General features: G+C 46.1%; 3 protein-coding genes and 1 long non-coding RNA gene across 12 annotated transcripts in view; 1 reads left to right on the top strand and 3 right to left on the bottom strand.

Moving 5' to 3' along the window:
* Positions 1-100,867, bottom strand: part of PLA2G6 (phospholipase A2 group VI) — a 593,695-nt gene extending 492,828 nt beyond the window's left edge. Inside the window, exons 1-3 of one of the 6 annotated variants that reach the window (XM_078683798.1) lie at positions 100,193-100,404; positions 73,662-73,767; positions 68,134-68,220 (exon numbers count right to left, since the gene is read on the bottom strand). The gene's annotated coding sequence lies outside the window, so the exon portion shown is untranslated. Of the gene's footprint in view, positions 1-68,133; positions 68,221-73,661; positions 73,768-100,168; positions 100,405-100,746 lie in introns of those variants that run through there. The other 5 variants (XM_078683792.1, XM_078683803.1, XM_078683778.1 and 2 more) reach the window with 5 other exon arrangements.
* Positions 100,868-101,103: 236 nt separating this feature from the next.
* On the top strand, positions 101,104-113,633 carry MAFF (MAF bZIP transcription factor F). The gene is made up of 3 exons (XM_078683713.1): positions 101,104-101,240; positions 107,726-107,789; positions 111,251-113,633. Exons 2-3 carry the CDS (start codon positions 107,754-107,756, stop codon positions 111,677-111,679), a joined length of 465 nt encoding a protein of 154 aa, XP_078539839.1. The 5' UTR covers positions 101,104-101,240; positions 107,726-107,753; the 3' UTR covers positions 111,680-113,633.
* A 46,087-nt stretch (positions 113,634-159,720) lies between these two features.
* Positions 159,721-175,395, bottom strand: LOC144772989 (uncharacterized). Its single transcript, XR_013599893.1, has 3 exons — positions 175,260-175,395; positions 164,663-164,762; positions 159,721-160,656 (listed from the first exon to the last, which is right to left on the bottom strand). It is a non-coding gene; the product is annotated as an uncharacterized LOC144772989 (long non-coding RNA).
* Positions 175,396-386,793: 211,398 nt separating this feature from the next.
* Positions 386,794-893,502, bottom strand: TMEM184B (transmembrane protein 184B). Of its 4 annotated transcripts, none has more exons than XM_078683706.1 (9): positions 893,391-893,502; positions 721,962-722,204; positions 613,435-613,600; positions 608,285-608,375; positions 607,183-607,258; positions 535,517-535,608; positions 488,321-488,490; positions 482,753-482,947; positions 386,794-398,391 (listed from the first exon to the last, which is right to left on the bottom strand). In XM_078683706.1, the coding sequence occupies exons 2-9, from the start codon at positions 722,190-722,192 to the stop codon at positions 398,171-398,173; spliced, it is 1,242 nt and encodes a 413-aa protein (XP_078539832.1). In that variant the 5' UTR covers positions 722,193-722,204; positions 893,391-893,502; the 3' UTR covers positions 386,794-398,170. The 4 variants fall into 4 exon arrangements, with proteins under 4 accessions (XP_078539832.1, XP_078539824.1, XP_078539823.1 ...); XM_078683698.1 differs by lacking the exon at positions 893,391-893,502 and adding an exon at positions 774,184-774,311; XM_078683697.1 differs by lacking the exon at positions 893,391-893,502 and adding an exon at positions 774,132-774,238.
* Between the last annotated feature and the right edge of the window lie 48,998 nt (positions 893,503-942,500).

Genomic DNA, 942,500 nt, shown 5'->3' with positions numbered 1-942,500 from the left:
TACACACACACACACATATATATATATATATATACACATAATGAATTTGAATTTTACTTCAAACATGAGTTGTACTGAGGTGGAATTCTTGGACACAAAGGTTTATGTAGAAAATGGTGAATTACATACAACATTGCATAGAAAACCTACAGCAGGTAACTCAACGTTACATGCTTCTAGTGCCCACCCCAGACACCTAATTGACAGTATTCCCTACGGTGAGCTTCTTAGAATAAAACGCATATGTAGTGATGAGAAACAACAAACTATATGTATGCAAGAAGCTGTGGAAAGATTCCGTAGGAGAGGTTACACGGCAAAAACTCTACAAAGGGCTTTGGACAAAGCCAACAGTAGATCTAGGGTATCACTATTACCTAATGTAGAAGAAAATGCCTTGCAAGAAAATGAAAATACCTCTAAGATACCCAGGCTGATACTAACCTACAATAACCAGCACCGTCAAATTCGCTCAATAATTAATCAAAATTGGGCGATAGTGCAGACAGATGCAGTCATAACATCGGAATTGCCTCAAAAACCCACAATAACCTTTCGGAGAGGCATTTCGATGAGAAATAAAATAGCCAAAAGCATCCCAGACCTGGGTACCAAGAAGAAGAGCAGTCTTTGGTTACCAGAAAAACAGGGTTTCTTTAAATGCTCATCCTGCCGGGCATGTAAATTTGGAATAACTACCAAAAAGTACACCACACCTTTCAGCCCGAGGGAGTTCAAAATTCAGGGATGCTATGACTGCAAGACGGAATATGCAGTTTATATTCTGACGTGTACCTGCGGGCTCAGATATGTGGGTAGCACCAAGCAGCAGGTACACGTCAGAATTTTGCAACATCTCCGTGCTATCGTGAACAACGACAGTACATATCCTGTTGCAAGACACTTTAAGGCAGTCCACCAAAACAACTTGGCAGATTTAAAATATTTTGTCATCGGAGCAGTGAATGAGAATCCGTGTGGTGGTAACAGAGAAAAAAGCCTTAGACAGCTGGAATCCAAATTTATTGTAGAACTAGATAGTAGACAGCCCAATGGTTTGAATAATACAGAGGATTTACACCATTTCCTCTAAGACAACATCTATCTATATATATTTTTTGAGGTTAGGACATGACCGTTTAAGTTTTTCTCAGACCCTTAGGTTTCTGAAAACTAGTCTGAAAACCATACTGCGGCCCTAGTTACGTTTCCACACTCTTTTCTAAAAAATACTTTTTCAATTTTGGTTTTAGTCTTTCACGTTATAAGTATAATTACTTTTATCTTATAAATTTTAAAAAAATCTCACAAAGCTTGTAAATATTAAGTTTTTCTTTTTCCCTTTTAAAAAGGAAACAACACTATTATGGAATGGGAAAATATCACTGTAATTTTTGCACTTTTACCGAAAAAAATACTATTATGCTGCTATAAAACATTATATGCACTTTATTTGTAAGTTTGCACATGAGCTCTATTTTGCACAACTCTCCATGTTGCCTAGATCAACATGGATGAAGTTAGGTCCTTACTATCTGGGAATTCATTCCGGTATTTGTGTATAACCATAAAATTGAGGTATCAATATTTTATAATATATTTCTATTTTTATTTTGTATATAGAATGCATATTTATTTTTATATATATATAGATATATTTTTTCAAATTATATGAGGGAAATATTTTGTATATATATATTTTTATATGCTGTAGATACACTCATGAAAAATTATGGAGCTATACGAATAAGTGACCTTGACTGCAAATTAGGATATGTTCTGTGTCAAGATATCAAATATATCGGTGCGTCATGTTTTATTTACTATTTTTTATGACTGAGCATTTATGCTGTTAGGTTGTTGTGACATGAAATACAACTATATTGGGTAAATTGGTTTTAGAGCAAAGAAACTACAAAACCCAGCATACATTGGTATATAGTATTTTTTCTATGTTTAACACTGAGATGAGGTGAAAGCATCACGCCAAAAATGTATAAAAATAAAAAGCGGACCATTTGTTTGTTACATTGAGAAAGAATACGGAGGTATTCGAAACGCGTCTGGCTATAATTGGATAATAAAGACCTGCTGATCCACAAAAATTGGAGTCTGTAATCCGTTCCTTTGGTTTTGTCCCGGCTGGGCTCTGCAGAAGGGAAACGGAGATATTTCTATATATATATATATATATATATACACACACACACACCACGTCTCACAGCTGCAGCCCACCCTTTGCAGGGACCGTGACTTCACGAGGGAGCGTCTTGCACTGTTGGGATGCACCGGGGTTACGGCTGCGTCATGTTGGGGGGGGTGAACGGTCCAGGACAGCCGCTTGCCCACCTGTGAGATCTTGGCGCTAGAAGAGAAAACAGGCAGTCACCGCCCATTGGGCAGTACATTACGCTGATTGACTGCCTTACTGGAGACTCGGACTTCCGAGTTTTGAGACACTCCCTAGCACCTGCAGAGTACTTCATCCAATCGTAGTTGGGGTGACCTGATTTAAAGGTGGACATTTGAGAGCAATCACGATTGAAAGGCATTTGAGGAAGTTTAACGTCGAAACGAGTCATGCCCTGAAAGCCCATTAAAGCGAGCGGGACCTGTTACCTGTGTGGCTTGTTCTTCTTCTTTTGGAGGGAACGTGGTGTTTGGATATATACACACACATATATATACATATATATATATATATATATATATATATATATATATATATATATATATATATATATACATATACACACACACACATATATATACACACACACATATATATATACACACACACACATTACCTACTGGCGGTCGCCAGTAGGTATATATAGTTAGGATTTTTTCTCTATGGGATTTTTGAAAATTCTATGTCTAAAAACGTTGGCGTTTGTGGACGGAATTGGCTGCAATTTTCAGGAAAATGGAACATTTTGTTTCTGAGCAGCCCCTGAAAATTTGGGGGGGTTCGTCAAGGGGGGCCGAGAAAAAAGGGGGGTCCCAAAACGCGTTTTTCCAATGTTAATTTCCTTAGGGCGGTTGGACTCACTTTTAGCTCGAACGGCTGAATGGATTTCCACGAAACTTGGCAAAATTGTAGTGACTGGTAGCCCGATGTGCCTTTGCTAGGTCTCAATATATGTGCTGCAGTGGATTTTGAGAAATTAACGTTCAAAAAAAGATATATATCTGTGACAGCGCTCCGCTTCGCGTACTTTTCGCGTTACGGAGCTTTGCGAAGCGAAGCTGATTGGCTCTCCGGTGTCTGTAAACATTCCAAACAGTACGGAGCGGCCGCCATCTTGTCTCTCGGTAGGATCGAGAGACAAGAGGAGGCCAAAGCGAAGGGGCAAATTACCATAAGGGGGCATAGTAGATCCTCCCTGACCCCATAGGTTTGATGTGGAGGCTTTAAAAGGGCTCCGCGGGGCCAAAAAAAAAAAAAAAAAACGTTTTTTTTGGTGGGGTGCGCCCGGTTAGCGTAACGGGAAGCGGACTGGGGAGCGTACTACAAGGAAACAAGAATGATTGACTTTTAACTTATTGTATGTTTATAGACTTTTTTTTCTTTTTTTTCTGCTGAGTGACGTCTCGGCCTATCTCCACGGGTTGCAGTCCCTACCATCTAAGCGTTTAAGCCCAGGGGGACCGGTAGTGTGGGAGAGATAACGTCCGTTAACGTTCGATTCGAAGGAAATCAGGAAGTGTTGAAAAACATTGTCTGCGCCATCTTGCCTTTTTTCAAATGCCACACTTTTGTCGTGCACGGCAGCCATTTTAGATGCCTTGACCAGACCCACTATCTGCACGCTGTCGAACCTTAGCATGGCTCCCCACCCTCGCAAGCATCTCCCCCAGGCACTGGTCACCCCCGCTCTCTGTCTTATGCATGGGCAATAAACCTCCCCCCATCTGCGCTGCTCTTCCCTGAGAATCACACCCTGTGCCCGCCCGACACCTCCCTTTCGCCCTATTCACTACCGCACCCTCTGACACTCCTCTTCCTCTGTGTCCGATTGTCCAGGCCGGTCCCAGGCTATCAGGTAGCCCTGAAGATGTAGTTTATGGCCCCAGCTGTAAAGAATCACCCCTCTTCAAAGGAGTTACAGTAGATCAAGGCCCCCACCCGATGAGATCCGTCACACCACACGCGTTCCTACTATCTGAAAACCATCCTGTATTGTGATTGGGGAGGGGACCGAGCCTGAAGCGGAAGATTCCAGGGATGCCTCTTTGTACATCAAAGTTTTTACAATTATGTGTCACATTAAAAATATATAGCACTCCAACAAAGTAGTAGGATTATAAAACTTTAATAACTTATAAATATATACAACGCATCAAAAACAGTAAAAACATTTAAACATTTTTAGGAAAAAAGAAGGAACAATGGTCAGTAGCGGTCGGTTGTGCGAATAGTCCCAAGGCAGCACAACGTCCTGAGTTCTGGATGGCACCCAGGTGATGTTGCCTGGGTGCCGCACTGGTTTTGGGTATCCTACAATGCTGCTCCGAATAACGGCGTGGGGCGTCCCGGGGGTGGCTCGTCAGTAGCGGTCTGTTGTGCGAATAGTCCCAAGGCAGCAGAACGCGCTGAGATGTGGATGGCACCCAGGTGATGTCAAGTAAGTTGCAGCACTGGTTTTGGTATCCTACAATGCTGCTCCGAATAACGGCGTGGGGCGCCCCGGGGGGGGGGGGGGTGAGGCGGCGTGAACGGGCCTCCCCAGGTGGAGGCTCGTCTGCTGTAGTGGGGCGCCCCTTTACCGTTTCAGTTGCCATTCCGCCCGCTTGTGGTACACTGTGTCAAAATCCGCCATTCAGCTGAGTTGCACCCACTCTTGCGGTGCAGCGATAGGCGGCTGCCACAGGACTCTCAAAATGGCGGTAGGCTCTTTCCTTTTTGGGCCTGGTCCACTGAAATGGCCCTGGGACACCTTGGAAATCGGACGCTTGTCTGCTAGGTCTTGGACCCCATTCTCGAAAGCGTCCCCTCAGCCTTGAGGATTCTACAAAAGTCTTGGGGGCCCCCGACTCCTGCAGCCATCCGGTGGGGAGCGGCTGCCATGATTGCTCGCGGAATGACCACGACGGAGCCACGAGATGGTGGTGCTCTCATGCGGACGCCAGCTTCAGTCTGAAACATCCAGAAACAAGGTGGGGCTTTCATCGTTTGGAAAAAAAAAAAAGTTTTCATCCAATGAAAAGTGTTATTTTTAGGTCATATGATCAAGCCTTCCATCATTAGGAAACCAAAAGTAAAATGAACCAATGAAAAGTTTTATAAACAAGTCACATGACCTGTTATGCGGCATAGGGTATAAAAAGCGTAGAAAATCCGTTGGCACGTGAGGCGGCGTCAGTAGCGGACCGATGTGCGAATAGGCCGAAGGCAGCACAACGCGCCAAGATCCGGATGGCACCGAGGTGGTGTCTAGCAAGTTGCCGCACTGGTGTGGCCATCCTACAATGCTGAAAGTCGGCGTGGGGCGCCCCGTTGGCCTGTGAGGTGGCGTCAGTAGCGGACCGATGTGCGAATAGGGCCAAAGGCAGCGCAACGCGCCAAGATCCGGATGGCACCGAGGTGGTGTCTAGCAAGTTGCCGCACTGGTGTGGCCATCCTACAATGCTGCGCCGAAAGTCGGCGTGGGGCGCTCCGTTGGCCTGTGAGTTCGCGTCAGTCAGTGGGGGTTGTTTGAGGATCTGACTGCATTGGAAAGCAATGTGATGCTGTGCGTCGCCCCCAAGATGAAGGTTCCTCGGCTGCAGTGGGGCGCCCCTTGGTGTTTCACTCGCTATGCAGCTGAGTTGCGTGCGCACTTGCGGCGAATAGGCCGAAGGCAGCACAACAATATTTTCTGAATAGAAGACACCACAAGGCGCTGAGATTCGGTTGGCACCGAGGTGGTGTCTAGCAAGTTGCCGCACTGGTGTGGCCATCCTACAATCCTGCTCCGAATAACGGCGTGGGGTGCCCGAAGGGGGGGGGGGGGGAGGCGGCGTGAACGGGCCTTCCCAGGTGGAGGCTCGTCTGCTGTAGTGGGGCGCCCCTTTACCGTTTCAGTTGCCATTCAGCTGAGTTTCGGCCGCTCTTGATGCTACAGCGACAGGCGGCTGCAACAGGACTCTCAAAATGGCGGCCTGTTCTTTGGATTTGGGCCTGGTCCACTAAAATGGCCCTGGTACACCTTAGAACTCGGACGCTCGAATTTTTTTTCCTTTCCTCTACATGCAAAAAAGGTAAATGCCCGGTACGTTACCTGCCTCATCTGCCACGTTGTACTCTCCAGAGGAACCGAAAAAAAATATAGTTATGGTAACTATACCATGCATCGTCATATGGAGAGGTGGCACCGATTAATTATAGTGCTGCACAAAAGAGAGATTTGGAGGAGAACCCCCGACCTGCCAGTACATTCACCAAAGAAGTGGCACTGACAACATCAGAGGCAAGGGAAACGGTCCCAAATATTTAGAAGAACTTTGGAAAGATTAAAATGACATGTTTAGATTGTGGCAAATTAATTTCATGTGGACAGATGAGTGTTACTCTAATAAATACAGCATATGAACATCATCATAGTCGATGGTTGGTAGAGACATTTTGACTATATCCTGGACCTGCCCGTCCTCGCCCAAAATGGCGCCGGAATAAATGGGACTCGTAACTCCTTGTTGTGTACTGGTTGCAGAACCTTGAAATCACGAGATACGTATGCAGTTTTGAAGCACATGGCGGGCGGGGACGAGAATTGATTGAATATTTCGACATCCCTATTGATATTAAGTTCTGATGTGTTATTGATTACTGTACTATTGAAAGTTCGAATTAACGTCACCCATGGTACTTGCCCGCAAATGTATATCTAGATAATTTTATTGTAACTGGCTCTGTCGTATTTTAATTATAAAATGTACGTCCACCGATTCCGCAACTGTTAGACACCTTAGTTCTTGCAACCTAATGGCCCGTCCGTTACGTTCCTCTACAGTGTAAATGTCTACTCATCATATACGATTACAGTTTGCTCCGTGGCCGGCCCACGTGGTTATAGGCCCGTATTTGTATACTGACATTTTCACAATAAAGGTTTTTAAAAGAAAACATGGTAGTAGTATTTACATTGGTAAAGTTTTTAATAATAGTCACTGTTTTAGAATCAGTAAAAGGCAAGTGAAATAAAGAAGTCCAATTACATGAAGGGTAAAAGGTATAATACGCAGGAACGCAGTAAAGATAAATGGTCAAGGGCTGTTGTGTTTCTACTTCTGCAACATAAAGTGATCGATAAGAATCTCATATTCAGGCGTATCGGCGACTAAGACAGCAGGCCGAGCCTCTTTTGCTCAACGGCTCCGTCATGGGACGAAGAAACGCCCTTTTTCTCGAAAAAGGAATATATTTTACTTGCAGGATAGTTGTAAATTTTCCGGGAAAGTACATTAGCCTGGAACATTATAACATGTTTAAGAAAAAATAATGTTCGAAAGTAATAAAAAGCGTAATTTTTATGTCATATGACCAAGCCTTTCATCATTAGAATAAGAAAAGTAAAATGAACCAATGAAAAGTTTTATTAACAAGTCACATGACCTGTTATGCTTACGTTACGCGCTGCGCGCCGCGCCCCGGATCGCTTCCGGGAAGCTGCGCTTCGCGCACCGGAGCACTTCCGGATGCGCTAACGCGGCGCGTCATATGACGCATTACGCGACAACGCAGGTCCAGAATATAGTCAAAATGTCTCCAACAACCAGCGGTCGGAACACAACCCCTTTCAGCAGGCTAAATAGTTCTGTTAAATGACAACAGAAGGGACAGGCAACAAGAACCATCAGTCAAAGAGGGGAGGGCAAGTTCTTCTCTACCGGGTCACGTTGGGGCGCTACCGGAACTGATCGAATTGGTAGTCTACAGTGTTTCTGGATGTTTCAGACTGAAGCTGGCGTTAGCATGAGAGCACCACCATTTCGTAGCTCCGTCGTGGCCATTCCACGAGCAATCATGCTAGCCGCTCCCCACCAGAAGCCTGCGGGAGTCGGGGGCCCCCAAGACTTTTGTAGAATCTTCAAGGCTGAGGGGACGCTTTCGAGAATGGAGCCCAAGCTCTAGCAGACAAGCGTCCGAGTTCCAAGGTGTCGCAGGCCCATTTTAGTGGACCACGCCCAAATCTGAAGAGCCGGCCGCCATTTTGAGAGTCCTGTGGCAGCCGCCTATCGCTGCACCGCAAGAGCGGGAGCAACTCAAGTACATGGTGAGCGAGACGCTGTAGTCGAAAGAGCGGGCGGTAAACAGCTGAATAGCGGAAGAGGCACAGTGTAGCAAAAGCGGGCGGAATGGCAACTGAAACGGTAAAGGGGCGCCCCACTACAGCGTGTCTTTAGGTGAAACGGATTGTGGGACAAGGTCAAGAATGGAAGAGTCACCAAAAGGCAAAAAGTTCCGCTTGACCCCGGGAGCCGGCCACCTATGTAGGGGGCGATCTCAGACTTGCGGAGGGGGCCGGAGCCAAGCGCCCCCTCCGAGTCCGCGCCATGACACCGTCCCTCGGGGGCCTCCGTCAAGCGGTTCAGGGTGGCACCGCATCACATTGTTTTCAAATGCAGTCACGTCCTCAAACAGCCCCCACTTACATTGAGAATAGTGAAGCTGTAGCAAGTGCAAATAGGCTTCAGACAGTGTTACAAGCACTCCTCAAAACTTTGAACTATCAGAGTGCATGAGTTTCATGCTCGATCGATTGAGCTAGCCGGATCGGGCAACAAAAAGTATAAAATAGTTATGTAAATAGTTATTTAATAAAATGTTTTACCCTGTTACTTTGCTGGTGTGTTGTATATATTTGTAATATTTGCATAGAGTTTATCGTTATTTTGGGCGGGGTGGGTGGCGGAGCCGAGCTGTCTTGCAGCCATCATGGTGTGGAGCTCAGTTCATCTCACTAGTTTCGTATTTCTCATGAGGGGTTGTTCCTAATGTTTCTATTTTAGCGAGGTCAAAAAGAGATCCCATTAGTGGCCTACTGATTTTGCTCGATTCCTTTTGTTTTTTTTACACGATTTTTCACTATCTGCAAAGACTAAACAGAGTATTGCGACTCTGTGCTTGTTTGTAAATAGAGAATGAACCAAAGAGAAACAATTCTAAAACAGTAAATGCTTGGATAACAATCAATCAAATGGAGAGAGAAGCAGGCACGACGGATTACAACGGGGGCAAAGGCCTGCGTTAACTACCCTTCACTATCTGCAAAGAGAGAGTACTCCTAATAGAAATGAGGGGGAGGGGGGGGCAGCATTCAAAGCAGATCAGTGTGCATAAACACGAAAATGTTTTTACTTACCACGTACTTGACATTCGACAGCTTATGATATTTGCTATTAAAAAACCATTGAAATTCACTGAAAAAACCATAGGTTAGAGACCATATATAGTTAGGAATTAGCATTTAAAAAACCTTGAAAATTCACTGAAAAAACCATAGGTTATAGACCATATATAGTTAGGGATTAGCATTTAAAAAACCTTATTTTACTCACACAAAACCATTGAAATTCCATATATAGTTAGTTGCACTAACTATATATCGCGCACCCGCAATCCACTGCTGATGATGTCACATATTACATCATTCATGACATGGTCAGTGACATCACTGATGACATCACTGATGACATCTCAAATGACATCACTGATGACATCTCAAATGACATCTCATTTGACATCAATGACCACATCACTGATGATATCATTCATGTGACAATACAATGCATCTCCTCACACTTTAATATAACCTCTGTTACACCCAGTGTTAAATACAGAGTATAATTTTTGAAACCATTGACACACCAATACTAGTTACTACATACGCACTCAGTGATTCCTATGTTTACACACACATTCACTCATTCACCCATACAATCATTCATACATACAATCACTCATCTTTACAACACTATCATATGCACTCATACACCTATACAGACTCTCACACTCTGTCACTCATCCATGGAGTTACTCACACACCTAGTCAGTCCTGTAAAGAATCAATCACACTTCCATTTTCTAATCTATACAGTTAAACATAGAGCACCTTACATTTTGAAACATATACTAACACATACTTACTCTCTTATACAATCATTGATACAAGTACACATTGATCTGCACAGAGTCACACACCTCCCAGCCAGCCACACACACACTCAGTCTCCCATACAAATACTTGGGCAATCAATAACCCATATAGTTACTCATATAGCTACTGATCAACACATGCAGCAGTTTACAGAACAACAGACATAATGATGCACAAATTAAGACAGTTTAGTCACTAACCCATGCACTCAGTGAGACACATTTAATCACTCACTCATACATTCAGTCATGCACCTACTAAATCCTTCGTCCAGACACTTATACATCTACTCATTCTTCAATATGTAAGACATATTTTAACTTTACAGAAACATACAGTCACTGGATGTTGTCATCAGTGATGTCATCAGTGATGTCATTTGAGATGTCATCAGTGATGTCATCAGTGATGTCACTGACCATGTCATGAATTATGTAATATGTGACATCATCAGCAGTGGATTGCTGGTGCGCGATATATAGTTAGTGCAACTAACTATATATGGAATTTCAATGGTTTTGTGTGAGTAAAATAAGGTTTTTTAAATGCTAATCCCTAACTATATATGGTCTATAACCTATGGTTTTTTCAGTGAATATATATATATACACACACACACATATATATACACACACACACATATATATACACACACATATATTTATATATATATATATGCAAAATAGCCAACAAAGGAATGTATGGGGCACCCGCGTGGTTTGAGCTGAATTTATTGTGAGCAGGTTGACGCGCTTCGGCTTTCGCCTTTTTCAATACTTGCTTGCACATCATTACATTGGATGCTCCTGTTAAAAGAGGAAACACAGCAATTAGGCGGGCACTGTTGCTGTCCTTATTCAAATACATTTCCTGCAGCAGACATCTTATAGTGGTAAATATCCATGACTTTAAATGGTTCTACCCCTGTTCTCTCGTCAATTGCCATTAATTTAATTTTTATCGATAATCATTGATTAAAACTTTGGCAGAGGAACAGGTAGGTACAATTTCATTATCCCCACATAGATGGCTGCATTTGCTCAGTCCTCGCTCCGATGTCTCCCACATTGGATTGCTGCTAAGCCTCAGAGGAAGTCAGAGTTAGTCCACATGAAGCTCAGTGCTGAATCAATATTCCCCTCACCATAGCCGCACTAATATATATTTTAGCTACACATCCATATGGGTGGGTCACTACGCCATACACTCTACAGTTCAAGAACTGCTGATACATATTGGTGGAATATGTGCTTACTTGACTTTGATGTGGAGGTTTTTGCCATTGCATATTTCCAAAACAACAAACCCACCTTCCTGTAATGTGGCCAAACTCAAGGCGGGTTCTTCTGAGAAGCATGAGGGTGGTCTCACTTATAGATGGATAAAATATCCAACAAAGGACTGTACGGGGCACTTGCAGAGTTTGAGCTGAATTTATTGTGAGCAAGTAGACGCGTTTTGGCTTACGCCTTTTTCAATATTTGCTTTCACATTCTTGTCATATGGGTAAAGTAATATATATGGAACATTCTTGATGTGTCCCTCAACCAACATGATACACATCTGAGACATAGCCCCCTTTTCTAATCCTTGCTGTAGCCCTGGCATAAAGCACCTGCTTCCACTGAAACATTTGGCTGCGAAATCTGAACTTTTACAAAACCTTGATCGTGTAGAGCTAATTACCAGAAACAAATGCCTTTTCCAGATCTAAAGTAAGATAAGCTGATCTTGGCCAACGGCTAGGGACCTCGTCAATTATGCTGAAAAATCTTTAAATGATTTTAAGGATATGCTGGCCAGGGATAAACCCATTTTGATCAATATCAATATGGACTAACCCAGGAGAGTAGACAAATGTCTATTAGCCAACAGATTACTGTGTATTCTATATTCAGTGTTTGATTCAATATATAGGTGAGATCTTCCCTGTTTAGAGATTGAGATAATAATAGCCTAGGTCATTGAGGGAGATAAGCAGCCTTCCTGCCTTAGTTGTTTCAAACAGTGCAACCAATTTGAGGATTAGCTGCCCTGCATAGTTTTCATTTGTATACCTAAATAGATTATTTTTACCTTAGAAAAATAATCTGCCAGTTTTGTCGCTCTTTCTTGATACACATTCCAGTTGAGGGCGGACCTTGCCTGGCAGTTTGGACTGGACAGTTCCTATAGGAGCAGGGCTAAGACTGATTTGCATAAGGCTTGGTCCAAACTATGGTGGCCTGGTGGGCAAAAGAATATGGACTGGGATGCTGCCACAAGCGATTGTCAGAGATTAATTCAAACATCCCAACCATCACCTTGTTGTTGTTGTTGCTACAAAGGGTACCCAGGCCACACCCATATCATAGCACCTATAACATCCTGAAAAAGTAGTGGAGAAGACTCCTACTGTGCTGTAACTTGTCATTGTAGATTACTACCATAGCAAAAAAAGTCTTCCTCCCCCCTTCAGTGGTCCTTACTGCATAGGGCACGTTTTCACATGCAAACAGAGTATAATCCTACCCAAAACACTGACCTTAAACCCACTTCTCTAATTCCTTGACTGATGCTTCAGAGCCTAAAGGTAAGCACAAGCAGCAAGTTTGTCTCACTGTGTCAGAAATATTACATTATCAAAATCCGTATCCAGGTGTCTCTGATAGGATTTGATGACTTTCCAACATGTGAATTGGCTCCACTGCCAGGGGCCACGAGAACTTCTTTGTGGAAATGAATATATAATAGGGCAGTTATTTAATGGGTCCCGGTCCAGTTAGGTCCCTATGCCTTTGTCGTCAACCCCTCTCTGCAACTCCTCTGCTAGAGCCTGTAAGACACTGTTATCAAACGGCTGGCTCTTTAGTCTGAGTCACAGGCAGTGCCGCAGGAGCCCAGTGATAGATGATTTACCCTTATTTATCATACTGATAGCGCTTGTAAATCCTGGGCAAGGTGAAAAACAGTTGAGGGCCTCCATACACGACCCAGTCGACAGCCAGCCTACCTCAACCAGTGCCATCCACCACCTCTTCAGATTTCACTCACCACCTCCTCCGGTGGGTTTGTTATAAGTCTGTGTTCAGAGACATTGGAAAGTGGCCTACTAGTACTGATGCCAAAGTATTTTACTGGTGCTTCCAATGAGGCTGGATTGATTTTGAAGTGACATCTTGGATGCATAGCCCAGAGAGATGTTTATGGCACAAACCAGAGGCGACACTTCTTGTTCTGGACCATGGCGAAGAGATCAAGAAAGCCCAATCTGAAGAAGTGTAGCTCATCTTGTGGGCCTCCAATGAGAGGCTGCTCAGAGCATCCACCCTTAAGAAGAGGAAGCCTGCTAGGTGTGCAGCCATAGGGAAAATCCCCTATAGGTGCATCTATCTCCACAAGCACATCACCTCACCAACTGGGTCCATAATCCCACACCACCCAGTCGGTTGACATAAAGGCCATTGATGGTGTGAGACAGGATGCACAAGGTCATTAGACCCAACAGGTGTAGAGATCAGTGTCTGAATCAAATGTTGGAATCCTCTTGCGAATATCCACTACTGTCAGTGGAGGTAGAAAGGCTTTCATGCAGATTGTGTCCAACACCAGCCCTCTAAATGTCGTATGTCGGCCTTTACGTGGAAGGGAGTACAAGAGGATATCTGGGTTTTGACAGCAAAGTCCAATTTGTGGAAAAGGGTTACAGAGTGCTGAAGATTTTCCTTGACCAGCGCCAGAGACTCTATATTTATTAGTCAGTAGTCCAAGTATGGAACTACATGGATTCCTGACCTCCCCAGTGAAACCACTACAACTAACAGCTCTTTTGAGAAAACACCACGTGGTGTGAGGAGTCTAATAGGGCGCACCATAAGCTGATAGTGTTGGGACCCTGCAGTGAAACTCATATAATATCCACAGTGGGGATGACTGGAAGATGAAAATAGGCGCCCTAGCCATCTAGGAGCTCAATCTAATCTCCTACATTGAGGGCTAGCTGAATCTGGTTCAGGACAACATCTTGAACTTGTCCTGCTAAATGAAGGAAGCGAAGGTCATAGATGGGGCTCAGACCGCCATTCTCTTTGGAGATCAAGAAGTAATAGAAGTAAAACCCCATGCCACACCTTCAAGGCCCATCTATTCAGCAGGGCATGATCTTCAGCCTCCAGAATTGGGGCATGTGCAGCAGAGCATGTCCTCATATAAGGAGGGCAGTCCAGGGGGAGGGACATTAAGCATAGGGTGTGGCTTTTAGGACTGAACACGGTTGTACATGTCCGACCAACAATCCCTCTGCTCAATTGCAAGCTGCACATACCCACTCACCTTCACAGACTTGCTAACGGAGAAGAGGTGGCATCAGAAGACTGCAGGAGCAGGGAAGAGCACCTTGTGGAATGTGGCTATTGAGGGGGTTGGTAGTCCTCACAGCAAGGGGCTGCAAGTAGCTCTTACCGAATGCAAGAAACTGGAAGCTGCTGGCAGGTAAACTCTACATTTAGAGTGCAGGTTTAATTTATCATTTATTTTATTTATGATTACGGAACTCTTACGAGGTCCACATAAAAGATAAACAAGGTATACATTCAAACAAATCCCAAATAAAATACATAAGAGAAGTACAAAATATGATATAGCAAACATCAGATGAGCAAAATTACCCGAAATCTCTAATGATACCACCTTAATACAAATTCAAAAAACATTTAAAAAAATTATATAATTTGAAACAAAACACTTCATTAGGGGGATTAATCATAGCAAAAATAAAATCGGAGGCAGATAAGATATTCAATTGCAGGCAGATAGATCTTAGCCATTTATGCCTAAATGACATTAGGGCCGGGCAAACAAACACTACATGCAGTAAATCTTGAGTTTTTACGTGACATAAGTCACAAGCCGCGGAAGAGCCATACAATCTGGATAGAAGTGATTTCAAAGGTAGTAAATCCTGTCTTACTAAAAATATAAGACGCTTCACACCAGGAGGTATATTCCATTGAACATAGGGTTGAGCTTTCCTCATCAGGCAAGAGTCAGTAGCTGGATTAGTGCCCTTTTTCAAAATTCGAAGCTCTCTATCCAGTCTAAACCCCAGTTCCCACGAAGTATATTTCAATAGGGTTTTTAACTGATATGGCGATAAAGAGAATAAGGTAGCTTCATCCAATTGTAGTTGACTCACCGCATATCTAAAAATTTTTATAATTAGAGAATGGTCATTGAGGTGACCCAGCAACTCATTTTTTATTAAATGTCTCATCGTGCCTGGCTCACTCTTTGCTAAGCAAAATACCCAGCGCACTATCCCCGCTAAACCTTGAACCCAGCTACTTCGTAAGCCGAATTCCTGTCTAAGAGCAGCTGTAGAGCTAGCTGTATTGACAGATAAAAGGCTACGCAAAATTTTCCCTTCCGTGGAGTTTAAAAAACTCCAACTTTTTATGTCAGTTAACTCTAAACCATAGAGTAAAGAGGCCGGGATTTTAGCTCGATATACATCTAGTAATATCGAGAGATGTCTTTTGCCTGTGGCCTTATATAGGGATATCAAACTCTTGCCCTGCACAATAGCTTTCCGGATGTTATTGGCTATATGGGCTTTTTCACATAAATTGCTCATGACAATTTTACCTAGAAAGGTATAGGACTTCACAACTTCCAATTTTTGACCCCCCACTGTCCATGAAAAATTCACAAATTTAGGTCTCTTCCTACCAGACATACACATCACTTTACTCTTAATGATGTTTATCAGTAGATGATGTTTTTCAGCAAACTTATGTAAGGCTTGCAAACGATTATTCAGCCCATTAGGCGTTAGGTCAAGTACTAAAATGTCATCGGCATACATCAGGCACACAATTGGGGAGCCCCCTAGGGATGGGGCAATACCTGTACTATCAGAGAGAACCTTAGGTAAGTCCGCTATATAAAGGGAAAATAGCAGAGGAGCCAATAGGCAACCCTGCTTTAACCCATTCGCTGTGGGAATAATTCTGGATAGTCCTCTTTCCCCACCCATCAACACTCTGCACCAAGTGTCAGAGTGCAGGGCGTGAACTAATTTAATAAGAAAAGGAGGCATCCCTAAATCACATAGCTTTCCCCACAGTAGTGTTCTATCCACTTTGTCAAAAGCCATGGAGAAGTCGATGAATGCTCCATAAACTCGACCTCCACGGATTTTAACATATTTCTCCGATATAACCTGGAGTGCAGTCAAATTATCCAGGGTACCATGCTTTTGTCTGAAGCCTGTTTGTTCAAAGGGCAAAATTAAAGCCCTTGCCACCCAATCGTTAATAAGTTTAAGGAGACATTTTGAAAAGACCTTGCCTATGGCATCTAGTAAGGCGATTTGTCTGTAATTTTGAGGAAGAGCTCTGTTCCCTTTTTTGAATAACGGAATCAAAATTCTCCCCTTCCAAGATAAAGGGACAGAGCCGCTAGAAAAGCAGTACCGAAACACTGGAAAAAGAATTTTGCTCCATAATTTACTCTGCTGTTTTAAAACAGAGATAGGAACCTCATCCGGCCCCATCGCGCCAGAAGAGCGCATACCTTTAATGGCTAATTCAATGTCTTTTTCAGACGGGGGGTCAAATGGAATAGAGGACACAATATAAGGGGTAATGTTCCGTTGCAAGTCATTACTGCTGTATAAACGCTCAATATAGTGGACCCAGATCTGCTCGTCTATAGCAATTGGCGTGGAACAAGCTCTAGTGCCACAACCTTTGCCTATCAGGGACCAGAATAATCTGGCTTGGCCCTTAAAGGATGACTCCCGGAATTTAATCCATAAGGAGTCCGCCTTATCTCTTTTCAATCTAGCCTTCAACCTTGATCTCCTTCTTTTTAACAAAGTTAGTAAATGATGCCTTTCCTGATTAAAGGATAAATATTGTCCCCTTATTAATGTATTTATTTCAGTATTTAATTTCCGAAGAGATTCAGGAAATATTCTTAAATTTTTACTGGTAGGGATTTTCCTTGCTATTGTGGTTACCAAATTTAGAAAATCTACAAAACTTAGGAACTCCCTCCCCTCCCATTGGGACAGATTCTCACTGGTAGATGTTAAGATTCTCAACAACCCAACACAAGCCCGGGAGTTCCAATAGCATCTCCCAGAATTGGCACTAAAATTCACCAAGTCGGAGTCTAGGTGCCAGGGGTCAGCCAGAGGAGGCCTAAGAGCAGCTGTAATAATCAGAATCTTATGGTCACTTAAATCAGAGTCAACGACCGAGACATCCTTCATAAAAGAGAAGGAACAGTCTGACACTACATAATCGATTATTGACTCTCCATTTATTGATTTATGTGTAAAAGCTGCAGGAATGTCAGAGGGAAGTCCACCGTTTATTATTAGACAGTCCGCCTTAGAAAGACCTTCCAAATTATTTTTCCTATCTTATTGGTTTTAATATTCATTGGGAACTGAGCTTGGGGGATTTGGAGAGATTCTTCCCTAAGTTTATTTCTAAATAGGTCAAGGCCACAATTAGAGATCTTACAATTAAGGTCCCCTAGTAACAATATATATGGGGCAGGAGAGGCATCCATAAGTTTAGCCAAAAAGGAGAAGAGTAACTTTAAACCCTCATTAAATTGAGTATCCGGGGGAATGTAGATATTAATTAAAATAAGCAATTTATTAGGGCAGTCTATAAACAGATTTTTCAAAGTTAATGCCTGAAACAATTTATTCGACTCTAAATAATAAGTAAAATTCCAGTTAATTTTATTAGTGAGTAAGAAGGCAATTCCACCCTTTGCATGGCCTCTCCTAGAGGGAACTGCACTGCCATCAAAAACTAGATAATCTTTTTTCAACAGTACCCAGGTTTCTTGCAGACAAATTATGTCGTCTTCTAAACAAAATAGAGATGACAATTTTTCCTGGGCATTCTTAAGACCAGCAATGTTCCAGGAAATTATTTTCAGGTCTTTGTTAAAAACTTGGATGGGGTTTAAGAGAGGAGGGGGGTTTACTAGAAAGAACGCCAGGCAGCCAACTCCATTTGAAGTTATCGTCCGACAAGACTTGTTTGGGAGGAGAGGGATTTTTATACAAGACTTGGCGTTCATTTTTTGATACCCATATTTTTAAATCCTCAGTTTTAGCTGAGGACCAAACAGAGGAATTCGAATTAACACCATAAGATTGTCATTCAAATCTTTCATAAAGTGAGGAGACACATCTATCCCTCTAATTTGCAATTCCTCTGCCCAGTGAATGATATGGTTCAAAACTAATTTAGAATGGAACCTGACCCTTGCAGTTTTCCCTGAATTGGAATTCAACAAGAGTACTGAAGCCAAGTCCGCAGTCTGAACTAGTTTTAAACTTTCAATCTCACTAAAACATTTAAGAAGAGCCGATCTGTTTAAGATAAGATCCGTATCAAAAAGAGGAACAAAATCTAAAAAAACAGTATCTACATTTACTTTCTCCCGTTTAGACATACAAATAGGAGGTACATTTAAGGGTGAGTCCTGAAATGGCCCAGCTAGGGGGTCAAGAACAAGTGATTGCGCCTTTACTGGTAATGAAGGTTCTATGGGACGAAATTGATTCTTACATCCCACAGAATCGACAACACCAGAAGGATTAGCCTCAGAGGGAGGATCAATTATATCATCGGATTGAATAAAAGACGATTCACTTAAGCCGGACTGTTCTACCTGAGCCTCCAGATTATTTTCAAACACAAGCTTCCTCTGTCTTTTCTTAGAGAACCTTCGAATAAGTTTCCTTTTTTTTAATCTATTCTTTTTATGCTTATTAGTCACTATTTTTTCATCATTAGTAGGGGGATCTTTGCAAGCTACTTCATCTTTTTCAGTGTGGATATTAAATATAGGAAATACGGGAGGTACTTCCAAATTTTGCGTTTCGATAGGGACCGTAGAAGATACTATCTCTTCATCCAAGATGGCAATACAATTTCCCCCAGCAGAAGCAACATTGTTAATATTAGGCATTGCTGGAATTGAAGCAAGCATGTTTATTATCCGACCATCAGAAATGGGAGGAATGAGAGGTTGCGCCATTTGTACTGGATCCAACGTCTCCATTTCATTAGAAGGCCTTTTAGTTTCCCTCGGATGTAAAAAGGTTCTATCGGGCTCAGGATCTTTCCCAGAAACTTGACCACCTTGGTTAAGTAAAAGCACTCTTAGGATATGAGTTACAGTATCCAAGACGCAATCAGACCCACCCACAAATTTTTCCAACAAACGCAGAATTGACGATAATAAAGACTCCAGAGAAAATAAGGATTTGGAGATCACATTATCGTCAATGATGGAAGGGCACGCAGGAGCACTATTCAAATTAGTGCCCGAACAGGAGGTAAGATTTAACTGAGGTAAAGTAAAATCAGATTTATTTGAAGGAGTAATGTTATGGGGATGAAGGCTAGAAGTTAAAGGGACTTCATTAGAATTTGTTTTAATCATACAATCGGCAGGACTAACTTCCAAATACTTTTTAAGGGGCACTGGATCAATATCTGGTAAAGTAAAATCACCCACCGGGATTACTGGGGTGGAGGATAGGTCAGGAGCAATCAAAGACTGCTCTGTAATCAAATGCGGTGATTTAGGCAAAAAAGAAACAATCGTTTTTGAGGAAACATTACAAGTATTTGAAGTAAGAAATTCAGAAACCACAGGAGGAGTAAATATTTGCCTATGCAAAGCTGTTAAGGCCGGAGCCAGCTCCTTCACTGACTCAGAGGGATAGTTACCATGATGGAACAAGGCAGGAACTTCCATCAGATTGCTCTTATCCTTAGTGAGGGAAAGTCAAGAGTCAAAAAAGTCAATTTCAGATAAAAATTAAGGGGACAGGGCCCAGCCCGGCCTCCTTCGGCCCCGGACGGCCACAGACGGTCCCGCCCTTGTCCCGGGCTTCTCCCGGGCGCTCCCGCGCTGCGGAAGTGCTGTGCGTGGTTTATAGGAGTCTAAAGGTGAGAGGCGTGTCTGACAGGGAGAGCGGCCCAGGTGACTCGGGCGGGTCAGCAACAGGGACTCCTGGAACTCGGAGTCCAGCAACCAACACGCTCGCAGCCCTGCAGCACCTATCGCCCAGCACAGTTTTTACAGAGTCCTTCTCCTCAGCGCACTCCAAACAACAAGCGCCGCGGAGCGGGTCCTGCCAGAGGTAGCGCTTTAAGGAAATGGGCGTTCAAGAGTTTCAATGCGCCAGGAAGCTTCACAGGCAACAGGCAGGTTCCAGCAGGCAAGTACAATTAAAAGAATAAATCCCACGAAGGCAGCAAATCCGGGTTATAACCGTGACACAGGGGGCGTGGCTGACAGGGAGAGCGGCCCAGGTGACTCGGGCGGGTCAGCAACAGGGACTCCTGGAACTCGGAGTCCAGCAACCAACACGCTCGCAGCCCTGCAGCACCTATCGCCCAGCACAGTTTTTACAGAGTCCTTCTCCTCAGCGCACTCCAAACAACAAGCGCCGCGAAGCGGGACCCGCGGAGCGGGTCCTTCGAGAGGTAGCGCTTTAAGGAAATGGGCGTTCAAGAGTTTCAATGCGCCAGGAAGCTTCACAGGCAACTGGCAGGTTCCAACAGGCAAGTACAATTAAAAGAATCAGGTTATTTTGGTGGTGCCCTGTCCCCTGTATGTGTGTGTGTGTGTGTGTGTATTTCTATATACACCCACACACACATATATATATATATATATATATATATATATATATACACACACACACATATATACACATACATTCACACACACACACACACATATATATACACACACACACATATATATACACATACATTCACACACACACATATATATATATATACACACACACACACACACATATATATACACACACACATATATACACGCACACACATATATACACACACACATATACATAGAGGGGGCAGCGGAGTTTCAGTGATGGAGTGAATATTGGCAGTAAAAACATCGTGGGGTCCTGTAATATGCCGCAAAAAACTATTCATTCCCCCCGTGTTACCTACCTGGAAGAAACACAGCTTTCTGGGACTGGTAGTTCGCCTGCTGAAGATGACCGGCAGCAGGTGAGCAAAAGCACATGCTTAGGGGCGGAGCGGACCACAACCAATCGGCTAGTGGCTGGACACTTAAACCCACGCTGGTGCTTGCAACTCCGAGACATTGTTGGCGCTGAAGAAGGCTTAGGAAGCCGAAATGCATTCGCCATTTGCACTGTGCTCAATAAAGTTGCCTCCATGAGTTCCCCAATTGTGGTCTCTACTTCTTTTTCGAGGAGTTTGTTCCATGTAATTTCAGCGCATGTGCCAGAGGCGCGCTCCAGGGGCCCCCGCATCTTCAAGTTGGCCTCGTTTTGCTGGTATCTGCTGCTGCGGATTTTCGACGTTTCCAGGGGACTGGATTGACTGAGGCCCACCTTCGAGCTCGGGAAGAGATAAAGCGGTGTTGGAGTGTTGCACTCTACGTTGGGCGAGCTGCACTGCCAGACTTGCCCCCGCCAATTGGACTCCTAATTTTTGGCGGTTGTTGCGGTCTGGGGACCAGAGGGGGCAGCGGAGTTTCAGTGATGGAGTGAATATTGGCAGTAAAAACATCGTGGGGTCCTGAAATATGCCGCAAAAAACTATTCATTTCCCCCGTGTTACCTACCTGGAAGAAACACAGCTTTCTCGGACTGGTAGTTCGCCTGCTGAAGATGACCGGCAGCAGGTGAGCAAAAGCACATGCTTAGGGGCGGAGCGGACCACAACCAATCGGCTAGTGGCTGAACACTTAAACCCACGCTGGTGCTTGCAACTCCGAGACATTGTTGGTGCTGAAGAAGGCTTAGGAAGCCGAAATGCATTCGCCATTTGCACTGTGCTCAATAAAGTTGCCTCCATGAGTTCCCCAATTGTGGTCTCTACTTCTTTTTCGAGGAGTTCTTTCCATATATATATACATACACGCACACACACACATTAGGGAAAGGCCTATAAAACGGCATATCCTCAGAAGAGCAGTGTCTGAGACAACATATTAAGATTTCTTCTGTTGATCTGACTTGATGCTTGCTTTCTTGCCCTAACGGTTTAGTTCTTAGGGCGTTGTACTGATCATGTTCCAGTTCCTACCTTGCTCGGCTTCATCCATAGGGAGTTCCCTTGGTTGTTGCTCCTCCCTGTTTTGTACCCCTTTCGTGTCTCCTCGGATTATACTCATCCCCTCCTGATCCGATGAAGATATCCTGGGGTGATAAAGGGGTGAAAAGAGATGTTCCCTCTGCATCCGTTCCCTTGTACATTGTTCCTAAGATTCTCTAGGGGGACTGATCACCATTTTCTGGATGTTCCTGCTACGGATTCAGATTATCAACAGTAGTGCAGGCCTGGTAGTGGGAGGGGGGGATTATTAAGAACACAGACTTGCATCATACCATGAGATATTTTACTGATTATCGCCCATGCCTTACTTCAGCTCCCTTGGTATCACTGCTATCTGTTTCCCAAACCCTTTAGAGAGCCTGTTGCCATCTGATATGATATGCTGATGAGCAGTGTTCCCATAAGAGTGTAAGAGAGCGTCTCTTTGGAGCCACACCATATTGTATGTCGGTCTACAGCTGGCAGAACTGGGCAGTAGCCTTAGCAGATCAGCTGGATGGCCCAGCAATCCGTCAATATCATCTTCTCACCAGAAGATGGTGGCTTAAGATGGGGAGGGGGAGGAGGGAGGGTCAGAGAGTTCTGAGGCAGCAGAGCCAGCGAAAGATGACGAGGACTGGATCTGCTGCTGTTTTACGTGATGGTATCCCCAAGATCTGCCCCGAAACGAACAGTACATCCGACTGGCTGTCAAAGTTGGTGCTACTAAGAGGGTGGAGTCCTGGAACTTCTTTGAAATTTTCTGTACTACTGATGGAACTTCATTGCTGTACATTTTAGGTCAAGGGAGCAAGCGTCAGCTCTCCTATTCTTTAAGCGTTCCATAGAGGAGTTGAGCTGTTCAGTGAATAGGTGTTTGCCATCACAAAGCATGTACAGGACTGTAACTCGGATGTCGCCAAATAAGCCTGTGGGTGACAGCTGTGTCCATGGATCGAACCACGGGGTTAGCGAAGTCCAGGCTTTATGTAAGAGACCTGTTTAGAAGCATACAATTGATCTTTGTAGAAGTCTGAGAAGGTTTTTTTTCATGTGGTCTGAAAGACTGATAACAGTCAGCGTTGCCAGTTTCATGATCAGTGACTAACAGGAGAGTGAGTACAATACTCTAAATTCAAACACAGTGAGTTTATTCCGGGGAACGAAATTGTATTGTATTGTATAGCAACAAATGCTGGGAGAGGACCTTCAATATTGGTGTTGCTTTGGGAAAGGCTTTGCATCTCTGGAGGATACACTATGTATCAACAACTCATTGCAAACTACATTTCCCATGAACTCTGAACTCCGGCTTGCTTTATAAAAGGCGGTGGCCATTTGAAGTTGGAGAGTTTACATTTTCTCATGGTTCAGAGTCTTTGTAAGGCAATCCAGATAGGTTGTTGCTGCAGCAAGGACCTTAGCGCCAGTTAAAAACTTCGGACATTGTTTTTCTTTTATAGTTTATAGTCTTTTCATAGTTTAAATACTGATTTTGAACCTCCATGGAAGAGTATTGACTATATTTTTATAAAGCATTATTGGATTACATTTCACATTGGAAAATGGAAACGATCCCCAATCACTTGAAAAGAGTGCTGAAACATACACTCTGCACATATTGTACTCAAGGTAGTGGTGGGTGTTAACGTGGTTAGGTGGTATCAATGCGAGCTAAATAATTCTGATCAATGTTTGTAATATTACAGTTTTACAAAGAGACAACCTTGAATGTAGATCAGCACAATGAGAGTGCTACGACAGCCTGCATGACTCTTGCATGATTTAATTATAAAAGGCCATTTGCCTATTCTTACACATGCAAACCTTTCATTGCTGCTAGGCATGCCTTTGTAATGTTTTCTCTAAGGCTAGTTATGACCTTTACATTAGTTGCTCATCTTTAACCACGAAAATCCATGTGAAGTTAACATGTGCAATATCCCAACCACCTTCACTTTCAGTTCTGTCTTGTGTGTGCTATTTCGCACTGTGCTCCTCAACACGCGTGGTCAACATGTTCAGATCCTAACTGGACCCCTTCGCCACGACCTAACTAAATATAGGTCTTCCCTCAGCTACCGAAACGCTAATCATGGTACTTAACTAAGTGACCCGTTTACATGGTTTACCCAAATTGATCCTGTCTGACTGAAGACCTCCGTTTTCCTCTAAAACCTGATAAGCATGGTGTTTATCCCCTAAAATTCGACCCCAACTTTCCACCAGCTTTCATCCTGAAATCATCGCTCAGACTGTGTGCATCAACCAAGAGTTGCACATTTTTTGTGGTGCTATGTCCAATACATGCATGACTCCTGTTTTTTAATTTTTTTAATTCTTTTTAATAAACAGTTGCTCAATACACATTACAAAATACATTCTTTTTAAAGAATATAGTATTTTGTTATGGAGAGGTACAACATCCGTACAATTTCAAGAAGTAATAGGCTTAGCACAGTTTGCATAAGTGTAATTGTATATACATACAAGTATTCGCTTCATCAATCACCATTCAGACCTTAAATATCCCCGTCCCACCCAACCTCCTGGAGTCGCCTTTATGTTACCCTGTACTCGCCCCAATTGTCCTAAACTTTTTCAAATTTTTTAGGGCTCTGCCTGCTGGCACCAATCCATGTTGTTTTCCCAATCCTGAACGCATGGGGGTCCAACTGCAACTCATGCCTTTGCGATGTTTCTTTTTGCTCCTCCAGCCACCAACATTAGCATAGCTCTTGAGTATTTGAACCAAGTCTCCTCCCCCATTATGCAAAGTAGACGCCATCTGGCCTTTATTGGGGCTACAAGACCCATTACTTTGGCCATAATCTGTACCACCCATCCCAAGTTCTGCTGGATTACAGGACATTCTCAGCGGATATGGAAAAATGAACCCACAATACCGCATCCCCTAGCATAGAGGGCCATATCGTACCAGCCCAGGCGATGTAATAGGGATCTAGAGCGCATGATACCTAGGTTGATCCGCTATAGGAAGCAGAGTTCACCTATAATAATGTACACCATGACTCTCTCCAAATGTCACCGTTCTATGCTTGTTATAGTTTCAGCCCTCAAAACCTGCTCTTATTTCAACCTGTTTCTCAAGTGGAGATCCCTAGTGTGGCTCAGCAACTTCAACGCATTCTTCACTTGGCTTGTGTCATCTGCTGTAATCTTGCAAAGGCTCATTACAAGAGGATGGGTGATCAGAAATGGTGACCGGGCGCTTGTTATTGTCCAGGTGGCCTTGTATGGCTGTCCACCAAACATCTCACCTTTAAACATCGTACCTGTTTTCAACAACAGTTCTTTGGTTCTTTTGAAGTACTCTCTCAAGTCAACCCTGCCACCTTCAAATTGAAACTGCCATGGTCCATTAGAATTCATCTGGATTTCCACGTCTCCCTGCTCAAACCAGCCTTGGGCCGCACAAAGTCTTGCCCTCCTCCTGCCTTGATCTGGAATAATTTTTGAGTATGAGGTCCTGGCTATCTGAGGTATGCAACTGTGCCAAGTGAAATCGTGGTAGCTCTTCGGTATTCTCCTGGAAAGGTTACAGCCCGAAGACTCCTCATGGGAGCCTGCCGTGGCTCTCCAAGCTCCTGTTCTCCTTTGCCGTTTTCATGTTCTACATCGCCTCCGTTGAACTCTCCCTCTTCAGGTATGATGGTCTTTTTGGGGTGGGGGGGGGGGGGGGTCGTGTTAAGGCAGCCCCTGCTTGCTTGCGTGATTTCTTTACAAATGGCCATTTACCCCTATCTACACATAAGAAGGGCATGCATAGCAGCAATGAAAGGTTTGCAGCTATGCATGCCCTTCTTATGTTTCCTCTGGAACTATGCATCTCCTTTACAGTAGTTGCTCATCTTTTACTATGATAAGCCATGTGAAGATAACCTGTGCAATATCCTGACCACCTCCACTTTCAGTCATGTTGCTTTCGGTCTTATGTGTGCTATTCTGAGCTGTGCTCCTCAACATGCGTGGTCAACATGTCCGCAAACTAACTTGACCCCTCTGCAATCACCTTACTAAATATAGGTCGATGTGCTGCTTAAACATTCACTCACAGTAAAAGCTCCATTCCCCTTCTGCATGGGTCATAAGTACTGTTTGAATATTGGGACGGATCAGGGGCTAACCTGTATTCTTGTTTCCAGCTTTCTTACATTCGCGAGTACTCACAACACCGAGTTCTTGTAAGAGGTCCTTTATGTCTCGATCGCCATCTTAGATTTGATGCGCCTATATTAGGCAGTCAATCCCAGAGGATTATGCCACTTATTCATGCAGCAGACCTAGTGCGGCACCCATAGACTCATTGAGTGGCCTGATAGGTGTTGGGATTCATCCTTTGGATTTGAGAGGATTCCCACAGCGAGCGGCGGTGGTGTTCCAACTCAGGTGTATGGATCGGATGATCAGGACTTCAGAATGTCGGTAAGGTTGAATATTCTCCCATGGCTGTCGGGACAGTGAATCCTAAAGTAATTATTCAAAACTCAAGCCAAAGAAATGCCTCAAGCTAGCGAAGGTCTGTGATAACAAGGACTCCGCTATTCTGCAGTGAAATGTGAAAGCTGTTGCTAAATCAAATCGGATTTAGAACTTTTGTTTAACTAAATTATTTACTTGACAAAAGACTATCAAAGGCTTGCCCTAAGAGTCACAGAAATACGCAAGGTGCAAGCTAATGTTTCCTTTCCACGTCTCCCTCCCCAAAGTACATTCACCAAATCCTTCCCCACTATCTGGCCACTCCGGACTTCTGTATCAATGAAACTCCGAGTCGGTGCTGCCTGAAGGTGAGCTTCGTGAGGTACAGCTCCTGAGGAACCAGGTTGTGACAGAAAATGTACACACAAGCTAAGAGGTATTTCCTTTGTAAAAGAGGAGAGTGTTCTCATGTTCAAGGTTGAATAACAGTGTCCATATACATATTATTTATGTTCCTATTTTCAGGAATAAAAGTGTTTCACTTCCACACAAAGAGCCTGTAACATAGAGATATCATTTCCACAGAAAGTGAATAGATAATTTATTGTAGTGATCAAGTACTGAATATATTCATTGCATCTTTAGATATCCACTATGACCCAAGGATGTCAGTTCCCAGGACAGTGACAAGTCAGATTGGCGATATCCAGTGTCTCTGTTTTCTCCCTTATTCCATTTCCATTTTCCCAGGTCAACAGTTAACATATTGCTACTGTGTTTGTTTGAATGTGGATACAGTAAAGTGTGGAAACATTAATTGATCCCGTAGGTTCCAAACTAAAAGGTTAGTGCTTTCTGACCTCCAGTCTCCATAAGGTGTGGCCATAGTAATCCAGGAGACATATGCTTTCACCATGCAGATGGAAGGCTGCGGGAACAAAAAATATTTACATCCCATAGAGTTAATTTTATAGACTAGCTGTAAGGTTTTAATTGTTTTCAATTTCGAGGAAGAAGCTTGAGCTGCAAAACTTTCTGGTGAACAGTGTGACAATGAGGACTTTGGGTCACCAAGGGAAGACTGTCATTTGGCTGATTGTGAACAGGTTGGACTTAGAATGGCTTTTCCTGAGCAGAGAGATAAGTCTCAAGAAATACCTCTGTTAGATTTGAGAGTCTCTCGTTGGCACAGGTAGGTACTTGTGACAAATAGGGACCCTCTAGTCAGGGAAAGGGGATTACACACCTAAAATAACCCCTGCTCACCCTCTAGGTTGCATTGGGCGAGCAGTCAAGGCTCATTTCAGAGGCGCTGTAAGTTAAGCAGTTGTGATCACATACAGTAACCCAGTAACAACACTACAAATGGATACCACACAGGTTTTATATAAAAAATAAGTAGACTTTATATAGAGTTACCACAAGACCATAAACGACAAAAATACACACTATGATTACTTTAAGATGGTAGATTAAGCTGAGTTCAGTTCAGTTCAGTTCTTAGATGCGACACTCTGCGTCAATGTACCTTACGTTGCGTTGCGCTTCCACGACAAGCAATGTCGCAGCGATGGGAAATGCGGCAAAGTTCAGATACAAAGAAATAAAGACGTGAAGATCTTCCAGATGTGGCACGCTTCTCGGGGATGCGAGAAGTTCTCGGTCTGATGCATGGACTACAGCGGCGACATCCAAGATGTGACGGCAGCAGCTCCAGCGGCGACGCTCTTCTCCCACGATTCGTGAAGCTTCCGCTCGATGCAACAACTACAGCGGCGACATTCAAGATGCGACGGCAGCAGCTCTGATGCGGCGAGCTTCTCGGGGATGCGAGGTGCTCTTGGACGATGCGGTGCAATGCGACAGTTCCAGCGGCGAAACCCTCCGGCTTCGGAGTTGCGACGGCAGGCACAGCGACGGGGACACGCTCCGACCTCGTTGCGAGATTCTTCTCCCGATGCGGTGCAGTGTGACAGCTCCAGCGGCGACACCCTCCTTCGGAGTTGCGACGGCATCAGCAGCGATGGCGACACGCTTCCTCTTCGTTGCGGCACGCTTCTCTTCGATGTGGTGCAGTGCGACAGTTCCAGCGGCGACACCCTCCTTTCTCCGGAGTTGCGACGGCAGGCACAGCGCCACGCTTCTTCTCGTTGAGTCACGCTTCCAGCTCCTTGCGACACACAGTTCCTCAGAAGACCCAAAACAGCAGCAGGCACTTCCAAAAGGACTCTGGGGAGCTGGGGGGTGAAGTCTGTTGTCCCTGAGACTTCAGCAGGAGGCAAGCACTTTTCCACTTGGAGACAAGTTGAAAGTAAAGTACACAAAGTTCCTTTCTTCTTCCTTTGGCAGTAAGGCAACCACTGCAGGCCAATCCCCCAAGCAGCACTTCAGCTTGGGAATAGTCTCTCCTCAGTTTCTTCAGGTTCCTCTCCTCAGTAAAGGTTTCTTCTTGTAGTCCAAAGTGATCTAATTTAATGGGATCAGGGTCCCAATATTTATACCCAGAAATCCTTTGTTCTCTGAGGGGAGAGGGGCCTTTGCCCAGTCCAAACCAGTTCTGAAGCACTCTGTTTACCAGACTACTCCTTTCCTTTCACAGTGCAGGGCATGCACACCAGACACCCCACAGGAGGTGGAGCCAGCATTGTGGAAGGCAAGTACAGTCCTGGAGCACTTTGTTTACAGGACTCCTTCTCTTCTTTCAGTGTGCAGGGCAGAGACATCAGCCGCTCCCCAGGGGGTGGAGCCAGCATTGTGGAAGGCAGGCACAGACCTATTCAAGGTTCAGGTGAACTCCTCCCTCCCATCTGGATGCAGGTCTCTCTATTCGCCACTGGGTGACTCAGCCTGTCTCCTGGAATTCCCCAGCCCTGTCACTCACAAAAACCAGACATAGGAATACACAAACTAGCAGAGGCAGATATGAATGGTTAGACAAGCAAATACCTACTTTCTAAAAGTGGTATTTGCAAACACAGAATATTAAAATAAACTTCACTAAAAGCTGTATTTTATTATTCTGAGTTCAGGCATACTAAACTCTAATTTCTACCATGTTCTCTGAGCCCGTTAGGATTATAAAATGTAACAATGCTAACAGCCCATCCTGGCCTATGGAGAATAGGTAGCCTTGCAATAGTGAAAAACGAAAATGGCTGTAATTCACTATTAGGACATGCCACACACATCAGGGCTTGTCCTACCTTATACTTACAATGCACCCTGCCCTTGGGCCTACCATAGGGGTGACTGATATGAAGAAAAGGGAAGGTTTAGGGACTGGGAAGTGGGTGCACTTGCCCAGTCAGCATGACAGTACCAGACTGCACGCAGGCTCTGCAATGGCAGACCTTAGACACATTTTACAAGGCTGCTTCTGTGGGTGGCACAACCAGTGCTGCAGGCCCACCAGCAGTATTTGGATTACACGCCCTGGCACACTCAGTGCACTAGACTAGGGTCTGACAAGTAAACCAAAGTAGCCAAACATGGAATCACTAATCCATACATCAATTTACAATAGGGAGCACTTGCACTGTGGCACTGAATAGCAGTGGCACAGTGCCCAAAGCATCTAACACAGCAAAAACACATGAGGCAACAGCAAAAATGGAAGGGAGACCCAGGCCAATGGTGCCAGGTCTAACAACCTCACAAAAGGGAACCAGAGGCTCCACAATTGTGGAGGAGGCCAGCTCTATCCAAAAGTTACATTTTGTTTCAGCAAAGGATTCTGACAGTTCCAGTGCTTTTGTTGCTTTTCATACCACTGAAGTGAAGAAAAACGTATTCGGAATGAGGACCGGAGGAGAAGAGATAGCCCTTTCTTGAGAAGTTCACAGATCACTTGCATTCTCTAAATCAAGATATAGTCCAACAACAGTGTTGTAAGGAAGGAGGAAGTCATCAGCCTACCAAATATCTTCTGCTTGGCCATGGTCCTTATCAGGCATGGTAAGGCATCAGAGTTGAACTCATACAGCTCTTCCATCCAGCCAAATCACTAATACTTGGAAAAGATTTCATCAAGAATTCATCATCAAAATGGCTTCAATTTCTCCTTTGCTGCTTTGATGATGTCACTCAACTTTGAAGGATGCACCGAAGTTGGCGATGTAGGTAGCATCGACTGATCAGGACTGTGCCTTGGAGGATACTGATTTCCTGGAAGGCTTCAGAAGCTGAAGACGCCAGAGCCATCAAACCTGCAGTAGGAGTGGCTCAGAGGGTACCAGAGCCATCCTAAACAAATCCAGCCTGTGCAGGTTCTTCCAATGGAGTCAGAAATTCTGGTTTCATCTTTTCAAATGTCTGGATCCTCTACGATCATGAGGAAGAGTACGTCCTTGGGAAATGGCATAAATACTTTAAACATTCCTAGGAGCAGGACTGCTTCCCCAAAAAAGAAGCAGATTAATTTTACCCCGCACACGTTTTATGTTTTTATGTGGGAAGATTGTTTGGGAGATCATTAATTGTCAGGAGACTTCCAGGTGGCAAAGGAATGCTTCAGAGGGTGCCTTTGGTCGAAAATAGCTCGCCCTTAAATTCGTTGACGGCCTTTGGGTGCATTAAAGATGAGGATTGGCAAGCTCGGAGGTCATGACAGGATTTTAGATACAAGTAGATGCCATGTCGGTCTAACGAGGAAATCTTCTTGAAACATTTGAGGCAGGATTTACACTCTGAAATCGTGGGAGGAGACATTTGACCAATCCTCTGTCAAAAAGTTTAGGAATTTCTTCTGTACACACAGAGCTCCAGACTGTGATGTTGAAGTGTAGAAAGACAAGAACCGACAGCTATCCACAGGTTAGTATCTTAGATCGTCCATTGTTGCCACATTCAGCAGGCAGAGTGCAGATGAAGCTGCTCCTAACACCACTGTGCGATGCTGGTGAGTTACTGCTGGGAAAACGTTTCTGGATCTAGCCTCGCACCTGGAGGATATTTATAGGGCTAGGAATCGGCTGGAAGATTTGTCCATTTTAAATAAGGGCATTAAATTTGGAAATAGAGACATAGTGTGTGAAAGATGGACAGCGAGAGCCAGAAGTGGTGAAGCCGGGGTCCCAAAAAGGGGTAACGAAGGTAAGAAAGGAGGACACTACAGATCAGAAGTGAACAGACCAATGGAAATTGATTGGATATTATATATACATACACACACACACACACATACCCCAGGAGAAGTGAAAAAATGGGTCCGTGGGAAAAGAAAAGGAACAGTGGGTCTTACAGTGTAACACCAAAGGGTAGAACGAGGGATACTAGACTCAAAATAGGGACACTGATGGCCAGAAAGAGGGTCAATGGGGCTAGAAAGGGGAAATGAAAAGGGAAGCATTGAGGAATATGAAGAGGAATATGAAGAGGAAAAATGAGAGCCAAATAGTGAGTCTGGATAAGGATGCTACCTTTTGTTTGTGCTAGGCCCTAACATTGCAAAATTAGGCTATCTCCAGACACAGACATAATATAAGCCCTCATAAAACTACAGTTCCCTCCGATCCGAAATAACACAAAGGTCCCCATGGTACATCGCTCTGGCCCAAAAATAATAAAGGCCCCAAAGGCGCATTTGTTCCCTCTGACCTGAACATATGAGCCCTCTGAGGTGGAAGAGGAACCCATGCAGTCGCAAAGTGCAACATGATTTAAAAAACTAACACTAAGGGTTCAAAAGAGGTACACCGGGGGCGTGGTCTCGCTGCTGATGAGGTGAGACGCGCGCTTTGGGAGCTCCGGTCGCCTGCTACCATTTCTAGCGATTTTTAGCAGAGCTGAGGCCCGAGCGCGCTCACCTTTGGAGGGGATTCAGTGGAGACGAAGGCGGAGTACCCCCCAGAAGTGCTGGCGGTGTCGAACCTGAGCGGATTGAGGTGCAGTGTCCGAGCTGTCTGGGCCTCCCCCTAGGGCTGCGGCAGCCGCCATTTTGTCGACTCTGGGCCGGTGCCTGTTGGGCCCCGTGCGGGCGCTGCCCTGGTCGTCCTGAGCCCTCCTACGAGTGTCGATGCCCTGGCGGGGGGCTCCCGAGTGGCCCCCACGACGTTGAAGGGGCTGGTGGTGCGGGGAGCTGTCTAGTAAGCTCTCCGGGATATCGGCCGCCATCTTCCAGTGGAGGAGCTGGTGGGATGACGGCGCCGAGTACATGAAAGCGGCGGCGAGCGAGGCGGTGAGTGTCGCGGCCGGGGGCTGTGCCTTTGCTCTGAGACTGCCCTGGTGCAGGGGGGGGGGGGTAAGCGACCCCAGGGCCGCCATGTGGGAGTGAGAAGCGGCTGTCGGTTTGGTCCGCCCTGCCCTGGCCCCTGAGCCCGCTAACCCTCATTTGGCCATTGAGTGGGTCCCCTGGAAGACCGCCAATGGCGACGCCACACGGGGGTGCAAAGCGACCACCTGCTAGACCTGCTCAGCCTCAGCCTCTGCGCCCGCTAGCCATCATCTTGCCACCTGCACGAGGGGTCCCCCTGGAAGACCACCGGGGGGGGCGCCTGGCTGGCTCGCCCTGCCCCGCCCCTGCTGACCTCCATCTTGCGCTGCCTGTGCGGGGGGGGCCTGGACGACCACTGGCGACGACGTTCCTGCGGACGCCCTTGTGCCCTGCAATACTGATAATTTCAACTGCGGTGGGCTTGACCCTGCTCCTCCCGTGTGTACCTGGGCTCTACACATGCCGGTGGGGGGGGGGGGGGGGGGGGGGGGGGGGGGGGGGGAGACTGTGACCCTTGCTCCTGAAGTTGTTTGCCCCTCCTGGAACCCCCAGGATAACGTTGTGGGGGGCCTCGTTGAAGTCTATGCTAGACCCCTTGTACTGGGCTACTCCCACAACCCCCCAAGAGGCTACCCTTCTGTTCCAGCTCTGTGGGCCCCGTGTACCGCTGCAGGAGGGTGCAGCCTTATGCGGATGGTGCGGATCTTGCTGGAGCCTTAGTGCTGACCCTGTGACAACGTGGGAGCTGCGCCCCCCCATGGGGATGGACATACTGTGGTGTCTGTGCGATCGACTTTGAAGTGCGCACATATTGTGGTGAGCGACCCCCAGGTGCCCTCTTATAGTTGTTCTGGGTGCATGAGAGCTTTTGGCACCTCAGTGGCCCTTGGAAGAGGGGGCCTCTATCCTCGCTTGGATCGCGTCTTGCGCCCACATAGCGGAGGAGGTATCCCACAGTCCGACCCATCCCAGACCCTGGTGGCTGCAGGACTTGCACTGTTGAAACAGAACGCTAATCTTTTTACGTCTGGTCGGTTCCCAGCAGTTATACTATGACACGTACCCACCGTGGCAAGGACGCCCCTGCGCCACCTTTTAAGGATACCTCGGTTGCAGCACTGTGGGGTAAGACGGGCGCGTCTACCCCGGCAGAGAAGGCCTCGCAGCCTGGGGGGCCTTGCAGCCAGTGACGCAAGTGTCGCAACCAGCGGCAGAAGCATTCATGGCCTCCTTCATGACGGAGCTGAAGTCCGAAATTGGCTCCTTGCGCACGGAGGTCCACTCCTTCTCCTGCGTACGGGAGCTCCTGAGGGACGACGTGGATCTGGGCGAACGTGTGGATGGAATGGAGAAGACGGTTGATGCCCGCACGGAGGATCAGGAACAACTTTGGCAGCGCTTAGCCGCCATGGAAGATCAACACATAGAATTACAGCTGAAGCAGGAGGACCTGGAAAATCGAAGTCGCCAGAACAACCTCCGTATCCGAGGCGTTCCTCTTGGGGCAGAGGGGAAGGACATATTGACCTATGTGGCGCAGCTTCTCCATGAAGTTTGGGGGGATGACGACGCCTCTCCGACGGCTTTGGACCGGGCACACCATGTTGCCAGGCCCGCGGGCAGGTCGGGTCTCCTCCCGGACATACTAACCAGGGTCCACTTTTTCACAGAGAAGGAAGCCATTCTCCGTGCGGCAAAGGCCAAGCCGGACCTCAAATATGATGGACATAAAATACAGATCTTTCAGGATTTGGCGCCTAACACCCTCCGACGCCGCGATTTTCGGCCCATAACTGACAAACTGCGAAGCCTTAACATCTCCTATCAATGGGGTCATCCGTTCGCCATTATCTTCCAATGGGAATCAAAGAGCAGAGTGATACGGTCCTACCAGGAAGCAGCTCAACTATTAAGACTGCCCACCTCTCGGCCTACTAGCCCATCTTACCCCCCGCCTGCTGCGCGGGTGCCGGCTAAACCCTCTTGGTCCACTGTACGCAGGAGCAGACGCTCACCACGCTTGGATGAACATGCATCTTCGCAGGCTAAAAACAACATCATTGAGCATATCAGATCCTTGGAGGGGGACAGATCTGATAGGGGCCCGGGTTCCCCAGGACCTAGCTGAACAGTCTAAGACCCCATAACCCTCTCTGCGACTTCTCCTTGGACTGCTCTTACTGTACACTGTTGCGTTCTGGTCACGATCCCAACTCCCGTGCTTGGCAGTGTAGCTGGTGCCGGAGCTCCTTACTCGAAAAGACTTGAGAGCAGCAAACGATCTACCCCCCACTGTTCCTGGTGGAGTGACGTCTCTGGGTTCCTCCAAACCCTAGGGTGCAGGATGACCCACGATCGGAACAGACTGCTGTGGCCCATTGGCCGATGTTGATAGTTCTTTTTTTTCTCTTCTTTCCTACTTTTTTTTCTGATCTTCTATCTTCCCCTATTACTTCTTCTGGGGAGTGGTAGGTGGATGATCGGTAGGCTGCTGGCGGTGTCGGTGCAGGGGGGGGGGGGGGCGGGGGGAGTCCCACTCTACTACCCTCTTTCTGTGCCTGGTTATGTCTATTTGGGTGGTACAGTGACCTCGTCAGCGACCTGCGGTGTTAATGGCTCTTCCTGACCCTTTAAAGATCCTTTCCCTCAATGTTAAGGGACTTAACTCCCCCAATAAAAGACGGCAAGTGTGGCGCCACATCTTACTGCACAGCCCAGACATTATTTTCCTTCAGGAAACCCATCTGCTTAAGGAAGATAGCCTGCTCATGGCACACCCTAAATACCCCCTTCAGTTCTGGGCAGCTGCGGACACCAAAACGGCAGGAGTGGCTATCTTCTGCAGAAGGGGCATCAGGCAGGGGATCCCAAAGACCTTCGGTAGCACAGGTGGGCGTTTCATCAGTGCGGGGGTGGTAGTTGGCAAACGACTGCTCACGCTGTGTAATGTTTATGCGCCAAACCAGATGCAAGACTTCTACCTCCGGACGCTACTTAGGGAACAGGTGCCGCAGGGCGACCCCTCTTTGATTGTGGGAGGGGATTTCAACCTGGTGTGGGACCCTGCGTTGAACCGTAGTGAAGCCTCCTCGAACGGATCAGGTGCCACGTCTTCCGCACTTCGTAAACAGATAACGGACCTTGGTCTTATAGACTCTAGGCGTTATCATTCTCCCGAGGTGCGTGACTATTCGTACTACTCGCATGCTCACCGCTCGTACTCGCATATCGACTATTTATTTATCTCACACGCCCTCATAAGGGATACGTTAGCAGCAGCTTTGTCGGACATCTCGATCTCTGATCATGCACACGTCGAGCTTCTCCTGCAGGACCCGGCCGCTGGCCCTGCCCACCAGACGCGGTGGACCTTGCCGCCACATAGTCTGCGGGATCCGGCTACTGTGGAGTCTATACGGACTGCCATTGACTCTTATTTTGCGAGCAACGATCTCCCCGAGACCCCATTCCCAGTGGTGTGGGATGCCTTTAAGGCGACGATCCGAGGCCACATCACGTCTCTGGCGATTGCTCGTTCTCGGAAAGTCCGCAAACTCGAAGATAGCCTCTCCGCGGATATCAAGAAGTTGGAGATACAAGATCGGGAGCGCTCGAGGGGCGCTAGGTGGCGCACTTGCAAATGGCCGCCTGTGTGTGAGGCTCTCGCCGCCCGGCGGCATTAATCCTTCCAATAGTCTTTCTTTTGGCACCCCGGGGGCATTTACGGTCGACAATTGGTTGATATGCCGCTCCGACACCTGCTGGCCGAATATCCGGGCGATCGTCTGGATACTGCGCCTGCACGACGCTGAAGAACTTTGGCCGGGGGAGACCCGTGGAGCTGCCTTCGGTGGACGCCGGCTGTGTGCTCTACGCCGGTCCGCGGCTTCCCACGAGGCTGGGGGTCGCAGCGGAGGAGGGACGCTAAGCTCGGGGCCTTCCCTGACCAAGGGAGCTGTCTATGTGGCTGCGGCGACCCGGACGGCACCGGTGGCCCCCGTGCACGGGGGGGGGGGGGTGATACCACTGCCTGCAGACATCGGGGCTGGCGGTAAGCAGGGGGGCCCAACTGGCTGATTGACAGCACTTGGATATTACTCCCCCCCCTGCTCCCCCCCTCAGCCTTCTCCTCCCCCCCTCCTCGCTGCGGACTACAGCACTGCCCAGCCCAGAGATAGGCACCACAATACAGCGGCAAAATCATAAAATAAACAGAGAAAAAAAAAGAAACAGAACCAACTCGTATCACTACACTACGCTGTCTGGCTGGGGGAGGGACAACGTGGATAAGGCCATGGCTTACAACCTAACCTGTTAACTGGCCTGTATATCACCTTGCGGATCGGCATAATTACTGTGCACTGAACTGCTTGCCTGCTAAGCAGGGGGCGCAATCCACTGCCAGTGCCACTGCCAGCATCATTCCACTTGGAGAGCAATAGACAGGGGTGTCACTGCCCGACATGGTCCAAACTCAGCAGCCCCATCATCGGCCTTGAGGCCTCGCATGGCTTGGCTGCCCCCAGAGCGTGGCGGGGCTGGTACCTTGTGAGCGGGAAGCTGCGATACAACACAAGCACGCTCGCGGTGGCGCGACATCAGGTTGCTCCATTAGATTGTTGGCGGGAGGTGGCCCCACGGAATAGCTGGCACCCAACCACCCACTTTCATTGTCAAGCGCACAGCTGCCCCCCTGCTCTTGCGGGAGGAGACGTTCCGGCCTCTTTGCTCAGCTAGCACCCCTAGGTGCGGCTGCGCCGCTAATCTCGGAGCCATCATGGGCAAGACCGACGTGAGGCAGCCAAAACTCAGCCTCGAAGCCAATAAGAGACAGACTCGCACGGGACAAGATCCTCGGGAACAGGCGAGCAGCAGTGGGCCACAAGGAGAAGCAGCCGAACAACCCACGGTTACACACCCGTTTTCGTTGCTGTCCAGCACAGCAGGGGAAACTACCAAGCAGTGATGTGGTTAATATATTCTGTTTTTGTAATGATCTAATCATTAGATGTATTTGTATAACCTTGTTTTTCCTCTTCCTTGCAACGGTCTTTCATGTAAATTTTGTACCGTATGCTAAATACTAAATTCCTCATGTAAAGCGCTCTGATACCTCCGGGTCTAGCAGCGCTATATAAAACTCTTAAAATAATTTTTTTTTTTTTTTAAACAGGACATACTGCGAGAAGTTCGGCAGGGATTTGCCACAATAGCGGACAAGGTGGACAGGATGTCGTCACGGATGGATGCCATTGTCTACAAAATAGATTTGCATGAGGAGAGGATTAAGGAAACCGAAAGGCGTATCTCGGATTCGGAAGACGCGACTGCCAGACACACCTCGCAGCTCTCTCGAATGGATAACTTGTTGAGAATTATTGCAACCAAAAATGAGGATTTGGAAGCGAGAAGTAGACGCAACAACGTACGAATTTTAGGGATCCCAGAGACGACCAACACAGGCCGCATGGAGGACTGTGTTGGAAAAATGTTGCTAGCGGCGATTGGGTCGGACGCTTTCTCCAACCAATTTATTGTCGAACGGGCGCACAGATCGCTGGGCCCTAGGCCCAAACCAGGGGCCACACCGAGACCCATCATTGCTAGGCTCCTAAATTACAGGGACCGAGATGTAGCACTGAAAGCGGCACGCAGCAAACAATCCCTTTCCTATGATGGTAACTCCTTTATTATATATCCTGACTTTACACCTATGGTCCAGGAGGAATGATGGAAGTTTCTAGATGTCAAAGCGAAACTACGTAAAGCACAAATTGACTATGCACTCCTTTATCCGGCACCACTGAGGATCACGCACCAAGGAAGGCAGAGCTTTTTCACTAAACCACAACAGGTGGAAGAGTTCCTTAAAAACCTTTGCCGCTTCAACAGTCCTGGCAATGACGAAGAGGACTCCCGATGATTGCCGCTGGCAGAACTGGACGGAGCAGAGTAGTAAATGTTTATTTGACTGTTGGTGTCTTGGAACTGATTGATGTAACCGTGAGTAGCAACATACATGCTGGGGAAATGAACCAAAAGGACATATGTGGCCACTAATTGCTGTACCCCGGGGAGCTAAATGCTGACTCGCCGGGCCCCCTACATGCTCGATGGCGCTGCAACCATGTTTGCGAGTGCCTTGGGGGCAAGGGGTTGTTGTGTAGCCACCTAGATATGACCCCCATAGGGAATTACCCCGGGCTACCTTGCCACATACCTGTGGCAGGAGCTGCTTTTTGTTGTTCTTGCTTAGATGAAAGTTTGGGGGGGGGGGGTGGGAATGTAATGCTGGCATGTTGGGGTTACTTCTGTGGGAGGGGTGGGTGGGTTGGGGGGACGAACGGATGTTTTGTGCACTATTGACACACAGTTTGACGATAAGAGATTGCAAATTTCATTTGAGAGTCATTGGAGAACTGAGCATACCGCGCAGGCCGATGTGCTGCGCATTGCACGAAAGACTACGACGCTATACACATAGCTTACCATTGTTTGTAAAATATTTTTATGGCTACTGCCATGGGAACACAACTGAATATTATCACGTGGAACGTCCGGGGGCTGGGAGACCCTAGAAAGAAACAGCAGGTGTTAGGGTATTTAGACAGACACCACACGCATATAGCAATGTTGCAGGAAACCCACTTCTCACCTCAAAGGGTTAACACTTTTGCATCAAGATGGGCTGCACACAGTATTTTCTCCTCCTACTCCAGCTATGCAAGGGGGACAGCCATATTAATCAAGAAACAGGTGCCCTTCCATTTGGTTAGGTCAGCCAGTGATGATCAAGGAAGGTACTGCATGGCATGGGGGCATTGTTCGGAATCGGTCACATTAGTGTGTTGTTATGGGCCCAATGTAGATGCCCCGGATTTTTTTTATTCCTTATGGGAAGCAGCGAGAAACGTGGGATCGAACCACATTATCTGGGGTGGAGATTTTAACGTTACTTATACCCCAGCCCTGTACAGATCACATACTGTCCTGCACCATCATACTAGAGCGAGTAGTTTACTCAGTGATATTATCACAGATAATCACCTATTAGATGCATGGAGGCACATACACCCTTTGCAACGAGAAGGGACACACTTTACAGCATATGCAGCCACTTGGGCGCGATTAGACTATTGAATTGTCTCCCGGGGGCTTGGACCGGCAATCTGTTCAGTGCAGCATTTAGCTAGGACATACTCTGATCATACTCCTGTCAGGCTCGCGTTCTCTTCGGCGGAATTCAGCCCACCCCGTAGCGCTTGGCGACTTAACACACGCATGCTACCAGACACCGTTTTTCAGGACGAATTGCGGGAAGAAGTGCAAGATATTTTCACACGCAATAAAGGGTCAGTGCAGACTGTAGAGACAATTTGGGAAGCCTTCAAGGTTACGATAGGGGGATTCTGCATAGCTAAAGGATCGGGCGTACTCAAGGACATTATCAATACACTTTCTAGACTAGAGCGAGAGATGAAGATCTTAGAGGAGACACTGGCGCACGCGCCAACTAGAGATACGCAGGAGAAGTTCAGGACCAAACTTACTGAATACATGGAGGAGGCGCAAAGGGAAACACACTTTAAGGGCAAACATAGGCAGACTCGACGTTATGGGGAGGGGGAGCGCCCTGGCAAGACTTTAGCGGATACAATCCGTAAACCGCGCTACTCCAACTATGTGGTGGAACTGGAGAGGCCGGACGGAACGCGCTGTTGTGACACTGCCAGTATACTTCAGGACTTTACTAACCATTACGAAACCCTGTATACCACCTCCGGGACACGAAATTTGGATTTGGAGGACTATTTGGGGGATGTGGCCCTGGGTTGGCTGAGTGACGTACATCGAGAATTTCTAAGTGCACCGTTCAAACTAGATGAAGTTCGCGCTGCCATAATGGGCCTACAATCCAGGAAGGCCACAGGAATGGATGGCATCCCTGTAGAATTTTATAAAACCTATATAGATATCATGGCCCCAATCCTTTGGGAGGTCTACGAAGAGTCTCTAGAAGTCGGCTCATTTCCTCCTACTATGAGAGAAGCCCTCATTATTTCATTATTGAAACCAGACAAACCGGCCTACCTCTGCGGGTCATATCGACCGCTCTCCCTAATTAATTGCGATGTTAAAATACTAGCGAAGCTAATAGCAAACAGATTGAGCCTCTTGCTAGAACATCTAATCCTACCGGACCAATCTGGGTTTGTTCCTGGCAGAGCTACCTCCCATAACATGAGGACTTTTTTTACACTATTACATAATGTGGCCCCTGAATTGCCCATGGCGGCAATATTTTTGGACGCCACTAAGGCTTTTGATTCCGTTGAATGGAATTATATTTTTGGGATAATGCTCCGCATGGGGTTTCCGCCACTTTTTCTGTCCTGGATACGCCTCTTGTACCATCAACCGGGAGCTACGGTGCTGATCAATGGACGCCTGTCCCAGAGATTTTCGATTACTAGAGAGACGCGACAGGGGTGCCCTCTATCCCCATTGTTATTTGCCCTGGCGACGAAGCCGTTGGCAGCGCGATTGCGCCAACACCACAATACCATGGCTCTGCAATGCAACATGAGACAAATCTTGATCTCTATGTATGATGACGATATCATCCTTTATGTGCGAGACCCACAGAATAACCTGAATACACTTCTTAGGGAATTCATCGTTTTCGGCCGCCTATCAGGTGTCCAAATAAACTGGGGGAAATCTTGTCCTTTCCTAATGACGTCCTCAGTAGTGCGCTGTCCTTTGGACTACCCTTTAGAGTGGTGTGAGGATGAATTACGTAATTATGGGGTTGGCATTACCAGGAATAAAGAAGAACTCATGAGGCTTAACTACGGGGTAGCACTGACCCGCATAACTGAAAGGGTGAATCGTTGGATAATGCTTCCGCTCTCTATGGCAGGTAGGGCATCACTGATAAAGATGGTGATCCTCCCCCAGCTGTTATATTTGTTTTTAAATATCCCATATTATCCGGGGAGACATTTTTTAAAATCCCTTAGATCTGAACTGACTCGATTAGTATGGGGGGGGGCAAACAAGCCAGGCTGAAATGGGCTGTCCTCACCAGGCCCTATGCTGCGGGTGGGTTTGGTATGCCAGAATTTGAACTTTATTACATTAGCGCGCAAGCACACTATTTATATTTTTGGATTCGACAGCCTAAGTATATGCCACAACTAGCAGCTGAACATTGGCTTGTGCACCCGATACCGATAGATGGCGCCTTATATAGGACCTTGAATGCCCGAGAACGCACACAGACCACTGTAAACGCCACGATTACGGCATGGCGGTGTATTGCGCACCTCTTTGAGACCCCGATAATGTATTCACCGCTGCTCCCACTGGTGTATCATCCAGACATGCCCCTTTTGCAGGAAACACTCTTTCACAGGTTACAGGAACGCACTTCCATTGAAACCTGGGGAAGTCTATATGAGAATGGACAATTTCGCACTGCGGATAGTATGTTTCAAGAAGCACAACGCACTCCACTAGATGTTTTTTTATACCTACGCCTTAAGCAAGGGATTAGATCACTGCATGCAGGGTATCCAGATGAGCCTCCGATATTTACACCGTTACAGACACTTTTACAACAACCGTCACCTAAATGGCTCATATCTCTAGTTTATCGAACAATACAAAATCAGCCCTATGTTGAGAGTTCCCCGTCTCGCTCCAAATGGGGAGCAGAACTGGGAATTGAATTAACAGAGGAACAATGGGAATACTGTTGCTCACAAACTGAGCGAATATCGGCCAGTAGCAGGCTACGGATCATACACTACAAATACCTACACAGACTGTACCACACTCCGGTTAGCATGCACAAACACCATCTCCGAGACACAGATATGTGCAATAGATGTCACACAGCACAAGCTGATTTTTTACATTTGGCCTGGAATTGCCCCGCAGTACACGAATATTGGGGACATGTCTTTACTGCTCTCGACCAGATGATTGATGGGCATATGGATGCTTCACCACTAATTGCTCTGTTGAGCTATGTTAAACATGTACCACTGGTTTATCGCCAATACACAGCTCTTGCATTATTGCTGGCTAAAAGACGGGTAGCCTGTAGATGGAGCAGGGGGAGGGCGCCTAAATTTAAGGATTGGCTAAACGATATGATATACTGTCAGGAGCAATCTGCCATTTATGCAGAGCTATTGCCTAGTGCGTCCAGGCCCAGAGAAATATGGGCACCATTAACATCTTATTTATTGTCAAGGCCCCAGGCACAGGATCATTAATAAGGCTGTATGCGGATTACTTTGTGTTGCTATTGTTTTTCAACATCCACTAAGTTCATGGCACTGGAGACATTGCTTGATGATATTGTTTTTTTCAATGAAGATGACATTGTACAATGGGTTGGTGTGATCCCAGAACGTGCTCTCCGGCGTTCCTTTATGTTTTCCAGGTCCCACTGACATTATGCATATCAGACTGCGATGCCTGGTATGGTGTGCGGTGCTGCAAAGTGAGCCGGGACTACATGCTCCGAACCTATACTCCATTATAAACATTCTTGACTCTTATTGTTGTTGTTTCATAACACACAATGCAGGAAGTTGTAGCATTATTATTCACTGATACGCGGCCGGCCCGAAGTGGTTGTAGGCGGCTTGCTGTGTTAAATCACGATGGCTATGCAAGATTACTGTTTAAAGCCTAACAACAATACTGAAGCGCTTCCGGCCACGAGATGGTTGTAGGCACTGAGCTGTGTTCAATTGTAAACTACTAATAAAGGTTTTTTTGAAAACTTAAAAATTTTTTTAAAAAAATTAAAAAAAAAAAAAAGATCGGGAGCGCTCATCCCTCACAACCCAGCGGAAACGTGCAAATCTTAGGGGTCAACTCCGATGTCTGCGAACTAACAAAGCTGAATGTTCCTTGCTGGCCCTGAAGCAACAGTATTTCGAGGGTGGGGGGGACAAAGTGGGTCGGTTGTTAGCGCAGCGCCTGCGGGTCCGGGCAGCAAAAGCACATATTGCGAACATTCTGTTACCCGATGGAGGGAGGGCCACTGCGGAGCGAGCGAAATGCGAGGCCTTTAGGGCTTACTACACTGCCCTTTACGAAGCGGACACGCCCTCTCAAGCCCATATCGATGAGGTACTGAACCACTGCCCTTGGACCCCAATACATCCACAGCATGCTACACAACTGGAGGGCCCTCTTTTGGCGGAGGAACTGACCACGGCATTGAAAGACTTACCCCTTGGTAAACGCCGGGCCCGGATGGCTTGCCGGTAGCCTTTTATCGTATGTTTATATCACAGCTCCAACCCTACTTGTAGCCTTTTATCGTATGTTTAGATCACAGCTCCAACCCTACTTGTTGCGACTATATAATTCTTTCTCGGACACGGAGGGGCCATCGCCTTCTATGGGCATGGCAGAGATAGCTCTTATCCCCAAGCCGGGTATGGACCCCACCCTATGTGCCTCTTACCGCCCCATAGCATTATTAAACACAGATCTCAAACTTTATATCAAAATGTTAGCCAAACGCCCGGATCCCCACATGCCTGGCCTTGTGGAGCCAGATCAGGTCGGCTTCATCCGCAACAGACGGGGGGCGGATAACGTGCGAAGAATTGCCCATCTGGTGGGAAAAGCACACCATTGGAATATACTGGCTTGCCTTCCATCGCTTGACGTGGAGAAGGCCCTTGACCGGGTGGACTGGGGTTTTCTTTGCACGGTCCTGCACAAGGTCGGTCTGGGGCACAACATGATTTCTAGGATTATGGCACCTTATCTTTCCACACAAGCGCGGGTCCGTGTTAACGGGCAGCTCACGGCTCCCTTCTCTATCCACAGGGGCACTCGGCAGGGCTGCCCCCTGTCGCCTCTGCCCTTGCCCTGGTTGTTGAGATCCTGGCGGAGATGATTAGGCAAAGTAAGTACCCACATGGCCGCGGCCTTGGAGGTTGCCAGAACAAAGTAGCATTATTCGCGGATTATCTCATCCTCACTTTGTCGCGCCCACATACCTCTCTTCCGGCGCTCCACGCCCTCCTGCAGATCTTTGAAAGGGCGTCCGGCCTTAAAATTAACCATGATATATCTTGGGTTTTAAACCTCACGATCCCGAAAGAGGAACTTCCAGTCTTGGAAGCACTGACACCATGTGGTGGACTGCGGACCATATTCGTTATCTAGGCCTCCAGCTGACCCCCTCCTTGGACACGTGGTCTCAGGTAAATTGGCGTGAATGCAAGAAAACTGTTCAGGAGGACCTGAGACGGTGAAAGCCACTGACTATCTCATGGCTTGGCAGGCTTAATGCTGTTAAAATATCTATACTACCAAAAATGTTGTACTTGTTTCAATGTCTCCCCACCCCCATACCACAACAACAGATACTGGACCTCCAAAAAGAGATTACCAAGTTTATCTGGAGCGGCCGTCGACCACGGTTCTCCCACAAGATCCTCAAGTTTCCCAGAGATAGAGGTGGGCTGGCATGCCCTAATCTCTTGGACTACTACTGGGCCTCACATCTTCATATTGTCTCGGAATGGACAACCACTGAAAGCGAAAAGGTATGGTTCCATATGGATCGGATGGTAACGGGACGTACTATCTGGGATCTTACATGGCTCCATCCGGCGGCACGTTCCAGCCGTGCGTACATGGCAGTGCCTACCAAAACGGTACTTGATATATGGAACCAAATAGCTGTCCGTAAGGGGTTGACGACTTTCCCCTCACCGCATACCCCCATAGCAGACAACCCGCTCTTCCACCAGCCTGCCACACACAAGCATTTGCTAAATGGTTGCAGGGAGGGTGCAGAGTGATTGGAGACATGTTTGAGGGGGGACTTTTGAAGACGTTCGCCCAGTGCAGGGAAGAATTTCGTCTCCCGCCAGAAGCGAGTCTACAATATGCCTAGTTGCGGCACTGGGTATCGTTGCGTATTTTTTGCAGCCGGCTACCCGACCCTACACCCCCTTTGAACGACTGGTCCGCTCCTTCGACGATTCGAAGGGACTCATATCCCAAACATACCAGATCCTTCAGCACCCACCCACACTGACGGTACACCCGTATCAACGTCAATGGCACCTAGCGTCGGGAACGGAAATCACACCTGGGCAGTGGAATAGTCTATGGCGAGACATTCCTAGGGTCTATCGTAGCATCCCACAGAGGGAAAATGCATACAAAATAATGACACAATGGTATTATACGCCTATCCGGCTACACTATATGTTCCCTGCTACGTCCCCCTGTGTTGGAGATGTTCAAATGCATCTGGCGACTTCATTCACAGCTGGTGGGCCTGCCCGCTCCTGACCCTGCTTTGGAAGGAAGTCCTTAGTCATATCAAGGAGGTATTGGGGTTCCCCCTGCCTGAATCCATAGCCACGATCCTCCTGGGCATCAAACCGGATACCTTGAAAGCACTTATGAGCAGCAATTGGACTATAGCTCCACATATGCTTGGGGCGGCTAAGCAACTCATTGCACTCTATTGGAAGAAGCCAGAGGCTCCTCCGATTGCTGCTTGGTTTGTACGATTGTGGCACGTTCTAACTATGGAGCTTTTCAATGTGCGCCTGCAATTGCGAGAAACTCGTTTTAATGCTGTGTGGCCCCCCCTGGTTCAATATCTCTGTAAAATAGAACATGTGCGATATTTACCTGTCAAGCTTAGAGCGCTGCGACACTTTGAAGATGCCCTGCTCCCGCCACAGCCTCATAAGCTTATTCCATGGTCGGTTCGCCCATAGTCACCCACCGCTCTGCGTGCTCGCGACATCCCCCACTGCACCTCCGGTTACCCACTGCTGCGCGTCACCTCTGGTCTGTTCACTCGTGTGCCCAGGTAGCTGTTGCTGTTTCACTTCTTCTCTTTCCCCATTTCTCCCCGCTTTGTTTCTGCCTGTATTTCACTATCCACTTTGTAGGGGCTTCTCGCTCCCGTTAATAACGTTACTGTTCTTTTTTTAATGGGTCCTGAAATGTTACACAAGCTGCAATTATTGACATATATACTAGTGTACACAGTTGGCCCATCATGGGTAGAAGGCGACATGCTCTTTCAACATTAGTTTCCTGTTGCCTGAGCTTGCAATGAGAAACATTTGCAATTGACGCGTCCGGCCCTACATGGGTTGTAGGCTTATCGCTGTGTAAGCAGAGACCTGAATTGTATTATTTCTTTTTCTTTACTTTCTGTTTTTATTGAAAATAAAAGAGATTTCAAACAAAAAAAAAAGAGGTACACCAAGGGTTCGAAAGGGAGATATATATATATATATGTATACAAACCTAGGAAAACTGAAGGATAGAAAGAAGGACACTTGGGCTAGGAAGAGGGACACAGAGACAAAAATAGGGACTCTAAGGGTTACAATGGGGGGAGGGGAGGGGGGGGACACCCCAGTTTGGAGAGAGGGAGAGAGAGAGAGAGAAAGGGGAAGAGGGGGAGAGAGGGAGAGAGAGAGAGAGAAAGGGGAAGAGGGGGAGAGAGAGAGCATGACAGACAGACACATTTAGGATAAGAAACAGAGACAACAAGGCTGGAAAGAGAAACATTGGGGTGGGAAAGAGGGGCACTATTAAAAAAAGAAGAAGGATATAGGGAGAGAAAGAGGAATAATGGGGGTCAGAAAATGCCCCATGTTGCTCTATTTATTCATTAACAGTTTTATATAGGATCGCTCTAGTAAAAAATAAAGTACACTTTAATTAATAAGAATCATATACAGTTAACCGAAAACCACTGAAAAAACAGGATTGTTACCAAGGAACTAAAAAGAAGTTGTAGGTTGAAGGGAATTCAGTATATTTGCCATACTGTCATGTAGTGACGTGCAGTTGAGGAAATAGGTTGAAAGATATAGAGCTCTACTTTAAAAGCATTTTACAATGGTGTGTTTTAGTCGCCTTCTCACATGCAGATCAATCGATTAGGTTTTCCAACTCAAGAATTAGTCCCAGAGACTGGCTGCAGTACTACTGAAAGGCGGTTTCATGGCTTGGGAACACATGAATCTGGAACTCTTGAGAAGCCACAACAGCCAGTAGGTTGTGTAAATAAGGCAGACTGTTCCAAAAGACAACTTTCTACACAAGGCAGTTCATTGTGAAGTGTTGCTTGTTTGATGGAAGCTATTCTTCTTTACCTAACGTTTAAATGCATCAACATAGAGAGAAAACGGACAAAATATGAGAGACACTAGCATCTGGGGGACAGACCATAAGCTGACAGGCGATTTATGTTGGATGGTTAGTATCAAGATACCACCAGAGATGGGGCTTTTCTGAGAAATATGTGTGTGTATATATATATATATATATATATATATATATATATATATATATATATATATATATATATATATATATATATATATATATATATAATTATTTTTTTTCTATAGCGTGAACCTAGCCAAAAAGGAGCAGAGCACTGTACATGGTTAAAAACAAAAAGTCAACGAGTAAGGGGAGAGGAAGCGGAGCTGTAGACAGTTAATGAATTGTGTTTTAGTGTTCTTTAAAGAGGGAAGTCTTCAACTCTTTCTTAAACTGGAGCAGTGTTGGGGTGATCCAAAAGAATAAGGGGATGTTGATCTAGTTCCTGGGTATATAGATGGAAAGGACCTGCTGTGTTATATTTACACTTCTTAGTCTGCAGTCTGATGATGTCCTGGCTGTGGGTATGCCATGAACAACCAGAGATACTGAGCTTGTATGCAAAATAAGTGCAGGAGTTGGTCATGAAATCATTGTAAATAATGCAGCTAGTTTTGAAGATGGCCTAGGGTGGCATGTCAAGCCAATGGAATTCCATCAGGATAGGGAAGCTGTGATATTTCTTCAGGCCCTGGATGAGACGTGCTGGGGTGTGTAGGTTGCCCCTAAGGGGTGCCAGTGTGGAGTATGCAAGGCAATGGAGTAGGGCATTGCAACCATTCATATGCAAGATTAAGAGGTCTTGAATAGCAGTTTTGAAGTTGCTTTCTGGATGAAATGGCTTAACTTTCTACAGGAGAGTGAGCGCTGGTATTGAGCGGTCTTTGTTGTTTTGTTTTTGGGCAGTGTGTTCTTGGAGGGAGAGACTGGTGACAAAGGCGAATCTAAGTGACTTAGCATTCAATTAAAGTTGGGGTTCGAAACAGTCAAGGTTCATGTCATTGCGCCAGGTTTGTACTGTATCTCTTTAATGTGTTTGGACATCTGAAGCAGAGGAGGCGTTCAAGTAGAGTTGCATCTCATCAGCATATTGGTGAATCTTGGTGCTGTTAATTGTGTGTAGAGCACCATGCAGCTCCATGTAAAGGGTGACAATGACAGGAGAACCTGGTGAACTCCACTAGTGATAGGGATCTTTTGTGAGCTGAAGGTGATCAGATAAACAAACTAGAGTTGGTTGGAAAGGTGGGAGGAAAGAAATGTGAAAAAATAGGAACAAAAACATTACTGACCTTGATCCCCAACACTGGGCCTCATGAACACCCTATGCATGTTATGTTAGGCTATGTTACCATTATTTGTAGAGTACGCTTCTTCACCATTTGTCCTGTAGTACTTTTGAACCTGTGAACCTTTTACAGCTCTGGGATTCTCATTAACAGGGGTCAGTCAGATCTGGTGCTATTGTGTTTGATTAGAGCATTGATACTCAAAGTAGGGCACGGGGCCATACGCAACCCTCCTTGCCTTTATATGCGGCCCCACTGGTCTACAGCAGCACTGGACTGCTGTTTACTCGACTCAGCCCTAACAATAAAAGATGTTATTTAATGGTTAATTTGTGTTAAAGAAAGGAAGTAACTAGGGAGCCCTGCACCGCTCAGCTTTAAATACACCAGAGGAACCCTTCTAGAGGCACCTCAAAGTTGGGAGTCAGCAGGATAAGAGACACATCATGAAGAAGGAAGAACAGGCGAGAAGACGTCAGTCAAGGAACAGGCAAAGATGGGTTTGCGTCCAGTGGGAGTCAAGGAGCGGACAGAATCCCTGATGATAGGGATTGTTGACCAGACACTCATGTCTCAAGGGGCATGAAGTAAGTGTTTTGGTGAGAGGTTTGCCACTGGATTCAAGCTACCCTGGCTGATTAGCCAGAAACCGGTCCCAGGATGCTTGTTTCCGGTCCAGGGAAGACATGGCTTGGCAGTTCGGGCTAGGCTGTTCCCATGAGGCACAGGGTCAGACTGATTTGCATATGGCCATGTCTGAACTGGGGTGGCGGAGTGAGCTAAAGAATAATGATAGATTAAACCAGATCAGTTGACTGGGGGTGAGTGCTTGCAATGTTCAACACTCCGTCCATCATCCCCTTTGGTTTTGCTTTGTTCGCCCTAAGTTGGCAGGGTATGCCCAGACGTGGGTCCCTTGCTCACTTTGCCACTGGATTCAAGCTAGCCTGGCTGATGGCGGATGATTAGCCAGAAACAGGTCCCAGGATGCATGTTTCTGGTCCAGGGAAGACATGGCTTGGCAGTTCGGGCTGGACTGTTCCCATGAGGCACAGGGTCAGACTGATTTGCATATGGCCATGTCTGAACTGGGGTGGCGGAGTGAGCTAAAGAATGATGATGGATTAAACCAGATCAGTTGACTGGGGGTGAGTGCTTGCAATGTTTAACACTCCGTCCATCATCCCCTTTGGTTTTGCTTTGTTCGCCCTAAGTTGGCAGGGTATGCCCAGACGTGGGTCCCTTGCTCACTTTGCCACTGGATTCAAGCTAGCCTGGCTGATGACGGCGGATTAGCCAGAAACCAGTCCCACGATGCTTGTTTCCAGTCCAGGGAAGACATGGCTTGGCAGTTCGGGCTGGACTGTTCCCATGATGCTCAGGGTCAGACGGATTTGCATATGGCCATGTCTGAACTGGGGTAGCAGAGTGAGCTAAAGAATGATGATGGATTAAACCAGATCAGTTGACTGGGGGTTAGTGCGTGCAATGTTCAACACTCCGTCCATCATCCCCTTTGGTGTTGCTTAGTATGTGGGAAGTTCATTTGCTATGTATCCCAGACTGACACTCAGGGTCTGTATGAGTGAAGCATGCAACAGGAACTGTCCCGGAGGGAGTCCATCCTCCTCAACCAGGGTACCACAGGCTAAAGTGTACCATCTCAGTAAAGGTCGCCCACTGACTGAACGCCAGACACCTACCATTCTGTGAGTTTCGCTCTAGTGGGGAATATGTTATCTCGTGGTGTACCAAGTATCGTCAGCGCTGGGGCATATGGGATATGCAGTGTGCGATATGTAGGCACCGCCTGTAGCAGCGGTAGGCAACTTGAACTAGCATAGGTTGTGGCAATGAGGGCCAAGTGCATGAGTAAAAAAGTTGCAATAAAACAGATTTCCTCCAGGCTGGTAGTATTGTGGCTGTCTCTGGTAAGTACAATGCAGCAAGCCAATGTGCCACCCACTGGACTGCAAGCCTGCCGTGATCTGTCGGTTGATATAATTTTGCTAGTGCCACCCGGCATCGGAGTTTCTTCCAGATAAATTCCTGCGTCACCCCCTCAAACAATGAAAAAAATTATGCAACGACATATAGGGGCAAGTTTGCAAAAAATAATACAAAGCAAATACCTCATAATCATTGCATTTCTTTAAGGGTTTGGCCAGAAAAAATAACAAACATAACATATATACATATTACAAACTAATTCTGTTGCAATATCATAGCATATACAGGATGGAATGATCCTCACCTCCGCTGATAGAATTGTTTAGAAATAACATTTCTTAAATGTTGACTCCTTCCACCAATGCGCACTTTTCTTGATTTCTTTTAATCTCATCCTTGCCAGTAAAGATTTAGAGGCCATAGCTCCTCTGACAGAATGGACAGTACACTGCTACATGAGTCCGCGCAGAGGAGAGTACTCATTTGACCCAACAAGCTTTAATAGCTGTGGATACTGGGTAAAAAGGTTTCACAAATGATATAGTTGTTGAGCCCCCTGGACCTGAATTCTCACATTCTCTCCTCATACTCATTCAAGCAGCATACCAGGCATAGTTTAGGACTGTCTGGGAAGGACCGGTAGGAAATCGTTCTTGCAGATGTCCTTGTCCTTTTGCTATAATTAAGGCACACCATCGGGGTAAATATTTTGGTCTCCAGATCTACAGCTTTAAAATTTGACAGTGATAACTGCTCTCTGAAGAGATCTGGGTCTGAAGGCCCAAACTCCAACAACGTAAGGACTATGGATAATTCCCACAAATAGGAATAACTTTGTCTGTCATCCCTATGCCCCTCAGCAATTTTCATATCAACTGGAATTCACCTACAAGTGTACTGGCCACTGGAGTATGACTGGTGGAAATCGCAAATCTTCAAGAGCCCACAATCCTATAACTCATCCTGACTCTCCATCTCTGCCACATAATTAGCAATGTGTACTATATCTAATCCCAAAGGATTCAGCTGCCAGACTAAAGGTTCAACTGCAGGGATGTCTGGAAGTCAATGCTGTTCTGTCACCCCCACCTTATTCTCTAAGGAGGCCAAGAAGCCACTCCCAATAATATGGCAGAAAGGGAGTTGGGAAAGACGCACGTCATTGTGTATCACACTCTCTTTGCCTTGGTATGGAGTCACCTCATGCGTTTCAAGTTCTGAAGAGAATAAGCAAACAAGATATACTACATAGTCTTTTTAACTGTGAATTATCTGCTACTATCTGTGTACGATATGCCTTTTATAGTTGGGTAACCCTCTTCAGCTAAGTATCCTTGAAAATACAAATGGTGTGCCTGCAACATATAATATGAAATATCCGTCTAAAGTCTAACTCTTCTGCGGTGTGATGATACAGGCCCGCAGATTCGAATCCCTCAACCACCTTGAATAAAATCAAATGCAGTTTATAATCGGTCAAGAAACCCAAATCAAGTGCATGGCTCAAAGTCTTTAGAACGAATGGAAGATTGCCACTCCACAGACAAAACTTTAACTTTAATTCAGTAGATTCAGTCATGAAACAATACCGCCATTAAAGAAATACTTAAGTCCATACAAAATGAAATGGCGGAAAATAATCAGTTCCACTGAAGAATTACAGCCAATTCCATAAAGAGAATTTCCCAGAGATTATCACAGCACAATTCAATCTTAACCCTGAGTGAGATACCATCAGACAAAAATGGCCACTGGGAAGCAAGGTTCTCCAGGACAAGCTCTTAGATATACTGGAGCTCAAAAATGGCTGCCATATCCATGAACACATTTGTTGTAATTTGGACTGGGGCCTTCAATATGTGGATACCATCATGGTTTGGGAAGGATACTCCAGACACTCACCATTTCAGCGTCCATCTTCCATAGAATGTTACTCTACATTCAATGTTAAATATGAGAAGTCAATATTCAAGATATACATGATCTGAATGACTAAATGTAAGGGAACATAAATGTACCTAATGCCTATGTCCAATATAATAGTGGTTGCCCCCCCCCCCCATTACGAATCGTCTCCTACTTGGACCACAAGTAATGCATACTGTATTGATGTTCCTGATGCCAGGCCCTGTTACAGACACTAAAAAGATCATCCGTTCAAGGCAGATTGAGATTGCCTTTTCTGGTAGCAACCCAGGCCTGTTAAATGTAGAAGATAGACTCTGATGAAAGTCATGTGACTTTCCATCATTCCATCTGGAGACTCTCCAGATCATTAGATGGAGTTGACCTGCTGCTAGATCAATCAATCAATCAAAGCATTTGTATAGCGCGCTACTCACCCGGAGGCTCTCAAGGCACTTGGGGGAGGGGGGTCCGCTACTGTTTGAACAGCCAGGTCTTGAGTTGCTTCCTGAAGGAGAGGTGGTCTTGGGTCAGGCGGAGGTGGATGGGTAGGGAGTTCCACGTCTTGGCAGCCAGGTAGGAGAAGGATCTTCCTCACGTTGTGGCTCTTCGGATGCGGGGAACGGCGGCGAGGGCGTGGTTGGTCGATCGTAGCTGGCAGGTGGGAGTGTAGAAGGTCAGGCGGTCGTTGAGGTATCTGGGGCCTTGGTTGTGGAGAGCTTTGTGTGCGTGGGTGAGGAGTCGGAACGTGATTCTCTTGCTGACGGGGAGCCAGTGCAGGTCTCTCAGGTGTCCGGCGATGTGGCTGTGTCGGGGGATGTCCAGGATGAGACGTGTTGAGGCGTTCTGGATGCGTTGGAGTCTTTTCTGAAGTTTGGCTGTGGTTCCGGCGTAGAGGGAGTTGCCGTAGTCCAGTCGGCTGGTGACGAGGGCCTGGGTGATCGTCTTCCTGGTTTCGGTGGGGATCCACCGGAAGATCTTGCGCAGCATGCGTAGGATGTTGAAGCATGACGAGGAGACGGCGTTGACTTGTCTGGTCATTGAGAGGGAGGAGTCCAGGATGAAGCCCAGGTTGCGTGCGTGGTACGTTGGTTTGGGTGCGTTGCCCAGGGCAGGGGGCCACCAGGAGTCGTCCCAGGCGGAGGGTGATGATCCTAGGATGAGGACCTCCGTCTTATCTGAGTTCAGTTTCAGGCGGCTGTTCCTCATCCACTCGGCTACGTCCTTCATCCCTTCATGTAGGTTGGTTCTGGCGGTTGTGGGGTTGTTGGTGAGGGAGAGGATCAGCTGGGTGTCGTCGGCGTAGGAGATGATGTTGAGGTTGTGTTGGCGTGCGATGGCTGCGAGGGGGCTCATGTAGACGTTGAAGAGGGTGGGGCTGAGTGATGATCCTTGTGGTACGCCGCAGATGACTTCGGTGGCCTCGGATCTGAACGGGGGGAGGCAGACTCTCTGGGTTCTTCCGGCGAGGAAGGAGATGATCCACTCCAGTGCCTTCTCTTGGATTCCGACGTTGTTCAGGCGTTGCACTAGGGTGCGGTGGCAGACCGTGTCGAACGCTGCGGAGAGGTCCAGGAAGATGAGGGCCGCTGTTTCCCCGTTGTCGAGCATGGCTCGGATGTTGTCGGTGGCTGCGATGAGGGCGGTCTCGGTGCTGTGGTTGGCCCGGAAGCCGGACTGCGAGTGGTCGAGGGATCCATTTGTCTCGAGGAAGGCGGCCAGCTGTCTGTTGACGGTCTTCTCGATGACTTTGGCAGGAGAAGGAAGGAGCGAGATGGGGCGGTAGTTTTTGAGGTCGGTGGGGTCCGCTGACGGTTTCTTCAGTGGGGCGCTGAGTTCGGCGTGCTTCCAGCTCTCTGGGAAGGTGGCGGTGTCGAAGGAGGTGTTGATGATGTCCCGGAGGTGGGGTGCGATGACGGCGTCGGCCTTGTTGAAGACGTGGTGAGGGCAGGGGTCGGTTGGTGATCCTGAGTGGATGGAGTTCATCGTGCGGATGGTGTCTTCGGTGTTGATCGGGGTCCAGGCTCGGAGGGTGGTGGTGGGGGGGGGGGCGTTGGTACAGTCGAAGGGTGCGTTGGCTGTGTGCTGAAACTGTTGTGTATGTCTGCGATCTTGCTGTGGAAGAACGAGGCGAGCGAGTTGCAGAGGTCTTGCGAGGGAGTGATGTCGTTGTTTCCGGCGCTGGGGTTCGAGAGCTCTTTGACGATGATGAAGAGTTCCTTGCTGTTGTGGGCGTTGTTGTCCAGTCGTTCCTTGAATGCGGTTTTCTTGGTGGTGTGGATCAGCTGGTGGTGTTTTCGGGTGGCGTGCTTGAGGGTGGTCATGTTGTCTGCAGTCGGGTCTCTGCACCATGATTTCTCGAGGGCCCGGCAGTTCTTCTTGGATCTCTTTAGTTCGTCGGGGGTCTTCAATGGGGCGAGGTCGTCTGCGCAGTTGGTGATCCATCTTGTGAGGTTGTTGGCGGCTTGGTTGGGGTTCGTTGAGCTGGCGGGAGGGTTCTGGCTCAGGGATGTGGTCAGTTGGTCGGTGGTGATCTTGTTCCAGCTTCTGCGGGGAAACTGTTGCGGGTGGTGGTGAGTGGTGGTCCTACTGAAGCTGAAGTGGACGCAGCTGTGGTCAGGAGAAGACGGGGTCAAGCGTGTGGCCGGCGTAGTGTGTGGGGGTGGTCACCAGTTGCTTGAGTCCGAGGTTGGCGAGGTTGTCCAGCAGGGTGGTGGTGTTGCGGTAGTTGTTGTTCTCTAGGTGGAAGTTGAGGTCCCCAAGGAGGATGTAGTCAGCCGAGGGGAGGGTGTGCGGGCTGATGAAGTCGGCGATGTCTTCGCTGAATTGTGTGCGTGGTCCTGGGGGTCTGTAGATGAGGGTGCCTCTGAGGGTGGTCTTGGGGTCGGTGTGTATCTGGAAGTGCAGGTGTTCGGCGGCTGTGAAGGTGTCGTCGGAGTTGGTTGTGATGCGGATGGTGTTCTTGTGGACGATGGTGATGCCTCCGACGGTCTGGTTGACCTGGTCCCTTCGGGTGATCTTGTATCCGTCCGGGATGGCGATGGCGATGTCGGGCGCTGAGGAGGCGTTCATCCAGGTTTCCGTGAGGAAAGCGACGTCAGGTGATGTGGAGTCGAGCAGGTTCCATAGTTCCACGGCGTGTCTGTGGACGGAGCGGGTGTTGAGCAGGATGCACTTCAGGTGGTTGCTGCTGGTGCTCGGCTTGGCGGGTGCGGTGCAGGTCTGGAGGCAGGAGAACTTGCAGGATTGGCAGGCGAAGGGTCCGTGGGTGCGTCCTGGGGTGGCACGGTGGCAGCCGGGGATTCGGCCGGTGTTGAGTGCGTTGAGGGTGGCGGTGTCGTAAGTCAGGTGGGTTGGCAGCTGCGGGGGCCAGGGGGCCTGGCGCTGGGCGCGGAAGGGCGCAGACGGGCTTGCCTTTGGCGCGCCTTCGGCGCACCCGCTGCGCGCGTGTGCGCGTGCGGGCGTGCGGACTCTGCCATAAATGGCAAGTGGGCGGGGGGCGGAGCGAGGGAGGAGCAGCTGGGAGGTGGGAGCGGGGTGGCGAATGGGAGAGGGACCAGGTGGAGAGGGGGCGGGCCGCGGGGGAGCAGCAGCAGGGAGCGGGGAGCGGGGAACGGCGGCTAAAGCGCTAGGGGGTCAGCAAAACAAACAAAGGCAGGGGGATAACAGCGGACAATCAGGGGCACAGCACGAGATGAAGGTATGCTTGACTTTTTGAAGTCTTCAAGAGTTGGGAGTACTGGGTAAACACACTGGTTGGGCCACTGTCAGTTACAGTAAGATCGGAAATCAAACCTGAGATCTCCATAGTTAAGTGATCAAGTACAACCCTGCTCTGTGGCGCCGCCATTGGGTTTCAAGCTTGGGATCATAACAAACGGTGGAAAGGCATAATGAAGATGTCCAGACCACTGCTGTAGGAATACATCCCTGGACAACACTTCTGGATCCAAATGTCTGCGGAAGAATTTAGGAACCTGGTGATTAAAGCATGGTGCAAAAAGATCAACTTTGCATAAGCTCCAAAGCACCACGAGACTTACAAATAGTTTTTTATCCAACTTTGCGATATTGGAGTCCTCCAAATACCTGGGGTTCAGGTTGACTAAAGATGTTTTTTCCTGGAAGATACTCAGCAATTATCAATGTGTGGTCCACCAAGCAGAAGTGCCAGATATTTTGGCATAGTCAGCAAGTACCTTCAACCTTGTCCTGTCTAGTTGGGTATGAAATGGATGATGAAATGCGGTTTATTTTCAATAGGACACCACAGTTTATCATGTCCTTGGTCAGGCACTTGATCACAAAAATATCATGTAAAGAGCTTGAAACAACTCTCATCCTCTGCCCATTTTTCATCCCTAGTAAACGTTCCATATCTCGCACACCAACCAAACTTGCTGGCATACGATTACTTGATGAGGATCCAAAGATTGTCCTGACATTTCATGCTTCTAAGTCAGAAAGCCACCACAGTAGCTCCTGACTCTGCTCCATCGAAGAAAATTACCAAGTCTGTGCATCAGAGACCTCTCCTTAGGTGAAGGATCTTCAACCTCTAAAGGGCTCTGTAATGGAGGCTGCCCAGGAAGATTGCCTGTATAGAGGCATGACAGAGAAATGCCAGTCAAGAGCCAAGCTTTTTTGAATTTCTTTCTTGATTGCCTTGATTTTAGCGTTTGTAAGACAGAACGAGCGGGTCTATCTTACATCACAGGAACTCCAACAGTCTCGACAAGGCTAGACTCAATTTTGAACCATAAATTATAAATACCAAACTCTACAATAGATTTATTGCTGAGATCAGACACTGAAAAAGAGTATTTAGTCAAATGACGTGATGATCAGGTTGTCTAGGTAAATGTTAAAAAGAATCGTAGTCCATGAATGGTCTCATGAGTTTGGTGAAGCATCAATGGATGGACAACAGCCCTAAAGGGAAGGTTTGTTAAATTGTTTTTGTGTCCACTTCAGTAAAATGGAAGGCATGTCAGGCGAGGAAAGAATAGAGGAACAGTTTACCTTTTTAATGTGAACAACACAACATTAACTTCCTTTGCATTACCTCTGCATGCAGATGAAGTGTATGTCTCATCCACCACACTGGAGGGAAAAATCCTTCTGGAGTTATATGACAAAATACAGATGCCACAAATATTGCCCAAAATATCAAAAACACAAATGTCACCTTCATATATCCTGTCTGTAAAGGCAAAAATATTGACAAACAAATAGACCACAATATCATCAAAAAATGTCTAAGTATATTGAATTTTAACTAGTATACACTATATTAACTTTCAAGCTTTAGTAAGTCAAAAAATATTACATTTTTTAAAACTATACTTATATAAAAAAATACATGAAAAGGTATATCTTACAAGCATAAAGTAAAAATATTAATGTTAACATAATGCAAAATAAACATCATATTTAATTATATCAAACACTAGATAATAAAAATAAATATAAACTAATAAAAAAAGAATGTACAGTACACCAACTTAAAATGAAAACAAATAAAATGAAAAGGAAGAAATACATATTAAAGCAACTTAAAAGAATCAAATAAAATAATTAGACTTGGGGAGTTTAAATTCACTACACCAGTGATTCCCAAACTGTGGGTTGCAAGACACATTTTGGTGGGTCGTGAAAGTCTAAGCCATTAACAGAGATTCATTTACATTCTGTGTTTATCTTGTCGCATTTGTTGAGCTTTAATGACAAATCAAATGTCAGGCTGTGTCTTCTTACAAACTACTGCTTATGTTTTTTAACACAGGGATAACGGTTTATAAAATCCTCTAACTTTCCAGTCAGAGAAAGAAAAGTAATGTTCAGTTTGCCCACAAAGCAAAGATATAGCACTCAGAAGTGTGATGGAAACAAAGATTTTAATAAGATCCAAACAAATCAAGACACTTCGTCTTGGTGATGCACAAATGATAAAATATTCACTGAAACCAGATTTCCACACATTATATTCTGCATGCAATATAGTTTGATCAGTAAAACTGTATGTCTGTGCAAATTCAGTGGCCATTTCAATGTCAAATGTGGGGTCTGTAAATGACAGTGAGCTACCACATGATGCTCAAGTTAAATTTTAAAAAAATGCCCTCCTCATGTCCATTAAAGCTAGGTGGGTCGCAAATGTTCGCCTTGCTACATGGTTGGTCTTGGTCCTAAAACGTTTGGGAACTACTGCACTTCACCCACTCCAATCTAAACAACAGTAGGAAAATTATGGACTTTGACGGGTTTATATTTAGTTGTCCCACTCCAATGTTAGGAAATGTAGGGAAAGTTTTGGACTTTGGAATGGTTAGATTTATTGTTTCCACTCCTACATAATTAAGAGTAGGGAAAGCATTGGATGAAGTATACTATTCCTACTCCAGTTTGGAAAGTGTTGGACTTTGGAGGAGTCAGATTTACTGTTTACACTCCAATCTGATCAACGGTATGGAAAGTGTGGCACTTTGGAGGGGTAAAATTTACTATTCTGTTCCCACTTCAAAATTAACAAAAGCAAGGAAAGTCTTGGATTTTCGAGAGGTCAGATTTACTGTTCTCACTCCAACGTTAGCAAAAATAGGGAAAGTGTTGAACCTTGGAGGGGTTAAATTTACTATTCCCACGTAAATCTAAACAATGGTACGGGAAAGTGTTAGACTTTGAAGGATTCAGATTCACTATTCCCACTCCAACATAAGCAAAAGTAGGGAACATACACAAAAACACCAGCGCACATCATGTATAATAACTTTTCTCAAATCACAATCTTGTGCGAACACTCTTTTCCAGTCCAAGAAAGTCACGTGGTGTAGAAAGTTCCGATTTTATTTCTTTTTTAACAAACACAATGCTCCAAAGCAAAAGTAGGGAACATGTCAGACTTTGTAGGAGTTACATTTACAATTCCCACAACAACATAAATAAAAGGAAAATGTTGGACTTTAGAGGGGTCAGAAATACTAGTCGCACTCCTGATTTTTGTACATAAAACATTTAAATATAGATTAAAAAAAATACATTTGAAAGAATATATTTATCAAATATAGAACAAAAACAACTACATTTAAAAAATAAAAGTTTTATATTACAAATAATTAAAAAATAAACTATTTTAAATTAAACATTTTCCTCTCTATTACCCTAAAAACAAGCAATTAAAATGAAAAAACTATATAAAAATGATGAAATAAAACAAATACAATCCAAACATTAATACATATAAAATAAACAACATTTATCAAAACTGATCAGCCAATGAAAAATAATTACAACCAAATATTTAAAATCACAATCAATTAAATTACGTAATTATTGATTAACAATGATCACACAAATGTATTTACAAATTAAAAGCAATACATTATTCACATTTTAGAAAATGTTCCAATCTAATTTCCAACAAACCCAACAACCAACTACTAAATTAACGATTTCTAATTACATTTAAAACTATAATTCACATAAAATCTTACACACAATACTAAAACAAACACTAATGATTTATAATACTAAAATAGCTAATATTTGTCAAACAAATGTAAAAAATAATTTATACAACCATATTAAAGAAAAAATATTATACACCACTACATTAAAAAAAAACTTTATTAAATACCTAAAAAAGATATTTTTACCTTCTTTTTTAACATCATTTAACATAGGGAAGAAACGCGTTACTTACCTGTAACAGCAGTTATCCAGTATTGGTGTCTTTCATAGATTCACATGCCTGAATCATTCCCCGTTGTCGAGACGGAAGCCTCCGGTATATAGAAAAGTAATGTCCTATAGACATACATAGAGAAAAATAGGCCTAAGGGCCTCACCTTAGTGGCCTATCCTTGTCCTTATGTAAAAAGGACCAAACTCTTAGAGCCAGGCAATCAGCTATCACCTCCCTCTAGAACCTTCCTGACAGGAGCCTCAGTCTCTCAGATTTTCGTACGCACTAAGCTAGGTAGGCGTAATATAGTTAGAGAGAACGTGAGTCCTTCCAGGGGAGGCGGGAGGGTTGCATGTGAATCTATGAAAGAGACCAATACTGGATAACTGCTGTTACAGGTAAGTAACGCGTTTCTTATCCAGTATTAGGGGTGTCTTTCATAGATTCACATGCCTGAATCAGAGTAGTCAGCAATATATTATGCACATTTCCGATGTAAGCATGCTATATATACAGTTTAGATAATACATCCATTATCTTGTAACCCTGAAACATTAGCATACATCAATATATCATAACAGTAAGAAATGTGCATACCAGGATGGCGGGATGTTGGAAGGCTCACCTCACTGGAATAGATGTCGAAGCACCGCCTGGCCCACTGCTGCATCCTGCATTAGCTCAGCATCCAGGCAGTAGTGTCTGGAGAAGGTGTGCGGTGACTTCCACGTCGCCGCTCTACATAGGCCAGAACGGGGCAATTAGGATCAGGGTACAAGGCTCCGCCTTCATCTTCCGGAGAACCCTGGGAATCATCGGGAATGGTGGAAAAGCGTACGCAAATACGCTGAACCAACCGATGGAAAGCGCATTCCCGAGTGACCTTGGTTGGGGACGCCAGCTTGCGTAGCTTGGGCATTTGGCGTTCTCCTTGGTGGCAAACAGGTCGATTCCTGGGACTCCCCATTGTGAGAATATGTGGTCCAGTGTATTCTCGTCGAGTTCCCATTCGTGGGAGAGGGACTTCTGCCTGCTGAGGGCGTCCGCAATGGTGTTGTCCTTGCCCGGGACATAGTCCGCTTTGAGCGTGATCCCATGGAGTACCAGCTAGTTCCAGACCTTCTGCGATTCGCGTGAAAGGGTGAGCGAACGCGTTCCTCCCTGTTTGTTGAGATAGTGCATCGTCGTGGTGTTGTCCGTTCTGACGAGCACCTGGGAGTTCTGGATGCGTGGTAAAAAGGCTTGTAGTGCCAGATACACAGCCCTCAGTTCTAGAAGGTTTATATGGAGTTGCTTCTCCTGATGTGTCCATTTGCCGCTTATTCGGAGGTCCTGGAGAACAGCTCCCCAGCCTTCCAGGGATGCACCCGTGGTAATCCCCAGAGGTGTTGCTGGAAGGAGGAATGGCAGTCCTATACACAGATTCTTGTGAATTTTCCACCATTCCAGGCTCTTGGACATTTGAGGTGTTATCTTCACTATGTCCTCGAAAGAACCTGTACTCTGTGTCCATTGGTTTGTGAGGGCCTCTTGCAATGGGCGCATCCTGAGTCTGCAGTGCGGAATGAGAAGCATACAAGAAGACATCATTCCTAGGAGTGATTTGTAAGTTCGAACTCCTAGAGACTTCCTTGATGCCACAGCCGTGGCCAGGGATATTATCTTGTTTTTTCTTTCCTTTGAAGGGAATGCTCTTGCGCATTCTGTGTTCAAGACCGCCCCAAGGAAGGTGATGTTCTGTGTTGGGGTCATGCAGGATTTCTCGAGATTGAGAGTCAATCCTAGATGCAGAAAGAGATTGGTGCAGGCGTTTGAGGATTCGGTCACGCCTGCAGCTGAGGGTGCTTTTACCAGCCAGTCGTCGAGGTAGGGGAAGACCTGGTGACCCATTTGGCGCAGGAAAGCTGCCACAGGTGAAAGGCACTTGGTGAAAATCCGCGGAGCGGATTTGAGGCCAAACGGTAGGACCTTGAATTGGTAGTGGTGTCCCGCCACCTCGAACCTTAGGAATTTTCTGTGCCCCTGGAGTATCGGGATGTGGTAGTAGGCATCCTGGAGATCCAAAGATGTCATAAAATCTTCTTTTTTTAGTATGCCAAGTATTTCTTGGATCGTCACCATCCTGAACGACTAACTCTTCAGGAAAGAGTTGAGGGCTCTGAGGTCTAGAATGGGCCTCCACTTTTTCTCCTTCTTGCGTATAAGAAAGAAGCGGGAATAGAATCCCCGTCCTCTTTGAGAAGATGGAACTCTTTCGATCGCCCCTTTCTTTATCATCGCAGATATTTCCTGGAGCAACAGTCGTAGATGTTTGTGCGGCAGCCTGCGTGGAGGTGTTGCAGGTGGGATGGAGGTAAATTCCAGGGAATGGCCAAATTGTATTAACTGGAGTACCCACCGATCTGTGGTGATGAGATGCCAATTGTTTAGAAAATGGGACAATTTTCCTCCAATTTTTAATGAGGGATATAGTTGCTGGACTGGCTGGAGTAATTGGTCACTGGCGTCCGCCCGTGCCTCTCCTCTAGTTTTTGCCTTTAAAGTTTGATCTTCCGTAAGAAGTCTGACGACCTTGTTGCTGCTTTTGTTGGTACTGGGATCTATTCGGATAGGAATACGAGGACCTATTTTGATAGGATCCCCTGTAGGAGGACTGGCCCCTGGATGTGTTACCCCGAAAGGACTGGTTCCTTGCCTGTAAAGTACCAAGTGCTCTAGCCGTATCAGTGTCTTCTTTAATTGTCTGGAGCGCCTCGTCAATTTTGGCTCCGAAAAGGTGTTGGCCGTCGAAGGGCATGTCCAGCACCTTCGTCTGCACCTCTGGTCTGAAGGATGTTGCCTTAAGCCATCCCTGACGGCGTAGGACTGCCGCCCCAGCTAGTTGACGAAAGCCCATCATGGCTGCATCTATGGCACAATCAATGATCTCAGCTGCCGAGGTTTGTCCCTCCGTAAGGAGTGCCTTGACCTCCTCCTGAACTGTATCTGGCAGTTCCGCTATATATGGGACTATATCTTCCCAAAGTTGGCGGTTATAACGCCCCAACAGGGCTATGGAGTTGGCCACCTTGATGGTCATGGCGGAAGTCGTTGTAAACCGTTTACCGATTGTGTCCAACTTCCTTCCTTCCTTGTCCGGTGGAGCTGACAGAGGAGAGGAAGGGTTGCGAGAATTCTATTGGGCCGCCTGGGTTACAACAGAGTCCGGTTTCGGGTGCCCATTAAAGCAAGTTGCCGCTGTGGTTGGAGCCTTATATTTCTTATCCAGGCGTGGAACCACCGCAGGTAGAGAGGCCGGCGTCATCATTAGTTTCTTTTCTTGGTCCCAGAGAAAGTCTATGATTGGGATAGACTTCGTTATCCTCTTTGTTTGTTCCTTAAAGTCATATAAGAAACACTCGGTCTCAGTCGATTCCATCTCCATATGAAATCGCTTCGCTGCTCTTTCTACTAATTTATGGAAACCGCCAATGTCCACTGGCGGTGAATCTGCCTGGCGCGGTTGGGGTGAAGCTGGGGAAGATGCCACATAGTCTTCGTCCACGTCGTGATCTGACTGGTCCTCCTGGACTTCCCCCTCTTCCACTTCCTCAGCCTCCTCATCTGATGATTCGATCACCTGAGGTGGCGTTTTCTCATGGCGGGCCTGGGGAGCTGGCCTTGACTGTTTTGGTGCTGCCGCCGGTGCATTTGTTGCAGGCGACGGGCCCCCCTCCTCATTTGCCTGTGATTCAGGGAAACGCTGTTTGTAGTCCTGGATCAGGTATTTAAGGTCATTCACAATGGAAACGGGAAGGCATACCATCGGCGTGACCTCCGTATGGACCTGAGCTTGGAAAGAGTGTTCCTCGTAGATCACCTCATCCTGTTCCTCGTCTGTGCTCTGACATTTCACGTTAAGGTCCGAAATGGAAGTAGCTTGCTCCAGGAGTTCTTCCTCAGATTCTTCACTCTGGAGAATCTCCGTGGGCAAATGACTTTGCACCTTACTGGGTGATGTCGTTTCAGGTGTAATCTTTTTCTTGGTCAATTTGACCGACACAGGACCTTTTGCAGGGGCCCCTGTCGTCGTCCCTGTTGCCGTCGACGGTGGTAGGGTCCAAGACGACGATTCTATCAGCCTGGATTTCTTCCACGGCTCCGGAATGACTAACTCCGACGACGATTCTCCCGTCGACGGTACCCTCGTCGACGGGCTGATCTTCGACGACGGTACTTCCGTAGACGAGACTTTCTTCGTCGACGATGCCTTCGTCGACGATGCGCTCGTCGACGCTGTGGTCGTCCACGATTCCTTTGTCGACGAGTCCCTCGTCGACGATTCCTTCGTCGTCGATGTCTTCGTCGTCGACACCTTCGGCGTCATCCCTCCCGTCGACTATGAATTCTTCATCGCCGATGTCGGCGTCGGCGGGGCAATCTTCGTCGTCGACGAGGTCTTGGACGTCGACTTCAACAGAATTACCGATGGAATAGGCTTACCCGCAGACGACGATGAAGGAGTGGTCGTCGTCGACGAGAAAACCGACGACGTTGTCGTCGTCGACACAGTCGTCGTCGCTGTGGAGATGGAAACTGGCGCCACAATTCTCTTTTGCGACGAGGAGGATGCTGTAAGCTTGCTGGACGACTGCGTAGGCTTCTTAAAAGCCTGAGAGTCCTTGTCAGACACTGAAGATTTCGTCGATCTCGCCTCTGAAGATTTCTTTTGTACCTTCATAGGAGGAGTGTCTGAGGGGTCAGGGGACTCCACCCTTGGCCTCTTCTGGGAGACTTCTGAAGTCATTGAAAAACTTCCTTCTGAGGAGACCACATCTTCCCTGTTTTTAAGCCTGTCCAGCCAGATGAGCAGGCGACCTTCTCTGTCTCTCAAGGTTTTGTTAGGGAAAGACCTACATATCTTACAGTCCTTAGGTATGTGGTCAGGATAAAGGCAATATAAGCATAGGGCATGATAGTCTTCCACATGGAGCCTTTTCTTCCCACATGAAGAGCAGGCCCTGAAGAGGGCTTTCTTCTGGGATTCAGACATGCCAGCAATTTCAAAGAAATAAATCACTTAATCCTCTGAAGTAATCCTGTATGAGATGTTTGGAGAAAGAACTCACTTTGAAAAGTGAATAAGTTGGTTTTGAAAAGATCCTGAGGAGAACTCAGGTTGGAGACTCCCTAGCACAACGTGCGGTAGAAAATCTGAGAGACTGAGGCTCCTGTCAGGAAGGTTCTAGAGGGAGGTGATAGCTGATTGGCTGGCTCTAAGAGTTTGGTCCTTTTTACATAAGGACAAGGATAGGCCACTAAGGTGAGGCCCTTAGGCCTATTTTTCTCTATGTATGTCTATAGGACATTACTTTTCTATATACCGGAGGCTCCCGTCTCGACGACGGGGAATGATTCAGGCATGTGAATCTATGAAAGACACCCCTAATACTGGATAATACTACATTTAAATGTTAATGTTATATTGAGTTGTCAGCAATATGAAACTGTATCAATATAATGATGTACTGTTCTATATGATAGAAATTAATTTTTCCAAACTTGTTACAAAATAGGAATGTGAACAGCTCTTCTTAAACAATATTTTAGCTTTATCCCCACTGTATATTAAATACATATTTGGCTACTTTAGATATAAAACAAATGCGTATTTGGTATAATTTTTTGCAGTGTTTTCATGCTTGATGCATTGATGTATTAGTCCATTGCTAGATGCCCACAATTTAATCACAAATTCTTGCTCAAGTCATGTTTTAAAGATTTAGTGTACCTTCCCTGCTCTTGGCAAGTTACCCATATGCAAGGAACCCCCTTGTTTTCTAATATAGTCTTACCTTTTTATATTCTGTCCCAGAATATGTTTAACATCACAATATTTTTGACATATTTGTATGCAGTATTTTGTCAAAATGGCCCTTCTATTGCTTGCACAAGAAAGATTTTCTTTTTTTACTTTTTAATAACCTTGTATGTGAGGTCCGGTCCTCTTGTCTTGACATGATCACCAGGCCTGGTCTAATTTGTTCTTATGGTCTGCTTTGAATGTACTCTACCAACGAGATTCTTCCAATTATTCATGTTCTATTTTTGGGGGTACAATATAGCGGGATCCCCCCTGCGTCGTGGCAGGGCTTGGACATGGTAGTATTTCCAAAAAAAGGCAAACCACTAGAACTACCCTCTTCATATCATCCGATTTCGCTTATGATTTCGGGAGCCAAATTATATTCGAAGATAATCGCCAATCGTCTACAAAAGATTATAGTGGCGCTGATATCACCCTGGCAAAATGTCTTTGTCCCTGGTAGGGAGACCACACTAAACGGGTCATTGCACTACTCGATATAGCAGAAGTAGAAGATAGAGAGCTGGCTGTGTTACTCCTAGATACGGAAAAAGTATTTGACCGGGTATCTTGGCACTACTTATGGAGTACGTTGGTAGAGATAGGGCTGGGGTCAGGTTATCTCAGAGCTATCCAAGCTATATACTAAACCATATGCGCAGCTACAAATAATGGGTAATACTTCAGGGAGGATCGAGATTGCTAGAGGGACGTGGCAAGGCTGCCTCTGCTCCTCCATATTATTTGCCTTTTATCGCAATCCATTTATTAACCAAATCTTGAATACCCAAGCAATAAAACCCATAATCCCTAAAGGCTATGAAACCAAGATTCTTGCATATGCGGATGACAAAGCAATAGTTACTCCAGATCCACAGAGGGCAATTAGAGAAAGAGAAAGTATGGCAGAGGAGTTTGGTAGGAAATCTGGATAGAAGTTAAACAGCAGTAAAACTCAAATCATATGCTCTTTCCAGTGCCAGGCACAAGATCCGCGCAAATGTGACATACTTAGGAATTAATATAACATCCAGCACAGACAGCCTTTGTGCGGTAAATATTGATCCAATTATGGGTAAAATAAATGGGGAACTTAAGCGGTTGGACAAACTACATCTCATAATAGGCAGATTTAACATAATAAAAATGAAATATTTCCCGAAGATATTACATTTACTCCATGCAATACCTTTGGAACTAGCAGAAATTAAAATAAATAAAGTCAATACCCTGTTTACCAATTTTATTTGGGGTTATCAGAAGACTTGCCGTGCATTGCAATATCTAACACTACCAAGAGAGCGCGGTGGGTGGGGAGCCCCCAATATTTAATTGTACTATTGGGCCACTGCCCTCCATCAGATGGGTTTCTTACTCATACCAGAGCAGAGATGAGGTCCTCTTCTTAAAACAGTTGGAACCAAGCTATAATAAACAAGCATTTGCAATGCAATAGGTCTCGCATTAGGAAAGTTTGAGCTATTGGTCTTGTAAATGACCATTTTTTTTAATTTATGTGTTGGTTTTGAAAATAGCTAAATTAATAGCTTTGTCCTTTACAATGCCAATAGTTTTGCAAAAGTGACACCTATAACCTGGGGTTGCGCTGAGTGATGCTGTGGTGGTGCTGAGTGGTGCTGTGGTGAGGCTGAGTGATGCTGTGGTGGTGCTGAGTGTTGCTGTGGTGGTGCTGAGTGATAATGTGGTGGTGCTGAGTGATAATGTGGTGGTGCTGAGTGGTGCTGTGGTGGTGCTGAGTGGTGCTGTGGTGGTGCTGAGTGATGCTGTGGTGGTGCTGAGTGGTGCTGTGGTGGTGCTGAGTGATGCTGTGGTGGTGCCGAGTGGTGCTGTGGTGGTGCCGAGTGGTGCTGTGGGGGTGCCGAGTGATAATGTGGGGGTGCCGAGTGATAATGTGGTGGTGCTGAGTGATAATGTGGTGGTGCTGAGTGATGCTGGGGTAGCGCTGAGTGATGATGTGGAGATGCTGAGTGCAGGGATGTGGAATTCCTATAGCCCGACGCCCGGGACATATTGTTTGAGGTCAAGGGCTACACATTTTCATGTATATTTTGTCCTTGGGACAAGTAGGCCCAACCCCCTACAGCACAAACCCTTTGACTGCCAGTTTACAGCACCACATTATGGATCAGGGAAAGGCGTTGCCTGCAGTTAATGTAATATTTGTGTCCATGTGTTAACGCTGTTCAAACTCGTATTTATGGTTCATTAATGCAAAACTTTTATTGTTGGGGTGACCAATCTAAGTACATGTTGTAAGCTCAGAATGCACTACTGACAGTGGTTCCAGTATAAAAACATGTACACACATTTTCAATGTTTAGCAATATGAGGCTATGTATAATGCTCCCAGAACGCTCTCTGATTAGATGCAAATATTTGCAGAAGATTGAAATAAAGACTGATGATTCTTTGCTTTCAAAATAAAATGCTCACAAAAAAATGCAAAAACCTTTGGCTAAACGACTGTAAAATTTTAGATACCATTTCTTTGCAGCATCATTTAGTAAAATGTGGTGTTTGCTAGTATTTCCAAAAATATTCAGAATGGAAAATTAGTGTAACGAGTTTTAATAAGATTATGAGAAACATAAAAATAAACAAGCACTGGTAAAGCCAGTAGGTCTGAAATTGTTGGTCATCCTTTTGGTTTTGCCAATGCATGACTTGTTTTGATGGGGGAGCTGGCAGACACTCTCCATTATAACAAAAATTGGCAAAAGAAAAAAAAAATTTGGGTCTCAATAAGCACACATTGCCACAGTAGTTACTGGCACTGAGCAAAACGACTGTTTCGATATGCTTCTTGTAAAAGAACTGAATGCTGTCACTCACAGATAAACTAGCCGATAGACAGGGAGAGACAGAATTTTAATAAACACAAATGGTCACGTCAACGCCAGACCTAATTAGGGGCCCAATTATTAAATAAAGTCTCAAATGTGCGTCCAGTTCCTTGCATTAAATGCAGATATACAGCTTTCATGAATTCATAAGACTTTACAGAAGTAGGCTTAAACATAGTACTCCTAGAAAATACTTGTGAACTGCATTGTATCATGAGTAAATATGCAGGTGTAGATTTGGTCATGCAAAAATCTGAGTATTTGCAAGTTCCCTTTCCCTTCAACCACTTTTTTCCCCAACCCTTGAAGAAGTTTTATTTCTGCCATTGCCAGGAGTAAACTTCCTTTCAAGGTATGGGAAAAGATTAGAGAAGATCTGGTGAAAACCATTAAAACATAAGTTAGTAGGTTTGCACAGACTCTAAATGGCATTTCAACCCTGAAACTATTGCTTACCATTACCTTCAGCCCCAGTATGTAGATCTGCGGAAACGTGGCAACATAAGGGAATTGCTAGTATTCAACACCTACTATGGAAGGAGCCCTGGCATAATCCGAGAGGCTGTTTCAGCGCTCTTATATAATGATAGCTGCCATAATTTGTCGCTTCATTACATGGCACAAAAGAGACAAGTGGATTTTGTTACAGGACAAGTAGATTTATGAAGCAACCTGCCCCATGGACAAGTAGATATTTTATTAAATTCCACACCCCTGTGAGTGGGACTGTGGTGGTGCTGAGTGGTGCTGTGGTGGTGCTGAGTGGTGCTGTGGTGGTGCTGGGGTGGTGCTGGGGTGGTGCTGGGGTGGCGCTGAGTGATGCTGGGGTGGTGCTGTGGTGGTTCTGAGTGATGCTGTGGTGGTGCTGAATGATGCTGGGGTGGCGATGAGTGATGCTGGGGTGGCGATGAGTGATGCTGGGGTGGCGATGAGTGATGCTGGGGTGGCGCTGAGTGATGCTGGGGTGGCGCTGAGTGATGCTGGGGTGGCGCTGAGTGATGCTGGGGTAGCGCTGAGTGATGCTGGGGTGGCGCTGAGTGATGCTGGGGTGGCGCTAAGTGATGCTGGGGTGGCGCTAAGTGATGCTGGGGTGGCGCTAAGTGATGCTGGGGTGGCGCTGAGTGATGCTGGGGTGGTGCTGAGTGGTGCTGAATGATGCAAGGGGGCTGGATGCGTCCTTGATAATTCCAGTAAGGTGAGGGGTAGGGAACTGGGCGACTCCCCCTCCAGATGCGCAGACTTGAAACACACATTAAGTGAAGTGCAAACAGCAGCCTGTACGGCTGTGCAGGGCCCCAGCCAGTGTGATAGAGGGGGGGGCGGGGGGGTGCAGAGTGAGTACATAGCAGCAGCTCCTCCCCTGGAAGCAGTGCGCAGTCACCTACATCACCACCTTATTATAGCTGTATGCCGATGTCAAGTATTTGCTGTCCATCACAACCGACTGCAGCGCCTCTGGATAGTATTGTGAGGGGGGAGGGGGCGGTGAGGGAACTGAACTCAGCACTGGGCTCTTCCTATGTTGGCAGAAGCGCTCGACCTTATAAAAATGAAGGGCTGAGTAGGCCCTGGTTTGGCACGCCGAACGGGGTAGTAGTGTACTATAATACACCGCACACGTACTGGCTCCGGACCACTACTGCTTCACTCTGAGGATGGCCGGACTGCGAAAGCGCTCAACCTTATAAAAAAAACGAAGGGCTAAGTAGGCCCTGTTTTGTGACGCCCCACGGACTAGTAGTGTACTATAATACACCACCCACATACTGGCTCCGGACCACTTCTGTTAATTAATAGAGTAACAATTATTGGGCTGAATAGGCCCTGTTTTCGGACGCACCACGGACCAGTAGGGTAGTATAATACACCACCCACGTCCTGGCTCCGGATCACTACTGCTGCAGTTTGTGAGAAAGCCCAGACTGCGGAAGCACTTCGAATTGTAGAAAGTGCTGGATTGGTAGAAACATATGTTAAAATACGCCTAACGCCTACGGTGCTCTGTTCGCCCTGTGTGCCAGTGAAAAACGTTTAGTACAGTAGGCGCAAATTTGAAACACGAAAGCTCACCATTAAGGCACCACGCACTGCACTTTAATGGTATGGGTCCGGAAAATTCCCCTTTTAATTTACGTAAACTGCACCACGGCCAGGAAGAAATAACTACGTAATAAAAAATTCAAATGTACATAATGTAAAACCTTAACTTACACTTCGCAGTGAGTGGTGCTTTTAAATGGCGGTAGGCTGCATAAAAAACATACAACAAATTTTCCGGTTCCTAACATAGCAAGCTCTTCGCATTGCTGTGGGGAGGGGGGAGGAGAAATGCGAGACACGGCCTGGCGGCCGTGAAAGTGAAGCCGGCCGTGGGCAGTAAATAATTAGGGGAGGAGAAATGCCTGAGGCAAAGCGGCCGGGAAAGGATCCCTTTGATGTGGCCGTGAAAGCAATTAGGGGGGAGGAGAATTGAGGCCAGCACGCACTGCGCACGCTGGGGAAGCCTGTGATTGCTTTGATGTGGGGAAATGCGCGTGCTTGTCTTCACGTGAACTGTTGAAAATCCGGCCCTTGGTTTGAGCACCTATTTTGGCCACTAAAATTCTCCCCTATCCATTCCTGTGGAATGGGATAGGCTCGACCTAAAAAACATACTTTAAGTGTATTAAAGAGTCATGGAAAGTATGGAAAAAAGTAAATAAATTCTTTAAACATCTCCAGATATAATAAATTTACTTTACTATGGCGGTCGGATCTACTACTGCAAATTTTATATGATGGTATGGCTAGATCCTGGGAACGGAGGCAGATCTATTTTACAACAGTAACTACTCGACATTTCCTGAACTTGCACAGAGGTTCAGTCTTAATAACAACTCTTATTTTAAGTATATGCAGATACAGAGCTGTATAAGAAGTCTACTTCAGGGTTCTGTTAATTTGGCAGAAATTCTAGTACTGGGAATTATGAAATGCCAGGATAATAAGATTAGAGATTATTATCATGAATTAATAAAGACTCTCCCAGATGATGGATAAAACTGAAGCAAAATGGGTAGAAAAAATGGGCGATGGGGGGATTGATTTGGACATGGCACTTGAATTAGGGATTAAGATCTATCTCTTGGCCAACCTAAAAGCTCAACTGAACATTATAAAACCTTGTATAATTTTTACTATACACCAGCTAAGCTTTTCGGTTGGGGGAAGAGGGAGTAGGATAAATGTCCGAGATGTCCAAGCGGACCAGCTCATATGATCCATATGTTCTTTTCTTGTACGAAACTGGCATCTCTAAAAAGAGAACTAGAGGATCTCTGGCTACAGACATTGAAGAAAGAAAGAAAGATTACCTCAGCTATGATGATACTAGGATATGATGGTAGGGCAATCCTCGATATATCACCTAGAGACTTTGTTTTTATAACACTGGCTGTAGCACGTCTACTGATAGCCACTGCATGGAAAGATAGGGAACCCCGTCATACCACCAATGGCTGCACCGGTTTTGAATATCAGAATTCATGAAACGTCCCTATATAAATGTTAAGGACGGAAAGCACGGTTGAAGGAAATTAAGATTTGGGAGCCCTTGTTGTTATGGCTGAATAACATTGGAGGGTAGGAAAGAGCTATTCAATATCTAAATTCAAATATGTATATATATGTAATTATGAATTGTTTATGGTAAAATATCCTATTGTGACCATTGCTTAAAATTACAAAGACAATGTAACAGTATAAATTTTGTGTATTTTTATATATACTGATTTTCAATAAAAACAAAAAAAATAAAGAATGTACTCTACCAATGAGGATTAAGGGCATTATCCTTGAAGGCAGGTCAGACCATTGATTATAGACAGCACGGTCTTTACTGGGGCCCACCGATCACATGGCCTGCGCCCTGCCCTCTCCAATCTACTCCAATCTAAAAAGGGAATGCTGCTCGTTGTCAGCCATCTTACCCGAAGCTTCCTGGCTCCTCCTACTTTTCCTTACCCTTCACTCCCTATCGCCGATAATCTCATCTTCCCGGAGGAATGCTTTAGTCCACCATGCCCCACCACACCTTCCTGCAGTCAGCAATGCCCAGTCGCAGAGACTGCTGAAAATGGAATCAAGAGCCCATGTTTAGAGTGCTTTTGCCACACTTGCAAGGTTTTCTTTGAGGCTCCCAAGCAGCAGCAGCCCACCTCACCTTCGGCCTCATTCTCCTCTATTTGCCACAATACTTTTGACTAGAAATGGGTGACAGGTTGGTACACATATGTAAATTCAGCCCCCTGCATGCTTCTTTAGTATTGAAACCTAATGCGTTTCCTGGACCAGCAGAAGAAACGCTCTTTGACTAGTCAAGCTGCAAACGATGCATATTCCAGCTCAAAAGACAAACTGATGTCTTTGCAGTGAAAGTACTGATGAATACGTTTAAATTTGGGAAAACATGTTGCAGTACTATATATGTCTAATTGTGAATCAGTATACATTTAGAGATGTGTGTACTAGTAGGCCGATGAGTTAGGACAACTCTTCAGGAACATGTGAGTATGCACCTCTTCTGTGCCAAGGATGTGACATTCTGAACCAGTCTACGCAACCTTTTACAAAGCTATGGGCAGCTTTTATTCTCTCACAACTCTGCAGGACGGTGCTTGACTGTAAAATGGCGGCCTTCATAGAACCCAAGGAAATGGTTAGCAAACAAAATCAAGATCTTCTGAGGCACTGGGGGAACCCAGTGATTTTTAGAGACCCTGCACTACAGGTAGATCTTTAATCATAGTGGTAGAGTACACCAGTTCAATGAGCATGAGGAAGCAGGTATACTACGTCATTGGAGGCTGTTAAAGCAGTCATTAGGGGTAGATGCTTAGCACATCTGGCAGGACCAAATAATCCCTAATGAAAAAGGACCTTCAACAAGCTCACCGCTCATCAATGTTCCCTCTAATTTATTTCCTCTGTTTGCGGCAGTGGAGGGTCTCTGTGCGCTGCAACCATGGCTATGTGCGCCAGGAACCAAACCTCGCGGGTCTGCGGCGCCAAATGCCACTCGTTTTTGGTGCCCTCCTGCCCTCTGTCCCACTCGTTTTTGGCGCCCTTCTGCCCTCTGTCACACTCGTTTTTGGCACCCTTCTGCCCTCTGTCCCACTCGTTTTGGTGCCCTCTTGCCCCAACATTTTTCTGTATTCTGTAAATTTACAGAAACAAAGAGATGAAAAAAAACAAAAGGGAGAGATAAAGGAAAGCAAAAAAACCAAAAGAAATGTCATAAAGGAGAAAGCAGGAACCTCTAAGAGTGATAAGGGGCAGGGAGAAACTGGGAGTGTAAAGAGGCATGAGGTGGATTTAAGATTATGCGGACCTGCTATTCGGTACAACGACCTTTAATTGCACTGGCAGCAGGATTTTTAGCAGAGCTTTGGGCACCGGCACTCATTCTCTTACAAATCAAGCATTGAACGACCCATTGAATTATTGACAATTCTGTCAAACACTATCACCTTTACTGTCAAACGTTGTCACCCTTCCCTTAGTCTGTAGTACCCTCTCTATGAAACATACCAATAGCACCACATTCATCAGGCTGTGTTGCTGCTCTTTCCTCCCTAGATTCTTGCTTTTTAGGTGTGATGCTGTAGCAAACCTCGCTGAAAGGAGCAGGTAGTCCAAACAAGTGGGTTACCAGTCACCTACACTGCCTTGTCCTCTCTTCCTCTTGTGCTGCTTTATTTCTGGATCTGAATCCGTATGCACCACACAACTCAGGCTCATGAGCTACTTCTACCACAGACAGACCTGTGAATTACCTACACCTGTCAATTCCAACACTTGTAACAAAACTGGCTATGGCAATTACCAATTCGGCCCACCCCGATCACCATATTGACCCGTTTGCAATTGCTGTGCCTCCGATTGCCCTGTTATCACATGAGCTCTGATAAAATCTACTGATTTTACTTTTGCCTCTCTCCTGCGCTGATAGTAATCCACAGCAGTCACAATATTCAGAGACATGTTGCCTTGTTGAAAGGCACAAAAGCGTAGACACTTTCCAAACACAGCGTGTGCTAAAGTACACGCTGTGTTTGGAAAGTGTCTACGCTTTTGTTAGTAAAGCGCGAGTGTTGTATCCTACCCATTCCACCCCCCTGCACCCATGCGCATGGTACCTTCCTTTCCCCTGCGCGTGACCCTTCCCAGCTTCTCCCCTTCCCATTGGTTCCCCCACATTCCATTCCTTGCCCCTGCTGATTCCGTTGACACCAACTGTCACATTGATGTTCCGTTCACCCACGCATCACCACTGTGTGGGGCTGTGATAATAAATCCTACTTCACACGATTCCTGTCTGCAGACTACTTTGTAACAGTGGCGACGAGGTCAGCAGAGGAACTACAGCCTCACACTGTGGTACAGCTGATGGATTTTCACCTTGCTGCATCCGGTAATTCTGCGATTCTTTGAGGCAAACCTTCTTACCTGAGGAATTCCTTGCCTTCCCTTCGTGGCTAACGAAGACGTGAACCGCACAGCTGCCCTGGGTGAAGTGGCTGCGTACCTTCTTCCGAGATTTGAGTATCTCGCAACAACCGGCTGCTGCGCCACACGGAGGTAGGATCTCTGCAGTATTTGGGGGATTCCCCTTCGTGTGTGCCTTCTTCGCGCGTCGACGCTCCTTCCTGGTTGAGCTGTCCTTGACGCGTTCTGATTCCTGTCAGTGGCACTGTTCTTTCCTGGCGCTTTCACAACGGAAATTCCTGTCAGCTGTTTTCGCGCCTGTGATTCATCGCATCTGCGCATGCCTGGTGACGCGTGACGTCACTGAAACGCAGCGCTGGGTGCCATTTTAAAAAAATAAAAAAAAAAAACTCTCGTTTTCTTCAAGCTAGTGTTCGAACCTAGCCCAAGCTTCGTGTGACTTTGTCAGCTATACTAAAGTTAAAGGAGGGTCACAAACAACGAGCCTAGCACGTGTCTATGTAATTATATAAAAAAGTGCCATACACTGCGAGCAGCACGTCATTTAGCCTTATCTGTTGATTGAAGGTTCACTTATCACAAGAACTGTGTACAAAGTGTCATTGAAATCCTCGCAGTGTATATCTTTAGCCTTTAATCAGTCAACCGTCATGTGCGCTCTCAGTTCCTTGAATCTTTCACAACCTCAAGCATTTCTACCTCTTAAAGGTGCACCGTGCATGCCTTGGAAAGAGTGGAAAGAGTATTTTGTCAATTACATAGAGACTGTTGAGGATGATGATTTCACTGCTGAAAAGAAGAAAAAGGTACTTTTGTACTGTTTGGGTCCTGGTGGTCTTAAGACCTACAATAACATTGAGAAGAAAGTGAGAACAGGTGATGATGTTTATCAACATGCCCTAAGTGATCTCGACGATCACTTCTCGCCCATTGTTTGTGTTGCTGTTGATCGATACAAGTTCTCAAGAAGGAAGCAGGGAAAAGATGAGAGCGTGGAGGATTATGTGGCTGCTCTGAATAACCTGGCCCTGACCTGCAGATTTGGGGCGCTGCAAGAAGAGTTTGTACGTGATCAAATCATAATGCATGCGAGCAACCCCAACATCCAGGATAAACTCTGGGTCAATGGCGAAGCTTCCTTGAAGGAGGTTGTTGCTCTTGTCAAGAAGGCTGAACTTACTGGCAGATGTGCCAAAGCGGTAATTGATGAACCAGCAGAAATAAAAGCCATTAGATCCTCCAAATACAAACAGAAAGGAAACAAAAAAGAAACAAGTCATGATCATCACAAGAGAAGTGAGTCTACCAGATCGAGATATAGCAGTGATAGACGCATGAATACAAGAGACAATGATTTTCCTGATCTCAAATGCTATCGCTGTGGGTCTCCAACTCATCTTGCCGATTCAAAAAAGTGCCCAGCTCTACATCAAAAGTGCTTGTCTTGCGGTATGACTGGACACATCGCTAAGGTCTGCAACAAGAAAATGTACAGACAAAGCAGACAGGTACGGCAAATTCAGGAAGAGAGCGATTCCACCGAAGAGGACTCGGAGTACTCTGACTCCGACAATGTCAGCTATGTGTTCTCAATTGAATACGACGTGTTAGAAGTCACGCCCACAAAGAGAAAAAAACCCATGTGTGATGTCAGTTTGGGAGGGGTGACAGTCAACCTGATGGCAGACTCTGGGTCACCCTTCACGATCATCAACGAAAATATTTGGAAGCAATTCACGGATAAAATAGGTTCAAATCTAGAAAAACCCAGAGTTATTGCTAGAAGCTACACTGGAAACAACATCGAATTCCTAGGAACACGTGATCTGGAATTTGAATTTAAAAATCGAAGAGCATTTTGCCGACTGTATGTTGCGAAAAAAGGCCCCTCTGTCCTTGGCTGGAGTGACCAAGCTGATCTAGGTATCATGCTCGATCCCAATAGTGATGATCCTGTCTTGTCCATAAATGACTCCTGTAAACTGTCTATACAAAAAGACTTTCCCGAAGTATTCTCAGGTAAAGTTGGTCTGCTTAACAGTTTCGAACACAAAATTGAACTAAAGGACTCAGCTGTTCCTTGCATTCACAAGGTAAGACATCTACCAGTATCGGTGAGAAGTGATGTACAAGCAGAACTCGACAAGCTTGTTAAGGATGGCATTATAGAAGCAGTGGAATCGGCGGAGTGGGTTTCCCCCTTGGTTGTTGTCAAACGTCCCAACGGGAAAATCAGACTCTGCATCGATCTCAGGGACCTAAATAAGAACATTATTGTTGACCAATATCCCCTACCACGTATTTGTGAAATGTTCAGTGCCACCAATGATATGTGTGTATTTTCCATAATTGACTTAAAATCTGCATATCACCAAATTCCCCTGCATGCAGACAGTAAAAAATTCACCACCTTTATCTCACCCTTTGGTTGCTTTCGTTTTACTAGGGTACCTTTTGGATTAGCCTCTGCCGCAGCACTTTTCCAAAGGGTCATGACATCCATTCTGGAAGGTGTTGATGGTATCAGGTTTTTCCAGGACGATATCCTGGTCATGGGCAGCAACCAATCGGAACATGACACACGCCTTAGACAAGTGTTTAGCAAACTGAAAATGCATGGTTTGACAGTGGAATTAGACAAATGTAAAATTTCACAGGACAAAGTGGTTTACCTTGGGCACACTATCAGCTGTGATGGGATCAAACCCAAACAGGGTCTAGTGGATGCCATCCTCAATGCCCCATGTCCCTCAAGCAAAGAGGATGTAAGAGCTTTTCTCGGCTTGACGGAGTATTACTCAAAATTTATAAGGAACTTCTCTGAAAAAACCTACAGCATAAGACAACTATTGAAAAACAAAACCAAATTTGTCTGGTCATCGGACTGTCAGAACACTTTTGTTGCCATCAAAAAAGAAATCAGCGAGGCGCCTTTTCTCAAAGGTTTTGACCCCAAAGCAGACATTTACCTCACCACAGACGCAAGCAACAAAGGTATTGGAGCTGTGCTAGCACAGAAGAACTCATCTAACCAAGAGTGGGTAGTAGCCTTTGCCTCCAGGTCGCTCACCTCTGCGGAGGAAAAGTATTCTGTCATAGAACGCGAGATGCTGGCTTGTTCGTGGGCGCTCAATTACTTCAGAGCTTATGTGTGGGGTTACAAAATCCATCTCCGCACAGACCACAAACCGTTAATTAAGATTCTGACAGCCTCAGGTCTACAAAACGCTTCACCAAGACTCAGCAAAATGTCGATCAAGCTGCTGGATTACAACTACTCGGCAGAATATTGGCCAGGAGTGAAAAACAAAATCGCGGACTTCCTCAGCAGATTACCTCTGCCTCACATGGAAAGCATAGTCGAAGATGAGGAGAAGGTTGCTCTACTTTTCAACACGGACCTGGATGGAATATCAGCGGAAGAATGGGATCAACACATGTCACGCGACTCCACTCTGCAAATGGTATGCCAATTCATCAACTCTGCATGGCCCGACAAGCGCAACCTACAGGACAATGTTAAAGTGTATTGGGAAACCAGGAATGAACTCAGTTTGGAAAACGGCGTGTTGTACAGAATGGGGAAAGCCATAGCCCCTGCCACGCTCAGAGACAAAATCCTAAGTTTGTGTCACGTTGGCCACCTAGGCATCACCAAAACCAAGCAGCGTGTCAGAGCAAGTTATTGGTGGCCGGGTATTGACAGGCAAATCGAAGTCCTGGTCAGGAACTGTTTGGAATGCTGTGACTCAGACAAAACTCTCAAAACGTCAAAAGTCAGTCTCTCTCCGATTCAACCCCCGCAAATGGCTTGGGAGAAATTGGGTTTGGACATCGTGGGGCCTGTAGAAGGACATGATGGAGCAATCAAGTACATCTTGGTGGCAATAGATCACTTCTCCAAGTGGCCAGAAATTAAGATCGTAGAAGAAATTGACAGTTTCAAATGTATAGACTTCTTGGACAAGCTCTTTCTCAGTGAAGGTTTACCAAAATCCGTCCTCACCGATAATGGCCGGCAATTCTGTTCCGAAGCATTCAAGTCGTTCCTTGCTAGGAACTGCATCACCCATCACACCACGTCAATTTATCACCCTGAAGGAAATGGCCTCACTGAACGCTTTAACCGTGTCTTGAAAGGACACATTCAACTATCCAGAAATGCAAACTTAAATTGGGAAGAGGAAATATACAAACTCATCTGGGCATTCAGAATTGCTCCCTGTGCAAGCACTCGCACTGCACCATTCATTCTCATGAGAAGCAGACAGCCCATGAGCGTCGATCTAGGATGGATGTCGGAATCAAAACAAATTGAATGGTCACCTGAAAACATAAGGAAAAACATCATCAAGGCACAGAAGTACTACAAAGAATGGTATGATTCTAGACACAGTGCAAAAGATCATTCATTCAAGGTTGGCGATCTTGTTAAAGTTCGTTTAGAAAAAAAAGTAAAGAAAGGAGAAAGTAGATTTACCGCCCCACTTCACATTGATGAACTGTTTAACAATGCGGCAAGACTCAGTGATGGGAAAGTCTGGCACATGAGCAGACTGGCGAACTATCATCCCAGTGACAAGGCCCAGAGTCACCAGCAGCATGTTACCGTTAGCAATGACTTGTGGGTAGATGTTGATAGATCTAGTACTGATGAGAATAATAGGTCTAGAAACCACAGCACACGTGACCTCCAACCCGACTCGGACTCTGATGATGGCCATTCTACAGATCGGTCTGCAGGTGCCCATCCCAGCACTTCGACTTGTAATCGGAGTTGTCAGGATGACCCTCATTCGGATTCTGAAGTGGTGTCTGATGGTCACAGATTCAGTGGTAGGTTCGGCAGATCTGACTTTGACTCTCATTCGGACACTGAATGTGCACCACACGTACCAGCGACCTCTGGAAGGTTTGGTAGGACCATCCGCAGACCTAAACGTCTGGATGATTACGAATGTGACTAATTACCCAACTGTTTATGCACCTCCTGTTTATGTGTCACCGCTTCCCGTGGCACTGTTGCCAAAACTTTATAGAGAGGAAGATGTGTTGTATCCTACCCATTCCACCCCCCTGCACCCATGCGCATGGTACCTTCCTTTCCCCTGCGCGTGACCCTTCCCAGCTTCTCCCCTTCCCATTGGTTCCCCCACATTCCATTCCTTGCCCCTGCTGATTCCGTTGACACCAACTGTCACATTGATGTTCCGTTCACCCACGCATCACCACTGTGTGGGGCTGTGATAATAAATCCTACTTCACACGATTCCTGTCTGCAGACTACTTTGTAACAGCGAGGCAGACTGGCATTTTGTTTAAGTATTGCTGTTAATCGGAGCCCGTGAATGGGCTCAGATTATGAGCAATACTTAAACAAAAGGCCACAGTCTGCCATGCCCCCACACAGCGGTAAGCCCGCAAGCGCCACCATCGCACCAGCCCCCACCCCCTTACTTGAACTCCTCACGCCCGCTCCGCCGCCACACGGAAAAGTGCCTTTCTGATCGCGCAGCTCGCTTTTTAAAAGCGGCGGGCGGCGCGACTCTCTAGGGACGTCCTGTGTGCGCGCTCCACGCTAGGTGGTGCGCGCTGACGTCAGGGGAGGTGCGCGCGCGCGGCCTAGAGGGAACACTGCTCATAACTCCTCATGCCTTTACAGAGCAACAAATAAAAATTTATTTCTGCATGCAGTACCCCTGCCTCTGTATATGTCCATTGCTGGGGCTCTAATGTCACCCATCTCTCCCAATTGAAACAGAAGAAATAGCCACAAACTCTTTCCATTATCCCATCACAAGTACTCCTTCTTGGATTCTGATAGGAATCTCTGAGGTGCGCAAGGCTCTCTTTTCTGCTGACCTAGTTCGCCTGAACCAAGTATCCCCGCCCTAATTATGGCAAAGTTCCACTCTGATTGTACTTCACTTGTGAAACACTTCTCCAAATCCAGAGTCAATGCATTTAGGATACCTGTCCTCCGACTCTCTCAAAATAGTTGTTGAAAAACTTTAAACACAAAATCCTGAGAGAAACTCTATTCACAGACCAATACTACTGCATTCTGACATAAACCCTCAAAACCAACCACCTCCTCTTCACGCACAACAATCTATGGTCCAGCCCTTTACCAAAGTATCTACATGTCTCCTCATTGACAAATATTTACTTTGGAAATAAACTTAAATGTGTATCACTCCATTGCCTGAAAGGTAACCTTCAATTTACTTCTTTAACAATGGATGAATCATGTTCCAAGCAAATTGCATGATCTTGGCCATGGCCGACCATCTCTTTCCTAGTCTTGGACCTCTCTCCTCTGACTCACGGTCATCCCGTCTGGTCAGTACCAAACAAACTCTGCTCATACTCTCGTCAGTCCCTACTCCAGGCAGTCTGATACCCAAATCACTTCACCCCGACTCCTTCACTCCCCAGCCTTCTTTCCCTAATAACCACCCCCTTCTACCTGATCTCATCCCCCCAACCCTTACTCCTGCTCCCCCATCAAAAGACCGTCATCATCTTACCTTCACCCAATAACTTGTCCTTCTCGTCCCCCATCTTATTCCAGATGTACCTCCAAACATTTGTCCACCCATCACTTTCCTCCTCCCCTCACCCCATATCCCACTTGCTGGGTCATATTCATTGACCCCCCTGGCCTGGATCTCTCCAAATCTCTACCAACCTCCCTCCTCCCACTCTTAGACACCTATTCGGTCTTCTTTCCCAAGAATCTTACATTTCTCAAACATGTCTAGGTATAATCGAGCCAACCCCCTGCATCCCTTAGCCCACACTGCGACACCTTCCACCCAACTACTAGATAATAAATAGACAACCCGCTGACCCCGTACTCCCTCTCCCTCATCTACCCTACTCCTGTCAGTAGCTACCCACTCCTGATACATCACAACCCCTCCCACACGCTCCACCTTCCATAATGGGCTCTTCCTCACTTTCCCTACCATCTGGTACATTGGAAACACAAGCCTAACTTTATACCGGACTTGAAAGTCAATAGCAGCAGTCAAGATAAAGATAAACTACACATCCCAAAATGCCAAGAGACAAGCTGGCGAATGGGAGAACACAGTGTCATTAGAACATTAACCAATCTCATAAGTGAGCCAAGTATGACATCCAACTTGACTGTAAACAGCTCTCTTTTCTTGCTGCTCGAGGTCATGATCAGTACTTTCTGTTACGCATTCCTTCATAGTATTTCATAGTATTTACTTGTATTGTTTTCTAAACAGTAGGTGTTTTGTGGGGCTTTTGGCTTAATACTGGCCGTTTTCAACAGTCCTTAGCTGACTGACTTCTTTTGGGGAGTTTGAATCCAGCGCATCGTGCAGGCTCAGCGGTCGTTTCTGCTATGCTGTTTCCGCCTGTAATAGCCTGCTTTTACCGTGCTTCATTGCACAGCTGCACCGATGCCTTCTCACTGCAAACAGCCTTTCCCCCTCTTGGGGCATGGTTTTCTCCTTCAGGACTTCGTTTGTTTGATAAGTACACGCGCCGGCATCGGGGTTTCATGCCCTTCCCACAATATTTAACCCTTTTTCTCCTGTTTTTCTGCAGTTTTTCCTGTTATCATCCTAATGGAGATAGTTCGTTCTCCCCTTTCTAATATGCATAATGAGGAAGGGGAGGCCTTCAAAAATGATTTGAATATGTTTATTTATTCCTCTGGGGGCAGGCAGTGGAGGGCTCCATGAAAAGATTTTCAAAAATTCTATGTTAAGCATTATTTCCAAACTTTACACGCCCATTCTGCGGAGGATAGCAGAAAGAGAAAATCTGTACCTCTTGCCAATTAAAACAAATAAGGGCCAGGATTATGTTTCACATAAAAAGCGGTGAGGTTTCCTCACACCAGGCTGAGGATAAAGTTCCTCACAGGCCTCCTTCTAAGGGATGGGTCTCTAAAGCTTTTGCTAAGTGCAAAGTTAAATCTAAAAACATTGCGGGGGTACCATAACAAATTGTGATTTCTCACATATTAGACACTGATAACGATATGGGTGATGCAGACGACCTTGTTGATGCTTTTGGTGCTGATTATTCTTCCTCCTCGCCTCCATCTACAAAATCGAGGTTTAGCTCTTTCATTTCCAAGCAGGTTCTGGATGCTGAAGGTTCTTCTATGTTTGAGCCTTCCCTAATATGCCATCCTAATTCTACAGAGTGGTTTCCCACCTCCCATGTCGGAGAATACATCTCCTCTAGACTTCGCCTTCCTCTGGACAAATCCACCAGATCCAAGTTGAAATCTGAATGTCCTATACCTTCCCTCTCCTCCAATAGTACTTCTACCCCCTCTATTGATCAGCCTTTACTGACATTCTTTTCAAAATCTGGCAAAGGCTCTCGAAAGGGTGTAGACAAGCTTTTAAATGTCGTGGGGCCTTTGGCCCGAATTTCTGGCATGGCAGAGTCTACCAGGTTGGACAGTCTGGACATAGATCCGCCAGACCTCTTGTAATGGGTCCAAATTGGAGCCAATTCGGCCATAACCCACAAACATCGCAAAGGACTTCTTTTCAAACTAGACCCTAAGTTAGCTAACTTGGCTTCTTTGGACCCTGGCATCAAGACTGACGGTCTTCTCTTAGGTGACTGTTTCGTAAAAGACTTGAGTAATTATGCAAACCTATGTTTGCTTCCATTGATAAAGCACAACAATCAATGAAGAAGGTGTTTTCCCAATGGGTTTTTACCCAGGCCAGTAGAGGCAGGAGCCACTTTACTGGCCATCCCTACCGAAATCAAGGCTCCAGAGGACCATATAATTCCAACTACAACAACCAGGAATTCAAAACACATTCCTATCCTCAAAGAGATAGTGGCTACAGAGGACATGGTCAAAAGACCTACAGAAATAATACCGAGCAAGGTGAGTCCTGCTTCTGGTCCTCCTCCTGTAGGGAGTCGTCTAAAGTTGTTTCTTTCAAAGTGGCAAACTCTAACTGCAGATCCCTTGATTCTCAATTCCATCCAAGGTTATCTTATAGAATTTTACACTCCACCTTTCCAAACGGTCTTTTCTCCTCCTCTAGTCTTCTCCAAAGACAGATCAGATCTTATATCCCTAGAAATTCAATCCCCTTTACAAAAACAAGCAATCCATGACCTGGGGAAAACATGGCGGCCGCAGGCTAGTGCGGTCCGTGCGTCTCTCTCACCCGCATCCACCCCATACGCTCTGTGCCGGTAATCGGATTTGGAAGGGCGGATGGAAGAGGTCTGATTATCCCAGGAGACTCGGAGTCTTAGTGTGCGGCGATTTTACGGTCCCAGAGCTGGCGTCATCATAACCCCGACTTCAGCGGCTGAGAGGACACAGAGAAGCCGATGTGTGTGGAGCCGGTCACAGCCCGAGGCACCGCCTCCCCGCCTTTCTTCCTAGGTGGAAGTTAGCAGCCGTGGAGCTGCGGCGAGGCCGCAGGGCGGTTGCTCGCGGGCTCCTTGGAGGGCGGACGACCACAGAAGGAGCGGAGGAAAAAAAAGGCCCTGGAACCCCGTTCAAAATCCAAAGGTGGGCAATCTGTAACTGTGTGTTGTGAAGGGGAAGGAGCCCCAGTGGATAATCCTGCGGTAGTGGTGGAAGGTGGAAGTAAGGGAAAGGAAAAGGGGAAGGTGGAGGTGCAGGGGAGGGGCACGACCCCCAAGTTGACTCAAGGCACTCCGAGAAGGTTGGCATCAAAGGGCAAAGGCAAAGACAAAGGGCGGGGAAAGGACACGAAAGGTAGTGCCCAACACAGGAGCCCTAGTGGAGAGCGGGGTAAAAGCGAGTCAGCCCAGGAGTTAAACCTAGAGGGGGGCATCGAGACCCACCCTGGTTCAGATGCGGATAGCGTAGGGGATGAAGCCTGGTGCAAAGTGTCTAATAAAAAGAAAAGGGGCAAAGGCAAACTTTTACAAGGCAGGGCAGCTCGTATTACCCCGTCCCTTCACTCTTACTTTAAAGTGCTGCCGCAAGTATTGGAAATAAGCCCGGCTCCCCTTGGTGGTCTGGTGGACGCAAACAGGGTAAATTCAGTGCCTACAGCCCATACATTACATTTAGACCCTCTCTTGCCTCTCTCCATGTCCTCTCCTGTACTTTCCCCCCCTGTACTTTCCCCCTTCTTACAAGTCTGCCTAACTCTGCCCAGGATATGGAGCCTACCAGCCTCACGGATACAGCAGACAACGGTGGGCCACCGGAGGATACAGAGGGGCCTACGATTAGCAAGGGGGTGTCAGGAGAGCCCGGGGCGAGCAAGGGGCCACTGGTTCTCTTGAAGCTCTTTTGACAGCTATGAGGGAAGAAATAAGATGTGATTTTGCGGTTTCAAAGGCGAATCAGAATGATATTAGATCTGCGTGCGAAACCCTCGAGAAGAAGGTAGATGGATTGTTCGAGAGAACGGAGGAGTTGGAGGGATCAGTGGGGGCGTTAAAAGCAAATTTGGAAGTAGCGGCAACCAAGATTCAAACTCTACATAAGGAAGGGGATGTCTTGAAAGAGAGGGTCGAATCTTTGGAGAATTATTCAAGGAGGAACAATCTTCGGCTTCTAAAAGTCCCGGAGGGGAAAGAGGGGGGAGATATTAGAATCTTTGTGGCCATGTTATTGAAAGATTCCCTAAACTTAGATGAGGCAACCGAGCTATTGGTCAATGACATTCAGAGGGTACATAGAGACCCCTTCTGCCTCAATCCAGGTAGAACCAAACCCAGGAAGATACTCGTGAAGATACTCGTGAAGATACTCGTGAACTTCTTGTTTGCTTAAACCTCAGAGAACTGAATGAGTTTAAAGCGCTGGGATGCCTCCGGGTAGCCATGTGCTATACAAATGCGTAATTCATTCATTCATTCTTACGTACACTTTGAAGGAAAAAAAATTGAACTTGCCGTTGAAGTTTAAATCACTTAAGGCTACAGAATTTTCCTTTGAAGTTAGATCAGATCTCTCCAAAACCACCTTAGACCGTCAGTGGGAACTGGGGCAGAGAATGGATAAGTTTAGGTGGCTGGGGCCATGGTCCAGATGAGGTTCCCTGCTTTTTTGAGGGTTATGTGCAAAAATAAAATTTACAATATCCGTTTACCCCTCGAGGCAGACGAGTTACTTGGGAAGTTGGAAGATGGTTAGATAGGCAAAGTCAAACTATGGTATCGATCCCTGCTCATGATAGTAAACTAGTAATTCCTCTCCTGTTTCTGTGAACAATAATCTAACAAACTTAAAAAAAAAAAAAAAAAAAAAAAAAAAGTTTTTGGGGGGGAATAAACGGGAATCAAAGAGTGCGTAGGAGAACATAGTTAAATAAAGTATAGAAGGGGAAAAAGAAAATGGGAAAAAGGGGAAAAGAAAAGGGAAAAAAAAATACATATACATAAATAACTAATAGCACTGGAGTTTTTAGGTAATGGCACAAGAAGCGTTCACTTCTGGGGGCTTTATATGGTAATTTTTCTACTATTGATTGAAGTGGTTAGTTGGCACTTAGGGAAGTATCATATAAAGAGGGGTGAGATGGAAGGGGTAGAGGGAAGACGCAAAGATGGCCGTTCATCGGGCCATTGAGAGTAAGGGAGGGTTTTCCAGGGGGGGGAGGGGTACAGGGGGGAGGGGGTAAAAATGATAAAATTCCTCAGGAGTCAGTCCTCGTAATTGGGAACTTAGTGATGGATTGCTTTAGTCCGTACTACCAGAAAGATCTTAGGCAGCGGGTGTCTTTTGAAACGTGGGGCTTTCAAGGCAGGAGACGGGGGGGTTGAGATGAGGAAATCAGGATGACCTCCTTAATGTTTTTATCCTGGAATGTTAATGGCCTGTATGTAAGGAGCAGAAGGAATAGGATATTACAGTACCTGAGAGACTCTCCCGCGCAGGTCATTGTCATTCAGGAGTCTCATCTACTTAAAGTAGAGGTTCACGATATGCTGAAGAATCAGAGATGGGTCGATAAGGTTATCTGTACTGACCAAAATGCAAATATAAGAGGGATCCTGATGATTTTAAAAAAAACAAGCTAATGCTCAAATTCTTGATTACAAAGAGGATCATGGTGGGAGATGGCTCATAGTAAAAACCCTTAATAAAGGAGGTGACATATATTATAGTGGGTTACTATGGTCCTAACCAAGATGATCCATCTTATCTAAAAGCAATTTATAACCAGCTGATTGATTCCCATGACCCTATTATATGGGTAGGGGACTTTAATATAGTCCTTAATCCTAAATTGGATAAGCCGCCTAAATCAAGAGCCCATACGCTATCTAAATCAAGGCAAGCCCTGGTGGCTATAATGGATTTGCTGGGGCTTGCTGATGTTTGGAGGGAAAGGTCCGGAAATAGGCTGGGGGTCTCTTATCAAAATTTTTAATTTAAGCATAAGTCAAGGATTGACTATGCTTTCTTTAGTTACTCCTTGAAGGACTCGTTGAGGGAGCTGGACTATCTTCCCTCACACCTGTCCGATCATTCAGCTATCATGTTTAGTTTAAAAAAAGATAAAAAGATGGTAGCTCCCTCTTGGTCTTTTGACCGTACGATCTTACTAGAGGAGAAAGAGAAAGGGTTCCTGTTAGAGCAGGTTAAGTCCTTTTTGGATGTAAATTTGGGATCCGCATCCATAGCAATAGTATGGGACACCCTGAAAGCGTATTTGAGGGGGTGTATAACAAATTGAGCCACACACAGACGGAGGGTCTACAGGGAGTCAATCAAGAATCTTGAGCAAGAACTTCTCCTCTTAGAGCAAAAGTCTGGTCCTGCCATGGCCTCAGCAGAAGATCTAGGAAAGCAGGTTGAGCTGAGAAACCAGCTGGAGAAAATATTACAGGAAAGGGTGGCTAAAAGATGGGAGGCGAGTAAGATCTCGAATTTCGAATTTGGGGAAGCTGCAGGGAAGATGCTGGCCTGGAAAATAAAATCAGACCAAGCTAAGAAGCATATCAGAGAAATCAAATTAGAAAGAGATATGGCTTCTAGAACCTCGAACAAGGAGATAGGGGAGGCTTTCCACAAATGTTTTCAAACTATCTATAAGGAGGAAATCAGGAATGATCCAGAGGCCAGGGAGGAGTGGCTAGATAGGGTTCCCTTACCAACTTTATCAAAAGCTAAGAGGGGACATTTGGAGAAAGAAATATCAGAAGAGGAGGTGGGGGAGGCCATTGGTCATATAACGCAAGGTAAATCGGCAGGCCCGTGTGGCCTACCCGGAGAACTGTATCGGGTGTTAAGTTTAGTCATAGTCCCACCAATGACGGCCCTCTTTAATAGCATCTTATTGAGAGGTGAGTCTCCCCCCGAATGATGGAGTGATGCAACGATCGTTCTGATCCCCAAGCCTGGTAAGGATCCGACGGAATGTGGCTCTTATCGCCCGATTTCGCTCCAGGATAACGACTATAAGATCTTTACGTCTATCATAGCATCTAGACTGGGTGGCAAAACCGGTTCGATAATTCACCGGGATCAGAAAGGGTTCATAAAAGGACGCCAGTTGGTAGATCACACCCATGAATTGGTGGGAGCAATAGATTTTGCCACCATCTTTGAGCTCCCACTGGCTACCCTCACCCTGGACGCCACCAAGGCCTTTGATAGGGTCAATTGGCCCTATCTGGCCGCGATAATGAAGAAATTTGGGTTGGGAGAGCTGTTTTGTCGGGTTGTTGATCTTCTTTATAGGAACCCACGGGCCAGATTGTTGGTAAATGGGACCTTAACTGACCCCTTTACAATTACTAGAGGTACCAGGCAGGACTGCCCGCTCTCCCCACTCTTGTTTAATTTGTATATAGAAGTGTTTGCACACATTCTTAGAGAAGATCAAGATATTCCTTCATTTGTTTTTAGGGGGTGGGAGAAACGGGTGGCCCTTTTTGCAGACGACATCCTTATCTATACGTCTGACCCGGATAGATCATTCCCTATAGTAATTAAGAGGGCAGAGGAATTCGGGTTGATTTCGGGCTACGAAATCAATGCCACTAAAACGGAAATCATGACGTGGAACATCCCTAATTCTCACCCAACCACGACCTCTTCTATGAGATACTTGGGAATACGGATTACCCAAGACATCGGGAATATTGTTCAGACTAATTTAGATCGAGTCTCCAAGGAGTGTCGGAAGCTTTTAAAATCTTGGGCCTTTCTTCCACTGTCTTTACTTGGAAGAACTAATCTGGTCAAGATGTCTATTTTGCCAAAGTTTACTTTTATTTTTAGTACCATCCCCTTGACATTTGACCCGATAAAGCTGGATAAATTCCAGCGGGAGATTAATTCTTTTGTCTGGAATTACAAGGGATCTAGGCTGGCCTGGAAAAAGTTGAGGAGAAGGGAGGGCTTGCACTGCCAGATTTGTTGTATTATGCATGGGCATTTCAGCTGACATACTCCAGGATGCTATTGAAAACACCTTCGGTATCATCTATGGGAGTAATGTACAAGGCCATATTAGTAGGGGCAGAACTCCCCCCTGATGGATTTCTATTTAAATATGGGGACCAGAAATTCTTTAAAAAAGTTAGATTAAAGACTTTACAGTCGGCTGCAATTTCTTGGTCGCAGATAAGGAAGAAGATAGGGCTCTCCTATTTTTCTAACTTTGCCCCATTGTGGGATTCCCCGGGGCAGCCACTATGTTTGCAGGATAGTCTTGCAACTCCCTTAAAAGAGGCTGGGATCACTAGATGGGGGGAGATATTGGTTGAAGGGAAGTTACTAGAGTGAGAAGGGTTATGGGACAGGGTGGGCCCAACCTTATCTAGATTTAAATATATTCAGCTAGATAGTTGGGGCCGAGCCATGGCTAGGAAGGGAGTCCAGTTGGGGATGCCCAATAATCTAGAACAACAGTTGGTCGAAAGGTTAGAAGGTGGTAAAGAGGTGGCCACTTGGTACTGGAATATAGTTGAGGCGGTAGAAGGGGAATTTATTCTGCCAGATGAGCTTTGGGAAGCAGAAATAGATACGCAATGTGAGGACTTATCGATAAGATCCTTTACTCTACTGTATAAGTCAGTCAAACCAGCTTGGCTGAGACGCAACCATTTGTTCACAGTCCATCGTGCCTACCTCTCCCCTCTTAGGCTCTCAAAATTCCAGCCAGGAAAGAAGTGCAACAAATGCAACCTTTTGGAAGCATCGGACATACATATGTTTAAGGATTGTCCCGCTATTACACTCTTTTGGAAGGAAGTAAAAGCCTAGTTGGAATCTATGCTGAATATAACATTGACCATTTCCCTCCAACTAATAATTTTTGGGCTAGAGGATAGGGTAATTGGCCAAGCCAAAACTTTCCTCTTTTATGCAGTCTTGCTGGCAAGACGTCAAATATGCAAATTTTGGGTAGAGGCTACTGCCCCTACACACGCAGGTTGGCTAACATCATTATATGAAACTTCTAAGGTTGACTTGGCTAGAACGTGTAGTAAAAGAAATCTTTCTTTTTGGGACCTACTGGTCAAATGGACATAGGAGTTCCGTTTTTTCCCCCCCCCCCGGGTCCTATGATTATGCCTACTATACTCCATGGACCTTGGGTCAGTGGCTTCTTCAGTAATTAATGTTTTGGTCCCTCAGGTGGAAATACCTTGTTGGAGTAATAATGGGTTCTCTCCTTCTCCTCCCTTTTCCAGCGTTATAGGTTGTCTCCCGCTGCTAAGATAATCGTGTCTGGGTAAGTGAGGACTTAAGAGTACGGTTTACCTCACAGGGTAGGACACGCATGGTGGTTGGCACCTAGTTATGGATGGAGGATATGGCAAATGGGGACAAAAAAAAAAAAAACAAGCAATCCATATCTTCCGTCTAGATCATTCTGGGTTTCGCAGTTAAACATTTTCTGGAACGAAAAAAGAACACAAAGATGCACCAGTCATCAATCTGTTTGTGGTATATCGACATTTCAAAATGGAAACCATCATTCATCTCAGAGACTCTTTCCGACAGCACGATTGGATGGTCAGGTTAGACATACAAGATACTTATCTTACGATTCCCATTCATCATTAGCACGAACCAGTTTCGCTCTCTTCCTTTCAGTCGATCTTCAGCACCTAGGTGCTGTACAAAGATTATGAAACCAATAGTAAACTACCTAAGATCTCTGGGGGCTAGGCTCATAATTTACTTGGACGACATCTTCCTCATGAGTCAGTACAGTCAAACTCTCTTATCCCATCTGCATCTCACTCCTTCTCTTCTCTCAGATCTGGATTTCCTTTTTAATACCGAAAAGTCTCATTCCCACTCAACAAATCACATTTCTGGGTTTTCTCATAAATTCTTACACCGCTCCTCTCCATCTCCCTCAGTCAAAGGTCTCTGCAATAAAATCCAAGCCTTTTCATGTACTCCGCAGGACCCAAATCTCTCTCAGATCCCTAGCATGGATAGTAGGCTTATTGTCCTCTTCCATCCAGGCAATCATTCCGGGTCCCCTTCATTACCGAGCCCTTCAACTTCTCAAAATCAGCTATTTGCCTCTAGGGCTACCCTAGTCAGATCTTCTTTCTATCGACCCAGAATCTCATCTAGAACTACAGTGGTGGATGGACCATTTAGACTCCTGGAATGGCAGAACCGTCTTTGCATCAGTCCCCGATCTTCTGTTAGAATAAGATGCAAGTCGAACGGGCTGGGGAGCCCGCTGTGGTGCAATCTTGACTGGAGGTACATGGTTTCCCACGGAGTCCAAATTGCATACAAACTGTTCAGAGATGCTTGCAGGTTCCTTTGCAATCAAAAGCCTAGCAAAGGGCAGTATCCATTGTTCAATCCTTCTTCCTATGGACAATGTTTCTGCGGTCTGCTACATAACCATCTAGGTGGAACCAGTTCCAAGCCCCTTGCAGAATTAGCGAAAAGTCTTTGGGAATTCTGTCTTCTCAACAAAATTTCACTCAAAGCAGAGTATCTTTCAGGCAATCTCAAATTCATTGCAGACTGGCATTCTTGTTAGACTTCAGCGTTTGGAAGCTTTATTCGTTAGTCTTTCAAAAGCAGGGTCCTTTTCATATCAACCAGTGTGCCTCTTGTCTCAATACCCAACTTCATCTCTTCTTCAGTTGGCGTCCGGATCCGTTAGCTCTGGCGACGGATGCTTTCCCTCAGAATTGGTCTCCAAACCTCAATTATGCTTTCTCTCCTTTTCTAATGATCAACAGGGTTTTAGCTCAAGTCAGGCGCCAACTAGCTTCTATAATAATAGTGGTTCCTTTTTGGCAATCTAAAGTATGGTTTCTAGCTCTGCTGGAATTGGCAGTGGATTTCCTGGTTCTCCTTTCTTCCTTCCACGATCTCCTCTTAGATCTGCTGGGTCACCCTCACAACTTAGTTCTCGACAACACTAATTCTTTCAGTACAGACAATGTCGGGGCTAGCCACGCAAGCCTCGGAAATTCGTGAGAAGCTTCAGACTTCATTAACAGAGCTTGGGCTCCAGGGACAGCAAAAGCTTACAAGTCCACTTGGGCTTTATGGTCAAGCTGGTGTGTGGGAAAACATCTTGATCCCTTTTCAGCACATGCAACTTACATTGTTCATTTCCTGGCAGCGGAAGTTAGCGCAGGAAGGACTTACAGATCAATCAATCTTTCCAGATCTGCTTTCTCTCAACCATGACATCATAAATGGCAAACCAGTCGGAGAGCCTTCGCTCGTACGCCGTCTTTTGAAGGGATTAAGATTTTCCAAACCTCCTGTACTAGAGTACACCAGATCATGGGATGTCAATTTGGTTTTGAATTTGTTTATTATTTGGCCTTATGATTCTACTCTTTCTTTGAAAATGCTTTCTGCCAAACTTACTATGTTAGGTTTATATTAAATGTGTTTCTGGTGTTCAAGCGCTAGATGTCTCTTCGCGCCAATATAACCCTTCTGGTGTGATGTTTTATGTTAAAACTAATATAAATTCAGTTTGTTACCCTTATTTCCCTTCTCAGCCCAAACTTTGGGTGGGTCAGGACCCTTGCTGGTATTGATGTTTCTGGCTTTGGAGCTCATTCTTCCAGGGTGCCACGGCTTGGAGGATGTTAGAAATGGGGTAGCGCGGTGCGGAGCGGGTAGGGCAAACTCCAGAGGAAATGTGTAAAGCACCCACGCAGCACACACAGGTGACACACAAGGCACACTACAAAAAGAGACTCCACACCAGGTTAGGTGAAAAACAGTATATGTATTGTAGAATGAACACATCAAAATATAATCACAGTTGCATACACAATGTGCCAACCGGCACTGGGTAGCAATTTACACAGGGGACTATTTATAGGGCAGCGCCAATCGGGCCGCTGCCGGAACCATCACAAGGTATAAAGATAAATGTAAGACCGACAGGATTAAATGTGCCCCAGCCAGTACTTACTAGTAAAATAATGAGGGCAGCAATACTGCGGTAACATCAGCCACATGAGTTCAGGCAGGAACATGTGAGCATCATTTCACATCCGCATAAAACTTAGCAACAATGCCCTAAGCATAAAAGCATTAGCATTAACACAGTAGCCTAAACCAAGTGGACCTACACAGGAAGCTTTGGGCATAAACACATTAGGTCAGGCGTCAATGCAGATTAGTCGGCAAAAATCATTAGCAGGAACATGAAGCCCATAACGTCGCATGAAAGCATTAAACATGCACAGTAGCATCATCATATGCACTAGACGTCCTTGTGAGCATAAACATGAAGCCTAAAATGAACACATCTGGTCAGATATAGAACATGTTATGCAGTACGTCAACATAAGTCCATGAGGCCTAAGATCAGCACAGCAACCCTGAGGGGAAAAGCATTAGGCATGAATACACATCATCATGGCATGACAATAGGCCCTAAACATTTGCAGGAGACGTCGTTAGTAGCTTAAAAGCAAGGCCACACATTAAGCATACCATTCCTTAGCATGTTTCCTGTTTGCAGGAGGCCTGGAGTGAAAACATCAGGTGTGGAAAAAACATCATAGCAGTAAGCATGCATCAACACCTTATGCCTACCGTAACAGTGGACCTGAAAACGTGAACAATACAATAGGCATCAAACCAGCCATGTAGGCCTTAGGGGGGGAAGCATTAGGCCTGAAAAGAAAACATTCTTGCAGGCCAGGAGGCCTCACCTTAGGCATAAAGACGTTATCAGGCCTAGGGGAAAAACATTATCATTACCATAGAGCATTAGACCGGAACATCTGTAAAAGGACAGACCTGTGAACATCTCATTAAACATGCACATTAGCAGTGGTATAATCATAAGCATTGATGCAACATCGCATTTGCATAAATCCCTTTAGCATGGGGCATAATCAATAGGCAGAAAACCAACAGTATAAGCCTTGGGGGAAAAACAACCTTAGGTTTTGAAACACATTACGCATAGCATTAGCCTGCAGCCACCTTGTGCAGTAAAACAGATGAGGCATGAATGCAATATCATTAGGGTAAAGACACATTAGGCATACATCATGGCATTAGGCATCATCAAATACAATAGGCACCAATCCTGGAGTATAAACACCTTAGGCATGAATCTTTAAGGTTACATTAGGCATCAGTAGGGCCTTTCTCATTAGCATAAGAGCATGAACATCATGGCAGGATTACTCTGCGCGTAGAAATGCATTAGGCCCCAAGTCAGAAGGGCGAACCTCATACATGCACACACGTTGCAAAGATTGTCACGACTCCCTGGAAGTAGCTGTCTCTCAGGTGGGCAGTATAGATCAAGTGCTCTCCTCATGCAGGAGTAAAGTTGCAGCGCTAAGTCCAGGAATGCAGGACTAAGAGTCCTGGGGCTGGAAAACAGTTGTAGCACTTGACGAGACGCTAGACAGCAAGCAGAGCACAGTCAATGCAAATATAGCACTCTGGCAGCACAGTGATGCAGGACCCACGCACATTCTTCTCCTGGGCACGGGCTGGAGGCGGCGCTCACGAGGCGCTAGATGGCTCACAGTCCCAGGGTCCCCCAGAATAAAGTAGAGCTCTGGCAGCACAGCGCTGCAGGCATCAGCTGTCAGGATCTAGAGCGAGCACGCCTGTCTAAAGACTTCAATTCCCATGAATCTTAGGCATAGAACTACATTACCCATGTGTCCCGGCGGAATGGGTGATATGCTGGGCAGAGCCCGGTGCTCGGGGCTCGTTATTCCGTGGTTGTTGTCAGGGCTGCTGTCCTGAGTTTTCTAGCGTTTCCCACTGTTCCTTGCCCGGTCGGAGGATCGTGGTGTTCTGAGCTCAGAGGAAGACGCCTTCGGGTAAAAAGAGCAAGCGCTGTTTAGCGCGTGTGTTTATTTGTTCCTTCTGTGTACATTTGACTTTCGTGTGTTACCTGAGAGTCCATCTGCCTCGCGGCTGCGAGGAGTTACGAAACACTTGAATCATATTTATGTTTCGGGCGCTTGGCGTCTAAGTACTTGGATTATTCCTTCGAGGAGTTATTTTGTTCTTCTTGGTGTGGCGGAATGCAGGGGGTGGAGTCACATACCTCCGCATCACCGTCATCAATACATGACGAGTACTTGATTTTTCAGTTCTTCAGAGGATTACAAATACCAAAGCGGAGGGTAGTAGTGATTTCAACTACGCCTTGCCGTATTTGGGTTCTTTCATTTTGACTGGAGAAACATTGTGTTGCAAAGAAGCATTTGCATATTTACAAAGGAATTGATCATTAGCATCCTGCGCTATTGCGCTTTATGTTTTCTTACGGATTCCCCTTTTTAGAGCATCAGTTGCAGAGAGAAGTGGGTAGGTGTTAGCGAGAACACTTATTTCAGAAGGGAGAGTTTAATTCCATGTGTTAACCTGTTGTTCTTGTGTTTGTACAGAATACATGGGAAGTCAGAAGACTCAGTGGGAAGGGCTGGTGCAAGTCGTTCTTACAGGTGATTCATGTGTAGTGTTGAGTAGTGAGAATGTAATGAGAGTAGGGTTTATTTTTGACTTGTATTAACCTTTGTATGTTCTTTATTTCAGCTTCTGTTCTCTTGCTGCCCCTTCCCTCCTTTTCTCTTTTCATTTGGGTTTTTCCCCTTTTTGGGGTTTTTTCCCTCACCGTATCGTCTGAACACCCTGTGAATTACATTCGGGGTGTTCGGAGGGTCCGGAGGTGGAGCATTGTTACTGCATGAGGATCCTGCGGAGTGCAAGCTTGACATCAGCTCCTCACCTCCTTGAAGTACAGGCCACCAAATAAAGCGCTTTTACAGCACAGCGCTGCAGGCGTCAGTCCTCCTCTGGCAACCAAGAAAATAGTGCCTTCAAGGCGCTAGGGAGCTGGTGAGGATCTCGAGTCCCACACAAGACAGTAGTGCCCACGAGGCGCAAGGGAGCTGGTGAGGATCCTGAGTCCCACACAAGACAGTAGTGCCCACGAGGAGCTAGATCCCAGGAATGCCGTCAGGGTCCCACAGAATCAAGCTGCAGCAAAAATGCGGGGAATTGCATATATAGTGCTTTAGCAGCACAGAGCTGTATTTACAATAACCAGCTCTCCCTGGCAGCACGCGCAGCAGGTCCCACCAAATAAAGCTGCAGCCCTCACAAGGCGCTAGGGGGCTGGCGACGATCCAGAGTCCCACACAAGGAAGTAGTGCCCACACTCCTCACCTTCTTGGAATACAGGCAGTCAAAGTATAGCACTCACGAGGCGCTAGGGCAGCAGCGCAGGCAGGCAAGATCAGCAGACAGTGGGCACTCATCAGTACAGGACAGCAGCTCCTAGAAGAAGTTATCTCCCATAAAGTGGCATTCCTCCTGACAAAGCAGACTTCACTCCAGCAAAGGCTCTCACTGGCCCTGTGGACAGCAGAGGGTCACAGATGGGCTCAGGGGCCAGCACACAGGCCCTTGTGGTGGTACCTCCTAGGAGAGTGTCCCCTCTCAATCAAGTCCACGTTCAGTTTGAGCACATGGCATCTCTACTGCTCTACATATACACCCCTCCTCCCAACTACCAGAAAGGGCTGGAAGCTTCTAGAAGGCTCCTGGCAGTTCCCAATTGTCCCTGTGGGGAGGTGTAGAGCACCCTGCCACTTCAAACACTAGCCCGCCAGGCCACCGCAGGCAGGCGGCACAAGCAGACAGAAATGGCGTCCATTTTAAAAGTAACATTTCTACCATGGTGAAAATAAATGTGCGAACACCATTGCACAGCATTTAACGTTGCAAGGTCAGACACACCAAACATGACATGTTTATTTTATTTCACTAAGGAGTTATCCATAAGGGGAAAGCGAAACAATTCAGGAAAAAAGGGCCAAGTCCAACAGAGGACATTCTGAGATCGGCCAACAGGTCCAATGATAAAGTGTTTTGTATGTTTTATTGTAAACCTATTATCACTGCTTCTTCATTAGTTGTTGATATGCTTTAAACAAGCATAATAGGGGCCTCCATTCTTGACATAAAATGTAGATTTTCTTAGTAGTTTATGAAGGAAAGTCTTAATTTTATTTAAGACACAGAGGCGAGTATTATCCCACCTATATCAGTTTAACATGTGTTTTTCTCCTCCCTGACAGTGGCCGCAGCGTTGCCACCTACTGCCTCCTGATAGGTCTTCAGCCAAAGGACGTCTCTGCAATTTATTTGCCTTATTCATCGCCACATGGATGTGGGTCTTCAACCTTTGTGTCTGCACAAGGATTCCGGTTTATTGAACTTTGCCAGAATCACGCTATGTTGACTTTAACTTGTTTTATTGTTTTTTCTATTTTCCCTTTGTTTTCTGGACGTACCCAACTCCTCGCACACGAAAAGAGGGCTATTCACAGTCATGTTGGATGTTCTACTTGTTCACTCGTGATTGGTTAAGGTTCTAATGACACTGCGTTCTCCAATTTGCCAGCTTGTCGCTTGGCATTTTGGGACGTGTAGTTTATCTTTATCTTGACTGCTGCAATTAAATTTAAGCAAGATTAGAAAGCATAATACTCTCCTCCGTATCTTTAATAATATTAAGTTTTTCCTTCATAAAGTCCACATAAAGCGCACAATCACCCGTAAGGGTCTCTAGGCGCTGGGGGCCGTCGGGAATATTAAGCGAGCTATTGCCCAGAGTCACATGGTGCTGGGCTAACCTGCCGCCGGAGCCGGGGATCGAACCGTGGTCCCCAGATTCCAGCGTCAGTCGCCCTGGCCGCGGCGCCACACCTCTACCCTAATCATAAATTACTAGGACAATCTACATTGTGGTAAATAGCGATGGGCGAGCTATTGAAAGCTAGAGCCAGGCTCGAGCATGAAGCCTGGTTCTGGCTCAGCCCGTAGTCCTGTTGGAACCGAGAGACATAATAAACCGAGCTTTCATGTGGCTTTTGCCTCTCTCCCTCTACCAGGGATGTGGTGTTATGGCCAGAAATGCTGAATATGGAACTCAGGAATCAGGTTTGAGTCTGTGTCAGCTCCACATCATGTGATTCTAGGCAAATCACTTACTCACCACATGCCTATAAACAATGCATGTGACTTTGTGTAATGTAACTGGTGCTCATGTAAAGTGCTCCAATACCTTTTGGTCAAGTTTATGCAATATTTTAAAAACTGCAGAAGAATACACCAAGAGGTCAAAACAAAGTCTTAACATATAAGAAAAGCCAAATAGATACTCATTTACTGGCTGATTTGTACATTGTGAAACCAGAAGTCCTGGATAAATCACAGCTTCCGCACTTAAATTGTGTGATCTTAGCAAAATATTTTTTCTCCAAAACTCTTTTTCATTAGCGTGTAGGAAAGCGTTTAGGAATATGTGAGTTCAGACTATCAATTGTAGAAAATTATCACTTTTAATAAGTGCTTCTCGGCGAAGGGCTATAATGTGCCCTATTAGGGCATTTACCATTCTATGTTAAAGAAATACACTTTTTTGTAACTTTGAGGAGACTACCATATTTATGTGGTTTGTTGCATCCCCCTATTAATGTGTAGGCTTTCCCCCGCTCTTAACGGTGAATGCGTCCGTTGTATTGTTATTCTGGGTCCGCTGTGTTAAAACCCAGTAAAGAGCTTCTGTTCTTACCTCGTCGGTGGTTACTTCGTTAGCAGCCGAACTGGGGAACCAAGAGCACTTACTCCTGATGAGTTAACAGCTCGTGCGTGGAGGCTCTGTATTTCGAAATCCATAGAAGTTCTCACAGCGTCCTTTGGACGCATTTCAGGTAGTGCCTAGAGAACATTTGTGCTTGGTTAAGGTAGGCGCACCCATTCACTTTTTAGGCCCCACCTCTCTATTGTCAGCCCACGGCATCGTTTTATGACCCTGCCCCGTAGTTCCACCTCCTCTGACACATGGGAACATTTTCTTAGAATGACAGCTCTGTAAACAATATGGATTATCAAAAAAACGGACAAAGCAGCCTGGCGAACACTTATCTCAACTGCAGTCAGGAATGGAAAGAAAGGGAAAAACAGCGACGGGGAGCAATATTACTGATTGAGAGACTGTTTATTAAATGGTTATGTCACATGACTAGTAATTATAGTGACGTGTTTTCATATAACATGTCGTTTCTTATTGGTTTGATATGAGCTGCTGGGAAATAAAGTGCCAGAAAGAGAAGGGACAGTCATTACCTCCGGTCCTGTCGCAAAAGATTAAATTAGCCCTCCTGGATCCTACAAAGCCTCTGCTTACATACTCGCGTTGCTAATAACAAACATGGCTGCGGCGAATCACGAAGCGACCTCTTTCATAGCGCACATGCCCTTCACAAACATGGTTTATCCTCGTCACTAGTTATTCGCGACCAGCCCTTTTCAAAGATGGCCGCAGCAATGCATTTCGTCGAATCACAGCTCAGGCCCTACCCCTATTGAAGATGACAACGGTTCACCCCGCCCTTCTGTTGCTGGTCACATGTCCAGCCTGCGCCTCTCCCATTGGCCGGCGGTGACGTCAGACCATGACTCTGTTTTTATGAATGGAAGGAATCTCTCTGAGGGAGTGAGTAATTCCAGGAAACTAACCCGCCGCTCACAACTCAGCACATTCCGGAAGCATAACAACAGAGCGGGCCTCACCCCCAGAGAGCGGGGTGCGCGGGAGCCTACACCCGATCCTTAACCCGGTAAGAGAAAGCACGCAGTACTCACCGTGGTGACACTTGTATTATCTATTTGGTTTACAGAGCTAGGGGTGGTCTGTGGGGTCCGCTGGGGCCCAGAGATGACCCAGATCTTGGACCTCTCTCCTCGTAGGCCGCTGACATGGGGAGGTGGGCCGGGCGAGTGGGGGATGAGGGAACTGGCCTCGACCTTTCCACTGGTGGCTCCCACTTTGCCCTGACGTAGGTGAGAACGGACGCCGAGCCCTTTAAGGGTTTCAGGAGGTCGGTTTCGAGGCACGTGGTGCGGCCTGGGTGTGCCCGGGTTAGTGGTGGTAGGAGGCTCGGTGGTACGCCACCCAGCTGACAGCATCCATCTGCCACAATAGTGGAGTTCAGGAAACCGCTGCTGGTCCGCGCGACAGGTCCTGTAAGAGCGCCATGAGGAAGAGTAAACGTCAATGTATGCTGGTAAAACTGTCTCCAGCAGCGATACGGCATCAGCATGTATGCATAATCAGTATAGGTAAAGCTCCAGTGACCTGGACAAGCGCAAAGGGGCACCTGCGCGGATGTTATTAAATACGCAAAGATACATTTTGGAGACATTGTAGGGCCTGAGAGTCAACTGACGATCATGTGGTTGGAAATATATTCTGTTATTTTGTACTTTAGCAGTGCTCACGTGGACTTCATGAGTTACAACATTGGCTGAAACTTAAACAACAGTTCTGAGAATGCAAGGGTACAGCTGGAGATCTGCTAGGCTGTGTGTCAAGTACATTTAACTCCAAACGTACCAGCAAACCAATATGTTGTAGTATTCTGTGCTTCTGCATAATTCACTAGAAGTCAAAGCTAAAATTAAAAAAACAGGCTGGGCACAAGGTTCAGTTGGCTAGAGTAAAGCTGGGGGCCGGGAATGGGCTGAACGTCAGAGTGAGCTCACCTGAACAAAAACGTTATGTTCTCTTATTGTTTGTATAGGGACAGGCCTGTCGTATGAAATTGATAATTTAAAAGGGCCTCTCGACCTAGGTCAGGGAACATTCCAGATTTAGCAGAAATACAGGTAGAGAGCAAGTCTCCACATAGAAAGCAAACTAGTGATGAATGGAATGTATGGTGGCTTTGTAGAGTGCTGCTTGTCATAGGTGAGGGTATCCAGGTGCTTAGTAGGTGAATGTAGGTGTATTGTGAGGCTGGACCTGAGTACAGGCGTTCTCTGTGGTTCCAAGAAGACTAATTGGGGGAAAAACAGGCCTTGAGCTTTTTGCATAATTCAAGAAGTGAGGAAGAGGCCCTGATGTGTTGGCGGCGGTCTTTCCAGGATTTGTGGATACGAGTTGTAGGCGAGTGATGCTGAGCAAAGTTGTCTGGTTGGTTAGTGGAAGTGAAGCCATGATTGAGTGATGGGGTCCCGTTTTGTGTAGTGACTCGAACGCATGAGTGAGAAGTGTGAACTGGAAGTGCCTCTGGATGGGGAGCGAGTCGAGCTTTTTGGGCAGTGGTGTTGTACGGATTAGGCGTGGGAGGTCGAGGACGAGTCAATGGCGGCGTTTTGGATGGGTTGGGATGCCGGAATCACAAACATTACTAATAAAACCTGCTCAGCCAACTGTGCGATACGTAATAATCTCAGGAGGGTACTCAACAAGCAACTTTTAAGGTACTTATCACGTTTGTTGTAATCTCCAGCCGAGGGCTTTGAACTACAGCACCACTCAAAACAGAGGCAGCGTCTCATGGGGGAACTCTACTCTGTTTTTTGTTTGTTTTGTTTTTTAAGGCTTGGTTGTTTGATTACAAGGAAACACTTATTTTACGTTTTAAACAGGAAGTGTTGACTTATAACAAATGTGGCTGTTTATAGTTCACGCCTGTCCTCTATTTAGATGGAAATTTGCCAAACGTAAGAAAAACGCCGACATATTTTATACAAAAATGTGAAGACAGAGTTACTATTCGAGAAAAACTTTAAACTTAACGGTTAAATGCCCCTTCGAGTGACAAGATACAACTTAAGGTGAGCTGCGGCTCCTTTTTGAAGTGCCAACAGTTTCAGGGTCTCCTCAGAGCACTTTAGGTGGATTTTGGTGCTGAAAGGAGAGCTCCGGGCCTGAAGTCTTCCCTGGCAGAGGACCTTCCTTGCCCATCCTATAGGGGGCATAGCATCGAGGCGTTAAGAATCTGATCATTGAACCTTTGGCCTCTCTGCTGAGACTCCCCACAGTGAAAGAGTATCCATATGTCATGCAATGGGCAGGGATATTTGAGGCTTGATTTAGATTAGAACTCATTCATGTAGATTTGGGGGTTACCGGGATAATGCTAGTCCAGATATGGGTTCCCTGTGGGTTTTTTAAGCACGATTTGTTGCTGAAACTGTTATGGTCAGTGCTTGATAACCTGTAGTCTGAGAGACACGCAGCATCGACGAGACATTACTAACTTCTTCACCCCTCCCGCTAACCTTGGGGTCAGAACTTAATGATCAATTACATGTGACGATTAACGTGGAGAAAATGACTACAGAAAATATGTTGAACCTTAGGGCACGTACTTTTGAGCGAGCGTAGCAAGGTAGCAGTAGGGTTAAAGGTCTGCAAGTTATGCTGATCTCTGAAGCACGTACATGCACTCAGAGAGCGTTCTTGGCGGGAGTGGAACCTTTGACCTGCAGACTAAAGCCATATTTTTGCAACGGCAAGCTGAGCTACCTTATTGCAATTACAATGAATTCACATACAAAGGCACATCTCCGCAGTACACACATTCATCTTAGTTAGTGGTAAGTGCTGTTTTACTATGTTTGGAACCCGTAAAGTGAAGGCCTCGTAATTATCTCTACTGCTAGCCCCTTGATGGATATGCAGCAGTTAGACGAACCCCCTGAGCCATTTCACCAGTTGGAGCACGCCCACTCCTGTGTAACCCGTTTTACTAGTTGATCAAATGCGATAAATGTAACCCCCCCCCCCATGAGACGGCCAGGATTTCCTAGTTCAATGCGTGCATTCAACTGTCTGCTCGTGTTTATTTTAGGAATATGATCGTCTGCATACAGGCCCTTTCAAAGTTGAGTGCAGCTAGTGATTCCTGGGCAGCGTCTCTGCATTTTATGCAAATCCGGAATTCTAGCGACTTGTTGAGGCTTTCCTGGTGAGCAGACTTCCCTCGGTGGAGTGACAGGGCACTTGACACAGTAAAGGGGAAGTGTCGCCCAACGGTTTTATTTTCGGTAAAAAGCTTACCAAAGTGACTGCAGGTATCTTAGTTTAAAAATACGTATTCGTATACCATTTTTTTGATTTTTTTTTTTTTTAAAGCAAGGTTCCATTTTGGCTGTCGTGACCCTTTCCCGACTAAGTGTGACCTCAGTCGGTCTCTGGTTGAACCAGTGATGCCCCTCGGAAGGGTGGGGCAGGTCACTTACAGTCTCAACTGGAGGTGGCCTTGTCTTCTTATTAACCTCCGTCTATTACAGGGACTTGAACCTCAACTCATGGTACTAGTAATGTTGACCCCTGCGCCGCTGTGATGTTTTAGACCCTGGTCAACCAATTCCGCCGCTGCCTATATGGCCCGTTCATCTGAACTCATTCCGTCCTTATGTGCAGGCCTCACCCTAACCTTATACTCGCCAATCAACTCGCCGTCACTTAAAGGGCGTCACCTTCTTGGAATCTTCGCCCCGGCGTGGCCTACCTACACTCTGCTGCTGTTATTGCATGCCAAGATGTATACATTGCACCTCTCAGCCTCTACAGAGCGAGAACATCTTGCTCCAAAAAAGAGAAAAGTCTTGCTCCAGGGGTCTCCAACCTATTCTGTAGCAAGACCTACTTTTATTAAATGAAAATCATCGTGAGCTATTAATAACTTTGTCACAGTGACCCCATCATATAGGATTACTTTAGGGGCCACGTTATGCAGGCTTACCAACAGTGATCCATTCCATGCATCAAGAGGGTTGCCAGCAGTACTGTAAAAAAAAAAGTGTCAATTTGGAACGCTTTTACATAGCTAATACATAACCGGCATAGCTGCAATGCCTGATCATCAACGTAAAACTGTCAGTAATATGTCTCCCAATCGCCCCACGATTTATCACTCCAACATCGGCTTTAAATATATTTTGGAACGCCAACCATTTACTCCAGCTGTCAGCTTATGAGTTCTGAAAATACACACATTTTTGTCTCAAATACACGTTTTTATTTTGGTTTCCACATATTCACCCAACCAAAAGCTTCAAATTGAGTAGGCTGGGCAACACACAGGAGAGCTACTTACAGATAGCTGGAGAGCTACCAGTAGGTCACAAGCTACTCGGAGAAGCCTACCCACGATCCTATGTTCTTGTGGAAGCAAGTCTCTGGAAATGTCAGGTTACATAGGAGCAGGAAGCTGTTGGTGAAATGCGTGATGGCTGCAGATCTAGGGCAGTGATAGTCAAAGTGCGGCCCTCCTAACATTTACATGTGCCAGCCTGGTCAACAGCAGCACTTGGATGCTGTTTACTCAACAATAACATACACAATGTTAAATTAACGGACAATAATTTATTTAAAGCTTAATTGAAGCTAATTGAAGCTAAAAAAAGGAAGTAACTAGGATTTCCTGCATGGCTAAATGTTGGAAATCCCTCAATTTGTAGACACTTGCAGCAAAAGTGTAAAAATATGATAGTCTTTTCAAAATTGAAAAAGTGCTTTTCATTAACACGCAGAACAGTTTCACCTTAGTACATCAGATTATATCAGTGCAATGATAACTGTTTTATTAACGTGATCATTTTCAAACCTGAATTTTTAAACATTCATTCTTTTGCTCCACCTAGTCAGCAATGCAAATAGAGAGCTAAGAGGCATGTCAGTTATGTTAGCTTTGGTTTCCATTATACATGAACTTTATCGTTTATTAAATCAAACACAGAAGGTTTTGTAACCTATCTGGAAGTCATGTATGTGATAATGAAGAAAAAGGAAGTAAAGGGCAATACAACAATTGCCTAGGATCACACAATTTGGTTAAGTCGAGAAACCAAGATTATTCCTAACATTATGGTTTTACATTGTGCAATTCAGACAATAGGAGCCTCACTTACAATATTTTGACACATGGCAGGACAACAAGCCCTCCTCCTGCTGCGCTGCTGTGTGTCAAAAGAGGTAAAGAATGCACTGTATCTACAAGATCCAGCGCATCCCTGTCCTTTTCCCCTGTGCTGCCGCACAATGGGCCGCCATGCGCCACTGCAGGCACCCGTGCGCCATGGTGCAAGGGTGTTTGCATTGTAGGGGCGATCGTTTTTGTGCAGGAAGGTGTCCCTTCCTGCACAAACACGATCACAAGAGGTGTTTTCCTCTTTCTATGTGTGCTGCAGAATGCAGCACCCATAGAAAAAGGAGAAATAAAGGTATTTCTCCTCATTGTGACCCCCTTACGCCTCCCCGGGGAGCCGTAGGAATCTGATGTATACCCAGGTTTACAAAACCATGTAAATGTGGGAATGCATCAGGTTTCAAGGATATTGCATGGGAACACCCTCAGCAACACCCATGAAACAACCAATTCATGCAGAGTTATGCTTGAACGGGCCCCTATTTACAAGGCTATGAAAAGCCGCGCAGGGTGCCTTTACATGTTTTTGTACTTATGGGCAGGCACACAGCACCGCTGATGCATCAAAAAAACAGTGGCACTCCGGCGGCGCAGTGGGTTTGTAAGTAAACCCGTTGATGTATAGGCTTTGCCTTCCCCTACACCCACCTTGCCTCAGCCCCCCTCACGCTCCTTTTTCCCCCCCCTCCACTTCCTGACCTCCACCTTGCTGCCATGAATGCAGCCCTTGGTCACATCACAGACAAACTTTGTGGCCCCTTAGAATCCGTTTGCAAGTACCCATGATCTAGGGAGTACATGTATGGCTTGTTCATAACCGGTCCAGGCTCTTAAAAGTCCTCCTTGACTATTGTGTGTGCTTTTTTATTTTGTCTGATTTAAAAAGAAAAAAAATGTAAGTACATTTCATTTAACCAGAAGATGGATCTTTCAGGTTCACCCCCAAAGGTGTGTGTGCTTGGCTTAGGCTGCCTTGTTAGCTGGAGATCACCAAAGACTAGTAGCCAGGTACATTTTTTTTTCTCCAGTTTCTGGTCTGAGGAGAGGGTGCCCTACCTAAACTGGCATGCTACCTATAGGATGCCACTTATGCTGAAGGACCACAATAGAAAGTTGAAACTTAAAATAAAGGTGGAATGTCAGCTAAGGAGGACCTGATGATAAGACCACAATCAATCAATCCAAAGTGACCTTTTCAGGGAGCATCATTTTGTTTTTAGCAAAATTGCAAAACCGAACAAAATCGGCCGGGTCTCAGTTTGCCAGGAATGAGACCAATCGACTCCTATATGGAAACATAACACCGTGTCAGGGTGATGTGGCATTTGTTGAAAAGTAAGGCTTTTCGTGTAGCAGTAATTATGTTTTTCTATTATTTGCAGGAGCAACAACCAAGGTAAAGGGAAGGCCATGTCCTCAGACGGAATATCTTCAAAAGCGCTAAAGGTGAGGAACTATCCATCTGCACACAAACAGGTTTCAAGTTTCTTAGCTCCATGCTTGAGTAAATCAACCAGTCCAAGTTTTTGCGCTGTATTGTGGGATTTGTAGTTATGCTTATAACATTACAAAATCAAGACTGCATGTATCCGAATGAAAGGACATTCTTTGATTGAATGGGCTACTTGTGCGTGGGCCTGGGAAACTGGAGAGCTCAGAGAGAGACTTAAGTTGCTGGTAAAGCTTTGAGTGAGGAGCTGCAGGAAAATGATCATGGGATATGAGGCAAACTCTGAGTGAGGAGCTCCAGGAAAATAATCATGGGATATGAGGCAAACTCTGGGGCAGGCAGCTTCTTTGAAAAGGTCACATTTTAAGTTTATAATGTTTCTAAAACTTGGTTTGGATGGGAAAACAGTTAAGCATTGTGCAGGTTCATTCTCGTCTACAGCGCACAGAGTGCAGATGTGAGAGATTCCCTTTCATGACCTTCCAAACACATAACCCTGGAAAGATCACATTCCCCTAAGTCGCCACCCACTGAGGGAGTTCATAGTTGGATCAACTCAAGTCCCAGGGGCATAGCGGGTATGTGTAAGGCACAATGCTGAAAAGGGAGGCTCAGGGGAGTGACCACCACCTCTGCTAGGTACCAAGGAACATAATAAGATGGCACCACCTCAGTATTGAACTCCAATAACAAGCTCTGCCAATCTATTCCTGGCATTCATTTTTTCCCCTTGGGTGATGTGTCTTAGACCCAAAAAGACAGTCAAAGAGTGTTTGGGGAAACTACCAGCCTGCACACCAACCCTGCGAAATCCGTGCTTTTTCCAGTATGCGGCAACCAGGGACGAGGCACCTGGGTGTCCCAGCTGTCGCACGCGACGGAGGGTATTAAGTATTTGGGCATTTTCATATCACCATGCCCCAAGATCTCATGGGCAAATAATATTAATCCATTGATCACGAGTCTAAATAGTGAAACAACAATATGGTCCTCCCTTCCACTGTCACTGTATGGGTGAACAGCCATTTTTCAGATGGTGTTCCTCCCGAATTCTATACGGACTACAAAAGTCTGTAATCCTGGTTTGAGCAAGTAAATGCCATACAAAATAAATTTCTCTCGAACGGAGGGGCGATCAGGGTTGCACTCCACACCTACGTACATTCTACGTACGGTGGGGGTATTGCAGCAGCAGATATATATATGCCTATTATGTGGCTTCTCATATATTAATAATAAATGAATAGTGGTATAACTCCCCCACCGACCCAGCTTTTGTGATAGAACACGCAGCAATGGAGGGAGTTCCCCTTCTCCAGCTACTCTATAGCACCAAACCCCTAGATTTCTTTTCTTCCCCATGGCGGATAGAGTAGGATACAGCTTTGGCGTAACACGGTCCAACAGATGGGATGGTGCGGGACCCTAACCCAAACAACTCCATTGTAGCGAGGCACATACCTCCACCCGGTGGCGGTTTTGGAGGGATTCCACGGGTGGGACTTGGTGGGGATATCGACCCTGGGTGATGTGATGCAGGACACTACATAGAAATACTTTAACAATTACAGGTAGAGTTCCAACTACATGGGACACAATTTTACAAATACCTCCAATTCCGCCATGCTTTGACCCCCTTGATTCATGCCTTAGAGATCCTTCCATAGTTTCACCCTCTTGAGGGCTGCCTACTGATGGGGGATTTGGCCCTACATAAAATCAGGCAAATATACCAAACATTGACCACTCACAAACGGACAACGCTTGATAAGACGCGACGAGCGTGGCAAGATGATATTCCTGACCTGACAGATGACGACTGGGCAGAAACCATTGCCAGCCCCCGAGGCACTGCGGTTTCCACATGATATCGCCTTATACAGTTCAAGTATCTACACCACGCATACTACACATGCGTCCGACTCTGGAAGGTGGGTGTTATCCAGTCCCCTACATGTTTACGAAGTAAGAGGGAGGATGGGACATTTTGCATACTGTTTGGAGCTGCAATGCGTAACAGCCCTTTTGGCGCAGAGTATCATCATGCTTAAGCAAGGTATTATCATGGAAACTCCCACTCGACCCACGACTTTTACTCTTACACAGTACAGACGACATTGGGGAAAATAAATACAAACAACATTTGCTGTTCTTAGCCCTCACTATCGCGAAGCTCAATATTGCCCAGATGTTGAAATGGACTTCTCCCCCGACTATAGGCAAATGGAAGACCGAACTAGACAGATGTATGGGTGCAGAAATTGCAGTGTTTCCAGCCCGCAACTGCCCTAAAAAACATAAGGAAATTTGGACCCTACGGGCGACGTATCGTGGGATAGATCTCTCCCCCCCCCCCACACACAATCCTCAGACCCCTGGTAGGAACCACTACCTATGCATATATTTACTGAACGGACCGTTCCATATTATGTGACAGACCGTCTCTCTGCGAATGTATCATATGTAGAATTACCGAAATCTAGTTCAGCCTGCATTTTGTTAAGGTTATGTAACCTGCATGTTTCGCAGGCATTGCAATAGTTCAGAAAGGTCGGTACTCCCTGCTGTATCTTATTTCTTACAGGTCTTTGTAGGGCTGCAGCCCAAAATTCAATGGAACAACTGAATAAAATTTGTTGCTAAAAAAAAGACAGTCAAGACTGTCAACAAAGGACCGGTGTAAACCAGTAATGGATGTTGTATCTGTCATGGGTGTCAAACAGTACCTGAATTATTTGGCGGCTTGTCCCAGAGATCTAAATGATGGTGAACAGCTATGCACTCTTGGTGGCTATTAAATAAGTTTAGCACAGACAAGCACAGGAGCCCTCCTTATTTCTAGTCACTCACAAAATGAAAATAATACTGCAAACCAACTGGTTTGTGCCACTTAAACAGACTTGAAACACACTGTGTTCATGCCCATCACATTACATTGGATGGTGCACCTTGACAAACTTTAAGCATAAACTCAAGCCATACCAGCTCTGCATTAACCCCTCGCACCTTGCCTTTAGCGACTGTGATTCATCCGTGCCAGGTCACCAATTTAGGCAAAAGCACAGCTATTTGTGCATCTCAAAGTGAACAGGCTATAGAAGGAAAAGCCTGTAGGCAGAGAGCTGTGCTTGAGTGGAGGTGGACAAAAGCACAGCCAGCTCCCCAACTCAGATTTGGCATGGCAAAACAGACCATCGCTTTAAACAAGCTTATAGTCGAAGGGTCTCCTAGATAGACTGTTATAAGTTGAAGCTGCATGAGGTTTAAGGCTGAACCACCAGGGGGTCATCACCCTTAAATATGACTTTTCTTCCTAACCACATCATGCCTTCAGGGACCATTCTCACTAATCTCCCCCCCCTCTTCCTTCTTGTCCCCCAAACCCATTGTTTGAATGGCTGTCTTGAGACACCCACCACCTGATTTGAATTTCATGGTCTTTTGTCTCCTACAACAGGTGAAGAGAGAGATGGGGGAGAACACCCCGGTGCTCTCGGACGACGAGCTGATGGGCATGACGGTGCGGGAACTAAACCACCACCTTCGTGGCCTGTCCAAGGACGAGGTGGCGCGACTGAAGCAGCGGCGCCGCACTCTCAAGAACCGGGGCTACGCAGCCAGCTGCCGGGTGAAGCGGGTCTCGCAGAAGGAGGAGCTGGAGAAGCAGAAGACAGACTTGCAGCAGGAGGTGCAGAAACTGGCCCGCGAGAACAACACCATGCGCAGTGAACTTGACGCCTTGCGTGCCAAGTACGACGCCCTGCAGACCTTCGCGCGCACCGTGGCACATGGCCCCGTCGCCCCAGCCAAGGTGGCTGCCACCAGCGTCATCACCATTGTCAAGTCAGCCAACGGCGTTTCCTCCAATCCAGGGGCCTACTCCTAGTTTTGGTGCGGTGCTGGTTGGCGGACGGATGTCATGTTCGTGTTCCGTCCATGTGCTGGACATTGGGATGCCTCCTACTCACCAGGGCCGGGCACAGAGCCCAACAGCTGCCACTGTTAAAAGGCCAAGAAGTGCCTCAAAGCCCTGCACTGAGGGAAAGTATCCAATCCGCGAGGCATAGGGAGGAGAAAGTTGATTACATAGCCTCCTATGCGGCAAGGATCATCTCTGCCTCAGAAGTGGGGCTTAACCAGCGATTCATGGTGGCATGGGGATTCCCCTACCCACCCTCATCTGTGATTCTTTCCTTTTCTGCTGCTGCACACCCATCCAAACTTGATTCAAATTCTTTATCCCAGGACAACATTTTGTTGGATGCCGCAGAGATGGTGGCCGTCTTAAGATGGAGGTAATCGTGCCTAAGGCCACCACTCAACTCATAAAAGAACCCACCCTTGTTAGTTGAACCATGTGTTGTAGGGCAGAGGCTTGTATGTAGTCCTAGAAACGTAAGAGCATGAGGAAAGCTGGGTGAAGGAGAATGTAGGAGGAATTGATAGGAGCGCTAGACGATTCAAAGGGCCAATGAAGAGCATAGTGTGCTTTGGTGAAGCGTTACTAGTAGAAGAGAAGGACTGAAGAGCATGAGGCTGGATTATGGGGCCAGATGTATCAAAGGGTTTTGCCCATTCTGTGTCTATGGGAAAATGTGTTCATGCATATGGCCCATAGAGTATACGTTTTGGGTCGTAAATAATAGGAAGCTAAAAACACGAGGGTGGAAAGAGAAAGTGGTAGAGAGATAGAGGAAGGAGTTAAATATAGGCCAGATGGTGAAACACAAGAGCAATGATGGGAAGAGCAAGAGGTAAAGCGTGGAGAAAAAAGAAGGGAGGAAAAAGACCTGGACGGTGAAGAAGTGGAACATAAAGAAATGTAGGGAAGCAGAGAGAGGGAGAAAACTATAGGAAGAGACTTAAAGGCTGCAATTACAAAGTGAGCAAGGAAGTGCTAGAAGGCTTTGGGAATGTGAACAATTGGTGTGGTCAAGAGGTCCTCCAGTTCTGAAGTACACAATGATTGTAATATATACAGTTTTATCAATCCTGTATATCTGAACCTCTTATTGAACGAATACGATTGGGAAATTCCACCCATTTCCCCAACAAAATCTTCAAGCGTGACTTGGTGAATATACCCCAGTGAAAACATTCATTCCCCCAGCAGATAAAGATTGTCCTGGAATAAAGGATTCAGCTCCTGTTCAATTAGTCAAGAAGTGATGCCAGTGAGACCGTGGAATTGTACTATCATGTCACTTCCATCTTCATAGCCCTGGACCACGCTCCCGTGAGAGGAGGGGGTTTATATTTATGATTATCTAGTAATATATTTTACAGAGAATATCTCTCCATCTGGGGGTAAATGGGAGGGGAGCGAAAAGCAGAGGTGGACTGGCCTATTGGGGAATTGTCAGACCAGAGGAATAATTCATCTGTCTGAACCTAGAAGATTTTTGTAACCTACAGTAAATTTGCTGCATGAGGCTGTGAGATCCTTGTAACCTGGAGCATAGCTTTGCTGTAAACCTGGCTGATCAGGTTATTAGGAGGGATAACTCTGCTGGTCACGTCCTTAACCTGTAGGACATGGTGATCTACAGGATAGTTCTTCTATCTAAACTTCTTAAATGGCTGCCTCTGCCTCTCTGTAGCTCACCCTCCCAAGTTGTCTCATTATTTATTGTACATATATAAATTATTTACAACCTTGAGGTTCTTCTATCGATACTGGTACAGCTACTGTTTTATTTTGTTATATGCGAATAGCCTTATCACCTGTTGTGGTTTATATCAAATGTATTTATTTTCAGAGTCCTGTGACCGTTCTGATGCCCCTTCTCCCTTTGTATTTTATATATTTCTTCAATAAAATTCAAAATGTTTCATGTAAATATGGTGCTTTTTTCTAACCTACTAACATGAAATAGCAAAGGAGCATTGTTTGTAATGTATGCCTCGCCCCTATCTCATCCACAAGCTTTTTTCCCCTCTGAGCCAGTGTAAAACAAAAAAAAATTGTTTTTGCGAGACTTTTCCCCAATTGCACACTCCTTGCTTAACCCCTTGGGCAATTCCGACGCAGCGCTAGGGGGGAGGGGGGCCGCGCAGCGCTCCCATGCTCGTGACGGAACCGCTCCGTCACGAGCTGTGGGCGCGCTGTGCTTGTGACGGAGCGGTTTCGTCACGGCCCCGCCCGCTCAATGGACTGCGCCGCGCAGGCGCGAAATCAGCGGCGCGCCGAGCGGGCCGTGACTGAACCAATCCGTCACCAGCACAGCGCGACCGAGGCTGTTGACGGAGTGGTTCCGTCACCAGCATGGGAGGGGTTAAATAACGGATTAAGAAAGGCTGATTGTCAGCTTTTAATAATAATCGTCTGCATTCCCTTACAAGTTACCAAGGTACATTTTATTTAGGAAATTATTAGGGTTCGTTTCTTTTGAAAAATGCTGGCCCACTGTCTGTTTCTCTGCATTTACAGGCCAACAAACTGGAGAATCTATGATTGCCACAATTATCTAGTTGAAATGGGGTCCTAGTTGGTGTCATTTTAACGGTTTGAGGGGCCCTGGGCACAACATATTTTAGGGGCCTTTGTACAGAACAACTTTACATTTTATTACTCATTTTCTGCTAATTGAAGCCCTCATCATGCTTAAAAATACTAAATTATATGTTAAACTGTAATAGGATCACACAAAAACGGCTCTAAAATGTCTTGTCTGGGACCACTAAAGTCCTTAAATGACACCAGTTAGAGGGACCAAAAGTGAGATGTAGGGAGAGAGATTTAGATAGAGACCTAGTATAGACAGAGGTCAAATAGAAAGTTCATTTCCCCGGGGGAGGGGGGGGTCTTGGGCAATCGCCCATTTTGTCCACGCGTGTTAATGTCTCTGCTCCTGGTTGCTTTTGCCAGATTTTGGGGAAACGCAATGGAATGCACAATGGCAAAAAAACCTTGCATGTAGATTCCAATACAGTTTTCAGAGTGGCACCTCTATTTTGGCAATTATATATATATTTATACTTTGAGTGGTCCTGTTGCCCACTAAGTCAATCTCAAGATTTAGTTAATGTGGGAGGGGAGTGGGCAGATTGCAGTGGTGTCTCCTTTCGGTTTAAGCGGCTGTTGTAGACAAAAAAGTCACCATAATATGCCCCACTCCAAGCCAGATTAAATGAAAGATCTTCAAGATTTGGAGACCCACACTTCTATATCCACAGCCGCTTAGAGTTCCGCCCAGAACATGCGATGGAATGTCCATCAACCACAGCCCTGGTTCTTCTTGATGCTGTGTGTCGGCTGTCGCTATCACACTTGTTTACCACCACAAACAGTTTGAGCATACACAGGTGGAATTCAGTATTAAAGGAAATGTATTAAATTTCACACTGTGTCCACCAAGTACATCTAGGAAGCTAAAGTTTTTCCTAGACTTGGGATCCGATGTTGGGTCTCTTAGGGGTCTGCTTTTTAACACTTATTATTATTATTATTATTATTATTATTGCTTCTTGTAGAGCGCTTGGCTACTCTGAAGATTTTCCCAGCGCTGGACCAAGGTAGGATGAATCAAGACCACATATTAGAACAACCAGGGCTTCAAGATCTCGTGGAACACATTGAGGGAGGTCCAACTTTGCAAAGATTCCGGAAGGTCATTCCATAACTTTGGGCCTAGGGATGTGAAGGAACGCCCTTCCATAATCACCAGGCAGATCCTAGGCACTTTGCAGAAAGACTGGTTGAGTAAAGAAGGCGTGCACAGGCTGGTTGTGCGCCACCAGATCTTGAATGTTTCGTGGGCCTGTGCCAGATCTAGCCTTGTGCATGTAGCACACGGCTTTAAACCGTATTCTCTTATCCATGGCCAGCCAGTGCAGTTCGCAGAGCAGAATCGACAGACACACATTTCAGAAGGCGATAGAGTAGCCTGGTCGCGTCTTTCTGGACTACTTATAGGCACCGGATGGCTGCTGTATCTGCTCCTAGACATAAGATGTTTCCATAGTCCATTCTTGAAAGAATCAAGGCTTGTATCCAGGTTTTATGGACTGACGGAAACATGCCAATAGTTTTGTGGGTTATTTTTCTCCCCTGCTTCAGCACAGCGAAGCATGTGGCAGCTACTGTGGCTTCATGGATAGCCAAGAAGAGACATTGGGCAGCAGCTGGCTGAACCCCCCCCCCCCCCCCCACTTGAGCCATTCCTACATCCGTTCAAACGGGAAACTTTTAATCAGTGCCTCATACTGGAACTATAAATCTTGAAGGGAACACGATTTTGTGATTTTTCCCATTTGAAAGCTCATTCGAATCCTCACGCCACATCGAGCAATCCTCTACAGGCAAGGACTTGTACGAGCTGAAATCTAATCCAGATTAGGCTATACCAACTCATTTAACAGTGGTCTTCCACAAACAAGGATTTGCAAGAATGCCACGACTCCAAAACCAACTGTTAACAAGTTTTTCAGAATCTGACACTGTTGCCCACCTACTATGCCAGCTCAAATGCTTGTAAATCAAGTTGAAAGACACAGTGTAAAATTATGGTAATTGCTGACTAATGCATGGGCCATGTCCGAACGATGTCCACAGGCAATAAAGGGAAAAACGTGCAGAGGAGATCCCTTAAGTTAGCTGTGTTATTACCCACGCAACAGCTCACACATAGGAAAGCAGGCACACATAAGCTCTCCTTCCTGGGTGCTTCTGCTGGGAACAGTTGATAGTTAAGGGAACCCAATAAACCCTTGGAGGCTTGGGCAGTACTGTAAATAGTGAAAGAGGCCTACAAGGGATTTTGTTTGACAGAATATTCAAATAATTCAGGAGTAAATCATAGGGTTTGTCCAAACAGAACAAACACCTGAGTGTCTAAAGACAACAAATAGCAAAAAATCAATTGAATAACACACGGGAGAACCTAGTAGTTTTGAAGCGATATATCTTATTTGATATATTTTTGATGCAAAAAAGGAGTAAAAATATATAGAGGAATAAAATCATTCAGCAGAAAATCATGTAAGGAAGTAAAAAATCAAATAATCCTAACAATACATGATTGTACATCTATTCCAAATCAATTTGAAAGCAACAGATCTTTCAGTGAGAAAAAATAATGCTGCAGGATGTAGAAATCCTGTGAAAATAGAAGAAGTCGACGTTTCGGTCTGTTCTGCTTAAGTCTTTCAGACCATCTTCAGGACGAAAGATAATTTGTAGCTGACAGTAATGCTCTCTTATATATGGGAGAAAGAAATCCAAAACTGGATCTGTGATATTTTGCATCAAAAATATATAAAATAAGATATATTGCTTCAAAACTACTAGGTACTCCCGTGTGTTGTTCATTTGATTTTTTTGCTATTTGTTGTCTTTACACACTCAGGTGTTTCTTCTGTTTGGACTAACCCTATGATTTACTCCTGAATTATTTGAATATTCTGTCAAACAAAATCCCTTGTAGGCCTCTTTCACTATTTACTCTACTGGGAACAAGCAACCCTTAAGCTCACGTCTGGATTAGCTCTCTCCGCCTGCCTTTGCAAGATCTAGAACTAAGCTAATTTTTAGGTCTCGAGTTATAGCCCGATCTTTTCTTTTGGATTAAAAAACATTTATATGATGTGAGCTTTCACTCTGCCCTCTTTATCCATTGATCTGCATTAGTGTCATTCAGATTTGCCATCATAGCACCCTGCAAGGGACAGGGAGTCAACCCACTTCAGCTATTGGGTTACCTGACTCTGACAACATTCTGCTCTTTCACTGTGTGCACATCTGCATTATAACTAGTCTCCTTCAGTGCTGTGAACTACATGTGCAATCTGTTTTGGCCTTTAGACAGTACTTGTTTTACTTATGCACCCCCAACACTGCTACTCGTGTGTTACGTGTCCATATACAAGAAGAACCACTCTGAAAATACGCATTTGCAAAGTCAACAGGTCTGTAGCCAATGCCAGACCTGTTGGCCTTGCCAATGCTTGTTTTACCTCGGCTCTTGGTTCTAGTTCTGCCTAGATCCTCTTATGTTTGCTATATTGTGCACTGCGATATCTGACTGTTCCAGATCATCTGGTGCTGCCTCTCAAATAAGTGACAGACTTATTTAATTTTCCTCCCATGGAGTTACATGATGAAAATGATGTTTAAAACTTAATTTTGCATTCCTTTTTAAATCTAGTTAGGCATTTACTTTAGTAATTGGCCATGACACAGAATTATTAGCCCTTGAAGTTTCTGTTGACTCTAAATTCATTCTTGTCAACCTGCCAGCTAAGCAGCTTGCCAATGTAAAGTCTATATAAAGTCCCTTTCAGTGAGCGGGCTTATTAAAAGATTCAGATTAACCCTGAAATGATGGAATGACTGTGAAAGGGTTAACTGCTGGATCACTAGCAATCAAGACAAAATCATCACAAAGTTTTGATAAACGTGGGTCCTTCGATCCTACTGTGTGCTGAAGGAGACGCAAGAAAGAATTTCAGCTGAACTGGCAGCCGCTGCTTAAATTTTCCAGTGTTGGTGCTCAGTCTGTGGCGATGTCATACTGCAGTAAAAGTGGGTGGTCACTTTGGATGTCATTGGTTGCTCGAGGGCTTCAAAGCAAATCACAGTATTTTACTTTAAAGTCCTGAAGTGTGTTGTGATCATATGATACAAGCCTAGAGCTATCTTGCTTCTGTATCACCAAGAGATTTGATGACCAGAACCCTGTGCCCGAGGGTTCCTACAGACCGCCCCTGTCTTGGTTATTGGTCTATTATAGGCAATAACAGTAGGTTAGGACCAAAGGGATTTTATGAGACCAAGCTCTGACAAATTCCCTAGATACATTTAACAACAGATATGTCAGAGGGTCTGAAAAAAGAACTCAAAAAATGCACGCCATGTAATCCAAATATTCATTAAGCATGTGTGTAACAATCTAAGGTCATGCCTATAATGGTCAACCAAGGATGCCCATCAGTCACCACACGGAACCGCCCTTCATCATTTGGGTTTCCAAACAAGACCAGAATCAGGATAACCACTATACTTACACAGTGAAGGGTCCAGATGTATGTAAAGGTACCCTTAACCGGTCAGATAGGTTTTGTTATGGTCTTGTTACTCAATTAAGAGGATCTTAGCACACATGATATATGGGGGACTGATGTTGCAGTGCACAAAAATAAGTGTGAAAAAATAATAATCAGAAGGAGTGTGATTAAAATAGGATGAGAGGGTACTAATAACTTTATTCGGGTGCTACCCAAACCTCCAATGTTAAAAAGTAGTTAGTGACAGTCACTATAGTATGGACTGCCTAGATGTTTTAAATGGTCAACATGTTTCAGCAATTAGTGACACAATTGTCATTGCTTTCTTCAGGACCGTGTCTAGTAATGGCTACTGCAAACAATAGTGATAAAAGAAACCAAAATTTGTGCTAAAAATCAGAACAGATACAGACATCACCTGAAATCTCTAGGTGTCCGCATCGTTTCTTTTGCTCTTCCAAGTCGTGTGAAACTACTACAAGGAAATAAACACATGAAAATGGAAAATAGAGAACAGAAGACATAGCGTGCAAAGTTTTGTTCGAAATTTAAAGGTGTTTTTAAAGTCAAGTGACCATATTGTGTATCACTGGCACTATGTTCGTGCATATGTCTCAATATTGGCTCTGATTTAGGAAATAACAAAGGAGATAAATGAACAGGACTCTGTTATCCAACTCCATTGAATTTTTTTTTGAATTCAAACATTATTTCAATGGAGTTGGATAACAGAGTCCTGTTCATTTATCTCCTTTGTTATATAGCGGTGCTTCCCCTGTTCCTGAGCCGTGGCCAGGTGGGGTGAGGTGAGGTGTTGACCTCTTACAAGTACGGTAAGATGGTTTCTATGTACCAGATTGGTATTTCCTAAATCAGAGCCAATATTGAGACATATGCACGAACATAGTGCCAGTGATACACAATATGGTCACTTGACATTAAAAACACCTTTACATTTCGAATTGAACTTTGCACGCTATGTCTTCTGTTCTCTATTTTCCATTTTCATGTGTTTATTTCCTTGTAGTAGTTTCACACGACTTGGAAGAGCAAAAGAAACGATGCGGACACCTAGAGATTTCAGGTGATGTCTGTATCTGTTCTGATTTTGAGCACAAATTTGGGTTTCTTTTATCACTATTGTTTGCAGTAGCCATTACTAGACACGGTCCTGAAGAAAGCAATGACAATTGTGTCACTAATTGCTGAAACATGTTGACCATTTAAAACATCTAGGCAGTCCATACTATAGTGACTGTCAGTAACTACTTTTTAACATTGGAGGTTTGGGTAGCACCCGAATAAAGTTATTAGTACCCTCTCATCCTATTTTAATCACACTCCTTCTGATTATTATTTTTTCACACTTATTTGTGTGCACTGCAACATCAGTCCCCCATATATCATGTGTGCTAAGATCCTCTTAATTGAGTAACAAGACCATAACAAAACCTATCTGACCGGTTATGGGTACCTTTACATACATCTGGACCCTTCACTGTGTAAGTATAGTGGTTATCCTGATTCTGGTCTTGTTTGGAATCCCAAATGATGAAGGGCGGTTCCGTGTGGTGACTGATGGGCATCCTTGGTTGACCATTATAGGCATGACCTTAGATTGTTACACACATGCTTAATGAACATTTGGATTACATGGCGTGCATTTTTTGAGTTCTTTTTCAGACCCTCTGACATATCTGTTGTTAAATATTGGTCTATTATGACACCCTCCTTCAGAGACACGAGTGTTCTTGGAAGTGAAATGTTATTGGAGTGGGCTGTATAGACACTACTTCGAGTAGTGTCCCAGAGGACGATACTCGGTGCTAAGCCTTTCCTGTGCACCATCGTTTCCTGGCGACTAGTTCTGAATAACTTTACAGTTGCAAAATGTTTCAAAATCCAACTTCTGCATTGCACAGCTGATACAAATACTTGCACCTTGACTTTATGTTTACATGGCCCACCTGAGAGACTGGTTCAACGTTCCCCCGTTGATCTAGGGAAGGCCGGCCTCATCAGTGGCTTTAAAATGTCGTTCTATTTGGAACGTTTGCTGCACTGCAGAATCCCTAGGCTACCATCTACCGCTCAGACAATCTAGCCTCATTTAACGCTGCTAAGCTTAACATCTGAGATCACTGTTTCTAGACCTCCCAGAGATCCGCAGTTGAGGAAATCAAAGAACCCATTAGTTCATGCCAATGCAGCAAACAAACAACCCATCAACAGCATTCAGCCAGTCCTTTTCCTTGGAGCCGCGCTCCAAGGTTGTCCAAGGTCATTGATTTCCATTCGTTCAGCACCTTTAGCTTGCCTCTGCTTGAGGGATTTTGCGGTATATCAGCAACAAAGGGTAAGGCACACTTTTTTAACATGGCCCAACTATTTCCCTTAGGCTGACCACATTAATATGCTGTTATCTCACTCAAGCGAGTGACACTGGAAACTCCCAATTGAATTGGCCATTGTGGGAACGTTTTCAGGTATCCTAGGACAGACCGTGGTTACTGGGCTCGGATTGTGTCAGGGCCTTTTACCACTGGTGGCCTGTGGCTTAACATTACCAGTGAGCTCAACATATGAACCTCTGTACCAAAGTCAAACAGCACAAGCCTTACTCAGATAGATGGTGTGAGATTAGAGACTCAAGAACTCGACAAACCATCCAACATTGATCTATAAATCAATGTATTGCCAATGCAGGATTTAAGAAGAAAAAACACACTTTACTTTTATACATAAGACAATACTGTGCATAATTATAAGAAGACACTAAGTGGCACACTGGTTTCCATGTAATAGTTACTGTAATTCTGGGGAAAAGCTTAGGCTGTTCCAATAGGATGTGTATTAAGTGGTAACCTTCAGCCTAAATTGCACTCCTGTTGTCTGAAGTTTGCCTCCCACTGTCGTGAGGCAAACCAGGACTACAGCTGCCTGTGCTTTTCGGGTCCTATGGGTGAAAGAAGCTTGCATCACTGCAACCCAAGAAATAAGTTTCCTGTGCATAGAAGCCTGCACTGGAGCTGAAACCTACACTGTGGACTGTTGTGTGTGAGGGAAGCTTGCGCTGCTGAAGCTTAGTGATGGGAGGGAACTCGGGTGCGTGTGGCACTTGCAATTTTGCTGCCTTTGCTGTACCTGTTGTGTGTGGGAAGTTGGTATTTCTGTTCCTCATACTCCGGGCCAATGGAATTATGTGGCAGATGAGTACCGAATTATGCGGCAGTTTAATAAATTATCCAGCACTATGCAGCACTTTTATAAAAAAAAATAACATTACTTCCTTTTTAGGCTTCGGCTACCGTCCCACTGCGTAAGCAGTGGGTGGGCGGAGCCGAAATCTTTTGTTAGTAGTATGGGGGCCTGAACACGCCCCTCTTCTCCATTGGCTGGCCTCGTAAATGCTGGCCAGCCATTGGAGGAGAGGAGCGTCACTGTGTTCAGGGCCCGCCTTGACGCGATTCGGAGGCGTTTCTGGGTCTTTTTTTAAGTCCCGCCCTCTCCTCTTCCCATTGGCTGGAATTTTACCTTCCAGCCAATGGGAAGGGGAGAGCACGCCCCCGAATCCCTACAGGACGCTGTACCGCGAGGACGAGAGGGGAAAGAAGCAAGTTTGGAAAGCCGTCGCAGAAGGGAGAAAGCAGGAACTTGCACTATATATAGGGGTGGGGGTGACTCATGGAAAAAGACTAACGCAGGATATGTATTGAATTCTGTGCGCTGACGTTTACCACTCGCAGCAGGTATTTGAGCAGAACTTTTATCACCTGCACTCATTCTATTACAAATTAAGCACTGCGGTCTTTTCGAAATACACGTCTGTAACATATACGCTGGAGCGTATTTACACACTCCTCCGTAGGTACGCTACTCTGCATTAAGTTTTACGATCCTCTTCATTTACGATCCTCTTCATTAAACACTGATCACGTGATGACTCCGCTCCAATCCCTCCGCCCGGTGTCGGCTCCACCATTCACCCGCAGGTGCCTGCGGTACCTCGGCCAGGCTCCCCGCCACCAATTACCGTTTTCTTCTTCCTCCGGTTCTGCAGGCGGCTCCCCACCAGGTCGGTGTAGAGGACGGGCTTGAGATTCCTGGAGCGCAGGGGCCACCCGTAGCAGGAGGTCTCCATGCCTCGGTAATTCCGGCCGTAGCGCACCGAGCACATGGAGCGGGAGCGCAGGCGCCCGGCCCCGCTGATGTTCACCCCGATCATCTTCTCTCGCTGGCAGAGGGCTCTGCTGGTGCCCCTGTCCTCTCCCGGGGGGTGGCTTCCCTATCTACAGCTGGCAGGTAGAGGAGGTGACGCTGCCAGGGCAGTGAGCCAGGCGCCCACCAACTTCCCAAGCCCGCGCTCCCAGGGGCCACGCGCTCCCGCCCTGGTCACTGCTGACAGGACCCCGGAGCCGCGCGCATGACTGGGAGCCTCGCGTGCCCTGACAGGATCCTCTGCTGCGGATGAGGGCCAGCTGCGACCTCGCCACGGAGTGAGTCAGGCTCACAGCGATGACGGGGCTGGCAGGAGGATCCCAACTACCCTCGACTTCCGCCAGCCAATGGCGAGCACATCCACCGAGAGGCACTTGGTATTCAGAGCAGCGAGGGGGCCGTGTGGGAGCGAGGGAACGACGCGCGCGGTAATGCAGCAAAAGGAGAGCACGGGGGAGGGAGTGGGATACGAGAGGAGGGACACATATCCGAGGGGGTTGTAAGATGAGGGGAGGGGTATGAGAGGAGTGGGTTACAGGAGGGAGATACGCGAGGTGAGGTACACGCACACACAGGTGTATGAGTGTGTAAAATACATTTGTATTTACGTAGCGCCAATGCCAATATATATGCCCCAATAAAACATGTTTCTGCATTAAGTGTATCATTAAACGAAGTCACACAATTTATTACCGCGCAACCAATATAAATACATTTGATTTCAATTGTTGTGGGAGAGGATCATATGACCCACTCAAGGCTTTGGCTGGTGTGACGTATGGGTTCCTCCTCTCGCAATCAACAAATACATCAATAGCATATTTTCAGCGGAGCATTTATTTTGTATTCAGTGCCTGATGAAATTATTAGACTAATATTGTAAGTGTGATATATATATATATATATACACATATATATACACACACACACGTACAATGAATAGTTGAAAATAGGTGAATTTAATGGTGATAACTTGTTCTGTCTTTTTCTTCCTCCGTTTTTCCCGTTCGTGTGCCGCTCCCCTAAAATGAACGTCGGTAGGCGCACCTGCTATCACTTACTCAAATTAAGCAAGTACAGCAGTGGGAGAGTTGTCAGCAGTAAATGTTTCTCCCAGTCGTCCTCTGACCTGTAATAGATATTGGCTGTTTAGGTAAGGCTGCAAGTGCTTATGAGACAGTATTTGTTGTTTTGGGTTATTAAGTATAGATTCCGATCGGACTAGCCAGTCCGCTCACAAAAGAGGCTCGCGCACGTTCTGCTTCCCGCCTGTGCAAGACTACCTGCCATTCTCGGGTTCGGTGCCTCCATTTATCCTGGGTGCAGAGAGTATGGCGGCGCTACTGCTTCCTTAAAGTGACATTCATTGTGTAAAAGCAAACGATGAAGGATACAGATTCTGTCTTGCCCCGCCAATCAGTCTAGATATTGTGGGCATCGGTGAGAGTTCACCATTGAAGTTATTTATGTCCTGATATGCATTTATTTATGTAGTGCATCATACATGCAATTAACCTAATTCTAAGCACTTTTGGTTTTGGGCTGAAGCAAAGAGAGATGAGTTAATTCACCTACATCACCTAGCAACAAGGTTTTGGTCAAGTGCCATTATTTGCCCCTATTTCGCCTGGGTCGAAAGTTGACAGGTAAGCCACTACACCACATTCAACATTGAGTTACTGTGTGTACATGTGTGGGTGTATAGAATGGAAATAGGTGAATAACTGGAGACAGGTGTGGTTGTGCATGTTGAAAATTATGTTGTGGGCCATTTACAAACCAATAAAGTTTGGAGTGCAAGTAGTAGTCTATGTGTAACAAGATACAGTCTTGAACCCACCCGATGTGGGTTATAAAGGCTTGTTACATAGTACGTTGTGTGTTAAAGCCAATGTGTGTTGTGAAAAAACTGTGAGAAACGACAAAGCTTCTGTTTACAATATATTATCCACCAGTTGGTGTCTGGGCACATAAAATGTCTGTCTGTGTGTGTTGCTCTGTCTGTGTGTGTTGCTCAGTCTGTGTGTGTTGTCCAGTCTGTGTGTGTTGCTCTGTCTGTGTGTGTGTTGCTCTGTCTGTGTGTGTGTTGCTCTGTCTGTGTGTGTGTTGCTCTGTCTGTGTGTGTTGCTCTGTCTGTGTGTGTTGCTCTGTCTCTGTGTGTAGCTCTGTCTGTGTGTGGCTCTGTGTGTGTGTTTGTGCTCTGTGTGTGTGTGTGTAAATGCAATAGGTCTCGCATTTGTGAGAGATTAAGCTATTGGCATTGTAAATGACAGTGCCATTTATTTATCTGCTTGCAAAACCAACACATAAATACAAAATTTGTCATTTACAATGCCATAAGCTCAAACTTTTACAAAGGCGAAACCGTTGCATTGTAAATGCTTGTTTGTAAGTGTTACACATGGAAATGCAGTCTGGGTGAAGGTTTCACCTCATTAGTACCAGTTTAACGACCGAATAAGAAATAAGCAAATTAAAAACGTTCAGTTAATCTTTGGGAAGGGCCTTCAACTGTACGCAAACACATTACCATATTTTTAGTAACCTTTGATTAGTTTGAGCTAGAGACAGAGTATTAGTTTTTGTTAAAATCTGCAGATTATGCTAAAGAGGATTGATTAGGTGACAAATGCAACAAATTCCTAATTATGCGGAGAAAGCCTTGGCCGCAGAATTGTATAATTCCAGCAGCCCTGCTCATACTGCCCCTGTAATGTTTATACGTGAAGCTTGAACTGCTCGTAGTGGTTCAGAGAAGCTGGCACTGCCTTCATCTCTGATGTAACCGTGGTTTGTGTCTGGTGGATGTTTCCATTGCTTTGTGTAGCCCATGATGTATGTGTATTATTTATGAGGGAGGCTTGCACTTCTAATGTCTGGGCTCCACATGTTGTGTGTGTGTGTGGGAGAAGCTTGCACAGTTGCGTCTAGAGGTGTATTGATTCTCTGTCAGAGTAAAGCTGGCACTGCCCCTTTCAGTACTCTGACAATGAGTCCTCTAGTCAGCATTACACAGCACTACCATAAAACTGTAGTCGGAACTGAAATCAAAAGGACTTTCTTAATGTACTATTTCTGGAAGGGATTTCACAAAGAGGAAGTGTGCATCTGGCTCACGCTTCCTTTCCACTATGGACTGATGTAACCCAAGATGCCAGGAAACCTTCTCTTGAAGGGCACCCCTTCATCCCTGATGAACTGTGCCAGGTGGGTGTCACTCAAAGAGAAGTGAGACCAAGTGACTCAGTCTAATAATCCATGTTCTGGGAGTATGGCCTAGGAAGATGGCAGCTTGCCTGCTTTAGTTAAGAGTGCCGAGGTCCATGAACACCCCGGCAAAACCCTGCTCAATCACCTGCAGTAACAAGCATTGGTGATGACAATAGGTCTGGCTTTAAACAAATGTTGTATGGTAATGTGAAGCATTACGAGTAAATAGCATGGGAAGGCATATGCATTTGACTGGAGGAAAACCATAGTTTAGGCTCTGGATATTTGTCGCTGAGAATTTGGCAATGTTCTTTTCCTGGATATGGCAGATTACCTGTTTACAAGATTACAAGTGGTCCAAAATGCCACATCCACGCTGATTTGCAGGGTCAACAGATTTGCTCAGCATCAGCTTGCCCGATGGCCTAACACTGGGTTCCAGTTCGAAAAAGAGCAACTTTCAAATTATTTTGCCATACCCACAAGGCTATGTATAATACAGGACCTGAGATTTTACAGGCCACAGTAAAATTTTATAGGCCGGCTCGGAATTTGAGATCTTGCAACCAGGCAGGTTCACTTGAATAAGGAAAGCCAGAACAGGCGGATAATCACTCTCATACCTGGCAGCACTCCAGTTTAATTCTCTTTGCCTTACTGAGGATCATTTTCAATTCAGGAAGACATTGAAAACCTGGTTGTTTTCAGCTTAGGGTTCCTCTGAGGTGGGAGGCTTGTTGCAGGGTTTCACCTGGTTGAAAGGAGAGAGCTTTACAGCGGTGTGATACCCCTTAGGGGGTGAGTAATGGGCTCTACAAAAAACTCTTCAATAGTAAATAAATGAGAGGAAGTAAAGAACTGTAGAATGATGTTGGTGTAGGTTAAAAGATCAGGTTACAGCCGTACTGTCAAGCCAGACCTAAAAACCCATGTAGTTTAATGATTGCCCTCCTACCAGAGAAAAACAACATAACTTATTTAGTTATTAAAGATACTTTAATAGCATTACAATGTAATGTGTATGCCCCTGAAAGTTCAAGCTCAGGAAGCTGGTTAAATAAACGAATTATAGCTGTGTGGAGAGCAAGTCCTTTTTTCTTTTGAGTGGAAGCACACAACTTCTGCCCAATCAAAACATGTACTCCTGCCTCCCAACATTTGGTTGGTGCTAAAACCACTCTCTAGTAATGCTCACATAATTGTCTGGCAACAGCTGCGTTGTCCAGCTAGACCATAGGAATGCTGAGAAGGGCACTTCCAATGGCAAAAGATTAAGCTGAAATGGAACAAGTGGAGCAGAAGGTTGTACAGGCTGGGTCTGGCTTGGGAGTGTGAAGGGCAGTTGGACCTGCTGTGGTGCCAGCCTGTGTCTTGGCAGTCTGAAAGTTGTTGAATTGGCCCAGGGGTCAGTTGTATGCAGTTTTTGTGCCAGGCAGGAGAAGAGTCGGGTCCGCTCTGATGATTGTATTGGTGAGGAAGCAGTGGAATACAGACGCCTCAGTAGGGGTGGGCTGAGGGGTTCACTGACAAAATATCGCCTCTGAAAATATTGCTATACCAAAATATTGTGACAAATATCATTGTCAATAATATCGTCATCCTCTACTTATAATGGTAAGTACAAAAATGTAGAGAAAAAATATCAGTCATTAATATCGTATAAAATATAGTTATATACATTTACATGGTAAATATGAAATATATTAAATACTAACAATATTCTAATAAAAAAGAATAGATTGAGGTCCTCATGTGGATGTCGGTCAGAAAGCCTCTGACTCGACCAACATCCATGGTTTAACTCTGACCACCTTATTACAAAGAAGGCGGTCAGAGTTTAAACAGGCCACTCTCTCCGACTGGCTTCCGACGGGCTCAAGGAGCCCAAAGGACTAGTCGGAAATCGATCATAATCCCTAATGGACGGCGTTTTTGTCATCAAGATTATGATGTCGGTTTCTGACAGGCTTTCCATTTCGTGCTTTCCGTCATGTAAAGCCTGTGGGAAAGCGACTTTGAGGGCACCTAGCAGGGCTCCACTCCTTCCGCGGCCTCCGGATGTGGGCCGGGGTGCCCCTCTGTAAATCCCTGCAGCTTGTGCCTGACAATGTGAGATGCCTGCCACACGGCACGTAGATTTACACTAACTCCCACTTCTCTATGGGAACATGTGCTACAGCCGGTTTCCGAATGCCGCACAAGCTCCTACAGGAAAATGAGAGTTTGTGACCGCATCATGTGCAGTTGCATCGTAATTGTGGTTTCAGACCGCCGACCCGAGGTCAGTCCGTTCTAAAACCGCAGAGATGTCGGTCGGAGGCAACTCCGACTGATATATTAATCAGGCCCTTAATATTTCTTTAAACAAATATTACAATTAAACTATTTTTTTAAAAGTTAAACATACATATATAATATATTTACATATATCTAGTTAAACTGTTAAACTAATTTTAATGTATATTATAATTTCATAATTTTTTTAAATTATGTATTATATATATATATATAGACAAAATAAATGTGTTAAAAAAACAAGCCATTTCAATTAAAATAAAAAAGGACAGCATAAATAATTTACGAAAAATATTTCACATTAAAAATATTAATTATTATAAATATAATTTTAAATAAACAAAAACAATCATATAAATTGTAACAATATAAAATAAATTATACAATTTTACATTTAATACATATACTATTCCTACTGCACCTTATACAAAAGTAGACAAAGTTTTGAACTCAGGAGGGATAACATTTGCTAGTCCCACTTCACGCAATGCAACAGTAGTAAAACTGTTACATCACACAGGGGCAAAATTTACTGTTCCCACTACAGTCAGTGCAAAAGGGTAATTGTTAAATTGCGGAGGGGTACATTTGACTATTTCCACTACGCTCAGTGCAACAATAAGGAAAGTGTTACATTGCGGAGGGATAAAATATACTATTCCCACTCCACTCAGTGTAACAGTACAAAAACTGTTGGACAGAGGAGGGGTACAATTTTCAATTCCCACTCAATTCACTACAACAGTAGGGTAAAGTGCTGGATTGTGGAGAGGTAAAATATACTATTCCGACTCCAGTCAGCGCAACACTAGGGAAAGTGTTGGATTGCAGAGCGGTAACATTTCCAATGCGCACTCCATTCAATTGGATTGCAGAAATGTACTATTTCCACTCAAGTCAGTGCAACATTAGATATAAACTAATTCCATTCAACATAATAAAAGAATTTCAAAAACATAGTACACGGGGACGTATCTTTGACCTTCAAGCCCACACAGAGGACCTGGAAAACAGGTCATGCAGGAATAATAATCGCATTCCATCTGGAGCAGAAGGATCGGACATCACCTCCTTTGTGAAAGACCTCTTCAGAACCAACTTGGAGCCTGACTGGGAGGTGGACATCAAACTGGAGAGAACCCACAGGTTGGGTCCCAAACGCCCACCCAAAGTCCCACCGCCGACATCCTCACATGTGTGCAAGACTTTCCTCTGAAAGAGCTTATACTTCAGCGAACAAGAGACAAGCACCCCTTCTAATTCCAAGGCTTTCAACCCATTATATACCAATATCTCGCAGACACAACTCTTCAGGAGCGTAAAGCATCCGCGCCATCACCACACACCTCCGGGCAGCAGGGGTATGCTACTCATGAGGTCACCCCTTTCTCATAATCTTCCTTCGCAAACGGAAAACACACCACCTTCGATAAGTGGAGGAAGCACGCTGCATGCTTGGGCTGAAGGAGGATTTACCCAACCCCGCAGGAAATGGGAGAAAAGACTTGGATGGGTCAAACAGCCAGAGGAAGAGAAGCCCTGGAGCCTCTACAGCTGAGCACCATCTGGGTCCAGAGACAATAGCCAGGGAAAAGCAAGCAGTCATAGACTCGGTTTCTGGAAAGCCTTTGCGACCATGATTTGGTCTGGGCGGTCCCTCGCAGACACCAATTTCCTACATTGCTGTCCCCCCTTTTTTTCTCCCTTCCACTATCCCTCCCTTTCTTGGCTCTAGCCCCACTGTGTTGCCCTATTCTCCGGGCGGGTGGGCGCAGCCACAAACCCCAACTCAGGAACACACTATTGACTTACTGGAAATAGACATTGACCGACATCATCAAGTTTGATTAGATCATTTTCTTGCCATGAGTTTAGGCGTTTCACAGTTTTTTCTTATAGTTCAACCTGGGCACAACTTAGACAACATTGTGACACCCCCACCTACCAGAGCACAGCACATCACATACCTCACAAACCTGCTCCTTCTGACACATCGCAATAGCCCAAACACAGATCTACACCCTCCTATACAGTGGCAGACAAACTGATAGTCCTCACACTGAACGATAAGGGACTTAACCATTCCCTAAAAAGAAGGGCTATCCTATTATATTTGGTGAACTCCAGAGCACATATCTGCTTATTGCAAGAAACACATCTCCTCCCTGGTGACGAGCGCAGACTTCGCTCCAAACACTTCCTCTACCAATACGTCTAATCGCTTATGAATAACAAAGTGGCAGTGGCCATCCTAATCTCTAGACACTTTAAGGGTAAAGTACTACTTAAAGAGGCGTAATTGAGAGGGACGATCCTGGCCCTTTCGTTGCAAGTCGGCTCCAGACTACTCACGTTAGCTACTGTATACTCACCTAATGAAGGACAAGAACCATTCCTGAGACAGGCGGTGACAGAGATTACGGGGACTTCCAATCACTTAGTCCTGGGCGGGGGGACCTAAACCTTGTCTGGAACAACAAACTAGATAGGTCCTCTCAGAGACACGGCCAGACGAGTGCCCTGACCAAAGAGAGCTTAGGCTGGTTAAAAGACATAGGATCACCAACGTCTGGAGGACCACCCATGCACAAACCAGAGATTACACATATTATTCATTTGCGCATAAAACCTATGCCAGGCTTGACTATCTCCTGGGCCCGCACAAAATGAGGTACAAGAAGTGGTTATTGAACCTCGATCCCTCTCACACCACTCAGCTGTAGCTGTCACGATAGACATCCCTATACATAGCCCTAACCACAGAATGTGGCGACTAAGGGGCAGTCTCTTGCACAGAACGGAGAAGGTACCTCAAATCAATAGAGCCATTGAAAACTATCTAGCCATTAATGATAGGCCAGACATGGCCAACTCCACCAAGTGGGAGGCACTGAAGGCTGTGGTTAGAGGGGAAATGATCGCCCTGTCATCGACTGAAAATAACGAGCGTATGGACAAAAGAGAACGCCTTTCCCTCCAAGTGACAGAACTCGAACGCATCCATAAACGCACTGGGGCTCCAAGAGTCTGGAGGCAACTAGAAGCTGTCAGAACCTAACTAGCTGGACTCAACACAGATAGGGCAGAGAACACCACGCTCCGCTTAAAACAGCGCTTTTATATCGGAGGTGACAGAGCAGGGTGCCTCTTGGCCAATAGGCTGAGGTTCCAACGGCAAGAGCACCAGATCCGGGAGGTGCTCGACCCCGAGGGTCAGGTGCAGACTGATGACCCCCCACATTGCAGAAACATTTCGGGATTACTATCAGAAGCTGTATGCGGCTCAGAACTTCTCTCTTGGTGATATAACATCCTATATACGAGATGCACACACTTCTACTCTAAATCAAGACCAGAGAGACAGCCTAGACAGCCCCATCAGATTAGAGGAGGTTGTCTCCTGTGTATCCCGCCTAAAGCTTTCCATATCTCCAGGCCCGGATGGCTTCCCCGCCATCTTCTAAAACACCTTTTGCCAAATCTTAGCCCCACTCCTCACCTGCTTCTTCAATGCCCTAGGTGACTCAACAACCCTCCCCTCTTCTATGAAGATGGCTTCCATCGTAGTAATTCCCAAACTAGGGTAGGAGAGAACCCAATGCTCCTCTTACAGACCAATCTCCCTTTTAAATGTCGACTTAAAGATTTTCATTGGAATCCTAGCAGCCCTCCTCAACCCCCTACTGCCAGGTCTGATCAACCCAGGCCATGCAGGTTTTATCTCACAGTGCCAATGCAGCACCAACACACGCAGGGTCCTCCATCTAATACATAAAGCTCAAAGACACAATCAAGAATTTATGCTCTTATCAGTGGAAGCTGAGAAAGTGCTCGACAGGGTACACTGGCCCTACCTTGAAGCCACCTTGGAACATTTTAGTATAAGCGAGAGAGTTAGGAAATTGATCTCCAGCTCCTATGACAACCCTACAGCAACAATTCGGGTAAATGGCCACTCGTCAACCCCATTCACAAAGTCCATCAATTTATTTTTGGTTAATTCTCCTTTTTGGCTTGCTTCTTGGGTGGGGCTCTCACATGCGTGTCACTGGCCTACGTACGTTTCGGTGAAACCCGATTTGTATCACCTTCATCAGGACCAAGAAAGTACATATTCCATCTTTGAAATGGTTTGGGGGTCTATCTGTAATAATACAATATTGTGCATGAGAACATATACTATGCTGTATTTATTGAAGACACAGTACTTTAAAACATAAATTAATTATGCCTCCATCGGTGTGTTATGTTGTTAAAAAGACAGACGTCACTCTTGAATCACCAAATCCCGTGTTAGAAAAAATGATGAAATTTGTGAAAGAATTTAGTATAAAGAGAAGTATGTGAGCTCCCAAGTGATGGGCGAGTCACAGCCAATCCTATTGGTGAAAACAATTAGAAAGAAGTGATGTGATAGAGAATACCTACACCAGGTTGAGTATAGAACAATAACTAGAACTATTCTTTGACTTACATTTATCACAAGCGACTTTCAAGTGTATTGATTCCTCTGCGGTATGGGGCAGTCCAAGCAACTAATAGGTGAAAAGATGATAAGATGATTCTGTTGATAAGGACAGAGATTATTGGGATTAGTTTCTATAGTAGTTATTTATATAGCACTATCCTCAGAGACAAAGGGCCAGATGTAGGTGTCAAAATACCGGTCGGAATTGGCCGAAAATACCGATTTTCGGCCGTTTCCGACCGGTATTTTGACATTGGTATGTAGGGGCACTGAAAACATACAGATTCGGTAATTTTACCAAATCGGTAATGTTACCAAATCGGTAAAATTACTGATCGGTAAAATTACCGAATCTGTATTTTCCTATGTAGGTAGCACTTCTAACAGTGCTACAGTGCCTTTAGAATTCGTTATTTACCATGTAATGCAATTGCATGGTAAATAACGAATTCTTGTGTACATGCACATCTGTGCATGTACACCTGTGCCATGTGGCACACAAACATGCCCTAAGGGCATGTATGTGTGCCACATGGCGCACAAGCCAGTTACAGGGGTGCAACAGGGTGTCAAAGTAACACCCTGTCCCCCTTGTAAATTCGGTATTTTTACCGATTCGGCAATTACCGAATCGGTAACTGCCATTGAATTCTATGGGCTTCAAGGCCCATAGGAATCAATGGCAAATACCGATTCTGTAATTACAGAATCGGTAAATACCGAATCATACCGATTCGGTATTCGTTACCGAATTTCTACCTACATTTGAATTACCGATTCATGAATACCGAATCGGTAAAATTCGGTATTTATGAATCAGTAATTCACATTTACCTACATCTAGGCCTAGGTACTAGATGTGCCAGCTTACCCTTGAAGGATAACATCTTCTCTATAAGGCAAGAGTCTGTGATGCCACAATAGGGGAGCTTCAAACAATGCTGGTCATCCTTATGGTGGTGTTTTGAAGCCTCTGTTTGCTGCCTGTAATGTAGGATTTGGTAAAAAAAATGATTGGGTATATTATTGCCTAGAATCCTTAAGAGACAATAATGCCCACATGGATCTTACCTAATGTAAAACGTGGCTAGGAATCTGCAAAAATGAGCAATGTGCAAAGATATACTGTTACTAACACTGACTGTGTAGGAAAATATATAGTGTCTATAACAATATTTAACACATTGGCAAGATGATGGTGCCAAACAGTCATATGGCACCCTTGTTTAATGTAAGGGTTTCTACATGTTGTTCTTGTTGGTCTCGTGTCACAAAGTTAACGGTCTAAATGGCTGTCATCTGGTTTATGCTGGGTTTAGCGTATGTCACTCCATCCTACATCTTAGTCTTTTATGTTTAAAAAGATTATCCAAGTAGCTTAGTGGGTTTACAGGATAGCATGACGGGACTCAAGTATGGTTAAAGCAATGTCCCACATATGTGAAGGCCCCGATGTGGATGCCGATTGTTATGCCAGGATTAAACCTGGTCCACAGAATAGTTGCAAGTAAATTTGAGAATGTTATCAGCCAGATTCAACCAGGATATAAAATCCAGGAGATCCAGTTCTGAGCCTGTCCAGATAAAGAAGATATCTTCTGTGAATCTGTGCCATTGTGCTACATGATCATAGAAAGGAGCTGCCTCATTAAAAATATGTTTTCGTTCGAACTCCTCCATGAATATGTGCACTATACTGGGGGCACAAGATGCCCCCATGCTGGTCCCCTTAATCTGATGATATAGACTCTGTTTAAACTCAAAGTAGTTGTGTTGTAACACAATATTGAGGCACTCTAAAATGAAAGTATCAGGCCTATCCCCAGGAACTCTAGCCAAGAGCGCTGCCACTGACTCAATGGCTAGGTCCTGAGGGATGTTGGTGTAGAGCGATTTAATGTCAAGGGTGACAAGAAGCTGCAAATCATGATTAAAGGGCGCATGCTCAAATGTGGATATCATATGACCAGTATCCTTGATATATGATGCTTATTGGGTGGTAAGAGGGCATAAGAAGGCATCAACATTTTGAGACAGTGGTTCTGTGTATGAATTTATGGAGGAAACTATTGGTCTGAGAGGTGGGTCCAGGACATTCTTGTGCGTTTTAGGTACACCGTAAAGGGCTGGTGTCACTGTGTTGGGTTTGACAAGGAAATCCAGTTCCTTCTGGCAAATATAGCCATCAGCAAAGGCTTTAGTGACAGTGGTGTCTATCAAAGTTTTTAGTTGTACACGGGCCCTCATATTTGACTGTTTGTAATAATCTGACTTTTGGAGCATGGTATTGAATGTATCAGTGTACTTGACCATATCCATTATTACAATCCCCCCCTCTTTATCACATGGTTTAATTGTGATATGCGGGTTGCTTTGTAATGTCTTTAGGGCATTTCTTTCTGAAATGGTCAGGTTAAGTTGTGATTTAGGAATAAACTTGGTAATTTTCTCTATTTCCTTAATCACAGTTCTTTCGAAGATGCAAACCTCAGGTTCCACCATTTCTAGAGTTGGCGTAAAGGTGGAGGGGGGTTTGCATCCAGAATAATTTACGTCTTGTTCATTAGATTCGATTGTTGCAAAGTATTTTTTCAATCTCACTTTGCAGAAAGAGGAGAACATGTCCTGATTCAAACTAAAGCGATTCAATTGTGTACTAGGGACAAAGGAAAGTCCTCTGCTCAATACTTTCACTTCCTCTGTGGATAGTACATGTTGTGAAAGGTTGAAAATAGTTATCTGGTCATTCTGTTCTTGGGATACTTCTACGACCTCCAATATTGATGGTTCCTTGTCCGCATATATGGCTGCGGATGTGGAGGGTCTATCGGTTGGTAGAAATTCCTTTCTGTCCTCAGAAATCTGGCTGTGGCTCTGTCTCTGCCTCTCGACAAAAAAGGCGAATGTGATTGGGCTCTAGGGTACTGTTCTGAGAACTGACCTCTCTGGTTCCTTTCATTATAGTTTGAGCTTTCTCCTCCTCCTAATCCGTCATAGTCTGAGTCTGAGGAGTTGGTGTCTGAAAAGGTAAGTGTCTTCCCACGTCTGCTGGGTCGCTGATTGTATTGACCTTTCTCTGATGGACCTTCTTGGTAGTAGTTACTCACTAAATACGGATATATTTTTTCCTGTGAGAACCATCTCATATCCTTTTTAAGTTTGTCTGATTTTTTCTTTATGAGATATTCATCAAATTCCTGAATCTCCTGGTTGATGCTTTGTAGTTTTTCTTTGGCATCATCCAAGGCTGGGCTAGCTTTGAGTTTATCTTCCAAGTCAAGAATTTCTTGGTTTAGGAGTACTATCATTTCATGTACAGTCTCCACAATGAGTAGCATCCAATCCCTGGAGCATCGGTTAGCTATCAGTGACCAACGCTCCAGGAATTTTCGCACCTCTACAAAGAGAGCCGGCACGTTTCTCACTCACTCTTAGTCCAGATGGTATTACTCCTGCCTTTAGATACTCAAGCATAAAAAAAGGCATGAGATTCCATCCGTTTGGCCTTTTTTTTTTTTAGATTTAGCAATTTCATCCATTCACTATTGTTGTTATTTGTAGTGCTTAAGATAGTGTTACTACTATCTGCTATTTGGCCTATCATTGGTACAAAGTCATCATCAGAGAAGCCGAAGGTTTTAAGGCCTTCCATTGTAGAGAGAGGAAGGAACCGAAATGAGAAGAAAAAGAACCTGTGTGTGTACAGCACAAATAGAAATAAATAAGAACAAGCATTTACAATGCAATAGGTTTCGCATTGACGTGAGTTTGAGCTATTGACATTGCAAATAACAATGCCTTTTTAAAAAAAACATAAATAAAAGGCATTGTTATTTACAATGTCAATAGCTCAGACTTGTGTCAATGCGAGACCTATTGCATTGCAAATGCTTGTTTTCATTGGAGTCTAAATGAGCATCTTAATCTGTAGCTGCACAATTATTCTGACCTAATTTGCTTGAGTGGGGGTGGGGCAGGTGGCAGTCTGCTCTCTGGGGAACCACAACCAGGTGTGTTCTGTGCTGGAACAGAGGCACGTCAGCTGCTGCCCCGATAATTCACAGGGACATAGTTATCCGTGTAGCAGGTGCAGTGATGCCGGGGCAGACTGTAGAAAGAGCCACAGTCACCGTAAAAAGGTACCTGTTGCAGGAAGTGGAGTGAGGCGCTGCTTCCAACTTCCGGTCACACATTTCTCCGGCCCCTGTACGCCCGCCCCCCACCCTGGGGCACCCAAGGGCCGTGCGGGGTGTTATGGTGCCTCTTGAAAGGTTGTTTTATATCTTACAAATATGCCTATTTTTTTTTTACATAACCGCGTTATTGTAAATATAAAAAAACTAATCAGAGGAGCCCTCGCATCAAAATCTCCCAGAACCATTTGTGGAAAAATAGATGCCCGTGATGCCTTCACCTGTGGTATTCTCCTTTGAATCGCTAAACTCGCCCCATTTAACGTAAAAGAAATACGGGAGCACAAACCTACATCAAAGCAGGAGGGGGGGGTCAGATTGACATGGTGTTCATCTAACAATGTGTCCACTGTATGGTCAGGTGAAGTGTAATAAATGAGTAAAATGACAACTCAACGTGCGCCGAAAAAGTCTGCATTCTTTCAAACCCAAGAAGGCAGCACCTGGCTGTGAGCCAAGAAAAAATGGAAAACAAACAGATTTAAAGAGAAAAAAATGTGAGGGGAGGTGCTGAAACTCAGCGCACAATACCGGTCTCATGGAGGGGCAGAGATTAGGCCGGTTGGTTTCGGACTGTAGTTTTGGGGTCCCACGGAGATGAGGTTGGCACAGTGGATAGCGGGCGAGGCCCGGCTGCTGCCAAGCAGCCTGGGGTAGAAAGGGGCCTGGGCACCGGGAGAGACGAGGCCACGGGTCGTGCCAAGGGCACCCAGTATCCGCGGGGAAGAAGCGTGAACTTATTTTGCGGCTTCTGACTGTTGCAGTGCTCCAGATTTACTACCGGATTTCTAGAGTATGACGGGAGTTCAGGAGCGCAACTAAAGCAAAGCACTATATGTGCATTGGGTTCGTGGGGGGGGATTTCTTCATACATGACTAATATGTAACACCGAATCACTACATCTATCTATCATTTCGATAAACTATATTTATCTGACAGGATCGCAGCTCTCAGCGCACTGTGAACACCAGGTCACTTTTACCAATATAAAGCGGAACTTTTAGCCAACTCGATAGTACTTTATTAGCTGTGAAGGATGAAAGACTGAACCTACCCCGCCCGGATTCCAACCAGTGGTCGGTCATACGCAAAGACAGATGCCCCACATTAGACTAATGCCCCACCTAGCAATATGTCCCTAAGTGACCTGTGTGCTATACTGCTCGCTCGGGGAACTCTTCAAGAAGCAGGGACAATGCTGCGTAATTGCTCTGCAGCTAATCATGTGCCGGTTGGCGGCAGTACAGCCAATGTCAAGGTTAGGCCGCGAAACCGAAATCACGGTTGTAGAGCAGGAGACGCCGTCGCCGTGCGCGTGCACGTTGGCTGTCCCTGCGCAAGCTATGATGAGAAGACACGCCGAGCCGAGGTAGGGGATGTGTGTGTGTAAGTGCCGGGGGACCGGGGGGTCTGTATGTATGTGTGTGTGTGCATGCGCGGCTGCGGAGGGGGGGTTCTCTATGTATGTGTGTGTGTGTGTATGCGCGGCGGCGGGTCCTCTATATGTGTGTGTGCGTGCGTGTGTGCATGTGCGGCGGGGTTGGGGGGTTCTCTATGTGTGTGTGTGTGTGTGTGTATGCGCGGCGGCGGGGGGGTCTGTATGTGTGTGTGTGCGTGCGTGTGAGTCTGCTTCCAAGGAGCCATGGGAGACAGGAAGCGCTTGTGACCTGATCCGTTTACGCGCGCGTGCACATCACTTGTCTCCTGTCTCCCTTGACTCCTTGAAAGCAGAAACGATTACAATAGAGTCTCGCAGCGACGTTCGCTTCGCGATCGGTTCGCAGTGCGAAACCTAAAAACTGAAAAAACTGTGACGGAAGATATTTAAAAAAATAAATAAATCTAAAGCTGAAACAGAAAGCACATGAAGAAATCGAGTAAAAGGTGTGGGAGAACTGTGTAATACCGACATTATTATTTAAAACAAAAGAGGGACCACTATTCTACAAACGAATACGGACAATTTAACACCTTTTCACCGACCAGCACCTGCCCCTCTGAATTTGTTTGGTAAAATGTTAGCAACAGGCCGGTGTCTTTTTCTGAGAAAGGTAGCACTTCTACCTTGGAGCGAGTCGGGTAAACGACCATACACAACCACACAAACATACAGGCGATCCCCAAGCCTGGGACGGTCACAGGCACTTTTTTTTCCATTCAGCCCAGGCTGGGGCGCAGTTTCGAGTTTCTCGCCTCTCGCTGAACCTGGGCAGCCTGCTAGGGTTTCCATGCCTCGGAGCAGCCCTTGGGAGAGGCCGCGGAGCAGCCGCACGGCGACCTCCCTGCACTCCAGCAGCGGCGTGCCTTGGTTTACAAGGAGGAGAGTCACTGCTGGCGACGGACCAGCTCTCGCAGAACTGTTCGCTTAAACCAGAATGCAGACACTGTATATATTGTCTGCACTCTAACCGATTTTTGTCAGGAGCCAATTGCCAAACAGTGATATCAAAAACCTTTCCGACGCGCTCTCATGCTTTAGCAGTCTCTTCATTTTCGGTTACTCTTTCCCCTCGTCGGTGCACTTGCAGCTATCCCAGTCATTTTAATTTAGTTATGCTAGTTTGACGGAAATACGCACAATCTTTCCAGCTTTCAGCCTTGGTATTGAAGTCTGAAGCCGCCAGCGACGCATCTACGCCATGACGTACCCCCTGACTGTTATTCTACGTTAGTGTCCCAGCGGCCGACATGTCATGAACCGCGTCGTTACGTCATGACGTGCCTCGCTGGCAGTTAGTCTAAGTCAAGGCGTGTCACGAGCACCTTATATTCCCGTTGATTAATATATTATATGCTCCTGGCTTCATTTGAAATCCCTTTTAACGACTTGTTTTAGGCCGCGACTTCGCAGTTGGGACTCTAGCGTATGGCGCAACTACTTAATGTTCACTGGGAATAGCACAAGACCTCAACTGACTCCGAATACGCTCACGCTGTGCCACCAAGAAGGTAGGTAACAACAGTAATGTTTAGTCATTTCTGTTCTGTTTAATTCACTATATTTTTCACTCGGCAGCCATTCAGCCAGAGCTGATATTGGAAACAAAGTCTCCGGGAACTCATTAGGGTTTTCACCTGGACTGTTTTCTACGGGCACCATCGGTATTTTAATGTCCCGGCAATCGGCCGGTTCTCTATGTGTGTGTGTGCGTGCGTGTGTGTATGCGTGGCGGCGGCGGGGTTGGGGGGGGTTCTCTATGTGTGTGTGTGTGAGTGTGTGTATGCGCGGCGGCGGGGGGGTCTTTATGTGTGTGTGTGCATGCGTGTGAGTCTGCTTCCAAGGAGCCATGGGAGACAGGAAGCGCGCGTGACCTGATCCGTTTACGCGCGCGTGCACATCACTTGTATCCTGTCTCCCTTGACTCCTTGCAAGCATAAACGATTACAATAGAGTCTCGCAGCGAGGAGAGTTTTAAGTGACGTCTATTTAACAACTGGACCGAGGCAGCAATTATTACGTAATAGCGGAAAACCTCCACAAAGGTATCCCCCTGTTACTTTAAGGCCTAAGAGGTGGGGAACAACAATTAAATATAAATGGAACAACCTCTTATCTGGCCTTTCTTATTTTCAACGAGGTAACAACTCTAATCATTACATTTCCTCTCGGCATAGAGTCTCAACACACAGATAAACTTTCTTTTTAGTTTTGTTTATTTATCAACAAATATTTTTTATATATTTTTATATCTTTATTCATTCTTTTTACACTCTTTATTAAATTCGATTATATATATATATATATATATATATATATATATATATATATATATATATATATATATATATATATATGTATATTACCTACTGGCGATAGCCAGTAGGTATATATAGTTAGGATTGTTTTCCATAGGGAAATCGCAACATTCTATTGGGAATAACTTTGGCGCCGGTTGAGGAATCTTCCTGAAATTTTCCTTAACTTTGCCTCGCGGCGCTCCAGTCCTTCCCTGAAAGTTTGGGGGGGATTTGTCAAGCGGGGGCCGAGATAAAAGGGGGGGTCCCAAAACGTGTTTTCCCCCATGTTAATTTCCATAGGGCGGTTGGACTCACTTTTAGCCCGAACGGCTGAATGGTTTTCCACCAAACTTGGCAAAATTGTAGGGACTGGTGGCCCGATGTGCCTTTGCTATGTCTCAAGATATGTGCTCCAGTGGTTTTTACGAAAATTAACTTTGAAAAAATATATATAGGGCTACATTGGGCTATATATATATGTTAGAGCCCAAATGTAGCCCAATGTAGCCCAAAGATGGCCACCAGAGACAAAAAAAAACAAATGTAGCCCAAATATCAGCCAGATGTAGCCCAACTATAGCCCAATGACAGAATGTCCCAGAGTGTTCTAAAGAACAACTAGAGCGCTAACAGTCTTACTTATGACAAAAGTATGGCACACCTGAAGTCATCTTGATTGGAATAAAGTGTTAACACTTAAAACATTTAATTTGCAAAGGAACAAAATGAGGGGGTTCATTTTGCCATAGAAATTATGATTAGTGCTGAAGAAAGAAACATTAGGGCACATTTTGAGTGACTTCTCAAATCCTCTTCTATTTCATTAAAGAAATTCTGACATGCAGACTGAAACATGCACTTTGAATACCAGCAGCAGACTTCTCTAGTGAGCAGTAGCTTTACTACAGTGATCTAATGAGCAACTAGAGTGCTAACATTCAGAATTTATGGCAAATGTGTGACACAGAAATCACAGTGTCGGTTACCTTTACGCTTTATGGGTGGTGGAGATATCATTAGTTTTTATATATCAACCCTCTACTTACTTCGGGACCCTCGTACAGCTGTTTATTGTGACTGTTTCCCTTTCGTTGACAATATGCTTAAAGAGTGCTGGGGAATATTTTCTTTGTTTCCCTCTTGTCTTAACCAACTCTGCAAGACTGTTACCGGGGTTCCACCTAATAGCAGCGAAAAAATATATATAGAGATCTTTGTATACAGTAATTTTATTAGAAGTCTTTTAATTATTCATAGACTTGAGTTTTATATATAGCTGGTATCATCTCTATACCAATCAAGATACTAATTTTAATACAGTGGTGGTTTTATGAACATGCCTACCGGGAATTGCACCATGTTTGAGAAAAACCGGGACCAGACATTAATTGCTGCAATCGTCACGGTTATTTTTTAATATGGATCTAAAGTCATGTTGTCAATCTTAGGTTTATTAGGCGTTATATCCAGACTGCGGTAATGTTATGAACCTACCAACTCGGGATTGTATCGTATTTAAAGAAAAAACCGAGTTGAAAAGCAAGCCAAGACCGGGCGCAGTTAATGATTGCAGTCTTAAGGCTCTGTTTATATGAAGATAACACGCATATACGTGAGCAGACGGCTGTTCGGCAAAGTTTCCGAAAGCTCGGAACACAGTAACAAGAATAAAGCTACCGGAAAACCCTTGATTGTACAGCCTCTTACCTACAACGGCTTCTTCCTCACATGGGCGCGTCCTCTCCTGATCCCGTCAGCTAGTGTTGTGCTTTACGGCAAATCGTGCACTTTATACTCTACACTCCTAGGTATTAATTGAATAGATGACAATTACCCACACTTAATTGTTTTTAGACGCAAAATCAGGTCCGCCATATTTGTAGTTTTTTAATAGGCCGGAACCACTATTTTTCTAATGGTTTCGCATGATTATATAAACTACTATACATGGTTCTAGGGATTCCGAGACACACTTATCTCGGAGGCTCTTTTAAATGTAATTGTTTTCGTGTAACAACTACTCGTGTTTATTACTATTTGCTCGGGTCTTGCCACTATGCTTATTATTAGTAGATCTTAATTATGTCCGCCATTATTGTAGTTCTGCGTGGATCGTTTTTTGTAGTTTACTGTTATTATCAAAACGAATATAAGTAACGAGCCTTAGTTTATGGGGCATATATCTTTGAAACCCTATTTATCATAATTAATTGCGCAATTCAGGTTTGCTCGATGGAAATACTTGGCTATGACTGGGTTTCTTAAATCATGTATATCGATGGTCGTTGTTCATCTTTACCTAGCAATCATACTAACACAAACCTTTTTTATCATAAATACATATCAATTATACTGGAGATACAGCCACATCATTATAGTCCATAACCCATTGTTTTAACTTATATCCCTTGATATGCTCATAAATTGATATGCCGCATCTGTTACATCGAAAGGCTAGTGCTATAGGACAATAATCATGTTCGTTTCTTGCAAAAATATGCACTCAATTTTACATATAATGTATTTCCGTGATACAATTACTTCCTCAAATGTCATTGGGCTAAATTTTACATATAATATATTTCCGTGATACAATTACATCCTCAAATGTCATTGGGCATCGTGCAGGTGTTGAGCAATCCTCGTCAAATGTATCCAATGTACAGGGAAAGACTATATTAATCCGAGGGTCAATGTGTGACTAAAATTATCATCTGTATGGGGTCGCCTTCATCCATATGCTATATTTGGGGTCGCCCTCACCTTTGTTTTAGTAAAAGGAAAGGTGAAAAAAATTGTGATGGGACCAAAAATTATTCTTCATTTCCACAAAGATCCCAGCTATGTCTGCATGATGCTCAATGGCTTACAATTTCTTAAAACTGATATTCTAGACATCTTTTAGTCTTAGCCTCTACCTTATATCTATCTACAGAGTGTCATTTCATTATCACTCTTGTTTGTTATTAAATACAGCATTTAGTTATACCCGGAACTCATCAGGTCACTGGGTCACTGTACAGGCTTACTACCTTACCATTCTTTCCCATTCCTCTCTACCATTTAATCCCAGATAGTAGCTTTTAAACTTGGACATGAAAAATTGTTCTCTTTGTTTCCTTCTCTTATCTGTATCACCTCCTCTAGCTGATGGTTTAATTTTTTCGAGAATGAACCTTTTAAGGTCATCCTCTTTATGTTTTTCAGCCATCCAATGCTCAACCAGCGGAGCATTTTTTTGTGATTTTTTAAGGCCGATCGATGTTCTATTAGGCGTAGCCTCATTTCACGTCCTGTCTCTCCTATGTAACATTTTTGACATGGACAGACAAGTAGATATACTACATTACTGGTCCTGCAGTTCACATGGTCATTCATCCACTGTGAGATACCATTGATTTCAATTTTGTCTGTTTTTATCATGTTCTTGCAATGTGAACAAGTTCCACATGGCAAGTTCCCTCTAATGGGGTTATTCCCGGTTATACTCATTTGATACCCCTTGTTGGGTTCTCTGAATGTTTTAACCAAATGGTTTCTGATGGTTTTGTTCCGTCTATATGCATATATTGGCTTTTCCAGTTTAGCCTTTCCAGGTTTATTCAATAAACCCCAGTGTTTGTGGAGAAGTGTGGCTCAGGGGTTAGAGGCAGCAGACCCGGAAGCTGAGATCGGTCCTGGACCAGGGTTCAATTCCCGCCTCGGCGGGTCTTGGGCTAAAAATTCCACGGACTCGATAATTCTCGCCCCGGTGCCTCCTCGACTCACGGGGTCACACTCTGCGACTCTGGGCAATAGCTTGCTTAATCTCCACAACGGCCCCTCGCGGCGGGATGCCTGACTTTCACCTTGTGGATACCCTGCTATCTCACAGGGGAATACCAGGAAGGGTTCCCTAAGCAAGCGCCGGGAAACCCACTGCGGGTAGCTGTGCGCTATATAAGCTCAACTACATTTACATTTACATTTGTTGATCAAATTTTTTACTTTATAACTAAATCTGTTGTATTCAGAAACCATCACTAGGTCAGGTTTTGGTTTGTTGATGTTATCTTTGGGCTCAAACAGGGAGTCACGGTTAAAATATTTCGCACGTTTATATGCTTCCCTTATTAGCCTTTTTGGGTAACCACGCTGGGTGAGTTTTTGTTTCAAAATCTCAGCGTGAACCTCAAATGTGCGCCTATCTGTACAATTGCGTCTTATTCTGAGGAACTGGCTAAATGGAATTCCATCTCGTTGGCTCTTTGGGTGGAAACTTGTATGGTGTAACAAAGTATTTCTATCAGATGGTTTCACATACAATTCCACCATCAACTTTCCTACACTCTTTTTAATCTTTATATCAAGGAAATCAACTGAATCCTGGCTCTTATTGCCACTAAATTTTAAGTTTGGATCACCACAGTTTAACCATTCTAGGAAAATGTTAAGTTCGTCTTCGGAGCCTTCCCATATAAAGAAAACGTCGTCGATATATCTCGACCAATGTTTCACGTTTTCAAAAAAGGGAGAGATTTCGTTGTGAATGTGCCGGTCTTCAAACTTCCCGACATACAGGCAAGCCAGGCTGGGAGCACATGTGGCTCCCATACTGGTGCCCTTAGTTTGACAGTAGTAATCTTTGTTGAAAAGAAAGATGTTATTTCTTAGGATAATTTCAATACAATCAATGATGAATGTATTGTGTTCAGTCAGATCCCCATTTTCATCACTCAGGATCTCTTCCATCATTCTAACTGTGTCCTGTTGTGGTATGTTTGTATATAGGGATTCTATATCCAAACATACAAGCCACTGATTTTCCTTATTAAACTCTAATCCCTCTATTTTGGATATCATATCTGTGGTGTCTTTAACATATGATTTTAAAGTAGCCACTAATGGTTGTATAAAGTGGTCTACATACTTGCTTAAGGGTTCAGTTAGGGAATCTATTCCTGAAACTATAGGCCTCATCGGAGGGTCCCTCCTGTTTTTATGCACCTTTGGGAGCCCATAGAGGGCCGGTATCCTTGGGTGATTATTAATGAGGAATCTGTATTCTTCATCGTTAATGATATTATCCTCTTTGGCTTGAGTGACCCGGTCTTTCACTTTCTTTTTAAGCCCTTCCCATTCTACAGAGCTAGATCTTTTATAATGCAGAGTGTTGTCTAACAGTACCTGCATTCGGTTATTGTAATCCTCAGTGGCAAGGATTACGATACTTCCCCCTTTGTCTCCTGGCTTTACTGTTATCTCTTCACATTTGGCCAAATTTCTTAATGCTTCTCGTTCACCTTTGCTCACATTATTTTCTGTCCAAACCTTACTGTCAAGTAGTTTCTCTAGCCCACTTGTTACAACTTTCTCAAAGGTGTCAACTTCAGGACCAACCATGTTTACATTTGGTGTCCAAGTTGACAGAGGTTTTAACCCTGATTTATTGTCATTAGGTCTCGTTTCCTTACCCTCAAAAATGTTTTTAATCCTTATTTTCCTGAACAAATCCCTGACATCTCTTTCTATGGAGAATCTGCACCCAGGTGTACTCGGGGCAAATCCCAGTCCCTTCTCTAATACTTTGATTTCATCTCCAGTCAATATTTTGTCAGAAAGATTAATGATTGGGGCTTTGAGGTCGGGCATTACAGATCCCAATCTTTGTGGCTCCGTGTCCTCTTGTATGGCCTCCTCAGTATCCCTTCTCTCTGGAAGTTCCCTGGACGGCCCCGCCCTCGTGTCCTGAAGCCTCTGGATTGTCTCCGCTGTTGTACTAAAAAAGGCTGATATTCTCTACTTTGTCCTGCTTCTTCCTCTCTTTACATTTGACGAGGATTGCTCTCACCTGCACGATGCCCAATGACATTTGAGGATGTAATTGTATCACGGAAATATATTATATGTAAAATTTAGCCCAATGACATTTGAGGAAGTAATTGTATCACGGAAATACATTATATGTAAAATTGAGTGCATATTTTTGCAAGAAACGAACATGATTATTGTCCTATAGCACTAGCCTTTCGATGTAACAGATGCGGCATATCAATTGATGAGCATATCAAGGGATATAAGTTAAAACAATGGGTTATGGACTATAATGATGTGGCTGTATCTCCAGTATAATTGATATGTATTTATGATAAAAAAGGTTTGTGTTAGTATGATTGTTAGGTAAAGATGAACAACGACCATCGATATACATGATTTAAGAAACCCAGTCATAACCAAGTATTTCCATCGAGCAAACCTGAATTGCGCAATTAATTATGATAAATAGGGTTTCAAAGATATATGCCCCATACACTAAGGCTCGTTACTTATATTCGTTTTGATAATAACAGTAAACTACAAAAAACAATCCACGCAGAACTACAATAATGGCGGACATAATTAAGATCTACTAATAATAAGCATAGTGGCAAGACCCGAGCAAATAGTAATAAACACGAGTAGTTGTTACACGAAAACAATTACATTTAAAAGAGCTTCCGAGATAAGTGTGTCTCGGAATCCCTAGAACCACGTATAGTAGTTTATATAATCATGCGAAACCATTTGAAAAATAGTGGTTCCGGCCTATTAAAAAACTACAAATATGGCGGACCTGATTTTGCGTCTAAAAACAATTAAGTGTGGGTAATTGTCAATTATTCAATTAATACCTAGGAGTGTAGAGTATAAAATGCACGATTTGCCGTAAAGCACAACACTAGCTGACGGGATCAGGAGAGGACGCGCCCATGTGAGGAAGAAGCCGTTGTAGGTAAGAGGCTGTACAATCGAGGGTTTTCCGGTAGCTTTATTCTTGTTACTGTGTTCCGAGCTTTCGGAAACTTTGCCGAACAGCCGTCTGCTCACGTATATGCATGTTATCTTCATATGAACAGAGCCTTAAGACTGCAATCATTAACTGCGCCCGGTCTTGGCTTGCTTTTCAACTCGTTTTTTTCTTTAAATACGATACAATCCCGAGTTGGTAGGTTCATAACATTACCGCAGTCTGGATATAACGCCTAATAAACCTAAGATTGACAACATGACTTTAGATCCATATTAAAAAATAACCGTGACGATTGCAGCAATTAATGTCTGGTCCCGGTTTTTCTCAAACATGGTGCAATTCCCGGTAGGCATGTTCATAAAACCACCACTGTATTAAAATTAGTATCTTGATTGGTATAGAGATGATACCAGCTATATATAAAACTCAAGTCTATGAATAATTAAAAGACTTCTAATAAAATTACTGTATACAAAGATCTCTATATATATTTTTTCGCTGCTATTAGGTGGAACCCCGGTAACAGTCTTGCAGAGTTGGTTAAGACAAGAGGGAAACAAAGAAAATATTCCCCAGCACTCTTTAAGCATATTGTCAACGAAAGGGAAACAGTCACAATAAACAGCTGTACGAGGGTCCCGAAGTAAGTAGAGGGTTGATATATAAAAACTAATGATATCTCCACCACCCATAAAGCGTAAAGGTAACCGACACTGTGATTTCTATCTCATCTTCTAAATCTAATAGATCTCTGAGGCGTTGCCAGAACCACATACCGGCTCAAAATAACTTAAAAGGAAAGAATAAACACATAAGAGTAGCAGATGATTCACTGCATATCTTATTGAGAAGTAAGTGACATTGTTTTAAACTTACGCTCATAAACTGTAAGCCTCCTGTTAATTCACAGTAAATATCAGTGATAATTTATTTACTCACTCTAAACAGATTGATGTCATTTGAGATGTCATCAGTGATGTCATCAGTGATGTCACTGACCATGTCATGAATGATGTAATATGTGACATGATCAGCAGTGGATTGCGGGTGCGCGATATATAGTTAGTGCAACTAACTATATATGCGAATTTCAATGGTTTTGTGTGAGTAAAATAAGGTTTTGTAAATGCTAATTCCTAACTATATATGGTCTATAACCTATGGTGTTTTTCAGTGAATTTTCAAGGTTTTGTAAATGCTAATTCCTAACTATATATGGTCTATAACCTATGGTTTTTTCAGTGAATTTCAATGGTTTTTTAATAGCAAATATCAAAAGCTGTAAAATGTATTCTTTTAAAGGAAAAATATATTTTATATGTATTTAATATAATTTTTTTATGTATATAAATTTTTTGAGGGAACGAATTTATCAACTATCATGCTGAAGAAGTGTGTGGGGAAAAAAACAAAGAGGAGGACTAAGAGGAAAGAACAATCAGTTCAAAAATACAATTGCTTTAAAGCATGAAGTGCTTTTCCACACATTTACATTTAAATAACCCATATTAGAACATACAAAATATCTACAGAGGAGACGGTGTACATTGAATTTTAGACTCTTCATTGGTACCTACATGTTGGTACTTACATCACCCACACAACACAACAGCTCTATTCAGAGCTACCCTACCTCAAAGCACTCTAAAATATTATTTTAATATTTCCCTTGGTTTTCCCCTTGTTACGCTTTCCGGAACGCTACCCGGTGCGCGGACCGGGCGCTAACCGTGCAAAAATTTGAAAAAAAAGGTTTTTTTTTTTACATATATGGGCCTCCTCAGCCACCCTCAGAAAACCTAGGGGGTCAGGATATGTCTCCCGTGCCCCCTTATACCCATTCCCAACATTGTTTATCCTCCATCTTGTGACTAAATTCGTCCGAAACACAAGATGGCGGACTCCCGTTACGCTACCGGTGAGCTACCCGGTTCGCGTACCGGATAGCGCTTCCACCGCGAAAAATCGAAAAAAAATGTATTTTATTTTTTTGCCCCGCGGGGCCCTTTAATAGCCCCCACATCAATCCTAGGGGGTCAGGAGGGGTCTACCTTGCCCCCTTTCATTAATTTCCGCCTTTGTTTATTTCCACCTCTTGTCTCTCGATCCTACCGAGAGACAAGATGGCGGCCGCTCCGGACTGTTTAGAATGTTGACAGTCACCGGAGAGCCAATCGGCTTCTCCTCGCGAAGTTCCGTTACGCGTCTGGTACGCGAACCGGGGCGCTAACCGGGACGCTGTCACAGATGTATATTTTTTTTGAACGTTAATTTCTCAAAATCCACTGGAGCACATATCTTGAGACCTAGCAAAGGCACATCGGGCAAACAGTCTCTACAATTTTGCCAAGTTTTATAGAAATCCATTCAGCCGTTCGAGCTAAAAGTGAGTCCAACCGCCCTATGGAAAACTCAATGTTAAAAACACGTTTTGGGACCCCCCTTTTTTCTCGGCCCCCGCTTGACGAAACCCCCCCAAACTTTCAGGGGACGCTCAGAAACAAAATGTGCCATTTTCCTGAAAATTTCAGCCAATTCCGTCCATCAACGCCAAAGTTATTCAACATAGAATTTTCAGAAATCCCTATTCAAAAAAATCCTAACTATATATACCTACTGGCGACTGCCAGTAGGTAATATACACATACATATATATAAATGCATATGCATATATATGCATATATATATGTGTATATGTGTGCGTGTAGAGAGAGGTAGAGAGGTAGAGGTGTAGAGGTAGAGAGGTAGATGGCCACCAGAGACAAAAGAGCCTGTGCTTAAAAACTCTGTTAGCAAAGCAGGCATTTGAGATTTAAAAAACTTTTAATATATAAAAACGTTATCCGCTAATAGAATTAGCATTTAAAAAACCTTTGAAATTCACTGAAAAAACCATAGGTTTCAGGCCTTATATAGTTAGGAATTAGCATTTAAAAAGACCTTGCAAATTCACTGAAAAACACATATGTTTCAGGCCTTATATAGTTAGGAATTAGCATTTAAACAACCTTTGAAATTCACTGAAAAAACTATAGGTTTCAGGCCTTATATAGTTAGGAATTAGCATTTAAAAAACCTTGCAAATTCACTGAAAAAACCATAGGTTTCAGGCCTTATATAGTTAGGAATTAGCATTTAAAAAACCTTTGAAATTCACTGAAAAAACCATAGGTTTCAGGAGTTATATAGCTAGGAATTAGCTTTTAAAAAACCTTTGAAATTCACTCAAAAAACTAAGTTTTAGTGGTGTTATAGTTAGCTGGACATTTTACTCATACAAAACCATTGAAATTGCTCCTATATAGTTAGTTGTACTAACTATATTTCGCGCACCCGCAATCCACTGCTGATGATGTCACATATTAGATCATTCATGACATGGTCAGTGACATCACTGATGACATCTCAAATGACATCACTGATGATATATAGTTTTTTGAGTGAATTTCAAAGGTTTTTTAAAAGCTAATTCCTAACTATATAACTCCTGAAACCTATGGTTTTTTCAGTGAATATATATATATCTATATATATATAGAGATATGAATGGGCAAATGCGCAAGCGCTTTAGTGAGGGCACACCGCAGCACCTTGACCCTCCGGTTTAGTGTGGCTCCCTGGCGGTGTTTGGAGGCTCCCTCTTGTTTCAAAAGAATGTCCGACGCGTTTCGGGGCCAAAAACCCGCCCCTTCTTCATGGACTTTGAAAGGAGAACATCACACTCAACTTGCACTCTCCAAATTTATTAGTTTGAAAAGGGACATTGAAATCAGAGAGGAGACGTCAATCTACTCAAGATTTGAACGAACTACCCAACATGTAAAGACTACATTTACCAGAAGTCTTGGTGTCTGAAACTCCACCCACTTAGGGCGGTCGACGCCCTTTTCAAACGAATAAATTTGGAGAGTGCAAGTTGAGTGTGATGTTCTCCTTTCAAAGTCCATGAAGAAGGGGCGGGTTTTTGGCCCCGAAACGCGTCGGACATTCTTTTGAAACAAGAGGGAGCCTCCAAACACCGCCAGGGAGCCACACTAAACCGGAGGGTCCAGGTGCTGCGGTGTGCCCTCACTAAGGCGCTTGCGCATTTGCTCATTCATGTTGTCACGGCTTGCCATGGTCGGGGTGAGGAGCTCCGCTCCAGAAGCGGAACATGTATCCATGCTTTCGGAGCCTGAAGCGATGTCGAATTTCATCGCCTGTCAGCACAGCATCTTCACGAATAAAGAGCGATGTTTGAAGCCACCCTCGCTTCCTACTAAAGGATTTTAAAGACATTGAAATCAGAGAGGAGACGTCAATCTACTCAAGATTTGAACGAACTACCCAACATGTAAAGACTACATTTACCAGAAGTCTTGGTGTCTGAAACTCCACCCACTTAGGGCGGTCGACGCCCTTTTCAAACGAATAAATTTGGAGAGTGCAAGTTGAGTGTGATGTTCTCCTTTCAAAGTCCATGAAGAAGGGGCGGGTTTTTGGCCCCGAAACGCGTCGGACATTCTTTTGAAACAAGAGGGAGCCTCCAAACACCGCCAGGGAGCCACACTAAACCGGAGGGTCAAGGTGCTGCGGTGTGCCCTCACTAAAGTGCTTGCGTATTTGCTCATTTATATATATTTATATATATATATATATTATGCCACCGATGGAGGCATAATTAATTTATGTTTTAAAGTACTGTGTCTTCAATAAATACAGCATAGTATATGTTCTCATGCACAATATTGTATTATTACAGATAGACCCCAAACAATTTCAAAGATGGAATATGTACTTTCTTGGTCCCGATAAAGGTGATACAAATCGGGTTTCACCGAGACGTACGTAGGCCAGTGACACGCATCTGAGAGCCCCACCCAAGAACCAAGCCAGAAGAATGAACCAAAAATAAATTGACGGACTTGTGTTTTGTTGTTAAGCTGTGGAACCTATGGATAAAATACAAACCGAATTAGCGAGTAGGACGCTTGATCAGATGTGTTTTTATTGTGAATTTGTTTGTGTGGTATGACAGTGGGTATGTATGGGTAGAATGAAAGAATGATGAGTAAAAAAAAATGTCTTGGGGGTCACTAGAAATATATAGTATTGTCTAGAAGAGTCAAAGATTGTCTCTTTTCTAATCAAAACAGTAATGTAATTTCATTTTATGTACAAAAATGTTTGCTTATATAACCGAATTTAAAAAAGAGTGTGAAAAGAATAAATAAAGAGATAAAAATATCTAAAAAATATTTTGGGATAAATAAACAAAACTAAAAAGAAAGTTTATCTGTGTGTTGAGACTCTATGCTGAGAAGAAATGTAATGATTAGAGTTGTTACCATGTTGAAAATAAGAAAGGCCAGATAAGAGGTTGTTCCATTTATATCTTTTTGTTGAACCTACGATAATACCCTATAAACTCCAAGAAGGAATGTATGTCTCGTTTGGCGGTAGGATTGCTTCTACTTTATTAATTTGGGGTTTTACGATACCTTCCTGAATAGAGTAACCCAATTACTGTATCGTGTTTGTGACTACAAGGGACGTCATTGAGTTTATTGTGAGGCCCGCTGCTTGGATCGCAGAAAAAACAGCTGTTAGATGTTCTGGATATTCCCCCCCCCCCGGTTGAGCTGTAAACAAAAATGTCATCAAGATATGCGGCAGCATACGCACTGTGGGGTTTTAGGATTTTTTCCATTAATCGTTGAAAGGTTGCCAGTGCCCCGTGTAACCCAAAGGGGAGTACCCGGAAGTGGTAGAGACCGGAGGAGGTTGCAAACGCTGTTTTTTCTCTGGCTTGAGGGGTTAAGGGGATTTGCCAATACCCCTTAGTGAGAATGAGGGTTGACATATACCTGGCTTTTCCTAGCCTCTCAATTAGTTCATTGATCCGAGGCATGGGGTATGTGTCAAACTTAGTGATGGCGGAGGAGGAGCTACGCAAGCAACCAAGATGGCCGCATAAGCTCCCGGCTCCGTCGACCTCCGTCGCTGGCGGACTTATCCTGAACTTTATCCTGACCTCCCGCCAGACTCCTGTGTGTCTGAATCGTTGCTGAGCCCGTGGGGGCAATCCCGGAAGTTTTTATCACCTTTCTTGACAAAGTTACACCGTCTTTCATTTTCGGGCCTACTCCAGTGTTTGAGCCGGGGCCTCGAGTGCTGACCCAGCCGGGTTTCAGTTGAACAACATCGGCAGCGGGTACCCGGCGGAGTCCGGTCTCATCGGAGTGGAACATATTCTCGATCCTGGTGGTGGTCTTGGTCCCGGCGAATACTAGATGACGGCTACGAGACGTGGTTGCCGCGGTGGGTGGGGGGCCAGGTCCTGGGACCCTGCTGCAGCCTCGGGGTCCGCGGGTGGGGCCCCAGCTCTCGGCAGCGGTGTAAAGAGTGCCAAGCCTATGAGTCGCCAGTCGCTTCAGTCTACTCCGTGCCTTTTGGTTTCCCCGGAGTAGCCGGCCTCCGGGGCTGAAGATCTGCTTTATTATCGCTCACGCGGAGATGGATTGGACGCCGTGTGGACCGACCCTGGGGACCGTAATGGCCGCCATCGGGGCTCTTCGCCTGAAAATGGAGACTGCTCTCCACAATTTGGCTGCAAGTATCGAGACTGTTTGTTTGAGACCGGACTCCAGCCTTTTGTCAGACCTGCAACATACGATGACCCCCGCGAAGCTTGCTCTACCTCGGGAGGAGGACCCCGAACATAATCAGACACTGGAGCCAATTGTATCCACACAACTACAACGGTACGTTACCGGAACCCCCGAACAACTGGCAAGATCGGCAAAGTTATCGCCCGCACAGGACTCACTTCTTTCTTCTCTTTTGGATACCTCCGCTGATACCTTTTGGACTGACTTTCGTGTCTCTGACAGACTTCGAGACTTAACCTTTTTGACCCTTCCAGGCTATATTGATCTCCTTTTTCATCAACACTTTGACTCTTTTGCTACTATATTGGTCCTATTGGATGGGGTGTGTACAATGGCATGTACGGGCCAGGGCTGAATTTGACTGTTTGACTTCGGTACAGTGACTTTCTTTTGGCTCTGCTGGGTTGTATCTGTGGGAGTGAGGGCCAGATGGGATTCTGATTGTCTGGGTTTGGTGTAATGGTTGTGTTCGACAAGGGATTTGCTGCCTCTGCGGTGCCGGGGACTGGGCGGGACGGTCCTCTCTCTGTCAGTGGCTCCCCTATCGGTTTGCTTATTAGTCTGCTATGATTCGCTTAATACCACGGTAGGGGACGTCTGCCTTTGGCGGGGGGGAGGGGAGTCCGGGAGCCCGTATCGTTTTGTAACATGTCTCCTCCTCCATCTTTTCCCTTCCTTGGGGTGTAGTTTAGGGGGCGACAGGCACGCTGCTAGTGGGGTTAGGTCGTAGCCATCTGCAGGAGTGCAGGGCGGGGGGTTGTGGGGGGGGGGGTGTTTATTTTTCCTTTATTTTGTTCTATGACCTGTCTATTCCCTTTTCCCCCTTTTTCACAAGCGATGTGGCATATTCTCCTGAGCCTTTTGTTTTTCGTATCTGGGTGTCGAGTGTTCAATCTATATATCCTGTCTCCTTGGTGGGCGGGTTCTGATAACTTTGGCCTACGGTTATCTGTATTGTATATTTTGCCCTAGTTCTAAGCTGGTATTGATATTTCTCAGATGCCTATAACTGTAGTGTATTTCCTTGACTTCTTTGCCCGTTCACTACTGTAACTTGTTTCGCCAAATGACACCCGATATGTACATTTTTACTCTTGTGTTATAATCAATAAATATATATATATATAAAAAAAGAACTTAGTGATGGCATTCACCTGCCTAAAGTCTATGCAGAAACGTAAACTGCTGTCAGGTTTTGGCACAAGCACCACCTGAGAACACCAATTATTCCGGGAGGGTTCGATGATTTAAGACTGTAACATTGCATATACCTCCTTTTCTACCGCTTCCCTACGAGCGGCCGGGATGCGGTATGGTTTTTGTTTCATGATTTTCTCTTCTAAGGATACTATGTCGTTTTGTACCGTGTTAGTGAGTCCTGGGAAGTAGAAAAAAGACCCGGGAAGGACTCTAGTAATGCCAGTAATTGGGACCTCTGGGCAGGTGTCATGATATCCCCAGTGGGTACCATCTCTTCTGGGGATTCTTGAATAGGTGGTAAGGGCATCTCTAATCGTTTGTCAGTACATACAAGATGAATAAGAGTTCTTTCTGTCTGTTGTGGCAGGGGCTCCTCTCATTTTGTTTTAGAAGATTCACATGATAAATTTGTTTTCCCCCAATACGACGTGGTAGTAGGACGCTATAAGTAACCAGGGCCACCTTCCTTTCTATGATATAGGGGCCCTGCCATTGGGTGAGCTGATTATGTTCGGTAGATGACTATTCCGATCATAATATTTTTTTTATACCCCTTGGGCTTCTTCCATATGGTCGTGTAGTAGACCCCATATTTGGGTTAACATGGTTTTAAGGACTGAGAATAACGCAACAGGGGGTTTCCTGCTTTGTCCTCCCCCTCCCAATGTCCTGCCGCCATGTCCAATAGAGTTTGGGGTTTTCTTCCGAACACCAATTCAAAAGGGGAGAAAACAGTGGACCTTTGCTCATGTGATCGTATGGCAAAAAGGACGAAGGGTAACTTTAGGTCTCAATCCCTTCCTCTTTCTGAGATGATCTTGCGGCGCATATTTGTAATGGTCTTGTTATAGAGTTCCACAAGGCCATCTGTTTGGGGATGGTATACTGATGTTCTGATCCTGTCCACACCCAGTACGGCACACATTTATGCCATAAGACGTGACACTTGATCTGTTAGGATTTCGTATGGGAATCCCACTCTTGAAAAAAAAGATATGGCCTGGGCGATGGTAGGGCTGGTCATACTGAACAGGGGAAAAGTCTCAGGGTATTGACTGGCGTAATCACATATGACCAATATATACCGGTGTCCTCTAGCGGAGGGATGGAATGGTCCGATGAGATCATCCCCACTCGTTTGAATGGGATGTCAATTATGGGTAACGGTTGAAGGAAGCTTTCTTTACTCAAGAAAAACTACTATTAACAAAGGCTTTCCGGGAAAAGTTTAAAGACTTAGTGTGAATATACTCCCCAACAATATATGACTCAACAACACAAATATCCACAGGTCTAGAACAAGATAGGACAAATGGAGCTGCCAAATGGAACACTCTGAATCCTTTACCTCAAAGAAAGGAAAGAGAAAAAAGAAAATGTATTTTAAACAACTGGATTCCCATCAGTCACCAAATGGTGACATATTTCATCATCTGGGTCTCCTCATCAAAATCACATTAGTGACACTCAAGGCTACCCCTTCGCTGAGAGAAAAGGGGAGATCAGGGATGTTATAACTAATCCAAAACAAATGCTCATTAGACCTCTCCATGTGAATGATAAATTATGTAGGAATCATGATTGCAGTGCAGTGACAAGTAAAAGTGTGTGAATTAAAATTGACCACTGGGAAGCAAAATTATTTATTCACGCTTCCCAACAATCAAATATTAAAAACAGTGCAAAAAGACAGCCTGAAATTAATAACTGTCTAGATGGACAAGGTCAACATGTTTCAGCAATATGGATAGATCATCCTATACCTTTGTCAGGACCAATGATGTTGCTTCTGCAAGTGAATATAGTATGTGTATGGAAAAAAGAATTATTTTACATAAACTAAAATCACATGTGTAAAGGGATGGAACTGATACAACCTCTTTACCTGTGGTTAAGGATAACAATTCCTCTTGAAAATGACGATTTCTGTGACACAGAAAATTATTATTTGAAAATATATTCAATTTATACCAGAAAGATCCAATTAAAAACTGCTCCAAATGTGATTTTTATCCTTAGGGCCAATCAATTCTATTGTGCCCATTCTATATACAGCTTAAGTATGTATAATTTTTGCTTACCCGTCTTTTGAGAGGATAAGACCTCGCCTCACCTGGCCACGGCTCAGGACGTAGGAGGCACCGCACTATAAAAAGTGAGAAAGAAGAAAGAAAAAAACCACATATGTGTAACTTAACAATGGGTCTACCACCTTTCTCCCAAATGTATGCAACTTCTCACTGTCAATCCACCAAGTCAGCACTATCAATACACTCATACGGGGTCACAACCTCCTACCAATTGTGGCATCCATGTCCTTCTAATGAAACAAACCAGCGACCATTTCTTTATATTACTATAATCATATGGCTCTTAAAGGTCGGCAGTCATTAGTTGGCGATCATCTGCAAAGTTATAAGGAATTTTGCTTCCTGTCCTGATGGACTAACAGCTAGATTCATGAAAGGAAATTGCGCTCGCAATAGCTGCGAATTCGCTATTCCGCTCGCAATTTGAAGGGAAGGAATTCAAGAAACCCAAACAACCAAAATAGCGAATTCGCAATTTAAAAATAGCGAATTCGCTATTAAAGGAGGATGGGCATTTGCGAATCGGAAATTACGAGGACCCATGGATTCTGTGAATTTAATAGCGAATTCGCAATTATGCCATTCATGAAAATACGCTAAAAGCGAAAAACGTGAAAATCGCTATTTGCGACGCGCAATTTAAGAAGAACTCAAATCAGGTGGTAACCAGTACTGAATTTTTTTTTTTTCAAAAAACAGTTAGGTCACTCCCAACAGGTGCAGGGCTGATCAAACACATTTAAGGACATGCAGCTGGAGCCTGGTGATTCCCACAATGCCTGGACTTTACATGCTGGTGAGGCGGCGTAGGCTGCAGCGAGCTGCACGCAACAGACGGAGGATACAGGATCGGATATTCCGCCAGCGGGTCACCCTTCTGGGCCAAACCAGGGAGCAAATCTATGCCAAGTACCGCCTGAGTGGGGCCATGATAATCAAGCTCATCCGGGACCTAGACCCCTGATGCAGCACCCTACAAGGAGGACCAATGCTGTGCCCACACATGTGCAGGTATTGTGCTGCCTGCACCTCCTGGCCTCCGGAAGCTTCCAGGGGATGGTCGCTGTTGCAGGGGGGATATCCCAGCCCACCATGTGCCGCTGCCTAAGGAGTTTCCTGGAGGCAATGCTGACCCGGCTACACCACTATATATCATTCCCCACCAGCCAACAGGACCTCAATGATACAAAGCTGCAATTTTACAATGTAGCCCAATTCCCACACGTCATTGGATGTATTGACTGTACGCACGTCCATATTTGCCCACCTGCTGAGATGGAGTACATGTACTGCAACCGGAAATTCTACCCCTCCCTCAACATCCAGATGGTTTGCAATGCCAAAACAATAATCACAGACATTGTGGCACAGTACCCAGGGAGCACACATGACTCCTTCATCTTCAGGCACAGCGGCATCCACACACGACTGGCCAGGGGAGACTTTGGGGAAGGACACCTACTGGGTAAGTACACATGCCCCAAATGTGTACGTTGTGATCATGTAGCTGCGCAGAACAGGCACTCACTCTCTGCTCCTTACATACAGGTGACAGCAGCTATGCTCTCCGTGAGTACCTCCTCACCCCAAACCTCAACCCTGCAACTCCACAACAACGGCGATTTAATGCATCACACATTCGCACAAGGAACTGTATTGAGAGGACATTTGGCCTGTTGAAAAGCAGGTTCCGCATACTGCACAAGACAGGTGGGGCCATGAAATACGATCCTGAGGTCTGCTGCCGTATCGTGGCCGTGTGTGCCATCCTTCACAACATTGCTACCAAGCGCAGGATCCCTGTTGACCTCTCTGGCAGTGAGTCAGAAGGGGACAATCGGCCACCTGCACATGTGTGTCACGCACGCGGGGAGAACCCAGCAGAAGGACACAGGCCCCGCATCCAAATCTGCATGAACTATTTCTAGGGCACCCACTCCCCACACCCATAACTCAACTCATGCATGACGACATTAATAATGACATGAGGCACTTTACGTTATTCAGAATTTTAGTTACTGTTACTGCACAATAAACATGGCATTCTGAAAAGTGTGAAAAGATTGACATATTGCGTCATATGTCCAGGTTAGTCTGTATGGCATGCTTGTTGCGTCAGCATGTGGCCTCATTGCAATGCACAACAGTTCAGTGGCGTTTCCGGGTAGTTGCCCCTGACCTCCTCTCAACGTCCTCCTCCAGATTGTTCCGTGCGGCAGCAGAGGGCCTGCTGCTGCGGCGGCGTGCTACAACCGGTGGTATGGACTGGCTGCTGTGGCTTGATGTTGCCTCACTGTTGTCGTCTGCCCCCCCCCGCCTGGCCATGGCCAGTGGCCTGCATGCCCTGCATGGCTGTTGCTATGTTCTCCAGGGCTGTTGCGACGTCCTGGCAGCACTGCACCATTTGGCCCTGCATGGCCAGGGAGCGTCGCGAGAGCTGGGAGGTGGCGTTCCCAAAAATGTGATGTGACCGCGTGTACGCCGACAGGCGGGTCAATAGTTGGCGGTGTCTGCGGCGATTGACATTCCGCTGCCTGGACATTGCCTGAGTGTTGGCCTCCACAGCTGCTGTCATATGTGCCACATTATGTGCCGTCTTGTCCAGTTGGAGGTGGATGGCGGCTAGGTGTCGGGCCTGGGTCTGGTGCACACTCAGCATCCTGCGCTCAATAGAGAGCCCACCTGCTCGCACAATTCTGCCCCTGCCAGCGCGGGATGTGTTGGTGCGCGGCTCCCTGACCAGACCGCTCGTCTGGCTCCTCACAGCCGCAGGGCGGCGGGTTTGTTGGCGACCTGCTGCTGGTGTTGCAGGCCCCACTGGTGGCTGTGTGCCTCGTGGTGCTACAGCAGCGCCTGTTGTCACAGGGGTGGCACGAGCCACAGGGGCGGGTGGTGTGATGACTGCTGTTGTGGCAGGTTGCCCTGATGGTCCGGGCTGTGGGGTATGATGTGTATCCCCCTCCGTGTCCTCCGTGTTCTCCTCTATCACCAGGGCCTCGCTGTCTGAGCTGGGGACATCAGCGCCACCTGTGATGTAAAGTGGACATTGATTAGTGACATGTTCAGTACACAGGTAGGCTTGCTACATGCATGCAGTCTACCATTCCCTGTCTCGCTGCAGGATTGACTCTCACTGGACATGTCAGGCTCTATGGTACAGGATGGTAATTGTGGGCAGACTACATGTCCCACAATGCAATAGCGCTATGGAGCTGTACTTTGGCTGCATGATTGGGGTTTGTTATGGGATGCACTGGAGTCATGGACGATGTTAGGGGACAGGGGGTTGCAGTCGCATGGCACTTACCTGGTGTGTCTTGGGTGGATCGGGAGGAGTCAAGCTGGGTCACACCCACGCAGGCCTGTGGGTTGATGGTCTCCTCCACTTGGTCTTCCAGTGGGGTGTTCGGTGGGACAGTGGGCTCCCCTCTACCTGTCGCTAATTGCTCCCCCAGCCTCTCAGCAATATTTTCTTTTGCCCGCCCTCTTAAGTCATACCAGTGCTTTTTGAGCTCGTCCACCGAGCGCTGGGTCACCCCCGCGGCATTCACTTTGGCGCAAATGCGCAGCCATATGCGCCGTTTGTCCGCCTCTGGTACCCTTTGGGAGTCACTGCCAAATAGGCGGTTGTGATCCTTGGAAACACCTTCAATTAGGTGTTCGAACTCCTGCTCCGAAAACTTTATTTTGCGCTTTCTCCCACTGGTGGAAGGTGCTGCTTCATCCTGTGCCATGCTTGCCACTGTGCTGTCTCCTGCTGTAGTCCTGTGGGAATGCTGGAGGGGAGCTCTGCAACTGCTGCCTGTACTTCAGCCTCTCACTGCTGAATGAGGGTGGGAGCTGCCTACTTCCTGGTTGTGATGTCATCACTGTGCTCAGGATGCGACTTCCTGTTTTTGCGATCTCGCAGTTAGCGAGATCGCTATTTGCAATATCGGTAATAGCGATTTCGCAATTTCAACAGGGGTATCTGCGGAATCTGCGATTTTTTACCGATTTCTGGCTTCTCGCAATCGGCGATTGCGACCGCTTGTGAATCGCATTTTTAAATCGGAAAACTTCATGAATGCCGTTCTGCGAATTCTAAATTGCGATTCGCATTTACTCGCAATTTGAAATTCGCAGAATTGGACATTGATGAATCTATCTATAAGTGATCAGGAAGGGTGTCTGCATCTCCAGATATTACTACTAAATTTACAACTGCTTAACCATCTGTTTCGTCATGGCAGAGTCACGATCTTTCAAAATCTTTCAAAAACACCGGCAGGCTCAGCTTCAGCATAAATGTGCATCGTATATGAGCCCAAAAAGCACCCCAAGTCATAGCATGCAGAGATTGCACTTGCCCATAAAGTTTAAAATGCACAAGACTGACCGATCTGGCGCCAGCAAATTCTTTCTTTACAAAAGCAGTCTATATGAATAAACTCAAAGCAGTTCATATAACCTCTCACATTGTGGTGGCTGCCTACCTGTCCGTCGGTACCTCTGGCGGTTCCAAGAGCTGTCGGGTAGGTAACCGCTCCGGTACGGCGCCATCTTTCATAGTATTTCCTGCATTACCCGTCATAGCACGTCGCCTATGAAGCATGTCTATTGCGTCTGACACGTGACTCCTAATACTAAGGGAGACTTGGGAAATGTAGTGATATCTACCGAACTCGCAATGACAGTGTATGCCGTTTAGCGGCATCGTTCAGAGATAATCTGATATAGTAATCTCGCCCAACTATTGCGAATGTAATTAATCTCGCACACATTGTGCAGTGACTAAAAAAGTGTGCCATCCCATATTGACTACATGCTGTAACGCACGCCGCAATATCAGTATATTACATGTGCCGGCAAAGTTCCAGGGTGTAAACATCGCCATTGAACTAACAAGCTATTATTATTAGTCCTGCACATTCAACTGGATGTTAATAAATGTATTACCAAATTATAACTTAGTTCTTATGACCAGTGAAATCATAATAATGAATAATCTGTGAGTGTCATTGCAAGCCTACCTGGAGACCCGTCTTCTTGTGTGCCTGTCACTCAACATCACACAACTTGCGTGAGGCAGGTGTATATCAAACAAGGCAAACCAGGAAGTCTAGTTGTGCAATTGTAAGCCATGTTTCAGGTAGACCCCCTCTTACATCAAACTGCCCCAGACTTACATGTACGTACACTTATGTTCCATGCTTACCTCCTGATAGTAGACTACTCATGGGTTGCCTCTAGAGTTGAGAGATTGCTCTATAAGGAAGAGCACTCATAATATTGTCCAAGGTATGACATCATTCAGCCTACTTTTGTCGCTCTGTAATCTAAACACCCATTTTTGTTCTCTATCAGTAAAAATCTTGACATCTGTGATGTGTCCCGGAATCAATGGTTGCTCTAGAACTGTCCATGTTAAGTCATCAGGACTGTGTTTCATTTCTAAGAAATGACTCGTTAATCTCGTTGATTGTTTCCTGCACCTCACAGTACTTTTGTGCTCTAAAATTCTCAATTTCACTTTACGGGTAGTAATGCCCATGTATTTTAAGGCACAAGGGCAAGTAATCATATAGATTAACTTCTCGCTGTTACAGTTAGTGAACTTCCACTGTATCCAAGGCCTATCTGTACCTATATCCACACTTTTAGTGATTTGTGTTTAGGGGCAAGCAGCGCAAGAGCCACAAGGGTAGTGACCCTGAACTGCCGGTAGATCCCACAGGGTACCTAATGCTGGAGCTGGTTTGGTGCTTGGTCTTGTATGTACCAAACGATCGCGAAGATTGGTACTCCCTTTAAAGGCAAATAAAGGAGAGGGTATACCTTCATTGCATTCAGATGGTGTTGCCACAATGAGTAAATCCGAAAAGGCTAGTTTTTCTTGCCGGATTCCACAGTAAATTAAAAAGAAATCCGTGGCCACCTGAGGCAAGATCTTATCCTCTCAAAAGACGGGTAAGCTGAAATTATACATACTAAAGCTGTATATAGGATGGGGACAATAGAATTGATTGGCCCTAGGGATAAACATCACATTTGGAGCAGTTTTAATTGGATCTTTCTGGTATAAATTGAATATATTTTCATATAATAATTTTCTGTGTTACAGAAATCGCCATTTTCAAGAGGAATTGTTATCCTTAACCACAGGCAAAGAGGTTGGATTAGTTCCATCTCTTTAAACATGAGATTTTTGTTTATGTAAACATTTTCTTTTTCATACACATACTATATTCACTTGTAATCGCAACATCATTGGTCCTGACAAAGGCATAGGATGATCTATCCATATTGCTGAAACATGTTGACCTTTTCCATCTAGACAGGTATTAATTTCAGGCTGTCTTCTTGCACTGTTTTTAAAATTTGATTGTTGGGAAGCGTGAATAAATAATTTTGCTTCCCAGTGGTTAATTTTAATTCACAGACTTTCACTTGTCACTGCACTGTAATCATGATTCCTACATAATTTATCATTCACATCGATAGGTCTAACTAGCGTTTGTTTTGGATTAGTTACAACATCCCTGAGCTCTCCTTTTCTCTCAGCGAAGTGGTAGCCTTGAGTGTCACTAATGTGATTTTGAGGAGGAGACCCAGATGATGAAATATGTCACCATTTGGTGACTGATGGGTATCCAGTTGTTTAAAATAAATGTTCTTTTTTCTCTTTCCTTTCTTTGAGTTATAGGAATCAGAGTGATCCATTTGGAAGCTCCATTTGTCTTATCTTGTTCTAGACCTGTGGATATTTGTGTTGTTAAGCTTTCTTTACTCCCCCTGGGTTTACATATTGGCAGCGCACACAGGAGGCACAGTGTCTTGCTACGTTACTATATACCCCCGGCCAGTAGAATTTTTCTAATAAGTACTTTAAGGTGTTTTCCTTACCATAGGGCCCTCATCCTATCTGATTGTGGGCTAACTGTAGGACATGTTCGGGAAAGGGAGTGGGGACAAGCAACTGTGTGGTGTTTTGCGAACCCCCTTTCATGTCCCTGTATAACAACCCCTTTTTTATTAGGAAATACGGTCCTACCTCTTCTGGTTCCTGTTCTTGAACTTGTTCCAGGCACTTGTAAGAGAGCTGTCTTCCCGTTGTGCTGTTCGGAAGCTAAGTGGCGCTGTTCTGTCCGGGTCTGTGAGGGAGAGAGGAAAAGCAGGGTGTGACTGTTGTGACTGGGTGAAACCTCTCTTATCTCTGCGTTTTTCTTGTCTGCTCTTTTTCTCTTTGGTTCTCATAGTTTCTATCTCACTCCCACTAAAAGGTGCTTCTTGCAACCATGTCATCGAATTCCCCTTTGTGTTGTCCAGGTATTGTTCGAATCTTGGGTGATTGGTTGCTATTATGATGGCCTCTGGAAGGAAGGGTATCACACCCACCTTTCTTAGGTGGGGGTCAGTGTCTACATCCAACAGGACTTCCGCCACTGGATATGCTTTTGTGTACGTACCCGTGAACACAGGTAACGTTCATGTGTTCTTTCTCCCTCAACTGGGTTGAGAAACCAAAGCATGATCCACTACAGTGACATGACATCCAGTGTCCAGCAGTGCCTGTTGTTTTTTGCTGTTAAGGAGGACTTCCTTCCTATACTGATAGGGGCCCTTCCCTGTCACATATATCCGACCCCTGGAGTACCCCATCTCCATGGGTTCTACTGTGGTGTTACGATGAGGACATTGTCTCGCTATATATCCCCATTCTGCGCAGTGATAACACTGAGGTCCTTGCCCGCTTGGACCTGGGGTAGGAAAAGGAGGTCTGGGTCCCGGGCGGGGAGTTACTGTAGCCCTGATTTCAGGTCAGGTAGCATTTCTCGGGGAAGGGCTCTATGGGGGTCGTGAGGTGACAGCTCTGAAATCAGGAGATCTATGAAAAGGACAGGCTACGAATCAAATGGGTTTATAGCAACATATGAAAGATTATCACTAAAATATCACTTGACTAGTACTTCCTTTTTTAAATATCTCCAAGTTCGGGATTTTTTAACCCGAAAGCATATACAACTAGTCCCTAATCCTTTAGTTGAGGCTATCCGATCTCGGAAAAAAAATGGTTTTCTATATAATATATTAATGGATTATAGACTTGATGATTTACAGAAGCATAATATATACTGGCAGGCTCAGCTGGGGGAACCTGATCTGTTAATAGAGAATGCGATTTTGTTGTCCAAAGAAGCTTTTCTATCTGCTAACTTAAAGGCTCAATTCTTTAAGACTGTATTTAGATTATATTACACTCCAGAGCGGATGATTAAATGGGGCACACAATATGATAGTAAATGCTTCCAATGTGGGAGTGATAGTGCTGACAGTATCCATATATTTTTTAGTTGTATAGAAAAGTTTCTTACTATGATTACTCATACTACTGTGAAGATTTCCCCTGCACTTATGTTATTAGGTATAGGGCAAAATGTGGACATTGGAACTGCTTTATTTAAATACAGGTATTTTTTATTTGTCGCTATGACTGCAGCTCGTTTGTGCATCGCATCAGATTGGTTACAAGAGGAACCTCCAGCTTTTGAATTCTGGCGAGCTAAATTATACAATCTTTATGAATTAGAATGGAGTCTTTATGCTTTAAAAGGGGTTAAAAAACGGAGACTTGGCATGTTAATTTGGGGTGTAATTAATGAACATTTAGAGTTGTGATATATTGAACTGTTACTAGTATATACTGTGTTAATTTTAATCATATGATTTGTTAAATATTTGTTTTGCTTGTGTTGTGGACTTGTTCCTACTGTGGAATAAAAAAGAAAAAAAAAAAAAGAAAAGGGCAGGCTAACTCCACAGCCGTCATAGGGGTCAAGTTGGAGTGTTGTTTTACCCACAACCAGGTGTTAGAGGGTAGAGCATCTAGGAATTGTTCCAAATATACTTTTTCAGTAACATCTTCCACCGTTGATGTATGAGGGGTTAGCCACCTGTTACCCAGATCTCTAATCCTAAAATGAAGGGCACAGGAATTTATCCCTGCAGTCCATTTTTCTTTACAAAATCCGACTCTATAGTGTTCCTGTTCGCAACCCAGACATTTAAAAATAGCCTTCTTTATGTCTTCATATATTGTGTTACCATCTGGGTTGGTGGCCTGATAGGCCGCCTGTAGTTCCCCTGATAAGAGGGGGCCGATGTATTGCCCCCACCTTTCTTGGGGCCAGTCGGCAGTGGTGGCCACGTGATCAAAGTTAATAAAGAAATTGTTAGGATCGTCTCCATCCTAAAATTTCTGTAGCACGGTTCCTAGGACGTTGGGACATACTCTTGTACTCACAATGATGTCTGTGAGACGTAAAATAGCGGTGTCCTGCACCTGCTGGTTGGTGGTGAGCAGGTTGGCTTGCTCCTTCAGGGCCCCTTGTAGGGCCTTCTGATCCCTTTGTGCTGTTGCGGCTTGTTGTTCTAGCACCAGGTGCAGGTGCCCCTGCCCCTCGGCTAGTTGGGTTATAATGCTTTCCATGGACATGGGTTGTGTCATTGTTCGACACGTAGATATGTGCCAGGGAATCCCACTTCCGACACCAAATTTGTGGGCATGCTGCTGGGTTCCGGCCTGGAAGGTGACACAGAACACGAGGAAAGGTGGATTTAAAGGGTTTTATTGATCCTTTTCTTTCCCTTCTTTATCTTTTGTTTGAAAGTACGCTCAAAATAAAGTAAAGACAACCAAAAGAAAATATATATTGAGGTCCTCCACTGTTCCTCCCGGTTCCTTCTTTCGTGCTTCGGGTCTTTTCACAGTGGGGGCTCTGGGTGTTTTTCTTGCTTTCTCTCAGGTCCAGGTTGCGGCAAAAGAAGAAAATGATAAATGGGGTTACCACCAGGCTTGACTGACTATTTTTATTATGCGTGCCACCACCACCAGACACTGTGAAGTAAAGAGGGGGGGGGAGGGAGGGGATTCCGCTGTGTTTCTACCAAAGAAAATAAACACACGTGACTCATCTCCCCGTGCTTCTCCACCAAAACGATCTCCCTTCCGGTACTTGCCTTCAGCCACGACCCGTGTCCAGGGTCGTGGCTTTGGGACCTGGGGCGTTCTCTCCCTACTTCGGGCCGCCGGGCTCTAGCGCAGTGCATACAGCGTGCTCTTGTGCTTCGGGTCTTCTGCATCCTTCCTCGTTGTTCTCGCATCGTTTCTCGCGCCTCTCCGTTGTCTCAGTCTCCGCACTTCTCTCTCCGATGTACTCCACACCCAGGGGCGGCTGGTGACTTTTGAATGTAGTGGAGCGTAAACGTTGGGGCTGAGTGTTACATTGGAACCAAGCAAAGCAAGCAAGCCCGATCAAGTCAAGTCAAATCCACTTTATTCGATTAATTAAAATCATAAAAGTATGCTATACAAAAATGCAACAAATAAAAACATTTAGAAAGATTAAAATTACACAATTGTATACAAAATAAGTTTCCATAAAAAGCTCAAAATAGTGTACCTATTACATTTAAGGCCATATTTCCCAGGTACAAGGATTTGTTTAAAAGGAAATAGCTTACAGCATTACACATCCAGTCCAGACCTCCTTAATCTAACAGCTGCTGCCAAGAAACTGGCCACACAGTACATAGTTTCCTGCGTTTCCATCATTTGGAGGAATAATAGGGCAGGTTTGTGTTGTTTAAAGTTCCACTTTTTCAATAATGGTGTAATGAACCGTTTCCGAGGCACAGAAAACAACCTGCAGAAAAGCAGAAAATGTACAGTATTCTGGGGAGAAAGATCGTCACATTTACAGGGGGGATTGACCTCCGGCCTACCCCACTTTTTCACATCCCATAATACCATAAATATTTGATTGACTCGAAATTTCGTCAGTAGCCATCTGTGAAAACAGTTTGTTACAACCGATAAGTAGGGAGCCAGCCTTAAAGACGTGGTAACCAGTACATGGGCCCTTACTGAAGGTTTACATAGCTCAACCGCCTCTCGCTCGGCTTCACGAAGCCTGAAGAAGTTAGTCTTGACCCACACTAGATCAGCTTTACACAGAGAATCTGGTCTAGAAAAAATCTCTGGGCGCCCAAGCTTCTCAGCCAGGCTCTTAATGTAGGACAGCCACTGAATTTCCCTCACATGATCTAATTTAAGACAATCCATTATAATTGTTCGGTTTAGGGAAAGTTGCGGATTCAGCCAGATCTTAATCCAGAGCATGATAGGTGCTAATTTAATTATATCTGTAATGTACCCCAAACCCAACTCCAGATGGATGGAATAGGTGGCTGTAGACGATGGAAGACCAAGAAGAGACCGCAGAAACTTGTTCTCCTCAATTTGAATGCGGTCAGAATTAATAAACCCCCAGATTGCTGCACTGTACCTTGCAATTGAAACCGTCTTGGCTTTATAAATTGCTAGGATAGCCTCGGTTGGTTTCCCCCCTAGTCTTTTGGCAAACCCCAATACTGCAGCCGATGAGCTTCTCACGGCATTAGATTTTGTAGTAAGCTGGGGGGTCCAACTACTCCTATCATCAAATAAAACTCCCAAATAAGTAAATACCTTTACTCTGCTAATGACCTCGGTACCACAGTAAAAAGTCTTAGCATTGTTTCTTGAACTCCCCATAGACATTATGTGGGATTTCCCGGTATTAATCAACAAGTCAAGACTATTCATAAAATTACCGAAGGATTCAAGCAGTCTCTGTAGTCCAATTGGGGTTCTAGCCAGTAAAACCGCATCGTCGGCGTAGAGGAGCACCGGAATTGGCGTTCCCCCCATGCGCGGAATATCCTGCGTGACTGCCGTCAGGTCAGTCTCCAACGAGTTCACGTACAACGTGAACAACATTGGGGCTAAGATGCAGCCTTGGCGCACCCCCCTACTGGACTTAAAACTTGCTGTGCATTTCCCCTCTGTTGTTAACCTGATAGAAGCATTCAAATCCCTATGCAGTTCTGCCAAAAAGTACACCAGCGAACGATCGAGGCCCATCTTAAGCAGCACGGTCCACAGCCTAGATCTATTAACTAGATCAAAGGCTGTGGACAGGTCCATAAAACCCAAGAAGATAGAGCCCCTTTTAGCCCTCGTGTATTTGGCTATAATTAGATTAAGGTTGAGACATTGGTCCTCTGTACTTCTCCCGCCCTAAAACCATATTGGACATCAGTTAATATGTTATTCTCCGAGGCCCAGGATGTTATTCTGGCCAAGACCACCTTCCCTAGGATTTTAATAGAGGAGTCTAACAGTGAAATAGGCCTATAACATCTCGGGTCTCCCCTCTGCCCTTTTTTGAACACAGGGATTATGATCGATCTGGACCAGGATTTGGGGAACCCTACGGTTGCAGAGGCATTAAAGACTTTAGTCAAAATTTCGGCCCAGTACTCCGGATTGGCCTTGTACATGTCGGAGGGAACCCCATCCGGACCTGGTGCCTTATGCCCAGCCGTACTCTCAATTGCTTTAACCATTTCGGCTGTCTCAACCTTACTGGGGCCACAATGGGAACAGGGGCTACCAGGGTTTCCAGCTCCAAATGACTACCATATATTTTCTCAAAATGACTAAGCCAGTCTGTTTCAGAGATGTTTAATTCTAAGACTGAGTTTTGGTCTTTAGAGAACAGTGGAGTATTGATAATTGACCAGAACTTGGCGCTGTCTTTTAAGGTAGCTTTGTCCATGAGCTCGACCCAGGCTTCGTGTTTTAACTCCCTTTTTCGCTCCTGTATTACCTTCGCATACTCCCTTCTAAGCTGGGATACCAGAACTTTATTTCTCGGGCGAACATTAAGGGCCTTTTTTAGAATATTATGGGCTTTACTGCATTTATGGTCAAACCATCCCATTGCCGGTCTATTTGTTGCTACTCGACAGTTCAATGTAAGTTCCTGGGACACTTTAGAGCAAATGGCCTCGTACGATGTTATTACTACCTCCCCCTTAGAGAGAGGATTTACACAGGTATTTAGTTCCTGTGCAGCCTTAGATGTTATAGTTAGGAAGAAGTCAGCGGGGACGATTTTACCCCATTTGAGCCTTCTCCCCTGGTCTTTAGCTTTGACCGACATAACCGCCTGAGGCGGGGCAGAAATGTTTAGTAGCGAAAACCCATCAACTAGCTCCATCACCACAGGGTTATGGTCACTTAAAGGCATCTGTATAACATTATAAAAAATTACGTACTTTAAAAGTCCTAATGATAAAAAGATATAATCAATGATCGTTTGACAGTCCCTACCAGTGTAAGTAGCAACCCGGGTATTGCTATCGAAAAACTCAGCTTCAAACAAATCATTACTGGACAGTAGATTTTCAAGAGCCACCCCCTTCTGGCTGTGTTCAAAATGCTGGGGGGATATACTATCCGGACCATCTAGATCAGTTAGGTCACAGTTTAAACAAAGATGTACATTAAAATCACCCATCAAAATTAGATGACAAAAAGTGGTTTGCTTTTCTTTATAATAGGTTAAAAAATCATTTAGCCATAGTAAATGCTCATCTGTAGAGGCCCCTTGCTGTGAATTATAACAGTTCACTAGGATTATTTTAATGTTATTAACCAAGGTTACCTTCACGATGAGAATATTATGTGAAACACAGTCAACCTTTACAATTTTACCCCTGACGTTCACCGAGACCAGCAACACAAGTCCACCTCTACTTCTTCCAGCCGTCGAACTCAAAGCAGGGACAAAAAAAGAAGTAAAGCCATCCACCCAAAAATCAGAATCCTCATGCCAGGTCTACTGTAGTGCAACAATATCATATTGTTTAATAACATTAAGCCAGTTGGGGTCTTCTCTCTTAGAACGCAACCCAGCGATGTTCCAGCTTAACAGCCTGACTTTGTCCCCCAATACACGGTTCACTTTTATGGGGATAGCACTACCCCTCCTTTGTGAAGATACAGGAGCCAAGGGGGTCGGATCACCAGTTGCCTCACTACCCAGACCTGCCCAGGCCTCCTGTCAATCCCAGAAATCCAGGCCGGATAAAGCATCAAAACTATTATGAGTTGCAATATTTAGACCGAGATTTGTGCCCCACCTATTATTCATGTTATTGTCCCTTTCTAGACCAGGGGTTTTAGGGTAAGTAACATTTTCTTGTTCACCATAAAATAATTTTAGGGTGAGTGGGACAATAGTACCGCTTCTTCGTTGGGGCGGGAGTAAGTTTTCAAGGACATTAGGCAAAACTGCCAGGTTTGAGAAAGTCACTGCCACACAGTCCCCTTTAAACTTTTTGGGGCGGCTCCCTATCCACGAGACCCTTTTCGCTGACTTAATCTCTCTCGCCAGTTGCTGTCTCCCTCCTGGGGCTAACTTCATGTTACCTGTTAACCAATGTAAAGCCTTGCTCGACAAGGATGCGGGTGGCTCTGCCAGGCCGCATTCTAAAAGTGGAACATTAGCCAGCACCAGTACCACCGGCGAGGCTTCAACAATAAATTGAAGAGGGTCTGTTACTTGATTTTGATCAGGGGGAATATTAACTGTTAACATGGCGTCATCCTTGTCAGCTAACTGATTAACAATATCCATCGGGGCTTAAGCAGGGGGGTTGGTTATTATCGGTACACCCCCTACACCTCCCACTCCCATTGTGTTCTCCCCTGAATGGACTAATCTGTTTGCGACAAGAGTGGTTATATTTTCCACCTCCCCCACGACCTTAGATTGTAAGCCTTCCAGTTTTTTAATCTCGGCATTCAGTTTGTCGATTTTTGCCACCAGAGGTTTAATTATAACTTTAATCTTGCTTTCGAACACCTCTGCAATCTTATTGAGCAGTTTCTCGTCCATAGAGTACTTTATATTATCCTCGGCATGGTCAGTGATTTTTGCCTTTGATGTGCCGGGAGTGGTAGCCCTTTTCCTCCTTACGCTGGACCGCAACCCTCCTCGCTTTGGCTGTTTTTTCGCACAGGTTCGTACCGGCCGAGACACCTCATCTGGGGAAGAAAGTTCCTCTTCAGTAACTCGCGTCTGAACCCCATGATCAGACTCAATGTCACTCTCGGGATCAGTTACGAGAAGTATATCGGGAACAACCACAGAATTTGTTTCAAGATCCTTATTAACAGATTCATAAAAGGAAATAAGAGGAGCATCTGTGCCTATTGCCTGTGGTAAAGTGTCTACCAGGGAGGGTGGTGAAGATGGTCTTAAGCGTTCGAGATCGGGAGATTGACTCAGACCCAGAGATTCTCTCCTTTGATCATTTATCTTCTTCACTGTTTGTACCAGATAGTTATCAATAGTGTTAGAAGTAGCAACAACAGCGACAGCTTTCTTCGGCATCCTGAGATTTTACCCAGTAACCCTCTTTAACCATGTAGTTATATCTCACAGGATAAGGCAATACTCAACAAGTAAAAGTCTTACTAGTGGGTGAGGTCTTAACGTCCCAGTGGCAGAGTGACTGGTCCTGTCCGATCGCGTCCAGTCGCGGACTGTCGCAGACTGTCCCGCCCTTGTCCCGGGCTTAGCCCGGGCGCTCCCGTGCGCGACTCGCGGGGCGAGAGGCACTCCTCCCTCTTAAGGGACGCTCTGCTGATGACACGTTGGTCGCGCCACACCCGCCGGGGCAGCTGGGAAGTGTAGTCCCTGCGGCGGTGGTGGCTTGCTGCGACTTCGGAGGCCGTTCCCCTCACGGCGGCGTTCAGACTACTGCGGCGGCAATCACTGGGAGCTTTAATGAGCCGTTCCCCTCACGGCAGCACCCGCGGGCAAAACAGGTAGGTTTGACAAGCGTTCTCAGCGCTCGCTCGGTGCTCCTCCCTCTTAAGGGACGCTCCGCTGATGACACGGTCGCGCCACACCCGCCGGGGCAGCTGGGAAGTGTAGTCCCTGCGGCGGTGATGGCTTGCTGCGACTTCGGAGGCCGTTCCCCTCACGGCGGCGTTCAGACTACTGCGGCGGCAATCACTGGGAGCTTTAATGAGCCGTTCCCCTCACGGCAGCACCCGCGGGCAAAACAGGTAGGTTTGACAAGCCCGATCAACAAAAGGGGATTCGGGGGTTGTCCCCTCTGTGAAAATGTTTAAAAAGAGTGCACTTTAATACAAAATTATTTTACATGCAATTAGACATGGGGTCACAAATTTAAAAAAGTTCTAGCAACTGCCTCCTTAAACTGGCCAACTTGCGTGCACAACTGTACCTTTTATAATGTGTATATGTAATTGTGATTGTGTGTATGTGTAGGTTGCATTGTCGCTTCTTTTACTGAGACAATTCTGTGACCATTCTGTGTGTGTGTGAACCTTGCACTGCTGTGGCAGCACTGTACATGTAGTCTGTATGAAGCATGAGCTGCTGTACTGTACCTGCTATGTGTGTGTAAAGCTTGTGCTGCTGTTGCCTGACTGTACATAGTAAGCACATATCTATCGCTTTGGGCCTGACTCGGATATTTGGATCCATTTCACAAGGGAGCAAATGCCGCAGCTCCACTTTTAAAGGAGCGAGCAATGTGCAGCGAGGGCCTGGGGTGTCTATGTCTATTCCAATAAAGGGAATCCCACATTCAAAAGAGCATAACTCCTTCGCTGTCAACCATTTTCGTGACTCTCCCACTGTAGACACCAGCAGCCGAAAGGCTGTCTGAAGGAGGCACTGCCTGCAACAGCTCCAGCATAGAAATGAAAAAGGCACACGCGCTTTAAAATTGACCTGAGAAGTGTTACAATGCGTTGTTTTGGCAGTGCACAGTTACTTGAGGAACTGCACAAGTGCCAATCATAGCGCACAGGCGAAGTAGTTCACAGTAGCTCGTGGTAGTGCACAGTGGTGTACAATGCCCAGATGCCAGTAGAAAAGAGTTACTTATTGTAGTGTCCAAATGTGGCAGTGCACAGTACACAGTTACTTAGAGTAGTGCAAAGTTGGGGCAGGGTACAGTTGGACTGGTGCACATCTGTAGTAGTGCACAGTCAAAGTAATAGACATAGACATTACATTTCGAAACGTCCAAGATGTGGTAACACACCGTTACTTGTGGTAGTGCACCTTCCTCGAGCACTGTCACTCGCACAGTGCACTGCTGCAGTGGCACTTTGTTAGAATAGTGTGCAGCCGTGGTCATGCACAGTTGGACTAGAACTTACTTGTGTTAATCCTCTGGTGCAATACTGTCACACAGTTACTCGTGGAGGTTTGCTTAATTACTAGTGTACAGTTGCTTAAAGAAGTGATAACTTTCACTGGCATGGACTAGTGCACAACGATGTCAGTGCACAGTTGCAGTCACACTGAATTTTGGTAGTGAACAGTTGGAGCTGTGGACGCTTGCTTTTGGGAGTGCTCAAAAGTGAAGGTGCATGTTAAGTTGTGGTAGGCAGTGCACCGGTTTTGCAGCACACTAACAATTGTTCAAAGCTAGTGAACAGTTGGAGAGGTAGAACATTGGAATAGTGTGTTTTTGTGGTAGTACGGTGTTTGAATAGTGCAGAGTTGTAGTGGTGCACAGCTGTGGGGGCACACTGTGGGAATCGTAGCACATTTGTGGTAGTGCAAAGTTTGAATAATAAAGAGTTGTTGGTAGTACACAATCGGGGCAGAGGACCTTTCCTTGTGACAGTGCAGTAGAGGCTCGCTGCCGGGGGGAGGGTGTGGAATCGCGCGGGGAGTGCGAGGGAATTAATTATGGAAAGGAAAATGTACCCCCTGCTTACAGCCGGTCCGCACCACCTCTGGTGCTCCCCTTGGAGCATTCACTAACGGCCCCCCGGAGTGGACTGGCAGTATCTCTCAGCCAATCCTGGCAATGCCAGCAGCATCAGGATTGGCTTTGGGGCACAGGTTTCTCTTTGCCCGCAGCACGCCCATTAGGAGACCGAGGGGCTCCTAATGGCATGCGCAATTAAGTGAAAACACAAATGCGCATGAGTGGGCATGGGTAAAAATGTCGCCCTCCGGCCCCACTCATGCTGGCCCTGGTGACAATCATGTCAGTCAAACATGACGCCAGACCGCCCACCCCTTCAGACTCTGAAGGGGTGGGCGGTCCGACGTCATGCTGACTGACATGATTGTCAGTGAGTTCTCCCTCGGCGTCTTTGAACTTGAGTAACCTGCTTAGTTTACTCAAGTTCAAAGACGCCGAGGGAGCTGCGGGGGGGGGGGGGGGGGCTACGCCCCCACACCCCAATGGACCTACCACGCCTGTCCACACTTCCTTTTTCCCGCTCGAAGCCTTTTCTTCCGTCTGCTCATGATGACGTCAGCTGCTCCTCCTCGGATCCTGCTTCGACCACTAGACCGCTCGAGTCTCTTACTATGCGTCGCGCGTCCCATCCGTCCTCCGGCCACTTCTGGTCTGTCTTGCCGCTGTACTTCTCACAGTGCCATTGGGGTTAGTTGTGACACAACATGGGGAAACAAGCATTGGCAAATAGGTCTCGCCTATGAGAGCTATTGGCTTTGGCAATAGTTTGTAGCCATGATGTACAGCAGTGCTGGTGCTTTACAGTGTGGCTTTAACTAATTTAAAAAAGCGCTATAACACAACCAGGGTTAATATGCTTTTTCTTTTTAAGGGTCATTAGCGCTGGATGCATCATAGTCCTTTTTAAAACATTATTAAAAGCCATGCTGATTAGTAGCCACGCTGCTATATGGCATGGCTACAAATTATTGCCAAAGTTGGAAATGGCCATGCTGTCCAACATGAACGAAAGGCAATGGTAGAGCCATTAGTCTCAAAGGTGAAACATGTTGGCTTCGACAATGCTTCATAGGTCTCGTCACAACACCCCTGGGGCTTTGAATAAATCATTTAATCTCCCTATGCGTGAAAAAGAATGATATTTGGCAACAGATCCTATTGCATAAAGAAAGCAATTGCACACGTCTTACTGAAAATACATTTGGAAGCAGATAACATCTGTTGTCAAAATAAACATCAATTTCAAAGGAGAAAAGGTGCGTGTGCCACAGTTAAACATAGCTACAAATGGAAATAGGTTTCATAAATACGACACGGAAGATGACAAAATAAAAGTAGTACCTCAATCACAGTGCGATCAGTGGAAGGACAGCAATCAGTACTTGGTCCATGCTCAGCTGAAAGAAGAGAAAGAGAAGCCCTCACGTGCGGGCCTATTTGAAGGTGAGCTGCAAGCCCCTTGTTGTATAGAATATTTCTCACAAGCGAGAGAGAATGCTCTAGCAGGAGAGACCTAAAAAGGTGTTTAGATACCCATCTTTGCCAATACATGCCTATGACATGTGAAGGGAAATATAAGCACTAGGGCACAGTTGAGGTGTAAAAAAGTATGTCGAAGGGAGTATAAATGTGAACGTGGGTGTAGGACAATTCTATGGGCAGTGACCTAATATTCTTCACTTGGGTGATTTAATCATTATGCAACAAGACATAGATTGCATACTTAGAGAATAAGTCGTGGGCTAAAGATAGTAATCTTAAAGGACAGCTAGGTGGCCCACGTAGAGTCAAATAGTGTTGAGCCATTTATGTAGAAGGCATTGTCAATATACACTACCAGTGATGAGAAGTGTAATGGTGATGCACGTATTTTTGTATGCTGTGTGCAGTGACCACGAGTGCCTTTCAATGATACATAATCGATATGGATAACATGTCCCAAGCAGGGACACTTTTTCGAAACAAGCATTGGCATAGCCAATACGTCTCGCCTTTGGGACCTTATAAGTGTTGAGTTATCCAGCACAATATCCTTGGTGCAACAACATCAAGTGTTTATGTAGTATAATGACTGTAGCATTTATGGAAGAAAATTAGGTTTACAGTGAATAAACAAAAATAAAATACAAGTTACGTCAAACAACAGCTAGTATAAAATGACAGTAAAGCCAAAGGCCCTTGGGTGAATTTTGGAAGGTGGTCCAGAAATCTAGATCTCAAAAAGTAAACCAGTGATCAGACGCTTTCAGTGCACCCAGGGTTGTAAGTGGGTTGAAAAAGCTGGAGTTAGGATCTCTTAAAAGGGCGTGGCCGATGTAAATTAAAGGCGTGGCTTAAAGAACAGTAAGCAAAAAATCTGTGCTTAGCACAGATGCCGCCCAACCGGTCAGCATCTTGCTGTTACTGCATTCAGATATATAATACAATAAGTAACATTTCAACTGCAAGAAGCCAGGACTGTTGGCTTTGTCAATGGTTTTTAGTTGCATAAGCTAAATAACCAACAGCTATGGTTTCGTTGTACATAACATTCAAAATGCTTCAGTGCTGAAATGATGAGAATGTGAAAGAACTAGAACAAGTCTCTTTGACGTTACCTCAGGGGCATTGAAGGGTGGTACTGCTGCAGAGTTGTTGTTTTTTCCACCCTGAGAACCAGAGAGAACTAGAACTGCCGGTGCTGAGCATCTGCAGGACCCGGCACACTTAAAGCCCTGAGTGCAATCAAGTAATCACATGAGTGCGGTCGACCATAGAAAAGTTTAAAGTCACCAGTGAGGCTGGTATTGGCCTTACACGTGCGACTTTTATGAAGCGCAGAAACAGGCTCATGATTGGATGTTAAAATAAAAGCCTGCAGGATTGGGATACACACAATTTGAAAAGCTTTCAGTTTACATGGCGAGCGATGCTGAATGGAATCACGGTGCTTCTACTGCTACTAGGTGATGGCGTGTATGGGAAATCCTTACTGTTGCGAGCGACGTGAGAGAAGTTTTAGCACCCCGAGCGGAACACCCATAATTTCATACTAGACGCAAGCGCTTAGGTAAAGGGAAATCCATAAGTTGTCCAACCCGCTTAGTTTTATTTTAGTTACTTTAAAGCTACAATGTAACCATAACTATCGTAATACGGGGGTACATTATTAAATGCATTAAACATTTGTATTTTCAATGTATAGCTGTATTAAGACTGCTTGTAGTTGTCTAACATAATAAAAAATAAAAAAGCTGAAAAGGGAACTAGTGTTAAGGCATTCACAAAACTAGAGGCCAGAAAGGCTCTTGTTAACAAGCACCCATGTGGTGCGCGCCGTGATAATTAAAAACAGATGTCGGAACAGATGGCCCATGCATGTAACCGCAAGTGTTAGGCCATGGGCAGATACAGGCACACGCCTTTGACCAATTGCGTTTTGTCTTTCTCAGAAAGACACACGCATAGGCCAACAAAAAAAAATAGCCACAAGCACGAGCTTGTGAAAACTGCTGGTCAGCTCCAAGAGGCCGTATCCTTAGAGCAGCGCATGCGCGCTGGCTCTAAGGCTCGACCTAAAAAATAAACCTGACATTGATACTTACTATTGTTATACAAATTTTTCTACAGGTCAAAATGGCTATGGAGTAGTTTCTTACCTATAACTCCAGTTCAGTAGTAGGGGTATCTCTGTTATAGTCATAATCTAGGGAATAGTCCCGCCCATGTGCGGGGACCCCGGAGCAATAAAAAATAATCTCTTAAGATGTCTTCTGTGTAGTCCTGCATAGACACTTAAGAGAAAATCAAAGACAAATAATGCAGCTTATAACTACAAGGCTACACTGGCCAGCACTTCAACTTAAAGTGAAAAGGATAGCCAAATAAAATCTAATTTTACATATATTATCAAGTTTCACTCATAGAGAAACTTCCCTTCACCAAAATCCTTGAAATGATAGAGAGGAAGGGTTGGACAGACAAGCCACCATAGGCTGCCGTTATGTGTCTGGAAAAGGGATACCGTGCCTTTAAGGAACTCTCCAGAGACCCTCGGTATCCCAGGATGCACAGCCAAAGTCCTTTTACTTTCAGTTCTTTTTGACGGTGTATAAAGCAAGGCCTGTAGCATTCAGTACATTATCATTTTCTCCACCGGGGAGGAGGGGGGCGCTTATGACTATAACAGAGATACCCCTACTACAGAACTGGAGTTACAGGTAAGAAACTACTTCTGTAGTAGGGGATCTCTTTGTATAGTCATAATCTAGTGAATAGAATGGCAAGCTCATCCCAACAAACCAATCCGGCGGTGGAGGAAAAAAACAACACCATTACTGTGCAAACAGATTTCTCAACGAAGCCTGCCCGACCTGAGCATCTGCTCTGGCATCAGAGTCCAGACAGTAGTGTTTAGCAAAGGAATGGACCGACTTCTAAGTGGCAGCCTTACAGCAATCTGCAATGGGAACATTACGTAGCAAAACCGTTGTAGCTGCTTTGCCCCTGGTAGAATGAGCCTTAGGCTTACCCCCTAAGGTCTTGTTAGCTTTCTGATAACATAAATGAATACAGGACACAATCCACCTCGAGATAGACTGTTTAGAGGTGGCAAGACCAGTCCTGACCGACCCATAATTGACAAACAATTGGTCTGACGTACTAATGTCCTTGGTCTTATCCAAGTAGAATTTCAACACCCTTCTGACATCCAGGGAATCAAGAGACCTTTACGCTGGAGTGGAAGGATTTTGGAAAAACTTAGGTAAAGTTATAGTCTGATTGACATGAAAATCAGAAATCACCTTAGGAAGGAGCTTAGGGTGAGTACGCATCACAACCTTAGCAGCATGAAATACAGTATAAGGTTCTTGGCAACACGGGGGCGCTTGGTGGCGCCAGACCAAGATGGCCGCACTGGTGTGAGGCTCCCGCCGGATCGAGCACCTTTCCCCATCCTTCCATGATCCTGACCGGTGTTATCCGTTCAAACATCGCTCCATTGTGACCGGGACACGGAGCTGCGCTCAGCGATACCTCTATTGCCGGGAGGATCCAGCCGGCTGCGGAGATATCGGCCGTCGTACTCGGGGCGGGCTGCTGCCTTGGAGGGGATGCTTCCTGACGCCGGCCCATCTCGCCGGGACAGACCGAGGCTTCGCGGCCTCTTCGTAGCACCCGGAGAAGGCCTTCCCCACCGGGACCTCTGGGGCACCTGAGAGGCCGGAAACACCGCCGACGTTGGAGCGACCCTAGCTGTTGCTGCCAGAGGTGAGAGACACCGGCGGATTGAAGCTCCCTGGCGCTGCGGGCACCCTCGGCCGCGATTGCACCCTAGAGGGCCGGACTTCAGGAACGGACTGGGGCCCGCCATTTTGGTGACTGCGCCGGGATCTCTGTTTGCGGGGGGAATCTGGCAATTATAACGTCAGCTGCAACGCCACAACACCTACCACAAAGCCACAATTACTCGCCCGGCTGGGGTAGCTGCCTTCCCCTTTTTGCTGCCCCCTGGAGGGCCTCAGCACTGCTGCGGCCCACTCCGTCCATCATTGCGCCGGCCACGTCCCCCCGATCTCCCTGCAGTGGGTCATTAAGGGGAGGCTTCCCCCCCCTTGGAGCGGAGCGACATCCCAGCTGAGAGCTCGTGTCTGTGGGCTAGCTGCCGAGCTCCTGCATCTCACCCTGCTGAAGTAGTGGCACGAGTCAGCACAGAGCCTAGACAGCTGACAGCCATTGCGTGGGACTTTGGTCCGCAATGTACCTGCTTCCCGCGTATTGAGCCCGGCTCGCCAATTGAGGAGGTGGTGCGCCTTGCAATCTACGCGGACCAGTTGACTGCGGCTTGCATTCCCCCTCCCTAAGGCGGTAAATTTACAGAGGGGTATATGCAGAGGGGCCCGATAGCCCATCCTAACGTACAGAGCGGCTGAGACGAAAAGGCACCCTCCCTGTACAGGCTACACCTGCTAACGGCCGTCTTCCTTGTTTACTGGTTACTCTCTGGGGCCTGCCCCGCAGCGAAACTTGGAGATCTCCTAGCTGCCTCTGCTCCCCCTATCACTACATACTCTGCTGACACACTCCTGTGGTTCTTTGCAGCTCCTCTGACTTTGGATGAGGGAGATTGGGCCGTGGCCTTGCACACAATTTGTTTCACCCATCGCCGGATCCGCCTGAAACACACGAGGTTACCCCAGGAAGCCCTGGGTCCCTACCTACTCGGCTCGGTGGGTGACCTTGGACCTTCAGCGCACGCCCTCTCCCTCCTCCTAGACGTGGAAACGCATCCCGTTCAGTCATAAAGTGATAGCCCGGAGCCCCCATTCACCTGGAGCTTGAGCCGTCTGACGGTCTTCAACCAACGCCCCGATTTCCCGCTCAGCCTGCATCAGCCCCCCTTCTGCCTGAACCCTCCTGAGAGCTGGCGGCCACTTCTTCTACTGCGTCGCGGACGCCTAGGCGAGAAATGGGCCGCAGCGATGCCAAGCAGTCAAAAATCCCATTTGAATCCAAGAAAACTTCAAAAATGACGCCGGAGGGGGAGGGCAGCCCTACCACCTCGGCCCCTCAGGAGGAAGACTGGAAAACGCTCTTGTTAGGAATGAAGCAAAGTCTGTCAACAATAGACTCCAAAATCGACACAATAAACACTTGCATGGACAGTGTTGTGGCAAAGCTGGAGCATCATGACACTCGCATTAAAGAGGCCGAAGACAGGATTTCGGAACTGGAAGACGGAGCTACCTCTGCCAACAGACAAGTCACTCAAATGGACAGGCTGCTTAAAATAATTGCGGACAAGAATGAGGACTTGGAAGCGAGATCCCGCCGTAATAATGTCCGTATTTTAGGCCTTTCGGAATCCACCAACACAGGGAAGGTGGAGATCTTTGTTGAAAACCTGGTAGTGGAACTGTTTGGGAAAGAATCCTTCTCCTCACACCTCATCGTTGAGAGAGCTCCCAGGTCTTTGGCCGCTCGCCCTCCTCCCGGAGCCCAACCACGTCCCATCATTGCGTGTTTTCTAAACTACAGAGACCGAGACGCGGTGTTGAGACGGGCGAGAGAACTGGGGACTGTGAACTATGGCAACACAACTCTATCCTTTTTCCCCGATTTCACCCCTTCGGTCCAAGAAGCCAGACGCAAATTTGCAGGAGTTAAAAAAGAAACTTCAGGCACAGGAGATCCCATATGCCATGCTATATCCGGCAAAACTAAAAATCTCTCATCAGGGCAAGCACCATTTTTTTCAAACTCCGCAGCAGGTGGAAGATTTCCTAAAGCAATGCCGGAAAGAACAGAACAGGGAAGAGGCAGCACGTCGGCGCTCCAGGTCACAATCACCATTGTCCCAACAGGACTAATCTGATGTACTGTTATGCTGACCTTCTGGTCAAAGCAGTCCCTGGTCACTGATTATGCGGAGACTGATACCTATGTGTACTGGTGAGATGCTTGTTCTGCTTTATGCTTTACTGGTCTATAGTATAACTAAGTGCTTGATCACCCACCTCCGTCCCGCAATAGACGACCGGGGTAAGCCTGGTTGACTGTGGGTGTAAGTAGGGAGGTGGTTGGCAGGTCTGGTGCCCCTAGTTTCTGGCCCCCTATGGGTGAACCCCTAAAATCCCCTCCCCTCCTTAGGGCGGGGCCATATGTAGTACTCTCTTTGGTTTTGGTTTTGTTTTGGTTCTGGGTGGGTGGGTGGAGACCATGTACCCGGCCAGTTGGGGTTGCCGGTGTGGGTGGGATGACACTCCGATCTCATGCAGTAGCTACTGAAGCATCAGTAATGCATGTTCGGAACTGGTCTAACGGGGGATTACGGGGTGGAACTGTTGTCTCTGTGAAGTTGATTGTATTATGATCTGTGATGATGCACCTGCATGCTACATGACTTTTTATTTGTTTGAATGGGTGACGTAGCGGGCTCGCAGCCGACACAGCAGTTTCGGCTGGTCTCATGGAATATTCGCGCAAGAAGAGACAGATTCTGGGTTACCTGGACAGGCAGGGGGTGTCAATTGCCATGCTTCAAGAAACACACTTAAGGCCAGATGGTTCCCCCCTATTTGGGCCTCATGCAAGGTGTTCTCCTCTTATTCAAACTATGCCAGAGGGGTGACAATCGTGGTCAGGCGAGGGATGCGTTTTATACCTGCTGGGACCGAAGTAGATTCAGGTGGTAGATATTGCATGGTCTGGGGGAAACTATACTCGCATACAGTCCTCTTCGCCTGCTATTATGGCCCCAATACTGATGACACAACTGCACTCCTTACGATGTGGGGTAAAATTCAAACATTGGGCATAGGCCATGTCATATTGGGGGGAGACTTCAATACAGCATTGGAGCCATTGGAGCCATTCCTGGACAGGTCTCACCCCCTGGCGCTGCACTACACTCATGCACAACGTACATTATCGACTATTGTTGAGGAACACCACTACATTGACGCCTGGCGGCACATACACCCCTCCCTCAAACAAGGTACACATCATTCTGCAGTGCACTCCACATGGGCGCGGATTGATTACGTGTTCCTATCGGCTGGCCTCGGGACTTGGCTGGTTGACGCCCTACACCTTGCCAAGACGTTTTCGGATCATTCGCCAGTTTTCCTAACACTACGCATACCCATTGATGCCTCCCCTTATTTAAGCTGGTGCCTAAATCCCGCACACCTCACTGATTCGGTCTTCAAGGCACAACTTGAACATGACATGCAGGACCTCTTTGAGCGTAACGTGGGGTCAGTGTCGAATCTCACGATGGTATGGGAGGCCTTTAAGGTCACGCTCAGGGGGCGGTGTCCTCAAGTCACTTCACGGTGAATTGCGCAAGTTAGAAACTGAGCTCCGAGACCTTGAACGGGGCATGACTCAAGACACACGGGGGCATACATCTAAGGCTCTACTCAGGGAAAAGCTGAATGAGTATGCGGAAGTGGCGGACAAGAAATGTAAGTTCCTAGGGAAACCGTACACTGCGCGCATTTATGGCGAGGGAGATAGGCCCGGTAGGGCGCTTGCTTCTGCTATCAGATCCCCAAGATATAATAACTATGTCGCGACCCTAATGGACTAACATCAGGCCCCGCAGAGGGACCTCAACGAACAACTCCGCATTCTCACTAATCATTACGCCACACTATACACCTCCCAAAGATGATCGATGCCTATCAACTTACAGTTGTATCTCGACGACACTGCTTTTGCGTGGATTGGCCCATCCCAGCAGAAATTTTTACATCATGAACTCGAGCTGGACGAAATAAAAGACGCTATCATGTCTATGAAGTCGGGCAAATCACCTGGGTCTGATGGGTTGCCAATTGACTTTTATAAGGCCTATATCCACCTACTCGCTCCAATACTGAAGCAAGTTTACTATTCGGCCATTGAAGAGGGGTCCTTACCGGTCACTATGTGGGAAGCCCTTATAACATCCCTGTTGAAACCAGGCAAACCTCCAGAACACTGCGACTCTTATAGACCTCTTTCATTATTAAATACCGATGTGAAAATATTGGCAAAAGTACTCGCGACACGCCTTAACCTATTGATGGAACGACTGGTCCTGCCTGACCAGGCGGGATTTGTCCCCAATAGAGCAACGTCACATAACCTGCGCACCCTTCAGGCTGTACTGCAGGACATTCACCCTCGATGCGAGGCTGCTGCAGTTTTCCTAGACGCCACAAAGGCGTTCGATTCCCTTGAATGGGACTACCTTCTGTCCCTTCTGGAACGGATTGGGATCCCCTTTAGCTTTCTCGATTGGATCCGACTGCTATATTGCAAGCCGCAGTCCTGTTAAACGGCTCCCGTTCTGCCCCATTTCAGATCCATAGGGGTACCCGGCAGGGGTGCCCGCTCTCCCCAGTCCTCTTCGCGATCGCCATTGAGCCCCTGGCGGCCAAACTCCGACAACATCACAATCACCGCTCTCTAATATACCCGGAACGCCAGCTGCTCATTGCATTATATGCGGATGACATGACCTTATATGTACACAAACCGCAAGATAACCTTAACCCTCTGTTGCGCGAGATCACCAGATTCGGGGCCATATCTGGAATACAGATAAACTGGTCAAAATCGGCATTATTCCCATTGACTGACAAAACCTTGCGTTTCCCTCTGGATTACCCCCTAATGTGGGAGACAGACGAAATAAAATACTTGGGCATCACAGTGACCAGGAACCGTGAAGCGTTCATTAGGGCTAATTATGGTACTGTCCTTGATAAACTGACCGACACCATCACTAAGTGGATCCATCTCCCACTGTTAATGGCAGGGCGCATCTCCCTGATTAAGATGGTGGTTCTCCCCAAGCTCCTATATCTTTTCACTAATATACCGTACAGTCCAGGCTCATACTTCTTCCGCGCCCTCAATTCCCAACTATCACGGCTCATTTGGGGCGACAAGCAGGCCAGGATCAGTCTGAAGACACTCATGTTGCCCTATCGCCAAGGTGGATTTGATGTTCCAAACTTTCAACGATATTATGACTGTGCCCAGGGCCATTTTGTTGTGTACTGGTTGCATCCTCCTCCCTTTATGGCTCACTTGGCGGTGGAGGACGGCTATATGAGGCCCACCCACCCATCGGGTTATTTGTACGCTCCAGCTCGGGTTGTGGACCGTGATCCAACCACGGTAGACTGTACAGTGCAGGCTTGGAATCGCATTGCTGATCATATGGGAGTCAAGTTCCTATATTCACCATGTATGCCCCTAGCACATGACCCCAGACTGAGTGTCACCTGTGAGGAGATTGGCCGTCAAATGCTCACGAAACATGCGATCCGTACATGGGGCGATCTATACCTCCAGGGGCAATTTCGCACATCAGCTCAATTCTTTGGGGATAATACCCCCTCAGTGATGGATACGTTCCTTTATATTCGGCTTCGACAGAATGTCAGAACGGTCACACCCAGTTTCCCTGATGAGCCGGATACTATGGCACCCCTACACGCCCTCCTACAAACTGACGCCCCGAAACCAGTAGTCTCCATGCTATATAAACAAGCGCAGGCCCCCCCGTCTCCCCCGTCACAGAGAGCGCGACGCGACTGGGACGGAGATCTAGACGCACCATTGTCGGACGAGCAATGGGAAGAAAGCTGCTTACATACCAATGCTGTGACAGGCAATACACGTCTTAGACTGGTTCACTTTAAATTTTTACACCGACTCTACTATACCCCTGCTAAACTGTTGCGCTTTGGACTTAGGGACAATGACAGCTGTTTACGATGCAGTAGCGAAGGTGCTGACTTCCTCCACCTGGCGTGGATGTGCCCTGATGTAGCAGCATATTGGGATGAGATATTTAAGGCACTGTCTGACATGATCGGGGTAGACATTGTACCATGTCCTAAAATTGCCCTGCTGGGCCAGTCGAATCCAGCGATAAAAGCACATAGGAAATTTTTCGCGCTAGGCCTCCTATTGGCTAAACGCCATGTTGCGTGTCGATGGAGCCGGGGGCGAGCGCCTAAATTCAAGATATGGTTGGACACGATGTCTACATGGCAGGAGCAACTGCACACCTATGCCGAACTTCTGCCACAGAAGTCACGTCCTAAAGACCTGTGGGATCCCCTCACTACATACCTTCTTCGTGAGCAGGGCGAGGATATGTCAGAGGCGGGAAGTAACAGAGAAGCAAGCTAAGCTAACCCGTTCACCATACACAAGCCTATACCAGGATCCCGGCTGGCGGGGACTAATAGACTCCCCTCCCTATGCATCATTCCACTCTAAGTCAGTCTGCATGATGGGCCCTGGGGCGGATAACTAGGGGCACAGTGCTATACTTGATATTGCAAGAGACAGGAACACATACCGTACCAGCAGCGGCCACCCGGCTGATAGATTGAGTGCCGTTCATCCCCATCACCCGATAGTTTACGCACTATACTAGAATGTCATATGTAGCACAGCATCTACAGGATGTCATATACTGTTGTATTCACAGATCGGATCATAGACTACTCCCCTCTCCCCTCCCATGTCAGCCTGAAATGCTAATTGGGCGCAGAGTACCATTATCCCCGACGCGGGTCACTTGTCGATACAGATGGTGCCGCTCTGCAGCTCTACACCTCCAGATACTTCATGCCACATACTAAGTATGGTGGGAACTCATGGGAGGGAACGAGTTCCGTGGGTTTTTTCAGTTCGTTATAAAAGATAAAAGGAACCTAAAGTATATACTGTTTGATTATACCTTGCTAAATTACTTGCTAGAGAATGCATCCTTAAGCAGCTTACATTGACTTTACATCGCGGCCGGCCCACCTGGGTTGTAGGTGACATGCTGTGTTAAATAACTGTAATTTCACCCTGCTAGATGTAAATGCACGCATGACCCTGGCTGAGATAGCTGCCGGCCTGCGGGCGCAGGTTGTAGGCATGAAGCTGTGTACTCTTTATTTTGTCACTAATAAAGGTTTTCAAAAACAAAAAAACAAAAAGGTTCTTGGCAACACAATGCCTGAATTTCACTCACCCTGCGGGCCGATGTAATGGCCACAATGAAAGCCGCCTTCCATGACAAGTGCTGTAGTGAAGCCTTATGAATAGGTTCAAAAGGTTCCTTCATCAACCTGGACACCACCACATTCAGCTCCCATGAAGGCGAAGGACGCCGAACGGGAGGAAACACCTTCTTCAATCCTTCCAAAAAATCTTTAATCACAGGAATCTGGAAGAAGGATGTCTGTGAAGGACATTTCCTACAAGCAGTTTAATGCTGCAAGGTGGACCTTAATAGAATGAAAATTAAGGCCAGATTGAGCCAAATGCAAAAGGTATGGAAGTATGACATCTTCCTTGCAGGTCGTCGGATCATAGTTCTTGGACGTGCACCAGATGCAGAACCTCTTCCACTTGTAGGCATAGTTATTCCTAGTGGAAGGTCGCTTAGCCTCCTTGAGTATATCCATGCAATCGTCAGGCAGATTCAGGTGTTCATTTTGCACTATCTCAGGAGCCATGCCGCCAAACTCAACGATGAGAGGTTGGGGTGCACCATCTGCCCCCCGAACTTCGTGAGCAGGTCCGGCCGACACGGCAGTCGCAGGTGGGGTAGGAGAGACCTGTGAAGCAGGTCCGTGAACCACCACTGTCGAGGCCACTCCGGAGTAATGAGGATCATCCGTGCTCTGGACTGAGACAGCTTGAAGAGTATCGCCGGAATCAGGGGAATGGGTGGAAAAGCGTTCAGAAAGCTGTTCGACCAGCTGATCCATAGTGCGATCCCCAGAGTCCCCAGTTGGTAAAACCTGGAGGCGAAGTCTCGGCATTTTCTGTTTTCGGCGGTGGCGAACAGATCTATGTCTGGAATGCCCCACCTGTCAAAGATGTTTCCTAGCACCTCGTCATTTACAACCCACTCGTGGTTTTCATGCACCAGCCTGCTGAGTGCGTCCGCCTGAGCATTCTGCACACCTGGCAGATGGGTAGCCGTTATCGTCAGTCCTCAGTCCTCTGGCTAGCAGGCAGTGCCAGATCGCCTGCGCTTATTGTGACAGTGTGCGCTATCTCGAGCCCCCCTGCTTGTTGAGGTAATAAATTGTGGTCGTATTGTCCGTTTGTACAAGCAAGGAGTTGGTCTGGAAGGACGGATGAAAGGCCTTCAGTGCCCAGTGACCAGCTCTGAGTTCCAGGAAATTGATGTGATACGTGGATTCCGCCGGGGACCACGTTCCCTGGATCTGTAGATGGTCTGGATGCGCTCCTCAGCCGTGGAGAGAAGCATCCGTGACGATAGTCTGAATGGGAATGTCCTTGTGGAATGGAACCCCTTTGAGGAGATTCTCTCCTGAGCACCACCATCTCAGGGACTGTTGAGCGTGAAGGGACAGCCGGATCCTGTCGTCCCAGCCCCCCCGCTTCTGGTCCCACTGATTCTCCAGACATTCCTGCAACGGCCTAATGTGGAGGCGTGCGTGTGGCGTGAGGAATATGCAAGAGGCCATCGACCCCAGTAGAGAAGACACCGTCCTCACTGTCGTAGATGGAACAGCTATGAGAGCCTGAGCCTTCCTAAGGATCGATAAGCGTAGTTCCTCCGAAGGAGACATGCTTGCTGAAATAGTATTGATGGAGGCTCCCAAGTACTGTAGGCACTGGACAGGAGTCGGAACAGACTTGGACATATTTATGTGCAACCCCAGCTGGTTCAACAGAACGGCCGTCCTGTTGAAGTGCAATTGCGCTTCCTGGAAGGTGGAAGCTTTGATCAACCAGTCGTCCAGGTACGGGTAGACAAACACCTTGTTCTTTCTCAGGTGCGCTGCCACCACTGCCATGCATTTTGAAAAAGTCCTGGGTGCAGATCAGTCCAAACTGTAGTACGTATACTGATAGTGATTAGTGCCGACTAGAAAGCGCAGGAACTTCCATGTGCCTATTGCACGGAACACCGGAAGTACGCATCCTGTAGATCTATTGCGCAAAGCCAGTCTCCTCTTTGCAGCTGAGGATAAATCTGGTGCAAAGACAGCATGCAAAACTTTTCCCTGCAAATCCATTTGTTTACTTGTCGCAAATCCAGAATGGGCCTGAACTCGTTCTTTTCCTTTTTGCGCACCAGGAAGAACCGTGAGTAAAGACCCTTTCCCCTTTGAGACAAAGGGACGTCTTCTATCGCCCTTTTTCTTAACAGGGTATCGGCCTCCGCTTGGAGCTCACGCAGCTGGAACTGCGAGCGAACGGGTGGAATTGCTGGAGGAGGGCTGACAAAACGAAGACTGTATCCATTGCAAACAATACTCAGTACCCACTTGTCCTGAGTAATTTTCCTCCACTCTGCCAGGTAATTTTGTATGCTTCCCTCCACCGGAGCAGGTAACGGACGAGGGGGAAGTAGCACCTCAGGGCTTAGACCCAGCCGGGCCCTTGTTCGCCAAGGAGGACTGCTGGCCGCCTGTGCCCCTCTGATGCTTTTGGAAAGGCTGTCGCTGGTACTGCTGCTGGCCAACTTGACGACCTTGCCCTTGTTTCTGGGAACCATACCTCCTCTGGAATGGACGGTAGGACTTCTGTTGTTCCTTTGGTTTCTCCAAACCAACGGCCTTCAATGTCTCTACTTCTGCCTTCATGCGGGCCATCTCCTCATCCGCATGCGTCCCGAAGAGAGTCGATCCAGAGAACGGCAAATTTCCGCCTCCAGTTTGAGAGAGGTAAGGCGCAACCAGGAATGGCGTCTTAAATTAATGCCATGGCAATAACCATGAGCCGCCAGGAGAGAGGCGTCCGCCGCAGAGCTGATGACTTGATTGGAGACCATCATGCCCTCGTTCAATATCTCCTGGAAGTCTTCCCTCCTATCCCTCGAGAGGAGCTCAATAAACTGTTGTAGAGACTCCCACAAGGCGCGGACATAGCGAACCAAGAGTGCCGTGGCACTCGCCGCTTTCATTGAGGTGGCAGCCACACCGCAAATCTTTCGTCCAGCAGAGTCCATCTGACGGCTCTCCTTGTCCGGAGGCACCGTAGAAGACGGAGCAGTAGCATGCTGCTTCTTGGCTGCTGTCACGATGACAGAATCCGGTACAGGATCTGACTTCAGGAACACCGGATCAGAATCATTGGTCAGAAACAGCTTCATGGACGGGTCCTCCAGTCCTGGCACCAAGGGCAACAACGGGCAAGAGAGATGCCGTTTGTGCAAAGTCTCAAAGATCACAGAGGTAGATGGTGTGGGTACCGTCAACGTGATCCTTAACTTCGCTGCCCCCCTCAGCAGCACTTCCTGAAATGTCACAATGCCGTCCACAGGTGACACTCTCGTAGGAGGGGAATCCGATAACGTTGGAGAATACCTCCGGTCACTCGAGGAGCCCGTGTAACGGGACCGCCACCTGTCCCTCCGATTGCAATGACGGGACCTTGTGGAGGAGCGGTGTCTACTGCGAGTGCGATCCCTTCCTCTAGACCTTGATCTAGATCTGTTGGGCCTCGTCGGAGCCGCCGGTTTTGGAGGAGGTGGAAGCGTAGGAGTCGTAGCCAGAACCTCAGGCCGATGTTGTGGAGGCGGGGAGACGGTGGGAGAGGAGGCAGGGGTGGTGTAGGAGGTGGTGGAAGTGGAGGAGGAGAATTGTTGCTGGAGGAGGAGGAAGCTGCAGAGGAGGCATCCTCGGAGGCAGTGGCGTAGGCATCCTGGGCCTAGAAGGTGAGTAGGTCCGTGAATACTCCGTTTCCGATGACCTCACCACTTTCCTCTTCTTCTGAGCAGGCCTCAAAGAAGATGTTCTGGAGGCAGATCTCTTCGCGGCCGAGCGCCGGCGCTGCCGCGACCGGGAACTCGCCGATGAAGACGACAGACTGACCACTGAGACAGGGGACACCTCCTTTGTCCTGAGCTGTTGCCAGGTGGGGTGAGGTTTTTCCTCCATACTCTTGAGGTAAGGCTTGATGGATTTCTTTAAGCCTACTTTGAGGGCTCATCTGATAGCTATTTTTAGCTACATAGATTACTAAAGACAAATAATATCCAAGACTCTAGTATGTACCTCTTGTATCTCTTATAGATTTCCCAAGAAGCCCGAGGAATGTTGACTGTGAGAAGATTGGTTCTCAGGGTGTCCTTTACGTTGTTTATTGTTTGAGTTTACATCACTTTACTTTGCAGTAGCATTTAGCATCGATTAGGTCCTGACGAAAGCACTAGGTGCAGTTTTACCTTGGAGTGCTGAAACATGTTGACCGATGATTACTAGCGTACGGCTATCTATTGAAACTGTCCTATTGCACTGTTTTTAACTTTTGTTCGTATCAGACATGAATAAAGTTGGAGTCTGATTACGCTTCAATTTTAGAATTCACATCACATCTTTGCACTGCACTTTTCTCTCCCATACACTCGACAAATTAAACTTGCTCACATTTGTACCCATTACTTTGAAAACATCATTGGGCACCTCCATCACTAGGGTGGAGTGTTAGCTCTGTCAAAGGAGACCCAGATGATGAAGCATGTCACCTGGAATGGTGAGTGATGGGAATCCATACACATTTTGTGTATTTTTGTAGAGTCTTGGTTAGTTCAGTTATTCTTTGTTCGTTTGCCTTTAGACCTCGGGGTATATATTGTGTATTGACGAGTCATGAATGTTGTCAAACTTCTACTGTCTTCATGCAATACGACCTGATGATAGGCCGATGTTAGGTCGACAACTGAAAAAAACTTCATGCCCTTAGTGAGAGAAATCAATTCATTAATCTTAGGCAAGGGAAATCTCTCAACGATAATATTCTCATTGAAAGACCTCAAATCAATACAGAGCCGAACCTTGCAGTTGGCCTTGCGGGCCATGACCAAAGGCGCAATCCAACTTGAGGCTTCAACCTCTTCAATAATGCCATCATCTAACAGGCGTTTGAGTTCTGCATTGACCTCCTCTCTAACAGCCCAAGGAATGTTCCGGGATTTATGAACCACGGGTTTTGCATCATTTTAAAGAATTATTTTATGGACAAACCCATTCAATTCACCCGCTTTCTTTGAAAACACTTCTGGAAATTCTATTTCTAATTCATGGTGGTAATCCCTACCAGGATTCAAAACTGTAACCTGTTCAACTCCATTGGGATTAAGAATAATACTTAAACTTCTTTGATCAATCCACCCCAAAACTGGAGGACCATCCAAAGCCACATACAATTTCCCCATAGACGATCTCCCTTTAAATTCAAACTCCAGTTCTCTATAACCAACAAGATCAATCTTCTCCCCTATGAAACTCTCCGGGGAAATGTCAGGAGGAAGTAGGTTAGACCCCAACACTTTGACAAAATATTTTTTCCCAGAGTGCCTTATCAATAATTGTGTATGGAGACCCAGAATCAGCTACAATCAACGTCTCAACACCTCCAATCGTCATTGCACAAACAGGTTTTGATTTGTAATTGATGTCAAGGGCACCAACAACATCCCAAAACACATTTCACATTTACATTTTTGCTAGGCATATCATCACACGAAGAAACAGATGAGGAATCACTATAATCCTCCTTAACAAAAGTAACCTTCTTCTTAAAAATATTTCGTCTACACGCTTTGGTGAAATGACCAACGAGACCGCAATGAAGACATTTTTGTTTTCTACCAGGGCAGTTTTTAAAATTAGCTAAGTGACTTTTACTGCCACATCTAAAGCATTTAAACTCTTTAACAATATTATCCTTGGAAACAGGAATTGAAGCAGACTTAGATTTAGATTTAGAATTAACTTTACCTACAGTAGATTTTTCCCCATCTGTAGGAGCTTCTGCAATCGCCTTAGCACATTTGTTAGTAATCTCAGCTTTTTTAACTAAGGCAATCACATCAGCTAATGCAGATTCACCATGTACCCAAAGACTTTCCTGTACATGTTCATTATTTACATACATAATTATTTGATCGCGGATCAGTTCTTCCTCCAGTGATCCAAATCTACAGGACAAAGCTAATTTCTTTAAGTCAGATTCAAAATCCTCAATGGACTCTTGCTTCCCTTGTTTCCTTCCAAAGAACTTATGACGATCAATTGCAATACAAACAGAGGTTGAATAATACTTGTCTAAATCTTCCAAAGCGTGAGTAAATACATCTGGATCATCAGCAGGATACGCTTTTTTGTTCATAGAATTATAAACCTTTAACCCTTGTGGACCAAGAGAATGAAGTAAAATGTTCTTCTTCCTTTGTGTTAAATCCTCTTCACCATCCTCCAAAGCGTCAATGTAATTTAAAGAATATTCCTTCCATTCCAACCATTTAATGGGAGGCTCACCTTTACTCAATAAAAATGACTGTGGAGGCGTTAGTGAAAATGTCTGAGCAGCACACATATCTTAAATAAAATTAAATACTCAAACTACAAAATAAAAATATATATATATAATGCTGCCAAACAAAGTACCTACGCAGAATAGCGTGTCACCGAAGAGTCAAAACAATAGATGTGACACGCTAGTGCAGAGATGGTTCGAGCGGTGTGCGTGTCACCGAAAGATTAAAAGAACCAAGGATGACACACTAAAGACAAGGCTCCGTGTTAAGTAGCACAGGGTGCTCCAAGTGGTGTGCGTATCACCGAAGGGTTAATGCAGCAGGAAATGACACGCTCACAATACAATGACGTTCCACGCTCCAAGTGGTGTGATACGCGCTAGAGCGAAAGCTTGAATCACCATGGAAACATAAAAGAAACTCCGCAATGATGAAATCCTCCTTCAAAATGGCCGCACGTAAACGTAGTTACGTCTTGAAGGTAACAACGCGTCACAACGCGCCGCACAATTCCATTCGTTACGATCTTCAGAAGCGCGTCACTGCACAGAATCGTGAAGCACACAGGATTCTTAGCTCCACAAGGTACGTTAAAGAATACAGTTTCAAATGCCGCAGTGGGTCGAAATTTATCCAAAATTCAATAAAAATATAAAGTTCCCAAAAGTACAGTGTTGGCCAAGGCAATTAATCGTAGAAGCTACTCACATTTGATTTTCGACTCGAAAATATCCCATAGAATGAATTTCCTCCCGTCGAAAACAAATCAATATTTTTTTGATTCCTTAAAAATTACGAAATCCTCTGTAGAAGAGTTCTTCCCGTCGTCACCAATTTTGTTAGGTATTCTCATGAACCATTCAGGTTAGAATAAAAGGTTTATTTAAGATAATGCCAAAAGGCCAACACCGAAGCATCAGAACAGCTGCTGCAACGATCCGGCTACAGTTACAACTAACTCCTGATGACATATGGAATTCCCATGTGTCATCTAAGGAACATCCATATGTCATCAGGCAGCTCGTGACATTTAAAGTGAAATACAAACACAACAGCTGGACTAATCCCTAGATTATGACTATACACAGAGATCCCCAACTACAGAACTTTTGGATACAACAGGCAAAGTGTACCCCCTCTTTCTTCTGCCATCACACAACCCTTTGAATTGACTGACTGACTGATAGGGGGCGGGTGATAGGGAGTAGTAGAGGGTCGTTATCTTCGTTGTGACGAATCCCCGGACCCTTATGGGCATTTTGTGAGAAGGCAGAAACATGTTCCACATAGCCTAGATGCCTACATTGAACAGTCCATTTAGCATATAGTTTTAGCCGCCATGTGATAGGCAGGGGGTAATTTTTTTTAAATCAACTGTAGCATTTTCCACTCCCCTAATAATTTTCAAGTTGGTCCTCCTTCTCAACATTAGGCTTAAAGAGCCCACCGTGCATAACTTGATGTCACTACGAGGAAGAGGCCCAGTGATGAATCCGGTCACCTTGTTGAGTGAGGGTTTCTGTTCTTTTTAGGAAAAAGACCCTTACATTCGGTTTTCCCTTTGTCTTCAATCTGGTGTCACTTCCCTGAACAGGGGGCACCAGTGTAATTGTATATCTTGCAACAGGTATTGCAGTGAGAAATCAGTAAGTAGGGCGGATATACCCTGACACATACTGGAAATGATCCTTTCGCGCGCCTTAAATTTGTGATAGCAGATTTACATTGACTCATACCAACAATTTAGTTTAATGGTGGCTTGTTGTGCCATATAGTTAACGCACAAAAGAAGCTAAAAGGATTGCTTTTCAGGAAGTAAAAAATATGTCTAGTTATGCAATAGCGGGCCGGTTCCTGGAAACTTCCCAACCCCGCTATGACTTAGAGAATTTCATTTAGTTCTTAAAAACAACAACGGTGCTTTTCACAAAATCCAACAAGACATTTTTAAAGGGAAAATACCCTTTTAGAACCAGTTCCAAAACTACAATCTGCTCAGGCAGCCCATCTTCAGATGCCACAGAAAAGACTAATGTAATTCAGTTTCAAGCACAGTGTGGTCAGACAAACAACCTGAGTACATACAAAATGCCGCGAGTCCCAGGTGCCACTAGAACTAACATGCTTTGATTACATTGTGCGTTCCACTTTAGAAAAATACTTATTTTTCTACAGAAAGATAAATGCCCTCCAAATTGACGTCCACAAGGGGTCTGATGGAATGTGACTGCTGAGTGTAATCCAAGGAAGAGCTTGCATTCTTTCACCGACAAGCACCCACCAGTGCAACATATACACATATGTGTATATATATATATATATATATATATATTCACTGAAAAAACCATAGGTTATAGACCATATATAGTTAGGAATTAGCATTTACAAAACCTTATTTTACTCACACAAAACCCTTGAAATTCCATATATAGTTAGTTGCACTAACTATATATCGCGCACCCGCAATCCACTGCTGATGATGTCACATATTACATCATTCATGACATGGTCAGTGACATCACTGATGACATCACTGATGACATCTCAAATGACATCACTGATGACATCACTGATGACAACATCCAGTGACTGTATGTTTCTGTAAAGTTAAAATATGTCTTACATATTGAAGAATGAGTGGATGTATAAGTGTCTGGATGAAGGATTTAGTAGGTGCATGACTGACTGTATAAGTGAGTGATTAAATGTGTCTCACTGAGTGCATGGGTTAGTGACAAAACTGTTTTAAATTGTGCATCATTGTGTCTGTTGTTCTGTAATCTGATGCATGTGTTGATCATTAGCTATATGACTAACTATATGGGTTATTGATTGGTTGCCCAAGTATTTGTATGGGAGACTGAGTGTGTGTGTGGGTGTCTGGGAGGTGTATGACTCTGTGCATAGATGTGTGAGCAGTTGATTCACTAGATGTATGGGTTCAAAAGTGCATGTGGAAACAGCTGTATGGGCGGTTGACTGTGTGCATGAGTGTATTGGTGAGTGAATGGATATCTCAGTGCTACATGTCAAAGTAAGTACATATGTAAAACACAGTACATGTGAGAGTTGACATATATAAATAACTGTGCATAAGAGCCAGTGAATGTGTGAGTGGCTGTATGGATTATTGTGAACTTGTATCAGGGATTGTATAACAGAGTAAATATGTGTTATTATATGTTTCAATAAGTAAGGTGTGTATAACTATATAGTTGAGGAAATGGAGGTGTGATTGATTCTTTGCAAGACTGACTAGGTGTGTGAGTAACTCCATGGATGAGTGACAGTCTGTGAGTGTCTGTTTACACTGAGTGTATCTAAGGTTATATTAGAGTCTGAAGAGGTTCATCGTATCATCACATGAATGATGTCATCAGTGATGTGATCAGTAATGTCAAATGAGATGTCATCAGTGATGTCATCAGTGATGTCATTTGAGATGTCATCAGTGATGTCATCAGTGATGTCACTGACCATGTCATGAATGATGTAATATGTGACATCATCAGCAGTGGATTGCGGGTGCGCGATATATAGTTAGTGCAACTAACTATATATGGAATTTCAATGGTTTTGTGTGAGTAAAATAAGGTTTTGTAAATGCTAATTCCTAACTATATATGGTCTATAACCTATGGTTTTTTCAGTGAATTTTCAAGGTTTTGTAAATGCTAATTCCTAACTATATATGGTCTATAACCTATGGTTTTTTCAGTGAATTTCATAGGTTTTTTAATAGCAAATCTTTATAGTTTTAAAAAATAATAAATTTTAAATCGAATTTTATATTGTATAATTATGTCATTTTTTTTTTAATTCTTTTCGGTGCGCTCCCGGGGCGCGGACCGGTGAACGCACGGGTAAGCGCAATCTTGCGGCGCGCCCCGGGGCGCGTACTGATGAGCGTCCCGATAGCGCTATTGCCGCGAACAAAAACAACATCGTGACGTATTGCGTAGCCGCCACGCCTTGCGTCATAAGACACGTATTGCGTAGCCGCGAGATGCGTCTTACGACGCACCGCATAAGCGCACCCGGAAGCGCATACGATCGCGCAACGTAAACGCCCTGATGCGCTTACGAAACACGCCCCGGGACGCGCCCCGGGGCGCATAGCGTAAGCGCGTCAAACCATGTGACTTTAAAATAACACTTTTCATTGGTTCAGAACTTTTTTTTTCTCCAAATTGTGTGAAACCCACCCATTTCTCTCACTATTGCTTTGTACTTGGAGAGAGCAAGAGCTGTTCTGTGTACTGTGTTCATCTCCTACTTTTCTGATCTACAGCAATGGCTGCAAGAGAGTCATCCAGCAGTGATTCCGACGGATTTTTAGATGAGGACCCTCCTCAGCAGAAGAAAAAAGACCATTTCATCTGGAAATTCTATGACATCCCTGAAGGACAAAAAAAAGTCAACGCTCCAAAAGTAACCTGCAAAATATGTGGTAGTACTTTATCCAGAGGCAATCCTCTGAAAAAATATAGTTTTGGGAATGCCAATTTAATCAGGCATGTCAAAAGAAGACACCCTAACAACTTTGCCAGGGAGAGTGTCAGAGAGCTGGCACGGAATTTACCCACAGATGGCGGCAGCACCTCCACTGGTGGAGCAACACCTTCGGGACCACCCCGTGGAAGAATGGTCCCTAACATTCAGCCGGTGTTTGCAGGCATCAAATTTCTGTGCACGGAGTGTGACGAACTGCTCTGCTATGGGGAGCAGAGTGTTGAACTCATTGCCATAAAGAAACAGCAACACCGCTGCCCTGCCAGTCCCTAAATTTTCACTTTTTTTGCTCCTGTTGAGCAGTTTTGGAATCCCTGTTTTTGTTTTTCCCCTGACAAAAATCCCCAAAAAATATAAAATCGTTTTAAAAAGTCTAAAAAAATATAAAACAAAAAAAACAAAAAAAAGTTCTTTTCAGAACTACCTCCAATTTATAAAAAAATGCTATTTTAAAAAAAAAAAAGTCTGTCATTTTTTATCTCCATGGTACGCTCCCCCGTACGCTCCCCGGTGCGCGTACCGGGCGCTCCCCCCGCGAAAATTGAATTGGTTTTTTTTTTTTTTTTTACCCGCGGGACCCTTTTATGGCCCCCACATCAAAACTAGGGGGTCAGGGGGGTGTACCCTGCCCCCTTTTGCTCATTTTCCCCTTTGATTTTTGCCACCTCTTGTGTCTCAATCCTACCGCGACACAAGATGGCGGCCGCTGCGGACTGTTTCGAATGTTTACAGACACCCGAGAACCAATCAGCTTGCCGTGCGCAAGTCGCGTGGCGCGCCCGGAGCGCTCCCCGGTACGGGCACCTGGGCGCGGCTCTAGATATATATCTTTTTTTAAACCTAATTTACTCAAAATTCACAGGAGCACATATCTTGAGACCTAGCAAAGGCACATCGGGCAAACAATATGTACAATTTTGCCAAGTTTCGTGGAAATCCATTCAGCCGTTCGAGCTAAAAGTGAGTCCAACCGCCCTATGGAAAAATGAATGGGAAAAACGCGTTTTGGGACCCCCCTTTTTTCTCGGCCCCCCCTTGACAAAACCCCCCCAATTTTTCAGGGGCTGCTCAGAAACAAAATGTTCCATTTTCCTGAAAATTTCAGCCAATTCCGTCCACAAACGCCAAAGTTATTAGACATAGAATTTTCAAAAATCCCATTGAGAAAAAATCCTAACTATATATACCTACTGGCGACCGCCAGTAGGTAATATATACACACACACACACATATATATATATATATATATATATATATATACACATATATCACAAAATATGTTTTCTACAACATATACGTTTTGCTGTGGGGTGTTTTTCCTCTGTTAGATAGTTAGGGTGGCATCATTACTGCCATGAACATTTGCCCCTAGAAGATGTTTCAGAATTTTTATATTAAGGTGAGATGTTACATATACGGTGAATACAATGCTTAGTTTGAGTCGGTGGTTGCAGGTGGGGCCCCATAAGACTCATCTTTTTAAGGGGCAATGTTCAGTAAGAGAGAGAAAGACACAAAGGGAGGAAAAGAAGAGAAAGAGAGAAAAACAGTGACAACGGGAAAAAGCAGGGCTGGAAACGAACCCGCAAGAGTGGAAATAAAGGGCAGTGAGTGAATCGCAGTGAAAGAAATAATCATGAGGTGAAAACAAGACTACCTAGGCTTGGTGTTCGGCTGTCCCGACATTTGTTAGCGCTGGCTGCAAGCGTCTGGGAAAAACTTTTGGGCATAAGTACATATTACTTTACAAGCTAAGCATAGGACAAATACCCTGATAGGTTCCCCTTTTGTTTAATCTTCCTGCCTGTTTTATAATATGAAGAAAAGCCTTCAGTTGGGAAGTCTCCAATTGCCCACGTCCCCTGCAAGCAAAATACACCAAAGCTAGTGATAAAATCCTTTGAAAGAACTTCATGCAAAATAACCTGATAACCCCGTTGTTCCAAGAGCTCATTTGTACCTTTTAACCGATCAAATATATTCTGGGGCTGGCGGAGACCGACTGCAGAGGAGTACTCAGAGCTTGGGTCTTTAACCGGTGTATGTACTAGTGAATTCCAAAGTGAGTTTTTTGCCATCAATGCTAGGTAGTGCTTAATTTGAGCTGGTGGTTGCCGGTGGGGGCCACTGGGCCTCGTCTTTAGGGACCTCCTCTTATTTTTCTGCATAAGATATTTACCGAGAGCAAGAGAGAGAAAAACACAAAGTGGAAAAACGGAGGAAGAGAAAGACTGAAAAACTCTCACAAATGGAGAAAACGGGAACCTACGAGAGTGAGTTAAAGGGTGCAAAAGTGAGATTAAGGGGCAGGGATGGTCTGGTCTGGTAGTGGATTAAAGAAGCATGACGTGGATTCAAGACTATGCAGCCCTGATATTCGGCGCATCAACATTTAATAGCACCGCAGGGAGCTTCTGAGCAGAGTTTTGGGCACCAGCACTCATTCTTTAACAAAGTAAGCACGGTGCTAGGCATGATGCGTGTGCGGCGCCTTTCCAGCGTACTATTCTATTCTATTCTATTCTATTCTTTATTTGGTAAAGCGCAAAACAGCTGCCCCAGCAATGAGGCGTCCCGGCGCTAATGAAGTCACAGACCTGACCAGAGGCGTAGAGGAGAGGGAAGTTACGGGGCAGGGAATAGGTGAGTTTTAGTAGCTTTCCGGAAGGCAGACAAGCTCTCTAAGGAGCGAATGTTAAGGGGTAGTTCGTTCCATAACTTGGCTCCCAAAACCCTAAAGGAGCGGCCGCCCATGCGGCAGAGTTTTGTGCGAGGAACACATAAAAGATGTTGATTTGACGATCGCAGAGTGCGCGATGGGACATAAGGGGTGAGGAGGGGCGGAGCAGTGTAGGACTGTCCAATTTAAGGATTTTAAAAGTCATGATTAGGGTTTTGAATTTAATTCTAGCGTCAACAGGTAGCCAATGTAGTTTGCGAATGGTAGCTCTGGCTGAGCATCTACGTGGAAGGCCGACCAGGGCTCTCGCCGCGGAGTTTTGAACACGTTGCAGCCGTGCTATCTCTCCTTTGTTAGCACCTAAAAGGAGAACATTGGCGTAGTCAAGACGCGAGAGGATGGTTGCTTGTATAATAAGCTGGCGGATTTTAGCATCAAAAAAGCCCAGTATATGGCTGAGATTTCTCAGCAAGCCGATGCACGTGCCGGCGACTTTTTTGGTGTGGGTCTGATAGTTAAGTGAGGCATCCATCCACACTCCTAGATTTTTAACTAGGGATTTGGGAGGTGGTATGGTGCCCAAGGAAGACGGCCACCAGTGCTCATTCCAATGGCTGGTGTTCTTACCAAGGAGTAGCACTTCTGTTTTGCCAGCATTAAGCTGTAAACAGTTGTCCGTCAACCATTGGGCAACTGCCGTGAGACCATTTTTAAATCTAGAAGCCGAGATGGACGGGCCTTCCGTAAGAGTAATGGCCAACTGTGTGTCGTCGGCGTACGACACCAGTGTCAGACCCCACTCTTTAGCCACTGTTGCAAGAGGTTGCACATAAAGATTAAAAAGAGATGGGCTCAACGCAGAGCCCTGCGGAACTCCCTGTGCAATTGGATGAGATTTCGATAGAAAAGGGGGTGCTGAGACCCGGAAGGATCTGTCTTTAAGGAAAGAATGGAACCACCTTAGAGCCAGGCCAGATACTCCGAATGTCTCCAGACGATCAAGAAGGATGTCATGAGACACCGTGTCAAAGGCCGCGCTGAGATCAAGAAGAATCAGCGCAGCGCTTTGACCGGCATCTAGGACCGTCCGGAGATACTCGGTAGTGGCCAAAAGAGCAGACTCCGTACTATGGCCCGGTCTGAACCCATTTTGGGATGGGTCCAGGATGTTATTCTGGACCATATGTTGGGACAGTACACTATTAACATGGGCTTCAGCAAGTTTAGCCAGCCATGGAAGCAGCGAGATCGGTCGGAAGTTTTCCGGTTTGGTAGGATCTAGGGAGGGTTTCTTGATGATAGGTGAAACCCAAGCTTGCTTCCATGCAGATGGTACTGTGGCTGAAGAGAAGGAGAGATTGAGAACAGAGGCCAGGGAAGGTAGGAAGAAGTCAAGAGACTCCAGAAATTGTGCCGGACGCATGGGGTCTGAAGGGGAACCAGTTTTAATTTTACGACACATTTTGATGAGGTTGTCAACGGATATTGCTGGAATGTTGGTCATAATTGTGCCGTAAGGGTGGAGGTTAGTGCAGTTGACACGATTAGGGGAGTGTTGTGGGAAGGAGCTGTAGATCTTTTGTACTTTAGCGACGAAAAACGTGGCAAGCTCCTCACATTGTTGGGCAGTGGAGATATTGGGGGAGGGGGATTTACAGCTCTGGAGTTCTTTGACAAGCTTAAAGATTTCTTTGGCGGGAGTGGCACTCGAGTTGATTTTTTCAGCATAGAAGGCGGTTCGTGCTCCACGGATGGCTTTGTGGTACAATTTTTGTTTAGCTAGATAATTACTTTTGTCTTCGTTGTTGTATTCTTTTCTCCATAGACGCTCCGCTCTTTTACAGTCTTTGCGCATGGCTTTAAGGATGTCATTATACCAAGGGTTAGTCGGTGTACTACGTCCTTTCGTCCACTTCGCTGGTATGAGAGTATCAAGTCCTCCCGTGATCCAGCTATGGAATCTACTGTAGACTGAGTCAATGTCTGAGTTATTCTCAAGATGGATTTCCCCAAGAGTGGCCTGAAGATCACTAGTGGAAAGTTTGTGCCATGGTCTTTTAAGCCGTTGGACTGGTGCGTTTTTGTATGTAATTTTATTGATTAAAATATTCAATTTAATGAGGTGATGATCAGTCCATCCCATTGGAAGGGGCACCTCAGTTTTAGCCTCTTCGATGTTAGTGAATACTGGGTCTAAGGTGTGACCAGCTAAATGCGTAGAAGTGTGGATCAGGGGGTAGAGTTGCAAGGCGGAGAGGTCAGCGAGAAGACTTTCGATCGTAGGGTCATTAGGTAGATCAAAATGAAGATTGAGGTCACCTAATATGGTAAAGTTCGCTGTTTTAGTCACTAACGAGTTAGCTGTCTCAAGAAGAGCTTCAATGAATTTTGAGGCAGGTCCTGGAGGACGATAAATATAGAGACCTTACATAGTGAAGTTAGGGTTAATATTGATTTTGAAGTAAGCACATTCACAGTTAGTAAGTTCTTCTTTGGTGAATGTGCAAGTATAGATTTTCTTGTAGATGACAGCAATGCCTCCACCTCTCCCATCTCTATTCAGATTAAGCATATGGTATTCATCTGGAAGCGTAAGATTAGGTATGACAGAGATGTCATCACGTAACCAGGTTTCACAGAGGAACAGAATATCCGGGTTTTCATCCAGTAAGAGGGTGTTAACTTCGGAATAGTGTTTGGAGAGTGACCTAACATTGAGATGCAGGACCGTAATAGGGATAATTATAGGCGAGTTCTGGAGTTGTCGGATGCGGTGGGGGGTAGCAGTAGTAAAGTTACAGCTATTACATTTGAGGCATGTTTGACCAAGCGTACCTGTTAGGTGGACACAGGGACTTACCAGGTTATATGCAAGTAGTTGTTCCCTGTCATAGTGACGGGGTACTGATGATGTCCGGCCAGGGGGACTGGCGAGAGGCGATGACTTGGCGAGGATGGGCGAAGACGGGCTTGCCTTAGGCGCGCCTTCGGCGCGCCCGCTGCGCCCGTCCGCTGCGCGTCCGGTGAAAGCACATGTTTTATGGGGGCTAAGAGAGGCGGGGGCGTGGCCTTGAAGTGGGCGTGGCCTCGCTGCACGCCGTCAATGGCGGCAGAGTTTGAGTAAATACAGCCTCTGTGACAGCGCTAGCTCCGCTGCACAGAACGCTCGAGCTAAAGGTGCCAGCAAACAAAGTAGGTGTGCTATAATTTTAAAAGCAGCAAGTTATCAGTGACACAAAGGTTAAAAAAAAGGTAAATCTGTCTCCCGGCTTCTATGCCTCAGGAGGGAAAGTGACTCATGCACACAGCGCTCGCATTCAGCGCTTATATACACAGGGCGGGGGCGTGGCCTTGAAGTGGGCGTGGCCTCGCTGCACGCCGTCAATGGCGGCAGAGTTTGAGTAAATACAGCCTCTGTGACAGCGCTAGCTCCGCTGCACAGAACGCTCGAGCTAAAGGTGCCAGCAAACAAAGTAGGTGTGCTATAATTTTAAAAGCAGCAAGTTATCAGTGACACAAAGGTTAAAAAAAAGGTAAATCTGTCTCCCGGCTTCTATGCCTCAGGAGGGAAAGTGACTCATGCACACAGCGCTCGCATTCAGCGCTTATATACACAGGGCGGGGGGCGTGGCCTCGCTGCACGCCGTCAATGGCGGCAGAGTTTGAGTAAATACAGCCTCTGTGACAGCGCTAGCTCCGCTGCACAGAACGCTCAAGCTAAAGGTGCCAGTAAACAAAGTAGGTGTGCTATAATTTTAAAAGCAGCAAGTTATCAGTGACACAAAGGTTAAAAAAAAGGTAAATCTGTCTCCCGGCTTCTATGCCTCAGGAGGGAAAGTGACTCATGCACACAGCGCTCGCATTCAGCGCTTATATACACAGGGCGGGGGGCGTGGCCTTGAAGTGGGCGTGGCCTCGCTGCACGCCGTCAATGGCGGCAGAGTTTGAGTAAATACAGCCTCTGTGACAGCGCTAGCTCCGCTGCACAGAACGCTCGAGCTAAAGGTGCCAGCAAACAAAGTAGGTGTGCTATAATTTTAAAAGCAGCAAGTTATCAGTGACACAAAGGTTAAAAAAAAGGTAAATCTGTCTCCCGGCTTCTATGCCTCAGGAGGGAAAGTGACTCATGCACACAGCGCTCGCATTCAGCGCTTATATACACAGGGCGGGGGCGTGGCCTTGAAGTGGGCGTGGTCTCGCTGCACGCCGTCAATGGCGGCAGAGTTTGAGTAAATACAGCCTCTGTGACAGCGCTAGCTCCGCTGCACAGAACGCTCGAGCTAAAGGTGCCAGCAAACAAAGTAGGTGTGCTATAATTTTAAAAGCAGCAAGTTATCAGTGACACAAAGGTTAAAAAAAGGTAAATCTGTCTCCCGGCTTCTATGCCTCAGGAGGGAAAGTGACTCATCTCATCTCTTGATTTAGTGTGTTGTACCCTATAGACTACTCAAGACCGTTCGCAGCTCTTAGCTGGCTTTATCTCTTCTTGGAAGACTTTTCAGAGATTTTTACTGGTTCGCTAGGAGCACTCGTTTACCTATTTAGATGACCCCGTTCTCCAAAACTCATTTATAGATGGACTATAAGGCCGGAGTCTCTGCTTTGTCAACGTACCCGCAGTTGCTTCCCTTACATCTTAATGTGATGAAGGTCTAAAGGAGATGTACTCAATATCTTTTGAGGCTTTGTCTTCAAATTCCTGATTTTTTGTTATTAACCTCAGTATGTTTCCTCTACTTAGGGTGTCAACGATACCCCCAGAAATGTATATTGGGGTGGGGGAATAAATATTCTATCAAGCATGTTGCTCTTGCGGCACTCTTCTGGGTGGAGGCAAGTCGACCTCCAGGCTGACTTGCGGTTCAGCCCTATCTGTAGCGCTGGACGGTGTCAAACGTGGAGCACACCAACTCAGGAGCATGCTTAACCTTCCACCCTTAGTCACATAAGGACTCTGCTAACTTCATCGCAGGCCTTGATTAATGTATTGTCCGCTCCATTCCCATTGCCTTTACCTCATCATTGAATCATTTAGGAGCAGACAAAGAGCTTATACACATCATCTCACTGCTTAATTTCCGACCCTCGTGCTGCAACTCACACACCCAGGCTTAGGCAAACTTATCAGGGCTGAGAAATAAATCCCCATTTGCTTCATTTTTTGGAACTTTACCTAGCTTCAGGATCCCCTCAGTGTCTTTTACTTTAAGTGAATTTTGACAGATTCACATTCTAATATTTGAGATCTTATGATGACTGGCCGATTGGAACGCTCGTATTCTCCTTTCCTACATCGATCTCTTAAGAAGAATTGTTCAGGCTTACGATGGTCACCCGTTCCCCTTTGGGCTTATTCAACCCGAACACCTGCTTCTATATTCTATTGACTTGATGCAGGATTAAATGTCGATGCGGCACAGGAAGGTGCAATTGCCTAACTGATAATATTTTTTGCAAATGTTGAAGATAGAGTGCAACATGGAAGCCCTGGGGTGCGTTACTAGCAACAAAGATCTTTGATTCTGATATCTCAAACTTCTGTTTAATTTAATTTTTTTGCTTTTTACGATTCTTTTTTAAGATCCATGTTCCAGCAGGATGTGCGAAAGATATGTTTATTTTTTCAATAAACTTGTATGGCAAGTTAACTGACATTGTTTTATTCTGAGGTTGGGGAGAAGTAAATGCCCTATTTACCTAGGCTGTGGGTTTTTTAATATTCATGGCTATTAATTGATTGACTGACTTTCGAATTCGTTATCCTTAGTTGATTTAACTGATAACTGTCCCGCTCCTATTATCAAAGAAGTAACCTTTGTTTCCAGTTCCACTAAATTCGCCAATTCAGTTTCTGCCCAAGGGTAACCACCATTAACTACATGCCATTTTCACTGAAAGTGTTTGTGAGAAGTTGACCTGATATATAGTGCTCACTATTCTAGTGATCACTTTGTATCATACCAAACAACTCTTATTGATGATTGGTTGTAAGTCAACCGTATCAGACCAGCTATCCTAGTAGCGTGGACAAGAGCAGTCTTTAGGCTAAACTCTAGAGGGCGTGTTAAGCCAGCTGTTTTACCATCACATATACCCCTTGAACACCAAGTGAAAGGACACCACACAAGTTGTTATAAAAATATAGGATATTTATTAATAACAAGTCTACCCTGAACTCTTTATGAGTCAGGGAGCTAAGCACAATACAAAACTCTTACGAAAATACTATAAGTTGCACAATTTACACAAATGCCCGAGGGGCACGAAAAACCATATACTTTAAAAGTGGAATGCGAAATACTAGCAGGTAAGTAACAAGATCCAGAGGCTTCAGGATCGCTAGGACTACACTACTGAACCTTAAGATTACGAGCAGGAGGCCTAGGGAGATTGGGTGCAGAGTGTGCACTCTCACGCGGGATGCGGGAAGAAGTCTATGGATGCTAGCGTTTCTAAAGTTACTGTTTCCGGACGAATCCGACTAGGTAGACTCAAAACGAAAAAGGATCTGGACACTAGGAGAGTGAACCTGTGCTGGAGCACCGAAATGCTCGAGTTACCTAGCCCAGGGGCTGCGGCTGCATAGGGTTCAAATGACGTCGGGGATCCTCGTTGAAGTCTATGGAGCCTGAAAGAAGAAGTTGCTGGCAGGCGACCAGTGAAGAAGTTCGGTGTGATCCAAGGCTGGATCAGTGAAGGAGACGACCTGAAAGCAGAGGGGACTTAGTTCTTAATCACTAGCCAGTGATTATGTGGGCACCAGGATGGCACCGGATGAAGTCACCTCGACCAGGTGAGTGGGCGACGCTGGATTCTGCAGTCACACGGACCAGGAGGCGTTGTCGGCGTCCAGGCTGGAGGTGCGAGCTGTCCCACGAAGCTGTCTGCTGTCGGCGATGCTGGACTCAGGATTTGAGCAACAAACCTTGACAAAGGCAAGGCCACGCAGTGGAGTCAAAATGGCGTCTGGAGTGGACCAGGAGGGTCCAGGGCACTTCTTGGTGGACAAGAAGCAAGGGCCAGTCTAGGGGACCTAGACCAGCGGTGAAAACGTCGTGGTACGTCGTCAAGAGGGTCACTAGCCAACGGGCAAGTGACCGGACAACGTGGCAAGCAGCAAGGAAGCAGAAGGGCCCCACGCAGACCTCGTGGATGCTGGGGGGCTGGACTTCGGTGCTGGAGCTGCTTAGGGTTAGGGCTTCTCAAACCCCAGTGCACTTACTCGAGGGTCTCTCGGGGGTCGTGCTGGTGAAGCGTCGTGCAGGTCTTGGAGATGGCCGGTCCCACGGGTCTCGTCACACCCACGAATCTCAGCTGGGCTGATGATGCAGGTAGAGGTCAGAGATGGCAGGGAATCCGGGTCTCGTCGAGCTGGGCAGTCTTGATCCGGAGGATGGACGTGCAGCAAACCGCAAGCGCTTCGATGGTGCCTGCTGGTGCAGGGTGGCTACTCCTTAGCCACAAGGGAGAGTCTTCAAAGAGGGACAAGAGTTCCTTTCGTGGAAAGTAGTTCAAGTTTCAAGATGATCTAATTTGGGAAGGGGGCCTGCTCCTACCTTTATCCAAAGAAAAGGGGGTGGCACGCGACTAGGTCCTGCCCTATGGGTGGGACCAGGAGGGGAGTGGTTACACCCCTCTCCTTTGTCCGGTCTCTCCCCAGCTCAGGGGCTGGTGTGCCCCAGGAACTGGTTTGAGCCGGCCTATGCACAGTGAGCACCGGGCTGCCACTTGTAGTCACCTTCCTTTCAGCCCTGCCTACCTGGGATACACAAAATCCTGTCTGGGATGGTGCTAGCACCGCCCCTGACAGGAAACCCTTTGTCCCGGCCTCCGTTGCTGGAAGGACTCCCAGCAGCAGGAGGGCAGACTTGTGTCTCGGTGGCAGCATCCATTTTGTGGAGCTGAGGCTGTGTCTGACTTTAACCGGGGTTCACAGTTACATACATGTCGTGTCCCTCTAGAAGGGTGGAATGGTAACCCCGTCGCCAGAATTGGCGAGGGGTTAGTATTCCAATTCGTATGACACCTTACTCGACATGTTTTGATAATGCTATACCAAAGTTAGCATTTAACCGCGAGGATTATAATGCACTTAAGAGTATATGGTATAGCGTTATCATGGAACAGCTATTTGGACTTGGTTCCGCAAGCTGCAGATGGGCTCAGCTCATGCCAGAGCACCATCTCACATAATTCCAAGCACTCTGCCTTCAGGATTGATAAGGCCTGCCATAGGAGTGACTGATAGGAGTATATGTGTCCATTTTAGGGTTAGATATAGGTATACTATATCTAAAGCAAAGGGTGATTACACCACCTTGCCCCAGCTGTCGTGCAGCCAGTCGTGTCTGTTTGGGTGGCCAGTCAGGGGTGGCATAATACATGCTTCAGCCCCTGGTAGGCCCTGGGTACACCTATGCCCTGGATACCTAGGGTATACTGTACAGGGACTGATAAGGTGGCCCAGTACCAATTGGTAAAATGCACCTAAGGTACATGGTTGTAATTTAGAGAGAGAACAGCTAGGCTGTGGGTCTGATTAGCAGGCCCACAGCCAGGGAATGTCGTAAATCAGTGAAGCAAAAAGCAAAAATCTGGGGTGGCCATGGGATTGCAGACCCCACTCTCCTACAGTGTTGACTTAGGTGGTGGGATCTTTGCTGTGCTTAGCATTTTTTTTAGATAATCAGCAATGGTGTTTAACATATCCAGTAACAATCAAATATTGCTGAAGATGCACAGCTTTCAATTGACGTCTAGGCTTCACTTCAACCCCAGGCCACTAGCGTATTAAGGTGTCCAAGCTTCTGATTGACAGTTAGAGCATATGATGCTTATAATTTAACAGGTATATCTATACCTCGAACTTGTCAGCGTGCTCCCAAAGAGCTTTTTCTACTACACTTACTGTGGTTTTGGAATCTTCACTCTCATTTTCATGGATCTAAGTCATTGTTATCCAAATCAATGAATTTATGGTATTCATCTTATTAAATCAGGTTAATTCACCTTTAACGTTACATTTGCAATTCTCCCAATAGATAGGCGTCTTTCTCAAAGGTTGGATTTAAGTGGGATTAGAATCAATGATGTCATTATCCATAGCATATGCAGGAGCTCTATAAGTTATAGCAGAAGATATTTTTTAAAAACCCTCAGTGCTTTCACTTGCTCTTCTTAACTGATAGGATCTTTCATGGAGCAAACCATTTTTCATTCTTTACTCCCCACTTTCCCGTCAAGCAAAATACTTCAACAATGCCTGCTGTGTGTTCGCATTCTAAACTTTTCCCACAATCTGGAAGGCCAGGAGGCATGATAGTGACCCATTTTGCCTATGTTGCGACTGCCACACCAGCTGCTGGCCATGATCTGTATTGGTTACAGCAGTGGTTACTTTATAAAAAAACAATAAGTGCTGGGGCTCTCATTAGGATGCAGCTTGCACCAGCCCATTTCTCCTGTTAGCACCACCTAAAACAGAACCAACTGCTAACCATGAAAGTGGTGAGAGGATGTGAGGTAATGGCCAGAACTGGCAACCTCAGAGCTAGGGATCTAGGTTTGAGTTTCGGTGTTGGCTGAACAGTCTGTGATTCTGGCCAAATCACTTAATCTACCCATGCCTACTAAAAATAAATGGGTCTGGTTTGGGCTATAAGTACAGGTACTGATGATTAAGTGCTGGTGCTGAGCACCAGAAAACAACGGCTCAAATTAAGCACTGGGTTAGAGCCAGACTTCTTTCTTCCAGCGGGCTCATACTGTGTAGTCATCAGCACCCTATTAATTGAGCTCAAATGCAGCATTGGAATACAATAGGAGTGAATGCACTGTGTTAAAGTGTCTGGTGCAGTTTTAAAGAGCTGGCAGGCAGGGCTTTTAATTATAAGACTTTTGTTGGAGAAATGCCTTCACTGAGGATTCTCAAGGGATGGACAGTAAGAAACTCAGATAGAAGAACAAGTTACTTACCTTCAGTGGCGGATACTCCTAATTGCAGATTCCCAACATTTCAATTACCTTAGGCACCAGACTGGATTTGTAAACTGTCCCAGCAATTGCTCCAGCGCACTGATTGGTGGCTCCATCATATTCTGTGGTGGCTTCTTTGCATCACTGGAAGTGACAGTGCAGAGTCAAATATAAGCACCACCTCTGCGTGTTGACATCAGTTTAAAATAAAGCATTCTGCACCCTTAAATATGTAGAGTCAGTGACAGATTGAGTAGTATGACAGCACGCTAAATCTAACATGGCAGCTTATTAACACCTAAAATCCACTCCACACAATGGGGAGGAAGAAGGACAATGCAGACTCTGCAGTTAGATAGCGTATCCACCAGAAAGAGCGTGATCAAAGGTAGGTAACTTGTTCTTTTGATGGATACTTCTGACTGCAATTTACTCACTTTCTGAATCCATGCCAAAGCAGTACCCTCCAAACAGTGGTGGGTCGAGGAGTGGACTTTAAAACCAGGAAATCCTGCAGGTCATAGCAGGCTAAATAGACTTCCATACAGTTCTAAGAGTTGATGCAGTAGTACCTGGTGAAGGTGTGAACAGACTCCAATGTAGCAGCCTGGAAGATGTCCAGCACAAGAACACCCTTAACTAAGGTTGTACTGGCAGCATTGGCTCAGGTGGAATGAGCTTGAAGGACGTCATGGTGATCCTTCTTGGCTAAGGCATAGCACATCTACATACAGAGGACTATCCATCTGGGCATGGTTCACTTCTGGACCCCCCTTCCACTCTTTGCACTAGTGAATCATTCAAAGTGTTGGTTGGCCTTCTACTGCTCCTTAGCCTTCTCTATATAGAAACTAAGCCTCTGCTAGGGCCCAGTGGATGAAGCCTCTCCTTAGAAGAATGCAATGGAGCAAAGAAAGTAGGGAGCGTGATGGACTGCCCCACATTGAACAAGACACAACTTTCAGCAGAAAGAAAACCCAGGTTTGAAGTACCAACTTGTCCTTGAAGAAGTTGGTATACAGTGGTTGTACCAACAGTGCCTGAAGTTCACTGACATGGCACTTAAATGTAATTGCAATGAGGAAAACAGTCTTAAGGGTTAGCAACCGCAGAAAACAACGTCAACGACTCAAAAGGTGTGCACATCAAGAAAGTGGAAGCAGATTATGGTTCCACTGCAGCGTAATAAAAAGCAGAGGAAGAAACATATGAAACCCTTTTAAAAAACACATCACAAATGGGGGCTGAACAAGCAAACAAAGAAAGGCCAAGAGGGCTAACAAGTAATCTTTACGTGTACCCATGGCAATACCTTAGCAGGCCAAACACACAGCAAATAAAAGTACATCAGAAAGCTTCCCCAGAAGTGCATCGACCAGATGGTCCGTGCATCTGATCATTAACTTTGTCCAGCGGCCAGAATAAATAAAATTGATGAAAGAGCAGCAAGCAGCCTAGATTATATTCAGCAATGCTATCAGTGAATCAAAACCACTGCATTGGTTCTGCTCAATATCCACACATGGAGGTGCAAGTTACTGGAAGTTGTATTCTGAACTTTGTCATGTTGTTGGGACACTAGGTTCTTCTGAAGTGGAGCAGAATACAAATGCTCAAGCTCAGCAGCTGGGGCTGTCAGAATAAGGTGGCTTACGTGCCCTCCTTTCTTCAGGACTCGCAAAAGTAGCTGCAGAGGGAGAAAGGCATGCCGGAAATCAGAATCCCACTGAATGCAGAATGCATCAAGAACCTCAAAGTGGGAACTCTAGAGCTCCAAGGTGAAATACTGAGTGACTGTTCTTGGTGGTTGCAAAAATGGCCTGTCCAAAGTACACCCTTCCGAGGAAGAGACCTTGAACCACCTGTGGATCCAGATGCCACCCGTGGTTGGCCAGATGATAACGCTGAGCTCTTCAGCTGGAGTTGAAGGACTCAGTTAAGTGACTGGCAGTCAAGACTTTGGAACTGCTTTTTTTCGCATATCCATGGAGCAGTCCTAAAGGGGAGAAGATGTGGACTAATGGCCAGAGCTGCTGACTTTAGAACTGGCAAGACAGGTTTGAATTCCAGCCATGGCTCCATAGTATGTAATTCTGGGAAAATCGCCAAATCTACCCATGCCTTCAAAAGAAAAAAAGTCTAATGTGATCTGGTGCCCTTGTACAACTCTATTAAACTGCAAACTCAATAAAAAAATATGTGATACCAAGCGTCCTTTTTGTTACAGCACCACAAAGAGGTTGTGCTGCCAGTCAGGACATGGGCAGCCTCGCCTTTCATGGAAAGCCTTGAGGGGAAACCAAATGGCAAGTAACTCCAAGGGATTGACGCTGTTCCAATAGAGAGCAGAGGTTTCTGTTCTTCACCTCACCAAGGCGCCCGCCCCAAACCAAAAATGATGTATACATCACTATAGTCGGCACATGGTGGGGCAAGGAAAAGGCCTTATTCAACTATGTTGGCATCCTTAAGCTACCAGTGACGGGCCTTGGCCGCCTCTTCTGAGACACAGGTAGTATTTGGGAAGCATAATGTCTGATAGGCATTGACCCACTGGTCTGAGGTGTTTGCACACCAGCTAGGCAAACAGAAACCCACCTGCCCCTCAATGGCGGCTGTAGTTGACTCCCAGAGGGGCAGGGAGAGAAGCTTGGCAGCAGCTGCTGCAAGTGAAGAGGAAAAGGAGGATTGACATTGCTTTTGGCATGGCCTCTGCACCTATCATTTCCCTTAGAGCTATGAAAGGGCTGAACAGACTGCTTAACAGGTTGCCATCTGGTAGTGAGCAAGACCCCATAAGTAACCTCTAAACGTCCTAGTATTGTTGGAGCAAATGGTGGGCTGAAGACAGTAAACCCAAAGACAGGACGGAAACAAAGCTGTTTTTGAATCGTTCTAAATGCTGAATCTGCCCTGTCCCCAATCAGACTGGAACAGTCCAATGGAATATCAAATAAGGGATGATTACATGTCCCCTATAAAGCGCATAGTGCACATCCGGGTATGCCAGTAAAACAGCGCACTAAAACCCATTGCAAGGGTAACAGCCTGTGTGTTTGGGCCGGCACACAAAATGTAAGGGGTACCTTCTTGACCATCTTTGACTGTGTGAGTAAAGGTATTTTGGTACTCCTCGGGGAGGGTGTTCAAGATCTGGACTGGAATCCATGGAGAAGGCCTATAGCATAGCATTAGGTAAACTTACTGGCAGTGCCAAGAATGACTTAGACCAGGCCTCATCAAAGCCTCTGCCACGCATTCATTGAAGGGCAGCAATTGTTCAGGAGTTGGAGGACCAGGCTGCACAATTTCTGTAAACACACTGGCTTTATTCCTTATAGTGGGTAATTGCAACTCTAGCATGTCTGAAGCTCCACGAACCATCAAAGTGAAAGAGAGACGTCAGGAGGGGAATCAATGGTCACTACAATTCAGTTTCAGGAAAGGTGTCAAGACCACTAGCATTTTGTAGGTCTAACTGGAAAGTATCATCAGTGTAGGGATGGGAAGCAAGTTATCTACCTCTTGAATTTGAATTTTGAATTTAAAAGCATTTATTAAGCGCATGTATACCTAGCGGTTTCTTGGCGCTGAGGATGTAATTGAACCCAGTAAAAGGGGTGCTGAAGGTTAAAACGGAAAAGCCTTCAGGAAAAGATACGTTTTGAGCGCCTTGCGGAAGTCAGAGTATAAGGGTATAGATCTGATGGTGGGGGGTAAGGGAGTTCCAGAAAGTGGGGCCCAGTACAGCAAATGTCATCCCTCCCATCCTTTTCTTCCTGAAACGTGGTACAGAAAGGAGAGACTGGGTGGAGGAGCGGAGTTCTCTGATCGGAGTGTAATTTTTGATTTCAGAATTTAGAAAAGCTGGTGCAGTTCCAGCTCGGGCCTGAAACGTGGTGCAGCCAAGTTTGAAAAGGGCCCGCTCTCTAATGGGCAACCAATGCAAGTCCTTTAATAAAGGGGGGCGTGGTGCAGTTTAGGGAGGCCATGAATGAGGCGGGCGGCTTGGTTCTGGGCCAGCAGAAGGCGTTGAACGGCATACGCCGGGACACTATTATACAGGATGTTACCGTAGTCTAGGCGAGATAACACCATTGCCATCAAAATAAGTTTTAAAGCAGAGGGAGAAAAGAATCTGGAAATTTTCCTGATAGTACGAAGGGTAAAAAAACAAGATGATACCACCAGGCTGATCTGGGAGTGCAGGGGAAGTTGTTGGTTCAGCATGATCCTAAGGGTTTTAACTGAGTGAGAGGGTAGGGGGGGCACCAAGTGAGGGGGGCCAAAAAATGGGGGTCCAGGGACTGGATGTGCCACCTGTAAGAACCACCTCAGTTTTGTCTGGATTAAGTTTAAGGTGGTTGAAATTCATCCAGTCCCTGATGAAAATCATAACCGATTGAAAATTGTGGATGGACTCAGGGGAGGGGGAAAGGTTGAAAATCAACTGGAGGTCATCTGCATAGTTGAAGACTGTGACCTCCAGTTGCTGTAAAGCAAAAATAAGGGGGAAGATATACAAGTTAAATAAAAGGGGGGAAAGGGAGGAGCCCTGAGGGACGCCACACTGCACCTTTCGTGGAGGGGCAGAGAAATCTGCTAGATGAACAGCCTGGGTACAGTCTTTCAAAAAAGAAGTGAGCCAAGCCAGAGGGGGCCCCCTGATGCCCGCTGCCTCGACACGGGTGAGAAGAATGGAATGGTCAACTGTGTTGAAGGCAGCGGACAAATCAAGGAGGACCAGGGCTTGAGGCTGATTGGCATCCATCCCCTCCCTGAGTCTGTCCAGGAGAGAGACCACAACCCTCTTGGTGGAGTGGAGAGGGCGAAAGCCGGCCTGACAGGAGGCCAGACAGCCGCTGTCCTCGACAAAAGAGCCGAGGACCGTGGTGAGGGATCGGCACCAGGCACAGGCACCTCTTCCTTGTCATCTTCATCTTGAGAGCAAGTTGAATGACCTGTAAAGTGTAAGAATCAGAAGCAAAGAGCCTTTATCCATTTGTAACTCTGCCATCAATGCAGGGGCAGTGTACAAGAGTCTTCCAGTACCTAAGGGCTTGGCTTAGGTAATCTCATGGCCTGATATCAGTTGAGATCTAGCCAAATTAGGCTCTAAATCTGAAACGTGTTGGTTCTGGAAGTGGTACGTCTGGAGCGGAGGTCAGTACCAAATACGCATGGCCATCTGCAAGGGAGTGGAGGCATGGCTCCGATTTGGAGCCAGACAGGGGCCCAATGGGGTCAGTCAGTGCTAGTTCAGGACCCACCTGTGAAAGTCCAACTGGGGTCTTGGCGGATCTATGGGGTTCAAGGGTGCTCGGGGGAAATAATCAGAAAACAGCAACAGCTTTGCCTCTTTTCTACCTGCTGTGGAGTCAAAGGTGGCCCTGTAAACTCGGGATGTACTGGCTCCAGCTGGAAATGGGGTCTGAGTTGGACAACTGACATGGAGTTGGGCCTTATTGTGCCATCTGTTCTTAGCATGTGGGCACAGCTACAAAGCTGGGATGTCCAGAGTATATCCACTGATTGAGGGTCTGGTGTCATCTTACAGAGATCCTTCTGCAGCGGGAAGTCCATGACCTTTCTTACATGGCTTAAAGGTAGGAGGCAGATGTCAGTTATAGACCTGTATGGCTTATGCCTTTGGTGTCGCGGAGCCAAACATGATCTAGAGTCATGCGACACGTGCTCCCTGATGCAGCCAAAGAAGGTTATTAGGGAGTGAGAGGTGAAACTGTATGTTGCTGAACACAAGAAACAAGGACAGTTAGGCTTCAGGTCTCAGGCTTGCCCCCGCTGCAAGTCCCATACTGGTCCAGATAACTATCTTTGGGTAAGTCCAATATGAAGACGAAAGGCAAGCTTATGCACAGTACAAGGATTCCAGACAAGTCGAAGTGTCATCCTACCCAGATCCTTCTGCAAAGGGAAACCCATGCTTTCTCTGACATCACTGAGAACCTCTTTTCAAAAGGGGTAATTGATTTTCATGGCCACCAAGTATAAAGTAGGGATCCTCCTTTTATTCACATCTCCAGCAGATGCCCTACGTGCCCTTGTGCAGGCACGCTGTATGAGGTACCAACTAAATATCAACTTGTGCCTGGATTCATGAAAGGGATACACTGTGAAATCAGCTGGACATCCTGATATAATTGTTTGCATTGCTAGGGTTTAATTGACCTTCCTATTTCCTTCGCTCATGTGTTCCGATAAGCATTGTGGTTGATCTGTCCTCCCACTTGCAAGAAACTATAAAGTATGAAATAAAGTCCCGGCAATGGTATCATGACATACATTTCGTGAAGGTGGTAGGAGGTTGTGGGGCCACTAATTTGTTTGGGAGTAGATGTCCCAATGCCTTCATTGGAGGTATTGTAACTCATCTGACTCTACCAGAGCAAAGTCTTGTTTACACTGTGAAAAGGACTTGCTAAAAACTATCCCCCAGTGTCATACATTCTATTTGCCTCTTCTTAAAGGCCTTCTTTCTCTACTGGAGTGAACTGATCATTAAAATGAAAGGGAATCGATGGCGAAAGAAGCACAGCAATGCCGAATTTGGATGTCACCCTGTGTCAAGTACAGTGGTGCTTGTTATCTGAATTATGTAGACATTTCTCTGCCTGGAGGTCTTCCATAGCCAGGGAAGGGCCCACACCGGCCTACCTGCAACTTGAATCCATATACATCTAACTGCAGTTTCCTAAACTTCCGAATTCCCCCAGTTGCCAGACTAGATCTGTAAATTTTTCCCTCGCTTGCTCTTGAACACCAATATCTGGTGCATTTGGCTATATAGCTCTTAAATCTCGCCTTCGGTAGTGACGGTTCTGAGCTGAATAGAAGTGCCATCCTTGTGCACTGATGTCAGGGTTTTTTATGAACCCTTCAAGCTCTGCATCTGAACTTTTATCAGTTCTTTACCAAATCCCTAAATCAGAAAGTCCTGGTTGAAATATCTCCCAAAGACCACAGTCTCCAAACTGTGCAGATCCTGCTCCAAGCAGAGGTCAGTTACAGACCTGCAAGGAAGGGTGGGTTATAGGATGTTACCATATTAACCCATTCGGCGCTGATGACGAGCTCAGCTTGTCACAGTTGTGCCGCTTGCACGCTGATGACGAGCTGAGCTCGTCATCTAACGCGGCTTTTTGAAAAAAGCCGCGTGGCGCGAAAATCGCCTCAGCGCGCATGCGGTTAAGACATTTCCCTGCTCGAGGTGTGTTAATACTACTCTCATTGACACTTATCCGGGTGATTTTGCTCTCTGTCAATACCATTTGCATGCACACTTAGCAGGGCCTGATGAAAAAATAAACTTTTTTCAGAGCAATCATAGGGAGTGGGACTTGAACTTCATGGAGTCACCCTTCTGTGGGTATTCCAAACCCATCTGTATTCTGGTAAGATGATTCATAATTATCCATTATAAAATAATGGGGTAACCCATGGCAAGCCAATGGACCTGGGTATAATGTGATGTAAATAAGGTGGTCCTAATGGCAATGCCTATAGTCAAAAGGTGATACAAAAGGGGATGATGGATGGAGCGTTTGAGCAAATTAAAAACTCACCCCCCGTCAACTGATCTGGGTTTAATCCATCACCATTCTTTAGCTCACTCAGCCACCCCAGTTCAGACATGGCCATATGCAAATCAGTCTGACCCTGTGCCTCATGGGAACAGTCCAGCCCGAACTGCCAAGCCATGCCTTCCCTGGACTGGAAACAAGCATCCTGGGACCGGTTTCGGATTCATAATCCTCATCAGCCAGGCTATCTTGAATCCAGTGGCCAAGTGAGCAAGGGACTCACGTCTGAGCATACCCTGCCACACTTAGGGCGAACAAAGCGATACAAAAGGGGATGATGGACGGAGCGTTTGAGCAAATCAAACACTCACCCCCAGTCATTTGATCTGGGTTTAATCCATCACCATTCTTTAGCTCACTCTGCTACCCCAGTTCAGATATGGCCATGTGCAAATCAGTCTGACCTTGTGCCTCATGGGAACAGTCCAGCCCGAACTGCCAAGCCATGTCTTCCCTGGACCGGAAACATGCATCCTGGGACCCGTTTCTGGCTAATCAGCCGTCATCAGCCAGGCTAGCTTGAATATTGTCAAAAGGTAGCAGAACGAAATTATATAATACCTCCAATCAAATAAATTGATTCTTATGTGAGAGAGACAAATATATACCAGATAAAAAAACAGCACTTTCTTAAAGGGAAAAGTATTCACATGTAATGTTTGTTCTTCAGAACAAATCAATAATACATACATATATTTAAAAAAATATTTTAAAGGTTGCTCAAAAAATAGTCCATAGAAAGGTGTACATAAGAGTGCTCATGTGCAAAGCGAAAAGAGAAGATTGAAACCATCAAAGAAAATAAACCATGTTTAACTTCTTAACATGAACACTGACTGATGTAGCTTAAAAATAAAGACCAGTGTGGGAGGCCTGTTTGGAAAACAATTTTTCTTTCTTAAAGTCCATACTAGGGGAGATAAAGGTAATTGAGTTTGGATTCACCATCCAAGGTGGGCTAACAAGTCAATCCACGCCAAAAGGTTGAGGAGGTCGATGTTTCGACCTGACGTATACATAGAGGGTGGATTAAAACCTCAGCATGCGGGTCTTCATCAGGACAGAATGAACAAGATAAGGCAACTTAAATAAAATGAAAAAATCAATTAGGAAGGGTTGGTTGTAATCCCAAGCCCTCTCTGGTAAAGGGGCTCTCCCAGGAACAACAACAGCCAATACTGACCTGTGGTTGGGTGTAACAATGGGGTTCCAAATAGGATGTGCACAGACCCTCGTGGGGCCAATGATCTTTAATTCCACATTCCCATGAAAGGTCAGTTTATAGTGTAAAAAACAACACATTGATATAATGAATCTTAGTGGTATCAATGCATATTCAAATAACCAATCACATGGGGAGTTGACAAACTTACCACAGCAGTGGTGAAATCCCACAGAAATTGCTTGCCCCAGGTATCTCCGTGGACAAATAAAAGAAAACGGTCCTGTTAATCATATTTTCAAGATGCAAAAGAGGAACACAAATACAAGAGAATCACGGCGGTCATCTGTAAAAAAAAAACCAATTTACGTGTTAACCATCGCTGTGTCATATGCTAAGGCCTGGAAAATGAGCGAGCTGGAAGGGAAATCTGCTTACCTAAGGGGTAGCCTCTGCTGGCAGCGCATCGCCCAAGAGTTCGGGCGCGCGAAAAACACCAAGGCAGATGTAGCAGACTCCAACGTGATGTGCACGTTGTGCCAATCTCACGTCAAGCGGCCTGCTCACAAGATGGCCGTGACGCACACTAGTCAGCATCTGGAGTGAGACAACCTCAAGTGTGCGGTCTTGCATGCTCGGTAATAAATGATGAGGGTAGCAGGACAAAAGAAAAGAAGAAAGTGCACAGATGCAAAATATTGGAAAAGCAAAACTTTACAAACCAGAATCCATCATACATCATTATGACTGTTTTGCACGACATGTATAAGTGACTTGTTCATGTAGACCATAAGAAAATACTGCTTTGCCTATACCAGTGGTGACATGATTTATACAAATGACATACCTATACAAATAAGTACATGTACATAACTAATATATACATACACCAAAATATATACAAGTTTTACATATTTACAAGAAACATTGTCAACTTGATATATTAATGCAAGAGAGTTGTATGGAAACATAGCAAGAGGGAAAATGTTCTTCCTGTTTCAGAGGACTGTATGAGATATGCAAGCCACATGCAGGCATACCTCCAACAGATGGGAGATATATGTAAAAATCTCAAAGTGATAATATGTACAAGAGAACTGTGGATTCTACAGTCATTGATGGAAATACAGTAGGAGAGCTGTCGATTATTCAGACATTGGTGAGAATAGAAACCTGCCTCAAGATTTCCTCGTATTTATTCAACCCATTGTCACAGTATCAAGATTATCATTCCACTTACACTTCTGTAGACTTAACGTGTTTATAAAATCCCCCCCCTCGCAGGATGCACACTGACCTTTTCTATAACAAACCACTTCAGACTCTGCAGGGCGTACAAGTGCTCTACCAATGGTGCCCCCTGGACTTTGCATCTAATGCTACTACAATGTTGTAGTATGCATGCTTTTACCTTTTGTGTAGTTTGCCCAACGTACCTAAATTCACAGGGGCACAGTATAGCGTACACCACAATTGGTGTGATTCTTGATTGTAAGTGTATAGTTATTATGTGTAAAGGTCTTGGTTTCTGTCGTCAAGGAACAGGTTTTTTTAGCACCCATATTTGAAATTTCCTTTGATTTTGGGTATCTGCCATAATGTCAAAAGGTTGGTCTTGGACGGACTCATGAGGAGTGATCTAACAACATGATCCCGCACACTCTAACTTCTCTTGAAAGCATGCATGGGCAAGTCAGTGGTGTCGACCTTATCGGCCACCAAAGGCAGTGGCGTTTGATGATTTTCTTGATCTTGTTGCTCCGTGTGCAGAATGGAGTCACATTTATCAGCCTCTCCTGTGCAGACAATGAGCACTGTTTAGGTTCTAGAAGGACTTCTTTGGGGAAAACCATGCACTTATTTGAGCTTTCCTCAACAAGCTCCTGTGGTATCCTCTGTCTAATAGACGGATGATAAATTCATCCGATTCCCTGAAGAAATCGTTTTTTTTTTTGTACAGTTCCTCCGCAGTCTGAGGAAATGTCCTAACCATAATTTGTCAGTTAGGTTCCTGGTTTGATGGCTCGAATAGCATAACAAAGTATTCCTCTCACAGTTTTTACTATATAGCGTAGTTCGGAGATGCCCCTCTTCTTCTTTGATAATGTCAAGAAAGTTGATATTATTACTATATTCAAGTGAGAACTGGATGTCGCTAGATCTCTTGTTTAGCCAATCATGAAAGGTATTGAGGTCCAAAACACACAAAGAGGGTTGAGGCAATGATGCTGCACCTGTCACTTATGGTAATTCGGCAATGTGATAATGCTGCAAACAAACCAGGAAGTGCACCCCTCTCCACTTCCTATTGAGGTAATCCCAAAAAACAATCACAAAAACATGGAATCAGCACCCATCAATTATACGTCTATTTAGAGTTCATTAAACATTAGTTGTTCATGATGATCTGAAGAATATGCCATGTCGAATTTTTCTTATGATCTCAAAAATTCCTTTATTGATGAACATATAAAGTTGCTAAAATCCACTATTCAAAATTCATTTAGCTAACGCGTTTTGTCTCAAAAGAAACTTCTTCAGGGCTAAAAAGAAACATATATACACACCACTTAAAATCTGTACATATATACAAACAGACATAACTCTATTTGTTATTTACATACGGACTGAATTGTTGAAGAGTTAGCGAATCAGAAATACTGCAGAATTGTTCTAATAAAGTAGTCATAACAGTGAATCATAAAATGACAAGTTATTTTAAATTTTTGTGAAAATAAGTAGATTAGAAAGGAAGGTGAAAGCACTCAACATACACCATTTTACTCAAGAATTCATGACAAAACATACTGCAGAATTAGAAGCATAATTTGTTATCATATAGTAACAGCGAAAGTCTCAAAATAGACATAGTATCTTTAGAGTCACTTAGAGTGCACAGTTATCACACCGCTACATTTATATTATGACATATCTCAAAATTGTGAACACGTATTATGTTCGTATTCTAGTAACAGAGAAAAGTTCTAAGACACAAAAAGGTATAGTGTCCTGGCAGTCATCTGTAGAAAAAGAGAGCAAAATGGAGGTCCTGTTCAGTGCCTGACCAGATCATTAGTATGTTGCTGATGTAGCGCTTTCATAGTCCAATCTTACTCTTCAATGGATTATCATCACCTAAAATGTGGCACATTTCATAATGATCCATATACAGAATGGCCAGGGCTGGGGCGAACCCAGCCCCCATGGCCACCCCTTCGGTCTGGAGATAGTAATCCCCCGGAAAGAAGAAAACATTCTTAGTCATAGTAATCTCCAAGAGATGGACTATGAATTCAATGGGGACCTGAAAAGGCCTCTGTCTTCTTTCCAGAACGCTGATCACATCCAGGGCAACCCTCTGGGGGAAACTTGTATAGAGTGACGTAATGTCCGTGGTAACGGAGGAAAGTGGATTTAAAAATACCTTAGTTCCTGTGTTTAGTGTTTTTATTATGCAGGAACAGGGTAACGTTAAAGGTAAGCTTGGTGCATGTGTGGATGTGTTAGTGGTCCACAGCACCTAGTATACGGTTGTGTGGTTGGTCGACATGTTTTGGCCCACTATTGCCACTAACGACACAGGAACTGAGGAAATTTTAAATCCACCTTCCTATTACACTACACATCTTGTCACTCACGACTGTCTAAAACCAGAAGGTTTCCCTCCAATCGACTGTTCTTTGCCTGTAAAACTGGAAACTCAGGCGAGCAAGACCCAATGATGATGCGATTCACCTAATGAACAGGGAGGAAACCAACATATACCACACAAGGAACTAGTGTGAACGAGGGTCTTTTTTTAAAGAAAACCTTTAAGACCCTGAAACAAAGACGTGATTCATTTCCTCTGATTGATAAGATTAACTTCATGAAAGTCGAATGAATTTCTGCTTCTTTCTCCCTCTTCAAGTAAGTTGAATATTTGAGCAGCACACAGCTGTGGGAGTTTACAAATAAGAAGAACAAAGGCATACTGACAGCCAAGAGAAAATATATCAAGTAGAGGTCAACATAAATAAATAAATATTACTGACGATTACACCTTTTTCAAAGATCACATGCCAATCTCTTCGAATTACACCATCGCCCTCAATGGATTAAAATAAAATCGATTCCTTAATTATGACAGATCCCCACTATCTCCACTACAGTGGACCCAGCATTAGAACTGGACTATTACCTCCAAAACATTCACTAAACAACACATAACAAGATAACAGAGAACCAAGGATTGAGCTACACAGATGATGAGATCAACACTAGCCTCTCAGGCCCATCTCTATTACAAGAGAGGGAACTTACTCAAACATTAGCCCAAACTAATGAATTGCTAGACCTAACCAATAGTAAAAAAGAACATATAAAAACAGTTATCCATGGATTCATTATGACAGAATACTTTCGAACCAATGCAGCACCAAAAGGACTATGGTTCCAAAATGTCCCTAGGATCTTTTTACAGGATATTCTATTCAGAAAAGATTGGGCCGCCATATCCTGGAGATGTACAAGGGACTATCTAATACTGATTATAAAAACTGCTACCAGGTTATCCGAAGCGTTAACCATAAAAATCTAAGTATATGAAGCCAAACTAAAAACCACAGTGCAAATTTCTGTCTTTAAAAAAAGACTAGAAGAAATAAATACAAATCAAAATACTTAAACTAGGCAAAGACCTTAAGCGCTTCTCACAAGAGGAAATATACTCTTATATTAAGGAGGACTACATCCCACCTGCAGAACAAAGTGATAATGAGTCCTTAGGAGGCAATTGATCAGACAATACAAATTGGAGTAGCAGTGATGATACTAGACAACAACGACAACGCAGAGGATGAGTCAGACGCAATATGCGAAGATGGAACACGGAATGGAGAACACCTAAATTTGGAGAACACCAACTACCAATGTTTCAACCTTTTGCACCTCAATTCTCAGGATGGATAAACCCTTATATACAAGGACAACCATTAAAAGCACTCTCAACAATAAGGCCTCCTATCTTAGGGCGAGGCCAGAATCCACGCGGAAGCAGGAGAAAAGGAGTGAGCTGGTATGAGACAGATCAAAAGGTCCTAACCAGGAGCATGTCCAAAGAACAAATACAACCAGCACGGCTAATCGCTACCAGTTAATCTCACAAACCACATACTAACTGAGGACCAACACAAACTGCTCATAAAACGATTAGGATTTGTACCTATCCCATCTTTTGATCATTTCAAACTCCACTACAAATTTGCAGAATTCTGTAGAAAATCAAACTTAAAGCCTTTTTCAAAGATAAAATCAATGATCCAACAGATGGCGAAGCAAATCTGAGGCTGAAATCCACCTTCTGCCCACCGATCAACTCAATACCAGTAGAAATACTGGCCTTCGAACAAGCCTTATTCAAAGAAGTAGAGTCCACTAAAGAAAAAAAACAAGAAACCATACATGAACATGACTAAGAAGGAGCAACAAGCCTTTGATGAACTAAAAAGAAAAGAATGCCTAATAATAAAGCCGGGGGAAGAATAGTACTCTTATTATTAGAAAATTACCATATTCCGTGCACGTATTTACTATCTGATGGGAGATACTATAGAATTCTCACTAAGGACCAACACCACGACTAAAACAAACCATTGTCATTATGGTGGAAGAAGCCAAAACTAATTTCTGGCTCTCAAAAAATGAAGCGGACTACCCGAGGACAAAATATCCAAGGACACCCTATTTCAATTCCTTAACCAAAATCCTTAAGACTAGAACACGTCCCCCAGGACGCCCAATAGTCTCAGGAACAAGCTCTGTACTCGAACCTCTGTTCCAATTTGTGGACCACTACAACCGCGGCCACTGCAGGTAAGATTGGTAGGGCGGTGGAGCCAGGTGAGGGGGGATCTCGAAAGACGACCATGCTCGAAAATGAAAAAAAGAATTCTCCCTTGCGGTTGTCTCTCGAAATCCTCCCCTCACCTGGCCCAACCACTCTTACCTGCAGCAGCTGCGGCTGGACCACTATCTCAGACCATTAGTCCAGAACACACCAACAAACCTTTAAGATAACTCTGGACCTTCTGAACCACCTAAATTACCTAACATATCAACCAGGAACAACATGCCTTGTACGATTGGACATTAAAAGCCTATATACAAGCTTACCTCAAGAAGCAACTCTACAATTCATTGAAGAAGTTCTCTTTAAACAAGAGTGGACAAATAACACCCACAGACACCTCATCCTAGAATGCTATTGACTAGCCCTAACAGAAACTGTATTTGAGTATGAAGGAACACTGTACTGTGTATACTGTGTATATGGGATACCTATGGGGAGTACGTTCGCCCCAAGTCTGGCAGGATTTTGACAGCACCTTCGAGGAAACACACATCCTATGTAATACTAATCAGTTCAAGACGAAGATCCTATTTTGGAAAAGGTACATAGATGATGTGCTAATGATCTGGCATGGAACACCAGACACACTACCTGAATGGATCAACTCACGTGATGATTTTCTACAATTCACCTATACCACAAATGAGAAGACACTTGATTTCCTAGATATAACCAGCTATGAAGAAAATAACAACTTATGAACCAAAGCGTTCTATAAACCAACTGCTAAAAACAGCTTCCATCCCCAACCACTAAGAGAAAATCTCCCATACAGTCAATTCTTATGGTTAAGGCGGTACTCTAACAACATAGAAGACTACAAAGAACAAGCTAAAGACCTTAGCGACAATAACAACCTGTGCCCAAGTAAGCAACGGACGTGCCAATGAAAATGCTACTACAAGAGTCGCCCTTAAGAAACATGACAAAACCACAAAATCCCATAAGACAAACAACCTAAGAACGAGACGCAAGATCACACAACAAAATCGGAGCATTATCAATGGTCATTTGTTACACACGTTCGTCCACGAGTAATTTAGACTGGGAGTATCACCACCTTAGGGGGAATGTGTGAACTAACTACCAAACTACATGCATCAAATAAGTAGACTATCTTAAACGAATTAATTCTGTCGACACGGACAACTTCATAAAATGATTTCTTCAGAAATTTTTAGTTTTTCAGAGACCAACATGGTTTAGAACTCTTGCATGTCTCCTAATTCCAGTTCCAGGTTACACTACTAAAGGCCTTCGATTCCGGCCCCCATTCATTTCCGGGGAACGGAGTGCAGCAGCGGCAGCACTGACACGCAGGAGCGGCACCCAAGGGTCGCAAAACCTCCCTCTCTTCCGTGAAGGAGCCACAAAAGTCTCCTAATTAAGGTAATTTCTCGACTCCCAGCTCGATGAAGATCACGCGATGCAATACACAATCCCACATGCATAACATCAACTTGGCATCCTTAACAAACACTCATAATGATGCCACTGATAGGCGATTATTAAACACATGGCTCCACGTGCAAGCACAGCCATTCTCGTGACCCCGCAACGCTGATAACAGTCTATGTACTATCTTAACTGAAAAGCACCATCACTCAGCGTTTTAAACAAAACCGCCCACTGACATTTAAGAAATACAAAGCGCTCTGTGTACCTTCAAACTATCCATGTCTCCGCGCGACGCAATCATTTTGTAGATAGATAACGACCACACTTTAAGAACACAAAGTAGCTTTATAAAGACACCAAAATGATAGCACCATAACTATGCCGTTTCCATTGGAGCCCCTTCCTAGACGAGTGGCTATAGAAGTGCATAATTAGGGGTCCAGACTCCTCCAACTGGCCCACATATCAATATTACCCAACAGGGTGACTTTGACCACATTCGCCTGGACCACATAATTAACAGATTGAAAGGTTATATATATCGATTCGAAAGCTCAGTCAAGTTATCTAAACATTGGGTGGGACAGTATGCACTTTGTTTTTATTTAATTAACTATATATTGTATTTTGCTGTTGTCTCTGTCTTTCTAAGTTATAGGCGAAGTCTGCACCTAGAACAATCACGTCACACACTGAACGAATGAGCTTTGTGACGAAGAGGGGTAAGTGACTCGACTTACTCCCACAGAGTGACCTAAAAGAAATCGTTCCTACACCGGTCCTGAAGACGGCCCTCCCTGACCTGTTAGGGCAATAGCGGGCCGAAAAAGGCAACCTCACACTAGGTGCTGTGGCCCAATAACACATCCACACAAGCACTAAGCTTACTTTTAATGCTAACCCATTCCTGCATAATAAAAACACTAAACACAGGAACTGAAGTAATTTTAAATCCACTTTCCTATTACACTACACATCTTGTCACACACGACTGTCGAAAACCAGATGGTCTCCCTCCAAATGGAGGACTGTTCATCGCCTGAAGAACTGGAAACTCAGGCGATCAAGACCCAATGATGATGCAATTCACCTAATAAACAGGGCGGAGAACCAACATTTTCTGCACCAGGAACTAGTGTGAATGAGTTTTTTTTAAGGAAACCTTTAAGACCCTGGAACAAAGACACGCAATTCATTCCCAGAATGCTTTCTGGCCAGATATTCTGCCAACAGGACAATGCCCTGCAAGATTGCCTTGCATAGGATTTTGTCTAGCCATAAATATAGGGAGTGCACGTGCACGCCTGGGGTGATAGGAGTATTCCTTGGGGGGGGGGGGGGGGGGAGCTTGAAGCCGCCATGCATCCACTAAGCCTCATTGTGTCATCCAGTCCCTTCACAGTCTTATGTGGGGTGGATTGGGCAAGGGAGTGTGTGATCTGTCCAGAAGTGTGCTGGATACACGATTAAAATCTCCTCCCACCTTCAGGGGGTAGTGAGTGATTTTAGCCAGTAGCATGGCCAGGGTGTCTAGAAAAGAGCACTGGTCTACATTAGGATCATATATATTAAGTAATGCAATATCGTTCCTGAAGTAACGAGAGTGAGCGATTAGGTTCAGGAGTGAAGATTTATTCAGCATAAGAAGGACAGCTTAAACACTCACCAGCAGGAGTCACCTATCGAACCAACCGTCTTCTCATGCTCCCGTATCAACCCTCGATCGTTCTAACCATGACGGCCTCAACATTCTACATGACATACTTAAGAACACTACAGTTCCCATACAGCTGCCCTGTCAAGAGTACATATTGTCCTTCTCGGTCCACTGCCTCCATGTGAGGGGCAAAGGCGATCCCCGGTCGCATCCATACTAATGCAGAGTTTAAGCAATACAGTTTGCCTTTCCATCCTTTTTGTGGTACCTGGCCCTCCACCCTAGATAAGTGTGTCTCCTGTAGGAAGGATACCTGAGCCTTCCATCGCTTAAGAAATGCCTGTACATTGTATCTCTTACTGGGGGAGCTAAGGCCCCGCACATTTCATGTTAAGACTCTTGTAGACATCATCATGCAAATCTTGAATCACCCTACAAACCCTCAACCCCACTATTATCCTCCTCAAAGCTACTAATACGATTGCTCTTCCCTGTAATGTAGGGCAAAAACAAACCAGAATTAATTAGAATATCCCAACCTCCCTCTCACATGACTGATAAGCCAAAACACTATGTCCAAACATATAGAATGGTTCTTTGTGAGGCATCAAGGGTCAAGATTAATCCATGAACAGTGCGGAAAAGGCCTTCTGTCCCCCGTGCTGAGAGGTTCAACTTCAAGTTCATTCCAAAATAAGTCCTCCAGTGCTCGATTCCCAGGTACTCCAGTGTGCAGGCCCATATAGCCACCACCTCCTCCCCAGCACCTTCATGTACCTGTCTGTTTATAGTTTCTGGACTTGGTCCAGACTTCATACCTATAAGTTATCTGCTTGGCATGGGGGCAGGGTTGGATCCTGCTGTTTGATTCCATTCGAGGTTCCTGACCCACTGGCACTCTCTTCAGAGTGCGAGCCATGTTCCAAGGCCAGCAGCTCAATGTAGTTTTTGTATTAATGGGTCTCTTCCGCGATCACCTGTTCTCGAGCCCTACCTTCTTGCTCCTCCAAAGGGCAGTTTTGGGCATGTCAGTTTCACCATCTCCTTGTCTTCTTGCGCTCCCTGATGTTGTCTGCCGTCCAGGTGTGTGTCAGCACCTATAGTGTTTAGCCAGCTCAATGCCTTCTCAGGGGTGTGGAAGAAATGTGTTGAATCCCCCTCCACTACCTTAGCTTTGTCGGAAACAGGAGAGCATATCTCAGGCCCACGTTGCGTAGCTTGCGTTTCACCAGCGAGTAGGAGGAGCGATGCTTTTGAACTGTCGTCATATAATATGAAAATGCAGCAACTATTGAGCCCTCCACCTGCCAGGGTTCTTTAGTACGGAAAAACAGCAGAATCAATTCCATGTCTTTGTACTTTAATGACCCAGCAATAATTGGTCGTGGGACTGCCCCCGGCAGTCGCGGTCGTCCTGGGATGTGATGTGCTCATTCAATGGAAAAGAACCTGGGGGGTCCGCCAGCCATTAACTTCTCCGTCAGTCAGTTCTCAAGGAACAACTTCACATTAGGGACCTCTGCTCATTATAAGCAGTCAAATATTATTGCTCCTGGAGCAGCCTCCATCTTCTTCCGTCCTCTCCTGTAGTAGTTTCATGTCCAGCATGAGTTGCTGCAATTGATCTTGTATCGCATGTACATTTGGTCGGAGCGCCGAGAGTGATGATTCAGCGTCCTCCACCCTCTCTGGCAGCTTCTTGTGGTGGGCACGGAGTAAGGACAATTCTATTGCAACAGTATAGACTTTTGACTTTTTTATGTAGTTTTAGTCTCCTGTATGGTCAGCAGAATCCAGTCAAATTAGATGAATGTTTCTCCAAAGCCAACTCCAAATGACCTAGCACTCCCCTGCCTTCTGTCTGGGGCAGAGCGGCATCCCAGTTATCGCGGGAAGTGTTGGGCATAATTTTCGCCAGTTCAGATTTTACCATCATCTCCCAGGTGCCTTCTCATGTTCCAGCCACTGAAACCAGGCACCGCTGTGTACTACATGTGGACCCACTCTTGAGCCAAGGCAGGCCTCCTGCATAGTCTGAGTGCGGGAAGGTGGGGTGGCTCTAGAGCTCTGCGCCTCCACTCAGGGCTTCTCCCCTCCTCCATAAAGCAGAGCGAGCTCCCGGGCAAGCTAACCTTCGGTTATGTCCCGGGCTGTGGTGTTGGGGACCCTCCTGATCGCAGTGCGGAAGCCCCCCTTACTTTATGAAGACCCTAAAGTGCAATTCGTAGTCCTTTTCCCAGGCATCAGGCAAACCTCCTCCCCAGATTGGCAGCAACTACTATGCAGCGCCAACAGGCCCCAAACTGTTGGGCCCAGTCTCCATTCGCGTTGATTGCAGGGTCACCAAAGGAGTGCTGGGCCCCTCCTCTTCTTGCGCTTGGAGTGTGCTCCAGCACAATGAAGACCCGGCTTCACTGACCCTCACCCAAACTTGAGCCCAGGCCCCATCCCCGAACGCAGTGCTCCACGCGCAGTGTCAACTCGAACCACTGGTGTCTCTGTCATGCAGATGTTGCGCTCCCCGGTGCCACCGAGTGCCTCTCGCGGTTTTGTGCTGGGCCGCATGCTTCCGCCTGACTCTTCTGCAGCCGCTACGGCAGCCAGGGCCCGAGGCGAGTTTGTAACCCAGGCTCCCCTCCGCTGCAGGTCCCCGACCCGGCGACGTGGCTCCAGGGAGTGGTGGGTGATGCAGGCTTTTACTGGGCCGCTCTCTGAGCCCCGAGACACACGTCCGTTCAGGCCTCATCTTGCCCCGCCATTTTGTTTTAGACAGTCACGTAATACAAATATATTTCGGCGTTGTTTTGTCTATTGCAATGCTTTCCTATGCCAGAGAAGGTATACAATGTTATTTATGCTTAGAGATTGCATGGTCTGCTTCACTAAAATCTCATTTTGTTTAGTGCTTCAAATATTTAAATTGATCATTTTAAATTAGCAGGATTATATAGGGAAGCTGTAATCAAAAGAAAAGGCAACAGGGATCAGAGATTACGTGGGATGGAGCCCAGCATAAATGATTATTATTATTTTTATTAAACGAGGGTCTTAATACCAAAGAAGGTTTGTATTATTTTTTTAAATAATTATGTCTCTCTCCTACATTGTTTTTAAAAATCTCTATTTGAATAGGGATTCGATTTTTTTAACGATTTATTGTGCTTCGTATAGCCTTTTGAGATGGAATTCTGTATAAAAACAATGCATTAATGTATTCTAAATATTGGGCCACTATGTGTCTCGTATTTTTTCACTGAAATATGGCACTCTCTTCCCCGCTGCCTAACGTTGGCGCAGAAATTAGCTGCTGTGCGCCACGGAGACACCTTTGTGCCATAGTGCAAGGGTGTCTCCGTGAGTCAAGCATAGGTTTTGTACAGGAAGGATATCCTTCCAGTACAATATACTATGTTGAGACTAATTTTAAACATTTTCCCACTTTGGATGTTGTCTGTACAGTGCAGCACACAAGTGAAATTGGAAAATAAAGGAGAAAAAAAAAAGCATTCCTCTTTCATAGCGCCTGGTTGAAAGGTGCGCTATTTTCTGATACTAAACTCTGTCTTTAGTAAATTGGGTTTAGCGTCAGAAACCTTGGGTGGTTGCAAGGGAACGCCCATGCACCACCCATGGTAAGCCCCCGTGGCGCTAAGTAATGAAAACTAGCGCATATGTTATTTTCACATTATTTCCAGCGCTAAACAAGTTAAAGGCTGAAAAGAAAATCAGACAAAAGGATTTTGTGCTGATTTGCATCACTTTTGTGACGCAAAGTGTGAAATATTAGTAAATCTGCCCCTATGTATCTTGTACTTCTAATGCAACTCCAATCCAGGTTTTACTTGTGCTTTGATCATCTATTATAGGTATTTGACGAGTTTAAATACTGGGAATTCAAAATGGCCATTGTAATCTTCCTTTGAGAAAGGCTGGAGAGCCAGCCGAAATGAGTCGGTTGATATGTAGTATATTTGCACTACAACTTACAGTACCACCATACACTTTTGCTGTAGCCTTGGGATTTTTTCAACATGGTTTTTTGAACATTAAGAACTGCATTGACTATATAAGTACATCAAATACGAGCTCAGATTGATATTTATGAGATGGAAAAAAAGGCATCATCATAATGAGAAATACATGCACTGGATTTGTGTTTTCGCTGCCCTGGTGTTGATATTGTTCCACCGTGATGTTCCCGATATGTGTAGCAAGTAGATGATTATACACCTCTGATGTTTGTTGTGGCCGCTGTTATCACTTTTTTCTGAAGGACTTCAAACATCTGTAAGGTAAAGGTCGGATGTTTCCCTTAGGGTACCTCTGTGCCAGTAAGCCTTGCCTCAGGTAAGATAGAAAGCCGAACCTCCAAAAACATACTATTGGACCTTGAGGTACTTTTATCTGGGACCTTAAGGTCAGTTTATCTTAAAAATCATAACTGATATTCACATGTATTAATAGGAAGGAAACTAGATACTTACCCGTAACAATGACGTGAAACCATTCTAGAGTCACGCAATGTACTTTATTATGCCACTAGTTGTAGGTTTCAGAAATATTCTTTAAAAAAAAACGTGTTTGTTATTGACCCCAGGCTGATCCTGTATGTCATCAAACCTAAGCTCACGATGCCACAGTATGTAATCACCATCTTTAGATTTGTTTTCACCTAAGTTGGAGTAGTCCATGTGCTGTCTACATTTTTTGTGTTTCAAATGTACACTGTACTTACTATTCTACATTTATGGGATGGCAAGAGGGTTGCTACAAAACTATTGTTACAAATAACTAGGGCCCACATGTACTAATGCATCTTCCTATAGACACAGAAAGGGAAAACCCCTTAGATTCTTTGTAGATTCACAATTCACATAATGAAAATTGATCATATAGTATTCTCCTTGAATCCCTTATCATAAGCTGACTTGAAACAATTGACGGATAACCAAGTTTGCACTCGAGCAGATACATCATGAATACTGTCACTCTCATCAGAGAGCTGCTTGCAATCCGGACCACATTTACACCAAAAGACAATTGGTTTCCATTTTGCTACATAACACAATTGTGTTGCGACTGTTTGTGCTTCTTTTAAGATAGACAAACAAGTTGGTTTCCTTTGATAATGTTTTTTTTCTGATGGATACAGTTGTTCCCTACAGATTCCTTGAGTGATCCCCTTCCATGGGAGCTAGGCAGGATCCAGACATTTTTCCACAGCTTATACAACACCAATGCCAGATGGCACTCAACTACGTCAAGTCTTGTGTGCCTGAAGTGGCAGAAAGAACAACCCGGGCCGGGGGCACATATACATATGCAGGATGAATGAAGAGAGGCTATCAAGACAAGTGCCAGCCAAACAGTGATAGTTGAGCATTGGCCAAGTTATGTAACAGCCGTGCACTTCAAAGGGAAGGGACCATTGTGGGGGGAGGATGGGGCACGAGGGGCATCCGCAGGTTCAGGATTGGACTGGGACAGAAAATAGGCCCAGGCATCACAATAAAATTTGACCCCTGTTAGCGAATTAACTAGTCAAAAAAGTGGCCCATGTTTGCAAGTTGGGGCATTTTTGACCTTGTTAAAATAGGCTGTATAAGTGTTTTGCAAGGTATGGAAGGCAAAGCATTTGAGCTTGCTGCACGTAATGTTTGTTTTAATATAAAGGAAATCAATAACACAAACCGGCCCATAAAACCATAAAACATGCCCACAAACAGCCCAAAAACCGGAACACACACTGACCTGTCAGACCAGCCTTTCAAGCACTGCCTGATTGCCCTACAAGACTGTGTGCGGGTTCGAATATCACACCGCCAAGCCTTGGAACTTCCTGCCCTCCTTCATTTCCAATGCGGACTCTTACCTAGTTTTCAAAAAACATCTGAAAACCTGGCTCTTTACATATAAGTGGCTATTGATGCACTTTCGTCTCTGCGTCCTGCTTGTGCCTGCTTCGCGCTTTGACACCCTAGGAAATAAGTGCGCTTTATAAATCTCATCCTATCCTACCTCTGTATGTAAAGAGGGTTGGCGGAGTCCTACCTACATATGGGGAAGCAACAATAACAGCTGTAGGGTCATGAAGTGAAATTCAGCCACAACCCTGGGGCAGTAAGGGGATAGAGACAACAGCAAATGTAATCTGAGATCCTTTAAAGCTATTTTAGTGGTCACGACTTGGAACACCTTTTACAGGCAACAAGAAAATCTCTGATTTCATGTTGATGTCTTGCATTTGCTAGCAGAAGTGAGTGTTTTAAACTGATGGATATGGCTTTATTATCAGACTTACGAAAAGGAGTGTGTGCCCAGCATGGAAACATTTTAAGGGAGAGATGAATGTGCAGAGTTATAGGCACGAGCAATGCCAGCTTGGGGCATTCATCTGGATCACTAGAGTTGACTTTAGCCTTATTAATTGTAAATCTGCTTAAAACGTTCATGCTGGTCAGAAAGCAATGTTTTTCTTAAAGGATGTTTCTCCTTCAACCCAAGTAAGAGTGTCATGTATAAAGTGGCAGCCTAGCTACAAGCGCTGTACACCAGCAAGGTTTACAAACAGGGTGTAAGAGGGGCAAGGTAGTGGCACACTGGGGAAGGGACCCATAGGAGAATTTACAGTGGCCAAGGAGAGGCTTGAGAGAATGGGGTGCAAAAGTAAGCGTTCTAACCATGCCTACTGTAGTAGGGTTGCACAAGAGGTATGGCAGAACATGGGGAGTGAGATGGCGGCCGCGCTGAAACACTGCTGTCAACGGGCAATCACTGGCAGGTCTGTCCCGGCCTGCAAGCATCACTGCCTGCATCCTACAGGCTCCACTGCACAGCCCGGCCAGAAGATGCTCTCTGGCTCAGCCTGGCAGCCACTGAGGAGGCTCATCCGGCAGTACAGCAGAGCCCAGCAGAGCACTGGACTCATGAGTGCAATTATGAGGGAGTTGTCATGGCTTGGTTTTACTCGTGAGAAAGTGTCACTATCAGTGCCACACATTTGGCAGCTGAACGTGACTCATAAGTACACGGGAACCATGGAAATGCCTCAAGTCCGCAATCTGGAAACTTGCCAGCTATGACACGAAAAAAGCATCTCAAACAGCTGACCCGCCCAAAAAAGTTAGGATCAAATTCATGTTCCATTTTGGCACATGGAAGGGGATTAGAGGAAACTTATTTTGTAGACCTTTCAAAACACAAACAAGGATCAGTATTTGATACAATGAACCCCAACTAGGCAAAACGAAACGTACCGAAATAACGGTTAAATAACCTTTTACTCTGTTACCATGCAAACATTTAGCAACATGAGAAATCACACAAAGATACTTCAAAGTATAGGATGTGCACAACCTGTTTTTTATCTATGATTGTCCGTGCCTCCTGGGTATCACTCTCCTCCTGGAGTGTACATGAATGATCTACTGGTCGCAGGACTATTACCCCATAGTCCTCTCACCCAGGGCACCAGGAAATGGCTGATACTTCAGCTAATGAACTTCAAACGTGATTCTGTGTTGCTTTCAAAAATAGTTCAATCAAATTTATTCATCATCACTTTTCTATATATTCATGTTGTATTCACATATATATTCTTTTCTTCAAAACAGTTTTTTACTTGTTCCCAATTTTATCAATTCCAATGCATTTCGGTGCCCTCAGCACCTTCATCAGGGAAACCTAGTAGTCGGGAACTGGCGCCAGTTCCCGGTAGAAGTACAAGCACCTTTGACCCCGACGTCAGGAAAATCACAGCGGAGTTCGCGTAAGCGTTTTTGAGTTGAGAGCAACGACTACTAGGTTTCCCTGATGAAGGTGCTGAGGGCACCGAAATGCATTGGAATTGATAAAATTGGGAACAAGTAAAAAACAGTTTTGAAGAAAAGAATATATATGTGAATACAACATGAATATATAGAAAAGTGATGATGAATACATTTGATTGAACTATTTTTGAAAGCAACACAGAATCACGTTTGAAGTTCATTAGCTGAAGTATCAGCCATTTCCTGGTGCCCTGGGTGAGAGGACTATGGGGTAATAGTCCTGCGACCAGTAGATAAATCACACAAAGATGTCACCTCACTCTGAAGCAGCCAGATCGAGATTTTCTCCTGACACCAGAACAGACTGACCACCTACTAGAGTACACCACTCTGGTCGGATAACCAGCAGCCTAGAAGACCCACAAAACCTCCTCTAGAAGATCACAGGGACCTAAACAGCTTTGTTCAAATTCCGAGTAAGAAGACTTAGATTATGGAGACTAAAATGTAGAATCGTGGCCCCCTTCTGAAATTAAAGGCCCCCCATAACAAACCTCTGAAATGGAAGACACCTACAGGAACAATAGTGGTCCGAATAGCAAGGCCTTCGGTCCCCTTCAGTCACAATCAAAACCACATGAGCCCGATGTACGACAATTTTGAATGGCCCTTTCCAGACGGGGGACCAGTGGGAAAGCATGTTGAAGAGGAGGCTCCCAGTCCATCATCAGAGCAACCCCTGACGAATCTCAGGAGAAATTTACGGGTGTAGCACAGAAGGCACATCTTCTTGAACAAGGTTGCAAAGACGTCTCTCGAGTGGGAATCCACATCTTTAAAATACCTGAAGCAATGCATCCTAATGAATCTGCGACTTGTGACGACTGTTAACTAAAAACACCTTTCGCAGGAAACCAGCTGTCACATTGCCCTTCTCCACTAGATGAACTGCTTCCAGACCAGTTCCTGTTTTTAGCCCACAGTCAAATTCCATCATCTCCCGACACAGGCGATGGGACCCTTTTTATTCACGCATGTTCAAATAATGCATATTACACCTATTGCCCTTCAAGACTCAAACCTCGCTCTTCCCGATCACCGAAAGGAAGGAAGGCCTGAAGGCTAAATTGCATTGCTCTCAACTGTAGAAGACTGATGTGCAACCTCTTTTGCTGAACTTTCCACAAAGCACTATATGACAGGGGCCATGACTGGAACACTACCCATGAAGAGAGACATCCGAAACCAGAGACAAGGGAGATTTAGGCCTTTGAAGAGGTGACTCCTTGACCAAATCTTTCAAACAAGTCCACCACTGAACATCCTGAAACAGCCTTCCGTCTAACAGAATGTTGTCACTGAACAGGCCCTAAAATGGATTCCATTGCAAGCAGCAATCCCAATACAGTGACCTCCTTGGCAAACATGCATGAGGAACCAAGAAGTAAATTACGGGTAGCCATAAGACATTGAAGCCGTGGTAGACTTTGTGCCAACTAAGATCAGACTTTCTTGATCTCCGACGCCATTGCCACAATGTTGGCAAGTATATTCTGTGAAGGGAAAGCCTTCATTACACCCTATTCCAACATTGCTCTTAAAAATTGACCTCACTAGAAACGAACCAGGTAGAATTTTATGTAACTAATAGAGACCCCCCACGTCTTATTGTATTTGATAGGTTGTTCAACAAAAACACCTGAAGATTTGCCTTTAGTAACCATTTGTATACTTGAGAATACAGATAGACTACTTTCTGATGAAGGTGGGCCACCAACACCACTATTACCTTCTTAAGTACCTGAGCAGCTGAACACAGCTTGAATGGTAGAACTTCAAAATACAAATGACGATTCCCCAAAAGCTTTCTGTGGCAGCAAGCAAGAGGAATAGGGACATATGAATTCTGCGGGTCCAACAAGACTAACCAATCCTGATCTCGAAGAGTAGACAGGTTATGTTGCAAGTTATCCATAAAACATCTCCTTCTCTTGATAAATCTCAGATCTAAATTTGGCTTTAAACCGCCTCTCTTTTTTTGGGAACAAGAGGTATCAAGAGTAACAACACTGCCACTCTGTAAACTCGGGACAACTTGAAAGACATCTCTCGCCAATAGCTCTTCCACTTCCTTCACCAAGATTTTAGAGTGGGGGGAAAAAGAAAAAATGATCAGGAATAGAAAGGGGTTTACTCTTGAATTGTAAGAATAACCTCTAACAATAATATGTAAGACACAACATTCTTTGGCAATTGCTCAATGAAATGCTGCAGTGCAAACAAGTCGAACAGGCTTTGCAGGTGGGGTTGAAGAGGAAGATAAGACAGGTCCCTGCTGATGACCTTTCGCTGAACCTCTGCTTATAAAGACTAAAATAGGTTGCTCTTGAAGCATATCCTGCATTTGTGATTGGCCTACCTGGTGATGATAATACCCCCTGAATTTCTCCAACTGGTGATGGAATGACTTAGCAGAAGACAGGAGGTCTAGAGCTGTAGCTGTTGTCATACTTGCTTCACTTTCTGCAAATAGGAATTGCCTTTTTTTCCAAATAACCATAGACCGTCAAATGGCATGTCAAGTGGTTGAGGTTATACATCTTCAGAAAACTGTTCTGTGGATCCCTGAATGGCAATGAAAAACCATTGCACAACCTAAAGAACATGCAACCAAATCAACAGTGTCTATTCCAGCTTGCATCGAATGCATATGGACATCTACACCATCCTTTAAGGCCCGGAAATGACTTCTTCCTATCTACAGGAGGCTAGGTGCCATTAGCGCTGCCATATCACAAACAACATTATTGTACTTAGACAGCAAACAACCTGTGTTTGAAGGCTTCAAGTCTCTTAAACAAGAGGAACCAGGAGCTTTTTAACCAGGTCCTGCACACGTACTCCTACGTCGTAAATATGAAGAAAACGCCAGTATGCAGTTCCTAAGTGTGTGGGAGTGATCAGGTCTGATAAGAAGTGCCCTCACACACCCCGGAAGATGTCATGCTTCATCATTGGGCCTGCTCCTCGTCGGGCTGGCGCCGCAATGCCTGACGGGCATTCGCAAAGGAGCTCTTTGGCAGAGATCTTTTGTTGGTGAAGCCGTTGGGTGTGTGGGGGTTTGTGGACGGGGTAGTGTCGTGAGTGTGCAGTGTAGTTTAAAATAGGTCTAAGGCTGCCCTTTTCAAAAGTTTTATTCCTAGGATGCACTAGCCTATATAAAAACTAAGAGCCCTGTCTGGAAATGATGGTGCTACAGGGTCTGTGTAGTGCATGGGGGTCGACAAGTTTCTTGCCTAAAGAAGCCCCTAACGGGTCTGGTGGCAATTCATCAGGACCTTGATATATAAAGGAGAGTTTACTCTCAACTCTTGCACTACCGCTAGGCTGGTTCTTGGTGTTGTATGGTGGGGTAGTAACGAGCCCTGCTGTTGAGTCCCAGGTCACACCTAATGCATTGTGTCCCAAAAAATCTAACCTCAAAAATTCTTTGTCGCTAGTGGAACTGGTAGGCTCATTCCAGACTGCAGAAGTTTTAACCACTAGACTTTCTGGGACAGGATCTGAAGCCAAATATTCAGAGCAGTCCTATACTTCCTAGTAACCACCTTTGGAACAGCCGGATTAGATTGCAGCTAATCCCAAGACTATGACAATCGCTGCATCAAGGTCTCAATAAGTGGTGAGATACTATGAGAACGCAGTTTATCCGACAAATGTTACGTAAATAGGGGCTATATTTGCTTCACAGTATGCAGATCAGTACATAGACATTCAACAGCCTTCTACACAACAGAAGAAGGCTGTAAGTGTTCTACTGAAACAGGGCCTTCCGGAACTGTGAATTCAACTTCTAGTGTCATAGTACTGCCTTCTGCAGATCTGCAAGCAAAAGAGTGTTCGAATCAGAAGGAGTGAGCAAATTAAAATCCTCACAGTTATCATTTTTTTTCCCAGTGAGAAAAGGTCATCTCAGTTGAGTTACAATCTGCCAGAAAAATTTCACACATTCTATTAGACTCTTTAGCTGTAATTTTTGGAATGCTAGGGTGAGAAGTCTATTTTAAATAATATTAAGTCTTAACATTAGTAAAAAAAAAAGCTGATTAATTGAAATCTTACAATAACATTGACAAACAATCACAAAAAGATAATCAGATACAACGGGAAAATTAAATACATAAAAGATTTACATGTTCATAAATTAAACTGTTACTAATAAAAATTACTATGTTTTAAATTAGGCCTATAAAATTCAAAGTGATCAGAAAAACATTAGTCATAACACAAAAAAAGTAATTGATAAACTACTAACTCAAACCCCAAGAATTAATCATACCCCATTCACAAAGCTGTTCTCTAGTCAAATAGGTTTGAAGAGAGTGACAGCGTAGATATAAAGGAACATTTAATGACTCTTCTTTACTACTGTATAACAAGGCTGCATCTATAAATTTGACTAAATATGAAGACTTTAGTATATCTTCACCACACAGCGTATTATTCACAAAGGTATACTTACACGTGAGTAAATCTACCCATGTAAATCTACTCTTACACTTTTGAGTTACTTTAGGATATTCAACATTTAGGAGTGTAATGTTGCTCAAAAGTCTAGATTTACGTCTATACCCCATGAAAAAGAAGCCAAATTTAAGAGCGTAAAGTTATTATTGCCAAAAAGGAGCAGCACAAACACATGGCTAACCACTGATTCTGAAAAACCCTCCCATAGAAAATAATGGACGCAGGGACTTACAATAGAACCCCATAGGAAATAAGGCAACAATAAATAAACTTATTTCGACTTTTTAACTATTTCTAACATCATCATAAAATAGTTTAATAACTTTAATTTAAAAATAAATAACTTTAATTAGTCAAAAAGTAATTAATTTACATTAATTCCATATGCAACTTTTTGTAATTTTTAAAACAAATATAAACATTTTACGTTTTGGGGATTTTTATTAATACATTTTTAGAAAATTACTTAAATTAATAATTAATTTTTTAATAGTTACTAGTGCTGCAGCATTTTTAAAAATATGTATTCTAGATTTAAAATAAATACAAAAAAATTACACTAATATTTCACACAAAAATATTTTTCTAATTTGTTTCTAGTTTAATAAACTTTTTTCTCCCTGTACATTACCACAGGGAGATCTCTCCCTATGGCCATGTTCAAGTACGGGGAGAAAAAAAACAGTAGTGAGAGGCCCACCGCAAGGCCATAGTCAGTAGAAGGAATTAGCTTTGCATTAATTACTGTAAGTAAAGGCTTAATTGATCATACGGATCAAAGATGTCAGCGTAGATCACATAGATTTCCTTAATCTTTAGTGAGGCAATGTGTTTGCTCATTGCCCTGGCCATTAATCCACACTTGTAGGTAGATGTATTTCTTGAATTTCTCAACTGGGACTTTACCAGTATATAATTTCTTAACTTTATACATTTTGTCACGAAAAAACATAACTGCTGATTTCTTAAGTTAATAAGTATATTGACAAGGGGGGGCGTGGCCTGACAGAGGAAAATGGCTGCTTGAGCTTTGTCTCCTTAGTGCCACATTTACACCTTAGAAATGAACTAAACACACCATCCGCATTCCTGAGCACCGTAATGTGAGTGGGAAGCGCCTCAAGTATAGAAATGCTCTTGGGCGCCTATATCCCGATGGAAAACCGAGCCCTAACAACGAGCTGCATGCGGTCTCCAACATGGCCTCTATCGCAATGCTTCGAGGCCAGACTTAAGAATCCGACATAATCCTACCAGCCACAGCGAGCCTGATGTAGTGGGTCAGCGGTCCTGTGTTCCCGCCTGTGAGCTGGATATGAGGTGCACGGCGTGGCCCATGGAGTTAAATAAAAGGGGAGGAACCGCACATGGTTCATCTCCCGGACGATACTCCATGTGTGTGTCGTCATTTCCATTATCCCACATTGCCACCAGCCCCCGCGGCTACCTCGATAGCCCACAGCCGTGGGCAGCAACTCAACACTGGCGACAAGGGGAGCCGTGATTCACGCCACCCATAACCTGCCCCTGGCTCCACGTGGTGGGCGATGCCTCTGTTACCTGCTGCGAGTGACCTTGGCTGGCCTCCGGTGCCGCGCACTGCAAGGAGTAGTGCTGCTGGAAGGCCTGACACAGGCGGTGAGTGTGGCCGCCTCGCCCGCATCGGAACGCGCGTCAGCATACCGCGGCCTCAAGGTGATGCCCTCCACGCCCCTGCAGCCAATGAGGGCCATATCGTCAGGTCCATTGAGAGAAGAGAGGAACAGAAATAACCAAGACAGAGGGGGACAATAAAGAAAAAAAAATCGGTTAATTACAGAAGAGAAAGACACACCATACCAAAGGAAGAAAAAGAAGGGAGGTGAAGCAGAGGCTCAATAAAAGAGAAGAAGAAAAAAAAACAAAGACATAGCAGATGACAACCAGGCACAGCCCCAGCAGAGAGCACCAGTACAACATGCCCTCACTGGGGTGCTACCACCATCCAGTGAACTAGAAGACCCGGCGACATTTACCCCTCGATGGAAGATGTGGATCGAAAGACTAAACCATTATTTCGTCCCCACAAGGGAAACCGATGGAGGGGTGAAAAGGTCACTACTCCTCCACTTCGCTGGAAATGAAATCTTCAAATTGTTGAAACATCTGCCAAACACCGGCATTGCCACGGATTTTGACGCTGCAGTCACGGCACTAAATGATCACTTTCACCCCTAACTCAACCCAGATTTCTAAATGTCCAAACTGCCAGGCGCGCCGATGGGAAGGGGAATTGATCGACGCATTCTATGCCTGGCTGTGTGAGTTAGCCAGCACATGCACGGCTGATGATCAGCAGAAGGAAATTTGGGCTCAGTTCATTCAATGGTGCCAGGACAAGACACTGAGGGGCCTTATTCTATGCCAGCCGGAGATCACTCTAGAGAACATACTCATACTAGCACTGACCCATGACCTGTTCGCAGCTCGAGCCAATGAGATGAACCAGGCCCTCACAAAGATCTATGACAAGTCAGGGAACAACAAGTTAGAGTGAGCTGATGCTCTCCGCTCAGACACGGAAGGAAACATCCAAGAAGCCGATCTCCGAGGTGTCCAAGCCAAGGTTCGGGTAGTGTGGGCGCGAGGCACACGCGGCCAACAAATGCCCTGCACAGGGCAAGGCCTGTGATAACTGCGGGATCCCCAACCACTTCGCATCTGTATGCAGAAAAAGAAACCGAGGAAGAGACACCAGAGGACCGCCCTCAAGAGCTGTGCGACAGCTGTCCATCACAGACTCAGCACCGCAAGAAGAAGCCCAAGGGGCCAATCGACGGTACCAGGGACCGGACGATTCCTCCAATGACGAAGACGAAGTGGAGACTTACATTATCTCATTCACATGAGAACTCAAGCTCCGCCGAAGTCCACAACTGACATGTGTGGTCAGAATTGCTGTTGCAGAAGTGAGAGCGATCATCGACAAGGGAACCTCAGAGAACGTGATGGGCCTCCAGCAGTATCGCTGTCTCCAGCCCAGGCCACCGATCACACCATCCCGGACCAATATTTTTGCCTGTGGTAGCCAGTCCCCACTGCCGCTCAAAGAATAAATATCAGTACCAGTGAGGTCCGAAGAACACGAGGTCATGACCACGATCCATATCATAGATCGGGAGACTGATACACTGATCAGGAGTGACACTGCTGAGGACTTAGGCCTGGTGTCGTTTTCCAAGAGTGTCCGAGCACACCAGATTGATGATGTACTGGACCAGTTTCCCAAGCTCTTCCAAGGGCTGGGGCGCCTCAAGTGTGCTCCCATCAAGTTACATATTCACAAGACGGTCACTCCCATGGCGCTACGACGCCGACGGATCCCGTTCCACCTGAGGCCCCTAGTGGAAAAAGAACTTGAAAAGCTGGAGCAGAAAGGGGTGATTGAAAATGTCTCAGGGCCAACGCCGTGGGTGTCACCGATGGTTATCGCAGAGAAGTCCAAACAGCCGGGGTCAATATGCTTGTGCATTGATATGAGACTGCCCAATCGTGCCATCAAGCGAGAGCACCACATCACGCCCACCATGGACGACATAATTGCGAAGTCAATGGATCCAAGTTTTTCTCCAAGTTGGATCTTAACCCCGGGTAACACCAGCTGCCCTTGGTGGAAGAGAGCAGGTACATTACAACGTTCAGCACCCATCTGGGGCTTTGGCGGTACAAACAACTACATTTTGGGATATCCTCGGCAGCAGAGGTGTTCCAGGACACCATCCGCGAATTGCTCTCCGGCCTACCCGGAGTCATCAACGTCTGTGGCGATATCTTGATCCACTCCGCCCACCTCAGCCAACCACCACAGATATATGAGAAATGCCCTGCACCGCCTCAGTGAGCACGATGTGACACTACATCGGGAGAAGTGCTTATTCTTCCAACCCTCACTGGAGTTCTTTGGGTACACTTTCAATCATGAGGGCATCCAAGTGGACCTGCGGTAGTCCCAGGCAATCAGAAATGCGCTGACTCCACCACAACTACCGCAGTGCGAAGCTTCCTTGGCATGGCCACCTACCGCGGGAGGTTCATCCCCGACCTATCAGCCCGTGCCGAGCCACTGCGAGCTCTCGCGAAAGCTGACGCCAAGTGGACCTGTGGACAATGCGAAGAAGAGGCATTTCACAATATCATGGACGCCTTCCTGGGAGAAGTCATGCTGGCATACTTCGACCCGGCAAAGCGCACTGAACTACTGGTGGACGCCAGCCCGGTAGGGCTAGGAGTAGTGCTGGCCCAGGAACAGGAGCTGGGGCTATGGGCGGCCCTATCATTTGCCAGCAAGTCACTGACCCCCACGGAAGGCAGGTACGCTCAAATCGAGCGAGAAGCACTCGCCATTAAGTGGGCTTGCAACCACTTCCATTTGAACCCGTCGTAACCGATCATCATCCGCTAGTTCTCCTCTTCAAGGGTTCCGCCCCTCACTCGCCTCTGCAGCTCAAACAGTGGGATATCCAACTCCAGCCTTACCAGATGGAACTGGTCTACCAATCGGGGAAGAAAAACCCAGCAGACATCCTATCCCGACACCCTTCACAAGGAGTGGAGGCCGATAACATAGAAGGGTCTGAGCAACACATCCAAAGGATTTTGATCACAGCGTGCCCCCAGGCAATGACGATTGATGACATCAAGAAAGCAGCCGAACAGGACTCAATATATAATAGAACTCTCTAAGGTATCCAGAAAGGATCATGGAAGAACTACCTCCAACAAGGGAACGCATGGGGAAGAGCTGACCAAGATATGGAGGGTGAGGAGCGAGCTGAGCGCCACTGAGGACGGAGTACTCCTGCTAGGCTCACACCTAGTGATCCCCCAAGCGCTAAGGCAACAGGCCACCCAACTGGCCCACGGCGGTCTCCAGGGCACCACCAAGGTGAAGGCCAGTATGAGGGAAAAAGTCTGGTTCCCAGAGCTCAAAACAATGTAGAGGACCTGGTACCTCAATGCCATTCCTGCTAAATGACTAGTATGCCAGAACGTCCTGCCCCGGTTCTCACCGAATCAGCCTGCACCGACCCGTGGTCGAAAGTGAGTTTGGAATTTGGGAGTTTCCCCGGAGGGAGACACACGCTTGTCCTAGTGGACGCTCATTCTAAGTACCCCATTGTGGAAACCACCCCCTCGACTGCCTTCACCCATGTGGCACCCATCCTGGAGAAGGTATTTGCTGTGAGAAGTTGGCCTGGCATATGCTGTCCACTATTCTAGTGGGCACTTTGCATCAGGCAAAACGACCCTTAATGATGGTAGGTTTAAAGACAAACTACATAGAAAGCTATCCTAGTGGTAGCTGTGGAGAGCAACTTTCAGGCTAAGTCTTGAAGGAATGTAAAGCAGCTTGTTTTACTAGTCTATAATCTTGTGGATGACCAAATGAAAGGAGAACCACACCAGGTATATATATATAAAATATATGTATTTAATCTAAACACATCCCTCTAGTCTCTTTATGAGGCTAGAGGCAAAAGTACACACAGTAAACTTATTTAGCATACAGTAAATTAGCACAGTATACGTTTAGCCCTAGGGGCGTCACAAACCATATACTGAGAAAGTGGTATAAGTACCACTACAGTCATAGAGACAAGGCCTAGCGCCTGTAGAACCGCTGGGGCAACCAGGAACCCACCAAGGTAGTGACACAGGAGACCCCGGGGGACGCGTGCAGTGTCTAAACACAGCCGCGTATCACCATTGACTTCTATGGAGAAAGTTGCGATTAGTAATTTAAAGATTAGGGACACTTAGGAGTGGACTAGGAGCGAACCCTTTCAGAACTAAACAGTTCGGGAGTCAAGACCCATGGGAGCACCAGAGTACTCGTGTTACCTCACCCAGGGAAGCCGGGTGCATAGGTGTCTTTTCATGTCGGGTTTCGTTGTCGTTTCCTATGGCGAGCTGCGAAGAAGTGCTTCACGAGACCAAGAGGAAAGTGTCCGGATGGATCCAAAGGTGGATCAGAGATCTGAAGAACCTGAAAGCAGAGGGGACAGTGTCTGGGTCACTTGCCAGTGACCAGGGAGGCAATAAGAAGATGCCCACCGATGTCGGGTGATTTCAGGTGCAGAAGGTGAAGCTTGACTCTTCAGCCACGAGGACCAGGAGGCGTAGACGACAACCAGGAGCTGGATTAGAGTTGTCCTACATCGGATGTCGAGATCTGCGAAGTCGGCATCAGGATTGGGCCCAACAAGCCTTGGCAACAGCAACCCATGCAGAATGCAAAGATTGGCTTCGGAGCAGACCAGCAAGGTCTGAGGGACTCAACCTTTCGAGTGGAGTCAGGGCACATCTGGAGCAACCAGGGAAGCCCAAGAAACAAAAGAGTTACCTTCATGGAGACCCACCAGTCGACGGGCCAGGGATCGCGAAGGGGTCTCGAGCAGAAATGCTAGATGCGGGCCCACGGAACACTCGTGGAGTGTAGGCACACAATCTTCTATGCAGATGGTGCTCAGGGCTTGGACTATGAGTAGCCCAATGCACAATTTCGGGAAAGCTCGGGAAGTAGATGCACTAGCAAATGTGCACCGTGTCCAGGAGTTCCAGTCCCACGTCTCTCGTGATGGCTGCGGGTCTCAGCTTTGCTGTGATCTCGTGTCGGCCTCGGAGATGTCTGGAAGTCCATGTCCTTTGTCGCAAATCCTTCTGGATCCGGCAGGAGCCTTGGAAATGCAGACCGTCAACATGCTTCTTTGGTGCCTGTTTGAACAGGGGAGGACCCAGGGTGGGGGTGGTTACACCCCTTCTCCTTTGTCCAGCTGAGTGCCCCCGCAACCGGTTTGAACTAGGGTATGCACAGGGACACCAAGTGCATACCCGGGGACACCAAGTGCATACTCCACCAAGGAGGGGGGGTAGGATTCCAAAGTGTTTGACACCCAACACAACATTCCAAAGTTAGCATTTACAGCGAGGTTATAAAGCAGTTAAGAGTATATGGTAGGGCTGTATCATGGAACAGCTACAGAAAAGTGATTCCGAAAGCTGCAGAGGGGCTCAGCTCATGTTTGGGCACCCTCTCACACAAAAGCAAGCACTCTGCCTTCAAGATTGTCAAGGCCTGCCTTAGGATTGACTTATAGGTTTATATGTGTCTGTCATTAAAGGTAGATATAGGTAACCTATATCTTAGTAAGGGGTGAATGCACCACCTTACCCAGGCTGCAGTAGTAGACCTGTGGTGCCATTTGGAAGGCTTCCCAGGGGTGGCATAATACATGCTTCAGTCCCTGGTAGGCCTCTGGGGTACCTATGCCCTTGGTACCTAAGGAACCATATACTAGGGACTCACAAGGGTAACCCAGTAACCAATCTGGAGTGTACCTAAAGTACATGCAATCTACTTAGAGAGGAAGCAGCTAGGCTGGGGTCCTGAATAGCAGGACCCCAGCCAGACTAAAGTCAAAAAACAGTGAAACACCAGCAAAAAGTGGGGGTAACCATAGTAAGCAGATCCTACTCTCCTACATTTGCGACGTTTGGTTTCGCCACTGAGATTCGTAGCGACAATGGACCGCCGTTCCACGGAGCTGTATTTGCCACCTTTCTCTACCAGCGGGGAATCCATCACCGGCAGATCACACCTCAGTGGCCCAAAGCCAACAGGGATGTGGAACGGTTCATAAGGACATTAAACAAAATGCTACGCATTGCCACTGCAGAACAAGCAGACCCAGAAGAGCACCTCAACTCATTGCTTCGGGAGTACAGGAGTACTCTGCACTGCACAACACTCCAAACACCTTGGGCGCTCATGTTCAATGGCCTGCGGAGAGATCTATTTCCTACGTGTCCGGGTTGGAGACCCCCACCTCACAACATCCAACATACTCAGGCAAGACGGTAACGGCGGAATGACCAAGCCAGCGCCAAGCTCCATCCCACAGCAAGGTCCCTCTAGCCAGGAGCAACTGTAATACTCAAGGACCACCGACCTTGCTTTGTACCCCGGGCGATCTTAACCTTCCCCGACTTCTTCCCCATCAGCTGTATTTTTGCGTATGATTGAGCATACATGGCTCTAAGGGCAGTTAAAAAATGTGAACCAAAACCGTTTGACCTTAGGTTCTGCCAGGTTTGCCCACTCCACCTGGTAAAACGCTTTTTGAGTGTCCAACAGTATCAATGACATCTGTTGCCCCGAGAGCGCCGCAATATTAAATAATGATATTACCCTTTAAATATGGTCTGTCGTTCCTCTACCCGGAATGAAGCCATGTTGCCACAGGCTTACTAGAGAGTCAATTATCTTTGATAACCTGAGTGCTAGAATCAGTATTTATCAAAGAAATTGGCCTACAAGAGGCTGGATCTTCCGCCTTTCCCTTCTTCAAAAATATAACTATATTAGTCTCCTGCCAGGATTTTGGTGGAATTCCTTTCTGTTGTACTGCTAAAAACAAGCCTAGCAAAAGAGGAGCTAATTCTCTATGCAGAGCTTTATAAATCTCCATTGATATTCCATCAGGGCCTACCGCCTTCCCTGAAGCCATCAACAGCAGTGCCTCATTGACCTCCTCCATTGTAATGTCTATTTCTAGTTCCTGAATCAGTGGAGGTAATCCTTCCAAGCCTGCATTCCCTGGTATTGGAGCGCTCAGCCTAGAGTTATAAAGATCTTGGTAAAAACCCGCAAATATTTTAAAAATCTCTTGAGGTTCAGTAGCAATTTAACTGTCCTTCCCTTTTAACCTTGTAATACTGTTTGCGGCTACCCTTTGTCTTATACGAAGTCCCAGATGTTTCCCCGTAATTTCTTCATATTCATAATTATCTCGCCAGCAGGTTTGAAACCTTTCAGCTGCTTTTTTGTGAAACACCCCATTTATTTCCGCCTTAGTTCTAATTACTTTTAATTCAAGATTCGATTGCAGCTGGATCTGTTTTTACGCGATACCGGTCATATGTTTTTCCTCATACCTACTCAGCTCCTTCATAAGTACAAGTATTCCCTCTCGTTGTTTTTTTTAATGGAACCCCACAAAGCTAATTATCTCCCCACTAAGCCCTGCCTTAAATGCCTTAAATGCCTCCCATACATTTCCCCTTGAAATACTGTACCTATTGATGTCATAGAACTGAGTAGTCCAAACCCTAATATGATCAACAAAGCCTTCAGTAGCTAATTGCTTCCTATCGAAGGTCCATTTTACGGCAGCTTTTACACACCCCAGGCCTTCTATATCCAATATACCAAGTGGTTATGGTCCGAAAGGACCTTAGGTAGCTTCCTGATCTGTGCTCCTTTGTGCACTATATATAGACCCGCTGATTAGATCATTATTAAACGACCAGGCAATCAAGCCTGTAGTGGTCAGGGGTTATAGCACTAAGGTCTTAGCCTACGCTGATGACATTGCAGTAGTTACCCCTGACCCACAGACAGCCATAGGGAGGATTGAAATTCTGGCCCGGGAGATTGGGAAGCAGACGGGTTATGGGTTAAATGCCGACAAAACAAAAATTGTCTGTTCTAAGTCTGCCACCTGGCAAGATTCTCGGAGGACGGAGGCAGCCACGTATTTAGGGATAACCATTGCAGCAGATGTCTGGACAATCTGGAATTTTAAAGCAAACCCTCTCATTAGAAAAATAGGGACTGATTTAAAGAGAATGGATAACCTGCATTTATCCATTATTGGAAGGGCAAATGTCAAAGATGACAATGTTTCCTAAAATGTTATATTTATTACTTACACTGGAACCCCCAAACTTTTTTTTTTTTTTAAATGGAGGGGATATTTTCGCAGTTTATTTGGGGATACATGAAAGTCAGGAGAGCTCTGAAATTAATGACCCAGCACAAGATCGAGGGGGGGATGGCTGTTCCCAATCTCCTATATTATTACTGGGCTATTATGCTCCAGCAAATGACCATCTTATTCAGACCTAGATCGATAATACCAGCAGTTCAGGACAGGGAGATACCGCTCTCCATTTGTGAATTAGCGATGGGCGACTCAGCACCAGGGGTAGTACTGAGACTACTGGAGGGGAGCTACTATAAGAAAACTAGTTTTAAACCCCCTCAGAGCAGCCAGGAATGTATGGCAGAAATCTAGTAAATTGTTAAAAATTCAGAAAATCCAGGTCTATCTGTCATTAAGGCGTTCATCAATTTTTTTCAGCTCCACTGTATGACAAAATTGGTAGGAATTTGGAGCAGGCGGGAATTAATTGTATTGGCGATATTGTTAATTCTAATGGACTTATGCCATTGGAAGAGATCCAGGAACGATTTGGGGTAGATCCCCGATCTGTATTTAAGTACATACAAATTAGGGAGGCAATCAAATCAATTACCTCACAACTTACTAATCTGGCCCGATTCCCGCCTAGTTTATAAACAGCCTCGAGTGAAGGAAATATACTCAATGCTGGTGGAGGCTAACACCGATTATATAGTTAGAACAGAAAGTGGGTGGGCAGTTAAATTGGGTAATCAGGATGTGGATCTATGCAGATCCTTAGAATTGTCAAAAAAGATTTTCTTATCTGCCAATCTTAAGGCTCAACATTTTAAAACAGTTTTTAGACTTTACTTCACACCAGCTAAACTGTGTGCATGGGGGAAAAGGGAGACCAATAAATGCCTAAGATGTGGACAAGGTCCTGCAGATATGGTCCACATGTTCGACGAATGTTGCAAATTAAGCACAGTGAAGCAAGGGATTGAAACATTTCTGTGTAAGGATATGGGGCGAATGGTCCCACTGACTTCAACTTTAATATTATTTGGTTGTGACGAGACCTTACAGCTCGAACTGTCCCAAGTTTACTTTTGTTTTATGGCAACAGCAACTCTACGTATAATGATTGCTTCAAAGTGGAAGGATGAAGATCCTCCGACATACCAAGCTTGGTACACCAGACTCTTCCATGTATTCAACTTAGAGATGGCATTATATAAATGTAAGAAAAGTAGGGCTAGGAAAAAGGGGTTACAAATCTGGGGCCCCTTGGTGGAGCAGCAAGGATAAAAGGAAAGTGTATGCCTCTAAGGGTAAAAGAAAGTATATGTATTTCTTGCTATTATGATTTTGGATCAATTATGATTTTTTGTTTCTGATGCTGCTGTTTTATGTTGCTTGTCTATTTTCTAAGTCATTGTAACTTTCCTGAGGAATAAATAAATATTTTTTTTTTTAAAAAGGACCGCCGACCTGGCGGAAAGTTTCAAACCACTCATGAGGTTGGACAGTAGTGACCAACAGTGGCACCATGGTGACCGCCCGGCGTGGGAGTGAAGAAATTTCTCACAACATTTTATGGTTCAAAGAGGTCCCGTCTGTCTCAGCTGAGCAGGGCTCCCGGATTCCTCCAGACCCTGACAGGAGTACCCCCTGTCCGGAGAGCGGACGCACCGGGAACCAGGATCCAACTTAGACACCGGTGGCCCCCCAAAGCTTGCCACCAACCATGCCTCAGCGGGGCAAACTACCTCTCCGAAGCCAGCCCCATTGCTACAGCCTCAGACCAAACCCCTAGCCCAATCAGCTTCTCCACGGTTTTGCCTGCTGACTTTCCTAGACTGCAGTCGAATTTGAATTTGAATTTAAAAACATTTATAGAGCGCTCATATACTAAACAGTTTCTTGGTGCTGGGAGCAACAGTGGTAAAAACAAGCAGACAGAGGGACGTGGCTAACCAGTAAACGCTTGCTGGAACAGAAGGGTTTTTAAAGCCCTGCGGTATTCCATATAAGACGATAGAAGTCTTATTGAAGGGGGAAGGGCATTCCAAAAGGTGGGGGCCAGAACTGAAAATTTCTGACCACCAGCTCTTTTCTTTTTAATGGTACTTACCAATGGTACTTACTGAACTTCAGAGACAGCTGTCAAAAGACGAATTAGGGAAGGGATGTAGTGGGTTGGCGGTCCTGTGTTACGGACTGTGAGCCGGATACGGCATCCGTGGACAAGGCGTGGCCCACAGGGTTAAATAAAAGGAGAAGAAACGCATGTGGTTCATTTTCTGACTGATACTACAGGTGTGTGTTTCGTCATTCCCATTATTCAGCATTGCCACCAACTCCCGCCACTACCTTGAAAGCCCACGACCGTGGGCCACAACTCAACACCTATGACTATCCGCCCTCTATTACGGTTGTGAAGTGAGTGACGATTTGTCTACCCGATTACTGCAGCGCGGCTCACGGCCTCGCAGCATGCTACTAATGATTAAGGTGGCCGTTAATGCTCCGTAACCAAGCTACCTCTACTACTACAGAAGTGGTGTCTCTACCCCTGCAGGCCTGTCGTGCACTAAAGAGAATCTAAAATGCCTCCAATCTGCTCCCGCTATCTTACCAATGCGGCAAGCTACGACCCTGGTCCAACTAAGATGAATAGACTTAGCTACTCTGCTAAACAATTACTCGAGTACCGCCTAACTTCTTCTGCTAACTGTACCACGATTAACCTAGATGAAGCCCCCTATATGTGCTTACACTGCAGGTTCACTTATACTAGTGTTATACACACTGATTATAGCATTTGAGCCCAAGTTAAATATAATGAATTAGGGACTCACATTCACATGGATCTACAGGAAAATACCACGCTCAAAAACACACCTGTATTGAATAAGGAGTTTACTTTCTATGCATTAATTGCCGCTCACTCCCGAAACACAAAGCTGATATTTTTGACCTTCTAGTTAATAATCAGGTAGATGCTGTCTTTCTTACAGAGACCTGGCTACACGATAGCTCAGGTCCTGATGTAGCTGTAGCACTTCCAGCAAATTATTCCATCGTCAGAAAGGACAGGAAACTAAAGATAGGTGGGGGCATTGCAATTACTTATAAAAGGCCGTACGAATGTAAATTTGAGGACCCACCTACCACTGATTGTGAAGCCTCATTATTTAAAATCAAACTTACACCCAAGTTCACCTTTTCGGGTATACTAGTTTATCATCATGCTTCCCTGAATTATTAACCCCCTATTTTTTTAATGCCGCCAATTTTACTATTCTGGGTGATCTGAATCTCCACCTAGATGACCCTGCATGTACTAAAAGCGCTGCATTCATTGCCGATCTTAAAGCAATGAATATCAAACTCCATAATTCGGGTTTGACTCATGCAGCAGGTCTCCTGCTCGACCCTGTCTTTTCAGACCTACCCTATATCTGCTGCAATCCAGCTCTCCCCTTTTGTAGGTCGGATCATTTTGCTGTTATCTTACTGATGAAAGCCGTTCCTTGCCCCTCGGCAGCCTTGATGGGACTTAAATCCAAAGTCAGAAATTGGGCAGAGCTCGATGTTAGAGCTTTAAACAATTCTTTAGCCAACAGCACACCAGCTATCAAACTGATGGCAATTGCGGATCTTGGGGCTATCCAAAGCGGGATACTACAATCAGTAGATACCTGTCTTCCTCTATCCAACAACCGGTTTAACAATCATAGGTCACCAGCCCCCTAGTTTACTGAGAGGCCCAAGAATGAAAAAGCCAGATGTAAAACTCTAGAAAGACAATGGAGAAAACACTATATGCCCGATGCAAACTGGTCTATAAAAAAGCCATAAGGGACTACCATACTCTTTGCAGAACAGCTCGAACTGAGTATGTTTCTCTCAAAATATCTCAAGCTCAGAAATGCTCTAAGACCCTGTTCAAGGTGGTTAAAGAACTATCCAGATCGGAAAGTCAGACTTCTCCTCTTGTCCTAAACAAAATGCAATGTGAAGATCTGGCCCACTACTTTGTGAGCAAAGTCGAAAAAATATATTCTGCACTGTCCTGCAACAATCTGTTAAACACTTCACACCCGGCCGCTACCACCCTGAATGCAACGAGTGCCACAGCGTTGGAGATTCTTTTTTTTTTTTTTTTTTTTAATAAAAACCTTTATTTAGCAAAAAAGAAAATACAATTACAAGCCTACAACCCTCTGGGCCGGCCAGTGACATATCAGAAAAGCAGTATAGCATTACACAGCTCATCAGCCGACAACCAAGGGTCCGGCAGCAATGGTGCACGATATTGGTCAAATCTATAACGATAAGATATGGAAAGGTTTCATTTTTTTTTTAAAACAAGCAAACAAAAATATCTAAGAAAAAGAGGAAAACAAGGCTGCATCCTAAATTGTTGTGTCTGTTCCATACGATACGGGGAGAGGCAATCAAAGACAATATGGAAAAGCAGGAGAACCTCCAGGAGATAAAGGAGGGGGTGGGGAAAGGGGGACCCAGAGCCAGAAACATATCAATAATGTGATACAGGGGGGAGCCGAAACGTATAGTCAAGGGGAACAAGTAGTGTCAGGGGGATCAATGAAGGGGGGATCACATATCTCCCCACGGTATGAGTTCCATTGGTCCCATATCCTACCCCATTTTTTGGGCCTGCCACGGGAGACATAAACAATCTTCTCTCTGAACATGCACCAGTCCATATTTTCTAGCGTTGGAGATTCATAGGAAATACTAAATCCATCAACAAACTGGAAGCGTGGTCCCTCTTGGAAGAGAGCTCTTTTACCAGCTCCTGGCAAGCATTAACTCTGGCTCCCCTTGTGACTTACTTCCTATCTCAGTGCTGAAACAGCTTGAGTCTCCTAAACTTGTGCTAATTATGGATCTCCTCAACACCTCCTTACAGGAGGGCGTAGTCCTCCAGAATGGAAACATGCCATGGTACTCCTTCTTGTAAAGAAGACCAATGCGAATCCCACTGAGCCATCCAATTTTCGCCCTATTTTACTGCTCCCAGCTTTTTCTAAAATTCTTGAAAAACATGTGAACTCCCAGTTATCCTCTTTTATTGAGTCCCAGAACTTCCTGCACATTTCTCAATCGGGCTTTAGAACTGGGTTCTCCACTGAATCTACTCTGCTAGGAGTCACCGAAATGCTGCGACACCGACTTGATCTTGGTGACACGGTGGCCCTTATTTTATTGGACCCGAGTGCCGCATTCGATACAGTGTCTCACACTATATTGCTGAGAGCTTTGCAATCCTTGGGTCTTGAGGTCTTAGCCCTTCAATGGCTCCACTCTTTTCTCACTAGCTGTGCATTCCAGGTTTTCTCCTCCACGGCCAGCTCTAAATCCCATCTGTCCCCTTACGGAGTGCCACAAGGCTCTGTGTTGAGCCCTTTGTTGTTTAATGTTTCCATTTGCCCACTGGCAGATGTTGCCGAAGAGTCTGGGTTGTCCCTATTTTCCTTTGCTGATGATACGCAGATAATCTACTCTGTTTCCTCATCTAAAGAATCTGAATCATCGGCTCTCCAGTTCGGTTTAAGAAAAATTGTGTCTTGGATGCAAAACAACCTACTCAAACTTAACGGAGGGAAAAAGTGAAGTTATGATTCTAGGGAAGCAACAAGATTTCTGGGGGCCCCGACACTGGCCCCCTGAAATGGGTGCCCTACCTCGGCCTGTATTATCATCGACGACCACTTGTCACTGAAACAACATGTCACTAAGGGGGCGTCAACCTGTTTCACAAATGGTTAAAGAAAATTCTCTGGATGCTACCCCTTTCCACTCGGGGAACAGTAGTCCAGGCCCTTGTCACATCCAGGCTAGACTAAGGCAATGTTCTCTATTTGGGCTTCAATAAAGCTGTGAAACAAAGACTGCAGGTGGTGCAAAATGCGGCTGCCAGGCTGCTCTGCCATGTTCCTAAGACTGCACCTATCTCTGGCTTCCTTCGTGATCTTCATCGGCTAAAGGTGGAGAATCGTATCAGATTCAAAGCCTTGAGCTATATGTTCAAAATCAAAACTGGTCTAGCTCCTCAATATCTTCAATCTTTAGCTCAACCCTATCTACCCTCATGCCCCCTGCGCTCCGTTGTACAGTCTAAGTTTACTGTCCCCAGAATCAAACTTATGCGAATGCGTAGTCGGTCCTTCTCTTACTTAGGACCATCCCTATGGCACTCTTTCCCCATGTCATTACGAAAAGAAACTGTTTATGAGAGATTTCGCAAATGTTTGAAAACATGGCTGTTCAATCTGTAATGTTTTGTTTTCCTTTTCTTTTTTCCACCTACCAGGCTGGCACCGGGGAATCTCTTGGGGTAGCTGTGTGCCCTATAAATCTAAAATAACATAACAAGCAAAATTCTTCTTTACGCGCATTTACTGGTAACACGTTTGGTAGTGCTCAACACTGTCACGTTATACAAATATCAAAGGAGCTGCACTCCCACCATTGCAGGATCATGCCACAATTGCCATAATTGACCCAATTTAGCTGAATAACGACAGAGAAATAGACCGTCTGTCGCAGATACTCTGATCGCTCCTGTTTGCCCTGCTTGTCAACGCGGTGAGGCAGCAGAAAAAAAACACCTGTTGCAGAAGCTCTGACGCTCCAGTCTGCTCCGTTGGTCCTGTGTGTCAACGCGGCGAGGACACGGACGAAACCTCATTCGACCTATTTCCACCTAAGGCGTCCAAAGTACCAAAAAGAAGTTTTCCTGGCTTTCCATAATCAGAGGGCAGTGAGTGACATCAGCCCTTGTTTCGTGCTCTGCCTATTCGGTGAACTCAGCTCCTACTAAACATTGTGCACTCAAATAACCCACCAAAAGCCAGTCTGGAGCCTGTTTAGTGCCTGTGCACTGCCCACCCAGGACTCATTCAGTGCCTTGAAGTACCATGCAAGGGTCTGTGTTCTTATGATTAAATACAGCACTGCAACCACCACTGACCTGCCTACACCATATACCAAGGCTGCACATGTCCTATTACACTTGCAATGTCAGTTTGGCTATAACTGCTCAAGCAGGATTAAGAGACTTGTGAAGACCTCACCGCTGGTGTACGGAATGCTCTATTTACCTATGATTATATAGAAACAACTAAAACCACTGGAGTGGTTAAGACGTCAAGATGGCTGAAAAAGGCTCATAATTTGCTACGAAAAGGACAAAGTTGGAGCCCCAACACCAGAATCACCCATGAAAAGCAGAATGGAACTAAAAGAGACAATGAACACCATCTTTAAAAAAACTCGGACGTCCTACAACTTACCCAAACTACAAAAGTGAGCGTGGACATCATGCAGCAGGATGTGGCAGGCATGCGATCTGACATCAAACAAATATCTGACAAGCTTCCTGCATCTGAACAACTCATTAGTAATCTTGAAGATAAATCTCTCTGTAAAGTAGACCTCAGTATACTGCACAAAACCTCAACAACGATGCAAGGCGCCATCGCCAAACTTTAAGACCGAAACAGGAGGGGCAACATAAGACTCTTTGGTTGTCCCGAAAACTGCGAAAGATAACAAGGCTCATGCATTGCCTTTCTGGAAGACCTGATCCCTCCGAGTACCAACATTATCTTTGATAAACGTTTTGAACTTGAAAGAGCGCACCGTATCCCTGCACGACAAAATAATCGTGCTGCATTGACTGGTCAGCACGTGAAGCTGATACTGGAATTCATACGTAAACACAAATACATTACTAAGAAGGTCACTGGATCACCATCTCACAAGACTACTCCAACCCTACTGTCCAAACAAGGAAAGGCTTTCTCTCCCTCTCAGATCTAGACTGTGGACCATGAATATTCCCTTTTCCTTTTCAGGTATTGCCAGGTTTTGCATTACCTACAAAGGCACATCACATCTGTTTCATGACCACTGAGACCTGGCTTGCTTCCTGAATAACATTCCAGAGGCTGAGATGGACACACCCGCTTCTATCACAAGGACGTTGTAAAGTATTTACACCTTTTATACTGTGTTATTATTTTACACCCTGCACAGACAGCTGTTTAATTTATCTGGTGATTTGGGATGCTTCCATTCACTGCGCTCAAGTATAGTCTGACTCTGCTTGCAAATCATAAGTTATGAGGCTATGATAACTGGTATCAATTCTCTCTCTCACTCTCTCTCTGTGTCGCCAAAAGCTCGAACTTTACTCCCTTCACGTGCAGACTTCATACTTGTAAGATACTAAACTGATCTGCTTGGCTTTATTTAGCCCATGTTTACTGATAATGGTCACGTTTTGCCAACTGTTGGACTAGCGGGTCCGCTTACCAATTCAAAACTTATTACTCACTCGCACTGCTTGAGCCAACGGATCCATTCACCTGTTCTAAAACTACTACTTGCCTCACATGCTTGATATATTAAAGTTACTTACCTACTCTCATACTTCTAATTATACACTCACTCTGGAATTCTTTTGTTGCAACTCATTTGCGTTTGGGCTTATTTGCATAATGACAAATAGACATTGTGGCGCCCGGGGTCTTCTCCTTTGGGTCTCAAGTGATTCATCTTTTAGGTTGGGGGGGGGAGGTTGGAAATGGATGGGTTTTGGAATTAGTGAGCACTGATTTTTTTGCCTTATTGTGTTTTGTCTTATTTCTATTCTTTCCCCTTCATTTAATTACCTCACTATCCATCAATCACATGTGAGGGTCTCAAGGTACTGTGGGGGGAAGGGGGGGGGGGGCTTCAGCTCCAGTTCAGTCAAAGAGCCAGGTCTTGAGGGTCTTTCTGAAGGTGTGCAGAGTAGGGGAGAGTCTGATGTGGGCTGGGAGCTTGTTCCAGGCTTTGGCCGCAATGTAGGAGAAGGCTCTTTCCCCGCTCTGGTTCTGTGGATGCGCTGGGACTATTTCGTTGAGGTATTTGGGTCCGGTGTTGTGGAGGGATTTGTAGGCGTGGGTGAGTGGCTTGAAGGTTACTCTCTTCTCGACTGGGACCCAGTGGAGGTTTTGCAGGTGCTGGGTGATGTGCTCATGTCGTGGGGTGCCGAGCACAAGTCTGGCTGTGGTGTTCTGGATGGTCTGGAGTTTGCGTAGCAGGGATTTGTTAATTCCAGTGTAGAGAGGGTACCCGTAGTCCAGTCTGCTTGTCACAAGTGCGTGGATGACGGTCTTGCTGGCTTCGGGGGGATACAACTTTGGTCTTCTCCAAGTTGAGATTCAGACAGCTGCTGCTCATCCAAGCTGCAATGCCTTGCATTCCTTCTAGGAAGCCAATTCTGGTGGTTTCGAGGTCTTTTGTGAGGGAGAGGATGAACGGGGTGTCGTCGGCATAGGATGCAATGCTCAGTCCAGGCTGTCTGACGATGGCGGCGAGGGGGGCCATGTATATGTTGAAGAGCGTGGGACTGAGCGATGATCCATGGGGTACTCCGCAGTTGATCTCTGTGAATTCGAAGAGGATAGGCAGTAGACTGACCTTTTGGGTTCTGCTGGCGAGGAAGGAGCAGAGCCAGTTGTGGGCGGTTCCCTGTATTCCGGCATCATGGAGTCTGGCTGTGAGATTGCGGTGGAAGAGGGTTTGAAAGCTGCAGAGAGGTCGAGTAGGATGAGGGCTAAGGTGTAGCCTTGGTCGAGGAGCGTGCGGATGTCATCTGTGGCGGCGAGGAGGGCAGTCTCTGTGCTGTGGTTACTGCAGAATCCGAGTTTGGAGGAGACGAGGATGGCGTACTCTTCTATGAAGTTTGTCAGTTGGGCATTGACGAACTTCTTGGAGACTTTGGCTGAGAAGGGAAGGCGTGAGATGGATGGATAGTTCTTCAGGTCCGTCGGGTCTGAAGAGGGTTTCTTGAGGAGGGGCTTGACTTCTGCGCATTTCCAGTCATCGGGGAAAGTGCCAGATTCGAAGGAGGCGTTGATGGTGCGTCGTAGCTTGGGGGCTATGGCGGCGGCTCTGTGGAAGATGTACGGCATGCAGGGGTCCATGGGGGCTCCTGAGTGAGTGCTCTTCATGGTCGTGGTGGTATCTTCGGTGGTGACCGGGGTCCAGCGGTGATGGTGGGCTGTCTGTCGTAGCTGTAGGGAAGGGTGGTTTCCGGACTCTGCTCGCTGAAGTTGTCATAGGGGGCCTTGATTTTCAGGTGGAAGTAGGAGACGAGCTTGTTGCAGAGGTCCTGGGAGGGAGTGATGTCAGTGGCTTCGCTTTGGGTTTGGTGAAATGCTGGATAATGTTGAAGAGTTCAATCGAGTTGCTGGAGTTGGTGAGGATTTTGTTTCGGATGAAGGTCTTCTTGGTGTATCTTATGCTTTGGTGATATTCCGTCATGGCGTTCTTGTAGGTGGTCATGTTTCTTGGAGGTCGGTGGTAAACCAGGTTTGCTTTGTCTGTAGGTAGTGCGGAGGTATGCGAGCTTGTCTGTGCAGTTGGTGATCCAGCAGTGCAGTTCCTTGGCTGCAGCGTTGGTGTCTGTCGCGGCGGGAGGGGGGTTGTGGATGAGGGTGTAGTCGAGGTGCTCCTCTGTGACCATGCTCCAGTTCCTTCACGGAGGGTGGGGTGTGGGTTTGAGAGCAGAGGTGGTGTTGAAAGAGAATTGTAGGCAGTGATGGTCTGTCCTTAGGGGCTGCGTGGTGTGGCTGAAGGGGATGTTGTTCCCAGTTGCGAAGATGGGGTTGAGGGTGTGTCCAGCCTTGTGGGTAAGGGTGGCAACAAACTGATTCAGTCCGATGTTGACGAGGTTGTCCAGGAGGGCGGTGGAGTCAGGGATGCTGAGGTTGTCGAGGTGAAAGCTCAGGTCACCGATGAGTATGTAGTCCATGGAGGCGATGGGGCGGGGTAGGATGAGGTCAACAATGGTAGTGGCCAACGAAGCGCGAGGCCCGGGGGGGGTCTGTAGGTGAGGGTGCCGCGCAGTGTGGATATAGGGCTAGTATGGATATGGAAATGAAGGTTTTTGGTGGTGGCAGAGGAAACACTCGTGGAGGAGGTGGAGCGTCGGAGGGAGCTCTTGTGTGTGATGGCGAGTCCTCCTCCTGGGCGGCTGGGGGCGGTCCTTCCTCTGGATCTTGCAGCCATCAGGAATGGCGGTGGCAATGTCGGGGTCGGAGGAGGCGTTGGTCCAGGTTTCTGTGAAGAAGGCGACGTCTGGCGAGAGGGTATCGAGGAGGTCCCAGACCTCTACAGCGTGTCTGTGCAGGGAGCGCATGTTGAGGAGGATGCATTTCAAGGTTTCGGTGGTGTTGGCGTCTGGTGTGGTGTCTGTGGGGTGCGGAGGGTGGTGAATGTCTGGCGGCAGTGACAGCAGGAGAACTGGCCGTGGGTGGTGTTCGGCGTGGACAACTGGCAGTTGACGTTCCTTCGGGGTTCAGTGCAAGGAGGGCAGCTGAGTCGTAGCGGTGGGGGGGTTGAGATTCAGGGTCTGGCGCTGGTCACAGACAGGCGCAGACGGGTTTGCCTTTGGAGTGCCTTTGGAAGCGGCTGCCATTAAATAGGGAAGGGGGAGGGAAGCGGAGGCGGGAGCGGGAACCAGCTGGGGGAGGAGACGGGGGGCAGCAGTGGCTGGAAAGGGCGCGTGCGGGCACAGAGGACAGCAAGAATAGCAACAGACAGGCAAAAATAAAGCAGAATACGAGGTGACAATAACAAGGCACAGTACAGAAAATACAGAAAAAGACAGACAGGAGACAGAAACGGAAACAAACACAGAGACAGACAGCGGGCTTCGAATCTACGAGTGGAGCTGAGGTGGGGGCAGCGGCAGCGGCACAACAGCGGAGCTGCTGAGAGTGAGAGCAGGTCTCTGACCACACCATGTTCAGGATGGTCTTGTTTTGCACGAGTCACAGTCACATTCACCAGGACCAGTAGAAGTTGGATACAATTTAACTTCAACATGTACAGTCCACTCATGCAGAGCAGTGGGATGTCCCGGAGTACTCCTGTCTTCCACCACCATATAATCACACATATGTCGAAGTGTGAATCTCTACAAATCCTCTCACTCAACACAAAAGAGTTGAATCACCCCTTCAAAAGGAGGATAATCATCATATACAATTACAAATTCAGATGTGATATACTTCTACTACAAGCATTTAAGTTCTGTACCTTAGACAGCTCCTTTACCGCCCTATGGTTCTCAGAAGTCATAGGCTCACCCACACACAAAGAAAAATGGGGTTCTCACCATCATTACTTAACAAGCAAAGATCACCCTATTGGACACACTTGCTGACCAAAACAGGCGGTGAATACTCAAACTATCAAAATCTGATAAAGAATTCTATTTGCTGAACATCTATGTGCCCAATATTAATGACATACATTTTTGGATTCACATCAATGAACTGATTGCAGAACTCCCTACTGATAATAGGAGTCGACTTCAACTTCCCACTTGATCCCACCATGAACTGTATTTCGAGAGCCAAAATTAGCTCATCCTCATCCCACAAATTACTCCCAAAAATTATTTTCTAACTTCTCGCTTGTAGAAACATGACACATTCAGAATCCAGACACTAAAGATTATAGGTTTTACTCCCCACTACATCAATCACTCTCCAGAATTGATTACATATTAGTATCCCACAACTTGGCGAGAACGATCTTGAACTCGTCCATCTAACCCAGACTGAGCTCAGACCATTCAGCCATTTTGGCTTCATTGGATTGGGCCCCAACTACTCCAAATGAAAACTTAACTCTGACATTTTACAAGATGGCACCCATTTGGAGACGATCTGCCAGTCTATTAAAAATTACGTCATCAAAACCCCCTCCAATGACTGTTCTCCTCAGACACAATAGGACACTTTCAAGGCTACTATTACAAGGGCAATAATAGGAATCAGCACCCAAATTAACGAAGCTGTAAAGAAACAGATGGGAAATTTGGAAGCCGGGATTAAACATTTAGGATTCAGACCTCACTCCGAGAAAGACACATTTCTTTTAGACACCTTAAACTGGAAAAAATATGAATTTAACAAACTTCTAAGCACGAGGGTGGAACAATGGGTGACCAAATTTAACTCAATAAAGTTATGTGCTGCTAACACTGCTGGGATAAGAAAATAAGTTCACATGCTTGTATCATTCCCTGTCGTCAAAGTGCAAGTCTGATGGTACTATAATAAAGCAATATGTATCACTACACTAGATAGAATGGCAATAAACCACAAGATTTTTTTTTAAAGGACCAAACCACAAACTGTTGCCAATCAGGGAACATCACCCTCTATAATACTCCCAAGAGAGGCTGAATGCCTCAGATTTTTGAGGACAGGTGTAATATTCTAACATTAGAAAACCAGGGGTAGGAGGCTGGGATGCATGCCAATCAATGAAAGATACCAATACTGGAGAACTACAGTTACTGGTAAATATCTAATTTTCTTCTCCAGTATTTGATCTTTCTTAGATTCACATACTTGCATCAGAAGAGTAAGAAGTAAACCTAGTGAAGAACAATAGTATCATACATAGCTGACAGAGGGAAAGGAAGGTATGAAAGGCTCACCCTATTGAAACAGATGTCGCAACACTGCCTGTACCAAAGCCGCATCAGACTTATTAGACTCATCAAGGCAATAATGATTCGTAAAGGTGTGGCTGCTGGACCATGTTGCTGCTCAACAGATGTGCTGGATGGGCACATCAGCAAAAAGAGCTGTAGAGGTGGAGACAGCTCTGGTGGAGTGCGCTTTGACCTTATCTCGCAATAGCTTTCCTGCTTACATGTGACACAATTGGATAGTGGATGCAATCCATCTCGCAATTGTCTGCTTGGAAACTGGGAGACCGTTTCTGATACCACCATATGCTGGAAACAACGGATCCACTTTGCGGTTATGATGGGACCTGTATAAATAAAATCTTAGACATCCTTTGATGGGTAATGTGGTCGGCTCTTTCCTAGGGTATTCTTGGCTTTACACCCACATACATGCTAGGTACACTTTGGTAGGGTTTGTATTGAAGGAGTACGCTTGATTACCATCATGTATATATGGGCCTGCATATATTCCTTGCTTTAGCAGCATGGTAAAATTCTAAATTTTATTTACTCTGTTGGTGCTTGTAATCTTATACATCTGTTTCTGTCTAATGATTGTTGCAGCAATCATGTTTTATACTAGAATGACGCTGGTTTAATAAATGTTTATTGAAAACAACCCCATAGTTTCCTCTGTGCATCTCTCTGAGATTAAGTGAGCACGATTGACTGAGCGAAAAGTACTATACTGTTTCCACGATCCCTGAAGGATCGAGGGTTGTAATGTTCGATAGTTGCCAGAAACTATTAGCTCCTTGGTAAGGTTAGAGGGCTTATGGTGGCACTGTGAGCTAGCTGGTCTAAAGGCTAACAAATACTTTTGGGGTGTCGGGAATTGGGCTGGGCACCAATCCCTTAGTTTATGCTGTCTAAACTCGCAGATCCTGTGTATTTTTAGGAACTACACGACAGTCTAAAGAGTGTATAGATTTTTCTGCAACTGTTTGAGGATTTGGGAAGAATGTCTGTAGAATCACTGCCTTATTCAAGTGGAAGTCTGAAGGGACCCTGAGGGTAAATGTAGGATTGGTCTGAAGCATTACAATGTCTGACTTGAATTGAGAAAGGTTCCTTAATGGTAAATGCCTAGATGTCACTGACTCTTTAGGCAGATGTGAGTGCCACGAGAAGTGCTGTTTTCCAAGTAAGGTACTTCAATTCTGCTTTGTGAATGGCCTCAGATCGTTTTTTCATGAGCTGTCCAAGCAATACATTCAAGCACCATGATGGCGGAGGTCTTCTTACTGGAGGAAGTGTCCTGGATAGGCCCCTTGAGGAATTGTTATACAATTCAACCAGACCATAAAGAAGGTGCATTACAGGATCATCTAAACCTGGAAATTGCTGCCAGGTGCAAACTGATGGAAGAATGAGTTAGCTGGATCTTGCCAGGTGAAGTAGATATGGGAGAATTGGCTCCAGTGGTGATGTGATAGGGTGGACCTTAGATCCAGCACACCGAAGGCAGAAACATTTCCATTTGCGTTTATAAGTTCTGTTTGTGGTGTCCGCCCTTGCTTGGCAAGGATTTCCCTGCAGTCTGAAGAAATGTCAAACATGGCAAACTCACTTAACTCGGGAGCCAGGCCTATAAATGTATCAATGTTAGATTGGGATGACTAACCTGGCCCTGGATCATGGTCAGCAGCGTTGGTATCAGTTTGAGGTGAACGTCAGGTTCCTCCAACAGGAGAAGGATCTTCATGAACCAGAACTGTTTGGGCACTTGGGAGCAAATAGTAGAAGTTGGCATGGCTCTCTCTTGAGCACACTTGAGACCAATGGAATCGGCAGGAAAGTGAAAGCATAGATTCCTGACAATTTAATCAAAAACAAACTCCCCACAACCCCTCTTGGAGATGCCAACTTGCAAGAATGGGCATTTTGTATTCTCCTTCATAGAAAACAGGTCTAAGTTCGACTTGCCCCAACGGTGGAACAGGAATTCCAGAATGTGTTGGTTGAGCTCCCACTCACGGCAAGAGATACTGGTCCTGCTTAGCGAGTCTGCACGGATATTTGAAACTCCTAGCACATGTTCTGCTTCGAGTGTTATCTGATGTTGAAGAGACCAGTCCCTGATGTCTTGCGCTTGAAGAGACGGTGAAGGTGTTCTCCCTGCTTGTTGAGATAAAACTTGTTGGTGGAGCCTGTGTATGAGCACTGATGACTGTGCTATCTGTGGGGAAAAAAAACTTCAATGCGAAGGCGATAGCCTTGAGCTCGAGAAGAGTCATGTGCATCTTTGTTTTGGCTGGACTCCATTTGCTGCTTATTTGTAAGTCTGGGAGGTGAGCACCCTATCCTTCCAGGGAGGCATCCGTTGTTATGACATACCTGGGAATTTGTGCCAGATCCGGTAGATCTCTGGACTTGATGTTCGTGTCCACCAAGTCATGGCTTTCCTCATTGCTGGAGTTATTTTAATGAGGTCGTCGAAGGACTCTTGTGTCTGAAGCCATTGTTTGTCCAATTCCTCTTGAAGGGGGCGGATTTGTAGTCGCCAGTTCAGAATAAGAGGTATGCAAGAAGAAATCATTCCAAGGAACAATTTGTTGATCCTTACAGAAATTGACTTTTTTGTGGACAGTCTGTGAGCTAGTTGTCAAATCTTCATTTGCCTGTGTTGGGAGGGAAAGGCTTTGTTTTGTACAGTGTCAAGGAATGCTCCCAAGAATGTCAACATTGTTGTGGGATTTAAGTGAGATTTGTGATGGTTGACTGTGAGATCTAGTCTGGTGAACAATGAGAGGCATGTGGACATAGCTATTGCTGATCGCTGATGTGTTGGAGCTTTTAAGAGCCAATCGTCCAAGTAAGGAAAGACTTGGACTCCCTTCTGTCTGAGATGGGCTGCCACTGGGGCCAGCAACTTGGTGAAAATGTCTGGTGCTGATTTTAGCCCGAATGGAAGGACTTTGAATTGGTAGGGGGGTGCGAGCTATCTTGAAGTGCAGGGATTTTGAGTGTCTTGGGTGGATCGGACGTCAAAATAAACATCTTGGAGATCCCATGCCATCATATGATCGCCTTTGTTGAAAAGGTGTAGTAGATCTTAGAGCGTCATCATGCTGAAAGATTGTATCTTTCGAAATGTGTCTAACTTCCACAGGTCAAGGATAGGATGCCATTCTCCTGAGGTTTTCCTGATGAGAAAGAAACAAGAGTAGAAACCCAATCCTTTCTGTAGTTTTGGAGTCACTCCTATCGTTCCCTTCTTCAGCATGATGGATATCTAACTCCGGAGTTGTTTTAAGTGGGGGGGGGGGGTCGGAGGGGGGGTCCAGTTGGTGGGGTGTTTGGGAGTTTTGGGACAAACTTGAAGGTGTTCCCTCAGGAGATCACATCAAGCACCCACTTGTCGGATGTTATCTTGGACCACTGATGAAGAGGATATGAAATTGGACCTCAAATACAGGTTGGTGAAGAATGAGGGATAGTGGGCACTAAGCTGTTACTGTTTCCTATTAGAATCACTACAAGGGGTAGATAACTTTCCTCTGGTTGAATGTTTATATGCAGCCACTGTTGGTTGTCTAAATTGTTGCAGTTGTGATTACTAGGGAAGGTACTGTGTCTGGCCCGACTGATATTGTTGTCTGTAGGGTTGATAACCACTTCTAAAGGAGTAAGCTCCTCTGCCTCTGCCTTCCCTGAAAGGACTGCTTTCAAAATTGTAGAGTCCCCAGGCACTTTGCTGTATCCATGTCAGCCTTGATGGACTGAAGTGCATCATCCACGTGTTTGCCAAACAGTGGTTCGCCGTCAAAGGGGATCTCTGGATGGAAGGAAGTGGATTTTAACCATCCTTGTCTGCGGAGAACAGCCGATCCTGCAAATTGCCCAAATCCAGTAGAAGAGACATCAATGGCGCAGGCCATTATCTCTGCTGATATCCTTTCACCATCTTGCAGAATTTTACAAGCTTTCAGTTTGGCTTCTTCTGATACCAAAACAAACAAGATGATGGATGGAATGTTGCACAATGGCAAAACATTCACCCCCAGTCACAGATCTGGGTTTAATCCATCGTTATATTGCTCACCAAGCCACCCCAGTTCAGACATGGCCATATGCAAATCAGTCTTGGCCCTGTGCCTCATGGGAACAGTCCAGACCGAACTGCCAAGCCATGTCTTTCCTGGACCGGAATCAAGCATCCTAGGACCGGTTTCTGGCTATCAGCTGTCTTCAGCCAGGATAGCTTGACTCCAGTGGCGTAGTGAGCAAGGGACCCACGTCTGGGCATACCCTTCCAACATAGGGTGAACAGCAAAGCAAACAAGATGATGGACAAAATTTTGCACAATGGCAAAACATCCACCCCCAGTCACAGATCTGGGTTTAATTTATTTATTTATTTTATTTTTTTTGTTGAAGTTTTCTATAGCGCTGGCCAGACCCGTGGGTATCGGAGCGCTTTACATTGGCAGTAACAAGTGTGAAAAGGCACAGTAAAAATATATATATATATATATATATATATATTTTTTGCAGGATTCATACAAGTTCAGTGTCTAACAAAGTGTTTCTTCCGCCTGAGGGGCGGTTGTGAGGTAGTGATTTTGAGGTAGTCCTGGTTCTCGGATGTGCAGTAGAGGTAGAGTTCGGGAACGCAAGGTTGAGGTAGAGTGTTTTTAGCCGGTTCTTGAATTCGGGAAAGGACGTGGTGGTTCTGATGTCCACTGGGATGCAGTTCCAGATTTTTGGGGCGTTGCCAGCAAAAGAGCGGCAGGCAGTTTTTTGTTTCCTCGTCTTCAGGGGGATCAGTAGTAGGGAGTTTGAACTTCTGAGGTTTCTGGATTGGCCCGCTTTCTTGAGCTTGGAGGCTAGATATTCCGGTTTCCCTGTGTGTAGGGCTTTGTGTGTAAGGCAGGCCGTTCTGAATTTTGCGCGCATTTCCACTGGTAGCCACTTAAGATCTTTGAGTGCGGGGGAAATGTGGTCAAATTTCGTAGCGCCTGAGACCGTTCTGGCTGCTGCATTGAGGGTGATTTTCAGTGGCGCTAGGTGGGATATGGCTGTGCCGGTTAGGGTTGCGATCCCGTAGTCCAGTCTGGACAGGACCAGTGCTTGGGTGGCTTGTTGGAGATCCTTTTGTGGGATGTGTGGTTTGATTTTGTTGAGTAGCTTCAGGTTGAGGAAGGCGCTTTTCGCGGAGTTCTTGATGTGGTTAGACATAGTTAGTTTTTGATCCAGTGTGATTCCAAGAGATTTTACTGAGTTGGACAGGGTGAGATTTCCTTCGAGGGCGTCAATGGCCTTCACCCATTCAGTTATTTGGGGGTTGTCATCTTTATTGGAGATGAGGAGGATCTCTGTTTTTCCTTGATTGAGTTTAAGGTGATTCGTCCCTAACCAGTCATGGATTTCTTTTAGTGTGTTATTGAGTCTTAGAATGTCATTGTAGGAGGTGGTTTCTATGTAGATCTGTGTGTCGTCCGCGTATAGATGGAAAGGGATGTTGGCTTTCTTCAAAATGATGGTGAGGGGAACCATGTAAATGTTGAACAGAAGAGGGGAAAGAACAGATCCTTGGGGGACCCCTCTGGTCACGGGGAGAGGATCGGATGTGAAGGATTTAATTTTTACTCTTTGGAAGCGGTTCTGAAAGAAGGAGTCAAACCATTTCAGGACCACGTCATCCGCACCTACTCGTTCTCTGAGGGCCTTGATGAGGAGCCTATGGTCAACCGTGTCAAACGCTGCTGACAGGTCAAGGAGGATGAGTAGGCAGCATTGATCCGAGTCAAGGGAGTTGCGGATGTCATCTACTATGTTCAGGATTGCGCTTTCGGTGCTGTAGCCTTTTCTGAAGCCTGATTGGTTTTGGTCTAGGAGGTTTATGTTGTCGACTTGGGTGTTGAGTTGGCGAAGTACGCATTTTTTCAAGATTTTGGCTAGGAAGGGGAGACTTGAGACTGGTCTGAAATTGTTTAGGTCGTTGGAGTCTAGACCTGGTTTCTTCAGGAGGGGAGTGACCTGGCCACTTTAAGGCAGTCCGGAACGATGCCAGTTTTTAGGGAGCTGTTGATGATTTTACACCAGAGTGGAGCAAGGGAGAGTTTGAGGTCTTTTGCCATTTGGGCGGGGATGGGATCAAGGTTATGCGAGGAGGGTTTGGAGGTTGAGATTAGATTGCGGATCTCGGCTTCGTGGATTGGGATGAAAGAGGACCAGGCAGAGGAGGGGGAGTCTCCAGAGGTGGTTATTGTTGAGGTTGTGTTGATGATGCTGATCAGAACTGGGCTGATGTCTAGGGATAGTTTGATCTTGGATATTTTTTCGTTGAAGAAGGAGACGAAGTTGTCACATAGGGTTTTGGAGGGTTGGGCGTGGACACTGGATGGTTTGGAGGTTTGTTTTTTGATGATGTCAAAGAGTTCTCTTGGTCTGTTTTTTGCCTTTGCTAGTGCATTGCAGAAGAAGTTTGTTTTTTCATTGTTGATGTGATTTTTGTACCTTCTTCTCATTTCTCCGAGTTCCTCCCGACGGCCAGAAGAGGGGTTCTTTCTCCATTGACGTTCTGTGGCTCTAAGGAGTCTTCTCTCTTCGTTGATGTCCTTGTTAAACCAGGTTCTTGAAGGGATGTTCCTGGATTTTTTTTGTTTTAGGGGTGCCAGTTGGTCTAGGATGGCGGACGTGGTGGAGTTGTAGTGAGTGATGAGTTCGGTAGTTGAGAGGCCTTCCGTGTGGATCGTTAGGGAGGAGGCAACTCTTTCTTCTAGTTCTTTAGGGTTTATTTGTGCTAGATTCCTAGACCACGTGCTGGGGACTGCGATTTTGGGATGTGACTGGATCTGGAGTGTGAGGTGGAATAGGATTAGGTGGTGGTCGGACCAGTCTACCGGGAGGATGTGTTCCATGGAGATTGCATCGTTCCTGGCGATGATGGCGTCCAGGGTTGCCCCTTTTTTGTGGGTCTCTTTTGTGCAGTGTTGGGATAGGTTGTTCGCTTGCAGAAGTTCGTTTAAGGATTTTATTGTGGCATTGTTCTTGTTGTTCCAATGGAGATTAAGATCCCCTAAAATGATAGAGCTGGATTCTCTAAGGGAGCAATTGGCGATTAGGTTTGAAAGATGTTCTGTAAATATGGTGTTGTTACCGGGGGGGTGGTATATTAGGTGGCATTGTAACAGGTTGTTGTCCATGGTTTTGATGTTGGTTGTAAGGCATTCGAAGGAGTTGTAGTTGAAGGAGTCGCATTTGACCACTGCATAGCTGTTTTTGTGGATAACTGCCACGCCTCCGCCTTTTTTATGGTCCTTCCTGTCTTTCTGGATGATGGAATAGCCTGGCGGTACAAGCATATCTAGGATGGGTAAGGAGGAGTCGTCTAGCCAGGTCTCGGTGATGAATGCTAGGTCTATGTTGTGATTGAGGATGGTCTCTGCTAGCTCCGTCGAGTGTTTGGTTGCGGATCTGCAGTTAATAAGCATGCAGTTGGTCTGGGGGGATTCTCTTATTCTGGGTTCGGTGGGGATGGTGATGAGGGCGATCGGGGGTCCAGGGGGTTTGCGTAGGGGATGCTCATTTCTAAGGCTGGTGACTACCTGTATGGAGGACTGGGAGGGGAGGGAGGAGGTAGTTGTGAAGGAGGCGGCTAGTTCGAGCGCCTCTTCTGTGGTCAAGTCTTTTGCCGCTCTGTTAGGTCTCCAGGTCTGTGACGGTGGGAGGTGGAGTGAGATGGTGTGGGGTGTTGAGTTAATTGATCTAGATGAAGCGTATATGTCGGAGGTTGCGGGTTGGTGTTTAGGGTTGTGGGGGGTCGCAAGGTTGGTTAGGATAAGGTTCAGGCCTTGAATAATCGTGTTGATTTGATTTTTGATGTGGGTGAGGCGGTCATCTTGGATTTCCTGTGAGGGGGTGAGTTGTTTTTCGGATATGATGTGGTTATGTTGGGTTTTGGGGCCCTTCATAGTCTCCGATTGGGTTGGGAAGCCTGCTTGCTTTAGGGGCTGGGGTGGTGGGGAGCTGTGGTTGGGTTGCTTAGGGCGGTTATTCATGGGGGGGGAGGACTTTGTTGGGTGTGGGGGGGCTTAGGTTTAACCTTATATTGCGCTGGGGGGGTATTCTGCCCCGGGGGTGTTCCTGGGGGGTGGGTCGTGGTCTTGGGCAGGGCTGTGTCTTTGTTTACAAAATTTTTTAAAAGGGGTGAGGGATGCATGGCGGTGACTGTGTGCCTTGGGGGTGGAGTGGATTGGTTGGGCAGCATGATGGGCTGGTGTGCTTGGTATGGGTCGGGGGTAGTAGGGTTTGCGAGTAGAGAAGGGAATAGGCGGTCAAAGGCCTCTAGATTGGTGTTGTTGGCTTGGATCAGGACTGTGCCATTGGAGTATATAGTCACTGAGGTGATCCCATGGTTGGGTATGAGGAAGGAGAGCTTGCAGCTATAAGTTTAATCCAGCGTTATTTTGCTCACCAAGCCACCCCAGTTCAGACATGGCCATATGCAAATCAGTCATGGTCCTTGGTCCTTGGATGCTTGTTTCCAGTCCAGGGGCGACCTGGCTTGGCAGTTCGGGCTGGACTGTTCCCATGGGGCACAGGGTCAAGACTGATTTGCATATGGCTGGGTTCAAACTGGAATGGCATGGTGAGCAAAAAAACGATGGATATAGGCCCAGATCTCTGTACTGGGGTGAATGTATGACATTGTTCTGAATTCTGTCCATCAACTGTTGTTTTTGCATTCGTCACCCCGAGTGGGACGGGTATGTTCAGACGTGAGCCCCGTGCTCTCCATGCCACTGGAATCAAGCTATCCAGGCTGATGAGGGCTGAAAGCCTGAAACCGGTCATTGGATGCTTGTTTCCAGTCCAGGGAGGACCTGGCTTGGCAGTTCGGGCTGGACTGTTCCCATGGGGCACAGGGTCAAGACTGATTTGCATATGGCTGGGTTTAAACTGGAATGGCATGGTGAGCAAAAAACGATGGATTTAGGCCCCGATCTCTGTACTGGGGTGAATGTATGACATTGTTCTCCATTCTGTCCATCAACTGTTGTTTTTGCATATGTCACCCCGAGTGGGACGGGTGTGCTCAGACGTGAGACCCGTGCTCTCCATGCCACTGGAATCAAGCTATCCAGGCTGATGAGTGCTGAAAGCCCAAAACCAGTCCTTGGATGCTTGTTTCCAGTCTAGGGAGGACCTGGCTTGGCAGTTCGGGCTGGACTGTTCCCATGGGGCACAGGGTCAAGACTGATTTGCATACGGCTGGGTTCAAACTGGAATGGCATGGTGAGCAAAAAAACGATGGCTTTAGGCCCAGATCTCTGTACTGGGGTGAATGTATGACATTGTACTGCATTCTGTCCATCAACTGTTGTTTTTGCATTCTTCTGATCGCAAGCCGATGTAAGTGGAAATATCCGACACATTTGCCGGTCATAATGGCCTAAGATAGACAGGGAGTTTGCCACTCTAACCGTTGTGGCTGCCATGGAGGAGAACCTCTTCCCGGTACTGTCGAGCATACGACCATTCCAGTCTGGAGGAGTATAAATTGGGTTAGACGGGTTCTTAGCGCAACGGTGTGCCGCTTGGGATACCACAGAGTATGGTTTTGGCTGACTAATCAGACAAGTTGGAGTGTCATTGGGTGCTTTGTACTTTTTGTCCAATCTTGAGATGACTGCTGAAAGTGTAGCCGGGTTCTTTATGGCTTTAAGACCTTCTTGCCAAATATAATCAATCAATAATAGGGATAGCTCTCACAGATTTTGAGGTAGGTTCTTTAAAAGCATAGAGGAAACAATCCGCTTGTTTGGTAAGGAGTGGAAGTTCAAATCGTTTGGCTTCTCTCTCCATTAAATTATGAAAGCCGCCAATGTTCTCTGGCGGAGATTCTACTGGTGCAGCTGCTGTTGGGGATGGAGTTGGGATGGCATATTTGTCCACTCATTGGAAACTGACGTACTGTACTGTCTCTTATTTCACCCTCTTCCCTGTCTTCATCCGTAGAAGTAACATCGTCAGCTAGGGGGCCAGCCAAGGTATCCGCTAACGTTGGTAGAAGGGTGACAGGTGCATCAAGCAGAGGGAGCAGTGTTGGGGTTTGGAAAAATGGCACTGGCTTTGGTCCTTGTGCATAAGAGTCGCAGATGCAGATGGTGCAAACCTGCTGCATTAGTCCTGGAGCATAATTTGCAAATTGCTCACCAGAGACATAGGCATTTGAATGGAAGGTTCTTGTTGGTCTTGCATTAAATACTTGTCTTGGTATTGCTCTGAGTGTTCTCTCACAGAGAAATAGTGCTCCTCATGATACTGCTCGTCATCATCCTCGAAGTCTTGGCATTTGATATGCAGTTGGGATGGGCTACGAGCCACCCCAAAGGAACCTTCATCATCGGAGTTGTCTTCCTCATCTAAGAGGTGTGCAAGTGGGTAGGGCAACACCTTACTTAGAGAGGTGTGGGGGCTGAAGAATTGTGTCTGCAGGAGATTTATCCCCTACAGAGATTAAAAACAATGGCAGAAATGCCAGTTTTACAGCAGTCTTTGCTGTTGATGTAGTTGACTGATCCATAGTTGATGGTCTCCTCGCCGACGGTATAATCGTTGACGGTATTATCGTCTATTGGAATTAACCTTTTCCGAGGCAATCTTTTCATTTTTTGAGGAAGAAGGAAGGTCTTCATGCCTCTTTGGGTGCCCATAAGTAGTAAGTTTAGACTTTATGGCCTTTGAAAATGGCTCTGAGGAGACTTTTGCTTCGATATGTCTCTCGTGAGGGAAGTTGAAATCCGTTAAGCCTGATCACTTTCCTCCTCAGATAAAGAGAACTCCTTAGTTTTAGCTTTTGAAGCCACAGTAAACGTCTACCTTCCCTGTCTTTTAATGTCTTCTGAGAAAAGATGCGACAGACTTTGTAGTCTCTCAACCTATTTGAATTTGGAATTTGTAGAGCAAGTTATAACCAAGGGTATCAAATGCTAGCAGTAATGAAAGAAGCAATAACGTGCAGGAAACATCCACCAGTCATCACCAAAGGAAGAAATGACAGGTTTTGAGTTTCTTATGGAAAACTGTGTGGGAGGTGATATTAGCAATGTTGGGCGGTAGCGCAATCCACAACTTGGCTGCAGCTACGGAAAAGGTTCTTCCTCCCCTTCTGGCTTGCCTAAATCTTGGAATATTCACCTTCCTATGAGAAGACGATCTCAACAGTCTATTAGGAATGTATCATTGGAAAGATGATCTTAGGACAAGTGGGCCCTGCAAGTACTGGGCAGAGTGAACCAGACACAAAGCTTTAAACGTCAGGAGCTTCCTAATCAGCATCCAATGAAGAGACCGAAGCCCCAGATAGAGGCAATATATCCATTTCTTATGTGGGTCATCCGACTGGAGCCTATTTTTCCCCACAAGTGTCACAGGACCTGAATATTCCTTTTTTGGAGATTTGGGACATTCTGTCCAGTCAGAATATGTAGGCAGTAGAATTAGACAATAGTCTGGAAGAAAATTCTTGTGAAGAGCGGAGAGAAAGATAGCAAAATGAGCAGAGCTCAAGGAGACTCATCACAAGACGTGCAGTTGAAAATCTGAGTGATTCAGCCTTTCTAGGGAGTATTCTAGAAGGTGCTGTCGCCGTTTGGTCACAGATAGGCTATAAAACCTATGGTTCATTGCCATTCTATCTGTTGTAGTGATACATATTGCTTTATTATAGTACCGTGGGACTCCCACTTTGATGACGTTGAATGATTCAAGCATGTGACTATGAAAGATCCAATATTGGGTGAATCCTAGCCTGCTACTTAAAATGTAGACAAAATAGCCCACAAAGGACTCCTATCAGAAACAAAGAGGGTAATTAACATTTAGTTCCTCATAAAATATATAGTGCCAGATGCACAAAAGAACCATTTTGTGATTTCCTAATTGCGAATTTTTATGATTCACAATTAGGGAATCGCAAAATGGGAAGCATGTTGGCCGGGCGGATAGAAATAGCGATTCAGTAACAAGTCACTTCACAAAATAGAGTATCACAATTTGCGATTCTCTATTTGATAGTAAATTGCAAATGTGGTCCTTAATTAGCGACTGCGGTCACAAATTGCAACTTGCATTAAAATAAATGCATTTTCTGCTTCCTGGGTCATTGCAGGGACCCCAGGAGAGCAAGCACAGTAGGGAGGTGAGAACTGCTGCACAACACTAGTGAGCTGAGGACTGCTACAAGCAGAATCATTTTTGCCAGGAATGTCTAGCCAACAGATAAAAAAGGAGGCAAGCACAAGGAAGTGCAAATTGAAGTTCTCTGAAAAATAACTGGAGATACTGACAGAGGAGTGCTCCGATAACCATATGCAGCTGTTTGGATGTACAACCTACAGCCTCGCACCAAAAGAGCACGTGGCCAACCGCCTGAGTGAGTCCTCGGCAACAGGAGGTGGTCCATCAATTGTACCGACCCCCACAACACTGGAGGCAATGGTGGAGACAACCCTGAAGCGAGAAGTAGTCGTTGGACTTGGCAGCCTTGACATGTCAGCAGCTGCATCCTTGCAAGTTAAGTGTACCCCTGTGTCACTGTATGGTAAATGTATGTGAACCAAAATCTGAGGCAGGCAGATCAGTATGGCACCATTCCATAGCAAAAGTAGTCCTTGTGGCGCATCATGGGAGTTGTAGTCAAATAATTCGAAAGTGCACTCAGTGTAAGACATTTATTCAATATAACGTGACAACTCAAATGGGATACCAAAACAATGAAATTAATAGTGTGTTCATTCTTATAATAGATGCATCTGATGAAGAACTAGATTGTCCAACTGGTGAAGGAGACGAACAGGCCCCAATGGATGAGGAAGGAACAGTACTGGGGATAGTGCTCTCACGCCACATCATGCTCACTCCAGTGGTGAGTCATTTTCCACACAGCCAGCATTATGTGATGAGGAGGAGCCCATCCAGTTGTCCAACACCATCCAGGCATGAGTTATCAGCCCCCCAACACCAGCATACTGCAGTGCGTGCCGATAGGCACTGTGATAGACCTCATGTGCATGTGCCTTCTGTTGTCCAGCCAAGGGCAGAACAGGAAGCAATGTTTGGTGATCTTGAGGCATCCATGCTGCATATTCCGCTCCTGCAGCACAAATAAAAGTGGTGGACCGTAAACTGAACAACATTCAGCATGCTATGTCACTGTGATTCAGTACAGTGGCCACTAAAATGGACAGGCTAACTGATGTCACTGGAAAACTATGCACACAGTTGGCAGAGGACCGTAGCAACAGGTGGCACAGAGAGAAGGAATAATGTGTGTTCGGGTTCCTCAACAAAGTCCATTGGGCATCTTGCACATGTCACCTTAGCCTTATACAAGCGCACTGTGACACTGCAGGCCAAAATGGGGCACTTCAGTGGGTATGTGGCAAGGGGCCTTGGCCAGGTGACCACTGCAGTGGAGCCATTAAAAATATTGTGCAACCATGTTGATATGATCATGACTGACCTTGCAAAGTAATGTGTGGCAATGTTGTCCCAGTGCTGCATCCTCTCCGTTGCTCTGCTATCCTATGTTGGCAAATGAACTGGGGGTGCGGGTTGTTCATCTTTATATTCAGAATCCGACACAGTAATTTGTAGGCCTCTGCTGCATGCAATGTTGTGTAGAACGTCACAGGTTGCTACCTACCATCTTACAGGCAATCTCTGGCGCATATTGCAGGGCAACACCACTTTTGTGCAGGCAGCGAAACCTGGATTTCAGAATGCCGAATGAGCGCTCTATCACAGTTCTGGTGCACCGATGTGTTGTGCCTCCTCTCATTCTGGAAGGTGGGCAAGAGGGAGAGTGAGGATCCATGGGCATAGGGCGTACGCACTGTCACCTGAAAAATATAGATTTGTGTAAGGCAGCATACTTAGTGTGTATATTGTGCAACTACATTAACATTTGAACATGTATTTTCAATGCCTAAAAGATATCCATCATTAAACTCCCCAGTTTCAAGTCGTCTGTAAAGGCAGCTGTGCCTAAACATGTAGGAATCATGGGTGGTTCCAGGAAATGTTGACACAATATCAGTGATGATGTTTTGGCCATTGCATACAACCTGAATGTTCAGTGAATGCGTATTTTTCCGGTTCCTAAATCGGTATTCAATATGGGATGGTGGACATATGGCTACGTGTCCCATCTATTGTCAGGTTCACTCCACGGGATCCAGTCGCTGCAATTATGGTTCCACCTCCAAATGTCACCAACACCCTGAAGTGTAAGCACAGGGTGTTCGAGCCATTAGGCGAGGGAGAAAAATAACAAACTAAAATAAAAAATGTGGGATGGGTAAGGGTAGGGTCAGCAGGGAAAGGATGCCTGTAACAAAAAACAAGACAGGCATCAGATAGGTGCTTGTTTACATGAACTACTACTCTCATGTATTCTCACTAATAAATCACGAAACATAAACAAGTACCTGAGCAGAAAGAAAACCCGACCTGGGATAGGAGAGTATTACAGCCCTTCTGCCACACTCTGTGAGGAAGGCCTAAGGAGCACATAGATATACTGTTAACAAAAACAACCCTGTCATACCACACACACACTCGTTATACTGAGGCACACATCCCACCATTCATAACATACCACAGATGAGCCAGAGGACCCAATGTACAAGGGATGTCCAATGTATCCAAGGAAGGAGGAAAGGTCCAACTCAAAGTAAAAGAGAGAGACGGTAGTGTGTAGGAAGCAAAAACTACAACACTCCGCTCAATAAAGAATGAACACACAGTAAATGTTTGGGTTATGCCACACAGCAAATCGTAGTTGCGACCACCACAGAATTCTGCTAACAATAACCCCCCCAGAAAGAGAACACACAAATAAAGACTGGGTGACCTGTAGTTGCCTCACTACATGCCCAGCTCTTTCTTGTCTTTGTAAGTACACAGATAGATAACGGAGACGCGTAGTTGCCTCACTACCGCGCCCCGCTATTTTAGTTCCACAATAGACTCCGGGTTTACGGTAACACGTGGTTTAGACCGCCACCGTGTTCCGCCACACCCAACGTAACCAGGAATACCAACAAAGCTTATCTCCGAGAGTAAACAGACTCCGTTCTACTCCCCGGTCTTTACCACAGAAAAGTAAACAGATGACCGCAAGAGCGGCCGGAATGCCAGCACGGCAATACCTGTCATGAGCAGAGGCTCGTCACCAGCCGAGACAGGAGCACAGGAGGTCTCCAACCGCAGAGAGGAACAGGGGAGATCAGAAGTCTCGAAGGAGGCGCGCAGAGCAGCCGCTCCCACGCCAGACGCCAACAGGACCAGAATAACGCGCACACAGATGCGCGTCAGCGTTGATGAAATACTTCCTGCGCGACCCCGCCTGCTCATGGGAATTGTAGTTCCTGAGCTTTGGCAGGCGCGAGTGCGCTACGGGATCTGACATCTATAGACCCTATTACATGGGGAAGATTGGCTATCTGGTAGAAATTCATTTTAGTGCTTTATATTTGCTACGCATTCCTGGGCAGGTATATGTAGCGGTTGATGTAGATGAGCATGGCATCTAGGAATCTCCTGAAGAAACGAGAAAGCACACTTTGAGACATCCCTCCTGCTACACCTTTCACATCCTGGTAACTTCCACTTTAGCTAAATACGGGACAAAGAGCCTAAGGCTAGGGACAGCGGACTTAAATGTAAGGGGCCTATTACAGCCCGGTCCGGCTTTGACATATTATTACGATTTCTTAAAAATATTTCGGGGGATATACGGATTCCCATTTTTGTAGGGGCCTATGACAGCCTGGTCAGGCTTTGACATATTGTTGCGATTTCGTGAAAATATTTTGGGGGATAGACGGATTTCCTGGCACTTAATCGTGGGTCAGATGACTGCTCCTTTGGGATGACCATATCACTAACAATGTATTGTGATGTCAGCCAATATCACTGAAGAAACAAATAAGAAATACAATTAGGGCATCGGGATTTGTTTTGTCCTAGCATTTGTAGCAAGTTCATTGGTAGCTGCATTTGAACCTAACTTCCTGGACTTTCCCTGTCCAACAAATGAAGGTTCTATGGGCAATATATCCAAAACACTGTTGGATTTGGATGCCACAACCAAGTCCTGTATTAGTCTAAGAAGGGATATGGTCGGTTATCACTACGACTATTGAAACAATTTCTGCGAGCCTTGAGGAAGTCACTGGATGTGACGAAACACGTGTCGGCTGTTGTTCGTGCATACTGATCAGGACCGTGTAGTACAACGATATCTGTCAATATCTTTGTACCTATAATTGTTTTGAAATAGGGGTATACACAGTCCTGACAGAAATTGTTATAAGTATAATAAGAATACTTGCATAAATTAAAAGGAAATAAACTTTTGTACAAACTCATCTCTGTTGTATGCCTCTAAAACATTGAATCTCGAGTTGTATGACACTAACTTATCAAGGTTATACACTGTTATATATTTTACACTTAGAGTGCCGAGGTATATTAATGCTGTAACATATCTCACAGACACTGGATCTGATCCCTGTATATCTGTGCAGCCAAGGTAGTAGGGCACACTTTACCCTTAGTGGCACAGGTAAAATCTTGCCAACTGTCAGATATACACAGAAGCTTTTACCATACATTTGGTTGCCCAGTTTACTTGTACAACTTTTGAGGTGCAACCCCCAGATACACTACTACCAATTCTCAAATTGTAAAAAACGTCCACTGGCTAATAGGTGTAATGAGCACAACACCAGCACATGGGTGGGGATGGCATTGCTGCGCAGAGTACTGCTTTATAAATGTGGCCATAATAGCTCAATAATATCCAGGATGACTGTGCTATTTTACGTCTGGCCACTAATGTTTACTTCCATAGGACACTGTGTGACGAAAATACTTCTGTTAACTCCTCGGACAGCCCATCATACTTCAACAAACTTATTCTGCCCAAACTCGCTACCTAACACTAGGCCCTACTAAATCAGACCATTATGGACCTAGAACTACAATCAGCCATCAAATCCCTCAAAGGTAGGAAAGCCTCTGGGCCAGATGGCCTATTATTCAATTCTATAAATCTTTCACAGAAGAGCCACGAAAGCCCCTACTGAACCTTTTTTATGATTATGCGGAAACCAGTCACATTGGGGGGGAGGGGACTACAGCCAAAGCAACCATAGCCCTAATACCCAAGGAAGGCAAAGATCATACCTATCTCAAATACTGTAGGCCAATATCTCTCATCAACTTAGGTTGCAAATTCTATGCAAAAATTCTGGCTAAATGTATTTAGAGCACTATTACCACTCCTGATAAACCCATATCAAGCCGGCTTCCTCAAAGGTAGACTCTCCAATGCCAATATCAAATTGATAGGCCACGATTTACACGTTTTATAGATTTCCAAAACCAAAAACCTCACCAGTAGTTGCTATAGCATTCGATGCTGAAAAAGCATTCAATAAAGTTGCATGGCCTTTCTTGAAGGCCACGATGTTCTCTTTCAATCTGGGCGACTCGTTTATAATGACGGTAATGGCTCTATACTCAAATCCCAGTGCTAAAATCAGGTCCAATTGTATCTTATCTGATTCTTTTCCACATAAACAAGTAACAAGGCAGGGCTGCCCCCTATCCCCCTCCCTTTTACTGTTAGACATAGAACCACTTGTACTATTCAACAAACATAACAATCCCATTGGTTTTAATATTAACGGTCGATCTTTCAAAACAGCGGCCTATGCTGACGACATTCTAATAATAACAGTAAACAGAAATTGCTATCCCAGAAATAATAGCCAAAATAGAACAATACTCTGTGGATTCGGGCTATACCCTTAATAAAGATAAATATGCAGTACGACCACTGAATATTATCTGTACCAAAGTGTTTTTGTCTCGTTTGGGCTTAACGTGGCAACCCAAATTTCTTATATATCTGTGTCTTGAAGTCAATTAGAATCTCGCTGAATCTATCCGACAAGGAATCCCTGGTGGTCAAAAAAGTTCAAAAATTCCTAAAAGGATGGTCACCAAAATTTCTGACTTGGTGCAGTAAACTTGAATCCATAAAAATGGTTATCACTCCAATTGTTAATTACTTGAATTGATATAAGGAAATTGGCAGCCTACAGAAAACCTTGCTTTGAAACTATATATGCTGTTTGGTTACACTTGGTTTTTGCAAAATGTAATATGAATTACTTTTTATGTATTGTATATATTTTATCATTGTAATCATGTACTTTTATGATTCGTAAGAATCGAATAAAGTTTATAGAATGAATTAATTATTTATTAAATATGTCCCCCATCCTCTGCTCGGATGAATTCTTCAACAACAAACTTCCTTCTTAACAAATTAATTTGAAACTCCAAAAACCTTGCATCTCACTAAAGAAACGTTGCTTACCAGAACACCTAGACAGGGCCAACCTTGCAGACTTCAGAAAATGCCAACTTTCCTTTCTGGCTGTCCAAGGTGCGAAATGGCTTGGCAATACCCCGAGTTTATACCTCCATGGCTCTCTACTGAACGATTGCTAGTAGGCAACCTCCCGTTGATGTCTCTCCTAACCATCCACAAAGACCCCCCCTATTTTGATAACATAATTCTGAAACATACTAGAAATGTCCTACTACATCTTGACCATCGCTTTTCAAATGTGAAAATAAAACACTAAGCCTCAATTTGGTTCAATAAGGATGTCAAACATGACCCCAGCATACCCATAGGAAACTCGTGGGGGTCAAAGGGAATCTCCTTGGTGGGTGACCTTTGTTCCAAACAAAACCCCCTATTGTTCTACGACATTAATTAAACATACAACATTGCTCCATCAGAGTTTATGAGTTCCTTTAAATTTAAGTAGTCATCTCCAAATACACAGCCTTTCCCTTTAGATCTGTTTTGCTCCCACTATCCCTAACACTACTCAAAAGGGACAGGCATGTGGCCTCTAAGATAAATGCTAAGCTTAGACTCATGACTACCTCGCTATGTGACACCACTCAACAGAAATGGTATAAGGGCTGGTCCCAGGATGGCCTACACAAACCAGCCGACATTGACTGGCCAAAACTACGAGCTTACCCATTCACCAAGAAAATAACACCAAATCTCGTCTAGACCAAACTACATATTTTACATAGATCATTATGGACTCTGCACTGCCTAGCCAAACTAGGTCTCATTGACAAAGATACTTGCTGGAGCTATAAGTAAGCAAATGCGGATCTTTGCCACATGATTTTTTGAATGTCCTCAATTACATGACTAAAGTTCACAAAATCATTGATATCTTTCAGATTAATTTCCATAGGGACTTTTCGTTCTCCATATGCTACACTTTTAGCACTTCACATATAATGGGCCTACAACAAGACGGTCTACTCCTAATAGATTTAATGTTTACCCCAGCTCATAAAATCATTCTCTCCTCTTGGAAATCACTGGGGAATGCCTCCATACAAACATGGTGGGAATGGCTGGAATACATTAGGGGCGCACACTCTAGTCTCAATACCCAGTACCCCTGTATTTCAGCCAATAAGGCCCTATGGAATGGCCTGGAATTCATCAATTCCCCTTGAGACAATTTGACTGTCTTCTCCCTAGCCAGTTCCCCAGTTCCATATTGCTTTGGTCTACACTCCAAATTTCCCTGTCTCCTAACACAGTCTTGCTAACTTGCCTTCCAGGTCTTGACAGGCCTCCTTCACCTTTCACTGGACATTCCCCACCTCCCATTATCCTGTCCGCTTTCCTCTCTTGATTTACTTTTGCCCTTCTCTCTTTTCTATTCTTCCTTTACTTTTCCACAACACGGAAGAGCACAAAGTTATTGCTATTGTACTCAGTTTTTGAATAAATGTCTCCTAGCCCTGGTTCTACCCATTTGTAAAATTGATACAAACACACTGTGTAAACTGTACTTAGCTCATCTATGTATGCCAACCGATTGTTTTGCCTTAACCCCTTCCACGCTCATGACGAGCTGGGCTCGTCATGAGGTAGCCTCCTCGCACGCTCATGACGAGCCCAGCTCGTCATGTAACATGCGCTTTACAAATTCTCAGTGTGCGAGCGGAATTCCGCCCGCACGCATGCGGTTAAAATCCTCAATAAAAACTTTTGAAATAAAAAAAGTATTGACAATATTATAATTATTTAATGCTAACAAGACTTCTGCAAACCAGCTGTTGTATGATTCACAATAATGGTATCATATGCATATTGCAGAGTCCAAAGGTGGACATTACCCAGCCTAGACAGACTACATCCCTCCACTGTAAAAGCTTCTGAGAGATCTGATGTGTATAAGTTTAAACGCTGTCAGGCCAACAGACATCCTTGTTAATGACCTTATTTATCATGATCTTCCTTGTCGTATCACCATTGTTGGCCAGTTTAACTTAAACTCACCCGAATGTTCTAATAGAATGATCGCTTGGCTCGCATTAATGGGGAAGGGATCGCCGTTTTAGATAATTTGGACCGTATTATGGTATGATTCACCGTGTCAAAGGCAATATGGTAAACGGTAAATCAAGCTGAATACTTTTTTTTGGTTAGTAGTGATTTATAAATCAACAGTGAGGATACAAATATGTTGCCTGTCACTTTGCTATCACCTCTACTAAGCCCTGATCTGTAATTCATTAAATAATATTTTCACATCAAACAGGGCAATCATTCTATAATGTAATATTTGAATAGGATCTCCCCTTTTATATCTTGGGTGGAGGATGTAGTCATGACATGAGTAAGGAACAAACTGGAGCTAAAAGATGTCCAAAAGTAAGGTTTAGCTTTAAAAATGTTGAGTGCCCAAACTATTTATAAATAGCCAAATTCTATTTGGGCAATCAGATCTACAGATTTCTGTAATTTTACCCACCGTCCATCTGTGTGGGCCTTCCGTGCTTCCCAGAGCAGACCTTTGTATAATTTATTTAAAGTTTTGACTTTTAGTACAAAAAGTTTAAACTGTTGGCTTCTCAGACTTCTCTTTAGGGTTCTGCTCTGCTCTATTAAATTATTGTTGAACTAAACCCTTCACAGTTGGACCCAGCACAAAGGATGCAGTCTACAAGACGTAGTACCTCTAAGCTCAAGTTGAATTTTGTGGGGTGACCACTGTAACATATAATATTTGCACTGGCCTTGGAGCCACTCGTAGGCCTGCTTGGACTCGGAGGCCCAGAAAGGAGAATACTGACTAATGGTACCTGTGACATTATCTCTTCATATGCAAATGAAGCACTTCTTTACTTGTGACTCATGCAGCAGGACATTCCCCCAGTGATGTCAGGATTGGAGGAGTTTGGAGATGTTTCTGGGCTGAGGTTCATAGAACCAAAAAGAGCCGGTTCCCACTTCAAAGTCTGAAAGCCATTGAATGAGAAGGGATGGCGGAAATAGGTCTGGAATGGAAACACAATACATTTAAACACCTGGGAATTAATGTCTACACCACCGAACCACCGATAATGATCTAATACAGGGGAATCTGTCTACGGTGGTGGCCAACACTAGGCGATCAGCACAGTTCTGGAAGACCCTTCTCTCCCCAATGGGCAGAGTGGCAGTCGCTAAAATGCTGGTGCTGCCCAAGTTACTGTGCCATTTCTCTGTGCCCCCAGTGAGACTCCCTAAGGCTTTCTTCAAGGAACGGAGTTGTGTACTGATCGACTTAATATGGGGGACTGGCAAGAAAAAGGTGGTCCTGCCTAAGTTGTACAACCCACTGGATAAAGGCGGGATAGGGGGCCCTCTTTACGAGCTATTCTATGCTACAACTCAACTACAGTGGCCTGTGAAATGATAACCTCAGTCCAAAGTAGGCGGGGTAGTGCAAGAGCTCAAGGACCACCAGCTACTTCATTGGCTAATTGACCTGCGGGACAATGAAACTCACAAATTGGCAAAACTCTGTTGGCACTGATATGTGCTCTCCGGGAAACCCTCTCGACCATACTCCTCTAAATTATCATTATGGGTACTTACAGACTTTTATAAAAGAACTATTCGCCATCACATGAATAGCTGGACGGAATGTGGGATGGTCACATTGGGGGATATGTATGTACATAATTTGCTGCTATCTTTTAAGGAGATTAATGATAACTGTGGGGTTGGCCCGGTGCCCTTCTTGATGTACAATGCGCTGATACATGTAATCAAACAGAGTTGGAGGACGGACCAGACAGAGCTGCAGCCATTTGAAATTCTGGGGCTTCTGTTTGAACATGGTGGGGACAGGAAAGCAGTAACCCTGGTGTACTATGCGTTGCAGATGGGGGTGGGTAAAGGGGCATCCTGTCTTGAGAGACAGGTGGTAAACCATCATAGGGCGAAAGCTCACAGATAGGTAGTGGGAGATCACCTTAGAATAGGTTAAATCAGTGTCCAGGAACCCAAGACTTAAGTACACCCAGTTCAACCAAACGCCGACTGTACCCCTAATGAGGTGTGCCTGGGCGACCTCCGCAAGTGGTCTACAGCAGAGGTGGATGCTTGGGACAACTACACGCCCAGGCCCTCAGGCATATGGGACACATACCCAACTGCTTTAACATCTAAATCGGACGACTCACTTGGAGCGGGGCGCGGGTTGACCAGACCAACAAGCACTTGTGAGTTTCCAAAGACAATGTAGAAGACATCCCAGGAAACACAACGCGCCCATCATATAGACTGGTAGCAGATACACACCGCGTCATATGCCGGGGCCGACTCTCGCCGCAGGGACTCTAGGGGTAAGCTCATCAGCTGGGTGGGATGTCGGTCTACAGTAGGCCTGTCATGGGCAGTCGTCGTCCTACATGAAAACATTAGGGCAGAATGAAAACAGTATGCATGGAGGAGAGTGAAACATGATTGCGCACCAAAAGACAATCAGTTTGAGGTTTATGTTGTTTTAATTGTAAAGTTTTAAGTTGCTTATATGATATTTCAGCTTTGTATCTCTGAGCTTTACAAGCTACTCTTACATGAATTACATGCGAATAACGGTAAATCACAAGGCCGTGACTGAATAATGTAAGACGCCCAATGCGCACCTACTGCCAGGGAATCAGACCCTTGATCGTGTACAAAACGAAAGTTGATGTATCATTGCCTAATTTACCGGTTTGACCTAATGGAGTGTTTTTTTATGAAAATCAATAAAGAGATATTATTAACAAGCATTTACAATGCAATGGTCTCGGCATTCTTAAAGTTAGAGCTATTGGCACTGCTCATGACATTATTTTTATTTATGTTTTTGTTTTTAAAACATAAATAAATGTCATTGTCATTTACAATAGCAGGGCAGGACAGCAAGCACAAGCAACGAGGGGGCAGGACAGCAAGCACAAGCAACGAGGGGGCAGGACAGCAAGCACAAGCAACGAGGGGGCAGGGGCAGGAGAGCAAGCACAAGCAACGAGGGGGCAGGGGCAGGAGCACAAGCAACGAGGGGGCAGGAGAGCAAGCACAAGCAACGAGGGAGCAGGGTCAGGAGAGCAAGCACAACCAGCGGGGGGCAGGAGAGCAAGCACAACCAGCGAGGGGGGGCAGGAGAGCAAGCACAAGCAACGAGGGGGGGGCAGGAGAGCAAGCACAAGCAACGAGGGGCAGCAGGAGAGCAAGCACAAGCAACGAGGGGGGGCAGGACAGCAAGCACAAGCAACGAGGGGGCAGGACACCAAGCACAAGCAACGAGGGGGCAGGACAGCAAGCACAACCAGCGAGGGGGGGGACAGGAGAGCAAGCACAACCAGCGAGGGGGGGGGCAGAAGAGCAAGCACAACCAGCGAGGGGGGCAGGAGAGCAAGCACAAGCAACGAGGGGGGGAAGGACAGCTAGCACAAGCAACGAGGGGGCAGGACAGCAAGCACAAGCAACGAGGGGGCAGGACAGCAAGCACAAGCAACGAGGGGGCAGGGGCAGGAGAGCAAGCACAAGCAACGAGGGGGCAGGGGCAGGAGAGCAAGCACAACCAGCGGGGGGGCAGGAGAGCAAGCACAACCAGCGAGGGGGGGATAGGAGAGCAAGCACAACCAGCAAGGGGGGGGGCAGGAGAGCAAGCACAACCAGCGAGGGGGGCAGGAGAGCAAGCACAAGCAACGAGGGGGGGCAGGAGAGCAAGCACAAGCAACGAGGGGGGGCAGGAGAGCAAGCACAAGCAACGAGGGGGCAGGACAGCAAGCACAAGCAATGAGGGGGCAGGACAGCAAGCACAAGCAACGAGGGGGGCAGGAGAGCGAGCACAAGCAACGAGGGGGCAGGACAGCAAGCACAAGCAACGAGGGGGCAGGAGAGTAAGCACAACCAACGAGGGGGCAGGATAGCAAGCACAACCAACGAGAGGGGGCAGGAGAGCAAGCACAACCAACGAGGGGGGAGCAGGAGAGCAAGCACAACCAACGAGGGGGGGGAGCAGGAGAGAAAGCACAACCAACGAGGGAGGGAGCAGGAGAGCAAGCACAACGAACGAGGGGGGGCAGGACAGCAAGCACAACAAGCTCTACGGTCCTCCCATAAATGTGTGTGGTGCTGGTGTTGCATCAATTTCCGAATCCTAACCTTTTGGGCACAACATTTTGAGAGGCGTTACCAATTGCACCCCTTTGCCTTGCACAGTGTGCTTAGTAAGTCTGGGCTGCAATGGTGGAAACGTTTCCCACCACCAGGAAGCGCGGACAGGGAAAAGGACAACGAAACTAGGGAGACAGCTAGAAAACACATGCATTCTCGTAGAGTGCTTAAAGAAAAAGTAGCACCCTAAAAGGTTGCAGTGGAAGGACGTAAGAAATGTCCCAAGCTCCAGATCTTTTTACATTGATGAGAAAGACTGGGGGGAGCGCTCACGGAATAAGCCCATAAAGGGAAGCCTCAGAGAGACCTATTCACCACAAACTATTTATCCTATTTTGATTTGAGAAAATTCCGCATTACCCATTAATAGATTAATTAAGTAAAATGATAACAGTATTATTAGCATGCGGGTGTAAGTGCATGACAAGCTGAGCATTATCCGCATAGGCAATAAAGCCTATTTCCAAATTAACTAATAACAAAAGGATAAGCCAGAGCATAGGGTGGCAGAGACCGCTTAACAGACACGTCATTGAAAAACGACAAACTAACACAGATCCTAAGACAGCAAGATAAGGCCACTAGATACAGGGGCATATCTTTGTGTGACAAGTTTGTAACAACAAGGTAGTTAAAGTGGGCGCAGAATCAGAAAGGTTAAGCTCCGGTGTGCTAAGTTTGGGTATGGTATGTTATGGTGCTTTGGCTATGCTGTTTGTTTCTTTTTTATTTCCTCGTTTGGTGCATCTGCACACACTAAATACATATAAGTTACCCGATTTTACTATTGCCAAAGGCATTGACAATTTCCATTCCTAATAAAATAACAAGGTATTTTATGGCCTCCTGAAGGTTATTACATGAGGCAATGGGAACACTGCGAGGGTCAAGGAGTCTGCTTTAGCCCCTCACCGCGAGGAAGCACCGCCCTTGCTTGAACTTATCACAACTGAGGAGGATGGCCACTGTTTCCCGCTTTGAACCTGCCGAAAAACACCCACCGTTGTCTCTCCTGGAACCTGTGGCTCTGATGTGAAGTCACAAAGCCCCGAAACCAACCTAGCACATTCCTGAGGTTCATGCCTGAGTACCTCATCCAGTCCATGTTTTGTGTTTGCATTCTGGGACTCGTAGTCCTGTTGATCACATTGCAAATGCAGGACTGCATAGAACAGTATTACAATAAAAAGACTTGATTGGATGAGCTGCTCACGCGGACACATGAGCCCTGGCTGACTGAGAGTCCACACTACAAGTACCCCTTGAACAGACACACGTTTACAATCTACCAGAAAGTGATAAATTGCAACAGAGTGCCCCATGAAATGGATGCAAAAAACACAGAATGTTCAAGTTTCTCAGGTTCACACATGAGTAGCTCATCGAGGCCGTATTTTAACATTGCATTCTGGGATTTGTCGTCCTGATGCTATTGGGTTGTAAACGCCAGCACTGGATGAGAAACACACAGGTCATGGTCTGGAGTCACAGGGCTTGGAATCCTTGTTTACTGCCTACTGGTCAGAATTTCAAGGTTCCAGTCTCGTCCATACAGTTAATTTTCCCAATGTCCTTCATGGAGTGGGTGGACAATCCCTGCCCCTTTACAGTTCATTAATCTCTCTGATTGGACCTCTCCAGGTCCATTTTCCTTCAGTTTGTTTGCCTTGGCATTCTCAGAGTGACTAGGGTGACTGCAGACAATAGCACTGGGGTGAGAATCAAGGGGTAGCACAGCAAGCACAAGCAACGAGGGGGCAGGACAGCAAGCACAACGAACGAGGGGGGGCAGGAGAGCAAGCACAACGAACGAGGGGGGGCAGGAGAGCAAGAACAACGAACGAGGAGGGGGGTTCAGGACAGCAGGCACAACGAACAAGGGGGCAGGGGCAGGACAGCAAGCACAACGAACGACACATACTCACCGGAGGACTCAGCAGCTTCTCGACTTCTTCCGGCGGAGGTCGGGCAGAAATGGCGTCAGGAAAGCGGCGCCATTTTCGCATTCGGGCGTGTTTTTTGCGGTTGAGTGACGGATAGGGGCAGGACAGCAAGCACAACGAACGAGGGAGCAGGACAGCAAGCACAACGAACGAGGGGGCAGGGGCAGGACAGCAAGCACAACGAACGAGGAGGGGGGGTCAGGACAGCAAGCACAATGAACGAGGGGGGCAGGACAGCAAGCACAACGAACGAGGAGGGGGGTTCAGGACAGCAGGCACAACGAACAAGGGGGCAGGGGCAGGACAGCAAGCACAACGAACGACACATACTCACCGGAGGACTCAGCAGCTTCTCGACTTCTTCCGGCGGAGGTCGGGCAGAAATGGCGTCAGGAAAGCGGCGCCATTTTCGCATTCGGGCGTGTTTTTTGCGGTTGAGTGACGGATGACGTCACAGACTTAAAAACTGCAAAAAACATGCCCCCGAATCCGAAAAAGACGGGGCTTGAACGGAGTGACTCCCCTCTCCTCCAATGGCTGGCCTCCGTTTAGGAAGCCAGCCAATGGAGAAGAGGGGCGGGTTCAAGCCCCCCATACAGTTGATTATATTAAATCTCGGCTGCGTGAACACTGCTGCGCAGTGTAACGCTAGGCCAAGACCTAAAAAGGATGCATTTGATAATTTGCTCCCAAGCAATACTGCACTCATTAGAAACCTCACTCTTCATAAAAACGACTGAAATCAAAGCGTGGCACTCAGCTACCTCCGCCCTTCTCGTTAACATCCCTGTTAAAGCTTCAGACCAAATTAATGTGTTTTAAGTGCTGACAGTCAGAAGCTTTGCCCATCATAGTAAGATACCTATGACTGGGTGGAAAGTTTGCAAATGCATACATTGACGGTCACTGAATATTTTTCAAAAATAGAGCAGTGTTTAAATGTTCAATAGAAACCGAGGTGCAGTCTAATTCCGCATTTTGATGTTTAGAAAAATGTGTGCAATTCACAGGACTGCCATTGGAAAAGATACAATTGAATGAATGTAAATTAAAGAATACAAACATCTTAGCACCTTTGGCCTCTAGTCCCATGCTGGAGCTGTCCATGACCCTTGTACAGTGGACTATGACATTGTGTTGTCCCAAAGAACAAGTTACCTACCTTCGGTTTGCCTGCTTGGTCCTGCGGGACTTTCTGGTTTGAGTCCATTCACAGACTCACCTCCCAATAGGTACTGCTTTGGTATCTATTCAAAAGGTGAGGAATCTGCAGCTAGAAATTTCTCTATCAAAAGAACAAGGTACTTACTTTGGGTAACGCTCTTTCTGGTAGAGATTATCTAGCCGTAGATTCCTCACTGATCCTCCCCATTCTGTGAATAGGCTCTATCCATTAATAAGATCCCAAGTCTAGGAATCTGCACACTGGTCACAACCAATTTGCTCTTGGAGATCCGCGTCTGGGGAAGCAGATAGCCTCAAAAGCAACAGACATCAGCGCTCAGGGGTGGTACCTATATAGGCTTTGCATGTCCTTTCTAAAGGATAACAGTGTCGATATGGAGCCATACAGTGGCATCTGATGGCGTGCCTAGGTACTGCTGAAAAGTTTCCAGCTGCAGTCTGACGCTTGGGGAATATTCAAAATGTGAGAAATCTGCAAAGGCTCTATCAGAATAGTGGAAATAGTGAAAGTCCTTCCCCAGCTCCTTATAAGAGATTTTTAGCATTTTCATCAGCAAAGACCCAAGTGGTAGCAATATGGAAATGCCCATTCAGCATTTCAAAGACAACTTGTTAGGTGCTGTAAGGCTACCCCTTTGTCACAATAACTTTTTTAATGTGAGCATGGCACCTTGCTCCTCGTTTCTTTGAAACTAGGATACTCTTTGCAGGCCAGTGATCCTCTGAAGTACATAACCACAGACTGGTGCAAAGATGGGCATAAAACTGTGGAACGTTTGCAACAAAATGGGGCAATAGATGAATGTCAAATGGCTCCAGTTCAATACCTTTCTCTTTCAAATTAAAGAAGAGAAGATGCTCTGTACAGTGCAGTGTAAAGCTCATCTGTAACAGATTTGAGGCTTTTGCCACAATCTTCGTGGTGTATTAAAAAAAGAGGAATGCCTGTATTGTGGTTCGGTATATAATTAAATTTGCGTCTTATAATAAGGGGTATTAACATTTTCTCCAAAGAGGGGATGGTGGGAGAGTCGGTGTTGAATCTTCAGGTAGATAGAATATTCATCAGAAGGAAAACCTTACTTCTTCTGTAAGCCTCTTTATAGGGTATAGTGCTGTAGATTCATAAGCTCTGCATATTCCGATCTAGCTTTGAGCGTGCAAACATTTTCTAATTGTTTTAGTTCGATAAAGTCTTTTGAGTCTCTAAGTATGGTGACTTCACTCTTAGTTGGCAATGCACATTGGTACTGGCTTAATTGTTAAAGATTGTGGCTGCAGCTATACATGCTCTGCAGGACTGTAAAACAGTGCTCCCTTAAAGCGGTGGCCAGACAGTGGGTGGTCCAGATGCTTGAAACAAAGTCCTTAGAATCATTAAACTAACTCTAGCTTGTTGGCCAGGCTAGGACAGTAGTCTTTAGTGAATCTGTGTGGAGTGGATCATGTAGCTACTTTGAAGATGTCAGCTATTGGAATGTTAGAGGAAAGCCATTGTGGCTCCCTTCGTATGGGTAGAATGTAGCCTGGGCCTAGCAGGTAAAGTTCTCTTGGATTTGAGGTAGCAGGTTTGGATACCCTTGACAATCCACTTGGCTATACTTGTTTTTTGTGGAAAGCCGTGGTTCTTTTAATATAGTACACAATAGTGTTTTACATCCCGGTTGTAAAGTGTCCTTTCTGCTACAGAGTCTGGTTGAGGGAAAAAGACAAGGAGTTCGATAGTTTGATTGAGGTGGAAGGGGGATAAGTAGGACTTTGGGGTTTGTCCTAAGAACATCTCGGTTGTAATGGGCCTGAAAGAAAGGCTCTTTCAGGGTGAAGACCTGTGTCACACTAACACATCTTTGGGATGTGATAGTAATAAGGAAAATGAACTTCCAAGAAAGAAACACTAAGGGGCATTTATGTAGCAATTTATAGGAGGGCCAATAAACCTAGTAAGAACTACATTATGGTTCTAGAAATGGGCAGAAGGAAATCTAGGTGGGATGATCTATTTGAGTCCCTAAAAAAAAGCCTTGATGATTAGGATCCTAAACAAAGACGAGCGTCCCTATTTTGCATGTAGGCTGCAATGGTAGCTGAAGGCGTATGGAGGTGTAAGCTAAATTTGACTTCTGTAAGTGAAAGAGGTAACTGACAATATCCTGAAATGCAACTTTGCAAGGGTTTCAAGCAATTTGAAATGCAATAGTGGACAAACATTTTCCACTTGGCAGCATAACAGGCATGCATAGTCGGGCTGCATGCTTCGTTGAGAAGTTCCATGCATTTTTTAGGGATATTGAGATAACCAAACTCTAGGACCTTAGGGTCCGTGTGTCTGATCTTGCCTTGATCCTGTGTGAGGTTTGGCCTGTTGGGAAGCTACTCATGGGGAGCAACATATGGAGAAGGGTTCAGAACCAGGGTTGTCTGGCCCATGTTGAGAGAGAGAGATTTTCCAAAGCTTCCTGCCCACATATAGGAGTGGGACAGGAGGAGGAAAGGAACAGGCAAAGATTTCTGGCTACTTTGTCTATAGACCATTTCCCATGGACTGAGGGTGAGGAAACCTGAAGGTGAAGTTTTGGCACTTAGTGTTGTGCGCAGTGGCAAAGAGGTCGGCCTTAGGGACCCTTAATGAGGGAACTAGTACTTGTGGGTGGAGTTCTCACTCGTAGACTTGTTACTGCATCCTGCTGAGCAGTCTGCAATGCAAAGCCATTGTCCACTTATAGGAGGTACAATATATCTGATGGTGAATTACCCAATGTCAAATACTCTGCACTAGAGTACTGGTAACTGCAGGTAGTGTGTGCCACCCTCCTTCTGTAGGTAATACATTGCTGTCATATTGTCCATATTTTCAAGGACAACTTTGTGTTGCATGACCTGAAGGAAGCCTTGGGAGCTAGATGGATGGCTAAAAGCTTTAGGCGATTGATGTGTAGGCCCTGCTGATGTGGTAACCATAAGCCCTGAACTGTAAGATCTTGGAGAGGTGCTCCAAAACCTGAAAGTGAGGTGTATGTGGTGATGGTCACCTGACGACAGGGTCCAAAAAGGCCAGTCCTGCAACAGGTTGTTACAGGTTCTTCCACTGAAGGGAGTAATAGGTTCTTGCCCGTATCAACACTAGATCTTCTCAGTGGCCCTCCACCTACAACCATTGTACTGACAGGTAATGCTGGACAGGACGCATGTGCAGTCCAACAAGAGGGACTATGGCTATGCAGGAAGACATCATCCCTAAGAGTTGGATTACTATTCCGTTAGGTGATGATGTGGCTGAAAAAGAGGCAGTAACTCTTGAAAAGCGTTTACTCTGGGCTGGCTAGGGCAAACATTGTTCATAACTGACTTGAGAGTAGGCCCTACAAAGTGCTGAATCTCCAGGGGCTAGAGACAGGATTTGGTGCAATTCATGGTAAATCCCAACCTGTGGAGAAGGGAGAGGTGGTCTGAGTGCTCACCAGGCAGTGGTCCTAGCCTCCACTCCTTAAAAGCCAATCATGAAGAATGGCAACATGTGCCCCCCTCTGAGATGGGCAGCCCCACAGCTAGGCATCTGGTGAACACCACGGGATCTGTAATGACTCTGAACGGCAAAACCTTGAAGTACTAATGTTGACCACCTAACCCAAATTATAGGTAGCAGAGCAGTGCTGAGCCCGATGGATGGCTATGTGAATGTAGGTGTTCTTCAGATCAAGAGCAGTCAAAGTCACATTATTATTATTATTATTTATATGGCGCACAAATAATCCTTAAAGGGATCTCTCGGCGCCCGAGGTCCTGCAGTAGCAGAAGGACATCCTGTACGGTAGTCATATATATAAGTGTTTTGACAGGATGTACTTGTTGAGGGGCCTGAGATCCAGTATGGTTCTAAGAGGCGTGTCTTTTATTGAGATGAAAAAGTATAAGGAGTACACCCTCTTGCAGTGGTGGTGAGGTGGAACTGACTTTATGGCACCCTTTAGGATGAGTGGCTGACCCACCCCTTGAAGAAGGTGGTGATGTTTGGGCTGAGGGAGTGTTTAAGGGGTGAGATGTTTGGTGGGTTCAAGTTAAGCTCAAGGAAATTCCCATGCTCTAAGGTTGACAGAACCTACCAATCAGGGGTGGTCTCTTCCCAGTAACGAACAAAGCTCTGGAGTCTCCCCCAAATAGGTGTGGTGTGATCAGGGGGTTGAGAGGCAAGTCACTGTTTAGGGGCAGAGTCCCCATTGGGAGAGAGTGCCTCTGCCATTGGAGTTTCTCCAGAAGGAAACCTGTGTTTAACCTCTGTCTTCCTGTTTGGTGGTAGGCCCGCTGCTGGCGCCGATAAGACTGGGAATGGTTGGGGATGGTCTTGGAAGTACCTCTACCCTGCTGCCTCTTAAAGAAGTCCCTGGCTTAGGGTGTCTCAAGGGCACCCATGGTTTTAGCCATGTCTGTGTCCTTAATTCTATGTAGCATCTCATCAACTTGTGACCTGAAAAGGCATTTCCCATCGAATAGCAAGTTGATGAGATGCGGATGGATTTCTGGCTTGAAGCCAGAAATGCGCAGCTAGGAGTGGTGGAGTAAAATAATGGAGGCATTCATCCCTCTAGCCTAAATATGGGCTGCATCCATAGTAGATAGTGGGACTAAAGATTAGTTTACCCCCACCACTATCTTTTCACCTCTTTTCCTATGCTCTGGGGGTGGGGAGGTGCTGGAGCAGGTCACCCAGCTTGTCTTACTGTGCTCCATCGTATCAATACAGTAAGCCCACAGAATTAGCAATGTGCTAGTTGGTTGCAGCACTTCTCGCTAACATCTTAACCCACAGCATCAACTCACTTACTTTCTTTATACGGAGTGGGGCGGAACCCTGGGCTTGGGCAGCTACGGCTAAGGTGGCTACTACTAATTGCAGTTGGTGGCAACAACGAAGGAGTCCAGAGGGTACATGCTCCCTACTGTACAAAGGGCTGGTGGGAGAAGGTTTATAATTCTTCTCTTTTCTGGGTGCGACAACCTGGGATTTCACTGGCTCCTTGAACATCTCTGGGGTAGCCTTGATCATTTCCTTTACCATGGAAAGAAACTGGAGCAAACGCTTTATCCTAGACCAAGGCGTATCTCTACCAAAAAGTCGTCAACCTCAGGAGTGGTGTGCATGTTTACCTTATGGTAGGCTGCTGCACACTGAATGACCCCATGGTAGTCGGTAGTGTTGTCTGGGGGGGGAGGTAGGGGAGAAGCCTTGACTGGTGCATGTTTCGAGGTCAGGGCCCCCTGGGACTCTACATCTTTGTCTTTCCAGGGGTTGTCAGTGGGATGTTGGTAGAGAGGGCATGATCGTCTTCTGTAGGGGATTAGGGAGTGGAACTACCTTCGTCTTAAAAGGACTGTGGTACCCCTAAGCGGTGCTAGGAGGGGACATTGGTGGTGGAGGAGGTCTGGATGGGGGTGGAAATAAGCGCCTTCTTGGACATAGGGGCCGAAAGTTCTGAAGAATGATTTGGCCCATGAGTATTCTCGAAGAGCTTGCATTACTTGAGCACCATTGCAACAGGTAAGGTATACATCTTACCCATCTGGGGATGGACAACATTAGTCTTTTGCCGCTGGTTGTGCTGGAGTTTCTTGAGGATAGACCTCTCAGTCTTTGGAGTCAGCTGTTGAGGCCAACAATTTTCAGCACCCGCAACTGTTGAACATTGAGAGGCCTTTGGTTTCGAATTGGGTTTGTGTGCTTCAGTGCCAAGGTTTTTGCTTCAGACTCGAAGGCCAACGGGGGTCAGAAGACTTGGCTGGATCCTGTCTCTGCTCCAATGCCATGCCTCTATGACAACTGAAGCACAAGGGCAGCGGCGCACTTTGAGGTAGTAGTGGCTTATGCACAGGGCTAGATCGCACACCCAGTGGGCCAGCAATTGGCCACGGGTGTGGCATTTTGTGAGTTTTGGCACGCAGGCCTGCGCTGAGGGAGGTGGACGGAATGCCTTCATCCTCCTCCTATATCTACATGAGTTTGGGCTCTGAGGAGTTGAGGTCTGAGCCGCAAATCTCCTGGCTGGGTTGATGGGCCTGCCAAACCTGCATCCTCCTCTTCCCCAGTGCAGAGGGTGTCAGCTTCGCTGAATATTTCTGGCATTTAATGGAAGGGTTGCTGCATCTTGAGATGGGCCCAGCATTGGTCTACCTGCTATTGTAGGGTCATTTTGCACCTGCAGGCGAAGCAGGAGGCACAGAGGGTGTTGTCGTGCTCCAGAGAAAAGCCACAAGTTTAAGACCAATGGTCAGTCCAGAGATGTTTTGCAAGGCACTGATTCGTTGATTATGGCAGGCACCTTCCATTGTGAACTGAGCTAATGGAAGAGTGTTTCACAGCCATGCCTGTAAACAGTTGCTCATCTACGTACAGCAGACGACCTCAGCTGTTTTTGCAGAGGCAAACCGAGGCACCTCTACGTTACGAATCATGTGTATTGATTTCACATGTGCAACATCGGTTGTTGACAGGGTCACCATCTGCCATTCACCAGGAGCTTAATCGAACGATGACGTTATAATTTGTTTTCTTCTTCCTACGTCCTGAAGAGGCCTGAATAGCTTGGCCAAAATGCGTCAACCATTTGGAATGGAGGAGTCAAATTAAGGATTACATTGTGCATGTGACTTGAATACACGCCATATATGTTTGAGGGCACTGTTTTCTCGGGCGTATACCGATAGTGGACTACCTTCCATATGGACTGCCATGGACTATTGAATATTGCAGCCATATATATTTAAAAAGTGATTCTATATGGAAGAGAAAATCTTTATGTATATTACATATGGTTTTTTGTTTTTTAGTTTTTCTGAATTAGTTCCTACACATTACTTTGTTTATACAAGCTGCAAGACACTGAGGGCATTTATTGAAGGGCATCCATTCTGCCATCCCTTATGCCTTTTCATTCTCATTCCCATTACGGAAGGGAAGGAGCCCCGAGCGGTTAGGTCACCCCAAGAGTCAGGGATCGGGACTTCGGTGACAATCTCCAAAGCACCTAGTGGGAGAAGAAGGAATTACTGACAGGTGTTTTCCAATGACGCGATAGGAATGTTGAAGGCATTGAACCAAGGAGCTACATCAAAATACATCTGAACTGGATGGCGGAAAAATAAAATTTTTACAATGGAGCCTATGCCCTTATGCATTGCAAACTAAGGGTGCAGTCACCATACCTCAAAAGATTTCTTCAAACAAAAACAAGATGCAAACGTCCAAACCAAACACTAAATTGCAGGAGCATACAGAACATCCATATCTACAGCCACACATGGTACAAACAGATTGTTACCAAAGTAAACCAAGTTTCTGTTGATGGATACATGTACTTGCAGATTCCTCACCTTTAAAAAGATTCCCAAGCAATTACCTGAAAAAAGATCTGGAGAAAGATTAGACTAGGAAATCTTGGCAAACAGACTGGGCAAATTGACAGTCTCTTATCCTTCGGAATCTAAACAATGTTTTTCAAAGGTGTGGAGAGAGAGGACCACTTAGGTCGCCACAGGCACCCCTCTAGCTAAAGCTGCTGTGGAAGATTTGGCTCTGGTAAAATTGTGGTCAAACTCCATCAGGGGGTTCTCTCTTAGCCAATCCCTAACCAATTTTAAATCAAAGGATTATCTATGTAGCGGTTGCCAGTTTCTGAACCGCTATACCTTTTTTACAACTACTATAACCAATGAAGAGCTAATCGTCCGATCTAATGCCTTTTTCTGCGGTTGATGTAGGAATTAACCGTTGTTTTAGGCATGTGTGGTCTTTCTTCTTCTTTACAAAGATGTGGAGGCGGATAGAATGTTGGTAATTTTATGGACAGACCAAGATGAAATGGGCGCCACTTATGACAGGAAAGCACCCTTAGTTCACGGCACGAACTTGCCAAACAAGAAGCACATGATTGGGTTTGGTAAGTACAAAAGGCTTGAAGCACATCAACATGATGAGCTGAAGTAATAGCAAACAAGAAAGGAGGGAGGGAGCTAAAAGGTCCTCATATTGCACTTCTCAATCGCCACACATGTAGGTTTAGGCCCTGAAGATTAGGGTGCCACTTCTGCCTCCCGACTGAGACAACAGTTCTTCTCCAAATAGGAGATAAAAATTAACTGCAATAGTGATGTGTTTTAGGTCTGCCAACCACCCCTTCTCAGCTAGTCTGAGGCAATGAGAATGACTTAGGCCTGGTCTTGGTGAATATTCCTCAGAACCAGAGTGTAGGAAAGTAGGATCTGCTTTTATGGGTCCCCCACTTTTTGCTTGCTGTAATACTGTTTCTAACTAGTCTGACTGGAATCCTGTTAAACAGGACCCCAGTCACTGTGCTTTCTCCCCTGAATTGGTATGGTAAGTCCTTGGGTACATCTCCGATTGGACACTGGTGTATACTTAAAAGCCCCTAGTATATGGTACTAAGTTACCCAGGGCATAGGTACACCAGGGGTCCCCCATGGGCTGAAGCATGTATTATGGCACCCATGAGAGACCACTCAATTTGTAACTACAGGCCAGACATTGCAGCCTGTGTAAGCTGGTGCTAGCACCACTTACGAGAGACATAGGTTTCCCTATATCTAAGGTCACTGCACTTAAAACCTATAATTCACCCCTAAAGCAGGCATTTCAATCCTGAAGGCAGGGTGCTCAGTTCTAAGTGTGAGGGCACCCCTGCATGAGCAGGACACCCCTACATAGTCCAAGCTCCCAGGCTGCAAGTGAGACGGCCATATAACATATAGAGAGGCACCGCATCATTACGCGATAACCATCTCAAAACTGGCAGTAATGAACCCTATCGTGTTTGTTACCAAACATGTTGTAATCATACCCCCACACAGTAAAAACGATGTGTGGGTATGATTCCATGCACTGTAAAGTTCCTCCAGGAGGCCCTGAGTGCTCCAGGAACCAGTCTTCTTGACCCTGACAACACAGCATGGCTGCCTTCGACCAGAGACATGATTCTGCCCTCCTGCTGCTGAGCCAAGCTGAAGCAGGGTAAGGCAGAACCATAGGTATCCTGTCACAGGGAGGCGTGACCACCTCCCACACATGGTTTAGTGTATTGGGGCCGGGTGGGAGCGCTTGCTAGCACCACTCAGTCTGCTTGAGGGTCACACTTGGTGCCCACCTTGCATAGCCCAGTTCGAGCCGTTGGCTCACGCTCTGGCGCAAAACTGGACAAAGGACATGGGAGTATCCTCCCGACTGTCCGACCCCTCCCCTGGGAGGGAACCCAGAATCGTCCCAACCCTTTCCTTAGGGTACTTAAGGGCTTACCTGAGGGTGGGTCCATAGATTCATCAAGGGACAAGATTAATTTCAGACACCACTTCTTCAACCGTCTGGGTCACTCTGGACTTCACTCTGGGCATCAAGGCTACAACAGGGAAGACTCCTGCTGCTCCTGATCTCTTTCGCCCTGTTCGTCTGCTGCAACGTCCATGCCTGTGCACCATATAGGAACCTTCCAAGGCCTGTGGGCATCCAAGACACCTGAAGGAATCTCCCTTTAAGTGAAGCAGTCACTTCCCTGCATCTGCCGGCACCGCAACTGAGCTGACGGGTCTGCTGATCCTGGGCACCCACGGACTCCGAAAGGCTCAGCAACACAGATGGTGGTTCTTCACATCCCTCGAGGCCTGCCCTGTCCTCTCACCAAGTTTGAGGCAAGTATCCCTCGTCGGGCTGCAGGAACTGAACCCCTGTGCACTTCATCGACTTGCAGTTGCAAAGTCTTGTTGGCCTCCTTACACCTAGATCTTCGGGCAGGGTGTAGCCCAAACCTCAAGCATCTCCACTGACCAAGATCTTCCTCCTCACCACATCATTTGCACCGTGGGCCTGCATCCTTGGAGAGCTGCTCGAGGTCCTCTTGCGACTTCTGTGCCTCCGGCATGTTAGTCTTCTTTGGGGTCATCTTTGAATTCTTTGGGCTCCCCTGATTACTAAGGGCCTGCCCTGACTCCCCTGCTTGTAGTGAGTCACCTGGACCTTGCTGGTCCCGACACTGCACCATCTTGGCTTTCCACGTTGTTTGCAGTTGCCAAGGCTTGTTGGTGCTGCTGACGGACACCTACCCATTCAACTCTCGACATCCGACAAGGGACAACTCGTGAACGGCTCCTGGTCTTCCACAGCACCGCCTGTTCCGGACACCTGCAGCTCCAAAGTCACCGTCATCTCTCCTTCAGCACTCTACTTCAGTGGGCATTCTTCTTCCGTGCCTCCTGGTCACTCCTGAATGGTATAGACTCTGTCCCCTCTGCTTGCAGGTACTTCTGGACTTGCATCCACCTTTGGGCTCCACCAGACACTTCCACCTTCTCCAGCAGCGGCATCTTCCTGAAGTCCTCCATTGAGTTCAACTGCAGTTTCCGACACCACTTCACACCTATGCACCCGGCTTCCCTGGTGTAGGTATCCTGGTTCCTAGGGTATCCACGGGTGGGGTGGTTCTCCAACCTTCTGTCTTCCACTGTGTTTCTTCCAGTTCACTAGGAAGGGCCCTTCTTTAAAATTGCAACCGCGACTTACCCATTGACTTGCATTGATCCTGCTGTTATCTTCCCACTCTGCACACGGCCTCCATAGGGCTCCTGGTTACCTAACTCTGGTGATTCCCTGAGTCCACAGCACTTCTAGGTCTTCTGGGTAGAGTCATGACGAGTCATGGTTTGCATTTCACTATTTTAGTATATGGTTTCATCTCCCCCTGGTGACCACTGTGTATTACATGCTTCTTACCTGTTTCTACTGAAAAAGTATTGTGTGCATTATGTATATCTCCAGTTAGAAGATATCTGTATGTTTTAGTGAGTGTCTTATAATAAATACATATTTTTATAAATACACTGTGTGGTTTTTTTCACTTAATCTATACCTATAAGATTATGTTCTGGTAAAACAAGCTGCTTTACACTCCTTCTAGATTAAGCCTGAAGGCTGCTCTCCACAGCTACCACTTAGCAACCTTTCTAAGGTTGTTTAAGACCACTAAAATCACCATAAGGGCTGTCTGGATTGGTGCAAGGTTCCAACTTTCATAAGTGTACACCATATACCAAGCCGGCTTCTCACCCAGAGGAATTAACGGTATGCAAGAAAACAAATAATGAAGTAGAAATTTCCAAGTCTACCGAAACAGGTCCCACAAGGATCACTGCAACAGATAGCATAGAATTTTAGGCAATGAGCGTTGATCCAAGTTCTGAATAGGTCCACCTGAGGTATGCCCCAAAGAGGGAAAAGATCTTGGACTACTGCTTGGACAAGATGCCTTGTGGTCAGCATGATGACGTTCACTGAGGCTGTCGGCTCGGGGTTTATGGAACCTGCCACGTGATTGTATCTACACTGCCTGTGGCTGGTAGCCAACCAGGTCAAAGACTCAGGGCTTCTAGACAGAGAGCCTGAGATCCCACTACCATCCAGTTTGTGTACAAGTACCACATTGGGGTCACGTTGTCGGTTGAAATCTGGATCGACAGTCCTTGAATGAAGGGGAGAAGAGTATTGAACATCAACAATATAGGTCATAAGCCCAGCAGATTGATGGATAAAGTCTGCTATTCTGGAGGCCTCTGATCTCCAGATCCGCACCCCACCCAACGGTGGAAGCATTCATTACTACTGTGGTTAATGCTGAAGTGAGACAGAAGGGTCTCCCTCAAATCAGGCTGTCCTTTTTTCTCCACCAGCTCAACTCTACTGCTGTGTCCCTGGGAACAACAGTAATAGACCCGTCCCTAATGCTGGACCTACTGCCTGTGGAGGTATCACTGAAGACCCCTCGTGTAAGCATGGTTGTGTGACCAAGAGGATGAATGAAGCCAACAAACCAAGCAAAAGTGGGACCTTCAGGACTGGTACTTGAGCTCCTGGTTCAAACATTGGAAGTATGCCCCGAATGTCTCGGATAATCTGTGGAGGAGAAAAGGCTCAAAGAATGGTATCTAGTACTGCCCAAATGAACACAAGGCATTGAGGGGCTTTGGGAGAGATTTGGCATGTTGATAAAAAAAATCGGGAAGCAGGGAAGCTGTTGAAAGGAAATGGAGAATGGTAAGACACCAACTTGGGTGAACTAGCTTTGAAAAGCCGGTTGCCCAGATTATGCAGTAGATTGCGCCCCGCATGCTGAGATGTGGCACTACTACAGCCATCACCTTTGTGAAGATTCAAGGTGATAAGGTCTACTCAAAAGTAAGTACTAAAATCTGGTAATGGATAGAGCTCACTGCACATTACAAGTACTTTGTGTAGGCCTGCCAGATCGGAATGTGAAAACATGCATACTACAGGTCTATCAACACAATCCAGTCTTCTGAGTTTAGTGCCAATAAAACCTGAGCCAATGACAGCATACTGAACTTGTCCTTTCTTAGGAACCCATTCAATAATGTGAGGTTTGAGGATCATACAATGAGCGTCGAATCACGAAATACAGAGAATAGCACATCTGCCCAATTTCTAGCTCTGAAACTACCTCTACTGACCCTTTCTGCAGCAGGACTGCCTCTTCCTCCTGTAGGATCTGCTGATGTTCTTCTGAATAGTGGGAAGGAAGAGGGGGACTACAGGGTAGGTGCCAGCAGATGGGTAAGTTATACCCTTTTTCTACAACGTGAAGGACATAGTAGTCCAAAGTAATGGTCTTTTAGGCCTGCAGAAAAAGGGGCACCTTTCTTCCGATCAGTATGACGTGCTCTTTCACAGTCAAAGTAATGCGGTTTCTCTGAAGATGCTGAAAAAGAAGCAGATTGTAGTTGCTTGACACACCCTTTTCCTTGTTCTCTGTACTGGCAAACAAAAGGATTTTGATACATGTGCTGGTAATGGGGTTGTTGACTTTTTGGGGAAAATCCCACAGCATAGGAATGAGGTTTCAGGGATAAAAGAAAAGAGCCAGAAGATTGGAGACCTAAATCTTTGGCTGTGGCTCTGCCTTCTTTAAATCGTCCCAAGGAAGCATTTGCTTTTTGGCCAAATAGATATTCCCTCTTCACGGACAAGTCGATTAAGGTATTTTGAACGTCAGTGGAGAACCCCGTAGATCTGAGCCAAGAATGTCTCCGTAGGGTGGGAGATGGATTCTTGGCTCTAGCTACAGAGTAAGCAGTGTCTAAACCAGCTTTTAGAATATATTTAGAAGCATCTTGTCCATTCTTAGTTGGACCGGGACCAGCCAAAGCTGCCATATTCCAGAGGGCATGTGTATAAAAGCTTACGAGACATCCAGCATTCATGGATCACAGAGTGAGACTTTCCACTGAAAAGGATTTGTTACCCACCCACAGTCTCCTGAGGTTTCGATTCAGTATGCGGTAGTGGAGTTGAAAATGAACTGAGGTTGACGTGAGATGCAGTAACTCTGGATCACTAAGCTTTCTGGGGTGGTAAGTAATAATAAAGCAGGATCACCAGGTACAGGCCCACACTTGCAGGTGATTGTTCTAGGACTAACTGGGGCAGTTGACAATTTTAACTGTGGCTCCTTTAATGTTTCCATCATGCTTCATTAAATGGAAGCAATGGTTCACTGGTGGAGGGACCATCTGGAGCACATCTATCGATATATTAGTATGGTAGTCTACTGTTAGTAAAGGTAGCTTAAGAACCACTACAGCTTTTGGGATGGAGAATCGATCAGTAGTGTTTGCAGCACCAAAACTGACACCATGGCGAGTCTCTGCGCCAAGACATGAATGGCTGTAATTGGTGATGTACCAGCAGGAACCAGAATTGGAGGAAAACCCAGCATGGTAGTGGTGGCAGTAGACAAAAAGACCCACTGATCTACCTCATGGTCCAACCAGAGTACTAGAGAGAACTGCCACTCCTGAAAATGTCCAACATGGCTCACATTTCATTTGATTTGATTTTGTGGTTTTGATTCAAATCAAATCAAATCAAAATCAAATCAAATCAATCAAATCAAAACATGGCTCACATGAAGACAGACTGATCCGCTACCGGCACTGGGTACTCCAGATAGATGGGTACTCACACCAACTGAGGCAGAGAAGGTGATGGTGGAGGTGAAGTCGACTGTGTTAGATCCAGGGTTACCGGAGATGGTACCAGAGAAATCGCCACAAATTCTGGCTCTGAGGTGGGTATAGCTGGAGAAGACTTACCTGTCCTTTTCGCTCGAGGAGGACAAGTGAAATATTTATGCCACTAATGATGTTATTTGAGGACTGGTGGAGGGTGACTATTTTTAGAGGGATCTTGATCACTGTCCTGACCTTGTTTGACATCAACCTCTATGGCTTTCTTCAGAACAAGCCATAATGAGTTTGGCTTGACGTTCCTTGATGGCCTCAGGGTGCACCTGTCAGCAAAAACTAAGACATCACAGATATTCATTGTGAGGGTCCATGATAGGCATATGACCAACACAAAGATGACCGGGCTTAAAGTCCAATCATTGTGATGGCGACATGACCCTACTGCACTAAAGAGTACAAAACTTGAATTGTGAGAAATATCACACAAGAGAACAAAGCTCTGAATCGCTTTGATAGGCGTGGAAAAAAAGCAGAACGGTTGGCACTCTGGTCTTGAGGCTTTACAACTCAGAAGATATCACCGCGAAAGCATGTCGGACCTTTGCCACAGAGCCGATGCCATATGTTAATTTTATGGATCTAGTCGTGATGTTCAAGGGTGAGGAATCTGCAAGTAGAAGTTACCATCAGAAAACATCGATCACCTCCGATAGGAGAATGAAACCTCCCAACAGATCATCGTACCAACCCTCCCTCGCAGTCCATTGATTCACCCATGAAATAAGTGGGCTTGATGGGAACACAGAGTGGGCCCTATGTCCTCCTCAAGCAGAAGGGTACCCCTAGAAAATCAGGTTGTGGGAAGTAAATGGTGCACAAGGGAGGACACTTTCTGTTAAGGACGGTGGCAAAGAGGTCAATGCAAAAATATTTCCTAGTTAAGAAACGTTCGTCCATCTACCTCAAACACAACATTTGTTGTCTTCCAAGGACAGATTACTCCGGGTACCCACCCTCACATTCAAGAAGCCAGCCTAGTGTGTTGTCACTGGAAAAACATGTGCCAGAGCCTACTGCCACAAGCAGAGTCTCCCAGCACACAGCCCTGGGTCCCTTTCCCCTTTGCATGTTCATGCATTGGACAGCAGAAGTGTTAGCCAAGATGACTTTCACAAAATGGCACAATGTAGGGAAGAAATACATTTAACGCTAGAGAGTCTGCCAGCAGCTTGAGCCTTGCTGCGTCATTTCCCCAAGAGACCACCACAGTTCAAATAAAGAAGCATCAGTCACCACTATGGCCAGCATCTGGAGAAGGGAGGAGGACAGAAAGGGGGGTCCACTCTGTGACTGGAGGGACACATTCATATGTCAAGTTCAGCATGGAGTGTACTGAAGATCTTCAGAAAAGCTGAAAGGCTTCCCTGATAATGCAACTATTGCTACATGAGGCACCAATGAAGAGACCTCAGCCTTCAACGGGATATATGGGGGCACCAAACTCAAAAGACATACGACTTTAAGCCTTGAGTCCAAAACAGCAGGCTCATATCCCAAATGTCACATACTCTCCGAGATGGAAAACCCTTATTCAGATTGTACAAAGGATCATGTCAACTAACAGCAGATTTTAGAGTGAGGCGCGGCTTCTGCCGATTAATCAAATACCACACATTATGGTGCACAGCCAATGTGCAGGTCAAGTGGTCTGAAACGATCGTCCAAGTACAGAAACATGTGTACACAATCTTCTGATGGTGGGTGCCATCAACTAGGTGAAAACTAGCAGCAAGACTGCAGGCAGCACTACGAATTTATACAGGTGGGATCTCACAGTGATGTTAAGCGAAACCTTGGGGCTGTGATGTCAACATTGATGTCCTAATAGTCCAGGCACATCATCCAATCCTGTACAATTAGGGCTGGTAGAACACGACTTCGACACATCTTGGAATTGTCTTGTCAAACAAAATGGCTCAGGAATCCTCAATTCAAGAATGAGCCTAAGGACCCAATCTTTCTTGGGAACCCGGAAATAGAGGGAATACAATACCACATCTTTCACTGGAAGCATCTGCAGACATTCCATCAATTCAACCCTTCAGGGGAGACATCTCCGACTGCCTTCTCTGGATGAGCAAAGGCCAATAACGCAAAGCGGGCTCAGACAGCATGTTTCAGATCCTTTAACGATAATGCAATCCCATAAAAACAGGGAGCCTAGGACGAGATCTGTGAATCAAAGATTACTATCATTTACGCTTCTTCTTCAGTAATGCAAAGCACTGACTGGTAGGAACTTGTACAAAATGCGTTTCTGTCTTGCAGCACACAAGTCCTAAAAACAGAAGTGGGCGGCAGGGGGAATTAACCAAGTTAGTCAGTATGCAAGGGACATCTTGGCAAATGACATCATGGTGCGTGGCATAGGAATCTTAACACCTCAGACATATGGATAGCAGGTCTATCAAAAGTACACTTGAGCACATTACAAGATTTAAAAAGTGAGATTTTGCTTTGGAGTGGTGTCAAAAAAGTGACGCAACACCGACAAAATCTGGACCTCAACTTTTTTTATTTTTTATATGGAATACACATAATAATTCACAGTACCCGCCATGCTAACCTTTTCACATCTCATCAGCTAGAAAGTGTACTCCGCATGGCAGGCGATGGGATTTTTTTATTTTTAAAAATTCTTTATTATCATTTCAAGTAGTAGAACAGTGTACATCTCATTGCAGTACTTATTTCTAGCACAGTAAAGAAGGCTTCTACACTTGTCTGTACATTGGGCATTTCAAGTAACAGGACAAGGTAAATCTTAGTGCAATACTTATAACCAACACAATAAAATGGCCATCAGCTTCTATCGACACATCAGTAATAAATTACACTTTTGTCTATCCCAAATGAACGGGTTACTTACCTTCCGTAACAATGTATCTGGCAGAGACACAGTCTAGCCGCAGATTCTTTAACTTAGACTATCCTCCAAGCATCAATCTGGATCCAGAAAATCTTCAGCAGCACCTCTGCGCACCAGGAGCCGGCGCCGCATGGCTCCGCCCTGACGACGTCCATGGATGTGACAAGCAGCAAGTGAAACAAATGTTACGATCAATAACAAGCAGTCTGCAACAATAGGATTGTTATGGTAAGGTTCCATAGGGCTGTAACAACATGTCTGCCATGCCAACGGACCACACTGTTGCAACAGAAAAACGTGCAACGGCACGTCCTTGGCTGCTACATAGTCAAAAAGACTAAAACTCATGGAGAAAGGCAGCGGGGGAGAAAGGGGGGCAGAAACATGAGCAATCACCACCTTGGAAGGGATCAGGGTGCAGGAGCATGGATAGAAAAGGGGGCCACCACCCCACCACAGGACTGGGTGGAGAAGCCACAGACAATACAGAATAGGACATCCGGACCTGGAACGGATGTGAAGAAGGGTAACACATGGACATCCGGGCTGGGAATGGATGCGAAGAAGGGTAACACAAGGAAAGACAGAGACCACTGGCAGACCACCCATTTGGTACGAACCCAACCTGAAAGGTCCTCGCAGAGTGGGGAGGATGGGTGGGCGTTAAGGAATATGCGGCTAGACTGTGTCTCTACCAGATACATCGTTACCGAAGGTAAGTAACTCGTTCATCTGATAGAGACATCTAGCCACAGATTCCTTAACTTAGAATAGATACCAAAGCCATACCCCATAGGAGGAGGTCTGTGATTGAACCCACCAAGTTCTACAGGAACTGGTCCGTCCATAACGACACATGAAAACAGGCGGGGAACAGCAGTGCCAGCAGGGCTGACACCAGACCCATCAACCCTGAAAAAAGGGGACATGAGGGGTGAACAAGGAAAGGCAATGGCACTACAGTCCGTATAGGACAAACTGAAACTTGAAGCTAAAAATACTACTGGAATCGGGAGAGGTCAAGAATAGACAGTGATCAAGGGATGCGGGTATTCAGGAGAAGGGGAAATATTGTAGTAGAGTGGCAGGGCATAGTACTCGGAGGAAGAGGCAGGGTATTGGACTAAGACATGGACGTAGCAACAGCTGCAGTTCATAAGAGTACGGTTGATGTTTGTTAAATAACAACGAAAACAAAACAGTGACTCGAGCAATTAAACAGTTAAAAGATCATTCATTTGCTAAATCATTTTAAACAAGTCGTTGTAGACACTACTTCCAGGGTTAGCGAACTAGCTCAGTCGTTGATTAGTATTTATAAATTCTATACCTCAGCAATATGGCTATCTTTTTGACAAGCACCTTCTGGTCTATCCTTTTCGAGTGCCCGGGCTAGTTGTTTATGTTTTCAACGGGAAATACAACCTGGCCCCAAGTGGAGCTTTAGACGATGGACGGAAGAAGGATTGAACTACCTGGCACTGAAGGGCAGCGAAAGGAGTCATGGCCATGTACACCGCAGGTGGAGACATTGGTGCGTGAGAAGTAACAATTGAAAGCAAGCCTGGGGTTGTTTATCCTTCAAAACAGCAGGGTAGGTGAGGCTACCTGTCTTACAGGGGTCGGAGGAGCAGGATTTGACAGTCTGGTTGCTTTGCCATGATGATGAGGCAGGGAGGGTTGTTTTACTATAAAGAAGAGATAGACTTGCTATACATATATAGAATAATAATAATAAATAATAATAATAAACAAACTTATAAAGCGCATGGCTACACTAACTAGTGTGTCCCCGCGCTGCGGCAAAAGAACCAGTTCCAGGCAGTAAGGTAAGAGCAGAAGGGATCAAACAGGAGGATTAACAGATGGAAAAAGCCAAGTCTTAAGCTTTCTCCGGAAAATAATCTCTGAAGATTCCAGCCAGAGCCCAATCGGGAGTTTATTCCAATGTGTGGCAGCTAAAAAGTGGAAGGAGCAACCTCCCATCCCAGCTCTTCTGATGGTCGGAATGCTTACCTGGTCTGTCCCACTTGAACATACGGGGTAAGAAGGTCATGCAGATAGGAGGGCCCCTTCCTCTGAAGGATGCAGTGGCTGACACACATAGCTTTAACCCCTTGGCCGCTGCTGTAATTCTGCCGCGGCGCTGGGGGGGAAGGGGGTCGAGCGGTGCCGCCATGCTTGTGACGGAACCACTCCGTCACGAGCCACGGGCGCTGTGCTCATGACGGAGTGGTTCCGTCACGGGTCCGCCCACTCACTAATTCGCCCGCACAGGCGGTGAATCAGTGCCGCGTGGGCAGAGCGGCCGCGGCGTGACGGAACCACTCCGTCATTAGCGCAGCGCGCCCGTGGCTCGTGACGGAGTGGTTCCGTCACTAGCACGGAAGGAGCTAAAAAGAATTTGTTCCCTTACCAGGAGCCAATGAAGAGAAGCTAGGGCCTTATTGGATGAGGCTCTCTTTGGGAGCATTAAAACGAGACGAGCTGCAGCATTCTGAATGCATTGGAGTCTCTGTACACATTTAGTATTTGCTCCTAGGTAGAGAACATTTCCATAGTCCAGGTGTGATGTCACTAGAGCGGGGACCATCGTTTTCCTCGCTGAGACAGGGAGTACATCTAAGGTCTTCCGGAGTCTTCGCAGGACCCCGAAACAACTTCCCACCACCCGCCTGGTGTGCGTTTCAAAGGATAGTTTGGTATCCAGCCACATCCCTTGGTTTTTTACCTGATCCCTAGGGGGAGGGGTTGGTCCCAACGTCTGAGGCCACCATACAGAGGACCAGATCGAGGGTGCCTTACCTATCACTAGAACCTCTGTTTTATTGCTATTGAGTTTAAGGCAGTTATAAGCCACCCAGAACGGCAGTTCTTGTAGGCATGTTGAAAAATTGATGGCTGCCTTATCAGAATCTTGAGTTGTCACCACTAGTTGTGTGTCATCAGCTTATGACACGTACTATATGAACAAGAGTCCTAGTAGTGACATGACACAACACTGACACCAAACTTACCTATAATCTCTGCCAGGGGGTAATGTAGAGATTAAAGAGGGTGGGGCTGAGTATGGAGCCCTGAGGGACCCCTCGGTCCAGCTTGACGCTTTTGGAGTAGAAGGGTTCCTGCGACACCTGGAAACTACGGTCATGTAAGAAGGACCTTAACCATACCTCCTTCCCTGAGGCGCTGAAGTAGCGTATGATGGGCAACAGTGTCAAATGCGGCACTGAGGTATAATAGGAAAAGACTAGAGCAATCATCTGTCCCTCATCTACATGTCTACGAATGATTTCTGTAGATAAAAGCAGTGCAGATTCGGTAGAGTATGTGGCACGGAAACCCGATTGAGTAGGGTGAAGTAGGTTATGTTTATTAATGTGAGCTGTCAATTGGGTGTGGACCACCTTCTCTGCTAATTTAGCAAAGTAAGGCAGCAGTGAAATGGGGCGTAGATTTTTCAGTTGGCTCATGCTAATGTTCGGTTTCTTTTTTAGGGGAATGACGATCGCCTCTTTCCATCTTTTTGGGACAGTTCCAGAGGTAAACGAGAGCTCAAGAAGGTGTCTGATATAAGGCTCTAATACATCTAGACACCCTCTTAAGACCTTAGGGGTGGCCGGATCTCTAGGTGAACCTGATTTAATGCTTAAGGCTACATCTTTAAGTATGTCACCAATGGGGGCTACAAATTCACAGAGGCATTCCGCCTCTGATATATTGAATGTGAGAATAAATTAACAATGAAATGGGTAATGAGCAATTAAAAAATATTTCGTGGACGTATTGTTATTACAATAGTGCCATCTATTGGCCAGTCACGAGGTGTTGCTCGTTGTTTAGCTTTCGTAGTTCAGGAAGTCATGCTTTAGGCAGTAGTTGTTTAGTCATACATCCATACATAGGACAGATGTGCTCAGTACTGTGATTCACTATTGCACATTCACATGTATGTGTTCACTTACTTTGATATATTTTGCTCACTTGGGTAGGTACTCAATATGCTCCTCTTCAGCGAAGCAAGCAGGACACTGGCAGTTGCTCTCAACACCATGTCTGGGGTACTAAGCGCTATATAAATGCAATGTCATTCAATTTCACAAAAAAAATGGAATTGCAATTCTAAGTGTGTACCTGTCCTATACGTTCCTTCAGTGCTTCCAGGCATACATTTCCTTCAATACGTGTTACTTTTTTTTTTCACAACAAATTTTTTATTGATTTTATCGATCAGGGTACGCAGAAATGCAGTCCTTCACAGTCAGGAGAATCCTGCCACAATGTTAAGCATACAGGAGCAAAATGCAAGCCCAATCAGAAACAGCCCCACCCGTCTCCCCACCACCCAGCATCCCCCAACGAACCCACTACCCACCCCTTATCCCTCCCTAACCCCGTGCACGTGATTATCGCCAGTCACCAGTAAACGTTCGTATCCAGTAAGAGAGCCAGCGTCTCCTCAGGCCCGCTGCCCGTCCGTCGAATCTGTTTCTCCGTCATCCGGTTCCACCGGGGGATCCAATGGCAAACCCCTATATTCCGCCCACCTCTTCCAGATCTTGAAATTTTTACGGGGGCACCCTCTTGCTTCAAACACCGGGCGCTCCAACCCCATGCAATAATCAATCCCTGCCTTCCAAGCACTTAACGGGGAGCCCGCTCACTCTTCCACGCCTGCGCCAAGTCCCGCTTGGCAACGACAAGGCCCAGCAGCAACAGATGACGCTTGTAAATGTTTCCCCCAACACCCTCCAGAATGTGGAGAAGGGCCAGACGATGAGTTTGGGGAAGATCCCATCCCAGTACCTCCGACAGACAGCTCCATACACCCCGCCAGAACCGGGACAGACCAGTACAGGACCACACAGTATGCAGCAGCGTACCCGGTTCAGCACCACATCGCAAACACTCCGGGGACCCAATCAAGCTCACCTTCCCCAATGGCTCTCGCGTATAGTAGGCCCTATGTAGATATTTGAACTGAATCAGTCGCAGGCGCACCGCTATAGCTGCACCCCGCGGGGACTCCAGAGCCTCCCTCCAATCATCCTCATCTAGTGGGCCAATGTCCCGCTCCCAAGCCTCCTTCAGTTTAAGGAGGGAGGAGGAGCAGTAAGTGACCAACGTTTGGTATATGCGGGACACTTTCTTATCGCCCAGGTCTCCCATAAAAACCTTCGCCTCTAGAGGGCTGAACTCCGTCAGCGACTCCAAGCCCACCAAACTAGGTCCAAGCGCATGGCGAAGCTGAAGATATTTAAAAAATTGGGTGTTGGGCATATGATACTCAACTCTGAGCTTGTGAAATGCCTTGAGTGTCGTGCCGGACACAACATGTCCTAGCGATGAGATCCCAATTGAATCCCATCCGTCAAACCCCGACAGCGTGGCCAGTGCGGGGAGTTGCCCATTATGCCACAGTGGGGTCTCGGCCGTCAGTCTGCCCCACCAACCCATGCGGCGCAGCGCTTGTCGCCATATCGTAAATACCACCTGTGTGGCACGGGGCAGCCGCCGCCACAGTCCGGCCGAGTAGAGAATTGTATGCAAAGTGTGGCCTCCCATCAGCAGGTGCTCCAAGGCGTATGCTGGGTCCCCTCTATCTCCGTACCACCATTCGTTTAGGACTAACAAGTGGGAGGCCTGGTAGTAGGACAGCACGTCCGATGTCACAAGCCCGCCACAGTAAGTGGACAGAAAACACGTACGCAGCGCCACTCTGGCGGCGCCCCCAGCCCATAAGAAGCGTCCTAATGCCGAGTTAACCTGCCGAAACCACTGGGGTGCAATCGGATGTGGGTGATTCTGTAGCTGGTATAAAAGGCGCGGAAGTGCAATCATCTTGAATATCGCAGACCTGCCAGAGATAGTAAGGGGCATCCGCGCCCACGTTTTAAGGTCCGACTGAACTTTATCCCAGACCGGCATCACATTTCGCTCCCAAGAAATCGACGCAGATTCGGACAAGAACACACCCAGGTACAACAGGCCTCCAACCGCCACCTTCAGGGCCGACGCCCAGTGGCCCGCTCGCGCTCCATCACCCAATACCCATAGGGTGGACTTACGCGGGTTAAGGTACAGACCCGAGACTTCTCCGAAGATGCACATAATTTCTAATACCCGCGGGCCGGACCTATCCAGGTCTGTAAGGAAGAATAGGACGTCGTCCGCATACAGCGCAATCCTATCAGTGCGTCCCCCGTCCCATCTGAAACCTTGCAACTGCGCATCAATGCGCACCCAGGAGGCAAGGGGTTCCATAGCTAGCGCAAACAGGTAAGGGGACAGTGGGCAGCCCTGACGGGTCCCCCGTCCGATTGGAAACCGCGCGGAAACAGCACCGAGACCCGCACAGCTGCCGTGATGTCAGTGTAGAGCAGCCGAACATATGAGATAAAGACTGGGCCCAGATTAAGGTGAGGCAGGAGCGCAAACAAGGAGGCCCAACTCACAGAGTCGAACGCCCTATCTATATCTGCTAGCAACAGGGCCGCCCGCTCACCCGTGGCCCCCATCGCATCTATGGCTGTCTGTGCCCGTCTAACATTGTGTCACGTTGCCCTGTGCGGCATAAAGCCTGCCTGGTCCGGATGAACCAGATCCGCTACATAGGGAAGAAGCCGGTTCGCCAGCACTTTTGCCAGTAGTTTAGCCTCTATGTTAAGCAGCGATATGGGGCGATACGAGTCGTGCTTAGCAGGCGGCCTACCCGGTTTCTGGAACACCACCACCTCAGCATGTCGTCAATCAGCGGGCAACCGACCCGACTCGCGTGCAGCCTCCAGGACCGCCCTGTAGTGAGTCCCCAGTTGGAGCTGGAACTTCTTGTAGAATTCGCACGGGAAGCCACTCGGCCCGGGCGCCTTTCCCGTGTTGAGTTGCGCCAGTGCGTCTCCCAACTCCTCCCCCGTAATAGGAAGGTCCAAGATCACCCGCGCCTCGTCAGAGACAGCCCTCGGAGGCAGGTCAGCAATAAACTTGTCCGCTGCTTCGGCTGGGAGGCAGTCCTGCGGCGCATAAAGTTCCGCGTAGTATCGCGCGAAGCTAGCCGCCAGTTCTACCGGATCCGTCATAGTAACTCCAGCATCATCCGTGAGTCCAGGCAGCGTAATCGGCTGCATGGTATTCTGACACAGTCGATGGAGCATAGTGCACGACTTGTCCCCCCACTTGATAAATCCTACTGCGGGTGGCGAGCCATGCCTGTCGAGCTTCATCAAGCAATACATATGCATAGGTCTGTTGCGCCTGCAGGAGTAACCGCACAGCTTCGCCACCTCCCTCCCCGTGGCACTGCCTCTCGAGGACCCCTATACGCGCCGCCGCTGCAACTATGGCCTCCCTGCGTCGACGGCGAGCCGCCGCGCACCACGCTATGTCCACCCCACGAAGCGTGGGCTTCATAGCTTCCCAAGCTAATGACACCTCCGTGTCCCCGCCGAGGTTTTCCTGCCAATAGTGGGCTATCGCCCCCCTCATATGATGGACATAGTCAGCTTGCTGGAGATGCCATGGGGACATTCGCCACCGGAACGGTTGCCTCCGCCTGCACAATTCAACAACTACAGCCACTGGGGAGTGGTCGGACAACCCACGAGGCAGAATGGCCGCCCCCTGCACTCTGATCAGGTACCCACTGGGCACAAACACACAATCCAGCCGTGAAAAGGAGCCATGCACTGTCGAAACATACGTATACTCTCTGGCCTCAGCATGCAGATGTCGCCAAGCATCAACCCAGCCCAGGCCATCCACCATCGCACGCAATCGAGAGGGGGCGGCCACCGCAGGCGCCCCCCGTAACCGATGGCGGTCCATAGTTGCATCTAGCACGTCATTCCAATCTCCACCAAGCACAGCCAGGGACTCCGGGACCTCTGCCCATACCGCAAACAGCCGTTCAGCCAGAGACCATTGCAGAGGGGGAGGGGCATAGACACTCCCAAACACGACCGGCTCCGTACCCACCATTCCCTTCACAACAACATACCTGCCCTGCGGGTCAAACCAGAGTCTCTCATGCACATACGCAAGTCGTCTATGGATCAAGATGGCGACCCCTCTAGAGCTCCTCGAAAAGCCGGCATGGAAAACCTGGTGGTAGCCAAATCTTTGCAGGCAAAGTGCTTTCGTCCCCATCATATGTGTTTCTTGCAAGAGCAGTACATCCGCCCCCTCCCTCTTTGCCCCTCGCAGAACGGCACCCCTCTTTATTTTATCCAGCATTCCCCCGACATTCCAGCTCAATATGCGCATAGACACCCCATGGGGCCCTGGAGGCAGTGCATCAACCATGATCCCAGGGAACACAAAGCAAAAGCACCCAACAGCAGGCCCGAATACATAGCACCAGCTCTAGCTCAGCATGAAAATCACGTGCACAACTAACTAAACACCCCCCACTACCCCCACCCGCACCCCCCCCGGAACACCCCCCTGAACTTCCCATCCCTCAACCCCCGCCCCCCGCCCCTATACCTCATAGAACACAGAAGTATCTGTCGCGGCATGGGCGACCTCGGGCCCAAAACAGAGCGCCCAAAGCCAACCATACCAATGGATCCCAACTACCCACTCAACCCATAGGAACCCTCCCCTTACCAAACCCGCCTATGAAGGAGGGATGAAGCCCCTAAACTATAGCACCCCGAACCCCACCCCGCAGCCCCATATCATCCCCAACATGTATAGCGAACAGTGTCAAAGTGTCCAGTTCCAAAATTAGTTGAGCAGCAGGACATACTAATCAGCCACACACTGCCAAGATCTACCACAGCAATAGGTCACCTTACACTCCAACTACCTTCAATTGTCCTTGTTAGATTGGTCCGAGTCTGTAGGTACTTCATCTCTCGCCCCAGCGTGAGAAGAGGAGCGGTGCAGTGACCTAGAACTCCTGTGTCTCTTTCCCCGGATACGTTGGTCAGCCCGCTCTGGTGAGGAGCTCCTGGATGGACCCGGGTTCAGGCCCGGTTGAGCATGCGGCCGAACCCTCACCGTCTCATCCGTCCACTTGAAGACGTCCTCTGGGGTGTCAAAGAAGTGGGTCCGCGATTGGAAAATCACTCGAAGGCGGGCCGGATAGAGCAGCGAATACTGGAGCTTCAGGCAGCGCAGCTTCGCTTTGGCCGCTATGTAGGAGTGTCGTTGCTGCTGCACCATCTTCGTATAATCCGGGAAGATCATGATTTTCTGATTGTCGAACATGACAGTGTCTTTCGCCCTCGCCTCCCGTAAGATGGTGTCCCTGTCGTGAAAGTTCAAGATCCGTGCAATCACCGGTCTGGGCCACTCACCTGTAGGCGGTTTCCGCGTCAGGGCTCTATGGGCGCGCTCTATCACAAAGCAGCGTGACAGCGCGTCAGGGGGTAACCACGTCTCCAACCACTGGGACAAGAAGCCTTCCATATCCCCCTTCTCGCAGCCCTCGGGAAATCCCACGAAGCGGAGGTTATTCTTGCGCGCCCGCCCTTCGGCATCTTCCACCCGTAGCGCCAGGCCCCTCTGAATCTTCTCCATCGCGGCCACTTTCTGTTTCAGGGTCCCCACATCATCCTCTACCGTCGAAAGCCTGGATTCCGCCTCCGTGATGCGGGTCACCGCGTTGCGAAGGTCTTGGCGCAGCAAGGTCACATCCGCCCCAACCGCACCTATCTTGGCGTCGAGCATGTCTCTGGATTGGGTGATCGCCGCCATAAGCGCCGCATTGTCCGGTCCCGCACTCTGGCTCCCCCCCGATGCACCGGCACCTCCATTTGGCCCAGTGAATTTGTCTATGGGCCCCTGTTTGGCGGGTCCACTGCCCCCTCCGCCCCTGGTCATGTTGCAGGCTGTATGTGGTCCGCCGTGCCAACGTTCGTCTATTGGCCTCGAGGCAGCCCGCACACCGCAGGGGTCCCGACACACCACAGCCCAGGGACCTCGCCCGCTGGCCGTCGCCGCTCCCGTCGTCCACACACACTGGGGCCAGAGGGACTTACGAATCGTGATGCAGCACCCCAGCCACTGTCTCCAGGCTCACGCAGGACCCAGGGTCCACACCAGTAGGAGCTTCCAGCTGGACATTAGGCAAGGATTCCAGTCCGAGTACCAGTGTCGCCGCCAAGACCGCAGGCAGGACCGCCCACTCCGCTGTCCGTGTCGGCCCCGGGCAACACTACTCGCAGCCAGGGAACACGAAAATCGAGGCCCCGGTCTCAGGGCCGCCGCACAGGCCAACGCCGCCCCCTGGCGTCTGTATCACCCGGGCTGCTACTCAGGGAGCAGGGGGGGCACAGCGGGGCACCCACCCTCCGCTCAGGTGCCCTTTCGATTGTTCGGGGCGGCGCCAGCAGCCAAGGCCGGAGACCAGCACCGGAGCCGCCCATCCGGACGCCACCAAAAGTCTGTTTTGGCTCTGTGGTTATACTAAATAAACAGCCACCTATGTTATATGACATCTCTTTATAAATGTAATAACTGCACTTTCACAATTGCTTTATTAGCCTTCCTGCTTCCCAAATTTGCTAGAAAATGCACCATTTGTCCACTCTTTTTTTAAAAATGTTCTCAGTCGGAGAACCCGAACCCCTCTGTAGGTTATTCTGGCTCACTTGCTACGCTCGCTCGCTGCGGTGCAGTATGACAAAAATGTTACGCCTCACCACTTTCAAATGGCACCAGCCGCCACTGGGACAGAATGTCACCCACCAACAGACAGACAACCCTTGCCCATAAGGAAATATAAATACCTGAGGAGAAAGAGACAACCCAGACAGTGTGGACTGTAGAAGCCACACTACGCATAAACAAAGCACCTGAAATGCAGCATTGACATCACACATGCGTCGGCAGAAGACACGGAATGTATCACGAGGAAGGTATACTGATCAACCATGCACAGAAGCACGAAACTGAAAGGAGACTGGCAGAAGTCGGATCCTCACCCAAGACTCGCTCCCGACCCAAGACCCCCTCTCATAAGAAAAGAGGGAGAGATAGAAAGAGAGAAAAGTGGTGCCCAATCTAGGGCAAGATAACCCTGGATACACCACAACCATAGATGTGGACCTTCTTGCAGTGTTACATGAAAACTTATGTACATGGATGTATGTGTATATATATATATATATATATATATATATATATATATATATATATATACACATACATAGAAAGTTTTTATTATTTGTGAAAAAGTGCAAGGGATACTCGAAGAGCATGTCTAGATTAAAAACAGTAGCCCACACAATAGGTAACAAAAGGACTGTCGCGAATCATAGCTAGGCATGACCCATGCCATAAGATAGAATGCATATACACACAGTCAAATACAGGAAAAACCCGGTACAGACATAGTATAAATGACCAAGAGCCACCCGAAACAAGAGGGTAATATAGCAGAGGCCATGATCAGAGGAACCTGACCCATTGTCTGTCAAAAAAGGGGGACGTGCCCCGGAAGAGAGGGACGGAAACAATGGCCCACGATGCAACTGGCGTAGAACCCACCGCCAAGAAGGACAAGCCGTGGCGTACTTCGGGCTAGCAGGCATTCGGTGCGTGCATCCGTACCCAGTACATATGCACAGACAGAGCCAAAACGTAATCAGAACAGAAACTGCAGTAGAACAGAAATACACTTGCCGGAATAGACCAGCCAACCCAGACAATAAAGGGGGGGGTGGAGGAAATACAGGGAAATGGTTGAAAGACCTTCAAGACAGGAAAATGCCAGACGAACCAGTCGTGGCGGAAATTCCACAAGACAAAGTCTGCAGTCACTTAGGCAGAACAGAACTACGAACCACTGTGAAATACGAACACCTAGGCTCCCAGAAGGAGACACGTTACCCCTGTGGATTCCCTACCAGGGAAGAATTACGAACACAGGAGGCAGAGCATGAAGAGGCGAAACCATATCGCCATAGCTCATCGCATGGATAATAGATCAAATTCCATGGACTATAGGAAATCACCCCAAAGGGGAAGAAGAAGAATGATCCAAGAAGGACCTCACGAGGATACTCAAAGGATCTACATGAACCCGGATAACCTGGAACATTGCACAGACACATCCAGTGGAGAAGTAGAACGGCTATACGATAGTCAACGAATACTCCACAAAGGGTAGGTCGCATCCCATAAAAAAGCAAGGGAGCACCTCGAGACTAGCTCGAAGGCAGAGGAGTCGAAAATGATTGCCCAAAACAGCTGCCCAGCTGTAGCAGCAGTCTGGGAAATAAAAACTTGAACCCAGACATGGAAAACAGAGATATGACAGTAACAATACTGCAGCCAAAGCAACAACAAGCATTTACAATGCAATAGGTCTCGCTTTAGGAAAGTTTGAGGTATTGTTATTGTAAATGACAAATTTTGTATTTATGTGTTGGTTTTGAAAATAGCGAAATTAATAGCTTTGTCATTTACAATGCCAATAGTTATAACTTTCGCAAATGTGACACCTATAGCATTTGTAATGCAATATGTGTTGTATTTACGTGACTTGGATGTATTGATATTAGAAATAACAATGGCTTTTAATTTTTTTAAATAATTAATACTTAAATAAAAGTTATTGTAATTTAGAATGGCAATAGCTGAAACCTTTGTAAATAACTTTTGTGAAGATTATGCTCAGTGTATTTTATTGTGACGAAAATCCAAGAACAGAAGTGAAATATTAACATCTTTTTGTGACATTTGTAATAAAGCTTGAAACATTGGGAGAACATATTTGAACCAGTTGTTGTTGAATGGTTGCACAGATTGGTGCTGTGGTGGCGCTGAGTGATGTTGTGGTGGCGACAAGTGATGCTGTGGCATTCAGTGATGCTGTGGTAGCGCATAGTGATGTTGTGGTGCCCCTTAGTGATGCTGTGGTGGTGCTGAGTGATACTGTGGTGATGCGATAGATAGAGTGAGGTAGAGGTTGGAACCCAAGCTCAAGCAATATCTTTGGATAACATTGTTTTATCCACTGATATCAGTTTAATCCCAGAAGTACTATACCCTCCATCCACGTTCAGTAACCGAGTTGGTAGATTGGTGACCAAGGGGCCTCGGTCAAGCACGAGGAGTGGGTTGGCGGGCTCGAATGAGGGTCTTAAAGTGTAGTCCTGGAATACAGCGGGTCTCGCAGCTAAATTAGATCTCCCGGAGTGGTGTGCTTTTGTAGACCTCAATGGGATCTGCCTCTTCCAGGAGACTTGGGCTGTCAACCCTGTCCAGAGAATGGGGTATGTTACATTCCACGAGCCAGCCATCAAGGGCCCAAAAGGTAGACCTTCGGGGGGGCTTGTGTATTTGGGTAGGGATTCACCTTGGACTCACGGTGAAAAGAGTCGATACCAACTGTCCTGACTTAACTTGTATCCTACTGACCCACAAAAAAATTCCAAAATTGGCACTTATCAACATCTACTCTCGGCCAGTACGGTATGCTGGAATTTCCCAAACTTTGGATTCTTTGACATCCCTTTTGAATTCATTTTCGGGTGATGTTGTTTTTATGATCGGTGGAGATTATAACTGTCATTATGAACCTCTTAATGGTGTCCCACCGATTACTACCGAAGAAGATGATATTTGGTTTGTTCCACCCCCAAACACATACCCAGCAAAGGGATGGTTCCCGCTTGTACTACAAATGATGTCTCTCACCTACTTGTACTCTGTAAGGGCTTGTAATGGGTGCTTTCAGGGTGATAACCCAGGGCAAACAACTTACAGGGGACTGGGCCACGCTTCGGTAATTGATTATTTTTTAGTCAATATAGAATTGTGGCAGAAAGTCCTAGATTTTAGTGTTGCTCAGCGCACGGAAAGTGATCACAATCCTCTGATTATTCAAATGGACTTCTGTATGTATGAAGCAGAACAAGGCCCTGAAAGCTCCCCAAGAAGGGATATCAGAGTAGTAGAAGGAGGGAGGTGCATTCGATGGACTACCATCAAACAATCTAGAGAAAATATGGCAAAACTGTACAAGAGTATAATCCCATTACTAGAAAAGGCAAGTAGTGTCCAAGAAAATTCTCCTGAGAGAGGTGCTGGAGAGGATTTGGGAAGAATCCATCAGAAACTGGTTGTAACATTGGCGGATTTGTTTCATAATTCAAGGCCCATTAAGCCCAAAATTTTGGGTGCTGGAAACCCCTGGTTTAACAGGGGCTGCAGGGAAGCAAAGCGTATTCTGCTTGTGGCTCTTAAACAAGGCAACAGGTTATGCGTTGCTGAAGCAAGGCTTGCGTATAAAAAAATATTTTTAATGCAAAATCGGAGTGGGAAGCAGAACGTTAGCAGGCTATTAAGTCTGCCATCGCTGCAAAGGATTTGAGGACCTTCTGGAATTTAGTACATACTGGGAAACCAGAGGGTAAGACTACCATTGATTTCAATATTTCTGAGGAAGTATGGCGCTCATATTTTAAAGAACTGTATTCAAACTCACTAATTGAGGCAAGTGAACTCCCAGTAAGCCTCTTAACCCCAGACCCCACGTGGTGCATACCACCTTGCCCAACAGTAGAGGTTCAAATGGCTTTAACTAAGCTTCAACTGAACAAAGCGCCTGGTTTAGACAGGATTTCTGGCGATCTCTATAGAGATGAACTGGTGGTGTGGGTAACCTACCTTTCATCATTATTTAATGCAATTCTCCAGGGGTTGCCAGTCCCCTGCACGTGGATGGGGCAGAGATTATTCCCATCCATAAAAAGGGATCACCGCTGGAACCAGCAAATTACAGGCCCATAAGCCTTATTGATGTGTCTCAGAAAATCTATGCAAGGGTCCTATTACAACGACTACAGGACTGGATTAGTGATAATATTATTCTGACCTCGCTACAAGCGGGACTCAGGGCCAGAACCTCAACAATAGACCAACTATTCAGGCTCCAGGTACTCCACTGGAAGCATGTTGTTTTGAAAGGGGGTAGCTTATACCGAACCTTCGTGGACCTGAAATCAGCATTTGACGTGGTGGACCGAAACCAGCTATGGAGCATATTGCTGGCCATGGGGGCTCCACCATACCTATGCTATCATTTTAAACGACTCCATGAAGGGACGTTCGCAAGAGTAAGATATGGCAAGAATGGTCAACTGACGGCCCCGTTTCCGGTTGTGAAGGGGGTTAGGCAGGGTTGTGTTCTTGCCCCGACCCTCTTTTCCCTCTTCCTTAATGGGCTGATAGAAGATCTCCTTGCCATTAAGGATATAGACTCTCCAAAACTGGCCTCTCAAAGATTTCCTGCACTTATGTTTGCGGACGACACCCTGTTGCTCTCAAAGTCAGCTATGGGTATGCAGCGGGTGTTAAACCAGTTTACCCAGTTTTGCAAAAAAAGGAACCTAGTGGTTAAGATCAATAAAACTAAGTATATGGTCTTTAATGCCAGCACTATCAATTGCCCCCACCCGATGATGGAAGGCAGATCCCTGGAAAGGGTACCCATTTTTGATTATTTGGGTTTATCTCTGAATGATAAAATGGGGTGGGCCCCCCAGAAAGCTAAGGCCAATTTAAAACTAAGACAGGCCGTGGGGGGAATTTTAAAAGTCCCAAAAAATTGTGTTTTAAAAATTGTAAGCCCTCCGCTTGAAATATATAAAGTCCAAGCAAGGTCGGCTTCCCTATACGGGGCGGAATTATGGGGACACACATCATCAAATGACCTAACAATCACTGAAAATAACTTTATTAGGCAAATTATGACTCTGCCAAGAAACACACCATTAGTGCCGCTGAGGATGGACCTAAATATTCATCCAATTGTGGATGCCATCGCTTCTCGCCCTCTCCTTTACTGGCGGAGGTTGTGGAGTACCCCTGAGCATGTTAGCTATAGGGAAGAATTAAAGGTGGTAATGGCATCTTTAGGGGCAGGCAGCATTCCTTGGTTATCATTTGTAAGGCACTCTCTTACTCTGATTGGCATGGAGAACCTTTGGACTAATCCAGAGGTATCTTGTCCAGCCATTTCTAAGGAAATTCTGGCAAATATGATAAAAGAGCATAACCTAATGAAAGTCTTCCGCTCTGTAAATACTTCTAGCCTAACGTATGGTTTCTTGGACTTTAAGTCGCAATATAAATTTGAACAGGTAATAGATTCTATTCAACCTACATTAGCGAAGAAGTTGTACCTCCAATTTAGATATGGAACCTTACCTTTACATGCAATCACAGATAGGTGGGCGGGAGGTTCTACTCGCCCTTGCCCTGGATGCCCAAGAGAGGAGGAAACTGTCCTTCATGTCATCCTCTTCTGTGCGGCATATAAAGAATTAGACAGAAATGGATTATCCAACTCTGCAATAATTTGGGCATCAGGAATTATATCGTCTTTTTTAGGATCTTAAAGACAGATACTGACTAGGTATATGTGGCTGCTTTAGCAAAGTTCCTGTTCTCTATGTGGACAATTCGTAGGAATTTGCTTAATAAAGTCTAGAGTTCTACCACCCATAATAGGGCTAAGCCCCGGAGCTACAATTTATCTTTTTCATGAGGAGGTGATGTGCCATGCTTATGCGATATGTAGTTTAGAGGGAAGTTTTTATTGTTTTAAACTGTTATATTTAACTTAAATCTTTTATTTTTTTAATTTCTTACCCATGACGATGAATTTTAATGATGATGAAACTGTACTGATAACAAAAACTAATGTATATTATCCTCTCATATTGTAATAATTTGAAATTGTAAATTTCGTAAATGAATGTGCTTTTATAGTTATATCAAACCGCAATAAAGTTACTGAACTGAACTGATAGAGTGAGTGCGATAGATAGATAGAGGGAGGGCGATAGATAGAGTGAGGGTGATAGATAGAGAGGGCGATAGATAGAGTGAGGGCGATAGATAGATAGATTGATAGAGTGAGGGGCGATAAGAGTGAGGGCAATAGATAGATAGAGTGAGGGCGATAGATAGAGTGAGGGCGATAGATTGATGGATAGATAGAGTGAGGGCGATAGATAGAGGGCGATTGATAGAGAGCGATAGATAGAGTGAGGGCGATAGATAGATAGAGTGAGGGCGATAGATAGATAGAGTGAGGGCGATAGATAGATAGAGTGAGGGCGATAGATAGATAGAGTGAGGGCGATAGATAGATAGAGTGAGGGCGATAGATAGAGTGAGGGCGATAGATAGAGTGAGGGCGATAGATAGAGTGAGGGCGATAGATAGAGTGAGGGTGATAGATAGAGTGAGGGCGATAGATAGAGTGAGGGCGATAGATAGATAGAGTGAGGGGCGATAGAGTGAGGGCAATAGATAGATAGTGTGAGGGCGATAGATTGATGGATAGATAGATAGTGTGAGGGCGATAGATAGAGTGAGGGCGATAGATAGATTGATAGAGTGAGGGGCGATAGAGTGAGGGCAATAAATAGATAGAGTGAGGGCGATGGATAGATAGATAGATTGTGGTAAATAAAATATTACCCTGGCATAATTTCTAGGCATTAACAATTAGCATGTATCAAATGAGAGGCAGAGAGTCCGTGGTGTCCAAGTTAAAAGGGCTTTATTCCAATAACTCGAGTTAAGGGAGAATCTGTTCCATCACCACTGAGGTTCAGGAAGGGTCTTCTAAAATTATTTACAGAGAACAACACATATATACATTTTTCCTTGTACATAGGGAGGAGCGCTCCAGGCAGAGCATGAAAGAAAGAGATAAGAGCATGTGGGCGTGCATGAGGGTGTACACTTGATGAGTCACAGGTGGGTGATAGGTGGGTGGCTACATAGAGGAGGAGTTACATGGCAGGCTGGAACTTTGCCCTACTTGTGCACGCAATTTGAGCATGACGTGCAATTGACGTGTAACTGGGAGGAGAGCTGACTTTCAGTCTAGTAGAGAGATCTTTAGTGTCAAGGCGACCAGCACGTCTGGTACTAACTGATATCTTAAGTCAGGGGATGTTTTATCTGAAGCAAAGACTGCTCATCGCTAAGAATCAGAAAAAGCATATATTTCTTCGTGCATTGCATGGGGGCTGTGAGCTTTCAATGGATGCAAGCACTGTGATTTACTTCAATGGAGACAGAGAGGCGAGGCCCTATCTTCCGCGGACGGGTTCTGTTTACCTTCCTCACTGGGCAGGAATGTGACTCTGTACAGCAGGCAGATAACTGTTATTCATAATACTATCTTGGCAACCCTTGCTGGGCTTCTTTCAGCTGAGCTAGAAGTATGCGAGGTCAGAGATACGTAACTGCAGCTTAATTCAGAAAGTGGCTCAGACTGAACCACAAAAAGGATTCATCGTGCTTTATTTAAAAGTGCACAATGCAAATACATGGGCCTTAAATGCTAACTTAATATTTCTTACATGGGAGACTTGAAGACTGGCATCCTAATGCAGGACGCGATTGCAGAGGCCTTGTGATTCAGGCCACTGAGAGAAATATGCATGGGTGACATGCACACATATGTAACATAGGGTACACGTAGGGGGCATCTTGGTCAGGCAAAATTTCATTTTCCTCATTCCCTCCTTGTCCCCTACGTAACCCTTTAGGATACATCTATATTCATGAGACCGTATAGTTGATCATACAGCATCATTTGTTCGTCCTTAACACTTTGTATACTTGGATGTGGAACACATGCAGTTGCACACAGGCCGCAAATGGCCGGGCCACACTGCAGACAGAGACAGCAACCAAATATCATAAGTAGGATCATTCCTAGGAAGGACAACACTTTCCATCCCCAAGCAGATATCACACCCCAGAGCCAACTGGACCAAGTCCATGTGCCTGGGTCTTGATGTATGCCATGAGCAATCTTGTGGAGCCTTGTTATCGCTGCATACACAGATGGCGCGTTATTTGGGATGAAAACGCAACAACTAGATCGGATCACGCTACATGCTCCGCCCCTATCCGCCAAGATGACGTCTAGAACGAGGCGTTTTTGAAGAACAACAAGTCTCATAGCAGACTGTTCCTGGGTCAAGTTCGCCAGGGCAGATGCAGTCACATTCACTACTGCTTCAAGAGTCCTTGTTAACTTGCGTATCAGCTTACTGTTTTGGACAGGACCTGTGAAGAAAAAGAATCCTTTGTTGAAATCTGTATATTGCTCCCAAGCTGTTTCAGTCTGATCAATCCCTGAGGCATCTGTCTCTCTCCTTACTCTAACATGTTCTAGTCGTGAATCTCTATGATAATGGGATGGGGCCAAGAATACAGGTGGCAATAAGAATGCTATATAACAAGTCCCACCCCAGTCTAAGGGCAGATGTACATAGGCTGTCTGACCGCAAATGAAATAGGTATGGCGTGATGTTTTGAAAGAAGAAAGTCCTTCATCATTAAACTCTACTACAACTTTACACTCGCTGTGTCCCATATGTACTGAACCTTTCTTTCTAACACATAAATCACCTTTTGCTGGTAGAACTGAAATAAACGGTGGACCTGTATTTTGCTTGGGCTGAACATTTAACATTATAAAATTAACGGATGCATTTCCCTGCTTGTACTCTTCATTCTCTAGATCGGTTCCCTTCCTTTGAGGAAATCCGTCTTTGTCTGGAAAACATGCTTCATTCATTACTTTATTCAGGTTTCCATATATCCAGCCACCTGGATAAGCTATGTACTTTCTATCTATTGAGGTCATTAAGGCAAACCATGCTCCACATGAACCATTGTGTGAGAATGGTAGAGGATAGAAGGGCAGAACTCCCTTCGCCTTTTGATAAGGTGGCAGTTGGCCACATACCCAGCAATCAGTCGCATTGCTGGTCTGGTGAGAATCGTGTAACATTTGAATAAAAGTATTGTTACGCAATGCAAGTCGATATGACAATTCATGAGGTGGCAGTTCACTAAATGTATGCTCTACAGTGTTATTAAGGGAAGAGTGTATATGTGAGGAAATAGGAAAGAAAACATGTAGTAATAAACTGACACAGATTATAACAATGCACAGAATATACATCTACTGTGTAATAACTTGCAGTATTTTGCTTTCATCTTGCTCTTCTTACTATTCTCGTATGTGATCTTATACATGTCAGAAATCTAGTCTAACCGATTCACCACCGAGTGGACTTAAACAATTAAACTACGTCTGACTTACTAGATCTTAACTTAGACCTATACTCCTGCTGTGGAGTCTTTTCTAGTAAAGGCGGCGCAGGCGGCGCAAGCGGCGCAAGCGGCGCAAAGTCTGTATTGTCTTTTACTGGAGTACCAGATTGTCCAAAGTGTCTTCTACAATGCTGAGCGTGAAGCCATCCTTTGCGTCCCTCCACTTTTATTGCGGTCCTCGTGGTCAGTAGCACCAACTTCGGCGTCTTCCAACGTGGCTCAAGGGGGCTTGAACGATCAAAGTTCCGCACAAAAACGAAATCACCAGGGACTATGGCATGTTCCTTGACCTGGGTGTTGTCAGGGAAGGCGGCAGCAACCTGTGAACGACAAGAGAGTAGTGCAGACATCAAGGAAGCCAGGTAATCTGTCAGCATGTTACTGTCAACATCAGTTATTCTTTTTGGCATAGGCGTACCCCACATATTTGGCGGTCTACCGAAGACTACTTCATACGGGGATAGGCCTGTTCTGGAATGAGCTACCATGCGCATGTAAAAGAGGGCAACCGGTAAAGCTACCATCCAATCCACGCCTTTTTCTGCACATATCTTAGCAAGTTTTGTTTTGATTGTCTGATTATGTCTTTCTACAAGGCCTGCTGCTTCAGGGTGTCGTACACAATGGAACTTCCAATTATATCCTAACAGAAGAGACACTTGTTTCATTAATTCAGAGAAAAATGGCTGACCATTGTCTGAGTAGATGAAAGAATTCGCGCACCAATTGTCTGGCAGTTGTCACAGCAGTATAATCTGGAACTGGATATGCTTCTGTCCATCTAGATAGTGCACACACAACTACCAAGACATACTAGTAACCTCTACATCTGTTCATTTGGATATAATCCATCTGGAGGACCTCAAAAGGGTGGTCAGGAGGATGAAATCCGCCTTGTTCCACCGGAATGCCTTTACCTGGATTGATCTGGCAACAGATCATACATGTTCGTACTTTCTGTAAGCTGTCTATCATTGCCTTTTCTCCCAAGTGTGCTGGACTATGTGCTGTGTTTATGATTACTTGTACCATAGAATCTGGAAAAAACCATGTGCCGTTTCCCTTAGTCATCCAACCTTGTTCAGTCTGGACCCCTCCTTGTTCAGTCCATTTCTTTATTTCATCTGTAGTGGCATGTGTCTGTATGTCGAGTACATCTTGAGTGGGATCCCTGACTGTCATACATGTTGTCAGTAATGGTACCTCTGACCTTGTCGTGTCTGTTGGTGTCTGGGCTGTCTGGGCTGTAAGTTTAGCTGTTCGGTCTGCCAGGTCATTACCCTGGGAAATGGTGTCTGTAACTTTGGTGTGAGCTTTGCATTTCAGGATAGAAATGGCTGTAGGTAAATGTATTGCTTCTAACAAGGCTTGAATGAGCTGGCCGTGCTGGATCTTGGTCCCATGGGAGGTCAAGAAACCTCTCTCCCTCCAAAGTACCCCGAAATCATGAACTACGCCAAAAGCATATTGTGAGTCAGTATAAATGTTCACTCTTAAGTGCTTAGCTCTTATGCAGGCTTGTGTCAGAGCGATGAGCTCTGCTGCTTGTGCTGATAGTGTGTCTATTTTCTGTGTCTCTATGACTTTAGTAGCAGTGGTCACAGCATATGCTGCTACCAATTCTCCTGCACTCGTACTCATGCATGATCCATCTACATAGAGTGTTAGGTCAGGGTCTGGAAGTGCAATATCTGTCAGGTCTTGTCTTGGTTTCTGTTACAACCAGTTGGTTCAATCCATACACCCCCGTTCTCTGATGCATGTTGGTATTGCCCACAGTGAAGCTTATGTTAGAATGTTGATAAGAATCTCCAGTGAGGAGAGTGGATGACCAAATAAAGAAGTCATTATCTAAACCTGTGTCCTACTCCTTCTGTACTTCTTTACTTCCAACACTGGCGACGGACCTGCGCAGGGGGCAGTTTTGGCCATCTCCCCTTTGAGTGCTCTCTCCCCACGGAAGCGCTCCCTACTGAGGATTTGAAGACAGTGAATTCATTTTTGCGTGGCATTGTAACAGCCAAAAGAAGAGCATTTATGAGGGAAGCGCTGAAAACCACGACAGTTGGCACCTCAAAGGACTTACTTGGAGGAGAAGATATCCGTTTATCGTGTCTGGTGCCTGAGGGAATCTTCTGGTCTCTGCCCCTGTTATGAAGAGAGTCCGTTTGTGGCTTCCGTTGATCCTTGTCCGGGCAGCTGTCTATGGCTGGTGAGTGAATCTCTCTGCCCCGCGCCACGCATAGGCTGCAGCCTGTTGACATTCCTGTCAGGTCTGGCGAGAGCGTGTGGGGAGCTGTGCCGAAGTGGTAGCGTCCCAGCTCCGCAGTTAACCTGTGGAATTGACCGTGGCCCCGCTGCTGACCTGTGAATTTATCGGGGCCCGTCCGAGTTAAGCTGTCAGTGTTCCGGCAGGGTGTGTGAGGAGCTGCGCCGAGGGGGTAGTGTCTTTGCCCCGCAGCGCCTCAGTGAATGTAACCCGCCTCTTTCCTGAGTGAGGAAAGCAGTGTTCCAGCCTCGAAACCGTCCAGTAACTCTCACCGCCAGAGTAGTATTCCAGCTGTCAGTGTTCCGGCAGGGTGTGTGAGGAGCTGCGCCGAGGGGGTAGTGTCTTTGCCCCGCAGCGCCTCAGTGAATGTAACCCGCCTTTTTCCTGAGGGAAGCAGTGTTCCAGCCTCGCAGCAGTCAAGTAACACTCTCCGCCTGATTAGTGTCTCAACCCCTCGGCGGTTTTCAGTGTTTCATCTGACAATTCCAGTCAGTTTCAGCCGACTTTTTTTTTTCCTGGTTATTACAGAGTGTTTCTTGGCCCTGTCTCTAGCTGTTTTCTTTGCCTGAAAAAGAGATAACGTATTAAGGGCCCGTTTTTACAAGTGGTCCATTATTTCTATTTTTCCCCTTCAGTTCTATACTGCGTGTTCAGACTGGATGCCTCAGAACTGGGACAGGAAGGAGAGTCTACGTGGAATTGTTTTACAGTAAGAGCTCACTGGAAGTATTTGACATTGGAAGTTTGCTCTTTATTGGACATATATTTTATTTGCAGGTCTTGTTATTGTGCTATTTACTGCCTTTTTAGGTAATTATAGGGGGCTGGTTTATATCCACGTGTTTTTCCAGAAGTGTATTCCAACATAGGTATTTGATTGTAGTTAACTGTCTTATCACCATGGCAGCTGCAAGCATGAATCAACCTCCTCCCTTTTTAAATGACATAGGAGAACCTGAGATAAGCTGGAAGGAATGGGTGAAACTTTTTGAGTCCTACCTCATAGCTATTGGGGGGCAAAGGTTCAACTCTATTAGGAAACAACATATATTACTCCACAATCTGGGTGTGCAAGGGCGTAAAGTATATGAGAATTTACCTGTACCTGAGCAGGATGCTAATGCAGTGGGAGAAGTTGATGTGTTTGTGCAGACTATGGAGAAATTAGAGAAACATTTTGGGGATAGAATCAATGTAGTCCTGGAGCGTCATAAATTCTTTAAAAGATGTCAAGGGAAGCAAGAGTCAGTACAAAATTATATTGCAGTTTTGTGGGGATTGACCCAATTATGCGAATTTGGGGATCTCACTGACTCCTTAATAAGAGACCAATTGGTGAGATGTACTAATAATCCACGCATCCAAGAGAAGTTATTAGCTAAGAATCCAGGGTTGAAGGAAGCTGTTGAAATAGCTAAGTCAGTGGAACATACTGCAAGATGTGTCAAAGAAATGAGACCTGAAAGAGAAGTAGTAGCTACCATAAGTGATACTGAAGAGAGTTTAGATGTTTACAAAATAAGGTATAAAGAAAATGTGAATACAAAATTAGAGCACAGAGAAAAAGGCCCTAAGTGTTACCGGTGCGGTAGTAACAACCATTTTGCCACCTATTTCCAGTGCCCTGCCAGGTATGTCACTTGCAAGAAATGCAATAGAAGAGGGCACTTTGCCAGGGTGTGCCGTGATGGCGAGTTACACTCAAAAGAAAATGAAAGAGGAACGGAAAGAAGTACAAATAGAGAAGTAAAATGTATTGAACAGAAAATGGAGAAGTTTATTTTGCAACTAAAGGATATTGATGACACTGTAAATTTCATTTACCCTAAATGTGATGTATTAATTGATGATCAATGCATTGAAATGTTTGCTGATTCTTGTTCTCCTTTCACCTTGATTAATAAGGATGATTATGTTTCCATGGAGGGTAATAAGATGACTGACCTTAAGAACCCTGATATTTCCCCTTCAGGTTACAATAAGGGCAATATACCCATGCTAGGAATGAAGGAGGTGCGGATTCAATTTAAAGACAGGAAAACTTATGGGACAGTATATGTAGTCAAATCTGGTTCTAATCTGTTGGGGTGGGTTCACCAGAAAGAGTTGGGAATCATTTTAGACCCCAATAGTCCAGAACAGGTCTTGCTTACTGCAAATTTTCCAGGAAGTGAAAAGATTTGTGATGAGTTCTATCCACTTTTCAAAGAGGAGCTAGGTTGTCTGCACAACTTTCAGCATAGGATCAAGCTAAAATCTAACGCCAAACCTGTGGTGCATGGTCTGCGCACTGTACCTCTCAAATTGAGAGAACCACTAGAAAATGAGTTGCGCAAGCTGTGTGATTTGGATATAATTCAGCCAGTGAGTTGTTCTGAGTGGTTGGCCCCTATTGTCCTTGCGGCCAAATCCAATGGGGAAGGGATCCGCCTCTGTGTGGATTTGCGCAGCTTAAATGACTGTATCTGGGTGGAGAGATATCCTTTGCCAGTTATAAATGAGATGCTAAGTACCATGGCCCCTGCTAAATATTTCAGTGTTATTGATTTGTCCATGGCGTACCACCAGATAGAATTACATCCGGAATCTAGGCCACTCACGGCATTTATTACGCCGTTCGGAGCTTTCATGTTTAAAAGAATGCCGTTTGGGCTGGCATCAGCAGCAGCCATTTTCCAAAGAGCCATGCAGAAGATCCTTGAAGGAGTAGAGCACACCATGTGCTTCCAAGATGACATTTTAGTTTATGGTAAAGACTCTGAAGAACATGATAGTGTACTAAGGCAGGTGTTCAGAAAACTCATGGATGCAGGGCTTACGGTAAAAAAAGAAAAGTGCAGGATCAAGGTGAAACAAGTTGAATACTTGGGTCATTCCATTACTGAACAAGGTTTCAGACCAAAAGGGAGTTTAATTCGTGCTGTGAAGGAAGCTCCGAGTCCACGAAATAAAGAAGAACTTAAATCCTTCTTAGGGCTTATGGAATACATGTCGAAGTATGTGGACAATTTTTCAACAAAGTGTGAACCAATGAGGGAAATGTTAAAAAAAAACAAGGATTTTGTCTGGAGTGAAGAACAAGAGGCTGTAGCTAACGCATTAAAGGAAGATCTAGTCAACTCACCAGCACTTGGTACTTTTGACCCTACAAAAAAAACCATTCTTGCAACAGATGCATCAAACTATGGGTTGGGTGCCACTTTAGTGCAGAAGGGTGGAAGTGAAGAAAAAGTGATTGCCTATGCGTCCAGGAGCCTTTCTTCCCCGGAGAAGAACTATTCGGTAATTGAACGAGAAGCCCTGGCATGTTTTTGGGCAGTCAGACATTTAAAAAATTTTCTATGGGGGATGAGGTTCACTATACGAACGGATCACAAGCCTCTTATATATGTATTTTCTGTGAGAGGCCTGGAAAACTGTACCCCACGTATCAGCAGGTGGATTCTTGGATTAGAACACTATAATTTCAAGGTTGAACATGTGCCAGGCAAAGAGAATACTATTGCGGATTTCCTTTCGAGATCACCACTGCCTGAGGAAGAAGGACCTGAGGAGGCTCTAGACAGCCCTATAATGATGACGAATTTTCCTGCCATCACAGAGAAAGAGTGGGAAGACAATGTGAGAAATGACAAAGAACTCAAGGTGTTAATGGAGCAGATTAAAGGCGGATGGCCGAATAAGAAAAGAGATGTGGGTGAGGAACTGGAAGAATTCTGGGAAGTACGGAACGAATTAAGTATCATTGGAGGAAAAGTGTACCGAAATAACAGAATAATTCCACCCAGGGAATTGCGGAAGAGAGTCATCGACTTGGCGCACGAAGGCCACCTTGGGCGTAGTGCCACCAAAGCTAGAGTGAGAATGAATTTCTGGTTTCCCAAAATGGACAGCATGGTTGAGGAAGCCGTGAAAGAATGTGGAGCTTGTGCCAAGAGTGACAAGTCAAAAACTATACACAAAGCGCCTCTTTCTCCAGTAGATGTCCCGATCAAGCCTTGGATCAAATTGGCTTTAGACATCATTGGCCCTATGCAAATGTTAGGTGTACACAAAAAATTCATGTTGGTTTTGGTTGACTACACCTCTCACTGGGTGAAACAAAAATTTGTGCACAACGTCAACACCAGAACAGTAGTACAATTCTTGAAAGAAGTGTTTTGTGAAGAAGGGTTGCCTTCCACATTAGTTACTGACAATGGGGTGCAATTCACCTCTGAGGAAATGCAGAGTTTTCTAGAGATCTCTGGAATTAAACACGAGACCACTGCTCTCTACTGTCCCAAAGCTAATGGTATGGTGGAGAGAGCTAACAGGGTCATCAAAGAGAATATCCAGTTAGCTGTGGTCAATGGACAAGATGTTGATAATTGTTTAAGAGAATGTCTGTGGGCTTATCACACGGCGCCCAATAAAATTACTGGGGTCTCTCCTTTCGTGTCTTTACGTGGAAGGGAGCCTAGTACCAAGTTTAATCCCTGTTGGTTAAAAGGGGGTGATGTCAAGGAGGTAGATTGGGAGGAGGCAGGTGAGAAAGTCAAACAACATCAAGCTATATACAAACAGTGGTACGATAAAAAACATGGTGTGAAGTCTCAAAAGTGGGAAGTGGGGGACATGGCGCAAGCCAGAAGGAACACCAAGTTAGGATCTGACATCAGCAAGTTCTATTCCCCCAGTAAAATTGTCAAAGTGTTAAAAAATGTTGTACAGTTTGAAAATGGTCAATGGTGGAGTTTTGACCACATTGTAAAAGTGCAGCCATAACCTTTTCCTTGCAGGAACATTCAGTATATTTTTGGGAGCTCTTATGTTGTTAGTAGTTCCTGTCCACATACCTTGTCGATACTCATTATAAGGAAGGGAGATGTGTTACAACCAGTTGGTTCAATCCATACACCCCCGTTCTCTGATGCATGTTGGTATTGCCCACAGTGAAGCTTATGTTAGAATGTTGATAAGAATCTCCAGTGAGGAGAGTGGATGACCAAATAAAGAAGTCATTATCTAAACCTGTGTCCTACTCCTTCTGTACTTCTTTACTTCCAACAGTTTCGTCACTATATTCATTACTTCCACACAGTCATGTGGTGGTGCATTTACTGTACTTGAGGGCAAAAGTGTTGCAGGATTCAGAATATTACAACGTCTGATCTCTATGTGTGGTTGAAATAATGTCAGTTCATATCCTGTCAGTCTTGCTACAGTCAAATGTTGTGTCTGTGTCCTGTTTAAGAGAACTTCCACTGCATGTGGTACACTAAAACATGTGGTCGCTAAAACTGGCGCTTGACATAATGCTCTTTTTAATTCCTCAAATGCCAAGGTATGTTCTTGTGTCCAAGGGAGGACAGTCGAAGTGGCTGCCTCCTGTGTTGTCAATTGTATGAGTGGTTTGGCTAGATAGGCATACTGGGGAATCCATTGCCTACATGCAAGCATGCTCTTATCTGAAGTCAATGAAGCTTTCAGTGCTGGCTGTAAGGAAGAGCAACTTGACCCCCACCTTGTATAAACAATTTCTCTGCGGCTCATCAAGTTTTTTTTCTCTACACTGCCTTCCCCATCATCGTGATGTCACCCACAGGGCTGTCAGTTTATATCAACAAATGTCCGCGGAAAAGAATTGGAGTATGGCCAATGATAACAAGACAGGCACTGCTCGGTGCTTCAAGAGGGAACAGCCCTCCCTTTACAAAATATCTTTCCCCGGGAGCCAGGCCTCAAGGTCGAAAAACACATTCTCTGTAATTCAAAACATATCTGTACCCAGGCCAGACAGCTAACCAACATTCTCTAACTTAACTGAAGCAAATTTAAAACGTGATAAAAAGCATCCTAAAATCAGTAATTAATAAGGACATATATATTTATTTTTTGTAACCTAGACACATGCTAGCATTTAAAAATAATTATATCATAAAATATTGTTACTAGCTGCAAAGAAAAAAAGAAACAGAACAACATGACATGGAAACACATACGTTTTACTTTTTGAAAATAACACGTGAAAACTCCATAATTTTGCATTGCAGAACCAAGATTTTCATAATTAAGTGTGCAAGCTCTTCTATTCTACCTATTAAAAGGGCCAGATTCATCATTTTTCAAAGAACCATGTTTTCTAATTGATGTTAAAAAAAAAACATGTTGTCTAATTGAGTGGATTAACTGTCACACGCTATTCTAAAGGGCAGCTTGCATTGGGAAATAATAATGTATATTTTGTAGAACAAATTTTAATTTAAAAAAACAACACACGGTTGCATTACACAAGCACATTCTATGATGGGTCTGTTTTATATTACCTTCTCAACCGTGAAAACATTAAAGCACCCTCCGTGCAAACCCTTATCTCAATCCGACTGGTTTATTTACAGCTTACCGACCTCTGAGTCAAAACACATTAAATCAAGTGTTCCAAGGCAAACCTACACACATACACGGACGCATTTGAAATAGAATGTTAAATGAACACTTCTTTACTCTCCATGCAAGATGTTACCATTCAGTCAGCAAACTGACATAGGCAGACCCTGCAACCAATGAAAAAATTAAATCAAACCATCATTAATCTAAAACACTCACTGACTTTTAGTGTCAGCTCACATAACCATGCATGTGAGCTACACAGCCATGAAATCGTGCCAAAACGCACTTCCAAACTACGCCAAAAAGACACCTTTCCCTCCACCAATTTCCTTCAAACTACTTTGCCGCAAAACTAGACACTCCCAAGTTTCAGCCGATCCCGCAGACTCAGTTAAGAACTACTTAGCACACCACGAAATCTCGGCCTAAAAGCACGCACAAATCAAAACAGCTCCATTTTCCAAAAATACACATTAGCCAAACACACCCTTCCGCCCAAGCCAAAAATCCCCAAAATTCAGCACACCTGGCCATCCACCTCCTCTACCGCTGATCCAACCCCCGGGCCCCTAGCGCACCTGGAACACCCCCAAAATAATTTCTCAATTTTCAGAAAAACGCCCATTGGATAACATGGCAAATCGCACCTCCGCACAAAACATGCTTTGTCCACCACTTCCACAGCTCAGATCCTTTTCAAATTTGGCATCACAGTAGTCCAAGCGATTCCCTAAATCCTCATCAAAAAGCAACCAAATCCATCCACTGGAACGGGTACGAAGTTCCGCTCAAAAACACGCCCCCCCCGCAAACACCAAAAACGGCCATAAATCGGCCAAATCTCGACCAAAAACGCCAAAACCCCTCAACACTTTGTTAAACAGCATGTTAAAACAAATACTGCCTTCTCAATACAAGATATTAACTCTTTGGCAGCTGAAGCACAATCATTCCCCAATGACTGCAGTACATGGGAAAGTCATGAACTCATCTCTCCACGTTATCACATAACACGTACGCACATCTTCAAAACATTTTCTCCAAGCACTTGAAAGAGATCCAGCTCTCTCCTGCCTAACGTAATGATAACAAGCTCTGCACAAACCATAACCACATGGCGCTATTCACAAGCCATATTCACAAGAAACTCAACAAGTTATAATAATGACATGCTCTTCATAAACCATATTTACAAAGAGCTATTTACAAGGAACTACACAGTAAACTTATATATATGGGGACTCTTCTAGATAGGAGGAAATAAAAGCCTCTGATGCTGTCGGCTTTGTTTCTACATACTCTAAAGGGTACAGGTGGTGGCGTTCGCGACCTACGGGGTGTTTCTGAGGTGGTCACTCTAGCTAGTTCTTCTGAGAGGACGGGATAAATACCAGTAACGACGGCATTTCTTTCTCTATCAACCTGTTCTGTTTTGACCCGTTCCCCCTCCTCCCGCAATTCTTTTTCTTTGGCTTTTTCCTCTGCTTGTTTAGTTCTCTCTGCTTTATTGAATTCTTTCTCTGTTCTCCTGTGTGACTCTTTGCGCCATAACTCGATGGCATCTTTCTGAGAGGGTCTTGATTTCTTTTTCCATAGCGCTTCCTCTACTCCCATAATGCATTCTGAATCCCATGTTCCTGAGATAGGCCATCTATACTTTTCCTCCAGGTCCTTTGTATAGTCTACCCATAAATCTAAAAACAAGATGGCGTCTAATCCATGCTTATTATACATATAATGACCAGGTGTGTCTCTAGGTGGGATGTTAACTGACTCTTCTAGTATACCTTTTCTGGTCCCTATCTGACGCAATTTTGAAAACAGTGGCATGTTGAAACCAACACAATGGAAATACAATACACAAAAATAGACTGAAACAATCAACAATCATTCACACTAAAACATCATAACATTAAAACAAACATTACCTAAACCAATACAGAGAACTAAACATGTACTTGAAATACTATATGCACTGGAATACAGTACAACCATACCGGTCTCAAAAATGAGACACGTCTTTACCGTGCCCACGTTTACCATGGACCCGTCTTGACCGTGCTCGTGTGAACGAACCCGTCTTTACCGTTTTCACGAATAACGTGAACCCGTCTTTACCGTTTCCACGAATAACGTGGACCCGTCTTGACCGTGTTCATATAAAATGAACCCGTCTTGAAACTTTATGCATTCCCCACATTGGTACTCACCGGGAAGCAAAACTTGAAACTTGAAGGCCTCGGACTTCTACGCATCTACGTCTACGTCTACGTCTACGCATGCGCCTCGGAACGGGTGGACCTCTGGAAACCTCGGACCTTGCTCTCTCACGGGTTGGGCTCTGGTTGGGATGATCCGCGATCCTCACCGCCTCGTGTGGACGCCTGGTCGCAGTCCGTCTCCTCCGTGGGCCTGAGGGAGTAAGCAGGAAATCCCGCTGCGTGCACTTCGGAGTCCGTCACGGCTGTAGAAGGGGGCAAAAGCTGGACCTACGTCGCCGGCGCGTGGGGAAAGGGATAGTCCCTGTTCGGGCGCCAAATTAATGTGGTAAATAAAATATTACCCTGGCATAATTTCTAGGCATTAACAATTAGCATGTATCAAATGAGAGGCAGAGAGTCCGTGGTGTCCAAGTTAAAAGGGCTTTATTCCAATAACTCGAGTTAAGGGAGAATCTGTTCCATCACCACTGAGGTTCAGGAAGGGTCTTCTAAAATTATTTACAGAGAACAACACATATATACATTTTTCCTTGTACATAGGGAGGAGCGCTCCAGGCAGAGCATGAAAGAAAGAGATAAGAGCATGTGGGCGTGCATGAGGGTGTACACTTGATGAGTCACAGGGGGGTGATAGGTGGGTGGCTACATAGAGGAGGAGTTACATGGCAGGCTGGAACTTTGCCCTACTTGTGCACGCAATTTGAGCATGACGTGCAATTGACGTGTAACTGGGAGGAGAGCTGACTTTCAGTCTAGTAGAGAGATCTTTAGTGTCAAGGCGACCAGCACGTCTGGTACTAACTGATATCTTAAGTCAGGGGATGTTTTATCTGAAGCAAAGGCTGCTCATCGCTAAGAATCAGAAAAAGCATATATTTCTTCGTGCATTGCATGGGGGCTGTGAGCTTTCAATGGATGCAAGCACTGTGATTTACTTCAATGGAGACAGAGAGGCGAGGCCCTATCTTCCGCGGACGGGTTCTGGTTACCTTCCTCACTGGGCAGGAATGTGACTCTGTACAGCAGGCAGATAACTGTTATTCATAATACTATCTTGGCAACCCTTGCTGGGCTTCTTTCAGCTGAGCTAGAAGTATGCGAGGTCAGAGATACGTAACTGCAGCTTAATTCAGAAAGTGGCTCAGACTGAACCACAAAAAGGATTCATCGTGCTTTATTTAAAAGTGCACAATGCAAATACATGGGCCTTAAATGCTAACTTAATATTTCTTACATGGGAGACTTGAAGACTGGCATCCTAATGCAGGACGTGATTGCAGAGGCCTTGTGATTCAGGCCACTGAGAGAAATATGCATGGGTGACATGCACACATATGTAACATAGGGTACACGTAGGGGGCATCTTGGTCAGGCAAAATTTCATTTTCCTCAGATAGATAGTGTGAGGGCGATAGAGTGAGGGCGATAGATAGATAGATAGACTGAGGGCGACAGATAGATAGAGTGAGGGCAACAGATAGAGTGAGGGAGATAGATAAATAGAGTGAGGGCGATAGATAGATAGAGTGAGGCCGATAGATAGAGTGATGGTGATAAGAGTGAGGGTATTGTGTGTGTGTGGTTGTGGTGTGGTGTGTGGGGTTGTGTGTTTGGGGGGGTGTGTGTGTGTGGTTGTGTGTGTGTGGGTTCTGTGTGTGTTGTGTGTGTGTGTGGGTTGTGTGTGTGTGGGGTTGTGTGTGTGGAGTTGTGTGTGTGTTTATGTGTGTGTGTGTGGGGTTGTGGGTGTGGGGTTGTGGGTGTGGGGGGGTCGTGTGTATGGGGGTTGTGCGTGTGGGGGGGTTGTGTGTGTGTGGGGGGGTTGTGTGTGTGTGGGGGGGTTGTGTGTTTGTAGGGGCGTTGTGTGTGGGGGATTGTGTGTGTGGTGTTGTGTGTGTGTGTGTTTGGTTATGTGTGAGACCTGGGATACCTACTGGCCAAAAGATAAATTGTGCGGAAATGGGGAAATACTGACAGACCAAGAGTGTACGGCTGGGCCAAGGAAATGTATAGGTGTCGAGCCCTGGAAAAACTGGTGTACAAAGGCTGGGGATGCCCCAGTAATTTGTGAAGATATGGGATGTCTGGGGCACGGTGGAATACCAGTGAACGCAGCTGAGGGGCATGCAGACCAAGAAGGGATGGGGGGGCCAACACGCACATGACCGAAGATGTGTGCTGGGGGAAGATAGTGCACAGTTAGTGCCAGACAGGCAGGGGGTGTTAATTAAGTCCCTTGTGAGGAAGAGCCTGTTGAGGTCACTTAGTGTGGCATCCCACAGGGAGGGAAGAAAACACAGGAACATTATTGATTGCAATTAACCCCCTCCCCCATTCTGCATGTCTCCTCCCCAATCTCTCCCTGCCCCCTGTGGCTTCTGCTTCACAAAGGAAGAAAGACAAAAGCAAGAGTGTGGGAGGGGGCAAGGGGTGCGCTTTACAGATGGGTGCAGTAAAGGGTGAGCGCCCGGAATAAGTGAACGAGAAGGGAATCAGATGAGAAAGTGGGGACACAGGAGGGGCACAAAAAACAGAACTAGAACATGGGATTTAAAGTGTGAAACGGTATAAAATAAAGGTAGTAAGCAAACTGATAAACAGACATAGAACGAAATAGAATGAGAGAATGGATGAAGTCAGGTGAAGAGAAATATAAATAGTTGGAGAGAAGCACAGAGGAAGAAAAAATGTCAAGAGAAGTAGAGACGGAGGAAGGAACAGAAGGGGATCGACTGAAAACGAGAACGCTACGAGCAAAACAGTTGAAATAAATATCTTAAAAGAAATGTAAATCACAGTGCGACTATACACATACCAAATAGAACGACGGGCAGGAGGGGTGTGGGGGGATGGAGACGGCGCACATGAGTGAGGGCGCAGGACATGGCTGATGGAAACATCTATTATATCAAGTAAAACCTCCAACAAAAGTTTTATGAAAATGTGCAAAGGGATGTATTGATTAAGTGTCATGCAGAGGGTTGATAATCATAGAAGACATTATAAATTAAGTGTAGTCCATAATACCCATGTACAATGTTGAACATTCACTTGTAAATTTCCTTTCATAGTAGGCCAATTTGGCGTTCAGTGAAATTTCTGTTTGCAGAGAACTTCAACAAAGCCTTGCTGTGTTGTTGTGAATGCATGTAGCCTGTGATGTAATGTATTTACCAGAGCTTGCACCCCCCCTTCCACTCCCCCTCCTGCACACGCTAAGCCTGCTTGCCTACTGGAATGGGATAAAATCGGGAAATCAGAGAGAAATAGTATAAAGCATGTCTATATCGATTTAGAACGGTATAGTGATAACTTTTATGCTTCACCGGATGGAAGACAATTACTAAAATGCCTTTACAACCTAGAAGGTAGTAACTAGGGCAGGGAGGCTCGAGAGGCAGAGGTTCATGGGAGAGAAAAGACACAGCATAGATGCACAGGAGACAGGTGGAAGAAAGAGATGCACAGGTGATGGATGGAATAGAAACACGGGAGACAGAGACAGATCGATGAAGGAAAGAGAAATAGAGTGAGGGCGATCGATAGATAGAGTGATGGCGATAGATCGAGTGCGATAGATAGACAGATAGAGTGAGGGCGATAGATAGATAGACAGATAGATAAAGTATTTATATGTTGCATTGAGTAGAGTAAGTATGAAGTGTGTAATTATATAGCACTGAGTGGTATTATGTGGAGTACATTTACGTTGCCTTGAGAAGAGTGTAATTATGTGGCACTGAGGGGTATTTGGAGTGTATGTTGAATTGAGTGCTGTGTAATTATGTGGTGTGTAATTATGTGGCACTGAGTGGTAATATGGGGAGTGTATGTTGTATTCAGTAGAGTGTCATTTTATGGCGTGTAATTATGTGTCACTGAGTGGTATTTGGAGTGCATGTTGCATTGAGTGCAGTGTAATTATGTAGCATATAATTATGTGGCACTGAGTGGTATTATGGGAAGGGTATGTTGTATTCAGTAGAGTGTAATTGTGTGGCGTGTAATTATGTGGCACCGAGTGTTATTATTTGGAGTCTATGTTGCATTGAGTGCAGTGTAATTATGTAGCATATAATTATGTGGCACTGTGTGGTATTGTGTGTTGCATTCAGTAGAGTGTAATTATGTGGCACTGAGTGGTATCCTATCAGTATTTATCCATATTTGTTTTGTGAATAAATGAAGTTGTAATTTGTATATTTCTGCACTTATTTATTCAATGAATGTGCACTTATACTTTGCTGCATGCCGGGTTTAGCTTCTTACAAAGCCCAAAAAAATAGCACCCACATGAAAATATTAGCATAGGTTTATATTAAAGCATGCACACATTTAAGGAAATCACATACTTTTTTTTTTTTTTTAAACTCCCCCATGCTGCAAACCGAATAGCTAATGACATAGAATTAGTGAATGACAGCATAGGAGTCAATCAAAAGATACACAATTTCCTGTATTTTTCCACTTTAAAAAAAAAAATACAGATAGGAAACACAATGATTTCTGTCAGTATTTTACGGTAAAAATCAGTAAAAACGGAAAACTGGGAGCCTTTTGCATAACGATGCGAACCGTGATAGCGGTGCAAAAGTGAAAGTGGAAATGCGTGTCGAGCTATATGCCATCGAGCTTTTTAGCGTGTTGTTCAAGCTGTCATTAGCGTCTGCTGTTAATATCCTCATTCAAGTTGGCGGCCTTTTTAACCTGTTTCAACGGAGTGCTTCCACAAATGTCTTCCAACTAAAGTACGGTAAAACTTCCATCTCAGTAAGGGAACACAGCCCGTTCCAAGATGGCCCCATTTGGCAAGACTGGCGGCTGTGACCTGGGCGTTGAAACGGTCACTGAGCGAGAGAACAGGCATCTGAATAGTGCTTTCGGGATGATTTGCTGAGCGCGTCCCACCTGTGCAGCTAGGTTCGAGTCATGGACGTATTCTCTGTGTATGAAGGAATTTTCTTGTAGTTTTACAACTTGATGGAAACCGGAACCTTTGTTTCCGGAGGATTGTTATGTGAGTAGCACTGCTTCCTGTCCAAGCAACCACATGTGTTCGGACGGGAGTAGGCAACCGTTTTGAGTGCTCATTAAGGAATAAAAGTCTACTGTTGTGAGTAAGCGGTGACTATTTGGAACACCTTGTTGGTGCCATGGCAAAACAAGCTCTCTGCATTGCGTGGCGGGGGGGGGGGAGCGGTATGGGTGCTTGTTCACGAGAGCGAGGCCAGCAAGTTCGGGAGCGCATTCCTTTGAAGTCTGATGGGGACATCAAAGGAAGGGTGGGAGGGAACGAGCGGACCTGCAGAGCGCATGAATGGGAAGAGCGGCAGCCTTTGAAGTGTGATTGGGGGGGAGCGGCAGCCTTTGAAGTCTGATGCGAGGCACAGACAAATGGTGGTGTGTGACGTGGCTGGCCTCGTGCACGTGCCTGTCTCACATGAACTGTGTCTAATCCGCTGTTTTGGTAGACTGTTCCTTTGCCCTTACTATAATCGCATTGGCAGGCGAGACCTAAAAAGTCCTCAACCAGGGACTAGAACAAAACTATTCACGGAAACCCAGACATGAAACGCTGGACCGCTGAGTCCACATGGCTACCAAAAAGGGGAGCCCCATTAAAGGGCAAATCTTGGAGACGCTCTTGAACATTGTCAGGAAAACTGCCGTCCCGTAGCCAAGCATGATGATGCAAAGCGATGGACCTGACCATCGCCCGTCCCACAGAATCAGTAGTGTCCATGGTGGAACGGATTGAGAACTGAATCAGCTCACAACCATCTTGGAGCACCTGGGATAGTTGAGCTCGAGGACCGACTGGAAGGGATGGAAGGAGATGCTCTACCAAATCCCAGAGGGTGAAAGTAGCCCAAGCAAACATGCAAGATGTGTTTAAGGACCGTAGCCCGAGCTCGCAGATACAAATATGTGTCGACCACATGACTCCAACCAGTGAGACTCCCTTGTGGGTGGACCATTAGAAATAATGGGGTGACCCTGTAAACCTCAGAACCTAGGCGGGTAATTGGACAAACAATAATGGTTCTGTTGGGAGGGGGAAAAAAAGTGTACTTAAACAAGGTATTTCAACCTGTAATCAAACTCGTGTGTCCCTAGCGGGGTACAGACGTAGTAGTATAAATCATTAAACACTGACCCCAAATGACTGAGAAAGTAAATCTTTAGTAAAACACTTTCTCAATACTTTTAGATTCAAATTTGTTTTATTAATTTCAAGATCAAAAACAGGCAATATACTACAATGAAAGGGCATTATACATATCCAGCGGTTGAGACAGATATACATGTCTTCACTGTAAATCAAAATGGAAGCAAGATACATGTGCCAATTCGTAGGTGGGATGCAAAACCTGTAGGTGTTAAGCCTGATAGGGAAACAAAACTTCAAAAACTGAAACCAGAAAGCCCCCCCCATCCAACCCCCACCCACCCCAACCAGTGTGCCATACCAGTAAGACAGTCACGGAGGTGCACAAATGCCGTTCATCGCTCTCTTTCATAGGATCACGTGGGGTCCTGTGGAGACTCCGTGAGGCGCAACAAGCGGAGATATCTAGGGCAGGTGATTTTGTTGAATTCATTTGAGAGGAGGGACAGTAATGGTAGCCAGACCTTCCGGAACGTGGCTGTGGACTGTGTAAGTGTAGCTTGAATACGCTCCATGCCCAGTGTAAACCAGATTTTATGTAGCCATCCCGTGTGAGTGGGCCTAGCGGTTGTTCCCCATAGTGACAAAATATGTTGTGATGCAGCTTGCATGGCGATCCCCATCTGGCGCCCTCGGATTGATTTCAGGGGGAAAGTAAGTGCATTGGGAAGGCCTAAGATGGTGTAGGCATGGAATCTCGGGATTTCAGTGTCAAATATGCTGTCTATGTCGTCTAGGACCGCCTTCCAGTAGTCCCCAACTTCCCGGCATTCCCAGAGGAGGTGAGTCATGGTGCCCCGCTCTCCGCACCCTCTCCAGCAAAGCGCGCTGCGAGTGGGGTTCCCTTTGTTGAGCCGGGCGGGAGTGAGATGCCAAAAGAGGGCCAGTTTCACTGCTGCTTCCCTTCCTGCGGTGTTGCGTGTGGTGTGGGAAGCCCTGTAGTAAATGTAGCTCCATTCCCGGTTTGTCAAGGTCCTCGCTAACTCCGCTTCCCAGCGTCTCTGTTCCGCCGCTCTGCCTTGTGTAGCGGGTGGTGTGAGCATTTTGTAAAGTTCTGATATGAGATGTCTGTCCGAGTCTTTTGTCACCAGCCACCTCTCGAACTCTGTCATGTGTCTGCCAACCAGGGGAGCGCGGTCTGGATGCGGGAGCCAGTGCCGGATCTGGAAGTATTGGAAAAGATGGGGGGAGACAACATCGTATCCCTGCGATATGTCAGAGAAGGGAATGAAGCCCTGCAGATCAAAAAGGTGGCCGGCGGATTGGCAATTTGCGCCGCGCCACTGTGGGAAGGCGCGAGGGTCATTGCCCGGAGGGAACTCAGGGTTGTCTAGAAGGAGAGTGAGCGGGGAGAAAAAGGTCGTCAGGCCCCTCTTAACGGCAACCGCATCCCAGATTCGCATGACGGTGCGGGTGATGGGAGACCTCTGGAGGTACCGCGGCCTGTTGTGTCGGAGGAGGAACGGAACCTTTCATAGGTATGTCTGGTCCATCGCTCTATCTTGAAACAACCACCGTTTTTCAGATTCTGGTCTGTACCACTCCACCAGGTAGCGGAGTTGGATGGCCTGGAAGTATTGCAGGAGGTTGGAGATCCCAAGACCCCCCTCATCTGTGCCCCGATATGCCAGTTGTTTATGTAATCGCGGTCTTTCCCCCCCCAGATGTAATGGTCTGTAGGCTTGCGATAGTGCCAGCCGGGGGTAGTACTAAAATGGTTTGAAAGATGTACAAAATTTTAGGCAGGGTCGACATCTTCACCGCCGCAACTCGCCCGAACAGGGAGAGAGGCTATTTGCACCACCGTGCGAAGTCGGCTCGAACCGGGGATGTAAGAGTTGCGTTGTTGAGGGCAACCGTCGAGTCTATGGAGGAGGTGAGGGTGATACCCAAATATGGGAGTTGTGTAGCTGTCTGTAGGCCTCCGCCATATGCCGGTACGCCTGCAGGGGAGTGAGCATTTCTGCCCAGAGGCAGTATCGGGGATTTCCCCCTGTTTATTTTGAAGCCGGATATGTCTCCGAAGGATTCTATTTCCTCCATAAAGGCAGGATTCGAGTGTTCCGGACGGTCAAGAGCAGCTATGATGTCGTCGGTGTACAAGCCGATCGTGTGGGGTTCCCCGCCGAACATAATGCCGTGGATGTGGGGGTTATCGCGGATCTTTTGCGCTAGCGGCTCTACATATAAAGCGAATAGGAGAGGTGAGAGTGGGCACCCCTGACTCGTACCGTGTTGGATCTCGAAGGGTCTCAAGCGTAAGCCACCCAGGCGAACTCGAGCTTGAGGGCGGTGATAACAACTCGCGATCCAAGATTGAAAGCGGTCCCCTAGCCGAAAGCGCGTCAGGACCCGTTGCAGGAAGGTCCAGTCCACCCGGTCAACCGCTTTTTCAGCGTCAATGGCCAGCAGAGCTGAGTCTGATTGTTGAAAGTGGGCCTTGTCGACAAGGTGGGGTATCCGTTTGGTGTGATCACTGCATTGTCGGTTTGGGACAAAGCCCGACTGGTCGTGTTCCAAAATTCCAGGCAGGTATGAACCAAGACGTGTGGATAGGATGCCTGTAAAAAGCTTCAGGTCCAAGTTGAGGAGGAAGATGGGGCGAAACGCCGAGCAGAGTGTGGGCTCTTTGCCAGGTTTGGGCAACACCACAATTTTGGCTTCTAACATATCCGGAGGGATGGAACCCGGGCCGCTGAAGGAATTGAAGAACCGGGTAAGAATAGGGGCCAGCAGCTGTCTGAAAGTTTTATAGAAACCGGCTGAGAAGCCGTCTGGTCCAGGGGACTTAAGAGGGCGGAGGCGAGATATAGCTGCCTTCACCTCGTCTATACGGATGGGAGCCTCCAGGGCGTCCGCACCCTCTGAGGAAAGCGCGGTGATCCCCGCAGTCTCTAAGTATGTGTCGATGTCCCTGCCCGAGATCGTGTCGGCGCGGTATAATGAGGCGTAGAAGTCCCTAAACGCCTCTGCGACCTGTGCCTCCCCTCAATGTCAACGCCGTTCTCATCTTTAAGACCTGATATCTTTGATGTCTTTGCCGTCAGCGCGCTGGCAAGTAAGCGTCTGGTCCTGTTCCCTCCGACATAGTAAGTGTGGCGGAGGCGGAGAGCAGCAAATTCTGCCCTGTCCGTGTCTAGGCTGGCCAATTGGGCCCTGGCCGCTTTCAATTGCTTCCACAACCGTGGAGCCCCGGTATGGCTATGAACCCTCTCAAGTTCAGAAACCTGGGCAGTGAGGTCCTTTCGTTTCGCCTTACGGGCCTTGGCTTCTGCAGCTGCGATCGCAATGAGTTCGCCACGGGCCACTGATTTCAGGGCCCCCCACAGGGCTGAGGCCGGCATATCGGGCCTATAATTAACGGTTAGGTAGTCAGTGATGCACTTATGAAGTTGCTTGGTGACCTCAGGGCACTGCAGGAGGGTTTCGCACAGCCGCCATGTCCCAGGGGGAAGGCTAAGTTTGGGAATCGTGAGCAGTAACTCAACTGCGTCATGGTCGGAGAGAGCCGCCGGTGTAATACAGACGGCTGTAAGGCTAGGGACTAGATCAGAGGAACCGAGGAAGTGGTCTAACCTAGCATAAGTGCGGTGCACGTGTGAGTAATAGGTGAACTGGGACGTCCCTGGGTGTTTGGTTCTCCAGAGGTCTACCAGGCCCTGTTCGTTAGCCAAGCCTGGCTCGCAGTGGAGAGGGCGCCTGTGTCCCCATACCTATATCTAGACCTGTCCATGTTAGTGTACATAATCAGGTTAAGGTCCCCCCCAAGAAGTAAGAGAGATAGGGGATTGGAGTGTCTCCAAAATGGCGCTCTTCAGAAAGGGTTCTTGCCCTGTATTCGGAGAGTATAGGGAACCAATTGTCAGATGCCGTCCACCTATCGAGAAGCTATAGGCGAGGAGCCTACCTTTGATCTCCCCCAGTTTGTCCCCCACCCGCCCCTGAAAATGCCTAGACACCAGAATGGCCAGCCCTGCCCTATTCACCGGGAGCGAGGAGAAATACTGCTGGGGGAAGGCGCGGGAGCACATCCTATGCCAATCCTTCGCCAGGAGATGGGTCTCTTGGACTAAACAAATCTCGGCCCCTGAGTTTTCCAGGTATGAGAGCACCGCCCTCCGCCTAATGGGATTATTCAGGCCCTTCACATTAAGGGTCAATACCTTCAGAGCTGAGTCAGCCATCTAAGGACAAGTGGGTGAGAGGCCTTGTACGCGGGCGACAGCACCGTACTGCAAGACGTACATGGAAGGTGATGAATCTATCTCTTGAAGCCCCCCTTGGCACACTGATTCCCTCCCCAGCCCCCCCCACCGCCCCAGTCCCTCCCCCAAAACCCCCAGTCCCTCCCCCAAAACCCCCAGCCCCTCAATTCCCCAGCCTAACCCCAACCATTCTCCCACCGACCCCCCTCCCTTCCCGGCCCGACCCCAGCTACCCCCAACTTCCAAACTTCCCTTACCCCCTCCACCCTCCCCCCCTCCTCCCTCCCCCCCTCCTCCCTCCCCGGTCCCAACTTCGAACCCCCAACTAACGATCATTATCCCAGGCCTATGCAATCTCAGTCCAGGCCTGTGGTAAAGTTACGAGTTAAGTGAGTGTGTGGCAGTGGCGACCCCATTGCCCCCCTCCCCGTCCTGCCCCCCCAGCTCAATGCTAAGATGGTGCGCATTGGTTCCCCCATATGCGCTGCATCAAGTCCCATTTTTCGTGTCTTTGGAGACCTCCTGTATCACCGCTGCCTGTTCTTGAGCCATAGTCTTGGGGTCCGGCCTAAGGCCGCCTCTGGGTGAGCGCCGGCGTCCCACACGTTGCCAGCCGTCCCCTGACATCCGCGGGGATCTCGTCTGGGAATGCTGCGTAGATGGACCATCTTCCGTTGCGTCCCCCCATTGGCAATGTCCAACAGTTCACACGTTTCCCGTAGGGACCGGAGCTGTTGGAGGGCCCCCTTCCATTTGAAAATGAGCCTGAATGGGTGGCCCCAGGAGTACGGGATTTCATTGTCTCGCAGGAAAGTTGTGGCCACCTTGAACGCCTTTCTATTTTGTAATGTGATCGCCGAAAAGTCTTGGAATAACCCCACTGAGTGTCCCTGGAATTGGAGGGGTCGCTTCTGGCACGCCACTTTCAAAATACGTTCCTTTAAGGGGTAGTCAGGCAGGAAAGCCAAGATGTCGGGTGGAGGAGCCGGTGCCCGGCGCGCCAGGCCCACTCTGTGTGCCCTATCTATACGGATCTCGAAATCCTCAGGCTCACCCAGTATTTCCCGAAACAATCGTTGCAGGTAGGTCATAACACTGTCCCCTTCCGATTTGGGTGGCACGCCCCGGACCCGTATGTTATTACGTCGGGAGCGGTTCTCGAGGTCCTCAGCGTGTGCCTGCAGGTCTGTCTGTTGTTCATGGAGCCTGATAATCTCCTGTTGTAAGAATTCAACCTCTTCGCTCCTAGCGTGCTCAGTGTCTTCTATCGCCGCTACGCCCTCTCCGAGGCCGTCAACATCGCGACGCAGCTCTCTGTGTACTCCCGCCATATCCTGCTTGAGGGTTTGGAAGTCTTCTCTGAGGGAGTTGAACAGGGACTCCATGAAAGCTTTTGTGATAGGGGCCTCTCCCCCTTCTCTTTGGGGGGATCCGTCGGTGCTGACTTTTCGGGGCTCTTTTCTCCTTTTGGGGCGCCTTTAGCCAGCATTTTGGGGATGGTGCGGCCCCCTCTGCGGTTCGCGGTTGACATGATGCACAGCGCGTGTGGTCCCAGCGCGCCCGCCGCGTCGGCCTCCTCTTCCAGCGGGCCCACTATCGAGAGCAGGCCCGAGCCGGAATCTATGTGCTCAGGGGAGGAGGGCAAGTCGTCACCAATGCTGGACACTTGTGTGGGCTGAGTTCTCACCGCTGTTTTGCCGCTGCGCTGAAGTCACAGTTCTGGTGGGCCCCCCCAGGTTCCCCACCGGGGGCTCGATTAGTGCCCCCCGAGCCTTCGGCCCTCACCGGTCTGGTGTTGCTCTCCTCACCTGCACAGGGGGCCTTGTGTGCTACGGCGCAGCCTGTGCCTCCAAAGTGTCCCCAGGGCCTACCCCTGACTCTACGCTCGCCAGGACGCTGGAAGGCACCTTCTCCGGCCCCCGCAGCACGCTGGAGGACAGCGTCTGACAGGCCACGTCGGGCCCACACCGGGGGCTCGATTATTGCCCCCGAGCTTTCGGCGCTGGTGCAACTCTCTTCCCCCACGCAGGGGCTCCTTGTGCTGCGGCGTGGCCAGTGCTCTTAAGGTGTCCCCGGAATCAGCCACTGACTCTGCGCCTGCCTGGGCGCGGTACGGCTCGCTCCCTGGCCTCCCCGCAGTGCACCGGAGGACCGCGCCTGATAGGCCCCACGCCGAGGGCTTGAGTGAATGCCCCCCGAGCTCCAGACCCAGATCAGCCCAGCGGTGCACTCCTCACCTCCTTGGGGGACTCTGTGGGCCGCGGCTTGGCCGGTTGCCGCTCTCTCCGTCCCCTGAGGCGCTGGGGGGCCCGTCTGTCGGGTTCCGTGTAGGCCCAGACCGGGGCCTTGGGTACTTCTCCCCCGGCCGGCTCAGTCGCTCCCCGCCGCAGGCCTCCTGCTGACGGGCTCTTGGTTCACCTTCCGCGTCTCTTCCCCCGTAGTAGCGGGTTGGTGTCCTTTGCGGTGCTGTTCCGCGGCATGTGTTGGCCTGCCGCAGGGGATCAAGCCTCTCGCGATCACTCGGCGGACCCGGCCGCCATGTTCTCACTCCCCGGTCCGGGGACAGCGCTCTCAGTTGCCAAAGGGCTTGGGCGTTTCACGTTCTTGTGCCCAGCCACACCGAGGCAGCCACCGTGTGCCCCCCAAAAGCAGTCAGCAATCGAGGCGGTTGGGGGGTTAAATGAGTTATAAAAAGGGCGCTAATGGGGGTTTGGGACGAGGAGCCTCTCGAACAGACAACTCCTCAGTCGCCATCTTGGCCACGCCCCCTTTCTCAATACTTTTGACTTTATCAAGCATTGATTGTGCTGTCCACAATACAAAAAGACATATATGGTGCTATACAACATGAAGTGTGAAAGACTAATACAGGTTTTACAAAAACACAAATACATACAACTTACAAATATTTAGGGGTATCAACTGTCAAAACAATAGTCATTTAGGCAAAATGTATTCTTTTGTTCCTATCAGACTTTGTACAGTTAGATCTATAGTATGGTACGTTGACGTTTCAACCCTGTTGGTGATGCGCTGACTATGTGCATCTGGGGCGGGTCTTCATCAGGACTGGGAAAGGGATGGACAGCCTAGGGATAAGAATGACTGAATGTCAGGGCTTTCCATGGGTCAGTGAGGGATCGAAATTAGTTTTTGGGGACACTGATCGTGTGCTCACCTTGATTCTATTTCTTCTGTTGTAATCCTTCAGGTGCCTGTCAGCCGACTAGGCACAATGGATGTGGTTGGCTCACTGCGCCTAAAAATGATTTACAATGAACCTTAGTATCTACGTCACCGGTGATAATGAGGTGGTGCTGTCTGTGTTAGCATTTTGAACATACCTGGACTGTGTGCACTGGGTTCTTCAACCACAGTCGGTAGCCGAATACATTGGCTGCTGCCTAAAATAGTAATGGGTTGGATTTCAAATTCATTGGATGACAATGGGGGCGCTACATGCAGAGCGACGCTTCAATCAAGATGTGGGAAAAAGACATAAGACAAGAAACTAACGTACCCATACGTCAGTGAAGAGTACTATATCCAAGACTCCCAGGGATACTATACACACCGCCACAAGCAGTCAAATAGAAGATTTGCTACATTCTCAAACTCTTCATTCGGAAGTGGACAGGAAAGTGACTCCGAAGGGGCCAGCACCAGCTCAGACCTGAGAGGATACCAACAGGGTTCGAACTACCAACAACCAAGAGGCTACATCACGGGGGCACCACCTCAAGGAGGCCAACAATACCAGGACTCTTTTGGACCCCAACAGAATTCAACTTCTTTTTTAGGGGATCCTGCATGGAACAACAGGGACCCCAATTGGAGCCGCCCACAGAGATGGAACAGAGGAGCAGGCAATCGCCGAGGGAATACCAGGGTCAGATTCCAAGCACATCCACCGCAGAACCACGGGGAAATCAGTACCAGGCGACAGACCTACCGTTGGTTAATGCAAACATGACTAATAGAGGACACATAATGACCACAGGATCAGGGGAAAATCAATACCTCACTGTAGAACCACTGGCAATATCATCCAGTTCAATAGAAAGAATGAACGTTGTCACCATCCCACACATGGTAACATGGATCAAGCGAACATCACATCAAACAAAGATCCCATATTGAACATTTCTGATTACGTCCTCAGTCCAGCAGAACATGATATCCTGGCAAAAGGAATATCAGTTGTACCAACAGTTCCTCCAAATTCATTCAACATCAAACTAGAACTCCAACAGTTTTTCAGGAAGATTAGGTTGAAATATTTTTTTGCTAAGAAAGAAGATTATACAAGGAAAGCCTCAGCCACAGAATTTCGTCCCACTTCTACCTTCAACCCGGGTAGCTATCTAATGAATGAAAGGATATTAGCATATGAAAAAGTGGTCATGACAGAAGTAATGAATAACCTACAAAAAATGAAGTACATAAAGAATAACATCACGAAGGAAGAGAGAGGGGCGTTACTCTCACTAAAAAACAACAAATCCATTGTCATAAAGAACGCTGACAAAGGGGGTGCAGTGGTCATCCAGAATAGAGAAGATTATGTCTCAGAGATCACACAACTTGGATGTGAAAACAGCTATATCCGCACACCAGGAGACCCAACAGGGAAATTGCTAAACTCATAAATGCTCTGACTAAACAAGGATTGGAAGAAGGATTCCTCTCAGAGTCGGAATTCAAGTTCCTGAATAATGAAACACCTAGAATTCCTACAATATATACGATCCCAAAGTTACATAAGAACCTACAAAGACCACCTGGGAGACCCATAGTCTCGGGCTGTGGTTCCATCCTGGAACCAGTAAATCAATTCCTGGATGACGTAAAAATTTCCAGATCCAGTCTGACGCCTGGGAATATTCTAAGGTAAGGAATCTAATACTAACCTGTTTCTTTCAAAAACATTATTACAATATAACTCATATCACCCCAGAAACCTGAGGGACAATTTGCCATACGGACAATTTCTGCGACTCCGAAAAAACTGCTCAAGAAGAAAAGACTATTTCAATGAAAGTGACCAACTGATCATCAAGCTAAGGGACAGGGGATATCCCAAGGGACTTCTCAACAGGGCCAGAAAAAGAGCGTGGTACAGACCAAGAGAAACACTACTGGAAATACAACCAAGAGACACCAAAATGGACAGGTTGATATGTGTTACTACATTCAATACCAAAATCCATGAAATCAACAACATCATTAAGAAGTACTGGGGTTTGGTAGGGCCCGAGATTGGTGTAACAGAGGCTCCCATGTTCGCTTTTAAAAGGGCGAAAAACGTTAAGGACCACGTCGTTTCCTCTTTCCTAGACTCATTGCCTGCTCCAGACACACGGTCACAACTGGGTCTCCCACTTGTCACAGGACATCAAAAATGTGGTAATTGCAAAGCCTGAAAATATGCAATAACGGAGAACAAAATCATACACCGAGGAAAAACCTACACTCTGAACCATTTCACAAATTGTAACAGCCAAAACGTGATTTATGCAATAAGATGCCCATGCCAATACATCTATATAGGCCAGACCACTCAGAAAATTAAGAGCAGAATTCTACAGCATCTAAGCAGAATCAAGTGCAAGGTACAAGGGGCGCCATTAGTGGAACATTACAGCTCACTAGGACACACACCAGATGAGATTGAATGGACTGTGCTTGAAAAGGTCATCCTTCACAAAAGAGGAGGCAACATCATCAACCAACTTAATTTCAAAGAATGTCGGTGGATAACCACCACGGAAACTACCACTCATGGTCCCAACGAGCAGGAAGAGACATATGTTCAGATGAGCAGACTATAACAATTGCAATGTAATGATGTGACCCTAGTTTCATCTCCAAGTACAATGACACCAGAGGCTCTAATGATATCGCTAGTAACAAGACTATTGAACCTTGATCTCCCTACTAGATCTAGACCATCGGTCATATTTCACAGCACCTAGACATCAGATCACACGGTTACCAGTTGAACAACACCAGTATGCTTTCTACCCCACAATAGGCATACAGATACGCACAGTTATTTATGTATAACGATACAAGGTTTAATGATGTCCTGCCCAAACACATCTTAGACCCGAGGCCATTTCCGAAACATGAGTAATTGTAACAGGGACTATTGTGATTTAATTATGTGTTTTCACGTAATATTGGGCATGTTGTTCAGCATGTAAGCCATTGCTAATTGACTACAGTAAGATAATTGCTACTAACACACTTGTTGTCACCGATTCAAGGACTATAGTGATGTTTTTTCACATATTATTCAGCATGTTTTCCAGCACGTAAGCCATTATTAATTGACTCCAGTAGGATAATTGCATCCAACATACTTGTTGTCACCGATACATGAATGCAATCAATTTGTTGTAACTGTAATTAACGCATTAATGGTGTTCTGCCAAAACATATCTTAGATCCGAGACACAATGTACAGGTGTTGGATCGGAGGGCACATCAGGATCATATGGCAGGCCCAGTTTTGAGGTTCTTACCATCTTGTATGTTGCTCTACGACCTTACACCTAGAATTTTTGAATCAACACAACCTAATATTACTTTTAGACGATTATGGTAAGGAATATTTTATGTACGTAGCACATTTTATATTATTTAACACACTGTCTTTTTCTTTATATGAGTTTCCTTGAATATTTTATGTACGTAGCACATTTTATATTATTTAACACACTGTCTTTTTCTTTATATGAGTTTATATGATATGTAATATATCTGAGAGGATTTTATTTCATACTCATATTGTATATTTGTATTGTGGTTTTATGGTCTAATATTTTAAATCGAATAAAGATGATGATGACTAGCCCTTGAGCCCTAAGATGTAGAGACAGACAGGCAGGGTCATCTAGGGCCAGGTGATGACGATGACTATTCAGACCCCGCACATTCCAGGTCAGCAATTTGTACTTAGACCCCAGGCTGGCCATAGCAATCTCAGGCTAGTGACCAATTTCTTCTCAGATGCAAGAACGACCCGCAACCCAGCCCAAAGTGACATAGGAGGTTGAAAGCTTCCCTTTTAAACAAGCACCCCCCTCTTGTCCCTCGCACCGGCAGAATCAACTGAACCCCCCCTGACTCAACTAACAGCCAAAGGGGTACCAAAGCCTACCCCAATATCCCTCCCCTCACTTATCTTAACCAAAGTGCTGGGAAGGCACCAAGTGTAGCAACTGTCCAAGGTACCAAAACCCTCATGAGTCGCAAGCCCCAATATGGCACTTAGCGGTGGTCTAGCCCTCTGTCTCCTGCATACAAGAAGTACATTATATACAATTATTTTGTCCATTAATATAGTTTCAGACCCCAATAAAAGGAGGGCAAAACAAGTGTCTTTGTCAGCTAACATAGCCTCAAAAAGTAAGCCAATCAATGACTTATCTGTCTGGTTAGCAAGAATGCGAATTTTTTTTTAATGAAAGGCATAGCAGTAGGCAAGTAAGTCTGGAAGTGCCAATCCTCCAACCACTAGCTTTCTCCTCAATTTCTTCCAAGCTAACCTCGGGCCTTTTGACGCCCAAATAAAACGTACTTTTTATCCCAGGAGTTTAGCTATATCTTCCTTCCAAAAGACTAGCGGAATAGTATTGAAAAGGAAGGTAATCTTTGGAAGGATAAACATTTTTATAAGGTTTACCCGACCATAGATATTTAAAGGTAGGTACGCCCATTTTAACATTAGCCCCGCTATTTTCTGACTAACTTTCCTCCAGTTCGTTTTTGTAATATCCTCCATATTTTGTGTAATTAAAACCCCAAGATACCGTATTTGTGTTTTTGCCCCATGACACGGCAAACCCTGGTTCCATTCCATTATCTCAGTTTTTCCTGTATTCACTTTATACCCAGAGATCTGGCCAAAATGCTACGCTTTCCTTATCAGATTGGGGATTGCGTCTTGTGGATTACTTGTAAACAGCATCAAATCGTCTGCATATAATGCTCATTTAACTTCAAAATCGTATGATTTAAAAGGAAGAATGGAGGTGTCTGCTCTTATCAAGTTGGCTAGTGGCTCTATATACAAATTGAAAAAAAGTGGGGACAGGGATTAACCCTGTCTTGTCCCTCTAACAATGTTGAACCAATCTAACAACTCCCCATTTACCAACACTTTAGCCTAAGGGCCATAATACAGATTTTGCACCGCCCTTACCATGTTCTGCAGGAAGCCAAAACTAAGCAGAGACTCCCAAAGGTAAGTCCAATACACCTGGTCAAAGGCTTTGGCTGCATCCACAGCTAGTATGGTTAGGAGTAAATTCCGAGCCTCCGCCATGTCTACCGCCCCCATCAACTGAAATGTTAATTCATTAAGCTGTCTCCCTGGTATAAAGCCTCTTTGATTGGGATGAATAACCTCTTTTATGACCGGCTACGCGAGATGCTATAACTCCGGAAAAGATCTTGTAATCCGTATTCAATAGGGATATCGGTCTGTACAAACGTGAGATGCTATAACTCCGGAAAAGATCTTGTAATCCGTATTCAATAGGGATATCGGTCTGTACAAATCAGCTTTCTGTGGATCTTTGTTTGGTTTTAAAAATAAAGTTACTGTGGCCTCTGACCAAGACCTGGGGACCCTTTCCCCACCGATGTATATCAGATTAAATAAAACTTTTAGAACTGGAATTATTATATCTATAAAACAAAGAAAAACCTCGGCAGGAAGACCATCTGGCCCGGCTGCTTTTCCCTTTACCATTTTCCTACACTGGGCTCTTATCTCTTCGTCCGTGATTTCTCCCCCTAGGGTTTTCTGTTGTTTGTTACTTAACTGTGGGAGTGTTGTCAATCCTAGCCACTCTGGACATTCCGCAAAGTCGACTGCATTTCCTTTCTAAATATGGAGACCCTAAGTTTTTTAAAAGGGTGCGGTTTAAGATCTTGATGTCTGCATTGAATACGTGGATGTATGTGAGGAAAATACTGAGGGTTCCATATTTCACGTCGTGGGCTCCGATTTGGGACTCACCGGGTACCCCAGAATGTCTGAGGGATTAACTTAGTCAGCCCCTGAAATCCAGGGTTATCTGTTATTGGGCAAACCTTAAGGAGGGCCTAAATGTAATGAGCTGGGAAGCTTTAAATAACCTGACCAAGGGACAGCTAACGAGGTTTAAATATTACCAATTGAGCTCCTGGTGGGTGACACAAGATTGGGCTGAGGAAGAGGAGTCAAAATTCGATCAGGTGATGAGAACCGACCAGTGGAAAAAGGACCTTTCTTTTTGGTATTGGGTTTTCCTGGAAACGGATGTGAAGATTGAAACTGAAATCTCAAAATTGTAGGGTAAAGAGTTTGGTGATGGAGATCTGAAGCAAATGTGGTGCGATTCATATGGTATCTTACGAACAGTAGTAAAACCAGCAGCACTTAAACGTAACGATCTATTTACCACCTATAGAGTTTATTGGTCACCAGTGAAGCTGTCTAAGGTTTCCAGTAATACATATAACTGCCTAAGATATATGCTTGGAGCTGCAGTGTATTTACTCATGTTATGCCCCAAAATAATATCTTACTGGAATTCAGTCTGTGACTTTATAGGAGAAACTAGTGGGTTATAGATTAAAGCAAGCCCTCACCGAATTTTCTTTGGGATGAATTCGGAGGAAGAAATACAGACCACCGCGGTCAGCTCAAAGTTTTTGTTCTATGTAATCCTATTAGTAAGGCGTGAGATCTGTAGACTATGGAATTCGGAAAGTCCTCCGTGTTTTACCTTAGAAACATCATATAAACAAGTGAGTCCGACATGGCATGCAATCCAAGAAGCAAAGAAAAAATCTGAGCTCTGTTGGTAAGGTGGAGAGAGAATACATTGTGTGTCCTATGATTAAGCCAATATTGCTGTTGGCCATGGTATCTCCTTTTTCTTTTCCGGTGGTGTCAGTATGTACAGGAGATGGAAGTGGAAGCAGCAGTTTACTTGTGGGACACTACTCTTTCTTCTCTTTGGTTACTGGTCTGGTTTCCCCCTGCAAGGCCTAGAGGGATCAGAGTACATCCTAGCAAGAAAGTTGGCAGAATGAGGACAAATAAAAAAGAAAAAAAAAGTGTCTCTGTCAGTGGGGGGTTTCGCCTCCTTTGTAAAGATGTTACCTGGCATCTGGTATAAAACTCCGCCGAGCATCTGTCTTTATTCACCCCATCTCAGTATCTGGGACAAGGTGCAGCTGTGTGAAGGAGTTCTGTCTCTCTAGGAGCATAGCTGCAGACTGCAGGAGGCCATATGGGCAAACCAGTATACGTTCTCCTCTCACCTCTTCCGCGGGTCTAGGCTGTTGATTCTTTGCCAAATGGCGCACCCCAGAGCATCTTTGTTCTCGCCATTTAGAAGTCTGTTGATCTCGACTCGGGCCCAGAGTCTCCAACCAATCTACAGGTGTACCCTTTCATCATACTGGACGGGGAGTTTGGCTGGGAACATCAAAATGTATTTTTATTATGTTCCCACATCTGTCTCTTAACTGATAACTTTTTTTCCTGAGGTCCTGGACCCTCTGTGAGGAGTCTGGAAATATAAGTATTTGTTTGTCCTCGTAGTGCGATGGGCACGGACATGTTGAAGGAATACATCACGGTCTCTGTAGTTAAACATGCGGCCTATAAGTGCTCTAGGTGGTGCACCAGAGCTCGGTACTGCCACTAGTGCTCTATGTGCTCGCTCAGTTGAAACGAACTTGGAGACACATTACGGTTTAAGTGGATTAACAATTCAATTTTCAATAGAGTTACACAGAGGGGCACTCCACACACTCAGGGAACTCAAGGAGGCGAAAGTTATTCCTTCTTGAGCATCCCTCTGCATCTTTCACATGGTCCTTCATTTGCTTCGCACTGCATTTGAGACTCTCCACTGTGGCCTGGAGCTCTCTGATGTCCTTCTGGAAGGCAATGCCTTCCTCTTCAGTAGTTGTGAACTTTTAGCCACTGCAGAGGTCTGATCTGAAGTGATTTATGTCCATGAACATCATGTCCATTTTAGTCTCTAGTGTCATGATAGAACCCTCTATAGCTGCCAGGATCTCTGTTGTGCCCATTTGAACACTAGGCTCCAGGCTTGTCCTATCTCCTGGGGCCCGGTCAAGGTACTGTATAATGTACAATTTTATTAGATTGCGCAGCTTTCGGCCCTTTGTCTTTCACCATTGTGGAGACAAAGTAGGAAGCCTGTGCGACAGGGAGTTAGTCCACAAGCCCCAGCCGTCAATCTTATATTGCACATTCACAGGAAGCCCTGATATGTCCTGCTGCCACCAGATCACACTTCGCCACCAGCAGCGTATGTAGTGGATATCGCCTCTTGGCATTAGATCAGTAGTGTCCAGGGCACATCCCCATCAGCTCAACAGTGCCCCTACAGAACGCGGTCAGTGTCCTTTTCATATGCCGGCATCCAGCCTATCTGGCCCTTCCACTATCGGTTATTAATGGTGGTATCCCCTCGTGTGGGCTACTGCTAAGCCTTTACCATAGCAGTTTTCTTTATCGATTCCTTAGTTAGCTTTAGAAGTAGCAGGCCCCCACTCTATGCCCTTTTTACTATCTATAAGCAAGCTCATGCAATCAGTTCTCCTGTCTGTGGCGTTTATTTGGTCTAAATTCATAAGTCAGTGAATGTATGGGACACCATTCACTCACCAGGTCGCACAGGCCGGCGTCCATGAACACTGCTCCGATTGGGGCTATCTACTGGTAGTGGGGCACGCTGCCAATAGATTCATTCAAGCACCCACTTCATCTCCCTGGGCATGGCCCCTGCCGCCTCTCAGGACTCGGGGCACAACTATTTAGATTATCTGGCCCGCTGTCCGGCCCACCTGGCATTGCCCACAGGGCCAACAACATTCAGATGCGCTCGCCAGAGAAGCACCTGAGTGGAACTCAGGACACCAAAGGCTCACTGCCTCCTCCCGGTCTTAACCGGGCCGCCACTGTCTTCAAGTGCTCATGGTCTCCAGACTCCGCACCCCTGCCAACCCTCATGACCACTGTCGAATCCTCTGGGCAAGGGCAGTCGATGCGAATACCGCCCACCTCCAGCAGCACATTTTCCCTGTTTCAGCCTGTGCAGAGTTCGCCCAGCTTTGCCCCGGTGCCTGGTGGCGCGCACCTGTCATGCATATCTGGATCACCTCTAAGCCCCACAACATCCTATGGCCCAGGGGGATTCAGGTCACTCAGAAGTGCAGTGGAACCCATGTGTTCATGCTAGTGCTGTGGACGCCACCAGTGTTTAGCTGTACATGAGATCGCCATCACCAACAGTTTGTGTCTCTAACATGGGTTCCTCATCAGCTGTCCCCCCGCGGCTTAGTGGTTTATGGGCTGATCTGCAGAGCCATCCACTGTATCCCGCCGTTGGATTGCAGGCAACACAGCTCCTGGGTCACACCGTCTCCCATGATGCGCTATGCTGCTTTTCAGACTGGCTGCTCCAGGAGCATTTCTGTGCCCCACGCAGCAGACAGGAGCTCGTTTTTGGCCCGGATGGTGGTTCTGGGGCACAGGGGTATTTCTGCCCTCCTTTGTAGGGTCTAGATATAATAGATGTGGTAGGATTCAACAGGATTATGCCCTACTTGATAGGAGCTGCGGCAGGGCACGTTTAATCGGCCATCTTGGTAGGCCAAGTTCCATCTGGGCCTCAACGTATACTTAATTTCTTTTCTTTAACTCTGCCACAAAGAAATTGGCCGCAAAAAGAAATATGGCAGTACATTTGTTCTGCTTGACTGATTGGTTGTAAAGTCAGCATTTTCAAATACCTTATGGGGTTAAGGAACCTGCTGCAGAGATCTTTTTGTGCCAAGTAAATCTCGGAATAATGGTAAGATAACTCTGGAAGTTAACATTTGCTGGAGAGATCTGTGTTTTTTCTAGCCCCAGTTCTTAATCATAGAGGGTTAACGTGTATATTGCAAAGCACATCATGCAACATACAGATTACATTTTTATTTTATGTAGCTAGTTAAGTGGGTTGCTGCTTTTAACAGATAGATCCTTTTGTTACTTGCAGTTCATAAATTGTAATCCTAATATAGGACAGTGAGCTATGAAGTGCATGTGACTCCTGCTATTAGTATCCTTTATTCCCACATATAAAGAAGGTATTGTGGGATGACCTAAAACTGCTGTTATTTACCCCAGTAATATTCAACACCGAAGTACAGTCGCTTTTCCCCACTAGAATACTTCCAATACTGTTCACACACAGGTCTGCTTGTGCTCTGGTAACAGCTATAACAGGAGAACCATTTCCTTTGGTTGTTCGAGTATTTGGGAAAACATAGCGCATGGAGGATTTTCCTCAGAGATACTCCTCCATTTCCCATACAGTTCCTTCAGCCTGTGGATCTCCTTCCTCATCAGGATAACACACCTTATTTAGCTGAAAATGTAGACTCCCTACATCCGCACCAGTAATGTTAGCAACTTCAGATGCCCATAACAAGGCAAACCAAGCCTGACAAGAACCATTGTGTGAAAACGGCAGAGGAATGAAAGGTGTTCCTCCCTTTTTCTGATGAGTTGGCATCATTCCACACACCCAACAGTTAGTAAGGTACGTAGTATTATGGGTTTGGGGCAACATCTGAATGAAGGTATTATTGAGGTAGGAAATTATGTGCTGCTGCTCATGACAGGGAAGGGAGAAGTAATGGTGCTCAATGGGGACAAGAGTAGTGACAGCTAGTAAATTTCGAGCAGGAGTTACTTTCTCTATAACCCATGTTATTGTAGCAATGATGACAACAATGCAAGTGAACCCGACAATAAACATGGACTTTCTGTCACAAACTTTCGCAGCAGTCGAGGTCTTCTCCCTAGGCATGTTTATCTCGACGTCGAACAACAATGCAGATGGAGCTCTAACGTCCTGGGCAGCCGTTGGTTTCTTCACTGAGAGTTAAGACGGGTGTCACTAAGAAAAAGATCCCCCCCCCCCCCTTCGGCCCAGTTTTTCACTAACCCAGGACGGTTGCTCAACCAGTCTTTTCAGCAATGCAGTTTCTCTCCAGAGTCGCAGCTGATATCGAGATGCACCAGGGGTCGTATGGTCCAGGAAGACTTCCTCAGGTTCTTCAGGTGATATAGCTTGGCCTCCCTCTGTGTCCAGGATGCCTCGATGGTGGGTGAGTGCAGCTAGCTCCACCAGGGCAGATGGCACTCTCTTGGAGTGAATCAAATTTTTCCTATTGGTCACTCGGACTGCAGCTCTGGTCGCCAAGAGCACCTGCTCAGGGCTGTGCCACCTAGGTTCCAGGCTATTCAACCTCTGAAAGACTTTGACTATCACTTGTTCGCCGGGCCATAGATTATGGCCATCACCTTGCGACCTGAAGAGCTTCTCAAACCTGTTGATGAATAGAAAGCAAGCTGTAAGTCAACTGTGACAGGTAGTCACTCATCAAGTGACAACGTACATCATGTATAGAGTGTGGCTTAGGAATCCCCCAAATATTCATTGGCCTCCCAAATACCACCTCATAAGGTGTGAGGCCACACTGTGTATGTGGCACCGATCTAATAGATAGCAATGCCAAAGGCAGTGCACCAGGCCATTTCAGAGATATGTAAGCCGGTATTAGTTTGAGAGTAGAATTGTATCGTTCCACTAGCCCTCCTGATTGTGGGTGAAAAGCATCATGGAACTTCTGCCGAATCTGGGGAAAAACTCATTTAGAAGCACCTTTGCTGTAGTAAGAGCTGTATTATCTTTCGTAGCATATGCCTTGATCCATTTACTAAAGGCACATACCACTACTAGGACATACTACAGGTTATTACAGCGTTCAAGCTGGATGTAATCCATTTGCAGAACCTCAAAAGGTGCAGTTGGTGTGGCAAACCCTCCTGTTGGAGTTCGTGTTCCCTTTCCAAGGTTATACTGAAAACAGATCAGACAAGACTGGACTATCTTTTTAGCTGTGCCAGCAATTTCAGGATGGTCCCAAACTTGCGTAAGCAACTTCACTATTGAGGATGCACCAACATGTGCCGGCCCATGTGCCATATGAATCATAGGGTGTAAATAGGCTGTGGGCAATCTCCATTTGGTCATGTCTTTATTTCTCCAACAGCCCTCATCATCCAATGTTCCCTCCTTAGACCATTGCTCTAATTCTTCAGCAGAGGCAGATCGCTGCATGTCCAGCACTTCTTGCCTGGCATCATGCCAACATTCAGCCTGTGACTTAACTACGTACATAGATGTAGTACTTCGCTGCATTGCAGTCTCATGGGCTGTGTGATCTGCGAAGGCATTGACCTGTCCTATTTTATCAGTCATTTTTTCGTGTGCACTGCACTTAACAATCGCTATTTTCCTAGGATATGTCAGGGCAGTAAGGAGATTATGTACTAATCCCCCATGCAATATTTGCGTCCCATGTGATGTAAGAAAGCCTCTTTCCTTCCAGAGTAGCCCAAAATCCTGAGCCACTCCAAAGGCATATCGGCTATCAGTGTAGATGTTAAAGACAAGTCAGTGCTAAGCTCACACGCCCTCGTTAATGCTATCAACTCAGCTCGAATTCCACAGAAGTCAGCTCAGGCAGCTGTCTCAACTACCGTCTGAAGTGTTGTAATTGCATATGCAGCTGATGTTGTGCCATCTGGCAGTTTCAAACAGGACCCATCAACCCATAATTCCCCATCAAAATTTGAAAGGGGCATATCTTGCAGGTCAACACAACCCCTTGTCTGTTCCTCAGTAAGGAATATACAGTCATGGGACTCTTGTGACTGGGACCGAGTAGCTGGGAATGGCAATAGAGTAGCCGGATTAAGAGTCGAACATCTTTTCAAAGTGATATGAGGGGCCAAAAGTGTCAATTCATATCCTGTCAAACAAGCACTAGTTAAATGCTGCGTTTTGGTTTGGTTCAAAAGGGCATCAACTGCATGGGACACTAACACAAGCAATTTATGTGACAAGACTATCCCCTCACTCTGACGTATGGACACAGCTGCCGCTGCCACAGAGCGAAAACAACCAGGTAACGCATGAGCGACTGGATCGAGGACAGCTGAAAAATATACACAAGGACGCTGTTTATCACTGTGTGTCTGGGTTAAAACCGAGAGCACAACTGTCCCTCTCGTGTACATAGTGTGAAGGCCTTAGTGTAGTCTGGAGTGCCTAATACTGGTGCAGAACATACAGCTTGACGCAACTGTTGGAAAGCATTCTGGCATTCATTAGTCCATGGGAGGGGCATTGGAGTGTCTTTAGTCAAAAGGGCCAATAAGGGTTTAACAATGTGAGAAAAGCTAGGGGTTCACTACCTACAGAAAGAAGTAAGGTCAATCAATGCACGAACACAATTCTGAGTATGGGGCACAGGCGTGTCTAAAATAGCTTGAATGCGGTCTGGTGTGAGTGTACATCCCTCCTTAGACAGGAGGTGACCTAAATAGGTAACCTGGTTTCTACAATATTGCAATTTCTTCCTAGAAACCTTGTGATGGTGAGATGCAAAAAAGGAAAGCAATGACAGTGTTCCTTCTTCACACTGTTCAGGGGTATCAGCAGCCAACAAGATGTAATCGACATATTGTATGAGAGCCACCCCTTTTGACCCAGGGAAAGAATCAAGCTGTCTTTTCAATGCTTGGTTGTAAATGCTAGGACTCTCCGTATACACCTGAGGAGCTCTTCAAAATCTGAAGGATTGATTATTCAAAGTGAAGCCGAACAAATAACGGCAATCAGGATCAATAGGTATTGAGAAGAAAGCGTTCTTAAAATCAGTCACACTGAAAGTAGTTGCAGTCAGAGGATCCATAGTAAGGAGTGTTGTGATGTCAGAGACTACTGGATATTGGGGCACTACAATCTTATTAACCTCTCGCAAGTCAATGATAAACCTGTATATTTTAGTATCAGTGTCTTTTTTCAAAATTGGAAGGATAGGACTATTGCAGATGTTGTAAGGGACTTCTTCCACAACCCCTACTTCAATCGGATATTCAACAATATGTATTAGTGCCTCTTCAACTTCTCGAGATATTTTATATTGAGGGAATCGTGGTAATGAAGCACCTTCCTTTACTTGAACGTGAACTGGTGGGATAACCCTTTGCCCCACATCGGTATCTGATGTGGCCTATAAAGTACTAGGTATTGATGCCAAAGCAATATCTTCTTTAAGGAGACAAGACCTCTCAGCCATAGGACAGTTGTCATTTAAAATAACACGCACACCTTCTGGGGGGAACAACGTATTGTAGTATGAAAATGTTTGAGAATATCGAGACCCACAATATTATCCGGTGTTAGGGGAAAGCAAGAATGGACATGCGGCAGTGAATTTGTCAACATGAAATACAAGTGGTTATGACAGCAGGCTAAGAAAAGGTGTCCCATCAAATCCTATCGATGTTATTGATAAGCCAGACAGGGGAGCCCTAGGAACCAATTGTTTAGACAGAGCGCTACGAGTAGCTCCTGTATCAACCAGAAACCGATCAGGAGAACCCAAGACATTTGCATCTACATAGGGGCCCTTCTGATCTGCTGGGATTTCAACTGTTTTTTTACCTCACCATAGACATTCCTATGCATAATTAGAATCCTTCAAATCATCGGTTGAATAATCAGACTTTTGATATGGATTTCACCTGTCAAAAGTATTAGAAGAATTTTGAGTATGCTCTACTGCCTCAAACCTAGTGCAATTATCCATACCTCCCCTAGTTCCTGAGTTCCCTGGGCGGCTTCTCATTTGTACTCTGCCACGCTGATACTGCTGACCTCGCAAAAGTGGGCACTCAAAACGCCAATGTCCTTAAAATAAGCACACTGATCGGAAGACAAAGTAGCTCGAGGGAAAGAGGGTGCACCAGGACGAAACATCACACATCCGCCTCTACCACACCTCTATAAGATGGACCATAAAGCTGAGCTAACATCACATTTGTTTTTAAATCCTTAGCCTTTTTATCCTCCTTGCCTTTTTCTTCCAATTACTGTCGTTCATAATACTGGGCCATAGTTAAAATGGAAACTGGAGAAGACGTAGTCCATGAACTCTCGCTGGCCTTTAGGCGACTAGCTATTCCTGGCAACATGTTCGCGACAAATTCGTCAACGAACAGATGCTTGCCCGTGTCATCTGTCAATGACTGCCCACTAAAATCATGGAATGTCTCCGTATAAAGAAATCAGAAACCGACTAATCCGCTTTCTGCTTACAAGACGCTAACATAGTCCAATCTATCTTTTTAGAAGGTATACAAGTTTTCAGCTTAGTTATTATAGCCTTTGGGAGGTCTAATATCTCTTGTTGCGGTTTCTGTGCAGGTTCCCTTTCTACATCTTTTCTCTCTATTTCTGCCCAAAGGTCCCCAAAATCTGTACGATCATCTACTTTACGAATGAATCTCCACATATCCGGGGGTAAGATAAGCCCAAAAAACATGTCAATATAAGGCAAAGTCATAGGCGCTAGACTAATAGTTCCTTCGACTTCTTCATAAAAAGCAGCCGGATTTTTCCGCGAATCAGGCAAAGCAGCTTTAAGAACCATGACATCCGTTCTACTCCAAGGATTATAGAGCCAATTATAAACAAAATATCCCTTCGCATCAGCTGAATCTTTATTGTCACTTCTTACCGCACCCCTAGGAGGGACATATAAAGGCGCAGCTTCACGCATTGGTTTCCCATGAACTACATTATCCTTATCTGTCCCTGGAACTTCCTCCTGCGGAACGGTGTCTGAGCTGTTTTTTCAGCTGCAGCAGCGGACTTTTTCTCCTCTCACAAATGCAACTCATCAGTTCGTAGTTTAACCACACATCTAATAAATCGGCCACCTGGGAAGGGAGAAAAAGACTGTCACTTAATTGTTTATGATCAGTTTTTATATCAACAGGCTCTAAGTCTTTGGAATGTTTCCTGAAATTTGCATTTACTTCTCCAGTAAACGACTATATAATATAACTGCTCTGACTCCGGCCATTTCTGAACATTTGCTATAATGTCTGGAGCAGAGGTGTTACCACAAGCTGCTTTACGAGTAGCAGATCTGAGAGACCTCACTGTCAGCGGACAAAAAGTAGCGAGTGTCGTTTAGCGTCTAATTCTGTCCCTTTCGACCTGAGGGAGATTGATCATCATCAGAATCATCCTTGGGGGCAGAGGGAAAAGTATATGGAGGCGGAGATCGATCTAATAGAATTGGCTCATCCTGTGGTTTATTTAAGTAGAGGATAAAGGGGGCGCCGGACAGGGTATTGGCCATTTACCTGTAGATGACGCTCTCTATCCTCTTTCTCTTTTATTTCCTTAATTTCTTTATTTTTCATTTCCTGCGCTGTCAGATAAATATTTTTGCGCTGTTCTTTTTCTGCTAAAGCTTGCTCTTTCCTCACTCTCTTGCGTTTCTTTCGCCCACATTCGTAAACAGTCAAACATATCTTGTCTAGTTTTACGCTTAAAAACACATTGTTCCACATACTGAATCTTTCTAAGATCAAATGACCCATTTATTGGCCATCGCAAATCAGGATCCCTGTTGGTGTATTTAATCCACAGTGCACTATACATTATGGAAGAAATACCATTTTTAATGTACATATATTCCTATTTGGTATCCCCTCAGGGGGAGCCGGCTGACTTCGTTCTAAATCCATGTTGGTAACTCAAGAAAGAAACACAACCTTCGAAGCATGCTTGAAACAGCATGTCAAAAATATAAAATATATTATAACACAAATAGTACTTATCGCAAATACAGTACCATTCAAGAATCCACAATTTAGAGAAAAATCTCCACATTGCCTGCCTATATAAATTGCAATTTATATATTAATCCAAACTAAACCAGCATCTTGGCCAAGGAAACCTAAAACAAAAAGTGTCGCTTTTAGCGACCTTACCAAGCAAAAGTTTCCAGCCTCCAACTGCCAAGCTCTGAATCGACCTAATGGTCACTGTAAGACGAACGCCAAAGGGATCTCAGTCGGAGACCAGCACCTCCTGGAGGGTCAAAACGGAAAAGCACTTCGGTCTGCTAAGACAAAGGTCTTCTCACGCAGTGTACATCCTTAGCGAGATTCCAAACCTCCATTGAGACCACTCCGTCGGGCATCCGAGTCGCTGATGAGCCCCACGTGACGGGCACCAATTTGTGGGGGTGAGCATTTTCAGAGGCTCACCGGTGCAGGAGTTCACCCTTTGCGCACTGGTCCTTTAGACTGACAAAATAGAGATTGGCACCGAAGCTGTGATATTAAAGAAATATTTTATTAACACTCATGAGTGGAACTGCATCAATACATGTCCCTCAGGCAATGTATGAGGCAGTACATGGAGTACAGAAACCATGGTGCTTATCTACTGCGATAGTTGCAGTGTAAGCATGGAGGTTCAAAAAGAGGCAGTATAAGGGTACACACAAATAGCTAGTCACATATAAGGATACATGAGAATACCTTAGTTACAGAACTGCTGACATCAGTTAAAATAGCCTGACAGTTAAGTCTGCAACAGGTGCATTCTAGCAGCTACAGGCTTTTCTGAACATGCGCAGTGCTCAGGCTCAGTGCTGAAGGAGTAAACCATAGATGATGAGTCAGGAGAAATAGAGAAGCAGGCAACAGCGAAGACGGGGAAGCACATGGCAAACACATGGCTAACTGAAATGGATGCCACAAACAAAATGGCTTCAGCTCATGCTAACCGTGATCTCTGCCAAGTTTCCACAATACCAACCCCGGAGGTGGGTCTGGGAACCAAGTTCACACCAGTAAGTCCTGGAGAACAGAACGGCCAAAAAAGCCGTACTTGGCTGTCCAGACAGGAGTGTTTAGTGAACGTGTGCAGAGATGCCCACGTAGCTACCTGACAGATGTCATTGAGGGGGACTCGTCGTCCCAAAGCAGTAGTAGCTGCTGTCGCCCTGGTGGATTGGGCACGCAGCCCCACTGGAGGCTCTTCTTTGCCAAGGAATAGCAAGCCTTAATGCACAAAATGACCTTCCTAGAAATGGTCCATTTGTGCACGGCTCGACCTTTCTTAGCGCCCACGTAGCCCCCAAAGAGCCGGTCATCCACCTGTAATTGTTTGGTGCGATCCAAAGAAAAGGAAAGCGCCTGTTTTGGATCCAGACGGTGGTGCCCCTTCTTTTGAAGGATGCGGAAAGAAGTTGGGCAAAGTGATGGTTTGGCCAATGTGGAAAGAAGTAACCACCTTGGGAAGGAAGGTTTGGTTCTTAGTACAACCTTGTCCGGATCAACAGAAAGGAATGGAGTTTTTGAAGAAGCAGTCTGGAGCTCACTCACCCTGCGAGCAGAGGTGATGGCAACCAGAAAAGCAGTCTTTAAGGTAAGAAGTCTGAGAGGGCAGTTATGAAGTGGCTCAAAGGGAGAGCACATAAGGTAAGTCAGGACCAAGTTCAAGTCCCACCGAGGCATTACAAAGGGAATAGGAGGAAAAAGATGAGCAATGCCCTTGAGGAAGCGATTTACAACAGGGGACTTGAAAGAGAAGGCTGATCAGGAAGCCTAAGAAAGGTTGAAATGGCTGAGAGGTAGCCCTTAAGAGTGCCCAGAGCAGAGCCCTGCTGGGCCAAAGAAAGAAGGAACAAGAGAACCTCAGAAAGAGGAGCAGAAAGGGAATCCACAGCCTTTGCTGCGCACCATGCCACAAATGCATTCCATCTACAGGCGTATAACGTGTTAGTGGAGGGACGCCTGGCTGACAAGATAACACCACAGACTTCGGGAGGCAGGTCAAATAACATCAACTGCCGCCGCTCAATCTCCACGCAAGGAGGTGGAGGCTGGACAGGTTCGGGTGGAGGGCGGCTGCGACAGAAGATCCTCCCGAAGAGGCAGTCTGATCGGAGAATCGATGGCCATGTTTAGCAGCTCGTGATACCAGACTCTTCGTGCCCAATCCGGAGCCACAAGAATGACTTGGGCCCGGTCACGCTTGATCTTTTTCAGCACTCTGGGCAGAAGTGGTATAGGCGGAAAGGCATATAGAAGACCGCAACTCCACTCACGACGAAAAGCGTAGCCTAGCCAGTGAAGCCTTGGAAATTCCAAAGCGCAGAACTGCTGACATTGCGCGTTCTCTTCAGTGGTGAATAGATCTAACAAAGCCTCTCTCCACTGTTGAAGGATACCCTGAACCAAATATGAGTGAAGACGCCATTCGTGATCCACCATGCACCTGCGGCTGAGTTCGTCCGCCTAGGCGTTCAGCGAACCTGCCAGGTGTTGAACCACCAGGGATATGCCCTGACGTTCCATCCATGCTTAGAGGCGGAGGGCCTCTTGACATAGGGTCCACGACCCCACCCTGCCTTGTTTGTTGCAGTACCACATGGAGGTGGTGTTGTCCTTGAACACCTGCACTACTCTTACCCGGACAGAGGGAAGGAATGCTTTGAGTGCAAGACGAATGGCCCGAAGATCCAGAAGGTTGATGTGGAGCCCGGATTCCGCCGGGGACCAGAGGCTTCTGATCTCCACCTCCCCCATGTGGCCGCTCCACACTAGAAGTAATGCATCGGTCACCACTGTAAACTCTGGTTGGGGAAGGGAGAGGGATCTGCCGCCGACCCAATCCTGGTTCGTTAGCCACCACTGCCATTGGTTTGTAGTGCCCTGCGAGATCTGGACGCAATCAGACAGGTTCCCCTGATCTTGTGCCTACTGGAACTTAAGGTCCCATTGCAGAGCCCGCATATGACATCTGGCATGGTCCACCAGCAGGATGCAGGAGGCCATCAGGTCCAGTAGCCTGAGGGTCATTCTGACCGAAACCCGGGATAGAGGCTGAAAGATCGGAATCATAGCCCGAATATCCCGGACTCGCTGCTCAGGAGGATAGACCCGAAACTGCGTTGTGTCCAGAACCGCTCCGATGATGAGGAGCTTCTGAGAAGGAGTCAGGTGTGACTTCGGAACGTTGATGGAGAACCCCAGCCAATTCAGGAGGTCAGCCGTACTCTGGAGGTGGGAGACGGCAGCCTGGGACAAGCCCACTCATCGAGATAGGGGAAGACTGAAACCCCCGATCTGCGCAGATGAACTGAGACCACTGCCATCACTTTCATGAACACCCGAGGGGCGCTGGCAAGGCCAAAGGGGAGCACGGAACACTGAAAATGTACGTGCTCTACCGTGAACAGTAGGTAACGGCTGTTGGCCCGCAAGACGGGGATGTGAAAATAAGCGTCCTGCAAGTCCAAAGCGACCATCCATTCTCCAGGGTAGAGGGAAGACAGGACCTGAGCTAAGATCAACATTTTGAACTTCTCCTTCGGGAGGAAGCGGTTGACAGTCCTGAGAACCAAGATAGGACGCAGGCCTTTGCCCTTCTTGGGTACCAGAAAGTAGGTGGAGTAGCAACCACGACCTACTTCTGGGGCAGGAACTCGTTTGATGGCTCCCTTGGCCAAGAGAGCCGTAACTCCCTGATGGGGAAGGGTCAGATGATCCTCCGACATGTGATGGAGCTGAGGTGGCATGGGTAGAGGGGTAGTCTTGAAGGAGAAGGAGTAGCCCCTCCGGACTATTTGCAAAACCCACCTGTCCGATGTGATGGAGCACCAGTGGGGGAGGTGATGGAGAATCCTGCCACCCACTGAGATTGGTGGCCCTGAAAGGTCAAACTAGGAGGATTTGGAGGCGGTTGCATAGGGGACTGTGGTGGACTGGCCCGCCTGCTGGCCCCCAGAACCCCGGCGGTGGTTCCCACATCCCCAGCCGCGCAGGGGCTGAACAGCTTGCGCCGGCCTGAGGCTCTGGGCGGAACATGGCGGGGTACCCCTTCCGTAGCCATGACAGGGGCAAAAGGCAGACTGCGCCGGGTGGGTGGAGAGGACCAAGGACTTGGCCGTAGCCCAAAAGTCCTTAAAGCGCTCTAGCGCGTTGTCTGCCTTGTTGCCTAACAGGCGACGTCCATCAAAATGCATGTCCAGAAGAGTGGATAGGACATCCCCTGAAAAACCAGTCAACCTTAGCCAGGGGTAGCGTTTAAGGGCTACCGACGTGGAAATCATCCTGCCTAGCGAGTCAGAGGTATCCAGTCTATAGCGAATGGTAAACTTTGCTGCGACCCTCCCTCTGGCAACTGCATGGGAGAGTATGGCCCTGGCCTCCTCAGGGCCATACTTGCGCCACCGTGTCCCACACGCAGTTGGTGTAATGGCCCAACACACATGTGGTGTTTACCGTCCCATGCCAGAGGAAGAAAACATCTTCCCAAGATGGTCCATCTTTTTGGATTCCCTATCCGGTGGTGCGTTAGGGAATACCCTTTTGGATGTGGAGGCTTGAACCACCAAGCTCGCAGGGGTGAGGTGTTGGGAGAGGAAAGTGGGGTCACCCGGACCCGGTAAGTGGCATCGGGCAATCATGCTTTTCACATGATCCCCTGTGTTGGGCCTGGACCAGGTGCCCAAAAGGATGTCAGTGAGAGCGTCATTAAACAGTAGCAGGGGCTCTGAAGAGCTCGCTGCCGGTTGAAGCACCTGTCAGGAGGTTAGTCCGAACTGCCACCCTAGGTAGCTCGAGGTTGAGAGCCTCCGCCACCCTACGAAACACCATGGCGTAAGACGCTCCTTCCTGCATAGCCACGGTAGGAGGAGGCAACATGCCACGGTCTGGTGAGGTATCAAGACCACTGGCTTCCCCCAGTTCCTCTCTCCAGTGCGGTTCGTAACCTAGCATACGGTCAAAGGGTCACCAGACCCCTCCCAGGGTTCCCAATCTGGTCTCAACGATGCAGGGTAGAAGAGGGGCACAAAAGTACCCGTCGACGCTGGTCCGGCTCTGTGTCTACATCGGGGTGGAAGCCGGGGTCGACGCTGGCTGGGGACACAACCAGGGTTGGCTGCGGATTGTGGTGCTGGTGGAATCGGCGCCGGGGGAGGTGTAATCAGGTCGACCGTCCCCGATCGGGATCCAGGCCTGGATCCAAGGGGGCCCTGCAGTGCTGGGACCCAAGCCGCTGGCGTCAAAGGGCCAGGGCCCCCAGACGAGTATGTTAGGCCCGAAGGCTGGGGTCGCTCCAGAACCTGGGAAGGGAGGGAAACTCTGAGTCGAACTTTGGTGCTCTGCACGCGGAGCCGCCGGAGGGGCACCACCCTCATCCCTTGTCCCGTCGGCCGCCCGACAGGGAGAAGTCCAAAAGAGACGGTGCTTCTTCGACTTTCTCTTGTGCTTCGACTTTCCTGAGGAGTGCGAAGACTTTGAAGAAGACTGGTGGTGATGGCTACGGGACCGGTCACTCAACCTCTCACACGACCGGGCCTCGAGGAGCTTTCGGGACCGCTCCCACAAAGTGCTCCAGGCAAAACAGGCATATGCGGTGCGGATCTGTCACCGACATCAGCAGGCTACAGGAGTCGCAAGCCTTGAAACCTGGCATCCTTGGCGAAGACTCCAAATCAATGTCAACAAAAGTCGGCAAAAAGTGAGCCAAAAAGTGACGGGAGGGACGGCTCTCTCCAGATTTGCGCTGAAAAAGAAAGCACAGGCGTCAGCATGCGCGGGCGGCGTCTAAGTAGCTGCCGCGACGTCATCCCGGCGACCACGATGCAAACGATGAACGCAGAGCCGACCAACGCCACCTTTCTACATACAGGGGTACTGCTGACAAAATAATTCTTCGGATCCAGTCTGACGCCTGGGGGTAGTTCTAAGGTAAGGAATCTATAACTAACTGTTTCTTTCAGATCAGAGTAGTTAGCAGTACCATTCCCTTAATCTTCGCGAATAGGCAAAGACACCTGTGTATGCATAGGAATAAACATATATATCTATATAATGTGACAGTAATCCAGAAAAAATAAACTGTTATCCAAACAAAACCAAAAATATTTATATCTGAAACACATATATATACTGATCAGAAACATTCCTTGTGTCTAAAACAAAAATAGAATAGAGGTAATAGATACGAAAAGACTAACTCACAAGAACAGATGCCTCAGGACAGCTTGACCCACTGCCGCATCCATTTTTCATGCCGAATCCAGGCAGTAATGTCTGGTAAACGTATGCACTTTTGACCATGTTGCCGGGCTACAGATGTCTGGAAGTGATACTCTGGCAAAAAGGGCTGTAGAGGCTGCCATCTTCCTTGTGGAGTGTGCAGTCATCCTTACGGACAAAGGTCTTACAGCTCTGTTATGGCAGAAAATAATCGCAGAAGAAATCCAACATGCAGTACTACTCCTTGAAAGAGCCTGGTTTTTCCTTGGAGATGTAAAAGAGCTATTCTGATCTCCTGAAAGTCTTTGTTCTATGGATGTAGAATTTGAGGCATTGCTTCACATCGAAAGAATGTAACACCCTTTCATCAGAGGTGGAAGGATTTTCGTAGTACGTTGTTAGTACATCGGTTCATTTAGATAAAAAGAAGTTAGAACCTTTGGTATAAAATGTGGATTTGTTCTCGATATTACTTTATCCTGTTTAAACTGTAGAAAAGGTTTAGCGACAGTGAAGGCTTGAATTTCACAGATTCTTCTAGCCGACGTGAGGGCCAACAAGAGTGCAGTTTTTCACGAGACGTATTTCAAGTCAGCTTTGTGGATCGGCTCAAAGGGCGGTTTCAGCAGTTGAGTGGGGCCCAAGAAAGGCGTATCAGCTCAGAGAGGAGTGCAGAAAAGAAGTGTCTGCCTGGATGATACGGGATGTTCAGGAATAAATAAAGGAGTTTAGGGAGGATGACCATTTTTATAAGGGATATGCGCCCTGCAGATGAAAGGGGTAGGGCAATCCATCTCGTGACATTATCCCTGATCCCCTCCAAGGTGCAACCGTAGTTGAGTCGCATCAGCTTGTCAGGGTCAGCGGTGACAAATATCCTAAGATACTTTACTTCATCAGTGCACTATTTAATAGGGAAGTCGGGCGTGAACCTCGGAACTGATGTGGTGAGGGGGAATAGTTGGAATTTTTTCCAGTTTATATGTATGCCGGAGAGCCCATCAAAATGATCGAATACCCGGAGTAATGGATTTAGGTTAAGGTGTGGTTCCCGATTGTATAGTGCGATATCGTCAGCGTACAGGGAAATCAGAATAGGCCGGAGTGGACAGCGGAGGGCTTTGTCATGATGGTATTGTCTTATCTTAGCTGCAAGTGGTTCGACTGCCAGGGCGAAATGCAGGGGATAGAGTGGGCAGCCCTGTTGAGTGCCCCGGGTGATGGGGAAGGAAGGAGAGGAGTGACCATTGATGAGAACCCTAGCTGCAGGATTGGTATATAACAGGAGAATCCATGAGAAGAATCCCCTAGGCATGCCCATGTGTTGGAGAATTACGAAAAGACAGACCCATTCCACGGAGTCAAATGCCTTTGTGGCATTAAGAAAGACTGCCGCTAAAGGCAATTGAGGGCCAACTGACCGCAAAATGGAGAAGAGTGTGCGGAGATTATGCGATGTTGCTCAGCCAGGGTTAAATTCATCCTGGTTGTCAGAATTCAAAAGGATACTTCTTTGGTTACTGCACAGGAACAGAGATGCTAGTTCCCAAATCCACCCCTGGCAATCACCCAGAGCCTCTTTTGACAAGTCTCTGAATCATTACCCCAGGGGGAAGAGGGAAATTGGATAAAATAACAAACAACAAGAAGAGACTTTCTTGGGTGTTCCTCTCCTCAGTCCGACCTGCAGACCGCTTCTTGCATGGAACCCTGTAGGGATGAAAGTCTGTTACCTTTTGCTCTAATACCTTACTCTTCCTACACTACCCTCTCCTCCAGAGTCTTACCTACCATTGACTTCCAAGAGTCTTGCCCTCTCTTTTAATTTCTCTTCTTAGGCATCTAGAGATTGTGTTTCTTTTTATTAGATTTCCTGTAAGGTAGAATTAAGTTTTCTTTATTTAGTGTGTGTCCTCCTATTCTATTACTCTACACTTAGCTTAATTCTCTCTAGGTACTCACTTCTGTTCTGTCTTTTCTGTTCTTTATCCTAATGCCTTTTTATTTTCTTCTGCTGGTTACTTTCTGTGAATATATCAATTTAACAACTGGAGTTAGAGATCTTGAACTATTCTTACTAGACTTATTTATTGAATTCTAAATGTACTCTGACTTACTGCATTACTAGTCTTTTCTTCCTCTGTAACATATGTCTTCTTATCTTTATTCTGGGCTAATTCTCGTTTCTTCTCTCCTCTTTTAGGCTGCTGCGACTGTTCCTGTGCTGAATACTATGCTATTCAAGTTACTCGTGAATTATATTCAAGGTAAGTCTTATTTTAACATTCATTTACTTGTCTCCTCACAAATACAGTATTGTAGGAAATTGAGTTTGCACTTATCGTTTTTTCTTCCTTTTCTCCTCAGACTACGTTCCTGCAGCCTCTCTCTCCGTTCGTTTTCTCTTCAGACGAAGTCTGCTGCTTCCCTTCAGGTATGTAAGTACCGCGGTCTTTGGGGGGGGGGTTCTATATACTCGCGGCAACCAGAACACTTGGGGAAGTCTATGTACTGATAGCCTCTCGATACTGGAATCTTTTGTCAGGTACGCGCCGCTGTTTACAATTGCGGTCGCTCAAAGATTACTACAAGCGGGCAAACCTCCGCCGTTTATACTTAAATAAACGCGGAAGCGAAACACTAAGATTGTCAGGCTTTTCTCAGGTTCTCTTGGACTACGACGAATTCACTCCTCACCGGGTCGGCTCTCAGGTGAAGTGCGCAGTTCTCAGCTCGCGCGCGCTTCTCCTGGACTCGGCTGACGATTGTGCAAAACACTAGACTGCGACCCTTGGAGTTCTGAGATCGCACTCTTTCGGTCCAAAAGCTCTGGATTGGACTTCGGCATCTTGGGCGTGTGATTACTGCTATCTGAGGTTTAAGGGTCCTGACACTGGTCTAGGAGAACAAGTTTCTCCTAGACCAGGCTGAGACGGTTGGTCAGAATTTTGCCAACTATTTTTGCATCCGAGTTGATTAAGTAGAGGGGGCGGTACAAATCACAGCAGTCTGCAAACTTACCAGGCTTTAGGAGTGAGGAGATCAAAGCCACCCTCAGGGAAGGGGGGAGACACTCCAGCTCATGTGCTTCATTGAAGACCTGCTGGAGAATGGGGAGCAATTGATTGAGGTACATTTTATAAAGGTCGATGGGGAGGCCATCAGACCCAGGGGCCTTCCCGGACTTCATTTGCATAACTGCCTCGTGTATCTCATCGCTTTCAATGGGTGCATCCAGGAACTCCCTCTGCGAGTCTCCAAGCCAGCCAAGGGTTATATCTTGTAGGCATGGGGTAAAGTCCAGGGGGTAATCTCTGTGGGTACTATATAGATCAGTATAGAATTCAGTAAAGGTATGGAGGATATCTAGGCTGTCCCTGTGGCGCATGCCAACAGGATCTCGAATAATTGGAGAACCGGGGTATCCAGATGTCTTGCGCCAGTGCTCTGCCGGGGCGTCCACCCTCGCCATACCTGAACTTCCCCCGGAATCGTGCCTCCAAATCAGCTGTTTGTTTATAGTCTGAGATCTTTTCTCTGAATGTCACCAGGCGCTACCCGGAGGCATCGCTCCAGAGGTCGCTCTCCAGTGTCTTTAGTTCACTTTCAAGTGTGTGTAAGGTACGACGGTCCCGTAGAACCCCGGATGGTAACCTTAAAGGCCTCCCAAACCGTTCCCATCTGTGCGACAGAGCCTATATTATTTTGAAAAAAAATCTGTGATTTCCGTACCAAGCTCAGGCTGGAAGACAGTATCAAGGAATGCTTCCGGCATCAGCCTTCAGAATCTGCGAGAAGAGATCGAATTGGGTGGGGCTACCGTTATGAGCACTGGGGAATGATCAGAGTAAGTCCTAGCGAGGTGGATTGCTTGTGTGACCCACGGGAGACCACCCCAATAGTCTAGGCGAGCCCAGGATGCATGCAATGCGGTGTAGTGGGTGCCTTCCCTTCCATCTGGATGTACATGTCGCCATTTGCCCTTGAGTCCATGAGCTGTGAATATGCCCGACAGCACCTCCTGTGTCTTATTCTAGTGCGAGGGTAAGGGATTACACCTAAGGCGGGATTTAGTGTGGTATTAAAGTCACCCCCCCAAATGATGTGAGTGGATCCTATTTAAAGTATGCGCCCCCATAATGTTGTGTAGAAACCTGGATCATCAATGTTGGGCTCATAACAGCACACCAGTGTGACTGATTGAGTACCTTATATGCCCCACATCATACAGCTCCGCCCAAGAGAGTCCTGCTGTGTGCCTCCCAAGGTAAAGGGAATATTCCTCTTTACAAGGTTCACAGTCTTAGCGGCCCCCATTTACTGGCAAATGTGGGACTGCGAGCTGGATCTAAATGAGTCTCCTGTAACATTGCGATGTGTATATGGTACCAATCCAGGTATGCAAGGACTTGTCTGCATTTACGAGGATCTCAAAGGCCTCTAACGTTCCAAGTGAGATTTATTTGTAGTGTCTCAGTTTGGGATGACATGGGAGGTCAATGTAATAATGACGCAGTATGCTCTGTGGAAAAAAAAAAGAGGAGGAAAGTGCGCCTCCGAATATGGATTCTGAGTCTACCTGTTGGAAAAGAATGCAGTGAAACAACATTGCAAATGAGTCCCCCAACCACCCCCACCCACAACAGCACCCAATTGTGCCGGCATCATCATCGCTACCCAAACCCGAACAAAGTTGCAACAGTGCAACAAAAGAAGAAATCTTGCAAAAAGTCCTGAGTGAACACCCGTGTGGAGAACGCTGGTGTGCAACGATAACCTCCCCTCACCCTTAGGTACAGAGCCAATCCCCCGATGACAGGGGGAGATGGGATGAAGGGGGGGGGAGATGCTTGGCATAGTTCAGTCCGTGTATTAAAAAAACAAAGAGGATTATTAGGAGAGTGTGCCTGCTAACAAAAAAGCAGATGGCAAGTATGAGTTCATCACTTATCTGTCGATGCTTTGCAGTTCAGCAAAATCCAGACCTCTGTAGTGCAGTAGGTGGAGGTGTCACACATGCAGTGATGAGTGGAACCGCCACTTTCCGTCAGTCGCCCGGGTCTCACCCAGAAGTGGAGCATCTGGACCGGTAGGAAGACCACGTGCTTCGATGACGTAACAAGGCAGGATTGCAAACTGAGAGAGATGCACCGCTGGTTCTTAATCAAAGGCTAGTGGCGGGGATCGCGACAGACGGTCCTGGCATTCTCTGGAGGGTGAGTTCTTTCTGTCAGTACGAAGGAAGTGCCCTTCTTGTTGTCCATTGGTGTTGTTTGCCGAGAGATGTGACTTGCATCCTGGCCGGGTATAGTAGGGCGTATTCGATTTGCATCTTGCGAAGTTTCTGCTTAGCAGGTAGGAACGTGCGTCTCCTCTTGGACCGCAACTGTCAAATCTGGATATATGGAGAATGTGGCGCCTTCGAATTGAAGATTCTTGTGATCTCTGGCCAATTTCAGAGCAGTGTCGCGGTCCCTCTAGTTGAGGTGGCGAGCAACTATCAGGCGTGGATTACCTCCCGGAGGAGGGCGAGGGTCAAGGGAGCGATGTGTGCGCTCCACAATCAGCTGGATGGAGAATGCCTCCCCACCAAAGGTGGTGCACAACAGACGCTCGATAAAGTCTTCCATACGTCCTGTGTTGGCGCTCTAGGGGATCCCAGTGATGCGGATGTTATTGCACCGACTGCAATAAGGCTTCGTTTTTGGCCGCAATTATTTTAAGTAGTTTGTCCATTTGCGCCACTTGCTGAGTCACTTGCTGCGTCACTTGGGTTGTGGCATCTTCATTGTCGGAAATCCGTTTCTCTGCTTCTTTGAGTTGCTCACCATGTTTCTCCACCTTCAACACTATGTAGTCCATGCGATTACTCATGGAATCCATTTTACTTGAAAGATCCATAAGGCTGTGTTGCACGGCCAAGAGGAGAGTTTTGACTTCCTCCACTGGAGTTGGTAGAGGACGTGGCATTTGCGTATCCGCGGACGTCTCGGGTTCTTCAAAACTGGATCGTGTGGCAACCTTTTTCGTGTTGAATTGAAGATTGGATTGGCGACCCTCCAGCTTCCCCATGGCGGCAGGAGCACACGGCGACAGGAATGCGATGATAGTGAGGGGCAGGGAGTGATGTCCATACAGGAGTCGTCGCTGAGGCAAAGGTTACTCAGATAAACACCCGTGTGTGGCAACAGCGTGAAGGGCTAGCGTTCAGGGGTGCGCTCCGGGTGTGGTGGAAGCTGCGGAGTATGAGTGGCGTTAACGTCGCAGGACTGGTCTTAGGACATGATATGGAGGAGCCTCCGCGTCAAGAAGACATGTTATCGCCTATCACTGCAGGGGTGTGGATGACGGGGGTCCCCAGTAGCCAGTAGGCCCAGAGAGAGTCCGTAAAATGGTGCAACACAAGTAAAGTGGTCTGTAAGGTTCCCAGGGCGGTTTGTCGCCAGGAATAGCGGCATGTGGGTAGAAACCAAGCTGCAGGGTCACACAGAATTCTCAGTCCACACTACAAGCGAGGGAGGTCAAGTGATCAGGCAGTGACAGTCCATGGGGAGAAGATGGTGACCTCGGTGCCCGCCTGTCTCTGTCCAGCAAGCATTCACAAGGCGTGCAGCAGTAGTGATTCCCAACGCAATGAAGCAGGATCAGAGGCGCTGTGTTGCCGCACTCGGAGTCAGGCTATTCAAAAGGCGGGATTGGTGGGTGACGCAATGATGCATGGGCAGCCAGGGGATGTAAAGGTGCCACGCCAAGCAGGTATTGAAGGAGGTGAGGTATTGGCCGTCGAAGGACAGCTAGGGCCGATCCATGCCCAAGTATTGGGATAATTACATGCAGGTGCACTTCAGTTTAATAATTGTCCGAGGCCGTATGATCTCACCGGGCCGCACAGCAGATCAGCTATGGCCAAATCAGTAGTAGCCACTTCGCTGTAAAAAGTGTATGTTGGCCCTGTATATCTCATGGGTAGGAGAGCATAATTGAAAAGTGCGGTGGTGCGGCAGAGCGAGGTCGCTGATAAGGGGGATGCACTGAAGAGCGGAACGGCCGGGGCCTAGCTGTCATGTTGAGTCCCCGGCCCTCGCCTACCTGCTCCAGCTGCCAATGAGGCTCCACCAGACTCCGCCTGTGACCCGGGTGCAGAGCTCTGCGCCGCTTCGCGATGTCTAGCAGAGGCCGTTCGTGCCGATACCAGCATTGGAGTGTAGCCGCAGATGTCGGGAAGCACAGCAGGCACTTTCCATAAGGTTAAAGTACGTGTTAATAAGGATAATTGATGAGTTCTGCCGCCAAGCGTCCAGAGCCTCACAGGCGTGCGGCCATCTTGGTCGTGCGCCACCTAGCACCCCCAAGACTGAAAACGCCTTTGCTGCTGGGTACTTAAGGAACGCTCCATCTCCATATCTGTCTTGATGCTCTTCAATGCCTCGTCAATATGCTTACAGGTTTTCCCCATCGTGGGGCATGTCCAAGATCTTCGATTGAATTTCAGGGTATAAGGACGTCGCCCTCAACCAGCCCTGCCTACGGAGAACAGTGGCTCCTGCCATCTGTCTGAAAGCAATTGAGGACAGATCCATAGCCAAATCAAGGACTTCAGAAGAAGCCCCAGCACCTTCCTGCAGGAGGTCTTTCACTTCCTTCTTTTTATTCTCTGTAAGGAGTGCAAGAAGAGGTGCAAGGTCCAAACATAATTGGCAGCCATATCGCCCTAAGGCATTCGAGGCCTTGATAGAAGTAGCTGCCATAGTAGCAAGCGTCTGCGGATACTGTCGAGCCGTTTACCTTCTCTGCCTGGAGGCCCCGAACAAGGCGGTGCCGGATTCCTGAAGGGTTTCTGCGCTGCCTGCAATATTACTGAATCCGGTCGAGGAGTTCCAACCACGCACGCTGGAGCAGAATCGGGTGCTTTGTATTTCTCTTCCATCCTCGGTAATACAGCCGAAACAGAGGCTGGATTCCTCATAAGCTTCAAACGTTCTTCCGATATATAATCCACTATTGGTATGGATCGTACTGATTTTCTAGCAGGATCCATAAAATCATAGAGGAAGTATTCGGTCTGTCCTACAGGTAAAGGCAAATCAAATATTTTAGAAGCCATTTCCAGTAACTTATTGGAGCCTCTAATGTCTCCCACAGGCAAACTCGCTGTAGGGGTGTGGGGAGGCAACGGCGAAGATGGAGCACCATAATCATCCCATTCTCGGTCAACCATGTTTGGAACTTGAATGAGCTAACACTCCTCAGGCTGGTCATCCGCTTCATTCTCAAAGTAATCATCACGTATTGTAATCCTCCGAGGAGCTGGTCTCTCTTCCTGAGAAGCAGGCAGTAGAGTCACCCCTGGTGGTGGTGATTAAACCTGAATACCCGGTCACACAGGCGTTAGTGGGGCTGGAGCGTGAGAGTCCGTAAATCTACTGTAGTAATCATGGAGCATGTGCCTAAGGTCGGTGACCAGGGAGGCTGGCACCAACATGGTATCTCTTCGTACCTCCCTTTGCTCCTCGTAAGCCTCATATAGATAATGCTCCTGAAATTCAGCCTTCATTTTCTTGGATCAGCCTTTAATACGGTAGAGCCCTCTTTTTTATGTTTCTTCTCAGCGGAAGATGGCCCAGGATTTCTTCAACATCAGATCCAGAATCTGATCTGGATCTTTTCTTCTGCAGCCATAACAACAATCTAGTTTCCCTGTCTTTGAGGGTTTTGGCCGAAAAGGTTCTGCAGTGTTTACAGTCCTTAGCAGTATGTTTGCGATAAAAGCAATAGAGATAGTACTTTGGGTGGTGGGTCTTGTTGGAAGTCTTACCTTCCAACAAGATCTGCTGGGTCTAAAAAGCCTTTTCTTAGATCCTTCTGACATTTTGGAAGCCAAGTAGAAAGAAAACCAATACCTTGAGGTGAATTCAGCAGGGTCAAAATTCCCTCACTGACAAACTGAGCAGTGCTCAGGGAGACTCCCTTATACTCGACGTGCAGTTAGAAATCAAAGATATGGTGGCTATGCTGGGGATTTGAGGTTCCAGGGCTCTTCTCCGATTAGTTAACGTCTAGACCTACATAAAGATGCTGATGGCGGTTAAAGTTTTCCTTTCCTTTTGATGGTTTCTAATGTACTTTTATTGTACTGGTTTTCTAACTACCACAAGACTCCCCCATGATGACAGAGAAGTTTCAAGCATGTGAATCTATAAAAGATTCACTACAGGAGAAACAGAGACAGAACAAAGTCAAAAGCAAGTCTCTCTTCAGTAGGTGTGAAGTGATAAGCTGTATGTCTTTGTTTCCCCTCCAATGCATTCAGTTGTGAGGCTCCAGATAGCTCCCAGCAAGGATACTCAAACAAAATAAGGCCTTGGACTTTGTCTTGGGCCAGCAGGAATTTATAATAAGAAATCCCCCTCCTTGTTTGTATATTGCTGCTCGGGAATGAAAGCAGACAACGTGCAGGCACTGCTGAAAGTGAAAGCGACCCAGTGCCCGAAACCTACACCGGGATGAATTCAGCATATTTTGGTAGGGTCCAGCTTCTTGGAAGGGTGGATGGCATTTACTGTCTGGAAATAGTGGGTGGACGCAATCTACCCGTGTGTATCCCCAAAGTGTGCCCTGCTGTCTTGGCTTCTTGTGCCTAGAAAGACAAATACTACAACTACACCTCAGGGAGAAGCTTACAGGCATCACAAACAAAGGGGTTGAGAAACTAATAGGGAAAAACACCATGTACATTTTTCACAATTCTTTAAACAAACAATAGTAATAAGGAAAATGAACCAAGGACAAAAATAAAGTGCTAGAAGTAACGTGCTGAAAAAATGTTTTCACAATTTATTTTTTAAAACAGCACAGACGGAGTCTAAAAAAAAACTGAACAGAAGACGTTGGTTGATTGACTGGGGTGAAGTCCAAGATTCAGCACAGCCACCATCCCCTGGCTTCTAAGTTCTTTTAGAAGGGCAATCTGGTACAGTTGCAAGGACGACGTACACAGGAATCGAGAGATTGGGTCGTATGAAAAAGAAAAATGTTACAGCATTTAGGATAGCGACCTGGATTTAGTTTAAAAACTATGAACATGCTGAGAATGCCCATCTTTTTTTTAAAGCATATGAAGCATCCTTACCTTTCTAAAATGTGGAGGCCCATAGACTGTTTGAATTCGGCACAGATTTTTTCACAACTCACAAGCATGGACCTTTTGGGGTCAAATAAAATTCACAGACGCCAGCCTTAAAGACAATCTATACACTTTATTTGGAGATTCCGGTTTTGTTTTCATTTCTGGAATAACATCACAGACAAAAAATAGAAGCGACTCTCTGAGCTCATGAACGTTATGCACATAAAATGCAGAAAAACACGGGTACAAAACTAGTTGCATCTGTCACTGTTCATTATCATACAATATTTCAAATGTTTATATACAAGGATTCTAAGTAAGAAATCCTAAGACGAGATGAGGGGAAGAGAAAAAGGCTGTGCTAAATTGACAGGTGGGATGACAAGTTTTTTCTGCACACCCTCTTTCTGAGGGGCATTGCTGGGGTAAGTTGAGATGTGTGCTGTAAATTCAAAATCACTACATTGAATTTTAAAGATGTTGAAGCTCTGTGTCTTAACTTATATCTTGTCCTGCACCACCCACGGCCATTGGTAGGGTAAGGACGCAAGCTGTGCTGCATGATGACCTATAATGATGCCAACTTCATTATTGGCTTTTAAAGCGGTGTCACAACCACAATAAAATATTAGCCCCTGATCCCAAAAAGGATTAAGACGGTCAGAGACTCCTCCCAAAACACTTCTTTCTCTATCATGTTCATTATGTTGGGGGTTTGGGGATGGCTATGAAATGCCACATACAATGTTTGGAGGCAGGGAAGTAAGGGGTGGCGGTGCAGGTGGTGGAGGGAATTGAGCAGAAAAGCAAGGCCCTGAGCAAAATAGTGCCGTTAGTGCAGTGCCTGAAGAACCCAACTGCACAAATGTTTGCAGTTGGCTTCAAGTGAGCTCCTAATGCTCACAATCTGTTGCCCCATTTTAAAGGCTATGGTCCTCTTGGTCAAATGGACCACAGAGGATCAACATGCATCCAGTATGTAGTGTATCTGGAAATATACAGTAAACTGATGGGAAGAACTGGGGGTAGGAAAATAACTGAAACATAGCACCTACTGCAGAGTTGGCATGTGGAATTGGAAACAAAGTGTGAACTGAGACTAGACATCTGGCTTCGACTGGAAGCTGGCACCAGAGCAGGGCAAGGACAAATGGAGAGTGGCAGAGCAGAAATCATACACTTGGAGCAGGAGTTGAGATGGTACTATCACTTGTGGGAGGTTCAGTGCTTGGTCTAGACAACTGTCATGAAGCTGAGTAGGCACCAGGCCAACACCAATATCCGGTGGCAGACATGCAAGTGACCATTCCTTTTAAGGGTCTAGCATTTGCCAGATCCAACAAAAAATCATTAATGATCTTTGACGTTAGCTCTAAGTGTTGGAATGCTTCACAGATAGACAAGCCTGCATTCTATTGTTTAAAAAAAAATACTTTTACTGGCCTTGTAGCTGGATCTCAACAAGTCACTTGACACGACCTCAAGATTCCAGAAGACAACATTATGAGATTTATTACCTAGCTATCCCACTTAGAGAGAGGACCTACTTTCCTTTTTAGGAGGCTGTAGTCTTGCAAGTCGATCCGCAGAAGTATTACTGCACTTTTGTTCTGCAATATGCATATTTCATAAATATTAATTCTTGCACATAGTTGCATGTACTACCACTCAGTAGTTGCAAACAAAATTTCGAGAAAACCAAGCTGGAATATCTGGGCCCAACACTACATGGCAGGAGAGTGCACAGCATGTGAATAGGAAATCAACAGCTAGAAGACGGGAAGATTACTTCGAAATGTTCAGTCAAGCTGAGAATTTTGCTTTAGAATCAAAATTCGGGCAGGAGTTCCTTATGAAGATATGTAGGCACTTCTGTGTCGCTGTTGTTCAGCTTTTACATTAGGGAATATTAACAGTACCACTGTTTCAATTTCAAAAATTGTAAATATTTATTATATACCAGAATCAACCAGGATTGCAAAGGTATGTCACTGCCTTTCCCTACAGTGCAGCCTCAAAAGTAACAAACAGTTGACAGGTCAGTCTATTCCTTTAATTGTTGCCGAAATGCAATTCTGATATTAGAACAAATATGAAGCTGCATTCTGCATGCAGGCAATTTAATGAATACCAAGAAGATATGTAAAGAAATCGATGAATGCAGCAACAGGTTTTGCACCACAAGCATTTCATGAAACTAACAGCTGTCCTCTAGAGCTAAACGTAAATAGTTAATGAACTAACTAATCTTGCAATTCGCGTGCTCCTAGGGAGAGGTCTCAGCCACAGTAAAAGCAATTTTCTAAGGTGCACTTTATACTTTAAATTACACACACACTGCCTCAAATTAAGTACCCAAGTGCTTAATCATCAAGCTCTCAAGAACGTTCCATGGTTGACATCGGAGGAATGCATGCACCCAGAAATTGCTTTCTGATAAGGGTTGCTAACTAATTCTGCAGTGGAAGACAAAATAAAGTTACCTCCATCTGTATTCAGTCAACCCTCTCTGAAAACTGGGGCATATGCCAAATTACTATGTTAGGAAGGTATGCTTCTCACTGGGGTGGGCAAATATGTGGTCTACCCCGGAAGAGATTTGTCCGAGTATATCTAAAAAGTCGCTAGTTGTTGCCCTCAAAGAACACAAATTTGCTATGTTGACCCAGAGCTTGAACTCATGTTGCTTGACCTCAAGGTTCCTGGATGTTAAGCAGCAATACAAACTAGAATTGGTTTTGGATAGCATTCAATCATTTATGGCAAAAAAAATTGTATTTACAATTTGGGCATGGCACGTTACCGCTTCGTGGATTTACGAATAAATGGAAGGGTGTAAACAAAGCTGATTGTCCTGGCTGCTTTGCATCGAAGAAACAGAACTCCACGTAATGTTGTTTTACGCTAGGCCCAGATCGAGGTGGGTCTTCCAACTTTGTAGGAATATGGGGCTTAGAAATTATGCTGAGGTGTTTAGGTTACTTAAATATGAAACGCTTCCAGTATTTGCAGTGGTCACCTCGAAATTTTTACACGCAATGTGGTGCATACGTAAAAGCATCCTTAAGGGGAATGAGTTGGATAGTAACTATATGTTACCACCTGGTTTATAAACATATCTGTTTTTATAGCTTTCTAGAGAATGGTCTCAAATATTTTAGCTTGGTAAAGTCATTTTAATGTTTTGCGTCTAAATTATTTTTTTATGAAAACAATTCGTTTTTGTTCTTAAAAGGTCTAAAAAATTCTCTAGAATGTGACTTGGAACTACATGTATGCTGAACTCTGAGGGGTTGGAAAGATCTATACAGATAGCTAGTATTATAATTTGAACTAGCTTTGTTATAAACCTCTCAACTAGAGATGATTGTAATACTTAAATACGAATCACTGCCTCTGTGTCCTAACATATATTTTAAATTTTGTTTAATTGTACACGCGCTCTGCTTTTAAGGCTTATATAGCCGAAATAAAGTTTCTATTGACTTGACTTGCTAAATTACTGAAATCTGAACTTTGGCCAGGATAGATGGTCCCAGCAAATATGGGTCACCCTACACCTACAATATGTGTATCCTGTGTCTGGAAAATATCCCAACTGCCCAAATGAGAGTTGGTTTTAACTCATTACTTTATTACCTACTTCCTGAACTTCCTTTCCATTTTAACTGGGAACCATAAGCTTCATATCAGAGGGACTGCATTTACCATCACATGATACTATGACACGTTTAGCCTACTGTTTGAAAATGTAATTATTATTCAAGCTATAAGCAGTGCAGTTGAGCATCTGAAGTGGCTCCGAACAAACATGTCAGCACTAAAATAAAAAGTTAAATTAATCTTTCTCTACTCCTGGCACTTTTCAGATCAAAGGGGGACATTTTCTTTGCAGTGTTGGATGATCTGAAGAATCATGTGGATGAGTGGGGATTGAAAAGCATAAGGAAAAGTCCCTGAAAGTTCCAAGAAGTTGTGTTTGTAAAAGATTTTGACAATCTTATTGGAAGCTTAACTTAAGGAAAATATGAGCTCCTCTACATCTTATGTGAAGCCTATTTTAAGGACAATATGAACTCTTCTAAAGAAGCTTTCACCTATACAGTACTCTAAGAGAATCTGTGTGCTCTCCAAAAAAGAGAGAGAGAGAGGCACTCGTTATTAAAGTAGATCCTAGCTGCCAAAATAACATCCCTTTGAACAAGCAGTTCAGATTCCCCCACCCTACCACCACTACTACTTGTGGCAGCTCCACATGATAAACAGTCACCAGTAACTCAAATCCAATGATCGTCAACATTTCTGCAATGAATGCACACAATTCAGCAATGCACAAGGGGCTGGTTGTGTACAGAGCTCAGGAGTATACATGCCTAACATACTGACACATCCGTCAGAAGACTAGCCAACAGCCGAATTAAAGGCTTAATCTTGAAGAATGGCACTTCTTTTTTCATGGATGGATAAACGACTGCAGTTTCCCAAAAATTCATTTTGGTGTGCAGGAAAACAAATAACAGCAAGTGTTTTCCGTTAATATACTGAAGGTCTTAACTTGGAAGTGATGTTGAAGTACCCAGAAGTCCATGTAAAGTTATAAGCAAGCATCCTCCCGTAACAACTGGGCAGCAACTAAGGCAGTTGGTAAAAGCTTTCAGTGCTCTTATGCTACTTAACCGCATGCAGGCCCGGACTGGCCATAGCGGGCGCCGGGCAATCCCCCGGTGCGCTGCAAGGCTGGGGGCCGGTTTTGAGCCACTGGTGGCCGATTTTGATACAGGGCCGTGTTTTGCAGCATAGCTGCAAAATCGGCCCTGCAACAAAATCGGGTGAAAACCGGCCCCAGCAAAGCGCTCGGCGGCACCTCCAACCCCCCCCCCCCCCCCTCGAGTGGGGGGGGGGGGCCGGCCGAGCACATTGCCAGGGCCGGTTTTGGTTCCCAGTCCGGCCCTGACCGCATGCGCGGTAGCGGTTTTCCCGCTGCGCGCTGCGTTTTTAAAAACACCGCGATACATGACGAGCTCAGCTTGTCATCAGCGTGCGAGCGTCGTCGCTCATGACGAGCGCGGAAGGGGTTAAAGGCAAAATCTTGAATAGGAAATGCACTTCTCCCACACGTCCAAGCCATTCTTAGGAACAAAGTAATAAAGTTTAAATGGTAAATCTGTGGAGTATATTGGTGCTGAATAATGTTTCTTTGGTACCCAACTCAATGATGCTCATTTTATTATTCGTTCTACAAATGGTATCAAAGATCTTCCCAAAAAAACAGTCCGATCTTGATCCCCATTGGCTATTTTTAATGACTGATCAAAGTTTTGCAACAGAGTGGTAAGAAAAAAAGAAAAACGTTAACAGATAGTTTGGTTCTTAAGCTTGTCCCTATTATAGATTACATGCTGTGTACTTTCTGCTTTGTAGTTGGGCTCAGAATAGAATTTTGTTTTTCTGAAAGTTTAAAATGTTTGCATAGCGCATGGAAGTGCCTTGCATAACTCATGAGATGTTGATATGAAGACGCTAACAGTACAGTATTGTCTTGTTCCCGGCGAGGGAGGTACCCTACTTAGATTCCAAAGATGTGATCTGTGAAATCTTTACTCACTAACACATAAGAATAACGGAAGCATGGGAATGTGGGTGAACTTGAATAAAGCGATGCAACTCTCTGGACCAGAAGAAAAATAGTTAAATATAATCTTAATTTTCCATCATGGGTATCATTAAATCCATTAAAAAAGAAATTAGAAGACTGGATTAAAAAATATGCTGCTGAGAAAGCCAGTAATGTGCTCACATAGAGCTGCTTTTATGTTTAAACCCCTTCTGACACTCCCAGCAACTACTGGCATATGCCTTTCATTTTCCCACTACAAAACTTCATTTATTAATAACCACGGGTGGAAGTAAATATTCCAACTGTTTTCAGATTGCAAGTCTAACTGGAAAAGTTTTGTGAACTTTCCCAAATTGCTTTTGTATTTCCTCAACAAAGCCCACAACTTCCTCTAAGTCTGTAGAAAATAATTTCTCACTTAAAATTCCACCATACCAGTTGACTTTTAAGGACAGAAATCCCACCGTGGTGAATCTGTTTATTAGAAACAGGCTTTTGCCTTTGTAATTTATTTGACTTTGCTATTTGTATTCCCATGTTGCATCCAAGGCTGCTAGTAATAGTGAATCAGGCACTGAATTTAACCATCAATGTCTGGGATTTCAGAATCCCCAACATAGGCAGGATATTCTGTGTCTACGGATACTCTAACTTCATTAAAATAAATGAAGGCCTCATGACTGCCAAAATGACAATACAATGCTGTGATTACTTTTCTAACCATTAGAGGAAAACCAGTTTGAGCTGGACAAAGCTAACTATTCATTTCAGAGCATGTGGTGAACTGAGTAAACATGGACGATGACTCCAGAAGAAATGCCTCACATCAAGCAACTCTCCTTATGGTTAAGGCACACCCCAAGTCACTCTTTATACAAACGATGGTATAACATAAATTAAAAGAACTTTAGTCTACTCCAGGGCCCAGAAAAGCAACTTCAATTAAATAATTGCTGGAGGTGCCTGGATGAAAAGGGGCCATAGAAACTGCCTCACTAGGTGAGATGGTTTTGGGAAGCTCTTATCTAGCAAATTTCACATTACTAGGAGCTCTTTTAAGACCACCAAAAAAATAACAAGAAAGAACAGAGGATGGTAGGGGATGGGTTGATCATTGCAGTTACCAACATTTTCAAAACCGTCAGTTATTTTACAACAAGACCCCCTTACTCTCACGTCTGCCAAAACCTGACTCATTCAGAGGTAATGGTCTATCAAGAAAGAAACAACTTACTTACACTTTAACTACACTTCTCCAAGCATTGGTATTTTTCATACTGACTTGCTCAGAGGTAAAGGTCTATCAGGAAAAAGAAACAACTTACTTACTACAGTTCTGCAAACACTGGCATGTTTCATAAATTTGCATGCTGAACTTTATTTCCTGTTGTTGAGCTGGAGTCCCAACGTGGTTTGCAACAGTAGTAAAAACCACTAAACGTGGGACCGTGTATTGGGTAGTACACATGCTTCATCAAAAAGCATCCCAACTTCAGTTAATGAGGAGAATGTGCTCTGAACTTCAATGCCGCTGGAGACCACTGTACCTCAGATTTCAAATCACAGGTGTGGAATGAGAAATACTAGCTGGGCTTCTAACTGGGTAGGAGACAGGACTGCACATGACGATGTAAGATACCAACACTGTAGCTATGGGTAAGTAACGTGTTTCTTCACCCTTATCTGATCATTTACAGAGTCGCAAGCTTGAATCATAACAGCTAACTACATACGCATCCTTACTAATCCTAAATAAACCAAGGTAGGAAAATAGTCTCCTCTTACGGTATTTGGACGGACTGTCTACCCTACTGCCAATTGTCTCTCAACATCCATTTCTAAACAGTAGTGCCTTGTGAATATATGAAGACTGTTCGATCTGGTCATCCATCAAACAGCCTACAGAGGAACAATCACATCAAGGGCAACCGGCCATGCCAACCTCTTGTGGCATGACCTTTCACTTAGGCTTGTAGATGGCTGTAGTGTTGCAAAAGATGACAGCAGCTGCTATCTAACTTGCAATCTAGAATGGTGCTGCAGCCTTCTAATGGGTGGCCCACAGTCACACCCAGCTGGTATCTCAGCCTCAATGCCTTACTTCTTTTAATGTAAAATGTAATGCTTCTGTGATGAATGAGGTGATCTTACCACTATTTTTTAGGTTTCTGAAAGCAAGACCTAGGGACCACTGTTTTTTTAAAGTGAAAATCCTCTGGAAAATTAGGAATAAACGTAAGCATTGGTTTGTAGAGTCTCTGTCCTAAAACTTCAGAATATGTTCCTGGATTGTAAAGGTCTTCAACTCGCTGACCGTTCTAGTTGAGGTGCTTCCTCAAACAGCAGCCTTCCCATCCAAGAATTACATATGAGATCTCCTCTGTCAGGCTTTCGTAAGTTAAAATGGAACTGTATAGCAAACGTATGCAAGTGGATACTTGCACGCCAGCGGGAAGGCCCTAAACAAGCCTTTTAATAGGTCTTAGAATATGCTTTCTGTGAAGAGACGTTGTGCCAATGGAGTGCCATAACCTAGATATTCTCAACAGATGAACTCTCACTGAGAGTGGAATTAGCCTTTATTGGTACAGATAAAGATAGCTTTAGCAGGTAGCATAGTTTATTGTGTGACTGACTATATGAAGGCCTATATGCAGGCTTTGCATGGAGCACCACACAGAACACCTTATTTGGCCTTCTGATGTATTCACTATGGACGGTGCTCTTGCCTGAGTGAGAATATGTGGAAATTCACCAAAATGTGTATGAGTGGAAATCCGAGGTGTTGAAAAGCCAGGTCGTTAAGCTCAGAGATGCTGGGTCGGAAGGGTTGGTGGGGGATTGGAGTTGGGCTCCCAGCTGGATGTGGGATTCTTCTGACAGGGGCAACTGATCTCCAAACCAGTGATGTCCAAGTAACGACAGGATGACAAGTATGATATAGAGCGGTTTTCCTTTCGATCTTGATGGTGGTGTGCAGGGTATGGGGAAATGCATGAAAAATGTGCACAAATGTCCCACACCAAGTTCTCAAAAATGCATTTAAGCTCAACACCGGGTACCAATACCTGCAGGCATAGGACCAGCATTTCCTGTCGATCTGGGTGGCAAAGAGATCCAGTTGTAATTTGCCCCAGGTTTCCAGTTGCATCTCCTCTCTTTTTTCTGTGAACACCATGAGCCTTTTAGCCCCATTTCTCCAGGCGTGTGGTTATGCTGAATGTCCTTTTCCAGGGGAGCTGATACTCATCAGAGAAAACAAAAGGACTCCATCCCTCCTGGTTTGTGGAAGAACACAGTTGTTGTTGAGATGATAAAGGCCAAAATGTCTTCTGGTGTTAAATGATTTTTTTAAATGTATTTCCTTATTTGGTCGAAGCAGTTGTAACGTTGCATCTCTGACTCCCTCTCCACAAGTAAGTGTAACCTGCCAAGTCTATCGGGAGGAGAGTTAGCTGGGGAAGACGTTGCATTGCTGAAGCAGAGGTAAAGTAGTCCTCCCATTTATCTTCTGGTGCACCTTCTAGCAATCTTCTTCAACCTCAGCTTCATCATGTTCTGTGGTGTCAGACTCCCCTTGAGTAGGAGCTATGAATGAAGGTAATGGTGGTGATTGATTAAACAATAGAACCGGATGTTACGGAGGCGAGGGGAAGGTTGGTGGCTGCAGTGGAGCGGGCTAGAGGTGATGTGTGTTGGGGGATCTTATAGAATAAGCTTGCGTCATATTTTCAAGTATATGATGAGGCCAAAAAGGAACTGGAGCATTTTGGAGGTAAGAATGGCACAGCTCTTCAGTCTCTCTAGGCTCTTGAATGTCCTGGTCATCATGGTCAAGGTGCTTCTCGTTATACTGACATTTTACATGTAACTAGCCACAGTACAATCAGGGCTATATGGTACTTTTATCTTCAGCCTCATCTTAGGGTCTTAAAGTGTGCTTGCAGCTTCACTGCACTCTGCTTGGTGAAGTGTGGCAAGGAAGCTGAGAACACGCTGTTTGATATAAGAGTGATTGTGAACATCTGCTTAAAGACAGTCTAAGTACACCTTCTGTGGTCAACTGGAATGTTGTTGGGGGAGACAACAAGAGGACCACATTGACGAGGTAGTAACAGGAAGACTGTCTATTGACAGTGGCAAAGGTACCAATGAAGCGGCAGTAATGTGATGTGGAAACTTACAGGACGTTGACAAAATTGCAGGCAGTGTCTACCCAAAGAAGGGCTGCGCTGATAACTTACTAGTAGATAACGTGGTTGTCAATGTCCATTTATTTGAGTATTCAGCTGCCCTATCTCTAGACTCAGAGAACAACCAGTTCGGTTTATATGCCTTGTTGAAGACTGGTTTTAAAATAGAGGTCCTCAGATTAAGATGCTTTCAGAAGCTACACGTTTATAGAAGTGTCTAAATTAGAGCATTTTTGTGCTTTTTTGAGAGAATGGGGAAGGACTCATCAACCCATCCCCAGAAGACAGACTTCTTTAAATGAAGCTTTGGTCAGGAAATGACAGCACTCTCCTTGTTTTCAAGGGTCACAGTGGAACTCTGCAGCATATTTTGCAATGCCTATCCCTGTAGTTAGGGTACAGACAGTAGACTCATGCAGGTCCATTGTACAGAATTTCTTCTGCCCACAGGTAGCATGGGCCGTAGTAGAGCCTTATTTAAGGGATTCAGCCATACTGATAAACGGGTTGCCCTAGCCTAAGCAAACAAAAACACAACTCGTCAGATGTAGAGTTCTAGAGCAATGGGCGAGGTGGCCACAAGAAATTAAAATCAAAAACAAACTAAAATCATATTAGCTTTAAGTTAGGAGCACAGCTGTCAAGGGTCTCCCTTCACACAACAGATACGGCAGAAATCTATGCTACTGTGAGCTATAGGGGGGGCAGGAGTTCAGAGCACGTTCGCTTATTCGGCTACAGATCTGATGTTTTCCAATCAGTGAAAGTGATGTTAAATACACTGTTTTACAGCCATTCAGGGCATGCTAATGTTATGCACTGCTACTTATCCTACCTCAGAAATGTTCACATGCTCTTGGGAAGAACACATGGCCTTGGGAAGGGTAAGAATGTAATGACGGACCCTCACCCTACATAGCTGGGTGAGGAATACCAGTACATACTGGGCATTTAATCTCAACCACATATGGCATTCCTTTGAAAGCTCCACAAAGTCTCCCTGTTATTTCACCGAACCTGAGTTTTGGCTAAGCAAACTGTAACGACTAGGATCAAATCCACCTTCTCCCAAGCTAATGATTTCCTCCCACAGAACACATATTTAGCAAAATGGACATCCGACTACTTCTGGCCTGAGCTCGCAATCTTTTTTCAAGTTGATCGAGCAATGGGCTCGTTTGTTTACTCACATGTTCTGGATTAAGATCCACACACTGTCACACCTTTGGCCATATGTCTTTGGGTGTACTCACATGGCAAAAAGGAAAAGGGTAAAAGCCACACAAAAATATCACTAAAGGCTGTCTATGCCCAGCTAAGGTGCATAAAAATGGATGGCAGCAAAAGTGCCTCCCCGACTCGGAGGACTGCCATTCTTATCTAATGCCTCTTGTAGTGTTACATCTGGCTACAAAAATACAATTCTTGTTCCCAAAAGCCAAAAAATAAAATCTACCAGTGTGTGGAGGAGGAAGCTCGTCTAAACTGATAGATGCTGAGGCGCGCTCCCAGCCCCCCAAGCAGCACGCACTCAGTGTAGCTTCTGCCCTCCAGATAGTGTGCGCCTGATAGGGGATCTGATATGACATTGGCTTCAAAACCCCACCAATAAATATGTTTTTTTTAGTTTTGAATTGCACAGCGATGGAGCCCCCGGCCCGGACCACATGCCCCAGGTCAGAACTCATCGTCCGAGCTGAGCAGCAGCGTCTTCTCAGTGTCATGAGTGCTGGAGCAGCTTTGGGACCGGGAGATTACATGGCCATGTTCCAGTGTGGCCTGCTGTGTGTACTGTTGGTAGGCTGGAGAGAAATTGTGAATTGCGTCCTGCACAATGTCATGGGGGTTCATGGTCTCCTTCAGACTGCTTGAGATGCTCTTCATGGGGGCAGCACGTCCTGTGGGGAAGAGATGGAGGGATAGGAGAGTCAGTATGCAGAGCAAACAGAAGTGCATTCACAAACAAACATTGACATGGAAGCAGCCACAAAGTGTAAAGGCAAAAAAAATACACCTAGTGCGATGTTGGAATATGGCATCATAGAGTAGTGTAGATTTAGCTTTAGCATAGCAAATCTGAAAGCATTAAATAATCTATCTAACCAGACCAGCTTTTGAAACTGAGTTATCTATGTGTGGCTGTGCAAACCGACTAACAGTTGCTTGGTTATCCTAATGACCTGAGAATGGTCAACATAGTACATAAATACGTAAGGGAAAGTTAAGTTACTTGTAATCCAAGTTCTGCATCACAGGTACCTTTAGTAAACATATGAATTTGCAGAGTATAGGATCGTGGAAAACAGATGCAGTCGCCACTGTGTAGTTCTAATTAGGCCAGAGTTTCCATAAGAAGAGTATTTTTTGTTTCTCTATTAACAGTGGTGCCAACTGATAAATCTAATAAACTTGAAATTTGATAAATCTTCACAAACTTCCCCCCCCAGTTGTTTTTTTTTTAAATATTCACTTTGGCTCATTCAGGCTAACCCAACAGGGAGGGGGTAATGAAAAAGACAAGAAAAGAAAAAGGGGGGGGGGGGGAGATGGCGGGGGTACACAGTGCTCTTCGCATGTTAATTCCCATAGCTAACTTTCCAATACAGAAAAAATGTCTTAACGGAATTACACCAAATTTGGCAAACATGACTTTACTCAAAAAGCGCGCTTTTTGTGAATTGGTGTATATATATTCCGCTTTTTGAGAAATAGTGTTTAAAGAGGGACTCTGGTTGAGCACGAAGGGGTTAAAAAGTAAGGTATATCTGAATCGAAGTTCAGATATGCTCCGATTGACCGATTTAACCCCTTCCATGCTCATGACGGAACTGTTCCGTCATGAGCTACGGTTGAGCTGTGCTCATGACGGAACCGTTCCGTCATGACCACGCCCGTTTCTATTACGGCCCAGCACCGGAAGGGGAAACGCGGTCGCGCTGAAGAGGTTAAAGGGGACTAACCAATCCTGATTGGCTGGCCACAACAAACAGCACGTTGTGGTAGCCATTAAAGGATTCATAGGCATTGTCCCTGCGCCCTTTAAATAAATAAATATATTAGGGTGAGCACGCCCTGACCCCGCTTCCAAGGTGTGTGTGTGAAAGGGGTAGGTCCCCAAAGGGACCTCCCTAATTGGCTGACCATAAAATGTTTTGGCAGCTATTACAGGACTCTGGGACATGGTCCTCACATAAATACATTGTACTGAATGTTAGGCTTTGAGGATCACATAAAGGACGATAATAGATTTTAGTCATAATATCAATCATGTGCTGGTATACTCATTTAAGGACTTCTGGATTTAACCCTGTGAAAAATGATGGCCCCTCAATCATTACCGTTGTCTAGGGAGAAGGGAAGGGTATCATAACTCACTTGGGACATCGCCCCATCGCGAGTCAGGACCCCCCACACATTCAACTATGGTAACACATCAGTCAATAAACGGTTAATTAAAAATCACAATAGTACCTAAGCAACACAGTAATCACTACAGTTCTCACCAGGCGAATTTCCCAAATATCTAATGTTTTTCCATTTATTTACAATACTTAAAAGAAAAAGAAAACCCTGCTAGAAAAGAAAAGAAAACATCTCTTTACAGCATTCTATAGAATCCTGCACTAACTAACAAGTTACCTAACTTTCGGTAATGCCTTATCTGGTAGAGATTATCTAGGCGCATATTCCTTACTTTAGAATTATCCCCAGGCGTCAGACTGCATCTAGAAAATGGTTGTGAGCAGTAACCCTGCGTGCCGGTAGGTGGCGTAGTTCGGCTTTGCATGGAGTCACTCATGCAGGAAGTGATGTTCGTGGTGCCTCTACAGGCGCCACCTAGGCACACTGACTTCAGTTATTTTTGTGGCTTTCCATGCCAGAAGCGCGGAGCCACGTTGTAAACTGACCAATAATGTAGAATATCAGGGCTCTGAAAGGGTAAAGACCTTTACCTAGCAATCTGTTCGTAGAGCAGAGAGAATGGGAGGAGGAATCTGTGGCTAGATAGAGTCTCTACCAGATAAAGCATTACCGAAGGTAAGTAACATGCTTATATGATAGAGAATTCTGGCTGTGGATTCCTGAACTTAAATAGATACCAAAGCAATACCTCCCCGGAGGAGGGTCTGTGGACAATTTCACACAAGGAAGTTCTGCAGGACCGAACGTGTCCATCCCTACGGACCTGACTGTCCAGACAGTAGTGTTTAGTAAACGTGTGCAGGGAAGCCCACATTACTGCCTGACCGATGTGCTGTACAGGAACTCCGCGAGCTAATGAAGCAGCTGCACCTTTAGCTCTTGTGGAGTGAGCATGCAAACCCTTAGGGGGTTGTTTCTTAACCAATGTGTCGCAGATTTTAATACAGCACACAATCCACTGGGAGATGGTCTGCCTCTCTACAGCTCATCCTTCCTTTGCTTCAATATAATCCACGAAGAGTTGGTCATCCATACCCAATTTGTTTGTGAGGTCAAGGTAGAACAACAATCTCTTTTTGGGTCCAGACGGTTAAGTTGCTACTTTTCCTTAGAGGGATGACGCGGAGAGTAAAAAGTAGGCAGTGATGGATTGGTCTATATGAAATGGAGTGACCACTTTCGGGAGAAAAGAAGCTCTCGTATGAAGCACCCGTTTGTCTGGGTACATGGTCAGATAAAGAGGCTTGAATAAAAGGCCTGAAGCTCACTGACCCTGCGGGCAGATGTTATTGCCACCAGAAAGGCAATCTTGATGGTAAGGAGCCTGAGAGGGCAATTGTGCAGGGACTCAAAGGTGGGGCATAATAAAGGGAGAAGGCAGAAACGAATGTTGTAAACCTTTCAGAAACCTATTTACAATGGGTTATTTGAGGGATGGCTGATCAGGGAATCACAGAAAAGCAGAGATAGCCTTTCAGAGTGCCCATGCTGGGCAAAGGAAAGGATGACAAGGCGAACCTGTGAAAGGGACACCAAAAGGGGATCAATTTTTCTTTCTGTACATGCCACAAATTCTGCCTAGCAGCAGGTGTAACCAGTCTTAGTGGAGGGATGTCTGGCTGCCAAGATAATGTTCCAGACACAGAGGGAGGAAGGCAGAAAGCTGAAAACTGTTGCAGTTTAATCACCACACAAGAAGGCAGAGCATTGACAGGCTCAGTTGGAAAACCTTACCCTGTTGCAGCAACAGAATACCCTCTAGAAAGGGCAGACTGAGCGGAGGACCACTGGCCATGTGCAACAGTTCGGGATGCCAGACTCTCCGTGCCCAGTCCAGAACCGCAAGGATGACTTGGGCCCGGTCGTTCCTGACCTTCTTGAGAACTCTGGGCAGAAGTGGTGGGGCAGAAAGGTTTACAAGAGGCCAGAGGTCCACTTGACACAAAAATTATCTCTGAATGAGAGCCGGTTTGGAAATTCAAGTGTGCAGAACTGCTGACATTGCTCATTCTCTGCAGTGGCGAACAGATCTAACCAAGACTCTCCCCACTGCTGAAAGAGACCTCGCACCACCTTTAAATGGAGACATCATTTGTGATCCGCGAGGCATCTGTGGCTTAGTTTGTCCACTCTATTGTTCAAAGAACCCACCAGATGTTGAACCAACAGGGATATGCAATGCTGTTCCAACCATGTCCAGAGACGCAGGGCCTCTTGACAAAGGGTCAATGACCCCAACCCGCTCTACTTGTAGCAGTACCACATGTTGGTGGTGATATCCGTGAACATTTACACTCGTTTCCTGAATGGAGGGTAAAAAGGTTTTCAATGTCAATCGGATAACTCAGAGCTCCAACACGTTGATGAAGAGTCCGGATTCTGCTGGAGACCAGAGTCCTCTGGTCTACACTTCTCTCAGATGGCTGTCGCATCCCAGGAGTGATGCATCGGTCACTACTGTCAAATCTAGGTGGGGAAGGGAGAGAGTTCGACCCAATCGCGGTTTGTAAACTACCACTACAGACCCTTCACAGTTCCCTCTGAGATCTGGACCATGTTGGAGAGATTCCCCATATGGAGCGCCCACTGGAACTTCAGGTCCAACTGCAGAGCCTGCATATGCAAATGGACATGTGTCACAAACATGATGCAGGAGGCCTAGCCGCCTCAGACTCAGTGTCACAGAAATCCAGAATAGAGGCTGAAACATCGGACTCATAGCCTGAATGAGCATCGATATGAAACTCCAGTGTCCAGAATATCTCCGATGAAAGGAAGTGTCTGGGAGAGTGTCAGGTGTAACTTCGGCCCGTTGATAGTGAACCCCTAGAGAACGCAGGAGGTCCGCTTTAGTCTGGAGGTGGGAGATGACAGCCTGGGGCAAGCCCGCCTTGAACAGCCAGTCGTTGAGAGTGGGAAAGACTGGCACCCCTGATCTCCGCAGATGAGCTACAACCTCTGTCATCACCTTGGTGTACACCTGAGGGGCGCTGGTGAGGCCAAAAGGGATCACAGCAAACTGAAAGTGCTTGTGGCCCACCTTGAACCGCAAGCAACGCCTGTGGGCAGGCAGGAGAGGAATGTGGAAATATGCATCCTGCAAGTACAACGTTACCATCCAGTCTCCCAGATCCAGGGCAGACAAAACTTGAGAAACAGTGAGCATCTTGAATTTCTCCTTCTTGAGGAAGAAACAGAGCGGAGGTCGAGGAAAGGACAAAGGCTTCTGTCCGTCTTGGGCTCCAGAAAGTAGTGGGAATAACAACCTCAACCTACTTCTGGCATCGGCACTCTCTCTATGGTCCCTTTGGCCAAAAGAGGCATTACTTCCTGGCGGAGAAGGACTAAGTGGTCCTCAGTCAGCCTGTCGTAAGTGGGTGTCACGGAGGGAGGCGTAGCCCTGAATGGGAGGGAGTAGACCCTTCGGACAATCTGCAAAATCCACCTGTTTGATGTTACGGACTGTCAGCGGGGCAGGTGATGGCGAATCATGTCGGCCATAGGGTGCTCATGATAATAAATGGACAGACTAGGAGAGTTTGGAGGATTTGGGGGAGGATAGGTGGTGGATTAATTCGACCCACTGGCAAATAGAAACCAGGTCCATAGCTACGCAGGCTTGAAAAGCTTGAACGCCGTGGTGGCTGAGGACATGGTTGCACGCCCTTTCTGTGGGTGACGAGGGTCCATAGAAGGGCCCAAGAACCTGACCGCAGCCCTTCTATCGTTAAAGTGCTCCAGCACCAAAACCGTCCGGTCTCCAAATAGACGGGAGCCATCAAAGGGCATGTCCATGAGTGAGGGCTTGACATCCCCGCTAAAATCAGTAGTTATACCAGGCGTAGCTTCGCAGGGCCACTGTCGACGAAACAGCTCTGCCTGGTGATTTGGTGGTGTCTAAGTCACATCTAATGGTGAACTTAGCTACATTCCTCCTGTCGTTAACAGTCTGGTAGAATAACGGGCCAAAGGCATGCGGTGTTCACCAACCGCAATGCCGGGCTGGCTGGTGGAAGAAAACATTTTCTTGCCCAAATTGCCCAGCCTCTTGGATTCCTGATCCGGTGGGGCATTTGGGAATGCGCCAGGATTCACATGTGAAGTGGAGGTTTAGACCACCAAGATCTCCGGGGTAAGATGTTCAATGGAGTGGGCACTGGTAGCGGGCAATTGCCTGTTCACAGGAGCCCCTGTGTTGGGCTTGGACCAAGTCCCAAGCAGGATATCAGTAGGTGCTTCATTAAATGGGAGAAGCGGTTTGTAAGAGGACACAACCGTCTGAAGCACTTCTATCAAGACATTAGTCTTAACTACCACCAAGGGCAAGCTAAGGTCCAGGACCCCAGTCGCTCAATTTAAGGGAACTCTGTTTCCACATCCTGCCACCCCCTCCAGGTCTTGCAGAAAACACTAGTTGAATTGAATTGGCCTCGTAGCTCTTCAAAGAATATTTACTACTCCCCTTTTTCCTGTGGTTCTGGAGTTGGTTGGGGTTCCAGCTCTACTACTTTGTGCTCCCTCTCTGTCTGAGGTTTCAGAGAGATTCTGAATTTCATCAGGGATTTGTCAAAACCCCCTTTTCTCCGCATCAGCTCCTCCATTTCAGCCTAGCGTCTCAGTCTTTTCTTTTTGGCTTCAAGTATTTTTTGGCTGATGCCGAGCATCAAAGCCTTTCTATTCGGCTCAGAGACTTCGTTACTTCAATGCTCTTTTTCTCACATTGAGGCTTATTTCGAGGATCAACCACCAATGGTGTCTTTCAACTTCAACTCTTGGGGTTCCTCATGTTTCAGCTTTTCCTCGATCACTGTTGGTTTTGGTATTGGGCAGCCTTTTGTTTCCACTCCAAGAGTCTAAGTTCAGTGCCAGAGCATCGATGTTACCATAGTGCTTTTTCTGTTCTTTTCTAAACAATTCTTGCAGTCTCGCCAACTTTCACCCATTGTGCCAATTCTGTGTCCTCTGAATTCTCCATCGAGCGACCTAGCTCTTGCAAGGATGGATTCAACTATGCTGGGGTGTAGTGTGTCGACCTTTGTTTCTCTCTTGCTTATAGGGTCTTGGGCTCGAACTCTCCACACTCTGCGTCACAGTCTTTCATGAGACAAGGTTTGAAGACCTTGTGTGCATCCTTCTGGGCATACCTACAGTGGCACTCTTGGCAAAAACTAAAGGGAGGTTGCTCCATCAGCCTACCTTTATTCTTCAACTCTTTTGGACAATGCGTATTTTGACAGTTTTGTCCGTGGAGAACAGCTTATGTTCTTTTGGTACTCTGCTGTTTTTTGCTCCATAAACTGTGTAAGTTGCAGTCTCCTTAAAAAAGTTAAAGTTCTTGCCATGTTTACAGCTCCCATGGTGGATAAAAGAATCAGATGATAGCGATCAAATGAAGAAGCTTCTAGGGCTGCCATCTTAAGTGTTGAAGAAAGGACCTAGGACACCAAATGGTCTACACTGTCGAGCAGAGCAAAAAAAAGGAAACAAAAAAGGGCACTAAAAGACAGAAGAATTCTGGAACCAATAACTAGATGGTGGAATAATGCACAGCGTGTAAATCTAACTTGTTTCCAAGTTGCTGTCGACGATGGCACAGTCCAGTTTGACAGCTCTGCAGGCTATAGCAGACTGACTCAATTGTGCCAGTGCCAACAAAGAAGATCAAGCAGACTGAGATCAAAAACAAAGACATTTTCTTAACTGAAGAAACTAAGGTGGTACAATTGCTATCTATTTTTTGACAGGTACTTCTGATGTAGGAGTAGTCGCTCTTTTGTTAAAAGCATGCTTCCTTAGGGTAGCTGGCTCATTAGGTGGCAGAAAAAACTTTTGACGCCAGATATCAGTGACAGTCCTGAACACTGCATACAAAAACGCAGGCTCAGAGGGTCTTCTCACTCACTTCAGAAGTAAGAAGAGATTAGTTATTAAACAATTCCAATGGTGGCTTTATTTTAAACTTGTCAGTCACAGGGCGAGTTAGTGTTGATTTTACGTCCTCAATGAGTACCTGAACCAGCCTCCGGTTTCTGTCCTTCAATGTTTTCCTAAAGTATTTGCCACAAATATAACCTTTTATGGATTCATGGTCAGGACGTATGCAAATAATGCACTTTGTGTGTTTAGCCTCCTCATAAATCTTTCTCTTTCCACACACAGTACACTTCTTAATAATGTTGTCTGTGATGTCAGCTGCTTTCCTGTCCGTGTAGAGAACCAGAGTGCCTATCCACCTGATTTTTTAGAATTCGGGTCATAAGAGGAGGTGGATAGGCCATTTGTTCAAAGGCTGTTTTAAATGGCACTGATGTGCTTTTTTATGATCTTATTCATAATATTGTATACCGAGGATTCCCAGACTGACAACAAGGAATATTGATGCATGTGAATCTATGAAAGATCAACTGGTGGATAACTGAAGGTTTCAGTTGTACATGAGTTGAAGGAAGAAGAAGGGTTCCTTTGGTGAGACTGGAGGCACTGAAGTTGAATGAAGTGTTAAACCAAAAGGCAGAGGTGAGACACAGGCAGCAAGAAATACTGAGGGGGAAGAAACCGGTTACAAAGGATTGTCAATGTATATTTTAAAGCGCCCAGAAAATCAACTAGCATCTTTAGGTGGCTGTTCAAAAATGAGTTGGCATGAATAATAATGCCTGGGGAAGTGATAGGTAACTTCATCCTTGGAGGATCAACTGTGCAAGGGTATTCCTGCCTATACTTATTGTTTGAGTCAATTGGTATAAGATTACCAATGTCAAGAACACTGCCATTGTCCTAACTGAATTCTCCCTCATCGCAAGATGAAGGATCATTGAAGCAATATGAAGAAATGAGTTACTTACCTGTTACACAAGTTCTCCAAAAATTGGTCTCTTTTATAGATTCACATGCTTGAATCATTCCCCATCATCAGCCTGGGAATTCCCAGTACATTAAAATAGCAGTATACAATGTAAAAATATACAACATATAGTTTATAATGCAAAAAGGTCATATGCCTGAAGCAACACAGTATGTTATTAACACATCCACCTCATTTGACAGAACCCAAATTTAAGCAAATGACATGGAAGCTCAAGCACCCTTACTCATCTTAAAATCCAACATAGCTCAGATTTCAATGTACAAGTGTGAGAATAAATTACAATGAGCCTCTGTCTGGTTAGGAGGGAGAGTCGCTTGTAAATATATAAAAGGTACCAATTTTGCCATTTCTTCTCCAACACTGGATCTTTTATATATTCATATGCTTGAATCAGAATAGCAAGAGGTGTACATTATGAAATACAAGATAGCGGGAAGCAAGCCCAACCTTAATTAAACGGGTTTCTCAGGACAGCCTGTCCCACAGCTGTGTCAGCCTGTGCGTCCACGACTAGGCAGTAATGCTTTGTGAATATGTCTGCTCCTCCAGGTGGATTCAGGATGCACCGCAAATGTCCTTCAAGGGCACCCCAGCACAGAGTACCGCCCCTAGTGGAGAGCACTTTCACTTTCCAGTGGAGCGGACGGTTGGCCTTGGCTTGAAAAAGCAATGCAGGCTGAAAGCCAGCAGGCTATATTGTTTGGACAGGGATTAACATTTTCTTGGATGACTAAATAACACAAACAGCTTATGTATATGTGTTTGTCCTCGGTCTTGTCTAAATTAAAATCTGACAAATATCCATAAATTCAAAGAATGTAATGATCTTTCTGCATTTGTAGATGGATTTGGAAAAAAAGATCTAAGAATGACAGGCTCATTTAGGTAAATGTAAATGTAAATGTATTGCGACTTATATAGCGCACGTATCACCCGAAGGTATCAAGGCGCTTGCTTAGGGAACCCGTCCTGGTATTCCCCTGTGAGATACCCCGGCAGGGTATCCACAAGGTGAAAGCCAGGCATCCCGCCGCGAGGGGCCGTAGTGGAGATTAAGCAAGCTATTGCCCAGAGTCGCAGAGTGTGACCCCGTGAGTCGAGTAGGCACCGGAGCGAGAATTGTCGAGTCCGTGGAATTTTGAGCTCGAGACCCGCCGAGGCGGGAAATCGAACCCTGGTCAACGGCCGATCTCAGCTTCCCGGTCTGCCGCCTCTAACCACTGAGCCACGCTTCTCCACAAGTGAAAACCAGTTGGAACCGTTGCAATAAATTTAGGCTTGGTTCCTAGAACCACCCTGTCCTTCATGAGCCGAAGAAATAGTTGCCTGATGGTGAATGCTTGAATCCCCCCTACTCTCTAGGCAATGTGAGAGTGGTCTTCCAAGAAAACACATTTTAAACTGCTCTATATATCAGTTCAAAAAGAGGTAACATTAATTGACTGAGGACTGTATTAGGTTCCCATGGGACTGAAGGATGATGAAGAGGTGGAAAAATCTCTGAAGAGACCTGTCATGAATTGTCTAATGATCCTTTGGGGAGTAGATGTTGAACTGTCAGTCCTTCTAAATCTGGAGAGCGCAGCCAGATGGACCTTGACTGAAGAATATCCGATACCACTTTTGGCGAGCTTAAATGTGGCAGAATCTGAAAAGGCTTCATTTGATGACCATTATTCCTGCACCAGACACAGAAATGCTATCAATAAGCGTTGTAAGTCTTATTGGTAGCTGGAGCACGAGCCTGTGCAGGAATCCGTTTACACTCTTGTGGAAGATCCAGATGGTATAATTCTAGGTGGTCAGGTACTGTTGTGTTCCTGGGTTAGGCCTATCTAGCGAAGCTGCTAATTTATTATATTGTCCTCTTTTTCACAATAACATTTCCGCTGTGAACATTTGCACATATTTGCATGCACAACAATGTTGGATTCAATTCTCTGAAACCACTTTGTTTACACATCTATCTTCGCACAACATTATCACGCTGCCTCGAACATTATGTACAAGGGCTCCTTGCGCACTATGTACAAATGTTGTTCTACCTTCATCCATGGGCGACAGAGCTATCTACATATCCATAACATCGCTAATCTACAATGTACATCGCAAGGCTGATTTCTATTATAAATAATGAGCATCCCGATATATTAGTAGAGGAGGCACTACCACTGACACAGAGGGTCCCTGCATGCTGAGACTTCACCATGTAGCGGTCTGACATCTCTTGAGGAGTGTCCAGTTTGTGACCAGGACAGAGTCCTTCATTCTCTCCCGCCAGGTAATGGGGTTGGATCGTCCCTAGGGAGATTCTTGGTCCTACACCTACAAACAATCTAGGCACAAGCAGAGTAGAGTTTGCATAGTAGGAGTATGCCAGATTACTGCCTTGTTTATACGCCTGCATATATACACTGTTTTAGCATCATGGTAAAGCTGTACCTATTTACCCTTCTAGTGCTCGTAATCACTTTCATCTGCTTATGTCTACTGATTATCGCAGCACATGTATATGATACAAGAAAAACAATGGTTCAATAAATATACAGAAAAATCCCACTGTGTATTCTGTATATTTCTCTGAGCACAAGTGAATGAGCGAAAGGTTCGGACCATTTTCCACGATCCCTGGGGGGTCAGAGTTGTCATCTTAAGCGGTTGCCAGAAACCATTCACTCCCTGTTAAGGTTAGGGTGGGCTTACGGTGGAACTGTGAGCTAGCTGATCTATAGGTCAACACATCCAGCGGGGTGACCGGAATCAGTCTAGGCACCTCACCCAAAGTTTGTTGTCCAAACAAACGTGCAGGTCCTACGGATTAGTGGGAACTACACAAAAGTACTATGCTGTCAAGTTCAGAGACTTTGGATTGTGGTTAAGAATCTCTCCTCGATGCCTGGATAGTATCTTGATGTGCAGCTTCAATGGAATGGCTGGACGTGTTGTCAACCGCAGTAGCTCATTGTACCACTGCTGTGGAGGCCAGGCTGGAGCAATAAGGATGAGTGTGCAATGGTCTATCTTCGATATCGTCAAAACCCTGGGGCTTAGGGGAAAAGGCGTAAGGAAATATCTTGGATCAACTGATCGAAAAAGTATTGTCTATCGTTCCTGGATGCCAAAACCTGCTTGTGAAGCATGGCCATTTTCTGATGTTCTAAATGGTAAACAGATCAATTGTGGGGTGACTCCACTGATTGAAGATGTAATCTACCGGTTTCTGTTCCAGTTCCCACTTGTCTGTCATTTGCTAGTTGAGTGCATCTGCCTGATTGTTCTGGCACCCTAGTAGATGCTCCACAGCAATATCTATCCTGTGAGAAATGGCCCACTCCCACAGCAGTTCAGCTTCTTCTGAAAGGATCCTGGACCGTGTTCAGCCTTGTTTGGGTATACAGAACATGGATGTTGTGTTGTCGGTTTTGACTAGGACCAGATGACTTGCCAATTTGGGAAGGAATGTTTGCAACTCGAGTCTTATGGCACAAAGTTGTAACACATTGATGTGGAGCCTTTTGTCTGCCTGTGACCAAAGGCCTCTTGTTGAAAGGTCTTGCAAGTAGGCTCCTCTCTGTCCATGGAGGCATCCATGGTGATCAATAGCCTTTCTGTTATTGGTAGGAAAGAGAGACATGTAGTTAGATTATCTGGAATTCTCCACCAGACCAGCGCTTGTTTAACCCCTTGCATGCTGATGACGGCCCCCAGCCGTCATGCACTACGGCGCTCGTGTGCTGATGACGGCTGGGGGCCGTTATAAACCCGCCCACTTGCGATTTTTCCGCACAGGCGCAGAATCGCGGCCGCATACAAGGGGTTAAAGCACCTTGTGATGCAGACCATATCTTCCCATTAACCTTCCACCTCCCTCTATTGCAAATCCAGCTTTTGCTGAACAGGTCTCATCTGAAGCCTGCAAAACAGAACAAGACCTTTACATGATGCCAGCATACCTATGAGGGACTTGTATTGCCTCACTTTGATTTCAAGCAATAGTCTTTGACACTGTCTGTAACTTTATTTATTTATTTATTTATTCATAGTTTTATATAGCGCGAACAGGATCCTTACAGATATCAGAGCGCTTCACAAAGGCAGGGAAGGGACAGTAGGAGTCAACAGAGATAATGGGAACAGTATAATAGTCAGTAACATGGTAATAACATGGATAATAAAAACATACAGAAAACCAATCCATATACAATCAGGTAAGGAAGTAATATAGGACAGCACAAGTCATTGATCCCACTACAGAGGTGTACAGGAGGATCAGTAAACCAACGTGTATCATATCTTGGTCGGTAGTAAGAGAGTAGCGTAGTGGAGCCCCCAACAAGTAGAGTATAGTGCCAGGGTGAGCAGTGATACAAAGCAATGCAGAGTCTCTGAACCAACATCTATAACGATCAGGGGATCTTGGCCAGAAGGATGGTTTTCACCTCTTTCTTGAAGAGTGCAGTGGAGGAGATCAGCCTGGTTTCAGGAGGGAGCGCATTCCAGATCCTGGGTGCCATTCCTGAGAAGGAGCGCTTGTAGGTTTTCACTTTCCGGAATCTACGAGGTTTAAGGAGTAGATTTTTTGTGCTCCTATTGGATCTCGAACCTCCTGATATAGACAGCTTTTGAGCGAGGTAGTTGGGTGCCTTGTGGTGCACGGCCGCGTGTGTCATAACTGCAATTTTTAGCTGTATTCTGGCTTCAAAAGTCAGCCATTTTAGAGACTTTAAGTCTGGGGATATGTGCGAATGCTTTCTAGAGCCAGTAATGAGTCTCGCGGCAGCGTTCAGGGAGGCTCTTAAGGGTGCTGTTGTGGATAGCGGGAGACCGCTGAGGGCCGCAATTCCGTAGTCTATTCGAGGGATGACTAAAGCTTGTACAGCAGTTTGGAAGTCTTGGGCCGGGAGGAAGGGTTTAATTTTCCTCAGCGTGTTAATTTGGAAATTAGCTGCTTTTGTGGCTTTGCTGACGTGCTGCTGCATGTTGAGCTTGGCGTCGAGTGTGATGCCTAGGGATTTCGCCGAGTCCACGATGGTAGGTTGGACATTGAGTGCTGTTAGGTTGTTGAGCCAGGTTTGGGTGGTGGAGATTTTCGCCGGGGGTGAGATGAGTAGGAACTCAGTTTTCAGAGCATTTAGTTTGAGGTGATTATCGGCCAGCCAAGATTGGGTGTTAATAAGCGTGGAATTCAGATGTTTGATGTCTTCCGGGGATTGTAACTTTAGATAGAGTTGTGTGTCATCGGCGTACATATGGAATTGAACATTGGATGCTTGAAGCAAGGTGGCGAGCGGTTCCATAACGAGGTTGAACAGTGTAGGGGAGAGGGTGGATCCTTGTGGAACACCTAGATCTGCAGGCACAGGTGTAGATAGCACATTGTCGATCTTGAACCTCTGAGACCGGTTGTGAAGGAAGGACGAAAACCACTTGAGAACAGTTCCCGATAGCCCCATTCTAGTACTTAGCAGCTCCAGCAAGTTCTCATGTTTGACCGTGTCAAATGCTGACGAGAGGTCAAGAAGGATGAGGAGGCAGGACTCATTGCGATCCAGAATTTGGAGGGCGTCATCAATTATGTGTGTCATAGCTGTTTCCGTGCTATGTTTCGCTCTGAAGCCTGATTGATGAGGGTTGAGGAGGTCATATTGATCAATGTGTTTTGTTAGTTGGAGTTGGACACATTTCTCCAGCAGTTTGGCCAGGGTGGGGATATTGGTGATGGGCCGATAGTTGTTTAGGTCAGACGGATCAGCTGTAGGTTTCTTGAGTATAGGCGTGACTTGCCCCACCTTAAGGGAGTCTGGAATGTGGCCTTGTTGCAGAGAGCTGTTGATGATCTTGGTCCAGAGAGGGAGGAGCAAGGGGATAAAGTCTTTTACAGCATTAGCAGGTAGAGGGTCTATGAGGTGATTAGAGGGCTTCAAGGTGCAGAGCAGTTTGTGTATTGCTTCTTCCGAATAGGTATCGAAGTACTGCCAGGATGCCTTGTTTTTAGGTTGAGTGTCTGCCATTCTGGTGTGGTTGGGGTATCGGCTTACATCCATGATGAGGTCATTTCTTATGTTGTCAGTCTTTAGTTTAAAGAAAGCAGAGAAGGCTTCACAGTGTGGGGTGTCATTTTTTGTGCTGTTTGATTGTGTGGGTTGTGCCTTTGTTTGGGTCTTGATTAGCTCGAACAGCTTTCTTGGCCTGTTCTTCGCTTGGTCCAGCTGCCGGCTGAAGAAGTCCGACTTTGTGCGCTTTATTTTCCTAAAGTAGGCATTTCTCTTGTTCTTAAGCTTTTTGAGATGCAGTGCTGAAGGGTCCGATCTCCAGGTGCGCTCTGCCATTCGCATATTACGCCTTTCGTCATTGAGTCTCATCATACCAGGGGTTAGACATTTTGGTGGAGACTCTCTTCAGTTGCAGAGGGGCAACTTCATTGACTATTGTATTCATAGAGTCAAGGTAGTGGTCAGTCAGTGATTGAACATCTGAGGCACCTGAAGGGGGAAGGAGGAGGTTGCCGATGTGGGGAGGTAGGGTGGAGGGGTTAAGATTCTTCAAGTCCCTTTTCCATGTTTTGGATTTGATTGGTTGAGTAGGGTTAGGTTTAACTTTTTCGTTGATAAAGATGGTGATAATGTGGTGATCTGACCAATCGCAGGGTAGAATCGCCTCCAGTTGAATAGCGTTCTCTTTGGCAATGATGAGATCGAGTATCGCGCCTTTGTCGTGTGTTGGTTTATCGCATAATTGGGTGAGGTCAAGCGCATTGAGGAAAGTTTTGAGACTATTCACCAAGGTGTCTTTCTGATCGTTCCAGTGGAGATTGAAGTCACCCAGGTAGACTTGAGTGGTCTGCCGACCGGCATTGGAAGTGATCAGGTCCATGCATTGTTGGGTGAATATGAGATTGTCACCAGGCGGGTGATAGATGAGATGTAAAGCACAGACTTGTTTGCCCTCACTGGTGATGTCGAGGCAGAGGAGTTCACAGGAGGAAAGGGAGGGGGAGGTGACTTGAGTAACGGAGAGGTTGCTCCTAAAAATGCATGCAATTCCCCCGCCCGTCTTGCCAGGAGACCTGTCCAGCCTAATGATGTGATAATTGGGGGGGACTAGTATGTCCATAATCGGGGTAGAGGCTTCAGTGAGCCACGTTTCCGTTAGAATGGCTAGGTCCAGCTCCCTATCTGAGACGAGAGCCGCGATGTCGGAGGAATGTCTCTGGGCCGATCTGCAGTTTAGTAGGATGCATTTGAGTTTGGGCGAGAGAAGGGTGGTCGAGCTTTCTAGTGTGAGGGGAACTTTTCTGAGGTTGTTAGGACGGAGCCTCTGTTGTTGAGTGTTGGGAGCCTCAGAGGGTTTGTAAGAATTGTGGGTATGGGGATGTGTGAGTTGGAAAAGTCTTTTACCGGACCTGGGCCATAAGAGCGTAGGAGAGAGCATAGGTCGCGGTCCGACAAGGGGTTGAGAACACGACGGGGGCGGTGGGAATTATTGCGAACGGGGATAGTAGGCCATTGCTGGTGGCGTCGGGGGCGAGGGTATGTAGGGCGGGTGCGTCGTTTGTAGGGTAATGGGATGGTGGGAGGTAGACTGGGCTGTGAGGAGAGAAGGTCTTTGATTGCGTGGACGTCTTTTTTGATTTGTAAGACTTCCTCTTTGACTTGTTGGAGGGTGGATAAAGTCAGGTCAGGAGGGTCATTGGGGAAGGTGTTGGTGGAGAGAGCCGTTGGTGAGTGGTGGAGTAGTGAGCTGGAGAGCAGGCAGGGTATCGGGGGGGGGTATACTAGCGTTGTTGAGGGGTTCCGCGATGCTAATGAGTGGGATGGTATTCAAGGTGTGGACGTGTTTGTGGGCGAGGGGTGTGGGTGATGAAGGTGAGGCAGGGGGTGGGTGGGAAGCATAGGTAGTGACTTCAGTGGGAGACGGTGCCGGTGAGCAGAAGAGTGAGTGAAGGCTGAAGACAGTGGGGGAGACAGGAGGGTAGTGAGGGCTGAGAATAGGAGGTGGGAGAGAGGGGGATGCTAAGGTAAGGGAGGAGGTATGTTCTGTATCTTTTGTTGGGAGGGAGATAGAGTTGTGAGTGGGAGTGGGGAGGGGGCAGGGAAGGGAGAGGTGTCTGCCGTGGGGGGGATGGGTGGATAAACTCCGAGTGATGGTGTGTGCAGATGTAGGCGTGTTGTGGGTGGGAGTTGTTGTGTCAGGTGTGAGAGACTCGTGGGTGGGAGTGGAGAGGGAGATGGGGAGGGAGAGGTGTCTGTCGTGGGGGGAGGGAAGGGGGGGTGGATAAACTTTGGGCGGTGGCTTGTTCAGATGGTGGTGTGTTGTGGGTGGGGGATGTTCTGTCCGGGGGGAGAGGGATGGAGGGGGTATGGGTGGGGATAAGAAGGGTCATGTTAGAGGAGCTGCTATTTTATATTTATTTATATATATTTGTGACTGTCCTTGGGGAGTGGGGGGCGTTAACAGCAGGTCGGCCATTTACTGGGGTGCTGGGGGTAGAAGTGTAGTAGGTGGTGGCTGCGACGTCAGGGGTGATAGTGCTGGCGGAGTTCTGGGTGGGGGTCCGCAGCTTGGAGAGGTGCTCTTTGAACTTGGGGAACAGGTTGTCTAGTAATTCCAGGTTCTTGTCCGTGGATTGGATTAGGACAATCCCGTTATTGTAGATAGTAATGGTAGACCTGCCAGGGAAGAGGTGGGAAGGTGTGATGGTGAGAATTAGGCCATGAGTTGTTTTCCTGGTGGTGGAGACTGTGAGTAGGGATAGGAAAGTTTTTCTCCATTGGGCTCTGCGTGAGGTGTGGAAGATGATATCAGTATTCAGGGCTCCATTGCCCGGTGAGAAGTAAGTGTCGGCAAAGGGTGTTTCAGGGTGCGACCTCAAGAAGTTGTGTTTAAAACGTTTAGTGGCATTTTTGGAGAGAGGAGTGGAGGGGTAGTTAATTCTAAAAGTGTGCTTGCCGTTGAGCTCCATTTTAGAGAGGCTGTGGTGTTAGGTGTAGGAAATAAGACGATAGTACAAACTGTCAGCCGCTAGTTACAGGGCCAGGGAAGACACTAGTGAGTGGTCAAAGATATAAGAGGTAGAAGTCAGTGTGATCCCCGAACAAACAGTGCGTAGGTGCATCTTACCAAATGTATCCTATATACGAGGTAGCAGTCAGCTTACACCGTGTAACCAACTATGAGAGGTAGGACCGATTAGGTGGAAGCCAAGTTACATATTAGAATGTACGAGGTGACAGCAGTGTAGTCTAGGCGTAGAAAGTGGCTGGGTGCAGCTTACATGACAGAGCGAATTGAATGAGGTAGTAATAATCAGTGCAATATCGTGACGTAGCTTACATCGAAAAACCAACAAAGAAATAAATAAATGCGGTAGCGGACAGTGAATGATGGGGATAGAGGTGAGATATGTGCAGCTTGCCGCATATAAAATACAGGCTAAAATAGGGCTAGACTACTAATGAGTTACTGAATCCCATAAATGTGCATACAATTCCATAAATGTGCTTTCTTATTGTTTCTGCCGATTGAACAGACTTTTGCCAATTGAGTGTTGAGTATCACTACCAGAAATAGGATCTTTGTTTGGGGCACCAACAAAGATTTCTCCTTGTTCAAAGTGAGGCCTAGCCTCCGGAACAGATTGATAAGAGCTTTCATAGAAGCTTTTTCTTTTTCTCTTTATGGCGTTTTGACTAACCAGTCGCCCAGGTATAGGAATGCCTGGTGACCCTCTCGGCTGATTAAAGCTGTAACTGGAGCTAGACATTCAGTGAATATTCTCAATGCCAATTTGAGCCCGAAAGGTAGTGCCCTGAACGGGTAGACCTGACCCGCTACTGAGAAACTAAGGTACTTCCTGTGTTTTTGGTGAATGGGTATGTGGAAGTAAGCATCCCGGAGGTCAAGGGAGGTTCAAGAAATCCCCTCCCTGATTCATCAAGCAGACGTCCTGCAGCGTAAGCATCAGAAATGACAGTTTCTTTAGAAACTTGTTTAGCCCCCGAGGTCTAGCAAAGGCCTCCATTGACCTATTTTTTTTCTTATTAGGAAGAACCTGAAATAGAAGCCTTGATTCCTTTATGACTTAAGGACTCTTTCTATGGGTCTTTTGGAAAGAACCATGAGAATTTCCATTTGCAGCTCTTCCAAATGAAAATAACGTTACTTTCTTGGTGGACAAACTAGGGGTCTCTGGATGAACTCCAATGTATGGCCTGACTGAACAATTTGTAAAACCGGTTTGTCTGATGTTATATTCCTCCATGCTGGAGCAAAATGGAAAATGCTACTTACCCGTATGCATCTGTTCTTGGCATGTAGAGCCGCAGAGTTACACACTGTGCATAGATCGCCACCTAGTGTTGGGCCCGGATGTTTGCAGTTTGTTTTTGTCCTGAAAAGTTCTTTGGAAATCACGAGATAGGCGACTCCTCCTTTGGACCACATTGCGCATGGGCACCGGCTCGATCCTCAGATTGTTTTTCGCCATTAGGGGAAATGATGGAGCTTTGCAAGAAAAGGAAGGCTGTCCATGTAAGCTGTATCTAATTAAGATAATACTGGAACAGATAAGGGTAGCCGGGGACGTGTGTAACTCTGCAGCTCTACATGCCAACAACAGATGCATACTGGTAAGTAGAATTTTCCGTTCAAGGCATATGAGCTGCAGATTACACACTGTGCATAGATTGTATAGCAGTACCCACCCTTAGCGGCGACCACCCTTATCCGTTGCTGTAGTTTGAAATAGTGTTTTGAGAACAGCCTGGCCCACATAGCTTGTTGTTTAGTTTGCACATCTACACAATAGTGTTTTGTGAATGTGTGCGGTGTAGACCATGTAGCTGCTTTGCAGATGTCATCTAAGGGAATGTTCCCTAAAAATGCCATTGAAGCCCCCAATTTCCTTGTAGAGTGGGTTTTAGGAGGAACAGATAACATAAATTTAGCTTTGTGATAGCAAATTTGTATGCATTTAACAATCCACTTAGCTAACTGTGACGAGGAAAGCCAGTACGAACACAAAAATAGAAACGCTATGAGCATAGGGACAAAAGTTATACCCGTCTCACCTCTATTCCCACAGCAACCCGAGAATTGGAACCGGGCAGAAACAAACCTCTTCCGCCCGGATGAGGAGCCAGGACCCCGGTTAACTGGGCCGAGTTGACGGAAAGCCCCGCCCACTGGAACGTCACAGAGCCGGACCTGGTAAAACCCGGAAGCGAGAGCAAGGCGGCGTGTCCTACACCCGGAGAAGATCGCGAAGGTGGTGAACTTGCCAAGGTTCCGAAAAGACTGCTGAAGGAGGAAGGTACCGGAGAGGATCCCGGCCGACCTGCGACAGAGCCAGGAGGCCAACGAAACAGCGCCTCGCCCAGCCACGCTTCTGGAGAAGCGTGGCTCACCCAGGTACGGGCACGCATCTCGGGCTGGGCGGGGAGGAAGGTTTTTAGACCCCCGTGATTGCACCAGCCAAACATCCCACACACTTCCTGAGCACTACCAGCACAGAATGTTTGCCTGCTTGTGTTTTTTTTTTGGTTGTGTGTCGGGCACCGTGTGATTCCTCACACCCCCTCCCTTACACAGAATATTGCAGGACCCCAGACTGACTCCAAGTCTGTTTTGTCTTTTCATTTCCCATATTCCTGAGCGGCGGCTGACCCAGTGAGCACCCTGGAGTGGAAGAAACGCGGAAAATCTCTGCTGAGAGGGCGCCTTTCCCCCGACAAGGAGCCAGAGAACACTCTTCCTTATTATAGATCCAGCCACAGGCGAAAAAAACTCTTAAAACCAATAAAAGCTGCGTTACCACCACTACAAGTCTTTGAGAGTTCCTCCATCCCGCTTACACTAACCCAGCTTATGATATAGGGTTGCCCTTGTGTGGTGGTGAGAAAGACACAAAAAGTTGTTTGGTCTTACGAAAGGGTTGTGTTCTCTCAATGTAGTATAACAATGCTCTTTTGACATCTAGGGTATGAATAGCTCTTTCTGCTACTGTCTGTGGCTGCGAGAAGAACACAAGGAGTTCCACAGATTGATTGAGGTGTAGTTCACATTTATGTAAAGGTTCGAAGGGAGGTCCCATTAGCCGTGTGAGAACAATGTTTAAATTCCACACTGGTGAAGGTGGTACCCTGGGAGGAATTATTCGCTTGAGGCCTTCCATGAAAGCTTCAATAGCAGGCACTCTGAACAGAGATAGATGCTGTCTGTTCTGTAGATATGCTGCTATGGCAGCAAGATGCAGTCTAATAGACGTGTAGGCTAAGTTACATTTTTCAAGATGTAATAAGTATGCTATGATGTGTTGAATATACACGTGTAGAGGATTAATATTGTTGTTGTGAAAATATATTACAACGCGTTTCCAATTGGCTGCATAGCATGCTCTAGTGGTTGGACGTCTAGCCTCTTTCATGACGATCATACAGTCAGGAGGAAGGTTAAGATATTCTAAGTCTAGGATTTCAGGAGCCAGATCGCAAGGTTGAGCTGAGCTGGGACCGGGTGTCTGATCTCTCCACGGTTCTGGGTTAAAAGGCGTGGCCCACGTTGGAGCAACTAGGATGTGGGTTAGAGAATGCTGGTGTAGTTTGCGTACTACTAGTGGCATGAGTGGTTGTGGTGGAAAAGTGTACGCAAATTTGCCTGACCAGTTCATCCATATCGCATTGCCTTTGGACAGTGGGTGTTGATGTCTGGCGGCGAAGCTTGGGCATTTGGCGTTTTCGTGGGTGGCAAAGAGGTCTATCTGAGGTTATCCCCACATCTGAAAGAATGGTTGAAGAACTTGCGGATGAAGTTCCCACTCGTGGAGCTGTTGTGTCTGACAACTTAACAGATCTGCTATGGTATTTTGTACTCCTGGAACAGGCTGGGCTAAGAGGAATATGTTTTGAGGTATAGCCCACCGCCATATGTTCTGTGCTAGCTGAGAGAGTTGCAGGGAGTGTGTTCAGCCCTGTTTCTGTATGTAATACATGGCTGTCATGTTGTCCGTGAGGACTAACACAGCTTTGTTTGATACTTGCTTTTGGAAAGCTTTTAATGCTAGGAATATGGCAAGTAACTCCGGATGATTGATGTGGAGTAAGGATAAGTTACTTACCTGTAATACAGGTTCTCTTCCAGGGGTATACTCATCAAAAACATAATCACTGAATAGTCCAGCCGACGTGCGGGATCCCGGAGCAATAGCCAATAATATGCATATATCTACATAGATATACACATAAATACCCATATATAGATAATATGCATATACATATGCAGCCTAAAAACACCATATTAGGTTCCAAAAGCACAAGTTACTACTACTTGTGTAACGATATATCTGTAAGAGACATTAGTTAGTGATAGATTCCTTACCTTAGAATATCCCCAGGCGTCAGACTGGATCCAGAAACTTTTGCGTAGCAATACCCCTGCGCGTCGGTAGGCGTCGTCCGCGGCTCTGCGTCCGTCGTCGGAGTACTTAGACGCCGCCCTTGCGCGCTGACGTCAGTTCTGATACACAGCTTTTGCGCGCCAGATACACAGAGCCATGATAGAACCAACAATGGTGCCATGAAACTATGGCCCTGAAAGGGGATGACCTTAACCCTAGATATCGGTTCGCAGATCGGGGAGGATGGGTGGGTCGGTAATGATCTATCACTAACTATTGTCTCTTACAGATATATCGTTACACAAGTAGTAACTTGTGCATCTGAAAGAGACACGTTAGTGATAGATTCCTTACCTTAGAATAGATACCCCAGCAATACCAACCCCAGTGGTGGGTCTGCAAACCAATAATCACACCAGAAAGTCCTGGAAGACGGAACGGCCAAAGAAGCCACCCCTCCGGACTTGACTGTCCAGGCAGTAATGTCTCGCGAATGTGTGCCACGAGGCCCACGTAGCTGCCTGACAAATGTCCTGCAAGGGGACTCCTCGGCCCAGTGCAGTAGTAGTCGCCGTGGCCTGAGTGGAGTGGGCCCTCAGCCCAACAGGAGGTTTCTTTTTAGCCAAAGAGTAACATGCCTGGATGCACAATACGATCCACCAAGAGATGGTCCGCTTGTGCACCGCCCGTCCTTTCTTAGCGCCCACGTAACCAACAAAGAGTTGGTCATCCACCCGGAACTGGCGTGTGCGATCCAGGTAGTAAGAGAGCGCACGTTTTGGGTCCAGACGGTGGAGCCTCTCTTCCTCTTTCGAGGGATGCCGAGGCGGAAATAAAGTGGGCAAGGTGATGGACTGCCCGAAGGCTGTGACTACCTTGGGCAGGAAAGAGGATCTTGTCCGCAACACAACCTTGTCCGGATGGACAGAAAGGAAAAGAGGTTTGGAAGAAAGAAAAACCAGAAGAAAGAGCCTGGAGCTCACTCACTCTCCTGGCAGAGGTGATGGCAACCAGGAAAGCAGTCTTCAGAGTAAGAAGACGGAGAGGACAGTTATGAAGTGGCTCAAAGGGAGCGCACATCAGAAAAGTAAGTACAAGGTTAAAGTCCCACTGAGGCATCATGAATGGAACAGGAGGGAACATGTGTGTGATGCCCTTCAAAAACCTATTTACAATTGGGGACTTGAACAAAGATGGCTGATCAGGTAGCCTTAAGAAGGCAGAAAGGGCAGAAAGGTAGCCCTTGATAGTGCCCAGAGCAGAGCCCTGCTGGGCAAGAGAAAGAAGGAAGAGGAGAACTTCAGAAAGGGGGGCAGAGAGTGGATCCACAGCCTTTGCTGTGCACCATGCCACAAATCTGTTCCACCTGCAGGGGTATACCGACTCTGTGGAGGGACACCTAGCTGCCAGAATGACATTACAGACTTCAGGAGGCAAGTCAAATGGCCTCAACTGTCGCCGCTCAATCTCCAAGCAAGGAGGTGGAGACTGGACAGGTTCGGGTGGAGGACCGTCCCCTGCTGCTGTGACAGACGGTCCTCCTGAAGAGGCAGATGAATCGGGGGATCGACAGACATGCTGAGTAGCTCTGGATACCAATATCTTCGTGCCCAGTCCGGATCCACAAGGATAACCTGGGCCCGGTCGCGCCTGATCTTCTTCAGCACTCTGGGCAGAAGTGGTATAGGCGGAAAGGCGTACAATAGACCGCAACTACACTCGCGACGAAAAGCGTCTCCGAGCGAGTGCCGCCTTGGAAATTCCAACGGGCAGAACTGATGACATTGCGCGTTCTCTTCTGTGGCGAATAGATCTAACCAAGGCTCTCCCCACTGCTGAAAGTGGCCTTGCGCCACGTCCGAGTTCAGACGCCATTCGTGATCCATCATGCACTGACGGCTGAGTTTGTCCGCCCTGGCGTTCAGAGAACCTGCCAGCTGTTGAACCACCAGGGTCATGCCCTGATGTTCCAGCCACTGCCAGAGGCGCAGAGCCTCCTGGCAGAGGGTCCACGACCCTACCCCGCCCTGTTTGTTGCAGTACCACATGGCGGTGGTGTTGTCTGTGAACACCTGCACTACACTCCCCCGGACAGAGGGGAGGAATGCCTTCAGTGCAAGCCGGATCGCCCGCAGCTCCAGAAGGTTGATGTGGAGCCGGGACTCCGCCGGAGACCAGAGGCCTCTGATCTCCGCCTCTCCCATGTGGCCCCCCCAGCCCTGGAGGGACGCATCCGTCACAACTACGGGCTCTGGTTGGGGTAGGGAGAGGGATCTGCCGCTGACCCAATCGCGGTCCGTGAGCCACCACTGCAACTGTCTTGCAGTGCCCTCCAAGATCAAGACATGGTCGGACAAGTTGCCCTGATGCTGGGCCCACTAAAACTTCAGGTCCCACTGCAGAGCCCGCATCCGCCACCTGGCGTGAAGCACCAGAAGGATGCAGGAGTCCATCAGCCCCAGAAGCCGCAGCGTCAACCTGACCGAGACCCGGGATAAAGGTTGAAAGATTGGAATCAGAGCCTGAATATCCCAAACCCGCTGTTCGGGAGGATAAACCCGAAACTGCGCCGAGTCTAGAACCGCTCCGATGAAGAGGAACTTCTGAGAGGGACACAGGTGTGACTTCGGCACATTGATGGAGAACCCCAGCAGGTGCAGGAGGTCGGCCGTAGTCTGGAGGTAGCTGACGACTGTCTGGGGCGAGCCCGCCTTCAACAACCAGTCGTCAAGGTAGGGGAAGACAAACCCCTAACCTGCGCAGATGAGCTGCGACCACCGCCATCACTTTTGTGAACACCCGTGGGGCGCTGGTAAGGCCGAAGGGGAGCACGGTAAACTGAAAGTGCTCGTGGCCTACCGTGAACCGCAGGTAACGCCGGTGGGCCGGCAGGACGGGGATGTGGAAATAGGCGTCCTGCAAGCCCTACGCTACCATCCAGTCTCCTGGGTCTAGGGCAGCTAACACCTGAGCCAAAGTCAGCATCTTGAACTTCTCCTTCCGGAGGAAGCCGTTGACGTAGGCCCCCTTTGCCCTTCTTGGGTACCAGAAAGTAGTGGGAGTCACAACCACACCCTACTTCTGGCCCAGGAACGCGCTCGATGGCCCCCTTTGCCAAGAGGGCCGTAACTTCCTCTTGCAGAAGTTGCAAGTGATCCCCCCGACACGCGGTGGTATTGCGGTGGTGATGGCGCACCCTGCCCCCCACAGGCGTCACATGGGCCTGAAAGCACGGACTAGGAGGGTTTTGAGGCGGATGCTGCAGGGGGAGGTGTGCACTGGCCTCGCCGTTGTCCCCGACCGCCGCCACGGCGGTTTCCACTGCCGCCACCGCGCTGTGTATTAGTCTGCGGTGCGTGGCTGGCAGCACGTGTGGGAGCGCCTCTTCCTTGGCCGCGAAAGGCACCCGTTTGCTGGTGTGGGGCTGAGAGGCCCAAGGACTTGGCCGTAGCCCTAGAGTCCTTAAAACGCTCAAGCGCATAGTCTGCCTTGTCGCCAAAGAGGCGACGGCCATCAAACGGCATGTCCAGAAGGGTGGCCTGGACATCAGCCGAAAAGTTGGCGGTCCTCAACCAGGCATGGCGTCGAACCGCCACCGTTGTTGCCATCGCTCTGCCCAGTGAGTCCGTAGTATCCTGCCCACACAGGATGGAATAGCGTGCCGCATCTCGACTCTCCGCAAGGGCTTGGGCGAGTTTCGTCCGTGCCTCCTCCGGACATTGTGGCAGCACGTCCGCGATCGTGTCCCACAGAGTGTGGATGTAGCGGCCCAAGAGGCAAGCGGTATTGACTGACCGCAGTCCCAAACTCAGGGACGAGAACACCTTCTTTCCGAATTGTACGTACCTCTTGGATTCCCGATCGGGCGGAGCCGTTGGGAATGCGGTCTGGGAAGTAGAGGCCTGGATAACCAGGCTCTCGGGGGTGGGGTGGGTGGACTAGAAGCAAGGGTCACCCGGAGCCAGGCGGTAGCGTCTGGCCAAGTTCCTATCTACAGGCTGACCTGTAGCGGGCTTGGACCAAGTGCCCAAAAGAACGTCACACAAGGCCTCATTAAACGGCAACAGAGGCTCTGTCGAGCTTGCCTGTTTAAGGACCTCAGTGAGGACGTTAGTCCTCACGGCCGCGACGGGGAGCTCTAGGCCCAATGCCTTGGCCGCCCGCGTCAACACTACACTGTAGGCGGCCCCCTCCTCCGTAGCCACGGTTGGAGGGGAGACAAAACCAGTGTCTGGCGAAGCGTCCAGTCTACTGGCATCCCCAAGCTCATATGTCCAGTCGTGTTGAGACTGGCACTCCTGTGCCAGAGGGTACACAGACCCCTCCCAATCTCCCTCGTCACCCATCACCTGAAATTCAGGTTCAACGGATGGGGCCGGTTCGTGGAAGTATAAGTCTCCATACGACGTCGAGAGCGGCGCCGGAACCGAATCAAGGGTAGGATTGGGGAAGGCGTCGCCGGGGGCGACACCCTAGGGGCCGGCGTCGGTGAGGTCGACCGGCGACGACCCGGAACCGGATCCAGTGGGGGCCTGCGGCGCCGGGGCCGAAGCACCCGGCGGCTTCGGAGCCGTAGCACCTGACCTGCTAGGCCCCCCAGCTGGGACCGCTGGGCCCGAAGGCGCCACAGAGCCCGGTGGAGGAGGGAGAGACCTCATGGCCATGAGGTACCGCTCAAGCTCCCCTGGCGTCGCATCGTGCCCAGGGACCGGAAGGTGTGGGGCAGGGTGTAACGCCTGCGACTCCGACGGAGCCACGTGGGTGGTGTCACCCGAATCCCCGGCCACGTAGCGCGAGCGTTGGGGTGGGTCGGAAGAACGATGACGCCTTTCCGACCTCTCATGCCTCTTACCTGAGGACCGGGATCCTGAAGACCGATGCCGACTCTCGGAGCTACGAGGGCTCTGACCCCGCGACCGGTCCCTCGACCTCCTGTGGGACCGGGACCTTGAACGGCGCGGGCCGACTGTCGGAGCTCAAGCCGCTTGCGGGAACGCTCCTGCCTAGCCTTAGACGTCAGAGCCCGGCAGTCGGAGCAGGTTCGGTCGTCGTGGTCGAGGCCTAGACACTGAAGACACCGGCGATGGGGGTCGGTAACCGACATCAGTCGGCTACACTTGGAGCAGGGTTTGAACCCGGGCATCCCTACCGGCACCGTAGGAGTCGTAGCGACTCGAGAAAAACAGATCAAAAGATCAAAAAAGTTTAGTCAAAAAGTGACTAAGGGGTAGAGCTTCTCCGGATCTGCGCTAGCTGGCGCGGAAAAAAGAAGAACTGACGTCAGCGCGCGAGGGCGGTGTCTAAGTACTCCGGTGATGTCATTCCGGCGCTAACGACGCCGACGACAGACGCGGAGCTGCGGACGACGCTTACCGACGAGCAGGGGTATTGCTACGCAAAAGTTTACGGATCCAGTCTGACGCCTGGGGATATTCTAAGGTAAGGAATCTATCACTAACATGTCTCTTTCAGATCTGCCATTATTGCAAGTAAAACTTTTACATTTGACCAAATAAAGACATACAAGTCACCATATATGATATATGTAAAGAAGAAAACTGCCCAGAGTTTCTTTGAAACACACAACCTTTATTTTTAAAGGTAAAAACAGGCAGGATCATAGAGGCAGGTTTAGCCTAGACAGACTGCATAGAAAACAATTGGAAAATATGCGCCGTGCCTTTAAGACCTCAAGGATCCCCCAGGCTCCCATCATGCACCACAGGTGACAGTTAGGTCAGTTATTTTGGATGGCGTATAACAGTGTAATCACAGCATGGGTAACAGGTACATATATAGGTCTGGTATTCGCCCGGGGAGGAGGGAGGGTTGCTTATGACTTTGATGAGTATACCCCTGGAAGAGAACTAGGATTACAGGTAAGTAACATATCCTTTTCTTCCAGGGGATACTCATCAATAGTCATAAGCACTGAATAGATTAGCAAGCCCATCCCCATACCCTGAGGACGAAAACCAGCCTACCAAAACATTTTACCAACAGATATTACCCAAACAAATTTCTCAGGGATGCTTGACCAAACTGAGCATCCGCCTGAGTGTCAGAATCAAGGCAGTAATGGTGTGCAAAGGTATGAACCAAACGCCATGTGGCTGCCGTACAAATTTAATGAATTGGTACATTCTTAAGTATTGCTATTGTAGCAGCTTTGCCTCTTGTAGAATGTGCTCCCGGCTTGCCCGGGAGCTGCTTTTGTGCCAACTGATAAGATAACAAACTGCATGACACTATCCATCTGGAAATGGACCTTTTAGAGGCAGGAAAACCTGTATTCAACAGGCCATAATTCACAAACAGTTGGTCAGACTTTCATACACTCTTTGTTTTATCAAGGTAGAATTTCAACACTCGTTTTAAGTCTAAAGAGTGCAGAGCTCTCTCAGCCGGAGTGTCCGGATTGACGAAAAAAAGTGGGAAGAGTGACTGACTGGTTAATGTTAAAATCCGAGACCACCTTAGGGAGGAACCTCAGGTGAGTACGTAACACCACTCTATTCGAATGAAAAACGAGATAAGGCTCTGTAGAGCATATGGCCTGTATCTCGCTTACCCTGTGCGCAGAAGTGATTGCCACGAGAAAAGCAGTCTTCCATGACAGGTGTTGCAGGGAAGCCTTATGAATGGGCTCGAATGGGGGGCCCATTAGTTTAGATAGGACCACATTTAGCTCCCAGGGAGGGGAAGGAGCCCTAACAGGAGGATAGACTTTCTTGAGGCCCTCCAGGAAATCCTTAACAATTGGCATTTGAAAGAAAGAAGCCTGAGTGGGAGACTTTCTATATGCTGTTATTGCTGCCAGGTGAACTTTTATGGAGGAATACTGTAAACCTGCTTTGGCCAAAGACAGTAAGTATGGCAACAGTACCTGTTCTTGACCTCGAATAGGGTCATGACCTTCCGCCGTACACCACATGAAAAAACGCTTCCACTTGAAATCATAAGACTTTCTTGTGAAAGCTCTCCTAGCCTCTTTTAAAATCTGCATGCAGTTCTGTGAGAGGCCTAAATGTCCGTATTGGATGAACTCAGGAGCCATGCTGCTAACCTCAGGGACGACAGGCTGGGGTGGAACACCTTGCCGCTCGCCCTGGTCAGCAGGTCCGGATGACATGGCAGCCTCCTGTGCGGTACTCTGGATAGGTGAAGAAGGTTCAGATACCACCACTGTCGAGGCAAATCTGGAGCAACCAGGATCATGTCTGTCTTGGCCTCGTACATCTTCCTGATCAGGACTGGAGACGGTACTGGTGAGGGCTCTGGAGATACTTGCACGATCTGAAGCCCTGGGGAGGAAGAAGCACTCCCTGAAGTCACCACCAGTGCGTCACGAGTCGAACGGTCCTTCGACGTCACCCTAGGTCTCTTCGCTGGAGGAGAAGCCGATTTAGATCTCCTCGACGCTGATCTTTTCGGCGACTACGTCGATGGCATGTGCCTCTACGTCGAAGGTCTGGGTCTCTTCGGCGTGGAAGCCCTTGGTGTTCGGCTCGACGTCGATGCCATTGGACCTCTCGCCGTCGGTCCAGAGCCTCTCGGCTGCGAACATCGACATCGATGGGACGACGTCGAGACCCAACCTCTTGATGTCGTAGGCGAGCCAGACTTGGACCACCTACGCGTGGATGATGACCTCATCCTCTGTCTCTTTTCACCTTGTCTTGACGACGAGGGATGTCCTGCCGACCAAGGATGTTTCAACGTTGACGGACGTCTCGACGGCGATTTGTCGCCGACTCTGAGCACAGAGATACCTTGGATGACGATCTGTCCCTCGACAGAGAAGGAGACCGATGCCTTCTTTTTTCACCTCTTTCCTTGCGCTCTTTAGGATGAGAAGAGGGCTTTCTAGAATGATACTCTTCTCGTCCACTCGCTGTTTCTCCTCTCTCATGTAGGGAATGCAGCTTGATCTTCTCCCTCTCTCTAAGGGTTCTCTTGGAAAACTTGGCTTGTGGGATCAAGGCAAACAAGCAGCCATCTTTTCCCCACAGGCCGGCATTTTGACTGGAAAAAATAGGCAAAAGTCAGAAAAAAATGTTGAATTAGTCAGATAGAGACTAAAGACGGCGAGTGAAGTAAAATAGTGATAAAATATCACCAACTGGCGAGCTCAATGCTCCAGGATCCTCACAGAAGGAGCTGGGAAAAAAGAACTGACCTGTCACCTGTGGTGCATGATGGGAGCCTGGGGGTTCCTGGAGGCCTTAACCACTTCCATGCTCATGACAGGTCAGCTCGTCATGCAGTACACTGGAGCTGTGCTAATGACGAGCTGACCTTGTCATGAACAATGGGAAAATAAAATATCCAGCACAGGAGAAAAATCTCCATAGCATTGAAGGTGTTAAAGAGCTTGCATGCTGGCTATCCTTACCGGAGTGGAATAAGCTAGCGCTGTCAAGGTGTTTATTGTGGCACCGAGGTATTGTTGTACTTTGGATGGTTGCACATGGAACTTGGTGTGGTTTATTGTGAACCCCAAGTTGTGAAGCAGTTGGATAGTGCATAAGTGTGTTCTACACACTGGTTGTAGGAGCTTGCTTTTATGAACCAGTCATCTAGGTATGGGAAGACGTGGATGTGCGGTCTTCGTACATGTGCTACCACTACTGCTAGGCACTTGGTGAATACTCTTGGTGCTGTTGTGACTCTGAATGGGAGTACTTTGAATTGATAGTGCTGCCCGTCTATTCCGAATCTGAGATACTTCCTGCGAGCTTTGTGAACGGGAATGTGGAAGTATGCGTCCTTGAGATGTAGAGTAGCATGGAAGTCGTTTTGTAACAGAAGAAGAAGGACTTGTTGGAGTATGACCATGTGAAAATGGTCTGACTGTATGTATATGTTTAGAGGTCTGAGGTCTAGAATAGGCCTTAGAGAGCCGTCCTTCTTTGGGATAAGAAAGTACAGGAAGTTGTAGTGTAGTTCCTATTATCCCAATAGGCTCTGCACATTGGAATAATATCTTCAATAGTATAGACGTAGGACTGTGGTTAACTAGGTCTTCTACTGACGATATTAGACTTAAAGTTATGTGTGCCAGCTAGTTCAGAGTTCACTAGAAACTTTCTCGAATAGGCAAGGAGGAGTTTAACCTCCCTGGATAGACAAGAAGGGATTTAGTTTCTGACAACCATAGAACATGACAACTTTGCTCCCCCCTAATCAAGAGTATATCTCTAGAGTCGTGTGAAAACAAAAGACAACTATTTCACTCAGTCAGTACCTGCATACTTAGTTTCACCAGATTGTAGAGAAAAGGAAGAGACGGGCGTTTTCAATAAAAAGGTGTTATTTATTGATCAGTCTCTTTTCTCATACAAGAGAAATGAATCGCTTTTATTGCAATACTTATAGTTAAGTAAAGTGCATACAGTAAAAGCAGGATTATAAAATAATACTGTAAAAGCATTTATATGGTTTCTTAGCCATATGATACTAAAAATGGATAAAAGATATACATACATATATACATTGACTAATCGTTCTCAACTGGTGCTTCTAACTACGCCTACCCCGGTGTACCAGACCTAAGCCTAATACGTGGGCGGGAGTAAATAAGTAGCAGTTTAAGTTAAGTTTGTTTTGCCAAGGATCTGACTCAAGAATTCTCTGTAAGGGGTTAGTCAGTTCAGTACCTGGGATTTAGAAGGCTGGAGGGTTGGTATCTCTGTCTCAGGACTCGATATCCCAGTTACCCGCGAGGGCGGCTGGAAACGCCGGAGGCTGGATTTCTCGGCAGGAGAAAAGGCAGCGTCTCTCTCAGCGCGTCAAAAGGGAGGGGCAGCGTCCGTGGGCTTTTCTGCATCAGCTGGGCTCTCCGGCAAGTAGCGCTGCTCCAAGCTCGTCACCACCGTGTCTTTGCTTAGGGCAGCGTTGGTATATTTATACCTGAAAGGTGCCGAGTTTGACGTAAGGATGGACATAAGACGTCAGTAAGAATGTCATAAGGACTGGTCGTTCTTACATTCTTTTCAGGAGTTCTCGAGCGAAATCAAAACAATAGCTGCGGGGGATTTCCCAGGTCTGCTGGAGGTTTGATTTGTTTTGAGAACTCGGTGTGCTTTCTAGGGGGCTGGAGGGATAGTGCTTGCTTAATGTGACAGCATGCGCTATGACCTAATCTGAAAACGGGTTTCTGTGCCGTTGTATGGACATTAGTGAATTAATAACCGGACAAGGGTCAGAAATAGGAGTATCAATATAGGTACCTAGATAAACACACTACACCCACTCCACGATTTTATGTACATATTTACTAACCTAAGCAATAGTAAACATAACTAATAGTGCTTGGGTATACCGAACCACCCCAAAAACATTTTTTCTATTGTATTTGAAAAATGGCGTATGCGAAATGCACGAAATGAGTATAGGTACTGTTTGCATTCAAGCGGTATAATCATTCAAAAAGGAGATGCATATTTTATATCAGCATGAATGATTTGCGAAATTACACATGAAATGGCCCTTGATACAGAAAAAATAATTGCGAGACCATCTCATCACATATAAATACAATTAATTGCATATAAACTAGAGGTTGAGGTAATGCAATGTCTCTAGTATTCCTAAGAATAGAAGCTCTGTTCTCTAAGAATAGTTTTACTTTAAGCAGAAGATAAGTGCCAAAAAGGTAAATATTTTGGAATTGGGAAAAAAGTTTTCGCTTTTCAGGGGAGAAGAGAAAAAAATAGTTCACAGTCACTTTGTTTTCAAAAGACTGAAGGCCAAATTCAGAGTTCAGGGAACGCCGTGTGCAAGTTTGTTTAAAAATCATTCTCTCTGTTCTGGTGAAAACATCATTTCAGACAGACTCTCGAAAAAACAGTCTACAGCTTCTGGTGAAAGTTCGACTAGGTTGGAAAATGTCGCTACCATGCAGTCATGCGCATGATTGCTTTCAATGATGGTTCGATCAGAACTGCTTACAGAAGGTCGGACCTGGGCGATGCTGCTTTCATCCTGTACTTCACTACCCTTCAATCGTAGTGGTGAAGTCTCCACGAATGCCGTCATCAGGATAGGTAGCCGCTGGGGACAGCTCAATGCATGAGCCTTTACTGGACCCAACAAAGTATCTGCATCCAATGGTACGTCCGATTGTAGTGTAAGACAGGTGTCCAACACGCATTCTTCGCCGCATAGCATGCACCTTAATACAGGCATAACACAATTCTGCCAGATGGGTCTGAATGAAAGAAACCAGGTCATATTCAGATCTCGTAGCCGGGCTAAGCCAAGGACTTTAGTTATGCGGTCCCGGTAGCGGATAGCTAGGATCGTTTCTTCTATTGTTGCTGGAGTCTTGTCTGTGACATGGCTTGCCATAACGAAGCAAGAGTAGCAAGAATAAAATGCCTGCAATGAGTCCCAACAGGAGTGGAAGTCCGCCAAAGATGGAATGGACGAAATTTGGAAAAATACCCAGGATCGCTTTGAATGGGGTTAAAGCTCCTGAAAAAACCTGTCTTAAATACACTTGCGATACCACTTGTATCAGAAATATTTAAGATTTCGTTCAGCATTTCTGCGAAGTGTAGGGGGCAATTTGTTGATAACATTGAATGAATCTCTGCCGTTGTCCTTGCAACTTGGAGATCATACGTTTCTTTTGATGACGTCAACTGGGTTGGCGTCTGTAAGAGCACAGTCTTCATTCTGCTTAAAGTATCAATTCGAATAGAAGAGATTTTTAAACTGGGCCATAACCTTCCTTTCCTGTCTGGAGCATCATTCGGGAACAATACTCTTTCACAGCACATGACCCTGGAAGTCACGCTTACAAGATAAGGTTTTCCTGGCAGCAAGCCACAACATCTGTGATCTACAATTAGAATGTAACTCCCGTTCGAAAGTCTTCTAAAGAATGGTTCTATTTGTGTTGCAGGTGTGCCTAACTGGTGACATGAAAGGTTATTTGAAGTCCCTTCACAGGCCCCATGCAAACTTATACCCTGACACAGAAGTATGCCACTTAGTGATTTTTCACAATTATTACCACTAAGAAATACACTCTGTCCTTTATTACGGACACATGTGTGTGTATAGGGCAAGTTCCATGTTGACTTAACGTATCCTTTACCCAACCTTTCATACTGGCCTGCCTGTATATATTTTTGGCAGTATTGAAACTGGAAAGTTGTTATCGGAATATTTATTATCCCATGTATTATCCATTCAATGACAGGTCGTTCTGACATTGTCAATGGTAATCTCTCAAGTTTTTCAATGCTCAGAATTGTATAGTCAGCACCCTTTTGTGCCAAACTGATTTGTTTATCAGTAAGGTTAAAGATATTAAATAGTGACGTTGTGTTGATTAAACGCCAAGGCACATAGCCTGAACGCAGATTTTGTAACGTCCAGCCAAGCTGTACAATAGAACGTAATTGAGACTGACCGTGTTGCAACATCAGTAAGTCTTGCTCTATTATATCGATTGCAGAAGATACAATACTGTCCAGTGAATATATTCTGGAAGACAGTCATTAACCCATTGTCCACAACAGAAAGTGATTTTTCCAAATTAACACGGTCAATTTCCCGTATTTTTTCTGCTGTCTCAATTTGAGTTACTTTCCAAGCTTCGTTGTAAGCTGCATATATAGAGGCCGCTATGAAACGTTTTTGACGCTGTTTGCGTGGTCCCATGATGAAATCACGCAAGTCAGCACCTCTTTAAGTAAAGTTAAGTGTTGCTTAATTTCTGACAGTGTGGATGTATGTAGCCATTGAAGGCAGAGTTTCCCCACACTGTAAGTAGTTACAATCCCTGGATGTTGTCTCTGGGAGTATCTTGGGTCTGGCCTGGTCAATGTGAACCCCTGCATTTTGTTCAGGAATCTGTCTTGACAGTTATTTGTGTCTGTGGGCCAGATCAACCATTGTTTCCAATCAGGATGTGTTCTGTTTTGGTTTAAAATATGGGATATGTCTATCTCAACATCCGTAGTGCTATTACTGTTAGGTGTTGGTTTTGGAATAGACGGTTTATTTAAGTCTTTGATTTTTGCTAGGCCAAGAGTCTGTTGAATTGTGTCATTCAAAAATATAATTTGTTCTGGGATCATGCAGGCTCTAAATAATGATTCTATACCTTGCACTTGCCAATCTTTTGTGCCCCAGATCGTTTTCGTTTCAATGTTATTGTTCCAGAAATCAAAACCGAATGTATTCATTTTTTCAAAAAATGAGTCCGAATATATCAATTTTGTGTTTGTAAGCATGGTTTTCACTCCTGTCTTATTTAACAATTTGAAATAAAATGATTCTGCATTACTTGTGTTGAACCCTGAAAAGTATGAATATTTATCAAAAAATGTCTTTGAACTGCCTTTTGGTGGAGTTGCACAATGTTCCCATTGGTTAAAATTTAAAACATTTCTAGGTTGAGTAGATTTATGCAGATAATGGTTACCATAATGGTTGTAACAAAACATTTGATCGTAATTGGATGAACCTTGCAAATAATCATGTTCTGTAAATTTAGCTGACATTACTAGATCAGACATCATATCATTAATACTTTCAAAGTCCCAATCATCAGCGAATGTGCTTGGTTTTACAAAGTCACTCAATGAAATCTTGAATTGATGAGGATACTTCAGGAGCTCAACCGGACCATATATTTCGTAATCAGTTTTGTTCCATGCTACCCCACCAGGTATAGGATTGTCTGTGAAGTTTACTGAAGAAAGTTCTCTTTTCTCGATGTGTGAAGACTTGTGTGGTTTCAGGACCAAGTTGATATTCTGACTTGCTGTGTCCATTGTAGCATATTTTCCCTCAATGAAATGTCCCAAGCATAGTACCATGATGAGCCAAAGTATGAGGACAAATACACCTAGTGACACCCAAATTTCAATCCATGGAGAAATCAGATAGGTTTCTTTTAGTTGATGAAAGAGTTCCTTTGCTTTGTCTTTAAAAGTTTTTGTTGTCGGCTGTTCCTCAGGTTCACTCAGATCCTCAGAAAAATCATCGAAGTTGATGAAGTAGCCGGATGCTGTTCTGTCAATTGTTTCAATTGCTTCTGGATTCCGTTTTGCTTTAGGTATTTGCTTTGTTTCATTAGCATAGTCTGTGGTTACTTCACTGTAGAATGGAGTTTCTTGATGTAAAGCTTTGATTTGGGTTTCAAGAGGTTTAAGTTCCATCGCTTTGTTGCATAGTCCTTGTTGAATCACTGTAGGTTTATCAGGTGTGATTAGTCTTTCAGTTTGAACCTCTATGTTTGTAGCAAACTTTGGTGTTCTGCTACTTCTTGGGAGTCCACTTGGCCTACTATTTGTTATCGGCCACATGTTTGTGGTTTAACCAGGTCGATGGATACAACTCGGTTCTCCTTTTTACCAGCAAGGGGCGGTAGTACTTCTGATCTTGTCCCGTTGACAGACAAGACAGGAACTGCTTTTCTGTAAGAAGGCCCAAATTCCTTCTTCACCGCGATCTTCTCTCTGACCAGATCCCCGATTTATGGAATCCAGACAGGCCTTGCTGGGACAGGTGGTTTCTCCTCAGTGGTTATTGGCTGCTGTTTCAACTTTATGTTGCTCAGGTCTTTTCTTGTTTCGTTTAAGTCCTGTAAAATAGCCAAACGATCTTTGATATCAAAGCATTTTTCTTTAACCACTGAAGTTGGACTATCGAGGTCCTGGATTAACATTCTAGTCCCAAACAATAGTTTGTACGGACTGAGACCTCTCAGAGAATTTCTTGGCAGATTATTAAGACTACGTTGGACACTTATTAAATGTTTGACCCACCCAGCTCCCGAACCTAATACCTTTGCTGTTATAGATTGCTTTATGTCACGGTTTTTTCTTTCCACAATTCCGTTTCCCTCAGGATGAAAGGGACAAGAGTACCGCAATGCAATGCCCATGCTGGTCATGGCCTCCTTATAAGCTCGAGAGCTAAAAGCAGGACCCTGGTCAGAATGTAGCATGCCAATTGCGTATGTGCCGATAAAGACTCGCAAATCTTTTATAACAGTTCTGGCGTCAGACAATCGCTGGGGCCACATCCATATGAATCTCGTGCATGAATCCACTGCGACCATGATATATTTATAGTTGCCGTCCCTTTGTAAGGGAACGCAGTGGTCCAGGTAAACACAGGCTAATGGTTTATCTGAGATTAGAAGGGGCGTCTGGGCTGGTCGTTTCACTGTTGATACCTTCATTCTTGGACATATTTCACATTCTAGAACATAGTTCCTAGTTTGTCTCCACCAGTATCTCTGTTTTAATAATGATACTGTGGCTGAAACGCCAGCATGTACAGAAGCAAGCCTTCGTGTGCCGCTATAATGAGTCCTAACCTATGTTCCATGTTCGGAATTGCCCTATCCCCCACTCCAGGGATTCGAGCAAATGGAACGTTATTAGCATCAGTTATGTATGAGTACTTTACTGGAAAGCCTTTCGGGAGTGTTTCTATCGCATCTTTTACCGTAGCGCAGACAGCCTGTAATATTTCGCTGTCTATTTTTGTTTTTGACCGGGTGATGGCAGCAACGGAAGCCGTTTGCACAGCTGCCTTCGCGGCCTCATCAGCCAATGAATTCCCTGCAACGTGAACGCCATCACGTTGATGACTCAGTGTATTTATCACGTGAGTCTTTTGTAGTTCTTTTTGTAAAAGAACCACTTGTTCCCAAAGCATTTTATGCTTGATTGTGCCACCTTTTGCATCTTTAAAACCGTTCTGAACCCAGATCTGCAAGTATTCACTGTAAGACTGAACGCAATAGTATGAATCGCACACTATGAGTGTGGGGAATTCGCGATCTGTATTTTCAAGCGCCATCTTAAATGCTAGTAGTTCAGCTCGCTGAGCTGTACAGTCTCCTAGGGATTGCGTTTTAGTGACCAGTGGTTTAAATTTTCCTTCGTGCCAGCGACCTTTAACAATCGCGCACGCAGCACTGTAAGCTTGTTTGCCCCCAACTGCGGGTTGTGCTGATCCGTCCGTATATATTATACAGCCGTAATGTTCTAGAGGCAAAATTTCAGTCGGCAGAGGACATTCAAATTCATATTGGAGAAATTCTTGTGTTTTTAAATTAGGGTCAAATTCGTATACCACGTCTGTTGCAGCAAGGGAATTAGCCCACTGTATCCATCTCGGATGTAGTGCTTTAGCATTCGGAATGCTTGCCTTTGTTACTGCCTCCATGGCTGGTATTGGTGTCACGATGATTATTCGTTTACCTTGTGCTAGGGCTCTTTATTTCGCTACAGCAGTCTGTACCGCGGTTAGAATTTTTTCCGTTGGGCTAAATTTCATTTCAGCTTTTGTGTACAAGTGTGATTTGTATGCTATTGGTACCGTTTCTCCCTCATTAGAGGTTAGGTATGTGAATCCGCATCTTCCTGGGATGACTCGGATTACAAGGTTGCGTGTGTTATCGCGTGTTTACAGTTTTGTTTTAACTAACATGTCTGTTTGTAAAGATCTCAAAATTTCTGTGTGTTTTTGAGTCCAATTGATTCTTTTAAAATCTGGTTTTATTAGATCATAGAGGGGTTTTACCCTCTCTGCATAATTTAAAATGTAAGTTCTTCCGAAATTTAGGAAACCTAGAATTGATTGCAAGTTTTTCAGTGTTCTAGGTGCTTGGATTACAGCACATTTCTCTAGGAAATTGTCAGCCAGGCTTTTGCCTTCACTTGATAATTCATATCCTAAAAATAGGACCGTTAGATGGGCAATTCTTGACTTTTTGAAGTTAAATTTGTAACCCTCTGCTGCGAACCCAAGTATTATGGTGTTCAATCTTTTCAAGTGAATATCCAAGTCATTATCTGTTAGATAGATGTCATCGACATAAGATACTGCCTCGTCATCATATATTTGTAGTAACTCTGTTACTCTTGCTGAGAATAATCCTGGGCTGTTCTTGAACCCTTGGGGCAAACGACAGAAATTTTTCTGCGAGCCATTTATTGAGAAAGCGGTCAAATATCTGCTTTCTGGTGCTATATTTTGACAAAAGAATCCATTAAGAGATGTCTAATGTTGTTTTGTATTTTTTGCGCACTATGCTATTCATTAGTGCGGCACTGTGTGAGTTTTGTACTGCAAACGTTTTGCAGCATGTGTTAAGGTGTCTGTAGTCCAAAACTAGACGATATGAATTATCTGGTTTGGAGACAGGAAACAAAGGATTGTTCATTTGTGAGGTGCATGTTTCAATCACCCCCTGGTATTCACGTTGATCTAAGATCTCCCTGACCTGTTTTTTTAGCTTCTTGCTTAATTGGGTACTGCCTTTGTGCAGTTGGTTGAGATTTTAACTGGATTTTGTGAGGAGGTGAGTCCTCATCCCATCCTACGTGGTTTTTATATAATGCAGGAGCTTGGGCTACTGCCCACTTTCTTGCAAGTGTATATTTTTTATGTATTGGAATGTGATTTGAGAAGGCAGGCATAATCATTTCTTCGCCATGAGGGCACTCCCTGACAAACTCTGGTGGCCAGTCTTTTTCAGCTAAAAGGATGCCATAGCCTTTGGAGAGGTTATCCCAAAATAGACCCCTTATTTTCCTAGTCTTATCTCCCTCTATACGTAAAGTTATTTCATATATTTTATGAGGTTTGCTAACTCTGGTATCTGCAGTTTCCACCTGAATGTATTCATACGTGTCCACTGTCTCCAGATGATTCATCAGGATCTTGCGAGCTATGCTCACTTCTGCTGCGCTGTCTAGCATTGTCTGAGCCCACTCTCCGTTTTTCAGCTGTGTCCTCAAGATCCTCGGCATGTTTGATTACTTTAATACTGGCTACCTTCTTCTTTGGGAATTGGAAATTTTTATTCTGATGAGCAGGTTCCTTGTCTTTGGACTTGACGTGCTCTTCCCTGTGTTCTGACTGTCCTCTTCTTTCCAATTTCTTTGAGGAAGTCTGAAAAGATCGAGATGGACGTGTATCAATATCTGGATATCTATCAGGTTTCTTCAAATTATCCCTATTTCTAAGGTTGTATTTTTTCTCAGAGGGCTCCCTCTGGGGAGACATGTGTCCTTATTTATTTTTTATTTATTTGAAAGTTTTATATAGCGCGGACAAGATCTTTGCAGATATCAGAGCGCTTTACACAGATGGGTACATGAGGGAGCATAGTCAGACAGATATATCAATAGATCAAACATTATAAGTAGGGGGCTACAATGCCAATCAAGTGGGTAAAAAGATAACAATACAAATAATCACAGGGATCAAACATGTAGTACATATCATACCAGAGTTCGAGATAATAGTTCAAGTGTATTTAGCCATGAGGATAGCTTTTACTTCATTTTTAAAGAGTGTAGTGGAAGAGATAAGCCTGGTTTCGGGAGGGAGTGAGTTCCAGATCCTAGGCGCCATTCCTGAGAAGGAGCGCTTATATGTTTTTTCCTTCCGGAATCTTCGAGGTTTCAGCAGAAGATTGTTTGTGCCTCTAGTGTTTCTAGCTCCGCCAGAGATTGTCAGTTTCTGAGCGAGGTAGCCGGGTGAGTTTAGGTGTACCGCCTTGTGTGTCATGCAGGCGATTTTCAGATGAATTCTGGCTTCAAAAGGCAGCCAATTCAGGGATTTCAAGTCAGGGGTGATATGGGAATGCTTTTTTGATCCAGTGATGAGTCTCGCTGCAGCGTTTAGAGAAGCTCTTAGGGGTGCGGTTGAGGTTAGGGGGGAGTCCACAGAGGGCGATGCTGCCGTATTCAATTCGGGGGATGACTAGTGCTTGTACTGCGGTTTGGAAGTCTTTGGTTGGGAGGAAAGGTTTGAGTTTCCTCAGAGTATTGATCTGGAAGTTTGCACCCTTTGTTGCCTTGCTGATATGTTGCTGCATGTTGAGATTGGTGTCAAGTGTTATGCCTAGAGATTTTGCTGAGTCCACGATGGTGGGTTGGACATTGAGTGCGGTTAGGTGTTTAAGCCAGATTTGGGTGGTGGAGATCTTCGCTGGAGGTGAGATCAGAAGGAACTCTGTTTTTAGGGCATTGAGTTTGAGATGATTATCGGCAAGCCAGGATTGGGTGCTTCTGATCGTTGAGTTCAAGAGCAAAATGTCTTTGGGGGACTGTAGTTTGAGATAAAGTTGGGTGTCATCAGCATACATGTGAAAGTGTACATTGGATGCTTGTAGCAGGGTAGTGAGAGGTTCCATGACTAGGTTGACCAGAGTTGGGGATAGCGAGGATCCTTGGGGAACGCCTAGCGTTACAGGTATTGGCGAGGACATCAGGTTGTTGCTCTTGAATTTCTGCGACCTGTTGTGAAGAAAGGAAGTGAACCACTTGAGAACAGTTCCCGATAAACCCATTCTTGTGTTTAGTAGTTCTAGCAGATTCTCATGTTTAACGGTGTCGAATGCTGAAGAGAGATCAAGAAGGATGAGGAGGCAGGTGTCGTTTTGGTCTAGCATTTGAAGTGCGTCGGCAATTATGTGAGTCATAGCAGTTTCTGTACTGTGCCCTGCTCGGAAGCCTGACTGGTGAGGGTTAAGGAGATCAAATTGTTCAATGTGTTTAGTCAGTTGTAGTTGTGCGCATTTTTCCAGCAGTTTGGCGAGAGTGTGGATATTGGTAATGGGACGGTAATTGTTGAGGTCAGAGGGGTCGGCTGTAGGTTTCTTTAGTAGAGGTGTGACTTGACCAACTTTGAGGGAGTCAGGTATGCTTCCTTGTTGGAGAGAGCTGTTGATAATTTTGGTCCAGAGCGGTAGAAGCACCGGGGTAAAGTCTTTTACTGCGGTAGCAGGAAGGGGGTCCGTGAGGTGATTGGATGGTTTCAGGGTGCTGAGCAGTTTGCCAATTTCTTTTTCCGAGTATGTGCCAAAGGTTGACCATGTAGCCTTGTTTTTTGGTTCAGTGGGTGCTAGGCACTGGGGTTTGGAGTAGAGGCTTGCGTCGATGAGGAGATCACTCTTTATGTTGTCAGTTTTTTGGATAAAGAAAGCGGCGAAGTCTTCACAGGAGGGTGCCTCACGCACAGTGTTGACTGGTGGGGGTTGACCCTTGGATTGTGATTTGATTAGCTCAAACAGTTTTCTCGGGCGGTTTTTTGCTTGGTCGAGCTGGAGGCTGAAGAAGTCTGATTTTGAGAGTTTTATTTTCCTGAAGTAGGCGTTTCTCTTTTTCTTCAGATCTTTTAGGTGCATTGCAGAGGGCGCTGATCTCCAGGTACGCTCCGCCATTCGCATGTCTCGTCTATCCTCATTGAGACTCCCGTTGTACCATGGATTGGAGATTTTAGTAGAGACTCTTTTTAGCTGCATAGGTGCAGCCTCATTGACTATTGAGGTCATAGCGTTGAGATATTGGTCAGTCAGTGTTTGAACGTCCGTAGCGCCAGTCGGCGGGCGTAGGAGATTGCAACTGTTAGGGGGCAAAGAGCCTGGGTTGAGTTTTTTCATGTCTCTTTTCCAGACTTTGGGCTTGGGGAATTGAGCCGGGTTAACTTTAACCTTTTCATTGATGAAGAATGTGACAATATGATGATCTGACCAGTCACAGGGTTGGATGGACTCGAGTTGGATAGATAGAGTCTTCATTGGAGATGATCAGGTCGAGTATAGAACCTTTCTCGTGGGTCGGGCTGTTGCATATTTGGGTGAGGTTAAGGGCATTGAGGAAACTTTTAAGACTATTTACCACCGCGTCCTTGCGATCGTTCCAGTGGAGGTTGAAGTCACCAAGGTATATTTGGGTGATCTGCCGTCCGGCATTGGTTGAGATCAAATCCATGATTTGTTGGGAAAAGGTGAAGTTGTCCCTGGGTGGGTGGTAAATGCTGTGAAGAGAGCAAATCGGTTTGCCCTCACTGATAATGTCGAGGCAGATGTATTCCCAGGATGTTGGGGATGGTAGGGAGGTGGAATTGACTTTCAGAACAGAGAGGTTGTTCCTGTAGATGCATGCGATTCCCCCACCTATTTTGCCTGATCTGTCGAGCCTGATAATGAGGTAATTGGGCGGAACCAGAATGTCAATTATAGGTGTCGAAGATTCAGTTAGCCAGGTTTCAGTCAGGATGATTAGGTCAAGGTCCAGCGATAAGAGGAGATCAGCAATGGCAGCGGAATGTTTTGAGGCCGATCTGCAGTTGAGGAGAGTGCATTTGAGACGGGGTGCGTCGAGAGTGGTGGATGATTCTAGAGAGAGAGGGACTTTTCTAAGGTTATTGGGGATGGAGAATCTGCTGTTTTGTGGGGGGTCTAAGGGGATTTGAGTGTATCGTGGGGATGGTGAGGTGAGGGGTCGTTGTGTCATTTTGGGGGGCTGGGTCATAGGAGCGGAGAAGGGCGAGTGTGTCGAGGTCAGAAGTAGGGCTGTGGGTGCGATGCGGGCGGTTGTTGCGATTGCGAGCTGGGATTGAGGTAAGGGTATGGGGGAGTTGAGTGAGAGAGTTAATCGGAAGGGTGGGGGACTGGTTGGGCGGGGAGGTGTAGTTGTGTGAAGGGTTGCAGGGGCGACGATGAGGACGAGGGCAGTTGCTGCGTCTATGAACAGGGATTGACGCCCTGTGTGGGGCGTGTTCATTGAGGGAGTCAGCCGGAGGGGTAGAGGACAAGTTGGGAGGGGTCACCCCAGGCGGGGAGGTGTAGTTGTGTGAGGTGTTGCAGGGGTGGCGAGGGGGACGGGGGCAGTTGCTGCGTCTATGAGCAGGGTTTGACGCTCGGTGTGGGGCGTGTTGATTGAGGGAGACAGATGGGGTAGGGGACAAGTTGGGAGGGGAGGTGGATGAGGGGTGTATGGGGTGTGTGGAGAGTAGTTCTTTGATGATGTGTATGTCTTCTTTGATCTGAGTGAGGGTGGCCATGATGTTGTCCATAGTGGGGTAAGTGGTGGAGGTGGGGGTGGCAATTAGAGGTGAGTGACTGACCAGGGAATTAGCGGGCAGGTGGGAGAGTGGGCTGATGTTGGTGTTCGGGCAGGGATGCGTTGTGTTGTGTTAGTGTACAGGAAGGTGTTATGGAGGGGAGACGTTTTGGGCGGGAGGGGTGTGGATGGGGAAGGGAGGGGGTTGGTGGTATGTGGGAGAGTATTAATGGTAGGCGGGGGGTCAAGGTGGAGGCTGGAAGACTGATAGTAGTGGTGGGGGTGCAGGAAGGGTAGTGGGGGCTGAGAGTAGGAGGGGAAATGGGATTGGAGATGATCCTGTTGTGGGGAGCGGGGGATAGATTAAGAGAGGAGGTGTGTTCTGCGTGGTTGGTTAGAGGGTAGTGTGGACTGAGAATGGGGGGGGATAAGAGGGGGGATTTGTCGATATGCGTGTTGTTGTGGTGTTGGAATAGGCTAGGTGTGTTGTGGGTGGGAGCTGTGCTGTCAGGGGTGAGCGGAGTGTTAACGCCAGCTGTAGGTGTGGGAGGAGAGTTGATGGTGTGTGAGGATGTCCGACCGTTTGTAGAGGGGGTGGGGGTGTGAGTGGTGTATGATGGGGAGCGATCTGTGTCTGTGTTTGAGGCGTGTGTGATAACTGCCTGGTGCTGAACTGGGATAGAGTTGTTGTGGGTGGGAGATGGGAGGTCACGGGTGGTAGATGTGTCCCTGATTGGGGAGTATGTAGTAGCTAACTGGCGAAGTAGGTTAGAAGTGTTGTGGGTGGTGGGAGCTGTGAGGACATGGCTGGTGGGACTGGGGGAAATACGAGTGTTGGTCCGTGAATTGAGGAGGTGCTCTTTGAAAGTGGGGAACAAGTTGTCTAGTAGTTCCAGGTTCCTGTCTGTGGATTGAGAAAGGACAATCCCATTATTGTATATAGTTATGGTGGCTTTACATGGAAAGAGTTGGGATGGTGTGATGGAGAGAGTTAGGTTATGAGCGGTTTTCCTGGTGGAGGAGACGGTGAGTAGAGTGAGGAACGTTTCTCTCCATTGAGCTCTGCGTGTGGTGTGGAAGATGATATCAGTGTTCAGGGATCCATTGACCGGTGAGAAATAGGTGTCAGCAAAGGGGATTTCTGGGTGCGACCTAAGGAAGTTGTGTTTAAAGCGTTTAGCTGCTTTTTTGGTGAGTGTCGGTGGGTAGTTGATTTTATATGTGTGATTGCCGATAGGATCCATGTTGGGATGGTGGTTTAGGTGGGAATGGGTGACTGCACTCTAGTGGTACACATGTGCCGAAAAACAAATATATACAGTAAGTTCCACAGTACAAAAGTGGTACTAGTGATCAGCCAGCATAACCCAAATGTAAGAGTGTGCAGGGAAACAAATACATACAGTAAGTTACAAAGTGCCGGAGTGACGTTAGTGATCAACCAGCATAACCAAAATATAGGAGTGTGCAGTAGAGCAAATCCATACACAGTAGAGCAAATGCATACAGTAAATTACAAAGTACAAGAGTGAGGTATAATGCTTCAGGCAGCAGTATAATACTGGGACAGGATATAGATGCAGATATCAAGTTACACGGATCAAAAGTGACCCTAGGGGGGAGAAGTGACACTAGTGAGCAACCAGAGATATATGAGGTAGCGAAGAGGTTACAGGATACAGATGCCGATATCAAGTTAAATGGATCAAAAGTGACCCTAGGGGGCAGAGGTGACACTAGTGAACAGTCAGAGATATATGAGGTAGCGAAGAGGTAGGAGAGAAGAGTGAGAATGGATGTAGAACTGTGAGGAATAGTGTAGAATACAGTAGAGGTATATGATGTATGAGGTAGCAGTCGTTGCAAAACAGGAGAGAAGAGTAGGAATGGGTGCAGGTTGTGGAAATGTACAGAATAGTGCAGAATACAAGTGAAAGTATAATACTGATAGCATATAAGGACAGTATACATATGCAAACAACAATTTACATGAATCAAAAATCAAAGGTGATATTAGTTAGCAGCCAAAATATATGAGGTAGCACTCTGTGCATTACTAGTGTTCTACAAGTTCTATAAGTATACTACTGAACAAGTATAAGAACAGAGTACAGGTGCAAACAATAATGTACCTGAATCAAAAAATCACAAATCAAAAATCAAAAGTGACATTAGTTAGCAACCAAAGTGTATGAGGTAGCAATCTGTGCATTAAAATGTTCAAAATACAGGTAGAGGTATAATACTGCAATAATAGGCAGACATTCTTTCATATATGAGGTAGCAATCTGTGCATTACAAATGTTCAGACTACAGGTAGAAGTATAATACTGCAATAAGCGGCAGACATTATTTCACAAGAAGGTGTAGATACATAACTGAGCAACGTACTCAGTAGCTGAGATAGGTGTAAAATGAAAGATTCTTAGTGCATGTTCAGGTAAATAAAAATAAAAAATGACTAGTCCAGGATGGCCTCCCAAGAGAGAGCCTAGTCAAAAAATGGCCGCCAAATGGGTGAGATAGAGACAGTAGTCCTCTGTTTGTTGCTGTTGCTTGGATAGCAGGGAGGAGTAGCTTCCCTTCCCACTCATGCAAGGGGATACAGAGATAATAGTCCTCTGTCTGCTGCTATTACTTTGAGCATAAGGGAAGGAAAGTATCTACTGGGAACATGTTGTTAATAAAAGTATGCTTAGTTTAAACAGTGGGTCTATGACCACCAGCTACTTAGAGACCAAGCTGTACCCAATTTATGAAATGTATTGGGATTACATATTAAAGCCCATGGACAGGAAACTGCTTTTCCAACTGAGGGTTGGTTCCTTGCCTTTATCCAACTTAACATCTAAATGGAAAGCAGGGGGCGCGTCAACTTGTCCTGCCTGTGGGGTAGGTAATGAGACCCTTGGTCATTTTCTGTTCTCATGTTCAAGGTACTCTATTCCTAGGAGAGTTTGGTTGGCTCCAATGTGTAGGAACCTAGGTACAAAAAATAGTATGGTAGCACTGCGGATTTTAAGAACTACATCTGCTAATTGGATTATTATTGCCATTGCAAAGTACCTGGGGTGGGCTTGGGTTTTAAGACAGAGAACGATTAGAGGGCAATAACTCATCTGTTGTTTACAGGATTGTTAGTACACGTCTATTCTCTGTAATAATTTATGATATATTCCGAGACTGCTAGGCTTTAGTCTATTCTCTGGAAAAAATGATTATTTGGACAGAGACTGCTAGACTTGTATTTATCTTTTACCTTCTATAACATATTCAATTTTAATGTATCATCGGTTCGAAATTTTATGATATATCTTCTTTTTTTTAAAAATTGCTCATTTATGATCACTATTTTGGCACTTTTTCAGATCTATCCTGCTTTTGACAATCATCTTATGTATTGTGTTTTTTTAAATATTAACTGTGTGCTTAAGTCTAATATGACGTTGTAAATTTAATTGTTTTTTATTATATGTATGTTTGTCTGCTTTTATGAGTAATACTCGAAATAAAGCACTTTGAAATGAAATGCATAAGGGAAGGAATTTCACTTTCTATTTGAGCAAGCAGTGCTCAAAGCTAGCTGGGAGGAATTCTTATCTCTGTGTGGGGGAGTTAGTCAGAGGAGCCTCGTGGACATCTGAGGTACCTGAGGAGATTTATTGGTACAGTTTTATGGCCCCAGCCATTTTGAACAAAGGAGGCAGTTTAAAAAGGTTTAAAAAGTGAGCAGGCGGGTGGGAGAAATAAGTACCTTAAGAATCTGTGTGCCTGTTGAGTTTGCCATCAGAATTTTGCAGAGCAGTGTTTCCATCCAGGAGTTTCTCAGTCTCTTCCGATTCGCAGATGTATGTGTGTGTGCTCCCAAATGTTTAGATCAGGGCTCCAAATCTCAATTCACAGATATTTTAGATCAGGGCTCCAAGCCTGTATTACACTGGGAAGCGGCCGATGGGGGGCAGGCTCCGGATTTCTGTCGCCCCTACAGCTCTTGTTCGACTCAGGGCTCACTTCAGTCGCTCCTCTGGGCACCGGCGCTACAACCTCTGGTCGCCTCCAGTCTCCGGTGCAGCCGGGGGCAGTCTCCTTGTTCTGGAGATCTTTCTCTCCGCCGAGGAGACCTTCCTCTGGACTGGAATTTCTTCTCTTTGGGAGTGGATTGTTTATTTCCATCCCAGTTCTTTATTGGAGTGTTTAGATTATATTTAATAAATACCTTTTCAGGATTTTCAGTTAGTTGGGGTTTCACTGGTTTCCCACCCAAACTATCTCTTCCTAGTTCTTCATAGGATTTTTCTATGATTCTGGCAAGTTCAAAAGGTTGTTCTGCTATATCTGTTTCTTTCAATCTTTGGAGGATCGCCACAGTTGCTGCTTCCCCCTTTATGTTGGCTAGTAATATTGCCGAGACCTGCTTGAAGTCTTTCAGTAATTTCATACCCAGAGTTAAAGCAGGTTCTGGACCGTATTCATTTTGAATCTGTTTTAGCACCTCTGGTATTACCGCCATGGACGGAACACCATGTGTTTTTGTGTAAATGGAAGCAAAGACTGTACCCCAAGTGTCACAGTCCTCCACATGTGGAGTGATCCCCATTGGAAGACAGATAGTCAGAATTCTGTGTTTCTCAGTAAGGGTAGTGTCCGGAAACACTGCCTCTATCTGAGTGTTTTTTTGTGCTAACCAGAATGGAATTTGTTCCCTTTTAATGGGTACTTTACCTAGACAGGACTGTATGTTCTGTGGTGTGATTTTATTTGTGTTACCCTGATGAGGGGTCAGCTGTGGAATTTTAATAGCTGTTTGGACTGTTGAAGTCCGCATTACATATTGGACTAATTGTCTGTGTATTTTAATCAGTTGTTTTAACTGTACTAAAAGTTCTGGTATTGACATTTTTTCAATGTCTGGATGTGGTGTGTAGCTGGCTAGAACCGGCCACGTTGCTCCTGGTCTACCTAGTGGACCGAGCCTGGTGATGTGATCATTATGTTTTAGGGCGCCTTTAAACCAGAGCAGGTGCTCTTGGTATTTGAGTGGTATTTCCACCTACTCGAAAGGAGTTTACTCATCCGGTGGTTCCTCTATTTTGTAATAGTGGAACTCCTTTGTTACAGCGTTTGCTGCTGGAAAGTTTATCCATGAATAGAATACCTCTGTCTGCCGATATTCATGTGCCTCAATTACAAATATGACTGTACCACCTCTTGATGTAAGTCCATTTTCTATAAGTTTTAAAGTTATAGTTTTTCTTATGCTGACCGGGATGAGTATTGCCTCCGGGTCTTGCTGTAGGAGACTTGTGTCATCCGCTAGGAGTTGAGCTGCTACTCTAGCTGTCTCCCTTTCTTCTTCAGTTTCTGACATTTTACTGTCAAGAAGGGTTTTTGTTGCAGATCAGGTTTCCACGGAAACAAAGATTAGATGCACAATATTTTGGAACACTGTATCCTTCAACGTTGAATAAACCAAAAACCATACATAGGAGTCTTCTCCTACTAAGTTTGGCGGATTTAACCTTTCACCCACTCCAGACGTCTTTGGAGTTTTATGGGAAAAAAGGGGTCTGTGTGAAAAAGCACGACTAAGTTACTCTAATGTCTTGCGTTAGATTTATCGCCTATCCAAACCGTTGGGCGCCATGTAGTGTAGTTCCTATTATCCCAATAAGCTCTGCGCATTGGAATAATATCTTCAATAGTATAGACGTAGGACTGTGGTTAACGAGGTCTTCTACTGACGATATTAGACTTAAAGTTATGTGTGCCAGCTAGCTCAGAGTTCACTAGAAACTTTCTCGAATAGGCAAGGAGGAGTTTAACCTCCCTGGATAGACAAGAAGGGATTTAGTTTCTGACAATCATAGAACATGACAACTTTGCTCCCCCCTAATCAAGAGTATATCTCTAGAGTCGTGTGAAAACAAAAGACAACTATTTCACTCAGTCAGTACGTGCATACTTAGTTTCACCAGATTGTAGAGAAAAGGAAGAGACGGGCGTTTTCAATAAAAAAGTGTTATTTATTGATCAGTCTCTTTTCTCATACAAGAGAAATGAATCGCTATTAGTGCAATACTTATAGTTAAGTAAAGTGCATACAGTAAAAGCAGGATTATAAAATAATACTGTAAAAGCATTTATATGGTTGCTTAGCCATATGATACTTAAAATGGATAAAAGATATACATACATATATACATTGACTAATCGTTCTCAACTGGTGCTTCTAACTACGCCTACCCCGGTGTACCTGACCTAAGCCTAATACGTGGGCGGGAGTAAATAAGTAGCAGTTTAAGTTAAGTTTGTTTTGCCAAGGATCTGACTCAAGAATTCTCTGTAAGGGGTTAGTCAGTTCAGTACCTGGGATTTAGAAGGCTGGAGGGTTGGTATCTCTGTCTCAGGACTCGATATCCCAGTTACCCGCGAGGGCGGCTGGAAACGCCGGAGGCTGGATTTCTCAGCAGGAGAAAAGGCAGCGTCTCTCTCAGCGCGTCAAAAGGGAGGGGCAGCGTCCGTGGGCTTTTCTGCATCAGCTGGGCTCTCCGGCAAGTAGCGCTGCTCCAAGCTCGTCACCACCGTGTCTTTGCTTAGGGCAGCGTTGGTATATTTATACCTGAAAGGTGCCGAGTTTGACGTAAGGATGGACATAAGACGTCAGTAAGAATGTCATAAGGACTGGTCGTTCTTACATTCTTTTCAGGAGTTCTCGAGCGAAATCAAAACAATAGCTGCGGGGGATTTCCCAGGTCTGATGGAGGTTTTATTTGTTTTGAGAACTCGGTGTGCTTTCTAGGGGGCTGGAGGGATAGTGCTTGCTTAATGTGACAGCATGCGCTATGACCTAATCTGAAAACGGGTTTCTGTGCCGTTGTATGGACATTAGTGAATTAATAACTGGACAAGGGTCAGAAATAGGAGTATCAATATAGGTACCTAGATAAACACACTACAAAGTAGACTCCCTTGTTTTGTTGGTGCAGAGGAACAGGTTCTATTGCACCTTTTGCCAGTAGAGATATTACTTCTTGCTTTAGCAGTGATAGATGATCTAGTAACATTGGACGCTGTTTAGGCGGTATGTTTGAGGGGTAGATGTTAGATCTAGACAGTAACCTGATTGAATAATTTGTCGCACCCACCTGTATGATGTGATGTTGGTCCAGGCAGGAAGGAATTGTTGTAGTCTTCCCCCACAGGAGTGGAATGGTGGTGGGGAAGTGGAGGAAAGTCATTGGGTAGGGGTGGAGGCAGAGCAGGAGTTGTTGGTTTTGCCTCTGCCTTTGTTGCCGTTACCCCTGTAACCCCCTGTGGAGGAAAGTCAATGGGTAGGGGTGGAGGCAGAGCAGGAGTTGTTGGTTTTGCCTCTGCCTTTGTTGCCGTTACCCCTGTAAACCCCTCTTTGGTAGCGCTTAGTGAATGTGGATTGGCTAGAGGTCTTATAGGAAGTGGAGGGGCTATTGGAGGAGTAGCCTCTTGTGTTGCCTCTTTAGGATGAGTGACGAAAAGAACGTCTGGGAGCTTGCAATTGCAAGGTTCCCGTAGATTTAGCTGTGTCGGTGTCTTTTTTCATTTTCTCTAAAGATACATCGACATTAGGGCCAAATAGGTGTTTCTCATCAAATGGCTGATCGAGGATGGAATTTTGTACTTCAGGTTTGAAACCTGAAATACGCAGCCAGGCATTCCTACGCAAAAGGACACTGGTGTTATTGCCCTTGAGGCAGTATCTGCGGCATCTAGGGCACAACAAATGGAAGTATTGATGATATTTTTACCTTCCTGTATGAGTTCATTGGCCCTATTTTTATATTAATCTGGTAGATGCTGCATTATGGATTCCAGTTCATCATAATGTGCCCTGTTATATCTTGCCAATAGCGCTTGAGTATTGGCAATGCGCCATATGTTAGCTGCCTGTGACGCTGTTCGTTTGCCGGAGGCGACAAGGAGTTTAGATTCCTTATCTGGTGGTGAGGCCTCACCTGATGTTTGTGAATTGGCACGTTTACGTGCGTTAGAAACTACCAAGGAATCTAGCAGTGCTGGGCCTCTAATGTAAATCGGATCTGTAGGGGCAGCTTTATATTTTTTCTCAATGCGGGGGTTGAGGACTCGAGCCCTGACAGGATCTTTGAATACCTCTGTTGCATGCTTAATGACCCCCTTAAGCATTGGCAAAATGGAAGTGGACCTTTGTGTAGTGTCAAAAGTGTCCAATAAGAAATCTTCTTCCACAGTGTCTGTGTGCAAGTCAACCCCATTGTATTGGGCAGCCCTATGGACTAGTAGGTTAAATCCTATAGTGTCTTCTGGGGGGGAAAGCCTGGAGGGATATACATCATCTTGAGGGCTGTATAAGGGTGGTATAACCATCCCATGAATTAGGTGACTGAGGGGGACTATTGGTCCCTACTGGATTATGTGCACCCCCACCTGTGTCATCAGAGTCTGTATCTACATCATCATCATCATCTGGATTAGGGGATGGTGCAGGAGAGTGATGTGGTGGAGGAGGAGGAAGAGTATGGGGAGGTGGTGGAGAATGGACCCTTAATGGAGAGGTTGCAATTTCTCTCTTCTTTGGAGGAGAAGGAGCTGCAGGCGCCTCTAGTTGTCTCTTCTTGGAGCTAAGAGCCAGTTGGCCAGTCTTGGGATCCTTTACAAGAGTCTTTCGAGTAGGTTCTGGTGTAAAAAGCTCTTCTGTGGAGGGAAGATCCTTCGGTGTCGAAGTTCTCGGTTCCGGAGGTTTTTCGGCACCGACTCGGTAGCTGGTCTAGGGTCTTTCGGGTTAGAACTGTGACCTTTTGAAATGTCCTTAACCGGAACGTGTTTTTTCGGTTCCGGGTTTTTTTCCGGCTCCGAAGCATAGGAGTCGGGACATTTAGGCAGTTTTTTTACTCGGCTCCGGGTGCGATTTCGACGTCGATGAGTCGGTGCCAGTCTTCGGCGCTGAGTGCTTGGGTGTTGAAGCAGCGGTCGGCGAGGATGAGGAAGATGGCTTCTTTTTCGGTGTCGGCATGGGATCGACACCGGGAATAGGCTGACTCGAGCCCGAGCCGCCTCAAGGCTTAGTAGGCTTCTTTGCCGGGCCCTAAGGCAGGGCGTGGGAAGCAGTCTCTCGGTGTGCACCGGACCCGAAGGTGAGGGTGTGACCGAAGCCTTTTTAGAGGGTGTCGAGGAAGTGTCGGGGCCGAGTGTACTTACGACCCGTTGAGCTGGAGTGATGTCCTCAACGTCTGAGTCTTCGCATCAGAAGAGCTGGCGCTTTCTTCGGCCAGCTGCTGTTCTGGCTCGTCAACGCCCTCTTTAAAGATGCCGTCCGGGATCGAAGCTGACGAGCGAGCCATGGTTCTTCGAGCTCGTCGGTCCCGAATCGTCTTCTTGGAGCGGAAGGAGGCACAAGCGGAACAGTCTTTGGCCTCGTGCTCCGGGGAGAGGCAAAGGTTGCACACCTCATGTAGATCGGTGTGGGGAAACTTCGACCCACATTGAGGAAACTTCTTGAATGGCGTCCTTTCCATGAGCCAGAGACTAAGGCCCAGGTAGGCCCGAAGGCCTTCGTCGACGACCGGAATCGAAGACTTCGAAGTCATGAAGAATCGCGTCGATGGGGACCGCGATCGAAACAATACCGTCTAACTGGGTGAGGATTGCACGCAGAAGGAAAATCAGTTCCAAACCGTAGTGCAGGGAACACATCCGATCCCGATGGCGGTAAAAAAAACAATCTGAGGATGGAGCTGATGCCCATGCGCAATGTGGTCAAAAGGAGGAGTCCCTTATCTCGTGACTTCCAAAGAACTTTTCAGGACAAAAACAAACTGCAAACATCCGGGCCCAACACTAGGTGGCGATCTATGCACAGTGTGTAATCTGCAGCTCATATGCCTCGAACAGTAAATTCTCCACTCCAACTTCTGAGAACCAAACTAAATGTGAAAAGAGGACAGGGCGAGCTGGGAATCAGGCTCGCTTCTGATTATCACTGGTTTATACATGTGAGGAACCGCTTTTCCTTCCTGCAGACCTCCCGTAAGGATAAGTTACTTACCTGTAATCCTAGTTCTCTTCCAGGGGTATCCTCATCAAAGTCATAAGCACATGAATATTCCCACCCATGCTTGCTGCAACGGTCTCATCCGCAATCTGGCATTGGGTATGAGAAAAATGCAAGAGGCTATCGACCCCGGCAGAGAAGCCACCTGTCTTACTGATAGCTGATGAGCTTGGAGGATGATGTTGCTTTTGTCTCTCATTGATGACAATCTCTCCTCTGAAGGAAACACTTTTCCAAGGTTGGAGTTTAGGTTGGCGCCCAGATAGTGGAGCGATTGGGTCGGTTGAAGAACTGATTTGTCCAGGTTGAGATGCAGGACTAAGTGCTGAAAGAGATCCAGGCAGATGTGAAGGTGTTCCTGCACCATGTGAGGAGATGATCCCTTCAACAGCCAGTCGTCCAGGTATGGATACACGAACAGACCTTGGTGATGTAATGCTGCCGCTACTACTGCCATGCATTTTGTGAATAATCTCGGAGCAGATTTTAGGCCGAAGGATAAGACCTTGAACTGGTAATGTCTTGTGCCCACCATGAACCGCAGGAACTTGCGAGGTCGTGGGGTGATTGGAATTTGAAAGTACGCATCTTGGAGATCCACCGAACACATCCAATCGCCTTTCCTCAATGTGGAAATATTTGATGGAGCGCCAACATTCGAAACTTCTCCTTTTTGATGAACTTGTTCAGAGAACGTAGATCTAGAATTGGTCTGAACTTGTTTGGTTGGTCTTTTTTCTGAACAAGGAAGTATCTTGAGTAAACTCCCTTTCCTCTCTGTGCAGGAGGGACCTCTTCTATTGCTAGCTTTTTGAGAAGGGTCAACACTTCCTGACGCAGGAGTTCTAGATGTAGATGATGAGATTTTACAGGAGGAAGGTCTCTTGGGGACGTGCAAAAGCGTAGTGCGTACCCATTTTTTATTATATTCAGCACCCACTGATCTTTGGTTATGTTGCACCACTCTTGAATGTAATTTGAGATACTTCCTCCCACTGGAGTGTGCAACGGTGCTAGAGGAAGCAGAAACTCATTGCTTCCCTGGAGTTTTTGTTGCGGAAGAGGACTGCTGTTGATCTCCTCCTCTTCCTCTTGAGGAACAATGACCTTGGTACTGGAACTTGTTCTGCTTGTTTTGTGACCATTCAGGGGTTTGAACCCTCTGTTGGTAACCTTTCCGATTGTAGGGCCTGTATCGTCGCTTAAACTTCTTTTTCTTCTCCAGGCCCACAGCCTTTAAGGTGTCCAACTCGGCTATCATTCTGGCCATTTCTTCATCTGTGTGTGTACCGAGCAGTGAGGTGCCAGAAAACGGAAGATTCAGGATGCACTGTTGTGCCTCCGGTTTTAACGCTGTGAGGCGCAACCAGGAAGATCTTTGTGCACATATGCCATGTGCATAGGAGTGAGCTGCCAGAGACCCACCATCAGCTGCAGTGCTTATTACCAGGTTAGCGACCAGTGCACCTTCCTGGAGGATCTCAGAGAAGTCCTGTTGATCCTCCTTTGGGAGTTTGTCCTTGAAACGCTCCAGTGAATCCCATAAGGACCGGCCCAGCAGAGCCACAGCGTTAGACACTTGAAGAGAAGAGAAGAGAAGAGAAGACGCTGCAGAGCCACAAGCCTTCCGTCCCCAAGAATCCTGTGCTCTACACTCTTTATCCGGAAGAGCAGAGGAGGAAGATGCAACTGCGTATGTCGTCTTGGCTACTCTGAAGCAGCTGGTTCATATTTCTTCAGGATCCAAGCTGGAGCTGCTTTAGCCGATGATGGCGCGAGGAAGATATCCATTTTAAAAAAAAAAACCTTTATTAGCACGAACTTCAGAGACACAGCGCTAAGCCTACAACCTCAAGGGCCGGCCGCGTTATTCACATTTATACTAAACATCTGTCCTGTGTAGACACAGCCCTTCAGCCGACAACCCGGGGGTCCGGCGGCGTAACCCTCGAGGGGGTAGACGGATCAATCAGCAGACATTTCCGAGAGAGTGTCTTGCAGTTATCTTACGTGGTTTCATTCTTCTTCCCAACAACTTGTCTCCCCCCTCCCTCCCCTATACGCTGAAGCTTAGGTTAAAATCAGGTGCGTTCGTGTCTTTACTAAACAAACAACAACACCAACCCAAGAAATGACCCTCCCTCCCTCCCCACCATCATTGCATTCACAGTCTGCAGTAAAGGTGTAGATGCCGTAAAGAGGCCATATCCAGTTGCACATCCACGCATACTTTAAATTCTCGCAAGAGCAATACCGACGTCATATCAGGGCTGCCCAGGCTAGGGTGTCCGCCGCTATTTCAGTGCCCCAGTCAGCCATGAGGTGAGTAGTGTTCCCGCGTCCTCTATCCATAACCCATCTCCTACTCTCCTTCTGCTGGGCTCTGTGTATCAGTCTCTGTGTTATGTGTGCGTCCCACCAATCCCACTGTGTGAGGTTCCGGATCACTGCCATAGTCGGTCTACGGGCCAGGGGGCTCTGCCTCCGGATGCGAGATCCCTTCCTGCTCCGTTCCGCTGAGGTACGTTTGGTACAGAGCCCAAAATGTTTAGGGCGGCTCTTGGGGGGCAGTAATTCACTATAATGCTCCGCTTGGGTGCTACAGTATAACATGTCTCGCGCCCATCTAGTTTTGGTAGGGAGCGGACCCCTCATCCAACAGTGTGCTACTACTCTCTTGGCCATTAGCATCCCCATGTCCGCGAGTCTCCGTATCGCAACCGGAAGCCACTTGGAGTTGCCTATGAGTGCCAAAACAGGGTCCGGGGTCATGTCTACTTCCAGGATTCTGCTCAGTTCCGAAAATATGTCGCGCCAGAAAGCCTGGACGCCCGGGCAGTACCATGCAAATGCATAAAATCAGCGTTAGCAGTGTTACACCTTTCACAGTCTGCCGTTTGCCGCAGACCGTACCTATGGAGTCTCTCCGGGGTATAGTAAACCCTCTGCAAGAATTTGAAGTGGATCAACCTATGCCGTCCGTTGAGTGAGATCCGCTTCGTGCTTTCACAGCAGTACCCCCACACAGCGTTGTCTATCGTGGTCTCCAGGTCTCTTTGCCAAGCCACTCTCGCTTTCATGAGCTGGCGCTTTCCTTGTGACCTAGCTATTCCATAGAGATTCGTGAGGAGTTTGCAGGGCTCTTTGGCCTTGATGACGAATGTCAATTCAAGGACTTCTGGAGGTTCTGCCATATCCGCGCCAAGCAGCTCCGAAAGGGCACTACGCGCCCTGTGGAATTGAAAGCGTTGCATCATAGATATTTCTCTGCGGTCGCCGCCCACTTGGTCCCAGGTTTTGACTACTCCATCCTGAAAGAGGTCGCCCGCTCGATGTAGTCCGAGTTTCGCCAGTTCGCTAATGACACCCTTCTCTCCCATAGGCGGAAGCCAGAGCATCCACTCCAGGGGCATATCTGGTGAATAGAGCAGCGCGCCTCCCTGCCTCTGTAGTAGCGAGTGCCAGGCATGGTTGGTAGCAGCTATGGAATCCAGTAGTCCGGTTCTGCGGTCCAAAGGCATGCAGATCGTGGCCGGGAGCGGTTGCGGGTGTGCAAACAGTCGCTCCATGCGAACATGCGGGATCATCTTGTCGCCATGTACCCAAGTGTGCAGGTGCGACGCCTGTGCTACTCTGTAGTAAAGTTCAAGATCCGGGGCACCTAGGCCCCCCATGCTTTAGGGCAGGGTGAGGAGTGACCACCGAACCCTGGGTTGCTTCCCTGCCCACGCTAGGCTAATCATGAGACTCGTCAGCCGCTGGAAAAAAGCCTTATATAATACTATTGGAATGGCATTGAATAGGAAAAGGAACCGCGGCAGAACCACCATTTTCATAATGGCTATGCGGCCCATCAAAGTGATTGGCAGTCTACTCCAGAGCCCTATATCATCTTACAGCTTGCTGACTACCCTCCCGTAGTTGTGGCTGAGGAGCAGCTCCGGATCCGTGTGGAGTCTTATTCCAAGGTACCTGATCGGGTCTTCCGACCACTGGAGCGGATATTCCATCGCTAACTGCCTAATCGCAGGTGTGAGAGGAAAGACGATAGACTTCGCCCAATTGACTTTAAGACCCGAGAGCGCTCCAAAGTGAACCACCTCTCTCAGCAGCGGGGACAGATTTGTCGCAGGGTCATGTACATATAGCAGCGTGTCGTCAGCATACATTGACACTACTATTTTGTAGGTTGGAAATCGTATTCCTTCATCACTATGGTACTCTCTCAGCGCGCAGGCCAGCGGTTCTGCCGCTAGAGCATACAGCAACGGGGAGAGGGGGCACCCTTGACGAGTCCCTCTGCTGATGAAAAAGGGTTGCGAGACCGCGTTTCCAACCCGCACTCTAGCAGAGGGCCCGTTATAAAGGGCGCCAACCATTTGCAGGAAGGGCTCCCCCAGCCCCATTCTCTGTAATACCTGGAGTAGAAACGGCCACTCCACCGAGTCAAATGCCTTTTCCATGTCAAGGAATACTGCATTGGCGGCTATATCCTGCTTGACATGTTGGATAGTTCCCAGTACCGTTCTAACATTATACGTCAAATTCCTGCTAGGTATAAAGCCTGCCTGCTCAGGAGCCACCAAGTCAGAGGCCAGAAGTGCGAGTCTCGTCGCTAGGACTTTGGCATATAGTTTAGTGTCTACGTTAATTAGTGACAGCGGCCGGTATGATCCGCACTCGTCGTGCGTCTTATCTGGTTTAAGGATAGTGACGATCATCGCCTCCCTCATGGAACTCGGCATGCTGCCATGAATACAGATGTCACTCAACAGAGTGGAGATATGCGGCAGCAGTTGTTCTTGAAACGTTTTATAAAAGTCTACTGTCAGGCTATCTATACCTGGGGCACTGCCCGTGCGCATAGAGGACAGGGCCTCCCCAATCTCTTCTTGTTGCATAGGAAACATGAGGAATTCCCTATCTGAGTTAGTGAGGAACGGGAGCTTTATATGTTCCAGGTAATCTAGAATTTCAGCCGACAAATCCCCGCATTTCGAGGAGTACAATTCCGAGTAGTAAGCTCTGAATATGTTAGCTATCTCGGCCTCGTCCGTGGCACGTTGGCCATCTGCAGTCTTCAGCTCCGTGACCAGCGGTTTCCCTTATCTGCCCTTTAGGATGTTTGCCAGAACAGAGCCAGGCCTTTCACCCTCACCGTAAGTGCGGGCGGTGGCATATTTGCCCAAGTGTTTTACCTCCCTGTCGGCTTCATCATGGTACTCCGCTATGAGAGTTTTTATTTCCGCCTCCACCGCATCATCCGGTCGGCTTAGTTGCCGCTTCTCAAGGGCCTGCAGCTGGCTTTCTAAGTCCGATAGCTGGTGCCTTATGGCCTTCAGAACGCTGGAATGTTTCGACATAGCGGTGCCCCTTATGTAGACCTTAAACGCCTCCCATACCGTTTGGAAGTCCTCCACTGACCCCACATTTTTCCCCAAAAATAAGTCAATTGCCTCTGCCAGTTCTCCTCTAAAAACAGGGTCTAGGAGCGAGTATGGCGGAAAGAGCCACGTAAAGGGGGGAATTGTTCTAGCCGGGGTTGCTATGGCCAACAGTAGGGGGGAATGGTCCGACAGGGTGCGCGGCAGAACCTTGCATTCTCTGATCATGCGTAGCACCTTCGGGGTAGCAAACCAGTAGTCTATTCTAGTGTGCACTCCATAGTAAGCTGAGTAGTGGGTATACCCACCTGGATTCGCATTTCTGCTTCTCCATACGTCCTCCATGTCTAGAGTGATAAGTCTAGCAGTCAGCGTCTGTGCCGCAACCGAGGGCCTCCGAGGTGGGCCAGTCGACCTGTCAATATCTGGGTTAAGCGTCAGTTTAAAGTCCCCCCCCAGATTATTTGGGTTGTGTCGTAGGTGCCAATCACCGCGGCTAACGATTCATAGAAATCCAGGGCATCATAGTTTGGGCCATAAGTGTTCACTACTAGTAAATCCAGCCCCATACCCTTACAGTTCGCTAAGACGTATCTGCCCTCTGGGTCGGTTCTTAGTGTCTGCAGTGTAATTTTCGACCCCGGGTTGACCCATGTGATGACCCCTCTGGCATGGGTCGTGAATCCCGCTGCTGCTATATTTCCCTCCAGGCCTTTACTGCGTAGCATCCTGCTCGAGAGTGGCAGATGGGTCTCCTGCAGCAGTGCTCTGTCTACTCTTTGTCTTTTTAAATAGCTCATCACTTTCCTCAGTTTTCTGAAATCATTTAACCCCCTAACGTTCCAAGTGAGGGTGCGTATGGTGGCCGTCTGTGTGTGCTCCTGCGCTCCAGGTGGGTTAGTCATCCTGATAGGGTATGCTTAGTGTGGAAATAGCGAGTTCTCCTGTAGTGTGCCTGGCCAGCGTGCTCAACCTGTGATATATCAACGACCTCATCCCCCCCTCACTGTCCCCCCCTGTGAATTGCAATGAAACAGTGCCCTCCCCCCCCGAACAAAGTCAAGAACAATCTCGGGTCCCCGAGCATCCCCGTGCAGATCATTAAGCCCCGCCCCCCTCCCACAGAAGACCACCCCCAACCTGGCCTTACAGTGCCCGTCTCCACCCCGCCACCCACCCCGATTCCCCCCAAACAGTAAAGACTCGTGCGAGTCAGACAGGTGCATTGCGTGCCGGGGCCGAGGTTGCCATATTGCCAGTTACCAGAGCCTGTATTGCGCTCCGCAGTAGGCACAGCACTCTTCGCCCTCGGTGATCAATTACGCGCATCTGAGACTATAAACATACATAATCAACAGTCAATCAAAATTAAAGCTATAGTGGCTAGGAGGGTATCCAAGCTCACCGGATACCTGACGACGAGTTCCCAAATCTCATGTCTGCCGAGCCTCGGTGTCGCTGCCCCTCAAGCCAGCCTCCTCTCCTCATATCCGTGCGCCCTCAGTAGGGCAGCCGAGCCGCTCCCTTAGTCGTGGTCAAGTTTGCCATGAGTGGCAATTCGTGAAGCCAAAAAAAACGCTACCTGAGAGTCATCTCCACTATTAGGGCCCCATTCAGTCAGGCCAGACCCTCTTGTCAGTTGTTATCCGCGAGTTACCATAACCAACAGTTTCGCAACTCCTACGCCGTCAAAGGTGTCATTCCTGCTCATCTAAGGAGCTCCTATCTGCATCTGCGTTGTCCCTCGGCGAGTTGTTACGGCGCCGTTCCTTCGCCCACGTCTTGAGGGTTTGCTGCAGAGCCAGCGGATCTGTGAATATGTGAGAGTGCCCCTGCCGGTATACCCCAAGTTTGGCCGGGTACAGCATAGCGTAGTCCAAACCCATGTCTATGAGCTGTTTTTTGTGCGGGGCAAAGCGTTTGCACGCTTCTTGCACTCTGTCAGTGAAGTCCGGGTATAAAGAGATCTCCGACCCCTCGTACTGGAGCGATTTTTTGGCTCTGGCCTGCCTCAAGGCAGCATCACGGTCCCTGTAGTTGAGCAATTTAGCTATGATTGGGCGTGGTGGGGCTCCCGGGCGTGGACGCGGCCCTAGCGATCTGTGCGCCCTCTCAACTACAAACATTTTAGAGAAGGTTCCGCTCCCAGCAACGTGGTGAGTAAGGACTCAATGAAGCGTTCCATGTTGCCTGTCTGGGTCGTCTCCGGCAGGCCAGTGATCCGGAGGTTACAGCGCTGCGACCTTGCTTCTAAGTCCTCAGCCTTGTCCTGGAGGGCCTGCATCTGCTGTTCGATTTTCTTATGGCCCACATCTAGCTCCATCTGCGCTCCCTCCACTTCTGAGATACGCCTTTCGTCCATATCTAGCCTCTCCGCGTGCTTGTCAATTCTTTCCACCATCCGGTCCATCCGATATCTGAGCGAGTCAATCTTAGATCCTAGTGTAGATATGCTGCCTTGGATACCTTTTTCCATGGCTAGAAGCATGGCCTTCAGGTCCTGTTCCTCTGCCGGGCTCTCCTCCTCGTTGCGGGCCCGCTGCACCCTGTTCGCACCATCCTGCGATTGGGAGCGTTGCTGCTGGAAAGACAGCTTAGACTGGGTCTTGTCGCCCCTGCCCATGGCGGCGCTGCGAACGTGGTGCCTCGCACCTCTCCCGCCAATGTGTTCCACTAGCCCCAGCCCCTGGTGCGCTATCGACCGGGCTCTCAATGTCTGGGGCTCCCTCTGGCAACCGTGGGGACCCGGGTCTTCCTATTGTGCACTCTCAGGTCTTCTTTCCCGCTGCAACCGCTGTTCCACTCGCCGCCTAATCTCACCTCACCAGAATGCTTCGCACAAGGGCCCGGTCCAGTAGGGGGCACACCGCTGTCGCGCTCACCTTCCACGTGCAGTGTTATCCAGGGGTGCGCAGAGGCTTTAAACATCAGCCGAGGCGCGCATGAGGCACTGTCCCCCAGTCCCACCTGGGCTGCTGCAGATCTGCCTGTATCGCCTGTCTCTCTGGGGCCCCGTATCAATAAGCGCGGCTAGGGGGGGCCTCCCCTTGACCCTCGTGCTCTGCCGATGCTCCGTCTGTTGCAGGATGCCCCAGCTCAGGCCCCCACTCAGGGCGCAGAGTCTCCACTGCCCGCCGGCGGCTGTGTGCCCCCGATTTCAGCGGGGCGCCGCGGCTCCGGCGCTAAAGTTGTGTGTGCCGTCCCCGTCCGCCTTAATTCGCTGCGGCCAGCGTCACTCGGCAGGGGCAGCGGGGCTCCGGGACACTCGCCTGTATCGTGCCTCCGCTCCCAGGCCTCGCAAGTTTGTGATCTCTCTGCGGACTTTGCGTCGCTCCGGTCCTCGGCGTCCCTCCACTGCCGCACGCAGGGCGACGCAACCCGGGTCAGCCAGCACGCAAGTCCGCTGCTCTCCGGCCCACCACGACTTCCCCGCTACTCTTCAGGAGGTATGCGGGCAGCGGCGTACAGCTCGTCTGAATCACCTTTTCGGTAGCGCTATGCTCAGGGCAGGTTGGGACAGCTGACTACCGTCTCAACGGCGTCTCAGGTGCAGGATATTTGAAGATTTTGGTTGATCACCGGCCGGAGCTCAGGGCTTACGCCGCCATCATGGTTGCCGGCAAACTCCGCCCCCCCCGCGAGGAATATATCCATTACCGGCTCGATGATACCAGGGACCAAAGGAAGCAATGGTCAAGTCCCAGACCTTTGATGTAGGGTCTCGAAAATGATTGACGTGGTGGTCTGAGGAGCTGACATGGTGATGCCCAGCTTTTGAGCTCCTCTGGTGAGAACATCATGAAAGGTGTTCGCATCATCAATCGGTGACACTCTAGAAGGAGGACTATCCGTCAGGGTAGGTGAGTAATCCCCTTTGGATGAGTGTGTCGAAGAAGAAGACCAAGATGGTGTACGCCGCATCTTGCGATGCCCCCGAGTCGACCACTGTTCAGGGGATCTGCCTCTGTATTCCCTGGTCCGATTCATGGGTGACCTGTCCACTTCCTGCACGAGACGTTTCAACGGTGATCTGTGCAGTGGACTGGAATAGTCCGTAGGCCGCTGAGCGTGACCTGCGGGCACTGTCTGCCACTGATGGATAGGCTGGAGCCATCTGGGAGAGAGATGGATGGAAGGAGATCGCTGTCTCCTTGGAGAGCCTCTTGTTGGTGATCTTTGAGGCTCAGATGAATGCACTTAAGCACTGCGTGACGACGCAATTGTCTGGGGTGAGCTCCGAATAGAGTCCGAGAACTCTCTGCGGCTTCTGGAGCATGATTGGCGTCTTGATGAGCAGTGTGAAGTCGATGGGGAGTGCCTTGACGTCAACCGGCTCTGTGTCACCATCACTGGTGAGTCCCTGGAACCCGACGTCGATCCCTCAGTGTGCTTCGACGTTGTATGGTGTGACGTCGAATGTCTAGAGCTCATAGACCTCGCCTTTGAGCAGACACGAGACCTCAACGATGAACGATTAGATGGAGAAATCGTTCTCGACGTCTATCTTTCTCTCGACGCTGACCGTCTCCTAGAAGTCAGTGGAGTCGAGATCGGGGCACTTCTTGTCGACGGAGACCGCCGTCTCGATGTCGAGAGATGTTTGGTATATTTTACTCTTGGTCTCGACATCGAGTCCCTTGCCGTCGGGGAGGATCGAGCCTTTAATGCCGAACGTCGCTTGGACGACGACAGAGGTGACGAGTGCCTGTCTTCAGGTGACGAGGCGTGTCTCGACGTTGACCCCCACCTGGTTGACAGCAACAGAGACGCCTGCTTCGACACTGATAGCCGGTGTCCTTGCGATGGCGGAGCATCTCTCGACGTCTAACGCCGACTTGACGGCGAAGACGGAGATCTGCTTCTCGACGTTGGGCGAGCCCGCACCAACGGAGAGTGACTCCTCGACGCAGATCATCACCAGGTTGACGACGGCGGAGGATCCGACGTACCTGTGATCTTCGTCGACGACCGGTGTTCTCTCGATGGTGAGCCCGCCGTCGATGGTCTTCTCGTCAATGTTTTCTTCGCCGATGAAGGATTTTGAGGCGCCGAGCCCTCTGCCGATGGAGAGCATACTGGAACCTTACTTCTAGATGGAGTGGCGGCTCTCTCTTTCCTCTTCTACATCGGAGACCTGCCTCTTGAAGGAGATTTCCTCTTCTCAGCCAGCCCATAGAGGCGAATCCTCTCCCTGTCCTTCAGAGTTCTTTTGGACAGCAGCTGGCTGGTAGGAGAACTTTGGATTATGATTAGGGCTCCCGGTCTTAAGGTATTTATTTTTCTCACATTTCCGTCTGTATTTATCCATATTTATTTTTTGGTCATTTTATCTGTATTTATCCACATTTATTTTTTACGCAAGTAAAAAATCCGCTAAAGCTAGTATTTTTCAGATTTATTTAAATTGACATGCACACTTGTACTAGGTTGTTATAGCTGTTTTTAGGTCAGTCTGCAAGACCTGGCGTAAACAGAATACGGAGGGTAATCCCGGCTGCTGCTTGTCATTGGGTAACTCCTCCATTCCTATTCTTTTCTGGCTCTTTTTGGTTGGCTCTTCCGATGCATCACTTCCGATGTATCGGAAGCAGCACCGACCAACTACATTTTTGTCCCACAGCAAGTGTTTAACTCTTTCGTTCTAGGACTACTTACTTTGTTTTGGCCTAGGAATATTTTATCACTGCGGCGCCAAGGGGGGCACCTGGTTTCATGTTTTTTTTAATCTATCATCATGGCGCCCGCTTTATGAGCCGCCATACACATATGTTAAATATGTAGGGGCGCCGCGCTTTCATCATTATTGTCAGCTTCTTTATTCTCGTTTTTTCCCCTTTAACATGTAAACTGTGGTGTTCCCTGTGCGCTCTCTTCGACCTACTGCCTTCTCTCACTGACCCCTTCTCCGCTGTGTTTATGGGGGATGCCTGAATTAACTCTGCCTGGCGTGGTGAACACTCACTGCTTTCTAAACGCCGTCCCTGCCAGCAGCCTGGATCCTTCTGTTTGTGCACTGCACCCGGGAAGGCAGACCTTGCTTTTAGTTGTTATACTGTTTCTCTATTTTCACCTTCAACAGAAGAGAACCGAGCAACGAACAAGCCTTCAAGAGAGTAGAACAAAAGTGAAATTTTGGAGGTAAACTATGCCCCACTGCTTTTGAAAACACAAATCACACTTGTAAATACTGTCTTTCGTCTGCTTTATTGGCTCATGGAGTTAAACGTTTTATCCCAAAATTCAGCCTAAAGCCTCTTTTATGCACATTAACTCCGATCCCGGGCGCCCTGCATTGTCTCCGTCCTTCTATGTATCCAGATATCTCCTATTATATTTTCTTTTCATCAGACAAAAAGGTACAGAGTTCAATTCATGGTAAAACTTTGCAGCGTGGGGAGAATGTTCAGTCTTCATTTCGGACAGTCGTTTCACCTTTTAATCTTTTAATGCAAACCCATCAGAATAAAAAATCATGTCAATGGAAGCTGCAAACTTGAAACTCAGGACAGACTTTAAGCAAATACCAGGGAAGCAGATTCCTGTTTTTCTTGTCCGCCTCTGTGCATCTCTGACTCGTATTTTACTGAGAAGCACAGAGGCAGGAGGAGCATTTGCTTTGTAAGTATATTGCTGTTTTTATATATAAATACAGGCAAAAAACAAAACGTTTTCCGTCTGTATTTATATGTAAAAATCAGTTTAAACGGAAAACCGGGAGCCTTAATTATGATCAGGAGGAAGGCATAGAATACAGACCAAATGAGCGTCTGTTTTAGACGACTTCTTGCCACAGGAAGGGCAAGGGTCAAAAAGAGAGGGCATTTTTAACTGAAAAATAATGCTCAACTCTCTAAAAAACAGTAGAGATATACACCAATAGCAAAAAGACGTCGAAGTAAAAAGGTTTTGACAAAAAATAGAAGAATTTTGTGACAGAAATCAGAAAAAGTTGGAGCTGAAGTAACTAGGGTCCTGACAGAAGGGGCCGGAAAGAACAACTGACCTAACTGTCACCCCTGAGGCATGATGGGAAGCTCGGGGTCACGGCTGCCTTAAAGGCACAATGCCAGTTTATTCGGAGTGTTGCTGTGGGTTAGCTTTTCAGCTTTCTACACTAATGCTTCTACAATGCAGCCTATATTCTGGCAATGTGTTTTCATTCTTTTTTGCAGGATTGTGTTTTCTGCTGTATATTAAAGCAGTTTTCAAATGCTTTCTTTCTACCTGCTTTATTGGAATGTATTTATGTATAAGAGAATTTCTTACAACATTGCTCAGCATTGGGCGGGAATATTTATGTGCTTATGACTTTGATGTGTATCCCCTGGAAGAAAACAAGTTACTTACCTGTAACTTTGGTTCCCCAGTATTGGTAACTTTCATAGATTCCCATGCTTTGCATCATTCCCCGTCGTCAGCCTGGGAGACTCAGTAAATAGAAAATACCATAGCAGTATGTGCAAAAGAGAAATTAAGGCCTAGGCCTCATCTCATTTTGTAGCCTATCTACCTCTTTTTGTAAAAGAGACCAAAATTTCGCAACAGCCAATCAGAATAGCCTCACCCCATAGAACCCTCCTGAGAGAGCCTCAGAGCCTCAGATTTTCGTAGCCGTTGTGTAACAGTAACCAGTTTTGCTGAAGGCTGAGCTTTCCCAGGGGAGGAGGGTGGGCGCATGGGAATCTATGAAAGTTATCAATACTGGGGAACCAAAGTTACAGGTAAGTAACTTGTTTTCTTGCCCCAGTATTGGAACTTTCATAGATTCCCATGCTTTGCATCAGAGTAACTAGCAGTAAGCCACCAGTGCACATTATGCTACAAGCAAGTGTATTACAATATCACAGAATAACTGTATCCATATGACATATATATATATATATATATATATATTATACCTTGTAACAAAACATTATATGATACAAAATGTGCAATCATAGGAAGGAGGGATAGAAGGGAAAGCTCACCTCTCATTGGAAAAGATTCTTAAGGACTGCTTGTCCTACTGTCGATTCGCTTCAAGAAAGAGTCCAGCCAGTAATGCTTTGTGAAAGTATGGACACTGCTCCATGTGGCTGCCCTACAAATGTCTCTTACAGGGACTCCAGCGAAGAGAGCTGCTGAAGATGAAACTGATCTTGTGGAGTGAGCCCTTACATGTCTCTCCAACGGCTTTCCTGCCGCTCTGTGGCAAAAATGAATTGCACTTGAAATCCAGCGTGAGATTCCTTGTTTTGAGAGAGGAAGTCCTTTCCTGGGTGCACTAAAAGCCACAAAAAGTTGAGATGATTTTCTGAAATCCTTTGTGCGTTCAAGGTCAAATTTGAGACATCTCTGGACATCCAAGGAATGCAGAGACCGTTCTGCAGGGGATGTAGGCCGAGGAAAGAGTGATTTTAAAACCACTGGCTCGTTCAAGTGGAAATACGAAGGGACCTTTGGAATACATTTCGGATTGGTCCTTTAAATCACAGTGTCTTTTTTTTAACTGAAGAAAGGGTTCTAGAATGGATAGAGCTTGTAATTCTCCTACTCTCCTAGCTGAAGTGAGGGCTAAAAGGAGAGCTAATTTCCAAGACAAAAATTTTAAGTCCACCCTATAGATTGGCTCGAATGGAGATCTCATGAGATGAGCCAGAACCAGGTGAGATTCCAAGTCGGGGGTGGTGGACGTACTGGAGGAAAAATCCTGAAAAGACCTTTCAGGAATTGTTTGATAATTTTGGCCGACCAGAGAGAAGGACCCAAAGCTGATCTTCTGTATCTTGAAATAGCCGTCATATGGACCTTAACATAAGAATGAGAAAGACCTGATTTAGCCAGCGATAGAATGTAAGGCAGTATCTGATGAGCGGCTGAAGAGAATGGATGGATGCGTTCCCGATGACACCACAGACAGAAGCGCTTCCATTTAACACGATAAGTTTTATTTGTACTTGGTGCGCGTGCTTGACTTAATATCTCCCTACATTCCTGAGGGATATCTAGGCTGTGGAATTCTCTGTGCTCAGGAGCCAGGCCTTCAAATGAAGAGAGCCCGGATCTGGATGTACTAACTGTCCCTGGGAAATTGTTAATAGAGATGGAATGGGACACAGGTGAAATGGATGGTCCTGAGATAGAAGAAGAAGCTCTGTGAACCAGAATTGGCGAGGCCACGCTGGTGCTATTAAGATCATCCGGCAAGGTTCCATCTTTATTTTCCTGAGAAGTCATGGGATTAGGGGAATTGGAGGAAAGGCGTAAACAAATGCGCCTAACCAAGACATCGAATGAGAATTCCCCAGTGATCCTCGATGGTGATCCCTGCTTGCATAGAGACGGCATTTCCTGTTCTCTGGAGTCGCAAACAGGTCTATTGTTGGAGTTCCCCAGCGTTGAAACACTTACTCCAGAATGACTTGATCCAATTCCCACTCGTGACAAGTCGATTTTAGACAACTTAAGGTGTCTGCTTTCGTGTTGAGAGTGCCTGGTAGATGCTCAGCTGAAAGAATTACCTTGTGGAGAATCGCCCATTCCCATATCTCCTGGTCTTCTTTCGAGAGCAGATGTGATCTCGTGCCTCCCTGTTTGTTTATGTAATGCATGGCCGTTGTGTGGTCCGTCCTGACCAGCACTGTTGCGTGTTGAACTTTTGGCTTGAAAGCTTGCAAGGCTAGGCAAACCACTCTGAGTTCTAAGAGATTGATATGAAGAAGAAACTATTATGCATTCCAGTGATTGCTGACTTGGAGGTCCTGTAAGACAGCGCGTCAACCCTCCATTGAGGCATCTGAGATTAGAATCAGAGGGAATGGAGCCATTCTGAAAGAGAGACCTTTAGAGATGTTCTCCTTGATAGCCCACCAACCAGCAGATTTTCTCATGAGAGGAGTGATCCTTATCTTGTCCTCGAAAGAACCTTCCACCTGGCGCCATTGTATGTCTAGCTGTTCTTGCAAGGGACGCATTCTCAGTCTGCAATGCGGAACTAATGGTATGCAAGATGAGATCGATCCTAGGAAAGACTTATATTGACGAACTGTCAGGAATAGTCTTCTTCGTAAATGGTTGACAGAGCAGATTAGCTTCTTTTGTCTTTCTTCCGTAGATCTAGAATGGCACCCAGGAACCTGACCCTTCTGGATGGAACAAAGACTGATTTTTCCTTGTTGAGATTGAGACCCAGGTGATTGAAAAGTTAGATGCAACTTTCGACTGCCCTTGTCATTGCTTGAGACGATGGAGCCTTTATTAACCAATTGTCTAGGTAAGGGAAAACCTCTAGCGATTGGTTTCTTAGGAATGCTGATACCGGGGCCAACACCTTCGTGAATATCCGCGGCGCGGAACGGAGCCCGAACTGTAGTATTTTGAACTGAAAGTGGCTCTTGGCTACTGTGAAGCGTAAATATTTTCGGTGAGCTGGGTGGATCGGGACGTGGAAATATGCGTCCTGGAGATCCAGGGTCGCCATGTAATCCCCTAGATTTAGAAGACGTAAGACGTCTTGAAGAGAGACCATTCGAAAAGAGAGTTTTATGAGATAGGTGTTGAGCTCCGTCAGATCTAAGATTGGGCACCACTTTTCCTCTGTCTTGTTAACGAGGAAAAATCTGGAATAGAACCCTTCTCCTCTTTGAGAGAGTGGCACTGGTTCTATCGCTCCTTTGTTGAGCAGATGACAAACTTCGAGACGGAAAAGATGCAGATGTTTTGACTCTGTGGAGCGAGGGGCTCTGGGAGGTTTTGGAATTCTAATGTGTGGCCAAATTGAACGATATTCAGGACCCACCGATCTGCTAATATGATCTTCCAGCAATCGAGAAAATGTATAATCCTGCCCCCTAACGATGTTACAAGGGGTGGAGGACCAGTAGGCAGAGCCAGGAAGCCGCTATTAGCGTTTTGAGGTCTCTCCCTTGCCGTCCTTGTCTACCTCTGGAAGATTGGCGAGAGAAAGACGCCGATTGATTTTGCCACTGGGAATATTGAGGTTCAAATGATTGAGAGCACTGTGAATAGGAAGAGTAGTGTTGTTGATAACCTCCCCTATATGTAGAGAATCCTTTGCCTCTCGCACCCCTGAAAGGTACTTTTCGATATTGAAGTGTGCCCAAAGATTTCGCTGTTTCTGTATCTTTTTTAATGTCTTGTAAAGCATCATCTATATGCTTGCCAAATAGCATATCCCCATCGAAGGGCAGATCCAGAATTTTATTCTGCACCTCCGGGCGAAACCAGGTACATCTCAGCCAACCTTGATGCCTCAGGACCGCTGAACCTGCTAAGGCGCGAAAAGCCGTTGTAGCAATGTCCATTGCAGAATCTATAATCTCAGATGAAGATCGTTCACCTTCTTCTAGGATCTTCCTCGCTTCCGTCTTGGCTCTCTCAGGAAGCTGATCAATGAAAGGGGAAAGATCGCACCACATTTGGCGATCATATCGTCCCAAAATCGCTAGTGCGTTCGAGGCCCTAACCAGGAGGCTAGACATAGAGGAGAACCTCTTGCCTACATTGTCCAGGCGCCTGCCCTCTTTGTCTGGAGGTGCTGTCAGGGGTGCCGTCGGGTTCCTTGACTTTTTTTGGGCCGCCTGAGAAATAACGGAGTCCGGTTTAGGTTGTCCAATAAGACAGGCAGGACTGTCGTCCGGAGCTTTATATTTTTTGTCCAGGCGCGGTAGAACCGGAGTTACAGTCGCTGGAGACTGCATTACCTTCTTGCCTTCATTCCAAACATGTTCTACAATGGGTATGGAACAAATGGATTTTTTGTAGGGCTCTTTAAAATCATAGAGGAAACAGTCTGATTGTAACACAGGAACAGGAAGGCCAAATCTTTTTGATGCCCTTTCCATCAGATTATGGAAACCTCCTATGTCCACAGGAGGCGAATCCGCCGGGTCCGGAGATGGTGAAGCCGGAACTGGGATAACATAATCGTCCCATTCTGCATTAGGATCTTGGGTCTGTTCCACATTCTAGTCCTCATCTGATGAATCATCATCATCATCAGGTACTGTCGCTATATCATGCCCTTCTATCAAAGGTTGTTCTCCCTGCCTTTGAGAGGTTGAAGCCACAGAAACAGGAGGTTGCTGATGTGGTGGCGGAGGAGGTTGCTGAGGTGGTGGCGGAGGAGGCTGTATGGTTCTGGAGGTTTTTGGTGGGAACCTCCTCTTGTAATCCAACAACATTAGTTGTAGATCATTTATAAGTGAAGATGGCATGGCAACCATACCTTCTCCTGACGGTTCCTAATATGTCTCACTTGGAGTGAAATGAGTTTCTGGATGATGCTGATCCAGATAATAGTCCTCTGAGCCCGAGTCCTGGTACTTCACCTGAAGTTGTGAAGGACTATAAGCATCCCCATATGGACTCTCATCCTCATCAGAATATTCCTCCTCCAGAAGAAGAGGTGGAGGCAATGGTGTTACCCTACAGGGTGATGTCATTTCCGGTGTTATTAGTCTTTTCCTGATGGAAATATTCACTTTTTGGATCATCGACGGTGTTGTCGACGAGGGAATCGTAGTCGTTGGAAGTGTCGTCGACGGCGGAGTAGTCGTCGATGGAGGGCTGATTATCGACGGTATAGTTGACGAGGTCGACGTCAGGATCATCGTCGCCGTAGCCATCAACGCCGTTGACACTATCGTTGGCGACATCACGTCGACGTCGAGGTTATTAGTCTCGTCGACGTAGCATGTAACGTCGACTGAGTCATCGTCGACGATGTCGTCGGCGAAGCTCTCGACGACGGGCCCGTCGACTGAGCACAAATTGAAACCACTTGAGCTTTTTACGTCATCGGCGGCGTACCTGAGGAGATTGTCGCCGACGGATGAATTTTCTTCTCTCCTTTCGCCTCCTGAGGCGTACTCGAAGGTTTCTTGTAGATCTTCTCCTTTTCTGATGGCGAAGAGGCAACAGAAAGGCCTTGACTTGCCTTTTTTCCAGATGACACCTCAGGAAGATGTCCCTCTTTCACCTTTGGGTGGTGAGGAGATTTTTTGGGACTAAGCCTTTTAGACCTTTCAGAGGTCTTTTGAGAGGCTTAAGCAGGAGGTTCGGCTGAAGTAGAAGGGGAAGACCTACCCCTTTTTGTAGACCTCCTTGAAAATGTAGCTGAGGAAGAATCTTCACTGTCACTAGACAGAACCTTCATCTTCTGTAGCCAAGTCAGAAGTCTTCCTTCTCGATCTCTCAGAGTTTTGGTGGCGAAGGTCCTGCAGATCTTACACTCAGTGGCTTTGTGATCAGGATATAAGCAATAAATGCAATCTTTATGCTTATCTTCGACATATAGCCTCTTCTTTGAGCAAGTAGCACAAGCTTTGAATAAAGCTTTCTTTTCAGACATCCTGAAGAGAAAAAGGTGTAGAAATCCAAAGTTGAAGAGAAAACTGAGCAGAGCTCAGTGGAGACTCCCTTAGCACAACGTGCGGTAGAAAATCTGAGGCTCTCTCAGGAGGGTTCTATGGGGTGAGGCTAATCTGATTGGCTGTTGCAAACTTTTGGTCTCTTTTACAAAAAGAGGTAGATAGGCTACAAAATGAGATGAGGCCTAGGCCTTACTTTCTCTTTTGTACATACTGCTATGGTATTTTCTATTTACCGAGGCTCCCAGGCTGATGACGGGGAATGATACAAAGCATAGGAATCTATGAAAGTTCCAATACTGGGGCAAGAGAAGTTTGTCTTTGGTTTCGATTAAAGGAGTAATCTTGAACGTATCCAGACTGTCTTTTAGGATAATACATACTGGTTGGATCTTGCTTTCAAATTTTGTGATCACTGTGAAGCAATGTAGGTGATCAAAATCTGAGATACTGCAACTGTTCTAATGCATTCAGGTATTGTATCAGTGTTGGTCTTAAGGCCTTGCAGAGCTTCAATCAACATGCACGGGTAAAATTTAGATTAGACATCAGTACAGAAGGCTGAAGATTTTAACCAGCCTTTCCTACGTAGTACAATACCTCCTGTCAACTGGCAAAAAACAATATTCGTAGCATCCACTGCTCAATCAATATTGAAAGAAGGTTAATTCTCCTTACTTTAGAACAGCTGTCACCATTTCCCTCTTATCTCAGGGATAAGACCCGGTAATTAATCTATCTCATGCCACATCTGGTGATCATAACGACCTAGAATCGCCAGGGCTTTGGCTGTCTTAAATGATATTGCTGCCTTTGAAGAAAATCTCAGACTCAGATTGTCAATACGTTTGCTTTCCTTGTTTGGCAGAATCTGGGACATTCTTCACATCTAATTGTGTTGGACTATAAGCTGTCAATGAGGCATAATCACTAGCCTCTTCTTTATCTGACTGCAAACACTGCACTGGAGGTTCATTCATCACCCTTAAAATTGAAAAAAACATCTCCTGCAATGTTTTTTGATTGTGTGGATCCTAATGGTGCTGCAGTCGACTGTATGCCCGTCGCCCTCAACAGCATGGTCGTCGCCCTCAAAGGCATGGTCGTTGTCCTAGAAGGCATGGTGTCGACGACGGTAAGTTCATCAGCATCAATGGCATGGTTGTCAAAGGCATGGTCTTTGCCATCAACGGTATGCTCAACGCCAACCTTGCCTTCATTCTCTGAATGCTTGACGCCGACGGTTTGACGACGACGATGAAGCCAAAGACCTTGCCATCAACTGTCTCGATGTTGACAAGAATTCCTGTGAAGGTTTTCTTTTCTGCCACAGGTGAGTCCCTACAGTGCTTAGACTTGGGTTTATCAGCAGAGGAGGTGACTGCAAGCACTATACAAAACAAATCATGATCAGGAAACTGAACTAGTCTCCTCTTGTGCGCTGCCTTAACAAAGTGCTTGGAGGGGCACTTCTCAAGGAATCTTCATTTGAAGAGGGGGCATCTCTTTCAGAAGGTGGAAAATTCTCTTTAATGGCAACCTCCTTTGTTTATTCTGTCCTTAAGAGTCTTAGTGGAGATAGACTTACAAATCTTGCAATCCGCTGACTTATGTTTAGGATAAAGGCAATAACTATACTGAGAATGTGGGTCATCAGTGTAAATTTTTTGCTGCCACAAGATAAACAGGTGTTAAAAGGGGATCTCTTCTCCTGGTCAGCCATGGTGACAGGTACTTGTCAGACCAAAGATCTCCCTGGTACATAACTTGAAACAATCTTTCCCCAAAAACAACTCACAGTACAGTAAAGCAGATGAAAGGGCTGCTTCAAATCCAGAGCAGATTAACAATTTCAGGTTCACAGAAAGGTTAGAGCAGAGCTCAGACAGGGACTCGCTCACACACGATATGCAGTAGAACTCTCAGCGCTGATGGCCTCTAGGGGGGAGTAAAGGTTTGAGCTTCCACCTCACTGGCTGAAGTCTTTCAAATGAGGTGGGTATGTTACTAAACATACTGTGTTGTTTCAGGCCTGTGGCGTGTTTGCATGATGTACTATTTGTTGCATATTTATACACTGTATACAGCTATTTTAATGTACCGGGGATTCCCAGCCTGACAATGGGGATTATTCAAGCATATGAATACATAAAAGATCAAATGTTGGAGAAGGGTTGCTGTCATATTAAGAATGAGCGAAATTATTGACAGCAAAGATCTACTTTGAATACAAGCTGTTCTGTCAAAGACTGCAAGCTGTTTACAAGCTGTACATCCGAAAATGCAGTCTTTGACAGAATAGCTGTCACCCCATCAAACGTTGTGAAACCTGCAACAAAAAGGTAAACAACACAAACAAATGGCTGGCTGACAGAAGGGTCGCCAACAACTTGGAATTAGAAGAAAAGGCTATTTAAAAGTGTTTTTTGGAGCTGTAAGAAACAACTAGCACAGCTGTCAAGGTAGAATCAACAGGCCTGGAAATCTTGGTATTCTCAAGAGATTCACCACAAGAGCCAGATATCTATATCTCAACAGTAGACAGAGGGTTTTAAGGTGCGTCACAAGAGATTTAGAGAAAGAGGCTCTGACCAGCCCTAATTTATGGTTTTACCCTTTGGCAGATGGTGGAGATGCACTCTTCACAACCCAGTACCCAGAGACTCAGTTTTCAAGGCTTCAAGAAGTCTATCTTCCCCTGTCATTAAAGGCTTTTGAGCTGAACGTTTGATAAATGTCACATTTCTAAGTCAAATGGCCAGATCTGTAAAAGAAATAAGGAAAATGCTACTTACCAGTATGCAGCTGTTCTTGGCATGTAGGGCTGCTGACATTCATATCTTAGCATAGATCGCCGCCTAGTGTTGGGTCCGGATGTTTGCACCTTGTTGTCGTGGAAGAGTCTTCGAAGTATCACCAGATAGGTGACTCCTCCCCTGGACTACAGTGCGCATGGGCATCTTCTCCATCTTCAGATTGTTTTTCGCCATTGTGGCAAAGATGGAGTATAGAAAAGTAAGAGATGACCATGTAAATGTATGTTAAGAAGGTAACCCTGGAGCTGTGATAGGCACCGGGGAGGAGGGTGGGCGATATGAATGTCAGCAGCCCTACATGCCAAAAACAGATGCATACTGGTAAGTAGCATTTTCCGTTCGAGGCATGTGGGCTGCTGAATTCATATCTTAGCATAGACTGTATAGCAGTTTCTCCTCTAGCGGTGGTTACCTGTACCAGCTGCAGTGGTTTGAAAAAGAGTTTTAAGGACAGCCTGGCCTACAGCAGCTTGTTGCTTAGCTTGCACGTCAACACAGTAGTGTTTAGTGAAAGTGTGTATGGTAGACCATGTAGCTGCCCTGCATATGTCTTCTAAGGGAGTATTTCCTAGGAAAGCCATGGATGCCCCATTTTGCGCGTCGAGTGTGCTCTTGGGGGAACTGTTAAAGTGCGCTTTGCTTTTTGATAGCATATTTGAATGCATTTAACGATCCATCTGGCTATTCCTGTCTTGGAAATGGAATTACCCTTATGTTGTGGTGAAAAGGCAAGAAATAGTTGCTTTGTCTTTCTGAATGATTTTGTTCTGCCAACATAATATAGTAGAGCACTTTTAACGTCTAGTGTGTGTAGAGCTCTTTCAGCTACTGATTGCGGGTTTGGAAAGAAAACTGGCAATTCTATGGACTGATTGATGTGAAAAGTGGAGATAACTTTTGGCATAAATTTAGGGTTTGTACGGAGGACTACCTTATTGTGGTGTATTTGCATGAAAGGTTCCTGAATGGTTAGTGCCTGTAGCTCACTTACTCGCCTGAGGGAGGTAATGGCAATTAAAAAAGCCACCTTCCATATTAAGAATTGTAGTTCACATGAATGAAGTGGTTCGAAGGGATGTCCCATGAGTCTGGTAAGTACTATGTTTAGGTTCCAGACTGGAGAAAGTGGATGCTTTGGAGGGATAATGCTTTTAAGTCCTTCCATAAAAGCTTTGATAGGTGGTATTTTAAACAGGGAGACATGTTGTCTGTTTTGAAGATATGCTGCTATAGCAACAAGGTGTAGCCTTATTGATGAGTATGCTAGGTTACATCTTTGAAGATGTAGCAGGTAACAAATTAAGTTTTGGATGGAGGCATCCTATGGATTGATTTGATTATTATTACAATAAATGACAAATCTTTTCCATTTAGCTGCATAGCCTGGCTTCCTTGATAATGTTCATGCAGTCGGGAGGCATGTTAAGATATCCGAACTCTAAGACCTCAGGAGCCAGATCGCTAGGTTCATCTGATTGGGATCTGGGTGCCTGATTTCTCCATGGTTCTGTGTCAGCAATTGTGGCAAAAGGCGCAGCCTTTGGTGGGAGACTACAGAGAGTTCCAGGAGTGTCGTGTACCACGGCTGTCTTGCCCATGTGGGAGCAACCAGGATCATTGTGAGTGACGGTTGCCTTAGTTTGCGTGCCACTAATGGAATCAGTGGGGTTGGTGGAAAAGTGTACGCAAATCTGCCTGACCAGTTCATCCATATCGCATTGCCTTGTGACAACGGGTGTGGGAACCTGGCGGCAAAGGACGGGCATTTTGAGTTTTCGTTTGTGGCAAACAGATCTATTTCTGGATGTCCCCACTTTTGGAAGAACGGTTGAAAAACTAGAGGGTGAATCTCCCATTCCTTTACTTGTTGACTGTGTCGGCTCAGTAGATCTGCCATCTGATTGTCTATTCCTGGGAGATGTTCTGCCAGGAGATAAATGTTTTGTGGAATCGTCCACTTCCATAAGCGATGTGCTTCAGCCCTACATCGCTGCAAATCCTCCCGTTAGCACATTCTTGCTAACCACCGCATTATCAAGCGGGATCGAGTCCGTATATCCACCAACAGACGTGAAAAATCCAGGAGGCCCATCGTAGGAACCTCACACACCTGGGAGCCTCAAGCATTGTTTCACGCTCCCTTCGGAGTACTGACTCCGCTCGCTTGCCAAAAGCGGTCTCTAACCACACTCATCAAGTCGAACTCAGGCTGGCCCTTTATCTATTGAGCCTCCCCGCTCCTGGACCGCGGCTTAAACTGTATATACCAGGCAACTGTAATGTTCTAGTCCTGATGATGATCCCCTATATCTTTGAGCAAGGGATCGAAACGTCGACTTTCTTTAATAGTGTCACATATGACCATTGTGCCTAACTTGTGTGATTACTATTTTGGTTTTACTTGCTAAACCCTTTTATATACCGAAATGCAAGTGACCAATCTGCTCAGTCTTTGCCTGTATCTGTACAATTGTTGTTTGTCCTAAAACGTTTTTGTCCGTTGACTTCTGCACACCTTCCCCCCAACTGTATGGTACAGGACTGTGCCCTACTGTAAATGTTGTTGTTCATATATCCTTTACTTTATTTCCAGAATATCACAAAAATAAAAATCCATGTCCGGCTGGACATTGGAACTATATAGCTACTACTGCTAGGTATTTTGTAAAAACCCTTGGTGCTGTAGTTACCCCGAAGGGGAGAACTTTGAATTGATAGTGGTGACCTTCGATTGTGAACCTGAGGTATCTCCTGTGAGCTTGATGTATAGGGATGTGAAAGTATGCATCTTTGACGTCTAATGTAGCAAGGAAGTCGCCTTGCTGGAGCAGTGGGAGCACTTGTTGTAAAGTGATCATATGGAAATGCTCTGATAGTATGTATTGGTTCAGAGGTCTTAGGTCCAATATTGGTCTGAGGGATCCGTCTTTTTTGGGGATGAGGAAGTATAGAGAATATACTCCTGTCTCTTGATGTTGAAATGGGACTGGCTCTACAGCACCTTTTTGTAGCATGGAGAGCACCTCTTGTTGTAACAGCGTGATGTGTTCTTTGGACATTGGACGGTGTTTGGGCAGTATGTTGGGTGGAGTAGAAATGAGTTCCAGGCAGTAACCATACTGGATAATTTGTCTCATCCACCTGTCTGTAGTGATGGCGTTCCAGACTGGTAGGAATTGTGTTATTCGCCCTCCGACTGGTGTTAAATGGTCTGGAGGGAGTGTGAACAAGTCACTGTTTGGTGGTGGTGGTGGAGGCTCTGGTGTAGTTACCGCCACATCCTCTGCCTTTGTTATTGTTCCCTCTATAACCTCCTCTATTGGAGCCTCTATTAAAGGTGCTTTGTGTAGTACTTTTAAATGAGGAAGAGGCCTGGGATGTGTTGCCTCTGCCTGAGCCTCGAAAAGAGGAGCGAAGAAAGGAGCTTTGAGACTGTTGAAATTGAAGTGCACCCATGGGCTTAGCAGTGTCCATATCTTTTGTCATCTTTTCTAAGATGGTATCCACTGCAAGGCCAAACAAGAAATCCTGGTTAATGGGTTGATTGAGTATGGTAGACTGCACTTCATTCTTAAATCCAGCAATGCGGAGCCAGGCATGCCGGCGTAGTAACACACTAGTGTTGACAGACCTAGTGGATGTATCCACTACATCAAGGGCGCATTTTATGGATGCATTGGCGATGAATTTCCCTTCCTGTATTAGTGCATTTGCTTCTGCCTTATAGGGTTCTGGTAGGTGTTATAATAACCCTTCCAGTTCATCATAGTGTGCTCTGTCATAGCGTGCTAGGAGAGCTTGGGTATTGGCAATTCTCCATGCATTAGCCGCTTGAGAAGCTACTCTTTTGCCTAAGGCTTCTAAAATCTTTGACTCCTTGTCTGGAGGGGGGCATCACCTGTTGTTTGCGAATTCGCTCTTTTCCTAGCGTTAGAAACAACTAGAGAGTCTAGTGGTAGCTGAGCCTTGATATAAGAGGGGTCTGTAGGGGATGGTTTATATTTCTTTTCAATTCTTGAATTGAGTACCCGGGCTCTAGCTGGGTCTTTAAAGATGTCTGATGCATGCCTTAGTACTCCCTTTAACATAGGTAGTATACGTACAGTCTTCTCTGATGTTGGGAAGGTGGTAAATAGGAAATCCTCCTCTATAGGGTCAGTGTGCATGTCTACGCCATGATACTGAGCTGCTCTGTCTACTAGCTGGTTAAAAGCGACAGTGTCGTCAGTAGGAGATGGCTTTGTGGGGTATGTGGAGGGATCGGGTATGGGTTGTGTATCATATGGGTCATCAGGATCGTTTTGATCGCCCCATGTGGTATCTTGGTTTCCTTGATCGTCAGGGTCCATAAAATCCTGTTGAGGATCTTCACCCATGTCTTCTCCCTCATCAAAATGTGGAGGTGTAGGAGAATATGGAACATAAGGCATGTTAGGGGTGAAAGGAGGAGGTGTAAAAGGTCTTGAAGGGGATGTCCCAAAGTCTTTTTTCTTAGGAGGAACAGGAAAAGGAGCTTCAGTGTCAAGTCTTCTCTTGTTTTTACTGTAAACTGCTATATGTCCTGTTTCAGGTTCTATATACAGTCTATTTTGGCCTGGGCTCACTGGAACATTCACATTGTGTATATATATATATATATATATATATATATTTTTTTGTATACGTCATGCATTTATTGTTTTCATTATTGTATGTAGGATTTGATGTATATAGTAGATTTATACCTTTGTTTGTCTACAGACATAGGGGTTATAAAATCTGTTCTTTATGGGTTTTTAATATTTCAGCCCTGAGGAAGTTCTGTTTTAGAACGAAACGCGTTGGCTGGCTATTATTCAAAAATCTTTTTCACAGGAACATTAAATATATATTGAAATATACACCAAGACTCAGCGTATCAATAAGGACAATAATTAAGTGATTTTGTTCATTGTTTGGACTTATCCACTAAGCGGTGCTATTCTGAACTCAAGCGAATTGTTATTCACCCTATATGTGAAGGGTGGTGCCCCTGGACAGAGGGCACTTTGGGATCAGCACACAGAATGACAAAAAGACTTTGGTTTGTGAAAACATAGGGTTGGTGCCTTTTCGTTGTCTTACAGGTCCACTGTCCAAATCCAAAGTGTAAGTGTACTAACAGTCTTCTTAGGATCAACAACTGTCTTCGGGTCGATGGACTTTTTCGGATCAACGACCTTTTTCGTGTCGACGCTCTTTTTCGGGTCCACAATTCTTTTGGTGTCGGTGCCCGTTCTCGGCTCTGTGGCCTTTTTTGAATCGACAGTCTTTTTGGGAAGTGTTTTACTTGGTACCGGAAGGCTTAGGTGTAGTCTTCGTAGCCGAGCTGGAAGGCGGGGCTTCTGAAGCTATGTTTTGGTCTCGGCTAACGCTTTTGGGCGATGCTTTGACCGGAGCCTTGGATGGAGGTAGAGGCAGGGTAGGGGCTTTGGTACTCACGGTTTGCCCCGTGTGATCTCGTCATCGGAGTCCGACTGGTCTTCTACGGTGACTAGCTCTAAGTCTGAGTCCGCTGCCTCTGGAAGTTCATGTTCGTCCTCGAAAATGTTTTCTGGTTCTGGTGCCTGCCGCTGCATCTCTAGTCGGGCAGCTCTTCGGTCCTGGATAGTCTTCTTCGACCGGAACTGAGCACAAGCTGGGCAGTTTTCTCCATTGTGCTCCGGAGATAGGCACCTGTTGCATACTGTATGCTTGTCGCTATGTGGAAACTTGGATCGACATTGTGGGCATCTTTTGAACGAGGTCCTTTCCATCGGCAGGAGGCCCATGTGGCGTCGAAAAGGCCCAACGGCCCGCGTCGGCGACCAGATATAGATGGAAAGAGTTGTCGAGTCGAGGGATACCAAGCGGAAAGAATACCGTCGAAAGTTGAAGGTTTTCGGCCTTTGAATCTTGGAAAACTTCGGTCCCGAAGTTGGAGTTGTCGAAGTGCATCCGAAACCAATGGCGGAGAAAAACAATCTGAAGATGGAGAAGATGCCCATGCGCACTGTAGTCCAGGGGAGGAGTCACCTATCTCGTGATACTTCGAAGACTCTTCCAAGACAACAAGGTGCAAACATCCGGACCCAACACTAGGCGGCGATCTATGCTAAGATATGAATTCAACAGCCCACATGCCTCTAACATGAATTTCTTGTGAGTATTTTCCACATAGATTAATTGGGCTATACATGAAGCATGTGGCCTGAAAATGAGCCCCCCAACAGGAACTCTCAGAGGTTAGCCTCCCAGGTGCAGAAAAAGGGTCAAACTGCAGGCAGTTGAAAGGGTCCCAGAGAAAGACTAACCACCAAGTTGAATGGAAAAAGATTTTAGTTGACACAGCAGACTTCTAAATGTTCTCTGTTGTGAGCTTGACATGTGGTAAAAAAAAAATCAAACAGCTGGTGCCTTTGTGATACTTGGAGCTCGGAGTCTCTCCAACTTGCTGGTCAGAGTTGGAGGTGGATAGATTACTTATAGTTCATGGTAATTTAAATGTATATATTCACCGCTATGTTAACATGAACTACTGAAGGCTCCCAGCCGGACAACGGGGAATACGCCAATTCTGGATAATAGGTCACTCTAGCCATACCATAAAACCTGTGATGGCCTCTATTTCTTAACAGTTTAGACCAGCACACAGGACAGCATTATTTCAATGCCATTACGTTAGGCCAGCATAATTCCACACGTCTGCAGCTATGTAGTCTTAGTATACCATTCTGAACGATTTATGAGATGCACATAAGAGACTTTAAAAAAATGTATATACAGTTAGGGTATTTTAGGGCCAGCATTTGCATATTATTCAACAACATTTAGGTTATAGCACGTCAAAGCACTAAGTTAAACCAGGAGGGTGCAACATAGCCAAACACTTAAAAAAAAAAAAGACATCAATTACTTTGTCAAGGGTCACAGTAGGAACATGATCATTCCATGATGTTTCAGTGAGAATGAGCACTGCCTGTATGAGAAGTCAGATGATATGGAGTTCTACAAAGCGAGAAATAGGGGCAAGGCTGGAGCCTACTGAATCTCTGAAGCCCCAATGGGTCAGGACAGTAACACCTCCCCCATATGCTCAACACCTAGCAATGACACATTAACACTGGATTTCTGACAGGAACAAGCGGTGTAGGATGCAGGCACAAGTATGGTGCAAATACAAGAAGATGGATGTGCAGGCAGGAAAGACATGAGATGAAAGCAGGCAGGACAGCCTCAGAAACAGGAAGCAGCACCTACCGTATGAACCGCCGTATGATGGGACTGGAGCTGCACAGGCAAAGACGAGAGGCAGGTAGAAAAAAACAGTAAAGGAAGAAAAATATTAGGAGAAAAGAGTAGGAAAGCTTTAGAGAAAGAAAGGAACAAAGAAGCTTGACAAGAGGGTTTAAAAAGGAGATACGAGAAAAATACGTGAAAAAAGAAGTAAGGGAATATAGGGAAGAACCAGAAATGCCCAAGAGCAAACTAGAGCTTGAAAGGCAGATGAAGAGAGAGATAAGAAACACTGCAGAGGTTTATATTAACTCTTTGCCATTGGTGCCTGTTGTCCCTGTTAAATGTGGCTTACAGAACCACAGGGGGTGAATGCATAATACATTATGAGCTACATTCAGGAGTTTCACCTCTTACTCTTTCCAGTTTCACTTCAGTTCATTCCTGCTTCACTTATTCTACCCTCAGCAGCTCCAGCACTCCCCATTTTCCCCTCTTCCTCAGTTTGACTTCTGGCCCAATCAACCACCACTATCCAAGTAATTCCTGCCCCCCATCCACCTATATCATACATTGTTTTCCACTAAGTCCGGTTTTCCATCCTTACCTCTCACGGTCCTCTCCGGTAAGCAGGGTTTGAGAGTTAACTAATATAGTATGCGCTAAAACACCCAAACCATCTTACTCTACTTCACAATCTTCACTTTTCGAAAGCAATTTTATTTCTCCCCCTTAGTTTATCTTCTGTTCAATAGATCTTAGTTGCGTATCCTACAGCAAATACTGCTCTCCACCTCTCCCTCTCCTAGAAGCAGATTAAATCTCTTTTCCCATTCCTCTGCCCCCTATTTTACGCCAGCCAACATGCAGTTCTTGCCCTTGCTCTCATCTCTGCCACGCTCTTGCCCCTACACATTTGTATCTCTAGTTTCTTCACAATCTGTGCTTCCTTTTCTGCAGTTTTTATCCATCCGTTTCCTCTCATCAAAAGTTTTTGTTGCCTTTCATGTTACTTCTAACAAATACCATGCTGCCCTTCATTTATCTTCTTACAAACACTTTACTCAGCATTTTACGCTGTCCTGTCTCAATGTTCCTCTGCTCTGGCGCTCCTTCATTATCCCACTCCTCTCTCCATTTCCATGCTTTCTCCTTTTCAGAAAACTATTATCACTCTTTGCTTAGTAGCTCCTTGTGCCCCTCTGTCCCATGCTTGTTTAGTTCCACTGCTCCCCTTCCTCAGAACTGCCGGCTTCACTTAGATCTCATCGCTATGCTGCCAGATTGTTCCTATTCTGTTCCATTCGACCATATCCCAAAGTTGTATTACTCTGTTTTGTCTCCATGCTGTCCTCAGCAATTTTTGCCCTCTCACCTTTAAACGCTACTCCTGAGAAGTTTCTACTCCGTTTTCCCCACAGTAACCCTCAGCAGATCAAATACTGTTTACATTCCTTAACCCTTCTCTGCCTTTATGCTCCACTCATAAGTTTGTTTGCTTTCTCTTCCCTCTTTTTTATTGGCAGTTTCCATTCCCCTGCTGTCCCCAGCTCTGTAGGATCTAGCCATGTCTTAAAACCAAGTTCTGTTGGTGGTAAGAAGCACATTTTCAGATTGTGTTTGTTGACAGCCACACACAAGGCAGCCCTCTTACAACTGTAGTTGCCAAGTTGCTTTACTTCATTTGGGACTCTTAGGCTTTTTTTAATCTCCGTCACTTTGCCTCTTTACATTTTTTAATCCCTTACTTACAACTGTAAACATGAAACGTATATTCCATAATTATGATAACTTCGGGGAGCCACAGATGCCTGGGGTACCGGACACATACAGTTGGAAGCGAGGAGTCTTTACCACACACTCACAAACTTACCATGAACATCCAGCATCTTTTCGGCATAGACCTTGTAGGTGAAAGCATGACGCAGGGCAAGAGCTGCAAAGAACATCTCCACGCAGATGATGAAGTTTTGGTACCCAGCAGCTACAGTGCCTTCCCCCACTGACACCTCTGCTGAGTGGATCTTGGGTATCGCCCCACACTTCTCTAGGATAGCCAGAAGCATGCCTGAGGAGAGAAAGAGGGTGATAGCAAGATTGGTGGGACAAATACAAAAAGGGATAGGATGTGAAAGTTGAGGGATGGGAGTGTTATTAAATAAATGAGTAAGTGTGAGAGGAGGCACAAGAGTGAGATGGTGAATATGAGGAGGAAAGATGAAAGGTTAAAGAAAATAGGATGAAAAAGAAGACAAGAACAAGAGAATGACAATGACGATGAGACGAAAGGCAGAGAGGAGGAAAATAACCCTGACAAATAATAGTGAGAGGAGTAAGGTTTAAGAGGATGAAAGGAGGATGGCTTAGATGGACAGGGGCAGGAAAAAGAAAGGAGAGAGAGGACAAGAGGATGGGGGACAATTAAGGGTAGGGTTGAGGAAGGGTAAATTTGCAATGGGGGAGGGGTGAGATGAAAAAAATGTAAGTTTCAGAAGAAACAGGAAATGGGGAGGGCAGGATGCGGAAGCAGGAGAGAGAAAGTAAGAGGGAGGGAAGAGGATATGACAAGTCGGACTTTGAACTCAGCCACAGTGATATTCCACGCAATCAGGGATACTTGCATCTCCAATGAAGATAAAATCGGAGAGGTTGGCTAGGAAGCATTGCTGTCTTAACAAGATGTTCACAAAGTAATGGATCAAGTAGCAGAGGGTCATGTTTCAGTGGTAGAAGACTCGTTCCACACATTACAAAGCACTGCAACCTGTCTTCTAGAACATCCAAACACCAGGAGAAAATGGCGGAAGATGAGGATGGGAGGTTGCAGTGAAACATCTGGGTGCTGAGCATACCAGAGGAAGTGGAGGTTACACAGCCGTCATGGTTACAACAAAGGTTTGCCCACTTTTCTTTCTGGGGAACAGACCATTAAGTTGGCGGAAAGGGTACTGCGTCACCAAGGAGTACCCTTTTTATCAACATAGAAATTGTGTCGCCGTTGCGACGAAGTACCCTTTTTATCAACATAGAAATTGGACCCTTCGTCACATACCAGCCTTGGATTTCAAAGCCTCAACAAAGGAGCATCCCTAGGTTCTTAATACCGAGCAACAAATAAAATGCTTCATAGGAAGGAGTTATACAAAAGCTAATCTCTATGCAACTACAACCCAGCTAAATTGAAAGGTCTTTTCAATGGCAAAGGTCACTTTTTTGATACACCGGAGGATGCCTCGGAGTAGGTGGAGGACAAAGACCCATTGTAGATCAAGGGTGCAACCAAACGCAACGTACAACTGGTGACCTTGCCCTGTCAGTGAGACCCAGCAAAAGAAATGCTATTGCAACTGATAGAAAACGAAGATATAAGGATATCTTAAACTTCAATCTTTGGACATTATATTTTATATGTTTTCATGGTCTCCAGTTTTGAGTGTAAGCACTGGGATTTGTTATTCTCACTATGTATATGTTCCGTGATGTATGCAGTATATGTCTTATGGGCAGATGATCATATACATATAAAAAAAGTGAACAATATGTATCATGCGGAAGAAATATTAGGTATAGGATAAATAGTATATTTATTTAGCAACTACAGATTGTGTGGTAATTGTGGTTTTATCTGATTTGTTTTTCAGGAGCAAGTTGTTCATATCTTTTAAAGGGATCATTGTGTAACCCTTTTTCATCAATGGTGAATGGTCAACATTAATTACAATTCTTGGTGAAGAATTGCATCACCCAACAGAACTCTTTGTAGTTTATAACTGTATACCCAGGTTCTGATGGCCACAGGACAACACCATTATATGCAATGGAACTGCAACGAAGCCACATGTGGGTGGAACCTCGTGCTATCTGGCGTTTGAACACCTGGGATTTAATGGAGGGGATTTATCAACTTCTTGCTGGAACAGCAACACCTACTTCCATCCTAACTCTGGGTCAGTACTATCTGTCCCCTTACTATGGGAGGCCATTAAAGTGATGATCTGAGGGCAAGCTATGGTATATCTTCCAAATAAGGATATGGAACAGGAGAGTCAGATGGAAGCACTGGAGACAGAGATACTTATGTAGAATGGCTTTGAGGCCCCGCAGGACCACACCCTCCATCGTCTGCTGGAAGTGGCCGAACTGCAATATAAATTTGCCCGATTTATGGCTAGGCCTAATGTGGATGGCATCACAGTAATGCAGAAGGCATGAGGGCAAAAAGCAGGCAGACACATTTATTAACTGGCTAACTGAGAAACTTCTTCAAGAGTGACGCACAAGGTGGATGGTCAGCAAGTGGCCGAGGCCCACATGATCACAGTCACTTTTTTTTAATCACTACAGGTGTCCAAACAAGGTGTACCTGCCAACAGAGACAGAACTGTTCTCTATTCCATATTACAGGACTTATCCACCTAAACCCTACGGAGACTGGTTCAGATGCTCAAGACCTTTTATTAAAGTTTGAGGAAGTAGGGGAGGCGGGAATTGGGATACAATCTGGGAAGACCCTTGCCCGAATGGTTTTTCTGGTGTGTTTTAAACGAATTTGAGTCTTTTCCGACCTCTCACCTTCTAAACATGTTTAATGAGGTATTTGTGGCTGGTCATTTTCTGGAGGATCTCTGTGGGGCAAACTCTGTCCTTCTGAAGCAGGGGAAACCTCTGGATCATGAGGAACAGCCGACTAAAGCTGAACTCGGACAAGACAGAGGTCCTCATCCTCGGATCCAACCCTTCAGCCTGGGACGACTCCTGATGGCCGCCCGCACTGGGAACCGCTCCAACACCCACCGGCCACACACACAACCTAGGGGTCATCCTCGACTCCACCCTCTCCATGACTAAACAGTCAACGCCATCTCCTCCTCCTGCTTTAACACCCTCCGCATGCTCCGTAGGATCTACAAGTGGATCACCACTGAAACGAGAAGAACAGTCATCCAGGCCCTTGTCAGCAGCAGGTTGGACTATAGAAACGCCCTCTACGCAGGAGCCTCGGCCAAACTCCGGAGACGGCTCCAACGCATACAGAAAGCCTCTGCACGCCTGATCCTCGACATCCCTCGCCGCAGCCACATCACACCCCACCTGAGAGACCTGCACTGGCTCCCGGTCAACAAGAGGATAACCTTCAAGCTCCTCACCCACGCACACAAGGCACTCCACAACACCGGACCAACGTACATCAACAGACGACTGAGCTTCTACACCCCTACCCGCCAGCTCTGCTCTGCCGACCACGCTACAGTCCCCCGCTTCCCGAAGAGCGACCTCAGGCGGCAGATCGTTCTCCCACCTCGTCCGCCAAGACCTGGAACACCCTCCCCATCCACCTACGGCAGACCCAAGACCTGCTGACCTTCAGAAAACTCCTCAAGACCTGGCTTTTCGAGCAGTAGCAGCATTCCACACCCCAGCGCCTTGAGACCCCCACGGGTGAGTAGTGCGCTTTACAACTGATATGATTGATTGATTGATTGATCATTGCTCATCTTATTGCTCAATATCACACAAGAATGTGGAAGCCAAATATCTGTTGAATGTTGAATGGAACCAGGCTGGGGATAGTCAACATCTCTTTAGTGCACAGAGAATCAAAACTGGGTTATGCTGGGCTGGGGCACTGTCTTAGAAAGGTCAAGTCGGCACATGCCCACATCCATGAAATTTGACACCCCATGCTCAGTTCTAATGGATTTCAAAAAAGCATTTGTTTAACTTACAATTTCATCTATAAAGGTCTGCACAAATTAAATTGTAGTCCATGATTCCTCTCCTATGCTCTGGCCATTTATACCAGGCCAGGGTGAGTTTTTGAGTCAATGGTACCCTTTCCAAGGCACTTGAGTGGGCTGCCCCCAGCCCTCCCTTTATTTGCTTTACTCATAGACCACTAACCTAATGGATCAGAAAAATAGCCTAATGCAGGGATCTCAGTGGGAAGAAGGTATGGAGACCCTGTTCCCTGAAGATATGCTCCCCTTCCTAAAGGATCCCAGGTGTGCGGGCAGAGACTAATGGTCATCCTGAACCTTTTTTGGGGATGCATCAATGATGTTCAAAGTGCTGGGCGCTGAACACATTCACCCTCCACGACAAAATGAAAAAGGATGTGAAGAGATGGAGTGCAAGTCTATTCAGTATTTTAGGTAGGGTGGCCATTTTTAAGATGGTAACACTCCCAGGGATACTTTCCATCCTCCATAATTACCACTTTGGGAACCATTAGAATTTTTTTCTTAACAATACTTAACTATTTCCGACAATTTCCTTTGGTCAGGCAAACAGGCTAGAATATTGTTTAGCAGATGTATTCAATACTTCGATTGGTTAGGGGAGGTGGTAGGCATAGCTGACCTGCAAGACTACTATCAGGCAACACAGATCATTACAAATTACTGGGTTTTGGGGCGAGGGACAATCCTGCATTCAGGCAGGAACGTTTCAGATTTTAAGGAACTCACCTACTGGCATTTTTGTATGGCTTCAGGCTGCTCACGAATCTAACCTTAGTCATTAAAGTCAGGCTAAGCTGATTACATGCGCCACTGAGATGGATTACTTTGGAGGGTAGGTTTACAAAAGAGATCCACTCAGCATTGCTGTGCAGCTTCAAGGCAAAGGATCACATTAGAATTCCCAGACTGTGGGACTTCCTGGCGGGCAACCATGAGGTCCATTGTCGAGGTAAAGGATGAGTTTGTCTTTCATAACTCAAACTTTCACCGATTTTTTTCTTCCAAAACAGACAAGTACTGCAATGCTACTAAAAGGACCTGACTGCCATCAGCGGCAGCAGTACTGGTGTGTTATAAAGGGAAAACAGTCTGCTATATCGAGAAGGCCAGTACATTTTAGACTGAAATTGGGAATATTGGGGATCATGGAGGAAAGGGGAACCTAGGTTCAGGAGAGCCAGGTGGGGAGGAAGAGCTTTCTCTGTTGCTGTTTCTAAACTCTGGAACACTCTGCCCCTGTCAATCTCCAGACAAGGAGTCCCAATCTATTTTCCGCAAGGCCTTGAAGACCTGGCTCTTTACCATCTAAGTGTTGGGAACCCTCTATGTACCTGTGACCTTTGGCTCTATCCGCAGCGCATTGACGCCTTTGGGCAAAGTTCCCTCTTTATAAGACTAATATTCATTCATTTATTTACCTCCAAAGCAATACGATTGTGGTTCTTCCTTACTAGATATCACTAGATGTTGGTGCTCCGATAGGGCAAGCCCAGTAAGGGACAAGGGAAGGGAAATGGATAATTGTTCACACATGAAGAAAGTGGTCTACAAACAGGTTTAAACATGGGAGCCACCGTGGGACCATTTTCAATACATGGTGATGTAATGGGTTACTTCGAGCTGGGGAGGACTGATGGCAGTAGCACAAAAGATGAGTCAGCAGTCTACCTAGGGAGAATGGAGAAATAGAAAGTACTCACCCTGCCAGAAGGAGAGGAAGATGACAGACTTGACCATGATGAACTTCAGCACGGGGCTGTAGGAGCTCAGCAGATCCCGCGTGGCAAAGTAGAAGAGGAAGAGTGCATACAGGGCCAGGCTGACCGAAATGTTGTACACAATAGTCACGTACAGGTAGCCACTGGCCACGCTGAGGGAGAAATCAAATGTGTCATGTCAGAAGAGTGGGTAGAAGCCTAAGAGAAAACACCCATAAGAGGCAGTAAAATATAATGGTAGCAATAGTAAAATAAGACCACTTACTTTTAACATTGGCTCCTCAGCAGGGGAATCCTCAGATGTTTCTGCTTTTAGGTTCCAGGGTCAGTAAGTGGTTACTGAACATCACGCTTTGTGGGTAGTATTATTGGACGAGTTACTTACCTTCGGTAACGATGTATATGGTAGAGACACAGTCTAGCCGCAGATTCCTTAACTTAGAATATCCCCAGGCGTCAGACTGGATCCAGAAAACTTTCCGCTACAGCACTTATGCGCGTCGGGGGCGGCGCCGCACGGCTACGCCCTGAAGTGGTCTACAGACGTGACGTCAGTGAGGCCATATAAGCCCGGTGCGCTGATGTCAGTGTTCGTTGGAGAAACCTTTCCGCGCCACAACGCGGAGCCACCAGCAAAAAATTGTGGGAGTATGGGAACAGTGTGCGAAAACGATAAAAAAGAAAAGAACGTTAATGGTGAAAAACAGCGCCATAAGTCCAGTGCCAAGCACGGTATACTGAAAAATAATGAAAGAAAGAGCAGAGCACCGCTCTGAGAAGCAACCCCACAAAAGAGGAGGCTAAACCCTCCCATGAGGCAGAAAAAGAGGTGAAAAACATCAGGACAGATGACAAAGTCTGCAACCATAACATATAACTGTGATGGGCAAAAAGTCCAGAACGCAGGATCATTGACAATCCACAAAAAGTCAGTACCAGAAAGGGACGTTGTATCCCCTGTAAGAGAGTTATAGACTGAGGCAGAGCCAGTCGACGTCAAACCAATGGACTGCAGGGGAGGGAAGAGACCCCAAGGTCAATGGAGAAAGGGGAGTGAACATGAACAGACCTCACACATGACAACCCAGGGCGTAGGGATGTAAAAGGACACAGGACACATGAGCATACCACCCAATCACGAGAACGGGTGGAGCAGAGCAAGTAAAACAGAATAAAGCATCCCGTCTAGGTGTGAAGTGAAAATGACCCAGCAGGAAGACAAAGCCACCCGAAAGAAGGAGAATGGGGGAAACCCATCCTGAAAAGCTCCTCGCACAATGGGGAGGCTGGGCGGGCGTTAAGGAATCTGCGGCTAGACTGTGTCTCTACCAGTTACATCCTTACCGTAGGTAAGTAACTCGTCCCTCTGATAGAGACATCTAGCTGCAGATTTCTTAACTTAGAATAGCTACCAAAGCCATACCCATAGAAGAGGCGGGTCTGCGACCAAAACCCACCAAGTTTCAGAAGAACTTAGCCGTCAACAAAGTGACGAAACACAGTGGGGATAGTAATGCCAGCGCAACCAGACCATGAAGCTCTGAAAAGAGAGGAAAACAATAGGAGGCAAAGGCACTACAAGCCGTTAAAGAACAGCTCAAAAACCCCTGTGTGTATACCGGGGTGAGAGAAAGAAGCACAGAGCCAGAAATGTTGGTGCGGAAGTGAGAGTGCATGCCTTCATAAAGAAGATGAACTGAACCTAGGTCCGAAGGCTCCGCAGGAGCAGATGTGTCGACTGGAAGTAAGACCCAGAGAGAGAACAAAACGGTATGACAGAGTCCGCGCATACCGGTTGAGTGTGCACAACAGAGGAAAAAATCAGTGCCGAACCTGCACCAGCAAAGATACGTGGAGCAGCAGTGACGGGATGCAGACCCATGGCCAGAAAGTGCCGGCATTACCAGAACACAAGACACTCTAGTACGCAGTCGCTTTTTAACAAAGACATGTGAGATGGCGGACGGCAACAAGCAGAAGCACCCAGAACAGAACCACAGTAAAACTGTATTCATGTGGAATACAGGAATACATATAAGCATACAGTGTGGAAGCCAGAACCACACCATGTATAGTGAAATCCCCCCGTAGGGTAGCGTGAGCAGCCCAGATGTGAAGGAGGCATCACCCAGTAGGCAACCGGTAAAAAGGGGCCTCCGGCAAGCTGGACACACATACAAGAGCTGGCATCATGAGAAGACCGGGGCGAAGACCACGGACACTGCAGCAAGGAACGTTGCCTGCGTGACCCCATTGTGGGAAGAGCACAGAGTAGATATGAATTAAGAAAGACACACATCTAAAAAGGATGCGGTGCATAAAACAAGACAAGGGTACGCCATAAGTACCAACAGTCATGTTGAAGCAGAGTTGGACAGGATAATGTCCGGTACCGTAAGCGACATCAGCCACCCGTCCGGGAGGAGCTACGGTCTCCCACTAGACAGATGAGGTGATGGAGCAGGATACGACAGTGGAAACAGTCAGGACCAACGTAATGGCGTATGGATGTACAGACAAGACCACCCAAGAAAGTGAGTATCCTGAAGAGAACACTCCCCTAGAGAGTGTTACAGCAGGAACCCAAAGCAGAAGCGTGTAAAACCCCTAAGCGGAAGGCAGCAGGGAAATAGGAAAAAACTTGTTTGGGAAGTGCCCAGAAAATGAGGGCACAAGGCAGTGTTCAGCATAGACGTACGTGGCGAAGACGCCACTGCCTATAGAGAAGCCCAGACATGGCTGAAGTACGAGAAAGCACTACCCATCCCGGAGAGTGGAGGGTAGAACCAGTCACCGCAGAAGTGGAAGAAAGAACGCAGGCACCATACGATAGAGAACATACCAGGGTGCCCCCACACTACGTGCAAACACTGAAGAGTTGCGCCGCGCAGCGGCTCCGCCCTCGCACTATACAATGGCAGGGCGTCAGCCTCGGAAAAACTGTGACTGAACGGAATAGAATAAGGGGTCCCAAGTGACACTGGCTGAAGAAAAGAAGAGCAGCCAACATGGACAAAGAGGAACACAGCGAAGCTGAAAAACGCCCCTGGGAAAGGCGCATCATGGTAGGGAACCCCTACTGATGCTACGAAGTACTACAGACAACCGTAGACCCCAACTTTAACTGAAAGTGCAATAGAGTGACGCCAACGTGTGGGTCGCATAACAGCAGAAGGAGAGGACAGACTGATCCACAGAAGAACCTTTGTGAGGAAGACTTCATAGGAGCGTACAAAGCCTTCCTTGTAGGAAGGCAGCTACATAATAGCCAGCAAATACCCCACGTAGGGTAAGTCTTAACCCCTGCGAGGGGGGTCCTCTTGGGATAAGGTCACAGTCAGAGGACTGAAAAGAAGGCAGAACCAGCCGACCGGCTGTAATGAACAAAGTCAAAGAGGGCGGAACAACCGCCTACACCATCCGGGTACTACGTTAAGAACCCAGGACTCAAAACAAACAAGGAAACATCGCCTATGCAGAAGAAAAAGATGCCACAAGGCAGAAAACTAGGACGCAAGGCCAGAAAGTCACTGTAGACCAGACATGAGGCGGTACACAGCTGAATCAGCGCAGCAGTCAAAAAGGTCCACGCCATTGAATGGCAGATCCCGAAGAGAATCCCGAACATTGTATGGGAAACGACTGTCGTGCAGCCATACATGGCGGCGCAAAGCAACCGACCAGGGTAGTGCCCTACCCACAGAGTCAGTTGCATCAAGGGACAATCGAAGGGACAATTGCGCTATTCCCCTGCCATCGAGAAGTAGGCGGTAATTCAGCCCTAGGCCCTTCTAGGAGAGAAGGAAGAAAGAGCTCAACTAAGTACCAAGTAACTCTACAAGCCCTAGACAGCAACTTATTGAGAAACTAGAAAAATTGAAAAAGAAACACGTAAGAACGGAATTGCATGCTCGGATGCTGTCAGATTACCTACGGGCAGGCATCATACCACAGGGATTTCAGGTGAGAAATTGTACCAGGGATCTTCAGGGAAGATCCTAAATTCAAAGGCAGTTGTGGCATCTCTATTACATGCTCGCGTCACTGGATGGTACTAGGTGTTGAGACAGCCATAGAACACTCAAAAGCAGAACTGAAAGAAATTGAGGAGTTAGAGAAGGAACTCTTTAGAGGTGACGGGGTAGCTGAGGCGAAAGTACTATTAGACAAACTTAATAAATCAATTGACGAATTTAACTCCTTTGAGCTTAAGAAAAAAGCAGATAAGGTATCAAAGGATATAAAAAACTTCAACAAGGAACAGGCTTATCCCTATCTTAAAGACAACTACTACACTAACTTTCCCAACCAAAATAGACAAAACACCTGGGGTCGCTTCAAAAGAAACCAGCCAGTGACTTTCTCTGAATCATCAGGAGGGTCCAGCGATTCAGACAACCAAGCCGGTCCCAGTCGCTCAGATAATCACCCTGGCCAACCTTTTTTAGACAGGGGAGGAAAACCCAAAAGGCGAGTTTGGAACCAGTACTCAGGGGAACGACAAACCAGGAACAAGCATTACCAGTGGGGCACCCAACCATACTAGATTCCAACATCACTACTATGGAGACAATCCCCATCTTTAATCTATCCAAACACACACTATCCTCATCGGAAATTTCACTACTCAGTAAAAGTCTCTCATTTGTTATCACAGAAAAAAACAATTTTTTCAATCTCGAGGCAGAACTATTCCAATTTTTCAGAAAGATTCACCTCAAATTATTTTTTCGAGATCGAGAATACAGCACACACCCAGTCTGTCACAGGACTTAGACCACCTTCCACCTTCTACCCCTCGAAAGGGATGATGCCCCCTGAACTGATCACATTTGAAAAAAGTATCCTTAACAGTGTAGATGTCCTAAAAAACTCGAAACAATTCACACCCTACAATATCACACTGCAGGAACGTCAAGCCCTCAACACTATCAAAACTGACACCTCCATCATACTCAAACCAGCGGACAAGGGTGGGGGTATCGTAATACAGGAACAATCTGATTATGATAATGAGATTACTAAACAGATCTCTGACTGAAAACACTACAAAAAACTAACCCAAAATCCCATATCTGACATCCGCAACACAATAATGCACATCACTACTGAAGGCCTGGAACAGGGCTTCCTTACCAAAAAAGAGTTTGAATATCTTAATGCCGAAAACCCTAGGACCCTTGTCCTGTACACTTTGTCAAAGATACACAAAGACCTCACGTACCCACCAGGGAGACCCATTCTCTCCGGATGTGGTTCCATCCTGGAACCTATTGGCAGGTACATTGACTTTTTTATCAAAGAGTTTGTGCCAGGACAAGATAGCTATGTACGTGACACCAAGCACATGATCAACCTGGTTGAAGGACTCACATTCAATACCACCACAGATTGGCTGGTCACCCTGGACATATCATTTCTCTACACCAATATACTCCAAAATGAAAGTATAGTCATCATTGAACAACTGTTAGACACCAGACCCAGACCGGTGGCTGTGCCAACCTCTTTCATAATCTCACTACTACGTTAGCGCTACAGACTAACTATTTTGTGTCTAATGGACAATACTACCAGCAATGCTGTGGAACCAGCATGGGGGCCGTTTTTGCTCCAAACTTTGCAAATATCTATATGAATCATGTGGAACAGACTTATGCACTGAGCAATTTGAACCCCCAACAAGCACACATCAAATGTTGGCACAGGTACATAGACAATATTTTTCTAGTATGGAACAGTAACAAAGAGAACTTTGATTTGTCTCCTACCTCAACCAAATCCAAACACACTTGACATTCACTGCAACCCTACATAAATCCTCTATAGCCTTTCTAGACCTCAACATCCAACACACAGAAGGCAAACTATACACATCACTTCACAGGAAGCCCACTGAGAGGAACACTCTATTATCTTACAAAAGCCACCATCCTAGAGCCCTGAGAGATGGACTACCATTTGGGCAATTCTTGCGAGTGTGTAGGAACTGTGCTCACAAGGAAGACTATCTCAGAGAAGCAGAAATACTAAAGACCAAATTAATTTCTAGAGGGTACCCCAACAGAATTGTCAGAAGGTCTCTCAAATGAGCATAGTATTGTCCAAGAGAAGAATTGCTTGTCACAAAAACCCAGAAAGAAGTTAACAAGATTGTCTGTGTGACAACATTTGTGGTACATACCAACAAAATCCGCAACCTCATTACCAGACACTGGCACTTGATCAAAAACATCGATCCATCCATTGAAGTACCCATGTTTGCATACAAGAGGGTTAAAAATCTAAAAGACCATCTAGTGAGGTCCTCCACTGAAAGCATCACAAAGAAAAGAGGAACTATTGAATCTGCATGGGGTCTCCCACCAGTATTGGGCCACCACAAATGTGGGAACTGTGTGGCGTGTCCCTATACGGAAAACACTACCACATTTACCCAAAAGAATTACAACCGTGTGCTAGACTTTTTCTCAAATTGCAACACACGCAATGTCGTGTACTGCATTTGGTGTCCCTGTGGACTTCCTTATGTCGGACAGACACAACAACCGGTGAAAGCTAGAATTAGCCAACACCGCAGCCGCATAAGACGTCAAGTAACTACAGCGCCCTTGGTCTCACACTACATGGACAAACATCACACAGCAGATGAGATCAAGTGGCAAATAATCGACATTGCCAAACTACCTGAAAGAGGAGGTGACATTGCTCAGATCCTCCAACGGCGTGAATGCCATTGAATAGACAAAATTGACTCTATCAACCAAGGCCGGAATTCCGCAGAGGAATGGCGTGGGTTTGTCGCCACCCTCACACAGTAATTTAGACGCGCACAAATGGGTTCCCTGTACAGTCTACTGCTGTATCGACACACCGGTAGACGTGCTTTGATCCATCTCATTATGCCGATGCTGTGCTCAACTAATAATCATGCCCTTGTCTTTGGTAACACAACAGTGTTGCCACCCACGCTACCACCACGTAAATAACATAACTATGTGACATTGATGTATAAATTGTCCATGACTATGAGAAGTACACTGAGCGTTACCATAGGCTGTGCAGAGACATCAATTCTAGCCACTATGCTACTGCCATTGTTATAATATTTCCATGCCTTGTCCCCACTGTGACCTCTATGTTGCTGCTTAGTCTACTGCCAATGTTATGATACAACAATGTAATAAGCCCGGCAATGGTGATACACACTGATGCCATATGTTCGCATTATATAAATATGTCCGTACTGTGTCAAACTTTATTACATCGCTAAGATGCAGTCAAAGGTCATAATAATTTTTAGGCCTCACGCCCGCAGACAACACATCATCACTTCCCTCTGGCGCACCAGCTCGAGGCCCAACCAGATCGACTTCATCTGGCATCGCCCCCGTGACCACATCGATCTCTCCTTTTTTCCCCATTTTTCCCTGCGCACGCTCGAACGTTAATACGGTTCCCTAGCGAGGACGCCGACTAAAGCGGCTATCACTGCCAGAGGCGACTGATTCATTCGGAAAGCGCTCCGTGCCATCCAAGCAATTACTTGAGGTAAGCCACACACTGAGAAGACGGCACACCGGTCTTTTCACGGAGAAAGCATACTCTAACCAGCTCTCCCCTCCATTTAGGCATTACCCTCGGTAACGATCGCTCCAACTTGGGCCATCATTTACCCCCATCGTTCACACATCGCGTCTGATGCCCCACGCGCCATCACCCTGACCACATTAATTGGCAAGTCAGAAGCACCAGTGGTAAGTTTACCAGACAGCGGCTACCTCTAATACTTGAATGTTACAACATGAACCGTTTTTAACCTCAGTCTTTACGTTTCCTTCATTATCGCACATCCAGAACCCGGCCGGGTTCACTGTGAGTTATTTTATTACACCTTCACACACCGGTTTCACCCAGCACTCCAATTGTGACCTTCAGTGTATCAAGCAGGTAGTGATCATCCCGTTTTTAGCTGTTTCCTTTAAGTTGCCTAGGCATTCCCGCAGGTCCAATCCTCATTCTACCTTATCTCTTCCCCTAGATGTCCCCCAACTCCTTGTCCTGATGAGACCCTTCATTCACTACAGGGTCGAAACGCCGGCGACAATAAAATAAGGAAAACGAACCTTTTAAACAGCACTTATGATTGTGTAAAGTGTCTGTTCATCTCTCCTGTATATATTCAGAATGGTCGCTTTCCTTGTAAACTGCACAGAAACCTTGTAAATACTGTCACCAGTAATCACCCAATAATTCTTTTGGTTCTTTAAACATACACTGGGGACACTTGCTGCACCATAATATTTCTGTAATGTATATATCTTGATTTTCATATATAAATAATTGTTGCATCCAAATACCCTCGCTATGAGCGTCTATTTCTCTCTTTGACATCCCCTACAACCCTTGTATTACTATTGCTATTATGCTTTATGGTTACTATACAAAGTAATTATATCATCCCACCGGAACCGCTGTTTCCTAGATTAAGTATATACCCTGGTTCCTTCGTGAGTAGGGTCCCCTTGTTCTTGCATTTGGGCCAAAAGGCAAAGAAAGCACGTGCGAACAATCAAGACTTGTTTAATGCACGGATGCCCACACTGGCAGAGGCAAAAATGTGGTGACCACGTCTTCAGCCACCGAGATTCCCTAGCGGGAGGTAACAACGGTAAAGTGGAGGAAGGCTGCAAGTCAAAAAACGCCTGGACAACTAGACCGTGAGCTCTAGGGTGAAGGGAAAGGCAGAGAGGATCATTCGGGGCCAGACAATGCCGGCGAGCAATGGCTCTATCAACAGGGTCACCAGAGGAGGGCCGTGCCCAGGTACCAAGCAAGATGTCAAACAAAGGCCCACCAAGGGGAAGCAAAGGCTCCACCTTAACAGGCTCCATGTGGAGGAGACCCAGTAAAGGATCAGAGGGCAGGGAAACCACAGGGGGCTGAAAGCGAATAATACCTACCACCCTGCGAATAGCCCTCACGCAAGCTGCATTAGTCTCAGTCGCCAATCTGGGGGGCGACAACAAACCGTCTGTAGGAGACGGTTTGAGACTAACCCATCCAGTAGAGAGTAAAAGTGGAGGAGCCTGAGGTTGATCCGAAGGCCAAGGGACGCTAGGTACCTGCACCAAGGGGTAACGAAACAACCTCAGGCACGGGGAGTCCAGAAAACTTCAACCTCCTGTAATAGAGGAGACGTAGGCGCCGGCACCTACGTTGAGGACCTCTAGAGGGGACTCGGCCTGGGCGCGGTTCCACAGCGATCCAACCTCTACATGCGGGAAGGAAAGAGGTCGACAGGGCGTCGAACTCTGTGCCGCATCCGATGTCAACGCAAGGAGCCACGCAGGGCTATGCGGACTGGGAGGGACCTCCGGGCCATGTCCCGTCAACGTAGTATCGACTCCGGAATCGGAGTCGATGCATGCAGCCGGGCAGAGGACGAATCCACCGGTGAAGACACGACATTAGTGGCTTTCTCCTCTGTGGGGCCTGAAAGCGCACCAGGGAGAAGGGGTGACCCAAAGTAAGAGTGGAGGGCCTTTGAATAAGCCTTCATTTGGGCCTGTGTCGCCCAAACCTCCGGGAAGGGATGGTATGGGGAGACGACTGCTGGGCGGCAGTGCCTTGCAAAGACCGAGAGCAACGGGCCCGGCATCACGTTTACAGGAGGACAACCTTCGTGACTTATGTTTGTGCTTACCGGTCTCCGAACGACAGCCGCTGGAACGACCCTGTGACCGGGCCTGATCCTGAGAGGGAGATCGACGGCGCTAAGGTGCAGGACCGGACAGCCGTGCGGCCAGCAACCTCATACGATGCTCCCTTAAGGACTTAGGTTTCATCTGTCGCACTCTTTCGAGTCGTGGTGCCTTCCGAGGCACAACAAACAAATGGCGTGAAGGTCCGTGACAGACATTTGGCGCGCACAGGACTCGCACTTTAAAGCCTGAAGGCATTGTTCCGTGACGCCGAAGGGGTGGAGAAGGCCTGATAAACAGGCCAAGGAACCGCTGGTTTTCCAGGATCCGTGTTGGGATGCAGAAAAGATGAAAACGGACGGACGTCAGCGCGCCGGGAGGGGCTTATATGGCTCCACTGACGTCACGTTTGTGGACGACGTCAGGGCGGAGCCATGCGGCGCCGCCCCTGGCGCTGCTGCGGAATGTTTTCCGGATCCAGTCTGACGCCTGGGGATATTCTAAGTTATGGAATCTGCGGATAGATGTCTCTATCAGATTAACATTGCTGTCTCGGATGCAACAACTAATGTATCTATTCAAATTACTCTTTTTGTTTACTTTATGCTCTTGAACTAGAGACAGCACACAGTCAAGGCTTGCTCTAGGTGATGGAAGGCAGAGACTCCCCATTACATCCCCCCCACAGGTATTCTATCAACTCCTTACATCCCCTCACAGGAATCCTATCAACTCCATCTTCTGCAGAAGGAAATCTACATCATGCTTCAAAAAAAGGGCTGTAACGTCTGTGTAAAAGGTCACCGTGCAACAAAAGATTTTATTTAAGATCTTTCCCAGAAAATAAAGAGATTAGTGGGGGGAGGAACATGGCGGCGGGCTGACGCCGATCGCGGAAGCTCCGAGGATCAGCGGGGCTTAAGAAAGCGATATACGGCTTTTCGGCTGGCTGAAATCATAATGCCCGGTAAGAACGTGGCGTTCTCTTTAGTGATTATGGGGAAATACTGACCAAGTTAATCCCGGGCCCCTTTGTTTCTTTCTGCTGGGAAAATCGGAGGAAGGAGTCTCCATTTCTTTCGTCTCTTCTCCACGGCACTGGAGGACCGCATGGGGTTGGAGGCGGATGCGGAGTTACCATCGCACCACTGCTACGGAGGACGTCGCACCAGGCTCTGGTTTCGCGCTGCCGCAGCGAGGGTTTGTTATCGAGGCACCGAGGCAGCTTGTGCTGGGACACCGCGATGTGCAGCAGTGGTGGGGCACGACACAGCACAGCACTGCTCCGTCCCACGCCGCAATTTGGTAAGATGGGTGCTGGTGGGAAGTGAGTGTTGGCGTATGGATCCAGACCTAGCCCCCGCACCAGATTTGATAAACAACCCTGGTATAAGTGGCTGTGGGGGAGTAGCTCTGCAGTTTGTAAAGAGTAAGACTGATCCTCCGGAAAAGCTGCAAGCAGGGGTGGGAGCACCCGTATTAAAACTATCTCATGTTAAAAATCGTTACCACTTGCGCTCCAAATCTGAACTTAAGTCTAAAGGGGGTCAGGATCTTGCAGAGAATAGTGTGGCCCCTTTAACACCACGTAAAAAGGAAGTTGAAAAATCAGGGGAAGTTAAGAAGTTAAGGGGGTCCAAAATAATACGCCCTCCATTAAAGACAACCCCCTCTCTAAAATCTTATTTCAGGATAATGGAGCAGGATGTGATATCAAGAGAACCAACTTCCTCCCTGCAGAGCTCATTTCCAATTCCTGTTGAAAACCGCTTCTCTCCTCTTGCGGGTATTTCGGCAGTAGGGGGGGAGGGGGTCAAACAACTCACCCTTGTATCTGGTGATACTCCTCCGGTAGTAGCTGTTATTTTTTCTCCCACAGATGCTGCTGCTTTAGCGGTCTACTCTTCTCCGGTTGTATCTTCTCCATTAGCTTTATCAGCTTCCTTGCTTCCGGTACCTGCATCTACCAGAGCTACTGTGGCTAGAGATGATGATTTAGTAGGAGCAGCTAAGGAAACAGACAAGAAGTTTATCCCTCAGGCCCCAGGGGGGAGACATCAGATGGCGGTCAGTCACAGTTGGAGTCTTTGTTTCAGTCCCTTAGGGGCGATTTGCTCTCCAAGTTTCAGATATGGGAAGCTAACCAGATTGGGATTCGTGAGAAATGTGAAGCGATGGAGACAAAACTTGATGATATCTGTGCACGGACTGGGTCTCTCGAACTTGAAGTTAAATCCCTCGCCGAAACGGTGCAAGGCAATACGAAAGATATAGAATCCTTGTTATGTCAGAACAGATCCCTACAGGCAGATATGGAGAGGCTGGAAATGCAAGCACGGAAGAATAATCGAAGAATTCTAAAAATACCAGAAGGATCTGAGAAAGAAGACATTAAGGGATTTGTGTGTAAATTATTAAGAGATGGAATTTTGAAGGACAGAGAGGATATTGATTTGGAATCTGAGATCCAGAGGGTGCACAGAGATCCTTTTAAGTTGCACTCGGACAGGAGAGCGCCAAGGAAAATATTAGTTAATTAATTTTCAGACGTATACGGTCAAGGATTGATTCTGGGGAGAGCCTTGTCCCAGAAGGCTCTATATTTTGATTCTGGGCTGTACCAAATACGTCCTGACATCGGGAAGAGAACTGCGCAAAGGCAGTGGGAGCTTGGCTCCAGAATGCCAGAGTTAAGGAGCCTGGGGGCTCACGTACAAATGAAATTCCCCGCATTACTTAAAGTAATGTGGAAGAACAAAATGTGCAATTTTAGTTCCCCATAGGATGTAGATTCTTTTTGGGCCGAGATGAAGGAGTAGTCGTGATTATATAGGGTTTTGAGAAGCTTCCATTGGAACATGGGTAGAATTGGATGGAAAATAAAGTAGATACAGAGAGAAAAATGTGTAATTTAACTACTTGGAAGAAAAAAAAAGGGGGAAGAGAGGAGAAGAAAAAGAAAAAAGAGCAAGATGAAAAAAGAAAGGGAAAAAAAGAGAGAAAAAGGAGAAAGTAAACAAGAATATAAAGAGAAGAGGGGAAAGGAAGGGAAAAATAAAAGGGGTAGAGGGGAAAGGTGAAGAAAAAGAAAAAGAAAAAAGAGAGAAAGGGGAGAAGGAAAAAAGAGGAAAATGAAGGAAGAAGAAAAAGAGAGTTTGAAAGTACAGAGTTTTTGGGGCCTAGGGTTTATTTGGTTAGTACTGGGTGTTATTGGTCTTTTTTTTTTTTTTTAATAGCCCTTGCTGATCCGAAGGGAGGTCCCGAATAGGCGGTTCGTATCGCCAAAGGATGTCAGGGGGGTTCCTCATGGGGGGGGGGGGAAGAGGGGGAGCACTGGGTGTGGGGGGTTCGGGTGAAAAAATGGGAAAAAATAACCTGATACAAGTCATGATGGAATGTTTTAGTTTAAGTTGGGAAGTTCTCCGCTTTAAATATGGGTAAGCTGAATAAAATCAAATTCCTTACCTGGAATGTCAATGGTTTGAGGAATGGGATTAAGCTGTCTCGGGTTTGCAAGTTTTTAAAGGATAGTGAAGCTCATATTTGCCTGTTAGAGGAAACCCACTTAGAGGCTCCGGAATGTAAATCGGGGTTTAGTAAGTTAAGCTGGGTGCAGGACGTATTATGTTCTAAACAAACCGGTTGCACGAGGGGGGTGGCACTAATTGTAAGAGGAAACGCAGGGATTAAGGTGGAAAAATCAGATATATATCGATGGTTGGTGGCCAGCCTGACAATTTGCAATTCCCCATTAGTCTGCGCAGTTTATTATGGGCAGAACGAAGATAATTCAGGGGCTCTTGTGAATTTAGAGGGTAGTTTGTTAAATACCTCGGGCCCGGTTATATTGGGAGGTGACTTCAACCTCGTATTTGATAAACTGTTGGACCTGACCTCGAGAGTTAGATATGTTAGTCCACCCAGAACATTTTCTGTCCTTAAAAATATTATTAAGGGCTTTAATTTGTTAGATATCTGGAGGGTAAAACACGGCAATCAAAGGGAGTTTTCATTTTATAGTAAGAAATATAAGAATCACTCCAGAATCGATTATTTTTTGGTGGATCAGATACTATTCCCAGAGCATGAGTCCATAGCTTACATTCCAGCTATTCTATCTGATCACTCTGCTGTTGAATTGGTTTTGAACTTCAGGCATAAAGAGCGTCAGAGGAGATGGACTCTAGATAGGGTATTGCTATTAAATGAGGAGGTGAGGTTTGAGCTAGAAGGGAAAACAGAAGAATTCTTTAAGTTCAACATAGACACAACCAAGGATCAGATAGTTTGGGAGGCCTTTAAAGCCTATTTAAGGGGACTGTTAAGCTCTATTATGATCAATAAAAGAAGATCCTTGAGAGAGGTGGATGCAGACAAGATAAAGAGAATTAAGGAAAAGGAGATCGAATAACAACAGGCGGCCCTGGTTGCCCGGAATATTATGCCACAGCTGGAAAGAGAGTTGGTGCTTCTGCAGGCTGACTTTCAAGCAAATCTTGATAAGACCTTGAAAGATCGATGGGATGCCAGCAAACTGCAGCATTTCGCATATGGCGAAAAATGCAGCTCCCTTCTGGCTTGGAAGTCTAGGGTGGATAGGGTCATGAATCATATAATGTGCCTGGTTCAAAGAGGGTCAGGGGCCATATTGCATGATGATGACTTAATTAGAGAGGAGGTAAGGTCATTCATGCATGGCCTGTATAGGGAAGATATTGATTCTAGTCCAGAGGAAGTCAGGGAATGGCTTAATTCAACTGGCCTCCCCCAGCTGTCTGAAGATGATAGGCGGTTTTTGCTTACTAGCATAACTGAGGGAGAAATCGGAGCACAATTAAAGAAAATGAGCAGGGGCAAGGCAGCCGGTCCGGATGGACTTCCGGTAGAGGTTTATCATGGGCTACTGGATAGGGTGGTGCCGGTTTTAAAAACTCTCTTTAATAAAATCTATATACAGGGAGAGTGCACCCCCCTATCGTGGTCCGAAGCAACAGTATCCTTAATTCTTAGGCCGAATAAGGACCCACAGAAAGTTGACGTGTATAGACCCATCTCGCTTTTAAATGCGGACCATAAAATCTTTGCTGGGATACTGGCCACGAGGGTAGCGAAAGGCATTAAGTCTGTTGTACATCCAGACCAGAGAGGGTTTATACCTGGCAGGCAGCTTAATGAGTTAACTTTTCAAGTTATAAGGGCAATAGATGTTGCAATGGACAAAAAGCTGCCACTCAGAATAGTTGCTATAGATGCCGCTAAGGCATTTAACCAGGTCAACTGGTTCTATCTTTGGGAGACCTTGCTCAAATTAGGTTTCCCGGGTAAGTTCGTACAGGCTGTTAAATCACTTTATTTCAACCCTCAAGCTAAACTTTTAGTTAATGGCGCTCTTACAGAGTGGTTTAGTATTTCTAGAGGCACCAGGCAGGGGTGTCCTCTGTCACCATTATAATTTAATCTTTATATTGAACCCTACGTGTGTGCTCTTAGGGCAGACCCCCTTATTAGGTCTTTTAAAATCATGGATCTAGAGCTTAAGTTTGCCTTATATGCAGATGACTTTCTCATGTATACCCCGAATCCTACAGAATCTATCCTCAGGTTGTTTGATCTGGCCGAGATATTTGGCAAGGTCTCGGGGTATAAAATCAATAAGGAGGAGACGGATATAATGCAATGGAACTGTTTGAATATACTACAGGGGGCGAGGTGTCAAATGAAATATCTAGGGATTCATCTAGCTCAGACTTTGGCAGACACAGTAAAGATCAGTTGGAATAAGGTGTCTAAAAAGGTTGGCAGTTTACTGTTACGTTGGGTAAATCTTCCATTGAATATTTACGGGAGAGTCAACCTCGTTAAAATGGTAATTTTGCCCAAATTAACTTTTTTGTTCCATTCCATTATCTTTCAGTGCTAAGGATATTGCTACACTTCAGTGTAAAATTGGGTCTTTTATATGAGTCACAAAAACTCAGAGAATTGCTTGGAAGAAGCTCAGGAGAGGGTTAAGATTGGGTGGTCTTGCTTTACCTGATTTATTCCTGTATTGCCTTACATTCCATTTTAAGAATTTTAGAATCCTGGCTAATGAAGCAGATTCTTCATCTCTAGGCTTATTATTTCAGGCGTTATTTGGTGATCCCAAATTTTTAAAGAAAGTTTGACTAAAGATCTTGCGAGCAGCACTTAATAACTGGATTTATGTCAGAAGGGCCCTGAAAATTCCATACTATGATGTACAGGCCCCAATCTGGGGTTCCCCTGGCACTCCGGAATGACTTCAGGACCAACTATGCCAGCCACTCAGATTAGCAGGTATCAGAGTCTGGGGAGATCTTCAGAAGGACTCGCTGTTGATTAGTTGGGAGGCACTATCCGGCTTCACAGGTGGAACTCTGACAAGGTTTAAGTTCTACCAGCTATCCTCATGGTGGGCAACACAGTAATGGGGGGGTGGTTAATGTAAGTTCTAAATTCGATTCAGTGTCCAGAACAGACATGTGGAACCAAGAAGTTTCATTCTGGTATGGGGCCTTACTGGAAGCTGGTGAGTGTCCGGAATTGGAAGTTTGGAAACTCTGGAACAGTGTTTTTGGGGGAGAAGTGGAGACAATATGGAATCTCTGTTGTGACTCCTTTATTATGTTACAGGCAGTGGTAAAACCAGCTACACTCAAGAGGAACCACCTTTACACTACATACAGAGTTTATTGGACCCCTAAGAAACTATCTAAAGTAGCTGGGGGGACCTACTGCTGCCCAGATGCAAGTTCTCTGAAGCAGAAGATTTCCATATGTTTTTGGATTGTCCAAGAATTTAGCTCTTCTGGACTGAGGTATGTTGGTTCCTGGAGGAGGTGCTGCTCCAGCGGATTGAGGTTAGCCCAAGTTTAATTTTTTTGGGTCTAATGTCCGAATATGGGATGAATACTTTGGTTTCTAAATTTGTGTTCTACGTAATAATCATTGCCAGAAGGGAAATATGTAGGGCTTGGAAATCTGAAACCCCTCCTGCCTTTGCCGACTGTTTGAAGTACATAATTTGGATTAGTCAATCTGACATGGCCTGTGATGAAAAGAGTACACGTACGTTCTGGGCGGCTCTAGTGGCCTGGAGGGCGAAATAAGTGGGTCCAATGATTATGCCAGGGTGCTGTTGGCCTTGTTCTCCCTAGCAACACACGGTTTCCCGTGTGCTGTGATCGGGAGTGGGACTGGGAAACAGCTTTACCTTGAGGGATAATTTCGCTCCTCTCCCATTGGCATTACACAAGGGTGGCACCGACCGTGTCTATTGGGAAGGTGTGGAGGAATTCCATTCAGTATGTACCCGCAGGCATGTATGAGGACTAACAAAAAAAATAAAGAGATTAGTGTCCAATACCAGACCTCACATGGTTAAAAAGATTTCCTCTAATTCTGCACAGCGACGTCCCAGAAGGTGTATAACTATTCTAGCACAGAAAGTTAACAATATCCTTAGAGTTACGGGATGTCTCCTGGAGGAAATGCAAAAAAGACCCCAAAAATGCTAAGAAGGCTGTAGAGAGGGTAGCAACAAACGAGCTTGGGAGATGAAAGCAACATAGAGCTGGAATTTGAAGAGGGGAAAAAGCACACAGGGAGAGAGCAAGAAAACACAGACGCTAATGGAGTGCAGAAAGATTAGAAGGAATATGCTACTTACCAGTATGCATCTGTTCTTGGCATAGAGGGCTGCAGAGTGGTACATTTATGAATAGATCGCCATCTGGTGTTGGGCTCGGATGATTGCACTTTGTTTTTCTTCTGGAGAAGTCTTTTTCGTCATAGATGACTCCTCCTCTCGGTGTTAGTGCGCATGGGCATCGGCTCCATCCTTAGATTGTTTTGCCATAGTAGGGTTAGATGGAGTAGTGTAGTATAGTACATAAAGATATGCCCATGTAAGTGTATCTAAATAAGATAATGTTGGGACAGACACAGGTTTCCGGGGAGGCAGGGAGGGCATGTACCACTCTGCAGCCCTCTATGCCAAGAACAGATGCATACTGGTAAGTAGCATATTCCGTTCGAGGCATATGGGCTGCAGATGGTACATTTATGAATAGATTGTAAAGCAGTTACCTCCCTAGCGGTGGTCACCAGTGTCTGTCGCAACTGTTTGAAATAGAGTTTTTAATACAGCTTGGCCCACTCTGGCTTGTTGTGCAGCCTGTACATCAACACAGTAGTGCTTTGTGAATGTATGTGGTGTAGACCAAGTTGCTGCTCTACATATGTCATCTAGGGGAATGTTCCCTAAGAATGCCATAGATGCTCCTAGTTTTCGTGTAGAATGAGCTCTAGGAGGAACAGTTAATGTTCTCTTTGCTTTAATGTAACATATTTGTATACATCTTACAATCCATCTAGCGATGCCTGCTTTAGAGATAGGATTGCCCTTATGTGTTGGGGAAAATGCTACAAATAGTTGTTTAGTTTTCCTGAAGTTTTGTGTTCTTTCTATGTAGTACAAAATGGCTCTTTTGACATCTAGTGTATGTAGAGCCCTTTCTGCCACCGTCTGTGGCTTTGGAAAGAAGACTGGTAATTCCACTGGCTGATTGATGTGGAATGCTGAGATTACTTTAGGCAAAAACTTTGGGTTTGTTCTAAGAACCACTTTATTCTGGTGTAACTGTAGGAATGGTTCTTGTATTGTCAATGCCTGTAATTCACTTACTCTCCTGAGTGAGGTAATGGCTATAAGGAAAGCCACCTTCCATGTAAGGAATTGTATTTCGCACCTATGCATAGGTTCGAAGGGTGGCCCCATTAGTCTGGTGAGTACTACGTTGAGGTTCCAGACTGGGGAAGGTGGTAATCTTGGTGGAATGACTCTTTTGAGGCCTTCCATGAATGCTTTTATCGCTGGTACTCTGAACAGTGATATGTGTTGCCTGTTTTGTAGGTACGCTGCTATAGCTGCTAGATGTACTCTGATAGATGTGTACGCTAGATTACATTGCTGTAAGTGTAATAAGTAGCAAATAATCTCTTTTGTTGATACGTCCAGAGGGTTGATATTGTTATTAGTACAGTGTATAGCAAACCTCTTCAACTTAGCTGCATAGCATGCTCTGGTGGTTGGACGTCTCGCTTGTTTAATTATCTCCATGCAATTTGGGGGTAGATCTAAGTACCCAAATTCTAGGATTTCAGGAGCCAGATCGCTAAGTTCAATTGAGTTGGGTCTGGGTGCATTATTTCTCCATGGTTCTGTGTAAGGTGCATGGGTAGAATTCGTAGCTTTTGATGTGGCACTTGTGAGAGTTGCAGGAGCGTGGTGAACCACGGCTGTCTTGCCCACGTGGGTGCTACTAGTATCATGGTCATTGAATGTTGTTGCAGCTTCCTGACCACTAATGGGATTAGTGGGAGAGGGGGAAAAGCGTATGCAAATTTGTTGGACCAATTTATCCATAACGCATTGCCCTGCGACAGGTGATGTGGATACCTGGACGCGAAGCTTTGGCATTTTGCGTTCTGATGAGTGGCAAAGAGGTCTATCTCTGGTTGTCCCCATCTTTGGAAGAATGGCTGCAGTATTTGGTGGTGCAGTTCCCATTCGTGTATTTGTTCCGACTGTCTGCTTAAGATGTCTGCTATCTGGTTTTGGACTCCTGGTAGGTGTTCGGCTAACAGATAGATGTTTTGAGGAATGGCCCATCTCCAAATTTCCTGTGCTAGTCTGGATAGTTGGAGAGAGTGCGTCCCCCCCTGTTTTTGAATATAATACATTGCTGTCATGTTGTCTGTTCTGATCAGGACTGCTTTGTTGGTAACATGTATTTGGAAGGCTTTCAATGCTAGAAACACTGCTAGTAGTTCTAGATGATTGATGTGCAGTCTTCTTTCCTGCACACTCCACCTTCCTTGTACTGTGTATTTGTCCATATGTGCTCCCCATCCGGTGAGCGATGCGTCCGCTGTTATTGTCACCTGTGGAATTGGTTCTAGGAACGACCGCCCCTTGGCAATGTTTCTTATGTTCCACCACTTCAGAGAGCGGTGTGTGCGGTCGTCTACCAACACCAGATCTGTAATCTGCCCTTGAGCCTGATTCCACTGTGTCGCTAAGCATTCTTGTAGCGGACGCATTTGTAGTTTGGCATATGGTATTAGCAGTATGCAGGATGACATCATCCCTAATAGCTGCATGAACACTCTTGCTGGTAGTGAGTGTTGTGGCTGAAATCTTTGAATGACTGTAAGCATTGTTTGTATCCTGACTGGGTTGGGGTACACTTTGGCTTTTTCTGTGTCTATAGTAGCCCCCAGATATTGTTGAACCTTGTTTGGTTGTAGGTGTGACTTTGTGTAGTTCACCGTGAACCCTAGCTGGTGTAGTAGCTGAATTGTCTTTTGTGTGTTTTGAAGACATTCCTCTTGTGACCTGGCCTTTATTAGCCAGTCGTCCAAGTATGGGAAGACATGAATTTGTTGTCTTCTTAGGTGAGCTGCCACCACTGCCAGGCATTTTGTGAACACCCTTGGTGCCGTTGTGACACCAAACGGAAGGACTTTGAACTGATAATGTTGTCCTTCTACCACAAACCTGAGGTATTTCCTGTGGGCTTTGTGAATCGGGATATGAAAGTAAGCGTCTTTTAGATCCAGTGTAGAAAGAAAGTCCCCTTTCTTCAGTAAAGGCAGTACTTGTTGGAGCGTGACCATGTGGAAATGTTCCGAATTTATGTATGCGTTGAGAGGTCTTAGGTCCAGTATTGGCCTTAGAGACCCGTCCTTTTTGGGAATTAGGAAGTATAGGGAGTATACTCCTGTTCCTTGTTGGTGCTGTGGAACCTTCTCTATGGCATGCTTTTCTAGCAGGGATATTACTTCTTGTTTTAACAGTGTCAGGTGATCTTGTTTCATTGGACGCTGTTTGGGGGGGATGTTTGGTGGGGTAGCTGTGAGTTCTAGGCAATAACCATGTTGGATAATTTGTCTCACCCACCTGTCTGATGTGATGTTTTCCCAGACAGGTAGGAACTGTGATAGGCGTCCCCCGACCGGTGTTATATGGTCTGTGGGGAGCTGTATGAAGTCACTGTTTTGGGGTTGGAGAGTTGCGGTTGTTGTTGTTTCCGCGACCTCTACCCTTGTTGTTGTTACCCCTGTAGCCACCTCTAGAATTACCTCTGGGTGATGTAGGTGTAAAAGAGGTTTGCTGCTGGCTTGTACCTGTATTTTTGGATCCTCCTCTATAGGTGGATCTACGAAAGGAACCTCTTTGTGTCGGCTGTTGCAATGCTCCCATTGATTTAGCCGTTTCGGTATCCTTCTTCATCTTTTCTAGGGCCTCATCTGTCCCTGTGCCGAAAAGTGTTTTCCCATCAAATGGTTGGTTCAGTAACGATGTTTGTACTTCTTGTTTGAACCCTGATACTCTGAGCCATGCATGTCTCCTTAACATGATGCTTGTGTTTGTAGACCTTGCTGCAGTGTCTGCCGCGTCTAGGGCGCACTTTATTGAAGTGTTAGTAATTAACTTCCCTTCTTGTATGAGTTGATCTGCCCTCTTTTGATGTTCTTTAGGGAGATGTGTGATGAGTTTTTCTAACTCATCATAATGCGCTCTGTCATACCTTGCAAGTAGTGCTTGTGTATTAGCTATGCGCCAGCTGTTTGCCGCCTGAGATGCCACTCTCTTGCCAGAGGCATCTATTAGTTTAGACTCTTTGTCAGGAGGTGGAGCTTCTCCTGTAGATAAAGAGTTTGCTCTCTTACGAGCGTTTGTGACCACTAGTGAGTCTAGAGGAATTTGCCCTTTAATGTATATTGGGTCTTTTGGAGCTGCCCTATACTTTTTATCGATTCTTGGGTTCAATACCCTAGCCCTCACTGGGTCTTTGAATATCTCTGATGTATGACTGAGAAGGCCCTTAAGCATTGGTAGTGTTCCTGATGTTCTTTGTGCAGTAGGTAGTGTTTCTAATAAGAAGTCCTCTATTTGAGGTTCTGCATGTAGTTCTACCTTATGATATGTTGCTGCTCTATTAATGAGTTGTGCAAAACCAGTATTGTCATCAGGAGGTGAAGGTTTTGAGGGATACAATTCAGGGTCGTTATCATTATCTGACCCTACATTATACTCTTCCCATGGGTCTGCCTCCTCTGGGATTGTGTCTTCATCATCCCCAGGGTGTTCCCCCTCCCCTGTGTCACTCTCTACATCTGTTGTAGGTGTAGATGGTCGTGTGGGAGGAATATTTGGCCTATTGTGAGGAAGAGGAGAAGATGGTGTGTGTCTAGGTTTGGGAGAAGAGGGAGGAGTTGTATTCGTCCCCATTGTTCTCTTCTTCGGATGAGTCTTGTCGTCCGAATGTTCATTCTTCCTCTTTTTAGGTAGTTCTGTGACTACCTTGCCAGTCTTTGGGTCAATAAACAGAGTCTTTTGTTTAGGATCAGTCCCGTGTTCCTGTGTCGGTACCGCAGTTTTCGGGTCCGAAAGGTGTTTTTTCTTTAGAATGTCCATTTGTATTTTCGGTACCGAGATTTTATTCGGATCCGATTTCTTCGGTATCGAAGATGTCCCCGGTGTCGAGGGTGTTTTCGACGCCGAAACGTGCTTCGGTGTCAACATGGACTGCTTCGACTTCGAGCTTTCCTTGACTTGGAGCTTCGGTGTCGATGTGGTCCGTTTATCGGAACCGGAACCACTATGATGGGAGACCGAGTGTTTCGGTTTCTGTTTCGTTGCCGGGCTCGAAGGCGGGGCGTTGGAAACTTTTCTCGGTTGTCTGACCGGGCTCGAAGGCGGGGTCGATACCGTGTGGGGTCTGTTTTTTGGTAAAGGGACGTCGTCACTCACGGTTTGTTGGACGTCGATTTCCTCGACGTCAGACTCGTCCGCTTCAGACCCCGCCTCGTCGGCCTCTTCTTCCTCCTCTTCTGGGTGCTGGTCCTCAAACAGCTCCGGGATTGCTTGTGACTGCATTCTCGATACCTCGTGTCTTCGGGCTCGACGGTTTCTAATCGTCGATTTTGAAGAGAACGCTGCACAGGCCTCACAGTCCCTGGATTCGTGTTCAGGGGACAAGCAGAGGTTGCACACCTCGTGTGGGAACTTAGCACCACACGTTGGACATTTTTTGAATGGAGTCCTTTCCATGGACCCCGGGCTGGACTACGTCGAGTTTCTCGTAGTCGTCGTCCTTCGAAACGCGTCGGTATGGAGTGAAGTCGCGTTCGATAACAATACCGTCGATTTGGAAAGGAATACGCGCCGGTTATAACCTTCTTTGTTGAAGTCGGTCCGGAGCGCTTCGATCCTCATCCGAACCCGATGGCGGAAAAAAACAATCTAAGGATGGAGCCGATGCCCATGCGCACTAACACCGAGAGGAGGAGTCGTCTATGACGAAAAAGACTTCTCCAGAAGAAAAACAAAGTGCAATCATCCGAGCCCAACACCAGATGGCGATCTATTCATAAATGTACCATCTGCAGCCCATATGCCTCGAACAAGTTGTTCCTTGATATTGAGTCAAGATAAGGATGCAAGTTATCCAATCATAAGAATGGTAAGGAAATTATTCTCCTGTGGATGGACAAACATTAGAAAAGAAAGGTAAGGAAATGAATATGAATATGAAATCTTAGGCTGGTGTGGCCACGCCGCAGCCAAGATGGCCACATAACTCAGAGCTCCTCACATGTGCTTAAAATACTCCATAGAACTGCAGAATAAGAACACACAGGAGAGGTATATATAAAGAGGTAAGGCGGGTGCAGACTGCCCAGGGGAAAGGCTTTATTGCAGGCAGAGACCGGCTACTGGATAAGACACCAAGCCTCTGTCGACTTATGAAGGAGAGCCTTGAAAACCCGGCTGCATCAGGGGTTGCTGAACTGCCTAAGGTTAGTCTTACTGCCGGCTGTATAGGGCAGGCACATATACAGCCTTGGGCCTAATTACCCCATCCCTCCATCCTCCAACCTTGCTAGCAGCAGGGATGATTGGTACACTTGGGGCTTCACACAATCTGGCTTCCCTGGCTACGGCCCATACATCTGCACATGCATAAGGCCTGATCTAAATACATGGACCGGATCCTACATCTGCAAGGGGCTAGCTCAGACACACTACCTCACCCTCTGGACACTGCTGGTGGTGCCCAACCTTCCCCTGGGTGGAAGAGATGCCGATCTCTCTGTGCCCCTATGGCCTGGCTGTGATTTTTCAGGAGACACACTACTAGGGGGTCATGGAATGTGTGCGAGCAACCAAGGTGAGGATATTGTGCCGCTTAGCTGAAATACCTGCCTGAGATTGATAGATGTAGGCAAAGAAGCTGAGAATGACCAGAGGAGGGGCCGGCCCATGTGATGGAATAAAGGTGCACAGCACATGGCAGAAAATCTGGCATAAGTGCATTGCCCGAGGTGACTAATACAAGCACAGGAAGGAGATATATTTCATTTACCCATTTGAGGCGCGAGAGAGTGTGGTGGAGCAGAGCAGCCTCTATGCAGAAATAGTAACCATTCATCTGCTGTCCATTGTATTGAGGAATTGGGGATCTGCATCAGAGGTCTGTTTCCCCATTCCCCTCCCTTCTTATTGCACAAGTCATACACCGTTGATTGCGGTAGAACTTATGAAAGCACAGCACAGGTCTATAGCAATAACATGCCTGGTAACTGAAAACAAACCACCCACTAACAGGACGTTAACCCCATTATCCTGTAAATTATGAGATTTAAAAAACAAACTAAAAGCTAGGAAATTATTGGTATATTTAGATAGACACAAAGTAGATCTGGCCATGTTGCAAGAAAGTCACTTAGACTCTCGTTTAAATTAGCTTAATGCTGAGGGCAACAAAGGTATATCTCAGGCCATATACTTATTCCAGGTGAGTGTGCTTAATAAATCATAGTTTGCTTGATTTTAGATTTGCTCTGAAAAATGGGGATTCATGTAGGAGATATACTGTGTTGGTGGATTTACTTCATAACAAGAAGATAGTGTTGATCAACAAATATGCCTACTCCACTTACTCTGGCACCATCCTTACAATACTCTGTCACATTGATAGAGAGAAGATATTTATGAGTTGCAGTGGGGCAGGAGCTCTCACATTACACGATCTACAGAAACACTACATGCTATAACCCCTTCGATGCGGATGACGGCCGGGAGCCGTCATGGCACACAGTGCTCGTGTGCTGATGACTGCTCCCGGCCATCATGGCGCCCACCCACGGGGGGAGGGCTGGTGCTCCCCCCGCGGGTGCCCGATTGTCGAATTCTTATTTTTGAAGGCCGAGGAAGACCTTCCCCTGCCTCCCGGTGGACGCCATTTCGATCCAGCGCGTCGTGGGAAAAACAGGTGAGTCTCATCACCATGGCGGGGGCAATTATTGTAAAAGAGGCATCGGGGGACAGAAAAGGGTTTTCCTTACCCCCGGTGCCTCTTTTTTGCATTCCTGCTGCACGATCGTGCAGCAGGAATGCACACTAGACACAGGGATTTTTTTTGTGTGTTTACTGTTTGGGGGAGCGGCCCCTTGGGCAAGGGTCGCTCCCCAAGGGGACAAATTATTTTTACGGTGTCCGCCCACCCCTGGCAGATCAAGCCATTTATTACGTTTTTTGTAGGGCCCACTAGGCCACCAGGGATGTGTATAAGATAGTGACTCCTTGGGCAAGGGTCACTCTCCATTTGGCCTACTAGACCACCAGGGATGTGTGTGGGGAGCGGCCCCTTGGGCAAGGGTCTCTCTCTTCATGGGGCGCAATTCATTTTACGTTGTCCGCCCCCCCGGAGAGGGGGGGGGCAGGTTAAATATTTATTTATTTACTGGCCCACTGGACCACCAATGTAGCCATGTGTGGGGAGTGGCCCCTTGGGCAATTGTCACTTTCCGTTGGTGGCCCTCGCGCACCATATTTGGCCCACTAGACCACCAGGGATGTGTGTGGGGAGCGGCCCCTTGGGCAAGGGTCGGTCCCCAAGGGGTGGAATTTATTTTGGCAGATTGAATGTTTGGTAATGTATTGGCCCACTGGACCACCTATGAAGCCATTTGTGGGGGGTGCCTCAAGGGCAAGGGTTGCTCCCTTTTTACAGGGGTGAATATTTTATTTATACTCTTAGGCCCACCTACCCCTTAGCTTAGCTGGTGTATTGTGTGTTGACTGGTGCATTATTTGAATATGTGATTGTGATGTTTTTTCTTCTCCTTTTTATTGTAGTGTAAATCTTGTGATTCCTGTTTGCGGTTTCGGCAGTGGTTGTTCTGCAGTTTTGCGTATTTGCATTTATTTGGTAAGAAAAACATTTTTGTAGGGTTTACTGCAAATGAGTATTATTGTTATGCATAAATGTCTTTTTTGTAAGTGCTGTCATAATGACTGTATTTCTGTTTATGTTCTGAGCATGAAATTCTTTGCGATGTGTTTTGCGTTGTCTTATGTGTAATTTGTTTTTTTCTTTTTCTTTTTTAGTGGGATATTGTTGATCCTTTCTGTGTCTGTGCAGAGTAGGTGGTGCTGAGTCTAGCTGCTTCTGTCAAGTGAGTGGTATAGTGTTGGAGTATATAGGTCTTTGAGATAAAGCAACATTGTGTTTATTTCTTTTTTTTTCTCAAAGGATTTGTTGTTCACGTGTTTGACAAGTTACCTTTTTTAGTTACCATTATGGCTAGCCGTAGAATGACTGCTCAGCAGGTGATTGGTTTGCTTCTTGAATCTTCCTCTGAGCTGGATTATGAGACTGACAGTGCGTCTGAGGCAGAGGAGGGAGGGGAAGATTCAGGCAGTGAGTTTTCTCTCCACATGAAATCATCGGATGATGAATCCACTCTCAGTGCGGACGAAGTGCCTGTTTTAGAGGAGGAGATTGATGTGCGATGGTGCAAGAGACATCTGGATTGCAGCCTGGGGCTGCAAACCTTCCCATTGGAAATGCTGGACTCTGGGTTGATCCAAACATGGTGCAGCCGGTGTTGTCTGACTTTACTGGTTATGCAGGGTGTAGAGTGGATTGTGAAAGTTTCTTGCCTATACAGTTTTTTAAGTTGTTCATGGATGACGTCTTTTTGGCTGTTATTGTTGAGCAGACTGATTTGTATATAGAACAGTTTTTGAGGGACAACAGCGCCAAACTTGGGCCCCACTCTAGAGCTACCCGTTGGACTCCCACAAATCTGGATGAGATGAAGAGGTTTTTAGGTTTGACTTTTTCGATGGGCTTGATAAGGAAGCCTTCCCTGGCTTCATATTGGGTCTTCCAGTCCCTTGATGGCAATGTCTATATTTCCTGCAGTTATGAGTCGTGATCGGTATTTACTTTTGCTTCGGATGCTGCATTTCGTTGATAATGCTTTTGCGTTGCCACGAGATCACCCTGACTGTGACCGCCTTTTTAAGATTAGGCCTGTTATTAATCATTTTGTAGATCGATTTTCAGAGATCTATACTCCAGGCAAAGAAATATATTGATGTGTCTTTGGTCCTGCTCAAGGGCCGTTTACTTTTTAAGCAGTACATTCCTAGCAAGAGGGCACGTTATGGAATTAAGCTGTACATGTTGTCTGAGAGTAGGACAGGATATGCCTATAATTTACGTGTGTACACTGGTAAGGATTCCACTATTGACCCCCCTGGTTGTACGTCCACTTTTGGAGTGGCAGAGAAAATTGTCTGGGATCTTACTAGAAGACTGTTTAACAGAGGCCACCATTCGTACCTTGATAACTTCTACACTGCTTTGCCATTGTTTAAGGAGTTGTTCAAAGTGGACACTTTTGCCTGTGGCACAATCCGCTCTAACCGTAAAGGTTATCCGAAAGAGCTTGTTTGCAAAAAGCTTCAGAGGGGACAGTGCAGTGCCTTGCGTAGTGATGAACTGCTAGCTGTAAAATTTGTCGACAGGAGGGATGTGTACATGCTGACTACCATCCACGATGAAAGTACTACATCTGTGCCTGTTTGGGGTGAGGTTGCTGAAGTGCGTAAACCTGTGTGCATTGTAGACTACAATAAGCACATGGGTGGTGTAGACAGAGTAGATCAGAGGTTGGAACCTTACACTGCTATTCGTAAGTCTTACATTTGGTATAAGAATTTGGCCATCCATCTGTTTAATATAGCAACTTTTAATGCTTTTGTTGTGTTCAAGGAGTGTTATCCTGCGTCAAAGTTGACTTTTGTTCAGTTTCAGGAGTCTGTGATAGGCAGCCTTGTTGTTGTGGAACAGGCACATGTTCCTAGAGTCGGAGTGGTGGAGGAAGTGGATAGATTGCGAGATCGCCACGTTCCTGATTTAATTCCTCCCACGCCCAAAAAAAACAATCCCTGTAAGAGATGTAAAGTCTGCTATCGAAGAGATGTGCGGAAGGATACTCGTATGCACTGTGCAGATTGTCCTTCTCATCCTGGGCTGTGTGTGCCCAGATGTTTCAGAATGTATCACACTCAAAAGAAATTTTGGGAGCTACCGTGAGTCTAATGGTCTACTGCCTGGTCTGTAATGTTATTTATTGGTTATTCAGTTTCACCTGTGGCATTAGTATTTTGTTCTTTAGTTACCGCTGTTTGTAGTTGTATTTTTGTATCTAGTTCCAAATGGTTTGTAATTTTTTTCTTTGTTTTAAAAAAAAATGTATTTGGCGGTGTGCGTGGACTGGTGTTTGGCTGGCGGCGTGCATGGACTGGTGTTTGGCTGGCGGCGTGCATGGACTGGCACTTGTCTGGTGGTGTGTCTGGACTGGTGCTTGGCTGGCGGTGTGTGTGGACGGGAGTTTGGCTGGCGGTGTGTGTGGACGGGCGCTTGGCTGGCGGTGTGTGTGGACAGGCGCTTGGCTGGCTGTGTGCGTGGACTGGTGCTTGGCAGGCGGTGTGCGTGGACTGGTGCTTGGCAGGCGGTGTGCGTGGACTGGCGCTTGGCTGGCGGTGTGCGTGGATTGGTAATTGGCTGGCAGTATGCATTGACTGGCGCTTGGCTGGCGGTGTGCGTTGACTGGTGCTTGGCTGGCGGTGTGCTTTGACTGGTGCTTGGCTGGCGGTGAGCGTGGACTGGCGCTTGGCTGGCAGAGTGTGTGGATTGGCGCTAGGCTGACGATGTGCATGGCCTGATGTTTGGATGGTGGTGTGGGTGGACTGGCGCTTGGCTGGCGGTGTGTGAGTAGTTTCTTTCTGTTGGTCACTACACACACTGCTAGCTGAGCGCAACTCCACGCAGTCCATCACTTTGTGTAGTTGCTGTGTCTGGAATGTGGGTGTGTGATAGTGATGGGTCCTTGAATGGCGCTGTCTGCTGGTGTGAGTGTTGTAATGTGATGGGCCCACGGCTGGAGGTGTGAATGTTTTGTATGTGTCACAAGTATGAAAGGTGTATGAATGGCCTGTAAAGAGGTTGGTGCCTTGACGTGGGTTTACAGCTCACGAGCTGTGAGTCAATGGTTCAGTTTCTCATTCTTTCAAGTATTAACAGTTCATTTCATTTTTGTGAAATGACTTGATAATACAATTGTATATACTGAATCATCACTCACCCTCGTGCCAAATCCAACCAGTATGTGTGTGTGTGTGTGTGTGTGTGCTTGAGGATTAGATGGCTGTGCAGTAATATTTGTCTTTTTTCCCTTTCTGAAGCAGGGTGTATCTTGTCCCTTTTTGTGAATATTGTAATGTGTTGTATTTGCACCTGGATGGCGTGAATGGTCTTCTGTGTATCAGGTATGAAAGGTGCGTGAATGGCCTGTAAAACAGTTGGTGCCTTGTCGTGGCTTTACAGCTCACGAGTTGCGAGTCACTGGTTCGGTTTTCATGCATTTAATTATTGACAGAGCATTTCATTTGTGTGAAATCTCTTGTTAAATGAATTTTATGTACTGAACCATCACTCGCCCTCGTGCCAAATCCAACCAGTATGTGTGTGTGTGTTTGAGGAATAGATAGCTGTGCTGGAATGTTTGACTTTTGAGTGTCTCTGTTAAGGTGTACATTCCAGTTAAGAATAACCTACTAAATGTAGATATTATTGTTAAACCATGGGAGTATATGGTGATGTCTCTCTTGTGAATTCCCCCGGGTGTCTAGTTTTCAGAAATGTTTGGGTTTTGTAGTTTCCCAAGATGGTTGCCAAGCCCGGGGCCAAACACTCGTGGGAACCCCCTTGCAAAACCAGGTTGGTTTGTGATAGGTTATTTTGATGTCAGCTCATTATGTTTTGGGCCCTTGCCTGTTGCCGGTCCTTGAGCCACCCACGCAAGTGAGGTACCATTTTTATCGGGAGACCTGGGGGAACGCAGGTTGGGAGGAACTTTGTGTGAGCCCAGTGATGCCACGCATTCCCACACAAAAATGAGTGAAAAATCTGATTTTTTCAGCTAAAATTGAGGTTTGCAAGGGATTCTGGGTAAAGGAACGTTGGAGGATCCACGCAAGCCATACCTCCTTGGAAGCCCCCAGGTGTCTACTTTTCAGAAATGTGTGGGTTTGGTAGGTTTCCCTAGATGGCCGTCTAGCACGGGCCAAAAACCCAGGTAACCCCCCTTGAAAAAGCCAGTGGTTTTGACATAGGTAGCCTATGTCAAAACCACCAGCTTTTGCAAGGGGGGGTCACCTGGGTTTATGGCCCCGTGCTAGACGGCCATCTATGGAAACCTACCAAACCCACACATTTCTGCAAATTAGATACCCGGGGGCTTCCAAGGAGCTATGGCTTGCGTGGATCCCCCAAGGTTCTCTTACCCAGAATCCCTTGCAAACCTCAATTTTAGCCCAAAAAAATCTGTTTTTTCACACATTTTTGTGTGGGAATGCGTGGCATCACTGGGCTCTCACAAATTTCCTTCCACCCAACGTTCCCCCAGGTCTACCGATAAAAACGGTACCTCACTTGCGTGGGTAGGCATAGTGGGTGCAACAGGAAAAGGCCCAAATAGTACGGTGGAGACTTAAAAATTAAGTTTAGCAACACTACCTTGTTTTTTGGGGGGGGGCACCTGAGTTTTTGGCCCGGGGATCGGCGGCCATCTTTGGAAACTACCAAACCCAAACAGTTCGGAATACTAGACACCCGGGGGAGTCCAGGGAGGTATGGAATGCGTGGGTCCCCCAACTTTTTCCTACCCAGAATTCCCTGCAAACCTTAAAATTAGGTAAAAAAACACTTTTCCATACATTTTTGCATGGGATCTAAGTGCCGGCACAAATGTCCTACCACCCAGCGTTCCCCTTGTTCTCCCGAGTAAAATGATACCTCACTTGTGTGGGTGGGCCAAAGGCCTGTGACTAGGAAGACCCCAAAACAGTAGAATTCTCTGTGCTTAATTTGTCAATCCCGAACGCTACAATTTCTTAAAAATACATTTTTAGCCTGTTCTGCTTTGGACACCCACAAAAGTCAGGTATCATTTTACTCGGGAGAACAAGGGGAACGCTGGGTGGTAGGACATTTGAGCCGGCACAGAGATCACACGCAAAAATCTATGGAAAAGTGTTTTTTTACCTAATTTTAGGGTTTGCAGGGAATTCTGGGTAGGAAAACGTTGGGGGACCCACGCATGCCATACCTCCCTGGACTCACCCAGGTGTCTAGTTTTCAGAACTGTTTGGGTTTGCTTGTTTCCAAAGAAGACCGCCGAGCCCCGGGCCAAAATCTCAGGTGCCCCCCCCAAAAATAAGGTAGTTTTGCTATAGGTTATTTTTAAGTCTCCACCGTACGATTTGGGCCTTTTCCTGTCGCAGGCACTATGCCTACCCACGCAAGTGAGGTAGCATTTTTTTCGGGAGACCTGGGGGAACGCGGGGTGGGTGGAAATTTGTTGATCCACGCAGATTCCAGAACTTTCCACCACAGAAATGTGAGGAAAATGCGTTTTTTGTCAATTTTTTAGCTTTGCAAGGGATTCTGGGTAACAGAACCTGGTGGGAAGCACTGAGTCACCCCATCCTGAATTCCCCTGGGTGTCTAGTTTTAAAAAATGTATAGGTTTGCTAGGTTTCCCTAGGTGCCGGCAGAGCTAGGGTTCAAAAACAAAAGGTAGGCACTTTGCCAAAAAAGGGCAAGTTTTCACTGTGAAATTGCCGTTCGACCACATTTGGTTTTGTGCTGTTTCCTGTCGCAAGCACTAGGCAGACCCAGGCAAGTGAGGTACCATTTTTTTTCGGGAGACCTGGGGGAACGCGGGGTGGTTGGAAATTTGTTGATCCACGCAGATTCCAGAACTTTCCACCACAGAAATGTGAGGGAAATGCGTTTTTTTGTCAATTTTTTTGCTTTGCAAGGTATTCTGGGTAACAGAACCTGGTTGGAGGCAGTCGAGTCACCCCATCCTGAATTCCCCTGGGTGTCAACTTTTTAAAAATGTATAGGTTTGCTAGGTTTTCCTAGGTGTCGGCAGAGCTAGGGTTAAAAAACTACAGGTAGGCACTTTGCCAAAAAAGGGCCAGTATTGACTGCGAAATTGAGGTGCGACCACGTTGAGTTTTGCGCCGTTTCCTGTCGCAGGCACTAGGCAGACCCAGGCAAGTGAGGTACCATTTTTCTCATAAGACTTTGGGGAACGCGGGGTGGGTCGAAATCTGTTGATCCACGCAGATTCCTGAACTTTCCACCACAGAAATGTGAGGAAAATGCGTTTCTTTTCCCAATTTTTTAGGTTTGCAAGGGATTCTGGGTAACAGAACCTGGTGGGAGGCAGTCGAGTCACCCCATCCTGAATTCCCCTGGGTGTCTAGTTTTCAAAAATGTATAGGTTTGCTAGGTTTCCCTAGGTGCCGGCAGAGCTAGGGTGCAAAAACTACAGCTAGGCACTTTGCCATAAAAGGGTCAATTTTTAACTGCACAATTGAGGTGTGACCACGTTGCATTTTGCGCCGTTTCCTGTCGAAGGCACAAGGCCGACCCACACAAGTGAGGTACCGTTTTTATCGGGAGACTTAGGGTAATTCAGATTTGTAAATCAACTGTTATTACCTATTGAGTTTTCATGCATTTCTCCCTTCCCAATGAAAGACATTGTGTAAAAAAAAAATCTTTTTGAAAAATGACAAATAATTCTCATGCTAGTATGAGTATTCCCAATTTTGAAAATGTGCAAATATATACTGTTTCTAAACTCTATAATTTGTACCCAATTCAGAAATACATAGGTGTCTTTCACACCGATTTTTCCATGTATACATTTTCCAAGAATAAGTGCTCTATACCCAGTAAATAATAAAATACCATTGCAAGTTGCTGCTCAGTTTTTGGCTCTGGGTTCGTCGGGTTCTTGGTGAAACTACACGTCCTATATATCCCCACAACCAGGAAGGTCAAACGGATGTAAGGGTGTATTGCTTTCAAAGAGCTGTCCAAATTACAAGAAGTTATAGGTGAAAACGTTGAGACAAAAGGCTGTTTTTTTCAACTAATTTTCAATTATTCCAATATTTAACTGTTAGTTTCTATAAAGAAACCTTCATGGATTTAGACAAATGACCCCTTTCTGAATTCAGAATTTTGTCTACTTTTCGAAAATGTATAGCTGTCCAGGATCCATTATTGCTTTCAAACTCATTGCTACCATTAACTGGAAGGAGGTTGAAAGCTGAGAAAATGGAGATTTCAGCCCCACAAACCCTTTTTTGATAACATTTGCAGGGAAAAACCCAGAGGCTTTCATTTGCAGCCCGTTTCCCCCAATTTTCTGAAAAAACCAAAAATGTTACTGTATTTTGCTTAATTTCTGGGACCCCTGCAAGGGAATCCACAAACCCTGGGCAACTTTAGAATCCACATGATGTTGGAAGAAAAGGACGCAAATTTGGCGTGGATACCTTATGTGGTCAAAAAGTTAAAGGGGCCTAAGCGCGCACTACCCCAAATCGCCAAAAAAAGGCTTAGCACAGGAGGGGAAAAGGCCTAGAAGGTGTATAACTATTCTAGCACAGAAAGTTAACAATATCCTTGGAGTTACGGGATGTCTCCTGGAGGAAATGCAAAAAAGACTCCAAAAATGCTAAGAAGGCTGTGGAGAGGGTAGCAACAAACGAGCTTGGGAGATGAAAGCAACATAGAGCTGGAATTTGAAGAGGGGAAAAAGCACACGGGGAGAGAGCAAGAAAACACAGACGCTAATGGAGTGCAGAAAGATTAGAAAAGTTGTTCCTTGATATTGAGTCAAGATAAGGATGCAAGTTATCTAATCATTAGGATGGTAAGGAAATTATTCTCCAGTGGATGGACAAACATTAGAAAAGAAAGGTAAGGAAATGAATATGAATATGAAATCTTAGGCTGGTGTGGCCACGCCGCAGCCAAGATGGCCACATAACTCAGAGCTCCTCACATGTGCTTAAAATACTCCATAGAACTGCAGAATAAGAACACACAGGAGAGGTATATATAAAGAGGTAAGGCGGGTGCAGACTGCCCAGGGGAAAGGCTTTATTGCAGGCAGAGACCGGCTACTGGATAAGACACCAAGCCTCTGTCGACTTATGAAGGAGAGCCTTGAAAGCCCGGTGGCATCAGGGGTTGCTGAACTGCCTAAGGTTAGTCTTACTGCCGGCTGTATAGGGCAGGCACATATACAGCCTTGGGCCTAATTACCCCATCCCTCCACCCTCCAAGCTTGCTAGCAGCAGGGATGATTGGTACACCTGGGGCTTCACACAATCTGGCTTCCCTGGCTACGGCCCATACATCTGCACATGCATAAGGCCTGATCTAAATACATGGACCGGATCCTACATCTGCAAGGGGCTAGCTCAGACACACTACCTCACCCTCTGGACACTGCTGGTGGTGCCCAACCTTCCCCTGGGTGGAAGAGATGCCGATCTCTCTGTGCCCCTATGGCCTGGCTGTGATTTTTCAGGAGACACACTACTAGGGGGTCATGGAGTGTGTGCGAGCAACCAAGGTGAGGATATTGTGCCGCTTAGCTGAAATACCTGCCCGAGATTGATAGATGTAGGCAAAGAAGCCGAGAATGACCAGAGGAGGGGCCGGCCCATGTGATGGAATAAAGGTGCACAGCAGATGGCAGAAAATCTGGCATAAGTGCATTGCCCGAGGTGACTAATACAAGCACAGGAAGGAGATATATTTCAATTACCCATTTGAGGCGTGAGAGAGTGTGGTGGAGCAGAGCAGCGTCTATGCAGAAATAGTAACCATTCATCTGCTGTCCACTGTATTGAGGAATTGGGGATCTGCCTCAGAGGTCTGTTTCCCCATTCTCCTCCCTTCTTATTACACAAGTCATACACCGTTGATTGCGGTAGAACTCATGAAAGCACAGCACAGGTCTATAGCAATAACATGCCTGATAACTGAAAACAAACCACCCACTAACAGGACGTTAACCCCATTATCCTGTAAATTATGAGGTTTAAAAAACAAACAAAAAGCTAGGAAATTATTGGTATATTTAGATAGACACAAAGTAGATCTGGCCATGTTGCAAGAAAGTCACCTAGACTCTCGTTTAAATTAGCTTAATGCTGGGGGCAACAAAGGTATATCTCAGGCCATATACTTATTCCAGGTGAGTGTGCTTAATAAATCATAGTTTGCTTGATTTTAGATTTGCTCTGAAAAATGGGGATTCATGTAGGAGATATGCTGTTTTGGTGGATTTACTTCATAACAAGAAGATAGTGTTGATCAACAAATATGCCTACTCCACTTACTCTGGCACCATCCTTACCATACTCTGTCACATTGATAGAAAGAAGATATTTATGAGTTGCAGTGGGGCAGGGGCTCTCACATTACACGATCTACAGAAACACTATATGCTATAATTCAGACACCACATCTAACAGACGTGGGGTGACAATGCAGTAGAAGGGAGCATTAATTTTACTCCTCACCCCATGATACCCGAGGGCATATAGATTACTGGCTAGTAACCCAGGTGGCGGTACCTGGGTCTCAGAAGTTGGTTACCTGTCTCAAACACTACCAGACCACTCCTCAGTAAAAATAGTTGTATCCATCTCCTAGTCCAAGTTAAGGGGTCCTGACTGGAGGTTCTCCGTGACACGGTTTTCAGGACGAATTGCGCTCTGTGATTATAGATTTTCTTACCCCACCAGAATGCAGGCTTTGTATCTAAGTATGCCAAATTGTGGGAAGTATTCAATGCCTACATGAGAGGCATAATTGGTGAATATTCAGGTATAGTTTCCTAAACGCAATACATACAGACATGGAGGTCACGGAAAAGGAGATTAATGAGGTGGAGGACAGAGTTGTGGTGATATCACAGTGCATTTATCTCGGAGATGAATGCTCTACTGCAGACATATCATGAGCAGGCAGATAGGGAAGTTGCTTATTTATTTAGTTTCTTATATAGCGCAGGAATCGACCCCAAACGGGGTATCTCCGCGCTTTGCTCACCATGATGGTGGAGGATGGGCTTGCAGCAGAAACTAGGGTGACAGTATCTAAACTAGGGTCTGTTATTCTTCCAGGAACAGGTTGGTTTTAAGCATTTTCCTAAAGGATAGGTGGTTGGTGATTTGTCTGAGACTGAAAGGCAAATTGTTCCACAGGGTCGGTCCCACCAGGGAGAGCGCACACCCGCCTTGTCTGGTCTTTTTAATGAATGGGGGTTTTAATAGCAGTTGGTTGCTAGAGCGCAGAGATCGATCTGGCTTGTAGAGTTGTAGCTTTTGGGTCAGATAATTGGGACCATTTCCAAACAGGCATTTGTGCACCGTGCAACAGATTTTAAATTTAACACATTGCCGTATTGGGACCCAGTGAAGTTCTCTCAGTAGGGGCCTCGAGGGGGTTCTTGTGGGAGCATTCAGAATCAGTCGTGCCGCTGTATTCTGGACTACCTGCAGCCGATTTATGGCATCCTCGTTGGCTAATATCAAGAGCCCGTTGCAGTAGTCTAATCGACTAATCACCAGGGCCTGTACCAGGGTCTTTCTGTGAGTATCCGGCAGAAAAGGAAAGACTCCTCTCAGCAGACCAATAGTGCGGAAACACGCTCCAGCAGTCACATTTGCGTGTTCCCTTAAAGTTAGATTTTGGTCTAACTTCACACCCAGATTTTTAACAGTTGATTTTGGGGAAGGCACTGGTCCTAAATCTAGAGGCCACCAGTCGGGAGACCATAGTATGGTGGCTTTTCCAAAAAGCATGACCTCCGTCTTCCCGACATTGCATTGGAGGCAGTTGGAAGCCATCCAATTTGAAACAGCCCTCATGCCTTCAGCAAAATTTTCCCTAACATTAGTGTTAAGGGAATGGAAAGGGTAGAGAAGTTGGGTATCATCGGCGTAGGACACCGGTGTGAATCCATACTTCCTCACAATTTCAGCAAGGGGGGCCACATACACATTAAACAATGTGGGGCTTAGACATGAGCCCTGTGGCACCCCCTTCGTCAGCACCCTTGACATGGAACGATAGGGGCCCAGGCTGACAGATTGTGAGCGTCCGGGGAGGAAACTCTCCAACCAAGATAAAGCCTGTCCTCCAATGCCCACTCCCTGCAAGCGGCTCAGAAGAATTTTGTGGGACACAGTATCAAAAGCGGCCGACAGGTCTAACAGCACCAAAATCATCGAGCCTCCTCTATCCTGTGACATCTTGATGTTATCGGTCACGGAGAGGAGTGCTGATTCGGTGCTGTAGTTGGGCCTGAACCCAGATTGTGAATGGTCCAGGCCCCCTGTCGCCTCTATGAAACTGGAAACCTGGGTGTTGACATGTTTCTCAGCCAGTTTGCTTAGGAGGGGCAGGAGGGAGATAGGACGAAGATTGGAGAGTTCCGTCCAAGGGGAGGTGGAATTTTTACGTATGGGATTCACTACTGCCTCTTTCCATTGCTGAGGGAGTTTTCCTTCTTTAAAGGAGAGATTCAAGATTTTACAGATGGTTAAGCACAGTGTCAGGCTCAGAGTGTTCATCAATCTGGCGGGAAGAAGGTCAAGGGGGGAGCCAGTTTTCATATTATTTAATAGTGATATTATATCCCTTTCCGTGACTTCTGGGATATCAGAAAAGGTATCTGTGTGAGTCTTTATATTAGGGACACTAGAATCCTCAGTATTATTGGAATGTTTAGCCAAAATTGTTTTATAAATTGTGTCGATCTTATCCTCAAAGAATTGAGAAATATTGTTACATAACTCTTGCGAGAATGTGTCGGGGCTTTCACATACCAAAGGGTTGGTAAAAGATTGAAGGATTTTATATAATTCCCTGGTCGAATTGCCAGCTTCATCTAGCTGAGATATTAGGCAGGTTTTTCTTGCCTTTTTTATGTTTTTATAGTAGATAGATGTTGCCTGTTGGTAAAGCTCCTTGCTAGCACTAGAGTGATTCTTCCTCCATAGTTTTTCTAACTTTCGGCACTTTTGTTTCTCTAATTTCAATGTTTCAGTGTACCATGTTTCTTTTTTTGTGTTCGAAGGTTGTTTGACTGTTTTTTGAGGGGCTAAGAGATTTATGGCCTCTAGCAGTGTATTGTTGAGTTTAGCTAGCGCCGACTCAGTATTATCAGAGTCGGAGATAATTGGTTCTCTCCAGACTTGTTCGAACGTTTCCGGAGTAATTTTGTGCCATGGTCTCCGTTCAATGCTCAAAGTAGTAGGGGGTGCAGGAGATTTAGGTAGCTGTAGAAGAGAGAATTCCAGCATACTGTGATCAGACCAGTTTATGGATTTGGGAGGGTGACAATGTATTGAGGGGTTATTAGTGAAGATTAAATCCAAAGTGTGGCCTCCCCTATGGGTGGGGCCATGGTTACACAGGTGAAAGCCTAAGAGAGCAAGGTCAGCTAAGAGAAGCTTAGTGTCTGAGTCTTCTGATACATCAGCATGAAAATTAAAATCCCCAAGTAAGATAAAATTTTCTTTGGCTTTCATATGAGTAGCTAGTATTTCGGATAGGGCTAGTGAAAATCCAGCATTGGGGCCAGGAGGCCGATATACTAGTGCACCTTTCCAATGGTCCTTAGTTCCTGTATTTATTTTAAAGATCATTATTTCCATAGATGGTAATATAGTTTGTTCAATCACTGTAATATGAAGGCTATCTTTATATATGATGGCGATTCCGCCACCTGTTTTTATCGGGCGGTCCTGTCTCAAAATTTTAAATCCTAGGGGAATTCCCAGAGTTATAGCTGGAACAGTGTGTGGCTTTAGCCAAGTTTCCGTAAGGAAACATACTTCCGGTTTGAGGCTCTGGATAGTGTCCCATATCTCAACGCAATGTCGTGGAAGGGATCTAACATTTAAGAGAAAGCTTCTCCAGCCTTTCATTTCTGTTTTTTGTGTTTTGGTGGTCCCAATAATAATGGCATTGGGAGTCGCTTGAAATCTGCATAGTAGACAGGAAAAGGGACCCTCTGGGCATGGCCAGATATTGCAGGGACACCTCAGCACTTCCTGAGGTCGAAGAGCTAATAGAGAGTGAGAGGAGTACCTGAGATGCGTGTCTTCTAGAGAAGTCATGATGGTAAAGAAGAAAGAGCAGAGTGGTTGGCCCCTGGCCCCGTCCAGTCGCGGACGGGCGCAGAAGGGCCACTCTTTGGCTACTCTTCGGCGTAGCTTCGGCTCACACTGCGCGCGATCGCTGCGCGCTCACCATGAGGCGAGGGCTAAATAGCCCCGAGAGACCCAGCTGCTAGAGCGCTAACCGCCAAGCAGTTCTAACCAGGAAGTGGTGTCCTCCCCCTTGCTAATCAGAGCGAAAACGAACAAGCAATCCGAGATGCGGTTACTGCACACCAATCAAGATGAGTGTGGCAAATTAGATCAGTGAGTGCAAGAATGCGAAAAGCAAATTTTAAAAACACAAATTATTCCGTTTCAATCACAGATTAAAATTTTTGGCTAATCACAAAGCACATTTAGGTATGAGTGCAGGCTCAATGCTGTAGCCTCTGGCGAGCTAGCGGGTCAGGAGGAACTGCCACTACCCCTTACCGCAGCGCGTAGATGTCAGGCTCAGCCTAAATAGCCCAGAGAGACCCAGCTGCTAGAGCGCTAACCGCCAAGCAGTTCTAACCAGGAAGTGGTGTCCTCCCCCTTGCTAATCAGAGGGAAAACGAACAAGCAATCCGAGATGCGGTTACTGCACACCAATCAAGATGAGTGTGGCAATTTAGATCAGTGAGTGCAAGAATGCGAAAAGCAAATTTTAAAAACACAAATTATCCCGTTTCAATCACAGATTAAAATTTTTGGCTAATCACAAAGCACATTTAGGTATGAGTGCAGGCTCAATGCTGTAGCCTCTGGCGAGCTAGCGGGTCAGGAGGAACTGCCACTACCCCTTACCGTAGCGCGTAGATGTCAGGCTCAGCCTAAATAGCCCCGAGAGACCCAGCTGCTAGAGCGCTAACCGCCAAGCAGTTCTAACCAGGAAGTGGTGTCCTCCCCCTTGCTAATCAGAGGGAAAACGAACAAGCAATCCGAGATGCGGTTACTGCACACCAATCAAGATGAGTGTGGCAAATTAGATCAGTGAGTGCAAGAATGCGAAAAGCAAATTTTAAAAAAACAAATTATTCCGTTTCAATCACAGATTAAAATTTTTGGCTAATCACAAAGCACATTTAGGTATGAGTGCAGGCTCAATGCTGTAGCCTCTGGCGAGCTAGCGGGTCAGGAGGAACTGCCACTACCCCTTACCGCCCTTACTCTTGGAAACACGCATGGGCCAGGGAGTAAGGAGAGAGCAAACGCCAGGGCAAACGCCTTGGATGAGTGCTGGGCTGGCTTTTAAAAAGGGACAGATATTGGACCCAGATTTTACAGTTTGAGAGGGAAAGTGGTGAAACCCTAAAGGCTTGTGAATAGATCAGTGCAGAGTTAGGTATTACAAATGCCAGTATACTATAGAAACAAAAATCGACCACAATCATTATTGACAACAACAGAGATGATTAAGCATTTGTAAAGCTAGAGACCTGCCATAGGAACTTTCTGAATGAGCTAATACCTAAGGAAGCGATTAAAACGGCAATGAACACTAGTAGGCAGGAAGACACCTGGTTCCGATGGCCACTCTGAGTTTTACAAAGCATACAAAAACATTAGCTCCACGTTGCCATGCCGAATATTCAGAAGCTAGCAAACTGCCATACGCGGTATGGTAGGCTATATTCACAGTACGCCCGAAACCTGATAAGGTCCCTAGCAAGTGTGCAACATACCACCCGCTGTCACGGTTTCACTTGGATAACAAAATTGTGGCTAAAGTGATAGAAAATCAGAAAATCATTGTCTTTGCTCATGTAGGGCATGATGTCTGTCCCCTTTCCAATTGGGTTTTGTACCTCATAGACCACAAGGATTAACTCATATACACTACTTGCAATACTGCACCACATGAATCACAGACTAGGAGCAGCAGCTGTCCTATTGAATACAGAAAAGGCTTTCGACTCCCTGGAGCAACCTTTCCGAAGGGCTATGCTCCGCGGATATGGCCTAGGAAATTAACTTCTGACAATAATTTAATTACTTTACACCAAACAAGTAGCCAGGACTCGCTGTACATGGATTGATGTAAGACTTGCTCCCAATAGCTGGCCGCAGCAAGCTGTGATGCCCCACCATCACGCCTGCTTTTTGTCTTGCCCATGGTCCCCTGGGACCATGGGCAAGACAACTGACAGATGAACCATTTACATAGGTATTATGGATGTAATGAGAGAATTAAAATATAATCTAGTTAAAACTACTCACATACGTTAATCAGACCAATTGTGTCGGCTTTGTGTGTGTTCTTCTAGCTTTAACTACGACAAAGACATCCAGTTCAACACGGACGATGTCCAGTGTTCTATTCTGTTATCAAAATTCTAACAAGTACTTTTCTTGTAGGCCTAAAGCCTAATCTACGAGCGGAAAGGCAGTCACTACTGCTCTGCTATGAAACTTTACCAATAGCGGAGATTTGTAAGGCAGTGATTTGGAGATCTATTCACATATTCACAACCACTTCAAATAAAACTCCAGAGCAGATGTCCACTCAAGCATTTACTCTCTCGGTAGTGAATACATTTTTCTCAGTTTTTTACCTGTGCATTTTTAAGGGTAAGAGCTTGCTGTCCTGGCCAGTGCCTGTGACTCTTAATGAGGAAACCTCGCAGAAGCAAAAGCTGCTTAACTGTAAACTTCCAGGAGAATCTTCAATAAAGTCATAGCAACCCTCTTCCTTCCCGCTCCAATCAGAGAGAATGTTAAACTGTTAACTTTTTCAGCCTTCAGTGATATGGCCTTTTTAATTACATTGCCCTAATTTCTATTTCACTTTTATTTTAAAACATGTTTATGAAATAGTTTTACATTTCACTGGTTTGAACCTAGAGATTCTAGTTTAAAAAATTGGTTTCCATGTTTCAAAAATTGAACAAAAGGTTATGTGGGCTCCTAAAATTATCTTTTTAAATTATAAGTTTCAAAAAAAGAGTTTGGTAATAGATCTTTTTTTTTCATTATTAAAAAAACGTACCCACAAACTGGTGGGACAATGCAGTGCTTAAGACTATTAATGAAACGCCATTGGATAAGCTTCTTTATAGCAGGCAAGGCACTAACTGGGGCAATAAAGAGTATTGCTATTTCACACACATATACAAGAATGTTAATTGGGGTAGCAGCAAGTGAAGCAATCAACGGTTCAGTAGCTAAAAACAACAGTTGGGTAAACCAGTCAAGTCCTATGCGGAAGGTGGGAGGAAACGGATTAACACAGAATGCAGTACTAAATTGATTATAACCTGTTTAATAGATTAAGTTGCACCATTTGAAAAGTTATAAATCTCCATCAATGTCTGCAGAAAGATGCACCTAACGTACTGAAGAGCCTTCTTGGCCTCAAGAAATGAGGCAAAAAGCATCATTTTATGGGACTGACTGATATCTAATATGATGGCAACTGTTGTAAAATCAATGTTGCTTTGTAGACACTATGGGCCAGATGTACGACCATTTCATTTAGCGCCTCTCAATTTGCGAGACATTGCAAGCTGCTAAATGAAATATACAACAGTGTGTTTAACACAGTTTGCGATTCCCAATGGGGTCGCAAATTGCGAGGCTCATTATTATTAATGAGCCTCTCGCAATTTGCGAGCCCATTGGGAATGCCAGCCCTCCCAGGGATGTTGGCCTGCTGGGCTCAGCAGACTCCCCATGTCTAGGACTGCTTTCAAATAAAGCAGTTTTTTTAAATGCAGCCCGTTTTCCTCAAAGGAAAAAAATGAAACATTTTCGGTACATTTTTTAAGGGTAGGCAGGGGTCCCTGAGACCAGTGCCTGCCCTTAAAAAAATAACTTTGCATGCATTTGCAAAGGGGAAGAGGTCCCCTGGGGACCCCTTCCCACTTGCAAATGCATTACCACCTACTTGAAGTAGGTGGTAATTGCAAGTGTTTTGCGACCGCGATCACAAAACATTTGTACATTGTTTTGAGACTCGCTATTTGGAAGGGAACGCCCCTTCCAAATAGCTTGTCGCAAAACCTATTTAGCGAGTGGCAAAAAAATTGTGACTCACTAAACAGGCTATGTGCAAACCCAATAGGTTTTTGCATGCGCAAACAGGTTCGCAAACACGCTTGCGCGTGCAAAAACGGGTTGTACATCTGGCCCTAACAGCCATATGTACAAACATCTGGCTCCAAAATACTGGTTGCAAATTATCACCAGTAAAGTTTTATTTGAGCGATCAATATACAAATAGGTCAGTTCTTAAAAATTCAAACCGTAGTGTATCTGGATCGACCCACCTCATGAATCTTAATGAGATAGGTCTTAAATTGCAACACTACTAATTAGGGAATTCACAGGGATGGTGGCCTGCTGGGGTCAGCAGAACACCATGTCGGACTAATTTTTAGTAACACAAACATTAAAAAATGCAACACATTTTTCTTAAAAGAAATTTGACTGCGTTTAAAAAGAAAAATTTACTTTTTTTGTTTAAGAGTTGGCAGTGGTTTCCTTGACCACTGCCTAGTCTTCGACAAACCTTTTTTTATATTCACATAGTGGAAAGGGTGTCATGGGGGACCCCTTCTGCTTTGCAGCTGTATTACCACCTTGTCTAATATATAATTGATATATGGGATACTGATGCAACATTTGGAAGGGATGCTTTGTAGGTACCGAATCAGTATCCATTTGGTAATCCATGTTAGGTGTTGAAAAACTTTTCTAACTCCTAAAGGGAACTAGTACATAGGAAAAAGCCTTTTATTGGTTGTATACAAGGCCCTAAATAAAAAAAGTTGTTAATTCAATTCATAAGCAGCTCAGTATGCATTCAAGAAGTGACATAGGTCGATAAAAGGAGCACAGCATACAATCCTGATTTCTCTTGGTGAAGACAAAATTTGCCAACACCACTTTGAGTAACCAAGACAGGTGCAATTATGGCTGGAAACGCTTTAGAACTTTCTGTCAATTGCACATCCCCAGCTGTTGCTTTAATCAAGGGAGGTTGATGATCTTTTGTAGAGACAATTAAACTAACATGTTGATTTAAGTTCTCATGAATGTCTTCTAAAAGAACAGGAGAGTAAAAAGTATACAGAAAGCTTTCTACAAGCATGTTCTGTATGAATTCTGTCTTACAACTATGGAAACACCTCCCAAAACTGACCGAACCCCTTACCTCAGTCTCATTTTCATCCTTCCTGTTCTGGATTTTGGACTGAGCAAATTTTTCTTTAGTCACGAGGGAAAAGGTTCAGCCATTATATTGCTTGGTTTTACAAATTGTCGTTAAAGAGGCAAGGCAGCTCGGTCAAGCTGCTTCCTGGTATTCCAGTATTTAAGATTTTATACATTTAATTTGGTCAAATGTACTATCCACTAGGGCAGTGGTTCCCAAACTTTTGACTCCTGAGGACCCCCACTGAATCACTACTGGAAGCTGGGGACCCCCAAGCAATTTGTACAATTCAAATTTCTTTTTAAAACCGCCTTTTGAAGCAGAGGCAATTTCAAGAGCGAGACAGCCTGAATTGGGTCTATTGGCATGGACATGTATGCATACAGCAGTGTATTATTTAGTGGTACAAGTCTCCTGCTCTCAGCCATAGCAGCACCTCTACATTCTCATTCCAGAGCCTTGGAGTGGTGACCCTTCCTTACAGCAACAGGTTGAATGATTGTGAATTATTAGCATTTTTACCTATTCACAGTTTAAGAAGGTCTAAAATATTATACAATTATGGAGCATTTTATAATAAAGACATACCCCAAGGAGCAACGAATATTGTGAAAATTCTAACAAGATAGTGCACAAAGCGATGAGTCCAGTGTACAGAGCAAATTCAAGGTCTATATTAGGAGTTCATCATGGAAGTGCAAGAGATGGCAGGAAGGTATCTGCACAGGAGGCATATTGTTTCAGCGAGATCATGGAACAAGGCTATGCCAATTACCATAAACCCATGTAAGACATAATCTTTAGTCACAGACAGCAGAACAACATTTTACCACCAAGGGGTGAGCAGTGCAGTTAAGGCATCGCGTGGCACCTGACATGACCCTCTCCTGTTAGGATGCCCACTGCCCCGCCCCTTGCCAACAACAAACTGCAAAGGCTACACAGAATAAGAGCTTGATATGTCTGAATATGAAAGCTTGACAGCACACATAATTCACCCCAGGGCTTGTGGAAAGTGAGCAATCAGACAGCAGCACGAAAATCCTACTGCTGATCCTGGCTGCATCTATTTTTATCTGCTTGCCAAGTAACGGTAACCCATACACATGTGCCTTTCAACGCGTTTATTGCTTTTATTGTATTGTCTGTATTTTCATTGTTGTGTCTGTGACTGCTGTTGTCTGTCTTCCCCCGCTGCATGTACGTGGTCCTTGCCCCTTTTTCTTCCCTCTGTTTCCCTTGCTGTCCCAGTGCTCTCTCTGCCAGATCTTTCCTTCTGTACCCCTCGCTGCCCCGTGTCTCTGCCCAGTTTTCCTTTCTGTTCCCCTCGCTGTCCCCATGCCTCTCTGCCCGTTCGGCCTTCTGTTCTTACTGCCCCTATATTTCTGTATTCTGTATTTTGCCTCTGTGCCACTCGTTTTTTGTGCCCGTCTGCCCTCTGTGCCACTCGTTTTTCCCTTGTTTTTGTGTCCCTTTTGCCTTTGGTTACACTTGTTTATCCCTTGTTTTTTGTGCTTTCTGCCCTCTGTTCCACTCGTTTTTCCCTCGTTTTTTGTGCCTTTCTGCCCTCTGTGCCACTCGTTTTTCCCTCGTTTTTTGTGCCTATCTGCCCTCTGTTCCACTCGTTTTCCCCTCGTTTTTTGTGCCCTTCTGCCCTCTGTTCCACTCGTTTTTTGTGCCTTTCTGCCCTCTGTTCCACTCGTTTTTCCATCGTTTTTTGTTCCCTTCAGCCCTCTGTTCCACTCATTTTTGTGCCTTTATGCCCTCTGTTCCACTTGGCTTTCCCTCGTTTTTTGTGCCTTTCTGCCCTCTGTTCCACTCGTTTTTCCCTAGTTTTTTGTGCCCTTCTGCCCTCTGTGCCACTAGTTTTTTGTGCCTTTCTCCCCTCTGTTGCACTCGTTCTTCCCTCGTTTTTTGTGCCCTTCTGCCCTCTGTTCCACTCGTTTTTTTGTGCCCTTCTGCCCTCTGTTCCACTCGTTTTTTGTGCCTTTCTGCCCTCTGTTTCACTTGTTTTTTGTGCCTTTCTGCCCTCTGTTCCACTCGTTTTTCCCTCGGTTTTTCTGCCCTTCTGCCCTCTGTTCCACTCGTTTTTTGTGCCTTTTTGCCCTCTGTTCCACTCGTTTTTACCTCTATTTTGTGCCCTTCTGCCCTCTGTTCCACTCGTTTTTTGTGCCCTTCTGCCTTCTGTGCCACTCGTTTTTTTCCCCTTGTTTTTGTGCCCCTTTTGCCTTCTGTTCTACTCGTTTCCCCAGCCGCTGTGCCCCTTGCGGCCCCACACCCCTGACTGCCCACTGCCCATTCACTGCCCCCGCCTCCCGATTGTGTTGTTGTGGTCTCGCTGCCCCTGCTCCAACATTCACAGCTCTTGTGTGCTGTGAGGACGCATGGGCGTTTCATTTTTCACTACGACGAGAGGCACTCGAGTCCTGCGGACGCCCTGGGAATGTCTCACGGACCCCTGGGGGTCCGCGGACCACAGTTTGGGAAACGCTGCACTAGGATATTCCTACATAGCTGATGCATGCTGTGTTTGTAGTGTTTTAAGTAGGTCATGCTAGAACAGTAAATCTTTTCTGTTGTCTTACAACCTGAAAACAACGCCTGCATTGCCAATCTATTAAACACTTCCTAGTGAAACAGAGACAAAAGGAATTAGAGAGAAAAATAGATCCAGCTATCAGACAAGCAAAAATGCATATGGGTATCCACACCAATAATTTCAATCATTAAGGTTGATAAATGTCTTCCCAGTATATCATCTGCAACTTCCAACATGTCTCCCACCCCTGAACACCCAAAATCAAACAAACAGGAAAATTCAAAAGCATCCCTCTTACTTAAAATCTCCATCTCTGTATTTGCCAAAAGCCTGAAGGACAACAGTCAGTGTTGCCATGAGGGGTTTCACCACGCAGAACTGAAGTGTAGCCTGTTGGAAAGACATACAAAATATCACTCAACGGCAAGCAATTGGATGATAAATTTGAAGCTGGGTAATGAACAAGTTACTTACCTTCAGTAACACTCTTTCTAGTGGATAGTCTATCTAACCACAGATATCTAATTTTTCAAATATTCGACAGGAGTCAGGCTGGATGCAAAAAGTCTTCAGCAGTACCTCAGCACACCTATAGGTGACTATGTTAGGCTTCACACTGACATTTTCCACTCAGGATGTGACATGCAAAGCTGCATATAAGTGCCACCCATGCACACTGACAGTTGCTTTCTATGATGTCCTCGTCCCCAGACAGAGAGCACAGCAGCAGAGTGAATAAACATATGTAGATCTCCTGAGTTGAGACTTTTTAAAAAGGGAAACGGTTCAGCTCATAGAATAGGGAGGTGGGAGATTCTGTGAGGAATCTGCAGTTAGATGGAGTACCTTCCAGAAAGAGTGTTAACGAAGGTAAGTTACTTACCTTAGGTAAGTACGTTGTTCTTCTGATAGACACTTCTAAATAGGATTCCTCACCTTGTGAATAGATACCAAAGCAGTACATCCCATGTGGCAGTCTGTGAACTGGCTGAGACCACGAAACACTGCAGGAATAAGCAGCAAAGTGCCAGTTTCAATCAACCTGGTTATCTAGGCAACAGTGCATTCTGAACATATGAAATGATGTCCATGTAACTGCCTGGCAAAAATCCAGAACAGGCACCCAGAGTTCTAAGGCAGTAGCAGCAACCTTGGCTCTGGTGGAGTGAGCCCTCAAGCGATCTGGGGGCTGCTTAATAGCCAATTGTAAAAAGCTGGCTCTTTATATACTATACCAAAGTAAGGTATAGTGTGCACAGAGTCCAGTGGAACCCCAAAGGAAGGCAGAGGTAAAAGTAGATAATACCTTACTCTCTATTTGTGGTAGTGTGGGCACGCATTAAGGCTTTATCAGAGGGCAGTATTGAGCATTTATTGTACACACTCATAGACTGAACTCAGACTAATTTTGTTTGTATAAAAATATTATTTAGTTTGTATTTTACTTTCTAGAACCAAGCCAGGCCTGGTACATGTAAGTATAGTAACACTTTGCAGTAATAATGGGAATAATGCAGTTAAATATAGTTTGAATGCAATTGGATTGCATACAGATAAGTCATTTGTTTGTAAAGCAGTTTAAATTACTTTTTAGTTGCTTTACAGACTACTTTTTAAGTTACTTTTCCTACTCACTGTGATATGCATAGATAACACACTGGGACATTTCCTAGAGAAAAGGTAAGTAATTCAGTTTCACAGAAATAGTTTCTGTTTCTCCTCAGACGAAAAAAGCAGAGCAAAGAATGCCGGGAGGGTAATCGTTTGCCCGACATTATCACAAATTGATAGAAAGGAACCTTGCACCCTTAACACCAGCTTGTCCGGATAGAATGTGGTGTACAGCGGGGCAAGAGAGGAAGCTTGTAGGTCACTCACATGCCACACTGACGTTATGGCAATGAGGAAAACCGTCTTGAGAGTATACTGATTTCATGAAATGCTTCCTTGCTGCTAGTATGACATCAACAACTTAACTCTTTCGACGCTATTGACGGAACCGTTCCGTCACGCCCCTCGGGTGGGCTGTGCTCATGACGGAACGGTTCCGTCACGGCCCGCTCGCCGCGCTGATTTCTTGCCTGCGCGGCGCGTTTCATTAAGCGGGCGGGGCCGTGACGGAACCGTTCCGTCACAAGCACAGCTCACCCGCAAGCCGTGACGGTTCTGTCACCCGCGCACCCCCCCGCGACCGTTAGCGCTGCTGCGGAATAGCCGCCGCAGCGAAGGTGTTAAGGATTAGATCGAATCCAATCAACTGTTGTCACTCAATATCCAAGAATGAAGATGAAGATCGCAGAGGCCCAGGTGCAGGACCCTGCCCTGTAGCAGAAAATCCTCCTGAAGCAACAGCGTGATGGGAGAACAGATGTTTGTGCCTAAGAGTTCCTAGTACCACAATCGGTGCCTTCAGGATGACTTGGGTATGGATTTTCATGTTCTTCATGATTCTGGGCAAAATAGGCATTGTCAAGAAGGTATACAAGAGTTCTGAGATCCACTCTAGGTAGAACACGTCAGAGAGGGAAAGTCGCCTTGTGATCTTAAGCATGCAAAATTGCAGACATTGCATTCTCATCAGTGGTGAAGAGATCAAGGCAGGGGTCTCCCCATTCACGGAGCCTGTGCCACCTCCAAGCGTAACTGCCATTTGTGATGCGCTATGAGTTGTTGGCAGAGGTCATCTGCTCTGGTGTTTAAAAATCTTACCAAGTGTTGCGCCACTAGGAAAATACATTGGATTTCCAGGCACTTCAAGGCGAAAAGCCTCCGACACATGGCCCATAACCCCATCCCCTCCCGTTTGTTACAGTTCCACATGGCAGAGGTGTTGCCCGTGAGCACTCGTACCAGCTTCCCTCAGTTGGTGGGTTGGAAGCCTTGCAATGCCAAGCCAATGGCTGGCAATTCCAGCAATTTGGTATTGAGTTGGGTCTCTGACAGAGACCAGATGGCATTGTTCTCCACTTCTCCTTCAAGGCCTACTGACCCAGATGGTATGCATCTGTTATCACTGTCAGCTATGAGCCGGATAAGGAGACAGGTCTGCAGTGGACTCAATGCCCAACAGCAACCATTGCAGGTATTTTGCAGTCTCCTCCAAAATTTGAAAAGGAGATTCCCTGGTGCTGTGCCCACTGGGATGGCAGATCCCACTGCAAAGCCCATGTGTGCCATCTGGCATTCTTCAATAGCAGAATGCTGAAGGCTAGTAACCCCAGCGGCCTCAGAGCCATCTTTACTGAGAAGCAGGGCAGACTCTGAAACATCAGGATCATAGCCTGAATGTCCTGGACACGCTGCCCTGGGGAGAAGGCACGACACTGTACTGTATGCAGAATAGCTCAGATGAATGGGAGAGTCTGCAAATGAGTCAGATGTTACTTTGGTATGTTAATAGTAACCCTTAGTGATGTTAGAAGATTTGCTATTGTCTTGAGGTGGTTTTTGATTGCCTGGGGTAAGACCACTTTCAGCAACCAGTCGTCGAGGTACAGGAGGACAGTCAACTCAACCTACAAAGGAGTGCTCGGACCACCGGCATCACTTTTATTAACACCCAAGATGCAATGATTAGGCCAAAAGGGAGCACAGCGAACAGAAAATGCACATGACCCACTATAAACCTCTGGAACAGCCTGTGGGCTTGCAGAACTAGGATATGTAAATAAGCGTACAGCAATTCCAACGGTGAAAGGTGTGGCAAAGCTGAAAGGAATGGGAGGGAAAAGGCCTGAAAGACAATTAGGAACACTCTTTAACGATGTGATCGCTTAATATTGGGCAATATGAATCTGTGCCAAAAAGGTTGTGGAGAACTTGAGCGCTTCCACAGGGTAAGGATGATGTGTCATAGTTTGATGGGGTGCCGGAAGGCACAGCCTCACTGAGGTCAAGAGAATGTCAGCTTTGAGTCAGAGCACGATTGGTTGCGCCTCTTCCTCCAGCACTGTCGCATAGTTGTTGATGCGTGAGGGTCCAGCACAAGTTGAGGCGCCACAATGTTAGATGACAACGGAGCCAACTCGGAACTCGCAGCGGATTCAAAGTTTCTAGCCGGTGCAGTGGCGGAGGTTCATGTGGTTCCTTGGTGCCCTTGGGTGCACCAGAGGTAGCCCGAAGGATGTCAAAAAGATGGAACATGGCTTCACAAATTTCTTCAATCTGCTGTGACATTGTCAATGGACCCGAAAATTCAAGTTGCCTTAGGACATGAGCTGAATCAGCCCTGGAGATCAAGTTCAGGAGCTAGACCAAGAGGCACGTTGATGCCCTCACTCCTTCTCTGGAGTTCAAGAGCAGTGGGAAGGGGCAGAGTCCTGCTTGGACTTCTTTTGTGACTTACTCAATAACTTCAACGAAGAGCTGCTGCAGTCACGACTTCGGAACTGGGACTCCCATGGTCAGAGTGGAGTCTTTCGATGTTTGGCAGCATAAAACTTGACCTCACAGTCATGTGTGGCCTGTGGGTTCATCTGGGTACAATCGCTATAGGCCTTGAAGTTGTGTTCCGACCTCCAAGCACCAAAGGCATACCTGGTGGAGGGGTCTGTTATAGACATCTGTTTGCAGTAGTTCCTACAGAATTTGAACCCTGTATAATGTTACGGGGTGACACTGCCCTTGTTCACTGGTAGAACTTTATTTTTTAGAGAAAATTGCCTCGTCAGGGTCAAGAGGGTAGCTCCGGATCCGTGTCTGGTGGCACTGGAAAAATGAAAATGACAATGACATCAGGGTGCATGATGTAGGTGCGGAGCAGTACAACACCACTTACTGACACGCAGAGGTACTGCAGAAAAGTTTCCGTATCCACTCTGAAGTACAGGGTATTTAACAAAGTGAGGAATCTGAGGTTTCCGCTGTATCCATCAGACTATGCGGAGCTACCACACACAACTGGAGAACTGCAGATGTCCCACAGTACCTCAGCCAACAAGAGAAGTAGAGAGTGGGATTCAACATGCTGACTGGAGAGTTGCCTACAATCAAGTTCCACAAAAAGGGGTGGTGATGGACGGAGCATCTGAACTAATCAAACACTCACACCCAGTGAACAGATCTGGGTTTAATCCATCGCCGTTCTTTAACCCACTCTGCCACCCCAGTTCAGACATGGCCATATGGAAATCAGTCTGACCCTGTGCCTCATGGGACCAGTCCAGCCCAAACTGCCAAGCGATGCCTTCCTTGGACCGGAAACAAGCTTCCTAGGACTGGTTTCTGGCATTTCAGCCGTCTTCAGCCACGCTTGCTTGAAACCAGTAGCAAAGTGAGCAAGGGACTCACGTCTGAGCATAACCTGCCAACTTATGGCGAACAAAGCGGTACCAAAAGGGGTGGTAATGGACGGAGCATCTGAACCAATCAAACACTCACACCCAGTCAACAGATCTGGGTTTAATTCATCACCGTTCTTTAGCCCACTCTGCCACCCCAGTTCAGACATGGCCATATGCAAATCAGTCTGACCCTGTGCCTCATGGGAACAGTCCAGCTCGAACTGCCAAGCCATGCCTTCCCTGGACCGGAAACAAGCTTCCTAGGACTGGTTCACTTATGCGTCAGGCGGCTCCCGCGCGTCCTACGCACAGAAGGGGGTAAAGTTACATTTCACAATCCGACTTTACTGCTAGACTTGATTTTTATTAAATATAACAAAAATTCTTTAAAGGATGTCTGTAGCCAGTACAGATCAAACGTTATTGATTACAGTGTATAACCTATATTTTTTAGGTATCGGCTAAACGCGCGATGCGCGTTCTCGCCAGAGAACTTATTGCAATTGTTTCAGCAGACAGAAGCCGACAAGGATTGGGACAGGAGCTGGCCGCGCGCACCATTGAGACGCATGGCAGAGTCGGATCCCGACGTGCGCCTTGGGATTGGGTCGCGCGCGTCGGAATCCGACTCTGCCATGCGCCTTGGAAACCGAAACCTAAGAGCCGCGTGACGTGAGCTGTCTACGGTAGAAGCTCACGCGCGCGGCTCTTAGGTTTCGTTTTGACTAGTTATATTATTTTACTGAACTTGTGCGTTTGAAGCCCAAGGTGTCTTTCCTCAATGATGCGGCACAGTCGAGATCCCACAGCGGCATTAAGCGCGTGCGACTGTCATGCAGAAAAGAGCCGGCCACATCTCCCCCCGGAGTCTCAGGCACAAAACACTGCAGATCAGAGACGTGGAGCCTGCTTCCAAGATGTCTGTCAGCGAGAACGTTCCTGACGAGGAAGCGAAAGTTACGAGGCAGCCGCATTCCCATATGTCTCAGTCCTCCAGGGTAATAACGCATTCCCTTCTCTCTCTCCCCAAGCATGCGCTCTCCTTACAAGAGAAAAAAAAATCGTGAGATTTTCTTAAATAATAAAAAAGCAGCTTTCTTATTTAAAAAAGTTGCTTCAAGGTATTTAGCGACTATGGTATGGAAGTATACGTAGATGAATGCTGTATTGTTAGGGTGCTGTAGGCGTGCTAATGTGCATAAGACGAAAATGAATAACACGAGTTGAAAGCGTTCGAATTCTGTGAGAAGCCTCCCTCCTCTGGATGATCATTTAAACTAGTGTTGTGCTTAAGAGAAGTGTTAGCACGAGCACACTCCCATAGCACAGACAAGCTGTTCTTTCCTCCACATTTCAGCTTTCCGAATTGGATTAGCCCCTAGTGCACTGGTCTGTCTATTTGTACGTGCAACCATTATGAGGTAACTGGGCTTCAGGGTATATAACGTTATGTGCCCAGGATCACACAATGCCTAACGGCTGGCATAATGTTAATCGTGGGTCAGTATATTAGGAGTTTCAGCATGGACAGGAGCGCCTGTGCATTTTAGGTTATGTTTGCCAAGACGGTGCATTTCTTGAAACCCTATGGTGATAAAGCGATTTAACCAAGGTCCCACAATTCTGTCATTTCTTGGAAGGCCGGGTTGGAACCAGGTAGCCCCGATCCATGGCCAATTCAAGCTGGCCAAATCATCATTCCCGTGCAAATCCCTTTAAAACCTGCATGGCTGGTTTTATATCCGTATTGTAAATATGCAATCTTTCCCTTAAAAAAAATAAAAATCCTTTGTAGGAGTAAAATAAACCACCCTGTTTTTAATTCTCCCTTTGAAAATAATTCTAAATAAACCAAGTTTTTTTTTTATAACATGACAGTGCCCTGTTGTGCTTTGAAAAAAAAATTCAAGCTTTGTGCTGGAATGGCGCCAGTGTCTGGCTGAAGATGGCTTTTAGCCCCTTCGTTTCTCTTTGGGTGGTGGGAAGGGTGACCATTCTAAGCGGAACCCCTTCCGCCTTTAGGATTCTGGGAGTCTCGTCATTTCGACATGTGGCTCTTTTTGCCCGCCTCCGGCAGACCCAGTGTCTTTCCTCTTGTTTGATTCTGGCAGCCAAACACATGCCCTCGCTGAGGGCCGGTCGTAAATGTTTTCATGATCTAACTTCCAGGCCTGGAGTTTACATTCACGAGACAGATGTGGGAGCAAAACATACTCGGCCAACGTACGACCCACGAGGTCACGTGTAGACGCCTCCTATATGCATAGTTTTCCATCAAGCCTAATTTAGTGATACAGGGCCTGATGTACTGCCGTTTTTACAATGCAATAGGTCTCGCATTATTAAAGTTTGAGCTATTGGCATTGTTAAATACTGCAACACCAATAGCTCAAACTTTAATAATGCGAGACCTATTGCATTGCAAATGCTTGTCTTTTCTTATGTGCCAGCTACTGCCTGACCAGTGACAATGTCGTTTTGGGCCTCATCACTTGAGGAACATGCCATTTATAACATCACGCATGCTCCACTGTTACATACTATCCACCCTACACTGTGGCAGCAAGCTGCCATTAGGGGTGACTTGTTTAATATTGCAAATCAGTTTTTTCTACCTGTCAAAACGGTGATTCTGACAGGTCTTTGAGCGGCAGGGTTCAAGCTGCTGCTGTCCGGTTGCAAAGGGTAGGCCTCTTTTTACACTGATTTCAACTGAATAGAATGAAAGGAGCACCCATTTCATTTGAAATAAAGGAATATGCTACTTACCAGTATGCATCTGTTCTTGGCATGTAGGGCTGCTGACATTCATATCTGTGCATAGATCGCCGCCTAGTGTTGGGTCCGTATGATTGCACTTTGTTGTCCTGGAAGAGTCTTCGAAGTATCACGAGATAGGTGACTCCTCCACTGAACTACAGTGCGCATGGGCATCTTCTCCATCCTCAGATTGTTTTTCGCCATTGTGGCAGAGATGGAGTATAGAAAAGTAAGAGATGTCCATGTAAATGTATGTAGAAAAAGTCCTGCAGCTGTGACAGGCACCGGGGAGGAGGGTGGGCGATATGAATGTCAGCAGCCCTACATGCCAAGAACAGATGCATACTGGTAAGTAGCATATTCTGTTCGAGGCATGTGGGCTGCTGAATTCATATCTGTGCATAGACCGTATAGCAGTATCTCCTCTTGCGGTGGTCACCTGTAGCAGCTGCAGCAGTTTGGAAAAGAGTTTTAAGGACAGCCTGGCCTACAGCAGCTTGCTGCTTTGCTTGTACATCTACACAGTAGTGTTTAGTGAAAGTATGTATGGTAGACCATGTAGCTGCCTTACATATTTCTTCTAGGGGAATGTTTCCTAGGAAAGCCATGGATGCCCCCATTTTACGCGTTGAGTGTGCTTTTGGGGGAACTGTTAGAGTGCGTTTAGCTTTGTGGTAGCATATTTGAATGCATTTGACTATCCATCTGGCTATTCCTGATTTTGAGATGGGATTCCCTTTATGTTGTGGTGCAAAAGCAATGAATAGTTACTTTGTATTTCTGAAGGATTTGGTTCTGTCAACGTAATATAGCAGAGCTCTTTTTACATCTAGCGTGTATAGAGCTCTCTCAGCCACTGATTGCGGGTTTTGGAAGAAAACTTGCAATTCTATGGACTGATTGATATGGAAAGTGGATACAACTTTTGGCATAAACTTAGGGTTAGTACGAAGCACTACCTTATTGTTCTGTATTTGCATGAAAGGTTCTTGAATGGTTAATGCTTGTAGCTCACTTACTCTCCTGAGGGAGGTAATGGCAATCAAAAATGCCACCTTCCAAGTTAGAAATTGTAATTCACATGAATGTAGTGGTTCAAACGGAGGTCCCCTAAGTCTGGTAAGTACTATATTTAAGTTCCAGACTGGTGAAGGTGGGTGCTTTGGAGGGATTATTCTTTTAAGTCCTTCCATAAAAGCTTTGATTGGGGGTACTCTAAACAAAGACATGTGTTGTCTGTTTTGGAGGTAAGCTGCAATAGCAGCAAGATGTAGTCTTATGGAAGAGTATGCCAAATTGCATCTTTGAAGATGCAACAGGTAACAGATAATGTTTTGGATGGAAGCATCTAAATGGGTTGATTTGGTTATTTTTGCAATAAATTACAAATCTCTTCCATTTAGCTGCATAGCATGCTCTAGTAGTTGGACGTCTCGCCTCCTTGATAATGTCCATGCAATCAGGGGGCACATTAAGGTACCCGAACTCTAAGACTTCAGGCGACAGATCGCTAGGTTCATCTGATTGGGATCTGGGTGCCTGATTTCTCCATGGTTCTGAGTTAAAAGATGTGGGGAGAGACGCAGTCTTTGGTGGGGAACCACTGAGAGTTCTAGGAACGTTGTATACCATGGTTGTCTTGCCCATGTGGGAGCAACCAGGATCATTGTGAGTGACTGTTGGCGCAGTTTGCGTGCCACCAGCGGAATCAGTGGGGCTGGTGGAAAGCATACGCAAATCTGCCTGACCAGTTCATCCATATCGCATTGCCCTGTGACAACGGATGTGGGAACCTGGCGGCAAAGTACTGAGTTTTCTTTTGTGGCAAACAGGTCTATCTCTGGATGCCCCATTCTTGGAAGAATGGTTGGAGAACTTGAGGGTGAATCTCCCATTCGTGTAGCTGCTGGCTGTGTCTGCTTAACAGATCTGCTACCTGATTGTCTTTCCCCGGCAGGTGTTTTGCTAGGAGAAAGATGCCCTTTAGAATTGCCCACCTCCATATGCTCTGTGCTAGGTGAGAACTGTGGAGAGTGTGTCCCTCCCTGCTTCTGTATGTAAAACATTGCAGTCATGTTGTCCGTCCGGATCAACACAGTCTTGTTGTACAAGTACTTCTGAAAAGCTTTCAGTGCTAGAAATACTGCTAGCAACTCTAGGTGCTTGATGTGCAGTGTTTTCTGTTTGATTGTCCAGAGCCCTTGAACTGTGAATTGAAGTAGGTGGGCTCCCCAACCTGTCAGTGATGCGTCCGCTGTTAGTACTACTTGTGGAACCGGCTCTTGGAACAGTCGTCCCTTGGAAAGGTTTTTCAGGCTCCACCACTGCAGAGAGTTGTAAGCACGACTGTCCACCAACACTAGGTCTTTTAATTGCCCTTGAGCTTGGTTCCACTGCTTTGCTAGGCATTCCTGCAGTGGACGCATTTGAAGTTGGGTATGAGGGACAATGAATACACAGGAGGCCATCATGCCTATGAGCTGCATGAACACTCGAGCTGGTAAGGAGTGCTGTGGGTGAAACTTTTGTATAAGAGTTTGCATATTGGCTATCCTGGCTGGATTTGGATATGCTTTTGCTACTGAGGTATCTATTGTGGCTCCCAGATATTGTTGTATGTGGGAGGGCTGTAGATGTGATTTTGGTTAATTTATGGAAAACCCCAGACTGTGCAGTAGCTGGAGTGTCTGGGACGTATGGCTTGCACACTGCGCGTACGAGTTGTCCTTTATGAGCCAATCGTCGAGGTGTGGAAACACGTGAATGTGTTGCCTTCTGAGGTGTGCTGCTACAACCGCTAGGCATTTTGTGAACACTCTTGGGGCTGTAGTTACTCCGAAGGGGAGAACTTTGAATTGATAATGTTGCCCTTCTATAGTGAACCTGAGGTATTTTTTGTGAGCTGGGTGTATAGGTATGTGAAAGTATGCGTCCTTGAGGTCCAATGTAGCAAGGAAGTCGTTCCCCTGGAGTAACGGGAGTACTTGCTGTAGAGTAGTCTAGAATGGGTCTGAGGGACCCATCTTTTTGGGGAATTAGGAAGTATAGAGAGTATACTCCTGTCCCTTTATGTTGAAGAGGGACTGGCTCTATGGCTCCCTTTTGTAGCATGGACGCGACCTCTTGTTGTAACAGTGTGATGTGTTCTTTGGACATAGGACGATGTTTGGGTTGTATGTTGGGTGGAGTAGAAGTGAGTTCCAGGCAGTAACTATACTGGATAATTTGTCTCACCCACCTACCTGTCTATGGTAATGGCTTTCCAGTCTGGTAGGAATTGTTGTATTCTGCCTACGACCGGTGTTGGGTGGTCTGGAGGGAGTGTGATAAAGTCACTGTTTGGCGGCAGTGTGAGGCTCTGGTGTTATTGCCGCCACGTCCCCTGCCCTTGTTATTGTTTCTCCTATAACCACCTCTGTTGGAGCCTTTATTAAAGGTACTCTGGGTGTTACTCTTGTATGTAGAGGAAGTCTGATGTGTTGCCTCTTGCGGCGCCTCTATAGGAGGAGCGACGAAAGGAACCTCTATTTTGCTGAAACTGAAGTGCGCACATAGATTTAGCTGTTTCTGTATCTTTTTTCATTTTGTCTATGATTGAGTCAACTGCTGGACCAAACAGGAAATCTGGGTTAACTGGTTGGTTGAGGATTGTGGATTGCACCTCGTTTTTAAAACCAGAGATGGGTAACCACGCATGCCTGCGTAGTAATACACTAGTATTAATGGATCTTGCTGCTGTATCAGCTGCATCTAGCGCACATTTAATAGAGGCATTAGTTATGAATTTGCCTTCCTGAATGAGGTCGTTAGCTTTAGCTTTAAAAGGTTCTGGTAAATGTTGCAGCAAACCTTCAAGTTCATCGTAATGCGCTCTATCATAGCGTGCTAATAAAGCCTGTGTGTTTGCAATCCTCCATGAATTTGCAGCTTGTGAGGCCACCCTCTTGCCTGAGACCTCGAAGATCTTAGACTCCTTGTCAGCAGGGGGAGCATCTCTTGTCGTTTGTGAGTTGGCTCTCTTTCAGGCGTTTACCACTACGAGAGTCTAAAGGTAATTGAGATTTGATATAGGCAGGGTCTGAAGGGGCCGCCTTATATTTCTTCTCTACTCTGGGATTACACGCGCTCTGGCTGGATCTTTGAATATGGTCCTCAACGGTGACGATTTCTAGATCAGAGTCCGCCGCTTCAGGGAGGTCGTGTTCGTCCTCGAAGATGTTCTCCGGTTCCGGTGCCTGCCGCTGCATCTCTTGCCTAGCGGCCTGTCGATTCCGGATGGTTTTCTTCGAACGGAATTGGGCACACGCTGGGCAAGTTTGCTCGTTGTGGTCTGGCGACAAACACCTGTTGCATACTGTATGTATGTCAGTATGCGGGAATTTTTGCGTGGCATTGTGGGCACCTTTTGAACGGACTTCTTTCCATCGACAGCAGTCCCACGTGGCGTCGAAAAGGCCCAACGGCCCGCGTCGACGACCGGATCGAGATGGAAAGTTTGATCGAGTCAAGGAGTACCGAACGAGAACAATACTGTCGAGGTAGAAGGCCTTTTGGCCTTAGAAAGTAGGTTAGTTTCGATTCCGAAGTTGGAGTATAGGAAGAACTTCCGAACCCAATGGCGGAAAAAAACAATCTGAGGATGGAGAAGATGCCCATGCGCACTGTAGTCCAGGGGAGGAGTCATCTATATCGTGATACTTCGAAGACTCTTCCAGGACAACAAAGTGCAATCCTCCGGACCCAAAACTAGGCGGCGATCTATGCACAGATATGAATTCAGCAGCCCACATGCCTCGAACATTCTGGTTTCAATTTTCTGCATATAATTTCAAATAAGTCTTTAACTTTGGGACACACTTTGTCCTCCCACAAGGGCGTATAGTAGGGACAACATCTAGATATGAAAACTACTACTAACATGTTATTCTGACTTCTGCTAGTACCCATCACGGTGAGTACCTTCCAACAAGCACTGGCAATGCCAATAGGATTCACCTATGCAAGAGTTAGAGCTATTGACGTTGTAAATGACAATGTCTTTTACCCATGTGTTTTGGTTTGGAGAGGGCTGGATGTATGAGTGTGGAGTGGAATAATGTGGTTTGGGTTGGAATTGTTAGTTGTGAAATTGTGTGCGGTGAAGTGGATTTGTGCAGTAGAATTGTGCGTCATGGTGGATAGATACGAGTGAGAGCCTCAGAGAACAGACAGAGAGAAATAGGTAGATAGTGCACAACGTGCTGAATGAACTCTAGACAGAGGAGCAGAGATAATATGTAAGAAAAAGAGAAACAATAGGAGAGCATGCGTCAGACCTATAAAGAGAGAGCGCCTGTGTATGCATAAGACAACCCAAGAAGAGGAGAGAGTGGTATTGAGGTGCGGAAACCTTGAAAAGGCAAGGAAAGAAACTGTTCTTAAAGACCTGAGAGCGAGAGAAAGGGGCGAGAGAGAGAGGGAGAAAGGGGTGAGAGAGAAAGGGGCGAGAGAGAGAGAGAAAGGGGCGAGAGAGAGAGAGAAAGGGGTGAGAGAGAGAGAGAAAGGGGTGAGAGAGAGAGAGAAAGGGGTGAGAGAGAGAGAGAAAGGGGTGAGAGAGAGAAAGGGGTGAGAGAGAGAAAGGGGTGAGAGAGAGAAAGGGGTGAGAGAGAGAGAGAGAGAGAGAGAGGGGGAGAGGGAGAGGGAGAGGGAGAGAGAGAGATACAGAAGACTGGTTGCTCTTCCCAAAGAAGGATTATGTTACTTACCCAGTAAGCATCTGTTCTTGGAATATAGTGCTGAAGATTCACTTTTTGCATAAGTGAGCCATCTAGTGTTGGCTCGGATGATTACAAGTTGTTTTTGTTCCAAGACGTTTTCTTCGAGTCACGAGGCTGTGTGACTCCTCCTCTTGGGAATTCTGCCCTTGGTCATCGACGTCATCTTCAGATTGTTTTACCGTGGGTAGGTGAGAATGCTGTATATTTATGCTTTGAGATGTTCATGCGTTAATATGAAATAAAGTGTATGAACTGCAACCTACACAAGAATTTCGGGGAGGAGGGTTGGCGCATGTGAAGAAATGCGTTACTTACCTGGAACTGCAGTTATCCAGTATTGGTGTCTTTCATAGATTCACATGCCTGAATCATTCCCCGTCGTCGAGATTGGAGTCCCCGGGACATTAAATAGTAATGTCCTATAGACATATATGTAGAGGAGTAGGCCTAGAGGCCTCACCTTAGTAACATATCCATGTCCTTTTGCAAAAAGGACCAAATTGTAGAGAACAGCCAATCAGCTGCCACCTCCCTCTAGACCCTTCCTGTCAGGAGCCTCAGTCCCTCAGATTTTCGTACGCACTAAGCTAAGTAGGCGTGTCACTGAGAGAATTAGGTGAGTCCTTCCAGGGAAGGCGGGAGGGTTGCATGTGAATCTATGAAAGACACCAATACTGGATAACTGCAGTTAAAGGTAAGTAACGTATTTCTTATCCAGTATTATGGGTGTCTTTCATAGATTCACATGCCTGAATCAGAGTAGCAAGCAATACCAAAAGCACATTTCTGATGGAATAGCAAATAAGGAATATGCTACTTACCAGTATGCATCTGTTCTTGGCATAGAGGGCTGCAGAGTGGTACATTTATGAATAGATCGCCATCTGGTGTTGGGCTCGGATGATTGCACTTGTTTTTCTCTTGGAGAAGTCTTTTGTAGTCACGAGACTGGTGACTCCTCCCTTGGGTGATAGTGCACATGGGCATCGGCTCCATCCTTAGATTGTTTTGCCATAGTAGGGTTAGATGGAGTAGTATGATAGAATACCGAAAGAGATGCCCATGTAAGTGTATCTAAATAAGATAATGTTGGAACAGACACAGGTTTCCGTGGAGGTAGGGAGGGCATGTACCACTCTGCAGCCCTCTATGCCAAGAACAGATGCATACTGGTAAGTAGCATATTCTGTTCGAGGCATATGGGCTGCAGATGGTACATATATGAATAGTTTACACAGCAATTACCTCCCTAGCGGTGGTCACCAGTGTCTGTTGCAACAGTTTGAAAGAAAGCTTTTAATACAGCCTGGCCCACTCTTGCTTTTTGTGTTGCCTGCACGTCAACACAGTAGTGTTTTGTGAAGGTATGCGGTGTAGACCAAGCTGCTGCTTTGCATATGTCATCTAGGGGAATGTTCCCTAAGAATGCCATAGATGCCCCTAGTTTGCGTGTAGAATGAGCTCTAGGGGGAACAGTAATGTTCTCTTTGCTTTAAGGTAACATATTTGTATACATTTTACAATCCACCTGGCAATGCCTGCTTTAGAGATAGGGTTGCCTTTATGTGTTGGGGAAAACGCTACAAATAGTGGTTTAGTTTTTCTGAAAGTTTGAGTTCTTTCTATGTAATATAATATTGCCCTTTTGACATCTAGTGTATGTAGGGCCCTCTCTGCTATCGTCTGTGGTTTTGGAAAGAAGACTGGTAGTTCCACTGGTTGATTGATGTGGAATGCTGAAATTACTTTAGGTAAGAACTTTGGGTTTGTTCTAAGAACCACTTTATTTTGGTGTAGTTGTAGAAATGGTTCTTGTATTGTTAATGCCTGTAACTCACTTACTCTCCTAAGGGAGGTAATGGCTATAAGGAAGGCCACTTTCCATGTGAGAAATTGTATTTCACACCTATGCATAGGTTCAAAAGGTGGTCCCATTAGTCTGGTGAGTACTATGTTAAGGTTCCAGACTGGGGAAGGTGGTAGTCTTGGTGGAATAACTCTTTTGAGTCCTTCCATGAAAGCCTTAATTGCGGGTACCCTAAACAGGGATAGATGTTGCCTGTTTTGCAGGTATGCTGCTATCGCTGCAAGATGTACTCTAATGGAAGTGTAAACAAGGTTACATTGCTGTAAGTGTAGTAAGTAGCAAATAATATTTTGTGTAGATGCGTTCAGAGGGTTGATGTTGTTACTGTTACAGTATACAGCAAACCTTTTCCACTTTGCTGCATAGCAGCCTCTGGTGGTGGGACGTCTTGCTTGCTTAATAATTTCCATACAGTTTGGAGGTACATTTAAGAATCCAAATTCCAAGACCTCAGGAGCCAGATCGCTGGGTTCAGTTGTTTGGGATCTGGGTGCATTATTTCTCCATGGTTCTGTGTAAGGTGCATGGGGGAGATTCTTAATTTTTGGTGTGGCACCTGTGAGAGTTGTAGGAGCGTGGTGAACTACGGCTGCCGTGCCCACGTTGGTGCTACTAGTATCATGGTCATTGAATGCTGTTGCAGTTTTCGAACCACTAACGGAATTAGTGGGAGAGGGGGAAAAGCATATTCAAATTTGTTGGACCAATTTATCCATAATGCATTGCCCTGCGACAGGTGGTGTGGGTACCTGGATGCGAAGCTTTGGCATTTTGCGTTCTGATGAGTGGCAAAGAGATCTATCTCCCTGTAATCGCGGGACGAGGAAGTGGAAGCAAACGTGTTTTAGTTGCAGTAGTATTTATTCGGGTTAGCAAGTCATCTGTACATTTCTTTCGGGTGTTGCTCTTCCTAGGGGAACGGCTTCTCTCCTGTCTGGACTTTCGGATCACGCCCTCCTCCTTTCTCCTGACGGGGCTCCTCCTCCTGGTGCAGCTCTCCGGAGGCTCCGTAGTGCTCGCCCTCGCCGGCCACCGAGAAGGGAACAGAAGAGAGGAACCGTAAATACAAATGAATACTGACCCAGGTATTGAGAGGGAGGGGAACCTGAGGGGAGAGTGAAGGGGACACACGGTGATTTTATATCAAGTGTGGGGACGGTGAAGTGTCAGTGATCGGAAGGCTTGCTCGGGCGGGGCTTGACAATAGGGCTTATGGCAGGAGTCTGTTCTTTTTCCTCCACCACCCCAGGACCCGTTCACGTACCTCTGCTAGCCGTACACCTCCTGGCGCACGGCTGGGCGGCTCGCGGGGTTGGCCTCCCGGCTTGACGGCTTCCGCTTCTCCTTTCTCCGCTGAAGACTGGGTGTCCGGTTCCCCGGCCGCTTGCTCCGAGGACGCTCTGTCCGACGTCTCCTCCTCCTCCTCAAGGTCCGCTTCGCTGAACCAGCTCTCGCCACCTCGCCACTCCGTCTCGAGTCCTCTCGATCCAGCTCTCCACACCTCCTCGCTTCGCCAATACGCTCCTCCGCTCCGCTCCGTCTCTCTGCTTCCCGCCTCTCCGCTCTCCTGCACTCTGTCCGCTCCTCCGGTGTAGTAACACACCTGGGGATCGTTGTTGCCGCCTTTTATGCTCCCTTCAGGCTCCGCCTCCGCAATCGGGTCCGTAGTCCACTTAAAGGGGCTCCAACCTTCCTCATCCTCCTCGTCGCAGCTGTACCTTTCTGCGGGGGCCCATCCAGGTGCTTGCGGAGGCTGTTGAGACAAGAGGGGGGGGTCGTACATGGTTAAAGGGAGCCCCTGTATCGGGCGAGACCCCGTGCCTTTGTTACACTCCGGTTGTCCCCATCTTTGGAAGAATGGTTGCAGTATTTGGTTGTGCAGTTCCCATTCGTGTATTTGTTCCGACTCTCTGCTTAAGATGTCTGCTATCTGATTTTGAACTCCTGGTAGGTGTTCTGCTAGCAGATAGATGTTTTGAGGAATGGCCCATCTCCAAATTTCCTGCGCTAGTCTGGATAGTTGGAGAGAGTGTCCCCCCCCCCCCTGTTTTTGAATATAATACATTGTTGTCATGTTGTCTGTTCTGGTCAGGACTGCTTTGTTGAGAACATGCATTTGGAAAGCTTTTAATGCTAGGAACACTGCTAGTAGTTCTAGATGATTTATGTGCAGTTGTTTTTTGTTGCACAGTCCATCTTCCTTGTACTGTGTATCTGTCCACATGAGCTCCCCATCCGGTGAGCGATGCATCCGCTGTTAGCACCACTTGTGGAATTTGTTCTAGGAACGACCGCCCTTTGGAAATGTTTGTTGTATTCCACCACTTCAGAGAGCGATGTGTGCGGTCGTCTACCAACACCAGATCTGTAATCTGACCTTGAGCCTGATTCCACTGTGTTGCTAGACATTCTTGAAGCGGACGCATTTGTAGTCTGGCATATGGGATCAGCAGTATGCAAGAGGACATCATCCCCAATAATTGCATGAACACTCGAGCTGTTAATGAGTGTTGCGGTTGAAATCTTTGAATCAATGTGAGCATTGTTTGAATCCTGACTGGATTGGGGTATACTCCGGCTTTTTCTGTATTTATAGTAGCCCCTAGATATTGTTGAACCTTGTTTGGTTGCAGGTGGGATTTTGTGTAGTTTACCGTAAACCCTAGCTGGTGCAGCAGTTGAATGGTCTTTTGTGTGTTTTGAAGACATTCGTTTTGTGACGTGGCCTTTATTAGCCAGTCGTCCAAGTAAGGGAAGACATGTATTTGCTGTCTTCTTAGGTGTGCTGCAACCACTGCTAGGCATTTTGTGAACACCCTTGGTGCTGTTGTGACTCCGAACGGAAGGACTTTGAACTGGTAATGTTGTCCTTGTACCACAAACCTGAGGTATTTTCTGTGGGCTTTGTGAATTGGGATATGAAAGTAAGCCGTCTTTTAGATCCAGTGTAGAAAGAAAGTCCCCTTTCTTCAGTAAAGAAAGTACCTGTTGGAGCGTGACCATGTGGAACTGTTCCGAATTTATATATGCATTGAGAGGTCTGAGGTCTAGTATTGGTCTTAGAGATCCGTCTTTTTTGGGAATTAGGAAGTATAGAGAGTATACTCCTGTTCCCTGTTGATGTTGTGGAACCTTCTCTATGGCATGCTTTTGTAGCAGTGATAGTACTTCCTGTTTTAATAATGTCAGATGATCTTGACTCATTGGACGCTGTCTGGGGGGGGATGTTTGGTGGGGTAGATGTGAGTTCTAGGCAATAACCATGTTTTGATAATTTGTCTCACCCACCTGTCTGATGTGATGTTTTCCCAGACAGGTAGGAACTGTGATAGGCGTCCCCCGACCGGTGTTGCATGGTCTGGAGGGAGCTGTATGAAGTCACTGTTTTGGGGTAGGAGAGTTGCGGTCGTTGTTGTTGTTTCAGCGACCTCTACCCTTGTTATTGTTACCTCTGTAACTACCTCTAGAATTCCCTCTGGGTGACGTTGGTGTAAAAGAGGTTGATTGCTGGCTTGTGCCTGTATTCTTTGATCCGCCTCTATAGGTGGACCTACAAAAGGAACCTCTCCGAGCTGGCTGTTGCAATGCTCCCATTGACTTGGCCGTTTCTGTGTCCTTTTTCATTTTTTCTAACGCCTCATCTGTACCTGAGCTGAAGAGTGTTTTCCCATCAAAAGGCTGGTTCAATAAAGAAGTTTGTACCTCCTGTTTGAACCCTGAGACCCTGAGCCATGCATGTCTTCTTAACATGATACTGGTGCTTATGGATCTTGCCGCAGTGTCTGCTGCGTCTAAGGCACACTTAATGGAAGTGTTAGTTATTATCTTCCCTTCTTGTATCAGCTGATCTGCCCTTTTTTGATGTTCCTTAGGGAGATGTGTAATGAGTTTTTCTAACTCATCATAATGAGCTCTATCATAACGTGCAAGTAGTGCTTGAGTATTTGCTATGCGCCAGCTGTTTGCTGCTTGGGATGCTACTCTTTTGCCAGAGGCATCTATTAACTTGGACTCCTTGTCAGGAGGAGGAGCTTCTCCTGCTGTTAGTGAGATTGCCCTCTTACGAGCGTTTGAGACTACTAACGAGTCCAAAGGTATTTGTCCCTTAATAAATACTGGGTCTTTTGGGGCTGCCTAATATTTTTTGTCAATTCTTGGGTTTAACACCCTAGCCCTCACCGGGTCTCTGAATATGTCTGATGTGTGAGTGAGGAGACCCTTAAGCATTGGTAGGGTCACTAAAGATTTTGGTGCAGCAGGTAGTGTTTCTAAAAGGAAATCTTCTATCTGAGGTTCGGTATGTAAATCTACCTTGTGGTATTTTGCTGCCCTATTAATTAATTGTGCAAAACCCGAATTATCATCATGGGGAGAGGGTTTTGAGGGATACAGGTCAGGGTCATTATCATTATCTGACACTGCGTCATAATCCTCCCATGGGTCTGTGTCTTCTGGGATAGTATTGTTATCATCCCTAGGAAGGTCCCCATCCCCTGTGTCACTTTCTACATCTGTTGATGGGCGTGGTGTAGAAGGTGGAGGAATAGCTGGCAGAGTATGAGGAAGAGGAGAAGAGGGTGTGTCCATAGGTTGTGGAGAAAGGGGAGGAGTTGTATTTGTCCCCGTTGTTCTCTTCTTATGAGGAGGAGCTTTGTCCTCCAACTGTTGAGTCTTCTTCTTTTTAGGTAGTTTTGTCACCACCATGCCAGTTTGTGGATCAATGAACAAAGTCTTTTGTTTTGGATCTGTTTGTTGCTCCTGTGTCGGTACCGAAGTCTTTGGGTCCGAAAGGTGCTTTTGCTTCTGTGTCTCGGTGTTATGTATTTTCGGCACCAAGAGTTTGCTCGAGTCCGATTTTTTTGGTGTCGAGGGAGTCTTCGACGTCGAAGCATGTTACGGTTTTGACATGGAATGTTTCGACTGCACGCTCTCCCTGGTATGGAGCTTCGGTGTCGATGTCGACTGTTTCTCGGCTCAGACATAGTGGGAGGCCTAGTGTTTCGGTTTCGTTGCCGAGCCAGAAGGCTGGGCATCGGAAACTTTTTTCGGTTGTCTGACCGGGCTCGAAGGCGGGGTCGACACCAATCGGGGTCGGTTTTTTGGTAAAGGGACGTCGTCACTCACGGTTTGATGAACGTTGACTTCTTCGACTTCAGACTCGTCCGCTTCCGACCCCTTCTCTTCTTCTTCTTCCTCCTCAGGGTGTTGGACCTCGAACAGTTCGGGGATTGCATCTGACTCCATTCTCGACATCTCGTGTCATCGGGCTCGACGGTTTCTAATCGACTTGGAGGAGAAAGCCACGCAGGCTTCACAGTCCCTGGATTCGTGGTCAGGTGAAAACAGAGGTTGCACACCTCGTGTAGGTCCTTGTGTGGGAATTTAGCACCACACGTTGGACATTTTTTGAATGGAGTCCTTTCCATGGACTCCGGGCTGGACTACGTCGAGATAGGCCTCCCGGTCTCGTCGACGTAGAGTTTGAGATCTAAAGAATGAAGCGATCTCTCAGCTGCTGTGCTTAGTTTTGGAAAGAAAGAACGCAGAACTACAGGTTCATTTAAGTGGAAGACCGATGGGACTTTTGGGATGAATCTAGGGTTGGTTGTTAGAATTACCCTGTCGTTTTTGAACTGTAGAAAAGGATCTTGGATCCAGAATGCTTGTAGTTCACTGACCCTCCTTGCAGATGTGAGAGCCAGGAGGAGTGCTGTCTTCCAGGAAACATATTTAAGGTCCGCTCTGTGTACTGGTTCAAATGGATGCTTCATGAGCTGGTTACGAACCACATTGAGATGCCAAGTAGGTGGTAACATCCTCACTGGTGGGAAAGCTCTGTATAATCCCTTTAAAAACTGCTTAATCAGTCTGTGTGACCAGAGAGATGGACCCGTAAAGGTTCTTTTAAAACGAGAAATTGCTGCCAAGTGTACTTTAAAGGAGGAGTGGGCAAGGCGCGACTGTGCCAGATGTAAAAGGTAAGGTAAGATCTGCTCCGGTGAGGCGGAGAACGGCCGAATTCCTTGATCTGCACACCAAACACAAAAGCGCTTCCATTTGAGGGAATACATCTTGGTTGTGCTATCTGCCCTTGCTTTTGCCAGAATATCTCTACAGTCTTGTGGAATATTCAGGTTGTGGAACTTTCGGAACTCAGGAGCCAAGCGGCTAACCTGAGAGACTTCAGATCCGGATGTTGAATCTGCTTGTTGTTCATTGTGAGCAGAGTCGGAATCTGCCTTTAGGGACAGGCAGTGTAGCTCTGTGAACCAATGTTGCCTCGGCCAAGTTGGGGCTATCAAAATCAAAGTACAACGCTCCACCTTCATCTTCCTTAGGACTCTGGGAAGCATCGGGAATGGCGGAAAGGCGTACGCAAAGACGTTGCGGCATGCGATGGAAAATGCATTCCCTAGAGATCCTGACTAGGGATGCCAACTTGCGAAGTGTGGGCATTTGGCATTCAATCTCGTCGCAAAAAGGTCGATTTGCGGCGTGCCCCACCTGGAAAAGATCAGATCGACAACTTGTTTATCTAGCTCCCACTCGTGCGACGAAGTCCTTTGCCTGCTCAACGCGTCGGCGAGGACATTGTCCGTGCCTGGAACATATTCCGCCCTCAAGGTTGCATTGTGGAGAATGAGCCAATTCCAGATTATTTGCGACTCGCGAGAGAGAGTGAGTGTGCGCGTCCCTCCCTGTTTGTTCAGGTAGTGCATCGTCGTAGTGTTGTCTGTCCCGACGAGCACTAGGGAGTTTTTGATCCTTGGCAGGAATGACTGTAGGGCCAGGAAGACTGCTCTCAGTTCGAGAAGGTGGATGTGAAGTTTTTCTCTGAAACTGACCATTTGCCGCTTATTTGCAATACCTGCTGGAAGGCTCCCCAACCGTCCAAGGAGGCGTCCGTTGTTATGACATGAGGAGCTGCCGGAAAGAGGAACGTCAACCCTTGAGACAGATTCCGTGGCGACATCCACCAGCGTAAGGCCTTGACCATTTGCACTGTTACACTTATACGGTCGTCGAACGACCCCGTGCATTGCGTCCACTGTTTTGACAGTGCTTCTTGCAGAGGACGCATCCTCAGGCGGCAATGTGGTATTAGCAGGATGCACAATGACATCATCCCTAAAAGGGACTTGAAGAGACAAACTGTAAGCACTGTTTTCAAGGCCACTGTCGAAGCTAGAGAAAGAAGTTTGTGCTTTCTCTCCTGAGATGGGAACGCTTTTGCGGAACCCATGTCCAGGGTTGCCCCTAGAAAGGTGATGGATTGGGAAGGCTGCAGAGTTGACTTCTCTCGGTTGAGCGTAAGGCCTAAATGGTCGAAGAGACTGAGACAGGCGTTGGAGGATCTGGAAGCGCCTGTGAAGGACGGTGCCTTTACCAGCCAGTCGTCTAGATATGGGAAGACTTGGTGACCATTTTGTTTGAGGTATGCTGCCACTGGGGAAAGACATTTGGTGAATATGCGTGGCGCTGATTTGAGACCAAAAGGCAGGACACGAAACTGGACGTGCCTGCCCGCTACTGCAAACGTCAGGTATTTTTTGTGAGATTTGAGAATTGGGATATGAAAATACGCGTCCTGTAAATCCAGTGACGCAATGAAATCCCCCTCTTCCAGAAGATGCAAGACTTCTTGGATCGTGACCATGCGAAACGACTGCTTCCTTAAGAATTTGTTTAATGCTCTGAGGTCTAGCATAGGCCTCAATTTCTTGTTCTTTTTCTGTATGAGAAAAAAGCGGGAAAAAAATCCCTGTCCCTTCTGCGCCGATGGTACCCTCTCTATTGCTCCCATCCAGAGCATAACAGAGATTTCTTGCAGAAGCAGTCGCAGGATCTTGTGGTGCATTGGGCGAGGAGGAGTCCTTGGAGGAGTACTCTCGAATTCCATGGAATGGTCAAATTGTATCAATTGAAGGACCCAACGGTCCGTAGTAATCTCCTTCCAATTTTGTAGAAAGTGGGTTAATTTTCCTCCAATTTTTAATGATTAAGATAAGGTTTGGACTGGCTGGGTAAACAAGTCATTGTCGTCCCCCGTTGCCCCTCTTTTGACCTCTTCCTCTAAAGGATGACTTTCCATAAGAGGATTGACGGCCCTCTTGTTGTTGCCTCTGCTGGTATTGAGGTCTACTCTGATTGGAAGAGTAGGATGACTTATTCTGGTAAACTACCTCTGTACGAGGGTTGTCCTCGTCCTCTGTTCCCTCGAAAGGACTGATTCCTATACTGGAGCGTGCCCATCGCTCTTGCAGTGTCAGTGTCTTTCTTAATATTTTGGAGTGCCTCATCAATTTTTGACCCAAACAAAAGTTCGCCGTCATATGGCATATCCAAAACTTTAGACTGCACTTCTGGTCTGAAGGAGGTCGCTTTGAGCCATCCTTGCCGCCTTAAAACCGCTGCCCCGGCTAGTTGGCGGAATCCTGTCATTGCCACATCCATTGCGCAATCTATGATTTCTGAAGCTGAAGTCTGACCCTCCAGAAGGATACCTTTTACTTCCTCCTTGGAGGCATCCGGCAGTTCAGACAGGTATGGGGCTATATCCGCCCTTAGTTGTCTGTTATAGCACCCAAGAAGCGCTAGGGCATTTGCCGCTTTTACAGTCATCGCTGACATAGTGGAAAACCGTTTACCTATGTTGTCTTATTTCCTTCCCTCCTTATCCGGTGGAGCCGATAAGGGTGACGAGGGATTCCTGGAGTTCTTTTGTGCTGCCTGCGTTACCACTGAATCAGGCTTGGGATGTCCTGTCAGACAGGCTGGTGCAGAATTTGGGGCTTTATATTTTTTATCCAAACGCGGGACCACTGGTGAAACTGATGCTGGATTCGGCATCACTTGAACTCCCCGCGTCCACAAATAGTCAATAATTGGAATAGATCTTGACGTTTTCTTCATAGGTTCTTTAAAATCATACAGGAAGCATTCCTGCTCTTGGAATTCCATGGTAATCTCAAAGCGTTTAGAAGCCCTTTCCAACACATTGTGGAACCCACCGATGTCCACCGGTGGAAAATGTGAGGTGGCGGGTACTGGCGAAGCTGGCGAAGGTGCAACATAATTGTCCCAGTCCTCATGTACAGATTGATCATCCTGTATCTCACCTTCTTCTTGTTGTTCTTCCTCTTCTTCATCCGAAGATTGAGGTATCGGCAACTGTACTCTCTCCTGCTGGATAACCAAAGGCGGCGGTCGTGGTCTTGGCGACGATGCTGCCGTGGTTGACGTAGGAGCTGGAGATTCTGGGAATCTCTGCTTGTAGTCTTGGATAAGAAATCTTAAATCCGACACCAAGGATGCTGATAGGCAGAACATAGTTGTAATATGTGGTTGAACTACTTGTTCCTGCACTTCCTCCTCATCTGAACTTTGACATTTCACAATTAGGTCTGAGGGGCTCGTTGCCTGAAACATATCCCCTTCGTCCGACTCTTCATCTTGTAGGAGACATGCTGGTGGTAAACTCTGTACACGGCTAGGAGAAGTTGACTCCGGAGTCAGTGCCCTCTTGGAGATTTTAAGACGCACAGAAGCTGTCTGAAAGCCAGAATCACCCAATGTCGACGGGCCTGTATACGGGGTGACCGCCGGCGATGCAGTGTCGACAGTTGTTATAATCTGGGCATTTGTCGTCAACGGCATTGGCGTCGTCGACTGTATAGAAGGATTCGTCGACGATGTCGTCGTCGATGGTATTGATGCAGCCGTCGACCGTACTTTCGTCGACGGGGTCATCGTCGTCAAGTGTTCTCGTCGACGGTGTCTTCGTCGACGATGCGTTCGTCGACGGTGTCTTCGTCGACAGTGTCTTCGACTACGAGGCCTTCGTGGATGGGGCCTTCATCGACAGTACCAATGTCGACAGTGATGATCTCGTTGTTGACGCTGTCGTCGGCGAAGTAATCGTCAACGGGATTTTGGGTATCGACGTCGACTTCTTAATGGCAATCGTCGACGATAAAGTCTTACCCGCTGTCGACGATGGAGTAGTCGGCGTGGATGATGAAAATGACGACGATGCTGTCGTCGTCGAGACTGTCGTCGTTGATGTGGAGACATACAAAGGAGACACACCTTTCCTGGACGCTGATGATGTCGTCGACGAGGCCGTCGTCGTCGACGGCGCAGGCTTCTTGAAGGTGTGAACCTCTTTGTCAGAAGCGGAGCTTGAAATAGCCTCTGAAGACTTTTTTGACGTCTTCTTTGGAGGAGCGTCCAGAGGGTTAGGGGAAGCTACCCTTGGCCTTTTAAGAGACATTTTTGAGGAGACTGAAGAGCCTTCATCAGATGATTCCAAAATGTCCCTGTCCTTAAGCCTTTGGAGCCAGATCAAAAGGCGTCCTTCGCGGTCTTTAAGGGTTTTTGTTGAGAATGTCCGACATACCTTGCAGTCCTTAGCTGAATGATCAGGGTACAGGCAGTACAGGCAGTCCTTGTGCTGGTCATCTATGTGAAGCCTTTTCTTTCCACAGGAGCTGCACGCTCTAAAAAGACCCTTCTTAGGAGTGTCAGCCATAGTAAACAGCTTTCACTTGAATGAAAAAAATCCAAAAGATTGAAGAAAAGCTTAGAATAAACAATCCTGAGCAGAACTCAGGTGGAGACTCCCTTAGCACAACGTGCGATAGAAAATCTGAGGGAATGAGGCTCCTGACAGGAAGGTTCTAGAGCATGGGTACTCACAAACTTTCTCGCGGGGGCCAAATTTACAGTGTGGTTTGTGTCCGAGGGCCGTACCGGTGGGGGCGGGGTCAGTGGGGGAGGGGGCGGGCCTAGAGCAACAAAAAAAAAACTGTGACCATGAGGTTGAACACAATTCCCTGCAGCAGACGCCTTCGTCCACTGAGCTACCATACCAGGCATATACACCTCTCTCTCTTTCTCTCTCTCTCTCTCTGTCTCCCTCCCTCCATCCCTCTATCTCGCTCCCCAGTCTCCCTGTCTCACTCACTCTGTCTCACTCCCTCTCACTACCTCTCTCTCCCTATCTCTCCCTCATTCTGACTGTCTCCCTCTCTCCTTCCCTCTCCCTCTCCTTCCCTCTCCCTCCCTCTCCTTCCTTCTCCCTCCCTCTCCCTCCCTCCTCCTTCCCTCACTCACATTCACACCCATTCCCTTCCCCCTCACTCCCCTTCCCCCTATTCCCCCTTTCCCTCCCTCACTCCCCTTGCCTTCCCCTCACTCCCTCCCCTTTCCTCTCTCCCTCCTTCACTCCCCTTCCCTAACGTCTACTACATTGCTCCCAAAGCGTGGAAAGACCTGCCACTACACGTAAGAGCCTCCTCCTCGCTGCATTCCACAAGAAGACGAAGACGTGGCTTTTCGAATAGGTCCTAGATTTGGCTACATTCACACCTGCTCAGCACCAGGATACCCTTCTGGGTACTAGTGCGCTCTACAAATCTGCATAACATAAAGGGTGTGGTTCTTTTCCAATGACACCACATGGCTATTTTTTGCTTTATGTCGCAGGTAAGCCCATTTAAAGTGACAGTTCATACTAACAATGTAAACAAGAGCTGGGCCTCAGTGCATCTCGCTGGGCGGCGAGCCCGAGATTTCCAGAGATACTGACGGTAATTACATTCACGCCGCCAATGTTTATAGCCCGAGACAAGAGCGCCTGCCCGTCCAATGCCATTCACCTCGAAGCGATCTGACAAGCCTGAGATCTCTTAAAACCCAAAAGATATCAGATTGTATTAATTCCACTGAACTCCCCCTGCCCACCCCCAACAGTAGAAAAAGAATGTTTTTCATACAAAGTGGTTTGTATTTTACGTTGCCCAGGGCGATGGGAGAGGCGCTCTCGTGGCTGTCGTGGCCTCTCTTCCTGGCCCAGGGGCGACGGCGCCGTTTAAGCATCGAAAGATGCGGCAGGACGGCTGCGTGATCACAAAAGCAGCCAAACCGTAGCTTCTCTGAGTTTGCCATCCAGACTTCACATCACAAACGACAGGGGCCAAGTGTCAGCGTGTTATCTTTTCATCCAAATATTTAGACGTGGCAGCTCCAAAGGGGGCAGAGTTTTCATGCAGAATAACAAGGGAGTATTATTAAACGCCCCGACTATTAGTTAAAGGCAGTTTACACTTTCTTCGAATGTAAAGGAACCATGTAAATCTGCTCAGTGGAATAATGCACATGCTGCAAGGGCTTGTGGGCAGCCTGCAAACCACCGGTTCCAGTTCTGGCGCACCCCCTCGACCTTTCATCTCTCTGGGGCCAATAAGAAGTCGACAATCGATAGAATTACATAACACCAACTACCAATACAGCGCTTTGAGATTTTGTGGCTGAAGCGCTTTACAGGGAAACATACTAACAAACATACTTTCAACTCATTAAAAGCAGAGAATCCGCCCTCGTTAATTTCTTTTGAAATTGGATCTGTGCATATGCAGCTGCGGGGAGGCCGGGCTCGGTATGAGCAACATTAATATGATCTCTGCAGAGTTTTGGACTCGGGCGGATTAGCATATCAAAGCGGGAGCCCAAGCCATCGATAGCCGCACGTGGGCTGCGGTGGAGATGATTGGTCCTGATGGCGAGCAGAGCAGGGCTGCTGGCTCTACCAGAAGGGCCATTAACTGCGAGCAAGAGCCCAGGGGTGGGAGGGGGTCTCGGCAGTAAATATTGGGCTTGGGCAAGTACCCTGCCTGTGTGCCCCCCCCCCCCCCCCACCCCCCTTCCCGGGCTGTGACAGCTTCCAGGCGCGCGCACACAGCCGCACCCAAGCATTTCAGAGGTCTTTAAAAGACCATTAGCATGTTAATGAGGCTATTTTCACCTCTCAGCGCCCCTCTGACTACAGTGGAAATCGCCCGGCCCCCACAGGCAGCAGAGTCTCGGAGTCCGCTCTGGTTGCAGACAGCCTTTAAAAAAACAAAAAGAAAAAAACTCGGGTACGATGTCTGAAAGGTCCGCGGGCCGCCGGGGAAGGCTTGCCGGGCCGCCAGCGGCCCGCGGGCCGTACTATGAGTACCCCTGTTCTAGAGGGAGGTGGCAGCTGATTGGCTGTTCTCTACAATTTGGTCCTTTTTGCAAAAGGACATGGATATGTTACTAAGGTGAGGCCTCTAGGCCTACTCTTCTACATATATGTCTATAGGACATTACTATTTTATATACCGGGGACTCCCATCTCGACGACGGGGAATGATTCAGGCATGTGAATCTATGAAAGACACCCATAATACTGGATAATCTAAAGTACTACATGCCAAGAACAGATGCTTACACGGTAACATAATCTGTTTGAGGCATGTGTGCTGTAGATACACATGCTTTGTATAGACTGTAAAACAGTCCCTCTCCCTAGGCAGTGGTTAACTTGTGGAGGTGAAGTTGTTTGAAAAAGAGTTTTAAATACAGCCTGACCAACATTGGCTTGTTGGCGTGCAAATACAGCCACAAAATGATGTTTTGTGAAGTTATGTGGAGTAGACCATGTTGCTGCTTTGCAAATATCAGCAATAGGATTGTCCCCTAAGAAAACAAGTTACTTACCTGTAACTTTAGTTCTCCAGTATGGGAATCTTTCATAGATTCACATGCCTGAATCATTCCCCGTCGTCGAGACGGGAGTCTCCGGTATATAAAAAAGCAGTGCTTAGTAGTATAGCAAACTGAAAAGAGGCCTAGGCCCAATTCCCTTTTGCAACCCATAGCCTTTGCTATGTAAAAAAGGCCCAAACTTTTCCCTGAACCAATCAGAGCTCCTCACCCTCTAGAACACTCCTGAGAGAACCTTCTGCCCCTCAGATTTTTCGCGCACTTGTGCATATAACACACTTCTTGTGCTAAATCCGAGGTGAGCCTCTCAGGGGAGGAGGGTGGGTGCATGTGAATCTATGAAAGATTCCAATACTGGAGAACTAAAGTTACAGGTAAGTAACTTGTTTTCTTACTCCAGTATTGGAACTTTCATAGATTCACATGCCTGAATCAGAATAGCGAGCAGTGAAAAAACAAAGCACATTTTCCTGATACATTACATAATCATGCAATACCATTAGAAAATGAAGCATAATCTTATATACATATATCCATACTTATATAAAATGTGACTTTGTAAACAAGAGAAATTATGGATGGAGGGATGCAAGAAAGGCTCACCGTTCCTGGATGATATTCCGCAGTACCGCCTCTCCGACCGCCGCATCCGATTCTGCGGCTACCTCCAAGCAGTAGTGCCTGGTGAAGGTGTGCGTAGATGCCCAGGTTGCTGCTCTGCAGATATCCTGGATTGGCACTCCTCCAAACAGTGCAGTGGATGTGGCCACCGCCCTCGTGGAATGGGCACGGACTCGTGCATTCAAAGGCTTTCCAGCAGCTTGATGACAGTAGACAATTGCACTGGAAATCCATCTGGCAATTCCCCTCTTTGACAGTGGGAAACCTTTCCTGGGTGCGCTGAAGGCGACGAATAACTGAGAAGACTTGCGAAACGCCTTAGTTTCTTTCAAGTAAAATGTCATACATCTCTGAACGTCCAGCGAGTGCAATACTCGTTCTGCCGCTGTTGATGGATGAGGAAAGAAATGTTTCAACACCAATGGTTTGTTCAAATGAAAATCAGTTGGCACCTTCAGAATGAACTTCAGGTTTGTCCTGAGAATCATTCGTTCCTCCTGGAACTGTAAGAAAGGCTCCTGAATCATGAGCGCTTGTAGTTCACCTACTCTTCTCGCAGAAGTCAATGCAACGAGAAGAGCCACTTTCCAGGACAAGAACTTCATGTCTGCCCTGTGTATCGGTTCAAACGGTGGTTTCATCAATTGAGAGAGTACAACATTCAGATTCCATAATGGTGGTGGAGGCTTTACTGGAGGAAAGACCCTGAATATCCCCTTCATAAATTGTTTGAGCCAAATGCACCTTGATGGAGGCGTGTGCTAATCCTGACTTTGCTAACAGCAGAATGTAAGGTATAATTTGTTGAGGTGCAGCAGTAAGAGGGTCAACATCATGTCTCTTACACCACAGACAAAACCTCTTCCATTTCATCCTGTAGGTTTTGTTGGTACTCTCCGCTCTGGCCTTGGATAGGATGTCCCTACATTCGTGTGAGATGTTCAGATGGCTAAACTCACAGTGTTCAGGAGAAAGGCTGCTAATCGCAAGGATTTCGGGTCCGGATGGAGCACCTGCCCCTTGGACATTGTCAGAAGCGATGGAATTAGGCGCAACCGAATTGGACGGTCCTCCGACAGCAGCAGCAGTTCCGTGAACCAGTGTTGTCTGGGCCACCATGGGGCTACTATGATCAGCCTGCACGGCTCTTTCTTGATCTACACCAGTACGCGGGTGAGAAGAGGAAGTGGAAGAAAACCGTAGGCAAAGATGCCGGACCATGCCATGGAAAACGCATTCCCCCAAGATCCCTTCTGGGGAAGCCAGCTTGCGAAGTACTGGCATTTTCTGTTTTCCCTTGTAGCGAAGAGGTCCACTATCGGTGTTCCCCATCTTCGGAAGACGCTGTCCAGGATCCCCTGGTCTAGCTCCCATTCGTGGCAGGACGATTTTAGTCTGCTGAGAGTATCCGTCTTGACATTTTGATCCCCCGGGAGGTGTTCTGCTGCCAATGATATTCCTTGCTGAAGAGCCCATTCCCATATCTCCTGGGCTTCCTGAGACAGGGAGAGAGATCTCGTTCCCTCTTGCTTGTTCACATAATGCATCGCCGTAGTGTTGTCTGTTCTTACCAACACCGGCGAACCTCTTATCCTTGGCAGAAAAGCCAGTAATGCCAAGCGGATCGCTCTGAGCTCCAGCAGATTTATGTGTAATTGCTGCTCCTGTGCCTTCCAACGACCACTGACTTGAAGGTCCTGAAGGAAAGCTCCCCATCCTTCTAACGACGCATCCGTCGTTACCACTAGCGGAGCCGCTCTTGCCAGAAACGTCAGTCCTTGAGACACATTTGCTTTTTGTGTCCACCACTTTGCTGCCTGTATCATCACGGGTGTCACCCTTATTGTATCGTCGAAGGATCCCTCCGCCTGACGCCATTGGAGATCGATCTGTTCCTGCCATGGCCACATCCTTAGCCTGCAGCAAGGTACCAGAGGAATACAAGAGGACATCGTGCCCAGCAAGGATTAGTACCTGCGTACTGAAAGAGACTTTCTTTTTACCAAGTCTTGGAAGAGAGACACAATCCTCAGTTGTCTTTCCTCGGAGGGAAACGCTTTGTTGCAGTCCGTGTCCAATATTGACCCCAGAAATGTGATCACTTTTGTTTGGTGGAGGTTTGACTTTCCCTCGTGAAGAGTCAATCCTAGATCTGCGAATAAGTCTATGCAGGCCTGGGTTGACGCTCTGGCCTGTACCTTTGATGGTGCCTTGACTAACCAGTCGTCGAGGTAAGGAAATATTTGATGTTTTTGCTTCCTCAACACAGCCGCCACTGGAGCCAGGCACTTCGTGAAAACTCTTGGCGCTGACTTAAAGCCGAATGGCAGTACCCTGAATTGGTAATGTCTTCCGGCTACCCAGAACCGAAGGTACTGCCTGTGTGCAGGATGTATCGGTACGTGGAAATACGCGTCTTGTAGGTCCAATGTGGTCATATGATCTCCTGGGTATAATAACGGAAGGATGTCCTGCAGAGATGCCATCCTGAAAGATTGCTTCTCGAGATAGGTGTTTAAGGATCTGAGATCTAGAATGGGGCGCCACTGGAGCTTGTTTTTCTTGATAAGAAAAAACCGGGAGTAAAAACCCTTGTTTTCCTGGGATTTCGGTACCGGTTCTATTGCTCCCTTTCGGAGCATTGTCCGAATCTCCTGTCGGAGTTGATGCAGATGGTTGGCTCTCTGGTGCATCGATGGCGTACAAGGGGGCGCTTGAAGAAATTCTAGGGTGTGACGGAATTGAACTATTTTGAGGACCCATTGGTCCGTTGTTATTGTCCGCCAATTGTGAAGATAGTGAGCAATCGTTCCACCCAGGGGAGCATCTGACAGAGGTGGAGAAGTGTGGCTCATTGGTTAGAGCGGCAGACCCTGATGCAGAGGTCTAGCCCGGGACCAGGGTTCAATTCCCTGCCTCGGCGGGTCTTGGGCTCAAAATTCCACGGACCTGATAATTCTCGCCTCGGTGCCTATTCCAATCATGGAGCCTCACTCTGCAACTCTGGGCAATAGCTTGCTTAATCTCCACAACGGCCCCCACAACGCTAAGGATGCCTGGCCTCCATCTTGGGAGTGCCCAGGAGTGGACACCTCACAGGGAAAGCCAGGATGGGTTCCACAGTGGTATTCGTACAAGCGCCTTGAGACCCTTGCGGGCGAGTAGTGCGCTATACAAGTATCAATTTACAGAGCCGGATGATGGAGGTTGTCATTGTCGACGGGTGTTGTCCTTTCCCCGGCCACCATGTCCTCTTGGAGTTGATTTTGTATATCCTCATGACTGACGCTGGCTGTATTGTTGACGGTAAGGCTGCGATGAGGACTGATAAGAAGAAGAATATCTCCCCTGTTGGTATCCTCCTCTATACGAGGACTGTCCTCTACCCCTGGAGCCACGAAAAGGGGTTTTCTGTATTGCAGTGTTTCCAGAGCCTTTGCCGTATCAGTATACTTCTTGATACTCTCTAGAGTATCATCAATATGTTTTCCAAATAACTCTTCTCCATTGAAAGGGAGGTCTAAAATCTTGTTTTGCAACTTCGGCCTGAACGCTGTTGCTCTCAGCCATCCTTGCCTGCGCAGGACCGCAGCTCCTCCCAAGGATCTAAATGCCGTGGTAGCTATATCCATAGCACAGTCTATGACTTCAGCCGAAGTCCTTTCTCCTTCAATGAGAATTTTCTTCGCCTCCTGCTTCTCTGGTTCCGGCACCAGTTTAACATATGGAGACAGGTCACACCACATCTGCCTGCCATACCTTCCCAAGATAGCGAGGGCATTAGCAGCTCTCACAAGCAGAGCAGACATTAATGAAAACCGTTTTCCCGCATTATCCAACCTTCTGCCCTCTTTGTCTGGAGGTGTTGCAATCAGAGCAGATGGGTTCCTGGATTTCTGTTGTGCCACCTGAGTGATTACAGAATCCGGTTTGGGATGACCCAAAAGGCAAGATGGAGCATCAACAGGCGCCTTATATTTTTTATTGAGTCTGGCCAGAACCGGCGTTACCGTCGCTGGCGTCTCCATGACCTTTAATCCTTCCTTCCAAATATGAGATACTATAGGCAGGGATCGTATGGATTTTCGATACGAGTCTTTGAAGTCGTATAAAAAACATTCAGTTTTCTCTTCTGTCATGGTCAGTGCAAACCTCTTAGTGGCTCTTTCCACCAGATTATGAAATCCACCAATGTCCTCCGGTGGAGAATCTACTGGTCTCTGCGGAGGAGTTGAAGGTGATGGGGCGATATAGTCATGCCATTCTGCACTTGTGTCCGCAATCTCCCCATCCTCATGATCATCATCCGAGGTATCGTGGTGTGTCGTCGGTGGTGGAAACCTAGCAGTCGGTTCCGGTAATATCTATCTCCTCCGAACTGGTGTCCCTGGAATCGATCGGGGACGTGGAGTAGCCTCTAGGGTCTGTTGAGCGACTGGAGTCGCTGGGTATCTCTTCCTATAATCCTCCAACATTCCCTGGAGATCCTTCAACAAAGAGGATGGCATACTTGTCATCTCCTTCAAAATCAAAAATGGAATGGACACTTGTAACCGTGACAACTGGTTACTTAAAAAACCCTCATAAACGCGGTGTATGAGTCGTATAAAGCGGTGTATCTTTTTCTCCGCTCTCCACTCGCGTTATGGCACAGTCATTGGGTTAGTTAAGTTGTAATATGCCAGCCTCAAGCCTGAGGCGAACTCCGGTTCCACACGGTAGTGTCCAGAGATAGTAACTCACCCAAGGAGAAAAACAATTAAAAAGCAGATTAGGTCTCTGGAAAGCTTTAATATACGTGAGAACTAGTCTGTTGTTAAAAAGAAGGTTGGATATACTTAAAGACCGTGTAACTAGATCTCATTATACCACTTATAGTTCGTCGACATGTTTCTGCCCATCCTCGCCCAGCCGGGTCTGTGGGGCATTCATCAGGACAATTAAAAAATTGATGGATACTTGCACAATTTGTGTAGTATTAAGCGTAGTCTTTTTCGCTATTTAGTTATCTGCCAAAGTGTCTTGTACCTAGATAATAAAGAACAAGAACATAACACAAACATACATAGGCAAGTAATGGCATATTAAGTTTTCAGACACAATTATGGTCGTAGTTCAAACAACAATTAATAATCATTGTTCATTTCGCAGCATTTGTGCTGACTATATGGACTAGTGGAAGTTATACTAAAACGGAGGTGATCTTGTATGGGCTACTCATTGAGGCAATACTCAGAGGCTGGGGAAAATCAAAGACGTAAATTAATCTCCGTAGTGCTATGTTAAACTACCCTCCTCTGGCATTTGGAAAATGTAATTCGTTATATCAATTATTCACTGTAATCGTGTAAGACAGGCTTTGGAGTCATTACCTTGGTGCAAGCGTATATTAGCGTCATCGGGTGGACAGGCTGTAAAAAAGGGGATGTTCGTTACCGCGTCACTGCAAATGGCTGGTAATAATAACTTTGCGGTATTGCTGGGTAGGGAGTGGAGTTTCACTTACCCGCGTTTAGAGAAACTGCTCCGGTTATGCTGACTCTGCCCCCGGAAACAGTTTGGCTATGTCAGGCGTATTATTTGTAGTTCGCCACGCATGGAGGTAGAAATAGGACTGCCAACGCTCAATGTAGTACTGCCGAGTCCGTGATATTTAATAACAAACCAGTAATTATCCATTATATAACAGGTGCTATCCAGCTTCAAAAAATATCGAGTGCTTTTTAACAGTTTGGCTATGTTGGGCGTATTATTTGTAGTTCGCCACGCATGCAGGTAGACATAGGACTGCCGGCGGTCAATCTAGTACTGCCGAGTCCGTGTTATTTAGTAACAAACCAGTAATTATCCATTATATAACTATCACAGATGCTATCCAGCCTCAAAAAATATTGAGTGCTTTTTTTACATGTTACTAATGAAAAATAGAGAAAAGGCATTCATCTTATGTTCAGGACTAGTGTTTCTAGTTGTGTTCGTGAGTCACGGTGGACAATAAAGTTTTGTGTAAGAGTCAAAAGGGACAGTTTTCATCCTCCCTATATGTGTTATTATGATACACGCACTTGCCCAAACTGACAACTGGGAGATGCTATCTGAGAAAAAGCGGGATCAAATAAGAACAGCAATACATGGCATTATAATGACTGAGTACCTTAGATCAAAATCAGCCCCAAGGGGTCTATGGGTAAATAATGCCCCACAAATTTTTCTGCACGACTTGGCATTCAGAAGAGACTGGTCCTCCATATCATGGAAGTGTACTCTAGACTATTTAGTCTTAATAGTTAAAACCGCGAAGAGACTATCGGATGAACTGCTTACCCAAATAGCAATATGTGAAAACGACCTAAAGAAAACTATCCATATTTCAGTTTACAAAAAGAAAATGGAAGAGGTTAATAAAGAAATAAACGAGACACAGGACTATATTATGCAAAACAACATGCAAAAATTGGGAAAAGACCTGAAGCGGTTTAGCCAAGAGAAAATGCACCCCTACACAAAAGAGGACTTTAAAGCTAATGATACCAATACAGATAATGTCTCCGATGGTTGGAATTCTTCAAACAATTCGGATATCAGTATAGATGAACAACCACCGAAGAGAGGTAGTTTCATCTATGGATACCAACGCCCCAGAAGAAACAACAGGTGGCCAAGACAAAATTATGGAGGTTATCCAGGACATCAAGTGCCATACTTCCAACCAGTAATGCCACAATTCCCTGGCTGTATGAATCACTATACTCCAGGGATGCCACCAATGCCACATATGATGGGACCACCGATGCAGGGTATGGAAAATCAACAACAACAGCCTTTTTTAGGCAGAGGCCAAAACCAGCGGAGAGGTCGAAGAAAGAAAAACCTTACCTGGGAAGATCAAAGAAACATGACGACCAGAAGTATGACATCAGAACAACCGGGGACAAGCAAGACGAGTCATTAATAGTTAACCCTACTGATGTGGACTTGACTGAAGACCAAACCAATGTTTTAAATAAAGGATTAGAATTCGTACCTACGCCCCCACTAGATGTCTTCAAATTAAAGAGTGAACTTGCCGAATTTTGCAGAACTCTGAAACTTAAAGCTTTCTTTTCAGGAAAGGAATACAAAGAAAATGAAGGCTACACAAACTTAAAACGGAAGTCTACATTTAACCCTCCAAACCACACAGTTCCAATTGAAATCCAAACATTCGAACAGGCTCTTCTAAAAAGTGCTGACGAACTTAAGAAGCATACCAACCCAGTTTTCCAAAACCTTAGCAAGAATGAGAAAAAAGCCCTAGATGAACTACAACATAATGACAACTTGGTGATCAAACCAGCGGACAAGATGGGGGGGTGGGGGGTATTGTTATCCTGAACAAAGAGAGTTATGATCTACAATGCCTCTCCCTCCTGTCAGACACCAAATTCTACAAGAAAATTCATATTGACCCCACTCCTCGACTTCAGAATACCATCAACATGATGATATATGAAGCAGAAACAAACTTGTGGTTCTCCAAAAAGGAAGCCGAATATTTGGTAGCCCGAGAACCAAGAATACCATTCTTTTACTCGTTACCAAAAACACAAACAAAGGATGCCCCCTCCGGGACGGCCAATCGTCTCAGGCATAGGCTCAGTTCTTTAGCCCCTGTCTCAGTTTGCAGACCAGTTCCTAAAGCCCTTGGTACAACAGACCCCGACTTATCTAAAGGACACTCGTGACCTTTTGAACTCAATTAATGGCATGAATTTTGAACCAACAACTACACTGCTTGTAGGACTGGATGTGGAATCCCTTTTCACCAGCCTGCCGCAACAAGAAACTTTACAAACTCTTGAAGAGATTCTATTCATGACAGATTGGAATCATTGGACTCCAAGGCATTTTGTCTTAGAATGCTGTCGCCTTGCTCTCACAGAGAATTTTTTCGAATACAATGGAACTTTATTTATCCAAAGCCATGGAACATCCATGGGAAGCGCCTTTGCGCCTTCAGTAGCAGGGCTCTATGTCAGTGAATTCGAATCAAAATATGTGCTAAATGAGATCAACCCTTTCGCGAGTAATATACTCTATTGGAAACGATACATTGATGATATCGTAATGCTCTGGAACAATGATAAAGATCTACAGATGTTCATGGACTGGCTTAATCAACAAGACAGATGGCTTCAGTTCACCTTTTCGGCTAGTAATAAGAGTCTTGACTTCCTGGACATTACCATATTTGAGGAAAATGGAAGACTCGAGACCAAGACATACTCCAAGCCTACATCTAAAAATAGCCTCCTATCCTACCGAAGCTTCCATCCAAAACAACTAAGGGACAACCTGCCTTTCAGCCAATTTTTAACACTGAAACGTAATTGTAGCAGGAACTTTGATTACAGAGCCCAATCAGAAGAACTAAACACCAAACTACTGAAGAGAGATTACCCCAAGAAAACAATAGCGAAATGCCAAAAACGTGCCAAAAATCAGCCCAGAGAGAGCCTCTTACAGACTACAGTAAAAGAAACCACTGCTGACCTGATGACATGTGTCACAACATTTATCCCGGCAACATATCAGGTACAAAAGATCGTAAACAAAAACTGGCGTATCCTAACAGGGGAATTTAATTGGCCTAAACCAAGATTCGCAAATAGGAGGACGAGAAATATCAAAGACATCCTTGTTCATACAAGACCTAAAGTACGGCAAATGACATCCTTAGTCAGAAATCCAAACATGGCCCCCATTACGGGACATTTTCCATGTGGGTCCTGCCTGATATGTAAATTGACAACAGCTACCAAGACGTTACAGCTCACAGAGTCTCTAACCTGGACCCAAAGACAACACACGAATTGCAATTCATGCCATGTTATCTATATGGTAACTTGCCCATGCCAGAAGAGATACATAGGGATGACAACAAGGAAAATTAAAATTCCAATTGGGGAACACAAGAGCAATATTAAGAATAAAAGAAATACAACTAAACTTTGTTCACACTTTATTGAACTGAGACATCAACCAGAAGATCTGCGATGGACAGTGATTGAGATGCTAGTGGATAAAACTCACAACTCCGAGAAAAACCTATTCGAAAAAAAACAAAGATGGGTTGATCGCCTGGGTAAGAATATTGATGGTTTGAATGATAATATACCTTGGCATCAATTCTGGCAATAAACATACACTACATTAAGACTGAAAAGGTGATAATTCCCTCATCCAATGGTGGAACTCTTTTCCTAATCAAAGATAGTGGTCCGATATGATACTATACAGCTTAACCCCACATCATGTTTATTGAACTGTTTATCATAATAACACATATAGGGAGGATGAAAACTGTCCCTTTTGACTGTTACACAAAACTTTATTGTCCACCGTGACTCACGAACACAACTAGAAACACTAGTCCTGAACATAAGATGAATGCCTTTTCTCTATTTTTCATTAGTAACATGTTAAAAAGCACTCGATATTTTTTGAGGCTGGATAGCATCTGTGATAGTTATATAATGGATAATTACTGGTTTGTTACTAAATAACACGGACTCGGCAGTACTAGATTGACCGCCGGCAGTCCTATGTCTACATTCATGCATGGCGAACTACAAATAATACGCCTGACATAGCCAAACTGTTAAAAAGCACTCGATATTTTTTGAGGCTGGATAGCACCTGTTATATAATGGATAATTACTGGTTTGTTATTAAATATCACGGACTCGGCAGTACTACATTGAGCGCCGGCAGTCCTATTTCTACCTCCATGCGTGGCGAACTACAAATAATACGCCTGACATAGCCAAACTCTTTCCGGGGGCAGAGTCAGCATAACCGGAGCAGTTTCTCTAAACGCGGGTAAGTGAAACTCCACTCCCTACCCAGCAATACCGCAAAGTTATTATTACCAGCCACTTGCAGTGACGCCGTAACAAACATCCCCTTTTTTACAGCATGTCCACCCGATGACGCTAATATACGCTTGCACCAAGGTAATGACTCCAAAGCCTGTCTTACACGATTACAGTGAATAATTGATATAACTAATTACATTTTCCAAATGCCAGAGGAGGGTAGTTTAACATAGCACTACGGAGATTAATTTACGTCTTTGATTTTCCCCAGCCTCTGGTTATTGCCTCAATGAGTAGCCCATACAAGATCACCTCCGTTTTAGTATAACTTCCACTAGTCCATATAGTCAGCACAAATGCTGCGAAATGAACAATGATTATTAATTGTTGTTTAAACTACAACCATAATTGTGTCTGAAAACTTAATATGCCATTACTTGCCTATGTATGTTTGTGTTATGTTCTTGTTCTTTATTATCTAGGTACAAGACACTTTGGCAGATAACTAAATAGCGAAAAAGACTACGCTTAATACTACACAAATTGTGTAAGTATCAATCAATTTTTTAATTGTCCTGATGAATGCCCCACAGACCCGGCTGGGCGAGGATGGGCAGAAACATGTCGACGAACTATAAGTGGTATAATGAGATCTAGTTACACGGTCTTTAAGTATATCCAACCTTCTTTTTAACAACAGACTAGTTCTCACGTATATTAAAGCTTTCCAGAGACCTAATCTGCTTTTTAATTGTTTTTCTCCTTGGGTGAGTTACTATCTCTGGACACTACCGTGTGGAACCGGAGTTCGCCTCAGGCTTGAGGCTGGCATATTACAACTTAACTAACCCACTGACTGTGCCATAACGCGAGTGGAGAGCGGAGAAAAAGATACACCGCTTTATACGACTCATACACCGCGTTTATGAGGGTTTTTTAAGTAACCAGTTGTCACGGTTACAAGTGTCCATTCCATTTTTGATTTTGAATTACTGCATAGGGGAACTGAATGGACACATTTATTCCTCCTCCCTACTCTCTGATTATTAACACTTGTCATCTCCTCACGTTGCTGTTGGCGATACCGGTGCTGTTCCTGGGGTTGTTCTTGATAACCCCCATATTCCTCCTCAGAATCCTCCTCCTGGTCCTTGACCTGCAATTGCGAAGGGCTACTGGCAATTCCATACTCATCATCTTCTTCCGAATCTTCCTCTTCCAGCAGATGAGATGGCAGCAATGGGGAGACCTTGCTTGGAGATGTAACCTTCGGTGTTATAGTTTTTTTCCAAGGCACCAACCTTTTTTCTGGTGTTTTTTCCCTCGTCACCGAGCCCTTCGACGAGATACCCATCGCCGTCGTCGACCAAGTCATCGTCGTCGACGCCACCGTTGTAGTTACCGTCTACGCTGTCCTCGTCGACGCTGCCGTCGTCGACACAGTCCTCGTCGACGCCCCCGCCGTCGGCGCCGCTGACACATTCGATGACGTCGTCGTCGACTGTTTCACCGTCGACGATATCGCCGTCGACGCTGTTTTCTCACCAGCCTTAACATTATCCTTCTTCGTCAACGACGGAGGTGTTTTTGTAGTCGTCGATGGTCCCATTTTTGTCGACGGTCCCGTCGACGGAGCTGAAACAGTACCCCTCTCCTCAGAAGGCGTAGAAGAAGACCGTTTGATGGTAATTTTGATATTCTGAGGTGACTGTGGTGGATCTGAGGTGGATTTTCCTCCTTTCACCTCACCAGCAGAACCCTTCTTCCCCTTAGTTGAGACTGAAGGGGATTTTGAGGGACTGCGCCCTGAAGACCCTGGAGTGGTCTTTTTTGGGGCCTTCTCAGGTCTTTCCCCTGAGGAATGTGTTTGAGGAGATCTACTTCTCTTCTGAGATCTCTTAGACGCCACAGATTCCTCCTCACTCTCACTTGAGAGGATTTCCTTCCTGGCTTTGACCTTCTGAAGCCAGATCAGTAGCCTTCCCTAACGATCTCTCAAGGTCTTATTTGAAAAGGTACGACATACCTTACAATCTGCTGCCTTATGGTCTGGATAGAGACAGTAGATGCAGTCCTTGTGAGGGTCATCTGTATAAAGCCTCTTATTAGAGCAGGTGGAACAAGCTCTAAATAATCCTTTTTTTCTCCTTCTCAGACATGGTAGATGAAAAACCTCAAATCTAAGCCAAAATACTGTAGAAGTAAAGAATTTGAGCAGAGCTCAAAGGAGACTCCCTAGCACAACGTGCGGTAGAAAAATCTGAGGGGCAGAAGGTTCTCTCAGGAGTGTTCTAGAGGGTGAGGAGCTCTGATTGGTTCAGGGAAAAGTTTAGGCCTTTTTTACACAACAAAGGCTATGGGTTGCAAAAGGGAAATGGGCCTAGGCCTCTTTTCAGTTTGCTATACTACTAAGCACTCCTTTTTTATATACTGGAGACGACGGGGAATGATTCAGGCATGTGAATCTATGAAAGTTCCAATACTGGAGTAAGAAAGCCATAGCCGCTTCAATTTTTCTAGTGGAGTGTGCTTTTAGTAGAACAGGTAAAAGTAGTTGAGCTTTTGCATAGCATGTCTCGATGCATTTAACTATCCATCTTGAAATGCCTGATTTTGAAATTGCCTTTCCCATTAACGAGGAGGTGCAAAGGCAACAAACAATTGTTTAGGTTTTATAAATGATTTAGTGCTGTCTATGTAATGCATCAATGTCCTTTTAACAATTAAAGTGTGTAATGCCTTTCTTCAACTGTGTCTGGTTACGGGGAAACATAGATAAATCAATGAGTTGATTAATATGGAAATTGGACACTACTTTTGGTAGTACTTTAGGGATCGTTTTAAGCACTACCCTGTCCCTACATAGTTGAAAGAAAGGTTCTTCTAGAGTTAACACCTGAATTGCACAGACTCTTCTAAGAGAAGTAATAACAATTAAAAAGGAATATGCTACTTACCAGTATGCATCTGTTCTTGGCATGTAGGGCTGCTGATATTCACATCTTATGCATAGATCGCCGCCTAGTGTTGGGTCCGGATGATTGCACATTGTTGTCTTGGAAGAGTCTTCGAAGTATCACGAGATAGGTGGCTCCTCCCCTGGACTACAGTGCGCATGGGCATCCTCTTCATCCTCAGATTGTTTTTCGCCATTGTGGCAGGGATGGAGTATGATACAGTAAGTCATGTCCATGCTAGAGATTAATTCTGAATGCTACAGCTGCGACAGGCACCGGGGAGGAGGGAGGGCGATGTGAATATCAGCAGCCCTACATGCCAAGAACAGATGCATACTGGTAAGTCGCATATTCCGTTCGAGGCATGTGGGCTGCTGAATTCACATCTTATGCATAGAATGTATAGCAGTCCCCTCTTAGCGGCGGTTGCCCGTGCCAGCTGCAGCAGTCTGAAAAAGAGTTTTGAGTACAGCCTGCCCTACAGCTGCCTGCTTCTTGGAGTGTACATCTACGCAGTAGTGTTTGGTAAATGTATGTATGGTAGTCCATGTGGCTGCCTTACATATGTCTTCTAGAGGAATGTTTCCTAAGAAAGCCATGGATGCCAATAACTTGCGTGTTGAATGCGCTCTTGGGGGAACTGTTAATATGCGTTTAGCTTTTTTATAACAAATTTGTATGCACTTAACAATCCATCTGGCTATACCTGATTTGGAAATGGGGTTGCCTTTGTGCTGTGGTGAAAAGGCAACAAACAGTTGTTTAGTCTTTCTGAAAAGTTTTGTTCTGTCTATATAGTAGAGGAGAGCTCTTTTCACGTCAAGGGTATGTAGAGCTCGTTCTGCCACGGAATCTGGATTAGGGAAGAATACTGGCAGTTCTATAGCTTGATTGATGTGAAACTGGGACACCACTTTTGGCATAAATTTAGGGTTAGTTCGCAGCACTACCCCATTAGCGTGAATTTGTATGAATGGCTACTGAATAGTTAGGGCTTGCAGCTCACTAACTCTTTTGAGTGATGTAATTGCAACTAGGAAAGCCACTTTCCACGTTAGGAATTGTATCTCACAGGAGTGTAGCGGTTCAAAAGGTGGTCCCATTAGTCTGGTAAGAACTACGTTGAGGTTCCAGACAGGTGAAGGTGGGTGTCTTGGAGGAATGATTCGTTTGAGTCGCTCTAGGAAAGCTTTAATAGCAGGTACCCTGAAGAGGGAAAGATGTTGCCTGTTTTGAAGATAAGCTGCCACAGCAGCTAAATGGATACGAATGGAGCTGTAAGCTAGATTGCATCTGTGTAAATGTAGGAGGTAACAGATGATGTTCTGAGTAGATGCATCTAGCGGATTTATGTCATTATTGTTACAATAGATGACAAATCGCTTCCACTTCGCCGCATAGCATGCCCTGGTGGTAGGCCTCCTTGCCTCTTTGATAATATTCATACAGTCGGGAGGCAAGTTTAGGTAACCAAACTCTATGTCCTCAGTGTAGGAGAGTGGGGTCTGCAATCCTATGGTCACCCCAGATTTTTGCTTTTTGCTTCACTGGTTTACGACTTTCCCTGGCTGTGGGCCTGCTAATCAGACCCACAGCCTAGCTGTTCTCTCTCTAAATTGACAACCATGTACTTTAGGTGCATTTACCAATTGGTACTGGGCCACCTTATCAGTCCCTGTACAGTGTACCTTAGGTATCCAGAGCATAGGTGTACCCAGGGCCTACCAGGGGCTGAAGCATGTATTATGCCACCCCTGGCTGGCCAACTAAAACTGACACAACTGGCTGCACGACAGCTGGGGCAAGGTGGTGTAAACACCCTTTGATGTAGATATAGTATACCTATATCTAACCCTAAAATGGACACATATCTTCCCATCAGTCACTCCTATGGCAGGCCTTATCAATCCTGAAGGCAGAGTGCTTGGAATTATGTGAGATGGTGCTCTGGCATGAGCTGAGCCCGTCTGCAGCTTGCGGAACCAAGTCCTAATAGCTGTTCCATGATAACGCTATATCATATACTCTTAAGTGCATTATCAACCTCGCGGTTAATTGCTAACTCTGGTATAGCATTATCAAAACATGTCGAGTAAGGGGTCATACGAATTGGAATACTACCCCCTCGCCAATTCTGGCGACGGGGGTAGCATTCCACCCTTCTAGAGGGACACGACATGTATGTAACTGTGAACCCCGGTTAAAGTTAACTCGAGCCTTGGCATCACAAATGGATGCTGCCACCACAGACACAAGTCTGACCTCCTGCTGCTGGGAGTCCTTCCAGCGAGGGAGGCTTGGACAAAGGGTTTCCTGACTTGGGAGGTGCTAGCACCACCCCAGACAGGATTTTGTGTATTGGGTAGGATAGGCCTGAAAGGAATGAGACATGCCTGGGGCACACAAGGTGTCCTGTGCATACACCGGTTCAAACCAGTTGCTGGGGCATCCCTGCCCCAGCTCTGGCGCGAAACCGGACAAAGGATAGGGGGTGTAACCACCCCCCTTCCTGGTCCCACCCAGGGGAGGGACCTAGTCAGTAGTGCAGCCCCCTTTAGCTGGATAAAGGTAGGAGCTGGTCCCATTCCAGATTAGATTAATCCTGAGCTACTCTACAAGAAGAAACTCTGGACTTCGACGTTCTGCTCCACAGAAGACTGAAGAAATCTCCCTTGTGGGCAAGGAGTGTCCACCCTGCAACTGCAGGCACCATCAAGCATCCAGCGGCTTCCCTTTGTCGTCTTCCCTCGAGGTTCCAGACTTCAGAGCCCGACGAGACACGGATTCCCAGACCTCTCCGACCTCAACCTACATCTGCAGCACAGCTGAGACCCGTGGGTGCCACGAGACACGTGGGACCGGCCATCTTGAAAGAAACTGCACATCGCTTCCAGCACGACTCCCGAGGTAAACTCGACCAAGTGCTTTGGGGACTGAGAAGCCCCAAACCCGAGCAGCCCTTGCACCGAAGATCAGCCCTCCAACATTCACGAGTTCTGCGTGGGGCACTTCTGCTTGTTTGCTGCTCGACGCGTTGTCTGGTCACTTGCCGGCTGGCTAGTGGCCTCCTAGACGACGAACTTTGAAATCTTTGCTGCTGGTCTGGTTGCTCCAGACTGGCCCTTGCTCCCTTCCAAAAGAGGGGCACCCCGGACTCTCCTAGTCCGCATCAGACGCTTTCTCCACTCACCGCGTGGGTTGCCTTTGCCAAGGCCTGTTGATGCCGATTCCGGATCCGACAGCGAGAGCCTGCGTGGGACAGCTCGTGCCTCCATCCTGGTCGTCGAAGACACCTCCTGGTCCACGTGGCTGCAGAGTCAAGCGTCCACTCTTCACCTGATCGCGACGACGACATCTGGTTCCTTCCTGGTTCCACTCCAGTCACTGGCTAGTGACTGTGAACACTGTCCCCTCTGCTTTCAGGTCCTCTTCTTCACCGATCCACCCTTGGATCGCACCGGACATCTTCCTCCTGGTCGCCTGCAGCATCTTTTCTTTCAGGCTCCATTGACTTCAACGCGAGAACCCGACACACTTTGACACCTATGCACCCGCAGCCCGTGGGTGAGGTAACGAGAGCATTTCGGTGCTCAAGGGTAGTTTAACTGTCCTAGTGTCCAGTTCCACAGTCGTTTTAGTCCTAACTAGTCAGGATTGTCCGTACTTACCTTTAACTTGAACTGTACTGTCCATAGACATTGTTACGCATCTCGCGTGTGAGTTCACACTCTGCACACGCGTTCCGTGGGCCTCCTATTACTTACCTAGAGTTAGTGTAGCGTGGTCCCATCGATCCTACAGCCTCTGGACAGCTCCATTCCTTTTATCGACTTTCACATTCCACTTACTTAGTATATGGTTTGTCGTGCCCCTAGGGCACCATTGTAATTTTGTGCAACTTATCGTATTTTTCCTAAGAGATTGTCATGTGCTTAGCCCTCTGATCTCATAAAGAGTTCAGAGGTGTTTGTTATTAATAAATATATTGTTTATTTTCATAACAACCTGTGTGGTGTCCTTTCATCTGATATTCAAGGGGTTATATTGTGGTAAAACAGCTGGCTTCACATGCCAAAAGAGTTTAGCCTAAGACTGCTTTGTCCATGCTACCATTAGGATAGCTGGTCTATAAGGTTGACTTACAACCAATCACCATAAGGGTTGTTTGGACTGATACAAGGTGATCACTAGAACTAGTGAGCATCATATATCAGGCCAACTTCTCACATTGGTGTGCAGCGGTTGGGATTTGAGCTTGCTGTTGCTTTTACCACGTATAATCTTGAAATATCATTTGAAAGATCACATAAGGTACTATAGGTACATATAACACGCTTAGAAATACTCTGAGTTCTACTGAACCAGCTGTTGTAGTAGAAAGGGCCTAGCACATCCTGACTAAAACTCTTAGCAAGGGATCAGTAGGAAAACCCATAGTATAAGTAAGTGCATCACTTGCACCTCACTAGAAAGCATGTCTACCCATGGAGAGTCTTCAGAGACTCCCCTAGTGGTTAGTAACCCTCCACAGGTCCTTTCCAGATATGCAGCTCTCAGTTTCCAGGAGATGAGACAATTGTGTACCTCCAGGAAATTGAAACAGGGTTCTAACCCTACCACTCCTTTTCTGTTAGGTCTCTTAGAGACATATGATGCCAGAAGGGCTGCTGACACAGACCCCTCTAATCCAGATAGGAGCATGCCCCCCTTAGAAGGTACTCGTGGTGATCCAGATCTCCCTGAAACAGAAGATGTAGATGAGGAGGAGGAGGAGGAACCTTCTGGGGATGAGGCAGACAAAGGTCCTGTAGTAGTCAGCAGACTCACCAGGGCCAACTTAGACATGCATAGGGAAGGAACTGGGGGACCCCCAGTACTGACCCTTAGCAGGCCTAACTTTGGGGTTAGGAGAGATAGATCTCCTTCTAGGGACTCCAATAGATCTGTGCACTCTTATGCATCTGCTCAGAGGAGAATGACTTCCCCTCAGAGGAGAGAGCATGAAGCAAAGATGAAGGAAGCTAATCTGAGGATCCAAAGGGAAGAACTTGCCCTTGCCAAGGAGAAGCTTGCCTTGGCTAGAGAGCAACAGTTGAGTGGGATAGTCCCCACTGGTGGCAGCAATATCCCTAGGGATAGAGAAAGGGGTTTTGATACTAGAAACCTGAGTAAAATAGTGCCCTCCTATAAGACAGGAGATGATATCCACAAGTGAATAACTGCTTTGGAGAGAGCCTGCAAAGTACAGCAGGTACCCCAGAGTCAGTGGGCAGCTATATTGTGGCTCTCCTTTGAAGGTAAAGGTAGAGACAAGCTCCTCACTGTTAGAGATGAGGATGCTAATGATTACCAAGTCTTGAAAAAGGCACTGATTGATGGGTTTGGCTTAACCACTGAACAGTACAGGTTAATGTTCAGAGACACCCAGAAAACTCAGGCTCAAGATTGGACTGACTTTGTTGATTGTGCCACTAAGGCTTTGGAAGGCTGGTTACTGGGTAGTAAAGTTACTGATTACACAGGATTATATAATCTAATTACGAGAGAGCAAATCTTAAATAATTGTCAGAACCAGTTGTTGCATCAGTACTTGATTGACTCAGATCTGACCTCTACCCAAGAATTGGGAAAGAAGGCAGACAGATGGGTCAGGACAAGGGTCAAGCAGCAGAACCAGAACCAGGGTGGTTGCCAGAAGAAAGCAGACCAGAAGGGTAATGAGAATAAGCAAAATGACCAGAAGTCTTCAACAGGGCCCCAACAACCTAAGGAGGGTGGGTCCCAAAATTCCCAAAAGAAGAAGAATGATGGTCCTAAGAAACCATGGTGCCAATACTGTAAAAGTAAGACTCACTGGTTTAGTGAGTGCACCAAGAAAGGCCAAACTCCTACCACTACTGTCCCTAATACACCTGCACCCCCTAGTACAGTTAGTAGTGGTAGTGTACCTCTCAAGGCTATAGTTGGGTTAACCCTGGGATCTGAGGTGGGTTCTGACCTAGTCAGAATTCCTACTCAGGCAGTTCTTGTTTGTACTGGGGACATGGATATGGCCCCTACTGTAAGTCCTAGTACTCTGGGCAAATACAGGCAAACACCTTTAATTAATGGAAAAGTGGCTCAGGCCTACAGGGACACATGTGCCAGTGTCACTATGGTGACACCAACATTTGTGGACCCTGACCAGATCATGCTAGGTTCAGATTACCTAGTGACCAATGCTAGCAATGTCACTACCAATCACAGTATGGCAATTGTTAATTTCTCCTGGGGAGGGGTAACTGGCCTCAAAAGGGTTGTATTTAGTTCAGACCTCCCAGTAGATTGTCTTTTGGGCAATGATTTGGAATCCTCACTGGGGTCAGATGTGGAGTACAGGACTCATGTAGAAATGCTAGGTCTCTCCTCACATGTCCTTGCTGTGACTAGGTCACAGGCCAAGAAATGCCCAGCTGAACAAGTGCTGGATCCTGGAAGAATGGACCAGACACTACCCAAGAGAAGGAATGGTAGGGTTAAGGCAGAGCCTTCCCCCCTGCCTCAGGTTGAGGATCAGCCCTCTCAGGAGGCTGACCCAGAGACCCCAGAAGGAACTGTCCTAGACGAGCTTGAACCTGATCAGGTTGAGTTTCTTGGGACAGGGGGACCTTCCAGGGCAGACTTGAGACAGGCCCAATTAGACTGTACCTCTCTTGAACCCCTCTGACAGCAGGCTGCTGCTGAGGCTGCAGGGAATGCTACAGGTGCCCATAAGGTATATTGGGAAGATGGAGTCCTATACTCTGAGGCAAGAGACCCCAAGCCTGGTGCTACCAGGAGGCTGGTCATCCCCTTGTCTCTTAGAGGTTTCCTTCTCACCTTAGCCCACGAGATTCCCCTTGCAGGTCACTTAGGCCAGAACAAGACTTGGGACAGGCTTGCCCCACACTTTCACTGGCCTCATATGTCTGAAGACACTAAAGAGTTTTTTCGCTCATGTGTCACCTGCCAAGCCAGTGGCAAATCAGGTGGCACAACAAAGGCCCCCCTCATACCACTACCTGCGGTGGGGGTACCCTTTGAAAGAGTGGGGATAGACATTGTTGGACCAACGGACCCCCCAACAGCATCTGGGCACAGGTTTATACTGGTGGTAGTGAATCATGCCACCAGGTATCCAGAAGCTATTCCCCTTAGGACCACTACAGCTCCTGTTGTGGCCAGGGCCCTGCTTGGAGTTTTCTCCAGAGTGGGGCTTCCTAAGGAGGTTGTCTCTGACAGAGGTGCAAACTTCATGTCAGGATACTTGACTGCCATGTGGAAGGAGTGTGGTGTCAATTATAAATTCACCACACCCTATCACCCACAGTGCAATGGGCTTGTTGAGAGATTCAACAAGACCCTCAAAGGGATGATAAAAGGGTTACCTGAAAAGCTTAGGCGAAGATGGGACATCCTTTTACCCTGCCTCCTGTTTGCTTACAGAGAGGTCCCACAGAAGGGGGTTGGATACAGCCCTTTTGAGCTTCTGTTTGGGCATCCTGTAAGAGGACCCCTATGTCTTGTAAAGGAAGGATGGGAGTTACCTCTCAAAAAGCCTAAACTTGACATAGTGGACTATGTACTTGGTCTCCGCTCCAGGATGGCAGAGTACATGGAGAAGGCATCCAAAAACCTTGAGGCCAGCCAAGAACTTCAAAAAGCTTGGCATGACCAAAAGGCTGTCCTAACTGTATATCATGCAGGACAGAAGGTGTGGGTGTTGGAGCCAGTGGCCCCAGCAGCTCTCCGAGACAAATGGTCTGGACCCCATACCATCATTGAGCAAAAGGGAGAGGTCACCTACTTGGTGGACATGGGAACTCCCAGGAGCCCCCACAGGGTGCTTCATGTAAACAGGCTCAAGACATTTGTCAACAGGGAGGACATGGGCTTGCTCATGGCCACAGATGAGGGGCAGGAGGAAGAGAGTGACCCTCTCCCAGACCTGCTCACTCAGAACCCTGATGATGGGTCAGTAGATGGTGTAGTCTTTTCTGACAGCCTCTCTGAGCATCAACAAGAGGATTGTAAACAGGTTCTTCAATCCTTCAGACAAATGTTCTCACTGACCCCCAAAGAAAAACCAAAGGTGATGATGGACGGAGCGTTGACAATACAATGTCTTCAGCCGGGCTTGCTTGACTCCAGTGGCAAAGTGAGCAAGGGACTCACGACCCCCAGTCAGACAAACTGGTGCACCCATGAGGTGGACACTGGTGACATTCTGCCTGTCAAGAGTAAAATCTACAGGCAACCTGACCACGTCAGGGACTGCATTAAGAAAGAAGTTCAAAAGATGTTGGAATTGGGAGTCATTGAACCCTCAGAGAGCCCTTGGGCTAGTCCTGTAGTTTCAGTGCCAAAACCTCACACCCAGGATGGTAAGAGAGAGATGAGGTTTTGTGTAGACTACAGGGGTCTCAATGCTGTCACTAAGACAGATGTCCATCCAATACCTAGGGCAGATGAACTGATAGACAAGTTGGCTTCTGCAACTTTCTTAAGTACATTTGACCTAACAGCTGGTTATTGGCAGATCAGGTTAGCTGAGGATGCCAAGGCCAAAACAGCATTTTCTACCCCAGAAGGTCATTACCAATTTGTGGTGATGCCCTTTGGTTTGAAAAATGCATCTGCCACTTTTCAAAGGTTGGTGAACCAAGTTCTCACTGGGTTGGATGACTTCTGTGCAGCATATCTAGATGATATTGCTGTCTTTAGCTCCACCTGGAAGGATCACCTGATCCACCTGAGGAAAGTTTTGAAGGCCCTGCAAAAGGCAGGCCTCACTATCAAGGCTACTAAGTGCCAGATAGGGCAGAGTCAGGTTGTGTACCTGGGCCACCTTGTGGGTGGAGGCCAGGTTCAACCATTGGAGAGCAAGATACAGGCCATAAAGGCCTGGGCTCCTCCAACCACCCAGACACAGGTCAGAGCTTTCTTGGGCCTGTCTGGTTACTATAGGAAGTTTGTCAAGAATTATGGGTCCATTGTGACACCCCTTAATGACCTGACAAGCAAGAAAATGCCAAAGAAAGTTCAGTGGACAGTTAGCTGTCAGAAGGCATTTGATGACCTAAAGCAGGCCATGTGTACTGCACCTATTCTCAAGAGTCCTGACTACTCAAAAACCTTCATTGTCCAAACAGATGCATCTGAGTTGGGTGTGGGAGCTGTTCTATCTCAACTGAATATTGATGGTCATGACCAGCCCATTGCTTTTATAAGCAGAAGGCTGACCCCTAGAGAGAAACGTTGGTCAGCTATAGAGAGGGAGGCCTTTGCTGTGGTTTGGGCCCTGAAGAAGTTGAGGCCATACTTGTTTGGAACTCACTTCAAGATTCAGACCGACCATAAGCCCCTCTTATGGCTAAATCAGATGAAGGGTGAAAACCCCAACCTTCTTGGGTGGTCCATTTCCCTACAGGGGATGGACTTTACAGTGGAGCACAGACCAGGGACTGACCATGGCAATGCAGATGGTCTCTCCAGGTATTTCCACTTACAACAGGAAGACTCACCTGGTCAAGGTTAGTTTAATGTCCCTAAGTTGGGGGGGGGGGGTTATGTAGGAGAGTGGGGTCTGCAATCCTATGGTCACCCCAGATTTTTGCTTTTTGCTTCACTGGTTTACGACTTTCCCTGGCTGTGGGCCTGCTAATCAGACCCACAGCCTAGCTGTTCTCTCTCTAAATTGACAACCATGTACTTTAGGTGCATTTACCAATTGGTACTGGGCCACCTTATCAGTCCCTGTACAGTGTACCTTAGGTATCCAGGGCATAGGTGTACCCAGGGCCTACCAGGGGCTGAAGTATGTATTATGCCACCCCTGGCTGGCCATCTAAAACTGACACAACTGGCTGCACGACAGCTGGGGCAAGATGGTGTAAACACCCTTTGCTGTAGATATAGTTTACCTATATCTAACCCTAAAATGGACACATATCTTCCTATCAGTCACTCCTATGGCAGGCCTTATCAATCCTGAAGGCAGAGTGCTTGGAATTATGTGAGATGGTGCTCTGGCATGAGCTGAGTCCGTCTGCAGCTTGCGGAACCAAGTCCTAATAGCTGTTCCATGATAACGCTATACCATATACTCTTAAGTGCATTATAAACTTCGCGGTTAAATGCTAACTCTGGTATAGCATTATCAAAACATGTCGAGTAAGGTGTCATACGAATTGGAATACTACCCCCTCGCCAATTCTGGCGACGGGGGTAGCATTCCACCCTTCTAGAGGGACACGACATGTATGTAACTGTGAACCCCGGTTAAAGTTAACTCGAGCCTTGGCATCACAAAATGGATGCTGCCACCACAGACACAAGTCTGACCTCCTGCTGCTGGGAGTCCTTCCAGCATGGGAGGCTTGGACAAAGGGTTTCCTGCCTTGGTAGGTGCTAGCACCACCCCAGACAGGATTTTGTGTATTGGGTAGGATAGGCCTGAAAGGAATGAGACATGCCTGGGGCACACAAGGTGTCCTGTGCATACACCGGTTCAAACCAGTTGCTGTGGCATCCCTGCCCCAGCTCTGGCGCAAAACCGGACAAAGGATAGGGGGTGTAACCACCCCCCTTCCTGGTCCCACCCAGGGGAGGGACCTAGTCAGTAGTGCAGCCCCCTTTAGCAGGATAAAGGTAGGAGCTGGTCCCATTCCAGATTAGATTAATCCTGAACTACTCTACAAGAAGAAACTCTGGACTTCGACGTTCTGCTCCACAAAAGACTGAAGAAATCTCCCTTGTGGGCAAGGAGTGTCAACCCTGCAACTGCAGGCACCATCATGCGTCCAGCGGCTTCCCTTTGTCGTCTTCCCTCGAGGATCCAAACTTCAGAGCCCGACGAGACCCGGATTCCCAGACCTCTCCGACCTCAACCTACATCTGCAGCACAGCTGAGACCCGTGGGTGCGACGAGACACGTGGGACCGGCCATCTTGAAAGAAGTTGCACTTCGCTTCCAGCACGACTCCCGAGGTAAACTCGACCAAGTGCTTTGGGGACTGAGAAGCCCCAACCCCGAGCAGCCCCTGCACCGAAGATCAGCCCTCCAGCATCCACGAGACCTGCGTGGGGCCCTTCTGCTTGTTTGCTGCTCGACGCGTTGTCTGGTCACTTGCCAGCTGGCTAGTGGTCTCCTAGACGACGAACTTTGAAATCTTTGCTGCTGGTCTGGTTGCTCCAGACTGGCCCTTGCTCCCTTTCAAAAGAGGGGCACCCCGGACTCTCCTAGTCCGCAGCAGACGCTTTCTCCACTCACCGCGTGGGTTGCCTTTGCCCAGGCCTGTTGACGCCGATTCCGGATCCAACACCGCCGACAGAGAGAGCCTGCGTGGGACAGTTCGTGCCTCCATCCTGGTCGTCAAAGACACCTCCTGGTCCACGTGGCTGCAGAGTCAAGCGTCCACTCTTCACCTGATCGCGACGACGACATCTGGTTCCTTCCTGGTTCCACTCCAGTCACTGGCTAGTGACTGTGAACACTGTCCCCTCTGCTTTCAGGTCCTCTTCTTCACCGATCCACCCTTGGATCGCACCGGACATCTTCCTCTTGGTCGCCTGCAGCATCTTTTCTTTCAGGCTCCATTGACTTCAACGCGAGAACCCGACACACTTTGACACCTATGCACCCGCAGCCCGTGGGTGAGGTAACAAGAGTATTTCGGTGCTCAAGGGTAGTTTAACTGTCCTAGAGTCCAGTTCCACAGTCGTTTTAGTCCTAACTAGTCAGGATTGTCCGTACTTACCTTTAACTTGAACTGTACTGTCCATAGACGTTGTTACGCATCTCGCGTGTGAGTTCACACTCTGCACACGCGTTCCGTGGGCCTCCTATTACTTACCTAGAGTTAGTGTAGCGTGGTCCCATCGATCCTACAGCCTCTGGACAGCTCCATTCCTTTTATCGACTTTCACATTCCACTTACTTAGTATATAGTTTGTCGTGCCCCTAGGGCACCATTGTAATTTTGTGCAACTTATCGTATTTTTCCTAAGAGATTGTCATGTGCTTAGCCCTCTGATCTCATAAAGAGTTCAGAGGTGTTTGTTATTAATAAATATATTGTTTATTTTCATAACAACCTGCGTGGTGTGCTTTCATCTGATATTCAAGGGGTTATATTGTGGTAAAACAGCTGGCTTCACATGGCAAAAGAGTTTAGCCTAAGACTGCTTTCTCCATGCTACCATTAGGATAGCTGGTCTATAAGGTTGACTTACAACCAATCACCACAAGGGTTGTTTGGACTGATACATGGTGATCACTAGAACTAGTGAGCATCATATATCAGGCCAACTTCTCACACTCAGGAGCCAGATCGCAAGGTTCAACTGTTGCGGATCTGGGTGCTCAATGTCGCCATGGCTCTGCGTTAAAAGGCTGTGTGTTAATTGCAGCCTTTGATGAGGAACCACGCAAAGTTCTAGGAACGTGGTGTACCATGGTTGCCTCGCCCATGTTGGAGCAACTAGGATCAGTGTCATTGAGTGTTGTCGCAGTTTGCGTGCCACTAGTGGTATGAGCGGGGCTGGGGGAAAAGCGTACACAAACTTGCCTGACCAGTTCATCCATATCGCATTGCCCTGAGACTGCGGGTGTGGAAACCTGGCGGCGAAGTTTTGGCATTTCGCGTTTTCCCTTGTGGCGAACAGGTCTATTTCTGGGTGACCCCACTGCTGGAAGTACGGCTGCAGCACTGAGGGATGTATCTCCCACTCGTGCATTTGGTGGCTGTGTCTGCTGAGCAGGTCCGCCATCTGGTTGTCCTTGCCTGGGAGGTGTTCTGCCATGAGGAAGATGTTCCTATGAATGGCCCACTTCCACATGCTTTGCGCTAGATGGGACAACTGTGGAGAGTGTGTCCCTCCCTGCTTCTGTATGTAGTACATGGCAGTCATGTTGTCCGTCCGGATTAACACGACTTTGTTGCACAAATGTACCTTGAACGCCTTCATTGCCATAAAGATTGCCATCAGTTCCAGCAGGTTGATGTGCATCATTTTTTGCTGTGTCGTCCATAGTCCCTGCACTGTGTAATCGAGGACATGCGCTCCCCATCCTAGGAGAGATGCGTCCGTTGTCAGCACTATTTGTGGTACAGGCTCTTGGAACGGTCGTCCCTTGCAAAGGTTTTGTGGTTTCCACCAATGCAGAGAGTTGTATGCGCAACCGGTAACCAACACTAGGTCTTTCAATTGTCCCTGAGCCTGGTTCCACACTCCTGGAGCGGACGCATGTGTAGTCTTGCGTGAGGGACTATGAAGATGCAGGAGGCCATCATGCCTATCAACTGCATAAACACCCGTGCTGTGAGCGAGTGTTGTGGTCTGAATTTCTGAATGAGTAACTGAATGCTGTTGATTCTGGCTGAGTTTGGCTGCGCCTTTGCCGCCAGAGTGTCTATTGTGGCTCCCAGGTACTGCTGTACGTGGGCTGGCTGAAGATGAGACTTTGGGTAGTTTAATGAGAATCCGAGCATGTGTAGGAGGTGAATAGTGCGGGACACGTGACTGGCACATTGCTGGGCTGACTTCGCTTGGATGAGCCAGTCGTCCAGATAGGGGTAGACGTGAACATGGTTTCTTCGTAGGTGTGCAGCCACTGTTGCTAAGCACTTGGTAAACACCCTGGGGGCTGTGGTCACCCCGAAAGGCAGTACCTTGAATTTGTAGTGCTGGTTTTGGATGGTAAACCTGAGATACTTCCTGTGTGCTGGATGTATTGGTATGTGGAAATACGCATCCTTTAAGTCTAGGGTAGTGAGGAAGTCTCCCTGACTGAGTAGTGGTAGAACTTGCTGTAAAGTGAGTATGTGAAAATGTTCTGACAAGATGTATTGGTTTAGGGGCCTGAGGTCTAGTATTGGCCTGAGAGACCCGTCCTTTTTTGGGGATTAAGAAGTACAGAGAGTACACCCCTGTACCACGTTCTTGTAGAGGGACGAGTTCTATGGCCCCTTTTTGCAGCATGCTGATAACTTCTTGCTGCAATAAGTCTATGTGCTCTGCAGACATAGGACGGTGTTTTGGGGGTATGTTGGGTGGAGTGGATGTTAGCTCTAGACAATAACCATAGTGAATGAGTTGTCTTACCCACCTGTCTGTGGTAATGCTTTTCCAGACTGGCAGGAACTGTTGTAATCTGCCCCCGACCGGTGTTATATGGTCCGGGGGCAGCGACAAGGCGTCACTGCTTAGTATTGGCGGAGGATCTGGTGTTGTTATTCCCTCGTCCTCTGCCTTTACTGCTGTTGCCACGGTATCCACTAATCAAATGGCGGGGGAGTAGGAAATATCTGATCCTTCAGTTTCCTTATTTTAATGCAAAAAATCAAGTGGGGAAGGATCACTTGTCCTGCATGAACCAGGGTATGCAGGAGATCTCACGAATGTGTCTCCAATAAAAAAAATAATAAAAAAAAAAGATTTCCACACTTGGATTAACACAAAAGATAACTGTCTGAAGTTCACGTACAACGCGAACAATATGAGCCTAGATTTTCTTGACATCACGATTTATGCAGAAGATGGATATCTACAAACGCGCACCTTTTTTAAAGAAACAGCAAAGAACAGCCTCTTATCCTTTAAGAGTTTTCATCCCCGTCCTTTGAGGGAAAATCTCCCCTACAGTCAATTCCTTAGATTAAGGCATAACTGTAGCAAGAACAATGAATATCGAGACCAAGCAGAAGACTTGTGTAAAAAACTGGAAGATCGAGATTACCCGAGGCGAGTGGTAAATAAGTGCAAGAAACGAGCACATAACCAAAACAGAGAAGGCCTACTGGAGACAACAACAGCAACAGAGCCGGAGAGTCTGACTACATGTGTCACAACCTATAGTCCAGTAACTGACAAAGTCAAGAAGATTATCAACAAAAACTGGAAGATTCTCACATCCGGTACCCTTTCTTGGCCCAAACCAAGATTTGCCAACAGACGGAGTCGAAACTTAAAGGATATCCTGGTACATACAAGACCACCTCCCGCCAAACAACAGGAGAGAACAAATCTATGGGGGAATCCCCCGATCACTGGACATTACCCGTGCGGTTCATGTTCTGTTTGTAGTTTGACTCAGCCAACAAAAGAACTACAATTACTTCCCAATTTCAAATGGAAGATACGGAGACACACCAACTGCAATACCAGTCATGTAGTAAATGTAAATGTAAATGTACAGGAATTTATATAGCGCAAATCACCAAGCGGTTTCTAAGCGCTTGCTTAGGGAACCCGTCCTGGTATTCCCCTGTGAGATAACCCCAGCAGGGTATCCGCAAGGTGAAAGCCAGGCATCCCGCCGCGAGGGGCCGTTGTGGAGATTAAGCAAGCTATTGCCCAGAGTCGCAGAGTGTGAACCCGTGAATCGAGTAGGCACCGGAGCGAGAATTGTCGAGTCCATGGACATTTTAGGACTCAAGACCCCACCGAGCCGGGAATTGAACCCTGGTCCCGGACTGACCTCTGCTTCCAGGTCTGCCTCCTCTAACCAGTGAGCCACACTTCTCATATAGTATATATGATAACCTGCCCTTGTCTCCTCAACTACATCGGTATGACGTGTCGGAAAGTTAAACAAAGGATTGGGGAGCACCGGAGCAACGTAAAATGTAAAAAGAGTACAACCAAGATGGCTAGTCATTATCTAGAAAAGAACCACACAGTGGATGAACTCAATTGGGTCGTTCTTGAAACGTTAGAGACAAAGGACAGTAATGCAGAAAGGATTCTTTTTGAAAAGGAACAACGTTGGATACATCGATTGGGGACAGACACGAGAGGTCTGAACGACAATATTCCTTGGTTGAGTGTGCTGAGATAGGAACTGAAGATTTAAAAACAGAAGACATCTTGGTACACCCTCACTTATAGAAGTATCATTATGAACAGATGCCTCTCTCACAGCTGAAAAAGCACCAATGTGTTCCTTTCAAATAATTCAATACTTATGTATACAGCTAACTACACAACGATTTATCTATCTGTAACTACTATATGACACTTGAACCTCTTGCCTTCGTCTACCCAGCGGTCCCCTTGACGTTTTCGGGAATACGGGAAATAATTACAAGTCTAAGAATCATAACAACAGAGTCATAATAACAGACTTTGTCTGCCATATGAAATAATTAATTTAAATAATCTTAATGACCCGAATATAAATAACACACACAATCGTTCCAATTAAGAATAACTCCCTTTCATCAGTCCACTGAGTGGCCCTTTTGATGATTTTTCGGAATACGAGAAATAATTGCAAATCATAGAGTCACAATAAGAGATTTAATCTTCTGAATAAGAAAATCACCTCGAATTTTTTTTTGATGACCATAAAAAATGGCTCATACAAAATTCCGGACTAAGAATAACCCCTTGTTTAAATTCCCCGTCTTTTAGCTGTGGTACTATTTCGAACGTTCCGATATTCAACACAACAGCAGACGGTCAGTCCTCTTTCTATCACTTTGGACTCGGGACCTTAAGTGCGACCCGGAAGAAGAGCTCTGCTACTTCCGGGCCACAAGAGGCAGCTGCAGCGTTATGCAAAGCGCGAGGAGCGGAGCATTAGGTACTCGACCCCAGCTCATTTCAGCTACAGAACCGCAAGTATTATTTACTCTACCTTGCTAATATATATACGTTCTTCTACATTTAGCCCCCTCGAAGCCCTTGTCACACCCGAAGGAGGTGTAATTGATTTACACTTCAGGTATACATTCCAGCGCGAATAGCAGATCGGCCTGAGCTTTTCTTTGCGAGGCACGCATGACACGAGCTGATTATTTCAGAAATGTAAATGCCACAAAAATTGATTAACTAGATATTGCATATAATTTAAAACGTTATTGCATGAGATCTTACCACATTTCTCATTTGATAAAGAGCATAATGACTATATTTTAATAATAGTGGTTAAGAGATTGAATAGGAGACATTTAAGCTCCACCTTACCGTGCATGACTGTAGTACACACTATCACTACAAAACCTTCTTTTTGCATGGTACACGGTTGTTGGAGAAAGAGAGAGTTGACACTGCCATTTACTGGGGGTTATGAAGTATTGCCATTTTAAGTTGCATCAATTTGCGTTGTCAAGTAGTGATTTCACTATGTTATATGTCTCCCTTACCCTTTTTTCTCCCTTTGTCTGTATACATATATCACATTTGATTCACAGGTACATCGCGACCTTAGAGAACAGAAACAGGTTGAAAATTTCCCTTTTCTAAACAAAACACTTGCTTGCTAAAATTTAGTAAACCAGTATCACTTACACCTACCACTATTGGTCCTGAAGAAAGCCCCTAAGTCCGAATCCCGGCAGAGGGCTGAAACATGTCGGCCACTCTAAATTCTTACTAATGCTCGTGCGTCCTGGAAACCTAATATTTTTCAATAGAACGCACAGATTTCGAGCACTCCCTCATGGGACTCACCCGAACCCAGACTTAATAAAAGTCACTTTCTGGCTATCCGGGTGTTTTTTAACATTTTTTCTGCACTTTGTCCACATCACTGGCTCACTACTGTTTTTAACCAAGGGTAAGATCCTCCTGGTGGAGGCTGCATACCAAAACTAACCCGATGATTATGCACACACGTGTACCAAGAGCGGAGAACCAAGATATACCGCTTACCACGCTACCCAACACGTGCATGAGGGTTTTTTATTGTAGACACATTCGTGAGATCTCCTGCATACCCTGGTTCATGCAGGACAAGTGATCCTTCCCCACTTGATTTTTTGCCACGGTATCCACCTCTGCTTGTTTGAGTATAGGTGGTTTGCGTGTTCCCTTTGTTGTATTGAGTCTGCTGGGACGCCTGTCCTCTTGTAGCTCCTCTGTTATTGGAGCGACGAAAGGAAGCACCTCTGAATTGTTGAGACGGCAAGGCCCCCATAGATTTGGCTGTCTCAGTGTCCTTTTTAATTTTTTCCAAGATGGAGTGTACATCCGGGCCATATAAAAAATCAGGGTTTACAGGCTGATATAATAAAGTTGTTTGAATCTCTGGTTTGAACCCTGAGATACGCAACCAAGCATGCCTTCTGAGCATGACACTAGTGTTGATGGCCCAGGCTGCAGTGTCAGCTACGTCCAGCGCACATTTAATGGAAGCGTTGGATATGAGTTTCCCTTCCTGTATTAGTGTTTCCGCACCTTCTTTGTAGGCATCAGGCAAATGTTGTAGTAGTTGCTCCAATGTGTCATAATGTGCCCTATCATATCTGGCTAATAGGGCCTGTGTGTTGGAAATTCTCCAGATATTAGCTGCCTGTGCAGCCACCCTTTTCCCAGAAGCTTCTAACACTTTAGACTCCTTGTCTGGAGGAGGAGCATCACCAGTAGTTTGGGAGTTGGCACGTTTACGAGCATTGGAGACTACCAAAGAGTCCAACGGCAACTGTCACTTAATGTATGTAGGGTCCACAGGCGCCGGTCTGTATTTTCGTTCAATTTAGGGGTTAATAACCCTTGCTCTGGTGGTCTCCTTAAAAATGTCTCCTGCGTGTTTGAGGACACCTTTTAACATTGGCAATGTTTTAACTGATTTCTCGGAAGTGGAGAAAGAGTCAAACAAGAAATCCTCCTCAATTGGGTCAGCATGCATGTCCACATCATGATTATGTGCTGCCCTCTCTATCAGTGCGCTAAACGCCGCTGTATCCTCTGTGGGCTAAGTCTCTACAGGATAAGAGGGAGTATCAGGGATAGGTTGTGACTCCCCCTGGTCAGCAGTGTCTGTCCAGGTTTGAGCCTGGTCATCTTGATCATTGTCCGCAGGGTAACTATATTGTTCATCATAGTTGTACCCTAGCTCATCAGTAGAGCGTGTGGGTGAGTATGCATAAGTGTCTTGGTCATGGTACTGCACACTCTCAAAAAGGACAGGCTTTTTTAGTGGAATTTTATAGGATTCCAGTGGATTTTCCGACCTGATTTTTCGTTGATAAATAGTAAGTGTACCAGTGTCGGCGTCGATATGGAGCTTCGACTGTTCATCATAGGAGGGCTCCTGATACACAACGCTTGCTTCTTGCGGATGACTCCTTGTCACAGTTTTGGAATGCTCGATCCCTTTTTTCGGATCGGTAGCCTTAGGCCGTGCTGTTGGGGGCAGTCCGAATTTTATCGGCGTTTGCTGTTCTGACGTCGATATGGGACAGACAGACTTTGCCTTGTCGTCGTGCATTTTACTGTGCGTCGACTTTGGTACTTGCGTCTGAGGTGCGCTCCTTTTTGTCGATTCGACTTGCTCCTTCGAGGCGCCTTTTGTTTTCGGCTCGAGGGCTTTGACGAGCTGTTGTTTTTCGACCCGGTGCCTTGGTTCGAGGGCCTTCTGAGAGTCGAGTCCTTTGTTTGTGTCGCTGTCCGTCGTCGCCGCCCTCGTCGGTTCGACGTATTTCGCTTTAGCGAAGGACTTTAGCGCACCAATCTTCGGATCGGCACCCTTTGCGGTCGACCGTTTAGGGTCATCGACACTTGTCTTCGACGTCGATTCCGATGTGCTTGCACTCTTCGATCCGATGGGTGACTTAAGCAGTTTCGGTTTCGAATGTTCCTCTGTAGGTTTCGCTTTCGTTTGGGCGACCGATGGCTCCTGTGATATATTCTTAGCCGGGCCGATACGCGGAGCTATAGAATGCTTAATATGATCTTGGCTAAGGCCTTTCGGCGATGCCTCGACCGGAGCCTTGGAAAGTTTAAGAGTGTCTTGTTTAGGCCCAGTACCCACTGTTGGGCCTGGTTCATCACTTGAGTCGTCATCGACGGCTCCGATGGGGGACACGTCGTCCATTACCTCTTCGACGGGTTCATCTTCAACGACATGCTCCTGGGTGTCGTCATAGTAGGTGGAGTCATGTTCTGAACCTGGATCCGACGTCTGTTCTGGATCCTCAGTCTCGACGACCTCATCGTCGTCTTCGTCGAAGATATTCACCGGGTCGGGCGCTGGCTTCGTCATTGTTTGTCTCGCTGCACGTCGGAACCTAAGTGTCTTCTTCGACCGGAACCGAGCACAAGCTAGACAGTTGTCCTCATTGTGGTCTGGTGATAGGCACTTGTTGCACACCGGGTGTACATCGATGTGCGGGTTTTTGAATTACAAAGGGGGCATCGTTTGAACGGGCTCCGTTCCATCGACGATCGGGCCTTTGGTGTCGAAAAGGCCACGCGGCGCTCTTCGACGTCCTGCTTCGAAATAAACTGGAACAAGAACTTGGCACCGATCGAAAGAACAATACCGACGACCCCAAAGGCCTTTTGGCCTTGTAGAACGTTTCCAAACTGGAGTTAAGAAAAGTACATCCGAACCCAATGGCGGAAAAAAACAATCTGAGGATGGAGAGGATGCCCATGCGCACTGTAGTCCAGGGGAGGAGCCACCTATCTCGTGATACTTCGAAGAATCTTCCAGGACAACAATGTGCAATCATCCGGACCCAACACTAGGCGGCGATCTATGCATAAGATGTGAATTCAGCAGCCCATATGCCTCGAACAGCAAGTTTCCACGAAAGGTACTGCAATTAACAAAAGTGTAATGGTTCAAAAGGAGGACCCATTAATCTTGTTAGGTTAATGTTTAAGTTCCATGCTGTGGCAGGTGGAAGTTTAGAAGGAATTATTCTTTTAAGTCCCTCCATAAGGAAAATGCTACTTACCAGTATGCATCTGTTCTTGGCATGTAGAGCTGCAGAGTTACACACTGTGCATAGATCGCCACCTAGTGTTGGGCCCGGATATTTGCAGTTTGTTGTTGTCCTGAAAAGTTCTTTGGAAGTCACCAGATAGGTGACTCCTCCTTTGGACCACATTGCGCATGGGCATCGGCTCCATCCTCAGATTGTTTTTCGCCATTAGGGAAATGATGGAGCTTTGCAAGAAAGGAAGGATGCCCATGCAATCAGTATCTAATTAAGATAATACTGGAACAGACAAGGGTAGCCGGGGAGGCGGGTGGGCGTGTGTACATCGGAAGCTCTACATGCCAAGAACAGATGCATACTGGTAAGTAGCATTTTCCGTTTGAGGCATATAAGCTGCAGATTACACACTGTGCATAGATTGTATAGCAGTACCCACTCTTAGCAGCAACCACCCCTATCTGTTGCAGTAGTTTGAAATAATGTTTTGAGAACAGCCTGGCCCACATTAGCTTGTTGTTTGGTTTGCACATCTACACAATAGTGTTTTGTGAATGTGTGCGGTGTAGACCATGTAGCTGCTCTGCAGATGTCATCTAGGGGAATGTTCCCTAGAAATGCAATTAAAGCCCCTATTTTTCTTGTAGAATGGGCTTTAGGAGGAACAGATAACGTACGTTTAGCTTTGTGGTAACAAATCTGTATGCATTTGACAATCCATCTAGCTATCCCAGATTTTTAAATGGGATTACCTTTGTGTGGTGGTGAGAAAGACACAAAAAGTTGTTTTGTCTTACAAAAGGGTTGTGTTCTCTCGATGTAGTATAGCAATGCTCTTTTGACATCTAGGGTATGAAGTGCTCTTTCTGCTACTGTCTGTGGCTGCGAGAAGAAAACGGGCTGTTCCACCGATTGATTGAGATGGAAGGGAGAAATGACTTTGGGCAGGAATTTTGGATTAGTATGTAGAACAAGGAGTAGTATCTTACCTTTAACTCCAGCTCTGTAGTAGGGGTATCTCCGTTATAGTCATAATCTAGTGAATAGTCCCACCGATGTGCGTGGACCCCGGAGCAATCAAAAATAATCTCTTAAACTGTCTTCATGGCAGTCCTGCATAGACACTTAAGAGAAAATTAAAGAGAATAATGGAGCCTGTACCTACAAGGCTACACTGTCCAGTACTTCAACTAGAAATGCCAAGGATATAACACCAATAACACATTTAACACAATCTGTCAAGTTTCACCCATTGAGAAACTTTCGTCCCCTCACCAAATCCTTGGAATGATAGAGAGGAAGCCAAGGACAGACAAGCCTCCATAGGCTGCCATTATGTGTCTGGAAAAGGGATACCATGCCTTTAAGGAACTCTCTGGAGACCCCCTGTATCCCAGCATGCTCAGCCCCTTCCTTTTACTTTCAGTTCTTTTTGAAGGTGCATAAAGCCAGGCCTGTAGCATACATCACAGTACCATTTGCTCCACCGGGGAGGAGGGCGGGCGCGCGCTTATGACTATAACAGAGATACCCCTACTACAGAACTGGAGTTACAGGTAAGAAACCTCTCCTTCTGTAGTAGGGGGATCTCTGTGTATAGTCATAATCTAGTGCATAGAATGGCAAGCCCATCCAAAAACAACCCGGCGGTGGAGAAATATAAACACAACACCACTATTGTGCGAACAAATTCCGCAGCGAAGCCTGCCCAACCTGAGCATCTGCTCTGGCATCCGAGTCCAGACAGTAGTGTTTCGCAAAGGTGTGGACCGACTTCCAAGTGGCCGCCCTGCAGATCTCTGCAATGGGAACATTTCAAAGCAAAGCTGTTGTAGCTGCTTTGCCCCTGGTAGAATGAGCCTTAGGCTTACCCCCTAAGGTCTTATTCGCTTTCTGATAAAGCTGGATACATGACACAATCCACCTAGAGATGGACTGTTTCGAAGTAGCCAGACCAGTCCTAAACGACCCATAGTTGACAAACAATTGGTCAGATCTACGAATATCCTTGGTCTTATCCAGATAGAATTTCAACACCCTTCTGACATCCAGGTAATGAAGAGACCGTTCCGCTGGAGTGGAAGGATTCTGAAAAAATGTTGGTAAAGTTATAGTCTGATTAACATGAAAATCAGAAATCACCTTGGGATGGAGCTTAGGGTGAGTACGCATAACAACCTTAGCAGCATGAAATACAGTACAAGGTTCCTGGCAACCCAATGCTTGAATTTCACTCACCCTGCGGGCCGATGTAATGGCCACGAGGAACGCCGCCTTCCAAGACAGGTGCTGCAGGGAAGCCTTATGAATAGGCTCGAAAGGTTCTTTCATCAACCTGGACAGCACCACCTTCAGATCCCATGAAGGCGAAGGAAGCCGAACAGGAGGGAACACCTTCTTCAACCCTTCCAAAAAATCCTTAATCACAGGGATTTGGAAGAAGGATGTCTGTGAAGGGCATTTTCTGTAAGCAGTCAATGCAGCCAGATGAACCTTAATGGAATGGAAATTAAGGCCACACTGAGCTAGATGCAGAAGGTACGGAAGGATAACATCCTCCTTGCAGGTCGTCGGATCATAGTTCTTAGACATGCACCAGATGCAGAATCTCTTCCACTTGTAAGCATAAGAGGTCCTAGTAGACGGCCTCTTAGCCTCCTTCAATATGTCCATGCAATCCTCAGGAAGATTCAAGTGGCCATATTGCACTATCTCAGGAGCCATGCCGCCAAACTCAACAATGAGAGGTTGGGGTGCACCCTCTGCCCCCCGAACTTCGTGACAAGGTCCGGCCGACACGGCAGCCGCCGATGAGGCGGGATTGACCGGTGAAGCAGGTCCGTGAACCACCACTGCCTGGGCCATTCCGGAGCAATGAGGATCATCCGCGCCCGGGACTGGGCCAGCTTGATGAGCACCGCCGGAATCAGGGGAATGGGTGGAAAAGCGTACAGAAAGATGTTCGACCAGCTGATCCATAACGCGTTCCCCAGGGTCCCCGGTTGGTAATACCTCGAGGCGAAGTCGCGGCATTTGCTGTTTTCGGCGGTGGCGAACAGATCCACGTCTGGAGTGCCCCACATGGCGAAGATATCGTCGAGCACCTCGCCGTTTATGACCCACTCGTGTTTTTTTTTAAGCAACCTGCTGAGGACGTCCGCCTGAACATTCTGCACACCGGGCAGATGAGTTGCCGTTATCGTCAGTCCTTTGGCTAGCAGCCAGTGCCAGATCGCCGGCGCCTCCTGTGACAGTGTGCGCGATCTTGAGCCCCCCTGCTTGTTGAGGTAATACATCGTGGTCGTATTGTCCGTCTGCACAAGCAAGGAGTTGGTCTGGAAGAACGGATGAAAGGCCTTCAGTGCCAAGTGAACAGCTCTGAGTTCCAGGAAATTGATGTGATACGTGGACTCTGTCGGAGACCACGTTCCCTGGATCTGTAGATGGTCTGAATGCGCTCCCCAGCCCAGGAGAGACGCATCCGTAACAATAGTCCGAGTCGGGATGTCCTTGTGGAAAGAAACCCCTCTGAGGAGATTCTCTGCTGAGCACCACCATCTCAGGGACTGTTGAGCGTGAAGAGACAACTGAATCCGGTCGTCCCAACACCCTTTCCTCGGGTCCCACTGGTCCTCCAAACATTCCTGTAGCGGCCTCATGTGTAGGCGCGCGTGCGGAGTGAGGAAGATACAAGAGGCCATCGATACCAGTAGAGAAGACACCGTCCTCACTGTCGTAGATGGAGCAGCTATGAGAGCCTGAGCCTTCCGAAGGATGGATAAGCGTCTCTCCTCCAAAGGAGACACGCTTGCCGACAGAGTACTGATGGAGGCTCCCAAGTACTGCAGGCACTGCACAGGAATCGGGACAGACTTGGACAGATTTATGTGCAACCCCAGACGATTCAACAGGACGGCCGTCCTGTTGAAGTGCAATTGCGCTTCCTGGAAGGTGGAGGCTTTGATCAACCAATCGTCCAGGAAAGGGTAGACAAACACCTTGTTCTTTCTCAGGTGTGCCGCTACCACAGCCATGCATTTCGAAAAAGTCCTGGGTGCAGACTTCAGTCCAAACGGTAGTACGGTGTACTGATAGTGATTGGTGCCGACGAGGAAGCGCAGGAAATTCCGATGTTTCCGTGCAATGGGCACATGGAAGTACGCATCTTGCAGATCTATCGCGCACAGCCAGTTTCCTCTCTGCAGCTGAGGATAAATCTGGTGCAAGGACAGCATGCAAAACTTTTCCCTGCGAATCCACTTGTTTGCTTGTCGCAAATCCAGAATGGGTCTGAACTCTTTCTTGTCCTTCTTCTGTACTTGGAAGAAGCGTGAGTAAAATACCCTTTGAGACAGAGGGACGTCTTCTATCGCCCTTTTTCTTAACAGGGTATCGGCCTCCGCCTGGAGCTCGCGTATTTGGAATTGCGAGCCGACCGGTGGAATTGCTTGAGGCGGGCTGGTGAAACGAAGACTGTATCCATTGCAAACAATATTCAGCACCCACTTGTCCTGACAGCAGTACAGACTGCGGTGGTGCGAGAAAGAGCACTGGCTCAGGGGAAACAAATAATTGTAGTGACTCCAATTCCAGCCTTAGAGTCTGCAACAAAGGCAAGGGTCCCTAACACTAAAGTCTTACATCCGAGATGGATACAATGGGCTAATTCTCTCTATGCAACAGATGTAGAATATAGGTACAACCCAAATCTAAAGACACAAGCATTCTTGCAATATGAACAAGAATAACCTCTACCGAATGAAATAATGCCTCTAGATCAGTATGAATATATAATTTACACTGACGGATCTGCTCAACCGGCCATAGGAAGTAAGCAACAATATAGCGCAGCATGTGCAATTGTTAAAGGTTGCATGCGGATGGAAAGTTCCATCCAAGTTGCATGAAAACGCAATCTCTAGGAGACTGCATGGCACACCTGGCAGAACTAAAATCCTTGATACTGGCACTGGTAAATACGGATCAAGAATTCGCCACACTAATTCTAGGCAATTCCTTTTACTGTGTGCAGTCATATAATGAATACTTGCAACACGGGGTTCAAAACGGGTTCAAAGATGCGAAAGGTGGCATACTTAAGGCATAAAATGCTATGGGAACAGGTAGTGGAGTTGAAAAAGGAACTACCAAGAGCTCACGTGATACATACAGTGAGTCATCAGCGTGATGGCGTTCACGTTGAGGAAATTCTTTGGCTGATGAAGCCGCAATGGGGGCTGTACGCAGTCTTCCGTAGCTGCAATCACTCATTCAAAAACAAGAATAGACAGTGAGATTATGGTGGCTATCACTGCTACACGAAAAAACAGCAAAGCAGTACCATAAAGATTTCCACACAAGTTCTCCTACAAGTTAAATGCCAATAACATGATGGGATAGGTTCTGTACATGCAGGAGTTAACAGTGACTGTTTCTTTATTAAAACAACGATATTGGTGGCCTGGATTAACAAAGCAGACTGTCTTGAAATGCGACATATTCCAGGAGATGAAAGGTTCCACCGTAACACGTCCCGCGCAGACACCATTGTTAATATCTGACATACCACTAGTGTGTGTCTACTTGGACCACTGCGGCCCCTTACAAAGAGATGGGGCTTACAAGTATATCATTGTTACAGTGGATTCCTGCTCAAGATTCCTATGGGTGTGGCCACAACGCTCGACTGGCGCTCGAACTGTTATAAAGATTTGCGAGTCTTCATAGGGACATATGCAATTGGAACATTACATTCTGACCAGGGCCCTGCGTTTAACTCTCGGGCTTACAAGGAGACCATACGAGAATTGGGTGTACCATTGCGGTACTCCTCTCCGTACCATCCTGAGGGAAATTCGGTTGTGGAGAGGAAACACCGAGACTTAAAGCAGTCTTTAACAGCTAGAGTATTAGGCACAGGTGAGAGCTGGGTAAAACATCTGTATGGAGTGCAGCGGGCTATGAACAATATGCCAAGAAGTTCTCTAGGGGGGTCACTCCATATGAGGTCCTATTTGGGACAAGAATGTGGGTACCTGATCTCGATTATAAAGGAACAGTGGCGGATGAAAAGCCTTTTGACATCAATGATCGTTTGGCTGTTTTACAGGATCTAAATGAATCCAGGACACAACAAAGTCATGTCCATTTAAAGCAGACCGCCACTGTGGAAGTCAAATCAGTCACGGCAAGACCTGTCTGGATCCCAAAAGTCAGGGATCTGGTCAGAGAAAAATCTCTAGCGGTGGTAGACAATGGGTTAACAACATTGATTTCCAGGATAGCTTTCTTAGGCAACATTGCATCTTCTGCGATAAACATACTAGAACAAGATTTGGCCATATTACAACACGAGCAATCTCAATTACGTTCTATTAAGTTATTAAGCTTGACGCTGCAATCTTTGCATGCAGGCTATGTGCCTTTGGCATTTTATCAACAGCACGTTTCTGTTTTCTGAATACAATCGAACAGATAAACAGACAGAAATGGCACAAAGGGGAACAAAAAATACAATGCTGTGTACTGAAAAACTGGATAGATTACCATTTACAGTGGCAGAATCACCGTCCACGGAATGGCTAATCCATAGCCATCTAACTCTCCCGGTCACTACTTGTCAGTTTCAGTATTGCCTTGAACAAAAGCAGGCAGGTAGATATGAAGAAATGGGTAAGGAATACATTAAGGAATCATGGGAATTACCATACAGATTTCGATGCCGCAGTGGGGATCGAGAAGTGTTTCTAAGCGGCACAAACTGTGGATCACTCACATGTCAGGATATAATGCTGCACGGGGCTCGTAATGGTTCTGTAGCGAACTTGTCCTGTCATCTGAGGGGAGCCTCCCTGCAGCACTCAGGCTACTTTCAAATAGGAGTTACTTGATGCTGAACAGTCAAGTCTGCTGCGGAATGCTCCAGGGAATCGCATAGCTAATAACTGTGAGCTCCAGGGTTACTTGTTGTATGCAAGTATTGTTTCCACCGACACATACAGTCAGGGAGGAGCCGTTATGGCCTTCACTGAATGCTTCTTTGATACAGTTCGATACTCTAGGCAGAATGAAAGCCATACTTTTACAGAAGTGTGTTCCCTTAATCTCCACGAGAGACTTTTGCTCTCCAGATCACAAGGTCTTCGGACACTTTTAGAGCTATAGCTTGCAAACATTTTCTTGTTAACATTTTTAAGTTATTTAGACGTTTGAAACATTTTGGCAAAACAAATGTTTTATGAACTTTGAGCATACATAGATCTAGTTAGGCTAGTAGTAAGGTAATAAGTTAGATATGTTGTCCATTTGGAAGAGGAGTGGGTGTTATATTCCATTTAGGTACCCTATATAGGGGCAGGTAACATTGTAACCTTTCACCTATATTCTTCCCTACATTACATACATAATGGTTCTTAGGGACTGATCTTTTACCTAGATACGACGCTGCATTCAGAACGCGTTTTTTCCCCTAGTTCGAATATCATACATTATGCATGAGGTTTCTTGGACGCACAGCAGGACTACCATCTCCTGTATAATATCTCTGTATGAAGTTCAGACCCGACTTCATCCTTTAGGCTGACAGAGTATCCCAGCAAGGTAGGACCCCTGGGGACACCTATGGGTATATATACACATCACATCTTGCTTAGAAAAGGAGAAGAGACCTAGACTTCCCGGCTGACAAACTGACCAGAGACGCTGAGGTTCCTGCATGCAGACGCTCCAGCTCGCAGTGGTCTAACATCCCTCACGGGGTGTCCAACTCGAGACCAGGACGGGGTTCCATATTCTCTCATTCTCAGGTAATGGGGTTGACTAGATCCGAGAGGGATTCTTGGCATAACACCTACACAGATGCTAGGTACATTTAGTACGGGAGACATCGTAGGTACGCACTTTTTATCCTGTATGTTATGTACTTGTACATATTCATGATTACGGCAAAATGGTAGAACTGTACCATCCCTTTAATTTTGTAGTACAGCCAATCATATATCTCTGCTACTGTCTAATGGTTGTTACAGCTCATCTATTCTACTATTCTACACTAGAACAACAACTGTTCAATAAATCCTTATTGACAAAATGCTCAGCATGTTTATTCTGTGTATCTCTGAGACCAACTAAGTGAGCACGAGTGACTGAGCGAAAGGAAGTATATTGTTTCCACGATCCTGAGGGCTCAGGGTTGTCATGTTCTAAGGTTGCCAGAATCTATTCTCTCCTTGGTCAAGGAGATTATAGTGGCACTGTGAGCTAGCTAATACAGACAAGCTATATCAGGTGGGAGTGCACGGAATCAGTCTGTTACCAATGCCACAGTTTATGTTATCTAACGCGCAGATCCTGATAGGTTATATAGGAACTACACGACAATGCAAGGGGTATATTTCTGCACCATATACTAACTATGGCCTTAAAAGAAAGTTAAATGTGCCAATCAGGTTTTAAGCCAATTTTGAGATGATTTAGGGGTCAGAGCACATACACTGGGCACTGGATGGCAGTGTCCCAGTGTTACAGAGGTCAAGATTACCAGCAGAGCAGGGGAGTCAAAAATATAAAATAACAAAATGGAATACTAGTAGTGAACTCTCAAAAAGGTGTCACTTTGCAACTCAAGCAATTTCGAGGTACATACCTGTTTGCAAAAGCGTAGGAAACCAATTGAGTAAGTCTTTCCCCAGAGGCAGCAGGTCCCGTACATACAGCTGGACCTGCAAAGAGATGGGAAATATATACAGTAAAATTATGGAAGGGCACTAGCAATATGACTAGTCAATCGTTAATTTCAATCACAAGGCATAACTGCTGCTCCCCAGTTTGGACCCAGCCATATGCAAATCAGTCTTGACCCTTCTCTCCATGGGAACAGTCCAGCTAGCACTTGAGTCAAGCTAGCCTGGCTCATCAGCTAGCCTGCCTCATGAGGGGTGACACCTCAATACTGATCCCAGGATTCTCGTTTCTGGTCCATGAAGGATCTGGCCTGGCAGTTCGGGCTGGACTGTTCCCATGGGGAGCACAATCAAGACCAATTTGCATTTAGTTGGGTCCAAACTGGGGTGCCGTGGTGAGCAAAAAACTATGGATTTAATCCCAGATCTTTGTACTGGGGATGAATGTCTGACATTGTTCAGCATTCCGTCCATTAAGTGTTCTTTTTGCATATGTCGCACTAAGTGGGACAGGTATGCCTAGACGTGGGTCCCCTCCTTATCATGCCACTGGAGTCAAAATAGCCTGGTTGATGAAGGGTGATCCCCCAAAACCAGTCCCCGGATGCTTGTTTCCGGTTCAGGGAGGGTCTGGGCTGGCACTTCGGGCTGGATTTTTCCCATGGGGAGCAGGGTCAAGACAGATTAACATATGGCTTGGTCATAACTGGAATGGCATGGTGAGCAAAAAGAGCTATGGATTTAGGCCCAGATCTCTGAACTGGGGTTTAATGTTTGACATTGTTCAGCTTTCTGTCCATCAATTATTCTTTTTGCCTTCAAGGACGCAAGCAAATATTAAACTGTGTCTAGTCTGTTGGTATCAATATTTAACTTTCATCCTATGTCTGGGGGAACTCAGCCAATACAATATTATGGCCACCCATTTGGTGTCATCGTTACAGCAGCGTCCGGGATAAAGTGTCTTCCTGATACATGCAGAAGCCTGAATCAAATTCTAAAAATGCATGGTTTGATCATTGAGATTGATAAAGTATTTGTATTGGAGGCTGCCCCAGTACTTACTCGATAGGCTTCCCACGGATCTCTGACATTATGTTGCTTTCTCCACCCAAGTACTCATAGCAGAGGCTCAAAAAGTTGTAGATCACAAAAGCTGCATAAGACAAAGGGTACACAGGTCAGGTGATGAACAGGTTTATTGGGTGAACCATTAACTCATGGCATTCCAAAAACCCCAGCCAAAACAAATCTACATGCATACTTACGCTCTACAACCCCATCCCTCACAAAGCACAGGATCATCCAAGCAAACTAACACAGGTGCACTACTTGGCCCTCAATACCAGAACACCTTTGATTATTAATGACAGATTTGGGACTTTCAAATTCTAGAGTATTAATTATGGAGAAGCAATGCCCCTTCACACCACAATACCCACAAACAGATGTAAAAAAGGTGGTTTATCCCGGGTTTGGTTCTGTAAAGGGACGAGGAGATTGTGTGATGAAGAGGTGGTACAGGTTAAAGAGATTGTAAGTCAATGCTTTGGGTCTTTAGTCAGAGTCAGACCACTAAGCAGATGTTTTACTAAGCAGTCATTCAGAAGAGGAAGTGCTATTACATTGAATGCCTCTAGGCCTGTACCCACCCTTTAGAGCAACTCAATGGCTGAACTCTTGAAACTCAAAAACAGTATTCTCCTCATAGTGACGAAATCATTGGCCCGTGTCTCAATCTCAATGTTCGAGTCAACGATCCAGGTCGTGGTAATGGGGACTAATCAGTCCTTCACTCGAATTAAGAACCAGAATGCAATTACCATTTTCAGGGACATATCCATTAGCTATTGTGAGTCTTTTGCAACCACGAGCTTCGTGTCCCACTTCCTCTAATAACGGAAGATAATCTTCATCTTTATTGAGATTTTAATTAAGGTTTCTTTAAGATTTTATTGAATATACCAATCCACATTTGTGAGGATACAAAACACCCTATGAATTATTTATGGGCTGTATATAGAAACTCTGGATGAGAATATCCACTTGGAACTTGGTCGCCAGTCTGCGCTTCAATCTGTTTGGTGGTTTACAGATGTACTTCCACTGTCAGAAAATCGACTAAGTCTTCGCCATTAAGGAGCTATAAGGATTATCCAAGCTTCTTCCTGCTTCGCTTTCCAATCTCCTGAATGAGACTACTAAAGCTGGTACTTCAAGGTATCAAAATAACCCTTACATTAAATCCAATTTAATGCCCAAAGTCAAATTTAATGTAATTTTTTAGTAAAGGACAACTTCAGAAAGTTGACACTGTTGACCCACTAAACGGCTCTCAGGAATGGAAACAACAGCGGCCTGCCACTGGAAGAGGTGTTACCTCTCCACGGCAGGAAGCCACACGGTCTGAGCCCAAAAGACGAACTTCAAAGAGGAGCCGGCTTTGATGGGCAAATGGTAGACACACACAGGATGGCTGCTCTTTTGTTGTGATAGAGAGGTTGGCATCGAGGACAGAGGGAAAACAGCAGCCAAACCAGTATTCCAGTAAGTGTGTAGACCTAAGGTAGTCACACATCTAGGGTGGGCTACCAAACTCCACACACCAAGAGAGGGGCTCTACCATCTTGGGAGTGGGAAAGAACATTGCATTCTAGGACGTTAGATGCCATACTTTTAAGGAAGTCGTCATCAGGTGGGAGGAGATCTGCTATCCCATTGGTTAGTAGTCACTGTACCCAGCAAGGGCAAATTGTGGGCATACAAGTAGCACATCTGGCACCCAGACCTCAAATGTTTGTACTGGAGAGAGGACTGAAGGGCTGCCCTGCTGTTCCCTGGACATGGCAAAGCCTAGCCTGCATTTGCTGCTCATGGGCTAGCAAAAAGAAGACTGTGCCTGTGGTGACCTGGTCATGAAGAAATCGCCCGTGAGCGCCAGACAGATTAGGTGAACTCCAAGATTAAGTTGACTGAATTCATGCTTCAGCTTTTGAAGACGTTTCCTTGGCAAAGTTGGGAGCCACAAGTGCTTGGTTGCAGCTGATCACCAAAGTGCAGCTGGGAGTCCAAACTCTAGCACTCTGCTGTACTGAGCCTGCTGGATCCGGGAGAGTTGTCAAAGTACAGTTTGGTACTCCAGATGGACACTAGCTGCAGTTAAAGGGAACCACTGGTTTTACTGTGACTGGAGACTAGCAGCAACTGGTTTTGTCTGGACTTCACCTGGACTTTGAGAGACATCGACCTCTGTGGCCACAGTCGCCCAACCGTGTTCGTAGATTGAGGAGTGGCCCCTGGAAGACCTCCGTTGACCAGATCAGCATATAGAGAGCATCCTGTATCCCTTGCATCAGGGTCACTCCATTGAGGTTCATGGAAATTTGGCCATAGAGCCTGGAACTGGTCTGAAGACTGCTTTTACTGTAAGGTAACTGTCCTACTAAGCCTTACTGGCCCCCCTTGACTTGCTCCCTGCTGAGATTCCACAATGGTTCTATTAAACTGGCAATGTTTAAATATGTCTAGACTTATTTAAACATTGAAACTGCAATCAAATACACGATTGCCAAACATACTATTCTGGTCAGGCAGGCCTTACTAACATGTAAAAGTATTCACAGTGTGATTATTAGAAATGTGGGGTTAGAGGTTTTGAAGAATATTTAGAGTCCCTTCCCTTTTGACACCTTCTCCCAGCCAGGATATAAATGACTAAAGAGGTTAGTGATGGCCCATTAAATTTTTTCTGCTGAAAACAAAGCACTGTTATTGAAGACCCCTGTGCTAGACAATAAGTTGGTAGTGGGAAACAGGAATGATTTTTCTTATAATCAATACTTGTTAGCACGCTGCTGTGTCAGTGATCAACAGGACTGCAGGCACAGTAAGATTGAAGAAAACTCCAAGGATTCAGGTTTGGAAGGAGAAAGTCAAGATGTCATGAAAAAAGTGGATATAATTAGGCTAAGGTACAGATGCAAAGAAGCCAAATTAGAGGACCTGAGTTTTAGAGCAGTTCAACAAGACAGACCTAAGGGCTATCCCATGTCCGATGGAAGTGAGGCATTCGGACACATGACTGAAGGTGGGGCGAGATGGTAAGAAAAGAGATTTACAAGTCATTGATGTAAAGATGATTTAAAATAAGAAGGAACAGAGGTCTCCAATGGAGGTAGTGTTCATGGAGAAGAGGACTCATCATTGAGGAATGGAGCACTTGAAGCCTGAAGCTACTGAGAAAAAGCCACTGAGAAGCAGCCTTCTAATAGAAATCAATATTAGACCTTGATACCAATGCAAGGTGATCTGCCCTGTCAAACACTTCCTATGGAACAACGGGAGAGGATACAGGACTGATGTAAGTAAAGAACATAACGTTGCCAATATGGGAAAACGTGGATTCAGTTGAGGAAGATATTTAAGACTAGTTGTAAGGGGTTAAGACGGTGGTGAGAAGAGAAAAAGGTAGTACCTCGATTGAAAACAATGAGCACCACTTTGAGATAAAAACAAAGTCAATGAGCATCGTAATGAGGTCAACCCTCAGAACCACCATAATATCAACAGTGGATAAGTTTCAGAATTGTAGGGTGAAATGGGCACCTTCAAAAGGCAGTCAATGGATATCCTCTAACAATATTTGGCACTAGAATCCTGATGGTAAAGTTTGGAACTGACCAGCCAATCAGAGTTTCATTTTCTGAATTACAACCATAATTAAAGTCACCTACCATAACATTTGGTGGTGCAAGCTCCCTATGCTTGTGGTATGTCCTACTGACTCTACCCATTCCTCCCACTTGACATTTCAGGCTCAGGGAGGAGACAAACTGCAAAACTCTCCCGTCGCAACTGCGGAGCTCCTGCTATATTTTATCATAATTCACCATCTCAACTTTCCTCTTCCATTCATTAAAGAAAAAGGTAAGCCCAAACAACCACTATAAAGAAAAAAAAACAACATGTAAGTTTATTTGTTCTATTGGGCATTTAGGCATACATTACGCTTATGTGAAAAAAGGAAGCGTGAGGCTTAGAGCTGCACAGCACAATAAGGAAAGCACACTCATGAGGAAAAATCCAGCTAAGGAAAAGGAAGGGGATCAACAGTCTTCCTGCCCTTACGTCCAGGAAATAACAGCTGTTAGGATCCCAACTATTGGCCCCTGTCTAAGACTCAGGCCATAACTGGAGGGAGACTAACAGCCATCAGTATCCCTTAGGTGCCAAGCAACAACACTTAGAAAGGCATCTCATGAGATGGTAAACTGCAGCAGAGAGTGTGGAGGGTGAGAGGAGCACATGAAGGAAACATTCTGCAAACACATGCACGCTCACTGAGTGGTTCACCCAAAAAATAAAATAATTCGTAGCTCCCAAAACGCGAGCAGTGGAAGGACACAAGTACTTCGGCCATGCCCTGAGGGAGGGTCAAACAGAAGAAAAGATGTACAACCAGCATATGCTGATCAAAAATATGCAAACAAATGAGTGTGACAGTGAAGTCCACCAATGGTAAACTATAGGGTGGCCTAAGCCAACTGCAAGCTAACAAAATGTCTTGCAAGCGACTGACTGCACATGTGCTGTCACAGCCAGATTTAAAAGGCACAGTGTAAACAGTTTATGTTCATTCGTTTTAGTCTTACAGAAAGATCTCACCGTATACTTTAAGTGCCTATACTTAGAGCCCTGATGCCTAATCACAGTGCCCCACAAGCATCACGATTCACATCCTCAAAAAATGCCCCACACATTTTTCAGACAATCTGCCATGCCAACGTGAAGACCCCTTGCTCAACCCATATAAATTAAATCTCTTTCCTTCTGAACTGTCTATTGTTGTGTAGCTACACATGTTCTCCCTTAGTCCATTTCCCTAAGAACTGGCAACACAACCGCAAAGTGGACATTCATATCGTCCTTTAAACGAGAGAGATCGAATGCATGAGCATGGAATCTGATCTCAATGTTTTCTTCCAAGCAGGTTTGATGTTCACATCACACTGTAGTGGAGCTGACAGGGCACAGTACTTATATCTGCATCTCTCACAACAAATAGCCACACAAATGATTCTTCCAAATGGATTACAAGCCATTTCAGTGTGTGCTTTACTTGAACATTTGCTTAGCCAGTGAAGAGGAACACACAGAACCCATGTGGCATTCCTTCCCAGTTAATGTAGACATCTCCCAAAGATTAATACACTCACCCTCATAGCAGTCCCGAACAGTGTCAAAGTAGACGTAGTACTGGTCATTGGTGAAAAAGAGTAGACTTAGCCAGGAGTCAAAGGCATAGATGGGGACAATGAAGAGGATGCGCACAATATATCGCTGTTCATTGGGGCAGGTGTAAGAACGTAAGTGCATGTAGATCTGTGGAGAGAGTAAAAAGAATGTGTTAAACACGAAAAGAGAGACGAAAAAAATGAGATTATCAATCTCAACATACCCCACTGACACACATAGGGTCACCTGGATAGAGAAAACACTTACCACAAGGTTACTTAGTTACCGTGAAAAGGAAACCTGAAGAGGGGGGGCGGGTTTGTATTGGGTCTGGGAGAGTTGTATTTCAAGCCTGATGTGTGACCTGCCATTATCCAATCATACTTGTATTTTTATATGACACTTTCCAATTAACTGCAGCCTTCCGACATCCTATTCAGTTTCAACACCCACTCCCTGAAGGCAAGAATACCCAGATGCCCAAGAGATGTTATGCACAAATAATTATCTAAATGACCGAGAAGCACAGCAAACTTGGTAAAAATAATCCTAACATAACATACTTTGATCGAAATTTGTTGTGAAGGACTAGAGTAATGCAGCTAATCACAGCAGACCAAACAACAAATGAGGAGGGCACGCTTTAGCAACAGGTTTTCATCTGAGTACAATATATGTTGGAATTTATGGTATCAACTTCTGCTAGGGGGTTTTCGGCACCTCCTTAGTGCATAATGATGTACAGGGCCCCTTCCCACTGTGTTTTTTAATTCAACGTATTTAACTATTTCCTAAAGATGGTAGGATAAGCATGTGCTATCCACTTTTCAGCAACAAATGATTATACTATAAGCAATGTGCTACACAAATAACGAAAATAAAATGTCCATATGTTAGTCTGGAAGTGTGCAGGTTCTGATTACATTAATTACACATTCACATGTAACAGTTTAAGATATACACAAATTATAAGATGTATACACACACACACACTCCTCTCTTTCTCTGCTCCTGATGAGATCAAACTGTCCGAAGAACAAGTTACTTACAATCGGCTATGCTCTTTCTCGTGTACACAATATCTAACCGCAGATTTCTCCCCTTTAGAATATTCCCTAGGTCAATGCTAGAATGTGCCTATAGAAGGCACTGTGTAGCTCTGTGCTAGCTTCGTTCCTCCTTGGAAGTGACGGAGCAGAGTGCAAATATGCACCAACCCAGAGCCACACAGTCCGTTTCTTGCTTGACTGTTTCCATGCCTGAAATACTGAGCACAGACAATTGGAGGTACCAGCATGCAGATCTCAAATTTGGGACCTTTTTAGATTGCAAAAGGAGGCACTCCTCAGAATGGGCAGGTGAAAGGGCAATGAGGAATCTGCAGTTTGATAAGACTAGCTATCAGAATGAGTGCAACCTAAGGGAAGTGGTTCTTTTGATGGATACTTCAAACCGCAGAATCCTCAACTTTAGAATACATTCCAAAGCGATACCATCCCAAGGGGGAGGGTCTGTGGAGGGGACTTAGGCCAAAAAGATGCTGCACGACCGAACAGTTGAAATGCCCCTCCCATCAGACAAGGCTGTCAAGGCAGTAGTGCTTTATGAATGTGTGCACTCAGGCCCAGGTTGCGGTCGGAAAAAGGTCAAGAATAGACACTCAACATGCCAACGCCATGGTAGCAGCCTTAGCCCAGGCAGAATGAGCCCCAAGTCCTTCTGGGGCTAATTCCTGGCCAGTGAAGACCAGGCCTTAATGCAGAAGATTTTTCACTGAGACAGTCCTTTTCTGCACTGCAGTGCCTTCCTTTTCTCTGGAGAATCCTGCAAAAAGTTGATTGTCCTCCCGATGGTCTTTTGTGCTATCAATATAAAAACAAAGATCTCCTGGGATCCCCTCAATGGAGTCTCTCCTCTTTCGGCTGATGAGGTGGAGCAAAGAACGATAAGAGGGTGACAAGATTGCCCAATGTGAAACGGAATCACGACTTTCGTCAAAAAGTCTGCCCTGGTCCTCAACACCAGCTTGTCTAGGACATAGATGCTGTAGGGTGGCTTTACAGATGGAGCCTGGAGCTCAGTCATGTGACGAGCTGAAGTGAACGAAATGAGAAAGACTGTTTTTAGAGTCAGAAAACGCAGCAATCCGCTGTGTATGAGTTTCAATGGGGATACATAAGGAAAGTCAGGAAAAAATTAAGATCCAGCTGTGGCAATACAAACGGTTTGGGAGGGAACATGTCAAACCTGTAATAAAACGCATCACATGTGATTTTTAAAAAGGATGGCTGGTCTGGCAAACACAAAAAGCCTGAAGGCGTTAACAAATAACCTTTAAGATTTCCACTGCAAGACCTTGAAAGACCAAGGACAAAAACAGTAATAGCTCAGGGTAGCAAGCGCTATATAAATGCAAACTCTTTCCTCTTCCATTCCTCCAATATCCTTTTACATCCAAATAACAGACTAACATATCCACTGCTCAAACTTTAAATTCATAATTTCCTAGACTGATTCACCACTAATCCGTTTTTGGTTACGGAGTAGCGTGCTACTCGTCGAAAAAGCACTTTACCCAAACTGCCAAGCCTGGTCTTCCCTGGACCGGAAAAGAAGCATCCTGGGACCGGTTTCGGGTTAACACTTCTCATCAGCCAGGCTAGCTTGAATCAAGAGGCAAAGTAAGCAAGGGACCCACAAAGTGCAACAGCAGTCTGGGTCAAAGCCGATTCGGCTCGAGGTTGGACACCGAGATCAGCAGAGGCTCGACCTTTAGTGCTGGTGACGTCAGGATTAGCATCTGTGAAGAATGGACTGGCGCAGATCTTGGAGCCGGAATAGAAATCAGCACTGGAGCCCGTGTGGAACTCAAGGTGGGTTCTAGAGGCACAGAGGACGAATCCACCAGCAGTAACCTAACTGAAGGCCCTTGGGGCCTAAAGGTGACCGCCCTGCTCTCCGCAGAAGAGGTCGCTCCTAACGCTGCTCCCTGCTGCCCATACCGCCAGACTGATAAGTAGTTTACCTGCCTTGCTCGCTAGCACCGAAATAATTGTATTTTTGCTGCCAACAGATCGTAGCGCTAGACTGCTTTGCCTTGATTCTCCATTCACATTTATTTTATCATTGCTTGCGCTTGACGGCTTCGCACTGCTCGCATTGCTCCTCATTTGCATATTAGTGCCGAGAAATATTCCGTAGCGCTTGTCTGCCAAGGTGCGCTTCTACTTTCCTTATTTCTCTGCTGCATGCAAATTTGTGCCTGACTGTGCCAGCGCCATTACCTTCAACGTAGCGCTATTCACGTGCATTGAGCCCCAACCCTGTGACCAGAACCCTTGCGGCCATTTTAATTGGATTTGTGTTGTTGTTTTGCCTTCCTGACCTGAGCCCCACCCCGCTCCCGCCTCCCAGCTGGCCCCCCCTCCCACGGATACTGCTCTCCTCTCCCTACCATCCGATCGCTGTGACCGCCCTGCTCTCCGCAGAAGAGGTCGCTCCTAACGCTGCTCCCTGCTGCCCATACCGCCAGACTGATAAGTAGTTTACCTGCCTTGCTCGCTAGCACCGAAATAATTGTATTTTTGCTGCCAACAGATCGTAGCGCTAGACTGCTTTGCCTTGATTCTCCATTTACATTTATTTTATCATTGCTTGCGCTTGACGGCTTCGCACTGCTCGCATTGCTCCTCATTTGCATATTAGTGCCGAGAAATATTCCGTAGCGCTTGTCTGCCAAGGTGCGCTTCTACTTTCACTTATTTCTCTGCTGCATGCAAATTTGTGCCTGACTGTGCCAGCGCCATTACCTTCAACGTAGCGCTATTCACGTGCATTGAGCCCCAACCCTGTGACCAGAACCCTTACGGCCATTTTAATTGGATTTGTGTTGTTGTTTTGCCTTCCTGACCTGAGCCCCACCCCGCTCCCGCCTCCCAGCTGGCCCCCCCCTCCCACGGATACTGCTCTCCTCTCCCTACCATCCGATCGCTGTGACCGCCCTGCTCTCCGCAGAAGAGGTCGCTCCTAACGCTGCTCCCTGCTGCCCATACCGCCAGACTGATAAGTAGTTTACCTGCCTTGCTCGCTAGCACCGAAATAATTGTATTTTTGCTGCCAACAGATCGTAGCGCTAGACTGCTTTGCCTTGATTCTCCATTTACATTTATTTTATCATTGCTTGTGCTTGACGGCTTCGCACTGCTCGCATTGCTCCTCATTTGCATATTAGTGCCGAGAAATATTCCGTAGCGCTTGTCTGCCAAGGTGCGCTTCTACTTTCACTTATTTCTCTGCTGCATGCAAATTTGTGCCTGACTGTGCCAGCGCCATTACCTTCAACGTAGCGCTATTCACGTGCATTGAGCCCCAACCCTGTGACCAGAACCCTTACGGCCATTTTAATTGGATTTGTGTTGTTGTTTTGCCTTCCTGACCTGAGCCCCACCCCGCTCCCGCCTCCCAGCTGGCCCCCCCCTCGCCCCTCCCCCTCCGACTTTCCACATATGACTGACGCCTTTTCGCGCAGCGTTCACGCGCAGCGGTCGCGCCCCAGTTGCGCCGAAGGTGTGCCAAAGGTAAGCCCGTCTATGCCCGTCCGCGCCTGGACCGCGCCCAGCGCCAGACCCCCTGCCCCCCGTACCACCCACCCCACCCGCATCACATACGACGCCTCCACCCTCCTAGCCCTAAACCCCGGCCGTCTCCCCAAGTGCGCCCAGGCCGCTCCTGGACACACCCATGGACCCTTCACATGCAACTCCTGCAAATTTGACGGCACCAAGACCAACTCCACATCCACTAACACCAAATACAGACCTGACACTAACCACCTAAAATGCATCCTGCTCAACACCCGCTCAATCCACAGACACGCCATCGACCTTTGGGATCTACTAGACACCATCTCTCCGGACGTCGCCTTCCTAACAGAAACCTGGATGAAAGCCTCCTCAGCCCCAGACATCCCCATTGCCATCCCGGAAGGCTACAAGATCATCTGTAAGGACCGCACCAAGCAAACAGTAGGAGGCATAGCCATTGTCCATAAGAATTCCATCCGCATCTCAACCAGCTCAGACGCCAACCTTGCTAGCGCCGAACACCTTCACTTCCAGATCCACACCGACCCCAAGACCACACTCAGAGGCACCCTCCTCTACCGACCTCCAGGACCCCGTGCACAATTCAGTGAAGACATCACTGACTTCATCACTCCACACGCCCTCCCCTCCGAGGACTACATCCTACTGGGAGACCTCAACTTCCACCTGGAAAATAGCAACGACAGCAACACCACCGCCCTTCTGGACAATCTCGCCAACCTCGGACTCAAACAACTTGTTAATACCCCCACTCACCACGCAGGTCACACACTCGACCCTATCTTCACCTCCAGCAAACATATCTCCTTCAGTCACACCACAGCTCTCCATTGGACGGACCACAGCTGCGTTCACTTTATCTACAAAAAGACCACAACCCACAACCATCCTCAACCTACTCTGCGAAGAAACTGGAACAAAATCACCATCGACCAGATCTCCTCATCACTGCTTCAAAACCCCCCTACCCACTCTTCAAACCCCAACCAAGCAGCCATTAACCTCACTCAATGGTTAACCAACAGCGCTGACAACCTAGCACCTCTGAAAAAACGTCAAATCAAACTAGGCACCAAAAACGCACCCTGGTTCAACGATGATCTCAAGAAATCCAAGAAACTCTGTCGCTCCCTTGAGAAGGCCTGGAAAAAAGACCCAAACACCAACACCAGAGACGCCTTCAAAAACGCCACCCGCATACACCACCAACTAATACGGACTGCCAAGAAAGCCGCATTCAAAGACCGACTAGACAAAAACGCCCACAACAGCAAGGAATTATTCAACATCGTCAAAGAGTTTACCAACCCTACTGCCAACTCCAACGACATCACTCCCTCCCAAACCCTTTGCGACTCCCTAGCTTCGTTCTTCCACGACAAAATCGCAGACATCCACAACAGCTTCGACAACCAACCCGGAGAACAACCCACCCAACCTTCTACCGTACCTTCATCCCCCTTGAACATCCTTAACGACTGGAACCCAATCTCCACCGAGGACACCATCCGCCTGATGAACTCCATCCACTCAGGGTCCCCAACAGACCCATGCCCTCACCACATCTTCAACAAAGCAGACTCCATCATAGCACCACACCTCCGAGACGTCATCAACTGCTCCCTCAACTCCGCCACCTTCCCGGAAAGCTGGAAACACGCCGAACTCAGCGCCCTTCTGAAAAAACCCACAGCTGACCCCACCGAACTCAAAAATTACCGCCCCATCTCGCTCCTTCCATTCCCGGCCAAAGTCATCGAGAAAGCTGTTAACAACCAACTCGCCGCCTTCCTCGAAACCAACAAATCCCTCAACTCCTCACAGTCCGGCTTCCGAGCCAAACACAGCACTGAGACCGCCCTCATCGCAGCAACAGACGACTTTCGAACTCTTCTGGACAATGGAGACACAGTCGCCCTCATCCTCTTTGACCTCTCCGCAGCCTTCGACACAGTCTGTCATAGCACCCTGTTACAACGCCTCAGAAACATCGGAATCCAAGGAAAAGCACTGGAATGGATCACTTCGTTCCTCACCGGAAGAACTCAGAGAGTCCGCCTTCCACCATTCAAGTCAGAGGCCACTGAAGTCATTTGCGGCGTGCCACAAGGATCTTCACTCAGCCCCACCCTTTTCAACGTATACATGAGCCCCCTCGCGACCATCGCACGACAACACAACCTCAACATCATTTCCTACGCTGATGACACTCAACTGATCCTCTCACTCACCAAAGACCCGAACACCGCCAAAACCAACCTACATGAAGGAATGAAAGAAGTAGCCGTCTGAAACTGAACTCAGACAAAACCGAAGTCCTTATCTTAGGTACCTCCCCCTCCGCCTGGGATGACTCCTGGTGGCCAGAGGCCTTAGGAAAAGCTCCCATCCCGACGGACCACGCACGGAACCTGGGCGTCATCCTGGACTCCTCACTCTCGATGACCAGACAAGTTAATGCCGTTTCATCATCTTGCTTCAACATTCTTCGCATGCTCAAAAAAACATTTCGCTGGATCCCCACCGAAACTAGAAAAACGGTCACCCACGCACTGGTCACGAGCCGCCTGGACTACAGCAACACCCTATACGCCGGTACCACTGCAAAACTTCAGAAAAAACTACAACGCATCCAGAACGCATCAGCCAGACTCATACTAGACATCCCGCGTAAAGACCACATCTCTAGTCACCTGAAAAACCTCCATTGGCTTCCCGTCAATAAGAGGATAACATTCCGCCTCCTAACCCACGCACACAAAGCACTTTACGAACTTGGACCCGAATGCCTCAACACCCGACTTTCCTTCTACACCCCCTCCCGCCAGCTACGCTCCTCCAACCAAGCCCTGGCTGCGGTACCTCGCATCAACAAAACCACCATGGGAGGACGGTCCTTCTCCTACCTGGCAGCCAAAACCTGGAACTCACTTCCCACTCACCTTCGCCTCACTCAGAACCTCCCAGCATTCAGAAATCAACTTAAAACATGGATATTCGACAAGTAATTCCCCACCCTTCCTCAAGCGCCTTGGGACCCTCTGGGTATGTAGCGCGATATATAAATTAATTTGACTTGACTTGACTTGAAAGGCATGCCAGAGGGAACAGAAGAGTGTAAAAAATACAGAGCATGGCCTCTTTAAGGGACTCAACCTGCAGGGCAGTTGCCAATGGCCTGGCAAAGCCAGGGCACAATGGGATCAGTAGTGGAATCAGCTCTGTGATCAGGAACAGGGATAGATGACCACCCCGGCACTCATGACTTCACTTATGATGAAGAGTGGTGGGATGGGGTGAGTCCTGCTTTGACTCCTTATTAGATATGACTTTGACCGTGACGACAACCTGTCGCAGGTGAGGCTCGAGAGTGGGAACAAATTTGCACCCTTAACTTGGAAAGGGAGACAGACTTACAAAAAGTCTGTGACTTATTTCAGTGTTTGTGCATACAGTTTCGCTTCACACTCCTGTGTCGCCTTCGGATGCATAACAACACATCATTTGCAATTTTTGGAGTCATGCTCAGAACCCAAACACCAGTGGCACAACATGTACGGATCTGTTACCGACATCTGTTTCATCCCACGGTTTGAACCCTGTAGTCTTCATTGGGGGGCATCATTCCCTTGCACACTGGCAAAGATTTTACGAAGTATTCATCAAACATCAGCGGAAGAAAAGAGAGTTGGTACTCTGGTTGACGAATACGTCATAAAATCTTTCCCTGTGTGCAAGGGAACAATGTCACCACTGAAGACTACATACGAAGGAACAGAAAAATATAGAACGGACGTCGACACAAGGGTGATGCTTATATCATCACTTCCAGGATAAAATTAAGCCAGCAGGGAGCTGCACAGCGCCACATATTGGGAGTGCAGGAGCATTCCTGTGAAAATGCAAGTATTCAGTCTAGCGCATGGAGAACATCCTATAGATGAGGACTCTGCGGTTAGAAGTATCCATCAGAAACCTTTGTTCATTGATGAGCAACATCCAACCTGTGTGTCCTTTTAATATTTAGACTGAATAAGGATTGTGAAGAATTCTTGCAAAAGCACAACACCTTTGCTATGTCACTCAGCAGTGTCAGTCAATCTGGGGCGATGACTATAAAGTTTGACTTACAATATTGCTTGTTCCACGAGACATCCATCAAAAACTCTTTAAGACACATAGGCCGAGCAACACATGATTTCACCAAGCCTAACACAGCAAAGTATGAGGCAAGAAAGAAGAGAAGAGGCTTGAAAAATACCTAAGGAGAGGCAATAAGATGAACCAATATGTTTGAAAAGAGATGAGGCTAGGATTCCTGATATATATCATAAGCTCATCTCTTATTATCCCAGCTATAGCTGTATTGAGCCTCCCTGGGAGGGAAGAGACGGACATGCATCACAAACAAACCTAACAAAAATATATTACTAGGCTTTATATCCTCCAAGCACACTCTCCGAACATCCACGTTCCTTGCTGGTGAACAGAGAGAGACAGACCGGGATACATCAGGCAGGTAAGATCTTTATTCACTACCTCTGCGACGCGTTTAGAGCACCCTGTGCCCTTGATCACACATAGAAACAAACAGCCGCCATCTTAGTTTTAAATGCTTGGTGTCCACCCCAACTAGTCACATGGTTATAGACATGGAAGAAATGCTGTTTGAACAAACATGCATATACCTTTCTTTCAAAATCGTCCCGCAATGGAGAGATAATTGTTACAAAACTGGTGGCTGTAAAAAACTCTGTTTAAACATCTCAACACAAAATGGCGCTATATACTTGTATTAGAAAAAAAAATCAATTTACAATTGATGACTTATAAACTATTGGTTCCAACTGGATAGCTATTCAATGTTATAAAACAAACTGCAAAGAATCGCAATATGTGCAAATAAGCGAATTGTAAACATATTAGCATAAGTATGATAACTGGTCTTTTAAAAAAATATTTATAAAACCCTTTATGCATTGACTAAAAACCTGAACGTCAACATAAAATTGAATATGTACAAGACGTTATATGTTTCGCATGATGTTTTCATTGTTGCATCAGTCTGCGTCTGACATAACCATTCTTAAAAGAATACTTCCTGCATGAATGCATGTAGTCAAAAAGTGCCATACTGTAATAATCCTGGATTTGAGTTACTTAACATAGCATCTTCTACAGAGTTGCTGTTGATAAAAAATGCAACTAGTTCTTAAAACCAGATTCAAAGTGCTTCCGTGTCTAGCAGCATATTGCCAAATGTAAACATGTGACCTTACATAAAGTGCTAAGTGCTCCTAAAATACCTTAAAAATCGTGCTAGAATCATGTGATAAAATCCGTGGACTAAAACCCTGATCTAGACTTAAAAGACACATTTTATCAAAAGTGAAAGCGACTAAAAAGCAGTATAATAAGACACTCAAAAATCAGTTAATAAACAATAACTAAATCTCATCAGACAACACTCAATCTAAATCTAACATCCCTGTATACCCTACATCCGTAAATTAGAAACATTACAGGACTACTTGGAGATGCAACATAGATGCCTATGATTCAATTGTGTATGCAGTTACTACCAAAAAATTCATACCACTTAGCACTCGTTATAAAAAATTGTACATGTCCTCCATTGTGTTTAATCCACAGTGGCTTAGGACATCTTGCAGTGTCTTCTGTTGTGTCTTGATTGTGGGTTGCAGGTCGGCCAGTGTCTTCTCGTCATCCCGAACTTTGTCCGCCAATTTGCGGTGGTCATCTCGTATTAGGTTGACGTCTGTCGCAAGGGAACCGAGTCACTCTTCCATGGACAGCCTGGAGAGTTCTATGGCAGATAGTACCTTGTCCAGTTTGTCCGAGATGTACAGGTCGGGGGGAGGTGCTGTGGTTGGGGCCCAGGTCGGGTTCTTCGGCATGTTCTCTGGGGCAGTCTCGGGGACCGTGATCTGCTGTGACGCTCTCGGCTTCCCCATTATTATTAAGGCTGAGGCGATGTTGCGTGGTGCGGCGTTTACTGTGTGTATGTTAAGCAGTGTGGACCCGCTGGAGGGATGACACCCACCTGACAGAGGAGGGATCGTGTAGCCGTGCAGTGGGCGTCTGGGGGTGCAGGGAGGGTCTTTGCTCCGGTCTACTCCACGTTGAGTGCGTCACTTTGTCACTGCAGGAAGAGGCGGGTGCTGTTCAGTATGATGCTACGCAATATGTGAGCCGACCCGGGGACGTAGACTTTGCGGAGACCCCCAGGCGGTAAGTGGGCTAGTCGTGCGTCCCTCCAGGGCCCTGGCGAAGAGATCTAAATTGAGAGAGTCTGAATTACTGGGCCGCCATCTTAGGGTCAGGCAGCCTCCCCTGCAGGATTGTCTGATTTTCACGGCTAAAGGGAGAAGTTCCTTAAGGAGTGCCCTTGGTGGTATGTAGTCCGCTGCTCACCTCTCTTTTGCTGGCGCAGTGGTCACTGAGGGGCTTTCAGGCACTTCAGAAACCGTCAGTTTCAATTACTGAAAGGCGCCATCTTGAGGGCAGGTGCCCTCGGCAGACCGAGGTCTGGTACGTCGATCCTTAAGGTGCGGGGGAGGGGGGTAATGAGCCATCTCCTCAGTTCCCAAAAATCGCCGTCAGTCAATGCGATGCGGTGCAATTGCTCTCAGTACGGCTGTGCGACTGTGAGGCGAAGGCGCGGGACCATGACGCCCAAAATGGCGGCCGCCACCGATCGCCGCTACCGCCTCCGCTAGTTCTCCTCAGGGATTCCGGTGGGCTGCCGCAGTGTCAAATTCCCCACTCGCCTGCTGTGTAATTGCTAGTGTGTCCGGATGCAGTTTCTGGTGTGCAATCTGGGGCTATGCTCTCCGAGGACGCATCAGACAGTCTATCTGGGCGCCATTTCACCGCCGGGAGCCAGTAGGCTGGATTGCTGCTCGTCCTCGGTTTCGGCATTAGGAGCGCGTCCCAGCACAGATTTCCGGCAGCCCCTTGCCATGTGTACTTTCCGACACCCGATTGGTGTCCTCGTTGGCCTTGGCGATGCCTGGTAATTGGCAAAAAGTGCGTCCGATCCCAGAGCCTCAGCGGGACAAGTCCGCCATCGAAGCCCACTTGGCCACCGATCCAATGATGCTTAATGAATTCAGTGTCTTCTTTTGACAATTTTGTCTCCTGAAGTAGGAGGATATCTCCTTTGGTTTTTGCCAAATAATCAAAGACTTTTCTACGTTGTACTGGGTGGTTAAGTCCCTTGACGTTTAGGGAAACTATATTAAGGCTTTCTGCCAAGGTTTTGGCCTGAGTCATCTAAATGGTAGAGGTCGCAAGGGAAGTGGCCAGCTTTATAATGGGTGCTGTTGTGTAGGCGATGTGACCAGTGTAAATCGCAGAAGAGGCATGTGCTACATGACTGGAGACCGTGGACTGGAGGGACCGATATCATGATAGAGAACCTATGGTGACCGTTATTGGGACTGCATAATGAATAAGGCACGTACGATACTACTTTTGAATTCTGGTCAGCGACAAACAAAAGAGAAAATAGAAACAATAAGGAAACAACCAAAATTACATTTATCCCAAAACCCCATTCTCCCCCTCCCTCCCTTCCCACAATACCCTTGCTCCCCCAACCCTCCCGCCCCTCCTATTCCTCCCCACCCCTCAGATAACTCGAACTTCGGAACTGCGACGGCAGTACCGTCTAAAGGCAACAGAGAAATATATAGTAGGGTAGTGACTCAACAGGAGAAACGCACGTAAGGCATAACCCCAGTACAACTGTGCGATAGTATATACAGTATCAAACGTGGTTATTAGAACATAGATGAAACTCAGGCATACCTCAAGTATATTTTAACACATGTGAGCACCTTTTACCAGCTTTGAACATCTTTGAAGTAGTGATCACAAACGAGATCTAGGAACGTAACTACTCATGAAGAGTGAACCAATATAATGGTCTATGCGAACTAACTAGGACTACATAGCTCTGGCTATTCCAGTAAACTGCCTCAATGGGGGGTCTACCACAGCATGACATGAAACCAGCTTTACGGACTGACGCTCATAGTATCTAAGTTCACAATATCATATGCCATGAAACCAACTTTGCGGCCTGAAGCTCATAGTATCACAGCACACAGTAACATATGTGGTTCTTAGAGCATAGATGAAACTCAGGCATACCTCAAGTATATTTTAACACGTGAGCACCTTTTAACAGCTTTGAACATCTTTGAAATAGAGTGATCACATACGAGATCTAGGAACGCAACTACTCATGAAGAGTGAACCAATATAATGGTCCATGCTAACTAACTAGGACTACATAGCTCTGACTATTCCAGTAGACCGCCCCAATAGGGGGTCTATCAGAGCATGACATGAAACCAAATTTACGGCCTGAAGCTAGACATTATTTGACTAAAACTTGTGGCTAAGGATCAGCATGGTGAGCCCTCTGACATGTAAAAAGAGTGATAAAACAAAGGTACCAGTGGAGCCCAACGGATCAACAGTTCAGTGGCCAGTAGCATCGTGGGTGTCTGTCTTCCGTTTATTTGATGAGCCGCTAGAGGAGTCCATGGACTGTGGAGGAGCGTCTTCTAGATGGTGTGCAAGGGCTAGAGGGCTCGAGAAGAAACGTTATCTGCCATGCTCGATGATCTTGAACTTTGACGGACCAGCAAAGGAGAATCGAATGCCTTTCGCCTTCAGATTATCTCTTAGAGACAGGAATCCTTTTCTTCTTTCGACAGTCTCTTTGGAATAGTCTTGAGTAAAGATTATGCGATGACCTTCCCAGGTGATGTGGTGGTTTTTCCTGGCGAATTGCAAGATGGTCTTAGCGTGTTGATAGCGGAGTAGCTTACAGATCAAGGGACGAGGGCCTTTCTTTCCCTAGGTGATGAATGTTCGTATTCTCTGTGCCCTGTCTAGTTTTAGACCATGGTGGAAATTAATCCCTGTGACCGTTGGGATCCATGCTTCAAGGAAGGCCACGCAGGATTCTGCATCTTTTTCTGGACCCTCAGGAACACCAAAGATGCGTCGATTACCTCTCCTATTACGATCCTCTAACTCATTTTGACGTTTGAGATCATTTGTAGCGCTCTGAAGATGCTGTGTTATTTTGGACGATTGGGAGGTTTTGTCTTCTACGTCACTTCTACGTTGCTCCGCTTCACTAATGCTCTTGTTCATAGAACTCATGTCCGTTCTGATCGATGTGAGCTCCAATTGCATGGTATTGTATTGCTTTTCGTTGATTTTGCTAAGTCGTTGACTTCCGCCAGTTTTTTAAGAATCATGTCCATCGTACTAGTCAGGTCTGATTTAGCTATGATTGGAGATTCAGATATTGTTGGTTCAGGTCTTATCTTTCTTATTATTATTCTTGCTGTCTCAGTTCGCCACCTTTTAGTGGGTCCGTCAGACTCAGCGGAGATGAGAGAAAGACAAGGTAGTGCGAATTTACACTGTAAGAACTTGAAAGTGAGTACCTGCTTGCACGATTATACGATCGTTTCACTCTATTCTGCTTGTGATTTAATTATTTGTGGCAATCTTACCTGGTTACTAGAATGTTTTGTGTAGGAAGAAGGTTTAGTACACCAGGACTGCGAGTTAGGGTGCCGATGAAGGTGAGCACACTGCTGCTGGTAGGTAAGTGGTAGAAAAATGAGTGTTGCTAGTATGTTATGTTAATAACTACTTATAGAGCACACGTACACCCGTAGGTTTCAAGGCGCTAGCGCAGAGAAGAGTAACCCAAAATCCCTAGGCGTATGCTTGATCGAACAGTCACATCTTCAGGGACTTCCTAAAGACCAAGAGATTGTCACAACTCCTGAGTGACAAGGGGATGGTGTTCCAGAAAGTGGCGGCCAAGTAGGAGAAAGAGCTGCCTCCTTGCCGTTTCCGTTTGAACGATGGAGTAGTTTTTAAGTAGAGATGGGCCGAGCGTAAGTTACGCTGGGGTTTATAGTTATTGATCATGTTTTTGACAAATCTGGGACCATTTCCATGCAGTGCTTTAAAAGCTATGCAACTCGTCTTGAAAGCAACCCTTTGTGTCATCGGTAACCAGTGTAGTTTTGACAGTCCAGATCTAACGGACTGCCGTTTGGGTTGTTTCCAGATAAGTCTTGCCGCCTGATTTTGGACTATCTGGAGTCATTTTAGCAGGCCCAGTGGCAGGCCGAGATATTAGGCGTTCGAGAAATCGAGGCGCGAAAGTACCAGGGCTATCACTACCTGTATAAGTGCAGAGTGTGTCAGCAAATGGGCAATTTTCTTAATTTTCCGAAGTTGGAAAAAGTTAGAGGAGACAACCGCTCCCACCTGTCCTTTAAGCGATAGGTCAGCATTGAGGATGACCCCTCGGCTTTTTACCGAAGGGGAAGCAATGGGGGGAGAGCCCATATGTGCCGGACAGAAGTGCGGGCCCCAACTGATCACACTCTTCCCAGGCAGTACTAGTTCCATCTTGCCTGAGTTGCGTTTTAGATGATTCAAGTCCATCCAACTCCGTATGTGAGTCATAGTAGCCAGACATTCTGCCTCTGAGTCTGGGAAATTCAGTGGAATTATCAGCTGCAGATCATCCGCATAATTAAAAATGGTGATCTTGCGTTTTTTTAGGGAGTGTATCAGGGGTCTGAGGTATAGATTGAACAGTAGTGGCGACAGGGATGAGCCCTGAGGGACCCCGCAGAGGGAAGAGAGTCTCGGGCAGCAAAGGTTCCTAGCCTGACTGATTGCGTCCGATCAGTAATGAAGGACGCTATCCATCTAAGTGCGGGTCCCGTGAGGCCAGCTTGTTCGGCACGGTTCAGCAGTATGTTATGGTCGACCGTGTCGAAGGCAGCCGACAGATCTAGGAGCACCAGGGCCTGGTGGTGGCCCCGGTCAGCATTTACTTCAAGGGTGTCCTGAACTGCAAGAATCACCGTTTCCGTTGAGTGTGACGGGTGGAAACCAGCTTGATTAGGTTCTAGGTAGTCAGAGAGTTCGATGAAATTCGAGAGGCATCTCGACACGTGAGCCTCCAGTATTTTGGCCATGAACGGAAGAAGGGAGATGGGACGGTAATTGGACCGATCCGTGGGGTCTGCCCCAGGTTTTTTTATGAGGGGGACAACCATTGCGTTTTTAAAGGCGCAGGGAACTTTGCCCTGCAATAGAGATTCATTGAGGAGGGGGAGTATGCTCTGGGATAAGGCCGAAAAGACCTCTTACATAATATGTGAAGGGCAGCTGTCGTTGGGCGATCCAGAATTGACTCGAGACAAAATTTCCAAGAATGTTTTAGGGTCAATTGGAGGAAGGACATCAAGAGTAAGATGATTTTTACGGATGTCGTCCAGTGGTTCAAAACTGAGGGAGTTAGGGATGCTATTTTTAATAGTAGAGATTTTATCTATAAAGAAATTATTCACCGAGTTACAGCACTCCTGGGTAGAAGTCTGAATGGGAGCCGTTCTCTCGCTATTGCATAGGTCATTCACTATTTTGAAAATATCGTTTGATTTGTTTTGGGAGTTTAATATTTTCGTAGAAAAATATGCCGCTTTGCTATTTAGGATAGTTTTTTTATATTCCCTATGAGCTCTGGAGTGTCGACAAAAGCCGGTGTATTTAAAGATTTCCATGTCCATGGAATGAGACGTAAGGGTGCTGTTGGTGCTGCAGGGTAGATTGTGACCTGGTGGAAGACTGGAGGTACTGGCTTCTCACTTGTTTCACTTGTGTAGTTGACTGCTACTTGCAGGTGATATAGCGGTGAAATAGGTGAAAGAGGTTTCAGCGTGCCACCCTTAAGCCTATGCAGAAGGGAAATAGGAAGCCGGATCAGTTCCCAACTCTATAGAAACCCTGGGAGATTGACGAACCCAGTTTATGAGCAATGTTCTTGTGGTTGGTTGTGTCTGGTAGTGGATGACAGCAACGGAAAAAGACATGGACGCCAGGCAGATCGAGGGTTTTGAGAAACACCACTCACCCCAGTGTACCGGTTGCATCCACTTGGCAAACGCTTACCAGACAGTTGGCAAACAGTGTTATAATCTCCTGGCTGGGGCAAGTAGGTTTCTGTGAACGGGTGGGCACCTCACAGAGACTCTGTGGTAGTAGGTAGATCACAGGTAGGTCGTAGGTAGATCGGGCCAGTACATTCGCAGATAGGTCACAGGAAAATCGCGTAAGCCGTGTGGGGGGCTCCTTGCTGTTCCCACTTTCGATACGAGATACAGCGCTTAATGCCTCACATGAATACAAGCAGGTTGTATGATAGTAGATTTCATTCAGAGGACCTCACAATGTAGTTTGTGTTAGCAGTGTTAACAGACCTCATGAAGTAATTCTCGCACTGTAGATCGATGAAGATCACTGTAGAACTGTAGAGTGTGATATCAATGCTCACTTGCGATCAGTAACGCAGCACTCGGCGCCTCTCATACCTCCCACCTCTCATGTCTTCCGCCTTGCTCACCGCGCTGATTTATTCCCACCGCCGCCGCCATTGCGGAGTCAGGCTGGCCGTTACTGCGTCGGCGTATGTTGGGGCATGACGAACGCTGGGATGCAGGTGAAAGGAAAGAAACAGGGCACTCCGCATAGGCGTCTGCCAGGGATTCTTGAAGAGGGTTCACTACCGCAGGTGCAATACATATGGGGGTCTGCAGCGGCGCCGCAACCGCTCCTCTGCCATTACAGGGTCACGCACTTCATGCGCGAGGTGAGCCGGGTGAGCTTTTAACTCCGAATCTTGTATGCGGGAGACACTCACCTTAGGAGTGAGAAGTTTGCTTGTCTGCTTGCTCTTTTGCCGTGGACAGACGGTCCATAGTGTGGATATCGCGGGCTAACCAGTGCCGAGGGTCGGGGCTAGTTTGGGGGTCATCAATAGTCTGCAGCGGTCCGTTTTTTAGAGCTGAAATCAGCTGTTTAAGTCGACTGAGGCACAAAATTAAGGCATCGGGGTGCGCTAGAAGACATGCTGTTTTGCAGCCCGTGGACCTGGGTAGAAAGATGTAGATTTAGCTCCAGGGAATGGGTTAATTCGCTCTCCTGGTACCGAGCGACGGCTTCAGGCAGCCATTTCCACTGTCGTCCAAGCCACGCCCCCTAATACATTATTGCTCTTTTAATATCTAATGTATGTAATGCTCTTTCTGCCACTGAAAATGGTCGAGGAAAAAATACAGGCATGTCAATAGATTGATCCATGTGAAATTGCAATACTACTTTAGGTAGAAATTTAGGATTAGTTCTTAAAACTACTTTGTCTTTTATGTACTTGGAAAAATGGTTCCTCTAAAGTTAAGTGCTTGAGTTGCTCCTACTCTTCGGAGTGAAATAATTGCAATGAGAAACACAAGTTTCCATGATAATAACTGTAGTGGCCATTTGTACAATGGTTCAAAGGGTGGACCCAATTATCTTGTTCACAGAATATTAAGATTCCACACTGGTGTAGGTGGAGTTCTAGTTGGGATAACTTGTTTATGGCCTTGTAGAAAAGCTTTAGTTATAGGCATTCTGAATATAGGTTTGTTCCCTATTTTGAAGGTATGCGACTAAGGCTATAAGATGCATTTTTTATAGAAGTAAAAGCTAACCCTGCAATTTGTAAATTAAGGATGTAGCATATAATCTTTTGAGGTGATGCATTAAGTGGATCAATATTTTTTTGAGTGGCAATAATGAACAAAGCGTTTCCACTGTGCTGCATAGCATGCCCGGGCTGTAGGCCTTCTTGCTTCTAAGATATCCAAATATTCTTGTAGTAGATTTAAGTATCCAAATTTTAAGACCTCAGGAGCCAAATTGCATGAAGGTGTGATCTAGATTGTGTTGTCTAGGTATTCCTTTGTTCTGAGTGAGGAGGTTCTGTCTGTTGAGAAATAGCTGATGTGAGACTACTGACAACTTTAGTAATGTTGTGTACCATGGTTGCCTGGCCCATGTGGGAGCAACTAGGATGTGTCTCAGAGATGTCTGCCTCAGTTTGTGAATTACAAATAGAACCAGGTGGAAAGGTGGAAAAGCGTAAGCAAATATCCTTGACCAATTGATCCATAGTGCATTGCCTTTGGACTGTGGATGTTGGAACCTGGAGGCAAGGTTTTGGCATTTTGAGTTCTGTGGGGTTGCAAATAGGTCTGAAAATGTGTTTTTAGCACTGCTTGTCCTACGTTAGCTTGTCGGCGTGCTAACACATGCACACAATAATGTTGGTTAAATGTTCGTGTAGACCATGTAGCTGCTTTACAGATGTCAGCTATAGGAATGTTACATAAAAAGACCATAGATGCTCCTATTTTATGAGTAAAATGGGCTTTAGGAGGTATAAAGTTATTTTGGCTTTAATTTAGCATGTTTAGATATATTTAACTATACATCTAGAAATGCCAGGTTTTGAGCTAGGTTTCCCTTTATGAGGGGTAGCAAATGCAGTTTTTTTGCGAAAATCCTTTGTTCTGTCAATATAATATATTAATGCTCTTTTAACATCTAATGTATGTAGAGTTCTTTCTGTTACAGATTCTGGTTGAGAAAAAAAAACAGGCAACGCAACGGATTGGTTAATATGAATAGCTGAGACTACTTTTGGAAGGAATTTTGGATTGGTACAAACAACCACTCTATCTTCATGAAGTTGGAAGAATGGTTCTTCTAGCGTAAATGCTTGAAGCTCTCTTAACCGTCTTAGTCTGGTAACAGCAATCAAAATAGCAACCTTCCAAGAGAGAAATTAGAGGGAACAGTTATGTAAAGGTTCAAAACGTGGACCCATAAGTCTTGTTAAGACAACATTAAGGTTCATGCAGGTGAAACTTTTGGTGGTATCACTCTTTGAAGGCCTTCCATGAAAGCCTTGATTACTGGTACTTTGAATAAAGGTAAGTGTTGTCTTTTTTGAAGATAGGCAGTCCACAGCCGCCAGGTGTAGGCAAGGCCTGAACATTGTAGATGCAATAGATAACAAATAATTTGCTGTATAGATGCGTCTAATGGTCAACCTTTTCCATTTAGTTGCCTTGCACGCTCTAGTAGTAGATTTTCTTGCTTCCTTAAGAATGGTCATGCATTCTGGTGGCAAATTTAGATATCCAAATTCTATGACCTCAGGAGCCAAATCGCTAGGTTTGACTCCTTGGGGTTTGGATGTCAGATCTCTCCATGGTTCTGAGTAAGAAGCTTTGAAGTGAAGCGAAGTTTCTTGTGTGGAACTACTGAAAGTTCAAGTAGTGTGGTGAATCATGGTTGACAAGCCCACGTGGGAGCCACTAGAATAAGGGTGAGAGACTTCTGCTTGAGTTTCTGAACCAGAAATGGAAGAGGGAGAGGCGGAAAAGCGTAGGTAAATATTCTTCACAAATTCATCCATAGGGCATTGCTTTTGGATAGAGGATGTGTAACCCTGAAGGGGAAGGGTTGGGATTTTTTGTCCTCTACTGTTGCAAACAGATCTATTTTTGGAGAGCCCCACCTATGGAAGTATGGGAAGAGGACCGGAGGGTGGAGTTTCCACTCGTGGACTTGTTGCCGCATCCTGCTGAGGCGGTTGGCACAGTCGTTGCCTGTCCCTGGAAGGTGTTGCGCTAGCAGTTGTATTCTGTGATGTATTGCCCAACGCCAAATGCTCAGAGGTGCGCAATAGCTGTAAAGAGTGTGTCCCATGCGCCGTGTTATTGTATATAGTACACGGCTGTCATGTCTAGGACAACCTTGCTTATAGATGAGGTAGGAACGTTTTCAGCGCTAGGTTAACAGCTTGAAGCCCTAAGTAGTTGATGTAGAGATTCTTGTGTTTGCTGTCCCAGAACTGTTAAATGTTGTTAAGTGTGCACCTCACCCTGCAAGGGATGCGTCCGGTGTTAGCAAAATCTGTGGGATAGGGTCGACTAAGGGCCGCCCTTTTGATACATTTTGTGTTCCACCACTGCAGAGAGTGATGGGTACAGCTGTCTACCAATACTGGATCTTGAAGTTGACCCTGTGATCTATTCTATTGACCTGCTAAGCAAATCCTGTGGAGGACAGATGTTTAATCTTGCATGAGGTACTATGGCAATGCATGATGCCATCATCCCTAGTAGCTGAATTAAAGTTCTGACTGTTAGATACAGATTGGTAGCGTAGGTTTTGTTATAATGTGCTCAGTCTCTAGATGAATATAGTTTTTTCTATTTTGGATCCAGTCTCTCTTGCATTGTTGCCAGAATTGGTTCTGGAAGCGCCGGATGAGCAGGTGTATGTTTCAGTGCTGAAATTTTCGGATTCAAACCAGGCTTCTCTTTTTTGTCCTTCGGGAAAGAAGTTTTCGGAGTGGAGGTGGAGTCTCGGCTCGAACCGGAGCCAGAAGGCTGCTGTTGTGCTTTCAGTGCCAAGCTGGAGGGTGGGCGTTGGAAGCAGAATCTCAGTGCCTACCATAGCCAGATGGCTGTGGTGGTTCGGAAGCCTTTTGTTTGGTGGAAGCAGGTTTTTGTGTGGGAAAAGAGGTTTGGGTACTCAAGGCAACTTGACCAGCTGGAACGTCATGGGACTCCAGTTCGATTTAGAGTTCTGTAGAGAGAAAACATTTCTTCCTCTTCGGGCTGCCGACGCTTCCACATCTTCCTGTTCAATATCTTAATAAGTGTAAAGCCATCTCTAGCCAAGCAATAAAACCTCCACCCAATACCCCGCCATCACCGGCTTCAGCCATAGGGGGTCCCCAGGCAGTAATTCCGCCTACGGACAAATACCATATGCTAGAAATTATGAAATCTATGTTAATCGTTATCCTGGAGGAAAAACTGGCCCCCATTGTGTCTATATTAAACAAGATAGAGCAAAGCTTAGCAGCACAAACTAAAACCCTGCCGATATCTGGTACACTTGAGAATATTAATAATGCGCCAATTAATTTAGATTCCACCGTAGGCCCTCAACAGACTATAGGTGGACATGGGAATACAACTCTTTCTAATTCACCCAGTTATACCACGCTTCGGGGGAGAAACTTGGACACCAACCACACAGGGCAGGTGGTGGGGGCCATTAAGGAGCGTTTGGTAAAGGCTAGGCCTTCGCCAGCTTCACAACAGGTCCAGGCTCCCCGGGGCTTGGGGGGCAACGTCGGTAGTGCGGAGGGTGGTCATGCTGTCGCATCTCCAAATCCTAGGTCCATTCATTTACCACCCAAATCAACACCCTTGGTGGTTATCCTAGGGAACGTTCCACCTCTTTCTCGAGGTACTAACAAGGCCTTTTACCAGCAGCTCAAGAATAAAGTCACACATTGGCTCTTTAGTAACACCTCAGTAGGCCCAGCGGTAGACCGAAAGATCTTAATGATCCGCCGTGTGGGTTGGGTGGGTAATGCCAGAAAAACAGGGGGGGGGGGGGGGAGAGATTGCATTATTGTAAACTTTAATGATCAAACGGTGGTTGAAAGAATACTTAGAGAGTCTCGACTCTGCTTGTCCAATAGGGGTTACAACATACAGATCCTCCCCCTGGGCTTTTTCTATCAACCTGAGCCGCTACATAGCTTTAACTTAAACCACCCTGGTTACTACCAGCCACATGGCCAAAACGAGGGAGGAGTGCCTAGAGATATGATTCCACACATTGCGAGACACACTTCTTTAGAGGGGTGCTTCTTTTCTCCTATCCCTCAGGGGTTAAACAGATTTGATGCCCTCTCGAGATTAGAGGAATGCTGATTTGCCGACGCCAGCCCGGGAGACGCAAAGGCCAGAGTGTGCGGAACCCTGCTGGGCAAGCCGAGGTGTGGTCCGGACAGTTTGGTTGCCATTTCCGAGCACCGTGGCCCCTGCGGAGGGCATTCGATGAGTACCCGGGTGTGTGGCGGGACAGCGGACGCTTCCATCGCCACTGGTGCCCACGTTCAGGCCTCACAACGCACTGCTCGCCCCCCTGATCACATCGATTGCGGAGTTGGACAGCCAGGGCCTGCAAGCATGGTGAGCCCACACGCAGTGACTTGTACTGCAGCCAAGCTTCATCATACCAGCGAGACACACCGTACCCTGAGATACGGGAGTGGCAGACCGGCCCTTCCAGTCATGCGTGATCCGGCCCGTTTTCAGGCCTCCTGTGTGCAGTACGTGTACTCAGGCAACTCAACTGTATTTCTCCACGGCTATTCAATAATAAGGGACACTATTGTTGTGCTGCGAACCTGTGGCCCCTGGAAATACTTAAGGCCTACAGCGCTTTTGTGGGTAACTTGCTGCCTAAGACCTGGCCTGGTTGAGACACACACGTGGTGAGAACGCAGGCCGCACAAAAACCTGCTGTCTCCTATAATTCTGCAACGGAGTCTGTGACTGGTTGTAGTCCCTGATCAGACCTCTTTCAATTGTGGGACGTGTGCTGTGGAAGGGTGGTGTTCCTTTCGGCCTAAATGCCTCTCGAGTAAGGTGCATGTAACGACTGGGCCCAGACACCGACCTACCTGTGAAGCCGCTTCATGATCCATGCTTGACCGGTGGCACGGACGGACTTCACGCCATGCAAGACGCCCAGAGCGCGTGGTCTGAATACCCTGCAATCTTTTAAGCATCTATGAGTTCCCCCTGACGTTCAGTAAAGGAGCAGGACAAAAATGGGAAAAACTGGATGCAGGCAAACTTGCCTCACATTTGAGCCCCGCAAATCTGCCAAATCGCAAGAGGGGGCCACCTCGGATTCTGAAATGGACGCCCCTTCTGACGGCCTATCTGCAATCGAAAAAACGCTCATGGCTGTTCAGACTAGCTTGCAATCCCATTGATGGTAAGATTGACAGCCTAAACCTAAGAATGGATCATTTGTCCACTAAGTTGGACAAGCAAGCACTGCACCTGGGTGAAGCAGAAACGCGCATATCGGATGCCGAGGATGGCCTGCAATACGTGGCCACAAAAACATCTGACATGGAAAAGGTGCTGGCTGTAATACAGGCTAAAAATGAGGACTTGGAAGCCAGTTCAAGGCGGAACAATCTGCATATTACAGGCTTACCATAATCCACCAATACCAGTCGCCTTGAAACCTACACTGACACCTTGCTGCGGAAGATCTTTGGGGCTGAAAATCTGTCGCCGGTTCTGAAAGTGGAGCGAGCACACAGTTTGTTGGCCGCCCAGCCTCCTCCAGGTACCCCTCCACGACCTATAATTGAGAGCTTGCTAAATTACAGGGACCGGGATACCATCCTTCGACTGGCAAAAGAGAAGGGAAACATTGTTTGAGGGAAACTCTCTTGCTTTCTACCCGGACTCTACTGCAACGGTGCAGGCGGCGAGAAAGGAGTATCTGTCTGCGAAAAGAATCCTTATTGCGGAAAAAGTATCCTACACAATGTTATACCCGGCGCTGCTACGTATTGACCTAAATGGAAAATCAAAGCTCTTTACTTCACCAAAGTCTGCAATGGACTATGCAAAGTCAATGAAGCGCAGAAACCGAACATCCTCCAAGCCAGCGGACGACAACGATGGCTCTACGCCAGAAACTGCTGAGTGACAGCCTGTTGGTGCTCCTTTGGAGCTGTGCCACTAGCACGGTTTGTTTTATTTACTCTAAGAACTGTGTACAGGCACTACCAGACCATCACCTGCAGTCTCAGTTTGAACTGATATCCTGATCTCTGGCCACACAGATAAGATTTCTATCATTACATTTGGGAATGTTATTGCTTGTCTCATCTTTAACTGATATAATGCGGGTGGGAACTTGTGATGTTGTTCTCCGTCCTCCTACCTTTTACTCTGAGAGGGAATCTGTGCTCCAGCGTTCCCCTATGGGAGTTCCCCACAGCTGTTTTGCAGCCGTTTCATTTTTAGATAATGTTCTTGGGGGGGTTGGGATGGCTTTGGCATGTTGGAGTCGCTGAAGTGGGTGGGGGGTGTGGATGGGAGGAGGGATTGGGGGGTTTGTTCATGTGGCTATCAGTACGCCAGATAATCTCTTATTTGCAGGGCGGTATTATAAAAGTGCAATACTATTATGTATGCTATATGATCTGCACAAACGTCATAAATAGAATATGAACAAATTGACTGCCTAACGTGGAATGTGCAAGGGACGAATTCACCCCAAACAATTCGCCTAGCTAGACCAACAGGAGGCAAAAATTGCCCTAATTCAAGAAACACACTTAACGTATCACAACAAGGCACACATAGGGACAAAATGGACTGGGTACAGGCTGGCCTCTTCGTAGTCATCATATGCCAGGGAGGGTGATCAAGCTCGTTAAGAGGACTATACCATTCACAATGATCAAAACCTGCACAGATGACGCCGGCCCGTACGCCATAACAAATGGTAAATTGGCTGGGGAATTAATCGCCCTGGTGAATGTATATGGTCCCAATGTAGAAGACCTTGGATTTTATGAACAGATACTATCCATACTGCAGGAGTTGCCAGACGCTATAATAGATCCCAGTAAGGACAAATCAAGCGGGACATGGGGACACTCACCCAGAGCAGCCAGAATTAATAATGACGGGATGGCAGAGCTCGGTTTGATAGATGTATGGTGCCTGCGCAATGCGGATAAGCTAGAAGGAACACATATTTCAACTGCGCATGGTAGCTGGTCACGACTAGATTATTGGATCTTAAGTGAGAAAACGACTTCCTGGGTTTTAGATGTAGAGGGGCTCCCACATACGCTCTCCGATCACAGCCAAGTCAAGCTTACACGACATGTCCCACAGACCATCAGTCGACAGTTCACCTGGCGCTTTTGCTCCTAGGCATTGCTCGACCCACTTTATAAACACACTATCCACGAGGTCATTCTGCAATACTTTGCACAAAATAAGGGGTCTGTAGATAGCACAGCAACCCTATCGGAGGCTATTAAAGCCACAATTCTTGGTACTTGTTTTAGCATGACAGAAGGGGTTTTGAAAGATAACTGACAAAGACTGAACATACCCTGCTGCGACAAGAGCAGGAATATGAGAGCTCCCGTTTTTACTATACACAGATTGAAGAAGGCGCTGAAGGCACACTATCCCACATTTCCAATCGAACCCGCCAATGCTGCAATCTCTACATACCCCACTTATTAGTCCCACGAGACACAAAATGGTGACCAAGCTATATCGAGCCACTAGAGCAGAAACACCATTACCACCCAACAAGAGTATGGAACAGTGGAATGCAAAATTAGATCCACAGATTACAAAGAAAGCCTGGGAGTACTGTTGCCAGCTCACTAGCGAACTCACATCCAATGGCAATTTACGTACAATGCATTTTAAGTACCTACGCCAAGCTTACCATACACCACACAAGCTCTTTAAATATTGTCTTAGAGATAATGATAACTGCAAAAGATGTGGTAACTCTGGTGTGGATTTTTGGCATCTGGCCAGGGAGTGTGGTAGAGTGGCAGCGTTTTGTGCTGCTGCCGTAGGTACCCTGCAAGAAATGACTAACATCGAGCGGGATTGCGTCCCTCAGGTGTGTTTGCCAAACCTGGAGCCGTTTCTGAAGGGAAGTGTAGGTAGACTGATTAGTGGCCAAGCGGAGAGTCGCAATGACCTGGGAAAGTCCGCCCCTCCCCCCAATAGTGGATAAAGGACATGGTGTACTGTTGTGATAACTTGGTCCTCTATGCGGAAGAACTGCCCACTACCTCGAGGCCCAAGGACATATGGGAACAGCTGCTACAGTATTTAGATCACATGAGCGTGTCACACCATTTGACCCTGGCAAATAGTGCTGATGCATATGATTGCCCAATTTACAACGCATTGCATTTTATGTACGAGATCTCTGCGAATGTATGTACTACTGTAACTTATTGCCACAGGTTGTTTATGTTGATAAATAGATTGAAAGATAAACCATGTTGTGTTTGTAACATGCAAAGTATCAATAAAAAAATTAAAAAACAGAGTGGAGGCGAGGGCAAAATTGAAATGGAGTCGTTTCATAGGCGAATAACTCGAAATTCTTGTCGAGTGGAAGATATGTTGAAACGGTTAGGCCAGAAGGCCACGGTTGGAGTATTCCGACCCAACGAGGGCAAGTTTTCTGATTTTCGACACGCGAGGGATGGTGAAACACGTTTAATACTATACCGACGAGGGTAGAGTGAATTGCACAGCAAAGGGATCCGAAAAACGGTCTTCAAATGGAGCGTCGCAATACATTTCCGAAGCCGATAATGGAAAGAAAACAATCTAACAACGGAGTCTATGTATCATCGAAAGGAGGAGTCACCTTAACTCATGACTCAAAAAAACTTCTTCGAAGAAAAACAACTTGCAAACATTCGGACCCAACACTAGATGGGAGGAGTATGCAAAGCATGTGTATCTATAGCACACATGTTGTGAACCCTCTTTTACCTCCATCTCTATTAATGTTTCCTCTATAGGACCCTCTGTAATATAACCTTGGAGAGGCTGCTTGATTTTGTGTTTTGTTATAGGAGGTAAATGTGTCAATTGAGGTGGTTTTTGATCCTCGTGATATGAAGAGTGACGAAAAATGCTTCTTTGAGATTGCATTTCTAGGGCTCCCATGAATTAAGTAGTTTTATCATTTTTTTAAATTTTTTCTAGGAGAGTGTTCACCTGTGGGCCAAAAAGATGCTCTCCATCAAAAGGAAAAAGAACAACTGATGGACAGAATGCAGAACAATGTCATACATTCACCCCAGTACAGAAATCTGGGCCAAAATTCATCTTTCTTTTGATCACCATGCCTTTCTAGTTTGAACCCAGCCATATGCAAATCAGTCTTGACCCTGTGCCTCATTGGAACAGTCCAGCCCAAACTGCCATGCCAGGTCCTCCCTGGACTGGAAACAAGCATCCTAGGACCGGTTTCGGGGTTTCACCCCTCATCAGCAAGGAAGACATGGCTTGGCAGTTCGGGCTGCACTGTTCCCATGAGGCACACGGTCAAGACTGATTTGCATATAGCTGCATCTGAACCGGGATGGCAAAGTGAGCTAAAGAACGATGATGGATTCAACCTAGATCTGTGACTGGGGGTGAGTGTCTGAAACGTTTCAGCACTCCTTCCATCATCTCCTTGTGTTTGCTTTGTTCGCCCTAAGTTGGCAGGGTATGCCCAGACGTGGGTCCCTTGCTTATTTTGCCACTGGATTCAAGCTAGCCTGGCTGATGAGGGTTGTTAGCCCAAAACCGGTCCCAGGATGCTTGTTTCCGGTCCAGGGAAGACATGGCTTGGCAGTTTGGGCTGGACTGTTCCCATTAGGCACAGGGTCAAGACTGATTTGCATATAGCTGTGTCTGACCTGACGTAGAGAGCTAAAGAACGATGATGGATTCAACCCTGATCTGTAACGGGGGGTGAGTGCATGAAACGTTTCAGCGCTCCGTCCATCATCTCCTTGTGAGTGCTACACCAAAAGGAAGGCCTAGTAAACTTTGCTGGACTTTTGGTTTTAAACCAGATACTCTTAACCAGGCATGCATTCTTAATATAAGTCTGGCATTTATCACTATAGCTGCTATATCAGCAGCATCAAGGGCACATCTTACGTTTGCATTTGAGATGAGTTTGCCCTCTGATGCAATATGGTATGCCCTTTATGTTCCTCTTGGAGATGTTGTAAAAATGTCTTTCATTTCCTTCCAATGTGCCTGATCAAACCTTGTTAAAAGACCTATAGAGTCTGAAATTCTCTAAAGTTTGGATGATTGTGCTGCCACCCTTTTTTCTGACAGATCTAAACATTTACTCTTTGTCTTTTGCAAGCAGTTGCCACTACTAAAGAATCTGGTGTAAGTTGACAACTAATATAAGTAGGGTCTGCTGGGGAAGGCTTACTTTTTTTTAATCAACCTTACAAGTGATCATTCTAGATCTGACAGGGTCATTGAATATATCAGTAGTATGTTTGAGTAGTCCTTTCAGCATGGGAATATACTATGTAGATCTTTGTGTAGAGAACAGAGTTTTAAATAAAATAAATCATCCTCTATTTCCTCCGTATGTAATGGTACCTTATAGAAAGTAGCTTCCCCACTGATAAGGTCATGATAGGTAGTGTTATTATGAGGTGGGAAGGGTTTAGATAAAGATTAGGATCTTTGTTATCAGGTGGATCTGTGTCAAATGTATCCCAAGCATTTTGTGGGGGTATTGACTGTTGTCATCATTGCTCCCATCCCCATGCCCTGTAAAAGAATGTGAAGACTCCTCTAAAGAATGTATGAGTTCAGAAAATGGTGAGTTTTGTGGCAGTGGGTGTTTGTATATGTTGTGGTGGAGGAGGACTAAGAGAAGTGGACGGGTGGCTTAACCTGTTTCTTTCTGGTTTTTGTAGGAATGTCTATTGCCTCTTGAAAAAAAGTTGTCACTTTGAAGGTTATGCATGCTCCTGAGGAGGGTCATGTGAGTATTCTTCCTGTATCAGGATGAATCACTAGGTGTTTCTGTAGAGAATCCAGTTGCTAATGTAATTTCTATTGTACTTGTTGTACAGTCTGTGGTGAATGTGCAACTGTTTGCTTTTTGGGCTCCAAAATTAATTTCTCTACCGCCGTTTTTGGAGCGGATTGTTGCGGGTCCGAAGCTTTGGATTTCGATGCAGAGTCAAAGTCTTTTTACAGATGTGAACGTTTTGATTCCAAAGATGTAGAAGCATCTGTTTTAGAATGTTTCGGTGCCAAGACTATGAATTTGGAGATTCGCCTGTTTCGGACCGAGGGGCTGAGGCTGTTTTTCCGCAGCCGAGCCGAGGCCAGACTTTCCAGAATCAGCCTGTCGGTGCCAACGATGGCCGAAGGCAGTGGAAGCCCAACAGCAGACTTTTGTAATGTTTGTGGTTTGGTTAGACATGGATGGGCCAATTTACTCATGGTTTGTTGGCTTGATGTGAGGGTATCGGGCTCTGCGTCCAAATCGCAGCTCAGTTCCGGAGAGAAATTTCCCTCATCTACAGCCGACGAATGTGCTTCCATTTCGGTTTCCGGCTCCTCTGAACCGAAAATGTCCGGTGTTGCCTCCATGATGCATCAATACGTTTGCATTCCTCTGACTTTACGATCTCTTAGGGTTTTCTTTGACTTGGATGATTTGCAGGCCTCACAGGCCTGTTCCTGATGATCGGGAGATAGACAGGAATTACACACTAGGTGTAAGTCTGCATGTGGAAATTTAGAATGACAGGCAGGACAACATTTAAATGGCATCCGTTCCATCACCTTCTGGTCATTTTGTAAGAAAAAGGTATAAGAGAATTCCTGCCACGAAGGGCGAAGGCACCGAAGGCTGTGTTGGAATTGAGTCCCCAGGAGTAATAGGATGCTAAAATAGTTTTTGTTTATCTAAGTATAGCTTGAATCTCATTCAAAAACTACCATCTGTATTAGAAAAGGTTCCTAATGAGTTTGACAACCGGGACTGAGGAGCACATGACCGAACCCCACTGCGGAAAAAAACATTCTAACAATGGAGTCAGTGACCATCCGCACTACAAGCCAGAGGAGGAGCCATTAACGTGTGACTCGTAACAATTCTTCAAAGAAAAACACAACTTGCACACTTCCGAGCCCAACACTAGATGGCAGACTTATGCTAAGCATGTACAATACAGCCACACCTGCAATAAAACAAACACACACACTCACACCCCCTCCCCCCCTACCACCTGTGGCGCACACACAATAGTATCTAATCTAAACTCAAAAGGATATTGGAAACAGTCCAAGCAAAAATGTAAATGATTACCTTGACCATACATCAGTGACAGACTTGGATTAACAACTACTCCCTTAGCTTGATCAATAACCTGTCCCACCCACCAGTTCTCCATCCTCTAGACCATAGACCACCTCTGAAAATGCATTCTACAACCATGTGCTCACTTTATGTTGTCATACCACACAATAACTATCAAAGCAAGAATATGGACTCCATCAATGCTCAGTGTGTTCTATCAAATCACTTGCATTTTTCATCTAGTGTGTGCAATGTTTGCCTAAAAAGAGAGCTATTCACCTCAGTAGTGCATTGGACCTGAATCCTTATAGTTTATGCAATTATGGATACCTTGAAGTGGGGCCTTACGTAATCAGTGGGTGGTGATAAAATCGTGACTTAGTTAATCTGCTGAAGTATCAAATGTGTCACAGTCCTCCTGGAATGTAAACTGGATCCTCCTAAATGAAATTAAACTAACAATGTATTACAGATTACACTTCTGTACTTGCAAATTAGGTATGTGAGGGGCTTCCACAAGTAAACAGAAGGAACCCCTGCCTCCCCACTTGTGCAAAATCAAAATGTCAGTCAAAAATATTCTTACATATACATATATATATATATATATATATATATACATACACATACATAGTCATTTATTAAAGCATAACTCCATAATCAAAATTTAAATTTAACAACTTGTAATACTTAGTCATGTTGATTATATATAATATACATATCACATAGTACAAAACCTTTTTCCTTTATTTCATTCTATTACTCCCAGCCACCCATCACTAAAGACCAAACGCCCGGACGCACAAGAGGGTCCAAAGGAAGGCTGGGGCAATGATATAATCACCTATTATGGTCACCCATAGCCCAGGAGGATAATTCACTCCAGTTAAAAATGAAATCCATAGGGCTCACGATTAAAGAAGGATAAGTTACTTACCTGTAATCCTAGTTCTCTTCCAGGGGTATACTCATCAAAGTCATAAGCAGTGAATTATGCCCGCCCATGTGCGGGACCCCGGAGATAGATATCACTTTAATTTGTGAAGGATATACTACTGATCATGTGATCACTTGCACTATTTATGTCACTTCCTTTCTCCTCTGCATGACATGTGATCAAGCCTCGGCTGAGGTGAAACGCGTCATAGTGACTCGTGGGCTGTTATTCTTCACGAATAAAATGCACTGAAACGAAAGCACGGAGTTTGTGGCTTTACTCGCTTTTCGTCTTCAGCGTGAGCTTTGCTGTGTTGATTTCGAACTTTTGGAAAATATTGTGTACCTGGAGGCTTCCAGGGTACGAGTAAAGCCCCTCCTCTGCAAGTGGCGAGAAACGGCGGGAAGCAAAAGGTTCCGTGACCCGGAGCCGGATATCGTACTCCGGTGTGGAGGAAGCCGCAAGAAGCCCCTGCGAGAGAAGCACACACCGACTTTGACTGGAGGAGCCAAGTATCTGAACGTTACAGGGATACATCGGCAACCGGGTCGAGGTATGGTTGCTTAAGAAACGCGCAGTGAGGAGTGTGCACGTACTTAGTCCCGGGAAAGTATTTCTATGTGACTGAGTTTGTTCGTTTTTAGTGCGATTTGATATAAGCCGTATTCACCATGTCAGCCGCCGTGTTGAGGAGCAGGGAGCAGGCTGCCGAATCTGTGTTCGTCACCCCGGCTGGGGGAGCCACAGCATCGACATCACTTGGAAACGCCACAAGTACTGTCAATCCAACTGCTCGCGATTTGTTTCGCAAACTGGAAAAACTTACAAAGAAAGAGACTTCTAAATGGTGGGAGAACAAGTCCTTATTTATGTATTTGGAAGTTGGTCGCGTGTCACGTGGCCTCCGGATTACCCTCGCCCCTAGTTACGAGACCCCCGATCCACGCATGCTTGAAGAGTGGGCAGCGGCTAATCTAGAATCGTCTGCAAAACTCATGACGATTCTAGTAAAATATGCGGAAAGTGATCGGGTCAAAATTCAAAGTGAGATTGAATCCGTGGAAGCGGAATTGGAAAACCTGGGGGAGAATGATGCCGTCATGAAAAAGATGAGGGAAGAAATGGAATCCCGGCTTCTAAAGGAGGAGGAAATAATAAAGAAGCGTAAAGCTTTTAAATTTGAGAGAGACAGGCTGGACTATTTGAACGGTCACATATTTACCTTTGCACGAAGATTTGAAAAATCCAAAGGCCATTTGGGGGCTGGTAATCGTGGAAAAACAACAAAGGATAATATGAGTTCAGCCTCATCCGTTAGCTTGAGTTCCACAGAAGGCAGTGAGGCAGATGGTGAACAACGTAACACTCCATTGGGGTTTACCGCACTTCCACCTGCACAGGAAGTGAGTCGCCTGTGCGAGGCCCGACGCGACACTCTGAGACCAAGAGTAAAGTTTGCACAATCAGGAAAAGTACAAACCGCAAACGGTCTGAGCGACGACGACGTCACAAAGAAAAGTGGCGCGACAAAGAACAATCAGCGGAAGTGGTTGAGCAAGAAGCGGGGCAAACAACAGGGACCCCCTCAATAATAAACTTGACCAGCACCATCTTGAGTCCTAAAGAAACGAAGATCTTGGGTTTAGGGCTCTCCTTCTGTCCGCCACGAACCTTTGACTATGCAGGTACACGCATGGATGCCTACAGGTTTGTGAGGAAACTCAAACTAACCAAATTCCATCGTCTTCGACCACATTAAAAGGACGCTGAAAAGACATCACTGAGTCCTACCTTATTGATGGCAGGAGACGCTCCATCTTTCGAAGAAATTTGGGAGCTACAAAATGAACAACATGGGACGGCTACTGTCGCTTTACCCAATACCACTACTGGGATGAGCACGGCTCGAACACCGTTCAAACCCAAATCCACATTCAACCCCATCTCTGTCCATGACAATCTGGACATTTATCAGGATCTAATGGTGGAGGACCTCAAAAAACTGTATATCAATACCAACAAAAGGAGCCAAGCCATTGCAAAAAACCAGTGCTATAATCTCCTGATTAAGAAATTAAAATCGGATGAAAAATTGGTAGTGAAACAGGCGGACAAGGGGGGCAATATTGTCCTATGGGGACGTGATCAATATATGGCGGAAGCTGAAAAACAGCTGAGCGACACGGCCTGTTACCGCAAAACGAACATCACTACAATTAAAATGGCCTGGAATGATCTCAATGCCAAACTCATGGGCTGGCGCAGTAGCGGATTAATCACATTGGATGAGTTTAAATTCCTCAAAAAAGATTTCCCTGTGATACCCACGTTCTACCTTTTGCCAAAGGTCCACAAAGACTCACTTGTTCCACCTGGGAGGCCAATAATATCGGCGATTGACAGTGCGACCGAAAATATATCGAGGTACATTGATTTCTTCTTGCAGGAGTGGGTTAAAGGATTGAACTCCTATATAAGAGATACGACTGACTTTTTGTGCAAATTATCTCAGCTATGTTGGAATGAAGATTATTTGCTGATGACATTGGACATATGTTCTTTGTATACATCTATCAGGCATATGGATGGCTTAAAGGCAGTGCAGTTTTTTCTAGACAAACGTCCTATACACAACACACAGCACAATAGAATGCTTATGGGAATGTTGAGATTATGTCTAGAACAGAATTTCTTTACATTCGGGGGCCAGGCCTATCAACAACTGAGGGGGGTGGCCATGGGGTCTTGCTTCTCCCCCAGCTTCGCGTGCTTGCACATGGGGCTGTGGGAGGAGCAGACCCTGATGGGACAGCACAGAACAACCGTCGAACAGCATGTAATACTGTACCTCAGGTATATAGACGATCTTTTTTTTATCTGGAGGGGTTCGATGGAAAGTGCTGTCGACTTTGTTGCAAAACTGAATGTAAACGATTTAAACCTACAGTTCACCTCTACTATGAGTGATCACTCAGTAAATTTTCGGGATGTGGAAGTCTATGTTGAAAAGAACAGAATAGAGACCAAACTACACAGAAAGGTAACCGCAGGTAACACCCTGTTACATGCCTCCAGCCATCATCCCCGCCATCTTATTCGTAGCATCCCCTATGGGGAGATGTTGCGAATAAAACGCATCTGCAGCACAGAAAATGAATGTAAGCTGGCCCAAAATCTATGCAAAATGCGTTTTTTGGAAAGAGGATATAGCCACAAAATGATAGATGATGCTATAAGGAAAACAACTAAACTGACACGAGAACAGACATTGGGAAGTTGTCCTGACACTATAACTATAGTTGAAACTGCAGCTGAAACTAATGAGAAAATGCAGTGCAGGGCGATTGGTACATACAGTCAGCAACATGCTGAGATTCGCAGGATCTTTTCCAAAAACTGGAACCTTGTACAAGGGGATCCAGTGATTGGTGACCTAGTGAAGAGTAGACCAGATATCACTTTTAGAAAGTCACCCTCACTAGGCAGTGCTATTGTAAGTAACACTCTGGACGTTCCCAAGAAATGGTGGGAACGCATTACAGGCTTCAAGAAATGCCAGATCTGCAAGGCCTGTAAACATGCTATTAACAAAACCCATTATGTAAGTCCCTTCCAAGACAAACCGATTGCTATTAAACAAAAGCTGGGATGTAAAACCGAATTTGTGGTGTATATACTACTGTGCCCATGTGGCTTACAGTATGTTGGTAGTACTCGTCTTCCTGCCCACAAGCGCATCCTACAGCATCTGCGTGCAATCTCAGGGAAAGATCAGTCCTACCCAGTAGCGAGACACTTCGAGAAATGCCATCAGAGCAACCCAGACTTGCTGCAATATTATTTGGTGGATTCTATCTTACCATTGAGGAGGGGGGGAGATAGGGATGGCAAACTGCGTCTCTTAGAAACCCGATACATCCTCGAGCTTAATAGCAAGCAGCCTGGAGGGCTCAACAGTAGTGAAGATCTGTACACATGTATATGATTTAGTGAAGAAACTTCTATTGTACTTTGCTGGTGGACAGTGTACTCGATGAGTTGCCATAAGATCTATATGAACCCATTCGGCAGCCTGCATATGAATGAAATTTTATGATTAATATTTTACATTTTTTTGTTGCACTGTCACTTTAAATTTACGTTTACATTAACGACCCCAAAGGAAGTAGCATGTAGCAAGTGAATATGCTATAGATTTCTCTGTAGATGGTACATATTGCCTTTACCCACTGGGGTATTATTCTAACTATGCTGTCACAATTCGATTCTCAACTACTGCATTAATATCTATGAATAGTAGAATCCTAGTTTTATGAAATACTTGAATGTATGGAAATTCTTTCTGGGATTCATGAGGCTTTTTTCATGGTTTTCTATAATATTTATTGAAAACGACATTTAACTATTTATTTATTGTAAATATATGAATTAAGGATCTTTTTTTTAAAAACGACTTTTTTAGAATTAATCCGAGATTTTGTAATTGTTTGCCTCTTTTGCACATAATATTATAACCACGGCAGTGAATATAGACATGAAATGTTGACATAAAATGACTCGAGTTGATAGCTAAGGATATGAATAATGTGATGGCAGGGCACTGTGCCCTTTATTATAAATTGGTGAATATCACTTTAATTTGTGAAGGATATGCTACTGATCATGTGATCACTTGCACTATTTATGTCACTTCCTTTCTCCTCTGCATGACATGTGATCAAGCCTCGGCTGAGGTGAAACGCGTCATGGTGACTGGTGGGCTGTTATTCTTCACGAATAAAATGCACTGAAACGAAAGCACGGAGTTTGTGGCTTTACTCGCTTTTCGTCTTCAGCGTGAGCTTTGCTGTGTTGATTTCGAACTTTTATATATATATACATATATATATAAAATCTAAACCAAAAAAGGGACAAACAGCCAGAAAATCACTCAGTAATACTTGTAAAGCAACAAAAACACTTAAGAAAACTTGTAATAGAGACCATATACCCAAATGGCATCATACAATGATTTCTTTATTTTCCGGAACAAGGAAAAAAACACAAGTATTTGAAGGCAGTTTGGCCCATAGGCTGCATAGGAATTACTGTCCTGAGACAGAAAAGATAACTGCCACCTCGCCTTTAAGACTTCCAAGAATCTAGGTACTTTCCCAGCATGTCCCACAGGTGACAGTTAGGTTAGGTCAGTTCTTTTTGTAAAGGCGTATATAAAATCACTTAACAACTGTACTAAACATTGCTAGACCGGAGAGGAGGGCGGGGTGCTTATGACTTTGATAAGTATACCCCTGGAAGAGAACTAGGATTACAGGTAAGTAACTTATCCTTCTCTTCCAGGGGATACTCATCAATAGTCATAAGCAGTGAATAGAATAGCAAGCCCATACCCCACACATCGCGGTCTAGCAATGTAGCACTTAGTGAAAAAGACAAACTTAAAGTACCAGGTACCAATAATCAACCAAACAGATTCCTCAGAGATGCTTGACCTACTCGAGCATCTGCTTGAGTATCTGAATCCAAGCAGTAGTGGCGAGAAAAGGTATGAACTGACCGCCACGTGGCTGCTTTGCAAATTTCTGCTATGGGAACATTTCTGAGGAGAGCCGTGGTCGAGGCTTTTCCTCTAGTTGAATGTGCCTTCGGCCTACCTTAAGGACATTTATTAGCTAACTGATAGGCCAATGAAATACAGGAAACTATCCATCTTGCAATGGACCTCATAGAGGCTGCTAATCCAGTATTAATGGGACCATAATTGACAAATAACCGGTCCGATCTTCTCATATTATTATTATTATTATTATTATTATTATAGCTTTCGTTTTATCTAAAGGTCCTTTGAGGAGGTGTAGAAGGATTAGGAAAGAAAGTGGGCAAAGTAATCCCCTGGTTCATATGGAACTCTGACACCACCTTTGGCAGAAAACTAGGATGAGTCCTAAGAACCACCCTATTTCCATGAAAAACGGTGTAGGGTTCATTACAGCATAGAGCTTGCAATTCACTTACTCTACGAACCGAAGTAATTGCCACCAAGAAGGCCACTTTCCAAGATAAGTGCTGTAAAGAAGCTTTGTGTATTGGTTCAAAAGGTGTTCCCATCAGCTTGGTTAGCACCACATTGAGCTCCCACGGAGGAGAAGGCGCTCGAACTGGTGGATACACCTTTTTTAATCCTTCCAAAAAATCCTTCACCACCGGTATCTTAAAGAAAGAAACCTGTGTAGGAGATTTTCTGTAAGCCAATCCAATCCAATCCAATCCAAAATTTCTTTATTTCGGTCCTTAAGACCATAAAAGATTCATACAAAATACATTTATACATCCACATTTAAAAAGTGCATTACATTTTTAAAATGCAATAATAAATAAGTTTTCATAATGTACCAGGGATAGAAATGGATTGGAGAATCAATTAAATAATATTAGAAAGAATACTTTCAAAATTTAAAAGGGATAATTCTGATTGGGAGAAACATCCAAATATTCAACATTTAGGCGGGAAGTAGTTTTTTCCTTAGCTGCCACATAGCCATAATAAATTTAGCCACTGCAAATACAATATGAGGCAAAGTGCTTGTTTTTAAAATTCTATATACAATCAGGTAAGACCTAGATCCCAGGTTCCTGCATAAGGGCACCAGCCAGTATTTTCTGGGTCTATTGTAAGCAGGGCAAAAGAAAAAGAGATGAATTTCCTCCTCATCATGCATGTTACATCCAGGACAAGATCTATCCCCCACCTTAAGCCATTTACAGGTGAAGGTTTTTATGGGCAAAGTGCCTAACCTCCACTGTATAAACAATTTTCTCGCTAGGATGGGGGATATAATGTCCATAAAATCTTCAAATTCATAGGAATTCTTGAATTCCAAAAAGCGATCAGTCAGGGTGCCATTGGTAGTGGCGGACATGAGAAGAGCTAAACTGGATTCCTTATGGATTTGCACCAGATGTTTGCAGGAAATGGTTCGACATCCCTGCTCTGGGTCCTCCCATAGCTCCTGCAGTTTCAACCGATACAATTCCTTTTTGACAAAGGCCAGCCATGGGATTCTATCACGCTTATTCAAACTCATCACACGGGTGAGATCATGCCTGTAATGAGCGAGTTCGCCGGTGGTCCATAGCCTATGCCAGAATCTTAGTGGCTTTGACTCCAGTTCAATGGCGATGGAAGGTAATCCCACATCTAATCTTAGGGGGAGCAGAGGTGTGCTGCGAGGGAGTACCAAAAGGCGTCTTAAGAAGTTATTTTCCACATTAGCCATTTCACGCCCCGCTCTATACCCCCAAAGCTCGCTGCCATAAGATGCAGCTGCCTTGGCTTGAGTTTTGTAAAGCTCTAGTGCCGGGCTTATAGGTTTAAAGGTGGAAGTATTCACAGCCTTTAAGATGGCACCTGAGAGTTGGCACAACTTCAACCGAGATTTTGATATTTGGGGTTCCCAAGAAAGATTCTCATGCAATGTGACCCCCAGGTATTGAAAAGTTGTAACCCTTTCCAGACTGGCTTCTCCCAGGGTGGGGTTTGGTCTGGTCTTTGGGGATGGGTTAAAGATCATGAACTTGGTCTTTTCGGTATTGATCTCCAGACCATGCTGTAAACAGAAGAGACCAAATCCATCTAAGATCCTTCGTATCCCCATCGGAGATTTGGAAAGCAGGAGGGTGTCGTCAGCAAACATAATAGCTGGCACCCTCCTGCCTGCCAAAAGGGGGGCGTCATTGTATCTAACCTTGTCCAGGTGGGATATGACATTGTTGACAAAGAGGCAAAACAGGGTTGGCGCCAGGATGCAACCCTGCCTCACCCCGCTGCGAACAGGAAACCTTGATGACAACGCTCCATCCCTCCCACACCTAACCTGTGCGTAGTTGTTGTCATGGAGCCTAATTATGGCATGCAGTAATTGTGTAGGAACACCTAGCTTTTTTAGGACCTCCCAAAGTTTCTTGCGTGGGACCATATCGAAGGCTGACCTCAGGTCCACGAACACCATGTACAGTCTCCCCCCCTCTATCCTCACCGTTTTCCAGTACAGGAGGACGATGCGGAAGATCTGATCCATGGTGGACGTGTTTTTCCTGAAGCCAGCCTGGAGAGGGCTTAAGATTTCATTAGCCTCCATCCAATCCATGAGATGGTCCAGGATAAGACGGGAAAAGAGTTTTTGGGGGACATCTATGAGGCTGATCGGCCTGTAGTTGGCTAGGAGCAGAGCTGAGCCCTTTTTAAAAATGGGGACTATCTCCGCCCCCAGCCAAGTACTGGGGATCTTCATGCCTCCCAAGATGGCATTAAAAAGAATTAAGAAATACGGGCCCCAGATCTCCGGATGGTGTCTGAAAAGATCACCAGGCAATCTATCCAGTCCCGGGGCCTTCCCCCTTGTTAATCTCTCCATTGCACCCACCACCTCCCCAAGGGTAAATTCCATACCAACTGCAGAGGTGGATAAATCACCAGGGGCAATATCAACATTTGTCAGTTGTTTGGTCTCTTGATATAGTTTACCAAAATGCTCTTCCCACGCAGAGGATGCGATGTTTGGCTCTACTGCGGCTTTGGGTTCTCCTGTGCCAGAATTAACCAGGGACCAAAATTTTTTGAGATCCCTGGATTCAAGTGCTAGGGAAAGCTCCTGCCAGTGGTTCCAGTCCCACTCGGACCTTGCCAGTGCCAGGTCCGCCTTGTACTCCCGCCTTAGTTCGACAACCCTGCCCCTATCTTTGCCTGCTTTAATTGAGGCAATGAGCTCAGTTTTAGACTTTTTACAAGAGGAATTGTACCAGGTTGAGGTTCTAGTCTTTTTACGTGGCGGGGGTGCCACGGGGTAAAAAACCTCTCCTAGTGCTCCCACCAAGTTATCGTGAATTTGGCCTAGTTGCTCGTTAAAATCAGGTTGCCGGGGCAGATTAATTAAATCCTCCATTACTTCAAGTTTGGGGAGTGCTACTTCATAAATTCTTCTTATATTATCTTCTGCACTAATTATTTTCCCCCATTTGACCCTACGTCTATTGGAGGTCAGGACCAAATTCCCAGGGTCACCACATAGGCTGGGAGAAAGTGACTCGCCTACAGGAGCGGGGTGTTTCATTTCTAGTAACAGTGCGTTGTGGTCGCTATCTGTTCTAGGCAATATCCTAAAATCCTGGACCTTGGACCATAGGGAAATATCAACAAAAATATAGTCCAATCTCGATTCGTGATCCCTCCTATTAAAGGTACACAAAGAGGGGCTGTCGGACGGAGTTCGTCCGTTACAAGCCCTCATCGCATAGTTCAAAGTAAGGGACATGATTTGAACTGCAAGAGGGGACCAGGATTTTGGGTGAGGGGATTGGCAAGGTGGAACACCCCAGTAATCATCTTCAGTGGTGATTGCGCCCTCCTTTAAACCTTCCAAAGGTTCGAAGTGACAATTAAAGTCACCGCCCATCACTATTTTGCAGTCACTTGGAAGTTGGCCCAGGAAGGACGAGAGGTCTACAAGGGTAGGTGATTCTGAGGCCACACTAACAGGGCGGGAATATACATTAACAATTGCTAGGTTTACAGCATTTGGCCATCTGAGAAGCACACACTGGATGTCCCGGGAGAACGTGGGTATACTCTCCACGGAACACCCAACGTGAGTAGCCACCCAAACCGCCAAACCCCCCCGAGGGCCTCCCCCTACCACTCCAGCTAGCCGGGATTTCAAGGACTGCATAGCCCGTTCTACTCAGGGGATCCCTTGCCCAGGTCTCCTGAAAGAGACAGATATCGCTCCCTTCCACTAGGAGATCCCAATCCTCTGTGTGAATTTTGTTTGCAATGCCCGCCACATTCCAGGACAAGAACTTCAAAACCTCAATAGAGGTTTTTGGTGCCTGCCCTCCAGATGATCCCAATGGATTTTCCGCTGCATCGTCCGCTGATCGAGATGCGTGGCGGCGTACAGGAAATTCCAAAGTGGGCTGCAAAATAGAAGTGATGTTAAGGACACACGGCACTGGAAGTGTTGGGGTGCTGTCGGATTTGCTTTGGGGTAAAGTGACTGCAACCCCGCCAACAGTGGGGGACTTTAATATACTCCCTTGGAAAGATTCCAAGTCTCTGTTATTGTGAGTCTCCAACACAATAGTTACCTCCCCCTGTCCCAGAGATTCACTCTCAATGGTTCCATTGGATTGCAAGGGGACACCCCTACCAAGTCAATCAACTTCTTCAAGGCAAGTGTATCTGTTGGGATGTGCGTAATTAACTTGGGCGGGAAAGATATTATGCCTAGGCCTATATCTTGTCCCATCCACAGCAAATGAATGACCCTGAGATGCAATTTTTCTTGGGCGATTGAGTCTTGAAATAAAATTTCCAGGGATCTACGATATAATGTACGGATTTGATTACAACCTTGTAACTATAGAAGAATCTACAAAATGAACAAACTCATGATATATATGGAAGTTAAAAATGTGATAGTTATGTATTCTTTGTATATTTTTTCTGTACTGCCAATATGTATACACATGGATACATAGATCGTGCACTAAGTGGAGTGGCGGTGGAGTAGTGTGGCTCACTGGTTAGAGGCGGCAGGCCCGAGAGCAGAAGTTGGCCTGGGACCAGGGTTCAATTCCCGTCGCGGCAGGGTCGTGGACCTTGGTCAGCGGACTCGATAATTCTCGCTTCGGTGCTTACTCTAATCAGGGTTTCCACTCGGCAACTCTGGGCATTAGCTTGCCTAATCTCCACAACGGCCCCACCAATTCCGGGGATGCCTGGCTCCACCTTGGGGACTCCCAGCAAGGGACCATCCCACAGGGAAAGCCAGGACGGGTTCCCCAGAGTTATACAGCGCCAGGAAACCTATGGACGGGTAGCAGTGCGCTTTACAAGCTCAAAAAAAAAAAAAAACTAAGTCACAGACCACTGAGGAATGTTACTATTTAATGATTGGCACCACTAGGCACAGTTACAGTGCATGTGATCACAGTTTCGCAAAGAAGTTAGGCACTTCATGATAAGACGACACCCCACATTATGCTAACTACGCAATCACAGACTGCACGTATGATTCTCTAACAATTTCAATTGTCTTCCTATCTATTTTTTGCTTCCATGCATCTTATAAGAGCAAACTACTTTTTCAGTTACCTTTATGACCAACGCATTGGTATCAACACATTGAGTCGGGATCTTTTGACTACAAATGAACTAAGGATGAGAATGACAACTTTCAGGAAGTCATGTACTCATTGACTTCCTAAATTCTAGTACATTTCCTTTAGTTGAGGTAATACTTGAACAGATCGACATACTGGAAGACGGACCTCTCTAACTATATTTTACCTTGTCTTCAATAGATATGGTTGGGAATACTTTGGATACTACCGTTTTCCTTTTTTCTTTAATTTATCATTACAGCCCAATATTTCTCATCTTAAATCATTTGACTCTAGCTCACTAACTGAACGGTTTCAATTAATAATACATCGTTGGTTACCGATAGTTTGTGCACACTGTGCAAGAATACTTTCCAACATGGCGGACTCAGGTACCTTCGCGTTCTAGTGGTCCCACACGCAATGATTGAAATCAGCAAACAGAGTCCTTCCACAAAGTCCTTCCACACAGCCTCGAGCGTCTCCCGCGGAGCGGGGGCTGCGAAGCGTGGATTTGAGCACCCGGGAGGAGGCGGGGTCAGGGGGGAAGAGTCACACAGGTGCGGCCGATGATGGAGCCGCTGACGTTCCTGGGACTCGCAGTCCCGCTCGTCCTTCCGCCCTCCCGTCAGGTCACTCGGGCTCCCAGGGACACAAGGCAAACAGCAAACAGAGTCCTTCCACAAAGTCCTTCCACACAGCCTCGAGCGGTTCCCGCAAGCCGTAATGGCTGCTAAGTGCACCTTGATGGAGGAAAACTGCAGCCCCGACTTAGCCAGATACAACAAATATGGCAGTATGACCTGTTCCTGTCCTGTGACTGGGTCATGTCCGTTATTCAAACACCAGATGTAGAATCGCTTCCATTTGAAAGCATAGGAAGCTCGTGGAAGGTTTTTTAGCTTCCTTGAGGATGTTCATACAGTCATCTGGTAAGTCTAAGTGTCCATATTGCTAGACTTCAGGAGCCATGCCGCCAGTCGCAGCGAAGGAAGGCTGGGATGGAACACTCTCCCTTGGCTCCTGGACAGCAGGTCCGGGCGGCAAGGCACCCTCTGGGGTGGAACTTCTGAGAGCTGTAGAAGGTCTGGGTACCACCACTGGCGCAGCCACTCCGGAGCTATCAATATCATCCTGAACGTGGTTTTGTAAAATTTGGTTATCACCACTGGAATGAGAGTCAGAGGGGGGAAAGGCATAGAGCAAGTTCTGATTCCATGTTATCAGCAGAGCATTCCCGCTTGAACCTGGTTGGGGAAACCTGGATGCGTAGACGGGGCATTTGGCGTTTGTTGCGTGTGCGAACAAGTCTATGTCCGGAAAGCCCCAACGTTGAAAAATGCCTTGAACAACATCGTTGTTTAGCACCCAGTAGTGAGCGTCTACAAACTCTATGCTGAGGAAGTCTGCTTGCACATTCAGGACCCCCGGGACGTGGACTGCCTTGATAGTCAGATGTCTTGCCAGCAACCACTTCCAAATTGCCTGCGCCTCCTGGGACAGAATTCAGGACCTGGTCCCTCCCTGCTTGTTCACGTAAAACCTTGTTGTTGTGGTGTCTGACTGAACTAACAGGGAGTTGGATCTTAGAGACGGGAAGAATGATTTGAGAGCGAGCTGGACTGCCCTCAGTTCCAGGAAATTGATATGATAACCCTTCTCTGTTTCCGACCACCGACCTTGAACTTGGAGGTGATCCATATGGGCACCCCAGCCCTGTAATGATGCATCTGTCACAATAGTTTGCGTTGGGGTCTCTTGGTGAAAAGGAACATCCTGCAGAAGATTCGATCTCTTTATCCACCACCTGATGGAGTCCTTGGCCGACTGAGGAAGAGCTATCCGATCCTCCCACTTTCCTGAAGACTGTGCCCACTGGTCCTCCAGAGCCTGCTGAAGAGGACGCATGTACAATCGAGCATTGGGGACAATGAAGATGCACGATGCCATGGACCCCAGGAGTGATGACACTTGTCTGACCGTAGGGAAGAGAGTCTGAAGAAGCTTCTGCAACTTCTGACAAATGTGAACCTCTCCTCCGAAGGACACACGCTTCCTTCCACAGTGTCCAGAGACGATCCTAGGTAGTGAATGTTCTGAGTGGGGTTGAGAATCGATTTCTTGAAATTGACTCGAAGACCCAGATTGCTCAGAATGTGTAGACTGTAAGACAGGTTCGACTGAAGAAGAGATGGAGTGGAACTCTTCAGAAGCCAGTCATCGAGATATGGGTAAATGAAAATTCCTCGTTTGCGCAGGAAAGCCGCCATCACTGCCATGCACTAATGATGTCGAGCTACTTGGAAACGAAGACATTTTCGATGCTTTTTGGACACTGGAATGTTTAAAGTGAGCCTCCTGTAAGTCTATGGAGCACATCCAGTCTCCCTGATGTAAATGGGGGAAGATCTGGTGTAAAGCAAGCTCCGAAACTTTTATTTTCTTATGTATCTGTTTAAGATGGGAAGATCCAGAATTGGTCTGTACTCCACAGAAGGACCCTTCTTCTCGACCAGGAAATAACGAGAGTATATTCCCTGACCTTTTTGATGACCCGGGACACTTTCTATGGCTTCTTTGGACAGAAGACTGCCTACCTTCTTTTGAAGGATGGGGTGACACAAACTGAGTTTACACGGCGGAATTGAAGGAGGTGGAGATCTGAAACATAGAAGATATCCATTTTTGACAATATTTAGCACCCATTTGTCGCTTGTTACATTGCGCCACTCCTCCAGAAAACCAGCAATACTTCCTCCTACTGGAGTGGACGTCACGTTTAGAGGAAGTAAGTCCTCATTGTCTTGCTGGCTGTTTTGTGTTAGAGACCTGTTGTTTGTTGTTGCCTCTTCCTCTCCCTGGTCGTCTCTGTTGGAAATGAGACCTTTGTTGTTGCTGCTGTCCTTGCGATGACCACTGGCTCGATTGACCTTTTTGCTGAAACTGGCGTTTCTCATTGGGACGAAACGCTTACGAAATTCTTTCTTTCTCTCAAGACCTACAGCTTTCACTGTGTCCAGTTCCGTTTTCATCTTTGCCATCTCTTCCTCAGCATGAGGACAGAAGAGAGAAGATCCATTAAACGGTAAGTTAGCAATCTTTCGCTGCACTTCCGGTTTAAGGCCAGTCAAACGAAGCCAAGCAGAACGCCTTGAACAGATGCCATGAGCGTATCCGAGAGCAGCTAAATCAGCCGCATCAGCTGAAGAGCTAATAAGCTGGTTAGCGACAAGACCTCCTTCTTGTAAGATTTCTCTGAAATCTGGTTGGTCCTCTTTAGGAAGCTTTTGCACAAAACGATCCAGAGAATCCCATAAGGATCTGTCATATCTTCCCAATAACGCAGATGCACTAGAAACCTTCATGAAAGAGGCCGATGTGTTGCACATTTTTCTGCCCGTAGAATCCATCATTTTGCTGTCTCTATCTGGGGGAGCTGAGGATGAAGACATTGATGACTGAGTCTTCCTAGCCGCCGTCACAATGATAGAATCCGGAGGTGGATCTGAACGGAGAAATAATGGATCCTGGTCAGGGCCCTTATATTTCTTCGCTATATGTGAAGGTACAGAACTCACTGTTGCAGGAGTCAGAAAAGTTTGAGTGGCAAGGACAAGAAAGCCAGGGACACGCAGCAGCAATGGTCTGGCTGAGGAAAGCTGATGTAGGGTTTCAAATATTAATGAGGTAGACACAGTAGGCACCGACATTGTAATATTCAATTTACTCGCTCCTCTACATAACACTTCATTGAAGGTAGAGAGATCATCTACAGGTGAAACTCGTGACGGAGGTGTTGAAGTACAAGTAGGAGAATAGTCTCTCAAAGAAGACTTGGTAGACGCTGTAGACCAAGTGTGCAGACTTCGCGGCCTTCTTCTTGATGAAGAATGAACGGATCTAAATCTGACCCTTGAATGTCTATGACGAGATCTCGGAGAGCGTGATCTTGTCTGAGTTCTTCTTTTTGAAGACACCACAGTGGGAGACCTTGATCTGCGTGGGGATCTCCGAGGCGCTGGAATTGGAGATTTCGATAGACGGGAAGAAGAGTAAGTACGAGAAAAGTCCGAACCAGGACTGCTGATAGACCTAGCTCTCTTTCTCCTAGGTTGTTTACCCACTTCTGGAGATTTCTCCGGAGATATCTGTACAATATGCAGACCAGGTGACGAAGATCCGGACGGAGAGTAAGATGCGCCAGCAACCTCCTCCGAGACCCCCGCTAGTTCCTTTTCTCTCGACGTCGATGGCCTCGACGTCGACAATTGTTTGTCCCTCGACGTCGAACTATGATGCTGCCCTGTAGGTGTCAAGGGCTGTACCGGCTTCGACGTCTTCAGAGGGGATCTCGACGTCGACCTGGTATGACATCGTGGTGACTTTGACCTCGAATGACGTCGACGTCGTGGTGACTTCGAAGTCGAACGGCGTCATGGAGATCTCGACGTCGAACGATGTACTCTCGACGTCGACCGGTCTTCAGGCCTCTTCGACGGCAGCAAGCTTCTCGACATCGACCTACGGCGAGGCGACGGAGAGTGTCTCGATGTCGATGGGGGTCTAGGCGACGATACATGCTTCGACATCGACCGCCCCACATCTTGGCCATACCTCGGTTCCAAAGCAAGACGCTTTGACGTCGAGGCCCTTCTCGACGACGGAGACTCATGCCGTCTCGACGTCGGAGACTTGTCAGGCCTGTTCTTCGACAGCGGTTGTGACACAGACAATGAACAGTCTGGAACCTGCCTTTTTCTCGACGATAGAGATGCATACTGAAGACGGCTTCGATGCTTCTGATGAGAGGAGGGCTCTTGATCTCCAAGGCCACTTTCTGGAAGGGATTTTCCTCTCTCCATCACCGCCTGAAGCCGAATCCTCTCTCTGTCGCGAAGTGTTCTTGAAGAAAATTTCTGCAGTGATAACAGTCATCAACCTGATGAGAAGAAGGTAGACAGGTGATACACACGGCCTGTGGATCTGACATAGCCATCTTTTTACTACAAGATGGACACTTTCTGAAAAGTGCTGGCATTTTGAAAGAAAAAGATGACAAATTTCTGTTAGAAAAAGAAGGAGAAACTTCTTCCAGCACAGGAGAAATGCTAATCAGCAAGAAAAATAACAATTTCTGACAAAAAAGTCAAAAAACTGTCGAGCTCAAGCTCCAGGATCCTCACAGAAGGAGCCGGAAAAAAGAACTGACCTAACTGTCACCTGTGGTGCATGCTGGGAGCATAGGGCTCTCTGAGGTTCTTAAAGGCAAAGTACCTAGATTCTTGGAAGTCTTAAAGGCGAGGTGCAAGTTATCTTTTCTGTCTCAGGACAGTAATTCCTATGCAGCCTATGAGCCAAACTGCCTTCAAATACTTGTGTTTTTTTTCCTTGTTCTGGAAAATAAAGAAATCCTTGTATGAAGCCATTTGGGTATATGGTCTCTATTACAAGTTTTCTTAAGTGTTTTTGTTGCTTTACAAGTATTACTGAGTGATTTTCTGGCTGTTTGTCCCTTTTTTGGTTTAGATTTTATAGGGCTGCACATATATATATATATATATATACATGCTGTGGGGTCCCGCACATGGGCGGGGATAATTCACTGCTTATGACTATTGATGAGTATCCCCTGAAAGAGAATGTCTTTTTCTCTTTTAAGCAGACTATCTAGGTTCTCCTTAAAAATACGAAGTGATAGGTCGATATGGTTCCAAAGCATATGAATTAATCACTAAGATGCCATTCACTCTGAATTTCATATACTGAAGGTCCAAACGGTCAAATCGTTCTGACTTCGTCTGTTTCTGAGGAGTCTCGTCACATAGAAGCCAGCTTCTATGGATTTAGTATTTAACTGCACTGGATTATCCTCCTGGAATATGGACGACTGAGGTAGCTGATTATTGCCCCAGCCACCCTTTGGACCCTCTTGTTGTCCTGGTTTGCCATGAATAAGGTGCACACAGTGTGTGCCGTGTTACACCGAAACGCATGTCAGCACAATTTAAATATCGCTGATTGACCAGAGGACATTACCGGTGGTCACAACAGTCTTTTAACAAGGAAATATGTTTAAAACGTAAAAAGCTATACGGATCAGGAAAAACATTATTGGTTATGATCACTTGGATGATGTGAATATTTATATATGGATATAATATCCATATATGTGTTTTGATGCAAAGATGGTATGCTTTGGAAAACTATAAAGAGAAAAAGAAATAGGTTTTCTTTCCCCTGTTGACAGCCTATACACATCTAATAAAATGCTTTTGGTTTTATGAGATGTTTGAGTTGAGTGTGTGGTATGAATTCATTTGGCTTTTAACGAGGGATGGCAGGGAGTAATTGAATGAAGGAAAGGAAAACAAGTTTTGTACTATGTGATGTAAATATTATATGATAAACATGACTAAGTATTACAAGTTGTTTAATTTTGATTATGGAGTTATGCTTTAATAAATAACAATGTATTGATTTATAGAAGAATATTTGTGGACTGTTGACATTTTTATTTTGCACACGTGGGAAGGTAGGCGTTTCTTCTGTTTACTCGTTGATTGCCATTTCCCGCTCTCCTATAATATAGCCTGGGTCCCCCTTCCTTGTTTGATTCATGTGAGGGGCTTCCGCCAGAAGCAAAGAACCCCCTGGGCCGCCTCCTACATCACATACAAAATTTGTGAGTTTGAAACGACACCTAATATTGTCCTGTCGGAGGAAGGCACAACTATGACCCCGAACTCTACTAAATGCTCGTCACACCAAAGCTTTGAAATGTGGTCCTCCTTGATGGACACAAAGGTCCTGATTACATGATTGGTGGTATAGGGTGAGGTACACTAGATGTGCTAAATATCTTCTATTCGGTGTTTTCAAAACACAAAATGACAGATTCAGGTATTTTTTCCAAGGTTTCTGACTCCTCCCATCAAAGAATATCAACAGATTTCAGCTGCCAAAATCTGTCAGAGTAAACAGCTGGGTGCTAATTATCACACAAATCAGAATTCAGATTTCTGAGCAAAGGTCTGGAGCTAATGTGTACCGGCTCAAGAGCATGCACATCAAAAAGTCAAGACCAAGATTATGTCTCCCTGAGGCATCACAAATGGCTTCAGGGACACACAGGTGTAGAACTGCCTCCTAACAAAGATGATCGGTCTGGCATGCGCAAAAAAGAACACAAGAGTGATAAGTAACCTTTATCAATTGCAACTGAATGTCCCTGCCGGACCAACAAAAGTGCACACAAACTTATTTTAGAAAGTCTAGCATGCAAGGAATCGATAGGCAGGTCAAACTCCACATTGAATCTCCATGCATTGAAGTGTAAGTTGTGAAGACTTGGATGAGGACCCTGACATTTTGCTGAGACAGAAGGTCCTCCCAAGGTGGAAGACTGCTCAGAGGGTAGCTCCAGGTGCCACATTCTCTTCGCACAGTCAATCAAGCGGACTTGAGATTTGTCTGTACAGCTGTTTTTAAATACTTGAGGTAGGCGAGGCATGGGTGGGAAAAGATTTAGAACCCCTGCACTCCATTCTAGCCCAATGGGTCTCTTAGCAAAAGTCCTGGAGGAAATTCTAGTGCTCAAAATCGCAGACACTGCCCGTTCTCAGCAGAGGTGAACAGATTCTACTAGAAATCACCTCACTCCCTGAAGAAGTCACTCATGGTCTGCCAGCGGGAATAACATCCAACGCCTTTCTCGTAGCCCGGTACCCGCAACTTTGGAGAGCAAGCGAAGTACTCCTGTGTTAGGACTTGCAAGTGCTCCCTTGAAGTTCGTTCTGTTGCAGGAGGTAAATGGAGTGGAGAAGAAATGAAGAGTAGGGCTTAAACCCTTTTGATCTTTAAGATTTATTTGTGCGATTCAAATTATCTCCAGCATGAAAGGAAATGTTTGATCCCATCCCCCATCCGCCTGACATGAGCTATCAAGGAAAACTAAAGCGCTTTGGTTGCTGATGCAGTAGGGACCATGGAGTTGGGTCATTGTTGTCTCTGCTGCCCTGCATGCTGTTTGCCGGGCCCACGGCACAAAAGGGTGTTTGCTGCACCACTAGATTGGATGGCAGCCGCTGTCTATAGGCAACTTCCTGGAGTAACTTAGGAACTTACGCAACTGGTGGGAACATTGTTTTACTAGTGTCAATAGTCCTTAGCATTGTGCAGTGGGTGGGCCTATCGTTGACTCTCGCTAGAGCAGAGCCATTCTTTTCCTAAAAAGCCTGGACCCATCAATGGGCATGTCAATTAACAATGCTTGTACATCCCCTGAAAATTCATGGGCACGCTGATACCAACAGCCCTGCCAATGCAACCTCTAGACCAGCAAGAGTCACAAATGTTGCTGCATCCTGTCCATGCCAAAGAAGCTCTAAGATAGTCTGGAATTGCTGGGAAAACCTTGCTGACCATGTCCCTGTGAGCCTTGTGTATCTGTCCATGAAGCATACAGCACTGCAGGACCTCAGGGTCAAAATCCCAGATGAAAACAATCTCTTGCCAAATGCTTCAATCGTCAATCCAGTGGACTAGCTGTTCAGGTATTTGAACAGGATAACCCTTTTATTGGAAGTTTACAGAATGAGGCTCTTAGGTAGCTAAAATATCTGGGTCAATAGACACGGGTCTAAGTCACCGGGCTACTGGTCTGCTAACTGCTGGGTAAGTACAAGGTTTTAAGCATGTAGCCATTAAAGTGTCTGCAAAGCCATCTTTATAAGGCAACAATGGTCAGAAGTTGTATGTCCGGGCTTATGAATCTCTGAGAAAATGGGACTTTGTTTGTATGGAGTCAACTGCAATTCCAGCACTTCAGCAATCCTTAGACTACCAGTGCCCAAGAAGCACTTTCTTTTGTTGGTGGTCCCGTCCACGTGGTGAGTCGCACAAGTTACTACTTGTGCAACCATATAGCTTTAAGAGACATTAGTTAATGATAGATTATTTACATTAGAATATCCCCAGGCGTCAGACTGGATCTGGAAAGTTTTTCATCAGCAGTACCCCTGCGTGTCGGAAGGTGGCGTGGTGTGGCTCTGCAGCCGTCGCTGGCGTCGTATGCGCCAAGATGACGTCGGGGAGACTACTAAGGTGCCACCCATGCGAGCTGATGTCAGTTCTGTATATGACTTTCCACACCAGGAACACAGAGCCATGCAAGAAACTGAACACTGGTGCCATGAAACTAGGGCCCTGAAAGGGATGACCTTAACCCTAGAAATCAGTTTGCAGGACGGGGAGGATGGGTGGGGCGGTAAGGCATCTATCACTAACTAATGTCTCTTACAGATATATCGTTACACAAGTAGTAACTTGTGCATCTGAAAGAGACACATTAGTGATAGATTCCTTACCTTAGAATAGATACCCCAGCAATACCCGGTTAGTGGGTCTGCGAACAAGAAAGTCACAGAGAACAGAACGGCCAAAGAAGCAGTCTCTCCGGACTGGACTATGAAGGTAGTAATGCTTGGTAAACGTGTGCAGTGAGGCCCACGTAGCTGCCTGACAAATGTCCTGCACAGGAGGCTCCTTCTTAGCCAACGAGTAACATGCTTTGATGCACGGCCCAACCTGGTCATCCACCTGAACTGTTGTGTGCGCTTCAGGTAGAATAAGAGCGCACGTTTTGGGTCCAGACGGTGGAGCTTCTCCTCCTCTTTTGAAGGATGCAAAGGCGGAAAGAAGGTGGGCAAAATGATGGTTTGCCCGATGTGGAAGGGCGTGACAACCTTTGGCAGGAAAGAAGGATGGGTCCTTAAAACCACCTTGTCCGGATGAACAGAAAGGAAAGGAGGTTTAGAAGAAAGAGCCTACAGCTCACTCACTCTTCAGGCAGAGGTAATAATCCCAATGAAGGCTTAAAAGCGAAATTCATTAGATTTGAAAGGCTGAGAAAAACCGAAATCTCTAAGTGGTGGGATGGTGCCACACTTAAAGAATATCTTAGATTGGAAAGAATCCCAAGGGGACTACGTGCACAGATTTTTCCAACTTACGATGACCTAGAGGAAGACCTCCTCATGAGTTGGGAAAAAGAACTTACTGGCTACTCAATGCGTTTAATGAATATCCTAATTGAAAACGCAGATAGGAAGGTGATGAAGGCTATAGCAGAAATTGACAAACTGGAACAGGAAATAAAAGAGTTGGAAATGGAAGAGGTTACTAAAAAAGAATTACACTATACTAGAAGAAGTACTAGTCAAATATGAAGAAGATTTTAAGGAGAGAAAAGCGCATAAACTAAAGAGAGACGAGCGTGATTACATCAATGGTAGGGTATTTACCTTTGCCAAGCGCTTTGATAATTTGGTTAAACAGGACTTACAGAGATCAGGGAGTAAGGTGTCACTGATAAGTGGACATAGCACAGCCTCTTCTAGTACTGTTTCCAGTCTGGGTGACGATCTGACAAGCGAAGGTGCAACTGGGGGGAGCCCAGGTAACTCTTTTTTAAAAGAAATACAACGCATTCGCATGGGCAACAAAGAGCCAAATATTTCACAAAGGGAGGAGCGTTCAAGACCAAAAGAGGTACAAGGGGGAGGGGAAAATCCAAAAACCAGGGAGGGAATGCACACCAGATCGTGGAACAAGAACAAACAATAAAGACTGGGTTGCAAAATGATATCCAGATAATCAACTTGTCAGGTGCTGCCCTATTAGAAGATATGATTTGGAGTAGTTTCTGTCCTGTAACTCCAGTTCTGTAGTAGGGGTATCTCTGTTATAGTCATAATCTAGTGAATAGTCCCGCCCATGTGCGTGGACCCCGGCAATCAAAAATAATCTCTTAAACTGTCAGAAAATTGCAGAACTGCAAAGACACTTAAGAGAAAATTTAAAGACAAATAATGCAGCCTATATCCACAGGCTACACTGTCCAGTACTTCAACTAGAAATTCCACCAAAAATCCACAAACAGCAAAGCCTGTCCAGATTTCCCTTGCTTTTACTGCAAAACCCCTCAGGAATGATAGAGGCAGACCTGGACAGACAAGCCCCATAGGCTGCCATTATGTGGCTTAAATAGGATACTGTGCCTTTAAGAGAACCTTCCAGAACCTTCTCTCAGTATCCCAGAATGCATAGCAGGTCCAACTTACTTTCAGTTCTTTTTGAAGGCGTAAAACGCCAGACCTGTCGCATTCCTAAAGGAACATTTCTCTCCACCGGGGAGGCGGGAGGGCGCTTATGACTATAACAGAGATACCCCTACTACAGAACTGGAGTTACAGGACAGAAACTACTCCTTCTGTAGTAGGGGATCTCTGTGTATAGTCATAATCTAGTGAATAGAATGGCAAGCCCATCCCCACACCAAAGCGGCGGTGGAGAAAAGAGAATTAACGCCAGTATTGTGCGAACAGATTTCGCAGCGAAGCCTGCCCAACCTGAGCGTCTGCCCTGGCATCAGTGTCCAGACAGTAATGCTTAGCAAAGGTATGAACCGACTTCCAAGTGGCCGCCTTGCAGATTTCTGCAATCGGAACATTACGGAGCAAAGCAGTCGTGGCAGCTTTGCCCCTGGTGGAATGAGCCTTAGGCTTACCTCCTAAGGTCTTATTAGCTTTTTGGTAACATAGCTGTATGCAGGACACAATCCACCTAGAGATAGACTGCTTAGAGGTCGCAAGACCCGTCCTGACAGATCCATAATTGATAAACAATTGGTCAGACCTACGAATATCTTTGGTCTTATCCAGATAAAACTTCAATACCCTCCTAACATCCAGGGAATGTAACGACCTTTCCGCTGGAGATGAAGGATTCTGAAAAAACGTAGGCAAAGTTATGGTCTGGTTGACATGAAAATCAGAAATAACCTTGGGAAGAAATTTAGGGTGAGTACGCATAACAACCTTAGCAGCATGAAATACAGTATAAGGTTCTTGGCAACACAACGCCTGAATTTCACTCACCCTGCGGGCCGATGTAATGGCCACGAGGAACGCCGCCTTCCAGGACAGGTGCTGCAACGAAGCCTTATGAATAGGTTCAAAGGGCTCCTTCATCAATCTGGACAGCACCACATTCAATTCCCATGAAGGCGAAGGAAGCCTGACAGGAGGGAACACTTTCTTCAAGCCTTCCAAAAAATCTTTGATCACAGGGATCTGGAAAAAAGAAGTCTGTGAAGGGCATTTCCTGTAGGCAGTCAAAGCAGCAAGATGAACCTTAATAGAATGGACATTAAGGCCAGACTGCGCCAACTGTAGAAGATAAGGAAGGATGACATCTTCCTTACAAGTCGTCGGATCATAGTTCTTAGACTTGCACCAGATACAAAATCTCTTCCACTTGTAAGCATAGGAAGTCCTAGTGGAAGGTCTCTTAGACTCCTTCAGTATGTCCATGCAATCTGCAGGGAGATTCAGATGGCCATATTGCACTAACTCAGGAGCCATGCTGCCAAACTCAAAGACGAGAGGTTGGGGTGCAACATCAGCCCCCCGAACTTCGTTAGAAGGTCCGGCCTGCACGGCAGCCGAATGTGAGGAAGGAGAGACCGGTGAAGCAGGTCCGTGAACCACCACTGTCTGGGCCATTCCGGGGCAATCAGTATCATCCGCGCCCTGGACTGGGACAGCTTGATGAGAACCGTCGGAATCAGGGGAATGGGTGGAATAGCGTACAGAAAGCGGTTCGACCAGTTGATCCATAACGCATTCCCCAGCGTCCCCGGCTGGTAGTACCTGGAGGCGAAGTCTCGGCATTTGCTGTTTTCTGCGGTGGCGAACAGATCTACGTCTGGAGTCCCCCACCTTGCGAATACTTCTCCTAGTACTTCGTCGTTTACGACCCATTCGTGGTTTTCCTGAATCAGTCTGCTCAGCGCGTCCGCCTGAACATTCTGCACACCTGGCAGATGGGTAGCCGTTATCGTCAGTCCTCGAGCCAGAAGCCAGCGCCAGATCGCCTGCGCCTCCTGCGACAGGGTGCGTGACCTCGATCCTCCCTGCTTGTTGAGGTAATACATTGTGGTTGTATTGTCCGTCTGCACAAGGAGAGAGTCGGTCTGGAAGGACGGGTGAAAGGCCTTCAGTGCCAAGTGAACAGCTCTGAGTTCCAGGAAATTGATGTGGTACGTGGACTCCGCCGGAGACCACGTCCCTTGAATCTGTAGGTCTCCAGAATGCGCTCCCCAGCCCTGGAGAGAAGCATCCGTCACGACAACCTGATCGGGAATGTCCTTGTGGAAGGGAACCCCTCTGAGGAGATTCTCCGCCGAACACCACCACTTCAGAGAATGAAGAGCATGCAGAGATAGGCGTATCTTGTCGTCCCAAGATCCTCTCCTCTGATCCCACTGATCCTCCAAGCACTCTTGCAACGGTCTCATGTGCAGCCGAGCATGTGGCGTCAGGAAGATACAGGAGGCCATCGATCCCAGCAGCGAAGACACCGTCCTCACTGTCGTGGATGGAGCGGACATGAGAGCCCGAGCCTTCCGAAGTAGTGATAATCGTCGCTCCTCCGAAGGAGACACGCTTGCTGACAGCGTATCGATGGAGGCTCCCAAGTACTGAATACACTGGACTGGAGTCGGAACCGACTTGGACATGTTGATGTGCAACCCCAGTTTGTTCAAGAGAACGCACGTCTTCTGGAAGTGTGCTTGCGCTTCCGCGAAGGAGGAGGCCTTGATCAACCAGTCGTCCAGATAAGGGTAGACAAACACCTTGTTCTTCCTTAGGTGTGCTGCTACCACCGCCATGCACTTTGAGAATGTTCTCGGCGCAGACTTCAGTCCGAATGGCAGTACTGTGTATTGATAGTGATTGGCGCCGACTTGGAACCGCAGGAACTTCCTGTGTTTGTGTGCAATGGGCACATGGAAGTAAGCATCCTGGAGGTCGATGGCACACAGCCAGTCTCCCCGTTGCAGCTGAGGATAAATCTGATGCAACGACAGCATGCGAAACTTTTCTCTGCGAATCCATTTTTTTGCCTGTCGCAAATCCAGAATGGGCCTGAACTCGTTCTTGTCCTTTTTGCGAACCAGAAAGAAGCGAGAGTACAGACCCCGTCCCCTTTGAGACAGAGGTACGACTTCGATCGCCCTTTTCCTTAACAGGATATCGGCCTCCGCCTGGAGCTCGCGCAGCTGATACTGCGAGCTGACCGGAGGGATCGATGGAGGAGGGCTGGTGAACCGAAGACTGTATCCATTGCAAACAATATTCAGCACCCACTTGTCCTGAGTAATTTTTCTCCACTCTGCCAGAAAAGATTGAATGCTTCCCCCCACCGGAGCGGGTAACAGTTGACGGGGAAGTAAGTGCTCAGGGCCTAGACCCGGCCTGGCCCTTAGTCGCTGGTGCCGACTGATGGCCGCCTCTGCCCCTCTGGCGTTTCTGGAACGGTCTCCTGAACTGCTGCTGTTGCTGTTGCTGTTGCTGCTGTTGTCCAGAAGACTGGCCACGCCCTCTACCTTGACCACCGAATCAGCGTTGGAACGGACGGTACGTCTTCTTGGTCTCCTTGGGCTTCTCCAAACCCACCGCTGTGAGCGTCTCAGCCTCCGCCTTCATGCGGGCCATCTCGTCGTCAGCGTGCTTCCCGAACAGGGTTTCGCCAGAGAATGGTAGATTGGCAACCCTCTGCTGAGCGTCCGGTTTCAGAGACGTAAGTCGGAGCCAGGCATGTCGTCGCTGGTTTATTCCGTGGCAGAAACCATGCGCCGCCAGAAGAGAGGAGTCGGCTGCCGCGCTGATGACCTGATTCGCCACCAACATCCCCTCGTTAAGCACCTCCTGGAAGTCCTCCCGCTTGTCCCGCGGAAGAAGTTCCACAAATTGTTGAAGAGATTCCCAGAGGGCTCTGTCATACCGACCCAGCAAGGCCGTGGCACTAGCCGCCTTCATTGAGGTCGCCGAAGTCCCACAAACTCGTCTCCCAGAGGAATCCAACCACCTAGATTCCTTGTCTGGCGGAACAGTGGAGGAAGGCGTGGTGGCATGTTGTTTGCGCGCCGCCGTCACAATCACCGAGTCTGGAGGGGGCTCCAGCCGCAGAAAGGCCGGGTCCGAGTCGGGAGCCCGGTACTACTTCTGTAGCCTGGAAAGCGCCGCCTTAGTCACCGCAGGAGTAAGGAAAAGATCCAGGGCCGGTTCTTCCAGGCCGGGCACAAGTGGCAGTAACGGCCGAGACAAGTGCTTCTGATGGAGCGTCTCAAAAATGACCGAGGTCTTCGGAGTGGGCACTGTCAAAGTAATGCCCAGTTTCGCTGCCCCCCGTAACAGCACGTCCTGGAAGGACACCAGATCGTCGACCGGTGAGACCCGTGTGTCCGGCGAATCTGACAAGGTCGGGGAATAGTCCCTGGTCCCAGACGACCTGGTCCGTGAACGAGACCTGTGTCTCCGGTGGCGCCGTCTAGATCGCGTCGAAGATCTATGACGCGAACGTTCCCTCCGCCCGGAGCGGGAGCGCGACCTCCCCGCACGTGGGCGCTCCACCGGTTTCCGTGGAGGCGTCATCCGTGGTTTGTCCCGGGGCTTCGGGGTAGGCGTACCCTTAGGAGGCGTCGGAAGCAGAGGCAGGGACACTGACCTCGGAGGCCTATGAGGAGGAACTGGCGGCAGAGGCCGCCCCTCAGTTGACGGTGGAGGCAGGGAGGGGAGAGGCGGCTTAGCCGGAGGAGCCTCCTTCGGTAGAAGAGGAGGGGTCACAGGCTTCGGAGGTGTATATACCACCGAGTACACCGTGCCCGATGACTTCTTCGAGGAAGGGGCCTTTGATCCAGACCCCCCAGAGCGGGAACGACGCCTCTTACGACCTCCACCAGATCCAGCGTGGCTTTTGGCGCCAGAATCCCTCCTGCGCCTCTTAGAGGTAGTTGAGAACCAGGGGACGCTGATCTCTTCCTGCTCGACGCCGAGCGTCATGTTTCAGGCGTGGAACGGCGATCCCTTGACTCTGGCGTTGAACGCCGTCTCCTCGACGTCGAGTGTTTCCTCCTCGACGCCGATCGCCGCCCTCTCGACGACGAGCGGTCAGACCTCGACGGCGAGCGTCGACTCTTCCTCTTCGACGACCGTCTCCTCGCGGTCCTCGACGCCGAGGAGCCCCTCGACATCGAACTAGTCGACGGCGACTGGCGGTGTCGCCTCGACGGCGAGCGCCGGTGTCTGCGTCGACGGCGATGTCTCGACGTCGACGCCGTCGGCGGTGACTTCGACGGCGGCCTGGCCAGGCCTCTCGACGTCGATCTTCCACGCTGTCTCGACCCGGAGCCCCGGGGAGAAGGGGAACACACCGTCGTCATCCCTCTCGACGTCGTCGTCGATGCTGTCGACGGAGACCGGGACCTTTTGCTGGTCTTCCTGCCTCTGGGGAGCCCCCCCAGAGGCCTCAGCAGGGACAGAGGGAGCCTTCCCAGCCTGCCCAGACCCACCTGCCGCCTGCAGACGCCTCTCTTCTAGGCCTTGGAGCCTAATCTTCAGCCTTTCCCTCAGGGTCCTTGTAGAAAAGGCCTGGCAGATGTTACAATCTTCAGGGACATGTTCCTCAGACAGGCAAATAATGCAGACGTCGTGTGGGTCAGTCTTGGCCTTCTTCCTTCCACATGCTGGGCACTTGTCGAATAAAGCAGGCATTTTAGATCCCTAAAAGCCTGAACAAACACACACAGAAGTGAAAGGCAACACCAAGAATCAATTGAGAACACTTTTAAAATCAAAAAGTGCCAAAAGAATCCAATAAACCCTTGAAAAAGGGGGAGCTCAATGCACAGGGTCCTGTAAGCAGGAGCCGGAAAGAAGAACTGAAAGTAAGTTGGACCTGCTATGCATTCTGGGATACTGAGAGAAGGTTCTGGAAGGTTCTCTTAAAGGCACAGTATCCTATTTAAGCCACATAATGGCAGCCTATGGGGCTTGTCTGTCCAGGTCTGCCTCTCTATCATTCCTGAGGGGTTTTGCAGTAAAAGCAAGGGAAATCTGGACAGGCTTTGCTGTTTGTGGATTTTTGGTGGAATTTCTAGTTGAAGTACTGGACAGTGTAGCCTGTGGATATAGGCTGCATTATTTGTCTTTAAATTTTCTCTTAAGTGTCTTTTCAGTTCTGCAATTTTCTGACAGCTTAAGAGATTATTTTTGATTGCCGGGGTCCACGCACATGGGCAGGACTATTCACTAGATTATGACTATACACAGAGATCCCCTACTACAGAACTGTGCTTATCCCCTTCGGCGCTGATGACAAAGCCAGCTTGTCATCAACGTTACCTGCGCTGCGCGGATGACGAGCTGGCTTTGTCATAAACAAGCCATTTTTAAAATTTTAGCGCACAGCGGGAAAACGCGCTAGCGCGGTAGGGGTTAAGAAGGGTATGAGCTTCTGCCCTACACCAAAATGTGACATGTCGAATGTGAAAATTGATTTGTATAGATTTGTACGCAATCTTAAGATAAAGAAATATTTTGCAAATGTTCAACAAAATAAACCATTGCAACAAGCACAAGTATGTGTGGGGAACCAATCAATTCAAGATATTAGAGACACTGTGTTATTGTTATCTATAACGGAGAATGAGCAGGATCCGATTACTTTGGGTCAAGTTGTGAGAGACCTTGATCTAAATACAGATGGGAGTGATGATAGTGGCTTAAGACAGAAGTCCAGGTGGACACCACAACTCACCAGTGGGAACAATATTGAGTTTTTTCACCGTATTGTCAACCAAGAACTTGATAAATACGAAGACCAAATGATAAGTAAATCCAGCAGACCCTTTGTCCCACATAACTTAACTAAAGGAGAACAGCTTGCCCTTAAATTATTGAGTTCAAACAATCAAATCGTCATTAAAGAAGCGGATAAGGGTGGAAATATAGTTGTGATGGGAAGAGAAATGTATGAAGCTGAGTTGTTGGGTCAGCTGGAAAATGTTGACTTATGTGAAACTCTCAGGCACTCCTATTTTTGAAATCATACGAATTGTAAATTCAGAACTCAGGGATTGGAATATCAAAGGCTTGTTGAAAGATGATGAACATGCATATCTTAAGATTGTAAAACCACGTTACCCGTGTATCTATACACTGCCCAAAATTCATAAAAATGCCTCTAGACCACCAGGAAGGCCCATTGTGTCGGGAATAGGGGGGCCTTTGGAACGACTCTCTGAGTTTCTTGATATATTTTTACAGCCCTATGTCCTTAACCTAGCCTCCTACATCAGAGACACTGGCCATATTCTTAATATATTGGCAGATTTTAATTGGGACAATACTATGACTTTAGTAACATTGTATGTCGTATCTCTGTATACGAATATCAGACATGAACAGGGATTGGAGGCACTGAAATATTTCTTGTATAAAAAGACCTATAGAAATGATGGAGCACTCTGACATGTTGATTACAATGTCCCGTCTTATTTTGGAACATAACGTATTTTTGTTTAACCAGGACTGGTATAGACAGAAGTGTGAAGTTGCCATGGGTTCCAGATTTGCGCCATCTCTGGCATGCCTCTTTATGGGGAGGTTTGAGATGGTGCATATCTGGGGCCCAGGGGGTGCGAAATGGCAAGAAAATATTCTGTATTACGGAAGATACATCGATGATTGTTTAATTATTTGGACAGGTGGTACTGAGAAACTTAATGAATTTGTTGGTCACTTGAACAATAATCAATTCAACATGTCATTTACAATGTCATCTAGCCAAGAGAGTGTTGTCTTTTTAGACACAGAGTTGTTTGTAATCAATGGTACAATTAATAGCCGCCTGTACAGAAAAAGCACTTCATGCAACTCGACACTATATGGTAGTAGTGCTCACCCTAAAGGACAGATTGATGTCATCCCATATGGGGAAATGTTTAGAGCCCGAAGAAATAATAGTAGGGACGAGGATTTTCACAACTGTATTGAGGACATGGAAGCACGCTTCCAGGAGAGAGGATATCATAAAGATACTATTTACGCAGCCAAAAAAAATCTTTAAAGCTAAGTAGGAATGAAACATTAAAACCAAAAGGCAAAAAGAAAAAATCTAATGTTATCAGATTGGTAACGAATTATCATCCCTGGTCCCACAAAATCTATAGCATCCTGAACAAACATTGGCACCTGTTGAAGTCTGACCCAAGCATAAATACCCATGTGAAGAACAAACCCAGTATCTCATATAGAAGGGGTTTAACAATACGTAGCATGATTAGCCCCAGCTATCCCAAGATTATGAATAAAGGACCGACATGGCTTCATACTCATAATATGGGTTCATTCAAATGTGGGCACTGCAGTATGTGTAAATTTGCTGAAAACGGTATTAAGGAATTTCAATATAATGGGCTAGCAAAGTATAAGATCCTTCAACATATTGACTGCAGCACTAAGTATGTGGTTTATGCGATCAGATGTAAGTGCCAAAAGATTTATGTAGGGAGTACAATTAGGCGCCTAAAGGACAGAATCGCAGAACATTTCAGGGCCCTGAAAAAATTGGATCTTAGATATCCATTGGCGAACCATGCTAACAGCTGTCCAAGTCAGAGGGGACATTTGTCGTTTACATTTCATGGCATAGAACATGTCTTCTGTGACAAACGAGGTGGCAATAGGGAACTCAAAGTACGCCAATGTGAGGCCAGATGGATTCTGAAATTACGTGCGGTTGAACAGGGGAAAAATGTTGATTCTGAACTGCAATATTTTTTGGGATGTTAAATTGTACCTCTCAGTTTTAATGAATTGTCTTTTGCTGTGAATATCAGCATGTGTTAGGTTGCATTGTACAACAATAGTGACTTTTTCTAATCCACTACTACTCTATTGTAATTACATAATATGTTCTTTGGGCTTGGGCTATATATATATTTTTTTGAATTTGGAGGGCATGAACGAACTGGTTTAGAACTTTCTCTGTCCCCATGTTTAAAGGTTTCAACCCCAAAATTGTAAATATGTACAGAACTCTTAGACTTAGGTTTTAGGATTTTCATTATATATTTATATTTACTTTATTTGTTGTATTGTTTAATTTCTGTTTTCTTTTTCTATATTTTTTACTTTCAATCATCACTTTATCATTAATTCATTGCGGGACATGCGGGCAACGTGAATAGTGATTTAATCCCATTTTATAAAGTGCCACATAGTGGCTGTTGTGGCAGGATTTAGTCCGTTGATTTTAATTTACGAGACGCTATTTGGTTTACATATTATCTCACTAACCAAATTCCGGTATGAAGGACCCATTCCAAGATGGCGCCCGTGAATTTTTGAGAGCGCCGCGTTGGGTTAGTCCGTTTTCGATCTTATGCATTTAACATGGCGGCACAGTTGAACGCCGAACGACTTACAGATTCCGTGTTATTCAGGGTGTTTATTGATTCCTTTCACTATTACGATATCGTATTTTGTGCATATCCATTAACCGAACATGGTATGTTATCGATTGGAAATGTGAAGGGCATTATTTGGCCTGCCACGACATACCTGAGATTGATTTTAATATTGGATAGGAGTTATTGATGTTGTTACATCTAAAGGTAGTAATCTGGGCTCAGTGGTTTTGACTATGCTAAGTATGATATATGGTAGTTGTGGTTGTACACTAAGGAGTCATTTCTCTCACACAGGAGAATAATACTATTGCTTGTAAAGAAAATCAGATGTTGGAACTAATGATATGCATCGTTTTGATTAACGTTTAAGGTAAGGGGTCACTGTTATGATATTTAGCCTGATTAGTGCTGGTCATCTAATTATTATTATAGGTCAAGTATTGTAAATATTTCTTATGCTGTTTACTTTCAGTGGTCCTTACTCGCCTCAACACTATATATATAAAAAAATAAAAAAAAATTAATAAATATACAAATTGTTGCTTTAGGTGAGTGTATTTAAGGAGAAGATTTACCTTCTAGGCTGGGATTCACGCTGCATTGCATGTCCTATCAGATGAATTTTAGGTCACTTATGGTGGCTGTTAAATAAGATGGTCTTATTTTTATTTTTATTATTCATTACTATTTTTGTTTTCACTTTTTTATCACAATCTAATTTCACTTTATACAGTTTTATTTCTCCTTCACTTATGCTCTTCTGTGTTGCCAAATCTTGTGCCGTAGGATGGCTCTATAGGGATATAAGGTTCATATATGGTTTTTCCACCTGGTGGAGGTTAGGCTTAGCTTCCACCATGAGTGGAGAGGTAACTGATGTTGGCTTTGTTTGTATTTTGTATTCACAGCCCTGAGGAAGTCTTTATGGTGATGCATCAAAGACGAAACATGCATGTTGGCTGTTGTGTTGTGATCTAAAACACAAGATACATTTGTTTGAAGAATATTGTCTTACGAGTCCATGTGAAGATAAGTATCAAAGAAGAATAAAAAATATCACGGACATTCTATTTTGGACAATTATTATTGGTTGAACTGATCAATTTCTGAGTACTGTGAAACGGTATAAGAAAAGTTATATACTCCTTGCTCAGGGGGACCTATCAAAACGAGAGGTAATAACTACCAGGAAAGCCGTCTTGAGAGTAAGAAGAAGTAAGGGAAAGTTATGAAGGGGCTCAAAGGGAGCGCACATCAGATATGATAGGTCAAGACAAGATTTAAGTCCCATTGAGGCATTATGAAAGGCCAAAAGGAAACGTGTGTGTAATGCCTTTGAGGAAGTGACTAACAACCGGGGGACTTAAAAAGAGAAGGCTTATCTGGAAACCATAGAAAGGCGGAGATGGGCGAAAGATAACATTTGATAGTGCCCAGAGCAGAGCCCTGCTGGGCAAAAGGGAGAAGGAACAGAAGGACCTCGGAAAGAGGGGCAGAGAGGGGATCCACAGCCTTTGCTGTGCACTATGCCACAAATTTGTTCCACCTGCAGGCGTATACCGTTTTAGTGGTGGGACGCATGGCTGCCGGAATGACATCACAGACTTCAGGGGGAAGGTCGAAAGCTGTCAACTGTCGCCACTCAATCTCCATGCATGGAGGCGGAGGCTAGACAGGTTCGGTTGGAGGACCGTCCCCTGCTGCTGAGAAAGAAGATCCTCCCCAAAAGGCAGTCGGATCGGGGGATTGATCGGCATTGCTGAGTAGCTCGGGATACCAGTATCTTCGTGCCCAATCCGGAGCCATAAGGATAACTTGGGCCGGGTCGGACCGAATGTTCTTCAGCACTCTGGGCAGAAGTGGTATAGGCGGAAAGGCATACAACAGACCGCAGCTCCACTCACGACGAAAAGCGTCGCCGAGCGAGTGCCGCCTTGGAAATTCCAACGCGCAGAACTGATAACATTGTGCGTTCTCTTCGGTGGTGAATAGATCTAACCAAGGCTCTCCCCAATGCAGAGAGAGACCTTGCGCCACATCCGAGTTCAGACGCCATTCGTGATCCATCATGCACCAGCAGCTGAGTTCATACGCCCTGGCGTTCAGAGAACCTGCCAGGTGTTGAACCACTAAGGTAATGCCTTGATGTTCCAGCCATGTCAGGAGGCACTGAGCCTCCTGACAGAGGGTCCACGACCCCACCCCGCCCTGTTTGTTGCAATACCACATGGCGGTGGTGTTGTCCGTGAACCCCTGCACTACACTTCCCTGGACAGAGGAAAGGAATGCTTTCAGTGCAAGTCGGATCGCCCGAAGCTCCAAAAGGTTGATATGGGGCCGGGACTCCGCCGGAGATCAGAGGCCTCTTATCTCCGCCTCTCCCAAGTGGCCACCCCATTCCAAGAGGGACGCATCTGTGTCCACTGTGTGCTCCGGTTGGAGAAGGGAGAGGGATTTGCCATTGACCCAATCAAGATTTGTGAGCCACCACTCCAATTGTTGAGCAGTGCCCTCCGAGATCTGGACATGATCGAACAGGTTGCCCCGATGCTGTGCCCACTGGAACTTCAGGTCCTACTGCAGAGCCCGCATATGCCATCTGGCATGTTGCACTAGCAGGATGCAGGAGGCCATCAGGCTCATAATCATAGCCTGAATTATCCCGGACTCGCTGCTTGGGACGATAAACCCGAAACCGCGTCGAATCCAGAATCGCTCCGATGAAGGGGAGTTTCTGAGAGGGACTCAGGTGCGTTGATGGAGAACCCCAGCAAATGCAGGAGGTCGGCCGTAGTCTAGAGGTGGGAAACAATGCCTGCGCGAGCCCACCTTCAACAGCCTGTCGTCGAGATAGGGGAAGACTCAAACCCCTGATCTGCGCAGATGAGCTGCGACCCCCGCCATCCCTTTCGTGAACACTCTTAGGGCGCTGGTAAGGCCGAAGGGGAGCATGGCAAACTGAAAATGCTCTTGGCCTACCGTGAACCGCAGGTAACGCCGGCAGGACGGAGATATGAAAATATGCGTCCTGCAAGTCCAACGCTACAATCCAGTCTCCAGGGTCGAGGGCAGCCAAGACCTGAGCCAGAGTCAACATCTTGAACTTCTCCTTCCGGAGGAAGCGATTGACGATCCGGAGGTCCAAGATGGGGAGCAGGCCCCATTTCTCCTTTTTGGGGACCAGAAAGTAGTGGGAGTAACTACCACGTCCTACTTCTGGCCCAGGAACGCGTTCGATGGCCCCCTTGGCCAAGAGGGCTGTGACTTCCTGTTGGAGAAGCGTAAAGTGATCCCCCAACATGTGGTGGAACAGAGGTGGCATTGCTGGGGGGACAGACTGGAAGGGGAGGGAGTAGCCCCTTCGGACGATTTGCAGAACCAACCTTTCTGAAGTGACAGTACGCCAGTGGGTGAGGTGATGTTGAACCCTGACGCCCACCGGCATGGGGTGCACCCCAAAGCTCGGACTAGGAAGGCTTTGAGGCAGATGCTGCAGGTTCTGCACAGGCTTCTGGCCGAAAGAACGTGTTGGGGCGCCCCTTACGTGGCCACGAAAGGAATGAGAAACAGACGTTGCCGGACGCATGGTGGAGAGACCCAAGGACTTGGCCGTAGCCCGAGCGTCCTTAGAACGCTCCAGCGCACGGTCTGCCTTATCGCCAAACATGCAAGTACCAATAAAGGGCATGTCCATGAGGAAACTCTGAACATCCCCTGAAAACCCCATAGACCGCAGCCAGGCGTGGCGACGGAGGGCCACTGTCGTGGAGATCGCCCTACCCAGAGAGTCCGCTGTGTCCAGCTCTCACCGGATGGCGAACTTTGCGGCATCTTTCCCCTCAGCAACAGCTTAGGAAAGTGCTGCCCGAACCTCCTCCGGACAATGGGGCAGAGACTGCGCCACCGTGCCCACATAGCGTGAGAGTAGCGGCCCAAGAGGCATGCGTGATCACCGACCGCAGCCCCAAGCTGGAAGAGGAAAACAATGTCTTGCCAAACTGCTCCAGCTTCTTAGATTCCTTATCCGGCGGGCGGTAGGGAATGCGCTCTGGGAAGTGAAGGCCTGAATGACCAGGCTCTCCGGAGTTGGGTGGTTCGTTAAAAAGGCAGGGTCAGCCGGTGCCAGGCGATGAAACCTGGCCACGTTTTTATCCACCGGAACCCCTGTGGCTGGTCTAGACCAGGGGCCCATCAACACATCTGTTAAGGCCTCATTGAACGGAAGAAGAGGCTCCTTGGAGCTTGCCGCTGGCTGAAGAACTTCAGTGAGGAGGTTGATCTTGAGAGTGACAGTAGTCAAGTTCAAGGGGCTCAGCTGCTCTACGGAGCACCACACTATATGTGGCGCCCTTCTCCGGGACAGCAGGAGGGGACAGAACACCAGGCTCAGAGCAGAGCTCAAGGCCCCCTGCATCCTCCGACTCCTCGGCCCACTCCTGTTCTGACTCTCACTGCCATGCAAGAGGGTCCTCATACCCTTCCCAGTCATCCCACTCCTCCACCGCCCGTGGTACAGGCTGCTGCGGCAGGGGGGTGGGGGGGGGGGGGGGGGGGGATGATCAGGGGAATACAAATGGTCCAGCGGCGCCGATCCGGCTCCATGTCCCAATTAGGGTCACAAGCCGGAGAAAAATTGTCCGGGCAAGGGCGGAGGTGGGATGAACGGGACCCCCTGCGGTGCCGGAAACAGAACCGCGGGTCTGGGTCCGGAGCCGCCGCCGGAGGACCTTGTGGCACCGGGGCCGGAACCGCCGGTCACAGAGCAAGGAAGGGCCCTCAGCTCGGACCGCGGAGCCTGCAGGCGCGCCGGTGGGAGCCCGAGGCCTGAAAAGGCGTTCCATGGCAGCAAGAAATTCTTGCTCCTGGGCCGGAGTTGCTGACAGACCCGGATAAGGTGAGTAGGCCCAACGGAGCGACAGGGGAAGTTCCCTTGGTCCCCTCGTCCGTAGACCGACGGGGGGACGTCGGAGAGCGCAAACGCTTCATCAACTTTTTCTTATGACGTCTCTTGCCCGATTCCAAGTGTGAAGACTTCGACCCCGAGGAGCGATGGTGATGGCTCCGCGGTCGGTCCCTCTAGCGACCCCTGGACCTTGAACGGCGCGGAGACGACTGCCGGGCCTCCAGCAGATTTCGGGACCGCTCCCGCAAAGCCTTCGGAGCCATGGATAGACAGTCGGAACATGACCGGGGGTCATGGTGCGCTCCAGACAGTAGAGACAGACACCATGGGGGGCGGCCACCGACATCGTACGGTGACAGGCCCTGCAGGATTTAAACCCAGGCATCCGTACGTGGCACCAGGAGTCAAAAACTCAAATAAGTAGAGACAAAAGTCTCAAAAAAGTTAGTCAAAAAGTGACTACGGTACGTGCTCTAACCACATCTGCGCTTGCTGGCGCGGAAAAAGAAAGAACTGACGTCAGCTCGCATGGGTGCCACCTTAGTAGTCTCCGTGACGTCATCTCAGCGACGGCCGCCTTGCCGCACGACACCACCTTCCGACGCGAAGGGTACTGCTGATAAAAAACTTTACGGATCCAGTCTGACGCCTGGGGATATTCTAAGGTAAGGAATCTATCACTAACGTGTATCTTTCGGATAAGCTACAGATCATCCATGATAAAATGATTCAACAAAAAGCTTCTATACACTCAGATGAACATACTGTTGCAATAGGATCCTAAAAGCTGTTGCTATCCAAGAGGATGAAACACTTCCCCTTATTTGACCAATTGCAGAATTTTAACTTTCCTTATTCACAAATAGATACTCCAGATCTTACCTATGTTGGCGTTCACACTAAGAAGCACTCTTCTAGCCTTTTGCACAGAAACTCAGGACTTCATTGCAGGATTTGCCTAGTACCTCATATACTGTGGGCACCCGATCTATCCTTATAACTCCGAATTTCTAGAGCCCGGGACATTAGGACAATTGAAATCTGTTAATAGTAGGTATACACAATCATTAAGTTTATCAAAAGAACATACAAACTTTACATCCGAAAACACTTATCCCAAAACAAATGTAGCAAATTCACAAAACGCATTTAACAGGCCTTCAAGTAAACCACCTTTCGGAGAAACAAATTTATACTACTTATTGTAGGGAAAAAATACTGATTCTGTAGGAAATTTTGTGCAATCCTTCTCTTTTTGGATCACGTCCTGCCTGGCCACCCCAGAAACTTTGGGAGCTAAAGAACTTGCTTATTCGTTACTAGGGCTCAAATCTGCTCTTTAAGACAGCTTTCTGTAATAGGAATCTGCTATGCCTATATTTATTGCCTTTGATATTCTTGTTAGCACACTGAGCACTGAAAAACCCATATCGATTAAAGTGATGTAAACTATTGTAAATACAATAAAGGAGCAGGGCATCACAACTCCGTTCAGTTTTTCACTTCACTAAAAGGTATCCTATAGTCGGAAAAAGAGGATTGTGAAATACTCCATGGAAAACATAAGTTACCTATTTCTAAAGTGAAAGTATTTTATATGTCGACACAAACACAATTACATCTAACACCTCCAAAGCAAGAAAGTATCTCCATGAACTCTCAAACTATAGCTTCCCTCTATACGGATCACCTCTGGATAAGAGAAGGCTAAACCGCTTTGGTTATTCCATTTAGTCTCTTTCTGTGCTACATTTCAGTACAACTTAGATGTCACATGTTTCTGCTCAACAGAGCAGTGCTTAATGTTTCACTGCATCCAAATACCACAGGGAGCACACCAATCACCTGTGCTGCTAAGACAACTAAGAACTGCTTTTGCCATCTCGGAAACAGCAGTGCCCAAGGGACTTCCCTCAGCCTTGCACACTGCAGGGAGGTTTCTCAAAGGGGGAGGTAGTGGCACTTAGATGATAGCAAGAGCCATTGCAAAACAAAAACAAGTTGGTAATCTGTTCAGGCAGTTCTTCAACGCTAGTATCACCAATGGATTCAGAAGTGTTTGTGCAGGAATTTTATGTAGCAACAAGAGTGGAATCTCCTTTGTAGGAGTGCATTATAAACATACAAGGGGTTGCAAAGTACAGCATTACCCAGAGGAATGTATAGATTATACTTCCACTGGGATTTTCCGAACCTGGAATGTATCCCTCATCTGTGATAAATCATTTGTAGTTCATATCATTGGCTTCAAATGCCTTTTAGACCACAGGTTGACAAGTGTTTTAGTGTGACAAGCAACTTGTGTGTGCTATGTTGATCATTTGTGAATGAAAAAAATATTGTAGACAGATGTCAGAGCTGATGAGGATATTTGCCAAGCTACTCTGAAAAATGTATTTGCTCAAGATCTCCTTTTTAGGTCTCGCCCTGCGATTGCAGGCCAAAGGCCTGCTGTCGCAGAGCGAGACTATTGCAATCATTCTCGCTTTCAAGGACTGAAAGGGAGAGGACAAGAGACTGGCACGCGCATGCACGCAGCAGCCTGCCGGGATCAGGTTGCGCGCGTCAACACGCGCTCTGATTCCGGCAGGCTGTTCACAACACGTGCAAACACACATACAGCCCTCCCACCCCCCCAGCATACACACACTCACGCACACACATACACAGAGAACCCCCTCCCCCCCTTACACACACATCCCCTACCTTGTCTCGGCGTCTTCGCGCTCCCTTACCCCCGCTCCTCTGGTGCGCGCGCACCACTGGTTTCGATTCCCGCGTCGGCTCCTCTGTGGTGCCGCGCACCACAGGTTTCTATTCAGTGTTTATTTCAACAGCCAATCAGGAGGCAGAACTCCTTGAAGACATGCTCCCTCTCTGGTCCGCCATCATTTTAACTGCACGGACGCACCCCAGCACAAAACGGCAGCATGGGCCAATCACCTTTGTTGCTTTGCTTATTATTTCCGTAGGCAGCTTTTGGTTATGCAGCCCGCGTCACGTACAGAGACACCCGTGCGAGTACTTTAAACGTGACTTGTCTCTTTAGTTCCTCCCAGCAGCAGGGACTAACTACAGTATCATTACCCTTTGTCCTGTTTATCTGTTCCCTAGGGGCTTTTTTTCCTTGGTTTCCTACTCGTGTTTAGTGATGGTTTCCTTTTCTTTTGCAGAGCATTCTTGCTCTGAGCTTAGCAAGGCTGTTTCTGTAAACAGGGCTGAAAATCATGCTGTATCTGTCACATTTACAATGCCCTTTGCCCCAATTGTGTTTTTGTTTTAATTTCTCCCTCAGGCCGACTGCTCTGCTCGGTTCCTCTCAGTGCTGCTTGGCCCCACCATCACAACCTGCCTGGGCTCATTCACTTCTGCTGACAGTCCCTACGCCCTCTGCCCAGTTTTTTGTTTCTTGTTTCTTGTCGCTCTGTGATTAGTGAGCGTGGACGGTGTTACCAGCCACTGAAGAATGGCGTAGGTCGTGGACTATTAAACTCAGCAAAGTAGGACCCCCCTGGCTAGTGATAAGTTTGTGCCGAAGGCTCTGTTGCACATTCATCAGTTGGAGGGGACAAAGCAGATTACTCCGAGGGCACCCCAGGATGGAAAATCACATCTGGAACATGCTCCCAGTGATCTTAAATTACAGATATGTTCAGCTTCCCGGAGACTGGGCATGTACCTATGGAAATTATACAAGCTTCAATTATGTGTGATGGTTTCTTGGCGCACAGGCTTTGCTTTCCAATTCACTGGCTGCATTTCGTCAGTGTGGACGTTGCTTGTTTACACAGTGCTTAAATCGCATTTCTCTCGTTAACAGCTGTTGGTGGAGAACAGAGAGGTTGAAGTTTGCGCGCTGCCTTGCAGCCTCAGAGGTTTATTTTTCTTAATGGAGCTCCACTTACAGCTGCCCACAGGAGTGCCCCTAAACTGACCCACAATTTACTCGTGGAAGCCCTGGCAGTCAAACCCCAGCCCGCCCACTTGAGGCTGCAATAACCATCAGGTATTGGAAAAGCCATTCAGGCAAGAAATTGGGAATTCTTTTCAAATATTGCGTCTTATTCAAGGGCCACTTCATGCATGTCGCCAGGTGAAAGCTGTGCGCACAAAATATTTTATGTAATCTTTCAGACAACTACATCATCCCCTGAAAATACCTTAGTTTTAAAATAATGGTATCAAGCAGATTTTTTAATTTGAAATCAGCGAGAATAGATATGCAAAGCCCTGAAGTTTATAGCCACATAATGAAACACAATGATTCATGGCATGCTTCAAAATGGTAACGAGCAGACTCGGTCGGAACTCGGGATACCTCGCAGCATCTATTTGTGGTGTGGTGCGTAATGGCAGCTGACAATCTCTGTACAACAACGTATGAGTTTCGAAACTAAGTCAATTGGAGCTGCTAATTATGAAACCATGAGCTTCATTACAGGCATGCCAACAAATCAACAAATTACGGCTCTGCAGAGGTGCATGTTTCTTAAAAACTGACATCATCCCGGAAACTTTAAGGTAGGGCTACGAGTGCTCTGCAGCTTGTTTTTCACTCCTTGTCTTCCGTTTTAAGACTGTGTTTATTTTGTGTGTCTTTCTGAGTACACGGTGAGTAGAAATAATAACTCATAATCCACATTTGTAGCTGTAGAAGAAGCTCTTCTTTACTTTACAGCAATGCATGTGTCTGTCCCTAAGCCGGCAACTTCACTGATATTATCGGGCTGACAGGCCTTTCCCTGCTGTTTCTTCACCGGCAACTCACCCCTGCATGCCGTGGATCTGAAAGAGTGGGTGAGCCCACTCGTGAAAACTTTTGGTAGTAAAGCATGCAACAAATGTTAGTGGGACTCCCGATACATTTATAGGAGTGGAGGTGGACCTTCAGGAAGGCTGACGGCAATGTGTGGTTGTTCTCCGCAGTATAACTTCAGTGGACCTCCTTTAAGGAGGTTCTTTCCTCATGCAAGGTAATCTGGTTCTTTGCACACCACACCCTTGTTCCTGTTGGAATTTAGTTCACCAGTCTACACCTCGTTACTAAAATGTCATCTGTTCCTAGCATAAGGCCTACTAATGTACAGCGTTTAGATCACTAAAGGGTTTGCCCATTGGAGTAGTGTGGGCATGGGACGCTGGTAGTGTCTGTTGTCTTATATATCGGAGGATTGTAGTTATTTTGGAATTTCCCATTATGACACAGTTATCTTTTGGCATTTTTAATTTATAAACCCACACAATATATTTGTTTCCTATTTACCTCAGTGTGTTGGTTTTGTAAAGCACGTCATACCCTGCAAGTGCTTCCAGCAGGGTGCAAAAGCAGCAAGGGGGACTAGAATTAACTCCATGCGCACCAATGTAAAGGGCATAACCAGCTGCTGTGTATAATCGAAGCACCGTAGGTATCTTAGTGAGTGGAAGTTTAAGCTATTGGTGATGCAAATGATAATGCAATGCCAATAGCCCATACTTTCAGTAATGCGAGACCTATTGCATTGCAAATGCTTGTTTAATTCATTAGGTGCCCTGATGTCCTTGTTCTGTTCAAGACAAACTCTTGAGACAAGCTTGTTATTCTATTCTAAAAATGTGTTTACCTATCAATAAAGATCAAAGGATCCATAAGGTAACGTCAATTACTTTTAATCCAAGGTCTACATCATAGAACACTTCAAAGTCATAAAGAACCTGCTCTCCTTGTATACACATCTAACAAAAGTGGGACTGACTCTCTACTAGCATCACATTCTACAGAAACCAACACAGTACGAAACTGAATGCCATAAATCAGATGTTTTCCTTGAAAGGATCAAGTCCTCAGTACTTTGCTTTCCCATTTTGGGAGTTATAACCCGCCATGTCGAAGCAAAGTTGGGAGTGCACATATATTAGGGTAAGAATTCAAAAGGACTGTACAACCCATTAGGCAAGATCCTCAATTTAAATTTTTTTTGTTTGTTTGAAGCTAATAAGCATTGTAAAGGACTGTGATACTTTCACGCTTATCATGCAAATGGGTCACACTTTGGTGACTGGAATCAGGCTTTGGATACAATGGATATGAACGGACATGTACATATAAGGAGTTTCCTATTCTACTTTTTATTTATTTACTTAGAGTTTTTGTTAAAGGCTACTATCCCCCCAACAGGTGAGCTCAGAGTGCTCAAAGAATATAGCAAATGGGTAATCAGAAGACGCTAGATATGATAATGTATCCCACAAACCCCTTCCATTAATAACCTATATAATTATCCCACTAAAGAGTTCACACTGATGTTAAACTGGGCATCCCGGACTTGGGTGTAAAGGGAGGACCAGTCTTAGGCGTCTACCTGGTGGTACCCCATACAGCCTCAGACTGGCAGCCCATCCAAACCAAGTGACTTGTTCCTGATGTCTGCGCACATCAGTTCCTAAACTATTGCACTACACTGGTATTTCACATAGCACTTTCCCAACCCTTGAGAGGCCAAGTTGGCTTCTCTCAGAAAAACATATCTACAACTTTTATTATGTAAAGTTTCAAGGGTGGTGGCAGCGATGTTGCATACAAAAAAGAAATACTTCCATTTTAATTGCATTGTAACCGGCATGTCACAGTGCAGTACTGAAAGAGAAATTAAGTAAAAATGCGAGGTCTGGCTAGCAGCTCACCTATACACACAAACAGTTCATATGGGTTTGCTTCCAGCTGAGCTGCTCCAGGAAAGCAGCCAGGTCTTTACTACCCTTCTAAATTGTAGGGGATTGTAGAGTATTCGTCTAATCCGCGTTTCACAGCATGCATGTTTACACAGAGAACAATCGCCTCACAATTCCTTTTATTTATTGTACTTGTAGAGCGAGCTATCACCTCAAGAGGCATCTTGGCGCTGGCAGTAGCAAAAGCAGAGAGGAAGGGCAGTTGGAGGCGGCTGAAGATTAAGGCAAGCGTGGAAAAAGCCAAGTTTTTAGCTGCCTTCTAAAAGCAGGCAGGTAATCAATCTGCCTAAGTTCCATGGGCAGAGAATTCCACAGCGTATCCACAGCCACCCTAAATGATCTGCCTCCAGCTCTGGATCTTTTAAACCTAGGGACAACCACCACCCTGGCCAGGGAGGAGCGCAGATTACGGGCCGGTACATACCATGAAAACATCCGTTGGAGGCAAGCCGGGCCCAGCCCATGAAGGGCTTTGAAGGTCAGACACAAGGACTTAAAGGTCACCCTCTCCCTCACTGGGAGCCAATGTAGCTGCGCCAAAGCCATAGCAGAAGAGGATCTCGGAGGCCAACCTAAGGCCAGTTTGGCAGCTGCAGACTGCAGTAGAGGCTCAGTTTTAATAGTAAAATAACAGGTTACTTACTTTCAGAAAAGATCTTTTGTATGGAAACAGGAGCTTTTGCAGATTATTCAACTGAACGCTTGTGGCCAGGCATGAGAATGGAATTAGACATTTTCAGACATCACTGATGCTAGGAGTGCCTTTAAGAGTCTTTTTCTTTCAATATCACACATTAAAGCTTGGTGAATGTATTCACTGAAGACCAGGTTTCTGCATGCACATCGGCTGATGGGGAACATGCATCAGAAGACCAGAATGTGATGCAGTGACTAGTAGACTGAGCTCCCAAGCATCCTGGTGCTGGTTTACCAGCCAAATCTCAGTCAGTAAGCAAAATCCATCTAGATCATGCTTCTCTAACGTTTAGCTCTCAAACTACTAGTAAGTAGCTCTCCTATGTGCAAGCCCAACCTACTTGAAAACTAAAGTGTGTGCATTTTTCGAATTCATAAACTGATGTTTAGAGAAAAATTGTTGCATTTCCGAACTGTATTACTAGCGGATATTTGAATGATAAATCACGCTGCTTTAGTGAAAAGTATTACTATCATCTTCGTGCCACGGGCATTGCAGCGATCGTAATTCTGCATTACCCTTGTACAGACTTTCTAAATTACTAAAGTTTATAGACATTGCTGTTGGCAACCCTGCCAGAGAAGCCATCACTGTTGTTAATCTTGCCTACGGTGTCCTCTAATGCTAATATTTTTAATAGCTCTTGATAGTTTTCATGTAACGTAAGTGGCTCTTATAATAAAAATGTTTGGAAACCACTGATATAGGCAAAATGTTTCCGGACTACATTACCCAAATGAAAGCTAGAAACACCATGCAGTAATGTTATCCTCTCCTAGACAGGACTCATGTTTGTGAATGTGTGGACTCATTCTACAGAGATCTAGGCAATGTAGATGTTTATACTTCATAGAGAATTGAGGGTGAGGGTTCAAAGATGGTTATCAATATGATCAGTGAAATGGGAAAATTAAGTGGAAAACTCTGGTAAGAAAGAAGACTTCTCCCTAAGGGAAACTGTCTTTATGGAACACAGAAATTTGTGGAGAGGCTGAGGATGCCTGGAATTCCCAAACTGGTCTAGCAGATGATATGGCTTGAAGAAAATCAGTTTTCCATGAGAAACCCTTATCACAAAATTAGAGTGGTTCAAATGACTGTTCATGAGTACATTTAAAAGCAAATTGTAGTTCCACTCGGCAGCCACAAAAGTAACAAGGTAAATCTGTTGAGAAATCAAAGATTAATTGGGATCTGAAATAGAGTAGATTCCAGGAGAAAACAGATGCCAAAATGGCTGCCAGATAACTTTTTCACTATACCTATACAAAGCCCTTTCTGAGCTAAAGATACAATAGGTGGGCAGATGACAGAAACATCATTTTTTCGGTTTATATAGCCACCCGCTGCAAATACTGCCCAACTACTAGAGTATATAGCTCTGGTAGTAGGCCTTTTCACTGAAAGAAATAAAAAAACTTCAGTATCTGCAGAATCTTCTTTTGTCAGGAGGGCATCAAGGGAAAGTGTATTGCGGGGCGTGGCTTGGGCGCCGATGGCGATGGTCGCCTGAGAGCTCGGCTCCGGGACTGAGCCCGTGATTATCCTGTAAATCGGAGGCTGCGGGGCACTCCGGACCCCGCATTCTGCTGGACGGACCGACGACGACCTGCCAGGGCCCTTGCTGTGGCTCGGACGAGTGGTGATCCGGCGTAAAACCGAAGTTTGCGGACCCAACATGGCGCCCGGACTTCATTGTCCCCCTAGCCGGATCCATTGAACTGGAGGAGCGTCGCCGGCGGCGTCTCGCCCCCGGCTTTGCCATCCCCGGCTGATTTGTGCACTAGATATCGGTCGGATCGGACTTTCTACAACGAGAACGCACTCGGTTGGGTAACCGGGCGGATGCCCACGTTATAGTGGATCCCGTGAGCGGACGTCTGGTGAACCAGGCGGTGGCCGCACTCACGACACCGCACCTAGCTACAGTTTCCTGGCCAGTCCACTCCCATGGGAGGCGCGACACTCTGGCGCCTCAAATCGTCCGGTGGAGTTGGTGACCCTCACCCCGGGACTTTAGCGGCTGTGCGGGCCTGCCCGACCTGGCGGCGGTTGTCTCCGCCCCCTTATCGGTGCCCTCGGACGCCGTGGTGGTGGCGCGAGCCGAAGCGGAGAAGTTCCCACAGGCCCTGGAGAAGGAGGTCTCCGATACTCGACTTAAGATCCAGTGACCGGGAGGGTCGCGGTCGGCATCTGCTCCCGGAGACGCATGCTCCTGGACCATCGCGGAGTACCCCCGGCGACATGGGGAAACCTAGAGGAGCCAAGGGGACTACCCCAACCGCCTCAGACTCGGAGACCCAGGACAAAGAGGAACATGGGGACCCAAAGAGTTCTGGTGGTGCGTCGATGCAACAGCAGTTCGACCGCGTTCTGGAGGCGATAGCGACCACGCGATCGGCCCTCCAACAGGACATTGCCCAGGTGGCGACGAGCCTTGGTCTCCTTAGAGCGGACCACGGCAAACTGTCGGACCGGGTCAAGGAGGTGGAGAGCTCGGTGAAAACCTTGGAGCCGGCGCAGCGAACCTTGGCTGCGACTATGAAGGATGCCTTATCCCGGATTGCGACCCTAGAGCAGAGAGCGGAAGATGCGGAAGGCCGCAACAGGAGGAACAACATCCGCGTGGTGGGCCTTCCGGAAAAGATCGAGGATGGCGACATGGTGGCATACTTGGAGGCCTGGCTCCGTGACACGGTGGCCCCGGAGGGGCTATCCTCCTTCTACACCTTGGAGCGTGCCCACAGAGTCCCGGCGCGGCCACCGCAGCAGGGACGTGCCCCGAGACCAGTGGTGGCGCGGTTATTACACTTTCGGGACAGAGACTTCATCCTCAATGCCGCCAGGCATAATGGCCCATTCAAAGTGGCGAACAGTCAGGTGAACATCTTCCCGGATTACACCTACGAAACTCAACGCAGGCGGTTCTCCTTCCTGGCGGTCAAGCGCGAGCTCAGGAGCGAGGGCATCCAGTACTCGCTACTCTATCCTGCTAGGCTCCGCATCATTGTCGATGACAAGACTCAATTCTTCGACACCCCGGAGGATGTCTGTGCCTGGCTCGAGCTTTACAGAGCAGGGAAAGATGGCTTCGGCTCCTCATCCCAACAGGCGGAGGGGCCGGAACAGAGACGGCGATCCAGGAGGATTAGGAATCGCCGTGGCCGCTCAGGGGGGCCCTCAACTGCAGAGACGTCGACGGAGCGGAGGGGAGTGCTGGAGGTGTTATCTGAGTTGTCTGGCGCACGGGACGATGCCATTGAAGAGGAAGCGGACCCGGGTGACGAGGGGGCACCGTCGGACTCCGAGGACTCGGTGACCGATAGCGCCCATACACCGGTGATCACACCGAAGTCGGCGGAAGACCTTCTGGATGGACAGGGGTAACGGGGTAAGCTACCTCATTTTGGGAGGGGGCCCGGCAGGGGGGAGGCGGTTGCCGTCACTTGATGCTGACAACGAGGGCGGGGAGGGTGGGGTGCCCCGAGGGTCTTTGGTACTGTTTTGGGCTTGTTTTAGTCCTGGTAGCCTGAGCGTCGAGGGCCCACTGCCTCCGCCCGGCCCGCACCTGGCCCTTAAGGCCTTCCTACGGTGGCGACCGCAGGATTAGTAGGGGTTATTGGGTTGTTAGAGGGCAAGGTTTGGATGGGATCTGGATGGTGCTGTTTGGGTCCTGTTCTGGGGAGGGTGGGTGGGGGGTTTGGTTCGTTCTTGGGTTGTTTGGCCTTGGTTGGGGAAAATGGCCGCCATCAGTGCTGGGATGTATGATGTCCTTTTTTTGTGGGGACCCGGATGGGGAGACTGTGCGAGGACAATATGGGACAATGGCTGATGTTGCTAATTTGAAATGTGTTACTTGGAACGTGCGGGGGCTTCATACTATGTCCAGGCGCCACAAAGTCCACGCTTATTTAGTGCGTAGGGGAGTGCAAATGGCGCTGCTGCAGGAAACTCATCTGAACAAGGCGGAAGGGGCGGCGCTACAGCGTAGATGGAGGGGGCAGGTCTTCTACACATCGTACTCCGCGTATGCCAGGGGGGCGCTAATTTGGGTTAGAGCTGGGGTCCCCTTCCAGGTCACGAACACAGTGATAGATCCAGAGGGGCGTTACGTGGCCATTTCGGGCACTTTAGGAGGGAGGGACTTGAACGTTTGCTGTATGTACGCTCCTAATATAGACCAGACTGCCTTCCTTTCCAGGTTATCGGGCTCGTTGGCCCACTTCTTTTCCGGGCCCCTTTTGCTTGGAGGAGATTTCAACTCAGTAGTGGACGTAGACACTGACCGCTCACATCCACCCCTTCCCGATTCTCCGGTTCGTCGCACGGCTAAGGGTCGTAAGGATTGGCAGACCCACTGGGGTCTGACGGATATCTGGAGGGCGCACCACCCCACATCTAGGGACTATTCATACTTCTCGAGCCTACATGAGTTGCATGTCAGACTGGATGGATTTCTTGGCTCGCCCGAACTGGTTTCGGCAGCGGTCCGATCTGAGTACCTGTCCAGGACCATTTCAGACCATAACCCCCTCCTGCTGGACCTTCGCTGGCTCCCCGGGGCGCCGGCGGTGCCCACCTGGAAGTTACGACCCGAGATTCTTGAGGACAGTGTTTTCAGGGCGGACCTGGGGGATAAGGTATCGGAATATTTTGCGTCCAACAGCGGCACCGCGAGTACAAGAGCGTTAGAGTGGGACACTTTTAAGGTAGTGGTGAGGGGTTACTGCATCTCTAAAAAGGTGGGCATGAGGCGAGTTATCCTAGCTGACTTAGACGCAGCGGACCGGAAACTCCGCGAGCTGGAAGTTCGCCGCCCCGGGCACCCGGAATTACAGGTACACACGGCGGGGGCGAGGGAGAAGGTGGCGGCGGAGGTCGAACGGCTTCGCTGTTTTGACTACAAGGCCTACACGGTCCGGTCCATCGCGGAGGGGGACAGATCGAGCGCGTTGTTGGCATGGCTGGCCAACCCTACGCGTCAGTCCTCATTGACGACAAGTATGCGTAAGGCGGACGGAACCGAGGTATACACTCAACCGGAGATTCTCAGCTGCTTCCGGCATTATTACGAAAGTTTATACCGCAGTCGCTCCGCCCGAGACCCTGACCGGCTCGATAATTATCTACGCCCACTGGAGCTCCGAACAGTGGAGCGCGAAGTGGCGAAAGCCCTGGGGTCCGACATAGAATTGGGGGAGATCCGCGGTGCCATTAAACGGATGGCGAGAAATAAGACCCCGGGCCTGGACGGCCTGCCCGTGGAGTTTTATGCAGCTTATGCTGACCTCCTAGCCCCTAGGTTATTGGTGGTCTACAGAGAGGCGAAGAGGCTGGGGCGGCTCCCGAGCTCGATGTGTGAGGCGTTGGTGGTTCCTCTCCTCAAACCAGGAAGGGACTCGTCAGACCCGGGGTCTTACCGTCCCTTATCGATGCTGACGGTGGACTATAAGATACTGAGCAGTATCTTGGCCTCGAGGCTGCTGGGACACATGAGTTCCCTGGTGCATGAGGACCAAGCAGGTTTTATCCCAAGGCGTAACACGACTATGAACATTCGCAGGTTGTTCCGTTTGCTAGGGGAACCGTTTGTGGATGCCCCGTCCCCGGTTGTCTTATCGGTGGACCTAGAGAAGGCTTTTGATAGCCTGGAGTGGGACTACCTTTGCACGGTGCTGCGGAGATTCGGCCTCGGTGAGGGCTTCATCAGATGGACCGCGGTTCTCTATGCCTCTGCATCGGCCAGGGTCCGGGCGGGACCACTGATTTCCTCGCAATATCCGGTAGAACGAGGCACGAGGCAGGGGTGTTCGTTGTCCCCACTTCTCTTTGCACTGGCGGTGGAACCACTTGCGCTGCATCTTCGATCGGGAGCCCACTATATGGGCCTGTGGACGCCTTCGGGCCCGCACTACGTTTCGCTGTAAGCAGACGATCTGTTGCTCTTCCTAGAGGACCCCCTCGACGCTTTACATGGAGCGGCGACGGCGCTCACGGAGTTTGGGGAGGTTTCGGGCCTCCGGGTGAATTGGTCCAAGACCTGTCTTTTCCCGGTTCGTAAGGGTGCCCCCGCCCCTACTCCAAGTAGGGAGATTAGATGGGAGCCCGACTGCTTTAAGTACCTGGGGGTATTCGTCTATCACGACCCATCCGACCTCCTGGATGGGAACATTGCCCGCAGCACTCGAGCACTTCGAGGCTGCATGGACTTCTGGGCCACGCTGCCGCTCTCGGTGGCGGGACGGATCGCTCTGCTTAAAATGGTGGCGCTTCCCAGGCTCTTATATTATTTCCGGACACTACCGATCTGGATCCCACCGGCCACGTTTCGACTATTACGATCTATGGTGGTCGGATTCCTCTGGGGCTCGGGCCGCCGTCGGGTGGCCCTCAAGACCCTGATGAGGCCGAAGGATGAGGGGGGGCTTGCGGTGCCGGACTTCTAAAAGTATTATCTGGCGGCGCAGCTCCAGACCTTCACCCAGGCGATCGCCCGGGAATTCCGAGGCCCGGAAGACAGAAGGGGGACGGGCATGGCCAGGCATGTTCTCTCCTTCATAGCGCTGCGACAACGTTTGGCCCTGCGGGATTTGTCGTTGGAGGAGCGGACCGTCCGCCTTTGTTGGAATCGGGCTCACGCCCGAGGCCATCTGAGAACACCATATGCGCCCGAAATACCTTTGGGGATGCTGACGGCCCTCCCCCATGGAGGCGATTGGTCACGATTGGCGGCCTGGGAGGACGCTGGCTTACAGCTGGTTGGGGATCTGTATGAGGACGGGGCGCTCTTGCACTTCCAGGATCTTATCGACCGGTTCGAGATCCCCCGTGGTGACTTTCTGTTGCACTCGGCCATTGTTCGAGCGATCCAGGCGCACTGGAAGAGCGGGCAGGAGGAACCCGCCTTATCTCCGGTGTGCCAATACGTGATGATGTCTGCGGGCACGGTGAAGGCGGTCACTTGCCTTTACGGCAGATTGATCAACGAGGGGTTGGCTCCTCTCACTACTTTGAGAAACCGCTGGGAGGAGGACATTGGCAGGGTTATCCCGGAGACGACCTGGTCCCAGTTGGTGCGGCGAGCCTGGAGGGGCACACGCCACGCCCGTTTTCAGCTGGTCCACTATTACGTTCTCCATAGAGCATATCTGACCCCAGTGAAAATTAAGCGATATTTTGCCACGAATTCGGCGGATTGCCCTAGGTGCCCGGCTCAGGAGGCGGACCTCCTCCACATGTTATGGGCCTGCCCGGGATTATCATCCTACTGGGTGGAAGTGGGGAAGACCCTGGAGGAGGTGACGGGGAGATCCTTATCATTTGATGCGGCGGTGGGACTCCTACACTGGTTCCCTCATACCCCTAAGAATACAATCTCCAGCAAATTTATCGACCTAGGGCTCCTTCTTGCTAAGCGAGAGGTGACCAGGAACTGGAAGGCACGAGTGGGTCCGACAGGAAGTCGATGGCACAGCGAGCTCTTGAAGTGGGCGGCGGGGGAGAGCACCCTGAGATACCAACTGGCTGGGAGGCAGCGTAATGAGAAGGCGCAGGAGGCAGCGTTGGAGTGGGAAATGTTAGTGCAGGCCCTCAGGGATTATTGCGCCCCCAGCGACTCTGAAGGTGAAGAAGCGACTCGCCCCGAGTCCCATTAAAACATTTGCACTATTAGTCCTGTTGCTTTCCCCGTGGGTCCCATAGTAGATCCTGTTGCGGTTGTTCTCAGGCGCTGATGGCGGGGTTGGGTGGGATTTACTTTGGTTAGTAGTATTTTGAGGGTGGGGGTTTTTCTTTTGGGTTTATAGGCTTGTTTGGAAAAGCAGATGACGGACAGTGGATCATCCGGACCAGCTCTGACATCCTTCTGAGCCCCCATTGAATTTCGCCGCCCGACCCCAGGGTTGTGGGCCGGAAGGCTATGTACGGAACTTACGGTGCGGGGACAGAGGGTTGTATTTCGCTGATATTGCTTGTGTTATTATGCTGGTCGATTTTGTAACGATTTACTAATTCCTGCAATAAAAATATATATAAAAAAAAAAAAAAAAAATCAAGGGAAAGTGTATTGCAGGGCTAAAGTATGACAAATGCTGAAGCATCTCAGAGACTTTTCTTCAAGGGAGGTAAAAAACAGTAATCACTTTTTGTTGACTGCTGTTGCAAACATATACATACGGAGAGCGCCCCTCCTGGTGAAAATCTGATTGACCAACTAGCCAGCCAAATTTCATTCTTGCCCGACAACAAACAAATAAGCAAATTTGCCAATGAGGTTCCTTCCCCTCCATAGTAGCTGCTGATAGACCCAATGGCTTGGTCGATGGACCACCACCACAGCTCAGGGGTTTCTTGGAAACCACACCACTCTCTTTGTTCAACTAGTGTATGGAGCATGCACGGTCTGTCAGAATTTGCACCTGCCTCTTCCAAACAGATGGTACAAAGACTTCTTGGGCTAAACAAATAACTTTCAGTTCCAACAGGTTTATATGATGGTTTCTCATCTCAGGAAACCAGATCACATTTTAAGATCAGGTGGTTAAAATAGACTTCTCATACAAGGAGCAATGCATCAGTCATAGAAGTGACCCAAAATCAAGGACGATAGAATGGCAATCCCTTTGTAGATATTGTGCGGGGCTGTCCACCAGTTTAAAGAACTCAGTGTTCGAGTGACCAGTACATCAGGTCTTTCAGGTGTTTGTAACATTGATTCTCCTGAGAACTTAAAAAGGTGTACCATATAAAGGTGTGCATGAGGTACTAGGAACACACAGATAAGGTCAAAAGACCTGCAAAACAAACAGGGGGTCTGGGAGTTATCCCCTGAATGTTTATTAACCTATCTGTTGGTGGAAAAGCCTTCATTTGTCAGGTGGCTAATGCAGTTCCTATAAAGTGAAGTTTCTGAGTAGGCATTAGTCTATATTTGTCTTGGTTGAGGAGCACATGGGATCGTGCAAAAGGGTGGCTGTAAACTGAATATTCAGCAAATATCATTGTGGAATGGGGGAGAACAGGGGCCTGGTTTTAATGGCAAGTCTACAATATAAGGGTAAAGGAAAGGTACCACCAATGCCATAACTTTGGTGACAACCATCGGGGTTGAAGTAAGGCTGAACTGCAAACTGGAAATGAGGGAGTCAACCAGGACTCAAAGCTTTACTGAATTAAGGACACAGCAGTGTGAGGAAATGATCACACTGCAAATCAAGCAAGAGCAGGCAGTCTTGGCACTGAAGCACAGAGGAAATATGGAACGGTATAACCATCCTGAGCATTTACTTATTTAGAAATGTATACAGAAACCTGAAACCCAGAATTGGTCTCAGAACCCCGCCCTGTTCGGGGATTAGGAACTACCTACAGTAGTTCTCAAGAGCTTTCTGGCAATGGAACTAATTCTATTGCTCAAAAAAGAAATTATCACTTCCATTATGTTTGTGTAGGGAGGGCAGAGGTTGGGACAGTGGGTAGTTTATTCACAAGTAGAAACGAATAATACAATTTGAACAATTAGAAAACCAAAAGATTATTATTCTGTGCCAGTAGGAAAATAAAACGAGGCAAGTGGATAACCGTACAGTATGACAAATAAAATGGGCTCTACTGGACGTTGGCCTGGAAGAAGACCACAACACTTTAGATTGCCAGAAAGTGCCAGAGCCTCTGCATTTGTATTTTCGATATTAGCACTGTTATTGCTGAAGGGCACTATTAGGATCTGCTGTCTGCCAAACACATTGCCCTAGCCTCTTAGTTTCCTATACTGCCAAGTGAAAAACTTTTACTAATTAAGATCATTCTCAATCACTGGCTGTGGCCATACTCTGCTTCATTCACACCGGACAAGCATATATATTTTCTCTAAGAGAGACGATGGCTGTCAAACGGTAGGTTAAGAATTTGAGTGTGCATGTTACCCAAGAACCTGGCAGTCCTCCTCCAGGCATGAAGTCTCAGAACAGTAAAGCATCAGATACTGGGACGATATCCACCGTCAGTCTACAACTAAATGTTTACTTACCAGTAGGAGTAGTATTGCAGAATTCTCTGGATTAAAATGTAGTGCATTATTCAACCATCTAGTGGTTGGGTCTGGAATTCTTTGTCTCCTCTTTTACCTGCTCTCTTTTTGTTTGCTGGCCGTCTGTAGTCATTTGCTGCTATGTCTGTTCTTTTGTGACATTAGAGGTGTGCCCTGGACGCCTCTGTGTGTGGCTGCCATCTTCAGGTTTTTTTTCTTTTTGGTGACCTCCGACTGTGTATGCTGCTCTATGATTTAGTGTATCACAATGAGCAACCTTACTTGTACTTTCTAATTTTCCGGGGAGGTGGAGAGTCGCATGTGAATCCAGAAAAGTCTTCATGCTGCAAAACTACCTCTAATGGTAAGTAACCATTTTGTTTTGCAGCATGAATCCTTTGCTGGATCACATGATGTGCATTGATTTTGTAGCAGTATCTATGGTTTTGGAGGTGGTGTCTAAACGAGGTTGAGTTTCCGGACAGATGCTTCAGCATTCTCTTACCCACATATGACACTCTGTTCATCTGGATGTCCACGCAATACTGTTTTTTGAAGATGTGAACTGATGACCAGGTTGGCTGCTGTGTATGTTGCTTGGTGGCACCTATGCTGGGAACGCTAAGATAGCCTCTTTTTACATTATTGAATGGGCTCTAGGTCTTGCTTCCAAATGTGTACCTGCTTCCTAGTAGCAGCACTGTATTGTTAGCTCTATCCACTTTACGATGGTGCCCTTTGTTACTGGTGATCCTTTGCTTGAATATGCAAAGTATAAGAAGAACTGGTTTCCCTTTCTGAACCATTTAGTTCTTTCCAGGTAGTATATTACCACTCTGGGGACATCCAGGGCTCTTTCGCCCTGAGTTTTTAAGAATTGGAAAAAGACTGTGAAAGAAGTAGTTTGTTTTACAAGGAAATGTGATATGACTTTGGGAAGAAAATGCAGGTGTGTCCACATGACAATGCTGTCTTTGTGTAATTGTAGGTAGGATTTCTGGAAAGTTTGTGCCTGCAGCTTGCTCACCCTATGTAATAATGGGATAGCAATTAGGAAGGCAGTTTTTAAGGTAAGAAACTGCATCGCTGCCTTGTGCAGCGGTTTAAAGGGCAGCTTCATTAGTTGTGTCAGTGCTAGATTATGGTTACACATTTGGTCTAGTCTCTTTGCCCCCTCTAGAAACCTTTTAAATCACCTGTGCAGTGAAGAGGCTTCTTCTTAAGAGTCCTCTTGTGTATGCTACTCTTGCAGTTAAGTGTACCATTAGCGAGACGTAGCTTAGGTTTTCGCCTAAGCAGGTGTGTGAGGTATCAGACTACTGTGATGTCCTCTGTTCTGCAGTGGAACAGCTCCTTATTTCTGGAACACATAACGTATCTCTGCCATTTTGCTGAACATCTTTGTGTACTTGGCCTTCCAGCCTCTCTTAGAATGTCCATGGAACGATTTGGAAGGTTGAGGTGGCTAGATTTTAAGGGCCCGATGGAGGTAATTGGGAAATACCGATTCCTAAATATCGAATTTTACCGAATCTGTATTTAGAAATCGGTATTTCAGATGTAGGTAAGAATTCGGTCAAAAATACTGAATTCTTAATATTCGTTATTACCGATTCGGTAATATCGAATACCTACCCATTCATTCCTATGGGCTTGGAGGCCTATAGGAATTAAAGTGAAGACAATCGGCATTACCTATTCTGTATTACTGAAATCGGTAATACCGGGAGGTATTACAAGGGTGCCAGGGTGTCCAAAGGACACCCTGTTGCACCCGGAAATGTGCATGTGTGCACATGTGGCAGACATGCATGCCCTAAGGGCATGGATGTGTGCCACATGGCACATTTCAAAAAGCAAAAAAGTGCTTTTTGAAAGGAAATTGCTACTTACCACCAACTTGAAGTTTGTGGTAAAAAGCGATTCGTTAAGGCTGAGGTGCACTGTTTTAAGTGCTACCTACATTGCATTTAAGGAATCGGTATTACCGATTCCTTAAATGCAAGGCCAATAAGGAATCGGTATTTACAGATTCCTTATTACCGATTCCTTCCCTATATCCCACATGGCTAAATACTGGTCGGTAACAGTGAAATTTAATGGATTTTACCGTTCCCAACCGGTATTTGCCCATCTACATCTGGCCCTATGTCCTCAGGAGCCAGGAGCCCAGACTCAAGGTGTTTACATCCGGATGGTGGACTCTTCCCCCTTGCATGGCGAGGTCATGCCTTGTTGGCAACTTTATTACCTTTCCCTGTGCCATCTCCGCCAGGTTCGAGAACCATGTTTGTCTAGCACACTGTGGGGCGATGAGGATCACTGTCTTGTGTGACTGTTTGAATTTGCTTATGATGAGGGGAATTTGTGGAAAAACGTATGCAAATCTCCCTGACCAGTATCGATAGGGCAGTCCGCTTCGAGCGGTGGTGCGGGTCCTTGGAGGAAAAGTCTTGGCAGTTTTCCTTACTGGAGAAAATTGGGATCTCTGTTGTACCCCATTGTGCGAAGAGCTCCCAAAACCCTGGACCGTTTAGTTTTCATTTGTATAATATGGATGCTTAGCTGCTTAGTCTGTCTTCCTTTTCGTTTTGCTCTCTTGGCAGGTGTATTGTTTATGTTATTCTTTTTTGACTGGTCCATGTCCATATGTCCTGGGCTACTTTGGACAGCACATGTGACTTTGTTACTCCTTTCTTGTTTAGACAGAACAGCGTGTTTGTGTTAATCGTTAGTATTTGTACTGTCTTCTTCACCTATGTCTGAAATGCCTTTTGGACCAGGAAGGCAGTCTTTAGCTCCAGAATGTTTACATGTTAGATTACTTCCTCAACTCTTCGCAATCCTCTGATATACAGCCCTCCTATGTGCGCTACGCAGCCTGTGTGGGATGCGCGTCAGTGGTGATTGTCATATTTGGAGCAAACTGTGTGAAGGGTCTGACCACCATTATGTTGTTCAGGTCCCACCATTCCATCTCTTCTGGCACTTACTGCGCTACTACCATTAGATACTCCAAACTCCCTGTGGCTTGTGACTGCTGATTCTGGATCTACTGTTGCAGGGATCCAATGTGTAGTCTCACATATGGCATAAAGGGAAAGCAGGAGGCCACCATTACCATCATTTTACCCACAGTCCTCCCTGTCAGACAGCCCATTGCAGTAGCAGCGAGCTTGCTCTGTGATTGCTTTAACCCTCTTTAGGGTAGGCAACGCTTTCCCCTCCATCGTGTTGATCTTTGCTCCCAGAAAAGTCTTTAATTTTCTGGCTTCGTAGATGATTTTTTTAGGTTGAATGTGAAACCTAGCCTACGGAGGGTGTCCATGACAATTCTGATACTCTTTTCACATTGCTGGAAACAGTTTGCTTTTACTAACAAGGGGGTGGGGGGTAGATATATATATATATATATATATATAAAACAAACCACAGGTATTTATTGTGCTTGCGTCTGACCAATATGTGTAGGTAGGTGTCCTTCAAGTTTATTGTTGGCATATAGCCTTATTCCCGCCTTCGCGGGAGTACCTATTGAATGAAGCATGCACATTTTGAATTTGTGTTTTTAGGAATGTATTTAACATACAAAAAAGGAGGTCTGTATTGGTCTGAGCGACTTGTCTGGCTTAGGGACGAAGAAGTATGCAAAGTAGATTCCTTGGTTGATTTCGGCTTTAGGCATCCACTACTGCACCCATTTTCAAGAGGTCCTGCATCTTCTGTTGTACGCAGCGTGTCTCATCTTTAGAGTGTGCCTTCTTTTTTGTTTGACCCCTGGAGCAGGCATTATGAGTTCTACGCAATATCCGTGTCGGACGCTGTTGAAGATTCACTTGTCTGATGTGACCCTTCTCCACTCCTGGAGAAAGGCTTATATCCTGCCCCCGACTGGTGTTGTTTGGCGGTGCGACTTGCCTACTCGAGTCAGAGCCTTGCAGGCTGCTGGCTCTCTGAAAGCCTCCCATCCATGGTCCAAAATCCTGGGTAACATCAGGAGATATTTGTTACTGCTCTGTGAGGGCATAAAGATTTTGACAAGGATGCATTTCTGAGCCCTCTTCGCTTTAAGTTGTACTCCATTCATGCCTGCTACCCTTTTCACAGTAAGTTTTATGTGCAATATCGTCTGGTGGAGATGGTCTTGAACAGTAGGATTCAAGTCCCTCTTTGGGCAAGTAGGCTTCGATGTCTTGCCACACTTCAATGCTTTCAACGTCAGGAAAGACCCTCTGGTCATCCTCAAACACTTCATCTGCTAAAAATATTTCCTGATGTTCTTCTTGTGGCTCTTGTGTTGTTGACAGATCTAGGTTGATCTTCTCCGGTTCTTCCTGGCTCGATTCTCGGAAGGGATTTTTAAATTCCTGAAGGGATAACGCAGTCTTTTTTCTTTCGCCAGATTGCTGCCATTTCATTCTCGTGGAGTCTTTCCTTCCTTTCAACCTCAAGCATCTTTTCATCAGTGTCTATTGCTGGCTGCATTCTTTTCTTCGGAGCCAGGGCTTTGAGGTCTAGCGCTTTTTTCACCCTCTTTTGTTCGTTCTTCTGCGTTTCTGTGTAGGTGTGTGTGGAGGGGGTATGAGGGTGATGGGGAGGAAAGGGGTGACCTTCACTGGTACCCTTGTGTCGGGACCCTTGGGGTTCTTTAAGTTTTGACTTCTCGTCTGTCGGTGAATCTTTCAGCACTGAGGGTGGTCTTTTGGGACTTTGAGTCTGTCGACTTTTGGTCAGGTCCCTCCTGCTTTTTCAAGGGTCTCCCTCATGTTTCTTTGAGCGACCAGGTGTCATCTTGACGACTTCTTGCTCAGGGTCTGACCCTTTGGCTTGTGCCGCTTCAGTGCCACTGTTGTCCTCCTCCTCCTCATTCGACAGCCCCAGCTGTTAGGGATGGGCTCTTCTTTAGCTTTTGCATGGTAGCCTAGGGTGCCTCTCTTTCTTTTGCTCAAGTGCTCAGCACTTTCGGAGGAACTCTCTGCATGCCTTGCAGCCTTCGGTGTTAGGATCCCTGGGTAAGCAGAGGTTACAGACCTGATGTTTGTCCTTCTGGGCAAAGTTTTAGTTGCACTCGGGACAGTACCTAAAGGGCATGTTCTACATTTTTTTCTGGCGGATCTGTTGTCCTGTCGGTGGATTCTCAGACTGCGTGGTCGCCCTCACATGGTGCATCTTCTTTTTGGTGCTGGGACAGTGTTTTTCGATGTTTTTCAGTTTTGTATGTTTTCTTCAACAGATATCCCACATGGTGAATATTATTGATCTTAGTCCCACAATCCTTCAAAAATTGGTTCCTTTCGTCAGCATCCGCTGAGTTTTGGCGGATGCTTCCAGCACGCATGTCTGACGTCACAAGAGGACAGACATAGCACCAAAGGACCACAGACAAGGCCTAGCAACAAACAAAAAATAAAAATCAAAGATTAAGAGAAGCAAAATGAGGACTAACAAAGAAATCCGAACCCAGCCACTAGATGGCGAAATAATGCATACTATGTGAATCCAGGATTCATGTTGCAAAATGCTGCTCAAGTCATTATGTCAGAAGAGGTGCTGAAAAAGGAGGAAAAGATTAAGAAAGTTTGCAAGTAACAGAAAGTGTGAAAATAATGCACCAAAAGACAAGCATTCTTCTTTCCCATCTGGACAAAATACTAATAAACTCTGTCCAGCAGGACAGATTGAACAGTACTCCCTTAACCACTTCCGAAGTATGGATCACCGATGTCTCTGGTAACAGATGTGTAGAAAGAGAAAAGTCTGTAGCACCCAATCTAACGTTCGTTGCTGTGTGACTACCTACAAATGGTGCCGAATGAAGTCTGATCCAAACGGAGCCCACCTAGTCTACTATTGCCTCATTAAAAAATAGCAGTACCCCTCAACTTTGTTTACCTGCCAATATTTCAGTAAACAGTTACGTTTTAGGCTCTACGAGGTGAATGGTTATAGGCATTACCTCTGATGTTTCTTTCTTAACAGAATAAATCACTGCAGAAAATTGTACATGTTCTGCTGGAGGGGAGCTTCTGAAATCAACAGATCAGTCTCTGAATACAGGCCATATCCCACAAAGGCAAGAGGTTATCTGCTGTACTTTAACACACATACATGGGCCAAACCTTTTGGAGCACCTGAACTGCATCCAAGTCAGAACCAGAGAGATAGTCTATTATCCTAATCACTACCTTGCTAGTCACTGGAGGAACTTCTGGAAATTCAGTACCTCTTAAGAATGGTCCTATATTTTAGCAATTTCCATGATTTTCTGTGTGATCAGCATGAGGAATGATGTGAAAATGAAAGTAATGGTGCCAAAAGTGATGCCAGAGTTGGACTTACATGTAGCGGTACTAAGGACAGCTTTGACTAAAGAATAGGCTGCACAAGGGTAGCCAAGGCTATCTGCATCACAATATAGTCAACCAAAGTTGATAGACCTTCCATCATGAGGGAGGCATTTAAGAGGTGCTATTGGAGAAAATCATTAACACAGCATCATTAAAGGCCTGAACTTCTCTAAAGATATAACTTACCAATAGGAAGTTTATTCATTTCAGCCCCAGAGACTGTTCAGATGAAAAGGTTGATTTCTATGTAGACCTTTTTCTCTTCTTTCCATGGCCAGATTGAGACCTACTATGATGCCTTTTCAGTTTCTTATGATGTTCAGAAGGAGAGCAGCTCCAGAAGGGCTTCAGGAGCGATACAGAGTACCTGTCCTCCTTCATTAAGATGATCTTGAGCAACCTTTGATGAAAGTTAACATCAGCTTAGCCTTTCTCTAGAGAACTGGATTCATGAAGACACCGAGGTCATATGACTTACGTTCATGAGATCAGTATAAACACACAGAAGCTCCAGGCAGGGTTGGTGGCAGACATCAATAACTAACTATTGAGATTTGGGATTGATGATTTGGGAGGAAATAAAGCTTGAGCAGTAAAGAAAAAAGTAACAAAAATGTGTAATAACATGGTAAAAAGTTATCAACAGCACTAGATCCCAGGTCTGTGGACGTTTAGAAAAAAAGGAATAAATGGTGGTTTTGCACCATATATGAACTGTGTCACTTCCTGTACAATATTTCAAGTAAGGTACCTGCAGGAGGAGGTAAGCATTGCAAAGGCATCCTTTACCATGGTTTTCTTAAGCCCAATAGCAAGCCCAAAGCCACAGTCCAGGCATGACAAGAATAGATGATAGTACTGTGTGAAAGAGCCAAGGGAAGGATTGATCCTCTATAGAATTCACGTTTAAAAAAAAAAACTTTTGTTCCCTTGGTTACCCAGAGGTTGCATTGAGACCCTTGATCAAGTCCATATTCTTTACTTGTGTAGACATGCTTCAGACAGTCAGACAGTGGGCAGATAGTGCTGCCAATTTTTTGAAGCAAACCACAAATTAGGCAATGAATTGTTGAGGAATTGGTGTTCTGTATCATTCAAATTTTTGCACCCTGTAAGCATTGGCTTAAGTCATCGCTTGCCCCAGTTTGATCATTTGTTCTTCATACTATACTGGGCGTCCTCAACGTAGTTGCAGCACGCATTCTTGAAAAAGCTGACAAGCTTTCGGAGTGAGGACAACTAAACTTCAAAAAGTAAATGGGAGCTGGTTTAGCTTTGATGTACAACTTACAAGTTGGCAAATCGTGTTGTGCAGAAAAGAAAAGAGCCTTCTTGGCTACTGAGATTCAGTGTATGTTTTGGGACAGAAGCCAGTCTGTCAGAAAGGAGAGGGCTGTGTTCAATAAACCAAAAATGTGAAAGAAAGCTGCCTTTTCAATAAGGGTCTATATAAATGGTCAGTTTGTTAATGGCCTGTAGTTTTCTGGGTCTGACTGATCAAGTCCTATCGTTTTAAGCAATGGTTTAAAGTGCAGGTTTTTACTTTGCCGGAGAACTCCTGGGAAAAGAGTTAAGACTTAATTGCTCTAACTGGTATGGCACCAGGCGATGCTAGGAGGATGTTTTGATTAGGTTTCAGGCACAAGGGTCAGTTGGTGAACTGGTGATAATGTTAGACATTAATTCAGTAGTTTCTTTCTATGTAAAGCGTGCTGAATATGTAGAGTTGTGACGGAATAGATTGGGCACTAGGATTTATTATGAAAGAGTTGTCAACAATTGTTTAATTGGAAGTGAGCCAGCCAATGTTAGGCATTCCCAGTAAGTTATACCCTAGTGAAGTCCAGAGCTCCGGAGAGCTCACAGTATGAGTTGCAATTCAAGTCACAGAATTTAGACATGACTTAATAGGCTTCTTTGGTCAAATCTCTAAGAGCAGTAAAAGATCCTGACATTCTTGGTTGTTACTTTATATATTCTGTATTCTTTGGAGTTGATTTTTCACTTTAATGTCAAGTGTTGTTCTACACAGCCTTTTAATGATTTTAGTTATGTTTTTTGCAACATTACTTCCGAATAAGCCAGCTACTCTTCTGATAATCTTGTTAGTTTTCTGATACTATAAGGGTCACTACTGTCTAAACCTTTGACTTCAATTGGTGGAACTGACCGAATTATCAGAGAATCTAGTGGCCCTTTATCAAGAAGCTCAACTCAGTCGGCTAGGTTTAGGTACTTCCATGGTCTGGTATATATATTTGCATAGAAAGCTAGTGGAGGAGTGGCTGCAAAGGGAAGACAGATAGAAGTTCAATAAGTGATAATCACATTAGGTGGCTGGTTTGTTTACACTGAATTTATTCTTTTTGGGGCTACAAGTGCATCAAGAGTATGGCCGGCAGAGTGAATCCGTCCAGTGACAAGTTAGTGGAGGTTAAGTGCTTTATGGTTAGAAAAGAAGCCTGTCGAACCACATGCGGAGGTCACTCAAGAGGCAAAAATGTGTGAAACAGAAAACATGAGGGTGTGAAAAAGCACTGCTGTGTGAGGGAAAGTGGTAAATCAGCAGCAAAGATTTTGAGAAAGTCAGAGAAAAGTATGAGTGAAGAATCATACGCCATTACTGTGTGGTCTGATGCAGCAGACGTAACTTTTTGGTGTAAACCACAGGTATCCCCATACTCAATATGGGTGTAGGTGGGGCTAGAGCAAGCCAGGTGCTTGAGGATTGGGTGGTTTCACAGATTCTTCGAGTCTGTAAAGCTAAGAATGTTCAAAAGAAGCAATTGTTTTCTCAAATATTGCATCGTCATGGCACAGTCAAACTCTCTGGCAATTGCTGTATCTGGTTCAGTCAACAATGTGTACAGAGAGGTGTAGTTGACTGTTCCATGAGATGCTCTAGAGACTTCTCCAGCCTGTCAGATCAATGAAGGGTTAAGTAAGAAGGGATAGTTGTTTGCTATGGAAGCTGCCCTGGCAATTGTTTTTGCTTTATGAGCAAAGAGGGTATGAGACTGGTGGTCTCTCTTGTCGGAGAGCTATAAGGGGTAGGAAGGGTGGGAACCTGTCTGGTTTGGCAAATGCACTTGTTCTAATTGTTTCTCAGGCTTTTATGACGGCAGAGTTCCTAGGCAAGATGACTGCTCTTGCACGGAGGATGGTGAACGATCGAGTGAAGAGGGATGCTTGTTTACACTGGCAATTGTCTACTGTTTTTGCAAAGGTGTTAAGAAAGTGGTACTTAGTGCCGCATTTTCAACTGCTTTATCTGCCAATTTCTCTTGGTGTTTAAATGTTGGTCCCAGTAGGCACCTTTTGGGTGCCTACTGTGCTCCGTTTGGTGCCATAAGTTGGTACCCTCGTCCCCACCCCCAACTAGCCTGTTTTTCATCCCAAATCACAGCATGACCTCAAGCAACGAACCACCATCACTATAGTTCAAGGACGTGAGATCGCATTTTATACTCAAAACGGAACATCGACCTCCCTAGTGACCTTTAACACTATAATCATTTTGGACTATTGCACACTGAAAGAAGAGCAACCAAGGAGGTAAGCAACTCAACCTTCATACAGCCTCAAATCCACTGGCCAATCAAGTGAACCACAACCAATGAATTCCTTCATAATTCCCTTAAACTTGGTATTGTCCCCAACACCTTCAAAAGTGCTGAAATTATCCCGATTTTGAAGAAACCGAACTCTGATCCCCTGGTTCGCAGAAATTATCGCCCCATCTCCCTGTTGCCTTACCTAGGGAAAATTCTAGAAGCTCATGTAGCAAACTGCCTTAGTTCCTTCATCGAACAATCTCATTTCCTTGACTCTCATCAGGCAGGATTTAGACCTGCACACTCAATTGAGTCCATTATTCTTGCAGTCATGGATGAGCTCAGAAGGGGGGCTGACAAGGGCCTTACCCAGGTCTTAGTACTCCTGGATTTGTCAGCTGCTTGTGACACAGTCGATCATAGTCTCCTGATAGACAGTGTCAGCAATTCCGGGATCAAGGGCCTAGCATTGAAGTGGATTTCCTATCTCAGCGATCGATTCCAAGCAGTTTGCCTTGCCAATTTCTCCTCCCAAAAAATTAAACTAACCTGTGACATACCCCAGGGGTCTTCTCTTTCGCCGCTCCTGTTTAACTTGTACCTATTACCCTTGATCCGGTCTCTGCGCGAAAGAATGGTCAAAACCTTTAATTATGCCGACGACCTACAGCTGGTGTTTGACATCAATTCCTCCACTGCCTCAGTGTCCAATTTCCAGTATACCTTGAGCTTTATCAGTGATTGGATGAATGACAATCAACTGAAATGAAATTCTGATAAAACTGAGCTCATTCTTACAGGTGGACCAGCAAACCAGTGGAAGTCTAATTTTTGGCTTCCTATGCTGGGTAGCCCCCCACTTCCAGCAAGCTCTGTTAGAAGCTTGAAGATTGTAATCAGTAATGATCTATCCATGAAAGTCCAGATTGGCTCAGTGGTCTCCGCCTTTTTCCAACTGCGAAGAATCCGGAAGATCAGCAGATTCTTGGCCACTGAGTCCTTGACTTTAGCCGTTCTAGCCTTGGTAATCTCACATATTGATTACGCCAACTCATTCTATGCTGGCATTCCTGCATATCAAGTACACCGTTTGCAGTTGGTGCAAAACAATGCGGCCAGGTTAATCGCCCACCAGCCTAAACGAAATCATGTTCAACTTTTGATGAAGAGTCTACACTGGCTTCCGGTGGCTAAACGCTGTGCCTTTAAGCTGGGATGTACCATCTTTAAAGCCCTACCTGGGAATGGCCCAGCTTTTAACTCCTCGAGGATCCAGCGCTATATCCCTTCCCGCAAACTGTATTCCTCCAATCTAAATCTGTTGACCACTCCCTCATTTAAACGCAAAAAACATGGGGGGGCTCAGATTTGCGGTCTTGGCCCCACAATTTTGGAACTTGCTTCCTGCGGAAGTGAGGTCGGCAACACTTTATACACAGTTCAGGAAAATGCTTAAGACCTGCCTGTTTTCCCAGCCATATCAATAAGTCAATTGTCTCGTCGATGTTGCACACCCCCTTGTTCTTAGCGTCATGAAACCGCTTGGTGTACGTGCGCTCAATAAGTACTTTTCACATAACATAACAATTATGTCATTGCTCAAGGTTGCTCGAAAAACACTGATGTATTGCTTAATCCCTTTGATGCTGGGCCATTTCCCCTTAGAATGCTAAGCCCTTTTTTGGCTATTTGAGGTAGTTCGTGCTTAGTCCTCCATAATTCTTTTCCCCACATAAAGTATTCATGCTAAATTTGCTCCCGGCTATCAGAAACATGCAGAGCTAAATCAAAAAAACAATTTTTATACCACAGTTTTGGCATTTTTTAAAGAGGTATCCTGTTTTTCAAATTTTTGTGATTTCAACCAACTTCCAGTTTAATTTCTGATGGAAACCAGGGTGAAACCCATGGGTAATCGGGGAAAGCTATACATTTCTGAAAAGTAGACAAAACTAAGTTCCGCAAGGGGTCGTTTGTGCAGCTCCATCAAGGTTTTCTAAAAGAAACTAATTGTTGAAATAAAAAAATATTGAAAATTATTATGAAAAAAACAGCCATTAGCGACAATATTTTCATTTGTAACTTCTTGTCACAATGGCAGATTTACAAAAGCAATATACCATTACGGCTGCAAAACCCTTCTGGTTGTGAGGATATATAGGGCTTGTAGGTTCTCCAAGAACCTGAGGTACCTAGAGCCAACAACTGAACTGTACATTACAATAAATAAATACATCAGGTATTTGTAAAGCACAAAGTAATCAGCTCCAAGGTTCTCAAGGCACTGGGGGCCGTCTGTGAGATTAAGTGAGCTATTGCCCTGAGTAAAATGGTGCTGAGCGGACGCCTGCGCTGGGGATCAAACTTTAAGCCTCATGCTCCGGAGTCAGTCGCTCTGGCCGCTGAACCACAACTCTTCCCAACAATGGTTTTTCATTGTGTACTGGGTATTAAGCAATTCATATGGTAAAATATACAGAGTGAAAGATGGGAATTAAAGAAAGCAGGAATGTTGCCAGTACCTGTAGCATATCCAAACTTACAGACACAAGTACAAAAAGGCTTTATCTGAAAGGAAAAAGAGTTACAAGAGGAAGCGTGGGCAAATTTGATCCAGGCAGAAGAGACAAGGGACAAGAGCCTCTTCTGGAGAACGATAAATGCCCCCTTGCTCAGAGATAACCTAGGCCTAAAAAATCTCGGCTGATGTATAGGTTGACCATTTTACATCAATATTTGATCCCTTGGGAAGGCCTGATGTAAAGCCTGTAGTATCTTTTTCCCCCGTTACAGTTGCCATTGCTTTTGGCTTAGAGTTAACAAGAGCATTGAACCAGTCCCAAGGCAAAGGCTCCTGGCGCTGACGGCACGCCTCCGGATACTTATAAATATCTACCGTCTTTACAAGCGCCCTTGCTAAGGTTTTAAATGCGACAGGTACTGTCTACATACCCTCTTTCTAGTCAGAATCAATATATGTTCCGAATTTTTAAAAGTACTTGAAAATTACCCCCCAAAGTGTTATCGACCAATATCATTGTTCTTTTTCAATGATGTTTTAATTGGATCCAAGCTCAGCCGATTGCTTAGTTCGTTGATACACTCATACACCCTGACACCCCACAAACGCTGATTTCTAGTGAGCATGAGATAACTATTTGATGCGATCTTATAGGAGTTTATGTATCATATTCACTAATATATAGAAACACCATCTGGTTAAGTACAACTTTGACACTATTCACAATTCACCACCGTTACCAGGATGAGCTTGTGGTTGTGCATGGTTTAACTATCACGAAAACGACCACGAAGGCACTTAATATTCCGTCACTATCACCTTCATGCACATACATGTTATAAATCCATGTAACAATTGTAACCTACTGAAAGTTACTATACATTTGTTTTATTTACTTTCATCAGCCCTGAAGAGTCGTGTTGACTCCACTTTAACACGATGAAACACGTGTCGGCTGAGCTTGGATCCAATTAAAACATCATTGAAAAAGAACTTGAACACATAGATCTGCTGTTCTCTTTCATTTGTATCAATACCAATTGTCTTTTTGTCTTAAATTTCACACTGTTTTTGTGGCTGCGAGAGCTTTGCTGTGTTACAGTTTGGGTAATCTCTGATTGTCTTAGAACGGTTTTGGGTTAATCCGTTCGCTCTTCACGCGCCACACTCAAAAACTCACTGCCACACACTGTCCAGCGTACACTTCAGGCAGAGCGCCATTTTCTGAAATTTCTAGAAACCCTTCTAGCCGTGATCAATATCATTGTTCGATTCATCAGCTAAATTATTAGAAAGGATTATTCTAGAAAGACTGGAACAGTGGGCACACGATAACACAAACTTAACCATCATACAATATGGGTACAGGAGAGGGTTAGAAACATGGAGCAGTGCCTCAACCTGAATATCCTAGTGGAGAAGTACACTAGTGCAAAGGAGGGCAGTTTACATATGTGTTTTATGGATCTGAGCAGCTTTTTTTATCTGGTGAACTGTAACAAACTGTGAAATTGTATGGATAAACTGGGTGCAAAACTGGGTGCACCAAAGGATACAATCTCCTTTCTACCTTACATCTGTAATAATCTAACTGCTGGGGTACAATTTGGACCATCAGGAGAATTAACGTACCCACTAAAGATAAGGAGAAGGCAGAGAGGTGTGTTTGCTCCTTTCCTTTCTATGTATTAACAATGTTGAAGAAAAACGTCTAAATCTTGGTATTGATGTTCCAAGAGTTGGCCAGCGCCTGCACAGATACTTTTATATGTGAATGATGTAGGTTTTTTTTCTCAAATTCCACTATGTGTGTGGGGCCTCATTAACCCTTTCACAGAATTTATGGAGAAGCAAGATCCAAAGAGAAACTTTTTAAAAAAAACTTTTACATTGAGATGTGGCAAGAGGAGGTTATCCTTTTTTAGGTTTCGCCAAGTCAAGGCTGCGCTTGCGCAGTCTCCGCTGGGAGAAACTGATGTTTTCCGAGTGGGGCTTGAACCCGCCCCTCTTCTCCATGGCTGGCTTCCTAAACGGAGGCCAGTCATTGGAGAACAGGGTCGTCCGTCAATTTAGGACAGGATTGAGGGGTGTGTTTTTTAGTTTCTTTCTGTTTTCTTTCTCTCCTCTACCCATTGGCTGGAATTTTACCTTCCAGCCAATGGGAAGAGGAGAGAAAGAAAACCACGCCCCCGAAAGCGAAAATGGCTTTGCTTTCCTGAAGCCATTTCTGCCCGACCGCCGCCGGAAGAAGTCGAGAAGCTGCCGAGTCCTCCGGTGAGTGCTCGGTTTTCTTGCCTCTCTTCCCCGATTGTGCCCGTGTTCTTGCCCCTCATTGTGCTTGCTTCCCTGCCCCCTCGCTCGTTGTGCTTGCTCTCCTGCCCCCCTCGCTCGTTGTGCTTGCTTCCCTGCCCCCTCGCTCGTTGTGCTTGCTCTCCTGCCACCCCTCGTTCGTTGTGCTTGCTCTCCTGCCCCCCCAGTTCGTTGTGCTTGATCTCCTGCCCCCCCTCGTTCGTTGTGCTTGTCTTTTTTATTTCCCATGTCTTCCTAGAGCAGAGGTCTTCAAACTTTTGGATGCCGAGATCCCCCTGTCAACATTTTCAAGCGTAAGGACCCCCTCCTGACAAAAATTTCTAAACCTCTAGGTTATGAGGAAGGTGAGGACCAAATTATGCGACAGGCTTGACTAAATTGTGTAAGTAGAAAATGTAAATAATGTTCTGTGATGCTGCGTATTTTGGGGCAGCATTGCTTTATTATTTAGAATTTTTTTAAACACAGTAATACTGGAGGAAAGATTTCACCCCATCAGTACCAGTTTATATCCAAAATACAGCAATTAACATAAGAAAGATGTCTAGTCAACCTCTGTGAAGGGCCTCCCAATCCGCAGGAATACGTGCTGCCACATTAGAAGCTCACCTGGCCATGGCCGGGAGCAGCAAGGGTGCATTCAAACCATGGCGGTCTTGTGCAGAGTTAAGCAGTTTACCCATGCCCCTTTCCTCTCACCCCCTTCCTTCCATCCCTCTCTTCTCTCCTCTCCCGACCCCGGATCCCTCTCTAACATTGCAGGCAGATGGTTATTAGCCCCAGGACACCTTTTGGTAATAGTAGCGCACTACAAATGTAAATAATAGGCAGAAGCAGGGGATCCACTAGACCGGAACTTGGGGGGTGGGGGGGGGGGGGGGGGGAGTTAACACTCCCAGCCAGGGCTTGTTCAAGCACTGGTCGCACACGGTGCAACAGTCTTTCCACCTTCTCCATGAATTCCCTCACTACCACTCACCAACAATACACCTCATCTCTCTATAGCGCCTCTCTGACAAACATTTCATTTTTTTATAGCGCTACTCATAGTTTACTCACACTCAGGTCTGTGATGTGCATGGTACATCTTCTTTGTACCAGGCACTTTAACCTTCTACACTGTGTGGGTGACAAGAGTGCCCATGTGACTGCACGGTGAGCAATGCAACAGTGCGACAGTAGGGTAAAAGGAGTGACTGCAGGGTGAGTGAGGTGACCATATGAATTTGGGTTCGGCTGTAAGTGCAGAGTGGGACGAATTAGTGCATGGTTAGTGATGGCCTTGTTTGAGTGAGCTACAGATTGAGCAGTAAGGGGGGACAGGTGAGTGAAGTGTCACATGAGTGCAGGGTGAGAAGTGTGCTCGTGTGACTGCAAGGTGAGGTACAGAGTGAACAATGCAAGCAAATTATTAGTGCAGAGTGATCACTGTGAGAGCAGGGTGAGCGGGTGAATGTTGTGAGTGCATGGTGATCAATAAGCAGTTATATGGTAGGGAGCGCACACCGTGTTCAAGATAAACAATTCTCTAGTTATAGAACAGTTCAAGTACAATGGTGCCACAGTGGAACCCTTGCTGTCAAACAAGGGTAAAAAGACAAAGTTATATAAATGCTAACGAACCCGGTAGCAACACTGTGCACTGTGCAATTTGGTCGCCAATGGACCCTCGTGGTTTCTTAACAAAAGTAGCGTAATGAATCAAGAATAAAAACCATAGACAAAAGTATGCTTGTAAATGTACATCTTTACAGGTAATTATTAATGAACAAAACACAAATACTTTGGTACATAACCAACTTGACAACTATACATTCAACAATCACATAATGTCATTCCGATGTGATGTTGTGATCATTCACATATATACATATATATGTACAAACAAGTGTCAGCAAAAATTTCTTGTAACGGCCCGATGCATTTCGGGACAGAAATGTCCCTTCTTCAGGGGCCAACCTGTAGGAGAAAAATATTGATGCTTGTATAACTGAGAGAGCTATAATATAACAGCAAACACTCTCAAATGGAGAGGCTGAGAACAGACTAGACTAATTGTGGATCAGAAAGCTGAGACCGGTCAAAACATGGAAAGAACCAACAGAATCTATTGTTCCCAAGATCGAAGCCACAATTGCAGAGAAAGTGAAACCAGTGTTGACAATGAAGTAGACACGTGAGTTACTATCTTACAATCACGGTGCTTAGGTGTTAGAGATTATCACAACCGTGGTGGTGTGACGCTAAGAAGACCCTTACTGTGTTGAAAACCCAGAGACCTTAAACAACAGAAATCAAACTGAGAGACTGTTAAGGGAACGTGGTGTATGTTGATGCACCAGGTAAAATAAATACACCCACCTATGTGTTGATAACAGCCTCGAACGAAACTGTCAACATCCAAAGTAGAGACACAGCGTCTTGAGAAATGCTGCAACACATAAATATGACGAGCCGGTAAGGCGGGTATAATGTAGACACAGAATTTCATTGCCACTAATGAAAGAGTAAATACGCTCACCAATAGTAATCTGAATGCTTCCTAAACGTGAAACCGCGGACTGTACTGCGGGAAAGTGCTGTTTTTATCTCGCCGTAATGATGACCGTTTGGCCCTATAACAAAGAGGGAAAGTCAATGATAGAGACCCCCTCGAGCCCCATTCCACGCTAAGATCAAGTGAAAGAAAGGCCTTAAATCGAGCCAAACTTACCGGGCAAAGTGTCCTAGGTCACATCAAAGGGTAGGATCCAGTGGTACTCCTGACTATCTGCTAGGGAGCCGTGCTCACAAGTGAAAACGCCGACTCCTAACGGGGCTAATGAATATAGATAACGGACTTACGCCAGAAACGGCGGGCGCCATCTTAGGATGGTGAAAAGTATAGAAATAAGTAACGGGAAATACAGAGGATGTATAACCAAAACGCCGGAAGAAACAGCAGAAAAATGTAAAGTACTAGATGTTATCTAAAGTAAATGTGTAATATATATAAGCATGGGTTTACGTGCACACACACTAGATAAATGGTGTGACTACCTATTAAGAGCAAGCCTAATAGGTCACAAGAGGAAAATGAAATGACCACAGGTCTAAAAAGGAGCCTGGCAGGGACTAACAACCAACGTAAATAGATTGTTACTCCAGAGAGAGGTCTTTTGGATTCAGACTTTGGGAACGTTGCACCCGATAGGTCTTAATGATCGTCTTGATATGATATGTTTTCTGTAAACCTTTTGCATTACAGTACATTAACTAATGTTTTAAGATCAGTGCACTGTTCTACTGTTTATACAATGTTACATTTCATGTTTATAACGTCTGTTTGTTTTTAATGAACACATATATATTGTGCTTTGACACCTGCATATATTGGTTGTTATGATTCATTGCACTGAGGCTGTCCGGTCATTACATTCATTACTTTTTGATGCACATTATCACTGTGACGGGTTAGGTGTTGTTCACCAAACTTTATGTGTCCACATTTTCTGTTTGTAACTTCACAGTCTATCATTTTTTATATATTGGGCTTTGATTTCTGTACGCTAGCTTTGGTAACGTTTATCCCCTGGTGGTTAGTCCCTGCCAGGCTCCTTTTTAGACCTGTGATCATTTTCCTCTTGTGACCTATTAGGCTTGCTCTTAATAGGTAGTCACACTATTTATCTAATGGGTGTGTATGTAAACCCATGCTTATATATATTACACATTTACTTTAGATAACATCTAGTACTTTACATTTTTCTGCTGTTTCTTCGGGCGTTTTGGTTATACATCCTCTGTATTTCCCGTTACTTATTTCTATACTTTTCACCATCCTAAGATGGCGCCCGCCGTTTCTGGCGTAAGTCCGTTATCTATATTCATTAGCACCGTTAGGAGTCGGCGTTTTCACTTGTGAGCACGGCTCCCTAGCCAATAGTCAGGAGTACCACTGGATCCTACCCTTTGATGTGACCTAGGACACTTTGCCCGGTAAGTTTGGCTCGATTTAAGGCCTTTCTTTCACTTGATCTTAGCGTGGAATGGGGCTCGTGGGGGTCTCTATCATTGACTTTCCCTCTTTGTTATAGGGCCAAGCGGTCATCATTACGGCGAGATAGAATCAGCACTTTCCCGCAGTACAGTCCGCGGTTTCACGTTTAGGAAGCATTCAGATTACTATTGGTGAGCGTATTTACTCTTTCATTAGTGGCAATGAAATTCTGTGTCTACATTATACGCGCCTTACCGGCTCGTCATATTTATGTGTTGCAGCATTTCTCAAGACGCTGTGTCTCTACTTTGGATGTTGACAGTTTCGTTCGAGGCTGTTATCAACACATAGGTGGGTGTATTTATTTTACCTGGTGCATCAACATACACCACGTTCCCTTAACAGTCTCTCAGTTTGATTTCTGTTGTTTAAGGTCTCTGGGTTTTCAACACAGTAAGGGTCTTCTTAGCGTCACACCACCACGGTTGTGATAATCTCTAACACCTAAGCACCGTGATTGTAAGATAGTAACTCACGTGTCTACTTCATTGTCAACACTGGTTTCACTTTCTCTGCACTTGTGGCTTCGATCTTGGGAACAATAGATTCTGTTGGTTCTTTCCATGTTTTGACCGGTCTCAGCTTTCTGATCCACAATTAGTCTAGTCTGTTCTCAGCCTCTCCATTTGAGAGTGTTTGCTGTTATATTATAGCTCTCTCAGTTATACAAGCATCATTATTTTTCTCCTACAGGTTGGCCCCTGAAGAAGGGACATTTCTGTCCCGAAATGCATCGGGCCGTTACAAGACATTTTTGCTGACACTTGTTTGTACATATATATGTATATATGTGAATGATCACAACATCACATCGGAATGACATTATGTGATTGTTGAATGTATAGTTGTCAAGTTGGTTATGTACCAAAGTATTTGTGTTTTGTTCATTAATAATTACCTGTAAAGATGTACATTTACAAGCATACTTTTGTCTATGCTTTTTGTTCTTGATTCATTACGCTCAATGTTTTGCACCCTCTACAGAGGATGACGCATGTCAACCGGTGGCATCACCCACTTTTTAAGTTAAACGCACGTCAAGGATGAGGCCCCTCTACGATATGGTATTTTGAAATTTGGCATCGCTTCTGGGAGAGAGTCAGTGATGGTTAATTTGTGAGGTGTATATCTGTATGAGACGGTTTCTGTGCAAAGGTACTCGCAGTGTGGGCATAGTCATAGTGGTTTTTGTGACGGGGTTTGTTTGGTATGGAGGACGAGTGACAAGTAGTGCCTGTGATGGGGAAGTTGTTGTTTGCGGGAGGAAATGTCTAAGTGAGGCACCCCTTTAGGGTTGTCTCCAAGGTAGTTGGTTGTAGGGGATTGTCCTTTATACAGGCCAGTATGAGTAATTAAACCAGAAAAAATGCTTTACTATTTTGATTTTTGATTGTGACCTTTATGATAGAGCGCACATCTCTTTTGTAAGTGACTTGTTTTGGGAAAATCCTAACGTACTTTATAGGGTCTTTTTGCACTATAAAAATAAAAGTTGACATTGATTTATCACAGAAGTAAAAACGCTCTACAAGAAGGTTAAACCGCGTATTTATCATATATATATATTTTTATTTTTTTTAACAAGATTTATGGTTTTAGCCTTAATGTAGCTCCTTGAAGGGTGTTTTTTTTTAAAACCACGCTTTGATGATAATGTTTTAAATTCATGCAGTTTATACCGATTAAAGAAAGAAGATGCTTCTTTGTAAAATTGTATACTCATGGCATTCTTAAATAGTAAGCGTGCTGTAGTCACTCATGCTCTCCCTTTAATGAAAACAGCTGCCCTTCCCTCAAAAATCCTTTGAATAATTATTTTTTTGACCACAGAGCTTGGCCCAGATGCTGGTATCTTACTTGACTTTCGGTGCCACACGATTCAATCTGCCTGCAGTCTCTGCTGTAATGGAATATGTATTTTGTACCCACATGCTTGTGATTTTATTTGTATTACTTGTAGAGTACACCCTTAATGTGCCCATTACCATATTCGTACAGTAGCTGGCCTTTCGTTCAGGAGTACGTTAATTTGTGTACACTATTTAGAAGCATAAAATGAGTTGAGATTTTCATTTTTTCTGAAGAGACTTGTCTTTTTTTCACTTCACTTGTAATGCGCGAGTAAATGTGAAGGGGTTGTCGGCGATGATCCCAAGCTTTTTTCCTTTTATTGGAAGCCTATCTCCAAAATGTAGTTTGATTTCTCTCAACAACTTGATAAAAATAACTAAACGTTACTTGCTGATCGGCTCTACACATTGCTTTTCTCTGAAGATTTTGTTTTCAAATGCAACGCATGATTTAAGAGGAGCTGATAATTCACCTGTGTATGTGTGGGGGGGCTGTGTGTGTGTGTGTGTGTGTGGCATTTACGCGAGATTAAGCTATTGGCATTGTAAATGACAATGCCATTTATTTATCTGTTTTCAAAACCAATACATAAGTGAAAATGTTGTAATTTACAATGCCAATAGCTCTAAATTTTGCAAAGGCGAGACCGTTGCATTGTAAATGCTTGTTTATATTAAGGGGGGCAGCATGACCAACACCAAGAGTTTTAGCTATTTACGTCTGCAATTTTTTAATGACACCTGGAGTGCCCAAAAAAGAGCAAGTAGCAATAATAAGATGAGAACTACTCGATAGGCGCTGCAATGTATATCCTTATGATGTTGTTTTAATTTATTAAAATAAGATAAATACTTCCCCTTAGTGTTTTCTTTCCAGTACTGGTGAAGTTTTATGGTTTAATTGACTGGCAAAATGCAGTGGATATTGACTTGGAAAGAGTGGTTTTTTTTTTGTTTTTTTAAACAGCACAAGTTAAACCTCTGCTATTGTGGCACTCAATTTGGACCAAAACTATAACTGAGTTTACTAAAGCAATTCTGAGAGATTTTTTAACCCGGGCTCATGTGTTTTAAATTCCATGGCTTGCACATATTAGAGATATGTGAAGGGGAATATATGATATAGATTGTGACTTTCGGAAGACTCCTGATAACATTGCTCGGTTCTCAAAAAGGGATTTGAAGGAGCACATTAACTGCACGAGAGGGCACAAATTAAACGTGAGAGATTCTAATAAAGTTAGTATTGTGAGCTACATGTCCATTTACTAGCAAACGGAGATACAATCATATTTACTCACTGACACTAACACCTACCATGGGTACACTTTAACACGTTTTTGCCTAGGTATTGTTTGCCACCATGTTACATTGCCGGAAATGGGGTGTTGAGTGTTCACACGGACAATTCAAGCTGTCTGTGTGATAAGAGATAATCTCTGTCGACAATGCACTTGGCTTTTTTTGTGTGCAAATTTTAACCTGCATATAGGAAACTATTTATTAAACTATTATTTATAAGGAAGAAGCTGTTTGACTACGGAAAGCCTTTGAATTTAGATTCAAAGTCCAGATTCAAAGATGCCCTAGTATGTACTTTTGTGCTACATACATTATACATGTATTACGTGAAAGAAAATGCTTAAGAAATGTAGAGCCTTGATGAAAATTGTTCTTAATTACTTTCTTTTTTAGCTTATGAAATACTGCAACAGTTAGATGAGTTGTTAACCGGACATATATTATGCTTTTAAGTATGTATTTATGATTTCTTGGTTACTGTTCTTTTATGATTTATCAAGCTTATAATCCTAATAAAGATCAAACTCAATTGAATACTCACGTCAGTTCTGTATGCACCATAAGCATCATTTACCCAAACTAGTAAATACTCAAATCTCACTTGCACAGCTGTCGTGATAATGAGCGGAATGTGATTCACAGGACCGGAGCATTAAGACTAGCTTCCTAAATTTGTAATTTTCTTATTGGTTAATTTCTTACGGTTGGTCGAGATTTCCTTTGCAGAGAATCAGCACACCCATCTCTGACCTCTGGTCCCAGGCTGGCTATAACATGAGCTTTCCTGCTGTTTGATCTTCTGTCATTCCTGTACAGAGGACTAATCATCCCTTTTGGTGACTTATTTTCGGCTCAAAGCCTCGCAAGAAACTGTACCTATTCACTTTCCAGTTTGTAAAGCAAAGACTCCATGATCATCTACCCCTCACTCTGCTTCAATCCACTCTAGGCATAAATATAGTGACCCGATCGTAGGGACAAGGAGAATGTATTACACTTGTCATTGAGCATTACATCACATTTCATACAAAGGCCAAAGTCATAAAGCACACCCTTTCAAACAAACACAAGCATAAATCACACTACTTTAGACACCACGACACGTTTAGGTGCAGTGACAAATGTGAGGATAGAAGCATAACTTTGGTCAATCATGTCCCCAAAATGTTTACAACACTGTCACTAAGTAATTGAACAACAAAGTACCCCCTACGGTGTACTGAACTTTATGCAAGCAAATGCACTTCACCCCAGGTATGAAGGGTTATATGAATATACTATAAGACAATATTCACCTCATATGAATTAAATTTACCCTTCCTGAAATGAGTAAAGGGGGTGTGATGGAGGTGAACCCTGCCACCATTTTCACACAGTTCAGTGGGAATCTGTGACAATGAAGTCAGAACATCCAACTCTTGCTAAAGACCAATTGAATGAAATTGGGGGGGGATAAACAGCAGACTAAGCATAGGTAACCAATCCTGAAACATACTATTCAAGATGTACAACATACCTGGTGGCAAGTGATAAGCAGCGCTGTCCATACGAAGAATCCAGAAACAGCCTGTGTGGTGGTGCTCATCAGGAACATAGGCTGCTCCAAAGCCAGTGGTCCAAGGGGCACAGGGACAAAATCGGGGCCAGCAGCAGTTGGTGCCCCTTCGTCAGGAGCCATCATCCCAGTGGACATTGCAGCCCCGTTGCTGGAGTCCCCCAGGGTGGCAATAGCAAGGAGGTCAGGCATCGGTCCAATGATCTAAGAAGAGAAGACCGAGTGGTGATATATGCTAAACACATTGCTGGATATCATTAAAAGGTGTCCACTATGCCATTAAGAGGGCATTATCTTTCTCTACTTCAAGGTCTACCTGCTGATAACATACCATCCATCCATTCTTGGACATACCTAAGGCTGGGAAGTGCAACATCAGTTGACAAAAGATTGATCTACTGCTTTCCCAAAGTCAGCTTGCGTACATTCTGTAGCTATAAAGCTCTTTGAGTTCCCTTTTGCACTGTATCAATTGACCAGTATGTACGCCAGCAGACTCAAAGACACAGCTCTCTAACAACAGCCCTGCATTGCAAACAAAGCAAATCTAAAAACAAAACAAAAACTCATCATCTCTCACAAAAACAGAAAATGCACAAAATGAAAACACAGGGAATGAGGAAGAGAGAAAGAGACCTGCGCCATCTCCAAGCAGCGCACCGCACCGCAGATCCCTCGATGGATTATCCGCTCTTCAATAATGAGCAACAGTGTGCACACAGGAGAACCACTGGGCACTGACGTGGCATTGCTACCCATGAGACCTAAAGTGTCATCTTGCATCACTCCCCGGAGCACAACGTACCACAATGTAGATGTACTTATGTGTTTTGTTAAGCATGTCTATCATACACGAAATACACAGAAAGATTAAGCACTTATAAAGTTAGACCGCCCATAAGGGAGCATCACTGGGTGGTAACAGACAGTCATGAATATTAGTACAAAGACTTACAATCGAAAGAGGCTAAATAATCATTTCTAGTTAACACCTGATAGCTTTTGTCAGAGAGGGCTCACTACTTCACAAAAGAAATAGGGATTGTAGATTTTACATTAAGAAGGGCTCAGGGTGGGAGTAACAAAGATCTATGATGGGTGTGTTCAAAATATGTAACTAAGACAAGAAATACACCCTAACAGAAAGATGGCATGGGGGTTTAAAAATAGTGGCCAATAAAGGTTGGGGATCAGACTGGACGTTGATGGTTTAGCATGATGATCAGTGTCAGAGAGGCACACTGGGTCATACGTGAATTTTAAATTCAACATCTGCCACTTGTGGAAAGACCCACATTGAACAGCAAGGTGGACTACTCAGCGCCTGGAGTGGCAGGGAAGCTTTGCTGGGTATGGAATGTTTTAAATGGGGGGGGGCGTTTCTATGGGGTTGAAATGAGTAAAAGGTTCAGACAAGGAAGAAGGTGGATGCTTATACGGGACTAGATCATTTATAACTGTGTTGCATTAGCGGAAGGTGAAACTGGAAGTATTTGGGTGAAGTGGCCATGACAGCCAAGAGACATTTCAACTGTGGAAGTAAACCCCGATACTAGACCACCTAAATGAAGTTTCAGAGGACTGTAACAGACATATTTAAAGGAGTATGCAACAAATCAAGACAAGAAAAAATAGCCCTGACAGATTATGTTCCAAATGAAGATGTCGATCACAGTATGGGAGTGACCTCTGAACCTGGGGTTAGAGAAGGGAAGAGGGTTTTGAAGATCTTGAATGCAGTGGTATTTTTTTTTTCTTTTTGCAGCATATGGGTTAAGGACAAATTTGAGGATGAATTAGGTAACAAAACAGACAATTATAATGTTGGACACTTTGCTTGTGGTAGACTAATGAAGCAATTAGAGACCAGTTCAAAAATGGCCAAAAGGAGACAGGCTAAGATCCGAGTGAGACACCCTTTTCAAAACGACCAGGAAGTTGTTGATGAATTATTTTCTTAGGTTAGTACTGAACAGTAAGCATGTGCGCAATAATTCAGTCCAGAAGAAACTGTGCCGGCCATATTATAGCAATACATTTTTCAAAAACTTGTTATAGAATAAGTGTTGCACATATTTCCTTATATAACAGAAAGGCTGCTTAGGGTACTTAGAACATGTTCAGGAACCCGTGGTATTTTTAATGCACATCACCTGAAAACGTAATGACTAAACAAATAACGACAGAAAATAGCAAGTTAATAGAAAGTTAACAAAAAGCACAAGCAAACTTAAGTATTGGCCAACAATGTCTGGTGAAACACATGTTATAACATTGTACACACGTAATCAAGCACAACTGAGTCAATCTGAGGCAAGACTGAAGTGGTCTGGACCACTGCCCCATGCTAAATGCTGCCCTGGGCAGCAACAGAATGTGAATGACAACTGATCGGACAAATAGACGAAGAGGGCTAACCCAAAATGCATCTATGTATATATGCATGTACTTTCTTATATATTTTTTAATTACATGAGGCTAACGAGACTTCCAAGGTGGTCTCTAAGTCAGACCTAATCAGTCTTGAATATTTATCCAGTCTAGAGAAAGAGCATCTTAATTTCCGAGTACTGCCATGTAACACCCAAAATAAAGCTCTCTGGTCTGTTCAGAAAAGAAAACAAGCATTTACAATGCAATGGTCTCGGCATCATTAAAGGTAGAGCTATTGGCATTGCTCATGACATTTCTTTTTTTTTTCTTTAAATCATAAATAAATGGCATTGTCATTTACATTGCCAATACACCGCACTCTGCACTCAACAGCACACAGCACTCAACAGCACACACCACTCTGCACTCAACAGCACACACCACTCTGCACTCCCCACTCTGCACTCCCCACTCTGCACTCCCCACTCTGCACTCCCCACTCTGCACTCCCCACTCTGCACTCACTACTCTGCACTCACTACTCTGCACTCACTACTCCCTACTCTGCACTCACTACTCTGCACTCCCTACTCTGCACTCCCTACTCACTACTCTGCACTCACTACTCTGCACTCACTACTCTGCACTCACTACTCTGCACTCACTACTCACTACTCTGCACTCACTACTCACTACTCTGCACTCACTACTCACTACTCTGCACTCACTACTCACTACTCTGCACTCACTGCTCTGCACTCACTGCTCTGCACTCCCCACTCTGCACTCCCCACTCCCTACTCTGCACTCACTACTCTGCACTCACTACTCTGCACTCACTGCTCTGCACTCATTGCTCTGCACTCACTGCTCTGCACTCACTGCTCTGCACTCACTGCTCTGCACTCACTGCTCTGCACTCACTGCTCTGCACTCACTACTCTGCACTCACTACTCTGCACTCACTACTCTGCACTCACTACTCTGCACTCACTACTCACTACTCACTGCTCTGCACTCACTACTCACTGCTCTGCACTCACTACTCTGCACTCACTGCTCTGCACTCACTGCTCTGCACTCACTACTCACTACTCTGCACTCACTACTCACTACTCTGCACTCACTACTCACTACTCTGCACTTACTACTCACTACTCTGCACTTACTACTCACTACTCTGCACTCACTACTCACTACTCTGCACTCACTACTCTGCACTCACTACTCTGCACTCACTACTCTGCACTCACTACTCACTACTCTGCACTCACTACTCACTACTCTGCACTCACTACTCACTACTCTGCACTCACTACTCACTACTCTGCACTCACGACTCTGCACTCACTACTCTGCACTCACTACTATGCACTCACTACTCTGCACTCACTACTCACGACTCTGCACTCACGACTCTGCACTCACTACTCTGCACTCACTACTCTGCACTCACTACTCACTACTCTGCACTCTCTACTCTGCACTCACTACTCTGCACTCACTACTCTGCACTCACTACTCACGACTCTGCACTCACGACTCTGCACTCACTACTCTGCATTCACTACTCTGCACTCACTACTCACTACTCTGCACTCTCTACTCTGCACTCACTACTCTGCACTCACTACTCTGCACTCACTACTCTGCACTCACTACTCACTACTCACTACTCTGCACTCACTACTCTGCACTCACTACTCTGCACTCACTACTCTGCACTCACTACTCTGCACTCACTACTCACTACTCTGCACTCATTACTCACTACTCTGCACTCACTATTCTGCACTCACTACTCTGCACTCACTACTCACTACTCTGCACTTACTACTCACTACTCTGCACTCACTACTCTGCACTCACTACTCTGCACTCTGCACACTCTCTCTGCACACTCTCTCTGCACACTCTCTCTACACACTCTCTCTACACACTCACTACTCTGCACACTCACTACTCTGCACACTCACTACTCTGCACACTCACTACTCTGCACACTCACTCTGCACTCTGCACACTCACTCTGCACTCACACTCAGCACTCACACTCTGCACTCACACTCTGCACTCATGGAATCTTCCACCACACTTTCTAAAACTCTATAGTCCGAAGCATAATAGGCACAGGACCAAAAGCAGGGTAGACATTTGCTTAAAATAATCTTATTGTATTTATGAGAAGCAAAAGCGAGACTGTGAAATGTGCTGAATATCAGTTTGTTACGAATCAACAGAGTGGAGTTAGAGAACCAAGAAATAGTAATTTAGAATCCGGGTTAGAAGGAGTAGTAATCACAAGCTGAGCATCAACGGGCGCGAAACAGCGTGGTGGGCGCGCACGAGACGCAGCGTGGGCGTGCACATCAGCTAAAGATCGCCGGAGAAGACACCGAGTCTGCCTGCTGCCATGACTGACCCGCTGCGGAGGGAAAGAGCCCGGTGAGTGGGGGTAGAGGGGGGGCGGCAGAGAGGGAGTGGGCAGAGAGGGAGGGAGGGTGTGTGTGTGTGTGTGTGTGCGTGCGCGTGCGTCTGTCTGTCTAGGTGTGTCTTTCCGTGGCTGCCTGCCTGCCTGGGTGTGTGCGCGTCCACAGACCCTGGTCGGCTCGTGCACCGCTCTGTACTCCCTTGCGAGCTTACTCGGTGACAATAGTTCTCGTTGCCGAGACCTAAAAAACTATACAGCACCCACTTCAAAAGAGAACCTCTGTGCAGGGAGAAAGAGAGCCACAGAAAACCACTTTATCTAGAGGTTTTCACTGCAGGGACAGACAAACCATGAAGGCGTGTATGTATGCATTGAAAGTGGTTGATGCAAGGTCATGTCCAATCATATTGCTACTATACATGCAGAGGAGGTAGCCAGGTTAAAGGCAGACCCACCCATTTAGCAGAGGGAGATATACATCCATACAGCATTTTTTTAAACAAAAAGCAGAGCATACATTTATACAGAAGAGATCCTATTTAGCCAGGTGTCCACAACAGGAAAACAGCCAACATAATAGCATACGTCAATCAGAAGTATAGAAGCTTTGCTAAAATAATGATTGTTCTCCCCCATTAAATATAGGAACTCTACTGAAAGGAGTTAGTACTCGGTCTCAATGAAAATTTCATAACATCCTGAAAAATGCATTTTCTGTCCTATTTAAAGCCTGGAGGTCTTACTGAAACGTGCTGTCATCATACTATGAAACAGCAGTGGTACTAAGAACTACTGTTTCTTTACATAAAGGTGAGGTACTGCTAAGAAATGTTAGCACTGCCCCATTAAAATTGCAGAAAATCTTCAGAGAAGCCCTGGATGGAGAAAAAGGAAAACGTGTCAGCAATGTGGCTAGAGTCCTATCCCCTCTGAAAGGGGCAGATACAAGTCTATTAAAAGAACTGGTATCCTGTTGCAAAGGGGATAGTTAACTACACCCTGCTATAATTCGAACTTGTAACTTGCTGGTCACACACAAATTTCAGAAGCAGAAACATTACGGAGGTATTTCTCAATAAGATGACGCAAAAGGTCTGATCTTGGCAAGCCTGCAAAGTTATTTTTTGCAAACATGGTGGAATCTATTCCTTGAGATTGTGGGACATGGGAATTCTATTGCTATGCGCAGGTGTGGTCTTGCTTTCACTTGGTCTCCTCATGTTTCATGGTGACAATGTCATGTATATTAGGTTATAATTAAGAATGCAGTCCTTTGCTGGATGTAATGAGTATTCATGCTTCGTGTGTGCTGAGCAACAATTAATAAACAATTTTTAAAACATTGGGGATAACCTACAAATGAAAAAAGCGGAGGTCGCGGAGGTCTAAGGTCTGTGTTTTAAAAAACAAAACAATGTTAAAAAAACAAGCATTTACAATGCAACGGTCTCAGCTTTGCAAAAGTTAGAGCTATTGGCATTTTAAATGACAAAATTCTTATTTATGTGTTGGTTTTGAAAACAGATAAATACATGGCATTTTCATTTACAATGCCAATAGCTTAATCTCTCGCAAATGCGAGACCTATTGCATTTGCACACACACACACACACACACACACACACGCACACACACAGAACCACACACACAGAGCCACACACACACACACACACACACCACACACACACACACCACACACACACACAGAGCCACACACACGCAGAGCCACACACACGCAGAGCCACACACACAGGGCCCACACACAGGGGCTCCCCGGGACGCGGCACAGCTGAGGCATCTGCTATGGGGTGGACCTGCATCCACCCAGTACAGTAATGTGGCGGCGGGACACGCCACTGAGCGGCACATCTGGGGCAGGCGGGACTTCACCACAAGCATATAGGTGAGCCCACTAGTAGTGCGCGCAAAGGGGGGGGTGTAGCACAGCGGGGAGAGCACTAGTAATATGCACGGCGGGGCATCCATCACTTGTGGGAATCACACCGAGGAGCGCACTAGTAATGCGCGTGTGAGTGATCTCTTGTGAGAAGCACATCTCGGGAGGGGCAAGTTCAAGAATGACAGCTGGGGTCGGGGTGGAGGGGCCGAGGCACAGCTGGGGATGGGTGGAGGTACTCCTGGGGGGAACACAGCTGGAGGGGGGCGGTGCTGGTGATACGCACAGCTGGATATGGGTGGAGGTACTCTATACACCGATGAACATAACATTAGAGAGTGGAGGTGGGCCAGAATCGCGCTGGGATTGATGACACAAGGACTCGTGCACGCACACAGAAGCTGACGAAACATTCACGCCATACTCATAGCATTATTGTACCCTGCATTGCCTCCCTCTATTTGTGAAACGGAAGTGCACCACATTGGGTCTTTTGGATCAACATGGGCATTATGTTTTAGATCTGTTTATTTATCTCTTTTTCTTGTATAGTGAGTTTCATTTAAGTTCACTTTCAAATTACAGTTTAGGTAAACGAGTGTCTGGCCCAGTGGGAAAAAAATTCATCTCAAGCTGGCGCTCTAAAAAAAACATGTAAACAACGCATCTTGAACATACGTGTCCTTACATTAAGTAGCACATTCATCCCGTTGTAATTCAGTGAGATGGCATGTGCTATCCTGTAGTTTCTGCAGAGTCATATTGTGCTTGGGAGCAGATCTATCTGCTGTTTATTTCTTGGAAACATGAAACAAGATATTTTATTTTTAATCAGAATGGCACAACAGAGTGAGCATTCGCCCTCCTTTCTTTATATATTTTACATACCCGCATTCCGAATTCTGTTTGAAAACTAGGTCTGGTTCTAGTTGGATTGGGGAAAAGAACATTTAATTTGAATTCTTCAGCTTCTGTAAGTGTGATTTGATGGCGGTGAAGCAAAGAAGCCCATTGTGCAAATGAGGCGCATAACGTGAATGTGCTCCTACAATGTAATCATTGAGACCGGAAGGGTTCATACTTTGTCTGAAGGGAGACAACGACGACTGGATATAGCAACATTGCAGAGCCGAGTTCATTTCAGATTCAGCTGCTTTGACGGCGGTTGTCATGAAATCTTCCTACTTTTTTTTTTTTTTAAAGATTTTATTAAAGAAAAAACAGTCATTAAATCAGTCACAATCAAGGCGGTACATTGAAATCGAGGTACAAATCAAGCAAAAAATAATCATCATACAGTTCTTCCTACGGGACCAGCTTGGGCCATGGCCAGCTCAGTTGTTGGAGAGTCACAAAGTACACCTCGATACTTGTTCCAGTGTCCCCATTTCTTGGGGCAGCCTCTTATTTTATACACTGTCTTTTCAGCAATCATGCAGTAGTCCATTTCAGCCACCCAGCCCGCCACTAACAGCGTTTCCTGGGAGCCCCAGCGCAGTGCGATGGATCGCTTAGCCAGAAGAAACCCCAACGCCGCCCACTGCAATTCCAATTCAATCAGGTCCGTGGCCCCCCCTATATTAAGAACACATTCTTTTGGCGTCGGTAGGAGTGGCTTACCCAGAGAACTGCACATTTTATTAATCACTCCTACCCAGAAGTGTTGCACTACCGGGCATTCCCATAAGATGTGATAGAAGGTGCCGGAAGGCCGCATCCCCGCAGACACAAAGTATCAGGGCGTCGACCGATTTTGGCCAGTGTTGCGGCAGACATGTAGGCTCTATGTAGAACTTTCAATTGGATTAGTCTGAACCTATAGCAGATAGCCGATTCTCTAGGGGACCCAGGTCTCCCTCCCATTTATCCCGAGAGGATTGGAAGGGGTCGGGGAGATTATTACAAAGCTTGCGGTAAGTATAGGAGATGGCTATCTCAAGGAGAGGTTCTGACAGCAATCTATCCTCCAAGGGGGAAATCTCAGGTATAGAGGGAAAGTCCGGAATGGCGGCCAGGAGTGCGTGGTTGATTTGTAGATATCGGAAAAATTCCGTCATTGCAAGGGAGTATTTGGCCTGAAGATCTGTAAATGTCAGTAGCTTACCCTTATGAACAAGGTCTCCCACCGTAGAAATCCCTATTGTGTCCCATTTATCGAATCCCCAAAGGAAGCAGAGGGAACCCAGGCGTTGCGACGACCATAGGGGTGTTGCCGCAGTGAGTTTATATGACCACCCCAAACTCTTGTTAGCTCTATGCTATACAGCAACCGTGTGTGCCATGGGTCCGAGGTATCTGTTTCTGGTTGGTTTGCTATAGAGGGCTCCCAGGTAGCCCTCCCGTCCAGTCTGACATCTATCAAGAAGGAAAGCCGGATCCAGGGGCGAACCATGGATCCAATGATTGACTGCCACTAATTGCGACGCCCAATAGTAGAGGCGAAGATTGGGCAAGGCAATGCCTCCGTCGTACCAACCGTGGAAGAGTTTATGAAGGGCGATACGGGCTGCCGCGCCATCCCACAAGAGAATACGGAGTTCACTCTTCACCGCACTAAAATAGGAATCAGGTATCAGAAAGGGACAGTTTTGCAGAGCGTACAAAAAGCGCAGGAGCGCCAACATTTTAAACAGAGCCGCTCTGCCGGGCAGGGAGAGTGGGAGGGATCGCCAGTGGCCCACGTCACCGCATAGTCTGCACAGGGGACCGAGTAGATTGCGATCATGGAATACCTTGGAATCAGGCGTGACGTAAATACCGAGGTATTTAAATCCATCCGGAGCCACGGTGATGGAAAACCCTCGGGGCAAACGGGGCGGCGAACCATGTAGCATGTACAATGTTGATTTGGACCAGTTGATCGAGTAACCGGAGTACTTCTCAAAATGTGTGAGAACATGGATTAAACTATTAATAGAGGACCGGGGGGAAGCTACGTATACCAGGATATCATCAGCGTAGAGAGAAATTTTGTCCACTATCTCGTCATTCCAGTGGAGGCCTCCGATGGAGACATCAGTGCGGACCCAATGAGCTAGGGGTTCAAGGGTGAGGGCGAATAACAGCAGAGACAAGGGGCAACCTTGTCGGGTCCCCCTATAGAGGCGAAACTGCCGAGACGTGTGGTTGTTGACTCGGACTTGGCCTAGTAGGTCTGTCTACAAAAGTCGCACCCAGCTGATAAAATTGGGACCAAAGTTGAATCGGAGCAGGACCGCGAAAAGATAGGGCCATTCGATCGAGTCGAATGCCATCGTGGCGTCAAGGGATAAAACGGTGGCATCGTGTTGTATGACGGGTTGTCTGCTCATGACATTATGAACCCTCCGCAGATTTAATGCTGTATTACGTCCCGGGAGAAAACCGGACTGATCATCATGGATTAGGGAGGGGAGCACGAGAAGAAGACTGTTCGCCAGGAGTTTCGCCAGGACCTTCGCCTCCGCGCTTATCAAGGAGATCGGCCGATAAGAGCCACAGTGAGGGGCGGTTTATTCGGTTTGAGGAGGACCGCGATGGAGGCTAGTCTTTGATCAAGCGGGAGGGTCCCACTGTCCCGGCTTTCTTCGAACATGTTCTTGAGATGGGGAACAATTCCCGGAACCATGCCCTTCAGGAATTCTAAGGGAACTCCGTCGGGGCCCATAGCTTTGCCGGAGTTAACGGCAAAGATTGCTGTAGTGAGCTCCTCCGCCGTAATGTCGGCGTCGAGGGTCTCCTTATCAGCAGCTGAAATGGTAGGAAGGAGCATCTCATCTAGAAGTTGTCTGGACTCCTCTGACGAATAACATGCTCCGGCGGTGTATATACGTTCCAGTTGATCGGCAAATGCCTCTGCTATTTCCTGTGGATCTGCCACCTCGAGTCCGTCTGGTCGTATTATGGAAGACACCCACCTAGACCCTTGATCGCGTCGTTCCAACCAAGTGAGCATCTTGCCCGCGTTATCTCCGAATTCATACACGCGGTGGCGCCTTTTCCTGTGCTAACGCTTTGTAGGCCATTTGCTGAGCGCGGAGGCGGCGAGCCGTGTCCTCCGAGGGGGCCTCGTTGTGGGATGTTTCGAGGCTAGTGAGGTCTGCTTCAGCCTGCAGAATCAGTTTGTTGCGTCTACGTAAATGCCCCATCTTGAGTGCCAGTGCCTCGCCCTTGACCACTGCCAAGTACGCCGCCCAAATCGTGACAGCCGATTTCACAGAACCGACGTTCTCCGCAAAATAACATTCAGTTTGTTCAATCTGACTATATTTGATGTCTGGGATCTGCATGAGCCAGAGGTTAATAATAATGGGGCCGCGTTTAAATTGGCAGCGATAGGTTAGTTCAACACTAAGGGGTGAATGGTCAGAGATGCCTCGGGGAAGCCCCTCGGGCGGATAAAACAGCCAATGTCTGTGGTGGGACAAAACATGTCGGGACATGCTGGCGTGTGCGTTAGAATAATTAGTAAAATAAGGTGTGTCCGGGTAGTGATATCGCCAGATGTCCTCCAGCCCCATAGCATGCACAAAATAGGACAGATCCGTACTCTGCCGATGAGAACTGCGCTTAGGTCTGCGGTCTAAGTCATCACTCATTGTCATGTTGAAGTCCCCCCCCCCCAAGTAGGAGTGTACCCGCGGGGAGGCCCAGCAATCGGGCGCCCAGCTCCTTGAGTGAGTCGCGAACTAAGGTCGGTGGAAAGTAGGCAGAAACAATGTTTACAGGGCGTCCCTCCCAAACAGCCTCAACCAGTGCAAATCGGCCCAGAGGGTCAGCCCATGATTTCGTGTGTGTAAGCGCGAGATTCTTTTTAACAAGAATCCCTGTGCCACGGGATCCGGAGGTGAACCCCGCGTGCACTAATAGCTTGTAGCCACCTCTCTGAAGAGCATGGCAAGTGTTGCCCACCAGATGTGTCTCTTGTAGCAAAACGATGTCTGGGGAGTGGCGCCGAAAGAATTGAAGGACTATGCCTCGTTTTATTTTATGCCCCAGCCCATTAACATTCCAGGACATGATCGTAAGGGTTCTAGTGGTGGGATGAGACATGATGGTGGACAATGTGGGATCTATGGAAGGAGTAATGTAGGGGAGGCCTCTCGGGCCGCCGGTCTATCGAGGCAGGAAGTGACACAGGATCAGGAGGCCTCCGATCCTCTCGGGGACAGGGTGGTACCCGTGGTGGCCAGCGCGCCGTATGTGGACCCTGAAGGAACAATGAAGTGTGACATGGAAAGACTGCTGAAAACACAAGAGAAAACCACTAAAACCAAAACACAACATCTCAGAACCTCCCTCCCTCCCATTCCAACCCCCCACCCAGCCCCCCTGCCCGTGGACTTGAAACTATCCACTACCCAACTAGGCAGAGTGCCTGTCGCCCTCCCAAGCATGTATGGGGTGTGTGGAGAGCCTCGAGTGCCCCCGCCCAAAACAACCAGATAATTGAGCCTAGTGCAGCGTCAATTAACACGTATCCACAATAGTATTCACATAGTACATTAAGCAATGACACAACCTGGACGCCTCCTGGCGTCGGAACTGCAGAGAAGAGTAGACAGGCCAGCAGGAGCAAACACAGATCCATTATGTCCCCGGCCAGTCAGGGTCGGAGGACCGCAAGCGTATCATTCGAGTTCTAGGACAGCGTCCCGGTCGAAGGCAAAAAAGTGGACCGCTGGTAATTTCACAAGTCCTTTCGATTATCATCTGAGAACAGATCCTGACTTTCCGGGGGCAGTCCAGCGTCGGCCTGTTCATTCAATTCATGACGATGGTGCTGAGTGGCGCCCGATTGACGCCATCCTTCGAGCCAGTCCCACGCCTCAGCAGGTGACAAAAAGAACAAAGTTTTCCCCTCCGCCTCCACTCATAACTTGGCTGGAAACAGCACAGCGTACTTAATTTCTTTGGCACGGAGTGCCTTCTTAACTTCGAGGAAGCTGCGCCTACGAGCCTGAACCTTCACCGTGAAATCGGGAAAGAATGTGATCTGGGCATTCTCCAGTCGTAGGGGTGGTCCTGTACGTGCCGTTTGAAGGATAACATCCAGGTCTCTGAAGTTGAACACCCGGGCAATTATGGGGCGGGGGGGGGGGCGCCCACCTTTGGCCTACCCCCAGGAACTCTATGCGCTCGCGCTCGCTAAATAGAGAAGTAGTTGGACAGCTGTTTCGGCTGGAGGTGCTTTAGGATTAGATTTTCGACAAAGAGGTCGGCTGCCGGCCCCTCCACCCGCTCCGGAACCCCTGGGTTCCGGAGGTTGTTGCGCCTAGCGTGCCCTTCATAATCGTCCAGGAGCTCTCCCATCTGCGCCTGCCGTGTCTGTAGTTGGGACACCTGTTGCTGGAGTGGAAGTGTCATCTATGAGCGCCGTGGTCTTGACCTCTATATCTCGCACCTTGGAGTCCATTTTTCAGAGGTCTGCTATATTAATCCGGGTCTCCAGCGACGAGCGAACTCCGGCTATCGCTTCCATCACATCGTCCAGCGTGGGGGTACGTGCTGCCGGGGGGTGGTCGCAGTCTTAGGCACAGTATCCGAGGTCGCCTCCTTGGGCTCTCCTATAGAGCCCCACGAGAGTTTGTTCATCTGTCTCTGGTGAGACGGTCGGCCGCCTTTACTGCATGCCATGTTGAGGCACCAAGAAACCCAGCGTAGTCCGGTGGTGCAAGTCTGGAAACAATTGGTGGAAGTAGATTATCACCCCCTTGAGTCTGGTGGGCCGTCGCTCCCTCCGCCAGACCGGGAACACCGGGATGTATACGGCCTAGGTGGAGGCCGAGGAGAAGAGGCTGAGTGCCACCCGTAGACCGTGGATTGTATAGGCGGCACTCATTCAGCAGGAGAACCCAGGTCCCGCCAGAGAGCGCCCAGCGCACCCAAGGGTCCAGGCAGGAGTGCGATCCGAGCAGAGGGGAGGGGGCGCCCCTAGAGTCCGACCATCTCGTGGGTCCAAGACCGCACCAGTGATTCTATTACCGCTATAGTGCCGTACTGGGAAGCTGGAAAGCGGCCTGCCCCCGTGACACAGGATGGACTGTGAGACCGCAGTCGTTCGTGCCAATTCAGTAGCTTGGAGCCGGTGTCTTCAGGGCAGTCGGGGCCAGCCCCCCACAGAGCAGCACCCGGATCAGGCGCTCAATGGTCGGACACGTAAGACCAAAGTGCCCAGTCGCAGGAACACCCCCAGCGAGGCAAAGGTAGGTGGCAGAGCGCCCCAGCTTGTTGCAGGCAGAGCGGTTCGACGGGGCCCCTCACCATGCCACGAGGGTCCCCTCTCGCCACAGAGAGGTCGATGGTTGGGCAGGGGTGGCGGGACGGCAGGCAATGTCCAGCGGGAGCCACCGGCGGTCCCCGGCGGTAGGCCCGAAGTCGGGGACTCACGTAGGCACCACGTCGAGCACCGGGGGGGGCCCACTTTCAGCAAGAGTATTCCGTCGCCAAGCACTCCCTCGAGGCAGAGGCCGCGCGTATTGACAGGTAGTCGGGTACCCAATCCCCGACACCGGCAGGTGCCGGTTGCGGAGGCTCCCAGATCTCAGAATCTGCTCCGGAGTCAGACTCTGCGGTAGTCGACGGTCCCGGCCGCCATTTTGGGCCAGCGAAGCAGCCAGGCCGTGGAAGTCCGCATTGCCAGCGGGGGCTCGAAGGCGGCCAGGGAGCAGGAGGAAGCGACCAGGGAGATCTGCAATAAGTTCCCCTTTAGATATGGGGTTTCTCCAGCACCGGCGATAGCACAAAGTCTTATTTATGGGCGAGGGCCGAGGAGCCGGTTCAGAACGCGGCCATTCCTCTCGGCTGCTAGCCACGCCCCCGAAATCTTCCTACTTTGATCAGCAGAGGGTGGAGAGAAAATCTTCTTAAAGGCCCAGGGTTGCATCTCTGTTGTTTACTGTGCACTTGGATTCTGTCCACGCCCTCATCCGGAAGAAGCAATAGGGATAGGAGCATTTTGTACCTTGACCTGTCTAGACGGGAGGGGGTAATTTTTTGTCCCTGTTACCAAGGGCAGTGAGTGACAGAAAGTCCCACGCACGACGACGCCGGAGAACCCGCCTCGGAGATGGATGCTGGCGCCTGCCGGTGCGGGGCTCCCATTGCTGAGGGAAAGCCCCGCAGGCGCCAGCCAGTCGTGGCAGAAGGCGGAGGGGGGCGCGAGGCACATTGCCGGTGCCTGCCCCCGCCGCAAGTGAAGGAGAGAGAAGAGACCGGCCGCGGAGGAGAGCCTGGTAAGTGTGGCTCGCATAACAAAGGGGCGTCCTTCTAGTTTTCGAGTCCCCGAGCGGGACTCCAGCGCGATCCCTACTGGTGCCCATTCCATGAGTGGCCCCGCCTGATAGAGGGCTGCTCCATCGTGGCACAATATGGTTTTGGCATCTTGGGCGGCCCAGTCTTGCAGCAGGCCGCTGCCACGAGGCAGGCATTGTCTTGCACTAGGAGCCGGCCTGCTCCGCCGCAGAAATTTACAGCCTGGTGCTCCAAAAAAAAAGATTTAAAAAATAAGACCATGTAGGGGAGGCAATGGAGGAGTGTGTCGGAAAAGCAGGCGGGGAGGTTAAAGTAACAAGAGCTGGCCGTGACGTCGTAATATTCTCTTTGCCTTCCGTCCCACGTGGACTGACTCGGCCTGACTTCCTGCTGGCATAAAAGGATACTTATCTTCTTTATGGGGCCATCTGGAACCATAAAGAAGATAAGAAAGCTTTTACTTTAGCAGTAAGTCAAGTAAGCCAGTCTGAAAAGGACGGGGCTTACAGAGAAAGAAGAACATCACTAGGACCTCTTCTCCAATGGCTGGCCACCGTTTAGGACGCCAGCCAATGGAGAAGAGGGGAGGGGCTTAACCTCACTAGTGAAAGTTCCTCTATCTCATTAAGTCGCGTCAGCTCGACTGCGCATGTGAGCAGTCTTTCGCAGGCCGAGACCTAAAAAAGTATACACGACCTGAAAGCAGAAAAAAGCCATAGAATTGTCTAGCAGTCATGGAATTGAAGTTAACGACCTATGTGGACATTGGCATTAGCAAAATGCAGTCACTCACAGTGAGGAGAGGCAAAGGCTGAAGTGGGCTGACCCATTTCATTTAGGGCATCTGTTCAGCAAGAGCCTGTCCACAAGGGCAATTGAGAGCTTTGCAACTAATAAAGGGCAAATACATTAGGTTTTAGTACATGACAAACAATATTTTTACTGATATAGCATACACTGTTTTACCAGGTGTAGATTGAAAATATGGGTTTAGGCATTTCCAAATCCCAGTGATTTGGGTATCCTCTTTACATTCTCTGGAAGGTGACTTAATTTTCTGGGCACTTAGCTTGTGAACACTGCTTTCATTGTCATTCTGGTTTTTGTGATCTCCTGTAGGAGGTTAGCTTTGCATTTTGTGTTCCATTCACAGCCAGAGGAGGGCTGTATGCAATACAATCTGGAGAGGCAAACAATAAAACAATGCAAGTGTGATACAGGGCACTTTAAAACTATTTCAAACTTCACAGGGAAGTCAATGTAGATTTCTCAGATTTATTGTTATGTGAGCGAATTGTTCTACAAATTTGATGAGGCAAGCTTCCGAATGAAGAACTTTGGGGGAACCAAGATGGATTACAGGAAAGCATTTTCACCATCTAGTTGAAAGAGAACTAGGGCCTGCACTGACGTGAAATAGTTGTTAAGTATGAATAATTGAAATGAGGCAGTAACTGCAAGGTTTTCAATGTAAAGCATCATAGTGAGATTTTGACCTGTGACGAATCACAATGATTTGGCAAAGGGAACTAATTTAGGAGCAATGCTAATGTGGTCGAGTTAAAGAAACCATTATTGGACTGACCGGGTGTTTCGGTAAAAGGTTTCCAGTGTGCAAGGAACATGTCCCCTCCTAAAACAACAGGTTTTAAACCATGCAATGACAGCCTCAAACAGAGCTCAGTGACGGAACCCCACAAGGTATGTCTTGGACTCCAAAAATGAATTCACGTGCGACAAGCGCTCGGAGAGGAACAAAATCGTTGCTTACCTGTAGGAATAGTTTTGCAGCATGAAGAATTTTCTGTGCATTATTCATCCATCTAATGGTTCAGTCCAAAATACTTCTTGGTCTCTTCTTTCCAATGTGTGGGCGTCGTCTGGCACCATTTGGTGCCATGTACCATCCCCTTGTGACGTCAGACGTACATTCTGTAAACCTACGATCATGGTAGCCATCTTAAGATTCTTTTTTCCCCTTCTTGACGATTTGGCTTGCTGCTGGGGCTTATACTTACATTGCTAAACAAAAAAAGTTCTTGTTCTTTGTTCCATGTGTGAATGCTAATGTTGCACCTTGTTTTTGGGAGGCGGATGGGTTATATGAGGCTCCAGAAGATTCTTGAAACTGAAAAAGTACTTCTACAGGTAAGTAACCATCCCGTTTTGCAGTGTAACTTATCTGGATTTACAAGCTGTGCTTTTTTTGTATTCTCTGTCCCACTTTGTGACTCTCTTTTACTGAATGTATACAATGATGACCACGTGGCTCCCAAACAAGTCACCTAGCGAGACATTTGCTAGGAAGGCAGTAAATGTTTTGGGAATCTGTTTACTGCTGCAGCTTGCATTTTGTTTCCTTTCCACCTGTTCCTTTTTGCACCACCAGACGTAACTTGTTCATTTGGCTGTGTAACATTTTCTTATATTAGTCCATCAAGCCTCTCTCTGAATGGCTATTGATAACTTTGGCAGATGAATGTGTTCAAACTCAGGGGTAGCTCGCAGAAGGAGTGCTGCAGGGCGGTGAGGCGAGGGTTGGGTAGGTAGTGGAGTCGATAGTATGACGACCAGGAGTAAAAGTAAGTAAATAAATGAAACTATTTACCTTGCGCTCGCTGCATCGCCAAGGCGACTCCACTACCTCCCCACCCCCACCTCACCTCCCCGCTGCACTCCTTCTGCGAGCCGCCACTGTTCAAACTATGTCCTCAGGAGCCATGCAGCTAAACTTAGGCCGCTAGATTCTGGGTGGAGTGCCATCTCCATTTGCACAGAGAGGAGGTTGTAGTGCATTGGTAGCTTTCTTGGGTCATCTCCATCAGATCGGAAAACTAAGTTTGTCTTGCACATTGTACAGAAACAAGGATCAGTGTCCTCTGCGATTGCTTGCACATTGATAACATAAGTGGTAAGAGGGGAACTAAAGGAAAGGCGTAGGCGAATTTCCTTGACCAGCTTATTGACAGGGAATTTCCTAGGGAGAGGTGGTGTGGGTGCCTGGGTGTGAAGTCTCGGCATTTTGCGTTTTCAGGTGTTGCAAACAAGTCTACCTTTGCCCTGTCCCATTGTCTGAAGATCCTGAGGAGTGTATACTGGTATAGCCCCCACTAGTGTGAGACTGCAGCCTGCCTGCTCAACGTATATGCGTCTACGATTTTTTACTCCTGCACTTGTGCTGCCAATATGTTGATCATTTTGTGAATGGCCCAGCTCCAAATTTTTCGCACAAATGTTGATAGCTTATGTGACCTTGTTCCTCCTTATTTGTTCAGGTCAAATGTTGTGGTCGTTTTGAACTGCACTGACTTCCCCAAGATCTGCATCTGGAATTCGTTTAGAACTTGAAAAACAGTCTTTAACTCCAGAATATTTATGAGCGGAGTTCTTCCTGTGTCTTCCATAGTCCCCTGATGCTTACAGTCCCCACGTGAGCTCCCCATTTTGTGTGAGATGTGTCCATGGTGATGGTCACAGCCGTGGTTGGTTGCAAGAAAGGCCTTCCCACTGCTATGTTGTTCTTGTTCCATCATTTCATCTCCTCTTGTTCTTTCATACCACTAGATCCTGCTACCTGTTCGATGCCTGTGACCACTGGTTTTGTAGGCATTGACAAGTGGTCATATGTGTAACTGTGTGTGTGATTAGGGGAATCCAGAAAGCCATCATTCTTCCTGCTGTCCTCACTGTCCGAGATTGCCCCTTGTGGTAGAGACAAGCTTGCTGGAATATCGCTCTTTATCCTCTTATGGGAGTGGGAAGGTTTTTGCCTCTATGTTGATCCTGACTCCCAGGATTATTTTTCTCTCTCCAGGAGTCGGAATATGATTTTTGTAGATTGACTGTGAATCCCAGCTTGTCCAACATGTCCATGACCATTTGACTGTTCCTCTTGTACTCTAAGAATGAGCTTACTTTTACTAGCCAGGCATCTGGGTAGGAGTATACGTGTATCCCTTTTCGTTTGGGCTACACTACCAGTGGTGCTAGACATCTGGTAAAAACCCTTGGTGCACATTTTATGCGAAAGGAGAATACTTTAAATTGGTAGTTTACCTGGTTCACAATGAAGCACAGAAACCATTTGTACCTTCAATTTATGTGCAAATAGGCATCTTTCCAGCCTATCATTTCCATGCAGTCACCTTTCTGTAGCAGTGGGATGAGTACCTGTAGTGAGGTAATTTTGATTTTTTTTTTTGAGTTTTTATGAATTTGTTCAGGAATTGTAGGTACAGAATTGGCCAGAGTGATTTGTTTGGTTTTGGGACAAGCAGTATGTTTTCCCCTGGTTGATGTATTTGTGGGTGACTTTTACTATTGCATCTTTCTGTAGAAGTTTTTCTACTTGACGTTGAAGCATGCTTTTCCTCCTTGGTATAAGTTCTAGTTTTTTGTTGTGTAGCTGGTGGTGTTCTTAGCAGCTCAATCCAGTCGCCACTTGTCGGATATGATTTTCTCTCATTCCCGGAGGAAGTCTGTTAATCTGTCCCCCACTAATGTAACGTGTTAAGGACGTTGCTGAGCAGTGTGACATGTTGGAGGAGCTTGCTCTTCTAGATGTTTGCCCCCTTCCTCTGACTGTCCCAAAAGAGCAGACGATGGGGTGTTAGAAACAGCCACTGGTGCAGTCAGCCTTGGTGCAAAGCTGGCTGGTGGTAATGTGGCTGTGATGCTGAGCTCTGAAACTTCCTTCCCCTTTGGGGCTTCTCATTAGGGTTGCCCCTTCCTGGTTGACCCCGAAACTGTACCGCCTCCATGGTCTTTGCATTGTTATTATATTTTTTGATCTGCTGCAGTGTGTGGTCTACAGCGGTTCCAAACATCTCTCCTGTAAAAGGTGCGCTGATGAGGTTTGCTTGAACCTCATTCTTAAATCTGGACACCCACAACCAGGTAGGTCTTATAATGGATGTTCCCAATATTGGCTGCCTACTGGTTTTGTCTGCCAATCCAATGCTGATTTTTGGCATATGTCGGCAATTATTTTACCCACTGTTACCAGGATGGCTCCTCTTTCCTGTTATTGCTCTGTGAGGTGTTTCAAGAATTCTCAGACCTCCACGCAGTGGCCGTGGGCACAGTAGTTGAGCAGTATGTTTGAATTAGCGAATTTCCACGGCTGCAGCTCCCCTCTGTACTTAATGGCCTACCATCTCCACCCTCATGCTCCCTTTCTCTGGATCTGGTCCCATAGGTGCTCGGACGGGTATTCTCTTGCTTGCTGTGGGCACAATGATGGAATCGGCTACGATTGGCCTTAATATACACCGAGTTTTTGGAGGAGTGTTTGTACTTCTTTTCAATTCTCTGTGTTACTGTTCTGCATGACACTGGTTCCCTGAAAGATTTCCTTCTCTGATCCAGTATGCTTTAGAGCATGGGGAGATACTTTTTTTTGCTCTTGGATGGTAGGGGTGTTTCTAGGGGGAAAGAGGCCAGTGCTTCTCCTCTTCCAAAGGTACCCAGTACTCATCTGCTGCTCTTTTGACAATGGTATTATATATGGAAACATCATTGGTTGTCAATGGCGTCAAGGGTTTATGAGTCTACAGCTACTCCGGTGAATCTGTTTCGAGGTCTTGCCAATGCTCATTGCCGCTTTTGAAGTCTTTAAAGATACTCTGATCGTCTGTGTCCTCCTCATAGAACATCTCCAGTTCCTCTTCTTGCAGGTCGGAGGTTGCCGGTGAATCCAGCTCACTGTGCTCTTTTTTCTACCCATTCTTCTCCCCTACGGAATTCCCTCACTGAGTGTAAATTATTCTTTTGCAAAATTGCTGCAATTTTTGTTCGAGCAGCCTCTACTTTTTCTCGATTTTGAGGGCTTGCTCTTCGGCATTTTGAGTCTTGGACGCTCTTTTCTTTGAATCCGGCATGCCCTCCAGGCCCTCCTAGGCCCTCCTCCTTCCCTCAATCATCTTTTGACTATAGTGTGTCTGAGGGATGACCACCATCAGTGTCTTTTTTTCAGGACACATGGGGTCTTTTGATTTTTACTTCCCTTCAGTCGCTGAGTGTTTAGTCGACAATGCTGCCCTGTTCGGCTTTGAGTCCCAAGTCATCGGCTCGGCAAGACTTTTCAATGTTAGACGTTTTCTTTTTTAGGTTATACCTCTTGGAGCTTCTCAGTCGACTGGTTTACTTCTACTTGGCAGGCCTATTCTACCTCAATGTCAGAGCCTTTCTACATGCACAACTAGTGTCCTTAACATTGTCCTCCTCGCTCGACAAACCGAGGCCCGCTCAGCGACGAGTTCCCTTTCCTTTGTCTCTGCATGATGGTGTAGTGGTCATGCCTCTGCACCTCGCTTTCTCTGGCATGGTCCCTGGGCAGGCAAAGATTGCAGACTTCATGGTTGTTTTTCTGGGGGAACATCTGGTGGCTTATGGAGCAGAATCAAAAGGGATCATTTTCCATTTCCCTGTGGTTCTCTTTCCCCTTCTGTGTATTCACCAAACATGTGGTCCACAATTAACAGTCAATTCACTTCTCAGGTGATTTTCAGCTACTTCTCCAGTGTCCTTAGATTTTCACCTTCTCCTCTCTGTTTTACTACCATTCTCTCCATTTTTTATGTATTGACCAACCTATTTTTCCTGGAAACTTTTCTTGGTGGCTGCAAAGCTTCAGCTGTTGCTTCCAGAACCAATGGCAGAAAAATCAGAAGATGGCTACCACACACAAAAACGTCGAGGGCGCAGTTCTGGCGCCACATGGGGATGGGCTTGACAACAAATGATACCAGGGAACCACACACAAAAGAGAGAAGAAGAGACTAAGTATTCCAGACCTAACTACTAGATGGTGGAATAATGCACAGCATGTGAATCCAGAAAAGATTAAATGCTGTAAAACCCAAAGGCTATACAAGACTTGAAGCTAAACTATACGTCATGTAACAAAAGCAGAATATTAAGAAGGCACAGTCTCTTTCAAAGTTAAGAGCGTGGACGTGCTCTCACTGCTGAGGGCGCTCTCAAGAGCGTTCATCTTAGACGCCAAGATCCTCAGGTACTTTAAAAAAGCACAAGATGCCGAAGCACGGTTCCGATTCATCCAGCAACTCATCGTTCTTTAGGATCAGCTCCTGCCTTTTCCAGATGCCCTCCAACTTCCCTGGCCCACTGACGCATCCACAACAACTCCAAGGAGGCCATGGACAGAATATTGAGTATCTGAATGGATCCCTCTTGAGTGGTTTCAGGCCACAAGGATTTGAGATAGCCTCCAGTCAATTTACTGACGGCAGATTTGAGCCACATGTGGACTGTGTCACTCGGCCCCTACCACGGAGTCCGTCCTGACTCAGCACAGCGCCAAGTCCAATGCAGTTTAAAGCATCACGACAGACGATGCAATTCCACCTGTTTAAGCCACTGATGCCAGGAAGGGGTAGTTCTTTTGGACTTCAAGGGTCAGCCTCCACAACTTCTACTGAGGTCCCAAACATCCTGTCCTCATCCTCATTTGAGACAATGCCACACCATTACGAAATACCAGACCCTGATAATGACGAAAAGCCACATCTACAAAGATGAGAAACTACTGTTCGACCTGCATGACGCAATCAGGTTTGCTACATCCCCAGACACTGGCCCCAATGACCTACATTGGCTACGGCTACAGAGGACTCTACCTCCTTTGCCACATATATAAGGAGGGCTGCAGAAGTACTAGACCTTAGACTACCAACTGCTGAGCTGAAGACCAGCATCCTCACAGAGGTTTTTTTTTATTCAGGACAGATTTCGCAAGAGTCAATACAACCTTGCAAGGAAGCTCTGACAGATAGACAGCTGGGAACCAAGGCAAAGCCAGGATCTTGTCCCAATTTAACAACCAGATCACAATGCAACATATGCCTACTCTGGGAAACCCTGCCTACATCCTCCAGCACCAAATACCATAGGTATGTGGGTCATAATTGGCAGGGTCCTGCCTTTTAGGTCTTACAAGACTATCCAAATATTCCCAGATATTGACAGGAGACACCTCACCAGCTTTACTGTGGCATGCTTCCTCATCGGTGTCCTTTTCCCTTAAGGTAAGAGAATACATCCTTGAGTGACTCAACCAGCAGTAGGAGTTCTTGATAAAAAGGTTTTCTGGATAGAAGCTCGGAACCAGTGCCTAAAAATGTCTTGTGTGTAAATCCTGAGTGTCTTCCTCTTTATTGCTGGGTACCCGTGGTATGATTAACAAGCATTGGCAAAGCCAATAGGTCTCGCCTTTGGGACATCGTTAGTGTTTAGCCATGCAACAGTTGATGTTGCACAAAGGATATTGTGCTGCATATCTAAAAACGTATAAGTTCCCACAAGCGAGACCTATTTGCTATGCCAATGCTCTCTGTCCACCCCCCCCCCCCAACACACTTTTTTTTTTAACTTTATTAAGCGCGGCGCCGTTTTCACGGACACTGCGCTATGCAATGCAATTGCTTTTGGTATTGTAAATAACAATGCGTTTAAATTTTTTTAAAGGCATTGCCATTTACAATGTCAATAGCTCTAAATAATGTCATTACGCGACCTATTGCATTGCAAATGCTTGTTAAGCTGTGTCACTCGAGTGAGGCCTACCAGCTCAGTAATTTTTAAAGTTCCCCTGTGGTGTGCTTAACTCACGCTTGGCCTACATTGGTTTGGTGTGAAGTGTGATGCGCAGCGCAGGAGTGGTGTATCTGCACTGAGTGTATGTGTGCCTAGGAAAGGTACAATAGAGGGATACTGCAGTGCTGACCAGCGCGTGCATATTAAATTCATGTGCTGGATGGATGTGTGCCTTTGATTGGTACAGTACATAAAGAATGTAGTTCTATGCAGTGTGTGCAGGTTAAATGCAAGTGATAGGTGTATGTGTGCTTGTGAGTGGTACCATACCCAAAGGTTGCAGTGTGTGCATGTGTCACGATTCGCTCCCTGTGTTCTCGTGTCCACCACCAGGGGGCTGAGCTTTTGGACTCTCCAGTGTTCTAATATGCTTCCTGACACTCCCCTGCATGCATATCTTGACTTCCAGCCATTTGGACACTATTTGGGAATTGACATCCATTCCCAATCCATGCCGGGTTTTGTGAAAGCCAGCCTGCTTAGACTTAAAGCCAGCCTACTCATGCCTGAGACTCCATTACCCAGAATTCCCTGCTCACTGCTTTGTCTCCACCCCTGCAGGCCAAGGATGGGTGGAGGAATTCAGCTCACCTGCTGAATGTGATTACTGTGAGCTCTTTTAAGCCCAAGCTCCCTTCAGGCAAAGGTTGGTCATTGTAGCTGTTTACCTGTGAGACCAATCCTTGTTTCCAGTGTTTCCTGAGCTTTTGCTATTCTTGTTTCCAGTGTTTCCTGAGCTTTAATTATGCCTTGTTCCTGACCTGCTGCTGTTTTCCCTGTTCCTGAATTAGCACTGCCTGCAGTGCTACCCTGACCCCATAGCCTTATTATTCCTTGTTCCTGAACTGCAGCAGTGTCCCTTCTCCTGAATTAGCACTGCTTGCAGTGCTACCTTGTTTCCTGAGTTCCTGAGCTATAGCTATTCCCTGTACCTGAATTATCACTGCCTGCAGTGCTACCTTGTTTCCTGAGTTCCTGCGCTATAGTTATTCTTTGTTCCTGGGCTTAGCTATTTCTTGTTCCTGATTTGCACTGCTTGCAGTGCTCTCTTGACTCCTTGTTTCCTGAGCTGTAGCTATGTCCTGTTTCCTTGAACCAGTATTGCCTGCAGTGCTACCTTGACTCCTAAGCTCTAGTAATTTCCCTGTTCCTGAACTAGCACTGCCTGCAGTGCTACCTTGACTCCTGAAGCTTTGGTAGTTCCCTGTTCCTGAACCAGCACTGTCTGCAGTGCTGCCTTGACTCCTGAGCCTTAGCTCACTTTTTGTTCCTGCCCCAGCTCTGCCTTCTCTGCTACTTTGTTTTCTTGATTCCTTAACCTGCACTATTCTAGTATACCCTTGTAGCCTCCGCTTCTGTATATCCGTTTCCAGTCCCTGCCTTGCTTCCCATTTCCTTGGTTCCAGTTCTAGTCTGCTGCCTTTCTATTCTGCTGTCTTACTTCTGTTACCTTGCATGTTTGTTACCTGCTTTCTGCCAAGTGTGCCCTGTCATTTCCTTCCTTTCCTGTTAAGCACTCCTCCTTGCTAGCTCCTTGTCTATTGTGCTTGTGTTTAGTTCTACCCCTTTGCTGTTACGGCCTTGCGCGTTCCTGTTTGATCTCCAGGATCCGTGGGCTCAGCTGACTACCTAGGTGGTGTTTCTTGTTCACTGTGAGTTTTGTCTTTGAGTTACATTTATAACATCACTATAGGTATAAGCTCCACAGACCCTGCCTTTGCATGCATATCCTACATGTGGGTATTTGCAGTCAGTATCTGTAACAGCAATTGCGGGTAAGAAACTTACTGAGCTTCAGTCTTACCATGTGGAGCTCCTGACTGCTTTACCCCACACCCCCCTTTATTGTTAATGTTGTATTATATATATGTCTTGCACGTCCGTCCTTAGTGTAGTTAGTCTGAATGCTAAATTGCCTTGTGAGTGCCCTTCCTTTCTGAGTCTTACCCATCTTGTTCACTTGTACAGGCTTTCCCTTTGGACCCTCTTTCTCCTCTGACTCCCTGTATGATCCTGGGCAGCACTGTACTCCTCCTTTCTGTGTAAGTCTTCTACCCAGTTCCCAGTCCTTGTCCAAGTCCCCGACTGTGTTCCACACATAGTCCCGGACAGTCCCTGACAGCATGTTAATTGCAGGTGCTGGATGTATGTGTGCCTATGAGTGGTACAGTACATGGTGGACTCAGTACTGTGCAGTGTGTGTATGCTTTTTACATGCACTGGGTGTATGTCTGCCTGTGGATGGTACAATACTTAAAGGGACCACCAGAAACAACTACATTTCTCGTGTTTAGATTGCTATTATCTATTTGAAAAGATTTTTTCATATTAAATAGTGTGCTTTGTAGTCTAAACTGATCTTTTATCCACACTCTAAGGAACTGTTCACTAAAACAATTATAAATCTGCTGTGGCAATTTAGCAGCTCATAGATGCTCATGGATCTGGAATACAATGTCCTAGGGGACTCAGCCACCAATAGAGGAACCTGTGTGCGTACAGGGAGAAGAGGGTGTGCCTTGGTCAGGGGATGGGCCAGGGAGGGCTGGGGTTTGAACCAGTGTTTGAATTGGAAAAACTGAAGTGCAGGTACTCTGAACAAGAGTACCTGCTTGTTTCTGAGAAGCGTCGGTACTCTCCAATTAAATGTATTAAGTCACTCTTGAAAAGTGCTGGTACTCTCCCTCTCAAAATAAAAAAGTGCCGGGACTCAGTACCGGCCCATTTAAAGCACTGGTTTGAACACCCCCTGCTCTGCATAAACAGCCACAGCTACCCTCTCACACATCAATAACCCTAAACCACCTCTCAAGTCCCTGGGAAGTTTAATTATTTTATTTATTTGAGTTTCATATAGCGCTGGCTAGACACCAAGGTATCTGAGCACTTTACAAATCATGTGATAAAGTTTACAAGAGGTATATGAGGGGAATCCTATGAGTCGACCTAACACAACCAAGATAACAGCACGCCTGTACAAAGCATCCACACCTAAGCCAGAAACGCCTTTTGTGCATCGGTTTTCAGCTCACCGAGTGACTGTACCACTTCAATATGTGGCACTGTGATGAGGAACGAAAGTGAGTGAGTTGTCAGGCCTCGTGTTCCCTTGGACCACTTTGGAACTCACACCACACACGTAGTCGAATAAACCGTTGACCTTACTCTAGTCCACACAGCATTGTGACAGAGACTGGGTCTTTCACACACCAAACATTTAAGTAGTGTAATAATTCATTCGGTATCTTCCTATTTGAAAGCAACAATATGCATATTGCTTTGTATTCAAAACACATCTTTTCAATTAAATAAGTACTGTTTGCAGTTTAATTTCTATGCACTTAAGAAGTGGGTCAGCCCGCGAAACCTGCGCTGTCCGTATCTCTAGACGTTTTGTCACTTACATCTTTCAGGAAATACAGCAGTGGACAGGAGGACAACAGATTCAAACTCTGAACAGGCTGATCAAGGAAAACATAGATTGATGGCACTAGCATTTGGTATATCTAGGATCACTTATGTCATGAAATCGATTAATAGCTAGATTTTATTTAAAAACAGAAAACTATTGACTTTTGCTAAGCAAAAAACTAAAAAGGAACCAGAGTTTACATTATTCGACTGTTAAATCTTTGCCATGATGTAATAGGAATGCTCTCCCACATTGATATGTTATTATGAGAGTTGGCCGATCTGGGTTTGCTGGAACCTCTACAGTCTACACATGTTTAGGATATGAAAAAATACCGGATGGTCGAGCGACTCCTGCACATGCGAAGCGATATGCTGATATCAAGAAAGAACATGGGGAATTTTTAAATTTCTCCATGGGGAAAGTGCTGTGGTCTTGAAAAGACAGCTCTAATTTCACAACAATCACTGGTGCCATTGACCCTCTAGAGTTCTTTCCTTAACGTGAAAAAGAGGAGTGGCTCCTCTTTCCATCCGTGCTTGGTGTTAAGTGGTGGGGAGGGGCATTAGAACGTTGATTGGAAGTCCCACCCCTTATACTCGAAGGTACCAAAACCCGGGGAATAAATACCAGCAACCAGTTTACTCTGGTTCATGCATTCGTTGGGCATGGGACAGGAAGTAGGAAGACAAGTTTAGGGCTAAATTCCAGTCCTTGTGCAAACAGCAGTTTGCACAGGGATCGGAATTACCATGCTTGTGATAATTATCACACCCTGCTAGTTTTTTCCTGATAGTAAAATATTCCGAAAAGTGAAAGGGAAAAAAGGCCAACAAAAATAGTGGAATTTGGTGTGTTAAAATACGAATTATGTATGTTATGCTTCATTTCCAAATTGTGTACTTGGGACAGGAGTCGTTTACCACAGCCAGTAAATACATCAACCCAGGGTAAAGACATTTAGTGGGTGGTGTAAATACCTCACACAATTAGTAATTGGGCCCAATGCATGCATGCAAGGTTCTTCTGAAGGTAAGCACAACTAAACATCTATTTAAAAATGACAATCTCGGAAGGACTCCTTTTAAACCATACATGCAGGTTACGGACCTAACAGGGGCACGCACCTTCACCCTCTTCCCATTCTAGGATCAACACAAGAAGCTTGGATTCAGAAGGCAAAGGTAACTTCTAGCAAAGATTGTTCTGGATAAGACACACTTCGCCAATTTAAAACGGGTCTTTTTTGTTTACAGCTGTTTTCTCTTGAAGGCTCTAGAAGCATCACGGAGGGAAGGAATTCGAAGGAAAAACAATGAAGAGTTTCCAGTGAAGCCTAACAGCAGAGTTGTGACATTGGAAGAGGACTGATTATTTTTGATAAGTAAGTAAAAAATACACGAGTTAAAGTAGAGAGTTGGGACAGAATGCAGAACAAGGAATGCGCGTGATAGAGAGGGGGAGCAGGAGGTGAGCTCGGTAGTGCTGTGTGCGTGCGCAGTCCACTCATTTTCAAGCATTGCACTCGTGCTTGTGGCGCACCCCTGCTCGCTCCCACAAGGTAGATGCCGCCACAAGCACAAGTGTGTGCTTGAAAATGGGCATAGCGATGGCTAAAGGTCCTCCTATGCAACTCATGCATGCTGCAAAGGAGAGACCTAAAAACAGTTAACCTGGGATATTTCTTGAATAAAATGATTTGTACATCCTCATACCAACATGTTTTGGCCTATACGCGGGCCCGATAGGGTCGGAAGGCCTACTTCATGGTGTTATCTTATGGAAGGCCTACTTCATGGTGTTATCTTACTGCAGACCCCTAGCTGTCTAATATACGTGTTAGGTGATTTGGGATTAGATGTTAATGGTTTTAAGGGTTTAATGAGGCCTACCGCTCTCTTAAAGAAGCGATGAAACAGGAATCCCTGGATTGGAGAGATAATTATTTCAAAGTAGATTTGTTAATTCTATGAATACAGTCCTAAAAATTCAAATTTATATCTTCATCAACACAACTTTCAGGTGAGCATTTCGAACAGCACAAAAAAGAGTAGAGTGCCCAATGGTGCAGAAACAATGAATATCACGCTGAAGAATGCTAGTACCTGAAAAATATGATTTCATGTATTTTGGCCAAACTTAGCCTAGTCTTCTTTGCGCTTCATGAACACCAAGAGCACCTCCCTGTAGTCACACACTGTAAGAATTTATACATAAATGATCTAGCAGTTAATAATGGTCAACATTTTTTATGTTGAAATACACCCGAGGTTTTTATTTTTGCCTCTTACAGTTCTCTCTAAGAGAACTTATCCCATATTTTGACCGATTTTTTTGTTGGAAAGATGTCTGTATGAATGTACTTTTAAAAGACATTCAACATCACCGAGGCATGCATGAACAACATACCGATATAACATAAAAATACATTTATAGCATGCATCTAACTGGTATGATAACAATGGTAAAAGCACATGCGGTCTGTACTGGCACAGAATCCTCTGGATGTATTTACTACGCTACTCATACATTTCATATTCATGAACAAGTCTGGCTCCTAGCCTGAGGGGGGTGCGGTTCCTGATTTGTGTTATGTACTTACTTCGTCACGGGTCGGTGTTGATAATTTTACCTAAACCTCTTTGTTTGGTATTCACCATCGGCAAGTTCGAAGACGCAGCTTCCCGCTTAATTTTCCTGCTCTTGACCCATTGTGCCCAATGATTGTGCCTCACGTCGCCGTCTCACATTGAACATGCATGATGACATCTGGCGTGAACATGCCAGTCTTGTAGTTGGCTGAAAATATTATCAGGGCTTGTAGTCTTCATTTGAGTCTGGCGATGTCGGGCACTAGGGCTACATTGTTTGTCATCTTTTTTATTGCTTAAGTGACCAAAGTCGAATCTCTTCATTCCTGATAGTCTTTGTTGCACTGTATGATATTTTGCACACTGTATAAATCTTTTAGGTCTCAGAATTTCCTCACCCTTTTTAAATCTCAGTTTTAAACAATGTAGAGTCACCCTCAGGTTTTTACAATTGCTGCCAAGTAGTGCTGTTTGTTTTAGAGTCTGCAGTTTTCTTAAGACAGCTGTGTTTTAACGGAAAAGTCCTAATTTTTATTCTTTGGACTTTTATATTGTTATTTTTGACTGTTGTGTATGTTTTTCGACTTTTTTGTGTATCTTTGATGACGATCTTTGACATTTGAATAAAGAGCGGTGAGGTATTTTTTTTTTTGTTTGATAACCTTTATCCTCCTCAATGAAACTACCACGTTTTCTGTGCCCCCATCTTTGGAGGGATTCTTTTTGCAGTGTGTGTTGGGATAGTATACAGGCTGTCTTTATGTGGTACATAAACTATTCCAAGGTCCCAGGTAATGGGCCCTCAATACATATCGGACATTGCATTTAGTACCTAATCCATAGCTTAAGATGTCGTATAATGCCTAGTGCTATGCTAATTTCTTGTAGTGTTGGTATACTGTCACACTGATCTCATGTTCAATGCTAGTACTTAGAGAGTACTGCACTTCCATTGGATGTAAACTATATCATCATTTAAGTCACTCTTAGCACAACAACCTTGAAGATACGTTATAACTGGTTGTCCTTTTCGATTATAGTCCATCTCAGGTCATTCTCGTATGTTATATGCCAGAATCGTGCTTTGTCAGTTTTGCATTAATTTTTTTGCACTGGATTGTGCTTCTCTGCTCGCCCACTCTTGTCTTTACTTTTCTGGCCAGGCCACCATTATCACACATAGTAGATTGCATGGGCATGCAATGATGTAAATTACACCATCTGAGTTATAATTGGTATGATGTCATCTCCATGGAGCTTTTAGTCCAATCAAAACTAGAACAGGAGCTCGCACAGCTGAAGGAGATCAGGGTAATGTCTTTTAAACGATGAGTGTGCAGCAAGAGGGAACACTGTCTGCACTGGCAGTGTGGAAACCAAGGTACTCATACAAAGCTCACTCCATAGAGCAAGAGGGAACACTGTCTGCACTGGCAGTGTGGAAACCAAGGTACTCATACAAAGCTCACTCCATAGAGAGAGCACCTCTGCGCACAACAATGAAGACCAAGTGGTCTAGTTCTTTATAAACATAAATGTAAAGTCGTTGATTCAGTGTAAAGTATTCATCAGCTATCACATTTTATTCATGTTTTGCAGATGAGAATCAAAGGGTTTATCCAAAACGTGAATTTCATCCCAAAGATAAGTCTATTCCAAACACATAGTCACGCATCCCAATGCATTTCGGGCCAAGCCCTTCTTCAGGGGAATACTCTATGAAAACAATCCAAATGAAAACGATTCAGTCTAATGTTCAAATAAACCATACTCAATTACATGCGTCGCGAAAAGGTAAGTAAAAATGTATGGTCATGCCACAAAACTTAACAAACCTAAAAATGTGTGTGCCCCAGTGATTAATGATAACAAAGAACGCGCTAGTGGTGTTGCAAGCAGTCGTTACAATGAACTATCGATAATCTGTAGTCTCTAGGTGAGGAAAAACAAGTAGTGAAAGCCCTCGGATAGCCCGCTGTGATAATGGTCTGCCTTAGCCCAAGAAACGTGATAGAAACCGATAGCCTGTGAGCGTTAAAAAGCCTTGTGCTCCTAAGTCAAATTGAACCCAAGTAACGTGCAGCTTAATGTGTCCGGGCGCCGGTACTTACATCATGCGAGTGTTAGACCAGCTCTACGTGGAGCCGCCAAGTCGGTGAACAGTCAAAGGAGCCGTGGTGGAGGCATTCAATAAATCAAAAGTGATCCGGAAACGAATCCGGGAAATAGACAAGGGACTATCAGAATTAACTAAGAGAGAGATAGAAAACCAAAGTGGGGGCCATCTTGGAACGACAAATGAAGTGAAAAAAAAGTGAAAAAAGCCAGAAAGACATGCAACATAGATGACAGTGTGTACAGTAAGATAACGAACAAGACATGTAAAGAGAACACAGTTACTGAGCTAAACAAATATGCATGAAAGGGTTACAAATAGCACAAAAATTCCATACGGTCATTAAGACCATTCGGTGCCATGGTGGACATAAGACGGATCCAGAAGTTTTCTCTTTTCAACAAAGTGTTCTTGTTATTGCAGGTGATCTTGACTTGTTCAAGTACTAGAAACTTCAATTGAGCCACACTGTGTCTATGTTCCATAAAATGAGTGGCCACGCTAGACTTCAAATTCTGTGTACTTATATTGCTTTTGTGTTCTAGAATACGTGCACGTATCTTTCTCTCCATGTGCCCAATGTAACACTTGCCACAAGGACACTTAAGCATGTAGATGACGTTGCTACTATTGCATGTAGCGTTCACTTTCAGTTTTATAGCATGTCCTTTCATGGGGTGAGTAGTTCTGTTTCCAGGGATGCAGTTCCCACAATTACTGCAATTGTAGCAAGGTTTTAAGCCATTGTAAACCAAGGGGGTGGTAATGGACGTGGGATGACTCAATAACTCTTTAACATTACGACCTCTGGTGAATGCGAACATGGGGGGTTGGTTGAATAAGCCATTGAAGTCAGGTTCCATAGCAAGTATAGGCCAATGTTTCCGAATAATGTGTTGAAACTGATTAGATAACTTGGAATGTTTAGAAACTACCACCATGCGATCAGTGGTTTTTTTTGGGTTTGGTTTGAGTAGTTGTGATCTCACACATTTATCGGTTCTCTCCATAGCTAAATCCAAGATGGGTGTGGGGTACCCACGTGCTTTGAGTCTCTCCAGAGTGTTTCTGAGGACCTGTTTGCATTCATGATCTTTGGACACTATACGTTTTACTCTTAAAAACTGAGCAAAAGGTAAATTGTTCTTAAGGCTGAGTCGATGAAAACTACTATAATGTAGTATGGAGTTCCTGTCCGTGGGTTTTCGATATATCGTTGTAAACCAGTCTGTGGGGTCTCGGTGTATTTCAACATCCAAGTAATGGACGCATTTATCGCTGTACTCCCAGGTGAACTGAATGCGTTCATTAACATTGTTCCATGATTCCAAAAAGTTGGTGAGGGTTTCAGTAGAACCTGCCCATAACAAAAAAACGTCATCAATGTACCGTACACATTATTCGGAAACATTGGCCTATACTTGCTATGGAACCTGACTTCAATGGCTTATTCAACCAACCCCCCATGTTCGCATTCACCAGAGGTCGTAATGTTAAAGAGTTGGTTTACAATGGCTTAAAACCTTGCTACAATTGCAGTAATTGTGGGAACTGCATCCCTGGAAACAGAACTACTCACCCCATGAAAGGACATGCTTTAAAACTGAAAGTTAACGCTACATGCAATAGTAGCAACGTCATCTACATGCTTAAGTGTCCTTGTGGCAAGTGTTACATTGGGCACATGGAGAGAAAGACACGTGCACGTATTTTAGAACACAAAAGCAATATACGTACACAGAATTTGAAGTCTAGCGTGGCCACTCATTTTATGGAACATAGACACAGTGTGGCTCAATTGAAGTTTCAAGTACTTGAACAAGTCAAGATCACCTGCAATAACAAGAACACTTTGTTGAAAAGAGAAAACTTCTGGATCCGTCTTATGTCCACCATGGCACCGAATGGTCTTAATGACTGTATGGAATTTTTGTGCTATTTGTAACCCTTTCATGCATATTTGTTTAGCTCAGTAACTGTGTTCTCTTTACATGTCTTGTTCGTTATCTTACTGTACACACTGTCATCTATGTTGCATGTCTTTCTGGCTTTTTTCACTTTTTTTTCACTTCATTTGTCGTTCCAAGATGGCCCCCACTTTGGTTTTCTATCTCTCTCTTAGTTAATTCTGATAGTCCCTTGTCTATTTCCCGTATTCGTTTCCGGATCACTTTTGATTTATTGAATGCCTCCACCACGGCTCCTTTGACTGTTCACCGACTTGGCGGCTCCACGTAGAGCTGGTCTAACACTCGCATGATGTAAGTACCGGCGCCCGGACACATTAAGCTGCATGTTACTTGGGTTCAATTTGACTTAGGAGCACGAGGCTTTTTAACGCTCACATGTTATCGGTTTCTATCACGTTTCTTGGGCTAAGGCAGACCATTATCACAGCGGGCTATCCGAGGGCTTTCACTACTTGTTTTTCCTCACCTAGAGACTACAGATTATCGATAGTTCATCGTAACGACTGCTTGCAACACCACTAGCGCGTTCTTTGTTATCATTAATCACTGGGGCACACAAATTTTTAGGTTTGTTAAGTTTTGTGGCATGACCACACATTTTTACTTACCTTTTCGCGACGCATGTAATTGAGTATGGTTTATTTGAACATTAGACTGAATCGTTTTCATTTGGATTGTTTTCATAGAGTATTCCCCTGAAGAAGGGCTTGGCCCGAAATGCATTGGGATGCGTGACTATGTGTTTGGAATAGACTTATCTTTGGGATGAAATTCACGTTTTGGATAAACCCTTTGATTCTCATCTGCAAAACATGAATGAAATGTGATAGCTGATGAATACTTTACACTGAATCAACGACTTTACATTTATGTTTATAAAGAACTAGACCACTTGGTCTTCATTGTTGTGCGCAGAGGTGCTCTCTCTATGGAGTGAGCTTTGTATGAGTACTTTTAGTCCAATGTCAATTTCCGTGGCTTTTTCAGTGAGAGCACAAATGTTCCAGTTCCCACACGGGAAATTGCCCTAGTTCCACAATGGTCCACAGCATCTCTTGGTGCATAGGTTTCGGTTTGGTATGTATAATCAGTTCTCTGATTGATTTACTTCTTTTGAATTAAATCTGGAATTGTAGCGACCCTTATATTAGGATCTTCTAATGTTTCAGTACAATTTTCTTCAAGTTGTATGAGTACATCCAAAAAGTGGGGACACATTTTAAGTTGTTCTCTTTCACTTTTTCATATGTTTTATTAGTTATTGCCAGGAATTATCTGAGGTCTTCTGCTTGCTTCACAATTCTTACTGGATACCCTCTTCTCTTCAGTTTATCTGCATAAATCTTGAGGTTCAGTGCAGTTTCTTCATAGTCTCAGGAATTGCCCCACCGGTAGATTGCCTCTGAGGGATTTTGGATGAAAACAATCACATTTCAGGAAATTATTCCTATCTATTGTTTATATAAAAGCTTTAAACATCAAGGATTTTTCATGTGCTTAGACCAGAAGGTCTAGCATCCTGTTGCAGGAAGCCTTGTGGTGCAGACGTCCACAAGTAGAGTAAAACCCAAATGCATTTCAAACCCCCCTGCCTGACAGCTGAAACACATGGAGGCGTTCAGGAAAACGACGCTCGCATCAGCCAACCTTGCCCTTAAAATCTGTTACCACCTGCCTCCTGGAGAGATAGCTACATGAGTTGTAAGAAATGGTTGCAGACATCTTGTCCTATGCAGGAGAGCCAGAACGCAGCCAAATACTCCATCTGATTGGGCCTGAAAAATACTAACTTCTTGGGTAGAGCAGTCAGGACCTGTATGGTGCTTTGGCACCATGCTTGGATTCACTCCTTAGGTTTTTTGATCAACTTCCTACAGTCCATCATGGATATGCCATTCAAAGGCAGATTCAACACTTTAAAGAGTGTAAAGAGATGGCATTCTCTCTTGGGTTGACACTGCAGGTACAGCAGCTTCCCCAGCAGTTTTGGCCCTTTAGAGGTTTTGAAATACAATTCCAACAGAGGCAGTGTGAAACCTTGCCTCAACAGCATCGGACCTCCCAAGCCATTTTAAGGCAGAAGATGCGGATCTGGCAGTCCTTGCTCAGGCTGCAGCAAACTATTCAAACCACTGCCCCTCCCTCCACAGCGTGCGCAAAACTGATTCAATTTCAACCAAGCGGCGCAAAACTTCCCCACTGGGAATTGCATCACATTTCGCCGAGTGGTGGAGCATCACATTCGACCAGTGGGTGCTCCAAATTGTCTACCACAATTACTCCTTGCTCCTTCCAACAACCCCCACCTCCCCAACATGCCTCTATACCACAACGACCCCAGAAGACCACTTCTCAGCAGACTATGGTACCAGACGCAGGAACTGGGATGGGGTGCTATTCCTGTTAATTTCTGGTGCCGAGAAAGAATGCAGGCATGCGTCCTATCCTCGACCTGAGCCCTCTAAACTTCTTCCTCCGGGAGGCTAAGTTCAAAATGCTCACCCTGACCCAAGTTTTGCCGGTCCTGGACCCAGGAAACTGCATAGTGTTATTGGATATGCAGGAGACATCTTTCCATAGCCCTGTCCTGCAGAATCACAGGCGCTACCTGCTGTTTCAGGTAGGCCATGAGCATTTTCATTTCTTAGCGATCCCCTCGGACGGCCTACTAGTGCATGCCTTAAGCAGTTGTAAACCACCTCCAGACAATGGCTAACCTGTAAACTTCGTTGGGGCTTACCATCAGCGTGACAAAGACACCCGACTCCTTCACAACGGTCCCCCTTTATGAGAGCAATCCTGAACACCGCCAACCCCCCCCCCCCCCCCTCACCCTACAGAATAGAAGTAGTGCTGCTGAGGTCAGTAATTTTTTCACCCAGTCTGTCCGATTTTCAACAAAGAGTTTGTAATGTTGAATGTGTCAGATGCTAGTATATCATGATATGTGTATCCTTTATCAGCAGACAAAGAGGTGCCATGTGGAGACTTACTACCGAGGATGAAATGATGGTACCCTGTTTTACTGCATTTTTCAGATGGGGATGGTGGTAATATCTGAAGACACCTACTTTAACAAATTGTTATCCATTGGGGAGGAAAAATGCAACCCACTGTAGTACCTGCCCCTCGATTCCCATTCCAGATGTTAGCGTGGTCTTGCCTGGGCCCATTACCAAGTAAAAGAGCCTTTAACAACTGTTAAAGCCCTGGTTAACACTATCATGCTATAAACAGTGGGTGGAATGTCTTAATACTACTATAGCCCTTCTGCATCTGGCTTTAAATGACTGTCAAAGGCCCTCTCCCTTGTTCTATATAGACCCTCACCTGCATCTTGGGCCTAATACAGCCTACTTCTCCAGAAGAGGATCAACAACCATAAGAGCCCTCTGCAGCTGCCTGTACTGCTATAGGAAACCAACATTTTGAACACCCTGAACTATTTCAGATACAGTATGTGAAAGCTACATACTTTTAAAAATAAATGTCAGCTCTAGTGAACAATGGCGGTACTAAACCATTACTCTCTATGCTGAGGCTGCTAACTGCAAACACCCTCAACTCCTTTGTCTCTCATACTACCTCCAATTCAAACAAAGTTATATTTGCAATACATCTTTAGATTCAACACAGAAAAAGGCTTTTGTCTTTAACAAAAAAAATGGACCTACTAGGATTATCAATATTTATCAGAGTAAAAGCATGGTTGGGATCATCTTTTAAACTATTATGTACCTATGTAAATACTGGTTCTGATCCTCGTGTGGGAACCGGAGAAGGTGGTTAGGTAGAAGTCATCTTGAAAGTGGTGTCAAGGAATGAAAGGAATGGGGGGTATTTAGAGGACAGCGGTCTTTGTTTCAGATCCACCCAGGTAAAGCCAATTGTTTCCTTTCAAGGGGGACACATTACAAGGTCCTAGCTAGAATGGGTATCCTGCACACGAGCCTGTGGATGTTTGGGTTGAGAGGCAGAAACCTCTTCTTAGGAGGGCGTTATTACAGCAGCTTGAAGGCTGAAGGAATGGCACTATTGACCTGAAGGACGGACTACTGATGAGGTAAAAAAATGTAGGTTTGTGGGAGTTTTATGGAAACAGTTTACCATACATTCCCAGCAGGTACATGTGTTCACCTGAACCCTTTCACCGATTTCAACAGCAAGGATCTATATATGTTTGGACAGGGATGCCTTCTACACAGTAGGACAGACGTCCACTCTTGCCCCCTGGTAACCATAAGAATCTAGGCCTGTCTGTGGTCCTGCAAAGCACTCACTCTAGTTGAAACAGGACTATCATCCATATCCTGGGACACATACAATACGTTTTTTCTGTTGATACATTGGTCTGCGCTATATTACATTTCATGTGCATTAACAGAAACCGTAAACATTCCAATCAAATACAAAGGAAATCTGTAGTTCTTGAGTTCCTAGTCAATTCAATCTTTAGGTCCAATTTGTACATTATTTTTCCAGCTAAAAAGTTTAATTCCACTACAATGGGAACTGCATCAAGTCAATTCAATTATTGCAGTCATCACTGAGCACATTACTAGGTCTAAAACAAATTGTATGGATTGTTTTGTATGTTCATGGACTCTTGGGACGCCTTAGAGAATGTGGCATAGTCATGAGGACCGAACGATACCTTCAAACATGCTATTGAACCTTGTGTATCACAGACTAGAAATACTTCTTACTGCTTCTATTCAAGCACTTAACCTTTAAGAAAGCAAATGCCTATGCCAAGTTTTTAAACACACTTGTATGCTGAATGAGGACTTCGACAATTCAAATGCCCTGAAGAAGTTCCTGTTGAAGTGGAACGAAATGCGTCATTTAGGCAGTGAGACCACCTAGGTCTGAGCAGTTTCTTTCCTCAAACCACATCTGGAAAAGGGGTGCCAACCACACCAGTACTGTTAACAATGAGTACTACCGCTCGCATTACTGTTAGCTTCGTGATGTAGATTCCTTAGCACCCGATACTTCACACAAAAGTGAACTTTAACACTGACTGAGCCTCTGTTGCTAAACTGAATGGGTATTTTATTCTTTGCACATTGAAACCCGGAAATACCTTTTTAGCAGTGGGACACAATTGAACTGATATACATACAAATTACTTAACCAGGAAGGTAGATTGTACAAATTACAGCAAGTTCACAGCTGCGCCATAACCTCACCTCGTCACATCATGTGTGATTATTATCCACTAGCACTCATATTAGAACCTTGTGCCTCACTGACTTTACTTTTGTGTAGCATTAAGATCGGGTGTGTAATAAAAGTACTTCTCTTTTTCTATAAAGATAAGCTTTCTTAGGGGGACCCCATTTACCTGTCCGCTCAGTAAGTGTAAATTACATCAGGACCGGTTAGTCTCTCTGCATGCCTGTAATCTTCCAAGTGTGTTCAGGACGAATGTCTCACGCGCAGATGTAAGGGGAACTTCTTTCTGGGACAAAAGAGCTCTTATTATGCTCATCTTGTTGAACTCTGCTTTCAAGGTCAGAATCGAGGGCCAGATGGAAGAATCAAGCCTGCCATGTGGAAGAGGGAACAACACATTCTTGCAACAAGCAACACGCTGGGAAACGATTACAATGTAAGCAATACCGGCGTGTAACCCACAACACTCTTCATTATTTAATAAAAAATAACTACCATTAGAAAGCAATGTGAAAGTAGGTGTAATGGCCGGAACAGGGGTGCCTTTCAAAACACACGCCAAATTGGGTGCAAGGACATTACAAGAGCCATGCAATTCAAGATTTCTGCATGTTAATGAATGGTCTGGTGTAGTGATGCAATCTTCGCCATTTAAAAATACCTCTTTACCATCCCTCAAGCATCTGGAAGTGAATGGGAGGTTCCAAACTTCATGAAGATATGCTCCACCCAGGGGCTCAAATCTGCCTATAGCATAGTGTTTCATGCAATTCTCGAACTTGAAAAGAGAGAAGGGTAAGGTTATTAAGCCGTGGATAAGCCACACAGCCGAATTTGCCTCTGCTACACAAAAAGGCAATGGTTCTAATTTTTCAATTTGCAACAGGGAAAACGTGGCATCTTTTATTGACATAAATTGCTGTTTTAAAGTCAAATTAAAAGGCAAAAATAACAAGCTCGTGTTCATGTAATCCCAAGGAATGCGACCATTCTTAAGTGTCTGCAAAGTCCAGGCAAACTGCATTACAGAACGCAATTGATTTTGCCCATGATATAACACTACAACATCTTCATGCACAATATCAACCACAGATGACACCATATTATCTAAAGTGTAAATTCGGGAAGAAAGGGCGTTAATGCTATTGTCTACAACAGCAAGCACTTTTTCTAAAGTAGCTTGATCTATAGCCCTAAGCCTAGAAGCAGCTTCAATTTGAGCCAGTTTCCAAACTTCATTGTAAGCAGCATATATCCATCTTTTCTATCTGCCACCCGCAGGGCCTTTTACAAAATCATTAAATCAACAGTATCAGAGATCTTGAATAAATGTGACTTAACAGACGCTAAGGATGAATGTCTGAGCCAACTCTGGCACAATTTGCCTACAGAATAGGTGGTGACTGAATGGTGAGTCTGGAAAAGGGGATCAACTCTAACCACCGTGTAGCCAGGGGTCAGACCTGGAAAGTGCTTCTGGCAGGAATCTGCACTTTTTTGCCATAGCAACCAGCCCTCGGGACTAATGCTGGAAACATTAAAAGAGGAATTACTAAACAGTGCCTGAAACTCACTCAGGGGTGTACGGGTAAAATTATTCCAATGGCGGAATTCACCCAATTCTGGAAAGGAAGGAGCATTCAATTTTTTAGAAGTAGCCAATCCAAAGCATGTTGTTCGCGAAATAGTATCATTCAGAAACAACATATGGTTCGGGATGAGAGAAGCACAATGCAAAGCCTCAGTGCCTTGTACTTGCCAACTTTTAGAACCCCAAACAGATTTAAGATCAATAGTATCTCTCCACAGTTCATAGCCCCCAGCCTTGGAAAATGACTCTCCAGTTAATTTAAAATAAAAAGCATTAGGGATGGATTGATCAAAATCAGTAAAATAGGAAAATGTTTTGGAATTGCCTTCCACTGGTGCGAGACAATGTTCCCACTGAGTGAAATTAACCATGCTTCGGAATCAGCTAGTCTTATGCAAAAAGTGATTGCCAAAATGTTGGTAACAGTACAAATCACCATAATTTGCGGACTCTAAATATAAATCTTTAGCATCGAAGGAAGCATAATATTTCAAATCAGTAAATAAGGCTTCAACCGCCTTAACATTCCAATCATCAGAGCGAATATTTTGTTTAACCACATCCCCCATAGAAACACGGAGTACATTGGGAACATTAATAACCTCTGTAGGACCATGAATCTGGAACTTTATAGCATCCCATACAATCCCATCTAAAACAGGCCAGGCAGTTATATGAACAAAAGTCTGGTCCCCATGATGTGCGAAGAGGAGTGGGGAGCCAAAGTTCCATCAATCACTCGAATTTAAGTTCTTTCTTCAACATAGTGTCCATTGATAAAAAGAAAAAAATATACCACAAACGCTATGGACATGAATAAAAAATAGCAATCAGCACGAGCCAAATGTAAATCCAAGGTGGGATCAAAAAATGTTTTTTAAACCAGGTAACAAAAATTGAAACTTTTGAAGGGGTCCTTGATGTGGATGAGCCAGTGTCAAATGAAAAATCGGACTGATTAGCCACACGAGTTTCCAAATCAGGCATAGACAAGTCAGTTGGATAAGTATATTCAGTGTCATTAAGAGGATCACCAGTAGGTTGATTAACTATAGGATTCGTAAGTGGACTCATTTCAATGGCAACATCAGACCCGATGGCAAGATCCGGGGCCAAAACAGAGTGTTGCACCATTGCTGGTCACGAAACCGCAGGCTTCATACTATACAGTATCGGCCACCCTGTGTGGTTTGACATGGTTAATTGAAATGTACCTGTTCCCCTTTCGTCCAGGAAGAGGAGGTAAAATTGCAGTTCTTGTACCCTGCACTCCAAGCACGGCAACTGGAGCTCGATAGGAAGGACCAAATTCTTTTTTGTTGTCGATCTTCTCGCGGACCAGTTCTCCAACGTGGGGTAACCAGCTGACTACCGGAATCTGCAACGCAGCTTCAGACATGGAGGGCAAGTGTTTCTTTGCAAAACTGTCTCTGGTCTTTTATAGGTTCTGCAAAACATTAGAATGTTCGTCTACGTCATAAGATGCGGCTCCCGCCGCCATGTCAAGACCATCAATGTCCGGAACAAACATCTTGATGCCAAAGAACATTTCGTATGGGGTACGCCCACCCAGAGACCTTCTAGGGAGATTATTAAGTGCATGTTGTACGCTATTCAAGTGGGTGAGCCATTCTCTGCCAACACCTAACACCTTCGCTGTCAATGATTGCTTTAAGTCACGGTTGATCCACTCCACAACACTATTGCCCTCAGGCCTGTATGGAGACGAAAATTTGACTTGGACCCCCAATGAAGCCATGGCATCCTTGTACGCCTTAGAGGCAAATGCTGGACGCTGGTCTGAATGGAAGGTGCCACATGCAAAAATTCCCACAAAGACACGCAAATCTCTTACGATAGTTCTGGCATCAACGCTCCTTTGAGGCCACACACACACAAAGAGCGTGCAAGAGTCAACTGCTACTAAGAGGTACTTATATGCCGTATCAGAGGAGAAAGGACCGCAGTGATCCAAATAAACACACCAAGTGGCTTTTTAGAAATGTACAACTGAGTTTGGGGCGGGCGTGCAGCAGAAGAAGGTTTAATTTGCTGACAAATGTCACATTGAAGGACAAAATCACATGTCTGTTTATACAAACCACGCCACCAGTATCGTTGTTGAAGGAGAGATACAGTAGCTGATACGCCGAAGCCAACCCCACATGGGCTGCTGTAATCAAAGCCTGTCTGCGGTCCGCGTTGGGAATCAGTCTGTCACCAACGTCGTTAATTCTCACATAAGGAACTTTATCTGGACTTAAGTGATCGGAGTACTTCGAAGGGAAACCCTTAGGATAATTACCTCCCTTCGCAGTCGCGGCAATAGCTGCCAAGATGTCATCATCAATCTTACTTTTGGAACGTGTAACCGCTGCCACTGCAAATCTTGCCTCTGCTGTCTTCGCAGCTTCATCCGCGAGACAGTTGCCAACAGCATGAACTCCCACGCACTGATGACCCAGAGTATGAATTACAAAAACGAGCGGGAGACGATCTTTAAGCTCCGCCACTCGAATCCAGATCATTTTATGTTTTATTGTGTGACCCTTGGAGTCAAGATAATCATTTTGAGGCCAAAAGGGTAGATTGTCATTGAAAGACTGTACAGAGTAGTAGGAATCACTTACAATAAGAGTAGTCACACCGGGGTCAGCGTACTCCAACGCAAGCATCAGAGCTCGTAGTTCTGCTAACTGGGCGGTACAGTCCCCTAATGTCTGTGTATGCATGACATCGGACTTGAATTCACCATCCACCATTGTACCGACCACAATTGCACAGGCCGCGGAATACGCGTGTCTAGAACCCGTAGCCGCTTGAGCACTCCCATCAGTGTAAATGATAAAACGAAAATCCTCCAGTGGGCGCATAGTCAGAGGAGCAGGATGAACAAACTCATACTGCAAAAACTCCGGAGTCTGCAAAGAGGAATCGAAAACGGACGTTACATCAGGTAATGTCAAAGATGTAGCGCATTGTATCCACCGAAGGTGCAAAGCCTTGGAATTTGGTACACTGGCCTTCGTCACTGCCTCCAAGGCAGGATACGGAGTAACAACCACAATGCGTTTTCCCTGCGACAGTGCACGTTCCTTAAGAATCGCCATTTGCACTGCTGTCAAAACTTTTTCCAGTAGAAAAACGCAATTCGGCGGAAGTGTACAGGTGTGACTTGTAAGCAGTAGGAACTGTCTCTCTCTCATTAAAAGTGAGGTACGTGAAACCCACCGCCCCTGGCACGATTCTTATCACCAGGTTTGTGTGGTTATCATGAGTCGACAAGAACTTAGATTCAAGTAGGTCAGCCTGCAAAGATTGCAAGACGGCTGAATGTTCTGGCAGCCAGCACAATTTGGAAAAAGTAGGTTGTATCAATGCATAAAGCGGCTTGATACGCTGGACATATTCTGGAATGTATGTTCATCCAAAATTTAGGAATCCCAGTAAGGATTGCAACTTTTTTAGAGTTGTGGGAGCGTGTAAAAGTGCGCATTTCTCCAAGAAGTGAGGAGCCAAGCCTCTACCTTCATTGTTGAGCTCGTAGCCCACGAACAAAACTGTATTCTGCAATTTGCGATTTCGCAAAATTGAATTTATAGCCAAAGTCCGCAAAACGACAAATTACGCAGTCAACATGGCACAGATGCGGCCAAATTCGTCGTCTGTGAGATAAATGTCATCCATATACGAACATGCATCTGCGTCGAGCCTCTCAAGCAGAGACACAATGCGGGCAGCAAAAACGCCTGGACTATTCTTGTAGCCCATGGGCAAACGAAAAAATTGGCATGGTTTGCCACCACAGGTAAAACTCGTCCACTGTCCACTAAATGGGTACAAGTTATGGGCAAAGAATCCATTGTAATGTCAAGCGTAGTTTTGAACCTTTTACACACTAGACTATCCACTAAAGCAGAACTGTGATTACTCTGCACCGCACACGTATGACAATGTGAGTTTAAGTGGCGGTAATCCAATACCAAACTGGTCACAGTAAAAAGCGGGTTATTCATTGGAGTCACAGACGTTTCAATTACACCTTGATATTCCAATTGTTCAAGGATTTCGGCTACAGAGGCTTTCGCCTCACGGCATATGGGGTATTGGGGTTGTGGCATCGACCGCAAAGGGATCTCATGCAGGGCTCGACAAATCCACTCGACCGCTCGCATTTGCGAGGTAAATTTTATGAGGTCGAGCTATTTTTAGGTCCTACTCGCCCTTTCTGGCGAGTAGGAAAACATACTAACTTTTGTCCTCCGTCTTTGAAAACGAAGCAAATGTGACAAGATAAGATTTAAAGGCCTTTTTATTGCTCACAAAGCAAATGAGCAATAAAGATGACTTTAAATCTTATTATCTTGTCACATTTGTCCGCTTTCAGAGGCGGAGGTGAAGTAGGATACTGTTAGCAGAGTTGGTCTCCCAAAACCCAAGTTGGTTAAAAACTACTTGCTGTAACAAATAAACTTCATGAAACTAACTTGCTAAAACTTGAAAAAGACCTGAAAGCCCACAGTCCTCATTTGAAATGAAACACAGCAATAGGACTAAACAAGCTGTCACCACTGGGCAAAGGAAGCCGCTTCTTTATATTTGCATCGCGCTTTCACTTTAACAATAGCTGCCGCCCCACACAGCACTCGCGGGGTGGGGCAGCAGCTATTGTTAAAGTGAAAGCACGATGCAAAAATAAACATTCGACCACCCTTACCAAAGCCGAATTTAAAAAAAGTGTGCTTACCGACTTATGAAGGAGACAGTGTACCACCGCAAGTGAAAGATCCAGTCCTGATGGGTGGTCTCAAAAGGAGACAGGGCTGTAACAAGGAGGTACTAAGAAGCCTCATTATCAATCGGAAGCCAGCATTTACTATGGACAATGACACCAGTCAATTAAAAATATGGGAGGGGCTTCCACGGCACTTCCACAACTTACCCTACTACAGCATGCCTCGCAGAGCGAGCAGCGCATGCGCTGCAACGCTAGGCTCAACCTAAAAACACATTGACAGTACCTCTAACAATGTGGGCAAACCGCTCAGGTCGCCAGGCACCAATACTATGCTTAACATCTAATCCTGGATTTACAGCTTTACCCAATGTGCTGGAAATTAAAATATGTATTAAATGTGGGTTTTAATCCCAGTATCTCCATTTGAATAAGTTCCATGTTCCTAGGCAATCGCCCTTAAAACGTACTGTTATGTTTCCCATTTGTATTCAAGATTGTCAGGGGTGGGGGAATCCTATCGCCCGACGCCCGAACCATGTGGTTTTTATTGACGGGCAAGAAGATTTAATGTCTATTTTGTCCTACGGACAAGCAGACATTAAATCACGTCAAGAAAATAGGCTGTGCGCTTGCAGAGAGCCTTTGGAGCCTTTGGAGCCCTCTGATTGGCTAGCAGCCCATGACTTCACTGGGCTCTAGCCAGTGATTGGCTGGGGAGTGAAACGTCACTACTCTCAGCAAGCAGTTGAACTTCGGGACCTCCACGAGCAAGGAAATTCCATTTGAGGTAAAATTAAAGCACTGCCAAGGCGCCCGCCATAGAACTGCTAGTTTTATTTTTCCCTGCATGGATAGAGATTCCACTGAAATATTAGACTAGAACTTTAATGCCTGCCTGCTGACGGCCCGTCGCTAATGCAGCATCATTGTGGCTGCAGAAAGCGCGGGCTGACTCATCACATCTCTTGCCGACTGCGCACGTTTGTTTTGGTATGCAGAGTGGATTAAAAGTCCCTTTCATACCAGACATCTGACAGTGATTGGGCAATTTCTCTCACAAATGAGCGATATCTTTCCCATTGTGGAGAAAGCGCTCAATTTGCCAGTGCCATTTTTTCGGGATTGATTTAGCCCGTTGTGCGCATTTTTTTTAAACTGCAAATGCCTCAGCAGCGTCGCTTCAGTGTATCTTTAATAATTGTAAAAGGAGACTTAACTGTTCCTTTGAAAGTTAGATAATTGCGGGCAGCATGAGCACTGCACACATCGCCACATTAGTGCCAGGACTTCATGCGGGGGTTAAAAATACATAGATTTTGGAAAACGAAAGTAGCCGCCTCACTGTTCTAATGCTGACGGTGTAGTAAAAGCTCTTTGTGACCGGGATTAGTATTTCCACTGAAGAACGCTCCCTCCATCGCAAAAGGTCATGAAAGGCTCTCCAATTCCCCCACCAAGGAGGCATGTAGGGCGCTTGTGTTTTGGCTGGGCAATTAATCAGCTTAATGTTCCGGCGTGATAAAGTGAGACAGCGCTGCACTGGGGGGAAGAAAGAGGCGCGAATACAGTAGCAGATTAAAAACCTCAGAAGGAGAAAGTAAGTGAAGGTGGAGACAAAAGGAGAGCATGCAGTGATATCAGGCGTGATCTACAGTGGAATAAAGTTATCTGCAGGCGTGTGCTTATGTGGTTGGAAGGGCGCTGCCTAACAGCAATTGTCACAGTGAGCCACACATTGTTTTACTTAATTTTGCAACTTCAGCTGCGCCGCGCTCCAAGTGTAGCAGAGAATGCCTAAGGCGGGTCACAGGGAGACCTCTGATGTACCTCTAGCAGCCACTTTGTTTTTCTCTGTAAAGACTACAATGATCGCCTTAATATTGTATTGGCGTCTGCCAGAATAATGTCCCCCTCTGCATAAGTTCACATATCATTTGATATTTCTCGTGCAGCTGCCATCAGTGATACACTCAGAAATAAATAAGTGTCCTTGTAGTAATGTAACTGGCGCTCATCTAAGCGCTCCAATACGTTCAGGTAGAGTTTGCGCTATTAAACTGCAAAAAAAGTCATTCTTTTATTAGAAATGCACTTTCATTGAGTCTCGAGGTCATATGCAAGAGTAGTCATGTCTTAAAATAACTCGGGCTAGAATATTAGAAACAAGTGAAATCGGGAAGTGGTGAGGAAGATATGAAGGGTACTAGCATTAAAGAAGAAGAGAAAATGCTGATTTCACTTAGCAGGACTTCAATTATGGTGGTGTGTTCATTTGATATGTGCTACTTTATACAAATAGATATGCAGACCTCTGCCAATGTACACAACTAGATCAGTCTGACTGTGTGTGTGTGCTTGTGTGAAACAGGGGGGCTGGGCCTCTATGAACAGCTCTGCAATGCACTTCAGTTCTGCCTCAAATAGCTTTGCAAATGCACGTTCACGTTATATTATTTAATCATAGTCCAGGGTTCTTTTGGTGATTGTATCTCCGCAGTCTTACTTGAATCATACGTTTGTGATGACTGTCCGTTATTTGTGATATGTCTGCATGCTCTGGGATAGTTCAGTATTCTGGATAGCTGTAGCTTGTATGCGACAGATGTTCATTATTAGTGATCATGTTTTTTTTTTTTAAGCAGTGAGTTAAGTAAGTACTGGTTGCAATTAGTTGTGACATTATGCAACATCCTGCTTGAGTGCAGAGTTTATTTACAGTAGTTATCTGCTATTTGTGATGTGGCAAAATTCTTGACAGTACGGAACTATTTAGATACTCTTTGTGAAAGAGAACATGTTCTGGCTTGATAAATTAAAAAAAATAGCTTCCATGCTTAAATTGTGTGATCTTAGGCAAATATTTTATTTCAACCAAACTAACTTTTTCTTTTTAAATAAGACTCTCTGCTTTACATTTTTACAGATTTTTACAGATAAATACAGACAGAAAACCATTTATTTTCTTATCTGTATTTATTTTTAAATATGGATAAAAACTGAAATTGGGTGCTTTTTGAGTGATTCTAAATACACTTTTTTCATGATTGCCAGGCCAAAACCTGTGTGGAATGATAGGTCAGGGGTTTAAAAAAAGGAACTTTAGTAAAGAGGCTTAAACAGCAGTAGATATGCACAAAGCTGATACTGAAATGTGCATATTTTCACATACGTGCATTGATTTATCTTCTGCATGTGTTCATATCTGAAGCCTGGCAGGCATTCAAGCATGACTGCATTTTTATTGGTTAAATAAATGCGGAAATATACCAGTTTCAGCTTTTTTTCCTTCATAAAACTCATAATAAATATGGATAAATACAGATAAAGTTGACAAAAAATAAATATGGATAATATACAGACAGAAATGTCATAAAAATAAATACCATATAAAACCGGGAGCCCTATTCATAAGAATGGAAGCACTAATGTTTCTCTGTCAGCCGGAGCCCTTATGTTTGATGTGGGACGGGAGTAGGTGGGACAAGTGGATTTTACAGGACATGTAGATCTCTGTGGCATTTTGTCCCTTGGACAAGTAGATTATTTGGAAAATTCCACACCCATGGATTGTGAGTATTTAGAATTAAATCTAAAAGTTATATTAAGTTTGTAGCAAAAAGAAACCCGGACTGAATATTACCTTGACAAAGTGGATAGACTGTGCCCGTTCTCATGGTCTTTTCACCAGGATGAACGCAAAGAGCTAGCCTTTTCAAACAAGCAGTACAGAAATGCATTACAATCTCGGGACTCCAACTCTATCATATTCTTTGATCTTGGGCAAATCATACTCTACCTGCCTCTTCCCAGATCTAACAATGGGTGTGCACCTTGTAGGAGGTTCAATGATAGAAATAAAAACTATGGCCATATACCAAGCATATGCCCCCAGCCTGGTTTTCATTCACACATTTATGGTTATCTGCACAACTACACATTCCTTATTAACGTCTCTAAAAACAACTATTTCCCTTAAGCTGCATTGTGCACTTCTCCCGTGCTGCAGCTCCTCCTTCCACAGACATGCAGTTCTTTTAACAACTCCTAGATGATCGAAATAGTGAGATGACCACATTCTGGGAAGCTACTTGATGCGTCCTGTGATATGCAGCTAGCTGTAAGCAGAAAAATTGACATTTAGCGGCACGTACCAGCTGAGAGCAGGCAACGGAACATAACATCCAAATGCAGGAAAACCCTGCAAAAAAACTAGGATGGCCACCCTGAACACACATGAAAACAATGGAATATTAAGAAACACCCAGGCCTTGATATATGGTGTCCCTGAGACACAGAGCTATGGCGACCACTATCTTGAGGACCAGGCAGAAACCCCTTACACATTTTTGAGAGATTTCAACAAAACCGCAACTGTGAAGGTGCCCCAAGAAAAAAAAAAAAAAAGTTTCCCGTCCTTTGATCATGCGATTACTATGCGCTTGGTTAAGCTACGCCGTGTCCTAATCCTCTGCAAGGTTGTCGCCAGAGGGCGAGACCACCTCTCCCAGTCACGTAGGGGAGAAACCAGTTGGGACCCCCAGTTCGTGTGTGTAATGTGCTGGACTGGCGTACGAAAAAGACAATAAAGAGCCTAGGGCTCCGGTAGTGGTCTGTTTGTAGCTGGTCACTAATTGATAAGCAGTGTGATACCTGTTATTGTCTGTCCATCTCTCACGAATCTACCTGCCAACATGCCAAAGTCTATGTGTCGCGGGGAGGGTAAGATTTCCTTCTTAGCTATCGCAGCACTCAAGACCACAACCTAATCCAGTTTGCATTTGAGGTGCACGCGCACGACTTAGACCGCCTACTGTAGGATTTCACGCCATTGTTTGATGGGATCTGGTGCTTGAAAGGACCAGCCATCCAATAGCACATCGACAAGTCGGTGGCTCCAATAGCCCTCAGACACCGAAGAATCGCATTCCATCTCCGACCGAAAGTGGAGGCCGAGCTCCGACTCCTAGAGAGAGTGGGCATCATCTAACGGGTGCGAGGACCAACGCCATAGGTATCACCCATCGTCGTGGCAAAGAAGCCTATACAGCCCGACGCTGTATGCATCTGTGTGGACATGAGAGTCCAAAACTTAGCGATTAAGCGGGAACCCCACCTCAAACTGACCATGGATGACATCATTGGTGAGCTGGCAGGGTCCAAGTGGTTCTCCAGGATGGATCTCCAATCTGGCTACCATCAAATATCTCTGCACCAAGACTCCCGCCCATCACCACTTTCTCAACTCACGCAGGACTCTGGAGGTACACTAGGCTCAACTTTGGGATCTTCAGCGCTGCAGAGGTTTCCAGAACATCATCAAAAACGTCCTCTGTGGGCTGAGTGGAGTGCTCAACGTGAGCGACGATATTCTGGTGCACGCTCCCACGTTGCTCTCCAAGCCTTGTTCTCCCGCCTCAGAGACAGAGGACCAACCCTACACAGGGAGAATGTGATTTCCTGCGGAAAGATATCAGTTTCTTTGGTTATTGATTCTCCGATAAAGGCATCGGACCCGAAAAAGTAAAAGACATCCAAGAAGCACCAGCCCCAACGTCTGTGTCAGGAGTCTGCAGTTTTTTGGGTATGGTAATCTATTGCGGACGGTCCATCAAGAACCTGTCAGACCTAACTGGCCCACTCAGAGACCTGACCAAGGTCACCAGCTCGTGGACATGGGGATCCGAGAAGGAAGAATCTTTCAAACAATCCAAGGCAGCCCTATCAGCGGACACCACACTAGTGCATGTTGATCCAAAGAGTCGCAACTCGTAGTGGATGCCAGCCCCACATGCCTAGGCGCAGTCGTAGCTCAGCGTCAAGAGTGCAGAGAATGGGCTCCAGTAGCCTGTGCTAGCCGAACTCTCACACCAACGGAGCAGAGGTACGCACAGATCGAGAGAAAAGCAATTGCAATACTGTGGGACTGTCGACATTTCGACATATATTTGTACGGCCACCCATTTGCTGTCATCACTGACCACAAGCCCCTGATCCCGCTATTTCAGAGCTCCTTGCCACGCCCTCCCCAGAGGATCGAGAAATGGATTTTGCAACTGCAAGAATTTCAATTCACTATCAAATACCAACCTGGCACCCAAAACCCAGCAGATTTTCTTTCAAGGCACGCTCGACCTGCCACACTCCCGGAGGTCGCGGAGGCGGCTGCTACTGAGGACTAATAAATGGCCCAGGCGCCAGTTATTGTCTGTTCCTGTGAGGCCTAACGCCACCCAGCAAAACACTGCATCCTCTAGTCCTACTCTGAGAAGGCATGCTCTGCCGTTAGCTAGGATTACCACCATAACAGTCTTTGCTGCCAGGGCCACTATTTTTATGTCAAGGAAGGCAAAAAAATGTAGAAGAAATCGGCAAAATGCACTTTTATTTCACTCATATTCAGTACATTTGTAAACAAGTCGTCACTTTCTTAGTTGCCTTCATGATTCCTGAAATGTAACTGAATTCAACAAAGACAGAAACGTTCGGCTATAAATGAATACAAAATAGATTGCATAAAGTATAATTTAATCATCAAGAACGTTAAAAACATAAACCGGCGAGGATGTGGCGTAATGACAAGAGCGGCCAACTTTGGCGCTGAGAAACCAGATTCGTGCGTCGGCTCAACATCCTGTGTCTCTGGGCAAATCACTTAATCTGGCTCTCATGTAAAGCGCTACAATACCTTCGGGTCGAGTTCGCGCGGTTTAAAACGGACAAAAAAAATAGACAGGTACATTTTACCCGAGAAGGGGGGGGGCGTATCCCTGGCAGTCCCTCAGTGGGCGTGCCCCCTGGAACTAACACTATTAAAACAACACCTTGTGGTAGGCGTGGCTAAAAAAGATTTCCAACTCTTCAGTAGGCGTACCCATAAAACAGATCCCCACCCCCTGTGGGATTGGTTTCCCTCAAGCGGCTGGCGCACGCGCGCAGCCCCCTATTTTTCTTCTCCAGCCTCCTCCGCTGGCCGTTGATTCCCTCACCCGTTGCATCGCCGCTCCCGGTAGCCTCTCCTCTGGCCGGACAACAGCCTACCTTGGTCCCCGCCGCCTGGGCGGTCTGTGTGGAAACAGCTCCCTCCCCTTTCACCTCCGGCTGTGCAGCCCGTTATTCAGCGCAGTCGCACTACCAGCCGTGTGGGACGACGACGTCGCACGGGCAATCACTGCCCCCGAGTTGACGTTCCTGCGTGTTACGTCATCACGGAGATGCTTTTTTTGTAACGTGCCAGATTGGTGGTGTTTTGTATTCGAGAACAATGAATGCTTTCCAACTTTTTCATGCTGAAATGTACTCAACCTTATTGAAAACTGTGGTCGCCGCAACATTTATAGTAGGTCTTCAGGACTTCTCCGCTAAAATTAGTTATTCACGTACTATACGTGTCGACGTCTCGAAAAAACACAAATTGGCAAATCCTACATAGCTGTCAACGTTTGAGATTGCCAAGTGTGACATGTTCATAAGTTCAGTGTAATTATGAGTGACATTCCAACGAATATGAGTGGCAAAATGAAGACTAGGAAAGCATATAAATATCTGCAATTACACCTATTTGAGCAACAAGACACTTGAAGATGATGTAAAAACTGCTGTAAAGCACCAGAAACTAAAGCATCTAGTTCACCTTTTAAGCTGATCCTACTATTAACCACAGATCTGCACCACTCATTGGCAGTGTGAGCCACACCACTGCAAACAGAAGGACGTTTCTGGAAATTTCAACAAAGTCAGTTATTGTAGTAGGGTCAGATTGCAGGCCGACCGACACGTCCCCGCAGGGGACCCTCATAAGAGGGCAGCCCCCTTAGTGCCACAAGATGGCACACGGGGCAGCCCAGTGTTCCGCGACCCCTGTATGGGTCCCACGCGTCACTTCCGGCCGGGTGGGGGAGAGGTATAAATTCCTCCCCCGCCCACCTGGCGGCCTCTTTGTCCCCTCACCCTGTCGCTGTTTCGGACGTGTCCCTGGGAGCTGCTATTTGTCACGGTGAGTGCAGTTTTACTCCCTCCCCCACTTCCGCCCCACAAGGCGGGGTGTCTAGGCCCGGCTGGAGCCGTCTGACATAAGGAAGGGGGAGGGGAACATCTCCCAGGTGGCTAGGGTTGCAGCACCCCACCCCTGGTGGAGGCCAGCACTGGGCTGACCCGGGGAGAGGCACAGAGTAGAGGCAGATGTAGCACCACTTAGTGTGGCGCGGGCTGGGACCCGACCAACTCTGACAATGCGTGCTTTCAGAGTGCGTGGCCCTGGTGGGCCGGTTGCCGGATGGCCCATCTGCTTTGGGGGGGGGTACGCTCGGCGGAGCAGGGGGAGCAAGCCAGAACAGTTGGGCGCTTTCCTCCTCTGCGCAGGTCAGACCGGCAGTCGCCGAGATCCCGGCCTGCTGTGCGGGGATCTTTCCTCCCTGGCACGGCCACCCCAATGGGGGTGCGCAAGAGAAGGTGCCTTAGTCTGGGGCCCCATGTGAGGTCGAACAGGCGGGCAAGCAGGATCTCGAGTGGACCCAGGTTGTCCCGAGGTTCCCCACGTCGGACCCTTTGATCGCAGGGGAACGCAGCAGTAGTGCCGGGCTTGTGGTTTCCTCTCTGTTTTGCCCGGTGGTGGCGCTAGGGTTCGCAAACGGGGTCCAGGCAGATTCTGTTGGGGCATCCAGGGCTTTTGTTTACAGTCTGGGTTGCCTAGGGATTACTTCCCTTCGCCCGGGAGGGCGAGTGGGTGCATCCCCGGTTCCCACATGGAGCCGGAGTCTGGGTCCTGTGGGGGAGGGGCATCCTCCTGCCAGGCGCCCTACCTACCCCTATCTTCCCAGTGCGGCGGGGTAGGCAGCAGAGGTTTGTTCAATTTAGTTTATTTAGGTCCGGCCACCAGCATATCATTCGACGCCCCTGTTCCAAATGCACACGGGGGGAGGTGCAATGTTGTGTGATAGAAACAACCTTGCCCCAGCTTAGTGATCAGCCAGTTGTGTCAGTTTGGATGGCCAGCCAGGGGTGGCATAATACATGCTGCAGCCCTCGGTAGGCCTTGGATGGACCTATGCCCTGGGTACCTATGGTACACTATACAGGGGCTCCCAAGGTGACCTAATACCCAATTGGAGATGTACCTAAAGTACATGGAGTCCATTGTACAGTGAGAGCAGATAGCCTGGGACCCTGATTAGAAGGATTCCAGGCAACTAAGTCAAAAACCAGCTAAACACTAGGCAAAAACTTGGGGGTAACCATAGTCAGATATCCATCCTCCTACATCCGCCATCTTAGAATGGGTGCCAGGACATTGTAGAGGCACACTTGTGAAATAGTCAGCAGGGTTTTGATCTTTCACTGGAGAATGCTTGATGGTGTGGTTGCATTCTTGTAATCGCAGACCCCAAAATTCAATGCGTGGAAGCATTTTTACTTTCGGATTGCCAGAGCTAGTCAGCAATGCTTGATGATAGGTCACAAGTGTGAAAGGCTTCCCATACAAGAATATGTGGAAATGTTCACAAGCCCACACCACTGCTAAGCTTTCTTTCTCAGGTTATGAATAAGCCCATTCTGTTTGGGACAAACTTTGCCTTGCATACGCCACAATACATCATTTGGGTGTCCATTGCGCTGTGCAAGGATTGCGCCCAACAGGACATGGACATGAAGCTTTGGATCAAAGTATGCCATTTCAGTAGCGTTATGAATAGCTTGTTTTATTTTCTCCAAGCTTTGTTCACATTCATGTGACCCAAGAAAAGAGACATTCTTTTTCGTCAAGTCTCTCAATGGCACACTGACAGTGGCAAAGTCTCTTATGCTTCTAGAACAATAGATGGTTATGCCAAGGAATAAACAAAAAATGGAAACTTCTTATGTGGGACTGGCAGTTGACAGCGCTTGCACTTTAGCTGGATTGAGTGTCATGCCCCCATCAGAGGAGATATGGTCAGTATGATTAATGTATGACATGTATCATTATGAAATCCAATAAAAAGAGTTTACATAAAAAAATCAGAGAAGACATGGTCAAAGAAGTTTAACTTTGTCTTAACTCACATTTCTCCGCATTCAAAGTTAAATCAGCATCAGTGAGCAACTGACACACTAGTGTGAGAGCTTTGTCGTGCTCTTACTGTGATGCTTCGAAAACCAATATATCGCCCCTATAATTGAAAGTATTCATAACAGGCTCCATGATACGTCAAATGACATCTTGGACTAGCTCCACAGCAGATGACACACTAAAACTCAGTCTTTTGTAACGTAACAGACCAACATGTGTAGAAAAGGATGTAATGTACCTGCAATTCTCTTGGAGTTCCAGCTGATGATATTCTTTAATCAGATCCAGGTGAGAGAATACCTTTTTCACTGCACAACTTTTCTTAACATAGAACAGCACAGATGTGGGCAGTGTGTGCGTTGCTGCCAGGATTCCCACTTACTGATGCGTGATGTTTACATGTACTTGGATGTGACCTCATTGGCAGGTCTTGAGTATAAGAAATTTGAAAACAGGGGCAGCGCAGAGCTCTCACTTTATCCCATCTAATGTATGAGTAACTCTACCAGTCTATTTTCTTTTTCTTTAAATTCATGGACTTGTATTCCTGCATTTGTAAATGGCGACGAAAGTCCGCAAGTCAGTCCACTGACCTTTCTAGTGGACTGCTCCCTTCACTGCACAGCCCCACCTGGTAGCAGCTGCTGCCCTGTAGTTGCTACTGACCCTCTGGTCAGGAGTTCTAGCCCCTTCTGCACCCGCAGGCTACCGCCTGCACCTCAACACTGGTTGTCTAGTGGTGGAGCTTCACAGCTCTGCTGCCAGATTGCCCTTCTGCCTCTCTTATTCTGCTTTTCTGCGTTTTGACTTTCCTCTGCTGCTGCCCTCTGTTCTGCTTTTAGCCTTTTCTGTTTTTGCCTTTTTTCGTCCCTTGTGCACTTTTCCTGGTGCTTCGCTGCCCTTGCCACTGCCAACTCTCTGCGCCCCCCCTCCAGTGACCCTTTCCTGCTCCCCACATTTCCCGCCTCTCAGCTGTCCAGCCCCCTCGCACACTACTTAATGGTGGCCGCTGCACTGTGAAGGTGCAGTCCTCTGACCTTTCTAGTGGCTGCTTCCTTCACTGCATAGCTCCACCTGGTAGCTGCTTCTGCCCCCGTGGTTGCTGCTGACCCTCTGGTCAGGAGTTCGAGGCCCTTCTTCACCCGCAAGCTCCCGCCTGCACCTCACCATGCTGCTGGACTGCTTTTCTGTCTCTCTTTTTCTGTTGCATTTTGTTCTGCTTTTAGACTTTTCTGCTTGTGCCTTTTTTATTCCTTGTGATTCATCACCCATGCCACTGCGTTCCCCAGCGGCCCGCCCCACTCTAGTGACCCTTTACCGCACCCTTACGTTTACGGCCTCCCAGCTGTCCAGTCCCCGCACACTACTTAATGGCAGCCGCAGTGCGACCACGCCAAAGGCAAGCCCATCTGTACCCGTCCACGCCTGGATCGAGCCTAGCACCATGGACCCAGGGTTCTCGGACACTTCACTGATACAACACCAGCATACTCCTCGCCTTCAACACAGGAAGCCACACCTTCTACCACCACGCTTTGCGAAGGACACCCAAGGACCCTTCTCCTGCCCAAACTGCAGCCACACCCTCGTCCACCCCAACACGCCAGTTCCTCTTGTCGCCCAGCCGACCAACAGCACAACTGACCACTTCAACTGCAATCCTCCTCAATGCGCACTACCTTCACAAACACCCCACAGCAATCTGGGATCTCCTCAATGCCGCCTCTCCCGACATCGCCTTCTTTACAGAAATCTGGACCAACCCCAGCTCTGGTCCACACATCACCACTGCCATCCCCGGCGGCTACAAAATCACCCGCAAGGACCGTGGTGACAGACCAGGAGGAGGCATCGTCATCGGCCACAAGAACACCCTCCGCCTGACCACTCACTCGAACGACCCAACTCCAACCCCAGCACCACCCTCTGGGGCACCCTTGTCTACAGGCCTCCCAGTCCTGCGCACCCTTCACAAATGCCATCGTAGACCTCATTGCACCCCAGGCTCTTGCATTCACAGATTACATCCTACTCTGTGACCTCAACTTCCACCTGGACAACCCTAGTGACCAGAACACTGCATCCCTTTTGGAAAAGCTTGCCAACATCAGACTCAAGCAGCTAGTCACAGCTCCGAATCGCGCAGCTGGACACACACTCAACCCAGTCTTCTCTGCCAGCGGGAACATCACCTACAACTACACCACCCAACTCTTCTGGACCGACCACCACTGCGCGCACTTTGCCTTCACCACTCCCACCGTACACCACCGCCAACCCCCATCATGGCTGGAACAAGGCCACCAAAGAACAGGTAATCACTTTCCTCAGCACTACCACACCGCCGACATCAACAGACGCTAACACTTCAGCCCGCACTTCAACCAATGGATTTTAACTGCGCAGACACACTGGCACCCCTCAAGAAGGCACCAGGCAAGCAACACGCAAAGAAAGCCAGCTGGTTCAACCCTGCCCTCCAAGAGTCCAGACACACCTGCAGACGACTTGAGAAGAGTTGAAGGAACAACAAAACCCTGGAAACCCACACAACCTTCAAAACCGCCATCAACACACACCACCTCCTCCCCAAAACCACAAAGAAAATGGACTCCCAAGCAGGCCCGGACTGGCCGTTGCGAGCACCGGGCAATCCCCCGGTGTGCCGCAAGGGTGGGGGCCGGTTTTGGGCCACTGGGGGCAGTTTTTTTGTTAAAGAGCCGTTTTTGCAGCCTTGAACGGCCCTGTAACAAAATCGGCCGAAAACCGGCCCTGGCAAAGTGCGCGGTCGCACCCCCATCCCCCTCTGGGGGGTGGGTGGGGGGGCCGGCCGAGCACTTTGCCAGGGCCGGTTTTGGTTCTCAGTCCGGCCCTGCTCCCAAGACAGAATCAATGCCAACGCACACAACAGCAAAGAACTGCCATCATCAAGGAGTTTGCAAGGCCCAACAGCGAGACCATAGACATCACACCCTCCCAAGACCTCTGCAACAAACTCTGCACCTTCTTCCACCACAAGATCAGGCAAATCTATGACAGAGTCGACACCCAAGACCCTATCACAACGCCTATCGCCACCACACACAACCACGCTGCACCCCAATAGATCCTGCTCAATTGGACCTCGCTCACCACAGACAACACACTCAAGACCATGAAGAGCATCAACTCCGGAGCCCTATTGGACCCCTGCCCGTTCCACATATTCGAAAGGGCAGCCCCCTCCATTGCCCCAGAGCTTTGTCGAACCATCAACTGCTACATTGAAACCACCTCCTTCCGCGATGACTGGAAATATGCCAAGATCAACCCCCCGCTGAAGCAGCCATTCGCCGACCTGACAGACCTCAAGAACTTCAGACCCCTCTTCCTACTCCCTTCTCACTCTAATCACGATACTCCATGACGCTGGCATCCACGACAAGGCACTGGACCACGCACATAACCTCAGTATCATACTGGACTCCTCGCTCAAAATGAACCACCAGATCAAAACTGTATCCTCATCCTGCTTCCACATTCTCTGTCTGCTTCAAAAGACATTCAGATGGATCCCCGCAGAATCCAAAAAGATGGTCACCCACACACTCATCACCAGCAGCCTCTACTACGGCAACACACTCTATGCCAGCTTCACCCAGAAACAGCTCAGGAAACTACAGAACATTCAAAACGCTGCAACCACAACTCTTCAATCAACCATGACTCTTCACTCATCCCTGGTAAGCAGATGACCGTTTTTTGTATTTGAATTTCGTTGCTTGTAAGCATCTTTTTGTGCTGCCTGACACCCAGTTGATCTCTGCCTTGCAGTGCTTCTGTTAGCAGGGTTATCTTGCAATGTGCTGCTCTTTCAAAATCTGGTTGGATCCGCCTTTAGCATGGGTACTCACATACATTTTCCCGGAGGCCGCAAAATTTGGCCTACGGTGTGACCGAGGGCCGCACTGATGCCAGCGGAGGTGTAAAATGGGTGTAGAGGAATCAAAGCATGTATATCTAGTGGCTGTCTTTACAAATGAAGGCATTCCTAAAGTTAAGGGCCTTGTTACTTCTTTTCCCTAACTACAATTAACCTTTAAATAAGTGTTTGCTGTATATTTAACTTTTTCGTTCATGTTAGTGCTGAGGCGAGTAAATGGCAACCCTGTGCTACTGCTGCTTAGGGGGCCGCATGTAAATGTCAGGTGGGCCACATCCGGCCCCCGGGCAGTACTTTTAGTATCACTGGTGTATAGCATATTACTCCATACGAATATACTGCTTTGAGTTGTGTAGTAGCGCAGTACCTCTCTTTGCGACCTTTCCAGCAGCTTCTCGCCCACCGATGTGTAGACTTCTCAGTAAAGCTTTCCTTATCTTCAAATGCTTTACATGGAACTCGTATATTTCAACAATGGTTCTGTTGGAAGGAGAAATTATTGCTTCAAACAATGTAAATGTTGTCTTCAAATTATGACATATTAATAAATGATTTAAAAACACAAGAGTCTGGTTTCCTTTGTATATTGTTATTCATATACTGAGGTTTTACAGAAAAAGAATTTAAACAAGGCTGTCCTTGAAAGTGACAAAATAAAGTGATCTTGCAGTGGGGCGTGGCTTGGGCGCCGATGGGAGAGGCGGCGTGAGCTTGGAGCTCCGCACCAGATCCCTGATTTATCCTGTATAATCACGCTTTGGACCCGCAACTCCGGCCCGAAAGTTATCGGAAGGGCGCGGGAAGGGAAGCGGCAGATCTGGGCACAACTGGAAGCCCTCCCTGACCCCTGTGAGGTCCTCTGAGCCGCGACGACGAACCGGAGGAGAAGGGACCCAAGATGGCCACCGCCTCTCGCTTCCGATGACGCCGTGGACCGCGTAGCTGAGCTGTGGCTACCGAGAGGGACCTGAAGCGGTAAGTTCTGGTATCTTTGCCAGGGGAAGCGAAATAGGGGTGTCCCGGCGGCAGAGAGGTGAGCGGTGACATCGCGAGATGAGGCAGCTGTGGACGACTCGGAGCTGCAGCGACGCAGATGGCGTCGGCCCGGGGCTGGTAGAAGCCGGACAGCGGAGTGAGACCTGTGCAGCTGACCTGGGGTGCTGCTCATTGACACGGGCGGCGCCTGCCCCCGGCCGCGTGCCGCTGCTGATTGGGGTGCCGAGAGCGGGGCGAACTGAGCCCTACCAGTCGGAGGCCTGCAACTCACGGCGCCAGGTGAAGGGGGCGCAGAGATCGGAGCTGCGAGCTGGCTGGGCCCCATCGCGCCATTATAAGCCAGGACGAGTAGCAGAACAGCGATCGAGGCGTGGAGGAAGAACGCGCTGAGCCGACCTGCTGACAGTGGCCCAGGTAAGCGGGGTGCGGTGAACCGGGGACCCCACTCTGCGGAAGTGGGGTGCGGGCGAGCTGCGTCCTGCGAGCCTGGGGAGGTGCGGGATGTTGAATGGGCGGCGGCAGTGGGCGGCACAACTATCGGCGGCGACTGGAAGCGGTCTGGCACCCCAGTAGCAGCATTGGAGACAGAGGACCCACGCAGAAAGGCAGCAAGACCAGCGGAGACTGGCGGGGGCCCTGCGGGACCGGGGGGACACTTGTGACCACAGTAGACGGGGGCATCCACGAAAAGGAGATAATGCGGAGCAACTTGGCTGATGCGGAGATCGCCTGGGGGAGGAGCTCCGAATTGATCGAGCACGGAGAGTAAAGTGAATAAGGCTACCACGTACGGCACAACTATCGGCGGCGACTGGAAGCGGTCTGGCACCCCAGTAGCGGCATTGGAGACAGAGGACCCACGCAGAAAGACAGCAAGACCAGCGGAGACTGGCGGGGGCCCTGCGGGACCGGGGGGACACTTGTGACCACAGTAGACGGGGGCATCCACGAAAAGGAGATAATGCGGAGCAACTTGGCTGATGCGGAAATCGCCTGGGGGAGGAGCTCCGAATTGATCGAGCACGGAGAGTAAAGTGAATAAGGATACCACGTACATTGTAGTGCCGACAAAGACTGCTGTAGTTGCCCTGGCCCTGGACCTGCGCTGCTGGCGGATGAGAAGGTGGAACAGGAGTGACCCCGAGGGGGTGGTGTAGGAGCAGGCGGTGCTTACTGACCGCTGGAGCAAGTGCCGATTTTCTGTCCCTGATAACCGGTGCCAGGGTAACCCAAGTAGAAGAACTTTGGTCTGGACAAGGGCCTGCTCAATTGAAACGCGTGGGGGCATTCCTGACCCGGCTGTATACTTGACGCTCGATAAACAAGACCACACGCAGTCAGCTGCGGACTATATAGGGACTCATTGTTCTGCCTAACTTGTGGTAAAGGTCCCTTGACTATGGGTAAACCCAAGGGGAAAACTGAGGGGAGCGTGGACTCTGAAGCGCCAGACCAGACGAAACAGGGGAACACTGATCTGCAACAACAGCTAGACCGCATCTTGGAGGCCATCGCAGCGTCACGAGAAGCCCTACAACAGGACATTGCTCAGGTAGCGACACGATTGGGTCTATTGCGAGCGGATCATTCTAAATTAGCGGATAGAGTGAAAACAGCTGAAGACACGCTCCAAGAGTTGACGCCAGCCCAGGCGGCCCTCGAGGGCAAAATGGCGAATGCCCTAGAACGAATACGAGCCCTGGAACAGAGGGCCGAAGACTCCGAAAGCAGGAACAGGCGCAATAATATACGTGTAGTAGGTCTTCCGGAGAAAGAGGAGTGGGAAGACATGATTGGCTACCTGGAAACCTGGTTGCGGTCCGCGGTGGCCCCAGAGGGGCCGTCCACGTTCTTTACACTCGAGCAGGTGCATAGAGTCCCAGCGCGACCTCCACTACTGGGTCGCCCGCCAAGACCAGTGGTTGCAAGGCTACTTCATTACAAAGACAGGGATTTACTACTCCACAGAACACGCAATGCTGGGCCTTTCTCGGTGGGTAACAGCAAGGTGAATATCTTCCCGGATTATACGCTTGAGACCCAGAAGCTCCGAGCGTCTTTCCTGTCGGTTAAGAGGGAACTCAGGACCGAGGGGATTCAGTACTCCTTGCTCTTTCCGGCAAAACTGAGGGTCATAATGGACGGCGCCACGCAGTTCTTCAGTACCCCTGATGAAGCTTGGACGTGGCTGGAAACATGTAGAGTGGGCACGGACCGCGGGGGGCACCGGGAGTCCGCTCCAAAGAGGGCTCCGTGAGTGCGTAAATCTGAACTAATCCGTCGGAGGGGGCAGGGGTCGCAGAAACCATTGTCATCACAAACTGACGAAGAACGACAAGCGGCCCTACAGGCGGTGCTGGCGCTCTCGGGGGCGCAACTGACTCAGTCAATACCAGGAACTGAATCGGAAGGACATAAAACATGCTCAGAAGCTGAAATGTCAGAAACGGCCCGACGGTCACACCAAGGACTGCTGATGGTGTATTAGATGCCTAGAACGGGGAGGGAATGCTTCTGATGCTGGAAAGTGGAAGTTAACTGGGGCTAGAAACTGGTGGTCCTACTTTCATATGCAAAACGGTCCAGATGCTGAGGCCTCTTAATATGGGGTCGTGGCGCACGGGGGCTGCGGGTTGGCGTAGCTGCCTGTCGGACCAAGATCACACCCCACTTGCCCTTAAGGCAGACCCGCAGTGACTACTGCAGGACATAGTTGAGTGTTTTGATTTCTATGGTTTGGATGGGGGCTGATAGACTGTTATTAGGTCCTGTTCTGGGGGGTGGAGGGGAGGGTCAGTTGGGGATGTTGTTGAGATACGGGGTCAGTTTGGTGTGGGCAGTTGCTTAGAAACAATCAGGAAGGGTTGGTCCGTTGGCAATGGGGACGTTACCTGAATTGGTTTGCATTTCCTGGAATGTGCGTGGCTTACATACAATGACAAGGCGATAAGGTGTCCATTGTGAGGCAGTAACCTGAGCGCTGTTGGGCAGCGTAATTGCGCCGCCAGCAGTTAACTTTTTAATCTCCTTGTTTTCTATTTGTTTTGCTATTAATTTTTATTGTACCTTGTTTTTAGTCGCCGCGCTGTGCCTGGCCCCTCACTCCCATACTAAAATCATCGAAAGAGCACCGCTACTTTGGCGGGCCCGGTTTCCGGGGTGGTGGAGTCCATCTTGGGTAGGCTTTAGAAGCGCGACGCCGCCATCTTGGTGCGGGTACTCTGGAGCTTCATTCGCCGAGGTTTCGCCGGCCTATTTAAAGCTCCACCTACCTCAACGCGCAGCGGTGACGCGCAGGTGTGGCGCCCTCTCTGCGCCTGAGTCGGCGGCACGTAGGCGGCCGGGGCAGGACGGCTGGCAACTCGTCTGACATCTGGGTTAGTTGCATATTGCTACCCATCATGATTACTTACTCCAGTATTGATTTGCGTTCTCTCCGTCCTCCGTGCGGTCTCTGCCATCATGTATTCCCAGGAGGCCGTGCATTGAGGAAAGGCTGTAGCGAATGTGGATGGCGTCTTCCTGATCGTAAATTCTTTACTCAGATTAGTCCTTCCGTTCACCATCAAGGTCTGTTATTAAATACCCGATCCTTACCTGGCCATGCATTAGATATCTGGAATTTGTTGCAGGACTCGCAAGTATCTTGTCTATTCCTGACGGAGACTTGGCTGGCTGATTCTTCTGCCCCTGATTTGGCTTACGCCGTACCCTCCGCCTATAATATATTTAGAAAAGATAGGCCATCTGGAAGAGGTGGCGGAGTGGCGATCATAGTAAATAAGAACATACTATGTCGCACTTTCCCTGTCGATAATATACAGGGTAGTGAAGCCCTTGGCTTCACCCTCCAGCTTTCGCCTTCCCAGGTCTGTACAGGTATTCTTGTATATAGACCACCAGGCTCGGTGGGGCCTTTCTTAGAAGAACTGCAGGCAGCTTTATCGACCCCCTGCCTTAGGTCTAATCACTGCCTTCTATTGGGTGACCTAAATATTCATATGGACAATAGTTTAGACCCGGACACTCAAAAACTTCTGGATATCACTTCCGTGCTCAGATTATTTCCGTATGTGGTAGGACCTTCTCACAATAAAGGCCATACGCTGGATCAGATTTTTTCCACTCTTCCTATCTGTGTAGGTTCCCCTCTGCCAGTTTTGTGGTCGGACCATTTTCTTATTTCTTTCTCTTTTCCTGTCACTGACTCAACACGGGCTAAACTTGCTGGGTCGGCGAAACATGTCTCTAAATCTTTCCATCTTCTCACTAGAGATATGCTATCGAACGCCTTGACTAATTTTCCGTGTCCTATCTCTGACAACTTAGAGGATAATATTGCCCTCTTTCACAAATGGCTCACAGATTGTCTGGAGAGCCTGGTTCCGGTCAAGAAACAAAATTCAGCCGAAAGAAGGACATCAGCCCCATGGTTTACACCTCAGTTAAAAAAATCACGACAAGACCTCAAGAAAGCTGAAAGAGCATGGAGGCGAACCTATGATCACTCTGAGAGGCAGAATTTTAAGGCATTGACGCGAGCATACCATAAATCAATCTGGGAAGGAAAAAAATCTTATCTGGAACTTAGAATAAATGAGGCGGAGCATTCGTGTAAAGAAATTTTTAGGGTGGTGAAAGACTTTACTTCTCCATCTGCCTGTACCCCTATCCATGCCCACTCTGAATCCTGGCTGAGGGAATTGGCGGTTTATTTTGTAGATAAAATCACCACCATTCAAGTCTCTCTCTTGTCTACTTTTCAGCAACATACTGTGAGTTTGGGCTGTCCCTACTAGATCATGGTCCTCTCTTGTGTGACTTCCCTCCACTTGATCGCGAGAGTTCACTAGACATCTTGGCAAATCTTAGATCTGGATCCCCACTTGATCCTTGTCCTGCCAAGTGTTTAGCAAATATGGCACCAGTTCTAAATGACCTGATTAATCCCATTTTGAATCTGTCGCTATCATCTGGGGTAGTTCCTCGGGCTTGGAAAAGCGCCATGATCCTGCCACTCCTGAAAAAAACAGCACTCGACCCTCTGGTCCATGCCAACTATAGACCCATCTCCCTACTCCCTGCTCTGGCGAAAGTGACCGAGAGGTTTGTGCACAGGTCAATTTCTAATTTCATCGAGGAAAATGGCCTGTTGCACAGTACTCAATCTGGTTTCCGTGCTAATTTTAGCACGGAGACTGCCATCCTTTAAGTCACGGACGCCATCAGGGAGGAGCTAGACGCGGGAAGAAAAGCTATGTTGGTCATGCTTGACCTGTCGGCGGCATTCGACACCGTTCCCCACGCGCTTCTCCTTTCTAGACTCTGGGACTTTGGTCTGCGGGGAACGGTGTGGAGTTGGCTCAAATCCTTTCTAGCCGACCGCCGACAAACAATCTGGGCGCCTCCCCACTCCGCCGAGATGTCACCGCTAGAAGTGGGGGTTCCCCAAGGTTCCATCTTGAGCCCCCTCCTCTTTAACATCTTTATGGCCCCTCTGGCGGTGGTGGCGGAGTCTTTTGGCGCCCGGATTGTTTCCTACGCCGATGACACCCAACTCCTGTTTGCGAGCGACAGGGGTGGGTTGTTTGACGACGCTCAGGTTAGAGGTTGTCTGAGTGCGGTCTTTGAGTGGTTTGGATGTCATGGACTGAAGTGCAACTCCGACAAGTCGGAGTTGCTTTTCTTTGGCTGCACCTCCGAGCCTGACTGGAAACCCTGGTGGCCGCAGGACATGTTCCCCCCTGCCAGTGTGTCCTTGAAGGCCAAAAATCTGGGAGTCATTATTGACAGTGACCTATCTTTCGGACCACATATCTCATGTCTTACCGGGAAATGCTTTGGCATCCTTCGGATGCTTCGAAAATTTCTCCCCCTAGTGTCCATCCAGCACAGGAAAATCATTGTCCAGGCGCTAGTTGGTTCTAGGCTGGACTATGCAAATGTTTTATTTCTGGGACTTCCCAAATATTTGGTTAGACGCTTACAAATCGTCCAGAATTCAGCGGCCCGAGCCATTTTTGGTCTTCCAAGAAGGGCCGGAGCTAAGGATCTTCTTTCAACTTTACATTGGCTACCCATCGCCAAAAGGATCATTTTCAAAACCTTGACCACGACCTTTAAGGCCTTACATGGCATAGGCCCTAAATATATTGCAAAACGACTTTCCTGGTATCAGCCCTCTAGGTCCCTTAGATCTTCTTCCCTATCCAAAATGACTGTTCCCATTATCAAGCGCGCCAGAGCAGGAGGCCGGTCCTTTCGCTATTTAGCTCCTCGTGCTTGGAATGACCTTCCGATTTCTTTACGACAGGCTTCCAGCCTTCTTTCCTTCCGAAAGGCCCTCAAAACATGGCTTTTCCCTTAACTGGTGTTGTTTTCTTGTTTTTATGTTTCCTTTCAGTTGTTATGTTGCTCCCTTTTTGGTGGGTACCTTCGCTAAAGCGCCGGGATGCTCCGTGGAGTGGCCGTGCGCTATAGAAGTATAAAATTAACATAACATAACATAACAAGTCCACGCTTATTTGGTCAGGAGGGGAGTTTAGATAGCTTCTTGCAGGAAACTCATCTCAACAAAGCAGAGGGCCAAGCATTGCAGCGTAGATGGAGGGGGCAGGTCTTTTGCACATCGTATTCAGCGTACGCTAGGGGGACACTGATCTGGGTGCGGGCTGGAGTGCCTTTTCAGGCCATACAACATGTTGTGGACCCCGAGGGCAGATATGTAGCAGTAGAGGGACGACTACACGGGAGGGACGTCACACTTTGCAGCATACACGCACCTAACACCGATCAGACACACTTTTTCAAGCACATATCGGGCGCCCTAGCACATTATTTAGCTAACCCAACACTGGCAGGGGGAGATTTCAACTCACTCACAGATACAGCACTCGATAGATCACACCCTCCGCTAGCTGATTCCCCAGTACGTAGACTGGCACAGTGCAGACTGAACTGGCAGGAAAGATGGGGCTTGATAGATATTTGGCGTAGACAACACCCGAGGGATAGGGATTATTCCTTTTTTCCGGCTCTACATGACCTCCACGTCCGCATAGATGCGATCTTATGCTCTCAGTCGATAGCCCCACTAGTGAGACGGTCGGAATATCTGGCCAGGACCATCTCGGATCACAATCCACTGTTGTTGTCCATCGATTGGTGGAGGGCTAGATCGTCCATACCTACGTGGCAATTACGCCCTGAAACGCTGGAAGATCAGGTCTACCAAGCATCTAACAATATTTTGAGGAACATGTGGGTACAGCGTCCTCTAGAGCAGTGGAGTGGGATGCCTTCAAGATGGTAATACGAGGGTTTTGTATCAGCAAACATACGGGAATGAGGAAGGTATTGTTGAGTGACATAGATAAGGCTGAAGAGAGATTGAGAGCACTAGAACAACAGCGGCCGGAGCAGCTGGCTTTGCAAACACAACTACTGGAGGCAAAAGAACTGACAGCAGCGGAGGTGGAGAGATTGCGCAGTTTTGATCATAAGATTTACACAACGAAAGTGCACGCACAGGGGGATAAAGCTGGGGCATTGCTAGCATGGCTGGCCGACCTGGCGCCGAGAGGTTGCCCAGTTCTGGCCATAGCAACAGACACGGATAACATAGTATACACCCAACATGAGATCATGGCACGGTTCTTGGACTACTATGAGTTATTATATCAGAGTAGCTTGCAGGTGGAGGACGAGGCAATAGACGAATATTTGGCAGCAATCCAACTTCCCCAATTAGAAGAGGGACAGATTGGCGCACTAGGACAAGATATCACTATAGCTGAGATCCGAAGTGCAGTCAAACACATGGCCCGGAAGAAAACTCCGGGAGTGGACGGATTACCGGTAGAATTTTATGCGCAATACATTGACCTGCTAGCGCCCCGTCTACTTGAGATATATAAAGAAGCTAGAGAATTGGGTCGGTTGCTGTCATCTATGCGAGAGGCACTGATTATTCCTCTATTGAAGCCAGGTCATGATGGGGAGGATGTAACATCCTATAGACCGTTATCCATGCTGATGACGGACTACAAAATCCCGAGTAGAATATTGGCGACTCACATGACTGCCCTAGTCCATCCAGATCAAGCCGGTTTTATACCAACTTGAAACACTTCTTCCAATATACGACGGCTCATAAGAGTCATGGGGATCACACACCTTGACCTAGATATACCGTTGATCCTTTCGGTCGACATAGACAAAGCTTTTGATAGCCTGGAATGGACATATCTCAGGAGTACTGGAACGGTTCCGTTTTGGCGAGCAGTTTGGGAAATGGGTTAGAGTGTTATACTCTTCAGCAGTAGCGAGAGTGAGGCTGGGGAAACTGATATCCACCCAGTACCCAGTGTTACAGGGTGAGGCAGGGATGTTCCCTGTCCCCCCTGCTGTTTGCGCTGGCAATCGAGCCGCTGGCGGTACAAGCGAGATCGGGACTGTACCTTGATGGACTGAGGCATAATGCAATACCGCAACGCATATCGTTGTATGCGGATGACTTAATTTTATATCTGGAAAACACGGAGGGAGCACTGCAGGGCGCAATCATGCTACTAACTAGATTTGGAAACTTATCAGGACTCAAAGTGAACTGGCGTAAGACATGCCTGTATCCAGCGCGACCATGCGAGACGGTTTCAGCTCTCCCCCAGGGGATAAAATGGGAGCCGAGGTGCCTCACTTATCTTGGGGTTCGGATCCATCATGCTTCTACCGACATTCTAGAAGGTAATATAGGACGCTGCGTGAGGGCCTTGAAGGGGTGCATGGCATTTTGGTCCACGCTCCCGTTATCAGTAATGGGGAGAATAGCCTTGCTTAAAATGGTGGCATTGCCAAGGCTGCTTTATTATTTCCGGACACTACCGGTTTGGATCCCACCGCCGCTGTTTAAAGAATTGAGGTCGATGGTCGTTGTTTTTTTGTGGGCACTGGCAGGAAGCGTGTAGCCTTCGGAACACTTATGCGACCGAGACTGGTGGGGGGACTAGCAGTTCCGGATTTCAAACTTTACTATCTGGCAGCACAGCTGCAGGTCCTTACGCAGGCGGTGGCCGCAGAGTTTCGGGGCCCATACCATGTGAGAGGCACAGGGATTCAAAGGCATATCCTCTCTTATATAGTCCTGCAACAAGCACTTCTCCCCAAGGACCTATCGCTGGAAGAAGGCACTCTGAGGTCATGCTGGAACCGTAGCCAACGCAGAGTGGGAGTCTTGCATTCATATGCTCCTGAGATCCCATTGGGAATGCTGACGGCGCTTCCTCATGGAGGTGACTGGACTGCTCTCGAAGAATGGGAGCACGTGGGGATCCAGATGGTTGGGGACCTATATGAAGAGAGCGAATTGCTGTCTTTTCAGGCCTTATGGGAAAGATAGGACCTCCCGAATGGGGATTTGTTGATTCATGCGGCAGTGACAAGCGCGATTAGGAAACACTGGAAAAAGGGGCAGGTGGAACCTCAGACTACAATGGCTTGCCAATATGTGGTGATGGCGGCGGGCACCTTTAAAGCGGTTACGTGCCTCCAGTCTCGGATGCTGCACGAGGGGTTACTCTCTTTAGCTGCCCTAAAATTGAAGTTGGAGAGGGGCGTGGCTGACCGGGCAGCGGAATGGCCGCTTAGACAGCGAGCTCCGCTGCCCGCACCGTTAATCCTGTTGAAATCCTGCCTGCTCCCGCTCGCACAGGCTCGTGAACGGCACGATAATATGCCGGATGGTCTGGGGCATACTTGACGGCAACTCCGGTGTTTTGGCGTGATCGAGAACCCGTCCTAGGCTCCTCCCTGCCCGGGCTGAGGCGGAGTCTGGCTGCGCCCGGAGGTGCTGGAGATCGGCTCCGGCTACCGCAGTTAATTGAGGACGCGGCTGTGCGGGCCTGGACGATTCCCAGTCGGGACTGCGGGGGACGACACATTTCCCGCGCTGACGGAGATGGGGTAAGCGCGCTATTCCGGCCACAGCTGCAATGCTTCAGGACTCCCTCGTTGCGAGCCCGCACGACTATATCCTGTTTTTATCCTGCTGGTGTGGATCGGTGAAGAAGGGGGCCGCCATATTGGCTGGGCACGATACAGAAAAGGGGGTGGTGATGAACAGAGTGTCTGAATTAAGCAGACCACTCGTACCCAGTCCAAAGATCAGGGCTTGATCCATCACCGTTATTTATCTCACTGCCCCATCCCAGCTCAGAACCTGGCTATATGCAAATTAGTCTGTCCCTGGCCCAGTGCATCATGGGAACAGGGCAGACCAAACTACCAAGCCAATTCTTCACCAGAAAGGAGACAAGCTACCGGGGACCGGTTTCTGGCATTTCAGCCTCTTCGGCCCGGCTTGCTTGAATCCTGATGGAGCAGTGAGAAAGGGACTCATGTCTGAGTATACCCTGCCACACCTATAGTGGCCAAAAACGATACAGAAAAGGGGGTGGTGATGAACAGAGTGTCTGAATTAAGCAGACCACTCGTACCCAGTCCAAAGATCAGGGCTTGATCCATCACCGTTATTTATCTCACTGCCCCATCCCAGCTCAGAACCTGGCTATATGCAAATTAGTCTGTCCCTGGCCCAGTGCATCATGGGAACAGGGCAGACCAAACTACCAAGCCAATTCTTCACCAGAAAGGAGACAAGCTACCGGGGACCGGTTTCTGGCATTTCAGCCTCTTCGGCCCGGCTTGCTTGAATCCTGATGGAGCAGTGAGAAAGGGACTCATGTCTGAGTATACCCTGCCACACCTATAGTGGCCAAAAACGATACAGAAAAGGGGGTGGTGATGAACAGAGTGTCTGAATTAAGCAGACCACTCGTACCCAGTCCAAAGATCAGGGCTTGATCCATCACCGTTATTTATCTCACTGCCCCATCCCAGCTCAGAACCTGGCTATATGCAAATTAGTCTGTCCCTGGCCCAGTGCATCATGGGAACAGGGCAGACCAAACTACCAAGCCAATTCTTCACCAGAAAGGAGACAAGCTACCGGGGACCGGTTTCTGGCATTTCAGCCTCTTCGGCCCGGCTTGCTTGAATCCTGATGGAGCAGTGAGAAAGGGACTCATGTCTGAGTATACCCTGCCACACCTATAGTGGCCAAAAACGATACAGAAAAGGGGGTGGTGATGAACAGAGTGTCTGAATTAAGCAGACCACTCGTACCCAGTCCAAAGATCAGGGCTTGATCCATCACCGTTATTTATCTCACTGCCCCATCCCAGCTCAGAACCTGGCTATATGCAAATTAGTCTGTCCCTGGCCCAGTGCATCATGGGAACAGGGCAGACCAAACTACCAAGCCAATTCTTCACCAGAAAGGAGACAAGCTACCGGGGACCGGTTTCTGGCATTTCAGCCTCTTCGGCCCGGCTTGCTTGAATCCTGATGGAGCAGTGAGAAAGGGACTCATGTCTGAGTATACCCTGCCACACCTATAGTGGCCAAAAACGATACAGAAAAGGGGGTGGTGATGAACAGAGTGTCTGAATTAAGCAGACCACTCGTACCCAGTCCAAAGATCAGGGCTTGATCCATCACCGTTATTTATCTCACTGCCCCATCCCAGCTCAGAACCTGGCTATATGCAAATTAGTCTGTCCCTGGCCCAGTGCATCATGGGAACAGGGCAGACCAAACTACCAAGCCAATTCTTCACCAGAAAGGAGACAAGCTACCGGGGACCGGTTTCTGGCATTTCAGCCTCTTCGGCCCGGCTTGCTTGAATCCTGATGGAGCAGTGAGAAAGGGACTCATGTCTGAGTATACCCTGCCACACCTATAGTGGCCAAAAACGATACAGAAAAGGGGGTGGTGATGAACAGAGTGTCTGAATTAAGCAGACCACTCGTACCCAGTCCAAAGATCAGGGCTTGATCCATCACCGTTATTTATCTCACTGCCCCATCCCAGCTCAGAACCTGGCTATATGCAAATTAGTCTGTCCCTGGCCCAGTGCATCATGGGAACAGGGCAGACCAAACTACCAAGCCAATTCTTCACCAGAAAGGAGACAAGCTACCGGGGACCGGTTTCTGGCATTTCAGCCTCTTCGGCCCGGCTTGCTCGAATCCTGATGGAGCAGTGAGAAAGGGACTCATGTCTGAGTATACCCTGCCACACCTATAGTGGCCAAAAACGATACAGAAAAGGGGGTGGTGATGAACAGAGTGTCTGAATTAAGCAGACCACTCGTACCCAGTCCAAAGATCAGGGCTTGATCCATCACCGTTATTTATCTCACTGCCCCATCCCAGCTCAGAACCTGGCTATATGCAAATTAGTCTGTCCCTGGCCCAGTGCATCATGGGAACAGGGCAGACCAAACTACCAAGCCAATTCTTCACCAGAAAGGAGACAAGCTACCGGGGACCGGTTTCTGGCATTTCAGCCTCTTCGGCCCGGCTTGCTTGAATCCTGATGGAGCAGTGAGAAAGGGACTCATGTCTGAGTATACCCTGCCACACCTATAGTGGCCAAAAACGATACAGAAAAGGGGGTGGTGATGAACAGAGTGTCTGAATTAAGCAGACCACTCGTACCCAGTCCAAAGATCAGGGCTTGATCCATCACCGTTATTTATCTCACTGCCCCATCCCAGCTCAGAACCTGGCTATATGCAAATTAGTCTGTCCCTGGCCCAGTGCATCATGGGAACAGGGCAGACCAAACTACCAAGCCAATTCTTCACCAGAAAGGAGACAAGCTACCGGGGACCGGTTTCTGGCATTTCAGCCTCTTCGGCCCGGCTTGCTTGAATCCTGATGGAGCAGTGAGAAAGGGACTCATGTCTGAGTATACCCTGCCACACCTATAGTGGCCAAAAACGATACAGAAAAGGGGGTGGTGATGAACAGAGTGTCTGAATTAAGCAGACCACTCGTACCCAGTCCAAAGATCAGGGCTTGATCCATCACCGTTATTTATCTCACTGCCCCATCCCAGCTCAGAACCTGGCTATATGCAAATTAGTCTGTCCCTGGCCCAGTGCATCATGGGAACAGGGCAGACCAAACTACCAAGCCAATTCTTCACCAGAAAGGAGACAAGCTACCGGGGACCGGTTTCTGGCATTTCAGCCTCTTCGGCCCGGCTTGCTTGAATCCTGATGGAGCAGTGAGAAAGGGACTCATGTCTGAGTATACCCTGCCACACCTATAGTGGCCAAAAACGATACAGAAAAGGGGGTGGTGATGAACAGAGTGTCTGAATTAAGCAGACCACTCGTACCCAGTCCAAAGATCAGGGCTTGATCCATCACCGTTATTTATCTCACTGCCCCATCCCAGCTCAGAACCTGGCTATATGCAAATTAGTCTGTCCCTGGCCCAGTGCATCATGGGAACAGGGCAGACCAAACTACCAAGCCAATTCTTCACCAGAAAGGAGACAAGCTACCGGGGACCGGTTTCTGGCATTTCAGCCTCTTCGGCCCGGCTTGCTTGAATCCTGATGGAGCAGTGAGAAAGGGACTCATGTCTGAGTATACCCTGCCACACCTATAGTGGCCAAAAACGATACAGAAAAGGGGGTGGTGATGAACAGAGTGTCTGAATTAAGCAGACCACTCGTACCCAGTCCAAAGATCAGGGCTTGATCCATCACCGTTATTTATCTCACTGCCCCATCCCAGCTCAGAACCTGGCTATATGCAAATTAGTCTGTCCCTGGCCCAGTGCATCATGGGAACAGGGCAGACCAAACTACCAAGCCAATTCTTCACCAGAAAGGAGACAAGCTACCGGGGACCGGTTTCTGGCATTTCAGCCTCTTCGGCCCGGCTTGCTTGAATCCTGATGGAGCAGTGAGAAAGGGACTCATGTCTGAGTATACCCTGCCACACCTATAGTGGCCAAAAACGATACAGAAAAGGGGGTGGTGATGAACAGAGTGTCTGAATTAAGCAGACCACTCGTACCCAGTCCAAAGATCAGGGCTTGATCCATCACCGTTATTTATCTCACTGCCCCATCCCAGCTCAGAACCTGGCTATATGCAAATTAGTCTGTCCCTGGCCCAGTGCATCATGGGAACAGGGCAGACCAAACTACCAAGCCAATTCTTCACCAGAAAGGAGACAAGCTACCGGGGACCGGTTTCTGGCATTTCAGCCTCTTCGGCCCGGCTTGCTTGAATCCTGATGGAGCAGTGAGAAAGGGACTCATGTCTGAGTATACCCTGCCACACCTATAGTGGCCAAAAACGATACAGAAAAGGGGGTGGTGATGAACAGAGTGTCTGAATTAAGCAGACCACTCGTACCCAGTCCAAAGATCAGGGCTTGATCCATCACCGTTATTTATCTCACTGCCCCATCCCAGCTCAGAACCTGGCTATATGCAAATTAGTCTGTCCCTGGCCCAGTGCATCATGGGAACAGGGCAGACCAAACTACCAAGCCAATTCTTCACCAGAAAGGAGACAAGCTACCGGGGACCGGTTTCTGGCATTTCAGCCTCTTCGGCCCGGCTTGCTTGAATCCTGATGGAGCAGTGAGAAAGGGACTCATGTCTGAGTATACCCTGCCACACCTATAGTGGCCAAAAACGATACAGAAAAGGGGGTGGTGATGAACAGAGTGTCTGAATTAAGCAGACCACTCGTACCCAGTCCAAAGATCAGGGCTTGATCCATCACCGTTATTTATCTCACTGCCCCATCCCAGCTCAGAACCTGGCTATATGCAAATTAGTCTGTCCCTGGCCCAGTGCATCATGGGAACAGGGCAGACCAAACTACCAAGCCAATTCTTCACCAGAAAGGAGACAAGCTACCGGGGACCGGTTTCTGGCATTTCAGCCTCTTCGGCCCGGCTTGCTTGAATCCTGATGGAGCAGTGAGAAAGGGACTCATGTCTGAGTATACCCTGCCACACCTATAGTGGCCAAAAACGATACAGAAAAGGGGGTGGTGATGAACAGAGTGTCTGAATTAAGCAGACCACTCGTACCCAGTCCAAAGATCAGGGCTTGATCCATCACCGTTATTTATCTCACTGCCCCATCCCAGCTCAGAACCTGGCTATATGCAAATTAGTCTGTCCCTGGCCCAGTGCATCATGGGAACAGGGCAGACCAAACTACCAAGCCAATTCTTCACCAGAAAGGAGACAAGCTACCGGGGACCGGTTTCTGGCATTTCAGCCTCTTCGGCCCGGCTTGCTTGAATCCTGATGGAGCAGTGAGAAAGGGACTCATGTCTGAGTATACCCTGCCACACCTATAGTGGCCAAAAACGATACAGAAAAGGGGGTGGTGATGAACAGAGTGTCTGAATTAAGCAGACCACTCGTACCCAGTCCAAAGATCAGGGCTTGATCCATCACCGTTATTTATCTCACTGCCCCATCCCAGCTCAGAACCTGGCTATATGCAAATTAGTCTGTCCCTGGCCCAGTGCATCATGGGAACAGGGCAGACCAAACTACCAAGCCAATTCTTCACCAGAAAGGAGACAAGCTACCGGGGACCGGTTTCTGGCATTTCAGCCTCTTCGGCCCGGCTTGCTTGAATCCTGATGGAGCAGTGAGAAAGGGACTCATGTCTGAGTATACCCTGCCACACCTATAGTGGCCAAAAACGATACAGAAAAGGGGGTGGTGATGAACAGAGTGTCTGAATTAAGCAGACCACTCGTACCCAGTCCAAAGATCAGGGCTTGATCCATCACCGTTATTTATCTCACTGCCCCATCCCAGCTCAGAACCTGGCTATATGCAAATTAGTCTGTCCCTGGCCCAGTGCATCATGGGAACAGGGCAGACCAAACTACCAAGCCAATTCTTCACCAGAAAGGAGACAAGCTACCGGGGACCGGTTTCTGGCATTTCAGCCTCTTCGGCCCGGCTTGCTTGAATCCTGATGGAGCAGTGAGAAAGGGACTCATGTCTGAGTATACCCTGCCACACCTATAGTGGCCAAAAACGATACAGAAAAGGGGGTGGTGATGAACAGAGTGTCTGAATTAAGCAGACCACTCGTACCCAGTCCAAAGATCAGGGCTTGATCCATCACCGTTATTTATCTCACTGCCCCATCCCAGCTCAGAACCTGGCTATATGCAAATTAGTCTGTCCCTGGCCCAGTGCATCATGGGAACAGGGCAGACCAAACTACCAAGCCAATTCTTCACCAGAAAGGAGACAAGCTACCGGGGACCGGTTTCTGGCATTTCAGCCTCTTCGGCCCGGCTTGCTTGAATCCTGATGGAGCAGTGAGAAAGGGACTCATGTCTGAGTATACCCTGCCACACCTATAGTGGCCAAAAACGATACAGAAAAGGGGGTGGTGATGAACAGAGTGTCTGAATTAAGCAGACCACTCGTACCCAGTCCAAAGATCAGGGCTTGATCCATCACCGTTATTTATCTCACTGCCCCATCCCAGCTCAGAACCTGGCTATATGCAAATTAGTCTGTCCCTGGCCCAGTGCATCATGGGAACAGGGCAGACCAAACTACCAAGCCAATTCTTCACCAGAAAGGAGACAAGCTACCGGGGACCGGTTTCTGGCATTTCAGCCTCTTCGGCCCGGCTTGCTTGAATCCTGATGGAGCAGTGAGAAAGGGACTCATGTCTGAGTATACCCTGCCACACCTATAGTGGCCAAAAACGATACAGAAAAGGGGGTGGTGATGAACAGAGTGTCTGAATTAAGCAGACCACTCGTACCCAGTCCAAAGATCAGGGCTTGATCCATCACCGTTATTTATCTCACTGCCCCATCCCAGCTCAGAACCTGGCTATATGCAAATTAGTCTGTCCCTGGCCCAGTGCATCATGGGAACAGGGCAGACCAAACTACCAAGCCAATTCTTCACCAGAAAGGAGACAAGCTACCGGGGACCGGTTTCTGGCATTTCAGCCTCTTCGGCCCGGCTTGCTTGAATCCTGATGGAGCAGTGAGAAAGGGACTCATGTCTGAGTATACCCTGCCACACCTATAGTGGCCAAAAACGATACAGAAAAGGGGGTGGTGATGAACAGAGTGTCTGAATTAAGCAGACCACTCGTACCCAGTCCAAAGATCAGGGCTTGATCCATCACCGTTATTTATCTCACTGCCCCATCCCAGCTCAGAACCTGGCTATATGCAAATTAGTCTGTCCCTGGCCCAGTGCATCATGGGAACAGGGCAGACCAAACTACCAAGCCAATTCTTCACCAGAAAGGAGACAAGCTACCGGGGACCGGTTTCTGGCATTTCAGCCTCTTCGGCCCGGCTTGCTTGAATCCTGATGGAGCAGTGAGAAAGGGACTCATGTCTGAGTATACCCTGCCACACCTATAGTGGCCAAAAACGATACAGAAAAGGGGGTGGTGATGAACAGAGTGTCTGAATTAAGCAGACCACTCGTACCCAGTCCAAAGATCAGGGCTTGATCCATCACCGTTATTTATCTCACTGCCCCATCCCAGCTCAGAACCTGGCTATATGCAAATTAGTCTGTCCCTGGCCCAGTGCATCATGGGAACAGGGCAGACCAAACTACCAAGCCAATTCTTCACCAGAAAGGAGACAAGCTACCGGGGACCGGTTTCTGGCATTTCAGCCTCTTCGGCCCGGCTTGCTTGAATCCTGATGGAGCAGTGAGAAAGGGACTCATGTCTGAGTATACCCTGCCACACCTATAGTGGCCAAAAACGATACAGAAAAGGGGGTGGTGATGAACAGAGTGTCTGAATTAAGCAGACCACTCGTACCCAGTCCAAAGATCAGGGCTTGATCCATCACCGTTATTTATCTCACTGCCCCATCCCAGCTCAGAACCTGGCTATATGCAAATTAGTCTGTCCCTGGCCCAGTGCATCATGGGAACAGGGCAGACCAAACTACCAAGCCAATTCTTCACCAGAAAGGAGACAAGCTACCGGGGACCGGTTTCTGGCATTTCAGCCTCTTCGGCCCGGCTTGCTTGAATCCTGATGGAGCAGTGAGAAAGGGACTCATGTCTGAGTATACCCTGCCACACCTATAGTGGCCAAAAACGATACAGAAAAGGGGGTGGTGATGAACAGAGTGTCTGAATTAAGCAGACCACTCGTACCCAGTCCAAAGATCAGGGCTTGATCCATCACCGTTATTTATCTCACTGCCCCATCCCAGCTCAGAACCTGGCTATATGCAAATTAGTCTGTCCCTGGCCCAGTGCATCATGGGAACAGGGCAGACCAAACTACCAAGCCAATTCTTCACCAGAAAGGAGACAAGCTACCGGGGACCGGTTTCTGGCATTTCAGCCTCTTCGGCCCGGCTTGCTTGAATCCTGATGGAGCAGTGAGAAAGGGACTCATGTCTGAGTATACCCTGCCACACCTATAGTGGCCAAAAACGATACAGAAAAGGGGGTGGTGATGAACAGAGTGTCTGAATTAAGCAGACCACTCGTACCCAGTCCAAAGATCAGGGCTTGATCCATCACCGTTATTTATCTCACTGCCCCATCCCAGCTCAGAACCTGGCTATATGCAAATTAGTCTGTCCCTGGCCCAGTGCATCATGGGAACAGGGCAGACCAAACTACCAAGCCAATTCTTCACCAGAAAGGAGACAAGCTACCGGGGACCGGTTTCTGGCATTTCAGCCTCTTCGGCCCGGCTTGCTTGAATCCTGATGGAGCAGTGAGAAAGGGACTCATGTCTGAGTATACCCTGCCACACCTATAGTGGCCAAAAACGATACAGAAAAGGGGGTGGTGATGAACAGAGTGTCTGAATTAAGCAGACCACTCGTACCCAGTCCAAAGATCAGGGCTTGATCCATCACCGTTATTTATCTCACTGCCCCATCCCAGCTCAGAACCTGGCTATATGCAAATTAGTCTGTCCCTGGCCCAGTGCATCATGGGAACAGGGCAGACCAAACTACCAAGCCAATTCTTCACCAGAAAGGAGACAAGCTACCGGGGACCGGTTTCTGGCATTTCAGCCTCTTCGGCCCGGCTTGCTTGAATCCTGATGGAGCAGTGAGAAAGGGACTCATGTCTGAGTATACCCTGCCACACCTATAGTGGCCAAAAACGATACAGAAAAGGGGGTGGTGATGAACAGAGTGTCTGAATTAAGCAGACCACTCGTACCCAGTCCAAAGATCAGGGCTTGATCCATCACCGTTATTTATCTCACTGCCCCATCCCAGCTCAGAACCTGGCTATATGCAAATTAGTCTGTCCCTGGCCCAGTGCATCATGGGAACAGGGCAGACCAAACTACCAAGCCAATTCTTCACCAGAAAGGAGACAAGCTACCGGGGACCGGTTTCTGGCATTTCAGCCTCTTCGGCCCGGCTTGCTTGAATCCTGATGGAGCAGTGAGAAAGGGACTCATGTCTGAGTATACCCTGCCACACCTATAGTGGCCAAAAACGATACAGAAAAGGGGGTGGTGATGAACAGAGTGTCTGAATTAAGCAGACCACTCGTACCCAGTCCAAAGATCAGGGCTTGATCCATCACCGTTATTTATCTCACTGCCCCATCCCAGCTCAGAACCTGGCTATATGCAAATTAGTCTGTCCCTGGCCCAGTGCATCATGGGAACAGGGCAGACCAAACTACCAAGCCAATTCTTCACCAGAAAGGAGACAAGCTACCGGGGACCGGTTTCTGGCATTTCAGCCTCTTCGGCCCGGCTTGCTTGAATCCTGATGGAGCAGTGAGAAAGGGACTCATGTCTGAGTATACCCTGCCACACCTATAGTGGCCAAAAACGATACAGAAAAGGGGGTGGTGATGAACAGAGTGTCTGAATTAAGCAGACCACTCGTACCCAGTCCAAAGATCAGGGCTTGATCCATCACCGTTATTTATCTCACTGCCCCATCCCAGCTCAGAACCTGGCTATATGCAAATTAGTCTGTCCCTGGCCCAGTGCATCATGGGAACAGGGCAGACCAAACTACCAAGCCAATTCTTCACCAGAAAGGAGACAAGCTACCGGGGACCGGTTTCTGGCATTTCAGCCTCTTCGGCCCGGCTTGCTTGAATCCTGATGGAGCAGTGAGAAAGGGACTCATGTCTGAGTATACCCTGCCACACCTATAGTGGCCAAAAACGATACAGAAAAGGGGGTGGTGATGAACAGAGTGTCTGAATTAAGCAGACCACTCGTACCCAGTCCAAAGATCAGGGCTTGATCCATCACCGTTATTTATCTCACTGCCCCATCCCAGCTCAGAACCTGGCTATATGCAAATTAGTCTGTCCCTGGCCCAGTGCATCATGGGAACAGGGCAGACCAAACTACCAAGCCAATTCTTCACCAGAAAGGAGACAAGCTACCGGGGACCGGTTTCTGGCATTTCAGCCTCTTCGGCCCGGCTTGCTTGAATCCTGATGGAGCAGTGAGAAAGGGACTCATGTCTGAGTATACCCTGCCACACCTATAGTGGCCAAAAACGATACAGAAAAGGGGGTGGTGATGAACAGAGTGTCTGAATTAAGCAGACCACTCGTACCCAGTCCAAAGATCAGGGCTTGATCCATCACCGTTATTTATCTCACTGCCCCATCCCAGCTCAGAACCTGGCTATATGCAAATTAGTCTGTCCCTGGCCCAGTGCATCATGGGAACAGGGCAGACCAAACTACCAAGCCAATTCTTCACCAGAAAGGAGACAAGCTACCGGGGACCGGTTTCTGGCATTTCAGCCTCTTCGGCCCGGCTTGCTTGAATCCTGATGGAGCAGTGAGAAAGGGACTCATGTCTGAGTATACCCTGCCACACCTATAGTGGCCAAAAACGATACAGAAAAGGGGGTGGTGATGAACAGAGTGTCTGAATTAAGCAGACCACTCGTACCCAGTCCAAAGATCAGGGCTTGATCCATCACCGTTATTTATCTCACTGCCCCATCCCAGCTCAGAACCTGGCTATATGCAAATTAGTCTGTCCCTGGCCCAGTGCATCATGGGAACAGGGCAGACCAAACTACCAAGCCAATTCTTCACCAGAAAGGAGACAAGCTACCGGGGACCGGTTTCTGGCATTTCAGCCTCTTCGGCCCGGCTTGCTTGAATCCTGATGGAGCAGTGAGAAAGGGACTCATGTCTGAGTATACCCTGCCACACCTATAGTGGCCAAAAACGATACAGAAAAGGGGGTGGTGATGAACAGAGTGTCTGAATTAAGCAGACCACTCGTACCCAGTCCAAAGATCAGGGCTTGATCCATCACCGTTATTTATCTCACTGCCCCATCCCAGCTCAGAACCTGGCTATATGCAAATTAGTCTGTCCCTGGCCCAGTGCATCATGGGAACAGGGCAGACCAAACTACCAAGCCAATTCTTCACCAGAAAGGAGACAAGCTACCGGGGACCGGTTTCTGGCATTTCAGCCTCTTCGGCCCGGCTTGCTTGAATCCTGATGGAGCAGTGAGAAAGGGACTCATGTCTGAGTATACCCTGCCACACCTATAGTGGCCAAAAACGATACAGAAAAGGGGGTGGTGATGAACAGAGTGTCTGAATTAAGCAGACCACTCGTACCCAGTCCAAAGATCAGGGCTTGATCCATCACCGTTATTTATCTCACTGCCCCATCCCAGCTCAGAACCTGGCTATATGCAAATTAGTCTGTCCCTGGCCCAGTGCATCATGGGAACAGGGCAGACCAAACTACCAAGCCAATTCTTCACCAGAAAGGAGACAAGCTACCGGGGACCGGTTTCTGGCATTTCAGCCTCTTCGGCCCGGCTTGCTTGAATCCTGATGGAGCAGTGAGAAAGGGACTCATGTCTGAGTATACCCTGCCACACCTATAGTGGCCAAAAACGATACAGAAAAGGGGGTGGTGATGAACAGAGTGTCTGAATTAAGCAGACCACTCGTACCCAGTCCAAAGATCAGGGCTTGATCCATCACCGTTATTTATCTCACTGCCCCATCCCAGCTCAGAACCTGGCTATATGCAAATTAGTCTGTCCCTGGCCCAGTGCATCATGGGAACAGGGCAGACCAAACTACCAAGCCAATTCTTCACCAGAAAGGAGGCAAGCTACCGGGGACCGGTTTCTGGCATTTCAGCCTCTTCGGCCCGGCTTGCTTGAATCCTGATGGAGCACCATAAGCGTGGAAGGGTATACTCAGATGTGAGTCCCTTGCTCATTGCACCATCAGGATTCAAGCAAGCCGGGCCGAAGAGGCTGAAATGCCAGAAACCGGTCCCCGGTAGCTTGTTTTCTTCCCAGTATAAGAATTGGCTTGGTAGTTTGGTTTGCCCTGTTCCCATCATGCACTGGGACAGGAACAGACTAATTTGCATATAGCCAAGTTCTGAGCTGGGATGGTGCAGTGAGCTAAAAAACGGTGATGGATCAAGCCCTGATCTTTGGACTGGGTAAGAGTGGTCTGCTTAATTCAGGCACTCTGTTCATCACCACCCCCTTTTCTGAATCATTTTGTCCACCATAAGCGTGGAAGGGTATACTCAGATGTGAGTCCCTTGCTCATTGCACCATCAGGATTCAAGCAAGCCGGGCCGAAGAGGCTGAAATGCCAGAAACCGGTCCCCGGTAGCTTGTTTTCTTCCCAGTATAAGAATTGGCTTGGTAGTTTGGTTTGCCCTGTTCCCATCATGCACTGGGACAGGAACAGACTAATTTGCATATAGCCAAGTTCTGAGCTGGGATGGTGCAGTGAGCTAAAAAACGGTGATGGATCAAGCCCTGATCTTTGGACTGGGTAAGAGTGGTCTGCTTAATTCAGGCACTCTGTTCATCACCACCCCCTTTTCTGAATCATTTTGTCCACCACAAGCGTGGAAGGGTATACTCAGATGTGAGTCCCTTGCTCATTGCACCATCAGGATTCAAGCAAGCCGGGCCGAAGAGGCTGAAATGCCAGAAACCGGTCCCCGGTAGCTTGTTTTCTTCCCAGTATAAGAATTGGCTTGGTAGTTTGGTTTGCCCTGTTCCCATCATGCACTGGGACAGGAACAGACTAATTTGCATATAGCCAAGTTCTGAGCTGGGATGGTGCAGTGAGCTAAAAAACGGTGATGGATCAAGCCCTGATCTTTGGACTGGGTAAGAGTGGTCTGCTTAATTTAGGCACTCTGTTCATCACCACCCCCTTTTCTGAATCATTTTGTCCACCATAAGCGTGGAAGGGTATACTCAGATGTGAGTCCCTTGCTCATTGCACCATCAGGATTCAAGCAAGCCGGGCCGAAGAGGCTGAAATGCCAGAAACCGGTCCCCGGTAGCTTGTTTTCTTCCCAGTATAAGAATTGGCTTGGTAGTTTGGTTTGCCCTGTTCCCATCATGCACTGGGACAGGAACAGACTAATTTGCATATAGCCAAGTTCTGAGCTGGGATGGTGCAGTGAGCTAAAAACGGTGATGGATCAAGCCCTGATCTTTGGACTGGGTAAGAGTGGTCTGCTTAATTCAGGCACTCTGTTCATCACCACCCCCTTTTCTGAATCATTTTGTCCACCATAAGCGTGGAAGGGTATACTCAGATGTGAGTCCCTTGCTCATTGCACCATCAGGATTCAAGCAAGCCGGGCCGAAGAGGCTGAAATGCCAGAAACCGGTCCCCGGTAGCTTGTTTTCTTCCCAGTATAAGAATTGGCTTGGTAGTTTGGTTTGCCCTGTTCCCATCATGCACTGGGACAGGAACAGACTAATTTGCATATAGCCAAGTTCTGAGCTGGGATGGTGCAGTGAGCTAAAAAACGGTGATGGATCAAGCCCTGATCTTTGGACTGGGTAAGAGTGGTCTGCTTAATTCAGGCACTCTGTTCATCACCACCCCCTTTTCTGAATCATTTTGTCCACCATAAGCGTGGAAGGGTATACTCAGATGTGAGTCCCTTGCTCATTGCACCATCAGGATTCAAGCAAGCCGGGCCGAAGAGGCTGAAATGCCAGAAACCGGTCCCCGGTAGCTTGTTTTCTTCCCAGTATAAGAATTGGCTTGGTAGTTTGGTTTGCCCTGTTCCCATCATGCACTGGGACAGGAACAGACTAATTTGCATATAGCCAAGTTCTGAGCTGGGATGGTGCAGTGAGCTAAAAAACGGTGATGGATCAAGCCCTGATCTTTGGACTGGGTAAGAGTGGTCTGCTTAATTCAGGCACTCTGTTCATCACCACCCCCTTTTCTGAATCATTTTGTCCACCATAAGCGTGGAAGGGTATACTCAGATGTGAGTCCCTTGCTCATTGCACCATCAGGATTCAAGCAAGCCGGGCCGAAGAGGCTGAAATGCCAGAAACCGGTCCCCGGTAGCTTGTTTTCTTCCCAGTATAAGAATTGGCTTGGTAGTTTGGTTTGCCCTGTTCCCATCATGCACTGGGACAGGAACAGACTAATTTGCATATAGCCAAGTTCTGAGCTGGGATGGTGCAGTGAGCTAAAAAACGGTGATGGATCAAGCCCTGATCTTTGGACTGGGTAAGAGTGGTCTGCTTAATTCAGGCACTCTGTTCATCACCACCCCCTTTTCTGAATCATTTTGTCCACCATAAGCGTGGAAGGGTATACTCAGATGTGAGTCCCTTGCTCATTGCACCATCAGGATTCAAGCAAGCCGGGCCGAAGAGGCTGAAATGCCAGAAACCGGTCCCCGGTAGCTTGTTTTCTTCCCAGTATAAGAATTGGCTTGGTAGTTTGGTTTGCCCTGTTCCCATCATGCACTGGGACAGGAACAGACTAATTTGCATATAGCCAAGTTCTGAGCTGGGATGGTGCAGTGAGCTAAAAAACGGTGATGGATCAAGCCCTGATCTTTGGACTGGGTAAGAGTGGTCTGCTTAATTCAGGCACTCTGTTCATCACCACCCCCTTTTCTGAATCATTTTGTCCACCATAAGCGTGGAAGGGTATACTCAGATGTGAGTCCCTTGCTCATTGCACCATCAGGATTCAAGCAAGCCGGGCCGAAGAGGCTGAAATGCCAGAAACCGGTCCCCGGTAGCTTGTTTTCTTCCCAGTATAAGAATTGGCTTGGTAGTTTGGTTTGCCCTGTTCCCATCATGCACTGGGACAGGAACAGACTAATTTGCATATAGCCAAGTTCTGAGCTGGGATGGTGCAGTGAGCTAAAAAACGGTGATGGATCAAGCCCTGATCTTTGGACTGGGTAAGAGTGGTCTGCTTAATTCAGGCACTCTGTTCATCACCACCCCCTTTTCTGAATCATATTGGCTGGGCACGGCACTACCGTCCGTGTCGACATTGGACCATATTTGTGAACCCTGCTTCTCCAGTGGTTAGTGCAGCAAAGGTTGCCGATTTTGCATGTGCTTGGAGGGTTCACCGCTGTAACAGCCTTCTGTGTCTCACAGCGCCACTTCTGCCTGCGCCTCGCACGGGGCATCGGAGATTGCACGGTTTGTGCACATTCATGTGGGCTATGGCGGCTTGCCCTTACTTATTGATGATAGTGACGACCCCTGCCTAGTGGATCTACCAAGGCTCTTCTATCGGCTACACTTGACAGGGCTTCTGTTGCCGTTTTGTGTGAGGAGCTGCACCCTGAAAGACTGATACTGGCCCAGAAACATATGATGAAGCCCACGGGTCGGGACCTCTTTGTTGCTCTCGGCTCCCTCCATGCTGCCTGGGTGGGAGGAGTCAGAGTGCTTGGACTAAAGCTGGACGCCATTATTGCTCCTCCGACGGGTGGGAGTCACGTTAATCCTGTGATTGTAAGCGCAGCTCGCGGCACTGCGCCAACGTTCGGATCCACTGTTGCACGCCTGGAGATGATCGATTATGGGGCTCCATCAGGTGTGGTGTATAAGTCCCACACAGCCGATCACATGAGTGGCGCAGAGGGGCATGCACCTACACCTCGGGCGGACCACTTCCACGGAACACCGACTTTGCCCATTCGAATTGCACCGCCTGTGCACCCGGCTGACATGGCCTTCGACTCTTTGTTGCCCTGGCGGCGTCGTGATCTGGAAGGCTGGCTTGGTACTTTGTTGCTGAACTCGGACAATCGTTGGTTGTGTCTTGATGGTTCCCTGCTGCAGAACTTTCGCATGGTGTTGGCGTTGCCTTGTTTTCCTGTTAACTCTGATCATTGGACATTGTATGGTGGGGCGAATGTTCGGTTGTCACGCGCCAACGGGCGTGTTAAAGCGGGGCAGGGTTGAATTTTTCCGTGTCATGTGGGGCGGATTCTTCGGCCAGCTACTGATGGGGAGATGCTTTAATGCTATGTCTTTCTAATGCCGCTTACGTGTATCAGTTCGTGGACCTACGTGTACTAGATTTGTGTTGCCTTGTGCGAGCGGGGCGGGGGACGTTGCATTCTCCTCCGTCTTTTTCCCTTCCTTGGGGTGTAGTTTAGGGGGCGACAGACACGCTGCTAGTGGGGTTGGGTCGTAGCCATCGGCAGAGGTGTAGTGTGGGGGTGGGGTTTATTTTTTATTTTTCTTTGTTATTTTCTATGACCTTCTATTCCCTTTTCCTCTCTTCATAAGAGCTGTGGCGTTATCTCCTTCTTCCTTTTTTTCTTTCTTTTCTTCCCTCGCTTGGGTTTTTAGTCTGGACGGGTGGTTGTTTCTTTTCTCTTTCTTCTAAATCTCGGGTTCATACAGCGGGCGACAGGCACACTGCTGAGGGGGAGGCCGTAGCCGGAGGCAGGGGTGCAGGGTGGGGGGTATTCTCTGTTTTTTCTTTTTCCCTTTTTCAGTTACTAGGGCCTCTTTCTCTTTCTTGCTTGGGCTTCTTTTTCTTCTCTTCTTTTCTTCTTTTTGGGATTCCGAGTAGTAGGTAGTTTATCGGATGTTTTTATGTTTCAGGCCAGTATGGGGGAGGTTATCATCGTGTCTCGTTTTTGATTCAGCGGGCGTGTGCTGCATTGGAGGGCGTGATGTGCTGCTTGTTGCCTATCCTGTTTAGTGCGCGTTAATGTCTGCGCCCTGCCTGCAGCGGTCCCAAATGTGTATATCCTGAATTGCGATGTTCCCTCTCTCTGGTGCTGCTAGATTGTATGATGTCGGATCCTGCTCTATCTCTGAACCCTTACAAAAAATGAAAACATAACCTCTTTTATCCTGGTGCCGTTATGGTACAACCGTATCCTGGGTGTTGATGTGGACTTTGGGAGGCGGGTGGTATGTGTATTGATTTTTTGACTTGCATTGCCCGTCTCTGTGATATTGACCGGATGTGGTTTCTGTTAACATGTAATTGTGTCCACCTTATTTACAATAAAGGTTTTTAAAAAAATAATAAAATTGAAGTTGGAAACAAACATAGGTCGACCGATACCAGATGCCACATGGGGACAAGTTCTCAGGAGAGCCTGGAAGGGCACTCGAAATGCACAGCTTCAATTAATACAGTCTTTCATAGTGCACCGAGCCTATTTGACACCGGGGAGGATTCAGAGGTACTTCCAAGTGTAGAATGTCCCAGATGTTTGACAGAGGGGGCGGAACTGGAACATATGCTCTGGGACTGCCCGAGCCTGGGGAGTTATTGGACGGAAGTGGGTGCACTTTTGAATGAAGTTACAGGCAGGGAAATGTCTTACGATATGGCCACGTGTGTGCTGCTTTGGTTCCCCCATACGCCCAAGACGAAGATAACTAGTAAATTCATAGATCTAGGGCTTATATTAGCGAAGAGAGAAATTACCCTGCATTGGAAGTCGAGAGAGGGACCATCACACAAGCGCTGGAGGGCGGAGCTTCTTAAATGGGCAAGGAGTGAGAGCACGATTCGGATGCAACAGGCCCACCGATCAAATCAGGAGAGGGCCCTGGATCAAGCGAGGGCGTGGGAAGCATTAGTTCAGGCCTTGTTAGATCTGCAACGAGATGAGAGCTAAAGCACATAGAATTTCAGTGTAATGCCTAGTCCTTACGACATGTAGAGAATGTACCACTGTTGACTGAATAACATGAGTTATTGTGTTTTGAAAGTTACATGCCTGCACCACTTAGGGGGGAGGGCGCTAAGGAATGTTGGGTTATAAATGAAATATAATCAACAAGTTTGCCAATGCTGCCAACGCTATTTTTACCAACACATTAGTTCCTTTCCTCACTTACGACTAGAACATAAAGTGAGCGGCATCTCATTTCCTTGAATCAATCTGGATTATTTATTTTTTCTTTTACTTCATAGCTTTTTTTGTTTGTTTAATTTTTTACAAAACAATTTTTGCAATTTACAAATGATACATAACATACAAAATTATTCATTTCTGAAAACATTTTCATCTCTTAAAACACACCCTCTCTCTCATTCATACCAAAATTTGTGAGTGAACCACTTGCATACACTATCATACACTCTAAGTAGACACCAGAAAATTAACTGCTTTTTGAAAAAACTCATGCACTGTCAATACAATGTTGCCATAGATGCCAAGCTAATATATTTTTCAGTTCATTTATGCAGATTTTTCATTTCAAATCTTATGGCATATTATCCATACGGTCTACGCGTTTCGAACTCTGTTCTGTCGAACCCGACCGGTGCACACACGGACCCCAAGGAGCCAGTGTACAAGGCTACACTGCGGAGATCTATAAGGTCCTCGAACTGGCTCCCGGCATGGCGTCTCGCTAAATAAGAGACATCATTTCAAAAAAGCAAATTTTAAGAATTGGGGATCCCCGGCCAAAAAAGCTAAGGGTCACCAACCATTAGTGGTTGTCCAGCGTCGTCTCTTTCATATATAGCTCACAAGTTAAGGTGACTAAAAAACGAGTTTGGTCCTGATGAGAACTCCAAAATAAACAGAGTTCGAAACGCGTAGACCGTATGGATAATATGCCATAAGATTTGAAATGAAAAATCTGCATAAATGAACTGAAAAATATATTAGCTTGGCATCTATGGCAACATTGTATTGACAGTGCATGAGTTTTTTCAAAAAGCAGTTAATTTTCTGGTGTCTACTTAGAGTGTATGATAGTGTATGCAAGTGGTTCACTCACAAATTTTGGTATGAATGAGAGAGAGGGTGTGTTTTAAGAGATGAAAATGTTTTCAGAAATGAATAATTTTGTATGTTATGTATCATTTGTAAATTGCAAAAATTGTTTTGTAAAAAATTAAACAAACAAAAAAAGCTATGAAGTAAAAGAAAAAATAAATAATCCAGATTGATTCAAGGAAATGAGATGCCGCTCACTTTATGTTCTAGTCGTAAGTGAGGAAAGGAACTAATGTGTTGGTAAAAATAGCGTTGGCAGCATTGGCAAACTTGTTGATTATATTACGTTAGGCTGTGACTTGGCCTTGCTGCTTGGGAGTCCGTACCCAGTGGTGTTTTTCGGGTTATAAATGAAGACATGTTTCGCGAATGATGACGAGGTGTTGCATATGATGTTTTGTCATGATAAATCTTCAATAAAGTATGTTTTCAAAAAAAATAAAATGAAGTGATCTTACAGTGTGATCAAGTGACTTAGAACGTAACAAATTGTATCATAAAACAAGTGAATTGTTTTAGTGCCCCTTTTGTTCCTTGGACCTCTGTATAACAACGGCTAGTCTTAGAGTGAACAATTTCCGCCGTGTATCAAGTGAGGGCGAGGCACACCATTTATATTGTCGATGCTTCGACCCTTATAAGTTATGCAAAAGGTGTGGAAGCAGGAAGAGGCGACTGCGTTGACTTGTGGTCTTTTTATCGTCAGTTGGACGTCGAGGTTGCATGCCTGGTCGGTTGGTGTGAGTGTGGGTCTGAGTTCTGTAGGCCACCAGCTGTGGTCTCAGATGGACATGTTCTTCCCGAAGATCAGGACTTCTGTTTTGTCTGAGTTGAGCTTGAGGCAATTGTCTCTTAATCAGTTGGCTATCTTGGTCATGGCGTTGCAGAAGTTGGTTTTGGCGATGGCAGGGTCATTGGTGAGTGAGAGGATTAGCTGAGTGTCTGCATAGGAGGTTATGTTGGTTCTGATGACACCTGCGAGGGGGCTCATGTAGATGTTTAACAGAGTGGGGCTGAGGCCTTATCCTTGTGGTACGCTGTATGATGTCCTTGGGTGCGACCTGTAAGAAAGGAGGCGATCCACTTGAGGTTGTTTTACTGTAGTCTGTGGATGACAGTGTTCTGGGAGATGCTGTTGAATGCAGCAGAGAGGTCTAGGAGGATCAGGGCCACAGTTTCTTCAAGGTCGAGGAGAGGTCTGATGTCATCTGTGGTCTCAGTGCTGTGGCAGGATCAGAATCCTGATTGTGAGACGTTGAGGAGGTGGTTGTGATCAAGGTATTCAGTGAGCTGTTGATTGATTGGCTTTCTCAAGTACTTTGGCTGGATAGGAGAGCAGGAAGATAAGTTGGTGGTTTTTGAGGTCACTGGAGTCGGCAGAGGATTTCTTCAGTAGGGATGTAAACTCTGCGTGTTTCCATATTTCTGGGAAGGTTGCTGTGGAGATGGAAGTATGGATGATGCTGGTGAGATTTGTGGTGATTGGGTTGGTTCCAGAGGTTGAAGAGATGGTGGGGGTGTAAGTGGATGGACGCCCCGGAGTGGCTGGACGACATGATGGCTGTGGTGGTCTGGGTGGTGAGTGGAGACCAGGTGCTTATCATTTGGCTGGTGTCTACTGGGGGGGTTGAGGTTGCAGAGGCGGAGAGAGGTGGGTTGAGGGTCTTAGTTGTTGTAGATGTTGGCGATTTTGCTGTGGAAGTAGTCCAAAAGGGTGCTGCAGAGTTCTTGGGAGGGGTGCATGGTGTTCTCTGTGGATGTCGAGTTGAAGAATTCCTTGACTATTTTGAAGAGCTCCTTTGTGTGGTTGGCCGCGGTATCTGTACTGGTAGTGATGGCAGCACTCTGCTTCCTTGAGGTGTATGTGGTAGTGGCTGAGGGCGGCTTTGTGAGCGGATCTCTTGGAGGGGTTCTTAGTGATGCGCCATATCTTCGAGTCGGTAACAAGTTGTACTTGGTGGTATTGAGCTCTGGGGTGTACCAACTCGCTTGATTTGAGGTTGTATTGCCTTTTGCTGGTTTCCATGGGGTGACTCTGTCGGGGCACTTGGTGATCCGGTCGGAGAAGTTCTGGACGAGGTCTGCTGATGTTTTGAGTTGTGTGGTGCTGAAGTCTGTGTCCACTGAGTCTCGGTTACCTTACTCCTGCTTCGGTCGGAGGGGCAGTGGTGTGCTGGGGGTCGGTGATGGTGAAGTGGACGATGGCGTGGTTGGTCCAGGTGGGATCAGTGACATGGGTGAATTTGACTCTGTCACTGGAGGTAAAGATGGAGTTGAGTGTGTGTCCTGCTTTGTGCGTGAGTTTGGCGACCAGCTGGGTGAGGGCTGATGTTGCTCAGGTTCTCCAGGGTGATGGAGTTGGAGTCATTGGGGTCATCAATGTGGAAATTGAGGTCACCGAGTAGGATGTAGTGGTGGAAGTCGACGGCTGGGGGGGGGGGGGGGGTAAAGAAGTTGGAGAGGGCGTTGCAGGAAGCTGGTCTGGGTCCTAGGGGTTCATAGGCAAAGGTGCCTGTTATTGTGGTCTTAGCATCAGTCTGTAGCCAGAAGTTGAGCTGCTCAATGAGAGGCGCCAGGTCATAGATGTGACCGGTGCCAGGAGGCTCTATTCCGGTCCAGAGACCATCAGGCTTGGCAGTTCGGACTGAACTGTTCCCATGTGGCACCGGGTCAAGACTGATTTGCATATGGCTAGGTCCAAACTGGGGTGGCATGTTGAGCAAAAGAACGATGGATTTAACCCAGATCTATTGACTGGAGGTGAATATTTGATTTGCTCTGTATTCCGTCCATCATCTGTGTGTCTTTTGTGTTTGCAGACGGAGAGGGCATTGACCAGGATGCATTGTAGCTGTTCCAGGTTGTTCACGGCCTTCTGATTGTGAGTGGTGAGGGGCTATTTTCATGTATGAGGTCCTGTGTGGCAGAGGAATGGACAGTGGCGGCAGGTGAAAGGTCCTTTGGTTGATCCGCTGGGAGGTCGTGAAGCAGCTGTTGTTGCGGTGTCGGGGTCCAGGGCAAGGAGCTCCTTAGCTGTGTAGTGGTTGGAGGGCAAGATGTCCTGGCACGGGGATCGCCCAGACGCGGATGGTTGCAGATGGGCTTACCTTTGGTGCACCCCTTTAGCGCGGACGCGCAGCAGCCTCCATATGTAGTCCTACAAGGTGGGTGGGGCTGTCAGAGAGGTGGGAGGGTAGGGAGCGGGAACAACAAGGGAGCAGGAAGAAAATTACCGGAGGGGGCAGGGAAACCACAGAGGAGATGAACCCAGGCCAAATAACCAAAAAGTTGAAGTAAAATAATTTAAAGTAAGTGAAATAAATGTACCCAAACCAAAGGAAAGGCCACCAAAATTGAGCAGTGGTGTTCGACCTGTGGGCAGCGGGATCAATCTGAAAGGCAGTGGTGATTGGGAGCGCTGTCCCAGACTCATGAGGCTGTAAGAGGCAAAGGGGGAGCAGCACCATGACCCGGGGTCGATTCATTGTGAGAAAAAATGGGAGGTTGGAAGGAGGACTTATCTGATGAGGACACCGACAATCCTGCAATCTCTTCCCCCAAGGTTGGATGCACCCTAGAATCAGAAAAAGGACACGTAAACAAATAGAATAATAAAGTACAACAGGAAGGAGTGGGGTGGCGACAAGGACAAGCATAGCTGGAAAAACTAAAAGAGGATTTGTCCTGGCCAATTGACGGGCGGGGCATTTAAGGAGGAAGCAACGGATGGAAACAGAAGGAAGCAAGGAAGAGAACAGGGAGAGGCAAAACCGGAGAGAAGGAGGAAGGCCACAGAAGGAGACTCACAAGAGAGGGTGGCCCAGGGAGAATTTGTCGCACAGGAGAAGACAGAGAAAGAGGGGACAGAGGGAAAAGACGGAGACGAGCTAGGAAGAGGATGCTTGGTTGGAGGAGTAGTGGGTGCCAACGAGGAATACAAGTTGTCCCTCCACAAGTATGGAGGGCTGTGGCCTAACTGGGTAATTCCTGAAGCGCCGGAAGAAGGGTATAGTATGAGGTAGGAGGAAAGGATCTGGTCAGTTACCTATTTAAAATATTTTTTGTTCCTCTTACCTGTTTCTTTTTCCACAAGCATTCAGGTACCATTCTGGTCTTTCCATGGGGTGTAATTAACTCCTTTCTAGTAATGGAACTGAATAGAAAAGATCCCTCCCCCCTTCCACACACACACTTTGCATATAAACCACAGACACAGTGTAGGAAGCCCAGACTTTGAAGCAAACTTAGAGTACCAAGTTCACCAAATCCAAATTTGTAGTAAGAAAGGATTCTCTTTCCTTAAAACACTGGGCACTTTCTTTCCCTCAATACTACAGCATCACAGTGGAACTTCCGAAGGATGGGGAGATGGTGGAGGGGAAGAAGGGCCACCAGGAAAGGGAAAATCAGAAAAGACTAAAGAGGAAAACAGGAAAGCCTGCCTAAGGAACCTATACTTGGGTGATTTTCATTCCTCTTTTTTCGAAGGAACATCTGCGGCGAAACCACAAGGGCACCTGAAAGAGGGAGAAAGACGACATCATTAAAACCCTGTCGTGGCCACAAATGTACTGAGAGCTTGCTTGAAACATCTTTATTTTTCTATGTAAGGTCTGATGTAAAATAGGGGAAGAAAGGAGTAGTTTCTGTCCTGTAACTCCAATTCTGTAGTAGGGGTATCTCTGTTATAGTCATAATCTAGTAAATAGTCCCGCTCATGAGCGTGGACCCCGGAGCAATCAAAAATAATCTCTTAAGCTGTCTAAAAATGCAGTCCTGCATAGACACTTAAGAGAGAATTTAAAGACATATAATGCAGCCTATATCCACAGGCTACACTGTCCAGTACTTCAACTAGACATTCCACCAAAACCACAAACAGCACAGCTTGCCAAGTTTTCTTCATAGAGAAAAACTTCCCCTTTTACCAACAAAGCCTCAGGAATTATAGAGAGGAAGGGGAGGACAGACAAGCCCCATAGGCTGCCATTATGTGGCTCAAAAAGGGATACCGTGCCTTTAAGAAAACTTTCTAGAACTTTCTCAGTATCCCAGAATGCCCAGCAGGTCCCATTTACTTTCAGTTCTTTTTGAAGGCGTATAATGCCAGACCTGTAGCATTCCTAACATAAACATTTGTCTCCACCGGGGAGGAGGGAGGGCGCTTATGACTATAACAGAGATACCCCTACTACAGAACTGGAGTTACAGGACAGAAACTACTCCTTCTGTAGTAGGGGATCTCTGTGTATAGTCATAATCTAGTGAATAGAATGGCAAGCCCATCCCCACACAAAAGCGGCAGTGGAGAGAAAAAGTACAACACCACTAGTCAAGTCAATTGAGCTTTATTTCGATTTAGAATATAAATCATAAAAAGCGAACAATCATATAGCAATACATTTCATTTACAGTAAATTCAATATGTACAAATAAAAACAATCATGCCAAGTCTTCCACGTACAGAGCTTAATTAAAAGATGATACAATCATTCTATGTTAAAATACGAGGCTATACGTGAGAGTTCTCGCTTTTAGGTTTTAAAACGTAATTGATACTTTTTAAAAGTTCGCCGAAAGTTCAATAGATGACTCATTGTTAAAAACAGAAAAAGAAAACAAGTGATTAACTTAAAAACGCTCTATGTCTGACCGTGCATTTCAGGAAGTTCACCACAAAATAAGTAGTCCTTTCACCATCCAACTGCTTCAAAAATAGAAAAGCTAGACGGCATTGTCTGTATCTAGTTTGTTTTAGTAATGGGATCAACCACGTTTTCCTGAAATCGTGGAAAAATTTGCAGAAGAGGATGGTGTGCATGGTCGATTGGGGGGAAATATCGTCACATGGACACAACGGGAGGTCTTTGGCCCAATTATTTCTGATGGGGAATGTACCAATCGATGAAACAAGTTCAGCCTAAACCTTACCAAGAGATACCTCTCGTAACCTGAAGTGTTTAATGTAAGGTATGGCTGAATAGAGGTGGTCGTTTGTGTTTGTAGGGAGCGTGCTCCTGAAGGTTTTGTTGCCTCTTTCGTTAGTCTCAGTTCCTCTAAATGGGATAAGCATTTCGTTTTTAATGACTTTCTTGAGCCTTCGGACATTGAAGAGGGATCATAATAGTACCTCGTCCATCCTAGATCTTTCAAAAACTTTTTTATATAGCACAGCCATCTGGAGTTGTGAGCCTTGTCCAGAGCTAGGCAGTCCGTTAGAATAGACTGGGTAAGAGTTGCTTTATCGTTCCTCTAGATTCTATGCCATAATAGTACTGGTTCAGCTTTTGCTAGATCAGTAACATGTGGCAAACCCAACTCTATATGGCACGCCATAGTGCCCGTTCTCCTCGGGACCGCCAGAAGATATCTCAGGAAGGAGTTTTCCACTTTCTGAATTTCGTCTAACGGTACACACCCCCAAAGGCCGGCTCCATAGAGAGCCACTGATAGACATTTGGCTTGGTAAATCTTTACTAGTTCACAAGGGGGTCTTTTCCCTAACTTTCTGGAAAAGTTCGCTAGAGCTGCTGTAGTTCTTAGGAAAAGTAATTTTCTAGTTTCTACAGCTATATTCCAAGCTAGTTTATTATCTATCGCTACGCCCAAATACGAATAGTTTTGTGTGGTCTCTAATTTTTGCCCCTATAAGTGGATATCCTTCATTTTTCGTTTGTGTCCTGTGCCTGCCCTCATAACAAAAGTTTTACTTGTGTTCATTTTCATATCGAGCCCTGCCATAAAAGCCGAGTATCTGTCCACACTCTTTTGTAGTTCCAGGGGGGTGCGGGCTAAGATGACAGCGTCATCCGCATAGAGGAGCGCTGGTATAGGTTGACCATTCACCATAGGAAGGTCATGAGCTCCCCTAATCATCGCATCCTCCAGACCATTGGTGTAGAGAGTGAAGAGAAGGGGAGCCAAGACACATCCTTGCCTAACTCCCTTTTCCACGGAAAATTCCCTTGTTAGTTCCCCCTGCACCCCATAGCGAACTCTAGCTGTGGCGTTAGAGTAAAGTTCCCTTAAAAACTTGAGCACATTTTGTGGAACGCCCATATCCCTCAATAGAGTCCAGAGTTTCGAGTGGGACACGCAGTCAAACGCGGACGAAAGGTCCACGTCAACCATATACATGTCGCCCCTTTTGACATGAACATATTTATCTATTAATAGTGTCAAGTTCAGTGCCTGCTCTATGGTCCCCAGCCCCTGGCGAAAGCCATATTGTAGGTCCGAAATAATCCTGCCATCATCCACCCAAACCTGTAGTTGCTCAAGTATTAATCGTCCTGCCACCTTTCCCAGCGAATCCAGGAGTGAGATGGGACGATAGCAAGCTACCGACCCCCTATCTCGCTTTTTGAAGATTGGGACTAATATTGATTTAGACCATTAAGGTGGGAGGCCTACGGAGCATGTTGCATTGAGCACTCTGGTTAGAAGTGGGGTCCAGATGTCCATATGTGCTTTAACCACTTCCATGCTCATGACAAGGTCAGCTCGTCATGCAGTACACTGGAGCTGTGCTAATGACGAGCTGACCTTGTCATGAACAATGGGGTTCTGATAAATCAGCACCCAGCGGGAATTGCCTTAGCATCCAAGGTGTTAAAGAGATCAATTGGCACACCATCTGGACCCGGTGCTTTGACGTTTTTACTTGTACTTAGAGCCAATTCAACTTGTTGCATTGAGAAATGGAGGTCTATCGGGAACGAATTTCCGGGTTTATCAGTGTGCGTAGTGTCCCGGATAAGATAGTCATGGCACACGGGATCAGTTGGATTGATCATGAATATTTTTGAAAAATGCTGGACCCACTCCTTTTCGTCTATTACCACATCTATTTTAGGGTGATCTATGTTGTTTGCTAAAAAGGGGGACTTAATGACTTGCCAAAAGGCAGCTGAGTTTTTAAGAACACAGCTTTCGTGAAGTTGTTCCCAAAGGAGAGACTTTAGCTCTTTTTTCCTATTTTTTAGAGCTGTATTATATTTATTCCTAAGTTCTCTAATTTCTAGTGGGTTTCTCACCTCTTTCCTTAGTGCGTTTTTTAGGTCTTTATATGTAGTTGTACATTCGTGGTTAAACCAACCCTTTTTTGGCTTAGATTTATGTTTGAGTTCTCTCCATAAAGCATCATTTATAGTTTTAATGATCCTTTCGAAGTTAGAGATTATTTCCTCATCTGTGGTATCAGGATCAAGGCATTTCAATATATGGAGAAAGGCCCCTGTGATCACTTTAGTTGTTATCTCTTGTGAATCTACTTTCCTCCATTTCAGGGCATAGCCATTTAGTCTATTCAACGTTAAGTTGTTTTGGTCTAGAATGGTACCAGGGTTGATTTTAGGATTGCAAGATAAAGGGTATGAGATACTTAGGGGATAGTGATCACTAAGTGCACTATCGTGTCTTATAAATTGAGTATCCCCTATCCACGCCCCGTTTGAGACCAAAATATAGTCTATTGTTGTATTATATCCCTGACCATGAAAAGTGGGGGCCAGTTTTGCCTTGTCATTGTGGAGGTTGTTAGCATGGACAAGATTTAACTCAAACATGGTTTCATTAAGTTGGCTGCCAAGTGTACTGTGCCTAAAGTGGGATATTGGATTTTCCCATTCGTCGAGGATGCCACATATATTGCCAGCTGGACATGGGCCCAGATTAAACCCCCCCCAGATTATCACTGTTTCCATGTTGGTCTTTTCTGTTTGGGTACGAAGGGTAAAGCGGATCGAGGATACCAAATTTGTTGCCTCTTTCTCTGGACAGTTATTGTAGTAGTTCACTATGAGGAACTTGTCCCTATTATTTAGGGTAAGGGCAAGAATCTGGAAGCTACACTCAAGTTTTATTATTTCTATTTCCATCGCCGCCAGAAGATTGGAGATGTAGATGGTTAGACCACCTTTTGCTCGTCCTGAGGGCGAGGGTATTGCTGGTGTAAAATAGGTCTTGAACCCCACAATATGTATGGGGTCAAGTAACCAAGTTTCTTGTAAGGCGATGATATCGAAGTTGGAGATAAATCTTGTCCAATCTGCGAGGAAAACTTTAGTGCGTTGCCCTGCTATGTTCCAGAATGAGGTGAGGAGGGAAGGTCTAGATTCTCTTCCTTTAGGTATCCTCTGTCCTGAATTAGTTTGAGTGGCATTTAGATCCTTGGAGAGAGAAGTATTTGAATCCTGAAAAGGAATATTTATATCAGACAGTTGATTAATGGAGGTAATGGTGTTCGCGAGGTCATTAGTACTAGCTAGGAATTCGTTTAGTTTTGTCTGCTCCTCATGTGGGGTTAGTCCGAGGTTTATCTCGGTGTTTTTGGGGAGAGAGGTCATGGGGCTGTTTGATCTTGGATATAGTGTATGGCTATGGTGCAGTCAATCAACTCCTTCAATACCGGACAGACTCCCATAACGGTTTTGAAGGGGAATTGAGTGATTAGCCTGGAGATGTTTCATAGTTCTATAAGTATGAGTTCTAAGGTTGGGAGGAGGGACCAATAAGGACCTAGGGTAGAAATAGGTCAGGTCACAAGGTGAGATGGACGTATTCCCCTTTTCAGCGAGCCAGTTTAAGATGTGACTTACTGTTCTATGGTCTCTAAAATTGATGACAACTATATCTCCCTTCTTATCCTTTTTTCTAGCACCAAGCCATGAGAGGCGGCGAACGTGCAGTATCTCACCATTTAGGTTTGGAGGGAGGGGGCGATTCTGCCTAAGCCAGTATGTGGTTTTGTTTTTTAACTGGGAGTGATTTTCCCTCTTTCCTTCTTCTAGAATTGGGACTCCTGTTAAGACCACCACTAGTGGAACTGCTTCCGGTGGCAGATCCACTTGGCGCCCCCTTGGCTTTATTAATTCTTCTGAGCTGTTCTTATCATGCTTACTCTGTGACTTTCCCAGGTTGCAAGTTGTCTTTACCTTGTGTGCCTCGCCGACTACGTGTTGTTTAGTCTGGTGTGTTGTTGTGCCAGTGTCTGGCCTAGGAGGTTTAGTTTTGTCTGACACTATACTACCTGGGTCTTTTTGGATGGTACGATTTGTGGGCAGTGCCATAGTTGGATTTTCTATGACCGGCTTGGAAGTGCGGTTAAATAGCCCTGCGCTTGTCACTAATTTTTCCTCTAAGGAACCAAGCCTAGCTTCTAGTCTTTTGAGTCTCTCTATTATTGGGAGTGTAGATGCTCTAATTAGGTGCTCTATTGTTCCTATTAGGTCCTTTGAGGGGGTTTCTAGTGTCAGGCGTGAAGGGGAGGTACCTAGATCATGTTCCGTCACAGTGCTCGATGTGTGGGGTTTAGCCGCTTTACCGGGGTCTATATGGCTAATTGTTTTCTTGTGTGATTCGTTCCCTTGTTTCCTTCGTTTCCTAGGGGGTGAGCCATATACTCTGGGGAGTTGGGATTTTTTCCTAGTTTTCCGTGTGGCCTTTTCTACAGGTAAGGGCGTGTCAGGGATAAGTTCAATCTCCAATGATGGACTAACATGGATTGATAAAACTGGACTGTGTGGAATATTGACTGTGTCAGGGGTGGGAGAAACATCTCGTAACAGGATAGGAATGCTATTAATATTATTAGCAGTGATATCTGGGTCCTCAATTTCAGCTAGATCACTGTTATGTGATATGTTTACTCTCTGAGGCCTCACAGGCGAGATGCGCTTGTTTTGAATCATTTCGATAGATCGCCGTCGCTCAGCGCGACGTTCTGCTAGCGCGCTCTCCCTGTCAGCGTCCAAGGGAATCCTATACACAAAGTTATCCAATGTTCCTTTATTAAGAGAACTGGAATCTTTTGTATTGTCTAGAGCCATGATGGATAATTACAAATGACCAAGGGAAGGATAAGCAAGACAATGATAGAGTATAGCCCCAAAATACTAGGAGCTAAATAAATTAGAACGAGCAAAAAGACAGGGGGCAGGACATGACAAGGGTAGAGAGTGCAATGGTAGTAATACCTTAAGAAGGAATGTCAATGGGTAGGCCCAGCCCGGCCACCTTCGGCTCCTGAGGGCTACAGAGGGCCCGCCCTTTGCCCGGGCTTAGCCCGGCGCTGCCCCGCGCGCTCCCGCTCCACCGAGAGTGGGGCTTGATTTAATGCGCCTCCGGGCGCGAATGTCCTGTGGGCGGCTTCCGGCCGCAGGGGCTACAGGGATATGTAGTCCGCAATGGACCACGGCGTCCTCTCCTCTCGGCAGCCATACCACGCCAAGCAAACTGGACGGCCGCGGGAGGGACGCTCCGGGCAGCAACAGCAGAGTCCCAAAAAGGTCTTGGCCGAGGTAAGGGAACTCCTCGATATGGCACCAGTTCACCCCGCTCCACCGAGAGTGGGGCTTGATTTAATGCGCCTCCGGGCGTGAATGTCCTGTGGGCGGCTTCCGGCCGCAGGGGCTACAGGGAAATGTAGTCCGCAATGGACCACGGCGTCCTCTCCTCTCGGCAGCCACACCACGCCAAGCAAACTGGACGGCCGCGGGAGGGACGCTCCGGGCAGCAACAGCAGAGTCCCAAAAAGGTAGGTCCGAAATAATCCTGCCATCATCCACCCAAACCTGTAGTTGCTCAAGTATTAATCGTCCTGCCACCTTTCCCAGCGAATCCAGGAGTGAGATGGGACGATAGCAAGCTACCGACCCCCTATCTCGCTTTTTGAAGATTGGGACTAATATTGATTTAGACCATTAAGGCGGGAGGCCTACGGAGCATGTTGCATTGAGCACTCTGGTTAGAAGTGGGGTCCAGATGTCCATATGTGCTTTAACCACTTCCATGCTCATGACAAGGTCAGCTCGTCATGCAGTACACTGGAGCTGTGCTAATGACGAGCTGACCTTGTCATGAACAATGGGGTTCTGATAAATCAGCACCCAGCGGGAATTGCCTTAGCATCCAAGGTGTTAAAGAGATCAATTGGCACACCATCTGGACCCGGTGCTTTGACGTTTTTACTTGTACTTAGAGCCAATTCAACTTGTTGCATTGAGAAATGGAGGTCTATCGGGAACGAATTTCCGGGTTTATCAGTGTGCGTAGTGTCCCGGATAAGATAGTCATGGCACACGGGATCAGTTGGATTGATCATGAATATTTTTGAAAAATGCTGGACCCACTCCTTTTCGTCTATTACCACATCTATTTTAGGGTGATCTATGTTGTTTGCTAAAAAGGGGGACTTAATGACTTGCCAAAAGGCAGCTGAGTTTTTAAGAACACAGCTTTCGTGAAGTTGTTCCCAAAGGAGAGACTTTAGCTCTTTTTTCCTATTTTTTAGAGCTGTATTATATTTATTCCTAAATTCTCTAATTTCTAGTGGGTTTCTCACCTCTTTCCTTAGTGTGTTTTTTAGGTCTTTATATGTAGTTGTACATTCGTGGTTAAACCAACCCTTTTTTGGCTTAGATTTATGTTTGAGTTCTCTCCATAAAGCATCATTTATAGTTTTAATGATCCTTTCGAAGTTAGAGATTATTTCCTCATCTGTGGTATCAGGATCAAGGCATTTCAATATATGGAGAAAGGCCCCTGTGATCACTTTAGTTGTTATCTCTTGTGAATCTACTTTCCTCCATTTCAGGGCATAGCCATTTAGTCTATTCAACGTTAAGTTGTTTTGGTCTAGAATGGTACCAGGGTTGATTTTAGGATTGCAAGATAAAGGGTATGAGATACTTAGGGGATAGTGATCACTAAGTGCACTATCGTGTCTTATAAATTGAGTATCCCCTATCCACGCCCCGTTTGAGACCAAAATATAGTCTATTGTTGTATTATATCCCTGACCATGAAAAGTGGGGGCCAGTTTTGCCTTGTCATTGTGGAGGTTGTTAGCATGGACAAGATTTAACTCAAACATGGTTTCATTAAGTTGGCTGCCAAGTGTACTGTGCCTAAAGTGGGATATTGGATTTTCCCATTCGTCGAGGATGCCACATATATTGCCAGCTGGACATGGGCCCAGATTAAACCCCCCCCCCCCAGATTATCACTGTTTCCATGTTGGTCTTTTCTGTTTGGGTACGAAGGGTAAAGCGGATCGAGGATACCAAATTTGTTGCCTCTTTCTCTGGACAGTTATTGTAGTAGTTCACTATGAGGAACTTGTCCCTATTATTTAGGGTAAGGGCAAGAATCTGGAAGCTACACTCAAGTTTTATTATTTCTATTTCCATCGCCGCCAGAAGATTGGAGATGTAGATGGTTAGACCACCTTTTGCTCGTCCTGAGGGCGAGGGTATTGCTGGTGTAAAATAGGTCTTGAACCCCACAATATGTATGGGGTCAAGTAACCAAGTTTCTTGTAAGGCGATGATATCGAAGTTGGAGATAAATCTTGTCCAATCTGCGAGGAAAACTTTAGTGCGTTGCCCTGCTATGTTCCAGAATGAGGTGAGGAGGGAAGGTCTAGATTCTCTTCCTTTAGGTATCCTCTGTCCTGAATTAGTTTGAGTGGCATTTAGATCCTTGGAGAGAGAAGTATTTGAATCCTGAAAAGGAATATTTATATCAGACAGTTGATTAATGGAGGTAATGGTGTTCGCGAGGTCATTAGTACTAGCTAGGAATTCGTTTAGTTTTGTCTGCTCCTCATGTGGGGTTAGTCCGAGGTTTATCTCGGTGTTTTTGGGGAGAGAGGTCATGGGGCTGTTTGATCTTGGATATAGTGTATGGCTATGGTGCAGTCAATCAACTCCTTCAATACCGGACAGACTCCCATAACGGTTTTGAAGGGGAATTGAGTGATTAGCCTGGAGATGTTTCATAGTTCTATAAGTATGAGTTCTAAGGTTGGGAGGAGGGACCAATAAGGACCTAGGGTAGAAATAGGTCAGGTCACAAGGTGAGATGGACGTATTCTCCTTTTCAGCGAGCCAGTTTAAGATGTGACTTACTGTTCTATGGTCTCTAAAATTGATGACAACTATATCTCCCTTTTTATCCTTTTTTCTAGCACCAAGCCATGAGAGGCGGCGAACGTGCAGTATCTCACCATTTAGGTTTGGAGGGAGGGGGCGATTCTGCCTAAGCCAGTATGTGGTTTTGTTTTTTAACTGGGAGTGATTTTCCCTCTTTCCTTCTTCTAGAATTGGGACTCCTGTTAAGACCACCACTAGTGGAACTGCTTCCGGTGGCAGATCCACTTGGCGCCCCCTTGGCTTTATTAATTCTTCTGAGCTGTTTTTATCATGCTTACTCTGTGACTTTCCCAGGTTGCAAGTTGTCTTTACCTTGTGTGCCTCGCCGACTACGTGTTGTTTAGTCTGGTGTGTTGTTGTGCCAGTGTCTGGCCTAGGAGGTTTAGTTTTGTCTGACACTATACTACCTGGGTCTTTTTGGATGGTACGATTTGTGAGCAGTGCCATAGTTGGATTTTCTATGACCGGCTTGGAAGTGCGGTTAAATAGCCCTGCGCTGCGCTTGTCACTAATTTTTCCTCTAAGGAACCAAGCCTAGCTTCTAGTCTTTTGAGTCTCTCTATTATTGGGAGTGTAGATGCTCTAATTAGGTGCTCTATTGTTCCTATTAGGTCCTTTGAGGGGGTTTCTAGTGTCAGGCGTGAAGGGGAGGTACCTAGATCATGTTCCGTCACAGTGCTCGATGTGTGGGGTTTAGCCGCTTTACCGGGGTCTATATGGCTAATTGTTTTCTTGTGTGATTCGTTCCCTTGTTTCCTTCGTTTCCTAGGGGGTGAGCCATATACTCTGGGGAGTTGGGATTTTTTCCTAGTTTTCCGTGTGGCCTTTTCTACAGGTAAGGGCGTGTCAGGGATAAGTTCAATCTCCAATGATGGACTAACATGGATTGATAAAACTGGACTGTGTGGAATATTGACTGTGTCAGGGGTGGGAGAAACATCTCGTAACAGGATAGGAATGCTATTAATATTATTAGCAGTGATATCTGGGTCCTCAATTTCAGCTAGATCACTGTTATGTGATATGTTTACTCTCTGAGGCCTCACAGGCGAGATGCGCTTGTTTTGAATCATTTCGATAGATCGCCGTCGCTCAGCGCGACGTTCTGCTAGCGCGCTCTCCCTGTCAGCGTCCAAGGGAATCCTATACACAAAGTTATCCAATGTTCCTTTATTAAGAGAACTGGAATCTTTTGTATTGTCTAGAGCCATGATGGATAATTACAAATGACCAAGGGAAGGATAAGCAAGACAATGATAGAGTATAGCCCCAAAATACTAGGAGCTAAATAAATTAGAACGAGCAAAAAGACAGGGGGCAGGACATGACAAGGGTAGAGAGTGCAATGGTAGTAATACCTTAAGAAGGAATGTCAATGGGTAGGCCCAGCCCGGCCACCTTCGGCTCCTGAGGGCTACAGAGGGCCCACCCTTTGCCCAGGCTTAGCCCGGCGCTGCCCCGCGCGCTCCCGCTCCACCGAGAGTGGGGCTTGATTTAATGCGCCTCCGGGCGCGAATGTCCTGTGGGCGGCTTCCGGCCGCAGGGGCTACAGGGATATGTAGTCCGCAATGGACCACGGCGTCCTCTCCTCTCGGCAGCCATACCACGCCAAGCAAACTGGACGGCCGCGGGAGGGACGCTCCGGGCAGCAACAGCAGAGTCCCAAAAAGGTCTTGGCCGAGGTAAGGGAACTCCTCGATATGGCACCAGTTCACCCCGCTCCACCGAGAGTGGGGCTTGATTTAATGCGCCTCCGGGCGTGAATGTCCTGTGGGCGGCTTCCGGCCGCAGGGGCTACAGGGAAATGTAGTCCGCAATGGACCACGGCGTCCTCTCCTCTCGGCAGCCACACCACGCCAAGCAAACTGGACGGCCGCGGGAGGGACGCTCCGGGCAGCAACAGCAGAGTCCCAAAAAGGTCTTGGCCGAGGTAAGGGAACTCCTCGATATGGCACCAGTTCACCCCGCTCCACCGAGAGTGGGGCTTGATTTAATGCGCCTCCGGGCGCGAATGTCCTGTGGGCGGCTTTCGGCCGCAGGGGCTACAGGGAAATGTAGTCCGCAATGGACCACGGCGTCCTCTCCTCTCGGCGGCCGCACCACGCCAAGCAAACTGGACGGCCGCGGGAGGGACGCTCCGGGCAGCAAAAGCAGAGTCCCAAAAAGGTCTTGGCCGAGGTAAGGGAACTTCTCGATATGGCCCCAGTTCTGTGCGAACAGATTTCGCAGCGAAGCCTGCCCAACCTGAGCATCTGCCCTGGCATCAGTGTCCAGACAGTAATGCTTAGCAAAGGTATGGACCGACTTCCACGTAGCCGCCCTGCAGATTACTGCAATGGGAACATTACGTAACAAAGCAGTCGTGGCAGCATTGCCCCTGGTGGAATGAGCCTTAGGTTTACCCCCTAAGGTCTTATTAGCCTTTTGATAAAACAATTGTATACAGGACACAATCCACCTCGAAATGGACTGTTTAGGGGTAGCAAGACCTGTCCTGACTGACCCATAATTGATAAACAATTGGTCTGACCTATGAATATCTTTGGTTTTATCCAGATAAAATTTCAACACCTGACATCCAGGGAATGTAGAGACCTTTCCGCTGGAGAGGAAGGATTCGGAAAAAACGTAGGTAAAGTTATGGTCTGGTTAACATGGAAATCAGAAATAACCTTAGAAAGAAATTTAGGGTGAGTATGCATAACAACCTTAGCAGCATGAAATACAGTATAAGGTTCTTGGCAACACAACGCCTGAATTTCACTCACCCTGCAGGCCGATGTAATGGCCACGAGGAACGCCGCCTTCCAGGACAGGTGCTGAAGCGAAGCCTTATGAATGGGCTCAAAAGGTTCCCTCATCAATCTGGACAGTACCACATTCAATTCCCATGAAGGCGAAGGAAGCCGGACAGGAGGAAACACTTTCTTCAAGCCTTCCAAAAAATCTTTGATTACAGGGATCTGGAAGAAGGAGGACTGTGAAGGGCATTTCCTGTAGGCAGTCAGCGCAGCGAGATGAACCTTAATGGAATGACAATTAAGGCCAGACTGCGCCAAATGTAAAAGATATGGAAGGATGACATCTTCCTTACATGTCGTCGGATCATAGTTCTTGGACTTGCACCAGATGCAAAATCTCTTCCACTTGTATGCATAAGAAGTCCTAGTAGAAGGTCTCTTGGCTTCTTTCAGTATGTCCATACAATCTGCAGGGAGATTCAAATGGCCATATTGCACTATCTCAGGAGCCATGCCGCCAAACTCAAAGACGAGAGGTTGGGGTGCACCATCTGCCCCCCAAACTTCGTGAGAAGGTCCTGCCGGCACGGCAGCCGAATGTGAGGAAGGAGGGACCGGTGAAGCAGGTCCGTGTACCACCACTGCCTGGGCCATTCCGGGGCAATCAGGATCATCCGCGCCCTGGACTGGGCTAGTTTGATGAGCACCGCCGGAATCAGGGGAATGGGTGGAAAAGCGTACAGAAAGCTGTTCGACCAGTCGATCCATAACGCATTCCCCAGCGTTCCCTGCTGGTAGTACCTGGATGCGAAGTTTCGGCATTTGCTGTTTTTGGCGGTGGCGAACAGATCCACGTCTGGAGTGCCCCACCTGGCGAAGACGTCTCTGAGTACTTCGTCGTTTATGACCCATTCGTGGTTTTCCTGAATCAATCTGCTCAATGCGTCTGCCTGAACATTCTGCACACCTGGTAGATGAGTAGCCGTTATTGTCAGTCTTCTGGCCAGAAGCCAGTGCCAGATCGCCGGCGCCTCCTACGACACGGTGCGCAATCTCGAGCCCCCCTTGTTGAGGTAATACATCGTGGTCGTATTGTCCGTCTGTACAAGCAGAGAGTTGGTCTGGAAGGACGGATGAAAGGCCTTCAGTGCCAAGTGAACAGCTCCGAGTTCCAGAAAATTGATGTGATACGTGGACTCCGCCTGGGACCACGTTCCCTGGATCTGTAACTCCCCGGAATGCGCTCCCCAGCCGTGGAGAGAAGCATCCATCATGATAGTCTGAGTGGGAATGTCCTTGTGGAAAGGAACCCCTCTGAGGAGATTCTTCACTGAACATCACCATTTCAGAGACTGTAGAGCATGCAGAGACAGTCGTATCTTGTCGTCCCAGTTTCCTCTCCTCTGGTTCCACTGATCCTCCAGACACTCCTGCAGCGGTCTCATGTGTAGCTGTGCGTGTTGTGCGAGAAAGATACAGGAGGCCATCGACCCCAGTAGAGAAGACACCGTCCTCGCTGTCGTAGATGGAGCGGTCATAAGAGCCTGAGCCTTCCGAAGGAGTGATAAACGTCTTTCCTCCGAAGTAGACACGCTTGCAGACAGCGTATTGATGGATGCTCCCAAGTACTGTAGGCATTGGACCGGAGTCGGGACAGACTTGGACATGTTGATGTGCAACCCCAGCTTGTTCAAGAGAACGGACGTCTTCTGGAAGTGTGCTTGCGCTTCCGCGAAGGAGGATGTCTTGATCAACCAATCGTCCAGGTACGGGTAGACAAACACCTTGTTCTTTCTCAGGTGTGCCGCTACCACTGCCATTCATTTGGAAAAGGTCCTGGGCGCTGACTTAAGCCCGAACGGTAACACTGTGTATTGATAGTGATTGGCACCGACTTGGAATAGCAGGAACTTCCGGTGTTTCTGTGCAATGGGCACGTGGAAGTATGCATCTTGCAGGTCTATCACGCACAGCCAGTCTCCCCTTTGCAGTTGAGGGTAAATCTGGTGCAAGGACAGCATGCGAAACTTTTCTCTGTGAATCCACTTGTTTGCTTGTCGCAAATCCAGAATAGGCCTGAACTCGTTCTTGTCCTTTTTGCGGACTAGAGAGAACCGTGAGTACAGACCTCTTCCCCTTTGAGACAGAGGGACGTCTTCTATCGCCCTTTTCTTTAACAGGGTATGGGCCTCAGCCTGCAGCCCGCGCAGCTGAAACTGCGAGTAAACCGGTGGCATTGCTGGAGGCGGGCTGATGAACCGAAGACTGTATCCATTGCACACAATATTCAGACCCACTTGTCCGGAGTAATTTTTCTCCACTCTGCCAGAAAATATTGAACGCTTCCCCCAACTGGAGTGGGTTACGGATGACGGGGAAGTAATCGCTCAGGGCCTAGACCCGGCCGGGCCTTTGGTCGCGGCGGCAGACTGCTGCCCACCCCTGCCCCTCTGACGTTTCTGGAAGGGCTTCCTCTGGAACTGTTGCTGCTGCTGCTGCTGTCCAGACTGTTGACCTCGCCCTCTGCCCTGCCCGTACCGTCTCTGGAACGGGTGGTAGTTCTTCTTCTGGTCCTTGGGCTTCTCCAAGCCCACAGCCGTCAGAGTTTCGGCCTCCGCCTTCATGCGGGCCATCTCATCGCCGGCGTGTTTCCCGAATAGGGTCTCGCCCGAGAAGGGCAGGTTGGCCACCCTCTGCTGGGCTTCAGGCTTCAGCGACGTCAATCTGAGCCAAGCGTGGCGCCTCTGATTAACTCCATGGCAGTACCCGTGGGCTGCCAGGAGCGACGAGTCATCAGCTGCGCTGATCAGCTGTTTCGACACCAGCAACCCCTCATTCAGGATCTCCATAAAATCCTCCTTCTTTTCCCGTGGGAGGAGGTTGGCGAACTGTTAGAGGGACTCCCACAGCGCCCGATCATAGCGCCCCCAACAGCGCAGATGCACTGGCAGCCTTCATGGAGGTAGCGGCCGCCCCGCACACCTTCCTGCCCGCTGAGTCCAACCAGCGACTCTCCTTGTCCGGAGGCCCATTGGAGGACGGGGTGGTGGCGTGTTGCTTCCTCGCCGCAGTCACAATTACGGAATCCGGGGTTGGATCCAATCGGAGGAAAGCCGGGTCCGCCTCAGGAGCTTTGTACTTCTTTTGTAGCCTGGTGGGGGCTGCTTTCGTCACCGCCGGAGTGAGGAAGAGCTCCATGGCGGGCTCCACTAATCCAGGCACCAAGGGCAACAGAGACCTAGATAGGTGCTTCTTGTGGAGAGTCTCAAATATTACAGAGGTCGTAGGCGTGGGCACAGTCAGTTGGATGCCCAGCTTGTTCGCACCCCTCAACAAGACTTCCTGAAAGAAGACCGCGCGTTGGTGAATAATCCCTTGCGCTGGACGAATCCGTGCTGTACTTAGACCGACCCTTCCTACGGTGTCGTCTGGATCTCGTCGATGAGCGACGGCGACTCCTTGATCTCCCTCTCCGTCCGGAGCGAGATCTAGGTCTTCTAGGCCTTGGGCGTTCCGCGGGTGCTTGCGGCAGAGCCTGCGGTGGTGGCCTGACAGGGGACCTCGGCCGAGGTGCCCCCTTAGGCGGCGTAGGGAGGTGCGTCAGTGAGACCGACCTCGGAGGCCGTGGCGGTGCTTGTGGAGGAACAGGAGGAGGTGGTGGCGAAGGAGTGAGCGGTGGCGGCTCCTTCGGCAGTGGAGGAGGAGGAGTAGGTGACTTCGGCTTGGGGGGAGAGTACACCACAGAGTACACCGAGCCCGGTGACTCCCTCATCTTCTTCCTCGGCGTAAGCGATCGAGAGGCAGCGCCCCCTGTCGGTGACCGACGTCGCCGTCATGCCCCTGAGGATCCGGAAGGACTCCTGGCTCCAGAACGCCTCCTGGAGGATGATCTCTTCCTCTTAGGCGCCGAGCGCCTCTTCGGCGTCGAAGATCGCCGCCTCGACGCTGAAGATCTGTGCCTCGACGTCGAACGCCTCCTTCTCGACGCTGACCGTCGAGTCGACGTCGAGGGCGAACGGCGGTGTTGCCTCGACGGCGAGCGCCGACGCCGTCTGGAATCCTTACGACGTCGGAGTGTCGACGACGTTGATGATGATGCAGATGATGATGACGTCTTCGACGGCGACCTCGACGGCGGTCTCGTCAGTCCCCTCGACACCGAACATCGACGTCGCCTCAACCCAGAGCCCTGGGGGGACGGGGAGCAGACCGCCGTCATGCCTCTCGACTAAGTCGTCGATGGTATCGATGTCGACGGAGGACGGCGACGCTTTCTGGCCTTCTTGACGCTGGGGAGCCCCCCAGAGGCCTCAGCATGGGCAGAGGAAGCAGATCCAGCCTACCCAGACCCACCTTGACTCTGCAGCCTTCTTTCTTCCAGTCCTTGGAGCCTGATCTTCTTTCTGTCTCTCAGGGTCCTGGAGGAGAAGGTCTGGCAAATCTCACACTTCTCAGGTAGATGAGTAGAAGGGAGGCACAGGATACACACAGGGTGTGGGTCCGACTTGGCCTTCTACCTAGAGCACTCCGGGCATTTATCAAATAATGCTGGCATTTTTGATAAAAGGACTGCTCAGAACACTAGAAGAGGAAGAGGGCACCAAAACACGTCGAGTGTAAACACTCACACACTTTAAAAGTGCAAAAAATTCTATAACAAACCCAAAAAAGGGAGAGCTCAATGCTCCAGGGTCCTGCTAGCAGGAGCCGAAAAAAAGAACTGAAAGTAAATGGGACCTGCTGGGCATTCTGAGATACTAAGAAAGTTCTAGAAAGTTTTCTTAAAGGCACAGTATCCCTTTTTGAGCCACATAATGGCAGCTTATGGGGCTTGTCTGTCCTCCCCTTCCTCTCTATCATTCCTGAGGCTTTGTTTGTGGTAAATAAATAAATAATACCTCTATTTTTGGATGAATAAATGAATAACAGATAGCTCAATAAATAAGAGTCAAGATTCGAGGTAGTAGGAGTTTTGCAGGTTTAATACAGCATAAGGACAGGAACAGGACAACCTGCATAGGAATAGGATGGCAGGGCCCAGCAGCTGCTGGGGCTGGATCTGGGATGAGCGCGCTAACATTTAATAACAATACACGATCATATATACTAAAACAGTTGCATTACAATACATACGATAGGCGGAGCAGTGGGTGTAACAGAGGCGTATACATAGACATGTGATGCAAACGTAACAGAATATGTCATGAATGGGGCGGAAACCATGGAGGGGGCTACCTGAGGAGCCGGGACCTCTAACCTGATGGTGCGCGCAAACTGGCAATGACGTATCACTAGGAGAAGCTGGGGGCTTCGAACTCTGTGCTAGGAGCAGAGACTGAAGTCTGGAGAGTCAGGGCGACATGTACCTAAACAGTATCTAGTATCTGATGTTTAGAGAACATGTTGATAGAATCCAAAAGTTATCGGGGTAAAGGCGAACAGACTCTAAGACTGGAGCATGCATTATTCTATATGTAGTGCGTGATGAAGAATATTTAATGACCATTTAAATGCAGTATTTCTCTTACATGGAGACGTAAAAGCTAGACTATGACGGAAACTATTGATGCGATTCAGTAGCTTTAGGAATGCAGAGGAGGAGGACTGAACTGATAACTGGAATCATAACATACTCTTGGCAGACTCAGAGGCAGAGCCAGGCTGAACCGGGCACTGCGAGGCAGGAAGTAAGTGAAGGGTCGAGGATACAGGTGGGGGCTGTATCGCTCCTCAGCGAGGCTTCAGGAGACAGGAGACAGGAGCTGAATCTGGTGTCCAGGCCCTTCTGAGGCCTAGAAACGGGGACTTTACAATGGAATAACGTGCACACTGAGAAACGTGGCAACGTAACTTTACATAGGCCTGATATTCGTAGTATTCACGAGAACTGGAAACTGGCATACTAGAGATGGACACAACTGTAATTGCGTCATTAATCGAACATAGGGAATGCATATGCATATTTAATCATGCTCACATAACATATGATGGAGGACGCGTAGGGACACAGAACATGGCAAAATTTACTTTTCCACATTCCCTCCTTGTCACTACGCTTCCATCAGGAAACATCAATATTCATGATACCATCTATCATTTCATACAGTATCATTTGCTCGTCTCGACTTATCCTGGAACGGGATCTAGAACGGGGCTTGGGACTAGGAATACATGATGTAGCACAAATGCCGCAAATCGCAGGGCCACATTGTATACAGAGGCAGCAACTGAATATGATCGCTACTGCAATACCTAGAAAGGACAAGACTTTCCATCCCCAGGCGGAAATTATATTCCAGAACCAACCGGACCATGTCCAGGTGCCTGGATCTTGGTGTAACAGATGGGCAATTTTATGGAGTCTGGTTATAGCTGAATAAACAGACGGCGCGTTATTTGGAATGAAAATGCAGCAACTAGATCCGATGACTCTACAGGCCCCGCCCCTATCGGCCAGTATGACGTCAAGGACGAGACGATTCTGTAAAACGACAAATCTCATAGCAGATTGCTCTTCGGTTAAGTTACCTAGAGCAGAGGCAGTCTCATTGACTACAGCTTCAAGGGTTCTGGTTAACCTACGGATTAGCTTACTATTCTGGATAGGTCCTATAAAGAAAAAGAAACCTCTGTTGAAATCTGTATACTGTTCTAGGGCAGTTTCAGTATAATCGACAATGGGGGACTCCCTTCTATGTCTAATGTGTACTAGATGTGTGTTTCTATGATAATCAGATGGGGCTAGGAAAACTGGTGGCAGTAGGAAGGCAATGTAACAGGTTCCCTCCCAATCGAGGGGCAGACGAACATATGCAGTTTGACCACAAATAAAATAAGAATGACGTGAAGCTTTGAAAATAGATTTCCCACTGTCACTATACTTGACAATAGTAGTACAATCGCTATGTCCTACGTGTGTAGAACCATTATTTCTAACACATAATTCGCCTTTGACTGGTAGTACTGAAATAGCAGGTAAGTCTGGAGTAGTATCAGACTGAACATTCAGGACCATGAAATTCGAAGAATAATTACCTAAATTGTACACTTCATTTTCTAGATCTAACCCTGTTCTGTGGGGAAGACCTTGCTTGTCTGGAAAACATGTACTGTTAAGAAAAGACATATCTGTTGAGGATGACGTTAACGTGGACCATGCTCCACACGAACCATTATGTGAAAATGGATAAGGAAAGAGTGGCAGAACTCCCTTCGGTGTCTGGAAAGGGGGGAGTCGACCACATACCCAACAATTAGTGGCATTGCTGGTCTGGTGTGAATAATGTAACATGCGGATGAAAGAGTTATTACGCATAGCGAGGCGGTAAGAGAGTTCATGAGGAGGTAGATCACTAAACGTGTGCTCTACTGTAGCATTGGAAGACTTATTTACATGAGAAACTGGAAAATACAGGTAAAATGCATAACTGGTGCAGGAAATCATAATACTGAGAAATAATATGAAACATAGAAAAACTATACATCGAATTGAGTTTTGACTAACTCTCTCACTATGGGGGTCTATTTTATACATGTCAGAAACAGTCTAACCGTTTCACCTAGGGGAGGACTTAGACAATCAAACTGGCTGACTTATTTTACTAGACCGGAGTTTCAACTTATACTCCTGTTGCGGAGTTTTCTCTAACGGGGAGGGTGCAGTATCATTGTTCTTTGCGGGACAGTCCTTGAGAATAGTACTTTGGCAATCCTTCAAATCCTGGGAAATGTTCTTTGAGACGGGTTTCAGTCCATAAAATTTCTTTACGTGCGAAAGGTGCACCCAGCCTTTGCGACCCTCCAACTTCACGGCTGTACGGGTGGCGAGGAGGACCTGTCGGGGCTCCTTCCAGCGTGGCTCCAGCGGACTTGAGCGGTCAAAATTGCGAACCAAGACCATGGATCCTGGAACGATTTCATGCGGTGCCACCTCGGTATTGTCTGGAAATGCGGCGGCAACCTGTGAACGACAAGAGTTGAGGGCAGACATCAAGGAAGCTAGGTAATCTGTCAGCATATTACTTGAAACATCGGTAATACTTCGGGGTCTAGGAGTACCCCACATGTTAGGGGGGCGGCCGAAAACGACCTCATACGGGGACAGACCTGATCTGGAATGTGCGACCATGCGCATATAGAACAAAGCGACTGGCAGAGCTACTAGCCAGTCCACACCTTTCTCTTGACAAACTTTTGCGATACGGATTTTCAAAGTCTGGTTATGTCTCTCTACGAGACCGGCTGCTTCAGGATGGCGTACACAATGGAACTTCCACTGGTACCCTAACAAAAGGGAAACATGCTTCATTAACTCTGAGGAGAATGGCTGGCCGTTATCAGAATATACGACCCTAGGGAGTCCATAACGGGGGAAGAACTCACGAACCAACTGCTTGGCAGTGGTCGCGGCTGTGTAATCTGGGACCGGATATGCTTCTGTCCACCTGGACAAAGCGCATACAACTACGAGGACATACTTGAAACCTCGACATCGCTCCATCTGAATATAATCCATCTGGAGGACTTCAAAAGGGTGGTCAGGAGGTTGGAATCCCCCTTGTTCCACCGGGACACTTTTACCTGGATTAAACTGGCAACATATCATACAGGTACGGACTTTCTGCTTGGCTGCAGCTCGTAAATGCTTGTTGAACCAAATGTTCTGGATACTGTCTAACATAGCTTTTTCTCCTAAATGTGCTGGACTATGTGCGGTATTAATAATGACTTGAACCATAGAGTCGGGGAGAAACCATGTAGCTTTTCCCTTCGTCACCCATCCCTGATCTGTCTGTACCCCTCCTTGTTCAGACCATTTCTTGATTTCATCGGGAGTAGCATGTAACTGGATATCTATGACATCTTGAGTAGGGTCTTTAACTGTCATACATGTGGTCGGATCTGGAGTGTGTGTCGGTGTCTTATTTACTGGAATGTCTGGTGTCTGAGCTGTAAGCTTGGCTGTGCGATCTGCTAGATCATTACCTTGGGAAATGGTGTCAGTAACTTTCGTATGTGCTTTGCATTTCATGATAGCAATGGACGACGGTAAATGTATGGCATCTAACAGAGCTTGAATAAGGAGACCATGCTGAATCTTGGTTCCATGAGAAGTCATGAAACCTCTCTCCTGCCAGAGCACTCCAAAGTCGTGTACGACTCCAAATGCGTAGCGTGAATCTGTATAAACATTAACTTTCCGGTTCTTGGCGTGTATGCAGGCTTGTGTCAGAGCAACTAGCTCTGCTGCTTGAGCGGACAGGGTGTCAATACGGTGTGTTTCAATAACTTCAGTGTCAGTAGTCACTGCATACGCGGCGACTAGTTCTCCTGTACTTGTTCTCATACATGAACCATCCACATAAAGTGTCAGGTCGGGATCTGGTAATGGAATATCTGTCAGATCTTGTCTTGGCTTTGTCATGATGTTAACTATTTCCACACAATCGTGTGTGGCGGAATTCGAAGTAACTGACGGTAACAGTGTAGCAGGATTTAAAATATTGCAGCGTCTGATTTCTATGTGTGGCTGAAACAGTGTCAATTCATAACCTGTTAAACGTGCAATTGTCAAGTGCTGAGTCTGTGTTCGGTTTAAAAGAACTTCCACGGAGTGTGGAACTTGTACTGTCAGGGAGTGTCCTAATACTATGGAATCACTTTGTCTAATAGCTAGTGCTGTGGCTGCAACTGACTTGAGGCACGCAGGCAGAGCCTGGGCTACAGGATCTAATGTGCTCGAAAAATAAGCACATGGCTTGTATTGTCCTGCTTGATCTTGTGTGAGAACAGATAATGCTGTACCTTCGCGTTCAGTGACGAAAAGTGTAAAAGGCTTACTGTAGTTCGGTGTTGCTAGAACTGGAGCTTGACATAGGGCTTTCTTTAACTCATTGAAACTAAGTGTGTGTTCAGATGTCCAAGGGAGGACAGTCGATACGGCTGCCTCCTGTGTCGTTAACTGTATCAGTGGCTTAGCTAGAAATGCATACTGAGGAATCCATTGTCTGCAATAAGAAGTGAGGCCGATAAAAGCACGTACCTCCTTCTGGGTCTTGGGCTGAGGAAGACTCGCTATTAACTGAATACGGTCAGGTGTCAACTGCCTACCCCTCTTGGACAGCAAGTGTCCTAAGTAGACCACTTGCTGGACACAGAATTGAAGCTTCGAAGGGGACACCTTGTGTCCCATCTCGGCTAGGAAATACAGAACCATCAGTGACGCTCGCTCGCAGTCACGTTCAGAACGGGCTGTGATCAGTAGATCATCAACATACTGGAGCAGGGCAGTGTCAGTTGGCATGTGAATGTTGTCTAGTTGTCTCTTAAGTGCTTGACTGTAAATACTAGGACTTTCTGTGAAACCTTGAGGAGCGCGTGTGAACATATAGCTCCTTCCATTTAAACAAAATCCGAAAAGAAACTGGCTGTCTGGATGAATGGGAACACTGAAAAACGCGTTCTTGAGGTCTATGACAGTAAAGAATGAAGCTTCGGAATCAATGGCTGTCAACAGGGAAGAGATATCTGGGACAACTGGGTACTGGGGAATAATACATTTATTAAGTTCTCGTAGGTCAATCACTAATCGATATACTGGGGGTGCATTTGGATCAGTACGTTTCATGACTGGAATGATCGGAGAATTGCATACATTGGAGTCAGTTTCTACAACCACTCCTTGAGCGATGAGCTCGTCAATAATTTTGGATAAGGCTGCTACAGCCTCAGGTGGCAATCTGTACTGTCTGATTCGTGGTAACACTACACCTGGCTTGAGAGTCACACGATGGGGTGTGATTTGCATATAACCAACATCAGTTGGACCTTGCGCCCATAGATGCTGCGGAACATTGGACAATCTGGGATCAAAATCTCGTAATACATAGTGACCCTTAAAGTCACGCAGGAACAGACGTATTCCCTCTGGGGAACAGCATATAACTGCACCTAATTCTTTCAGTGTTTTAATGCCTAACAGATTTTCTGGACATGACTTAGTAAGTAACAGATCAGTAGTGCGGGACAATGGACCTACTTCTAGAGTAACTGGCTTTGATATCTCATTTACGATAGGTTTTCCTGAAAATCCAAGGGAAACATTTCTTGAGCCTGAGAGCGGAGCCCCTGGAACTTCGGCGTGGCTAATTGTGGTCCTACTTGCCCCTGTATCAATCAAAAACTTTCTGTCTTTCCCTAATACTTGACTGTGAACATAGGGACCTTCTTGATCTACAGGTATCTCGATGAGAGGCAAGCCTACCTCCCTCTCTAGGCTGTTTCATGAATACTGCTGGTACTCTGGATACTCAGACTGTGCATACTGATACATTTGCTGTGTAACATGCTGTGTTGCAGCGATGGGCTGCGGAGCTGTAACTGTCTGTGGTGCATTCTGTGACTGAGGAATCTGTGAAACTTGTTCTTGTCTAGGCGGACGTGGTCTTTCTTTAGTCTTACCGGTAGCTATGTTGTGTTTCAGAACTGCACACTCGTTTATAAAATGACCTGGCTGTTTACAATAATTGCAGTTTCCTTTAACGGGAGCTGCAGGATGACTGGCTTGATTCGGACCCCTCTTCTGACTGTCTTGAGGAACGGATTGTGCAACTAGTACTTTCATTTTCGTGTCTTTCATACGCTTTCTCTCGTGTTCTTGCTCTTCTCTGATTCTATTCTGGTGGTATTGGAGCATCTGTAACATCTGGGACGGGGTATTAGCTTGCCAGGTACTTTCGACTTTCAAAACTCGATTTTTAATTTGTGGGCTTGAATTCTCGACTAATTTAGTAACAAAAAGATGAGGGTATGACTCACTACTTGTCTTGAGGCCACTGTTGATGCTAAAACATTTCTCAAATCTGGAATAATAATCACTAATATCTTCGTCTTGTTTCTGTTTACAGGCTGAGATTGCATCCCAGTCTTCCTTTCTAGTTGTCAATAATCTGGGTAAAACTTGTATTAATAATTCTGGTAATTCTTTACATTTCGCTCCAAGACCGGTACCTGGTACTCGTGCCTTATCTTCAGCTTCTAGAACTGCCCAATCGATCTTTTTCTCTCCCACCTCCCATTCTTTTTCCTTGAGCTTTTCATACACCCCTGCGGGCAACAGAACCTTTAACATTTTAATTATATCTGGATACGTGTATTCTCCCATACGGAGCATGTCTTTTAATTCTCGATGGAACCCTGCTGGATCTTTATCATGACAGGGGATTAATTTTTTCATCTCTAAGAGTTCCATCTTTGTAATCGGAGTGTAAACAAACACTCGTTCTAGTTCGCCACCCGTTCCTCTAACTGGGTGGACTTCTCGTAACGGATTCTGTCTCTCCATGTAAAATGGTTTACTTTCTGGGGGTGAGACATGAACAAAATGCGGGTTCAGAAACGTTCTATATTTGTGACGCTGTTCTAGAATGACACTAATTAAATCGGTACCTAAACCTTTCCATCTATACTGGAGTAACTCGTTCAGGATATCATGTAACGGGCCTGGATCAGAGTGCTGACCCTCATACAATGTAATGAGGTGCTGGATCATATACATACCCGCCAGTCGTTGCTCGGCTGGGGGCATTTTCAGAAACATTTGTGCCACTATTTCATCTGGAAAAGTGGTAGAATCAGTAATCCATCGGACTGCTGATCGGACTAGTTCTTGTTCATGCATGGTACTTAACTCGCTATAACCGATTCGTGATTTCAGAATGTGATCGGTAGCTTGGAATACTTGTTCTAGAGAACCTTGTTCTGGTGCTGGATGATGAAAAATAGACTTGTGTTCTAGGCGTAAATGGCGATCTGGAAATCTAGATTTTCCTACATACGCTATTCTGTCGGGATTCTCGTCGTCTACCTCTTCAGTATCAGAGTTACTTTCTTTCTCGCTTACTTGTGCTGCTTTACGTTGTTCGTGTATCCTTATTATTTCTTTACGAATCTTCTTATACATACTCTCTATAGCACCGATGGTCTTGTGCTTACCCTCGGCTATATTATCACTCCACTTTGTCAGGGTTCTCATTTCGGCTTGATCTTTGGTCGGATAATCTTGTTCCCTTATTAGACAATTAATCAGAAACTTTAATAGCATGAGCTGGACTTCAGCTTTTCTTTGGCACATGACATCACTAATGCTTTCTGGATCATTCCCGGTACGGATGAAACGATATATTCTGTCTAGATCTTCTTTCATATCTGGTAGGGTGACTAGATACTCGGTCACCTTTCTTACGCGTAATGAATACAAAACCATACTATCCTCGCCTGGGACTGGATCATAGCCACATTCGTTAAGGGCTTTTCTTATTTCTGCTACAGACTGATGTCTGGGCGTACGCTGTGATGCTTGTGCATGTAATTCGGCTGACGTTAAACGCTTATGTGGCGGCGGGGTTTGAGGAGTACCTCCTCCTGCGGCCCCTAAACTAGAATCGTCGACTGATCCTCTTCGTACTAGTGTGGCAGGAAATTGAAATGCGGGCTGAACTGGTATGGCGGGCTGGACCGGGGGGACCGTAACAGGTACTGCAAGGGGTACCCCGGTGTCTGGAGGAACGGGAAGTGCCTGATTTACAGGGACTGGCGGAGCGCGAACAGGATTTGCATATTCTGGGACTGTGTCGTCCAAATAGGACGAGATGAAAATATCAGCTGCGGTCGGTTTGTGACGTAGCTTGGTCGGAACTAATGGTGGCGGAAAGTTACTGGATGCCTCCGGGGTCGCTTTTGGCAGGCCCTCGGCAAGAAGAGGATACATACCCTTAATAAGAGCATGCCTCTGTCTGTCTGACTGTTCGGTTTTAACTCGTTCACCAATCTCGATTAATTCCCTTTCTTGGGCTCGTTCCAAGGATTCTCTACTTAATTCTGACTTTCTGATTTCTTTTTCGGTTCTTTTATGAGCTTCTTTGCGCCATAACTCGATGGCATCTTTCTGTGACTGTCTGGCTTTCTTTTTCCATAATGCTTCTTCTACTCGCATGATGCACTCGGCATCCCATGTACCCGATACGGGCCATCTATACTTTTCTTCTAACTGTTTGGTATACTCTACCCATAAATCTAGATATAATATGGCACTTATGCCATGCTTCTGATACATAAAATGACCTGGACTGTCCCTAGGCGGAACTGGAACTGCTGCTTCCAGCAGACCCTTTCTAGTTTTTAACTGACGTAACTTAGAAAACAAGGGCATGACTGGACTGTAATCTAGACACAATACAATACACAATGAACACGATACTTATTCCCCATTCATACCACGACATTAAAATACATGAAGAACATTTAAAATAACAGTTCGAACAGAATACTACCTGGAATACGGAACACAGAATACATGAATTTTCTCGAGAACAGAACTGACTGGAACAGAAACTAGATGCACTGCTGAAACAGTACGAAACTTACCGGTCTCATACAGAGACACGTCAGGACCCGTATCCACCGAAGTGGACACTTCGTTTGTGGGCTTGTGTACCACCAACCCACGGACCAGAGTCAATTAAATTGACCCTGTCTAGATACTACCCCAGTAATGGTACTCACCGGGCAGTAAGAACGGAAGGCCTCGGACTGGGCTGGACTGCTTCGACGCCGGACGGACGAACTTCGGACTTCTGTTACGGGTGGGCCTCCGGATACCTCGGACCTTGGACTCTCGGCTTGGGCTCTGGTCGGGACTCGCCGCGTTCCTCCACCGCCTCGTCTGGATGCTGGACCGCCTCCTCCGTCTCCTCCGTGGGCCTGAGGGATACTTGGAGCAGAAATATCTGCACGTGCACGGTATGGTTCCGTCACGGCTGCAGAGGGTCAGGGGGCCGGCGTGGCTTCACCGGCGCGTGGGGAAAGGGCAAGTCCCTATTCGGGCGCCATTATGTGGTAAATAAATAAATAATACCTCTATTTTTGGATGAATAAATGAATAACAGATAGCTCAATAAATAAGAGTCAAGATTCGAGGTAGTAGGAGTTTTGCAGGTTTAATACAGCATAAGGACAGGAACAGGACAACCTGCATAGGAATAGGATGGCAGGGCCCAGCAGCTGCTGGGGCTGGATCTGGGATGAGCGCGCTAACATTTAATAACAATACACGATCATATATACTAAAACAGTTGCACTACAATACATACGATAGGCGGAGCAGTGGGTGTAACAGAGGCGTATACATAGACATGTGATGCAAACGTAACAGAATATGTCATGAATGGGGCGGAAACCATGGAGGGGGCTACCTGAGGAGCCGGGACCTCTAACCTGATGGTGCGCGCAAACTGGCAATGACGTATCACTAGGAGAAGCTGGGGGCTTCGAACTCTGTGCTAGGAGCAGAGACTGAAGTCTGGAGAGTCAGGGCGACATGTACCTAAACAGTATCTAGTATCTGATGTTTAGAGAACATGTTGATAGAATCCAAAAGTTATCGGGGTAAAGGCGAACAGACTAAGACTGGAGCATGCATTATTCTATATGTAGTGCGTGATGAAGAATATTTAATGACCATTTAAATGCAGTATTTCTCTTACATGGAGACGTAAAAGCTAGACTTTGACGGAAACTATTGATGCGATTCAGTAGCTTTAGGAATGCAGAGGAGGAGGACTGAACTGATAACTGGAATCATAACATACTCTTGGCAGACTCAGAGGCAGAGCCAGGCTGAACCGGGCACTGCGAGGCAGGAAGTAAGTGAAGGGTCGAGGATACAGGTGGGGGCTGTATCGCTCCTCAGCGAGGCTTCAGGAGACAGGAGACAGGAGCTGAATCTGGTGTCCAGGCCCTTCTGAGGCCTAGAAACGGGGACTTTACAATGGAATAACGTGCACACTGAGAAACGTGGCAACGTAACTTTACATAGGCCTGATATTCGTAGTATTCACGAGAACTGGAAACTGGCATACTAGAGATGGACACAACTGTAATTGCGTCATTAATCGAACATAGGGAATGCATATGCATATTTAATCATGCTCACATAACATATGATGGAGGACGCGTAGGGACACAGAACATGGCAAAATTTACTTTTCCACAGTTAGTAAAAGGGGAAGTTTTTCTCTATGAAGAAAACTTGGCAAGCTGTGCTGTTTGTGGTTTTGGTGGAATGTCTAGTTGAAGTACTGGACAGTGTAGCCTGTGGATATAGGCTGCATTATATGTCTTTAAATTCTCTCTTAAGTGTCTCTGCAGGACTGCATTTTTAGACAGCTTAAGAGATTATTTTTGATTGCTCCGGGGTTCACGCTCATGAGCGGGACTATTCACTAGATTATGACTATACACAGAGATTCCCTACTACAGAATCTCTTTTGCATGTAGAGGGGCTGAGAACAACTGGATTACTAAACATGAAGCAGAATACTTGGTCATGAAGCAGAATACTTGGTCAGGAAGCAACCACGCATACAAATAAACACCCACCATAAGGGAAACCTATTGTCTATGGCATTGCTTCAGTCTTAGAACCTCTTTCACAATTTTGTGATTTGTTTCCTAAGACCCCTGTTAGTTAAGATGCCATACTATCTGAAAGATACAGAAGATATACTCAGTCTCCTGAATATCAACTTTGATCCTGACACCGAACTATTGTCCAGCTTGCATGTTGAGTCCCTGTACACGAGTCTCCCTCAAGAAGAAACCCTGAAAGTAACTGATGACTTGCTAACAACCTTGAATTCAGACCATATAAACCCATGTGATATCCTATTGGATTGCACACACAGCACTTACTCTGAACTACTTTGAATTTGAGGAACAGTTCTTTTTACAAATACACAGCACATCTATGGGAGCACTTTTGCCCAAGCCTGGTATGCTTGTATGTACATGATTTTGAAACTCGTTACTTCTTTAACAGCAGTAATCCTACAAAAGCCACATTTGTGTTTGGAAAAGATACATCAACAACATTCTCCTGATCTAGAATGGAAATTCCATGCAAGCAGTGAGTTTTATAGAATGTCTCAGTTCTCTTGATACCTTTTTGAGATTCACTTTCATAATGAGCAACAAGAAGTTAGCCTTTATTGACTTAAGGATATATGTGGAGGGAGTGAGCCTGTGTTGCGGGAATCACTGACCTGAGACTGTGCCCAATCCACAGGAACTAAGCGAATCTCCCCACACTCCCAAAGACAACCTCCAATATGTTAAGAGAGTATTCTCATATAAGAAGGCTAACCCAAGGAGATGTGGGGAATTAGTCCAAATCAAACAGCCACTTCTACTTCCCCATGAAGACTCAAGAATGTTGGGTCTAAGAAGAAAAACAAAAATAAGTCTCAAACGTCTGCCTCTAATTAATAACAGACTTTAATTTACAATAATATGCCTGTTCTGCAGAAATATGATTCCACATACCAGCTAGAGTCTCCAGAACATCAAGAGATAGGCTGCGATGACATAAGGCCAAAACAGGAAAGACCTTTATTTTATACACAGTCTAAAAATAGTCTGAAGAAGGTGGCCGATAATTCCAAAGAACAAAATTTAGTCCAATTTCCTGGTGAGATTTGTTCTTTAAAATAGTCCAATGAGCTGAAATCTTGACTTGGAGTGTTCCAGAATGCAGATCAGAAGGTATCCAAAAAAGAAAACAAATGCGCTGTAGGAGTCAAGAGGAGAATCAAAATAGCAATATGTGCCCAGGAACTACCACATTTTTAACCTGACCGCGGTCACAAGTAATTGGGGCACGACGCGGCCGCAAATTAGGTCCAAACGCGCAGCAAGCATAAATAAAAAAAATTAAAAATACAATCGCGTATTTCTTCACAATTGCGAGTGCAGAAAATAAAGATGCGGTCACGTTTTAACATCGAACGCGGCCGCAAGTACTGAACAAAAAACGCGGTCGAGTACAAAACAAACGCGACCGTGTGTGCAGTAAACAGAGTGCGGTCGCGGATGAACAGACACGGCTGCTGTTGAAAAATAGAAGCGTGGTCGCGTGTACACACAAACACAACGGCGTATTTCAAAAGTTAAGAGGCAGCCGCGTATAATTCTCTAACGCGGCCGCGAGCACTTGTTTACTCAAAGGCTGACAAAAATATAACAGTCCAGTCAAGGTAGCAAAAGAATTAAAAAGAATACCGCAAACGCGATGTGGAGTCCAGGAGCTGAATATCAGGAAGTCCACAGGGAGACATCAGAAGGGTGCGTGGTTAGAGGTGAAAAACCGTCGCGCAAATAAGGACACTCCACACAACTCTGCTATATAGCATAAAAGGTCACTTTTATTATTAGGACAGCCAAAGACAGACTCCGAACCTTACCTTTATTAAACAAACACCTTTGTATAATTTTTCCAAAACCTTTTCCCCCAACTGGTTTTTACATCGCCATTCCCCAAATGATTTTATTATTTACCAAAAAATCCAAAACTGTTTTAATACCAATCCAATGTTTTTCCTTCCAACTTTTCCTTTCCCTTTCCACCTACCCTCCCCACCCCCCAGAGAGAAAGGATAAGTCCGCTCTAGACTATCCTATCCCCTAAAAACACGCCACCCAGGAAAACCCCCAGTGTTTTCCTGCCCCACCCAACCTCGGTCATAGCAAGAAAATTTTAAACTTCCTTATGTGAACACCATAGATCCACACACCACAATTTTGCCAATGCATCCCGCAGTTCCATGAGATAGTACGCTAGCCCCATCTGCGACAAATGCACACCATCTTCTCTGAATAAGTGAAGCATCTCGCTTGAAAAATGCTCATGCGCCAGAACAGTTATGCCCATTGCTGTGCAGAAGATTTTCATCGCTCTGTTCAATTTGCGGCGGGCTTTTTCCACCGCCGAATGTACTCAGGCCCCTCTCCATTGGTGCCTATAAACAAATTCTGTCCAAACAACCGTTGTTCCCACCCAATTATTTTTAAGTACTGCTAGATCCAGCTTCATTTGCTTTATCAGGGTTAGGCCTGATAATTCCACCAAATCGTTTTCTCCCAGGTGTATTATTAGTAGATCTGGAATTGCCCATGCAGCAGCCAATTTGGACAGCAAAGGAAATAGTTCATTCCATTTCATGCCCCCCACCCCTTTCCACAATACCTCATGTTCTTTTCCATACAAACCCAAGCCCCGTCCACAGATTTGCTGTTTGGCAAAAAATGATGACCATTTAACTAGCGAATGTCCCACAATCCAAGTCCTCTTTTTCCGAGGGAAATCCAACACTCGACCTGTGATACAAAAAACCAACATTAATTAGTATACAACAGGGAGGGGGCGAATGCATTTCACAGCCGCACATATCTGTAACAACAGTTTGATTTCCATCTTCCAATGCGCTGTATCTCCTCCTTCCCCCAACCCAATCTGGCAGCCTCCGTAGCGCCACCAATTCTAAAAGAATGGGTCCCGAAGCATTTTGGATTTCCCCCCATCAATGAAAGACTTTTCCTCAGTACGGATAAAAACTGAAAACAAGTCAACTGCCCCCCTTGATTATGACAAAAAATTATCCCAGAACGAAAAACATTTGACTTTAAAAATGACCCCCACTCCTCCAATGGACAACAACCCACCACCCCACTCATTCCCAATTTTATCCAAGTTCCAACCCCTGTTTGGTCTGTCTTTGACTGTCTCAGCCTGATCTGTAACACTTTCCCATCCAAGATGTTGATATCCGATGTCTGGATCCCAGACTGGTGCCTTAAACCCAATAGTTCCGAACTGCGGAACGCACCAAAGAACAACCAGACCATGCATAACCTGAACCTAACTAATTCCCATTCGTTATAACAACAACTAGGCTGAACTCTTAAAATCCGCCTCAACAGGTGAAATGTAATAGGTTCTCTCAAAGATTTAACATGAGCTTTGCTTCTCCCAAAACCCTTCAGCATCCTTCGCAACACAAACCCAACCTGTACTGCCTTACCTAACAATAACTGGCTATAAAATGAAATGCCTGCAAGTTTGCCTGAAATCGTTGTATGCGACAAACCCTTGTCCATCAAATGTAACACAAAATCTAACATAAACTGTTCATTTCCAACTGCTGTGCCATCCTGATCATGTGCCGAAGCATAAATTAAAAATTCAGACCATGCTTGCTGGTAGCTCCTTCTTGTGGACTTAGCTATGCTTCAGTTTAGTTTACTTTATTGTACAGTTAATTAAAACGCACAATATAAAACGTACATCATTAAAATCGTTATAAGCTTGAAAGCGCGTGTGTTGTTAAAGGAAAAAAGGTATATAAAACCGTATTGAGTTATCGTTCTCGATTACAGTGTCTCTAACCCACTTGTGAAAATTAAAAGTGTGAGTCAATGTTCACAGCTTGCTTTGGCTTGGCAGGACCTTGGCAGACTATTTCTTGATTGGCGAGATTATTAGATGCCGTTGATCACTGTGCCGTGTAGTTGAGTAAGTCTTGTGGATACAATGTCAAAAAACTTGGTCAGTCTGCAATTTAACTGGACCTCTTCTGGGTTGAAGCATATCATCACGGCTTGCCTGCAGCTTTTTACACCTTTTTGATTCCAAAGTGGTCGAAATAAGGCGCGCCTTATGTCTATCAGGTATGGGGAGATACAGATTATGTGGATTAAATCCTCATTCCCTGATTTGCAAAGACGACAAAGATGTTCGTCTGGCCTCCTTTTCCATGGTGCCAAGTGAGGTAGAATTGGTAGAATTCCAAAGCGCAGGTTTAGAAATGTATCTTTTGTCTTCCGCGTGAGGCCCATTTTGAGATATTTATGCGGTTTCAGGGCATTGTAATCTTTCAGCACGACCCATCCATGTGCCCTCTTGGCCAGGGTGTCTTTATCTTCGATAGATGATATTAATTTAGTAACTTTTGTTACCACCTTTTTGAAACTGTTGTTGTCAGCTGATGACTCCCAAAGGCTGGTTAGGTCCAGATATTCCAAAGAGTTTAAAAGGTATTTCTTAGCGGGTGAGTTTGATCGTATTGACAGTTCTGCCCATAGGTGAGCGTTTAGGGTTCCTCGTTCCGAGCCTTTGATTTTGCGACAGCATTTTATATAGGCGGCTCTTCTCTCTACCGTTTGTTTTTGGATGCCAAATTCGAGACGTATTTGGGCAGGAGAGACATAATTTGGCAGACGGAAGATTGCCCTGTATGCTCTGCTGATTATTTTGTCTAGGGCATTAGCGTCCTTCCCTTGCATGGGTTCGCTACCGTATGTGAGCATAGGCTGGAGGCGTGCATTAATCACCTGTAGGAGGGGGCCAAATGATCGTTCAGGGAGAACTTTTTGTAGCGGCTTCATTGAGAAATGAAAGGTAGTTCCCTTCCGTGCTATAGCCTCTAGCTGGGGTTTGAACAAGCCTCTACTGTCTAATAATACGCCAAGGTATTTATAGTTGGTAACTTGATCCAGCCTTTGACCATCCAAGGACCATGCCAATTTCTTTAATTTGTTGTAATTCACTGACATGACTTTAGTCTTGTTTAAGTTAATCTTCAAAGCATTTTTTATTGAAAATTGATTGGTAGTGTCCAGGAGATGTTGCAGTCCAATTGGGGAGCGGCTTACCAAGACTAGGTCATCGGCATAAAGAAGGTTTGATAGCGAGATGTCTCCCAGCCTTGGCGCGTGTGAATTGGTTTTGTCCAGTTCTCCAGGCAAGTCTGCGAGAAAAAGATTAAACAACATGGGAGCAAGGACGCATCCTTGTTTTAGACCTTTAGTGGTGTTGATTTGCCTGGAAAGGTGCGTCCCGCTACCAAGTTTGATCTTGACCCAGGTGTTAGTATGGAGTAGTATCAGCTGCTGTAGTAATGGCCCCGGTATCCCCCACTTGTCTAGTTTCAACCAGAGTTTGGTTCGGTCAACATGATCAAACTCTGCACTATAATCTATAAAACATAGAAATAGTGAGCTCTTTGTTGTCTTGGCAGCGTCTGTCAGTAGGGTTAGCGCCATGATATTAGTGATTGTGCCTTAGCTATGGAATGTTCCACCAGATCCGCAATCCTCACTCCCCCAGGTCCCAAATGGTCGAAGGGATCACCGTCTTGTGTCCGCTCTTGGCGCCAACTCCCGGAACTTCTGCCAATTGCAACGAGACAGAGAATCGGCGATTGAGTTGTTCACCCCAGGAATATGCTTGGCCTTAAAGACAATGTTCAGCTTAAGGATTTGCAACATAAATGCACGTAACAAGTGCAGAACCCTCACATCTCTCGCTCTCTGCCCATTAACCAGACTTACCACTGCCATATTGTCGATGTGAAATAGTACACAGCGATCCCTGAACTCCTCTCCCCACACCTGCAATGCCACCAAAAGCGGGAAAAACTCCAGGAAGGCGATACTACGGCCCTGTTCTAACCAACACTCCTGCCAAAGCTCAGCGCACCAGCGCCCTTCCCAGAATAACCCAGACCTTGGGCCCCTGAAGCATCCGAGAAAATCTGGACCTGCCACACCGTGTCTTCCTCCACAAAGTTGATCGACACACCATTGAACTCATCCAAAAACCTCAACCAAATGACCAAATCCTCTTTCACTTTGTTCGTCAGTCTTATGTGGTGATGCGGCAAGGAAGCCCCCGACATAGCAAAACCAAGACGTCTGCAGAAGGTTCTGCCCGCTCTCACCACTCTGCAGGCAAAATTAAGATACCCCAACAGACGCTGAACCTGTCGGAGTTGCAACCTCTTTTCACCAAGAACTTCCTGCAAAAAGGCCCTAATCTCTTGCACCTTAGCCAAGGGCAAACGAGCTACCATTGCTGCAGTATCGATCTCTATGCCTAGGAAGACTAACTTCGTCGTCGGACCTTCTGTTTTTTCTGGAGCCAATGGCACTCCAAATTCACCTGCCATCTCCTGAAAACAAGCTAAAACTTTGTTGCATTGTTCACCTCCTGCCTGTCCAATAAACAAAAAGTCATCCAAGTAGTGACAAACTGCTGCATGCCCAGATTTCCGTATTACACACCATTCCAAAAACTTGCTAAAAGTCTCAAAAAGGGAACACGAAATAGAACATCCCATGGGCAACACACGCTCTACATAGAATGCCTCTTCAAAATACATTCCCAATAATTCAAAATCCATGGGGTGGATAGGCAACAACCGAAAAGCCGCCTGAATATCACATTTTGCAAGTTGTGCCCCCACTCCAGCTAAGCGAACCAGCCGCAAAGCATCATCAACTGAGGCATAGGACACCGCCGTGTCATCCGCCGAGATGAAGTCATTTACCGACTGACCCTCCGGCCAGGACAGATGGTGAATAAGCCGGAACTCACCTTGGGCTTTCTTTAGAATAACCCCCAAAGGCGAGACCATCAAATTAGGCAGGGGACAATGAGAAAAAGGACCCGCTATTCTGCCCAGTTCCAATTCCTTATCCAGTTTAGCTCGGACCACATGAGGTAATTCCTTTTCTGATTTTAAGTTTTCAGCCCAACGCTGTACACGAGGACCTTGGTACCCAATTCGAAAACCTATCCTAAAACCCCAGAGCAATTTAACCGCTGCTGCACTATCTGTGTAGGCCTCCAGACAATGCAGCATAGCTCGAAGCCTAATTGGGGTAGGAGCCTTTTGGTATAAGAGGTGGAAGGGTCCCTCGTCCTCTCTGCCCCCTCCCGTGGTCCCCTTGGTGTTGATTGGGAAAACACTGGAAAATGGCGTGTCTACCCCCGCACTGAGCACACTCATGCTTGAACTTGCAATATTGTCGCACACATGAGCCCCGATTGAAACCTCAGCACGCTCCCGTGACAGGCAACTGTCCCCTTCCAAAGACACCCGCCCCCAGTGGAGCGGAACGCTGAAGAAAGGGCCGATATGTTATGGGAAGGCCACTGGCCGTATGAATCGTGGTTGATGACTGATGCCCTGACATCCATTGAAGCCACAACTCCTGGTCCACCTCCCCCCATGGTTTGTCGCTAAACAGACTCACTCTGGCCCTAAACTCTTCATCGTAATTCAACCAGGCGTAGCCTCACGCCTGCAAATGTGCCCTCCTGATGATGTCTATGTACTTGAATAATGCCACCGCCCTCTCTGGATACCGTTCACAATATACACTTGCATAGATTTTGAAAGCAGCCGTCCAGTTTTCTATTGTTTTAGGCACCTTTGGGCGACGGGACAACTCCAGCTCTTCCTCCTTCGATTCCTCTCTAGCCTGCAGTTCTCTATGTAAGAGCCGAAAAATATCCACATAGTCATGACTCCAAATTCTTTGCCTCGTCCTTTGTGATCAGTGCGTGCCCAAGGGCATGGCCACACCCATATAAGGTAATTTCGTACAACCACACCCTTGACTCTCACTCTGCAAAGAACTAACTGAAGACGAAACAGGGCTTACCCCCCACCCCCTTCCATCTGACCCGCAGACCCCAAAATTGACTGCGGAGCACCCTGTGGCACCGTGCCCACATCTCTTTGACCTTTTGTAATCCCCTCAGTACCACCCTCCCCAGGCCCAACACGTGGGCCGCTCGCCAAAGGCCGTGTCCAAGCCGCCCACCAGTCTTCCTTACCTGATGGCAGCTGTGTAGCCCTTTGCTGAAATTCTTTAAGACTATCACGTTGATGATGTCCGCCACGCCTTCCCCGATCTGCAGAGAAAACTCCAGTTCTCTGAAACACACTAGAAGATGTGAGATGACCCCACCCCCCCTCACCCCAAACCCCTGACTGCCCGAACCAGGAGCCGCGTCCCTAGACACCCACTCCCTTGGATTCTCCACATTTTCTTTGTCAAAATCATCATAAACACCACCATAAACATCATGAAATTCATTATCAACAAAACTTGTGCTCGGCATGGAGCCATTTCCAATGTCACCGTCATATATTACCCAATTGGACACAGGCCTCTGTTGCGAGCGCCCGGCCGATGACCCAAAATTCGCACCAGATTCGCTTCGGGTATAGTGTGAAGCCGCACTTTGCTTCGCTATAATAGGAATAGAACTCTGAGCCACAGATCTGCAACCAGAGTCCGCTACCAAGTTCCCGCCGCTCCAGCAGGGAACCGCTCTCAACTTACCTTTAACCTGATCCTTATTTGCTCCAGCTAACACCTTCCTGGGTAAATCAGCATGCTCCACCCATACCCATTGCCCCTGCTCTGGACCCAAAACTGAATCAAAATCCACTCGCGGGTGTCTCGGCGGTGGCCGGGGCTGCGGAAAAACCGCACGCTCCTCACTGTCCTCGTTACTGGCCCCACCTAGTACATGACCACCTGACCACACAACTTTCTCCCCCACCCCTGCCCAAAGAAGGCCCGCCCCCAGATTGGAAGTCATAACCCAACAATGCAATGTTGTTCTGCTCCTGAATGTATTCCACCTCCATGTTCTCCCTCGGGGGTCCTCTAGGTTGAGGCAACAAAACCCTTTGAAACTCTGACTGTTCCTGTGTCTGGATACTGAGTTCAGTCACAACTGGCTCAACAAGACCATTATTTACATCCCCAGCGTCTTCCACTTGACTAATTTCTTCCTCTTCACTGTCAGTAGGGTAGTCCACTAGCGCCGCCACTGAACTACCAGCCCACACCTCTGGCGCTAAGTCAATCCGACTGTTATCAGTACCTATATTGTAAGTCACTGGTGCTAAGTTTCCTGAAAATGCTGCCTCCTTCTGAATCATATAAATTCCTGATGATTGCGCAGCCCCCTTGACTCCTGTGGTGTAAGCAATATTCATCTCCTCCTCACATAGATCCAATTGTTTGTGGCTGCTCCCCCAACTTGAGCTAGCTTTACCTCCTCTCCTTCCAACTCTCTTCCTTGCCTGCGAAGCTGTCATAGCTGGACCTCCTCTCTGGACCCCTGGCGCAGAGGTAGACCTCACTAAAACCTTTTTACCACGAGTGCACCTTCCTGAGGAGCGAGCTCGCCGAGGTTTAAACGATGAAATTGTGGCCTCAACAACCGGCTCTGCAGTGCGACTGGCCACTGGCATGCAGGCTGCCACAGCATGACTCACCCCTGCTGCCGCCACACGTCTTGGGCGCTTCACTTCCTCACAGCCTGTCACCGCAGCTCCATGACGCAGCAAGTCAGTGCGCGCCACTAGCGCTCTTATCGCTTCACGGGCTATGTCGTCAGCCGACATTCTCGCCGCACCGCCGCTGGAATTTCGTGATGAAATGCCTCCTTGACAGAAGAACAGCTGACAGGGGAACAAAAAAAAACACGACGTCACCGCTCCCTCACTCCTGTCGAGTGACGTCGCCCTACCGCTCCCGCCCCGCGCACGAAACAGCCCCTCCCCATTCCCCCAACAGCCAATTGCGCCGTGTGGGATATCCCATCGCGCGAAATATCCCAGGGGGACACCGGCTCATGCCAAGTCCCCCCGGGACCCAAAAGCCAAGCACCAGCTCCATCTGCTGACCGGTATTTAAAGGTTAAGGGAGCATGTATAAACTCTTTCTTCCTTTTAGAAGCATGGCCGGGAATCTCGACAAAATGTCATATCTCTGCAGAAGATGCATCTCTAGTTCTATTTAACAGTGGGGCCATTTGATAGTGCAGGAAGCTTGAGCCCTGACAGCCTGATAGAGGTTTACTACAAACCAAATAACCGCAATAACTTACCCTGTTTCAAGAATCCCCCTACTCCCCCCAATCTTGTTGGGAGAATCTTCCAGTTGGTCTATTCTAACACTTAAGACACAATTGTACCATCAAAACTCAATATAAGCAACATGCTCGAAAATTATCTGTGATCAGCAAGTTTCACAAAAGGGCTCTAAATAATGATAGGGAACAACAACTAGCAACTTACAAAAAGAAAGGAGTTGACAGACTGATTTGTGTGACTACAACTGGACCTAGTTCTAACGATTTTAAGAAACTTGTTAATAAACATTGGAATATCCTCACATCTAATAATCTTTATTCTCATATACCATCTTATTAATGATAACATCAATATGGCATCTGAGAGCGAGTGGATTGACAAGATGGTAGAGTATATGCTTATACTGGCGCTCCTGTTGACACAAACGGAATCCAGCAACATCCTGCAGCACCCTGGCAGCAGATCCCCCGAGGCAGGCACAGCACACTGCTGTTTTTGACCCGCAGCTGGTGGTGGGTTGAATTTGGCCCCCTGGAGCGTGTAACTAGCTCTGTTGGGAAGACGGCCGAACAGGTCAGTGACACCATTTTTTCCCTACCTTAGGGAGGGCTGAGCGGAGCAGATTCCAGTAACTAGCTTTTGGGCGAATGCCCGAGCCTTGGCTGACCGGATGGGGCAGTGGGCCTCTCTAGGAAAGTGCCCCTTTTTGCATGGTTACGCCCCACTTTTTGCCTGAAACATGATGCACTTTGACTTGGTGTGCCCTTGGGCCCAGCCAATCAGGTTCCTAGGGCCTGTGTACTTTCCCAAAACTGTACCTTTGTACCCACAATTAGCACATCGCTGGCCGCATGTAGGCCTTTGTAATAGGTACCATGGGTACTACCAAGGGCAGTGTGACCAGGGAGGGCCTCTAAGGGCTGCAGGACCTATTGTGCACCCTTGAGGGCCCTGTACCTTAACACACTGCCATTGCAGGCTGCGTGTTTTGGTACAGAGAAAAGTGAAGAGTCGACATGGCACACATCCCTATGTGCATGTCTACAACCACTGACTGAGGCCTAGGTAAGCCATCCCCCTCTAGCAGGATGCACAAGCCGTCTGGTTAATGTTAATGAAATTTGTAAAAGCGCACGAATACGCGGAGGTGTCTTGGTGCTGGGAACACAGTAAGCATGCACAGCGTCTAATCCTGAAACAGCCAGGTCTTTAAATTTCTCCTAAAATTGGATAGGGATCTAGCATTTCTGAGTTCCATTGGAAAGGAATTCCAAAGCTTAGAGGTGCCATAATGGAAACTACGGCTACCCCAGTGCGAGGTACGAATTCTAGTAACTGTAAGACGTCTGGGCCCCTGCAGAGCGAAGATGTCTGGTCGGTTTGTACCATAAAAAAAGGTTCTTGAGAAAGGAGGGGCCTGCGTGATTCAAAGCCTTGTAGGCAAGACACAGTGCCTTTTACTTATTGTGCTGAGGTACAGGGAGCCAGTGCAAATTTCAAATCTCTTTAGATACCGATTTATGCCTGGGGATGTTGAGCAATAGCCGTGCTGCTGTGTTTTGGACCATCTGAAGCTTCTTTAGACACTGCTTTTGAATATTCAGATATAGTCCATTGCAGTACTCTAGTTTGGACTGGATGAGAGATGTTACCACCGTTTTTCTGGTCTCCGCCGGGATGTATGGAAGGATCTTCCTTATTTTCTTTATCAGAAAATATGAAGCAGAGCAATAGTATTGATCTGCTGACAGAGTGTTGATTTATTGTCAGTCCATACACCCAAGTTCTTGACTTTGGCTGCTGGTGAGGGTACAGTGGCATGACTTCTGTACCCCTACGGTGTCTTATTACATTCTTAGACATTTTAAGTGTAGTAAAGCCATAAAGAGTATATGGTCTGGGAGTTGATCATTACCAACTCCACAGCTCCAGAATGGCTTTACTAAAACCTGGGAAGTTTGGTAGCAAACTTCTCAGCACATTAAACCCACCCATACTGATGCCAGTGTGGAATTTAATGTAAAATGCACTCAGAGGGCATCCCCTCCCCCCCAGCAACTGGCTCCCAGCGGTTCTGACCCCCACTTTAGGTGGGGGAATCGGCGTGAAAACCAGGCTTGGAATAGCGGTGTGCCCACCTTTGCCAACCTCACCCCTCATGTGGGAGAGGTGAGGTGAAGCACACATCTCAGTCCCCTCCATCTTGAAGATAAGGGTACCCAGCCAATTAAGGAGAGGCTCGTGCCCGCTCCCACTGGTGGGTGGCATAATAAGGGGTGTACCCACCCCAAGGAAGGGACCCATTGGTCCCTACCTTCACACCCCTTCAATGCCTCTAAATTTAGTACTTAGGGGCAACCCTGAACCTTGCCTCCTCAGATTTGAGGAAGAAAGAAGAAGGATCGAAAAGCTGTGCTGATCCAGGAAAAAGAGGACACCTACTGCATTGGGACCAGCTCTACCGTCCTGTCCCGCCTCCGACCTGCCTTCAGCAAAGAAACTGGCGTGTCCAGCAGCCATCAGCCCCTCAGAGCCCAGAGGACATTGCCACGCAACCATCTTACAGACTCTGTCTCAGGTAAGCACCGGATTTGCTCAAGCAAAGACTCACCCATAGAATCCGGACCCAAGTGGCTCCGCGATTCTGCTCCCGAAACCCACGGCCTGAGTTTAAGTAGCCCAACACCACAAGGAGGTCTCCCCAGCAATCCTGACCTGGGATCTGATGATCCCAGACCTCCTTCAAGCTTCAAGACGATGCCTGAAGCCTCAACCTGAAGGGTCCCCACAACCGTGACCGATGCTGGTAAGAAGACCCAACATCAGAAGACATCCCTGCCCCCGATGCACCACGGCCTTGAGTGGCCCAACCAACGGTGTCCAGGCATCCCCCAAGAAACCAACTTACCTCTCCAGCTGGCGGTCACGTTCACGGAGTCTCCTTGACCGAGCCTGCAGCCCCTTTGCCGAACTTGAGGTCTCTATTGGAATCCACTGGGCCCAACGTCTTCTTGGCACACTGCACACGGTGCCCTGCCGCCCCTGTGCCGCTTGTGGTGCAGTTCCTGTGCTCATTATTGGCCCCTGCAGTGCTGACCTTGACCCCAGGAGCTTTGCTCCCACACCCAAGTGGCCTGCTCATAAGCAGTCCCTGACCGAAGGCCCCCTTAGCCCCACTGGCTAACATTGGGCCTCTGCACTCTGCACCCGGCCACCCCAGTGCAGCTGGAGGTGCAACTTGAGTGCCTACCTAGACCTTCAGGGAACCTTGGTCCTAACCCCCAAAACTCCAACTCGTAAGACGTTTACTAACCTGTGAAACAGATAACCATTTTTCACCCATAGGAACCCATGTTATAGTTTTTGGCCTAAAATTTTGTGTTGAACTGCTGTTTTGTATGGGGGAAAAAGTAACTATAACTTAAACCAAGAAAAGTCTTACTTACCTTGTATTGGGAGGTCCTTTGGTGTGGTAGCTAGGCATACCACCCAAAGTAGTCAAGTAATCTGAAAGTAATCAAAAAGTTTCCTAAAAGTAATTACTGTGTAATTTAAACTGCTTTTTGAAACCATACCAACCTGTAAAAATTGCAAATCTATTCCCAATTGAATTTTGCGTAAAGGTTTACATTTGAACGTACATTTTACCTACCTGCACTAAGTCCTGCTTGGTTCTAGAAATAAAATACAAGTATACCTTTTTTTATACTTACCCAATTGGTCTGGATTCTGTCTCTGAGTGTGTGTAATCAGTCCTTGAATCAGTGAAAACAATACATGCTTAACACACCCTCCGGATAATCCTAACTTCTCCCCCACACTACCACAACAAGAGCTGTTAGTATTTACCTAATTTAGCCTCTGCTATCCCTCTGTGGACTCCCTGGACTTTGTGCACACTATACCATACTTTGGTATAGTATCCACAGAGCCAGCTTCCTACAACCCCGCAAATGCAATGACCCGCAGGGGAGCACTGCCCAAACAACAACCTGTGACTACCGTGGAGCCACTGAGGACCGTGGCCCGAAGAGGAGGCAAAGTCTAAAGCGCCCACCGATTCTATGAGGGATTGGCCCTGAGGGGCAGTGAGAGGCCCACCTGGGGCCTCACGTCTGTATGCAGCAGTGGTGTGCCCTTTACCCGCGGGACCCTGATGCCAAGGAGGTGGCCTGGTACAAGCCGAGCTGCAACGGAGTTTTCCGCTGCGGCTTTTAGGTGGAGTAGCTCCGCATCTGCGGCGCCCTGGGAGGCGGCAAGCCATGTTGCGGTGAGGAGAGCATCGACCACTGGTGATGCAAAAACAGGAGAGGCCCATTTCACGTGGGCTGCCCAGCGAAGGCAGCGAGGTACTCTGAAAGTGAATCACAAATTGGAGGCCTGAGACCGTGAAGTGGTGGGCCTTGTGGCGAGGGCAAACGGGCAGCTCCCAGCTGGAGCTCTCTAAAGACCTGGAAAGTGATGGTGGAGAGACCCCGACTCCAGGTCAGCTGCCTGCAGGACTGGCACTGGAAAACGAAGGAGGCAGGTGGGTCAGGATCCTGTGCTGAATGGCTGATGTTGAGGCAGGGACCCCGGGAGAGAACAGGAAGAGAGCTACATGAATGCCTGAGAGTGAGATTGCCCCAGATTGTTGGGCCACGTGAGCCCAAAGGTCGGACACGATAAGAACAAAAGAGACCTGATCCTAGCAGTGGGGAACCCCAGGATGCATGGGAGCCAATGCTGTGGATTAGTGATTAACTAGTCCCCACCAGTTCTGACCACTACTTTGTGCAGGAGAACCAGCGGACAAAACCAAGTGACGAAGGGAGGTGTGCCCACATTTGCCAACCCCACCCTTCAGGTGGGGGAGGCGAGGTGAAACACAACGTCCAGTCCCCGCCATCTTGTAGATGGGGGGACCCAGCAAACCAGAGTGAGGCATATGCCCCCCTCACACTGGAGGGTGGCATAATAGTGGGTGTACCCACCCCAAGGAAGGGACCTATTGGTCACAACCTTTACTTACCTGTAACGCCCCTAAATCTAGTATTCAGGGGCACCTCTGGAAAAAAAAAAGAAGAAGAAGGACCGAACAGCTGTGCCGAAGCTAAGAAAAGGATGGCACCCACTGACTTGGCCCCAGCCCTACCGGCCTGACCCCACCTCGAACCTGCAGTAGCGAAACTCTGGTGTGTCCTGCAGCCAGCAACCTCAAGAACCCCGAGGACCTGCCCTGCCTTCTAAAGAAAATACTTTGTCACCCGTGAACACCAGATGTGTTCACCCACAGACTCCGGCCAAATCCGCGAGTCTGCACCACTCTGCACCCGTCGCCCACGGCCTGAGTCGAATGGCCAAGCACCACGAGGAGAACTCCCCGGCAATTCGGACCCGAGATCGGTTGATCTCTGACCTGCTTCCATCTCCCAGCGAAGCCTGCAGCCTCTTTCTGGAGGATCCCCCAGACCGCAACTGGAGCTGGTAAAAGAAACCCGACGCCTAAAAACACCCCTGCACCCGAAGCCCCACGGTTTTGGGTGGCCCAACCGACGGTGACCCAGCATCCCCTTGCATCCCAACATACCTCTCCAGCCAGTGGTCACCTCCAGAAGATCTTCGTCTCGAACCTGCAGTCTTTGTTGAAATCGGAGAATTCCCATTGAAATCAACAGGGCACCCAACGCCAAACTAGCACCCTGCACCCAGCCACCCCTGTACTGCTGCGGGTGCACTTTTTGTGCTAAACAGGATCCCCCTTTGCCCTGAGCCTAACACCAGGTGCTTTTCTCCCACAACCCAGTGGCCTGCTCGCAAGCAGCCACCAACCGGAGGCCCCTATCCACTTTGGATAACATTGGGCCTCAGCACTCTGCACCCGGCTGTCCTAGTGCCGCTGAGGGTGTAACAAGAGTGCATCCTTGACCCTGGGGGAACTCTTATTCTAACCCCAGAAACTCAACCCCAAAGACCGAGTACTTACCGGGTAACCGTTAACTTCATTTCTCTCCATAGGAACCTATTGACTGTTTTTCTCTGGAAAATGTTTAGTGTGGAGTTGATTTGTATGGAAACCTAAACAAGCATTGGCATTGCCAATAGGTCTCGCTTGTGGGACCTTATAAGTATTTAGTTTTGCAGCACAATATGATGAGTGGCGTTGCGTGTGTGAGTGGCGTTGCGTGTGTGAGTGGCGTTGCGTGTGTGAGTGGCGTTGCGTGTGTGAGTGGCGTTGCGTGGGCGAGTGGCGTTGCGTGGGCGAGTGGCATTGCGTGGGCGAGTAGGGTTGCGTGGGCGAGTAGGGTTGCGTGGGCGAGTGGGGTTGCGTGGGCGAGTGGGGTTGCGTGGGCGAGTGGCGTTGCGTGGGCGAGTGGCGTTGCGTGGGCGAGTGGCGTTGCGTGTGTGAGTGGCGTTGCGTGGGTGAGTGGGGTTGCGTGGGTGAGTGGGGTTGCGTGGGTGAGTGGCGTTGCGTGGGTGAGTGGCGTTGCGTGTGTGAGTGGCGTTGCGTGTTTGAGTGGCGTTGCGTGTGTGAGTGGCGTTGCGTGTTTGAGTGGCGTTGCGTGTGTGAGTGGCGTGGCGTTGCGTGTGAGTGGCGTTGCGTGTGAGTGGCGTTGGGTGAGTGGCGTTGCGTGGGTGAGTGGCGTTGCGTGGGTGAGTGGCGTTGCGTGTGTGAGTGGCGTTGCGTGTTTGAGTGGCGTTGCGTGTGTGAGTGGCGTGGCATTGCGTGTGAGTGGCGTTGCGTGGGTGAGTGGCGTTGCGTGGGTGAGTGGCGTTGCGTGGGTGAGTGGCGTTGCGTGTGTGAGTGGCGTTGCGTGTGTGAGTGGCGTGGCGTTGCGTGTGAGTGGCGTGGCGTTGCGGGTGAGTGGCGTTGCGTGGGTGAGTGGCGTTGCGTGGGTGAGTGGCGTTGCGTGGGTGAGTGGCGTTGCGTGGGTGAGTGGCGTTGCGTGGGTGAGTGGCGTTGCGTGGGGTGGGTGAGTGGCGTTGCGTGTGAGTGGCGTTGCGTGTTTGAGTGGCGTTGCGTGGGTGAGTGGTGTGGCGTTGCGTGGGTGAGTGGCGTTGCGTGGGTGAGTGGCGTTGCGTCGGTGAGTGGCGTTTTGAAAATGCAAAATTGTTTATTTATTTTTGTTTGTGAAATAAAGTTAAATGAAAACAATTGTGCATTTTCAAAACACAAGGTAACAAAAATGTCACTGCTAATGTATCTGTTTATATTTGCATTAAGGGTGCAGTACTTCACAACTCTACAGGGACACCTAGTAACAGCCTGTGGTACTGCACCCTTTCCTTGAGACCTAACATGGAAATAGAATTACGCAGTGTCGTAAAAAGCAAAACAAAAAAACATTAGCATTGGCAATGGCAATAGCTCAAAGTTACACAAATGCAAGACCAATTGCATTACAAATACTTGTTACATTTTGGTTACCGATCCGTGTCGGATCAGTGACTAAAAATAGAAGAAAACATATGAAAGTGGTTTTATTTCATTTTTAAAGTGGATGGGTGATTCTGAGGGCGAACATGATGGGGGGGGGGGGGGGGCGAGAGAACGAAGCAACAAAGGGGGGAGGTGGAGAGTATGTGGAAGCAACAAGGTGATAAGTTGCACAAAGGGCGCCGGTGGTGGAAGCCGTGGATAGAGCACATGGACAAGCGCAAGAGAGAGGAATCAGGGTGAAGCCGGTGGGTGACAGAACAACAGAGAGTGCAGGAGGAAAGACTTACACAAGAACAAGCGTTTTTTGAGTGGTTTTGTAGCCTTTGCGGTGTGCCGCGTTTTAACTTTATATGCTTAAAGCTAAAGCGCGGGGTGCCGTCAATGCTATACAAATTAAAAAATAGAAAGTGAAGGCAGGCGCCCGCCATGTTGAAATTTCACTAATGCAGACCTATTTCATTGCAAATACTTGTTTAATTTTGGTTACCGATCTGTGTTGGATCAGTCACTACAAATACAAGCATAGGTGTCGCATTTGTGAAAGTTAAAGCTCTTGGTTTTGAAAATGCTGAAAAGCCGAAGAGGTATATGCTGTGGGTGGTCTCTGCAGCAGGACGCAAGTCAGAATTTAAAAGCCCAGGCAGTGGCCAATTGGAGGAGCAGGCCTTGAGGACAGCATGCATCGTAAAGGGCCGGTGAGCTGCTGACAATAGACGCATGGGTACCATAGTTAAAGTGTACCATAGTTAAAGTTAAAGCAAGCAAGGTGCGCTGTTGAAAAGAATTACGAATATTTTAAAAGTGGATTTAGGTGAGCCGCGCAGCACAAAAGTAAGGTGCGCAGCTGAAATGTTAAATCTAAAGCATGTTGTGTCGCATTGAAAATAAAAACAAAATAGTTAAAGTTATAGTGCGACGTCCAGGCAAGTGCTTTTTGGTAAATATAAAGCGGCCACACAAGAGTTGCGGCCACCATATTTTAAGTTAGAGCGAGATGTCGCAGCATGCCCTTTTTGTAAATATAAAAAGCGTTTAATAATGTGCAATATCCAAAGCAGCTGTAGCCAAGGATGGGGAGCGGGCGTGTACAGTGAGAGCTTTTTGTAAATATGAAGCGGCCAATAAAGCGCGACGTCCAAGCAGCTGTACCCAAAGAAGAGGAGAAAGCTTAAAACGAAACAAGGAAAGCCGTAGGGGGGGGTCGGGGGAGAGGGGGGGGTCGGGAATGCGAACGAGGGGAGAAGTGTGGCAGGCAGATGGCTGCGCGGAGGGAAGCCGGATGGGGGCGGGAGAGCCTGGTGGGGGGGGGCGCAAAGAGGAGAAAAGAAATGCGACACGGCGGGCAGGGGAGGGGGCGGAGCGGGTAAAAAAAAAAAAAAGACGGAGGGAAAGGCAGATAAGGGGAGGGCATTGCTGTGGGGAGGGGGTGTAGGAGAAATGCACACGGCGGGCAGGGGAGGGGGGCAGAGCGGGGAGAGCGGCATGTGGGTGTGAAGAAGCCGGGGCCTTTGAAGTGAAGCTAAGCTTCACTTCAAAAGGTGTCGGAGGAATGCGGCTGAGGGAACAGACGGCGATTGCGGCTGAGGGAACTGATGTGCACGCGCTTTTAAGCTCAATGCACATGCGCATTGAGCTTAAAAGTCACGGGCACTGCAAGGAATCGCCACGATTCCTTGCTTGTTAGTTAAAGAGTGGTTAAGCCGCAATAGGCTCGCAAGCTCGATGCGCATGCACATCGACAGGCGAGACCTAAAAACTACAATTGTGCAAAACTGAATTTACTCATCTTTTCTCTAGGAAATGTCCCAGAGTGATATCTATGCCTTTCCCACTGAAGAAAAAGTAACTCAAAAAGTAATCTACAAAGTAGCGGAAAAGTAATCTGTACAGTAATTTCAATACCTTGACTTACCTGTATTTCAAACAACTGCATTTGTACTTGCATTCACTTGTAAACACTGCATAATATTATGCAAAGCATTTATTTCACTTACCTGTGCCAGGCTTGGCTCTAAAAATAAAATAACAATATTTTTATACAAACAAAATTAGTCTGAGTTCAGTCTTTGAGTGTGACATATCATTTGCTGATTGTGTACAACAAATGCGTCACACTACCCTCTGATACAGCCTTACTGCTCGCCCACACTCCACACAGAGAGTAAAGGTCTATCTACTTTTACCTCTGCCTACATTTGGGGTTCCACTGGACTCTGTGCACAGTATACCTCATGTTGGTATAGTATATACAGAGCCAGCTTCCTACAGGTTGGTATTAGCAAAAAGATGCATTGCTATAATGTGACTGTGGCCTACGCCCCTGCTGGCTGAGACACGGCTGACAGATGTGTGAATGGGCGACTGAAGAGGCGGTCTGAATTAAACAAGTCCAGATGGATGAAAGACTTGAAGATGATTTCCAGGCATGGCTCTCTATTTTGTCTGATTTACAGACACCGCAAGCCCCCGGTGGGCCAGAGAGTGCAAATGAAAAGGAGGCGCAGATATCCATGGTGCATTGACCGATGGATGGTTGATAGTAGATGATGCATGAGGAAATCTTGGGATACCTAGGATGCATATATACAATTTAATTTTTGAAAGACACAAGGTTCTGACACGGAGGTGAGAGGAGGGAGGTTGGGGAGTTAATTTGTTCAATGTTGGCATGGAAATCCATGGACAGGGTGGAAGGAGGGGGTCTTTTTATGTACTGAATAATACGATTAGAATGGATCCTATTTGATGTTTTTTCCAATTGCAGCAGAGAACTCGGATCTCCAGCATACATGTGATTGATTGATATGGGTATGCTTTGGTAACCTCCTATATTAAATTGCCTTTATGTGATTTTTTAATGGCAATTAAGTTATATTAAAAATCTTTCAATATGGCATCTAAAATGTCATTGACAACAACACTATGCATGGCACACCCCCTTTAGTGGTATTATTGGATTTTCTGATACAAATACAAAATAAGCATGGGACTGCTCCAGTGTTTGATTTGGGGATGAAGTGAACAGGTAACTCTAAAACAGTTTCTTGAATAGTTCTTAGTAACATTTGAGGGGAATCGGCTTGGTTGTCATATGCCAGCAGGCTTGTTGGCCATATGCCAGCGTCTAGCAGATTTCCTTTAAATGAGCATGACGTGAACTGTCCAAAGTTGTTTTGGAAACCTATATGTCCATAACTCGAGATACCTCTGGTATTCGTGCAGTATAAGTGCAACTCAAGTCTAAGACTGACACATAGGTGACGGTAATGGAGAAAGCTCCTGAAACCAATAAAAAGCAATGCTAAACATAAAACATGGCCTGGATCTCCTCCACAGCACAAGTCTGCTAGGGTGGTTATAATATGAGAGACGTGAAAAATGTAGAAAGCTGGATCGGTAAGAGTATACTCGTTCTTAGCAGAAGGCTCGGGCCTTTAACAAGGGAGAGGGACTTTAATAGCCAGTAAAGCCCAGCTATGAAGGGCTATAAGGCTATTAGAACATAGAGGGCAGAATATTCTAACAAAAAAAAAAGCCTTATGGGAGCGTGAGGGGATTGGAATCCCCTCAGGCTCCCTGAAGCCTTTGTTCACAGCCAGAGCTGTGAACAAACAACATTGGAATGTTGGAGCTCCAGGCTTATACCAGCCATTATAAGCCCGGAGCACTCCATTGTTTTCAATGGAGTTCTCAACATTCCAATGTAGACTAACTCCGCTGGCTCTTAATAAAGATTTCAAGTTTCGGGTTGGGAGTGAGAAAACTGCAGAACAAGGGGGTACCGTCATTCCTTCGAGGCCATCTGTTCATTGTTATAAAAAAGTTTATATGCGCAGGCAGGGCTGCTCTGTCTCATCATCCTTTTTAAATCACTTAGTCTACTTTATATGCACTTGGACAAATTTCACTCCATTCACAGTAAATCTGCACCCAGCACCGCATGGCTACTTGCTCTATTTTATTTTTATGAAAATATCATAATTGGCCACCATAGTGCTAACTAGGAAGGTTTATGTTTGCACACGAGTTAGTGCGTCACATCCTTTACCAAAAAAAAAATTGCTGTGAAAATAATTTTTGGGGGTTTATACAATATCGATATCTGTCATTTATTACAGAAATTATACCATTCAAAATATTCATTGTACTTGTATTTGTAAGTACACTACAATATGGCGAAACCAATTGGCATGGCCAATGCTTGTTATTGTTGTGGTTTCTTCCCCATGTTCGTTGTCTTTGTCCGAACCCTGGAGGTAAGGAACCCATAGCGGGGGACGGGGTTGTTGTCATGATTGCAGGTGGGGGTTTGGGGTGCTTCCTTACATCCCCCTACCCTAACTTTCTTGTCTATAAGAAAAGGGCTCATAGGATACCTCAATAGAAAGTCAACAATGGCCTGGTCTTTCCTTTTTCTATGTCTGACAGTGAATCAGATGGGTTACAGGTTTAGGAACCATTTTAGGATTCTCCAGTTGGGTCCTTTGTTTCTCGACAACCATTCAAGAGGGCATGATCAGTATATAGGGGGAATTCCCTTCCATCCAGATACTATCGAAGGGCTTCAACAGCCCACTTAATAGCCAGGGCTTCTTTCTCTATAACTGCAGATCTAGTTTCCCTTGGGAACAGCTTGTGACTGATCTAGAGTATAGGCCTTTCTTGGTTGGTGTCATCCTTCTGGGATAGCACGGCCCCAAGACCTAGCTGTAAGTAACCCATACCCCGTTGTATGAATTGTCTGTATGGCAGAATGTGTTGAAGGGTCCTTAAACATAATGTTCCAAAAAGATTTGAAAGCTAGCAGTAATCTCTTGTGTAACAGAAACTGCTCATTGTGAAACCCAGTCTTGTCATGCAGTTCTTGGAAAGTAAGCCGCCTACTTAATGCCCCTGAACAAATCACCCACTATGGTGATTCCTACTTCTTCCAATCCCACTATTTTACTCGCATTAACAGTGCCTGTCTGCAATGGGAGGTATTTTTATTGGAATTAATGGAGCATATGGTCCCACTCTGGAGGTAATCTTACAACTTCTTGCTAAGCAGCCCACCACAACCGAGGGCAGGCGTGGGAGCCCCTCGGGCAGAGGGATGTCCAGGAAAAGTAGCATCTGCAGCACTTTCCCTTCTAACAGCGCAGGTGAATGTCCTATTCCCATAAGATGATGACCTGCCAGCCTTCTAGCCACTCATTGCACCTGAGCCTCCAAGTAATAATTTTCATAACCCTGGACCCCCAGTCATTCCCGTTCATCAGGGAGTTTAAGTTTTTTCAGTGCCACTTCCTTTGCCCACTGCCCCATACGAGGTCTCCCAGGAGACTGCCCAGCTTTTGGAAGTTTTCTATTTTTGGGGGCGGGGGATTTGTTGAATCAGCAATCTTCAACTCTGCTGCCTGACCCAGAACAGATCACGACAGATGACCTAAATGGGTTTTGTGCTCTTAAGGACTGCATGCCTACCAGAGTAACAAAAGATGTGCTGCTCCCATCATTGTTGTTCATCCCCAAGCCCAACTTCCCCAATCACTAGTGCGGGGATCCGCGGGAACATGCATGACTAACCCCAATGAATCCAACAGTCCAGAGACATCTTGAAACCTGAATAGTATCTTAGATACAGATGATAAATTAGCATTTCTATCTGTCACATAAAAAAGCATATCATCAGCATATAGGGAGATGAAGTGTGTGATTCCCCCAATTTGGAGCGGAGACAGTGGACATCTGTGGTGTGTGCCTCTGGAAACATTGTATTGAGGTGTGATCAACTAATTGGTTTTAACCCTGGCTGTCACCCTAGCAGATAGAAATGAAACCTATAATGTGAGCTCTGGGCACCTGCACTCATTCTCTTACAAACTAAGCAGTGAAGTAGGAGTGGGTGAGGAGCCGATTCAGCTGGCGTTTGCCATCTTGAACTCCCACTCCCCCACCCTGAATATGATCAGATGGTCTTTCAGTAAAGTTAAAAATAGACTAGCCTGAGGAAAGTTTGTTTTATCTCACATGTGGAGGCAGGTGGTGCTTTTTTACATAGCTCAGAGAGATCTACCAAGGTTTTTGTGGATTTGAATGTAGAGATGTGTGCTGGGGCTTGCCGTATTCAATTGCAGCATTTTAGTGACAAATCGCAATAATAATTCTTTGTATTGGAGTTGTGGTACTTTGTTTTGTTTTCTGGCGTTTTCCTCTGCTTTGCTCTTCCTTTATTAGGGATACTTATGAGCCACTGAGCGTCGGATAAAACATATGTCTGATAAAGTGTTACTGTCACAAGAATATTGAGTAGATCTCCTTTTAGGAGCTGTTTGATGTTTGGTCCGATTTTACATAAACAGATGTTTCTTTTATTATGTTATAACACCTAAATAAAAATTATTTTAAAAACCTCGGTGTCACAAGGGGGGAATATATGGTATACTTGGGGCATTAGCAGCTTCCCAACCTCAGGGGTCAGTCTGTAGGTAAGATGAAGTTTCCCCAACTACCCTGATTATTATTTTATTTAAATGGTTGACCCACAACAGAATTGAAACATATTGGGTATAATACACTTGTGAAGGAGTAGTGGATGAGAGATGTCAAGCAAAGAAGATCATTGGAAGTGGGAGTTAGAAGTTTGATGGTCTGGGGCATATTTTAATCTGGTGATGGTAAAGGGTTACCAGTTTTGATTATTGGAATGAGCTTGATTAGGGAAATGTGTGTAAAAAGGAAAGAATTATGCAGCAGTTTTTTTTCCATCTATGCACCCAGGATCTGGAACAACACAACCATATACATCAGGGCTGCTTCAACTTCTCTTCACAGATGTTGTGGCACAAAATAATCACATGCTACATCAAGGCAAGCTGCCAAGAAATCACAATGGATCTGATCCTCAAAGGAATCACTGCGGTGGGGCACCGACTGGATATGATGGACACTAAAATCACAGACCTGACCACAGACACGAAATAGATCCAAACAGAGACCAGAGTCTTCTCACCACACTGAAAACCCAGGAGGGCCGCTCGGCCTCCAGCACAAAGTCATTGATCTGGAGGACAGGAGCTGTAGAGATAATGTCTACTTCTTTGTCCTCCCTCGAACATGTGGAACAGGAGGATCTGAGGGGCTTCCTCTGTGATCGGATTCCCCGCATCACATGCCTTACCTTCACAGCACCACTAGAGTGGCAAGGGGACCAACGCATACACTTTTGCAGGCTCGACACTGGTGACAGCTCTCGACCGATCAGGACATGGTTCCTTCGACATGAGCAGGCTCGACAGGTTCTAGCTGCACCCGGTAAGCATGGACCCTATGACTGCAAGGGTCACAAGATCCACTTGTCGGCTGACATTTCCAGATGGACAATTGAGAAAATAAGATACTCGCTTTTGCTTCACCCAATGCTATGATAAAGAAACATAAAATATGAGTTTTTCAAACCTGCATGCATGTGGATCACACTTGATGGCAAATCCACAGACTTTCGTGAACCAGCAGATCTCAAGGTCTTCCTCAATAGCCTCCAAGATTCTGATATGGATACCTTGTCTAGACCCCCCCCCCCCACATCCCCTCCCCAGTAAAGACCCACACACTACCAGGGATGATGGTAAGTCCCACTGTATGGGCAAGCTACAGGGCAGAAGCTTTTACTCCTTGTTGTCTTTGCTTTTGCGTTTAGTCTTTGTCATGCAATGGCGGCTACTCCGCTAAGGCGGAGAAGCGTCCCCCCACTGCTATTTGAACAGGGCAAAAAAATAAAAATGAAATAAGACGTTATTACAATTTTATTTTTCTGTGCGGGACTGAAGACAGGTCGGGGAAGGGCTGAGCAAAGTGCGGAGTGATTAGCACTCCCTACGTGCACATGAATGTTTGGCCGGCCAATAATTTTTGCGCAATAAGCATGTTCCCCACCTGGCTGTGTTGCAAAGCCCGCTGGAGAACATGCCCATGCTCCCAGGTACTGCCTGTGCGGCCAAACAGGGCGCACAGACCAACCAAGATGTTGGTCATGGAGCGTTGTGATTGGCTGGGAGAGTCCAGCAGCCTGGGTGCTTCCAGCGGCGCTGCCAGTAGAGTGAGGACAGAGCAGAGGTGTGCAGAGGCGGTGGCGAAGGTAAGTTCATTATTTTATTTTTGTATCCATTAGCCCCCCTGCCCTACCATCCCGAAGCAGCTGCCACTGATGTCATGTGTTGTTTGCACTGTTATATTTACCTCATTTGACCCCCCCCCCTTCTGGCTACTGAATCCTCCAAGATGTGGTCAGCCTGTTACCTGGTCGCATCACGCCCTCCCCTCACCACGGGTGGGCTCCTGAACCTGTCCCGGCTTAATGCGCCACCACACTCCTTCCCCCATTTCATGTTTCAGAGAGCTGGGACATAAAACTAACACCTTGGACTGAAGGGAGGCTTTTTGACATCTCCTACCCAACTGAGGGGTGGTGCATACTTTACACCCGATTGGTTTACTGACCTACACCACCCTCTTTGCATGAGACAACCCTCTCCCCCCCGGCTGAACTCCCGGATGTCTGCAGTTTAGCCCAGTTTTCCATCTACGGCCGCTGCTGGCAGACTTTCACTTGCATAGATTCTGGTCTCTCCCCTCACTCCCCTGTGGGGCCTCGTGGGCTCCTGGAATTCAGGCATTTCTGAAGTTTAAACTCCCTGATCAAAGTTATCTGTCTGGGCCTTAGAGGAACCTAGGGTTCCCTTCCTGCAACCCCCTTTCCTCTCCCCTCTCCACCCATTTACATCCCCTCCTACACCCCCCAGCCAAACTGGGCAAAGTCTCAAGCTCTCTTCCCTTTGCTACTCTAGTGACTCCCAATGCCTTCTGTGGCCAAAACCCGCAACCACACCACCACCCAGAACATACATACTCTCTTCTTGGTCCCGCCATTACAACCTCCACTCTCTCTGCTGCTGTTCTATACGTGATCCAACCAGACAGCATCTCCTATCACTGCTATTCTCCAACTCCATACATCTCCCCTATGTTTTTGTGATAAAGCCTTAGACTGTTCTATCATGGAATGTGCACTGCCTCACACACGGCATTAAGTGCAAGAAATTGCTTGCATACTTGAAATAACAAGCATTGGCAATGCAATAAGTCTTGCATTACTGATAGTATGAGGTATTGGCGCAGCAAATAATAATGCAACGCCAATAGCTCGTACTTTCAGTAATGCGAGACCCAGTGCATAGCAAATGCCTGCATAGTGAGCCAGGAACCAGCATTGTATGTCTCTGTGCAGTACCGCAAGGTGCTCCTAGAGGGCCCTAGTGAGCAAGGCATCAGCAATGCATGTCTAGGTGCAGTACAGCAAGCTGATCCTAGAGGTCCCTAGTGAGCAAGGCACCAGCACTGCATGTCTACAAAGTTGGAGTTATCGGAATTATAAATGGCAATTTTTTTCTACCTAGCCATGTTGCAGGGCTCAGTACCACATGTGGCCAAAAGGGGACCTCTTTTGGCCACGTATGGTACTGCACCCTGCAGAAGATATGGTAAATCCAACCTACCCATAATGCATTTCATGCAAGACAGTACTGTAAGTACATTCAAATAACTATGTCCATATATACAATTAGTAGCTTTGAAATGTGACAAAATAATTATTACACTAATTTCGGATTAGGTTCTACTCTGTGTGTAGCTGATGAAGGGATATTTAAAGACGGTCTCAGATAAATGTAAGATGTTCTAGTGAGTGAAGTAACCACTGCCAGCCTAGCTTAGGACCAAGTGTGTGTCCTGCCTGAAGCCGTTTAAGAAAATAGTGCCGTGAGGCTGTAATTAAAACCTAGGGAATAACAAAACAAATGTAACAGGGGGGTGTCCTCATGGGTGGTTACAAGAAGAGACAAGACGGTACTAAGGAGGGACTACTAAGCCTATTGACCAATAAAAAGTCACTATTTACAAAGGACAGGGACAGGAACCAATTAAGATGGGCGGAAAGTGGGTGGAGCTTTATGCCCATATCCTGAATAGAGCAAGTCTCAAAGAGACAGCACAAGCGCTGCCTAGGCGAGACCTAAAAATAAGCGGAAGCTTTCCTATTACAGAAATTCCATCTTACTAGTGCAGAAGCAGACAAACTCCAGTGGGACTGGGTGGGCAAGTTTGTATATAGCAGTAGCACCGCTCAATCGGATGATGGCAAGACTACCATGCCTAGGAAGGTCGGGGTTGCCATTCTATTGACCAACATGTGCCCTTGCACAGTGCTCAAAACATGGACTAACCCAGAAGGCGATATGCTTTCGCACAACTCAATTAATGGCAAGGTGATGAGCGAGGGCTTGGTGTATGCCCTAGTGGGATCTAAAGTGTCATTCTTCCTTTGATTGAACAATATCCTGACTAAACCGGACACCTCACTCGTGCTCATTGGAGTGGACTGTATTCGGGTTCCTGATGCGATCATGGATCGCATGGGACTCATCAATGCAGTCAACAATACTGATAGGGAGATCATGCACGACATTTTGTCTGACTAGTGACTAGATGTTTGGTGCTTCCTCCACCCGTCTGAGAGGGAAAACACCCTGTTTTTTCCCTGTGCACTGTACCCTACCTAGTTTGTATTACTTCCTCCTCTCCCACTCCCAAGTCTCAATGATCAAGGATGCACAAATCCTGGATGACACACTCTCAGAGCACTACCCTACTGGACATGCTTAATGGTCAATCTGGAACTGATAAAACCGATCCGCATACCCTGGTGCCTCAACACCTTCCACTTCCACTAACCAGACTTAGCGAAGAAGAAGCTTCTCCAATCACACCTTACAACATATCTAAACTATAACACTGAGTCAGTAACATCTACACAGCCAATAAGAGCAGAGGCAAAAGTAACTATTAGTGGGCAAATCATGCATGATGCTGCTCTACACAACAAGCACAACAAGTAAAGAGCGGCTTAACAGATGATACAAAATCTGACAGGCTATACTCAGTCCACCCCTCCGATGTCATTAGGTGATGGCTTGCGAAGGCAAACATGGAGCTTAATCCTCTTTTCACATATAAGGCGTAGTACTCACCCCACAGGCTCCAATTCCACCACTATGAGCAAGATGAAGAGGCTGCGACAATGGGAAGCAATGAGGGCCATAATGCGCATCAGAAACGGAGCCGGTCAGACTGTCAAACATCTCAGGGATAGCAGACGTGTTTGCTGACTATTATAGAGACATTTATACCTCAGAGCCCCATGCTGATGCAACGCAAATAGACATGTTCTTGACAGGCGTCCCCCATCTGCAACTCAATTAGAAGGGCCAGTCACTGCTCACAGGCGAGATCACCACAACGGAGATAGAAGGAAAAAGTTAGATATCTATAGACATAGTTCTGCATGGTAGGAATCTTCATTGAAGTCAAACTTTGAATAATCCCTAGCTATTTGCGCGGACCCCAGAACACCTTCTTCAGTAAATATTTTTACATATATTTTTAAACATCCAGGAAAAAGACATTGAATAGTGTCCATCATTGGAAGTCTTTTGCGATATAGTCACTGTGTAGACTGACAGATATATTTTCCTTGAGAATGCTGGAAGAGAAATAACAGACCTTTTAAACTTGCAACACTTTGCCATAGAAAAATGCTGTCCATAACCAAAGACAGCATGAGAAGGAAAAGACAGCCTGATAGGCTACCACTGAGGAGCTTAAAAGTGAACCTGTACCTTTAAGGACCCCAGAGGTACCCCATCACACAATGCACTGCAATGGCAGTTATCTTACGAGTGTCACTTCTTTTTTAAAACAATGTACAGGATACAAATACAGTGACAGCTGGAAAGGAGGGAGGGTGTTTATAACTTCAATGAAGATTCCTACAATGCAGAACTATGTTTACAGGTATGTAAGTTTTCCTTCAGCATTGTAGGATCTTCATTGATAGTCATAAACCTTGAATAGAGTAGCAAGCTGAGAGAAAATTCCCACACTGCAGCGGTCATGTATCCATATGCTGTGAACCTGCAACATGCTTAATTTGAGATATGTTATATTAATCTAGGAGCCCAGGCCTATAAGGACAAATGAACGATGTGAATAGATTTCTCAATATTTCTTGTCTGAATTTTGACTCAGCCTGAGCAATGTCTAGACAGTAGTGTCTCGTAAACATGTGTAGAGACCTCCATGTCACTGCTTTACAAATGTCAAAGATTGGAACAGGTCTACTCCGAGCTGTGGTTGCTGCTTTCCCAATTGTAGAGTGAGCCCTAGGCCTGCCTGGTAAAGGTTTTTTTGCAATTTGGTAACAAATCTATCCATCTAGCTATGGCTTGTTTAGAGATCGCTTATCCTGGTTTTAAGGAACGATAATTTATTAACAGGTGGGTTGACTTTCAAATAGATTTGGATTTATCTAAATAGAAACGCAGCACCCTTTTTACATCAAAAGAATGTAACGTTCTCCCAGCAGCAGTTGTTAGGTTTAGAAAAAAGGTAGGCAGAGCGATAGATCAGTTAATATGGAAATCTGGTAACACTTTAGGCAAAACGGAAGGGTGCATACGTAGAAGAACCCTTTTATGGTGGAAAACTGTGAAGGGTTCTACTGAACACAGAACATGTAACTCACTAACTACGAGCCGAGGTAATGGCTATCAAAAAAGCAGTTTTCCATGACAAGTGTTGCAGAGTTGACTTATGGATTGGTTTGAATAAAAGACTCCTCAATTTTGATAATACCAAGTTCAGTTCCCAAGGAGGGAAAGCTCTCTTGACTGGAGGAAAAACTTCCTTAAAACCTTCCAGAAAATCTTTAACTACTGGACTTTTGGAGTAAGATTAATGTATTGGTGAATTTCGAAATGCACTAATAGCTGCTAAATGCACGTTAATGGACGATAATTGTAGGCCTGACTTGGCCAGATACAATAAGTATGGGAGGATGACCTTTTCCTGTACTGTAATAGTGTCATGGATCTTAGCACTACCAGCAGTTCAGGAGACAATTGATAGACAACAATTATAATCTATTCACACATAGGTTACTGCAAACAAATGTCACATTTATAAAAAAGGGGGAAAGAAGAAAAAGGAATGGAGAGGAACCGTGAATCAGATAAATCAAAATTCTTTAGAAAAATATCACACATTTATTATAAATAGTTAAACAAACATGCTCAGATAAATATTTGCTGGTATACAAAACAATTTACAAAAAGGGGGTGGTGATGGACAGAGTATCTGAGTTAATCAGAACACTCCTACCCAGTCAACAGATCAGGGCTTGATCCATCACCGTTTTTTAGCTCACTGCACCACCTCTCCTTCAGGAAGAAGCTGAAGACCTGGCTGTTCGAGCAGTAGCGGCACCCCCCCCCCCCCAGCGCCTTGAGACCCTACGGGTAGGTAGCGCGCTTTATAAGTGTCAATGATTGATTGATTGATTGGATTAGGTACTTTTGCGACCCTTCTAATATGGCGCCTGTCGTATCAGTGTTTAAGGTCCTTTTTTGATTTTGTTTTTGATTTTGCTACAAGTGAGTAAAGACACAGGTACTTTGTTAACTTTCTAACATGGCGCCCGTTTTTTGAGATCTTTACGTCCTTTTTTGATTTAGCCATCTGGGGGGGTAGCCATGTAACGGAGTGCGCAGGAACATGGCTCACTCACCTGATCTTCGAGCGGCAAATGGGAGCTTACTGTAAGACTGCGTTGGGTGAACTTCTCTTATTATTGTTGACTACCGGTCTTAGTCACGCTAGTCTGTGAAGCACTAACCGTCCGACAGGCAGTGCTATTAATAGCAAGACGAATTGTGAATTGCTTGTGGATACGTTGGGACACCGAGCCTTCTTTTCAGATGAGAGTGGCCTTTTAAATACCATATGGTTGTCTACACCAAGGATTTTTGTGCGTCACTTAGGTGTATAACATGTATTTTTACTTCAATATGGACGCAGTAACTTTTGAATACGCACGGAATTTATTCCTTGGCGGCTATGCGATTGACTAGATGGTTTATTTCGCCCCACTTCAATATAATTTTGTTTCCTGTCGGACATTAATTTTAGTCGTTTTCACATAGACATCGAAGCCAGCAAACATAGCTTTGCTGATTTTCAAGCAATGTGCTACATTGAGATATGGTTTTCACGATATCATTACACTGTGCTAGTAATTGTCCTTGAGCTTTTTTACAACTTAAGCTTAAGACGCATGGAGGACACGCTTATTTTTTTACCCTAATGTATGGCCCACTCGATGTGCGACTTTCTAAAGTTTTGGGATCCAAATAAAGGATTTGTCAATTGACACAGTAAATCTTTCTCTTTTTCAAAGCTTATTGCCGGGTAATATTTATGGGTGAAGATTGATCCTTCATATCCCGACTGTAATTTGCATCAATAAGAAGCTTAAAAGCTGAAGCCTTGTGTCGTGGAATTGGTACCGCTTTTAAGTAAGTGGTTATTACAATGGCTTTGCAAATGTTTCTATAAACTCAGATTGGCTGTTGATTTGAGTTTTTTCTTTTACAGCACATTGCGAATTTGAATATCACTGCAAGCACCTTAAAGTTAATGTGATTGCTCACGCAGGAATTTTAGTACAGGTGAATTTGTTAATTCATCCAATATCTGGTGTTGGTAGCTTTTTTCACTAGGGAGATTGAAACTTTCTTTCTTCGGTGAGTTTGGCTGAATTTTCCAAACTAAACTAATACATTTTCACTAGGAGCATTTCTTTTTCTCGCTCTCCCCCTTTTTTTCTTTCTTTCCTCTTTTTCCTATTCCTCCAAGGGAGCCCAAATCTTTATTTTTGATACATGGATTTGTAATTACAGAAATTGCTTGACGCTCAGTGAACAATTTTGTCCTGATGATGACCGCACAACTGAACAGAGGTTGAAACGCCGTCGACGCATATGTGGCCAATAAATTTCAGAGGACACATAATCCCTGTATATGTTGTATCTTCACTGTAACATATTTGTTGTTTGCCACCTGTCTGGTCTTTCTGTGATGTATTGTTTTGTATACCAGCAAATTTTTATTTGAGCGTGTTTAACTATTTATAATAAATTTATGATATTTTTCTAAAGAATTTTGATTTATCCGATTCATGGTTCCTCTCCATTCCTTTTTCTTCTTTCCTCTTTTTTTTTATAAATGTGAAATTTGTTTGCAATAACCTATGTGTGAATAGATTATAATTGTTGTCTATAAATTGTCTCCTGAACTGCTGTTAGGAATATATATTGACTGCCCCTGGTTCAGGTTGGTGGGTTGCCCCTGTAGTTGTTCGTGATGGTTCTTAGCACAACACCATACGCAGAAATGTTTCCACTTAAAAGCGTAGAATGCTCTTGTGGACGGACGTTTAGCTTCTTTTACAATGTTCATGCAATCATCTGGAAGGTTTAAATGGCCATACTGGGTGATCTCAGGAGCCATGCGACCAAATTCAACAACTGGACTGTGGGATGTAGATTTCTGCCCTGAATTCTGGAGAGGAGATAGGGTCTAAGTGGAAGGTGCTTGTGACGGACTATAGCCAATTGAAGGAGACCTGTGGTCTACCACTGTCTCAGCCATTCCGGAGCAATCAGTATCATTGTGATGTGGGACTTCATCAACTTCTGAATTACTCTAGAATGAGAGGAATTGACTGGGCATACACAATTGCAACCGACCAATTTATGAAAAGGGCATTTCCCAGAGACTGCGGTTGTAGAGCCCTGGATGCGTAGTCTCAGCATTTACTGTTTTGGGCAGTGGCAACTCTGATTTTAGAGTGCCCCATTCTTCGAAGATGTAGTCCACTACTTCTTTGAGCATCCACTTGTGATTTTTCTTTGTGAAAATTACAGAGGAAATCTGCCTCCACTTTCTGAGCTCCTGGAATATGAAAAGTTGTGATGGAGAGCCCTCTTGCTAAAGCCCAATGCCACATTGTTTGAGCTTGGAGAGACATTTGTCTTGACCTTCTTTCACTTTGTTTGTTTAAATAATACATTGCAGTGGTGTTGTCTGTTTGGATCATTGGGTCTTTTGATTTGAGAGATGAAAGGCAAGCTTTGAGAGCTAGTTGTACAGATTTCTCCTTTCGAGAACTGGCAAGATGGTTCATATGAGCACCCCATCCTGTCAGTGAGACATCTTATTCTGCCTGGAGAGAGAGTAAGGTGTGTTCTTCATTAGGAGAATTTGATATTCCCAGAGACCCGTCCTTTGTGACCATTGATCCTCTAGGCACATTTGGAGAGGTCTTCTGTAGAGACATGCGTTTGGCACTATGGAGATAAAGGATGCCATTGATCCCAGAAGAGATGTTATCTGATGAACAGTTGGTTTGGTTTGCTGCAGAAGATGTGCCCACTTCATGTGGATTGATAACACACTCTCCTCTGAAAGAAACACTTTCCCTTTGAGTGTCTAATGTTACCCCTAGGAAAATGAGGCAAGGGACTGGTGTGGAGAATGATTTTTCTACATTGACCTGTAGCCCCAGTTTAGCTAGAAGAGTTGTTGTGGTAGCGTAGTCTTTCTTTGCTTTGTTCAGAGAGTCGTCTAGGCATGGATATACGAAAATACCTTTTTTCTATAGATATGCTGCTACCACTGTCATGCATTTGGAAAACGTTCGAGGAGCTGATTTCAGGCCGAAAGGGAATACAGCGAGCAGATAGTGATGCGTCCCTACTATGAATTTTAGGAACTGCCTATGAGGGGTAATTATTGGTATGGGAAAGTATGCATCTTGGAGGTCCAAAGCAGAAAGTCAATTATTGTTCCTTATGTGTGTAAATATTAGGTGAAATGAGAGCGTTCTGAACTTTTCTTTCTTGATAAATTTGTTAAGGAGCCTGAGATCCAGAATAGGCCGAAACTGTCTAGGATGATTTTTCTTTTGAGCAAGAAAGTATCTTGAGTAGACCCCCTTGTTGATGTGATTCAGTAGGACTATTTCCATTGCTTTTTTTGTGTAGCAGATTGGATGTTTCCTGCTTGAGGTCGAATAAATTAGCGGTCAAGGTATTTTGTGGAGGGGCTGATGGTGGGGAGTTTGTGAAGCGTAGCGCATATCCACTTTGAATGATATTCAAGACCCATCTGTCCAATGTTCTCTTTTTCCACTCTCCTGCAAAAAATGTCACCGCTCCCCCCACATGAATGGGAAACTGCGAAGGGGGTGTATGCTTCTCATTGTTTAGCGTGAAAGGAGTTTTTGCCCTTGGCCTGTGAAGTCTTGTGTAAAGAAGATCTCCTTCTCTGACATAATTTTGGAAAGGCCTTTTTTTGTTTAATGTTTTTGTTGCGTGTACTTGTAGGTTCGCCCAGGGTTTTGAACCCTATGGTAGTAATATTGCCTGTCTCCAGGTTTGTACTACTGTTTAAAAGCCTACTTTTGTTCTTCAAGGCCAACTGCTTTGAGTGTTTCTGACTAGTTCTTCATTCGAAGCACTTCCTCCTCTGTATGTTGTCCAAAAAGAGAAGAACCAGAAAAAAGTACTGTCGGAAGGTGCCCTTTTTTGCATGGTTGCCCCCCACCTTTTGCCTGATGTTCATGCTCTTTGACTGAGTGTGCCCTGGGTTCCTGTCAATCAGGTAACCAGGGCCTATGTTCTTTCCCTAAAACTGTACTGTTGCACACCCAATGGGTAACTCTTTGGACACATGTAAGTCCCTAGTGAAAGGTACCATAGGTACCAAGGGCACTGTGACCAGGGAAGACTTCTAAGGGCTGCAGCACATATTGTGCCACCCTTAGAGGCCCTATACCTTAACTCACACATACTGCCATTGCATGCAGCGTGTTTTGGTGCAAAGTAAAGAGTCGACATAACACACATCCCTGTGTGCCATGCCTCCATCCCACTGCCTATGGTATAGGTAAGCCACCCCTCTAGTAGGGTGCACTATACCACTGGTGAGGGTAAAGGTGAATGAGCCTTGTACCCCTACACTGTCTAAGTCTATTCTTAGGTATTGTAAGTGAAGCAAAGCAATAATGAGTATATGGTCTGGGAGTTTGTCATTACAAACTTCACAGCTCCATGATGGCTTTGCAGAAACCTGGGTAGTTTAGTATCAAACTTCTCAGCACATTAAACCCACAATGATGCCATTGTGGGATTTAATGCCAAATGCATTCAGAGGGCATCTTAGAGATGCCCCCTGAAAAAAGACCTAACTCTATTGTCCGGGCGAAGTGGCTGCACACCAGCGGACACCACTAGACATGTTTCTGGACCCCTGGGTCTAGAGCCTCTTGCTCTCTGGGTCCTGAAACAAAGCACATACTGGGTCGAGGTGCCAAGCCTCCTCCCCAGGATGAGCAGGGTCCACAAAGGGGAAGCTTCAAATGCTTGCCACCTTTCGAAGCTGTCCCAGCCATTTGTTGCTCCCAACAAACTGGGCCCTGCTGTTTCTGACCCCCACTTTGGTGGGAGAATCTGCTGGAAAACCAAGATAGGAGAAGAGGTGTGCCCACCTTTGCCAACTCCTCCCCTCAGGTAGGGGAGGTGAGGCAAAGCACAACTCTCAGTCCCCGCCATCTTGAAGATGGGGGGACCCAGCCAACCAGAGTGTTGCTTATGCCCACCTCCCTCTGGAGGGTGGCATAATAAGAGGTGTTCCCACCCCAAGGAAGAGTTCCATTGGTCCTGACCTGTACCTACCTGAAATACATCTAAATTTAGTATTTAGGGGCAACCTGGAACCTTGCCTCCTCAGATAAGCAAGAAGAAGAGAAAAAGGACAGAAGAGCACCAACTGACTTGGCCCAAGCCCTACCGGCCTGTAACCAACCTTGACCTGCTCCAGCGAAACCCTGATGTGTGCATCAGCTTCCAGAACCCGGAGGACCTGCCCTGCCTTCCCTACCATGACTCTGTCTCCTGTGAGCACCGGATGTGCCTACCAACAGCCTCTGGCTCCGGCCAAATCCGCAAGTCTGCACCACTCTGCACCAGAGGCCCACAGCCTGAGTTCGAGTGGCCCAACACCACGAGGGTGTCTCAACTGCAATCCTGACCTGGGATCTGGTATTCCCTGACCTACCTCAAGTCTCCCGACGACGCTTGCAGTCTCTATCTAGAGGATCCCTCCCGACCACAACTGGGGACTGAAAGGAAAACTCAACACCAGAAGACACCCCTACACCCGACGCCCCACGGCCTTAGGTGGCCCAACCAACTGTGTCCCGGCTTCCCTCGACATCCTTACTTACCTCTCTAATTGGTGGTCACCTCCAGAAAATCTTCGTGCCCAAGCCTGCAGTATTCGTTCAAACTGGAGCATACCCATTGAAAGAAACAGGGCTCCCGACATCGATCCAGCACCCTGCACCCGGCAGCCCCTGTGCCGCTGTGGGTGCAGCTTGTGTGTCAACTTGGATCCCCCTTTGCCTTGAGCTAAACTCTAGGAGCTGAGCTTCCACATCCAAGTGGCATGCCCGTGAGCAGCCAACAGCCGGAGGCCCCCTATCCCCCATTGGATAACATTAGGCCTCGGCACTCTGCACCCTGCCGCCCTAGTGCAGCTCAGGGTGTTCTTTGAGTGCATTCTTGACCCGGGGGGAACCCTGGTTCAAACCCCAGAAACTCAACTCCCAAGACCAATTACTCAACTTTAAACCGATAACCTTATTTTCACCCACAGGACTGCATTGGCTGTTTTCCTGTGGGAAAAGTTCCAAGTGTGGAGTTGAAATTTGTATGAAAATCTAAATAAGTGTGTTTTAATGACTAATAGAATTACTTAACTTTGTCTAGGATATGTCCCCGTGTGGAATCTAGGCATACCACACTGAGTAGAAAAAGTAATCTGAACAAAGTAATCACAAAGTAACTGCATAGTAATTTTAACTGTTTCTAAACATTTGACCTACCTGTTACAAAGCCAACTGCATTCAACTGTATTATTATTGAAAAGTACTATTTCACTTGCCTGTACCAAGTTCTGCTTGGTTGTAAAATAAAATAGAACTAAGAAATATTTTTTATACAAACAATTGGTCTGGGTTCAGTCTTTGAGTGTGTGACATCATTTCTTGCCTGAGTGTGTACAATAAATGCTTAACACTACCCTCTGATAAAGCCTTACTGCTCGACCACACTACCACAAATAGAGAGTAAGGTATTATCTACTTTTACCTCAATAAGCCTTTGGGGATCCACTGAACTCTGTACACACTATACCTTACTTTGGTAGAGTATATACAGAGCCAGCTTCCTACAGGTACGTTGGCAATTTTCAACTGGGTGTCTGGCTTTAAAAAGAAGAGTCTTAACCAATATGTTTGCCTGAGGGAAATTCCATGACAGAAAGCAGTTGCTGAAAGTTTTACTGAGTCCACTGCACCACTGATGGGTTGGTTAGAGATTAAGGAGCCCTTTTTGATCATCATGAGGTACTCTTCGCTGTCTGTGACTTGGCAATCAGCCATGAAGGCTTTCATGCCATCCCAAATCTCTTGATGGTATCTGCCCAATAATGCTGCTGAATTGGCGTTACATAAAGGTGTAGCGGCCGTACCACATATTTTCTTGGTATTGGCATCCATTCTCTTACTTTCTCGGTCCAGAGGTGCTGTGGATTCTGGAGCCGAAGCATTCCTTTGTCATACTGCTGTTGCAAGAATGTAATCTGGCTTTCGATTGTTTAAAAAAAATCAGGATTATGTTGCGGAGGCTTGTATTTCTTCAACAACCTAGGTGTTGTATATTTTACAGTGGCGGGTGTTAAGAATTTTATTCAACAATCAACATGACACCTGGAAGCAGAGCGTTGTGTAAGCTCTAGGTTGTAAAGTCTCCAAGATCACTGACACTGTTGGTTGAGGAGTGTCAACTATGATATTGAGTTTAAATGGTCCTCTCACTCGGGCGTCTTGGAATGTTATGATGTCATCCACTGGTGAAACCCTGGTTGGAGACTGAGCTGGAGAGGCTGGTGTGTACGACGTGTTAGAAGTCTAATCAGAATATTTGACCTTCATCTTGTTGAAGGAGTCATTGATCTTCCACCAGACTGTGATCATGGTGGTAGTGATCAAATTGGGGCTGGAGCCTTCCACTTCCGAATCGGACACATAGATGTTGCTCTAGAAAACGGTTGCGCTGGATATAAATTCAAAGGATGTAAATAAACCTGCATAGGGTCTTTAGTCTGAATTATGGGTCAAATAGGTGGGAAACCCATATCTGGTTTAGGACATGGAGCGTCTGAATGCTGGGACGACCCTGACCAGTGAGAGGAGGATGAAATCTCCATCCGAGTGACGCTCTACATCGAGGGGGGTGTTATCGACGTCATACATATTCTTTCAATCACAGCTGGAGTCTTCGGCGGAGAGATACGTCTCTTCGAGGCCAAGTGGGACTTTGGCTTCAACATCGACTGATGGGACTTTGACGCCGATCAGTGTGACCTTGACGTTAAGTAATGGGACTTCAACATGGAGCATGATCGCTACGGCTGTGCCATCAATCTTCGGCATCGTACGAAGTCCTGCTGCCAATTCGGACATTGAACAATGACTGTGATGGAGTCCCATCAAAGTTGAGGCTTCCTTCAAAGATGAACAGGATGGAGCTAAACCGCTCTATGACGACAACTAGGTCCTTGACGCCGGTGAATGGCATAGATGAGAGTAATGTCGTGTCGAGAGGGAGACCTTTTGGACACAGACCTACTTTTCTGGGAGTCCATACCTGTTCTCAGTTGCTTTTCTGGAGACTGGTGAGAACAAGAACTCTCCATTCTCTTCCTTGTCTTCCTCTCCTGGTCTGCTTTCATGTCTGCCATCCAGCCACGCAGCCTGATACCTTCTCTGTCCTTAAGGGTTCTTGCAGACATTTTGCTGCAAATGTCACAGCCGTTAGTAAGGTGTTGAGGAGACAAACATACCTAACATCCCTTGTGGGCATCAGAACTTGCTTTTTGTAAGCCACAGGAAGGACATTTAGTGAAGAGAACAGGCATTCTGAATAATTTTATTCAGAATTCCAGAAAAAATTGATGTAATTGATTAAAGAGGTGGTAATATGTCAAGTAATAAGCTTTTTAAAGTGCTGACATTATTTTGGAAAACGTTGTAGGTGAAGAAAACACCTGAGGTGTACAGAGATCCTGTCTGAAGGATCTGTAAAAAAGAATGGACTTGCAGGTAAACTGCCGCAGCAGTGCATTGCGGGATGGGATACCTCTGGGGTCCGTAAAGGTACAGGTTCCCTTTTAAGCTTCTCAGTGATAACCTATCAGGCTCTCTTTTCCTTCTCATGCTGTCTTTGGGTAATAAAGCGATACCAAAGGGGATGATGGACGGAGCGTTTGAGGAAATCAAACACTCACACCCAGTCAAATGATCTGGGTTTAATCCATCACCATTTTTTAGCTCACTCCACCACCCTACTTCAGACATGGCCATATGCAAATCAGTCTGACCCTGTGCCTCATGGCAACAGTCCAGCCTGAACTGCCAAGCCATGTCTTCCCTGGACCAGAAACAAGCATCCTAGGACCGGTTTCAGATTCATAATCCTCATCAGCCAGGCTATCTTGCATCCAGTGGTAGAGTGAGCAAGGGACCCAAGTCTGGACATACCCTGCCAACTTAGGGCGAACAAAGCGATACCAAAGGGGATGGCAGCATTTATTTCTATGACAAAGTATTGCAAGTTTAAAAGACGTTTTTGGTATATACAACCTGTTGTTTCTCCTCTAAAATTCTCCAGGAAAATACAATCTACACAGTGACTATACGGAAAATGACTTCCAGTGATGTACACTATTCAATATCCTTTTCTGGATTTCTTATATATATATATTTCTAGGGTCCACACAAGCAGCACAGAATCATTCAAGGTTAATGACCATCAATGAAGATCCTATCCTACGATGCACATCAAGCTATTTAAAATTCACCCAATAATAAATCCCCGGTAGAGGACGGCTTACACAAGGAATTTTACAGATGGACGAAACCTGACAATGTGCAGTCTCTATGTGCTATTGTCAGGGAGGCGAGTGAGACATGCAACCTTGGACTGGTCTGCAATAAGGCCCTGATAACGGTGTTTCCCAAACAGAGTAAGAACCCAATTTTCTATAGCTGCTATTGAACCGTCTCTATCCTTAATTTAGACATCAAGGTTCTAGCCAGCATACTAGCTACCAGTATTAAACAGACCATCCCTTCACTTATCCATCCAGCACAAGTGGACTTCGTCCCAGGATGGACGTTCGGCAATCACCTTGGTACTCTAGCCAAAAAGGAGTTTGACTGTATTGAGTGGGAATACCTTTTCACGACTCTCGCAAATTCAGACTTGGTGAAGACTTTATCACTAGGGTTCCAGTGGCTTGATGACTACTCCACAGCTCAGGTGAACTTCGGGGGTTTATCATCAGACCCATTTCTGGTCTGGCACGGAGCACAACAGGGCAGTCCCCTCTCCCAGTTACTCTTCCTACTTGCACTCAAGCCCCGAGCTACCAGTCAAACTGTGGAGGATATAGTGGGGATACAAACACCTGGATGGCCATTGTCCAGGCTTCTCTATGCAATTGACCTCAGGAGGCACGATGGTGTAACTCCAAGTGTGCCAGAGCCCATAAGGAAATAAAAAGGTCACACTAATCTACTCCACGCCATACAGATTTATTCAAAGTCCCAAAGTATAAATATAAACTCGTGATTGAAGAAAGAAAAGCAGAATTGAGAAGTTCAGCATGGGAAGACCTGGAGAGCGCAGGAGCCTTAAAAGATTAAAAATAAAAGGGAAAGAACCCACTGTTGAAGATCAGGACTCAGTGGAGTGCTGATGGGTTAGAGCTGGATGATGAAGATTGGACGGAGGCGGTGTCATCCCCCAGAGTAGTTGCTATCCAGATGCGGCTTCGATTGGTACAGCTGAAGGTATTGCATAGGTCCTACATTACCGGGCCGTGCCTGGTGCGAATGCGCCGAGCTGAGAGTGGAGACTGTCGGAGAGGGTGCGGAGACGTGGGTACCCTGATGCATATCCTCTGGCACTGTGAAGTGATACAGATGTATTGGTCAAAGATTCATGATAAGTTGAGAGAGGTGTTGGGGGTGGAGGTGCGGCCTGAGGCTCGGAGATGTTTGTTGAACGTGTGGGAGCCGACTGATTTGAATGCGTACCAAAAGCAGTGGGTTACGCTAGCATATATGGTGGCCAAGCGTAATATAGCTCAGCTTTGGGGCGCTAGTCAACCGCCTCGAGTGGGCAAGTGGATGGAAGACCTTGACTGGTGCATGTTCCGAGAAAGATCAGTATATGTGGCCAGGGGTTGTCCGCGGAAATGGGGGAAGATCTGGGGAGCTTGGAACAGTTACCGCGGGGGACTTTGCGAGCCGCCCATGCCGGAGCCTGACCTAGAAGCACAGGAATCCCCTTGATCCCAGTGTTAATTGTCATCAGTTAGATTCTGTATTGTGCCATTTAGACCCCTGAGTCGATATCAGACGCTTTCGTCTGAGACTTACCTTTTCTTTATTTTTTTGTAATGTTTCTTATTGTGTAATAAAAAGATTTAAAAAATAAATAAATAAAAGGGAAATTATCAACTGCCCTTTTTTAACTGAAGTGAGACAGAAGAGGGTAGAGGAGTTTACAAGGGATCTGCCTGTAGATCTATCTGCAGCCACCCAACTTCCATCATAGTATCTGAGGTTGAGGAGGCACTAGCTCAGGGAATCTGCTTGAAAGCGCCGGGCCCAGATGGGGTGCCCCTTGATCTTTTTAAAAGCAATTCTAACTTGTGGGCACCACTGTTGACGAACATCTTTAAGGCAGTTATCATTGGCCCCATGTCTGTATCCTGGAAGGAGGCATTAGTGGGCTATGTTTCCAAAAAGGGTAACAGAAGTAATCCGGCATGCTATAGGCCAATCTCACTCATTGATGCTACAGCCAGGGTGCTAGTTAGAGTTCTCCTTGCCCACTTGGAGGCCTGGGCAACCACTGCAGGGGTCATCTCTAAAACACAATATGGCTTCAGAAGGGGATTACGCATGACCAAGCAACGTTTTAACTTTTCCTTAATTATTAACACATACGTGAAGTCCAGGAAGGGTTCTATCCACCTGGCCTTCATGGATTTGTCCAGTGCCTTAGTGCCTTTGACACTGTTAATTGGGACAAACTGTGGGCTATGATGGAAGGCATGGGCGTAGAAGAAGCATTGGTATCCCTCCTCCGCAGCTTACACTTTAATACCACATTGGCCATAAAATATGGCACCCAGAGGGAAAAAAAAAACTGATAGCCTCAACAGAGGGTGTCCGACAAGGGTGCATTTTAGCCCCCTTCTTAATCTTAAAATACATAAATGGTCTGGAGGCCCTTTTTTATAGGGAGGGATTTGGATTTTCCTAAAATTGGTAGCAAACCAAATTACTGATTTTATATCTTTACTCGATCTAAAAGTTAATTTTACTAAATCATATATTTTGGTATGCGGCTCAAAGACCACAAAAACCAATAATTTTATTGAAAAGGATAAGAGAATACAAAAGGTAGACAACTTTACGTATCTGGGGAATTTATATAATATTCGCTTGATTGGGAACCACTTGTCACAGCAAGAGACCATCATACAAATAGGGTTGTAGATGGGCTATTTAGTTTTGCACGTAAATTGGAACATAAGCCTGTGAGAGAATGAATTACCCTATATAAAGCAAAATTCCTTTCTATTGCAACATATGGGGCGGGGTGTGGGGACATCATAAAAGCCGTCAGCTACAAACATTACAAAACACAAATTCACCAAAAGGCTATTGATGACTCTGAATAGTGCCCTCAACCTGCTATGTCACAATGAATCGGGACTAGAGTTTGTAGAGGATCGTATAGCTAGTGCCCCTTTGTTGTTATGGGCAAAAAATTGGCAGTCTGAATAATTAATGTTTTTACGTGAAGTAATCAGAGACTGCCTAAATGTGGAAAATGCTCTAAAATACCATGGCTCCGCTTTGTGAGAGGCAAATATCTAGAGATAGGACTGGGGCACTTTTATGACAACCCAGAAAGTATCCCACTTAATACTAAAATGATTATTAAAGAGACGTTTTACTCCAGGGCTAACATGTCATCTAGAGCAAGATGATATGGGCCAATCACAGATGCCTGCTGCCCCACTGCAATATTATCTAACTTTTACTACTGATTTGCAGACTAGATTTTATCTGAGCAGATCACGTTTACGCACTGTGCACGTTTTGTTGGCATTTCCACGTCAAAGAGGGTGGATGGATATGCTCACAGCTGTCAGTGTGACAACTCTACGAGTCAAAGCACTATGCACTTTATTCTATTCTTTACCTTATATAAAACGGTGAGGAGAATATGTTTAGTCCCATTACTAAGGAAAATCCGCCCTTGCACATATATTGATGGTTTTAACTGCTTGTACACTGCCCTTGATATTTGTATCGCAGTAGCCAATTATATAAAAGTTTCTAGGGATATTAGCAAACGCTATTAGTAAGAGATCCTGTGTAACAAACGGTTTTTACTGTATGTTGTCCCAAACCAGTCACTAGTGATTTAGTATTTTATGCTCTTTAAATTTTATGAATTGTATAATACCATGTTGCTCCAATTCCATTACTGCATGTAAAGAATGTAATTTCCCTGGAATCTTATGAATTGTTCTTTTAAATTATTGATTGTAATTGTAATTGTTTTATATTGTGATAATTTCACTGCAGACTTTTATAGTTCTTCCAAATAGAAATAAAGTTGTTCTTGACTTGACATCCTATTGACACTCATTGACCTACCCCCCTCTCTATCAGGTCGCCCGAGACTTATTAAAGCGCTCAATGCAGTATTCGGATATTAGATCAATTGGGCCAAAAGCAAAGCCCTACCCATCTCAAAGATCACAACAAAGGCGGCCATACTGCATTATCAGTTCCAATAGAAACCAGTCCACTGTAAATATCTAGGGATGTATGTTAACAAAGGCTTGGAGCGCATGGTGCTGGACAACCTTGACCTTTCATGGAGTGGACCAAGGCGGACTATGCCAAGTGAACACACCTTAATCTGTCGCTATTGGGCAGGACACAAGCCATCAAAATAGTGACACTCCCCGGGTTCACATATGTCTTAGGCATGCACCTGCTCCTGTCTCTGATTTCACTTCAATATTCCATGAATAGGAACATTAAAGGCTTAATACTGCAACTAGCAATGTCCAAACTGATTGCCCACAGGAAATATGTGTCCTAAGTCTCCCATCGGTAGAGCACTGAAGACTTGCACTGCATCTCGTACAGCTCAACTACATGCATCAGCACATGCCAGACACCCCTCTCTTGGTTATGATTCAAAGGAACCTCTCTGGCAGCCCTCTAAAACTGCATTCATTCTATAAATAAGGAGCACTCGGGATACAGCCCCCAATCCTATGGTTCAGGCAATAATTTGCTCCCGGAAGCATGGCCACAAACGTCTCTCGATCAACGCTTATCTCCATGATACAGCATCACCCTGGCAGAAAACTAGTATCCGAATAGGAGAGATATTTAATTCTAAAGTGTGGCAAGAGGCAGGCATAATGTCCCTATCCCAGATCATTGTCCATGACGCTATAATGTTCACCTACCACCAACCAAGAAGTCGAGATACCTACAACTCCCCCACTACCTCTTTAGATAATTGGATATGCCACCATTGGTTATACTGCCCTCCCAGTGGCCTCCTATCTCCGCGGTTGGGGCTGTTTTAAAGGGATAATGTCTGGGCTTTCTAACCTGCTGATACAGCACCTGCATTCCACCCCGACTAAGATTACGGGGTACATGGCAGGAGAAACTCCAGAAGGATTATGCAGAAGAAGACAGGTCAGAGGTTCTGGAAAACCTGGGCAAGAGGGTGAGGGAAGGCTGGATAAAATCCTGCCTTTTTAAGACCACCGAAGATTGGTACTGGACCCCTGCTAAATTAGAGCATGCAGGCTTACTCCATCACTCACATTGCTGGCACAGTGGACAACCTTGTTGTGACACAGTGCATGTCTTACATGATTGCCCTGACATACTTGACTTATGTGTTGCAGTGGAAGACACATTCAGCAGAACAGTTTCCATCACCTCGCCACTAGATAATGCTTCATGACACACCTCTGGCACCTCCCACAGTGACTAGTAACTAACGTTTTCTCTCCCCGGCGAGGATCAGCAGAAGCGTTTTAAGGCGTGGGCTAAGTGGGCTCGGGCAAAGGGCCCCAGCCTTTCAGGGGGGGCCTGATAGAGCCAGCTCTGTTCTACAAGTCTTGCCCCGATGACCATGAAAAAAAATTAAATAGATTGTTGTAAATAGTGTTTTTCTATCGCTTATTTTTAGTGTGTGAGAGTCTATTACAGACATTTTGCAGATACAATGTGCTTGCTTCATGCAAAATCCATATAAAAAGTTTCTTTTAGATCAACACAAAACCTCATATAAGAAATAAAAGAGCAGGGCCGTACTCGGGAACTGAAACCGGCCCTGGCAAACTGCTTGGCCGGGCCCCCCCTGGGGTGAGGGGGGTGCAGTCGAGCAGTTTGCGAGGGCCGGTTTCGGCCGATTTTGTTACAGGGGCCGATAATGCCGACACCCGGTAACAAAAACAGCCCACAGGGGCCCAAAACCGCCCCCTAACCTAGTGGCCCACCGGGGAAACGTCCGGTGCCCGAAACAACCAGTCCGGCCCTGTAGAAGAGTGCCACCAAGATTATTTGCAATAATATTAGTGAGCTGCTGCTGTGTTACAATACTGAAAACACACATCACTATCCCTGAATATCAGATGTACACACATTTAGAATTTGTCCAAAGAAGGCATGAAAGAGCTGAAACTGGATCATAAAATCAAAGCTGTTCCGAACAGCAGGGGTCACCAAAATACATTTGGCCCAGGGCCCCAAAAATTCTTCAAACGTCCCTGCTGATCAGAGCCAAACTATGCATTGTCTACCACTGACAAATCCCGCTTAAACCCACATACGGAATGTCTGCCAGAGATGTTAAAAACTGCCTCGTATGAGAGGCTCATTTGCAAGCTGATGGATCAACTTGAGATCTACCTACAGATCTGGGCTCCATTTCTGAATGATGGCACATGATGACCACGCCTAGTTCCACGTGTCTGAGATCCTTACATATGCAAGTACATGCAGGACCACCCCCACCCTACGGGTACCATGCGGGGAGCCCTGCCAGGATCAGAGCACTATTCAGGGCTTTAAGTGGATGACAAAACTTGGGGGTCTCTCAAAGGGGCGTGAGCAATGTAATTAAGGGCGTGGCTTAAAAACATGTAAGCTAAAAAGCTGTGGTTAGCATAGTGGGCCACCCGACTAGTATTTTGCTGTTTCTGCCATTGCATCCAGATATATGATACAACAAATAACATCATACCTACAAGAAGTCAGGACTATTGGCTTAGTCAATGGTTGTTAGTTGTATAAGATACATAAGCAGCAACTATGGCTTGTATATAATATTGAACAACCTTCCACTTATAGCCCTGGTGACACCACAACAATGTTAATGCACCCGAGTTTCAAAAAGAGAAGGGAAATCCAGAGAGGAAATTACTCTCTTTAAAGGATTTCCCTTCCCCTAGAAGGCTCACCTGGCATGACGCCACAAGCTCCTCAATGGACAAGGCCCCTCGATCCTAGGAGACATGGTCACCCCGTACAAAGCCTCGAGATCGCTGCGCTCGGACAATGAGCGACTGGCGAATATCCCCAAGTTTAGGAGGGCACGTACCGGAGGTCGCCGCTTCTCAGTAAAGGTAGCCACCTGCTGGAACTTGCTTCCCCGCAGTTTGCGGTTGGAACCCTGCTACTTGCGCTTTCGCAAGCAGCTCAAAACTCTTCTCTTCCCTAAATAAAATGTTCTTTTTCCCTTCCCCTCTCAGCCAACTTCTCAGGTCTCACAGCGCGGGGATGCCTCCGGGTCACCAGGCGCTTTACAAATCCTTAAATAAATAAATAAATAAAATCTCCACTAGTGAGAAGTGAGCAGTGTGAGCACGCGCACATGATGTGCCTGCTGTATCGAAATGGGTCTCTATCGGGCTCTATTTTTGCCCTGGCACAGGCAGTCCGTTTTTTTCCGGACTGCAGTGACAGCAGACTGCAGTCTGGAAAAAAAGTGCCAGGGCACAAAACTGAGCCCGATAGAGACCCGTTTCGAGGCCCCCTTTAAAAAACTGCCGGTACACGGCATGGGTGGGTCTGGCCCACTTAAGGCCCTGGCACTATTCAAGATTTTGTCACACGCCTAATATGGAGGACTCTGCGCGCGTCCGCCGGCATTGGATGGAACACGAGTCACGTCACCGCGCAGCATACCTCCCCATCCCTTGCCCTTTATCCCCAGGTCCCAAGGGCACCCGGTTCGGTGCCCTCTATTCCCTCCTTCCATGTGGCACCCCCATCCCTCCTCTTCCCCCGTTTCAAAGGGTTTCTCCCCCCGCATATTATTGTTCTTTGCAACACTCAGGGACATGGATGACTGGCTATCATTATACAATACATTGTCACACTCTTGGTATTTGTATCTGTACTTCTGGAAATAAATAACTATTCTAAAATATCTACTCTGAAAATTGTTCTAGCTCCACTGTGCTGCTACATGGAGATAGTCATACTTCAACTACTCAATATACCTACCTTCAAGGTACATAGATGTGGAGTTAGGTAAAGTAAACATATACTTACATACCTAAGTATATACATACTGTCAATAATTTGGTCCTCTATAAGTGAAAGATATTCTAGTAGCATGATATTCTGGAGACGATAAAAGGAGGAATACCCTCTTGGCAGCAGTGGCAGTACAAGCATTTAGATGGAAGTGAATACACATTGCACAGGAGTCTGAACAGTTCTGATTTTTGACACTGGTTGAAAAGCATGCAAGATATGGCTAGCAACAATTCCAGGATGCTTTGCCAGGATTTTGGAGAAGCTCTCAACAATTTGAATGATGTAGACACTCTGGTTGGTGCTGGCAACCCACCTAAGCCACTAAATGGGTAGAAGTACTGAACTCCTCAGCCTGTACTTTGTCCTAATTCTCTATTGATTTCAGGAAGGCATACACACTTTTGCGCAAGATAAGACTAAGACTACAGGATTAGTGGTAGACTGTCACCCCCCCAGACATGGGGTATAGTACTGTTGGCTTGAGAAGGAAACAGTTTCCAAAATTATTATAACCATTGTTCTAATATTTACAGTTCCAGATACATCAAAGGAAACACTACACCTAAGCTGGCCAATGGCTACTGGGTGTTGTGTATTTCTACAGTATTCATTGTCCTCATGTATGATTGTGTGATATCTTATGAAAAGGCTGCCATGTTGAGAATGGTCCTACGCATTCACCAGCATTAGGGTTCATTGATAATGTAAAAATCTTTTTCTTTTCTTTTTCCATATAGCTTTATCCAATTTCATTACATACTTAATGGAATGTATCCCAATCTAAAAAGGTCGGAGGCGTACACTTAATCCAGCATTTACAGGTTTCTCTCCGAGGGATTAAAAGGAGGTAAAAAAAAAACTTATTTTTATGTAAAGATAACAATTCATAACTTGAGAAAATACCAAAGAATACTACAAAAATGCTCACCTGGATATCAAAACCAAATATGTCTTCCATACCTCTAATTGCAGAGCCCCAAAATTGATGTAGCATAGGGCAGCTTAAGAACATATGCTCATAGACCGCTTTTTCCTGCTGACACTTTGGACGGCATGGAATAGTTCCCTTTGCAAACTTGGAGAGCTTAGAAGGAAACCAGTATACTCTGTGAAGAAAGAAGAGATGACCTCGATTTAAATCCTGCAACATTTCCCTAAACATTTTCCCTATATCGGAGGCATTTGGTTCACTCATGAGCATTTTCCCTGCCCTCATTAAAAAACACAATGCATAAAAAATTATATCAGGCACAAATAACCCTCCCTTATTTTCTTTCTCCGAAGCTTTTTCCAAGAAATTCTTATACCCTTGGAGGCCCACATGAAGGTATTTAATTTTGCCTGTATTTTCCCTAGACCTTCTTCTTCAAAAGCTAATGGTATATTTTGAAATAAAAAAGATACATTTTGGTAAAAACATAAATTTTTCTAAGTTTACTTTTCCTATTAGTGTCAGAGGTAAATATGGCCAGCTTTCTAGAGAATCAGAAATGTCTTTATATCAGCTGTATGAAAGCTTATATAAACTATATCGTTAATATCCTGGGTAATTCTAATGCCTAGATACCTTATTTCTCTTTTCAATGTAGGGAAACAAACATTCAGATTCCAGGCCATACACTCGGTTTTTGACTGATTGATCTCATACCCCGAGATACGACCAAATTGCTTGCTGTGCTAAATTATATACGATAGGAATGGCCGTCACAAGGTCAGACGTATATACCATTATATCGTCGGCAAATAACAATACTTTTTCCCCCAGTTTTTGCATTTAAAAGGAAGTATATCCTCATGCCTTCTGATCCTCTCTGCGAGAGGCTCTATATATAAATTAAAGAGCAATGGTGAAGAGGGGCATCCTTGCCTTGTCCCTCTCTGAATTGCTAGAGAAGAGGAGAGATTGCTATTTATCAATATTCTGGCTGTTGGGGTTTGGTAGATCGAGGAAACTGCCTGTGACGGGGAGGCGGGTCCTGTGGACGTGGATGCTGATGTTGCCTTGGACTGGTGGTCCGCTGTGCCGCTGACCCCCCTTTCTGTCCTCCCTGCACAGACTGATGAGACTGACCAAGGGGACTGGTTCACGAAGGAGGTCGGCAGTGTTTGGAACTTCCCGGCGGAAAACGAGCAGGGTCCCTTTAAACCCGGACTGCAGTACGACGAGGCCCCGCCCCCTGAGAGCGAGGCCAAGCCAAAAGCCGGAAGAACGAGCAAGAAGGCGGACAGCGTTTTCCCGGAGGCGGAAGGTGTTTTGCAGTGGAGACGGAGAGCGGAGCAGTCGAGTGTCGAAGAAGGAGAAGGATACGAGCAGAGCCCAGCTGAGATCTTCAAGCCAGGAGGCCACCGGTTCGGCGCTTCGCCCTGCCACGTTCCCACGGGAGGAGCGTGGCTGGACAAGGTACGGGGCAAAGTAGCGGGCTGGGTGGGTCGGAGCGGCCAGTCGAATACCCGAGACTCAGTGTAAATATTGTATAGCCTCTGTACCCTACCCCACACGAGCACTACGGACGTGTATATAATCGAGCACTTGGTTTCCCTCACTCCCCGGGCCCCTATTGTTCTATCACGGACACCCCAGTGACTTCTCCTTTTCTTTCCTTTGCGGTACCCTCCTGACGGAGACCAGAGCCTGAACACCGGCGATCCACAAGTCCCCCCTAAAGACCTGACAACGCGGATCAGCTGCACTCCGCCACGGCTTCACTCTGGATACCTCGGGGTTCCCAAGAAGAGTCAGAACGGAGCCCTCCGAATTCGCAAGACTTAGAGTGTCTACCAAAAGAAGGAAAGCATATCTTAAAATAAAACCTTCTTTGAGAGCGCTATTTCCTGCCTCTGTCTCCCTTGATATTGAGCCCCCTGACTCTGATTCTATATTCACTGTACCCCCTGACCCTGCCCCGCCACAACTGGTGTCAGAAGTGGGATTGCCATCCCAGTCCATCTGTGAATCCGAGATGGACGCCCTTTTACAGCATCTCATAAAGGGGCAGGAGAAACTGGAATGGGCGGTAGAACGGCAGTTGACCTCGGCTCAAGCCGATCGGGACCTGTTCAAGTCCACTATTGCAGCACAGATGGAAAACATGCAGAAAACGATGACGCCTCCCACTGGTATCGTTCAACTGGAGAGTAGAGCACACGTCCCCAGCCCATCAGGAATAGCGCTACAAAAATATGTGCAGGGCGAAGACCCCGATGCGTTTTTAATGAACTTTGAGCGGGCAGCCAGAGCTCTGGGGTGGCCCGAAGACAAATGGCCTTTCTTCCTGGCCCCACTGCTAACTGGAGAAGCCCAGTTTGCGTATCAAGTCGCAAATCCTGCTGGGAACGCCCCATATGCCCTCATCAAAAACGTGATTCTGGATCACTTGGGGCTAGACCCTGAAGCCTACAGAGTCAGGTTCCGCAAAGAGAAGGGGATCCCGGGTGAGAACCCCAAAACACTCTTTTTCCGGTTATAAAAGGATGGCCGACAAGTGGCTGAAATCCGAAACCAGCACCAAAGAAGAAATACTGGCTCGGATTTATTTGGAGCAATTCATGGAGGCTCTCCCTTACGGATCACAGAGGTGGTTGAGACAGCACTCGGGACTCACTGTCGAACAGGCCATAGAGATGGCCGCCAACTATGCAAGAGCAGAGCCCCGGGGCATAGGATGGGAACCGGAAAGGCATCCAAAACCCCTGTCTGCCGGAAAAGGGGAGAAAAAACCGTGCCCTGCCCCCGAACCCTTCCGACCACGCCCTACCCGGATGGAGGTCCCCCTAACGCGTGGACCCCAATGCTTCGACTATGGCGAGTGGGGACATATTGCCCGCCTTTGCCCCAGGAAAAGACCAACAGAGGAGACGATGGAGGTGGGCTATCTACCCAAGGCCGTCCTCTATTCCGCTGAGCTGGGCTCCTCTTTTTATGCGAGTATGAAGGTAAATGGGTATGACATCAAAGCCCTCCTGGACTCGGGTTGTAAACAGTCGGTTGTGCAAGAACGGTTTATCCTCCCCGACCAATATGACCAGGATGTTATTGTACACATTCGGTGTGTACACGGAGACATTAAACCTTATCCTGTTGCTCATGTATCCATTAGCCTTATCGGCCTGCCGATGTGCTCAGTAAGAGTAGGGGTAATGCCGTCCCTCCCTGAAGACATGATCCTTGGTGTGGATAATCCGGCCTTCCTGGACCTGTTTCGGAGAACCCTGTCCGAACAGCCCTTGCCCAAGTCCAACCCACAGGCTGCCTTGATCACTACAGAACCCTGGGTCCTTGACCGCAGTTTTAGGTTTGCCCAGTCCGAGGACAGGTCATTGTTTAATGCATGGGAGGCAGCCCAGTCAGCACAGCAAGGCCCTGCCCCCTCCTATCCTAGATTCATTATAAAGAAGGATCTGTTATATCGAGAAGCCGCCGCAGGAAACGAATTATAGCTCTTGGTTCCGTTTTCATTTCGAGAACAAGTACTGTTTTTCGCACATGCTCATCTGACAGGCGGTCATGCGGGAAAAGAGAAGACCACAGAGAGCGTCATACGGCATTTCTACTGGCCAGGAATCTACAGAGACGTGCAGGAGTACTGTAGGAAGTGTGAAATATGCCAGAGGAAAAATGCACATCGACCCCAGGCGGCCCCCTTACAACCGATGCCTATCATTGGGGTGCCCTTTGAGCGTGTGGGTATGGACCTTATCGGGCCTCTACCGAAGACCCCCAGAGGGCATTTATACGCACTGGTTATCGTGGACTACGCGACAAGATACATAGAGGCGTTTCCCTTAAAAACTCCCACTACAGCCAACGTAGCAGAGAAGTTCGTGGAATTGTTTGCCAGGGTCGGGTTTCCAAAAGATGTTGTAACGGACCAGGGGACGCCATTCACTTCCCGACTCATGAAAGAAATCTGCAAGACCCTGGACATACGTCATCTGAAAACATCTGTCTATCACCCGCAGACGGACGCCTCGTCGAGAGGTACAATCAGACCCTTAAAATGACATTAAAGAAAATGCTGTCCTCAGAGGGTCCATCCTGGGACCGATTGCTCCCGTTAGCCCTATACGTGCTCCGGGCCCAAAAACAGAGCAGCCTAGGCTATTCGGCTTTCGAACTGCTATACGGGAGACTACCGAGAACACTGCTCGAAATAACCAAAAGCGCCTGGGAAACCCAGGAAGGGCAAGAAAGAACTACGTCTTTGGAATACACCGCACAACTACGGTCCAAATTGGGGAAACTCCGAAGTCTGGCCTATACGAACCTCGAACAACAACAGAAGAGACAAAAGAAAAACTACGACAGGGGAACGAGGTTGCGGAGACTGAACGTCGGCGGATGGGCCCTGGTATTGTTACCTTCCATCACGAAGAAAACCGAATGGGTCGGACCCTACGAGGTAACGGAGATAATTGGGAACACCACCTACAGGCTGCGGATCTCCCCATCAAAAACACAGACATACCATATAAACCTTCTAAAGAAGTGGTTTGGTTCTCCTCCCCGGAGCGCCCACTTTGCCGTACCAAACAAAAGAACGGAGGAAACCACCCTTTCACAGCTCATTGTAAACCCGGAACTACCAGAAATGAAAAAGCAAGAATTAAGGGAAGCTTTGCTCCCCTTCGTGTCCATATTTTCCGACTTGCCAGGAAAGACAACCCTGCTGGAACATCGCATCGAGACAATACCAGGGAAAATTGTGAAACAACGACCCTATAGGATCCCAGCAGCCAGACGAGAGGCGGTGAGGCGAGAGGTGCAGGACATGTTGGAGCTGGGTGTGATACGGCCATCCACCAGTAATTGGGCCTCTCCTATAGTGATGGTCCCCAAACCCGACGGAACGAAACGCTTTTGCATGGACTTTAGAGCCTTGAACATGATATCCTCTTTCGACGCTTATCCCATCCCCCGCGTCGATGAGCTTATAGAGAAACTAGGCGATGCTGTATACATAACTATAGACCTGACCAAGGGATATTGGCAGGTGCCCCTCAGAGAAGAGGATAGAAAAAAACCAGCGTTTATCACGGATGAAGGGCTCTTCGAGTTCACGGTCCTCCCTTTTGGACTCCATGGGGCCCCTGCCACGTTTCAACGGCTCATGAACTTAGTGCTGAAACCCTATCCTTCGTTTTGTTCTGCATACCTGGATGACATAGTGGTCCACAGCAAAACGTGGGGAGAGCACCTACAACACTTACAGGCAATCCTCAAAGCTCTGCAAGATGCAGGACTCCACATCAACTCAAAGAAATCACGGGCTGCGTTTACTAAAGTCAGGTACCTCGGATACGTGTTGGGTGAAGGCACCATCGCTCCCCAGACTGAAAAGGTGAAGGCCATCAGAGACACTTGTTTTCCATCAACCAAAAGGGAGCTCCAGGCCTTCCTCGGTCTGATCGGTTATTATAGGAGGTTCATTCCTAAATTCGCTGAGGTGGCCGCCCCCTTAACGGATCTCCTACGGAAAGATGTGATGACAAAGGAATTACAGAGCCCCCCTCGGGAGGCCCTGGAAGCCTTCAGGCACTTAAAGAACATCATCACCTCAGCCCCTATACTGGTATCCCCCGACTTCTCTAAACCATTTCTGTTGGCCACGGACGCCTCCGAGACCGGCCTAGGGGCCGTATTGTCCCAGGTGGACAACGATGGCATAGAACACCCGATCTTGTTTACCAGCCGTAAGTTATTCCCTAGGGAGCAGAAGTACTCCACTGTGGAGCGGGAGTGTCTCGCAATCAAATGGGCTGTAGAAAAGCTTCAGTATTATTTGGAGGGTAAGCCGTTCATACTGCAAACCGACCATGCTCCCCTGAGATGGATGTACCAGAATAGGTCCCTTAATTCTCGGGTACTAAGGTGGTTCCTGACTATGCAGCCCTATTCCTTCACTGTGCAGCACAAAAAGGGTTCCGAGAACGGGAACGCTGATTACCTGTCTAGGGTCCTCTCTCTCCCCGATCGGGAGAGTCCAGGAGGGGAGGTGTGTGACGGGGAGGCGGGTCCTGTGGATGTGGATGCTGATGTTGCCTTGGACTGGTGGTCCGCTGTGCCGCTGACCCCCCTTTCTGTCCTCCCTGCACAGACTGATGAGACTGACCAAGGGGACTGGTTCACGAAGGAGGTCGGCAGTGTTTGGAACTTCCCGGCAGAAAACGAGCAGGGTCCCTTTAAACCCGGACTGCAGTACGACGAGGCCCCGCCCCCTGAGAGCGAGGCCGAGCCAAAAGCCGGAAGAACGAGCAAGAAGGCGGACGGCGTTTTCCCGGAGGCGGAAGGTGTTTTGGAGTGGAGACGGAGAGCGGAGCAGTCGAGTGTCGAAGAAGGAGAAGGATACGAGCAGAGCCCAGCTGAGATCTTCAAGCCAGGAGGCCACCGGTTCGGCGCTTTGCCCTGCCACGTTCCCACGGTAGAAGCGTGGCTGGACAAGGTACGGGGCAAAGTAGCGGGCTGGGTGGGTCGGAGCGGCCAGTCGAACACCCGAGACTCAGTGTAAATATTGTATAGCCTCTGTACCCTACCCCACACGAGCACTACGGACGTGTATATAATCGAGCACTTGGTTTCCCTCACTCCCCGGGCCCCTATTATTCTATCACGGACGCCCCAGTGACTTCTCCTTTTCTTTCCTTTGCGGTACCCTCCTGACGGAGACCAGAGCCTGAACACCGGCGATCCACAAGTCCCCCCTAAAGACCTGACAACGCGGATCAGCTGCACTCCGCCACGGCTTCACTCTGGATACCTCGGGGTTCCCAAGAAGAGTCAGAACGGAGCCCTCCGAATTCGCAAGACTTAGAGTGTCTACCAAAAGAAGGAAAGCATATCTTAAAATAAAACCTTCTTTGAGAGCGCTATTTCCTGCCTCTGTCTCCCTTGATATTGAGCCCCCTGACTCTGATTCTATATTCACTGTACCCCCTGACCCTGCCCCGCCACACTGCCCTACAGAAGTTTTCTCCCAGATTGCATTTTTTCAATACATGAGTTAGATATGCCCAGTTAACCCGGTTAAACGCCTTAGTAGCGCTGAGCGTGATGATAGCCATTGGTAATTTGCGTAGTGTCATCAGGTCTATGGCTCCGATCAAATTATACGTTAAAACTTGAATGCCTCTCCCTCTAACTAAGCCCTTTTGGTCTTCATGTAATAGACAACTTATTACTCCGTTCAGCCTCTCTGCTAAAATCTTGGCAAAAATCTTGTAATCAAGATTAAGCAGAGAGATTGGTCTATATGAGTCGCACTGACTAGGTGGCTTAGATGGTTTTAAAATCAGGGCAACAGTGGCCTCATCCCACGAGGGGGGCATAGTCACACCTCTTTCATAGATATGGGAGAATAGTTTATCCATCACTGGAGCAAAAACCTCAACCAGATATTTGTACAGCTCGGCCGGTAGACCATCCGGTCCAGGTGCCTTGCCTTTTTTCCCTGTCTCTATTGCCTTCTTAATTTCACTCTGGCTTATTGGTTTATTAAGATTACTAAACACCTCATCACTGATTTTTTTTTTTTTTAAGGAAAGCATTCAAGCCAAGCTTCTAACATCTTATCCTGTGGGGTTAGATCTTCTCTGTAGACTTTATTGAAATGCTTTCGAAAGGCTTCTTCAATATCTGCGGGACTCTCACATCGTTTTCCAGTGGTGTCACAAACTACTTCTTTTATACTCCTTTTGCTAGTTTGAGTTTGGTCTTCCAGGCTAGGAGCTTCCCACAACCTTCTCCATATTCAAAATGAGCCAGCTTGCTGGCCTCCCACCTCTTCTTCAAACTAGCATCTAACACCCCTGCCAATTCTATTTTAAGAGATTGCAAACTTTCGTAGGTACTCCCTGCCATTCTATCCCCCAGGGAGAAAAGCTCATGCTCTAGCTTCTGGATTTTACCCTCTTATTTCTTCTACCTCTGCTTTGTATTTCTTCTGTCTAACAATTTGAATTGAAGTTATGCGGCCTCTCAAGTAAGCTTTATAAGTGTCCCATACTATTTCTATAGAGGTGCTTTCCATGTTGGTCAAAAATAGTTCTTTGTATCTATTGTTAATCTTTCAATTACTTCTTCCTCTAACAGTAGGGCTCGATCTAAGGTCCATTGTTAGAACTGGCTATTTCTGGTAGGCTAATTTCTTCGACCTTTGGTGGAACTAATGCCCACCTTCATCCAAGACACGAAACAATTTCTTAAAGAGATTGAGGACCTCCCCTTTGATACAGCTAACGATTGGCTAGTCTCGTTCGACGTGGAATCATTATATACTTGCATTCCACAAGAACAGACTCTAAGCACCATCAAATCGCTGTTACAAACCCAGGACTGGAACAGCATCACACCGATCAACTTTGTGATGTTCTGTGCGAGGAAGGTGCTGAAAGAAAATTTCTTTAAGTTTGAAGATCAGCTGTATTTACAAGTTTCGGGAACATGTATGGGGAGTGTTTGTGCCCCCAGTCTGGCGAATCTTTATGTTGACAAGGTTGAGCAAGAGACTATCCTTGCTCCATCAAACCCCTTTCTGCATCATCTGTGTACCTGGAAAAGGTACATAGATGACATTTTTGTCATTTGGCGAGGCAATGAAGAAACGCTCACACTGTTTCATGAATGGCTAAATCAGCAGGACGACTTTCTAAGATTTACTTTGGAAAGCTCCAAAACCAGTCTACCGTTTTTAGATCTGCTGATTAAACCCAACAACGGTGGATTAACAACAGAGCTATATAAAAAACCCACCTCTTGTAACTCTCTACTACCATTTTCCAGCTATCACCCCAGAGCCCTTCGCGAAAACCTGCCATTCGGACAATTTTTACGCATTAGACGTAATTGTACAGGGATGGCAGAGTATGAAAAGCACGCAAGGGCCCTGTCATTTGATCTGCAGGTCAAAAAATATCCCAAACATCTCATTAAGACCGCTAAGAAAAGGGCTGGAAATAACAACAGGGAGGCTCTTCTGGAGAAAAACCCTCCTAAGGAACCGAACAAGCGCATCACGTTTGTCAACACTTTCTCCAGCTTCTCCAACTCGGTGAAGAAGAGTATTAACAAACACTGGAACATTTTGAACTTGACACACAATACCCTTCCTCGACCTTTGTTCGCTTATAAACGCAGTTCAAACCTGCGCGACAAGCTGGTTCATACCCGTCCTCAAAAAATGAAGAGTGATCACCAACAAAATACCCTCTGGAAACTGCCTCCGGTGGTGGGCCACTTTCCATGTGGCTCATGTTCTGTATGCCCCCAGACAGAAAAAACTCTGGAGATTGACATTGGCACTTCCAGACCATGGGTGATACAAAAACACACCAATTGCAACAGCGATCACTTAGTCTACTTAATCTGGTGTCCATGCCAACTTAAGTATGTTGGCATGACCACCAGAAAAGTTAAAACACGCATCCAAGAACACATGAGCACCATAAGATGTGGTAAGCGCTCAACCAAGCTTACTAACCATTTTTTGGACAAGGGACATCGTGACACTGATTTGCACTGGGTGGTCCTGGATAAACCTTTTATACCTCCCCATCTGACAGACTCTACTAACTACTTACTACGTAGAGAACAAAAATGGGTTTACACTCTCAAAACTGAAACTGGAGGGTTGAACGATGACATCCCATGGGTGGCTTTGTGAACATGGGTATAAAGTGCCTTTAGTAGTAACTTAGTACATTACTTGAGCTGCCAATACAGCATTGAGGTCTTAGAGGAGCTATTCATTGCACTTATGCATTCAGTTCATTTATTTATCCATTATTTTTCTATGTGAGCACATTAAAGAGCTGTGCCAAATAAGGAAGGTTTCTCACTTAGCTTGTGTCTTGAATACAGGCTTATAGGATGACATCTAATATAGTTTTTCTCGTGGTTATTTCCTCTTGGGGCAGGCCTTGCTCTGCTCTCTCTGGCAAACCCCAATCTTATGCACCTATCAGGTGTAAATGGGCAGTTTGTCCTTTCTTTTCCTTTCAAACAATCACTAAATAAGGGCTAAATGAAGCATCTCCCCATGCACCCCAGTATGGTATGTTTTCTATGATTGATGCAAGCGCTTACATAGTTTTCCCGTTTTTGGGTCAGGGAAGGTGAGCGCGCGCATGCGCGGGACCTAGACACTTGATCGCGCTATTTTTAACGCATGCGCAATAACGGGATACTGTCTCATGCGTACGGTCGCACAGCACACAGTGGAGTGTGCATAATGCGCATGCTTGGGTCCGTAACAGCGACCTTTAACGCATGCGCGGTTATTAATACAGGCGATCAGTATAGACGCACTGAAGATATCAGGCCCCCGCAGCAGCAGCTGGGGTGAATCAACTAATCCGGTACCCTACATAAGAAGCAAGCCTTCCTGCCGTCTGGTACCTCCCTGGGCTAGCTCTATCCGAGCCACGAGGTACCGACGGACAGGTAAGACTGTAGGGGTTTTGGTAATTTGTTGTAAAGAGGCGAGCTCATGTAAATCGACTTAGTTGTAACAACATCCTTCCTCCAGGCTCCCTCATATATATAGGGGTTTCTGGAATATGCTTTTAACCCTGATTTAAGAGGTTAGTTAGAGGGAATATACTCAGTCTCAATGTACTCTCTCCCTCTATGCTTCCTTTTGTGGTTGTTTTGGGTTAGTGCTATGTACCCTCTTGGTGCCTTTAGACTTCCTGTTTATGTTGAGCCCTAGATTGTAAATTGTACTATGTACTTGCTGGACATTCTGCTTCTTGCAGTATAAAGTATAGGTACATGAATATGTATTGAATTTTTTCCCCTAGTGCGGGGCCTCCTCCCAGAGCAGTCTGCACGGTTGAGGTGAGGCAGGATTTCCTACTTATTGAGGGTAAGTCCTTATGAGTGTAACAACCCAATATATTACACCATTGAATTGGATGATATACATCCAAGGTACATGTGTGAGTTTGATCAAAATGTGTATATGTTTTCTCTCCTTGTTACTTCACCCTACAGATACCTGGGTATGACCTGATCATAAGAAAAGTAGACAGGAATACCGGTGGAGTATTATTTCTATTCTATTCTAAATTTTGGTTTTTGTCACATACTGGCAGCAGCAACATCACGATCTAAACCATCTGGTCCTGAAGAAAGCCGATGATACCGTGTGATCAAAAGGCTGAAACATGTCGACCATTTAGTGACAGTGGTTCTACCTCAATACCACTGTGCTGTTCCTTTTTAACCCTGTCAAGCGGAGCACATTAATAAACTAGTTAGTGCATCCCCTTAGATAGTTTTAATCTCACTTGTTATTGTTACACACAGCGCTGCTAGTCTCACTACACCTACCTTGCTCACATATGGGATTACTATCCCTTGCCCAAGAAAACATCTCTGAGCTCCTCCTTTAAGATCCTCGGAGTAGTAGCTCCCAGTGTGGACTAGGTTTTCCACACTGGTAAGGGGGACCCATATGATGAAGCATGTCACCTTCGGGTGAGTGAGGGTTCTTATCCTTAAGGGATGTCTCCCCAAGTTAGTTGCATGGCATCACATGGGTGTTAGAGAGAGTAACCTACTCATTTTCCATATACACATGACCTCGACCGCAGTTGTGCATTCTGTGTGTTATGTTAATTGGGGATCGCACATTCAGTGGTCGTTAAACATTTCCCCCACAGACCCTCAATCTACGGTAGTTTTTTTCTGATTAGTACGGCCTCGGCCGTGGGTCTTTCCAATCTATTTGTAGTCATTATTTTGACTTTACATTTCTGCAGTTTTGGGCTCACTAAACAGTGGGAGTTCTTATCGGTTCTTTAGGGTCCTGGCACTGTATCCAATTTCTAAATCATGGCAGAGAGACTGGGCCTGTCCTTTGATGAGGAGATGACACGGGAAATACTAAGTAATCCTAGCATTTTGGACACCGTCCAAACGGCTGGATCTAAAACTAATGATGACTGGACCAAACTCAGTCTCTTGAAGAAATTTCATTCAAGGACTGAAATACATGGGCTGATCATGATTGAATACTTTAGGGCCAACTGTGCCCCATCTGGCCTAATAGTAACCAACACTCCACGTCTCTTTCTTAACGATAAAACATTCTTACGCGATTGGTCTCTGATTGCGTGGAAGTGTACCAGAGACTGGTTAATCTTGATAATAACGACGGCCAAGAAAGCAGCCGATCTTATTTTGGTTGAAATTCAAACTCTTGAGGCAAGCATCAAACAAGCGATTGTAAGCTTAGTTTATAAAAAACAAGCGGATAAAAAACAAGCTGAAGAAACATGCAAAAAACAATTTGAAGATATTAACAAAATTAATGGGGACTTAAAAGAATCCATACTGACTACCAAAATTGCAAAATTCAAAAAAGATCTTGATAAATTTGCCATGGATAAGGTTTACCCATACACCAGTGATGATTATGTTGCACCTCAATTTAATCAGAGAGGAGGTAGACAAGGGTCTAACTATTCAACATCATCTAGTGATGACGACCAGAACCTAGATGACAACATGTCTTATGGTGCTCAAGGTGGTAGACCTCCTAATCGCCGTGGAAGAGGAAGGGGTCCAAGAAGAGGGAACAATTTTGGACAAGGATTTAATCCCTGGTGGCAACCACCACCATTCGGAAATCCCCCACCGAACCAGTTTGCCCCTTATCCGTTCTATCCACAAATGATGCAACCACAGCCTTTTTTAGGTTTTGGCCCCAACAACCCAAGAGGCAGAAAAAGAGGCCAAAAGAACAGAGTGAATTGGAACACACCAATATCCACAACAGTGACGGGCCAATCGTCAGGAACAGCATCGACGAGCGGCACGAACAGATAATTGTCAATTTGAGCGCATACAAGCCCAATACAACAGAGCTACAAATCCTTAAGAGAGGGTTGGGATTTGTACCCACTTTCAAGGGAGACGCTTTTCAAACGAGAATGGAATTAGCGGCCTTCTTTAGGAAAATACGGCTCAATGCTTTTTTCAAAGATAAAGACTCTATTGACAACACTGAAGTCAACACTGGTCTACGTCCGAAATCAACATTTAATCCTCCAACACATCTGATTCCAGCCAGAATAGTTGCATTTGAAGAAGCCGTGCTACATGACTTTGAGACTATTAAAGTGAGCAATCAGAATCAATTCCAGAATCTTTCCAGGATGGAGAAAGCAGCCCTAGAAAGTCTGTCAAATAACCCCGATCTGGTGATAAAACCAGCCGATAAGGGTGGAGCGGTTGTCCTTCTAGATAAAGATACATACAGAGAAGAATGCTTACGCCAGCTGAACGATTCTAGATCCTACCGTAAACTTCTCTTGGATCCTACCAAACGTTTGATCAAGGAGATTGCAGTCAAAGTGGAAGAAGCCAAGACTAACAAATGGATCACGGATCATGAGGCCCAATACCTAACTGTGGCCACTCCGATCACACCATATTTCTATGTATTGCCTAAAATACATAAAGCCACTAGACCGCCTCCAGGACGACCGATTGTGTCAGGCATCGGTTCGGTTTTAGAACCACTTTCAACGTTTGTTGACTCATTTCTTCGACCTTTGGTGGAACTAATGCCCACCTTCATCCAAGACACGAAACAATTTCTTAAAGAGATTGAGGACCTCCCCTTTGATACAGCTAACGATTGGCTAGTCTCGTTCGACGTGGAATCATTATATACTTGCATTCCACAAGAACAGACTCTAAGCACCATCAAATCGCTGTTACAAACCCAGGACTGGAACAGCATCACACCGATCAACTTTGTGATGTTCTGTGCGAGGAAGGTGCTGAAAGAAAATTTCTTTAAGTTTGAAGATCAGCTGTATTTACAAGTTTCGGGAACATGTATGGGGAGTGTTTGTGCCCCCAGTCTGGCGAATCTTTATGTTGACAAGGTTGAGCAAGAGACTATCCTTGCTCCATCAAACCCCTTTCTGCATCATCTGTGTACCTGGAAAAGGTACATAGATGACATTTTTGTCATTTGGCGAGGCAATGAAGAAACGCTCACACTGTTTCATGAATGGCTAAATCAGCAGGACGACTTTCTAAGATTTACTTTGGAAAGCTCCAAAACCAGTCTACCGTTTTTAGATCTGCTGATTAAACCCAACAACGGTGGATTAACAACAGAGCTATATAAAAAACCCACCTCTTGTAACTCTCTACTACCATTTTCCAGCTATCACCCCAGAGCCCTTCGCGAAAACCTGCCATTCGGACAATTTTTACGCATTAGACGTAATTGTACAGGGATGGCAGAGTATGAAAAGCACGCAAGGGCCCTGTCATTTGATCTGCAGGTCAAAAAATATCCCAAACATCTCATTAAGACCGCTAAGAAAAGGGCTGGAAATAACAACAGGGAGGCTCTTCTGGAGAAAAACCCTCCTAAGGAACCGAACAAGCGCATCACGTTTGTCAACACTTTCTCCAGCTTCTCCAACTCGGTGAAGAAGAGTATTAACAAACACTGGAACATTTTGAACTTGACACACAATACCCTTCCTCGACCTTTGTTCGCTTATAAACGCAGTTCAAACCTGCGCGACAAGCTGGTTCATACCCGTCCTCAAAAAATGAAGAGTGATCACCAACAAAATACCCTCTGGAAACTGCCTCCGGTGGTGGGCCACTTTCCATGTGGCTCATGTTCTGTATGCCCCCAGACAGAAAAAACTCTGGAGATTGACATTGGCACTTCCAGACCATGGGTGATACAAAAACACACCAATTGCAACAGCGATCACTTAGTCTACTTAATCTGGTGTCCATGCCAACTTAAGTATGTTGGCATGACCACCAGAAAAGTTAAAACACGCATCCAAGAACACATGAGCACCATAAGATGTGGTAAGCGCTCAACCAAGCTTACTAACCATTTTTTGGACAAGGGACATCGTGACACTGATTTGCACTGGGTGGTCCTGGATAAACCTTTTATACCTCCCCATCTGACAGACTCTACTAACTACTTACTACGTAGAGAACAAAAATGGGTTTACACTCTCAAAACTGAAACTGGAGGGTTGAACGATGACATCCCATGGGTGGCTTTGTGAACATGGGTATAAAGTGCCTTTAGTAGTAACTTAGTACATTACTTGAGCTGCCAATACAGCATTGAGGTCTTAGAGGAGCTATTCATTGCACTTATGCATTCAGTTCATTTATTTATCCATTATTTTTCTATGTGAGCACATTAAAGAGCTGTGCCAAATAAGGAAGGTTTCTCACTTAGCTTGTGTCTTGAATACAGGCTTATAGGATGACATCTAATATAGTTTTTCTCGTGGTTATTTCCTCTTGGGGCAGGCCTTGCTCTGCTCTCTCTGGCAAACCCCAATCTTATGCACCTATCAGGTGTAAATGGGCAGTTTGTCCTTTCTTTTCCTTTCAAACAATCACTAAATAAGGGCTAAATGAAGCATCTCCCCATGCACCCCAGTATGGTATGTTTTCTATGATTGATGCAAGCGCTTACATAGTTTTCCCGTTTTTGGGTCAGGGAAGGTGAGCGCGCGCATGCGCGGGACCTAGACACTTGATCGCGCTATTTTTAACGCATGCGCAATAACGGGATACTGTCTCATGCGTACGGTCGCACAGCACACAGTGGAGTGTGCATAATGCGCATGCTTGGGTCCGTAACAGCGACCTTTAACGCATGCGCGGTTATTAATACAGGCGATCAGTATAGACGCACTGAAGATATCAGGCCCCCGCAGCAGCAGCTGGGGTGAATCAACTAATCCGGTACCCTACATAAGAAGCAAGCCTTCCTGCCGTCTGGTACCTCCCTGGGCTAGCTCTATCCGAGCCACGAGGTACCGACGGACAGGTAAGACTGTAGGGGTTTTGGTAATTTGTTGTAAAGAGGCGAGCTCATGTAAATCGACTTAGTTGTAACAACATCCTTCCTCCAGGCTCCCTCATATATATAGGGGTTTCTGGAATATGCTTTTAACCCTGATTTAAGAGGTTAGTTAGAGGGAATATACTCAGTCTCAATGTACTCTCTCCCTCTATGCTTCCTTTTGTGGTTGTTTTGGGTTAGTGCTATGTACCCTCTTGGTGCCTTTAGACTTCCTGTTTATGTTGAGCCCTAGATTGTAAATTGTACTATGTACTTGCTGGACATTCTGCTTCTTGCAGTATAAAGTATAGGTACATGAATATGTATTGAATTTTTTCCCCTAGTGCGGGGCCTCCTCCCAGAGCAGTCTGCACGGTTGAGGTGAGGCAGGATTTCCTACTTATTGAGGGTAAGTCCTTATGAGTGTAACAACCCAATATATTACACCATTGAATTGGATGATATACATCCAAGGTACATGTGTGAGTTTGATCAAAATGTGTATATGTTTTCTCTCCTTGTTACTTCACCCTACAGATACCTGGGTATGACCTGATCATAAGAAAAGTAGACAGGAATACCGGTGGAGTATTATTTCTATTCTATTCTAAATTTTGGTTTTTGTCACATACTGGCAGCAGCAACATCACGATCTAAACCATCTGGTCCTGAAGAAAGCCGATGATACCGTGTGATCAAAAGGCTGAAACATGTCGACCATTTAGTGACAGTGGTTCTACCTCAATACCACTGTGCTGTTCCTTTTTAACCCTGTCAAGCGGAGCACATTAATAAACTAGTTAGTGCATCCCCTTAGATAGTTTTAATCTCACTTGTTATTGTTACACACAGCGCTGCTAGTCTCACTACACCTACCTTGCTCACATATGGGATTACTATCCCTTGCCCAAGAAAACATCTCTGAGCTCCTCCTTTAAGATCCTCGGAGTAGTAGCTCCCAGTGTGGACTAGGTTTTCCACACTGGTAAGGGGGACCCATATGATGAAGCATGTCACCTTCGGGTGAGTGAGGGTTCTTATCCTTAAGGGATGTCTCCCCAAGTTAGTTGCATGGCATCACATGGGTGTTAGAGAGAGTAACCTACTCATTTTCCATATACACATGACCTCGACCGCAGTTGTGCATTCTGTGTGTTAGGCTAAGGCTGACGCCAGAGCCAGGCAGAAACCACCATTCTAGTCAGGGCAAAGGAGTCACACGCCAAGATAACCCCTGCTCACCCCCTTGGTAGCCTGGCACGAGCAGTAAGGCTAAACTCGGAGGCAATGTGTAAAGCATTTGCGCCAGCACACAACAGCAACAACATCCTAGGCACACCACAAAAGGAACTCCACAAAAGGTTATATTAAAATAACTTTTGTATTGTCAAAACACATCAGATAAAAATCAAACATGTACATTGTGCCAACTGGCACGGGCGACATTCATAAGGGATTATTTACAAGACAGGGCCACATGGGCCACTGTCAGAATCAACACTCTTAGAAATAGAAATACTGTCAGAAATTAGAATAAGTATAGCACAAAATAACAGTTATAAATCACATCCAGTAACTACTGGGAACAGGTAAGTACCACCTACGCAACCCTAAACACCTTAGGAGAATTTCACGCAGGGGACCAGGACCTCACTAGGACCACCTGTACTAGAAAGAACAACCACCTAAGAATAAAATACATTTAGGGGTATAAGCAAGAACACATTACACATGATGCATCAAAAACACATTCAGCGGTGTAGGGAAAAGGGTAAACACATGATGCATAAAACATTCAGAGGTGTAAGGAAAGAAAGAACACATGATGCATAAAAATACATTCAGCGGTGTAATAACAAGGCATATGATGCATCAGAACACATTCAGAGGTGCAAGGACAAGGAAGACACATGATGCCTAAAAACATTCAGAGGTGCCAGACCATAACTCAATAGCGCAAAACCACATGATGCCCAAAAACATTCAGAGGTGTAAGATCAAGGTGCGTAATCATATTAAATGCATTACATTTCCTAGCACCACATCACATTGCGCAAAACTCACATTAGGCAAATACCATCACATAGATAATCACATTGCGCCTAAATAAAAGTCACATACCAGCCCCCATCTAATAAAGGGACTAAGGAGCCCTGTGTCCAGAATGTCAGGGCGCGCTGCCATGCAGCGCCAGTCAGGGGTGCGCCACTGGCGCAAAACCTAAACGGTGCAGGTGCCCACTACTTGCTGGGCACCTGGGAACCACACAAGACCTAAACGGTGCAGCTGCCCACTAATTGCTGGGAAGCTGGGACGCTAAACTGCAGCAGGGCCTTCACTGGCCCTCAAGACAAACTGTGCCGCAGGGGTTGGAGCCACACAGGCTCTGACATCAACAGAGGGACGTTGGAGCCATCTGGCTCTGTAACGGTGCCACATTGGAGCCACCTGGCTCTAAAACAAAGCGCCACCAGGCACTAGGGGTGAAAGCAAAGCACTCCCAGCGCTAGGGACAAGTAAAGGTCCATAAGTCCAGCAAAGTCCATCAGATATCCAGGGGCTGGGCAGGGCCAAGCAGCAGCACGCCCCTACCAGGATTCAAGTCAGAAACGAGAACATTTTGGAAGGGGACACAGCCCCTTCTTATACACAGAAAAGTCTTTGAAGTCTTTGTGCAGGCAGTGTGAGAACCAGCTAGAACTGGTTATAGGGAAGTCCTTTCAGTATCAGGGACAGAGGTGACAGTCGCCCAGCGGGGAGGTGGAGCCAGCATTGTGGCAGGTAGGCACAGCCTCATTCACTCTCAGGTGCTATCTCCACCCACTTCCTTGGCAGCAGATGCTGCCTTTCATCCACGGGCTGACTCAGACAACCTCCTGGGGCTCTGCAGCCCCTGTCACCCTCAAACCAGACAGTCAATCCACAAACAGGCCCAGGCACTCTGGGCCAGGCTCACCAGCCAATCACACGCCAGGCACAAATTACACAAATATGCCAACTTCTCAAAGTGGCACTTCTAGACTAGACACAACCATGCCGCATACACCATTACGCAGCATTCAATCTCACGAGTTCGCACATATCAAACTCGACCCTGCACTCCCCACACATCAGGAACTACCATGGGCATACATATTCCCCATTCATTCCTATGGGAGGGCAGGTCACTCACCACACATATACAGAGAGCTCACGCACTTTACACTGTACCACAGTGAAAAAGTGCGCAGAGGCCTAAAATCACCACCACCAGGTTACAGAAACAGGCTAGTAAAAAGCAAAAAGTCTCGGGGTGAACCTGCCAAAAGGGCCAGGTCCAACATCCATCTTCTGTTAATTGATTTATTTGGAAGCTAATATTACTGCCACATGATCAGATACGTGTCCCCCTAGATGTTTTGTATCTTACACCCATCCCCTCAGCTCCATACTGACTAAAAAGAAGTCTAACCTAGACCTGTGACCATGTTTCTTATTATGGGAAGTGTACCTTCTCCTGCTTCCCATTCTTTCTCTCCATATATCCGTCCACCCAAGCTGCTTCATCGCGCTTTTCAATAAAGATCTCATTTAAAATTCTGCGGTGTTCTGCTGTTTAAAGACCTATCCATCACAGGATCTAGGACCAAGTTAAAATCTACCGCCAGTATTAAGGTATCTTGAAAAAGCAATAACTCAGCAAGTAGACCCTTTAAAGGAGTTGGATCATCTAGATTCGGGCCGTAATGAATGAATGAATGAATGCATGAAAGAATGAAAGAATTTTGTAAAGCGCATTACTATCCTGAGGCCTCGTAGCGCTATGGATGGACAGAGCAGGGGCAAGGTGAACCAGATTAGTAAGGGTTCATAAAGAGATGAGTTTTCAGAAGTCGACGAAAGATTTGGAGATTGGATTCCCTGCGAAGAACGGAGGGCAATGAATTCCAGAGCACAGAGACGCCCACCCCATCTGGATTTGTGGACCTACCTTGTAGTTGCGGGGAAGGCTGTATTGGAACGTAGATTCCTAGATGGTTGGTAGGCAGTGACAAGAGAGTGAGTGAGGGCAGGTCCAGTTTTCCAGATAGAACCGTGGGCCAGGCACATGGCCTTGAAACGAACTCTGGACTGAATTGGCAGCCAGTGAAGCTTCCTCCGAGCAGGTCTTGCCGATTGTCTCCGTGGAATCTTGAGGAGTAGGCGGGTCACGCAGTCATGGATTACCTGCAATTTCTGGGTGTGGCTTGCGGGGCGCCCAAGTAGCGTTCCCATAATCCAAACGGGACAGGATGATAGCTTGCACCATAATCCTTCGGCCCGAGAAGGGAAGTAAGGGTAGGATCTTCCTTAACATCCTCATCAGGCCAAAGCAGGTAGCAGAGAGCTTAGTGGCTTGATAGTTGAAGCAAAGGGAGCTGTCAAGCCATATACCAAGGCTCTTAATTTGGTGCTTTGGGGTAGGCATTGTGCCAAGACAGGGCGGCCGGGCGAGGGCCGACGACAGTGAAGGAGACTTGCCCAGAAACATTATTTCTGTCTTGTCACCGTTCAACTTAAGGTGGGATAGTGCCATCTATTCGGCTACCGCCTCTAAGCAGATGCCAAGGTCGCGTGAGGACCCTTCAGGGTGGTTTAACGCGACCACCAACTAGGTGTCATCCGTGTAGGCAATAATTTCAATGCCAAATGGAAGCACTATCCAAGCCAGCGGCGTCATATAGATATTAAAGAACGTGAGGCTCAGGGAGGAGCCCTGAGGAGCCCCACAACTCAGAGGCCAACGATTAAAGGTGGCCAAACCCTCAGAAACTTGGAAAGAGCGGTCCTGTAAAAAGAAACGGAGCCAGGTAATGGCCATGCCTGTCACTCTGAGATTTTGTAGGCGCTCAGCGAGGATATTATGGTTCACAGTGCCGAAGGCGGCACTAAGGTTCAGCAAAATAATTGCTGCTGCGCCGCCCTGATCTAAGAGTCTCCTAGCTTCTTCTGTGACTGCCAGGAGTGCTGTCTCCGTCCCTAACTTGGGACGGAAACCTGTCTGGGAGTCGAGAAGAAGATTGTTGGACTCTAAATAGTGAACGAAGATGGAATTTATATGCTTCTCAGCTAGCTTGCTTAGCCAAGGGAGAAGGGAAATGGGGCGATAATTAGACATATTAGAGGTGTCTGAGTTCGGTTTCTTTAAAAGAGCTCTGACTTGTGCACATTTCCATGCCAAGGGCACCTTTCTCGAGGAGATGGAGGTATTAATAGCATTTAGAATTACCGGACGGATAACATCGGAGACTAATGTGAGGTGTTGCGGTGGAGCAGGGTCGACAGGAGACCCTGATGTTACCTGCGCGATGAGTCTGTTTAACAAACTTTCCTCTAGCAGGGGAAACTCCGTGAGAGAACACTGAGGGTCAGAGTGGAGACTCTCGTTATCCAGAGGAATAGACCCAGTCTGGTCAGATATAAAGGTTTGGGATATGACCTGAATTTCTTTGCAGAAATATTCCGCCTGATTATTACGACAGGATTGTGCGTCTTCTGGATTGAGGGGTTTCTGTGGAGCAGAGATAAGTGATTTGGCAATGCGGAATATTTCCTTAGGAGCATTTGCAGCAGCGCTGATTCTGTCCTCAAAAAATTCAGATTGCGCCATCTTAATTTCGGCCTTATAATTCCTGATGGCTTCCCTGTATGCCTTCTTTCTGTCTTCTACCAAGTTTAGTCTCCAGATCCTTTCAAGCTTCCTACAGAGTTGTTTGAGTTCTCTTAATTTAGGAGAGAACCAATGTGCCAATTTGTGTTTAGAGTTTATACGGGAGGGTTTCTTTGGGAGTAATGAGTCAAGTGACTTTTGTATCCAGATATTGTAATTGCTGTTGGCCGTGTCAGGATCAGAGTCCGGAATGGGGTAGAGGCAGCTAACAATGAAGACCATTGGGTGACAAAGGTTTGACCACTTCCTTTCCAACAGTGGAACGGCACTGTGTGCGGTGGGGGAAGCAGCAGCTTCCCAAGCTAGGGGGACTAGCAGGTGATCAGTCCACGGAAGGGAGATGGGGGAGTCAACTAAGAGGTTCTGAGCGTTACTAAGCACAGAATCAAGAAGGTGCCCCTTGATGTGTGTAGGGGCAAAGCCCTTTTGCACGATTTGAAGTGCCGACAGACTGGCTAGAAGTTCAGCAGCTGAACGGTTGGAAGGGTTGTCCAGATGGATGTTAAGGTCCCCTAGAACCGTGAAGTTGGCTGGACTCAGGGCCAGTTCTGCAACACGCGTCGGAGTGTGTTTAGAAATTGACCTAAGGGTCCAGGGGAGCAATAGAGTAACGGGCCGGAAAAGGTGCTGGTAGGTGAAAATTCTAGTGAGAAGGTCATGCCTTCGCAATCAGGTATTTCCTCAGCAGCTGATCGACAACAGAAGTTGTCTTTAAAAATTATGGCTAGACCGCCCCTCTTCCCGACTTACGGTCCACTCTATGCAATGAGAACCCCAATAGTAGGATCTGAGTGATCGCCGGGTCCTCTACCTCCTGAAATCAAGTCTCGGTCAGGTATAGAGCATCCGGCTTGTGATCCTCCAACAGGAATGTCAGTTCCAGTGAATGTTTAGGAAGGGAGCGACAGTTTAAAAGAAGAAGTTTTAATGGAGGTATAGTCGCTGGGTATTCCTTACCATAAAGAAGAGGTTTGAATTTGCAGTGAGAGTAACTGCAAGAACTACTGACTGGGGACAGTGAGTGTAAACAGTTGGGGCCTGGAATAGCTCTGAGAGTCATTAAGGTTTGCGCACTATAAGTGAGAATGTTATGTAAACTACCAGGGGTTCTGGCCCCTGGTCCCGGCCGGGCGCGGACAGGCGCAGACGGGCTTGCCTTTGGCGCTACTGCTACTATAAATTTATATGTATGGACCCTTATATTAACTATGGCCCATCTTCCCATCTTTAAAACCGTCAACTGATAAGGCAGGATTTGTTTTTTTATAATTATAGCCACTCCCTTCGTTGTTATTTGTTGTATAGTGCATATAACCTCATGAATCCAGCTTTTAGTTTTGCACAGACTCCTCATCTCCTTCTCAGTTAGGTGTGTTTCCTGAAGAATGAGATTTTGTTCTGAAGTGTCTTTTAAGTATTGGAATATCCTCTCCATCCTGTGTTTTACCCTCAACCCATTTAGGTTCCATGACAGCGCCCTCAAATATATTGCCTGATCAGCTACGGCCTGTGTCATTTCTCCTTATGTAGATGATAAATTGCTTATAATATTTATTTTGGCAAATTGGACATTTGTTTGGTTTTTTCCCCCCTATGCCCGCCACCCAGTGCCCATCCCCTTCCCCCCTCCACCCACCTCTGTGCTCCCCTGGAGAACCCCCACTCTTTCTCTTATGGCCCTACCCTGGCCTTTGAGGCTTCCCTCATTGGTCAGGATGGTTAAACCTTCTGTAGCTCTTAGCGTAACTGCTAACTAGTGCTTTCAAATGCTGATTTAAGGGTCTTCTCCTAGTTCTTATAACAAAACTACCCTAGAAATTTGAAGCAGCAAGGGCTAGTCATACTAGGGAAAGCGTTGTTGCTCTACCCTGCCCTGAAATAGACTGCTAGAAGGTTTCTGCCTCTTCCACCCGCCTGAATACGTGCATTTTATTGTTGAACATCACTTTTAATGTGGCCGGGAATTTAAGCTGTGCTGTTTCACCTAGTTGTCTAAATGGATCTAATAACTTCCCCAGCTCTTACTGTTTAGACGCTGTTATAGAGGAGACATCAGACCAAATTTGAAAGGTAAACCCTTCTACACTTAGAACGTTCAACTTCAGAGCTTGGTTCAGTATTTCATCTTTTATATTATAAGTTAAAAAGTGAACCAAGATATTTCTGGGTCTGGTCTTGTTTGGACTTAATCTGAACGGGTCCCTGTGCACCCTCTGAATATCGGCAGGGAGAGCTTGCTCTGAATAGTAAATTTTTGTTGTTTGCTTAATCAATTTTACTACAAATTCTTTAATATTATCTCCTTCAACTCCCTCGGGACTTTAAGTAGCCGAAGATTGTTCCTCTGCTGAGAGTTCTCAATGTATTCCAACTTAACCTGAAAGCCAATTTCACATTCTTTTATTCTAGTAAGATCTTTTGCATTTTCATCTGCTTTTACTCTTAGCTCCGCCAACGTAGTCTCTAGAGCTGCGGCTCTCGCGGTCAATAAGTCTAACTTATCTTCCATTTTCTCACAAAAAACCTTGATTTCAGCTTGTTATTTTTCCGACACCGGGAACCTGCATCTCACTCCCTCCATTAAGGCCTGTAAGATATCTAAAACTGACAGAGGCGTGGGTGAATTCATTGTGTTCTCTCGATGTTTCAGTGTGCTCCGCCTCCTTTACCATAACTTGGCTATCCGTTGAAGAAATCCCATATATAGTCGGATTTAATATGTTATCACCTTTATCTGGCATTGTGAGTTGTTCTGGCCCCTCTTCTATTGACATACCTACGTGTGGCTGGAACCTGTTGGGACTTGATATACCCTCAGGATATTGGAGTACCTCACTAGAGTTGCTCTCTTTATGAATAGACATATTGTGTTATAATTGTATTGTAATTGCATTTATAAAGCGCTTACTACCCCGGAAGAGGCGTCTAATCGCTTTTTCGGCGAGTAGCACGCTGCTCCGGGACCCGTTGAGGATTAGTGTTGAATTAGTATAGTGAAACATGCAAGTACATTTTAAGTGGTGGATAGGTTAGTCAGTTATTTGGATTTGGAATGATAGCAGTAGGATAGAGGAGGAAAAAGGTTTGTATTTATATAGAGCTTGTTGATGCACGCTATTCAGGAAGCCCATAAAGGATTAGTGGTGAATTAATATGGTGAAATATGAAGTAATTTCAGTGGTGGATATTTAGTCAGTTATTTGGAGTGAGAAGGATAGCGGAGGGATAAAAGGGGAAGAAAGGTTTGCATTCATATAGCACTTGTTACTCCTGATGGGCGTTGAAGCGCTTTTCTGGCGAGTAGCACGCCACTCTGGATCCCATAAAGGATTAGTGTTGAAAATTAGTGTAGTAAAATATGAAGTAATATGAGTAGTGGATATGTTATTCAGTTATTTGGGTAGAGAAGGGTAGGGGGCAGGATAGAAGAGGGAAAGAGGTTTGTATTTATATAACGCTTGCTACCCCTGATGGGGTTTTGAAGCGCAAGTAGCACACTATTCTGGAACCCATCAGGATTAGTGTTGAATTAGTATGGTGAAACATGAGAGTAATTTTAGTGGTGGATATGTTAGTCAGTTATTTGGATTGAGAAGGGTTGGGGAGGGGTAGAAAAGGAAAAAGGTTTGCATTTATATAGCACTTGTAACCCTGAGGGGTTTTGAGACTCTTTATTGGTGAGTAGCATGCTACTCTGGAACCCAATAAAGGATTAGTGGTGAATTAGTATAGTTGAATATGGAATTTGAGAAGTGAACATGTTAGTCTGTTAATCTTGATTGAAAAGGATAGTGGAGGGATAAAAGAGTGAAGGATTTTTTAGGTCTTAGCAATATGAGGAGGCTTTCGGGTGAGTAAAAGGAGTTTTGGAGGGGAGGAGTCAGAGGGAAGAGTTTAGAAAGGTTTGTTTTAGTGGATCGGTATAGTAAAAAGAGGTGTCAGATGATGCAAGGAGGGGTAGAGTAGGAGAGAGTCTAGAAAGGGTTATTTTGGCAATCATAGTAGTGGTATGGGGTTTGGAATAAATGAGAGAGTGGATGCAGAAGATATATTATAGATGTATAGGATGAGAGATAGGGTAGTGCATTGGAAATAGTAGTACAAAGAAGTTTGAGATTAGTCAGAAGGTTGGGCTAGAAGATATATTGAGCGAAGTATAGGCTGAGAAAATAGGGTAGTGCCTTGGAAATGCTAAATTAGAAGAAAGTGATAAATATATAGATCCATAAGTACATTGAAAGTATATAGATACATAAAGTAGGTAAGTATATGTAGATTAAAGATATTGATAGTAGTGGTATGGGATTTGGGATAAATGAGAGAGTGGATGTAGAGGATATATTGATAGATGTATAGGATGAGAGATAGGGTAGTGCATTGGAAAGAGCAGTAGAAAGAAGTTTTGAGATGAGTCAGAAGGTTGGGCTAGAAGATATATTGAGCGAAGTATAGGCTGAGAAATAGGGTAATGCATTGTAAATGCTAAATTAGAAGAAAGTGATAAATATATAGAACCATAAGTACATTAAAAGTATATAGATACATAAGGGAGGTAAGTATATGTAGATTAAAGATATTGATAAGACGCGCAGGATGAGAAATAGGGTAGTCCATTGGATATGCTTTCGCAGCAGAAAAGTAACAGACACACAGATCCAAGTACATGGAAGGAACATAGATGCACAATGGAAGTATGTACATGTAGACCAAAGATGATTTTTATTTATTTATGATTATTATTATTTCTCTCAACAACATAATTATTTTACATGTTTATACAAAGTAATATACAAAGATAGGTACATATCTATAGTGAAAACAAATGCTTATATACAGAGGGATATGCTGTAAATTTCTGTTTGCGTCTGGTGCTTATATGGGGAAGAGCCAAATCTTGAGTAGTTTTCTGAAGATAAGGTGTTTTTTGGTGGAACTTATGTTGGGGGGTAAAGAGTTCCATAGTTTGGCTGCTTGAACAGAAAAGCATGTGCCACCCATGGTTTTTTCTTGTATGGTGGGATTTTGAGGCGAGATGCTCCTTAAGAGCGGAGGTTCCTTTGTTGAATGTGTTTGGTGATTTTATTCCTGATGAAGAGTGGTCCCATTCCATGTATTGCCTTGTGGGTGATACAAAGCAGCTTGAACGTGGATCTTCTGGCAACAGGTAACCAATGCAGGGCTTTCAAGGCAGGGGAGATGTGGTCTCGCGGTTTGATATGCAAGAGTAGTCTGGCAGCAGAGTTCTGAATCCGTTGTAGTCTTTTCATGGTCGTTAAATGTGATCCGTGGTAGAGGCTATTGGCGTAATTGAGTTTGGACAGAACAAGGGAGATGGTAGCTTGGACCTTGTATGGAAATCCCAAATGAGGAAAAATTAGTCGCAGTGTTTTTATAGTGATAAAGCATGATTTTGCTAGTTTATCCATTTGGGCATTCATCGACAGCTTGGAGTCCATGGTCATTCCGAGGTTTCTTACTTCCTTCGATACTTTAGGCAGTGATCCCAGTTCATTAGGGCAGGCGGAAAGCGGGTTGTAATGTTTCCAATCGCCACACGTGAGTATTTCAGTTTTTGAAGCTTTCAATTTGAGATGGCTCCAAGTCATCCACTGATCCACGGCTCTGAGCATCTGAAAATTGGTGATTTTCCAATGTCTTTGGGCCATACTAGTTGAAGGAGTATTTCCGTGTCATCTGCATAGTTATAGCACGTGAGGTGAAATTTATTGATCAGTACAGGTAATGACTTCATGTAGATGTTGAAAAACATGGGCGAGATGATAGAACTTTGAGGGACCCCTGCTTTTGTGGAGTACGGTTTGGACGAGAAAGGTGGAGTATGGATGACATTAGTTCTGTTTTGAAAGTAGGACGCGATCCAGTCTAGAGCAGTTCCCTCTATGCCGGCTTCATAGAGTCTTTGTTTCAGAGTGTCATGGTCAACCGTGTCAAAGGCAGCTGAAAGGTCCAAGAGGAGTAGCGCAGCAACCCCGTTGCCTTAAACTGTATTCTTTAGTGCATCTTCCCGGACGGAATCCTGTTTAGAAGTCTGAAAGTGTCATTCTCTTCAATGAATTGTGACATCTGGGCGAAAGCTGCTCTTTCTATCAGTTTGCCCAGGAAAGGTCCATTTGTAATGGGTCTGTAGTTGTCAGTTTTCAGTGGGTCCAAGTTTGTTTTCTTCAGTAAAGGGCATATGTATGACTTTTTGAGTTCTTCTGGAAATATTCCAGTAGTTAAGGAATCGTTGATGATTCTTCTTACTGGAATGGCAGCAGAGGTTGTTAAACAAATTGTCTTAAAAGTTTGTGGCGGACAGGGGTCAGAAGGGCTGCCGGCAGGCCTGCTTGCTTTAACCAGGTCCATATATGTATTGTGTGAGATGTGTTGGAAGGAACGGAGAGGCTTGATTAGAGCATTCTTGTATTGTTGTTTTATACAAGGGTTAGTGCTGGTGCTTTGTTTCAGTTTTAAGTACGAGTCCAACGTGTCAGCTTTGTCCGTGTAATGGTTTGCCAGTTTGTCTGTGAAATCTTGAGTAACAGGACGAGTTCCTTCTAGGCAATTTGGTTTGCGAAATAAATTGAGTATTTTATAGAAGTCTTTATTTGCACATTTAGCGTTTTTAATTCTGTCTGAACCTTTTATTATCTTTTTTGATAGCCGACTTGTATAATCTGTTAATTTTCTGTAGGTGAACTTTGTCTTGTTTGGCGTTTGTTTGGAGCCAGGTACGTTGGAGCTTTCTAATTTGTTGTTTTATGTCTTTTATTTCTATGATTCTCCAAGGCGCTTTTTTTCTTTTGTTCTGTTGTGTGGTTTTGAGTGGTATCAGGGTGTCAAAAGCTTCCTGTAGCCACTCATATAGATTTTAAACAGAATTTATGGTTTCCAGATTTGTACTGGATGTTAGTTGTGTTTCTAAGTGTTCCAAATTGAGTTTGTTACACGGTCAATAGGGGAAGAATGTAAGGTAGTTTTAGGTGAGTAGCTTAGTGCTGTTTTATGTTGGAAAGCAAGCAAGTGGTGGTCTGACTATGTGACTGGAGTTATAGTTTGAAAGGTAACTAGTTCAGTATTAGAAAAAATGACTTCTAGGATATGACCAGCGGTGTGTGTCGGATGGTGGACAATCTGATGCAGGTTCAAAGCGTCTAGGTCAGTGATTATTGTTTTTGGATGGGTCATATTGGGTTTAGCAAATCAAATGTTAAGGTCACCCAGAATGCATAGGATGGAGTGTATTGTTATCAGGTTTGAAACTGTGTCTAGAAGTGCGTCTGGGAATGTTGCCTTGCTAGGTGGAGGTCTGTAAAGGAGCAGGACGTTACAGGAGGAAGACCGTGTAGGATTGCATCTTGTTAGAAGAGCCTCACAATTCTTTATGGAGATGTTGTCAATTTTAGTGATATGTATTGTTTGCCGGAATACAACAGCTAGACCACATCCTTTTTTGGCTATTCGATTTTGGGTGATTGTTTGATAGCCTAGAGGTAATGCTTCATGCAGGACTGGAGCCATATCCTCTCCCAACCATGATTCGGTTATGAATAGTATGTCTGGTTTTGCATCAGTGAGAAGGTCGTAGATGTGATGCTTGTTTTTAGAGAGGAATCAAGCATTTATTAGTAGACAGTTTAGTGAGTGGCCTTTGGTGACAGTGGGACTTTGTTTTGTAGAAGAGTGATCAGTATTGTGTGGGTTTGTAGCAGGTGTGTTTTTAGTGCTGGTATTAGCTGTATTAGGATAGCAATCGTGTAGCTGTTCTGTATCGTGTTCCACATCCAGCATGCTAAGAAGGCATTTTGATGGGTCTGCGTGTGTATGTGTTGGAGATGGTGTTTGAGAGTGAGTTGGAGTGCTGTGTTGCTTTTGTGCTGTAACAATGTTGTGAAGCAGACTTGGGGAAGCAAAGTTGTGAGATGTGACATGTTGGTTATATTTTTTGCGTGTGTTTAAGGCGGAAGGTGTATGAGTCAGGGGAGGTGGTGCAGCATGTGGGTCATGTAGTAATGTTCTAAATTGTCCAATGGATGAGAGGCGCTTAGAAGAGAGTTGCTGTATCTGTGTTAGGTGTGGTGGAAGAGGGAAAGCATGGCATTGGAGTTTGTTCCTTTGTGTGGTTTGAAAGGTGGATATATGTTTGTATTTTGTGATGGTAAGTATTATGAGGTGTTGCGCTTTGAAGATCTTGTTGTGCTGGTGTGTGTGATATGTTTTGCTTTTGAGGAGTAGTGAAAAGGGGTGCTGATGTATATGTTTCATGCAAAGGATTTGGTTGTATAGTATTGTTTGTGAGAGGAGGTTGTGACGTAGAGGGGGTGGTGATGTGTTTATGAGTAGAGTGTATATTATGTGTAGGAGGGAATGAAGTAGAGGGGAGAGTGTTTATCTTAGACTGGTTTGTTGCAAGAGTTACAAATTGTGGTGGTGTGCAGTGTGTGTGTTATGCGTTAGTGCTATTATGGTAGAAGGGAGAGGAGGGTGTTTGTTGGACAACTGATGGAAGAATGATTATATGTTTGTTAGTGATAAAAGGTGGTCTGTTAGGTGTAATTACAGAAGGGAGAGTGTGTCTGAATGGGATGTAGTTATGTATGGTGTTGATTGGTGTTGTGTTAGTGATGAGTGTATTGGTTAGTGGTATAGGATAGAGTTGTGTACTGTTTGTAGGTGATGGTGGATATGTGTGGTAGTTGGGATAGTAGGGTGTGTAGATGTGGTTTGGTTGGGTTTGTAGTGCATGCTAGTACATTAATCTGTGCATAGTGTTGTGCGTGGTGTACATTTGGTGTGAGTGTGTGTAATGACCTACTTCTCTGTATATTTTGGTGCTTCTGTCAGTCACCAGGCCATTACTTACCACATACTTTCTCAGGATCCAGAAAGACACCACATTTCACAATACTTACCCAAGAAAGGAATAAACACTGACAACATATAGGACCATTACTGAGGAGCTCGCAAATAACAACAAGTCTCAACACCTCCCCGTCCGAGAGGGTACGCAGAAATTCACAACACCTCCTAATCTAAGAGGGTACACAGCACATGCTCCTCCTAGCAATGTAATTTAGACATCCCTGATGGGAGCCGATTTCCCTCCCGTATCAACAATTACCCATTAGAGGGGAATCGCCCATCCCTCTGTAAGTACTTGGTAAAAAAAAAGGGTCCCGACCTTCCCTCACAAGGAATACAACCAAATGATATGCTCTAGGGTTTCTTTATTACATGATAATAGGATGACCAAAGAAAGAAATAACTAAACATCACAGTAAACATTAGTAGCAATCACCAACACATACATATACATAGAGCCTGAAAATAAAAGCATAGTTAGATAAAGTTAGATATACATTGAACACCTCACCATAATCTTAGGTGTTTTGCCATCTGAAGAAGGGTCCGTCTCTCTTCCCTCTCTCTCTGGTTGGTTCCGGACTCTCTGTTGCACAAACACGACTGCACGTCTGCACCGTGATGTATCATCAGACCGCCAAAACACCAGACCAGCATCTCAGCATCTCTGCATCTCAGATTCTCTGAATCTCACCCTCTCTCGGACCCCCTTTCTCTAATATAGACCTCTATCCTCTCTCTAAGCTTCTGGAAGAACCCGCCTACCTTTCTCACAAGATTCCTGTACCTTTCCACACCAGGCACCCAACAGCAGCTGGCCAAGCGTTTTGTTATGATGCCAATGCGAAGAAGGCGCATTCCTCTTGATAAGAACTGGTCTGCTCTGGTTCACTGCCGGTGAACAACACATGTAATCTCAAATATCACCTCTCACCTACAGAGGCTCAGAAGATGGCTGCAGTTTAGAATATGGAGTTGCTCAAGCATAGGCCTCTACTACTTGGAAAGCAGAATAATATTAGACCACGTCAAAGCCAATAGGCTAAAGTCATAATTCACCTAACTCAAATAACACTATGTACTTAATCCCTCAGGAGCCACTATGGAGCACATGTGTGCACCATCACCAACAACTCTGCACCTCGACATCCCACACCTTCTATTCTTTGGCAAGATTATTCTAATGCAAGACCATCCTACATTAAGGCTAAAGTAACATAGCACACTAAAATCAGTACACAATGGTGGTGATCGAGGGTCATCACAGATCATCAGACCACTAAAGTGGCTCATTCACTACATTACACCCTTTGACCCTTGAACATCACCATTCACATATATCAAAAATAAAATCACTGAACTAAAGGCACAGCTATGACTGCATCAGTCAACTGCAAAATTGGCATTATTGCAAAGTAACTAGCAACTGAATATCATGATTGAAAAACAAAACGATCATTGGGACACTGTATCTGTTAACTGTAAAAGCAGTATCAATGCATAATAAGCAGCAACAAAATAAAACCTAACTGAAGAGTCGAGTGTCATTGAAACATTGCTTGTCTCATTTAAAAGCAAAACCTTAAAAACTAAATTTTCAGAGTGAAAGATTCAAGACTGTAGGCCATATCTGAAAGAGTACCTACAAGTGAAAAACTGCATTGCATAATCAAAAACACAACTGTTAAAAAGCATATTTTGAACCAGCAACTCTCGTGCTGAAGTGACTACTCAAAAACATTGAATTCAAAGCAGATCATAATGAACTGGTTTTTCTCTGCTTGTTCTTTTTAAACTTCATAACTCAGGTGAAATATCTAAAAATAATTCAGCTCGTGTCATTTGAACCTCTAATAATGAAACTGCAAAATTCTACAGCCATGGCAGCCAACTGTAGCTCAGAAAATATCTACTCCAAGTGCAGCACAGCGTCTCTATGGGAAAAAAGTGTTCTTTTCTGGGAAAAAAGCAAAACAAAAAACACCACTGTCACTTGTCAGGGTGCACAAGCAGTTCTCCTGTGCGAAAGACAGCTCTCGTGCTTTCAAAGTCAGCCTCACTTAAAGGGAACAGTTCCAAATGTCACACTCTGCTGATCCCTTCTTCGCTTAGAAAGAAGCAGTCCATCTATGTAGATGACAGCTCTCTGGCATCCAACTTCCTCAGTATCCCCTCGGCAAGGAAGAACCCCATCCGATCTGGTTCTCCATAGATCATCAGCTCCCGTCTGCCATCAGCCCCAGGACATCACCTTTAACAGTCCGGTCAGGCTCCAGGCTTGGGAGGGTTCCACTTTCAAAAATAAGAAACTAAAATAACAAAATAAAAATAAAAAAGACAAAAAAACAAACAGGGCGGGGCAAGGTATCACTCGCACCCCCGGCAGCACATCCCAGCAATCTGAAACGATAAACACGTATCACTCATCTTACAAAAAAGTTTTAATTCAAAAGCACACATATATTTTTTTTTTAATATGTCTAAAAGTCCTTTCTGTCTGCAAAACTCTCCTCTAGATCTGGGGAATAGCTTAAGAATGCTACCTGCATTATATTCTCTAAGTTTATTTGGGCAAAATCTAATTTTTCCCTACACAGCCAGAAGGGCTGGGGCAGTCAACTGGACGCTCTTCTCACTCCTTGCTAACAGACCCCTCCCTTCCAGAGATGTCCGCGTCCCAGGGCTGGCTCAGTATCAACCATAACAAGCAGGAGACGGGCTGCTCTCTGCCTCGCAACCCCTCCTTTCCCTGCAGCTCTCCGCGATCTAAAATTGAGTCGCTGCCAATTTCTGTCTGCTCTGCCTACCTCCTCATAGGGAGGGGGCAGATGATGAAGCCCGCACCTTTGCAAGCCTCCTTACGCTTCTAATTGAGGGAAGCTTTCTAACCAGAGGAGTGGACTCCCTTACACAGATTATCCGTGGAAAGACTTGGCTGCTCGCCAAACATAACAAACAGAGAGGAGACTGCTCCTGCGATCGCCCCCTCCCTCACAAAGAGCCCGGGAAAGAGGAGGCTCTGTGGAATGCATGTTATCTCCTCAAGGTCAAAGCATGTCAGTACCCAGCCGCTCACAACCCAAAAGCTGTGAAATTTTCCATTCTGAAATGGAACAGCATGATGTAAAAAAAAAAAATTTAAAAACCCTTTCTTTCGTCTACGTTCTATTTCTAAATGCTCTGCCCTTCTGTTTAGCTAATTCAGGCAAATTTAAACTATCATGTATAAAACATAGGCAACCTTAAAAAGTCGCATACAAAATCTCATGGTACTTCTGTAACAATATCTGGGGCAGCATCAGTCAAAGAAGGTATATGTTTGTTTAATTTGTAACACTTAAATGTCATGGGCAAAGAATTATCACATTTGTGCCCCATCTACATCAAATCATTTTAAACATTAGTTGTTGGGGTCACCAACCCTGCTTCTGTGAAATCCTACCAAACTGCTTTTCTGTCTATATGAGCCATTTTACCACTAGTGCGATCTCCCATAAGCAAATCACATTTCCTCTCACGCTGTTCTGTCCAGTATCTTTTAGTGTGCAAAAGCACAGAGTCATGGGCATTTGAATTCTTTCTTCCCTGCTAAAAGGTGCACATTGCTTTTGGTTAAAATCACAAAATACATTTTTAAAACCTGGAAGTAGCCAGTCATACACAATTCGCTGTTGTACACTTTCAAAATCATATGCTTGCATTTTTCTTTTAAAGCAAAATGTATCGTGCACTAATAGGTCTGATTTATTTCCACCACTGGTGATCGTTAATTCTAAAACACGAGTCTTCTTATCTGACTGAAAACTCTCTTCAGAAGAATTAATTAAAACAGCCTGTGCAATTGGCAACCTGACTAGATTTTCTGTAACATTTTTCACATGTAAATCATGCACGTTTAAGTCTGCTGTCAGAGGAATATTTTCACACTGGGCATCAATTAACATTTCCCTCAGCTCTTTTGGCAAATGCTCAAATTGTGGCTGCACGTTAAACAACACATTAAAAATAATCCCACTATCTCTGTCTGAAACATCATCCCACCTTTCAGGGTTATATTCTGAGATGTTACATTCATGTTGCAGCGGAGCACATTTTAAATGCATCTTTTACTGAACACTAAAGGGATCCAGCCCTTTCTGCCTAACGTAAAAAAGCTACTCACAAGCCCTTTATACAAAACACAATTAAACACACAGCAATTCTCGTTCAACCAAACACAATTAGCTCACTCATGAGCCAGAACACCATATGGGCTACCCCCATGCAAATAAATCAACTGATATCTGAGAGTCTGCTTTCAATTGCAAAAAAACCCAATATTTTCCCCTTTTAAATCAACGTTCATATCCTGCCGACTACGCCAAATTGTAATGACCTACTTCTCTGTATATTTTGGTGCTTCTGTCAGTCACCAGGCCATTACTTACCACATCCTTTCTCAGGATCCAGAAAGACACCACATTTCACAATACTTACCCAAGAAAGGAATAAACACTGACAACATATAGGACCATTGCTGAGGAGCTCGCAAATAACAACAAGTCTCAACACCTCCCCCTCCGAGAGGGTACGCAGAAATTCACAACACCTCCTAATCTAAGAGGGTACACAGCACATGCTCCTCCTAGCAATGTAATTTAGACATCCCTGATGGGAGCCGATTTCCCTCCCGTATCAACAATTACCCATTAGAGGGGAATCGCCCATCCCTCTGTAAGTACTTGGTAAAAAAAAATGGTCCCGACCTTCCCTCACAAGGAATACAACCAAATGATATGCTCTAGGGTTTCTTTATTACATGATAATAGGATGACCAAAGAAAGAAATAACTAAACATCACAGTGAACATTAGTAGCAATCACCAACACATACATATACATAGAGCCTGAAAATAAAAGCATAGTTAGATAAAGTTAGATATACATCGAACACCTCACCATAATCTTAGGCGTCTTGCCATCTGAAGAAGGGTCCCTCTCTCTTCCCTCTCTCTCTGGTTGGTTCCGGACTCTCTGTTGCACAAACACGACTGCACGTCTGCACCGTGATGTATCATCAGACCGCCAAAACACCAGACCAGCATCTCAGCATCTCTTCAGCATCTCTGCATCTCAGAATCTCAGAATCTCTGAATCTCACCCTCTCTCGGACCCCCTTTCTCTAATATAGAACTCTATCCTCTCTCGAAGCTTCTGGAAGAACCCGCCTACCTTTCTCACAAGATTCCTGTACCTTTCCACACCAGGCACCCAACAGCAGCGGGCCAAGCGTTTTGTTATGATGCCAATGCGAAGAAGGCACATTCCTCTTGATAAGAACTGGTCTGCTCTGGTTCACTGCCGGTGAACAACACATGTAATCTCAAATATCACCTCTCACCTACAGAGGCTCAGAAGATGGCTGCAGTTTAGAATATGGAGTTGCTCAAGCATAGGCCTCTACTACTTGGAAAGCAGAATAATATTAGACCACGTCAAAGCCAATAGGCTAAAGTCATAATTCACCTAACTCAAATAACACTATGCACTTAATCCCTCAGGAGCCACTATGGAGCACATGTGTGCACCATCACCAACAACTCTGCACCTCGACATCCCACACCTTCTATTCTTTGGCAAGATTATTCTAATGCAAGACCATCCTACATTAAGACTAAAGTAACATAGCACACTAAAATCAGTACACAATGGTGGTGATCGAGGGTCATCACAGATCATCAGACCACTAAAGTGGCTCATTCACTACATTGTGTTGCTCTGTTTATGTATGTGGATGGTGTGGGCTGGCTATTGCTAAATGGGAAAATGGGCAGCATTTCTGGCATTGGACCCGGCCAGTCTCGAACAGGCTCAAACAGGCAACTGCCCTTGTCCTCTCCGCCCTTTACAGGCACAAACAGGCAACTGCCCTTTCCTCTCTGCCCTTAGCCTTGACGCCCAGGCTGAGACGCCCTAACCCTGGCCGTTTATAGCCCTAGTAATCAGGTGACCCCTTCAGCCAAGTGGAACCCTAGCCCTAACGCTATCCAAGCACAACACTAGCACTAAAATCTAGAACCAATAGTAGACCAGGACCTTACAGCCAATATTAGCCCTAGTCCAAGCACCCAATCAGTTAAAAAACCCTGATCTCTACGTCCAATGAAGGCCCTAGCCCTACCACAAGTCCCAACCCAAGTCCAAGCAACCAATGGCACAGGTAGCCTTAATCCCTACTTCCAAAAGAAAGCCTAACCCTACTCTTAGTCCCACAACTAGTCCAGCAACCAATCACACCAGAAGCCCTAATCGCTACTTCCAATTAAAGGTCTAACCCTAGCCCTAGTCCCACCCTACGCCCAACAACCAATAACATAGGAATCCCTAGTCCCAACTTCCAATAGAAATGCTAACCCTAGCCCTATTCTCAACCCTACAATGATTGAATCACAGACCCAGAAACCAATAAGAACCCTCAAATACCCAACCAATGAGGACATTAACCCTAATCCAATAGAAACACCAGATACAACTACCAATCAGTGTACACATGTGCCAACCACTAGCAGACCATATAAGGTCCCAGCGACCTCAGACAAGGTTTGCAGGCCAGGGAGTTGGAAGCTGCTTCTCCTGTTCAGAATCCCCTAGGAGACAGATAGGCTCAATCCACACTTTGGACTTCTGCAGGTAAAGACCTCACTAACTTGAAATCTAACAATACTGTTTGAATAAAACTGTACTCCCTCTGCTGGCCAAAATACGAAGTGCACAGGCCCTAGTAAACACAGTTTACACAGCTCTCAGAAGCACCCTTTGATGTAGAATTTCCCTGTTGCTGGGGGGAGGCAGGGGGGCTGGTTTCACTGGCTTGTAAACACGAAATGGTGGCTGGGGGTGCACTGTTTTAACATACAGGTCTTAGCACAGAGCAAAAGAGAAATTTGGAGGGAAAACTGAATTGTCACTAGGAATGGTAGGGATAAACTACAGAGGTTGGATGCAAATCCCACAATTCAACACGTTAAATGGAAGCAATCATGGGCAGGGTAAACCACAAGTTTAAAACACAAAACAGGTGATAAAATATGCAATCACAGGCAGGTTAAAACTACAATTTTAAACTGTAACAACCACAGGCAAAGACAGTAATCACAGAAGGGGAAAATCGTTTTTTAAACAACTTTTGTTTTGGGAAGAGACAGCACTAGTCTGTCTCCTTACCACTTCCTGGACTCTTTTTACGGCAATCTGGGGCAGAGGTAGGTGCAACTCACAAGATGGAGGAGAATGATTTGGGGTGCACCCAGCAAGCCTTACCTCGAGTGAAATCACACTCGACCACTGTGCACTGTTGCTGGAAAAACTTTTCCAATTTATTTTCAAAAACAAAACTTATTTTCTTATTATCACTTTTTAAATCCAAGAAACTCAATTTTAGAAAACATTCCAATAACAAACATGTAATTTACATTGTTACATTAATCTTTTTTTCTGAACATCATAAATCGTTCTACACATTGTGATTCATACAGTAATTAAATTTTCAATCTTAAACATTAAATCCGGATTCCATTAGATGCCCAATGCATTTCGAGCCATAAATGGCCCTTCTTCAGGGGCCTGAAATCTAAACAAATGAAAACATATGTAAACACTAATACAATAGTTCGTCACAACTTGCAAAATTCACAGGGGAACATGTGTTTCTTTGCTCATTTTCATACGTGGTTTGTACCTTAATTTGCACCTCAATAATCAAAAACATAGTAGAAATCGTGAAAAATAAAAGAAACTGTGCTTGTAACTCCACCACCGAATCAAACAAACATGCTTCAAAGCTTACCCTCCTTCCTATTGACTCTGATGTCTCCAACCTATAAAACGTAATGAACGGTCTTCAATTGCTTGTAGATACCATGTAGCTCACTTTACTGTCCACAGAGTATACAGAGAACTCACCTCACTCTTATGCTCAATCTCAGTTGAAGTCCAATAAATCTCGTTGCTCGTCTCTCTATTGTAAACAAATTGATGGGAGAGGTGTCACCCAATTTACCAATCTATTGCTAGCACTTAGCCTCTGAAAGTAATATCCTTCCCTCCAACATACCTTCTAAAATGTTAACAGCAGTTCTCCAAACTCTCGATTTCGCCTCCGGATAAACACCACTGAAGCAATTGCTAAAAGACGCTCGAATCTACTAGTGCAAAGCGCCATCTTTACGTTCACAACGTCCACCGGCAGCCAATCGCAACGTTCCCTGCCTATTACCACGTGGTACAAAACGCTAGAGCGCAACCGCGCAATACACTTCCTTGATTCTAACTGGACCATGTGGAACGCCATTGTTCCTCTTACAACTCCAGCCGATGTCCATAAACGTCCGTCCTCACTTTTGACCTTTTCATCACTGGAGCAGGAACGCGGGACCGCGTTTCCCAGCTTCCAGATAACTCATAAACAAGGAAAACAGACCTGAATTAGCCTGCAACGAAACATCCATAACACAACCATTCAACCCCAACAAGTGCTCAAAATAAAAATTGAAAATGAAAATAAAAGCGGTGAAAAATAAAAATTAAAGTAAATAAAATAGAAATGAATGTGATGGAGGAATACCTTTATTCAGGTAATAGGTGCATGTGAAATAGAATTCTTAAACCAGAGCCACACATTTCTGCTGTGGTGAAGTCACATTTATAAAAAACACGAGAAGTCTATTTTTTCATTGAGACCCTTGGGGTCCTGGGTTTCTAACCTTTTAATCCAATAGGTTTCTCTCTGCAGGAGGGATCTGGTGAGATCCATTCCTTCATGTTGCTTTATTTTCTCCAGGACGGAAAACTGCAATTGGGCTATGCTGTGTTTAGCCTCCATCCAGTGTACTGCTAAAGTACTCTTTGTGTTTTGATTCCTTATGGTACTTTTATGTTCCGAAATTCTTATTTTTAGTTTTCGTTCTGTTTTCCCTACATATAGCTTCCCGCACAGGCACTTTATGTAGTCAATCAGAACACTAGAATTGCAATCTGTGTCGTGAAAAAGTACTATGGGTTTCCCTGTTTGTGGATGATGTAAAGTCGACCCCATTATCACATTATTACAATGGACACAATTTGCACACTTTTTCATTCCTCTGTACTCTTTTCCTTGTTTCTGTTTGGGTTGAGTCTTTAGGATTTCTTTCAAATTCTTAGATATTGTGTATGCAAAAAGTGGTTTTAGATCATAAATGCCATGAAAATCACCTTCATTCTGAAGTAGTTCCCAATGTCGATTCACTATATTCTTGATTTTTTGTGAACTGGTAGAACATTTAGAAACAAATACATGTCTTTCTTTGTTTTTTTTTGTGATTTCTGCTTCAGTAGATTCTCACAATCATATTCTTTGACACGGTTCCTTGCTTTAACTAAAGTTTCATTGGGGTAACCTCTTTCTATGTACTTTTTCTGCTGGATGTCCAGATGCTTTTCTAGATCTTCAGTGTTAGAACAAATCCTTTTTATCCTCATAAATTGAGACAAAGGTAAGTTGTTTTTTAGATTTTGGGGATGGAAACTTTGAAACAGCAAAGCGTTATTTACATCAGTATCTTTGCGGAAAACTTCTGTCTTTAATCCTGTTGCTTCTATTTGTATCGCTACATCCAAAAAGGAGATCCATGTCTCACTAATGTTATGCGTGAACTGAATGTCTTCATCATGCTGATTAAGAATTTCTAGTTTTTTCTCCAGCGTTGATCTGTCTGATGTCCAAAGGACAGAAAATGTCATCAATAAACCTGCAGTATAAAGCTGCATTCTTCATCCAAACTTGATAGGTGTATATATGATCAGATTCAAATCTAGCCATAAACGTATTGGCATACGCAGGAGCCCCTGCGAATCCCATTGATGTACCGTTCTGTTGCAGAAAAAACTTCTCCTCCCATTGAAAATAGCTGTGGTATAGACAGAAATGAAGCAATTCTAGAATGAAAACTTTATTCGCTCTGATGGTGGGTTGGCACAGCAGGGCCCATTCGACTGCTTCAAGTCCTGCATGATGAGGTATAGAAGTATACAAAGATTTCACATCTATTGTGCATAGCAGCATGTTTCGGTTCGTGGAAATGGTCTGTAATTTTGATAAAAAGTCAGTTGTGTCCTTCACATACGATGGCCAAACCACGTATGAAAATGAGCAAAGAAACACATGTTCCCCTGTGTCCCCTGTGAATGTTGCAAGTTGTGACAAACTATTGTATTAGTGTTTACATATGTTTTCATTGGTTTAGATTTCAGGCCCATGAAGAAGGGCTATTTATGGCTCGAAATGCATTGGGCATCTAATGGAATCCGGATTTAATGTTTAAGATTGAAAATGTCATTACTGTAGGAATCACAATGTGTAGAACGATTTATGATGTTCAGAAAAAAGATTAATGTAACAATGTAAATTACATGTTTGTTATTGGAATGTTTTCTAAAATTGAGTTTCTTGGATTTAAAAAGAGATAATAAGAAAATAAGTTTTGTTTTTGAAAATAAATTGGAAAAGTTTTTCCAGCAACAGTGCACAGTGGTCGAGTGTGATTTCACTCGAGGTAAGAAGGTTCATTGGTAGGCACGGCTGTAGGACAAACGTGCTACCACTGTAGCACGCTTATTAGAAAAATCTTGTAAAATATTAGTTTAAAGTTCAATGAAAAAGAGGCTGTGCTTCTCCATTATATTAATTTTGTGCACCCAGCAAGGCCTTAGGGGGCCTGGGCAGGTGTGAGAGGAGGGCTCAGAGTTGCCTGGTAGCTGAATAGCCAGTGGTCTGCTGGCCTGGGGGTGGGGAGCTGCTTCTCCTGTTCAGAATCGCCTAGGAGACAGACAGGCTCAATCCACACTTTAGACTTCTGCAGGTAAAGGCCTCACTAACATGAAATCTAACAATACTGTTTGAATAAAACTTTACTCCCTAGGCTGGCCAAAAAACGAAGTGCACAGGTCCTAGTAAACACAGTTTAAACAGCTCACAGAAGCAACCTCTGGTGTAGAATATCCATGATGCTGGGGGGAGGGGGCAGGGGGGGCACTGCTCCCCTGCCTGTCTCCCCCCAGCTTAAAGCAGTGCCCAGTGTACTAGGTACTGCTTTAAAGTAATCTCTTAGTGAGGGTGTGAGATTTGCCTTTGTTTAAATTTGTATTGATACCTTTGCTTTTTTCTTGCTCTTGGGTTTGATTTTTGCTAATTTTATTTGGTTCTTACTGTTCAAAGTCTAACAGCTGGTGGTAACCTTATAACCTAAAACGTCCAAGTCAGCTGTTTTTGAGTGATCCAATGAATCAGAAAATAAATTCCTGTCTGTACTTCTTAAGGCATATCACGGTAGTGACTTAGGATCTTCTGATTCCCCTTTTTTTTCTTAAAGAGCCCCTCTTCGACAAACCTCCCCCTCCCAATTCCACACAAGCAACACTTACTGTTTGTTGCAACTCTGTGTCAGTCTCTTCCAGCAACTCCGCTTGTCCTCCGCTTCCCGGTACAGTTCAATTAGATTGTGGGGGTTTGAGTTTCTCACATCTGCCTCCCCTACCCTTACAGCTGTGGATGGGGAATCTCGCCTCAGCCCTCCGACCACGATGCACCTCCAGAGCCGCCAGTGACCACAGAGCAACCTGCACCTCCCGAATCTCACCAGGCTGTTCGCCGTGACTGCCAAAGCTGCCGCGTTGGGAGCGGAACAACAAGCCCCGCGAGAGGTAGGACTTTGGGGAGAACATGGCAGCCAGCGGTTAGCAGGTCGCGGGAGGCTCCGGAGGGTCAGGGCTGTTTTTACCGTGTAATAGCCTGTAATAGCCTGTAAATGCTCACAGGAACCTATCGAGAGCTGCAGGACTAGTAAGGAAATGTAGTTTTGCAAGTCAGGGTAATTTCAGCAGCCCTGGAGGAAGAAAAGGGGGAATAGACCCAGTGCACTTTACGGGGGAATCGTGGGCGTGTTTGCAGCCAGTGGACGAGCTGGAGTCGGGTTGCTCTCCAGACCGGGTCTCGTCTCTGTGGTGTCTCTCTCGACGTGTTTCCTCAGATCTGTGGAGGAGGTGGTGGGGCTTGTTGTTTCCACACCATACTATCTTACAATTAAATATATGGTAAGAATTTAGGAATCCAATTGTGGCAGTAGCAAGCCGGGCAGAGAAAGGCTCCAACATCTTTCTGGGTGATGGGGTAAGGAAACTGTGTAAAAGTTGCGAGCCTATCAGGCGATAGTTTCCTAGACCTTTCAGATAATTCATGCCCCAAATATGCACTGAAGAAATATAATTCTGCAGTTTTTTAGGGGATACCCTTGTAACTCTTGGTTGTATATACACCTCATGTCGCAGTGGAAGATGGGGATGCACACCCTATCCCCCTTGCTGGTATAATAACGCACCCTCGCAGAGGCACACACAAATCGGAGATAAATACCTTAGATACCACAATTGTGGCTTGGCAGAACATAGGCAAACTCGCAGATAAACTTCCTCTATACGCTCCGGCCATGCCGTTGGCATTTCATGCGGCACTATCAGTGACATAGGAGATTGGCCCAATGCGTTCTCTCAAAGAGGCTGGTTTAGACCACATGCATGATCTATACCCAGATGGGGAGTTTATTACATCGGAAGAACTTGCATACATTACAAACTAAACCCCACTCTTTCAATTCACATTCCACCGTCTGAAATATGCAGTGAAAACACACTACCCGACTTTTCCAGCTGAGCCGCCTCCTCTACACTCCCTGAGGCTCTTATTAGTGGCTCCCACAAGATGTCAGCTGATTACTAAACTGTATAAAGCAGTGAGGGGCGAGACAGTTAGAAGTGAGGATAGAAGTTTGGAATGCTAAATTGCCAACCCCAGTAACGATGTCTGAATGGGAAGACATCTGTACGCTGACCGGACAGCTCACGCCAAATGGTAATCTGAGGATAATTCATTTGAAATACATTCATCAAATATATCACACCCCTCTTAAACTCTATAAAATTGGTCTACGGGAGACGAGTAATTGCAAACGTTGTGGTAGCCCGGAAGCTGACTTCTGGCACTTTGCGTGGAGTCATAGAATGGTATTATAATACTGGGAAGTGGTTGTAAAGTGTATGCATGCCATGACTAACGTTTCTTTGCAATGTACACCACCGATCGGTTTGCTTTGCTATGTGCCTCGGATAAAGGGATAGGTTGGGAAATGTGTGAGAATCGCTCTCTTATTAGCGAAAAGGTGATAGCACTCATGTGGGAGAGTACTTTGGCGCCTCGCACCAACAAATGGATCAGAGACATGGTGTATTGCAGGGAAAACCTTGAACTTTATGTCGAAGAGCAGCCCTCCTCTTCAAAGCCCAAAGACATCTGGGAGTCGTTGCGGCAATACCTATTGTCGCAGGTCTCCAACGCCACGCAGGATTGTTGAGAAACGTTCATAGGCAAGGACAGTTGTCTCCACCGCGCAAAAGGGTATACGTAATGTCAGGATACATGTGCAGATGTGATACGTTCTGGTCAATCACACTTGTGTTTTGTTACTTCTGGATTATAAACTCGTTTTACTGTATTGTTTTGCAGGACAGTAATGATGATTGTTCATTTAAAAAACCCAATAGAAAGAAATAATAAAATAAAAAACTCTTGGTTGCAAGATGGAGGAGATGTGCAACAGAGCTTGGAAGAATCTGCTGAAGGGAAGCCTAGAAGCAGATCATCAATGTACTGAAATGGAAGTGGAACTTCCAGGTAGTGTAAGGGCATTGAGATGCATGTTAAAGGCTTTGGGAATAGATGGAGAGACACTCTGTATAGCCATGCCCAACAGTAAGATTTATTTTTGAGCTGAAATGAGAACAGCTATTGACAGTCAGATAGCAACGGGAGAAACGGGAGAAAATCAGCACTCAAATCTAGAACAATGAAATATTTGGAATTAACAGGAACACTGGACAATATAATAGCAGAGTTTGGTACATGAAATGACTGTAAGAATATTCCCTTGTTGTTACATTCCAAGTACAAGCCATCAGGCGTGCAATGCATTGTAAATTGAGATTTGTACAATACGTCTCGTCTCAACAGGTTAATGGGACCAGTATGACTAAAAAGGAATGGATGTTGCTCTGTTTAAAGGACCTATTAATTTGGTGAAGCTGTGTTTATTGCTCTCTGACCAGGTCCCCTGTATGCCTTTACTGTTGTTCCAGAAAGGAGTGCATTAGGCAATTCTGATTCCTTCAGCGTGCAGATGGTTGCTTCCCGAATCTACTAAAAATTTTATGGGCTTACCCATTATTGCCCCAGCAACTAAGGGCTGATCTTATCCATCTGTATAGCTAAAGATAGTAGGCAAAGCAAACACAAGGAGATGATGGACAGAGCGCGGAAACAATTCAAACACTCACGCCCAGTCACAGATTAGTGTTAAAACTTTTCAAACACTCACCCCCAGTCACAGATCTGGGTTAAATCCATCCTTGTTCTTTAGCTCACTTCACCACCCCAGTTCAGACACAGCTATATACAAATCAGTCCTAACCCTGTGCCTCAGGGGAACAGTCCAGCCCGAACTGCCATGCCATGTCTTCCCTGGATCGGAAACAAGCACCTGGGACCAATTTCGGGGTAACACCCCTCATCAGCCGGGCTAACTTGAATCCAGTGGCAAAGTGAGCAAGGGACCCACGTTTGGGCATACCCTGCCAACTTAGGGCGAACAAAGCAAACACAAGGAGATGATGGACGGATCGCTGAAACTTTTCAGACCTCCAGTCACAGATCTGGGTTAAATCCATCATTGTTCTTTAGCTCACTTCCCCACCCCAGTTCAGACACAGCTATATACAAATCAGTCTTGACCCTGTGCCTCATGGGAACAGTCCAGCTCCGAACTGCCAAGCCATGTCTTTCCTGGACCGGAAACAACCATAGTAGGCAGCCCTCTCTTCTCAGGCACACCCCACTGCAATGGTTTTGAAGAGGAAGTGAAAGGGCCGGCTGAAATGCCTGCAATCTGTCCACAAAGAACTCAACCTATTGCAAAGTAGAGTTGAAAATGGCCAACCTTTATAGGAGGATCTGATAGTTGACATTTTTAAAAGCTGCTGGTACATCTAACAATGTCAGAGTTCTGACATAGCCACCATCTACAATTTTCCTATGACCATCCAGCATTAATGTCACTATGGTATTTTTTGCCAAATTCTAGCCAGAAGCTACACATAGAGGTACAAGCAAGCATTCCTTTGTACAGACTATTGCAGTTGATTTGTGGCAGCTTATTCAAGCAATTTTGGTGAGTATGACAAGAAGAACAGGGGAAGGAAATTTACTGTATCAACAAGCTCCAGAGAGGATTTTATATGTGTCTTACCAACGGCCAAACTGTAACTGACAGCACCTCTCCATAACTGCAATAACTGTTCCTCAACTCCAATAGTGATTTCTAATACATTCATTAACACAAAGTAACAAAGTACTCCGGCAAAAGTCATAGGACTGCATTTTTATTGATAAGAACTTGCTAAAGTTTTAGGATAAGGGAAAAAAACTCCTCAAATACAGGAGTGAAACAAGGGCATAAATGTTCAGGAAGAGCGGCAAACGTAGCAACATATTTTAGTAGTTTCCCTTTTCTAATCTTTTGAATTTTGCTGGGAAAGACGTGAATACATTCTTCCAATTTTAAGGAAGCGTCTACCTCATTAGCAAAAGGCAGAGCAGAGGGGAATTCTAAATAGCCCCAAAGGCATACTTTGTACTTGAAATTTTTGAAGACCTAGAATGTTAATTCTTAGTAAAATGAACAAGTGATTTTATTTTCTAAGCAGATACAATTTTTTTTGCTGATTCTTTTTCCTGCACAAATGAAAAGGATTTCTTCCTTTTTTAGTACTGATGACCAACTGCAAAGGAGAAATTTCACAATTTAAGTCTGACCCAAAAGGTTTCAAATATGGTCGTAGCTCATCCAGTGCTAGGGGGATAGGCATAGTAGTGTTGAGACAATTCTGGCACATCAAAGGATTATCACTGGCTACTGCTAAATCAGATAAAGTGCCAAATTGAATAAGTGTAAAGGACACAGGATTTTTTCCAGGGTTAAGTTGTCAGCAATTTAGAATTCCTCCATCCAAAAATTAAATTAAGTGATAACAAAAGTAATTTTAAAATAGTCAACCACAGAAAGGCCTGAGGGGTGCAGGTCCTTGCTCGTGTCAAGAAACAACAAGCATTAGAAATGCAATCGGGCTCGGATTTATTTGAGTTTGAGCTAATGGCATTGTAAATGCCAATGTATTGTTGCTATGTGTTATGGAGTGTGTTCATGTGGTGTGTACTGCCAGTGATCTCATTGTGAGTGTGAGAATATTGCACCGTTACTGCCTGTGTTGTCCTTCTTGTGAGTGTGAGAAGCTTGCACCTCTGCTGCCTGTGGTCTCCTTGTGAGTGTAAGAAGCTTGAACTGCTGCTGCCTGTGATGTCCTTCTTGTGAGTGTAAGAAGCTTGCACTGCTGCTGCCTGTGATGTCGTTGTTGTGAGTGTGAGAAGCTTGCACAGCTGCTGCCTGTGAGTATGAGAAGATTGCATTGTGCATCTCTGTGCTGTGCCTGTTCTTTATAAGGGACTCTTGCTCTGTTGCTGCTGCTGCCTTGGCACAGTACCTGCTGTGAGTGTGAGGGAATATTGCACCGCTGCTGCTTGTGATATCCTTCTTGTGAGTGGGAGAAGCCTGCACCTCAGCTGCCTGTGGTATCCTTGTGAGTGTAACAAGCTTGCACAGCTGCTGCCTGTGATGTCCTTCGTGTAAGTGTGCTCTGTCATCGGTAGTTGAGAGTGGTAGTGGAGAGTGGAGAGTGTTAGTGGAGAGTGTTAGTGGAGAGTGTTAGTGGAAAGTGTTAGTGGAGAGTGGTAGTGCAGAGTGGAGAGTGGTAGTGGAGAGTGGTAGTGGAGAGTGGTAGTGGAGAGTGGTAGTGGAGAGTGGTAGTGGAGAGTGGTAGTGGAGAGTGGTAGTGGAGAGTGGTAGTGGAGAGTGGTAGTGGAGAGTGGTAGTGGAGAGTGGTAGTGGAGAGTGTAGTAGTGAGTGGTAGTGGAGAGTGGAGAGTGTTAGTGGAGAGTGTTAGTGCAGAGTGTTAGTGCAGAGTGTTAGTGGAGAGTGTTAGTGGAGAGTGTTAGTGGAGAGTGTTAGTGGAGAGTGTTAGTGGAGAGTGTTAGTGGAGAGTGTTAGTGGAGAGTGTTAGTGGAGAGTGGTAGTGGAGAGTGGTAGTGGAGAGTGGAGAGTGTTAGTGGAGAGTGTTAGTGGAGAGTGTTAGTGGAGAGTGTTAGTGGAGAGTGTTAGTGGAGAGTGTTAGTGGAGAGTGTTAGTGGAGAGTGTTAGTGGAGAGTGTTAGTGGAGAGTGGTAGTGGAGAGTGGTAGTGGAGAGTGGTAGTGGAGAGTGGAGAGTGTTAGTGGAGAGTGTTAGTGGAGAGTGTTAGTGGAGAGTGTTAGTGGAGAGTGTTAGTGGAGAGTGTTAGTGGAGAGTAGTAGTGGAGAGTGGTAGTGGAGAGTGGAGAGTGTTAGTGGAGAGTGTTAGTGGAGAGTGGTAGTGGAGAGTGGTAGTGGAGAGTGGTAGTGGAGAGTGGTAGTGGAGAGTGGAGAGTGTTAGTGGAGAGTGTTAGTGGAGAGTGTTAGTGGAGAGTGTTAGTGGAGAGTGTTAGTGGAGAGTGTTAGTGGAGAGTGTTAGTGGAGAGTGTTAGTGGAGAGTGGAGAGTGTTAGTGGAGAGTGTTAGTGGAGAGTGGAGAGTGTTAGTGGAGAGCGTTAGTGGAGAGTGTTAGTGGAGACTGTTAGTGGAGAGTGGTAGTGGAGAGTGGTAGTGGAGAGTGGTAGTGGAGAGTGGTAGTGGAGAGTGGTAGTGGAGAGTGGTAGTGGAGAGTGGTAGTGGAGAGCGGTAGTGGAGAGCGGTAGTGGAGAGCGGTAGTGGAGAGCGTTAGTGGAGAGCGGTAGTGGAGAGCGGTAGTGGAGAGTGGTAGTGGAGAGTGTTAGTGGAGAGTGTTAGTGGAGAGTGTTAGTGGAGAGTGTTAGTGGAGAGAAGTTAGATCACAGAAGCTCTTTGTGCTCCACGTGCCGCCAAGCTCTGCAGAACAGGAGCTTAAAGCGAAAGAGAGAAACTGGTGTGCTATAGGGGAGAGGAAAAAAAGAAAAGCTTCAGACTTCAGTTGAAGGCTAAAAACGCGTAGACAGACAGGTCCAAAAAATATTAACGTTTCTTAACAGGCAGACGAGAGGATGTGGCTTAACAGCTAGAGCGGCCGACCTCCAAGCTGGTCCAACTATAACTGCAGGCAAATGCTATTTTTACAGCATAAACCCGAACACATTATCTCCAGGCATGTTCGTGGTATACAGAATAGAATGGTATGTCTTATTTATTAATTTTCCTTCCCAGAAGGTACCGAGAACGAGAGACGTAAGACTACAGGAGAGAAGAACAGGAAAGATGCAAGCTTGTGTGGGAACAGGCACAGAAGGGAGAACTGACACTAGGTGACTAATGGGGATTAGGAGCAGGGTAAAGAGGAAGTGTTACACTACAAATCCCACGATGCACCGGAGAGCTGCAGCAGCACCCGGGTGGCACCAATGTCGGCCCGAGATGCCCACTGGCTGGATCCCGTAGTTTCCCGTTGAATTT

The sequence above is a fragment of the Lissotriton helveticus genome, chromosome 1_1 (assembly GCF_964261635.1).
Source record: "Lissotriton helveticus chromosome 1_1, aLisHel1.1, whole genome shotgun sequence".
NCBI lineage: Eukaryota > Metazoa > Chordata > Amphibia > Caudata > Salamandridae > Lissotriton > Lissotriton helveticus.
The sequence above is the reverse complement of the archived record's forward strand: the minus strand, read 5'-3'. Positions and strand labels throughout refer to the sequence as shown.

What these genes read in the sequence shown, in the direction of transcription:
- MAFF (XM_078683713.1), top strand. Translation starts at nt 107,754, where the DNA reads ATGTCCTCAGACGGAATATCTTCAAAAGCGCTAAAG. An exon ending in TATCTTCAAAAGCGCTAAAG is followed by an intron (nt 107,790 to 111,250) that starts GTGAGGAACTAT and finishes CTCCTACAACAG; the next exon opens with GTGAAGAGAGAGATGGGGGA.
- TMEM184B (XM_078683697.1), bottom strand. An exon ending in TACAGAGATGGAGATTTTAA is followed by an intron (nt 488,491 to 535,516) that starts GTAAGAGGGATG and finishes TTTCTCCCTCAG; the next exon opens with CGTGGCCAGTGGCTACCTGT. An exon ending in AAAGATGCTGGATGTTCATG is followed by an intron (nt 398,392 to 482,752) that starts GTAAGTTTGTGA and finishes TCTTCCCCACAG; the next exon opens with GACGTGCTGCCCCCATGAAG.